The sequence below is a fragment of the Macrotis lagotis genome, chromosome 4, assembly GCF_037893015.1.
Source record: "Macrotis lagotis isolate mMagLag1 chromosome 4, bilby.v1.9.chrom.fasta, whole genome shotgun sequence".
Lineage (NCBI taxonomy): Eukaryota > Metazoa > Chordata > Mammalia > Peramelemorphia > Peramelidae > Macrotis > Macrotis lagotis.
In genome coordinates this window covers 140747864-141901296 of record NC_133661.1, presented here as the reverse complement: position 1 = coordinate 141901296, position 1153433 = coordinate 140747864, and the positions used below count along the sequence as shown (strand labels likewise).

The 1153433-nt window shown below is 35.0% G+C and overlaps 5 protein-coding genes, 1 non-coding gene and 2 pseudogenes across 22 annotated transcripts; 7 read left to right on the top strand and 1 right to left on the bottom strand.

Annotated features, from left to right (window-relative positions):
- The first annotated feature begins 131347 nt into the window (after window positions 1–131347).
- On the top strand, window positions 131348–131955 carry LOC141520047 (peroxiredoxin-1 pseudogene; annotated as a pseudogene).
- A 41690-nt stretch (window positions 131956–173645) lies between these two features.
- Window positions 173646–214315, top strand: LOC141522732 (programmed cell death protein 5 pseudogene; annotated as a pseudogene).
- A 4600-nt stretch (window positions 214316–218915) lies between these two features.
- On the top strand, window positions 218916–219022 carry LOC141523230 (U6 spliceosomal RNA). Its single transcript, XR_012478417.1, has one exon. It is a non-coding gene; the product is annotated as a U6 spliceosomal RNA (small nuclear RNA).
- Window positions 219023–239583: 20561 nt separating this feature from the next.
- On the bottom strand, window positions 239584–282831 carry ASB7 (ankyrin repeat and SOCS box containing 7). Of its 7 annotated transcripts, XR_012478000.1 has the most exons (8): window positions 281721–282831; window positions 281378–281466; window positions 273455–273577; window positions 269811–270072; window positions 258352–258957; window positions 257230–257270; window positions 252530–252683; window positions 246958–247044 (listed from the first exon to the last, which is right to left on the bottom strand). XR_012478000.1 is itself a non-coding variant. In XM_074234227.1 (7 exons), exons 5-7 carry the CDS (start codon window positions 270019–270021, stop codon window positions 246905–246907), a joined length of 957 nt encoding a protein of 318 aa, XP_074090328.1. In that variant the 5' UTR covers window positions 270022–270072; window positions 272747–272867; window positions 273455–273577; window positions 281378–281466; window positions 281721–282829; the 3' UTR covers window positions 239584–246904. The 7 variants fall into 7 exon arrangements, 4 of the variants coding, with proteins under 4 accessions (XP_074090328.1, XP_074090327.1, XP_074090329.1 ...); XM_074234227.1 differs by lacking the exons at window positions 252530–252683; window positions 257230–257270 and adding an exon at window positions 272747–272867 and having other exon boundaries at window positions 239584–247044; window positions 281721–282829; XM_074234229.1 differs by lacking the exon at window positions 252530–252683 and having other exon boundaries at window positions 246903–247044.
- On the top strand, window positions 281988–308912 carry LINS1 (lines homolog 1). 6 transcript variants are annotated; one of them, XM_074234223.1, is made up of 9 exons: window positions 282389–282849; window positions 285241–285381; window positions 297607–298083; window positions 298180–298269; window positions 300212–300353; window positions 301050–301361; window positions 301458–301646; window positions 302912–303083; window positions 304249–308912. In XM_074234223.1, the coding sequence occupies exons 3-9, from the start codon at window positions 297697–297699 to the stop codon at window positions 305141–305143; spliced, it is 2187 nt and encodes a 728-aa protein (XP_074090324.1). In that variant the 5' UTR covers window positions 282389–282849; window positions 285241–285381; window positions 297607–297696; the 3' UTR covers window positions 305144–308912. The 6 variants fall into 6 exon arrangements, with proteins under 6 accessions (XP_074090323.1, XP_074090324.1, XP_074090326.1 ...); XM_074234222.1 differs by lacking the exon at window positions 282389–282849 and adding an exon at window positions 281988–282159 and having other exon boundaries at window positions 301050–301646; window positions 304249–308908; XM_074234225.1 differs by having other exon boundaries at window positions 301209–301646.
- Window positions 308913–325262: 16350 nt separating this feature from the next.
- CERS3 (ceramide synthase 3) lies at window positions 325263–430664 on the top strand. 4 transcript variants are annotated; one of them, XM_074234216.1, is made up of 13 exons: window positions 325263–325512; window positions 326331–326378; window positions 329481–329563; window positions 349172–349345; window positions 359697–359814; window positions 372514–372632; window positions 379367–379424; window positions 380065–380115; window positions 381507–381599; window positions 384092–384220; window positions 389468–389574; window positions 393636–393789; window positions 430196–430664. In XM_074234216.1, exons 4-13 carry the CDS (start codon window positions 349173–349175, stop codon window positions 430313–430315), a joined length of 1122 nt encoding a protein of 373 aa, XP_074090317.1. In that variant the 5' UTR covers window positions 325263–325512; window positions 326331–326378; window positions 329481–329563; window position 349172; the 3' UTR covers window positions 430316–430664. The 4 variants fall into 4 exon arrangements, with proteins under 4 accessions (XP_074090317.1, XP_074090316.1, XP_074090318.1 ...); XM_074234215.1 differs by lacking the exon at window positions 326331–326378; XM_074234217.1 differs by lacking the exons at window positions 326331–326378; window positions 329481–329563.
- A 39568-nt stretch (window positions 430665–470232) lies between these two features.
- On the top strand, window positions 470233–982101 carry ADAMTS17 (ADAM metallopeptidase with thrombospondin type 1 motif 17). Of its 2 annotated transcripts, XM_074234213.1 has the most exons (24): window positions 470233–470346; window positions 471056–471429; window positions 493388–493553; window positions 564448–564620; window positions 606113–606196; window positions 610374–610531; window positions 621340–621383; window positions 710026–710131; window positions 761131–761271; window positions 764222–764372; window positions 780850–780951; window positions 782130–782275; window positions 796944–797110; window positions 807781–807908; window positions 832821–832941; window positions 836515–836589; window positions 845409–845489; window positions 861734–861891; window positions 865833–865992; window positions 870794–870929; window positions 945192–945396; window positions 956361–956513; window positions 976211–976388; window positions 978364–982101. In XM_074234213.1, exons 1-24 carry the CDS (start codon window positions 470265–470267, stop codon window positions 978513–978515), a joined length of 3441 nt encoding a protein of 1146 aa, XP_074090314.1. In that variant the 5' UTR covers window positions 470233–470264; the 3' UTR covers window positions 978516–982101. The 2 variants fall into 2 exon arrangements, with proteins under 2 accessions (XP_074090314.1, XP_074090315.1); XM_074234214.1 differs by lacking the exon at window positions 836515–836589.
- A 149055-nt stretch (window positions 982102–1131156) lies between these two features.
- Window positions 1131157–1138590, top strand: LYSMD4 (LysM domain containing 4). Of its 2 annotated transcripts, none has more exons than XM_074234211.1 (3): window positions 1131157–1131380; window positions 1133274–1133549; window positions 1136209–1138590. In XM_074234211.1, exons 2-3 carry the CDS (start codon window positions 1133283–1133285, stop codon window positions 1136788–1136790), a joined length of 849 nt encoding a protein of 282 aa, XP_074090312.1. In that variant the 5' UTR covers window positions 1131157–1131380; window positions 1133274–1133282; the 3' UTR covers window positions 1136791–1138590. The 2 variants fall into 2 exon arrangements, with proteins under 2 accessions (XP_074090312.1, XP_074090313.1); XM_074234212.1 differs by lacking the exon at window positions 1131157–1131380 and adding an exon at window positions 1131839–1133062.
- The last annotated feature ends 14843 nt before the right edge of the window (window positions 1138591–1153433 follow it).

Sequence of the window (1153433 nt, the reverse complement as noted above, 5' to 3'; positions counted from 1 at the left end):
ATCATGGGTCCATCATTTCTCTGTCAGGAGGTAGGTAGAATCATTTATCATTGAACCTTTGGAATTCTGGTTGACCTTTACAATGATCAGATCTCTTGAAAAATCTTCAAATTGGTTGTCTTTACAGTTTTGTTATAGTATACATTGTTTTCCTATTTCTGCTCACTTCAATCTGTATTAAAACATATGTCTTCTCAGGTTTGAATTTTTAAAATTTTACTTTTCATTTCTTATGGCACAATAATATTTCATCACATTCATATTAGCCATAATTGATCTTTATATTTTTAGTTTTTTCTTATAGAGTACTATGCCATTTTCTTTTGAGCAGTGTTCTGAGGTTCAGTGCAATCAGTCCAATGTCTTTTATGTCTTGAGAATCTCATATTTGTATGGAAGTTTTTCCATTAGACTTTTATGCAGGGCACTCACTAGATTCTTTTGCAAATGTCCTTTCCAACTCTAAATCTGTGAGTCTGTGACATCCTGTGCTGTTTACCTTTTGAATATCTTCTCTTCCCTGGTCAAGTTGCAAGAGAAGCCTCTACCTGGGGCACTGCGTAAACTGTGGTTCTTTGATCTTCAACCCATTCCCTAGCATTTATTTAGAATTTTAAGATTTACAAAGTGCTTTACAAATATTATCTTATAAATTATCCTCATAATAACTCTGAGAAGGAGGAGACTAAGGTAGGCAGAGCTTAAATGAGTTGCCAAGACCACACAGCTATTAAATGTCTGAGACTGAATTTGAACTCAGATTTTTCTGTCTCCAGACCTAGGTCTCTTCCCAGTGTACAACTCAGCTCTGTGTTAGGATGTAAGTGTCTCAGTAACAGAAAGGATTTTTCACAGGAAAAATGTGCATAATTATAGATGATAGACTTATCACATTTCTCACAGCTCTAAAATTCTGGCTTCTATCATGGGACTTGCTCTACCCAAACTGCTGATATCTTGTTCAAGGTCATACTGGAATTATCTTTAAAAATGAAGATTTTTTTTTCCACGAAAGGCTGACCTGAAGCTTTTTGCTTTTTAGGTTTAAGTAATATCTCAGAAAAGAGTCGATAGTTCCATATAACCCCTTCTAAAAATTCCAGATCTTTGATATAACACATCACAGAAACTCATCTCACTGATGTCAATGAAAACTTTGCCCACTTAAGGGCCCTGGGCTTGAGCCCAAGATGTATTATTGTAGATAGCCCCAACTTGAAGCTTGATTGCACAGATAATTGGACAATCTGGAGCAAAATGCCAGTTTCCAAAACCAAACTGATTTCTGCACAACTTGACCTATCATTTAAGCCAGACAAAAAAGCTTTGACATTTCACTTCTCTTTTAAACAACCTAAATACCATTCAGTGTTTAATTATACCCAAGTAATGTGACAACTATAATTTTAGGCACTGAATGTTCACAAAATATTTATAAGCCTAAAGATTTTGTTTAATGATAAATCATATACAATTAAAATATATTAAATGTGATTGCATTTTTAAAAAGAATGGGTTGCCTTATCATACCTAGGATGGAAATTCAGTGACCATTCATGGGTCTGACCACACTGCTGATTGACTCAGACAGAACCTGCTCAGTTTCTGACCTGGGGAAGTTTATCTTTCCTTAGACATCATCTCTCCCAGGGGTTCTTTATCTTGGTGCCAGATTTAGACCAGATAACCAGTCAGTTTTATCCATCCTAAAAACTTAGAAATCACAAACTCAAGTAATAACTAGCCTCGGTCTTCTCTTTTAGTAGGAATGATAGTTATTAACTACCAATAATTACATGAGTATATTATTTTTCAAATTTTTATTTCAAGTCCATTGGCTAAGCCCTTGTATTAAAAAAGTCCTATTTTAGTGATTTAAATGTCTTGTTTAAGAAGAACAGAAAGCATGTAAAATATTTTATAAAGATAAATATGTACGTGTATTTTAAAATAATGTACCATTACATTATGATCATATAGCTATTCCTTGGTATCCCTACCTTCTATATTTTTATTCATATTAGCTTCTCCAAATATTCATCTTCAAAAAAAAGACCAAAAACATTGATTATTTGGTATGAGGGGAAATTGACTATGTCTTATGTGATTTTCATAAACTTAATCATCCCTCTTAAATCTTGTCCTTTTTTCCTTGTTATATTAACTTATCCAGCTTATTAATAACTTGGTAAATCTAATTGCTAAAGATAGAGGAAAAGTTATTTCTCAGTTACATAGCATAGGATCCTAGACCTCAGAGTTGCAAGGGGCCTTAAAAGATATCTAGTCCAAATCCTTCATTTTATAGAAGAAACTGAGGCCCAGGGAGGTTAAATTACTTATTCAAGTTCACATAGATAGCAAAGGACAGAATTGGGATTGAACCCAGATTCTTTAACTCCAAATCCAATGCAACTTTCACCATTTAAAAGGTAGTTACTTTTATATTAAAAAATATTAGGGCTTCATTTTCTTCCCTTTATTATTTCTAAATAAGACCAGCCTGGGCCAGGAGGCGGGGTGGGTGGGTGGGTGGGGGGGGAGAAGAGTGGTATTGTGGAGGTGGTAAAAGGCAACAAACACTACAAAATTATAAAAAAGAAATACCACCAAAAGTTGTGTTTTTATTCATAATCTTATTTTCTGGTTATTTTTGTTTGAAAATTAGAAAAATATATAAGTTGTGTATTTCCTAGAAAGCTGGTAGTGGTAAGTGTAGGTTCAGGACATGGGGAGGAAATCTACTTTGGATGGTTTTGTCTCTAGTCTCTGAAAATTGAAAATTAGAGAAAGAACTGAAGAACTTTCTTCAGAATGACTTTAAGCTCAAAAACTTCACAATTATTATAATTCCTGATTTTTTTTATGTTATCCAAACCAAGCAGTTTCTCAAATTACCAAATTGTTGAGGACCACAACTTAGATTTCTGAATGAATGTTTAGGGGTTTCATGCTCCTAGATCAATCCTCTAAGAATTCACTAGTGGGAGAGTTCTTTAGTTCTTTTTCTACACATCTCATGGCTGTTAGCTTTCAGCTTTGCAGGAGCACCCAAAGCCAGCCCAGTAAGTCTCACTCCATATGAAATATCTGCCTTCGGGACAACTCCAGTGAAACAAATCCACAGAATATCAGTTCTACATGTCCCCTGTGGTTGATAAAATGAATATCTGATACCTAATCATTATGAAGAAAAAAATTATTTCACAAGAAGGTTAAACATTTAACAGTTCCCCATGTATTAAGAACATTTCTGGTTATTGGACTTATGTTTAAATTTGACAGGAAACAGTACTTTCCAGTACTAATCTTAAGTTAATCAAAATTACCCAGGACCAAACTATGCGATGCAATTTTCTGGTTTGTTTATAATTCCTATAAATAAATGTAATGATTGTATTCATAAAACACCCACTATTTCCAAATAGCTAAGGATTTATCTTATTTCCTTGATAAAATTCAATTATAATAACTTAAAATTGTTGTCTTGCTAAGCTCTAGCTGCTGTTAATAGCCTTTGGATGAAGAGATTGGATTCCATCAAAATGTACTCAGACACAAGGGACCCAATATTCACAAATAGGTCCCTTGATTGCACACACAGGAGCCAACAGGATGCTGTTGGCCCAAAAATATTTTTGCACATGTAATTAACCTGCTGGATGCTGCATGTGCACATTTAACAGCCAACATAATTAACAGTGCTGGAGAACTTGGCCTGAATGCTTAAATTAGAGTTCAGGGTGTTAGTTGTCTAATGAAATAAATTGCCCTTTTGTCTGGAGGAATCATAGGAAAAGGGAGCTGGAAAAGATCTCGGGTCACCTCTCCTCATCCTCCCCCATTCCCTCATCTCCCCTTTCTTTACCTCAATAAAGAAGATATAATTTAATAGTAAGATTTCAGTGGTATAAGCTTTCAAGGAATGCTTCCTAATCCTAAAGAAGAATATTTAAACACAAACACATATAATCAGAACATGGCCAACAGTATAAATAGACTGAGTGCTTTACTGAAGTGGTTTTACTTTAGAGTTGCTAGAAATCATTCTCTCCAACCCCCCCCCCCCCATCCTGATAAATACCTCTCCTATTAATTGACTGAGCTCTGGAATCTTAAATTTATGTATTTCTTAGCTTTAAGCCCTTTTAATAAATTAGAGTATAAATATCCCCAGAAGCTAAAACAAACCTTTTCATTCACTTGTACTTATGTGTAAATGAATTTATTATTATATTGTTTGTATAGTTTATCATAATTTGTCTCAGTCTCAGAGACATCTCAAAAAAAACTTCCACAAGGATGAGTTTTCCCCATTTTTCTCCTTTCGCTCCTTTTCTTCTCGTCCTCATGGAGTAGTAAATAAGTTAGCTACTCTGAGAGGTAGATTTAGCACAGAGATACATGCAGCCCCTATACAAATCCATGTGGAACCTCAGAAAAGGTTACAAGATTCTTCTTAATAGTCCTCATCCTGAGTGAAATAAGATCATATAGCATCATGGATCAAAAAATATATAAATGATGCTGCACATATCACCAGTATTTTAGATACATATCCATGTTAGATCATGAGACATAGAGGAAAACCAACAGTCTACTGTGCAGATTCTTTAAAAGAGATTTATGGAATGAGTTATTTATTTATTGTATCATCGTTTTCTTCCTTTCTTAGAATAATGTTTTCATTAATTGAAAATTTTCAGCAAAAATGAAGTTGCAATTGTTTTTCATGTCCCAGTTCATAGGCTCCTTAAAATTCCCTAAAATAGGAAGTCAGGGATAAGAGTCATATGGGATGGTCAGTTGTGGTTAATCTCCATAAATCCCACTGGAGGAGTACCCTCATGGATGGGATCATTGAATCACTGAAACATAAAAGTACAGAAGTGGGGGAAAATCTAGCTTAGGAAATAATTGCATTTTGTATCCTTTTCAGGTCATAGGATCATAGTTCTAAAATCCCCCCCCCTTTAAAAAAAGAGGAAAACATCTAAGAAGTTGAGTCACATAACTAATTAGCAGTGATAGGGGATTTGCCTTTTAGTCTATCTTTTCCCACACCTATTTCTAACTCACTAAAGATAGGAACTAAGTTTTCTGTTTCATTGAATGCTCAGCATACTATAAATTCCTCACGTGGACAAATACTGAAAATGATAGGACAGAAATGATGGCCTCATTACTGGAAACCTGAGATTGGAAAAATATTTCATAGTTACATATTATGTTAGACTCACCTGTTTTCAGTCTTTTTTTTTAATGAGTTTGGGTTTGACCAAAAGCCAGCTGATGGAGTTCTGTCAAGTATATTCAAAATGCTAAATTGATTTTGAGATGAATGATTCAAAATTTAAACAAAAGAGAACTCAGTGGTAATTCTAGCTGGACTTTTCCACTAGATAGGAGGACATGGAAAATATTTTTAATTTTAGTTAAAAGGTCATTTAGTAGGAGTGGTTTTTTTTCCTCCCTAAATCCCTACTATCTATACATGTGTTTAGTTTCAAAGGCATATTGTGGGTGGGTTTCTTTATTTTTATTTTTATTTTTGGTTATTCAATATATTACCATTGTTGTTCCTCTTTTGAAAGAGTGCTTCAATCTATTTGTAAGTCGAAACAATACAAAAACAACACATCAGAGAACAGACACCTGAGAATATTTAACTTCTTAGAATGACTAAGGGGAAGTGGGTTCTGACCTGGAGTCTTTTGATGTGGGGTTTATAGGAGGACTCATATAATCACCCTTGGGCTGTTTAAGTACAAATGCAGCTCTTTCTAATTATACACAAGAGATGGAGGCCCTGAGAATAAGCTTCAGAGATTCCTACTTGGTTTCTAGAATTGGCCTCTGTAAGACAGGCACCGAGTCACCCACCTCTGTAACACAGTGGTTAATTGTTTGGTGGAAAACAAACCTGCCAGATTGTGTGTCACTGGGGAAGGATATCAGTGTCCAATCTTGGTCAAAATGGAAGACGGGGCTACCTGGGGCCTTGTCAAAATCAATGCTCTCATGTAGTAAGTTGAATAACAGAGCAATGTTTACATTTTCCCCTTTTGCCCCAGGTACTATGGAAGTTAGACACCTGAAAAGCCTGAGTGATTTTAAAAGTATTACCAGTATTAGCTCTCCATTACCAGACTGGGAGACCCAGTTTATCTCAACATTTTGTGTACAGACAAACAAGATACAGATACAGATACCCTTAGGCAATCTCTCACACACACACACACACACACACGCATACACACACACACACACACACACACACACACACACACACACACACACAGAACCCTTGACAAAGCAGCTAAAACCAGGATTTTCATAGGTTCATAAACAATATCAGGTGAGACATTGCTTTTTTTATTGTTACTAATGTTAAGTCTAAGGAAAACATATAACCAAATGACATTAACCCAATGCTTATATTTGTCAAAGAAAATTATACTCATTCATATATGTAGCTTCCCTACCTGTTCAAAAAAATGAAGGCAATTCAATATGTACTTTGGACTATAGAAATGTTTGAATTTTTTTCAGTAGCATCATCAATTAAAGGGAATATAGCTATAATAACTGAAGCACATGAATGAACCCAAGGACAGTAATTATAGTAAACAATGAATATGTCTCTGAAAAACCTACAGGATGCAGGGTGTCATCTGTAGAACTCTACCAAAACTAAACTAATCATATTTCCTATGGCAGAATTGAGGTTGGTTAGACCTCCAAGTTCAACCAGTAGGTTCATTTCATTATAGTAATGTCTCAAAGGTCTTCTTCCGAATTGTTATTTCCTTTTCTCCTAAATTTTATGCAATATCTGGCTATATCATTCTGTTGCTTCCTAAGCTTCAGTATCTCCCCAATTACCTCTAGGAAAAAAACCCCATAAATTCTCATTTGATGTTTAAAACCCTTTACAAGTTGACTACAGCTTTCCTTTTCTCAACTGATCATATATTCAACACAAATCAAAATGGTCCACTTAATATTTACTTTATGTGACATTTTATTTCTTCTTGTAGAGACTGTACTACCTCCCCATGCCTGGAATGCTCTCCCTCCTTATTCCTTCCTTGAGCCCATTGCTCCTCTTATGATAGCATAGTAGATGGAGCACTGGCCTTGGAATTAGGAGGATAGTAGTTCGACTCCACCTCAGACACTTACTAGCCATGTGACCTTGGACAAGTCATTTAACCTTGATTGCCTGGCATCCAGTGTTGTCTCCAGTCATCCTGATTTATATCTGGCCACTGAACCTAGATGGCTCTGGAGGAGAAAGTGAGTCTGGTGACTTAGGGCAGCACCACCTCACTCAAATCCAATTCACATGCTCATCATGGTTTAACTCAAGTGTTACTTCTTCCAAGAGGCCTTTTCTGCTTCCCATGGTTGTTGGTACTCACCCCCAAATGTCTTTGCATTGATTTTGTATTTACTCATCATGACTACAGTTCTTACTTTTTTTCTTTTTTTAGTTTTTTAGTTTTTGCAAGGCAATGGGGTTAAGTGGCTTGCCCAAGTACACACAGCTAGGTAATTATTAAATGTCTGAGACCGGATTTGAACTCAGGTACTCCTGACTCCAGGGCTGGTGCTCTATTCACTGTGCTACCTAGCTGCCCCTAGTTCTTACTTCTTGAGGGCATCTGTTTCATTTTCATCTTCATATCCTAGGGCTTAGAATAGTGTATGCACATAGGAAGAGTTTAATGAATGCTTCTTAATTGAGTTAAGTAGTAGTTCTTTTATTTTCTCACTAATAGAACTTTCATGTAAAGAAGATCACGATCTAGGAAGAATTGCAGATATCATCTAGTACAGCTTCATTTTACAGAAGAGGAAACTGAGATCCAGATAGAGTAAGCCCACAATTATGTAGGTAATAATTAAACCAAGATCCCCTGACTCCATAGCCAGTGCTTTTTCCATTGTATAATGCTGCCTCCTTAAGTTCAGGGACTTATCTTCAGTCACTTCTAAGGCTTATTTAGTCTTCCTACCTTTATCTTGAATATATTATATATATACTACTGGTCCTACCACAATAACAAATTATTAATTATTTGATATTAAGCTTTATTTTTTAGCTACATATCACTCTGCTAATCAAAGAACAAGATGGCACATGGGTAATTGTCATTTTCTGAGGGTAACTCTACAGGACAGAGATTCTTAATATCTTTCATGTCACTAACCCCTTTGGCAATTTGGTGAATGAAGTTTATAGACCTCTTCTAAAAACAATGGCTTTAAATAATCAAAGGAAATGCAAAGTTTCACTTAGAGATTACTTAAAAATAAACAACTGATTGGTTTAAGATTAGAAAAGGAGTTTGACAAGGCTGTATATTGTCACCTTATTTAACACAGACTACATCATGTGATATGCCAGAATGGATAAATCAAAAGCTAGAATTACAGCAGGCAGGAGAACTATCAACAATCTCAGATATGCAGATGATATCACTATGATGGCAGAAAGTGAAGAGGAATTAAGTAAACTCTTAATGAGGGTGAAAGAGGAGAGTATAAAAACTACCTTGAAGAATAACATCAAAAGAAGGGAAAAAAATTAAGATCTTGGCAACTAGCCCCATCACTTCATGACAAGTATAGGGAGAAGAAATGGAAGCAGTGTCAGATTTTCTATTGTTAGGCTCAAAGATAATTGCATAAATCAACTGCAGTCATCATATTAATACATGCCATATCCTTGGAAAGATAGCTATTGCAAATCTGGACAGTATACTAAAAAAGCATGTTGACTAAAACCACCTAGTTGACAAAGATCCATAGAGACTATATGATTTTTCCAGTAGTAATGTATGACTGTGAGAGTTATATAGAAAGCTGTGCTGTAACTTTCAACTTGTGGTGTTGGAGAAGACTCTTGGACAGCAAGGATAACAAATCAGTCAATACTTAGAGAAATTGATTCAGGCAATTTACTGGAAGGTCAAATACCAAAGTTGACCATGTAATGTGAAGTTGGGACTAAATGGAAATGAACCTGGAAAATGTGCTGGGAAAGACTGAAGGCAAAAGGAAAATGGCATGGCAGATGATTATAATGTTTGTCCTTCATTCTTGAAGATCATGATATCAGGGAGGTGATGCCATGACAAGTACAAGTATTTGAGTGAGGAGCTATTGTACTAAGTCACTAACCTCATTTTCTCCTCCAGAGCCACCTGGATCCAATGACTGGCCAGATATGAATCAAGACAAATGAAGATGGGTCCTGGATGTGAGACAATCAGAGTTAAGCAACTTGTTCAGGGTCACACAGATACTAAGTGTCAAGTGTCTGAGGCCACATTCAGACTCCTGTCCTCCTGACTCCAAGGTCAGTGCTCGATCCAATGTGCCACCTAGTTGCCCTATGGGGTAGAATGAGATAATGTTAGAAACATGAATTTAGACAGTCTAATTGATAGTGAAGACTAGGAAAACCTGGAGTCCTGTGGTCCACTGGGATTCACAGACTCCTCAGATAAAAAAAAATACCTTTTTAGGGGAGGACCTATTGTGAGAAAACTGTTTTCCCCTAAACTTGGACATAACCCATGACACTTCCATCTGAACATCACTGAATTCCATCCTTGCCTGAAGTTATTGCATTTTCTGTTGCTGAATATCTGATCTGCTTGAATTTGGAATTTTCCCCTCCTCTATGGCTGGAGACCAGTAATGCTTCCATCTTATTCCTAGTCTAGAGCAATAGCCAGAAAAATGTCAAGTTTTAAATCTAGCACAAATGCTCATGGTTGGGGAGTGCTCTGGATTCCCACATGAAACACTCCCACTGATGTCAATAGACATTGCTCAGATGATTGCGCTCAGCATGGCAAACCTCCGTGTCATCCCCAAGTTGCTGTATTTTACTTGTACATCATCTCTTCTTGCGTAGTTAGCATTTCTGCTTCTCCGCCCTACCCCTATTTCATGGGGGGGAATGCAATATTTTTTCCCATTTTCTACGTAATTTCTCCTCATTAAGACATCAAGAATCTGGAATTGCTGAAAACTTCGTGAGCCTAGGGGTTGAGACTTCAGAGTTGAACTTTTAATGCTTTTATATAACAAATGACAGGGGAATAATTCTTGAGGATAAAGAACAATAACAATAACAACATGACTACTCTTACCCCACCAAAACATACATTTTAGCCATAAAATATCAAAATAGGGGAAGGCTTTTAGTAATTAAATTTCATATTATCTCATTTTTTTTCTAACCATCATTTCCTTATTTCCTTTTATTCTATTTAATTTGAAATCATGTAATGCCTCCATATTTTGAAAGGGTAAGGATCCGGGGGAAAGACTGAACAAACTTATTTATGGATTCATAAATTCAAAAGAACTGGAATTATTTAATCTTTGGAAGAAAAGGCTGAGGGATAAATTAATTGACTCCAATTATATGAAAGATTATAATAAAGATGCTGGCCAGCTGTTTTCCATGTCCACTGAGTTCATGAGAGGCAAAGCAGGGAAAAATTGACTCAAGTGATAATAGGAGAGATTCAGTTAAGCAAAAGAATTGTTTTTTTGACACATAAGTATATTAATTTTTTTCATAAGGGATCAAAGAAAGTCAAGAAATTTCTGAAGAAAGTAGGAGAAAGCAAAAAAGGGGAGTAGATTGGATGGAGAGGAGTTTTGGAAGTCCAGCTTTGCCTCTATCATATTCTTTGGAACTGGCCCTGTCTGACATATGTATTACATATCATTTATCCATCTGGGAGATATTTTACTCATCTTCCAGACAGTGGTAAATTTAAATTCTGAACCTATATCCCACAATAAACTGCAAAGATATCATCCTTCAACCCACTATCCCCAGAGGTGCTCATATTAATGTACCTTGAGGTCCCTCTCATTACAAAGGCAATTGGTGTAATACTTCTTCGTTTAAAGAATTTTTTCTCCCGGAATACACACATATTCATAAACAATCATGAACACAAACATGCATACACACACATGCACATACACTGAACTTTTTATGTCAAAGATAATAAACAAACTGTTTGAAAGGTAGTGTAGAATGGTAGATACAGAGTAGATTTGGGGTCAGGCAGACCTTTGTTGAAGTCAAGATAGCTACTGGCTATGAGAATGTGGATAAGTGGTTTAATTTCTCAGTGTCCCAACACCTTCTAAGACAAGTTGCAAAGTGGGTGCCACTCTTCATTGGTGCAAAGAGTTTTCTCATTACCCCCCTCCCCCCAAAAAATCCTGCTTAGTTTTTTTAAAAATCTGATTTAAAAATTCATGTAAGATGTTTAGGCAAAGAAAGATAACAGTTTGTAACTGGTAATACACTTAATATATGTTCAAATGTACAAGTTGCCCTTTTTAAAGAAAATCTAGTGTTCAAAAGTTCAGATTGGCCAAAGAGATAACTTAGGGATTGGTTATTTGCTTTATAAAATTTTTCTTGATTGGATTCCTTTAAATAGACAATACTCCTAATGAAGTTGGAATATGCTTTGTTGAACAGAAGTTTAATTTATGTATGATTTTTTGAAGAGCATATGTGCTATCACTATATTTCAAATAAAAGAATGAAATAAAAAAAACTTCAGAGAAGTAAAAACAAGAGTATGCCTTACTTAGAAGGAACTAGGAAAAAACCAACAAAACAACATAACATAGAAACATGCCCATAATCTAGTCTTTTTTTTAGGTTTTTTTTTTTTTTTTTTTGCAAGGCAATGGGGTAAAGTGGCTTGCCCAAGGCCACACAGCTAGGTAATTAAGTGTCTGAGGCTGGATTTGAACTCAGGTACTCCTGACTCCAGGGCCGGTGCTGTATCCATTGCGCCACCTAGCTGCCCCAAAATGCCCATAGTACCATATGACCTGAGAAACAATAAAAATAGTAACTAGAATTTATAATGTACTTTAAGGTTTTCAAAGTGCTTTACAAATATCTCATTTTATCCTTACAACAACCCCCATTTTACAGATGGGGAGCAAAGAAACAAAAAAGTCCTGAAATGAAGAATCACTAAATTCCCTATCCAGTGTCACACAGAAATTAAATGTCTCAGGTCAGGTTTGAACTCATGTTTTCCTAACTTCAGGTCCAACACTTTTTGTAGTGGACTGTATCATCTAGTTATCTTATCCCAAATTATCAGGTATATGTCAAAGTACATATTTTGGTCCTACCAAATTTTTGTTTTTGTTTTTTGCAAGACACAGGGGTTAAGTAACTTGTTCAGGGTTACACATCTAGGTAATTATTAAATATCTGAGGCTGGATTTGAACCTGGGTCCTCTTGATGCCAGGGCCAGTGTATGCCATCTAGTTGCCCCAGTCCTATCTAATTATTTTTTCTATCTAATTTTTAAAGTGTCAGACTAAGTACAATTGCCAAAAACAAAATAGAATATCTTCTATTTCCCTATGTATAAGATGCATCCTTTTTCGAAAAATTTGGGGTCTAAAAATTGGGAGCATCTTATATGGTGATTGTAGATTGGTTTACCTTCATTTCCTGCTTTTTTTCATGCTTGTTATCTTTCTGCTCATTGTTTCACATTTGTTACTGGTATATTAGGTTACATTTTGCCCCATTCTGCCCAGAAATGACTCAAAAAAGATTTTTGTACAGTATTTATTCAATTGTACTGCTGAATATCAGTTTGATCCTCTTCCAACTGAGAAAACAATCCAGACTGGTTATGGGAAGAAGAAACCCTAATGAAAACACCCCAGCAGAAGAAGACCATGAGAGGTAATTCAGCCAAATGGTCTGAGTTAGAGAGGAAATTGAAGAAATGAATTGAAGAGTAAAGGGCAGTAGGAATTCCTGTGTCCACAACGATGGTACAGCAGGAGACTAGAAGAATTGCTGATGACAAAGAAGTGACTGATTTCAAAGCATACAATTGGTGCTTCAGGTTCACGAAACGGAATGGGCTAAGTATGCATCCATGCACCAGATTTTCCCCTGGAGTGTTTGTGATCAACCACAGACCAGAGTATAGGCAGGAGAGCAGTCAGAGCCTCTCCTAAGACAGTGATATATCATCAAACACAGATGAGGACGAGCTAATGGATGGGAGTTTTGACAGTGATGAGAAGTTGTATGAATTTTATTATGAATAAAACTTGAGTTTAATAACTTTATAGAATACATTTTTTTTCAAATTTTGGGCCCCAAAATTAAGGTGTATCTTAAACATGGGGAAATTTAGCATAGCTATGTGATTCTGTGGATTCACTTAACCTTTCAAGTGTCCCAGGCAACTTAGTAAGATTTAGTAGAAGAGTAGGGTCTGATCCCCAGTAGTAAAAATTTTCTCATTAGGAGCTTCTTTTACCAATTAAGTCTTAAATCTAGTTCTATCCTTTTTGCTCCCCACCTAAGCCCTCTCCCTCAATTTGCTTTTTCACATAATCAACAGTTGTGAAGAACATCTTTTTTTTGGCCTTCCTTTCAAGTTGGGAGATGGAGAAAGACTAGCTGCCAAACTTACCTTCTTTATGCATGTCACTTTTCTCTTCACATCCTTAAATGGCTTCCTATTGACATTCAAGTAAAGTTCAAACTCTTTTACCTGACATTCAAGGCTCATCATAATCTGGGTTTAGCCCTCCTTTCTTTTGCTTCTCTAACTATTCTATATTCTATATTCTACCTAAGCTTGACTACTCATTGTCTTCTACTCATACTCTTATTTTAAAACTTTTGTGTCTTATACTGTTCCCAGGACTTCAATATCCACTGAAAACTTCTGCTTGTTGAATTCCCATTCATCTTTTTTTTAGGTTTTTCAAGGCAAATGGGGTTAAGTGGCTTGCCCAAGGCCACACAGCTAGGCAATTATTAAGTATTTGAGACCAGATTTGAACCCAGGTACTCCTGACTCCAGGGTCGGTGCTTTATCCACTGCACCACCTAGCCACCCCTCCATTCATCCTTTAAAGCCCAAATCAAATGTCAGCTTCTCTATAGAGTCTTGTTAATAATTTCTTCCCTTTGGGACTTACATTGCACTTTGACTTATACCTCTCATACTCTTATCACTTCTTTATATATATATATATGTATATATATATGTATACATATTGTCTCTATATATATCATATTGTCCTACCATGCCAGTAGCTCCAAGAAGATTATCATTTTGTCTTCCATTAAATTTTATATCTATCTGTAACACAATGCTTTGCAAATAATAAGAGTTTAATAAATGTTTGTTGAATTATTGCCACAATAGTGTTTCCCTCTTTGGTTGGTACCTCTTTCTTGATTGTTCATCTAGTCTATCTATCTTTTGATAGGCCATCTGCAAATATGTTTAGCAATGATGCAGTAGGCTTAATGCACTAGAAGGTCATTGCATCATATCTAGATTAGGAAACCAACTAGAATATTTAAATATACTTTTTGCCAAGAATCTGTAAAAAGCAGGAGTTTGGAATGCATCGACTTCTCCAAAAGATGAAGAGAAGACCAAGAAGCCTGGAGGAATAGAGGAATCCTGGAACAATTGTGACATAATGGATATGTAATGGTAAAAAGCAGGAAAAGATTCACATTCCCATGATGTCATAGGCTCAAAGTTTAAGCACTAATTAGAGAGGAGACTGATGGGAGAAAGGTCAATACAGAGGGACTAGAGAAAACTGATCATGCTTATAGTGATGAGCAATCAACATTTGAAGTTGGCAGGATCAGAATTAAGATAGATGAGAATCTGGCTTGCTGAAACTAGAACAAGGGGCTCAGTATCTTAGAGAAAGCAGGCAGTTTATAAGAAGGAAAGCAGAGGTTCTCTACCTCAATGATCTCCAGCTTCACTGAAGCTACTGAGACTTTTCTAATTGGTGTTTACAAATTGTTTATGCTGATCTCTTTTTGAAAAGAGGCTGGCAATAGCCCTATTTCCTTGTTGGTCTAAGGAAAATGTTTTAGACTTTAACAAATTCACAGGATATAAAGGGAAAATAAGAAAGACATGAATTTTAAGAAGCTTTTCATTTAGCCCTCACCTTGAAATGAGTCAGTCCTTTTTCAGACTTGAGTGAATTCTCTTTGGAGGAGCTAGGTGGTGCATTAGTTATGTGCAACCTAAAGTCAGGAAGACTTGCTTTCCTGAGTTCAAATATGGCCCCAGATACATATTATCTGTGTCATCCTAGGCAAATCAACTCTTTTTTGCTTCAATTTCTCATTTGTAAAATGAGTTGGAGAAGGAAATGGCAAACCATTCCAGTATCTTTGCCAAGAAAACTCCAAATGTGGTCAGAGTGGGACTGGAATGAAACAGCTGAACAACCACAAAGAATATGAAACTGAGTAACTTATTTGAATATTAAAAAAAAAAAACCAGGAAAGCACCTGAGCAAAGACAATGAACTTACCTTCCTGGAAAAGATTGCCTCAGTTCCTTTTCCACACACACATTGGTCAGGCAAGTTTATCATTTGGGAGACTCCAAAGGAAAGTGTGGGAGAAAAGATGTATTAGACTATCAAACTGAAGGTCTACAGAGCCATTGTGCTGACCTCATTGTTGTATGCCTGTGAATTCTGGACAATATATCAGCACCATTCCAGGAAACTGAATCATTTTATTTGAATTGTCTTAAGAAAATTCTGAAGATCAGTTGGCAGGATAAGACACAAAACACCAAGGTCCTTTCTTGAACTAAATTGCCCAGGACTCAAATTCTACTGCAGAGAGTACAATTCTGATGGGTTGGCCATTTTGTTTTAATGCCAAAGATACATTTGTCTAAAAGACGATTCTATGGAAAACTCACAGAGGGCAAGAACTCACATAGAGATCAGAAAAAGCAATACAAGAACACTCTTAAGGTCTCTCTTAAGAACTTTGGAATTGATTGTGTGTCATAGGAGATACTGGCAAAGGACCATCCAGCATGTTGTGCCATCATCAAAGAGGGCATTGTGCTCTATGAGCAAAGCAGAATTGAAATAGCTCAAAAGAAACAGGATTTGTGCAAATTTAGAGAATCCACTCCAAATGTTCACATGGGCTATATGTGCCCGAGTGTTCTGAGTTCATATTGGTCTAATCAGCCATGGTCAGTTACACTGTAATTTGTCTCTAAGTGATGTCATTTTTGTCTTCTTCTAGAATAAAGGACAATAATCAACCATGAACAAATGTGCTGCTGCTGCTGAAAAAAGACTGTCCAGAAAAAGTGTATTAACCCAATCTAGAATCTGAAATTCATGGCAGCTGATTGACAGTGTGGCTAAGAATTGGATACCTATATCTTCTCTCTGTATATAACCAGTATGCTCAATGTTTAGTCATATTTATTTCAATCTTGTGAAATATTGTGAATCTGCTATGTTCTATCAGAAATGAGAAACAGGAAACTTTTGAGAGGACAGAAGTAAATTCCTGGAAATTGAAAGGGATTTGGAAATTGGAAGGGAATTTCCCTGTTAGGATAGCTTTTTGGGTTGGGAAGTCATGTAGAAACAATCCCTCACAAGTAGGAATTGACCTAGATCCTGGGGAAATAGGGAAGGACCAGATAGGAGAGAAGTGGTTGACTTCCTCCTAGGGTAGAACCTTTCTTCTCTTTCTCCTCCTTTTTCATTGCATATTGCATGATCTACAAGAATAAAAATGTTAAAACAGAAATAACACCAGTTTGCTGTACTAACTACAACCAAAGAGGTGTTTTCATTGAAATATCCTGGATTTGATCCATTAACATTGGTAACCTTAATTGTCAAATGAATTTAGCAAGAGGACTAAGATATCAAAGCAATCTATTTAAATAGCAGCAAAGGTATGCCACAAATGTGGGAGAGACAGAGATAGAGACAGAGGTAGAGAGAATAGCGAGATGAAGTTACAATATAATAATGTAATAAACTCTCGGTGCATTCTCCTACTCTGCTCAGTATGGTGAAAAGGTCTGACTAATGGAGTTCCAAACGTTGAACTGGAACACAGACAAGATCATTGTATTTGTAACCTTAGCCAGATCATGTCATTAACCTATATAGATATCGTTTTCTTCATCTGAAAAATGGAGAATCAGACTAAATGATCTCTAAGGTCTTTATGCCATAGAACCTACACTGATGGGAAATAGAACCTGCCAAACAGAAGACTTTTCTGTCTATTCCCACTTAGAAGACAAATGATCTGCCCATCATGATGCTGTAGAAGGCTGCTCAACATAGATTTAAAATATGATGAATTTTACACTAAGAATTTTATTTCTGAAAATGATAGAAATATAGTCTCTTTCTCTGGAATGCCTCTGCTCTTTCAACACCTAAAGGAATCTTGAAAATGTTTGCAGGGTTAATTTCTGGCACATTGTAGTTAATCAACAAGCAGTTATTTACTTACTAATTAATTAACTTTTTTACAAGCAATGGGGTTAAGTGACTTGCCCAAGGTCACACAGCTAGGTAATTATTAAATGTCTGAGGTTGAATTTGAACTCAGGTCCTCCTGACTCCAGTGCCCGTGCTCTGTCTACTGTGCCACCTAGCTGCCCCTCAGCAGGCATTCCTTAATTATTTACTCTAACCCAGACACTTGCCTTCAAGGTGTCTACCTTCTAAGAAGGGAGATAACTTCTATCCTACATGCATATACAAGATACATATAAAGTAGGGACAGGGTGAAATAGGCTCTGTAGGGAATCAGAAAGACCTTATACTGAAGGTGGCACTCAAACTGAGTGCTAAAATAAGCCAAGAATTATAGCAAGTAGAGGTGGGGGGGGGAGAAAAAATGAATACAAAGGTAGAGAGACAGGAGACAGGAGATGGAGCTTGGACTAAGTAGGGCAACAAATAGGCCAAGGTAGCTAGCTACACACTTGTAAAAGGAGAGGAGGGAGAAAATTATATGCAAGCAGATTGAAGATATAGACTGAGAACAGGTGATTGAAGATCTTTAAATGCCAGAGAAGCTTTATATTTGATTCTGGAAGTTATCAGGAGCTGATAGAATACAAAGTACTATCACCTTATTGGAAGCAGGATCCTTTGTTGGACAAACCTGGGAATACTGAAATGGAATTATTTTAAGTGCTTGTGAATTTTTGAATCCTCTATTAAAAAAAAGTCTTGTCCCCCCCCAAATTTTAACATAAGTATTCTGTCTTTTCTCCTGAAGCTCCAAATGTTATTTTCAACAAATTCAATAAATAAATTTTTATTAAATGTCTACTATAAATAAGGACAATATCTTGGAGGTACAGTGGGTCAGGCAGGAAGGGAAGACTTTAGCTCCAATCTCAAACCTCACCTAGCTGAATGACTTTTGTCAAATCACTTAAGTCTTTTTGCCTGTTCCCTCAATGGGAAAAAATAGTTGGAGAAGAAAAAAGACAAACCACTCCAGTATTTTTGCCAAAAAAAAAAAAAAACCTTAAAAGGGATCCCAGAAATCTGGACATGACTAAACAATAAAATGATTAAGAATTGAGAGTAACAAAGACAAAAATAAAGCAATTTACCATATCTGAAACTATATTATGAAGCAACAGTCATCAAAATTCTCTGGTATGGACTAAGAAATAGAGTAGTGGATCAATGGAACAGATTAGGTACAAAAGAAACATTAGTAAATGACTATGGTAAATTATTGTTTGATAAATCCAAAGACTCCAGTTTCTGGGATAAGAAATCACTATTTTACAAAAAATTTCTGGGAAAACTTCTGCATTGCACAAACTAGGAATAGATAATCTCACACCTTTTACCAAGATAAGGTTGAAATGTTTTAGACATAAAGGCTGATAATCATAAAGCCAATTAGGAGAACAAGAAATAGTTTGGTGTTCAGTTCTATGGAGAGGGGAAGAATTTATGACCAAACAAAAAGGTAGAGAACATTATAAAATGCAAAATGGATAATTTTGATTACATTAAATTAAAAAAAGTTTTGCAAAAATAAAACCAATGCAGCCAAGCAGAAAGTTGGGAAATAATTTTTACAACCAGTGTCTCTGATAAAGGCCCTCATTTCTAAAATATATAGAGAACTGAGTCAAATTTATAGGAAATCAATACAATCATTCCCCAAATGATGAATGAACAAAGGCTATGCACAGGCAGTTTTCAGATGAAGAAATTAAAGGTATCTATAGCCATATGTCAACAATTGCTTAAATAATTATTGATTAGGGAAATGTTAGTTGGAACAATTCTGTGGTACCACCTCATGCCTATCAGATTGATTAACATGACAAAAAAGGAAGATGATAAATATTGGAGGGGATGTGGAAAAACTGAGAAATACATTGTTGGCAAAGTTGTGAATTAATCCAACCATTCAGGAGGGCAATTTTGAAATATTCCCAAAAGGTAATTAAACTGTGAATACCCCCTTTAATCAAGTAATACTACTAGGTCTGTATTCCAAAGAGTTCATAAAAAAGGGAAAAGGACTCACATGGGCAAAAATATTTATACCAGTTTTTTTTGAATCTGAAATTGAGGGGATTCCTATCAATTGGGATATGAATATAATGGTATATGGCATATGAATGTGGCATATGAATGGAATGACACTATTGATCCATAAGATATGAGAAGGCAGATTTCAGAAAAACCTGAAAAGACTTAACATGAACAGATATTGAGTGAAGTGAGCAGAACCAGCATAATAACAGCAACACTGAGTGATGATCAACTATGATAGATTTAATTCTTCTCATCAATACAAATGATCAAAGACAATTCTGAAAAATTTGGTATGGGGGGCAGCTAGGTGGATATAGTGGATATAGCACTGGCCCTGGAGTCAGGAGTACCTGAGTTCAAATGTGGCCTCAGACACTTAATAATTGCCTAGCTGTAAGACCTTGGGCAGGTAATTTAACTCCATTGCCTTAAATAAATAAAATTTTAAAATATATATTATAAAAAATTGGGAATGGAAAATGCTAACCACATCCAGAGAAAGAACTATGGAGACTGAGTACAGAACAAAGCATTCTATTTTCACTTTTTAAATTTTTTTTCTTTTTCATTTTCCCCTTGTTCAGACTCATATATAACACAATTACTTGAAATTATATTTAATATGATTATTATAAATAATCTTTAAAAATTAAGCAGTCTAAGGGCCAAGATGGTGGAGAGAAGACAGGCACAGTTCTAAAGTCTCCTGATCTCTTCCCCATCTATCACATGAAACAAACCTCTTAAAAGAAATCCGAACCAGGAAACCCAGAAAGAAAAGCCAGGAGAGGAAAATCTACCTCAGGATTTGTCTCCCTCAGCAGCCTTGGCTGAGTATCGGCGGGTGAGTCTGAGCCCGGGATCAGCCAGATCAGCGGCTGAATCAGAACCGGGAGTCTGAGGGCCCGAGAGCCGGACCTGCTGGATCAGCGGTGGGGCTGGACAAAGGGGGCTTGGGTCCGCGGGGAAGCAGAGGCGCTGGTGTTGGGGCTGTCCCCCTGGAGCTTGGGGAAGGGGCTGCGGGGAGAGGTCTGGTGCAGGAGAGCTGCAGACACCATTCCGGGGCTCCTCAGGTCTGAGAAACTCTGAGTCCACACCTCCATTGCACTGAGGCCTCCTCCCAAACAAAGGCAAATTACTTCTGCCTCAGGCCCAGGTGTGTGAGCAAAAGAAACAGCCCAGCTGAGGAATCACCTCAGGCCAGGGTAAAGCCCACCATTGATTGAAGGCAAAATAATTCAATAGCTCCAATTCCTTCCCTCAAGCAAAAGGAGAAGCGACCAAGGTTACAGACACCCCAGAGAGGGAAACCAGCACCTCTTACTGTCCAGCCAGAGAAACTGCACTCAGTAAAGCCTTTAGAGATCCCAAGCCTAGGTGAACCAGCCCCACCCAACTCAAGGTCTTAGCATAATGAAGAAGGGTCAGCGGAAAGGTGGATCCATAGGAAAATTCCTGGAAGGGAAAGACCCCAACCCAGAGAGGCCTGGAACCTCTGAGGAGAATACAATCTGGTCTCCAGCACAAAAAGACTTCCTTGAAGAAATAAGGAAGGAGTATAAAAATCAACTGGAAAATTTGGGGGAGACAATACCTTGCAACAAGAAAACAAAACATTAGAAAGTAGAATTGGACAAACACAAAAGGAGAATAAATCTCTCAGATCATCAATTGGACAATTACAAAATGAGAATAATTCTCTCAGATCCTCAAATGAGCAAATGCAAAAAGAAATTAATTCTCTCAAAACCTCAATTGGTCAAATGGAAAGCTCTTTCAAAAGTAGAATTGACCAATTGGAAAAGGTTAATGAAGAAAACTCCTCCCCCCAAAAAATAATGGAGTCTACAGAAACTAATGACTCCATGAGACAGCAAGAGTCAGTTAAACAAAATCAAAAAATAGAAAAAATAGAAGCAAATGTGAAATACCACATCAACAAAACCACTGACCTCAAGAATAGATCGAGGAGGGGCAACCTGAAAATTATAGGACTTCCTGAAAACATTGAAGAGAAAAAAAGCCTGGACTTAATATTACAGGATCTAGTGATGGAAAACTGCCCTGACATCATCGAATCGGAGGGCAAAGTAGTTATTGAAAGAGTACATCAATCCCCACCAGAAAAAGATCCTAAAATGAAAACACCAAGTAATGCTGTGGCCAAACTCCAGAACTATCAGATAAAAGAGAAAATCCTGCAAGCAGCCAGAAAGAAACAATTTAAATATCAAGGAGCCACAGTAAGGATCATGCAGGACCTGGCTGCATCCACTTTAAGGGATCGAAGGGCCTGGAACAAGATATTTCAAAGAGCATGGGAGCTTGGTATGCAGCCAAGAATCTACTTTCCTGCAAAGCTGAGCCTTCTCTTCCAGGGAAAAAGATGGACACTTAACGAAATAGAAGAATTACAAAAATTTCTGATGAAAAGACCAGAGCTAAACAGAAAATTTAGATATCAAACAGGAGGTTCAAGAGACACATGAAAAGGTAAAAAAAGGGGGGGGGGCGGTAAAAGATAAAAAATGCAATCCAGCAAGTTGAAACTGGCTATATCCCAGCATGGGGTGGGGTGGGGAAGAGACTCTCATAAATCCTTAGAAATGTAATTCTAATAGAGAGAATATACCGAGTCAGAAATGATGGACATCCATGACCTATCCATGAGACTGCTATATAATGGGATGTAACTGGCTTTAACTCCAATGGGGAGAAAGACTCTAATAACTCTCAGGAATTTTGACTCTATTCAACAGAATATACTGAACTAGAAGGGACAGACACTCAGAATTTTCTATGACTTAGATAGAATGATCTAAAAAAAATACACTACCTCCCTAAAAAGGGGGACAGGAAAGAGACAGAAGGAGGGAGGGGATTGAATGGGACAAATCTCATTACACTAAGAGGTACAAAAACCCTATGGTAATAGAGGGGAAGAAGGGAGTAGAGGAGAAACACCTGAATCTTCTTCTCATCAGACTTGGCTTAAAGTCAACCTACACATACTCAGTTAACTTATAAAACATCTAACCTTTCAAGAATTAAAAGGGGAAAAGGAGAGGGGGGGACAGAGAAAGGGAAGGGGAGTGGAGGAAATAAGGGGAAATAACAAAAGGAAGGGAAGGGAACAGGGAAAGGGGAAAGAAATGGGAGGGTGCGATATAGGAGGGCAAACACACTGAAGGGGGTGGTATTCAAAAACAAAATACTGGGGAATATGGATAAAAGGGGGAAAATACAAACAGAGGGAAGATAGCACAGAGGGCAATAAAGAATTAGTAATCATAACCTTGAATGTGAATGGGATGAACTCTCCTTTAAAACGTAAGCAAATAGCAGAGTGGATTAAAAACCAGAATCCTACAATATGCTGCTTACAAGAAACTCATTTGAAGCAGAGAGATACATATAGAGTAAAGGTAAAAGGTTGGAGCAAAATATATTTTGCTTCAGCTGAAGTAAAAAAATCAGGGGTAGCAATCCTTATCTCAGACAAAGCAGCAGCAAAAATAGATAGCATTAAAAGAGATAAGGAAGGAAACTTTATCCTCCTAAAAGGTACCATAGACAATAAAGTCATTTCAATATTGAATATATATGCACCCAGTGGGACAGCACCCAAATTCTTAGAGGAGAAGCTGAAAGAATTACAGGAAGACATAGACAGCAAAACTCTACTAGTAGGAGACCTCAACCTGCTGCTATCAGTTCTAGATAAATCAAATCATAAAATAAACAAGAAAGAAATTAAAGAGGTAAATAGATTGTTAGAAAAATTGGATATGGTAGACTTATGGAGGAAACTGAATGGGGATAGGAAGGAATATACCTTTTTCTCTGCAGTACATGGAACCTATACAAAAATTGACCATGTACTAGGACATAAAAACCTAATGATCAACTGCAGAAAGGCAGAAATAGTGAATACATCTTTCTCAGATCACAATGCAATAAAAGTCATATGCAATACTGGGCCAAGGAGATATAGACCCAGAGCAAATTGGAAACTGAATAACCTCATCTTAAAAAATTAGTGGACCAAAAAACAAATTATAGAAAGAATTAACCATTTTATCCTAGATAATGATAATAATGAAACAACATACCAAAACCTATGGGATTCATTCAAAGCAACTCTCAGGGGATATATTATAGCTCTAAATGCGTATATGAATAAATTGGAGAAAGAGGAAATCAATGAACGAAACATGCAACTAAAAAAAAATTAGAGAAAGAACAAATCAAAAATCCCCCATCAAATACCAAATTAGAAATTTTAAAAATTAAAGGAGAAATTAATAACATTGAATGCAAAAAAAACTATTGAATTAATAAATAAAACCAAAAGTTGGTATTATGAAAAAAACCAATAAAATTGATAAACCTCTGGTCAATTTGATTTAAAAAAAGAAAGAAGAAAACCAAATTGCTAGTATTATAAATGAAAAAGGTGAACTCACCACCAATGAGGAGGAAATTAAAGTAATAATTCGAAATTATTTTGCCCAACTCTATGCCAAAAAATTTGATAATCTAAGTGAAATGGATGAATATTTACAAAAATATAAGTTGCCCAGGTTAAATGAAAAAGAGATTAAATACCTAAACAACCCTATATCAGAAAAAGAAATTCAGCAAGCCATTACTGAACTCCCTAAAAAAAAAAATCTCCAGGGCCTGATGGATTCACAAGTGAATTCTACCAAACATTTAAGGAACAATTGGTTCCAATCCTATATAAATTCTTTGGAAAAATAGGGAAAGATGGAACTCTGCCTAACTCTTTCTATGAAACCAATATGGTACTGTTACCTAAACCAGGAAGAGTTAAAACAGAGAAAGAAAATTATAGACCTATTTCCCTGATGAATATAGATGCAAAAATCCTAAATAAAATCTTAGCAAAATGATTACAACAAGTCATCACTAGGATAATACATTATGAACAAGTAGGATTTATTCCAGGAATGCAGGGTCGGTTCAATATTAGGAAAACTGTTAGTATACTCAATTATATCAACAACAAACCTATCAGAAATCATATGATCATATCAATAGATGCTGAAAAGGCTTTTGACAAAATACAGCATCCATTCCTATTAAAAACACTAGAGAGTGTAGGAATAAATGGACTGTTCCTTAAAATAATTAGCAGTATCTATCTAAAACCATCAACAAGCATTATACTCAATGGGGAGAGGCTTGAGGCATTCCCAATAAAATCAGGGGTTAAACAAGGGTTCCCATTATCACCACTACTATTCAATATTGTATTAGAAATGTTAGCATCAGCAATTAGAGAAGAAAAAGAAATTGAAGGAATTAGAATTGGGAAGGAACAGACAAAACTCTCACTATTCACAGATGACATGATGGTCTACCTAGAGAATCCCAAGAAATCATCTAAAAAACTACTGGAAACAATTAGCAATTTTAGCAAAGTTGCAGGTTATAAAATAAACCCCCATAAATCCACAACTTTCCTATATATGACTAGCAAGAAACAGCAGGAAGAGCTAGAAAGAGAAATCCCATTCAAAGTAACCTCAGACAGTGTAAAGTACTTGGGAGTCTATTTGCCAAGACAGACTCAGAATCTTTTTGAAAACAATTATAAAACACTTCTTACACAAATTAAATCAGATTTAAATAACTGGGCAAATATCAACTGCTCATGGATAGGTAGAGCTAATATAATAAAAATGACAATTCTACCAAAACTAAACTATCTGTTTAGTGCCCTACCAATCAAAATCCCCAAAAATTACTTTAATGAGTTAGAAAAAATTGTAAGTAAATTCATATGGAGAAATAAAAAGTCAAGAATTGCCAGGAGTTTAATGAAAAAAAAATGCAGACAAAGGTGGCTTAGCACTACCCGATCTAAAATTATATTATAAAGCATCAGTCAACAAAACTGTTTGGTATTGGCTAAGAAATAGAGTGGTGGACCAGTGGAATAGACTAGGTGTACAAGCAGGAGAGGATTATAGTAATCTGCTGTTTGATAAACCCATAGATTCAGGCCACCTGGATAAAAACTCCCTCTTTGATAAAAACTCCTGAGATAATTGGAAGTTATTATGGAAGAAACTTAGATTAGACCAACACCTCACACCCTTTACCAAGATAAGATCCAAATGGTTACAGGACATAGACATAAAAAACAATACTATAAGCAAATTAGAAGATCAAGGTCTAGTCTACCTGTCAGATCTATGGAAAGGGGAACAGTTTATGACTAAGGAAGAGTCAGAGAACATCACTAAAAACCAATTAGATGATTTTGATTACATTAAATTAAAAAGTTTTTGCACAGATAAAACCAATGTAATCAAGATCAAAAGAAAAGTAGTAAATTGGGAAACAATCTTTACAACTAATGATTCTGACAAAGGACTCATTTCTAAAATATACAGAGAACTGAGTCATATTTTTAAAACAAAAAGCCATTCCCTAATTGACAAATGGTCAAAGGATATGCAAAGGCAATTTAAAGATGAGGAGATCAATGTAATCCATAGCCATATGAAAAAATGCTCTAAATCATTAATTATTAGAGAAATGCAAATTAAAGCTTCTCTGAGGTACCATCTCACACCTCTCAGATTGGCCAGTATGACCAGGAAGGATAATGATCATTGTTGAAAGGGATGTAGGAAACCTGGGACACTATTACACTGTTGGTGGAGCTGTGAACTCATCCAGCCCTTCTGGAGAGCTATTTGGAACTATGCCCAAAGGGCAACAAAAATGTGCATACCCTTTGACCCAGCAATACCACTCCTGGGTCTATACCCTGAAGGGATAAGGAAAAAGGGTAAAAACATTACTTGAACAAAAATATTTATAGCAGCCCTGTTTGTGGTGGCAAGGATTGGAAATCCAGTAAATGTCCTTCAATTGGGGAATGGCTTTGTAAACTGTGGTATATGTATGTCATGGAACACTATTGTTGTATTAGAATCCAGGAGGGACGGGATTTCAGGGAAACCTGGAGGGATTTGCATGAACTAATGCTGAGTGAGATGAGCAGAACCAGAAAAACACTGTAAACCCTAACAGCAACATGGGAGTGATGTTCAACCTTGAAGGACTTGCTCATTCCATCAGCGCAACAAGTGGGAACAATTTTAGACTGTCTGCAAAGGAGAGTACCATCTGTTTCCAGATAAGCTGTGGAGTTTGAACAAAGTACAAGGACTATTCCCTTTAATTGGGGGGGGGACCCAGATGTCTTATTGTTTGATCTGGTTACCTCTGAGAATTCTGTTCTCTTTAAGGATATGATTTCTCTCTCATCACACCCAATTTGGATCAAGGTACAACATGGAAACAAAGTAAAGACTGACGGAGTGCTATCTGTGGGGTGGGGGTGGGTGGAAGGAAGCAAGATTGGGGGAAAATTGTAAAACTCAAATAATATATTTAATAAAAATTAAAAAAAAGAATGGAGAAAAAAATCACAAAAAAATATTAAGCAGTCTATGTCATTAAGGAACTTATTTTTCCCTGGGTTTATACCACATGTATTCAGATAAGTAAATATAAAATGTCTGGCACATTAGGTGCTTGATACATATTTTTTATAAAATACTTTCAAGAGGGAAAGAGCACAAATAAGAGAAGAAATCAGGAAAGTAATCATATAGCATGTGATAACTGAGTTATTACTTTAAGACAGCTAGAAATACTCTAAATGATGGTAAAGAGAGAATGCATTACAGACGTGATGGACAATCTTTGCAAAGCTATGGAGAAAGGAGGTGAATACTGTCCTATATGGGAATATCTTCCAGATCAGTTGAACTGGAGCAGAGTTTATAGTTCATTTGTTATAGAACCCAGTAAAAGTCACTTAACCTCTGTTCCCTCAGTTTCCATATCAGTAAAATGGGAATAATAATAACACTAATTGGGGGGGCTAGGTGGCATAGTGGATAAAGCACCGGCCCTGGAGTCAGGAGTACCTGGGTTCAAATCCCGTCTCAAACACTTAATTACCTAGCTGTGTGGCCTTGGGCAAGCCACTTAACCCCATTTGCCTTGCAAAAAAACCTAAAAAAAATAATAACACTAATCTTCCAGAATTGTTATAAGGATAAAGTGAGATCATTTATGTAAAATACTTTGTAAGTCTGAAGGTGCTATGTAGCAAAAACAACTATGGTGATGATGATTATGATGAAGGTGGTAGTGGTGATAATGATGATGATGGTACTGATAATGATGTTGGTAGTGATGATGGTGATGGTGATGGTGAAGATGACTATAAACATGAAATGAGGAGAATAGCATCAAATAAGACTGAAATGTAGGTGAGGAGCAGACTGTGAAGGCTTTAAGTGCCAACAAGGACATTTTAATTTTATCCCATTGGCAATAGAAATCACTGAAATTATTTGAGTAGAAAAGCAATATGTGACTTAGGAATATCAGTTTGTCAGTAATTTCAGTTTGTTTTATTAGAGAAAGAAGAATATAATTAAGCAGAACAATGAGGAGTCTGTTGCTATAGTCAAGATGATAAACACATGAAACATAGTAGATCCAGTTTTGTGAGCTGAGGGAAAGGGATATCTGCCAAAAAATTTGTAGATATGAAAATCATAAGGTTTGGCAACTGATTAGGTATGGAGGGAAGGAAAGAGAAGGAAGGAAGGATCAAGAATGACTGAGATTTTGAACTTGGATCACTACAGGGATGATAGTGCTCTAAAGAGAAATGGAGAAGTTTGAAGGAGTGATATTTTTGGGAGAAGGGCAACTATGTGTCACAGTGGGTAGAGCACTGGTCTTGGATTCAGGAAGATGGGAGGTTGAATCTGGCCTCAGACATTTGCCACTTACTAGCTGTGTGACTTTGGCCAAGTAACTCAACACTGATTGCCTCAAATCCAGGGCCATCTCCAGTCATCCTGATTCATATCTGGCCACTGGACTCAGATAAGTCTGGAGGAGAAAATGAGGCAGGTAACTTAGCATAGAGCCCCCTTACTCAAATCCAGTTCATGTGCTTATCATAGCATCATCTCCTTGATGTCATGGGCTTCTTCAAAAATGAAGTACAAACATTATTAGTTTGGGCAAAAAATAGGAGACCACTTGTGTGTATGTGAGCTTGAGGTCTTTGGGATATCAGAGATAGACAATAGATAATGTAGGACTGGTGTTCAAGAGAGATATTAGAGCTCGCACGTATATATTTGAGTCATTTGCATTGGGCCTTATATCAATGTTTCTTTCATTGCTATAGGGAATTCTAGGACAAATACATTCCCTATATCTTTGCAGATTGTACCTCCATGCTGGATCATGATGACTTTGGAGGAGAGAGTGAAGTGGATGATTTCGAGCAGCTCTACCTCACTTAAATCTAATTTACAATTGCATCAAAAGACATCAGTTTTACTACTTTACCATTCCTCAAGGTCCTATGGCAACAGGCAAGTGATGAAGCAGCTAGTGTGGATACACTGGGAGCTGTAGTCACAGCCTTGCACACAGGCAACTCATGCCAAGTAGCCAGTGGGGTCGTTTCCCCACTGAAAGCAGCAATGGGATTCAGCAGCCCCCTGGGTGACTAAGCAGAATTTTCTTTTTAGGTTTTTTTTTGCAAGGCAATGGGATTAAGTGGCTTGCCCAAGGCCACACAGCTAGGTAACTATTAAGTGTCTGAGGTCGGATTTGAACTCAGATACTCCTGACTCCAGGGCTGGTGCTCTATCATTGTGCCACTTAGCTGCCCCTAAGCAGAACTTTTAAAAGTCACACAGCTCACTTCCTAAAGTTGTCTGCTTAACCCTGGTCTGATTACTATGGCCAGGTAGAGATCCCACAGTGAGGTCAAGACACAAAAAAATCTACAAAAACTTATTCAAAAAAAGATTCCATTTATAATCCATGCATGGAATGTGTATGCACTTATAGACAGCACAAGATAGAATAAGCCTGAAAGACAAACAACTCTTGTTGCAAGAGAACTCAACAGGTATCATATCCAAATAGCAGCCCCCAGAGAAACAAGGCTGGCAAATTAAGGGCAGCTTACTGAAGTTGGAGCTGGATAAACATTTTTTCTGGAGTGGCCCCAGTGAAGGGGTAGGTTTTCCAACCAAAACTAATCTCGTCAGCATTCTTGAATGTCTACCAAAAGGAGTAAAGGACAGACTCATGACAATGAAATTGCCACTTCCAAGAAAGTGCCATACCACCATCATCAATGTCTGTCTCCTACCATGACGAACCCTGATGAAGTCAAAGAAAAATTTTATGAAGACCTGGAGACCCTTATCATCAAAATACCAAAAGAGGATAAACTTATAATTCTGAGTGACTTTAATGCTAGAACAGGCTCAAATTACCAGACATGACAGAGACTCCTTGGGAGGAATGGAGTTGAAAACAGTAACAGCAATGGTCACCTGCTATTGAAGACTTGCTCATCAGGCTTCCATTTACGTAAACACAATAAAACTCTCTGGATGCACCTAGTAGCAGCATCGACATCTAATGGTCTATGTGACTGAAAGAAGAGACAGTCAGGATATGAGAGTGAAAAAAGCAATGTGTGATGTAGAGTGCTGATTTGGATGAGCAAATACAGAGTTGTACAACAGATCTCTGAAAGCTGACCACTCTTTTTTCTGCTCCACTATTGCCAACTATGTGTTAGCTCAGTTTTTCCTCCAAGTTAGCAACAAACTGTTACTGTTCAGAGAGATACTCTAATCTTGAACCTTATTGACTCTAGTAGTCATTTTGTTTTGGGGTCACTGACTGGTTTGATGAAAATTATGGGGAAATACAAATGTTGATACATGAAAAATGAGAACTCCACAGGGTTTACCAACAGGATAGTTAATTTCTAAGAAGGCAACATTTAATTCCATCAAAAGTAAAGTACAAGTGAAACTTAGAGAGATACAGGACTCTTGGTTTAGTAAGAAGGCAGATAAAATTCAATTCTTTGCAGAGAGTATGTATGTATTTCCAGGCATGAAGATATTATCCCCCAAGTAATTCAAGAATGCTTCCATAGTCTATCTCTTATAGATTGTCTTGTGACAATCATAGCGGTATTTCTCTTTTAGTCATTTCTGGTAAGATTCTTGTCAGAGCCCTTCTCAATAGGCTGATCCTTCACCTGGAAGATGATCACCTCCCTGAGAACCAGCGTGGCTTCAGAAAGAGTAAGGGAACAGTTGATATAGTGTTTGTTGCCTGACAACTTCAGGAAAAATGCCAGGAACAGAACATAGGTCTGTATACAACATTTGTAGATCTGACCAAGGCTGTTGATACTGTCAGTCATGAGGGTTTATGGAAAATTATGTCAAAATTTGGTTGCCTAGAGAAGTTCATCAGTATTGTATATCAATTCCTTGATGGCATGCTTGCCTAGTTCTGGATAGTGGATGATGCTCTTGAGATTTCCCAGTCACTAATGTACATGGCCTCAAGGTCAGCTACCTCATTGATGACAAATTCTTCAACTTGAAAAGACTGCAAGCCAGAACCAAATGGAGGGAGTGTTGGTACATGATCTTCTGTTTGCAGATGATTGTGCACTCAATGCATCCTCTGAAGATGAGATGTTCTAAATTTGGGCTAACAATTAACACCAAGAAAACAAATCTGTTCCATCAACCAGCACCATACCATCCATATGTGAAACTATCAATTACAGCAAATGGAGAAGTTTTGAGTACTGTGGACAAGTTAACTTACCTTGGCATGTCCTTTCCAGCGAGATACACATTAACAATGAGGTTGACACTCAAATCGCCAGAGCTAGTTGAATTATTTGGGAGGCTCCAAAAGAAAGTGTAGGAGAGAAGAGGTTTTAGACTACCAAATTGAAGATCTACAGAGCTGTTGTGCTGCCCTCATTGTTATATGCCTATGAAACTTTGACAATCTACCAGTACCATGTCAGGAAACTGAATCATTTCCATTTAAATTCTTAGGAAGTTTCTGAAGATCATCTGGCAGGAGAAGATACGAGACACTGAGGTCCTTTCTTGAGCTAAACTGCCTAGCATTCTAACATTACTAGAGAGAGTGGAAACTGTGATGGACTAGGCACATTGTTAGAATGTCAGAAGTCTTGCTGAAAAGACTATTTTATGGAGGACTTACACAGGTCAAGTGCTCACGAGGGAGTCAGAAAGAGTGATACTGGGACACTCTGAAAGTCTATCTTAATAACTTTAGAATTAATTATGCAGCATGGGAGACACTGGCACAGGACCACCCAGCATGGCATGCCCTCATCAGAGAGGGAGCTGGGCTCTGAAGCAGCTCAAAAGAAATATGAGATGCCTAAGTTTAGTGTAACCACCCCAGGTGTTCACATGGACTATTTGTGCCCAACCTGAGGTAGAGAATTCCAAACTCATATTGGTCTGATCAGTCACAGCCAGACACGCTATAAATTGTCTCAAACATAGTAATGTCACTTTGGTCTTCTTTGATGATGAAGGACAAGAACCAAGACATGGTTCTTGCGACACCATTTCCCCTTACCTCTTCCTCTATTTCCATTCAAGGCTCAGCTTAAGTGTGGGATTGCTATAGAAGACCTCTCATTGAGGGAGGCCTACTTCTTCAATTGTTAGCACAGATCCCTCCACCAAGCAATTATTCACATTTACTTTTTCTATATTATGTATTTGATTATCTGCACACATGTTCATTCAGTATAATGTAACCACATAATGGGTAATGGCTATTGTATTTATTTTTAAATTTTGTATCCTTCTTGTCTAATACATTGCATACTAAATGACTGCTAAATTCTTGTTGAATGAATTAAGAACAGTATCACTTGGAGAACGTTGCTAAAGAGATGGACTTTTGTGACATGTCAGTCAACAAGTATTTATTACATAACTGTGTGCAATGGTTTGCATTTTGTTCTTTTTAAAGCTTTTCATTATCATAAATAGATCGATATTAAGAAACCTGAATATTTCCTTACACAAAGAAGACACCAAATCTTTACTACATTCAGTTTTTTAAAGTATATATTTAATTTCACAAACTGAGGGAAGGTATTTGAGAATCATTGAAAGCATTTTGAATTTCACCAAACAAAATACGGCCCAATCTTTTCTTCTCACTCAATTATGGACCCAATTCATAATATAAGCAACTTTCAATATTTAATTGAAGGCATAGAGAAGAAATAAATTGGTGATAAAGTCTGATGGCAACAAATCTCTTAGATGCTCCTGAGATTCAGCTATGAGGCAACCTCCTGGCATTTGCCTTCTAATTTGCTTGGGTCAGCAAATGTAGCATCAGCTCTTCCCTTGGTGTTCCTTACATAACAGGCTGTACTCTGACCAGCGATTTGATATGGAACTAGGGCCAGAATGGAAAGCTGAAAATTGGAGCAGGCCTTTTGGGTGGTCCAGTATGTTAGTGTTTTTTCCCATGATTTTGCTCCCTCAAATATACTGTATCCTGTGTTTTGTCTTTGATGAAGGTGTGACTCACTATACCACATCTACATTTATTTCTTTTGCATTAGGTTCTGTGGATTTCATCTTAACTGAGATGATCTGTTCAGAATTACCCCTTCCGCTGGTACAGCAAAATGAATTCACATTATATACTCTCATTTGAGTTTTCACAATAGTTCTAAGAAGTTGGTAAGACAGACAATATTACTTCCATTTTCCATGTGTGGAAATTAAGACTCAGACAGGTTGAATGTCAGATAACTAAGCAGAAACTTTATCTTTTGCCCACAAGTTCAGTGTTCCTTCCCAGATGTCACAGCTACCTCTTCTCATGCATCTTCTGTTCCCAGATACATGAGCACATCTGCAAATTGATTAAGGAGTCTTAGCCTCAATGCTAGATGGCTTACTGCTATTAGTGGAAAATGAATACTTGTATCTGTGTGGCATTGTTGAAAATTAAGAAGTTCAAGTTTATCTTCTACAGTCTCCAGTCCTCCGCCTTCCCCCACTCCAGGCCCTTGGTGTGCTGTGTTCTGAATTCCCTGTTATGGGGCCTCACTGAAGCTTGTCTGACTTGGAAAACATCCTAATACTTAAATTTTTTCCCCATAGCCTTTCCCTCCATCCCAATAATATTTACCTGTTATGTTTCATTTCTTATAGCCCTGGTATCTGATTTCTGAGGTCACAACTAGTGAATTTGACAAACTGATCTGTGCTAATATGATAACAAGAAAGGGTTGCTGGTCCCAAGCCCCGCCCCCCTCAAAATAACCTATTAGTATTTTACATTCCTGCTTTTAAAAACCTAAGAAACAAACAAACAAACAAAAATAAGCCAAAAACCCCCCCAACCCAACAGCTCTGCAATGGATGCCTGATTGTCTATAAATCAAAAACTGAACTCTCATGACCTGCTCCAATTACTTTTGAATTTTATGTTATAATAAATCCATTTCATATATTTTGAACTCTTCTACTGTCCCTTGTTCAAGTCTTTAATGGTAATAAAATACCTTAATAAGGTAAAATATAAGACTCCTTCACAATGTATTTAATTAAAACTTTCTCCAATCTTCTTTTAGCCTACATTTCTAGATTTATTTCATTTTATACAAACTACATTGGAAATAAATTGGACTTCATGGTAGAAATATATTTAGTCTTTTATTTCTAGTCAATAAACATTAAGCATGATCAAGTTATTAAGCATTGTGCTAAACCTGAGCATTTGAGCAAAGCTAAAAGATAGTGCCTCCCTTTCAGGAGCTTCCAAGTCTAGTACTCTTTATTTCTCACAGTATTTTGTTTCATTTTCCAAATATTTGTAATTTTTATTTAAGTCATCTTTTATCTTCCTTACTTGATTTTTTTAAGTCCTTGGGGGTAAAGAGCATGTTTTTATTTCCTCAGAGTGTCTAGTGTCTTGGACATGTTAGGCACTTTTAATTATTAGTTTAATCAAATTTTACCATATAAGGCTTTCTTGAAAATAATGTTTATCCAAGAAAACTATTGGAAAAAGTGGCAATACTATAATCACTAAAAGCTTTTTATTTGTAGTAATGTGCTGATGGGAAAAGGCACAACATCCTTCAAATCATACCAGAGATATGACTTACCCAGTTGTCTCCAAATTAGATTGCCCCCATGGGCATACCTCCAGACCCCTCATCCACTACATGTTCATGAACAAGACCTAGGTGCAGCTCCCAACTCCAAGTAAGAAACACCCAAGCTACCACAGAAATTAAAGAACATGATCTGTATCCCCTCCAAATGAACATCAGGTTTTAAAGCAAGCCAGTCAATCAATACTTATTTTCAATAACCTACTATGTGTATATTCTATGAAAGGGATAGTAGGGATAACAAATTATTTGCAGAGGAAGACTGAGTGTAGTGGCAAAAAATATTCATAGATTAATAGATTTAGAGCCAGAAGGGACTTTTAACAGTCATTTATTAAAAACCTTCACTTTATAGATGAGGAAACTGAGGCTTGGGAAGTCAAGTCAGAAATGAATTACGTAGCAGAAGCAGGATTTAGTTCCCAGGGCTTTTGAGTCCAGAATCAATAAATTTTTCATTAAAACATAATTATTAAAATCATTTCCTACTCCTGATAATCCCTTTAATTTATGGAATGGGCAAAGTAATTTCACTCACCCTTCCATCTGATCAACTACAGATCCATATAGTGGGAAAGAAAGATAGTATTATCCCCATTTTATAGATGAGGAAATTGAGGTTCAGAGGAATAAGAGGGTTGTTCAGGGTTTAGTAACTAAGCAGAACACATGATCTTTGACCACAAGACCTGTATCCTGCCCTGTTACCGCAGCAACCACCAGACTTTGGATCCCAGTGCTATTCAGAAAAGGAAACCTGGGTTAAATCGCTCCAGTATTTCTGGATGAAGCAGGGGGTAAATCAGAACTATCCCTTTACCTCCCAAGCTCATCCCCACTAACTCTTTTGGGGTTGCTGCCCTCTGCTCCTTTTCTTCATCCCCCCCAGTTAGATTTTTTGTAAAAATAAAATAAATGCTTTCCCGGACAGTCAGAGTTCATTACTGAGATAAAATACAGCTTTCCCTTGCTCTGCCCACAGTAACCAGAGTGGAAAGGTTTGCATGGCAGGCAGACCACCCACATTTGATTCTCTGTCTTTTCTGTGTTCACATGTTCTCTGGGCCATTTTGGTGTATGTGGGGGGACTGAGGAAGGGGAGTAATTCTCAGTAGAATTAGCCTTTTGCAACTATAAAATTACAGTTTGTTATAAATGTTGTTTGTTTTTTTATTCCTAGTGGCCAGCAAGAAAAAAAAAAGCCTCTTATCGGTGTTTTTCTGTTGACTTTTAGGAAAGACATGATTAGAGAATCTTTATTCCTTAAAAGTCTACACAGTGATAGCCACCTTTATATGTGTTCAATTCAAGGAAAAGTCATAAGTGGGAAGAAGATTGAATTTGTGTCTGTTGATGGCCTTGCCAAGTCTATTTATTTATTCACTGGCAGGAGAGTTGGGGGGATGGAGGATGATAAACATGGGAGGGGGAGGGGGATCTTTCAATTTTGAAGTCTTTTTTTTTCCTTCTTCAATTTAGGGAAGAGCCTATTAAAATTCAGATACCATAAGAGGGGTCACAGGTCAAGTCTCAGTTAATGCTTAGTTATCAGCTAACACCTTAGCTGGGGTTAGCAGATTGGTTGAATGAGGGGGTGGAGGTATAACAAGCCCCCAGGCACTAAGAGAAGGAAAATGAAATGGTGTGGGGATTTAGGGGCCCAGTCCTGTTTGTCAAGAAAAGAAAACTCACTTTAATAAGGCTTTGTAAAAGAAATATTATTTGTCATACTATATTTACTAATTTGGGTGGTTGGAAAATATAATCAGCAAGTTTAAAAAGGAGTCTAAAGGTTGTTCATTTTGTCTAGTTCACACTTTTGCCATTCAATGGAGGAGGGTCTCCCTCCACAGATGAATCTTCTTGAAAATACCTTTGGTCTTTGTATAGAAAGTTGCTCCTCGATGGTCTTATCAGAATAATTGATTGAAAAAGGAATAATTTAGTAAAAAAAATCATTTTAAGTGACATAGAAGAACCTCCAGCCAAATGACATATTTTTACTGAATACATCTTACTGATTGCAATTTTTAAACAGCAGAAAAGTGGATTCATCCAGTTTTAACTTTTGAGTACATATACCTAGGCTAGAAATCAATACCAAAGGAAAACTGAATTTATTTGTTCTTTCAACTCTGATTTACTATCCTTTCCTTCCATGACAGAATACTCTCACCTTCTACCTCTTTTACTCTCCTTCATGTTTGTTAAACAGAAACTGATGAAATCAACTGTGTTACATGGCTCCATTACACATTTATGGTTCATCATCTTTTCTGGGTCCTCACTGTTGCAAGGCAATTCTTTTACAACTCCAATAATTCATTCATCACACTCACCATGGTCTTTTCCTTACTTTTTACAAATCTTTTCCAGACTTTTTTTCTAAATCTTTTCATACTTTCTCAAGCTTCTCATCATATTCTTAGGAAAGGGAAGGTAATAAGCATTTATTATATTATATGCTAGGTATTGTGCTAAACTCAGTTCATATTTCCCTAAAAAGACATTTTCTAAGAGCTCCCTCTTCTCCTCTCCTCTATATCTCATGTCTTTCAGATGATTTTCCTCACTATACACTCATTTACTCTTGTATAACATGAAGTGCCTTCCTGTAAAGGCAAACTTCTTGATCCCATTCCATCTTAATTTTTTCCACTAAATTATCTCCTTTATCACCTCCCCCTTTCTTGATAATCTCCAATTTCTTTCTCTTGACTGGTTGCTCTCCTTTTGCCTGAAAACATGCCCATATCTATAAGAAAAGAAAGAAGAAAAGGAAAAACTCAAAATCTTTACTGGATCCATTCATCTCCAGTAGCTATCCTCCAATATCTCTTCTCTTATTCAGAGATACACCCCTTGAGAAAGCTATTCTCCGCACCTTCTTTACACTAGCTGTAATTTGATTTATGACTTCCTTAATCAATTATGAAAGAAGAAATTTTCTGTAAATTTACATATGAGCTCTTAATTTCTACATATAATAGTTTTTTCTTTAAAAATTATGCTCTTATTTTATTTCAATTAATAGGCATTTATTTTCTCCCCTTTCACACAAATACTGGGAAAAGAAAAAGAAAAAGAAACAACTAAACTCATAACAAATTTATATAGTAAAGTAAAACAAATTTCCAAGTTGACCATGTCTAAAAATATATGTCTTATTTTGCAATTTAACTCTATAACTTCTCTATCAGAAAATGGGCAGTATATTTTCTTATTGGATCAATATGGTATAAACTGTTTTTCTGATTCTGTTCACTTACTCTGCATTAGTTCACATGAAGCTTCTTAAGTTTCTCTTCTGAAACCGACCCTTTCTTAATTTCTTAAGTCTTAATATATGGCTTCTAAGGCTCCATTTAGTAACTTTAGGGGGGGAGAATTTACTTTCCAGAATGGTTGGACTGATTCATAGCTTCACTATCAGGGCCCTGATGAGTCTGTGTTCCCCAAATTTCTCCTGCATTTGTCATTTTCTTTTTTTTTGTCATTGCCAGTCTGATGGGTTCGCTACCATTTTTTTGGTAGCAATCAGGGTTAAGTGACTTGCCCAGAATCATTCAATTACTAGTTATATTAATTATATTACAGTTATATTAATTTACATTTCTCTAACAATTAGTAATTGGGAACATTTATTAATATAACTGTTGACAGTTTTAATGGTCTTTTCTCAATCTTTCCATTCTTCTTACACTTTACTCTTCTCTATATATTCTATGATTGACTACTGATATACTTTGTAATTCCTCACACACAACTCCATTTTATAATTCAATGTCTTTGCACTGACTTTATCCTACATGAATGGAATACTTTCACTTTTTGCCTCTGCCTTCTTGCTTCCTAGGATTCTTTTAATACTCAGCTAAAATTTCACCTTTTACAAGAGCCTGTTCCTAGTCTCCCTCCCTGCTAGTGCACTCTAAGATTTCTTTCCATTGTCTCTAGTATTTCTTTAGATTATCAAAAGGTTCTATAATACATAAAAAGATTAAGAATCCTTGTTTAGCAAGTAGTCACAAAGAAGGAAGGATATTCTATGCTTACCCCTGAAAACAAAACAACAAATTAATATTATCTTTTATTAAAGAGGGTCAAGCAGAAAATTGTTTATTGTGATTAAGTTGGCATTCTGGATTAATCAGATGCTAGGGGGAAAAAAGATGAACTAAATTGGAAAACAAGTAAGAAGTGATGCCAAAATAATGAAAATACATTATTTGTTGTTCAGTCATTTCAGTTATATCTGACTATTCTTAACCACATTTGGGGATTTTCTTGGCAACGATACTGGAGTGGTTTGTCATTTGCTTCTTTAGCTAATTTTCAGATAAAGAAACTAAGGCAAACAAGGTTGAGGGACTTGTTCAGGATCACACAACTAGTAAGCATGAGGTCAGATTTGAACTTATGAAGATGAATTTTCCTTATTCTAAATCCAATACTCTATCTACTGTGCCATACAGTTGCCCCTAAAAAGTAATTGTGGCATAAGCCATATCAGATGTAGGACTGAACTCAGAGCCACTGGAAGTGACTTTAGGGATAATCTTGTATTGTAGATGAAGAAACAGATTCTTTCATAGAGAGAAAAAAGGGACTTTCCCATGTCACATAGGTAATAAACAATGGAACTGAGGCCTGAACCTAATCCTAGGACTTCTAATGCCTACACTATATTTTTTCCAGTGAAATCTTCCTCTCCCATGAAACCATCTATTCATCCTCTTAGTCACACAGTCTCAAACCTTGGAATCATCTTTAATTCCTGTCTCTCCCTTACCTTTCACATCCAGGTTAGTTGCCAAATGTCTAATTTTGTAATAATCTCTCATGACTAGTCCCTCTTCTCCATCCTCATTGTATAATCACTTTTATATTTATTTTTATTTTTAGATATTAACTTGAACTTTCTATTGATATTTAATCACCTTTAATCACTCCAGTTTAGGCCTTCGTCTCTTCTTACCTTAATGTTGCTTTCCTTCCTCCAGTATATACACCCTCTAGGAACTCTTTTACTAAAACATTCAATGGCATCCTATTGCCTAGAAAAATAAGCATGACTTCCTGATCCTGCTATTCAGAGCTGGAGCAGTGGGAGGGGAGGATGTGGGGGGGAGGTAAATCTTGAGCTGGAAGACCCGGATTTCAGCATTCATCTGCTGGTCAGGACCTGGATGACCTTGGACAAACCTTTTAGAATTTGAGCCTCCATTTTTCTATTCATAAAATGAATGTATTAGAAGACTACTAAATTCTCTGCTACTTCTTGTTTATGTGAAAAATGAGATCTGACTGGACCTAAATAATTAACCTTTGCTCCCAGTTATTACTCAGTTATTTTATATGATTGAAGAATTTATTTAACCACTACCTATTCTTGACAGACAGTTCTAAAATCTTACATATGTAGGTTTACCATACCTAGAAATATAATCTCTATGAGAGAGATAGACTAATGATTTATCTACATATGGTCATTGAATCAAATCTTTTAGTTAAAAATAGTGGGAGATTTTGCTGCTCATCAGTAATTTAATAAGCATTTATTAAATGATGTAACATGTGCCAGGAATTGTTGGTTGTCTGGTATGCAAAGAAAAAAAAATTGAACAGCTCCTACCCATAATGAACACACATTCTATAGAGGACAAGCTAAGTGAACACAAATGAGTCCATTAAAAGTTCTTATAAATAGTAAACATCAAGTGATTTCATGAGGAGTTGAAGGGAGTTCAGGGTTAGGATCTATATGAGAGGTGACAGTCCCGGGACCGAGACTGTTTCACATTTAGACTTTGTATCCCTAGAACCTAACCCAGTGTTTGGAGAATAATCACTATTGATTGATCAAAAAGGCTGAATTTGCAAAGAGCCATTAAGAGGGGTGAGTATTGTATAATACTCATTTTAAACGCTTCTTCTTTTCTGACTAGCTAATTAGTTTGACAAACTTTAAGCTAGTTGGTTTTTGAGGCTACACTGATGAAATGTTAGGCTCCAGTCCTTACTCTCAAGGAACCACCTATGAGGCTTTTAAAGGGATAGATGGAGAGCAAAGGGTTTTAAAAAATGAACACTTTTAATGTTTCAACTTAATTCAATAAACATACTATATTTAAGACAGTACTAGTATCGAAGAGCGATATGAAACAAGCTCTGCTCTCTTTTTTTTAGGCTCTGCTCTTAATAAGTACAATGAGTACTTATGAAGTGCAGGTTTAAACAGTAAGACAAGTATACAAAGAACTATAATACAAGGAAGAGTGAGGTAAACCCTAAAGAAAAGGCTTAGGCAAGGTGTTATGAAAAAAAAAATTGAAGAGGAAGAGGGGAAAGTCATTTTCCTGATGGAGTAGGCTTCCTGGAAGAATTGGCATCTAGGTTGGTGCTTAATGAAAGTGAGGAATATAAACAGATGGAGATGTGAAAAGGGTCCATTCCAAGCTTAAGGAATAGCATGGCCCAAGACATAAAAATAGTAACTATCAAGACAGAAAAAGGGTAGAGGAAAACAGTCCAGACTAGAATGTTAAGAGTGTGAAGAGGGGGTAAAAATTAGAAAAGACTGAACTGGTAGATTGAAATTATAGTATAGAGGACCTTGAGTATCATAGTTATTAAGTTTTTTTTACTTCCATAGGTAATGTCAACCACTGAAAATGCTTTTAAAGTTTGCAAAATTCTTTCAAGATATCATTACAACTTAATATCATATCAACCCTGCAAAGCATATACTGTTATCCTCACTTTGGGCATGAAGAAACTGAGGCTCATTGAGGTTAGGTGACTTGCCTATGGTGATATTGTTAATAATAGGAACTGATTTCAGATCTTTATGATTCAGTTTAACATAAGTTCAATGGAGCAAGATTATCACCCCAGGGAAATTTGCTTTAAATAAAGGAGTGATATGATTTTATACTGTGTATTAGGAAGATTACTCTCCAACCAGTGGAGAATGGAAGAAAGAAGACATAGACTTAGGATAAGTACTTTAGTTAAGTGGTCAGTATAATAGCTTGGTAAAAGTAAAAGTGGGTTTGAACTAAAGTGATTGAAGTGAGAGTAGAAAAGAGGGGGGGGGTAGCATGAAATATATTGGAACGATTAGAATGCCAAGACTTGGTAATTGATTGAATTTATATAGGGAAGGTTGAAAAGAGGCTACAAGGTCTCAAAACTGGGTAAATAGGATGTTAGTAGTACCAATTTCCACAAAGTAGAGAATTTCAGAGAAGGGCCAGTTTTTTGGAGGATGAAGAAGTATATATTTAGACAAATTCAAGACAAATTCATTCAAACATCCAGGTATACTCTGGCAGTTGGAAATATGAGACTTCTCTGGGAGAGCTTGGGAGCAGATGTAAACTAAAAGTCACATGCTTAAACAAGAGGCTATTGATATAAGATCATCAAGAGAAAGAAAGAATAGAAAAGCTCCTATAATAAACTACAAAGAATATCTTGGAATAAAATATCCATACAAGGTGGCTTTATATGTCCTCATTTTTAGTGAAGAAGAGATGAAGTTAGGTCCCATCAAGGTTGAAAATGAACATTTTGCAATTTGAATATGGGATCTCCAATCCAAGCTATTTCAGTCTATTTGAGGGTAGTTTGCTAATGTTCTTAATTTATCTCATGGGCTTTCTTATTTTTTTTGTACCTAGTATGCTGCAAGTTCCATTTTTCACTTGGATATTTTCTTTTTATCTGAAATAAAGATAGACTCTGGACCTGTGATTTCATCAATTTAGAGAACTCTGGAGTGAGTATTGGCTCCTCCTGTGCAACTTTTAATTTTAGAGAGTTAAGTAAGGCACTGAGGCATTGAATAACTTGTCCATGATCACATAACTAGAATGGGTCAGAAGTGGCACTTTAAGCCAAGTCTTTATGTCTCTGAGACCAGCTCTCTTTAGACACTATTTTGATTCCCTTTGGCTTCAAATAATGCAATAGTTAGGCACTTAACCTTGTCCATTTTTTTCATCTTGACATAATTTCTTAATCAAGTTCATACCTTCATAGATTTGCTGCCAGAACAAAGAAGTCTTTCAATTCAAACCATACATTTTATAAGATTATTAAAAGTGAGTTTCAGAGAGAGTATAGTAATTGAAATGGTTCTTAAATCAGGTCTCCTAACTAAAGTTCAGTATTTTTTCAGTGCCACCCAATGTACCAAATTTTACTCCTTTAATCTTTTCCAGCATTTTATATCTCATTAATCTAGATTAAATTTAATTTAGTATTTTAACTCCAAAGTTTATATTTAGACATGTTTATATTGAATAAGCTGACTGATTACCCAGGGATATGATCAGTTTTGAAAAGAAGAAATGCACATGATCAACATTCATATAGAAAATTGTACCAACTCATTAATAAGAGAATAGTAATTAAAACAACTGAGATTTTACCTTATACTCATCAAACTCAAATATGATTAAAGAATTGTAACAGTCAGTGTTGAGGAGGCTTTGGGAAGAAAGGTAGTTAGTAGAACTGAGGATTAGTCTAATCATTCTGGAAGACAATTTGGAAGTTGACTGTTCCTCAAAAATTATACTGGAGCTGGAACAAAGGTAATGGCACAAGAATTTGGTTTGAATTGTTGTGATTTTCCACCTACTACTCCTTTTTGGTTCCTACCAGTATTATGTGTTTTATGTAAGGGGGTGGAGGTGGGGAAATAGTAGCCAGAGGGAAAGAGAGGGAGTACAATATTCTTCAGTGAAGTTTCATACTGGTATGTTCTCATACTTTCTGGGGTGTTTCTGTCTGTGACTAAAGCCTGTGATACCTCCAGAACAGGAGTAGATACAAAGAAATAGTAGATGTTTCTCTCCCTCCTCCTCCTCCTCTGCTCCCTACCCCAAGTCCTATAACTAATGGTAGAGTTTTGACTCTGAATTTGCTTCTCTAATTTAATGATCAGCTCTTTCCCTCCCCCTCCTCCATCCCCCTCCCTCTCTGTCTCTGTTTCCATTTCCCTCTCCATGTTTCTGTGTCTGCCTGCCTGCTTGTCTCTGTCTCTGTCTCTGTCTCTGTCTCTGTCTCTCTCTCTCTCTCTCTCTCTCTCTCTCTCTCTCTCTCTCTCTGCTTCTGTCACCTCTTTAAGCTATTTTGAGGCAGACAGAAGTTCGGTGACTTGCCCAGGATCACATAGCTAGCTAGTGTCTAAACTAGTTAAACAAAAATCCACTTATATGTTGAGACCCTTCCTAATACAATTCTATAATTCAGATTGGTACTGATTTTTCTTTATAAACATTCATATATTCAAAGAAAATAATATATTTTTTGAATTTCATTGACTGAAAAATCAGTTGAGAAACAATTGATTTTCCAAATGGTCTTTTTATATGCCTCATGATGAACAATAAGACTCGTCTGGGGAGAGGAAGTACACACACTTTGTGTGTGTGTGTGTGTGTGTGTGTGTGTGTGTGTGTGTGTGTGTGTGTGTTTTAAGAGATTAAGCATCTTAAAACACTCATTTTGATTCAATTACCTCAGAGTAGACAGTCACCAGCTGCATCACCCATGAGTCACCCCACAGACTGGAGCATGACACTGCCTATTTCAGTCAATGGGAAATCTACTGATTAAGATTTAAAAAAAAAAACACCTCAATTCAAAAACTATCTATCTAATATGACTCTGAGTCTCACAATACATTGCTTTGTTCTCTTCGGTAGAGTTTGGCATGTAATTCTGTTATTTATAAACAATAAGGTAAATTGTCGTATCCATGGGACCTCTGGCTCTAGAGTTAGAACTCCCAGGTTCAAATCCTGCCTTTAACACTACAGTTAGGCAAGTCATTTAATCTCTTTGGGCTTCAGTTTCTTCATCTGTAAAATGAGATTGGATTAACCTAGATGTTTCCTACAATTACTCACAGAGCCAAATCTATGATCTAACTGCTGGGTTTTGAAAGTGAAGCAAACCTTTAAAACAAAGAACATTGGAAGAGATTTAAACTCCAAAGAAAACTGGGGTGAGGGAAGGAAGAGAAATAAAAGATTTCTAGAATTTTCTTAGAATAGTTCTGAGAGGCACATGGTAGAATAGGAAAGTGTTAGCTTTAGAATTCAAAAGATGAGTTTAAATTACGGTTTCAATACTTACTATCTGTGTGATTCAGCAGGGCAAGTCACATAACAATTTCCTGCCTCTGTCAAATGGGTACAGTGATTCTTCAATTACCTATCTCATAAGGTTTTTTTCCCTAGAAAGGCATTTTGTTATCTGTTAAATGTTATTTTAAAAAATGAATTATTATAATAAATGAAGTCCTACAAATAGTGATTTTCCTATCAAGTCAAATGTAAAGGGTTGATTTTAAAAATTTTTTTTATCAGGAAAGAAGGCCTATTACAGGTCAAGCACTGTTTACAAACATTATCACATTTGATCCTCATATCCTTGTAAGGTAGTTGCTATTATCCCCATTTTACAGTTGAGGGACTGAAGCAGACAGAAGTTCAGGGATTTGCCTAGGAACACATAGCTAGTTAGTGTCTAAGGCTAGATTTGAACTCAGATCTTTCTGACTTTGGGTCCAGCACTACCCACTGCACCTACAAAGAATTTGTTTTCTTTCTCACCATTCTCTCTGATATATTGAGAGGAAAGAAAATCAAAACCTTTGTAAGAAATATTCTTAGTAAAGCAAAACAGACTCATAAAATTGACCCTGCCCAGAAATATATATCTAATTCTACATTTTGTTCCATTATATATTCTATCCATAAGAAGGTGGGTGGCATTCTTCATCTTCATTAATCATTGCAATTTATTAATCATTGATACAATGTTTTTGTTACTATGTTGCTCTGGTTTGCTTACCTCACTCAAAATCACTTCATATAAGTCTTTCCAGATTTCTCTGAAATCATCCTTTTCCTTATTTTTTTATCACAATATTATCCTATTACATTCATATTCAATAATGTGTTCAAACTATCAATAGTAACCTATAGTCTCTAGTTCTTTGTCAACACAAAAATAACTGCTATAAATATTTTTGTACACATGGGTCTTTTTCCTGGGGCTATAGACTAGGGCAATAGGGTTAGGTGATTTGTCCAAGGTCACATAGCTAGGTAAGTATTAAGTATCTGAGTTTGAATATGAACTCAGGTCCTCCTGACTCCAGTGGCAGTGCTCTATCCACTGCATCACCTTGCTACCCTGAGAAATAGAATTAGTAGTGATATCTCTGTGTCAAAGACAATTACAATAACTTTGGGGGCTTAGTTCCAAATTACTTTTCAAATTGACTGGGCTAATTTATAGTCATGTTCTATTTTTCCACAGCTCCCCAACAATTAACATTATCTTTTTTTTTTGTCAGTGTTGCCAATCTGATGAATATGAAGTTGAACCTCAAAGCTGCTTTAATTTGTATTTAAGTATTAGTGATTTGGATCACTTTTTCAAATCACTATTAACAATTTGGATTTTCTCCCACTGAGAATTGACTACTTTTATCCTTTGACAACTTTTTCAGTTGACTTTTACAATGAATTACCAAAGGATACTCTATAAAGTAGAAAAAACAACAACAAAATTCATCTGGCTGAATAAAGGATCAGGTATCTCAAAAGAAATAATAAAGAGGGACGGCTAGGTGGCGTAGTGGATAAAGCACCAGCCTTGGAGTCAGGAGTACCTGGGTTCAAATCCGATCTCAGACACTTAATAATTACCTAGCTGTATGGCCTTGGGCAAGCTACTTAACCCCGTTTGCCTTACAAAAAAACCTAAAAAAGAAATAATAAAGAAATATAGGAGAAGTGGGAATACTACAAAACAGTAATCATCAACATGATAAACTGCTTAAAAAGTAGAGAGATTATTGAATCAAATTATGTATATACTATGTAAAAGAAATTGAACCTAGTACTCATTATTTACCAAAAACTTTTGGGGGAAATGGAGAGCAATTTGGCAGAAATTAGATATACACTAAGATCTCAGATGACATGCCCAAATAATTGTCAAATATATAAACATATAACAAATAAAATATGATCAGATTAGAGGAACAAGAAATTACCTTTCAACTAGAGAAACTATTATGTAAATGTGAATTACTATTAATTAATTATACCATTATTACCAGTGAAATAGATTTTGGCCACATGTCTACTTAAAATAGAGTTATAAACATGAAAGATGCCAGGGACTTTTCTTGTTGCACTAGTAAAGAGTTAAATTTATTTACTATAAGGAAAAAAATAGTCATAAATTTTTGTGAACAATAAATTTTGGGGATGTTCAAGTAAACTATAAAGCAAACAAATTCCTAAATGGATTCTCCCATTGACCTTGAATAACAAGCCAGAGAGGCAACCCAGCTCAGTGTATAGAGAACCAGCTTCTAGATGATGAGGAAGATCTATATTCAAGAACTGCATCTAACATAATGGCTATGGAATGGCAAATATGAAAGTCACTTTATCTTTCATTGTTTGTCCCGAGAGACTCCTTAATTTTGTGTATGGAAGAACATATGTTGATTTACATTATTAAAGAGAATATTCTCATCTGGATTTTTCTTATACTGATGGTATCAAATTCAAATAGAAATGTAGGCCACTAAACTATATATAATGATCCCTGACGGTTGCATATTAACTTAGAAAGCCATATATACTGGGCAACTAGTGTATAGAGCACCAGCCCTGGAGTCAGTAGGACCTGAGTTCAAATCCAGTCTTAGACATTCATAATTACCTAACTGTGTGACCTTGAATAAATCACTTAACCCCATTGCCTTGTCAAAAAAGAAAAGTATATATTAATATTATCTATGTTTTATCTATTTTTTATTTTGTTAAATATTTCTCAATAACATTTTAATCTGGTTCAGGCTACACTCAGGACTGTTGTAGGTTGTATATTTGATAACTCTGCCCTATATCAATGAAATGTTATTCAGTTCAAATAAATAATTCAAAAGCAAGTACAAAATGGTATTTGACTTTCTGTAATGGATTGAAGAGTCTCTGCCTTTATTAACCCATTAGGAATTTTCAAAACTTGAAGAGTTGAAGAAGGATAATTAGTAAACTTGTTTTTGGCTACCATCAAAACAAACAAAACAGCAAACCCTCATAAAAAAATTAGTGAGATATTCAGGCTTTGATAAATTTCTTTATATGACTGAAAGGCATATATGATAACAGTTGGCATTTACATAAAACTTTACCAACAATTTCCAATTTAGTGGTTTGCAATCCCTTTAAGGTTTTACAACAAACATTCAATGGTTTTGTGCTAAAAATTATTTGATGGCACCTTAAGCAGTAAACAGTTATCCAATTGTGTTTCAAATATTTTTCTTCTGTGACAACAAGCATACTGGACTATATTATTATTATAGATTATTATAGAATTGTAGATTTGTTTCTGCCATGACTTTAAACTATCATGATTATGTGTGTAATGATTTTCATGTTTGTACAGCAATTTCATCAAACTCTGACCAATATGTTCTTGCAATTTCTCAAGCTATCATCAAATTGTTTCAAAACTGTCACAAGACATATAAGCACAAATTTATTTCAAAATTTCCAAATTTACATATTCTCATTTGTATACCCTATACCACAATAACTCCTCATTCTACTCTGTTACTCTGTAATTACACATCTGTTTAATCACAATCTGTTTAAGATATTATTAACATTTGTGTTTTTGCAGCACAAATATCAATCTGTTGGAAGACAGTGATGTCTGGGCATGCCCATAACAAGGCATCTTGAAATCATCTGCAGAAATAATCTTATATTGACTCTCATTGTGGTATTGTCTATTTTCTGATTTAAATTTATTCTCTGCTTATGTGCTATTATTTTATCTGGTGAATTTTCAAATGAACTGTTGGTAACACTGGTCAGTTATTTGGTATAGTTTGTGTGAGCATATGTGTGCCAGGGATAAAAGAGAAGAAAGTCATGTCTGAAAAGTTTTTTTTCCCTTTAAAAAATTAGGATACATATAAATATTGATAAAATTGAAGTGGCCTACCCAACTGAACTTTAGGTACATTTATGATTTATTATAGAGTTTGCTATTTGCCAGTAGAAAAAATAAATATTTTATATCATAGCTAGATACTCATCTTCATTAATTGGAATCTAAAAAATGAATTTCTACCCCTAAGCATAAGAATTAGTAAACTCTTGCCAGTTTCTGCCACATAAGCAAGTCTTTTCACTATATTCTTCCTTTTAATCAAAATGCAAAACTAAACTCCACATGAATCAAATTAAGACTGTATTTTTCTCTTTTTGAGTCAAATATTAAGAACCATTGTTCAAAATAAAGGTCCAAATTCTAAATTAAACTTACACATGATTATTATTAAGTTATGTTAGATATTTCTCATTGTAATATTTCATTTAAATATTTATATTCAACAAAATTGGTAAAATAAAGAAATTAAGGTGAAGTCTTTTAGATTACATAGTATTCATATGAGGTCTTACTGGAATGATTGATTTAATTCTTTTGGACTGTTCCATATAAAATATTTATGATTATTTTAAAATGAGTTTTATAACTATTATTTGGAATTTTCATAATTATAGGCAAAATAAAATATAATTACATAATGAAAATTTCAATTCATAACTTTTTGGGCAAAAGTTATATTTATCCTAAGCACTTAATGAGTAAATCCAAAAGAATATTATGAGTAGTATATTAAATTACACTGGACATTCATAACATATTTTTTGTTGTTGTTGAAAGGATTTCATAGAACAAAGTTGAGAACCAGTGACATACATTATCTCATTAGAGACTCCTAAAAACCCAGTAAAGAAAATACTATAGGTATTATTTTACCTGTTTTGCAAAGAAATCAATGCTGAGGGAAGTTAAGTAACTAATTCATGGACACACCACAGACATTTCCAGAAGATGGATTCAAAAGCAGGCCCCTTCTGACTTCAAATCCATAACTCTTTCCAATATTCCAAACTAGTAACCCCTGGGGCAGAGGCTGATTCATTCTGGTCCAAAAACTAGCCCTACAGTTAACTAACAGTTTCAAAAATCAGTTTGGAGTCAGGGGACCTGGATTTGAATTTTTATTTTACCTTTGACTATGTGCAATGGCTATATCAAGTTAATTGCTCAACTTATTTGTAAGTTGAGGAAAAATACTTCCTTTTACTTTACAAGGTTGTCATGAAGAAGGCACTTTGTAAACCTTGACTTAAAATGTGTTCTTGGTCCTCATATTGTTATTCTAGTTTTCCAAGGGATTGATGATCTCCTCATTATGGGTACTCATCCTAAAAATGCAAAGTACAACCTTTCCATGAATGTCCATTTTGTGAAGCTCTTACTTATCTCCCATAATTTGATCACAAGGAGTCCATTTAACTTACTAGGAAGCTTCCTTCCTCTTTATTGACATTGTGTGGATACCATTGGAGTATTTTAGGCTATCATATGTGACCATACATGATCAGCCTATCTTTTAGAGAGAATCATAAATTTCTATGATGACAATTTCTCTACTATTTCTCTTATTTAAGAATTTGTTACTTGTGGCATCCCTCTAACCCCCTACTGTGGACCATATTTTTGGATGATCCTCAATTTTAATTCTTCCAGTGAACTCTGGACATTCTGTGACATGAAGATAAATACCACTGGAAGAAATTAGTATTACAAAGATGACCCTTTGCTTCAGGAAGATTAGGGTTATTAAAGGCACTGAGCAATTTTCCAAGGCAATCTGGCTTATACTCCTGTTCAATTATGGGCTTAGTTTATAGTCTGTTTGAAGTACCCTCCAAAATATGTGCATTGATGGACAAGCTTCAAGTGCATGTTGCTAGATGGAATTACTTTTGCTTTTGTAATTTTATTTCATTTTTATTGATGTTTTTATTTTTATATCACATGGTCAACCTAGAATGCTGTCCCTTGTTAAGGTTTTAAAATATAACCTGCACTCATGTCTATGAAGCAAACTTATGCTGAAATTCACAGTGATTCTGCACTTAGAAGGGTAGTTATGAAATGACTTGTGCGTATCCCTCTCCTTCACCTCCCCAACCCCAAGAAAAAAACTTTCTAAGAATTACTGGAATTGAGTTTCCAAATCTGGGCTAGAAAAGTTCTTCTTTTCCTGTGTAGCTCCCATTTTGCCTTCATGCCACAAACAAAGGCAACAAAAGGCAAAGCTGACCCTGGGTATCTGTTATAAATAATAAAAGCTAACAAATGTGTTTTAACAGAATAAATTTAAGAAAGAAACATGAATGTAAGGCTGCAGTAGAGCAAGGCCTACTCACTCCTCTCACTAGAGCTTGTTTCTGCTCCTGGGTGAGCAGAGGGCTCATCTTAGTTTTTGTACTTCTCAGCTGTCCATTTGGATAGAGGTCATATCAGACCTTTTGGTCTTACAGAAGGGAAATAGAGATGTAACCAGCAACAGCTGCAGCTTTAATTTTATGTCACTTCGGTAGAACAACTACTTCCTTCTTTCCCTATTCTCAATGGGTCTCCTCATTATAGCCACCTGTGGAAAAACCTCCTTGTTCCTCTTTGAGAGCCAAACTAGGTGGCTCAGTAGACTTGGAGTTAGGATTCTCATCTTCCTAAGTTCAAATCTGATCTCAGATACTTACTACTGTGTCATCCTGGGCAAGTCATTTAATCCTTTTTGTTTCAGTAAAATGAGCTGGAAAAGGAAATGGCAAATCATTTAGGTATCTATGCCAAGAAAACCCCAAATGAAGTCATGAAGAATTAGAAAGGACTGAAAAAAGACTGAGCTCTCTGTTAGTTTCCTCTCTTTCTAAACTGGAAAGAACTTCAAATCCCATAAAAAAATGGCTTGCCAGCTCTTTTCCAGGCGTTACAAAAAAAGAATGAAAAAAAAGTTCAGTGAGATTAACTAATCCATGACAGTCTTTGTCCTTGATTTCATCAATAAAAGGAGAGGTGTACATTTTCTTAACTCTTTTTGAGATTTAAATCTATTAACTGTAATTACCTGAATGTAAATCTTATTTGTTGTTTCCATTTACATTGTTTCAGTCATTGCAAAAATTACTTTTCTGGTTCTGATTACTTTATATAATTTCATGTCCTTTCTTTTAAACATTTTTATATGTATCATTTCTTAGAGTATAGTAATATTCCATTAATTCATATACAAAAATTTGCTTAGCCATTCCCAAATAATGAATATTCACTTTGTTTTTAGTTATTTGTAACTACAAAAAAATGAAACAAGAATATTTTTAGGATATATAGGACTTTCCTATCTGTATTTGGCATCTTGAGGTATATGTTTAGCAGTTAAGTGAGCCAAAGGGTAGATATACTTTAATTACTTTTTTTAGTATAATTCCAAATAGTTTTCCAGAATCATTGAACCAATACACAGTCTCATCAATATTATTTTGAGTAATTAAATTGAAAATAACTCTTTCTCTTGTTATTCCCTGATTCTAGAGGATAACACAGTGATCTACAAACTGAAGAATTTATCCTTCAAATAACAATTTCTAGATATCCCCACCATTACCATCCCTTTCCAAGGTTATAGCCTCAACATACCAAAAGACAAAATCTCTCTCTCTCTCTCTCTCTCTCTCTCTCTCTCTCTCTCTCTCTCTATATATATATATATATATATATACACACACACACACACACACACACACACACACACACACACACACACCCCTTCCCAAAGAACTGCTTAAATTTGTTAGTTTCTTCCCCATACCCCATTTAGCTCTGACGCCCTGGGCCATTCTCAAATATATCCTGCTTCAGAACTGATATTTTGTGAAATATTTTTGAACTGTCATGAAACACCACATCCAGGCATATGACAGTGCTGACCACAGCACCTTTAGAAATACTGGTGGTCTTCTTCATGGAACTTAGACATTGTGCAATACAATTTGTTCATTTTCTATCTCAAATCATGATAAGTCCCAAGTAACCTCTACCTAAGAGTCCATGGCACTGTTTTCAGTCATAAAAGATTTGCAAAGGGGGAGGATTCTTTCTACTGTTAAGAATATTTAAGTCATCTTATAAGAGCATGGTGCTAATATTTTCAAGGCAATAGGCTCAATCCCTTGGGAAAATCCCCACTGAATCTTTCTGAGTCTCAATTTCTCCATCTACAAAAATGAAGAAACTGAACTGTGACATCTGAGGTATTTTCCAACTCTCATCCATTAACAAAAAGTAGATACAACTACAGGGGTATAGTGTGTATATATATATATATATATATATATATATATATATATATATATATATATAGAGAGAGAGAGAGAGAGAGAGAGAGAGAGAGAGAGAGAGAATTAGTTTTGGAGTTAGAAGAACCTAAGTTTAATGTGACTATAGGCATCTCATTTAACTTCATTTAACTTCAGTTAAATTACAGTAGTCATCTGTTTATATTGCTTCTGATATTTCCTACATAGATGAAATCCTTGGGGGAGAAGGGGGGGAAAAAGGGATATCAGAAAATGAAAAGACTTACTTCCACTCAGGTGAAATCAAGTTCAAATTCTCTTTCACTCTCTTTCTTCCTTTTCCCCTCTTCCTTCCCTTCTCCCATCTCTCTGTTTCTCCCAATTCCCTTGCACCCTCTCTTTTTTGTCTCTCTCTCTCTCTCTCTCTCTCTCTCTCTCTCTGTCTCTCTCTTTCTGTGTGTGTGTGTGTGTGTGTGTGTGTGTGTGTGTGTGTATCTCCCCAGATCCCCAGACTTCTGGAACATCCCTTTTTCTGGTTTCCATGGGCACCTGGATCCTAGAAGGTGGAGAAAAAGTGAAAAATAACTCAGGAATTAACAGAAAGCTGTTGAAATTTCACCCCTCCCCCACTCTTTCCCAGACCAACCTTTGAACTTCCAAAAAAGGTTTGGTTTCAATTTTAGATAAAGATTCCAGGCTGCTTTTACTTTCACTGAATGTATCTGCCCACTCCTGATGAAAATACTTAACAGTCTTCATGCTCTTCATTTCTAAAGAAGACTTAGGGTTAAGATGAAGTATAGAAAAAGAAAAAAAAAAACTTGCTCTGTCCATGACATACTGGACTTGAAAGAAGTGGCTCATAGGACATTCCAGGTCCTGGTTAAGCTGTTTTGTCTTTCTTCTGTTTGTACCCTATTCTCCACCCCTGGCCAGAGCCAGCTTCAAGTGAGCAACATTCTTAGCCTCTGCTAAGTCATTGCATGGTGGGTAATGTCAGGCATTGTGAAATCTCTTGAGCATGAAGAAAAACTTCTAAAAGCCCACAGATTGGGCACAGACCTGTAAATGAGTCTGTTAGGATCGTGTGCTCTGTTCTCTGCTTTAGATGCCTTAAAGCCTTGTGGTGTCATATTATTCCCCGGGGATATTGAACTGGGGGGGGGGGCGGAGAAGAAGAGAGGGAGGATTGATGGACAGCCCACAGCTGTCCTCTGGGCCTTGTCAGAGAGGACCATTCAGTTCCCAAACCAGCAGGGCAAAGAAAAATGGGAACTTCCTTTATCAGGAAGGCTGTTTCTCTGCTGAACCATTTGTACATTTAAGAAGCTATTGTTCCAAGGTTTTCATTGCCCAATGTCTGCTTCAGATGACTGAACTTGATCCATCCACCCATCATAAATTAAACTCTTTGATCTTGTGGGGACCAAAGTGAACATGAATAACAATAGATCAAAACACTATAAGGACAGCATGCCTACCCTTTCCAGAGTTACTTCTTAATGGAGCATTGCATAATCAAAAGGAAAATATTTAACATGGAAAACAAATGTCTGGTCAAAATGCCCAAAGGATAAAATAGACCTTTATCAGTAAAGGTAATGATAATGCCAATGACTTGATCTTATAGAGTTAAATCTCTAAAATCTCCCCAATTCAGACAAATTGCTCTTTGGAAGACAAATCTGAAGTAAAGAATACTTTGAAAGTCTGCAATTTCATTGCTTCCAAGTACATACAGTAATTTGAACTAGATTATAGAAAGATTGCCAAGAAGTGATCCTTAGGGGATTTGCTTTAATGAGCAGATAAGAGTGCATTGTAATCTCCATATCAATTGATCTGATATAGCCTACTGTTGCAAAAGTGTTTGAAAACAATATCTTCTCTAAGTTAAATTACACTCCCCCACTTTGATATTGACAACAGTCTTTTTTAAAAAATACATAATAAAAAAGTAAATTTCATTTCAACTCTAGTTAGAATTTTCACAAATTTCCAATTAATGAGATCTTAATTAAGAAGGGTTTATCTTAGCTTAAGCACTTAGTGGAAACATCTGGAGAACCTATGCAAAAAAAAATCAGATTTCTCAGCATAATCAAAGCATATGTAAAAAATGACTAATGGTGAGGTAGTGTCACTTATCTTTTGCTTCTAGGTCCACCAGTCAATTATCTTAGTCAGAGACCCCTAGAAGAACGGCAGCAGTGCAGTCCTCACCAAACCACAAGATGGCACAACTTGTGAATTTGGTGTTCTTTTGTAAATCCAGTTTCTACTAATTATTTTACCTGTGAGACCTTGGGCAAACCTCTAAAACTCTCTGGTCTCAGTTAAGATTGGATCCCTTCTAGTTCTAAATCAATATTTTTCCTATCTCATGTTTCTGGATGAGGAGGTCAAGGCAAATCAGTTCCAACAAGAAATATCCTGGTAAAAAGAATGGAGGCCAGAATGGAGCAATGTAGTAACAGACAAAAACTTGTCTCTATCTCTGACATCAAGTGGGGAGTGCGTGCTCACAGCTAATGGTCAGTGAGCTATTCTTAAGCACAAAGATGCCTCCATCCACCAGTGCCTCCTCTAATCCTTTGCACCTGTGACTCAGGGTTGGACCCTAAAGGATCAAGTGCTCTCAGGGTCACTAGTCTAAGTCATTGCAGACCAATCACAAGGGAATCATAACGCAATTCTAATTAGTCCAGGTCATGACTAAATCAGGTATCTAGCCAAGGGTGGAAAGTTGTCAATCATATTACAAGGAGTCAAAAGTGGTGGCCAGGGAATCTGCAGGACAAAGGAGAAGGAATGCTAGAGCAGCCATATTCTTGAAACTGCTGGCCACAGCTACTGGGAGCCTCTGTACTGCCTTTTATGATGGGACAGCACAGACCTATCTGCTTAACTTCAAACTCTCTGGCCAATATCTTTAGAGATGGAAAGCATCCTGGCAGGATTCTAAGCAATTTCCTTCATTGAGCCAGCAACATATTGAACTTCCTGTGTTTGTGGCTTGGAAGGGCTTTATCCTTGGGATGGACTAAGAAGCCTGAAGGGATGTTCAAATTACCTGGGGACAAAAAGGCAGGGTTGCTGGCCTCCTCCAAGGGTTGGGCAGGGGTTCTGGCTACAAGGTCCCTGACATCATCTCAACAACTTGGGGTGGTTTCACATACAATTTTGTTGGCCTGAAGAGCTTGGGATACATCATATTTTGGCAATTATTCAGAATGCAGTACTTCTAGACAGTTGCCGCATGACCAGGCAATTTCTGTCCCAACAGTACAATATTGTAATGTAGCTGGCCATTAGGGCCCTTACTATTATGAGTTTATACCAGATTCAGCTGAGTTATAAAAAAATGCAGTAACAATAAATATGGTGATGTGAAAACTCAGATGAAATTTCCTTGCCAACCAACATCCAAAAAATTTGGAAATAATGATTTTTGGGAGTATCCTATCATACCAGAATATTTGTAAATATTTCCCCAAGTAGCTTATACCCCAGTTTAGATGTGAAGGACATAGCTTTTTAATATTGGCAAGAGAGTTCAGTGTTCCAATTACTAGCTAAATCTCCTGACTGACTCAGAATAAAAAATATGACAAGGAGAAGTAGATTCTTTTTTTCAAGATGAATTCATTAAATCTTTTCAAAATATAATAACAACATCAATCTCTACCCTCAAGAAGCTTATGTTTTTGTTGGATGGAAAAAAAAACCTTTATACAGTTAAGAAAATGAAATCTAATTTGAGGAAGGAGAAAGAACTAACAATTAGAAGGTTTGGAAAAATTTTTTAAGTATACAGAAAACACCAGAGATGAATCCTGGATTGTAGAAGGCACTAATATAGAGGGAACAGGGATGAGCATGGGAGGGATAGTGTATGCAAATATATGGAAGGCAAGAGATAGAATATTCAGTTGAAGAAAGAACAAATTTGGCAAAAAAAACCAAAACATTCTTGAAGGGGAATGATCTAAAATAAATGTGGAAGGGTAGGTTGAAGCCAGCCTAAGTAGGTCTTTAAATTCCAGAGGGGTTTTTATTTTGTCCAAAGGGGCACTAGGATGTCAATCAAAGTTATAACTTAACCAGTAAAGAAGAGGCCCAGATTTATATTTTAGGCAGAATATTTTATAAACTATATTTGACAATGAATTAGAAAGGAAAGAGGTGGGAAAAAAGAACATCTGGGAGACTATTACAATTCAGGTATTGCAATATCTTTTTTCTGGAACTGAAAAGGATTTCACTACAGAATTAGATGGCTTAATCAGTGATGAAAACAATAGTTCCTTTATTTAATAAATTCAAGACACTCCTGGACTGGAAACATGGAAAGAAAGACATGGGGCAATAAGAGAAAGATAATTATGGAAGCACCAACCTCCAAACCAGGTTAGAGAGTGGGTAGGGTAGGGAAGGGACCTTAGAAAGCTTAGAGTATTATAGTTTAGGGTCATGGTAAGAGATATTTTATGAGATATTGTTGTCTGGATTTGGCACATCATCATATCAATCACTTACTACTTTATAGAGTAAGAATTTTAGGTCCCAGATCATTCAGTATATTAAGGAAGTTCAGTGATACATAGAAGGTCCAGATATTTTAGAGACAGATAGGTGGCACACTGGACAGAATGTAGGACCTGGAGATAGGAAGACAGCTTAAATCCTCTTCTAGATACTTATTAGGTGTGTGTCCCTGAGAAAATTACTTAATCTCTCCATGCCTCAGTTTCTTTAACTGAAAAATAGGGATCATAAATGGGGAAACAAAATGAGGAGCATCTAACTCACAGGGTTGCTGTGAGGCTCAAGTGAGTTAACATTTTATATATTCAAATCTTAAAATACTTTATGAATACCAAGTAGTTATTATTAGAGGAACTTGTGGGATCTCACTTAGAAGATCTAGTGAGTTTTCCCCACTTCCACTGTCAAGAGGGGCAGTGGCTCCAATTAGCTAGAAAATTCCAAATATCAGAGGTCAAGAGAGGTTCCAGAAAAGAATAAGACAGGAATCAATCACTAAACATTTATTAAAAGCCAACAGATAGGTTCACCTTATTATTTTTCCCTTCCATGCTCTACTCTCCCAGATTTAAACTAGGAAATTTAGGTAATGAGAGCCACCAATAGAAGGCCATCTCCCCCATCCCCATCAGCCTTCCCACAAACGCCACATTTCTTTACCCTTTCTAGATGGATGGAGTCACTGACAGTGATTCCCCCATCCTGACCCTTATGAGAAGAAAAATAGAATCTTTGTTCCATATGGTTCCTCAGGCTCATGTTTTTCAATAATTATGAGTTAGGGTATTTCAACATCATACCACTTTTATCATCCTCCATCTCTTTAAGCTAATCCTGAACTTCTAACTCATTCACTGCTTAACACCTCTTCTTACATTATCCACTTTCAGAAATGTTCATGCAAACTAGTAGAACTCAATTCTGTCCCATTACCTCGCAGGATTACATAAAAACAAAAGGCAGAAGCTTGTTCTGGCTGAGACTGCAGTGTAACAGCTCTCTGTGCACTATAGAGCTCAGCAAGAGAAATGAGGAACAATGAGGAACTGGAGCAGAATAGCAGAGTATGTGTATCCAACCAGCCAACCTGAAGGAAAGGTCCCAGCATACAGGTAGTCAGTTGTGTTACCCCAGAAGGTACTTGTAATAGAGATAAAGTCTGATGCCATATGAATTACATAGCTTGAGAGGAGGTTGAGATAACTTTGAGATTCAGCCCTCGGGAAACCCACCATTAAATGAGGAGTTGGGAAGCCAGCAACAGGGAAATATAAGTGGGGAAAAAAGACTGAAATATCAAAGTCCTGAGGAGAAAGAAAATTCAGTTAAAGAACATTGGAAGATTAAGTCAGCATAGAATGTATTAATAATGAAAAGGAATATGACTTCCAGATCAGCTAAAAGAGTTCAAACATCTATGAAAATAAATTGCAGTTCAAAGGAAAATGAATCAACCTGATGACACAGAGAATCCTATGCAATCTCCAGTGAACAGGATTTTCCTGAATGGTTTAAGTGACTTGTCCAAGGTCACACAGTTAGGCAATTATTAAGTGCCAGGTGGGATTTGAACTCAGGCACTCCTGACTCCAGGGCCAGTGCTCTGTTCACTGTACCACCTAGCCACCCATCATCATTCCTTTTTAAAAAAAATATTTTTATTTATTTTCCAACAACATGCAATAATAATTTTTATCATTCATTTTTTTGCAAGGTTTTGGTGTTTTACATTTTTCTCCCTCCCTTCCAACCCCCCTCCGACATAAATCAATCTATATTTCCATATTAGTTAGATTGTGGAAAGAAGCAAAACAAAAGAATAAAATCATGAGAAGGAAAAAATAAAACATGGTACATCTTGATCTGCACTCATACTCCATAGTTTTTCTCTGGATGTGGATAGCATTTTCCATCATGAATCTTTTGGAACTATTTTGGATTGCTGTATTTCTGAGAATAGCTAAGTCAATTGTAGTTGATTATCTCGCAATATTGCTGTTACTGTATACAATATTTTCCTAGTTTTACTTACTTCATTCAACATTAGTTCACATAAGTCCAGGTTTTTCTGAAATCTGCCTGCTCAGCATTTCTTATAGCACTTATTCCATTGCATTAAAATATTCATCTATTTCCTCAATAGATGAACATTCCCTCAAATTCCAATTCTCTTCCACCACAAAAAAATTGCTATAAATATTTTTGTATATGTTAGCTGAATCAAAAGGTATGCCCAGTTTTATAGCCCTTCAGATAGTTTCAAACTGCTCTCAAGAATGGTTGGATCAGTTCCATACCTACAACCAGCAACGTATTAATGCTCCAATTTTCCAACATTTATCATTTTCTTTTTTTAGTCATATTAGTCAATCTGATAGATGTGAAGTAGATAATGTCAGAGTTGTTTTAATTTTCATTTCTATATTTAAAAGTGGTTTAGGACATTTTTAATATGACTAAAAAGAGCTTTCTTCATCTGAAAACTGCTTTTTCATACCCTTTGACCATAAATTTGGTTCAGTTCTCTATATATTTGAGAATTGAAACCTTTATCAGAAAAACTTGCTATAAAATTGTTTCCCAGCTTTCTGCTTTCCTTCTAATCTTGGTTTTATTTTGGTTTGTTTGTGCAAAACCATTATAATTTAATGCATTTCATAAATTTTTCTTTCTCCATTTTATCTTGATTTGGTATGAATTTCCTATGTTCCTGCTTTCCTAGTAGTTTTTGTCAAATAGTGAATTCTTACCCCAGAAGCTGAAGACTTTGGGTTTATCAAACAATGGGTTACCATAGTCTTTTACTACTATTTTGTTTACCTAATCTAGTCTACTAATCCTCCATTCTATTTCTTAGCTAGTATCAAATAGTTTTGATAATTGCTGCTTAAAATATAGTTTTAGATCTGTTAAGTCTATGCTGCCTTCCTTTGTATTTTTCCATTAATTTCCTTGATTTTTTTGACCTTTTGTTCTTCCAGATGAATTTGATTATTTTTTTCTAGTTCCATAGAAAATTTTTTGGTAGTTTGATTATTATGGTACTGAATAAATAACTGAGTTTAAGTTAGAATTGTATTTTTTATACTACAAGTTCACCCTACCCATGAACAACTGATAATTTTCCAAATGTATAGGATCTAATTATAATTATGTGAAAAGTTTTTTGTATTTGTATTCATAAAGTTCCTGGGTTTGTCTTTACAAGTAGACTCCCAAATATTTCATATTGTCTACAATTACTATAAATAAAAGGAATTTCTCTTTCTAACTCTTGCTACTGAGATTTGTTGGTAATACATAGAAATGATGATTATTTATGTGAGTTTATTTTATATCCTGTTACTTTGCTAGAGTTGCTAATTATTTCAAGAAGTTCTTTAGATGATTCTTTAGAATTCTCCAAGTATACCATTATATGATTTGCAAAGAGTGATAGCTTTATCACTTCGTTGTCTATTTTATCTCCTCATCACCTTATATTAATTCCTTCAATTTCTCTTTCTTCTCTTATTACTAAAGCTAAAATTTCTAGTATGATATTAAATAATAGTGGTGATAATGGACATTCTTATTTCATCCCTTATTGGGAAGGTTTCTAGTTCATTGCCATTACAGATAATGCTTGCTGATGGTTTTATTATATAAATATTTTATTTGTTTTCCAATTGTATACAATAGTAGTTTCCACCTATCATTTTTTGTAAAATTTTGAATTTTACAATTTCCCCTCCCACCCTACCTTCCTTAACCCCTTCCCCCCCACAGAAGGCGATCTGATAATCTTTACATTGTTTCCATGCTATGCATTAGTAAAAATTGAATGTGTTGAGAGAAAAACATATCCTTGAGGAAAAAAATAAAATATTAGAGACAGCAAAATTATGTAGTATATAAGACAACTTTAAAAAAATTGAAGGTAATAATCTTTGTTTAAACTCTACAGTTCTTTCTCTGGATATAGATGATATTCTCCATTGAAGATATTCTAAATTGTCCCTGATTATTGCATTGATGGAGTGAGCAAGTCCATGAAAGTTGATCATCACCCCCACATTGCTATTGGGGTGCACAGTGTTCTTCTGATTCTGCTCATCTCACTCTTGCTGATGGTTTTAAATAGACACTACTTATTATTTTATTTATTATTATTTTAAGGAAAACTACATTTATTCTTATGCTTGCTACTTTTTAATATTTAAATTAAATTATTTAATTTAAATTAAATAAAATAATTAATTTTCTTTATCTATTGAAATAATAATAATATTATTATTTTGGCTTTTGTTATTAATATGGTCAATTATTCTAAAGATTTTCTGAATATTGAACCAGCCCTACATTCCTAGTATAAGTCCTACCTGGTCATATTGTATGATCCTGGTGATAAATTGCTGTAATATACTTCCTAATATTTTACTTAAAATTTTTGCATCAATATTTATTAGGGAAATTGGTCTATGATTTTCTTTTTCATTTTGGTTGTTCAGCATCATATTTGTGTCATAAAAGGAATCTGAAAGGATTCCACCTATTTTTGCAAATAATTTATATCATTTTTGGAATTAATTTTTCTTTAAATGTTTGGTAGAATTCATTTGTAATTCTATCTTGCCCTGGAGATTTTTTTCTTAGAGTGTTCATTGATGGCTAATTCAATTTCTTTTTCTAAAATGGAGTTACTTAAGTATTTAATTCCTCTTCCATTAATCTGGGCAATTAATATTTTTGTAAATATTCAACCATTTCAATTAGATCAACAGATTTCTTGGTATATTGATAGGTAAAATAGTTTATAATTATTATTAATTTCCTCTTCATTGTTGATAAATTCATCCTTTTAATTTTAGTTAAGCATAATATTGTTTTCTTGCATTTTTAAATCCAATTAACCAAAAGTTATCTATTTTTATAAAACCATCTCTTATTTTATCAGTTCACTAGTTTACTTTAAATTTTATTAATTTTGTTTGATTTTCAGAATTTCTACTTTAATGTTTAGTTGAGGATTTCTAATTTGTCCTTTTACAGCTTTTTTAATCATATGCCCAATTTATTTCTTTTTTCTTTTTTTTAAAAAAAATTCTTTTATTTATTTATTTTCATCCATTTGTGCGTGTATTTCCACATTACAAAATTTCCCTCTACCCTCCCTTCCCACCCCTCTGCCCCTTAGCAGGGAACAGTCAGATTATTTACAAATTTATTTACAAATTAGTAACTTTTAGCATGAGGAATTAGGATTAAAGGAAAGCTACAAAAGAGATAATTTTTATAAAGTGTTCATCAGATTTGGAAGGATTGGGTTTTTTTCTGTGTATTTTGTTTTGTTTTCTTCCTCTTGATAACATAGTCCATAACCAGTCAAATTCAGTTGTCCTAGCTCTCTGGACTGTTGACAGGGTTGCTTCCATCAAGGTTGTTCATCTCATAATGTTGATGTGTACATTGTTCTCTTGGCTCTACTCCTTTTGCTCAGTATCAGATCCCATAAGTCATTCCATGCTTCTCTAGAGTCTGACCATTTATGGTTTCTTATAGAACAATAATATCCCATAGTATTCATGTACCATAACTTGTTTAGACATTCCCCAATTGATGGATATCCCCTCAATTTCCAGTTCTTTGGCACTACAAAAAGGGCTGCCATGAATATTTTGGAACATGTAGGACTTCTTCCATTTTTTACAATTTCTTCTGGATATAGTCCTAGAATGACATTTGCTGGGTTGAAGGGTATGAACAGTTTTATTACTCTATGGGCATAGTTTCTTACATATTGCTCTCCATAAAGGTTGGATCTGTTCACAACTCCACTGGCAATGTATCAATGTACAATCCTCTCAGAACCTCTCCAACATTGATCATCTTGCCTTTTTCTCATCTGGGCAATCTAATAGGTGTGAGATAACACCTCATTGTTGTTTTAATTTGCATTTCTCTAAACAACAGCGATTTGGAGCATTTTTTCATAATATATATATATATATATATATATATATATATATATATATATATAGCTTTAATTTATTTGAAAACTGCTCATATCCTTTGACCATTTATCAATTGGGGAATGACTTGTGACCTTATAAATTTGATGCAATTCTCTATATATTTTAGAAATGAGACCTTTATCAGAACTCCTGGTTGTGAAGATTGTTTCCCAGTTTTTTACTTTTCTTCTAATTTTGGCAGCATTGATATTATTAGTGCAAAACCTTTTTAATTTAATATAGTCAAAATCATTCATTTTGCATTTTATAACATGTTCTAATTCTTCTTTGGTCATAAATTCATCCCTTTTCCATAGATCAGATAGATAGACTATTTTTGGTCTATTGATTTATCTATGGTATCACTCTTTATGTCTAAATCCTGTACCCATTTTGACCTTATTTTGGTATAGGATGTAAGATGTGGATCTGTGGCTAGTTTTTGCCATACTATTTTCCAGTTTTCCCAACAATTTTTGTGAGTTCTTATCCCAGAAGCTTTTGTTTTGGGTTTGTCAAATAGTAGATTGCTGCAGTCAGTATGCCCAATTTATTGATCTGGTTTTTCCTCTATTTTATTCATGTTAGTATTTAGAGATATGAAAATTTCCCTAAATACTGTTTTGGCTACATCTCATAAATTTTAGAAAATTATCTCATTATTGTAATTCTTTTTGATGAAATTATTGATTTCTTCTATGATTTTTATTTGACATACTCATTCTTTGGGGTTTGATTATTTAATTTGAGTTAGTTTTTATCCAATTTCACATGGCACTTTATTTCATGTAATTTTTATTGCATCATGATTTTAAAAAGATGCACTTTCCTACATTTGAATTTGAGGTTTCATTCTCTGATATATGGTCTATTTTTGTGTAGGTGCCACTAAGTAAAAAGGTATATTCTTTTCTCTACCCTTTCAATTTTCTCAGTTTATTACATCCAACTTTTCTAAAATACTATTCATCTCCTTACCTTCTTACTTGTTTATTTTATTGTCTCTATCATTATCTAAACATTATCTCATTTATTTTTATTTATTAGATATACTTAGTTCTGTGAGGAGGAGTTTGAAGTCCTCCACTAGTATAGTTTTGCTATTTATTTCTTCCTGTGAAATGGCTCTGAAGAGTATTGAGGGTATCTTATGTGGTGTCATGTGCCTGTTTTTTACTTTGTGTTTGTATTCTGAATATATGATACAGTAGGCGCTTGACAAATGCTTTTGAATTGAAATGTATTTTAATATTCCCATGATACCACTTCAAAAGCATTTGATTCCTAGGGTTATTTACTCTAATAGAAAACTACATGAAGTGAAGACAATAATTGGGATGTGGTATCTATATATATTGGGTCTAGTCTAAAAAGATGCACTTAACAGAGATCAATGTGATGTCCTATATTAGGCAAAAGGAAACATATCAGCAAATAAAATCTGTACAAGTCCTGTTGTATAACAACTCCTCGGAAAAGGAATGGGGTTTTTAGTGAACAATAAGCTTAATGTGAATCAACTGTGTGATATGGTAGCTTTAAAAAAGTTCATTTGAGGTAAAGCTACATTAATATCTGGATGGAACAAGGGATGGTCCTGCCATTCTAGAACATGGTTACAGCATATATGGAATATTATATACAGCTCTAGATGTACCTTTAGGAATTGATAAATTGGATTTTTTCCAAAGGATGTGATAGCAAGCATCCCTTGGAGGAACTGGGAATACTTAGCCTAGAGAAGTGAGAGCTTGGGAGTATGTGATACTATAGTTGTATTCAAATATTTAGAAGGCTATCATCTGGAAAAAAAGATTAAGTTTGCTTTGTTTTACTTAAGAAGGTAGAACTAAGAACTTTAAGAACTTTAACTTTAAAACTTAACTTTTACATAAGGGGTGGCTAGATGGCATAGTGGATAAAGCACCAGACTTGGAGTTAGGAGTACCTAGGTTCAAATCCGGTCTCAGACACTTAATAATTACTAGCTGTGTGGCCTTGGGCAAGCCACTTAACCCCATTTGCCTTGCAAAAACCTAAAAAAAATTACATAAAGGCAGGTTTTTGATATAAGGGGAAGCTTTCTAACAACTAAGAACTGTCCAAAAGTAGAGAAGTGGTGAGAAGTGGTGAATTCTCAATCTCTGGAGGTCTTTGAAAGGGAGGCTAGGTATTTACTTGGCTGGAATGCCACCAAATAAGAGAATTCTGTTCTGTATGTTTGAATACTCTTAATATGGTCTCTACCAACTCTTAGATTCCGTGAAATATTTATTAAATATCTATTTGCAAGGCTCTGTGCTAGTCACTTCAGAGGATCTGTATGCTGTATATAAGTACATACAGAGTTCTTAGTTCTGCCTTCTGTTTAACTGTATAATATTGTCAAGCTCTTTGCCCTTCAAGAGGGATTACTTTCATCTGGTAGAGGAGTACAAAACACGTATTCAATAAATCATAGTACAAGGCAGAATGAAACAAATGCCATAATAGCAGTGTGTACAAATTTTCACGATGATTCAGAGAAGGTAGAGAGTGCATCCAATAGCAGATATGAGGAAATACTTCATGAAGGAGGCAGTATTGCCCCAAGTCACAAACTTTCAGAATTGGGAAGACCCTCAGTGATCATTTTTGCCAATCGTACTTGAATAAGAATCCCAGTTAAGTTGTCATTTAACATGTGATTTAAGAACTCTGAGAACCAAATATCCTCTAAGTCAGTTCCTTCTGTGTTCCAAGAGTCATCTCTGTTTTTTTTCAAATTCTTATTATTTAAGGCAAAGGCTTAAGTGATTTGCCCAAGGTCACACAGGTAGGCAATTATTAAGAGTCTGAAGTTGGAATTGAACTCAGGTACTCCTGACTTCAGGGCCAGTGCTCTATCCATTGCACCACCTAGCTGTCCCCCAAGAGTCATCTCTTGGATGACTCTTCCTAACATAAATACCCTTTACATCTTCTACCCATTGTTTTGAAGTTCTGACCTCTGAGATCAAGCAGAACAGCATAATCCCTCTGACAAAGAGGAACCCTTAACACATTTTATGTTGGCTACCATATACACTCCCTTCCTCCCCAGATCTTGCTTTGTCCAGACTTTTTCTTGTCATATGTGGCATGATTTTAAGTCCCTTCACCTTCCTGTTTTCCTTTCTCCTTCCTAAAATGGGTCTCCTACAATTGAACAGAGTACTTCAAATGTGATCTGAGCAGGGCAGAATACAGTGACCTTAGATTTCTCATTCTTTGATTTTGCTTCTTTTAATGTAGCCAACAGTTGAAATAGCAATGCCTTATTACACTTTTTTACTTAGGTTGAACCTGCAGTCCACTAAAACAATCAATTCCACTATCTCCCCATCAGGTACATAAGATAAGTCTCAAAAGAATGGAAAGAAAAGTTTGCCACCTTACTTCATATGAAGGTCAATTCTTTGCCAGATAGAAAGTGAGAAGTGAAAAATTCAGATAGACATTTGGATATTTGGTCTCCATGTTTCCCTAAAAAAACTGTTTTTGTATGAATTCCAGGCTCTCCTATCCAATTCAAGTTGCCCATTGATTCTATCCACACCCCCTTGTCATTCAATTGCTCAAAATTCTTTGGCAATTATCTTTACTCACAGTAGTTATTATAAACTTCTATACTTAGCTTTCAAACCTTCTATAAATTGACTTTATCTTATCTAGCAAACTTTAATTCTTACCAATTTCTAGGACACACCCACTGTTTTAGTAATGTTGATGATTTTGCCATCCCATGGATGTACCATAATCATTCTAGGCTCTGTACTTCAAGTTGTTATTCCATATGGAAAATCATTCCTATTTCATTCTTTTTTTTTAGGTTTTTGCAAGGCAACGGGCTTAAGTGGCTTGCCCAAGGCCACAGAGCTAAGTAATTATTAAGTGTCCGAGGTCAGATTTGAACTCAGGTACTCCTGACTCCAGGGTCAGTGCTCTATTCACTGTGCCACCTAGCTGCCCCTCCTATTTCATTATTAAAAGTCCAGTGTATAACACAAAATTTATTACCTAGTTATGTCCTGTCAGCTTGTTCTGAGATGTCAGAGCAAGACAACTGAAGCAAGTCAGTTTACCCACATACTCCACATAAAAACAACTGAGAAACATGAAAGAGAAGAAAAATGGCTAAAATTAACATTGCATAAAGGAAGATAAAAACCAAAATGAAAAATGAGCAAAAGTAAGAAGGGTAATGATACTATGTAATACTTATATTACAAAGCAACTGAATCAGTTAACATACCATAAGATACAAACATAGAAAAACACTCATGCTAGATATCCTGAGAGTCATCCCCAAATGGTTAACCAACAGATTAAAAAGAGTGAACAAGTGATAGCAGTGTTAAGGTAATCACAAAACCAAATAAAGTAAGAACTTGAAGTTAAATAGAGGGAGGGAGGGAGGAAGGGAGGAAGGGAGGAAGGGAGGAAGGTACCAAGAATTACACAGTAGTACTATACAAAATAAGGAGGCAGTTAAGTGTCTCAGTGGATTGAGTATTGGGCCTGTAATTAGGGAGACCTAAATTCAAATCTGGCCTCAGACACTAGCAAATCATTTAACATCTGTTTGCTTTAATCCTCTGGTAAAGGAAATGACAAAGCACTCTAGTATTTTTGCCAAGAAAAATCTGGAGTGCTATGGTCCACTGAGTCACAAAGAGTTGAATGAGACTGAAAACTGAACAACAATAATGAATGAAATGAAATAATGGAGAAAATGGTCAATAAAGAGCATAAAGCCAACAAGCACTTAGTATGTATGAGATACTGTATCCAACACAAGAAATACAAAGAAAGGCAAAAACATGATGCTTGTTCTTAAGAACCTCAACGTTCAAATGGTGAAGAATATACTAGAAAACCTATTAAAATACATAGAAGCAGCCAAAGATTTGCTATAGCAGAAAGCCAAATCATACACAGTAAAGAAGAGTTTGAAATATAGTCTCAAAATCACCTCTTTATCCAAACTATTGGAAAATACATAGAGACCTTTAACACAGCTGACATAGCAATCCCAGGATATTTAATTTTAGAACCTAAAAAAACAAAAGAATCTGAAATATATTTCAGGAAATCATCCAAGAAATTTTCTTAGAACTGGTAAATTTAAAAAAACTGCAAAAAATGTTAATAATAAAGAATTCTTGTATTAAATACATAATAGGTAAATTTCAGCCCTGTAATGAAATGCTAAAGAAAAAATGCTAGTCAGAGATGTATAGAAATAACAATATGGGACCATAATTAGAATCACAGAGAACTTTTTCTAGTAGGATAATGGGGAATCCCAAGAACTCTGTGGTAGCAAAGAAATGGAAACTGAGGGAATGTCTATCAATTGGAGAATGGCTTAACAAACTGTGGTATATGTATGTCATGGAACACTATTGCTCTATTAGAACCCAGGAGGGATGGGAATTCAGGGAAGCCTGGAAGGATTTGCATGAATTGATGCTGAGTGAGATGAGCATAACCAGAACACTGTACACCCTAACAGCACCATGGGAGTGATGATCAACTTTAATGGACTTGCTCATACCAATAGGGCAACAATCAGGCACAATTTGGGGTGTTTGTAATGGAGAATGCCATCTGTATCCTGAGAAAGAATTGTGGAGTTGAACAAAGACCACTGAGTTGTCTGATTATGTAATTCTGCTCTATCTCATACTATATGCTTCTTCCTTAAGGATATGATTTCTCTTTTATCACATTCAACTTAGATCAATGCATACTATGGGAATGATGTAAAGACTAGCAAACTGCCTTCTGTGGGGGGTGGGGGGGAGGAAATAGAGATTGGGGGAAAAATTGTAAAACTCAAAATAAATAAAACCTTTCTGAAATTAAAAAAACCATAAGACAACGAAACTTTGTTTAGAGTGATTGTTTAATTTAGATTAATGATAGAAAAACAAAATTAAGGGAGTAGGTGTATTTCCTCATGATAGATAATTTAAAAAAGACAAACTTAATTGCAACTGCTAAATACAAATGGACTTAATACCTCAATAAAATGAGTCAAAGAATGAAGTGAAAAGCAGAATACAGTAATTTACTGTTAATTGAAGATGCATAAAAGAGATAAGGACATTGTATAATATTGAACAGTTATATGTCATACAAGAGACTCTTAATCTCAAATAGATATATTCTTTTTTTTTTAATTTTTTATTTTTATTTAAGGCAATGGGGTTTAGTGACTTGCCCAAGGTCACACAGCTAGGTAATTATTAAGTGTCTGATGCTGGATTTGAACTCAGATCCTCCTGACTCTAGGGCCAATGCTCTATCCATTTGCCACTTAGCTGCCCCTCAAATAGATATAATCTTAATAAATCTGCATCAAAATTCACAAGGAAAATCCTAATACATTAGGGGAAAAAATTGAAAAAACCCTACAGGTTACAAAAAAAAAATACTAAACCAGTGGGAGATTTTGGTACTTCAATATTAGCGCATGATAAATCTAATAAAAAAAGATAATTAGGAATTAAATTAGAGAGCTAAACAGAATATTAAAAATATTAAAACTGGTAGATGTATAGAGAACACAACATAAAAAGTAAAGAATAAACCTTTTATCAAGTATTCACAAAATTCATACAAAAATTTGTCATGTACTGATCCACAGAGACAATCTCTTTGAGGAAAGAGGGAGAATGGTCTGGAAATCAGTAAGAAGCCCTTCCTAGGATCCAGATTGGATGATTGACTTAGATAATGGGAACCTCAAAGGGGGAAAGGCTACTGGGATATATACTATTCAATAATTTTATTAATAAATTGAATGAAATAAGAGATATTATATTTGTCAGATTCAAAGGTGATACTAAACTGGGAATTGCAAAAAATCAAATTGATAGGATAGAAAAAGCTGTCTATATCTGATTTAAGATCTCAACATTCAACTGAAACTGCTTTTCAAAGTTATCAATAATTTCCTTTTTTAAATTTAAAATATGTTGATTTTTTTCCAATTTCACATAAAGATAGTTTTCAATATTCATTTTTCGGTAATATTTTTGAGTTCCACATTTTTCTCCCTCTTTTTCTTTCCTTTCCCCTATTGAGTAATCTGACATAGGTTATACTTTAAAAATATTTCCATGTTAGAATCAAAAGAGGGAAAAATATGAAAAAGAAGTTAAAAAAATTGAAAATAGCATAATTTAGTCTGCATTCAGGTTCTATAGTTCTTTCTCTGATGTGGATGGCATTTCCATTACAAGTCTTTTAGAATTGTCTTTGTTCACTGTATTGCTGAGGAGAATTAATATTTAAGCCTATCATAGTTGATCATCACATAATGTTGCTGTTAAGGTATACAATGATCAACTCATTATCAGGCCATGTAAGTGTTTCCAAATTTTTCTGAAATCCACATACTCATGATTTCTTATATAATAATAGAACTAAATAACATTCATATACCACAATTTGTTCAGTCATTCCTCAATTGATGAGCAATGACTCAATTTCAGATTCTTTACCACCACAAAAAGAGCTGCTATATATATATATATGTCCTTTTCCCTTTTTTATAGTCTCTTTGGGATATATACCTTGTAGTGGTATTGCTGATCATAGGGGAGGGACACATTTATAGCCCTTTACGCAAATTTCCTAATTCTTTTCCAGAATGGTTGGATCAGTTCACAACGCTATCAACAGACATTAGTGTCCTGGTTTCCCCCACATCCCCTCCAACATTTATCATTTTCCTTTTCTGACATATTAGCCAATTTGACAGTACCTCAGAGTTGTTTAAATTTACATTTCTCTAATCAATAATGACTTACAGTATTTTTATGGAACTATAAATACCTTCAATTTCTCCATCTGAAAACTGCCCGTTCATATCCTTTGACCATTTATCAATTGGAGAATGACTGGTATGCTTATAAATTTGATTCAGTTCTTTATATATTTTTCTTTTTTTGAAAGGCAAATGGGGTTAAGTGACTTGCCCAAGGCCACACAGCTAGGTAATTTTTAAGTGTCTGAGACCAGATTTGAGCCCAGGTACTCCTGACTCCAGGGCTGGTGCTCTATCCACTGCGCCACCTAGCTGCCCCTTTCTTTATATATTTTAGAAATGAATCCTTTATAAGAAATGCTGACTGTAAAACTGTTTCTCAGCTTTCTGCCATCCTTCTACTCCTGGTTGAATTTATTTTGTTTGTGCAAAACTTTTTTTAATTTAAAGCAATCAAAATGATTCATTTTCCATTTCATAATATTCTCTATCTCTTGTTTGATCATACACCCCTTCCCTCTCCATAGATTTGACAGATAAACTATTCATTGTTTGCCTTATTAGCTTATGGTATCATTATTTATGTTTAAATCATATATTTATCTTTTATTATTTATCTTGGTATAAGGTGCAAGATGTTGGTCTATGCTTAGTTTTTGCCATACTATTTTCCAGTTTTTCCCAGAACTTTTTGTCAAATAGTGAGTATCCAAAAGCTAGAGTCCTTGGGTTTATCAAACAGTAGATTACTATTGTCATTTACTATTGTTTCTTTTGTCTATTTCACTGATTCACTACTATATTTCCTAGCCAGTATCAGTTAGATTAGATCTGTTGAGGTTAGATCACCTTCCGTTGCATTTTTTAAATTAAATCCCTTGATATTCTTGAACATTTGTTCCTCCAGATGAATTTTGGTACTATTTTTCTAGCTTTATAAAATAATTTTGATAGATTAATTATGATGGCACTGAATAAGTAATTTAATTTAGATCGAATTGTCAATTTTATTATATTAACTCGGCCTATCCATGAACAATTGATATTTTCTGATTATTTAGATATGACTAGATTTGTATGAAAAGTGTTTTGCAATTGTATTCATATAGTTTCTGGATTTGTATTGTCAGATAGACTCACAAGTATTTTGTGTTGTCTACAGTTATTATAAATGGAATTTCTCTTCCTATACGTTGCTGCTAGACTTTATTGGTAATATTTAGAAATGCTTATGATTTATGTTGGCTTATTTTATATCCTGCAATCTTAATAAAGTTGTTCATTGTTTCAAGTAGTTTTTTCACTGGTTTTCTGGGATTCTCTAAGTATTCCATAATATCTGCAAAGAGGGAGAGTTTGTTTCCTCTTTGCCTATTCTAATTCAATTTCTTTTTCTTCTCTTATTGTTAAAGTTAATATTTCTAGTGCAATATTGAAAATAGTGGTAATAATGGTCATCTTAAATGATTTTTTTTGAATTACCAAATCTAATGACCTTTGTTTGTCTTTATCTGACTGTGTGTATTTGCCTCTCTCAATTCTTTATGATTCCTTAATTTTTTTTTAAACTTAGCAAACATTTATTCTCTCTGTATGTCTTTCTGTCTCTGTCTTTCTCTTTATATCTCTGACTCTTTGACTCTCTGGGTTTCTCTCTCTCTCTCTCTCTCTCTCTCTCTCTCTCTCTCTCTCTCTCTCTCTCTGTCTGTCTCTCCCTCCCTGCCTGTCTCCCTTTGTCTCTGTCTCTGTCTCTCTCCTTGTGCCTCTCTGTCGTTATCCCTGTCTCTCTCTGTCACACTTTCCTTTTTTCCTCTCACTCCTTTCTTTGACTTCCTCCAAATTTCTACACTGGCCATTTAAAAATGTATCCATTTTGCATCTTGAGTCCATTACTACTCTAAAGGTAGGCATTATTCCTCATTACTGGACCTCTGGAATATTGATTAGTCATTGCATGGATCCCTTACTCCTGTCTTTTGCAATGGCCTCTTAAATGACCTCCCTGTCTTGTTTCTCTGCACTCTCCTCCATTCTCCACTTAGCTGTCCACCCTTTTAGCTCCTTTCAGAAGGGGCAGACCTAAGTGGTCCACTTTACATAGTAAACTCCAGTGGCTTCATATAAACACTAGAATCAAACATTCTAGAGTATATATTTAAACTTAGGCTAACTTAATCTCTTGCTCCCTTAACCATATTCCGTCACGTTAGTCTCTTCCATGCACTCTATAGTCCATTCAGTCATACTTGACGTTCTATACATACAACACTCAAGTTTCCATATTTCTTTCTGCTTTGCACTGGCTATCCTCCTATACCTGTGATGCTTTTCCATTCACCTTTGTTCTTTAGAACACCTGGTTTCCTTTAAGCCTTAGCTCAAATTCAATTTTCTACAGAAGGCCTTTCCTAATACCCCTAAATGCTTCCTTCCCCTTTAAGATTACCTTGTTTCTAATTCATCTGAATATTTCATATCCCCATTTTCTTCCATTAAAATGTAACCTTCTTGAATAGTAGGGAGTGCTATAGTTTTTCATTTCTTAGAGTCTTGGTCTTAGCAAGAATCTGGTACATAATGAATGCTTATTGATCAGTTGGTAAAGGAAAGGGATTAGAGTCCTCTCCTTGGATCATGAGGACAGAACCAGGAACAATGTGAAAAATTACAGAGAAACAGATTTAGATTGGATATAACAAAAGCCATCCAACAAATAGAGCTTGACCAAAGTCAAATGGGCTAGGAACAACCATTACTCAAAGCAGAGCCTGAATGATTCCTTCTTCAAGAATGTTGTCAGGGGTATGCTTTTGATTGGATGAACCTCTTGAGGTTCTTTCAGCTCTGGGATTCTGACAATATGATCCAGGAATGATCTGAAAAGTTACTAGGGCTAATATTAGTGAAATGGGGCAGGGTTGTAGGTTGTAGGATTATATTTGGAAGAGAGTTAGATGATTTTGTTCACTGGAATGACAAGATTAATTTTTATCATGCCAGTCCATCATAGGGTTAGGCAAGGGGGAGCAGAAAACTGCCAGAGTACCTTTTTCTTCACAATTAGAACAATATAATAAACCAAGGTACCCAGTCCCCAAGCCTAGCTCCTAGAATCTTAAGCTAGAAGGTAGACTTTTTTCCTTATCTAGACTAAGCCCTTTATGTAGCAGATGAAGAAATTTGAGTTACTAAAGGAGGAAGAAGCTTGTCCAAGATCAGATAATTTACAAATAGAAACATCAAGATGAAAATCTTGAACATTTGACTCCAAATCCAATGATTTTTCTATTCTACCACACTGTCTATAAAGTCTAGTACTTTTATAGTAGGACTAGAGAAAAGAAGAGTTAGAAAGGGAAAGAAAAAAAGGAGTTGGAGACAGACAAAGTGAAGATTCAATCCTTCAGTTTCAACAAGTATTTATTAAACTCCTACTGCATGCAGATTATTGCTAAGGCATAGTGAGAGATACAAAGTTTAGTTAATACAAATTCCTACTTTATGGAGTTTATAATATAATATAGAGTGTAAGAGAGAAACATAGGCAACCACAATATATAACATTACATAAAAGCAGTAGAAAGCTTTTCAATAAAGTAATACATGAGATGTGATCAGCTGTGATTAGGGAAGACATCACAGAGGAAGTAAAATCTGAACTAAATATTTTTTATTATATTGATATTTTATTTGTTTTCCAATTACATGCAATGGCAGTTTCTACCAATATTTTCTTTTCTTTTTTTTTTGTAGAAGCTCTTTATTAGCAGAATTGCATCTTCAGAAAATTATGAAGCCATTCACCTGGACCAGGTCTAGTTCCTAACAAAAAGGTTGGGCTTTCCCAAACACACAAATAACGGACAACTTTTAAGAAAGTTGCCAACACTTAATTTACCACCTCCCAACAAGGAACGAAGACGGTTTATTGTGTGAAATAAGCAGGGGCTCAAACAGGCTACTTCTCTGACTGCGAGTTAGAGAAATGAACACAGTCAACTGCGCGTAATCTGGTTGAGACAGCTCCGGATTAGCGGCATTGGAGGCTTCCGCTGAAGGCTTGCAAATCTTAGATCCCCACAACAACCCTGTGAGGTAGGTGCTCTCTTCTAACTCCTTAGAACCCAAAACAAAACATTGAGAGGTTATTGTGAAGGCTTGCTTGAGGCAGGGCTGGAGCTTGGTTCTTGACAGGAATAACTTGTTGCGGGATGATCTCTGCCTCTTAAGCATAGCCTCAAACAGACGAATGCCACACAGAGATGGAGAGAACAGTAATTTAAACTATATCACAATACGTATTTTACCGAACGAATGGATGCAAGAGATGAAGACATTCAAGGGCAAGACAAGTCGAATACTTTGCTGGGGGTTTTCTTTGACGTCTGTACTTTGGAAGACAGGTTTCCAAAAATGGGAGGGGCAGCAGTAGTAGTTATTTCTTATTGGGGGCAATGAGGCGATTTAAGTGATAGATGGATGGATGGATGGATGGATGGATGGATGGATGGATGGATGGATGGATGGATGAAGGGATGGATGGATGCAATGGTAGGGAGGGGGAGGTGGTCTTGGTGTAGAATGTCTTTCATTTCCCTGGCCATTCTTTATAACCCGAGCTTGGTCCTTCTCCAGTGTCTCCTCTTTGAGTTGTACCTGATCTTATTGCCAGTTTTCGTCTGAATCCACTGGGGAATGGAACGATTCTGCTTCTGTTTCTTGGCCAGGAACCTCTTGATTCTGAATGTTTTATGAGAGGACATGATGAGATGACAGCCGAGCTTCCACCACGATATCTGGACGGGCGAAAAAGCTACCAATCTTTTCTTGCAAGATTTTAAATTTTACAATTTTCCCCCCTCCCTCCCTTCCCTCCCCCTCTTCCCAACAGAAGGCAATGCGGTATAGTCTTTACATGTTTCCATGATGTGCATAGATCAAAATTGAAGAGAAAAAAAGATTCAAAAGGAGGAAAAAAGACATTAGAGATAGCAAAATTATATAAATATATAAAAATTGAAGATAATAAACTTTAGTCTTCATTTAAAATCCACGGTTCCTTCTCTGGATACAGATGGTATTCTCCATCACAGATCCCCTAAAATTACCCCTGATTATTGCACTGATGGAGTGAGCAAATCCATTAAGGTTGATCATCACCCCATATTGTTGTTAAGGTGTATAATTCCCTTCTGGTTCTGTTCATTTCACTCAGCATCAATTCATGCAAGTCTTTCCAGGCTTTTCTGAAATCCCATCCCTCATGATTTCTTATGGAACAATAGTGTTCCATCACATATGTGTGTGTATATATATATATATATATATATATATATATATAATCACAATTTGTTCAGGCATTCCTCAATTGATGGGCATTCCCTCAGTCTCCAATTCTTTACTACTACAAACAAAGCTTCTATGAATATTTTTCTGCATTTGGGGTTTTTATCCTTTTTCATGATCTCTTCAGGATACAGACATAGTAGTGATATTACTGGATCAAAGAGTATGCACATTTTTATTGCCCGTTGGGCATAATTCCAAATTGCTTTCCAGAAAGGTTGGATCAGTTCACAGCTTCATCAGCAATACATTACTGTCCCAGATTTCCCATATCCCCTCCAATATTGATCACTATCCTTTCTGGTCATATTAGCCAATTTGAGAGGTGAGAGATGGTACCTCAAAGATACTTTAATTTGTATTTCTATATTCAATAAGGATTTAAAGAAATTTTTCATAAGACTACATATACCTTTGATTTCCTCATTTGAAAATTACCTTTGCATATCCTTTGACTATTTGTCAATTGGGGAATGACTTGGTTTTTTTTTTTTTATGAATTTGACTCATTCCTCTATATATTTTAAAAATGAGTCCTTTGTCAGAAACACTAGTTGTAAAAATTATTTCCCAATTTACTACATTTCTTTCGATCTTGGTTACAGTAGTTTCTTTGTGCAAAAGCTTTTTAATTTAATGTAATCAAAATTATCCAGTTCATTTTTTATGATGTTCTCTATCTCTTCCTTGGTCATAAACTGCTCCTCTTTCCATAGATCTGAAAGGTAAACAATTCCTTGTTCTCCTAATTTGCTTATAATATTGTCTTTTATGTCTAAATCTTTTACCCATTTTGATCTTTTCTTGGTATAGGGTGTGAGATGCTGGTCTTATCCTAGTTTCTGCTACACTATCTTCCAGTTTTCCCAGCATTTTTTTTTTAAATCAGAGCATGAGTTCTTATCCCAGAAACTAGGCTCTTCGGGTTTATCAAACAGCAGATTACTATAATCATTTTCTGCTGTCTCTTTTGTACCTAATCTATTTCACTAATCCACTACTCTATTTCTTAACCAGTAGCAGATAGTTTTAATGGCTGGTGTAATATAATATAATATAATATAATATAATATAATATAATATAATATAATATAATATAATATAATATAATATAATATAATAATATAATATAAAATTCTAGACTGCTGACTTTTGCATTGTTTTCATTAAATTCTGTGATATTGTTGACTTCTTGAATCTCCATATGAATTTAGTTCCTATTTTTTCTAGCTCACTGAAGTAATTTTTCAGAAGTTTGATTGGTATGGCACTAAATAAGTAGTTTTATTGATGTAGAATTAATATTCTTATTATATTAGCTCAGCCTATCCATAAGCAATTAATATTTGCCCAGTTATTTAGATCTGATTTTATTTGTATGAAAAGTGTTTTATAGTTATTTTCATAGAGTTTCTCTGAGTCTTCCTTGGCAGGTAGACTCCCAAGTAGTGTATGTTGTCTGAAGTTATTTTAAATGATAATTCTCTAACTCTTGCTGCTGTGTCTTGTTAGTAATATATAGAAATGCTGAGAATTTATGTGAGTTTATTTTATATCTTGTGACTTTGCTAAAGTTGCTAATTGTTTCCAGTAGTTTTTTTAGATGATTTTTAGGATTCTCTAGGTATACCATCATATCATCTGCCAAGAGTGAGAGTTTTGTTTCTTCCTTCCCAATTCTAATTCCTTCAATTTCTTTTTCTTCTCATTGCTAAAACTAACATTTCTAATACAATATTGAATAGTAGTGGTGATAATGGGCATCCTTGTTTCACCTCTGATATTACTGGGACTGCTTCTAGCTCATCCCCATTGCGTATAATGCTTGTTGATGGTTTCAGACAGATACTGCTTATCATTTTAAGGGACAAACCATTTATTCCTACTTTCTCTAGTGTTTTTAGTAGCAAAGGCTTTTTCAGCATCCATTGACATAATCATATGATTTCTTTTAAGGGTTGTTATTGATATAGTAAATTATGCTGACAGTTTTCCTTATATTGAACCAACCCTGTAATTCTGGAATAAATTCTGTTTGGTCAAAGTGTATTATCCTAGTGATAACTTGCTGTAATTGCTTTGCTAATATTTTAGTTAAGATTTTTGCATCCATATTCATTAGGGAGATTGGTCTATAATTTTCTTTCTCTGTTTTGACTGAATTTTAAAGGATATATAGGAATTAGTGCTTGATGGAAACCATGACATTCTCCCTTCCAGAGAATTATGCTGGCAGTGGTAGGAGAATTGTACTTTTGCATATGAGCTTCACACTATTCAGGGCTTGCTTTGATTACAAAGGAATCAGGCTGAATGTTTGTTCAACCAAAAGACCTTCATGTCAGAATAGAGGGACCTTTTCTTAATCCTCTTAACTCTCCAAAGATTTTCTGATCACATGCCTTTCTTACTACTTCCTCCCTACTTTCTCCCTCCCATCCCCCACTTGTTCATCCTGTCTCATTCTCCCTCCCTCCCCCCATGTCCATTTGTCTTACCGGTACAGCTGTGAAAAATTAGGACCTCTGCCATAAAGTATCTGCCTAAAAAGTGGCACAAGATGATTTATGTTTCCCTAGGAGATTAGGCATGTTTTCTTAATTATTTCATCCAATAGCATATGTCCTATGCATATTTTGGACTCCTTGGCCTCCACATTTTGGGGGCTTTTTCCCCCTTCAAAAACTTTGACTTTCCCATCAGAGAGATGCAACTTTAAAGGCTACCCTTTAAAAACGGGTTCCTATATTTTTAGAGAAATTCTGGTATGTCTCAGTTGGACATCAAGACTCCCTCAACACTCCCAAAAACATTTTCCTACCTTATCTAATTGTGGCATAGTGGATAAACTCTTGGTCTTGCAACCAGGAAGACCTAGGTTTGAATCCTGCCAATGACATAGATGAGCAGAACAACCCAAGGGAAGTCTCTTAGCCTCAGCTTCTTTATCTGTGAAAAAGTGACAACACCTATGATGTACATTGCTGATGAGAGGATCAAATGAGAAAATGTAGGTAAAGTGATATATAAATTCAAGCTATTATTCCTAGCACAGACTCAAGGTTAGACAATCTATAAGACCCATAGCTACAGAGGATTTTCATTTAACTTTGTTTTCATTAGAATTAGGTCAAGCAACGGCCTCTCATTTGCTCCCCTAGGATGAATAACATCATTCAACAAAATATAAGTTCCTCAAGTAGGATTGTTTCTTTCTTGTCTTTGCATCCTCATCATTTATCACAGTTCCTGGCACCTAATAGGAGCTTAACAAATGATTTTGGGTAACTGAGCATATCTGGTGAAGCACTTTTTTTTTTTAACACTAACACAATAAATGAATAAAATGCACAGACTCCTGGGGTTTCCAACACATGAAACTTGATGTTTTCATCAATATTTTATATTTTGGAATCCCTTTTTTTTCTCTTTCCCTCTCATTCTCCCACTCACTATCTGTTCTATTCCTTTGGGTGGGTCCCTGAGTAGTCCCCCTTTCCTGAATAGGAGGGAGCACTCAGTGACCTAATGGTCTTGATCATGATTAAAATAGAGAGCTCTTATTTCAGTTCTATCTGTCTTGGCTCCAGCTATTAGAAAAAAATGCTTATTCATAAATTTGTGGCTACTTGCAGTAGCAAGATCATCTAACACATGTGAGGTATTGACTGAAAAGTTATCAGAGTGGTTTTCAGATTGTTTTATGGTATCTGTCCCATTACTTTATGGTCATAATGCTTATCAAAATTCAGTATTGACTATCTTTTAAGTTAGGACTGAATTGAGAGAGTCCTTCTTTTTGGAGTCATTACTAGCATGGGGTAAATGGCAAATTGTCCCAGGGCATCCATATATTGGATTTAAGGGCACATTTACTTCCTAGAGAATGCATTTTAGTTGAAGATATACTTCTTCCTTACAATGATTATAATACCCTAATTTTCTCTCATGGTCCTCTTCCATTCCATATTTCTCTGTTTCCCAGATGTCCTCGGGCTGCTGTTTCCAGGGTCCTAGGATTCACCCCTTCTTTCCAGCCCCTCAGGTGTGTGGGACAAATGACTCCTCCTGGTGATGGTATCAGTGATTAAATTGTCAAAATTTTGTATTTATCCCCCCCATCCCTGCTCAACTATTTTGCCTCTTTACTGACTAAATGTGTTAGATCAGAGTTTCTTTGCTTTTTCCTTTTTTTTAAAGAGTAGGATGATTAATTTGAATTTTTTTAAAATGTCTTTAACTTTTAGATATAAATGGTTTAGAGACCTGGCTAAATGATGGGAGGATTCTTATGGATATGGCCTGACATGAGTTTAAGGAGCCCAAGGCAGTCACGGATTACTGATCAGTAGATAATTCATGTCCTTTCAGATAAATCCAGATGAGAATGAGAGGTCACAAAATGGATAAAAGGGAGGGAGATAAAAGATGGATTGAAGATGAAGAGGCAAAAATGGAGTTAAAAAGAATGGAGAGAAAACAAAGACATAGCTGGGGCATATGAACTAAGCAGTGAGATTGAGACTGAAGCCAGGAGAGCTTGGTTTTTGACTCTAGATTCTTAAAGTATGAGAGTGGGATTTGAGCTAATGTCTTCCTAATTCTAAGTAAAGCAATCTGTTCATTTTACCAAGCTGCCTCCAATCTGCTTAAAGATTTACAGCAATTGGTGACAAGTAATGATCCCTCAATCAACTAATTAATGGTAAGCATTTACTAAGCACCTTGTATATGGCAAACTCTTTGTTAAGTACTGAGACTTTAAAGACAAAAATGAAATAATTCCCCCTCAGAGAATTTATATTTTATCAAAGTAGAATTACTTGTACTCTAATTTATTAAATAGTCCCCCCACTTCACCCCACCCTTCAGCAGCAACCTAAGCCAAAATAAAATGGGGCAACTAGTTCATTAAATTATGCATTCCTATGCCTTTATAAGGCATGGTGTTGGCTGCTTCAGTAGTTTGCAAAAGGATCTAAGACATTTTTTTTCTTATGGACAACCCCAAATTTGGGGCAGTTTGATACTCCACTAAATTCTATGAATGCAACATTCCTTAACTCTCCTGCTGCATATCATGATTATTATTTAAAAACCAAGCATATGTGTACTGCCAAAAGAGTTTGAAGTTTTCTTTTCAAAACTCCCTCCTAATTAATTGAACTTCTAAAATACTCATTGGTCTGTTTGAAATCTGCCTTAGTAATAAATCATTTTCCCACTTTGTAACAATAGGTCTAAAAGGAGAGGGTGCTCATTTATAGGCAGAGTGACTGGATCAAAGGGGTGGCTTTTGGTTGTTGACAGGGAAGAGTCACTTTGATCCTAAAGTGGGCAATTCCTTAAGGGACATTACTCCCTTTTTCTCCCCTCCCCTGAAAAGGAAACCAGCTGTCCAAGTCCTCAGCTTCACCAGAACAACTGAGTCAGGAGAGATGACCCAGTGGATCTGACCTTTGATCAAAACAGAAGAATACATGTAGCTCAGAATATATCATTTCACTGACACCTCTATTTGTATAATTTCTGATCTCATGTGGACTATTTGTTTTGAAATCTTCCCTCTGGTACTAGGCTTTTCATTTTGGCTTTAACCCTTCTAATTTTGGTATTCTTTAGAAGTCTTCATTTTTGACAAAATGGGTTGGGTCTTCTAAAGAGTTACATGTATGTGATATTGAGACTGTGTCTATTGATGGCAATCTATTGATTGACTAATTACAAAAGATCTTAAGGGACTGTTTCTGAAGAAAGATCTGGAGAACCTTGACACAATTTAAAACACTCATGGAAACAGAAATGGGAAGCTATCATCTAGTCATTGAAAAGGAAGAAGGAGAGGAAGAGGTTTTTCCCCTAGAATTAAATTAAAAAACTTTGAAAATATACTTTAGCCTAATGCAGGGGTGGGGAATCCTCTTTCTGCCAAGGGTCATCTGGATATTTATAACATCATTTGAGAGCTATATTTAGTCAAACATTTAATTCATTCATCCTTGAAAAACTACTAGTTTTATTGAATTTTGAGTGGAACAAGGCTAAATTGCATTCAAAAATTCCCAAATTCCAAAAAGAACCCTTGAGGGGTTTTTTTTGTGGGCAGGAGGATAGAATTTTCTCTAATATAGATCAACACATGCTTTGTAATTTAAAGATTACAGAGTTATGTGAGAGCACTCAGAGGTGAATCCGGTGCATACAATCCTTATATGTCAGAGGCTAAATTTGAACCCTGGTCTTCTATTCATCTAGCTTGATAATCTGTTGCACCATGATCCCTCTCACTTTTTTTTTAAGTTTTTGCAAGGTAGTGGGGTTAAGTGATTTGCCCAAGACCACACAGCTAGGTAATTATTAAGGTAATTATTAAGTCTGGTTCTCCTGATTCCAGGGCCAGTGCTCTATCCACTGCACCACCTACCTGCCCACCCCCCACTCTTAATTTTTACGATTTGCAAATAAAGATTTCAAACCTCTTGCAAGAAGGGAAAGGCTAGCCAGGAATAGTTTAACTGAAGTGGACAGTGCTTAACAAAGATTTGTTGGCTGATTGGACATTTTAAGTAGATTTTGTGCTCATACAGCAATTGAAAAATTTTGTTAAAGAACTCTACTGTCTTTAATTGGTTACTATGACTTAGATCTAGTACCAACAGGAATAATCCTGAGAGGGGCAAGGTTGGTATCTGCCTTGGATTAGAGCTGAGTATACATTCACTGTGGCACTAGTCAAGATAGTAGGAAAAGGCTGCCACCAAAAGGTCAGCTCTAGGGGTGGAGCCAGAGGCATCGGGTTATACTATAGAACTAGAGATAGATAACCTTAGAAACCTATTGGGTGCAGAGCTGGGATCCTCAAAAGAATCAGCAGCATTTGAAAAACAAGTGAGGAAGGTAGTCTAGGATCAGGTGGTAGAGCACAAAATTAGGAGAGGAGAGAAGATCTGAATTGTGCCAGTTCAGACCTAAACGATAGTACTCTGGGCTTCTTGTTTTTTAATCTGTTTATTTTTTTAGGGCTGTGGGCACCTAAATTAGCTCAAGCTGGACACCATTATCCTCAGAAAAGTAGTGGCAGATAAAGAGTGCACATTCTTACACAAAGGAGAGAAATGGAATTCATTCTAAATGACTACTAGTATATTTGTGTTAAACATGAAGGATATATTTTTAAAAGAAATACTGTTTGACTTCAAGTTTATTATCTCCTGTGGGGAGAGGAAAAAGGATTAAAGAAATGTTCCCTAATAATAAGATAAATAAAATAAAAGAATGAGATAGAGTAAAAAGAACACCCAAAGTATGAGAAGTTGGAGGAGAAAGAAGTCGCTTTTAATTTAGGACAAACCAGAGAATTGGGAATTCAAGGAAGAACAGGTGAAAATGGTTGATGATAGGCTAACATTCTAGGTATGGAGGACTACATGAGCAAAGGAATGAAGATAGTGGAAGGCAGGATGAGAATGAAACGTTGAGGGGAGGCTAAGTGATGCAATGGATAGAGCACTGGCCCTGGAGTCAGGAGGACCTGATTTCAAATGTAGTCTCAGACACTTAATAATTACCAGTTGTGTGAACTAATACATTAAGGGGAGTAGCATAAAAAAAGCTTAGGTGTATTAGGAATTAGATGGAGGGGACTTGAATGACAGGATATTTGATTTGTTAGGTAATAGGGATATTTTAATGTTTTTAATTAGAGGAATAACATAATTAGCAAAGTATAATATGATAGAAAAAATATCATTTATAAATATAAGAAAGTTGACAGTGGGACATTTCCTCTGTTGCAATCAATTATATTTATATCTCTACATAGATATTGAACAGTCATTATTGTTTGCTATTGTCTTAGGTATGATTTCATCATCGAAGGGGTACTACAGTGATTGGTTCAAGGATCTAGCAGTTGGAACCTTAGGTAGAGGAGACAACTCAGGGATTAAGGAAGAATGAAAAAGCTAATTCACAGATTTAAAGACCAAGAGATTAAGGGACCCTTTTACTTACTGCCGGTTAGATGGAAGGATAATAGAATAGAGTTGGAAAGGACATAAACCATTTAATACAGATTTTTCATTTTGCAGATTAAGAAGTAAAAGTCCAGAAAGTTGGAATGGGGGCAGCTGGGTGGCACAGTAGATAGAGCACCAGCCCTGGAGTCAGAAGGACCTGAGTACAAATCCAACCTCAGATACATAATATTTACTTAGTTGTGTGACCTTGGGCAAGTCACTTAATCCCATTGCTTTGCCAAAAAACAAAGTAGCATGATCATTGTTTCATAGCATATAGGACTGCTGGTTCATCTTGCTGCTGGAGTAAAGTGGGATTTATATTTCTTTTCAGCTCTTTAGAGACCCATCACTGAGGATTAATAGGCCAATGAAATACTCAGATTTGAGTGAGATGTCAGAGATATAACTCAGGTTTTCCATAGGGAATAGTAAAGAAATATCCATTTAAGGAGCATTTATTGAATTAGATTGAAAAGAAGGAAGAGAGCTCAAGAAATTATATTTGTGTATTACAAAGTTCTTATATAATTCTTTTTTTTTAGGTTTTCTCAAGGCAAATAGCGTTAAGTGGCTTGCCCAAAGCCACACAGCTAGGTAATTATTAAGTGTCTGAGACCGGATTTGAACCCAGGTGCTCCTGACTCCAGGGCCTGTGCTTTATCCACTGCACCACCTATCCGCCCCATTCTTATATAATTCTTAAGCTTTTCATGAAACTAATGCACATCTCTACAATACTAACATTTTTCTGTTATTGCTATATTGTCAAGTCTGTTCACCTATCATTTATAAAGCAAATACTATGAGTTAGTCATTGTGCTAAGTTTTGGGTATACAAAGAAAGCTAAAAGACAAAAGCAATATTGCTCCTTGGGCTCAAGAAACTTACAGTCTAATGGGGAAACAAAATGCAAACAACTACAGACATTCTTTTGGTCCCAGATCACCCCAATAAAGTGAATATCACAATAAAGTGAGACACATGATTTTTTATTTTGCAGTGAATATAAAAGATATGTTTATACTATATTGTTATCTGTTGAGTGCAAAAGTATTATCTGAAAGAATCAATGTACACACCTTAATTTAAAAAATACTTCATTGCTAAAAAATGTTAAACATCACCTGAGCTTTCAGTGAGTAGAAATATTTTACTGGTGGAGGGTCTTGCTTCTGTATTGATAGCTACTAATGGATCAGGGTAGTGGTTGCTGAAGTTAGGGTGGCAATTTCTTAAAATAAGACAACGAAATTATAAGACTCAGGTTTTTCTGTTTTCAGGTCCTGCAGGCATACCTACTGTGACTTCTAGCTGCTATATAGGGAGAAAATAAGAAATACAAATATGATTAAATATAAACATTAAGTCAATATAAGTTAATATGAAGGGTGAGGGAAAATATTAACAATGGGAGAATCACTTAACATTTTATGGAGGGGGTGATGTTTGAGGCAGCCTTGAAAAGCTTCTCATTTAGTGGGGAGACAAGACTTATAACAATTAGGGAGCAATAAAAGGTCACTTCTCCTTAGTGGCCTTATGGAACTGAGGAAAAGTATACATCAGCATGAATTAGTGGAGTCCCCTCTTTTATGGACTTGGTGGACTTGAATTAGAAATAATCACCATGATTTCCATGGAATGGCCGGCTTCTAATAGGACACAATAGAGGCAATACTGCATATTTTCCATTTTGGGATTAACAGTTGCTTCTTGGCTAGCTTTCTGCTATGGCTTATTTATGGGACCTGCAGCTGGTTAGGGACGGATTATATGGCAAGAGCAGGTGCTTAACAGCCTACATTAGGCCTGCCTGCCTTCTGGATCCAATTTTCTTTCCACTCACTCCTAATTGGGAGAGGGGGTAGAAAAAAAAACAATTCCCTACATATCATTTGACTGGAAATGCAGCCCAATGGATTTTGTCTTTATGAAAGAAGATACATATGGAAATTCCTAAAATCAGTCTGGGTTCCATCTCATTCTTCTCCTCCTTCTCCTCCTCCTCCATTTAGTCTTGCTGAACTCCAGACTTTCCTTGAGTTGCTCTTTTGTCCACTTTTTCCTGTACCATGCCCAAGCTGTTCCCCCCCTCATCTTCCTCTAAATCTCTCTCCCCATCTACTATTGAAATTCACCTCTATTCTTCTATGGAAAAACCTATTTTGTTTAAATACAAGGCAAGCTTCGTGATGAACTTCATTTTGTCAGCTCTCCCCTTTCCCTTGAAATCCCTACCTTCTTTTCATTCTCTCTTGCTAATGTTTGTCCTTAATTTTCAAATGAAGACCATGACATCAGGGAGGTGATGCCATGACAAGCACATGAATTGGATTTGAGGGAGGACTGTGCGAAGTCACCAGCCTCACTTTCTCTTTTCAGAGCCATCTGGTTTCAGTGGCCAGATATGAATCAGGACAACTGGAGATAGTCTGGATGTGAAGCAATTAAGGTTAAATGATTTGTCCAAGGTCACACAGATAGCTAGTAAGTTTCAGAGGCTGTATTCCAACTCCGCCCTCCTGATTCCAAGGCCAGTGTTCTATCCACTGCTACTTGCTGAGTGGCCTTCTCTAGCTACTCAGGTCTCTATTTTTGCTTTCTTGAATTTGTCTTTCATACTGGTACAGGAATAATCTTAAACATATTTATGGCATCAACAGTTATTTTTTGTGAGATTATGCTCATATTTTCTTTCTTCATAATCTTTTTCCTGACATGAACACCCTCTTAAAAAGGTTGAAAACTTTATTAGCCCAGAGCCATCTAAACATTTCATATCTGTCAATGAGTCAGTCAACAACAATGATTGTACATCTTTGTTAGCATAGCTTCATACTGGGGACTGTGGGAAGAAGAGAGGAAATCCCCCACTGCCCACAAAAATATTGACTCTACCCACTGACTGATTCTTGAAATTCCACTGTTAGGGATTCATTTCTTTAACCAAAGCTTTTAAATCCCTTAATACTCTTGGGGAGAGTAACTTCTTAAAAAATGTTTTGTTATTTTCAATTAATAAACATCTATTTTCTCTCTCCCCAACCCTGTCCTTCCCCTGGTAACTTTTTTTTTTAAGATCAGCTTTGTTCAGTCGCACCTTAGCACAATTACCTACTGTATGTAATATACTTTGTACTAAGGCATTGATGATCCAAAGTCAGAAACCAGTCTTGGCCCTAGGAATTTTATAAGACTGGGGGAAGGATAAATCTAGACATCTAGTAGGTGACCACATTCAAGGCACCAAGGTGCTTGATGAAATGTGATGCTCCAAGGGGGTTAGCAGGCCAATCAAATAGAAGGTGAGGAAATAGAAGCTATGACTGAAAAAAAAGAAAAACTTTAAGATATTAGCTTGAGAGAATGGTAGAATTAAGTGGAAGTGCATGGTTGTAGGTGGAGGGAAGGAATCAGTGGATAAAGATAGTTTGAAGAAGAGAAAAAGAGAAAGAAAGAAGAGTGCAAGCAATAGTTCCCCAGAGGAATCAGAATAGATGTGACCCTGAGCCCAAGAAGACCCCATTTCTTCATTAGAGAGTAAAGCTTAGAGTTTCTTTCTGGACTTTTTGAGGGACAAAAGCCTGAAGTGATGAAAAAAGCAATGATATTAAAAGAGAGGAAAGTCTCAAAACTAAAAAGTGGGCAGGGGGCATTGAAACAAAAATTTCACCTACTTTACTATTTTGCTTAGGGTCTTCCTAAAAAGAAAATGGTAGGTTTTGTCTTTATTGCTAATATAATATTATCAAAATAAGTATGGAGTGGGACTTAGGTGGACACCAAATCAAATGCCCTGCAAACTCCAAGGAAAAACATCTAAGAAAGGTTGTAATATAGGTTGTAATATACAGTAATATACTTACTGTAAAGAACTATGACCAAAGAAATTTAATAGTAACACTGAAATCTTGGATCATTTTTTCCTAGGACCTTCTTTCCTGGTCCATGTGTATTAAAAAGGTGCACCCAGGGGATCTAAAGAGTGTGAGAGTTGAACTGGAAAACAAGAAGTCAAACAAATTTGACTGAACTGACTTAAAATAAAGATCATCTTGTTCTTTCCAGACAAATGGTTGGGGATCTTCCACATTGCTTTTATCCATATAGGTAACAAGACAAATAATTTTCACTACATGTTTTGTTAAAAAGACATAATATCTCGAAGTGGGCAGCCACATTGGCACAGTAGCTAGAGGACTGGACCTGGAGTCAGGAAGGCTCATCCTCCTGAGTTCAAATCTAGCTTCAGATACTCATTAGCTATGAGATCTTGGACAAATAACGTAATCCTGTGTTTCTTCATTAGTAAAATGAGCTGGAGAATCAAATGGCAAACCATTCCAGTACCTTTGCCAAGAAAATTCCAAATGGAGTCAGGGTCAGACATAACTGAAATGACTAAACAATAAAAATACATGGGAGACTTAATTTTAGACCCTACTGGGCTACTCCTGATAAGTGGAATTCTCTTTGACAGGCTCAATTTTGCTTGATAATACTAATGAAAGGGCAGTGTGGAAAGAATATTAGAGAACAGGTTCAAATTCTATCTTCCATGATGACTTTGGACAAGGAAAAACATCTCTCAGTATCATCATTTACAGTATCTGTAAAATGAGAGTTGGAGTTATTTGACCTATGAGGGCATGTTTAGCTCCATATCTATGATCCCATGATGTTAGTGCTTAAAAGGTACTAGTGATTTTATCCAATGGCTTATAAAGTAAAAGACACAGCAACATTGTACAGTGACTGGCTTTGGAACCAGAGGACCCAGTTTCAGTCTGCCTCTGAGTCAAACTACATGACCCAGAGATGAAAGTTCTCTAAGATGGAAGTTCATAATCTTTTTTTGTCTCATAAACCCTTTTGTCAGTCTTGTGAAGCCTATAAACCTTTTTCTTTAAATATTTTCAAATGTATAAAATAAAATAGAGCAACAAAGGAAACCAATTATATTGAAATAAAAATATAATTTTTCCCCCATCCAAGCTTATGGATTCCCTATCTATGGATTGGGTACATGGACTGAGGTTAAGAAATCTACCTCTAGGGGTAGCTAGGTGGTATAGTGGATAGAGCACTAGCCCTGGAGTGAGGAGGACCTGAGTTCAAATCCAGCCTCAGACATATAATAATTACCTAGCTATATGACCTTGGACAAGTCACTTCACCCCATTGCCTTGCAAAAAAAAAGATAACTTACTTTAAGTTGAAGAGAAAGGGTAGACTTAAATTGGTAAATGAAATTTGCTTACATTGCTTACTTAGATTTCCTGTACTGGGAAATTCCAATACAAATGATATCCCATATCCAGTCTCTAAGCAACATTTTTAGAGGGAATACACAAAGGCAGCAATAGAGACCACTCATTTGTCTAAATTCTGCTAGCAGACACTTATCTCTGTGGAAGCTGTTTATCTAACTCTTATTTTCACTGTCTTTGCAACTTTTTTGCTTGGTCACATGACTCCTGTCTAGCCTCTATTAAAGTTCATTTCATGCTATTTGTTCTTTCCCTGGGAGAAGAACCATTAGAGCAGTGTTTTCTCATTGACCAATGTTTCTTAAGCCCTTTGTCAGCAGTTATCAGTCCCTCTCACCCACTTTATCCTATATCCTGTCTCTCTCTCCCCTCCCTCCCCATCCCTCTTCCTGTGGAATTTATATGGTCTGATGAAGCTTCCCAGTGATAGCATACTATCATTAATAAATAGACCTATTTTCCACAAGTGGATTCTAGGACCTAAAGAGGTTAAGGCCGATTTACCCATAATGGATGTAATATGTGACTTCCCAGAGCTCAAATTCAGGTGAAAAATTTTAAAATTACCTTCTATTTTGTGAATTCTTGGAATAATCAGCTTCCTTTCACTCACACCGAGTGAACTGAGTGGTATATATGGAAGCTGAGTTCTATGATGCTTCAAATCTCAAAATAAAAAAAATTCCTTCAATCTCAATAGTCTTCCTTTATTTATTTCTGTGAACTCCTCCTTTTTTCCTAACAAGGCTGGCAATAGTAACTTTTTAATTGCATTACTTACTGGGGGAAATTTTGTTAAAATATGGTATTATTATATTTCTTGTAAAGTTTTCTTTTTTATAAATTGAATAGACTTTGCCTTATAACTTCATGGTGGAGTTTGCCAGAGTTGAACAGCTGCTTGAAGGGCACAGAATTCCTATCTGGCTGAAACCCATTAAAAGCAATAATTTGTAGATTAAGATCTAAGATTCCTCCTTTCACCGCAACCCCTCTCAAAACAAGAGGTATTAATATCTCTTCTGGAGTATATTAAGTCTTATCTAAGCAAAGCCTTTTTTGGATGAAACATATGAGAACATGATCACAATTTACATTTTCTTGTGAATTGGTTCCCATCTTTTCTCATGTGGAAATGTGGATAATATGTTTTGTTCCCACAATTTTCACCTATTTCCTGCAATCTGCATTTACCTGGAAGGATCAGTTAGTTAAAAAGTCTCCATTGTTTCCTTAGAAATTAGCCTCAAACAGGAGATAGAAGTTCTTTTGTAAGAATCTACTGAGGTCGTAGTATTTCTGGAAATGCAAAGTCTCTCACAACCATACCCATAGACAAATTAGTTCTTCTACTAGGGATTCGAAATCTTAATGCCTTTTGCAATATTTCAGCTGGTATCGAAGAAATGAGGAAGTGGGAATGATGATTGCTATAATATGAAATTTTTTGTTAATTTATATGAAATTTGTATCTGTATAGCTAACCAGTACAAATAATTTAAATCATGGGTTTTTGTTTTATTCAAAGGCACACTCTTAAGTTGCAGATCATCTTGAAAAGTATAAATACACTTTCTTATTACTGATAATATTAAAAATAAGAAAGAAAATATAAGATCAAACTTATTAATTCCTATCCTAAAGCTAGACAAGATCTTTGTGGTCAATTTAAGCAGGCTGCATAGTTAGTTGAGTATTAGAAAATAAATCAGACTAGGTACCAAAGATTATATTCAATTCAATAAACATTTATTTAGACATTATTATGTTATGGACTGGAAATTGTTAAGGAGGCAAAAATGAGGCTAGAGTCAGTACCTGCCCTCAAGCAGTTTATGATCTAGGGGACTATAAATAGAAGATTTTTGTTCAAATTTCTTGGGTTACTAAATCTTCCTGAGCTTTGGTTTCTTCATCTGTAAAAGGAGACTACAACCTATATAAATAAGTTATTATGAGGCTCAAATGAAACAACACAGTGCAGCAACAAAATGTAATTTTTTAGGGTTTTTTTTTTTGCAAGGCAAATGGGGTTAAGTGGTTTGCTCAAGGCCACACACAGCTAGGTAATTAAGTGTCTAAAGCCACATTTGAACTCAAATACTCCTGACTCCAGGACCAGTGTTCTATCCACTGTGCCACCTAGCAGCCCCAACAAAATGTAATTTTGAGTCTCTCTCAGATCCTGGGTGGCTGCATCTCCCTTCAGGCTCTTAGGATACCCTGAAAGTTGCATGGGTTCTCTGTTTTCTAGTCTAAGGTTGAGTCCTCATTGACTGTGTTCCCTCCACTTCTAAATGCTAATGACTAGCCCCAAGTTCCATTTAGACACTTAATATTGATTATTTTACAGAAGGATATTTTCTTCAACTATCCAAGGACAAATGTGAAAACATTTCCTCATTACTCCCCATATCATCAGTCTCTGAGTAATGGTCCCATCAAGTTCATGTTCTAATGTAAGTTGATGTATACATTAGTCCTAGTCTCAGCTTCCGTTATCTGGGGCCTGAGAGGTCACTTTTTGCTCACTGGGACATCAATGCTCTAGATTTTGGAATACAACTTAAAAGGTTAGAGAGGTGTCATGCCCTTTACCTAGAATGAAAAAGAAAATATCTGACCTCAAGGATTGAGATCCTTTCATTGAACCACATAACTTCAGAGGCCTTTCCCTTTATTGTATGTTTTCTCAATGGATGAAATGACCAAAAGATTTGCTAAGATCTTCCAAGAGGGAATGAGACAGATGAGTAAGTTATTGATGTTGACAATCCTTGTAAATGGCCTTTGCAGTCAATCAAAAAGTCTCCTTTTCACCATTACTAAATATCTACACATAGTTTCTCCATGATACTTCTCTTAGATATATCATCATGATTCCCTTGGAAGCATGCTCCCTAGTTTCTCTGCATGGAGAGAAGTCAGACTCCCATTATTTGTCTAAAGTACTTTGCAATCTTTAAGACCTATGTCATCAATTATTATTATTCCTCATTGAACAAAGGAAGAAACTTCTGACCTAAAGAATTAAATGATTTGTCCAGAGCCATTCTGCAGTAGAAGTGACATTTAAACCCACCTTCTTTGACTCCAAATCCAGTTACTTTCCACTACAATACACACCACCTTTTTATTGATTCCCAGTGTTTTAAAATTTCCCTTCAGTTTGTAGCCCTGTGAGGACAAGAAATATGAAGTGGTTAACAGGTTTTTTTCCCCAGAAATCCTTACAGTCAGATGCTTTTTCTTTTTTTTTTTTCATTTTAGCCACTTATTCTGAGAAGATAGAGATTAGCACATAATGAGTATTTCCTGACTTTCATAAATAACATTTCTGCTGCATAAGCATCTTGGCAAATACAAGGTGAATCCCTATCCCACACTGCTTGTTGGCATATATACAATATATATGTATATACATGTATATATACATGTATATACATATATATTGTATATATGATACACACACACACACACACACACACACACACACACACACACACTGAGTCAGTTAATAAGCATATATTAAGCACTATTATAGGGCAAGCCCTGTGTTAAGTTCTGGGGATACAAAAAAAAAACACAAAAAAACCCCAAACCAGACACTGCTCTAGGAATATAAAATCTAAAGGGAAATACACCATGCAAACAATTTATTTACAGATAAACTATATCAGAATAAATAAGAAATAATCACCAAAGGGAAAGCACTAGAATTAGTGTACACACACACACACACACACACACACATATATATATTAAAAATCTTTGATGGTAAATTCCTGTAAAGAAAGAAATCATTATTGTGGACAAAGAAATTAGAATGCATTTTCTTAGTTGCCTATAATTCTTAAAGAGAATATTATTTAAAAGAAAGAGAGGAAAGGGGGAAAGAATTTGATTTCTTTGATATTTATAGATATGGCATTTTCAATACCAGCTTTCCTATCAGAATTTTAAACCAAACTTGACTGAGAACTAAAGTCATGGTGAATGATGATAATTTGCAAAATCTTGGACTACAAGATCAATTTTTTTAAAAATGTTAATTTCTTTTTAAAAAAATGATCCATGAACTGAAGTTTTTATTTAAAAAAGAAAATCATCAGTGAACCAATGCAAACTGTTACATAACCCATAGAACTGATTGAACTTTGAAACATCTGAAACACCAAGCAAGCATTCTTGTAATTGAAAGAACCATATGAGTATTTTACTGGGATTGAGATATAGGCCTAATTCATGTATTATTGTTCATATCAAATTTCTATTCTCAATAACCATGGACACTTAGGGAAAGGGAATAGGCATTTATTTATTTATTTTTGTTTTTTTTTTTTTTACAAAGCAATGGGTTTAAGTGACTTGTCCAAGGTCACACAGTTAGGCAATTATTAAGTGCCAGGCTGGATTTGAACTCAGGTGCTCCTGACTCCAGGGCCTGTGCTCTATCCATTGCACTACCTAGCCACCCCTAGGGAATAAGCATTTCTTTTTCTTTCTTTTTTTTAAGGTTTTTGCAAGGCAATGGGGTTAAGTGGCTTGCCCAAGGCCACACAGCTAGGTAATTATTAAGTGTATGAGGTCTGATTTGAACTTGGGTATTCCTGACTCCAGGGCCGGCGCTCTATCCAATGTGTCACCCAGTTGGCCCTGGAATAAGCATTTCTATTAAGTCGACTTTGTATTTTTAAAAATATTTCATTTGATCCTCACAACAACCTTAAGAGGTAGAGGCAACACTAGCCAAGAAAACGAGGTCCAATTCTACTTCTGACACATACTCTGGCTCTAAGTAAATGGGAAAATCATTTAACTTATCAGTACCTAGACTCTCCAAGACCATAATTTGCAGATATAGGCATGACTTAAATTGGTAGAGGGAGTTTCTTCATCAGGAGTTCCCTTATATATCAATTAATTAAATCATAGGTCAGCCCCTATCTTATCTACCCTGTGTTTTTAACTGGACCAGTTCTAGGGATGCAAAGAAAAAAAAAGTGATCCCTACCCTCAAAGAGCTTACATTATATCTGGGGAAATAATAGATACATATCTAAGTATTTATATACTATATCAAAGGTAGTTTTTTAATATGGTAAGCACTAGCAGCTAAGGTGATAGATGTGATATTTGAGAAGTTTTGAAGGCAACCAGGGACTTCTAATAGGTAGAGATGAAGCATTGAGATGGGAGATGGAGTATAAAAGTGAGGTGGTTCATTTGGCTGGACAATAGAGGATAAGAAGAGGAACAAATGTATAATAATAATATTGGAAAGCCAAGCCAGAGAAGGCTATATCTGATCTGAGGCAATAGGGAACCGTTGGAGTTTATCTAGTAGAGAGTGATATGATCAGACCAGTACTTAAGGAAAATGATTTGGCAGCTCTTTGCAGGCTGGATTGGATTGGGGAGAGACTTGAAGTTAGGAGACCAATTAGGAGGTTGCTGTAATAGAATAGGAGAGAGGTAATGAGGGCCTGAAATAGGGTGGTAGCTTTGAGTGGAGGGAAGGGGACAGATGCTAGAGATATTGTCATTTTGTGTTTGAGAATTATGCTTTTCTGCTCCCTTGGATATGCTTTTCTATTTTATGAGACAATCTTTCACAGTGTCTGGGTAAAAATAATGTCTAGGATAAATCTGTTGTCAAGATAAATGAGTCTCCTTTGATGACACCAAATGGAGGGGAAACCTACACTGATTAGCACAGGTCCCTCTTTGAAATTTTAAATAGGAAGGGGGCCTGGTGTTGACTAGATGTAAGATTTCTTCCTTTTTTCATAAGCTCATAGATTTAGAGGTCATCTGGTTCAGGAATTCTTAACCTCTTCTGATGTCATGGACCCCATGACAACCTGGTGAAACCTACAGACTTCTCAGAATAATGGTTGTAAATTCATGAAATACATTGGATTAAAAAGAACACCAAATGTATTGAAATAGTTATTAAAATATTTTTGAATGTTCATGAGCCCAAGGTTGAGGATCTTTGATTTAGTAAGTCCCCTCATTTTACAGATGTGGAAATTGTGGCATAAAGAAATTAAATGATTTGACCAAAGTTTACACAGGACCTTTTGACTACAATACAGCTTTTCTTCAATTTGTCCTGTTCTGTCTTCCTAAATTTCACCCTTGGTCTAAACCAGTGTTCAACTTTTCTCTTCAGGACAGGCACAGTCAATACAATTTTGCAATTATCTAAAGAGCTGAATACTATGTAAGACAACTGGGCTTTGTGCATTCTTTTAAAAAAAAGTGAGTGTTTTTCAGTTTAACATTAAAATTAACATTCAGTTTAACATTTCTGTACAGTTTACCAAAAACTGTATTTGAGCAAGGTGAAGGGAAATTACCAAAGTAACTGATTTTCTTTAGAGGGAAGTATTAATTTTCTTTATATAGATGATAGTTTCTTTCCCCCTTAAGAATTTTTATTCACCAAAATATCTTCATAAAATATTTCATAGAGATACTGAGGTCATATCTATGTTGGCAGCAGTATTTAACAGTTCAGCATTGCCAAAAGCAGTATCTTTTAAAACCTACAGAAAATTGCAAGGGATCTCATGAGAGGACTTTCCTAGCTCAAAGAGTCCCCCCATCCATCAAGCCTAGGGCCTGATTTCCAAAACTGGATGCTGAAAAAAAAAAAGAAAAAAAAAGATGTAACTTAACTGTGCAATTCTATGCCAAAGGAGAGAGAGAGACAATTTTATCCTGCTCCACCTCCAGATCAGCTTATGCCTTAGAGCAGGAAAACTGAGATGCCCTGTAATTTTATCTCTGCCATTGTAACTGCAGATGCCCTTCTGATTCACCCACGTGGCAGTCTTTCTTGCACCTAGCTAAGCTCCAGGACTCAGCCATACCCTGCAGCAGTGAGTTCCATCAGTTAATTATAAGGAGCTTGAAAAGTCTTTCCTTTAATCCCTCTTAAATTGGTGGCCTTTTTATTCTCCCCTCCCCTCCTGCATCTGGGGAGGGGTTGTGCCAGGAGGTTCAACTAGCCCTCCCTTTGCCATTTCATCCAAAGGGACTAGGGTAGTAACTAACACCCAGCTAGCACTCCAAATAGAGCTCCCCAGTTTACAGCCAGCTCATGGAAATATTGCTTTTCCTCAAGAATCAGAAATGAGGGGGCAGGCTCTCCAGGAGGCCCACATATGCCTGGAGATGCTCGGCAGCGGACAACATATGCAGATGCAGTTCTATACCATGCCTAGCAGCCTATGGACTTGGTATGCCCTTGGGGAACTACTAGCCAAACCTCAAAAGTGTTGGCAGCTGAGAAGCTGGTGTTCAGTCCACAAGCACCTTCTTTGTGTGGCAAGGGGGGAAGGCCCACAGGATGATAGTGAGTCTGGCCCTCGGGATGTTCAGGGCTAATTAAAAACTAGAGTCTGAAAAGGAGCTGAAAAGAGGGGCTGGGCACTGAGGGGGATGTGGGTGGAGATGGACCCAAGATTAACCCCATCTGGATCCAGGCCCTCAAGCAGCCCCCTCAGCCCTTGTGTGTACATATCTCGGTACAGCTGTAATTGGTTATGTATATGTTTATATGTTTCTGTCATTTGTGGGTTTTTTTTTAAATGCGTTTTCATGTGTGGTTGTCCTGTCTCCGGCTTCAGTTGAGGAGTTCCTCCAGGGTAGAGACCTCTGTCTCCTGTTTCCTCTGGTTGTCTCTCCCTTAGGAATGACTCAGAATTCTGCATAAGTTCTGCCCAAGATGGCCCCATAAAGAAGGATAGCCTTTCAGAATGCAGTGAGAACTTAGAGCCAGCCCAGAGGTTTGGTGGAGTTGAGATAAGGAAGGCATGCTTCAAACATTCAGGAACTGGGAGATAGCTAACAAAGATGAGGAATGGCAGACAGGGGCAGTCTGGTGTCATAGAAAGAGAGCTGAACCTAAGATCCAGTTGCTGGCTCTGAGACTTACTTCCCAAGTGACCTTGGCTAAATCACTGACTTTCTCTAAGTCACTCTCTTCTTTCCAGTTCTGAATCTAAGATTCTATCATTTCTATTACAATTGGAACCTTCTAATATACCATCTCTATCTATCAAATGGAACTCATGCAAAAGGTATGGAGGGAGAAGAATAGGTTAGTGGTGTGAGAGAATTAACTTTTTTTTAATCTTTTGTTTGAAAATTTACCCCATCCCTCCTCCAAAATCATCCTCTATAATAAAGAATATTTAAAAAAAAAAGAAAAAGGGGAAAATTCAGTAAATTTGATAAAAGATTGAAAAGTTCTCCCAGTATTATAGGTAATGTTCTATAAACTGTTAACTGCCCTTCAGTTAGAAGCAGGAAGGGAATGAGTAGGCTGGGGAATAGGGGGTGGCAGGGGGGAAGAGAAGACTAGGAGTTAAGGCGGTTTCTCTACCTTTCCTTTATCAGAATACTTGACAGAATTATAACTAATTCACTGTTCACAATTAGTACAATAGAAAGAATCCTGACTTTAGAGTAAAAAAAAAAATACCTGACTCAAACTCTTACTAGTTATGTGACTTTGGTTAACAGACTTAATAACTCTTTGAGTCTCAGTTTCCTCATCTGTAGAAGGAAGACTGCAGTACTTGAATTATCTATTTCAGAGGTTTCTTGGAAGGTAAATCACTTGTACCCTCCTAGAGACTGGGTATTATAGCAGAGGAAATCAAGACAGTTTTAGCATGAGGACCAGGGTTCAAATCCCTAGTAAATATTTATTTACTGTATGCCTTAGGACAAGTCATTTTTATTCACTCTAGGCCACTGCTTTCTCTTTTTTAAAAAACAGGTGTCACACTAAATAATTCTAATAGCTCATTCATCTCTAAATTTATGTTGCTATTTAAATGTGAATTATTATTACTTTCTCTGAAGGAGACCTAGGCTTGAATCTAGAGTGTGCTGGTTAATGTTGGCCAACCTCCTCTCTGAAAAAAACCTGTATATATGATACATTTAAATGTTTAATATGCACTATTAATATTTTCTCCACCACTTTCTTAAATCTAGAAATCAACAAAACAATAAATCAGGTCTTGAGTTTGTAACATGATTTCTCAGGTGTAAATGCTCATACTAAAAATTTAATAATGGCTTCTGAGCTAGTTCAAGCTGTCTCCAGCTTGCACCTGGCCTGAGTAATATTCAACTTTTCATCAGTTCCTTTAAAACTAGAATCTTGTGGATCACCACTCTACAGACTCTCTTTAGTCAGACCTAAAAGATATACCACAGATCAAGTGACCTTGTTCTTTCAGATGTCCTTTGAAAACAAAAACTCAATGGGTTGCCTACGATGAGGGAACTTGCCTGTGAGTACTCAGGGATATCCAAATGTTCAGTTCTAAGGCTTATAATTCTCTGGGAAAGGTTGTTTTGTGTCTCCTCTGGAATACTCCCTGGCCAGGGAGGAGGGAGCTGCTGGTGCCAAGACCTTGAGTTTTTTTGAGATGCCAACTCTCTGTTGGTAAACACCGTTTCCAAGGCTGCGTTCCAAGGAGTGTCATGATGCTTCTAACAGATGGTTCTGCTTTTCAAGCATAATGGAAACTTTATGCACCATTCCCCCCCCCCTCCTCTTTTGGAGTGAATGCCAGATTCAGACACCCTTTGGATGAAATGTACACCTAAGGAAAAAAAAAGATTATAGGGCCAAGAGTCTAACTAATTAGAGAGCCACAATTGAATTTGATGATAGCATCTTGGAGCTTGGTGACAGAATGCCTAATAGGTAAACAATTAGCACTAAAGCTTCTAGTATTTGGTAGTAATACACCTAAGCCAGTTTTTAATCTCATACATGATGGTTTATCCACTTGTCTTAGGAAGTTATTTAACAAGGTGTTAGATATAGAAGGCCTGGGGAGCATTATTAGCCTCTGGCCTCTACAATACAAAAAAAGAGTTTCTTTAAGAAGGAACCACCTGTTTATAGCTTTATTAATCCACCCAGAGTAATTCATCTTGGCCAAGGACAGAGAAAAAAATGTGTTTAATAACTGAAGCTTCAGTGTTAGGAATTTACCCAATCCCAAAAAATGCCCAGCCTCTGAAAGTTATCAAGAAGCTGTTAAAAAAAGTCATAAATTCTTTTTCAGGCATTTGGTTTTCATGGTTCTCATTGAGGGGCTTCCTCTCACTTACTTAACTTTCTACTAGCCATGTTTATCTTTTTATTTATTTTAATATTTTTTCAATTACATATAAAAATAGTTTTCATCATTTTTTTTGTAAGGTTTTGAGTTCCACATTTTTTTCTCCCTCCCTCCTTCCCATGACAATGAGAAATCTGATACAGGTTGTACATGTTCAGTCATGTTAAATATATTTCCATATTAGTCATGTTGTGAAGGAAGAATCAAACAAAAGAAAAAAAATTGTGAGAGAAAGTAAAAACAAGCAACAAATTTAAAAGAGTGAAAAATAGAAGTCTTTGTTCTGCATTTGGGCTTCAGAGTTCTTTCTCTGGAACTTTCTCCCCATTTTCCATCACAAGTCATTTAGAATTGTTTTTGATCACTGTATTCTTAAGAGCTAAGTCTATCATAGTTGATGATCACATAGTGTTGCTATTAAGTTGTACAATATTCTCCTGGTTCTGCTCACTTTACTCAGCATCAGTCCATATAAGTCTTTCCAGGTTTTTCTGAAAGCTACCTGCTCATGGTTTCTTACAGGACAATGGTATTTCATCACATTCATATTCCACAATTTGTTCAGCCATTCCCCAATTGAGGGGCATCCCTTCAATTTCTAATTCTTTTTCACTCAAAAAGAGCTGCTATAAATAATTTTGTGCATATGGGTCCTTTTCCCTTTTTATGATCTCTTTGGGATACAGATCTAGACATGGTATTGCTGGATCAAAGGGTATTGCATAATTTTAGACCCTTTGGACATAGTTCCAAATTGCTCTCCTAAATGGGATTGGATCAGTTCACGGTGCCACCAACCATGCATTCAGCCACTTGGATCATCTCTGACAATAGATATTGATATTTGAGCAGGAATTTCTTTAGTCAGGACTCTCTCTCTCTCACCCTAGTTAATTAAATTCACCTATGTTATGTCACTTTGAACTGGAAATTACAGCAAGTGTTCCTAGTCAGTAACCCCAGCCTGACCAGAAACTCTTTAAGACTGTTGAAAGCTGCTAAAAATCAGTAGTCATCTATATTTGTGGGTCAGATCACAAACTGTTCACATTTTTAGTTAATAGATTGAATGAGAAGTAGTGTCTGAAAACATCACCTTCCCTTAGTGTCAGTTTAGTACTTTTCAGTATCTGCCCCAGTTCAATTTTTTTGAAGAAAAAGACTGAGAGCTCCTGCACCATTGTATTTATACTTTGGGCTAGTTACTATCTAATCTTGAAGAATTTAATAATATTGGTTTCTTAAGCTAGATCCTTCTAATAGTGTTCTCTTAAGGATCCTGATTATTCTATCTCCTCTCTGGACCTTTTGAGGAAACTTTGTTAAATCAGTTGTTTAAACAATTTCAGCTGCAATTTGCTTAACTCTTCCTGTTTCAGGCTATATCTTCGTTTTAATGGTTAGGGTTTACATCAGAGGAAAACTGTGTGTACACAGAGGCTAGTTCACTTGCCTTCCTTATATCTACATTCACCTTGCCCCCAATTTTCCAAATATTCAATATTCAAATGAGAGGGCAAAATGATCTCACAGCTCATCAAATGAGTTGTTGAAGATCATAGTAACATAGACTGGAACAATTCTTGGAAATCAAGAAATCCAATTCTCTTATTTGATTTATGAAGAAATTTGAAGCTGGAGAGTTGAATAATACCCAGTGTCATAGAGGTAGTTAAGTAGTGGAAGAGAGAATTTGAACCCATCTCCTTTGATTCCTAACCCATTGCTCTTTAGTTTATATTTTCATTTTTTAAAGATATTTTTTAAGTTCCTATTAAAGATGTTGCCATTCTTCTTTAAGGAAAATCTTGATAAAATCTATTTTCTTCTGGCTAATTATCAAGATAATGTTTTTGTTTCTCTTAGAAACAATTGCTCAGATGCCATTTCTCTTGGTCCTTACTGTCTATTTCTCTATTAGATTGAGGAGAAGCAGAGGCAACCTTATGAATAAATACATAATATATTTTCAGGGCACATTCTTTTTGACTGCCAAATTCATGGACTCCCAATTCCACATTCATACTGGCTTCAGATGGCAGCAATTCAGTTGGTTTCAAATGCTCCTAAGTCTATAATTCATTGTTTTAGCTTTTTAAAAAGACTTTGTTAGTCTTTGAAAAAATTTAGGACTTGAGAGACCCCAAACACCTAATTAGTCATTTATATTTTAGAGGGAGACATCTTAGTTAGTGACTTTGACATTTGAACTTGAGATTTAGGAGAGGAGTTTGAAACCTGTTTCATACATTTGGTAGTCATGTGATCACAAGCAAGTCCTTTAACCTCAGTTCCATTAACTGTAAAAAGAGATAGGAGCTAGGTGGCACAATGGGTAGAACACTGGCTCTGAAATCAGGAGGACCCGAATTCAAATCCAACCCCAGACACTTAATAATTACCTAGCTGGGTAATTACCTTTGGGCAAGTCACTTAACCCCATTGCCTTGCAAAAACAAAAATAAAACAAAACAAACAAAAAAATAGATAAGAGCTCCCATTCCTTTCATAGAAATCTAGTATAAATTTAGAAGTAGATGAGACCCAAGAGGCCTCATAGCCTAAAGAGTTCATTTTGCAAAAGAGGAGACTGAGATACTGAGAAGTTAACAAATTTCCAAGGGTGACTGTAAGTATCAAAATATTATTTTAATCCAGTACCCCATATACCATGACAAGCTGGCTCCCATCATACTTGTACAATCTCCACAAGGATTTTTTGAGAAGAGTACTTTTATTTATAAAATGAGTTACAATAAATATGAATGAGGTTTTTTTTCTGAATCTCTTTTTTTCAGAATTTGTTTTGCTAGGGAAATGGGAGAAAAGACAGTGAGAACCAGGGTAGAGTGGGAGAGAATAGGGAGGAAGAGCGGCATGGTGGATGAAGCAGCATGATGGATGAATAAAAACTATTTTACAGTTTTCTCAGAAGTAAATTCTCAGGAACTAAAAGAGAGGTTTGGGGCTAGGAACTGGGGCAGTAAGGATGATAAAGAAGAAAATTTATAGCAATAGTTCTTTCTATGTCATAGACTTCTCCAGTATTCTGGTGAAGCCTATGAAACTATGAAACTATTATAAAAAAAAAACCTAGAATACGTAGGATTATGAAAGAAACCAATTATACTGAAATGCACATCATAAAAGTTCTTTTTAATTTTTTAGACCCCTAACTGAAACAATTATAGCATCAGAAGAAAGGGCTATCTCGACTAAAGCATCAATACCCATAAAACCAAATATTATATTTGTGAGCAGAGAGCAATTTGGCATCTGATCTATGTCCTAAATATCTTGAGCTATGACTGTATAATCTATAAAATGGGGGGTTAAGAAAATGGGGAAGTTAGAACAGTTTGCTCAGCAAAGTGGAGGGGGTTTTTGTTTGTTTTTCCTCATGTTTCTCTATTTATCCTTTTCCTCCATCCTTTGTTCAAATACTAACATTTATCCAAGCCAGCAAGACTGATTTAATTCAATTGCTGATGCTTTTCTATGTGAAGAGGAAAGTAAACACAAATTGGAGAATCCCATCAACCTGCACCTGTTTAAATTATTTTCTAAGTGCCTACAATTTAGAGACTTATATTATCTGGGTATGTTAACACCACAATGAGATAACATCTCAGTGTGTAGGACATGTTTTACCTAATAGCAGCTGAGAAAGATTTGTATTACACCTTTGTTAAATCCACCTGAAAGTCTTAGCTAATAAGAACTTAGAGAACTTGCCTTGCTACAGGTTCTTGTCCCTAATAAGGCTATTTTTTCCTGGAACTTATTTATAGTCAACTCAGTGAATTTATGTCCTGCATGTCCTTGAATCAATGTCAAATGAATTTAAACACTGAGAAGTTCCCCAGGCAGGCAACTTGCTTGGGGTATACCCTTCGGGTGTTCAATCAGATGGTTAGAACTGTGAGTAGTCTTGATTTAAGAAGTCCTTTCTGGTTCTATCTTTTCTGACCTGAGATTAGTTATTTTATCATTCCAGGTCCCCCAACTAAAAGGAAATCCCAAGTGCTTTCTACCATATTTCCTAGAAAAGAATATACGTTCTTATATTAATAATTTTTGCTCCAAAAGATGCACTAAGGCTTATTTTTAGGGAATGTCTGGAGATAGGCAGCCATTCCTGTGGGAATAATTGTTTGATCTATTTCTCTATCTGTATGGAAGTTCTTCATGTCTTTAACATAGTGAGTGTGACTGAGTCCCAGACTAGCAGACCTCTTTGGCCACCTCACAAAACAAGTGACCATATTAAATTGACCTGCTTCCTTATAACTTCTTGTGTTCACCAGACTTTTTCAGTTTCAAGAACATAAATGCCTAAAACACATTCAATTTTATCCTTCCCTTAGTGATGATTAGAGGTGGGGCTTTTTTTTCCCATCCAGATGTTATGAAGTGCACTTCTTATTAGTACATCATATCTGTACTTCATTTGGCCATTCAGCAATAAATTTCTAGTTCAGCTGTTTACGTAGACATTTACTTCTCATGCAAAAGTGCTCACTTGGACATTTATAAATAATTATAATTTATATTATCATTTGTGTTAAGTATCAATAATATTAATTTATATTCAATTATATATTAATATTATATTTTTATAATTCAACATGTCCATTGTGTGTTTAAATGCATGTACTAAATGTGTATATCTAGTTGATGAGCTTAATGGGGAGCTTATCTTTGGCATGGGGATTATATTGTGATGCTACTGAAAAACCCATGTTAGGTCTTATTTTCAGGGAAATATGGTTCTTTTGAAGAGAAGTTGGTGGATTAAGTTAATAATAACAAGAAAAGATTGACATAAGTTGTTGAAAGGGGCCATGTGAATATAAAGTAATATCATTCTTTATATTCATATAGTGCTTGTAACTTTGTAAAGTGCCTGTTATTCTCCATAATATTGTGAAGTTGATCAGATAGTATTATTCCTAGCTTTCAGATGTAGTAGAGACTAAGTGATCTTTTTTGAAGTTATAAGCCTATTTAGTGGCAAAGATGTAGCTATAGCCTAACTTTCTGTCTCTTTCAAAAACATTTAAAACTATGGTTTGTCTGTGAATAAATAAACCACAAAGCATTTATTATGTATTCAAAATGTTCCAGGAACTGTGGTTGGTAGTTGCAGTAGCAGTAACAGTAACAATAGTAGTAGCAGTAGTAGTAATAGCAGTGACAGTAACAGGTTGTTGGTGGTGGTATGGTAGTAGTAGTAGTAAAATAATAATAATTGTGATAATAATTTATAGCTTTTATATAGCAAAATGCTTTACAGATGTTATCTCCTTTGGTTCTCACAAAGACTCTTGGAGGTAGGTGCTAATATTTTTCCTGTTGTGAAAAACAGAGACAGAGGTAAAGTGATTTATCCAGGGACATATTAACTAGTAAGTATCTGAGACTAGATTTGAACTGTCCCATAATGATTATTTTCAAAGAGTTTAAATTCCATGGTACTGGGAAAAGATAAAACCTAAATGGGATCTGGAGGTGGGATGGAGAGAGAAAATATATGCTTGGTAGCCAGCTTTAGAATTATATGGGATGTAAAAAGTAACCCTATTTTGATAAGATTATGGAAAAATTTCACCTACTGTCCAAGAGAGAGATTTTTGTAATTTCCCTCTAGGGTAACTTCCTCCATTGTTGGAAATTAGCAAAATGACTGGGGAAATTGAGAAATTACATGTTCAAAAATATTGAAAGTCACTATATTTTCACAATGAAGAAATCTTCAGGCCATTTTTCAAACTTAGGCTTACTTCCTTGGGTTACATGTACAAAAAACACTAAAAACAAACCTGATAGCAGTATATAGCTAAAATTTCTCTGTGGCTCTTCAATTTTTTTTTGTTTTTTTGCAAGACAATAGGTTAAGTGACTTATCCAAGGTCACTCAGCTAAATAAAGATTAGATATTTGTGGCTGAATTTAAGCTCAGGTCCTCATGACTCCAGGACTGGTGCTCTATCCACTGAACCATCTAGCTGCTCCTGGCTCTTCAATATTATTAAAATGTATCTAAGAAAGGACAGTTAATAGTCTTGCTATTAGTATGATTCAAATAATTTTAGTTTAGTCACAAGTGAAGCAAATATTGATTAGTCAGATGGTTGGAACTGTGAGTAGTCTTGATTTAAGAAGTCCTTTCTGGTTCATATTAAAAAGTCTTTCTATATTTAATCTCTCTGAACCTGGGATCGAAACAGATAATGATTAAAGGTCCCTTCCATTTCTAAATCTATAACTATGACTTCTTTTCAATAAGCCTTTGATAGACAGCCCCAAATATCCTCTATCATTTCCTCAAGTTTTGAATCCATGTCTTTTCCCAAGCACACCTTGACAAACCTCAAACTTGGATTACTCCCACCATCTATCTTCTTTGCTCTTTTGTTGCTGAAGAGAACTAGAGAAAAATCTCAAAACCATGCTGGACTGGGTCCATTACAAATTTATGTTACTCAATCTTAAGACCCTTATAGCAATACAATCCTTTTTTACGATGTCTTAATTTATTTGCTATCTGACTCATTATTGGATTTATTCTAAATTTTTTCATCCTTCCTCAAACCTCCCATAGACCCCTTCTTTGCACTGTATTAGATGAAAACCTTACCTAAAAAAAGTTTTGGAAGTCATTTGATGAGAACCCCCTCTGCTTTCTTCATACTCATCCCCTAATAATTAAATGCCTTTTCCTACTATATCCTCTACCCTTTTCTCACTTGAAGACATAGCTTTTTCCTTGGCATTCTACATACTCCCTCAAATCCATCCCACTTTTATCATCTTCACTCTCTTAATAATCTTAAATTTCTTCCCAACTGTTGACTATTGAAGCAAACTCATCTCCCCACCCATATCATTTTTTAAAAAATGACAAAACAAATTAAAATCTCACTAGTCTTATTCATTCCTTCTATCACTTCTTTCCTCTATTTCTTCTTTCCTCAGCTAAATTCCCAGGGAAAGTCATCTAAATCAGATGCTCCCACTTTTCTTTTCAATTTCCTTTGCTAGATCTAGTTTGTGTAGTATCCCCCTTCTTTTCCCCTCTTTTCTTTCACATTTATAAGCTTATCTGCTTCCATGGGTTTTGTTATTTGAATCCAGATAAAGAACAAATATCAGTCTCCAGCATTAGTCTCTCTCCTGTGCAGCATCACAAACTGGTTTATGGCCATTTCAAAATGGAGATACCATAGGCATCTTAAACTGAATATTCCTAAAATACAGCTCATTATTTTTTTCTACAAATCTCTCTCTCTATCAGACTTCTTTATTACTGTTGTGGGTTCTGTCTCCTAACTACTCAGTCTCTTAATATTTGTCTCTTTCCTGAATTCTCATTTGCCTTAATCTTATATCATATCCAACATGTTGCCGTCTTGTTATTTCTAAATATATATTTCCCCTTTATATCTCCTTCCTTCACTCAGACAACAACCACCCTACTACTGGCCCTCATCATGTTTCACTTAGATTATTTCACTAGACTTTCTGTCTCAAAATTCTCCCTACTCCAATAGGTCTGACTATATTGCACACCTCCCCCTCACTGGTTCCTTATCATGTACAAGATCAAACATAAAACCCTTTCTTGGACATTTAAACCTTTTGTAACCTGGTTTCTTCAGATTCCCTAACTCTTTTTTTCCCTCCACATACTTTAAGATCCATTGTTACTGACCTGCTTGTGACTTCCTCAAACAGGATACCTTAGGGTCACAACTTGGTGCTTCTTCAATGACTGTCCCACATGCTAGGAATGTTTTTCTTCTACAGCCACCTACACCTCCTGACTTCCTTCAAAATTTATATTAAATTTCATTTTCTATAGGGTGCTGTTCCTGGTACCCTGGACCCCCAGAGACCTTCTCTTGGAAATTACCTTTCGTTTATACCAATGGTGTCAGAACCCTGGGCCTTCCCAGAAGGTCTACAAAATTCCTGAGTAGAACCTGAACCAGATTATAATGTAGTTCTTATCTGATTTTAATGTGCTGATGTATTAATAAAAGATAAATCCATAAACACGTGTGGTTTTCTAAGTCAACATACAGCCCTCTAGGACCATCTACCATTTAGTAGCCCCTGCTTTCATTTGAGTTTGTCATAATTTTTGGATTTACTACATGGTCTTTTGTATGCTGTCTTCCCCATTGAGGGTAGGGAACATGTTTTAATTTTCTTTGAATCCCTAGCACTTAGAATAATACTGGCACAGAGTATGTATTTAAAGATGCTTATGGACTGATGTTGTCCCAGGGAGGAATGAGACTGATGGAAATGAAAAATATAGGGAATATTGACCACATGCAGCTTATAGAAACTGTGACACAGATAAAGAAACTGAGGCTCTGAGAGAGACTGAGACTTATCTGTGGTTAGAGTTAAGCTAAAAAATGCCTGAGACCTATGACTCCAAGTTCAGTTATAGTTCATGTTTTCTTCTTACTTCTTACTATGTTCAAGTCATATTCAGGCCTTCATAAACTTCATTTCAGGGTGCTAAAAAGAATTTTTGGATATAATTGCTAAGCCTCTTCCAGTGATCTTTGAAAAAGTCTGGAAAATGGGATTGATGACATTGGACTGGAGATAGGCAGATGTAGAAAATATTTTCACAAAGGGGAAGAAATTTCCAACTACAGATTGGTTGGGTTTTTTATATTTTATTATTTATTTTATATTATTACAATAATCGTGTTGTGAAAGTAAACATAAACTCCCCTCAAAAAGCTAGAGAAACCTCAAGAGAAATGACGTGAGAGAAGAAAAGTGTACTTCAGTCTAGATTCAGACTCCATAGCTTTGTTCCTGGGATGATATACCTTCTTTATGGTAAGGCCATCAGAGAAATTGTTTTAGTATCTTTTCCCACAGTGACTATTACTAGTTGTATTTCTCTCCATTCTATTCTTCCCCACACCCATTTATTCTATTCTCTCTATCCTTTCACCCTGTCTCTCCTCAGAAGTATGCTGTATCTGACTACCCTTTCCCACAATCTTCCCTCCTTTCTATCACCTGCCAAATCCTATGTAAACCTGACTGCAACTCCAAAGTAGTTGAATTATTTCTTTCTGGCAGCTTGTAGTATTTTCTCTTTGACCTGGGAATTTCAGAATTTGGCTATAATTTTCCTGGGAGTATTTGGGGGGGGTAATAGCTTCAGGAGGTGATAGGTGCATTCCCTCAATTTCTATTTTACCCTCTACTTCTAAGATCTAGGGCAATTTTGCTGGATTATTTTTGAAAAATAAAGTCTAGACTTTTTTTTCCTGATTATAACTTCCAGGTAGCCTAATAAATTTTAAATTATTTCTTCTTGATCTGTTTTCCATGTCAGTTATTTTTCCAATGATATATTTCACATTTTCTTCTAGTTTTTCATTCTTTTGGGTTTGTTTTGTTGATTCTTGATTTCTTGCAAAGTCATCAGCTTCCTTTAGTTCTATTCTACATTTGAACAGTTATTTTCTTCAAAGAACCTTTTTATCTCCATTTCTAACTTGTCAGTTCTGCTTTTTAAGGCATTCTTCTCATCATTTGCCTTGTGGACTGCTTTTTTTCATTTGACCTAAACTGGTTTTTAGCATATTGCTTTCTTCAGTATTTTTGGTATCTTTTTCACCAAGCTGCTGACTTGGTTTTCATGATTTACCTGCATTGTTCTCATTTCTCTTCCCAGTTTTTCCTCCCTTGATAGCTTTTCAAAGTCTTTTTTGACCTCTTCCATAGCCTGAGCCCATTTCCTATTTTTCTTGCAGACTTTGGATCTAGAAGCTTCAACTTTGTCATCTTCCAAATGTGTATTTTGATCCTCCATGGGCCCAAAGTAATTTTCTATGGTCATATTCTTCTTTTTCTGTTGTTTGTTCATTTCCTCAAGCTTTTGGGGTTTTTTTTTGAGACATCCCCCAAGGTCCTTAATTCCTCTGATGTCTTAGGAAAAACTCTGACTGTTCTGCCCTGGAGCTGTGAAGAGCTACGGTATGGTAGTATGGGAGCCCAGACTGGGCCCTGGATCAGAGTATGGCCAAATGCAGAGTCCTGTCCCAGGGATAGCAGAAAGATCTCTGCAGCCTCTCCCTACTCCCTTACCATCTGTGGACTGAACACTCTGGGAGCAGTTGCTGGGTGGATCCTCAAGTTCCCACTATAGGGTTGCTCCAAGACCAGTGCTGGCCTGGGCTCCCTGCTCACTCTGGTGCAGCAGAATCCTCTTGCATATTCACCTGCAATCCCTGGGACAAGAGATCTGGAAACTTCCCCCATTGCCATGGACCCAGGTGCCCCCTGGGACCAGGCACTTGGTTATAGGTGGTTCTTTCAAACCCCTGGTCCCAGTAAAACAGACCTTTCCTACAGATCTTCCAACTTGTTTTGGTATTCTGACACTCAGTCTTTCTGTAGGTTCTGCTGCTCTAAATTTTGGCTAGAATCATAATTTTATGACTTTTGTAGTTTTGGGAGGATGTTTCTGAGAATTCTTGCCCTTATGCTTCCATCTTAACTTGACCCCCCCCCCCCACAGGTTGGTAAGCTTAACTTAAGTTTGTACAAGCATCTAGGGTGAATTATTAAAGGGATGGCTCATGAATATTTGGAAGGGGAAGTTCTTGTCACTGTGAACCACCATTAAGAAAAAAAGTTATGCGAGATTGATGTCATATATTTATTTTTAAAGTATTACTAGAATAGTAGATTAAAGAATGCTATACACATAATGAATCTGGATTCTAGAAAGCCCTCAAAGTCTCTTGTAATATCCTGTGAACAAGATAGGGATGAGAACTGGATGAAGACAATGTGGGAGATGTGACTTCCCATTCTTTTAATTAGCTATGTACATATAGAGGGATTAAACTTAATCGAATGAATATTTCCAAAAAAAATTGTGTCATGCTTTTATCTTTTTCTGTTTTTTGAATAAATTAAATATTTCACTCACACTTTCTTCCCCTTATCTGTCACAGAGTAGAACTTCCTATAATCAAAGAAGTATTTAGACATGGGTAGCAAGGTGAAACATTGTAAGTAGATTTAATTGCATAAGTAGATTTTTTTTCTCATTTACTTGTGTCTTGTGATCTTTTGTCTATTTCTGTCTGCTAAATAAAAAAAACCACACCATCCTCACTGGCATAGTGAATCTAATAACCAAGACATATAGATAAACCTTTAATTATTAGAAACAAAGTGAATAAAAGTAGCTAGCTCTAATTAGTCAGATTATGATCTGTGCATCAGATTCTGTAGCTCATCTATCTGTTGTGTCTTCTATTTACTACTGTCTAGTAAACATATTTACATTTGCTTATTTCCCTCTATCCCTCACTGCCATCCCTCCCAGTGGGGACAGGAAGCCTAGCAATCAGGGAAGTACAAGGAGGTATATGGACAGCAGTGGCAGGGTGACACAAGATAGACTGAATTAGATAATTGGATTTTGTATTTATGGGTTGGCTTTTGCTTATGTCTATCTATATTTGATCATGTCATGAATGTATTGCCATTTGAAGACACCTGAACAAATAGCATTCCTTCATAGAAAGGAGAGGGAAATGAATTCTAAATAAACTGTCTTACAATGACAGAATCTTCATAATCATGAATATGTCAAGAAGATAAGCAAGTAAATACAGTAGTTAATCATAAAGGTCAGTCAAGTAAGACAAAGGAAAAAAAGGACTGTGTATCTTATTTTAGACAAGTAGGGAGGGCAAAAACTTTTCAGTGACGTTTGTAGTATTTGCTATGCTTTGATTTCTGCTGGTACTTCAAAACATCAATATATGCACAAGGTATAAACTGCTCTTGGTTTTAAAGAATAAAGAACTGGAGGAATCCATCTCTTCTTTGTAGGTTATCTAGAAAATGACATATTACTCAAAAGAATAAAGAAATCTCAAGGAAGAAGAAAAAAGATGTAAAAATGCCAAGCAAAACTATTACCTGCCTATTAGAAGGTTAATAAATTAAGGAAGGATAAAAAAGATGAATCATAGCAATTGGTGACCCATACCCCATCCTAATTGAGAATTTCTAAGACAGAGGTTTTTGTCTGCCATGGCTTGTTTATAGGATGTGATAGAGTTCCCCAAGATTTGTCAAACCTGATGATTTACTTCCCACTTGAGTATTTTTGTTGTTGTTGTTGTTGTTCAGTCATTTTTCAGTTATGTCTTACTCCTTATGGTCCCATTTGAGGCTTTCTTGGCAAAGCTACTGGAGTGGTTTGCCATTTCCTTCTCCAGTTCATTTTACACTTGAGGAAACTGGGGCAAATAGGGTTAAGTTACTTGTCTGGAATCACATGGCTAGTAAATGTCTGAGGCCAGAATTGAAGTCACAAAGATGAGTCTTCGTGATTCCAGGTCCAGCATTATCTACTGAGTCACCATCAGCCCCTGTAACCATATATAAGTCACTTAACATATCTTAACTTCAGTATCCTTATCTGTAAAATGGATACAATAATGACACCTACCATATAAGACTGCCAGAGAAGGAATGTTACCTGGAGAAGGAAATGGCAAACCACTCCAACATCCTTGCCAAGAAAAACTACAAATGGGTTTATGAAGAATCAAATGTGGCTGAAATTGCTGAATCACTACCACCACTTCATGAGATTGTTATGAGGATGAATTTAAATAACCTTTGAAAATTCTAAAGTATTATATAAATGCTAACTACTTGTAGGGGTGATGGTGATGGTGTTACTCTCATATTGAGAGTAACAGTAATGTAGGAAAAAGACAGAAACAGTAATCTATGGGAGGCAATATCTGAGAAGAGAGTCAACAGTAAACTTATGCATGTCAAAAAGATATCACTCTATAAATGCATAAAGTTTGGGGAATAAATAGGAAAGACTAGAGATTCTTATAAAAATAAGCACATTTTATCTCATAGGAATTACTGTGATCTAGTGGGATAGATTCAAAGATTGAGATTTAGGTCTGAAAGTGTTTTTGTAGGTCAGGTCTAACTTAGGCTGGTTCTCTAGTTCAAGCTCTAGAATGGAATAGACCAACCAACACTTGTGAAAAAAAATTAATGATAATATAAGAAGGATACTCAACAAGAATATAAAACTGGTTCAGATCAACTTGACCTTCTTCCTCTCCATACAGAAGCAAGTCTGATTAGCAATGTACATTGAGTTAGATGGTGTGGTAATGGGACAAGAGTCAGCTCTGAGGCCACTAATTTCTTGTAGGCTTACATTTATGCCCTAGGAAAATAGAAAATCCCACTCTCTCTCTCTCTCTCTCCTGGGGCCAATCAAGTATTAGGAACAGCTTCTCTAGGTTTAAGGCAAAGAGAAAAAATAAGGAAAACAAGAAGTTAGCCTAGCCTTACATGGCAGGGACCCATCACAAAAAGGCATATTTTATGAAAATGAACTTACATAATTACATGAATTATAGAAAACAGAGGTGGTAAGTGGCACTGAATATTAAGAAGATACACTCACATGAAGAAACATGATTAAGTACATCTACTGTAGTCTGGGCAGAAGGAAGAATTATATGGAGAGTGTGGGGAACCCTTTAAAACTAGTGCATCACCCTAATCATTTTAGTAATGGGAAATTTCAGTTATCTAGAAAGTTCCTAGAACTCTTTTGCCAAAAGCAAAGCAGTCTGTCAAAAAAAATTAAGTACTATGTATCAAGCTTTGTCCTAAGTGCTGGAGATACAAAGAATGGCAAAAGATAATACTGTTCTCAAGGAGCTCAGAGTCTAATGGAAGAGACAATATGCAAGCTATGCATCAACAATATGGACAGGATAAACTGAAGAAAATCCACAGAGAAAGAGCACTAGCATTAAAGGGGATCAGGAAAGGCTTCACGTAGAAGATAAAATTTTAACTAGGACTTTAAGAAAGCCAAGGCAACCAGGAGGTTGGATTCAAAAGGAGAAATTTCCAAATATTGGGAACAGCCAGTGAAAATATCCAGTCTGGCAATGAAATATTGTGCTATAAATAATAAGTCCACTGATATTAATTACAGAATACTTGGAGAGGATTAGGTGTAAGAACCCTGGAAAGGTAGGAAGGGAGTCAGGTAATAAAGGAATTTAAATGTCAAGCAAAGGATTTTATATTTGATCCTAAAACTGTTAGGGAGCCACAGAAGTTTATTGGGATTTGCCTTAATAATTTTATCATTTGAAAGATTGAGAAAGCAAGATGATTTAAAAAATGTTAAGCTAAAGTGATAGGCCAAATCAAATAAGGCAGAATATAATAGGGTTAAATATGAAAAAGCCACTCAATATTTTTCAAGAAAATTAATTTTACAAAGATAGGATAAGGAAATATGGTTAAGTAACTTTTACATGAAAGTTCTTACATATCAAAGGCCATGTAGTTGAATCTCTGAGAATCCTTCCTTTAACATCCCTAATAAGTGGTTATCCAGTCTCAATTTTTAGACTTCCAGGGAGCAGGAACCCAGAATTTTCCAAGAAAACCTATCCTTCTTTGGGATAACTAATGTTTAGGAAGTTCTTACTTACATTAAACATAAATTTTACTCTCTGCACTTTTTACTTATTGATCCTAGTTTTATCTTCAAAGGTTGAACAGAACAAGTCTACTATATCTTTCATACAAAATTTCAAGTATTAGAACATCCCTATGAATCCCCTTCTCTCTGTTCTTTAATTCTTCTGTATTGAACCCAAATTCATTCAACCAATTCTTTTGTGGCCTGTTCTTCAGCTTTCTCATCATCCTGATCATCCATTGCTGGTTTCTCTATACAATTCCTAGAATGTTGTGCCTAGAACTGACCAAAATATTCCAGTTATAGTCTTACCATTGAAGAACATAGAGGAATATTTCCTAATTGATTCTAGACAATGTATTTCCTATTTTGATCACTTAGACACTATATGTCTCTGGGCCTCAGTTTCCTATTCTATAAAAAGAGGGAGTGGGAGTAGATGACTCCTCTATGATCCTATCTTTCTATATTAATGCAGTTCAGGACAGTATTCCCTCTTTTGGCAGTTATATCATCCAGGCCTGAAAAGAAACTCAAAATGGTACTATAGAGAATTATCTGAAAGAACTGGCAATGTTTAACTGGGAGAAGAAAAGACATACCTCACATATTTGAAAAGCTGCCATGTGGAAGAGGGATTAACCTTGTTTGACTTGGCCCCAGAGGGTAGAACCAAGAGGAGTGGTTGGAAGATCAATAGAGGCAAATTTCAGGTCTGTAGAAGGAAAAACTTCCTAAACAATGAGAGCTGTCCAAAGAGGAATGGGCTGTCATGGTATGTAATAATTTGTTGTCAATACAGGTCTCTTAATGTAGGCTGGATAATCACTTGTCAGGAATGTTGTAGATGGAATTCCTGCCCAGTCCCAGTTTGGATTCCATTTTGGACTAGATATATTTTTTGAGATCTCCTCATAGATTATGTAAGCCTATGAGCCTTGGGATCAAATGTATTTGGACTATTGTATCTTCTGGACTTAAAGACTGATTTCTAATATGTTTTGTCTAAAGGTGAATAAAGCACTTAAAACAAAACAACTTAATAGAATGAGAAAGCTAGAAGGGACTTTCAAGAAATATCAGTCCAATCCCCTTATAGTATATAGGTCCAGAGAATTTGAAGGTTACTAGCTGAAGGGCAGTCAACATACAGTTCTAGAAGTGGGTATTGTATAATGGTTTTTGTCCTTCAGCAGCAAAACATGCCATAATCCTTTGTTTTCAAAATTTGGATGTGTTTTGAAAAGAAATCCAAGCTTCTCTTTCTTTTACAATCTCTTTCCATGCACATACATATACACATTCTTGATAGTTATTGAGAAATAGAGAAAGAACTTTCTGCTGGTCCTTAGCAGGTACATATATAAGTTTTGGTATGTAGGAATCTGATGATGAAAGATTCCTTCCTACTGGCCCTGCCATTCAGTCTGATTGACCTTGGGCAACTCACTTAATCTCATTGTCTTTTCTTTTCAGAGATTACTCAGCAGTGGGGCTGTAAACCTAAAGGGTATTGACTTCTTGTAGGCTTACCATTTTATGCCTTAGGAATATAGGAAGTATCCCCCTCTCCTGGGATCAATCAAACTGTGAGGAACAGCTTCTCTACACTTTGGGGGAAGAGGAAGGGAAAGCATAAACAAAAACAAGAACAGTTAGTTAGTCTAGCTTACATGTTAGGTAGTATTATCATTTCTGTCATATTGTTTTAGCCAACCCATGAACAATATTTGTCCAGTGGTTTAACTCTGTCTTTATTCACGTGCACTATTAATCACTTTCCTAAGACTTCATGTCTCCACCCCTAATAAAACCCTACCTCATGACAAGTAAATAGCCAAATAAAACAAATACATTGGCCAGGTGTGGAAACATATGTTTCACTTTGAGCATATAATCTACCAACTCTCTGCTAAGAGCCAAGTGGCATATTTCACTGTCAGTCTTCTCAGATTACAATTGGTCATTTCACTGATAGGCTTCTGAATTTTTTAAACATTTCCATTTTAGATATCATGGGCAGAATATAAATTTTTTCTGCTTACTTCTTTCATAAATTTACTTCCAAGTTTCTCTGAATTCATTATATTGGTCATTTCTTACAACATCGTGACAATGTTAGCTTGCCACAATTTGTTCATTTCTCCTGGTTGATGGATAACCACTTCCATTCTATTTCTTTGCTACTACAAAAGCTGCTATTATAAATATTTTTTTGATATATGGAATCTTTCCCTCTGTCTTTGACCTCCTTGCTGTATATTAGCAATGTCATACACTAAAGAGATATGTATTTTTAGCGAATTTTTAAAAGTATGATTTCAAATTAGTTTCCAGAATAGTTGAATCTCTTCACAACTCTACTAATGGTTCCTTAGTGTGTCATGTCCCACCAGCATTTAACATTTTTCTCTTGTCATCTTTACCAACTTAATGGATAAGCTGAAGTCATAGAGTGGTCTTACTTTGCATTTCTATTATAATTTATGAGGAGAGTTTTTTCATAATGTTATTTAAAATTATTAATAACTTGGTTTTTATATTTCCTAATCCTCTAATATCTCTCTCTTTTTTTCTAGGAAGTCATCTCTTATAGCAAAGAAAACAAAAGAAAGGAATAAAAAAAATTCAGTAAAACTAGACATTTAACTGAGCTGTGTTCCATAATCATAATACCTCAGCTCTGCAAAAAAGGAAAGGAGATTTACATTCTAATTTCTTCTTTGTGGTCATATATTCATTGTAATTAGACAAAAATTAATTTCCTTTTTTTGTTGTTCTTTAGATTTAGATGGCTATAATCATTGTTTGCCTGGTTCGTATGTCTTTCCATGCTTCTCTGAATTTTTCATATTTTTTTCTTATGGCACTCAAATATTTCCTTGAAAATATTTATGTGCCATGGTTTGTTTAACCATTTGCCAAGTGATTAATTTCCACAAATACTGCTGTCATAAATATTTTGCTTACTTAGCACCAAGGCCAAAAAGACCTGCATCATAGTTCACCTTCTGATTCATACTTGCTATATAGTCATGGGAAAGTCAAATGACTTTTAAGTGCTGTAGTCAATTCTATGATTCTCTGATCTGAGGGTTTATTCTGTTAAAAAATATTTTTGCTTTGCATTTATTTTTAATATTCATTTTAAAAAATGTGAGTTCTAAATTCTTTCTCCCTCCAACCCAACCCCCACCCACTGAGAAGACAGGTTATTAATTATATATGTAAAGTAATCCAAAACATAATTCCATGCTAGCCATGTTGCAAAAAAATGAAAAAAAAAACAAAAAAAGCAAAAATGTATGCTTCAATTTTCACTCAGAATTCAACAGTTCTATATCTGAAGGATAACATTTTCCCTCATTAGTCCTTTAGAATTGTCTTGTGATTCTAGTATTCTAAGAGAATTAGCATCTTTGTTCAATTGCAAATAGGATAAGAGGCAAGGTAGATAGAGACATGGTTTTAGAGACAGAAATATCTGTGCTTAAGCCCTATGTCTGACATATTGATAATGTGACCCTGATAAAGTCATTTAACCTCAATTTTCCAGGAAATTTCCTAAAACTGCATTTTCAGATGAGGAACCAACTTACATTGGAAAAGGGAGTTCCTAATATCAATAAGATCACAGGTCCAATCCTGGTTCTTGTCCTTATTATGGTTGTTGATAGTTGAACTTTTGAAAATTGCCTCTTAATTTCCTTTTATCATTTATTAGGGAATGAATTTGTTCTTACATGTTTCAACACCCAAGTTCTTTGGGATAGTTGAAATACTGAAAGAATCTTATACTCTAGTATATATAAGCACAAGGATGTCTGGTGATTTAAGACTACTTCCTCCTGGAACTTCCACTGAATCTGGTTAACTACCTTATTCATATCTTAATCTGTATCTCATTTTCCAATTATGTGAAATTCTGCCTGCTTCTCCTCCCTACTTCTCAAAAGTTTGCTAAAATTGCTGTGTTTTGAACTTCCTAAATAACAAGCTTAGAGAAGGCTTCTGTGACATGGTAACAAGAGCATGAGATTTGAAATCAAAGGATTGAGGTATGAATTTCAAAATTTACTGAGCTGTTCCTATAGGAGAGAAGACTGGAACTCAAGCCCACTGCGTTTTAGAGGGACAGTTAAATAAAAAACTGTATCTCTTTGCCTTTTAGGTTCCTAATTTTAAAATGAGAAAATTGGGCTAAATGACCCCTTAAGATATCTTCCAACTCTGTGATCCTAAGGGATTCGAGGGGTTTATGCTGTTCTAGGATCCTGCAATAGGTTGAGGGTCTGGATAGGATAGTGACAGCTGTGTACACAGTCTTAAGACTGCCCTGGACAACTTCACATAATGGAAAGAACATTAAACCAGCAGGACACCTTGCCAGACTTAGCTCAGCCTCTCACTCCTTCTCTAACCTTGTGTGAATTTCTCAGATTCTTTTTAAGGGCCTTTCTTCATTATCCATGAATGTAATAAGTTAGATAACACTATTTACGAGGTCTCTCTCTAGAGTTGGAAAGCTCTGTACATGTAAATAAATTGTTATTATTCCCAGTTTACAGTTGTTTTAGTGGCTGAGGGAAGACTTGCCTTCTAGTTAGGTAATTCATGGAAAGCTCTTTGAAAATCTTAAATCAATATATAAATATGTATTTTTTGTTATCTGGTGCTCTTTGCCCTACTATAATCTGTACAATTCTCCATTGATAATGCCCTCTCACTATCTTGCTATAGCTATTTTCCTCCCTTGTAAAACCTTATTTGGATGTGTGTCCTTCTCAAAAAACCTAGTATCCTTCTCTGACTTCCAGACACCTCCTGTAGCTTTGCCCCTGCTATTCCATCAAGGACAGGAAAATCATCATATTAGCATGAAGAAAAGGAGGAGGAGAAAGGAGGGGGAGGAGGGTGGGGCAGGAGATTCAGCCAAAATAAAATTGAAATGTGAGAGGGGCCACATTCCCAGGATGTAACCATGTGTGAGATATTTTTTTCTCCATTATTTCAAGAAATGTCTGACCTCTGACCCATTACTGAGATTGTCTCTGGCAGCCTAATATGATGACTGGTTCTTTTGCAGGCAAATGTCAGGCTCTTTCAGGTATGTAGACCTGGCTAATGAGATCACATTTCATCCTCCTCTTCAAACTTCCCAACTTGCATAAAGCCTCTACTGTTGTGCACCAGAGCCATTCATGAGCATCCTCCTTTCTCTCACAGGGGTCTCTTCTGACTGCTCCCTTTCCTCCTTCCCAGCTTTGTCCACAGCTGTAAAAAGAAGCCCCTGGAGACTCCTCTAGGCCCATCGGGCCAATGGAGAACAGCATCTTAAGTCTGATCTTGGACCCTTAGGGTCTGCAGATTAACTCAAGAGAAAGAATTCAGCAGGAGGGCATTCCAGGACCTGAGCTTCAGTCAGTCACGCATCAATGCTTGAACATTAAGAGGCTAAGAGACAGGTGCTTTCAGTTCCAAGTTATCTTAGTTATTGAAAGTCCAAGTTCAAGGGAATTTCTGTGTCATACTATCAGCATGGTACTAAAATTGAACTGGGTTTAAAAATTGTCTTGAATAATCTGGAGATGAAAACCAAATAGCAATGTGGGACTCCTGAATTGATGGTTGCCATTTCAAAAGAGACTTAAAATACCTTTAAAAAGCTAACTTTCATCAACAAAATTTAGTGTTTAGATGAGAGTAGGGAGGGATTTTTAAACTTTTTTGTGTGTCAAGATCCCTTTTGGAAATCTGGTGAAACCTAAAGGTCTCTTCCAGAATCCTGCTCTTAAGTGTGCATATATATATATATATATATATATATATATATATATATATATATATTAGATATATATTAGATATATTATATTATATATTATATATTATATAATATATATATATATTAGATATATGACTAAAAAAGAAGATTAAGTTATATTAAAACAGGTATGAAAATATTTAAAGATTATATATCCCAGGTTAAGAATTCCTGGTCTAAGAAATCAGTCCAAATTTTTCCATTCATGTTTTTTTCTCTATCTCTCTATCCAGATTGTCATTCAAAGCTTTTGGGAAATTTAAACATTTTTAGAGTTGTTAGACTGAAGTTTGTGGATTGTTATACCTCAGTTCCCAGTTGTATCAGAGCCATATTTCTGTAAATGACTTTAGTTTTGAGACTTTTATCATTCCTACTTCTTGCCCATCCAGCCTTAAGATAATTGGAAGAAGTTTCTCCCAGCTGAGGAGGAGGAAGCAGTGTGTTGCATGTACACATCATGATGACCAATTAATTTAATAGAATATGGGGAATGAATTTATACATAAAGGTGGCAGGTCTAGTCTTGGAGGAAAAATAGGAAATATAAGTTTATCTTGACTTTACAAGTTTATGTTTGTAAGTTTAATAATTGAAAACTTGTTTTCTCTCAACTATCTTATCTGCAGATAGTACAAGGTGTCAGTAAGTGAACATATAGTCTGAAGAGCTTTACTTCAGTCATTGACAGGGTTAACAAAGATAATAGCAGGGTTTTTTTGAACACTTATTCTTTTAAAAACTAAAAAAGTACAATTATTTATTAAAATGGTAGAACATAATCAGCATGGCTAATTTTTAAATGATACCATTATAGAACAAAATTGAAAGACTTAATACCTAATTACAATTCTGTACTTCCAGATCCTTAAATATTATCATTCCCACGACCTTCTCCTATTTTCCCTGTACAACTTCTAGGTTACTATCATTCTTTTTTCTCTTTCCTCTATTGTATTTGGTGTAGAAATTCTAACACTGTAGGTTCACTTGGAGATAAAATTTTTATACCAGTAGCTTCTTTAACATCTATGGATTATCTCTACTAAATCATTATCTCCCTTGTTTACCTACCTGAGGAGGAACTGCTAAGAGGAGAAAGATAAGACATATCCTCAGCATACCTAGCTAAATATTATTTCTTTTTCTCCTACACAGCAAAAGCAGAAGGAGATTGCTTTCAGGTTACTGGAACCTGGAAGAGATGCAGTCAATCTATTCTAGTAAATGCTGAAGTAATGGGTATGAGAACCCCCCCCCTCCCCTTTTAGGAAAAGAAGTCCTCTTTCAAATTATACTCTGAAAGGGTAAATCAGTCTGTTCAGTGTTCCAAAACCACATGAGAAATGTAGAAGGGAAAAACAATTTGTTGCAGCATTTATGAACTCATGGATCATCACAGAACATGTCAGGTCTAAAAATGGCTTCCTATTCTAAAAATGACAGAGTTGGATTAGATCTCTGAGTTTTCTTCCAGATCCATTATCCTAAAAAACAAACAAGAAAAAAACTATCTCTAGGAGAGCAATCAGTATGGGGAATTTTTAGTGATTTTCACTTAGTATATGATGTTTGATTTTTCTCATTGTTTTTTTCTTTTTTTCTTTTTTCTAAATTAAAGGGAATAGTCCTTGAACTTTGTTCAAGCTCCACAGCTCCTTATCTGGATACAGATGATATTCTCCATTGCAAACAGCCCAAAATTGTCCCTGATTGTTGCACTGATGGCCATCAAGGTTGAACATCACCCCCCCCATGTGATTTTTCTCATTGTTGTTTCTTTTTTTTTAAATTTTTTGCAAGGCAAACGGGGTTAAGTGGCTTGCCAGAGGCTGCACAGCTAGGTAATTATTAAGTGTCTAAGACTGGATTTGAACCCAGGTACTCCTGTTTTTTCTCTTTGTTAAGTGGATGTTATCTATGTTTAAAATTCAGGGGGGCGGCTAGGTGGCACAGTGAATAAAGCACCGGCCCTGGGGTCAGGAGTACCTGGGTTCAAATCCGGCTCAGACACTTAATAATTACCTAGCTGTGCAGCCTCAGGCAAGCCACTTAACCCCGTTTGCCTCGCAAAAAAACAAATAAATAAATAAATAAAATAAAATAAAATTCAGGCTGGTATTCCTTAAAACAAATTGTAAAAGGAGGAATGACTTTTCATACTTTAGGGTGTCAAGGATAGTAAAGTCTTCCTAAAGCAACTACAATAATAAAACTGGAATAGAAACTTCAATGTAAAAGTAAAAAAGTTAAGTAAAAAAAGTAGAATGAAAAAAAGAAGAATGCTATCTAGAGGAAGAAGAGAAAGAAAAACTGCTGTAATCATGAAACTGGTCTAGAAAAGGAGAAATGTGGATGCTCTGAGAAGTAGGGAGCTTGTTAGGTACTGTTGGGATAGAAATTATCCTGGAAGAGTCAGAGAAGGAAAAGTAATGTTGGATATTGCCAGAGGGAACTCAAAAGCATTGCTTAAAACCGTGATGTCTTATGAAACTGAAGATTATCAGGGCATAGATATTTTCATCACTGCTGAGCAGTGAAAATAAAATTGCTGAAGACAAGAACTGATTTTGGAAGCAAACTACTGGTTAAGAAAATGGTATCTCAGAATAAGATTTCTGGCCCACAGATGAAAATTTAAGAATGATGGACTACTAGTTAAGGAAGGAGTGGATCTAAAAAAAAAAGTCTAAGAATGCATTTGTCTCAAAATTAGAAAGAACAAACACGTCCCAAAAGAAGAGATTTGAGAAGATGCTCCCATCCCTCTCTTTTGCAGAGATCAGAGGCCCATGTGTGAATGATACATTGAATGTATTTTCATACTTTCTCAATATTTATCAGTATTACTGAATGTTTCCCATTTTTTCTGATGATCTGGTAGTTATGGGTAATTTAAACTATTCTGCCCATCTGCTGAAGTTCTCTTCCAAAAGTAAAGCAATAATTAATTGATTTGTCTTTGTTGGGGGGGGGTCAGGAGGGAGGAAGAAAGAAAATTGATCCTATTATATCTTTGGTATAGGGAACTTGAAAAAAGAAATTCCCTTTCCCAAATTCAGATCATCTCCTGCAAATTAGGGAGTTGCTTGAAACACTGAAAGATTTAATGACCCATCCAAGATCATGCTGCCAAGTCAAAAGTAGGAATTGAACCCAAGCCTTCTAGAATCTGGCTCTCTATTCACTAGGACTTCAAAAACATGAAAGAAGCCAACAAAGAGAAACTACTTTGGGTCTTATTTTCCATAATGGAAAGTTGGTTGCTAGAGAGAAAAATACAGGAACATCATGGAGGATGGAAGTGAGGAAACTTCTCACTACCTTTAAGAGCTAGAGATAGAAGAGGAATTGTGCAGAATCTGACACTCATAATTTGGGAAGAGCAATTTCAAAGCATTCAGAGTAAAGCAGATTCAAATACCATGGATTGGCCGAATTTTATTCTACAGAGAAAGAATGTAGGAGAAATGACAGGCTGTCTTTCCCCCAAATCTGTAGTGGAAAATTCAAGGCTCCTCCAGTCAAGGGATCCAACATGAGATTGAAGAACTCCAGATTGTAATTTAATAAGTAATAATATAAGTAAGTAATTTAATATTCATAGTTGATATTCACTTCAAGGCAGTCTTGGGTTGTGAACAGAAAACATATTGAATTTCTGCTAAGACCCCCCCCCCCCACAAACCCCTGTAGTAATTATAGAAATAAAACAGTGGGAGGAGTTTATACCATTTGTTGGACTCAGGAACCAGACCCCTAGGTGCCGTATCACTGCTGTTTGCTGGGAGCAGTAAATAGAGCACTGACCTTGGAGTCAGGACAGGAATTCAAATCCAGCCTTAGACACTTGACACTTACTAGCTGTGTGTCCTTGGGCAAGTCACTTAATCCTGATTGCCTTGAAACATCTCCAGCTGTCCTGATTCATAGCTGGCCATTGGACCCAGATGGCTCCAGAGGAGAAAGTGAGGCTGGTGACAGCACAGCACCCCCTCACTTAAATCCAATTCATGTGCTTGTCTTGGCTTCACCTCCCCTATGTCAAAGTTTTCTTCAAGAATGAAGGACAAAAAAAATCAAAGAAAAACCTGTTTGACACAGAGTCCCAAGTTATGAGAATTCCCAAGCCTATGGACTGAGCATATACTAATCATGTCTCAGTTGCATCCTGGACACTGTGCTTTCTTTTGATATATTAATCTTAGTTTACATTATTCATAGCTTTTAAAAAATTTTAATATGGGACTTCATATATTATTGTTGTTATTGTTATGATGACTTTCACTGCTAGAGACTTTTGTCATGAAATCCATATTATTTATGATTTGTACTGCTTAAGGGGACCACATTATAACTTTTACCAATAGAGATTCAATAGAAGATCCTAAGAATAAAATTTAGAAAACAAGAAGTCAAATAGGCTCAGAGAAATGTCAAAGAATATCAGCTACTTGTGGATTTTCTGTTCTTCTTGTGGATTTTAGGCACAGGCATTCTCACTCTAAGAAATTGTGGGAGATTTGGATTTCACAAAAGGCAAACAGTTTGGGTCTCCTGAAATACAAAAAAGAACAATATAAACATTTCTATTAAACAGTATCAAACTAGTGATTCCAGATTTCTAAGATTAAACTTAATATCTGTATTTATACAGGATTCAGTAATATAGAACATATCTACATATTAGACCTTCTTCAAGATTCAAGAATATAAAATGCATCAATACTTAAATAGTCAAGCAGTCAAATGAAAATTTTCAAAACTGCTCCAGTGACAAAGACTTGTGAGGGATCATGTACCTAAAACAAAAGACTTCTCGTTTATAACCTAAATTTTTCTCTAGAATCTCACCGTTTAGAGAGTCTAAAACCAAAAGTTCCAGGCAGAGAATTTCTCTAGGGCTCACTACAAAAATGCCCAATTTTATTCCAGACAAGGCCCCATATATGACACAGATTTCCATGAACTCTTACTGCCTGGAAGAACAGGTAGATTAGATTTTACTCCTCCCTCAGGGTTCTCAGGTATCCTTAAGAGGATTGTGGGAGAGTTTAGGCTTTCTGCAGGTGGCTACAATTTGCTATCAATGGTGCCTCAATTATAGGTATGAGTTCCCTGCACCCAGCTCTATTTAGCTAGAGTAACTTTATTTTTTTTAATTTATTTTTTTATTCTCATTTTGTACAAATGTTTTTTTTTACATTAATAAAATATTCTTGTTTACAAGTAAACAAAATACCCCTCCTCCTCCCCCATGAATATAGATAGACTTGTTTGGGCGATAAAAGTAAAGGGGAGAGGAAAAAAAAATTAAAATAAAAAAATAACAATAGTAATAATTGTAGGTATGGCCAGGTGGCGCAATGGATGAAGCAACAGCCCTGGAGCCACGAGCACCCGAGTCCACATCCAGCCTCATAAACCCAACAATCACCCAGCCGTGTGACATGCAAGCCACCCGATCCCCACTGCCCTGCAAAAACCAAAAAAAAAAAAAAAAGAAAGAAAGAAAGAAAGAAAAAAAGACCCAAAATAAAATAAAATAGTAATAATAGTAGGGGTGGCTGGGTGTCAGACAGAGCATTGGCCCTTGAGCCAGGAGCACCTGGGTCCAAATCCGGCCCCAGACACGCGAAGATCACCCTGCTATGTGGCCCCAGGCAGGCCATCCAGCCCTACTTGCCCTGCACCCTCCCCCAAATAATCATAACAAAAAATGTGCTTGAGTCTTTGTTCCAACACCAACAACTCTGTCATGGGTGGATCTCATTCTTTATGATAAGTCCATCACAAAAGTTATTTCCATATTTTTCCACCATTGCCATTGCTGATCACAACTCCCTCCTTTCTTATTTCTCCACTACCATGTACTCTATTTTCTCTCTCCTTTCACTATGACTCTACTGTAGGGTAGCTGAGTGGCACAGCAGACAGATCCCTGGTCCCGGGGCCAAGAAGCCCTGAGCCCCCAAACCACCCCTTAGGCCTAGCATCCACCTGGCCCTATGGTCCTGGACAGGCCTTCCATTCCCAGCCCCTTGCAAGAAGTAAGAAAGAAAATGTGTTATATCTGACCACTCTCCCCCCATGGTCCATCCTCTCCTCCTTTATTCACATCCCCACCCCTTCCCCCTGCTCCCCCTTCCTTCTTACTCTGGATGTCTATACCCCATTGAGTATATTTGCTGTTTCCTAGCCATCTCTGTTGAGAGCAAAGTTTCTCTCATTCCCCCTTGCCTCCCCCCCCCTTACATATCATTGCAATAGCTCATTGTAATAAAAAAAAATCTTATGTGAAATATCTTGGACTATTCCCCCTCTCCTTTTTCTTTCTCCCATTCCATTTCCCTTTTTTTTCTATTGACTCCATTTTTATACCATATTTTATCTTTGAATTCAGCTTTCTCCTGTGCTTCAACTATAAAAGCTCTCTCTACCTGCTCTATTAACTGAGAAGGTTCATATGAGTATTATCAGTGTCATTTTTCTATGTAGGAATACATGCAGTTCATCCTCATTAAGTCCCTCATATTTTCCCCCTCTCCTCCAATCTCCATGCTTCACCTGGGTCCTGTAGCTGAAGATCAAACCTTCTGTTCAGCTCTGGCCATTCCAAAAGGAACCTTTGAAATTCCCCTGGTTCATTGAAAGTCCATCTTTTTCCCTGGAAGAGGACATTCATCCTTGCTGGGTAGTTCATTCTTGGCTGCATTCTAAGCTCTCTTGCCTTCCAGTATATTGTATTCCAAGCCCTACGAGCTTCCAATGTAGCTGCTGCTAAGTCCTGTGTGATCCTGACTGCAGCTCCACGATATTTGAATTGTGTCCTTCTGGCTGCTTGTAATATTTTCTCTTTGACTTGGGAGTTCTGGAACTTGGCTATAATATTCCTAGGGGTTGGTTTTTTGGGATCTCTTTCTCAGGGGGATCAGTGGATTCTCTCCATTTCTATTTTGCCCTCTGCTTCTAGAATATCAGGGCAATTTTCCTGTAGTAATTCTTTGAAAATGATGTCAAGGCTCTTTTCCTGATCATGACTTTCAGGTATTCCAATAATTTTTAAATTATCTTTCCTAAGTCTGTTTTCCATATCAGTTGTTTTTTCAATGAGATATTTCACATTTTCTTCTAATTTTTCATTTTTTTGGTTTTGAAGTATTGATTCCTGATTTCTGTTAAATTCATCAATCTCCCTGAATTCTATTCTTTGTCTGAAGGATTTCTTCTCCTCAGAGAGTTTTCTTATCTCTTTTTCCATCTGGCCAATTTTGCTTTTTAAAGCATTCTTCTCCTCAATAACTTTTTGAACTGTTCTATCCATTTGACCTAAGCTGGTTTTTAGCATGCTATTTTCTTCAGCATTTTTTTGGATTTCCTTGACTAAGCTGCTGACTTCATTTTCATGTTTTTCCTGCATCTCTCTCCTTTCTTTTCCCAGTTTTTCTTCCAGCTCCCTCATTTGATTTTCAAAGTCTTTTTTTGAGCTCTATCATAGCCTGAGCCCAATTTCTGTTTTTCTTGGAGTCTTTAGATGCAGGAGCTTGTGCTTCCTCATCTTCAGACTAAGTTTTTTGGTCCTTCTTGGGCTCATTTGCAAAATATTTCTCAATAGTCTTCTTTTTGTTTCTCTGCTTGCTCATTTTCCCAGCCTGGGCCTGGTTTGGGGTATTTCTTGAGCTTTTGGGACACTCCCACAAGGGTCTCAGTTTATGAGGTTCTGTCCTCCCTCCTGGTCTGTGAATGACCATAAGCGCCCCCCTCTGCCAATGGGCTGATGTGGGGGGGCTGCTGTTCTATGGGGGGGGCCTAGACTGTGGTCAGGATCTGAATGTGGTCAGAGCCACAGAGTCCTGTTTCAGGGGCAGAGGACAGAGCTAGGCAGTCTCTCTTCCCTCCCCTCCCTCAGCTCAATGGGCTCATGCCCTGGGGGCTCCTGCTTACTGGCTCCGCCTGCTTCTGTTTCCTGGATCAGGGCTGGGGAAAGAAGATGCTGCTTGCTGTGTACCCTGAGGGCTGGGCTCCATGTGCTCACCCTGGCAGAGGTCCCCCCCTGTTCCCCCACTTTGTGCTTGGTGCTCCTCAGGGTGAATCTCAGGAGACTCCCCCGTTGCTGTGAGCTGAGACCCCCAGCACCCTGGGGCTGCCTCCAGGAGGCTGAGGTTCTTTGGCTCTGGTGGGCCACCCCTCTGGTGGGCCGCCTCTCCGACCCCGGGGAGCAGAGCCTTTCTGCTCTTTTCCAGGTTACCTTGAGTAGGAGAACTGCCTCACTGGGTCCCTTTGTGGGTTCTGTCTCTCAAAAGTTTAGTTAGAGTCCTTAGCTGATGAATTTTATCAGAGAGCTCCTAATACTTGATCCCTTCTTGTCGCCATCTCGGCTCCACCCTAGAGTAACTTTAACAAGGAAATATTAACTCTAAATTATAATCACAAAACTATGTATTTAATCTTTATGTGGAGCCATTGGTTATAAAAAATGTAGAAACTTTGAATGCTGTGGAGAAGTTCATTTACTTTGACAGTACATTTTCCAGGGATATACAAATAGATAATGAGGTTGATGCATGTATTACCAGAGCTAGGTAGGTATTTGGGAGACTCCAAAGGAAAGGAAAGGAAAGAAGAGGTCTACCTCTTCTGTCAGACTGTCTACCAAACTGAAGGTCTACAGACCCATTCTGTTGACTTCATTGTTGTATGCTTATATAACCAGGGAAGTCTACCAATGCCATGCCAAGAAAATAAATTGCTTCCATTTGAATTGTCTTAGGAAGATTCTGAAGATCACCCAGCAAGATAAGGTACCAGACATTGAAGTTCTTTTTTTGAGCTGAACTGCCAAGCATTCAAACTTTACTGCGAAGAATCACATTGGTCACATTGTTCAAATGCTAAAACTATGTTCTCCTAAAAGCCTGTTTTACAGAGAAGACATTCACCTGCCTTGAATGATTTCACATGGAGATCAAAAGAAGTGACTCCCTCAAGATCTCTCTGAAGAACTTTGGAATCCACTGTGAGACTTGGGAGACATTGGTACAGGACTACCCAGAACGGCCAGCTAGGTGGCACAGTGGATAGTGCACAGGACTTGGGAGTCAGGAGGATGGGAGTTCCAAAATAGCCTCAGATGCTTGACATTTACCAGCTGTATGACCTTGGGCAAGTCATTTAACCCTGATTACCTCACATCTAGGGCCATCTCCAATCATCCTGATTCATATCTGGCCCCTGGACCCAGATGGCTCCAGAGGAGAAAATGAGGCTGGTGACAGTGCCCCCTCACTCAAATTCAATTCATGTATTTGTCATGGCATCATCTTCCTGATATCATGGTCTTCTTTGAGAGGACAAAAACATCAATCACCATCCAGAACAGTGTGCTTGCAACAAAAATGTTGTACTCTTTGAACAAAGCAGAATTGCAGTAGTTCAAAAGAAATGAGATGTGCAAAATAATACGTCTCCACTCTAAATTTTCATATGAACTATTCTTACCTGACCTATGGTAGAGCTTTCCAAGTTCTTATTGGACTGACCAGTTACAGTTGGACACACTGTACCTTGACCCCAACATAGTGATTTCATTTTGCTTCTCTTTTAGGACAAAGAACCAACCAGCCACAAGGAAATGTTTACTCAAAGATATAATCACAATTATATTAATTTCCCAGCACATGTAAGGCATAATTCCCCTTCCATCTTTGTACAACCTCTATCTCTGGAGAATGGAAGGGAATGGGGATAGGTTAATAGTTCAGTCCCACTAGAGCACAGTCGGTCTCATTTCCAAATATAAAACTCCCCTTGGGCTCCTGTCTCAAGCATCCTGGTTTCTCAGGGCTTCCCTGCCAGGATGACAGGCTGAACATCCTTGCAATTCTGGCTCTGAGGTCCTCAAGTTTTGAACTACTCATCTTAGGGATCATCTCAAGAACCTGAAATTAAATTAAACAGCACAAAACAGAAAGAAATGTCCTCAGTTCCATGTCTTAGTAAGAGAAAGGGAAGGAAGTTTTTTCCCCCTCTTTGGTTTAATTCATAATGCTACAATGTAGTTGAATGCTCAGCAAGAAGGAGCACATGGGAAGAAAAAGTGACTGAAAGAACTACAGAAACACAGGCTATAACCCTCATCTATAGTTAGGGAGAAGATTCTTAAGTGAATAAGAGATAGAGGAGATAAAACAAAGCAAAATGTATAATTTTGATTTGACAAAATTAAGTCATATTTAAAATCAGTATTACTAGAATTAAAGGAAAAATCTTCATGTCAAATATGACAAGATATAGAGGGGATTGACAAAAAGATAGATCAGGAAAGGAGTGCTGGTTTCTTAGCATGGAAACTACATAGCATTGTTCAAATCTCAGTGTTATTGCTTCATTCTGGAATGCTCTGATCTCTTTTGGTATCTTAATTAATTGATAATATGTAGTTTAGGTGCAATGCTGGACTCAACTGTCATTTTTAATCCCTTTCTTACCCATCCCTTCTTGTGAGATTCTCTAATACTTAAAATTGTCATTGTTGGAGATGAAGCAACTCAAGAATCCATTGAGCATCATTGCTAAACTGCCTATGCACAGTCTATTAGGAGGTATAATTTAAAGAGAATTTGTCCCATTAAACAGAGGATTGTGGTATTATGGCAGATAGTCTTATTGTTATTTGCATTACTAAGAGATCTCTCTTACAGCATTGAGAAATTTCTATTCAATTAAACCAGCAAGTATTAAATTACCTACCTGGGTGAGGAATTGTTGTAGGTCCTGGAAAGAGGTTGTGTTATGTTTCCACAAACAAAAATGAATCTTTGGCTCTTAGATACTATTTATTCAATATAATCATTTTACAGATGAGGGAACTGAGGTCCAGATAGATTTAATTATATACCTAAGGTTACATAGATAGTAAGCAGATGAACTCAGGGCTGCCCCTCGTGCTGCCGCACGCGCCCGCTCCCCAAGTCTGTGGATCCAGCGTTACAGTCAACATGGCAGCAGGAAATGCTAAAATTGGGTTTCCAGCTCCGAATTTCCGAGCCACAGCTGTTATGCCAGACCGCCAGTTCAAAGAAGTCAGCCTTTCAGACTACAAAGGGAAATATGTTGTGTTGTTCTTCTACCCCTTGGACTTCACCTTTGTGTGCCTCACGGAGATTATTGCCTTCAGTGATCGAGCTGAAGAATTTAAGAAACTCAATTGTGAAGTGATTGGTGCTTCAGTGGACTCCCACTTCTGTCACCTGGCCTGGGTCAACACTGTCAAGAATGGTGGCCTGGGAGCTGGAAATATCCCTTTGTTGTCTGACCCCAAGTGCACCATTGCTCAGGATTATGGAATCTTAAAGGCAGATGAAGGCATTTCACTCAGGGGTCTCTTCATCATCGATGACAAGGGGATCCTTCGCCAGATTACTATCAATGATCTTCCTGTGGGTCGATCTGTAGATGAGACCCTGTGACTTGTCCAGGCTTTCCAGTTCACAGACAAGCATGGCGAAGTGTGCCCTGCTGGCTGGAAACCTGGGAGTGACACCATCAAGCCTGATGTTCAGGGTACCAAAGAATACTTCTCCAAGCAGAAGTGAGCTGTCCTCTGCAAGCTGGATGTTCCCCCATCCCAGCTGGGGCGGGCGGGCGGGGGGGGGGGGGGGCTGTGTAAACCCCCAAGCTGCCTCCTGCAGGTCAAGAATAGGTTTGCTCTTCCCCATGTTTTCACTGGAAGGCCTGTGTAGAAGGAGCCCACACTGTGGGGTAACTGGGCTTGTCCTGTCCTCTTGGGGTGGGATTCCTTCAGATCATTCCTCCTTTCTTCAGGGCAGCAGCCAGCTGGCATAGCCTGCCTTGGGCCTTCCAGGCCTCTCTTCTCACTCTTAATGACCAAGTGTTGTGTTAACAATGTTTGTACCATAGTGAGCCCTTTGGGTTTAAGCCCATCTGATGTTTTGTAGCTTTATTAAACTTGTCCTAAGGGAAAAAAAAAGAAATTTGAACTCAGGTGCTCTGATTCCAAATTTAGTTTTCCTTCCTCCAAGCACCATAATATTGTCTCACCTAATTTTACAAAATTTATATTTTCCTTTCAAATAATTTGAATGACCCTAAATAGTTCTCTTAACCTAAGCATGGCCATCTGTTTGCTATGCTTAATTTTTCAAAGGATGATTTAAATAAAACACATGTAAACTTAGGAATCACTGATCTGCAAGTGGATAGTTTTTTTTTCTTCTATGTATGCCCACACAACAGCATCAATACATCAGTAATATCATGTTTGTATTTAGGTTCCCTTTGCTAAGACTATAAAATTGATCCCATTCTTTTTGACTTCTCTCACCCTCCACCCAAATCTACTGGTCCCAGGACCATCTTTGACATGCTAGCAATTAAGGAATTTGAAGTAGCAACATTGCTTTCATATCCAAGGTAGAAAACCATATATTATATAGCAAGAGTAAACTTGCCAGAGACTACACGTTTACTATGGATTTAGAAGAATTTATTGATATTATTTACCAAGTTAAACCATGTCTTCTTGATTTGTAGATACATCTCTTTTGTAATCCCACAAAGTAGAGCTTTGTCTTTGGCTTCTATATGTAATGAGACAAATAGCTTAGCTCCACTTACAGGAAGATTCGTCATAACATAAGAATATAAACTTCTTGAAGAAACTAACTCAGTGAGATTCAAAATGGGATTATCAAGCATTGAAATCCCTAACATTGGTTAATATAATAGTAGCTAATAGTAATAATAACTTATCACATTACATTACACTCTCCAAATATCATTCTGCTCTTCCTCCTTGCCACTATTACCATGAATTACAAGAAGAGTACTTTCCATTCATTCCCTATCCACCCTCACCTTCATTCCACCGAACAAATCAGGTAGAAGATTTAAAGATTATCCAAGTTCTCATCAACAAACTATTGTCTATTGGAATTAATTTTAATAAGTGTTAATGACAACCAAGTAAGATACTTGTCTTCTTTAAAAAATCTTAAATTCTTAAAAACATATCATCTCTACACCTAAACAATCAGTCTTTATCCATAAGTGATTAGTCAATTTACTGATTACATTTTCTAATAGATTTAAGTAAAGGTCTTATAACCAAATGAGGAGCATTTTTAGTCCAGCAATACAGTACACATAGTATCTGGTAAAGTAATAAATTCTACATTATATCTCTTTCTCCCCTGTTCTTTGAGCTAACAAAAATCTATATTACCCCATCACAAAAGAATAAGATAAAATAAAATAATTAATTTGAAAATATACAAGTCATTACTGGTGGACACTAACCAGTAAATGAACCTTAAATGTGGCAGAATTTTTCATGGCCTATTGTACAAGTAACTGGTATGCTTTGTGTCTTATGTGCTTTCCTTTCAATCCATTTGCAACTGGCAATTAATGAACAAATAAAGCCATCTCTTTAAAAATATTATTTAGTTACTCTTATATATGGACAGATATTAAATGACTAAATACTTCAGAACAAACATAACTAAGATGCTCTTTGACCTTTTTCTATCTAGCTTTCCTGGTCCTCAGCTTCCCCAAAGGACTGTTCCCCTCAGAGAAAAGGAAAAAGGAGGAGAGAAGCAATTCCTTTTTTCTTATGAGATTCAGTCTTGGGACTTAGTGGGAATGTAAATAATTGCTATCACCATGTTCCTTGCTCTCATCACATCAAGTAAGGATCACTACAATAACCTCCTAGATGATCTTCCTGCCTTATAAACTCTGGTTTTCTTCTTTGATAATGCTATACATGCTGACAGATTAGTCTTCTGGAAATACTTCTTTTACTTATGATATTGATTCTCCAATTGCTACCTCATTATTTATTGGATCAAATTCAAACTCTTCCATCTTCTACCAAAGGCCCTTACCTACCTCATTTCTCCAAACATACAGCCTCCCATTCCATAATGTGTATCTTTTTTTCCAATTAAATGGAGTTTCCCTGGCCCCACTAAGTATTTGCCTTTGTTCTCCATCCAAGAATTTGCCTTTTCTTCTCTCCTTTTCCTTTCTCCTGCATCTCTTCACATCTTAGAATTCTTTTATGTCCATATAAAATTCAATATTTTCCATGAAGTCTTCCCTTGAATGCTTCTCTTCCTCTGTTGGTGATAGAATAGATCTCAGTGGTGACAAGTGAATATCCTCCCCTTTTTTTTTTTGGTTACAATAATTCAATGCATAAAATGTGTTAAGATTTACAGAACACTTGCCTAAATGTGACCATGTATGTAAAATAACTTTTTGACTCTTAAGACTTTTCTATGTAAATGTCAATTATTGTTCTTCACAATCAACTTGTGAAGTGGGTAGTTTATATATTATGACCATATTTAAAATGGAGGAAAAGATCATGACTGAGAGGATGAGTGATTTGCTTGAGTTTAACTAGCTAATAAATACTAGAATCAGGATTTGAACCCCTTTCTGACTCTTGTCTCAATTCTTTCTCCCAAATCTGCTTGTCTTCTTAAACTTGTCTTTTTTTGCCTGATCCAATCAATCAGTAAGCCATTCCCCTGAAAGTCATAGTGAAATGTCCAAATGACAAGAGAATCACATCTGACAAACAACCATCCAGTCTTGGGATAATCAGAGTCTGATGAATGACACCCATGAGTGTGATAATTTATGGAGACTACAGATGAAATAACTATATCTCTGACTCATGTGAATCCCTTTTTACTGAAGGAGATAATTAATAACTGCTAGTTAGACTAGGAACTGCAAATTCCATTGACAAACCTTGTATTGCTCAACTGTCTTAGGGGAGTTAGGGCCAAATTACTTTTTTGCTTCCTCTGAAGGACTGACCCAGATCCCTGCTGCATACAGGAGGTTAGAGTAGATATATCTTGGATATTGGACTGGAGGGCCTATAGTAGTGTGTTCCCCCCCTTTTTTCCTTTTGGTTCTTATCTTACAGAATTTTTAAAAAACCCACAATAGTGGCATCTTTCCCATTTAAGTGAAATGAGCACCTGTGTTAGCAGCTGCTACTAATCAATTTTCCCCTAGACTTTTTTCATTTTAAGCATTTAGACCCTGGAAGGAGGTAGGTTCTTTTTACAAGAAGGAGCCTCAATGGGAATATCTCATGCTGGGCTCTAAAAATGTATAAGCAATGAGTCTCTGGAATCTCTATAAGACCAAATTGCTCCAGGGAAAGAGTAATAGGGATCGGTGTCCTTCCTCCCTTTTTCCCTGCTTCCCAAAGACATTACAGGTATGGTAGATAGAGCTCCCAATTTGGTGACAAGAAGTACTGAGATCAAATCATATATCAGACCCTTACTAGATCCCTGGACTCTGGGTGAATCATTTGTTACACTTCCCTCCCCCATCCTCAGTTTCCTTTATAAAATGGAACAAATAAATATCTGGTTCACAATTATTGTGAGGTAAAAATTATCCATATATGCATTTATATTTACATTAAAATCACTTTGCAAACCTTAAATTACTAAATAAATATTAGATTCTATTATTGTTACATCCTGAGAAGTAGATAAATGGAATCCATTAAAGCTGTGAGGGCTCTCTAAAAAGCCCAACTCTCCATCATAATTTCTATTCTATTTTGCCTCATTTGGAGATGTAGCACACACCTATTGATCTTTATTTGCCTCTTCCAGAAAGGGTGTTTAATACTAAGTGGTAGCCCATGGATTATGGAAATCAGTAGTCATATCCTGGTTGTTTGCATCCTGAAATGATGCTGACAGCTCTGTGATGTTATCCCTTTTAAGGGCAATTTCTAGCCTAGGTAAGGAGGACTACCTAGCTTTTATCTAGAAAGGACATAGATAAGTTCTGCCAAGTCCTGAGGTTGATTCTTAGAGAGGAATCCAGAGTACAATGGCAAATTAGAAAATATCATTTAGTGCTAGTAAAAGCATACTGGGTTTGGAATTCTAACTTCTCTCCCTTCTTCCTGGGTTACCTCATATAAATTTTTTAATCACTCGGGGCCTAGGCTTTCTTATCCCTTAAATGAGAGATTAGACTAAATTTCTTCTCTCTCTCTAGTTCTTTTTATTTTTAAATCTATGATACTATCAACCCAAGGTTAGAGTCAAAGTTTAGAGATCTTCCAAGTTAGCTGTACAGACTAGAAATTCTCATCTTGGTAGGAAGACCCAGGAGGTAGTACAGTCAAAACAAAGGATGTCTCAAAAGTCTTATCATAGCTTTAAACATTAAAGTTTTAATCTGTACTAAAGACTTTTGGGATACCTCGTATGGTTTCCAGGATTTCAAGCAGAATAGGAATGGGATCCAATGGTATAGTATGTAGCTCTAAATCAACAATCCTACAATCTATGAACTATTCCTCCTGGCTCTTGTGCCCACTATTAAACTCTAGTCCTTACCAATGCTTATATAGATTCCATTTCAGTCCAACTTGGATTCCTGAATGTTGACTCTAACTGATATAATCTGATCATACTTCTTAAGTCTTCTTGCTGACAGTTGGACCTTTGGTTGACAACCTCCAACCTTTACATCTCTGCCTGATCATTCAACACAGACTCTGACCTTACCCATGTGCTCCAAAAGTGAAAAGTAAGAATCAGAGAATCTGAGTTCTAATTTCAACTCAGTGACTATCTTTGTAACTTTGAGCAGCTCACTTAACTATTCTAGGTTTCAGTTCTTCATCTGTAAAAAAAAGGGGTTGTCTTGAGGTACTTTTCAACTCTAAACTTAATTCAATCTATACTAGTCTCTGAACTCTATCCTAAGATTCAACTTAATAACAGGCAATAATCCATGACCCTATGTTAACCTCAACGTTCTAGTCATCTATTCCTCCTTACTAGTCCTTTCCCATGGCCACCTACAAGCCAAGGCTGACATCACAGTGTCACCTTGTCATGCCATCTGAGGTGAAAGCCACAACGAGAAGTTGCTAGAGCATTGCTCAGGGCCATAGAGCAAGCATGTATGGAATGTGAAAGAAGTTTCCTAAGGAGACAGGTACAGTGAGTGAGTAGTTCCTGAGTAATTTTCTGGGGTTATATATAGATGACATAACAGGGAGTGAGAGGAAGGAACAATAAAAAAAAAAAGATCATTTCAAGAGTAGCTCCCTAATGGTATGAGTAGGAATGAATAACTATCCTAAAGGAAGTGACTAGAGACTCATTTAAGCAAGAATTACTTCTGTAGAGGCTTCTTCAATTTTATTCCTTTAAAGTCCAGTGCAGATTTGGGTAAGCCTTTCATTGGAGCAGAAATCTCCCCTCATCTACAAAAGTCATTTTTTGACTTCTGTTTGCCAAGAAGGAGCAAGTCCCCATTCATTCAAAAGAAACTCCCAAATTTTGTTTGGCCCACGCAGCCATCACATTTGCACATCCTCTCCCACGCTGGTTGGGGATGTAGCAATGAAGCATCTCTTTGTTGATAGTGAGCAACACTTGTCTCAGGATTCACTAATGGCCCCACCTCATTTCTCTAAGGTCCCAGAACTAATTTGCATGGATAATGAAAACTAATGAGCATATCCCAGACAGCACTCTCAGCTGGATGATAGGGAATAAAAATGATGTCATACCTTACAAAAAAGAATTGTCAGTCTCATTTCTGGATATGAGCTACTTTGATGAGGAGTTGATTTAGGAAAACCTCATGTATTATGCCAGAAAAGGCACTATTCCTTTGTTTGTACTATGAGTCTTAGAAATTTAGACTTAGTCATTACTCAAGTAAATATTGATTTTAAATATCATTAATAACTGAATAATTCCTATGATGTATTGGTCAGAAGTACTCTTAGAGAGAAGCTAATTGATTCTTCTGGACTTTTAAATCTTTATTTCTATAAAAACTAGAACATATTTAACCAAGCAACATAAGTAAGAGGAATTGTTCTTGGTTACAGATTATTTTGCTTCGATTGTGGACTAGAAACAGGTTCTTTAAAACAAATACCCATAAAACGAAGAAGAAAGGTCCATGAAAACATTTGCTACCCCATTTATTCACATCACTCTCTCCCATGCTCACCAAAAGTAGTACCAGTGATCCGATTTAAAAAAAAAAATCTTTAAAGAAACTTACTAGGCAGCAAGTACTAGTGATCTGATTTAAAGAAAAATCATATATAAGCATATTAAATACATATTTTCTTCAGTTGTTTCAGTTGTGAATATTCCTTTTGAGGTTTTCTTGGCAAAGACACTGGAGTGGTTTGCCATTTCCTTCTCCAGCACATTTTGCAGAGAAGGAAACTGAGATAAACTGTGTTAAGTGATTTGCACAAGGTCACCCAGCTAGTAAGCATATGAGGTCAGATATAGACTCAGGAAGATTAATGTCCTAACTCCAGGATCCAACATTCCATACACTACAGCACCATTCACATACAAAGTACATACAAGTTAATGGGAAAGGGCAAAGAGGCATTAGCAGCTGGTAAATTTAAAAAAAAAAGCTCCATGTGAAAGGTGGCTTTTGAGTTGAGTTTTGAAGGAAATTAGAGATCCCTAGATTAAGCATTAAGTAAATTGATGGCTAAAGGAAAGTGGCCTGTGCAAAGACATAAAGATGGGAGATGGAATGTTATAAAGAATAATAAGAAAATTCCGTTTGGTTGTGTCTGAAGGGTATCTGAATCCCAGAATATCTTTTCTATAGAAGAAAGCTGAAGTAAATTTTAGGAATGGACTTTGAAGCAGCATCTTTACTGGATAGGAATTAATAACTAAATGAATGAATGAGTGAGTGAAAAATGCATTTATTAAACACCATTTGATCATTCAAAGCTAATTCAACTAATGCAACTAATGTAAGAAATAAACTCATATTATCCCAAGTGACAATCTCTTTATCATTTATTTTTCTTTATTATTTCTTTATTATTTATTTTTTCAAATTATCTAACAGAGATAGTTTTCCATATGCATCCTTTTGCAAATTTTTGAGGTTCCCATTTTTCTACCACCTTCTCTTCCATTCCCCATAGTAGTGAGCAATTTCTGCCTGTTGTGCTGTTGTACATGTACAATCATGTTTAACATATTTCCACCTAAGTCATGTTGTGAATAAAGAATTAGAACTAATGGGAAAAACCATGAGAAGGTTAGAAAAAAACATAAAAGAAAGTTTAAAAAGTGAATATATAGTATGCTTTGCTTTGCATTCAGACACCATAGTTTTTTCTCTGCACTTAAAACCTAGAACCCAATGAACCGAATTCAGATTTTTTTTAAAATGGCATTCTGTTGAAACCTTAACAAAGAAATGTTTTCTTTTTAATGCAGATAGAGTATCTCCATTATGTCCATCTTGGTTTATTTAGATGTTCTTGAGTTAAGACCTTTAAAACAAAGCGAACCCTTGAGGTAGGCAACTTTCTAAGGTCAGGACTAAGGACATTTTTTATTATTATTATTACTTTTCATAAATACATCTTTCTCTTTATTGAAAAAATACTTATCAAAATTCACTGGTTCAACAATCTGAAAGTTTGATATCCTTTTCTTTCCATTCATCCAGAGGTGAAGGGGAATAGGAGTTATTGCCTCTGTTGAAATCGGGGCAGCTTTAAAGCTCTAAAGAAGGGCACAACACAATTCAAACATAAATTTATTTGGTATGAAAATAAGACACCATCTTCTGAACCACTGTCTACTAACGTACCAAATCAAGTTTGGCTCCCATAAATCTCCCAGTTATATTCTAGTTAAGTGAAGAAAGATTCTTAATATGCCAACTCCAAAGTGACAAACACATCCCCAAGTCAAATGACTGATTACAATGTGACTTGGGCTTAGAAACCTAAGGATCCTTTTGGTCTGTGATATATGAAACCAGCCAGAACTGACCAATCTTGACTTAGACTACAACAGATCTTGGGTCAAATCTTAAATCCTTCTAAACCCTGAGCATAAGACTTGGATTAGGAAAAACCTCCAATTTAGGTACAAAGAATTAGGTACAAAGAATGTGAAAATTGTAACCCAAGAGAGAAATGGGTTTTTTTTTTTGTTTTGGAAAGTATTTAGAACTGAACACTATTTGGATCTTTTTTGTTTTTAGAGTTCATTTATATTTAATCACTCAGACTATGGAAGCTGAAGGAAGCAAAGTCTGCTGATTTAATAATTGGGTTTTATTTTTTTGTGATTATTACTTTTAAAAAGCAAGATACAAATCTTCAGGGAGAGGAAAACTATTGTTTTTTGATTCCTAAAAGTTTCAGAACTCTTAAACTTTCTATTGATGTCCCTTGGGAAGATAGGACCTGATGAAACATTAACTGAAGGACTTATTAGATAATAGATTGAGTATAAGCCCAACCAGGATTTCATGTACTTTAGAAAGGTAGGGTTGAGTCTGGGTTCTTGACTTTTTTCACTTGTTTGGTCCTCAAACTCTTTTTATCTTACCTTTGAATGAAAATAACTTTACCTAGTATCTAAAACAGGGGTAGATACCTTATGAGACTCTGATGGAGGCATTGGAATAGATGATGGCCATCAATAAATGATGGTCCCCAGGTTGATTCTACAATTCCATGGGCTATCACTAAAAATTTTTGACAGAGTTTGAATTCTACAATGAAGGGTTCTGATTGAATGCAGATGTAGTCTGACCCAGCTAGCTTAAATGTCAGTGTTAAAAAAGTTTTATTAATGATTGTTTTCACCTAAAATCATTTATCATATGCTTCTTCCCCTATTTAATTTTCCCTTTTCATGAAGAAAACAGTTAAACAAAATCAACCAGCAAGTGATCATTTGACATTTTACACTGCATTTTTCAAACTCTCATCTCTACTGAGAGGAAAGAGACATGTTTAATTATCTATTCTATATGACTAAGATTGGCTATTCTATTTGAAGTATTTGGAGCATTTTAAGGTTGGTTTGTTATTATTTCCTAGTGTAGTGCAATTACTGTATAAATTGTTCTTGGTCTTACTTCATTTGTGAATAATTATATGGTTGTTTATAACTTGGAATTCTTTTGAAAACTGTTTATATCTTTTAACCACTTATTGATTGTCAAATGACTCTTGGTCTTATATATTTGTATTAATCCCTATATATTTTGGAATAAACCTTTTAGTTTTTAGTTTGTTTTTTTTTGTAAGGCAATGGGGTCAAGTGGCTTGCCCAAGACCACACAGCTAGGCAATTATTAAGTGTCTGAGACTGGATTTGAACTCAGGTACTCCTGACTCCAGGGCTGGTGCTCTATCCACTTCTCCACCTAGCTGTCCCTGGAATAAACCTTTTATCAGTTATGTTTGACATAAATATTTTTCCTATTTAACAGATTCTTTTCTTATTCTGGTTACTTTTTTTGGTTCAAAACTTTTACTTTTAATATAAATAATATTGCTCATTTTATCTTTTATGGTTCTGCCTCTTCCATATACGGACTTAAACCTCCAGACAACCCTGGATGAGAATAAGTTTCAGAGAAGGTGTCAACCTGAGCAGGTATAAGGTATTTACTCATCTGGGAATTCCCCTTACCAATGAAATTACAGAAATATCCTGAATCCTTTCCTTATGATCAACTTATCCTTTGTTTACTTAAGAGTCTTTCCAATTGCCATATTTATGAAAATTTTCATTTATTCTCTCACTTTTTTAATGATGTGATTTTTTCTCTTTATATTGAAAATATACCTAGAACTTCTTATACTATATGGTATTAGATACTGATCTAGATCTAAATTCTGCCAAATTGCTTTTTAATTCTCATCACATAGGAACTCTTTTCTCCACTAATTGGTACTTTACTAGTCAAATCCTATAGTTGTACTTCCTGTCTAGCATTCAAGAAAATGATCCAGAGCAACATTTAGTTTCATAATCTATTCCTTCCTTATCTGCTGGCAAACATGAGAAACTGTCTTCATCCTCCCCCTTCACTCTGTTACCAGAATCCAAACATAACTACAAATTTCCCAGAACTTGAAAGACCAATGATTCAAAAGCTGATTTTTCCTCTTTGCAGTTGTGAGACCTCCTACAGTTACTAGGTCACTGTAGCAATATGAAGGAGTATCACTTTTCTTATAATGTTTCTTGTGCCCATATAATCATATCAGCATAAACTTAGTCTCTTATAAGGTTTCACAGAATTTATAGGGAAATCTTAGTACCTGTTAATTTTGGATGTGGGGAAGGCATGGATGGAGGCAGGTTTTGGATTTCTGGAACTCTATTTTCACTACAATTTGTTCATTATAATGAATTGTAGGGCATTTTCATTTTCTCTTCAAAAATTATGGTTTAAATTCTTATACTTTTTTTCAGGACTATTTGGAAAGTCACTATAAGCCTTGGTTAAGGAAATCACTGAGTACTTCCCCCCTCTCTCCCAAATCTCAATTTTAAAAATATTAACAAAGGGTAAATAATCTCCTGAGCTAAAATAGATCTCTATCCATTATTTTTACTTCAATCTGTTTACTACAAGGATCTCCCTGAGAAGTCCATCCACATTAGACTAGGAATCATCAAGGAGGGTCTCCTGTAGTCCCTTAACCCAGAAAATTTTGGTCACATTGATGGCATAGACACTTCTGCTGAGTTCTACTGACCTCTCTTTGAAGTTCAGGGGATCAATAATCCTAACAGGCTGCCATTCAAATAAGTAAGGTTTTTTAAACATATCATAAATAGAGAAAGCACTTCTAAAGACTTTTTCCCCACAAAGTCAGGAGGGCTTTGGAATAATACTGCCACAGATCTCTAAAATCTTTTTTTAAATGACCAAGTTCTCATTTGTGAGACAGTTGCAAATGGGTTAGTTAGGATTATATGATGTAGCCATGAATGGAAATAAAATTAAATGATCCATCCACCATTTCATTAATTCAGTTCTTTCACTCACTATTAGCCAAAGAAAATAAACTTTTATTAATTTGAAAGGTACCTCTGGGGCTTTGACATAACTTGGAACATCTTGTTCCTTTTTTCCAATTTTTGGACTAGGATGATGATGGTAGTAGTAGTAAGTTGGTGGAGACAGTAAGGAAAATGAATGGGTTGGTGAGTTTACATATCTATTATAATATAATGGTATGTTTGCATATCTATTATACACCCATATCAGATGAACATATGTGTATTATGTTTAAGAGAAGGAGTAGGAATGAACAGATAACTGGAGCAGTGAATTGAAGGGTAGAGGCAGAAATTAATGGAGACCAATCTCTTCTGAATCTAGGAAAGTTCAAAGATGGGGGAATCTCTTTTCTCTAAAGAGACTGAAGATGAGAAGGGAGAAACAAATGTTTTATGCTATAAAATATAGTCATTATGTAGTAGTTTTTGCTTAACTCTTTCATTGTTGCTAGGGAGGATAAATATCTGGGAAATTACTGTGTTGTTTTAAAAAGGAATAATCAAAACTTTTTTTCTAAAAAAAGAAAGTACTACAATGTGTCATGGGCTGAAAAAAATTGGGAAACCCTTCTCTTTTCAATGGAGCTCATCAGATATAGATGAGTAAGCTATTCCAGCCATTTAGCAATGATCTGACAACTACTCATTGTAAATTTTGGAAATGGCTAGAATCCTCCTACTTATTTTGGAAAGAAAAGAATGTTCCTTAAAATTTATGACCAAACAATAGATATAGAATATTATGAAATGCAAAATTTATCATTTGATTACATTAAATTAAGAAAGCTCTTGCATAAACAAAACCAATACAACCAAGATTAGAAGGAAAGCAGAAAGCTAGGAAATAATTTCACAGAAAATATTTCTGATAAAGGACTCATTTTCCAAATTATAGAGAACTGAGTCAAATTTATAAGAATACAAGTCATTCCCCAACTGATAAATGGTCAAAGGATATGAATAGGCAGTTTTCAGTTGAAGAAATTAAAACTATCTATAGATACTTTAAAAAATTCTCTGAATCACTATTGATTAGAAAATACAAATTAAAACAACTCTGAGGTACTACCTTATATTGATCAGATTGGCTTCTATGATAGAAAAGGAAAATGATAAATGTTGGAGAAGATGTAGGAAAATTGGGACATTAATGCATTGTTGGTGGAGTTGTGAATTGATTCAAACATTCTAGAGAAGAATTTAAAACTATGCCCAAAGGACAATCAAACTGTGTATATCCTTTAATCCAGTAATAACATTCTATATAACAAAAAAATTATTAAAAGGGGCATGTACAAAAATATTTATAGTAGCTTTTTTGTGGTGGCAAAGAACTGGCAATTGAGGGGCTGTCCACTAATTGGGGAATGACTGGATAAGTTGTGGCAAATGTAATGGAAATTATTGTGCTATAAGAAATGACAAACAAGTGGACTTCAGAAAAACCTGGAAAAATTAACATGAATTAATTCTGAGTGAAGTAAGGAGAACCAAGAAAACATTTTATACAGTAACAGTAACAATCTTCTCAGTTCTTCTCAGCAATACAATGATCCTGGACAATTCCAAAAGACTCGTAATGGAAATGGCTATCCACACCCAGAGAAAAACCTTGGAGTCTGAATGCAGATCAGAGGATATTATTTTCAATTTTTTTGTTTTTCTGTGACTTTTCCCTTTTGTTTCTTCTTTTATAATATGAAAAATGTGGAAATATGATTCCATTATTACATGTGTATAACCCATATCAGATCACTTGCCAATTGATAAAGGAGGGGGAAGGAAATGGAAAGAGAGGGAAAAATTTGGAACCCAAAATCTTATAAAATGAATGTTGAAAACTATCTTTACATGTAATAGGAAAAATAAAATAACATTTTCTTAAAAAGAAGGGGCCCTTTCACTTTCACTGATTTCTAAGTGAATACCTGGCTAGGTTTTCATAATTACATTCTGTCATAAGTCTTGATATTGGTTGAACTCCTGTGAGAGAAACTTTTAATGAAGTTACCTTCTGGTACAATTGAATTTGACATAGTTCAACTGTCAGTATTTCTCACTTAATGACTTCAGTTTCAAAACTTGGGGTTTACCTCAAAAGTGGAAATTATAATGCATAAGATGATTTGGAAGTTAACAAAGAAGAGTTCAGCTCATACATTGTCACTAAAAAATAACCCTGTTAAGAAAAAATTACTCTTTTTTTGTAGGTAACAGTAATAATTTTATCTACAAATGTATTAAACTTTCCCCCTCTTGCCCCACATATCTCCTGCTTTATTGGATCAGAATGGAGCATAAGTGAAGACTAATGTAGAATCTAAGAGGAAGGTTTTGGGGAAACAGAAGTATGCATATTTAATCTACTCTATCCATATGGAAATTAGCAGCTAAGTTTTCCTAATGATCTTAGTGTCACCATCACTACTACTACTTCTGATGATGATGATGATGATGATGGCAATGATGATAGTTGACATTTATATCTAAACACAGGACTGATAAATACAACACAATCTACACATAAATCTGGATCAAACTCTCCTACTAATATATTTGGTACCTTTTGGAGACAGGGCAAACATTTTCTTAAAAAACCCATGTATTTGAGGTCACACAGCTTTGTTATGTAGGTAGGGATGTCATTGGACATTCATGGACATTCATGATCATTTGTACCACATGAGATTGCTTATCTGCTAACTTTTCTTTCTGCCTCTAACTTCTCTCTAGCTGAGCAAATCTTAAATCAATGAAATTTTATATGCTTTTGAATTCACAATTATTCTTGAAAGGGAATTGAGAAAGTGTTAACTCTTTATTTGGATAGCAGCTTCCTTTAAGCCAGGCCTGCAAAGCTCATTAAGATGGCCCTCTCTGGAAAAATCAGACAAGGTCAGACAGTGGATCACCCAATTACCTGGCAGCAAACAGAGTATACTGAAAAAACCTTTAAAGTTGCCAGCCAGATTGTCACTCACCAGTACTCTGTGTCATCCAGATTCAATCTTAGTATCTCTTTCTATATAGCAACTTAGTTGTGAAACTTCTTAATTCTTTCTGCTTTTCTCTCTCAGATCAGTGTGGGAGGCAAAGGTTTCATTTCTCTTAGACTTTCTAGGTCCAGTATTCTTAAACTGGGGTACACATCTTAACCTAGAGGGTGTCTAGGGTCCACAGGCAGATTTCAAGGTATACTTGAACTTGAATGAAAAAAATGACATTTTTACTTAAATATAATTGGTTTTCTTTGTAGTCTCATGTATTTTACAGATTAAACATTTAAAACATTTTGCAAAAGTATCTGTAGGCTTCATCAGACTACCAAAGGAGACCATGACGTGCAAAAAAGTTAAGAACTCCTGCTACAAATGGGGCTGATGGGAGTAGTTGGAAAAGTTCTCTTTCGATGAGCTCTAGCTTTTTTTCAGGTCAATGAATTTTATAGCTGAAACCTCATGTCATCTGACTGTCCTTATTAAAGTAGAGCCAACAGAGCTGGCTTTTCGATTCTCAACTGAGCCATTACTGTCTTTTCTGATATTGACCATTACATCTTTAATGACTCAAATCAGTCTACTATATTCTTAGTACTCAGAGATTTGCATTTCACCAAAACACCATAAATTCAGCATTCGTTGTTTAATTATTCTATAGTCTTAAAATAATTAATAGTTTTCCATTTTGAACTTTTCTCCTTAATTCTTAAAATATGTATATGCAAATGAATTGAGAGAAAATTATTCACTATATCTCCAGCCATTTATCAATTTTAAAAATAGACCTTTTCTATAATGTATATATTTGAAAACTGTTTCCTTACATCTGTATTTTGTAAGTTTTTAATAAATGAATGTTATTTTTCTGATCTTTTAAAACATCAAACTATTCACATATAATAGAGGCATCTCTCACATCCAATATCCTTTACAATATCATTGAAGCCATTGTGTTTATGCCACACTTCATGTTCTGCCCCAAACTGCTCACATCTTATCTTAACTGAAAACTATCTTTTTATGTACAGATTTTTAAAGAAATTTTTATTAAAACAAAGTCCTCTTCACATTCATTATAGATTATTAAAGAGGTAATATACTACAGACTTTGCCAGTTCAGTTCATTTTTTTCCTTATCAAAAGTAACTTTTCTGTCCTTTTCAGCACCAAACCTTTTCATATGAAAAAGGACAGAACCACTAAGGGACCATATCTTACAGATATCAAGCTGGAGATGTTCACCTGGCAGTTGGTGATGTAAGAATGAGGTTCAGGAAAAAAAGATTAGGTTTACAAACGTAATGTATAGAATTTCTATTATACATATGTACACATAGATGTCCATATACATGTGTATATATGCACACGTGTGTGTATAAATGCATTTACATCCATGAGAGTGAGGTGACATAATAGAACTCTGGGTCTAGAATTAGGAAGACTTGATTTGAAATCCAGCCTCAGACACTTACTAGCTGTATGACCCTGAGCAAATCACTTAACTTCTCCCTGCCTCAATTTCCTTAATGGTTAAAAAACATTAGTACCTGGTTTCCGGTTTTCATGAGAATCAAATGAGATAATTGTAAAGCACTTAAGACAGTGCCTGGCATGTGGTACATTATTAAATGTTTATTCCATTCTCTGTCTCTCTATCTGTGTCTGTCTGTCTGTCTCTGTATACACATACACAAACACGCACACACATGTGCCTCTGTATGTGTAGGCATGGATGGGATTTATTTGTATAGATATGATAATTAAATTTGTAGCAACCAATAACCAAGAAAGAGGGTATAGAAATAGAGAAGCCTGGGTACTTGATCTCTGCTGTTCATCTTTATGATGCCAAGCTTTCCTTTATCTTTTTGGATCTAGGCTTCCTTGTGTGTAAATTTTCTGGAATCTAGACTGTTTCTTCACCTGGACTTCTGCTACATACACACCCTTCCATATGCTGATTAGTCTCCTGCTGTCCAAACACTCAATACTTCTCATCTTCTTCCAATCAGACTTCCAGTCCTGTTTCTTTTGGCCTTCTCTACCTTAATGCTCTCCAAGACCCAGAGGAACTTACTCACACTCCTATTCCCCAACCCCCAACCCAAGATGGAGCATTGACTTACCCTTCCAAAGATACCACCAATTTCATCACAATGATTTATGTATTGAATAAGCAGTTGAAATGGGTAAGCAAAGGCCATATTTATACATGGGTGCCTTGACTGGAAAAGAACAAAGAGAATGAGAAATCCAAGAAAGACACTGTGTCAAACAGAAGCTTATTGTTTTTCATCACATTTCCCCACAAACTGTCAGCAATTCTAGGCTAGCCCAATAGTGGTTGAAACTTTTCAGCCAAGAGAAGAGTATTAGATTATATTAGTCTTTCTTAAGAACAGAATGATGACAACCTGACTTGCCTAGAGAACCAGGCAAATATCTTTAGAACTAATAAAAAACTCTACTTGAGCATTTTAATGGGCACTTTCAGTCAACAGTATTTCATTTCTATTAAGTACTTTCAATTGTGCCTTTTCACCTTACGGATTCAAATACTGTCTGGGTTACTTTTTCTCCCCATAACTTCAGTTCATTTTCTCACACTTCTCTTTTTGAACAGTCCTTGCCAAACTTTTTTGATCATTCACTCCATTATTTAAAAAAAAATCATAACCCCTCAATATGTGTAAATTTACTTATTTATAAATTGACACTAGTACTATTATGATCTATAGATATATAGATAAATATGATATAAAGATATAAAAATTATAAAATTTATATTAAAAAGCAGAAATTAAGAAAGAATGAGATAAAAATGAAATCATGTCTTATCCTAAGTAGTCAATAGTTACTAGCCCCTAATCTTAGGCAATAGGATTGATAAAGCCCTTAAGTAGAGTTGTGGCTCTAGATATGAGAGCTGTTATGGAGATAGAAACTATAAGATTTGAGAACATATTGGTTATGTGGGGTGAGTAAGAATGAGGATATGATGATAAACACTGAAATCTTGAGCCTGGGTGATTGAAAGCATGGAGGTAACCTTAACAGAAATAGGGAAGTTTGAGAAAAGAGTAGGTTTCTTTTGGGGGAGAGATATGCTGAGATGCAGACTACAACTCATCCATACCTGCTCCTCCCGTGAGAAGCACTTTGGTCACCCCAAAATGAAAAGGAAGAAGGGCTCTTATGCTTTGAGGGGGTCAAGAGTCTGAGCACAAAACTCTTACCACCAGCAATTTGTAGGAAAGGGAGTAGTTATCTTTGGCTAAGTGAGGTTAACTTTTCAAATGGTACCTGAAAAGTTTCTACCATGGATGTAATAGTAATGGTAAATTATAACTGCTCTATGGGATCAACAATCAGTTTAAGGGTAAGATGGGAATTGGTACACTGGAGGAAGGGATCTACTGTGATGAACATATAAGCTCTTATGCAGAAGAAAAACTCTATGGTTAGCTATAACTGGGAAGGTAGAATCTATCTTCCTATATTCTGTTTGAATAAATAGCCCTTTGAGTCAATCCATATCTCCTTTGGGGTCAAGACACAAAACCCCAGAGAACCTTGGCCTTCTCTTTAGAGATCACTCCTTCATACAATGAAACATCTACTAAGTCTTACTAGTTATGGAAAGCAATACTTTACATGCCCCTTTTAAAGTGGCATGTCGTTGAAGTAGACCAGAGAAATATAAATATTCCTATTTTATAGATAAGGAAACTGGGACAGAAATTTTAGGTCACAGAGAGTTAATGGCAGAGATGGGATCTCTTTAGTGTCCTAGTCTGTGAGGCCTTTTAAAATTATGGTTCGCTTCCTGGACTATCTTCTTCCATTATTCAGTGACTTGAGCAAAGGAACAGGAAATATAAAAGTCTAACACTGAGATTTCATATTAAATATTATAAGATCATAGATTAGTGACATCTAGATTCTAAGATAAAAGGTTTAAGGGAAGAAAAGAGTAAAATGAATTTATTGGATCAATGATTCAGAGCTTCAATGGATTTTAGAGGTCAAGTCCAATTTCTTTATTTTACATATGTAGAAACTGAGACTCAGAGAGGTTAAATTACTTGCCTACTGACACACAGTTGAGAAATATCTATTAGGATTATGACCCAAGTCTTTATAAATCTATGCCCAGTATTTTTGTCCATTCTATCTTGTTACTTCTAAAGTTCCTTTTCTCTATATTTGAATGCATGATTCTATATATCCAAATATATAGGAGGAATTATTGAAACTAAGAAGTAAAGGCTGAGTTAAAACCGAGCCTTTAAAAGTTATGAAATTCAATCACTTCATTTAACTGATGAGGCAGTCAATCTAAGTGATTCTCCTAAAGTCACACAGCTAGTAAATAGGAGAGCTGGGATTCAGACTTAGGAACTCGGATTCCAAGTCACTATTTCCTGCCCCCCTCCGTTCTTCACTACCTGGGGCATCCATGGTAGTAACAAATATCTTTAGCGAGGAACAGGCCTCTGTTTTATGCATCACTGATATTAATAATCAGAGGATCATTTTTTAAAAAGCTATTTTTGTTACCCTATCTATGAAGTAATCCATATTCATAGGAGATGCTGAGACAAAGCATTTATGCCCATTTTTGCTCTACCAGATTAAAAAAAATACCTAAGTCATTGAACACAGTCATATCTTGTGTTCTCTATAATTCTTGGTCTATTATTAACTAATAAAGAGGTGGTATGATTTGGAAAACTACTTGTGGAAACTGGTTTGTTCCCTTCTCATATTTCATCATGGACACCATGAGTACATGTGTAGTTAATACTCAAAGAGAGTAGACATATAGATTGGTAGTTTCTGAGTTTTTCTAGTCATTCCCTTCTTTCAGCTATCTTGGGAACTGAATGTTGTCACCTCCAACATGGCTTCTCTATTTATTTGGCTTGCTTCAGCTGCTTTTCCTAGTTTTGCTTTTGGTTTTCTTAGTATCATTCCTGCTTTCAAGGATAATAGTCTAGGGGTGCTGGCCTCATTCTTACTGATGAAAAACATAAATTGATAAAGAAGTTTTGACAGATCTTTTTCTAATAATAGCACATCTATATAGAACCTGAGGATTTGCAAAATATTTTCTAAATAATAAGCCTGTGAGGTGGTAATAAAAATGTTACTATGTCCATTTTTATGATGAAGTAACAGAAGATCTGAGAGAATTTAGTGGCTTTCTAATTATTAAATATCAAAGTTGGGACCCAGACCCCTAGTTTTTTTTACTATGTTTAGCCTATTTTATTGAACATGCTTACTCTTAAAATTAATTCTCTTATGAATGTAAAGCACTAAGAGATTTATCTGAATGTGTCATGACCTAATATATTCTTTGGAACTTATTTCTGTTTTGTACAAAGTCCATGATGTGAGTTTGTTTTGCTTGTTGGTTGGTTTAATTTTGCAAGGCAGTGGGATTAAGTGGCTTGCCCAAGGTCACACTAGGTAATTAATAAGTGCCTGAAGGTTGGATTTGAACTCAGGTCCTCCTGACTCCAGGGATAATGTTCTATCCACTGTGCCACCTAGTTGCCCTGTGAGTTTGTTTTGTTGTTATTTGACCCTTTCCTAAAAAAATTAAATGCAGAAAAATTCTAGTTAAACCTATTCTATTATCTCATGGATCATAAATTGCTTGAGGGTGAAGACCATGTCTTCTTTATCATTCTATCTCCCCAGTGGGTAGCAGATAACATTTTACATAATATCCATCTACTGAATAGATCTTTGCCTTTAGTAATGCCACTAATTCAGAGTCAAAGCCAAGAATTATTCAGCAGAGGCAATGGCAGCATAGTGGAAAAAGCAATGAATTTGGAGCCTATGATTTGTCAACTGTGTGATCTTGGATAAATCACTTCTCCCCTCTGGGACACAATTTCCACATCTGTAAAATGAGGATACTTGGCTCCAGGATCTCTAAGGGTCCTTCCAGTTCTAAATCCTGTGGAATTTGGTTCATGTTCTGTTTGTTTATTAACAATGTGACCTTCAGCAAGTCACCTAATACTTCTGAGGTTCAGTTTTCTCATCTGTAAAATGGAAATAATACTTGTATTGTCAATGTCATAGGGGTGTGTGAAGATTAAGCAAGCTTATAATATATAAAATGCTTTGACAGAGCACTTAATATAATTGATAACTATTATTAGTAGCTTAAAGAAAAAAACCATCGTTGATTAGAAGATGATTATCCTAATTAATTAAAATGTACAGAATGAATACTTTGAACTCTGATCAGGGTTATTTTGACTCTTTTAAAAAGAATTAGAGGAACTTGGTTTAAAAAAACTCAAAAACTTTTTTAGGGGGAAAAATACACACCTTCCTTTAAAAACTAAGGAAAACATAATCTTACAAAGTTATGTCTCAGCAAACATGGATCAGGGCACAGAGAGAGATTACACATTCTCTTCTGTTGTCATAAGTCACAATCATTGTTCTTGGAATTTTCTCATGGGTTTGGCTTTTCCTTATAAACAAAACCACATATCATTCTCAGAGCTGTCCAATAACTGGAACACAAAGTATTACATTATCTTTTCCAAACCAGAATGTGATGCCCAGGGATCTCTAAGGACCAAGAGAAATCTGAGTCTGGTTCACATCTTTGCTTAAAATCTAGAATCTACAATCACTACAACGCATGGCTCTTAAACATTGTTCCCACCTTAACACGGGAAGATGATCTCCCAGTGAAATCTACTCACCCCAGATTCTGACAAGTTGCAGAGAGCTCTCCTAGGATTTCAATCCACAGATCTAATCTTTATGCCTTGAAAGTTGATGGAATAGTGAAGGCAAAAATTAAGCAGGGAAAAGTAAGGTGTGTTAGAGTGAGGGTACAGAATGAGAAAGCAGGAGAATATAAATAAGATGCAAACACCTGGTTTTAAGGATTATAAAATTCAATGAACAGTTTATTATTTTGGCCAAAAAAATTAAAAATAGTTTTATTGACAAGCTCCCTAATTTTCTTTCCTTTAACTATTTTTGTGTTTCTGTTTTTGGGATACAGTTTCCTGTTCTCTATCATGAACCTCAGCCTTAGCCTGGAATTCCCCATGAGAATGATACAAAATAATCTTCTTTATCCTCCTCTAGTATAACCTTTGTAATTTGTCACTGTCACTGACCACAGGTAAGTCCAAAGGAATTTTTAATTTGGAACTTAACTTATTAGATATTATGATCTTGGGGGTAGCTAGAATAAATAAGAGCACTGGAGCCAAGGGGACTTAAGTTCAAATTTGACCTCAGACACTTAATAATTACCTAGCATTGGGTCAGCTAGGTGGCAGTGGATAGAACACTGACCCTGAAGTCAGGAGAACCTGAGTTCAAATCTAGCCTCAGATACTTAATAATTGCCAGCTGTGTGACCTTGGGCAAGTCACTTAACCCCATTGCCCTGCAAAATTTTTTTTAAATAATTACCTAGCTTCAGCAAGCCACATAACTCCAGACATTTTAATAATTAGTTAGCTTGAGCAAGTCACTTAATCCCATTCCCTTGCTATACAAAAACAAAAATAAACTTCCTAATTCTTTTATGTCACTTCCTTCAAACCTTTTTCTGCTTTTATAATTCCAGTTTATTTCATTTTCACCTCCAAATTCTCCCCTTCCCCCACTCATTGAGAAAGCAAGACAAACAAAACCATGACAAATATGTATGATCATGCAAAAAAAATTTGCATTAGTCATCACTTCACTCCCACCACCCCCAAAAAGCAAGAGAAGAAAGAAAAATATACTTCAGTCTGTATTTGGATTATTTTCTATCAGGAGGTGGATAGAATGTTTCATCATGAGTTCTTTGGAATTATGGTTGGTCAATTTAGAGTTGCTAAATATTTCAAAGTTGATTACCTTTACAATTTTGCTATTTGGTATGCATAGTTCTCTTTATTGTGCTCCTTTCATTTTGCATTAGTTCATACAAGTCTTCCCAGGTTTTCCTGAAACCATTCCATTCATTATTTCTTACAACACAACAGTATCCTACTACATTCATATATCATTACTTGTTCAGCCATTTCCCAAATGATGGGCATCCCCTTAGTTTCCAAGTCTTTCTCACCACAAAAAGAAATTGCTATGAGAACTTTTTTTACATACAGTTCCTTTTCCTCTTCCTTTGATTTCTTTAGGATATAGACCTAGTAGTGGTATTGCTGGATCAAAGGGTATGAATAATTTAATTGCTTCTCATCTACCCCTGCAGCAATCTTTCAGTAACCCTTTATTTAGCTATATAGTAAAATTCAAACTCCTTCTACTATATAAAAGTTCCTCCAAAATCTGTCTTTCACCTGCATAAGAAGTCTTGCCTCACCTATTTTTCAAGTTTTGTCTCTCTCTCTCCAGAATCCTCTGTTGTAATCCAATCCAATCCAATGCAATTCAGTTTTAATTTACTATCAGACTTGGCTCAGCATTTCCTACTTCAGTCTTCTTCTTCATATATTCAAATCCTATCTATCCTTTAGGGCTCAATTCCTATCTCCTCTGTTAAGCTTTTCCTAATTGTACCAGTCTGAAGTGACCCTTTCTCTTTCTAAATTAGTATCACTTGGTTTGTACAATTGATTTTGCATGCTGATCCCTTTAGTGCTGTCTTGATATATTATTTTAAATTCAATGACACTCCTGGACTGCTACCATTTACCTTCATTGCTTGCCTGGTAAACCTCCACTCTCTGTTCCTGATTGTGGACTTCCTTTTAAACATCACTGTTTTAGGATGGATTCCAGCCATGCTTCATTTTATTCACATCTGTATTCTGTTTCTAGACTATTTACTCCTTCTTTATATCTTCCACAATACTCCTTTCTTCTCCCTCCCATTTTCCTGCTCTTTTCTCTGTTGCCTTCCCCCATTAGACTATAAGCTCTTTGAGGGTAGGTACTGTCTTGCTTGGTTGTTTTTGTGTCTTCCATCCTCAAAACAATGCCTGATATGTAGTAAACACCAAATATATCTTCTAATTATCTGTTTCTGTCTCTTAACAAAATCCGATTCTATGAGTTATGGTCCTATGGGACTGACTCTTCCAAAAAATAAGAGCATACTGATCATTCTGGCAAGTTCTACCTTGCTGGGAAGATTTAATGTATGGTCTCAGCAACCTATGTCTAATTTCTGATGATCAGCCTAATTCACTCTAGTTACCATAGTTATCTACACTTAGCAAATTAAGAAGGGCTTATCACCAGTGAATGGGCATGTGGTAATGAAGTCTTTGGCTATGGCAATCCGCAAAATAAATACAATTAGAAAAAGGATCTCAGTCCCGTGCAGGTGTCATTTTCATTTTTTGGAAGGCATTATTTACAATTGAGGAGACAGAGCATGTTAAGAATCAAAGCTTGCTATGCCCAAAGGACAACAAAAATGAGCATACCCTTTGATCCAGCAATACCACTACTGGGTCTATACCCTGAAGAGATGATGAAAAAGGGTAAAAACATCACTTGTACAAAAATATTCATGGCATCCCTGTTTGTGGTGGCAAAAAATTGGAAATTAAGTAAATGTCCTTAGACTGGGGAATGGATTAGCAAACTGTGGTATATGTATGTCATGGAACACTATTGTTCTATTAGAAACTAGGAGGGCCAGGATTTCAAGGAAGCCTGGAGGGATTTGCATGAACTGATAGTGAGTGAGATGAGCAGAACCAAAGAAACACTGTACACCCTAACATGGGGGTGATGTTCAACCTTGATGGACTTGCTCATTCCATCAGTGCAACAAACAGGGACAATTTGGGGCTGTCCGCAAAGGAGAATGCCATCTGTATCCAGATAAAGAACTGTGGAGTTTGAACAAAGTTCAAGGACTATTCCCTTTAATTTAGGGGAAAAAAACAGGTATCTTATTGTCTGATCTTGTTATCTCTTATACTTTTTCTTTCTTCCTTAAGGATGTGAATTCTCTCTCAGCACACTCAATTTGGATCAATGTACAACATGGAAACAAAATAAAGCCTGACAGATTGCTTTCTGGGTGGGGGAGGGAAGTAAGATTGGGAGAAAAATTGTAAAACTCAAATAAAATCTTTAATTAAAAAATTAACATAAAAGAATCAAAGGTTGCAAATTACCTATCAGCATTATATTGGTTCTTTATCAATTGATCCTTAGGACCAGTGACTAAACATACTACTTGAAGGAAGTGAGTTATATCGATTTTGACAGTCTCATAATAGTTGTGAAGGAATGAGAGCATTTGGTCCATCAGAAGATGCCATAGTGGAACAGAAGGATGGTTTTCAGTTTATCCTTGAGGGAAAAATAAAGAAGTTATGGTGTGGCAAAAGGCTATCATTTCACAAGACATTTTGTTATCCTGTGTTGTGGTGTTTATGAAGTGAATTAGCAAAAATGCCACCATAAAGTTCGCTGCCCTTTTTGTGCCAATATCTATTGCAGAACAATTCCATATAATACTCAAGAAGACCCTCAAAATTAAATTAGCACGGATTTTAATACTTTTTTACTGCATTGCAATGAGAAGCATAGGGAAGGATGGTGAAAAAAGCTATAAAATAAGGCTTTAGAATAAGAAATGAGCAAAGCCAATACTTCTAAAGTACATAGAAAATGAGTGCTATAAATCAAGAATGTTTTCTTTAAGGAGAAATGCCAAACATTGAACATGGCATAAAATAAATATAGTTTTTGAAAAATAAATTTGATTATATTTTCACAGATGGGAAATGACTGACTATTGATGAAGCATTTCCAAATAAGTTATCCTTGTACATTGAGATTATTAATTCATTGAAGCAAGGATCTAAACCAATACTGAACTACAAGAAAGAATAAAAATAAGATGTGACATGCAAATGAAGCAACTCCAACTGGGCCTATTTAAACAAGTTATTAATGCCAAGAAGGGAAATGGTTAAAAGAGCAAATATCAACAGAGATTATTACCAGTCTTATAGATATTTAAATGACACAAAACAATTGTCACAATGAAGAGACCAAAAACACCTAAAAAACACTTAGGCCCTTCAGGTCATGAACACTTTAATTTTTAATAAGGAAAAAGATTTGTCAGTTATAGGCAACACTAGTTAATACATAAACTCATTTGTAAATTCTTATGAAGGATGGTTGAAGACTATGAGAAATATCAACTTATAAAATTGAGCAGGGGAAATAAGTTTAACGGAAGATTTTGCGAGAGATCTCATTATACTAGATCTTTTCAAAGGCATTTAAAAATTAAACTAGAGGGGTTTCTAGGTGGTACAGTGAATAGAGCACCAGACCTGGAGTCAGGAGGATCTAAGTTCAAATATAGACTTAGACATTTAATAATTGCCTAACTGTGTGACTGTCACTTAATCCCTTTGCCTTAAATAAATAAAATAAATAAATAAATAAAGATAAATTTAAAAAAATTAAATTAAACTAGAGAAAGAACAGAAAACATTTGAAAAATGGAATAGATCATAACAATATTTCTGTAATTCCATCATTGACAGTAGAATCACCCCATTTTGACTTGAAAATTATTATCCCTAATATGCTGCACAAAGAAGAGGAAAGGCACTAAAGAAAACAAATACGGCAAAAGCAGCTGGAATCAGAGAAATACAGGTACAGGCAGTCCTTGCTTGAGGTTACAATATTGAAGATACTGTAGGAATCAATTCTCAAGAGGGGAGGATACCAAACTCTTGGGGAAAGAATATAATTTATTACTATTTTGAAAAAAGACAAAAATTATCAATCTATATATCTAGTTTTTTCACCTCTTCTCTGCAAAATCTTAATGAGAATTATCTATTCATGACATACTTGATTCCATAGAAGTGATACTTTACAACAGACTATCTTTCTGTGGTCCCACAATTGACAGGAACAGAGAATACCAGAAACCATTGTGTTTATTATTTGCTGACTTTTTAAAATGTTGATGTCTTCTCAAAGGTTCTCTTTCAACAAGATTTCTCCCATTGATATATTAAAATCATGTAAGATTTCAGGAAGGACATAACTGTGGTGATAGTTTTATTTTATGTTCTTCCTATCATTAATATTTAGTGAGTCACAAAATAGGTGATAAATGGTTGACAAACATATTTTCACTATTACAAAGAATGCCTTGCAAAGAGTCGATCTTTTAAATCCCTTCACAACCTGGCCCCAACTTTTCATTCCAATCTCACTGAACATTATTCCCCTTTATACACTCTGATTTAGCCAAATTGGTCTTCTCTCTGTTCTTCCCACACAACACTCTATCTCTTGTTTCTGGACCTCATCATTGGCCATCTCTCAGGTCTGAAATATTTTCTCTCCTCAGTTCCTTTTTAAATGTTTTAAATGAACAGTGAAGATGTACTGGGTAAAGAATTGAATAAAAGGAGGAGAGCACTTTGGGTTGAATTTGAGAAAATTATTAGTACTATTAATAGCTCTCAATACTCTCTCTGAAACAATGTCTCCTCTTTATGGCTATGAATTATGAATACTACAATTTTGACAAATACAGTTTGTGGGTCACCAAAAATATAGAGAGTCATTGTGGGCATAAGTATGCTACATATAACCCTCAAATAACTGTATAGGAAAAGAGGCATGAGGGATATGATCAGGGAAGATTTACATCCTAAAATGGTGTGGGTCCAATCAGGAAGCAAGAATGAAGGATGATTAATGGAAAACATGTGTGCTCCATTGAAACCCATTTAATTTCAAGAAAGTCAACTTTTTTATGATGAAGATTACTTATGTATCTCCTTGTAGGTTTAGGAAAGAACAAAGGAAAGAGCTGAATAGGAATAGACTGCTTAGATGGATTAAGATGCACACCACTGGAGGGAGAATCCACATTGGTGGGGGTGAAGAGCAACTGAACATATTTGTCTCTCCCCTTCAACTATAAGTGGTCAGAGATTGTAGTCTAACAGGTTTTGTTGTGGTCCCTCCACAACACCTTGTACTGTCTTGTAAATAATATGATCTCAGTGAATATTTGTCAATTTAATTTGGTATTAACAACCCAAGGCAATCTGTAGTATTGAAGTAATAGGTCTTATATATACTGTTTTTAAGCTACTTAAGAAAAGGTTCATTTTTATTTAGTCAGACAAACTTTGTATGGCCTACTGAGTGAGCCACTGGTGCAAAAGAAGGGTTTATCACTTGGAAAAGTTTAATGCCAATGACACATCTGGCAGTGATGGAAAGGAATGCAGATTCTAGAAATGACCATCAGCTCTGGAGCCCTGAGACACTCCTTTGGCTGCTCATTCCAATCTTAAATTGCAGTAATTCCTGGAAAGCTCCCACTTGATCCCTTCTTGCTTCAGGATGACATTTTTTATCGCTGACTATACTGTCTTTAGATTTGTGATGTGTAAGAAATGAGCAAAAGAATGTAGTGCTAGGATGTCACTCCTCAGAAACCAGAATTAATCTTACTGCTTTACCTTGGACAAGCAAAAATAGAAAAAAACATTTAATAAGAGTCTGCTTATATGCAAAAGATCATGGTAGGCTGAGGTAGTTCCAAAGATAAATAAATTATAGTTCCTACCCTTAAGGAGCTTACAATGTAAGAGTGGAATAGGAAATATGTAAACAAATTACTAATACAAAAGCGCAAATAAATGCATAAGAGTATATGATGGAAGGAGAGATTTTCAGCTGAGCATATCAAGGAGAGTTTTGTAAAAGTAGGGCATCACACCTGGATCTTGAAATAAGTGTAAGATTTCCACATATAAAGAAAGAAGACATTCAAGATGAATATGAAGAATGAGAGAAAAGATATAGCAGTACAAAAATGAGGGATCTAACCGAAAAATGATGAATAGTACAATTTGACTGGGTGTTATATGTGATAGGAGGAATCTCTACTAGTGTTTCCATTACACCCATATGGATTAAAAGGAATTTAAAACATCCTTAAAACTTAATTTGTTCAGAGGACTAAAGGCTTGCCTTGTTTCTGATAACTTGAATCTAAAAGTCCACTAGAAACTGCTTCTTCCCTGAGGCTTGAATAGGGACTACCATGGACAACTTAAGTCAGGGTTGCTGTGCTTAGCTAAATCAACATATTCTTGTTGAGCATCCTTTCCCTCCTGTAACTAAGTAAATCTTTTTTTTTGTAGATTTGTTAGATGGAATAGAAGTGAGTCCTTTTATTTAAAATTATAGTTTGTTTTGAATAAGAATTTTCCTACAATGCTAAAATATATTAAAGTGAATAATATGAACTAAGGTTAGAACCAAATTATGCAATATTTTGAAAACTAGGTGGAATTTGGACTCATTTGGTTCACAATGGACAGATAATATTTTTGAACATGTATAGGTGGCAAATATAATCCTGAGCCTAGTACTTGGGAGAGGACTTGGACTAAATAAATATAGACTGCTAGTTGGGACAATGGGTAGATGTTGGATTTGGAGTGAGAAAAATCAGAGTCTTAATTCTGCCACAGACACTTAATAGCAGTATGACTCTAGTCCACTCATTAAGCTCCTCTCAGTCTCAGTTTCCTGATCTATAAAAGAGGGGTATTGAGAGTACCTACCTTAGAGGATTGTTGTGAGGATCAAATGAGATAATGCTTATAGTTATTTTGAATTCATCTTCACAGAGATGATATTTTAAACCATGGAAGTGGATGAGATTGCCAAGGAAGAAGACATATAGAAAGAATAGAAGAGGTTCAAAGTGAGATCCTTAAAAACAGTTGTTACCTATATTAGGATGCAAGGAGTTAGGTAAGGGAGAGGGGCTAATAATAAAGAAATCGGAGAGGTTAAAAGGAGAAGCAAGGGAGTACAATATGATCAGGAGTGTAAAGGAGTAATGAGTATAAAGAAGGATGTTATCAACAATAATTAATACTTCAGAGATATGAAATGGATGAGGTTGGAGGAAGAGCCATGAGAACTGGCATGGAGGAGACATTGGTGTTCTCAGAAATAGACACTTCAATAGAGGATAGGAATAAAAGTTAGGTTTTCAGAAGGCTGATGGTTAAGTGGGTAATGAATCAATTGAGGAAGTGAATATAAAATATTTTTTTTTCAGGAAATAATATTTTATTTATTTATTTTTCCAACTATAGTTGGACCATAGTTTTCAACATTTTTTTACCAGGTTTTGAGTTTTCCATTTTTCTCCCTCCCCGCCTTCTCTTCTCCCCAACAGAAAGCAAACTAATATAGGCTATACATATATAACCATGCTAAAAAAAGAGCCATATTACTCGTATTGTGAAAGAAGAATTCAATCAGAACAGGAAAAACATTAGAGAGAAAAAAATCATAATATCTAAGACAACTTTTAAAACTTGAAACTTTGGTCTGCATTTAATTACATAGTTCCTTTTCTGGATATGTATAGTATTTTCTATCACAAGTCTTTTAAAATTGTTTTTGATTATTGTGCTGTGGAAAGGAACAAGTTCATCATCACTTAATGTTGCTATTAGTATATATAATGTTCTTCTGATTCTGCCCACTTCACTCAGCAGTTCATGTAAGTCTTTCCAGAATATTCTGAAGTCCATCCCTCATGATTTCTTATAAAATAAGTGTTCCATCACATCCATATGCCACAATTTATTCAGTCATTCCCTAATAGATGGGCACTCCCACAATTTCCAATTCTTTGTCACTACGAAAAAGAACTGCTATAAATAATTTTGTAGTTGTGGTTTTTTTACTCTTTTTCTTTTTCTTTTTTTAGGTTTTTTGTTTAGTGGCTTGCCCAAGGCCACACAGCCAGGTAATTATTAAGTGTCTGAGACTGGATTTGAACCCAGGTACTCCTGACTCCAGGACTGGTGCTTTATCCACTGGGCCACCTAGCCACCTCTTTTTCATGATCTCTTTGGGATATAGACCTAATAGTGGTATTACACAGTTTTATTGCCCTGGGCATAATTCCAAATTGATCTTCAGAAAGATTGGATCAGTTCACAACTCTACCAACAATGCATTAGTGTCCCAGTTTTCTCATATTCCCTCCAACATTTATCATTTTCCTTTTGTTGTTATATTGGCCAATCTGATAGGTGAGATTAAACTATTCTTTAAAGAAGTTTGATAGGGAAAAGGACAGAGATGGAATCATAGCCTGAAAGAGAAGAAAAATCAAATGCTGGATACTCTAAACTAGACTGAGGAGGCCTGAAGTTTGTAGAAAATATTAAACTGGTTTTTAGAAAAGGAGATTGAATATATGAGGAAATCAGGTCAAGTTAATTTTGACAAGAATTTAAGAGCCTTCTACTATGTAGCAGGGACTGTACTAAGCACTGGAGATATAGGGAAAGGTGAAGTCCTTCTGCCCTCAAGAAGTTTATAAACTGAGGCAGAGGCAATCTACAAACAAGATATATAGAAAATAAATTTGAGATAATCACAGAAGGGAAGTGTTTGCCTTAAGGGGGAACAGGAAAGACTGCTTGAAGAAAGTGAGATTTTAGATGAGACTTGAAGAGATCTATGAAAGCCAAGAGATGGTGGTAAGGAGAGCAAACCTTCCAAATACAAATTAACTTCCTGATTTGGGGAAGGGAAGAATTAAAAGAAAAAGGAAGTGGAAACAAAGTGGGTATGCAGCACTTGGGGAAAGGCTGAACAGATTGTGGTTTTTCTATAAATGAGTCGAAAGGAATTTTATTAGACTGTAAAAAAATAATGCAATGCTTTCAGAGAATACTGGGAAGTATGAACTGATGCAAAATGAAATGAACAGAACCAAGATAACAATTTATACAATGACAACAACATTGTAAAGAAAAACAACTCTGAAAGATAGGAACTCTGGACAAAGCAATAATCAATCAAGTATCCAGGGGATCTATAAAAATTAACTCTCCCTACCTGGCTACTGGAAATGCAGGCAGTTCAACTCATTTCTCAAACAATTTATCAAGCTAGTACAACCTAGGGAAGTTTTGCATTTCTTATGAGTTAGTTGGAAACTTCTTGGAGGACTCCTATCATAAAGTTTTAACTATTAGTACTCACAAAATAATATGAGAAAAGACTGGGTCAAATGTGAGGAGAGTCTCTCTTTTGGGGAATTTGGGAGGGAAGATGCATTATTTGAGTAATTTCCTTCATCTTATACAATTAGAAGTTCATTTGCCTACACCTGAGACAAGAGACAAGTCTTTAGGTCTTTAGAAGTAATATTCAAGAAAGCACAATTTTGTGCCCAATTGGCTAGGACAAAGTACTTAAGAGTGACAGGAGACACTTTCCATCCAAGGGATTACAGTAGAGGGAAATAATATTAAAGTTAAACCAAGTGACTGGAATTGACTTCATATGGGTCTATGCCACACTTGGCAAAGGATGTTGTTCTGTTTACACAGCTGTCTGTGCTACCATTTTTATTCCATAGATGTGTTACTTTCTTGTTCCTCTGGAGGCAGCCCATTTATGAGATATCTGAATATTTGTTAGTGGGAAAGGGCTGGGGAGTTGGGGGAGCTGGCGAATGGAATAGTCATAGTATGCCACCAATGGCTCACATGAATATAGTACTTTCAGGTCTATTCTGCAAGTGTCTAGTAATGTATCTTGGGAGGGAAGGCATGTACTATTGCCCCAACTTGAAAAATGAGAGAACTGAGATTTAGGGGAATTATATGAAATATCAGACACAGAATTCATATACAGATTTTCTAATTCTGAGTCCTTGGTCTTTTCAATATGTTGATCTAGAAGGGACCTTAGAAGACATAGTTTTCCCTTCCCTTCCTTGCCCTGCCCTCCCTCTCTCTCCTCTCTGTTCCTCTCTTTATCTTCTCTCTCTCTCTCTCTCTCTCTCTCTCTCTCCATATATTGTGTATACATACAAATATATCTGGAACCTAAATTACATAAGTAGGAATAGAGTGAGATAAGCTGGAATAAAAGAACTTTATTTGCTGGGCAATGGAGAGTGTTGTGACCAGAATCACCAACAGGAAGATTACTGAGATAGCAATGTGTAGGATGGACTGGAAAGGAGAGAGATTGAAAGTAGGAAGACTAGTTTGGAGAATAATAAAATAGTCTAGGAAAGAGGTGATGAGGTTCTGAAATAGGGGGTTACAGTATTAGGATCAACTCGAATTAATGACTATTTGAATGTAGAGAATGAGAGAGAGGAAGAATCTAAGATAGCCAAGGTTTGAGACTCTGATGGTGGTGTCATCAACAGAAATAGGGGAAATTTGGAAGAAGGACATATTTTGGGATAGGGAGAATGAGTAAAGTTTTGGACAGGTTGAGTTTGAATTGCATATCCTGAAACCAATAGACAACTGGAAGTAGATGACTAGAATTCTAGGTAGAGATTGAACTAGAGTTTCAGACTTGAGAGTTGTCTGTATTCAGATGATAATTGAAGCTATAGGGGCAGGGAAGAAAAGTGTGAGTGACTTCAGAAGACCCCATATTTAGAGGGTGAGAGGAAGTTGAGGAACCATCAAAGAAGCCAAGAAGGAAACATCAGTGTAGGAGGAGTGACCATATAGAATTATCAAGGAATATATGACAATTAGCCTCAAAAGGTGAGAATGAGGATAGAAAAATAACTATCAGATTTTGGTCATAAAGAAGTCATTGGTGAATCTTAAAGAGAATTGTTCCAGCAGAGCATTAAGGGTATATGGCAAAGGTAGGAGGAGTGAATAAGTTGCTGGAGGGTGAAGAAATGGAGGCAGTGGTGTAAATGATTCTTTCTAGATTTTTGGCATTGGAGAGCAGAAGTGAAATAGATTTACCTTATTTAGCATAGGGGCATTAGTCATCCCTAAGCTTTCATCACATCTGCCAGCATGACTTTCTGGGTAGGAAAAGGGATTACATAGGATTAGGACAACCTCCATAAAGTTATCTGGGTAATTCCTGTGGTGTCAGGTTATTGGAGAGAGATGGGGGGTTGGTGTTGGGGAAGAGGGAAAGAATGAAGATGACCACTACTCCCACTCAATGTAATTTAAAGTTAGTGACTTGGATTTCTGAGTATAGTATGTAGGTACAGGTTTAAGAGCTGAATAATAGTATTCCCAAAAAGAGTGACAGAAATAATATTAGGGCTTCCCCTCTCCCTTCTCTGGAAAGCAGTATTTGATGCACTTGTGGGTGGGTGAGATAAGGCCCCCCAGGGCCTTTGGGTGGAATCAAAGTAACACCCATGGAAGGAGCATTTGAGTCATATTTATTTTACTCCTATTTCATTGTTCTGGATGTGTCATTTCTACATCTGTTTTGGAGTTTTATTTTATTTAGGTGTTTTGTTTTTGTTTTGGGAGGAGAGAATTCTTTAGAATAAAAGTGGGTTCTTTCTTTCACTCTTCCTGGAGCAGCTGCTGTACTTTCACAGACAATTCTCTGCTTCTATTCCTTGCACATATTACATTTACAGACTTGGAATTTGGTTTTGGTCACACCGGAGAGCAATTTAAACCAAAACAGGTAATTCCTTCCATCATACTGGTTTCGGGGAAGTACAGGAAGTTTTCATTAGTAACAGGAATACCTTTTTCACTTGATACAAATATTAAGAGGTTTCATAATTTATTTTTTTCCTGTAATTTGCTTCTCCTACCCTTTTCATCTTGGGGCAAATGACATAATATCACTTTGTTAACTGCTTTCCTAGCATTCCTAGATTGATGCTTTAGATCAAGGTTTCTTTTCATTTCCTATTTTCCCTTCCATGCCATTCTGAAAGTGAGAAGCACCAGGCTTTTCCTCTTTACCTTACCCCTTATTTAAGTGAATTAATATTTATCTCTATTTCTATATCAACAAACTATAAATTGAATGTCTGAGAGCCAAATACGGACACTTCTTAACTTTTAGGGGTTTTTTTTAATCAATTTATCATCATCTTTATTTTAGTTTCTCTCCCACCAAGATTTTGGCTTTCGATAAATATATATATACATATATATATATATATGCATACTCGTAAACATATAAAATATTGTTAATGTTCTATATGTGTTTGATTATTCATCATGTTTGCTAATGTTTGCCTAAGTAAGATTTCACCCTTTTTTCCAAGGGAAAAAAGGCATTTATTATTCTGACAACCTTCCTTGCTATAAATCTCAATCCATCATTTGCAGAAATCCCCAAGATCCACCCTTTTGTAGGCTCTGCCTTCAGCTTTTCTTACTCATGCTTCATACCTCAGTCACTTCCTACCTGAGTTATAGTTAGTATTTCTTTTGTAATTTGCCTTATTCTCCCCCCAGAGAGCAAAGCACCTTTGGGAAATTGCCAGATATCCAATTTAAGAATCTAAATCAAAATCACTCTTTTAGATTTTCAAATTGAAATGCATTCAGTCTCAACTTTAATAATTAAATCTCCTTGTTTTCTTGTTTAACTTTTTTTTCTCATCTGCTCAACCAACATGTGGTTTACCTTTAACTATTCCTCTATAGTACAGTGAGAAAACCTGGTTTGGAGATATGAAAGCATCTTGATTTTCTGCATAACTATGGTAGTGAGAAAAACTCCATTTGGAATCAGAGGAACTGTATTTAAATCTTGCTTCTGTCATGTAAAACCCATATGACCTAAGGCAAGTCACTTAAACTCTACCTACTCATTAAATTGTAAGCTTCTTGAGAATGTTTCCCTTTTTTATACTGCCAGTGCTTAGTGCAGTGACTGGTAGATGGTAAGTGCCAGTAAATGTTTATTGATTCCTCATCTGAAAAATGAGACTGAACTAGTTCACTTCTAACATTGCTTCCAGCTCAAAATACATGATCCAATGATCAGAGATTTCCTCATAACAAAGGACCCAAGTACTTTTGAAAAACTGTGTTTCTCTGATTTATCCCTATAAAGTAAGAACATGAGGAATGAATAACATTTGCCAAGACTGACCAATAAGTTCCTTCATCAACACTCCAATTCAAAAGACTTGAAAACTGGGATACAAAGAAATGTAAAAACAGTCCCTTTCCTCAAGGAGCTTACATTTTAATAGGAATACAATATATAAACAAATAGATAACTACAGAATACCCATCTACCTGGGGCAATAGATCTCCTGTAAAAGATAATAATTGACTGGCGTCCTGAAGGAACTCAGGACCAGCATTTTTTTTTAAAAGCAGATATGAAAAGAAAAAAGTTTTCTAGGAATGAGAGACAGCTCCTTACAAACTACAGATGAGAAATTAGAATGTCATGTGTACGGTATGGCAATATATCAAACAAACCAGTGTAGTCCAATCACAGAGTGGATAGTAGTGTAAGAAGACTACTTTAGTCAAGATATGGAAAGTACCTGTAATAAGGTGATAGCAGTGTAATAGAAGAGATGGGGATAAAGAGGAGAGATACTGTAAAGCTGTCAGCCAGCAGCTGACACTAATTCAAGGAAGATTTTTCAGCATTTACATGATTGTGTTGATATGTCTTGGTAATTTGGAACCATCACAGCTTTTGGTAAAATTGATTCTCTAGCTACATATGACTAGCCTCAAATCAGTTTCATCTTCTTCAAAGGAGCAACTCATATTTGCTCCTACCTTATTCACAGATGACTGTAATAAGAACTACTCAGAGGATTTCAATAAGAGATTAATTCATATACTTGCCTTTGAATCCATAGTTTTCTTATTTTCTACCACCTGATTTTACTTCTTTTCTTATTGATTTGTGCCCAATTCAGGGAATTATTCTTTTTTGCCATATTATTAAAGACACTGAAAAATTGAGTGGCTGTGACATTCTATATACTTCAATTTTTGAGTACAAATAAAACAAAATAAAAATAGAACATATGCATATGTATTTCCATATGTTTCTGCAGCTGCATATACACATATCTTCTACAGGGATACCTAACCAAGAATTGAACAGCAGGAAGAAAGATGACATTTGGTAAATTGATCATTATTTTCAATATCCACTCCCACCCCACCCCCAATACACACATCGAGCTTTTCCTTGAAACAAAATCTTTTTAACACCAATGTTCTTCCAGTAATGCTAAATAGCTGTAAATGAGAAAATACCATGAAATTGAAATAGCATGTTTCCCAACTAGCAATGAAGAAATATACTCATACTCAGGGAATAAGTAGACTACAGCATACACTATGAACAATGAATTACACTAAGTTACACAACTTGTATATTAAAAGAGATGAATTGGGAAAGAGAAATGAGCCCATTATCAAATGAGAGCAATTTATTTCTATTATTTCATTGAATCCATATAATGTGAAAGAATGCCAAGAAAATCCCTGAAATGCTATGTGGCTCCTCTATAGAGGCTATCTGGGTGGAAATAGACAATGAGGTGTAGATGGATTGCGACCCATATCCTTGAAGAAAGCACTCATTGATGCGATAAACAGATCCATTATAACACTTGCATCCACACAAGCAAAATGAATGTATTTATACCAATCTATTGATATAAACAATTCTAATTGCTTTGCATAATTTGATATCATTAGGTTATCTGTTAAAATGTTCAGCATTTTAAGACTATGTTATTAAGGGGAAAATTCTAATGGAAAGAGCTCAGTTATCTGTCTCAGAGCCACCCATAACAGTAAACAAAGAAGTCAGTCAGGGAATGCTCTGGTTCTGCTTCCCAGTACAGTGGGAAGTTCTCTTCACTTTCCTGATTTCTTCTAGGCTGATGAGGGAGGTCACTGGTCCATTCCCATTTTGAATGGCCTTTGGTACCTTCCTAGCTACATCAATCGCTCCCCCTCCCCCAGTCTTTCAAACAAACACACAGAGCACATGCACATGCATCCACATGTGTATGAACCACACTGATGTAATAAGTCAGCAATCTTCAGCCTTTCTGGAAATATGTTTGTTGTGAACTAATGGGAGGCAGGTGGTTTGCAAGCCAAAAGACACCCAGTAGGTTTTCACCCCATTTTGTACCATACCTAAGGCTTGAAATGTGAAAGTAGTCCAGGCAGCTGTCACTGAGTGCTTGTTTAAAATAGTTCCTCAAGGGTTATTGTTGCCTCCCATCTTTGATTCAGAAACATTGCTCTTGGAGCTAATTTTTTTTGTTATTTATGTTGATATGGTCCAGGGCTTCTTTTTGGAAACCCCACAGCTGCTTTCCAGCCAGCTGGTCTGACAAAGAGTAACTGGATGATTCCTCTTTTGGATCAGCTTATGTTTTCCTGTCCCCAAAGGCCTTTCTTTTCCCTTTCAACACCCCTTTTCTCTTCATCCTTTCTATAATCTGAGGTGTCTCAGGGATATGTACTTTACATCCTATGCTCAGGAATTATAGGTTTGTTCTCTGGTAAATTCAGAAATGTGGACCCAGTTATACCATCTTTCATCTCACTCTGCTTCTAGCCCAAGCTGAAATCAATTCGAATCTAAAGTGAAGGCCACTGAGCCAGCTTTATTTAGATCCCATTTCATTTCCCCAGAAGGCTAGTTCTCAATGATAATACAGCCAGGGAACTTAAGTCCATTAGGATGTCTCTGGTGACTTTGGAAAGTAACTCAGAGTCTGCCATTTAAAACTGAATCTGATATTGTGGAAGTATGTTAGTCTTCTTCCCTTTCTTGAATGCTGAGAGTTTCAGAATACAAGCCAAAAGGAAGTGAGAGGCTCAATTTGGGGAAGGTATATTGAATTTGAGGAGCCTGAATTAGTAATTTAGAAAATTACCTCTTTTAGGGTACTAGTAGTACTCCAGGGAATCAAAATCAACAATTGCAATTCCATCCTTCTCAGCTGTATCAAAAGCAATAGAGCAGCAAGAAGGAAAGAAAAAGAAAGAGATCATCTCTCATCTTCTTATCTGAAATAGATTCCTATATTTTAGAGCATCACTTTACCAGACATGTTTGCCTTTACTACATAGATGGATTGCTATTCTCAAGTTTACTGAGATTCTGTTGTAGAAAAATTCTTATTCCTAAATTATAAAATTCTAATTGGCTAGTGAAAATGATCATCTGTGGGGATAGGATGAATTTTGGTTCTTCCAGACAGGAAGAGAAACCATGTAGTACAATAGGGGTTGTTCTAGGTTTGGCATTAAAGAGCCTAGGTTCAAATCCTAACTTGTGACCTACTCCTCATTTAATACTGGCTAAGTAACCTAAGCTCTATGATCCTATTTCCTGTTCTATAAAATAAGAGAATTGGGTTAGATTGAAGAAATGAAGCAAGCATTAAATATCTATTAGGTACTAGATACTATGCTAGCTAAGAGTATTATAAATATTATCTCATTTTTTCATAATTCCAGGAGGTAAGTTCTATCATTATCCTTATTTTACAACTAAGTGTAAGAGATTTGCTCAGGATCACAGTTAATAAATGTCCTTTTTTTTGGTTTTTCCAAAGTAATGAGGTTAAGTGACTTGCCCGAGATCACACAGCTGGTATTTATTAAGTGTCTGAGATCGGTATTGAAGTCAGGTCCTCCTGACTCCAGGGCTGGAGCTCTATCCACTGCTCCATCTAGTTGCCCCTAGTAAATGCCTTAAGGAGAATTTGAATCCAGTTCTTTCTCACCCCACCTCACATGTCACCTAGCTGCCACATAGTTTCTTTAAGCTCTTCTAATTCTATGGTCAATGGGCTTCCCTTTCATAGCTTTTTTCCCTCTTCGGTGCCCTCTAAACCCCTCTCTCTATTTTCTACTTTGTAAAATTTCCTATTATTCCATATTGTCTTAGAGGGCTGTTCTCTATGGGCTGATTACAATTCATTTCCTAACCTAGAAAGTTGAAAAATATGAAGCTATATTGTGCCTCTCTCAGCATCTCTTGGAAAACTGTGGGTCATGTTAGAAAGGTGTTTCATTTCTCCAAAGTGATGGTAATGCATTATGGGAAGTTGAAACTTGATGTGAAAATAATGGGCTGATACACATTGTGGGGAAGAGAGAGGCAAGGTGGAGCATGTGAATGCTCTTATGACTATGCATAGGAATGGCAGGGAGGATGGGGGGGAGAATAAAAGAAATAGAGTAAGATCTGGGGAGGAAGCTTAAAGATTGTTTGAACCTCTCATGTGAATGATATACTCTGAGTTTTAGCTATGACAAAGCATTCGAAGATAACTTTAACATTTCAGATATTTCAATCTTATCAATTGTGACATGAGCAAATTTAGAGAATCTACCCCAAATGTTCACATGGACTATTTGTGCCTGACCTGTGGTACAGCATGCTGAATTCATGTTGTTTGATCAGCCACAGTCACTCACACTTGACCCTCTCAAGGTGATGTCATTTTGGTCCTCATCAAGAACAAAGGACAACTAACCATTATTTCAGAATGATATATATTCCTTGTCCTCACAACCTTGGGAGGGAGAAAAATCAACCAAACAAAAACAGATCCTTCCTGAAGGAAGAAAAATGTTCCAATAAGAAAGTGGTCAGAAACTATTCTTTCTCCCCCAAATGCCTGTAAAAATTTTTGGATTCATTAAAAAAAGTTTTACCAACAGAGAGGGCCACTGGGAAACTGTTTCCTTTTCTATAACCCTGTTTGTCTTGTTCTCAAACAACTACAATTATCTAACATTCTTGTTAAAATCTGTATTAAGAAACCCCCTGGACAATAGCTATTAGTTGAGGATATGGAGCTCAAGAGCTACAATGAAGAATTACACTAAGCATGGTATCTCCTCTATTCTTACAGAAGCCATTTTTTAATGAGAGCATCTATTTGTTCTTAAAAGCAACACATCAGCAAAAAATTTAAAGGAGTCACCATTTGTTGCTGCTATAAAACAATAAGGAAACTTCAGATTGCCATAGCAAAACTCTTAGGCAAAAAGAAACTGACTAAAGAAATCAAAACAAAACAAAAAACCTACTTGTTAAACAGCATCAACAACTTCATTACCAAACCCAGATAAAAATTCATGTATCATTTCTGGGGTGACTAGTTGTTGAGACGGCTGATCCATGTTGGGACTTTCCCAAGGCTTCCAGCCAATTCCTCAAACATTGGCACAATTCCCTCTTTAAAAAAAACAGTACACATTTTTGAAATGTAGTTTGATGTTTGGGTCAGAAAAAAATCTTCTGATTTATGCCTTGAACTATTCTTGAACTAAGCCTGGGGTCATTCATGGTAGGGCAGATTATACTAGAAAATAAAAGTGACACTAGACAACTTTGAATTTAATTATTTTGGAGAATGTAGGATGAACTTCCATTTAAAATAGAATAAATGAGTGGAAAAGGAATCTGACAGACAAAAAACATTAATATAACATATTTTTTAAAAATGAATTTGGGGGTGGCTAGGTGGCGTAGTGGATAAAGCACCGGCCTTGGAGTCAGGAGTACCTGGGTTCAAACCCGGTCTCAGATACTTCATAATTGCCTAGCTGTGTGGCCTTGGGCAAGCCACTTAACCCCATTTGCCTTGCAAAAACCTAAAAAAATGAATTCGGGAGTTTGTATATAGGAGATTGTTGGGAGTGGGGGAGAATTGGGAAGAGCAGGACCTGTTATAATTAGAATTGTCTCAAGTAATATTTTCTTTCCCTCTTCCCACAACCACCTTCTCTTCTAATGCACCTTTACTCCTATCCTCCAACATTCTACATTTCATATAAATTTGGGTCAGCATCCCAAGTAAAGGGTTTACTGTTATTCCTTAAACATGTTATCATGTCTGCAAATATTATAAGATTATGGTCACAATGTGTGTGTGGGTTGTATGTCTTAAGATTGGAAAGTGTAATGAGGAAGGTTAAGTCATAAGTGTGGAGAGCTAGGAAGTAAGATATACTTAATCAAAAAGCAATAGTATTAATGCAAAGTAATATTGCTTCCAGGACTATATTAGTCTAAATCCATTCCCTTATCACCCAGGTAAATGTACTGTCTTTCCTCATTTGGGGGCAGGGATGGTATTCAACTTTCCTGCCTTCCCCTTCCCCTTTTACCCCACACCCCAACAAATACTTAATTTCCTTGGTCTGATTAGTTTTCCTGAAAGTGTATCTTTCATTCCAATTTTAACATCATTATTACCTCAATAAAATATTGGAGAAGAGAAAGAAAGGAGCAGAAAATGCCCAAGCTTTCTCCAGAATTCCATGATAACCAGAATCCAAAATTCTCCTCTGTACTTGTTGTCTTCTTGATGCAAGCTTCTTCTATGTGAGAGAGTATTGGATAAGGCAAATGGATGCACATTACCAAGGATGGTTTCAGCAACTGAAATTCCCCCACTTTGTTCCTCTAGATCCCCTAAAAGTTATGTTATACATATGAACAATTAATAATGCTTAGGATTAGGAAAAGACAATTATAGGCCAGTATCACTGTGAAAGCTCTTGGTCTTCTCCGATGGCTATCACCTGGATCTTCATCCAGCAAGCTTCCAAAGAAGATGTCTATGCTGGTAGATATGTCCAAATGCATATCTACACATTTAGGCCTTGATCCTTGGGACACATGAGAAAAAAAAAACGTGGAAGCAAATACCAGAGATGATATAAATCCTTCCATTGAGATTGATGAGAAGTGCTTTCCATCAGCAAGTGGTCATATTACTTGTTTCAACCATTGTGCACAGAATCTAGATTGTTAGTTAGAGAATAGCACCTAAGATAGGTATATTAATAATGCTCCATTTAAATTAACAGATGAGCTGACTCTGTCAAGTCCTTTGGTGCCTGGCCTTTTCTATAATACAAAAGTTATTGTTTCCTTTAACTGAATCATTGTCTTAAAAAAGCCTAAGTTTTTGTCTGTACTTAGCCACACCTCAGTCTTGGTTGTTATTAGGCAATAATGAAACAATATAGTTAAAATAAAAACAGTAATGTGATTAATGAGTCTTGTTTTCTAGATATAGATCAGGAATTTGAAACACAGGTTTTCATTGTGTTGTTTTTCAAACAATACTTTTGGTTGGTTACTGTAACCTGTTGAGAAAGTTTTCATGTTTATATATTTATGGACATAGCCAATGTGGGAATTTGTTTTGCTTGACTATGCATTAATTACAAGGATTGGGTTCTTTCTCTTTTTTTTCCTTCTTTCCCTCCTTTTTTTTCCTTCTCTTTTTCCTTTTCCTTCCTCCCTCCCTCCCTTCCTTCCTTCCTTCCTTCCTTCCTTCCTTCCTTCCTTCCTTCCTTCCTTCCTTCCAATGATAAGGGCAGGGGAAAGACTGCAGATAGAAAAAAAATAATGTTTTTAATAGAAAATAAAGTAAGTAAAAAAGTAAAGTTTTAATATATTAGTAGAAGTGCATATCTGATCCCCTTTATTGAGGAACACTTTGTACACATACACACAGGAAGTTCTTCCCTCCCCCTCACTCTTTTCCTCTCTACTCCCTTAAGGAGACTTGGGACACTTGAGACAATTGGAGAATAATTGAGGTGCTTTGTCAAGTTTCTGGACTGGTATGGAGGGAGGGTTGTTTCCTTGGGAATCACATAGTTGCCTGAGGGAGAGAGGTCGTCAGCCTGTCTGAATCTAGAGCTGGTGTTGGAATCTCTTTTAAAGATAAACAAGGCATGATGTTCTCAATCTCAGTGAAAACTTCTATGAGGCCAGAGGTTGGTGGGTATCAACAATCTAAAAAAAAACTTCAGATGTGAGATCCCTTGTACAACATTGCATAAGAAGTAAAACAAAGGGAAAGCTACATCTCCTGGAGATATAAGAAAATTATGGGATTTTTCTTTCAGCCGTGATAGAGTAGGGGTACATGTCAGGGAAGGGTCTTCTCTGATAGATAGGGGCAGTGCTGGAGAAATTATTTGTCAAAATAGCCCAGAAGGACAATATCAGGTGTGAGATTGCCAAGGGGAAAGGCCTACTAAAAACCAAAACAAACATTAATCTGAAAGAGGTGATGCTTCCTATGAGTCTTTCTGAGGGTCTGAATATGACTACATCTCTTTACAGGACTTTGAAGAGAGTTGCTTCTTAGAAGGTGTTTTCATTTTCTACAATCTCTATTGTTAAATTCTATTATGTTTTTCTCAATCTGTCAAGACATTTTTTTTATTCCTTGAATTTTGTGAACTACGCACCTGCAAGGGAAAATTAGTGACAGCATTGTCACATACTAAGTTCCCAGAGCTACCAGCTAGGGACTATGAGATAGAGGGTTGAAAAATCCCCTAAAATCTACCTGAGCCCTTCCTGTTATCTGAGAACTTCTGGAACAAGTTATTTACTTCATTCATATTTTAAATCATTTATGCTAAATATACCATATTTTTACACTTGCAAATATGTTTATATTTATATACAATACAATCTCATAAATAGTTTTCAGCAATTAATAGGCCACAGAAATTGTTAGAATTGCAAACATCCTGGACTTCATCTTTAACACTGACATGCTCTCTACTCTCCACTGATCTCAATAATTTTTTAACACTCTAATTTCAGTAGATTTTTTTCTAAATTCAGGATTATATCTATCACAAACACATTTAGGAGTCTCCCCACCATACTTCCCAACGTATTCCTAGCAAAATGGAAACCTAACAAAAAGGAAGAGAAAATAAAACTACTGTACAAGATTCTCATTAGTCTTAATTTTTTTTACTATCCCTTCCCTGTTCTCACCTCTCCATTTCTTTTTGAAAGGTGATCTCATGAAGTGATTAGGAAGCTGATTTCGAAACCAGGAAGACCTGAGTTTGAGTTCTGTTTCTGATACATGACTGTGTGAAATGAGAAAAGTCACTTAAATGCTCAGTCGTCTAAGTAAACTTCTGAGACTATAAATTGCAGAGAAGGTGCTAACACGCAGTGGTAGATGGCATTTTCTCACATGGAAATTCTTTATACCAATGAAATCTAAACACAATCTTATTTCTTTTAAAATCTGAGCACATGGACCAATACTAATCTTATACCTACAATGCATAGAATATATAGACTAGCTTTGAATGTTCTTTCAAATATGAACATAAAATTTTCAACATTGGCATGGCCTGATATCTTCTTCATTTCTCCCAATCTGGAAGAGCATAAGATTTAGCTTGGTAGGCTGATCAGAAATGATAATTCTAAAATCAAAAGTGGCACCTCATCAGTTTGCCTCTGTTTTGATATATCCGAACATTTAAAAGCCCTTTAAAAGACTGTTATAGACAATATTCTCAGTAGCACATTTATCAGAGAGAAACTATATAGTGTTAAGTAAAGATACACTTGCTTATACTATTAACTTATCTGAATAGGAAATATCAATGAACAATGACCCTTTATAAACTTCACAAAATGACCAAATGTCACAAATAGTCTATGATACCCACATTGGTAATTAGACATCATCATGTGCTTTTGGTCTTATCCTGACTACTAAAGGGACCAGCATTCCTTCTCTAAATTTTTTGCCTCCCTTTGTGTCTATCACTCTGAACACATTATTGTTCTGCATTCTGTCTTTTCTCTGACATATTCCAAATAGTCCCTAATTCTTTCTTCTTCTTCTATTAGATCTCAACATTTCTTACACAACAATAATATCAGATGCAATTTTCTTTTAATTCAAAAGCAATTTTTACTTAAGAAAAATAATTTTTAAATGGCATATATAAATGATACTCCTTCTGTTTGGGAATACAAATTTTAATGTCATATGTGTCCAAGGTAGGATTTGAATTGCTGTTTCTAGATGCTTACCCAGCATTCTGTTTCATATTATTTCTGTATAATAGCATTAGGGACACCATTATGATCAATCTAAAAGTTTTTCCATCCATATTTTTGTGATAATAGAGGTTTTTTTTCACATACCTCCCCTTTAAAAAGAAAGGGTCTCATAAGCCTAGGCCATAAACAAGAATGACTCATAAAACCTCAGATCAGTGTGACCAACTGACTTTGGACTCTTATTTACTTTGTGTTTAGTTGTTGACTGAATAACATTTAGAGGGATAAATAAAATATGGGATTAAAAAAAACCACTATGGTATAAAGAAATGAGGAACAAAATGCTCTATCCAAAGAAAAACAAACAGACCCAGTAAGGACTTAGACTTTATCTTCCAGCTCTCTTGCCTCACTTAGATTAAGTAAACATATAGGGGATAAAAATGCAAAAATTTTTTTTAGGGTTGCACATCTCAAAAACACTAACCAGTTCCTGGAAGGGCTTCTAGTATTTCCCAGCCCTCCATTTCAGTTACCAGATGTTTTCCTCATTAAGACCTTCTAAAGGCAGAAATGGGCCCTAGCTAATCATTGCTCCAGATTATAATAGTTCCTAATAGGTCTACAGAATGTCTACTTTCACTTACCTTTATTAATATGACATTTGGAAAATATCCCCCTACCAATTATTGAACTGGAAAACTATGTATTGTACTGTTTTCTCTTCTGAGAAGCCCAAGTAAAAAATACAACCAAGTGACTACAATATTTGATTATATAAGTGAAAGGAAAATGTCTGGGGACCTCTATGAGTAGTCATTCTTTTTGGTCATGGTAAAGCAAAGACATTAAAAGTGGATTTAATTATGGATGATTCTTTATGGAATATGTATACTGATTATAATGCATATGAAGCTATTGTAACCAGTTAAAAATAAACAATTTCCATTGACTTGCTTACAATAGCAAGGAAGGGAGGCCACCAATGGGACCTGCATTTGTATTTCAGCACTCTTCTCTATTTTTTGATCAAATGACAAATCTGGATGTGTCAGTCTCAGTTGCTTCCCTTATAACCCTTCAATACATGGGGGTACCCATCAGAGTTAATAACAAGGCTATTTGGAGGGGGTAGTTAAGCTTTTACCTCAATGACAAACTGCTGAGAGTAATACTTTTTCAGAACAAACTGTTCATAGTGACTATAACAAAAGTTCCTTTTAATCTAATTGTTAGATTTAATTAGTACATCTGACCTGCACTGAGTACCTTGTAGAACTGTAAAATGTTGTCATCTTCTCCAGTAAAAAAAACCACATTTTACCACACCCTCCCTTTAAAGGTTAAAAGCAATACATGATACTAAAACATGTGTTTTTACAGATCCCTGGTCACAGGGTCAAGAGCGACTGATATAGCTGAGTTGAGTCCAGGTGGTGGTAGAGTTCAATAAATCCTTCAGTAGACAAATGCATGTAGGTCAGAGAAGAGTCTTCTTCCCCCATCCCTGCTAACACCCCCCTTTTTTTTCATTAAGAGACACACTTTAGCTTTGAAAAAAACTATAGCTCATTTTTTCATGCCAAATTTGTTCAAAATGGTTAAGTATTCCTAACTTCAGGAGGAGTTGACTTATAAATATTTTGCCACTTGTAAAGTAACTGTCAGGGGAATAATTTTTAATTTTCAGTTGGGTAGGTTTCATATTCATCTCACTGTTCTCCAGAAGAGACCATTTTTATAATGTATTTTAGGAGTCATACTAGTAACTGAGTTTCTACTTCCAAATGTGATTAATGTGACCTTTACATCTAGTAACTTCTGATATAAATGAAAGAAAAACCTTCTAGAGTTCAAGAAAATTGTAGATTTTATTCACCAATTTTGCAGAATATGGGTACCTCACCTAATGTGAGGCATGAGGTAGCATTGGAACCTCAGGTAATTTATGGTCTTCAGAAAATCTTTCCCTTCCCTCTTGGATTTTCATAGGCTCTCAGAGTTTGTTACAATCTAAGAGGTCCACCCATCCTATGACATGTCCCTAATATGATTTCCCTTCCCCCCAATCAGCAAATTAGGACAGGTGTAAAACTCTAATAATGAAGAGGTAAAAATATTGATAGGAAAAAGTCAGTAGTCTATCAAGGATGAGGATTGTGAATTAATTTAAGGCAGACATTGCTGGTGAAGTGTAAGGACCAAGAAAAGGGGGAGTTGTGAGGAATGTAGGGCATTGTTGGTCTTCACAGGGAGTAGAGGGGGGACCCTAGGGAATCCATTACAAAGGGGGAATGGTCCCAGACAATCACAAAACAGGGAGAGTTTGCCTAATCCCATTCCAGAGATGTCAAACCCAAGATGAAAAGAATCCAGTTCTCCACTGGTCAAAGGTAACTTAGAACTTGTTCATCCCATCAGTGCAACAATCAGGGACAATTTGGGGGTATCTGCAATGGAGAATACCATCTGTACCCAGAGAAAGAATCGTGGAGTTTGAACAAAGACCAAAGACTATTACCTTTAATTTAGAAAAAAAATCATTATCTTATTGTGTAATTCTGCTATCTCTTATACTTTATTTTTCTTCCTTAAGGATATGATTTCTCTCTCATCACATTCAATTTAGATCAATATAAAGACTAACAGATGCCTTCTGTGGGTGGGGGGGGAAGGAAGATGGGGGGGAAATTGTAAAACTCAAAATAAATAAAATATTAAAGAAAAGAATAAAATAAAAAAAGAACGACCTAGAGATCATGACTTTATGAAACTGAGTTTGTGCAGTAAAGTAATTGAATATTATCCCACACACCCTCAGTGACAATTGGGGTTCATCATCATATCATGTGCCGTATGATGTGGGGGGGGGAATCATATTAGGGACATGTCATGGAATGGGTGGACCTCTTAAATTGTAAATCAAACTCTGAGAGCCTATGAAAATCCAAGAGGGAGGGGAAAGAGTTTCTGAAGATTATAAATTACCTGATGTTCCAATGCTACCTCGTGCCCCAGGCTAGGTGGGATACCCATATCCTGAAGGATTGGTGAATAAAATCTACATTTTTCTCTCACTCTAGCAGGCTTTTCCTTTCATTTATAACACTGCTGTTTCTACAGCTTCCAATATTAGCTAGATGATTGTGTATTACCCTTTTGAGGCAAAAGCTATGATTGCTCTGATAGCACATTCTAGGTTTTCTAAACCAACAAGAAAAGAAATCTGTAGTTTAATTTAATGAAAAGAAACAAATCAACATGTGAAACAGCTTTCAAATATTCATTTTAATTAGGCAAGGATAAATAAGTTTAAAAAATGTCACTACAGGGGCAGCTAGGTGGCACAATGGATAGAGCACTGACCTGGAATCAGGAGGACCTGAGTTCAGATCCAACCTCAGACAATTAATACTTTCTTAGCTGTGTGAACTTGGACAAGTCATTTAACCCCACTACCTTGCAAAAACAAGAAATGTCACTCAGAATCATGTTCATCATGTCCTACATTAGCAGTTTCTCCTTCATAATCAATAAAAGTGGGGAGATGTTTGTTTAGTCATTTATTTTGAACAGTTGTTGCACCTTAAACTACCTACTAGAAAGACCAAGGCCAGAATGTAAGTGCACTATTCTGTCTGTTCCTTCTTTGTTCTATTGGTTGTGAAATGGAGGAAGGATTAGGTCTAGTTAGGACCTTTGAGAAAAGGGATACCTATTCATCTCCTTACTGAAAGTGAATCAAGTTTAGAATTATCCCGTATTTCTTCCAAATTTCAATCATAATAAACAAATCACAAAAATATGGATTTCCATATTTGGAGTCAATAAAATGTAAGTAAAACAAAAGGAATGTGTTTTATTCCCAACACCTCTCCAAAACCCCTACCCCCTACCTGAATACACACACATACACACACACACACACACACACACACACAAACACTCCAACAGTATTATAATGGCATAAGAGGCAAGATGATTCAGTACTGGATTTAAAGTTAGACTACCTGGTTTGGAATCTGTATCACATTTTATCTGAGAGATGGCATCCCTGGGCTTCACTTTCCCTTGCCTGAAAAATAAGAGATTTGAGAAAGGTGACTCTTGATATACCCTCTGGCTCTAAATCTATAATCCTATGATTCTTTCCCCTTTAAAGTCTTATTTTGTAAAAAAAAAAAAAAAAGACTGAATTCAAGGGCCTTAGTCTCCTAAACTATAACATTAAGAAAGGGAATTTTAAATGTGATTTTCCCCTTCTAATGTACTGTCCCATGTAAAATACTGAACTAGAGCTCATCAGACCAGTTTGGGTAACTTACATAAATTCTTTGATGCTAAATTACTAGGCTCTGGATTTATTGCCATTTTTCTTTTAGGGAAAAAACTGAGTTGAACAGTTTTTAGAGGTAGAAAAATAAACTGAAAACGGACAAAACAAGGATCTCTAATCTTTTCTTAATGATAAAGAATTATTTTATATTTTCCTTAAAAGTCTATGCTTACAGGGCAGCTAGGTGGCGCAGTGGATAGAGCACTGGCCTTGGAGTCAGGAGTACCTGAGTTCAAATTTGACCTCAGACACTTAATAATTGCCTAGCTGTGTGGCCTTGGGCAAGCCACTTAACCCCGTTGCCTTGCAAAAACTAAAAAAAAAAAAAAAGTATATGCTTACTAGCAGTAGATATAGACCAGGTCAGGAGATTGCAAATTACTGATTGAGGAAGAAAAAGGAAAACAACCTACTCTTCTGTCTCTTGCCAACTGGTTTTACCTGAGTGTTTCCAGGAAGAAAGTTGATGGGGACGTGTTAGGGTGATTTAGAGATTAAATCACATAAGGCTTTGGGGATTCAGTGGTAAATCATAATCTACTGGTTTGAGGAGACAAGTTAACCTAAGGAAAAAGAACAAGAATTCTTAAAACAAAATTAAAATTAAAAGGTTGAGAAAATAGGGGGAAATGTTAGATATCATATCAAAAACAAGTCACTTGGAAAATAGATAGAGATAACATAAGAATTACAGGATTACTTGAAATCCATATCTAAAATCAGGACCTGGATATCATACTTCAAGAAATAATTAAAGAAAATTGTTGTGATGTATTGTAGTATGAGGGCAATGTGAAAGGTAAAAAGAATCCTCTGATCAAAAGTGATCCTCTGATCACTTCTTGAAATAAATTCCCAAAGGAAAATTTCCAGGAATATCATTGCAAAAATCAAGTGAAATAAAAAAAAATTGATTCCAAAATCAAAGAACCATTTTCAGGATCATAAAAACAATCTTAAGAGATCTTTCAAAGTGAATAAGAAAGTCTAAAAGGAAAAAAAAGGGAAACGTCTACAAAGAACAATAATTTACCCAAGTAAACAGTATAATTCTACTAAGAAAAAAATAGATTTTTCACTGAAATAGAGGATTTTCAAATATACTTGGGGAAAAAAACAGACCTAATTGATAAATGGTCAAAGGATATGAAAAGATAGTTTTCAAATGAAGAAATTAAAGCTATATATATATATATATATATATATATATATGATCATATAAAAATGTTCACAATCATTATTGATTACAGTTATGCAAATTAAAACAATCCTGAGTTATCACCTCACATCTATCAGATTGGCTAAGAGGAGGACAAGGGAAAATGACCAGTGTTGGAGAAGTTGTGGGAGGACTGGGACTGGTGGAGTTGTTAAGTGATCCAACCATTCTAGAGAGCAATATGGAAGTATGCCCAAAGAGAAATAATACTGATCATACCCTTTGACCCAGCAATTCCAATTCTAGGCCTATACCCAGAAGAAATCACAAAAAATTCCCACATGTTCCAAAATATTCATAGCAGCTTTTTTTTTTAGTGGCAAAGAACTGGAAATTGAAGGGATACCCATCAATTGGGGAATAGTTAAGCAAGTTATGGTACATGAATATTATGGAATACTATTGTTCTATAAGAAACCATAAATGGTCAGGCTATAGAGAAGCATGGAAGGAATTACAGGATCTGATGCTGAGCAAAGGGAGCAGAACCAAGAAGACAATGTACAAATTAACAAGAACATTATGAGATGGTCAACCCTGATGATTGCAGCTGCTCTCAGCAGTTCAAAGAGCAAGAACAACCCTATTAGATGGGCTGTGGACAATACTATCCCCATGCAAAACAAAAAAAATCCTTCAGAATCTGAGGAACACTACATTCATTTAAAAAATATCTCTTATGTATTTCTTTCCCTTAATCCTAATTCCTCATATCAAAATGGTTAACCTGTAAACATGCTTAATGCAAATGAATATGTACAATATTAACTGGATTGCTTACTGCTGAGGAGGTGGGGAAGGAAGGGAGGGGGGAAGGAAATTTTGTACCTTAGAAATGTACATAGGCATATGGATGGATGTTTAAACAAACTTTCAAAACATGTATTTGGAAAAGTAGGACATCAATTAAAAAAAATAGCTGAAAGTGAACTCTGAAATTTAAATGTGGAAGAGAAAAATAAAGTAACAATAAGTGAAAAAAATCAGAAGGGTCTTTGGGAGATATTAACAGGGTTCTTTTAGAATCTGAATGTCAAGATTTTCTGACAAAATCTTTTAGAAAAAATCACTAGGAAAATTAGAAAACAGTTTGGCAAAAAACTAATTATAGACCAACATTCACACAATATACTGAGATAAGATCAAAACGGGTTCATGATTTAGACATAAAGGGTACCATAAACAACTTAAGAGAGTCTGAAAATTTTACTATGAGTTTATGAATAAAAATAGAATTTATGACCATATGAAAGATAAGAATTATGATAGTAAAATGAATAATTTTGATTACATTAAGTTTAAAAGATTTTGTACAAGCAAAATGAATACAGCCAAAATTAGAAGGAAAGAACAGGTTTTTCTGTTAAAGGCCTCATATTTCAAATATATAGAGAACTGAATCAAATTTGTTAGAATACAAGCCATTCCCCAACTAATAAATGGTTAAGGATATGGACAGGTAGTTTGCAGAACAAGTAGTCAAATAAAATGTTCAAAAATACATTTGATTAAAAAATTGAAATTAAAATAATTCTGAGGCATTAAATGTTGGAGGGGATGTGGAAAAATAGGGACACTTGTGCACTGTTGGTGGAGTTGTGCTCTGATCCAACCATTCTGGAGAGTAATTTGGAACTATGACTAAAAGCCATTAAAACTTTGCATACCCTGACCTAGCACTACTACTACTACTACTACTAGATCTGTATCCCAAAGAGATCATAAAAAAGGAAAATATTTGTAACAACTCTTTTTGTGCTGGCAAAAAAAAATGAAAACTGAGCATTTTCCCATCATTTGAGGAATAATTAAATAAGCAGGGCTGTCCAACATTACTTTCAAAAAGGGATTTTTGGTTTGTTTGTTTTTTCAAGGCAATGGGGTTAAGTGACTTGCCTAAGGTCATCTGGCTAGGTAAGTAATATGTGTGTGAGGTCAGATTTGAATTCAGGTCCTCCTGACTCCAGGGCCGGTGCTCTATCCAATGAGCCACCTAGCTGCCTCATTTTAAAAATTTTTATTGAAACAATAGACAATATATTTTTATGTGCTATTTTAGTGAGAGCTTTTGGACAGCCCTGAGTTATATGATTGTGATGGAATATTATAGTTTATAAGAAATGATAGAAAGGTGCTTTTAGAAAAACCTACAAACACTTACATAACTGATATAAAGTGACACGAACAGAATTAGGAGAGCATTGTAAACAATAACAACAATATTGTATGATTATAATCAACTGTTGTTCTCAACAATACAGTGATTCAAGATAATTCTGAAGGTTTTATAATGGAAATGCTATTTACCTTCAGTGAAGGAACTGATGGATTCTGAGTGAAGATTAAAGTATAACTTTTTTAATTTTCTATTTCTTTTGGCACAGAAATACATTCTATTAAAAAAGACTACAGAGAAGAATAGGAATAATAGAAAGGTAAACATAAAAGAAAAGGCAAATTCAATTAGGAATTAAGCATTAATAAAATATACCTTTACGTGGAAGCTAGGTGGTGCAGTGGATAGAGCACCAGGCCTGGAGTCATGGAGTCAGGAGTACCTGAGTTCAAATCTGGCCTCAGACACTTAATAATTACCTAGCTGTGTGGCCTTGGGCAAGCCACTTAACCCCATTTGCCTTGCAAAATCATAAATATATACATATATATACATATATATATATATATATATATATATATATACCTTTACCCTAGAAAGGTAAAAAAAGTTGAGAGAATAATAGAAAAAAATAAAAACTAAAAAGAAAAAAGGATAACATAAAACATATAAGAAGAGAGGAACATAAAGAAAAAAGCTTAAGAGACTAAAAAGAGGAAAATAAACAATTATCATAAAGGTGCATGTGAATGGAAAAAATTTAACTATAAAATAGAAAAGATGAGTGAAATGGATTAGAAAACAAAATTGAATTAATATTCTAGTTACAAGAAATACATTTAAAGCATAACACACATAGAAGGGATTGGAGAAAAATCAATTATGTAAAACACATAAGGAGAGAGGAACATAAAGAAAAAAGCTTAAGAGACTAGAAAGAGGAAAAATAATTATAAAGGTAGATGTGAATGGAAAGAATTCAATTATAAAATGGAAAAGGTAAGTGAAATGAATTAGAAAACAAAATCCAATTAATATGCTATTTACCTACCTTTGAAGTATAAAAACACAACAGAAAGGATTGGAGAAAAGTCAAATGATTTAGCTTAATACAGAAAAACAAAGATAGCAATTGTGATTTCAGAAACTGGCAAAGGAAAAATTAGAACATTACAAAAAAGAGGAAAACTACATTTTGCTGAAAGACTATATATATTTAATGAATTATTTTAATACTTAGTATAGAGCAAGTTTCTAAATGCTTAAAGGAAGAATTAAATGAATTTCAAGGTGAAGTAAATCTAAATCTCTAAATAATGGGGAACTTAATATTACATTATTATCTCCAGATAAAATTCTCCAAATAAATAAGAAAGAAACTAAGGGCCAGAATAAAATTTCAGAAATTTGCAATGATAGACCTCTGACAATTTTTGAATGGAAATATAAAGGAATATGTATATTCCATAATTATTTATGGCAAAATTGGCATAAATAATTTAAAAATGAATGCATAAAAGTAGAAATATAAAGATTTTTTTACTGATTACAATGCACTAAAAGGTGTATTGAATAAAGGGACACTGAAAAAATGTTGAAACACTAACTGGATATTATAGTCCCAAAGAATTGTAGCATCAAAGAATGAATCAAAAAAAATTTCATGTAAGGTAATGGCAATAAGATCTTATTCCAAAACTTTCCGAATGCAGCCAAAGCAGAACTAAGGGAAGATACATGTCTTTAAACACTATTATTAATTATAAAAAGAGAAAAATCACATCTATGAATTGAAAATTTAGCTAAATATACTAGAAAATGAGCAAAATTTTAAAATCTGATTAAATACCAAAATAAAAATCTTGAAAATTAAAGCATATATTAACAAAATTCAAAACAAAATAAACTCTGAACTGACAAATAAAAACTAGGAACTGGTTTTAAAAAAATAAAACAGATACCATATTTCCCCATGTATAAGATGCACCTTAATTCTGGGGCCCAAAATTTGAAAAAAAAAGTATTACATAAAGTTATACCACTCAAGTTTTATTTATCATAAAATGTCCATTTTCTGATAGCTCCACCAATCTCTGCCCAAACCCCACTCCCATCTCTGTCCCTCTTTTCAGGCTTGCCTATTTCCTGAGACAAAACAAAAATTAAATTAGATCAATTACTAACACTACAATGGCCTCTAAGCATTCAAGTGAAAGGAAGAATCAATGTGACAAACTCCATTGATGTCTTTTTTTCTTAATTGACATTTTATTTTATTTTTCCAAATGTATCAAAAATAGCTTTTAACATTCATCCTTTTGCAAGTTTATGAGTTCTACATTTTTCTGTCACCTTCCCTTATCTACCCCCTCCTCATGTTGGGGAACAATCTGGCAAAATTTGTACACATACAATTGTGTTTAACATATTTTCATATTACTCATGTTGTGAGAGAGGAATTAGAACTAAGGGGAAGGAAAAAAACCATGAGAAAGGAAAATCATAAGTTTTAAAAAGAAGTGGATGTAATATACTTTGCACTACTTGCAGACTCCATAGTTATTTCCTCTGAATATGAATGGCATTGTATATAACAAATCTCTCAGGATTGTCCTTGATCTCTGAACTATGAGGAACTGCATCCATTATAGTTGTTCATCTCACAATATTGTTGTATATGTAAACAATGTTCTCTTAGTTATGCTCACTTTACTCAGTATCAGTTCATGAAAGTCTTTCCATTTCTTTAAAGTCCAATCTCTCATAATTTCATAAAGAATAATAATATTCCATAAAAATGTTCAGTCATATATACCAAATATACCATAAGTTGTTCAGTCATTCCCCAATTGATAGGTATCCCCTTAATTTTCAATTCTTTGTCACTATAAAAATACCTGCTATAAATATTTTTTAGCATATGAGAATTTTCACATTTTTATTATCTCTTTGGGTTATAGACTTAGCAGTGGTATTGCTGAATCAAAGAACATGCAATTTTATTGCCTTTTGGGAATTTCCAAATTGCTTTCCAGAAGGATGGATCAGTTTACAACTTCACCAACAATGCATTAGTGTTCCAATTTTCCCAATCCTCTACAAACTGATCAATTTTCTTTTTTGTCATCTTAGCCAATCTGATAGGTGTTATTTTAATTTACATTTCTCTAATCAATAATGATTTGGATCACTTTTCATACAACTAAAATAACTTTAATTTCTTCACCTGATAACTGCCTGTTCATATTCTTTGACCATTTATCAATTGGAGAATGACCTGTTTTCTTAGAAATTTGCTTCAGTTCTCTCTATATATTTTAGAAATGAGCCCTTTATCAGGAACACTAGTTGTGAAAATTGTTTCCCACCTTTCTGCATGACTTCTAATCTTGGCTGCATTGGTTTTGTTTGTGCAAAACCTTTTTAATATAATATACTCAAAATTATCCATTTTTCAATTTATAATATTCTCTATCTCTTGTTGGGTTATAAACTTCTTCTCTCTCTCTATAATTTCACAGATACACTATTTCTTGGTCTGTGGTATCACCTTTTATGTCTAAATTATGTAACCTTTTCAACTTTATTTTGGAATAGGTTATGAGATATGGATTTATGCCTAGTTTTGCCATCCTGTTTTCCAGTTTTCCCAGCAGTTTTTGTCAATAATGGTTGGCTTTCATTCTTGCTTTTTTGTTTGTTTTTATGAGGCAAATGGGGTTAAGTGGCTTGCCCAAGGCCACACAGCTAGGTAATTATCAAGTGTCAGAGACCAGATATGAACCCATGTACTCCTGACTCCAGAGCTGGTGCTTTATCCACTGTGCCACCTAGCCACCCCCGTTGGCTTTCATTCTTGAAGAAGACCATGACACTGGGGAGGTGGTACCATGACAAAGCACATAAATTGGATTTGAGTGAGGCGGTGCTTCACCAACTTCACTTTCTCTTCCAGAGTCATCTGGGTTCAGTAACCAAATAAGAATCAGGACAACTAGAGATGGCTCTAGATGCAAGGCTAATAATGTATGAGGGTGTATTTAAACCTAAATAGTGACAGCTAGTGATTAGTCAAAAAATGACAAATAGTGACAAAACAACTAGGTCACCTTTCTTTACATTTTTTCCCATTAATTCCCTTGATATTCTGGACCTTTAGTTGTTCCAGATGAATTTTGTTATTATTTTTTAGTTCTGTAAAATATTTTTGGTATTTTAATTGGCACTGAATGGTTTTTTATTTTATTTTATTTTAATGGCACTGAATGAGTAATTTCATTTGGGTATTAGCTCAGCCTAATCAGTACCAATTGAAATTTTTCTATTTGGTTAGATCTGACTTTATTTGTATGAAAAATATTTCATAATTATGCTTATATAGTTTCTGGGTATGTCTTGGAAGGTAAATTCACAAGTATTTTATATTGTCCACAGTTATTTTATTTTATTTGTTTTTTGTTCTTTGGAAGACATCGGGTTTAAGTGACTTGCCTATGATCATATAGCTAGGTAATTATTAAGTATCTGAGACTGGATTTGAACTCCTGTCCTCCCTGACTCTATCCACTGTGCAACCTAGCTGTCCCCTACACTTATTTTAATGGAATTTCTCTTTCTTTCTCTTGGGTTTTATTAGTCATATATAGAAATACTGGTGATTTATGTGGATTTATTTCATTTACTGCTACTTTGCTAAAGTTGTTAATTGTTTTAAGTAGCTTTTTAGTTATTTTCTAGAGTTCTTTAAGAATACCATCATATCATTTGTAAGGAGTAAAAGTTCTATTTCCTCTTCTTTTTTATTGTTAAAGCTAACATTTCTAATATAGTATTGAATAGTAGTGGTAATTATCAGAATTCTTATTCCACCCCTGATCTTTCTGTGAATGCCTCTAGTTTGTCTCTCATATATGTTTGCTAATGGTTTCAGATAAATACTGCTTATTATTTTAAGAAAAACTCCATTTATTCCTATTCTCTCTAATGTTTTTAATAGGAATGGGTGCTATATTTTGTCAAAAGCTTTTCCAGCATCTATTGAGGTAATCAAATGATTTCTATCCATTTTGTTATTGATATGTTCAATTATATTGATTGTTTTCCTAATATTGGACCATCCCTGCCTACCTGTTATAAATCCTACCTGATCATTGTATATTAGCATAGAGATAACCTGTAATCTCTTTTGTAAAATTTTATTTAAAATTTTTTCATCAATATTCTTTAGAGAGATTGGACTATAATTTTCTTTGTTTTGACTCTTTATGGTTTGGTATCAGTACCATATAGGTGTCAAAAGAAATCTAACATAACTATTCCTATTTTTAAAAAGTTTATATAGAAATATAATTAAGTGTTTCTGAAATTTTTGGTAGAATTCACTTGTAAATACATCTAGTCCTGGAGTTTTTTTTAGTAGTTTATTTGTTTTCTCCAATTCCTTTTCTGTAATTGAGTTATTTAAGAATTTAATTTCCATTTCTATTAATCTAGGTAGCTTATATTTTTATAAATATTCATCTATTTCACTTAAGATTGTCAAATATGTTGGCATACAGTTGGACAAAAATAGCTCCAAATTCTTACTTTAATTTTCTTACAATTGGTGGGAAGTTCATCCTCTTTATTTTTGATACTGGTAATTTTTTCTTCTTCTTTCTTGTTTAATCAGCTTAATTAAAGGTTTATCTATTTTATTGGCTTTTTCATAAAACCAAATCTTAGTTTCTTTTATTTTCTTTTTCTTTTTTTTTAGGATTTTTTGCAAGGCAAATGGGGCTAAGTGGCTTGCCCAAGGCCACACAGCTAGGTAATTATTAAGTGTCTGAGCCCGGATTTGAACCCAGGTACTCCTGACTCCAGGGCCTGTGCTATATCCACTGCATCACCTAGCTGCCCCTCCAGTTTCATTTATTTTCAATGGTTCTCTCATTTTTAATTATATTAATTTTGATTTTGATTTTCAGAATTTCTAACTTGGTATTAATTTACAGATTTTAATTTGTTTTTTCTAGCTTGTTTAGTTCCATGTCCAATTCATTGATCTATTCTTTCTCCATTTTATTCATACAAAAATTTAGAGATATAAAATTTCCCCAAAAAACTGATTTGACTACATCCCACCAGTTTTGATATGATATCTCATTGTTGTCCTTGTTTTGGATGAAATTGTTGATTATTTCTATCATTTGTTTTTGGGTCCACTCATTCTTTGAAATTCAATTATTTAGTTTCCAATTAATTTTTAGTTCATATTTCCCTGGCCATTTATTACATGTGATTTTTATTGTATCATGATCTGAAAAGGATGCATTTACTATTTCTGCTTTTCTGCATTTAATTGTGAGGTTTTTACGTCTTAGTACTTGATAACTTTCTGTGGTAGTTGTCATGTACTGCAAAGAAAATGATATATTCTGTCTATCCCCCTTCTATTTTTCTCCAGAGCTCTATCATAACTACATTTTCTAAAATTCTATTCACTTTCTTAATTTTCTTCTTGTTTATTTTATGATTAGATTTATCTAATTTTGAGAGAGGTTGAATTCCCCCCACTATTATAGTTTTGCTGTCTATGTCTCCTTGTATTTCATTTAGCTTCTCCTCTGAGAATTTGTATGCCATACCAGTTGATGCATGTATGCTTTATAATATTACTTCATTGTCTGTGGTACCCTTTAGGAAGGTGTGCTTTCCTTCTTTATCCCTCCTAATGAGATCTATTTTTGTTTTTGCTTTGTCTGAGATCAGGATGGTGCCCATTTTTTTTAACTTCAGCTAAGCATAATATATTTTGCTCCAGGCTTTTACCTTTACTCTGTGTATATCTTTCTGTTTCAAATGTGTTTCTTGTAAACAGGATATAATAAGATACTGGTTTTTAGTCCACTCTGCTATCTGCTTCTGTTTAATGGGAGAGTTCATCCCATTCACATTTACAGTTATGATTACTAATTCTGTATTTCCTTCCATGCTATCTTCCCCCATTTATACTTTTCTCTTTTCTTTCTCCCTATCCCTCCTCAATAATGTTTTGCCTCTGACTTCTCCCACTTGATCAGGTCTTTTTTTCCTAGCAGTCCTTTTCCATTACTTCTCCTTTTCCCCTTTATTTTTTTTCTTTTTAATTTCAAATTTACCTTTACTTTTACTCTCCCTTTTATCAATCCCTTCTTCTCCTTTCTTCCCCCCCCCCAGTTCCCTGTAAGGTAGGATAAATTTTTAAACCCAATTAGGAATGTATGTTATTTCCTCTTTGGGCCAAATCTGTTGAGAATAAGATTTTCAGAGCAGCTAGGTGGTACAGTGGATAGAGCACTGGCCCTGGAGTCAGGAGTACCTGAGTTCAAATCCAGCCTCAGAAACTTAATAATTACCTAGTTGTGTGCTTGGGCAAGCTACTTAATCCCATTGCAAAAGAAAGAAAGAAAGAAAGAAAGAAAGAAAGAAAGAAAGAAAGAAAGAAAGAAAGAAAGGAAGGAAGGAAGGAAGGAAGGAAGGAAGGAAGGAAGGAAGGAAGGAAGGAAGGAAGGAAGGAAGGAAGGAAGGAAGGAAGAAAGGAAGAAAGGAAGAAAGGAAGAAAGGAAGAAAGGAAAGGGAAAAGAGAATAAGATTTTCTCAGTGCTCAAACCCTCCTTTCTTTCGATCTACTATAATAGGCCTTTGTGCCTCTTCATGTTGTATTATTTATCCTCTAAAGCCTAGCCTTCTCCTAGTATAATCCTTCTTTTCATGCCTTTATTGTTTTAACCCTGTCTTATAACACAAACTCTATCAAGATATACTCCTTTTATCTGTCCTGATAGAGACAAGGTTGATTGATTTATAATAATGTTATAAATTTATAATTATTTCATACTCACAGCTTCTATCCAAATATATTCCCCTCATCTGTCACATTAGAAATACACTTCTGAAAAGTTATAAGCATCATCAGATTATACCATTCACTTTTTCCCTTACCCTTTATAGAAATATAGTCCTCTTAAGCTAAAGCATCAAGTAAATCAAAATAATTTCATGATCCACCCCCTCTAAATACAGTCCCTCTAACTGTAACTAAAGTATCAAGTAAAGCAAGATCATTTAATGATCTGCTTATGTCCTAACCCTCTAATTACACTCCCTCCCTCTGTCCTTATAGTAATACAACACTCATTAGCTAAAATGTCAAGTAAAGCAAGCTCATTTCATATGTCTAGACCTTCTAAGTACACTCTTTCCTTCTGCCCCTAAAATAATACACTTTGAGCAACTAGGTGGAAAAGTGGATGAAGCATTGACCTTGGAGTCAGGAAGATGGGAGTTTGAATCCAGCCTCAGACATTTTACACTAACTAGCTGTGTGACCCTGGGCAAGTCACTTAAACCTGATTGCCTCATATCAGTCATCCTGATTCATATATGGCTACTGGATCCAGATGACTGTGGAAGAGAAAGTGAAGCTAGTGACTTAGCACAACACCCCTCACTCAAATCCAATTCACATGCATGACATCACCTCCCTGATATCATGGTCTTCTTTGAGAATGAAGGACAAACATCATCATAGTAATACAACCAATGTAAGCTAAAGTATCATGTAAAGAAAAATTGCCTCATTATCCATTTATACCCCATAGCCTCTAAATACACTCCCTTCAATTATATTCAACTCTCATGAGCTCAAATATCAGCTAAAGCATCATCACTTTCATGGACAATCCATACCCATATCCTCTCTCTACATGTATTTCTTTTAACTCTTCTAAGAGAAATACAATTCAGAAGTTACAAATATTGTCTTCCTGTGTAGGTGTATATATAAATAAATAAATATATATACATATACATACACACACACATAATTTAATGTTATTAATTAGTGCTTTTTCCCTTTTCTGTTTATCTTTTATGCATCTCTTGAGCCTTGTATTTGAAGATGAAATTTTCTGTTCAGTTCTTGTCTTTTTATTTTTATTTTTCATTTTGGGGGGGTATTCAAGGTAATGGGGCTAAGTGATTTGCCTAGGGTCACACAGTTAAGCAAGTATCAAGTGTCTAAGGCTGGAATTGAACTCAGGTCCTCCTGACTCTAGGGCAGGTACTCTATTCACTGTGCCACCTAACTGCCCTCAGTTCTGGTCAGTTAATCAAAAAAAGTTTGAAATTCCCCTATTTCATTGGAAATTCATCTTTTTTCCCCTCTGAAAGAATATGCTGATTTTTTCAGGGTAGTTGATTCTTGATTGTAATCCAAAGTCCTTTTCCCTTGGGATCATCATAGACCAATCTTCTTATCCTTTAATGTTGAAGCTGATAAGTCCTGTTTAATTCTGATTGTGGGTTCTTGGTATTCAATTTGCTTCTTTTTTTGGCTGCTTGTGGTATTTTCCCCTTTACCTAAGAATTCTGAAATTTGGCTACAATGTTCCTTGGAGTCTTTATTTTGAGATTTCTTTCTGGGGGGTGAAGATCAATGGATGCTTTCAAGGACCATTAGGGCAATTTTCCATGATAATTCCCTAAAAGATATTTTTCAGGGTCTTTTTTTGATCTGGGCTTTCAGTTAGAACAATAATTTGTAAACTGTTCTTCTAAGATCTATTTTGCATGTTGGTTATTTTTTTTATAAGAGGTACTTTACATTTTTTTCTATTTTTTGGCCTTTGGGTTTTGTTTAATGAAATCTTGGTGTCTCATAGAATCATTTCTCCAATTCTAAATTTTAGGGTTTTATTTCTTCAGTTAGTTTTTGTGTTTTCTTTTTCAGTTAGTTAATCTTGCTTTTAAATGAGTTGTTTTACTTCTCTAGTTGGTTCTTCACATAATCAACCTTTGGTGAAGTTCCTCTATTTCAACTTGAGTTGAGAACTTGTTTCACAATTTTTTGGTGGGATGTATATAGCTTTATAGTCTGTGTAGGGTCTTCATTTAATGTTGCTTTGGAAAAGCACCATGAACTTTCCATCTTTGTCTTATCAACTTGGCTCCATCCCTGATGTCCCTCATTGTTGTCTTATTTTAAGAAATTGCTATGACCTCCCCAATCTTCAGCAGCCACAATCTTTATTGGTCGGCAGCCATCAATACTGTGGAAAGACCTTCCACCAGCAAAATGATTGAAGGCCTAATTGATGATTACCTTTTTTTATCAATAATTAAGGTATGTAAATTTAATTAAGGTATGTACATTTTAAAAATATAATACTATTGCACATTGTTTAAACATAACTTCTTATTTAGGAAATCAAAAAATCAATATGACTCACTTTATTGCAATATTTGCTGATTTACAATGGTCTGTAACTGAACTCATAATATCCCTGATAAAATATTGTAAAATATTTTATAAAAATATTAGCAGAGAGAGAAAACAACATATCACAAAGGTTAGATTTTGTCAGAGAATCCATTGTGGTTTACTAATAGGAGTACTACAAGCTTAATTAAATAGATTAATTACAAAATTGATTGTATCAATAAATACAGAAAAGACATGGGCAAAATATAAAACTGTTGAAAAACCTAGAAAACAGAATAAATGCATTGTACCTTAAAGTGATAAATAGCATATAAATTGGATATATATCAATACCACACATCTTATAATATCCAAAACATATAACAACATAAATCATTTCATAAACAAATTAGATAAATATAGGGAAAATATATGAGATCTCTAGATAGAAGAAAAATCCAGGACCTGTCAAGGAATAGAGTGGTTCTCAGAAGACAAAATGGATCGTTTTGATTAAAGTTAAAAGTTTTTATATAAACAGACCTAATAAAGTTAAGATTAAAAAGGGAAATCTTAATTGGGGAAAATATTTACAGAAAGTTTCTCTAATAAAGGTCTTATTTCCAATATATCTAAGAAACTGATTCAAATGTATAAGGAAAAACCTCTCACCAGTTGTTAAATGTTTGCATTTATAATAGATAGCTCTCAAAACTATTAGAGCAAATCTCTATCAGAGAAATGCAAATTAAAGATATTCTGAAATTCTACCTCATATTCACCCAAGTGGCAAAGTTGACAGGAAAGGAAAATGATAAATATTTGCTATCTACTAAGAATGTTTGGAGGCTATTGGCACCACCTCATAGGTGCCAAGCATGCTGTCAGACATGTTGACCACCCACCAGATCCAGATATAGGGATACTTGAAGGGAATTTCTAAAAGTCAAAACAGAACAATACAGTGCAGTACTTTAGCAGTACAGAAAAAGTCTCAAGATTTGTTCCCAATGCAAAGAGATCACAATATTTCTCTGTCCCCTGCTATATGTCTATATGACATATTGTTTCTTTTCCCCTTTTTATCTCTTTCCAGTATAGGTCAGGTGACTATTGGATTAGAATGAATACTTTTGAGACATAGTGACTTTTGAGGCATAGTTCGAAATCTTGGACCATTTCACAGAGTGGTTGAACCAATTCACAGCTCCACCAACAATGCATTAATGTACATGTTTTCCCTAAGTTTTCTCACCACTTAAAATGGATCTCCTTTTGAAATGTGACTTTGGTATACTCTGCAAAGCACACTTTTTTGCATATTATTAAACAAATTGCTGAATTTTCTTCCTTTTGACTCCATATAACAAATGCTATGTAATGATGCTACATTTGAATACAAATTAGTATTATAGAATAACTATATCTAATTTTAACCAATTTCCTAAAAATGTTTACAAATCTAATTTTAGCAAAAAGAAAGGTATAGAAAATATCCTAGGCAACTTATCATCTAAAGGAATCATGCAATCTTTTTGTACTCATTGGTAGTAATGACTCCTTTTGTAAAGTGAACAGTCTGGACTTTTATGTATTATTTTGTGTTTTGTTTTGTTTTTTAAAGCAGAAAAAAAATGTAATGTACCAAGTCTTGCCAATTTGATCATTTTGTGACAGCAAATTGGACCATCCTTTGTCTCAATTTTTAGCAACTAAATGGGCAAACTGAGACCTGGAAAAAAAAGACCTTAATTTAGAAAGGCCAAGGTCACCTTTGGCATCCTGAATCATAACCAGTCCTCTTGGCTTTTGTTTTGCCATTGAAATCCAATGATTCTGGAGAAAGGAGTAAGGCTGATGAGTTTGTGCAGCTCCAATTTACACACAAGTCACATCACCCTCATGTCATTAATCCTCTTCAGGAACACAGGATGAATAACAACCACATACAGAAGACATTGTCATTAGTTTTGGGGATATAAAGAAGAAACAGGAATCCCTGATCTTACTTAGAAGAAACAACATATGCACAGATAAGTAAATCCCAAATATGTACCAATTAAACTTTAAATTTCGGAAACTGGCAAGCATTACAACTGAAAGAATAAAGAAAATTCTTCTTAGAGAAATATCACATAACTTTGAAAATAATAGCCCCAAGAAAGAGCCTTCTTGAGAGACAACCTGTACAAAGATTTGCAGATGGAATATGATATAGAACAACAAGCAAGCAAGTTTGAAAAGAATTAAAGATTGTTAGAGGAATAATAATAGTCTTAGAAAGATAAGTTATAATCAGATTATGAGGGACATTAATTGCCAGAGGAGTTTGTATTTGTCCCCAAGGAAATAAAGAGACATGGAGTCTTCTAAACCAAGGGAATAAAAATCATTGTGTTTTAGAATATCAATTTGGGAACTGGATGGCGATTGGAGAAGCAAGGCAGGAAGGATAATGAAAAATCTATTGCAATAGTTCAGTAAAGAGGTCATAAAGTCCTAAAATAGGATAATTAGGGCATGAGGAGAGATATATGAATAGGGATTTGAGAAATGTCAAATCATTCAGACTTTGCCAGTAATTATAAATGTTGAGGGAAAAGACAAGGCTGACTCCTTCCTAGATTAGAAACCTGGAATGTTTCTAGGTACTTAGAAGAGTGATGGATGTTCTTTATAGAAATAAGAAAGTTAAGGTTAATAAGAAATCATGAATTCTGTTTTTGACTTATTATATATGTGATGTGAGACCAGATATCAAAAAAAAGAAGGCTGATTAGGATTGGTAATTTCTGGAATTTCCTTTTTAGCTGTCATAGGGATTTTAGTTATTATCTAATTTCCCATATTAGTATTTTGGAAGAAAGAGGATTTGATGGCTAATTGAATTCCATTTGAGCAATGATGACAATATCTTTATAGGCAGCCAAGGCACATTCCAATTTATGCAAACAAAATCATCTGCCTTCTACCCTAAGTAGACTATCATTAGTAATTTTTAACAAGCATATTATTGTCATTTATGGACTGCTAAATTAGCAGAGGAACAATAACAGCAGGTAATAGAATACAGAGAGTTCATTTTGACTAAGACCATATTAAGTTAAATACTTATGACAATTAGGCATATAAATCTAGAAATGAACTGCTCATAATTTGAAGATAGTTCTGTATTTCCTTTATGTATTTCAGCATTATATGAGATCTAATTTTTAAATATAATAATAGCTCACATTTATTTTGTTTTCAATTTTATGAAGTGTTTATTGTACATACCTCATTTAATCCTCACAGTCACCGTATGTAATCAATTTCATTTTACAAATGAGTAAAGTTAAGTTGAAAATTCTTTTTTTTTCTTCATTTTTATCTTCATGTAGAAAAATTGTCTTCATTATTAGGGAGCCTGAGAACTGGAAAGTACCCCATAAACGTTATTCAAAGCATGATTCTTTTTTATCATATGTCCAGTAATTGTCCAGTCTTTTTTATTTTAAAATTCCCCCCCCAGCTACTTGCAAAAACAAATTTCAACATTTGCTTCCAAACCCTTGATTTCCAAATTCTCTCCCTTCCTCCCACCCCACTCCCCATCATTTAAAAATCAAGTTACTTGGTATAGGTTAAAAATGTGTATCCATGAATAACATTACTACAATAGTCATGTTGTGAAAGTAAATATAACTCCCTCCCCTACCAAAAAAGAGAACCCTCAAGAAAAATGGAGTGGAAAAAAAAGATGCTTCAGACACCATCAGCTGTCTTTGGGATGGATAGCATTCTTTATCATAAGTCCTTCAGAGTTTTCTTGGAACACAGCATTGCTGAGAAAAGGAAGATCATCCTGTAATACTACTATTACTTTGTATGATGTCCATTTCCCATTGCATCTGTCTAAGTTTTTTACTGGGAGCATCTTGTTCATCATTTCACATAACAAACAGCATTTCATACCATAATTTGTTCACTCATTCCCCAAACATTGGGCATTCCTTCAGTCTCTAGCTTTCTACCACCAGAAGAGAGCTACTATAAATATACCTACACATATAGATTCTTTTATTCCCAATTTCATCTCTTCTGAAATATAGACCTAATAGTGGCACTGTTAGGCCAAAGAGTAGGCATGATTTTATAGCCCTTTGAGCATAGTTCCAATTTGCTCTATAGAACTGTCTAATCATTTCATGACTCATCCAACAGTGCATAAATGTCTCAATTTCCCTACATTCCTTCCAAAATTTGTCATTTTCTCTTTGTGGCCTTTTAGTCAATCCAAAAAGTATAAGGTGGTACCTCAGAATTGCTCCAAACCACATTACTCCCATCAATAGAGAGGTAGGAATTTTTTTTATAATTTTAAATTTTTTTATTTAAGGCAATTGGGTTAAGTGACTTATCCAAGGTCACACCGCTAGGCAATTACTAAGTGTCTGAGACCAAATTTGAACTCAGTTCCTCCTGACTCCAGGTCAGTTCTTTATCCATTGCACCACCTAGCTGTCCCTAGGAAGGACATTTTAAATATATATGTATATACATACACACACATCCATATATATATATTTAAATAGATTGCATTGGTATCCTCATCTGAAAACTGTTCATATCTCTTGATCATTCATTAATTGGGGAAATGGATCTTTTTTTTTTTATAAATTTAACTCAGTTTTCTATGTTTGAAAAATGAGGTCTTTATCAAAGAAACTTGTTTGGATATTTTTTCCCACAGCCAAATTGTCCAGCCTTTTTCTTTGAATGCCTCACAGTAACCTAGCCCATTTTTTTTTTTGTTTTGGCAAGGCAATGGGGTTAAATGATTTGCCCAAGATCACACAGCTAGGTAATTAAGTATCCGAGGCAGGATTTGAACTCAGGTCCTATTGACTTAAGGGCCTGTGCTCTAACCACTATGTCACCTACCTGCCCTGAGCCCAGTCCATTTTTGAAAAACTTTAATGGTTAGGAATCTCTTTTTAACACTGATTATAAATCTATCTCCTTCTTATATGTACTTATATGTACTTCCCATTGGTCTTATTTCTACCCTCTAGTGCAACTATAGAGAGCTGGACCTGGTGACAGAAAGCCCTGAATTCAAATCTAATCTTAAACACTTACTAGCTGTATGATTAAGTCACTTAACTTCTGTCTGCCTCAGTTTCTTCAACTATAAAATGAAGATCCTAATAACATTTAACTCAGTGCCTGACATGAAGCAAAAGCTTTGCTTTATGATTTCATTTTTTTTCAATTCCTTTGAAGTCAAGTTGGGAAAAAAGTAAAATCTCCCTTGAACATGATATTTGATGATAGTAATAATGTTTTCCAGAAGTTTTCTCTTGTCCCAACTAAGTATTCCCAGTCCTGATACAAAGTTCCTCATAATGCAAAGTTCCTCTTAAAATTTCTTGCCTACAAGTACTAAGAACTGAGTATAATGGAATATTATCTTAATTATTCTGGGTTCTGTGCTGCTATTCATAAATCCTAACATTATTCATATAGTATTTGGAATCAACTGAACTCCCATATTTTAGTCACTATTAAACCACTGGTGGATCTATAAATTATTCCAAAAGAAATTTAGAACTATGTGGAAAAATGTTAATATTCTTTAACCCAGAAATACCACCACATAACAACATCTTCTCCCAGAAGATCAAAGACAAGAAAAATAGAAAGATCTCAGAGACACCAAAATATCCAATGCCAAACTTTTTGTGATAATAAAGAATTGTAAAAAAGTTGTCTGCAGTTCAGTGAATGGTGAAGTAAATTATGGCATATTAATGTAGTAGAGTATTCCTGAGATCTAAGAAATTATTGTTATTGAAGAATTCATAGAACTACTAATATGAACTAATATAGAGTGAAGTAAACAAAATCGAGAAAATAACATATGCAATGACCATAAAAAGGTGGATAGAAAGACAATATTTTATTTAGTTTCATTTTGAAACTAAATTTGTGCAACTGTAATAACTACCTCAGAGGATAGAAGATGAAAGTATCCTTTATTCTTTTCATTGTGAAGAGAGGACTATGAGTATGGGATGTTGTAAATGCTGTTAGACAAAGTTGATTTTGGTTGTTTTTTAAACATTATTATTGTTATTATTTTACATAAGAAAGGATATATTAGGAAACAAATGTGTTGACAAAAATATCAATAGAATTAATAAGTGAATAAATAAATAAAATTCTCCACCTTTTCCATAGGAACTGCTTTTGAACTAGAACTTCCCATATTTATACTGTTGATTTTCTGAATCAACTAATTTAGTTTACTTCTATTGAAGTAAACTACTTCTATTAATTTACTTCTACTGAATTTAAATTGATAGATTTGCTCTATTTTTCTGGTCCAAGCTCTTTCTGCATCCCCATTCATTCATCCCAGCATTAGTGATCATGCTCAATTAATTTCCCTCATTTTCAAATCTGTTAATCATGTAATCAATATTTCCATTTAAATCATATATAAAAATTTTGAACAAAACAGAACTGAGGACAAAGCCCTATAGCACCACCATAGAGTCCAGTTTTAGACTGAAATCAAGCTATTTAATCAACATTCTTTAGGGATAGTACTTTATGTTCAACCAGTTCTTAATTACAATTATTCTATCATCTAATCTAAAAGATTGGAATAGGCCTATCTTCTCCTGTACATTTGAGTTCTCCTTTTACTTTCCCTCTCACTCTCTGATCCTCCAGTGACTGATTTCTCCAAAATACATGCAGAACATATATTATCATAATTCAAACTTTTAGGGCCCAACAGTATGAAAATTTTAGACTTTGTGGTCAGAATCACTAGTTTTCATTCAATTATCTCCACATTTTTTCCCTATTACTATCCACTGCAATTACTTTTGTATTTTCCTGTTCATTTTCCATATCTTCTTATCTTTCTCTCCACAATTAAATTCTTGGAAAATCATGAATTGTAAACAGAATGTTTGCTAATTACTTTCCAATAGGCTACTGACTGGCATTTAGTTTTTAAGGCTGGCTGTTTAAAAAGAGAGACTATAAGCTTTTCTGAGACTCAAACGTATTTCAATTTAACAAAAATCTTTGTTGAAAGAATTTGAATGGATGAATGACCACAAATTTAATGAGGAATGAAAGGAATCAAGTTTTGGTGCTAAAAGACTACAGAAAGAATGAACAAAAAATGTTTTTAAGATTCCTGTTTTTTCTCTTATTCCTTTTAAACTTTATCAGACACTTATGAATCAGATTACTGTAAAGCTCCTTTAGTATATCTGCATAATTAGGCTATAAACTTATCTCACTGGAGTTTGAGCATACTTGTGGATTTGGGAGTATAGTATAAAATGCTATTAGCTTGATATAATTCTGATGCAATCCTCCTAATATTACATCTGATGTAATCTTAATGTTAGCTGTTAGTAGCTAGAACCCCCTGTTTCATTTAATCAATTGCCTTTTGCAAAGAGATATTTCCTGAGAAGATATAGCAAGAACAGACATGTAAATATTCACTCCAGTACCTAGGGAAACATTCTTCTCTATATTTTTCTATACATACCTTGATTTCATGGAGATTGGAATGGAACTTAAAGCAGTTTCCCCAAAGAATTCACTCCATTAAATTCACTTCCAAATGCATCTTAGCCATTGTTTATATGTATGTATGTTTGGATGGATGGATAGATGGATGAATGGGTAGATGCATGGATAGACAGATGCATAGATGAATGAATGGATCGACCTGAATCTTGATGGCCTGGGCCAAATAGCTTGATCTTCAAAACGTCAGCTGCCTCTTTGTCAATCTACTTTGTATAAATCCTGGCTAGGACTCCAGATCCTAAACTTCTTGTTATTCTAACCTTTTGAAGTAGCCAGTACTCCTTCACCTCACAGTAGGAGGATTAAACAGAACAAAGACAGAAGCAACAACAGGGTTGTGTACTCATAGGACACATTGTGGCTACTAGGGAAACTGAAGGCAATCCTGGCCTCCTCACTTGAACACAGCCAGGGTCGTGAGTAAAGGGACAGGGGTTCACTTTTGCCAGTTAGTGCCTTTTGACACCCTGATTTTAGTTCAATAGACCATCAGAAATTCATATCTTTACCACATAGTTAGCAGCCTGGATTGAATTATAGGATATAGATGTAGAATATAGCACATGCTCCAAATCAGGAAGCAATAACTTTTCTTTACATAACTATAAGTAGTATTTTCTGATCTCCTTTAATTCTTCTCTCTTTCTACTGTTAATTATTCCATATTTATCTTCCATACATTGTGTCTGTAGATAGTTGAACATAGAAACTTCCTTGAAAACAGAGACTGTCTATTACCTTTCTTTACATCACCAGTATGTAGCACAGTTTGACTAATATTATCATGCTTTTCCAGAAGCAGGCTCCCAATTTTCTTCCACATGGACTGACAGCAGGCAGAACTTGCTATGTGTGCTTTGAGGATGTAGTTCCCTAGGCCAGGCCCCCTGTTTTTCCCATTCGTTCACCAAGTCCTTCACTCTACTCTGGGACTGACTTTCTTAAAGTGGAGCAAAACATTGAACATGAAAAGAAAAAGAAAATCAAACTTCCATTCCCATAAGTCATATTACTGAAAGTTTGTCTTTAGACAAATTAGTACTCACAGGAATTAGAGAGCACATGGGATTCTCTATAGAGATTAGTAACCTGGGGTCCTTTTGGAGGTCCTACTTTCTAGTCTGTTTTGTATTCATTTCTTTTTTAAAATTTTGTTTATTTTTTTCCCAATTACAACAAAGGTAGTTATCTACATTCAACTTTTTTGCAAGTTTTAAGATCCATAACAACCCTCCCATCCCTCCCCCCTCCCCATGGCAGTTTAGGTGGCACATGTATAATTGTGTTTAACATATTTTCATGTTAGTCATGTTATGAAAGAGGAACTAGAACTAAGGGGGGGAATCACAAAAAAAGAAAAACAAGAAATTTTACAAGGAGAATATAGAATGCTTTGCACTGCATTCAGACTCAATAGATTTTTTTCCCTCTGGATGTGGATGACATTTTCTTTTTTTTTTCTTTTTTTCTTTTTTTAGGTTTTTGCAAGGCAAACAGGGTTAAGTGGCTTGCCCAAGGCCACACGGCTAGGTAATTATTAAGTGTCTGAGACCGGATTTGAACCCAAGTACTCCTGACTCCAGGGCCGGTGCTTTATCCACTACGCCACCTAGCCACCCCAGATGACATTTCTTTAACAGATCTCTCAGGATTTTCTTTGATGATTGAACTGCTCTGAGGAATTGTAGTCATCAGTTGATCATCTCACTGTGCTGCTGTTGATGTGTACAATGTTCACATGGTTCTGCCCAGCACCAGTCTGCAAGTGCTTCTCTAAAGCCCAACTGTTCATAATTTCTTCAATAACAATAGTACCCCATGACATTCATATCCTATAACTTGTTCAGTCATTTCCCTATTGGATGGGCATCCCTTCAATTTCTAATTTTTTGCCACTACTATAAATATTTTAGTACATGTGGGTCTTTGCCAGCTGCTATAAATAATTTTTGTACATTGTGGGTCTTTTCCACTTTTTATGATCTCTTTGTAATACAAACCTGGTAGTGCTGGATCAAAGAATATGCACAGTTTTATTGCCCTTTGAACATAGTTTCAAATTGCTCTCCAGAATGGTTAGATTCCATTCTAGAATTCACAATTCCACCAAGAGTGCAGCAGTCTTTTAATTTTCCCAAATCCTGTCCAATAGTAAACATTTTCCTTTTTTTGTCATTTTAGCCAATCTGATAGATGTGAGATGTTTTAATTTGCATTTCTCTAATCCGTAATGATTTGGAGCATGTTTTCATGTGATTATAGTTGGCTTTAATTTCTTCATTTGGAAACTGCTTGTTCATATCCTTTGATCATTTATCAATTGGAAATTGACTTATATTCTTTTTTTTAAATTTATTTTTAGGTTTTTGCAAGGCAAATGGGGTAAAGTGGCTTGCCCAAGGCCACACAGCTAGGTAATTATTAAGTGTATGAGACCGGATTTGAACCCAGGTACTCCTGACTCCAAGGCCGGTGCTTTATCCACTGTGCCACCTAGCCGCCCCATTGCCACCTAGCCGCCCCTTGCCACCTAGCCACCCCGACTTATATTCTTATAAATTTGCCTCAATTCTCTATATAGTTTAGAAATTAGTCCTTTATCAAATACTAGCTGCGAAAATTGTTTCTCAACTTTCTGCATTTCTTCTCATCTTGGTTGCATTGGTTTTGTTTGTATAACCCTTTTTAATTTAATGTAGTAGAACTTATCCATTTTGCAATTCATAATGTTCTTTATCTTTTGTTTGATCATAAACTTTTCCTTTTTCCATAGTTCTGACAGATAAACTAGTCCTCGTTCTCCTAATTGGCTTATGGTATCACTTTCTATGTCTAAATCTTGTACCCATTTTAACCTTATATTGGTATAGGGTGTGAGATGCTAATCTACACTTAATTTTGACATTCTATTTTCCAATTTTCCCAAACTTTTTTTTTTATCAAACAGTGAGTTCCTTGGGCTGATCAAACAGTAGATTACTATGGTCATTTATTAGTTTCTTTTGCATCTAATCTGTTTCACTGATGCACATCTCAATTTATTAGCCAGTACCAGATTATAGGAAGATTTAATTTCCTTCCTCATCTGCTTTAATTAGTTCTATTTTTTTTTTTGCTCTTGCTTTATCTGAGATCAGGATTGCTGCCCCTGCTTTTCTTTAACTTCAGCTGAAGTATAACATATTCTGCTTCAGCCCTCTACCTTTACCTTGTGTGTATCTCTCTGCTTCAAATGTGTTTTTTTAAATAAACAATGTATTGTAGGATTCTAGTTTCTGTCTGATTCTAGATTCTATCTGCTTCTGTCTGCTATCTAGATTCTACCCTTTCTGCTTCCATTTTATGCATCCTATTCACATTTACAGTTATGATTATTAAATCTGTATTTCCCTCCATCCTACCTTCCTCCTGTTTTTACTTTTCTTTCTTCTTTCTCCTTATCCCTCCTCACCAGGGTTTTCCTTCTGTCTGATGCTTCCCTAAATATTCCTGAGTGGAGGAATAAATTTCTAACCCAAATTGGGAATATATATTATTCCCTCTTTGAGCCAAATCTGTTAAGAGTAAGATTTACTCGGTGTTCACACTCTCCTTTCTTCCTTCTACATTAATATGTCCATTGTGATGCTTCATGTGGTGTTATTTATCCTCTAATGCCTCTACCTTCTTCTCCTAGTATAATTCCTTTTTATGTATGGATAATATTATACTTGTCTTATATTCATACCCTCTGTCAAAGTACATTCATTTGAACTGCCCTAATAGAATTTTTCTTCCAAACAAATGTTATATTCACTATATTATATTGCCTCCTTTAAAAAATACTAGCGATCTTGCCCTAATAGTAATGCAATTCTCAAGAGCCATAAATATCATATTAAATTCATACCCACACCCTCTTTCCAAGTAAAGTCCCTCCAGCTAGCTCAATAGAAATATAACCTTCATGCACTAAAGTAACATCACAGCATGATCAATTTATACCCAAGTATATTCCCTCAAATAGAAATACAACCCTCATGATCTAAAGTACTATCACAAATAGAAATGTAACCCTCATGAGTTAAGCTACAATCATTTCAAGATCACTTTATATTCACATCTTCTATCCAAGATACTATTCCAGCTGTCCAATAGAAATATAATCTTCATGAGCTAAAGTATCATCAAATTATGATCAACTTAGACTCACACTCTCTGTCTAATTATAATCCTTTTTTTTTAGGTTTTTGCAAGGCAAACAGGGTTAAGTGGCTTGCCCAAGGCCACACAGCTAGGTAATTATTAAATGTCTGAGACTGGATTTGAACCCAAGTACTCCGGACTCCAGGGCCGGTGCTCTATCCACTACGCCACCTAGCCACCACCTAGCCGCCACCTAGCCGCCCCCTAATTATAATCCTTTTAACTGTCCTAAGAGAAATACAATTCTCAAGAGTTATAAGTATTGTTTTCTTGTGTAGGGATGTAGATGGTTTGGTCTTACTGACTAACATTTTCTTTTCATTTAATTTTTAGGTATGTTTTGAGACTTGTAATTGAAGATTAAATTTTCTGTTCAGTTCTGGTCTTTTTATCAGATAAGTTTGTCCCTACTTTATGGAAAAATCTATCTTCCCCCTAAAAGAATATGTTGAATTTTGCAGAGATTTGATTCTTAGTTGCATTCCAAGCTCCCTTGCCTTCTAGAATATCACATTCCAGGACATCTGATTCTTTAATATTGAAGTTGGTAATCCCTGTGTAATCCTGACTATAGGTCCCTAGTATTTATTTTTTTTTAGTTTTTTTTTTTTTGCAAGGCAATGGGGTTAAGTGGCTTGCCCAAGGCCACACAGCTAGGTAATTATTAAGTGTCTGAGACTGGATTTGAACCCAGGTACTCCTGACTCCAACACTGGTGCTTTATCCACTACGCCACCTAGCTGCCCTGCTCCCTAGTATTTAAATTGCTTCTTTTTGACTGCTTGTAATATTTTATCCTTTAGCTGAGAATTTTGTAATTTGACTCCAATGTTCCTTGGAGTTTTTATTTTGGGTCCTCTTTCTGGGGGTGATCAATGGATTCTTTCAAAGATTATTTTATCTTCTAGTTCTAGGCTATTAGACCAGTTTTCTCTGTAATTTCCTGCAAGATATTGTCCATGCTCTTTTTCTGAGTGTGACTTTCAGGTAGACCAGATTATCTCTCCTATTTTCCAGGTCCATCATATTTCTTAAGAGGTACTTTATATTTTCTTCTACTTTTTCATTCCTTTGGTTTTGTTTGATGGAATCTTGGTGTCTCAGAGTAATTCATGTCCATTTGTCCAATTCTAAATTTTAGGGTTTTATTTTCTTCAGTTAGCTTTTGAGTTTTCTTTTCCAGCTGGGTAACTTTACATTTAAATGAGTTGTCTTACTTTTTTTCAGTTGTTCATTTTTTTACTTTTAAAGGAATTTATTTCTTTTTCCATTTGACCAATTTTTCCTTTAAAGATAGTTTTCTTTCTATTTTTCATATTCTTCTTCATGACTCCCATTTCTTTTTTTCAATTTTTCTTCCTCCTCTCTTCTTTGGTTTTTGAAATCTTTTTTGAGCTCTTTTAAAAGATCTTCTTGGATTGAGAACAATTCATAAACACCTTTGAATCTTCACCTGTGGAGATTTTGTCCTGCTTTTCTCTTCTGAAATGGAGTTTTTATTGTCCGTATCAGAATAGTAGCTTTCTTTGTTTAGTACACTTCCCCCCCCCCCTCATTTTGGTAGCTGAGTTCTGCTCCTATAGCACATGGAGGAATAGTCTCAAGCTTTTTGTATGAAGGTCAGAAGTCTGGTTGCTGGCCTTCTATTCTACCATCTCAGGCACTTGATTTTTGTTCTCTTTGTTAGGGTAACCCAACCCAATCCCACTTACTACACCAGCATTGCTGGGCTTGCATTTTGCCTTCCAAGTTGGGGTTGGGACCCTTACTGTTGGTCTGCTGAGCAGGACCTGAGCTGCCCTATGGCTAAGAGCCTCCCTCTGGCTTCCCACCTTCCCTTCCTGTACTATGTTATATTCCCCTTTTACTCACATGAAACAGACCTTTTCTGAATTCCTCCATGATATCTTTAGTGGGGAATTTGCTTTATTCTCTTTTTTATGAGTTTTGTTTCTTTATAATCTGTTTAGAGGTTTCATGTTTCAAGAAAAACTCCAGTAGCTTCCTAGTTTCATGTCACTATCTTGGCTTCCTTGGTTTTCATTTCTAGACCCTTTAGCTACCTCATGGACCAAACAACTAAATTTTTTTTTAAAAAAAGCTAATTTCAAGAAGATATGTGGATGCCCTACAATTGAAGAGCCAACTTTTCTCTGGTTATCCTAAGAATACCCTCTAGAAAATCTTAATATAGAAAAACACCAAGGATCAATGAGACATCCCATAATAAAAAATCTCTAGATATGATCTACAGAGATATCATTGGATAATAAGGAAATGGAGAACCAGAGAAGGCAAGTTAGACAAATAATGGCAGAGGTAAGACTGAAGCCTATGTCTTTTGTCTTCCAAACAAATGCTATATTCACTATACTACATTGCCTCTTTTATAAATGCTAGAGATCTTGTAATGACTATATAACTTTGGGCATATCACTGATCCCTCTGTGATCTATATTGATCTATCTCCAGTGCTTTGAAGATGGTATATCCTGCTTTCACTCCCTGCTCAAAGAAATGGACAAATGAGCTTGTACTTGAAAGTTCTTGAAAGTACTTTGAAAAGTTATAGCTAGAATGTCTATTATATATACTGCTATTAATATTTCATAGCTTGAAGAGCATTTATAAGCTACTCATACATATACCACTGTGCTGGATACTACACAAATCAATAAATCAGTATTTATCAAGTACCCTCTATATTCCAGGGACTATACTAGGCATAGACAATAGAAATATAAGCAATGAAAATTTTAAGTCTATTATATAGAAAATTATTCTGATTTAGAATGAGTTCTAAATAATAATATAGTTTAATTAGTTTACAATGCTTCAACTGGAGGCATATGACTAGCATAATATCCTTTTTTTAAATTTTTTTCAAGGCAATGGGGTTAAGTGGCTTGCCCAAGGCCACACAGCTAGGTAATCATTAATGGTTTGAGGTCGGATTTGAACTCAGGTACTCCTGACTCCAGGGCTGGTGCTCTATCCATTGCGCCACCTATCTGCCCCTTATTAACATAATATCTTAAGACTAGTCTGTAAAGATTTTTATTTTATTTTATGTAGTCTCCAGAAATGTAGACAATATAAGATTCAAACCATCTATTGGTTATTGATTTCTAAGAGGTATTTCATTCAGAAGAAAAAAAATACAGTCTTGAAGAAATCTCATATAGAGTGTTAAACTATATAACTCCTCAATAGATTCACTTAGGGAAATGATATTATTTAATCACTGAATAATAATGATAATAATATTTAACACTAATATAAGGCTTTAAAATTTGTAGAAAACTTTCCATATATCACTTGAGTATTGATATTTTTGAGAGATCTAAAACAGAGAGAGACTCACCAGTCTGACGAAAGTTGCCTGGCGGTAAACCAAAAAAAATATTACCAATTAGTCTTGTTTCTAAAATACATTTGATTTCATTAGTCCCTGAAACATTGACAATTCTCCCCAATGATAGCCACAGAAATATAAAAGACAGTCTACCTACTGACTCTTGGGTATGGGGAGAAAGCAGATGAAAAATGCACATTGCTCAGAAATATAGAGTTGACAACTGAATAGACAAATAGGCAACCCATCAAATTATTGTATATATTTATCTATTACATGCATAATCATATAAACATGTAATATTATATGTATATCATATACACATGTATATGGGACTATTTATCTTCCTTGCAGAGGCCTAAGCTAGGCATAGAATTGAACAGGAGGAAGAAATTGGACTGGGCTTCATTTGGAAGACTACAATGCTTTCAATTATTCCATATTGCTCATTCCACTAAATTTTTCTCTTTAAAACCAATAGCAACCAAAATGGAAAGTCACTCATAGGAACACAAAGAGGCACCTGGTAGGCAGATATAGGCAACAGCATTTTATTAATAAAGACAATTTAGTAAAAAAAATATAAAAATTCTCACTTTTGTGAACCAAAAAGGAAGTGGGTCTGCCATTTAGAGAGGATGAGAGACAAAAAAGTTGATACTTAATAAACCTCTAAGCTTTTGAAAGAATTCAAAGAAAGTTATCTAACCATTTAGGAAAATCTGCAAATAATTTGTGAGAAACCAGGGGAAAACACCACACAGGATGAGAAGCTGTAGAAAGATGTAGTTGGTAATGTTGATGTGAACACTTATACCAAAGAAAGTAAAGTTTATAGTTTTGTAGGATTATAATTTGATACATGGAGGTGAATCCAAATCTATGCAATAAACAAATCCATGTTATAGTGGCCTTCCCCAAAATAGATGCTTTATTACTGCCCATTAAGATTTAATTTTAATAGCCTTTTCTTTAAAAAAATACAGTAAGGAAATAATGGTGCTATCAGTTCATCTCAAAAGTCCTAATAACTTACAAACATTCTCAGAAAACTAACCAGTGCTGCCTAATTATAGGCTATTTAGCAAAGACTTATACTGAATCATCAAAGAAGGACTTCTATAATGCTGCCAAGTGACCAGGACCTTTTTATAACAGAGGGTTTAGATGTATCACACAGAACCTCATATGTCTAAGAAGCCTTTTATCTTAATACAGAAAAGTGCTAAGAATGGTATACAAGAAAGAATTAAAGACTTAAGGGAGACAGCTTGGCTCAGTGGATGAGGCAACCATCTAAAGTTACAGTACTAGAGCTCTGAGGTGTAACACCAGTTGTGCTTCTGACTTATTATGCAATCATAGACAAGTCATCACTCTTAGTTTAAACCATGATCCAATCATGTTTACATTGAATATATATATATAGATAGATATAGATATAGATATAGATATAGATATAGATATATAGATATATAGATATATATAAAAGAAATAATGCAGTGTCTTACCTGTCATTCCTAGCTGTCTCTCAACAATATTATAAAGAGAAAAATGATACCATGTCTTAGTAGAAAGATCTCTGATCTGTAAGATAGGAGAAATGGTCTTGAGCTGGGGAATCTTGCAATGACTGTGCAGCTCTGGGCACATTACTGATCTATCTGTGCCTGAATCATCCACAGTATTTGGGGGATGGTAGTCCCTACTTTCTCTGGTCAAAGAAATCGTTTAAGGACAAATGTACTAGAAAGTGCTTTGAAAGCAAGGAGCTAGAGTGTCTATAGTATTCCCACCTGGAAGAGCATTTGTAAACTACCTATGTGTACTTCTGTTTGCAAAAAAAATGGGTCAATCAACATTTATCGAATACATGTTATATGTCACTGGGGACAAATAAAGAGGGGAACGTTTTACTCTAGGGGCTCATATTCTAAACAGAGAGTGATAGAGAACTGAGATAGGGGGCTGTAATGGAAGTAAAATTGTATCATTGGATTTGTACAGATTAGGTAGCCCACTAAAATCATTAAAATGAAGCAACACACAATTGATATATGTCTGGTTGTATAGCCACTGTTTTTGGTCACACAATATTAGTCCATTCATCCTATGATGACTATTTATCAGTTTAAACTGATGACCATTGCCATAGGAAATCGATTTTAGTTGCTCTGGAGAATTTGTAACCAAGATAACTTTTGTCCTCTATTTATCCAGATACTCATGTTAAAGGAAGATATTTAAAAACTGGATTATAACCAATAACTATTCTCAAAAGCCTGAATCTTTTTATTCATTTTCATCATATTTAGAGAAGATTGATAATCACTTTGGTCAATTTTTTAGAATGTAAAAATGAGGAGAAATTTTTCCACCAGAATCCCAACCTATTCTACACTAAATGTGACTTTCCTAAAGTACATGTCCAACCAAATCACCCCTCACACACATATTCAATAAATTCCAATGACTCCCTATCACCTCCAGGATCAAATATAAAATCTATTAAAAGTCCTTAATACTCTCTACCCCTTCCAGACTTCTTATACCTACCCTGTGTAAAATAATTTTCTGTACAGTGACACTGATGTCCTTGTTGTTCTACAAACAAGACCCTCCATCTCTTGAACTTGAGCATTTTTCCTGACTATCCATCATACCCTCAACTTCACCTTATGGCTTCCCTGGCTTCCTTGAAGTCCCAACTAAAATGCCACCTTTTACAGGAAACCTTTCCCAACCCCTCTTAATTGTAGTGCTACTCTTCTCTTAATTGTTTCCTATTTATCCTGTATATAGTTTTTTTGTTATGTATTTTATTTGTTGTCTCCTGCCTTAGACTGTGAACTCCTTCAAGATAGGGGCTATTTCTTGCATCTTTTTGTATCCTCTAGAACTTGGCACAGTGTCTGGCAATAGTAGTGCTTAATCAATACTTATTGACAAGTTAACTGAAAGAAATAAAATTTGATTAATGCCAAAGTAATCACTGAAAAGCAAAAAATGAATTTTGTTTCTTTTATTTGTCTGTTGTCAGAACCAACATCTCCAAAGTGAGCTGGGCCCCTTGGTGTATATATTATATAGCTTAGTACTCCCCCAACCCCTGCCAACATTCTTTCCCAACCAGCTGACTCAATTTTACTTTCAGAGTTTATTTCTTTTTGTTAGAATCAAATGTTCCAACAAATATTCAGTTGCTTAACTCCTTTCTCCATTTCCTCTCTGCCCTTTCAGAGAGTCCTTAAATCCTTGTAACAGAAGCTTCCTTTCTCTCTAAAATTGTACTCCCCCAATATCAAGGTTTAATGTAATGACATTAGAAATATGAACTCTATTTCCCCCTTCATTCCTCTGAATTGTCCCTTTTATCTTGGTAGTCTTTTTTCCTTTAACTTCCATCACATTATTTGCTTAATACGCTCTTCCAACTTTATTGCTCAATCTTTCTGTTAATTTGTTTGTTCTTATCCTATTAGTCCTTCTTCAACCCCACTATCCCCAAAGACTTTGGTATTCCCTAGGACTTTCCCCTTATTTATTTCATTTTTTAATTTTCCCCTCAGAGATATTTTCTATTGCCCTGGTTTTGATTATCTCACCTCTATGCAAATAACTTAGATATCCAAATCTTCGGTCCCAGGCTATCTACAGAGAATATGATAGGATCATAGGATACAGCACTGAGAGGAAAATTAAAATCATTTGGTCAAATCTCTTCATTTTAAAGATGAGTAGATAGATAAATTGCCCCAAACCACATGGGCATTAAGAGACAGAGCTGAAATTTGAGTATACCTCCTTTTCGAGATTTCTTAATAAAGCCATTATCCTTCCAGTTAATGCAGCCTAAAAAATCATTATTTCTTTTTTATTCTTCACTCTTTGAACCAATTCATATGAGAGTAAGGTTAAAACATTACTTCTGAGAAGCTCATGTGGAGTTGAGGCACCTGCGTCCCTGCTGCTGTGCTGCGGGACGAAGACCTGGAGGCGCTGAGGAAGCAGAGGCTGGCTGAGCTGCAGGCCAAGCATGGGGATTCTCCTGGTGACCCAGCCCAACAGGAGGTAAAACACAGGGAAGCAGAGATGAGAAATAATATCCTAGCTCAAGTTCTGTATCAGTCTGCATGGGACAGGTTAATTAATTTAGCACTTGTAAAGCCAGAAAAGGCTAAAGCAGTAGAGAACTACCTCATACAGATGGCAAGATACGGACAGCTGAGTGGAAAGGTATCAGAACCAGGGTTGATAGAAATTCTTGAAAAAGTAAGCCAGCAGACAGAAAAGAAAATAACAGTTAAGTTCAACAGAAGAAAAGTAATGGATTCTGATGAAGATGAATATTAAAATCTAATGTTTGAAGACTCATAAATTTGACAAATTTCTAGGAAAAGATAATACTTGGCAAAAGTCAAGATCTGACTAAATGATTATTTTGCTTTCTGTATACATTTTTAGAAAGAGGGGCAAATAAAAAGGACTTGTTTATGTAAAATAAAAAAAACCATTACTTCCCTTATTATTTCCTCTTCCATTCAAAAATTCTTCCTTGCATGTCTTTTATTTGAGATAATTTTCTCCATTCTTTCTCTCCCTTCACTTCCTCTCTCAGCAGGAAAAGAGGGGAAAAAGTATAGCCCAATTTCCCCAATGAATACTGAGGCAAAAATATTTTAACAAAATACTAGCAAGATGCTAAAAGCAATATATCACAAGGAGTATTATGCACTATGATCAGGTGGAATTTATATCAGGAATGTTCAATACTAGGAAAGCTATTAACATAATTGACCATTTCAATAACAAAACCAACAGAAATCATATATTATCTCAATAGATGCAGAAAACCCTTTTGACAAAATACAATACCCATCCCTTTTTTATATTTTATTTTATTTTCCCCCAGGTACATGGAAAAACAAATTTTGTTTTATTTTTTTTTTGCAAGGCAATGGGGTTAGGTGACTTGTCTAAGTTCACATAGCCAAATAATTATTAAGTGTCTGAGGCTGGATTTGAACTTGGGTCATCCTGAATCCAAGGGCAGTGCTATATCTATTGCACACCTAGTTGCTGCAAAACAAGTTCCAACTTTGGATTTTTTTGTCAAGGCAAATGGGGTTAAGTGGCTTGCCCAAGGCCACACAGCTAGGTATAATTATTAAGTGTCTGAGACTGGATTTGAACCCAGGTACTCCTGACTCCAAGGCTGGTGCTTTATCCACCTACGACACCTAGCTGCCCCAAGTTTCAACTTTGAGTTCAGAATTCCCTCTCTTTTTACCTCATTCTCCCTCACTGAGAAAGCAAATTATTTGAAACAAGCTAAAGATGTGTACTCATGGAAAACATTATTATAATAATCATTTTGTGAAAGTAAACATAGTTCTCTATGCCCCCAAAACAGAGAAACCTCAAGAAAAATAAGGTTAAAAAAAAGTATGCTTCAGTCTGTATTCAGACACCATCATCTCTGTCTCTGGGAATGGATAAGTACTCTTTTTTCATAAGTCCTTTAGAATTTTCTTGGATCACAGCATTGCTGAGAAAAAGCAAGTCACTCGCAGTCTGCCAGTCTTTACATATATATATATATATATATATATATATATATATATATATATATACATACACACAGTACATTTCCCTTTGCATTTGCTCATGTAAGATTTTCCAGGTTTTAGTGAGAATATCCTATTCATCATTTTTTTTTTTTTTGCAAGGCAGTAGGGTTGAAAGTGGCTTGCCGGGGCAGAGCCAAGATGGTGACAAGAGTGGATCGCGTCTTAGGCACTCCTCATAAATCTTCAAAACTAAAGACTTTAACTAAATTTTCCAGAGACAGAACCCACAGAGGGACCCAGTGAGGCAGTTCTCCTACTCAAGGTAACCTGGAAAACAGCAGAAAGGCTCTGCTCCCCCGGGATTGGAGGGGCGGCCCACCAGAGGGATGGCTGCCAGAGCTACCTCCTGGAGGCAGCCCCAGGGCGCTGGGAGCTGCAGCTCGCACCGGGCACAAATTGGGGGAAGGGGGGGGATCTCTGCCAGAGAGAGCAGGTGAAGTCTAGGCTTCAGGGCACACAGAGAACAGCATGGCCACTGAAGCCCAGATCCAACAACCATAAGCAGGCAGAGCCAGTAAGCAGGAGCCCCCAGGGCATGAGCCCATTGAGCTGAGAGAGGGGAGTGATGAGACTGCCAAGCTCTGTCCTTTGCCCCTGGAACAGGACTCTGGGGCTCTGAACACATTCAGATCATGATTGCAGTCTAGGCTCCCCCATAAAACAGGAGGGCTCCCCCCCCCACCTCAGCCCCATAGCAGAGGGAGACACATATGGTCATTCACAGACCAGGAGGGAGGACAGAGCCTCACACACTGAGATCCTTATGGGAGTGTCCCAGAAGCTCAGGAAGCACCAAAACCAGGCCCAGGCTGGGAAAATGAGCAAGCAGAGAAACAAGAGGAACACCATTGAGAAATACATTATCTATGATCCCAAGAAGGATCAATATACTCAGTCTGAAGATGAGGAAACACAAGCTCCTGCATCTAAAGACTCTAAGAAAAACAAAAACTGGGATCACACTATGACAGAGCTCAAAAAAGACTTTGAAAATCAAATGAGGGAGTTGGAAGAAAAACTGGGAAAAGAAATGAGAGAGATGCAGGAAAAACATGAAAATGAAGTCAGCAGCTTAGTCAAGGAGATCCAAAAAAATGCTGAAGAAAATAGCATGCTAAAAATCAGCTTAGGTCAAATGGATAAAACAGTTCAAAAAGTTATTGAGGAGAAGAATGCTTTAAAAAGAAAAATTGGCCAGATGGAAAAGGAGATAAGAAAACTCTGAGGAAAACAAATCCTTCAGACAATGAATAGAACTCAGGGAGATTGATGAATTTACAAGAAATCAGGACTCATTACTTCAAAACAAAAAAAAATGAAAAATTAGAAGAAAATGTGAAACATCTCATTGAAAAAACAACTGATATGGAAAACAGATTTAGGAAAGATAAATTATAAATTATTGATATACCTGAAAGTCATGATCAGGAAAAGAGCCTTGACATCATTTTCAAAGAATTACCACAGGAAAATTGCCCTGATATCCTAGAAGCAGAGGGCAAAATAGAAATGGAGAGAATCCACCGATCCCCCTGAGAAAGAGATCACAAAAAACCAACCCCTAGCAATATTATAGCCAAGTTCCAGAACTCCCAAGTCAAAGAGAAAATATTACAAGCAGCCAGAAGGACACAGTTCAAATATTGTGGAGCTGCAGTCAGGATCACACAGGACTTAGCAGTAACTACATTAAAACCTCATAGGGCTTGGAATATAATATACCGGAAGGTAAAAGAGCTTGGAATGCAACCAAGAATCAACTACTCAGCCAAACTGAATGTCCTCTTCCAGGGAAAAAGATGGACTTTCAATGAACCAGGGGAATTTCAAATGTTCCTGTTGAATGGCCAGAGGTGAACAGAAGATTTGATCTTCAAATACAGGACTCAGGTGAAGCATAGAGAGTGGAGAAGAAGGGGAAAATATGAGGGACTTAATGATGATGAACTGCATGTATTCCTGCATAGAAAAATGACACTGATAATACTCATATGAATGTTCTCAGTTAATGAGCAGGTAGAAGGAGCTTTTATAGTTGAAGCACAGGAGAAAGCTGAATTTGAAGATAAAACACGGTGTAAAAATGGAGTCAGTAGAATAAAGGGAAATGTAATGGGAGAAAGTAAAAGGAGAGGGGGAATAGGCCAAGATATTTCATATAATAAGATTTTTCTTTATTACAATGAGCTATTGCAATGATATGGAAGGAGGGAAGACAAGGGGGAATGAGGAAATATTCACTCTCATCAGAGGTGGCTAGGAGAGGAAACAGCATATATACTCAATGGGGTATAGACATCTGGAGTAAGAAGGAGGGAATGGGGGGACAGGGGGAAGGGGTGGGGATGTGATAGAGGGGAGGATAGACCATGGAGGGAGAGTGGTCAGATATAACACATTTTCTTTTTTACTTCTTGCAAGGGGCTGGGATTGGATGGCCTGTCCAGGACCATAGGGCCAGGTGGATGCTGGGCTTGAGGGATGGTATGTGGGTTTGGGGCCTCTTGGCCCCAGGGCCAGGGATCTGTCTGCTGTGCCACCCAGCTACCCTACAGCAGAGTCAGTTAAAGGAGAGAGAAAATAGTACATGGTAGTGGAAAAATACGAAAGGAGGGAGTTGCCATAAGCAATGGCAATGGTGGAAAAATATGGAAATAACTTTTGTGATGGACTTATAAATAATGTGATCTACCCATTACAGAGTTGTTGGTGTTGGAACAAAGACTGAAGCACATTTTTTATTATTATTATTTTGGTGGGGTACAGGGCAAATGGGGCTAGGTGGCCTGCCTGGGGCTGCATAGGAGGGTCATTGTTCGGTGTCTGAGGCCGGATTTGGACCCAGGTGCTCCTGGATCAAGGGCCAATGCTCTGTCCGCCACCCAGCCACCCCTACTATTATTATTCTTTTATTTTATTTTGGGTCTTTATTTTTCTTTTTTCTTTTTTTGGTTTTTGCAGGGCAGTGGGGTTGGGGTGGCTTGCATGTCACACGGCTGGGTGATTTTTGGGTGTGTGGGGGTGAGATATGGCCTCAGGTGCTCCTGGCTCCAGGGCTGTTGCTCTGTCCATTGCGCAACCTGGCCATACCTACAATTATTACTATTATTTTTTTTTAATTTTAATTTTTTTTCTCTCCCCTTTATCGCTCAAGCGAGTCTATTTTTTTGGGGGGGAGGGTATATTTTGTTTGCTCTTAAAAAAAGAATATTTTATTAATGTATAAAAAAACTATTTGTACAAAATAAGAATAAATAAATATTAAATATTAAAAAAGTGGCTTGCCCAAGGACACACGGCTAGGGAATTATTAAGTGTCTGCTGTGCTCACTTCAGCAGCACATATACTAAAATTGGAATGATACAGAGAAGATTAGCATGGCCCTTGCGCAAGGATGACATGCAAATTCATGAAGCATCCCATATTTTTATTTATTTTTTCATTTAGTCCATTCTTGGGAATGATTTTAACAAGAACTGTCCAAAGTTCTGCTTAGGTGTTTTTTGGGGGAGCCCTCTTTTCCATTGTGTAATTCTGTTTAAGAGGTTATCTAAACGTTCTTCTGTTTCACTCATAGGAAGATTTCAATGTATAAAACACAGTCACAAGTTAAGGACATAAACCTTCCACTCCTTTGTGTTCTGACAGATAAAAGCACAGAAAGGGCAACCTTAGAAATCATGTGATGTCGGTAATTTAAATTTTTGTACCTGTTTTAAATTCTGTTACATATTTGCTACATTGTAAATATTTTTGAGGGTACCTCTTTTTTGATTTTGACCTTGTTTCAGTGATTTAAACATCAGCAGCTTCCCTAAAAAGCACCAGTATGTTATGTTCTAATGTCATGATCCCAATATGTGTTACTCATTTTTAATCCTGTTTTCAGTCTTCATGTGTACAGTAGTTTTTTTAATGAAGAATTACAAAAAAAAATATTAAGTGTCTGCGACCAGATTTGAACTCAGACTCCTGGGGCAGTGCTCTATTCACTGTGCCACCTAGCTGCCCTCCCATCATTTTTTTTAATAGAATAGTATTCCATCATAATTAAGTACTACAATTTTTCAGTCATTTACAACAAATAGGCATCCCCTCAATTTCCAGTTCCATGTCATCATAAAAGAGATGCCTGGTCAAAGGGCAGGCATGGTTTTATGCCTCTTTGGGTATAGTTCCAATGCTCTACCAAATTGTTGAATCACTTTACAACTTGTCCAACAATGTATTAATGTCTCATTTTCCCTCTATCCCCTCCAACATTTTTCATTTTCTCTTTCTGTCCTTTTAGCCAAACTGGTTGAAACAATAAACTTTAGTAAAGTGCAGGATATAAAATAAAGTCACATAAATCATCATTATTTCTAAATATAACAACAAAAATCAAGTAGCAAGAGTTATAAAGAAAAGTTTGATTTAAAATCGATGCAGACATTGCAATACTTTTGAGTCTACTTCAAGATAAACCCACACAAAGACAGATCTAAAAAACTGGAGGAAAATTAATGGCTCATGAATAGGCCAAGCCAATATTAAAAATAAATGCAGATAATTCTACTTGTTAATTTACTTGGTGTCATACCAATCAAACTACCAAAGAATTATTTTCTACCTAGAAAAAAATCTTATCAAAATTTATCTTAAAGGTCAAGATGTCGAGAATATTAAGGGAAATGAAAACAAATTGAAGGTAGACAGTCTATCAATACCAGATTTCAAACTGTATTACAATGCAGCATTTAGAAAAATAAGGATGAGTAGTATGGTTTCCAATGTAGCATTTATGAAAATAAGGATAAGTAGGATGGTTTCCCAAAAACCTAGGAACACCTTTATGAACTGTTGCAAAGTGAACTGAGCAGTACTTGGAGAACATTGTACACAGCAATACAGTAACAAGTAAAGCAATTACTATGTACAATATTGTATTGATGATCAACTATGAAAGATTAAGTAAGCTATGCTAGTTTTCCTTTTTTTTGCCCAGGGTAATTATTAAGTTTCTGAAGTCAAATTTGAACTCAGGTCCTCCTGACTCCAGGGACAATGCTTCATCCACTGCGCCACCTAGCTGTGCTAAGTGAGCTATTCTAACCAAAACAATGATCCAAGGCAATTCCAAAGGTTTCATGATGAAAAACTAACCTCCAGAAAGAGAACTGATGAGCTCTGAGTATAGAACAAAGTATGTTTTCCCATTTTCTTTGTTTCTGACCTTTTGTTTATTTTTGAAAACTTGATTAAAATGGAAATTTGTTTATCAGGATTTCATATGTTTAACTGATATCTCATTCCTATCTTCTCAGTGGATAAGAAGAATGGAGAGAATTTGGAACTCAAATTTTTTTTTAAAAGAATACTAAATTCATCTAGGTCTGAAAAATGTAGATCAGGGCCCCCAAATATTATAGCTTTGTGGTCTATTTCTCTATTTTCCTTTGAGTATTTAAATTCTGTGGCAAAAATCATTGTCTATAGTACTTTTTTCTGCAAGGCAATGGGGTTAAGTGGCTTGCCCAGGCCACACAGCTAGGTAATTATTAAGTGTCTGAGGCTGGATTTGAACTCAGGTACTCCTGACTCCAGGGCCAGTGCTCTATCCACTGTGCAACCTGGCCACCCCATGTCTATGATACTTTTCAAAATAACTTAATTTCCTTACTTATCTCTTTTAATTGTTTATTTTTCCCGTTGCTTCTTGTGGCAGTAATCCCTATGCCCAATTAAATTAACTAGTTTCTCCTTTATAGATATTGAGACCATTCTTGAGACTTAACTTTTCATAGGGAACTCAAGGCTTAGCCTTTTGACATCAGTTCCTGGTCTTCTGGGTACAAGATGCCCATGAGTAGTTCTAAGTCCTCTCTAATGTTTGTCTGATGAATCAAAATGGGCAAATCAGTCAAGGGAGTTTTCAGTTAAAATGATGCAAGATGTTCTTCATGCCTAACCTTGTTGAATTATCCTTCTCTTGCTTTTCAAATATTTGTTCATTCAGCCATGTCTGACTCTGTGACACAGGGACCATAGCTTACCATTCCCCTTCTATCCTCCACTATCTCCTGAAGTTTGTTCAAGTTAAAAGTCATCATTTCTGTGATATTATCTATTTATTTTAACCTCTGCCTTCCTCTTTTCCTTTTGTCTTCAATCTTTTCCAACATCAGGGTCTTTTTTAAATGACTCTTATCTTATTATATAGCCAAAGTATTGAAATTCAGCTTCAATATTTGACCTTCTAGTGAATAGCCTGAATTAATTTCCTTAAATATTAACTGATCTGACTTCCTTGCTGTCCAAGGGATTCTCAAAAGTCCTCTTCAGCACCAATATTCAAAAGTGTTGATAGTTCAAATTGAATTATCTCTTCTTGTAGCAAAACTATAAATTTGACTATACAAACTTTATTGTGATGTCTGGTTTTTAGTATGCTATCCAGATTTGCTATAGTTTTTCTTTTAGGAGCAAGTAGCTTTTAATTTCATGATTGTAGTCAGCATCTGCAATGATCTTTGAGCACTAGAAAATCTGACACTACTTCCATTTCTTCTCTATTTGCCAGGAAGTATGGGGAGTTGCTAAAATTTCAGGGTTTTTTTTTATATTAAGCTTTTTTTTAAGCCAGCTTTTACACATTTCTCCTTCACCTTCATCAAGAGAATTCATCATTTTCAGCCATCATGGTAGTATGGTAGTATTGTCTGTATCTATCTATCTATCTATCTATCTATCTATCTATCTATCTATATATATATATATGAAATTGTTGATATTCTTCTAGCATCCTTACATGAGGTACTTTGCATATAAGTTAAATAAATAGGTGACAATTTGCAGCCTTATATTTCTTTTCCAATCTTAAACCAATCAGTTCCATGTTTGATTTTAGATGCTGCTTCTTGGTCTGCATATATAAGTTCCTTAGGAGACAAGTAACATGATCTAGTATTCTCATCTCTTTGTGGACTTACTATATTTTAGTTTGATTCACAAAGTCAAAAACTTGAGTGAAGTCAGTGAAGCAAGAATAGTTGGTTTTTATTTCTGAATCTCCCTTGCTTCCCTCATAATCAGTTAATGTTGGGATTTTCATCTTTACCTCCTCTATCTTTTCAATAACCAGAGTGCTCTCCTTGTAATTCTCAATCCATATATATCTGAAGCCTAGTTTGTAGAAAATTAAATTTGACCTTGGTGGCATATGAAATTAGCACAGTTGTTCAGTAATCTGAATGTTTCTTGGCATTGCCTTTCTTTAGGATTGGGTATAAACTGGTATTTTCCAAACCAATGGCCCCTGTTTTCCAAATTTGATGGCATATATTGAGTGTGGCACTATTAAAGCATCACCTCTTAGGGTTTTGAATAGCTCAGCTTTGAAATATCTGTCATTCAACAGTTAACAAAAAGACCGGCTTCTATTGCTATAGTTAACAAATCTCCTTTTGTTAGCTTTGAATGACCTATAGATGTCTGATTTTGTTCCAATAGCATACCTAAATTACTAGGAAACTGGTTTGAGGCAGGCCTAGTCCAGAATATCTTATCTTGTCTGGAAATTATAATTGTTACCTCTATTATGAATCAGATGAAGTAGAATAGCTTTTGCTCTAGTACATTATTTTAATTCTATATAATCTTTATGTTTCAAGTGATGTGTTTGTAAATAATACATGTTGGATTATATTATCCAGTTTTGTTTTATTTCTGAGTTTCCATTTATAGTCATAGTTATAATTGTTTCTTTATTCTGTATTTTTCTCTCATTTTATTCTCCTCCACTATTACTTTTATCCTTTTTTACAAAAAAGTTGCTAGTGAGAAAGGAATGTGCTCAGAATCAGTGTACTATGCTTTCTATACTCCCCCCTCAATCTTTCTTTTCTTTCCTACTCTGAAACTCCAGTTACTTATTTTTACCTTATTTATATTTTTCTTTTTCTCATATGGCAAACACAATCAAGCAGAGTGAGGCATAAAATTAAAAAACAATCAGCTTATTAGTAAAGCACGAATTTATTAATAAAGAGGCTCAATTGGTTTCCTCAGTTAGGCCAGTGACCCTCAGGAGGAGAGGCAGCCCCTTATATAAGCATATAACAAAGAACAGAAGGTGTTATGTTGGAAAAACATGATATAATTGATCAGAGAACTGACAGCATCATGGGGGTGGGAATAATATGATTGTTTGAAAAATCTTATCTTGGCAGTGATTTTGTGAGAATAGATAATGTTAGAAAACAAAGCTCTTCTAATTGTATAAAAATATCTAGAGATAATATATTTCCTTTATTAGCACCATGCTGACTGAAAGAATAACAGATGACCTGGAATTGAATCAGGATAGTTAATGGTATAAAAGATAACAATTTTTCCTGACAAAGTGATTTGCAGAAGTTGCTGAGGCTCTTCCCCTTGAATTAATGTGTTTTATTATTCAGTTTGAAGTGATTGACTTTTGTGTTTACTCAGAGTTTTCCTTTAATTAAAAATGATTGATAGGAAAACTAAATTTTCCACTTCTGAGAAAGAGAAAAACAAACTTTTGAACACATGAGCTTCTTAACTTAGAGGCAGAGAAAAGTTCTTAGGTTGTTAAAAAAAAATACAGAATAGAATCAATTATTGAATGTGTGTGGGATAAAGTTTTGAGAGTTCTTCAGTAAAATATAGATTGAATTTGGTTAACTATGTGCCCCTCCTCCCTTGACAAAGCAAACTTCTGGGATATTGTTGAAGAGTCAACTGATTTCATTTTATATGTTGATGTCTGGAGAATCATTCAATTCTGGGGACTAAAGAGATAATCTGGTTTCGGTTTGAATTTTATGTTCCTTTCCCTAGATTCGTTTGCTTTCTTTGAATTCTATGCCCCTTTCCCTAGGGTAGCTTTCCTGTTTCGATTGTAAAACCACATTCCTCATTAATGAGGGTGGGTCAGTTGGTGGGGGGGGGGAATCAAGTTAAAATAAATGTGATTGTTGGGTCTTTTGCTTTTGCCTCAATCTCTCTAATGGATTGTGGCCCATTTCTTGAGAAATGAATAAAGCCTTCTCTTCATACCTTGAGAGATCTCTGAAATTTATTTAAGTGGCATTTGCCCCACATAAATGGAATTCAATATAAAATACCAAATCAATATTTTATCACTCTTTTAAAGTGTCTTTTCTAAAGCTCTGAGGTTAGCATTTGTTTTCCTTTTAATTAACCCCTTCCTGAATCTATCCCCCTTTTCTTCATCCTGTTTTTCTTTCTATTGAGTTGAAAGTATTTACATTCTAAATTCTATGTATTTTCTCCCCTCCTTTGTTTAGTTCTGTTAAAAATAAAGTTCATCACTAAAAAAACAAAAAACAAAAACAAAACAAAACAAAACAGGGGAGGCTAGGTGTAGTGGATAAAGCACCGGCCCTGGAGTCAGTAGTACCTGGGCTCAAATCTGGTCTCAGACTTAGTAATTACCTAGCTGTGTGGCCTTGGGCAAGCCACTTAACCCTGTTTGCCTTGCAAAAACTTAAAAAAAATAAAAATAAAGCTCAGCCCCACCTCCTTGCATGTAGTCCATTATTTTCATCAAATTATGAGATAATTGTCAATTCCCTCCTTCCTCTTCTGATCAGAGGTGTCAAACACAGCGATTTGGGTAAAACCAAACCAGATTAAAATGTATTTGAGAAATATTTAATAAAATAAATAAAAAATAAAAATAAAAAATATGTGGGGTTTTTTTAGTCAATAGTCAACAGGCATCTTTATGAAAGATTTAGTGACCCTCTTTCCATTGTGATTGATACCACTGCTCTAATATATTCTTCCTCTCCTTTTTATTCTTTTTAAAAAATAATGAAAACATAAAAAAATGCCTTATGACTATTCTTGTTGTAGTCTATGTTCTAGTTTTGGCCACTCACTACCATTCTGTCCTCTGATAACTTTGTACCTGGCATTTAAACTGAGAGAGTAGATAGAACAGTGGATAGATTGGATAGAGCATCGTGTCTGGAGTCAGATAAACCATGCTCAAATCCAATATTAGACACCAATTAGCTGTTAAGATATCTATTATCTCAGGTCTAGACACTTAACTTTTCTACCTCAGTTTCCTCAACTGCAAAATGGGGATAATAGTACTTACTTACCAAGTTTCCTTCAAGGATCAAATATTTGTAAATATCTGTAATATGTGTATAGCATATGCCAAATACATTATGGTTCCTTAATAAATGCTTGTTCCCTTCCTCTGCCTACTTTGCACATGTTATTCCCTAAACTTGGAATGGACATTCCTTTCTCATATTTCTTTGTTGAAATCATAACCTTCCTTCAAGGCCAAATTCATTACCTCCTCTAAAAACTTTCTCCTGATTCTCTCATATAAAAGTACCATCTTAATACAAATTTTTTAGTCTTCTTTTCCTAGACTTTTCCTTTGGGTAAACATTTGTCCTACCCTTTATAAGACTAGAAGATTTAGGGCAGGGATAGTGTCTTGGTTTCATCATTATAACTTTAATATTCTTTACAACGTTTTATTCTGATTTCTCATCTTGACACTGAGATGATTTTGGATTCTCAAAGACTGTCAGTAGTGTTCAAGTTCAGCTGCAAAACCTCCATGACAAATCCGGACAAGTATAGTGACAGACTATGTTGTCTTTCCATAGACTGACTTCATTAGATCTTGAAAGGTTTATCACCAGTAAATAGGACATTTAGTAATAATTATTTGTTGATAATATTTTTTTGATCCTGGAAACATAAAGCAGAGAAAGTTATGACATAGCATTGTTTTTTGTTTGTTTCCTTCTTCTGTAACAAGAATGGTAGAGTGCCAAAAGGGGGGTGGGGTGGGGAAGAAGGTGCTCAGAATTACATAATTTTCAGTCTTTTGGGGAATATTCACTTAGCTATTGATATTCAATCAGTAAAGACCCAAAAGAGGAAATGAATCAATTGTGATCCTGCCGTAAATGAAACCAGAAGACAAAAGGAAGTTACAGCTAAATGGAGAGAGGGCTGACTGATTCTTCTTGACAAGACAAATAAAGGAGTTGGAGTTAGTTTGGTTTGTGTATGTACAAAGGCTACAAGAAATATAACTTTATAAGGCATCTAGTTATATTCTACTGCAAATCTCATGATAAACATTTTTAAATTTTTTTATTTATTTAAGGCAATGGGGTCACACAGCTAGGTAATTATTAAATGTCTGAGGCTGGATTTGAACTCAGGTCCTCCCAACTCCAGGGCCGGTGCTCTATCCACTCTACACCTAGTTGCCCCATATGATAAACATTTGCAAAAACACCATCATGAAAATTATTGGGATTTCTGTAATAGCAACTATTACAAAGAATAAGGAAGTAGGGAAATTCCCTGAAGAACTCAACAAAATCCTCCAAATGAAATTAGTATATATTCTTTAATGCTATATAATTTCAAAGTAAATGTGAGCATAAGGTAGAACAGTAAAAAAAATGTTGAAAAATAAGGTTCAAAAGTATGAAACAAAAGAAACCAAAGGTTTGTTAGGGTACAAAAGAACCATACCTACATAGTAACAATACTTTCTTTGAGAGAAAACCCAAGTCATGAGAAGTATAAAATAAAGCCACAAATGATCATATCTTGTCAAACAGAAAATAACTGGCTCCTGCTATGGAAATAATTTCTGAATAATGTGTGCAGTCAGAAAATGGACTTATGAGAATAAAGATTAAAATTAATAGTTAGAAAAATAGAAATTAGACATAGTTGTCTAACATTTATGTGCTGACTTTATGCCAGATACTCTGCCAAGCAAATGGAATACAAAAAAAGGAAAAGATAGTCCCTGCTCTCAAAGAGCTCACACATGAAATCACATGGAGCTATGTACAAACAGGAAATATAAATGGTAAATTTGAGATAATCTTAGAGGGAATCTAAGATTAAGGAAGAATAGGGAAAGATTTCTTGTAGGAAGTGGAACTTAAGTTGAGATTTAAAGGAAGCCAAGGATGCTAGGAGGTAGAGATGAGGAAGGGATCTCAGGTATGGGGAACAGTCAGTGAAAATGGCCAAAGTTGGGAGATGGCATGCTTTGTGCTAGGAATAGCAAATTCACCAGTGTCTTTAAAGGGGTCAGGTTTTGAAAGACTTTAAAAGTCAAACAAAGGATTTTATTTTTGATCCTGGAAGCAATGGGGAACCACTGGAGTTGATTGAATGAGGTGTGGGGGGTGAGATTGACATGATCACCTGTACTTTAGGAATATCAATTTGAGCCACGGAGTTCAACCAACATGCTATTTCTGTAGTTCAAGTGTTAGATATGAGGGTCTGCACTAGGGTGACAGCTTTGTCAGAGGAGAGTAAGGAAGTGATGTTACAAAGGTAAAAATGGCAGGACCTTGTAACTGATTGAATATGAGGAAATAAGAGAAAGAGTGAGAAACTGAGAATGAAATTTAGATTGTGATACTTTGTGACTAGGAGGATGCTGGTACCTTTCACAATAATAGGGAAGATGTCATCAGGCTGAATGTAGTTAGTCCAGGATACAATATTTTAAGAAGGATATAGATGTCCTCAGGAAGGCAAATAGGATAATCAAATACACATCTGAGGTTCAGTGTAGGTAGGGTGTAAAAATGAGACAATTCCAACCTGAGTCATTTAAATAATTTCTTTTAGTCAAAATATGAAATGAATAAAAGAACAAACATCAATCTAGTGCTGTCCAAAATGTAACCTGCAGGGCAATTTTATGCACCCGCCCATGGGTTTACCAAATGTTTTAGTAAAACGAAGCCAAGCTACTACAGAGCTCTCACTAACATGGCAAATCAAAATATATTACATTATTTCTTTTTTGTTGTTGTTGTTTTTAGTTTTTTTTTGTTTTTTTTTTGCAAGGCAAATGGGGTTAAGTGGCTTGCCCAAGGCCACAGAGCCAGGTAATTTTTAAGTATCTGAGACCGGATTTGAACCTAGGTACTCCTGACTCCAGGGCCAGTCCTTTATCCACTACGCCACCTAGCCGCCCCATATTATATTATTTCAATAAAAAACTTTTAAAAGTAAGGTTGGACAGCCCTGACCTAGACCATCAACATTTCCTCATTAATTAATGAAAAGTAGTTGTAATAAGGCGATCAAAAGAGCCTAAAAATCACATCAGCCAGAAAATAAGTGTCTTCTTCCCATTTAACTTATGGAGAATGAAGATAGAAGATTGAGAACAAAAAACAAGCAGCACTAGAGGGAAAAACATAGAATGTTTGGCAAGATATCCTTGAGGGCAGGGACTATTTCATTGTTGTTTCTCTATCCCCAGTTTCTCCCACAGTCCTTTGCACATACTCAGATGATTCTGTGATTTCACTGACATAAAAGTTCCCTCTAAGGATGCAGATAATAACATGTCTATATCTGACCATTCTGTGAAATGTCACAGAACTCCTGTTCTTCTTTAATTCATAGATTATATGTTGCAGTCTAATCACACCCTCTATACACATTTCACTTGATCTGTGATATTTATTTAAAAAATTTTATTAGGGTAGAGCCACGATGGAGGCATGAGAACAGGCTTTCCCAGGAGCTCTCTTCCAAAATATTTCAAAAAACTTGAAATTATGATTCTAACTAAATTTTCAAGAGACAAAACCCACAGAAAGATGCAGTGAGGAAATTCTGTGGCCCAAGGTAACCTAGAAATTGTGGGAAGGCTGTGTTCCATGGGGTTGGAGGGGATGGCAGCACAGCCAGGATCACTGGAGCAAAGGAGCTCCAGCAATTTGGAAGCAGTCCTTGGGCACCTGGGTCCCTGGGAGTGTTGGCTACTGGCAGCAGAAGCAGTTTCCTGAACTGCCAATCCAGGGAACACCAAGCACAACTTGGAAGATCAGCAGGAAAACCTCTGCCAGAGTGTGTAGGGAGCCAGCCTGGACCTTGGCACAGCACGGATCCCAGGAAACGGAAGCAGGCCCATAGAGCCACCCAACAGGGAGCCGCCCAGCAGCTGCTCCCAGAGCACTCTGCCTACAGAAGGTAAGGGAGTGGGGAAAGACTGTCAAGGTCTCCCCTCTGTCCCTGGGACAGGACTCTCTGTGGTGGTTTGTCTATATTCAGATCCCAGTCACAGTCTGGACCATAATACCATAGCTGAGCAGGGACCTTCCACACAGCTCCAGGGCAGAGGGGAGTGATTTTGGTCATCCATAGAACAAACCACAGGTCAGGAAAGTAGTCAGAGCCTCTCATAAGACTTTGAAGGAACTGAGGTCCTTGTAGGCATGTCCCAATAATGCTAAAAAGCTTGGGAAACAACCCAAAACCAGGGCACAGGCTGGGGAAATGAGTAAGTGAGAAAAAAAGAGGAACCTGACCATAGACAATTACTTTGATCCCATGGAAGATCAAAACACACACTCAGAAAATGACAAAGTCCAAGCTTCTGTATACAAAGCCTCCAAGAAAAACAGAAATTGTGCTCAGGCTATGGAAGAGCTCAAAAAATATTTTGAAAATCAAGTAAGGGAGGTAGAGGAAAAATTGGGAATAGAAATGAGAGAGATGCAGGGAAAACATGAAAATCAAGTCAGCAACTTAGTCAAGGAGATCTAAAAAAATGCTGAAGAAAACAACATGTTAAAAACCAGTTTAGGCCAAATGGAAAAAGCAATTCAAAAAGTTAATGAGGAAAAGAGTACCTTAAAAAGCAGAACTGGATAGATGGAAAAGGAGATAAGAAAGCTCTCTGATGAAAACAACTCCTTCAAATGTAGAATGGAGCTATAGGAAGCTGATGACTTTGTGGGAACTCAAGACACAATAATTCAACACCAAAAGAATGAAAAGCTATAAGAAATGTGGAATATCTCATTGAAAAAAATAACTTAGGGGTGGCTAGGTGGCGCAGTGGATAGAGTACTGGCCCTGGAGTCAGGAATATCTGAGTTCAAATCAGGCCTCAGACACTTAATAATTACCTAGCTGTGTGGCCCTGGGCAAGCCACTTAACCCCATGTGCCTTGCAAAAACCTAAAAAAAAAAAACTGACTTGGAAAAAAAGATCCAGAAGAGATAATTTAAAAATTATTGAGCTACCTGAAAGTCATGATCAGGAAAACAACCTTGACTTCATCTTTAAAGAATTTCTACAGGAAAATTGTCCTGATATCCTAGAGGCAGAGGGCAAAATAGAAATTGAGAGAATCCCCTGATCTCCTCCTGAAAGAGATCAAAGAAAAATAACCCCCAGGAATATTATAGCCAAATTCCAGAACTCCCAAGTCAAAGAGAAAATTATAAGCAGCCAGAATGAAACAATTCAAATATCGGGGAGCTACAGTCAGGATTATACAGGACTTAATAGCATCTACATTAAGGGATCATAGTGCTTGGAATATAATATTCCAGAAGACAAAAGATCTTGGAATGCAACTGAGAATCAATTATCCAGCAAAACTGCACATCCTCTACCAGGGGGGAAGATGGATATTCAATGAAATAGGGGAATTTCAAATGTTCCTGTTGAAATGGCCAGAACTGAACAGAAAGTTTGATCTTCAAGTACAGGACTCAACAAAGCATAGAGAAGATGGATGAGAAGGGTATATTATTAAGTATTTAATGTATTCCTGCATGAGAAGAAGATACTGATAATACTCATGAACCTTCTCATTTATTAGAGTAGTTAGAAGCCTTATACAAGGTTCAGGAGGGAACTGAATTAGAATGAATAATATATTGTAAAAATGGGGTCAATGGGGGAAAAGGGAAGGGAGAGAAAGAATGGGCTAAGATATTTCATGTAAAAGAGTCATGAAAAGGCTTTTTGTAATGGTGAGGGGGAATAAGGGTGCCTTTATTCTCATCAGAAGTGGTTCAGCAAGGAAACAACATACCCACTTAATAGGGCATAGAAATCTAGAGCAGCTAGTTGGTGCAGTGCATAGAGCATTGGCCCTGGAGTTAGGAGTACTTGAGTTCAAATCCAGTCTCAGACACTAAATAATTGCTTAGCTGTGTGACCTTGGGCAAGTCACTTAACCCCCTTACCTTTAATAAATAATTTTTTTTTAAATAGGGTATAGAAATCTAGAGGGGAAAAAAGAAGAGAAAGGGGATGGTAGAAAAGGGACAGGGGGAAGGGAGGGGGGATGTGGGTGATAGAGAAGAGGGTAGAGGAGGGGTAGTTAGACACAACACATTTTTTTTTACTTTTTTGCAATGTGGTAGGATTGGGTGGCTTGTCTAGGACCACAGGGCTGGGTGGTTGCTGAGTCTCTGGAGTGGGATATAGTGCCTCCTGGCCTCAGGGCCAGTGCTCTGTCCACTGCACCACTCGGCTGTCCCACAGCTCACTTTTGAAGAGGGACAGAGTGAAAGGAGAGAGAAAATATAATAAATGGTGTTGGGGAGGAATGGATGGAGAGAATTACAATCAGCAACAGAAACTGTGGAAAAATATGGAAGTAACTTCTCTGATAGACTTACGATAAAGAATGTGATCTACCCCAAAGACAGAACTGATGGTATCATAACACAGAAGCACATTTTTTCCCCTCTTTCTTTCATTTTATTTCTTGTGTTTTTTTTATTTTTGTGGGAGAGAGGAGGGGAAATTAAGTTTACTCTTACAACAAGACTATTTTAGTAATGTGTAAATAAATAAAAATGTAAATTAAAAAAATCTTTTCCATGTAAAAAATAAAAAATAAAAATAATTGTATTAATTTCTTTTGCTTTTAAATTTTGCATAAGTTTTCCCCTGAATCCCTCCCTTTTTTCCTTTCCAGATAGCCATCCATGGAAAATAAAAATACTCTTAAAAGAAAGAAAAAGAGGAAAAATAGACAGCACAACTGATCAGTACATTGAAAAACATGAAAATATAGTAATATTTCATAGCCGTGGACCTCTCAAATATACAAAGGAGTAAGGAAAAATATCTTCTCATATATTTTCTTTGGGGACAGGCTGGCTTGTTATAATTTTACAACATTCAGTTTTGATTGTTTTGTGATGGTTATTCTTTGACATTGTAGTTATTATGTATGTGGTTTTCTTGCCTCTATTTACTTCACTCTGTATCAATTCATGTAAATTTCCCCTTATTCCTCTGTATTCAGATATGCATATTAATAGTTTCATTTAGAAGATTATAATTCCCCTAATCCTAGTTTTCTCTAGAAATATTCAATTCTACATTTCATCCTGTGGTCATCTTTGTTAGATTATTGTGCTGTGATCTATGTAATAGATATTAGTTAATTTTTTCCTTTATGAATTTGATTCTATTGTATTTGCAGAATATAAACTCATTTTAAATTAATTTTTTTTTGATCCCAGGTTTCGGCACCAAACAAATAAATAAATAAACAAACAAATTAACAAATTACATTTTTTCTAATTGTCAAACATCTATCATTTTTCCTATTTTCCCCACCTCAAGGGAAAAAAATAGAAAAACAAAACTCTTATCACAAATGAACTAACACAAATGTGCATATTGGACATGTGCTCCCCCCCCAAAAAAAACCTCAGACTTAACTCTGAGTTCATTATCTTCTAGTTGGGAGATGAGTAACATATTCCATCAAGAATTCTCTAGAATCTTGATTGGTCATTGCTTTGAACAGTTTTCCATTCCCTCTTTTCATTTAGATAGATAGATAGATAGATAGACAGATGATATAGATATAGATATATCTATATAGATATATAGATATATAGATATAGATATATCTATATAGATAAATAGATATATAGTTTAACCCTGGTATTCTAAGTTTGATACAATCTGCTTTTGCTTCTGTCTTTTCTTTCCCTCATATTGAAACCAATCACAAGTTCTTATGACTTCTTTCTTTCCTTTGAAACCCTTCTTCCTATTATATCCTCTTTGGATAAATTGCTTTGTTCATGTCTAGTCTTTTCTTTAACCTTCTCTTTCTCTTATCCTCTCTCCACTTTCCCACCTGTTTCCTTGTTGAGTAAGATATATTTCTGCATCTAATTGTGTCTATATGTATGCTTTCAGTGTCTTCTCCTTGGGCACCCAAATTATGTGAGATAATTTTTCTTACCCTTTCCTTTTCCCTTTCATCCCAATGTACTTCTTTCCTCTTCACTTTTTTTCTTGAAAAAGCATTTTTTAAAAATGCAGGTTGTTCATCTTATTTTCTGTCTCTCTGACCCTTGATGATAATAGGCTTCTTTGGGAAACATATATTGTCTTAAACACCCTATCCTTATTTAATTCCTATGATTGCTTGCTTATATTTACCTTTTTTTTCATTTTTATCTTAATTCCTGTGTAAAGATTTGAGGTTTTACATAGATGTTTCATCAGGAATGCTTAGAAGTCCTATATTTTGTTAAAGGCTTTTTCCCTTGTAGTATTATACATAATTTTGCCAGGTTGTTATTCTTGGGTATAAACCTCTTATCTTTTTACTTGTCTGGAATGTAATATTCCAAACTGTCTATCTGTTTTAGTGGTAACTTGTAAATTGTGTGATTCTGACTCTGGATCCATGGCATTTCTTTCTTTCCGGCTGCTTGCAGTATGTATACATGTATACAAACGTATAAATATATGTATTACATATATCTATATATTTTTTTTACTTCAAAGTTCTGGTTTGGGGCTTTTTTTTTAAATTTGGGGGCATCTTTCAAGATGTGGATTTTATTTTCACTTTGTTCTCTGACTCTAAAGGATTGACACAGTCTTAATTTATAATTTCTTGAAGTTTTATATCTAGGCTTTTTTAAAATTAGACCTTGCAGAAATGTTCAATGGTTCAAAAATTATTTCTTCTTGATTTATTTTTCAGGTCGTTTTACCTTTTCTTTGTTCAGGTTCATTTTTATTTTTATTTTTGCTAGGCAGTGGAATTGTGACTTGCCTAAGATTACATAGCTAATTATTGTCATCCTATTTGAACTCAGTTCCTTCTGACTCCAGGATTGGTGCTCTCTATCCATAGCTGCCCCTGATTTTAACATGTCTTGTTCCCATAGTCATGAACTTTTATCTGGTTCATTCTATCTTCAAAGAATATGTTGTTTGGCAAAGATTTTGTACTTTTTATGCCAGTCTGCTAATACTCTTCCCAATTCTCTCATTCATATCTCCCATTTTTCTTCCCAATTTTTCCCCAATCCGTTTAAACAGCTTTGCTAGGTAAGTTCCTCCTAGTTACAAATCTTTTATCTTTCTGGAATATATTCCAAATGTGTACACTACTTTTAGTGGTAGCTGCTAAGTCATGTGTGATTTAGGAAGCGATCATTGTTGGGATGTATTTTCTAGAACTCATTTCATTTAAAAATTCATTTTTAAGTCTTAAAAAACAATTTTCCCCATTCTCCCCCCCCCCCATTCAAACTCTTGGTTCATTTCTTCCAGGAATTCTGCCCAGGAAGTGTTTTTTTTTTTTAAAGATTTTACTCATAGACCTTTTGGCATCATTTTCTTCTATAGTTATATTCTAATCATTCCTACCATCATCATAGTTCTTTATGATAGGGCATTTTTTGCTCATTCTTCTTCTAGTCTTACTTCCAGGATTTTATATGAGGGCCACACTTTTGGAGATGATGGCTGGGCCTTGTTCAGTTCTGTTTTATGCCCTCTTGGCTCCTGATGTTGTTTTTTTGGGAGTATTGAGAGTTATATTACTTCAAGATCTCAGGGATAGCTCAGGTTAAGGACTTCCAAGTTTTCCCAAAGTAGTCTAATCCAGTCTATACACTGTTCTCCTGATCTAAACATAAGTTTCTTACCTGAGTTGGTCCCTCTTTCTAACATTCTCCTCAAAACAACTTAAAAATAACACATCAAATAAAATTCTGGAGTAGCAAACTTAAAATATCAGGGTGAGACATTTTTCCAGCCTAAGAAAACTTAGGCCAGCAGGGGAGGTCTGTGATGGGGGTAGCCTACAGTACACATAGTTCAATACAAGCAATGACAGTAATGTCAGTGGCAGAGCAGTTTTGTAAACTCTCAACCTAGAGACAATAAGGGGATTGAACAACTGTTCAGAGATTACAGGGGACACTTTTCTGATTCTGGGTGCAAGACTTGGTACTATTTACTAGCTCTATTTCCCTGGATCACATTTCCAAGATGAAGAGGGGAGCTTATGGTCTACCCTAAGGGAGCAGGGACCCTTGATCACAGTTATGAGGAAACAAGAACTAGTACCTGTGGCTGTGGAGAACAGAACTGCTTTTTATTAAAACAAACAAAAAAACAACAGTATAGAACTGTTTCGTATCACCTTGGAAGTAATAAAAATTTGCCAAACCCCACTAATTCTGAAAACAGAAACAAAATAAAGCTTAAAACTTGGAATGGTACTTCCCCACCTACAGATAAGCAGAGTCCAACTTTAACATAAACTTCAAAGTTAAGAAATAGGCTGGGGGTAGCTAGGTGGCACAGTGGATAGAATAGCGGACTTGGAATCAGGAGGATCTGAGTTCAAATCCAGGCTCAGACACTTAATAATTACTGAGCTGTGTAACCTTGGGCAAGTTACTTAACCTCATTGCCAAGCAAAAAAATGAAGAAAAAATTTATAGGCGGGAAAAATGAGTAAACAATAATACACATTTAAACCTATAGTGGCAGAGAAGACCAAGACACAAACTTTGGAGAAGACAATGTGAAAAACTTTAAGCAAAACTTCATAGAAAATTACACAAAAGTCCAACAAGAATTCCTTAAAGAGTTAACAAGATAGTTAATAGAGGAAAAAAAACTGAGAAAAGAAATGAAAGTGATAAAAAAATTATGAAAAGACAATAGCTTAATAAAAGGAGGTACAAAAATACTAAAGAAGATAACACATTCAAAAACAGAGTTGGTCAAATAGGTGGGGAAAGATATCAAAGCTCACTGAAGAAAATAATTTCTTAAAAATTAGAACTGGGCAAGTAGAAGTGATTCCATGAGATATCAAAAATCAATAAATAAAAAGTCAAATAATGAAAAAATAGAAAAAGTGAAATGTCTATGCGGAAAAAAAAACTATCCTGGAAAATAGATAGGAGATAATTTAAAAATCACTGGACTACCTGAAAGCTATGATCAGAAAAAGAACCAAGACTTTATTAAGTAAAAGTGTCCTGATAACTTTGATCCAGAGGGCAAAATGGAAATGGAAAGAATACACTGATCAACTCCGGAATGAGATGCTAAAATGAAAACTCCCAGGAGTATTATAGCCAAATTGTAGAGCTCTCTGGTTAAGAAGAAAATATTACAAGCAATCAGAAAGAAATAATTCAATTATCAGCCTTTTAAAAGAGTGAATGGCTTATAATATGATATACCAAAACCCAAAGAAACTAGAATTACAACCAAGAATAACTACCCAGTCAAACCAAGTATAATATTTTAGGGAAAATCGGACATTTAATGAAATAAAGGACTTACAAGTCTTCCTGAAAAATAAGACCAGAAATGAACAAGAAAACCTGATACTATAAACACAAGACTTAATAAAAACTTAAAAAAGGTAAATATGAATGTGAAATCATAAGGAACTTAATAATGCTAACTTGTTGTCATTCCTCTATTGGGTAAAAGATATATGTAATTTCCTAGACCTTTTTCATCATCGGGCAATTAAAAGAATTCTACATACACAGGGCATGAGTGTGAATTGATTTTGTTGGGATGGTCTTTAACAAAAATGAAGTGCTAAGAAAGAGGGACACACTGGGATAAGAAAGGAGAGGACAAATGGGGAAAACAATTTCACTTAAAAGAATAACACTAGTAGAGTTGAGGGGGGAAAGAATCACACTAGGAGAGTTGAGGGAGAAAATGGGGTTAGTGGGCAACCCTCGAACCTCACTCTCATACAAATTACTTCAAAAAAGAATACACACACACACACACACACGCACACATACACAAACACACACACAGTTACCTAACAGGGAAATAGGATGGGAAGGGGACAAGAGAAGAGGTGATAAACAAAGATAGAGATAAGTGGTCAGAAGCAAAACTTTTGAGGAAGGTAAAAGTAAAAGAGAGGAAAAAAAATAAACTGAAGATAGGATGGAAGAAAATATACAGTAATCATAACTATGAATGTGAATGGGATGAACACATTCATAAAATGGAAGTGGAGAACTGAATGGATTAGAAATAAGAACCAACAATATGTTGTTTACAAGAGACCCACTTGAAGTAAAAGAGTCAAAATGAGTAGCTGGAGCAGAATCTATTCTGCTTTGGCTGAAAGAAAAAAAAAGCAGGCATAACAATCTTCATCTCAGACAGAATAGCAAGAAACATACCAAATTAAGAGACATCAGAGATACATTTTGCTAAAAGATACAATATAAAATTTTTTGCATCAAGTTTCTACAAAAGCCTCATTTCTTAAATATATAGGGGTTTTATAAATATATTTTATATATCATTTTTAAAAATAAGAGCCATTTCCCAGTTAGTAAGTAGTCCATTATAATCAGACAGTTTTCAAAGAAACAAAAGCTATTATCTAAATCACTAATAGAGAAATGTAAAGGAAAAATATCTATGTACAAATATATTCACAGCAACATTGTTTGTATTTGCAAGAATTGGAGATCAAGGTGATGATCAATTGGGGAATGGCTGAATAATTCATGGAATAGAATCATGACAATATCACTGCAGTTAAAAAGATGAAGTGCTACGATGTTAGAAAATCCTGGGAAGACTTACATGAATTGATATGAAGTTAGCAGAACTAGGACATAATTGCATACAGCAATATTGTAATTAAATGTGAAAGACCTAGCTACTCTGATCAGTACAATGATTTTATAAGACAATTCTCAAGTACTCATGATGAAAAATGCCATCTACTACCAAAGAATACTTTTGAGTGTAAAATGAAGTATAATTCTTATGTTTTTGTGACCTATTAGGGAAATATTTTCATTTCCATGATTTCATGTATTTGATTTCATATGTATAACTGATATATTGCTTCTCTTCTTGGTGGGCAGGAGAGAATGTGGAATTTGAAATTACAAAGTTAAAAAAAAGTGTGCTGATTTAATTTAGAGGACTTGAATTCTTAAGTCCCCTGAAAGATATTGACATTGGCTAGTTTTATTTGAAAGTCAGCTTGATTCCATTTTATGAGATTCCCACCCCCTCATTCCTTTAGTTAAATGTCTATATTTCCATAGTTGGCTGTAACTTAGCTAGAAAGAGTACATTAATATAGAAAGATGTTTCTTCTTTGTGTACAAATAGAGAAACCCTTGAGGAATCCCTTAGTAATTGAGCTCTGGAGCTTGTGGTCTGCCTGTGCCATTATAGACAGTTCAGTGAAAGCAATGGATAGAGCATTAGGACTAGAATTAAAAGACCAGAATTTAAATTTAGCCTCAGACATTTATCAGCTTTGTGACTGGGAAAGTTACTTAACCTTTGTCTGGTTGTTGAAAATCAAATGAAGGGGCGGCTAGGTGGCGCAGTGGATAGAGCACCAGCCCTGGAGTCAGGAGTACCTGAGTTCAAATCCTGCCTCAGACACTAATTACCCAGCTGGGTGGCCTTGGGCAAGCCACTTAACCCCATTTGCCTTGCCAAAACAAAAAAAGAAAATCAAATGAGATCAGTCTTGACACACAGTAGGTAGTCACATAATACTCCTTCCCTTTTCTTAGAGAAGCTTGATTTATAAAGGGTACATGTGACTTGTATTGGAGATATTTAACTGACTGCCTCAGGCAATAAGATGTGACCTAATCCTTCCACTCTTATCAAATACCCCTTGAGGTCATGCCACACAGTCCTCCAGTAGGCTAGCTCACAATTTGGGGGAAAAAAAACAAGTTTGGTTATCACATGTCTACTTTTGTAAGATCAAGGTTTTCTGAACATCCCTGTCTGCATAGACCATCATCTTTCCACCATCCTTGTGACTTCAACTGCTTACCACCCCACCCCACCCCACCCCCACATCCAAGCAATTGCCAAATCTTTTCATTCCTTGCTCCACATCTCTCATGTTTGTCCTATTTTCACTATCTCACACTACAGGAAGCCTCTGCCCCTGAGGACTATTGTGCCAACTGTTTCTTTAACTCCTCCTCAAAAGGCCTTTTTCCTGAACCTACTAAGGGTCTAGCCCAAATCAAATGTCCTTCTCTTCCTTCCCTATATCTCTCTACCCGTTCCCACCTGAAGTAACAGTTTTCTAGGCCTTCAGGAACTGTGATCTGATGAAAAGGGAAAAGTAAAAGCTTAGAGGCTGAGTCCTTGACTACATAAATATGTGGGTATATGTATCATGAATAAAATAATCAAAGATCAATTTAAAGATAAAATAAAGGCTTTGTTGAGTAAGGAAAAGTATGTTTCTTTCCTATTAGTGATCTGAAGTAATTTCAAGCCACTCAAACAATCACAATAGTTGAATTATTTTTTAAAATCATGAACAGAACACAACCAATTATTCCTTGAAATGTTGTCTTTGTCTAAGCTAAATCTGTTAATTCCCTTACTTTAAATTTTTTTTTCAATTAATAAGCATTTATCTCCCTACCTCCTCCCATTAAAAACAAATCCCTTCTATCATATACCCATGACTCTTTCCATTTTGGAACATTTTGCTTTTGTCTTCTGGTTTCATTGATGAAAAGATAAACCAGTTTTTTTCACTAGCATACCCCTTGTTCAGTGGACAGGATCTCAATATAATTTTAAAAGCAAAATTAATACTTAATTTCTAAAAACTGTTAAACTTAGCATTTTCTATTCTGCCACCAATATGGCAGATATATAGGATTGTTTAGGATGAGGACTTTAGATTTTTGTGTTTCATTGACTGCAATAAAAAAATCTGTTACTACACATCCAATTCACTGGTGATAAACTTTCTGTTCTTAACTAGATGGTCATTGAAAGCAGTGTTTGCCTTAGATTACTTACAACCCTTCAAGCACTGTAGTACTAGCTAAAGCTTGAAGCTGTTCATTCACAACACTATGAAGCCATTGGGAAAAGGACTTTGAAAAGGAATTGGGCATTAATTTTTGTAATGAACTTGGTAAATTCTCTGTAAATTCTCTCTAAATGTCACTGTTCCAAAGTTTCAAAGTCTGATCAAATGTAATGGAGAAGCAGCAAATTAGCCAGTTGTGCTGAGTGCTAGGGATAGAAAGAGGGAAAAATCAGTCACGTGTAATGAGTCCAAGAGATTATTAAATAAGTCCATACAAAATTTTCACTCCACAGTACTCAGTAGTAGGCCACTAAGTGTAAAAATTATTCAGTAGTTATGTGGTATAAGATTGTCTTATCTTGGTAGAAATGGGTTTTATTAGGAATAATTTGAAGAATTTTATGTTTACTTAAAAAACTGATCTTTTTAAAAGGGCATTTTCTGTTTGTCCCCAATGCCTAGAATGCTCTTCTTCCTCTTCTCTAACTACTGCCTTCCTGGTTTTCATTAAGTTCCAACTAAAATTCCATCAACAGGAAGTTATTTCAAATCCCTCTTAATTCTACTGCCTCTCTCCTTTATTTCCTATTTATCCTGCACACACCTTGTCTGTGCTTGTTTGTTGTTGTCTCCCCCACTGGCCTGAGCTGGAGGACCTTTTCCCTGTTTTTCTATCCCTAGCACTCAACACAACTGGCACATAGGAGGTACTTCATGAATGTCAATGTTTAATGACTGATATTCTCCATCAACCTCTATCAGTGTAAATAAAGAAAAATAAAAACTCCAAGGATATAATGCAGAATCCAGAGTACTTTCTGAGGTGAAAGTGATTGGTCTTAGTTAAACATTATGTGTCTAGCTAAGAAAGCAAATATTTTTGAAACTAGTTTTTTTTGCAGATTTTATCTCCATAAATTATTTTTATTATCTTTATTTTTTTGTGGAGGGGGAGGGAAGGAGAGAAAGGTGGAAGTGGCATAGGTGGTAAGAAAACATTGACTACTGACCTAATTTGAAATTACTGGGAAGAAAAAAGCCCCAAAACACAATAGGAAAATTCTATTGCCAGATAAGATAAGTGTCTACAGCTGGATTACGCACATTTTATTCATAATATATGCCTACAAATCAAGTAATAGTTTCAGTTGATGGCTGTCTAAACTCAATTATCATTCTGCTTAAATTTAAACATTATTGTTTCACACCAAAAAATGAATCACTACATTTCTCATGACTATTAAAAGGTGATCACAATAAAAAAAATCTGCATCTGTATTCATTTTAAACCAATTTTATAATTAAAATTACATCTGTTATCCAAAAGAAGTTTAAGTCAAAGGAATGATACATGTTTTTTCTTTTAAGGCAAATGGGGTTAAGTGGCTTGCCCAAGGCTACACAGCTAGGTTATTATTAAGTGTCTGAGACCGGATTTGAACCCAGGTACTCCTGACTCAAGGGCTGGTGCTTTATCCACTACACCTAGCCACCCCACATGTTATTTTTAAGATGGATAAATGACAAAATGTAGAGGGATGCTACTTTTCATAAAACAGGACAATACAGGACAAACAATTTGCCTCAATCATTTGTTTATTAGAAATATATTATCAATCCCCTATATTCATTAATGACTTACCTCTTTGGTACTGAATTGAAATGTAGAAGGGAATACTGACAATCTAATGAAAATTATTTATTGAATACCTATTATGAAAAGCACCACTTTCAAAGAGCATTAAGTCAAGAAAGAAAATCAAGGGCTGCAGAAAAAGGAATCCAAGGTATTTTTAGGCCACTTATTTACTGAACCTTGCCATTTCTACAATGGATAAATTTCTCAAAATCTGCCTCACATAAAAAACAGTAAAAATGGCTCAAATAGCAACAGAATTCTAGAAGGTAAAAGAATAGCTATAAAATATGGCAAGATCTTCTGATAAATACATTCAATCAAAAAAACATCTCAAGCTATCAGCACAAAATTAGGTGATAAAGGAAGGGTAACCACTACTTTTCAGGTCTCCATATCTCTACTATTTAGTCTTGAAACTTAAAATTTCTGAAATATGTTTAAAATCTTTACCAGTACTTAGGACTGATGAAAAGCATGTTTTAAAACTGCATAACTTCTCTCTTTATACTCAGGTGACCCAAGATCATCTTCTGTACTTTGAATTTACCAAATAAAGTAGAGCATCTTTTAATTTCATCTTCAATACCCAAATGCATGAAACTTGAAATGTTTTTATCAACAAATAATTTCTTAAGTCAATAGATGTAAAACCATTTTCGTAAACCATCTTTCAGTTGAAAAACAAATAAGGTACTTACATAAGAACAGGACTGAAATTAGACTTCCAGACAATTCAGTAATTTTCCAAACTTGACCCACCTGTTGATCTTCAGACTTAAGTTTCAAATACATTCATGGCTTTCAATAAGCTAGACATTGAGGTTTGTGTGAAGGTGTTTTTTTATTTTTTAAATCGACATACTATGAAGAATTTGCTTTTCAAGGTGGTGATGAATGAATGACTGAAGTTTCAACTACCTCCTCCCCTACGTTAATCTGGCCATACTATGTGGTCTGTGTAAGTTGAAAGAGCCATTTTCCTTCCTTCTCTTTGATGCCTATTATACTAAATCAAACTAATTGTTTTAATATACATTTTTGTATATTAAGCAATGGGTGAGCCAAACCTCATTTCCTTTCTATATAATACACCCAAAACCAGTGGTTGAATTTTTTACCCCAAAAGTTTGGTACCAAGTCAATTTTTAGTTAAGTATATGAATATACTTTGACTTTTGAAGATTGGTTTTGAGAGTCATTTGCTGGATGATGACATTCCCTTGAAAAAGACTTTAATGTCTGATGATTTTATCTACATTAGTAATGGCTTCTAATATCATGGTTTTAACAAAATTCCTGGTCAGTCAAAATGCTGATACATAAAAAGTGGCTCACTTTTTTTTCCTCCATAAAATAGCTGGAAATAAAAAAAAGTTAAAACAAACTAGAAATAAATAGGACAAGGCTCCACAATTTTTTAAACCAGGTTTAAGTTATTTTTTTTAAATTCAAATTGACCCAAACAAAACTTACATTACAAAGGAAGAACAAAATACATCATGTTATAACACACAAGGAGTTACATGGAAGCTAAATTTGTGGGCAAATTGGAAGTTGTTCTTATCCCAATCAAATTTTGGGCTAGTGAGCAACTTTGCAGAAAAGTTAGTATTTCAATTTCCTCATGGTCCACTCTGGTAATCAGACTACACATTCTCTTCTCTTTCAGGGTGTGTATGAGAAATGAATCATGCTCCTCTTTGTCCAGATGTGCACTTCTGCTACTGCCAACTCTAGCCAGAACACTAAATTCTTTAGCTGAAGTGCTGTTCCAAGCATGAGTGATAATGAATTAAAAACCAAAACAGTCAAAAGCCTTTCAAACTAATGAGTATGGACTATAATGTAGTAAATAGTTTAGAAATATGGGAATTAAATAATCTAAAAAACACTCTTACTCTGCTGTACATTTATAAACACAAATATTTACAAAACACTCTGCTTAGTTTTAAAGGATGAGGTTTGCAGTTCATTAATGATCATAATCTTATACTCGCCTGCGTCTTTGGTGTATTTGCCAAATATATTTTTAAAGGTTTAGTAATAAGTTAAATAAAGTAGTTTAAAAGAAAACTATGAGGATCTGTGAAAATTATAATATGGTCTCAACTTTTTGTAGTCAAAATTTTCTCATAAAATCAAATCAGTTTATTTTCTAAAAATCCTTGTTCTTTCTATCCAAATTGTGACAACAGAATGGTTCCATGTAAATCAAATTCAATACAGATTAGCATTTAATCAATAAATTTGACCAATTACCTAGATAAATTTTAGATACTGTTAAATGTGATATATGATTGGGATTTTATTAATAACAACAAAATAAAGTGTTCTTTTTTTTAAGTTACCAGTATAATCAAACTTCAAACAATAAATAATGGAATTATATAATTCTTCATTAAATAGAAATTTCATTTCCAGGAAGATCTCTCATAATTTTTCTGAAGTCACAGCAGCAACACAGAACGAAGAATTTACCTTAATCTGATTTGTTTATCTGGAACTCCTTGACTAAAACTCAGTGGCTAAATCATCTTAGAAAATACTGATGTAACTTTTGAATGAAAATGGGGGAAGAAAAATTTTAAACTAAATGAATAAATTAACATATAAGGGGGGGGGAAATCTTATGTTTAAGATAACTAACCATTACTGCTCTGGAATGCCAAGAAATTAAAGAGTGCAAGGCTCCCATGCCATGCATCCTTTCCTCACTTCCTTATACCTAGGTGCTGCAATTTCCTCAGATTATAGAACTAGACACTGTGACATACATGGAGAGGAAGCAGGTGGACTCAAGACAATGCAAATGTCCTATTTGACCCTTATTAATCCACCCTGATCTGGGAATCGCCTAATGGAATGAGAAGGCAGTTAAATTCAGACTCTCAGATTCTCCCTTTATTCAGTATGTAGCCTCTTTGAAGACCACTTTTGGGAGGCATACAAATTTTTCAGTAAGAAAAGCACAGACCAAATCAAATCCCACTTTGCACAAGTGATAAAAATTATTCAGTCATTACTGAATTAGGCCACTTTTTAACTGGTGTCCTGAAATTGAAAAGCATTATGTATCATATTATCAATCTCTTCTTTCTGTAGGTCTTCATTTCTGAAAACCTGCTCATTACCTAGGCACAAAAGAATAAGATAATCCTCAATGCCATTGTATATTGTGCATTCACACTAACATTAAGCGTTGTGCTTAAGCTACTACTTCTGGCTCTAGGAGAGATAAAAGCCAAAGTGGAGGCCTAATTCTGAATTTAGCTACAATTTTCAGTTAAACCATTTCCCTCACATTTTCTGATCTGAAACTAGCAATATAGAAAATAAAAATTTCTTCAGCACCTAAGTTTTGATAACAAACTCATTGCCAGTACCAAAAACTGTGAAAAGTCTACAAAAACATTAAGAACAATGACATTCTGAAGCTAATATGATGCCAAAGCATGTGCAGAAAACATTTCCAAGGGCATCATCTCAGATATTTACGGGTCCCAGAAATCTTGTCAATTGTTAAGACACTTCATCATGTCTTATCATGTTTACAGTGCAAATATGTGCCCGGTCAACTTAAAAAATAAAACCATTCAGTATAATAATTTTCTAAATATAGGGGAAATTTTATGACTGTATAATTTAATTGAAAAAAACTGAAACCACACCAAATTATTTAACTGCATTAAAGCAAAAATGTTTTCATCAAATTCTGGGTTATATTTTTTAAAGAGACCTATCAACATGAGTGTAAAATCTATTCTTGGAGTGAAATAAAAGGAAAAGATACTAAATCCAAACTTCAACCAATGTGTCATGGTATGGCAATACAAAATTAAAGTGGCAGTCAGTTCCTACTTTCATGGACACATCTAAGCTGTCTATGGAATGATGAACATTACATAAAACAATGTATAAAATACACCAGAAAGGTTATTGCACCGGAGGCACTGTTTTAGAAACAGAATAGATTAACTTTATAAAGTTATTTTCTTTCCCATTAACTTTTTTTTAAAGAACAAATTAAACTAGAGAAAGAGAAAATGAGACACAATGTCTCTGTAGTGTACTACTGTTATTAAAAAAGAAAGTTAAAAACACGAGCACACTAACAGAAAAGCCGAGGTACTAGATTTGTGATATCTTAGCTATAGCAATTAGGAAAAGAACTGTATAAAACAGCCAATTTGTATTCATTAAAATGGAATGGGGTGACTATTTATTTTAAAATTTCTTATGGCATTTTCCAGCATATCCCTGGACCCCCCCCCGGATAAAACTATACCTCCAAACCTCACTCAGCTTAACAATTGCTCAGCTGGTTTACAATACCATGCGTGCCAATGGAAACCATAAACATTCTGAAAAGGGTAAATTCTCCATCCCAAACCTGCACGCTTCATTAAAAAAAAACCCCAACAACAATAACAACAAACACAACAATTTTCTAAATGCAATATTGTATAGAAAGCCTGGACCTTTTAAACTTGGACCAAGAAACCAAAATTAAGACCTTCTAGCATGTGGTATAAAAAAAAAAATCCCTCCCCTAGAGTGAAAAACAAACAAAAAACCCAAAAAGTGTATACCTGCCTTCTGACTTCACAGCAAATCAGAAATTGCATAGGATATACTTTGTGCAAGGCAACAAGCCTTTTAAGTATCTGGTTTATATCTCCTAATCTTGCTCATGATGTCCCACTGTTATCAGATATCATCAAATTTGTGTTTTAAGTAGTCTTTCATGACCTTGGCAATTGGTAGTTCATCAAGTAGTTTTAGGTTTTGAAGGCCTATACATTGGCGAATTTTAATTCGGCACAGGTCCTGTAAGTTTCTGGGCTGTCCTAAAAAAGAGAATTAGAAAGAAAAACGTTATAAAACTAAAATTGCAAGATGTAAGGTAGTTTTTTGACTTATCTAATGAGGAATTGTTTTTCTTTTCTTTTTTTTTTTTTTTTTAGTTTTTGCAAGGCAATGGGGTTAAGTGACTTACCCAAGGCTACACAGCTAGGTAATTATTAAGTGTCTGAGGCCAGATTTGAATTCAGGTACCCTTGACTCCAGGGCTGGTGTTTTATCCACTGCGCCATCTAGCCTTCCCCAGGAATTGTTTTTCTAATGACTTTGACACAGTCTACTTTTCTATTATTGATCAACTAACCATACATATGCAAAAGCACAACTACCAAGCAATTATCTAAAAATCTTATTATGACCAATTTCTTTCCCTTTTTTAAACCCACCCCATCTCTCTCCCTCAAACCTAGCAAGCATGCATGCTCACGTGTGCACACATACATGTACACACACACACACACACACACACACACACACCAAAATATATTTTCTACTACTGCTACCAGAACTTCAGTGCTGGGGCTGTGCTGCTCAAATTGAGGAAGCTGGCTCCAGAACTTCAAGCTTCAACCTGGCTATCCTCTGGTCATGCCACCATGTATTATAACCAATCTTTCTCCCAATACCCATGCTTTTCAGTTTGGGTGAGGGAATGGGAATTAAATCAACACTATCGATGTTTCTGAAAAGAATGAATAAACTCACTATCATACAACTCCACTCACCATGCCTGTAATTTTCAGATATAAACACCCTTCCTTAGCTACCACTTGCTAATATAAGTTTAGTCCTCCATTAGAATGTAGTCATCTTGAGGAAAGAAATACTTTTTTATATCTGTATCCTTAGTGTTTAGCTTAATGCCTACTGCATAGTGGTAGGCTTGAAGTATTCATTTAATCATTTTCAGCAGTTTCCTAAGTGGAATACAGAAGAGATTTTACTATAAAGTAATATAACCACTATACAGGCAAATTAAAAATCTTCCTTATGAAGAAACAATGACTACATCATAGACTACTTAGCCATTTTATTATTTAAGTGATCTTTTAGTTGGAAAAAAAATGTTTTAATGATTTTAAAATTATACTAGTTTAGATGAAACTGCATTTGTTTACAGTATAAATCTAAAATGCAGTTTATGTGAATGAACAATCTCAGAAAGAGGTCTTTGCCTTTTACCTAACTTAGTCTTTACAAGTCTATCAGGATAATGGTTAATTTATCCCTGAAAAGGTTTTGCTATTCTGTTGCTGTTATTATTAAAAACATATTCATATAATGACATGATATAATATGATAAAATATAAGTATATATGTATGTGTATGTGTTTGGGTGTGTGCATGGATATACAATATACATTGACATGCACAAACAATGACAAATTATGGCAAGAATTTGAGAAAGATTAATAAAGGGATAACTTAGCAATACTATTATAATATATTTCTACTCTAAAAATTGGTTAAGGTAGACCTCAAGTCTGCAAATTCATCTTACAGATATAAATAGCTTCCCCTGGCACTGCTCACCTAGCTAGAAAGTCAGATAAATGATAGGATCTTTTCTCTGCTTTCTCACCAGTTAATATTTGGATTTTCTACCATTTTTCCTTCTTAAAAATGCAAAATCACTATTGGCTGAAGTGTCTAATATATCCTCATGCTAATCCAAGGGTATTCTGGGGTTGGAAAGGGGAAAATATCTGTTATTACTATTATCTGTCCTCGAAAGTTAATTTATTGCAAACATTTGGTGTTTAGTAAAGTAATACTATTACCCACGCCCAAGCCCCCAGCAGCCAAACCAGGTATGTAGCCACAGGACTATACAAATTCCATATAGTTATCTCCAATTATCATTATATATCACATTTGTTAGGCGAATAATCTATCACTGTCATTTTCAATTAATGCTTACATAAATTTTTCCTTATCCAGCTAAAAGGTTTCTTAAAATCTTCAATTCAAAGTTTACTGCTATATATAGATTATCTGCAATACCTGAAATGAATTGCAAACAGTAATAGAGTAGAAATTAATTCTCAAAAGGGGGATTAAATACTCCCATTTTTTAAAAATGCAATTTTAGAACCTAAAATATATTTCCTCATTAGATGAATCTTATTAAGATATAAGATCAAAGGATATATATATATACACATACATATATATATTCAAGATTAGTTTATAAAACCACTAAAATAATAAATTCAAATAAGAAAAGGTGAGCCAGTCAAAAGCATGATATATTGCTATGTGTTCTGATGCAATTATGTTTCAGCTGATCTCTGCAAATACATTTCTTAACCCTCTCTAAGAATATGTACTGTCTAGGACCGGGTCTCAATGTTAAGGTGATTTAGTTTGCTCTTGGTTTTTTTACTCCCCCCCCCAAAATTGAGTTAAGCCCTTTCTTATTCTGAAAGTTACTTTAAACATTTTTGTTAAATTTCAGAACAAGAACTGTTTTGTTTTTTGCCACTTCTGCAAAAAAAAGCAATTAAAAGAAACAATACCCTTTAAACTCAAAGGAAGGCCAAAATAGACAACTGTAAGGGTAAATTTGAGCCTATTTAATCACCAAGGATATTTTTATAGCTCAAACTTTTTGCTAGGTAAAATGATCGTCCCCTCCTTGTAATGTGTATTATACATCTGTTTGATATACAGTAATAATAGTAACAATTTGCATTTTTATAGATCTCTGAGACTTGAAAGTGTTTTAACTTCAGGCATTTCATATCTCCCTACTTGATTTTTTTAAATAGAGATGAGGAAACAAAACAAACAAAAAAAAAGGTTACATAATGTATATCTCAGGTCACATAAATTCATGGGCATAGAAGAATAAAAAATCTGAATGTCTTTGAGCTGAATTCACCTGGCAAAATAATTTCCCCTTTTTCAATCCAATATGGTTTAAAAATTTTCCTTATAACACTCTAATACAAAAAAGCTACTTATATTCACAAGATTTTAAGCCTCCCAGGACCATAGATTTAGAACTGGAAGGTATTTTGAAGATCATCTAGTTCAACTCTCTTATTTGACCAAAACACCAAAAAATGTATAAACAAAACACGTGCTCTGTCAAAAAAAACCCTCTTTTCTCATTGTTGTTAGTTATTAGGGTATAAAAAGACAATGGTATCAAACAAATAGAAATGTATTCCTTTAGGAAGCAACTTAAGATAGAAAAGCATAAATTCACATAATGTTGTATTGTATTTTTGCTGAACTACATCTGGATCTGGCTACACTGGAGATTTTTGCTGGTGTCATGGAGTGGAACCCCAAACTTGACACCTCTACTCTAAGACATAAACTACAACAAATTTCTAATAGTACTTGAAAAATATTTTCACATCTTTCAATCTTATTAAATCTTCATAATAACTCTGGGGTCAAACTGGCAGATTTATTCTCATCTGAAGAGGAAGAAACTGAGGTTCAGAGATGAAATGATTTCCCTAAAGTCATAGAGCTAATTAAAAGTTTAACATTAAAATTATTGAATATTAAGAACATTCTTGGAAATATTCTTGGACCTGTTGGAGAAACTACAAACTTTTGTTATATTACTAAATAGAATTAGGCAGGGATGTGAATAAAAATATATAAAATTAGTAGAGAAAACTGGCAATAGTTAATTCAGTCAGCACTTGAATGAATGGAGACTTTAAATGCTATATTAACACATACTCTTCAGAAATTTATCTGAGTGTATTTGATTGCAATATTATTAGAGAGATAAAAACTAATTATTGAATGTGTTGAAATTTACTAAGAAAATCCCAGAAGCTTCTGCAAATACTATATACCAATAACAAAGTTAAGAGGTCCATTTATTAAGCACATAATAAATGTCTGTTGAATGAATTTATTAGATACAGAATATGTAATTTTTTATTCACCAGGTTTGTGGTGAATAAAAACTGAGATAATATATGTAAAGGGATTTACAAATCTTAAAATGATTTATAAATGTTAGCTCATATAATCACATACCAAAATACAAAGGGGAGTGGGGTTGGGGGCAGGAGAGAGTAAAGGAGTAAAAGAAAGTAAGGAAAAAGAAAAATATAAATATAAGTAAATTAAGTATTTTAGAATTTTATTCTTATACTAGTTTATAAGAGCTCAAATGCCTATAAAGTTTAAAGGTAGAAATGAGCATAAAGAATGGTTGCAAAAAGTATAAGGAGCATATCGATTATTGGATATCCACAAAAACTACAAGGTAATCATACTGCAGAATTTAAATATATTCTGTAACAATTCAAAGGGAAATGTGAGCATTTTGATTTTGTAAGAAAACTATCATAATGGGTAGGTAGAAGTAAATCAACTCTTATAGGTCCATTACAAACCATGACCTATTATCAAAATTTCTGGAATTAAAAATTCAACTTCACCTACTTTTGCTATCCAAATTACAATATTTATAATTGGTTAAAGTTCTTAATTTAGATGAGAAATAATCTCAAAAATATACAAAGAGGTAAAACATCTGTGATAGATAACATTAAAAAAAAACTAAATCAAGAAATGTTACAGTTTCTTTAATATGAATATGAAAGAAAACTCTGAACCTTTTTCTAGGTTACTTTATACAATTTCACTATTGTTAGTTCAAGGGACTTCACTGCAGCACAGCATCTGGAATAGCATTCCTGTTCCTCTTTGCTTTATCTCACCATCTCATTTTAAAATCCCATCACAAACATATGTTTTCCTCCCTTGTCTGATCCTTAGAATTCCCTTCTCATTCTACTATTTTAAAACTATAATTTCACAGTAACTAAAGCAGTAAAACATTAGAGATAATATGAAACAAATTAAACAAAATCATAACTATGGACAAAGGTAAATTTTTTTTGCTCTTTTTTATTCATAAGAGAATGCAGTAAAAAAAAAAATCACTGGTTATCAAAGCCTAACTTCAACTTAATTAATCTACAAAATAAACACATACAGTGTTGGTCATAATGAGAGCTTTTGTCTATAAATCACATTTTCCATAGGCAATTATTATTCTTATATTTCCAATATGAATGTCAAACAAATCCCAATAATATGATACACTAAGAATAAAATCTTTGAGTAAGAACAGAAAGTTACACAAAATAATAAAAAAAATTAAAGGGAAAGTATTTTTTTCAATCTAAAATATTCCAAAAGGTCATGCAATTTTACCTGTGACTTTATATTTCATTCCTCTAAAAGTGATTTTTTAGATTCAAGACTGAAAAATAAAATGAGGGATCTGCCTTGAAAATTTGGAGTTGCCTTTAATCAAGGTAAATCAAGAGTCCAACCAAATAATTCCTAAGTGATTTTGATTTGATAAATCCCTTTGGTTCTTTTAGTTGACATATCAAGGAAGAGTACTCAAAGGAATGCATGATTTAATACATTTAATAGCACTTGGTGTAATGGAGTTTTTGTGCAGTCTTCTAGTTCACATACCTGGCATTTTACTGTATTCGACAATACACACCACAGACTAAGTTTCACTATCTTGAGTTTAAATAAAGGAATGTTGTGATTTTTATGGTTACTTTGTGTTTGGTAAAAGGGAAGCTTGAAACGGTTATGCTTCTTCAATTAAAAGAAGATATAGCTGTAATTAAAACAAAGTTAGAAATTTAGAGTCACTGCTGTCATTGTGAAATATTATTTTTAAGCACCTGTGAATGATATTATACTTGGTGCTTTTCAGAATAAACTAGACAGATATTGGTTCCTATCACATAAGTTTGCAAAGTAAATATCCTAAGACTTGCAACCCAGTCAGGGTTTCTGGGACTTTAAAAAGTCCTAACAAATAAATGCTCTATTACTAACTTTTCTTTTAAGAAAAAACATTAGTCTCAATCATTCACTCATAAAAGAAAAATAAAAGCAGGATAAAATATTATTTATCTCTCATAAATTACAGAAAATCAAAATCAAGGTTAATTAAGAAGTTAAGAATAAGCAACCAATCAGCGTATAATGCCCATTTGCAGCATATTTATTATAAATTGGCTGTACAGAATAGTCAGATAAATAACAAATAACTATTTTTAGTACATTATATAACACAGTAACAAAATAGGAAGAAAAGAGATAAACTGAAATATCAGATCTGGCACAAAGTAGTTTCTTAATAAATGCTTGTCAAAGGGACATACTTTGAAGCTTCACAAACAGAATAACAAATAAAACAAAGTGCTATTTTTACATAGCAGGTCATAAAGTACCCCACATAAGCCAGTAACGGCAGGAAATATAAATGGATTCATAGTATATTTGAATTGAAAAATAATGTCTAATCTTACCTCCTCATTTTACAGATGAAAAAACTGAGCTCTAATGAGATAAAGTGACTGGCCTAAGTTCACACACCAAAGCAGTATAAGGCAAAACCTAGAAACCTGGTCTGAAGCCAAAGTTCAATATCTTTTAACACACTGCTTATGGTTAAAAATTTATGAATGACAGACGCATAAAGAAAAAAAGATGAGCTACCTAAAGCCAATGTGAAGCAGGACACCTATCAGGCTTCCAAAGAAAAATCTCTGGGGAATATTACAGGCAATAACCTGATGGACCATGAGTTTGCTCTGTATGGTCACAACAATGTTTTTCATGTTTATAAAATGAAATCAAGAAGGTGCTTTGCTAAAGATTATTTCTGCTACATCAAAATAAAGCTCATCTTGAAGATGGTTGTTCAATAACTGAGATTTCACTGTAACAATTTTAATTCATCATGCTATAATTACATTATTCCTCTCCATATCTATTGTCAAGTTTCATAAGAACAGAAACTACATCTGGGATTTCACTAGAATAAAAAACTCCAGGTGAGGAAACTTCCTCTAAAAAAAAGGCAAAGGTCAGCATTTTCTCTGCAACTTAAAATCTTAAAGAATTGCCTATACGACTAAGGTTAAATGATTTTCCTTAGGTTAAAAAACATGTTGTGTGTCTTCGTAGTTGGCTCTCTATCCCCATTATGCCACATTGCTTCTCAAGAAGTGATTATCAGACATTAAATTACTGAACCCATTTTTTAAATATAAACCAAGAAGAAATCATTCAAATTCCTTATTTTGCAGTTAATAAATCCCAGGTAAGAAATCTCTACACCAAAATCTTCATAGTAGCATTTTTTGAGACAGCAAAGTCACCAATTGGAGAAGAGTTAAATGAATTATGATTCATGAAGGTAATGGAGTATTATTGTGCCAGAATAACAAAAATGATGAATACAGAAAAATGTGAAAAGATCTACATGAACTGATGAAGTGAAGTAAGCAAAGCCAAGGAAACGATGACTACAACAAAGTAAACAGAAAGGAACCACAAAAAAGTTGAAAGTGAAAATTTCCAAAATTACAAAAAAGCAAGTAAAGAGAAATGAGAAAATATGAATAGCCCACTCCTTTACTGAGATGGGAAGTCTTTGAGGGGTATGCTGCACACATTTTCAGATTTTTTTTGATATATTAATCAATTTTGTCAATTGTTTTCATTCTATGTCTTATCTTTAAAAACATTTGTTATATAGGATGGCTCTCTGAAAGAAAGGGCTATTGGGGAAAATTTGGGGTGATTTTAAAAAATTAATTGAAAACTTGGTTTTAATTAGTCCCAGGTTTTTTGGAATCTTTGAGCAAAAGTGTTTTAAATATATATGTGTTTATATATATATATATATATATATATATATATATATATAAACATACACACAAAAAATCAAAATTCAGAGCTTGTTTGTTTTGAAGAGCTAGTCTGTTTAATAAATTTGATATATCTACATAATAATCATTGAGGCAATCTTGCTTTCCTAATATGGTAGGGACCTAAGTTCACAGAATCTAACTAGATAATCAAAAGTGATATAAAATGCACTTCTCTTCTATGTCACAATATGACTTGACAGTTCTTAGGACTCCTTGAACTTCCCAAAAATAAACACTTTCCTTCACTTTGATTTACTATATCTTAAGTGAGAATACTAGTGAAGAACAACTAGCTTTTCATATAATCATTGACTGAAGAATGCACCTGAACGAATACCCAAGTCAGACAGAAATATTCCATTTATTTTTATTTTTATTTTAGATTTTTTTGGGGGGGGTTTTTTGCAAGGCAAATGGGGTTAAGTGGCTTGCCCAAGGCCACACAGCTAGGTAATAATTAAGTGTCTGAGACCGGATTTGAACTCAGGTACTCCTGACTCCAGGGCCAGTGCTCTAGCCACTATGCCACCTAGGCACCCCTCCATTTATTTTTGACACTAACAATCTTAAGAGTATTGAGGTATAAGACAAATGGAATGATATTTTTTTTGAACTTATACAAGTAGTCATAAATCACTCCTGAAAACTGTATTGAGATGCCTATTTTCCTCATTTATTTATTAAATAGATATTTACTGAATACCCACTATGTTGTAAGGCACTACTAATATAAAAATGATTTCAGGTTTCTTCTTTTTTGATATAATTTTCTAGATCACTAGTATAACTGACTCTAATAGTTGTGGTACTTTCACAATAGCAGTTCAACAATTTTGGCTAAAATGCTTAAACAAGTTTCCAACTCATTTAACCAAAATTAATCCCTGAAGGCAGGAATTCTCAAGGGGTTCATGGACAGAGCTTATGGGACTCATGAACTTTGAAAAATAACAGAATTCATTAATCTCTAATTGAAATTTGGCATTTTCTTCAATTATGAATCTCAACTATTCAACAATAACCACAACATTCTGACAAGGGATACTTAAACTTCAGATTGCCAAAAGGGTCCATGACACAAAAAACATTTGAGACTTAAGGCCACAGGGGAAGCAAAGTTTTTAGATTCATGTGGTCAGAAGAAATTTACCTTCCTAATTCTTCATATTTTAGTAGTAAAATAATTGTTAAATGGAAGATAGTTGAAGAATATTAATAAATGACAGTGTGTCTTCCTGGTTTTGGTTTGCAAAAGTTAATTCAATTGAGCCTCCAAAATGTGATACATGAAGAAAATGTGATAAATGAAGAAAAAAGCAATTAAAAATATAATCCATAAAAGATTAAAATGAAAACTTTGTAGGAAATATGGTATGACATAATTCTAAGACTCTAATTCAGGTTAGTTTTTATCTGTGACAATATCGAAGTCCTTATCAGTGCTATAAATGAAGATTACTAGGAAAGCTGCTGTGAAATATAGTGTTTAAATTCTATTCATACTTTATTAAATCAGCCCTAAAGATGAAATGGTGAGGGTTAGATAGGGAGAAAGAAGAAGCTATATCACTATAAGCATACTATTCCAATTCTCCTCAAATTCTAGATGAGCTCAAATTATTTCATATAAAAAAATGACAATGATGCAGAATGCCCATAATGCCCTTTCCCATGTAACTGGACTAGTTTCAATTAATGCTATTCATATATAATGGCAATAACTCTAACATACGAGACCAAAATTCTGACTCAGCACTCTGTAACACTTTAAGTTGACAATATCAAAATTACATCTTTACATACATATATATACATATGTATATATATGTATATATATATGAAATGACAAAACATAACATTTAGTAGCCATAGGGAAGGGTAGGAGAGGAATGGGGATTAAGTGTTATATAAACTCTAATATTTCTAAACCACCTAGGCATTGTGGGAGAGGGATATGACAGGAACAGTGTACTATTGGTTAAAAGCGCATTGAGCTTAGAATTGGGAGATATAGTTTAAGTATTGGCTTTGTTATTTAATAGCTGTGTACCCTTGGCCAAAATACAACTTTTCAGCCATTTAGTTTCCTCATCATTAAAATGGGGGGTAATATACTTTAATTCACAATTACTGTGAGGAAGATGATTTGTTCAATTTAAAATGATATATAAATGTGAGCTGAAAGTCCAACCATGATTAGTAATAAAGGGGCTAGACAAGAAAAATTGGTTGGATAAGCTCCAATGCAACCATTCATATTAGGAAAAATAAGACAGTGTGATATGTGATATATTACACACATATATATATATAGATCACATGAATCTTCCTGTGGAAAAGATAGTACATAGCTAAGTGTTTTAAGTATCAATTCTTTGCTAGTAGCATAATATCATGAAACATATCCAAGGATGATTGGCAAGTCATGGTAATTACCTTTATAGAAAGGGAAGAAAGCCAAGATGGATACCACTTGCCTGAAATCAGTAGTAGAGGCAAGATTAGAACTCTAATTTTGATTTTATGGATTATTTCTGAGTCATATGTTTTTATCTTTTCTGAAAAAGATACATCTAAATGATTAAGGAGTAAAACAATGACATCACTTATCGCTAATTTTTGCTGGAAAAAAGAGCAATCATGAAACTGAAGAAACCATGAAAATTGATTGAAATATTTATAGTTTTAAAATATCAAATGAGATAAAGGAAAGACCAACAGCAAGGAACATTTAAGTTTGACAAGTACATGGGATTAAAATGACTGTTAATTCAATGATTCAAATAAGTATGATTAATTTTTATCATTGCATTAACCAAATATTTCAATAGACCACCAAAATTTTTTGCTATCATTTAGGCCTCACTTTATTTTTCCTTTCCCATAATAAGTAAGCAAAATATGCTTCAATAAACTAAAGAACAAATAAAAATTAGTGTAAATAGTACATTACAGCCACAAAATGGTAACATAAATGTTTTTATCTGTACTTGCAAGGATGTACATAGTCATAAATAATCAAATATGAACTTATCACTGTTCTCTTAAATATAAGTTCACAATATAGAAAACCCTACAAATAAGTTTAAAAAATATCCTAAATATACATAGGTTTGCAATATCACTCTCTATATAGATAAAAGTAATATAAAACTTGTAATAATCCTAATCTCAAAATTAAATCTGTGGAGCTTGAAAGATAAACTTTATGATTAACAGGGATTGTTTTCCTTTGTTCTAACATGAATCTTTGTAATTTTTTTGATTCTCCTTCATCTTTCTCTTCCCCTTTCTATTTTAAAACTACAGCTATCCCCCAACACCAGTAGTAGTATGTATTCCCTTCTGTCATAGGATATTTAAATATGATGGGAAGGTAATTTCCTTTTTATTTTGAATGAATGAAGCATTACTTACCAGTCAGGGCTGTTGTGAATGACTGATGCCTGATATTATATGAAGTTTGTAAATGCTTCAAATTCTTCAAAAGAAACATGCAAAAGTAAAACAAAAACTGCAACAATACCAATGACAATTATAATAAAATATATTACATACTTGTTACTTCTTGTAAGAAATCCAAACAGGGTCGACTATTTCCAGAAATACTTATTGAAACAGCCAATGGGGTCTGTCCTTCATAGTTCCTTGTATTAGTTTCCGCTCCATAATTATATAACATTCGGGCACAAAGCACATCATCCCTAAGTGCAGACAAGTGTAATGGTGTCTGTCCATCTTCTAAGCGACCCAAGTTTGTGTCTGCCCCTCTCTGAAGAAACATTCGGCAATATGAGTGATTGCTTTTGATCACAGCATATCGTAACAGGAAACCATTTTGAATGTCGATATTGGCATTGTGATCCAGAAGGATTTTCACACAGCTTGACCTCTCTCGGATAATAGCTAACTGGAGCGGTGTTGTACCTTTATCACTCAGTGGATCGACCTCAGCCTTGAACTCTAGCAGGAGTCTGACAAATGAGTCCCTACCATAGTGAGCAGCTACATGGAGGGGAGTCCAACCATCATTGCTTTTTGCATTGATAATGTCACTTCTGTATTCAGATTCTAACATCAAGCGTGCAATCCGGGCTCGACCATGCATGGCTGCATAATGAAGAGCAGTGAAGCCTCCAATTAAGTCCTTAACTGTGGGATCAGCTAAAGTTAAAACCAAAACAAAAAATGTTAGAAAACACTATGAGAAAAAACTACTCTAACATACATTTTAGAACAAAATTTTAAATCAAGGTTTTTAAATGAACATAGAATAGTTTTTTCATTAGTAAAACTAAAATCCAGTTTAATGGAAAGCTAGCAAATGTAATTTAATGGAATGAGTATGACAGATCACATAAGTGTTTGAAAAGGCATCTACAAAGTAGCTCCCTGAGAGTGACATCCTTTTCTCCTGGTTATTATAAACCAATTGCTTACATCTCTCTTTTGGCTATTCCAAACCTTCATCTCTATCATGTTTCCCCCCATTTTAAACTTTTGTTTTATTTTCTCTTGTGCTGCTTCTTAAAAAGAAGCATGTGTGTAGCAACATCTGCTATTCTAAATTGCGGATATACTGTGGTCTGGCAGATTGTGTTATTTTAGGGTGTATTAGGTAAAAGTTTCTCTGTGGTCTGTAGGATTTCCAAAGCATGTAAGATATATGTTCTTTAAGTGATCTTGATAAAGTATGTTTTCATAAGATGAAAAGTCTGTTTTGAGTTATTATTTTACAAGAACTGTGGAATTTAAAAGAATGTAAGCAGTACATTGTGTGAAAAATTAGGAAAAAAACCTCATACAAAAACTATGACTTATAATCCTGTTTCATTCTACCTATTTCCATATCCTAAGACTTTCATCACCTACTCTAGAACCTTTCCTTAAGCCAAGAGGCTGGATTCAGCAACTATCTGTAGCTCTGATTCTATCAGAACTGCCTGACCAATTGGCCAAACAAGGGCAAGAGCTTTTGTTGTCACCAGACTAAGTAGGTCACTTTGCTGTTTTCATATTTCTATCAGGTTAGCATTTAAATGCAAAAAATTTAAATCTATCAGTTCAAATGACTTATTAAAATACTGCTGTATTCATATAAAAGAATTCTCAGTTTGCCATGTTTCATGAATACAAAAGCAGACAAAAGCAAGACACCTTTCGAAAAAGCATCAACCTTCAAAGTTGAAGAATTAAATACTTGTGCAATGTTTAACAAAATGTTAAAATAAAAAAGTACTATGAACAATGAATTCAGTAAATAATAAGGCCGGAAATGATATACATAAGATTCATAATATTTATGAAAAGTGAAAATTTTCAATTAAATACCTAATTGTCAATGAGACCTACAAAAATGTAATGATTCAAGCCAAATTTATAAAAACATACATTGATTTCATTGGTGTGAATATTCCTTTCACTGGAACAGGATGCACAAGTAAATTGTTCATGAGCTGTGGAAGCCAAAAAACTTTAATCATGTGGTGGTCAACCTCCTGGTGAGTTGTCTCTCTGACCTTAGTCATCTAGTCCCCTGACAACAGATATATAGCCTGTCATCAGGCTTGTGTTCAAAGTCTTCCCAGTTTTGAAGACTTGAAAAAGGCTATACTACACTGGTATAACTTTTGAGAAATCAGGATTATCTCTATGCCCTGAAAAGGCAGCAGTGTAAATTGTCAAAGGAAGTTAAAGCAACAAAGACCAGAACCAAGAGCATATGGTTTCATTTTCATCCATAGTGATAGTGAGAATATCATGGTTTGCCTTAGAGGTAAGTAACAAAACTGAGAAACTATGTAATTAAAAAAAATGAAGACAGCAAGAATTTTTTTTTTAAAGAATTCTACTGCCACCTCCTGGTATAAACAGTCATAAGCTGAGCTACTAACTTTTTTTTGGTTTAACTAACCTATCAGAAATACTTATGCTTAGTCAAATCTGTTTGTTTGATGCAAATAACTACAGCAGTGAAGAAAGTGCTACTTATGATTGTTTAAAACAGATAAACAACAAGTTAGAACGCCAAAGAATTTTCCCTTTATTCTTTTGAAAAAAATGAAATTGTTCATTTCTAACTTGTATCTGGACCACATCATATTAGTGAAATTGTTGGACCTTTTCCCTCTTCTTCAATTGCTAGTATGGATGAAGTTTTGCTAAACACTAAAGCTAAATAGTAAAGTATACTTTAGTGGCTCTTAATTCTATTCTGATTTGTTCCATTTATTAATAAAGTTAGAGTAATGATCCTAGAACTCAAAAACTTGTTTCCCTTTGTAGGTTTTTTTCCCCATCTTGGATCTTCCTTTTATTCTAAGAGTTGCTTACCTCTCACTGTTGAATGTATGTAGATCAAATTCTAGATTTTTAAAAACATCAAAGAATCACAGAAGAAACCTTAACTTAGCAATCATCTGATCCAATTCTCTCATTTCACAGATGTGGAAAAGTAAACAACACAAATTATAACTAGTTCAAGTACATATAGCATAGCTCATAGCAAAAACATAACTAATACCTCAATCTCCTTTATTTCTATCCTGGGATTTTTCCCATTATGTCATGCTCATACTTTAATAAAGAATTGCTTCCTGAGAAATACTGGGTAGTTGGGTGATTGTGTTAAACTGACATGACTAAAAATGACAGACTATCACCAACTCTTGTATCTCTAGGTTTTTTACATAAGAACGTATAGTAAAAAATCTAGATATATTTATGTTTTTTAACCTCCTCATAACTACTCCAAAGTTTATGTCTTGTATGCTAAATGATATGTCTTGAATTTTTAGCTTCCACTATCACAGTACTTAATGGTAAATTAGTAGGTTATACTGATGTGTCTCAGTGACTAATAAAGAAACTCACTGGTGATAGTATATATAACCAAATGATTGGTCACATAGATCACAGATTATATAACTATGTTTATATACCTAAGGTAAAAATATGAGCTTAATTTATAGCTACCTTTAAGTACAGATGTCAAAAAACTTCTTAAAACCTGACTGTCACTTGTAAGGATCATGTTTATTAGTGTCAATAGTGTCAATAGATGATAATCAAAAAAGTGAGAGGGGAAAGAAAAAAAGGAAAAAGTGTAATAAATCATCCTGACTAAAATCTACTACAGATGCAAGAGTTCCTTAAATATGAAAGACATCAAGGGAAACAGACTCAAATTTTCAATTTCTTGAAACATGTAATTCTGCTCAGAATCCTAGAGTATGTATCTATGTGTGTGTGAGAATGGGCATATATATTTGCGTGGAGGGCATGGTTTTTTTGCAATTTAAAGGCTTCCCCAGAAGAATTCTCTCAATGATGAATGCTTGCTGAGTGAATTAACCAAAAAAGTATTGAGCTATTTTTCCTAAATTTATTAAGTGACTTGCTTTGTATGCTTTTTTCAATTTTAAAAGTTTTACTAAGTTTTTTTTCCCTTTCCCATTCCGTACAAACAATATTAAAACTATACGTTTCCGCTTACTGCCACTGCTAAAGCTATTTTCCCAATATGTTATATCTCTCAAAATGCCTAATGTGGTCTGGAATTTTTTTCTTGTTGTTCAGTAATGATTGACTCTTCATGATTTAATGGACTTTTAGCATGCCAAGCCCTTCTATCCTCCACTATCTCCTTTAGTCTGTCCAAACTCAAGTTCCTTGCTTCCATAATCCATCTCATTCTCTGCCACCCTCTTCTCCTTTTGCTTTCAATCTTTCCCAACATCAGGGTTTTTTCCAATGAGCCCTGACTTCTCATTATGTGGCCAGAACTTCAATTTCATATTTGTCCTTCCAAAGAATAGTATAAATTTATTTAAGTATTGACAGATTTGAGTGCCTTGATGACTAGAGTACTCTCAAAAAATTTTTTCCAAGATCAAAATCTGAAAGCATTTTCTACAGCTCTCAGTTTTCCTTGTACTCTACCTCTTAAATTACAACTAGAAAAACCATAGCTTTGACTATATAGACCTTTGTAAGCAAAGTAATATCTCTGCTTTTCAGCATGCTTACCAGATTTATCAGTTTTCCTTCCAAGAGCAAATGTCTTTTAATTTTATGGCTGCAATCCCTGTCTGCAGTGCTCTTTGAGCCTAAAAATAGAAAATCTGATACTATTTCCATTCTTCTCCTTCTATTTACCAGGAAGTTATAGTTCAGTTACCATGATTCTAGCTTTTTTGTTTTTGTTTTTTAGGGTTTTTTTTTTTTTTTTTTGCAAGGCAATGGGGTTAAAGTGGCTTGCCCAAGGCCACACAGCTAGGCAATTATTAAGTGTCTGAGGCTGGATTTGAACTCAGGTACTCCTGACTCCAGGGCCAGTGTTCTATCCATTGTGCCACCTAGCCACCCCTAATGATCTTAGTTTTTTGATGTTGTTTCCAAACAACTTTTACACTCTCTTCTTTCACCTTCAACAAGAGGCTTCTTAATTTTTCTTCACTTCCTCTGATTCAGTCTGTCTGGTATTTCACATAAGGAACTCAGAATATAAGTTAAATACTATTACAGCCTTATTGTACTTCTTTCCCAATCTTAAAACACCCATTATTCCATGTATGGTTCTGTTACTTCTTGGCCCACATGTAGTTCCTCAGGAGATAAGATGATCTAATAGTCCCAACACATTTTTTGTGATCTACACAGTCAAAGATTTTAGTATAGTCAATGAATCAGAAGTAGCTGTTTTATTCTGGAACTTCCTTGCTTTCTCCATAATCCAGTGATTGGTGGCAATTTGGTTTCTAGTTCCTCTGCTGCTTCAAAAACTAGCCTACACTTCTGGTAGTTTTTGATCCACATCTTACTGAAGTTTAACTTGAAGAATCTTAGGCATAATAGCCTTGCTGGCATAAGAGAGAAGCATAATTATTTGAAAATTTGAACAGTCTCTGCCATAATCCTTTAGGACTGGGATGTAAACTGATCTTTTTCAATTCAATGGCCACTGTTTTCCAAATTTGATGACATTCTATTTCAGCACTTCAACAACATAATCTTTTAGGATTTTAAATAGTAAAGTTAGGATTCCATTACTTCCACCACCTTTATTGTGAACAATCCTAAGGCCCGCTTTTCTTCATTCTACAGGACAAATGCCTCTAGATCAGTAACCACAAGATTTTGTTATTGATGTTCATTTTTTTACCTTTCTGACATAATCCTATTTTTTTTGCCACCTTTCCTGAATTTCTTCTTGTAGTCTAAATTCCTAAAGACTTACCATCTTTTCTCTTTTCCATTTTTGCATGTTATCTTTAATTTTCTTGATTAAGAAAACCTTATCTCCTCTTACTGTTCTCTGGAATGCTGCATTCAGCTGAGTATATCTTTCCTTTTCTACTTTCCCGTTCATTCTTTCCTCAGGTATTTGTAAAGTTCCATCAGATAGCTACTGGGTTTTTTACTCTTCTTTTTCTTTGGGATGTTTTTTTATTGTTGTTTCCTATACAATAGTGTGAATCTTTGTCCATAGTTCACTTTTTGTCAGAGTTCATTGCTAAGACCTGTCTTGGGACTGTTCAGTTTCACTGAGTTACTACTCCTCTGTCATGACAATGATCCAGAAGGGACATGGAATTTTTATTATATTTAAAAATTTTGTGTGTGTCTGCTGTTGTTTAATGATGGTAATATTAAGTATGGTTAATATTCATTATTGTTAAAAAAAAGTCTTATGCCTCCGTGTATTTGAGTATTAAGTAATTATTTTAGAATAGAACCACACTAAAAGCAACCACAGAGGTTACTTAATATAATACTTTCAATTTATAGATGAGGAAATTGAGGCCTAGGGGGTTTAAATGATTTGTCCAAGGTCATATAGCTCTTATTTTTTAAATCCAATGACCTTTTTTTTCCCTTAACCTTATCCTTTTTGTCTTCTCCACAGCTTTTGATGGTGTTGATAGAATACTTCACCTTTTGATAATTTTCTTTTTTCTTGGATTTTATGATGATCTATCAAAGTTTTCCTCCTGTCTGACTGCTGCCTCTGGGTATCCTATGTTGGGTCATCATTAGTGTCCTACCCCCTTAACTGTAGCTGTCCCTGAAGATATTGTCCTAGTCCCTTTCCTCTTCTTTCTCTACATTGTCTTTGGGTGAGCTTTTTGCTTGTTTGTTTTAAGTTTTGTTTTTACAAGGCAATGAGGTTAAGTAGCTTGCCCAAGGTCACACAGCTAGGTAATTTAAATGTCTGAGGCCAGATCTGAACTCAGGTCCTCCTGACTCCAGGGCCGGTGCTCTATCCACTGTGCCACCTAACTGCCCCTTCTTTTGGTGATCTTATCAATTCCCATATGTTCATGCTTGCACAGATATTTTAAATATATATATATTGATTCTCTTATCATCAACTTTTTGAAAATTGTTAAGAATTCAACAGGTCCAAAATTAACTAAATGGAAAAACCAAAAAGAAATGTCCCCTTCTCATTCACCAAAAAACCTCCACCAAACCAAAACTTTACAACCACCTAAAACCTTTTCCAAACTCTGACTACCACCATTCTTAGCACAGTGCCTGACACATAGTAGGCACTTAATAAATGTTTATTGATTGATTGATTCTTCAAGTCATCCAGGTTTATAACCAAGGAATCATCCTCGAATCTTCCCTCTTTCTCACTTATATCAAATTACTTGCTGTCAAAAATCTTGTTTCTACCTCCACAATATCTCTCCTGTCTCCTTCCTTCTTTCACAGTCACAAATTGAGTTCAAAATTAAAATAATCTTTCCAGATCTCACAACATCGCCTCTTACTCATAAAATTTCAATGGCTTTTTAATTGACTCTAAGATAAAGTGAAAACTCCTCTGTTTGGTAGTTAAAGCCTTTAATAGTGTGGCTCCAGCTTATCTTTCCAGACATTCTCATTATTTCCCTTCATGAATTCCATGTTTTTGCCAAACTAGTCTACTTGCCATTTTCTGAACATGGCTTCCATCTCTCACCTGCCATGCCTTTGTACATGCTGTCTCATGTACCTAGAACAGCCTCCCACTTCACCTGTTTACTGGAATCCTAAGCTTCCTTCAACAAGGCTCATCTCACCTTAACTCACCTCCCACAGGAAGGTGTCCTGATCAATCTGGTTATTAATACTCTTTTCTCAAATTACCTTACATTTACCTGTATCCTCTAGACAATTAATAAGAATATAAGCTCTTGAAGGCTATATTCATTTGGTCTTCATATCTCCAGCATTAATTTTTGTTGAAATGGGAGTAGAATCCAGAACTATTGATCTCAGTTTAGTGCCCTTTAAAATTATATCAACAGTGTTTCTCATCTCATGTTGTTTAAAAAACAAACAAATCGGGGTGGCTAGGTGGTGCAGTAGATAGAGCACCAGCCCTGGAGTCAGGAGTACCTGAGTTCAAATCTGACCTCAGACACTTAATAATTACCTAGCTGTGTGGCCTTGGGGGAGTCACTTAACCCCATTTGCCTTGCAAAATCCTTAAAAAAAATCTCAATGCTTCTAAATAAAATGAATTTGGCTAAATAAATAAAACAACAGGGGAGGCAGTTAACATGATAAAAAGAATTGGACATTTTAGAGAAGTTTAACTGGTCATTTATATATTAGTAAAATGAGATAATCTTGCTGGAAAAGATAGCGCTTTTCCTTTTACTTAAAATCTTACTAATTTTACTTCAGTTTTATTCATTCAAACCCAAAAATCAACTGAGCAGTGGTAGAAAATATTATATCTGCAGAGTCAGAAACTCTTAAGTAATTAATATGCAGCTCCTTAGCAGTTTTGAATTCAGATATTTTCTTAAGGTCTGCTTAGATTGCTTATAAAGATAGGCAGGGTTTATAATCATTATAAAAGAAACTGGGAGTCCTTTTTTTTATAAAGGGGACACAGATAAGATCTCCATGGCCTGAAAGTGTTAGTCTATTTTAATTGTTCTTCAATCAATAGATTCCAGAAGATGATGAAGAGAAGTTTGAATCCAGTCTCTTTCTGGGTCCCAGCCCAGCTACGCTTCCATGTATCTAGAGTGTCATTACCAAGAAGTGTTGGATTCTAGGGATGTTGATAGAAACACAAATTTCAACACACAAGATCATTTATATGTGGGAGAAGGCTATCAGCAAGAAGAAAAAGGCAGATTTGCAGTAGAAAACAAGGGTCAGGAAAGAATAGGCTGGGGAAGTATCATTTCTACCTAAAATCTATGCTTAAGGCAGATATAATTCTTCAGAATAATCACATCTCAGGGGCAGCTAGGTGGTTCAAGTGAATAGAACACCGACTCTGGAGACAGGAGGACCTGAGTTCAAATCCAGCCTCAGACACTTACTTAGCTGTGTGACTTTGGGCAAGTCACTTAACCCCACTTTGTCTTGCAAGACAAACAAACAGGATAATCATATCTGATTATAGCAGGCAGTAGAAAGAATAATAGCAGGAAATAGAAGCATTTTCTCAGAAGGTAAAATATATCAGGTACATTTGCGTAGTTCCTTAATATGTCAGTCTAAGGTGAAAAAGAACTTAGGGTTGTCTATGATAAGAACGTATGTGACCAAAGGAAATGAACAACTCTATGAACTACAAAGAGTAGTAGGAAAATATGATGAAGGAATTATTAAATTAAGTATCAGTATAATTAATGTGGAAAGACTTTGAAGGATAAAGAAAGGAAACTGAAGTCTATTTTCTGGAATGTGCATTTCATATGCATGCATGCAAAAGAGAGAAAGAGGAGGAAAGAGAAGAGGGAAGACACAAACAAAGAGGGAGGGAGGGAGGGTGAGAGAGAGAGAGAAGAAAAATAATAATAATAATAATAATAGTATTATTATTATTATTATTATTAGCAAAACAGGAATGGGAACCAATAAGCTGGAGTTTCAGTAACAGAAAAATGAGGTGTAAGAAAAGTAGAAGATAACAAGATAAAAAATGCAAATGTAAAAACTGTACTAACTAAACAAAATCAAATTCCTCAATTTATGGCAAGACTAAGTCAATGAATCTAGAGATATTTAAAAATTGAGAGATTGAGGGACTCAAAAGAACTGGTTTCATAAACTTTCTGTGCCTCAATTTTCTCACCTCTAAAAATCAGGTGATTGAATTAAAGTATCACTTGAGGCTGTTTTCAAAGGCTTCCAGGTCTAGAATTAACAACAACTTTTATTTTATTCATGATCACAGCCACATTAACAGTAAGGTCCTCAAATTTTTTAAACAATAGGGCAAGTGTTGGAATAAAAGTCTGGCTACCATATAAAATATGCTCTACAAATGAAAATGGGTTATTGCTAATATGCATCTGGTACAATGAAAAAAATACACGTGTATGTCATGGCAAAAAGAACACTGGCTATAGAATCAGATGATCTGTGTTCAAAAGCCCATTAACCGCATAACTTTGGACTTAAACCTCCCAAGGTCTTCATCTGTGAAATAAGGAGTATGGAAACATATAGCACTAAGGTCTCTTTTTGGGTTATTAAATATTAAATATTTTGACAGTGTCTTAGTCTGAATAGAAAATTTTTATTAATACTTATACAAAAATTCCAAGGAAATAATTTCTACTCTGAAACTCTTGATTTCTTTTTTTGTAAATGAGGACAATCAAGTTCAGGGAGAGATTCTCTCTCTTTTTTTTTTAAAGGTTTTTGCAAGGCAAATGGGGTTAAGTGGCTTGCCCAAGGCCACACAGCTAGGTAATTATTAAGTGTCTGAGACTGGATTTGAACCCAGGTACTCCTGACTCCAGGGCCAGTGCTTTATCCACTGCGCCACCTAGCTGCCCCTAGATTCTCTTGAAAATAAAGAAATTTTCATCTTGTCTGGTATGCAAAGAATAGAAATATCTCTGAATCAATTAAAAGAATTATTTCTTGAGAACACCTTTGAAGAGCGTGAAAGCATAAATTCCAAGATTGAGGAAACTCAGAGGGAATGTCCCCTTGTTAGCTAAAGGAGGCATCCTTAGTTTTGTATTGTATTAAATCAACATAGGTTAGTAAACCTATATGTCATACCTAGGACCTGGCCTCTCCCTCAACTTCTTTTATTCAACAACCTTGCTCAGATAGATAATTAAAAAATATGTTTCTGACAGACGTGTTAATGTTCAAGATATTGCATTTTTCTAGACTAGATGACCTTTCGGTTCCTTTCAAGCTCTATATCCTTTAATTCATTTTCTATTATCTACTTTATATGCCATGACCAAGACAGCTTTAGTTTATAATTTACAAAGGAAATTTAGACAAGTGGTATAATTCATAACTTTGGTAAATGACAAAATTATGAAGACTTAATTGTGGGTAAAATTAATTTTAGAAAAAAGAATAAAAAATAAGACATTTAATATAATTATGAAGTTTGCAAAAAACTGAGATAAAAATAGTCTAATGGTCTATAATAAGTACACTAAATAATAATATACTTATGAAGTGAAATGAAAATGAAATGAAAATCAGGTTCTTCTGATACTTACAAACTTATGACAATTCTAGGAAAGGTAAATAGGAAAAGTAAGCCAAAATCACTATACAACTTAATTCAATGAGTGAATATACAGTAAGACTTGAGAGAATAATTTGAAAGGAGACCTCTAGTAGGTAACTGAAGCTCAGCAATTATTTGTGGGGGGAAAAATGTCTTAATGTTTAACTGTGGGAGCAAGGGGCCATATTTCTGCTTATGAAATAAAACAAGGTAGGCAACTGAATAAGGAGTTGTTTAGGAAAGAGTGAAAAAGAATTAGCAAAGTTATCAAGAGATATAGCAAATACTCACTTTGGGAGTACTTTTTAAAATAATCTGGTTCTAATCAGGGCTTAATAAAATTATCTAGGAAGTGGGTAGAAAAAACTTACCACTAATACAGAACATCAAATATTTTCTAATTATTACTGACAAGGGATAAATTCCATGGGCCATAAGACTAAAACTATCTTACAACATATTCAAGCTTATATTTGGGAGTAAAATATTGGGGAAAGAAAAAGACACTTACCTCCATGTTCAAGAAATACTCGTACACATCTTTCCTTTCCTCTTGCTGCAGAGAAATGAAGCAGGGTCCACCCATTAGCATCTCTGCCATTTGGAGAATAGCCCTGTTCTAACATCTTTCGTACTGTGTGAACATCCCCAGCAGCCACTGCTGCTTGAATCTGTAATTCTTCCTGTAGTTCAGGGTTCCTTCGACAGTGGTGATGTAACATCCTAGCAGAGTCGACTTTTTACAAAAGATTCATTGGGTCATGGGGATTCACCTTCAAATGGAGAACACAAACTCAAAATACTTGGTTCTTTTGATACTACGTTTATAAAATTAAAAGATTAAAGAATTTCAAATTGTTAAAACTCAAAATCCTTAGTAAACAGATAATATATACGATCTAATAAATGAGCATATAATTTTAAAATATAAAAATTTCAGCAATTTCCTCAAGATTGCACAACAAATGACAAAAAAAGGACTAGGTTTGAATCCTGGAACTCCTAAAACGTGAAGTTGTTTCTCCACTTAATGAGAGCTGGCCTTCTGAAAGACAACACAAACGACCATCACATTCAATAATTCTATTACAAAGGATGAATGTTCTATCTAGCAAAGAGATAGGTTAAGATAAATATTGTACCAGTGATGGAAGGAGTCTACAACAGAAAATGATTTGCCCAGTACAAGAAATCATTAATAAATCATACATCACTCAAAAATTCTAAACCAATCATGATTTATAAAATAGTGCTCACATAGCGTAAAGCAAACATTAACCAGAAAGATAAAACTTAAAATCTATAGTAGAAAAAACCTAGAAAAATAAACAGAAAAGAAAGTCTCTTCAGAAAATGAAATCACTGATAAAGCATTTAATAAACCCTTATTGGAAAAGAAAAAAGGTCAGTAACAACTTTTATGAGAATTGGCATAAATAACATTACAAAATGGAACAGCCTGTTCACAGGTCAAAACTATATTTCTTCCTCTATGCTCATTCTTAACCCAAGTCCAATTATTAAAATGAATAGCGATAATATTTGAATGCAAAGGTTTTCTATCCTACCTATTTTAATGAATAAATGACTATTTCTCAAATTTTTCAAATAAATTCAAATCACCATAACTAGAAGAAAACAAATGTGCAAGGAGTAAAGAAGAGGCTAAAAGAATTCATATTTAACAATGAGAACTATTTTGGTAGTAATTTCTTTTCTTAAATTACAGGTTTTTGGATTGTATTTTTCTTTTCTGTTTATTCTTCTATCTTAAATAATCAATATTTCAGATTAATTAAATTTTTTTTGTTTTGTTTCTGCAAGGCAATGGGGGGGGGGAGTTAAGTGACTTGCCTGTAATCACACAATCAGGTAATTATTAACGTCATATTTGAACTTGGGTCTTCCTGACTCCAGGGCCGGTGCTCTATCCACTGTGCCATCTAGTTGCCCCAATAAACATTTCTAATACATAATTTATTATCCCACTTTAGTTGTTATTTCCTCTTATTACATTCTTTCACAAATTCGTTTTTCAGAATGATACAAATAAAATAGAAAGAACTGATCAAGCACCATAATAATACAAAATCTGAGATAGCCCATCAGAAAAAGAATTATGAGAAATAGCATAAGGACAGTCATAGAGCATATACCTTAAAAAAATCAGCAGAATCTTTGTGGAGTCAAACAGAAAGCAGTTAAGTAACTATATAAAAATAATTAAGATATCACTAATGCAAACCAGTGTGATAGAGAAAAGTAATACCAAATAGGCTGAACTATACTCTAAAAAGAAATCCATTTTTTTCTTTCAAATACATAATGAACGATCCCTTATAAACACTGCTAATTTCCTTAGGAAACCCTTTCTTTCTTCATAGTAGAAAGATCAAATTTGAAACATTTAAACTTATGTTGTTTAAACTTATGTTTTTTTAAACATCACTGAGTCCATATTCATAACGGTTGAAGGGATAGAATTCAGATCAACTAGTCTTATAATGACAAACAGAAATGTAAAGAACATTGAGAAATTAGTGACTTGTTTTTAATCACTTTGCCCTAATAAAATTTTTTTATTGTGACACAAAATACAGAAATATGCAACTAAAAGTATAAAAATTAATTCAAATTTTAAGACATTATTTTGGAAATGATACAGAATAATAAAATAAAAAGTTTAAGCACATCAGTTAGACCTAATGGAAATATTGACTAGTTAGGTAACAGTTAATCTTAACAACTACCAGCTTTACATAGTTTTTAAAACCTCTTTGATATATGTGAGGTCCTTCATGCAAGAAAAGAAATTAAAAAGTACTAAAATATATGACTCAGTACAAAGAATTTATATTTAGTATAAATCAGCTATAGTAAAATTAAGAAAAGATTATGATAATAGAATGCTATATAATTATGACCAAATTTGAACTCAAAGAGGAGATGAGAAAATTTATCTTTTTTCTCTTCTTTGAATAGGGTAGAAGGCTATGGCTGACTATAAATAAATACAGTCAGTCTTCAACAATCATGCATTTAACATTTTTTTTTAGGCTTTTTTGCAAGGCAATGGGGTTAAGTGGCTTGCCCAAGGCCACACAGATAGATAATTAAGTGTCTAAGGCCAGATTTGAACTCAGGTACTCCTGACTCCAGGGCCGGTGCTCTATCCACTGTGCCACCTAGCTGCCCCTCATGCATTTAACTTTCATGACATCAAGCACGTATGTAATTTTATTAGTAACCTCATTTTTACTTTCACATTAGCAACTGCACACATTTGTGGCTATGGACAACAAAAAAAGGAGAGGTACAATGCCTGAAATCTGTGGAGCAGCTAGTATCCTACTAGTATATATTATTTCAAGCTGGTACATCCTTCAGCATCTCCAACGCAAGTCACCAGCCATGAAGCAGTGTCAAAGGTAATGGGTGAGACCTCACCTGTCTCAGCATCTTCAACAGCAGCAATTCAAGTCCCAACATCCTATCCCTTGATTTGCAGAGGACAGCCAAGATAAAGAGGTTTACAACACTCTTACACCACCATCTGACACAGTGTAAGCTAAGATTTGGAGTAAAAATGTTTTAGTAATTATGGTAGTGCAGATTTAATGTGGTCTAAACATGTGTTGTCTGAAATAAATGTTTTAGCTTATTGAGGAGTTAGACAAAAGATCACAATTTCTAGGGAATTACTAGCAAGAAAAAATGTTTTGCATGTTACCAATTTTACTTTTGTGTACATTTTATGAGTTATTTCATGGTTTTTGAGTTAGAAAAAGTACATACTATCAAAATTCATTTTCCACAATCTCGAGCAAAAGATTAGTTTTTGATGATCACAGGACCCTAACCCCCTATTTTCCATAGGTCAACTGTATTAACATTTCTGTTTTTTTTACTTTTTTTTTTGTTGTTTTAGGAAAATTGCCTCTGTGAAAGATGAAGACTGACAATATGAATGTCTGACTTGAATAATATGTTGGACAGCTTTAATGAAGTGTTTTTTCTTTCTATTTTATTCATTGTTTTTATTTATTGATTGATTGCTAAAAATTTCCTGAAAAGATACATTTTTTGGCAACCAAGGTAGTATAAAACCAAAAAATAATTTTTTTTAAATAAACTAATTTTTTATCAAAAGGTTACCTTATTGAAGAATTTCAGTTCTCTTGCTATGTGTGTCAGTGATCATTGTGCATATAAGGCACAATATGGAGAATTCTGCTAAATCTGTGTGTCCAGAACACATAGCAAACAAGCTTCTTTTACCTTAAAGAAAAAAAAAAACAGCTGTCACAAGAAAATCTCTTCACGAGACTATACAAAGGCATCTATCTGCAAGTACTTTCTAAGCAGCTCAAATTTCATCACAATTCTCCTATCCACATGGAGAAAAAAAAAGAGTTAAGTCCAATGGGGGGGGGATTAATTCATTTATTAACAACTCTTGTAAAAAACAGGTGCCCTCCCCTTTTTCCAAGAGGTACCCTGAGCCCTCATTACATACATATAGTACAAGACCCCTGCTCATCCTGAATCCTGATAGGTCCTCATCATCGGGGGTACATTTTTTTTTCCAGACTGACTTCTTTTCATTTATTTATACATTCCTAAAATAGCCTTGTTGTAAGAGTAAACATAATCCCCCTCCCCCCACAAAAATAAAAAAAATCTTACAAGAAATAAAGTGAAAGAAAGAGAAAAAAATGATTCAGTCTGTATTCCAATACAATCAGCTCTGTCTCATGGTGGATCACATTCTTTATCGGAAGTCATCAGAGAAATTACTTCCACAGTTGATGTTGCTGATTGTAATTCCCTTCATCCATTTCTCCCCACTACCAATTTTTATGGAAAATTTTCTCATTATGAACTAGAATCTCCAGGTTGTTGAATATGATTTTTTCCAAGTTATTTTCCAGGGATATTTACCCTAGAAAGGCAGTTACAAAAAAAATAAAATTAGTTATTTCTAGGAATTGTATATAAGTAGGGACCCTTTTTTTCCCTGTCCATGTACAAAATATATGTTGGCTAACTTTACAAGAACTGCTTTTTTAACTAGATCAGTTAGTCACTTGCTCATTCCAAATAAAACTAAAGTGAATACATACAGATTCAATAAGTAGATAACTAGGTAAAAAATAAAAGCACTGTTGAGATTAATTATTGCTTGCTAATTTTTTTTTTAAATTTAACTTCAACCTTTGGTTATTGAAATTTTTTTTGAGATTGTCCATGGTATTGTTTCATAATGTTGAAACTGTTATTTTGTTACCTGTAATATCAACAATGTAGAGCAAAGACAACTCTGTTTAAGCTGCTATCTTAAAACATTACCAGGGGCAGCTAGGTGGCACAGTGAATACAGCACTGACCATGGAGTCAGGAGGACCTGAGTTCAAATCTGATCTCAGACACTTAAAAATTACCTAGCTTTAATCCCAATGCCTTGCAAAAACATATATTAAAAAAAAACCCACATCACGAAATAATTACATAAACAGTGAAGTAGGGATCTTTTTCTTTTAACAATTTAATCATATCTATTTAGCAAAATAGAAGATAAACTATATTGACTTTTATTATTCAGAATTGCAACCAAGAAATTAGCTGTTTCTAAAGATTTAAAATTTTTGCAGATTTTATTTAGACCACACCAGGGTCTATACAGTGATCTCTAAGGCAAAAAGATTAAAGGTTACCCCTTATCCCTCTTAGGATAGTTGCCCATGTCTGTTCAGTTCATAGGATCGCAGAGTTGGAAGGGACCTCAGAGGAAAAGAGACAGAATAAAGCCACTATCAATGAAATTAATGGGCAAAGTTGGGCTAAGAAAACTTGTCATTCTGATGGTATACAGCAAAAATAAATTCTCTGGGCTTTTTTATTTAGAACTCTTGAATTTCAACTATCCAAGTCAATAAAAGATACAGGTAATTCTTTTTCAAGTATCCATTAGATAGGCCCTGAGGTCTCTTCCAATATGTATAATATAAAATATATTCTATATATATTTTAACACATCTCCTTTATATGAAATATTCCAAAGTGAGAACTATTTTAGCCAGCATTTGTTTTAACATTTTAGCTTGGTAAAATGCCTTTACATAAATGATTTCATTCGGTTGCCATAATAACCCATGAGTCAGGATGTATTATCTCCATTTAATAAATATGGGAATTAAATCTAAGCAAGGTTAAGTGACTTGTCCATGGCCACAAATCTTTCAGATATATGAGGTAGGAAGATTTAAACCAGGTCTTCTTGATTATAATCCCAATATTCTGCAATCTTTTTCATCACAATGCCACTTACAAATATACTGATGTACTTAATGTAATGTCAGATGCAGAAAAGGAGTTTTGTAAAAAACTTCCAATGATAATTATTGTATAAAGTTTAAATTGTAGGGTTTAACAATCTTTATTAACTATACCCACTTTGTCAAAGAAAATACTACCAAATGTCTTTTTTTTTTATAACACCTTTGGATGCTTCTGGTACCCAGTTGGAGCAGAAATGTTCCAGAATAATTCCAATCCTTACTACTGTTCCTAAACTTGGCTTCGGCCTACCACTTTTAAAAGGAAAAAAATAAGGAAAATAGAGGGAGTATGTGAAATATATTTTATTAGTACACAAAGACAGAGTCAATGTAAATAATGAGATTATACCAAGTTATTTTCCCCTTATCTTGGAAGAGAGATATAAACAACACTGATTTGTAAAACAGGGATTCTATGAGCTTTTTTGCCCCAATTACAGTCAGTATACATCCATGAAGCAATGGAGAATTTACTAAGCATTTACTATGTCCTGAGCATCAAAGGACATGCTGGATAGTTCACAATCATTTTCTTTAGGTTAAATTTAAGAAAATACAAATAAAACAAATAGAATAATACTAGTTATTTCCAATATTACTTATCCCTTTTTTGGCTGCGGCAAGCTTTCAACAACAAAAACAGACCACTTTTTGAACATGCACAGTAAATCAGTCTTTTGGGGTACACAAAAGTGATCACTGTCACTTAAACTATTTTAAATTGCAAACACTAGTGACATGATACATCCAGATTGCCAGAAATGTAGTGCTGAGAATGAATTGAGTTACTATTTTTTTTCATCAAGGATCTTCTTTACTAAGTTACCTATCTATGTAAATAAATGGGGGGGGGGGGGGATAAACATGCTGTCTGAGGGTCTATTAAAACAAGAAGTCAAATCTAAAGATAAGACCTAGGAAAAGATTTGAATTCTCTCATGAAATCCAAGGATCCAATAGTATACATTTCATGTAAACTACGGTTATGGCAAAACTAAAAGTGATATTTTTCTAAATAGCAAAATATGTTTTATTCAATTCTGAACTAGATATATTTGATACAACTTATTTTAAGAGAAAATTCTGAATAATGCCAACTTGTCATCACTATCATTCAGTGTTGTTAAGTCACTGAAACTCACAGCTTAGGTTCAATGAACACAAATACCATTCTGAATTTAAAGATCAAGAAATGAGAAGAAAAACAGGCATATTAGCAGGGAGATATAATTTGTGTAATAGTGAGAAAGGAAAAAAGAAAACTAGATGTTTGGGAACCATAAGAAGTAGTATAATAAAAATAAGGACTGAGAGAGCCTGAAGATCTGGGTTTGAGTACTAGCTTTGCCAATCATCTTTGTAGGCCTCAATTTATTCATCTATAAAATGAGGGGTTTGGACTAACTGATCTTTAGGGTTCCTTCCAAATCTGAGAGGCAGTGAGTCTAAATACTGCATGTGAATCTAAATTTCAAAGTGTGCAAATTACGGGCATTATACAGCTAAATTAAGTTTTCTCTAGCTTATTGTAAATTGTAAGTAATTGTTTAACCTAATTTCAAAAGAATGTTTAAATGTTTTAAGTTCATTCTAAAGAATCATTTGTTTCAGCTCTCAGAGTCAAAAGAAATCAATTTTTTCTTATGGGGGACTATATTAGAAACTGTGAATTAAAAGTTCATATACATATATATATATATATATATATATATATATATATACACACAACCCCATTTTCACATAGATGGCAAATAAAAAAAAATTTAATTAATAAAAAATAAGTCCTAATGTTCAGAAAATGCCTATTTTCTTAAAATGAGAAGCACAAAAGTACTACCAAACAAAATAAATTTTCAAAACATAACCTTCATTAAATTTAATCATATTATTAAACAACATTTGATCCTACAAAAGTGATTAGTCATTAATGGTTTTGCATATAATTTTTACTAAAAGAAAAAAATCCACACATTTTTGATTAGATGATGCAAATGAGAATTGTGCTTTCTGATTTCACACACACTAGAAACAAGATAACAGCTTGCTCCACAAAAAAAGAAACAAGCATTTCTTTCCCAAGTAAAGAGACACAGGGAGGGAATAGAAAACAAAATCAGTAGCTTTACCCACTTTGATGCTGGCTTTCTGAGGAAACATCTATTTAAGACTTGTAAAATATAAAGAAGGCTATGTCCAAATATTTTATGTTCATATCTCCTGTGGAAAATTATTTGTTAAGATATAAAATAGCTCATTACTTTTATATAATCAGTAGATTGTATACAAAATAAACATGAACATTTTAATATGAGAAAGCATCTTGCTATAGTGATTCAGGAGCTGGTCTTGCAGTCAGGAAGACCTAAGTTCAAGTAAGGCCTGGGCAAATCACTTAACCTCTCAATATCCCAGGCAAGTCTCTATCACTGTATGTTGCAGAGCAGGTGCTGATCTGCATTGGTAGAGTGAATTCCTCACTAGGAGCTTCCTAAAATGATGAAATCACATATCCAATAAAAACCACAATACACAATTACCTCCCAATTTTCATTCCACAAAGACAAATTTATCTATTCAAACCCCTCACAACCCTCAACATTTTCCATTTGTTTGTTGAATAGGAATAATTATCACTATCATTCACCTGGAAATGTTGAAAAAAGTCTAAATTTTCCTGACTTAAAAAAAAACCCCAGAAATTAGAGTTAAAGAAATTGGGGGGGGTGGCGCCAGGGGTGGGGAACCAACAAATAGTTTCATTTCTAGAGATTTCACTTTAGAATTTATTCAATCAATATTATCCATACCGTAGATAGATTAAATTAGATCACAACTGAATATATCTGTCTAGAATGGAAATGAGTAGGATAAATCTCATTTATGGAGTCTTATATGTCAGTGTTTGAAGATATCTTAAGGAGAAAAAAAAAGCTGTGATCATTCCATTTTGGGGATAATACAAATTTAGAATTAAGAGCTACCATGAATTAGAGATTTGCCTACATGAGATATACCTGGCTTTTAGTTTTCTGTGTTTTCAAACTTCTAGAATCACACAAGATTTTAGTAAAATAAAATTAAAAAGGTGACAATTATAAACATTATTACTTTTTTCAGGTGGAGTAAAATTTTATACAACATGACAAAGAAGCACTTTGATATTTCATTCATTAATATGAAGATGCCAAATATTCTCTACAAAATTATAACTACATTATGGCTACCAAGGAAATTAAACAATTATTTCAAAATGTAGTTTTCAAAATAATTTTGAATGTGGCTTTCAAAAGAATTAATAAACTAAAAAAATTCTTATCAGGGTTAAGACGCGAACAATAAAGGGACTCTTTTAGCCAGCTGGCTAAAATAGTATCTTTGACACAACTTAAGACTTTCAATTACACTCTTGAAGACACAAAAGATTTTTAAAACTTTTATCAGCTAAACAACTCATTTAAGACACACAACAAATTTTAAAAATCAACAAAACTAAATAGAAAAGGGATAATCCAAACAACAAAAGAGATGATGGACTAGCTAAGTATGGAAAGAAAGCAAACAATCCTTTACTTATATTTATACTTTAGTTACAGACTTAATTGAAGAACTCATTTAAAAAAAAATCTTCATTATGTCAAATGACCCCTGATTTCACTGTTATGGGTATTCCAACTGATGTAGATCACAACCCTTCCACATTTTATTATGTGGTCTTCAGGTGTTGCTGTGGGTAAATGAGTTTATCACTTGGTGGTCAACATTCTGGTGATTAATCTCTCCAAATTTGACTAGAACTGTCATTGAATAACAGACACACACACTAGAAGAACCCTATGCATATCCTTCCACCCTGATAGCTCCTTCCAGAGATTTGCTTCACTCACATCAGCCCTTCCAGAAATCAGGATAGTTTGCATAGCCTAATGAGGCTTTAGTAGTAATTTGGAAAGGAACGTAAAAAGAAGGGGATATGCTCTATCATATTTAAACTTAAAACATGCTTAAGTGAGAAGGTTCGAATAACAAAAAACATTTCATTTTAATACCAAAAACTGAAGAGTAGGGGGAAAAAATTCTAACATTTATACTATTTACAGTTGAAATTTTTATATTTAAATGTGAAAATTTATTCTCTAACTTGACTGTACTGCCTAGTTTTATTGAAATGTAGCAACTGTGCATGGATTTGAATCTGTATATGTTTATACACATACACACACACACACACAAACATATGCAAAAACATAGGGGTGGGCAAAAGGGACTGCATTAAACTTTCACCATTACTATCTACTTTCCATAAATAAATAGGAACTGTAAAATGTATTCAGTACAGTACACTGTCCCTTTGATAGTCAATGCTCAGTTAGGTTCACAGTAGTTATAAATGAAACACATCAGAGGGGAAATTATCTTAGAATTTATCCTAAGATATGTCATGACAGTAGAAAGGACACAATTTTTGTTTTCCACAAGGAAAGCACAAGGCCACAGTATAGTTAGATGTAGCAAGGACTTCCTACTAACTCCCTTTGCTATTAAGTGATGCTTTATAACTGTAACTGAAAAAGGAAACATCCTAAATAATTGGAAATATTAAAAAGATTATGAAAGAAGTTAATAGAAGTCATTTTTTTTTATCTTGAAATGCCATTGTATAACAGAAACATATTGTTCATTTGGCCAACTCCTACATAAAATTTTCCCTGGCCAATTTTCCTGTTTCTTTCTCCCAGTGTATGGGCTATATAAATGCCTGAATTTACTTCTCAATCATTTTCAATAATATAACCCTAAAAAGGGAAAATGGAGGATTTTAAAATTCTGTTACTAGGTTTTAAAATAGTAGCAGCACATTTTCTGCAAGATTTTTACAATTAAAAAGCGGCCAACTGTGAAGACTGCCAAAATAAAGTACCATATTTTTTTATCAGACCTTGGCCTACAATAAATCTGACCAACCTTAATGCTAACCATCTCTCTCTCTCTCCCTCTCTCTCTCTCTCTCTCTCTATTTAAAAGAGAATCAAATGTCAAAATATTGAGATGTAACAATTCTTCATGAAATTCTATAATGCAATGTTTTACTTTGTCAATAATCTCAAAGTCCACATCTCAAATTTGAAGTTCTCAAAAAAAAGTTAAAATAATTACTTCTCCAATGTGCTGTGCTTACAAAATTTATGTCTACAAAAGTATAAAGTATAATTTTCATCAAAGTATAAAGATTTATTTTATATGTAACAATAACTGATATACATATATATATTTTTTCTAAGAATGACATTATTCTACATCCATTTTCAAACGATTTCTTCATTAGGGTCCTCTAAATTTCATAGGCTGATGACTTTGAAGATGAGGAAGGAATGGAGCTAGCTTCACAGTTTAATTAAAAACTATAGTTACTCAGAACGAACAAGCAAAGCAATTTGTTTGTGAAAATTCCTAGGGGTGTAGCAATAAAATGGCACAGAAGGTCTCAAAGCTGCAAAAGCAAGGTGTAAGTGAGGTATGAGAAATGATGACATAAACCATAGAAAAACACCGTACTGAGGAGGGAAAACACAGTCCCCGGGGCAGGAAAGTTACTGAATGCTCAGAGCTAGGAAGCTGACAGTGTTTCCATTTTGCTGGGGGTGGGAGAGGGGGACTGTGAATATTCCCTAAAAATAAAGCACAGACTACGGAGACAGGCGGCAGTGGGGGGGGGGAGGAGGGGGAAGGTTATTCTGATTACCTTTTGTACGGGCTGCGGACCCCACCTTCACTGCCTCTCCCGGGGTAAATGGCAGAAGAAATCTTCCTGCTTTTAGGTCTCCAGTCAACCTGGGAAGAAGCGACCAAACACACAAACAAACAAGCAGAACTCAGTGCAACGTCTGAGTGGAAGGGAGTGAGAAGGAAAGGAAGCCGGGGGCAAAGGACCGCCGAGGGAGCGGGCAGGAGGCGCGCTTCCCCTCTTCCCCGCCGCCCCCAGGGGACAACTGACTTTTGTACCTTCCCCCCCTCAGCGGCTGCTTCTCCTCCTCTCAGCCGCTACTACAGCCACCAACTTCTCCATTTAAAAAAAAAAAAATCACCTCAGAGCCAAATCCCTTGGTGTTCCCAGCTCTCCTCAGCGCCTCCGTCTCAGCCCGGCGAGCACCAAGACAGCGGGGGGTGGGGGGGGGGGAGCCCAATTTCGGGGAACCTCGAGGCGGGGGGTGGGGGAGGAGGAAGTCCCGGTCGGGGCGCTGAGGGCAGGGGGTGCCGCTGTCAGGGGCAGGGACGCCGCAGGGGTGGGGGGACCGGGGAGGTCTCAGGACAGGAAGGGATCAGCTCGTGCAAGGGCTGCGGGCGCCGGCGGCGGGAAGCTGCCGGCCGGGGGGCTCCGGGCGGGGGGCTCTCCGGGTGCACTTTGCACAGGGCCACCCCCGCCCCCCTTCAGCACTTTGGGGTCACAGGGAAGGGACCGACCCCCCACCGACCAATCAGCTGCCTCACAGGGGACTGAGCCCGGAGCCGTAAACCAGGTCTGAGGTGGGTGGGGGCGGGGGGGCTCGGTTGGTTGGTTGGTTTCTTCTCTCCGCCTTCTCCCCGCTCCCCCACCCCCCCTCCTCTGCCGTAAAGCCACATGCGCGTTCGCGACAGTTGGGAGAGGCGTGCCGTTCTGCCTCAGGACTCGTCTCCGATTGGCTCTGCGCCCCGCTCCCCTCGCCGCTTCTCCGCTCCCTTCCAGACTCCGCCCCTTGCGAGAGGACTCGGGGAAGTTGCTAAGCGACGACAGCCGGAGGAAGCGGTCTCTGCGCATGCGGTGGGCGGAGACTGGGGAGGCGCACGGATGGCCCCGAACTACGGTGCCCCGGTGGGAGCGGCGCGCTGACTGCTCCGGGATCCATGGTCTTCTTGGACTCAGAGCCTCAAAGCGGGGCGGCTTCTACCGGACTCCCGGGCAGGTTAAAAACGGGTGACGTGTTGGAAAGAGGGGGCGACGCCAGCTAGCGGGGAAGGCTCGGCCGGAGGCTGTGAGGCTGCCGGAAGAAGAAGGGGAGGGAGAAAGCGGGGAGCAGCCCCAGCGGCGGCTGAGGCCCCTCAGCCTGGCCACGCTTCCATGCTGGGATGACGGCTTCTTCCCTTCGACGCCACGGAGGCTCGGAGGAGCGACCCCGACCTTTTCCAGCCCAAGCTCCGCACGTGCCTTTCGAGAAGTCTAAGGGTCCGCACTAAAGAGTGAGTTCTTCCGGGGTCAGAGGTTGGCACCGGTCAACTCCTGTCCCAAGCCGCCGCCTCCAGCGTGCCCAGAAAAGTCGGGACATGTAGACCAGATGTTTACAAAATAGAGATGAGCTTAGTTCATCCCCTTCATAGCTTTTCTGTCGATCTCAACCAACGTTGCCATTATTAATTTACGTGTTTTGTTCCTTTACGTTCACGAGACTTAGTCGGAATAATTAATGGGCCGCTGGAATTTTTGAAAAACTAACAAGTTTATTTTAAGGACTGAATACTATTTATTTAATTTTTAAGGTATCAGTGTTACTTGGATTCTTCATTTGGCAACAACTACATTCACCACCTAAAGATGTACCAAATTGCCATCATTCTCATGCTATCATTTTGCTTAGGGAATATTTTCAAATGAAGGAAATTTGGAAAACTAAGCCTCATTGTGTTGTGAGGATTTCTATGACCTCTGTGTTAATAACTTTTGAGCGCAGACCAGCTGATCACAAATTTGTGAAGTCCGAAATAGTGAAATTTTATGCTCTTCTAAATAATTTAAAATGCGTTCTAAAATGTTCTATCATGTGAAGGATACAATCATGTCTTAAGGAAGAGTAGGCTTCCCCTTTCTTCTCTCCCGTCCCCAAATTTGCCAGATTCCTAGTTATTCTACTTTCTGTAGAATTAAAGAGTTGGATTAGATTACCTTTAAGGGCCCTTCAGGTTCTCACTCTTGTGATCCTGCGACTGCTTAGAGGCTCGATTCATAGCCTCTAACAAGATAAATTTCTTAAAAGAACAAACATAGACATCCAAGTATAACATTCTTATTTTTAGAAAAAGCTTAATTAAACTGGATACAGTTCAACATTTCAGTCAGGCAGCATGTATTAATTACCCACTCTTTGCCAGGTACTAAATTTTGGGGATCTAAACAAAAGCAAAAAACCAATACTTTCTCTCAAGGACCTTAATCTCATTTTATGAATTCTGCAAAACTGGTTTGTCTCAATTTTTTACCATTTCATAAAAATTTGAACCTTACACTTTTTAGAATAGGTTAGCTAGAGATTTGGGAGTGTAAAATTGTTAAGACTGGTGAAAGACTGGTTTTCAACTCACATATTCTGAAACCCTTCAATTCAACAAATATTTATAAGCACCTATTATGTATAATAGGCAGCCTATAGAGTGCTGGGTCTATAGTTAGGAAGACTTAACATGACTTAATATTCTTGCTTTGATTTGGGTTTTTTTTGCAAGGCAGTGGGGCTATGACTTGCCCAAGGTCACACAGCTAGGTAATTACTAAATGTCTGAGGCCAAATTTGAACTCAGGTCCTCCTGACTTCAGGGCTGGTGCTCTATCCACTGCACCACCTAGGTGCCCCTAAGACTTAATTTTCTTGATCCAAATCCAGCCTCAGATACTTACTATGTGACTCTGGATAAGTCATTTAACCCTGTTTGCCTCGGTTTCTCAGATATAAAAATAAACTGGAAAAGAAAATGGCAAACTAATCCAGTATTTTTGCCAAGAAAACCCCATATTGGATCATGAAAAGCAAGACACAGCTGAAAATTTGCTGAATGACAACATTGTAAAGACCCCCCCCCATTCCATCCGTAATAACTACATTATTTTAGGAGAGGTAATTGTTAGTCCTCAAATGCAGTGCCTGCAAAGTTCAGGCCACAATAGATTTTGCTAAGGTAAAAAGGCCATGAGTAATGGGCTTGGACCCTAAATGTCTGTTCTCCAAAGTCCACTACTTTTTAACTAAAAATGGCATTGCCTATTCAGCAGATGTCATAGCTTTTATGTAAGAAGAAATATACCTGGAGAAAAAAAGATTTACCCAAGAGTAGGACCTGAATTTGAATGTTTGAGTGTTCCTATCCCGTGGTCATTCCATTTTACTCTAATACCTCCAAATACAAATATATCAAATCTAATTTTAAAATAAAAAAACTTCCTGAGGCTTTCTAAAACAATGCTTTCAACATATTCCAACATTTTAAAAAAATAAAGTATTTCTCCTCAGTGTAACTATTTTAAAGGGAACAGTCCTTTTGGGGGGGCATATTTATTAAAATCATATTTTGTAGTCATAACTTGTATGTACAATGTAGTCATGTTCAATATTATTATAATAAATTCTTAGTTTTAAAGCAATCCTTTCCTACCCAAAGTAGAGTAAAAAAAGTAACAGTAAAGCCACAAAATATTTTCTTTATAAATAATTTGATGATATAAAAGGGTTCTTAAAAGTTATGCTCCCTTTTATACCTAGCCTTTAATATATAGTCTGTTGAATTAATTATGTAAAGTTTATACATTTAGATGACTCAATACGTCCTTGGTGATTTTTTATATTACACTATTAATTTCCACAGGCAGAATATTTCAAAATTAATGTGTCTTAAGAAACAACAATGGTAGCAAAACTAATTGTTTTATTACTGGAATGGAATACAAAGAGATGATCTACTACAAACCATTTATATCCAAAGTGGGATTACTATGAACCAGAAAAGGTAAGTAACTTTCCCCAGTTGCTGAACTAGTTATTAATCTTCAGTTTTTCTGATTCTCTAATGCCTTTTTTACTACTATATACTGTTTCTTTTGCTCCTTACTTTGAAGTTAATGTGGTCTTCAAAGAAATTGGATTGTCATCTTTAATATAACCACAGATTACCTATCCTATTAGTCCAGAATTAAATTTTAAAAGTACAGATCATCAAAATTTAATTTTCTTTATTATTTAACAATGATTTTTTTTTTTTTAAAAACCTACTAGGTGGTACAACAGATAAAGAGTGGTAGTCCTGGAGTCAGGAAGACTCCAAATCCAGCCTCAAGACACTTAATTGCTATGTGACCCTGGGCAAATCACTTATCCCTGTTTATTTCAGTTCCTTATCTATTAAATAAACTGGAGAAGAAAATCCAAAAACCACTCCAATAACTTTGCCAAGTATACTGCAAATGAAGTCACAAAGAATTTGTGAAACCACTAAACAATATGCAAAATACCTCTCTGCCTCACCTCCCTAACCCTTTGTTTTGGTATATTGTAAATTTGATAAACTCTCCATACCTTTGATTTTTTCTTAAAGAAATATTTATAACTGCAGAATGGTTTTTAACCAATGATCATTTTAATATTTTATCTCCCATTCAGTTAGGCAAATATAAAGTTTGAATGCAAATAGTCATTGAACATATTCACAAAGTAATTGAGAGAATAAATTTTATGAGACTTGTACTTTGAATTTACTTCTTGAATGAAAAAAAAGATTTTTTAACCTAAGATAGTATTTTTAGTTTTGTTATTAATATATGTTAACAATGAATAAACACCCCCTGAAACAGAAAACTACTGAGTAGTTTGTTAAATTTTGATGTCTCTGAATCATCTCTTGTTTCATCAAGAATGCAGAGGTCTGATGAAAAAGCAAGAAATCCATTTTTGTAGTTAGGTAAGGTAGAATAATGTAACGACTACAATATATTGCCCCAGATTATTTACCTTGTATTTTGTTGTTGTTCAATCCTTGTGTTCAACTCTTTGTGACCCTTTCTGAGATTTTCTTGGCAAAGATACTGGAATGATTTGCCATTTTCTTCTCCAGTGATTTAGGCAAATTGAAATTAAGTGATTTGCCCATGGTCACACAGGTAGTGAATATCTGAGGCTGGATATGAACTTAGATCTTCCTGACCATAAGCTGTGCAATCTTATGCTTTGAGCCTAAGCTAGGCAATCTTATCCTTTGAGCCATCTTTGAGCCATGTCTTCATTACATTGCCCCAGATTATTTACCACGTATACATGTTCATTTTAAAATAATATTTCCTCTACAATTTTTTTATGTTTTATCTAAATGTTTGATATTTTTGGGGAAGGGAAAGAGGGCTTTAAAGTGATTAACAAGTCCTCCATTTAATATTTCATTGCCACATAACCAGAAGTTAAATTTTTAATTCAGGGGACTTTTTTTCTTACATCGATTAAACAATTTTGTCTTTAAAAAATCATTTAGCAAAATGCAATTTAGCCAATGTCCAACATGATAACTACTTGAAGAAGAAATTCCAATAAAATCTCTCAAAATGTGAATATTTAAAATTTGTTTAGAATGATAGCATTTTGTTATTCATACAAAAGTAATTTCTAGTATTCTGACTTATAATGATATTCATCTAATTCGCTAAGAACAAAATCATTTTATACTTTGTTAAAAAAAGTTTCTTGAATTGTATGAAACAATCACATAAATTTGGAACTGTGTTATAAAGAAAATGCTTCTCTGCACAAATTCTTAGTTTGTAACCATTGAGTAGAGTTTAAGATTTAAGAAATTTTTCTTCTTTATCTTAAGCTTTTTACCTTCCATGTTGACTTTTTCCTCATCTTCATGCATATCTTGGACACATCTTGTTCTCTCTTCATATTACTTCATCAAACCCTTGAAACCATATGTAGGGGGGGGTGTTGCAAGGCAATGGGGTTAAGTGACTTGCCCAAGGTCACACAACTAGATAATTATTAAGTGTCTGAGGCCAGATTTGAACTCAGGTTGTCCTGACTCCAGGGCCGGTGTTCTATCTGCCATATTTTTTAAAAAACGTAAAGGAAATCCAACAGCACATAACTGCATGGTGCAGCAAAACAAATTTCTACTTTGTCTGGGACTGTATCTTTTTTCCTGCATTTTAAGTTCCTTCATGTCTGTCAGAGTTGAGTGGGGTGTTTCATCTTCATTCTTTTGTACATGTGATTTATCATTGCATTGATAAAAGTTCTGAAGTCTTTCAAAATTTTTTTCTCTATGATGTTATTGTATAAATTGTTTTTCTGTACACTGTGTTCTATCTCAATTAACAAAAGTCTCTCCAGATTCCTCTAAAACAGTACATTTCATTATTTCTTATGGCATAATAATTCCCTGTTACATTTATGTTCCACAATTTGTTTAGGATAGTTCTTTAGCTTCCATTTTTGAGCTAGCATGAAAAAATTTATGTTGAATAATTTTTAAACTTACCTTTGCTTTTTCTTTTTCCTAAGAATAGAAAGATCCCTCTTCCCTACCTGTCCTAATTTTAATGTAACTTACACTTAAATCTCCCATCCTTCCCCAAGATTTCCAGATTTTTTTCAGCAAATTAATACTTCATTTATTCACCATTAAAGGATTTAAAAATTTTGTCTTGAAATGCATACTTGTATCTCTTATTTTATTTCTATGTCTGCTTATGACATTTTTGATTAAAAAAAAACTGGAATACAACTGTTCATTAATAGAGATAATACTTTATTGTGGGATCATGCACTGAAAGGGAACATTGAGATCATCTAGTTGAACCTCTTCATTTTACAGATGAGGGAACTGAGGCCCAGAGAGGTTTAATAACCTGGCCAAAGTCACATAGATAGCATATGACTGAGGCTAAATTTATATTCGTGTTTTCTTACTTGTGATCTCATATTTCTTTCCCTTCATTGCCCAGTTATCAGATTTTATTTTTCCTAATTGGCATCAGTAATTTCTTTTTATTTCTGAAGCCATCAGCAAACAAAATTATTAGGCATATCAGAACGGAACCAGATATTTTGTTTGACTAAATATAAGAGATAGATTACTTGTAGCCCATTGTTTGATACTTTTGGAATTACAATGATGTGACAATGTTCTTCCCAGTGAACAAATTGTACTTTTAAGAAATCTGCCCTATTTAGATATCTTTTCTGTTTTCTTTTCCCTGAGGAAAACACATTTTTATACCTATTTAGAAGTTTTGTTAAATAATAAAATCTTAATTAACTTAAATTTTTATTGAAATGCAGACACGAAATAACATAGTGTTCTAGATCAGCATAGTTGAAAGTATCCTACTTAATGAATAAAATTTAAGTTCTTGGTCACATGCATCCATTGATGTATTTTGCATTTTATAAAAAACTTGTGAGGTAGTTCTGCTTTGTAAATTGAACAGAAGTTTCTAAAACAGAAACTTTGAAAACCCTCAGAATAAAACTTCAGTTAATTGACTTAAAAAATCTTAGGGCTAAAGAACAATAGTAATTGTTCTTTCCAACTTCTTCATTTATAAGTAAAGACTTCAGGGCTAAGTGAAGGGGAGAAAAAAGAATTATGGATAATTAATGAACCTATTTGCTTTATTATCAAGTGAATTCAGGAAAGGCCATCAGCACATTGGGAGGAGCCCTCAATAGTGAATATATTGGAGAACAGGAACAGTCCAGATGGGTAGATATGGATGAGTAGTAATTTGTATTATTGGAGGTAATAAATCAATGAGATCATAGAACTCTTGGGATACCTACCTCTTAGAATTGAGAATCAGATGCATGTTTACTTTGTAAACTTTAAAGTGCTATAGAAATGTAAGTTATACAGGATTTTATAAATGTTTTTTAGCATGTTATTTTTTATTTTGCAAGGCAATGGGTTTAAGTGGCTTGCCCAAGGCCACACAGCTGTGTAATTATTAAGTGTCTGAGGTCAGATTTGAACTCATGTACTCCTGACTCCAGGGCCAGTGCTCTATTCATTGCGCCACCTAACCACTCCAGCATATTGTTATTATATTGATCTTAGGTCATTAACAAAACGTAGATTTGGAGTAGACTTTGTTATCTAATCATACTTCCTCCATGCCCCTCCACTTTTTGTCTTGCCTCTTCCCTTCAATTGACTTCTTAACAATCCTAAGAAGTTATTTATAACCTATGCTTCAGTACCTTCAGTGGTGGGAAGCAAATGCTCAATAAATTAACTGACCTAGCTAGATCATTTTTGATCTTTTTTATCAGTCAGTATTTTTGATATCTTTTGTTTTTTATCTGTAGATTTGATAAACTGGCTTTCCATGGCCTTACCCAAATTGCTGATTAAAATGTTGAATAAGTCAGATCCAAGGATCACAGTAAGAACTAGAATTATAAAAGATAAGCTGTTGCTAAGAGTGCACAATACAGTATACCTGAGCATTTGCAGGGGTTAAGGGTGCAGGATCCCCGTGAAAGTGAAAAATTGTTAGTAACTCTAGGCCTACTCCCAAACCTTTATTTTTAATAATTCTGATCATATTTATTTACACTCAAAACAAGTAAAGCAACATATTGCACCCATAAAAAAGTTACAGTTTCTATGCAAAAGAGATTAGTATTTCACACACTAGGTGGATTCTTTGCAGCTGCCCCATAACTGCAGCAACTACTTCATAGATTTTCTTTTACAGAAAGCATGATGTACTAAGATGCAATGGTCTCTGCTGGAGAAAAATCACATGACTCAGCCTGGGAGGTTTAGAGAGAAAGTATTTCCCAAAAAAAGGGCTTAGCCTATATTTCTTTAGCATACTAAAACTTTTATAATACATTTTTGTATGTGTATTTATGATAGTAAATTTATGCATTTATGGCTGAGTAAGTTGCTTAGTGTTTTTTTAACATATATGTATTTGTTGTCTGTGATTTTCTGCCATATTTTATGCAGATTCTACCAATCTCCAAAAATTCCCCCTTTAATTATTTATGGCCAACCCACATGTAAACAAAACTATAAATATTAAGGGATGATTATACTGAATCTAATTTAAGAATCTTATGTTAGTTAGTCCAGTTAATACCTCAGCAGAAATTTCCATCTATAATATCCTTGACATCTAGCCTGAAGACAGCTAGTGATGAAGAATTCTGTTTGGGAGGGAGGGTATAATGAGAAATCCTTTTAAATATTACTTTTTATCTATGCCTAAAAAGGCACTAGTATATAACAGATAAAGAACAAGCCTTCAAAGTCAGGAAGACACAGATTCAAGTCTTTTTTTGTTACATACTATGTATTCAATCATAGGCAAATCACTTAACCGCTTGGTATACCATGCAATTTTTGAAAACCTGATTAGGTAAGTTAAATTACATTAATATGGAGAAAAATTCCATAGAGAGAATTGGCTACATTGGTGACATCACAGGTTCACTTTGAACGCTAAGGGAAAAAAAATCTATTTTCTATGGCATATGAGTATTTTGCATTAAAGTAATGGCTTAGGTTCTATTTCAGTAAAGTCCTAAAGCCTATAGTAGATAATACAAAGCTATTTTTGTTTTCAAAAGCTGAGAACATATGCATACCATCATTAGAAATCTAGCCTGAAATGAATCACAATTCTTTGGATATGATTATCCAACCACTTTTGAAACCATTTAATTATATTAAATTAATATGCTACATTTCTTTTGTCCATAAAGAATTATGAAATATCAGATGTCTTGCTAAAATTGTTATACTGTGTTCATCCTCAACTCCCCACCATCCCATTTCTAATCACTTGTCTAGTCTTGTTTCAAACTCCATCATCTAGTTCTACTTAAAACAACCACCTTACTTTAGGTCTCATTACCACTTCGTTAGTCCTCGCTCTAGTCTATCCACATTGCTAACAAAGTGATTTTCCTTAAGTATAGATCTGACTGTGTTGCTCCCCTATGCAATAAGCTTCATTTGGCTCCCCGAAGTCCTTCACATAATCTGGTTCCAACCTATCCTTCCTGCCTCATAAATTACCCCCTCTCTTAATATCTTTCAGATTAACCTGCTTTCTCTCTGTTACAAAAACTATTGTAAATGTAGAATCAGACAGGACTTGGCTGGAGATTCAGTTGAATGATTTAATGGATATGCAGGAGAGAGAGAGAGAGAGAGAGATAAGATGGAGCAGTAACATCATGGGTGAGAACTTGCATGACTAGGAAATGATTTAGAGGTTCTTTTGGAACTCTAGGATATCATTTGTCCACGTCACAAATTTGAAATTAATTTCAAATGACTAGAAGTAGTATTATATTATATCTTCCGAGGCTTTAATTAATGCTCTTAACTTTGTTCTTTTTAAAGTGAAGTTTCTTCTTGATGGAAAAGATGAAAGTAGAGGTAATCAAACTCATTTTGTAACATGTCATTTTTTCCTAAGTAATTCCCAGATTTGAATATCTGGGTTTGGTCTAGTGTATATTTGAAGAGACTGAGTTCCATTACCTGTTAGATTTTTTTTTTATATTTAATATTTATTTATTCTCATTTTGTACAAATTTTTTTATACATTAATAAAATATTCTTGTTTAAGAGTAAACAAAATACTCTCTCTCCCCCAAAAAAAAATATAGACTCGCTTGAGCAATAAAGTAAAGGGGAGAGGAAAAAAATTAAAATTAAAACAAAATAATAGGGGCAGCTAGGTGGAGCAGTGAATAAAGCACCGGCCCTGGAGTCAGGAGTACCTGGGTTCAAATCTGGTCTCAGACACTTAATAATTTCCTAGCTGTGTGGCCTTGGGCAAGCCACTTGACCCCATTTGCCTTGCAAAAACTAAAAAAAAAAAATAATAATAATAATAATAGTAAGAAGGTATGGCCAGGTAGCACAGTGGATGGAGCACCAGCCCTGGAGCCATAGCACCCAAGCCTACATCCGGCCCCATAACACCCAACAATCACCCAGCCATGTGACATGCAAGCCACCCCAACCCCACTGCCCTGTAAAAACCAAAAAAAAGAAGAAAAAGACCCAAAATAAAATAAAATAGTAATAATAGTAGGGGTGACTGGGTGGTGGACAGAGCATTGGCCCTTGAGCCAGGAGCACCTGAGTCCAAATCCAGCCTCAGACACCCAACCATCCCTGCTATGTGGCCCCAGGCAGGCCATCCAGCACCATTTGCCCTGCACCCCCCAAAATAACAATAATAATAATAATGATAATAAATGTGCTTGTCTTTGTTCCAACACCAACAACTCTGTCACAGGTGGATCACATTTTTTATGATAAGTCCATCACAAAAGTTACTTCCATATTTTTCTACCCTTGCCATTGCTGATCGCAACTCCCTCCTTTCGTATTTCTCCACTTTCATATACTATATTTTCTCTCTCCTTTCACTCTGACTCTGCTGTAGGGTAGCTGAGTAGCACAGAAGACAGATCCCTGGCCCTGGGGCCAAGAGGCCCCAAGCCCCCATACCACCCATTAGGCCCAGCATCCACCTGGCCCTATGGTCCTGGACAGGCCATCCAATCCCAGCCCCTTGCAAGAAGTAAAAAAGAAAATGTGTTATATCTGACCATTTTCCCGCCATGGTCCATCCTCTCCTTCATTCACATCCCCACCCCTTCCCCTGTCCCACCCTTCTTGCCCCAGATACCTATACCCCATTGATTATATATGCTGTTTCCTAACCACCTCTGATGAGAGTGAAAATTCCCTCATTCCTCCCTCACCTCCCCCCTTCCATATCATTGCAATAGCTCATTGTAATAAAGAAAAATCTGATTATATGAAATATCTTGGCCCACTCCTCCTCTCCTTTTTCTCCCTTTACATTTCTCTTTTTTTGTATTGACTCCATTTTTACACCATATTTTATCTTCAAATTCAGCTTTCTCCTGTGCTTCAACCATAAAAGCTCCTTCTACCTGCTCTATTAACTGAGAAGGTTCATATGAGCATTATCAGTGTCATTTTTCTATGCAGGAATACATGCAATTCATCCTCATTCAGTCCCTCATATTTCTCCCCTCTCCTCCAATCTCCATGCTTCACCTGAGTCCTGTATTTGAAGATCAAACCTTCTATTCAGCTCTGGCCATTCCAACAGGAACATTTGAAATTCCCCTGGTTCATTGGAAGTCCATCTTTTTCCCTGGAAGAGGACATTCAGCCTTGCTGGGTAGTTCATTCTTGGCTGCATTCCAAGCCCTACGAACTTTTAATGTAGTTGTTGCTAAGTCCTGTGTGATCCTGACTGCAGCTCCACGATATTTGAACTGTGTCCTTCTGGCTGCTTGTAATATTTTCTCTTTTACTTGGGAGTTCTGGAACATGGCTATAATATTCCTAGGGGTTGGTTTTTTGGCATCTCTTTCTCTGGGGGATTGGTGGATTCTCTCCATTTCTATTTTGCCCTCTGCTTCTAAGATATCAGGGCAGTTTTCCTGTAGTAATTCTTTGAAAATGATGCCAAGGCTCTTTTCCTGATCATGACTTTCAGGTATTCCAATAATTTTTAAATTATATTTCCTAAATCTGTTTTCCCTATCAGTTGTTTTTTCAATGAGATGTTTCACATTTTCTTCTAATTTTTAATTTTTTTGGTTTTGAAGTATTGAGTCCTGATTTCTCGTAAATTCATCAATCTCCCTGAGTTCTATTTTTTGTTTGAAGGATTTATTTTCCTCGGAGTTTTCTAATCTCTTTTTCCATCTGGCCAATTTTGCTTTTTTAAAGCATTCTCCTCAATGACTTTTTGAACTGTTTTATCCATTTTACCTACGCTGGTTTTTAAGCATGCTATTTTCTTCAGCATTTTTTTGGATTTCTTTGACTAAGCTGCTGACTTCATTTTCATGTTTTTCCTGCATCTCTCTCATTTCATTTCCCAGTTTTTCTTCTAACTGCCTCATTTGATTTTCAAAGTCTTTTTTGAGTTCTGTCATAGCCTGAGCCCAATTTCTGTTCTTTAGATGCAGGAGTTTGGTGCTTCTTCATTTTCACACTTGAGTGTTTTGGTCCTTCTTGGGCTTATATGCAAAATATTTCCCAATGGTGTTCCTCTTTTTCTCTGCTTGCTCATTTTCCCAGCCTAAGCCTGTTTTTTTGGGTGTGCTTCCTGAGCTTTTGGGACACTCCCACAAGGATCTCAGTGTGTGAGGCTCTGTCCTCTTGGTCTGTGAATGACCATAAGCGCCCCACTCTGCCATGGGGCTGACGGGGGGGGGGGCTATACTGCGATCAGGGTCTGAATGTGTTCAGAGCTCCAGAGTCCTGTTCCAGGGACAGAGGACAGAGCTCTGCAGTCTCTCTTTTCACTCCCCTCCCTAGGGTCAATGGGCTCATGCCCTGGAGGCTCCTGCTTACTGGCTCCACCTGCTTCTCTGTTTCCTGGATCTGGCCTTGCTGCTTGCTGTGTGCTCTGAGGGCTGGGCTTCATGTGCAGGATCTGGCAGAGGTTCCCCCCCTTCCCCCAATTTGTGCCTGGTGCTCCCCAGGGCATAAGTCAGGAAACTCCCCCACTGCTGTGAGCCATGTCTCCTAGCACCCTGGGGCTGCTTCTGGGAGGCTGAAGTTATTTCCCTCTGGTGGGCCAACCCTCCAAACCCAGGGAACAGAGCCTTTCTGTTCTTTTCCAGGTTACATTGAGTAGGAGCACTGCCTCATTGGGTCCCTCTGTAGGTTCTGTCTCTCGAAAATTTAGTTAGTTTCAAAGATTTATGAGAAAGCGCCTAAGACATGATCCCTTCTTGTCACCATCTTGGTTCCGCCCTCCTCTACCTGTTCTCTTACTATCCATGTGAGTTAAACAAGTAATAACCTATTTGGGTCTTAGTTTCCTCCTTTGTAAAATGAGGAGATAAACTAAATGAAGTTCAAATCACTTCTAAATCTGATCTATTCTACACATAGAAAGAATTTTTTTTCTTTAACTTTTTTTTTGTATGCCCATTCTAAGCATTAACATCATGAGTTCCTTTTGGCTTTCTTTGTAATTATTCTTAACTCATGTTCTTTCACATTGTGTTCATGGTCTTCTGAAAAAGGATTTTATAAACTGATTTTTCTTCTTAAAAATGAATTGTACATTTCCAGAAGAGATTAAAGGTTCTGAATACTTTTTTTCTTTTCATTATTCTCTTAGTTCTTTTGTTTGTATTATTTAATGCAATGAGGTTAAGTGACTTGCCCAAGGTCACACAACTGGGGAGTTATTAAGTCTCTGAGGCCAGCTTTGAACTCAAGTCCTCCTGACTCCCGAACTGCTGCTCTATCCATTGCACCACCTAGCTTCCCCTCTTGGTTCTTTTTTCTAACACATACCTGCTGTCTCCTTTGCTGTCTTTTCTTGAGTAGGTAAAAATGGGTTTTGTCATGTACTTTCTTCTCTTTTTTGCACTGTCTTACCAGTTCCATTCATTCCTAATACTTTCTATGTGTGTAATTCCTAAATTTCCATCTCTATCCCTGATTTATTTTTCCAAGTCCAAAGCCCATATTTGTTCTTCAGGACATATTTATCTAGAACATCTAGCTCCTCACAGACCTTTTTTACAGGTCCAAAATTAAATTCCTTCTTGATTTTTCCTATAAATGGGACCGTCATTTATCCTATGTCTCCTATGTTCAAACTTTGTTATCTTTGACACTTCTCTCACCCCTTTCTTTCCCATCCAATTAGTTTTCAATAAAATCCAAATATTTATTAAGCACTGTTAAAAGCATTGTTTAGTGTCCTATAGAAACATCTCTTTCCTTCTCTCCTCCCCATAGCTACTGCTTTTTTCAAGGACTGGGACTAGCATCCTCTCTGCCTGCTATAATCTATCTTTTGTGTCTTATTATTCCATTGCTTAAAATCTTCTCCTATAGCATAAAAATTCAATCTTTTCTGCCTGGTTCTTGAAGGTTCTCAACAGTCTTTCTAGTCTTAGGTTATGCTCTTGAAGCAACTTGGTAATGCAGTGGAGAGGACTGCTGCATCTGGAGTCAGGATGCCCTGAGTTAAAGTTAGAGCTTTGCTTCTCACTAACAGTGTGAACCTGGGCAAGTCATTTCTACCTTTTTGCCTGGGTTTTGCTTTTGTAAAATGGACATAATAGCAACTACTTCCCAGGGTGAGTTCTGAGGATCAAATGAGGTAATATTTCTAAAAGTCCTTAGCATGGTGCTTGGTACATAATAGACAGTATATAAATGTTAATTCCTTCCCTACTTTCCTCCATGTGCTCTGTGCTGCAGCTAAACATACCCTGTACTTTTTTCCTATTGTTCCCTGTTCTGAGAACTGCCTTCTACCTTTTCAAGCTGATCTGTGACATCCTTTAAAGCAGTTAAATTCAAATAGAAATGAGGGGCATTAATCCAATCATAAGAATCCCAGTGAGCCACAAACTGCCTTAATTCTAAAATGTAATAATATCTTTAATTCAGAATATTTTTGTTTTGTTAAATATTTCCCAGTTAGATTTTAATTTGAGTTCATACAGAAGATGGGAGTGACACCTCTGCTTTAAAACATTTACATTCTTACACCTCCTTTTAAGACCAACTGAAATGCCACCTCAAAATTTAAAAGAAAAATAAAATCCTTCTACTTGAGAGTTGGAAGTTACCAACTGTAACTTATACTCCAAATTCCCACTATAAATTATGTGACAATGGTTATCTAGCTTCTTGAAGATATCCAATGAAGGGAATGTACCAAATGTTCAGACTGAATTCTTTCCTTGATCTTTCCTGGGCAGAAGTGACCTCTGTGCACTTGGACATTATGTAGCATTTAACTTAGTTCTTGCATATGCATTTATATGATTTATTTTGCCTTTGTATCATCTTGCAAGAATTGTTTTAACAAAACTCTTTATTTCTCCTGATGCCTAACAGAGTCTGATGCATGTAGTAAGTAGACAGATGATATTTGTGAAATCAAATCAACTATTTCAACCATAATTTTCATTTAAATTTGTTAATTTTATGGTTATTATAAACTTATTTGGATTGTTCCACTTATAAGTTAAAGAAGTCTGCTTTGAGCCATGTTACTATTGAAAAAATTTTATATGGTTTTTTAATTGCATAGCTTCAGTTTAAAAGTAAATTAAGTTATTAAAAAGAGTTGAATTTGTAGTAATAGAAATGATCATTGTAATGTTGTCATATTTGTTTTTATTTTAGGTATCTTTGAAGGAATAGTCTCCTGTTTAGGTTAAAGAAATTACAGCTGCTTCAAGAAACTTGAGATCAAATAACATCTTGGGGGGGAAAATGGAAGCTTCCTATCAAGTTTTAGAACAATTATATAAGAGGATACTTCTTGGAACTCCACTTGAAAATGACAGCCAAGAATATGCATTTTCTCTCAATCTGCCTTTTTCAACTGAAGATTTAACCACAGCAGATTTCCTGAAATGGCCATGTGTTCATCATGGTAACCAAGCTAGTTCTTTCAACATGGCCACTACTATAGCATCAACGAATTCGAAAATGAATTTTCAAGTTAGTAATCCCAGAGATATAATGCTACTTCAATTAACAGTCATCAAGATGATGATAACCAAAATACTATCTAAAAAAATGGAATTTAGTATAAAAAAGAAATACAATGATGTAATTGAAATTCTTTTAAAAGCATATGAATTGGAATCTAAATTAGTAAGTTTTTTTTTCCAATTTAAAAATAATAATGTCAAGGTTGGGCATTTAAAATTCAGATTTGTAAAATATTCATGAATATTTGTTTTTATGCAGATCAGTACATTCCACGGTTCTGATAAATTGTTGTCTCATATGGCTGCAAAGTGTCTTGCCTCATTATTATATTTACAACTAAGAGAAAAGGTGAGTATAGAAAATTGTTACCATTATATCTTTTATAAATAAGCTTATTTAAAATCATTCAAGTGATTGTTTTGAGACTTCTATGCAGTTTTGTTCTCTAAGCCCTTTGATTAGTACTATATTGTGCCAAATATCCTAATAATATAAACATGAGAGTAAAAAAACTAGAATTCAGGAACTCTTGAATAAATCATTATCATAAAGTTTACTATAGATATGTAAATTAATATAAATTTTTGAAAGTATCCTTTAACATAATAAACTCTATATACATGCATACACATTATACTCAAATAAGTTCAGCTTCATTTCCTCTTTTATATTTTAGTTTCTACTTCCCAAATAAACCAAATAGCAATGTGACTTTTTTGACTTGAATAATATTAGGATATGTAATTTTATACATTCTCTTCATCTTTCTTTTTTCATAGAATTCTAAAATTGTTGGTGAGAATATCATTTAGTATAAATATTTTAATAGAGAATTTGATTATGTAAAACTAATAAGCTTTTTTCACATATAAAACCAATGCAGCTAAAGTTAGAATGATAACTGTAAGGGGGAAAATCTTTGAGAAATTAAGAGATGAAATGTTTAACAAGAAAAAAAGCTTTGCAGAAGATTTCTCTGATAAGGGTAAAATTTCACATATATATATTTGAAACTAATTTAAATTTAAAAGAATAAAGTCATTCTCCAATTGATAGTCAAATGATATGAACAGGCAGTCTTCTAAAAAAATAAAAATCTATCATTATCCATATAAAATGCTAATTAGAAAAATTCAAATTAGAACAACTCTGGAATTTTATCTTACATTCATCCCATTGGCAAAAATGATAGAAGAGGAAAATGATAAATGGAGGGATTCTAGAAGAACAGTTAAATTAATACTATGTTGGTGAAAAAGTGAATTGATATAGTCAATCTGAAAAGCAATTTGGAATTATTCCCCCAAAATACTCCGTGTACTATTTGACCTATTCATACCACTACTGGGCCTACATCCCAGAGGGATGAAAGAAAAAAAGAAAAGGGATCCCATCTGTATGAACAAAAATATTCATAAATGCTATTTCTGGTGGCAAAGAACTGGAAACTAAGCAGATGCCTATCAAGTGAAGAAGTGGTTGAACAACTTCTAGTATAGCAAAAGATGCAACTTGTCAAAAGGGAAACTTAGGAAGATTTGTTTGAACTGATGTAAGCAAAACTCAGGGAACAATTTATATAATAACAATGATTTTTAATTTATTTTTTATTTAATAGTGTTTTTAAAATATTTTTCCCCAATTACATATTATGAAAACTTTTTGCATTTGCTTTTACAAGATTTTACATTCCAAATTTTTCCCTTTATTACCTCTTCTAAAAATGGTAGGTAGTTTGATATAGTTTACACTTTTGCTATCATGTAAAATATATTTCCATATTAACCTAATTATGGAAGAACAAACAGATCAAAAGGAAAAGCTATACTTGAGTAAAGATAAAGTAATTGAAAAAAATATGCTTCAATCATCATTCAGCTCATCCATCAGATCTTTTATCTGGATACAGATCAATTTTTCCTTCATGAGTCCTTGGTACTTGAACAATGATACTTTAAAGGTAAACAACTTGGTGGCCAAACACAATTCCAGAGGTTTTTATGATAATGTTATTTTAAAGTGTGCCCCTACCTCCAGAGGGAAGTGTGAAGTATTTAATTTAGAATGAGATATATTTGGTTATGGCCCAATGTGAAAGTTTATTTACTCTGACTGCATTTTAAAACTATTTTCCAATGGCAGGAGAAGGAGAGAAAGAATAAATTTTTGTTGATGAAAAATATGTTAAATTTTAAAATCTTTATATAGAATTAAATTTGTATCATGAAAATAACTATTTGTGGTAAGAATTTAAAACATACCTAATTTCTCTTTTCCTTTTCTCTTATAGGCTATAGTAAATAAAACATGGACTGCTTTTTGTTTAAAAACTCTTTCCAACAACCATGAAAGTAATACAGTCTCATATTGTCTCTGGACTCTTACTGCCGTAATAAAAGAAATTTTGAAGGCTACATGTTTACAGAAAGCAGGTGCCAATTCTTTGACATAATTAAGCATCATTATCTCTGCAAGAAGTTTATGCTTACAATATAGCCTGGATTCTATTTCATAACTGCCCATCTGTTTCTCAAATAAGAGAGACAAACTTTCTCCACACTACTCTTGAAATTCCTAGGATATTAGACTAATTTTTGAAATAGAAATTGAAGTGTTATGTAACCCTATGAGTTTTAGATAACATTTTAAATTTAGAGCTAGAAAAGACTTATCTAATCCTGCCACCTCATTCTGTAATGGAAGAACCCAAGACCCAAAGGACGTTAAATAAGTTGTCCATGTCATACAGATAATAATGGTCAAAAGCAGAATTTAAATCTAAAATCTAAGTCCCCTGACAACTAGGTCAGTGTTTTTTCTCCTTCAACAAAACTTTCACGTTCAAGTTCAACCCTTTCTTCCTTTTATAAGTTCTTACTTTAAGTGTACTTTATACTTAATTTTTATCTTATTCTACTTTATGCTATTTTTCTATTAAGTGGATTTCCATATAAAACTTTTAAGGACTTCATAGATGCTTTTATCTTAGAAATTGTTGACTATTTTGTTTTTCTTATGATGTTTGTTATGACAAATATGGAATCTCTTAAAATTTTGTTTAAAAATGTTGAAATGTATGTTTAATTTTGCTTTAATCACATAGGTATCTTTGTCCCATTCTGTTTCAGAATTATTGAAGCAGTTTTTGACATCCTTTGATTTTCTTTTTGAAGTCTTTTATGATTCAGCTTTCTCTCAGCAACTTGAAAACTACCAAGATATGTCACTAAATACTAAAATTGCAAATTTTTTTATTTGTTTTTTTGAATTACTTGAAATTCTTATAGCCTCCCGAATTCACTTGAAGTTATATCTCACTTGCCAGAGGATTTTCTATTTGAAAATATTTTGTACTTTGGACATTATTACCTGGCCTATTCACTCTTTAGTCAAAAAGAAGTTCATCATCCTTATGAAAAGATGTCTACTACATAAAGTAGGTGAGGATGTCCTAAATACTTCACTTCCCACTTCAATTGAACAAGATCCTTATTTAGATATGGATCTGTTAACTTTGGGTAATGCTTTTTTGCAAGCTGTGAATTTGGGATGGTTGAAGAAATTATCAATTAGTGGAAAACCCAGCCACTTTGGAGGCAGTGAAGTTCAAGCTGGAAGTAAAAGTCTTGTCCCTGACTTCGTGATTCTCAGAGCATCAAGTTTGGTTTTGCTGAAATCCTTAGAAATCAAGGTGAATAATTGTGCGTCAGCAAATGAAGTAAAAGGTAATTTGCCACTTTGCCCCCTACCAACTCCAAGAAAAGTGATACTAGATCTTATCAACTATTTTAAAGGTTAAGCTTTAGGAAATCTTAATTTTTCATATATAGATTAAATATATATAATTTTGCATATCTAAATTAGCACATTTGTATGTACATAAGTTTATATAATTGGTTGTTTTCATTTAATTATAAATGAGCATATTCTGTAGCTACTATCTTAAAGACTAAATTTATCTGTGGAAAAAAAAATGACCATAAAATTAATTCATCAACAAGTGTAATTTTATACCACCCTATATAAAAGAATAACACATTCCAACATAGCATGTTATAACATAAAACTTAGAAATGGACCTGACCAATAAGGTATTTTTTTTAAGTAATTAAAGAATGAAAACTTCAGTTATTCAAGATCTCTTGGGGATTCATTCACAAAGAGAATTTTTAGTTGAGTTGACTAGCTAGAATTTGCTGCATTTTGATAACCTATGAAATGAAGACCATTTAAAATCTGACATTTCAGTTTAATTGTGAAAAAGATTCCATGGTTTAACTTGAGAGAAACCTTAGAATATGAGCTTTACCTGAAGAGAATATTAATTCCATGGTAAAATTTCACACCAGAATGTAATTTATAACAAATTAAAAGTCTTACAAATTTATCGTGTTATTTCTACTCTTTCATTCTTAAAGTATTTCTATTTCATATGCAGTTATGAGTTAGAACACTAGATGGCATATGCTATGTAATTTTACAGTTTCTAAGTGCAATTAAAAAAAAAAATCACCGAGGTGTAATGTTTGAAGTTACAGTGCTAGTTTATTAGCACATTTGGTTCGTTAAAAAAAAGAGTTTTTAAAAAGGTACCCATTTTTCTATTGTAATGAGGCTTCAACTATTTCTATCGTATATTTAATTGATAAATAGTAATAATTTACATGATTCATATTTCTGCTTTAGAACTTGTTATAATTATGTTTATATATTCTACTCACCAATTTAAATTTAACAAAAATTAACTTAAAAAACTATATTTGTCCAGTTTCCTATAGCAAACTCGCTTAGCAAAACGTTGTGAGTTATATTTGAATGAATAACTTTGTTTTGTATCGACCATTTAAAATTTAGTTTTGTCTTCTTGAAATACTTTGAGATGTTTTTTGTACTTATATTATTGACAGTATTGTCTTTTTGTTAGAGTTTTAAATTAAGAAACTTCAATAGTTTGTATTTTAATTATATTATTTTGGGGTTTTTTTTAAAGCTGAAGTACAAAAATTCATGTCTGAGTTATTGAACTTCTTAAAACAGCAGCTTCCATCCATCCTGAAATTGCATCATCACTGTGAATGGCTCTCTAAAATCTTTATAGAACAAGATGATGACATGCTAGAGGCTACAAAAGCATCATTAAGCATTTATCTAAAGCTTACTAGGTTGGTATAATGTTGATTAGTTAATCCACTAAAAATATTTAAAAGTAATTATTATTATATTAATAAATCTTAGGAAAATGAGAATATTTTAAAGGTTACTTTTTAATGTATTTATTACTTTTTTTTTTAACCTGAAACAAATTCTATAACTTTGGTTTCCTAAGTGTTTATTTCTACTTTCTTATTCATACAAATTAACAGGTTGCTTTTCAGTCCTCACAATGAAAACTTGTCCAACTGAGGCAGCTTTATAAGTAGCAAAGCACAAAGGAGTATTGAACTAGGCGTCAAGATGCCTAGGTTCTAGTTCTGGTTCTTCCAAGTTACTATGTGACCTAAGTCTAATAATTTATCTTCTCTCGACTTTAGTATTCATTTGTAAAGTGGAGAAATTACACTAAATGCTCAAGGGTTTCTTCTGGTTTTAAAATTCCATTATTCTTTTCATTAATAAGAAATACTACTTGCTTTAAAAATTATCTTCAACTTTATAGATGTGAGTATGCACTTGCAAGTAATCAAATCATCCTTCAATTTTCTTTTGCAATTGAGTTTGGGATGATGTCTTCATAAAGTGAATATTTATAATTGATTATGAAGTTACAACTAACCTCTTATACTAGTTCTGCTAGTAAATCAAAAAGTATTTTCTTTATTTCCATTAGTTTTTATGGATAGTGAAAAAAAATTATTAATGATCTTAAGTGAAGTGTTTTGCTGCCAGTATTTACTTGTATTATGACAATGCTGACAGCATCTATTGAGATCAAATTTTTAAAAGGATTTTAATCAAGAAATCTCTTTGATTTGAGTTAGGTTTTTAAAAGCTAGACTGGAAATCCAGTTTGAAAATGTATACAATTTTTAAAACTTATCTTAGTTACCTTAAAATTAGTTTCTTATTCCCTTACAATGAAGGGGATATTTCCAAATTGAATTTTATTTTGCATTAATTTGAATTTTTCATATGCAATAGTTATCCAGTGAGCTTTAGATGTTCAGTTTGTCATGCAATCACACTGCAATTTATTCATTATCTTGCTTTTTTTTTTCATTCTGATTGTCATTTTGAATCAGATTATTAAGTATATTGGAAAAGGATTTTTTAAGCATTTGCTTTGAAAATAATATTTAATCTGCATTGTATAACTATATTCATTTACAGAGCATGTAATGAAGTTGCTAAGGGCATGATTCAAGAAAAAGAAACTTGGGACCATCAAACACATGAAAATGGCTTTAATCCTCACTGTATTTTCTTGTTTCTCTTAAAAAATATTGAGTTTGATGCAACAGTTCTCCTTGACTTTTTAATTTCATCAGAAACCTGCTTTCTCGAATACTTTGTTAGGTATTTAAAACTGCTCCAAGGAGAGAGCAGCAATTTTTCAAATGTTTGTAAGTTACTCGATACAGCAGGATTAAGAGATGGAGTGCATATTTCTAGAATTGTCCCTTCTCGTGTTGAAGAAAGAAGCAACAATCAAGCTACTCACCAGCCTCTTTTTTGTGGTACAACTTATTATGCTCTTTTACCCATGGCTTCTGATTCTACTACTTCTGGAACAAATATGGAACAGAAAGACAACCATACTCTGAAGTTGAAGCAACCCAATTTACTGATGCACACTGATAATACATCTTCACTAGGAGCCTCTCAAAGCCTGGTTGATTATGACATCTCAGAAGATTCTGAAGAAGAGTCACTAGAAGAAGAATGTTTATCAAACATTAAACAGACACCTTTAAACCATCAAATCAATACAAAGATAAAGGAAATTGTCAGTGTGACCAGAGAAAAGAACCAGTGTTACCTAGAATCTACTGCCAGGCTTATAGATTCAAAAAAATCTACTTTTTCATCTTTTGGTTGTGAAGTTGCCCTAAATAGTATTGCCTCTCAGACTGTAATATCTTGTAAAACATTTAAATGCTTAAAAGAACTAGAAAAGGCTATTTCCCGTTTACATAAGAGACATCTCTTTCCATATAATCCTTCAGCTTTATTGAAATTGTTAAAAAAAATTGATGTAATAAATAAGAATATGAACTTGTTATAAAGACTGCATTTCCAACTAGCTTCTTACCTCCTGATTTTTTAGCCCTTTTTGAGAAGTCTAGCCCCTTTGATTCCGCCTTGGTGTTGCCACTTCCCTGCTCATACTGAATCTCATGATTATTATTTCCATTGCTTTTACTCACAGACACCCTGGACTGTGTTAGCTTCTCTTGCCCTTCTGCCTTCTTGTTCACCTCCTACTTTAGGCTGTTGAGTATTGCTAGAGAAAGTTACAAAATGGTATTGGTGTATTTTAAAAAAAATTACAGCTATCTAATCTCAAGCCTTCAATTTGGCTTACACATCATTATGTTCATTTTTAGCTGGCTTGCTATCACTTTGCTCACAGCAATTATTATAAATTTATTTTCATCTTTCCCCTTTCTTACACACCATAGATGATCTTTTTACTTTAATTTCACAACAGACATTCCACTTGACATGAGTGCCCCCAACTTCCAACCTTCTTGACTCAAAAGTTTTTTTGTCTTTTCTTCCCCTTTTCAAAGAAAAAAATAAAGTTAACTGGTCTATGGTATCCTTTATCTCATTCTTTTTCACCTTTTCCAGGTGTTTGCTTCATTGATTTATTTTTCTAGATTTTGTATTTGATTCTGTAGGTGATAGGGAGTTACGTATTCAGATTTGTATTTTAAATTCTTTTTTTTCAAATTTTATTTTAGGCATTGGGGTTAAGTAACTTACCCAAGGTCACACAGCTAGGCCATTATTAAGTGTCTGAGGTCAGATTTGAACTCAGGTCCTCCTGACTCCAGGGCTGGTGCTCTATCCACTGCACTGCCTAACTACCCCATAAGATTTGTGCTTTAGGAAGATCTACTGAGTGAAAGGTGGACTGGAGTGGGTTGAAAATTAAAGAAGGGGGACTGTTGCTTTAATCCAAGTATGAGGTCATGAAGGCTTATACTAGGGAAGTAACTGGAAGAAGAGAAGGGATTACATAAAAGATGTTTTAAAGGTAAGGTTAACATGACTAGATTGCAGATTGGATTTGAGAGATAAAACTGTAAGTTGAGCATGACACTTAGGTTGAGATATTGACTGACTGGAAGGCTGGTAATACCCTCAACAGTAATCAGAAAACTTGGAAGAGGGAAAGGCTGAAGATAATTAAGTTTTGGACATGTTGATTTTAAATTAGATTATTGAGGTACTGGACATGAAGATGAGAAATCAGGGAATCTGAGAATCATTAGCATAGAGTTTATTATTAAATCCACAGAAACTGATGAGACAACCAGAAGTAGAGAAGAGGGCTCAGGATTGAACTCTGGGACACCTACCATTAGTGGCTGTGACCTTGACAAAGATCCAGTAAAAGAGAGAGCAATAGGTAGAATGTAAATTGGGATGTAGTAGAGTAAAATAAAAAAACCTAGAGAGAAGGAAAAGGGAGTGGTCAAGAGATTAGAAAGGATAATTAAGAGAAAAGGCCATTAAATTTGACAATTGCACTGTCATTTGTAACCTTGGAGAGCAATTTGAAGTGGTTTGCTGGTAAATGTTAACAAGTAGCTCTCATAAAAAAAGTTCTCAGAATATTCTTTTAATTTTCATTTGCATTAACCTTTACCCTATCACTTTCTTATGTAATAAAACAAGTCCTGATTAGTAATTTCTTAATTTCTGAGGTAATGCTCACACTGAAAGTTAAATAATTGGCAAGTAGGTATGAACTGGCTCTTGTCTTCCCCTAGCCATTTCAGTTGAGTGCTAAGATTTCTAGACTGGTGAAAGTTAAAAGAAAAAGGAAGGGAGGTAGAATCATGGAGATGGGGGCCAGCTTGGTGGTACATTGGATAAAGCACCAGTCCTGGAGTCAGGAGGACCTGAATTCAAATCCGACCTCAGACACTTAATTGTCTAGCTGTGTGACCTTAGGCAAGTCACTTAACCCCATTGCCTTAAAGAATTTTTTTTAAAAAGACTCATGGAGATAACTACTTTGTAGGCAGTAGTGCTCCAGAGGGAATACTAAAGGGAGCAATCATTTTTTCCTCCTTCCCTTTGCCAGTAGGCCAGGCCAGAAGACTGATAGCAGGAATTAAGATGGAATGCATGCAGACAAGAAGAAACAAAACTTATCCTGAAGGTGAGGAAAAGGCCCAGCAAGGAGATTAGAATGGTAATTATTCTTACTCTATAGTCTGGAAGTCAAGAGAGGAGACTGGATTTCAAGAGAATAGCTGGTGTTTCCTTTCCCAGTGCTAATGTTCCCTTGTAAATCATTGTTAATCATTGCATCTATCATACTCTTAAATATTATAAAATTGTTTTCCTTTACAGTGTTATTGTTATTGTATAAATTAGTCTCCAGATTCTATTCATTTCACTTTGCTTCATTTCAAACAACCAAGTTGCTCTAAAATTATCCCTTATTATAATTTTTCCAAGTTTACCCAAATGATGGGCATCATGGTTTCCGGTTCTTTACTACCGCACAAAAAGCTATTACATGAGTCCCTTTCTTTTTTAATCCTGTGGAGGTACAGGCCTAGCAGTAGAAAAACTGAGTCAGAGTATATGCATACTTTATTGTCTATTTGGGGTAGTTCCAAATTGCTTTTTCAGAATGACTAAACCAATTCAGTTTCACCTACAATAAAGACATTAAAATGTTTGTTCTAGAAACCTTTCCATTTTTGTCATCTTTACCAATCTAGATGGATTTAATATGATAGCAGCTATATTTGATATGATAAAATCATGCCTTCATTTTATGTTACAGACAATACATTGAAAGTTAGAAACTCGGGCAGCTAGGTGGCGTAGTGGATAAAGCACCGGCCCTGGAGTCAGGAGTACCTGGGTTCGAGTGCAGTCTCAGACACTTAATAATTACCTAGCTGTGTGGCCTTGGGCAAGCCACTTAACCCCGTTTTCCTTGCAAAAAAACAAAAAAAAAGTTAGAAACGCAAGACTGAAAACATTGGTTCTAGCTCCTTATTTGTTATTTTGCCTTTATTTGTGAAAAGAATTCACCTTAACTGCATTAAATACTGAAGAAATAGAGTCAAAATAGACCAAGGATTGATTTTATACTGATGAAAAGTAGAATCATAATATCAGTGGTTTGTTATCTTTATATATTTAGCTCTTATGATTTACACCCTCCCATGTTTTTGAAATAGTTTTATCAGTATTAATAATCATTTACAATTTCATATAAATTTGTCACTTCATTAACATTTTTTTTTCAGTTCTATTGGTAGCATTCCACTTTCTCTGAGGATAGCTGAACACAAAATTCTCTAAATTCCAAATGAATTTTATCTTATTTGCTTAAGAATGATCCAGGATACGAATTTTTCTTTTTCAAAATCTAAAAAATATTTCTTTTGTTTTTTTTTCTTTAAATAGAACGTCCTAATATTTGTGAAGAACATAGACTAAAGCATTAAGAGGAGTGTCAATGCTTATCATTCCTTTTGTTGCTATGTTATTTCATGGAAAAGTTTAGGCATCCATACAACTAAGTTTGAGAGAACAGTCTGACTAATGATTGAAGGCTGTGGAATTTTAAAACAAGTCTACATTGAAAATAAAAATAGTTTATAGAAGTGGTGATACAGAACAGATTAAGATAATTATAATATTTGTGCTTCTTAGGTACTTGAAGTTTTCTACTTTCATTCTCATTTTTCATTTGAAAGATAATGTGAATCCTTTACCACATTATTACATAGACATGCTTTTAAGATGATACAATAAATTATGAAGGCAGAAATATTTTTCTAAGCCCATTCTTTTTTATTATTGTAATTTAAAACTAAAATTTCTCTAATTACATATTGGTGTGCTTTCCCCCAATTTAAGAAAATGTAGTTTCCTAATATAAACCTGAATTCTAATTTTGACTTTTTCATGAAATTGTGATACTTAGGTATTTTTTTTCCCATTTGTATTTGAGGATAAAATGTTTCCTCTCCTTTTATTAATAGTAGAGAAATTTTAAAAACTAAGACATTTTGGTATTTTAGGAGTTTTTAGCAGGATAGTCTTTTATTAGACTAGTTAATGAATTATAACCTTTAAAATATTCATAACTTAATATTTAAATGTATGCATAGAAGTAAAGATAACTTGTGGGTTTAAAAATATTGACAATAGTTTATTCTCCCATATTTTAATGGGTGGTTTTTATTATAAATCCTTGAAACTAGAACAGCATTTGGGAGTAATCAGGTTTTATAAATTGAATCTGACTCTGGAAGCTTTTGTCAGTATTTTAAAACATTCGAAGGTCTTAATGTTGATATTTGGGTTATATGGGTACTGTGATGTTTGATAAAAGGTTGAATGGGGTAGAATGCTAGACTTGAAGTCAGGAAGACCTGAGTTCAGGACCCATCTTCAGCATATATTGGCTGTGACCCAGGCATGTTATTTAACTCTCAGTGCTCTAGGCAATATGTTGTAGAGAAGGTGCTTAAAGACATTAATTAGTAGAAGTTTCCTCTTTTGGTAGTTCTTTACAAATGAAATCATAGCTTCCAACCTTCTTTGTATCCCTGACATAAACCACAAATTTCATAAAGGAACCATTCACTCATTGGTTTTTTTGGTTGTTGCATTTCTGTTTACAGTCATATTTCTACTAAAAATACAGTAAAAAGTAAATGAACACTACTTATATTGAAAGATTAATAGTAAAAGGTTGGGAAGTGCATAGGTCCCAGAGATTTGTCATTCCATTAATTTCAGGTCAGTGGTGACACATATCCACTGTAGGAGGTTAGATACACAAACACAACATGCCATTGAAAGCATTGATATGCAAAACTGATGGAGGTAGATCTATGATCTATGTGCTGGGAAAAGAGGGGAAATCATCCATTCACTCAAGGACCTTACATTGTAATGAGGGAGAGAGCATATACTTATAGAGGTGTGTGTGTGTGTGTGTGTGTGTGTGTGTGTGTGTGTGTGTGTGTGTGTGTGTGTGTATAAACTTACTACTACAGGATAATTACAAGGTCATTTTAGAAGGTCAGACAAAACTAAGAAGAATATGCTTAAACCAATAGGGACTAGGAACGTAAAACAATGGCTGAGTAGGAATGGAAATTTGGCATTCTTGCCATCTAATAACAAAACTAAATGCCTAATTTTAGATATGAGAACAGTGAGACCCAAACAAATAGAGAAATTACATAGTAAGTAATAGAGTCAGAATTTAAACACACCTTTTGACATCACTTCCAAGATTTCTTTCTCTAGATTGTGCTTCATCCTGCATTGTTCAGGCATCAAAAGTATATCAAGGTTCTAGTTTTTGTGCCACTGATAATGATTGTTAGGCAAATTGTTTAATCTGTTTCTGTTTTGACAAATTTAAAAAAGAGATAGCGCATCTCTTATTCTTCAGGATTATAGAAAAAAATTGAACTACAGTTTTTCTAGTTCCCAGGTCATTCCCTGGTAGTAAGCAAAACATGAACATTTGAGCAAGTTGATTTTTTTAAAGTCATTAGAAAATAGCCTTAATGCATTAGAGATCATTTGAGAAGTAATATAGGCATCAAAATTCCATACAGTGCTTGAGGAATTGTTGGAACTCATGAATACATAATTTAATAATATTATTTTAGAGTATTTTGCACTGTGACCAGCTTGTAAATATTCAGTAGCCTAGAAAAGCATTTTGGGTATAGAAATAGCCTATGTTAAATAGTTACTGAAAAGTATATATTTGTAGGGCAAAGAAGTATCTTTGTGCTAGTTTATTTAGTATTTTGCTTTTTTTAAAAAAAGAATAGCATATTGCTAACATTGTATGTGCTTAGGTATCTGTTCCTCCACCTTAAATTTATGACTTTATTAACATAAAATAAAGGGAATGGCAGAATTGTTAGAAGATGTGAGATACAAATTTCTATGACATGGTTATCCTCTGGATTTTCTTTATTTTAACAAGGTGCTTTCTGAACTATGGCACTCAGAACTGAATGCAATGTTCTACCTGTGTTTTAATCACAATGGTAAGAGTCCTCTATGGGCAAGAACTTTTCACTTTTTTTTATATCCTAGGACTGCTTTGCAGAGTGTCTGGCACAAATTAGTATTTTTTGAAACCCATAAAAGATTTTAAATTGATTTTGATTGAATTTTATCTTATTAAAGTCAGCTCAGTGATCTAGTTGTGTTTTTTTGTTTGTTTTTCTTAGTTTTTGCAAGGCAATGGGGTTAAGTGGCTTGCCTAAGGCCACACAGCTAGGTAATTATTAAGTGTTTGAGGTCAGATTTGAACTCAGGTACTCCTGACTCCAGGGCCAATGCTCTATCCACTGCGCCACCTAGCAGCCCCATAGTGATCTAGTTTTTCAAGATAATTTTGAATCCTGTCATCCAGTATGTTAGTTATCCTTCCTTGTTTTCTTTCACCTACAAATTGGATGATCATTGATTGATATCTTATGTTTAAAGAGATAAGTCATCATCCTTCAGGAAGAGATTAATAGGATTCAAATTTATATTCTATGACTCTAGAATAACTATGCCATGGTGCCCCAAAATTATTTGTTATTTATTGAATTGAGTTGTAATCATGTGGATATATTGTGGGGTTTTTTAAATGTATTTATTATTAATATTAATATTAATATTATTAATATTAATATTAATATTAAATGTATTAGATTCCACAGCTGAAAAAGGAGGATAATCAGAATGGCTATTTCCCAGGGTTGTTGTTAGAATAAAATAAGGTGATAATTGTTCAGCACTTTGCAGATATCCTGCTGACTCATCTCCATAGGATTTTGTCTACTTATACCATAAAAACCTTTTCATCCTGGGAACTACTGTTCACATTAGAAATACCTGTAGAGGGGGCAGCTAGGTGGCTCAGCAGATTAAGTGGATTGACTCCACTGGATCCACCTGATCCAGGACACTTAATAATTGTCTCACTTAATAATTGCCTATCTGTTTGACCTTGGGCAAGTTACTTAACTCCATTGCCTTTAAATAAAAAAAAATTTTTAAATAAATACCTGTAGCTCCCCCTCCCCCCAGGCCTCTCCCTCTGATTGACTAGTTTCTCCCAGGACCTCCAGCTTAAGGAGACCCAGTACAGTCCTGTATTCATTTCCCTCAATGATGAATTGCTGACTCATCTTCACAGGACCTCTACCAAGTCTCAGTTCTGGGTATCTTCATCCTCCCACCCCCCATCCTCAATTTTCAGTTCCCTTTTATGAGTTGTTTTTCCCATTAGAATGTAAAATTCCTGAGGTTGAGGACTGTTTTTCCTGTTTGTAATTGTATTTCCAGGGCTTAGTACAGTGAGTATCCCCCTCCCCCACCAAAGCAAGCACTCAATCCATGTTTGTTGATTGACTGATTGTATGTTAGGTTTGTGGCTGATTTTGTGAACTTTAGTTCACAAATGCATATGCATTTGTATCTCCAAGCAGAGCACCTGACACATGTATAGTAGATGCTGAAGAAACACTCACTGATTGTTTTGGACAGTATTGTGATAACTCTATTGTGTAACTTATATAAAGTACTATTTAATAGAACTCAAAAAAAAAACCCAGTATATATAAGTAGCCCTTGACCTCTCAAAGCTTATAGTTAAGAAACTATGTATAACAAATTACATAATATATGTATATATTTATATATATTTATATATATATATATATATATAGTGCCAGGGCTTAAAAATGCATATATATAATATATAAATATATACATAAAATGCATATATATATATATATATATATATATATATATATATATCAGTATGACCTCAAAGCTTATAGTTAGGAAACAAACATGTACAAATTGCATATATCAAGTACTGGGACTTAAAAAACTATATGTAGGTTCTTGACTTCTCAAAACTTATAGTTAGGAAACACTATAAACTATCTACCTACCTTTCTAAGGTACTAGGGCTTAAAAATGTGTAGAAGTTCTTGACCTCTCAAAGCTTATACTTAGGAAAAAAATACATTCAACAAACTATTAAGTACTAGGACTTAAACAGTATATGTAGGTAGTTCTTGACTTCTCAAAACTTATACTTAGGAAACAAACTACAACTGAAGATCAGGTACAAAATGTGTCAATATCCTATTAAATAGTGAAAAGATGTTATCAGTATGGCTACTATTCCCACAAACAATATCATAATCTCCTTACAGATTGACAGTATATAAGAATTCTGTTAGTTGGGATATTCAACACCTTGTTGGCCAACCTGATGAAGAGGCTTTCTGAACTAAGTCAGTCTGGTCTTTAGGTATCAGATATTTTGTCTTTCTAGTGAGCTCGAAACCTACCACTTGAATCCCTTTAGCAGACTGGTATTTGAGACCACTCTAGGATCAAAGTGGAGCTGTAGCCTAGGCAAGAACTGATCTTTCTCAATAACTTCCTCCACCTCCCCATACACCTTTACTGTCTTTACTGTCTGTCACCTTCCACCACCACCCTGACACGACTATTTACTAGATTTTAGAGATCCTTTAGTTTCATGTACAATCTTTTTTTTTTTTCTATTCCACATTGTATTTGTTATTTAGAATTTTTTTACAATGGGGGAAAAAGTGAATATGTACATAAGATTAAATAGACTACTTTGGAGCCCCAGCTTGTGTCATGTGTGACTTTTCACAATTGGCACAAAACCAAAAACTTCCCACATACTGAGTCCAGATAAGGTAAGATACAAGACTGTGATGATGGATTAAGTCTGACATAATGGAAAGATTACATCATTGAGTTAGAAGACCTAGTTTCAAATTTAGTTACTATTATATACTACATATGGGACCATGAGCAAATCACAAACCTCTGTGTCCCGGAGATTTCCCATCTATAAACTTAGGTCAGTGATGAAATAGTTTCAAAGATAGATATGCCTTTTTCCATTCCAAGATCAGTAATCCTATTAGGCAAATGGAAAGCAAAATGAGAACAGACTACTACATTAAGTTGCAATCCTTTTGGGGTCAGAAGTTAAGTGACAGAATAATTTTTATATTGTTATTTACCCTAAATATATAATTCCTTGAATATTAGTAGGTGATTAAATTATAAAAGCAGATTTGGCATGTAATTTTTTTATTGAAAGATTTTATTTTGAGTTTTACAAATTTACCCCTATACTTGCTTCCCTCCTCCAACCCCACACAGAAGGCAGTCTATTAGTCTTTACATTGTTTGCATGGTATGCATTGATCTAAGCTGAATGTGATGAGAGAGATAATATTCTTAAGGAAGAAAAATAAAGCACAAGCGCTACTAAAATTACATAAAAGACATTTTGGGTTTTTTCTAAATTGAAGGTAATAGTCTGGTCTTGTTCAAACTCCACAACTCCCTCTCTGCATACAGATAGTATTCTCCATCAAAGATAGCCACAAATTGCCCCTGATTGTTGCGCTGATGGAATGAACAAATCCATCAAGGATGATGATCACCCCCATTTTGTTGGGGTGCACAACATTCTCCTGGTTCTACTCATCCTGCTCAGCACCAGTTCATGCAGATCCCTCCATGCTTCCCTGAATTCCCATTCCTCCTGTTTTTTTGTTAATATGACTTTAGACATTACTAAAATATTCTTGTTTAAGAGTAAACATAATACCCCCTTCCCAACAAAAATATAGAACTTAATGAGAAATAAAGAGAAAAAAAATGTTTTCAGTCTGTGTTCTGATACCATCAGCTCTGTCTTGGGGGGAATCACATTCTTTATCATAAGTCCATCACAGAAGTTATTTGCATATTTTTCCACTGCTGGTGTTGTTCACTGTAACTCCCTCCATCCATTCCTCCCTACTACCATATATTAATTTTCTCTCTTCTTTCTTTCTGTCCCTCTTCTAAAATGTGCTGTAGGGGAGTTGAGTGGCACAGCAGACAGAGCACCGGCCCTGGGGCTAAGAGGCCCCAAGCCCACATACTACCCCAGAGACTCAGCAACCACACAGCCCCGTGGTCACAGACAGGCTACCCAATCCCAGCACCTTGAAAAAAGAGTAAAAAGTAAAATGTGTTATATCTGACTATTCTCTCCTATGATCTACCCTCTCTATCATACACATCCCCACTTCCCCTTCCCTCTTCTCTCCTTTTTACTCTAGATGTCCATACCCTATTGAGTGTGTATGTTGTTTCCTCTCTGAGCCATTTCTGATAAGAGTGAAGGTCTAAGCCACTTAACCTCATTGCCTTGCAAAAAAAAAAAAAATATATATATATATATATATATATATATATATATATATATGAAATATCTTAACCTATCCCACCTCTCCTTTCTCTTACTCCCAGTACATTTCCCTTTTAGCCATTGACTCCAATTTTACAATATATCTTCAAATTCAGCTCTCTCTTGTGCTACATCTACAAAAACTCCTTCTACCTGCTCTATTAAATGTGAAGGTTCATATGAGTATTATCAGTATCATTTTTCTATGCAGGAATACATGCAGTTCATCATCCTTAAGTCCCTCATAATTTACTCTTCTCCTCTGCTCTCTATGTTTCACCTGAATCCTGTACTTGAAGATCAAACTTGCTGTTCAGCTCTGGCCATTTTAACAGGAACATTTGAAATTCCCCTGGTTCATTGAAAATCCATCTTTTTCCCTGGAAGAGGATGTTCAGTTTTGCTGGGAGGTTGATTCTCGGTTGCATTCTGAGCTCTTTTGCCTTCTGGAATGTTATATTCTAAGCCCTACAAGCCCTTAATGTAGTTGCTAAGTCCTGTGTGATCCTGACTGCAGCTCCATGATATTTGAACTGTGTCCTTCTGGATGCTTGTAATATTTTTGCTTTGATTTGAAAGCTGGAACTTGGCTATAATATTCCTGGGGGTTGGTTGTTGTTGGATCTCTTTCTGGGGGAAGATTGGTGGATTCTCTCAATTTCTATTTTGCCCTCTGCTTCTAGGATATCAGGGAAATTTTCCTGTAGGAATTCTTTAAAAATGAAGTCAAGGCTCTTTTCCTGATCATCATGGAGCCCAATAATTTTTAAATTATCTTTCCTGGATCTTTTTTTTCCAGATCAGTTATTTTTTTTCAATGAGATGTTTCACATTTTCTTCTAATTTTTCATTCTTTCTTTGTTGAGGTATTGTGTCTTGATTTCTCATAAAGTCATTAGCTTCCTTTAGCTCCATTCTACATCCAAAGGATTTGTTTTCCTCAGAGAACTTTCTTATCTCCTTTTCTGTTTGGCCAGTTCTGCTTTTTAAAGCATTCTTCTCCTCAATAACTTTTTGAACTGTTTTATCCATTTGACCTCAGCTGGTTTTTAACATGTTATTTTCTTCAGCATTTTTTGGATCTCCTTGACTAAGCTGCTGACTTCATTTTCATGTTTTTCCTTCATCTCTCTCATTTCTTTTCCCAATTTTTCTTCTATCTCCCTTACTTGATTTTTAAAATCTTTTTTGAGCTCTGTCATAGCCTGAGCCCAACTTCTATTTTTCTTGGAGCTTTTAGATGCAGAAGCTTGTACTTCCTCATCTTCAGATTGAATATTTTGATCCTCCTTGGAATCATGGACAAAGTATTTGTTAATGGTCAGGTTCCTTTTTTTCCCGTTAATTCATTTCCCCAGCCTGTGCCTGGTTTTGGAGTGCTTCCTGAGTTTTGAATTTTATTGGGACAACCCCCATAAGAACCTCAGTGTTTGAGGCTCTGATTGCTCTCCTGGTCTGTGAATGACCACAAGAGCACCCCTCTGCCAAGGGGCTGAGGGGGTGATCCCTGTTCTATGGTGTACCTAAGCTGTGATCAGGATCTGAATGTGGTCAGAGCCCCAGAATCCTATCCCAGGGACAGAGGACAGACCTTGGAAGTCTCCTTCCACTCCCTTACCTTTGGTGTGCTGAGCACTCAGTACGCAGCTGCCTAGAGGCTCCTGATTTCCAGCTCCACAAGCCTGCTTCCGTTTTCTGGATCTGGGCTTACTGAGTGTCACGACCAGCTGAGAGCCTGGGCTTCACACTCGCTCTGTCAGAGGTCTCCCTACTGATCTTCTAAGTTGTGCTTGGTGCTCCTTGGGGTGCAGGTCAGGAAACTGCTTCTGCTACCAGGAGCCATGACTCCCAGGTGCCCTGAGGCTGTTCCTGGGAGGCTGAAGTTTCTTCACTCTGTCGGGGCCACCCCTCTAACCCCGTGGAACAGTTTTCCCACTATTTTCCAGCTTACCTTGGGGTGGAGAGTTGCTTCACTGGATCTTTCTGAGGATCTTTACTCTGGAAAACTTAGAGTCATAATTTTAAGATTTTTGAAATATTTTTGGAGAGAGCACCTAGGAGGGGCTCTTCTGCTGCCATCTTGGCATATATAGTTTTTTTTTTAAAGTTGTATTGAGGATCTAGGTGACGCAGTGGATAGAGCACCAGCCCTGTAGTCAGGAGTACCTGAGTTCAAATCCAGCCTCAGACACTTAATAATTACCTAGCTGTGTGGCCTTGGGCAAGCCACTTAACCCCATTGCCTTGCAAAAACCTAAAAAAAAGTTGCATTGATATGTTTAGTTTATACATTACAGACATTTACAGATTAACCCCATTCTTGTTACAAAAGAACTCTTGTAACAAAATGAAACCATATAGACACCTTATCTGAAAGTGCCTACAACATTCCTCATCTCTAACACTCCCCTACTTCTTTTTAAAAATGTTTTATTAATTTTTAATTTATTAACTAAATGTTTTATTAATTTATTAATTTTTCTTTCCCTTCCATTTCTTACCCTATTGGGAAGAAAAAAGAAAAAACCCAAATTCCTTGTAACAAATATGCCCAATCAAACAAAATAAATTTCTTCTTTAGCTGTATACATATGTGCATACATAGGACAGCTAGGTGGCACAGTGGCTGCTAGATAATCAGCCCAGGAGACAGGAAGATCTGAGTTTAAATCTGGTTTCAAACACTTGACACTTACTATGTTACCTTGGGCAAGTCACTTAACTCTGACGACCTTATTTTTTTTTTTTGCAGGGCAATTAGGTTAAGTGACTTGCCCAAGGTCACATGAGTAATTATTAAATGTCTGAAGTCACATTGGAACTCAGGTCCTTCTGACTCCAGGGCTGGTAGTCTATCCACTATACCACCTACTGTCCCAAGTCACTTAAGTCTGAATCCCTCACATACAAGACCAACTCCAATCATCCTGATTCATATCTGACCACTGAACTCAGATGGCTCCAGAAGAGAAGGTGAGGCTGGTGACTTAGCCTTCAATTCAATTCATTCGCATGTCACAACAACACATCCCTGATGTTATGATCTTCTTCAAGAATGAAGGACAAACATCATCATCATCATCATTGTCATTTTCATCAGGTACATACATACATTGTGTGTGGAATCATTCTATAAATATTCTTTGTCCTTATTTTCAAAGAGGATGTGAAACATCATGGAGTGATGTTTTGGCATGTATGAATTGAATTTAGGTGAAGTAGTGCTGGATAAAGTCATTAACTTCACTCAGTCTTCCAGAGTCATTGAAGTTCAATAGCAAGACAAAAGTTAGGATCACTGGTGATGGACCAAGGTGCAGTGGATGAACTTGGAATTTTCAATGTCTGACCAAGTTCCAAGTGCCCCAGAGCACCTGCTTCAACCACCTTCACAGCCATTGGAAAAAACAGCCCATTCCACCAGAGGAAGTCTGGATATCCCCCACCTCACTAAAGAGTTGAAATCTGTCTTGCACTCAACCTAGTTTAGCCCATCTTAGTACTTAGACCTTGGTTAGACATCGAAGACCCCAAGGTTATCCACTGTATCTAGAGCCATCACCAATTGTCTTAACTCTGCGTTGCCATTGGATCATGATGATCTTGAGAGAGAGAGAGAGAGAGAGAGAGAGAGGTCAACGACTTTGTGTAACGTAACTCTGGCTCACTTAAATCCAATTTATGCACACATAAAAGACACCCATACCACTTTACCATTCCTATCTCAAAGTCTTATGATGACAGATAAGTCATGACACAGCAAGTGTGGATACACCAGGAGTTGTAGTCACAACCCTGCACACAGACCACCTAGGCCATAGGGTCATTTCCCCACTTAAAGAAATAGTGGGATTTGGCAGCCCCCCTAGGTGACTGAGAAACCTTTTAAAGTATTGCATTGCTCATCTCCTGATGTGAGGAAGGGACTAGAAAAGGTACCCTAAAAATTGTCTGCTTACCCAACCCTGACCCAATTATGGTGGGGATCCCACAGTGCGGTTGAGAGACAAAAACATCTATAAAAACTTCAAAGAAGATTCCACACAACATTAGAACATGGAATGTGTTCACACTCATAGACCCCACAAGATCCAATAGATCTGAAAGACAATTTTTGTGGCAAGTGAACTCAGCAGGTATCACATCCAAATAGCAGCCCTGAGGGAAATAAGACTGGTAAATGAAGGCAAGCTTACTGAAACCAGAGCTAGCTACATATTTTTCTAGAGTGGTTGCAGTGAAGGGGAATCCATGAAGCTTGGGTAGGTTTTGCAATCAGAACTAATCTAGTCAACAAGCTTGAATACCTGCAAAAGGGAATGAATGAAAGGCTCAGGACATGAGATTACTAATTCCAGGAAAACTCCATGCCCCTATTATCAGTGCTGATGCTTTCACCTTGACAAGCCCTAATGAAGTCAATGAAAAAATTCATAAGACCTGGAGACCCTTATCATCAGTGTATCAAAAGAGGAAGAGCTTATGATTTTGGATGACTTTAATCCTAGAGTAGGCTCAGATTATCAGATGTGGTACAGAGTCCTTGGGTGGAATGGAATTGAAAACAGCAACAGCAATGGTCACTTGTACATCTCTTGCCTTCTCATCACAAACACTTTCTTCCATTTACCTAAATTCAATAAAATTGCCTGGATGCATCCTTGTAGTAAACATTGACATCTAATAGACTATGGGATTGGAAGGAGAAGAGACTGAGAGGATATGAGAGTAACAAAGGCAATGTATGGTGCAGAGTGCTGGACTGATCACAGACTCATCTTCTCCAAGTTAAATATTCACATTCAACCTAAGTGGCAGCCCCAAAACAAAATGACTAGACCTAGAAGTAGCTTGGAGGGCAAACTGAGTCAATAACCAGCAGGCAACAATGGAACTGAAAAAGAGTGGGTAATTTTGAGAGATCTGTTGTCCAACACTGCACTTACTCATCTGGGTCAGAACACTTGGAAACATCAAGACTGGTAAAACAAACAAGAACTCCATAGACTTTACAGCAGAATAGTTCACCCATTTCTAAGAATCTAAGATTCATATTGATCAACAATAGAGACATGATCCTAAAGAGATGGGTCGAACATTTCCATAATGTTTTTAACGGACCATTATCAATCAGTGCAGAAGCCACTGACCATTTATCTCAAATTTAAGTCAATCAGTCCCTAGCCGAAGTTCCAGCTGAAGAAGAGGATTTTGAATGCAATCAGACTCCTTTCAAGTGGCAAAGTATCTGGTACTGATTCTATTCTTGCTGAGATCTACAAGGTAGAGGATCCATTGCTCATCCAAAACTTGACTGAAATTTTCCAGGTTATCCTGGAAAGGCAGGTTATCCCCCAAGAATTCAAGGATGCCTCCATCATCCATCTCTATAAAGTTAAGTGAGTAGATTGTCCTATGATAATCACAGGGTATTTCTCCTTTAGTAATTTCTGGTAAGATTCTTATCAGAGAATAGACTCACCCTTCACCTGGAAGATGGTCACCTTCTTAAGAACTGGTGTGGCTTCAGTAAAGATCAATGAAAATTGATACGGTTTGCCACCAGACAACTCCAGGAAAAATTCCAGGAATAGAATAAAGGTCTGTAAACAACATTTGTAGATCTGACTAAGGTCTTTGATACTGTCAGTCATGAGGGTTTATGGAAAATTATGTCAAAATTTGGTTGCCCAAATCAGGCCACAATTTTGGGGTATCTGCAATGGAGAATACCATCTGTATCCAGGAAAAAGAATTGTAGAATTTAAACAAATACCAAAGACTATTACCTTTAATTTTTTTTTAAAAAAAAGCTGTTATCTTACTACATAATTTTGCTATCTCTTATACTTAATTTTTTTCCTTAAGGATATGATTTTTTCTCTCACAACATTCAACTTAGATCAGTGTAAACCATGGAAACAATTTAAAAATTAACAGACTACCTTCTGTGAGGGGTGGGAGGGAGGGAAGTGAGATTAGGGGAAAAATTGAAAATTCAAAATAAATAAATAATTTTTTTAAAAAAGAAAAAAATGGTTGCCCAGAGAATTTCATGAGTATTATATATGTCAATTTTTTCCAGCGTGCTTGCCCAGGTTCTGGATAGTGGATCATTCTCTTGAGATTTCCCAGTCACCAAAGGAGTGAAACAAGGATGCATCCATGCTTTTGAGATGTTTTCAGCCATGTTATTAAGTGCTTTCATAGAGGATGAACACAGCATCAAGGTCAGATACCACACTGATGGTGAATTCTTCAAATTGAAAAGGTTATAAGTCAAGCCCAAAGTGAAGGAAATACTAGTGTATGATCTTGTTTTCAGATGATCATGCACTCAATGCAGCCTCTGAAGCTGAGATACAACAATGTATGGATCAATTGTTTGTGCTAATTTAGGCCCAACAATTTACACCAAGAAAACACAGGTGCCCCATCAGTCAGCACCACACCATCTATATGTGGTACCATTTGTTATAGCAAATGGAGAAGTTTTGAGTACAGTGGACAAGTTCATTTACTTTGACACTATCCTCTCCAGAGTACACACAGAGAATGAGTTTGACACACTTATTGCCAGAGCTAGCTCAGTATTTGGGAAGCTCCCAAAGAAAGTGTGGGAGAGAAGAGGTATTAGACTGACTACCCAACTGGAGGTCTACAGAGTCATTGTACTGACCACATTTATATATGTCTGTGAAACCTGAACATTCTACCAGCACTATGTCAGGAAACTGAATTACTTTCTTTTAAATTGTCCTAGAGAGATTATGAAGATCACCTGGCAGGAGAAGCTACCAGAAACAGAGGTCCTTTCTCAAGCTAAACTGCTAAGCATTACCACATTACATGTATTACAGAGAGTACAACTACAATGGGCTGGACCTGTTGTTTGAATACCAGAAGTACACTTATCAAAGAGACTATTTTTTGGAGAACTCACATAGGTCAAGCACTCAGAAAGGGGTGAGAAGAAGTGATACCAGGACACCTGAAGATCTCTATTAAGAACTTTAGAACTGATTGTGCAGCATGGGAGATATTGACACAAGACCATCTCATCAATGCATTCTATGAGGAAAGCAAAATTGAAGCAACTCAAAGGAAATGTGACATACATTAAGTTTAGAGTAACCACCCAGGTGTTTTACGTGGATTGTTTGTGCCCAACCTGTGGCAGAGTATTCTGAGCTCATAATGGTATGGTCAGCTGGTCAGACAAACTGTAATTTGTCTCAAATGTGGTGATGTCATTTTGGTCTTTTTTGATAATGAAGGTCAAGAACCAACCATATATAAATAAATTAGGGAACTGTTGTGTGTGGGAATACTGTAAATCTTCACCACCTGGTGCCCTTGAGCACCAGAACATTATTTTACTAAGTGCCACGGGAGTGGGAGTGGATTAGAGAATGGAGAGGATATTTAAGTACTTTTATTTTGGCAAATAAAGGAAGACCTTGGTTTACAGGAAGAACTAGTCTTCCTTGTCTCCTTCCCCCTCTAACACCTGGCAAAAGGATAAGGGAGTCCAGAAAGGGACTCAACAATTTATATATATTTTATTGTCTATGTAAAACTATATATATATCTCTTGCAATTAATCACCTTGATTATTTTCTGTGAATGATCAGTGACCTTGGAGTTTAATTTTTATAGATGTTTCATCCATTTTATGCCTGTATGTGTGTAGAAATTACAGCCTCCTATATATTTTTAGAAATGAATCTTTTTTTTAGTTTATACTAGAATATGTGGGAAGACATATAGATTCCATTCAAATAAAAATTTCTTCTCAAGAACATGATAATTTAAGGTTTGTTTGGGTTTTTTGTGAATGGACACTTTGTTTTCTGATGTCTTTTTGAAGCATGGGATATGAGAAATTGTTTCTTTCTTCTTATTTTCCCTATATTAGTCAACTCTAGCTGCTGACTACTACCTTCAAACTTAATTCTACCTATACTTGAAGATGAGGTGGGACTTTGGGCAGAAAGTGTACAGGTTCTTTAACTGCCAAAGTTTTCATGTCAACATCAAACTGTCCTTCTGCTGATACTCTTACCTGCCCCTTAATTTTTGGTCTTGATTCTGACTTCTTTTGGCCCATTTTACTACCCTGAATTACTCACTGTCTCTCCCATAATATGATCCTTTCTAGTGCCAATCTGCTTTCCTATTTCTACCTACCTTACCTAACCATTTTGGACTTGATTATTTGTTTGTTTAGACCTATTAGATTCCTCCTACTCTTGCTTTTGACCTAGTCAGTTAGTCTTTCTGTGACCCAAACCCTAAAATGAAATGAGAATAGCTCCTACTTTGTACATATGTTTTCACATAAATATCAATACTTAAAACTCCAATCATGAAAGTTATAATCTGTTGGAACTTTTATGATTATAACAAGTGCCCTTAAAAAAATTAAAAATCTCATCATAAAATAAGCTTCATAAAATATGTGAAAAAAGATTATGAGTGCCTATCATTTGTTTTAGGTTTTTTCAAGGCAAATGGGGTTAAGTGGCTTGCCCAAGGCCACACAACTAGGTAATTAATTATTAAGTGTCTGAAGCCGGATTTGAACTCAGGTACTCCTGATTCCAGGGCCGGTGCTCCATCAACTGTGCCAACTACCTACCCCAAGTGCCTATGATTTTGAGTCTAAATACTAGTTTCCCTTGATAAGGCAATGGCTAAGTCTACCAATTTTTCTTTTTTTAAACTAAATTTATTAATGAAATTTGAGAAACTTGTATTTCTCATTCAAGCATTTAAAACTGGCATTACTATCCTTGTCTTTAGACTGTGTCTATCAGTCAACTATTAGAGCAAATTAAAGGTAAAGAGAGGTTTAAGGAGACAAGTACAACCCCATGAGAAGAGTATGAATCAAGTTTGCCAATGTGGGTGTATAACATTAGCCAAGCAACATGAATCAACTTGCTGAGGGTTTTCCTCTTTGGAAAAGCACCTCTAAATATTCTGAGTCTCTACTTGCATATGAGACAGGGAAAAGAGGTGGTTCATACAGAAGAAATGCTCTTACATATGTATATGTATGTATATATATATATGTGTGTGTGTGTATGCATGTATATATATACACACACCCTTTCCACTGCCTGTGAATTTGAAATACCAAAAGTAAAAATGGATGAATTCATGAATGAAAAGTGTTCAATAAAAGCTTACTCTGGGGGGTGGCTAGGTGCAGTGGATAGAGCACCGGCCCTGGTGTCAGGAGTACCAGAGTTCAAATCCAGCCTCAGAGACTTAATAATTACCTAGCTGTATGGCCTTGGGCAAGCCACTTAACCCCATTGCCTTGCAAAAAAAATAGCTTACTGAGTGCCAAGCACTGATTATGTCATTATTTAGGATTTACTTTTTTTTTAAATCATACTATCTGCATGATGGTTTTGGGACCAAAAAAAGTAAAAAGTGGATTATATCTCTCATTGTAATAAAAATATAAACTTAAAGCAAGATATTTTTCATTTGCTTTACTAACTTAAAATAATGCAATTGTCTCATTAAAGGGAGAAAGTTTTCTATTTTACCCTTTGTGTTGCCTATCTTATATTTCAACCATTGGGAATGTTAGTGTTTTTTAAATAAGCTATGAGTTCTCTGAACACTCCCAGAAGTACACATAATGCTATATAGTTGTCAAACCAGCTCATACAATGCAGTTGTGACTGTATTTCAGGTTTCTTTCTCTCCTTTTTCCCCTTTTATTGCAACCAACCCATCCTGTTCACCTGCTGACTAATGATTATGTGTACAAAAATGTTCCCAAATCTAGGGTACTTGATGCATTTTAAAATCTGGGGTCTGAACTTCAGTTTTCTCTTTTCAAATTGGTGAAACAAGAAGCAATTATCTGTGAGAACTCAAAACTTCATCCAGTCACTTTTCATCACGTCACTAATTGCTCTCAGTCAGAAATCTTGACTTGCAACTTTAGAGGGTGTGTCCCTAAAAGAATTTCAAAGCTCAGAGATGAGGTGTGTTGATCTCTGTTGAGAATGAAGCTGGCATGAATGCTGGAAATCCATGTCTCTGACGGCTTTTTGCTAGTGAGGTGCATCATTGTGGACTGAAATTTCAGAAAGGTAGGAGCCTCTTTTATTTATTGTCAGTTAAGCAACAAAATAGTGGGAGAACTTTTAATCCTCACCAGGCCTGATTGTCTTTTTAATATCTTCAGGAAAATCTTTTAGCCAATGTTGGGCTCAATTTGGAAAGAAAGATCTAAATATAAAGATATGTTCAGCACTAAATTTGCATTGAAAGAATTTTTAGTATCTTATAACAAAGTTGAGTCAAAATGTTTGCTCCTAAACTACCCCCCCCATCATTATGTCATGGAATCCAAAACTGATTCTTTAAAAGATCTAGAAACTTTAGTTTGTATGATGACATAATGTTGATCAAATTATTCCCCAGGGACAGAAGTCTTTAATTCAAGTAATATGAAAAGGCTACAAGTTTCAAAGTACCATAGGGAAAGTTATTTTAAAGTATGTCTGAGCATTCACAAATCAGAGTGGGAAAGGACTTTCAAATTAAAAGAAGGAATTTCTGACCATTTAGGGGGAAAAACTGATTCTTCCTTAAGGGATAAAACATATGATATACATGCATGGCAAACCTGGGCGAGGCTCTTAACAGAGGAAAATAAAACATTTCCCCCACTTCTTAGCTATTGTTGAAAATAAGGATATTCTCTACGAAGTTTTTTTTATTTTCAGAAGCATTATACATCTGGAGCAACACAAGGACTGTAGAAATTTGGGACTTATTAGATTGAGGACTTTTTACCCTTATTTGTTTTCAGTGCATGTCCTACTATTTAGGGAAGATTTATGTTTTGTGATTCTGGTTTTTATTTTTATTTTGTATTTTTTTATTTTTAAAATAACTTTTCAAGATACAAGATCTACTTTGAGGTTCTTCTATAGAGCTACTGGATAAAGGGGTGAGTTCTTTAAATGGAATATGAGACATTGTTCACTTATTTGGGAATTCAAAACTCACCCTCCTTATCTCTTGTCACTTCAAAATCATTTCTTCCTTTTCTCAAGTAGAAATTGCTTTAACTTATTTTGGGGGGAGGGAGAGTGGAATATGCATTGTTTGGAGAGCATTCCTCTAAACCTATCCTGTCCCATTTTCCCCTCTTGAATTTTTTACGTATAGAAATTCCTGGACCGATATGTCTAGCATATCATTTCCTCTTTAGTACCTATCTAATATTGGTTGCTAGCATCTTGTAAGTTGTAAATTGGATGGAGTGCCTGGTCTAAAGTCAAGAAGACTCAACTTTAACTTCCTAAATTCAAACCTGGAGTCTTGCCTCAGACACTCACTGTGTGACATCAGGCAAGTCACTTAACCTCATTTCCTCATTTCCTCATTGTAAAAAGAACGGGAGAAGAAAATGACAAACCACTCTAGTACCTTTGCCCCCAAAACCCTCAAATGACTTCCCAAAGAGTTGGATCCAATTGAAAATGAATGAAAAAAATCCTTTGAAATACCAGTATATTTATCTTGCTAAGCAAATGCTTTTGCAGGCATGTAGGAGTGGGGTACAACACGGCTTGTAGACTGAAGGTTAGACTGAAAATCAGGAAGATGTGGGTTAAAATTCCCCTCTAAAATTCTCCCCTACTATCTGTGTGATCAAGAGAAAGTAAACCTCAGTTTCCTCATTTATGAAATGGAAATAATAATACCTATAGTACCTGTATCACAGATTTTCTGTGGTATTCAAATGAAATGATTTTAAGAGCTTTGCAAACTTTGAAATGTGATATATAGATGTGATTGGGATTATTATTATATTAATTATCAAGTAATTAATATATAACATAATAAATATTAATCATCAGTTGTCTGGGATGCTCAGGGGTTGAGACACTAACCTTGGATCATACAGACAGTAAATGTCAGAGGCAGATCTTCAATGCAGGTCTTTTTGTTTGAGAGCAGTTCTCAAAGATTTTAAGTGAGGGATCAAAGTCTATGGTTTTATACTTGGAATCAGGAAATATTTGTTTAAGGCCAAGCTCTGATAGTTACAAAACTTAACCTCATCGAGTCTTAGTTTCCTCATTTGTAAGATGAAGGTGATATTTTGTGAGGTAGTTATGAGAAAAGCACTCTCTAAACCTTAAGTTATATGAATGTAGACTATCCTTATATTTGTGAGGAATGTGCCAACAATTGTTCTAAAGCAGTTTATTCATTTTGTGGAACTAGAGTGTGTGGCAAGTATTTATCTAGGGCTCCAGGCACCTCTGGAATAGTCTTTGGAATTGCCCTCTCTCCCAGATCTGAACTTAGGAGTCCAGTCATATGATTAGATATTCAGATAATAAGAGTTGGTGTGAAGATGAATTTGGAGCAAGAACATTTGTCTGGTCTTTGCCTGAAGCCAAACCAAGTTAGGCTACTGTGCTTCTGTGAATAATCCCAAACTTTGAATCTTACATTTTTGAAGAAGGGGAACTCAGAGGGCTCTTCACTCTGGAGTTAAGTGGAACATTGTTTATTTTCTTTACATTCACTCCTCTCTAGAGCATGTATATTGACACTATTTTCTTCCACAAAATAGGAATTTGTTGTTTTCCAGGTCTTTCTCTTTATGTATACATTTGTTCTGGGACTCAAAAAGATGTGTCATTTTGTATGCCTTTTGTATCCAAAAACCTATATAAACAATTGTATATGGAGCTCAAATTTTCAACAGAGCTTTCTAGTGATGGTGGACATATGCTGAGCTACAAATAACATTCAGCAATCATATTTCTAACATAATTAAAGTGTTTCCAAAATTTATTATTGAAAGTAAATAAATAAGTTTATTATGGGGAAGTCAGTCAGTAAAAGATAGACAGCTTTCTCTGAGAGGAGTCCTTGACTCCAGTGGAGCTGGAGAAAAATAGTTCTTTTCTAAAGTTCTCTGTTCTAAAGATTTTTGGCATTTAATTTGAAATTGCCTGGGCCTAGCCATGTGCCATCCAGATTTTCAGTTAAAGTAAAGGACTTAAACTTTAATCCAACCTTTCCTTCTCATTAAGCTTGTAGGCCTAACCACTAAGACAAAAGGCTGGGTTTGGGGAGGGGCATATGTCCCAGGTCCTGGAGATTAGTAGGATTTGGTTTCTAAATCAAATAGCCTAGAGATACCACCTATAGCTAAAGTTATATTTTACAGTACCTTTTTTCTGATGAAAAGTTTATACTTTACTTACTGCTGAGTTATTCAACAGAGAATCTAACTGGATAGAATCTATTTCGGTACATGACAAAAATAAATCCATACATCAAGGCACTGACCTACCCAAATCCCACCATGATATTTAATATTGACCAAAAAATGGTAAAATTTAGAGCAGTTAAGTACATTTGGTTTATAGAAAGAGTATGAATACTCTACCCAAAGAAGATTAGTTCACTTTTATTTATTAATTGATTATTAGTCTTGACCTGAGATTTCCCTGGTATAGAAACCTCTCTTTGCCATTGTACCAGATCAGTTCTTGATCTGCAATATATTGTTCTATAGAGTTGCCTTGGAGACTGAGAATCTAAGAGACAACCAAAATTATGTAGATTTGGGCCTTGAATCCAAGTATTCTATCTCTAGTCATTATTATAAAATTATAAAAAATAATTGTAATATTATAAAAAGGTATCAGGATATCAGTAGATAATGACTATAAAATAACGTTTGCTTGTCTTCAATGTATTCTTTCAGATATTGAGCTATAATATGCCAAAATAGTATAACTTATTAATTCAGAATAAAGATTAGATGTGAATTGTTGATAAAGCTTAAGAATTTACTTATTCTACAAGTTATTTATGCTTACTGTTATGATCACTTGAAATGAGGGAGTTGTGGAGGAAGTAAGAGATCAAATTTGTGATTTCATTGGTGTAGGGAAGCCTTGATAAGGAAGTTTCCTCTACCATTAGCATTATTAGCCCTATATTTACTTCTAAAGATTTACTTCTTTTTGTTGCAGTTATTAGAATTTAAACAACACTTTCCCCTTTTTTTCTTTTACAGTGGTATTTAAAAAATAAATGAGAAGAAAAATATATGTAAAGTGTTTTGAGTTCCTTGGTTGAAAGGTACTATATACATTCAAGGTAATTAAAATTGTATCATTTTTTGTTATTATATTATACCTGCCAAGTGTCTATTGATGGTAAAAAAGAAAATTTTGTTTCATCTTCTGTATTTTAGCAATCTCACTTACAAAAATAACATAAACTTGGGTAGTATAATTGAAAGCCATTGAAGAAGTATTTAGGGTCAAGACTTTTTTAATATATAGGATTTAGAAATTTGGAGAACTTTGGAGATGATCTAGTCACACTCTTCCTTCCCTTTATTTTATAAAAGAGAAAACTAATACCCAGAGAAGTTAAATGTAACAAGGCTAGTGATAAAGCCAAGATATAAAGTATTTCAAATTCATTTTTCTTTCACACTCTTTTTACATGGAGATAATGGGTGGTAATTTTAAATTGATAATACAAGGGGGCAAATGACCCCAGAATCTTAAGATAACTTAGAAGCTATCCTTACTCCCTTTCCCTTCCTCCCAACCTATTCTTTTAATTGTAATGAAGATTTGCCTTGAGAGATTTTAACTTTCATCTTAAAAAAAACCCCAATACTTTCTTGGGCATATTTTCATCTTTTGAGAAATATAAAGGAGAAATAAAAGGATAAGGAAGTACACCCTTCTTCCCCATCCCCACCCCCCAGCCTAGAAAGAGAGCAAGAGTTATTCTTATCTCCTTTATTCCATTAAAGAAAAAAAATATATGGATGGATATGGATAGAAAGATAGATAGATATCCAGCATGCCATACTATGCAATTAATACTTCTGCTTGCAGTGTTTGAAATACAAATACTATTATTTTTTTCAGTCTCTTCTAGAGAGACTCATTCCTTTCCATCATACTGGGGGAAAGTCAGAACATTAGCCCATGTCTGAAAGGAGAAATCACTTTTGCAGAAAAAATCCAACAAAAAAGGATTTGCAACAAGGTTCCTTTGATTGCATATGAGGAGATCCATTTTTTTCTAATTTGCCACTTAAAAGTTGACCCCAAATTTGTCAGTGATCATTTTCATTGCTGAATGTCACATGAATGTGATTGAATCATACATTACTTGTTCTTAAAAGGAAGAATACTGATCAGAATGTAGAAAATATCCCATGAATCTTAGTCAAGAAAGATTTCAGTAATGAAATTTACTAGCTTGTAATTCTCAAACCATATTCAACTGAGACATAATTTTAAAGTGATGGTATCTGTGCAAAAATTTCCTCCAAAAGAGGTAGCTTTTACAGCATGATAGATTTGGAGTTGGCCTAGGAAATATTTTCTATTACCCATTTTAGTTTTGCATGTGTATGCATCTCTCCGAAAACCAGTAGGTAATAATCAGAGAGAGAATGAAGTTTTTAAAGAACACATAAAGTAATTTAGGAACACAAAGTTCTAGACAGCTGGGAGCAACCTCAGAGGTCAAGGCCAACCTCTCCATTTTAGTGCTGGAGAAACTGAGACTGTGACTTGCCATGGTGACCCAGATAATAAATGTCAAAGGGAAAATTTGAGAACCAATGTATTTTCCACTGTACCAAATATATCACCTGTAAATTATGAATGCTAGAGGCTGGGTGATTTTAGCAGGTGGAGGCAAGCCAACAGGTGTTTTGAAAAACAGACAAATAAAACAGAATTAACAATAGCAACCCAAACCCTCAATCACACTCTTTCCCTCAAAGTTTCTCAAGATTGTATTGAGGAATCCTTAGGCAGCATGAAGGAATATTAATAATCATGTGTATTTTTCTTCTCTTCTAAGGACTAAAGAGAAAATCAAATTGACATTCCCTTTTTGCAATCATTTACTGCCCCACACACACACCTCCTTCCTCTTTCCCCATCCTCCCAACTTCCAAACATACTGTTCCTCATCTCCATTTGCATATTTCTAGGACTTTAGGCATTAGGTATTTTTCTTCATTTTCATAGAGATAGTTCCTTTTGTGAGGGAAACAGAATGTGCAATTGGGAACTCTGGTCTAGTATATTATTTAAATGAATATTTAAAATATTAAAATGTCAGGCTTGCCTTAGTCAGAAGGATTTGATAATCATATTTCCTTTGCTGAAAGTTATAGTTCGTGTTCACTTCTGGAGGAGGTGTGGTTCCAAGTTGTGTTTTGTTTTTTTTTTTGCTGAAATAACAAAACAAAATTTATATCGCATACTTTCCTGGCTCTCATTGAGTCCAGAAAGCTGTTCCTTTTGGCAAAGCCCAATGTTATTCCCTCTATGGAAGGAACACTTTAGAAAAAAAAAATCGATCTATTATTCTTTTGAAATTAAAATAACATTTCCTCAGAAAACTTTCATAAAGTAGCTGTCTTCTCATTCATGACTTGACCAGCTGGATAAGGGTAAAACTCAGGCCCAATTCTGTGCTCTGTGGAGAAATAGCAGACTTATTTAACATCTAAGAGAGCTTCCTACTTCCCTATACAATTGCTACTGAGGAAATTGCAGTAGGACTAATTATTAATAGCTCAGTATCTACCTACACAGCTAAATTCTTCATTCTAATAAACAAAGACTCATAATATAATATTTTCGGTTGTAAGAGGGCCCGAGAGTTCATATTATTTGCCATACCTTACCTCCTCACTTTATAGATGAGGAAGCTAAAATTTAGAGAGGAGAAACTAACTCATCTAAAGTATGAAGACCAAGGCTTAAACTCTGGTCTTCTGGATCTATATTCACCATCCTAAATGAACCAACACTTTCAGGTTTTGCAATTTCCCTTATAAAATGTATTAATACATAAAAATAGTAATCATTGTAACATTTATGTTATCTTAAGGTTTACACAGTATATCCTAATAAAATCCTTGTGAAACTGTAATGGTATCCCATTTCCAGTTAGAAAACTAAGCCATAGAGGAATTAAGTAACTTGGATTTTTATGTATACTTCCTTTTGTCCCCTGTGGAAATCCTTAACTCAGTTAAATATGAGACTGATATGCTTTATATTGAATTCCATTTCACATTTAATAGTTTTATAGTAAGGTGCCAGTGTGTTACCAGTATTCCATTTTAGTTCTATGTACTGAAAATATTCTATTTAACTCACCATTTATTGCCATCATATTTTTGTATGAGTCTTAAAATTGCATTTACTATGCTTTATGAATATTGTTAAAATATATGTTAACCCTTTCATTTGTTTACAAGTGCTTCACAAAAAAGTATTATTCCTTGGTTATTCATTTTACAGAGAAAATGGATAAATTGAGTTCATGACTTGCTTAAAGTTAGACGGTCAATGATAATGCTGTTTGTTGAATTCTAGGCCAGTACCAAGACCACTGGAAAAAATGATAATAACAGAGTAATTTGTGAAGCAAGGTATATGACTCACTAAGAGAGAAGTGATTGCAAAGTCCCAGTTAACTTGATTATAGTGTTAATATTCATTCTAAAGAAGATTGGTGTTGATGCAAATTGGGTCAGAATTTCCTAACATTACAACACTATTAGCTAGATAGTTTTATACTTGGGAGCTCCCCTCCACCCAAAAATTTTTTTGGATCTTTGAGATATTTCTTTTAGCAGTAAAATAATATTAGAGTTCTTCCACATACTCCTAAACATTAACATAAATTTCCACTCAATCATATCTGACTTACTATCTTTAAGCACTGGATTCCTCTATAGAATCTTTTTTTTTTAGGTATTTCAAATTTTTTTTAATTTAAGGCAATGGAGTGGGCAGGTGGCTTGCCCAAGGTCACACAGATATGCAATTAAGTGAAACTGGATTTGAACTCAGCTACTCCTGACTCCAGGGCCATTGTTCTATCCACTATGCCACCTAGCTGTTCCTACCTCTATAGAATTCTTGCTTGTCAAGCCTTACATCTCATCTTCAGCATTTCAGTGAAACCTGTTTTACCACAAGTAGTCAACACTTAACCAGTTTTTTTACATAAATGAAATTTTCTTGGTATTTTATCTCAAGCTTCTTTAGTCTTGAACTTTTATCTTTTCAGTCTCTACCAGCTCTTTAGTATTGCAACTTGAACTGAGGTCAAATAGATCAAAGGTTGTTGTTCAACTCTTTGTGACTCCATTTGGACTTTTCTTGGCAAAGATAACTTGGAGTTATTTGTCATTTTCTTCTCTAAAACATTTTATAGATGAGGAACCTGAGGCAAACAGCACTAAATGACTTACCAAGTGTCACCAGCTACTAAGTATATGAGCCCATATTTGAACTCAAGAAGCTTATTCCCAGCCTGATACTCTATTCAGTGTGTCAACTTTCTGCCCAGATTAAAGATGGGACCTCAGAAGAAAGAATCCCGTTGACTTTTGGTTCTATTTGCTTGACATTTTATTTTTTAACACCTTTATCCCAAAGTAGAACATCTATCTCAGTTGTTCTCTCTACCTATTAACTGACATACTCTTTCCTCCTCCCTCACTATTTACATTAGTATTTAAAGCATTCCAATTGTTAGTTGTATGTATAAAAACGGGGTGACATGAATTTTCTGTAGGCGGAAAGATTGCCTTGCTACATTTTTGACATTGTTGTAATGATTTTTGACTGTGTAAGACTATCTACAAAAAGTTTACCCCTTTATGGCATAGTTCAATGGAGATGACCCTCATTTTTTCAATTTAAATATTTAACTTATTGTTTTTACAACTACATGCAACAGTAGTTTTCAACAATCATTTTTGCAAGCTTTTTAGTTTTACATTTTTCCTCCTTCCCTCTCTTCCCTCCCCTCTCCCCCTGACAGAAAGCAATCTAATATAAGCTCTACATGTATAACCTTGCTAAACCATAGATCTAAACAGATGGAAAAAAACATTAGAGAGAAAAAACAACAAAATACATGACAACTTTTAAAAATTGAAGACAACTGATTAAAAAAATTAGGATAATCTTTTTGAAATTTATACCAGAGGAGAATAAGCTCTAGTAGGTGTGGGGATTATTTCATTTTTGGTATTTGTTTTCCAAGAATCTGGAACACTGCAGTTCCAGACTAAATAAACATTTGTTAGTCGATTGATAGAGAATTGTAAGTATAGGCCTTGTGATCAACTGTAGTGTTTTTATCTGAACAAAAGTTTAGCAAGGTTTGAAAAACTCCTCACCAGAAGAAGAGTGACCATAATAATTTATGGAGACAGACGATCAGTTTGTGGAGGGGCTGCAAGTGGCATCAGGGAAATCATAGATATTTTTACATACCAAAATACTAGTATAGTCTAATGAATCTAAGAGTAAAGGAAAAAAAATCATTTCAGTTGAATGGTCCCCAAGAGTAGCATGTTGAGTGGAATGAATACTGGATCTAGAGACCCAAATTCTAATCCTAGTTCTGGCACTGAATAATTAGGTGACCTTAAAAACATACCTTTCTTTGTGCCTTATTTATATGATCTGTGGAATTAGGGCACTGGACTAAATTAATGTTACACTTTCTACTACCTCTAAATGGTAAGATTTTATTTTAAATAAACTTTCTTTTGAGAACTCTTGACTCAGGAGTTTTTGGTCAAAAGTAAATGACAATGTAGCCCTGGAAAGGTATTCAAAAGGTCACAAGATTCCATCCACTGTAATAATGACCCCCCCCTTTTTTTAGCAATAAGATTCAGATAAGTCATATAATATATTACCAACCATATATTAAACAATTTATTACAGAAAAAAAGTTGACAGCTTATGTTGATTCAGTTTTTTTCAGATTCAGAATTTGTATGATTTGGGTGTCCTACCTTCAGATTGCTCCTCTACCATGTTTTTCCCCCCTGAGGGTTCAGAGAATATGTGTGGTTTAGTAGGAAAGATGATTTTGTCACTTCACCTGGTTTTCATTCGAATCTTGTGTATGCTCATTTAGTTTTAGGCATCAAAACTAGATAGAGTTGAATGTCAGACAAGCTAGAGTCTCTGTAGGCACAATTGTAGAATTTCTATGCTCAAAAATGACTGGAACCAGTCCTAAATGAGGACAGCAGGTGGTTAACTGCCATCTGAGCAGGCTTGGAACCATTCTGGGAAATAACTTAGAGAAACATCTCTGCGTGGGAAATGTTTAACAAATAACAATGGATAGTAAATTTGCCCTGTGCTCTCCTAGGAACTAAAGTTCATTAGCTCAGTATTTATTTTAGGAAAAGACTATTTGGATGGCAGCCTGGATTAAGGGATTATTGGATGAATTTCCTTTTTAAAAAATAAATACTGCTCTGGAAAGAGAAGCACCAGGCAGTAAGGTGTGCTTAGCATAATGTCTGGTACTCAATAAATGTTTAATAATAATAATATTGTTTGAATGAAATTTAGGAATAACTGTTGTATCTTTGACCACATCTAAATGCTGAATGCTTCATTAACCTTTTTTCTTTCTTTATTATGAAAATCATATTTTTAAGATTCTCCCCTCCCCCAAATTGATGATTTATAGATGTGTAAGGGCAATGATTAATCATGACTTTGGAGACCTAGTTCTAAGAGAATAAATAAGACAGTGTCAATCATAACCACTAATCCTAAATTAATCCTATTTTTATCAACAAGAACAGTCAGAAGGCTTTAAACAAGGTTAACAAAGAGCAATAGTATAACAATTAGATCTTTGTGGTATTACTAGAGACCAAAAATGGTACCAGAAGAGAGAAATTAGAGGAACTCTTCTCCTCCCTTTCCCCCTCTTACTTTCTACCTTTAAAAACCAGTTTTATTTCTCTTATATTGTTTTAATATCTCCCTGAGATTATAATTCAGACATAAAAGCATTGGGATTATTGCAGGACTCAGTTACCAAAGAAGAACATTAATAGGCAATGGGACTCCTTTATAAGATGAGTCATGCTAATACTACAGAATGAATTCCCATGATAAGTCACTATGCAGAATTTCTAGTGAAATCAGACTGCTAGATAATTTATTGGAATAAGGTGTTCTGTTTTCTCTTTAAATTAGAAAACAAAATCCTTTCTGACAACTTTCACATAATAGCTGTAATGCTTTCTTATGAGCATGCTGCAGTTGTTTGCTAGTCTTGATCTTTATTAAATTCCTTTGTAATAGTAAATAAGATGCTAGATTCAGAACTAAAATACTTTAATATTTCTATGTATGAAACCATAGAGTTTCATTGTTATAGGTACTCCCTCTAACAGTACAGATTTTAACATATCCATGCCTTCTTATCTTGTGCTATTCTTGTCCCATCCCATGTCATTTTTTTTTAAGTTTTTGCTAGGCAATGGGGTTAAGTGGCTTCCCCAAGGCCACACAGCTAGGTAATTATTAAGTGTATGAGGCAGGATTTGAACTCAGATACTCCAGACTCTAGGGCGGGTACTCTATCCACTGTGCCACCTAGCCACCCTACCCATGCCATTCTTGTTCATGATTTTCAATCAAACAACAACCATTTACTAACACTTCCAATATGGCTGGCACTGTGCTAAGTGCTGAAGATAAAATTTTTTTTTTTAAAAAGAGAGAGGACCTGCCTTCAAGGAATTTACAAGCTAATGGGAACAAAACAAAAAAAGTGAAAATCAGGGTGAGGTGGACAGGGTAAGGGGGTGAAGAGAAGAGAAGGAAATTTTGGATGACAAAACATCATGGGGATGTCAGTTAAAGAAATCCCAAGTAATAAAAAAAAACGATATTTTGGGTTGAACTCTCTCCTTAAATGAAGGTTTGGAGTTCATGGTCTCAGCTCAGAGAGACAAAGAATAGTGATGAAGAGAAGGATCAAGCCTGAGATCTTACTAATAAGGGTATCTGAATAATGAGATATGGTGTGGCCCTATTCTTGGGACACAGTGGAGAACTAAATTTAAGAAGTCCTACAGTAGTACAGACAGAAAAAGTACTGGGAATCTTTTGAGTTTTTTGACATTGTATGGGTATCATTGTAGTATTCAGACTGTCCATCCAGTGTTTTTCATTTTTACTATATGTCTGATCTGCCTATTTTTCTGGTCATACTCCCCCCCATAGTTATTTTATTATTAAAAATATATTTCTCTTTATTTCATTAAATATTTCCCAATTGCATTTAAAGTGTTTAAAAATTCATTTAAATTTTTTTGTGTTGTAAATTCTCCTCTTCCCACACCTCCTTCACCCTTTGAGAAGGCAAACAATATATCAGTTATAATGTGAAGTTAGGCAAACACATTTCCATAATAACCATATTACAAAGAAAACACCTTTACTATTTTTGTTTTTCTGCTTATAAGATCTAAGAGAGGAAAGTTGAGGTCTCTCACTACAATAGATTTTACTGTCTATTTCTTCCTGTAACTCATTTAACTTTGAATTTAACATAGAATTTGGATTCTATGCCATTTGGTGTATATATATGTTTAGTATTGATATTACTTTATTGTCTTTGGTACATTTTAGCAAGGTATAGGTTTTCTGTTTGTCTCTTTTAATTAGATCAATTTTGCTCTTGCTTTATCTATGATTGTGATTGTGACCCATGGCTTTTTTTTTATTTAAGTTGAAAAAAATAGATTCTAGTCCATTCACTTATTTTTATCTTGGTGTGTGTTTCTGTGGGGGGTTTTTGTCTTTTTTTAAAAAAAATGATTTATTTAAAGCAATGTGGTTAAGTGACTTGCTCAAGGTCTCATAGCTAGGTAATTACTAAGTGTCTGAGTCGGGATTTGAACACAGGTCCTCCTGACTCCAGGGCAGTGCTCTATCCACTGTGCCAACTAGCTACCCCCAATCAATTTCATTTAAAATTTTTTTAATTTTCTTTAATTTATTTACACATTACTAAAATATTCTTAAGAGTAAACATAATACCTCCTATCCCAAAAATATAAAACATCATGAGAAATAAAGTTAAGAGTAAGAGAAAAAAATTTGTTTCAGTCTGTGTTCTGATATCATCAGCTCTGTCTTGGGTGGATCACATTCTTTATTATAAGTCCATCATAGAAGTTACTTCCATATTTTTCCACAGTTGCTGTTGCCAATTGTAATTCCCTCCATCCATTCCTCCCCAATACCATCTATTATATTCTCTCTCTCCTTTCACTCTTTCCCTCTTCAAAAATGTGCTTTGGGGCAGCCAAGTGGTACAGCAGATAGAGCACCAGCCCTGGGGCCAAGAGGCCCCAAGCCTATATCCCACCCCAGAGATCCAGCAACCACCTGTCCCTGTGGTCCCAGACAAGCCACCCAATCCCACCATTTTGCAAAAAGTAAAAAAGAAAATGTGTTCTATCTGACTATCCTCTCCTATGATCTACCCTCTCCTCTATCACTAACATTCCCCCTCCCCTCCCCATCCCCCTTCTCTCCTTTTTCTTCTAGATGTCTATATGCTATTGAATGTGTATGCTGTTTCCTCTCTGCGTCATTTCCGATGAGAATGAGGGTTCCCTCATTCCCCCTCGCCTTCTCCCCTTCCATACCATTGCAAAAGCTACATGAAATATCTTAGTCTATTTTACCTCTCCTTTCTTTTACTCCCACATTTCCCTTTCACCCATTGATTTCATTTTTACCATATATTAAATCTTTAAATTCAACTCTCTCCTGTGCTGCTATAAAAGATCCTTCTACCTGTTCTATTAAATGAGAAGGTTTATATGAGTATTATCAGTATCATCTTTCCATGTAGGAATACATGTAGTTCATCATCATTAAGTCTTTATAATTTACCTTTCTTGTCCACCCTGTCTATGCTTTACCTGAGTCCTGTACTTGAAGGTCAAACTTTTTGTTCAGTTCTGGTCATTTCAACAGGAATATCTGAAATTTTCATTGAAAGTCCTTCTTTTCTCCTTGGAAAAGGATATTCAGTTTTTGCTGGGAGTTTGATTCTCGGTTGCATTCCAAGCTCTTTTGCCTTCTGGAATATTATATTACAAGCTCTAGGGGCCCTTAATGTGGATGCTGTTAAGTCCTGTGTGATCCTGACTGCAGCTCTATGATATTGGAATTGTGTCCTTCTGAATGCTTGTAATATTTTTCTCTTTGACTTTAGAGTTCTGTAACTTGGCTATAATATTCCTGGGGGTTGGGTTGTTTTGGATGCTTTTTAGGGGGAGATTGGTGGGTTCTTTCAATTTCTATTTTTGCCCTCTGCTTCTAGGATATCGGGGCAATTTTCCTGTAGAAATTCTTTAAAAATGAGGTCAAGGCGCTTTTCCTGATCATGACTTTCATGGAGCCCAATAATTTTTAAATTATCTTTCCTGGATCTTTTTTTCCAGATCAGTTTTTTTTTTCAATGAGATGTTTCATATTTTCTTCTAATTTTTCATTCTTTTGGAGTTGAGGTATTGTGTCTTGATTTCTCATAAAGTTATTAGCTTCCTTTAGCTCCATTCTACATCTGAAGGATTTGTTTTCCTCAGAGAGCTTTCTTATCTCCATTTCCATCTGGCCAGTTCTGCTTTTTAAAGCATTCTTCTCCCCAATAACTTTTTGAACTGTTTTATCCATTTGACCTCAGCTGGTTTTTAGCATGTTATTTTCTTCAGCATTTTTTGGATCTCCTTGACTAAGCTGCTGACTTCTTTTTCATGTTTTTCCTCTCATTTTCTCTCATTTCTTTTCCCAATTTTTCTTCTATCTCCCTTATTTGATTTTCAAAATCTTTTTTGGCGGGTCTATCATAGCTGGAGCCCAACTTCTATATTTCTTGGAGTCTTTAGATACAAAAACTTGGACTTTCTCATCTTCATATTGTGTGTTTTGATCCTCTATGAGACCAAAGTAATTGTCTATCATCAGGTTCCTTTATTTTCTGTGTACTCATTTCCCCAGCCTGTGCCTGATTTTAAGGTGCTTCCTGAGCTTTTGTGTATTTTTGGAACACCCTCCCAACAAGAACTTCAGTGGGTGAGGCTCTGCTCTCCTGGTCTGTGAATGACCACAAGTTCACCCCTTGCCTTGGGCTGTGGAGGGGTCCCTGCTCTATGGGAACCCAGACTGTGACCAGGGTCTGAATATGGTCAAAGCTCCAGAGTCCTGTCCCAGGGACAGAGGACAGACCTAGGTCATCTCCCTCCACTCCCTTACCTTCCATGGGCTGAGCACTTAGGGCATCTGCCTGGAGACTCCTACTGGATGGCTCCACAAGCCTACTTCTGTTTCCTGGGATCTGGGCTGCTCTGAGGACCCTGGCTGCCCTGAAGAAAGCTACACTGGCCTGGGCTTCATGTTTGCTCTGGCAGAGTTCTCCCTGCTGATCTTCTAAGTTGTGGTTGGTGCTCCCTGGGGTGACAGGTCAGGAAACTGCTTCTTCTGCCAGGATCTGGGGCTCCCAGGGATCCAGGCATCCTGGGGCTAGTCCTGGAAGGCTGAAGCTCTTTCACTCCGCCCATTGCTGCCTTCTCCAACACCATGGAACAGGGCCTTCTCACTATTTTTCAGGTTACCTTGGGCTAGAGAATTGCCTCACTGGATCTTTCTTTCCCCAAAATTTAGTTAGAGTCATAATTTTAATATTTTTGAAATATTTTGGAGAGAGTTCCTGGGAAAGCCTGTTCTTCTGCCATCTATGCTCTACCTGCATTTCTGTGTTTCTAATGAGTTTCTTATAAACAGCATATTATTGGATTGTAGCTTCTAATCCATTTTGCTATACACTTTCATTTTATAAGTGAATTCATCCCAAACATATTTAGTTATGTTTTCTAACTTTGCATTTCCCCTCCCCTCATATTTTATTCAATCTTTCTTTCTTTCTTTCTTTCTTTCTTTCTTTCTTTCTTTCTTTCTTTCTTTCCTTCCTTCTTTCTTTCTTCCTTCCTTCCCTCCTTCCTTTTCTCTTTCTTTCTCTTTCTTTCCCCCCACTCTTTCTTTCTCTTTATACTATCATCCTCTATATTCTAAAATATTTTAGTTCTGATCATTATCTTCCTTAATCTGCCTTTCCTTTAATCACCTCCATTTCATCTATCTCCTCTTCTACTTCCCTATTGAGCAAGATAGATTTTGATACCCAATTGAGTGTGCATAATTTTCCTTCTTTGAACTAATTTAGATGAGAATAAAGTTCAAACATTGCCCTTTATCTCACATATTCCTTTCTTCTGTAAAAGCTTTTCCTTGTATATATTTTTATATGTTTATTTCCCCTATACTTACTCTCTTCCTTTTCTCTCAGTTCATCTGTCTTTTTTTACTTATCCATTTTTTAAAAAGATCTTCCCACCATAATCAACTCACTCCCATATCCTTGATGTAGATTCCTTATTTCCCTAACAATGATAAAGGTTTTAGTATTTATATGTATCATCTTCCCATTTAGAAGAGTTAACAGTTTAATTTTATTGAATCTCTCAGGATTTCTTTTTCCATGTTTACCTTTTTATGCTTCTTCTGTGTTTTTCATTTCAAAGTCAAATTTTCTATACAGCTCTGATCTTTTCATTAGGAATGCTTGAATGGGGCAACTGAGTGGCACAGTGAATAGAGCACCAACCCTGGAGTCAGGAGGACCTGAGTGCAAATCCAGTCTCAGACACCTAATAATTATGTATATAATAATTATGATATCTTTCTGACTGCTAAAAGTGTTTTCTCTTTGATCTGGGAGCTCTAGAATTTGGCAATAGTATTTCTAGGTTTTTTCATTTTGCTGTAGATCCTTCTAATTTCTAGTTTATCTTCTGGTTTTAAGAACACTGGTAATATTCCTTGATAATTTCTTGAACTATGATGTCTAGGATCTTTCTTTGATCATGGTTAGGTCAATAATTCTTAACTTATCTGTCCTAATCTATTTTCAGGGCAGTTATTTTTCCAATGAAATTTTTTTTTTTAATTTTGCAATTTGTTTTATAGTTTGTTGATGTCTCATGGAATCCTTAGCTTCTATTTATTCAATTCCAATTTTTAAAGAATCATTTTCTTCAATGAACATTTGTACCCCCCCCCCCAATTATCCAATTTCACCTATTTTTTGATGTTGGATTCAATGTTAAAGTTGGGCTCTGTTCCTAGAATGGAGAGGTAGAGAAGAATAGGAGCATGCTCCCTAGGGTCAGGCTTTTTTTGCACTGCTGTTTTCAGAACTAGTTCTGGGGGGTTTGATAGTTTTGGGAGTTTCCAGGAGAGTAGAATCTAGGAAGACATTTAGTCATTGTTTTCTAGGTCCATACCCCAAACAGGTCCCTTACTGCTCCCTCAGAGCCCGTGTTCTTTTGAGACAGGAAGTGATTCTGCTCCTGGGATTCCTGTTCCCTTTAAACTAGAAGTAATTTTGCTTCTCAGGGACTCTATTCCCCTGGAACCACAAGGGAGACTGTTTCTCAGTCTCTAATCCCTTGTGACTGAAAGCGATCTTGCTGCGCAGGGCCCCTGCTCCCTTTAACCTGGAACTGATACTGTCCCTCAGAACCCCTGTTTTCTTGAAACCGGAAGTGATACTGCTCCTCAGGGCCTCTGTTCTCTTGGTACCATAAGAGAGATGGTTCTGATCCTTTGGGACTGAAAGTGATACTGACCCTCAGAGCACCTGTTCTGTTGAAACCAGAAGTGATTCTGCTCCTCAGGGTCTTTGTTCCTTTTAAACAGGAAGTGATTCTGCTCCTCAGGGTCTCTGTTCCCTTTAAACAGGAAGTGATTCTGCTCCTCGGGGTCTATGTTCCCTTTAAACAGGAAGTGATTCTGCTCCTCGGGGTCTCTGTTCCCTTTAAACAGGAAGTGATTCTGCTCCTCGGGGTCTCTGTTCCCTTTAAACAGGAAGTGATTCTACTCCTTGGGGTCCTTGTTGCCCTTTAACCCGGAAGTGATTCTTTTCCTCAGGGCCTCTGTTCCCTTGGCACCACAAGGGAGACTGTTCTTCAGTCTCTGATCCCCTGTGGCAGAAAGTGGTACTGCTCCTCTGGGCCCCTGCTCTCTGGTGACTGAAAAGTGCTCCTCCTCACCCTTGAACTGTGATCAGGAAGTGGGTATAGGCAACAGGTGTTGCCAAACTACATCTTCTGCATCAAGGGCTAGCACAGGGGGCCGCTAGTCTCTTTCTGACCAGTTAGTTGCCAGGTCCTCTTCCTATCTCTGACTTGAGAGCTGCTGAAGCTGCTGCTGCTTATGGTGCCAACATCTGGTCCCTCCACGGCTCTTCTGGGTTAGCCTCCACCCTCAAGTCACAAATCTCTCCTTTTGACCTCCTTGGTCATCTTGAGCTGGAAGAATGTCTTAGTCTGACCTGTTGTTGGTTGTGGCACTTCAGAATTGGATAAGAGGCTTTATTTTCTAGTTGTTTAGAGGAGAAAGTAGAATAACGCCATGGACCGCTTCCTCTACTTTGTCATCTTGGCTCTGCCCCTCAAATATTTTACTTCTAATCATATATTTCTTGATAGTAGCTTAATGTCATTTCTCCTATATAATTTTTCATGTCTCCCTAATATGGTCATACCTAACTATATCCACCTTGCCTTCCTCCTTAATCCTTAGGGTGATTTACAACTTTAATACCACAGAAATTTTAGTTTTCCATGTTTTTCTGTCTTATATCATCATGTGAAGAATGTTGGTAGTTGTAAAAAGGGGACATTGTTTTAAGGAGAAGATTGAAGACATTCAAAAAATATTTTGAAATACAATCTAACTTTCTCTCTTTTGGCCTCCTAGTCAATTCTGAACCTAACTAATTGTCATCTACAATATTTGTCTTTATGGACTACCCTCCTGACTGTCTGTCTAGGTAATAGGCATTCTTCGGGTTTTTTTTTTTGGTAATGCTTCTGAGTAATTATGTATCTCATTTAAGAGACTCTGCAAAATCCTGGGGTTTGATGCAGCCGGCACAAGGTCCTAAATAACAAGCATCTGAAGGACTGTTTAACTATTTAATCTTTCATTTGAACTCTGTACAGAACATTCTTCATATCAGTGGCAAACACTTTTTGACAGATATTTATATTCCTCTTTCGTATCTTACTTGATATTTGTATTTTAAGAGGTTTCTCAAACTATATTTTACCTGATATTTATATTAAGGGATTTGTCAAAGTTTATATTTATCTGACTTGATAATTATGTTAAGGAGTTTCTTAAGCTATATCTTATTTGATGTTATATTAAGAGGTTGCTTATTTTGTATTATTTCTATTGTTAAATTTTTCAAGGAATCTTCTAAGATTTTAGTTTATGTATGTGTATATATATATATATATGTGTGTATATATATATATGTGTGTGTATATATATATGTGTGTATATATATATATATATATATATATATATATATATATATATACAGGTCCTTGTTGAGGAGATAGGTAATAGGAGAGTCTTTTAAGACAGTATTATAAAATTATTGTGGTCTTTGATTTATTTCCTAGCTATGCATGAAGTAAAGTTTTTATCTTTTAAAAATTATATTTTATTTCCTAAAGCTTTAGGAAACTCAGATGTTTGTGCCTTGCTTTTTTCCACTATCCCTTCAATGATTTGATCTACATTGACAGGATAACCACTCCTCATAGGAAGATGATCTTTCCCTATTCATATTGATATATCTACATCAAATTGCATAACCAGAGGAATAATAAGTGTTTTTCATGTTGAATTTCTATTTGGCATAGGGCTTCAAATTGTTCATGTACACCTGATACAGCTGATAATATTTATCTATTAAATTAATGAACACTGCTATTTAGTTAAATTTTTATGGCCTGCAGACAGTCAAATAGATTCAGTGAATTTTCATTGAGGTTTGTTAAATAAAATTATTTTGTCTCTTTATAAATTAGACAGTTCTTCAGATTCAGATAGTATCTTTCTTTTCAATAGGATATCCATTTCCCTTGCCTTGCTTCAGAATGAACCTTCACATTATTCAAAATTCCCAGTAACTCTGAACCTAAGAATACTATCTTGCCTCTTCCATTTCCATTTTGTAAATTTAGTGGTCAGATCCCACAATCTTCCCAGTTTTTTTCATTCCATCTATTAAGTAGTGAATACATTGAAAGAAAGACTTTATATGAATACAAGAGTTCCTTTCTTTCTCATTTATTTCTTTCAACTCAGTCAATTATACCTAACGTCTTGTCTTTTCAGTTTACTCAGAGTATTTTGTGAACGGTGCAAGCTGTAGTTCACTATACTTCCAGGCTGGTCTAAATTCTTCACAAAAAAACTCAAGTTTCTTATTTTTATTCCTTTTGAAAAAAACATTGTTTCCAGTTACTAATAAATTCTCAGCCCAAATAGTCTGACTTCTTCAGTCTTAACTTTTAAGGCCATATTTAAATTCTGTGTTTGACTTCAACTTAAAATTTTTGGATCCATTGACTCAGAAAGTAATGAGTCATAAAAATGCATGCTTGCTAGGTTTTCTTTTTGCAAGCTAATAGCAGGTGGAAGTAAAGAATGTTAGACTTTTAACCATTCATAAGCATTAGCAGGTGACTAAACACAACTGTGTCTGTGATGTCACCTTCAAAATCACTGCTTCTATAAAGGAAATATAAATTAATTAGAGAGATAGGCTATTTTATTTGGTTGTTTCTCTTTTAGAAAGCATACTATAGGGTGGCTAGGTGGCGTAGTGGATAAAGCACCAGCCCTGGAGTCAGGAGTACCTGGGTTCAAATCCAGTCTCAGACACTTAATAATTACCTAGCTGTGTGGCCTTAGGCAAGCCACTTAACACTGTTTGCCTTGCAAAAACCTAAAAAAAAAGAAAGCATACTATGTGATCCTAGTATAGTACTTAGACAATATCATGGGGAAAAAACTTTTGACTTGAGAGAAAATATTGATTGAAAGGAATTTGTAGGAAATAAAAATGTGTTTGCAACAAAGAAAATATGATGTAGACAGCTGATTTTATAGCCAAAAAACAAAACAAAAATCTTACAACTGGATTGTAAGAATGAAAATGAGAGAATGGTAATGATTTTAACCTGTAAGTCTGTTTCCTCAGTGCAGTGTCAGAGATAGTGAATTGTTTATTGCTTAGCAGATAGATAGAACAACTGAGGTCACTGAGTCCCAGACCCATAGTCAATCCTTAGGTTTACTTCATTGCAAAACTTTTTGTGGGACTTTAAAAAATGTATTTATCTCTCCATATCTCTTATCTCTCTAGCTAGACATTGCTAAAACATTGCAGTACACAAAGAATTGGCACAAAGTTCCTTGAGGATGTTGTTTTTGATATGACATCTTGACTGTCAATCTTGCCTTCTTGTAAATCTTTCCTGGGAATTAGTCTCTTCTCTGGCATTTAGCATTTCAGCAGACCTAAACAATGTCAACTGGTGTCACTAGAAAGCCTGAAGTATAAATGTAGGAGTAGGAAGAAGGATGAAGAAGGAAGTAGAGAGAAAAAGATGCCAGCTGTAGTCTTCTCACTTACCAGATCAGTATCATTATTTTCCCCTCTTGGGAAACAAAATGGAATTGTTTTTGACATGTTTATGTTTTTAAAGAGAATTCTCAAAGCATGCTCCTCAGCTAAATTTAGGGCCTAGAACTGGCCTAGACAAGGCAGATTTGGACTTCATGTAACATTGTACTAATTGTAGAGGAAGCAAGAACTGGATGAACTCTTTCTTGTTACTTATGTTGCAGAGGGCATTTGACTTTAGGCACTATATTGGACTAGGTGTCCTTTGAGGTCCTTACCAATTTTGAGATTGTGTAATTATATTACTCATTCTCAACTAGAAAGAGAGAGAAAGACAGAATATTACGGGATACAGTGGTTGAAGGAACCCATATTCTTAGTGAAGTGAATATTCCTTTCATTGTTATGATAGCAGGGAAGAAGCACATTGGGTTACCCTCCATAATCAATGAAGAGAGAATTTTTACTTTAAGTTATATACTCAATATCTTTATTCTCAGGGTATTATCATGATCTTTAAGAGACATGGTGATTTAGGTTTTTTCTCTCTGGACTTGTTCTTTTGTCAAGATGACCCACAGTCATTTAAAAGTAAATCGTCTTATGAGGTTGAGAATATATAAAGGTAAAGGAAAGGTGAAAGTTTAAATAAGTAGTGGTGATAGGGGATATTGAAGAAATTTGGCTCTAGGTAGGGGAAGAAAGAAAGGTTTTTTGGTATTTTTTTCCTCCAGGAACAGTTTGTTTTGTTTTGGTTTGTTGGGGTTTTTTAGGTTTTTGCAAGGCAATGGGGTTAAGTGGCTTACCCAAGGCCACACAGCTAGGGAATTATTAAGTGTCTGAGGCTGGATTTGAACTCAGGTACTTCTGACTCCAGGGCCGGTGCTGTATCCACTGTGCCACCTAGCTGCCCCCAGGAACAGTTTGAACAGCATTCCTGAAAGAGATCACAAAGAATTTCTGTGTTTTTATAGGATCTTCTATTATGACTTTTGTTGTGTGTTAAAATTGCAGTGGCTTTCATATTTCTATTCATAGTTTACCTGCAAAACAAAAATAGCTAGTATAGTAAACTATAGAATATTTTCATAGACTCTTTTAAAAGTAAGACTTTATATTTGACAGAAAATTTAATGTTCATTTTAATGGTGCCTGCTAGGGCCATTGGACTTCAAGGACTGTGAGCAGTTTTATCATAAACCTGGACTTCCAGAAGTTTATAGTTTCCAGTAAAATGTTTTGCTTTAGGCTGAAATCTTAAGTAAAGGACTCTGACCAGAAATAATTGCTCCTTTAATTACATGTTTTCAGAAGAAAAAAATGTTATTTCTTAATGATGCTTTCTTGGCATTAAAAATTAAATGGGTGAGTGTATGTTTCACAGTGCTTACTATGATTTTTGAATGTAATGTCAATTCTTTAATGAATACACACAAATACTTACAATTAGCAAAATCAACATGAGCTATTTTTTTGAAACCATTTGCTTAGTTAAAGTTCTGCTTGTGGACTCCCAAAAGAATCGTGTAAAAAAGACTGATTTTAATTATAATTAAACCTGGAGTCTTATTCCTATAGGGAAAGTGCAATTTTAACATATTTTATATGATAGTTTATCATTCTTTAATGTAATAATAAAAATATTTACATTTCCTGTAATTCACCTATTCCCTACTGGAGCTCCTGGGTAAAAGTATAGAACTGATTGATGATGGATAAATAAGCACAAAGGAACCAATAATTTATTGAGGCATATTCTTTGTTTGCAAGAACCTTGACAGCCTTTCTTTTGGTGCCTTAATACAATTCTGATATGAATTAGAAGTATTCTTGATCCAAGATCAGTTTCCAAAGCAGAAAATCCCCATTTTATTTACTTCACAGGGTTGTTATGAGGGAAAAAATTTATAAACTTTAAAACACTAGATAAATGGGAATTATTTGAGCTTTTAAGTGTAACATGTAAGCTTAATACATGACAGCATGATGTAGTGGATAGAGCACTGCCCTACAGAGTTCAAGTCTACCTGTGTCACATACTCATGATGTAACTCTGGGGAAGTCACTTTTGATACTCTGATAACATTATGAGACAATAAATTAAGAGAATGTACTAACCTAGTTAATTTCTTTATCCAAGAATTCACTATTCTATTGAAATTACAGGTTCATAGAGTTTCAGTATAATTGGTAATATCAACTTAGATCTGTCTTTGTGAGAGGGGAAAAATCTAGTGCCCAGCATCTGATATGAGCTTTTTTTTTTAAGGTTTTAACTTCTTATCCTTTTTTCTGTTTCCTTAGAATGCTTCAAACAATTAAAGACTGGTTCTGGTTGGAAGAACTATGGCTACCTCCCACAATGAAATGGTCAGATCTTGAAGATCACGATGGACTTGTCTTTGTAAAACCTTCTCATTTATATATAACAATTCCCTGTGCTTTCCTCTTGTTGATCATCAGATACTTTTTTGAAAGGTAAATTGCATGTGAATGTGTTTTGTTTACTTCATCCACTTACTTTCTTTGTTTAAAAAAAGTAATCATTAATTGTATGAAGAAGCAGTTTTAGGATCGTTTATGAATTAAAATGGTGTCAATCTATATTTAACAAGGAAAAACTGGCAAGAGATCAAAATAGCAATAATAATAATGATGATAGTGATGATGATAACTAGCATTTTATAGTTCTTTAAGATGTACAAAGTATTTACATTTTGTCTCATTTGGACCTTATAACAGTACTATAAAGTGGGTACTTTTTTGTAGCATGAGGAAATGGAGACTGAAGGTTAAATAACTTGTGAATCAAACAGATATATCACACTTGAGGCATGACTTGAACTCAGGCTTTCCTAACCAGAAGTACAATGTTCTATCCATTCTGCTGCCTAGCTACTTAAATCAAATGACATTTTGTCCACAAAATCCACTTGTAATTGATTTTATATCTATTTTATTGCAAAGAAAGGGAAATTGTATATGAGATCTTTATCATTATGAGGAAGAACATAACAGTATTCGTTTACCTTTTTTCAAGTATTTTAAATCATTTACTCTTCTGGAAATCAATTTAATATTATTTGCTACATGTAAATATATTGAAATAGAGCCTCATTTTTCTGTTTTAGTCTGAATTTATATAGCCCCGTTTCTTTATATAAGGTGACCAGATGTTATGGATTGCTTGAATCATTAGTGTTTTCTCCAGTAATGGTCCCAATTCTGTCCCAGATTCTATCTTCTTGCTTAGTAGCTATTCAGATCCTGATCTGAAAGTAATGACTCTTCTTAGATTATCAGGAGCCTGGAGACACAAATTGGAAAGAGAAACAAAGTGATTAAAAAGGTTATGTATGCATTTAAGATTGAATTCCCTCAGCCTTCAGTGAAAAATTTTAAGGACTTCTGGCACAGGGTTAGTTTTTCCAACCAGTATGCCCTGAAACTTTTTTGCCTTGTCACAGCCACTTTGTGGTAAGAATATCTGCAATAATAAGCATTTTTGTAACTTTTTAAGAATGTAAAGAATTTTGCAAATATCTCATTTTCTCTTCATAACATCCCTGGGATTTAGATACTATTATTATTTCATTGTTAAAGATAAGGAAATTGAGAGTTAAAATGATTTGCCCAGATTCACAGTGTCTTAGGAAGGTCCTCTTGACCCTAAGTCTAATTCAAGGGAGATTTAAGATAGCTAAATTCAAGGGCCCACAACCCTTGAGGTTCCAAGCAAAAGTATATGCAAGAGCTGCTTTACCCATTATTAATTATTAATTATTTCTATGAAAGGAAAAAGAGGGCAACCAACATTCTCTTTATCTTTAATACTTGTTTATTCTTCATTGTCAAAAAGCTTTATCTAATGAAAATGATTCATTGTTTAAAGAGTCAGTGTTCTCAGAAAAGACTTGTGGGACTGAATTTTACAGAAATAACTCCTGAATTCCTTGATTCCTTGTAAGATGAACTGAATGGAGATCTTTGCATTTCATACTTATCAAAACATAAAATTTTTTTTCTTGGAAATTTCCTTTATAAGACACAGATCTTAAATGTGTGCATACATGTGTGAATATGTGTATATGTACTTATACATGTATGTATATGTATCTATATACAATATACTGTTGACTTTTCTATCTATTATATACATATACAAGTGGGTTTATATATGTGTGTGTGTGGATAAACATGTGTGTATATATATATATATAATAGATAATTCAAATACGTATCTTGTATAACATATATCCACTATATATATATATATATATATGTATATATATACATATATACATATATATATATATATATATATATATATATATATAGTGGGTATGGTAGTATGAAGACTTCTTAAATTCAGTAATATCTTCTCCCCACCACCACCTTTCTTTCTTTCTTCATAAAATATTTAGGAAAGCTCTGGATTCCTAGTTCCAATGTAACTGAAGTATAGGGTTTGGTAAGGGTGGCTTTGTGATATGATTCCAAAAGAACAGCTTTGAAACAATCAAGTATTTATTCATTACCTACTATATGTTAGGCATAGACTTACAGGAAGGGACCACTTTCTTGTGCTTGACTTTGATTGGAAGATTATACAATTATAGATTTAGAACTGCAAGGGAATTTAAAAGCCATGTTGTTTAACCACTTCATTTTACAAGTAAGGATACTGAGGTCCAGGGACAGTAAACAATTTATCCAAGGCAACAAAATAATTAAGCCTCAAATTAGAATTTGAACCCTGTTCCTCTAATTCCAGGATCTATTCTCTGTTCAGACTAGCTCCATTCCAACTCCAGATTTAGTGTTGTTTTTTCCTAACATATCATGCAACTTCAAACAGGCTTCTATACTAGAATCAATGGCCCTATGATTCATTTTCTTCTTTTCCTCTTCCCTTCCACTATTCACATTTTGCTGCTATCTTTACTCTCTTTACCGTACATATAGTAGGCATTTAATAAGTGTTTATCGACTGACATTATTCACTGTCTCTCTACTTAACCCTATCAGCATCCAATTGGTTAACCTGAAATTAGGTTACTTTGAAATAATACCATCACATTTTTTATTTTTTATGCTTTCTTTTTTCCAATTATATGTAAAAACAATTTTTAAAATTCATTATTTTTAAAAAAATGAATTCTAAATTCTCTTTCTTCTTCCTTCTCCCATTTCATTGAAAAAGCAAGTAATTTGATATAGATTACATATGTGCAGTCATGCAAAACATACTTTCACATCAATCATATTATAAAGTAAACAAGAAAAATAAAGTTTAAAAAGTATGCCTTGATTCTAGATTCTAGATTCCACATTCTAGACTCTATTAGTTCTTCCTCTGAAAGTGTATAAAATTTTTCATCCTAAGTCCTTCAAAATTGTTTTGGATTACTGTATTGCTGAGAATAACTAAGCCTTTCACAGCTGATCTTCATGTACTATTGGTGTACAATATTCTCCTGGTTCTGCTCATTTCACTTTTCATCAGTTCATGTAAATCTTTCCAGGTTTTTCTGAGAGCATTCTGCTTGTCATTTCTTATAGCACAGTAATAGTCCATCAAAATCATATACCACAACTGGTTCAACCATTCCCAATCAATGTTATCACCTCAATTTTCAATTCTATGCCTCTACTAAAAGTGCCACTATAAATATTTGTGTACTTGTAGATTCATTTTTTTTTTTTTTATCTTTGGGAAAACAGACAAAGCTGTGGTATTGCTGAGTCAAAGGGTATTCACTGTTTTATAGTCATTTGGGCATAGTTCTCAAATACTTTCCAGAATGACTGAATCAGTTCACAACACCACCAACACTGCATTAGTTTCTCAGTTTTCTTACATTCCTTCCAAAATTTGTCACTTTCTTTTTCTGTTATATTAGCCAATCTAATATGTATAGGGTGATGCCTCAGAGTTGTCTTAATTTGCAGTTCTCTGATCAATAGTGACTTAGAGTATTTTTTCATAAAGCTATAGATAGCTTTCATTTCATCTGAAAACTGCATATTCATATTCTTTGACCTATTATCAATTAGGGAATGACTTGCCGGCTTATAAATTTGCCTCAATTCTCTATATATTTGAAAAATGAGGCCTTTATCAGAAATTTGATGTAAAACTTTTCCAGTAATGATTTTACTAACTATACATTTCCTTCCATCCTATTTTCCTTCCAGTTTATTCTGCTCACTCTCTATCACTCTGTCCTTCTTCAAGTGTTTTGCTTCTGATTACCACCCCATCTGAGCTGCCTTCCTTTCTTTCAGCCCTGTCTCCCTTCTCTTTTCCTTCTCCAGCTTTCCTGTAGAGTAAAATAGATTTCTATGTATATTATCATCTCTTTGAACCAATTGCAATGAGAGTTGTTTCTTGCACTACCCCTTCCCAGTTTCCCCTATTTTCCTCTCCACATTCACACATCTTTTATGTTAGATAATATGTTCCATTCTATCTTGGTCTCCCATTCTCACATCTCTCCTCATTACTATTCTTCCTCATACCAAACAAAAACTGATTTTATTTTCCAGTAATATCTTTCTGCTGCTAAAATAAAATATAATTATCTATGTTGAGCTTTCAAAAGCCCTACACAATCTGGTCCCAACCAATCTTTCCAGCCTCCTTGGACTTGACTTTACTCCCCCTCCCACATTCTTCAGTCCAGGCAAATTGACCTCCCTGTTCCTCAGGTCATTCTGCTTCTTTTTACACTAGCCATTCACCATGTCTGAAATTCCCTTCAACTTAAGGTCTGCCTGATGGAATACCTTTCTCTTGCTGCAGACAATTCAAACACTATCATTTATATGAGAAAGGCTTTCTTGATCCCCTCCCTACCTGGGTTACCACCTTCCTAAATTTCCTTACATTTAAATAGTTTGTATTTATTTATTCTTTTTATGTTTATTCTGCATATAATTACATCTGTATTCCTCTCCCCCATTAGAAGGAAATCTCCTTGCAGTAGGGATTATTTCATTCTTTGTATTTGTATCCAGCATAAAACCTTACACATAATTATTGTCTAGTAAATACTAATCATTTGGTTGATTGATTGATTGCTCAAGGTTCACAATCTACTCTCCATTTCATCTCCTAGTTCCTTACTTTGATAGCCTGATCCCATTCCTGGAATGCGTTTCTTCCTCACATGTCTATTCCTAACCACCTTAGAAAGTTTGGTCCAAGCACTCTCAGGTCCTTCCAAACCCTACCTCTTGCCTCATTATGTCATATTTACATTGTGTAGATTTTGTACCTACTTATTGTTGTGTCTCCCAAGATAATGTGAGCTTTTGAAAGCTAGGGCTGTTTTGTTTTAGCTTTCTACCCAGTACCTAGTAAAGATTTCAGCACATATTGGTGTCTTCATGTATGTCTTGTCAGTGAATTGTAGAAATTGAATACAAATCTATATAAATATATTATAGAAATTGTGATATATTTATATCATCCTTAACCACAAAATAACTCCCAAACCCACATTTTATTTGTGTAGTCTTTTTTGATTCCTAATGTATGTTAAAGGAAGAAAGAACAGAAATAGAAAATTATAGTTATATTTTCACATTTCATAAAAATGCTAATGAGTACAGTCACTGAACAAAAAGGAAATTTCCTTTTATTATTATTATTATTATGTTGGTCTGATCCTGTCATTTTCATTGGTTTAAGAGAACCTGTGGTTTCATTAGCAAGATGGAATAGTGAAAAGGGCAAAATTTTAAGTTGGAGGGTTCAAATATCAGATCTAATACTTACTACCCATATGACCTTGGGCAAGCAAATTAACTTCTCTGGATCTGAATCTTATCAGTACCCAATGAGAGGGATGGACTCCGTTGTACAGTGGAAGGAGAGTTGTAATTGGAGCCAGAGGACCAGGGTTCAAATCTAAGTCTGGCCATTTACTACCTGCATGACCTTGAGCAAGTCAATTGAATTTTAGCTCCCTGTATAAAATGAGAAGATTGAACTTGATGATCTCTGGTAGCTATATCTGGTGTCCTTTTTAGTTCCAAATCTGTGATCCTATGAACTTTAAAATACATGCATGTTTTCTTATGCCAGCAGGTCAGAACTAGCTACAGTACACCTCTGTTTCATGTTATCATGTAGTGAAGCTGGGTGTAAATCATTTTTTAAATATTTCTCCTTCACCATCATCATTTCTTTTATTTAATATTTATTCTCACTTTGTACAAATAATGTTTTTTATACATTAATAAAATATTTTTGTTTAAGAGTAAATGAAGTACCCCCTTCCCCATAAATATAGACTCACTTGAGTGATAAAGTAAAGGGGAGAGAAAAAATTAAAATTAAAAAAAATAATAGTAATAATTGTAGGTATGGCCAGGTGGCACAATGGACGGAAGCACCAGCCCTGGAGCCATGAGCACCCAAGCCCACATCTGGCCCCATACACCCAACAGTCACCCAGCCATGTGATATGCAAGCCACCCGAACCCCACTGCCCTGCAAAAATAAAAAAAAAGGGAAAAAAGACCCAAAATAAAATAAAATAGTAATAATAGTAGGGGTGGCTGGGTGGCAAACAGAACACTGGCCCTTGATCCAGGAGCACCCGGGTCCAAATCTGGCCTCAGACACCCAATGATCACCCTGCTATGTGGCCCAAGGCAGGCCACTCAGCCCCATTTACCGTGCACCCCCCCCAAGTTAATAATAATAAAAAATGCGCTACTCTGTCGCAGGTGGATCACATTCTTTATGATAAGTCCATCACAAAAGTTACTTCCATATTTTTCCACCATTGCCATTGCTGATCGCAACTCCTTCCTTTTGTATTTCTCCAATACCATGTACTATATTTTCTCTCTCCTTTCACTCTGACTCTGCTGTAGGGTAGCTGAGTGGTGCAGCAGACAGATCCCTGGCTCTGGGGCCAAGAGGCCCTGAGTCCCCCATACCACCCCTTAGGCCCAGCATCCATCTGGCCCTATGGTCCCGGACAGGCCTTCCAATCCCAGCCCCTTGCAAGAAGTAAAAAAAGAAAATGTGTTATATCTGACCATTTCCTCCCCATGATACATGCTCTCCTCCATCACTCATATCACCCCTCTTCCCCCATCCCCCCTACTTCTTACTCCAGATGCCTATATCCCATTGAGTATATATGCTGTTTCCTAACCACCTCTGATGAGAGCGAAGATTCCCTCATTCCCCCTTGCCTTCCCCCCCTTCCATATCATTGCAATAGCTCATTGTAATAAAGAAAAATCTTATTACATAAAATATCTTGGCCTATCCCCCCCCTCTCCTTTTTCTTTCTCCCATCACATTTCCCTTTTATCTATTGACTCCATTTTTACACCATATTTTATCTTCAAATTCAGCTTTCTCCTGTGCTTCAACTATAAAAGCTCCCTCTACCTGCTCTGTTAACTGAGAAGGTTCATATGAGTATTATCAGTGTCATTTTCCTCTACAGGAATACATGCAGTTCATCATCATTAAGTCCCTCATAATTTCCCCTTCTCCAATCTCTATGCTTCACCTGAGTCCTGTATTTGAAGATCAAACCTTCTGTTCAGCTCTGGCCATTCAACAGGAACATTTGAAATTCCCCTGGTTGATTGAAAGTCCATCTTTTTCCCTGGAAGAGGACATTCATCCTTGCTGGGTAGTTGATTTTTGGCTGCATTCTAAGCTCTTTTGCCTTCCTGTATATTATATTCCAAGCCCTACGAGCTTCCAATGTAGTTGTTGCTAAGTCCTGTGTGATCCTGACTGCAGCTCCACAATATTCAAACTGTGTCCTTCTGGCTGCTTGTAATATTTTCTCTTTGACTTGGGAGTTCTGGAATTTGGCTATAATATTCCTAGGGGTTGGATTTTTGGGATCTCTTTCTTGGGGGGGGTGGATCGGTGGATTCTCTCCATTACTATTTTGCCCTCTGCTTCTAGAATATCAGGTCAACTTTCCTGTAGTAATTCTTTGAAAATGATGTCAAGGCTCTTTTCCTGATCATGACTTTTAGGTATTCCAATAATTTTTAAATTATCTTTCCTAAGTCTGTTTTCCATATCAGTTGTTTTTTCAATGAGATGTTTCACATTTTCTTCTAATTTTTCATTTTTTTGGTTTTGAAGTATTGAGTCCTGAGTCCTGGTTTCTTGTAAATTCATCAGTCTCCCTGAATTCTATTCTTTGTCTGAAGGATTTGTTCTCTTCAGAGAGTTTTCTTATCTTTTTCCATCTGGCCAATTTTGCTTTTTAAATCATTCTTCTCCTCAATAACTTTTTGAACTGTTTTATCCATTTGACCTAAGCTGGTTTTTTAGAATGCTATTTTCTTCAGCATTTTTTTTTTTTTTGGATTTCCTTGACTAGGCTGCTAACTTCATTTTCATGTTTTTCCTGCATCTCTCTCATTTCTTTTCCCAGTTTTTCTTCTAACTCCCTCATTTGATTTTCAAAGTCTTTTTTGAGCTCTGTGTGTCATAGCCTGAGCCCAATTTCTGTTTTTCTTGGAGTCTTTAGATGCAGGAACTTCTGCTTCCTCATCTTCAGACTGTGTATTTTGATCCTTCTTGGGCTCACATGTAAAATATTTCTCAATGGTGTTCCTCTTGTTTCTCTGCTTGCTCATTTTCCCAGCCTCAGCCTGGTTTTGGGGTGCTTCCTGAGTTTTTGGGACACTCCCACAAGGGTCTCAGTGTGTGTGTGAGGCTCTGTCCTCTCTCCTGGTCTGTGAATGACCATATGTGCCCCGCTCTGCCTCGGGGCTGAGGTGGGGAGGCTCTGCTGCTCTATGGGGGGGCCTAGATTGCGATCAGGATCTGAATGTGATCAGAACCCCAGAGTCCTGTTCCAGGGGCAGAGGACAGAGCTCAGCAGTCTTTCTCTCTTCACTCCCTTCTCTAGGTTCAATGGGCTCATGCCCTGGGGGCTCCTGCTTACTGGCTCCTCCTGCTTCTGTTTCCTGGAACTGGGCTGTGCTGGCCATGCTGCTCTCTCTGTGCCCTGAGGGCTGGACTTCATGTGCTCGCTCTGGCAGAAGACTGTGTGCTGTTTCCCAAATTTGTACCTGGTGCTCCCCTAGGGTGTAGCTCAGGAAACTCCCCCCCTGCTGTGAGCTGTGGCTCCCAGCACCCTGGGGCTGCCTGTGGGAGGCTGAAGTTCTTGAGCTTCTGGCGGGCCACCTCTCTGGCGGGCTGCGCCTCCAACCCCAAGGAGCAAAGCCTTTCTGCTCTTTTCCAGGTTACCTTGAGTAGGAGAACTACCTCACTGGGTCCCTCTGTGGATTCTGTCTCTCGAAAATTTAGTTAGAGTCATTAGTTTATGAGTTTTATGAGAGAGCACCTAAGACATGATCCATTCTTGTCGCCATCTTGGCTCTGCCCTGGGTGTAAATCTTTTGCATTGTTTTGTTTCATCTTATGTTTCTCATTTTTGTTCATATTTCCTGAAAATTAACTTTCTAGGGGGTGACAATTAATTAAATATCATTAAAGTGATACTGTCAATTTATCTTGGATCCTCCCTTGATTTATGAGGCATTAGATAAGATTTTGCCATTTCTAGAGATATGTGATTTACAAAATAAATTTCTTAATTGGAAAATTCTAGATTTTTTATAAGTAGACACATTTCACGAATTATCCAACACTCCATTTCTCCAAAGAATAGATGAAATGTTTGATATTATCAAAAATCAACTTTAATCTTTGTTAGAAATTTGTCAAATCTTGTCTTGTTTAATACTTTTCAAGGATGTTTTAGTTTGTTTTAACATGTAGCTGAATTTCCAATTTTTATATATTTCTAGGGAAATATTGACTTATTTGGAAGTTTGATAGTATATAAATCTTATTTTATTTTATTTTTAAACTTTTCCCCAGTTACATGCAAAAGTAAGTTTCAACATTTACTTCTAAATTATCTTCCTTCCTCCCACCCCACTCCCCCCATTGAGAAAGCAAGTTACTTGGTATAGGTTAAAAATGTGTAGCCATGAAAAACATTACTACAATAGTCATGTTTTAAAAGTAAACATAACCCAATCCCCATAGAGAAAGAAAAACCTCAAGAAAAATAAAATGAGAAAAAAAAATTATGCTTCAGTCTGTATTCAGACACCATCAGCTCTGTCTTTGGGATGGATCACATTCTTTATCATAAATCCATCAGACAAATTGCTTCAATATTTTTTGTCATAGTTACTATTGCTATCTGTCTGCCATATAAATCTTACCAAATAGTCTTGTGATTTTTCTCATATAATTTTGCTAATCCCAAAGGTATAAGAAACTTAACTAAATGACTGAATGTTTATTCCTAACTAAACTTTCTATCATTAAATGTATGGACCCTAATCTGCAGAGAAAACTTAAAAGTTTAGGGTCATTGACAAAATTGTAGGGAAAAAAAAAACTTGTCATTTTAAAATGTCAGAATTACACAGAATTCGAAATAGTAACATGCCATACTAGTTGCATTTAAGTTCATAATTTCCTGCAAAAAAGAATGGTTCTTTCTTTTAATTATTGGGATTAATGAGAGTGAAACTGCAAGAGTTAATATAACTGTTTAATTCCCAGACTTGCATATAAACATGTTTTGATGGCCACAAACTGAATTTCAAAATTGTATTTAGTATTTTAATTTATTTTTCCTTTTTAATCTACTGCCTTGTGTTTCTTTGCACATTCTGCTATAAGATGTTTGATCCAGTTCAAATCAGAATAATGCAAATAAACAACCAGCCTTTTGGTAGAATCAGAAAATTAGTGTTCCACTGGATCAAGCTCTTTCTTTTTTCTTTTTTTATATTCTTACAGGTTTATTGCCACACCTCTAGCAAAATCTTTGGGCGTAAGCAAGAAAACCTTAAAGAAGATTCAGCACAATCCTGTCTTAGAGAAGTTTTTCATCCAATCCTCTAGGCGTCCTTCCCAAGTAAGCATATAAATTCTTAGTAGATAGTTTTTGGATTAGAAAATTTCAGTCTTACTGCTTTAATCAGGCTTCCATAGTTTAGCTCATCTACTTAAGGAATCTTTTCAGTTGACCTTTGAATGATTTGATTCATTTGGGCTCATTTCATTATCCTGCTGACAAAGCACAAAGCATCCAAATAAAACATTAACTCTTAATGACTTATTTAACATAAAAATATCAATATCTTTAATAGTAAGTCAATATCTTTAATAGTAAGAGGACACATTATATTGATTAAAAAGGGACATCCCTAAAGTAAAGTTAATTGGAACTTATCCAGAATTTCACACCTTTGATTTGCAATCGCTTAGAAGCTCATTTGAACTCTGAACCAGACTTTTTGTTACATAAGTCCTGTGACTTCATTTACAATGAGAAAAATCCTTAATTCTAGAGATTTCTGATTCCACTGATCAATATGAATGAAGTATAGTTTCAGACAGAGTTAGTTCAAGAATTTATTCTCACTTTTTAAGTTCTCATATAAATCTTGATGATAAGTCAACCTTTGATCTAACACTATTAGTCTTTAAGTAGAACTAACTTCTTTTGATCATAAAGTGACATCATAAAGGATAAATGACCTGGCAACTATAGCACAATTTCCTCTACCAATTTTCTCTGGGATATTCTTAGTACCCTGAGTCATCTTTTTTTTTTTTGTAGTATAATAAGGTACATTGTAGATGGTTTGGTTTCTAGTTCATACATTCCTTAAATTCCACTAATATAAATAAAATTATGTTATTAGAAATTCATACATGTGCAATTTCTTGTGTTTTGATAATCTTGTCGGCAATATCTTTTTACCTGAGTTTAATGAGAAGCAGAAAATATTTAAGTTTAGTGACAGGTAATAGTTAAGGTGTTTCATTGTTATGGTTGAGTCATTCAGTCATGTCTGATTCTTTCTGACTCCACTGGAATTTTCTTCACAAAGATGCTGGAGTGGTTTTCCATTTTCTTCTCCAACTCATTTTATAGATGAAGGAACTGAGGTTAACAGAATTAAGTGACTTGCCCAGGGTCACACAAGCTAGTTTTACTAGCTTGTCTGAAGCTAGATTTGTACTCATTAAGATGAATCTTCCTGATTCCAAGGCTAGTGTTCTATCCACCTAGTTGCCCTGGTTAAGATGTTAAATCATCAAAAATGCCAAATTTAACTCATTCAAAGGTATTGTGAGTTCCATATACAAGACATCTTAACATAGCACCAATAAATTTACAAACAAAATATTGGACCAATATGAAGCATACTAACACTATAAACAACAATTTCCTTTGTAAGGTAAAATAAATTAACTCAGAGCAAAGATTGATGGTGATGGAAAGACATATGCTTTCATTAGGCCTACAAATTCATAGAAGTTCTTTATTGATGCAAAAAGATATTATGAGGGGCAATTTTGCTGTATTATTTCTTTTTTATTTTTTTAATTAATTTTTATTAAAGATATTATTTGAGTTTTACAATTTTCCCCTCAATCTTACTCCCCCCCCCCATGAAAAGCAATCTGTCAGTCTTTACTTTGTTTCCATGTTGTACCTTGATCCAAATTGGGTGTGATGAGAGAGAAATAATATCCTTAGAGAAGAGACAAGAATTCTAAGAGGTAACAAGATCAGACAATAAGATATCTTTTTTCTAAATTAAAGGGAATAGTCCTTGAACTTTGTTCAAACTTCACAGCTCCTTAACTGGATACAAATGGCACTCTCCTTTGCAGACAGCCCAAAATTGCTCCCAATTGTTGCACTGATGGAATGAGCAAGCCCTTCAAGGTTGATCATCACTCCTATGTTGCTGTTAGGGTATACAGTGTTTTTCTGGTTCTGCTCAACTCACTCAGCATCAGTTCATGCAAATCCCTCCAGGCTTCCCTGAAATCCCATCCCTCCTGGTTTCTAATAGAACAATAGTATTCCATGGCATACATATATCACTGTTTGCTAAGCCATTCCCCAATTGAAGGACATTTGCTTGATTTCCAATTCTTTGCCACCACAAACAGGGCTGCTATAAATATTTTTGTACAAGTAATGTTTTTACCCTTTTTCTCCATCTCTTCAGGATATAGACCCAGTAGTGGTATTGCTGGGTCAAAGGGTATGCACATTTTTGTTGCCCTTTGGGTGTAGTTCCAAATAGCTCTCTAGAAAGGTTGGATGAGTTCACAGCTCCACCAACAGTGTAATAGTGTCCCCGATTTCCCACATCCCTTCCAACAATGATCATTATCCTTTCTGGTCATATTGGCCAATCTGAGAGGTGTGAGGTGGTACCTCAGAAAAGCTTTAATTTGCATTTCTCTAATAATTAATGATTTAGAGCATTTTTTCATATGGCTATGGATTGCTTTGATCTTCTCATCTGTAAATTGCCTTTGCATATCCTTTGACCATTTGTCAATTGGGGAATGGCTTTTTGTATTAAAAATATGACTCAGTTCTCTGTATATTTTAGAAATGAGTCCTTTGTCAGAATCATTAGTTGTAAAGATTGTTTCCCAATTTACTACATTTCTTTTGATCTTGGTTACAGTGGTTTTATCTGTGCAAAAGCTTTTTAATTTAATGTAATTGAAATCATCTAATTGGTTTTTGGTGATGTTCTCCAACTCTTCTGTAGTCATAAACTGCTCCCCTTTCCATAGATCTGACAGGTAAACTAGTCCTTGATCTTCTAATTTGATTATAGTATTGTTTTTTATGTCTAAATCCTGTAACCATTTGCATCTTATCTTGGTAAAGGGTGTTAGGTGTTGGTCTAATCCAAGTTTCTTCCATACTAACTTCCAATTATCCCAGCAGTTTTTATCAAAGAGGGAGTTTTTATCTGAATGGCTGGACTCTTAGGGTTTATTGAACAGCATATTACTATAATCATCTCCTGCTTTTACACCTAGTCTATTCCACTGGTCCACTACTCTATTTCTTAGCCAATACCAAACAGTTTTGATGACTGATGCTTCATAATATAATTTTAGATCTAGTAGGGCTAAGCCACCTTCTTTTACACTATTTTTCATTAAGCTCCTGGCAATTCTTGACTTTTTTTCTCCATATGAATTTACTTACAATTTTTTCTAACTCATTAAAAGTAATTTTTTGGAATTTTGATTGGTAGGGCACTAAAGAGATAGTTTAGTTTTGATAGAATTGTCATTTTATTATATTAGCTCTACCTATCCATAAGCAGTTGATATTTACCCAGTATTTAAATCTGATTTAATTTCTGTGAGAAGTGTTTGATAATTGTTTTCAAAAAGATTCTGAGTCTGTCTTGGCAAATAGACTCCCAAGTTTTTTATATTGTCTGAGGTTACTTTGAATGGGATTTCTCTTTCTAGCTCTTCCTGCTGTATCTTTCTAGACATATATGGAAAAGTTGAGGATTTGTGAGGGTTTATTTTATAACCTGCAACTTTGCTAAAATTGCTAATTGTTTCCAGTAGTTTTTTGGATGATTCTTGGGATTCTCTAGGTAGACCATCATGTCATCTGCAAAGAGTGAGAGTTTTGTCTCTTCCTTCCCAATTCTAATTCCTTCAATTTCTTTTTCTTCTCTAATTGCAGATGCTAACATTTCTAATACAATATTGAATAGTAGTGGTGATAATGGGCATCCTTGTTTCACCCCATTGAATATAATGCTTGTTGATGGTTTTCAGATAGATACTGTTAATTATTTTAAGGAACAGTCCATTTCTTCCTACACTGTCGAGTATTTTTAATAGGAATGGATGCTGTATTTTGTAAAAAGCTTTTTCAGCATCTATTGATATGATCCTATGATTTCTGATGGATTTGTTGTTGATATAATTGAGTATACTAACTAATATTGAACCAACCCTGCATTCCTGAAATAAATCCTACTTGATTATAATGTATTATCCTGGTGATAACTTGTAATCATTTTGCTAAAATTTTATTTAAGATTTTTGCATCTATATTCATCAGGGAAATAGGTCTATAATTTTCTTTCTCTGTTTTAACTCTTCCTGGTTTAGGTAACAGCACCATATTGGTTTCATAGAAAGAGTTAGGCAGAGTTCCATCTTTCCCTATTTTTCCAAAGAGTTTATATAGAATTGGAACCAATTGTTCCTTAAATATTTGGTAGAATACACTTGTGAATCCATCAGGCCCTGGAGATTTTTTTTTAGGGAGCTCATTGATGGTTTGTTGAATTTCTTTTTCTGAGATAGGGTTGTTTAGGTACTTAATCTCTTCTTCATTTAACCTGGGCAACTTATATTTTTGTAAATACTCATCCATTTCACTTAGATTATCAAATTTATTGGCATAGAGTTGGGCAAAATAATTTCAAATTATTACTTTAATTTCCTCCTCATTGGTGTGTATTATTTCTTGAAAAATGAAGTCCAGGCTCTTTTTGCTGGTCGTGACTTTCAGATGGCCCAATAATTTTAAAATTATCTCTCCTGTGGGGCAGCTAGATGGTTCAGTGGATAGAGTACCAGCCCTGGAGTCTGGAGTACCTGAGTTCAAATCGGACCTCAGACACTTAGTAATTACCTATCTGTATGGCCTTGGGCAAGCCACTTAACCCCATTGCCTTGCAAAAAACCTTAAAAAAAAGATATTATGGCATATAATTAGGTACCTTATCATCCATTCTGAGTCTTCTATCTTGCAGAAACATCATCAATTTTAAAATTTCAATAATTGAACTGATAGCAATAAAAGTAGCTGGTATTTGTATAGTATTTCAAAGGTCAGAAAACATTTTGCATACATTACCTTAAATTTTATTCCTGCAACAATCCTATGTGGTAAATGATATTCACATTTTAAAAATGATGAGATTAAGTTGAATTAAATTAAGTGATTTATCTAGCTCTTCAATTCTAGACAATGTCAAAGGCAAAATTTTGAACTCGTTTTCCTGAATTCTCTCCACTACCTTTTTTATTAGCATGTCCCATAGAAGCTATTCTAAATACAGGTCTACTCAGGTTCCAGAAAGTGAAATCATATTGCCTATCTTTGAGTGGTTGTCAGAAGTGATAGATAAGGAACAAGATTTTTATAGAACAAGGAAATGTGTGTATATATACTGAAAGACTAAAGAGTCTTTAGAGCCATGGAAGGTATCATTGGCTTCAAGAAGTCAAGCTTTCAAGAAAGCTACAGCATTAGAATACCAGTCAAGCTCTGGCTAATTCTGTCAAACTGGAAAGGCTCTTAAGAGAATTTTCTGGCAACAATAGACTGTGCTTTTCAAGGAATATTATAACTAAGATTGGAGAAACTCATTAGCAAGTTGACCCTAGAAAAGATGAAATATAGTCATGGCAACTCTGGAAGCAAAAGAAAAATGTCTAGATTTTCTTTTTAAGTTCATCTAGTTCAAGTAACTTAAGCCAAGCATAGGTGATTTACTCCAAGTTTAGTTTATCATAGTAAAAACCAACAAATTGCAACTATGAAAACTAGTAGAACCTTTTTGTTTGTTTGCTTTGTTGGAAAGCAACAATTTCTATGAATAATTCTAACAGTAGGATATCTTGGAAATATCCAGTGAGAGCACAGTTTTAGTAAGTGTCAGAAGTACTTTGGAAGTGTTCAGTTCTGACTGGGTGCTAGCTTTAGGTCATTCCTACTATGAAAAAGAAAAATGAATTTTAGGAAGCTTTTGATATTTGTTTATTATGTAGGAAGGGTGTTAACACTTGATAAGAAAACAAGGCAAACTACTGGTCAGAACTACCCAAGTCATAATCTATCATGAGATCATGAAATAAACAACTTACTCTTTCCTCAAGCATAATTCTAACCTTTTTGGTATTTGGATTATCATTTTTCCCCACATACTTTTGTTATTATAAATAATCATGCAATAAATAATTTCAATTCAATATAATTATATCTCTTTTAAGAGAAAAAAGAATCAAGTAACAAGTAAAGTGGAGACTATTTCAGAAATGAATTCCTTTTTAGAAGTCTCAATCCATTTGGAATTTAAAAAAACTCAGTGTGCCATAACTTTAACATAAAACAAGAAGAGGAATGTCATATTATCAGCATTTGTTCTGCTTATATGACTCAAGATTGATGCCAAATATGAAACAAATTATTCAAGATATTTAATTATAAATAAATCTGATGTTACACTCTGAGAATTTTGTTTGAATAAGTGAAAGCAAATATAAATGTAAAAGTAAGACTCAATGAGATAAAATATTCAAAATTTTACCCAAAGGAAAATTTTGCAAATCAGAGGAATTATAACCTCATAAAGTTAAAGAAAATCTTTTCAAAAAGAGTATTCTGTTTGTGAATTCCTGAATTTTTGAGCTATATGTGACTTTAGGAATTATCTACCCCAATCCCTTCATTTAACAGATAAGAAATAGAATCAGAAGCTATTTTTATTAGATCACGTGACTGGAAGTGCCAGTTATAGAACCTGAATTTCCATGCTCTTTACATTAAAAAAAACCTGACTTTTATCAATTAAGAAACACATGCACACAGAGAGTAGATAGATAAAATTAAGATGAAAGTTCAACATGATTTAATATATACCTTTAAGTAGTATCATAGGTAGTAGAGTGAGTCTAAAGCCTTGTAACTTATATTGTCTTGAATTGTAGTAGAAGAAACTCTAGAATTCCATAGTCCTAGAGAAGACCAATTAATGGTAAAAATGAATGAGGGGCAAAGACAAACAGAATACCATCAAGAATAACTATTAATGCATTGTATATATACCATTCAGGATTTACAGTGGAAAACAGTTGCTCTACCACACCAAGAAAGTAACAGGGGACTAATTGAGGTCACCAATTTATGTTGTGAAATCAAGGCATTATCATTTCTTTTTCTGTTTTTTAAAGATTTTATTTATTTTGAGTTTTACAATTATTCCCCTAATCTTACTTCCCTCCCCCCCCAACCCCCACAGAAGGCAATTTGTCAGTTTTTTACATTGTTTCCATGGTATACATTGATTCAAATTGAATATGATGAGAGAGAAATCATATTCTTAAGGAAGGAAACATAAAGTAAAAGAGATAGCAAGATCAGACAATAAGATATCATTTTTTTTTCTAAATTAAAGGTAATAGTCCTTGGTCTTTGTTCAAACTCCACAGTTCTTTCTCTGGATACAGTTCTCTGGATATAGTCTCCATCACAGGCAGCCCCAAATTGTCCCTGATTGTTGCACTGATGGAATGAGCAATCCATCAAGGTTGATCATCACCCCCATGTTGCTGTTAGAGTGTACAATGTTTTTCTGGTTCTGCTCATCTCACTCAGCATCAGTTCATGCAGATCCATCCAGGCTTCCCTGATTTCCCATCTCTCCTGGTTTCTAATAGAACAATAGTGTTTCATGACATACATATACCATGGTTTGCTAAGCCATTCCCCAATTGAAGGACATTTACTTGATTTCCAATTCTCTGCCACCACAAACAGGGCTGCTATGAATATTTTTGTACAAGTAATGTTTTTTACCTTTTTTCTTCATCTCTTCAGGGTATAGTGGTGTTGCTGGATCAAAGGGTATGCACATTTTTGTTGTCCTTTGGGCATAGTTCCAGACTGCTCTCCAGAAAGGTTGGATGAGTTCACAGCTCCACCAACAATGTATTAGTGTCCCAGATTTCCCACAACCCTTCCAACAATGATCATTGTCCTTTCTAGTCATATTGGCCAGTCTGAGAGGTGTGAGGTGGTACCTCAGAGATGCTTTAATTTGCATTTCTCTAATAAGTAATGATTTAGGGCAATTTTTCATATGACTATAGATCACTTTGATCTCATCTTTAATAAGGCATTTTTATTTCTATAGCATCTATAGCAACCTAAGTATATTGATTAGGAAAAAAAATCATTTTTTTAAAAAAGTGAAGGTAATAGTCTATAACTTTTGTTTAAACTCCACAGTTCTTTCTCTGGATACAGATGATATTCTCCGTTTCAGATACCCTAAAATCATCCCTGATTATTGCGCTGATGGAATGAGCAAATTCATTAAGGTTGATTGTCACCCCCATGTTGCTGTTAGGGTGTACAATGTTCTTCTGATTCTGCTCATCTTGTTCAGCATCAGTTCATGCAAGTCTTTCCAGGCTTCTCTGAAATCCCATCCCTTCTAGTTTCTAATAGAACAATAGTGTTCTATAGCTTACATATAGCATGATATGTTCAACCATTTCCCAATTAATGTACATTCACTCGAATTCCATTTCTTTGCTAGATAAAACTCAAGTTTATGGGAGGAACAGTGTAATGTTATTTGTTGGGTGGGATTGAAAGTTTAGTTGTGATGATCCAGAATAGAATTATTATCCCTAAAAAGTGCTGCATAAATATAATGATAAAAAATTTGGCAATACATAAAGATTGTATATGATGTGACTTTATGACTAGTGACAGTGGTACAAAATATGCATCACTTTGGCTTCCATGGGTTTCATTCATATAAACAACAATATTATAATAATACTATTAAAATCATGCAGCTAGTACTCAAATGTGACTTGATAAACTATATTTAACACATGTATTAATGTATTTAACACATCTGAAGAAAGCACAATAAATTAGATAGATGTGTATGTGCATACATATATGTGTAATGTATAATGTATATTAATGTAACTACTTCAAGATGTATTGGGAGAGTGCCATAATAATAGACCAACAATCCTAGCTAACAGATCAAATAATCTGCTATTTGATAAAACTATTGGAATTTGATGTACTAGCTGTTTTACTTTGTAAAAACATCAAAAAACCTATGCCCCTTCCCCAAAACCAACAAAATCTACTCTACCTCCAAATCATAAATGTGCTTTTCTGGTAAAGGAGTTAAAACAAATGTGAAAATAATAGTGGCTAGCATTTATATAGGGCTTTAAGATTTGCATGTTTTCACAGAAATCCTGTTGCTAAGGGACACATAGGTGATGTATCTGAAGAAGAATTTGAGTTCAGTTCTCCTTGGGTCCAAATTCAGTGCTGTATCCACTACTCTAAATATTGATCTCAAATAAGAGAATCTAAAAACAAAGGGGATTATCTTGAAGAGTGTGATTTCATTTAGGGATATGTAACAGCATTATAGTTACATTATAATGTGGTGTCAAAATTCTCTCCTCTTTTCCCCATCCATTTCTTGTCTGGGGTAGAGAGGAATGCTTCAAGTGACTACAATTTCCATACTTCTATCTAGCTAATGTGGTACTGCAAAATTCAGAGAAACTGTTCAAGAGACAACTGAACACAGCATCCAGATATGTCTTTCCATACTTCCTTGTATGCTTCATAGGGATAGGTATGAGGAATAGATTTGTGCTTTCACTGGTTACAGAACTCTTTGATAGAATTTCCTCTACCAGTGCAGATCATCATCTTCTTTGTAATTTGTAAAATCTTGAATACTAAGAAAATAAGTGACTTGCCAACAATCATAGTCCAGTATGTCAGAGGTAGAATCTGAATCCAAGTTTTCCTGGTTCTTAAAACAGCTCTTCATCTACTAGCCTACACTGACTATCTTTGTATACTCCATATTTATTTTGCTATATTAAATTAGTATACTGTAATATGAATATTAAAAATTCCTATAATTGGTCATAAAGGTTGTTTCTAGTTTTTGTTATTACAAAACAGCTCTGAGTAGTTTTTGTACAGATATGTGTTGGAGATAGGATATTATTTTTGGTTTGAAAGATAGGATTCCTTTTTCTCTTTTATTCCATATTTACATATTGCTGTCCAAAGTGTTTCTTCTAGGCAGCATTCTCATCAACACTTTGTTCAAGGTCCTGACAATATCTTCCCCTCCCCTTCCCAGTTTTGTAGGTTTACAGTGATATCTTAGGGTTGTCTTGATTTTCATTTTCCTAATTAATGGAGAATTTGGGCAACCTCTCATGTAATTATTAAATTTCGTATTTCATCCTTTATAAATCATCTACTTACTTTCCATCAGAAGTATATATGATTAGTTTTATAGATTTCCATATTTTTTCTGGCTGTCACAACTAGCATATCTGCTGCAAATATTTTTGCAATGTTTCAAGCTATATAAATTTTGTATAATAATTCAATATAATTTTATATATATTCTTGATATTGTTTTTTCTTATGGTAGCATATTTCTATTTCCCAAAAGAGAAATAGAAATTGATTTCATCATTGGAATTATTTGGGAATGGTTTAGAAATGTATGACATGTTACTGACTAGATTTGAAAATAAAAGGATTGGTTTGAATTGGTCCAAGTTAATTTCCAGAATTGATGAAAAGTGTGGTATAGTAAAGAGAGTATTAGACCAGGAGTTAAGAGTTTTAGGATCAGATGTGCCACTAACCAACTATGACATCTTAATAAGAGCATGTTATTTTGAAAAGAATATGAAAGTTTGACTAAAGACATCAAGGTTTAAGACCTGGCTCAAATTTACCAACCATGACCAAAGACAAGTTATATAATTTCCCATCCTCAGTTTAAGGGAGACAACAGGGTATAAGAAGAAGAAGAATGTCATATTTGGAGCCATAGGACTTGAATTCAAACCCTATGTCTATCATGTAAATTTTAGGCAAGTCACTTAACCACTCTATGCCTCAGTTTCTTCATCTTTTACATGAGGGAGTTGATTTCCTCATCTATAACATGAGGAATAGATTTATGCTTTCTCTGCTTAGAGAACTCTCTGGTAGGGAAATTCTCTCTACCAATGCAGACCATTATCTTCTCTGCAATTTGTAAAATCTTGAATATTAAGAGAATAATTGACTTGCCAATGGTTCTAATCCAGTATGTCAGAGGTGTAATCTGAATTCAAGACTTCCTGGTTCTTATCTATTTTTTTTAAGGTTTTTTTGCAAGGCAGATGGGGTTAAGTGGCTTGCCCAAGGCTACACAGCTAGGTAATTATTAAGTGTCTGAGACCGGATTTGAACCCAGGTACTCCTGACTCCAAGGCCGGTGCTTTATCCACTAGGCCACCTAGCCGCCCTTCTTATCTATTTATTAAGGTCCTTCCAAATTGTGAATCTATGACATGTCAAATCATTTAACCTTTTATGACTTCAGTTTCCTCACCTGTAAATGAGAGAGTTGGAGTAGATAATATCCAAGGTCCTTTATAACTTTAAATCTCTGTTCATTTTGTTTAAATAACACTATCTGTGAAGGGGTAATTGAGCATCATAATTTCTTGAGTGTTTCCTTAAGTTTAAAAAAAAATTATTATGCTATATATATAATCTTGATTATTTTCACTAAAGTATAAAAATTGTACCTATAATTATGTAAAACATTGTAAAATCTCAAATAATTTCTATTTGCCTTTGTAGGAAATGACTTTTTCTTCTGTTTTTGTTATTTTTCTCCTAATCGTTCTTCTAACTTGCTGCAGAAAAATTTGCTTGTGGTTTTAAGAATTTTACTGAAGTGGTAATAATATTTTTGTCTAATCACCCTTCGTTTAATTTACACAAGCAGTGCATATTTCATAACTGTATAATTCATAACCTATCTATGACTTAGGAGATAATCTTTGAAAGTTGCTGCAACTGAAAATTTATCACTTTTTGGTAAAGTGGACTCTGGAAATAAGGAAAAAATCCTTCCTAACTCAAAACCTTTCCAGCTTGTTTACTTGTCAGATAATGCATTCCACTGATAACCTGTGAGATTCAGGGTCATTGGTATCCCAAAATAAGGCATTAAATGAGAACTTTAATAGAAATACAAAACTTCAAATTTTCTACCTGGCTTTTGGGGCAAGTTTTATATGGTTCTAAAACCTATAGCAAACTCAGATTTGCATTCCAGCTTGCAAATTGTTAGAAGTTATTATTAGATTAAATGTAGCAGGTCTTGGAGAAATACCTTGTTTCTGAGAATCTCAGAAAAATTTGTTTCAAGTACTACCTGTATTAATTTAAAAAAAAAATATGAGCTCATAATTCAAAGTGTCTGTCTCAAGGTCATGCAGTAGATTGCTAATAGATTTTCCTTTAGTTCCGCTACAGTGACTCATATTTGGTCCTGCTTCTTTTTTTACATAGTATTGTATTTTTTCCCAATTACATTTACAGATTTTTAATATTAATTTTTAAAATTTTGAGTATCAAACTTTCCCCTTTCCTCTCTTCCCCACTTCCTGAAAGAGAAAGAAATTTGATATATACATACACACAAGTAAAAAATAGTATGCTTTAATTGGCATTCAGACTATATCAGCTCTTTCTCTGGAGATGTATAATATTTTTCATCATACAACCTTTGGAATTGTCTTAAATCATTGCATTGCTGGGAACAGCTAAGTTATTCTGATATTGCTGTGTACAATGTTCTCCTGGTTATATGCACTTCATCTTGCATCAGTTCATATAACTTTTCTGAAATTATCCTGCTTATCATTTCTTATAGCAAAATAGTATTCCATTAAAATCATATACTACAACTTTTTCAGCCAGTTCCAAATTGATGAGTCCCTTCAATTTCCAATTCTTTGCCATCACAAAAAAAAAAGAAGTGCTATAAATACTTTTGTACAATGAGGTTCTATCCCCTTTTAGTCTCCTGCTTCTCGATTGCCCTTTTATATACATTCATTTTTGATCACTCATTCATTCATTTTAACTGTCCCTTTTCAGAATGATCTGTATGGTCTAGCAAAGAAGTGTAACCAGACTGTAAAAGAAGTTGAAATATGGTTTAAGAGACGGCGTAATCAAGAAAGGCCTTGCAGACTGAAGAAATTCCAGGAAGCTTGGTAAGAAGGAAGCTAGAAGCATAAATAGTTTTGTAGTTTTGTACACATGTGCATATCCTAAAGGTTAGGATATCATCCACATATTTTTCTCAACCAGTTAATCTATTCAAGGGCTCAGTGCTTACTCTGCTAACTTAAAATTTAGAACACCATCAGTTTTTTTGCAACCACATTATAATTGTCAGCACAGATTATATGAGGGAAATTCTATTTTCCCTTTTAAATATAAATTAGTATGAAATCTGATTTTGTCTGAATCAGATACTTAACTTGTCATGTAGATTGAGAAGATTTACCCTGTCATATTTGAACAAGACAATCAGATTGAGCTAGTGCCTCAAGTTAAGGTAGTATTTTAATAGTTTATCAGGACAGATTTTTTTTTCTCAATTAGGCATAGGTACTTCTATGCAGGATATCATTGTATTCCAGAATGCCTCAGCTCTTAAAGATAAGAACATTGGAATTCAAATAAAAATAAGATACTTTATTCTTCATTTTTTTTCCTTTTATTTTGGTCTAAAACTTTTTCTTCTTGTTAAGAAAAAATATCGGTATATTTTATTATAAATCACCCTCATTTTTCCAGTAAATCTCTTCTTCACCAAACAGAAAAATCCTCATTATAATACAGAAAAAAAAGAGATTACGCAAACTAACCAGGACAGCAATCTAGTATATTATTTTCAATTTTCCATATTTCAATTTTCCACCCCCACTATTGCAAAGAAAAGAGGGCAAATATATTCTCATAACTATTCTTCAAACCTAGGCTTTATTATTGTAATTACAGTATTTAGTTTTTATTTTGTTTTTTTGTTTCTTTTGTTTCCATTATAGTATTGTAGTAATTGTATATGTTAATTTGCTGGTTCTGCTTCCTTTGAATCTATTTCTATGAATAGTCCCTCTGATTTATATAGTTATGTTGATTATTTCTTGCATTCATGTACCCTAATTTGTTTAACCATTCCCTAATTGATGGGCTTTTACTTTTCCCCAGTTCTTTGCTTCTACAAAAAGGGCTACTGTAAATATTTTGGTATATATAGGTCTTTCTTTTTATTTTTGAACTTCTTAAGTTATATGCTTAGTGGAGGGATATCTGGGTCAAAAGGGATGAATATTTAAACTACTTACTAGCGTATTTCCAAATTCCAGACATTTCCATCAATTAGACTGATAACTGGAACTTGGAAATTTTTTTTCAGTTGTATTATTGTCCTGCATTTATGATATAAATAATTGTGTTACAGGGTAAAGTTTATAGTCCTAATGCCTCTTGAAATCAGCTGTCATTCATCAGTCTGATATGAAGCCAAGACTAATTCATATTTCCTTTTCTATTTTTGCCTTAATACAGAGTCTAGTTTGTTTCTTAACTCATCTTTAGTATTTGAAACACTTGCTCTCAACTCCTGAATTTTACTACAGATGTTACAGTGTTTAGACTATTAATACAAAATAATATGAAGTAGAGTTTTTCCCAATAGCTAGTCCTGGGGTCCCTTCTCTCATAAGTCTTCATGGCAAAGAGGTATTATTTCTATATCTGAGCTTAGAATTAATGTTTTCAGCTTACGATCAATTCTTATGTATAGAAAACATAATGAGAACAACTTTAATTACCTTTTTCATTGAAATTTTTGAGCTATCAGCCATTTTTTTCTCTCTCACATTTTCACAATACCGAAAAAAAGAGAGATAGAAAGGAAAATCTTAAAACTATCTGTTCATATTCTTTGACCATTTATCAACTGGGGAATGACTCTTATTCTTAAAAAATCTGAATATTCCTTATATATCTTGGAAATCAGATCTTTACCAGAAAAACTTGCTGCAAGTTTCCCAGTCATCAGGTTCCCTTCTAAGCTTAGCTGTCTTGGACTTGTTTGCATAAAAATTATGTAAAAATTTATTTTATTTTATTTTTTTTATTTCCCAAGATCCTCTCCTATTTTGTCATGAATCTTTCTATCTAATCATTTGAGAGGTAATTTCTTTCTTGTTCCTCTAATATGTTTATGATGGGATCTTTTATATCTGGATCATGTATCAATTTGGAGTTTATCTAGGTATATGATAATGATGCTGGAAAAGGGGGTGCTCTCATGGAAAGGGCTTAAAGATATATCACTGAGAGGAGTTTGCTTCTTAAGTGACAAACTCACAGACTGATCCTGGAGGTAAAAAAGGCTTGGATTTTAATTCACAGGCCTCAAAGTTTCCATGAATTACAGACCAAAAACAGTTCACAGATTAAACTCATCTGGAAAGGCAGCAAGCTGCTTAGGACAAACTATAACGAATGTTGAAGCTAAAAATGCTTGAAGGGAAAGAGGAAAGGAGATGGAAAAACAGCATTAACCTGGGCTTAGACCTTTGAGAATCCAGCATGTCCAGACTTTTAAAGTCTTGCCTATTTCTTGTGCAGGGAGGAGTCAAGGGAAAGGGATCATAGAGTGATCCACCTAGATGTGACTGGAGTCAGATTCCCACTTTGAAAAGCTCATAGCCAGAAAGTTGGAGGAGGGGTGGGGTGGGGGGAATGGGCTGAATTATCATGGTGAATTTACATTTAACTATGGAGAGGGTTATATTAAACAATGAAAAGGGAAACAGAAAACCTCAGAAAATTATATTTCCTTAATATTAAAAGGCTAGACAAATATTTCTCCTTCAATAGAATGAGTATTAACCTAATTTGTTCCAGACTTTGATCAGTTTTTACAGTAGTTTTTTGCAAATGGTGAAGTATTGCTCCAGTAGGTGAAGTTTTGGGGTATATCAAATATTAGGCTGGCAGGTTTATTTGCTTTGGTGTATATATTGTTTACCTAATCTGTTCCTCTGGTTTATCTCTGTATTTTTAACCAGTACCATTTTTAAAAATTATTACTTTGTATTATAGCTTGATATGTAGTATTATTGGATCTTCTTCTTTCCCATTCCTTCTTTTCATTGTTTTTCTTATTCAGGGAACTTAACTTTGGAACTGTATTTTAAATGGATTTTTTATACATTGTACCTTCTGCAAATTAATAGCTTCTGCAGAGCCCTAATTAGAAAACAAAACTTGTAGTTTCTCTTCCCAGTTAATCACTTTTCATTCATTGAATACCTATTAAGTACCCAACTCATGGATGGAGATAAAATTGTGTAAAAACTGGTCTCTGCTTTCAATGTATAGTCTAATGATAAGACTAAACTAAGACAAATAATAGTGGTTTCATAGACCAGAACCAAGAAAAATTATTTGATCTGAGCTAAAATTACAATAGACCCTTTGTTCAACAGATATTTATTAAATAATTAATTCTTTCTTATACTTATCTGGAGATAGGACTGGAGCTGGGCCTTGCTTGATGCATGGATAGTATTTGGATGATGGAGAAGAGAAAGTATCCCACATGAGAACACAAGTACAGACATTTTTGGACTTCAACAAACACTTATCAAAAACCCTGTACTAGATATTGCACTAAGCACTTGAGAAATAAAAGAGAGGCAAAAAAAGAAAAGGACAGTCCCTATCCCCAAGGACTTCACAATCTAAAGAATCATAAGAAAATAAATGGTCCAGACTAGAGGGGAGGATGTACAGTAGTCAAGAAATAAAACTGGCTATGGGGGGGTCAAAAATTCTCTTGTTTGGAAAAGGATGGGAAGAAAGAATACTTTTCTAAGTCAAGGGACTGAAAAAGAGGAAAAAAAAGCTTAGGGATTTATATCAGATTCTCTAGGCAAGAAAAGAGTGAAGAAATTTGCATTGGTGAGTTATGTTATTATAGCTACTACTGGTTCTGTGTATTTTGTACAATCATTTAAAGACTTACTAATCAACTGAACCATAAATTTTTTAAAAATGACTTTACTTCATTTGATTAATTTTTGAGTTACCGTGACATAGAAATCATTTTTACATATGGCCACACAGCCTTTTGGAACTTTTTTGGAAATCATATTTCATTTTATTCAAAGCATTTTGTTAAAATACTTTTAAATAACATTAAGTCAGTTATTCATACTTTGAAAACCATGTACATTTTCATTTAGAATCATTTAAGTCACAAAATGAACTTAAAGAGGCTTGCACTAAAGTGACGGTAAGGGTCATTACAACTAGAACCTCATCAAAGTGCTATAGAAAGGTCTACCCTTTACATAGGAACTCTTCTTCAATATCCTCCTTAGATTTTTAACTGTAGTAAATGATGGGGAATGGAGAGCACACAGTGGATGAAGTATTGGGCTAGAATACGGAAAGACATGAGCGCAAGAAGGAAGGGAGGTAGGAAGGAAAGAAGATTGGATGGAAGGAAGGGGAGAAGAGAGGGAAGGAGGAAGGGAGGAAAGGAGAGAGGAAGAGAAATCAGGAAAAGAAGAAGAGGAAGGGGAGCCAACGAGCATTTATTATTATTATTGTTATTGTTACTATTATTGTTGTTATGATGATGATGATGAAGATGATGCCAGGCTTTACAAATATTATCTTATTTGATTCTTACATCAATCCTGGGAGGTAGGTGTTGTTATTATTCCGATTTTACAACTGATGAAACTGGGGCACAAAGAAGTGGAGCTGCTCGCTCAAGGTCACCCAGCCATTATGCCTGAGGCTGAATTTAAATAGGTCTTTCAGCCCCACCTAGCAGCCTCCGGAGGGATGCCAGCTCGAAGTTGGATCCCGGAGAGAGCAGAAAAGTGTTGCAAATGGGGCTGACGTTACTCGCACACTCCCAGGCCGCACCCAGGCCTGGGGACTAGCTCCCTCCGGTCTTTAGCACCTGAGCGCCAGGTTGCCCAGCTCGCCCAGCTCGCCCGGTCCTTGCAGCTCGCCAAGCAGGAGCGAGCTGGCGGTCATCCAAGAAACATTGAACACCTTGGGAGGGGGCAGCGCTGGGCTAAGTCCCGGCCCTGTGGGTAGAATTCCGGGGGTGGGCTGGGGAGGGGCCCTTTTTCCTACGCCGAAGTTAGTTGTGACCAACCACACCCCAGGGGAGCTTGCAGGAGGTTAGTAGTGTCTTTGACAGATTTCCACTGTAGAAACTCAAAGGATCAGGCCAGCCCGAGTTCACTTTGTAAAATGGGAAAACTGACCTAAATGACCTAAAATGTCTCTTCCCACTTTCTGTTATAGGATGTGGCCATTAAGTAATAAGTGGAAATTTTTCCACTTCTCAGGGCAGGCTCATTTTGAATTGCATTTTTCTTCTTCAGTTTTCTTGATAGAATTCATACCCTCAGCTTAATTCCGGTAAATTCCTCATTTCGATCTAAATTTTTGTTTTGTTCTAATTAGTCTTGACTATACATTTATTCTTTTTAAAACGTTTCCATCAATAAGCGATTATGAAGCATCGACTATGTGCTAGACTCTGTATAAAGTGTGAGAATATCGAGAAAAAAAAAAGATATCCAATGCAGAATCGTACTGTACATTCAAAATCAACATCCGGTTGTCATTTTATTAAAGCATCCAAAAGGAATGGGAAGAGGCTCTTCCCAAGTCCTATCTCACCCTCTCCCTGGTCAGTTAGGTTCTGCCACCAAACCATTTTTGGTTCTGTCAAGGCCATCTTTCAATCTTGATTTCCTGCATTTTGCCCTTCTCCCACTGTCAACTTTTCAAAGATTCGATTTCCCCAGTCACTTTGGACTTTTGACTTTTCCAGAAAAAAATCATTTTTCCCCCTTCTAATTTAGTCTTATTCCAATAAAAATAAGTAAAATGTGGTGTTGAAAATTTTGGCTGTTGTTATGAATCTTGCTTAATAAGGGTTATCCTTTCACATCATATACTCTTGTACTGTTCAGATTTTTCTTATTTATTTCAGTCTTAGTTGACCAAATAAGAAAATTACATAGTTTTATGAATGCAAGTTCATTTCATAAGCAAATATAAAGGTAAACTGAGGAATTTTTGAGACCTCATTTGGAAACTTTTAGATAGTTCTCCTTTGATAGTACGATATGAATTATTAATACGTATAATTTTTCTCCCATGGAAGCAGGAATTGAGGTATTATATTTTATATTCATATTTTTCTGGGAGAAGTAGTTTCTATATAAAGAAAATTTTCATTTTTTAAAAGCTATTTTGGATATATAATGTAAAAAATTATATTACTCTATTATCTTTACAAAGAAAGCATACTCAAGTACTTAAAATAGTCAATAGGATAGTATAAAGAAGGGAGAACTTCCATTTAAAAGTCTCTTTTTTGTTATGTTTAGTTACTTTGGGAAAATTATTTGATCTCCCTGAGCCTTGGTTCTCTCATCTCTAAAATTAAAGTGTTTGGACATATGACTTCTGAGATCCCTTCTGACTCTTGGTATATGATTTTATGATCCTTGGAACTGAATTCTAGTTTTAGTTCAATCACTAACTGGCTGAGTGACCTTGGTCTCATAGATGTAAAACAGGAAACAACCCTAGGAATACTTTAGTTGAACCTCTTCATTTTATTGATGTGGTAACTGAGTTCAAGAGAGATTGTGCCTTGACCAAATTTTTTACAGAAAGAAATAAGTAGCAGAGCTAGTATCTGAACCTACACCCTGTGATTCTAAATGTAGTAATCTTTTCAGTATACTAGGGTGCATCAGTGTATCTCAGGTTTCTCACATTAAAAAAAAATGTAAAGATTAGATTAGGTGAATTTTGAAGGTCCCAGCTAGGACTAACATTATATAACACTCTGAATAAATGCTTTCCTTTATTTTGACAGCTGGAGATTTACATTTTATTTATTCTTAACTATTGCTGGAATTGGATTTCTATATGATGTAAGTTATCTTTTTAATATCTTTCATTAAACTTTAGTCTTTTAAAAATACTTGCCTATGAATTTCTTATGATATAATGGCATCAATAATATAAACAAATTTGTAAAGTATTCTATTAAGATCCTTTTTTTTTTTTTTTTTTGGCTTTTACAAGGCAGTGTGACTTGCCTAAAGTCACACAGCTAGGCAATTATTAAGTATCTGAGGTCAGATTTGAATTTAGGTCTTTCCTACTTCCAGGCTGGTGCTCTCTCCACTGTGCCACCTAGCTGCCCCTCTATTGAGATTCTTAACAATAACATTAAATATTTTGATACATTTAAATATATTGAGTTATCTGTGATTTCACTGGTTTGGGTACTTTATCCAGGCCTTCTCTAGTACAGCTGATATAGAATTAGCATTAATTATTTCAGAAGTAACTTCTTTATTTAAGTTACATTTTAGGGCTAGCTATACTCTGTAATATGACACTTTAAATAGAATTATTGTTAAATCTATTAGTAATAGTGTATTATATATAGATATAGATTTATACATATATAAGAATATTCAAAAATATATCAGATATCACATTTTCGGATAAGATTTCATTTGACAATAGTTAACTTATTTCCCTTTCCCTTCTTTCTATATTTAGAAACCTTGGCTTTATGATCTGCTGGAGGTTTGGAATGGCTATCCAAAGCAGGTAAACCTAATTCTTTTAGTATTATAAAGCAGAAAAGTCTTGGGCAAACCTGGAAAATTGGCAAAGTTTTTTTAATCCTGTAGTATCCCCTTTCCCCTAAGGCAGCCAATGTACTCATTTTGCCCCATTGACTGACTAGTTCTATCCAGAAGGCCCATCAGAACTACAGTTACACCTATCTTTCCCTATTTCTTCCCACAATATTTAGTGCCTTAGATTCTTTTCTAGGTAACAATGAATATTAATAAGTTAAACAGGTAAATGTTAACTCGGAAAGTTCTTAAAGTGTAGTTTTAATTGTGGGAACTAAAGATGCTAGTACCAGAGAGATAGATGGAATAGTCTTGGTCAGATGGACTTTGCTAAGTGCCTCAAATTATTGTACATAGGCTACTGCCTATTCTGATTGACTTCAGTGTACCCCTTAGCTGATATTCTTGAAAGATATTGTGGCCCAGGAAAAGAACATTGACTGTAGTTTCATAGGACTTGAATGCAAATCCTAACTGATATTTAAATACCTATGAGATCCTGGGCAAGCCCTATAATTTCTTTGGACCTAATTTCTCATCTGTAAAATGAAGAAATTGGGCAAAACAGACTTCTGATATCCTTTTTCAAAGCTACCTGTGATTTTATAATTTTATAATACTAGACTCTAAAGCAGGGATATCCAATTTTTTAACTCTTCTGGGTCATATCACCCAACAAAAAAAATTGTTAAGGGCCACATATAGAATGTAATGGTTATTTATGACTATTTATGACTATTGTAGTCATAAATTATTTATTTTATAGTCATAGATAAATAAATAAATATTAAATTCTATATGCAGCCATTAACAAGTTTTTGTTGGGCAGTGCAACCCAGAAGAGCTAAAAGGTTAAAGAATCCCTGCTCTAAAAGAGTGCCTAGTATCTCATGGACTTTTAGTCAGAAAACATTCCACAATGTTAATAAGTTAATCACTGGAAATTTGGGAGACATAAGCAGGGCTGCTACCCTACTTAACACACATGCCTTTGACTTTAAATATTAGATTTCATAAGGTAGTTTTTTTTTGTTTTGTTTTGTTTTAGGTTTTTGCAAGGCAAATGGGGTTAAGTGGCTTGCCCAAGGCCACACAGCTAGGTAATTATTAAGTGTCTGAGACCGGATTTGAACCCAGGTACTCCTGGCTCCAGGGCCGGTGCTTTATCCACTGCGCCACCTAGCCACCCCCATAAGGTAGTTTTTAATAATCACTTGATAAATTATGATGTCAGACCTTAATATTTTATAAATTTAGTCCCCATAGAAACAGCCTGTTTCCTGAATTCCACAGATAATACCACTAAATAAATTATCTACCTTTATATATAAAAAGTAATAATTATCTTCTTTTTCTTAGCCATTGCTACCATCTCAGTACTGGCACTACATTTTAGAGATGAGTTTTTATTTGTCTCTGCTGCTTAGTCTTGGTTCTGATGTCAAGAGAAAGGTGAGCATCACATGTTAAACATTTTTGTTGTGTCTTTAAAACCTCTAATTTAAAATTTGTTTCAAGACATTTTCAGTTTCATAGCTTCTCTGCATACTATAGTAATATAATATGATACTAATTATACTATTTTAGTCATCTTCTTTTGCTAAACATTTGAGAATGAAGTAATAGTGATCCAATTATTGTGACAATTCTAACTTTGGAGCTCTACCCCTCATCAGTGGAAATATCATTATGAGGCATTCCATTCCTATTGACCTGAAGCCTTTTGTATTATTGTTTTCAAAGACAAAATGTCATTGACTAACTATAGAAGCACACTCATGTTTACTATGATTTTTAGTTACTATGGTTATCTTTGAATTAGAGTACTTCCCAGATACTTGGGGAAAAATCTCCTGATCCTTCAGAAATTTTTGTGAAGGAATGACTGTCAAGTATTACTGTTTTTTCATAGAGAGCAAAGCTATCTCTGTGGTGACCTCAACCTCTCTCTCTCTCTTAGAATTAGAACATGCCAATTATGGAAGTATATTCAACATAAGTACATGTGCAACCTATATTGGATTGTTTACTGTCATGGAGAGGAGATGGTAAAAAAATGTGGAACTCAAAACTTTTGAAAGGATGAATGATAAAATCTATCTTTCCATGGAATTGGAAAATTAATTTCAAAAAAACAGTATTACTTTCTTTGCTTGACTGACAGAGAAACTAAGTCATAAAGAAGTTAAATTATTTCCTTAAGGTCGGTTAGTAGTAGCCTTTGAAACCATTAGATTTCCTAATTCTTACTGATGAACCTGCCAAACTGTACATGTCTGGTCATTGAGTTACTCAATCTGACTGAGAATATTATAGATTCAGATTATATATATATATATATATATATATATATATATATATATATATATATATACGTATATATATATATGTACACACACACACACATATATATATATATATATATATATATATATATATATATATATATAAAATCTAGCATTGTATGTCATCTTCTACACTCCAAAGAGAAAGGAATTTGTTATTTGTCTTAATCATCTATCGATTATGGGAGTATGGTTTAGTTTTTCTGTAACTAGATAATGGTTGTTGTGTCAAACTGGAAAGAAGAAAAATCTGTAAGAATGAATTCAGAGAAGATTCTATGTTGATGTGGTTACACTTTTTTTTCAATTTTTATAACAAAGGAAGACTCCCTAAATGAGTGATAGAGAAAGGATACACATAGAAATGAATATGATGTAAAAACAATAGGCAACCAATTTTTTTACTTGAACTCTAAATATGTCAGAAAACAACTGGACTCCCAATTTCTCAAGCTTTTGTCTATTTCTGAAGCATATTGCTATTAGTAAATATTTCTCTTTATTTATAATACATTAAAAATTTATCAAAAGTATCATTTATTTGGGTTGAATTAAAAGCAGTAACAAGTATATCACATGGGCAAATCATAAAATGATATGGCTAGTTCTTTTTTCTGATTAGTTTTATAGTGATATATATATATATATATACTTCTATTTCATTTATTTTAAGAAGAAATGGATACCTTCAAATAAAACATAAATGTGTGTTATGTATGATATAATGAATCAGTAGTGCTTTGTAATTAAAGTGCTTTATAAATGTTAACAATTATATGTGAGTATACACATCTAGAAATATAGACGTATATATACACATATACGAACAGATATGTATAAACACATATACACATACTTGATGAATCTGTGATTTCATTGGTATGACTAGTCATACCAATTTAGGGCATAAATTTTTCTTATCTTTTTATTCTGTATGATTCTTTTTTAATACTTTCCCATTAATTCTCCGTAAAGGATCTAACCAACATACTAGAGATCTACTCATTGATAAAAACTAATCTTATGGTTACGGTTAATATGTTTGTGTATATATAGATAGAAAAATAAGCTAAATAAATATGACATGCCAGAATTCTCAGTGCAGTTTTAAAAGTTTAAAATCTCATTTAGACTTTTGGGATTAAACATATATATATTTTATATATATATAATATATATATATATTTTTGTGTGTGTGCATGCATGTATATACATGTATATCTGTGTGTACATATGTATAAAATTAAAGTAACATTTATAGTTATATACACTCATTAATAAAAGTTGATGAAACAATTGGCATGTATATATGTGTGTGTGTGCATGCATGTATATATATGTGTATATCTGTGTGTACATATGTATAAAATTAAAGTAACATTTATAGTTATATATATTCATTAATAAAAGTTGATGAAACAATTGGCATATATATATATATATATGTGTGTGTGTGTGTGTACATAAACACATATCTATAGATATACACACCCAGTGTTCTAAACAGTAGGTTACTATTATGATAATGCCCTTTCCTAGTTGATTATTTGCTTGTCAGTCTTGAAATTAATTTATCTATCTTTCTGTTTATTTGCTTAGGATTTTCTAGCCCATGTTATCCATCATCTGGCTGCTTTAAGTTTGATGAGCTTCTCTTGGTGTACTAATTATATTCGTAGTGGGACATTGGTGATGCTTGTCCATGATGTTTCTGACATTTGGCTTGAGGTAAAAGTTTGAATTTTAAACAAATATGGCTTCCTGAATTTTTATCCCCATCTAAATGTTGCCTTTTCTCAGTTCTTAATTTTATTCTTACTCAATCCTGAATACAGTTCTTCCAAGAATTTTGAACTCTTTAGGTCTTTTGCATGAACCTTTTGACTCAATTTATAATTATTTCTATCATTTCATAGATGCAGATAGACAAAAAGCAAAGAGAATATTTTGGTGGAAGTTTCATTTTGGTTTTCAGTTTTAGTTCAGGGGCAGTATGTTATATTGAAAAGAATGCTTTTGAATCAAAAAACATGGATTCATTTCCTAGGTAGTCCTCTTAATATCTATGTAACCTTTGACAAGATTGAACTAGATTCACTATGTTGCTCTTTCTAGCTCCTATAATCTTGAGACTATGTAATGTTCATGCTCTTAGTAGAAATCTAATGATAGTGTTTGAGGGCAAAAATGATGCTTCAGATTTGGAGAGGAAGACTTGAATTCCAGACTATTTCTTTGAGTCTTTAAATGAAACTCCAGTAAATCTTTAACAACTTCCTTTCCAGCTTTCTTTTTTTTAAACGTTTTTTCTTATTTCCTTTCCTCATTTCTGTTCTCTCTCTCTCTCTCTCTCTCTCTCTCTCTCTCTCTCTCTCTCTCTCTCTCTCTCTCTCTCATAGATAGAGAATATATAGTGTAAGGTAAGAAATTTTTTAAATCCCCATATGGTTTACTTCTCTCAGGTTTTCCAAAGTTTTTTTTTTTAATTCATAGGGATTTTTATGTGAAAACCTCTATAGAGGTTTTCCATCTTCCAAGCTTAGTTCTCTTAGTTCTCTTTCCCCTACCATCTCAGTACTGGTACTATATTTTAGAGATGAGTTTTTATTTGTCTCTGCTGTTTAGTCTTGGTTCTGATGTCAAGAGAAAGGTGAGCATCACATGTTAAACATTTTTGTTGTGTCTTTAAAACCTCTAATTTAAAATTTGTTTCAAGACATTTTCATATCTGCGGATAGCTATGATGACTGTGTGATGGGCTTAACCCCCTGGGAACTCCTTATTATTCAGAACCACATAAGGATAAAAAAATTTTAGACTCATATGAAGCTTCATTTTGGTGTTCTTGGAAAGCAGTAAATATGAAATGTGCTTCAATCCTAGTTCTTGGTTGGAACTTGAAGGATAGGATTCTGTCCCTTTTGAAGGCCTTAAGTGTAATTCTTACTGCTATTTTTAAATAATAATGCCCTGGGAAGAGAAAAGTATAATGAAAACTCTCTCCTGTTGGTGCAGAGAAAATAGCTAGATTTGGAGACAGAGGACTTGGATTCAGTGACTGAACCCAAAGTGACTCTACCTTTTAAGAGAAGAAGATTTAGGATGAAGTCCTTCAAAATACCCACCCTGACTGATATCAAGATTCACCAAAGAAGACTTAGAATTAGAAGTAATAGTCAGTCAGAAACAGAGAGCTAGGAAAATGTCATGGAAACAAAGAGAAGATTGAATCAAGAAGAAGAAAAAAAGATTGGGACAGATAGGTGGCATATTGGATAGAGCACTAACTATGGAGTCAGGAGTACCTGAGTTCAAATTTGACCTCAAACATTTAGTAATTACCTTACTGTGTTACTTTAGACAGGTTACTTAACCCCATTGCCTTGCCCCCCCCCAATAAAAAAGAAGAAGAAGAAAACGATCATTGGTAATTATGGTGAGAACAGTTTTGGTAGCATGATATTAGTAAAAAGAGTGTTTCAAGGTACATCATCCATATTCTTTAAAAAATACTTGTTAGTGATAAATATAGTGAATATAGTCAATTTCTTCATATGCCTTCAAACTGATTATTGAATATTGATTTTTCTGTGGTACATTTCAATTACTAGAATAAGCCATGTTTTACTAGAATAAATATTGCAGGGTAGTCAACTAGATTTATTTAAAGGTTACTTACATGGGGGCAGCTAGGTGATGCAGTGGATAGAGTACCAGCCCTGGAGTCAGGAGGACCTGAGTTCAAACCAGATCTCAGAAACTTAGTAATTACCTAGCTGTGTGACCTTGGGCAAGTCATTTAACCACATTGCCTTGCAAAATCCAAAAAGGATTGCTTACAGGATTGGATAGAAAATATTAACCGAATAAGAAATTATTTCTAAATTATCTGAGTTCAAGAAGCATCCCCCCCCAATATTGTATAGGCATAAAAAAGCAATGGCTTAGCAACATATATATATATATATATATATATATATATATATATATATATGTTAAATTTTCTATTTGTTTTTCTGCAAATTGTAGTTATGTATGTTAAAATTCCTCTTACTTTTCTTCCTTCATCCAATCAGATCTTTTTTATTATCTCTGTACATTTACATAAAAATAAGATATTTACAATGATTTCAGAATTATTTACTACTATGTTATTTCTAAACATGCTGATTCACTTGCATTTTGAATATTATCTACTTAAATAACAAGTTTATTATCTTAATGGAGGAGGGTTACAAATCCTGGAATAAGGTATATGCTTTATTCCTGATATGGTCACTCATTCCTAATATGGCTTTGAATGAACCCTTAACACTTTTTTTTTCCTTTCTACAATAGTAAAATGGGATTATTAATAATATCACACAGAATATAGTGTAACGTATAGTTGATTAATATTTAAAGATGTTTTAACTTCCATAGTTGTCAAGAAGAGATATATTATGTCATTTAGTTATAATACTGAGTCCTTTTATGACCAAACTATGAGAAAGTTTCTTATTGTCAGTGACTATAATTTGTTCTTGATTTAAAAGCTTGTTTTCTTTAGAAAGAATCACTAAACAGATTTTTTAAAAAAATTTACTGATAACAGATGCAACAAATAGCTAGAGGAATCATAATATATACATAAACTCATAAGAATAAAAGGAACCTTAAAAGATAATCTGATTCAATTCCCTGATCCAGTCAAGGAAATATTTTACTATCCAAAGTATGTCCTGTTTTTAAAGTCCTTCCAGGATAGAGATTACAGAACTTCCTTGGAAACTTTTTTTTTAAATCACCAACCCACTTATGGCATTATAACTCCTATAGTTTTTGCCTCTGATTTGGACGCTCACAGATATAGAGCTCTCAAATGAATTTGTTTAGCTTTCATATACCTGAAGATAATATTTTCTAATATTTCTCTTAGTTAAACAATCCTAGCTACTATAATTCTCCCTCTGAAGATCCTCTTGTATGCCTATTTAAACATTTCTGATATAATTTTCTTTAATATTTCTATATATTTTAAAATAAACTTGTATTAAACATAATATATTAAATCCCTAGAAACTACTAATACTTCAGAATCATATAATGAAAAATTTTTAGATTTATATAAAGCTTCATTTTAGTGACCTTAGAGAACAGTAGATCTGAAGTGTATGTCAACTAATTCTTGGTTGGCACTTGGAGAGGATTTCTCTACCTTTTGAATGCCTGTTTATACCCCTCCACCCCCACCTGAATGACTATTTTCTAAGGAGAGGGAGATATTAATGTCTTGGGAAGGAAACATTATAATAAAAGTTTGCTTCTATTGAGAGACAGAATGATACAGCAGAGTGTTAGGGCTAATACTTTAAGAAGGGTCTGATAAATGCTAGGTAAATTAGAAGGGTTGTTTCCTTGTACTTGTACAAATTCTTGTTAGTACATTTTGCAAATCCTAATTTTTCTTCATAATGACACCATACTGCTGACATATTTGATCTTCTATGAGTCTTTTTTTCCACATTCTTATGTATATCTCGTTCTACTTCCATTTCCTCACACCCCTTCCACATCTGTCACTTCAAATTTATTTTCTTTTTATATTGTACCCTTACCCCATCTCTTACATATTAGCTTCCTAAAAGATCTAAGAGTTTACTATTTTTTTCCAACATGCCAGTCCCATGGCATGAATCATTTTCCTTACTCTTCAAATATGTTGCATATTTGAACAAATCCAAACTCTGAAGACCTCCTTTTCTGACTCATGTTATACTTATTTCAAGATTAGCTGTATTCTAGTTCTCTTTGCCATCTTGTCCTCTTTTCTTCCTCCAAGATGAAAGCACAGCTTATTGTCTGAAGTCAAAAGAAGACAGATTAGAAGAAAAGTCAGCTTAGCAACCAAAATATTGAATGAAATAGCAAACAGAAGTAATCGAAGTAGTTATCAAATAATAAGTTGAATAAACCTCAACAGTTAACCTTCTATAGCGCATTAATTTTCCTTATACTTATCAAGAGTTCTTTCTAGTAAGCACAATGAACATGAAAAGTATGTGTTAGCATAAAACAAACAAAAACAAATCAGTATTTGAGGCTTGATTTCAGTACAAGTAGGGCTATGATGAATACTGTTTCATTTCAACTCTAGTGAGAAGACTTCTGGTAGCAGGGTGGCAAACATGCTTGTAATCCCAGATTCTTTGTAGACTGAGGTTGATGGTTTGCTAAACTTCCTCAGGAGTTCTGAACCAAAGTGGACTAAGACATCAGGTGCATCAAGTTGTTGCATCAAGTCTTGCACCAATATAGTGAGCTCTGGGAAGACTGCCTAAGGAGAAAGAAGTGACCCAAGTTGGAACTGGAGTAGGTCAAAGCTCCTGTGCTCATCAGCCCATGAGTGGCTGCTATCTTTATTGCCTGAGCAAGATAGGGAAACCCAGGGAATGAAGAAAGGAGGGAGGGAAGAAAGGAAGGAAAGTGGGAAGGAAAGAGGGAAGGAAGGAAGGAAAGAAAAAAGAAAGAAAAGGGGCACAGAAAGCTGCCTATATGTAGAGTCAGAGGAGCTGCCTTTTTCCACTTCTAATACAAGCTATGTAACCTTGAGCAAATCACTTAATATCCTTGGATGTCAGTTTCCTGATCACTAAAAGAAGAGGGTTGAGGGGTGGCTAGGTGGCGTAGTGGATAAAGCACCAGCCTTGGAGTCAGGAGTACCTGCGTTCAAGTCCAGTCTCAGACACTTAAAAATTACCTAGCTGTGTGGCCTTGGGCAAGCCACTTAACCCCATTTGCCTTGCAAAGAAAAAAAAAAGAAGAGGGTTGAACTAGATGGTATGTGAGGTATCAGTCCCAGCCACAATAGCATTTTTCTCTTTCTGTATTGAATGGAAATATTCAATACATAATATAATCTAAAATTGCCTCTACAAGTGTTGAAAATTTTTCTGTTTACCTGTTTCTGAATGAATTTTCTTTGTTTTATTTCAGTCTGCTAAAATATTTTCTTATGCTGGATGGAAGCAAACATGTAACACTCTATTTTTAATCTTTGCCGCTACATTCTTCCTTACCCGCCTAGTAATTTTCCCCTTCCGGTAAGTACACCAAGTTTATTTGCTATCATATTTCTGTGAAATTTAGTTTTCCTGTCCTTAAATTTTCTGAGGTAGATTATAGCAGGATGTTGAAGTTAAAGAAATTGCATCACCTTTCTTTCCATAACTGAATGATGATATATGGTTATAAGGACAAAATATATGAAACAAGATGGGAGGAAAAAGTACAAAGGACTATTTTATTAAGTATGGAAGCAACTTCCATTATATAACTCTTTCCACAATTCCCCAATACAACATACATACTTCAAGTTATTGTGAAAAAAAACTTAGCATTCTAATGTAAGAGATAGAAATTAGGAGTACTAACATAGAAAGTACATTGGTAAAGGAATCTGCTTTTAGCAAGTTCTTATGTTCACTCTAAATGTTGTCCCTTAATGAACATGGATCTGACTGATAATCTTGTAATTTCTCCATCTGCTCAAATTGGAACATCAACATATTTCCATAAGAGCGATTTGTTGTTGGTCATAGATGTAATTGATATGTCATCTTGACCTAACCATAAAGCTTATCTGCATAGGAATCATAGCTAAAGAAGGAATTGTTCATCTAAGCACATATATGGAAAGGTAAATGGAAATTGGGAAAACAAATATTAGGATTGTCAAAGAAGAACCAATTTATTATCTGTCTTGAAAGTATTTTCTCTATAATAAACATATTTCTACATATGTATCTTGGCGTAAAGAAAAAAAAATGTTAGTAGAATAGAAGCCATGGGTAATTTGGAGAGAGTTACCTAAAACCATATTTTTGATCCAGCACATATTTTCTTCCCAACCCAAATGTCAAATAATCTTAGCAGTTAGGTCAATACTGTTGGTAAATTTTTAATATTTAGCTGGCAAGAATGGAGAAGACCTTTGACTTGCCAGATAGGACTAATTCTAATTGAATATTCATTAGCTTTGGGTGTTTTCTGCAAAAGTACAGTAAATAGCCACAGACTAGTACATAGGGCATAGAGACACAAACATCATGATTTTATGAGCACTGTCCCTTCCTCCTTCCCAGTGAACCAAATTTGTTTGTTAATATTCTTAGGGTATTTTAATCATGATACAATTTTGTCCAGAGTCAAATTTGGCACACCTGTTTTAAGTGATGCTTAGTGATATGATATTTAAAGTCAAATATTAGAGAGGAGAATAAAATCCCATTTGGATGAGGACAAAATAAAGGTAATTTTTGTTTTTAAAATGACATCATATTCATAAAATGTCTGAGCTTCAGTGTCAAATCTCTTACTGAATAATATTTGATTTTGACGTGTCTCACCTTTGACTTACTGTTTAGATTAGGGGTTATTATAAGATAAATGAGTTACTTGAATAATACCTTTAATTTTGATTAATACAAAAGTTATTAGCATTATACTGTTGTTATAATGAATAAGTGTAGATATCTTGATGATAGACATGTTTATAAGAAAAGTACTGATTTATAACTAGTCTCTATATACTTACACAAATGCATGTGTGTGTGTGTTTTCCTTGATATTAAATCCTTTACTTTTTAAGCCTCAGACATCTATAAGAGCTCAGTCACTTGCCATGATTTATGGATTTCAAGTTGAATTAATAAGATGTATCTGGAATGTTTTCAATTCTTACTTACTAAGAGCCTGCTTCAGAGGGCAGTTCTCTTCAGTTCTTACTGAAATTCCTGGGAGTATAATATCTATAAAATAGACTGTGAAGTCTTAACTGATCTATAGAATTCTTCTTGTTGAAGTCCACTGAACTGCATTCATTGCTAGGTTGAGAAAAATATTTCATCTGATTACAGAAATTTTAGAGCAATCAGCATACTATATAATATATAAGCTTATAGGTTCTTTTGGAAGGTTCATCAATTTATAATCCTGGAGCTTACTAAGCAGTACATCTTGGTGGGCCTTTTCCTACTGTAGATCATTGAGCCAGACTAAATATTCCTTTATTCTCCCCACTGAGCTATGGTTTTACAGTTTATGTACAATTGCACTGATAACTGCAAAAAAGAGGATTTTTTCCTCCTTTGTTAGCTTGACCCCACACATATGTATGAAATGAGGCTAGTTTGTCCCATATATCATTTTAGGGCAGTTCAGCTTGGAAAAAAATCAACTTGGGGGTGCTTATGGTGTGAATTTTAGAGGGAATCTGCAATGTTGTATTTGATTCTATGTTCCATCCTCAGTATTTGGGAAGGAGGTGCAGGATGAGAAACTGCTCCCAATTGATCAGTGCTTGTGACTAATTTAAATTGTTCTGGAGGACCTCTCATAACCCTGAGAAAGGAACAAAAATTAAATATTGTCCCATAAAATAATATTTTATTTCTTTTTTCCTCTCCTTCCTTTTCTAAATCCTTTTCACTTCTACTGTAATTTGATTTCTTCTTTTTGAACATCTCTGGTTTCCCCTTTCTTTATTCTCCATCCTCTTACTGGCAAACCATACCATTTAGTTCTCAAAAATAAATAAAAATTCTTTACATTGTTTTGCAAAAGGTTTTTGACCCTAACAATGTCAGGCATAAAGGCAATTATTTTAATTTTATTACCTAGAAGCCTAATTTATTGTAGCCTTCTATTCTTTAATTAACTTGTATACCTTTGAGGGAGAGGGATTTTTTGTCTGTGTTTATGTATCATGAAAACAATATCAGGGAATCTTGGTGTGAACCAAAGTCCATCTAGGGTTATTTCCTTGATTCTGGGCAATGCTGCCCTATAAAGAGAATTATTTAACCTATTCTTTAAAAAGTTTCTTTGATCATTTGCTTCATGAATTTTGTAGTTTAAATGTTATTTTTTAAGGGGGCAGCTAGTTAGTCCAGTAGATAGAGCACTGACCCTGGAATCAAGAGGATATGAGTTCATATCTGACCTCAGACTCTTAATAATTGCCTAACTGTAAGATCTCGGGCAAGTCACTTAACTACATTGCCTGAAATAAAATAAAATAAAAAATTTTTAAAGTTACTTTTTAAAATTTTTTTTTAAAAAATTACTGTTGTGTGGCAAATTTTAATATTCATTTTTTAAAAAAAAATTTGAGTTCTAAATTCTCTTTCCCTCTCCTTTCCTACTCCTTTCCTACCCCTTTCCAACCCCTCCTTAAGAAGACAAGAAATTTGAAGCAGATACAGATTATACATTATAGACAATTGTAATAAACTCAATTTCTGGTTTCTGCCCCCCACTGTAGATTAAAAGCAATAATCAGCAAGAGGACAGGGACTATTTGATAGAGAGTTGAGAAAAGACAACTCTTAGCAATTGATAGACATTCATGTCTCACTAGTCCCTAAGGCATCACTGTATTATACTTCCAAAAAATAGTATTCCACTTTAACTTATGTCATCCCTAAACCTGTAAACCTTGAAAAAAAATATAGATTAGCCATGGAGTTTTATTCTCTGGGATTTACCATTTAACCCTTACATTGGAGGTTATTTCAAAAAAGAAAAGACCACCCTGACCTAGGAAAGAAATCATTCTTTTAAGCAAAAACAGAGAATAGGGAAAATTATTAGCCTACTTAGCTTCCTAACTGTGAAAGTTGCACAATATCTCTGCCTAAATCTTCTCTTCAAAGATTATCAATACTATTAGATCTCTTATTGTCTCTTTCTGGCAGGACAGTCTCCCAACACCCTGCTCATTGTCCTCCTAAATTTGTATATTAACAATAGATTAAGATACTTTGGAGTCTTAATTTCTTATTTAATGATGTGTGACTCTCTAAATAAATCAATCTTAAACCAGGATTATAATTTTGAGAAATTATTATGCTTAACACATAACCTTCCAGAATTCTGGAAGTAAATGTCATTTCCTTTGTTACTTGCTAGAAAAAGGAGCATTGTAGTATTATTTCCTATTGAATGTGTGCTAGGGATAAAATGGTAATAAAAGTTTTTTTTTTGTAAAAATATGCTATTTTCTTATTCCAAATATATAAATGAAATTGCCTGGAATTTTTAAAGTGAGGGTGGAAGACATTTCTGTTGTGATAAATTTCTCTTTTCCTATTTTTTTTTTTAGGATTTTATACTGCACAGTGGTTATACCTCTATATTACCTTAAGCCTTTCTTTTCATACATTTTCCTCAACGTGCAACTCTTGATCCTGCAAGTGCTTCACCTCTACTGGGGTTACTATGTCCTGAAAATTCTCAGAAAATATGTATTGAAAAAGGTAAGTTGCTTCCCTCCATATCTTTTGATTTAATTGCATTTACTAGATAATTCTCAGTTAAGGAAAATCTCTCCTCCTTCATCCATTGGAACAATAATTTTCCTAAAGTCTAGTAGCTTCATACATAAACCAAATCTAAAAAAGTTTTAAAAATCACTTGAATTACAAAGAAAGTGACCATTATAATTTCTTTAAGAGTCAAAATTCTCGTGGAGGCTAGGTGGCATAGTGGATAAAGCACCAGCCTTGGAATCAGGAGTACCTGGGTTCAAATCCGGTCTCAGACACTTAATAATTGCCTAGCTATGTGGCCTTGGGCAAGCCACTTAACCCCATTTGCCTTGCAAAAAAAAAAAAAAACAAAACAACAATCTAAAAAAAAAAGAGTCAAAATTCTTTGCCAGCCTTGTGAGAATTTCTTTTTCATGTCTCTTAACCAAAGGTAGGGTCCTTAGTTGTATTTGTTGTTTTTCCATTTCACTGAGTAACTATGATGAATACATATTTTCAAACTTCACAATTCCATCTGATATACTCTTTTTTTACTGAAATCATTCTTAGTATAAACTTCAGGAGGTTGTTGATGGATTTTTGTCAGCATTAAAAATCTAATCACAACAGACTTCTGGCAGTTACAAAACTGGGAGAAAATTCATTTTTAAAATGAAAGTTCACATTGTCAGTTACAAGTAATCCCTTTTATATTACTTACTACACTTGCCTGCAAAATATTATATATTACAAAGTTATTGTACCAGATGTAATGTACTACTAATTAATATTAATATAGTTAACTGACCTTAGTGACTTTTCTGGATTTAGTAAATGTTCTATGAATATAAATGATTCATTCTTTGAAAAATGATGATCTTTCAGGGCCTTAGAATATTTTTTGTCAGTTTAAAAAATACTTACATGTAATTGGATATTGTTTCCTTCCAATCCCCAAACTGACAGGCTTACTATATTTGTATGTAGCATCTGAAGATAGGAAGGATATCTAATATGTCAAATGACAATCATCATTTTTAGAGAAAGTGAAGGACAGAGGTATACAATAAGAATTAAAATACTTGATCTAGAAGAGAAAATCTTAGTTCAATGACAACAATATAATCCCAGGATAAATTGTGACTTAGTAAGTTCATGGGATATGGGGGAAAATTACTAGCTCACTTGTATTCTTCAGACATTCAGTTGTTGTTCAACTCTTTGTGTCTCCTGGAACCATAGCACACCAGGTCCTTCTTTTCTCCACTATCTTTCAAAATTTGTCCAAGTTCACGCTTGTTGTCTGTCTCATTATTTGCTGTACTATTTCCCTTTTGCCTTCAATTTTTCCCAACATCAGTATTTTTCCAATGAATTCCAGTTTGCCATTATATGACCAAAGTTTTCAAACTTCAATTTCAGTATTTAATCTTCCAGTGACTAGCCTGAATTAATTTCTTTAAGTATTGACTGATTTTCCTTCCTCTTTGTTCAAGGGACTCTCAAAACCCTTCACTAGTGGCACAATTCAAAATGCTAATTCTGAGCTTTCCTTAGTCAAATTCTCAGTCATACATGGGTCCTAGAAAAACCATAGCTTTGATTGTACAGACATCTGTTGGCAAATTAAATGTCTCTGCTTTTAAGAATTTTGTCCAGATTTACCATAACTTTTTTCCAAGGAGCAAATCTTTTAGTTTCATGACTGCATTCTCCATCTCCAGTGATCTTTGAGCCCAACAATAGAAAATCTGACAATGCTTTTCATTTCTTTTTCCTCTGTTTGCCAGGAAGTGATGGAATCAGTTGCCAATCCTTGATTTTTTAAAGTTTCAAGCCAACTTTTATACTCTCCTCTTTCACCCCCATCAAGAGGTTTCTTCTTAATTATTCTACACATTCTGCTAGCTGATACTAGCTAACTCAGCAAAACATACAAATCCATCTAAAAACCTTTCAGGATAATGAAAACAAAATTATTGAACTAATAAATGTCTTTTGAGTTGTGGTCCTTGACCTACCTATGCTATCCTAGGCAAGTCACTTTATGAAAGAGAAGGGTTCTGCTTGATTTGCTTGACACTAGAGAAGTGGTATTATTAGATGCTTTACTGCTCCAAGATGCCTTGGAGCCTAATTGGCACCAAATTAACTTCAAGTTCTTTGAAATGGATGGTAAGTGGCAGACAAGGTTTAAATATGCAGATTTCCTGAGGATATTCCTATCTTTTCTATTAGTTTGAACTGGAGAACAAAGGCATACTCATATAATATCTTCCTTCTCATTTAACCACTTATTAACAATGTTGTAGAGTTAATTCCTTTTCATGGATGGGTTTGATTGACGGCCTTTGAGATCATTTCTCATTCTGAGAGTTGTAATTATGAAAGATAATGGAAGAGATTTTCATTATTATAGCATTCAGAACAGTAAGGGATTTCATTTAGTCAATTAGGAATTAATTTAGTCAATTAGAAGGCAAGCATTTATTAAGCACCTACTGTGTTTCAGGCTCTGTGGCAAGCTCTAGTATACAAAGATGCAAAGAGAGGTAAAATACTGTCTTAAGAAACTTGATCTAAAAGAGATACAACATGATATCAACTATGCACAAACAAGATACACACAGGATCAGTGGAAAATATCCAGAAGAGGGAGGACAGTATCAAAGACAAGAGGTGATTCATATTGTCAAAGGCTGCATTCTCTCCTTTTAAAATGAGGAGGCTGATGTCTAGAGAAATTAAGTTATTGGCCTAAAAATTATATATGACTGAATCTTATAAATATCCCAGAACAAAACTTTTTTTTTTTCTAAACTAAGTGGCATCAGGTTATTTTTTAATCAATTTTTCCCACTTTTCTCTAAAAGTGAGTTGGTTAGAAATCTTTCTGTTTATTTACTTTTATTGATTGCAATTTTTGCTATTCTATTAGAGTCTAATAGAATGTCACCAAAGATAATTAGATTAAGGTAAGTGTATGTTAATAATGTGAAGAAGAGAAGTGTGTGAGTGTGTTCACATTGTGGGGTGCTGGGGGGACCTAATAACTAGTTATCACACTTTGGGGTGAAATTTCCAGTCCCTTTGCCCCAGACAGAGGTCATACTTTAATTAATTGGTGGATGATATTAGTGATGAACCTGGAAAAAAAGCCTGGGGCAGCCAGAATCTGAAATTTGGAAGATTCTTCTGTTTGATTTCATCACCACTTGTATATTTCCAATTTACAATATATTCTGCCAACTTTGATTAAAAATCCAATGGGTTGGGGAGTTGTGGACAGGAATTTCTGATTTTTTTTTTCACACAGCACATTGAAGGAGCTGTTTCCAATTGCTATTTGACAGTATTGGTGGCTGCAGCAGCTCTAATCCTTTTCAGTTCAGATGACTTCAGCTGGCCTGCATATGCAGCCTGTTTTCCATAGCAGTGGCAAACCTGGCTGTGAAATCAGGTTATTCTTCCAAAGCTGTAAAGCCTCCTTTTAAAGGAATGCTATCTGTAAGGTAGAATTGCAGTACAAAAGGGGAAATCTTTAGAGGAGAAATTAGCCGATTTCAACAAATGCATTTAATATACTTTTAGTCTGCAAATACTATGGTGACTAGACTATTGCATAATTTAAAAATGGAACCCAAGTAACTCTTTGGCTACTTAGTACAAAAATTTTTTTCCCCCTTGAAATGGAGGATGAGAGAATATTTGCCAGGAAGCTTCTTGAGGACAGAAATTATGTTATATATCTTACTGTCTAGCCTAGTACCCTGCTGGAAGAAGGTTTCAATAAATATTTGTTGGACAATAATTTTAAGAGAAATGATATATAATTTTGGATTCAATTACTGTCACAATTTGTTTCTAATTTGAGAATTTTAATAGGGACAAACATTATTTCCATATCTCTCACTCAAAATGTTAGACTATAAAAATAGATTACATTTCTCAAAAAAGCATTTTATATTCCAAATTTATTTTTTTCTATGCTAAAGTTCTATTGTACATATAATTTGAGAGGACTTTCATTCATTTATCTTGGTTCTTGTTCCTTTGAATAAAGATTTTACTGTAGCTTTAAACTGTTTCAGGCAATTGACCTATATACTGTAGGTAACAGGTATATGGGTTAAGGGAAGTTTTTGTAGCTACCACAACATTGTAACATTGATTTTAGGGATTAGTGTGATTTCATTTAAGGAAGAATTATATATAATTCCTAAAAGTCTTAATGTTATTTTAAACTATAATTGTTCATCTTATCATTATCTGAAAAGACAAAGTAGAAATAATAAACTTTGGTGTTGTAGAGGTTCAAATCTAAGCTCTACTTCTTATTATTTCTGTGATGGTGTATATAATAAATTCCTAGAATTCAGCCCTGGGGGCGGGGTATAAAAATAAAGCAAAAATACCAGGAAGCAAGCCCAAGATCAAAGCAGAGAATAAGTTTTGATTGTGCCAGGAAGATTCCAGGGTTGCTTCTTTTTTAAAAAGGCAATTAATAGACTTGCTGAGTCCTCAGAATCAGGGACTTTATTTCCCCACCAAATTTTCTCTTTCAATCTCATTTTCTTTATCTGTTGAATGGAAATGATAATATTTGTGTTGTGCTCTTCACAAAGTCAGTTTGAGCTATTATTTGTCCAAGTGGAAAGTATTTCCAAAAGAACTTGGAAAAAATATAAGGTATACTTTTATTCATTATTATTTCTTGCTCTGATTGTGGGAGTGAGGAGGAATGAGAATAGGAATACTGAGTACTTATAGATACTTGATTCATATTACATTATAATATAAAATAATATATTTTCATATATTATATTACTGTGTGTTATATATCATATTACATTAGAATATTATGTTACTCTTGATTTCTTCCAAAGTAATATGGTATAATTGATTAACTACTATTCATAGCAATTCAATTCAGTTCAACATTTTGAAAGCACCTACCCTGCAGGAATCTGTGTTAAGGGTTATCATAATTTATATTCTGCTGTGGATAATTAAGCTGTTATGTAAGATAAGGAAATATAAGATAGTTTTGAGGAAGAAAAAGTAATAACATCTGTGGAGATGGGAGATTTGTTGAAGAAAGTGGTACCCAAATTAAGTCTTGAAGGAAGAGAATGATTATGAAAAGAAGAGATATAATTAGATTCACCAAGAATTATGGGAAGATGGGGGTTTGTTAGAGAAGCCTAAATCCCTTACAAATAATCCAATAAGACAAAAACTGTAGTGATAAATAAAAACCAGAGAAATAACTGTAAGCTCTTTCACACACTGCACAAAAGGGGATGCTACTATTCTGTATATGCTCTAGATGGATACAGACAGAGTGGACCAAATGCAAAATAGGCAAGGAACCATTGCAGGAAATAGTCAGACTGGCTACCCAGACTATGGCATACACCTGAACCTCTGCAGGAGACAGGGCTTATCATCCAGTAAAGAATGATGCTAACTTTTCAAAAGCCACTTCAGGAGACAGAACCAGATCAGTGCCCAGGTAGCCTGCACTTGATCTAGATTCAGCCAGTTGATTCCAAAGCAGAACCCAGGCAGCTTATGCCTGAACACTGAGGGGTCAAGGCCAACCCAGTGCATGAGCCACCAATAGCAGTAACCAGCAAGGAAATGAGCCATGATAGCACCTGCAAAGCAAAGAATTAAGGTTTTGTGTGGAGCCTCGTCACAATTCAGTTGGAACCTGAAAGGGTCACAACAAGGGCCCAAGCCAACTGTGCATAAGGAGATGGAGCCAGGGCCAAAACCTAAGTTAAGAGAGATCAGAAAGGTGAACCAAAACCAAAGAATTCCTGCAGAAGTCATATCCTACTATTTACTACCATTTCCAAGACCAAGTAGAGAGTCTGCCCATGCAATCCAAGAGTACAAGAATCTGACTCAACTATAAAATCCCATCCAGAAACTGAGGTCTAGAGATATGAGTAATCAGAAGAAAATGCTGAACTCAAGAGATACTCTAGACTAAGAAAAGTACAGGAGTAGATTCAGAAGACGGTTTACCCCATAACCAATCCAAACAGAAACCTTTTAGAAAAGAATACCAATTCAACTGAGTAAGTGTTTATTGAGGACCTATCCTATGTAAGGCAGAGTACTGGAAATGCAAAGATAAATTGTAAAAAAAAGCTATTGCCTTTGAAAAACTATTCTACTGGAAATAAAGGAGTACATTTCAGGCTCTGAGGCATAGACACAATAGTGACACTGATGAGATGGAATGGAGAATGAAAATAGCCTGTTAGACCAGTTTTGCATGAATAGAAATAATTGGAAACAAGTCTGGAAAGGGAAGAGGAAGTCAGATTGTGGAGGGGTGGGGAAGAGAAGCTATAAACACCCTCCATTGGTATTTTATCCCAGAGGCAGAAGAGAGCTACAGAAGAAATTTGAGCAAAGAAATGATATGGTCTGGTCTGTACCTTAGAAGATTATCCTAGTAGCCATGCTGGTGATGAATTATAGAGGATGAACCCAGTAATCAAAGAAAACACTAGTCGGAAAGGTGATGAATGCTTGACAAAAGGTGGTGATTCTGTGATTAGGAAAAAAAGAGGACTGCTATAAAACATTATGCTGGTAGAATCGACATATATGGAGAGGTGAGAAAAAGGAAAAGGACAAGGATGACTCTATGTTTGGAAACCTGAGTACCTAGGAAAATGTTTGTAAACTCAACAAATACAGAGGATTTGAGGAAGTGTGTAGGAATGGATGAGATGGAAACATTTTTGTTCTGTACTTTTATGATTGATATGCTAAAAGCATATCCAGGTGGAGAAGGCCAGCTCAGTACATGCCACTGCAGGATGCAGGACCTTGAGAGAGATTAGAGAAAAATTAGTAAACTTGGAAGATACAAAATAAGTAGTATTCCTATTTTAGAATTGTGTATATAAAGGTTTATAGAATGAGTTTGTTATTACTACTCTACAAAGCAAAACAAAACAAATCAACATTAAGTTAAACAACATTTAACTCAACATTCTATTGAGTTAATAAAACACTTGTTAACAAAGTCATGCTTAAGTTACTGTTAAAATAGACTAACTGAAAATTAAATTAATTTAAAACAATACTTTACTTAACTTTTTAAAAATGACATGGGCCTGTTGTGATGCATCATTGTGACCCTGAATTCTTGAAGGTTAAATCATTATAAATGTTTTAAGTTCTACCATTCTGTAAAGTCTTTGAATATGATATTGGTAACAAATTCAGTCAGTTTCCTAAGGACCAACCTACCTAAATTCAGAGGGTTCATCACCAGTAATCTAGGCACTTGGTGATCAATGACCCCTTCCTCTCCTCCAGTGACTGGCAAAGAGACCAAGGAGTGAAGAATCAGATGGTTTTTAGAATTATTTAGTCTAGCCATCTGACCAATGTGTGGATATTCCACTGAAGGGACTGAATCGTATGAATAATAATAATGATATGTGCTGAACACCATGCTAAGCTCTTTACATTTATTATCTCACTTGATCCTCCCAAAAACCCCAGGAGTTAAGTGCTATTTTACATATGAGGAAACTAAGGCAAGTATGTTAAAGTCACACAGCTAATAAATATCTGAATATCATCTGAATATTTGAATATTATCTTGACATTCTTGTTGTAAATGAAACCAGAAGAAGGAAGTAGCTGAGTACCTAATAGAAAAATGACTTACAAATTCTCTTTAGAGTGTCAGATAGAGGAATTAATGGAATTGGTTTTATTTTATGGGACATTTAGTCATTTCTTACTGAATACTCATGGAAATTTTGGGAAAAAAACCACAAAGAAAAATAATCACAGCTTATTCACTATCTCAGCTGAGGGAGAGACACAAATTTGATGAACAACTTCATAAGATCCTCCAAATTAGATCATTGTGTACTTTAATATTTAAATACAAAAGTAGAAATAGATGATAGAGAAAAATACATCGCAAAAAAATAGGTAACAGGAATAAGGAATTATAGAACAAAGATTTATAGGCAACACAGAAACCTTAGTGGTACATATGATGACTACTTCCTTTAAGAAAAGAATAATATGATACTGTATATGATGAGCACAAAAGGACATCATTGAAATGAAACTGAGTATATTTAAAGGACAGAAAATGACTTGTCAATGATGCAAGAGTTACATATGAATCAGCTGTCTGTGCACAATTAGCCCATTGATTTCTTAGGGCAAAGATCAAAATTAGTACAATGCTAGAAGGAAGAACAGGAATAAAAGATATATTTCTATTTAAATAACCCCATCCTGAGCAAACTAAACAACTTAATTAGAAATGGAAGAAATACTATAGACATTGACTATAATAATTTTATATAGAAGCTTGACCAATGTAGATGGATTGTCATAATGAGGAAACCCAAAAACCTATTAAAAAACCAGCTTTTTCCACTGACTTAACTTGCCAAGTTGAACCCCTAACATTAAAGTCCTAGATATAATTATAGAAGAAATAAAAATTGCTAAATGAACAAAGGTAACTGGAGGTGACACAATTGTGAGGACATTGATTGAGGAGTGATTCACAAATTATCCATAGGAAGGGATAATATGAAAAAGTAATGTTAATTTGGTGACTGGGAAAACATTGATGGGGGGCAGCTAGGTGGTGCAGTGGATAAAGCACCAGCCCTGGAGTCAGGAGTACCTGAGTTCAAATCTGACTTCAGATACTTACTAATTACCTAAGCTGTGTGGCCTTGGGCAAGTCACTTAACCACATTTGCCTTACAAAAACCTAAAAAACAACAACAACAACAACAAAAAATCCACTACTTTTCCATCAGTATAAAAATTTTACATACTTGTATGTACATACATACATGTCAATGAAATCCTTGATGAGGATATTACCAGGAAACAGGCAGATTTTTGTTAAGAACTATTTCACAATAAGCCACATCCCTAACATTGTTAATTGACCAAAAGATTTAGCAAATACAAATCTACTCTGCATAGTTTGTTGATTATTAAAGAAAATATTTTATTCAATATAATAAAATATTGGTACTCTTCCAATTATATCTTTCATCATGTCAATATAATTCAAGATTTGTTTAAACAAATGTATAACAATAGAGAGAAATTTGTTTGAAAACAATCAGAAAGGGCATAAAATTGGGTGACATAAGTTTGACCAATATCTTTGCTACTCTTGAGGAGAAAAGACAGCACAATCCTTGTATATAGTGAGGCCCTTTAAGATGCTGTTATTTGTTAATGAAAACTTGCTCATTACATCAATCCTTCACACTGCAGATGGGCAACTAGGTGGCACAGGGAATAGAGCTCTAGGTCTGGAATCAGGAAGACTCCTCTTCCTGAGTTCAAATCTAACTCAGAGCTTCTGAGTAAATCCCTTAACCCTGCTTGTATCAGATTCCTCATCTGAAATGAGCTGGAGGAGTAAATGAGAAATTATTCCAGTATCTTTGCCAAGAAAATCCCAAATGGGGTCATGACTGAAAAAACAAAAGCATTGCAAAACTCTGGATAAGATCTGTAATGTTTAGATGAACTCCAATTTTGAATATAGTGGTGATGAGACTTGATTCCTAATGACTTGAAAGAGTTTGCCCTACTTATCTATGCAAGAAAAACCAAGCAGATGAAGACTATCTATTGTCCAGATTGTGATATGCAATTAGATGCCTCAAGAGCATGTGGCTCAATAGCCAGATTGTTGAGATAGTACAGTGGATAGAACAATGGGCCAGGAGTCAGGAAGACCTAAGTTCCAATACCATCTCAGACATTAACTGTTTGACCCAGGGCATGTCACTTAACCTCTGCCCTATTTCTGTTTCCTCAATAAGACAGATAAAATAATAATAGTACCTCTCTTAAAGACTTATTATGAGGATAAAATGAGATAATATATGAAAAATACTTAGTGTAGGGTTTGACTCATTGTAGAAATCATGTAAATACTAATTATTATCTATATAAATATAGTTAGATAGATGTGACAACATCTGCAAATGGAGATATAAATGGATACAAGTGGACAAATTGGGACCAGAACCAAAGAAGAGTAGTGTTAAACTAAAATACCTCTAGAAAACTCCATGATCATTTAATTTCTCCCAGAACCAAGGGTTCATTAAAAATATTGTTCCCCATATTCTGCCACTGCTATTGTTTGTCTGAGAGTTATGAAACACTATAGTCTTTAATAAATGAAAAATGGATAAAAATTTCTGGAGGAACAAAACTCATAAAAAGAAGGGTATGAAATAATTATCCAGCCAAAGACAACTTAGAATATCAGCAGGTAAGCTCTGTTGCACTTGGGTAAGAATGGAGCACACTCTACCACAGGTCACAACAGCATATACCTGACCCCAGAAGCAAATCTTGGGAGCCACTGAATCAGTAGAGGCAATGGCTACTTCCGGACCTTTCAGCTCACAGATGTAAGGGGATCTTGATCAACTTGTCAGAAAGTGATTGCAGAGGTCTCTTTGCTAGCACTGAGTCAGGGCTCTGTTACTTTGACCATACTCAGATCTGGGATGCAGTTCTTGGTGGCAGACCCAGGGTTAGGAGGAGAAATAGTACACCAAAGTTTGTGACTACAGAGGAGCAGGAACCCTTGTCACAGTTTCAGGACAGAAAAGAATGCTTGTGGTCACTCAGACCAGAGCACAGAGCAGAAGAGTGGTAAACACGTTTCTTTAGATATACCACCTGGGAAGAACTGAAAATTTGTAGACTCCTAGAAATCTCCAAAAACAGCTACACAAAAACCCTGGAGCTTGGGACAGAATATTCTTCACCCTAAAAGCAGAACCCCATTTTATTTTTATTTTTAAATTATTTATTGATATTTTACCTTCCCAATTACCTTTTATGGAAGTTTTTTCAACAGTCATCCACTTGCATTGTATAAGTTATACATTTTTCTAATACTCTCCTTTCCCACTTCCCTTTCCTTAGTGGTGAACAGTCTAGTAAAAGTTGTACATATTCATTTGTGTTGAACTTTTTTCTTATCAGTCATTTTTTGTTTGAGGAATGAGGACTAAAGGGTACAAAAAAGAAAACCATGAGATAGGAAGGAAAAACAAAAGAGAAGTTTTAAAAAAATGAACATAGTATCCATTCAGATTTTTGTGGGTTGTTTTTTGTTTTATTTTGTTTTGTTTTGTGGATGTGGATTGCATTGTCCATAACAGGTCTCCCAGGTTTGTCCTAAATCTCTGAACTGCTGAGAGGAACTGTATACATCACAATGTTGTTGTTAATGTGTACAGTGTTCTCTTGGTTCTACTCTCTTTACTCAACATCAGATCATATAATTCTTTCCATGCTTCTCTAAAGTCCAACTATTTATTGTTTCATATAAAAAAGTAATACTCCATAATTTTCATATACTATAACTTGTTCTGTCATTTTCCAATTGATGGGCATCCCCCTCAATTTACAATTCTTTGCCACCACAAAAAGAGCTTCTATAAACATTTTTTGTACATATGGAACTTTTTCCATTTTTATGACTTCTTTTGGATATAGACCTAGTATTGAAAGTACCAGGTCAAAGGGTATTATCAGTTTCATTGCTCTTTGGGCATAGTTCCATATTGCAAAGTCCTACTTTAACGAAGAGTTAAAAGTCAATAAATAAGTTGGAAAAATGAGCAAATGACAGGGAAAAAATTCTGACCATAGAAAATTATTTTGGTGACAAGGAAGATCAAAATAAACATTCAGAAGAAGATAAAAAAAGTCAAAGCTCCTAGATACAAAACCTCAAGAAATATATGCATTGCTCTCAGCTGTGGAAAGGCTCAAAAAGAATTATGAAAATCAAGAGAGGTAAAGGAAAAATTGGAAAGATAAATGAAAATGATGCAAGAAAAAAATGAAAAAAGTCAACTGCTTGGTTAAAGGGGACACAAAAAATATGAAGAAAACCGTACCCTAAAACAAACAAACAAACTAAGCCAAATGGATAAAGAGATTTTAAAAATGAGAAGAATGCATTGAAAAGCAGAATTGACCAAATGGAAAAAGAGGCACAAAAATTAACTGAAGGAAAAAAAAACTCTTTAAAAAATAGAATTGATCAAATGGAAAAATAGATAAAAAAGCTCACTGAAGCAAATGGAAACTAATAAGATTATGAGACATCAAGAAACAATAGAACAAAACCAAAAGAAAAAATGGAAGACAAGATAAAGTATCTTAATTGGAAAAATAGATTTGGAAATTAGATCCAGGGAAGATACTTTGAAAATTATTGAACTACTTGAAAACCTAATCAAAAAATAAAAGAACCTAGGCATCAACTTTCAAGAAATTACTAAGGACAACTATCATGCTAGTCTAAAACCAAAGAGTTAGACAGTGAAAGAATTCACCAATCACCTCTTGACAGAAATCCCAACATGAAAATTTCCTGAAACCAATTCCAGAACTCTCAGGTCAAGGAGAAAATATTACAAACATCTAGAAAGAAACAATTCAACTGTCTTGGAGTCACAGTCAGGATAACACAAGATTTAGCAGCTTCCTGGAAGGCAAAGGAGATTAGATTATAACCAAGAATCACATACCCAGAAAAGTTGAGTGTAATCCTACAGGGGAAAATAGATATTCAATGAAATAGAGGACTCTCAAGCTTCTCAATGCAGAGTTCAGAGCTGAATCGAAAATTTGACTTTCAAATGCAAGGCTCAAGAAACACATAAAAAGATAAACAGGAAAGAGAAATAATAAGAAACCTTTAATAAAGTTAAACTGTTTACATTCCTACATGAGGAAATGTAATTCATAAAAAATTTCTCATTATAGAGGGGCAAAGGTGTGAGTTGAATATGATGGGATATCTAAAAAAATATCTAAAATATAAGAGAGGAATGCACTGGGAGAAAGGCAAAGGGAGAAGTAGAATGGGGCAAATTATTTCACATAAAAGAAATAAGAAAAAGATTTTACAGTAAAGGGAAAGAGGATAATTGAGGGGGAGTGAGTGAACCTTACTCAACATAATTGGCTCAAAAGGGGGAATCTATTTTATCGCACATGAAAATAGGAGAGGAAGGACATAGAAGAAGGAGGGGTGGGATGGGATAATAGAAAGGAAGGCAGCTTGGGAGAGACAGTAATCAGAAGGAAAATACTTTTGAGGAGGGTCAGAGTAAAAAAGAGAGAGGAATAGAATAAATAGGAAGAAATAGGATGGAGGAAAAGAGAGCAAAAAAAACTAAAAAAAAATTAGAATCAAGTTTCTCTAACAGAGGCCTATTTCTCACACATATCAAGAACTTATTCAAATTTAGAAAAATATGAAACATTCCCCAAAGGCTATATTTCAGATGAAATAAGCTAAGCTATCCATAGCCATAATGAAAAATGCTACAAATCACTATAGATTAGAGAAATTCAAAATTAAACATTTCTGAGGTACTACCACATACCTTTTAGAATAGAGGATGGAAAAGGGAGAAGACAATGTTAGAGGGGATTTGGGGGAAAATGACATATTAATGCACTGTTGGTAGAGTTATGACCTGATGAGACCATTCTGTAGAGCAATTTGGCTCCATGCCCAAAGGGCTATAAAACCAGGCTTACCCTTTGACCTAGCAATACTCCCTCCAAAATAAAAAGCAAAACAAAAAAGGAAAAGGACCTTTTTTTGTGGCAAAGAATTGGAAATTGAGGGGATTTCATTAACTGGGGAATAGCTGAATTGTGATATGTAATATTATTGTGCTATAAGAAATGATGAGCAGGATGCTCTTTGAAAAATCTGCAAAATGATATGTCCTGTGTACAAAATAACAGCGATATTGTAAGATGATCAGTTGTGAATGACTTAGCTATTCTCAGTAATCCAATGTTCAAGAGAACTCTGAAGGACTTAAGAAAAATGCTATCCATCTCCAGAGAAAGAAGTGATGGTTTCTGAATACAGATTGAAGCATACTTTTTTACTTTATTTTTCTTGGACTTTTTGTCTTATGTTTTCTTTCATGACAAAACTTATATGGAAATATGTTTTGCATAACTACACATGTATAACCTATATCAAATTGCCTTCTCAATGAAGGCAGTGGGGGGGAAGGATAGAATTTAGAACTCAAAATTTTAAAAATTACTGTTAAAATTATTTTATATGTAATTGGGGAGAATAAAAAGAACAAATTAAACCAAAAATGATTATTGACTTGAAAAGGGGGGGCAGTTCTGAAAAGCTTTAAAATCAGATAATTTTATATTTGATTCTGGAAAGAATAAGAAGCCATTGAATTTGCTTGAGTAGTGGGGTGACATGGTTAGGTCTACATTTGAAAGAGAAATGAACTAGAGAAGAAAATGGCAAACCTCTCAAGCCTTGCCAAGAAATAACTAGATTAGTTAAATTCTATGTCAAGATTTTTTTTGGGAACTTATGTGAATCATATACACCAAGTTTTTGCAGATCCTAATAAATTTTATTTAAGATAATATTGTGTCTATAACCATTTCTCAAACAGGAATTGAGATTTAGACCTAGAATGATGTTAGAGATCATATAATCCAGCTCTCTTAGTTTACTTATGGGAACACTGAGTTGCAGAGAGGTTAAGTGATTTGCTAAACATCACATTTCTAATTAGTTGGAAAGCAATGGTTAGAACCGAGATCTTCTGTCTCTGTCCAATGTTCCGGGTAAAAAAAATAGATATGAATATTCTGAGGGGTGAGGGATTGCCCTGTAGTCTATTGATAGCTTAAGTTTCAATTTATGAGCAACATTTTGCAAAATGGTTCTTCCATAGCTTAGTATCCCTAGAAAACTCCTGACATTCTGAAAGAGAGGTACCTCCAGTAGGAGATTTGTGTGCACATACACACACACACACACACACACACACACACACACACACACACACAGACACCGCATTTTAAAGAGGTTTAAGGAATTATTTTATACTTAGGAAATGGTAGCTTAATGACATAAGGATCCTTTAAAGATTATTCATTAAAAGTCAGTGTCCTTTGGTAGAGAATAGAGCAGGAAGAAGTATTGAGAAAATTACAAAATTTAACCATCAAACACTCAAGGCTTTTCTCACATTGAGATTATCCCTACAATTTGGCAAGTTATTTTTCCAACACTCACCCATCTTTCCATCACAATTACCATCAAAGTATTTAAATTCAGTTGCTGTAAAACTTTTTTCAGCTGCTACCTCTATCAAGTCCTTTTTTCAACTCCTATTTCCAGACAGATTGACTTCTGATTGGGAAAGATTATGTTGATATTTTAAAATGGTCTAAAACACTTTTCATTTTATTTTTCACCAATCCAACTCCTGTTTCCATGGAATTAAGCATAGAAAAGCAGCTAGTAGCCAGCAACTGGGAGGGAACTTGTATTTCTGGTAATATTCAGCTGTTAGCCATCTGCTTGCTAACAGTTACAAACTTACTTTCCCAAAGCTGCTTATGAATTATTTTGTAGTAGTAATTTATTATTATTTCTTTTTATTTTCACCTTAAATACCAAATAAATTAACATTCCCAAATAAAAAATGTAACAGAAAAAGATTATATATAAAAATGACATATCTGTTTGTTAGCTTTTTATCTATATTTATATGTTCAATTCATTACTTTCAAAACTTTCCTATTTGTCTGTTTGCTTCTGACTTCCTTCTATTCTTTTCTATGCATTTAAAAATGCTTAAATTATACTCTTCTTTCTGATCTCTTTTTAAAATATTATCACTAGTGCTAATTAAGAAAAGCAAGACAATATGTATAACATAAATATAATCTAACAAAACAGATTCATGTATTTGATTTGTCTGAAATTGTGTGCCTCATTCTTGATCCTTTAGTCCATCACCTCTCTTTGATGACTAGGTAGCATACACTTCATCACTCCCACTTTGGAATTTTGGTTGGTCATTCCATTAACCAAAGTTCTTTGATTTTCAATGTTTGTTATTTACAATTATTTTACAATGTTTTTATTATTTTTACAATATTTTAATTATTTTTACAATGTTTTAATTACAGTGTGTTTATTATTTTTCTTTTATTTCTACTTAAGTCTTCATCAGTCCAGGAAATTTTTTCTGAAACCATTTCTATCATGATTTCTTAAAGCACAAGATTGCTCCATCCCATTAATATGCCATTATTTGTTCAGCCATTCTGCATTCCCTTTATTTCCTAGTTATTTGCTACAACAAAAATGATGCTTAAAATATTTTTTGTACTTATGAGTCTTTTCCCTCTTTATTTGATCTTTTTTGAGAAATTGCTTTTCCAGAATGACTGAAATAGTTCATATATCCACCAAGAGTGTATATACCTTAAGATGAATGTCTTCCCTCAATTCTTTCAAATATTGTCAATTTCTATTTTTATCACCTATGCAATTTATTATAATCTGCATTTCTATATTAATTATTTGGAAAATTTTTTAAAATACCTGTTGATCACCTGTTTCTCTCTTTGAAAACTGCTCATTTATATCTTTTGAAAATTTATGTATTGGAAAGTAATTGTTCTAACATATTTGAATCAGTTCCTTATATATTTTGACTGACCTTTGACTGACCTGCTGTAAAGATTATCCCATTGATTTTGTTTGTGCAAAATCTTTTTAATATTATGTAATCAAAGTTGCTCATTAAATTTTCTGCCATCCATTTTCTATTCCTTGTCTGATTATAAACTTTTTATCCCTGGTTGTGAAAGGTATGCTTTTCCTGGTTTTCTAATGTTTTTTGACATGCAGTGTGATCTTTAATATCCAGGTCATGAATCCATTTAGAGCTTATTGTGGTATATGATATGAGATTGGTTCACATTTAGACCTAATTCCAGCTAGCTTAATTTCCAGTTTTCCCAAGTTTTTTTTGAATAAGTGAGTCCTTACACAAGTAGTTAGCATCTTTGGTCTTACTGAAAACCATTTACCATGTTTGTTAGCTTCTGTCTGCTATATATTTAATCTGTTACCCTGATCAACTTTCTATTTTTTTAAAGCAGGACCAAATAATCTTGATAATTACTACTATGTCAAGATACAGTTGTCTTAAGTTGTATTTCTTTTCATTTTTATTCTTTTGTTTGGGAATCATAATCTTTTTTAAAATAATATTTTAATTATATTTTTACTAATTACATTTTTTGTAAGGCAGTGGGGTTAAGTGGCTTGCCCAAGGCCACACAGCTAGGTCATTATTAAGTGTGTGAGGCTGGATTTGAACTCAGGTACTCCTGACTCCAGGGCCGGCACTCTATCCACTGTGCCACCTGGCTGTCCCTACTAATTACATGTTAAGAAAAATTTTAACATTCATTTAAAAAAAAATTGACTTCAAAATTTTCTCCCTCTATCTTCCTTGAGACACTAAACAGTTTGATAAGGGCTGAACATGTGTAATCATACAAAATATATTTTCACATTAATCATGTTATGAAAAAAAGAGACAGATACAAAAAAACCACCAAAAAAGAAAGTGATAAACAGTATGCTTCAATCTACATTCAGATTCTATCAATTCTTTCCCTGGAGATGTATATCCTTTTTTCTTAATGAGTCTTTTGGAACTGTCTTGAAACATTGTATTTCTGAAAATAGTTAAGTCTTTCATAGTTGATTATCATACAATATTGCTGTTACTGTGTTTAATGTTCTGTTTCTGCTCACTTCACTTTGTTATAATTCATGTAAACCTTTGCAGATTTTTCTGAAATTATATTGCTCATCATTTTTTTATAGCACAATAGTATTCCATCACAATCATATACCACAACTTGTTCATCCATTACCACTTTCTGCTATAAATATTTTTGTACGTAAAGATTCTTTTCCTTTTTGATACAGACCTAGGAGTGGTAATGTTTGTCCTTCATTTTCCAAAGAATACCAAGAAGTGATACCATGATATTCATGTGAATTGGATTTGAGTGAGGAAAGTGCTAAGTTATCACCTCACTTTCTCCTCCAGAGTCATCTGAGTCCAGGGACCAGATGTGAATCAGGACACCTGGAGATAGCCCTGGATAAGAGCCTTAGTAGTAGTAATAGTAGTAGTGGTAGAAGCCCTTTGCTGAGTCAAAGGGTTATACACAGTTTGATGACCCTTTGGGCATAGTTCTAAATTGCTTTCCAGAAGCAATTTAACTCCACCAACAGAACATTAGTTCCCAATTTTCCCACTTCCCCCTCAATATTTGTCATCTTTTTCTGTCATATTCACCAATCTGAGAAGTATGCGGTAGTACCTCAGAGTTGTTTTTATTTCCATTTCTCTAATTAATAGTAATTTTTATGTGACTATAAATAGCTTTGATATCTTCATCTGAAAATTCCCTGTTTTTATCCTTTGACCACTTATCAAATGGGGAATGATTTTTATTTTTATAAACTTGACTCAGTTCTCTATATATCGGGAGATTAGGCCTTTATCAGAAATACTTGCTATAACTTTTCTTCCAGTTTTCTGCTTTTCTTTTAATTTTGGTTGCATTGGTTTTGCTTGTGAAAAAACTTTTGAATTTAATATAATTTAGTCATTTTCGGGGCGGCTAGGTGGCATAGTGAATAAAGCACCGGCCCTGGAGTCAGGAGTACCTGGGTTCAAATCCAGTCTCAGACGCTTAATAATTACCTAGCTGTGTGGCCTTGGGCAAGCCACTTAACCCCGTTTGCCTTGCAAAAACCTAAAAAAAATTAGTCATTTTACATATTATATTGTTCCCTATTGCTTATTGGTAATAAATTCTTCTGTTCTCCAAAAATATGGTAGATAAACTAGGGAATTATTATGTTTTATCCTGTAAAATTAATTTAGTTATATTTTTTCTAGTTCTCTAAAGAAATTCTTTGGTAATTGGATATGTACTGAATAAATAAACTAATTTTATAATTATTTTATATAAGAGCACCATTCAATTATGAGCAATTAACATTGCTCCATTTTGTCTTTCTTAATTTCAATAAAGAATGTTTTCTGGGTGTTTTCATAGAGGGTGAGTCTTGATAGATATACTTTATATATTGCATACATGTGGAAATCTACCCTTGTTTACTTATTATGAAATTTACTTTATTTTTTGAATAGTTCATTTTAATTTTGAGTAACAAGTATTTCAAAAATGAATGTTTCTCTTACTACTCCCCCTAAATTTTTCAAAATTTCAAAATATAAATATCTTTCAATACAAAATTGCATAGTCTGGAAAAATAAATTATTATGTTAAAATAGGATAAGTTGACTATGATAGATACCTTTTTTCAAAAAGTGGCAAATATCTTTTATATAATCAGAAGAATAATTAACCTATATGAATTATATTCAACAAATCTTGATAAAATTGTTCATTATATGTTAGGGCTATAAAGATAAGGAGCAAAGTCCTTTTCTTCTTAAGGAATGAATACTCTAATTGGGGAATGCAGCATCTAAAAAAAAATATGCCACAGAGCAAGAGGAAAACACCAGACCAAGTATTATAACAAATTTAAGTAGAAATAAGGGAAGATTTCAAGGAAGGATTAATACCTGAGCCAGATCTTTAATGAAGAAGATTTTAATTTCAAGAAATGAGGATATTAAGAGCATTTATAGCTGATTCATAGCTGAAAATGACTTGACAGATCATCTAGATGAACTACTTCATTCTGTAGCTGTAGAAACTAAACCACAGAGGTGACTACTAAATTCATGCAGGGTGTGAATGGAAGAGTCAAGAATGGCACCAAAATCATCCCCCAAATTCAGCACATTTTCTGTGTAATCCAAGTTGGTCAGAATACAGAATGTGTAAAAGGAAATCACATAAGGGGAAGGTACTTGGACACCCTGAATTTAAAAAAATACAGTGAAATCCAACTAAAACCAAACTTGTGAACATATTATTTAAATGTAGCCACTTACTACCCTAGCTTGAAAATACAAACAAAAGCACATTCCCTTTAAAAAAAAAATCTGGTATTCAGACATTCTCTGCCTTAAGAAAATGCAATGTTAAGAAAAATCAAAATGAACAAAATAGAAAAATTAGGGAAAAGGGATTCTTGCTTTTTAAAAAGAATTGTTTCAGGATTTCTTTAAAGGCTAAATTACCCTGAGACTTCTGAGAATGCTTACATTTATTTTAAAATTGATTTGCTAATATTTTTCAGAGACACATTAAGTATATAGTATGAAACACATAGTTTTACCATTAACTGATATTTAGTCACAGAGTTTAGCAATAGTTTCTTGATATCTTGTCTAGGATTCTTTCACTGCATTCTTCTAGTTTTCACTGTTACCATTAAGACTGACTTCCGAAGTAATGGAGTGGAGTTCTGGAGTAGGGACCATACAAACCTAAAATATGCTAGAACATTCATATATCAAGTTATTAAGAGGAAAATTTTCATAAGGATGCATATAATTCATCTGATTGAGAAAAGATAGGAAAAGTATCTTAAGCTTCTCTCCCACAATTTAACTGATTTAGATTAAAATGTAATTATCAGGGGCAGTTAGGTGGTACAGTGGATAGAGTTAGGAGGGCCTGAGTTCAAATCCAGCTTCACACACTTAACAATTACCTAGTTGTGTGACCTTGGGCAAGTCACTTAACCCCAATGCCTTGCCCCCCCCCCAAAAAAGGAATAGAACCAACAAAATTGTATATCTTTTGACAAAGAATTTGGTTAAATATAATTTCTTTTTCCCTTTAGAGTAAAAAAAAACTTGCTTTCAAAACAGCATAAAATTATTATATTACCTTTGCTTCTTTGCCAAACGTATATTCAGAAGTAGAATAATTCAAAAATCAGTGGGACATTATGAGTCATTTGCTTCCTCCTCAGCTTCTGACATCAATATGGAGTCCCATATACACAAATCTAAAGTTTAGTTAGTAGATTTCAGTAACAACTCACAGATTTTATTGAAAAGAACAAAAGTAATCCACTGACCATGAATACTGATTTACTTTGCTCTGGAATAATTGAACAAGCTACAATTGTTATGGCCAACAATATATGGAAGTGAAGATAATCAGAAGTTACTCTTTTGAAAATCAGGGTCTTATTCTACTACCATGTTATTATATTAATTTGATCTCATTGTTTCTCTGGTTATTCTCTTTTTTAAATTTTTCTAAAATTTTGATATATATTTTATTCTTATATTTTATTTCTGAATATATTATTGATTCCTATCCCTCACTTTCTTACCTGGTAAGCCATATCTTATAAACACACATGGAAAAGGAAAAAAATAGTTTAGCAAAATGAGCCAATGCATCATCTAATCACCGTGTTCAGTATGAGATGTTAAAAATTATGACTAAGGTGGTTAAGGATACACACACATATACTTATGCATTTGTGTCTATAACCTGTCTGCCTTTTTAAATATCCATCTATCTACAAGTAGTAGAGGGACCAATGGTATGAAAATAGGATATGCCCTCTGTTTATACTCATTGGCAAGTACAACATTCATAATTGATAAAAATATGGAATTTTAATTTTTAAAACCCATCAAAGAAATCAAGTCAATACCATAGAATGACTGATTCAAAATAAAATTGTATATATATTCAAATTATGTTGCTATAGTGAAATGGGAAATGAAAAGTAAGCTTGGAGGATATTTTACAAAGTACACATTTTAGGTACAAGAGTGTGTTATTTTTATCATATTCTGCTTATTTTTTGTGGGTAGTAAAGTCATATGTTAGCCAAATTGAACTGAATGGTTTGTATATGTATAGGAAAAAAATTACCCACAATTATTTCATGAATAATAGACCCTCCTAGCTTTTTCAGCTATTGTCTCACTATTCATGTGTTGTTCTCAAGTTACTAATTATTGTCCTGCCTAATGGATTTCATTCTGTACAGTAACAAGTTAGGTATGTGCAAGTGAGCTAAACATACCAATCTTGTTTAGAATGTCAAACTCTCCACAGCTGCATAGTTGGCTGATTAGTATTTATTTATATGTTAACAAGCATTCACTGCCTGGTGAATGCATTATTATGTCATTTGAAGATGGATTTTTCTTATTCACGTTCCAATTTGATTTCTGCAGATGGCAGCCAGCTGATTTTTTTTTTCCTTTGAATGGAGGTGGTGGTGTTTAGACACTATTTCCTGATGGATTAGGAAGGAACTAGTTGGTTGTTGAGATAATAAATTTTCTCTTTTAAAGGAATATATACACTGTAGAATTCAAATAGCTCCTTTGTTATTCAAACCCTTGATTTGGGAGGAGCATGTAGGTGAAGTGAACTTGGCTTAAATTTTGGAATAAAAACTACAGTTGAGAGAATAGCTATTTTGCAATGATTAGTTTTTAGGAAGGATAAAAAGTAGTAGGTTACAGCAGGAAAGAATTCCAAATGTGAAGTTACCACTGCTCTGCCACTTACTACTTAATCTGATTTTGAATAAGTTCATTAACCTTTCTAATCTCCTTTCTTCTGTAAAATGAGAAGATTGGTCTAAATAATTGACAGGGTATCTTTTTGGTCCAAGTCTGTGATCAGTTATGAATCATCTTATTTAAATGAGTTCTGTTTTACTGAGTTAATAGTGCTCATTAAAGTAAAATATCTATTAACATAATTTGGATCTTAACATTTTTTGAGAGGAACCCTTCATAACTCACATTTTTCAATCACCTGCTGGATATTTCCACCTGCTTATCTTCCAGTATCTCCAATTAAATATGTCTGAAACTAAACTCATTATCTCCCCTCTCCTCCTAACTTCCCCATTTATTTCCCTCAGTTACTGAGATTCAAAACCTGAAAATGATTTTTTGACTCTTTCCTTTCGCTCTAATATCTAATTGGCTCATACTGCAAAAAATGGAAAATAAGCAATTTCCCCTTCCCTCAATAAAAAAAAATATCATTTAAGGTTATTTTTTTTTATTAAAGATTAGAATAACTTGTAAAGCAAGCACCATTTACCCCTTTAGTGTATGGATAGCAATTTTTTTTAGGACACTAAGGCCAAAAAGTGTAATGATCTATTTCATTTGGCCCTTCCATATGACCTTACTATTCCTTTTGCTCAATAGAACAAACTAGTAAAGTGGGAGTTTTGCCTTCAGAGTCAATAGCTTATAAAGATTAATGACAAATCTTCCTGATGTCTGTCAGATCTAAGTATCCAAGACATAATGTGTAAAACCATTATTTGTATTTTTTAAAAAGTAAATTTATGTTTTTCCAACTACATGAAAAAATAGTTTTCAACATTAATTTTTGTAAGGTTTTTGAATTCCATGTTTTTCCCTCACTACCTTGACAGTAATTAATCTAATATAGGTTATACATGTATAACTATGTTAAACATATTTCTACATTAATCGGTAAATTTATCTTTTGTTTAAGGACTGTAGGGCTGGTAACTAAAAGGAAAACTTTGCATTAGCTAAAGAACAGTTTGTTATAAGGTGTCTTACACTACTGCCATACCGGGTATAGCACTACTATTATATATTTCATACAAGAATTGGTGAGCAGTATATGTTCACACATTTTAAACTAGACATCTTCCAAAGAACAAGGTGTGCAAAGAGAATTTACTATCTCAAGAATCAGGAGAAAATGTCATTACTGTTGACACTTAAAAGTATGACACCTCTAATATATGAATAATATATATTGATTTGAAGGAATTTTATTATGATTTTCTTTGGTATTCTTTTGACTATGAAAGACCTTTGATAGAATATAGATCTAGAAGTTACTAATTCTAATACCACTTATCTACCACTATGTCTAAATGCAAGTCTTTATTCCAGTCAGAGTGGTCAGTCATTACACACTAACTCTCTTTGAACATTTTTGTATCTTTGCCTTTTATTTATGACATTCATCTTAACTTGGTCCTCATCCCCTCTTCATCTACATAAATCCTTTCCATCAAAGACCCAGCTTAACTACCCTCTTTAATTAAGAATTCTCTGAGCATTCCAGTCCATAGTAATTCTTCTCTCTAAACTCTACAGAACTTGACATTTAAGACCCTCCACTTGCCCCAACCTTTCTTTCTAATTTCATTTCATATTGTTCCTCTTCCCATAGTCTATATTCTAATCAAGTTGGACTAACCTATTAAGTATCTGAGGTTGCATTTGAACTCAGGTCCTCCTGACTCCAAGGTCAGTGCTCTATACGCTACACTACTGAGCTGCCCCCCCCCCCCCCCAGGAATTTGCTTTTTTTTTTTTTTTTTTTTTTTTTTTTTTTTAGGTTTTTGCAAGGCAGACAGGGTTAAGTGGGCCACACAGGCACACAGCTACGTAATTATTAAGTGTCTGAGACTGGATTTGAACCCAGGTACTCCTGACTCCAGGGCCAGTGCTTTATCCACTACGCCGCCTAGCTGCCCTCCAAGGAATCTGCTTTTTAAAGATATTCTGTTAACTGTACCTCACTGGGCTGTTGTAAGGATTAAATTATATATCTATTTTTGAATAATATATTGCATATCATACATATGTTAAACTATATATATATATATTAAAATACTATATAACCATTCCATAATTCTGATACTCTATCTCTCACCTCAATGCAATTTCATAAGCCATCCACCATACCATGCCTACCTTCCCTCTCCATCTCTGTCTCTCAGAATTTTTATCTTCCTTCAAAGCTCAGCTCAAATTACACCTTCTTCATTAAACATTTACTGATACCCTCAGAAATTTTGTCTTCTCTCCTTTGTCAAATTACATCACATTTAATTCTGTGTATGTGTGTGTGTGTATATATATATATATATATATATGTATGTATATATATATATACATACATATATATATACTTATCCTGATCTCTATCCAAATATGAATTCCCTTTACAACACACATGACAAGTAGTCATTCAGTCTTTGTTTAAAAACCTTCAAAAGGGAAAACCAACTAGCATCCCCAAAATCCCATTCCACCTTTAGAGAGCTCTTATTGTTTTTGTTGTTGTTGTTTTTTCGTTTTTGTTTTTTTTTTCTTTTTAGGTTTTTGCAAGGCAGATGGGGTTATGTGGCTTGCCCAGGGCCACACAGCTAGATAATTATTAAGTGTCTGAGACCAGATTTGAACCCAGGTACTCCTGACTCCAGGGCTGGTGCTTTATCTACTGGGCCACCTAGCCGCCCCAAGAGCTCTTATTGTTAGGAAGTCTTTTCTTAACAATAAACAGAGATTAATCTCCCTACATTTTTCACTCATTACTCCTAGGTCTGTCTTCTGAAGTCAACAGAACAAATCTAACACATTTTTCTGAAATAAAACAAGAGATAAAACAAATTTCTGAAGACATCTATCACATCTCCTTAAGGTTTCGTTTCTCTAGCATAAATACCCCTGCTTCTTTCACCTAAACTTCATTTGTGTGAATTTGAGGCTCCTCATTATGATTGCCATTCTCTGAATGCTTTTGAATTTAACTATATCCTTTCTCCAATGAAATATAAGCCCCATGAGTTCAGAGGACTTTTTTTTCTACTTTTGTCTTTGTGTCCCCAGCACCTAACATATTGGTTTACTCTTATTAGGGACCTGATAAATGTTGGTAGAATTGAAGTCAATCTTATATATTTGACCTTGAAATTTTCAACTCTGAAATGAAGGGATATATTAAATTATCTCTAAAATCTCTTCTGGTTCCAAGTTCTTTGATTTTATGTTTTATGTTGACAGTGTCATCCTGTGTTGTTTATTCTACCTACTCTTGAAATCCCACCTCTTCAGTCTTTTAACTTCACATAATAATGAGTCCTAACAGTCCTTAAAATTAGTACTGATTTGGTGATTTTATTTATCAATCCATTAATTCATCAAAATCAATCAGATTAATTGCCTGGCTAGTGAAAAGAGCAAATTAAAAATAGCTAAAACATTATAATTATTTAGCCACATCTCTCCTTCTGACTCAAATTTCTTCCCTTCTTATTTATTCTTTAAACAGGTACAAAATTAATCTTACTGCAGATATATGATCATGATTTAATTTCTTATTCAAAAACCTTCAGTTCATTCCCATTGCCTATTAGGTAAAAATATAAATTTCTTGGGTGAGCATTTAATTCCCTTTATTATCTGACTCCCAAATATAGCTTCCTAGTTGTTGTTTATTCCCCCCCATACTTTCCATCACATGAAATATGTTCCATCAAAACTGCACTATTAGTTGTTTACCAGTTTTGACCTTCAATCTGCTTCTTTAGTACATTCATACAATCTGTCTCCAGTGTCCTTTCTTTACATTTCCATCTGTTGAAATCTTTCTCTTTGTTTGAGGTCCAGCTCATGTTCCCCTCCTTTTTTTTTTTATTTTTGGTTCTTGCAAGGCAATGGGGGTTAAGTGACTTGCCCAAGGTCATACAATTAGGTAATTATTAAGTGTCTGAGTTTGGATTTGAATTCAGGTACTCCTGACTCCAGAGCCAGTGCTCTATCCACTGTGCCACCTAGCCACCCCATGTCCCCTCCTTTTTATAAAGTCTTCTCTGATGTAACCAACTGAAAATATTCTTTCAAATGTCCTCACAGTACATTGGCCAGGGTTATCCTTTGCCCTTATCTACCTTGTTTCATACTCTTCTGTCAACATGATGTATCCCCATTACATTGCAAAAGCCTTGAGGGTTATACACTGTTTTTGCTTTTCATCTTTGAATCCCCCCCTTATCACTTTATACATAGTAGTTGCTTAATAATTTTTTCTTGAATTTTTAACTCTTATTGAGTTACTGACTTAAAATGGTTTTCTAGTTGTACTTGCAAAACAAATGAATATAGTTGTGATAGATATTTACATTTTTTACACAAGCCCTACAAGATTTCAATTGCTCAGACAACTTCATTGTACCGTCTTTTTAGTGGGAGAATATAGTATTCTTTTGTCCCTTTCTCCAGAGTCTAGAACCTGAGCATTTTCTTTTCTGTGAGAATTTTATTATTGCTTTGGTGGTGACAGTGCTTGTGGTAGCCACTATTTCAGATAGATTGCCCTACAATTTTCTCTCTCTCTCTCTCTCTCTCTGAAGGAAATTGTATATCATCAACAAGTAGTGTGAATATAAACTTCAACTTTAGAACTATAAGCACCTTCCATTCTGTGCAATTATAAGAGGTAAAATGGTAGGGACTGCAAAGTAAGTGGAATGATAAAGTCATGGTCACCATAAATTTCAATTTAGATTAGAAGGGGGCCTTAAAATTAATCTAATCCCTCATTTTACAGATGTGCAAATCAAGAAATTGAGAGGTAAAACCAGTTGAAGTAATTAGGAATGTTTACCATGCTTACCCTGGAGAAAAGGAGATTAAGAGAGAACATGATGGCTATCTGCAACAATTTGAAGGGCTTTCCTGTGAAAGAGGAATTAGAGTGATTCTATTTGACCCTATTGAGAAGAACTAAAAGGAGCAGAAAAAAGTTCCAGAAAAGGAAAATTTAAGTTTGATGTTAAGAAAAACTCATGAACAATTAAAGAATTAGTTAACTGAATAAATGCACTTTGGAAGATGATGGTTTCTTCATCCAAGCAGAGGTTGCATGATCACTTATCAGTTATATTATAAGAGGGATTGTTTTTAGATAAGAATTGGATTGTTGGCCACTTGAGTCTAGCATCTTTAAAATTCTGTGACTCCATGACTTTATGATTCTGTAAATGATTTCCCAGTGATAATATACCTCAATTGTTTTAATTCCCAAAACATCAAGAACACATGGTAAGGCACTTATGTTAAGAATTGAGGCTATCAAGGATTCTGCTATCAAGGAGGAATCTATAGTCTTTTAGCTAGTTAGACAACATGTATATTGTTAAGCAAATACAAGGGAAGACTTTGCCTAAGATGGTGTTTGAGGGAAGATAAGAATTTTGAGAGACTGAAAAGGATCTAGGTGATGGAATCACAAGTTCAAAGCACAGTCCAGTTTGATTGAAATGTAGAGATATTATGTTGAATAGGTAGGTAGGAACCAGATTATGGAGGGCCAGAAATTCTAAGCTTATTATTACATTTTATCCTAAAGGCAGTCAAAAGCTGTTTGAGGTTTTTTGATAACTGTGTAGAGAAAGCATGACTTAGAAAAGGAAGGTACATTAAGTATGGAGACAAATTTGAAGACTTTTCCATTAGACCAATGGAAAGAGGATAAAGGCTTAACTAATAATAGTGACTTTGTGGTTGGAAAGAATTGAGAGATCCTGAGATGATAAATGATAAGATCTAACAACTAGTTAAATATAGGTAGTGTAAAGGAGATGAAAGAATCAAGTGTTCCTCCAAGGTTATGAACCTGGGTTACTAGGATCTTATTACTAATTGAACAGAATCTGGGAAATTTGGAGAAGGGTCAGGTTCAGGAGGGGTGGGAAGACAATGAGTCTTGATCAAGATATATTGAGTTTGAGAAGTTGATGGTATATTCATCTGAAAATATCCAACAGGTAGTTCACAGTGAAGGCTTTAGGATAAAGATTAGGTGTGTGACTGTGTGTGTAATACTATATATAGGATGTATTATACATATACTTACATATGCTATATGTACATCTATACATATATATGGTTATCTGTGTATATTCACTTAATATTTCTTTTGAATTCTAAGCCTGCACCATAAATTGTAAATACCCACATGCACAGATGTGTGTAAGGTCATCTGTTGTGAGATTTTAATTAAACCCATGAGAATGGGGGTGGCGGAGGGAGGCAGCAAAGGAGAAACCTTAGGTGGAACCCTGAGAGAACTCCTGTAAATAGAATAGGAGATAAATCATGGTCTAGCAAAGGAGATTCAGAATCATGGATAAGATAGGTAGGAAGAAACTCAGGAGAGAGCAGTCATGGAAGGCAAATGAGGAAAAAGAGAGGTAGGAGAGGATGATTATCAGTGTCAAAAAGAGGATGGAATCTGAGTAAAAACCATTGTATATCCTGGTGGATTTATTGATCAAGGGATCATTATAGCTGCTTGTTAAGCAGACTTTAGATTAAAACTCACTTTTCCTAACTTTTAGGTTATGTATTTTCCCAATATAATAACTGCCTTTTGAAGATATGTATCCACTTGCATCCTAGGAAATTTCAAGTCACTAGGGGCTATCCAAGGATTAACTTCTTTCTTTTTTACTGGTTTCATTTAATTAGTGTTTAGCCCTTCCCTAGGAATTATATCTTAGAGATTAGTTTCCAGGTCTAGAGAAATGAATACCTACCATTCTATTTCACTTCTTAATCTGAATTTAGGTTCTCTATAATTCTCTGCCACAAAAAATCTTGGGGAAAGTAAACAAATTCTACGAGTAAGTCTCAGTGCAGTGCATAGAGTTGTGAGTTCGAATGTCAAATGTGATTCTTTTCTGAAAGACTTCTGAGGGAGATCCCAATCAGAATCTAAGCTCACAGCATGTCAAGGAAAGGTTGACTTTCTCTCTCTCCCCTTTTAACTGAAGAAGTGCCAAGTTTATTCCTCATTGTTTACAATGAGACTTGTTTATTTTGAGACCCTTTCCATGTTGTTCAGGAAAAAAAACAGTACTCTTAGAGAAGAACCCTAGGAAGTTTATTTTCAGTGATTAAGCCAAGAGTGTTTTTTTTTATTTTTTTCAGGCTCTATACTGTTTGCATAGAAACCTAGTACACAAAGATTTTCAGTTGCAAATTATCCCTCCCTTCCCCCCTGCTCGAGTGGAGGTCAGTTTCAGTCTGTTGGATATAAAGGGAAAATGTGATTCATATGGTCAAGGATGTCATCTTGGAAAAATGAGGTGTGAGGGAACAACCTCTAAAGATCTCCTTAAGTCTTGCTCTGTTTTTCGTTTTTTCTTTTTCTTTAGAATTTGGTTTTAACAGAGATATGTGAGAACCATTCTCAATGTTAAGTGGTAGTGAATTGCTTTGGTCATGCATAGCATCCAAGTTAAATGTCTGTCTGTGCCTCTTAATCATTTCCATGATCTTTTGTCTAGCTGTTACTTGTAAAATGAGAACAGATTTGTCATGATTGTTCTCACTTCCTTAAGTCAACCATTATTCTTTTAAAAATTCTGCTTATTGAATAACTACATAAAACTTGACTTTTTTAGTAAAGTAGTTCTTCCAACTGAGGGAGGCATAATTTTATGTTATTTACACAAGACAAAAAAAGCAATTAGTAAACATTCAACTAATCTATTCTAATAATAGTATTGTTAGTCAATAAGTGTTTATTGAGAAAATTAGAGCATAAACTGTTTGAAATAAAGTATATATTTTTATCATATCAAATAAAAGGACTTCCCTTCTTTCTAAGGGACAGTCCCAACCACCAAAATTGCAACAGGAAGTAATACCAGAGAACCCTTATTCTTCCACTTGATTGTTGTGAATGCACCTGTGTGCCCTTTAAATGTCTGAAATACATTATTTTAAGAGGTATGGCTAACTAGTATTAATAACACCTTATATATTTTTTTAAAGTCTCAGTTATTGGAACTGTAGCTACAAATACAGAATAACAGAATTGGTGAAAGAAACTTCTGGGCAGTAAAGAAAATAGCACAATGACTATGGATTTTACTCCATAGAAGGGGAATACAACCAGCCTGAGTGTCAAATATCTGATTTTCTTCTAAAATCTTCAGTGTCTTTTGTGAACAATGGGTTAGAAGAAATAAGTGTGAAATAAGAACATTGCCAAAAGGAAGAAATGAGCAACAGATAATTAGGGAAACAGCAACACAAAAATCAGCAGCCAGAAAAGCAAAGCAATCTGGAGCTGACTTGTTATGGGCACAAACAACTCTATACAGCTTAAGTGCCTGCCTGAGATCATTGTAAAATGTGAGCAATTATCGAATTGAGAAAGAGGTTGAATTATATTCAGTATGCTGTATGTAAAATGCAATGCATTTTTGAAAATAAACATTAGTAGTCTAAAAAAGCTTCAGTATAAGTATAAAGTATAAGTATAAGCTTCACTTTTGTGGAAAATTCATTCCTCTATCAAGAAACAATTTAATTCTATTTGCTTTGCTGTAATTAGAAAGCATTTATGAGATATTTTAATTTTTAAAACCTCAAAAACATCATCAAATTTACAATTACAATGTCTTTATAATACATGATTATTGGAAATTATACATGCTTCATCTTAGACAAATCAACACTTTAAATCAAATAATTATTTTGTGTTTGACTATATGTTCCAGTGGAAGATGAAATCCTGTACATTATCAAAAGTTAGGATTAAAAATTAGTAAACATTATTGACATGACACTAGATGATTCTTTTTTTAAGTCTTTTTTTTTGTTTTTTTTTTCAATTATGAGTTTGAATTGTTAATACAGACCACAGGGGGAATATGATAAACAAAGGAGTATGACACAAACCAGGGCTTCAGTCTGAAAGTCACAATCTTCATTGAAATGCTTCACTTGACACATTGAATATATTCTTGAAAAGCTGTCATACTTTTTTTAATAGGTTTTTTTGGTAAGGCAGACAGGGTTAAGTGGCTTGCCCAAGGCCACACAGCTAGGTAATTATTAAGTGTCTGAGACTGGATTTGAACCCAGGTACTCCTGACTCCAGGGCCAGTGCTTTATCCACTATGCCACCTAGCTGCCCCCTGTCATACTTTTTTTAAAAACCAATAATGATCCCAGAGAAGAGATAATGAAACATACTTTCCTCTCTCTCTCTCTCTCTCTCTCTCTCTCTCTCTCTCTCTCTCAGAGAGAGAGAGAGAATGTGAGAATGTGTGTGTTTGGTTAGGAATAAAAGAGTAATGTTCAGCGAGGCTGGAAAGATAAGTTTGGAGATAGGTTGTGAAAGACTTTTTACAGCTAAATGGAGGAGTTTATATTTGATCCTAGGGGCAATAGTAAATTTCTGGAATTTGAGTAAATAATTCATATGATCTTAGTTACATCTGCACTTAAGAAAATTACTTTTGCAGGAGGGAGAGATGGATTGGAATGGTGAGATGCTTGAACCAGGGGAGACATATTAAGTAGTTATTGCAAAATTCTAGATGAAAGGTAATGATGGACTAAATTAAGGTGGCAGCTATGTGAATGGAGAAGAAAGGGTCAGATGTGAGAGATGTTGTAGAAATAAAAATAGTAAGGTCTGGCAGCTAATTGGCTATGAGGGAGACTAAGAAGTTGAGGGTAGAGACTTGAGAGACTAGAAGGATAGTAGTGACTTCAACAGAAGTAGAGAAGTTTGGAAGAGAAAGAGTTCATATCTCAGATACATTTACTTTGAAATATTAGTGGGTAATTGGTGATAGATATTACTGAAATTCAAGGGTGAGATTTGGGGCTTAACATATTCATCTGTGAGTCATCTGTACAGAAGTGATAGTTAAACTCATGGGAGTTGATGAGATTATATTTGAGAAAGAATATAGAGGAAAAACATGCCTAGGAAACTTGCACAACTAAATAGTATAGTTTGGATGATGAGACATTGAAATAACTAAAAAGGAACCAAAGAATTAGGAGAGAGTTGTGTTATGAAAATCTAGAAAGGACAGGTGATCCTTTCTAGAGTAGTTACTAGTATCAAATGAAGCAGATAGATCAAGAAGGGTGAGGACTGAGAAAACCCCTTAAATTTTGGCAATTAAGACAATAGGAACTTCAGAGACATCAGTTTCAGATGAGTAGAGTCAGGGATCCAGATTGCAAAGAATTAAGAAATGAAGGGGGAAAAAATGAGAGCTCTAAGTAAAGATAGTTTTACCAAGAAGTTTGGCTGCAAAAGTAAGGTGAAATGCTACAACAGTGGTTTGATGAGTTTGGCAAAGTATAATGAAAAATTTTAATGAATGGAGGAAGTAGAAATGTTTGAAGACAGTATAGAAAGAGCCAAGGAATAAAGGATGAAGATTCTTAACAGAGAGGGGATGTGAGAGGGTTAATTGAAGTGTACATACAGAGGTTTTTGGCTATCAGCAAGAAAGGACACGTTTTCAGAGGTCTGGGAGAGAAGGAAGAATAGGAGAGGATGTCAAGAAGTTCTGCAATGAAGAGAATGGGAATAGAAAGGGTACCCAACAGATATGCTCAGTTTTCTCAGTAAAGTAAGAGTCAAGGTCCTCAGTTAAGAGAGTGGAAAGAGGGGGGATCAGGGAAGGGGGAGTTGAGGAGAGAAGATAAATGTTTGAAATGATTTCTGTGGGGAGTGAAATAGGGAATCCATTAAGGAATATTGAGGGCTGCCTTGCTTCAATGAGGGCCCAGGTGAAATGGAATAATATGAATTTGTAATGTACCCAGTCAGCATGTGCTGTGAGATTTGACTATCTCAAGAGCTATTCAAAAGCTTTTGAGTATGAACAGAGAATATGAATTATGGACATAATGAAATTCAAGGCTGAAATTTGACAAGAGATAAAAACTGATAGGAAGGAGAGGAGGGTAAGAGATTTGAAAACAAGGTAGAGGGGGCAGCTAGGTGGCACAGAGGATTGAGCACCAGTCCTGGAGTCAGAAGCTCCTGAGTTCAAATGGGGATTCAGACGTTTAATAATTACCTAGCTGTGTGACCTTGAGGAAGTTACTTAATCCCATTGCCTTGCAAAAATCGAAAAAAAAGAGAAAGAGAGAGAGAGAGAGAGAGAGAGAGAGAGAGAGAGAGAGAGAGAGAGAGAGAGAGAGAGAGAGAGATACAGTATCTAACCACTGTTGTGAAATTGTTGAGGGAAGAAAAAGAAATCAGAGTAGTAATAATTAGGTCTGAGAAAATTAGGGTAAGGATAATTTTAGGAGGATGAAATGGAATGGTAGAGGTTATGCAGATAGAGTTTTTAACTAAGGAAATAGAATATTTGTGAGTAAAAGCTAGATCTAGCATATATATATATATATATATGTATGTATGTATCTCACTCAGATATTATGTGTATATAATATCTGGCTGTGATGGAGTGAAGAATTTAAGAGGGCCAAGGAATTGGAATGTAAGTTTTGAAGAAGTATTTTTGTGAATATTAGATTCCCCTAGTATAAGAACAGGAATTGGGAGTAGAAGATGGTGGGCCACTAATAAACCCCTTGAGAAAGGAGAGGAAATCTGATCTAGAGATCAGTATACTGTACTCTCATGATAATTTACATTTGGAAATTTTTGATTAAGTGAATTTCAAAGGAGACAAGGTTACTGAATGATGGAGGTTAAATGGAGACTTTGGAAGTGACAGTGGGGTGAAAGTTATATTATATAGTTCCATCTACATTATTGGTATTGTTGTTTGGACAGTGTTAAAGAAGATATATTTCTCACTGGATAAGGTAGTTAGGGATGCAATGTTTTTAGTACTGGGCCAGATCTCATTAAAGGTTAGTAGATGTAAGGAGTGTGAGCATAAGTCCAAGAGAAAGGGATGTTTGTTGGAATAGGAATTACAGAGGGACTAGTGGAAAGAGTGGGCAAGGTTGAAGTTGGATCTGGGGTAAGGTAGGGTTGAAGGGAATAGAGATGAGAGAATAGAAGATAGACATAGAGGATAGTTTACTCTGTGGCTGATAATTGATTAACAGAAAGGGATAGTAGTAAGAGGACTCATACAGTTTGTAGTAGTTAATAGATGAATAGTAAAGGTCACAGACTTCATGGAATGTTCCATCTTAAGGCCTGTAGTGTGTAGAAACAACCAGGAGTGGAGGCAGAAAATAACAGAGATAAGGTATATGATTGGATAAATAATTTTTTGATCAGGTGCCTCCTTGAAAATCCTCTTCACTCCCCCCCCCCCCATCAAGCTTTCACTGTTTCTTGGCTACTAAAAATATCTGTCTCAAGGTTAAAATGTCTTTTAGGACAGTTCAAGCTTTGATATCCCCTTAAGGAAAGCAATTAGTGAAAAGGCTACAGATTATATATTTCCTGGAGATGGATCCTAATATACTAGATAATATAAAGTATAGTTAGACAGCACTGATTGATTGACTCAGGAAAACTCACTCTTTCAAACCATAATCTTCCTGTGTATTGTTGATAGGCTCTCCCCACCTGAGTTAGAAGTGAAAGTGGGTCATTCCCTTATCTTAAACCTTGAACTAAATTTGGAGAAAGAAGAGACTGGATTCACTTCCTATCTCTGTCATTTGCTATCTGAGTAACCTTAGGCAAGTCATTTACATTTTCTGAGCCTCTGTTTATTCATCTGTAATATGTGAGCATTGAATTAAATTTTTTAGGTCCTTTCTGGTTCAACTGACAATTCTGAACTCCCATAGCATTTATTTTATTTTATATTTATATTATTCACATGGCATTTATTTTATGTTGTTTTGAATTAAAGTTATTTGTAGACACATCATCTTTCCATCTAGATTGTCAGGTACACGGAGACAAAGATATTAAATATCATCTTTCATTTTATCCTCTATATCAGTTAGCATTTATTAATTAGTATTAGTATTTATTAAGTTTGATTATAGTAGAAGCTTAGGAACTACTTAATAAATAAATGAAATAAGTTATTACATAATAAGAATTTTTGTAAATTGAGGTTTTGTGAGCTATTTTCCCCTTCATTTGCTGATCTTCAGAATAATTTAAACTTTAAGTTACTCTGTCCTTTAACTTCTTCGAAATCACCAATAATCTGTTAAGAAAAATTTAATTGCACTGGGGAATTCTACATAAAGGAAAAAAAAAACCTGTGGTTAGATTTTTTTTCAATATCCTATTCCTAATTCCTAATTAGCCTTGTTACAGATCCCCAAAGAGGCTTGTGGATAGATTTCAGGGCATCTGTGAACTTGGATGGGAATATACATACATACACACATATACATATGTATATATATATATATATATATATATGTACATATATATATACACACATTGTATATATATGTATGTATATACTTGGATGGCAATATACAATGTGTGTATATATATATATATATGTACATATATATATACATATGTATATGTGTGTATGTATGTATATTCCCATCCAAGTTCACAGATGTGTAAATATGTATGTGTGCATATTATCTTTACTTTCATTAAGCTGCTTCTGAAATTTACTATTTCCTTCAATTATTTAAAAATAGGAAAGGAGTTCCAGCAAAGACAAAGAACCCTGTCTTAGAATATCTGTTTTTTTATGCTTAAAATTTCATAGATTGCATCTTCTTAAAAGAGAGGTACCCTTCAGAACAATAATAGAATTGTCATCTTCATTAAAGCCATGTTTTGAATACATCAAGTCTTGGTTCACCAAGCGATACAGGTTTTAATCTGTATTGTGGAGGTTGTCTCCATACATATTACAGCACAAATCCTTGAAATATTGAAATATTCATTATAGCATGTTCAGTGCTCCATGATATATTTGCTCATAATGCATTCTTTCCCCTTTATCTAGGAGCTTGAGGATGTAAGGAGTGATGATGAAGAGTCTGCTGAAGACGATGAACCAGAGTATTTGAAGAATGGTGGAGGGATAGGCAGAAATACAATTCCAAATGGTCAGCCTAGTCTTTAAGTCTGAGCCCCACAGTACCTCATATAGTGCTGTCTGATTCTTGTGGGGGCATCTAACTCAAATGCTACATAGAGCTGAGAATTCCAGGCTCTTCTGTACCATGGATGAATTTATTGCTGCTTACAAGGCCTTGAGAGGAGCCCAGTTCCCCAATGTGCCTCCTCCTACTCCACCAAAATTTTTTGCTTAAGAAAAAGTTGTTAATGGGCAGGTCATCTTGAGGTTTTGTTCTTTTAATGTTTAAACTGATGTGTGAAACATTACCTAATTATTTTACAGCATTTAAGGTTTCAGTTCAACAAGGATTCTATGTTTCTTCAGAAAAAGGATTAAATCATAATTACGTTAATCTTACATTTCAGATATTTTGATTTTTAGAAATCTTTCATTCTTTTATCCCCTTACCTCCAGAACTTGACTGGAAGTGTTAATAGGGTCTCCTTACATAAACTTTAGTCATAGTGAGAAGACACTTGGAAGGTTGTTCAGTTTCCATGATAATTCCACACCTTTTGAAAGACATATCCTAGGAAGGTAGAAAAGGAATTTCCTTCTAGTGGCAAAATGTCAAATGAACTTATATGGTTTTCCTTCTGATATTACAGATAGCCTTTAAACACTGTGTTTTCTGGGGTTTGTTTATTTTTATATCTTTATCTTGGCCTTATATTGTACTCTATACAGAAATTTTGTACTAAAATTTTTTATAGTTATAAAGCACATAAAAGTATGAGCAACTGCAAGGGCAGGAAAGCAGAAACTTCTGGTCAGAACCTAATTTTACCCACATGGAACAAAACTTCCTAAATCCCCTAGTTTGACTGCATCTCTGATTTCCCACCATCAGGACTGAAGTCAATGTATCTAAAGGAACAGAAGTAGGAGAACTGAGGTTACATAAGAGGAAGAATTAGAATTCCAGTATTGTCCTAGTTAGTACCATTTGTCCCACCTCCTTTTATTTCAGGTTATATTTCCTAATGAAATTTAGTTCTTTCCGAATATTATGAGTTCTTAATATTATGGCATTTACAGGACTTTTACTAGGAAGTATCTGCCCAGCTGATACTAGAGGTGTCATTTGATAGAGCAGATCTCTTTTGATCTATCACCTATGGATCTGTTAGTCAACAGCAGCAGTTCATCGTCTCATTGACTCAATCTTTAAAGAAATATACTATATACATCTAGTTTGTTGATAGCCAACAATCACCTAAGAACCATTAAAGAAGAGAAAGATTTTCTTTCCTATTTTTGCCTTCCCATTTTGAAAATGCACTGCAATTGAGTAAACATGTCAAAACTAAGAGGTCAAAAAAAGTCACTGGAAATGGAACCCCCATGCTAAACTACCTTTTCTACAATAGAGAGGTGAAATCAAAATACAAATATTTCTCTTTTGAAAAAGTTTAAAACATTGGAAACAATATGGAAAAGGTTGCAAAATCCTGGACATAAATGAAATAAGTCAAGGTATTGGTGAGCTTATTGGAAAATTGAATGGATTTTCTGTAGGATGTATTGTTACAGAAGGGGAAAGTGCAAAAGGAATGGTTTTGCAATATAAAGTACTGATGGGTTTTTTGGTGCTAGAAAAATAAGCTATCATTCTTAATGAAAATTTCATTCAATCCAACATATATTTATTAGTTCAAGGCATTCAAATACAAGAAAAAGAGTTCCTCTTCTCAGACAGCTTTCATTCTACTGGAATTGCCTGGAAAAACTCATATTTGGAGTCCTATTGCCTTCAGAAAAGTTCCCTGGAGAATCACTTGTATGATATAAAACTATTCCTAGATTTTCTGGTGACCAGAATTTTACTTATAAAAGACCTTTTTTTCTTCCCAGAATTCATTTTTCTTTTAATTGTTTTATTTTTGTTTGTATGTATCAATTGTTACTTTTACTGTAGCATCAAACCAAAGTGGGAGGCAAGATTGTGGAGAATAGATGACTATTTATGTATGGATAGCAGTGTCATCCTGGAATATGAAGGGCATTTGAAAAACCCATAAAGATATTTCTCAATTTTCTAAACCAAAAATATGAAAAGAAATAAAGCTAATTTGGACTATAATAAAGCCCTTAAAAACCTTATGCCTAAAGAAATATTTTTTGTGGAATGAGATCATCAGAGAAAATAGCCCACAAAGTATTCATCTTCCTTTATAATTTTTGCTCCTATGTATACAATATCATTTTTAATTTATGTGATATATATGCAAGTGTATTTGCATGTATATAGAGAAATTCACAAACACTTCCTCATGATTTTAGTGGGTTTTTTAAGTGGGAGGAAAGGGAGAAACATGCTAGTCACTGTCTTTACTCCTCTCCATTTGGGTAAATAATTCTTCTAGACATCTTTTGCCTTATCATTGCACATAATATATGCTTGCTTATAGTAAAATGTTCCCAAACATAATTTGTGCACTATGTCCAGGCCCTACTTTCCTATTTTAAAATTAAATTACAGATTTGAAAAGAAAATTGAGTTATTTGTGGGGTTTTTCTCATTTTTATTTAGAGGATAATTGGGACACTAATACCATTATTTAATGCTAAAATCCCATTAGCTATAGAGAACATTGTGTTATTTTAGAGAGAAGTGTTCATTTTTTGTGATTGATTTTTAAAGATAAGTTTCTATGAGGAAAAGGACAAAGGACCACACAAAAATGAGAGGCCATAAATAATGCAACCCCGGGTGTCAAGAATTATTATTGTAATGTTAGAGAATAACATAATAAAATATTGGACAAAATATATCTGCCTCTTTGTGATGATTCAACATATTCAACATCCCCAGATGACTGATTTATTTTGCAAAGAACTATATTAGTTTGTTTCCCACTTACAGTTATTCTTTAAAATAAGTGGATGCAGGGGTCTATTATTTATATTAACACTAGTAATGATAATAGTACTTGACATTTATATAGCTTTTTAAAGTTTACAAAACATATATATACAAACAGGTGTGTGTGTGTGTGTGTGTGTGTGTGTGTGTGTGTGTGCGTTCTCATTTCATTCTCACAGCAACCCTGTGAAGCGTGTACTGTCAGTACATATCTATGTGGTGGTTTATTGTCCCTTGTTTTACAAATGAGCTCATTTTGCCTTATCCCTTTTAAGATTACTGTCTCTAAATAGCTAAATAAAGTGATCTTTTTCCAATCTTCATCTTTCTTGTCCTCTGTAGCATTTGACACTTGTTGAGGGCTGCTCTTTCCTGGTTCTCTTATCTGCCTACCCATCTCTTCTGTCCTCATCTGGATCATAATCTACGTCCTTTTCCCTACCTATAGGTCTTCACTATGGAACACCTGGATCCTTTTCTACACACTCTCTCAAAGTGATTTCATTAGTTCCTTTATGTTTAATTAATTATCCATTTGCAGATGACTCCCAGATCTACATATCCAGCCTAAGTCTCTTTTGATCTCTGGATTCTATTAAATTTCTATAAAAGAATATCTAGTAGTAAACACAACTTTTTAAATATTCAAAAAAAGTTCATTTTCCCTAAAACTGCTCTTCCTTCAAACTTCTCTATTTCTATGGAAGTAGAAGTCAGACACTTGTTCAACTGGTTCACATCTTATGTTACATTTTACTCTTCCCTCTCGCCACCCCAATATCCACCTGGATATCATTCACCTTGTTGATATCATCTCTATAACACAGTTTCCCTCCATTCTCTTTTCTCCAGGCATAAGAGCTGTCAACCTTGTTCTGTTTCTAGTTCTTTCAACACCTACCACAATTCTACTTAAATTCTCATAGGAATGAATGATTACAACTAAGACTCCAAATGGGTTAATTAATTTGCCTCTGTTGCATTGGAGGCAAAATTTAAACCCATGTGTCTCCTGATAACAAGTGAAACATTCTTTTCTTTCTCTCTACCATGATTCCTCAGAAATGAACTATTGTCAGAGAAATAGTGTAAGAATAAGACAAATGTTGTCAAGAGATGATAGTGGACATTTTATTTTAGGTCTCAGATATGGAATTGCCACAAAGGATGATGGGGAGGGGTCTGTGTCTTACTATTTCACACCTTCAATCCCCTCACTCATTTTTCTCATTTGAGACATTCAGCCTTTTGTGATTTATATATCTAATAAATAGTCTGGAATTAACCTGTTTGAAGCATATATACATATACACATATATAATATATATATATATATATATATATATATATATATATATATGAAAAGATGGACAATTTCAAGAAAGATTTACATGGTAAAAAAGAAAATGAAGAGAGAATTCATTTAGAAAAGTGTTTTCTCAATCCTTTTTTTTTCTACATTACAAAAGGCATTAAATCTAGAGTACAGGTTCAATAATTCAGACCCTGTTTGATGCTCTGTGATTTAAACTGTACTAACAGACACATGAAATGACCTGGCTATGCTTAAAGTAGCATAAGATGAATTGGATGAAGTACTAAGCTTGGAGTCAAGAAGATCTGGGTTCAGGTTATGCATAACAGTACATAAGTGACTATGAATGAATCACCTAACCTCTCCTCTTTTCATCTTGAAAATAGGGGGGGGGGAACCCCAGGCTTTTAAAGCTGAAATAATATTTGAAAATCATATAATAGTCTCAGTATTTAGCCCAGTATACAGCAGGTGCTTAATAAATGCTTGTTGACTTGACTTTGAAATCTTTTATAAATACCAGGTACATTGTTATTGATGATGATGTCTTTTAACATGCCTTTGTAAGTACGCTAGCTCAAAAAGAGTAAAGAGATCATTTCAAGTACTAAAGTATCTGTGAGCTACTGATTCTCCTGAGGATATCAACCCAGAGAAAGTTTAGTTGTCAACAAAGGCATAGTTAGATATCTAGGCCTGAAGACAGCAACTTTACCAAAACATTAAATCCAACCTAATTGGATGAAATTTAGGGTTAAATATATATTCTTATATATAGGTTCAAAAATCAACTTCAAATTTATGGGAGGCATTGTTAGACAGAAGTTAATCAGAAAAAAAAGATGTAGGATATTAGTAGATTAGTAGCTCAGTAGGACTCAACTGTGCAAAAGTGCAAAGCATATTTCCAGGAATAAGAAGGTGACAATCATGTTGCATATGTTTTGGTTCTGGGAATCATATTTTAGGAAGAACATTAATCAAGATGGATCAAGAGGAGGTCAACCAACATGGTTCTAGAATTCATACTGTGGAGACATATTAAAAATTTCCTTTTTAGTAAAGCTGAAAATAAGAATTTGTGTTTTTCTCTAAAGCCTTCTCCAGACTTCTGGGAAAAACCCCTTGGAAAGGTAGATTATCCTAAAGGATACAAATAGAAGCTTATTCTTAGGTGAATAGATTGAGCAATAACTAGGAATTTTCTTTTAGGTTTTTGCAAGGCAAATGGGGTTAAGTGGCTTGCCCAAGGCCACATAGCTAGGTAATTATTACGTGTCTGAGGCTGGATTTGAACTCAGGAACTCCTGACTCCAGGGCCTGTGCTCTATCCACTGTGCCACCTAGCCACCCCATAATAACTAGAAATTTAACAAAAAGGAACTCTTTATTAATACCATTACTTCCCAACTATTGGAAGCTGATTAGTGTCAGGATCCACTCATTTCCATAGAGAAAGGTTTAAGATATCAGTGGAAGCCAGCCAGTTCCTTTGTTTAATTCAGACATTGAGGGGAATGGTCCTGGAGAATGAGATAGATAGTGACTTGTGACTTGTGATAGTGACTTGTGTTCAAAATTCCTGTAAATGTTACTTGAAATCTTGGGACAGTCATGCCAGAGGGCAGGGGAGACTATGCCAGTTGGACATCACTCTGTCTCCAAATTAGAAATGGCTTGGATTTAGATTAATGTTCAATTAAATAAAATTGTCTCTGGCTGTCTCTGTTCTAAATCCCAAAGCATAGTATTAGGATTAAGTTAGGAAAATTAGAAGTTAAAAAAAAAATTGAAAACCCAAAGTGTCAATTATCCATGCATTTTTTAAAAATTCATACGGTAAATAGAAATAGGGTGAAGATTTTATTTCAGAGTGAAATTAAAACATTTTACATCACTTGATATTCCTGGTCCTTTTATTATACTTTTTTTTTCTTTGACTTTGTCATGAGAGGATCACTTAAAGTGGAAAGCAAATGTTTAATGTTGAGAAAAAAAGACTTAGGAGGATATGTTGACTTTCTCCAAGTATTTAAAGAGCTCTTGCAGAAAAGAGAGCACAAGTGGGAGAAAAGTTGGAATTGCAAAGAAATAAATTTAGGCTTAGTGTAAGGAAAAACTCCCCAATTATTCAAGTTATTTATTTATACTAGAGATTGGGGAGGTAATTGGGGTTAAGTGACATTTCCAGGGTCATACAATTAGTCACACAAATCTGAGGTCACATTTGAATTTAGGACCTCCTAACTCCAGGAACAGTGCTCTATCCAACATTCAAGGTATTTAAAAGTAGAATGGGTTCCTCAATGGAGATCTTCAAGCAGCATTACAAGGATCACTTGTCAGGTATACTGTAGAACTGGAGTTCTTAGCCCTTTAAGGTCTTGGGTTGGGCTGTTTGGTGAAACACATGAACTCTTTCTCAGAATATTTTTGTTTTTTGATTCATAAGTGAAGGTAAATTTCAGAGGTTGGTGAAAATAAAGGTGTATTTTCTTTTCTGTTTGAAGTTCATGGACCATCTCAGCACCCCCAAGTTAAGAACCCCTGTGGTAGGAAAAACAATGATTTTTTAGCTAGGGGTTGGATTAGATGGATAATAAGTTCCCTTTCAACTTTGAGTGTATTGTTAATGAAATTCCCTTTAAAAAGGAATTTAAGGGGAAGTTAGGTGGCACGGTGGATAGAGCACCAGGCCTGGAATTCAGGAGTACCTGAGTTCAAATCCAACCTCAGACACTTAATAATTACCTAGCTGTGTGGCCTTGGGCAAGTCACTTAACCCCATTGCCTTGAAAAAACTAAAAAAAGAAATTTAAACTATCAGCATAAATACATGAGTTTGTCAGGGAAGCATTATATAATGAGTAGTATTCTAACGATGAATAGAGCTAGGAGATGAGGATAAAGCTCTAAGACATGCTCTTTTCCCACAGGGAATTCAAACTAAAAGGGTCAAAAAACAAAAAACTGTTCAGGAAAGCCTATATCCCACTGCTGGTGCCAGTAATACAGAGTTGTCTCTTGACATTTGTCCACTGAGAAGAGCAATTTTCCCATTAAGTGAACAGAACAGGAAAGGACATGGAATACTGTATCTTTAGAAAATGTAAACAGAGAGTGATGTTTTCAGTGTTTTAAATACATGAGAAAAATCTGGAAATAATTATAGCTTCTCACCTACTTTGTTGTTTCCTCTATGCAAGATAGCTTGCCTCTGTTTTTATAGCATTAATTCATCAAGTTCTCCTTTGTCTGTTTTTTATGGGCAGGTTATATAGTCTCCTGCCTGGCCAAGCCTTTCATTTATGTCACTGGACTGTATGTTATCTTAAATAGCCACAGCTGGGGAAGGGACCTGGGGAGATACTATTTTCCTTTCAAAATCAGCATTTTTTTTTGGTTTCTTCACAGTTTGCAATTCACTTATAGCCAACACTCACAGAATACTGCCTGCTTAACATGAAGTATTTTTCAGTATTTGCTACAGTTTATGTAAAATGAATACACAGAGCCTTTCAGTTTTACTTCATTCTGTACCTACAACATGTGGACAAATAGAGATGGGGGTGGGGAGCAGGTGAAATCATTTGACATGAAAAGGCTTCATAGACCATATAAAAAGGAGTGAGATTATCAAGAGCTAACATTTCAATTGGGAAAACTTCTTATTAGCAACTGGATTATTTCAAACAGACATTTGAGGACACAGTCTAGAGGGGCACCAATTTTCCACATGAATTGGCTTAGCTGGGTCAGAAATTCCTTAGGAAAATAATTTCTTGCAGTATTTGGTCTAACCTTGCAAATGCCAATGAAATGCTGCCCCTCTCCCCCAATCTATAATGCTTTATTTTGATATTTCCTTGGTCTCTTTCTCTCCATATACTCGATAGTAAGTATATGGAGTTAGGCTCAAGATACTGAGAAAAATTACTTGGCTATCATAAAATAAAAGGGGCCTTAGAGTCAATCTAGTCCAATCATTTTATATCTGTGGAAACTTGAGTCACAACAAGGTTTATGCAACTTTGAAGTATCTTTTGCCAAAGAGAACTAACCAGTATTCAGAAGGAAAAAAATCCAAATAGAAATGAAAATAATAAATTCAAAGCCAGGAAAAGTAACAGCAAAAGAAGGAAATCTTATAATAGCATGAACAGACAAATACATACATACACACACACACACACACACACACACACACACACACACAACCACTGTCATCTGCCTTCGACAATTCTTTAGTTATAGCAGTTACCGGATTTACGGAAAGATAGGCACAGGTCCATAGCTCACACAAATGTTCCTTTACCTGCTTTGTCTATCTCTGAGTCCATTCCTCTACAATCTTTTTTTAAAAAAATATTCTTGGGGCAGCTAGGTGGTACAGTGGACAGAGCACCAGCCCTGGAGTCAGGAGTACCTGAGTTCAAATCTGACCTCAGACACTTAATAATTACCTAGCTGTGTGGCTTGGGCAAGCCACCTTAACCCCATTTCCCTGCTAACCTAAAAAAAAAAATTCTTATTCTTAGTGGAATTAAGTACAAATCTGAATATAAACAAGAAAAGTGAACTCACAAGGATGTATCTTTGGGGAAGGGAAGCTAGGGGGTAAAATAGAGCACCAGACCTGGAGTCAGGATAGACCCAAGTTCAATTCCAATCTCAGACATTTATTTACTAGCTGTGTAACCTTGGGCAAGTCACTTAACCTATTTGTCTCAATTTCTCATATGTAAAAGAAACTGGAGAAGGAAATGGCAAATCCCTTCAGTATCTTTGCCAAGAAAATTCCAAAAGGGAGCAGGAAGAGTTGAATATGATTTAGCAACAACAAAGCACAGTGTCTTGGGGGAAATACAGAAATGCCATGGGATAAAGAAACAGCTTGACTTTCCTGACTGACTTGCTTCCTCATTTTTCATTGCCAGCTATTATTAATTTTAGAGTTGAAAGGAACCTTAAAGATCTTATGCCAGCCATCCATTGTATTGATGCTAGAAAAATAATTTTAATCTCCCCGAACCTCATTTTTTTTGTAAAAGGTAGAAGATGGATTAGAAAATTTCTAAGGTTCATTTTCTCTTTTTAGGTTCTATCTCTAAAATGTTATGACTGAATTATTCTAAGAATGACTCAGTCCAGTAGTTCACAAATTTTTAAATCATAAGGCCCTTTTACACTCATAAATTTTTATGGATCCCCCCTCCATTGTTTATGTGGGTCACATCAATATTTACCACATTAGAAATTAAAACATCTTAGTATCAGTAGGAAAATAGTTTTAATCTTGTATACCATGAAAGAGTTTTAGAAATCCCTATAGTTGTGTGCTGGAATCTCTTTGAACTAACTGTGAGAGCCAGTGGTTAAATTTTCAATAATGCATTTATACCTTAGAAATTGGTATAGCACTGAAATGATGGCTTGATTTATTGTTTTGCTGATTGTCTAGACTTAAGCAAACGATGAACAAATATTAATGTAGATTAAACTTAAAAAGTGTATTGTATCCAAATTTTTTTTGTTTGTTTTTGGAGAGCTGCTTGTTAAAACATTTCCTAGCATATCTATGTCCCAAGAGTCTCCAGACCACACTTTTAGGACTAATGATCTAGTCCAATTGTGCCTATCGAATATTGTATTGAATTGAAAACCAATAAAATTAAATGATTGAAGTCTTCAATTCATTAGGATTAGGTTTATGTTTCACACCTCACAGTCCAATGTCTTTCTATTTTATCATGTAGTATTGATAACATTGTATTGAGACTTGAGATGTTTCTCTTGAAGAACCATCTCCATACAGAATATAAGCCAATGCTTCCTTTTCCTTCTATATCCAATTGGCATTAGTTACACCAGAACAGCTGTGTATCACAAACTAAGACAACTGAGTGGTGGGGTTGGTACCCCATTAGTTTTGGCAGCCAGAATATACAAATGGTAAGTGTTGTTTGATTCTGTTCAAATGTAGGGTTTACTTCCTGGTGTCTTCTTACACCCCATGATCCAACATACTCTATCTAGGTTAGAAGGTTACTTTCCATTTGTTAACTCATCAGTGGGAGGTACAGAGGACGGAGTTGTTTGAAACAAGATTCCAAGATAGAAGAACAATGAAACACTAAGAGATGTCAAACACAAGGTCCACAAAGATTAAAATGCAATTGGGAAGTATTTAACAAAATTGTTCTACCTGAGTTTAATACCACTACCTCAAGGTACTGTTGGAAAAAGTAGTGGCATGGGAGTCAGTGACCATGATGCAATGGAAATGAAATCCTGCTGAAATCCTGGCTCTGCCACCTGTAACATGGAAGAAAAGTCCCTTAATTTCAATGTGTCTCAGTTTCCTAAACCATGAAAGGACAGAGCCAGATTGCATTACCATTAAATCAATGATTCTCAAGAAATGAGATGCAAGATCAACTACCCATGTCACTTGGTCCATCTTGAATTCAGTTTCCTAGTTTGTAAGATGAAATATAAATGTAAAATGATCCACTTAACCTTTCTGAGTCTCAGTTTTCTCAGTTGTGAAATAAAAAGATGACCTCTATAATCTGCTGTCCAAAATATAAGGAGCTTACTATTTAATGGAAGAGTCAACACATAAATATATACAAAACAAGTTATATCCAGGATAAATAGGAAATAATAGAAAGGCATTAGAATTAAAAATGGGTTGGTCAAAGCTTCCAGGCAAAGATGGGATTTTTAGCTGGGACTTAAATGAAACCAGTGGTGGAGTCAAAGAGGGAGAGCAATCCCAGTATGGGGTACAGCAAGAGAAAATATCTGGAGCTTAAAGATGGGAGTGTCTTTTTCATGGGATATCCAGGAGGCCAGTGCTCTGGATCGAGGAGTATATGGCAAGGAATAATACAGAATGCCAAACAGAGTATCTTGATATTTGATCCTGGGGAAAATGGGGAGATATTGGAGTTTATTAAGTAAAGGAGTGACATCAGACCTGAGCTTTAGGAAAATCCCTTTAGTGGCTATAGAGGATGAATGGGTATGGGGATAGACATGAGGCAAGAAGACCCACCAGCAGCTATTGAGGTATTCAAGGTATAAAAGATCATGGTGGTGGACAGAGAAGGGGGCATATGAGAGATGTTTCAAAGGTGAATTTGGCAATAGATTGGAGATGAGGGGGTGCTGGTGAGAGACAGTGAGGAATCCAGGATGACTCTTAGGTTGTGAGGGACTCAGAGTGGTGATGCCTTCTACAGTAATAGAGAAGTTGAGGGTGGAGGGAGCAAAGGAGGGAGGGAGGGTTTAAAGGGAAAGATAATGAGTTCCATTTTGGATGGGTCATGTTTAAGACGTCCACTGTATGTGCAGTTTGAGACATCTGAAAAGTATAATCAGATCCTTGAGCAAAAAATGAAGTAGTATAGAGGGAGAGAAGAGGGCTCAGGCTAGAGTTCTGAGGGCCACAAATAGAAGGCATGATCTGAATGAGAATCCAGTCAAGGAGACCTACAAGAAGACGTCCAGCAGGTGGGTGGAGAACCAGGAGAAAGTGGTGTCCTGACCACCTAGAAAGAAGAAAGTACATGGTATGAGAGAGTTATCAGCAATCTCAAACACTGCAGAGGTCAAGGAGAATGAGGTCTAAGAAAAAGCCATCAAATTTTCAAGACTTTATTCAAGGTAAAACCTAATGACTTCTGGTTGCTTTATTTACACTAAATCATTATCCTTTCAAAACTCAGCAGAAGATCAGAAATAGTCAAGGAACTGGAGAAAACTCCCTTCCCCCCCACCCCCCACTCCCGCTCTGGTCACCAGCCTTGTTTTGGCTATGGCTCAACTGGGAAGGCTTTCATGGTTAACTTGGAGGAAAACCACATTCCAGAGGGTAGTCACATATCTGGAGCTACAGTGAAGCAACCAACTTTGGCAGACCTCTGAAGAAGGTTAATCTTTCTCTTCCTTATATGAAGTTGTGACTGTGCAGCTGAGTGAAGGAAAGATCTTATTCAAATATTTTAATAATAATAATAATAATAATAATAATAATAATAGCATTTATATAGTGCTTTAGAGATTACAAAGTGCCTTCTAGATATTATCTCCTTTTATCCTTACAACAAACCCTGGGACAAAGGTGTTATTATTATCATCCCCATTTTATAGAGGAGGAAACTGAGGCAGAGAGGCTAAATGACTTGTGTAAGCACACCTAGCTGTTAAATGTTTGAAATTAAATTTGAACTCAGGTCTTCCTGATTTCTCAGGTCCAGTGTTCTCTATCCACTATACCTGAACATAAGTAATTTTGAAACTTTTATGATCTTGCCCTCCAACCAATTTGGAGCATGTACCTGAATATATGAAGATTTATTTCTAAATGCTATCATATACTACTATATTCATAATTATAATTATTAACTTTATAACATTACACAAAATAGAAATAAATTAAGGATGAAATAAAGATGAAGGAACAATTGATTCTTGAGCGAACAGAGAGGCACTGGGGATTCTTGAGTAGTGAAGAACCATAAACAGACCTATTCATCAGGAAAATCATTGGGCAGCCATATGGAGAACCAATCAGATGGGCAACAACTTGAGGTCAGGAGAACAATTAGAAATTGCAATATTCCAAGCAATTGATTGAGGGCTTGCACATTGAAGGCTGTGGAGTAGAGAGGACAGATATGAAAAATGTGAGATTGACAGGACAAGATATGACAGCTGATTGGATATATGGGGTGAGGGAATAATGAAGATGACCCTAGAAGGATGGTGGTACCTTGAACAGAAACTGTGAAGTTCTGAAGAGGGGTGGGCTTGGGATGAAAAACAATATGATTATAATCCATTTATGCTGCTCATTCTGTTTCTTCCTGCCCTGAAATTTAAAAAGACAAAAGTACTTCTTCCTGTCTACTTTTCAATGCAGAGACTGATGGCACCTACTGCAGTCACAAGTTGATCTAGAGGATATGGCTTGGGAACTTGGGAGTGTGGGAGTGGCTTTTCCCCAATGGCACCTGTATAGTTGCTGCTATAGATTCCTGGAAATCCTAAAGAGCTTGCAGACAGCTCAGGAAAGAGATTAGGCATTTACACAGAAAAGGAAAAAGATGGAATTGGGGGAATGCTGGAGATGAGCCCCAGGGATAGTGGTAGATCCATCATCTTTCTCTGATTACATCATCACATCTCCCCAGGGGTACATCCAGGTATTCAGCCCCTTACCTGGAGACAACTGTCCTAAAATTCACCAAACACTTACAGATTTGCATTATTGGAGAGGATTCTTTCCCAAGAGTTTCCCACATAGATGAAATCACAGATCTGGATCAAAAAGGGGAAAAAAACTCATGGATTTTTTTAATCTATAAAAAAGAAAAAGGGAATTAAATTAAATTTCTTTAATTTATCACATCAAAATACTAGATAAAATCTGTGAGGTGTCCTGCCCAAGTCTTTGCAAAATATTCTGGTTAAGATCTCTATAGCTGCTGCAGTTGAATCTTACAAAAGCAATCAGGCCACCCATCCCAACCCCCCTCTTCATCTTACAGATGTCTTTTAATACGGGGGGTGGGGAGAGAACCTGGAATCTAGGCACGGCTACTTGGAACACTAGGGTCAGTTCTCCTGGCCACACAGCTCTCTCTGCAAAGCCAAAGCATCTCATTGTAAGTCCCAGACTAAGTACCACACTTAATAAATGTTATCTGATGACAATAATGAGTGGCAGCTTCCAGCCACAGCTTGCAAAGCCAAATAAATGTTCTGAGTGGAAATAAAATTGAGAAGCCAAGGCCAGAAGGGACTAGGCATTCCTTAAACACTAGGAGGTCATTTAACTGGTAGAATAAAACTTTCAGTCCACTGTGGGAAAAGCATTTAACTAAAAGAAAATCCGGATACCTAATCTCTAAATTTTGGCTCTTCCATTAACTATCTATCTAAAAGAACTTTGGTACATCTCTTTGGGGATCAATTTCCTGATCTGTTAAAAACAGAGTTGAATTAGATAAGGGTCCCTTTCTAATGTTGAGTTTATGATGACTTATTGAACACCTAGTTTATGAGAGTTGCTCAGGAGATTCTTTGCGATTGCCTCTGTGTGCCCATTTTCAAATTTCTCCTCTTCTGTTTGAGTGTAGTAAACTTTTCCTTGGGGAAGGTGGAAAAAAAAGAGAAGACCCAAAGTAGCAATACTCCTATTTAAAAAAATAAGCAAAAATTGAGTAACAAGATTGTAAAGAATTCTGAATGGGATTATTTGAAAAATCCCAAAACTCTGGGGACTTTTCTTTGAATCCTGCTTTCTAGGGAAACTAGAAGATAAGAGATGGTTACCATGCATTGGTCCTTCCTACTAGAATAGCCAGAACCCAGAATGAACAAAGTATTGTGTTCTCCCTGGAAAGTGTTTGGTCAACGTTTTCCTGCATGGAAAATGAAAGAGGACCCACAGGCTTCAGACTGAATCTGCACTGAAATATGTGCTTGCTTACTTTGGAAGTTGCTTTGGCTAAATACTGTATATGGAGCCAAGGCACTCTTCCTGGTCCATAGAAACCCTTTAGGGACCAAACACAGGAATAAGGCCTTAGCTACATGATGTAGATGATGTTCACATCAAGTCCTCCTTTTTGTAAGACTTATTGGCACATGCTGCCATCAGTGAAAGTGGAAATGTGTCAACCATCAGAATATATGAGCAAATAAATGAATCAGTCTGGCTTATAAAGTGAGCAAAGACCTTCTGGTCCGGGAAATATTAAACAGATGATAGATACATCTGCCCCCTCTTCTTAAGTGAAACAGATGATCTGGCTATCAGCTTGCTATGTTGTCTATTTTGCCTCTACAAGCTTATTGCTTAAAGAAGGAAAAAGAAAAAGGAAATAAAAAACTCTTTTTTGCCAAACAACCCTAAGTCTTTTTGCTAAAACATTCCACCAGGTGGCCCTCTAGTAACATTTCTTTTTTCAAAGGAAAAAACTCCAACATGTGGATACACAATATCATCCAGAACACTGACACAGAACATTTATCACCTCAAATTTCTATTCTTTGTGCTGTAAAATATTTTTGGATTGGGACAAAAAGGAAATTTGATCATGCAATGTATTTCAGAAGTAATGCTGTAAATTAAGAATATATACTTATATAATGCTATATTCTCAAAGGTCACTTTAGCTGTTAGAAAAGGCCACTCCTAAATTCATTGAAATTAGTGTCTCTTTGAATTATATATTCTAAACAATAGCCTTATTCCTCAAAGGCTGGGTTATAATAAAAGTTGTCAATTCACTAGGTTTTTCCTTAAATAGTGCTAAGCATAGAAGAAGGGGACATTAAAAAAAATTACACTATAGTTCCAATAACTGTTCTTTTCCCGAGATCAACTATTTTGTGTCTAGACAGAAAAAAACCAAAGACAGACACCTCCCAAATAGACCTTGTTCTTCTGGGAGGCAGGAGGAAAAGTGAGGGGAGAAGGAATATTCTCGAGTAGTGGGTCTTGAGGAGGAGGAAGAGGCCTGAAGAGCAGAGTAAAGTGTTGCTCAGAGATCTGGAACTTTGACTTGAAACACTGAAAAAAGCTTTTCTTCTAATTTTTCCTATTCCCAGGGCTATAAATGCAATTGGCTAGTCTGACCTCAACAGATTATTTCACAGATGATTCCAAACATCTCCTGAGTTTTCTTCCAAGCAAGGCATCCCAAAGCCCAAACAGGGGTCTTTTGAACCCTTAGAATGTTTTAAATGGAGGAAGTGTCATGATCTAGGAAAGAAAGTAAGGATGAGGAATGGAAGAGAAAGGAAGACACCTTTGTCAAGTTAAAAATCATGGATTTCATAGCACATCTAGAAAGGATCCTGGGAAGTTTAGAATGATGATTTTTTTGTGCCATTTCCTTGATTTATATAGTATAAATATGTGGTAATTAGTCTAGTTAAAAATAGGCAGCAAAACCTATGAATGATCATACAGATCAGACCCATTCAGTTCCATGAGAAATGTCCAAGGGCTTTTCAGAGAAGTTTTGTAGCAATTTAACTATCAAGTTATCCTGGAATCAGTGTCAAGATGAATTGGTAAGGTATTCAGACCTTGAAAATTTTGCTTTGATGATGATGTTGAATAGAAAAGAAAAGCAATAAAACTAATCTTTCCCTGAATAAATTTGATTGCTATTCTCTTCTGGAAGTATGTAAGTTCCTTGAGGTCAGAGTCTTTCATTTTTGTTTTAGTTCCCATTCCCCAGCACAGTGCTAGATGCTTGGTAAGTATTCATTAAATACAATAATAAGTTGATTGATGTTGAATTGAATTAACAGCAACAATAATACAGGGTGCTGGCCCTAGAGTCAGGTAGACCTAACTTAGACACTTACTAACTGTGGGACCCTGGGCCAGTCACTTAACCTGATTGCCTACAACAATAACAATACATATTGTGTCTTAAGATTTGTAAAAATTTTTTTACAAATTTCTCATTTTATAATCACAACAACTCTGTAATGAATCATATTTAAGATTCCTTCTATTCTAACATCAATGATTCTATACCTTGAACTATATACAAATTTAGCAAGTTACAGCTAACACAATTACACTTTTACCATTTTAGTTTGCCACAGCTGTACACATAGATTTTGATTTTACAGTTATTTTTAGTTCCTCCATTATTTTTACTGTTTCTGACAAGACCTTTTTAAAGTCTTCATTCCTTTGGCTATTGAAGAAATAAAGGTTTTTCTGTTTTTGCTTTGATATCTATCCTTTTGATCTTTGGGGATTTAGATCTGGAAAGACCCTGGGTCATCAATCCCATCCCTTCATTTTACACATAATGAAACTGAGGTCCAGTGAATAACTTAGTAACTCACATCCAGTAAAGACATGGAGCCAGAACCAGGGCTCCACTCCCTTGAATAATTCCCTCCTGAAAGACTTTTCCCCTCCTTTCCATATTCACAATGCCTTTTAAAGTGACTTCACTACTCTCTGTTGCCTTCTCACCTTCAGCATCACCAAATCATCTGAGCACAATAACTAGCTGGAAGTTCCCATTGAAGTCTCTGGACAAACAGCATAAAAGTGAGGATATAGACAGTTAAAATACATTTCAAATACTTGCAACCCAGAAAGACTGGGATTTGCTCACATATATGATGTTCCAGGAGGGGATTTTTGTTTCAGAAACTATGGCAAAGATCCAAGCATGAGGTGATAAAGGTCTGAACCACAGATAGTGTCAGAGGAAATAGAGAGGAAAGGATGAATTTGAGTTTGAAGCGAGCTAGGTTGTGAAAACCCCAAGCACCAGTGCACAGAAAGTCAGCAAAGAATCTAGGAACCCAAATTCAGTTAATATTGTACTAATGGGTAACTGGGTAGTCTAGTGGATAGAGCACTGGCCCTGGAGTCAGAAAAATCTGAATTGAAATTTGATCTCAGATATTTACTAACTGGATAAGTCATTTAACCCCTGCCTCAGTTTCCTTATCTGTAAAATGAGGGTAATAATAGCAACTATCTCCCAAGGTTGTTTGAAGATCAAATGAGATATTTGTAAAGTTCTTAGCACAGTGACTGATATATAGTAAGCACTTAATTCTTGTTTCCTTCCTTTTATCCACGTAACTGTCTTCGGTTCTGTTTTAATGACTATGAATAAAAATATATAAGCAAAGACATATAGACCTTGGCTCCCTACATGTATAAATGACCTTGAAAAAGCATGTATAATTCTATGACCTTGAACAAGTTCCTTACCCTCTTTCAGTCTCAGTTTCCTTATCTGTAAAATGAGAAAATTGGATTAGAGGAGCTCTAAAGCCCCTTCCAGCTCTATGATAGTTAGGAAAGTTGCTTTTCCAGATAATATTATTCTATATTATAGATAGAAAATGCATTAAAAACAAGAACATTCCATTTGATTTGATAAACTAAATAAAAAATGTTACAAAATAATTCCTTTCCTGAATTCAGTTATGCCATGAATTTTTTGTATGAACAATAATTTAAAGTACACTGATGAAATAAGATGTAAGAAAAGCAAATATCACTGAATCAGGCACACCTGCTCTGAAGATTATTCCAGTGATTTTACAAAAGAAGTCTTGTATAGTGAAACTACCACAGTGTGGTCACTAAATCTCCTACGCTATTGACTTGCTTTCCCTAGGTCACAATTTCCTTATTTGTATAATACGTTTGAGTTAGATGATTTCTGAAGTCTTTTCCAATTAAAAAAATTATCTGAATCTATGTAAGAAAACAGTGAAAAATGCAATAGTGAGAGCTGCTATGAAGACCATCATTACTACAAATAGAGTTTTTTAAAAGCTGTAGAATTCCCAGACAAAGCAGTCAAAATATCCAGATTGCAAATGGATATATTCCGATGAATCAAATTTACAGCAGTCCATTGGGGGTAATATAATATCTTATAAAAATATTTTTTGTTTTATGAAATAATTTATTGCAGGTTCTTTCGAATAATCACCTTCCCTTATGTATTTTAAAAATATTTTGGTATACATAAATTTTTAGACATGCATCTATTGCATAAACCAAGGTAGATCTTTTTATACCTTTTTGTTATTTCTTCCTGGTAACTTTTCCTTTGTGTTTCCTCTGTAAAGGAATAAATGAGAAATAATTCACTAGGAAGTTGTGTGGATATGACACTGGGCCTGAAGTCAGGAAGATAAGAGTTCGAGTCTGATCTTGGACACTAGCAGGATGATCTTGGACAAATCACTTAGCCCTGTTTGCCTCTATCTCCTTAACTGTAAAATGGGCTGGAGGAGGAAATGACAGACTGTTCCAGTATCTTTGCCAAGAAAAGAACAAATGATAAAAATCACTGAACTACAGTTCCACTAGGATTTTTTTCATATTTAGAGCTATAAGGGAAGTTAAGAGCTCATTTACTACATTATCATTGTAGAGATAATGAAACAGAAGCCTAAACTTTCACTGGTTTAAGGTCATATTGCCAGTATATGAGTTCATTTGAACCTAAGAAATAATTTGCACCTAAATCCTCAAGTTTCAAATTCAGATTTCTTTTTGTCACTATCTCCATATATTTTTCAAATGACCAACAGAGTCATAACTTATTTGCAATTAATTTTTCATTTTATAACAAGATGTAACCATTCTTAAAGAGATGTTTGGTTACAAGGGTGGAAATAAGTCAGAGGCAGGGATGGGGTTCTTCATTCTCAGATTTCGCAAACCTAGCAAATTGGCTGTCCTTTGTCATTCCCAACATTATGTCTATTTGCAAAACCCAGAGAGGACCCTGAAGAAAACCAGACACATGGAAACAAAGCAAGTCAAATTCTGGGCCTGAAGCCTGGGCAAGAAGGATCCACTGGCCACAGTATGTATTTGATGTGAGCATTGACCAAATGTGGTCACTCAGAGAAGGGAGAATAGCCTACAGCCTGACCCAAGACTTTGGAGAAAATGCCAAATAAGGGTCTACAGAGCCTCCCTGTCTTCATTTTCAATAGTTACTTACCAGCTCTTTGCAACTCTGAAGACACTAAAATACAAGGAAGATTAAATGATTCTTTTGAATTTTCTGAATGAATAGGAAAAGATGAAATTAAAAATGTGCACTCTGTCTTGATAGGCAGATATAAAAGAAGAGACAAGAGACAACTATTAGCTATGGTCTATGAAAGGTCCTTCTTTGAATTCTCTTCCATGTTTCCAGCCTCCTACCACCCCTTAGACCTCATTAAGTGATGTAATTTTGTTCCAGCTTGGATCATTGTATAGCTGTCTCTGTTTGGAGCTCCTTTGGGTATTCTCGTCTGTCTGTTTTCACCCCTGCTTCATGGAGTACATTAAAATCATTAATAAAATATTTCAAAGCCACGACAGAGATGGGATCTAGTGTTGCTTCCCTACACCAAGATAGCAAAAAGCATCTGCGAATATTCAAAAACTTTCTCTCCTCCTTCCTCCCCCACCCCCAAATCATGCATACACTGTGTGAAATAGTTGCAAACATGTCCCAGTGGAGAAAAGCATCTGGAGAAATAATAATGAGTTGGACTTTTTGTTTGGTTTAGTTTTAATGCCTCCTCCCACACATGGATTTGCTTGCATTTATAATTCTAGTGCTTAGCAATATATCAATATTAACACAGCTGAATATAGGCTGTAAAGGGGAGGGTAAATCAAATTTACCTTTTGTCTGAGAAGATAATTATGCCAAAGGTTAGTGCTCTTTCAGACTACAGAAGGTGCAATCATCGAAGATGCTGAAATCTGTAGCATTGCAATCTGAGAATGTTAAATAAAATGCTATGCCTTCTCAAGAGAAAGTTTTCACTGCAAAGATTCTTTGCAATAGCCCATCTACCTCCTTTAAAAGTAAGAAGCACTTTTTCCTTGTTTCCACTGATTACCCACTGGAATAGAAACACCCAACAAAACATGGAGGCAAACACTTGTAATCACTGATTCTGGGAGAAGTTGAAGCCTGGTGAATGTATTGAACTTGGATGTTCTGAGCTACAGTAAGGCTAAAGTCAATTGAATGTCCACACCAAATCCTGGAGCAATTTGGGGATCCATCAAGAGTTGGGAGGTAAGGTATAGGAAGTGGTGGGCCAGGTGGTCTAAGGAGTCACCCTCAGGGTGAACAGACCAGGTGTGAAGGGAGGGAAGGAAGGAAGGAAGGAAGGAAGGAAAGGAGGGAGGGAGGGAGGAAGGGAGGAAGGAAAGGAGGGAGGGAGGAAGGGAGGGGGAGAGAAGAAGGAAAGGAGAGGAGAGGAGAGGAGAGGAGGGGAGGGGAGGGGAGGGGAGGCGAGGGGAGGGGAGGAGAGGAGAGGAGAGGAGAGGAGAGGAGAGGAGAGGAGAGGAGAGGAGAGGAGAGGGGAGGGGAGGAGAGGAGAGGAGAGGAGAGGAGAGGAGAGGAGAGGAGAGGAGAGGAGAGGAGAGGAGAGGAGAGGAGAGGAGAGGAGAGGAGAGGAGAGGAGAGGAGAGGAGAGGAGAGGAGAGGAGAGGAGAGGAGAGGAGAGGAGAGGAGAGGAGAGGAGAGGAGAGGAGAGGAGAGGAGAGGAGAGGAGGGAGAGGAGAGGAGAGAGGGGAGGAGAGGAGAGGAGAGGAGAGGGGAGGGGGAGGGGAGGAGAGGAGAGGGGAGGGGAGGAGAGGGGAGGGGAGGGGAGGGGAGGGGAGGGGAGGGGAGGGGAGGAGAGGGGAGGGGAGGAGAGGAGAGGAGAGGAGAGGAGAGGGGAGGGGAGGAGAGGAGAGGGGAGAGGAGGGGAGGGGAGGGGAGGGGAGGGGAGGAGAGGGGAGGGGAGGGGAGGAGAGGAGAGGAGCGGGGAGGAGGGGGGAGGAGGGGGGTGAGGGGATAGGAGGGGAGGGGAAGGAAGGGGAAAGAGGAAAGGGAGAATCCAAAAGAGACTATTATCTACAGCCTCTGGATCAAGTTTTTGATTCATGGTGAAATTTTTCAGAATTTCCCCTTTTTTAATGTATGAAAAAGATGGTTGGTTAGCATTTTAAAGATGTTATTATCCTACATGATAGGATTTCCATATAGGAAATAAGTTTCCAGATAGGAAATCATATAGAGCCTGCTGCTTTGATGCTATTTGTCCTCTTATTCCAGGTTGCTTGTGTTCCTCACATGAGGGTGGCCAGATTCCACCCATCTGGAAAATATGATCACTTGAGTCCTAGATGAACATGGAATGTTTATTTATAGGATTGCCTTCAGAAGCAAGCAATCATTAATGCTGAATGTTTGAAGAAAAACCCATCTATGACTTAGTAGAAAAGTCTTAGGCCCAAGTCATACAGAGATTTAATGACTTTTCCAGACCCACACAATACATATTTATCAGAGACAAGATTTGAACCCAGGTCTACCAGTATTCAAAGTACTTAGTTGACTATAACATACTGCCTCTATATTCAACTGTATAAATTTTGTACAGTTGAAATTATAGATTAAGAGCAACCAATAAAAAGGCATTGTTATGAATAAAAGAATCTCTTAAGAGATTCTAAAGAACACTGAAGTTTTCTTTACCTCCCTAGAAGTCATCTTTCTCTGATGCTAAGCACTCTTGGAAAGGCTGAACTAACTTGACAGACTACCTGCTGAGTTAAAGAATATTTTCCTTTCCTTGTTGTACCTAACACTCTAAAAACAAAAGTGATTAACACTTCACACCTAGCCACTAGCTCCTATGAAGTTTGTTTTATTAAGGGCTCACATTTCACTCAGACCTTTGGGTACATTTTCAGCCTTTGTAAAACACCTCTTAAACAGTGATTGGTTTAGTTGACTCAGCACCTTTCATCTGCAAGCTGCCATTGTGCAGATTTTGCCTCTGCTGTCTCAGCCCCCCCCCCCCCCCCACCTGGGCATTCCAAAGGGATGTGTCTCCAGAACCATCTAAGAAGAATGGTTAAGAAAAATAACCTAATCAAATCAAAGTGAAATAAGAAAAAGAGATAAAGAGATTTATTCTTCTTCAGTTCTTGGCAAGAACTTTTCTTTAAAATAGATCCTGGAGAGGATGGAGAAAGGGAGTTTTGATAAAAGTAAAAACTTAACCCTTAGACTTCTGGCACTTTCCTGGGTATTGAGCAAGTGAGTGGGGAAGAGGAGGTATGGGATGTACTTTGGAGTTCTCTAAAGAGTCATTCATTTTACAATAATTGCTTGCATGCTTAGATTATCTTTCAAAATTCTTTTCAAAGATCAAAAAGAAGCCAACAAAATATTAAACAAAAATAGGTTTCCTTTAGAATTTTAAATCCTAGAATAATAATATCAGAATATCCTGAAGATTTTGTCATCTGTTTAGAGGGATGAGAGGAATAAGTACCTCCAAATGGTCTCCTATATGGATTCTTTTATAATTCTTTTTGGTAAAAATTTAAACTAGTTCAAGATGTCAAGTTGACAAGGAAAAACTAGATCTGATTGGTTCAGCAAAAAATATATTTGGTATTAAAGTCGTTTTCCTATAGAGAAAGCCTGGGTGGGGGAGGGAATCTCAATTACTACCAAAAAGAAATAATATTGAAATGCTTTCTAGCATACCTGATTGAGAAGACTTTAATGACAGAAAGGAGGGTGGGGTAGGAATTAGGGAGTAAATCGGTTAGGCTTGGTATAATAGGAACAACACAGAGCAAAAATAACAGAGGAGGTGATTACTAATTCACAGGAGACAGTATCCAAGAAAAAAACTAGCATTAGTAAGACAGTCAATTAATATTTATATAGTGATCAAGTGATCACTTGGCATCTATTATCTAATAAAAACTTCACAGCAACCCGAGAGGTGGGTACTATAGATACTATCACCATTTCATAGTTGATTAAACTAGTCTTTGAATAACATGCACAATTTCAGAAAGTATCAGAGACAGCATTTAAAACCTGGTCTTTTTTTATTTCAATTGAAGTACTTTATCAATTAACAAAATACAAATAACCAAAGAGTAAAAGTAAAGAATGTAATATGATGAGGATTATTTTACCTCATAGGTATTATTGACAATTGGAAGAATAGGAGTCAGGGAAGAATAGTTTGATGACATCCTCAATTCCTCCCTCTTCCTTGCCTTACCAGTCCAGTTAGTGGCCAAGTCTTGTCAACTTTTCCTCTACATCTCACATTTGTTTCTTTCTCTTTCTTCACACAGTTACTATCCTTGCCTTGCTCCTTCCTAAGACTATTGCAATAGCTTCCTAACTACTGTCCCTCTACCTCCAGTTTTTCTTCTTAATAATTTATCCTTCATGCTGTCACAGAGGTGATATTCATAAAGTATCCCCTATTCAAGAAAATCTAAGGGCTCCCTATTACCTCTAGAATCAAATACAAATTCTTCTATGTGGAATTTAAAGCCCTTTACAACTTGTACCCAATCTATCTCTACAGTCTTACTACTCCCCTTCACATATTTCATGGTCAGTCAAACTGCCCTCATTTCTGTTTTTCATGAATAGCATTCCTTTTTGGTCTTTCTACTTTTTTTTTAATACACCATTCCTTTGGAATTCATCCCCTCATAGTCTCTGTTTCTTGGAATACTGAGGATTCCTCAAGGTCAACTCAAAGAATTGCTCCTTTCCAATACCTTACCCTGATCTTCCAGCTGCTAGTGCTGATTTGGGCATGATATCTCTCCTAATAGAACATAGAATCTTTGAGGGCAGGGATTTTCTTTTTTATCTATTTCCCTTGCTGTCTGGCAGAAAGTAGGTATTTAAAAGTGCTTATTGCTTGTTAGAATAACTGTGACTCCTGCTGGGCAGTAATTATTTGAAAGAAAGAGAGCAAAAAGAAAGAAACAATAACACATTTTGTACATTAAGAAGATATTGATAAGGAAATAAAAGAATTCAAGGGGAGGAGATGAAACAAGATGAGTGACCTTTGGGGAAAGATCAATTGAAGAAGAAAGAGTCATAACAATTTTTTTTGGAAATGTATTATAAACCATGTCAACACAAGGAGGAATGATTAGAAAAATAAGGGAAATAGATCACAAAACTTGCACAGACATGATACTGTGGTAATGGGGGAAAATTGTATTATCTACATATCTACTACCAATAACAGAATAGGTGATAAATTTTTGATTTAACCTTAATGATAATTTTAGTCTTCCCAAAATGGAGGCAACAATGAAGGCAATTGCAATGGACTTGATGTTCATTAAGAAGTCCTGTTTACCACTGGAGGGAAGATAGGAACCTCTGGCAGAGGAATGGGTAAGGAAGTGCCCATTTCATTTTAAAGAAAGAAGGGAAAGTCAGGCATAATCCAAAATGTCTTTTAGATTTTTAGATAGTAAATTTCAAATGAATAAAAGAAAGTAATGATCCAGCTCTGTTACATAGTCTAACATATTACAAGGAAAATTAATAATAGACAGCATTTTAAGTTTCACAAAGTGCTGAATAAGTATTATATAATCTTTAAAACAGCTGAGGAAGGTGAGAACTTTTTTGATCCCCACTTTACCTGTAAGGAAACTGAGGCAAAAAGAGATAAAATGACTTGTCCAGGGTCACTTAGTGATGGTTAGTAAGTATTTGAGGCTGGACTCAAACTCAGTTCTTCCTGACTTCAGGTTTAGTTCTTCTCTATCTAGTGAGTCACTGAGTTGTTTTTAAATCAGCTCAAAAGGGATGCTCAAAAATCAATTTATATGAGGAAGTAGGCAGCTAGGTAGTGCAGTGAATAGAGCATCAGCCCTGGTATCAGGAGGACCTGAGTTCAAATCTGATCTCAGACACTTAAAAAATTCCTAGCTGTGTGACCTTGGGCAAGTCACTTAATACTATTACCTTGCAAAAACAAAAACAAAATTTAAAAATGTATATGAAGAGGAAAAGACAGTTATTTAAAGGAATTATATAGAATTATCAAAATAGAAAAGATTTCACAATAAATGAAGAAGAAATAAAAGAATTTTTTAAAACTACTTAATTATATAAACCAGGAAGAATTTACCTCTAAAATCTATTCCAAGGGAAAAATTTATGATCAAATAATATCTAAAGAGGATCCCAGAGGGAAAATAATTTTGATTACATAAAATTTTAAAGTTTTTTTCACAAACAAAAGCAAGGCAACTAAAATAAAAAGGGAAAGAGATGGTAGGGGAAATCTTTGCAGTGTTTGTATAATAAAGGTCTCATTTCCAAAATATATAAGGAAATAATTTAAATTTAAATTTAATTCATTTGATTAAATTTGAATTTATTTCAAAATGGAACAAAGGTAAGTTATCAACAGCAAAATACAATTCTCAAATTAGTAATAATTAGAGAAAGGCAAATTAAAGCAACTCTGAAATTTTGCCTCATACCCATCAACTTGACAAATCTAACAAAAAAAAGGAAAATGACAAATGTTTTGGGGTTATAGGAAAGTGGACTTACTAATCAATTGTTGGTGGACTTGTCATCTGGGACATTCATTTTGCATATATATATTTGGAGTTATGCTTGTAAAACTCCTAAACTTTGCCTATCCTTTGAGCCAGAGATAACATTACTGTGTCTCTACTGCAAAGAAAGAAAAAGTGCCTATATGTACAAAAATATTTATAGTAAACCTCTTTTGTTGTTGAAAAAAACTGGAAACTAAGGTGGCATCTTTCAATTAGAGCATTGCTGAACAAATTATGGTAATTGATTTTAATGGATACTATTAGGTTATAAGAAATAATGAAAAAGAGAGTTTCTAGAGATAGAAAAAATCATCAATGAGACTTTTTAATACACAGAATTTTTAAAAGAGCTAAAGGGAATAAAAATAGGACAATTTTATTACTACTTAAGAATAGAGATTGGACTTGTGATTTTATTAATATAGGAATCTCTCATTTGAGTACACTATTATTTTCTCTGCAATTTGTAAATTTAGAGAGAAATCTAGTGTACTTAATGAGAGGTATTTATGCAGGGGTGAAACAGCCTATCTGTAGCAGAAGCAGAACTTGAACCTAGATCTCTAGGTTTCTCTCTAGCCACCGTACTGCAACCACTGTTAAAAATAATAGATATGGGCATTTAATTTTTGAATATATGTGTTATTTTCTTTATATATATATAAATGTTGTCTTTTAATCTCAATGCCTTCCCTCAGTTGATTATTTCAAATTTATTATATATTATGTAAACATGAATCTTATTTATATATATATATATATATATTATGTATGTTATGTAAACATGAATCTTATTTGTACATTGTTCTTCTGCTGTCTCCCTCATTAAACAATACACTTCTTCCTTGAAAGTAGGGACTTTTTTTATCTTCAGCCTCAAATACTTACTAACCATCACTAAGTCACCCTGGACAAGTCATTTTATCTCTTTTTGCCTCAGTTTCCTTCCAGGTAAAGTGGAGATCAAAAAAGTTCTCACCTTCCTCAGCTGTTTTAAAGATTATATAATACTTATTCAGCACTTTGTGAAACTTAAATGGTTTTTTAAGAAAGCTGTTAAAAAAGGGCATAAAAAAGGAAGTTTTCTCAGTTAAATTTTGTGTGTGTGTGTGTGTGGGGGGGTGTATTTTATATATTGAAGGATCCAGTGCCATTTTTGGTCCTAGGTTCCCAGATATTTAGATGTAGACATCTACTAGTTATGGAACACCTGAAAAGTTTGAAAATATCTTGGCTAAACCTTTCGGAAGAGCAATTTGGAACTATGCCCAAAGGGCAACAAAATTGTGCATACCCTTTGATCCAGCAATACCACTACTGGGTCTATATCCTGAAGAGATGATGAAAAAGGGTGAAAACATCACTTGTACAAAAATATTCATAGCAGCCCTGTTTGTGGTGGCAAAGAATTGGAAATCAAGTAAATGTCCTTCAGTTGGGGAATGGCTTAGCAAACTGTGGTATATGTATGTCATGAAATACTACTGTTATATTAGAAATCAGAAGGGATGGGAATTCAGGGAAGCCTGGAGGGATTTGCATGAACTGATGCTGAATGAGATGAGCAGAACCAGAAAAACACTGTACACCCTAACAGCAACATGGGGGTGATGTTCAACCCTAATGGGCTTGCTCATTTCCCCAGTGCAACAATCAGGGACAATTTTGGGCTGTCTGCAAAGGAGAATACCATCTGTATCCAGAGAAAGAATTGTGGAGTTTGAACAAAGACCAAGAACTATTACCTTTAATTTAGGAAAAAAAAACCCCTGATATCTTATTGTTTGATCTTGCTATCTCTTCTACTTTATGTTTCTTCCTTAAGGATATGATTTCTCTCTCATCACATTCAATTTGGATGAATGTACAACATGGAAACAATCTAAAGACTGACAAATTGCTTTCTGTGGGGGTGGGGTAGGGGAGGGAGGTAAGATTGGGGAAAAATTGTAAAACTCAATATAAATAAAATCTTTAAGTACAAAAAAATATCTTGGCTATGTCTTTTTAAATTATACAGACTAAAGTTTCAATTTTTTTTTAGGTTTTTGCAAGGCAAATGGGGTTAAGTGGCTTGCCCAAGGCCACACAGCTAGGTAATTATTAAGTGTCTGAGACTGGATTTGAACCCAGGTACTCCTGACTCTAGGGCCGGTGCTTTATCCACTGCACCACTTAGCCACCTGAAAGTTTCATATTTTCAATAAAATGTAACCTTTTTTGAAGGAAAGGACTTGTTCATTTTTTCTCTTTGTTCTCTCCTGGATCATAGTAATTACTTAATAAATTCTTGCTGGTTGATTGATTGAATTCTATCTGTCACCAACCCCTGCCCCCACCTCAGAAAGAATGGAAAGGCATAGAAATAAGGGACAAATGTTATGGGACCACCACTTTCTAATTCCAAAATCATACAACCAGAGTACGGAAATGTTTTCAATCATAGCTTCAAACATAAACTGACAGAAAAAAGGGACTTTATATGGCAGCTTTTAAAACTTGGTGTTTCTCAGAGGATATACAAGAAATGAATGTATAGATGGAAGAAGGTAGAAAACTTTGTGTTTTGAGCTCAGTGTTGATAGGTGAAATTCAATATTGGAGGATCCATCACCCCTCAATCACAAGCATTTTAGGAAATATCCATCACTTAGATCAAAACATTATTAGCCAAATTGTTAATTAGATATGCTACAGCTTTCTTTTTTTCCTTTTTTCATTTATAATAGAATTCAATTTTATTTTTTGGTTCTGAATTATCTCCTTCTTCCCATTCTCCACCTATTGAGAATGATAGACAAATAAGACCCATTTTAATAGGTTTATATGTGTAATCATGTAAGATGAATTTCTACAGTAACCATGTTATGAAAAAAAAGAAATAGAAGAAAACATGTTTCAGTTTATTCTTTTTATGGAAGTGGATAGAATGATTTATAATGAGTCATCTTTGGAATTGTGACTGGCCATTATGTTGGCCATACTAAGTCTTTCAAAGTGGATTGTCTTTACCACATTAGTGTTACTATAGAAATTGTTTTCCTGATTCTACTAAATTTACTTTGCATACAAGTCTTCCAAAGTTTTTTCTAAAACCATTCTTTTATCATTTTCACAGTGCACTGGTAATCCATAATATTCATATACCAGAACTTGTTCAGTCATTCCCCAATTTGTGGCATCCCTTCAGTTTCCAATTCTTTGCTACAACAAAAATAGCTGCTATAAATATTTTTGTACATATGAGTCCTTTTCCTCTTTCTTTCATCTCTTTGAGCTATAGATCTATTATCATTATTGCCGAGTCAAAGGATATTTTCAGTTTAATAGCTTTTTGGGAATAGTTCCAAAATGTTTTCCAGAGTGCTTAGATTAGTTCAGTTCTACCAACAGTACTTATATCTATTTTCCTATATCCCCTCTAGCATTTGCCATTTTTATTTCTCTAAAGCAATTTTTTAATGGTTATTGATAGCTTTCATTTATTTCATTTGGCTGACAATGGTTTAATTTGTCTCTCCCTTATGGGGCAGGTATATCATAACTGGGAATACCTGGATACAAAATATCTTCTTCATTTTTTTAACATTACCACAATAGGCATGTTGTAAGAGTAAACATAACCTCCCCCCCCAAAAAAAGAGAGACCTCAAGAAAAAATAAAGTTAAAAAAAGTATGCTTCAATCAGCTTTGTCTTTGGGATGGATAGTATTCTTTATCATAAGTCCTTCAGAGTTCTCTTGGGAGGCAAAATGAAAAGAAATCAATTTCTCAAGGTAGAATTTTACCTCCCCATGGAGGATCAAGATAGACGTGAATTGATGGAGGATTACACTCTTCTACCCAGTCAAATAATAGCCAGAGGGTGCATGTTCTGGGCATTTTCACCTCAACTTAGTTTTCCTACATGGCCCATTATGTTCCTTATTTTTATTTTTGTCCCCACCTTTAGAGTTATTTGCTGATTATTGACACTTTTCCTACTAGAAGTTGGACTAGAAAGAAGGTGAAATTCAGATCATTCTATTCTTTGGTTTATTTTCTTGGCAGGGAAAAAAGAAAGAAACATTTGGCTGAAAGAAAGTTTTTGAATAATCCTGCAAATTTCACTTATGTGCAGGTCTTGCTCTTTTGTTACATGGACAATTTTACTGTACTTGCAATCTTAATCTGAGAACAAGTAAGAAAATGTTCCACCCTGATCAAATCATTGGGGAAGAACATTTTGCTATGTCTAGTATGACTAGCCAGGCACCACTTGGCTGAGGCCTCAGAGAATCATAACCTTCACCAATCACTTTCCTTTACCTCTCCCTTAGATTTTCCCTGGATTCCTTGCTCTGGGGTTGCCTGACTTCTCCATAACAGAATAAGTATTTTGGTTCCTATATCAAATTCCTTGGTAGCAATTCTATTTTGGTCTGTGGTCTAAAGGGTCCTCTCTAGGAAGTTCGAGGCAAGGGGAGTGGAGTAAAAAAAAAAATCCAGAGTACAATTCTGTATAAGATCTGGAATAGTTAGTTGTTTTTTCCTCACAGAGCAAAAGAATCCTAAACCATAATGATTAAGAAGCAGATATTCAAGTCTTATTTGGACATTTGTGAACCATTTGTTTTCTAGGACTACTTATTAGCTATTTTGCATTTCATCTCCATTAGGCACAGCATCAGGTGGGCTCTTTCTAGTAGTTCTTCCTCCTCAGGTGATTCTTTCCCTTTCTGCTTTTTCTGTTGCTGCAGCAACTGTTTTGGTAACCACTCCCTTGATGCTTGGATGCCTGGGAAAGGGAAGACGTCAACTGCCTTTCAAGATTTCCCAAAACCTTGTGTCAAAAGAAAGAAGATACAAATAGGAGCTACTCTAATCCAAGTTACAGACAGACTTAGGTTGTCACAAGCTCAGGATTTGTGGCTATATAGAGAAAAATACACCCTTACTTGTCTAACCAGAAGGCTCACATACTTATTTATACTTTCAAGTTAGAAGAAAGAAGAGATCTGAGGGGTAGGGTAGCCTTTAATATATTTTAATATATTAATTTAATTTTAATATACAGTGAAGGCTAAGTAACCATTTAAAAGAATTTTCACCATTACACAGTATGAAGAAAACCTTGGTCATCATGAATGAATGAATATCTATGTCTGCTCTGAGTTCGGGGGGGTGAGGTGGAATATTTCTTATACTAAAATGCCTAAGAACAGGTCCATCCCAAGCTTTAACATACTTTCTTGGAATTTCAACTAAGCTACTCTCAGGTGTGTAGGATGGAAAAAGGTAAAATTAAGGGTACTACAAATGAAGTACACCATTTTATTATGCTTTTTCCCCCTCCTTAAATTTACTTTGGAGCTAATTTATTTTGAAATCCATATTAATAACTATTGGGAACCACATCAACTAAACATTCCATTGCTATCCAGTTTATTACTCATGATTAAAGTATGAACTCAAGTAAAGCTAGCAATGTTAAAATATCAACAACTCTGCACAAATGAAATATTAATTTCAGCCTCAAATTAATTTGAGAGTACAAAAAGAATGATATTTGATTTGCAAAAACAATTGCAGAATGGAGAGGCAAAACCCTCATGGTTTTATCTTAATGGAATAAATTATTCTTAAACAAGTTGTTTAGCTTCAGTGTCCTTTACTCTTCCTATCAATTAAATAGGAATGCTTGTAATACAGAATGTATGAGGAAAATTGTAAATTTTTAATGCAGTTGTAACCACCAAAAAAAACCAAAACAAAACAAAACTAGGGAATTGGAAGGCAGGCAGCCACCTAGAGTAAAATACTTGATAGTGTTAATAAGGATCAGTTTTTAATATTACTCTTTTTTAATATTTTTGATCCCAGAAAAATTCTTTTCTTCATTACATATAAATGTTTATTTTATGTGAATGCAATTCACCTGATGTAATAAAGTTCTAAAACATCTCTTAGACAATAAGAAGCAGGGATTGAAATTTTTAAATAAAAGGAATAAGTAAGTTGAGTTGTTGGGGTATTTGCCTTGCCTTAGTGATACTGCTAAGCGGGTATCACTTCATGGCATGGTATTAATAGTAATTTTTTAAAAGTTCATATTTCTCAATGACATAGATATTTTAAGTGATTTACCAAAGTCATGGACAAACAAATTCTACACTTGGATTTTTAAATATCATCTTTACCAGTACATAATGAAAGAGTGGTGACCAGGCAATACTTTGTATAAAAATGATATGGGGCGGGGGGCAGCTAGGTGGTATAGTGGATAAAGCACTGGCCCTGGAGTCAGGAGTACCTGGGTTCAAATCCGGTCTCTGTGTGGCCCTTGGGCAAGCCACTTAACCCCCCGTTTGCCTTACAAAAACCTAAAAAAATGATACAAGGATTATTCTGAATTATTAGCAAAAATGGGTCAACAGTATATAATGGCAAACCAAAAAACAAAAATAAATCACATTTTTTTAAAAAAACCTCCAAAACTATGATCTTAAACTCAAGGTCCAGCACAGGGAAACTAGTAGTCATAAATTTAGATATAATTCAAAAGGTCATCAGATGATCTTCTAGTCTGATTCTCCCACTTTATTTATTTTATTTTTATTGATGTTATTGAAGTAAAGCTTCACTTGAGATCAACTCTACATTGAATTCAGAACTATTTTGAGTTCTGTGCCCTCTGAACTACCTTACTGATCCAAAGCAGTTTCTCTTTCCTGAGATGACTCACTTATATCTCATGCTGATAAACCAAAGTTCTCACATCAGGCATATACAAATTATATGCTAGGAACCAAGACACTGACCAAATTTAACCTAAGCTTCTTTTCTAATGCAGGGCTGTTTTGTCAGTATTTTTCTCACAACTGTCATTTTTTCTGATCCTTTCAACTAATGAGACTTTTCATATAGGAATGTGGAACCACTTTATATTAATATTTACAAAACAGGTACCAAATAAACCTTTTTTTCTGATGGGGAGTAAGAACTAGCATTTGGGGAACTCAAGAAAGGCTTCATGAAAATACATCACTTGGGCAGAGTTTTGAGGCAAATAGGATATTCTATGAGGTAAGAATACATACTAGTCAGAGGGAATAACCATTACAAAGAAACAGAGATGGAAGGTGCGCATAAGAGCAAGGAGGTCTTCATAAAGATGAAAATATTGATGTTTACCATGCCTAGTTTTCTTATAATTTTCTTATAGTGTTCATGATATTTAGGTATGAGACTTCTGGGTTGTCTACAAACTTTAGACCCTAGTGTTTCTTGCTCCTTAATCAGGTTTTCAATATATTTTCCACTTGTCCTCTCCCATCCCCATTTTTACTTTGAAGAGTATTTTAATTTAGTCTTGAAGTTCTTAGTCAGTTTTGAGGAGAATTTCTCTACCTCTTCAACCTCTGCAACAGATGTTAGCACATAAGTGGTAATTATCTTCTTGGTGGTCTTTTTGCAAATGCTTATCATTAACACTGAAAAACAAGATGACTAAGTGTTCCATGGAATGATGTTTTTTGTTGTTTTTGGATTCAGGATAAAACCCATTCTGTAAATGCCTTTATTTGCCTTTCTAAGAACCTCAGATTCATCCTCACATTTAGCTGCAATTTCCTTTTATCTTTTGGTTTCATTTTAAGGGATTTTTCATCTTTCTTCTTCCTTCTATTTTCAATGTTACTGAGTCTTGTCATTTCTACCTCAAAAATCTCAAATAAATCTTTTTATTTCTATGATGATGGTTGTCAACCCAGTCTAATGCCTTCATTTCTTGTCACCTGGACTATTATAATAGACTCCTAATTAGTTGCTCCACCTTTAGTCTTTTATCTTTCTAATCCATAACTCATCTGTAACTCCAACAACAGAAGTACCTGGGAGCAGAGTATGTTTAGGTTATCATCTTGGAGTACCTAGGGTTTTAGGTGTCTGAAAGTTATGCAGATGGAGATGTCTAGCAAGCAACTGAAAGAGTGGAACTAGAATTCAAGGAGAGAATTGGAGATTGAGTTATATGCTTAAATTTTCTGTACAAAGAGTATAATTAAAGCTTTATGATTGGATAAAGTCATTAAGGGAAAAAAGAGAGGAATATGAAAAGAGCAAGAGAGAGAGAGAGCGAGAGAGTGTGCATTTATACTCTTGCACTGTCAAGAGTTTAACACAAGTTTAATCTGCATTTTTAACAGTTTCTGCATCATTGTAGTAAATGTAGATCAAAAAAATTAATTAATTCCTGATTTGTAGCTTTTGGTGATTTTGGGGGTATAAATGTTCATTAGAGAATTTAACAATTGGCTTTTTAGTTGGAAGGAGCTGACTCCTACAGATTCTTTGTTAACATTGACACTTAGAGCATGGGAAGAGGAAGATGAACCAGAGAAAGATATTATGAAGAATTGTCATAGAAGTAGAAGAAAAATGAGAACAATGATATGAGTGCCAGAGGAGGGAGATTCCAGGAGGAAAAGGTATGGGGAAAACAGTAAATGTTCCAGAGAGTAAAGGAATATGACTGAAAAAAAATTAATTTTTTGATTGAGATCATTGATGACCTTGGAGAGAACAGTCTTGTAGTAATTTCTTGAGTTATCAAAATATCACTGAAACTTTCCAACTGAGGCTATTAACTCCTACACATTGTGGACAGAGAAAAACAAAGAACTGGCAGTTTTTTGGACCTTGTGCCTGTTCTTTCCTATTTTGCAGATCTTCAAACTTAATATGCTATGAGATAAATGAGGGAGCTCAAAAATCTACTTAGGACAGTGTCTCTTACCTCACAGATGGTTTTCTTTCCTTTAAGAATCGTACTATTACTATATCAGATTGCCTTCTGTTGGAGGAAAAGGGGAGAGGAGGGAGGGAGAAAATTGTAAAAATTCAAAACCTTACAAAATGATTGGGAGAAACTACTATTGTATATAATTGGAAAACAAAATATTTATATATTTTTTAAAAATCATTCTGTTAATAGCAATAATTAATAATGAACTAATAAAAATTTGAGTTATGAGAATTATTTAGAATATCCCTTAGCTTGAAATTTTCCTTTTACCCTCTGGATACTGGAAACTAGGACAAATTGTCTTCACATTTCTCCTTTGCTGAAACAACCGATATAATCCAGTAATGAAATTTTAAGTTCTGGGTCCTGAAACAAAATAATAATTAGGAAAAATCTTCTTGTGAGATGTTTGTGAGTATGTGTTATCATTATTTTTTTAAAAAAGAGATTTGAACACTGTATTTACTTGTTTTTATTTTCTTGTCTTTCACTTAGTCAGGGATAGAAAATTAGATAGTCAATGATTATACCCAGATGCCCATCAAGATCATAGCTTATAGCATTTTTCTTCTCTCTTTCCATCAAATGGAAAAGATATTAACTTGACCCATCTGCCTTATTGAACTCAGTCAGCACAAAGATTCCAGATCCTTCTTGGAAACATTCAAGGACACTTGCCCTTTGCCCAGAGATTTTCATCTTTCACTATTTTCTGAACTCTTCTCTCTAAACCTTAATTTCTGCACTATCTCCTAAACTTTTTAATTCCTGCATCTGTGTGGCTTTCCAGAATCAAGATCTGATGTAACTGATTGTTATAGCTCCCCCTCCTGCTATTGCAATAGGAACTGGATGTCCAATTTTAGCCTCTGCCTCTCCACCCCTTTAGTCACCTTCTGCTGCCACACACTGAAGACCACAATAGTTTGCTTTATACTATTTTAATCAAAGAACAAAGAATATGTACATTTACAAGGAATATAGTATTTAGAAGTGTGTATAGATAGGCAACTAGGTGGTGCAATAGATAGAGTGGTGGACTCATCTACCTGAGTTTAAATACCTATTAGCTGTAAGACCCTGGGAAAGTCACTTAACCTTGTTAGCCTAAGTGTCCTCACAAATACAATGAACTGGAGAAGGAAATGGTAAACTACTCCAGTATCTTCAAAGAAAACCCCAAATGGGGAATGAAAAAAATGGGGACAGGATAGAAACTATATAATATAATAACAGCAGCAACAATAGAAACAAGAGACAATGTAAATTATGTACATGATTAGACTTGGAGCAAGGAAGACTTTAAAGTTCTTTCTACCTCTGACACTAATCATCATAGGTAAATCATGTAACTGTGCAAAAAAAAATTACAGTGAACAGGATCATAATTGACTTAGGGATTCTCTAAAGGATAAAGTCCTGGATCTTTGAAAAAATAAGAAAATGCCTAGTTCCAGACTTCACAGTACTTAAACTTTCCAGCCAAAGTACAAACAAAGACTCTCAGGTCTAGTTTGACTTTCTAGGAATCCTCCCCATGGCCTTTAAGCAAGAATGGCTATTTAGATTTCAGGAAATACATCATTGGATTTGGTATTTGTCCATGTGAACAAACCCAGAGGCTCAAGTCATTTATGGCTTCTTCTACATTCCCAGCTTCAGTCTTAGCCATTCTGAACTATCCTTATTGCTTTCAGAATTTGATACTCTAGTTAGGTGCCAAATGGAGCTTATAGGCCCCAACATGCCCAAACACCACTTATACCAGAATATAATGTTATTAAGAAATATTTAACAAGATAAATTAAAAATACAATAGAACACAATTAAAATTAACATGTGGTTTTCTTTTCTTTGGAGGGGACAATAGGGTTGGTGCCTTGCCCAGGGTCACACCATTCTCCTGACTCCAAGGTTCATTGCACCATCTTCATGCCCTTTATATGTGGTTTTCTAAATCTGTATGGGTGCAAGGATTCTCATATGACTAAATTTAATACTATTCTCTACAAATTCCTGCCTGAACACAGACTAATTCTTTTTTCCCTTCAAGGAAGGACAAGTAAATTCAAACAAGTAAAGAGAGTGATCCCTCAGAATAGGGCATCACATCACTCAAGGGGAGAAGGAGCCTACAGCTGTCACCAGCAAGAAGATGGATACAGGAACCCTGAGAGTTATAGCACCCTACACACCTTAATTCCATCCCAGGCTTCATAACTTTCATCTGGAGAGCCAAGACAGTTTAACCAAAGAGGCAGAGAAGCATACTTGCCTTGTGAGTACCAAGGAAGTTGAACCACCACTAACACTACCTTGACTATAATCTGTCCTTTGACTCTGAAGGGGCCAGCCCAAGTCTTAGACCTCAAAGTGATCTTCCTAAAGCACAGGTATGACCACATCACACGCACAAACTCACTCAGTCAACTTGGTGACTTTTTATCACATCCAAGATCAAATACGAAACCATGTGCTTGACGTTCAAAGACCTTCATAACCAGCTTTGCTTCCCTTTCCAGTCTTCTGACACTTTACTTCTACAATCAAGTAATATCGGCCTCCTACTGATTTTTTGAATAAGAAACTCCAACTTCTGATGCTAGACACTTTCACTGATTGTCCCTCAAGATTTGGCATTCCAACTCTGCCTCTAAGATCTAGCTAAAACCTCACCTCCTACAGGAAGTCCATTTCTGATATCCTTTCATCCTGTTATTATTTCCTCTTTATCTTAGATGTAGCTTATTTGTACATAGTGGTTTGCATGTTGTCTCCCTCATTAGATTCCTCTTTGAGAGGAAGGATTTTCTTTTGCCTTTCTTTAAATCCCAGTGCTTGTCATAGTGTCTGGCACATAGTTGATTTCTGACTGACCTGAACCCAACAATCTTGGGAATGGAAGTGCTTCTAGCCAGTGTCAACAACAAACATCCTGGGAAGGAACCCCTGTGGAGATGCAGTTTTGTGACTTCTCCTATAGGGGCTACAACCATTTTGGGTAATTTTTTTTTAAGTAAGAAAAGAGTTATTATCATTAATGTTTTTGGTGCTGTCAAATAGTTCAACATAAAAAACTGAAATAGTTTTATCAGTGGCAATGAAAGAAGCATTACCATCTGCCTTTTCCTCTGCACTCTAAGGACCATGAGAACTCTCCATCTGACTTGCAGCTGAAATCTTTCAACTGTCTTGTCTTCTCCATTAAAATGTGAGCTCCTTGAAAGAAGGTGCTATTTTGCTTTTCTTTTTGAATGTCTACTGCTCAGAGCACATTAAGTGCTTAATAATCTTCATTCACTGACAATATAATCTCTTTTCCAGCTCTTCTGTTCATTGCAGGTAACTAAATTATAAAGAAATGTTTGTAGCAAAGTGTCTTCCTTCTTCCCCCTTCTTCACTTTCCTGAATTCAGTGACTGCTTATATTCATGCATCAGTCTGATCCAGTTCTTCTGAGACAAACTGTCTGGTAGATAGTAGAATCCTTCTGCAGATCTATAGCCTAGCATGAACAATGGGAAGTTCTCCAAAACAGGAAAGCAAGTGACTTTGTCTACTTAGTGCTATGGTGAATATATGAATTTTGTGCCACAAATTCACCGTGGCAAATTTCATAAGCTATCTTTATTTTTTATTTTTATTTTTTTTTTTAGATTTTTGCAAGGCAAAGGGGTTAACTGGCTTGCCCAAGGCCACACAGCTAGGTAATCATTAAGTGTCTGAGGTCGAATTTCAACTCAGGTGCTCCTGACTCCAGGGCCGGTGCTCTATCCACTGTACCACCTAGCCACCCTCTTCGGTTTTGTCTTTTGTAAAATGAAGTTAACTGTTTATTTCACAGGGTTCCTTCAAGGATAAAGTGAAATCATAAATGTGAAATTTTTTTTAGAAAGATTTATTTTTGAGTTTTAAATTTTCCCCCCTAATCTTGCTTCCCTCCCTTCACCCCACAGCAGGCAGTCTGTTAGTCTTTACAATGTGAAATGTTTAAAAAATACTTTAAGAAGGTAAAATATGGGGGCAGCTAGGTGGAGGAGTGGATAAAGCACCTGCCCTGGAGTCAGGAGTACCTGGGTTCAAATCCAGGCTCAGACACTTAATAATGACCTAGCTGTGTGGCCTTGGGCAAGCCAGTTAACCCCATTGCCTTGCAAAATCCTAAAAAACAAAACAAACAAGAATGTAAAATATGTAAAATATGGGGGCAGCTAGATGGCCCAGTGGATAGAGCTTGAGTTCAAATTCACTCAAGTTCACTCATTGTCCCTCAAGATGGAAGATTTGATATCCCAACTCTGTCTCTTAGATCTAGCTAAAACCTCACCTCCTACAGGAAGTCCATTTCTGATATCCTTTCATTTTAGTGCCTTCCCTCTGTTATTATTTCCTCTTATCTTAGATGTAGCTTATTTGAGTTCAAATCCGGCCTCAGACACTTAATAATTACCCAGCTGTATGGCCTTGGGTGAGCCACTTAAACCCCATTGCCTTGCAAAAAAAAAAAAAAAGCCTAAAAGTAAAAGAATGTAAAATATGTATTATTTTAACAGTGGACTGGTCCGGGGTGATTTTTGTTCAGTTTTGCTCGGAAGGAAGGGAATAATCGAGCCAGGGGAAAGACACCGAATCCCCGCGGTCCTGGGTTCCTCTGAATGACCAGGTAAGGAACACCGGCCTCCGCCAGGTAAAGCATCCTCTCCACCGCCACCTAGCGCTGGGTTGCCTGTCACTACACAAAAACCACGTGTAAAAAAAGTTGCTTACAACCTAACATCTGACCCTGGGGTTTTTATCTCCGACCACCAATAGGAAAGGAGGAGGCGGGGCCGAGAAGTGCCAGCGTCCAATCGCCGCCCGCTGTGGCCAAGGGAGGCGGGGCTCGGGCTTTACCACGTTGGGTTTGTCCGCGGCGCTAATTAATTTTTCCGAAGGCTGGAGGGCTTCACTCCAGCTGGGATCCGCCGCCGCCGCCGCCGCGCCCGCTGCAAGAGACCGGTTCGGTGGGGCTTCTCCGCTGAACTACGATGTTGGACGGCTCCCTCCTGCCTCTCCTGCCATTTCCTCTGCTGCCGCTGCTGCTCCTGGGGGGACTGGACGCGAGCTCAGGTAGCCCTTCCTCTCCCTCCCTCCCCTGCCCCCAGGAGCCGGGCTGGGAGAGCATCCCGTCCCCTCCTCTCCCTGCGCTGAGGGGCTCTGCAGGCGCCCGGCCGGTCCAGCCCCCGTTCCGCGGGCCCGGGGCGCGCTGCCCGCTGTCACCGCGGGGCTCCCCTCGCAGCAGCCCCCCGGGGCCGGCGCCCCGGCTTTCCCCTCCGTGCCCAGAAACTCGGGTAACCTCTGAGCGGGGCGACGTGTGTGGCTTAGCGCAGAAGCCCCCCCGGGGTGGGGGCGAGGGAGACACTCATTCACAAGCGTATTTAGGCATCGATGCGGAAAGGAAATATAAATCATCTCCCTCTTTGGCTCCATTGTCTTCGCTGCTTGTTCAGAGTTTCCAGTGTGTTGAGTCTGGAGCTTGAAACCTGAGCACTCAGTGGAAAGGGGCTGCGGGGCCCGGCTCGGTGGGCAGGAAGGGCGAATGCAGTGGAGAGGGGGGACCCGCGGAACAGGGCTGGGGGTGCTGGAGCGGCCGGGTCAGAGGCTTTGAAGCGCCCAGCCCCGCTCCCGGACACTTCCCTGGGTGCCGTTAGATGGAGTGACCGTGGCCCCTGGAGTGGAACCCTTCCCGGGCCCGGCCTGCTCGGCCAGTTACCCTCTAGGCGCGGGGCGAATGGGGCCAGCGCCACTCATTGGGTCCTTTCTCTCCCGTTCTTTGCAGCGGTTGGAAGCGTTCCCGCTGCTGAGCTGGAAGTGGTGCTCCCGCAGCGGGTGCGTCCGGAGGACATCCACCTGCTGCCGCTGCCAGCCGGCGAGGCGGGGGCCGCCGGCCCAGGCTCACCGCGGCGGCGGCGGCGGCGGCAGCAGCAGCCCCCCGGGCCCGGGAAGCGGGGCTTTCTCCTCCATCTGCCGGCCTTCGGGAGGGACCTCTACTTGCAGCTGCGACGGGACCTGCGCTTCCTCTCCCGGGGTTTCGTGGTGGAGGAGCACGGGGCACCGGGGAATCGGATCCCAGAAGCCGAGCTCTGCTTTTACACGGGTCACGTCTTGGGTTATAACGACTCCTTTGCTTCAGTCAGCACCTGCGGTGGATTGGTACAAACGCTTTTCTTCCTATGCGGCTTCTCCCTTAGGGTGGCATCCCACGTGTGGGTGGCTGAGCATGTGAGCCTGTGCGTGCGTGTGTCTGTGTGCGTGTGTGTATGTCCGTGTCCGTCCGTGTCCTCCTGGAGTCCGTGGTAGGTATTAAGGATATAATAGATACATAATTGTGCGTGTGCAGGTAAGCCGATCAGAGATACCCGAAGCAAGCTGTGGCTTCTGGTCTAATGAAAAGGACAGGTCTAAGAGTCTCTCGGATAAGTTGCTGGATACAAGAAGGACAAAAGAAATGGAAGATACGGGTCTTGCAATCAAATTTATTCAAGTAAGAGTGGAAGCCTTAGAGGGATGTTTATGTGGGTTCAGGTGACAAACTATCGATGGGAATGAATAAAGTTGATAAAGCAGAAGACTTACCTAAAAGGAAAGGTAGCTTCTGCAAAGTGATAGCTGATGATAGATACTGTCATTGAATCGTCTTACAGAGGAAGTGGATCCCTTTTATCTTGTTTTCATGCTTTCTTTCACCTGGAGAGTTAATTAGGACACATCTCTGAGAGTGAGGGAGGTAGCCTCCAGCGTCTGTCAGAGTTTCCTTCCAAGGGCAGAAGGGACATCCACATAAGTAATTAACAATTTTTTAATTGAACCCAGAGAGTGACAGGTGTATCTCCTTTATCTAATAAGAAATGTTTGCTGACTTAAAGGAACTGTAGTGCCTCTTCCATGCTGAAGGCTATTGATACCAAGATAAATAGCATTTTTACAAAGCATTTTATAGATTTTTCTCATTTGGTCCTCAATAATCCTGTGACTCAGGTGCAATTGATATTTCCATTTTACAGATGGGAAACTGAAGTATGGTTCGTTTAAGTGATTTTCCAGAGCCATTCAGCTTTTAAGTAGTTGAGGCAGGCTTTTTTTCTTTGTTTTTGTTTTGTTTTCTTTTGTGTAAGGCAATGGAGTTAAGTGACTTGCCCAAGATCACACTGTTAGTAAATAGCAAATGTCTGAGGTTAGATTGGAATTTAGATCCTCCTGGTGTTACAGTGGATAGAACACTGACCTTGGAGTCAGGGAGGACAGGAGTTTGAATCCAACCACTTACTAGCTATGTGACCTTGAGCAAATTACTTGACCAATTGCCTTGCATCCAGGGCCATCTTCAGTGGAACTCATTCCTATCTGACCAACGATCATGTACTTGTCATAGCATCACCTTGCCTGATGTCATGATCTTTCTGAGAATGAAGGACAAAAAAAAAAAAATCAAACACCAAGATGATGCCAGGAGCGTCTCATATCATTAGCACTTTTTCACTTGCTGTCTCCTACTTTCTATAGACACTTGTTTTATGCATAGTATGTTTAAGGCAGTAAAGATTTCCTCAAATTCTAAAAATCTCAGGAAGTTTAATCCTTTGGTTCTGTTGATTTCTGTGGTTAGCTAATGGAGCCCACACAGCTTTTGCAGGACAGTTTTGTCTGTATAAGAGGATGGACTGCTCATATTGTTTCCTTGTATTCATTCATTCATGAGCTCCCTGAGGCTTTTAAATGTAGGTAGTTTATTTTATCTCTGTTCCTTCTCCCTGTCAGTTCTCACAAGGAGCTCTTTCTTTCTTTCTTTCTTTCTTTCTTTCTTTCTTTCTTTCTTTCTTTCTTTCTTTCTTTCTTTCTTTCTTTCTTTCTTTCTTTCTTTCTTTCTTTCTTTCTTTCTTTCTTTCTTTCTTTCTTCCTTCCTTCCTTCCTTCCTTCCTTCCTTCCTTCCTCTGTCTGTCTGTCTGTCTGTCTGTCTGTCTGTCTCTCTCATGGTTTTATTCATTTACCTTGTCCTCTATATATTTATTCAGCAACTATTTACCCCAGATAATCTGGTTGACACTGTTTGTATATTGCTAAAAAGCTATCAAGGTTTAAGGGAAGTAACTTTTCTAATGGATTGAAAAATGAAAATAGTTATGCTCTCCCCCCCTCAGCCATAATATTTGGGATAGGGTTGAGGGAGAGGAGGAGTTAGGATAGGGGGAGAGAGTGTCTCTGGAGTCTGGACTTAAGGAGTTTCTTTCTAAGTCATTTTTTGAGTCTAGGACAGGGTATGACCTTGTGGACTGGAAGTCTTGGTATTGCTATTCTGCTTAGTTGAATCATTCATGGGCTAGAATTTGCCCTGGGAACTGAGTACTGGAAACACATAATTGAAAGAGTGCTTGATTAGGGTCTAAGTGTTACTAGGAAAATGAATTCATAATGGTAGAAGGGAGCAAAGCAGAGAATGCACAGAAAGGTCAGGAATAAGTAAAGAAAAAAAAGAAGGAAAAGATTAAATGGGTATGGCTAATCACAGGACAAATGAAAAAAGCACAATCCATCTAATGATATATATTTTGAGAATTTATTGTATATAGAGAGGAAATCTTGTCTCACCACTATTTAACCTGTTTGCCAAAATGTTTAAAGGTTTGAATTGCCCTCCCCTCCCCATTTGAAGCAGCTCAAATCCTTTGATGTTAATTTAATAAGGGGCTGTAAAATTAGTGTTTATAGTTTTGAGTTTAGTATCTATTATGTAGAACTATAGTTATGCTGTAAGAAAATATAGATAATTATCTTAAAAATAATTGTATAGAGAATAAGTACCCTTCTCCATTCTGGAACAAAAATGAAGTAAAAATAATTTAATTGTAGTTTTAAGATCTTTTCAGGAAGATTTTCTTTTCTTTAGTACCATGTGGGGGCGCTGTGCCTTAGATAAAGGAGTATATCTAAAATTGTATTTGATAAATTACTGATTGACAGTGAAAATAGGCTGTAAATCACCGACAACCAAACATTTTTCTTATTTAGCATGCTTTGTTAAACTCATCTATAAGCTTCAAGGATTTTAAAAACTTCTCAAAATATAGATAAAGGAAGGAAGAAAAAAAGTGGATAGTTCCATAATCTGGATAGGAACTCTATTTTGTTATTTACTATATGGGCATAAAATAACTGGAAAATTTGGAAAAAATAGAAAATAAATTAGCCTTATGATAAATATTGTAATCTGTAGCACATTATTTTATATGAATTCAAAGATCCCTTGTTGAAATTGATTGTGATTACATGTTAATCAATATTTGAGATAAATCAACAGAGGGTATATGAAAAAAGTTATACAGTTTCTTTCTTTAGGCTGGTCATTTTGAACAATGATAGATGAGCATGATCAACATTTTTGAAGACATTTCCTATATGCAATGACGAAATGCAGCAACTTTATAAAGTTATCAATGAGCAAGAAAGAGGAAAGAATGGGAATAAAGAATAGCATAGCTTTATGGAGAATTCTGGCTTCCAATTCCAGGGAAATCAGATCCTATTTTTTTTTTAAAGAGACTGTGTTTGGGGGCAGCTAGGTGGCGTAGTGGATAAAGCACAGGCCTTGGAGTCAGGAGTTCCTGGGTTCAAATTCGGTCTCAGACACTTCATAATTATCTAGCTGTGTGGCCTTGGGCTTAACTCCATTTGCCTTGCAAAAACCTTAAAAAAAAAAAGAGACTGTATTTGTCTGCAGATAGTGTTACTGTCTGAGATTGGAGAGAGATCAAAGGTGAATCAGTGTTCTAATTTGTCTCAACAGTTTTTATATCACTTCTCTTGCCATCCTTCAGTTGACATGCTTTTGATGATAGAGCTGATATGTCCAGTAAGCTAGGGAGTTTTTACAGTAGTGACTTATTTTGAAATGCCTTTGTGACTTGGCTTCTGTTTCCTTTTGTTCTTTACCTATTTGTATTCCATTCAATATTCTCAAGTCCCAAGAAAGGTAGAAGAATCCTTACATTCACTCCTAATGTCTGGAAGCACTGAAAAGAAGTTTCTGTAATAATACAATTTTAAATTGTTCAAGTTTGATACCATTCCCTCCTGTGTGTGTGTGTGTGTGTGTGTGTGTGTGTGTGTGTGCGTGTGTATTAAATTGATGATGGGAAACCTCCCACATAAAAGCTGGAAAAATTAAAGTGGAAAGCTTCCTTTCATGTAATGGAGCAAGGTGAGAGGTTAAATTTTAAGGAACAAATGAAAAGTATTTTTCCTGTATATCAATCCTTTTAATTAACACAGAGAATTTTTTTTCCTTTCCTGTCTAATCACACAAAGGGAAATAAAGTATAGTTTCAGAAGACTCTTTTCAATTCTGTTTAGGACATTGCATGGTGACCTTTTTTTTTTCTTTAGAAAAATGTGGGCCAGCTTTGAAAAGATTATACAAATGAGAGAGCACAATAATATATCCCATTTTGCTCTGCTGAAAACACTTTTTGAGACAGTGGTTACAGAACTGGACAAGTACATCCAGAACCACAGGATTTCTTAAAGGCCCAAAAGCACATTCACTTCCTGCTCAACTCAAGGAGACATTACTTTAAAATAAAGTTGAACTGAGAGGCAACGTGGTGTACTGGATAGAGAGATGAACTTAGAATTGGAAAGAGCTAGGTTTAAGTCTCAAATCTGATACATCCTATCTGTTGAATTCTGGGCAGGTCACTTAATTTTTTCAGTGTCAAGCTCAAATAGAATCAAGGCTACTAAACTTAAATAAGGCTCGTCATGAGCCACATATTCACATTATCTATATTTTTATTTATTCAGGAGTTTTGCAGGTCATGTCTAGTCTCATGTTTGACACTCCTGTTCTAAGTAACTCAGAAAGACTATAGGTTTCAAAGAAGGTGCTAACCTGTATTGGTCAAGTAAATTTCCTCATCTCTGAATTCCTCTTCCATTAAAATGATAGGCCTGATTCCCTACCTTGACTATTTGGGCCATTTTTTTTCATTAAAATGAACATTAAATTTGTTTTTAGGAGCAACTAGATGGCCCAGTGGGTAGAGACCTGGCCCTGAAGTCAGAATTTAAATTTGGCCTTAGATACTAGCTGTGTGATCTTGAGCAAGTCACTTAATTCTGATTGCTTCACATACAGGTCTATCTCCTCTCATTCATATCCATGTGCTTGCATTGACTCACCTCCCTGATGTCTTGGTCTTCTTCAAAAATGAAGGACAAACATCACATCATCAAATTTGGTTTTTTTTAAAAATTAAACATCAGAAAAGTATTTTCTTATGTATAGAATGCAGAAAGAAAGTTCTGTATGAAACTGCATCTCTATTTCACACTGTGTTGCTTTAAAAACATTACACCATATATACCCTTAAAAATAATCCTCATCTATACTTCCTTCTGAATGTCCTGCTGTTCTCTTCTATGAATTTTAAAATGTTTCAGTGTTCCTCTTTTTTCCCCATCACTATTACTACCCATTTCTACCCCTTATCTACTTAGACCCCCTACAATTAACCAATGGAAATAAAGGGAGGGGAGATAGGAAATCCTTTATCAAATAAGCATAGTAGATGAACCAAAGGAAACCACAGTGTTCGTGTTCAATAATGTATGTCTCTGTGCCCCATGTTTGTCACCTTTCTGTCAAGAAGGAACTTGTGTCATTATAAATCTTTTGCTTTGATTAGATTCTCAAGTATTTCAAAGCTATTTTTCTCTCTACATTTTATGTTGTTCCTGCATAAATTGTTTTGGTTCTGCTCATTCTCTGAAATCTTTTCTTGTATTACTTTTTATGGTGGAATAATACTCTAATACATGCATATATTCCAATTTATACATTCATTCCTCTCTTACATTTCTTTTTTCTTTCCCTATCCTTTTAACTTTCCCTTCAGGATAAGAAAGTGTGTTTTGCTTATGACTATTCCATTACTGGTATTTTCTTCCCTCTTAACCTGGCTGCCGTTCCTTTTTATTTCCCTATTGAGTTTTGCTATGTATTTCTACTTCAAACTTGTCTTTGTATGTGAATGTATGTGTGTGTGTGTGTGTGTGTGTGTGTGTGTGTGTGTGTGTACAACCATCCTTTGTTCATTTCAAATAAAAATGAGGTTTATGTGATACAAACCTCTACTCCTTTATCTGTGTTTCAATTCTGATGTAACTCTCCCCTCTGTGAAAGACAGTAAGTTCTTCTCCTTCCCTCTTTCTCCTATATTGTGTATTTCTACTTTTACCTTTGTTTATCTTCCCCTCTTAGGACCCTCAGAACAAAACTGATCTACTCCCCAGGGCCTCTAGTTTTCCTATTTAACTCCTCAAGTACCCTTTGAAGATTAAGGTTCTGAATGGACACTTGTTTCTTTTTTTTTTTTCTATTAGATATTAGAACTATAGCACCATATAGCTTCTAATTGCTCAAATAAAATTACCTTTGTAAGTTTCTCTGTATTCTTGTGTTTGTATTTTAAAGTTCTTATTCAGTTCTGGGTGTTTTTTAGTCAAAAATGCTCAAAAGCCCTTTATTTCATTAAAAGTATAATATATCCTCCTCACCCTCAACCACAGGATTATATTCAACTTTATAAGGTAAGTTATTCTTGGTTGTAAACCACTTGCTTTGTGTTTTGAATATAATATTCCAAAATCTCCTCTCATTTACAATGGAAGATGCCAGGTCTTGTGTGATCTTGACTGTAGTTTCTTGTTATTACTAATAGTCATCTATGTGGAGCAGTGATTAAGACTGCTTGAAGTAATAAGGAAAGCCTAAGTGCAAATTATCCCTCTTACAATTACTAGCTATATAGACTCAGGAGTCATATAATCTTTCAGTTTCAACTTTATCAACTATAAAATGGTGAGAATAATTGTACCTACTTCACAGGATTTTAAAAGAATCAAATGAGATAATATATGTGAAACACTTTGCAAACTGCAAAGCTATTTTTTGCTAACTTTTCTGGATGTTTGCAGTATTTTACCTTTGATATGGAAGCTTTAGATTTTGACTATGACATTCCTGGGACTTTTCTTTTGGGGGCTCTTTTAGATAGTGATCAATGAATTCATTATATCTTACTTTGCCATCTTCTAACAGACCTTTGCCTATTCATGATTTCTTGAAAAACTGTCTAAATTTTTTTTATTTGTTGTTGAATCATGCCTTTCAGGTATTTGATCCTTGAGTTATCTCTCTTTAATCAATTTTCTAGGTTTTTTTATATTAATGTGTTTTCCATTTTCTTCTATTTCTTTGATCTTTTGATTTTATTCTGCCTCATGAAACCATTAATCCTGAGTGTATTTTAGTTTAGAGATTTCATTTCTTAGGTCTCTTCTTTTTTTTTTTCCTTAGGTCTCTTCCAAGAAACTTATTTTCTTTCCAATTCTTTCTTCAAATGGTTTTATTTTCTTTGATTTACTCATGGCTCCAACTTTAGTTTCTGAATTGAGGATTTGTGGCAGGCTCCTGCTGCACTTTTGGATAGGGTGGTTGACTAAACTTAGTCTCACCCTTGGTCCTCTGGTTTCTTGATCTAATTTCTAATTCCAAAGGTTAGATTCCTTCTAGATCTTTGAGGTTTAGAGCACTGGAGCTTCAGGGTCCTTTATGGCATCTCAGGACAGAATACTGACTACTCCATAGCCCCTTGGTCTGGACTGAATGCTGTGACACCATGCTGGTGTTGATATCTGTCTTCCTCTACTGAACTTCCTCAGAGGAGTTCCATACTCTTTCTGCCTCTAGAGACAAAGCATGCTAGCTAAGGTATCATTGACCTTCTCTGATCACTTCAGGAAGGTTCTTTATGCTGGTGGGTGGCCCCTTTCTCTGCTCTTGGGCTTTTGGTTGTCTTTTCTGTGTAGTTTTGGAGTTGCAGATGTCATTTTGGTTGTTCATCAGATTTCCTGATATTTATTCATTTTGGTATGAAGTTCAGAGTTTTGAAGTACTACTGGAGAACTGGGCAGCCTACCTTCATTCAGGTAGCCATTTGGGAAGGAACTGTATGTTAACTTTGAGATGATAACTTTGGTAAACCAAATTTTCAGGAGATTACTAATAGCATCATCTTTTATTATGGGGAATATAAAAACACATTGACATTTAAAATCTCTTTGCTATTTGCTTTATCTACTTTCAGGTATTTGATCCTTGAGTTATCTCTTTGATCAATTTTCTAGGTTTTTTTATATTATGTGTTTTTTATTTTCTTCTTTCCATTTTCATTTCCATTTTCATTTTTACATTATGTGTTTTCCATTTTCTTCTTTCCATTTCTTCCTAACCTTTTTTTGTTTATTTGTTTCACTAAGGGCTAGGAGAAGAGAGACTCCCAGATGGAGACTGAATAATTGAAAGGGATTCACATATATATTCAGACGCCATTTCTATTCTAGGTGGTGATCTCTATTTCAAAAGAAGGAAGCAATATTTTTGGTACCATTGCAAATGTGATCATTTCTAATCCTTTTATTTGAGTCCCTTTAAGATGTAAACATTTTTGAAACTCTTATTTATGAATGAGGGAACTCAATGCTTTTAGAAAGCAGTTTATGTAGAAATTTGATGGAAGAATAGGGGTTAGATTGGGAGTTGATAAATTTGTCAAACTCAACTTTTACTAGGTCAGCCATTGTTTAATAAATCATTATAATAGAGTGAAATGTTTGACCTAATACTTTATGATTTTTTATAAAAGGGATTTGCCAATAATTTCTTTAGAACTTCTTAATATAAAAAATTTTATGAAGTTGTAGTACATGAACAAATTGAACTGAATAAGATTTAACCTTAAAAACAATATTGTAAAAGCTGGAGTGGGGAGAGAGGATAGAAAAATCCAAGAAATGCTAACTATATCTTAGCGGCCAACAAGGTTTTTGTCACCTCATCCCCTGGCTGTTACAAACTTCTAATTGATCTTCTGGTCCCTAGTACTTTCTCCTTAGATCAATCCATCCTACTTGTGATAGTCTGAAAACACTGATTGCATAATGGGCTGCTCTGCTCAGAAATCAAAAATGTTTCTTCACTGTCACTCCTTAGCCTGGTATTCAAGGTTTTTCACCATCTTCTTAATTTTTCAACTTTTATGTCCTGCTGCTCTTTAGAACATAGACTAGATACCATCTAAACTAGTGAGATGGTTACTTCTCTTGTTCAACACACCATACATTCACTAATCAGGCTAAGATCAACCATTTTTGGCCACCAAATTACATTGTCCACTTTTATTGAGTTTCTTGTCCACTAAATTCCTTCAGTTTTTTCACATGAACTGCTGTGAAGCCTCATCTTGCTCATTCTATACATGTGCATAAAATGATATTTTAAATTCAGCAAGAAATTAAAAGATGACATGGTAGTAAAAAGGATTTTTAAATTGAATACCCCAGTCAAGAAAACCCATTTAACATATATACATATACATACATATATATATATATATATATATATATATGTCAAGCTAATAAAACTTCTTTACTAAAACTCTAGAACTATAAACCCAAAAGGACTTGAGATTTTGAACCCTGACATTGAGAAATCTGAGAAAGTCTAGAAAGTAACTTAATTTGGGAAGCATAACAATTAGTTTGATTTTAGACATTTTGAGTTTGAGGTAAAATCATGAAAATATGAAAGAGAGAATTTGAGATTAGGAGAGAGGTCAACTCTATAAATTTAATTTCAGAAAGCCCTATTGGAAGTTAGGAGGTCCCTTGAAATCATTAGAGAGAGCTAAGCAGTTATGGTTCATGTCAAGCATATATTCAAATTTTTTATTTTTATTTTTTCTTTTTGAAGTAGTGAAATGCTGTATTGAATCATCTAACCTTTTACATATGAACCCCTTTATGGTAAGCAAACTGTTTAGAAAAAAAAAAGTAGAATCTGATCGTAGAATAGTTTTTTTCTTTCCAGAGTAAAGTATTTATGTAGGTAACTTTGAATTATTAACACTGTTCTCTAAATAGATAAGTCCTAGAACATATAGTATAAGAATGGCGCCCATCCCTGATTAAGAAAATGACTTTCACAGCTTTCTCTGAAAAAAAAATTCATAAGGCCTTGGAGTACAAATATTATTGAAACTTTAAAAATATTCATTGTAGTGTGCAGTTTACTTCCTTATAAATGCAGAGAGCATAGCATTCTACAGTTCCAGCAACATGTAAGGCAGAGATTTTATTATGTTGGTCTGTGCTTTTTTTTCTTAAAAGTGCTAAGATATTGATCTAATACTATGTGGTGATGAAACTAAATTTTTACTTACGTATTTTTTATATTTGAAGAAATGACTGCTTCAGGAAGACAGCATCTGATTTTCAGTTTTCTTCTAAAGTGGTATAGAAACTTCTAAAGTAAGGCAGGATGCAAAGTTAAAAAGCAAATGAACACAACATCACAGAATAATTGTTATAAAATGAAATCTTTGCAAGATATTTTATTTTATGGAGACATTTTCTTCTTTTGGAATACATTCTTTTTAAAATCACTTTTTTTTAAATAAGGAAAAATGCAAGCTATATGAAGCAGTTAGGTTGATCCAGTGGATAGGGGTGAAAATTAGGAAGTCATTAGTTCAAATCCTCTTTGAGATATTTACTAGCTATGGGCCCCCAAGACACGTTGTAATCTCTCTTACAACAATTGTAAAGACTTAATAGCTTTTGAGGACCCTTCTAGCTCTAAATCTTTGAGCCTATAAATAATTATAGTCGATTAAAACAAGCACACACATATTGGGAATGTTTGGAAATATATATCTCAAGCTGGCCCTTGACTCCTCCTTGCTCTTTGTCCCATAGTGTACAACACCATTGCTCTTCTGGAGTACGGATAGTTATTGTAGAATTCTTAAATCTTTCAAAATTATTCTTTATGATGGTATAGTTATTTTTTATATGGTATTCCTGGTTCTTCCCACTTCACTCTATCAATTCATGTAAGTCTTCCCAAATATCTCTGAAGCCATCCTTTTCATCTGCTCTTATGTTGCAGTTCAGCCATTTTTTACCTCTTTAGCTTCTAATTCCTTAATACAACAAAAAAAATACTACTATAAATGTTTTTGTACAAATAAATACATTGTGTTTTTCTTTGATCTCTGAGTTATAAACTTAATATTGCTGGCCAAAGAGTTTTGTGACTTTTGGTATATAATTCTGAACAGCTTTTCCGGATGCCTGAGGCAATTCACAGTTTCCAAAGCAGTTCATTACTGTTCCTGTTCTTCCATTGCCCTTTCAACAATTTTCATTCTTTTGTTGTCTTTGCTAGTCTGAGGGCTGAGGGGTGGAAACTCAAGAGTTGTTTTAATTTGAATTTCCCTAATTAAAAGTGATTTAGAGAATTTATATATGTCTGTTGATAACTTAAATTTCTTTTGAGAACTGTTCATTTTTTTTTCCTATATCTATTTGTGAATGGCCCTCATATATTTGAATCCATTTCCTATATGTTGGAAATGAGACCCTTATCAGAGTAAATGAGAAGCAAAGATTTATTTCCCTAGTTCACTAGTTCTCTTGTAATTTTAACTGCACTGATTTTATTTGAGCAAAAGCTTTTCAGTTGTTGTAATTGTCTTGTACATTTTATTTTTTTGTGATCTTTTCTATTACCTGTTCATGAATTCTTCTATTATTCATTGCTGCAAAAAACATTTTATTGCTTGCTCTAATTTGTTAATTATTGGATCCTTTATATTTAGGTCACATTAATTTAAAGTCTATTTTGTTAGATAGTTTTAAGATTTAAGTCGAAATATAATTTATGTCAGTTTCCTCAACAGTTTTTTCAAATTGTGAATCTTTTGTGATCTTTAGGTTTATTAAACACTATGGTACTGTATATTAATTTACCTATCTGAATTTTGAGTTTTATCTGTTCCACTGATTGACTTTTCTATTTTTTAGCCAGTACAAATAGTTATGATATCTGCTTTGAATTTAGGTTGAGATCTGATATTACTAGCTTCTTTCTCATTTTTTTGTGCTATTTCTTGTTCTTGATTCCTGTTTGTTAATTTCAATGATTCTTGATTTTTTGTTCCTCTAGATGAATTTTATTATCATTTTTGCCGCCTTTCCAAAATAATCTCTTGGTAGTTTGGTATGCCATTGAATTATTTAATTTAGTCAGTATTGCCATTTTTATTATAATGATATGGAACAAGCAAGAGTGTCCATTGTGTCTTTTTTTGTCTATAAAGAATATTTTGTAGTTATAGTTGCATAATTTCTTTTTCTCTTATGTAGACTCTCAAATATTTTATATATTCTATAGTTATTCTTTTTTTTTTAGTTTTTTTGCAAGGCAATGGGGTTAAGTGACTTGCCCAAGGCCACACAGAGCTAGGTAATTATTAAGTGTCTGAGCCTGGATTTGAACTCAGGTACTCTTGACTCCAGGGTCGGTGCTCTCTACTGTGCCACCTAGCCACCTCTCTATAGTTATTCTTAATCTTCTCTAACTCTTCCTGTTGACTTATTGGTGACATGGAAGAATTAATTATTTAGGTAGTTTATTTTCTATCTTGATACTTAGGATATTAGTTCTATTACTTTTAACTAATTTTTAGAATTTTGAAGTTTGCCATATGCTTTTATCACAACTCTGCAAATTAGGTACTGCAAGTCTATTTTACAGATAAAGAATTTTATACCATTTATACAATTACTATGTGTCAGCGCTGGGTTCTGATCCTGTTTTCCTGACCCCACATGACCATGTTTTCTGTTTTCCCCTGCTGCTGAATATTTTGATGTTATCAAAGTTGCTAAATAGAAGATCTTTAAGTATGGACATCAATAAATTATATTGGAAATGGAGATAAAAGTATAAATTATGACTCTTTCCTGCATTTGATAGGAGAAATGGTCTGTAATTGATGGCAGACAAGTAAAAAAGAGGTATCATAGCAGCAGTGGACTTTTAAACTACCCAAACAATTTGAAATCAAGAATTCTCATATATTAGAGAACACAAGCAAGGCATAAGATTGAAAGTCTGTACTGTCTTTTTTGTTTCTTTAGGTTTTTGCAAGGCAATGGGGTTAAGTGACTTTCCCAAGGCCACACAGCTAGGTAATTATTAAGTGTCTGAGACCAGCTTTGAACCCAGGTACTCCTGACTCCAGGGCCGGTGCTCTATCCACTGTGCCATCTAGCTGCCCCGAAAGTCTTTACTGTCAACACGCAGACTTTCATGAGTTGAAGTAACTGCTAGTCCAAGTAGGAAGAACGTGATCAGCCCCCAGCCAATGTACAGAAATAGAGGGATTAAGGGTAAGGGACACTAAGTGATGGTGGATGCACAATACTAGTATTAAAGAAAGGACTCTGTATCTTCTGTTGTTCCTCTTTGATCCTAATGAGAACAAACCTGGCTTTGAGGCCTGCAAATGATAACCAAAAAACAGCTGGCTGAGTTCTGAGCTGAGAACTGGCATGGGGTCTCTAAGTAGAGGCATTTTCCCAACATGGGCAAAGAACTTTAAACATTCATATAGAATGAGAGCTATTGGTGGTTTCCCAATGTAATGGAGTCAGGTGTAGTCATCAGAGCTGATGAATCCATGCTTTTTTTCCACAAGTACAAGGACATTATGATTTTAAGAAGACACAATTTAACACAATTTCAATAGAGAAAGGATTAACATATCTCTTTAGACATGTGATCCATAGATAGACTTTAGGGGATCTGTGAATATATATGAAAAAAATTTCATCTTTATTTTCACTCTCCTCTAAATGAAATTTAGCATTTCCTTTAAGGATTAAAAATCATTATGGAAAGGAGGTCCACAGTCTTCACTGGATTGCCAAATGAATATGTGATATTCAAAATTAAGAATACTTGCTTTAGAAAAATGATTATTCTATATGTATGTATATGTATATGTATGTGTATATGTTGGTCTGAAACAAAATCTTTTAAAATGAATAACTTATTATTTTTTTAAATGTTTTACTGATGCCTATTGCCTTTGAATCAAAATCATTTCAACACCACTCTTCCAGATGACAATGAAAAATAATAAAGCATCCTCTCATAATTTCAATGTACATGAAAACTCTGGTTATAATATAAAATTGTAAAAGAAAATGTTTGCAGTAGAGTAACTTCCTTCTGGTCCTAGGATTTGTAAGAGAAATTATATTCATTTATCTTAGGCCCTAAAGGCAGAATTAGATGAATTGGGTAGAAATAGTAAAAGTCCCTTTTTTAGCTCAACAAAGGGAAAACAAACTTTCTAAACAAAAAGGGTCTGTCTCTTGAAGTAAAGAATTCTCTTTAAAAAAATCTACAGGCAAAGACTGGTGGCCACCTCTTACTGTTGTCTCAGATGAGGTTCTTTTTGTAGGTATGAATTGAAATAAATTATCTCAGAGGTTCCTTTAGATTTGATATGTTGCTGTCATCACGCTTAAAAGTCTATTCAATGGAAGCACCATTTCCATGTAATTGTTAAGTACTAGGAACAAATTGAAAAAAAAATTTATATGTTAGAAATGCTCTAGGATCTTCTTAAAGACTAAAGGGTAAATGAAGTAGCCACAATTTATTTAAGTTCTTGCAAGAAACAGGCATACTATACTTGTTAGACACACACACACGCACACACACACACACACACACACACAGAGTATAGAAGCAAGAATGAGGTATTTTATCCTTCCTTCCTTCAGTTGCCTATAGACTAGGTACCATGAGGCTTACAACTTTTCAATCCACCTCCTATATATTCCCCTTTGATATGTCTTCCCTCCTCTTATATGGGTTGCATGTACAGAAAATGGAATCTGAACTTTGCCCAGTGGCAGAGAGCATAATTTTCATAAGATCTTTAAACATGTGCTGGTCAAACAATATCTTCTCTTCCCATTTTTCCCAGTCTTAACTCAGAATGTGAATGTTTAAATTCCCCTTATCTTGAAGGTCCATAGTTTATTTCTTCCTTTTATAGAAACAAGAATTTCACCTCTCTCATATGTTTAATGTGACTAAACAATTCAAAACTTTTCCTCAGAGAACAGATATTGAAGCATAACTTTCCCCTAATCCCATGGCAAAGAGGGAGATTTCTACTGTAATAGAATATTACATCTTTTGGCAGGTGTAATCAGAGTATGCTCAAACTAGAAAATATTTTTCTTTCCCCTTAAGCCCACCACCTCTTCTAACTTTCTTTTTTAATGACCATAATATAACTATTCACAAGTAATCTTTGATTTTTCACTCTGACTCACTACTCTTCTCATCTTAATGAATTGCCAACTCTATTCAATTCCATCTCCTCAACACTTCAAGAATCTCTTTCTCTTCCAAACACTCTAACTATTCTTCAGTATCCTTAAATCTTGCATGGGATATTGTAATATCCTTTTGACTGATCTCATTTAATCCAGCCTTTCCTTTCTTCAATCCATCTTCCACATAGCTAGTAAATCAATATTCCTGAAGCACAGATCACCTCCTTGCTCAAGAAACTTTCATGGATAGCTTCTAGAAAAAAAGCAAATTCTTTTGTTTGGTCTTAAAAGTCTTCACAATCTGAGTATCTAGGTGGCACAGTGGATAGAGCACTGGCCTGGAGTCAGGATGACCTGAGTTCAAATTCTGCCTCAGACAATAATTGCCTAGTTGTGTGACTTTGGGCAAGTCAACCCCAATGCCTTAAATTAAAAAAAAAATTAAAATGTCTTTACAATTTAACTCTTAACTTTTCATCTATTCTATGCTTGAAACAAACTGGCCTTCTCTCTGTTTCTTATAAATCACCCTCTAAAATTATTCAGTGCTTTTGTAAATCCATTCTCCTAATATGCACCTTCACAAGACTTAACTAAAGTGCCACCTCCTTCAAGAGACCTTTCCTAATTTTCCCAGATTTAGTGCTTCACTTCATCCAATCACTTTGTTTTTTTATTATGTAGTCTGCATTCATTTAACTGTGACATATTGTAAGTTCTCCCTCTCCTTCCAAATACAATATAAGTTCCTTAAGGGCTGTCTTTTATATTTATACCCCTAGTTGCAAGGCACATAGTAGGTATTTAATGAATTTTCGTTTATTTATTGTGTTCCAAAATAATTCCCCAGCTAAACATCATCAATTTCTAAAACTGATCTCTAAAGTAAGATTTCAAATCCCCCATTATTCTGACTGTACTTTCCAAGATGTTTTCCATATTTGATAACTTCTTTACTAAAATATAGTACCCCAAATGTAATATTAGAGTTGGAAAATCCAGCAAGACTTTTCTTTTTTGTCATCCTAATCATGATGTTTTCACATTTGCAGAGAAAGAGCATATCAATATGTTTTGATTAGCAAGTCATATTGTTGACTTTGAACTTGCTGTTTGCTAGAAACTCCAGATTTTTTTACATGAATTATTGTCTTCCATTGTATAGTCACATTTCTGCTTCCTATCTTTGTACCATTGATTTTTTTGACCTAAGGTGAAGACTTTACATTTATCTCTTTTAAAATTTCATCTTGCTTTAGTACTCATCATAGTCTTTCATGACCTTCTTGTGTACCTCTGTCATCTGGTATGCTTGGTCCTTCTTAGCCAACTGAGGTCTCATGAACCTAATTGTAGCTATGAAGGATGTTAATAGTGGAAGTGACAGAAGCCTTTTAACTTAAGCCTCTCCTAAAACAATGAGAGTATTGGTCTGGCTAAGGATCAGACCTAGGACTCTGACTCACTCATTAAACTTGAGTGGCGGCAGTAGAAAATAACTTTGTGCTCCACGCAACTTAAAATTTGGCTGACATTGAAACCTTGTAAACTGAATCCAATGGTGGAATTCAGTTTGGTTCACACTGGTTGTAAAACCAATACCTAATTTTATGCTGAGTTTGGCAAACCAGTTGTTAAAATGGCACTTTTAACAGGTTGCCTGAAAAGTCATCTACTGTGGAAATTGCAAATTTACATTCCTTAAATTCACTGTTTTTAAACTGCGCAGCAATGTTTTCCACCCGTACTAATATTAATTTCATACATAGATGGAACTGTGCTTGTAATATTTATTCATTTCTGAAAACATTATACTATTATTGATGAAATAATACATTAAAATTCCTTTGTTTTTGTTATTTCAATAAACAAACATAATGTAAAGAGGAAAAGTGCCGAACAACAGGGGATGACAAGCTGTCATTTGTTTCTGCTTTGTGTTGTGCCCCAAATTCCCTCAAGATGACATGAGTGTGCTGGTGTTTCTTGAATGGTAAAAACTAATGAGAAACTGGGACGCAATGAACCAATAGAAATATAGATTTCTTTTCATCCATTTTGGAAGCAATTGGAAGTAGAAGAAAAAAAAAAGAATAGGTAGAATGAGTTTGGCTTCTGCGTTTGTTTCAACATTGGCTTCTGTGCTCACATGCTACTTTCACTCCATAAGGACATGTTTGCTTACTGTAAGTAATATAACAATCTAATTTTGCCTACCTCTTTTATTGTTCTTACTTGAGTATTAAATGCGTGGAATATTAAACTACCTTTAGGTAAATCTTTTTGAATACTTAAAACTGTCATTAGGACAGAGAATTGGTTGTTAATTTATTTGCTGTCTGAATCCCAGACCTTACTCATTCCTTACCCACACTCAGATCTTGTTTGATTGTTGGCCTCAACACTGCTTTTACCTCTAACACTATTTCCCAATACTTTCCCCCTTTAGCCCATGTTGTGTTTTATTTCTTGTGCTTGATGCTGGCTTGTTTTTACTATGATTCTGATCTTAACTTGCTAGCTACATCAATCTTCTTTTATTCTTCAGTCTGCCAGGAGATTCACACCTTACTGTGGAATCCAGTAAGCAGAACATTGGATTTTTTGTTTTTCAACAAAAGCTTGATAAGTATTCCATTTATAAGTTTATTCAAGGCATTGATAAAAATATTGAGGATAGGACCAAACATAGATTCCTAAGACATTTCACTCAGAAACTTCTTCTAGACTGACATAGATATATTAATCATCACTTTTTGGATCTATTTCTAAAGCTAGTTTTGAAATTACCTGACTATGCTAGATTCTAGTTTGTATCTTTTTATCTTGCTCACAAGGGCATTGTGAGAGATTTTGTCAAATATTTTGCATATTATATCTGTGACTTTCTTTGATTAACTAGTTTATTAATCATTCATCATGACTTCTTTTTTTAGTTTTTTTTTGCAAGACAATGGGGTTAAGTGACTTGCCCAAGGACACACAGCTAGATAATTTTTAAGTGTCTGAGGCTAGATTTGAACTCAGGTACTCCTGACTCCAGGGTGGGTACTCTATCCACTGTGCCACCTAGCCACCCCTAGCATGACTTGTTTTTTGATGAATTCATTCTGATGCTTAAGTGATCAGTGCTTCCTTATGTTAATGCTCTTACATCATTCTTTTATTCATATATTTTAGAATTTTCAAGATTTTTTTAAAATCAAGCTTACTGGTGTACTAGCTGAAGAATCAATCTTCTCGTTTTTGAAAACTGATACCCTTACCACAATTCAGTTCTGTTACCTTTATCATAATTTTAAATAATTTCTACAAAACCTTTCAAAGATCATGTGTTTCAGGTATTATTATATCCCCCACTCCCCAGAATCTTGGAGTGTAGTTCATTTGGAACTTGAGACTTAAACATGTTAAAGGTAGTGAGTTGCTCTCATTAAATGAATACATATTTAGTTTGAAGTCCCTGAAGAACCATTACGAAGGTGATGGGGCATTGTCCTGGGGTACCATAATCATAAAATAGCTTAGAAAATCTGCACTTAGCACTTAGTTTACCAGAAAAAATTTAGTTAGAATAGGAAACCATTAGATGACAGACTTTTTTCCCTACCAAAGTAACATCTTAGGTAAGCTCCTCTTCACTTTAGCCTTAATAGCAACCACCAGTCTTCCTTTAGGAAGAAATATCCTCACATCACTGCTAAGTTAAAGTTCTGAAGTCTTTTACTCAATCCAGCTGAAAGTTTCAAAATAAGTTGACTTGAATAATTCTTTTATCCTACTAGCCTTGGGGTCACTTTCTTAAGTTTGCCACAGGCACTAAGTTGGAAATTGAACCTTAGAGAATTAATTTGCTCATTTGGTTCTATATTTCCTTGTCTAAAGGTAGGATGAATTGAAAGTCCTTGTATTAAGGTGGGGGGGGGGAAAGCAAAGTAAGACTTAGTCTTACCTTTTTCTATTGTCTTATTATTCCATCTGCTCTGAGCGTGTTCCTAGTCATTCTTTGACTTTTTTCTTGCCTTAATAAATTTTTTTTAAAAATCCATCCTTTTTGTTTTATTTATTTATTTATTTGCTCATTCATTTAATGACACATTAAAGGCTTTCAGCTCATTCTTGCCTTGGTGTTCCCTTTGTGTTAATCTTAAGTATTTAGCCTCAACTAAACATCATCACTTTCATTTTCTGTATATATTGTAATAATCCAAGTTAATAATAGCAGATAATTTATATATCGTTTTGTAAAGTTTGCTAAGTACTTTATAGATATTATCTCATTTAATCCTTATAACTCCATATGGTTGTTATGCTCTATTATTATCCCTATTTTACAGCTGAGGAAAATAAAGCCCAGCAAGATTAAGTGACTTGGCCAGGATTAGATGGCTAGTAAGTGTCTAAATTCTGAAGCAAAATTCATATTCAGGACTTTCGGATTCAAGTTGGACAGTCTACTACATTATCTAGCTGTCTGATTAGTTTCTTGTGCATTCATGTCAGTCTCTTTAGATTGATAGCATTTTCCCCCTTTTCTTTAAACATTTTTATTGATTTTTAACAGTCCTTCAATTTCTAAACACAACCCACTTCCTATCTTATATCAGAGAACCACTCTTTGTAAGCAAGAATTTTTCAAAAAATATTGTAAAAACAATTCAACAAAAGTAAGATTTGAGTTCAAATTTGTTCTCAGACACTAATAAGCTGTGTGACCCTGGACAAATCACTTAACCCATGCCTCAGTTTTCCCAACTGAATAATAATAGCATCTAGGATGGTTGGAGGAGCAAATGAGATAAATTCATAAGGCAATAAATACTTGTTGCTCTTGGTAATCCTGGCTCTTTTGCGCCTTATTACCAAGTGTCTGTTCTCATAGCTATACCACTGTTTTCACTTCAATCCTTTTCTTCCTAGATCTATTATGGTCTCTCATACTACATCCCTTTCACATATCCTCTCTCATTCTTCTGATAGGCACCCTATCTCTAACACACACACTTCGATTCATACCTTTTACACAAACAATCTCATGCCACCCTATCACAGTTTTCTTTGGCTTTATCTCCTGACTATTTTGATCCAAAAGATCTCTCTTCATCCTTATTTCAATACACTTCTGGACCCTTTACACTCTTTCTATCAAGGCAAATCAGTATTGTGGAATGGAGATCATATGACTTGCTGAAGGTTACATGACTAGGTATCAAGGACAGGGCATAAATTCAAGTCTTGGTACCCAGGGCTTTATCTACTACTACACAGTTGAATGAATAATAATTTTCACTATCAGTATTTGTGAAAACATTTCCTAGGAAACCAAATATTAGGCTAAATTGTATTTTATATTACAGCAGTGAGGGAATTTTCATACAATACATAGGAAAGAATAGTTACTTGAATATAAATTGACTATAGAGATTCATGTGGGTTGATGGGTTGATTTAATGGTTTGTATGCATCATGATATAAAGTCATTTTATTTCTGACAAATATAATCTTTTAAAAATGTGATCATTGAGAGGTTCTAAAATTATTTCCTTCTTCCCTTAGGTGCAAACAAGATTCTAACAAAATCACAAAACAGTACCCTCTTGCCCCCATTTCTTCCATTTTCCCTAATGTGTATGGGTGAGCAAATAAAAGTTGTACCTTCAAAGAAAAAGAAAGAAAATCTAAGCTTCCTTGTAGGTCATACAGTGCCACTTTCAGACAGTTTTATTTGTGCAGTAAAATCTCTCAGTTGTTCTTGGCACAGGTTCTAATGAAATGTAAACCTTGAATATCTGCTTAGAGGAGAAACAACAGCCTCACCCCCTTCTTGATCAGTTGTAGCTTTTAGGTCTAAGGGTAGTATGGAACTCTATTTGCTTGATTTGCTTTTTATTTCCACAGAGAAGGTTGTTACTTTTCCATTTTAAATAGCTTTAAAATGGGGTCAATATCATTTCACTTGAATGACTGCCATTACTGAAAAAAATTGATAAGTGTGACTGAGAAATCTTTATCTACTCTTTTTTATTTTGTTTTGCTTTGTTTTTTAGGGTTTTTTTTTTTTGCGAGGCAATGGGGTTAAGTGGCTTGCCCAAGGCCACACAGCTAGGTAATTATTAAGTGTCTGAGGTCAGATTTGAACTCAGGGTACTCCTGACTCCAGGGCCAGTGCTCTATCCACTGTGCAGCCTAGCTGCCCCTCTACTCTTAAGCCAATGCCATTTCATCTGACTCAGCCCTATGATTTGATGGTGGTAGTCTTTTTGGTGATGAGGGAAGTGGGTTTGAAATTGAAAGGAAAAGAGAGAATGGGTGTCCTGGAATAAATCTAAGACTAAACTATATTTTCTAGCTCAGTGTTTTCCAAAAGAATTCTGTGTAGTTAATTTACAAATGAGTACCTTTCAGCAGAGAAATTCTAGGCTATAAAAAAGTATAGGCTATGAAAGAGAATAAAGGAACAGGTGTAATCTTTTTTGAAATGCTGTCAGTGATGTTATCTTGTTTTGTTGGCAGTTTCACAAAAGAGACAACAAAGAACTATTACTCTCCTAAAGGGTGAGCCATTTGTCCTGTGTTATTAGAATTAATGCTAAAAGTAGGGTTTTTAAAGGAAGAAGAAAGCACAAAATTCAAGTTCCAATCAACCACAGTTTTTGTTTTCAATTTTGGTATTGTACGTTAATCATACTTGCAAACCAATTTTTGAGGGCAAGGATAAGTGTGAGATTTCAAAGGAGAAGAAAACTCCAAGCATTTAAAGAAATCAAATGAAGTTTATATGTTGCTACTTGGACTGTGCAACAGTGTGGCAATGATTATGATAAACATTCAAGTTTTTCCTTTTATACAGATTGGGTATATCCAGATTGGAAGAGAGCAATTGCTAATCCAACCAGTAAATAATTCCCAGGGCTCATTCAGTGGACGAGAACACTTGGTCAGGCGGAAAAGATCTTCAAACTCTGGTGATCCTGCTAAATCATGGATAACTGAGGAACTCTGCACAGTTATAACAGGTGGGTTTGAGAATTGGCACAGTGGTTTAAGCAAATAGTTTTTTTTCTCCCCTCTTTCCAAATAAACAAATCTTACACATAAATCAAATTCTATAATTCTTGGTGTTTTTGTCCCCCCCCCCATGGCAATTTCTTTGCCTTTTGCCCAGATAATTTTATATTGACTGTGGGCAGAGATATTAATAGATGAGGACAAAGGATCCCATGATGATATTGACCCTTATTCAAAGCAAAGCTTTAGTAATGAAAATGGCCAGATCTTGTCTAATTCTTCTTGGGGATACATTCAACTCCTTTAAATTTTCACAGCCTCTTCCATGTCTCTGGTGGTTAATAACATTTAACATCCTCTTCTAATTCTCAAATCTCTTTTTAAACTAGCCAATAATGGAAATCCTTTGCATAACCTGTTTTAAAAGAGTTTTGGTTTAGAGTCAGAGGAGTTGGGTTCAAATCTTGCCCTGGAATGTTTGACAAAATTTAAAATCCTAGGCCTCAGGTTTCTCACCTCTAGGAGGCTGATCTATATAATCTCTGAAGTCTTGTATAATTTAAGCTCTATGATCCTTTTGTGTGTATTAGTGTGTGTGTGTGTGTGTTATATGTTTTATAGGATCATTGTCATTGCTTAAGTTGTCTTGAGTTATGTAATATTACTTGGTAACAAAGCAAAAAATTAAGCAAAAACCAATGGACACAGATACTGTATCTGACAACTTTCAGTATTCATAGTTTCTCATTTCTCTACACAAAAAAACAAAGCAAGTTTTCTCATTTTCTTGGAACCTATATTGATTGTTATGTTTAATGTAATTTCAACTACTTTTTTATTGTCATTTTTCATTGTAATCATTTTAGTATTGTGTGAATTGTATTGTACTAGTTCTGCCTTCTACTTTCTGTATTAGTTTACAGAAGTCTTTCATACTTCTTTGGATTTCTCCTTATTTGTTCCTTTTTATGGCACAATAATATTCCCTTAAAATTTGCCTATTCATTTCCCATAAAATTTGTATTCACTTTGTTTCCCACAACCTGTTTAGAAAATCCATATGCATAATCAAACCCATGGTAACTCAGAGAGATTAGGAGACAAAGTTGCATCCATTGCCCTTAGCTTATTCCATTTTGGATACAAAGTTCCTGATTATTTTGTTCACACTAGGGGAGTAATACTTTGGATATGATATGATATGATGAGAACAAAGTTCATGGCATATTATAGAAATGCAATTTTGAGCAGAATCTTATAATATCCCTTAATCATAATATATATCAGGAAATTGATCATTGGGTTCTTATGCACATGGACAAGCTCAAACTTGTTCTGCCTTTCTCTTTTTTCCTCATTTCTTTATCATTTAAACCACTTCTTTTTTCCCTTTTCTTCTCCTCTGCATAAGACATGAGTGAGGCATGTTAATTACTACTAAATGTGATCTTAATGTCCCTAAAATATTGCCTAGCAATTTGACATGGTAATTTAATTAGTCTGAATGGGAGAAACAATTCAATCCCATTGCAATCAAGAGCTCTCAATTTTCCAAATATCTCTTTCAGTACCCAATCCTAAAACATACTAGAAAATAAATTTGATTTATCTTGATGGCTACCATTGGAATACTAGCTTAGCCTTTCCACATCAATCTACTTACCAGGTCCATTGATAAAAGAATAAATAGAAACAAATACAGATATTCTAAAAATATATTAACATGTCAAAAACCATTAAAACAATCAAAACTCCTCCACTCTTTTTTTTAGGTTTTTGCAAGGCAAATGGGGTTAAGTGGCTTGCCCAAGGCCACACAGCTAGGTAATTATTAAGTGTCTGAGACCGGATTTGAACCCAGGTACTCCTGACTCCAAGGCCTGTGCTTTATCCACTACACCACCTAGCCACCCCCAAACTACTCCACTCTTTACCCATTTGGAACAAAGTATTCTAGTCTATATCCTCTATTCTTTTTTTTATATGTATTTGTATCTGAACTTCACAAAATGAAAGTTAATTTTTTATTTATGACTGAGAAACATTCAATTAAAGCAATAAAAATATATTTTAAAAATCATATGAGAAGGAAACCAAGAGACTATATAGTGGTGGTTTTTAGATGGAAAAATTTAAGATCACAGATATTATTCAAGATAATACTCCTACTTGCAGAGTAGATCCAGAACTAGAACCTAGGTCTCTAGAACAAATGCTTGTTCTTTACCATATTTCTTTTTGATTCATGTTTACTGTCATATGTAAGAGTTCATTATAATATATTGTAAAAAGAGGTCACCCAGTTTATAGCATCTGATGAAGATTGAAATAACTTCTATTCACTACCAGATTTACTGTTATGTGTCTTTGACTAATCATGTGTGCTTTCTCTTATTGCTTGTATTTCCTTAAATCACCCTGTAACCTCTAAGTATTGGCTCTTAGAAGTTTTCATTCTCTGTTCTGGTACCCCTCATTTTGCTCTCAAGGAAAGTATTGTGTTTCTCTGCTTAACTGAGCAATGACTCAGAGTACACTGATTACATGACTCAACTTTTGAATCCTTTTGCTATTTATAAAAAAGACATGATATTCAACACAGCTGCTGCTTGCATAGACAGCTTTCCATCCAAGCTGATGTTTTTTAGCACAAGGTACAGCCAATTGTTTTGTTTTGTTTTGTTTGCAATGATAATATTGCTTGGATAATGCATATCCCTTGAGAATTGAGAAGTTATGAATTATAAATGAATAAAGAATGCTACAACAAATTAGAACTTTCCTGTTCTTTTTAGTTGGGGATTAGAAAATCATATCCTTATTAACAGCTTTGAAAAATGATTCTTATGAAAGAATTTTTTACCCTGGTCAATTTTGTGTTCCATGAAATTCAAGATTTTTATCTGTTAAGTACCTTTATAATACTATATAGAAGTAAGGAGATAAAAATTTTCTTTAAATTAATATACTTTCTGGGTGTGGTCATGCATGGCTCTAATAACTACTTTTGAGGAGGCTGAGCCTGGAAGATCTCTTGAGTTCAGAAGTTCTAAGCTGCAGTGGGCTAAGCCAATCAGATACCTGTACTAGGCTGACAATCATATAGTGAGATCTTGGGAATGAGGGAAACCACGAGATTTATGAAGAAGGGATGAACTGACCTAGCTTAGAAATGTCAGGCAGGGGCAGTTAGGTGATGCAGTGGATAAAGAACCCTCCCTGGAGTCAGGAGTACCTGGGTTCAAATCCGGTCTCAGACACTTAATAATTACCGAGCCGTGTGGCCTTGGGCAAGCCACTTAACCCCATTGCCTTGCCAAAAAAAAAAAAAACCTAAAAAAAAAGAAACGTCAGGCAAAGCTCTTGTCTTGACCAGAGTGGAATCAGGCTTGTGAGTAATTTGTGTACTTCTTGCCATGTCAAAATAAGGAAACTTTGTCTGAAAAGAAAAGAATAGGAAAGAAAAGAAAAGAAAAAAGTAGAAGAGGAAAAAAAGACATATTTAGAAAGTTTATATCCTGCTGCTTTCTTTGTACTGGAGAAGTCTCAGCTAAAACAGTCCTTTTCAAAGTTATCAGTGATTTCATCATTGCCAAAGCATTAGCTGTTTCTTTAGCCTTGTCCTTCTTGATCTTTATACCTTGCCTCAGGCCTCCATATACAAATGCTTCTTGAACATTTCAAATTGAATATATCCTAGACATCTCAAGGCAATGTCATCTCAAACTGAACATGTACAAAATAGAACTTGTTAATTTTCTCCTTTTCAATCTCCTCTTTTCAAGTTTCTTATTACTGTTGAGGCACCATTATCATCCCATTCATCAAGACTAGCACCCTTGGTGTCATCCTCAACATCTCATTCCTTTTTTTAAAAAAATATTTATTTATTTTCATCCATTTGTACAGGTACATTTTTAAGTTACGCAATTTCCCTCCACCCTCCCTTCCCATCCCTGTCCCCTCAGCAGGGAATAGTCAGGTTGGTATTTTACATAAATATTTTTTTACACATATTTACAAATTAATAATTTTTGTCATGAGGACTTAGGATTAAGGGAAAGAGATACATAAGAGATAATTTTTATAAAGTGTACATTAGATTTAGAAGGATTGTTCTGTGTTTTGTTTTGTTTTTCTTCCTCTGGTTGGGGATAATATAGTCCATAACCAGTCTAATACAGTTGTCCTAGTTCTCTGGACTGTTGAGAAGAGTCGCTTCCATCAAGGTTGTTCATCTAATAATGGTCTTGATATGTACATTGTTCTCTTGGCTCTAAACTCCTTTTGCTCGGCATCAGATCCCATAAGTCATTCTATGCTTCTCTAGAGTCTGACTATTTATGGTTTCTTATAGAACAATAATATTCCATAGTATTCATGTTTGTTTAGCCATTCCCCAATTGCTGGGCATCCCCTTAGTTTCCAATTCTTTGCCACTACAAAAAGAGCTGCTATGAATATTTTGGAGCATGTAGGACTTTCCCATTTTTTTATAATTTCTTCTAGATATAGTCCTAGAATTGGACTTACTGGGTCAAAGGATGTGAATAGTTTTATTGCCCTTTGGGCATAGTTCCATGTTGCTCTCCAGAAAGGTTGGATCTGTTCACAACTCCACTAGCAATGCATCAATGTCCCAATCCTCTCACAACCTCTTCAATACTGATCATCTTCCCTTTTTCTTATCTGGGCAATCTAATAGGTATGAGATGATACCTCATTGTATCTGCATTTCTCTAATCAATAGTGATTTGGAGCATTTTTTCATGTGATTATTTAGAGCTTTAATTTCTTCAGTTGAGAACTTCATATCCTTTGATCATTTATCAATTGGGGAATGACTTGTGATCTTATAAATTTGATGCAATTCTATATATATTTTAGAAATGAGACCTATATCAGAACTCCTGGTTGTGAAGATTGTTTCCCAGCTTTCTGCTTTTCTTCTAATTTTGGCAGCATTGATTTTATTAGTGCAACCCTTTTTTAATTTAATATAGTCAAAATTATTCATTTTGCAGTTTATGATCTTGTTTGGTCATAAATTTATCCATTTTCCATAGATTAAATAGAATATTTTTGTTCTATTAATTTATCCATTATCACTCTTTATGTCCAAATCTTTTATCCATTTTGACCTTATTTTTATATAGGTTGTGAGTTGTGGATCTATGCTTAGTTTTTGCCATACTATTTTCCAGTTTTCCCAACAATTTTTGTCAAATAGTGAGGCAGATGTCTTTGGGTTTGTCAAATAGTAGGTTGCTGTAGTCATTTTGAACCTATCCTAATCCACTGATCCATTACTTTATTTCTTAATCAGTACCAGGCAGTTTTGTTGACTACTGCTTTATAGTATAGTTTTGGATCTGGTAGAGCTAGGCCACCTTCCTTTACATTTTTTTTCATCAGTTCCCTTGATATTCTTGCTCTTTTGTTGCTCCAGATGAATTTTGTTCCTATTTTTTTTCTAGCTTGGTAAAGTAGTTATTTGGTATTTTCATTGGTATGGCACTGAATGAATAATTTAATTTTGGAAGAATTGTCATTTTTATTATATTAGCTTGATCTGTCCATGAGCATTTGACATTCTCCAATTATTTAGATCTGACTTTATTTGGTTGAGGAGAGCTTTATAATTGTATTCGTATAGTTTCTGGGTTTGTCTTGGGAAGTAGATTCCCAAATATTTAATGCTGTCAACAGTTATTTTAAATGGAATTACTTGTTCTATCTCTTGCCCTTCAACTTTGCTGTTCACGATGATTTATATGGGTTTATTTTGTATTCTGCAACTTTGCTGAATTTGTTAATTGTTTCAAGGAGTTTTTTAGGTGATTTTCTCAGGTTCTCTAGGTATATCATCATATCATCTGCAAAGAGTGAGTTTTGCTTCCTCATTGCTAATTCGGATTCCTTCAATTTCTTTTTTTTTTCATTGCTACTGCTAGCATTTTTAAATACTATATTGAATAGTAATGGTGATAATGGGAATTCTTGTTTCACCCCTGTATTTATTGGAAATGCTCTGAGTTTATTCCCATTAAATATACTATTTGGTGATGGTTTTAGGTAGATACTATTTATTATTTTAATAAAACTCCATTTATTCCTAAACTCTCTAGTGTTTGTAACAGGAATGATGTATGTTATTGAAGGCTTTTTCTGCATTTATTGAGAAAATCATATGATTTCTGTTGCTTTTATTATTGATATGTTTAATTATGTTGAGTGTTTTCCTAATGTTGAACCATCCCTGCCTGCCTGGTATAAGTCCAACCTGATCATGATGTATTATTCTGGTAATGACCTGCTGTAGTCTCATTGTTAAAATTTTAGTTAGGATTATTTTTTTTTTGTTTTTTGCAAGGCAAACGGGGTTAAGTGGCTTGCCCAAGGCCACACAGCTAGGTAATTATTAAGTGTCTGAGACCGGATTTGAATCCAGGTACTCCTGACTCCACAGCCGGTTCTCTATCCACTGCGCCACCTAGCCACCCTTTATTTAGGATTTTTGCATCAATATTCATTAGGGAGATTGGTCTATAATTTTCTTTGTCAATTTTGGTTCTATCTGGTTTAGGTATCAGCACCTTGTTTGTATAATAAAAGGAGTTTGGCAGAACTCCTTACTCTCCTATTTTTAAAATATTTTATATAGAATAGGAATTAATTGTTCCTTAAATGATTGGTAGAATTCACTTGTAAATCCATCTGGACCTGGAGACTTTTTCTTAGGGAGTTTATTGATGGTTTCTTCAATTTCTTTTTCTGAAATGGGGTTTAGTGATTTATTTTCTCTTCTGTTAATCTGGGCAGTTTGCATTTTTTATAAATATTCATCCATTTCACTCAAGTTGTCCAATTTATTTTCATACAGTTTGGCAGTGCAGCTCCAAATTATCTCTTTGATTTCCTCTTCATTGGTGGTTAGTTCACCCTTTTTATTTTTGATAATTGTAATTTGTTTATTTTCTTTCTTTTTTAAAGATAAGATTAACCAGAGGTTTGTCTATTTTGCTGTTTTTTTCATAAGACCAACTCTTAAGTTTAATTTATGAGATCAATGGTTTTCTTTTTTTTCCATTTTATTAATCTTTCTCCTTTGATTTCCAGAATTTCTAATTGGTATTTAATTGGGGTTGGAATTTCTAATTTGGTATTTAATTGGGGTTGTTAATTTGTTGTTTTTCTAGCATTTTTATTTGCATACCCAATTCATTGATCTCCTCTTTCTCTATTTTATTCATATAGGCATTTAGAAATATAAAGTTTTCCCTCTGATAAGATATCTCATTATTATAATTTTCTCTGATTTAATTATTGATGATTTTTATTATTTGCTGTTTGATCCACCTATTATTTAGGATAAGGTTATTTAATTTCCAATTAATTCTTGGTTGATCTTTCCCTGACCCTTTATTACATGTAATTTTATTGCATCATGATCTGAGAAGTGTGTATTTATTATTTCTGCCTTTCTACATTTGATTTTAAGATTTTTGTGCCTTAGTACATGGTCACTTTTGGTGAAGGTGTACTGTTTTTTTCTATCCCCATTAAGTTTTCTTCAGACGTCCATCATATCTAAATTTTCTAAGATTTCATTCACCTTAACTTCCTTCTTTTTTATTTTGTTGTTAGACTTATCTAGTTCTGAGAGAGGGTGATTGAGGTCTCCCATTACTAAAGTCTTGTTGTCTATTTCTCCTTGTAATTCACTCAGTTTTTCCTCTAGGAATCTGGATGCTATATCACTAGGTGCACACATGTTTAGTAATGATATTAGCTTCATTTCCAATGGTGCCTTTTAAGAAGATGTAGTTACCTTCCTTATTCCTTTTAATGAGGTTGATTTTTGCTTCTACTTTGACTGAGATTATGATTGCTATCCCATATTTTTTTTTACTTCTGCTGAGGCATAATATATTTTGTTCCAACCTTTTAGCTTTACCCAGTGTGTATCACTCTGCTTCAAATGTGTTTCTTGTAAACAACATATTGTAGGATTCTGTTTTTAATCCATTCTACTATCCATTTCTGTTTTATGGGAAGTTCATCCCATTCACATTTAATAAGATTACTAATTCTGGATTTCCCTCAATGCTCTCTTTCTCCATTTATATCTTTTTTGTTTATTTGTTTTTTTTAGATTTTTTCCAAGGCAATGGGGTTAAGTGGATTGCCCAAGGCCACAGGGCTGGGTAATTATTAAATGTCTGAGGCTGGATTTGAACCCAGGTACTCCTGACTCCACAGCCGGTTCTCTATCCACTGCGCCACCTAGCCACCCTCTCCATTTATATCTATCTCTTTCCTTTTCTCTTAATCCTTCTCACCAAAATTTTTCTACCTTTCCCCTTTGACTTTTCTTTTAAAAATTAACTTTCAGTTTATTTTCCATTATACCTTCCCTTCCCTTTTATCAATCTCTTCTTCCCATATCCTTCCCTTTCCCAGTCCCATCCCCTTTCTTTGTAGATTAAGTTAAGTTTTTAAACCCAACTTGGAATGTATTTTATTCCCTCATTGGTCTAAATCTATCGAATAGAATTTACCAGCTTTCACCTTCTTTTCCTCTAAAATTATAGATCTTTGTGCATCTCTCCTTCATGTTATTTATCGCTCTAATATTATTAATCAGGTATCAACAATCACAGTTCAATTAAGATCCTATTGTTATCAAGTTATTGCATGGAATAAAAATCCACTTAAAAATATAGAGACTCCTCTGAGCAAAAGGGAAAGTTTATTTTGACTGTTTTCAAGAAAAAGGCACCCCCAAGTCTCACAAAGGTAGTGAGGATCAAGGAGCTGCCCTGAGGTGACAGTCAAGCAAGATTATATGGCCTAGTGTGATTCCCCCTTCCCTAGCCCCCTTTCTTCCAACCTGATTGGTTAAGGTTTTTAGAGTTACAATCTTTATGTGAAAAATCTGCCCAGCAACAAAGAGAAAGAATAAAAGGTTTTCATAAAATATTACCTCACCATCCAGATCAGAAGAAGATTTCTAATGACCTTCCGGTCTGAGTATGCAAGGTCTTCTAAGGGATTCTACCAGCACTTCTCAAATAAGAAAAGACAGGCTACTGTTCTCACAGTCCATTATCAAACAGGTGGCTAAGACTGTAAGGTCTCTTCTCCAGAAGTATTCCACTATTTCCCTCCCTAACAGAATCAATGCAAGGTCTGTCTGGAAATAGTCCACTGTTTCACTCTCTAGCAGAATTGGGAGGGTGTCTGAGGGAATGCAAGGCCTCTCTCCCTCTCTTCTAAGAATAGTCTAAGGGTAATAGTCTGTCTTTGTTTTAATGATTTGTAACCCTGAGAGGACTTCACTAGCAATATTAACTCTTTTTTTTTAGGTTTTTTTGGCAAGGCAAATGGGGTTAAGTGGCTTGCCCAAGGCCACACAGCTAGGTAATTATTAAGTGTCTGAGACCGGATTTGAACCCAGGTACTCCTGACTCCAAGGCAGGTGCTTTATCCACTGCCACCTAGCCACCCCAATATTAACGCTTAAGATGGAATATTCCACTCAGTATCATCATAGATTGTTTACTTGATTGCTTGATAAGCAGCATTGACTCAAATTGCTTCAAATAATAATTATAATCATTTTTTACCTTACTCCCTTTTCAAGTATCTTTCAAAAACACGCAATCCTTACAAGCTAAAGTACCATCCAGAGCCATATCATTTCTTGAACTATTTGTGTCCCTCTCCCCAGACCTATTTTCTTTCACACTTTAGCTCCTGCCCTCCCCAGCCAAGGTGCTTAAGATCTTGTTAAGTGAAGCAAGGCCTATTGTATCTCCCACTTTACCCCCCCCCACACACACTTTAACCCCTTGTTAAGTAAAACACCAGTTAATTCAAACCCTAATTAACTGATTTAATTAAGGGAGAGAATCTTGAAGATCTCTAAGTACCTGGAGGTTTCACTGATAACTTTACAAATGATTCTAAGTAAAAGGGACTCTGGTGCTTAGCACCTTGTGATTAAAGTGAATCAAAGTTTAATGAGACACATGTTAAAGATAATACCCCTGCTTTCTTTTTTTTTTTCAGAGCTTTTTGTCTCAAACATAGTGATGAGATCTTGGACTTCTACAATGGAGAGAAAAGATCAAATTATATTCATTCCTTTAGGTTCATTCTCTTAAATTATATTCTAATCTCTAATTATCCTTAGAGAAGTAACGTTCTAAAGATTTAAGAAGTGTTATATTTTCCCTTTAGGGTTGTATACAATTTGATAGTCCACCAACATTTGTTTCAAACAGTTTTGTTTTTTCAGTCCCCTTTTCATTTACCATTTTTTTTAATGCAACTCTTCAGTCCTGTCTTTAGTAATTGAATTCTCTGTTCAGTTCTGGTCTTTGTGTCAGGAAATTCTGGAAGTCCTCTATTTCATTGAACATCCATCTTTTTCCCCTGAAAGAATATGCAGAATTTTGGAGGGTAGTACATTCTGGGTTGCAATGCCAGATCCTTAGCTCTCTGAAATATGTTATTCCATTTCTTCTGATCCTTCAATGTTGAGGCTGATAGGTTCTGTGTTAGTCTGATTGTGTTCCATTTATATTTGAATTGTTTCTTTTTGCTCTTTGCAATATTCTCTGCTTTATTTGAGGGTTCTGGAATTTGGCTATTACAGCTCTTGGAGTTTTTTTCCTAGGTTCTCTTTCTGGAAGGGTTCTGTGGATTCTTTCAATGGTATATTGTTATTTTGTTCTAGTAGATTTGGAAAGTTTTCCCTTATAATTTCCTGCATGATGTTTTCCATGTTCTTTTGTTGGTCCAGGCTTTCTAGTAGTCCAGTGATTCGTAGATTGTCTTTTCTGGATCTATTTTCCAGGTCATTCATTTTCCCTAGAAGGTACTTTATATTTTCTTCAATTTTTTCAGCTGTTTTATTTTGTTTGATGGAATCTTGTAGTCTTGTAGATTCATTGATTTCTAATTCTTATTTTTAGGATTTTATTTTCTTAAATTAACTTACATGTTTCCTTTTCAAGTTGGTTATTTTATTTTTAATGGAATTGATTTCTTTGGTCAACTTTTCAGTTTTCCTGCATGACTTTCATTTCTTTTTCCCAATTTTCTTTTTCCTCTCTTCTTCAATTTTTAAATTCCTTTTAAAGTTCTTTGATGTGCTCTTGTACTTGAGTCCAATTTATAGATTGTTTTGATACTTCCCCTATGAGAGCTTTTTCAATGCTTTCTTTTTCAGACATGGCATTGCTATCATCTTTGTCTGTAAAGTAGTTTTCTATTGCGAATGCTCTTTTAGCTTTTTTGTTCATCTTTGCTGTTTTAGTTCTGTTCCTGGGGTAAATGGAGTACATTAAAGCTTTTATTTTGCTGAGGCTGGGCTCTGATCCCTGGCTCAAGATGTTGCCTATGCAGTCCAGGCCTTGCCTTGTAGAGGTTTTTTTGCCTCCTTTATGTCCAGATTTTGACTTAACAGAGGATTGTTCCTAGCCAAGTCCTGTCTTTTACTCTGTTGTTCTCAGGGTTGAGACTTTGCTTAGGGTTGGGATCCTCCCTGCTGGCTTGCTATCTAGTTGCTGGGACTTCTGTTATTATTAAACTGTCTGGACCTATATTTCACTGTGTCTAGAAGCCTCCTGCTGGCTTTCCCACTCTGCTGCCTCCTGGACTTTACTTCCCCTTTTCCCCCAAAGAGACAGACCTTCACTGAAGAGCCTCCATGATATCTACAGTTGAAAACTTCTTTGAATCTTCTCTTTTTCTTAGTGGGTTCTGTGGTATGAATGTCATTGTAGAGGCTTCATTCATCTTTGTAGGGAATAGCTCCTGGAGCAGGTTAGCTCTGCCCCAGAAGTCCTCTTGGCTCTGCCCTGGGAAGTCCATCTCATTCTTTATTACTTACATATCCAATCAATTGCCAAATCTTATCATTTTCACTTTTACAACATTTAAATTACATTTCTCCTCTCGATGTATCCAGCTGCCAAAGTGCCTCAGACTCACAACACCTTTACCTTAACATTTGAAAGAACTTTCTAAAGTATATCTTTCTCTCAAATTTCTCTCCATTCCAATACATTTTTAATTTTAGATGCCACAGTACTTTTTTTAAAAACTTAAAACATTTAAAAATTTTTTTTTTTATCAAGGAACTCCAAACAGAGAAGCTCATTAATTCAGGAATGACTACTCACATTTTGGTATATCCACTGTCAGTCAATAAGTATTTCTTAAGCACCTGTTATAATGTAGGGACTGTGCTAAGTATCACTGGTATTTTCTTGCTATGGTTATGATGGATTGTCTAGCCATGACTCTCCAATGGGCAGAAGGGTATCCTGGGAGCCCTTGGTACCTTTTGTTAAGCGCTTACCTGACTTACCTGACTATGGTACCATATTCTCTATTCCCACAACCTAGATTTATCATAGTCACTTTTATATATATATATATATATCATACCCTCCATCATGGTGTTAAGATCCTTGAGGGTATGAGCTGTATCACTCCTTATCAACTGTGCAGGGGACCTCAAATTCAGTGAGCATCAGAATTTAAAAATCAGAAGATACCATTCATTCCAATTGCTGGAATGCTTTGAAATGGGTTGCAAGATATCCCAAAAGAATTCAAAGACTTGGGGGTGGCTAGGTGGAACATTGGATATAGCACCGGCCCTGGAGTCAGGAGTACCTGAGTTCAAATCTGGCCTCAGACACTTAATAATTACCTAGCCGTGTGGCCTTGGGCAAGCCACTTAACCCCATTGCCTTGCAAAAAGTAAAAAAAAAAAGAATTCAAAGACTCAGGCTATCTTCAAGTTCAGATGAATATGTTTATTTGGGAGAATTACACTCCTCAAGAGCAGGCTGGTCTCCAAAAAGGGAGACAGAGATTCAACTGAGGAGAGGATTAGCTTTGTCCATTTGTGCAATTCTACTTTTTTAATGTTTTTTGTTTTCTTCAGATAGCTTTTGTGTTTCCTTTTCCAACTGTTTAATTTTACTTTTAGAGGATTTGATTTCTTTTTTCCATTTGGCCATTTTTACTTTTAAAGTTATTTTCTTCAGTCAATTTTTGATAATTCTTCTGCACAACTCATTTCTTTTCTCCATTTTTCTTTTTCCTCTTTTCTTTGATTTTGTTTTAAAACTCCTTTTTGAGCTCTTCCAAGAGGTTTTTTTGGACCTGAAATGAATTCAAAAGCCCCTTTGAGGGTATACATGTAGGCATTTTATTATTGCTCTCCTCTTCTGAGATGGCAGTTTTATTATCCCAATCAGAATAGTAGCTTTTTATGATTAGCATCTTTTTGTTTGTTTTTTTTTAGCTCATTTTGATTATTGCATTCTGCTCCTGGGGCAAAGGGGGCACAGTTCCAAGCTTTTTGTGCTGGAATCAGGGATCTGGTCCCTAGTTTACTGCTTACCTATGGCATTTCAGTTTGTTCCCTGTGTTGGTGTAGTCCATCCCAGTCTCAATTGTTATGCTAGTATTTCTGGGGCTCAAATTTAGTCTTCCAAGCTGGGATTGGGAACCTCACTGCTGATCTGCTGGACCACTAGTTTGCTAAGCCCAGAAATGAACTGTACTGTTACTAAGAACCTCCCACTGGTTTTCCTTCTTTCCCACCATTTGCAAGGCAATGGGGTTAAGTGGCTTGCCTAAGGCCACAGGGCTAGGTAATTATTTAGTGTCTGATGTCAGATTTGAACTCAGGTACTCCAGGGCTCTATCCACTGTGCCACTTAGCCTACCCCCTCCATCATATTTTGAGTTGAGAATTTGCTTCACTCTGTTTGTGTGTGTTTGTGTGTGTGTGTGTGTGTGTGTGTGTGTGTGTGTGTGTGTATGTGTATGTGTGTGTGTCTGTTTGTGTCTGTGTCTGTGTGTCTGTGTGTTCTCTTGCTTTAGGGTCCTTTTAGAGGCTTCATTTTTAAGTTGTTTGGGGAGGGGGCAGTAAGGTAGCACAGTGGATAAAGCACTGGTCCTGGAGTTAGGAGTTCGCATTTTGTTATATCCTTTGTCAGTAAGTATTTCTTATACACCTAATATAAGCCAGGGACTGTGCTAAGTACCACTGGGATCTTCTTGCTTTGGTCATGATGGATTGTCTAGCCAAGACTCTCCACTGGGCAGGAAGGTATTGTGGGAGCCCTGAATTCACATCTAATCTCAGACACTTAATAATTACCTAGCTGTGTGACCTTGAGTAAGTCACCTAATCCCATTGTCTTGAAAAAACAAACAAAAACAGCAAGAAATAGGAAGTTCCTGGAGTTTCCTAATCTCCCACTGCCATCCTGGTTTTCAGCAATTTTCATAAAATACAGGGCTTTCCATATCACCCCTCTATTTAGCAAACCCCAAAGGTTTCTTGTTACCTATAGGATTAAATATAAACACATCTGGCATTTGAAGCCCTTCACAACCTATAGCCCTCTTACCTTTCCAGTTATCTTTGAAGTACAACTAGTACTCTTCCATCTATGTATAATGGTCTATGGAGTTCCTCCCACAAGCACTCTAATTCTAATCTCCCCTGTTGTTCCACATTCCATCTCCTAACAAGGCTTATGTTGTACACTAAGCTAATGTTTGTCAACAATTTTGATTGTTTAACAGCCAGAATGTACATTGTGAACTATATAGAGACTTCTGTTCCTATCTTATCTGCATAGTGATGATGTTTAAAGCCAGAGACTACTAATAATTTCTCAACCTGTGAAAAGATAAATTGTGCTTGTGTTTGTTCAGTTGTTCTTAACTCTGTTTTATGGAAAGTCTTTTTTTGATGAGATAAGAGCCTGTAATGAGACTATTTGAATGAGTTCATGTGTTGATAATAGAGCTAGAAAATAGACAAAGGATGGCAGCAGGCATGCCGAGAGAGAGAGAGAGAGAGAGAGAGAGAGAGAGAGAGAGAGAGAGAGAGAGAGAGTCTAATTCCATTTCTAGATTTCATTCTTCTTCTACCTTTTCCCATCTTCCTTTTCATTCCTACATCACAGGGGAAAATATTGCTTTTTTCTAGTCACACAAGTCTTAGCTATAACAATATCAGCCCTCTATATGTATATGCTTATATGTGGATAGAATATATATATATATATATATATATGTATATATATATACATATATATATATATATATATATATATATATATGTAAGGAAATATAAACCCAATCCTTCTATAGCCCAGCCAACTAGTGATCTAATTAATTCTTTATGTGATTTGTATTAATTTTGCTAAAGGAAAATTAAAGATAGAGACAAATCTACTGCCATTCTCAAAAGGCCCATTTTTAGTAAAATGGTCTGAAATTTATTAATAATGGACTTATTTCTACAATTTCATAAGAAATATCACTTTTGGTGAAGTAGTATTAAAGGCCTCAAATCTTGATTCTTCAAGATTGGGGCATTTGGCATCTTTCCTTTATCTATGATGATCACCCAAAGTAATACTCCATGATATTAGAGTTATTTTTGTCTTCCTCAAATGCGATATAGCTGGGGATATGTTGGATAAATAGGAAACAGCTATTTAACAGTAGTTAACTAGGCTAGTTGGGATCTGGAAATTTTTTGCAAATACCTATTCTAACATTCTCTTAAAGAAATCTATTTAACTTGTGCAGTAGAATATGCACAAATAATCACATGGCTAAAACCATGGGAATCTAATGGAGAAGGGAGAAGGATAGCATTGCAGAGAAATATTTTCTTTTAGACATATGAGCTTCTATTCTTTGTAGATGTATTTGTAGCAGTCATTAAATAGAAGACACACTCTAATAGTCTTTCCAGTGATGGACTTTATTTTCAGGAACTTATAAATGTTATCATAAAATATAATCCAAGTTGGGAAGTTGGCATAGGAGTATGATTTTATGGACTTATGTTCGTAAGGTAAAGGCATGTAGTTCAACCACCAACTCTGCTTGTGATGTTACTTCTGCCCCCACCCAAATTTGAAGTTGAATTTCCTGCCTATTTCTCTGTCATGTCATGTGATGGGTGTGTATTGGCAGTAGGTAAGAGAGTGTGCTTGCAATAGCAAACTCAGAACCTGGGGTATTGATAAGAAAAAGTTGGACACAGATTTAATGTTGCAAAATCACCATTTATTAAAATCATAAAAGAATATATAGATAATACATGTTTTAATGAAAATTCATCAGTTACACATCAAGTCTTTATTAAATCAGTACATTTCACAAACATTGAGTGCTACAAAGCTATGCCAAATACCTACTTCCAACAGTCCATTTCAAGGGGTTATAATTGCCAGCACTTCCACATAGAAGTCAACATTGAATTTTGTATCCCACCCCTGTCTAAACTACAGCTTTGGATTTGGAGTTCTCAGATCTTAATTCCCAATCAACCTCTACTGTTATCTGACCAGTGGTGTATTGGTTTAAGTAAGAATTAATTGAATTCTCTGAAAATTATGTGTGTGTGTGTGTGTGTGTGTGTGTGTGTGTGTGTGTGTGTGTGTGTGTTCCCCAGTGCTGGTGAGTTCTTGATTAATATCATAGAAGAAGATGGTTTCTTACATCCAAAACATCCAAAACCACCAATGTTAGGTCTACTGTGGAAGTGACCATCTACATCTGGTATTTTAGCCCAGGTGAGTCCCTCTAAGTCAATGTCTATCTATCCAGACATTCCCCTAGATGAACTCCAGTATGAACTAGAAATTCTTTTACTGGGGTTTATGTTAGAAGCTTTCCTCCTGAATATTCTTCTAGCTGCTAATGAAGTAGATGAAGTAGAAATTAACAAGTGTTATTTCTTCTTCACTGGTAGATATTAGTATTCTTTTATGAGAAAATATCAGCCTAGCATCATATGTGAAATTCAAAGTATGGGTATCTTTGTCTGATGTCCCATTTGGTCCAGGATGAGAGCTATGTCTTGCATCATCAACATAAAATGTATTTGCTACTTGTTCTCAAGAGATATTTTGTAGGTTACCATTTCCACTAACTGTGAAACCTTGTGTACTCTGGAATATACCAGGTTCCCAGTAGAACATCTTTTTACCAAAAGCTTTTTTTCCCCAGCTTTTTAAACTGAGCATGTCCTGAAGAATTGCTATTTTTAGAAAGAAAGAGGTATTCATCTTCTAGTGGATTTGAAAGATTGGGCTTGGGAAGGAGCAAAGCAAATCTTTAATAATCACTGATACAGGTTCTATTTGAATACTACCTTTACTTTCTGCTCCATTCTAACAGAAGACCCCCCTTGGTATAGCTTTCCCCACTTCAGCAAATTTTGTTTGTCATTTTTTCCTCCTCCTACCAAATCACCATTTTATCAGTACAATCATTAAATGGAAATGACTCATTAGTCTATATCCATAAAATGAGACAGTGTGAGCAATTGCTTCAGCTAGGTTTGTTTTTCTAGTTGAGGCAAGCCCATATAATCAGATAGTATTCTGTTTATTGAACTGTAGCCCACTTAACTGAGATGTTGACTGGTTATAACTAATTTATTAATTTAGTTATTATCTAATGGGTTATATTTGTTGATGCTGAAGAATTGGAAGATCTTGTTTATGATGTCTCTAATAGGAAGTTTCTCAATTAGGTAGTCTCTGCCATTTTAGTCAGTAATATTTCTGCTTGAGCATTATCCAGTTGTAAACTTACTTGATGTGATGATGATGTAGCTTGATAAATGCAATGAAGACTTGTCTTCTTGAAGCCATTGCTTCTCTAATGTTATATTTTGTTCTACCAGTCAATCAATAACCTTGGAATAATTTTGAGTGACCTTATTAGAGATCTTAAGTGCAGAACTTTGACCACCTATTGTTACTAGAACCAAAGCTTCTTGCCACTCTTGCACTGCTAAGGCATGTATCCCAGTATGAAGAACACAGACCTTTAGACTAGCAATATTGTTCCAGTACTACTGTACCTCTGGTTATAATTTTCTCAGAAAGTAATTGTAGATATAAGACATTTCCACTGTTATATAAATTTTGACTACCCTTTCAGGTTCTGGTCACAAAATACCAGTCTTATATACGTGGTTCAGTTGTCTCATAGAGGTCCTGAATGATGTCTTTGGCTAATACCTTGACATGTTTTCCAATGTATATATAGTTCCTTTCTGTAGTAAGCAGTGCAGGTGGTAGAAATCCATCCCCTCCTCCAACTGGAAGTAGCAAAGACTCCTCACTCCACTGAAGATTGCTCATTGATTCTGAATCAACCTTCATATACAATCTCCTAAGATTGCTATTGGGGAATTGACAGTCCATGTCCCAGAGATTCTCCAGTCCAGGAGCATTTTTTGCCGTGTTCAGCCATCACACAAAGTGATCTGAAATACCAGGCAAGTGTTGTTCAACATCTGAGGGTAGATGAATGAGTAACTCATAGAAAGAAGGTGAGTCCTTAATTGCTGCCACCTCTTTGAAGTTGCTACCTTTTAAAGGTTCTGAGGTTGTTCTTGTAGTTGCACTCATTTGCTGAGTGCTGAGACACACCCATGATGTGGCACAAGAGGCGGGAACATTTTATTGGGAGAAAGAGGAGGGAGATTCAAATTCAAATTTTGGCAAGGAGCAGAAGTGACTTTCACAAGCAGAGTTAGGGGTTGAATCATATAACTATAAATTTGCTTCAGTTCTCTGTATATTTTAGAAATGTGTCCTGGCTTCCTGCCTTCCTTCTAATCTTGCCTGCATTGGTTTTGTTAGTGCAAAAGCTTTTTGATTTAATATAATCAAAATAGTCCATTTTGTAATTTATAATGTTCTCTATTTCTTGTTTAGTCATAAAGTTTTTTTCCATTTCCATAAGTCTGGCAAATAGAATATTTCTTATTCTCTTAATTGCTCTATCATCCTTAATATCTAAACCCCTAAGAAAAAGTTTCCAGGATCAGATGGATTTACAAGGGAATTCTACCAAACATTTAAGGAACAATTAATTCCAATTTTACATAAACTATTTTAAAAATAGTTCTGCCAAATTCCTCTTATGACACCAATATGGCGCTGATACCTAAACCAGGAAGAACTAAAACGACAAAGAAATTTATAGACCAATATCCCTAATGAACATTGATACAAAAATCTTAAAATTTTATCAAAGAAATTTCAGCAAGTTATTATCAGTATAATACATCATGATCAGATAGGATCTATACCAGGTAGGCAGGGATGATTCAATGTTAGGGAAGCAATATAATTGAACATATCATTTAAAAAACCAACAGAAATCATATGATTATCTCCATAGATGCTGAAAAAGTCTTTAACAAAATGCAACGTTCATTCCTCTTTAAAAACACTAGAGACTATAGGAATAAATGAAATTTTCTTTAAAATGATAAGCAATATCTATCTAAAACTATCAACAAATATTGTAAATAATTGGGATAAACTCAGAGTATTTCTAATAAGATCAGGGTTGAAACAAGAATGCCCACTATCACATTACTATTCTCTATAGTATTAGAAATGTTAGTTTAGCAATTAAGAAAGGAAAAAAGAAATTGAAGAAATTAGAATTGGCATTCAAATGAAGAAATTAAAAGCGGAAACAAAGCTTTCACTCATTGTAGTTGGAATGATGGTATACTTAGAGAACCTGAGAAAATCATCTTAATAAACGACTTGAAATAATTAACAATCTTAACAAAGTAACAGGATATAAAATAAACTCACACAAATCAGCAACATTTCTGTAGATAAACAACAAAGCCCAAGGGCTAGAGAAAGAAAGAAATTTCATTTAAAAAATTTAGACAACATTAATTACATGGGAATCTGCCTCCCAAGAAAACCTAGATACTCTATGAGCACAATTATAAAACACCTTTCATGCAAATAAGCCAGATCTAAACATTTGGGAAAATGTCAAATGCTCATGGTTAGGTAGGACTAATATAATAAAAATGACAATTCTGCCCAAATTAAATTACTTATTCAGTGCCATACCAATCAAGCTTCCAAATAACTATGTTACTGAGCTAGAAAAAAAATAGTAACAAGATTCATCTGAAACTATAGAAGGTCAAGAATATCAAGTAAGCTGTTGAAAAAAAATGTAAAAAAAAGTAACCTTGCTCTACCAAATCTAAAACTCCCTGATACTAGTTAGGAAATAGAGTTATGGATCAGTGGATTAGGATAGGTACAATGAAACAGTAGTAAATGATTATAGTAATCTAATGTTTAACAAACCAAAAGACATTAGCTTCTGGGAAAAGAACTCTCTATTTTACAAAAATTGTTGTAAAAGAGGTAGAGTCAAGATGGAGGTGTGAAGGCAGGATTTCTCTGAAACTCTTTCCTCCAAAACTCCAAAAGCCATCAAATTATGACTCTGGCTAAAATTTAGAGGGGCAGAACCCACAAAAAGACCAAGTGATACAATTTCCCAGTCCAAGACAACTTAGAAATTCTGCGGAAAAGGTGTGTTTCACCTGAACTGGGGGGTTGGAAAAAAGCTGTGGTGACTCTGCTGCTCCAGATTGCAGGAGGACAGGCCTTAGAATATCCCTCTGGTGAGAACCTGCCACATCAATTGGGGAAACCAGCCTGCAGCTCACAGATGGAAAGGGGGTTAGAGGAAGAGTGCAGAAATCTCTCTTTTCTCCTTGGGCAGGACTCAGTTGTTTGCCCACACTTAGATCCAGGTTGCAGTTTGGGCTTCCACACTAAGATAGCCAGCAGCGATCCTCCTCACAGCTCCAGGCAGAGGGGAGTATCTGTGGTCATCTACATATCAAAGCACAGTCAAGAGAGCATAAGACCTTGAAGGAATAAAGGTCCCAATGGGATGTCCGAAAACCCTCCTACAGCCTTGGAAATGGAGGTAAATACAGCTTTTAATAGCAACTGTGGGAGAAATATTGAAGCAACTTCTCTGGTAAGACTTATGATAAAGAAGACAACTTACTCCAGAGACAGTCACTGGAATCTGAACACAGACTGAAGTACGTTTTTTTCCTCTCACTCTTCTTGAGGTTTCTCATCTCCTTTGGGGGGGGAGGGGGGTTTACATTTACTCTTATAACAAGATGATTGTAATAATACAAAATAAAACAATTTTCTAAAAAAAATTGTTGGAAAAACTGTAAAATAGTATGGCAAAAATTAGGCATAGACCAACATCTCACATACTATACTAAATAAGATTAAAATGGGCACAAGATTTAGGCACAAAAAGTGATACCACTGACCAATTATCAAATAACAAAATGTTCTGCCAGATCTATGGAAAGGGGGGAGACATTTATGACCAAACATGGAATAAATAAATCCATTATAAATTGCAGAATGGATAATTTTGACTAGATTAAATTAAGAAGTTTTTCCCTTAATAAAACCAATGCTGACAAGATTAGAAGGAAAACAGAAAGCTGGGAAACAATTTTCACAGCTAGGGATTCTGATAAAGGTCTCATTTCTAGAATATATATAGAGAGAATTGCATCAAATTTATAAGGTTACAAATCATTCTCCATTTGATAAATGGTCAAAGGATATGAACAATTTTCAAATGAAGAAATTAGAGTCATATATAATCATATGAAAAATGTTCCAAATCATTACTGATTAGAGAAATACAAATTAAAACAACTATGAGGCACCACCTTACACCTATAAGATTGGCTAAGATGACAAAAAGGGAAAACAATCAATGTTGGAGAGGTTGTAGGAGGATTGGGACATTAATGCATTATTTATGGAGTTGTGAACTAATCCAGCTGTTCTGGAAAGCAATATGGGACTATGGGCAAAGTGTAATAAAGCTGATTATAGTCTTTGGCCCAGCAATACCAATACTAGACCTTTATCCAAAAGAAATAAAAAATGGGAAAATCCTTCATGTTCCAAAATATTCATAGCAGCTCTTTTTGTAGTGGCATAGAATTGGAAATTAAAGGAATGTCCATCACTGGGGAATGACTGAACAAGTTATGGTATATGAATGTTTTGAACTTCTTTTGTTTTATAAGAAAACATGAATGGGGTGGCTAGGTGGATCAGTGGAATAGAGCACTGACCCTGAAGTCAGGAGTATCTGAGTTCAAATCTGGCCTCAGACATTCAATAGTTACCTAGCTGTGTGGCCTTGGGAAAGCCATTTATTCCCCATTGCCTTGTCAAAAAAAAAGAGAACATGAATGGTTGAACTCTAGAGATGCATGGTAAGAATTACAGGAACTGCTGCTCAGTGAAGGGAGCTGAATGAAGAGAACATTGTACGTTTTAACAACAAATTTGTGAGTTGATCAACTTTGATGCATGCAGTTCCTCTCAGCAGTTCAGAAACTAGGACAACCCTTGGACACCTGTTATGGACAATTCTATCCACATCCAGATGAAGAAAAACAAAACAAAGCGAAAACAAACTAGTGAATCTGAATGAACATTATTTTTCCTTCCTTTCCCATGGTTTTCTTTCTTTCCCCCCTTAGTCCTAATTTCTCATATAGAAAATGATTAATCTGTAAATATGTTATACATAAATATATTTGTGCAGTGTTTTCTATACTGTTTGCTGCTTAAAGGAGGGAAGGTGGGAAGGGAGAGTGAAAGGAAATTATATAACTTCTAAATATGCATGTGGATGAATGTTGAAAAACCTTTCATAACATGTAATTTGAAAAATAAAATCCTAATTGGAAAAAAATTGGTCTAGGAGCTATGTACTACAGTGAAAAAGTTATCTTTTCTATGCCCATTCAGTTTTCTCCAGAGGTCTGTCATATCTAATTTTTGTAACATTCTCTTCAGCTTCTTAACTTCCCTTTTATTTTGTGGATAGATTTATCTAATTCTGAGAGAGAGAGAGAGAGAGAGAGAGAGAGAGATTACAGTCCCCCATTAATATAGTTTTGCTCCCTATAATTTGATTAGCTTCTTCTCTAAGAATTTGGGTGTTATACCACTTAGTGCATGCATGTTTCATAATGACATTGCTTCATTGCTTATGGTGCCTTTTATGAAGATGTTGCATCCTTCCTTATTCCTTTTAAAGAGCTCTATTTGTTTTCACTTTATCTGAGATCAGGATTGCTAGGCTCATTTTTTTTTTACTTCAATTGAAGTATAATATTTTGCTCTAGCCTTTTGCCATTATCTTGTGTGTATCTCTCTTCAAATGTGTTTTTTGTAAACAGCATCTTATAGGATTCTGATTTGTGCTATCTGCTTCTGTTTTATGGGGAAGTTCATTCTATTCACTTTTACTGTTATGAGCACCAACTCTCTGTGTCCTTCCCTGCTATCTTTTCCCCTTTTCCCTTATCCCTCCTCACTAACAAATTGCTTCCTTTTCCCTCTCCCTTTTCTTTTTAATTTTTAACTTTAACTTTACTTTTCTTTTCACCTTCCCCTTTCTTTCCCTTCCCCTCCCATTTTCCTGTAAGGTAGTAAGATTTTTAAACCTAGTTTGGAATGTATGTTATTTCCTCTTTGTGTCAAATCTGTGGAGAGCAGAATTTACTCATTGTTCACACTCTCCCTTCTTTCCTTCTATGATATTGGGTCTTTCTTATGTTTTGTTTTTTATCTTTTAACTTCCTAGTATTTACCTTTATTGTTTTTACCCTTTTTGTACTCACATCATCTCTGTCAAAATTTTCTTCTTTTATCTATCCTGGAAGAAGGTCAGTTCTCAAGGATTAATCGACTAAGTGAGTGATTTATAAGCAACAATGCTTCATAGTCACTTCATACCCACAACCACTGTCCAGGAACACTACTCTCTTCTGTCCCATTAGAAATACACTTTTCAGGAGTCATAAATAACATCAAATTATAATAAATTTACAGCAACCCTCTTTTCAAGTTATCCTATATAGACATACAGTACTCATTAGCTAATCTAAAGCAAAATCACATTTTGGACCTTTTATACCTTCCCCCTCTAAGTACACTCCCCCTAATTGTGGCTAAAATATCAGGTAAATCAAAATTACTTCATGATCTATGTCCAGCCCCTCTAAGTACACTCTTTCCCTCTGTCCCTATAGTACCACAACTCTTGTTAACTATGCTTGAAGTATACTCTCTCCTATCCCTACAGTATTACAACTATAGTACTATAGTACTACAACCCTTGTTACCTAAAGTATGGAGTAATGCAAGATCACTTCATGATTTAATTATATACAGACCTAGATATACTCCCTCCCTCTGTCCCTATAGAAATACAGTCCTCTTAAGCAACATCATTTCAAGATTCATTTATACCCATACCCTTTAAGTACAAGATAAAATATATTTCAAGACAAATATAATTTAAACTTAAAATGAATATACAACAAATAATAACATTTTATATATCTGCATATGTAAGCATACACTTTAATCATTAATTCAAAAGTTCAATGATTTTATTAGAGTTGGCACTCTTCTTTATATAGATCAAACAATCTCTTCATAGTTCAACAGTTTTATGGGTTTCTTGACTAAAATGTTTTATATTATGATGGTCAATCTTCTGGTGAATTTAGAGAGACTAGTCTTCAAAGGACTGACAAAAAATTTATTTTGGGGTCCGTATTACAATCCTTTCCAGTTTCACTTGTGATCTGTCAAAGGTTGAGATTACCTAGCATTCTTAATAACCTGGATCACTTTTATACATGAGAGGAAGAAAAATAGAATTTTATTGAAAGTAAATATCATCCTAAAAAACACCTATGACATGGTAATGTGATTAATGAATACTTTTTTGAAAACTAGGTGTTCATTTTAGAGAAAAGTATTGACATATATATATATTTATATATAAATATATATATATATACACACACACATATATTTATACATTGATTTGCATAGTGATCATTTATATACTTAAATAGTGGATATAGATTATCCATCTATCTATCTTATCTGTAGTCAAAATTTTTCTGGGTACAATCTTAGCAAAACAAGTAGTTGAATCATTGTCATTTAGCATTATTTACAAAATAAGTGGGACTGACCTATGGTGGTCAAATGTCTTAATTACATGTAAACACAAAATGATTTTTATCTTTCTTAGTCTTTATTATGGAGCAGTTGTAGATCCATTAAAGAGAAGACTCAAACAATTGCATATAAATATGATAACAAAATTAGACATTCAAAGATGTTCATAGAGGTCTTTGCTTCAGTTCGATGCTCTGGTAAGTTTTTTGAAAATTTGTCTAACAATCATTGATAAATTGCCATATGTTAATCTTTCCTCCTGTAATATGAATCTCAGGTTTTATCAGCCTGTGCTTTTTTTTTTAATTTTTAGCTCTTATTTCAGGTGCTCCTTTTAAGGAATTCACACCCAAGATAGAATGCTGCAAAAATGATGAAAGAGTTTTGTTTTTAATTTCATGCAGCTAGGTGTATACCACAGAGGACCTAAAAAAATCATATTTCTATTCTTAGACTTACATTGTCTTTAAAAGAGTTCATCATTGTTCATGATTACTCATTCTTTCTTTGATTAGACCTCTAATGGAAATACAAATTGAATTTCATATTTCTGAGTCATTCTGAAGTTATTATGAATATTTTGGTAAAACCTAGGGTTTTTTTTTTGTTTTTTACAAGGCAATGTGGTAAAGTGACTTGCCCAAAGTCACACAGCTAGGTAAGTTTTAAGTGTCTGAGGCTGATTTTAAACTCAGGTCCTCCTGAATCCAGGGTCAGGGCTCTTTCTTTCCATTGCATCACCTAGCTGCCCATGAAAACCTAATTTCCTCAAGTAGATCACAATCTTTTTATTTTTTCCTCAAGTAGATCACAATCTTTTATTTTTTCCTCAAGTAGAAATTAATCAAGTCCTCAAATTGAAATTGCTATTAAGTAACAATAATGAGGATAAGACATTTCTATAACCTTACTGTACAGATATTATTTAATTCTCACAACAAATCTTTGAAATAAGTGCTACAAATATTTTTAATCTCCAACTTATTCATGATAAAACTGAGGAACTTAGGCAAACAGGGTTAAATGACTTGCTCATTATCACACAACTAGTGAGTATCTGAGACCATAATTTTATAGCTAAAGAAATTTGGAGCCTAGAGAAGTGGTAATTTTCTGGAGTTATTTAGAGAATTAAGAGCAGAACTAGAATTTGCACCCAAGCCTTCTGGCTAAAAATCCAATATTTTATCAACTAAATCATGCTTCTATTCTTAGGTTGATCCTGATCAATTAAGGAAACTAAAATTATTTGCCTTAACACCCCTTCTTGAGTTTTTTGCTTATTAGAAGAAATATACAAGAATATTTTGCCTTTTTTCCTTCTAATTTCATAAAATAGTGTAATTAGATGAGAAGTAAAATTATTACTGTTTATATTTTTTGCTGTCTTCCCTAGGTAAGTAGTAACTTTGCATAAGCAACTGATACAGATAGATCCATAAATATATGTATATTTAAATATATATGAACACATACATGTACACACAAAAAAAGTATTTCATTACCTCAAAGAAGGTTTCCATCATAATAGGAAAATCTGTCTCTAATTTAAAATTGAGGGGCGTCTAGGTGGCACAGTCTTGGAGTCAGGAGGACCTGGATTCAAATCCGGTCTCAGACACTTAATAATTACCTAGCTGTGTGGCCTTGGGCAAGCCACTTAATCCCATTTGCCTTGCAAAAACCTAAAAAAAAAACCCCAAAATAAAATAAAATTGACCAAGGATGCATAGTTTATATTTGAAACTAACATTAGCTGGAGCTGTCCAGGTGATTCAGGTAAACAGCCTTTAGTCAATCCAAAGAAAGGGGTAGATTTCATATCCATGCAAGAGGCCAGTGTGAGTGAGTATATGATACAATTGAGGTGTTCTAGTGAGTAGTGATGAGGAGGAGAGTACTGATGCTGCCAGTTCCTGAATCAGTGTCTGATTTTTGAATCACTCCATGTCAGCTCTAAGGAGACAAAATAGGGGAAGAAAAAGAGAGATGGAGACAGAGAGAGAGACACACAGAGACAGAGAGAGAGAGACACACAGAGATAGTGACTCCAAGGGGAAAGGGAGTAAGGAAGGGAGAAAGCCACAGAGAAACAGAAAGAGACATGGAAAGAAAGGGAGGGGGACACAAACAGACACACACACATATGCACAAGTAAGCATAATTCAGTTTCCCTCCCTGCAAGAGGAAAAGAGTCAGGAATTCAGCTTTTGTTTGGAGTATTGGACTTTTACTTATTGGATATTCACACACACACACACACACACCCATAATTTTGAACTTATATTTTTAAAAATTCAATTTTAAAAAAGCACTGCCATTTCTGAAATTCTTCATTCCTGTGGAAAATACATTTGAATAGTAGTTTTGTTATAGAATTAATTAGAAATCTGAATTCTAATAGTGATCATATTTTTCAAATCCTGGTATAATTTGTGAAGAATATTCTTTCTATAGAAACTTTTAAAAACTTTTTTTTTGCATGCTTGGCAGCAAATTCATCATCTTGGTCACAGTATCTTCTGATTGAAAAAAAACTTCCTCATGAACCTAAGGAACTGGTACAATTTTGGATCTAGTTGTAAACCACAGATCAAAATTCCCTGCCATGTTGATTTGATATCTGAGCCATGAAAAGAAAATCACATTAAGGGAGAGCATTTTCCTCAGTTCAGTTTAGCAGAGAATGTCATTCTTCATCAGTAAAACCTGTGAGTCCTATTGTTGTAGTACCAAAATATTAAGCCTAGATGGAAAAATCAGGAGGAAACTGGGCCTCAATTTGTCATCAGGCATTTTTCTTTTTTTTTTTCCTCCTGTGCACATAAAATTTCAAACTGGCCTAAAGTAAATCTTTAGGATTATTTGGGAAGCACTTTACTATAGTGAAAAGAGCACTGGCTCTGAGCTCAGTAAACATGGATTCAAATCTAATCTCTGCTGCTTACTACATGAATGACCTTATATAGCTCCATGACCTTCTCTATCTGTAAAGTGAGAAGTTTAGATAGTATTGGCCTCTGAAATCTCTTTAAATTCTAGTCTGAGATGCTATGCTTGCATGCCTTTAAAGTTTCAGGTTATCACATCCCAAATTCTCTTTTAAAAATAGCTAGTGATTCTATAGTTTGCTTTTTGTTAGTAGTTTAAAGATTACATGGCTTACTTCTTTCATTTCAAGAAAATTGAATTCACTCTGTCAAGCATGTACTTACTGTTTGCCAAGGCACTGTGCTAAATTCTGGGAATACTGGTATGAAAAAATAACACAATCACTATCTAGCAAAGAATTTATAATTTAATAAGCAAGGATAAAATATATATAAAAAATAAATGATACAGCATGGAAATAACTGAAAAGTGATAATGGATTGTACTAGAAGCACCCCCAAAATGATTTTAAGCTTTACTCTCGTCAGAGTCTGTCTAGTCATATATTTCCTAATTCATGGTATTATAGGTATAGAATCACAGGATGTTATCTAGCCCAATCTCCTCAGTTTATAGATTAGAAAATGTGTGGAAAGACAATTTACTTGTATATGCTTTCATAACTACTAAGAGTTGAGACCCAGATCCAGATCTTCTATCTTTGAGTCCAGGATTATTTTCATTAACATTGTGTTTCTGCACTTAACCCCATTGCCCTGAAAAACCCTAAAAAACAAACCCCAAAAACCCCATTGTGTTTCTGCTTACTTAACAATCCCCCAAAACATGACCAAATAATTCATGTTGGCTTATGGGTTTTATGTTATTCATGTCCCAAGATTAGCTCATATAAGGTTTCCTGGTTGATGTAGCTCTTGCTTCATTTTCAAGGTCTTTGGGTTGATGTCTCCCATTGCGACTACTTGCTTGGTTTCTTCATAACTTTGTTTTATCCTTAAGCATAGGTATGTTCTCCAAGTATTTCTCTGATTCCTGATCTTTTCACTTCTTATCATTTCAGTCACTGTCCAAGTCTGAGCCACATTTTTATACTCAATCTTATCTTGGCTGTGCCAGTGTTGATTTTATTACATGTCTTATTGATCCATGATTTTTTCTGGTCTTGTCTTTTGTTGTCATGCCATGTCATATCATTTCATTCCTATTTGCCTTGGTTTCTTATCATAATAATTAGAAAATAAAGTGATTAATTTCACTGAAAAGATTTCACAATACCAAAATGCTTTATCGAATCCAATTTCATTCCATTTTGCATGGTGAGAGGTGAAGGAGGATAATGCTAGAAAGTAATAGAAGACTACGTTGATAACCTTTGATAATCCATAGGATTTTTTCCAAGCTAAGAATGAGAAGTCTCTCTGTGCTTGAAAGTAAAAGTGCATTTCCCCTGAAGTATATCTTAAATGCATTTATTTTAATGTGAATTTGCAACATGGCTTGCTTTATGACCCTTCAAAATCAACTAACAATTGGACCAAACAGAATAATTAGAACAGTGAAATATTTGAGATGTTGATACTGTGAATTGTGATGGCAATTCATGAAATTTATCATGCTTATTGGAAATTTAAGATTTGAAAATTTTGCTTTGGTGATTTTTTTTTAAAAGTAACAAGATCAATTTGGGAAGAGATTGGTTTACTTGTTACATTTTGAGTCAGACATTCATTTTGCTGTTTTTGAAATAGCTTATATTTTCTTGAGTAAATTTCTTTTTAAAAAATTTTTGTTTTGTTTTGCCTTCTTTGAACAGACTTATTTTTAGGGTTTTATATATGACTATACTGGTAAATATTTAACAATCTGTCTCTAGAAAAATGTATGAGCAACACACCTTTAAATTTAATTTTCCTTAATAACATTTTTCTCCAAAGTTTTCTTAAATCTAGGAAATCAACAATAAACCAAGCCCTGATTGATAGCACTTGCTAATTTCTTAGATGTCTATACTGAAATTTTAACCGGTAGTTCTTCTGATCTGGTTCAAGCTGGCTCTAGTACATTCCTAGTTTTTATATCATTTTCCCCCAAAATAGAAGACTGAATAGCAATATAATGGTACTCTTGTCTACTGAAGTTCAGAATTAGTCATTGTGATGAAGAATGAGTGCAGTGATAATTGAAACTCTTTGTCTGAAGGGTCTTTAAAGGAACCTAGATGGCAAGGCAGAATACAAATCTGTATGCCCTAAGAATAACTTTAATTCTATGGGGGGGAAATAGAAATATCTGTCAACCACATTACCTTGTTGCTTACCTCAATAATGAAAAAGTCTGCATGATTCTACCAAAGAACTTTCCTTCAAGCTAGACTTTGTTGTCTGATTCTGATTTCTATTCAGTTTCTACTTCTAAAGTGTTAACTGCCTTTCTGATCCTTTGGCTCCATGATCAATAATCCTGTTTATTAAAGTTGATTTGTTAGAATGATGATTCTATTTTCATTGCAACCTAGAAAGTTCCATACTTTAAATCTCCTCCTCTCTTCTTCCCAAGCTAGAAGAGTATTAATAAATCATGGAACTCTTTCAGCTGAAACCATAATTAACCCTGCTCTGTGCTCTATCTAAAGGCAGAGCTATGGGGTGATAGGGAGAATGTGGTACTGTTCAATTCCTTGTTCAGTTGAGGAATTGAAGCTGTTCCATTAAAATACACACCATTACAATAGAATTCTTTGACTAGACTTTTAAAATGGTTTCCTTATTTTGAGCAATGAAATTCCAGCACAGATAAATATTTTGTATATATAAGATCTCAGATTTAGAGATGGATGGAAACTTAGAGGTCATTTAGTCCAATCCAATCCTCTCATTTTATAAATGCACAAACTGAGGTCTGGAGAGACTGTGATATGCCCAAGATCAAATGGGGAGTAAGTGCAGAGGTGGCATATAAATCAAGATTCTCTGACTTCAAATCCACTCCTCTTCCCATTGTACCACATTGCCCCAATACTCATGCAGCTATCTAAGATAATGTTGTTTTTTTTAAATAGAAGTAATACTGTTTTGCAAATAAAAATGTAAGAAAAAGCAAATCTTGCCCACTAGAGCCAAGTTCAGTCAAATCCTTTAAGTCCTTATCTAATCCAAGGGCAGCAAGGATGTTTCAAATAAATCCCATCCTACTTGCTTTATATTCTTTATTCAGAGAGGCCAAAGGAATGTTGAGGAGGCTGAGAGAAAGAGATATACCTATTATTGTACAGCCTTGGCTGCAGGGTCAAGTCCACACATAAATTTAGCTGCACTAACCAAGTTTGCTTATCAGTTCCCAAGTTCCTAGTCTGCTTCTCCCCCATGCACTCTATCTGCCATTTCCCACACTGTACCACTCAGGTCTGCTATCTGCAAACAAGCATGATCTAATCATTCCACAGTGCTGTATTGTCTGCCCCCTAGCCTGGATAGTTATAGGGGCCTAGAACAAAGCCAGCATCATACCCAAGTCTAAGACTTACATAAGTAACCTCAACTATAAGCAAGGTGTGCAACTAGCTACCCAGATTCCATACCCAGATAAGAACTGAATATACAGTCAAACTGAACCACTGTGATTAAGGGAAATCCATATTCACATCAAGACCAAATGATTTGCCTTAAAAAAATTAATTTGGGCTCATCTTATTCCTGGTTGATATTTTTCTTATATAAGGGAGTATGTTATAATCTTCATTTTATATGAAGAAACTGAGACAAATGAAAGTTGTAACATATCCAGAGTGAAGCAGCTAAGAATGTGTATGTGGCCGATTATGAACTCAGCACAGTAAATAGAATGCTGGTCCTGAAGTCAGGATGATTCATCTTTCTGTGTTCAAATCTAATATAGACTTAATATCTGCGTGACCCTTACCAAACCACTTAACCCTATTGCCTCAGTTTCTTCATCTGTAAAATGAGCTGGAAAAGGAAAAGGGAAACCATTCCAGTGTGTTTTCCAAGAAAACCCCAAATCGAGTCATTGAAAATTTAGACATGATTCAAATGACCCAGAACTCCATCCAGTAGATGGAGTATAAAATATAGATAGTAGATGGAGTATAAAATATAGTAGATAAAATATCTGAAAAGTTGTTCTGGTTACCACAGTAATCAGTGACAGAGAATTCAAATATCTTGACTCCGAGTGCAGTATTGTACTCAATAGACTGTATAGGAGTGTGTGTTTAGGAATGAAATGACTGACTCCAGAATAATTCAAATCAAGTCCAGCTGTTTGTTCAGTACATTTTAGTTTGGTAAATATTTATTGTTTCAATAAAGTTAAATCACTCTCCTAGATGCTGGGAAGACAAAGGCAAAAACAAAAATCCCTGCCCACATGAAGTGTTTTTTTTTGTACTAGCAGATACAGATCTATACCCTCAGATTAAACATTTTCAGATAAGTATAATATTAGACAATATGAGAGAGGAGAGAGCCCTAGCAGTTGGGAGGGAAAAGGTAAGTTTCACAGAGAAGTTTCTAGCTGAGTTTGAGTATTGAAATAATAGAAATATTCCAGAAGATGAAAAAGAAGAGAGTGTAAAGGTAAAGCTTGCAGAAGTACACAGAGGTGAAAGTTAAAATATCAAATTTGAGGAGTCCCTAATGGTCCAATTTAGTTGGAATATAGAATGCACAAAAGTAATCAATTTGAAATAAAGTGAGGAAAGCAAATGTAAACTAGAATGTGGAAGAATTTAAAGGACATGGTGAAATTTGTTCAATTCTATTTCTAATAGAAATGGGGATCACTTTTCTGTACATAAACATCCCTATAACTGCATATTGATTTAGTTTTAAAAAGTAATGTTAGCTTTGATTTGTATTTCTATTGATTTTGTTAAATATTTGTCAATAATATTTTTTATTATATTTATTTTTTTATTTTTGTACAAATGATTTTTTATACATTACTAAAATATTCTTGTTTAAGAGTAAACATAATACCCCACCCCCAAAATATAGAACCTCATGAGCAATAAAGTAAAGAGAAAAAAATAAAAATAAAAATAATAAAAATAATTTAAAAAATGTGCTTCAGTCTGTGTTCCAACACTACCAACTCTGTTGTGGGTGGATCACATTCTTTAGGATAAGTCCACCACAAAAGCTACTTCCATATTTTCCCACCATTGCCATTGCTGATCGCAACTCCTTCCATTCATATTTCTCCATTACCATATGCTATATTTTCTCTCTCCTTTCACTCTGTCCTTGTTCTTAAATGTGCTGTAGGGTAGCTGAGTTTCACTGCAGACAGATCCCCAGCCCTGGGACCAAGAGGCCCCGAGCCCACATACCACTCCTAAGTCCCAAAAACCACTTGGCCCTATGGTCCTGGACAGGCCATTCAATCCCAGCCCCTTTCAAGAAGTAAAAAAGAAAATGTGTTATATCTGAACACTTTCCCCCATGGTCCATCCTCTCCTCCATCACTCACATCCCCTTCTTCCCCCATCCCCCTTCTCTCCTTCTTACTCTAGATGTCCATACCCCATTGAGTATATATGCTGTTTCCTCTCCGAGCCACCTCTGATGAGAGTGAAGTTCCCTTATTCCCCCTCACCTTCCCCTTTCCATATCATTGCAATAGTTCATTGCAATAAAATATCTTATTGTATGAAACATCTTAGCCTATTTCACCTCTCCTTTTTCCTACTCCCATTACATTTCCATTTTAACCATTGAATCCATTTTTACAATATATCTTCAAATTCAGCTCTCTGTCCTGTGCTTCATTTATAAAAGCTCCTTCTACCTGCTCTATTAAATGAGAAGTTTCTTATAAGTATTTTAAGTATCATTTTTCTATGCAGGAATGCATGCAGTTCATCATCATTAAGTCCCTCATATTTTACCCTTCTCCATTCTCTGTGCTTCACCTGGGTCCTGTATTTGAAGATCAAACTTTCTGTTCAGCTCTGGTTGTTTCAACAGGAACAATTGAAATTCCCCTGGTTCATTGGAAGTCCATCTTTTGTCCTGGAAGAGGATGTTCAGTTTTGCTGGGTAGTTGATTCTAGGTTGCATTCTGAGCTCTTTTGCCTTCCAGAATATTATATTCCAAGCCCTATGAGCCCTTAATGTAATTGCTGCTAAGTCCTGTTTTATCCTGACTGCAGCTCCACAATATTTGAATTGTGTCCTTCTGGCTGCTAATATTTTCTCCTTGAGTTGGGAGTTCTGGAACTTGGCTACAATATTCTTGGGGGTTGTTATTTTTGGATCTCTTTCTGGGGGGGAGATTGGTGGATTCTCTCAATTTCTATTTTTACCTCTGCTTCTAGGATATCTGGGCAATTTTCCTGTAGAAATTCTTTAAAAATGAGGTCAAGGCTCTTTTCCTGATCATGAGTTTCAGGTACCCCAATAATTTTTAAATTCCCTTTCTTGAATCTGTTTTCCAGATCAGTTGTTTTTTCAATGAGATGTTAAACATTTTCTTCTAATTTTTCATTCTTTTTGTGTTGAAGTATTTTCTTGACTTCTCATAAAATCAACAGCTTCCTTTAGCTCCATTCTAGATTTGAAGGATTTGTTTTCCACAGAGAGCTTTCTTATCTCTTTTTCCACCTTGCCAATTCTGCTTTTTAAATCATTCTTCTCCTTAATAACTCTTTGAACTGTTTTATCTATTTGAGTTATGCTGGTTTTTAACATGTTATTTTCTTCAGCATTTTTTTTTGATCTCCTTGACTAAGCTGCTGACTTCTTTTTTCATGTTTTTTCCTGCATCTTTCTCATTTCTTTTCTCAATTTTTCTTCTATCTCCCTTACTTGATTTTCAAAATCTTTTTTGAGCTCTGTCATAGCCTGAGCACAATTTCTGTTTTTCTTGGAGTCTTTAGATGCAGAGGCTTGTACTTCCTCATCTTCAGACTGAGTATTTTGATCCTTCTTGGGATCATAGACAATGTTATTTCTCAATGGTGTTCCTCTTTTCTCTGCTTACTCATTTCTCCAGTCTGTGCCTGGTTTTGGGGTGCTTCCTGAGCTTTTGAGTTTTATTGAGACACCCCCCCCCACAAGGATCTCAGTGTGTGAAGCTGTCTTCCCTCCTGGTCTGTGAATGACCACAAGAGCACACCTCTTCCACGGGGCTGAGGTGGGGGGAGGCCTGCTATTCTATGGGGGGCCTAGACTGTGATTAGGGATCTGAATGTGATCAGAGCCACTGGGTTCTGTTCCAGGAACAGAGGACAGACCTAGGAATAGGAAGTCTCTCTCCATTCCCCTACCTTTGGTAGGCTGAGCACTCAAGGCTCAGTTGCCTGGGTGCTCCTGCTTACTGACTCCATCTGCTACCAGTTCCTGGATCTGTGCTGCCACTACTACTCACTTAGTTCCTTGAGGGCTGGGCTTCATGGACTTGCTCTGACAGAGGTCCCCCCACCCTGATCTTCCAAGTTGTGCCCGGTGCTCCCCGGGGTGTAGGTCAGGAAACTTCCCCCACTGCTATGGCAGCTCCTAGGCACCCTGGGGCTCCCTCTGGGAGGCTGAAATTCCTTCACTCTGGTGGGCCGCCCCCTCTAACCCTGAGGAGTAGAGTCTTTCCACTGTTTTCCAGGTTAAATTGGTCTGGAGAACTACCTCACTGGATCATTCTGTGCATCCTGTCTCTCAAAAATTTAGTTAGAGTCATAATTTTGTGATTTTTGAAATATTATAGAGAGAGATCACCTAAGAGAGGCTCTTCTCCTGTTGCCATCTTGGTGCTGTCCCCTGTCAGTTACATTTTATTCTGGTTCTGTTCCTACTAGGGAGTGTTGTGGACTTCATGTTTTACATCTCTGCTGTAGGCACAGGGGAATTTTTATTACTGTCACTGAAAGTTTTAGTCTTGCTAGGTTTCATCACAGGTAGAATAGACTATATGGCTTAAATTGAGGATAGACTTAAACTAAAATGGTTAAAAGGGTTAGAAGCAGAACTTTTAAAGTCAAGAATTAAGAGTAGTGATGATTATCAATAGTGTGACCTAACAACCCCAAAACTATTTTTATCTTAGTAGCATGAAGCCAGGACAAAAGAGATAATTCTAGACTCCTGTGCTTAGTTCTGGGCACCAGCTTTGAAGAAGTACATTGATGAAGCAGAGGGTGATCACTATAGTAAAGTATATGAAGATCAATTGAAAAAACTGGACCTGTTTTGCTTAGAGAAGAGATGACTTGATTGGAAAGAGAATAGGAAGAGGGCATGATAGCTGTCTTTAAATATTTGAAGAGTGGAACAATGCCCCAGAGTTCCTGAGATTCAGATGCTGGGGGTTACCTTGCATGCATTTTACCTGTTTCTTATGACTCATTAGTAGACTTTCAAGTAAACATACGCTTTCTTCTGGTCAAGGGGAAGTCTTAAAATGAAGAATCTGTTGCAAAAAAGTCTTAAGAATTGTCTAATAAAATGATGAAGTGGGTGTTTTGTAATAAAATAGCCTTTCCTTATTAGCTCAGATGTTGTGTTGAATACAGGGCGCATGATATCATAGAAAGAATACAGGACTTGGAATCAAAATACCTGTGTTTGAGTTCTCTGTCATTTAAAAGCCTTGTGACTTTGGACAAATCACTTAATCTGTCTGTGTTGGTTTAAACACTTGTCAAATGTGTATAATGTCATTTGTACTCCCTTGCTCACAAGGTTGTTGTGCGGATCAGGTATATTGGCAGTCTGTAAATTGTAAAGAATTTTGCAAATATTAGCCACTAGTCTTTGTTTTTCATGTGATACCAAACATTGTTTACATGGACTAACTATTCCTGCAAGGATAATATAATTGATTGGAGTATAGGATACTTAAGGAATGAACAAGAAAGGCTGATTGGGTAGTGAACAGAATGCTGACCTTGGTGCCAGAAAGACCTGTTGTCAAACTCTGTCTCTGTCACATTCTATCTGTATGATCACTGACAAGTCATTTAACCTTTCAATAGCCCCATGCAACTTTTTAAAGCTATAAATTGCAAAGAAATCACTGATCTGCATCCATGGAAAGAGTTTCTATATGAGTAGTTCCCTAGACTGATGTAATCGCAGGTCCAGACAAAAAAAAAAAAAAAAAAAAAAAAAAAGAATCAGAACAAGAAATAGGAATGGAAATCGAACGCCCTGGATCCTACATTGTTTTTTTTGGCTCCCTTGCCTCTAATGTCACAAAGGTTTTTTTTCTGTCTCCTTTTTTTTTTTGTCCCATGAGAAAACAAGGTAGGTGGTAAAACAGAGAGGTGGGGGTGGGGTAGAGAAGGTGTATAGCTGAGCCCTGGGGTTCTGTTTTTCTTTCACATAAGTTTTTCATAGTTCTAAAGCTGACAGCACAGACGTCTTGAATTCACTCCAGTTTTAGTCTTATTAAAGAACAGTTGTTTTGGACTATGATGCACAAATGACTACCTGAAAAGGAAAATATTTAACAGTAGCAAAAAAGGAAAACTGTTTAAATTTAATACAAAATTTAATCATCATATTATTACCACCAAGAAACAAGAGGGCATTAGATTCAGGAAACCTGAGGATTTAGCCAGTTTTTTGTGAGTGCTAATGTTCGACTACAGCAGTTGTCCAGGGGGATTTAGAGCTCTACTGCTGTCATATTATTGGATATTTTTCAGCTGTCTATAATGGGTAGCTTTTGGAAGTTAGTGTCCCAGACAACTGTAATTCTGGCTGGCAACTAAAATGAAACATTTCATAATTATTATTTGACAAAGCTTCTCTATAAGCTTCTTGTGGTGTGTGGGCAGGAATTATATAGATTCATTTAATCAGTTTCTTTTTATTCACTCTGGAGTGAACAAAATCAAAGATAAGATCAAGATTCTGATAGATATGCATTAATTTTTTTTTAAGATGGTTTTGCGTAGTTTCCCCTTGGGCATATAAAAGAAGTACAAAGAAACAGTGTGTGTGGGGGTGAGCCTTATTTTATGTTAACAGATCCTTCAAAGTGACTTCAGAATGTAATCTGAAAAAAAGTAGTTTTGAATATATAAATTAATTTAATAGGTAAAATTGTCATTTTATTTTATTGGCCCTGCCTACCTATTAGCAATCAATATTTCTTCAGTTATTTAAATCTGATTTTATGTGTATAAAAAGTTTTACATAAAATGTTCATATAGTTCTTAGGTTTGTTTTGGAAGGTATATTCCCAGCTATTTTTTGCTATCTATTGTCATTTTAAATGAGGTATCTCTTAGTGTCTCTTTTTTACACAGATTTTTTTTTTAATGATGATAAATAGGAATGTTGATGATTTATGTTATTTTTGCTATATATTTTGCTACTTTGCTAAAAATTATTGCCCCAGATAATCTTTTAGTCCATTCTGATTGCTTCTTTTTCTGTTATTGCTATTGCTAAGATCTCCATTAAAATATTGAATATTATTGGTGGCAGTGAGCATCCTTGTTCTACACATGACCTTACTGGGAAATCTTCTAGTTTATTCTGATTACACATAGTACTTGCTGATGGCTTAAGATAAATGCTTCTTATCAAGTTAAGGAAAAAATTCATTTCTATCTATAATTTCAAGTGTTTTTAATAAAAATGAGAGTAATATTTTATCAAAATATTTTTCTGCATCTATTTATATAATCATATAATTTTCTTTTATTATTGATATAATCAATTATATTAATAGTTTTCCTTGTATTAAACCACCCCTGCCTTCCCAGGATAAATTTCACTTAGTCACAATGTACTATCATTAAATATATTGTTGAAATCTCCTAGCTACTATTTTATTTAGGATTTTGGTATCCATATTCATTAATGAAATTCTGAGTTCTAGTTCTGGCCTTGCCATTGACTGTATGACTTTTGGCCAGTCACTGAATCCCTCTGAGACCAAGTTTCCTCATCTGTTAAGTAAGAGGATTATATTTAAAAGGTTATTCTTGACCTAAATTTATAAATAACAACAACAATAGCAAACATTTATGTAGAACTTACTGTGTGCCAGACATTGAGCTGAGGGCTTTGCAGTTATTGTCTCATTTATCTTTGCAACTATCCTGAGTGGTAGGTACTATTACTTCTCCCATTTTGCAGATCAGAACACTGAGGCAAATAGATTAAGTAATGTTCCCAGGAACATACAACTAGTAAATATCTGATGCTAGATTTGAACTCAGGTCTTCCTGATCACTCCTATTACTCTATAGCACCACATAACTGCCCCATTGACTGTCTGTTTTATGATCTTTCTTTTTTGTTTTTATCTTTCTATTTTTTGAGATTTTTGAGATGATTAACTGCACCTTAGAATTTTTCATTGTTGTATGAAGATACAGGATACTAGCAAATAGAGTAATATCTAATGTTCCAGATAGGATCGGTGCTTTTTTTTGTATATTTTCTTTTATTTTTATAAGTATTTCTTCTACTAAAATTAAGCTTTTTGAGCAATTTAAATGTTTTTTTTCATGTGTTCTTCCTTGTCATTTGTGTCACAGGGAACCTATATTTTCTGTCAAAAAAACAAAACAAAACAAAACCCTACCAGTGTCTAATGTCCAGACAGGTTGATTCCAGGTGCAGAAGCCATATGGATTTCTTTTCATTATCTCATTTGCCCTGTCTTGCACTGGTTGAAACATGAGCACATCAATTAACTTCTTTCCCCTAAGCTATGTGTTTGGGGAATGTTCTTTTTTTCTTTTCCATCAATTCAAGAGATAAAACTGTCAAGCTCCATCATTGTAGCCTAATCCTTCAGCAAGTCCTCTACTTAAGCTAAAAGTTTGAGAGAAAAAAACATGGACCATTTCTAAGCATTTATACTTTGTTATCCAAACACATCTTGTGTGGGCATTTCAAATTATTATATGCCATCCATGAAATGCCAGGTTATCTTGATGATATTATGTCATAGTTCTAGCAAGAACACAAAATGCCAACATTTGTGACTCCACTAATTGCTTACTGAGTTAGGTGAATATTTAACTACATTTTAGATGTATTTTCAATAAGAGTGGGAAACAAAAAGTAACTTTTGAATTATTCTTAGTTTATCTAAAATTCATTTAACCAGAACATCTCATTTTTTGAATGTTATGCAAAATAATGCCTGTTTTTTTCTTGTTGGCTTATGCAAATATTTTTGGGGGAAATGATTATTTGGGTTAGACCTAGCAAGTCCCTACCCAAGTGATATTGAATTGTATTTCTTATTTTCAAAACAGTGGATTGAGAAGTGAACTTGAAGTCAGGAAGACTTAGGTCGAAATCTACCTCAAAAACTGGTTATATAAAAGCCATTTAATTTCCGTGTGACTACCTTTTCTCATTTGGAAATGAGGGAGTTGAATTTAGCCACTAAAGACTTAATCTATGATCTGAGAGTCTTTGACTCTAGTATACTTTTTTAACAGTGTAAAAATGTTTTTCCCCTTCCCTTTGAGATATAGCAAGTTCTCAAAAATATCCTCCTGTTCTTTTTCTTTTTTTTGAAAGGTCTAGAAGACTTGATTTTTTTTTCTAGTGAAACTCAGCAATTGACTTTGAATCTTTACAGTAGATCTAGAAGTTGACAGTTTTAAAGGAATATAGTGGCATTTCTATTTCACCATTCCCAGGAACATGGATAAAGGTGGCCTTTCTTTTCTGTTCTATGTCCTGATCCAATTTACTGGTTATGATGTAGAGAGCCCTATCTAGATATAAAGCTTTGTATACAATTTATATACAATTGTATATAATTTATCTCTGTATACAATTTATCTCCTTGCATCTCATTAGCAGTCTGGGTTCCCAGAGAATAGTTTGCTGCTTCTACCCCTAAGGAATATAGGGGTAACTCTGGGAAGACTTTTTTTGGTTTTGTTTTGTTTTTTCTCTTGGCTACAATCCCTCATCAAGATGTTCTCCATTGACTATCTAGTTGATAGTTGATTAGTTTTTACTTAGGACCATTTACTACTAAGTAGGAATAAAAAAGAGTAGTTGAGATAAAATATTCCTCTCAGGGTGGGAAATGGTCTTCCCATTACATCCAAACTTCATAGGAAAGTGGGCTCAAATTTAGAGAACATTTGTGGCAAAAAGATAATTCAGTTCCTGGTTGAATAATAGTTCTTTTCTCCATTTAAGGAGTCCTCATAAAGTCCCCTTTAGTTTTATCTGACTATTCCTGAAGATGCCTTTATAATGAATGTATCTAGCTTGTCCTTGACTCTCAAAGCAGCTGATGTAGAGGATGCCATGAGATACTACTATTTCAGGAATACTGCTATTGCCTATTGAAGTTCCCAAGTTGTCCCACTGGTCTAGGATAATTGGGGAAGAGAAAGAAACCCTTCTCATCTTCGCTTTAATTGGATTGATTTCTTTTCAAGGGGTTGGGATAGAGCTGTTCAATTACTAGGCTGACCTACCAATTTGTGAATTGAAAGTTTTTAATCTAAGTGTCACAGGCTAGGACTGACTGTCCTCAAACAAGTACAAAATATTTCCTAAGTGGTATAATTTTTGTTTCATCCAATAGCTCAAAAACCCTTAAATCCAGCTTGGAATAATTATATCAACCTAATTTGATTGATTGATTCTATAGAGATACCTAGCACTTTAATACCTAGTTCATCAATCTGACTGACTGATTCAAATGAAAAGAAATCCTCTATGATTTATGAGGGAAGGACTAACTAGGAATTCAATTAACCAATCAATCAGTTAATAAACACATTAAGTGCCTATTGTATGTCAGACACTGTGTTAATTACTGGCCAAATTGATAGCCATACAACTAATGGTCTGATAATGTATGACCTTTATTCTTGAAGAAGATCATGATATTATGGAGGTGATGCCATGACAAGCACATGAATTGGATTTGAGTAAGGGGTTGCTGTGCTAAGTCACCAGCTTCACTTTGTCCTCCAAGAATCCTCTGGGTCCAGTGTCAGATATAAATCAGAACAATTGGAGATGATCCTGGATTTGAATTAATCAGTGACTTGCCCAAAGTCACACAGTGTCAAGTGACTGAGGCTGATTTGAACTCCTGATCCCTTGACTCTAAGGCCAAAGCTCTGTCCACCATTCCACCTTGCTGCCCACAATTAATGATCTATTGCTAATTGAAGAAGTAATGGTGGGCCCATAATGTTTAATAGATCTATATCATTTTTCTAGTCCAGAAAATTGAATCTCAACAAAACACAATTTTCTACCTTTCTGTTTATGGAATTAATGTAAAAAGTTGTCTAGATTGAAAATAGTTTAGACTTAGAGGAAATTAAAGAATTCATATTTGGTGACTCAAGTTTTATTCTTGCATTTTTTTATAAAAAGCAGAAAGTGGAATTGTATGCAGCTGTCTAAAAATTCAACTGTCCAGGAATTATTTCGAATGTATAAAACTAAAGTTTCCATTTAAAGTGTCTGTCTCCCTGTAAACAGTTCCTTTCCCATTTTAAAGGTGAATATCAAAGCTCTGGTTGAACCATACAGGCAATGATTTTATTTTATTTTTTAAAGTCATAGATGTTCTGGAAAACACACACAGACACACACACACACACACACACACACAACCTTTTTCTTTCTCCCTGAGGGGGGGAAACTGCCTCTTTGCTGATTAGTAACTTCTTCTATTGTTCAGATTCCCTCTTACAGGGCTTTCTCTTCAAGATATGTGTTTCTAAGCTGTCTGTCACCATGGCATCCAGGTATTTGGGGTGTGTCAGAGTTTGATTTTTTTAAAAAAATCAATAAAGAAGTTTTAAATATACACTTTAACTGTTTAACTGGTATCTGTGCTACAAGCAAAATGTTCTTTCCCACTCTCAACCTCCCCCTCCCCCAAGAGAGATACATTCTGCTCATGAAACTGTCACATTAAATTATACATTTCTATAGCCACAATGATCAAATAATCTCACAATGGACGAGATCCTGGTTTATATAAGTAAAGAGTAATTAGAAGGGAGAACTAGCCTCTTTCCTACTTCCCAGAACTCCGTTTTTGGGACATTATAGGTTCAGCTATAAACTATAGGAAGATTAGGGACTGTGTGTTATTCTTCTTTGTATTGTTAGTCATTCAACATTTGCTAAGCACCCAGTGAGAACCAGTCACTAACTAAACACTGAGCATACCAAGAAAGTTGAAGACAATCCTTGTTCTCAAGGAATTCACAGTTTAATGGAGGCGACAATATATAAACAACTGATTGTGTTCAAACATCAGGGTAAATTAGACAGGATCAGCAAAGCAAAGGAATTAACATTAAGAGGTATCAGAACGGGCTTCTTGTAGAAGTTTCTTATAGAATACCACCTTGCAGACAATTGAATTTTGACTGGGACTTGAAGGAAGCTGGGAAGACAAGGGGTGATTAGGAGGGAGAGACTTTTTAGACATGGAGGACAGCCAAAGAGAATTCCCTAAGTCAGTAAGGAGGCCAGTGGGCCACTCATAGTTAGTAGGCATAGCCTGGATGAAGGTCTAGCCAAGAGCAAAGAAAACAAATGAGTGTTCTGACAGAAAGGAAGATCAGGAAAGAATAATGTTATTGAAACCTAGCATGAAAAGAGTACCAGGAGGGGCAGCTAGGTGGCGGTGTGGATAAAGCACTGGCCCTAGAGTCAGGAGTACCTGGGTTCAAATCCGGTCTCAAACACTTAAGAAATACCTAGCTGTGTGGCCTTGGGCAAGGCACTTAACCCTGTTTGCCTTACAAAAACCTTAAAAAAAAAAGAGAGAGTATCAGGGAGAAAAAAGATGTTCAAAAAGGAAGAGTGAAAAAGGCTATTAGATTGAGCAATTAAGGGACCACTGGTAATTTGGGAGAGAGCTATTTCAGTTGAATGATAATGTGGAAAACCAGGTTGTAGAGAGTTAAGAAGAGAGTGAGGGAAAGGGGAGTGGAGGTACCTGTTGTAGACAGCTTCTCAAAAAGTTTATCCACAAAAGGGAAGAAACATATAGGGTGAAAATTATCAGGGATGGATAGATGAAATGAAGGTTTTATGAGGATGAAAGATAACATGACCATTTGTAGGTTGGTAGAAAGCAGTAATCGGACAGAGAGAGATTGAAGATAAATAAGATTGGGCATTCCATCAGTGCAACAATCAGGTACAATTTTGGGGTCTCTGCGATGGAGAATACCATCTGTATCCAGAGAAAGAATTGTGGAGTTTGAACAAAGACCAAAGACTATTTAAAAAATGTTATTGTATTATGCAATTTCACTATTTCTTATACTTTTATGTTTCTTCCTTAAAGATAAGATTTCTCTCTCATCACATTCGACTTAGATCAATGGAAACGATATAAAGACTAACAGACTGTCTTCTGGGGGAGGAGAGAAGCAAGATCAGGGAAAAATTATAAAATTCAAAATAAATAAAATCTTTCCAAAAGAAAGAAAAAGGAAAAAAAATAAGATTTGGGATGAAAGAGGGATAGTCTGCTGGAGAAGCTGAGATAAAAATGGGAGAACGTGTACTTGTAGAGAGATTTGTATTGGCTATATATTCAGCACCTAATGTAGTATTTTGAAAATTGTACATATTTAGTAAATTTCTTGAATGAATGAATGAATATGTAAATACTTTAGAAGTAGAATTTGAAAAAAAATTTAATATTTGTGTGGTATATTAGAAAGGTGGATCTAAAACCAGAGGATCTGGGTTCAAATCCAGTTCCATCACTTATAGTCTCCCTTAACTTGAACAAGTTATATAATCATTTTAATTTTCATTTTCATCAACTGTAAAATGAAGGGATTGAGTGATAAACCCTGATATTCCCTTTTATCCCTAATCCTATTACTCCATGATTTATATTGAAAAAAAACCAGAATCTTTATAGCTCGTTTATTTTAAATTTGCATAAATCTTTGTAATTTTCAAAGTAATTTTGATTCTAGTAACTCTTGAAATAATCCTATGAGATAGGATTAACCAGAGAGGTTAAGTATATTGTTCTTTCATATTAGTAGCCTCCAGGGTAAATTTTTCTTGCCCTCTAGTTTGTAATTCTTTCCATTGTACAACATTGATTTATGTAGCTTGTTTTTTGCAAATATCTCATTTGGGAAACTAAATTAATATCATTATTATTGGTGTAGAGAAAATCAAACATATTTTGCTATTTTTTGTAAAGTGACATGCTGGGGTACATATAGTAGATAATACTGTGTTGAGTGTTTGAATGAATGTGATGGACTTTTTTGGTTCTTATTTAGTAGGAAAACATTAGTTTGAAAATCTAGGTTATTTGATGTTTTAATAAAAATTTCAAACTTTATGGCATGTTCCTTTAAAAAAACTATCCACATTTTATCTGTTGGATAGAGCTATTTAAAAACTGATTTTAGTATTTGCCACAAATTGGGGGATTTATACTTATTTTTAAGGATAATTTTATGTAAAGTTTCCTAGATAGAAAAACTGTTATTAATTAGGAATGTTGAAGATATTGTGAATGCAAACCTAACCATAGAATCTACCAAATTAAAGATAATAAAAAAATCAATTAGTGACTATATCTAAAATAGGTTCTTGGAATTCTTAGGAATTTAGCTTCTCAAATATTTTCTTACCTAATTATAATTAGTTCCATCTCAGCTATATGTGTGCAAGTTAGGCGAAAACTTTATTATTATTTCCACCTTTGCATTGTCACATGAGTATCCTTATCATTGATCCCTGTTAAATCAGGTAGTGACTTTTTTACCACTCCAGCCAAGACTACTTTAAGGCTAAGGTTTCTAGATTTGAATTATTAACATATGTGGGAGAAGAAATTGTAGAAATAGATTCATCCCTACTATTCTTAGGGTTTCTATGATGCAGCCCCAAGGGATCAGTTGGCTTTTTGCTTCTAGTATTTTAATTGTGAGATAATTTCTCAGAAAATGCTTCCCAGAATAGTAACTTAAAATCATACCCTAATGAAAAGGTTTTACTATGTGCAAGGTATTTTACTAGAGTTGGTGATAGAAAAACAAAATAAAAAAAGTTCTTGTCCTCAATGCTTTTTAAGTGTTACATATACATATTTGCATACATAGACAGTTTATACACACAAATACAGATACACATACATACAAATACACATGCAAATATATAGTACATATGTATTATATGTGAATACACACACACACACACACACACACACACACACACACACACACACACACTTGATTGAAGTGAAGGGAAACAACCATGATAAGTTCTTCTTTATTCCAAATCTTTCTCTCTCTTTTATCTTTCTTTTTATGTACTTTTAAATGCTTATCTTTTCATTGTCTTAGATTCTTTCCTCATTGTTCTTTCAAAAATGTCTTGTTTTATAACTTCTGTGTCTTAAACAAGTGTGTGTGTGTCTTGATTCTTACTTCAAAATATTTAACATTTGAAATTGAGAAAATTATTTCAATCATTTTACCTTTGAATTTTTATTTTATTTAGTCTGTTAAGATTTCAAAAACATTAATGAAATCAAGAATCTCAGAATTGGAAAGGACTTGAGAGACCATCCATTTCAATGCATGTTTGAATAAAAATCTAGTCTTTGCTGGATAACCTCCATTGAGGAATAACTACATATATTCCAGAACCGCCCATTCTGCTTTTGGATATCTCTAAATGTTAAGCTTTTCCTTAAGTCAAGTTTAAATACTTTGCTTTACAATTTGTTCCTTTGGAGCCTAGTTCTTCTTCTATGGTTAAATTGAACAAATATAATCCTGTTCCACAAGATATCTATTAAAATACTTATCATCAAGATAGCTATCACATCTTTGCTAAATTTTCTCACCTTTTAGCTCAACATCCCCAATTACTTCAACTGGTATGAATTCAACACCTTTCCCTATCCTCTTGACTTTCTTTGGATACCTTCTACATTATCAATATCTTTCTCAGTAAAGCAGTATATAAAATATAGTCTGAGCAGGATAGAAAAAAATTGGGACTCATCTCCCTAGCCCTTTGCCTCATGCATTCTAAATGTGGTCCAACATTCCAATAGTTTTCTGGGATTCCAAATCACAGTTGGCTGATACTGAACAAAGTTCCCAGCTTCTGTTTATTTTTCAGAAAAATGATACCCAGTCATGTTTTCTCCATCTTGACTTTTGGAAATTAAGCATAGGATTTTACATTTATCCCTGTTATTAAATTTATATTTGTTCTCAGTAAATCCTCTTGGAGGGGGGGTGCAAATCAAAGGAAATATTTAAGAGTAGAAGTTGCCATAGAGGAAGTTTCCTCAATGCAAATCCTACAGGTCCAGACAAGAAAATCTAATATTACTAGATTCAATATTCCAAACTGTCAAGATCTCTTAAAATCTTGACTGTCAGTCCACTAAATTAATTCTCTCTCGCTCTCTCTCTCTCTCTCTCTCTCTCTCTCTCTCTCCTTTGTGGCATTTGTGTATTTAATAAGTATACTATCAATACTTTTATGTAAGTTAGTGATGAAATATTAAATATCATATAGTCAAGTATGGTCCCTTGGAGATCTCTTTCTAATGTGCCATCATAAGATTGATACCTACTTTTTTTGTGTCCAGCCATTCAAACAGTATCTAAATCATTTAATTATATTATAACTTCTTCACACGCCCTCCAACTTTTCACAAAATAGCATGAAAATATCTATTCATTGTCTTGCTAAAATATAGGTAAGTTATTTTTTGTCCATCTTAATCTGACAGTTTACGAAGTGTTAAAAAACAGTTTAGGTTACCATGACCTGTTCTTGATGAAACCAGGCTAGGGATCACTACTTTCTTTTTTGCAAACTTTCCACCATTCCTTTAATAATAACAGCATACCAAAATTTCTGGGATATATAGCTAAAACAGTTCAGAGAAGAAAAATTACATTACTAAAATACATTAACAAAATAGAAAAAAGAAAATTGATTAATTGAATATACACTTAAAAATAGAAAACTAATAGATCAATCTCAAATGAAAGAGGAAAAACACAAAAGAGATAAATTGGAAACAAACTATAGAACCTAAAAAGATCTAAAAAATGATTCTTTGAAAAGAGTTGCAATATTAATTTACCTGATTCAAAATAAATTAGAATGTCAAATTAACAAAATGAAAGAATTTGATAACAAAGTTAGAAGAAAGAAAAAGAATTGTTGGGATCTACTCTACAGTTACATGCCAACAATCCTGAAAACTCAAAAGAAAGTTACCTACAAATTATAAAATCACATTAATAAAGCATCAGCTTTATTATTATTAATTTATTAATCCAGTCTTGGAGAAGCTTGAATTGCAATTATCAAAAGGAATTGGTACAGAAAAATTTCATCAAAATTTTAAAGAACAATATCTATACTATGAAAATTATTCTAAAAATGGAAAAAGAAAAATTATATATAATTGCTTATTACAGGATAAGTATAATCTTAATCCCTAAATCAGGGAAGAATGAAAGAAGGAAAAAGAATTATACTCTAGCATGTATTTATGTTTATAAAAATTTTGATTAATACTAAGAAAAAGACTACAAATCATTTATTTTGATAAAGTTGGATTAATACTGGGGGAAAGTGATTGATTCACCATTAGAAAACAATTAACAATAATAAAAATAAAGAAAACCTAAAATGACAAGTAAATTGTTATTTAAATAAAAACAATTTTGACTTCTGGCCAAGATGACAGAGAGAAGCTAGGCACTGTGCTGAAGTCTCTTGGCTTTCCCTCAGAACTAATATGAAATGATCTTCTTAATAGAATTTAAATCCACAAAAATCCAGAAAAAGCAAAGAAGAAGAACATCTACCAACAAGGTCTGTCTCAGGGGAGCATGGGAGAATGAGAGAGCTGGGGGGAAGAGAGCAGACAGTCAGTGGGGGCAGGGTAAGATCTGGACAGAACCTCAGAACAGCCTTGGAAGCTTTGGCTTTGTGAGCAGGCAGGAGAGCAACACAGAGGGAGGTGGAGCCCCAGCTTGGGGACTAGACATCAATCTGGTCAGCTTAACTGGTCTGGAAGAACAGGGCTGCTAGCCCTTATTTTCAGCAGAGTTTCCAGTGAGCACCCCCCCCATCCCTGTGGGAGAAAGGGACTCTTCCCAGAACAAACACAGAAACAACCTCCCCCACTCCCCCTACCCCAGGCTCAGGTGTAGTCAGCAGCTCTCTCTCAGTACTGAGATTAATTTAATATCCCAAGGACCTAACCCACATTGTTCAAGGTTATTTCAGACCCCACTGCTCCCGCCAAACCCCAGGCCTAGGGAGTGGACCTCAAATCAAGCTCACAGACAATCCAGAGAAAGCAACCAGCATCCCCTACTAGCCAGTTCACTTGGAGTTTCTAAGCCCTAGGAAAATGAAGAATGGCTAGTGGAAAGGGGGGGCCCATTGAAAGCTACTTTGAATACAAAGACTTTAACTTAGAGCTAGAACTTCTGAGGAGATTATGAATTGGTCTCCAGCCCAGAAAGACTTCTTAGAAGAGATCAGGAGGGAGTTTAAAAATCAACTGGAAAAATTGTGAAAAGAAACTCAAGGGATAATTAACACCTTGCAACAAGATAACAAATCCTTAGAATATGCAATTGGACAAATGCAAAAAGAAAATAATTCAAAGACTCAATTGGGCAAATGGAAAACTACTTCAAAAATAGGAAAAGGAGTTGGAATAGATAAAGGAAGAAAATTCTTCTCTTAAAAAAATAATGGAATCTATGGAAACTAATGATTTCATGAGACAACAAGAATCTATTAAAGAAAATCAAAACAAAAAAAATTGAATAGAAGAAAATGTAAAATAACTCATCAGCAAAAATACTGACCTCAAGAATAGATCTAGGAGGGACATCTTAAGAATTATTGGGCTTCTTGAAAATATTGAAGTGAAAATAAGCCTGGACTCAATACTACAGGATTTAGTGATGTAAAACTGCCCTGACATCATGGAACCAGAGAGCAAAATAATTATTGAAAGAATACATTGATTCCCCTCCTGAAAGGGATCTAAAAATGGAAACACCAAGGAATATTGTGGCCAAATTCCAGAACTATCAGATAAAAGATAAAATCCTGCAAGCAGCCAGAAAGAAACAATTTATATACCAAGGAGCCACAGTAAGGATTAGGCAGGACCTGGCTGCATCAACATTAAGGGATCAAAGGGTCTGGAATGACTATTCCAAAGGACAAGGGAGCCTGGAATGCAGCCAAGAATCCACTATCCAGCAAAACTGAGCCTTCTCTTCCAGGGGAAAAGAGGGACATTTAATGAAATAGGAAACTTCCAACTTTTCTTGATGAAAAGGCCAGAGCTAAATATAAAATCTGAACTTCAGACTAGAGACTCAAGAGACACATGAAAAGGTAAAAAAAGGAAAAAACTGCTATCCAATAAGACAAACTGACTATAACCCCACCTGGGAGAAAGATTCTTATAACTCTTGAGAATTGTAACTCTATAAGAGAGACTGCACTTAACCAGAAGTGATGGACACTCATGACTTATCCATGATTCTGATAGAATGGTTAAAAAACAATATCTCCTTAGAAGTGGGGGGCAGTAAGGAAATGGGAAGATGGAGAAGATTGAATTGGGTGAATCACATTACATAAAGAGGTACAAAGGACCTATTGCAATAGAGGGGAAGAAGGGGGGAGGTGAGAACCACTTGGATATTACTGTCGTCAGACTTGGCTTAAAGTTAATATACACATAGCCATTTAAATTTTAAAAAGTTATCTTACCTTTCAAATATTAAAAGGGGAAAGGGGGAAGAAGGAGAAAAAGAGGAACTAACAGAAGGAAGGGAAGGAAGAAGGGGCAAAGGGAAAGGTAAAAGAAAGGGGAGGGGTTTGGATATAAGGGGTCAAACACACTGAAGGTGGTGATATTCAGAAGCAAAATCCTGGGGAATATGGATAAAATGATAAAAGGGGAAAAATACAAACAGAGGGAAGAAATCATGGAGGGCAATAAAGAATTATTAATTATAACTTTGAATGTGAATGGGGTAAACTGTCCCATAAAACATAAGCAAATAGTAGACTATTTTGCAGAATAGCAGGATTAAAAAACAGAATCCTACAATATGTTGCTTATAAGAAAAGCATTTGAAGCAGAGAGATACATATGGGTTAAAGGTAAAAGGTAAATAGAAAGCAAATATGTTTTGCTTCAGCTGAAGTGAAAAAAAGCAGGGTAGCAAACCTTATCTCAGACAAAGCAACTGCAAAAATAGTTCTTGTTAAAAGAAATAAGGAAGGAAACTAATCCTCCTATAAGGTACCATAGACAATGAAGCAATTTCAATACTAAATATGTATACCCCAATTATATAGCATTCAAATTATTAGAGGAGAAGTTGAATGAGTTACAGGAAGACATAGCTAGCAAAAGTCTACTTGTGGAAGACCTCAACCTCCTATCATATTTAAATAAATCTAACAATAAAAAAGAAGGAAGTTAAGGAAATAAATAGATTGTTAGAAAACCTAGACATGATAGACCTTTGGAGAAACTGAATGGGGATAGAAAGGAATATGCTTTTTTTCTGCAGTACATTGCACTTACATAAAAATTGACCATGTACTATGGCATCAGAACCTTATAATCAAATACAGAAAGGCAGAAATAGTGAATGTATCATTCTCAGATCATAATGCAACAAAAATCCCATGCAATAGTGGATCATGGAGAGATTTGCCTAAAACTAATTGAAAACTAAATAATCTCATTTTAATGAATGAGTGGATCAAACAATAAGTTATAGAAAGAGTTAATTATTTCATCCTAGATATTGACAATAACAAGACAACATACCAAAACTTATGGAATAGAGCCAAGGCAGTTGCTAGGGGATATATCTTTAAATGCTTACATGAATAAAATGGAGAAAGAGGAAATCAATGAACTAAGCATACAACTAAAAAAAATTAGAGAAAGAACAATTAAAACCCACAATTAAATACCAAATTAGAAATTATAAAAATTAAAGGAGAAATGAATGAAATTAAAAGCAAGAAAACTATTGAAATAAATAAAAACCAGAAGTTGGTTTTAAGAAAAATTGATAAGCCTTTGGTTAATCTGATTTAAAACAAAGAAAGAAGAAAACCAAATTGCTAGAATCATAATGGAAAAGGTGAACTCACCACCAATGAGCAGAATTTTTTTGCCTAACTGTATGCCAATAAATTTGATAATCTAAGTGAAATGGATGAATATTTACAAAAACATAACTTGCCCAGGTTAAATGAAGAGGAAATTAAATACCTAAAAATTCTGATCTCAGAAAAAGAAATTCAATAAACCATCATTGAACTCCCTAAGAAAAACATCTCCAGGGGCAGATGGATTCATAAGTGAATTCTATCAAGCATTAAGGAACAATGGGTTCCACTTCTATATAAACTCTTTCGAAAAATAGGTAGAGACAAACTCTGCCTAACTCTTTCTCTGACACCAAAATGGTACTGATACCTAAACCAGGAAGAGTCAAAACAGAGAAAGAAAATTATAGACCTACCTCCCTAATAAATTTAGATGCAAATATCTTAAATAAAATCTTAGCAAAGTGATTACAGCAATTTATCACTAGGATAATACACTATGGCCAAGCAGGATTTATCCCAGGAATGCAGGGTTGGTTCAATATTAGGAAGGCTGTTAGGTACTATCAGAAATCATATGATTATATCAATAGATGCTGAAAAAGCTTTTGACTAAATACAACACCCATTCCTGCTAAAAGCACTAGAGAGCACAGGAATAAATTGATTGTTCCTTAGAATGATTAGCAATATCTATCTGAAACCATCAACAAGCATTATATGCAATGGGGATAAGCTAGAGGCATTCCCAATAAGATCAGGGGTGAAACAAGGATGCCCATTATCACTATTGCTATTCAATATCGTATTAGAAATGTTAGCTTTCTCTAGCAATACCACGACTGGGTCTATACCCTGAGGAGATAATGAAAAGGGGTAAAAACATCACTTGTACAAAAATATTCATAGTAGCCCTGTTTGTGGTGGCAAAGAATTGGAAATTAAGTGAATGTCCTTCAACTTGGGTATGGCTTAACAAACTGTGATATATATATATATATATATATATATATATATATATATATATATATATATATATATATATATATGAGAAGGGATGGGAATTCAGGGAAGCCTGGAAGGATTTGCATGAACTGATGCTGAGTGAGATGAGCAGAACCATAAAAACATTGTACATCTTAACAGCAACATGGGGATGATGATCAACCTTGATGGACTTGTTCATTCTATCAGTGCAACAATCAGGGAAAATTTTGGGGCTGTCTGCGATGGAGAATACCATCTGTATCCAGAGAAAGAATTGTGGAGCTTGAACAAAGACCAAAGACTATTCCCTTCAATTTAGGAAAAAAAACCATTATCTTATTATATAATTTTGCTTTCTCTTATACTTTATTTTTTTACCTTAAGGATATGATTTTTCTCTCATCTCATTCAACCTAGATCAATGTATACCATGGAAACGATATAAATACTAACAGACTTCCTTCTTTGGGGGTGGGGGGAGGGAAGCAAGAATAAGGGAAAAAATTGTTAAAACTCAAAATAAATGAAATCTTTCCTCAAAAAAAAAGAAATGTTAGCTTCAACAAAAAGAGAAGAAAAAGTAATGGAAGGAATTAGAAATGGGAAGGAAGAAACAAAACTCACTTTTTTTTTGCAGATGACCTAGAGAATCCTAAAAAAATTATTTTAAAATACTAGAAAAAATTAGCAAATTTAGCAAAGTCACAGGATAACCCTCATAAATCCTCAGCTTTTTACATATTACTAACAAGATACAACAGCAAGAGCTAGAAAGAGAAATCCCATTCAAAGTTACTTCAGACAATATAAAATATTGGGAGTCTACCTTCCAAAGCAGACTCAGAAACTGAAAACAACTGCAAAACACTTCTCACATAAATTGAATTCGATTTAAATAACTGGGCTAATATCAACTGTTCATGGATAACTGAGATAATAAAAATGATAATTCTACCTAAATTAAACTACTTATTTAGTGCCCTACCAATCAAGATTCTAAAAAATTACCTTAATGAGCTAGAAAAAAAATTCTAAGTAAATTCATATGGAGAAATAAAAAGTCAAGAATTTTCTGAGATTCAATGAAAAAAGTGCAAAAGAAAGCGGCTTAGCCCTACCAGATCTACAATTATATATTATAAAGTATCAGTCATCAAAGCTGTCTGGCATTGGCTAAGAAATTGAATGGTGGATCAGTGGAATAGACTCGGTACAAAAGAGATAGCAGGAAATGATTATAGTAATCTGTTGTTTGTAAGCCCAAAGAGTCTAGCTTCTGCGATAAAAATTCTCTTTGATAAAAACCATTGGGAAAATTGGAAGTTAGTATGGCAGAAACTTGGATTAGACCAACACCTCACACCCTATACCAAGATAAGATCAAATGGGTAATAGGATCTAGACATAAAAGATATTATTATAAGCAAACTAGAGATCAAGGAATAGTTTACCTGTCAGATCTATGGAAAGAGAAGCAGTTTATGATCAAGGAAGAGATGGAAGACATCATTAAAAACAAACTAGATATTTTGATTACATTAAATTAAAAAGCTTTTACACAGACAAAACCCACTGTAACCAAGATGAAAAGAAATGTAGTAAATTGAGAAACAATTTTTACAACTAATGTTTCTCACAAAGGACTCATTTCTAAAATATATAGAGAACTGAGTCAAATTTCATATATATATATAAATATATATATTATATATATATAATATATATACATATATATTTATTTATTTATAACAGGCAAGCCATTCCCCAATTGACAAATGGTCAAAGGATTTGCTGAAGCAGGTTACAAATGAGATAATCAAAGCTATCTGTAATCATATGAAATACTGCTCTAAATCTTACTAAATCAGAGAAATGCAAATTAAAGCATCTCTGAGATATCACCTCACACCTCTCAGACTCGCCAATAGGACCAGAAAGGACAATGATCAATGTTGGAAGGTGTGTGGAACAAATGACACTTGAATAAATTTCAGAGATCTCTCAAGGTATGAAGAGAAAGCTTTATTCATTTCTTCAGGAATGGGCCACAATCAATTACAGAGATTGAGGCAAAAGCAAAAGGCCCAAGAATTACATTTATGCTAACTTGATTCCCTGCCCCCCCCACACTGAGCCACTCTCTTTAATGAGAAATGTGGATTTACAATCTAGATTCCCAAACTAATCTAGGGAAAAGAGCATAAAATTCAAACCAAAACCAGATTATCTCTTCAATCCCAGGAATTGAATGGTCATCCGGAATTCAACAGATAAAGTGGAGTCAGTTGACTCTTCACCAATATCCCAGAGGTTACATTGTCAAGGAAGGAGGGGCACATAGTTAACTATTCACCAATCTATAATATTCTACTGAAGAAATCTCAGACTTTATCCCACTCAAAGGGATGTGGGAAATCCGGAATACTAGTGCATTGTTGGTGGAGCTGTGAACTCAGCCAACATTTCTGGAGAGCAATATGGAATTATTTCCAAAGGGCAATGGAAATGTGCATACGTTTTGATCCAGTGATGCCACTACTTGGTCTGTACCCTGAAGAGATCATGAATGAGGTTGAAAACATCACTTATAAAAAAATATTCATAGCAGCTGTGTTTGTGGGCAAAGAATTGGAAATTGAGTGAATGTGTATCAATTGGGGAACAACTGAACGAAATGTGGTATATGTATATTATGGAATACTATTATTCTATTAGAAACCAGGAGGGATGGGAATTCAGAGAAGCCTGGAAGGATTTGCATGAACTGATGATGCTGAGCCAGATGAGCAGAACCAAAAGAACATTGTACACCATAACAGCAACATGGCGGTAGTGATCAATGTTAATGGTAATGCTCATTTCATCAGTGCAGCAATCAGGGACAATCTTGGGGTATCTGTGATGGAGAATATCATCTGTATACACAGCAAGAATTGTGGAGGTTGAACAAAGACTAACATCTATTACCTTTAATTTAAAAAAATATGTTATTATGTAATCTTTTATCTCTTATATTTTGTTTTTTCCTTAAGGATATGATTTCTCTCACACACATCAATTTTTATCAATGTATAGCATGGAAACAATATAAAAACTAACAGATTGCCTTCTGTGGCGGGTGAGGGGAGGGAAGCAAGATTAGTGAAAAATTGTAAACTTCAAAAATAAATAAAAAACTTACAAAATCTAAAAGAGATTTACACTTTAAAAAATCAAACAATCTAAAAAGTATAGGCATGTATGGAATTTTTAAAATGCGAAAAAAAAATCCCTAAAACAAAAACTAAAATTATATGTAATGGAAAAACACTGGAAGCTTTCTTAATATATTAGGACCAAAGATGATCTTTTCCAATACTATTTGACCTATTTAGATTAAAAAAAGGTTATACTCAGTTCCAGATATTGTTTTTAAGTACTGATAATACAAACACAAGCAAAAATAAAATACAGTCCCTAAACTCAAGGAGCTCACATTCTCTAAATAAGAATCTTCCCTTGCTCCCCTAACCATAAAGATAGTGCTTTATCTCTTCAATTATTTTAGCACAATCCATTTTAAGGCAGTTCTATTCCCCCCTGATTTTATCTCTTATCCTTAAACCCTACCACTTCTTCTCTACTTCCCTTCCCTATTTTTCATCTCCCTTATTTTGGAGTCTTGTATAATTTATTTTTTTCTTTCTTCCTTTTATTTAATTATCTATTTCCCCCCTCTTTTTTTCTCTGTTGTCAGCAACTAAAATTTTCTCTTCCTTCCCTACCCTTCAACTTGTTTAGTTATTATTTTATTTTCTCTGCTTTTTTTCCTAAAAGAAAAAGATTTCCCTCTCACCCATTCTCTTCATTATTTCTTTTCCCTTTCTATCAATTCTGGATTTTTATTCCTCGATTCAAGTCCCTTGTTCTTATTTATCCTATCTTTAGTGTCTCTATACCTCATGGAATTAAAACTTCTCAAGTACCTATTTTGAATTTCAACTTCTATATAGTTTCTATGTAATTACCAAATAGATTTTGCCCCCAATTCACCTTTTTTTCTCTTTTGCTTCACTCTTAGGAACTATTTCCTGCAAGAGTTAGAGGAGATGGAAAATGGTAGAAATTTTCCTAAGTAAGTTCCTGATTATACAGTTTATTACAATGATCCCTTCCACATCATGACTTCTCTCATTGTGGTTTCAGTATAACATAAATTGACATAAGAAATTAAATGAGAATTTTTGGGGGAGTTTTGTAGAAGCTGCAGATAATACACAAAGGCCAACATATGACTCAGAAAAAAGTTTAGAAATGCATTTTTTATATATAACATTTTTTATCTTAATAACATAATAATTCAGATTTCATCTCTGGTATGTAGGGATGGTCAAAAATTTTCATTCAGTTTTTCCAGCTCAACCCCCACAATATAGAAGGAGTTTGCTTTTTTAAAAACTATTTGTGATAATCCCCTCCCCCTATATTGAAATCTCCCTTAGTCCTTGCCCTTATTCTCTTCTGATTGTTGGTTGCCTCCAAGAGCTCTGATTCTCTTTCTCCTGGGGAAGGATGAGTAGTATCTATAAGTCCCAAATTCATTAAATTTCTTCCTCCATTGGAGTATTCTTCAATGGAATTTCTTACTACTTTTGAACTAATATTTTCTTTCTTTCTTTCCTCTTTCAATCTACCCCTTTACAAGTTCATTCCCCCTGTATACCTTTTTTCTTCTTACAGATTGAGAGTTGTTTTCTTTCTATTGTTAATTTTTGACTTGATTAGGGCATATCACCTATTTCCCTCTATAACTTCCCTTCTCCCTTTTTATATGCCCTCCTATTTTGTAGTTTTAAGGCGTTTGGTTCATGATGTTTCAGGCTTGTTCATCTATCATTCCCACCATTTTATCTGAATTCTTTCAATCTCCTCTCCTTGCGTACTTTTAGAAAGAAAGCTTTTAATAGTAAATTTGTTGTTACTCCCATAGTTGTCTTTCTCTTTTTAGTCCCCCCCTCTTTTCTGGGGTAATTTATTTCAATACCTGTGTTTTCCTTGTTTGTGCTAGTTGTTTACTTATTGTATTTCTATTGATTGAGATATTTGCAAAGCAAATAATCTACCTAATCTGTTTTTCTTTGTAGAAATCCTTCAAAAGCACTTTAAAAAATAATGGGGTGTTTGCTTTCACAGTCAGTTGTTTACTCTCTTGTTTTTCTTTCCTCTGAAAAAGAGAATTGGTCCTAGAAGGTGTTCTAACTGTGTTTAAAAAGATTGGGTAGAGTCAATGCAAATATGTGGTGTTGGGAGATGGAACTTTGTGGGTGAGGACCAGAGAGAAGGTTTTTATCCAGAAGGTAGAATGTGGGAGGGGAGAAATTTAGAATAAAATTGAAAAGGTCCTTGGGGACAGGTTTTGAAGAGCCTGAAAGGCTAAATTGAGTAATTTGTGTAATTGATTAAGATAAGTCACACACAAACTGATGGATAACTAGTGTTCTCTTACCTATCACCTTCCTTATTTTAAGCATCAATCAGCTCCCTATTAGCTAATTTTGTTTGGTCCAAAAATCATTGGCTTTTGTAGAGGAAAGAGAAACAAAAGAAAAACTTAAGCAGATCAGACTTCTCTCTATACTTTTTGCAAGCCTAACATTCTTAAAAACCTCTTAATATTCTTTAAAAACATTTGTTTTCTTTATCTATTACCTTTTCTTCTTTTGATATTTTGTATATAGGTTGAAGAATTCTCTTTGCATTCTCTTAAGTATCTTCTCATAGTTTCCACCTTTTCTGTAACTAGAATTATTTCTTTCTATTTTTCGAACTTCATTTTTGAGATCTTCCTATTGTTCTTGGACTGACATCTCTTTTAATGACGATGATAATGAGTGCTTTAAAGTTTTCAAAGAATTTTGTACATATTATCTAATGTATTTGAAAAAGTGCTATTATAACCTCTATTTTATGAATGAAAAACTGAGACTAAGAGGTTGGGTCTTGCCCAGAGTAACAGTGTTAGGGTCTGAGAAAATACCCCAATTATGGAACAGAGGCACTCAACACAGTGGAGATGCAATAACAAGGGTTTATTAAACTAGCTCAAGCTAGGGTTCCATCCTAGGACAGGGCTAGGATCCTGGAACCCCGAGTAAAGTGTGGAGAGACCTTATATATGGTTTGGTAGGGGAGTTTCAAGCATCTGCCTGCAGATTGTCTTGAGATGGTGCGGCGTGTTCTTATTGGATGCAGGTCCTCGGAGAAACCCCACTGCTGCATGGTCTGAGAGCTGACCAGGCAGAATCTCCAGGAGCTGATCAGGCAGAAACTCAGTGAGCTGACCAAGCAAAGACATAGGAGCAGAACTGAGGCAAAAGTTCATAGATTTCGACACTCAGGGTCTTACAGGCATTCAGGCAAAAGTTCATAGTTTTCAAAACTCAGGGTCTTACAACAGCTAGTAAATTTCTGAGACATGATTCAAATTCTGATTTTCCTGACTTCATATGTAATACTCTGCCCATCATGCCACCTAACTATGGAATTTAAATTTGTGGAATCATGCATGGAATTCTATTCCTTTCCCTACACTTTTTGAAATTTCTTCCTTCAAACTTGATTGTTGTCAGACTATACTTGCCTTTCCTCTACTTCAGGATCATAATTAAAAGATACATGTCATTCTACTTTCTTTCTAACCTCTCTAACAACATTTCCATCATTTCTACTCTAGCAACCACTTCCTTGTTGGTTAGAATGAAATTTACAGTAGAATTTCCTCTTTTTGGTTTCTCTACTTTTCAAAGGATTAAATTCTTAACTCTTTCAGTGCCAGAACACAATATGTTGGGAAAAAACACATGATTTTTGCAAGTTTTGTGTTATTTAGTTGTTTTAGGTTCATTTATTGGGTAGTTAGGAAGAAACTAACATATACTGCAACTCTAAGTAGTCCCTTGTAAAATTCATATTTTGGCCCAAATTTAGGACAAAATATTCAGCACTAAGGTAAAGGGGAAAAAATTTCAGCCCTGAAAGAGTTAAGGTAAATTAATAAATTACTGTTCACTATGATTTTGGCAGAGACCTTTAGTATTTATCATATATAATTATATGGATCATTAAGTTCTCTTCATTATGTTATGATGCTTGTACAACAGCCTGGTTATCTGTTTCCCAAATAAATATATTGATTATTTCTATGTATGGTAGTGTACAATATATCCCAGTGACAAAGTAGTTTGCTTCTGCCATTACTGATCTTTACCCTGATGTACTCTACTATATTTTCCTCATCTAGTTCCTGAGTGTTCATGGTTATATTTTCTTATTATCTAAGACTACTTTTCCTATTCCTTTTGAATATGTCTTTTTAGAGCCATATTCCAGTTGTGGGATTCATCATACCAAGTCTCAGTGATATTCATGGGGTAAAATTTGTCTGCTACGTTTAAAATTTGTTTGCTTTGATCTTGAATATTACCTATACCAGAATTGTTCAACCCTACTTTTAAAAGTTTTTATTTGTTCTCTCTGTAAAATGTTTGTGCCTCTTCAGCTTTTGTGACCTACCATTACCAATGGAGCTCATCCACTCATTGAACTTACAAGGTTATGATGTAGTACAAAGTCCTGGTGACAGCCTTTTACAAATTATGTATTCCTTCCTGCTTCCTGAGCCACTCTAGTGATATCTCTTCATCTTTTATTTTGCCTGATTGATCAATAGTAGTAATCAGCTTTTGTCCCAGTTTGGGAGTCTATTCTACTATACCTTTGGAGGAATAATTTGCTGAGCAGTTTTGGAGATGGATGCTGCCCTAGTATCTTTCCCCGTCTCCCTTACCTTGTTCCAAGTTAAGGGTTATCCCTAGGTAAGCCACCAAACCTTCCTTTAAACACTCAAAATAAAATTTTATTATTGTTTTATTTAACAAAGATCATATACCTGATTCTTTTGTAAAACCCCTAGGACGTACAGTGGATAGAGCACTGGCCCTGGAGTCAAGAGTACCTGAGTTCAAATCCGGCCTAGAACACTTAATAATTACCTGGATGTGTGGCCTTGGGCAAGCTACCTAACCCCATTTTCCTTGCAAAAACAAAACAAAACTCCTTTTAAGTATGAGCCTCAGACCACATTACATTTTTCACATTTTGGCTGCTTTCTATGATTAATAGATATACACAGCAATTTTTTCTTTTTTCCCTTGACTTTCATTTTAAAGTCCTAGCAATAACTGTAATAGGCAAAATAAATGTATTCTTAACAGCTTTTTCTTAAGTACACTTCATCCTTGATCAGTGGTCTATTGTTCCTGTGTTTTAAACTCTAGACCAGAAATTTAAATATCAAATTTTAATTAACTGTTCACTTTCCCAAAATAAGACCCTTTCTTTATAATTATTAGTCTTAATAGACAACCTTTATGCCCCTAAGTCTCCAATTTCTTTTTTAAGATTGTACTCTTTAGAAGAGTTTTCCAAGTTCCTCCCAACAGTATCAATTATTTGGATGACCAGAACTAGGTGGCATTGATTTTGTTTGACAAGTCTTGGGGAATTCTCTATTATATCTTGGATACGTGCCCTGGAAAGATGACAGATCTCTTTTGTTATTATCAGGTCAATGAATAGTTGCCTTGATTTGCCTCTTAATAGATACCATTTTGTAAGCATTAAACTACTGAAAAAATAAACTCAAACTTTTGTGCTCAAAGAAGACAAAAGTAAAACATTCTACCCTGGTCCATAATACTTCTTGGAACCAAAAGGGTTAATACTAGAGAGGACTTGGCTCTATTTTCCTCCATTGAGCTCTTTCCTTACCATGGCTTCAGATTATTTTGCTTTTTGGAAGTTAACCTCTCCTGGCAATCAAAATGCTTTATTTTTTAATTAGACTTTTCACATGAATATTGAAATTCATATTAAAAGTGATAAACCAATGTTTGTTGGATATGGTAAGGTGGTTGTGGCTAGACCTGTTGAGAACACAGAGATCCATTTACCAGCATTTGATGATGTCATCCTTTAGGAAGTTGGCAAAGTGAGAATGTGACTTTTCTGCCCTCCATTCTTAACCCATAACCAGTTTAATTTCATCTCTGTATATTTTAGAAGGGATAATTTTTCTTGATGAATTCCTTTTTTAGAATATACTTCTAGGTGTATATTCTTTGACAACCCAGATGCTATTTGTTTTCATAGGAAAAAGACTGATCTGGGGATAAGGTATGCTGAAAAGAAGGGTTGTTCAGATTGGAGCTAATGCATAAGGCACAAGAGTTAAGCCAAACACAAAATAATTTAACACCAAAGTCTTGTGCTTTAAGGAAGCTTTTTATTTTTCCATCTGGAGGTTTTTCTTCCCTACTTTGAGATTGTATTTTGTATGTGTCTCCTAGCAATATATTTTAAAGTCCTGACTTTCTAACAAAATATAAATGTAATAAACAATGTGTCTTGAACCAGACATTCTGGAAAGCAATTTTGGATTAAACTAAAAAAAAAGTGATTAATGTACCTATGTCCTTTGAACTACAGAGTTCTCTTCTTGTCATAATCCTGAGAATTTTACTGACAAAAACAATGGTCCCATATTCAGTAAAATAGTAACAGCTTCTATAGTAGCAACAATACAGGAAACAAAATAGAGGCTTATTGATTGGGGAAATGATTAAGCAAATTGCAGTAAACACTGCTTTGTAAGAAATGATGTATATTTAGAAGATAGGATGACATTAGAATCAAAGTTGGGTGAAATAAGAAGCAGAAAAATACTTTTCATAATGTAACCAGAAGTAAAAAAAAAAAAAACAAATAACCCAAACTTCTAAGAAATTATATTGACTCGGGGAAGCTAGATGGCATAGTGGATAGAGTATGTGTCGGTCAGTCCTGGAGTCAGGAGGATCTGAGTTAAATCCAACCTCAGTCACTTAAAAGTTATATAGCTGTGTGACCTTGGGCAAGTCACTAAGCTCATTGCCTTTCAAAAACAAAAACAAAGCAAAAAAAAAAAAAAAAGAAATTATATTGACTAAATTTAGCACAGGTGAATAGCCAGAAGAGTTGAGAAGATGGGCTTCCCTCCTTTCATGGCATTAGCAGGGGTCTATGCAATTCAATATTGTGTATACTGTCATACAGTAGCCTATTTTACTGAAATAATTTCTGCCCCCTCTTTAAATCTTTGCTACAAGAGATAGTTCACTGTACAGGGGAAAGATAAGAGATATTCATCATTGAAGTTGAGGAAAAAACAAAAAAAAACAATAAAAACAAGATAAATTTTAAAATAATGATTTTTAATTGACAATGATTTTGTATCATGGGGGTTCACATTTGCCAAAAAAAAGGAATCTTGATTTCTGCCTTTATTTTTGCTCAGTGCTCCCTGTGGCTCTGAGATTTTTAATATTCCATAATTCTAAAGTACAGAATAATAATTTTAATATTGCAAATTTATATAATCAAGAATACTTTGTCATTGTCAAAGTTGAAATGTGACTTCTGGTGCTAACTGTAAAAATGGTGACAAGGAAGTCTTTGATTAAAGGAGGGGTTAGTAGGCTCTGTCTTTGGAATTTGGTTTCAGTCTGTGTTTTGTTATATAGGCAAGGTAATCAGTCTGTCCTCTTTTCCACAGGTGGTGGATATGAATGATTACAAATTACAACTTTCGAGTTGCAGCTGTTAGTCTTTGGTAACTCCCTAAATTGGCAGCTCTCCAGTCTTGAATAAAATTTAATGTTTTATACTGGAGTCTAAAATGGAGAATTTGCAATGCTCTGAATTTGGCAAATTAAATGTTTATAATCCACAAATGTTACAACCAAACATTTCTTGTAAGATGTGGTTATGTAACATGGAAGAAAAGATACAAATTATATGGCTTGAGTTTTTGCTATTTGGAAAAATTTCTAAAAAAGGATGATAGTTGATGACTTAGACAAAAATTATTGTATATCATTAGTGTAATGTGAGAGAAAGAGACAGAGAGACAGAAGGAATTATTATAGGAATTTATGGATTAGAGATAGTGAAGTAGAGGAAAACAAATTAGAATGAAATCATGTTCAAAATTATTTCTATATTTTGAAGAACTAGGGTCTCAATGAGTGTGGGCAGAACCTTCGTCTGTGAAGATTGCAACCCTCCTGCAAGTCTCATCATCAACATGATTACTATCCATGTCCTTCCATATGTCCTCCAGTCTGATAAATTCACTAGAGGTCTTCCTTTAGGTCTTTGGATATTTCATGAATACTAATAAAGCATTTGAGCTATCTGTGTTATAGCCCTTCCTCTTGTTATATGACTGACTCATTCCTTTTTTTTTAGTCTTACATGTTCTTGATGATGGCTCTTCTTTTATATTGTTCCTGTGCAATTATATTTATCTTTCTTGTGGAGTTGGAGGTATTTATAAATAGAATAATTTGTTTGCATCTTTTTTTAAAAGAATATTCTAAAAAGCCTCAATTCTATTGACCTCTCAGTTTTTTCACTAATGATCAGGTTTACAGCATATATTATTTTAGGATTCATTTTTAGTTCCCCTGCTTTCTAGAATATAGTGTTGCATTCTTTCTAAAGTTTTGGTTATGAATCCTTTCTATATTCAGCTTATATATTCTTATATGCTGAAAGCTACAAAGGTCTATTATTTGTCCCTCCAATAACCTTTGGATCACCCATAATTAGAAATTTTCTGAGGTTGTCTGATTAATATCCATCTCCATCACTGGCAAACATTCATTGTTAAAAAATGCATATCTGTGTCAGATAACAGCTTGTGACCTATGACAGGGGCATATAATTTTCCAGAATGTATTTTATCTTACTGTCTTCCTCTTATTGACTTGTGTCCCTGGTTTATGATTCATCTGCCATAATTGTCCATATACTGCTAAATCTTGGTTACCTCATATATAAAATGAATTTCTTCTTTAAAACTCTATATCTATAATAATAATAATTAGCATTTATGTGATGAAGATATTCTCAAAGAAAACCATGACATCAGGGATGCCATGACAAGCAAGTGATTGGATTTGAGTGAGGGGGATGCTGTGCTTAGTCACTTTTTCTTCTAGATTCATCTGAGTTCAATGACTAGATATGAATCAGGATGATAGGAAATGGCCCTGGATACAAGGCAATTTGGGTTAAGGGACTTGTCCAAGGTCACACAGATAGTAAATGTCACTTTTGAATTCAAGAACTCCTGACTCCAGGATTTTTGTTCTATCCAGTGTACCATCTAGCCACCCTAGCATTTAAAATTTACAAAGTGCTTTATGTATGTTAATATAGTGGCTTTGGAGAACTGATGCACAGAAATTTTAAGTGTACTTACCCAGAGTCACATACCCAGGTCTTTAAGTGTACTTACCCACACTTACCCAGGTCTCACATTCAATCCTGTGAGATAGGATTGAAACTTAGGTTCTCCTGGCTTTTAAGACCTGCCCTCTAGCCATTGTGTCCCCCTGCTGTCACTATTCATCTAACTTTGAATTGTAATCTAGGTAATCATTCCTTGTCCATTTGTTTTTATTATTTTAAAGAAAATTCTATATAAATTGCAAGGTCAGTCGCTTGAGTGGTCAGCTCTAACATATAAAACTATAGTATTCTACAACTTGATACTGTCAATGCAATGTTATTTCCTACAGGAGAATCTGGAAAACTTCATCATCTGTAGTGTTCTCCTCTTTTATTTTTATGTTCTCTATCCTACTGAACACTTTTGGTGAACACATTTTCTTGTTTTATATAGTTTGATATTAATAATTAGAAAATAACTGAATAAAACCAATTGCTGGTTTCCTGCTTTCAAAGAATCCTGCCCAATTTTAATGTGTTTTCATATTAGATACTTTATGGAAAGAAAACTATTAAGGACATTTTTTCTACTGAAACAAATGCTTTTTTTCTATGTGTAATCAACAAATGATGGATCTCATATTCTCTGCACTTCTTAGTAAAAAAGATATCTCCTTTCATCTTTACAACTTGAATGCTTTTAGAATTAAATCTTTAGATACCTCTAATGTTATTTTTAATGCATTTTTTCTTTCTCCTTCATTTTTTCCTTTTTTGTGGTATCTATAAATAAAATAATTATAAAATTATTTTTGCTCTCCTTGGTAATTATATTTATTTTTCTTGTGTATTTTGAGATATTTATAAATCGAATAATTTGTTTACATCTGTTTTTTTCTATTGACCTCTCAAACTTTTCATTTATGATTAAGCTTACAAGGTATACTATTTTAGATTCCATATTTTGTTCCTTTGCTTTCTACAAGATAGTTTCACATTATTTCTATAGTTTCTGGGGGGATACAGAATAGTCCTGTGTTATTCAAATTTCAAATATTGTCTTATTCAAATTTATTTTACTTTTTGTGCTGGGGAGCAGTGTATTTCTGGTCAGTTGCAGACTTTGTTGTTTTTCACTGGAATTGCTAAATTTAAGAATTATTTATTTTAAAGTCTGCCATCTAGGATTATTGTTGCTGGGAGTTTTTTTTTTTTTTTTTTTTTTTTTACCTTGGGTTCAATCTGTGGATTCTTTTGCGTGGTTCTTTGTTTTCCATATTCAGAAATTCAAGCTATTTTTAAGATATTGTTTCCTGTATTATGGTGTTCAGATTTTTGATTTATCATACTCTTCCGAGAGCCCTATTTACTTAGGGTGTTTCTATGCATCCTGTCTTTGAGGTCAATGTTTTGTTTTTTCTTTCCTTTGTTGAGGTTTATATAGAGATTATTCTCTTGTTCTTTTAATGTTATCTCTTTTTGACCCTTTTATGCCTGATTTTCCTTTACTTTTGTATATTTGTATTTCAAATTAATTATTCTTTCATTTGCTTCTCTGAATAATCTTTGCACTCTGGCTTTTCAATTGCAGTAATTATTTTTGTACAGGCCATAAATTCTATCATTTCTTCCCTTTTAACAACTTCTTTCAAGATTCTGATTTCTCTCCATTCAGAAACATTCTAATGTGATTCCATGCTCTCTTGGGAATCTACAGGGTTCTCAATATTTATTTAGAGATGTTTGTAGTAATTTAGTCATCTTAGAAATTCTTCCTTCTGTTTTAATATTTTTTTGTTTTGAATTTCCTGCTTATGCTCTTGATTCTTTATATTTTATTTTTTCCAATTACATATAAACACAGTTTTAAAATTTATTTTTTTGTAAGATTTTGAGTTCCATATTTTTCTCTTACCTCCCTTCCTTCTCCCTTTCCAAATCAACCTGATATAAGTTGTACATGTACAATCATGTCATATATATCTACATATTAGTCATGTTGTGAAAGAATGATCTTAACAAAAAAGAAACCACAAGAAAGCAAATTAAAAAAAATTAAAGCCAATCTGCATTTAGATTCCATAGTTCTTACCCTGGAGGTAGATGGCATTTTTATCACTAATTTTTTAGAATTGTTTTTGATCACTGTATTGTTGAGAAGTACTAAGTCTATCATAATTGATCATCTCACAGTGTTGCCGTAACTGTGTACAATGTTCTCTTTGTTCATTTCAACTCAGCATCAGGTCAGGTAAGTCTTTCCAGGTTTTTCTGAAATCTACCTGCTCATCATTTCTTATAGCACAATGTTATTCCATAACATTCAAGTACCATAATTTGTTCAGCCTTTCTCCAATTGATGGACGTCCCCTCAAATTCCAGTTCTTTGCCCTTCCAAAAAAGAGCTTCTGTAAATATGTTTGTACATGTAGGGTCTTTCCCCCTTTTTATGATCTCTTTGGAATATAGAACTAGTATTATGCTCTGACTTTTTAGTTATTTTCTTCCTTCTGAGATCTTTAGTGGTCTTAACCTTTTTATCTTTACATTTCTTCATCACTTTCTGACATCTCTTTTGCCAGCTTGTCAATCAAAAACATTTAATAAATAACCTACCACTGTGTTAAGCCCTGGGGATACAGATAAAAATAATCCACGCCTTCAAGGATCTAACATTCTAATAGGAAAGAAAATGAGCAAATAAATATGTTCAACAGTTAAATATAGAATGAAGAGTAAATAATTAGAAGAGTGAGTAATAGAATTAAGATGGGTTGGAAAAGGCTTTCTGTAGAAGATGGGATTTCAATTGGACTTGAAGGAAGCCAGTAGGTAAGATGAAGAGGGAGAGCATTTCATTCCTGGAGAAGTCAGATAAAAGACTAGAGCCATGAGTTACAGTACCTTATTTGTGAAACAACAAAATTGCCAGAGTCCCGGAATTCAAAAAGTACATACTGGTGAAAAAGTATAGGAAGGTATAAAAAGTATGAGGAGGTAGGTTAAATGCCACACAGAGGATTTTGTATATGATCCTGGAGGCAATTGTAGCCACATGCATTTTTATGACTCTCAAATGTTTGCAAAGTATTTTATCCTTATCACCATCCTGGGAAGTAGGTTATTTCCCCCCATTTTTCAGATGAGGAAAGTGAAATAAGAAAAAATTAAGTGATTTGATCTGAGTCATGTAGCTGGTGATTGTGTGAGGTAAAATTTGAACCGAGATCTTACTGACTTCATTCAGGTCTATCATTTTGTCCACTACATGTCTTAACTTCCTATTTTCATTCTATTCATTCCTATTTCACTTTTGTCTTTGTTTCCCTAGTACTTAGCATAAACCCTTTGCAAATATTAACCGTTTAAAAATATTTATTGATTCATTGAAATTCCAAAGACTAAAAGATGGTTTGCTTATGTCAATTTTAGGAAAACTAGAATTCAGGTCATTCCTCTGACACATATTTACTGTGTAACCTTGGGCAAGTCTTTAACATCTTATAGATAAGTAGCCTGTTTTGTTTTCTCAGTCATCTTTTAGTCATGCTTTGTGCCTTCATTTGGTATTTTCTTGGCAGAGATGCTGGAGTGGATTGCCATTTCCTTCTCCAGCTTACTTTACAGATGAATAACTGAGACAAACAGGGCTAACTGACTTGTTCAGGATCACACAGCTAGTAGGGTCTGAGGGTAGATTTGAACTCAGGAAGAAGATTCTTCCTAACTCCACTTTTAGTACTCTATCCACTGTACCACATACCTGTCTTAAAATCACAAATTTGGAACAAAGATAAAAAAAATCTAAGATAAAACAGATTAAGCTAGTTTTGATCAGAATACGGTGTAATGACCACAATGGAAGTATTTGATTAATAGGTATTTGGAATAATTTTCTAGAATGAAGAATTGCTGTAGATTTGAGGCATAAGTGTTAAAGCTGATCAGTTTTTAAAAATTGGTTATTTGTTCCATCAGGAAAATCAGAGGTTGATACTGATAGATCCAATTTGAGACTAGGAAATGAAAAGGTAAAAATAGGAACCCAAATCCCATACCCAAACTAGCAAATCGATTAAGACTGGAATCAAAACTGGATGATAAATGGTACAGATCAATATATAATTCTTGAATGATCTGAAGAGAAAGAGGTTGGTATAAAAGTCTGGAAAAAACAGCTGAAGTCTTTTCTAGATGGAGTTTCTGACTGAGAAGATTTATAGGATTTTGTGAAATGTGTCCTTAGAGGAGACAGAGTTCTTAGACTTTTACTGTCTCATTGTAAGAAATAAGGATAGGTTTTTGATAACAGGAAGGGTTAACTCAACTGATATCATATTTTATGCCCAAACCAAAGCTATTTCTCTAAGAAAATTTTGTCTAATTATTGTTAAATAAGGCAATTATGAGATTCAAACAGTTTTGTGGAATTAAAGCAATTTCATTAATATATAATTATATTTTGTTATGAATACTGGCTTATTTTCAGAGTACAATCTGCTGGATAAACAGTTAACAAAGTTAGCATCAGGTTTAAAATGGAGAAAATTTGTCAACTCAATAATAGTTCTTTGTTATGGAAAAAGCAAGCTGGGCATGGTGGAACATATATATAATCCCTGCTATTAGGGAAGCTGAAGCTGATGGATCACTTAAGCTTGGGAATTCTGAACTCCAATTATCTAAGCCAATTGGGTGTTTAATACTAAATCCAGCATCAATATGGTGAACACTTGGGAGTGTGGGTTCAGTAGGCTGCCCTAGGCAAGGTGAACCAACTGTGGTCAGAAATAAAGCAGGCCAAGTCTCCTCTGTCTATATCAGTGGTGGGATTGGGCCCCCAGTGACTGTTACATTTTTCACCTAGGCAAGATAGGGAGACCCAATCTCAAGGGAAAAGTAAAGAAAAACCAGTAAAAGAAAAATTCCATCTTTCATTTTATATAGGATACATATGCATAATTATTTCATTATATTTATTATATTTTTTTCCTTGAAGGTACTGCTTTTGTGCTATTCACCACTTATATTTTCCTATTTATAACCTTCCCAGAAGAGTTTATTTAGTTCTGTACTATAAAAAGTCCATTAGCCTTCTTGACAAAATAGGAATCTGTAGGAATCCTTTCAGGAACATCTTGCAACTTGAGTGCTATTTAGTAGTCAGTGTTTTCATTAAATAATTTAAAATCATTCTTTACCTGGGCCCTTAATTCCTCCCTCCCCCCTTTTAAAAACTAAGCTGACACTATCATTTTTTTCCTCTTTAGGCAACAGATTATTTTTCTAGAATTGCAGACACAATTTCCACTTTCTAGAACTGCTTTATAAGGCTGTATGTGTGTTAGTTGCATTTAAATGTTGAGTATATTGGAGTTTTGCTTTCACTTTTCTTCCTTTCTCTGTGTGTTTCTCTACATCTTTTCAGTTGAGCATATAGCTGAACGTGTAGCATCAACTATTACTTGGCTATATTGCTTTGAAAATCACACAGGACTTTATTTTAGCTCAGAGGTCAGTCTAAAGGTGATCTCACTAAAAGTAGTGTTACGAGAATCTTTATGGAGAGACTTGCCTATCTAATAATTTTGAAAAAGTCAATTAAATATCTACTTTTTTTCTAGAAAAGAAGAAGGCAAAGAAGAGCAAAACTACCAGTGATTGGAGAGAACGAAGGAATGCCATTAGACTCACCAATGAGTATACTGTGGAAACACTGGTTGTGGCTGATGCTGATATGGTCCGATATCATGGTGCTGAAGCTGCACAGAGATTCATCCTCACTGTGATGAACATGGTATGATGTTAGAGTTCTAACTTTTCTTTGTTCCAGTGGTTTATGTTTGAAAATTTGGCAGTCTCATTACCAACTTAAAATTCCTGGAGAATTTATCTTTGATGTAAATGTTGATAAGCCCAGGTAAAATTTGACAAAAAAAAAAAGATGAGGAAGAAGTTCAGTTTTTGAGTTGGAAGAATTCAATTCCTTTGTTTTGAAATTGAGGCCAAGTAATCTGTCTCAAGAGAATCTCTTTTGACACAATTCCCTATTTGGGAAAAAAATTTTAGCAATTGTTGTGAGCCTTGCCCAGCCCTATAGAGCTGTCCACTTGATTCTATTAACTTCTCATCATATCATTAAACAAATATCAGTCTATTTTTTTGTTATTGACCTTGTTTATAGGCTTATCACCAGTAAATGATAGAGCTGGAATTAGATAGTAGGTCACAACTTATGAACTGACCTTTTTCACTATTCTACAGAAGTAAACTTCACAATCCAATAATAAATTGCATTATAGTTTGAATAACTGAAGCGAGTTTAATATTTATAAAATAGTTGTTGTTTGTTCATTCAATATAACACTTATAACTAATGTTGATAATAGCCCTTTGATGTTTTCAGCAACACATTGAAGATGTAGAAGAAAACAGTGAGGCTCAGAAAGGGAATGACTTTCCCAAGCTCACACAAAATCATAAATTTCAGATTTTGGATTCAAAATTGGATTTTTCCCCAACTCTTTTTCTGCCACTTTTTCCAATATACCATGCTACTTTCCCAATGCAGTATAGATTATCTTCTACTTTGTGATGTATTCATTGAAATTTTCATGAATATCAGGTTTTCTTTGGTCACATATATATTTATCAAGCTTAATGTTCTTTAAAATCAAGATTGATTCTGGTATTCTTTGATGTCAGGGTACTTTCAATTGAGCTACTCTGTAGCAAACTTTTGAGATTGATGAGCTCTTTATTTTTTAAAACAGAAGTTCAAATTGTAAGATGTTTGAATCAGTTATTTATTTTTAGCATATGGTGTTCAGTTACAATATGTATTCTCTGAGGGTCTCATCAACTTTTAATGATGCTTAACTTTTTTCTCAAAAGAAAAGGGAAAAAAAGCACTTTCTTTCATTTGTACAAATTCAAGTATAACTCTGTGGTATGGTTAATGATAGGATTCCTGTGCAAGGTTTTTCACAAATGTAATGCCAAAGAAGAATAAATGGCAAGTAGCAATTCTCTAGACTCTTTCATTTGTGGGTAATTTATTTTATGTACTTAAATTAATTCTATTTTTAAAGTTGTCCCAGGGCATAGATATAAGGGATAAACAGTTATTATGGTAAGTAAAACAGCAATAAGAACATAAAATTAAGGCTATCATATTCATTCATATAATTTCCCCCCTTTTTTTGGTGGGCAGTGATTTAATTGTTGAAATGGAGGGAAGGAGTGGGGAAAATATCTAGGGTGAGGTTTCCTTGCTGGTTGTATCTATGAGCAGCAAGAGTCCTAGATCTGCTTCAGGCAAGTCACTTAATCTCTCTCTGACTCAGTTTCCTCATCTGTAAAATGGAGTCTAAGCGACCTCTAAAATTCCTTCTATTTCTAAATTTTAGGACATTATGAGTTCCTGAGGGCTAAATATGAGAAATTGATAAAGGTATGAACACTGGATAAGCATGCTTTCATTTGCTTTCAACAAATCGGCTTCAGTTAAGCATAGTTCATCTTAAAATGCTATAAAATGCTTTATATATTTTTTTGTGTCATGAAGAAAGCTAGAAGGGACCTTTTTTCTTCTGAATTAATATATTATATTTTGTATAAAATGATTAAGTAATACATATAATGCTCTTTTTTTAAAATTTGATTCCTACAAAAGCCCTGTGAGACAGGTATTGAAGCCTGACCTTTGACATTTATTGAAACCTACAGATTCTTTTTCTGAATAGTTATTTTAAAAAATTATAGATGAATATACATGTATGACCTACATTAGTTTTCTTTCTATCGTGGAAAGGGAGGGGAATGGAGAAAGATGTGAAACCTTGCAAAAAATGATTGTTGAAAACTACCATTGCTTGTAGTTGGAAAATAAGAAAATAAAATATTATTTAAAAATTCATAGCTATAAGAATGCTAAATCTCAGTGAGAGAGATTTCTACCAGCCAAATTCATAGATTTCCTGAACTCTGTGGTTCCTAGATGAAGAACCTTTCCTTTAGAGTCCCAAGATTATCTTTGCTAATTAAATACATAAATGCAGAGGTAGATTGAGATTTATGAATGAGAGTGACTTATAACTGGATGTTAACCTATGTTTTTTGGTGGTTAACAAAATAAAGAAAAACCAACATTTTCGTGCATCCTTTGGTGCTTTCTATTCTGTGATCATGGACAAAGTCATTCAATTATCCTCAGTCTTAATTACTATTTATTAAATTAGAAATGGAAATTACATCCTGTGGATGGAGTTCTCATATGAAATCACAGAGACTTAATATGGTAATAAAATTTATTGTAAGGACAAATCACATTTGAGGTTTTGAGGTTTTCTAGAACAGGGGGAAGTGAAGAAGAATGTTTTCTCTGTAGATCTTGAAGTTTAAGAAAAATCAATATTGAGTCATTTTGCCCATGAATTTGTGAAACAAAAGAATTCTGTTTTTAAGGATTCTTGTTAGTATGTTAGAAAAATATTTTACTTGACATTTAAAAAATAATCTTTTAGACTAAGGAGTAAAAGCATAGTAGTGATTTAAGTTCATATTCATGGTTTCTTAGCAGCTGTGCCTGAGAATCCTGTCACTAAGGCAGAATTCTCTTGAAACAACAAGCATAAACATGAAGCAGTGATCCCTTGAATGTTATCCAAAGACAAAATATTTCATGTGAGCTTTCTGAAATAAGAGTAGTTTTCTCTTTGGATTTTTATAGCTGTAGTAGTAGTAGTAGATGATAGCATATTTCCAAATGCATTTTGTAAAAAGCTAATGTAAATAACTTTCTTACTTAAAAGTCAATATGGTCTCCAGTACAATCTCCACACTTTCTATGCACCTAAGAGAATGATGGTAAAAACAAAAGAAGAAAAACTTTCCTCTTGTATTGAAATATTTAATATTATGTTAAAAGTGGATCAACTTTTCATTTTTCTTTCTGTGATATTTTCATTAGTTAAAATTTATGGCATTATATCTCTATTTTTATTATATTTTGTAATCATCATAATTTAAACCAGTTTTAGCCATGGATACAATAGAAAGTTATCTTAAAGATAACTTGGTAACCTGGCAAATTGTATTCTGTAAAACAGAGATGATCATGGCGACACACTGTCTATATTACAGAGATGTTGTGAGAAAGTTGCCTTATTAACCTTTAGAAACCAGTTATACAACTAGAAGATGCAGTTGATTTGAAACTGAGCCTGAAACTAGGAATACTTAAGTTCAAATCCAGTTTCAGACATTTAGCAGCTGTAGGACTTTGGGCAAGTTACTTAACCTCTGTTTTCCTCAGTTTTCTCAACAGTAAAAATGGACAGTAATGGTATCTATCTCTCAGCATTGTTGTGTGGATCAACTAAGACAATATTTTTAAAGTCCTTTGCACAGTGAATCCTGGAACATTGCAGATATTATATAAATCCTAATCATTCTTATAATTAAAATGCAAACTGTGGCTGTTATTTACAAAGGACAGGATAGCTAGCATTTTGTTAATTAGATATAACCCTCTATATTTAATCTGGTTCTCTAGTTAATATTAATAAGCCTTCTGAAAAGTTAAGACCCTAAAATATAGAAAACATTTTGCTCTATTTCTTATTTTTATTTTTAAAACCAAATTTTGTTCAAAAACCTTAGCTAGTCCATATGTCATGCCACTGTAACATATAATACATGTCAATGTTCTATTTTTCTTTTGTCTTTGCTATCAAGAAAAATCATATTCACATTAGAAAGGAAATGATAAACATGGTAAAGAAGAAATTAGAGTAGATTAGTTAAGAATATAATATGAGAGTATCTACCTTCAAATTTTAGAGGCTAAATATTTTTCAGAGACCCTGCAAATTTTATTTCAGAAACTCTTCTTGTCACTTAGGTTGATGAAATGAAAGATATTCTATAAGATTGAAGCTGGTCAAATTTCCTGATTTTCAAAGTTTGGGCAATGGTGGAATGTATAAGCTGCTACGAGTGAACTTGATGTATTATTACCCATAAAAATCTAGAATATATTACTTTAGTGGATAATTTGTGGATGGATAATGGATAATAGATAGAAAAGCAGAAATCAATAGAATTCAAAATGGACCTACCAAAGCCAACTAAGGAAAATTTTACCTTATGTCCTTTTTGATAGGGTTACATGGTTAAGCAAGAATATAGTGTATTTTTATCTTAGCAAGGATTTTAAGAAAATAGTTCATGATGTTCTTGATATCAAAAAAGAGAAAAGTATAGTAGACAGAATTTTGTTAGGCAATTTCTTATTTTTTCCACCATGACTCAGCTGTCTTCTTACCCTGGAATTTCTCTCATTGACTGGAGTCTTCTGACTCTTGAATATATACATATATACACGTTATCATTCCAGTCCCCTTCTCCTATTGCTCCCTTGGGAGCTCCCAGGCCTCTCTTGAGGTCTATATTTTGGGGATAGATAGAGTTCAGCCAGATTTCAGTCTGCTTTCCACCATGCTTCTAACTTTCCAGACTTTATTATCATGACCCCACACATTTACCTTTTCTCCTCTTGACTCTCATTTTACTTTCCAACTCCCTTTTATGTGTTATATTTTCCCACTATGGCATAAGCTCCTCGAGGGCAAGGACTGTCTGAGTTTCTTTTTTTTAATATTTATATCCATAGTACCTGAAAAATAAGTGCTTAATGAATCTTTGTTGCCTACTTGCCTGGTTTAACATTGTTACTCAAAATATTAATGCTTTAATTGTTCAGCTGGAGGCACATTTCAAGAATCAATCAATAAATATTTTTAAATGCTGACTATTCACTGTATTCCCTGAGCTAAGTCCTAAGTCCTAAAAAAAGAGGGAGACACAAGGCAATCATTGCCCTCTAGGAGCTCACAATCTAATGGCAGAGACAGCAGCTAAATATATATATATATATATATATATATATATATATATATATATACATATATATATGTATATATATATATATTAAACAAGCTATATACATATGTATGTATATATATGTATATATATATATATATATATATGAAAAATAGGAAATAATTAAACACTAGAATAATTAAAAAACTAGAATTAAAGGAAGTTGGGAAGGATTTTCTAAGGAAGATGGTATTTTAATTGGGGACTTGAAAAGAATTCAAGGAAGTCAGTAGGTAGAGAGGAGGGAGGAAAACATTGTAGTTATGAGGGATAGCTAGAGACAATACATGAAACCAAGAAAAGCTGTCTTGTTCAAGGAACAAGAGAGACTAATGTCACTGGGCCAGAGTACATGACAGAAAGTAGTGTGTGAGAAGATTGGAGAAATGGGGAAGGGATAGGAAGAAAGTAAGGGATGTTATAAAGGACTTTGCCAAAGAATTTTGCATTTGATCCTAGATAGAGAGCCTTTTGAGTTTTTTTTTTGAGTAGGAGGTGACATTGCCAGATTTATGTTTAGGAAGATCACTTTGACAACTGACTGCATAGCTTAGAGAGGTGAGAGATTTGAGACAGAACTTATCAGTAGACTATTGAGGTAGTTCAAGTATGAATTGATGAGAGACTTGCAACAGCATGGTGGCACTATCAGAGGAGAGAGTTGGGCATATTGAAGAGAATCAAGAATAAGAATTATTCTGAAAACTTAGAAGAGAAAGTCAAGGAGAAAAGAATGATCAACCATGTTAAAGGTCACGGAGAGGACAACAAGAAAATCTTAAGATCAAGTTTTGTTCAAAAACTTCAGCTGACCCAATGAACCATGAATTACACAAGTCAGTGTCAAGGAAAATTGCATTCACACTAGAAAGGGTATAATGAGTATGGTGAAGAAGAAATTGGTCATTGTTAGCTTTGGAGAGAGAGGTTTTGGTAGAATGATGAGATTGGAAGTTAAATTGTAAGGGATTAAAAAAAAGTGAGGGTAACTAAGAAGTACAGTGGATAGATCACTGGACCTTCTCTGTGACCCTGGGCAAGTAACAGTTTGCCCCAGTTTCCTCATCAGGAAAATGAGTTGAAGAAGGAAATGGTTCATCAACCTAGTTTTATTGTCAAGAAAATCTCAAATGGGATCACAAAGAATTGGACTAACTGAAATGACTGAAAAACAACCAAGAGAGTTGGGGGGGGGATGGAAGCAAGAGAGAGCCTTTTCAAGGGATTTGACCACAAAGAACAGAAATAATATAGGATGAATTAGTGGGAATGGAAGGATCAAATGAGGATTTTTTTTTGAGAATGGGAGTTACAGGTTTGCTTGATGGTAGGAGGGAATGTGCCACTACACTGGAAGAGACTGAAGATAAATGACAGAGAGTGGGAGAAAGAAGGGATATCATCTGATGGTGAAGACAGAATGGAATGAGATTGCTTTTGCAGTTGGAAGGGCAGACCTGGGTAAGGAGTAAAGCTAACTCTTCATAAGAGAGTGGTGAAAGAAGAGATAGTTAAAGAAATCATCTGAGTGATATGGACTGTGAAAGAGGAGAGAAGAAGTAGTTCTTGGCTAATGAATGGCACATTTTTTTTTCCTGTAAAGTATAATGCAAGGTTTTTATCTGAAAGATGGGGGGAAGAGGAGTCTTAGAAGAGGGTTATAGTGAATACACTAGGGAGTTAATAAGAAAGGTACAATAGGATTGTTTGGCAGAAGTGAGGGCCCACTGGAGGTTGTGTAACATAAATTTGTAGTAGATCAAATCAGAATGGTTGTGTGATTTTCTCCACCTAATTACAACAGCACAAGTCTAGAAGCAAGGGCAAAGGATAGTTGGAAATAATCCAGAGTTGGGGCATGGTAGGGAGCAATTAGCAGAGTAAAAAGGGGGTCAGAGTATCAAAATAAGAGCAACACTGAAATTGAATTGCTTCATCAAGGAGTTAAGATAGAGAAAAGAGGAAACAATGACTTTTCAAAGGGCTCCATAGTTGACTTAGTTCATTTGAAAAGCTTTATCATTTATTTTTAATGAAGATATAGAAAGAATACTTATCAAATCTGACATATGGCGCAATGATACATGAATGACAGATTCCAAAATTCCTCAATAGGCGAAAATGATAGCTCAAATTACCAGTATGAAATTTAAAAGATTTCAGATTAAAACAGATAATTCTCATTTATACAGTGGGAAACATGACTTAACTGAAGATTGTGTGAAAAAGATATAGGGAATTAAGTTGACATAAATTTCAATATATTATCACCATTACATAGCTGCTAAGAAGTTATTGCAAGTTCAGATAGTTCTAGGTAGGAATAAATAGTATCCCAATGAAGGCAAGTAATATTTCTGCTTTACTGAGATCTAGCCAGGCCACACCTGGAATATTTCAGCTTTCAAGTCCAGCATTTTTGTTTTTGTTTGTTTTTTGTTTTGTTTTGTTTTTGTTATTTGGGGGGGGGTGCAAGGCAAACAGGGTTAAGTGGCTTGCTCAAGGCCACACAGCTAGGTAATTATTAAGTGTCTGAGACCAGATTTGAACCCAGATACTCCTGACTCCAGGGCCGGTGCTTTATCCACTATGCCACCTAGCCACCCCTAAGTCCAGCATTTTTAAGAGAAATATAGTCAAACTGCCTTCTCAATGAAAAACAATAAGAATAATGAAAATTTGGGCAAGATAACCAGTTATCTCAACTTCAATACAATTTCCAAATATTCTATGTATTTAGAAAATTAGAGTGAGAACAAAAGAGGGAAAGCTTTCCTTTTTTTATAGTATATGAGAAATATTAAAAAGAATTGGTAATATTATTTGTCTGGAGAGGAGAAAATTTGAGGTTGCCATTAAAAAAAATAGACTTCTAGGGGTGGCTAGGTGGCGCAGTGGATAAAGCACCGGCCCTGGAGTCAGGAGTACCTGGGTTCAAATCTGACCTCAGACACTTAATAATTACCTATCTGTTTGGCCTTGGGCAAGCCACTTAACTCCATTTGCCTTGCGAAAAAAAAAAACCAACCAAAAAAATAGACTTCTTTCACTGGTCAAACTAAGACTAATAAGTGCACATTATAGAGAGGCAGTTTTTAGCTCAGTCTGAGGAAGACATTTCTAATTCTTAAAACTGTTCAAAAAAATAGAATAGGATGTGGCTAGGTGGCTCAGTGGATAGAGCACAGGCCCTGGAGTGAGGAGTACCTGGGTTCAGATCTGGCCTCAGTCCCTTAATAAAACTGTGTGACCTTGGGCAAGTCACTTAACCCCATTTGCCTTGCAAAAAAAAAATCTAAAAAAAAAATAAAATAGGATCCCTTATAACGTAGTAAGTTCTCTGTTCCAGAAGTTTAAAGAGAATGGAGAGACACTGTTGAGGAATGTTAGGAAAAAATATTCCCACACTGGGTAGGAGGTTAGATTACACAATCCCTAAGGATCTTTTCAATTCTGATATATTATAATTCAGTCCTGGTCTATTACTCCAGCATAATTATAATATGAAAAATTTTAAATGTGTTTCATGCTATTTGGTATCAATACTAGTCCTTGTTCCATTTTCCAAAGTTATACTTCCTAATCAAAGGTTTGGTTTAAAAAAAAAACAAAAAAGCAAACTAACAGTATATAATTCTGTCACTATTAATCACAAGTTTCTGATTTTTAAAAATATAGTAAAACTGGCCATGGCTTTACTGTTTCCTTATTTACTTTTATTTCCTTATAGTAATAATAATTAATAATACAAATAATAAAAAATAAGAATTTACATATACTTAGAGGTTTGTAAAGTGGTTCACAAGTATTATTTCATCTTCATAACTCTGAGAGTTAGATTCTATGATTTCCCATTTTACACATGAGGAAACTGACACAAATGAGTCAAATGATTTGCCCAAAGTCACATAGTAAGTTTCTGAGATCACTTTTGAATTTAGGTCTTTCTGACTCTAGATTTGGTATTCTATCTGTGATGTCATCCTCCTGTCTTATCCTTGGATTATGAAATACTTCCTTTCCTTGAAACACTTTTCTTAAGTAATTTTGGCAAAACTGCATTAGTAGAGAACTTTTCTTAGACATTAAGCAGTTCTTTCTGTCTTATTATCCACTTTTTTTTCTCCTTCCATTCTCTAGATGTAACCATTTCCAAGTCAGTCTTTGTTATTCTGATCTGGTATTTTTTTCTCTTCTCCCTTCTATTCTTTCTCATAGGTTTCAGTAGTTCTCAAGGCTTCATTAGTTGACATAACCAATTTGATTCACAAAGTCTAACTTCTAATCTGAATCTGGGCCATTTATACTGTGAAGTTCCACCAGTATCTCAAATTCAACACTAAAAAAAGCAAAACAACAACAAAAAACATAAGCTAAGCATTTCTGTCCATCCCTTTGAGAAGAACAAACAAAAATACACTCAACTTCTAAACTTTCCTACCTATTTCTTTGCTTGTTGTTGTTCAATCATTCAGTCTTTGTGGCCCTATTTGGGTTTTCTTGACAAAGACACTGAAGTGGTTTTCCATTTCTTTCTCCAGCTCATTTTATAGATGGGGAAACTGAGGTAAACAGGGTTAAGTGCTTTGCCTAGAGTCACACTGCTAAGTGTCAGAGGCTAGATTTGAATTCAGGTCTTTCTGACTCTTGGCTCAGCACTCTGTCCAACAATTCATCTCATTGTTTACTCAGATTTAAAATATGTATATCATCTTAGATTCTTTGTTTTTTTTTTAATCATATCTTACATCCAATTATTCACTAAATCCTGTCTTTGCATTTTGGATCAAATAATTTAGATCTAGAAGAGATCTAAGGATTTTCTAATCTAGAGATGCTTAAGTTGGGGTCCATGGAGTTATTTTTTGTTAAATGTATTTCAACAAAATTAGTTTTCTGTGTATTCTGTTTTACTTTCTCTGTGTTTTATTTTATGTATTTATAAACCCTGTTCTGAAATTACCATCAATTCTTCAACTACCAAAAGGAACAATGACAAAAAACAAGAAAAATCCTTGTTCTAGTCCAACTCCCCTGTTTTAATAAAAAAAGAAACTGAAGCCCAGAGAGGTTGTAAATTACCCATGGCCATAATGGTAAAAAAATAGTGGATCCTTGTGATTATGCTCAAGTTATCTTTGCTAAGAAATATTAACCCTTTCATGATTTATTTTTAAAGTATGCTTGATGCTCTTTAAAAATTGCTTTTATCAATTTTTTTGATGAAGAAATCAAACCTTTTTATAGTCATGAAATGCAAATAAAAAAAAAAACCTTGAGATATTTTTATACCTATCAGATTGGCTAAAATGACCAAAAGGGAAAGCAACAAATGTTGGAGAGGATATAGAAAAATTGGGACAGTATTTCCTCTTAGTGAAACTGTGAACTGATCCATACATTTTCCAGAGCCATCTGTAGTAAATTATGGATTTGTGATTTCATATACAATCATTTTTTTCTATTTTACTATGATAAAGAAATCTTGTTTTATTTCTTAAATCAAAAATAAATTAAAAATATGAAAAACAATATGGACATTTCCAAATATATATTTTCTCCACCCTGTCCCACCAGTTGAGCCTTTTATATGTTTGTTCCTTCATTTATTCTATGCAATGAGGAAACTGAAATTTAAAAAGACTATGATTTTCTAAGGATTACAAAGAAAGAAAATGTGGAGCTGAGATTTAAATTCAGACTTTTTTCCTTAGAAGCCAGTACTGCTTTCGTGCTACCTTTCAGCCTAAAGTGTTCTCTTTCGAGGTGGCTAGGTGGCACAGTTGACAGAGCACCAGCTCTGGTGTCAGAAGTACTTGGGTTCAAATCTGTCCTCAGACGCTTAATAATTACGTAGCTATTTGGCCTTGGGCAAGCCACTTAATGACATTTACCTTGCAAAAAAAAAAAAAAATCTAAAAAAATAAAAAAAAAATAAAGTGTTTCCTTTGTTCTACTTTTTTCCAGGCTAAATTTCTTAAAAAAACAATACAAAAGATTGAAAGCCTGCTATAATTTGACCCCACCATTCCAATGGAACAATATTTCTAGTAGTAACTTTGTAATTCTACTGGGCAGATCTTCCCCTGTCGCGACTTTTTATATTCATTGGTATGTGTATTTCCTTCACTAATAAGAGATTTTTGCTTCTCTTTGCCTTTTTATTCTGTGTGAATCTTGTCTACATGTTCTTATATCCTTTTAAAAAATGTATTATTATTATTCTGAACTTAACAAATGTCAAATAAGATTACCAGTTCTGAATACATAATCGAATAGAAAAAACAGGGTTGTACATGAAACTCCAATTTTCTATTATGTAAAACTTTTTTTCTTTTTAAGTAAATATAAAATTCAGTCTTTAGCTCGTAAACTGCCACATTTATTTGTATTTCTTTCTAATCTTTCTGTTCTGTTTAAAAAAAAAGATTCTTCTTTGACTCTCTTGTTTATCTTTTTTTATTTATTAATGCCCTATCTTGGGGTGGGGGGGAGAAAAGGGAGGGTGGGGGAAAATTGTAAAATTCAAAACCTTAAAAAAATGATAGGTAGAAATTATTGTTGTATATAATTGGAAAATAAATAAAATATTTATATAAAAAATATCTTCTCTCTATCCTCCCTCACCTTTTTTAGCCCACTCCTCACTGGAACATGGTAAAACCAAAGCCTTTTATCAAGTAAAACAACTTTCCTCATTGACAGTATGTGAAAACCTTTGTTTCATTTACCATCTTCAGTCATTTGTCTTTCTTTTTGACTTTTAAAGCCTTTAATAAACTGACTTCTTTCTATGTTCCCAGTCTCTCTATACTTTACTCTATATTTCGCTTATTCTTGTTGTTCCTTGAACTAGAAATGCTATCTCTGGAATCTGCATTTTCACTGGCTATGCCCATGTTGGAATTCTTTTCCTCCACACACCTGTCTCCTGGATTCCATAGTTTCCTTCAAGTATAAGCTAAAATCTTACTTTCTCTTTAATGTCAGTTTTTTTCACTCTACAATTATCTACAAATTTATCCCTTTTATATTAATTTTGCATAGATGTTTGCATGACATTTGCTCCATTACATTGTAAACTCATTGAAGGCAAAGCCTGGTTTTTGCCTTTCTTTGTCCAATATTAAGCAATAATGCTTAAAAAATTCTTGTAAAGCAGTATAGACAAGATGCTTTATCATTAGTTTTCTAGAGTCATGGTTGGTGATTTTTCTGACCAGAATTCTTTCAAAATTATTTATGTAGTGTTATTGTAGTCTGCTAAGTCCACTCTATATTACTACATACGGATCTTTCCATTATTTTTTGAAAATTCCAATTTTGTCATTTCTTATAACACAATATTCACTTAAATTAATAATTTATTTAGCCATTTTTCAAAAGATGGTTATTCCTTTATTTTCCAGTATTTTGCTAGTACAGAAGGAACTACTATAAATAGTTTTGTATATGTGTGTCATTTCCCCCTTTCTTTAATTTTTTTTACTTGATCGGTCTAGTTGTGGTATCGCTGGGAAAAAAAAAAGCACAGTTTAGTGACTGTTGGGGTATTGTTCCAAATTGTTTTGCAGAATAGTCAGAAATTTGCTATTCCAACAATATTATATCAGTGTCCTTATTTTTCTCCAATATCTCCAACAAATGACAATCTATAATTGCTCATAAAGAACTTATCCAAGATTATAATGGTCTTTTACTTTTTTTTTATTTTTGCCTTAACTATACCATTGCATCATTTGGTCTCTTTACATTTTGTCTCATTTTTTCTGAGTAACCAATCCCATACCTTTTTCTGATCTTACAAATCCTCAAAAATGCCTTTTATATTACTTTTTGCATGAAAGTAGTCTTTAGGTACATGTTATGACCTGCTTATATCCATTATATATCTTTGCATTGTTCTTTGAATTATTTATAATTTTGTTTTTTGAGATATGTAATCATATAGAATTTTAAGGGAAAAAAGTGATACTAAAATATTACAGTGGTTTAACCTTTGATATTACTTAAAGTGAGGTATAATTTTCCAAAAATCTTCTTATTTAATGCAGTGTAGAGAGAAAGACATTAAATTTGGAAACAAAAGTTTCATCTTGGGCATGTCTCTTCTCTCCTCAGAACTTCATTTTCTCTTTTGTAATAGCTCCTTGCTTATTTTGTTTATAATACTTTCTTGGTTTTTTCTAGACCCATTTCATTTTCCATCCAAAGCACTTATCAAAGATATACTGATAGACCAATTTTATAGCTTTGTGTTCACATATTATCATTCAACAAACATGTTTTCATCCACTTTATTGTTTAAGTGTGAGTAGTTAGATTAATCTCTTTTTCACTGGTGTTCTGGAGTTTGATAAAATCAGAAGAGGATTCTTTGGAGATCTTTAAAATTTCTTGTCTTTGAGATTAACTATATGGAAATCCTAGAAATCCCTTCTTTTGTTTGGACATTTCATAAGACATCTTCTAGCTTATTGACAAACATCTTTTTAAGACCTCCTTTGATATTAGTGTTTAGGAGTCTGATAAAAAAGGTTATTCCAATACTTTTCTTTTATACTATTTTAATGCATGTATGAGACTGAAAGGAGTTTTCATGTCTGTTTTTCTACTGAAACAAGACTTCCTCAAAAATCAATAAACAGTAATACAATAATATATTCTATATTTCCCTTTATTTGCTGTGACTTCCATAGAAAACAACTTTTGAAAGCCTCTGTCTTATACTTCTCATAATACAGTGCATATTGTTTAGAACTCAGTTTTATAGATATCTCATTTGAACCATCTTAACACTGTTATGTAGATAGGTGATAGTTACTCTTGAATAAGGAGATAGATAATACAATGAAGACTTAGAGAGTTTATACCATGACTTTGTGCAGGAGGTAGCACTCAAACCCCAGATATTGACTACAAATTCTGTGTCCTTTTCATCAGAACACATAGCTTCCTTGGAATTCATGGTATATATTCTTTCCTCTATGCTTTTCTTATTCTGTTCCTTTCTGATGAAATGTTTTCTTCAGCTTTGTAAACCCTATCTATCTTTCACAAGGGCTAGGTCAAGTCGTCGTCCAAGAAATTTCTCTAATTACTATATTAAACATGACTTTTTTTCAGGCATTATTTTCTTTAGAAGTTATCATCTACATTTAGCAGTTAATAATTATATTATCTCAAAGTCTCAAAGTTCTCTTTTTTTCTTCCCAGTTCATGTCAATAAATATTAATTATAAATGTGTTGAGTCATTGATCTAGTACTTGGGGTCACAACATAAAATTAAAAGTACTCCTTGCCCACTAGTATTCTATAGAGGGACATATAAACAAACAAATAAATAAATGCAAGCTAATTTAAGAAGTGATTAAATCCTAATAATGGGATTGTCAGGAAAAGTTTCTTGGGAAAAAAGTAACTAGATTGAACCTTGATCCAAGAGGTGGGAAGTTCAGGAGTAAATGCATGTTAGAACATGAGAATATCTTATACTAAGTCATGGACACATTTCTTGAGTAGATTCAATAAATATTTGATGTTTAATTTATTTTTATTATTTTCATGGGAAAGAATAATGCCTCCACAATATGTGAATTCTCACATACCTATGCCAGAGGGCCTTAAACTCCAGACTTACTAAACCAGAACATTTTACAAGTATAAATCTGTAAGATCTCTGTGTCTATGAAAGACCAACCCAACTATATTCAGAAATGCCCTTGACTGTAATCTGTAAAGATAGTCTATGCCTTCAAAAGCATAAAAGAGAAATGGATTTATCAGTGGGATAAATACCCATACTGATAAAGTCATAGACATTTAAAATATCCAATTATAAGTGTAAAATTCTATCATCAAAGATTTTTCAATGGTAATGCTTATAGTATTTGTTAGAGTTCCAAAGAGTGGCAACCAAGGCTATATGGACTTTTTTCCATGTGCTTGGAACTTAATTAATACATAGACTTCCAGTACTTGTGCATTCAGGTTACTTGTGAACAGTAAATCTCCTGCCTATGTGCCTATACCCTAATATCACAGATATAGATGATCTAAGTAGTTGTTGTTTCAGTGGAAAGAAACTCAATCTGTGTTGATTTTATAAATAACACTGGGCTTCTTTTACTATGCCCTTATTTGGGAAAGTTTTTTCAAAGGCAAATTACAGAGACTGGGATTGATATCATAAATCCAAGATTTGGGAAACCAAATTGGAAAGTTTTGTTTCATATAGAAAATTGTATGTGTGTGTGTGTGTGTGTGTGTGTGTGTGCGTGTGTGTAAATGAGTATGATATAGCAACTATAAAATGAAATTGGAATCATAATATGTTCCAGAGAAATTCTCTTTGCAGAAAATGTAACATAAATTTAATTAAATTAACGTAAGAAATAGACGACAAGCATCACTTTGAGTTGTATTCCCTAAGAATCCTTCACATGTGCATAGTTATGAACACAAGATGAAATGTATCTACGGAAAAATCATGTGCTTTTCCCTGGGGAGCTTTTTACACAGCAGCCCTGCAATGACATATAAATCAAGGTAATTCTGTGAAGATATTAAAATGATATTCAATTCTATAAATTTTTCATTGTTCCTACTCTAACTTGCCAGTGATATTTCTGCCTTCTTTAGTCACCATAAGAGAAGCTGCTTAGTGTATAGAAAGAGGAGCAGTTCTCAACCTTTTTTGGTCTCAGGATACCTTTATCACTCTTAAGAATTATTGGGGCCCTAAGGAACTTTGTTTTGTGGACTGTATTGGTTTATATTTATTGTATTATAATTTTAAACAAATTTTTAAATAAACAAATTTTTAAATACTCTGTACATTTAAAACAAGAAACTTATTACATGTATTTTTTATTTCCTTTTTTCCCCAGTTACATGCAAAAGTAGATTTTTCATTATTCATCGTTTTGCAAGCCTTTGAGTTACACATTTTCCTACCACCCTCTTTCCTCCCCTCCCCTTACAGCAACAAATAATCTGATATGAGTTGTACACGTAAAATCACTTTGACATTTTTCCATATTAGGCATATTGTGAAAGAGAAGTTGGAACTAAGGGGAAAAACATGAGAAATAAAAAAGGAAAAGATATTTTTAGAAGTGAACACAAAATGCCTTGCTCTGGCTTTACACTCCATAGATTTTTGTTGGTATTTCCCTTGGTGTGGCATTTTTCATACCAGGTCTTTCAGGATTGTTCTTCATCATTGTACTGCTGAGAGGAGCTATCTTCATCATAAATAATCTTTTCACAGTGTTGCTGTTAAAATGTACATTGTTTTCTTGCTTCAGCTTATTTCATTCAGCATCAGTTCATGCAAATGTTTCTAGACTTTTCAAAAGCTTGACTGCTCATGATTTTTTTAATAGGACAATTGTACTGCATAACATTCATATACATAGCTTTTTAAATCATCCCCCAGTAGTTGGAAATCCACTTAATTTCTAATTGTTTGATGCTTTGAAAAGAGCTGCTATAAATATGTTTGTACAGGTGAGTCTTTCCCCCTTTTTTTAATTTTTATTTGTTATTATTTGAGTTTTACAATTTTCCCCCCAATGTTACTTCCCTCCCCTCACCCCACCACTGAAAGCAATCTGTTAAGTCTTTACTTTGTTTCCATGTTGTACAATGATCCAAATTAAGTGTGATGAGAGAGAAATCACACCCTTAAGGAAGAGACAAAAAGTCTAAGAGATAACAAGATCAGACAATAAGATATGTTTTTTTTTAAAATTAAAGGGAATAGTCCTTGAACTTTGTTCAAACACGGCTCTTGATGGAATTCTCCTTTGCAGACAACCCAAAATTGTACCTGATTGTTGCACTGATGGAATGAGCGAGTCCATCAAGGTTGATCATCACCCCTATGTTGCTGTTAGAGTATACAGTGTTTTTCTGGTTCTGCTCATCTCACTCAGCATCAGCTCATACAAATCCCTCCAGGCTTCCCTGAAATCCCATCTCTCCTGGTTTCTAATAGAACAATAGTGTTCCATGACATACATATACCACAATTTGCTAAGCCATTCTCCATTTGAAGGACATTTACTTCATTTCCAATTCTTTGCCACCACAAAAAGGGCTACTATGAATATTTTTGTACAAGTGATGTTTTTACCCTTTTTCATCATCTCTTCAGGGTATAGACCCAGTAGTGGTATTGCTGGGTCAAAGGGTATGCTCATTTTTGTTGCCCTTTGGGCGTAGTTCCAAATTTCTCTCCAGAAAGGTTGCATAAGTTCACAGCTCCACCAACAATGTAATAGTGTCCAAGATTTCCCACAACCTTTCCAACAATGACCATTATCGTTTCTAGTCATATTGGCCAGTCTGAGAGGTGTGAGGTGTTACCTCAGAGTAGCTTTAATTTGCATTTCTCTAATAATTAATGATTTAGTGCATTTTTTCATATGGCTATGGATTGCTTTGATCTCCTCATCTGTAAATTGCCTTTGCATGTCCTTTGATCATTTATCATTTGGGGAATGACTTTTTGTTTTAGAAACATGACTCAGTTCTCTGTATATTTTAGAAATGAGTTCTTTGTCAGAATCATTAGTTGTAAAGATTATTTACCAATTTACTGCATTTCTTTTAATCTTGGTTACAGTTGTTTTATCTGTGCAAAAGCTTTTTAATTTAATGTAATTGAAATCATCTAGTTGGATTTTGGTGATGTTCTCCAACTCTTCCTTAGTTATAAACTGCTCCCCTTTCCATAGATCTGACAGGTAAACTAGTCCTTGATCTTCTAATAAGCTTATAGTATTTTTTTTAATGTCTAAATCCTGTAGCCATTTGTATCTTATCTTGGTAAAGTGTGTTTAAGTGCTCGTTTAATCTAAGTTTCTTTTATACTAACTTCCAATTTTCCCAGCAGTTTTTATCAAAGAGAGAGTTTTTATCTCAATTGCTGGTCTCTTTGGGTTTATCAAACAGCAGAGTACTATAATCATTTCTTGCTTTTGCACCTAGTCTATTCCACTGGTCCTCCACTCTATTTCTTAGCCAATACTGATGAATGATTGTTTATAATATAATTTTAGATCGGGTAGGGCTAAGCCACCTTCTTTTGCAAGTTTTTTTTTCATTAAGTTCCTAGAAATTCTTGACTTTTTATTTCTCCATATGAATTCACTTACAATTTTTTCTAACTCACTAAAGTAATTTTTTGGAATATTGATTGGTAGGGCACTAAACAGGTAGTTTAGTTTTGGTAAAATTGTCATTTTTATTATATTAGCTCTACCTATCTATGAGCAGTTGATACTTGCCCAGTTATTTAAATCTGATTTAATTTGTGTGAGAAGTGTTTTATAATTGTTTTCAAAAAGTTTCTGAGTCTATCTTGCCAAATAGACTCCCAGGTATTTTATATTGTCTGAGGTTACTTTGAATGGGATTTCTCTTTCTATCTCTTCCTGATGCATCTTGCTAGATATATATAGCAAAGTTGAGGATTTATGAGGGTTTATTTTATAACCTGCAACTTTGCTAAAATTGCTAATTATTTCCAGTAGTTTTTTGGATGATTTCTTGGAATTCTCTAGGTAGACCATCATGTCATCTGCAAAGAATGAGAGTTTTGTCTCTTCCTTCCCAGTTCTAATTCCTTCAATTTCTTTTTCTTCTCTAATTGCTGATGCTAACATTTCTAATACAATATTGAATAGTAGTGGTGATAATGGGCACCCTTGTTTCACCCCTGATCTTATTGGGAATGCCTCTAGCCTCTCCCCATTGAATATAATGCTTGTTGATGGTTTCAGATAGATACTGCTAATTACTCTAAGAAACAGTCCATTTATTCTTACACTCTCTAGTGTTTTTAGTAGGAATGGATGTTGTATTTTGTCAAAAGCTTTTTCAGCATCTTGATATGATCATTAGGTTTGTTGTTGATATAATTAAGTATACTAACAGTTTTCCTAATGTTGAACCAACCCTGCATTCATGGGGTAAATCCTACTTGATCATAATGTATTATCCTAGTGATAAATTATTGTAATCATTTTGCTAAGATTTTATTTAAGATTTTTGCATCTATATTCATCAGCGTGATAGGTCTATAATTTTCTTTCTCTGTTTTAACTCTTCCTGGTTTAGGTAACAGCACCATATTGGTTTCATAGAAAGAATTAGGCAGAGTTCCATCTTTCCCTATTTTTCCAAAGAATTTATATGGAATTGAAACCAATTGTTCCTTAAATGTTTGCTAGAATTCACTTGTGAATCCATCAGGCCCTGGAGATTTTTTCTTAGGGCATTCAATGATGGCTTGTTGAATTTCTTTTTCTGAGATAGGCTTGTTTAGGTATTTAATTTCTTCTTCACTTAACCTGGGCAACTTATATTTTTGTAAATATTCATCCACTTCACGTAGGTTATCAAATTTATTGGCATAGAGTTGGATAAAATAATTTCAAAATATTACTTTAATTTCCTACTCATTGGAGGTGAGTTCACCTTTTTCATTTATGATACTAGCAATTTGGTTTTCTTCTTCTTTTTAATCAAATTGACCAGAGGTTTATCAATTTTATTGGTTTTTTTGAGAATACTAACTTTTGGTTTTATTTATTAATTCAATAGGTTTTTTTGCTTTTGCTTTTATTAATTTCTCCTTTAATTTTTAGAATTTCTAATTTGGTATTTAATTGGGGATTTTTAATTTTTTCTTTCTCTAATTTTTTTAGTTGCATGTTTAGTTCATTGATTTCCTCTTTCTCCAATTTATTCATGTAAGCATTTAAAGCTATAATATATCCCCTGAGAGTTGCTTTGAATGAATCCCATAGGTTTTGGTATGTTTTTTCATTATTGTCATTATCTAGGATAAAATGGTTAATTCTTTCTATAATTTGTTTTTTGGTCCACTTATTCTTTAAAATGAGGTTATTCAGTTTCCTATTGGTTCTGGGTCTATATCTCCTTGGCCCAATATTCCATATGACTTTTATTGCATTGTGATCTGAGAAAGATGTATTCACTATTTCTGCCTTTCTGCAGTTGATCATTAGGTTTTTATGTCCTAGTACATGGTCAATTTTTGTATAATTTCTATGTACTGCAGAGAAAAAGGTTTATTCCTTTCTGTCCCCATTCAGTTTCCTCCATAATTCTACCATATCTAGTTTTTCTAACAATCTATTTAACTCTTTAACTTCTTTCTTATTTTATGATTCGATTTATCTAGATCTTACAGCGGGAGGTTGAGATCTCCCACTAGTAGAGTTTTGCTGTCTATGTCTTCCTGTAGTTCTTTCAGCTTCTCCTCTAAGAATTTGGATGCTATCCCATTGGGTGTATATATATACAGTATTGCAATAACTTTATTGCCTATGGTACCTTTTAGGAGGATAAAGTTTCCTTCCTTATCTCTTTTAATGCTATCTATATTTGCTGCTGCTTTGTCTGAGATAAGGATCGCTACCCCTGCTTTTTTTACTTCAGCTGAAGCAAAATATATTTTCCTCCAACCTTTTACATTTACTCTATATGTATCTCTCTGCTTCAAATGAGTTTCTTGTAAGCAGCATATTGTAGGATCCTGGTTTTTAATTGACTCTGCTATTCGCTTACATTTTAAGGGAGAGTTCATCCCATTCACATTCAAAGTTATGATTACTAATTCTTTATTGCCCTCCATGCTATCTTCCCTCTATTTGTATTTTCCCCCCTTTCCCCCCTTTATCCATATCCTCCAGTATTTTGTTTCTGAATACCACCCCTTCAGTGTGTTTGCCCTCCTATATCACCCCTCCCTTTTCTTTCCCCTTTCCCTTTTTTCCTTTCTCCCTTTCCTTCCTTTAGTTAGTTCCCTTCCCCCCCCCACTCCCCCTCCCTTTCTCCATTCTCCCCTCCCCTTTTTCCCTTTTAATATTGAAAGGTTAGATTTTTTTTTAAGTTAACTAATTATGTGTAAATTGACTTTAAGCCAAGTATGATGAGAAGAAGATTCAGGTGTTTCTCATCTCCTCCCTTCTTCCCCTCTATTACCATAGGTATTTTGTACCTCTTAGTATAATGAGATTTACTTTATTAAATTCCCTCTCTCTTCCCGTCTCCTTCCTGTCCCCTTTTTTAGAACATTCTGTCTGAGTCATAGAAAATTCTGAGTATCTGTCACTTCTAGCTAAGTACATTTTATCTAATAGAGTTAAAATTCTGGAGAGTTATTAGTCTTTCTCCCAAGTGGGGTTAAAGCCAGTTACATCCCATTGGATAGCAGTCTCATGGATAGGTCAAGAATGACCATCACTTCTGGCTAGGTATATTCTCTCTGATAGGGTTACAGTTCTCAAGATTTATGAGAATCTTTTTCCAATACTGTGATATAGCCAGTTTCAACTTGTTGGATAGCAGTTTTTTTCTTTTATCCCCCCACTTTTTTTTACCTTTTCTGATGTCTCTTAAACCTCCTGTTTGATGTCCAGATTTTCTATTTAGCTCTGGTTTTTTCATCAGGAATTTTGGGAATTCTTCTATTTCATTAAATGTCCATCTTTTTCCCTGGAAGAGAAGGCTCAGCTTTGTGGGACAGTGGATTCTTGGTTGCATTCCAAGCTCTCTTGCACTTCAAAATATCTCCTTCCAGGCTCTTTGATCCCGTAGTGTTGATGCAGCTAGGTCCTGCGTAATCCTTACTGTGGCTCCTTAATATTTAAATTGTTTCTTTTGGGGCAGCTAGGTGGCGCAGTGGATAGAGCACTGGCCCTGAAGTCAGGAGTACCTGAGTTCAAATCGAGCCTCAGACACTTAATAATTACCTAGCTGTGTGGCCTTGGGAAAGCCACTTAATGCCATTTGCCTTGCAAAAAAAAAATCCTAAATTGTTTCTTTCTGGCTGCTTGCAGGATTTTCTCTTTTATCTGATAGTTCTGGAATTTGGCCAAAACATTCCTTGGTGTTTTTATTTTAGGATCTTTTTCTGGAGGGGATCGATGTATTCTTTCAATAACTACTTTGCCCTCTGATTCCATGATATCAGGGCAGTTTTCCATCACTAGATCCTGTAATATTAAGTCCAGGCTAGAGGCTTTACTCACTGAGTGCAATTTCTCTGGATGGCCAGTAGGAGGTGCTGGTTGCTTTCTCTGCCGTGTCTGTGACCTTGATTGAGGCCTTCTCCCTTAGCTTGAAGGGAGGAGTTGGAGCTATGGAATCCTTTTGCCTTCAATTAATGGTGGGATTTATCCTGGGGTGAGGTCATCCCTCTCCCTATTGTCAGCTGGTCTGGTTCTTCTGCTCACACACCTGGGCCTGAGGCAGAAGTAGTCTGTAATTGTTTGTTCTGGGAAGAAGCCCCAGCAGTAATGGAGGCGTGGACTCAGAGTTCCTGAGACCAGAGGAGCCCAGGGATGGTGACCACAGCTCTCCTGCACTGAAACTCTCCCCCCCCAGCCCAGTTGGTAAGCTTCAGAGGGTCAGCACCAACACCAGTGCCTCTGCTCCCTAGTTGACTCAAGCCCCAGCTGTCTAGCCCCACTGCTGATCCAGCAGGTCCGGCTCTCGGGCCCTCAGACTCCCTGGCTCCAATTCAGCTGCTAATCTGGTTGATCAGGGTTGATCTGTCCTCTGTGCCCAAACTCACCTGCCCGAATTCACCCAATGCTGCTGCAGGAGACAAAGCCTAAGGTAGATGTTCTTTCTCCTGGCTTTTCTTTCTGGGTTTTGTGGGTCGGATTTCTGTTAAGAGGTTTGTTTCATATGATAGATGGGGAAAGATCAGGTGACTTTAGAACAGTGCCTGTCTTCTCTCCATCATCTTGGCTGGAAGTCCCTCCTTTCCCCCCATTGTTATTACCTCTTTGGGATATATACCAAACAGTGTGTTGCTGGTTCAAAGGGTATGTGCAGTTTTATTGTCCTTTGAGTCTAGTTTGAAATTGCTGTCCAAAATGGTTATATCAGTTCACAACTACACCAATAATGTAATTATGTCCCAGTTTTCCCACATCTTCTCCACTATTAATCATTTTCCTTTTTCTGTCATTTTAGTCAATATAAGTGTGAGATTTTAATTTGCATTTCTCTTACTAAAAATGACTTGGAGCATTTTTCATATGTTTATAGATAGTTTTAATTTCTTCATTTGAAAACTTTCTGTTCATGTCTTTTTGACATTTATCAATTGTATAATGACTTGTATTCTTACAAATTTGATGCATTTCTCTACATATTTTATTTTTTTGTTTGCTTGCTTTTTACAAGGCAATTGTTTTTAGTGACTTGCCCAAGGTCACACAACTAGGTAATTATTATGTGTCTGGGACTAGATTTGAACTCAGGTCCTCCTGATTTCAGGCCCAGTGCTCTGCACCACTTAGCCACCCCTTCTATATATTTCAGTAATGAATCCTTTATCAGAAAATTGTTTCCCAGATTTCTGTATTCCTTCTAATCTTGGTTATATTAATTTTGTTTGTACAAAAACTTTTTTTGCAAGGCAATTGGGTTAAGTGGCTTGCCCAAGGCCACTCAGCTAGGTAATTATTAAGTGTGTGAGGCTGGATTTGAACTCGGGTACTCCTGACTCCAGGGTCAGTGCTCTATCCATTGCTCCACCTAGCTGCCCCATACAAAACCTTTTTTAATTTAATGTAATCATAATTATCCATTTTACATTTCTTTGGTCATAAACTTCTCCCCTTCCATAGATCTTACAGATAGACTATTCCTTATCCTACTAATTGTCTTATGGTATTACCCTTTATGTCTAATTCCTTTACCCATTTTGACCATAAAAGGTATAGAGTATGAGAGAGATGTTGGCCTATATCTAATTTTTGACATACTATTTTCAAAGTAGTTTTGTTAAATGTTGAATTCTTATCCAAGAAATTAATGTTTTTGGTTTATTAAAATGTACATTACTATAGTCATTTACTTTTTTTTGGTGTCTAATCTAGTCCAGTGATCTACTTCTCTTTCTTAGCAAGTACCAGACCGTTTTGATGACTGTTTCTTTCTAATATAGAGTTCCTTCTGATATAGCTAGACTTACCCTTCTTTGAATTTTTTTTAAAAAATAATTCCCTTGATAGTCTTTTTAGATTCGTTTAAAAATATTTTATTTAAGGCAATGGGGCTAAGTGACTTGCCTAAGGTCATACAGCTAGGCAATTATTAAGTGTTTGAGCCTGACTTTGAACTCAGGACTTCCTGACTCCAGGGCCAGTACTCTATCCACTGCGCTACCTAGCTGCCTTGGTATTCTTTTTTTTTTAATTTTTCTTTGTTTTTTCCAACTACTTGTAATGGTAGTTTTTTGTCTTTTTACATTTTTGAAGGGTGTTTTTCTCCCTCTCTCCCTTCTCTCCCCCTTACCCTGAAAGAAAGCAATGTAATATAGTCTCTTTATCTATAATCATGCTAAACATAGATCCATATTCATTATGTTATGAAAGAAGAATCACATCCAAGCAGAAGAAAAAATAGAGAGAAAAAATGATATAATTCTTGAGACAACTTTTTAAAGTTGAAAATGGTAAACATTGGTCTGCCCTTAAACTCCACAGTTCTTTCTCTAGATATGGATGGTATTCTCCATCACAAGTCTTTTAATATTGTCTTTGCTGTATTGCAGAAATGATCAAGTCCATCATAGTTGATCATCTCCCCATGCTGCTGTTGTTTATAATGTTCTTCTGGGTCTGCTCATTTCACTCAGCATCAAATTGTGCAAGTCTTACCATGCTACTCTGAAGTCCCATCCTTCATGGTTTCTTTTAGAACAAAAGTGTTCCATCACTTCATGTACTACAATTTGTTCAGCTATTCCCCAATTGATGGACATTCCTCCAATTTCTAATTCTTTACATCTGCATAAAGAAGTGCTATGAATATTTTTGTACATATGAGATTTTTACCCTTCTTAACGATCTCTTTGTGTCACAGACATAGTAGTGGTATTGTTGTATCAAAGGGTATAAATAGTTCTATTTACCTTTGATCATTGCTCTCCAGAAAGGTTGGATCAGTTCACAACTCCACTACCAATGCATTATGACCCAGTTTTCCCACATCCCCTCCAGTATAGATCATTTTTCTTTTTAACCATATCGACCAATTTGATTGGTGTGAGGTGGGACCTCAGAGCTGTTTTAATTTCCATTTCTCTAAACAATAAAGTTTTAGAGAATTTTTTCATTTAACTATAGACAGCTTGCCTTTTCATACTCTGACATTATCAATTGGGGAATGACTTCTTTCTTATAAATTTAACTCAGTTCTCTATATATTTTAGAAATGAGTCCTTTGTTAGGAACACTAGTAGTAAAAATTGTTTCCCAGTTTACTGTATTACTTTTGATCTTTACTGATTGGTTTTGTTTGTGAAACTTTTCAATTTAGTATAATTGAAATTGTCCATTTTGTCTTTTATAGTATTCTCTATCTCTTCTTTGGACATGTACTGCTCCCCTTTCCATGGATCTGCCAGATAAAGTCTCCTTTATTCCATAATTGATTTATGATAATACCTATTATGTCTAAATCCTGTACCCATTTCGACCTTATCTTATTATAGTGTGTAAAATGTTGATATATGCTTAGGTTTCTGCCACACTGCCTTCCAGTTTTCCTAGCAATTTTTATTATAATGAGTTCATTTCTCAGAAGTTGGAATTTTTGGGTTTATCAAACAGCTGATTACTATAGTCATTTACTACTGTTTCTTTTGCACCTAATCTATTCCACTGATCCAGTACTCTATTTCTTAGCCAGTTCCAAATAGTTGTGTTGACAGATGCTTTATAATATAATTTTATATCTGGTATGCCTAGACTACCTTTCTTTGCATTTTTTCATTAAGTCTTTTGATAGTCTTGATCTTTTGTTCTTTCAGTTGAATTTTGTTATGATTTTCTTCTAGCTCTATAAAATATTTTTAATAGTGTGATTGTTTTGGCACTGAATATTTAATTTTGTTTAGGTGTAATTGTCATTTTTATTATATTAATTTAGCCTACCCATGAGTAATTGACATTTTTTCCCAATTTTTTAGATCTGACTTTGTAGGAAAAGTGTTTTATAATCATGTTCATGTAGTTTCTGATTTTTCCTTGGGAGGTAGATTGGCAAGTATTTTATGATATCTACAGTTACTTTAAATGGAATTTCTTTATAGCACTTGCTGTTGGGCTTTATTGGTCATATACAGAAATACTGATGATTTATGTGGGTTTACTTGATATTCTAAGTTTTTTAGTTGATTTTCTAGAGTTCTAAGTATACCATCCCATCATTTGCAAAGAGTGGAAAGTGTTGTTTCCTCTTTACCTATTCTAATTCTTTCCATTACTTTTTCTTCTCATTGCTAAAGCTAATATTTATAATATAATATTGAACAATAGTAATGATAATGGGCATCCTTGCTTCATAAAACTTGATCCTTAAGAACACTAAGATCTTTGATCTTATTGGGAATGCTTCTAGATTATCCCCATTACATATAATGCTTTCTGATAGTTATAGATAGGTACTGGTTATCATTTTAAGGAAAACTTCATTTATTTCTATGCCCTCTGGTGTTTTGTTTTTTAGTGCTTAATTAATTAATTTTTATATATGTGCACATGTATATATTTTAAGTAACAAAATTTCCTTCCACCCTCCCTTCCTACCCCCTCCCCTCAGTAGTGAACAGTCAAGTTAGTATTGTACATAGATATTTTTGATAGATGTGTTTACAGATTAGTCATATTAGTATGAGGAATTAGGATTAAGGGAAAGAGATACACAAGAGATAATTTTTATAAAGCATTCATCTGATTCTGAAGGGTTGTTTTTGTTTTGTTTTTCTTTCTCTTCTGGTGGTTTTTAACATAGACTTATGCTCTATTTTGTCAAAAAATCTTTTCAGCATCTTATAAGATAATCATCATTTCTGTTAATTTTGTTATGGAAAGTCAATTATGCTGAAAGTTTTCCTGATCATAGTGTATTCCTAGTGAAAACTTGCTCTAATCTCCTTGCTAATATTTTATTTAAAACTTTTGCCTTAATATTCATTAGGGAAATTGGTGTATAATTTTCTTTGTTTTAGCTCTTCCTGGTTTATAAAACGTGTTATAAAACAAATTTGAAAGAAGTCTTTCTTCACCTATTTTTTTCCAAACAGTTTATATAGAATTGGAACTAACTGTTCTTTAATGTTTGGTAGAGTTCACTATCAAATCCATCTGACCATGGAGATTTTTTTCTTAGGAATTTCTTTATTGATGGCATGGTCAATTTATTTTTCTGAAATGGGGTTATTTAAACATTTTATTTTCTCTTCTGTTATTCTGGGAAGTTTTTATTTTTATAAATATTCATCCATTTCATTAGATTTGTTGACATACAGTTGGGCATGATAGCTTTTAATCATTACTTAATTTTCTTCTCATTGGTGATGAGTTCACTCTTTTGATTTTTGATATGGGTAATTTGGTTTTCTTCCTTTTTTGAAATAAGATTAACCAGTTTTATTTTTTATTGCTTTTTCATAAAACAGCTTTAGTTTTTATTAAAAAATTAAAGAAATATTTTTATTATAGAAATGAATCACTTTTCTTCCTTCCAATTTTATTAATTTCATCTTTGATTTTCAGAATTTCTAATTTTGTATTTAGATGAGGATTTTAATTGTTCTTTTTTCTAATATTTTAGTTTTATACCCAATTTATTGATTTCCCACTCCTCCATTTTATTCATGTAAGCATTTAGAGATATAAATTTTCCTGATAAGTGCTTTGACTGCATTCTTCAAATTTTGGCTTGCTGTACCATGACTGTCATTGTCTTGCTGATTATTTCTATAATTTATTGTTTGATATCACTTATTCTTTAAAATTAAGTTATTGAGTCTTCAATTAATTTTTAGTTTATCTTCCCATAGACCTTTATTATTGCTCCAGGATCTGAAAGGATGCATTTAAAATTTCTGCTTTTGGGACAGCTAGGTGGCACAGTGGATAGAGCACCAGCCCTGGAGAGAGGGTATATTCTTTTCTATCCTTGTTTCATTTTCTGCAAAGGTCCATCATATCTAATTTTTATCAAATTCTATTTAACTTCTTAAGTTCCTTCTTGCTTATTTTATGGTTAAATTTATCTAATTCCAAGAGAGGGAGGTTTAATATAATCGTTTTGCTGTCTGTGTCTCCCTGTAAGTCATTTAGCTCTTCCTCTAAGAATTTAGATGCTATATCACTTGGAATATATGTATTTAATATTGATGTTATTTCAATGCCTATGTACCTTTTAAGAAGATGTAATTTATTTCTTTATCCCTTTTAATTAGAACTATTTTGGCTTTTGCTTAGTCTCAGCAGGATATGCTACCCCTGCTTTTTTTTTTTTTACTTCAGCTGAAGCATGATATATTCTGCTGTAGCCCTTTACCTTTATCCTGTTCATATCTCTCTCTTCAGATGTGTTTTTTGAAAACAAGATATTGTAGATTCTGGTAGAAGTACAATTCTCAACTGATCATTGATTGATTGATTTATAATCATCATCACTTCATAATAATTTCACAGTCATGCCCTCTGTCCAAGTATGCTTCCCCACCTATCCCATTAGAATTATAATTCTCAAGAGCCATTAGCATCATGACATTATAATCAATTTATCCCCATAACCTCTTTCTAATTATGCTCTTTTCAATTGTTCTAAAGAAATACAATTCTCAAGAGTTACAAGTATTGTCTTCCCTTGTAGGGAAGCAGGCAACGTAGTTATATTGAATAAATTTCCTTTCTGTTAACCTTTTTGTGCATCTCTTAAGCCTTGTATTTGAAGATAAAAATTTTCTCTTCAATTCTGTTTTTTTATCAGGTAAACAATATGCTGAATGTTTCAGGGTAGTTGATTCTTGGTTATAGTCTAAGTTTCTTTGCCCTCTTAAATAGCATATTCCAGTTCTTCTGATCCTTTATTGTTGAAGGTGGTAAGTCCTTACATAATGCTGTCTATGACTTCCTTGTATTTAAACTGCTTCTTTTGTCTCTGCTTGTAGTATTTTTTCCTTTAGTTGAGAATTCTGAAATTTGACTATAATTTTGAGCATAAATTGACTACAAACTCCTGGGTTTTTATTTGGGGATCTCTTTTTATGGGTGATCAGTGGATTCTTTCAAGGACTATTATGGTAGTTTTCCATTACAATTTCCAGATGATATTGTACAAACTCTTTTCTAATTGTGGCTTTCAGGTAGATCAATAATTAATAAATTATCTCTTCTAGATCTATTTCCCAGGTCAATTTTTCCTTAGGGTTACTTTAAAATTCTTCTATCTTTTTTCAGTCTTTTTGTTTTGTTTGGTGAAATCTTTATGCCTCATAGGGTCATTAGTTTCCATTTATCCAATTCAAATTTTTAGGGTTTTATTTTCTTCAGTTAGCATTGTGTTCCCTTTTCCAGTTGGTTAATTTTAGTTTTAGGTGGTTTTTTCATTTTTCCAGTTAGTCAATTTTATTTTTTGGTGAGGTTCTTTCCTTTTACAGTTGATCAATTTTATTTTTAAAGGAGTAGCTAGTTTTCCTTTTCCATTTCGTCAATTTTACTTTTAAAGTACTTGATTTGCCATTTGGTCAATTTTACTTATAAAGGTATTTTCTCATACCAGTTTTTCATAATTCTCCTGCTTGATTCTCATTTCTTTTCTCAATTTTTCTTCTTCTCCTCTGGGTTTTAAAATCCTTTTTCAGCTCCTCCAAGAAGTTTTATTGGATTTGAGACTAATTCATAAACCAGTTTGAGACTTGACCTGTAGGGATTTTGCTTTCCTCCTCTGAAATGGTGTTTTTATTTTCCTTATCAGAGTAGTAGCTATCAGAATAGTAACTTTCTAAGGTTAATACTCTTTTTGTTTTGTTTTTCTCATTTTGATAGTTGAGTTCTGCTCCTAGGACACAGAGTGGTATATTCTCAAGCTTTTTGTGCTTGGGTGGGCAGGGTTCTGGTGCCTGGCTTTCCATTCTGGTGTCTCAGGTGCTCAAAGTTTGTTCTATGTGTTAGGGTAACTCAACCTAGTTCTGCCTGCTACACCAGCATTTCAGGACTTGAACTTCACTTTCCAATCTGGAGCTGGGATCCTCACTGCTCATCTGCTGAGCTGGCACCTGCATGGTAGCGAAGCACCTGCTATTGGCTTCCCAACTCTCCCACCTATACTGGCTAAAGTCCCCTTTTACCTACATGAGATAAATCTTTTCTGAAGTTTTTCCATGATATCTTGAACTGAGAATGTATTTTACTATTTTTTTAGGTGTGAGTTCTGTCACTTTAGGGTCTGTTTAGAGGATTCATTTAAAGTTGTTTCAGGAAAAGTTCCAGGAACTTCCTAGCTTTATGCCTCCATCTTGGCTCTGCCCAGGAAGTCCATATGACATATATATTTAATGAAAATAATTATATTTTCCAAAGCAAAAAAAAATTGAATGAGAAGAGCAGAATTATTTACATAATTTTACAGATCTCCATTTTCTGGTCTGAAAGAAGATATTTGAATTTTGACATAAGCTTTTGTATTTAATTTCTTACATTATTTTATTTACATTGAAATATATGAAGAAAATCTGGCTTCAGATATGTGATCGGAAAAGGGAGGAGAATATTAATGGGAAAAAGATATCTCAGTATTATAATGATTTTTTTTTTACTTTGCAGACCATTTCAAAGTGTCACAAGGCCCCCATGGGATCCTTGGACTGCATTATGAGAGCTACTAGTATAGTGGAAAAAAGTACTGTACCAGGGGACAAAAGATACTTGTGTATGAAGCCTGTCTCCACAGTAATTGGCAGTGTGAACATTCATGAATCACTTAATCTTTCTCATCTGTAAAATAAGACTAATAATACTTATAACATTATCTTACAATATTTCTCTTCCATAAAATGAGAATAATAATATTTGCATCAATGCCTTTCAGGGTTATTTAGAGGATCAAGTGAAAGCATGTAAATCTGAAAGCAACAAACAATTGCTCAATCTTTTTTAGTCATGTCCAACTCTTTGTGACCCCATTTGGGGTTTACTTGGCAAAAAAACCAAAGTACATAATCATTTCCTTCTCCAGTTCAGTTCATTTTATAGATGACTTACTGAGAAAGAGTTAAGTGACTTGCCCAGGGTCACATAGCTAGAAAGTGTCTGCAGCTAAATTTGAACTCAGGAAGATGAGTTTTCCTGACTCCAGGACCAGTGCTCTATCTACTCTACCATTTGACATTTCCCATCTTATCCTAGGCACATTAATATCTGTGCAGAAGCTTTCCAGTTTCAAGTAAACTAAATTATTTATTTTAATTTTTGTTTGACCACCATCATCTCTTCTTTGGATAAGAAGGTATGTACGTATGTATGTGTGTTTGTATATATATATATGTGTGTGTGTGTGTGTGTGTGTGTGTGTATGTGTGTGTTTGTATGTATGTACATATACCCATAGTGTGAGAAGAATGTGATTTGTTTCTCTTCTAATGTTTTAAATATAATGATCTCTTATGGATAAGGTGCATACCCTTTTAGAATGTAATGTGAAACATAGTATAAAATGATGGTCTAAATGGTTCTGATTTCTACCAGATCACTTGCCAATTTTTCTAGTCATTTTTATTAAACAGGGTACTTTTTCCCTAGTCAGTTTCTGCTTTGCATTTATCAAACACTGAATCTATTGTTTTAACCTCTCTTTTGTCTAGTTTGTTCCAATAATCTATCATTCTTTTCTTAACTAGTATCAAATAACTGTTCCTTTATAATATAGTTTGAGTTCTGTATATGCTATCCCATTTTTCATTCATGCTTCTTTTCATTGTTTCCCTTTATATTCTGGATCTTTCATTTATCCTAATAAATTTTGTTAATTTGTATCAGGTTCTATAAACTGAAAAAACTCATTCTCTTCCAGTTCTATAACGATCTCTTGTGACACAGAAAATATATATTCATATATATGTATATATATTTTCAGTTCAGGTTTGAAATCCATCTTGGAAATCATTAGTTCCAACTCTTATTTTATAGATAAAGAAATTGAAAGCTACCGGAGATTTGTAGTTAAAAGAACTGAGTTTGAATTTCATCTATCATTAGTGACTTCACATGCAGAATGAGATGTATATTTTTGGACATGGTCAGCATAGGGATTTATTTTGTGTGACCATACCTTTACTATGTTTTATGTTTTATAATTATTCAGTGTAACAAATAAGTGATAGGAGCAGAAAAGTTAATAATACTTGTAAAATAATAAAAGAATAGATTTTAAAAAAAAGAAACTACCTGACTGGAAACAAATCTTCTCACTTCTTTGGGACTGTTACATTATCTGTAAAATGAGGGGAGTGGACTCAATTAACTTCTTTTTAGCTCTAGATCTATGATTCTGTGATTTTTTTTTTAGGTCTAATTCTATGATTTTTCCCTGAGTCTTTTATTCCTACAGCACTTAAAAGATAGAATTGACCTAAGCAGTTGTTTGTTCAACCCATACATTAAAAGAACCTCCTATAATATACCTTTCAAATGATTATTCAGTCTCTGCTTAAGGAGTAAGAGGGAATCCACAACCTCTAGAGGCAAGTTTTGATTATTTCTCATTGTTAGAATTTTTTTTCTGAAATCAATTCTAACTTCACCTCATTCCAACTTCTATCCATTGCTCCTGGGAAGATCCTTTGTGATAAAACCACAAAAAAAAATGTCTAATCTCTCCTCTGTGTGATAATCCTTTAGATACTTAAAGAGAGCAATTCTGTTCTCCCTGTCCAATCTCTGAGTCATCTTTTTTTCTTTCAAGGATGAAAATGTATGGTTCCTTCAGCAGCTACTCACATGATATATTCAAGACTTTTTTCCATCCTAATCACTTTCCTCTGACTTCTCCAGTTTATCAATTTTTTTAAAAAAGAAATTTTATATATTTTGTTTTAAATCTCCTAAATTTCTCCTAGTATCCCTCCCCTCCCCTCCCAGAGAATCAATATCTTTTTTATGTTATAATGACCAGGAATAGATGAGATCTAAGATCTCATAATAGCGTGGAACATTCACCTCTCCATTCCTTGAAGGAATGAACCTCTTAATACCTCCTAAAATCACATTAACTTTTTTGGCTACTAGATTATATTGCTGATGTATATTGAACTTGTAGTCACCTAGAACACCTGATCTTTTCTGAAATAATTGCTGTCTAAAAGATATTATATTTTTACAGTTGAATTTTTTTGTACCTAAGTACAAGTTTTTGCATTTAGCCGTATTGACTTTCAGTGTATTAGCTAGCTTAGATACTACTCATTCATTTTGAAATCTGTTAACAGAGAGTTGAATTACATTTCTGGGTAACAGAAAACAAAATTTTAACATATAAACTAGTTGAAAACTTTGATGTGTGTAATTTTGGCCATCAGCCCCTCTAATTAGATCATGTAACAACTTGTCTATATGCAAAATTACTATAGAACTATATTTATAGCATAAATTTTTTATAATTTTAATTCCATCTAACACCTTCCCTAAGCAGATTTGCTCTTTGAGACACAATGTGACACAGAAAAATAATGAAATGTATTTCTGGTACTAAATATAATTCTGCGGACAATTAAAATGAAATCTTGAGATAAGAGGAAACTAACTTGCTTCCATAAAGTTTCTATTTTTAGTCTTTATATCCATTTATGATGATTTGTTATTCTTCTTTTAGGTAAGTTTTACCATTCTATTTACTTGAACAAAAAAAGTACTTATTTTGGGGTTTGATGTTTTGGACATTAAATGGTTCTTTTTTGAACTTGTGGCTATGGAGTTAGTTTATATAATAGTGTAGAAATCTATATAAGTCATAATGTCTTGTTATTTGGGTCACATAATATTTTTTGCAAGGCTATGGGGTTAAGTGTCTTGTCCAAGGTCAGCTAGCTAGGTAATTATTAAGTGTCTGAGGCTGGATTTGAACTTAGGTTGTCTTGACTCCAGGTCTGGTGTTCTACCCACTGCACCACTTAGCCACCCAAGGTCACATATTTATAAAGATTTTAGCCTAATGAAGCTGAAAATTTAAAGTTCACGCCTGATTCCAGTCTCCCACAGTGAATGATCTAAACATTTATCCTCTCTTCAAACTCCTGGTGGTATCCCAAACCTCCATTCATAAATATTTAAAGAGTTACAGAAGTCACCTGGACTGGAAAAAGGCAAATGATATCCTAGTTTTCAAAAAAGGAAATAGAGTAAACTTAGCAGAATATAGGACAATGAGATTGACTTTTACTTCAAGATTTGGAAAACATCATTAAGTCATTGATTAGCAAAGCCAATGTGACTTATCAAGATCAGATCAAGGCAAACTACACTTTACTTTCTTTTTTGACAAAATTACTCAACTAGAAGAGGATGGTATAAATATAGCTTGTTTATCTTTTACACAAATATTTACAAGTCTCATGTTATTCTTGTGGAAAAGATTTATTGGAGTAGGCTAAACGAAGTACAAATTAATTCATTTTCTAACTTCTTGAATGATAACTGACTAGGTGGAAAAAGTAATCATTAATGCTTAAATGTCAACATTAGCTGATTATTAAGAATTTAAGTGCCTATCATGTTCCAGGCATTGTGTTAAATTCTGGGGACCCAAAAAAAGGACAAAAGACAGTCTCTGTCTTCAAGGAGCTTACAATGTAACTTGGGAAGAAATCTTTTGTAGACTGCCCCAAGGGCCTGTGCTTAGTCCTGTGCTAATTAATAATTTTATTAATGATTTGGATAAAGGCAGATGACACAAAGTAAGAAAATATATCTAACAATCTCAAAGGGAAATGAATGAAAAAGTTCTTGATTACAGAAGGTTGGGGCAAATCTAATAAAGTGAAGTTTAATCGTAATGAAGGAGAAATCTTATACTCAGGTGCCAAAAATCAAATTCAGAAATACAAAATAGAAGAAACAAATAGTATTTTATTGAAATTAGACTAATTGTCTACTAATTGTGGAATCCATATGAATCGTCATTTAGTTTAAAAATGCTTAATTTATACTCAGAGTTACTTGGGTTCAAATTCTGGCTCTGCTGTTTACTATCTATGTTCTTGGTAAGTTCACTTAATTACTTAGTTTTCTTTTTCTGTAAAATTAGAGTTCTGGATTGGATGACCATTTTGGTCCCTTCCAGTTCTAAGTGATCTATTATGCTGCAATCATAAAAATAGTGTGATGGGCCAAGAAAGGAAATGTAAATATGGTCTATATTAAGAGAAGAATGGTATCCAGGATTATATATGATAATCTTGTTTCTTTTTTAAAATTTTAAACTTTTATTTTTCCAATTACATTTTAAGATAGTTTTCAACATTCATTTTTTTAGATTTTTCAAGGCAATGGGGCTAAGTGGCTTGCCCAAAGCCACACGGCTAGGTAATTATTAAGTGTCTGAGGTCGGATTTGAACCCAGGTACTCCTGACTCCAAGGCCGGTGCTCTATTCACTGTGCCACCTAGCTGCCCCTCAACATTCATTTTTTAAAAGTTTTTGAGTTTCATATTTTTCAGCCTTGCTTTCTTCCCTTCTCTCCCCATGACACTGAGTAATCTGATATAACTTACTCATGTACAATTTTGTTTAACGTATTTACATACTAGTCATGTTGTGAAAGAAGAATCAAGACAAAAGACAAGAAAAAACCATGAGAAAGAAAAAAACTAAAAAAAAAATTTTAAAAAGTGAAAATAATATGCTTTGGTTTGCATTCAGATTCCATAGCTTTCTATCAGAATGCAGATGGAAACATCCTAAGTCTTTTAGAATTGTCTTTTCTCATTGAACAGCTGAGAGGAGCTAAATCTATCACAGTTGATCAGCAATGTTTTGCTATTAATGTTCACAATGCTTTCCTATTTCTGCTCCCTTCACTCAGCATCAGTTAATCTAAGTCTTTCCAGATTTTGCTGGAATTCACCTATTCATGATTTCTTACAGAATAATAATATTCCATCACATTCATATACAATAATTTGTTCAGTCATCTCCATTTCTAATTCTCTGCCACTATAAAAAGAGCTGTTATAAGTATTTTTGAACATGTGGGTCTTTCTCCCTTTTGATGATCTCTTTGGGGTACAGACTAGTAGTGTTCTTGCTGGAACAAAGGGTATGCACAGGTTTATAGTCCTTTGGGCATAGTTCCAAATTGCTCTCCAGAATGATTAGATCAGTTCAGAACTCTCCCAACAGTGCAATAATATCCCAGATTTCCCATATCTCTTCCAATATTTATCATTTACCTTTTCTGTCATATTAGTCAATATGATTGGTGTGAGATGGTACCTCAAAGTTTTTTTTTAATTTATTCTTGATAATCTTGTTTTTTTTAAATATTTTTATTCTTCCAATTTGTACATCAAAACAATTTTTACAGGTTTTTTAAAGTTGTTGACCTCTCAGTTCTATCCCTCCCCGTCTCCTCTCTGAGATGGTAAGCAGTCTGATCTAAGTTATAGATGTGCAATCATATAAAATATTTCCATACTTGTCATTTTGTACAAGTAGACTTGAACAACAAATGTAAAAAAAAATAATATACTTAAGCTAGTATTCAGGTAATATCAGAACTTTCTCTGGAGGTAGGTAATATGTTCCACCATAGATTATCTGGAGATTTTGAATAGAAAGACAACCAGGATTATTATAGGAACTAGGATTGTTTTGCCTGGAAAAGAGAAGACTTAGTAGGAAAAATTGTCATGAGGGAGAAGTATTAGACTTTTTTCAGTTTCTGCTACAAGGGTAGGACTAATATCAATGGGTAAAAGTTGTAAGGGTATGTGAAGATATGATTTAAGGACAAAACTTCATAGTGTTTTCTTGCTCAGATATAAGGTGAATTAGTCTCTAGATTTCCTTTCAATTGTGAGATTTCTATTATTCATTGAGAAATTTGTGTTTGTTCAGACTCGAGTTTTCTCAATTTACTGCTCCCATTTCTCTAAATTTATCAATATCATTATTCTCCTCTCCTCTTGACAGTTACATAAGAGACATTAGTCTTTACAGTTAAACCCTTTCTCTGTTAAACCCTACCTCTGTTAGGTAGAATTCTATCTCCTTCTTCCTTCAGGACTTTGCTCCAGGTATCATTCCATTTCTTTCATGCATCTTCAGTCTCTCTCCATCTCCACTGTTTCCCCTACCCCCACCCCCTGGGCCTTCATATTTTCACAGTACTAAGTAAGTGAATCTCCTGTGATGTTTTTAACCTATCCATTTACCATCTAATCTCTCTCTTTTATTTCAAACTTCCCGAGAAAATTGTTATACTCAGTGCCTCTACTTTTTTATCTTGAAAATTAGTTTCTGTCCACCATTTTCTTTAAGTAGCTGTTTATTCGTTTCTATCAGATCAACTCTTCATGACAACTTTTTGGATTTTCTTGGTAAATATACTGAAGTGGTTTTCTTCTTCAGTTCATTTCTACAGATAAAGAAACTGAGATAAACAAGGCTAAGGGACTTGCCAGAGGCATATAACTTGTAATGTTTAGAGACTAGATTTGAATTTCCTGACACCAGGCTCTCTGTTTACTGTACTGAATTGCTTCTAGGTGATAACATAAACTCCAAGTCTACTGGTCAACTAAAACTATTTACAGTCTGATAGCAGCATAACTTTACTTTTTTCTAAGGCTGGAATGTTCATCTTTCTCTTTTTCTTAGTACCTCAATCTAATTTTCAATGTATGTTGTATCCCTCCCCAACCTCACTAGCACACAAACTCTGAAAAGGCAGAAGCTACTTTTGATATATACCTTTAAATCTTAAATATTCACATAATTTAATGTCTTCCTAATAATGATTTCTTAATAAAGTGTGGTGATGATTGTATTCAATAATTTTTTTTTGCAGTGTTCAGCTTTGTTTCATTTTTTCAGCAGATGACATATCTGTCCACTCTGTGCAAGTGAATTCTTTTTCCTCCATTGAGTTCAAGGAAACTATTCTCTTGATTTCCCTTCTACCTATGGAACCATTCTTTTCTTTGTCTTCTTTACTAGTTCCGCTTGTCAACCCCTTAAGTTGGAACTTCTTCAAACATTCATCCTTGACTCTTTTTTCCTAACTTCATTTTCTCTTAATAATCTTATTTCCTCAGCCATATCTATGCAGGCAACTCTGAAATCTCAGTGCCCAGTCTTGACTTCTCTTCTGAGGTGCAGACCCACATATTCAGCTACTTATAGGACACATTGAAATTGGATGCTCCGTCAGCACTGCTTGGACCTTATTTTTCTCCAAACCTGCTCCTCCTTATGTCTGTAGCACTCAAGAATCGGTATCCTTTAATACTTTACTTTGCTAATGGCAATCTTCTAGTCTTCCATATTCTAAACTTTGGGTTGTGCTAAGACTCTTCTATTTTCCTTATGTCTATACAATCATTAATCAATCCCTATTGGTATTAATTTCATAATGCCTTTTGCATTCACTGTAGTCCACCACAAATCTAGTACCAGTCAACTTTTCTTATCTTACTTTATGATATTCCTCTCCATAACTGTATGATTTAGTCAAAGTGGGCATTTTGGTACACACCCTGTAATTTTCCTTCTTCATATATCTATTTATACTGTCTTTCTGTACTTGGAATATTTTCCCTAACTTTCTTCTGATGAAATTCAGTTGAATTTCTATCAAGAATTTAAAGCTCAATTTGTAAGTTATCTTTTAAATATAATAGTCCCTGATCCCTCTGTAGATAGCAACCTCTTCCCACTGGACTGCTCTGATGCAGTTCTTATGCATTACTATAAAGCATAATTATCTTTATTTGTCTCATTTTTCTCCTAGAACATAAGCTTCATAAAGGCAGGGATTGATCACATTTTTATCTAAATGTACCTTTTTTTCCAGAATCAGTAATAATGCTTCCCCATGTAGTAGATGTTTAATAAAAGCTTCTCGAATTTAAATGAGCCTAATGGTGAATTTCTTAAGAAATGTTTGAATTAAGGCCGTTGGTATTTCTTAAATTATAGAAATAAGAGCCAGTTACATACTTTTTATATTTTTTTCCCATTTTGGGGTGGAGATAATTAAGAAATGACATCATATTTGGCTCATGGCTTGCCCTGTGTCAAAAATAACTGTCATTTCTTTCTTAATGAAGGAAAATTTTTAAAAATAATGCCAAACAATTTTCTCAAGTAAATCCTGTGTATTCTATTTTTCCATGTGTGCAGGAATTCTAAGTAAGAGTAGAATTCATTCTTTTGCTTAGAGTTTTCAAACATTTTAAAAGAATCATGAAGTGCTATTGCCAGTTTTATCATTAAGTAAACATAATGTTGAATTCACTTTGGTCTTCAAACATTTATGTAGTATTGCTAATTGGCTTAACCTTCCTATCACCTGACTTGACCCTGTTTAAATTTCCAGTATAATATTTGCTCTGTGCTGCTGCCATATCAATTCTGTGATCTTGGCAGCAAATGGAGAAATTTCTAATTTCATCTGTTGCTGGCAGGGAAACCTAACTTGCATTTTATTCTTGTTAGGCTGCCTAGAAAATAAAACATATCAATTTGGAATTTCCAGGCAATTTTTACCATCTTAATCTCAAGCTTCTCTCTGATCTGGCTTCAGTCCCTAGCATTGTACTCCACCTGTTAATAATAACTAAGTACAGTGAAATACAGTACTCTGTCGTTATTCTCTTTGATTTCCTTGCAACATCAGACACTGCTGACTGTTTCCTCTGTCTGGAAATTCTCCTCTGGCTTCTTGACACTACTGGATCCTCTCCTACTTCAGTAACTGATTTTTTCTGTCTTCTTTGCTGATTCCTATTTCTACTTCTATCCCACAACTAGAGATCTTTTTCAAAACTCTATGCTTAGCCTTTTACCTCCCCTTCTTTCTTTTCCTTACTTTTATCGGTTAAACCGCAAGTGTTTCTTAAATGCCCATTATGTGCCAGCCACCAGGCTAGGTGCTGGGAACATAAAGAAAAAAAATAAAAAAATCTCTGCCCTCCAGGAGTTTACATTTTATTAAGGGATACAGCAGGTGTATATGTCTATCCATATTTATACAAATAAGCAAATAGAAATTTATGTGTGTATATACACAAAAAAGATATATTCAAATATGTATTTTTGTTGGGTGATGCACTGCTACCTAAAGGGATGAGCAAAACTCTGTTATAGAAGGTTGTACTAGGGATTCTAAGAGGCATAGATGAGGAGGCAGTGCCTTCTTGATATAGAGGACAGTCAAATAGTATTCAAGGAGATGGGAGATGGAGGATCCTGAGCAAAGGAAAGCAAAATGCCATTTTGATTAAACTGGATAGAGTATGGAAAGTTGAATAATGTAAAATAGATGGAAATGTAGAATGGAGCCAGGTCGTGAAGGACTTTAAATGCTAACAAAAGAGTTAATATGTGATCCCAGAGTTGATATATGGAGCTATTCTTGAGTAGTTAGGGAGAGACATGAGAAGAAAACTCGTTTCCTTACCTCTCTTCAATACCTTCTGATGTATTTTCCATGCTGTTCTCTAACATTTAAAAATAGGAATGTAAACTAAAAATGGATTTGATCTTAGGTTTGTTTATTTGCATTCCTATCTGTTTTTAATGTGCTAGTTTCAGTATCTTCAGTAATTGAAATAGTTATTTTCTTTAGAAACAGTGGTCATAAGAGTTGTTTAGACTGGTAAAGAGTTGTTAAAAATTGGGATGGCTAATATGTTATTGAACATTTGCCCCAGTATTTCCCTTACTGGATGTTGTTGCCAGTATAGCATATTAATTTTGTATAAAGTATTTAAATAAAATATTGCTCTTGCCTAAGAAGAACTTATATTCTAGAAGGCATTCCTTTTTAAAAATATCTCCATGTATGGAGAAACATTAATAATTGCTTAAAATGTCCAAATATAAATAAAAATTCTGAAGAACCACCATGGGTTGTAGCTAATTTTAGCAAGGAATTAATTGAAATCAAGTTTAGCTCTCATTTTTTCCCTATTATCAGTACTTCATGTTATTCCTTGACTTTTAAAAAATGTTTATATACCTTAATGTTTATCAAAGATAGCTTCTCCACATAATTTGAAAATCCATGATTTGTTGTTATTTAGATTTTTAGCAAAATGATCTGCTTTCTTATTTTTCTTAATATCATATATGTTAGGTATTTAGATGATTGCATTTGGTGAACTCCTTTTTAGATTTATAAATATTTTTTGGGGGGTATTAAATTTTGGTTTAACTTTCTCAGACATTACTTGACATTACATTTAAAAATGATATTTTCCAATTTATTAACAGGTATACAACATGTTTCAACACCACAGCCTGGGAATCAAAGTTAATATTCAAGTTACCAAGCTTGTACTTCTTCGAACCCGCCCTGTAAGTTCCACAGACACTTTGGATATTAGAGAATAATTCTAACTTTTGAAAAAATATGTGTATGTAGTCAAATTTTTAAGAGGGTCCCTTCAGAAAAACTCTGCACTGATGTCTCATTTTGGCTTAAAAGTAAACCTTAGGGGTGGCTAGGTGGTGTAGTGGATAAAACACTGACCTTGGAGTCAGGAGTACCTAGGTTCAAATCCAGTCTCAGACACTTAATAATTACCTAGCTGTGTGGTCTTGGGCAAGCCACTTAACCCCATTTGCCTTGCAAAAAAAAGTGAACCTTGGTTCTCAAAAGCTAACTCTTAGAGTTCAGGTCTTTTTAGGACCTGTCAAATTGAAGTGATAGTAGCATATTTCTATTGTTAAGGCCTTGCTAGGTTACTTGAATAGTGAAAATAGAAGATTAGTGACTATGGTTACTCATGAAAACACAAAGAATGAGATAAATAAAATGGATCCCTGTTCTGTTTAGCTTATCCAGGACCACCTAGACCTTGAATTAGGAAGTTGTGAGTTCATAATCTGCTTCAGAGACTTAAGAACTTTGTGACCATAGGCAATTTATTTCATCTCTTTGAAGACCAATTCCCTCATCTGAAAATGAGGATCTGTTCTCAGTGGCCTCTAAAATCCATTCCAGTTTTAAATTTATGATCCACTTATTCTGGGAAGTTGAAAGCACAGGAAAAATAGAATTATAAGATTAAATTATAATGTGATAAATAATCATTTATTAGATTACCTACAAATACAAATAGCTAACATTCATATATATATATATATTTATATTATTATGTTCTAGGTCCTATACTAAGTTTTTTTTATAATTATTATCTCATTTGTTTTTCCCAACAACTCGGGGGTGGGGGAGGGGAAATGTAATTATTATCTATCTCAGTTTACAGATGAGGAAACTAAGACAGACAGAAGTTAAGTGACTGGCCCAAAGTCACACAGCTAGTAGGTATGAGGGCAGATACAAATTCAGGTCTTTCTGATTCCTGACCCAGCACTCTATCCCCAGTTCCATCCAACTTCCCCTACCCATCTTATATGTCATTAGATGAAGTGATAGTTAATATGACAGTATATACAGGTTGATTATAAGTGGGAGAGAGAATACAAGAGTACTAAGGAAAATTTTTTCAGTGGTCTAAGTCTATTGATGTTATTTCAAACTAGGATATACTACTAACCATAAAAAACCATATGGTATTCTAGCTGTCTTATTATTCCGTCTACTAACTCAGCTGCAAAATTTTACAAGTTAAGTGGTTTAGATCATTTAGTAGTTTAAAATGAGACATCAATCAGGTAGATGGCCTTTGAAGTCTCTTCCATATGAAAATTCTGTGATAGGATCATGTCAAGATATGTTGTAGACAGGATTCTGGATCAGGTACATTTTATGTACTTTATTTAGATGACCTCTTTGTTGAAAAACTACTATATATATATATATATATATAATAACTTAACTCTATGAACTTGAATTTTCTTATCTGCAAAATAAACCTATTTAATGAGATAACATCCAGGTCTCTTTTAGCTCTAAATCCTATGATCCTATGACTTCCAATTGGAAGAATTCTGAATGGATACATATTGAAATTCTCAAATGGAAGGGAAGCTCACAGGTTCTTCTCAAAGAAGCAAATAAAGAAATCAACAGAGTTGGTTTCATCATTTTGCCCAAAAGCAATGAGAAACATAATTTTATGGGTAACTTCTCATCTTTTCTTTTGAAGTACCAAAAATAAGTGTAAGCAAATAATCTTGGGGATAACTACATGCTAATTTCTTGATTTCTGAGAATGAAGAGTAGAAAAATTATATTAAGAATATGATGATAGCCTCCAAATTGTCAATCTATGTCTTGGTGATTTCATTGTGAAGGTTGGCACAAGAGAGATGTTTTAGAAAGCCTTGTTGAAAAATATGGTTTAGGAGCAATAAATGAAAAAAATCGGTGACAGATGAACCATTTAGAAACTTAACATCATGAATACTACTGAATTACATACTGTCAGTCATGAATAATTTCTTCAAGAAGAGGATCAAAATGATATAGTTTATAAGCCAAGTGACAAACAAAAAGTGAGATTTATTATGTCAGTGAAGAGAAATGATTAATTTCTAATGGATATATCTCAAAGTCAGGTATTTATATCATTCATATCATTCAAAAGTTAGAGAAAATATAAAAATGTAAAAATCAATACAAAATTAAAATAAATTAAAATAAAAGATAAAATGAGAAGGCACTTATGAATTCAAGAGTGCTGCTCTGAAAAATTTAAACAAGATGATTCTCTAAAAAATTGAATATGCTGATTCTGAAGATGACATGGAATCTAGTCCTCCTCAGTGAGATACATGGTAATTTAAAAGACTAATTTCACCTTCCATAAATAAACCAAAGTGGATGAAAAATGCATCTTGCTCAAATTGTAGCATTCAAATGGACTTTTTTGGGAGGTCTAATTAGTATTAGTTTATTAATCTTGGATAGGTGCTGAAGATAGAAATGAACTGAGCCCATAAGTCAATAAAAGATTGATCTAGATCTCATTTGGAAAATTACACAGTATTTTTACTAATTCTAAGCTGTGAAGTTTGGCAGAAGCCCATCTTTTTACAAGCTATAGTGTTCTCATGATACTACAGTTATAAATTAGGGAACAGCATAATCTCAGAAGAATTTACATTAAAGGCAACCCAAAGGAAGATGGAGTATGTAAGGTAGGGTTTTTGTACACTGGTGTTTAATCATCTGTAACAATAACTAGCACATAAAACTGATGTTAAGGTCCTCAACTAATAATATATATGACTGGAAAAGGAAGTAAGCAAGAAATATCTTAAGTCAGGAATAACACATGAAGAAACTAAGTATTCTACTGGCGTATTCAAAGTTATAAAGAACCAGAGGGAGGCCTTCATCCCTTAAGATTGATATTATCTAGAAGATTTATGGAAAGTAATGCATGAAAATCACCTAGGATCAGAAGGTACCATGATCTTAGCAAAGGGAGAAGTACTTACACCAGTGAAATCATGAATCAATCTAAACAACAAAGGGACAGTTTTGTGTCCTAAAAACAAGCAAAGTTAGAGGTGACTCTTATTTCTCTACTAGATTCTTCATGTGAGTCATTTCAAAAAATTGGCTTGATCAATGTGTTATTAAAAATCTTTCCTTTCGAAAAAAAAAGAAAAAAATTCCTTTCTTAATTCCTTTCTTCTTTCTTTCCTTCCTATAACCACCTTGTGGTGTGCATCTCAGTGGTGTGGTAAATTCCTTGTATTAAGAAAACACTTGGGTTCTGCTTGATATTAGGATTTAATTATTTTGGGGGTATTTGAATTAGCAAATTAAGGTGTAATATGATAAATTATTTTTTAATAAAAAGAGACAGATTCATATAAATTGAATTATATTTGTCACGTTTTTTTCTGCTTGGGAAGGAAAGATACTCTTTCGTAATATAGTTTTCTTTGAAATGTGAGTTAAATATTTCTTTGGGACATTTAAAAAAAATTCATTCCACTTAGGTATAAGGTGTTGGATCTTTACTTGTGGACAAAAGGTTAAATAAAAACATTCCAATGATTATCTTCATTTGTTATGACTTTTAGAGTAATCTATAAGTTAATGAACTCTGGGAATAGAGCTTGAGCCTATGATTTTTAAAATTTTATTTTGGTGGGGGAGAGGGGAATGTAAGGAATTTCTAGATGATGAAATTTTCTATATTATTTCAGATCAGCAATTGCACTACAATATATAATCTTAGAGTTGACTAGAGCCTTTAGGGATTAAGCAATTTGCCCGAAATTCCATAGCCAGTATTTGTCACAGAAAGGAGTTGAAGCTGAGTCTTCCTAGCTCCCAAGCATAGTTCTAGTTCCACTCCATCAAGTGTTAAACTCAAATAAAAGCAAATCACTGTGATCAAATGTTGACTCAAAAACTCACAAATTAATATTAATTATGTGTATTTTATTTATTTTCCTAAATATTTCTCAATCACATTTTAATGGAGATATTAACTAGTGATTTTGACAATTCACTATTCCTTCTCTCTGAATGAATTGAATGAACGCTAATTTGCCTAGATATTGTCTTATTTAATTATCATCCCCACCTCCTGCTTTTTTCCCCCAGGCTAAGTTGTCCATTGGACATCATGGAGAAAGATCCTTGGAGAGTTTCTGTCAATGGCAAAATGAGGAATATGGAGGAGCAAAGTATCTTGGTAATAACCAAGTTCCTGGTGGAAAGGATGACACCCCCCCAGTGGATGCTGCTGTTTTTGTTACTAGGTAGTATAGACTTATATTTCATTCATATAAAAGAGAAATAAAATTTTCTTATCTTTTGCACATTTTTAAAGATTTTTATGTATTTAAGAGTTTTTATAATTCTCAAAATTTGTAGTTCAAAATGAGATTTGGTAAGGATTTGGAACAAGTTTGAAACTTCTTGTCAGTTCATTTAGGGCTAATAGCTAAAGTAAACATGGGCCAATACAAATTTACAATTTTGCATATGATATCTATCATAAAAGTATTTAGCAATACAGATCATGCAGAAACATTCAGAACTATCTGGTTTAAAATATGTCTAGGTATGTAGTTTCTCTGTGTATTTTTCTTGAAATGTTATCTAAATTTAAACTATTGTTTTTTAAATAGAAGACATCAGATCAGCATTTTACTCCATTTAGGCTCTACTTAAACTTCCTATGCACATACTCTTAGAATGAAGAAATTATGTTTGACTTGTCATTTGCCTGGGTCCTAGAATTGGACCATACCTTTCTTAATTTGAGAGATTTTGAGTTATAGAATTAAGAGAGATTGTCTTTTGAAAATTGTTTTAAATGATATTGATATAGTTTATATATTCTCTTTCCTTTATTTTCAAAACCCATTGAAGAAAAGTCCCTTTTAAAAATTATTAACAAGAATTAGCAATAATTTCTGTGAAAGATTCACTCCACTGCTACTTGAAAACATTCAGTTCGCAACGTATGGAAATAGTTGGAGTTTTTTTGGAAATGATTTTCTTCCTAATTGAATTTATTTGCATGATTAAACTGAGTCTAAATATTTTAATATGATAGATAATAGTGAAAAATAAAATCACTGAATCTTCTGGAGTAATTTTTAGTTTTGGAATATTCTTTTTCAAATCAGACATATCTAATTTTTCTTACTGATTTGGTATCCAGCACAGTATTATATACCAAGTAGGCTTGAGACTGATATTTTTTGAATTGTGTTCAATTTATTAAAGAGTTATTGAAAGAAGGGTAATATAAAGATAAGACATCATGATGTACCTCAGGTCTCAAGAATATAGAAGCAATAATATTCAGATATAGATGTCTGGAACTGAGAAATATATTATATATAAAGCATATAACAACATGGATATTATATAAAATATTAAACCAAATATAACAAATATTAAATTAGAATAGAAAATCTTTGAGTGTGCAAAATATATATATATATATATATGTATTATGTACATATGGAGACGAGCATATTTACTTGATGCATGTATATATATGTGCATATTTACTTATATAAACTGATACAATTATTTAAGTAAGCATATATGGACTATACAGTATTATGTATGAAAATATGTCTCTATGTATATGGACACACACACATATAAGAATATCTATATGTATATGTATATCTATATCTATATGTAAAATCCTAACTTTGTAATCTGCAAGTTCAGAAGTCCTTCAAGGTCTTTCACAGTCTGATTTTTTCCAACCTTGCCTAACATTGTTCACTTTCAATCACTCTACTGTCAAATCAGGTTGCTATTTCTGCTTGGAAACAGAAACATTATCCTTATGCCTCCCTGCCTTTATTCACACTGTTCTTTGTGACTAGAAGATTCTCCATCCTTCCCCATATTCTAAAACTAAACTCTAATGTTACTTCCCATTCTCACCCCAGTGAGGGAAGCTTTCACTAAATCCTCTGCTCAGTAATGATCTTTCCTCCTGAGATATTACATAGTACTTTATTTTGTAAATCTTCCTTTCTATTAATGTATTGTCATTTGACATTGCACTTGACTTTTGAAAACAAAAAGAAATTAAGAACCATCTGATAAAAAAAATTGAGTGATCAATTTGAGTACTTGTAAGAAGTTGAGTTTTCTTGTATTTCATATGCTGACTGAATACATTTTCAAATGTCAGATTTCTAAAAAATATATCTTGGACAATAGTAGTATGTTTGGAATATTATGTAGACTCTCAAGATAACTTTTGACAGAAATTCTTTGCATTTCATATATTTTGATATATTTGTTTTAAGGCAATTTTATTATCTTCCTATCTTATCTTATACTATTTTCTTCTTGATAATATTCCCTTTCTCCATTGGGTTGACAAAATTATTGTGAAAGGACTTGTTGGGAATATTCAGGAAGCACTGTCACCAGAACAAGAGCTAACTAACAAAGCTCAGCCCTGTTCAAGAGTCATCATCATCAGACATGAAATCATCTTCAGGCATTGGTTTGGACTTTTTTTTTCAAATAGTTTCCTTAACACATTGGTAATATTTTGTCTGAAAATGCCTCCTTCTAATTGAAGCATATGGGTAAAGTCATTTTAGAACACTGGCGTGCTTTGTGTTAGTATTCATTAAAGTAAAGACTAAAGGGTATGTTATGGTAAATATAGGGAAGTCCAAGGTCTGGAAAAGGCAGAGTTTCTTCAGCTGTGAGGGAAAGGGTGGACTGTTTCTCCATCTTTGTGGCAATTGTGTTCTAATAAAGTTGGGAAAATTTTTAATTTCTGTCTAATCTTGCTTGACTCTTTTTGTATATCAGTCTTCCTTTTTCATTTCATTCATTCAGCAAACATTAATTAATTGCTTACTATGTGCTAGGCAATTAATGTTAATTATGTAAATTAATATCTTTTCAAAAAAAGAGCCCTTTTTTGGAGAGAGTAAGGAAAAAAAGGTTAGAATAAAATCATGTAAATACAGCTCCACCTATGAGTCTTTGCCAAGCATTAAATATTAAAGGCAGTGGAAAGAGTACTGGACCCAGAGACAGAAATTTAAATCCAGTCTTAGATATTTACTAACCTTGGTAACCTACCAAATCATTTAACTTATGTTAATAATAATAGTGAAAGCATAATAATATCTGCCAGACACTGTGCTAGGTGCTTCCCAATTAGTATTTCAGCAAGCCTGGGAAGTAGATACTATTTTTATCTCCATTTTACAGAGGAGAGTGGAGTAGAAGGAGAGGCTAAGTGACTTGTCTGAGTTTATACAGATAGTGTCAGAGACAGATTTGAACTCAGGACTTCCTGGCTCAAGATCTGATGATCTAAACAATATGCCACATACTGGTCCAGGTGGTGGTGAAGATAAAATGAAACATTGGTAAAGAGCTTTACAAACCTTATAGTACTGGATTAAAAACTATCTATCTATGCCATCAATGTAAACGTGATAGAATTTAGAAACTTGAATATAACTGTTGTTGGTCTCACATAGGCAAACGGATGGTTGTTGAGCTGTTGGAAAATTGGAGTTGCTCAGACAGTTTTAATGATAAGCATTAAAAACATCATTTTTGTGACAAAATGGGCATTTCTCTTCTTTAAAAAGTGTTTGCATTTTCCAGGGTAATCTTATATTACCCAAGTATCTAGTTGTATATGGTCCACAAAGCAAACAGTGTTTAGAATGAGCTCTTGCCTTGAGGGTCCTGAATCCTATTCCTAGCGAATTATATAATCTTGAGCTTGACTATATATAATTCTGGATGCTCACCAGTCTTGACAGATGGACCAGCAACAGAGGATATGAAAATGACATCATGTCCAGTCAAAGCAAGCAAGCCAGGAAAAGCAAGAGCTGGGCTTGCACAAGGTACAGCTGTGCAGAAAACTAGAAACCACCCCTGTAGGGACTTGGTTCTTTGGGAATGTTGTTCGAATAGGCCCATGGACGACTACGAGTTTGAAGGAGAGTCAGGACCTTTTTCTATCCCTCTCTCCATTCTGCCCTCTACTTTTTAAGTTATCCTTACCTCTGGATCAAAATCATTCCCCCCAAAACAAGGACATGGCCATTTTCCTAACAATCCCTCTATTTCTATTCAATGCCATAATGACAAAGCAATAGAAATACCAGCACAGTTTCTTGTAACAATAATGAAAAAGAGAACAGTCCTGTCTTGTGTCTTTCAGTCTTCCTGTATGTATTCCCTGATCACACCTATATACATATATATAATATATGTATTATTTGATTATTTAATACAACATTGATCCATATTGAGATGATATATACAAGTACTTGACAAATCTTAAAGCTATCATTATAATGTTAATGACCATTATCATCATCATAGCTTTATAAGTAATAGGGTCCTAGAATGAATCTATTGAAGACCATCGCTAATTCTGTTAGGTTTCCAAAAATTGGTGAGGAAGACACAGACTGCTTCAGCTGCTTATGTTAATGAATATGGAATGGGAAAGGTCTATTTGTCAGATTCCACAAATTTTTTTAGTTTCATGTGAGAAATGAGCAAAATGCATCCCAAGACAATTTTTAAGAGGATAGTAACCTTATTAAGATGGTAGCTAGGTGGCAAAAATGGATAGAATGCTGGGTCTGGAGTCAGGAAGACAGACCTGAGACACTAAGTGTGTGATCCTGGAAAAGATCCTTAATCTTGTTTGCCTCAGTTTCCTTATCTGTAAAATGAAATGGAGAAGGAAATGTCAAATTACTCCAGTATCTTTGCCAAGAAAATGTCAAATGGAGGCCTGGAGATCAGGCATGATTGAAATAACTGAATAGCATCAAACCTTACAGGAAGAAAATTTTATGCCCTGTTTTCTGAAGACAAAAAAAATTAATCCCACCTTACTTTAATAGATTAGGATAAAGAATACTGTTCCTGATAGTTATTTCTGCTTTCATTCAAAGCAAAAGAGATCTTATGCCAAACTAATAAAATAAATCTCATTTCTGATTTTATTACAAATGGCTTGCTTTCTTTGAGGACAGAGATAATCCCATCTGCCTTGCTGAGGTACAATAATGTACTCCATAATGTACTGGAGTATTTAATTACATATTTCAGACCACCAGATTTCCTTTATCATGGAAATGTAGAACATAAGAAGCAAAAAAATACTAAAGTGATTTACTCATTAGTCAGTCAGTCTCCTTGGGATGGATTTTCTCAAGGATGGCATCTTGCCACTTTCTAATAGTTTAGTTATCTGTTATCAGGATGAAAGCAGCTTTTGGTACTGGAGCTGATGTAATATAATAAACCCTTAAATAAACTCTAGGTCTGGAATGGATTTTTGTGCCAATTCTATCCTTAGCAAATATCAGGTAATTTTTAGTTGTTTGTTTTTTGACATTTTAACTTTTAAGAGTGTTCTAAAAGCAATGCTAGCCTGGAATGAAATGAAGTATTAGGAAACCATAGCTGCTTCCATTCTTGTTTTCTTCTTATTAGTGGTCTTTCTTCTTCTTCTCTTATTCCCCAGCTCAAAAATATCAAAATACAATCTCTTTCCTCTTCATCTTCTGTCCTTTGAGGATGGTTGTCATTGAGATTTCTTCAATACCAAAGGATCCTGCTACTCCTCTGCTTCCAGTTATAGAGCCATCTATTTTCTGCTTCCTGCCTTTATGTAGGGTTCCAACAGTATTGCATGGTCTCCACTTGTCTTTGTTGCTTTTACAAAATGGAAATATTCTTACATAACAACATTCTCAGCCTTACAGCCATATCAATAGAATATGGATGATGCTAAGGGTACTAAGAACTTTCTTCCCCCAAAAAACTCTGAAATTTCCTCCTAAACATATTGATGTGTGATATTTAATTGTTAGAATTTCATTCATCTGGCAGCTGACTTTACACTTTGCCACTGGGGGAAAAGCCCTCCAATTTTCTCCAGTGTATTACCAAGTATCTGTTAAAATAACTGACAACAGTCTGTATCTGGCAAAGCATTAGATGAAAGGATAAAAAGATGCAATCAAAGTAGTCCCTAGCCTTTAGGGGCTAATATTTTACTGGAGGATACTGTGTCTACCTACCTACCTACCTACCTACCTACCTACCTACCTACCTACCTACCTATCTATGTGTATGTGTGTGTATATATATATATATATACAAATACATATACAATATACTTACAAAATCAATTCAATAACTGGGTTGAGCAGTACAGATAACTGAGATAGAAAGTAGAACTTCTTGAAGGAAGTAGTATTTGAACTGACCTTTGAAAGATGCTAGATATTCTAAGAAACCAGAGTTGAAAAGTAAGAACATTCTAAGCATCAGGAACTCTGTTTTGTGTGTGTGTGTGTGTGTGTGTGTGTGTGTGTGTGTGTGTTTGTGTGTGTGTGTGTGTGATTTAGAATACAAGTTGTACAATGGCACAAAATTTTCTTTTAGGAGAAAGTAATGTGTAAGAGGAATAGTGATTATTGTAATCCACTCTGACTGGAGTATTGAATGCATGAGAAGAGAGTATTGTATGACCAGCCTGGAGCCAGATTTAGAAAGACTTTAAAAGCCAAATACATTAGCTTTATCCTAAATACAACAGGGAGCTACTGAAACTTTTTAGGTAAAGGAAGATTGTGTTCAGACTTGTGTCCTAGGAATATCACTTTGGCAATAATGAGCAGATTAGTTTTGAAGAAGAAGACTGGATCCTGGAAGATCAATTTGGAAAGCTATTATCCAGAAGGGAATTAATGGCTTAAATCGGGGTGGTTTGGGTGTAAGTAAAAAGAAGGGGACAACTTCAAGAGATGTGTCTAGGAACACATTGGAAGAAGATATACACACATTCTGTAGCAGTAGAACAGGACTAAAAAAAGGAGGACAGGCATCTAGAATCAATAATAAAACACCAGTGACAACAATAATGAATATCATTTATATAGCAGTTTAAAGTTTGCTAAGTGATACATATGTATATAAATGTGTGCTTGAATATATATATATATACATGTGTGTGTGTGTGTGTATGTGATATATATATATGTATTTGTGAAATTTCATTTGATAATCACAGCAAAACTGGGAGCAAGTAACTGCTATTATTATTATCTACATTGTACAGATAAGGAAACTGAGTCTGAAGGCAGTTAAACGAGTTATGTGGGGCTAGCAAGTGCTTGAACTCAGGCTTTTGAACTCAGGTTTTTCTGAATAGGAAAAGGACAAGACTGTCAAGACTAGACAACAGAATGATATAGAAATGACCAACTTTAAGGTTAAGGTTTTGAAAGGAGAAGTGAGGGGCGGCTAGGGTGCGCAGTGGATAGAGCACAGACCCTGGAGGCAGAAGTACCTCAGTTCAAATCAGGCCTCAGACACTTAATAATTACCTAGCTGTGTGACCTTGGGCAAGCCACTTAACCCCATTTGCCTTGCAAAAAACCTTAAAGAAAAGAAAAAAATGCAAAATGAAGTAAGACTAAGGTGAGGTCAAGTAGCCTAGAAAAATAAGGGGAGTGGTAGAGTGACTGAATGTTGTGGTGGAAATTAAGAATAAGTTTAGACAAAAGAGGCTATGAATTGTGGAAGGAGAATGCTTGTAAGTAATGATGAGATCAATGGTATGAGAATCTCTATGGGACTGAGTTGGTGTGAAGGTGTAGATTTGGCAATGAGGAATTATAAAGCAAATATAATTAAGACAGGAATTCTTAATCTGTGAATCTTTTAAAAAATTCTTTTGATTTTCTATAATTGATTTTCTTTGTATTCCTGTGTCCAGGGTCACACAGTAATAAGTATCTGAGGCTGTATCTGAACTCAAAGCTTTCTGACTTCAGGCCCAACTTCTATCTACTGTACTGCCTTGGGGGTGGGGGGTGGGGGAATGGAGAGTGAATATCTTTATTAATAAAGGATAGTGTCGGAGGAAAGCCAAGAATCAAAAGCTTGTAAGAGCAATGGAGATAGGAGAAGAAATGCTATTGTCATTTAGATATATTATTGATGTATATTTTGTTTTATGCATGCGAGAAGCATTCTGGTTTTATCATACTACCTAAAGGATTTTATGACACACAAAAAAAAGTCAAAGACTTCATTTAAGGGGACAGCAACATGTACATTGAAATCTCAAAATCTAAGGGCAGGAAATGAGCCAAGAAAAAGATTATTAGCTGAGTGCTCAAAGGTTATTCCTTTACTGAATTTTTTTTGTCTTCAGGAGCAAACATAAACTCCCCTGTTTGACTTTCAAAATCCTTCATAAACTATCCCCTCCCCTGCCAGACAATCTTTCCTGTCTTCATATATCTTTCTTGATTAAAATAATCAAGTTTTTTTCAGAGATTGTTCTAGTTGCTAAATGTAGTCGACATTAAATAAATGTTTGTTAAATTTAATTAAGAAATGAGGAAACCTGGGGCAGCTAGGTGGCGCAGTGAATAGAACACTGCTCTGGAGTCACGAGGACCTGAGTTCAAATGTGACCTGAGACACTTAATACTTACTTAGTTGTGTGACCTTGGGTAAGTCACAACCCCTCCCCCCATTGCCTTGCAAAAATTTTTAAAAAAAGAAAGAAATGAGGAAGCCAAACCATAAAAATAATTCAGTCAAAATTGGAAAATCCCAGTCTTTGGTAAGTCAACACTTCAAAGCATAAGACTCATCTTTTCAGCTGGCTCCCACTTAAAATAATGAGCAGGCTGAGGAGGAAAATGAGTTTCCACTTAAATCCTGCCATTGAATACTGCTGCAGATTCTTCTAGTTTCTTATTTCTCAGATTTTAAAGGGTACCATAGCCATTGTAGCATTCTATACCATCCTGTGAATATAGACAACTCAGAAGTGGCAAGTCTATTCTGTAATACTCATACTCACCAATGAGGAAAAAAATTGGACAAGAAGGTGCAATGAGGCCTAAGTCAAATTCTCAGTCCTCCCTATCTACAGTCATCATTGACTCTTCTGATACTTTCACCCTTTATAATCAATCATTTGCCTTTCTCATCTCCACAATGTTTCTCAAATCTCTTCCCTCTCTCCCATTCCTTTTTTTTTAAAAAACCATTCATATAATTTATACTCTAGTTTATATTCTTATCCTCTCATGTGAGTATTACAACAGCATCTTACCTGATCTCCAAGTCTTTAGTCTCTTTCTTCTCTAATCTGTTCTCCCCACTACTGCCCTTGGGCCATGATATCTCCATGTGAGGGATTACTAAAGAGAAAAGAGATTCAGAAATGTACTTTGTGGAATTACCTCATCATTCATATTGAATGTGAAAATTATTGTCATGTCTTTGAAGATTAACTCTGATCATGTCAGAGGCTTTCAAGGCTACCTTTTAAACTTAAGACAAAATACAGCTCCTGTATATGCCATTGAGTTGAGACTTCAAGGATTATCTAGGTGACTCAGAAGATAAGATTATTGGACCTGGAGTCATAAAGACCTGAATTCAACTCCAACCTCAGAAATTTACTAGTTATTTGACACTGAACAAATCACTTAAAAGTTTTATCTGTCTCAGTTTCCTTTTTTTCCTCTAAGTTTTCTTAAAAGTAAAATGAGGATGATAAAAGCACCTGCTTCTCAGTGTGGTTGTAAAGATAAAATGAAACTATATTTGTAAAATTCTTTGCAACTTTATAGCACTATATAAATATTATGTATCATCATTATCATAGTCATCATACTTATTGATTACTTATTTGATAGGTGAGGAAACTGAAGCCCAGAAAGGCTAATGAAATCCTTTCACAATCTAGCTCTATCCTATCCTTCCAGGCTAAATTTATTATTCCCCCTCACTCAATCAATCTATGTTTTAGAAACTGGCTTACTTGCTGTCCTTTTTATATAAGGCCCTAGAATTAGGAAGTGTTGGAAAATAGCTTAGTTAAAAGATGAAATTTTAGTTGGGAGTTAAAGGAAACCAGGGAGGTGAGTTGATTTAGCAGAGGAGAATTCCATGCATTGGAAAGTCAGATAATATCTCCAGAGCCAGGAGATCATTGTTCATGGAACAGCCATGAAATCATGGATCAAAGAGTACATATTATTGAGTAATGTTTATGAAGATGTAACTTTAAGATCCTTATCTTTATCAATTGCAGTTTGATAGTGTATATAACATGAATATGAATAACATCAAAATATAATTGATGCCCATCAGTTGGGGAATGACTGAACAAGTTGTTGTATATGATTGTGATAGAATACTACTTGTGCTATAAGAAATAATGAGCTCAATGATTTTAGAAAAACATGGAAAGAATTACATGAACTATGAAGAGCAAAATGAACAAAACCAAGAGAATTTTGTATGACTGAACAAAAATGTTAATTTGACTGTTATAAATGCTCAAATTAACTATAAAAGACATGAGAAGAATACAATCTGCATCCAGAGAATGAACTGATAGATTTTTGAAGAGTATCTTTTCTAATATCCTTAGAAGATATTAAAATATTAATTTAATAAATTTATTAAGAACCTGCTATGTGCATAGCCAAGTAGGGAATTCATTCCTTGTCGTCAAGGATTTATGACCTAATTGAAGAAGTAACATTTATATATAAAACTGTGTTTATCTGTGTGTGTGTGTGTGTATGTATGCATATGTACACCTATTTTGTCTAATGAGCAGGATGGAGAGAGAATAAAAAAAAGAAATTTACATGATAATTTTGCGTTAGATTTGAATATAATAACAAGTTGTCCATAGTAGATTTGCAGTTTTGTATGCAATTTTTTTAAAATTGTATCATGTTATGAAAATGCTTGCTTTATTCCATAAATTAACAATAAAATTTAATAATGAAAATCAAAAGAACATAATTTATATATGAGCAAATAATTGGTCCACTTGCTAAAAGTGTTCAATTGATTATCTTACTTAAGTTTTATAACTTTTACCATCACTAAGCTTCTGGCTACTAAATGTATCAGAGTGTTCCAACTGTGTTAGACATCAATGATTATTAGCAGTGATAGCATGCTTGTATGGTTCTATCCTGTCCTTGGGGAGTTGCATACATCTGACTTTGTTGCATTTATTTTTTAGGACAGACTTCTGTGTACACAAAGATGAACCATGTGACACTGTGGGTAAGTTAAGAAATTACAACAATAATTTGATGTTGATTTTGTACTAGGAGTCAATAGTGGTGTGTTAGTAGCTGTCATAGTTTATGTCAGCTGAATTCATGAGGATATATTCAGGAATTTTTTTAAGGTATATATATATATATATATATATATATATATATACTAATCAATCATAAATGAAATCATTTTTATTCATCAACAAACTAAACAAAGTAAAATTTAACTGAATTATTAATTTGAAAAATCAGTTCATTTTAAATACAAGCTGAAAATTAAACTCAATTTTTCAAAACATTTAGATTGTGCCTGTGGATAAAGGCATTGCCTCTGTGTATTTCTCTTTGTAAAGTGCTTAGCCTAGTGCCAAATGTCATTAAGAGTTAAAAAATTGGTGGTAATAAAACCTTGTTAAATGATGGAAGAATTATGTAACAATTAAGCCTTAAAGATGAATTAAGCTTAAGCTTTATCTTTATTTCTTACTCTTGCTACCTTGATAAAACGTCCTACAACCCTGCTGGGCCAGTTGGAAATATTTAACATTCTCTCTTTGAAGATAGAGAAGTGAGCACAGAGAATTGAATTATCTTTTAACTTTTTTAAAATTGGACATCAATGAATATGTTCAAGAATGTGAATAGATAGTCTTTGGCTAATTTTTCCTTTTCTGCTTTTTTTAATTTTTGCATTACTGGCTTAAACTGTAGAGTGTATATCATGAGACTTTTAATATTTATTAGAATTATTTTACTAATAAAATTTCTGAATGATGACATAAATAAACCATATTTTGTTATAGAATAATGATATGTATTTCATTAGCTATAAATGAAAATTCTTGATGGTTTCAGTGAGAGGCAAACTTGCCTAATGTACTAGATTGGAGTTTACTCCATAGCAAATTCCACATCTACTTACAGTGGAAATAGTACACGTTGCCATTTTCCCTACTATCATACATACCTTTTTCACTCATTTCTTTCTATTTATTTTAGGAACAATGATCTAATCATTACTCCTGAAAAGGTCATGACAGTTACCTGCCATAGGACTCCACTGACCATTCTTGTGACCCTCCTGACAAAAACTTCCTTCCCTGTACACCATTTCTCTATCAATGTTCTTTATAGAACATTAGATTTTTAGAATGTTAACTCCTTCTAGCCTCGGATTATCATTTTTATATTTGCATCACTAGAGCATATCATAATATTAGGCATATAGTCATCATTTAAAAAATATTGTTTTTCATTTGTTCACTCACAGTCATAGTAGTAATCTTCATGTTCATTGTTTATGCTAAGATGATTACCAAAATTAGAATTCTGAATCTCTTTTTCTCTTTAGTATAACCAATGAAATCTGTAATACTCTGGATTTTGGGAGTCCTTGCATTGAGATCATTACAGGAAAATTCTGGCCATTAACTTTTTAACATGGTCCATTCTTTTTTTTAAGTTTTTTTTTGCAAGGCAGTGGGGTTAAGTGACTTGCCCAAGATCACACAGCTAGGTAATTATTAAGTGTCTGATCCGGATTTGAACTGAGATCCTCCTGACCTCAGGGCTAGTGCTCTATTCACTGTGCCACCTAGCTGCCCCAGACATGGTCCATTTTTGAATGTTTTAAATATACATGTATTACTTTTTAAAATTACACTTATAAGTATTATAAAGGTTGGTTATGAATTATGTAATAATGACATAATAAGAAATTCTCTTAGCCCATAGAACATATGGTTTATACTGCTCATTGGCCAATTAATCATAAATTCTTCTGTATGTTTTTTGCCATAGATTGTTTAATTTTTATGTATAAATGTTATTTCTTCAATTAGGTCATAAATCCTTGAGGACAAGGAATGAATTCCCTACTTGGCTATGCACATAGCAGGTTCTTAATAAATTTATTAAATTAATATTTTAATATCTTCTAAGGATATTAGAAAAGATTCTCTCCAAAAATCTATCACTAAATATATGATACATTGCATTTGTATCGATCTTACTTACTAAGCATTGTCATCTACAGAGTGTTTCAAAGCTCTTTCAAAGTTGTAGCAAGGTCTCAGCGAACTGGTCAAAGATATAAGAGAATATGCTTGACTTAAAACATATCTTCTTAAATTTCTGCTGGTCTTGAGAGTAATATCCAAGATTTATTTTTAAAATCTTAACCTAAAAAACCTTTCATCATAGATACTGGTGATTTTCTTTGTCAACCTTGGTGAAGTGAAGGGCTTTAGGGATTAAGAATTCTGAATCCTTGAGATCTGAGTATATTAAGCATGAGCAGACTACTCTGTGTGTATGCTGATTTCAATCTTGGAAAAGGAAATACCAAAGGAGAAAGGAGAAATATGAATGAAGAATATGGAAAAACAAGGATTGCAATTTTTACTGCAGGAAGAAAAGATAATCTTCTCTTGAGTGTATGCAAATATTCTCCAACAGTGGGAATTTCATGCATAGAATTGTATATTGTGTGTATATTTTCCTTTATCTTTCACACTGCACTTTCCTGATGTTAGAGGTGGAAAGATATGGAATAGATGACTACATGACAGGCAATGGGTGTTGAACCATTTGTTGGCCAAAGCTCTAGTCTGGGGTGGAGAAACTCTCCCTAAGCATACAGAATGTCATCTCTACACTATGCCCAGTTCCACATGAAAGGAAGTTTTTGTCAGGAGTGTCACAAGAATGGTCAGTGGAATCATATGACAGGTAACTGTCATGACCTTTTCAGGAGTAATGATTATTGTTCCTAAAATAAGTAGAAAGAAATGAGTGAACATTAGATTTAGATTTAAAATCTTAGCAGTCAAATCTCTACCAAAATCCATCAAACAAAATATGGTTTTTAATTACAGTAAAACTTTGTTAAATGTCATCATTTCCCTTCCACTGCTGGTTATTGATGTGCAATGCACTCCTTAAGACCCAATTTTAAGTTAGAGTACATTTTTCCCCTACTTAGAAATATACTGGGTTTTTTGGTGAATGGAAAACCAGCCCTTTTCCTCTCCTATTACATGGAAGTGGCAAACCTGTGCAAAGGAAAATGGAAATGTTGTGTAGCATTTTGAGCTTTACTAGCAAGACTAGTCTGGTTGAGCCAAGAGCCTTTGAGTCATGGGCTTGTCTAGAAGCCACAATGAACATCTGCTCTGTTGGGGATGTCTACACTGGCATAAAGAAACCTTATAGATATTACTTATTAATCTTCAAACACCCTTGTAGTCTGCCATGGAGGTACAAAGCTAGTAAGTATTTTTATAGGTGGTAGAACTAAATAATGGATGTATCAAAGAAAGGAAGTTGATGTTTGAGAATAAGGGCTATTCTCTTAGATTCTCTTTTAGGACACCCTATATTAGATCATGAAACAAAATGAATAAGCTATTCATTTAGTATTATAAAGCCTAGATAATTTTGAATTTTATCAATAAAATGGAATAATAATTAATATAAAAATAGAGGTCATGAGATTTTTACTTTTTTTTTTAAATTAACAGGCAGTTGTAATGTAATGGAAAGAGAACTGACTTTGTAGTCATGAAGGCCTGAGTTCAGGTCTTGTCTCTAACACATGTTGGCTGTGTCATCCTTGGCAGATCGCTTCCTTTCACAATGCTATGATAATAAATTGCAGTGAGAATGTGTTAACCGAAATTGGTTCCTCAATTGGGAATTTCTTATACCAATCATAGTTCCTGTCCCTATTTCTTTAAATACATAAACCAGAATTTCTGTTTGCAAATGAATTTGGTCACCTCAATTGCACTATACTTATTTCATTGATATTAGCCTTTCTCATTTTGTAATTTCCTTCATAATTCCTTCAAAATTCATGAAATATTCATTTGTAACACCTTCAATGGTGAGATATTATTTTAAATGACTTGGTTTTTGGAAACAGTGAAAGCCATTTGTCACCAAATTTGGTGGCTATGGTAAGTGACTTAACTGACTAATGCCATATTTGGCAAAAAAAAATTAAAATGAAGTTTTTTTTAATAAAATAAGGAGACTGAATTCCTTGTGTAGATCATAATGTTGGGGACTTTTGCCACTGTGGGACAGGGATTGAGAGAATCACAGGCATATGTCACCATTAACCTGAAAAAAGTCTCTAAAACTCTCATTAAAGCAGAACAAAAACAGAGATTATTCATAAATTAAAATTTTGAAGTTTACTAAGAAGTACTATGTAAGTACTAAATAAGCAGATTGTTGGTGTTTATTGAAAGGTAGTAGATGTGGAAACCTGTCTTGTGTGAAGCATAGTGGAAATAACTGTAGTCATAATTAACTGCTTTATTCCCTTTATTTGGCATGGAATGCCAAGAAAAAGCAAGTAAGTTAGAATTGTATAGTAGATATTACAACTCAACATTTCTTTGATTCTTTTTCCTATTATCATCTTGGTGTATGTGGGGTATTAACAAATATTTTTATTAGTTGGAATGCGAAGATGCATTGCATTAGTGCCCCTTCCCCTTGAGGTTGTTTATAATGATAGCTTTCAGATCAGATGCATTTTCTCCTCTTCTCTGAATTATTAACTGAGACTTATTTCTGATTGTCAAATCAATTCAATTCAATAACCATTAATTAAATACTTATTATTTGTTTATTTTTGAAGAAGAATGCTTGTGGGGGATGTGACTCTGGCAGAATTCATCAATTGATTCTTATTAGGACAGAGTAGTAGGATAAGATTCAGAGGTAGGAAAAAATACACATTAAAACGTGTGTAGGGGGTTTTCCTTAGTCCTTCTACCTGTTCTAAGGTTGTGTCAATCAAGGTCCACTCTCATTGGATCATAGATTCAGTTCTGCAAGGGGCCTTGCAAGTCATCTAATCCAACCCCATCATTACATACACATGGAAAACTGAGGCACAATGATGTTTAACTGAGATCAAAGTTAATAGTTTTTACAGCCTATGGTACTGGCCAAGACTATATTTTCAATCTGTAACTAAGGATTATATGTTTGGAATTTCTATCTTTCCTATTATTAATTATTCTAACAATCACAGGAAGACGATTAGATATTAGGAAACCTGACTTGCTATCTTTGTAAGAACCACATAGGTTTCTGGTATTTGTTAAATATTAAATCAGGTAGAAGATAGATAGTCATCTTCTCTAGGGAATGTAAAGATGACATATTTGTAAGCAAATATATAACTTGATTTAAGCTTCCAGAAGTTTTAATGATCCCCTTGTTTTTTTAATGCATAAATGCTTGCTTTCTTTCTCTGTTCAGGTTGGTCATCTTGGATATATGACCTCCACCTATAGGTTTATGGTAAACTTATATTTCTATTGTTTTATTTTCACCCTAAACTTTCAAAGATTTATTTTGGGATTTGAACCTAGCTCCTCTGATTCAAAATTCTTTATGGTATTCTATAATAGATTTAACAAAGAGAAATGCTGATCTAGCATAGATAGTGCTGATCTAGTGACCCATACAGTCCTGCCCTTGAATATATAGCTTTCTGAGCTGAAAAATAATGGAATATTATCTGAGTAGAACTTATGGATGAAAGATGACAACAGAGCCAGAGTAATTTTAGTTTCTTGGGCTTTTACCTTGTGTGTGCATGTGTGTCTCTATGTGCTCTTGGATATCTCCAGCCACTAAGTCCTCTGCAAGAGGAGACAGGGAATACCAGTGGTATTTGTATCCTTGGGGCTGTATATATGATTCTTTCACTGTATTCGGTTTTTGAACAGAATTCATAGTATAGGAGGACTTTGATTACTGACCACATGACTGAAATTCAGCACTGCACTGTATATTTGAATTGACTGAGGTTACTCCTTGTCTGGAAGGCAATGCCTTATTGCATTTTAGAGCAGTGTTTTTAAAGTTAATTCCCTCTTACCTGTTAAGTTTGCAGGACATCTTAATTGAAGTTATATAAAAGCTAGAGGAGAGTCAAGGGCTAAGAAGAATAAGAATAAAGTAACTTTTTCATCCAAATCTTACATCTCCTTCTTCCTATAATACTCAAAGTTATTTTAACTACTTGTGTTTAAACTTGTGATTGTCTGTAGCTACACACTGGGGACAATACAAAAAATACCAGAATCTGTTATTCACAGATGCACTTGAAGGACATTTGATCCAACCCACATTTACTAATAAGCCGTCCACAATCTGCTTGAAAGCCACCCATGTCAAGCCATGGCCTATCTCCAAGGACCTCCCTTGCCACTTTTGGAAAGCTCTAATAGCTCAAAGTTTTTCCTTACTTGGAACAGAAATTTGCTTCTTTATGATTTCCAATCTAATTCTTCCCATTTAGGCCAAGCAGAAAAGTCTAATTCTTCCCGAAGTCAGCCCTTCAACTACTTAGTTATCATGTCACTTTCAAATTTTCTTTTCACCATCCAATTTCTACAATACCTCATAAAATTGAATTTAATTGAATCAGACTATGAATATTATTTGTTTTAAGCCCTGCATATCAATATTATACTTCCTGGAGCTCATACAGAAGTAGACAACCAGTACACTGAGAGGACTAGAAAGCATTCATTCAGCAAATATTTTTTGAGAAACTCCTGTTTCAGGGAATGTGTCAGGTACTGAGGATTTAAAGATGAAAATGAGTCCTTACTCTCATGGAACTTACATTATTCTTAGAAGATACAACATTTACATGTTATAAATGTGAAAGATAAGAAAACAGGATAATTTTGGGAAGGAGAGGGTTCTAGAAACTAGGGAAATTAGGAAATACTTTTTATAGGAGGTTGCAGCCAAGTAGAAACTTGGAGGGAAAAAACTGATTCTGAGAGATAGATATGAAGGTCATTCCAAGCATGCAGACTGTCAAGGCAAGTTTGTAGAGGTGGGGGATAGAATTCTGAGTTAAAGAAATGAATTTTTGTTCATACTGTAGAAATCATGAAAGGAAATAGAGAGATGCCATTCTGGTAAGACCAACCAGATGCATATAGTAAGTAGGTTTTAAATGCCAAGCAGAGGAATTTATATTTATCTTACTGTGGGAATTCTTAACCATTTTTGTGTGTCTGGGACCCCTTTGGTAGTCTGATCAAGCCTATGGATCCCATCCTAGGTATGTTTTTAAATGTAGAAGATATATGGAACTATAAAGGAAACTAATTCTTTCAAATTATATTTATCAAATTATATTTTTAAAAAAACAATCTACAGCCTCAGGCTAAGAACAATTGTCCTAGGTCCAATAGAGGACCATAGAAGGATCTTGAATAAGAAAATAACATATTCAAATTTGTACTTTAGGAAAATAATTTTGGTAGTGCTGTGTAAATTATGAATTAATGAATAAGAGGTGTTGAGAGGCAGAATATACTAGATCTGATAAGTGTTGGAATAGAGTGATAAAGAAAGACTGAAGGGTGGCAGATGATTCTAAGACTGTGAACTTATGTTATGCATTAGATAGTGTGGTCAATAGAAAAAGGGAAGTTTGGAAGAAGGACTGGCTTAGGGAATGAAATATTGAAATCAGTTTTCACCATGGTTTGATAAGGACTAAGTATAATAAAACTATTGTCATCCTCTTTTGGGGCATTAACTTTCCTTCATCATTGTGAAAATAATCTTTGAACATCCAGCTCAGTAGATGGATTAGACATAGGAAACATTAATGAATGAGAAATTAGAAATATATATTAGGACTATAATGGATCGAATGGCTAGAGAAATATATCAACTCTTTCTATTTTTGTATTATTCTCATTGAATTTGGGAAGTTTTAGTCTTGAACTCAGGGGACTGAAGTTGTTGTTTGTATATTTGTATATATTAATGACTTTTTGAGGAGGAGATACAATTCAGTCTTAAGTTGCTAAAGAGTTTCATATAGATGGTGAGATCCCACAGTTTTTCATACAAGGAAATGATATTGTTTTGATGGAATCATTCTTCAAACCATTGTGCAGCCTCTCAAAAGTTTCCCATACTCACTGTAAGCTGAATGAAATAGCCAAATAGTTGGAGAATGTCTGTGATCTAGATAATGTTATTCAGTTGAATGGAAAACCTACAGAGCCTGTCTATCAAAAAGAATTTATTATGTATTAGGTACTTGAGATACAAAGACAAAAATAAGACAATCTATATTCTAGACAACATATACATATAAATTTAATCAGAATGCCTATATTCAGAATAATGCAAGGTAGAGTGGTATGTAGTATTTGCGTAATCAGGAAAGACTTAATCTTAAGGTAAGTTTGCAGTCCATGAAATAGAAGTGAGTAGATAGAGATTTTAAAGATGAGGGAGGACTAGTGAAAATCATGTAGATGGGGAAATGGAAATTACATGCAGGAAGACCAGGAAGAAGGATTGGAAGAGAGTAGCAGATAATGAGGTTGGAAAGGCAGATTGTAAAGGTCTTTAAAAGTTCAAGAGAGAAGTTTATATGTACCTATAGGAAATAGGGAGCTCTGTACATGTGTGTGTATTTAAAGTATAAAGCCCTAGTCTAATATGTATGGAAGTTTTTTTTTTTTATTTAACTTGGTAAAGGTTTAATTTCAGACATTGGAGTTTAAACTACCAACCAATTTATTTCTGGGTCTTGGAAAGTATCTGTTACTAGTAAATAGTTATTTAGAATTAAGGGTCAACAGTACCTAAATATTAAAGAATGAAGGAAAAATATCTCTTTCATTTTTTTTCTTTCATTTTATTGATGTGGAACCTAGTTTTAGCTTTATTTGAAAACAAGATGATTGGGAAATTTTTTTTAAGTTTCCAAAAATTAAGGTTTGCAAGTTCCTCATTTGTGCTTTCAAAAGTTCCAATGAGTTCACATAATGAGAAACCCGACTAGAACCTCTACATGCCATGTAGACACACAAAGAGAAAACAGCAGCAGGAGGTTTGTATTTGTGTCTTGGCAGAAAGTCCAGGCTAAAACCAGTTGCCTGAGGGACTAAGTTCAACTTTTCTTGGCCCTTCTGCCAAGGTAGTGCTAAAGGTTACATAATGACTGAAACAAATTCAAAAATGGTGAAAATATGTAGGTATTTCTTTGTGTGGGACGAGCTTCCATTGGCCACTTTGAGACAGAGAACCACAATTTATTTTGGATCTTGCCTTCAACAAAAAGACATAGCTGTACTTGATTGCATTTTTGGCTGAAAAAGAATAGGATTTAAAAAGAAAGAAATTTACATCTACAAAGTTTTCCAGCAATAGCCCATCCATAACATGCTATTTGGCTTTACAAAACCCTTCAGCATTCAAATAGCAAATGTGAATTTCTTGTAGGAAAGAATCCTTCACTGGAATCAACTGGTTAAAATTCTTTTTACAGTTTTTGTGCTTAGGTACCTACTTCTCTCATGGGGGGGGGGGGTGACATAGAACTGTGGTTTCCTGAAGTCTTCATTCCGGCTTAGTTGATTTGAACGCAGCCAGATCAAGAGTTAACATGAGCATATCAGCATCAAGCTGAAGTTTGAATTCTTACACGTTATCAGTCTCCAACCTTGGTGTGACATAATCAGATAAAGATTACCCTCTCGCTTGATGTTTCCATCTGCCTGTGCCAAGTAAGCAGCTTTATGATTCGTTAGGAATGAAGTGGATTATTTCATCCAGTTACAGCTTGGCTCTTGGTCACAGACATGCAATATTGAAGCCAGGCTGAACCTTTCATTTATTTGAATTGTTAGGGAAAACTCATCCTAAACCCTGCAAAAGATGGTAGGGAGAATGAGGATACATAGTTGGAATAATGAAAAAAACAAACAAATTGAAATTTATGTAAATTTCCTTTCTGTAATTATTATGCCCATAAAGTGATTGAAGTGAAGTTCATAAATATCTATCCTCTTTTCACTCTGTGTCCATATCCCTAGGGAACATTTTCTGGACATGAAGGGACCACCTGCCTCCAGTGAATGATGGTGTGGTTGAAAATGAATTTGTTTTGGCTTAGTTTACATGAGCTGAAGGGATTGAAAGCAGAGAATTCTGTCTTTCCTATCACTCCTTCTACTCCAAGATACCTGAAATATTTTCCTTCTAGGTAGAGTATTGCTTGAAGTAGGCATGATAGCTTCCACTTTGCCATCCATTAAGATTAGATAACTTTCACAAAAGTCTCCAGGCAGATTCTCACAATGCCAGGCCACCTGACAGAATGTTGAATTGGGTATGAATGGAGAATGTCACCATAGCTCTGTTGTCATTGAACACTGCAGAATTTTGCATTGGGGCGGGGGGAGTTGTTTATAAGAATAGATTACCCAGAGGTGACTTCCTTTTGGACAGTTAAGCTTTGGCTTTATTTGGTTTTGTTAAATTTGTTAATTTGTGTAAATGATGAATCTCATATTTGCATTATTTTAATTTGTACTGCATATTTCCATTAGACTAGAAGTAATTACAGTATTTTACTTAATTATAACTTCTTCAATACTGTGAATTCAAGAACATGTAAGCAATTCACAGGATACTAATTGGGACCTAGTTGTAGTGTACCTCTTCAATTCAAAAAGTCATTTCACTTTTCCCTGATTTCCAGATTCTTGTTGAGAAACTATATAGACTTCTAATTGTCAAAGACTATAAATAGATGTGTGGTTTTATATGTGTATGTACGTGTGTATATGTTTTAAGGGCAAACACCTAGAATTTTACAAATGTGTTTTCTACATAAAGAAGGATGATATACCATATTTTCCCATGTATAAGACCACCTTAATTTTGGCCCAAAATTTGGAAAAAATAGTATTACATAAGCTATAAACCTCAGGTTTTATTCGTCATGAAATTCAAGGACCTTCTGCTCATAGCTTTCAGGCATCTTTTGGGCAAGTCTGGTGCATGTGTGCATGCTTAGTCCATTCCATTTCATGAACCTGAACCACCAGTTGTGTCCTCCTTTGAAATCAGTCTCTTCTTTTTCATCAGCAATTCTTCTTGCCTCCTGCTGAACTATCTTTGTGGACACAAGAATTCCAACTGCTTTTTTCTCTTCAATCCATCTCTTCAATTCCCCCTCTAACTCAGGCCATTTGGCTGACTTGCCTCTTATGGTCTTCTTCTTCTGGGGTGTTTTCAGTAGGGTTTCCTTCTTCCCATAGCCAGTCTTGGAATGTTTTCTCAGTTAGGACCAAGCTAATGTTCAGCAGCATGATTTCTGTTCACTTTGGCAAGCTAGATCACTTTGAACTTGAATTCAGCATTGGACAAAAATCTTTTCTGAGCCATTTCTGGGCAGAACATGGAAAAATGTAACCTAATACACTGGTAATAAATGAGGAACAATGAGCACAAAGACAACAAGCATTAAAAAGCAGGAAATGCAAGTAAAGAATCTACTACAAAGAGCGCAAAAACAAGTAGAAAAAAGCAAGAAATGCTTGTTTACAGACAATGTAAAAGATGCTCACAGTTTTTAGACCCCAAAATTTTCAAAAAAGGGTGCATCTTATATATGGGTAAGTACTGTAATTGTTTTCTGATCTCTAGGAGACTGAAAACCAAAACTTCTTCAATCAGTGAATTAATTAAACATAGCATTCAGATACTAAAACATTCCCAACCTAAGAGTTTCAGGACTAACTAAAATTACACTCAATTACCCTTTTAATTGTAGGGGATGGGTGGTTAAATGTTTAAAGTCCCACAATGCTATAGTACATTGCTTCTTCAAGTTAATAATTTTTAGTCCATTGGCCAATCTCATTGGTCCTGTCTCAGAACCACTCTATGCTGAGTTGTTAATAGTACCTAACTTTATGTTTTTACTTTAGGTAATTATGTACACTGAACAATATAAAACTTTGGCATCCTAGGGCTCAATATCATGAGCCTTAATTTTGACATTTCAACAAAAATGACATTTAATGTTGTGCAGAAGAAACATAATACAGGGTTATAACTTCACAAACATTTCACAAAAATCACAAAATATAAAGAACATATAAAGAACATTTCACAAAAATCACAAGAAAGGCATGTCAAGTGTATCCAAATACCTTTAGGTACACTGGAGTTATATTCCTACCACTTTCTTACTTCCCCGCACAAGCCACCTCCCTGTCCTTCCCCTGCTCCAATCATTTATCTATTAATAGTTACTACAGGAGAGATATATTTCCAAATATCCCTGCATATACTTAATTTTTCCAGGATTATCTAATCAATCAAAAATAATTTTTTTATCTGTGTGTGTGTGTGTGTGTGTGTGTGTGTGTGTGTGTGTGTGGCCATTGCAAGGCAGTAGGGTTAAGTGACTTACCCAAAGTCACATAATTAGGTAATTATTAAGTATCTGAGGTCGAATTTGAACTCAGGTCTACCTCTAGTCCTGGTGCTCTAACTGCCCCAACAAGTACATATTAAGCACCTATGAACTAGGCAGTGAAGGATGTTAGAGAGAGTGCTGAAACGGTGACCAAGAAGATATAAGTTCAGGGCCCATTTCTGAAAAAATACTGGCTATACAACTTGCCTAAGTCACTTGCCCCTCAAGGCTTGAGGCAACTCTCTAAGGCTAAAATTTGCAGAGAAGATGGCAACGTGCATTGATAAAAGAAGTTCCTTTTTTTTTTAAGGTTTTCTTTTGCAAGGCAAACAGGGGTTAAGTGGCTTGCCCAAGGCCACACAGCTAGGTCATTATTAAGTGTCTAAGACCGGATTTGAACCCAGGTACTCCTGACTCCAGGGCTGGTGCTTTATCCACTGCACCACCTAGCTGCCCCTAGAAGTTTCTTATTGGGAGCTCTTCACACTATTAAAATCACAATAACACCCATGTTCTTAAATTGTTTGCTGGACATTGTCCTAGACCCTACAGGAAGGAGGAAGGAAGGAAGGAAGGAAGGAAGGAAGGAAGGAAGGAAGGAAGGAAGGAAGGAAGGAAGGAAGGAAGGAAGGAAGGAAGGAAGGGAGGGAGGGAGGGAGGGAGGGAGGAAGGAAGGAAGGAAGGGAGGGAGGGAGGGAGGGAGGGAGGGAGGGAGGAAGGGAGGAAAAGGAAGAACAGAGGCTGTCCCTGCCCTCAAGAATCTTATATTCTAATAATGGATAGTTTGTATTTTAAACTTACAGAAACAAGGTAATCCCTGACTAACTGAACATGGACTGAGAACTAGGAATTCTAATCCCCCCTTGTCCTCCATTTTTCATGTTTGGCATTTGGGTAATTAGGTAGTCTCTTTAAATTACTTTTAACCATGTACCTTTATTATTTGGTTACTAACTATTTAATTTGCTTCCCCTCACCACCTGCAATAACAAATAATTCTAAATACTCCCAGACACATCATCTTTGAGAAGCAATGAGATTCATTCAAACTAGCCAAATTCTGGAAAGTAGAAATCATAATTTTTTCCCCTTTCATTTGGGGATAAAAAAGTGGATTAACTTAATTATAATAAATAATGTTCATGGCCATGAAGTAGACTATTATCTTTCAGTTCAGAACATATCCACATGATGACAGAATAACACTTCAACTTGGTCCATTCAGTGGAACAATTAATCAAATTGGTCATTTGGAATTCTGAAAATTAAACAATCATTCATTTGAGTTTTTTCCTTTTTTTAAACAAGTTGTTTTGGTCTCATATATAGAACACCTTTTTTGTCTTAAATATTGAGAAGATTCAGCCAAAACATGAAGGTTTTTACTTAATTTCTCTTAAAGGATCATAGTGGTGTGGACCTGAAATTGAGTATAAAAAAATGCTATCTGAGGTCTAAGCATTTTGATCATCACAATATCTAATGGTAAACTTTATGGAACTGAGCTCTCTTTCTGAAAGCTGTATCTGTATCTTGTAGATAAAAGAGTAAGCTATGTCTTTGAATAAGACATTTGAGTTCATTTAAAACATATGGTCATAAATACAATTATCTTTTGATTAAAACTGTGACTGTCTCTCACCAGGAAAAAAGATGCAAGACTCTTCCATTACTGTCAGTAAAATGCATAAATATAATTTAAACTAATAAAACTAATATAATATAAACTAATATAAAATATTGCCCAAGTCATTTTTTAAATAATCCAAGTATATATTACCTCAGTTTTTTCACATAAAATAATGGTGTTGGCATTGATGCCATCACTTCTTTCAACTTTTTAATCTATATTCCTTTTTCCTATTTCAAAAAATGAAATTATTTTTATTATTGAAATGGGATTGGTGTAGAACCTGGGATCGTTTATAGAGGAACTCCTGAATGAGGAAACTCTGGTAAACTCTGCATGTTCTAATCTTAGATACTTGCCTAGAGCATGAACAGTTAAGAGACTTGCCAAATCTTGCATTGTTCACTTCTGCAATATCTATCCCATTGTATTTGCTCGTTTAGCTGCCTTCTTAGTTCAGACTTTCATCACTACTTGCTTAGGTGTTTACAATATCTTCTAATTTGTTTTTCTCGCCTTTTGACTCTCTCTTCCCTGATATATCCATCATCTAGCTGTCAAAGATATTTTCTTTAAGTGTTGGTCTGTTCATGTGACTCCTATATTCAGTAAACTCCTATGACTTTCAGTTGTCTTGAGCATCAAATATAACTCCTTTATTGGGTTCACAATTTTGTTTCAGTCTTTCTAACTTCATTGTACATTATGAATTGTGTAAGTCCTACATTCTATTATTCAGCCAAATTGACCTCTCCATTCCTTACATTCAGCATTCCACTTCCCATTTATATGTCTGCACAGGTAAAAGTAGTACCTTTTATCAGAAGCTTTTCCTGATTTTCACCCTTTCCTCAACTGATAGGATTCTCATTCCTTAACTAATTAGTATATAACTTACATTTATTTTGTTTTTCTACATATTCTTATATATCTTCATATTATTTCCCCAATAGATTAAATGCTCTTTGAAGGTAGAGATTATCTCATTCTTTGTTTTTGAATCCCCAAGGACCTAGCACAGTGTCTAGTTTATAGTGAGATTAATCAGCGCTTGTTGATTGATAAAGAACAATCTTTTTTCCAAAATGGACAAATTCCAACACTACCAACACTGTACTAATATGTCTATTTTTCTTAAGTCTTTCCAACGCTATAATAATCACCTCAACAACCATTTATTAAGCATCTGTTGCATTCTGGGGACTGTCTTTGAGAGTGGGGATAAAAAATAAACATAGTGCTAAGCATTATCATTATCATACATGAGTGCAGCTTCTCACTTGAGTAGATGTTGTCAGTAATCATTATTTTGGCAAAAAGCTTCCTTGAGACTAAATAAAGAAACTGTGCTAAAGTGTATAATATATTCTTGGAATCTTCAGAAAGACATTTTTTTTAGGTTTTTGCAAGGCAACCAGGGTTAAGTGGCTTGCCCAAAGCCACACAGCTAGGTAATTATTAAGTGTCTGAGGCTGGATTTGAACGCAGGTACTCCTGACTCCAGGGCCACCTAGCTTCCCCCAGAAAGACATTTTTTTTTTACTAAATTATAAATATTCTTTATGTAGCTTAAATAAGCTACTTTGATAAAACAATCAGTAATTTTTTTCATTAATTTTTAGAATAAAGATTTGTTGACACTTAAATCTTAAAAATCAACTGTTTCATTGACATAAAAATCTTAAAAATCAACTTTTATGGTGGTGCCTTTTATATAGTCACTTGTTATTTTGGTAGAATGTTCTCTTGGTTATACCTTCACCATGGATTTTCAGTAAGCACTAAGCAAATTTTGCTGTCATTTCATTTCATTTTATTTTTTGTGCTTTTCAGTCCTTCCATATTTCTTACAAACAATATTCACATATGTGGATAGACACTTTTCTGTCTTTCTGACACTTGATACACCATTCTGGTTTTTAATGGCATTTCAAGTCTTCCTTTCTGAATTTTATCTCCTTTATATACTTTTCTTAATGATGGACCTTTGCTACAGTCCAGCCCCATCACTTAGAGAGGTGTTGTGTTACTCATGTCACCACCAGGGAGCAGATTATGACCTTCAAAGAATGTCTAATACTTTATGGTAACAGTATAATGTAACAACGTGTGAATCATAGAATTTTCATCTTAAATCTTGGTTAGGAGGAGAAGAGGGCTAGATTTCTTTCCATTTTCTGCTTGTTTTGTTCTTTTGTCTTTGTTAAATGAAAGTGTTCTGAAACATGATAAAACCATAAAAATGAATGGCAGTGATATTAAAAAGAATACCACATAAATATATTAATACTTAATCATCATCTTAAGGAGATAGGAAATGATAGTCAACATGTCCATCTTTAAAAGGATCTTATTCAAAAAAAATCTGTCATTTCTAAGGCAGTTTCCAATATGATTAGAAATGTACTGATTTCCACTTTGCAATAACCTATAAAAGCTCAAAAATATTTTTAAAATGACTATAATGAGATATTATATAATCTTCAAATATGAATGAGTCATGACTTACATGTTTTTTGTGTGCAGGATGGACAGTTGTCCTAAAATATAATCTTAGAAAAAAACAAGTGGGATCATATATAGGCCTCACCTCCACTGTCTTCTTTCCTTTTATTAAGCAAGGCTTTCTTCCATATTGACCAATTGACCAACAGTTGGACTTGTTTTCCTTCTTAGGGGTAAAGGGAATATGAAACTGCCTCCACTCAGCTACCTAAACCCATAGCCACTGAAAAGAATGAGACTATAATGAATCTCAGATTCTATCTAATCTCGTCCCCTCATTTTACTTATGAAGAAATTGAGATTCAGGGAAGTTAAATGAACTCCCCCAAGTCACATAGATAAGCATCAGAAGCTAGATTTAAACCCAGGTCCTTTGATTCTTGGATCTTTTCTGACTTTTAAGGTCACTTTGTTGAGGCATCAGGAAAAGAAATATAAGACACTGTTTCTATTCTCAAGTACTGCATAAGAATATATAAATTAAAAAAAAAACTCACGATACAAAGTTCCTCTTGGCATGCACTTCTTGGGAAAAAATCATAGTCCTACACTTAAGGAACTTGTTTTGCACTGAAGAATACTTAACACTGCTACTAATAATGATGCTTAGTAATTAAGGTAATGAAGCTAAAATTAGGATGGCTCCCCTGGTACCAGCAGTTTGTGAACATAAAGCAAATGTGCACAAGTAGAATAGGGTGTTCTTCAATTTGCTTGTTATGATTTAAGTCTTCTTTTAATTTCAAAAATCTAATTGGGGAGGGGAGAGCATCATGAGTTATAATAGAAAGTGCACTAGACTTTGGTCTCAGGAAATCTCTCCCTCTAGCTTTATAACCCTGGTCCAATTTCAGTTCTCTGGATCTCTCTGTAAAATCAGGTGGTTCATGGATGAGTTTCAAGGAGTTCAGGAATTTGGATGGGAAAAAAAGTTGCTTATTTTCTTTAATCTGTGACATTTAACATTTTCTTCTATTATTTAAAAAACATTGGAGGATATTTTTTTTTCCTTTTTTCTTTTGTTTCCTCCTATCCCAGTGCATGGCCAATACTGAAATTCATTTTATGTAACTTCTTATTTATAATGGGCTTTGTATTTCTTTCCTTCTCAATGAGTGGGAGAGAAGGATAATTTGGAACTGAAAATTAAATTAAATTACATTAAATTGCTTTAAAACATCATTCTTAGAAGGGGTTCAGAGATTCCCGTCTAAACTGGGAATGGGACCATGAAAAAATATTTTTAAAAATCTGGAATAGGTGATCTCTAAGACAACTTCCAAATTTTAAATTCTAGAGTTCTCATGTTTGCCGAGTAAGAAAAAAAATTCACTATTACTTTGTTATCATTTTATTCTAATCCTTATAAGAGATTCATTCATGATCCAAGAGGTCTGGGTACATTGTAGGGAATTTTCTTTCTTTCTAGGTTCATAACACATACTCATGAAACCTAGAAAAATATAAGCAAAGTGTCTCCAGTCTTCATCCCCTGTCAATTGTTGCCTTGACCTTCCAGTGAAAGAGAGAATTAGTGATGATGTTAGAGGGAGATAGTAATAAAGACAACATTTTTTTCCTGTTTCTACAATGGCATTTCACCTCTGTATTCTAGCTATCCAACATATGTTTCCTATGAAAGTTTAGTGTGAGTCTTGTGAATTCTTCAGTTTTTCTGTGACATTTGTTCAAGCAAAATGAATGCAAAACCTTTCAGTATATTTTTTTTAGGTTTTTTTTTTTTTTTTTTTTGCAAGGCAATAGGATTAAGTTGCTTGCCCAAGGCCACATAGCTAGGTAATTATTAAGTGTCTGAGGCAGAATTTGAACTCAGGTACTCCTGACTCCAGGGTTGATGCTCTATCCACTGCACCACCTAGCCACCTCTTTCAGTATATTTCTGAAGTTACCTTTCTCAAGGCTCACAGGCTATCTTCCTGTTTCTTCTCTATTCTCTTTCAGGTAACAGCACTTCAAAAGAATATGCTTTGTTTTCCAAAGTTATTCAAATGGTCTAGAGAAAAAAAAATGTCACAGTTCTTAACATATCATCACCAATTTTTTTGTTAGACAGTATGCTAAAAATATTTATTTTGAAAATTTGAAAATCTATTTGAATATTCTTGTAACTATTTAATTTCTTTGTAGTTTTTTTCCTATAAAATGGTAGTATATTTTTTAAAAGTCAATAAATTGTTCACATCCTTTGACTTGGGAATCTTGAACTTTTTCTGCCTAATTATAGTCTGGCCAATGGGTAGATTATTTGCATCTGAAATATGTCTGTATAATAAGTCATAATGAAATAGTTATCTGAAAATCATGGCTTTGTCAAAAGTTTTATGTTCTTTGAAGGGGTCAAATGAATAGATTTTCCTTATTTAAATATGTTATTGGTGGGACATAAGATCTATGAGGGAAGAGACTAGTTTTAGTTTTGTCTTTGTATTTCAACTCTGACCACAATGCCTTATTCTTTGTAGTAGGCACTTAGTAAAAATTTGTTGTATTATTGCTACCCAAGGTCTTGCCATTGGGCCTCAAAAATTTGGAGATAATCTTTAGCACTTACCTCTTTCTCAATTAGTTTCCACTTTAGTCTTCTTTCCACCATTACAACTTTCACCCTATTTGAAGCCCTTATAATCTTTAATTATTTTCTAATTATCTCTAATCTTTAATAATCTCTACATTATTGATTTATCTCTCATCAATCCCTTTCCTTGTCTTCATCAGTCAACAAATATTTATTAATTACTCTAAAAAATCCGTTAAATGCCTAAGTAACAGGTATCCGGGTATTGGGTATATGCCTTAGAACAGGGGCAGACTTGCAACCTAAGGCAAGTTCATGATTTAGAAAGATAGAATCAATGAGACATTGTTTTTAGGTTTTTGCAAGGCAAACGGGGTTAAGAAGTGTCTGAGACCGGATTTGAACCCAGGTACTCCTGACTCCAGGGCGGGTGCTTTATCCACTACGCCACCTAGCTGCCCCCAATGAGACATTTTAAACCTACTTTTGGTGAAGACATTTTGTAAGTCTACCTTTAGGATATTTTGCTAAATAGGAATATATCACCATATTGGAAAGAGAGTTAATTTTTTCCTCTGTTTTAGGAGGGAATCAGAAGATGTGCCTCAAAACTTTTATAGGCAAGAAAGTTGAGGTCCCTAGATTGACAGTCTGATGATTGAAAGGAAGGGTTTTAGTATTCCAAATTTAATAGAATCACTTAGAACCTTGTCTGGTTCATTGGCCTACTTTGCCTGGACAGTTTGCTGCCCTTCCTGGGATATAGTAAATCATTCATTTCTGCCCCTTTCTACCTATTCTGTCCTCTGCTCCCTTACTGCCTGTCATTGTTTACCTTCAATAGTATTGTGTTAACTTGAAATTTTTTTCTATTGACTCTGTAATGAATTTTTGTCTCTAAAATAATATAATTTTTAATTGCTTCTCTGGGGGAGTGTTTGTTATATGTGAGTAGATCTGATTATGGGGAAATGAAAGAGGAACCCCCAAAATTCACAGTAAACCTATGATGTAATGATTCAATTTATTTCTGTCTTTCTCTGTCTCTGATTCTTTCCAACAGAACATATATATATATATATATATATATATATATATATATATATATATATATATATATATAATCTCAATGCTGAACATGATGGCACCTAGGTCAAAAATAGCACTACCCAGCAAAGAATTTAAAAAGTTTATGAAACTCAGTTACACTCCTTGCTTGTTGCTAGTTCATATGCAATTTCCCCAAAAGGAATTTATCCTATCCCTATTCCCTGTTCCCATGAGGGCAACATATTTGCTTAAAATCACCAATGCTCTGCAGCCTAAATAGCCTCTTGGGACCCAAGGCTTGGGTAAAATAAATAATGCTTAAGTTTTTCTACATTTTAGTCTTGCTCTTGTGACTACACCAGGACCTAAACCATATTTCAAGCTTAATAGTAAATAACCCAGACCTAATTCTTAGTACTAGTAAGTAAAACATCCAAGGAGAATAATAGGTAAGGCATACTTCTAACAGAAAAAAGGTAATCATAACCCAAACCACAATTACCCATCTTAAAGTCAGAACAGCAATGGTATTAGCAATTATGAGTTGGTCAGGAGGTTGCAATGAAGCCAGAGCTCAATTGACAAGAGCATCCAGACAAGAGAACCAGGTCCAGACCTTGAGAGATGATTCATTACACCCTCTTGGGAGACCTTCATGCATAGGTCAGTTGATCACCTGTAAGGTGCACTGAAATGAGCATTTCTTTGTGTATAAGTAGAAAGAAATAACTATTAGAGTCCTTCCCAACTGTCAAATTCTGTGATTCTGTGGACTTCAACAATAGCTCTGCTCCCAAACCTGTGTGTAAATAATCTGGAAGCAGAAGCCAAGGGTTTATAATCACATTGATTTCAACTTGCCTCTTTGACTCCCCACCTCACTCTGTTAGCCATTCTGTTTTTTGAGACTTCTAGAAAACCATCTCCTTTCTGCTCTGCCTCCTCCTCCTTCTGTCATTTACTAACTAAATATATTATTTCAACAAGGTTAAATTGAAATCTCAGTAGACTATCTTCAGAGCTTCTGTGACAATAACATTTCCACTCTTCAGTTGGTCCCTCATAAAGTCCATCTTCTTGTGGTCATTCTCATGAAATTCTCCTTCTCTACATGTGACTAACTTGGCGTAAGATAAAATTTTTAATTCAGTGACTAAATTTTCATTAATAGCATTAGTCACGAAATAGTGCATCAGTCAGTTCTTTGTTTTTTGCACCTTTCCTCCTTTTATCAAATCTTCTATGTTTTAGGGGGATCTAATCACATCTGAAATTCACTCTACAGAGTCCATAATTCCAATTCCATTGAATAATAGGATCCAATATCAGGCCACTGTAGCACCTTCCTTCACTATTAGCATCCTTTTCTAAGTCATGAGTCTATTGACAATACCTGACCCTCCTGGCTGCCAGAAAATGTCTTAGTCCAGGAACAGATTGAGGCACAAAAACAATATGGAGAGATTGAATTAATAATAATAATAATAATAATAATAATAATAATATTTTAAATCCCTTTACTAAATATAAACAAAAATATAAATTAAACTTCTAGGCTCCTACAGGACAGGATGCACCTAGGTCAATAACAACAAAAATCTACATGAGAATAAACAGCTCATCAAATTCAAATGACTACTCTCCTATCTTGATACAAGCTTATAGAAGATTTCCCCCAAAAGGCATCTTGCCTAACTAAATTCCATGTCTTCATAACTAAAAGTTACGCTTTAGCTTGAAATTTTTACTGCAATGCAGATTGATGAAAACTTAAAGGCTGACAGGGTAAAACACCTAAAACAGCATACAAATACAAAAATAAAAAACTGAATTATTCATACCCTCAAGTAGCTTGTGAAAACTTGTGAAAAATATAGCAGAAAAAGTACTGGACTGGGATTCAAATAATCTGAATTCTAATCCCATCTCTGCTGTTTAATAGTTGTATGACTTTTGTCAAGCTGTTTAACCACCTCATACAGTTTCCTCATTTATAAAGTAAGTATAATACCTTCACTATCTATTGGCATACTACCTGAGAAAATGTTTCTCTAAGGGTTTTTTTGACTATAAAATTCTATTATCATGATCATTGAGATGGCAAGGAGCTGAAATAATAATAATAATAATAATAATAATAATAATAATAATAATAATAGCAGCAATTATTGTTGTTATTGTTAGTAACACCTGGCATTTATATAGCATTTTAAGATTTGAAAAGCACTTTACAAATATCTCATTTAATACTAACAATAACCTATCATTATTCCAGTTTTACAAATTGACTTGTCCAGAGCTAAGTAGATGTCTGAGGACAATTTGAATCAGGTCTCTACGCGAGTGTTCTCTTTGCACTGAACGAAAAACAAACCAAACCAAAAAAACCAAAAAACTTCCTAAAACCTAGGTCTTAACCCTTTCATTTTGCTGTTCAAACACTATTAATAGCTCACTGTTATTTATAGTTTAAGAACATGTATTCCTTATTTTATAGTATACCCTTGCAACCTTCACATACTTTTTATTGGACTACCATTTTGTAATCTTTTCCTATCCTTTTTCATTGCCATGGATTCTTGTAGGCTGCCTCCCAATCATAGAATATATTCCTTTTCCCTTCATGGTGTCTATTCTTTCACAAAACCTTCCCAATGCATATCAACCATCTTTTGCCCCTGTTATCTTCTCTTTTGTGTCATAAGTATCTATGTGCAGATACTATTTCTTCTTTAAGATTTGAAGGTCCACCAAGGAAGAGGCTGTTCCTTTTTCAACTTTGTTTGCTTAGCATCTTATATAAAGTGGGTCCTCAATAGGTGGTTTTCAAAATCATATTCATTGAATTTTACTGGGGTTTTTAGTTAAGCTGGTGAGAACAGTCAAATTTGTTCATAAACACACACACACACATATAAAGGATCTGAATTTAAATTGATGTCCAGCTAACTACCCTCTCCCAATTGCCAAACAAATGTCAGGAAAGGGTTCTGGAATCACTCCTTGCTACTGTTCAGGAGTTCTGAGGCTCAAAGTTACTGAGGCATATGGAACCTGAAGGGTAATTGGTGGGTTTGTGTGAGGACAGTGGTAAGGGGACATTCTGAACTAGGAGTCTTTGATAGTAAAGACACTAGATTTTTTTTTAAATGAACTACTGCTTAGCCAAACCTCTTTCCCTTTTATCTATAAACTTATTTAAAAAATACAATCATAAGAGGCATCTATGGTAAATAGAACAATAGACCTGGAATCAGGAAGACCCAAGTTCAAATTCAATCTCATAACTTACTAGCTGTTTGACTCTTTTTAACCTCTTTCTGTATCAGTTTCCTCATCTATAAATTGGGGATAATAATTACACCTATCTCTTAGGGTTGTTGTAGAGATCAGATGATGAGATAATAATATGTGCAAAGTGCTATAGAAGTGCTATTTTTATTGCTATTATGTCATAAAAATGACAAAGAGTAAAGAAAACAATAGTATGCCTGTCTTAAACTTCCCATCCATATCATTTTATTACAGAATGTAATAATCAAATCTAATCAAATCTTGGTTCTCACCAAGTGTCCTTGCTGGATACTTTCAGAGTCTCAGTCACTAACAGTAAACAGAAATCAGATCATATTTAATCAGTTCAAGTATATCATGAGAATCTATTATATACATAGTTGTATGACTTTGGTCAAGTTGTTTAACCTCCTCATAGTTTCCTCATTTATAAGATGAGTATAATGGATGGAGGATATATCAAGAAGAATTAGTGCTTGCTTTTAAGGAATTTATCATTAAATATGTATTTTGAAGAATATCTGAGAAGACAGTGATGATAATGTCTGTCCTTTGTTCTCAAAGAAGACCATGGAATCAGGGAAGTGATGCCTAGAACAAGCAAATTAAATGGATTTTGAAGGTTAGGTAGCCTCACTTTGTTCTCTGGAGCTGTCTGCATCCAGTGGTCAGAAATAAATCAGGATAACTGGAGATGACTCTGGATGTGAAGCAACCAGGGTCAAGTGACTTACCCTAGGTAACATAGCTAGTAATTGTCAAGTGTCTAAGGTAAGATTGGAACTTGGGTCCTCCTGACTGTAGGACTGGTGCTCTATCCATTGTACCATTTAGTTGCCAATAATAAAATCCCAATAGAAATCTTGGTTCATAATCTGCTTTTCTAGGGTAATTTCAAACTATTTCATCTCCCTGTTCTTCAAGTATCACCCACCTTCTAATATGGTCCTACAAGATTCAGGATGGAGGCATCAAGGCAAAAAAGTTCTTTTCCAATTGATCAGTTTTTATAGTTCACATAGTTGATCCAAAAGATCCTTTTATGACAGGTTTTCTCTTTTTTTTAGGTTTTTTTTCCTTTTGCAAGGCAAATGGGGTTAATTGGCTTGCCCAAGGTCACACAGCTATGTAAATATTAAGTGTCTGAGACGAATTTGAACCCAGGTACTCCTGACTCCAGGGCTGGTGCTTTATCCACTGCGCCACCTAGCCGCCCCATGGTTTTCTATTTTTAAAATCTTTCTTACTTTTTGCTTTTTTTAATGTTTTATTATACATGACACAGTAAAAGTGTATTTTAATTGTCTCATGTATCCCAAAGTTAAAAAAATCAAATAGTGTAAAAGGAGTCTGTATAGAGAATTTAAGGACATATGAGAAGAATTAGAGATGACTTTATTCTTATATTTACTTAAGTAGGTAATGCAGTGGAAGGATTTCACTTATATACAGGTGCCTAGGAGAAAGAAAAAAGATTCCAGGGTCAGCTCTTATACGGACACACACATACACACACACACACACACACACACACACACACACATGTATATATTATATTTATAATGTTTTTTGACTGTCTACCTAGCTAAGTCCAACAATGCACACACACACATACACGTGTATATATATATATATATTATATATAATATATTTATGTTTTTTGACTGTCTACCTAGCTAAGTCCAACAATGCACTGCAAAAAACATTATATTAAACACCCACTATATACAAGGCACTGTGCTAAGCACTAAGGTTTATTTTGTGATGGAATGCCAACAAGCAAGTTGAATATGTTTTACAGGATAAAATATAAATTCTAGGAGATAGAAATATTTGGGAGGAAAAAAAAAACTAGTTACTCCATTTTGTTCACATTTTGTTCCCCACCCAGTTTTACTCATTTACTATAGAAATAAGTAGAAATTCTATTTGAATCGAGTGAAGTTTTTCATTCATCTTAATCATTCATAATTTCTTATTTTTAAATATGTGATATCTCGGAAGATTCATGAAATGTTTATGTATAAGAGAGTAATAAACTTTTGAACTTCTAGGAAACAAGTGTAGTTAAATTTTAAAAGTAGAATGACATCAATTCACAATTGATCAAGAAAAAAGTTAACTTGATAGGCAATACATTTGGGTAAAACCAATCCAACAAATATTTATTAAGATTATTCCATGTTCCATGTTTGATGCTTATGCATGTACACAAATAAAGAGCCAAAAGACAATTTATTATGGGAGGTAGTACTAACAAGTGGGAGGAAAGAGGAAAGGCTTCTTGGAGGAGGTGGTACTTAAACTGAACTTTGAATGAAAATGAGAATTCTGAAGTGGGGAGTTGAGAAGATTGTTTGGAGTATTCCAGGTTTGGTGGATTGTTCTAGGAATGCTCAGAATTTGGGGAACAGCTGATTATCATTCCAGTTTGACTAAAAGGTAGTATGCAAGAAGGGAAGCAATGCAAAATAAGACTGGAAAGTTATCTTAAAACTAAAATGTAGATCTAATTTCCTCATGTTTTTCTTTGGCTGTAGAAAAGTGCTCAAGACTTAATTTATCCAAGTATAAGTAAATACTCCTCATTTTTGGTCACTAAATGGGTTTTTATGTGTATATGCATATATATATATATATATATGTGTGTGTGTGTGTGTGTGTGTGTGTGTGTGTGTGTGTGTGTGTGTGTATACATATCTGTAAAACAATGGAAGTGAATTTTAAAAAGAAAGAAAAAGAAGTGGGAATAAAGACAAAAAAATTTTACCTCTATTTTTAAATCCAAGATTAGACTTAAAGGAAAATTTGATGAGTGGGCTATTATATAATTCCTCTGGTAATTATTATAAAATTACTCAATAAACTTATGGATGTGTTTTGGGCCAAAAACTGTACATCCAAAAGTATGAAAGGAAGTAGCAGCAGACAATAGCAGACATTTTTTACAAGGTTTAGTCAGGTCAGAAAGCCTGGAAGACAACCAACAAAACAAGTGATTTTAAACAGTCTCTTTCTCTAAGAAAGTACAGTACTCTCCAGGAAATTATTTAAAGTTTAACTTCAGTTTTGGAGGAAAGTCTCATACTCCAGAATTGGAGATCAAATGGGGTAATACTTAGAAAAATATGACTTGATTACAGAGAGCCAACAGTCTCAGGAAAGGAAACAAGATCATGCATGAATAATTAGGTGGAATTCTTTTCTATCACTACCAACAAAGATCATGTGATATAGTGAATCTTTTTGGATGAAAACTATTAGCTTTAGTATTCCAGTGGCTTTGCCACACTTGAAAATTTATCTTAATGAAATGAAAATCCACTGGAAAGGATGGTGTTAAGCTTACTGACAACAGGCATTATATTGAAGCTTAAATTAAATTTTTTATTGGCTTGCCTAAGGATTAGTAATTATACCTTCAGGATTTTATTGAATTCCTTTGTTCATTTAGTTTTTCCTTCATCAATTGTTTGTTTAAACATCTACTATATGCAAGATATTTAACCATGTAATAAATTGCATATATATTTATAGTTCCAGTATTTATTTTAAAGCAACATATGTGTCTGAGGAATGTATATATTGAGACCTGGAAATATTGAGCCATGGCATGGTTCAGATAGCAAAGGACTTAAATAACCCCAAAGGAAGTATCTATTCTTAAGACTGTTTTAGATTATAACCCCCATAGGATGTTCTAACTCTCCATCTGTTTTCTGATTAGAAGTGTTTCAGTTTTGTAATTCCTTTTGATGTCAAGAGAGTTTTAGAGGCAAAGGGAGAGGAGAGAAAGTGGAACTGTTCCAAATCCTATTTCTGAATGTATATCTTTTTGCTTTTTTTTTCTCTCCCTCTGAAAATTCATATCCTTTTTACTCTGAGGGTTAGTCTGAGTCCCAAGGCAGAACAAAAGCCACCTGTGTTATAAGGTGTTAACATATATAATGAATTTTACTTTTCCTGCTGTTTTGGCTACTTTGCTATCTAACCCACATTTCAGTGTGTATGCTTTTACTTGTTCTTGTATGTATACATAACTTTGTTCCAAATAATTGTTTTTGAGTACAACAAATTCTTTCATTTAAAAATCATACTTGGGCAATTGATTGATTTGCAGTTTTATAGAATTTTTTTAAAGATTGGTGTGCTCTGCTTTGATGGAGTGAATGTGAAAATTGACTATATAAAATGTTCTTTGGGGTGGAACCAAGATGGCAGCAGGAGAACAGCCTTTCTTAGGAGCTCTCTCCAAAAGATTTCAAAAACCTTAAAATTATGACTCTAACTAAATTTTCGAGAGAGTATCCATAGAAAGATCTAGTGTTGCAATTCTTCAGCCCAGGCTAACCTGGAAAAGAGTGGATAGGCTCTGTTCCATGGGGTTGGAGGGGGCAGCAGCACCAGAGTGAAGGAACTTCAGCCTTCTAGTAACAGCTCTAGGGGGCCTGCGTCTCTGGGAGCCCTGGCTCCTGGCAGCAGAAGCAGTTTCCTGACCTGCCACCCCCTGGAGCACCAAGTACAACTTGGAAGACCAGCAGGCAGCCCTCTGCCAAAGTGTGCACAAAGCCCCAGGCCAATATGGCCCTCCTCATCTTGGCTGCTACCCTTAGCACATCCCAAATCCCAGGAAATGGAAGTAGGCCCACAGAGCTGCCAGCAGGGCTCTGCCTGGAAGCTGCTCCCTGAGCCCTCAGCCCACAGAAGGTAAAGGAGTGGAGGGAGACTGTTGAGGTCTGTTGTCTGTCCCTGGCACAGGCCTCTGGGGCTTTGAGCATATTCACAGCCTCGGGGCAGGGGGTGAGCTTGTGGTCATTCACAGACCAGGAGAGAAGTCAGAGCCTCCCACAAGACCTTGAAGGAATTGTGTCCTTGTGAAGGTGTCCCAATAATACTCAAAAGCTGAGTAACCACCCCCAAACCAGGCACAGGCTGGGGAAATGAGTAAACGGGACAAAAGGAACCTGGTCATAGACAATTATTTTGGTCCCATGGAGGACTCTGAAGATGAGAAAGTCCAAGCTTCTGCATATGAAGTCCTAGAAATATAGAAGTTGGACACAGGATAGTACAGATCTCAAAAAAGATTTTGAAAATCAAGTAAGGGGGGCGACTAGGTGGCTCAGTGGATAAAGCACCGGCCTTGGAGTCAGGAGTACCTGGGTTCAAATCTGGTCTCAGACACTTAATAATTACCTAGCTGTGTGGCCTTGGGCAAGCCACTTAACCCCATCTGCCTTGCAAAAAACCAAAAAGAAGAAAAGGAAAGGAAAGGAAAGGAAAGGAAAGGAAAGGAAAGGAAAGGAAAGGAAAGGAAAGGAAAGGAAAGGAAAGGAAAGGAAAGGAAAGGAAAGGAAAGGAAAGGAAAGGAAAGGAAAGGAAAGGAAAGGAAAGGAAAGGAAAGGAAAGGAAAGGAAATCAAGGAAGGAAAGTAGAAGAAAAATTGGGAAGAGATATGAGAATGATGCAGGAAACACATGAAAAACAAATCAGCAGCTTAGTCATGACAATCCAAAAAATGTTGAAGAAAATATCATATTAAAAACCAGTTTAGGTCAAATGGATAAAACAGTTCAAAAAGTTAATGAGGAAAATAATGCTTTAAAAAGCAGATTTGACCAAATGGAAAAGAAGATGAGAAAGATCTCTGAGGGGAACAAATCCTTCAAATGAAGAATGGAGCTAAAGGAAGCTGATGACTTTGTAAGGTATCAACACACAATAACACAATACCACAAGAATGAAAAACTGGAAGAAAATGTGAAATGTCCCACTGAAAAAACAACTGATCTGGAAAGCAGATCTGGGAGAGATAATTTAAAAATTATTGGGATACCTACAAGTCATGATCAGGAAACGAGCCTTGATCTCATTTTAAAAGCATTTCTATAGGAAAATTGCCCTGATATCCTAGAAGCAAAGAGCAAAATAGAAATTGAAAGAATCCACCAATCTCCTCCTGAAAGAGAGCCAAAAATAAAAAAAAAACAACCCCCAGGAATATTATAGCCAAGTTCCAGAACTCTCAAGTCAAAGAAAAAATATTACAAGCAGCCAAAAGAACACAATTCAGATATTGTGGAGCTATAGTCAGGAACACACAGGACTTAGCAGCATCCAAATTAAGGCATGTAGAGCTTGGAATATAATATTCTGGAAAGAAAAAGAGCTTGGAATGCAACCTAGAATCAACCACACAGCAAAACTGAACATCTTCTTCCAGAGGAAAAGATGGATTTCAATGAAATCGGGGAATGTCAAATGTTCCTGTTGAAATGACAGAGCTCAACAGAAAATTTCATCTTCAACTACAGGACTCAGGTGAAGCATAGAGAGGGTGGACAAGAAGGGTAAATCATGAGGGACTTAATGATGTTGAACTGCATGTATTCCTGCATTGGAAGATGATACTGATAATACTCATATGAACCTTCTCATTCAACAGAGCAGGTAGAAGGAGCCTTTATAGATGGGGCACAGGAGAGAGAAGAATATGAAGGTATAATATATTGTAAAAATGGGTGAAATGGAAATGTACTGGGAGTAAGAGAAAGGAGAGATAGAATGGGCTAAGATATTTATGTAAAAGAGTCAAGAAATAGCTTTTGCAATGGTATGGAAGTTGGGAAGGTGGGGAGGAATGAGAGAACCTTCATTCTCATTAGAAATGGCTCAGAGAAGAAACCACATACACACTCAATAGGGTATAGAAATCTAGAAGAAAAAGGAGAGAAGGGGGATGGGGGTAATGTGGGTGATAGAAGAGTGGTTAGATCATAGGAGAGGATAGTCAGATATCACACATTTTCTTTTTAACTTTTTGTAAGGTGGTGGTGGGATTGGATGACCTGTCTGGGACCACGATGCTGGGTGGTTGGTGGGTCTCTGGGGTGGGATGTAGGCTTGGGGCCTCTTGGCCCCAGGGCCAGTGCTCTGTCTGCTGAGCCACTCAGCTACCCTACAGCACATTTTTGAAGAGGGACAGAATGAAAGGAGAGAGAGAAAATATAGTAGATGGTATTGGGGAGAAAAGGCTGGAGGGAATTACAGCCAGCAACAGCAACTGTGGAAAAATATGGATATAACTTTTATGGACTTATGATAAACAACGTCATCCACCCAAGACAGAGCTGATGGTATCAGAACACAGACTGAAACACATTTTTTTCTCTTTCACTTTATTTCTCATGAGGTTTTATATTTTTGTGGGGAAAGGGGGTATTATGTTTACTCTTACAACAAGAATAGTTTAGTGTGTAAATAAATTAAAGAAAATTTAAAAAATAAAATGTTCTTTGATTGGATAAATGCTTTCTTCGTCTTTTCTTTTGAAACAAAGCTAATCTAAAATGTTTTCTTAGGATCATAGAATCATAGGTTTAGAGCTTGAAAGGGAAATGTGGGTCATCTAATCTAGCTCCCTACACTAGTAGATGAAGATGACTGAATGACAGAAAGGGGAAGTGATTTCACCAAGGCTAAAAGGCAGTAAGAAGCAGAGCTAGGATTCCAATCCAGATCCTCTCTGACTCCAAATCCTGAGCTTTTTCCATTGTTCAAGTCTTTGCCTTCATCTTTGTAATTCATTTAGAATTCACTAAAGAAGATCCCTAGTGTCAAGACTGAATTCTCATTCATTCAGCACATGGGGTACATCACACTAAGGGTCCTATGGAATTGTGGCAAGCTATTTGTTTAGCCAATATTCAACTCTGGATTACTTATATATGAAGTAGTTTTAAAAATTAAAAGAAAATTCACAAGATATGGATATTTGAAATCCACATATATTCTAGACATTTCATTATAGTCCATAATGTTTACTTCTCAATGAGATCTTGGACTCATCATAATCAGTAGACGAATGAGTCATTTAATTTATCTCCTTTCATCTCTTCTTCACTAGTCAATGATCCCTTCTTATTTTCTTTCTGCTTTGATGTTAGTATCATGAATCCTGAACTCTAGTCTGTGAAATTAATGTTATCTTAGATGGACCTTGAACCTAAGACCTCATGGGGGGGGTGGGGGGAAGAGAAGATTGACTTACTTATGTTTGACTTTAACCTAGAGGGTTTTATGAAGAGGCTCATCTATTTACTTTTAGATAATACCTTTTTAGACAGTGTTGGAATTAAAGTGGAAGATGGGGGTGAGGCTTTTCATGTTGCTCAGATTTTGTGCTAAGGTACTAATTAGTTTTCTAAATTAATACTGTCCAAATTGGACAAGTTGTTCACACTTGCTTTCCTTCAGATTTTTACATTAATCATAATAGAAACATAAAAATAAAATAGAAATTCTAAAAATAAAATAGAAATTCTAAAATGTCAGCCTCAGAAGACCAGAAATCTACTCTACTTTCTGTTAATCCCAGGGTAACCATTTGTCTCTTATATTTAAGCCACTTCCCTCTTCAGAAGTACAAAGCTTAGGTTTTTTTTTTTTTTTTATTTCTGGAATCCTTTCCAAACTATCTGTGAAGGAAGGAATTATAAAGTTTCTTGAGAAATAAAAAATGAAAACTGTCAATAAAACTCCACAGTATTAATACATTGCCAAAACTCTGCAGTACCACATAAAGTGTTGGCAATCCCAATCCCAATCCCAAAGGAAGATAGTTCCTACCCTTAAAGAATGATAGATTCTTCTATAGGGATACAAAATGCTCACAGAAAAATAAATATGGAATATATACAAAATAAAAGTAAAGTGGAAGGCAGGGAGCAAGGATCAGGAAAGGTTTCTTGAAAAAGATAACACTTGAGGTGAACTTTGATGGAGGCCAAGATGGTGGGGGGGAGAGAATACAATTAGCCTTTCTACATTGAGCCTTTCCCCATAGAGGTTTCAATATATCACAGGTTGGCATAAGAAATTAAAGGGGAATTCTTTGGGAGTTTTGCAGAAGCCATGAATGACAGAAGAAAACCAGAAGTTGACACAGAAAAAGTTTAGAAACTCAGAAATGCATAAAATATATGTAATATTATATAATATCATCATATTTTTTCTTTTAAGATTCTGTGAATACCTTTAAAAAGAAAAAGAAAAAAATTCAGACTTCTCTGGTACAAAGGGTCAAAAAATTTACATGGATTTTCCAGATCATGGGGTTGATGTGTCCCTTAGTGTTGAAAGAATGACTGTAGTAGATATCAGGGTACAGTCTATAAAAAAAATAGAAAAGCATAAATGTAGTGTTATATAAAGGAAACAAAACAATAAACCAGTTTGGCTGAATCCATGAGAATAGAGTACATGAGGACTAGGCCTGACCTAGAGTCATTCATGAACCACTGAAGCTTATTGAGTAAGGAAGTTATATGAAACTACATAGGCGTATCTTTGGGCTATGAAGATCTATTAGCAGTTCTGTGGAAGATGAGTGAAGAGAAGAGAAATAAAAGAAATGAATCTGCTGCCTACTTTATCATCAAGAGATAAGCAGCAGTATAAGGCTAGTATTGAGGAGAATCAACAATTATGATATTATATGGCAGAAGGCAAGGTCTTGGACCTTCCTGCCACATTGATCAATGTTGCCAAGGCAACTGCAAGCAGAACTCAAAATTCAATAAATCTGAGTGCTTTTTAGGGATGAATTAATTAAATCTTTGACTAAATATAGCCCATGAATGATGTCATAAATATCTGAATGGCTCTTGGCAAAAAAAGGCAAAAGAAATACTCGGGAGGCAAGGATAGATCAAAGATTGTGAACTTTGGTAATTGGAATGATGCAGATCAGCAAAAATTTTCCTCAAATATATATTCCCCAATGTTTTATAGTACATTAGAATTTTTCTGATGTTTTCCTTCCATTCTCCTCTAGGAAAACCTGGATGTTTAGGTAAGATGGGATTAGCCTAATACTGATGCTTATCTCTTGATGATAAAGTAGACAGCAGATTCATTTCTTTTGTTGACTTTGCAGTGGCCCTAAAAGCACCAGAGAGTTTTTGTGCCCTTACTTTTGAATGAACTGTTTGCATTAAGGCTCCTGTGTTCTATCTTTCTCACAATGCTTAACTGAGCTGTTTAGCTCTATTTCAACTATTTTTTTGAGTTTCCCTGAACACGCTAAAATGAGTATCCTCTGTAAGTGGGCTTAATTATTGCTATTTATAAGCAAATACTTTTGAAATTATAGCAAAATTTCCACTGACAAAATGACTACTGAAGGTGTAGAAATTCATGAGGGAAACAAAAGGATTCACAGTTTAGCTTATGGGTATATAATGACAGAGGATGAAACAATGAGCCTATTAAAGAGAAAGGCAGTCTACAAAATCATAGCGTCCTCAGCTATTTTCAAATAAACTTGGAAATGAATAAAAGAAGTATTTATTTTGATAAACACATAAATTATATATGTTGAATGTAAAATTAAGGCAACACTTCTTTCTCACTATTCTCTCAGGCTGCTTGGTCAAGAGTGATTTAAATATCTAGTGGTTCTCCAAACTTATATTCCTGAAATTCATAATTTCATTCTACCTTTATTTCCCAGCATTCTATGCATAAAATCCATTCAGCTTGCTGTCCTCACTGTGCCTGCCCTATATAGTAATCCTTTTCTCAAAATTAAATCTTTCTTTCCTTAGGATGCCCTTTCTGTCACAAATTTTATTTTCCTTTCCTACTACCTTTTTTAAACATTTATAATTGAACTAAAGATCTCTCTCTTCCATGAGGCCTGATTCTTCCAGCCTACATTGTTAATTTCCCGAAAATTCTATAACTTGGATTTCTATCTACAATAGTTAGTTATATCACCAATTCTTTTTTTGAGCAGAGTATTGTACTGGACTTTCTATCCAATTATGCTGCCTTGATTTTTTTCTTTCCTTTTTTAAGGATGTAGTTCTTAACTGGCTAGATAGAATGTAAGATCCTTGAGGATAGAACTGTATATTAGTTTTCTTTTGCTACTCTGTTTCCCCTTTGTGCATCACAAACTAGTATGCATATAAATATTAATTAAATAATAATAATATTTAATGATTATATAACTAGCAATTTTAAGGTTTTTGAAAGAATAATAGATTCTTACCTTTAAAATTGTCTTTAGCAGAGTGATAAATTTAATGGTATATCTTTAGCATCCCTTTTGTCCCTTGACCTTTTTGATTTTTGTATTCATTTTGAGGTCAAATACAACTTTTGTGATCATGCTCCTAGGCATCTGGGGATTGACTACAGAGAGAGTTCAAAGCTGTCATCTGCTGTCCACTGCTCATAATCATCATACATAAGAGGTTTTCTAGCTTGTTAAATAGAATTTTGTAAAGCTAGTCTTTGCATGTTTATGTTATTTATATAAGAAGGGTAAAAACATAATGCAGATCCTATATGATGTTGGAAAAGCAGGATTTCCTACTAGTTGCTTTTGGGCCTCAGATTTTGTTTTTCAAGGATATAGGGAGGAAAAGGGAGTTTGGATCAATGACAAGCATTTTCTCAACTCAAATCCATTGCCTCTGTTTTTAAAAATTTGCAAAATTGATTTAGTATTCTAATATAATTTTGGTGATACTGTCTCCCTAGATGACATTCCTTGTAAATAAAATATTACCAATAAATCAAAAGCATTATTTATTTGTATTAATTAGGTTCATTTCTCATAAAGTTATCCTGGAGTGCTTCATTATTGTATTTATTCCTATAAGACACACATTCAGTACATTCTATTTATGATATACAATCTGAAGATCATATTCAATTTAAAGTTCATCCACACTGCCAAAAAAAGAGAATTGCTTGATTCTCACAGGAATAGCTATTGCCTTTCCCTATAGTTCTTCCTGAGATAACCATTTCTATAATTTACAGTAAGGATTTATATAATCCTTTAAAACTTATAAAGCACTCAATCAATAAACATTTATTAATGCAAAAAATAAAATAAAATAAAAGTCCCTGCCTTCAAGGAGCTTACAATCTAATGGATAAGAAAATGTACAAACACTTATGCCAAGCAAGCTATATATAAGTAAGAAATAACAGAGGAAAGGTATTTGAATTGAAATTGAGGAAAGCTTTTTTTCAAAATATTAGATTTTAGATAATATTTAAAGGAAGTCAGAGGGATCAGTACTTTATAAATATTACGTCATTTTATCACAACCATCCTAGGAAGTCAATACTATTATTATCCCAATTTTATGAGTAAACTGAAGCAGAAGTTGTGACTTGTTCACTGTGACTAGCTGTGGGATTTGAACTCAGGTCTTCCTGAATTCAGGTCTAGCTTTTGTGCCACCTGGATGCCTCTTATCACTTTGTGGAATAATAGCTATACAATATATGAGTAACTCAGAAAAGCTTATCTCCACCTATGGAATCAATTTGAAATATGCCTTTGTTAAGAATAAACTCCTCCTCCACACCTCAGATGATTATTGCATTATAAGACTCCAAGGTAGTTTAGGAAACAAGGAATTTCCAAAATCTGATACTTTTTGAAAAATCTCTAGTCTTGAGTGCAAGAGCCCAATGGCTGTAGCAGGTGTGAAAGTTTCTGCATGCTTCATTCTTTGTTGGCACAAAATCGAAAATTTTCTGACCCTTTCCTCCTTTAGTAAAGATGCCAAGGAATTCAGAGTTTTTAGAAGAATAGTAGAACAAAGCCTTGCTTGTTCTTATCAAATCTTTTTGTTCAAACGTGCCATGGCCCCTTTGATCCAGATGAGTTGGCAGGAAATATATAACTCTTCTGCCAGTGTGGCATCAAGAAGGATCCAAAGCCGGATGCTCAGACTAATGCAAAGATGCCTTTGTGCAAAATGGCACCTCATCAATGATTATATACCGCCCTAACCCCCGCTTCCCCCAACTCTCTTGAATTTCTGTGAAATTATTTCAGTCTTTAGAATACAATCCAAATTGTTCAGACTTGGTGATTGTGCAGTAGCTCTAAGGAAATGTCTGCAACAGAAATTTAGGTTGATTATAGACAGAAAAATGATACTTCTATCAAAGAACTCCCAGTGCTCCATAGGACTCAATTAATTGAATAGGATTTCTAGGAAAAAACGTTCAAAGTGTAACTGATAGACTTGAAAGAAAATTCTCTTTGCAAGTTATGATTGAGTTTCTTTTTCAAGGTTGATGGGGCTAAATTCAGCATCATCAAATTTGTGCTCACACAGTAGTTTTAAAACTTTTGAAGCTACCATGTATAGCTGATGCCAGGTTTCCACTTAGTTTACCATTCCACTGGAAACATTAAATGAACACAGACAAGTTAGCTGGCCAATACAGATTCATACTGGCTTTCATCTTGATTCTTCCCTTTCTTTTGACTCTTTCCTATCTGACTAAAAATTGTTTTTTTAAATAACCAACAACTCTTCCCTTGCTTCTCCTATCTTCACTCCCCACCTATTTTTCCCCTTCACACCACATCTCTACCCCACTCCCCCACAACATGGCCTTGGGAATTATCCTGCTATTTCCCTTCCAAGTGTTTTTGTTCTTTTAAAGTGTTTCACTCGTGTTTATCGGTGATTACATTTAGGGTTTTCTTGGTAAAGATACTGTAATGGTTTACTTCTCATTTCACAGATGATAAAACTAAGGCAAACAACATTAAGAGATTTTCCCATGTTTACACAACTAATAAATGTCTGAGACTGGATTTGATCTCAGGTCCTTCTGACTCCAGGTCCAGTGCTCTATCTACTTTGCCACCTATTCCCCCCGCAAAGAAAAGACTAGTGGTACTTGAAAGGGTATTACAGAATATTAGTACGTTGATTATTTTGTTAGATGTGGCCTGAAATTTTTATGTTATACTATATCAGACAAAAGAAAAACATATATTTTGTTTGATATACATTTTACTGCCATGCATAACATATTAGTATAATATGATTCATAAAATAAACAAAACTCATCAATTACACATAAACACTATTAGAACTCTAAAGAAAAGTTGCTCTTATTGAAGGGGAACTGTGCATGTGTGATTCACTGGCTTTCTTGTAGTGTGGCAATTTTAAACATTCACTATGCCATGATACAAAATAGCAAATCATATTAAATTTCAAGCACACGCAAAAAATGTGAAAATCATTGCTTTAGACACTAAGAGTTTAAACACAGTGCTTCCTTCTCATATTTCAATCCCTTATAGTTTGATTTCTGGCTCTGCAGGACTTTTCTCTCCAGAGTTGCCAATGATATTCCACTTAGCAAATCTAAAGGCCTTCTCTCATTCCTCTTCCCCTAACTTGTTCTTTTGTTAGATAATCTTGGTCAACTCCTTTTCCTTTTTCCTTTTATGATAGAACATTGTCATGTTTCTCTTAGTCTGATCTGATCTTTCTTTCTTTGTTTTAATCACTGACTCTTTGACTCCTTAGTCCGTTAATGTGGGCATCCACCAAGATATTATGCTTTGATTTCTTTTTTCAATCAGCATTCTACCTATGGCTCCAGTTACCACTTCTGTACAAATGGCTCTCTAATCTATATATTTAACCCTGGCTGACAATTTTGCAATTCTACATTCTAATATATTTGTGTGTATAGGTACACATATATGTGTGTGTATGTGTGTGTTTATCTATCTGTGTGCATTTATGTATGTGTGTGTGTATATATATAATATGTATCTCTCTGTCTCTCTCTCTCTCTATATATATATAATCTATATATATATACATAATATATATATACTCAGCAAAACCTCAAAAATCCAGAATTAAAGCCATCATCTTACCAAAACCTATTGCTTTGCTTAACTTACCCTGTTTCTATTAATGATACTTCCCTTAACAACAACAATAATGATAATATTAAAAAGCCTAACAAACCTAACATTTATATAATGCTTTAAGCTTTGGAAAGTGCTTTGCATAATTTTTATTTTATCCTCACAATAAGCTTGGGAAGTAGGTATTGTAATTATCTTCATTTTATATGTGAGGAATTGGTGGCAGAAAGAGTTTAAGTGACTTGCCCAGAGTCGTGTAGCTAGTCATTATCTGAGATTGGATTTGAATTGAGATCTTCCCTTCCCTAGGTTCAGTGCCTAGTCCACCATACAATCTAACTGCTTCAATCTCTTGAGTTACCTTTGACTTTTACTTCTTTCTCAATATCCTTTATGTACTTAGCTGACTTACCATTATCGACAAAATAACTTTGGAATCTGTCCCTTCTTTTCTTTTCCCATGGTCATAACCTTAATTTAGGTATTTATTAAATTTTGCCTGGACTATTGTTTTAACCTCATTATTTGTTTCATCACTTTCAGTTTTTATTCTCATTACTGTCATAACAATTTTTGAAGGCCCTTACTTTGAACACATTGCCCTAGGCAGAAACTTTCAGTAGTTTTCCATTGCTTGCCACAAAACAGTATAAATCCTCTAGTTTGGCATTTCAAAACATCTGCAATCTGCTTGAATCTACCTTTCCAGCTTTATCTCACAGTGCTTTCCTACCCTATAAACTATTTCTTCTATTACTTCTAGGATCAAATATTAAATCTTCTGTTGATATTTAAAACTCATCACAATATGACATCATTTTACTTTTCTCACTTTTAGACACTACTTCTCTCCATGTAGCCTCCAGTAAGTCATTGTTTTCCTTCATCAATGATACTGTATCCCATGTTTGTATATACCTTTGAATTAGCTGTCCTCAATGCCTATTATGCTTCCTTCCATCCTTCGTTCCTTCCTTCCTTCCTTCCCTCCCTCTCTATCCCCCTCCTCTCTTCACATATGGTTCTTATAACCTTAGTTTCCTTCAAGATTAAGTTTCTTCTTTCTGAGGTCCTTCCTTGTTCCACTTTTGTAACCCATACCCATAATATTCTCCAAAGATTAACTGTGCATAATATATCTAGATATATTTGCTTTCCTATATTTTTATATATTCTCTCCCCTATTAAAGTACAAACTGCTGGAGGGAAGGATCTGTTTTGCTCACACATTTGTATCTCCCAATATCTAGTCTTTAATAGGCACATAATAGTCACTCATGAAATGCTTGCATACCAGGACATCAAAGGCATTTTTGTCTACATTTTTCTTATAAATAATGGTCCTGAAAAAAAATTGCAGCTTCAAATGGCTTCTTGTTTATTTGGGGTGCACACACAGTTCCTTTTTTAAAATGTTGGTTACTGAGTATGTACTTCTCTTAGCATAAAGGGTTAATAACTTACATTTATAGAGTATTTTAAAGTTAATAAAGGATTTCATATTATGATCTCATCTTATCAGTACTGTATTAAATTAAATTAAAGGGTTCCTCTAGAAAGGTTGGAAACTATGTCCAAATCCATGATGCATAGATATCTCTTTGTCCTTAGAAATCTTTATAGGGGCGGAGCCAAGATGGTGACATGAAGGGATTGAGTCTTAGGAGCTCTCTTAAAACACTCATAAACTAAGGACTCTGACTAAACTTTCGAGAGACAGAATACACAAAGGAACCCAGTGAGGCAGTTCTCCTACTCAAGGTAACCTGGAAAAGAGCAGAAAGGCTCTGCTCCCCGGGGTCGGAGGGGCGCCGGCCAGAGGGGTGGCCCGCCAGAGCGAAAGAACTTCAGCCTCTCGGAGGCAGCCTCAGGGCTCTGGGAGCCACGGCTCACAGCAGTGGGGGAGTCTCCTGAGCTGCACCCCAAGGAGCACCAGGCACAAAGTGGGGGAACAGCGGGGGACCTCTGCAAGAGGGAGCACATGGAGCCCAGCCCTCAGGGCACACAGCCAGCAGCTTGGTCTTTCTGCAGCCCAGAGCCAGAAACAGAAGCAGGCGGAGCCAGTAAGCAGGAGCCCCCAGGGCATGAGCCCATTGAGCTGAGGGAGGGGAGTGAAGAGAGAGAGAGACTGCCAAGCTCTGTCCTCTGCCCCTGGAACAGGACTCTGGGGCTCTGACCACATTCAGATCTTGATCCCAGTCTAGGCCCCCCCCAATAGAACAACAGGGCCCCCCACCTCGGCCCTGTGGCAGAAGGGGGCGCTTATGCTCATTCACAGACCAGGAGGGAGGACAGAGCCTCACACATTGAGACCCTTGTGGGAGTGTCCCAAAAGCTTAGGAAGCACTCCAAAAAAGCAGGCTTACTCTGGGAAAATGAGCAAATAAAGAAAAAAGAGGAAGACCATTGAGAAATATTTTGCAAATAAGCCCAAGAAGGATCAAAATACTTAGTCTGAAGATGAGGAAGCACAAGCTCCTGCATCTAAAGACTCCAAGAAAAACAGAAATTGGGCTCAGGCTATGACAGAGCTCAAAAAAGACTTTGAAAATCAAATGAGGGAGTTGGAAGAAAAACTGGGAAAAGAAAGGAGAGAGATGCAGGAAAAAACATGAAAATGAAGTCAGCAGCTTAGTCAAGGAAATCCAAAAAAATGCTGAAGAAAATAGCATGCTAAAAAACAGCTTAGGTCAAATGGATAAAACAGTTTAAAAAGTTATTGAGGAGAAGAATGCTTTAAAAAGCAAAATTGGCCAGATGGAAAAAGAGATAAGAAAACTCTCTGAGGAGAACAAATCCTTCAGACAAAGGATAGAATTCAGGGAGATTGATGAATTTACCAGAAATCAGGAATCAATACTTCAAAACCACAAAAAATGAAAAATTAGAAGAAAATGTGAAATATCTCATTGAAAAAACAACAGATATGGAAAACATACTTAGGAAAAATAATTTAAAAATTATTGGAATACCTGAAAGTCATGATCAGGAAAAGAGCCTTGACATCATTTTCAAAGAATTACTACAGGATTTGCCCTGATATTCTAGAAGCAGAGGGCAAAATAGAAATGGAGAGAATCCACCAATCCCCCCAAGAAAGAGATCCCCCCCCCCAAAAAAAGCCCAGGAATATTATAGCCAAGTTCCAGAGCTCCCAAATCAAAGAGAAAATATTAGAAGCAGCCAGAAGGACACAGTTCAAATATCGTGGAGCTGCAGTCAGGATCACACAGGACTTAGCAGCAACTACATTGGAAGCTCGTAGGGCTTGGAATACAATATACCAGAAGGCAAAAGATCTTAGAATGCAGCCAAGAATGAACTACCCAGCAAGGATGAATGTCCTCTTCCAGGGAAAAAGATAGACTTTCAATGAACCAGGGGAATTTCAAATATTCCTTCTGGAATGGCCAGAGCTGAACAGAAGGTTTGATCTTCAGATACAGGACTCAGGTGAAGCATGGAGATTGGAGAGGGGGGAAATATGAGGGACTTAATGAGGATGAACTGCATGTATTCCTGCATAGAAAAATGACACTGATAATACTCATATGAACCTTCTTAGTTAATAGAGCAGGAAGAAGGAGATTTTATAGTTGAAGCACAGGAGAAAGCTGAATTCGAAGGTAAAATATGGTGTAAAAATGGAGTCAATAGAAAAAAAGGGAAATAGAATGGGAGAAAGAAAAAGGAGAGGGGGGAATAGTTCAAGATATTTAACATAATGAGATTTTTTTATTACAATGAGCTATTGCAATGATATGGAAGGGGGGAGGCAAGGGGGAATGAGGGAACCTTTGCTCTCATCAGAGATGGCTAGGAGAGGAAACAGCAAATATACTCAATGGGGTATAGACATCTGGAGTAAGAAGGAGGGGGGAGCAGGGGGAAGGGGTGGGGATGTGAATAAAGGAGGAGAGGATGGACCATGGGGGAAGAGTGGTCAAATATAACACTTTCTTTTTTACTTCTTGCACGGGGCTGGGATTGGAAGGCCTGCCCAGGACCATAGGGCCAGATGGATTCTGCGCCTAAGAGGTAGTAGGGGCGCTCAGGGCTTCTTGGCCCCAGGACCAGGGATCTGTCTGCTGCGCCACTCAGCGACCCTACAGTAGAGTCAGAGTGAAAGGAGAGAGAAAATATAGTACATGGTAGTGGAGAAATAAGAAAGGAGGGAGTTGCGATCAGCAATGACAACATTGGAAAAATATGGAAGTAACTTTTGTGATGGACTTATAGTAAAGAATGTGATCCACCCATGACAGAATTGTTGGTGTTGGAACAAAGACTGAAGCACATTTTTTTGTTATTATTATTTGGGGGAGGTTGCAGGGCAAGTGGGGCTGGGTGGCCTGCCTGGGGCCACATAGCAGGGTGATCTTTGGGTGTCTGGGGCTGGATTCGGACCCAGGTGCTCCTGGCTCAAGGGTCAATGCTCTGTCTGCCACCCAGCCACCCCTACTATTATTACTATTTTATTTTATTTTGGGTCTTTTTTATTTTCTTCGTTTTGGTTTTTTGCAGGGCCGTGGGGATCGGGTGGCTTGCATGTCACATGGCTGGATGATTATTGGGTTTACGAGGCTGGATATGGACTCGGGTGCTTGTGGCTCCAGGGCTGGTGCTTTGTCCATTGTGCCACCTGGCCATACCTACAATTATTACTATTATTTTTTTTAATTTTAATTTTTTTTCTCTCCCCTTTACTTTTTTCGCCGAAGCAAGTCTATCTATATTCATGGGGGAGGGGTATTTTGTTTACTTATAAACAAGAATATTTTATTAATGTAAAAAAATTTGTACAAAATGAGAATAAAAATAAATTAAAAAAAAAGAAAAAAGAGAAAAAAAAGAAAATGGTTTTCTGGGGCGGCTAGGTGGCACAGTGGATAGAACACCGGCCCTGGAGGCAGGAGTACCTGAATTCAAATTCTACCACAGATACTTAACAATTACCTAGCTGTGTGGCCTTGGGCAAGCCACTTAACCCCTTTGCCTTGCAAAATGTAAAAAAAAAAAGAAAATGGTTTTCTAAGTATCTTTATGTTACACAAGTCCATCCAGTGACTTCATTCCTTTCAATTCCACGAGCATGTTTTAGGTTCCTGCTCTATATAAAGCATTGTGCACATTGCCAGGTCTATAATAATAATAAAACAAATAAAATAAACTAAAAAAAAGAAATCTTTATATACATTATAGGATTAAGAAGTTATAATCTTTTAAAAATAACTACTTTCTTTATTCAAAAATAGTTTATTCAATTGTGTATAGAATATCATTATGACATGACTAACTATACCTGTACAGCCAAATAAAACTTAAATATCTGTTGAGACTCTAAAATTCTTCTAATAAAGAGATAAAAGTGCCATAGACACTTATAAACGGACTAGGATAACTGGTATGGTTTCAGTACTGGCAAAAATACATTCATCATATTTATGCATGCATCAATGTGTCATGTGTCATTTTCAAATTCAGAGAATTTGTTGGAAAACATTAGGCATTTTATCACATGGTATTTGGCATATGACAGACTAGACAGCTAAGTAGAACTGACTGTTTTACAAAAAAAAAACATCTATCTATATATCATTATTTTACAGTTGTTAAATTGAAATTTAAAAGCATATTTTATTGCCTCTTAGTGAAGTATCCATATTAGGAGGAGGATTTATATGAAAGAAAAGAAGACAGGAAAGAAACTGGACAAACTTCCAAGTTGCTGGAATTTTACTCATTTTTCCTTAAGGGTAGTCTGATTCAGATTGTGTAGTCTATAATTTAATGAACCTCAAGTACAAACATTTCTATGATCCATTTATGAAAATTATTCTGAATATAACTATTAGTATTTGGAGCCACTTTTAAAAACTTATAGTCATTAAAGAAAAAATTGAATTAACAATTGTTATAAAAATTCCAATTAACTTACAACCCACAATCAAAATAGAAGAATGTATAGAATAGACTGGCTTTTACCTCTTTGAGTATTTTTTTGTTCAACACTTATGAATTCATTATGATGTTGCATTCCCATGAATACCCAGCTTCTCTTTAAATATGCCATGACACCATAATATAAGCAGAGTAAACTCCTTCAGTCAGTGAAGACCACTATCTTCCATGCCTTCTCTATTTGATTATTACCTGTGTCTTTTCATAAACTCTCATAGAGCCCTTCCTTTGCTTCTTTTAATATTGGGAAGTATCAGAGATTCACCCAGATTATCCAATTGATTTCTCTCATGCTACTGAGTCGTATGTGAGCTTTTACAGGCATTTTGTAGTTGTCATTTCAGGCATGTATGCCTCTTCATGACCCTACATGGTATTTTCTTACAAAGATACTTGTGTGGTTTGCCATGTCCTTTTCCAGCTCATTTACAAATAAACAATATTCAGTGACTTGCCTAATCTCACACAACTAGTAAGTTTCTGGCATAAATTTTGTACTCAGGTCTTCCTGAATCCAAGCCTGGTGTTCTACCAACTGTGTCACCTAGATACAGTAGTCTACTTCTTCCTCGCTATATATATATATCTTTGCCTTCTAAGAAATACATTTTTGTATGAGATCATGGTGTTTCATGATTAGTATTACCAAGAGAGTAATGATGTTAAATGTAATTCTAAATCTTAATACCCTAAGTGATCTCTCTTCTGTATTAGTTTTTAGAATACTTCAACTTCATTGATATATATATATATATATATATATATATATATATATAATATTATCATACCTTTGACAGCTATACTATGGATCATTGCCATGTTTCTTTTTTAGTTTAATCTTGAAAAATTAAGCTCATTTTGAAATCATAATTTATGCTTCTTAAATTTCTCTGCCCATACCTAACATATAAAAATGGTGCATCCAAGTATATAGTTGTGATTAGTTTCTACAAGGTATTCCGGATGTTAACTCTGAGTCCTGGATATCTTTTTTTTTAATCTTGGATAATTTTGATGTTAAAACACACAGATAAAGGGTATGATGCTATGTTCTGTAATGGAATTGTGAGAATTCTTTTTTAAGTTCTTTTAGACAGATATTTATTAAACATTTTCTTTTATTACCAGAAAAATTCCCTGATGTCTAGTTATCAATTTAACCACTAACTGTTTTTTCCTTGAAAACAATATTTTTGGTCTCAGGAAAATTCATTTAATTTCTTATTTTTAGAACTTGGTTTGATCCAGTGAAAAATAAAACCAAAGAGACTATCTTATAGATGCTTTTTTACAAAAGGGAAAGTATTACTGCACAGGGAAAGAGGAAGTGCTGTCTATATTAAGTACCTTCAGTTAATTACATTAAGTTGAAGCATAAACATTGTGTTGACTCATTTCATTATTTTACTGTAAACAGTAGAATTATTCATAAGAAAGTTAAAAAATCTAAAGTAAACAATTACTTTCCATTTTTGCAGAGCTACCCAGTAATAGTTATGCCATTTTACTCAAAAGGTATGTTTTGAAGGAAAAAAAACATAAAATAGCTAGCATTTATATAGCTCTTAAAAGATTGCAGAACATTTTACCCAATACATTTTATGCTATCTCATTTGATTCTTACAGCATCCTGTTAAGGTGTTATTATTATAATATCCATTTTGCAAATAAGAAAAACCAGTAGACAGTCCATATGTTCTCTATTTAACCACACAGTGTGAAGGGTATTATGCCAAATTGGAATCAGAAAGATATTTTTTCAGGTCCCTCCTTATAAATTTACTATCTCTATGACCATGGGGAAAATGGGATAACTTCTTTTAACCCTCTGTTTCATCATTTATGAATAGAAGTGTTGGAGTCAAACCCTGAGGTTCCCTTCACATATTCCTTTGATCATTGAGTGATCTAGAATAAGACAACAGCATTTGGGTGGATTCCCTTGCAGGATTAATCAAATCACATGGACAAGAGTCAGAAAGGCTGGGTAAGAATGGACAACTAAGGATAGATATCATTAGAAGGAATATCTTTATTGATCACTGACTACTGAAATATCAAAGGACATTATATGCAAAAAGAATACTTTACAGAAGTTTCAGAGGCCTCTAATATTTAGTTCAATATTTTAAAGATTTTTTTTCAAGGTAATCAATCCAGCAATATCAATCATTTCCCTCCTTACCTTGGTCTTCATAAGTTCCTGTGGGCAAAAAAAAGTTCAATTAGTTGGTTGCCCTCCTCCTGGTGATGAGCCTTCCTGAATTTAATTAACCAGGACCTGTGATGACAGCAGAGTTTACCACACTTAATGCCTTTATAAATTGGGAGGACTTGTCAAAGCTTAATATGATCTGCTGATACAGTATCTACACCAAGGTTAGGCACAAGAATAGTGACTGAGGGCAGGGGATTAACAGGTTATTGCATATAACATTAAATGAGAATGGATAGGGCACCAATGATATGATTATTTTTGTTAGATTTATGGGATTTGCTTTTTGAGGATATGTCCTCAGGGCTTACTTAGGCTATGTTTTATGGTATGATTTGGAATTTTTCTTCAAATTATTTGATTCCTTGCTCCTTTGTGAATCAGAATCCTAAATAAAATCACTTGAGGCATACCTTAAAACATAGCTAAGGTACTCCTAAAAATTCAGAAGAATTATATACATAATCAACTCAATGAGATAAACCTTTTGAATTGTAGACTCAGAAAGATAGTGTTGCTTAATTGCTCACAAGTACAAAGTAAATGAACAAGTTGCATGATATTCATTCATACTCTGAGGGCAAAAATGTCAAATTTCCACTGGTACAATAAGTAATCCTAACTGCAAAGAGAATAAGCAACATTTGAATCAGGATTCACATATCTAAGCAAGAAAACGGCTCTCAAATTAGCAATATTGAAGACATCAATAATTTGTTCTAATTTATCAAACTTTTCTCTCCCCTTCTCACCCTCAGGCCCAGGTCATTTTCAGGTTCATTTTCATAGCTTATATGTAGTAGGTGACTGACAAACGCTTGTTGAGTTGACACTGAGATGACAGAAACCCTCTGATTTAATTTCTCATCATTGTTTATTTTGTTTAAGACCATTTCTAAGATAACCTCTGCAAGTTATTGACTATATTTTTACCCTTCACTTAAGAATAGCTGGATCAATAGCATCACTCTCAAGTTTTAAAAAATAGATATATATATATTTCAATATTAGATCGTAAGGTTGTCATCAAACTGATAGTACAATAAAAACTATTTTCCTATCAATAATAGTTTAAAATGGTAATGAATTAGTTTGTCAAAATAAAATTTAGATATGGGTCTAAAGAGATAAAATCAGTTTATCAGATCTATAATGTGTAAGGTATGGTTTCTAGTACTGGAAATATAAAGACAAAAATCAAAATTGACCCTGCATTCAGGGGGCTATATATATATCCTCAGGATCTCTTATTTAATATGTGCTAGTAAATGTGTGGTGGATCCATTTGAATTACCAGGTAAAATCTGATGACAAAAGTAGTTACTAACTTGGGGCTGGGGCTAGGGAGGGCAGAATCAGATGGCTAAAGAATAGCCTCCTTTCCTTAATAAGCTTACATTCTAGGAAGCAGATAAGATATAAGCAGGTAAGTAGAACATAGAGCAGTAACAAGCACTGTTAAGTAGTTACTATGGACAAGGTACTGCACTAAATACAAAGAAGAAGTAAAAAGATATAGTAAATGCCAGTAGATATTCAAATTAAATACTGTGAGGACACATAATGAGAATCCATATCCAATTAGGGGTACTAGGGGGGGAAATCATACCGCAGGTAGCACTGGCTAGAGGCATAAAATTTGGCTAGGATTTTATAAGTAGACATGAGACAGAGATTATTATAGATCTGGGAAAGTGGAAAATATCAGGAAATATGGGCAAGACCTGCACTGTCCAGGGTAGCAGGGCCTGGAGATATCAGTGGAATAACAGTTAGTGTTACGTTGGCATTGGAGACGATGGGATGCTTGGAAGGTATCCTGCAATGTTGCCTGAGGGCTAGTGGAAAAAAGCAAAGTCAGCAGAAATAAGTCAAAATTACAAAACGCCAGTGACACTATAATGGTGGAAGGAAACTGAGTGTGAAGGTATTCTCTGATTAGAGAAACCAAAAAATTCTTTGACTTCAAAAACTGAAGTCAAATTCAATCCATAGGAGACAATGTGGTTCTGTGGGTGCTTTCAGGCAGTTGATTGTTTCAAAGACATCAGGCTACTCTATTAATATACACTGGCAAACTGTAGCATGACTCTTAAAAGCATATGTGCAATAGAATCTGGATATGTGAGGACATTCCATGCAAAGGGAATAGTATAATGGAGAAAGAAAGTCTAAAAGATGGAAAAGTTTTCAGAAAATGGAGAAGGGAGAATAATGAATAAGATAGTTTGCTTGCAGCAGAGGATATGGATAGAGAAATCATGGGAATGGTGAAAGACTAATGTGGCCATACACCGATGTCTAAAAATTATGGAGATTGATGACCTCTTCTACAGTCATATTAAGAGAATAAAGACTCAGGTAATGTCATCAAAGGCACAGATTAACTGACATGACTGTCACAAAACACTGTCTTTTTGATATGTTTTGTCCCTAAGACTACAGTTTACATGAAAGACTTGAGACTCATGTTATTTAGAGATATAAGAGACTTAATTTCACCAGCCCCTTCATTTTACAAAGATCGCTAGGATTTGAAACCAAGTGTTATGACTACAAATTTATTTTTCCATTATGCTATATGGACCCAGAACATAGATATAGAGGCAAAATCAACCCTTTTAAAATATTTTTATTTATTATAATAAATATTATTTTATCATTTATTTTTTCTCAGTTGCTTGGAAAAATGATTTTTAACCTTCATTTAAAAAACTTTATAGTTCCAAATTTTTGCTTTCCCTCTCCCCCTCCCTGAGATTGCAACAACTTGATATAAGTACATGTACAATCATGCAAATTATATTTCCACATTAGTTATTTTGTGAAATAAAAAAGAAAAAAATAAAACAAAATGAAAAATAGTCTGCTTCGATCTTTCAGACTCCATCAGTTCTTTCTCTGAAGGTGGAGAGAATTTTCATCATAAATCCTTTGGAATTGTCTTAGATCATTGTATTGGTAAGCATAGCAATTCATTGTACTATACTTTTGTTCATTGAAAAAATAAAATTTAAATAAATTTTAAAAATAAATTAAATACCTAGTGTTATAAAGGAAAACGATTATTTTCAAAAATTTTAAGCAAGTTCAAAGACACCCTGTCAGGATTTCCTTAGGTATGAAATTATTGCAACCTGTGTAGGTTGAGGAATATCCAAACCAGTGATCAACTTCATAGATCTTTTGAAGAATTCAAGGATATACTTAGATCAGGGAATGTTGTACTTTCTGTTCAACATATTACTATTTATTCCTTATGATTCATTGTTTTTCTTGTTTCTGTGACTTTATAGCATGTTATTTTATTCTAGGATGTTTTTTTTCCCCCAAAACAGTTCACAGAGATAATTCAATCATTTTTGAAGACCTGCTTATTATTTCTGGTTTATTTGTTGATATATATCTAAAAAAATTGTCATTTGTTAATTACATGAGGTGTGATTAAAAAGCACACACCTCTCATTTTTATCAAACATAGTATTTATTTATTTATGAAAGTTCATGTTTATCAGAGGAAAAAAATGTTGAATTCATTATAAAATAATTTCACGATTATTAGTATTAAAGTTCTGGACATTGTGTACTAAACCATTTTATAAAGTGTAGATAAACTGGCATTTTGATTTTGGATTATAGTTTGGTTTTGTTTTTGTTGGGTCTTCCTATCTCTCTCTGGACTGGTAGTATAGCAGCTACTCCTGGGTCCCATCCCATTCCTGATTTGGATGAGAACTTGACCTTTTTTGATCTTGGCCATTTTGATCCTTTGTCAGTTTGATGCGCTCTACCCCCAACTCTCAGAGGCTCACTAAATTGGTGTCATAGACTTAACCCATGATATGTCAGAACTTGGAGCTCTTATGAGTTCTATGATTTCAAGTTAGACTCTATGATTTGGCTTTGCTTAAGTACTTTTTTCTTTTCTTAATTTTTTTATTCTGTATTGCAAGGATGGATCTCTAGGTAGAAGGGGAAGGAAATTTAGTTTATATAAAAAATAAGTTCAAATATATTTTAAAAATAAAATCATAGAATCTTTTTTTAAAAGCATAAAAGTTTCCTAAAGATATAAAACAGAGGCAAATATATTGTTTGTCCTTTGTCTTGTGATAGTCTGTGAAGGGGAAACAAAATAAATTTTTTTAAAAAAAATTCAATGACAATTTTTTGATATGAGATTCTAAAAAAAAATTCTTCTCCTAATATAGTTCAGCAACTGTTCCACAGCTTAGAGAGATTTTTCACATGTTAAGTCATGTAAAACATTTTTCCTTATTAGCCCTGTTGCAAAAGAATAAAAAGAAAATGTTTTTAAAAAGAAAAATAACTTAAAAAAAATAAGCTTCAATCTGCATTCAGAGTTTATCAGTTCTCCTTGCAAGTGGATAGCAATTTTCGTCATGAGTCCTTTGATCATGATGTGAAGGTACTTCAGCTCATGAAGGTTTTATTTCTTTTGGGATAATTGGAGGGAATGTACTTGCACAGAAGTATGGGTTTATGCTGATTATGGTGTGATGATATTTATGACTCTCAAGAATTGTGTTTCTATCAGGACACTTGAAAGGAGCATAGTTGGACAGAGGGTGTAGTACAAAACAGTTATAAAATAGGACATGAACAAAAGGATTTTATTGGGGGAAGGGAAGTCTTAAGAGGATACATGACACCACATGGAGGGGTACAAATAGAGGGAAAGAAGGGAGAGTGTGAACATGGAGTAAATTTTATTCTTAACAGATTTGACTCAAAGAGAGAATAATATACATTCTCAATTGGGTTTAGAAATTAATCCTACCCTAAAGGAGGGAAGTAGGAGTGAAAAGTGGAAAAGACAGATTAAGGTAGTCAGCATCAGAAAGATAACATTGGAGAAGAGGGATAAGGGAATAGGAGATAGAAAAGTACAAACAGGAGAAGATGGGATAGAGAGAAATATGGAATTAGTAATCATAACTATAAATGTAAATGGGTTGAATTCTTCCATAAAATGGAGTGCATTAAAAACCAGAATCTTGCAATATGTTGTTTGCAAGAAACACATTTGAAGCAGGGAGATAGACAGGATAAAGGCAAAAGGCTATATCAGAATACATTACAGTTCTATTAAAGTTAAAAGCAGGGCTAGCAATCTTGAATTTAGATAAAGCAAAAGTAAGAATACATTTAATTAAAAGGAAACTACATCTTCTTAAGAAGTACCAAAAGTAATATCATTATTAAATATATATATATATATATATATACATATATATATATGTATATGCACCAAGTGATATAGCATCCAAATTCTTAGAGGAGTAGCTAAATAAGTTACAGGAAGACATAGACAGCAAAACTATATTAATGGAGGACCTCAGTTTCCTTCTCTGAGAATTAGATAAATCTAACCACAAAATAAGCAAGAAGAAAATAAAGAAGATGAATGCAATTTTAGGAAAGTCAGATTTGATAGATGACTGGTGAAAATAGAATGGAAATAAAAAGGAATATATCTTCTTCTCTGTGGTACCTGGTTCCTATACAAAAATTGATCATGTATCAGGGCATAAAAACCTCATAATTAAATGCATTAAAGCAGAGATTTGAAAAAAAATTAATTGAAAACTAAATATCCTAACAATAAGGAAATAACATACCAAAACTTGTAGGATACATCCAAAGCAGTTATTAGAAGAATTTTTATATTATTAAATGTTTATATGAATAAAATAGAGAAAAAACATCAATGAATTGGACATGCAACTAAAAAAGCTAGGAAAAAGAACAAATTTAAATTGCTAATTAGAAACCAAATAAAATCAAAGGAAAAAACTAAAAAAATAAAAAATGAGAAAACTATTGAATAAATAAAACTGAGTTGATTTTGTGAAAAAACCTCTAAAATAAATAACTCTTTAGTTAATCCAATTTAAAAAAAAATATAGAAGAAAACCTGATTACCAGTATCAAAAAAAATCTAAAGGGTGAACTCACCACTAATGAGGAGAAATTAAAGTAATAATTTAGAGCTATCTTGTCCAAAATTTACAATAAAAGTGAAATAGATGAATATTTACAAAAATGTAAACTACCTGGATTGACAAAAGTAAAATACTTTAAAAACCCATTTTAGTCAAAGAAATTGAAAAAAAGAAAAAGCCTTTAACGAACTCCCTAAGGAAAAGTCTCCAGAACCAGATAAATTTACAAGTGAATTCTACCAAGCATTTAAAGAAGTTAATTCCAATTCTATATAAACTATTTGAAAAAATAAGTGAAGTTCTGTCAGATTCCTTTCATGGCACCAACATGATGCTGATACCCAAACCAAGAAGAATCAAAACTGACAAAGTATAGACCAATCCCCTAATGGATATTGATGCAAAAACTTTAAATAATAATTTAGCAAAGTAAGTTATCATTATCATATTCTGTGATCTGGTAGGATTTATACCAGGTATTCAGGGATGGTGCAGCATTAAGAAAACAATCAGCATATCAGTAGCAAAATTAGTTGAAATCATAAGATTATCTCAATAGATGCTAAAAAGCCTTTGTCAAAACACAGCACACATTCCTTTTCAAAACACTAGAGAGCATAGGAATAAATGGAGTTTTCCTTAAAATGATAAGCAGTATCTATCTATCTAAATCATCAGAAAGCATTATATATAATGGAAATAAACTGGAAGCATTCCCAAAAAGATCAAGTATGAACAAAGATGTTTATTAGCACTACTATTATTAAATACCATATTAGAAATGTTAGCTTTAGCAATAAGAGAACAAAAAGAAATTGAAAGAATTAGAATAGGCAATAGCGAAAGAAAACTCCCACGCTTTGCAAATGACATGATTAGAAAATCCTAGAACATCAACTAAAAACTACTTGAAACAACAACTCCACATAAATCATCAGTATTTCTATATATAACTAACAAAATCCAACAGCAAGAAATAGAGAAATCCCAGTTGAAGTAACTATAGATAATTTAAAATTCTCAGGAATCTATCTCCCAAGACAATCCCTGAAACTATATCAACACAATGACAAAACTGTTTTCACACAAATTAAGCTAATTCTAAACAATTGGAAAAATGTCAATTCCTTATGACTAGGCTGGGCTAATATAAAAATGACAGTTCTACCTAAAGTAAGTTACTTATTCAGTACCATACCAAACCAAAAATTATTTTACAGAGCTAGAAAAAATAGTAGCAAAATTCATCTAGAGGAACAAAGAGTCAAGAATATCAAAGGAATCAATGAAAAAAAATCCAAAGGAAATTGGCCTAGCCATACCAGATCTAAAACTATTTTATAAAGCAGCAGTCATCAAAATTATCTGGTACTGGTTAAGAAATAAGCAGTGAAACCAATGGAATAGATTAGGTATAAAAGAAGCAATAATAGATAACTATAGTAATCTACTGTTTGATAAACTCAAAGATTCTAGCTTCTGGAAAAAGACCTCATTATTTAATTAAAATTGCTGTGATATTAGAAAATAAAATGTAGCAGAAATTAGGCATAGACCAACATCTCCCACCCTATACCAGGATAACGTCAAAATGAGTACAGAATTTAGGCATAAAATGTTGCATCATTAGCTAATAAGGAGAACAAGGAATAGTTTATGTCAGATCTTTAGAAGGGGAATATGTTTATGATGTCCAAAGAAAAGATAGAGAATGTTATAAACTGCAAAATTAGTAATTTAAACTATCGATTTTGTACAAACAAAACCAAATATAACCAATATTAGAAAGAATGCAGAAAACTGTGAAACAATTTTCCCAACTAGTGTTTCTGAGAACTAAATAAAAAAAAGAATACAAGTCATTTTACAAGTAATGAATGGTCAAAGGGATATGAAAAAGCAGTGTTCAGATAAAGAAAAATGCTCTAAATCATTATTTGAGAAATGAAAATTAAAACAACCCCAAGGTACCACCTCACACCTATCAAATTGGCTAAAATGACAAAAATAGGAAAATGATCAATGTTGAAGGGGAAGTGGGAAAATTGAGACTCTAATGCACTATTGGTAAAGTTGTGAACTGATCTAGCCATTATGGAGAGCAATTTAGAACTGTACCCAAAGGACAATGAAACTATGCATTTATTTTGATCAAGCAATGCCACTACTAGGTCTGTATCCCAAAGAGATCATTAAAAGGAGGAAAAGACCCAAATGTGTAAAACTATAGCAACTGTTTTTATAATGGCAAAGATTTGGAAATTGGGGGGATGCCCATCTATTGGGGAATGGCTGAATAAGTTATGGTCTTTCAATGTGATGAAGTACTTTGTTTTTATATAAAAAATTATGAGTGGCTGAACTTTTAGATAAGCCTGAAAAGAATTGCATGAGCTGATGCTGACTAAAGAGAGCAAAACATTATACACATTAACAAAACCACTGAGGGATGATTCTACTATGATGGATGCAGCTCCTCTCAGCAGTTCAATAATCAAGAACTATTATTCTGAGAGACCTGTAATGAGAAATTCAGAGGAAAAAAAGTATGGAGCCTAAATGTACAGCAAAACATACTATGTTCATTTTTTAAATTTCTTTTTATGTTATTTATTTCTTTCTCACTCATGGTTGTTCCCCAGCACTTAGTTATAATTTCTCTTTTACAATATGGCTAACATGGAAATATGTTAAACAATATTGAAGGGTGAAAAAAATGAGGAACTCAAAAGCATGCAAAAGAATTAATGTAGAAAACCTAGCTTTGCATATAATGAGAAAAAATAAATAATAATTTTTAAAAAGTCTTCTCCAGCAGCACAATGCAAAAGGATTGATTCTGTGGTACTCAGCTTTCCATATAATCTCACAGTTTACACATTACCACTGGAAAAATCAAAGATATAACTGTATGGACCATTTTCCAGTAATATAATGTTTTTGCTTTTTATTATAGTGCTCAGATATATCATAGGTTGCCTTCCAAAGAGTATGCATCTTTTTATTTCATGACTACAGATGGCACCTTCAGCAATTTTTGAGTCCAATAATATAAAATCTAACACTGCTTCCATTTCTTTTCCCTCTATTGATGAGGAGATGATAGGATCATTTGCTAAGATTTAGATTTTTTATATGTTAACCTTTGAGCCAACTTTTACACTTCTCTTTTACCTTCATCAGTTTCTCACTTCTTCACTTTCTGTCATCAGAATAGAATCTTCTGCATTTCTGAGTTTTTTAAAAAATTATTTATTTTCATCCATATGCACGTGTGTGTGTGTGTGTATATATATATATATATATATATATATATATATATATATATATATATATGTATATTAGGTTTTTGCAAGGCAAATGGGGTTAAGTGGCTTCCCCAAGGCCACACAGCTAAGTAATTATTAAGTGTCTGAGGCTGAATTTGAACCCAGGTACTCCTGACTTCAGGGCCGGTCGGTGCTTTATCCACTGTGCCACCTAGCCACCCCCTACATGTATATTTTTAAGTTACAAAATTTCCTTCCACCTTCCCTTCCCACCCCCCTCCCCTTACTTTGAAGAGTCAGATTAGTACATATTTTGATAAATATATTTAAAGATTAGTTATTTTTGCTATGAGAATTAGGATTAAAGGAAAGAGATACATAAGAGATAATTTTTATAAAGTGTTCATCAGATTCTAAAGGGTTGTTTTTTGTGTATTTTGTTTTGTTTTGTTTTCCTTCCTCTGGATAGGGATAACATAGTTCATAACTGGTCTAATATAGCTGTCCTACCTAGCTCTTTGAAATGTTGAGAGGAATTGCTTCCATCAAGGTTATTCATCTCACAGTGTTGTTGTTAGTGTGTACATTGTTTTCTTGGTTCTACTCCTGGTTCATATCTGAGATTATTGATAGTTCTCCTGGCAACTTCCACTCTTTGATTCATCCAGCCTTGCATTTTGCATGATATGCTTTGCATATGAGTTAAATTAATAATATATAGCCTTGTATTCCTTCTCTAGTCTCAGACCAATCACTTTTTTCATTTAAGTTTCTCAGGAGACAGGAAAGATGGTACTTCCCATCTCTTTGAGAACTTGCCATATTTTGTGTTTCAAACAGTCAGTATCTTTTGGGAAATCTATGAAGCAGAAATAGATTTTTTCCTGGAAACCTCTTTGCTTTTACCATAATTCAGTGAATGGAAATAATTTGGTTTCTAGTTCCTCTGCCTCTAAAAACCAGCCTGCTTGCTCTTTTGGTAATTCAGATTCACAAGTTGTTGAAGTGTGGCTTGCAGAATCTTAAGCAAAACCTTCCTATCATTTGAAAATTCCTTGCCACTGCCCTTCCTTAGGTATGGGATGTAAATTGATCTTTCCAATCCAGTGGCCACTGTTGATTTCCAAATTTGCTGGCATATTGAGTTCAGCACTTTAACAGCATCAGATTTAAATAGCATCATCTCTTAGAATTTTACATAATTCAGCTGTAATTCTATCATTTTAAGGAGTTTTATTGTTAGTAAAGTCCTTACTTGTATGTTATTTAAAAATTTTTCCTATATATTCTTTAGGAAAATTTATCAATAATTTTGTCTTTTTTGGTCTCCCTGGCTTAAGTATGAAAGCCATATTTATTTTAAAGGACTCTTTTGCCTATTTTTTTTCAAATAGTTTCTATGGTATTGGGATTAATTAGGTCTACTTTTTCTTTGTCTTTTTCTGAGATCATGATTGCTTTCCTTTTCCAACTTAGCTGAAGCATTATTAGTCCAGTCCTTTATTTTATCTCTGTGTCTGTCTCTCAATGGATTGTGATTTTTTAACTATTCTACTGTCCATTCTACTATACATATCCATGTATAGTATATTTATATACAATTTTCTCTGGGAGTATCCTTCTTATAGGTTTTATTTTTTTACATTATTTCAATATTTTTATCTCAATTCCATGACCTTTTTTCTATGTAGAATTCTTCTAACTGCCCTAATTATGATGAAATTCATAAAAGTTACATATAACATCCTACTATATGAAAAGACAATTGAATCTTATTAAGTCACTTATAATTCCTCTTTCATATTTACCTTTTTATGCTTGCCATGAGTTTTGTATTTGAAAGTAAAATTTTCTCTTTATCTTTGATTTTTTCAACAAGAATGCTTGAAAGTCCTCTATTTCAATAAATTTCCATTTTTTTTTCTCTTGAAGGATTATCCTTAGTTTTTCCCTAATAGGCTGTTCTTGGTTGTAATCCTAACTCCTTTACCTTCCAGTTAATTGTATTCCAAACCTTCCTTTCATTTGACATGGCATTTGAATGATTTCTTTCTGGCTGCTTGAAGTTTTTCTCTTTGACCTGGGAGCTCTGGGATTTGTCTATAATATTCCTGGAAGTTTTCATTTTGGTTTCCCTTTCAAGTAGCGATCAGTGGATTTTTTTCTGATTCTGACATATCCTGGCAGTTTTCCTGTTAATTTCTAAAAATATGTCTAGTCTCTGTCTTTGATCATGGCTTTCAGGTAGCTCAATTTTTTAAATTATCTCTCATTGATATATTTTCTATGTCAGTTATTTTCCAATGAGATATTTCATCTTTTTCTTCTAGTATTCTTTTGATTTTATTTGATTCTCACATTAGATTCAATTTGATTGATTCAATTTTTAAGGAATTACTTTTGTCAGTGACCTTTTGTATACCTCTTTTCTATTGGGTCAATTATACTTTATGAGTTATTTTCATCAGTAAATTCTCATGCCTCTTTTATTTTGTCAATTCTGGTTTTTAAGGTGTTATTTTCTTCAGTATTTTTGTGCCTCTTTTATAGAGCTGTTAATTGTCTTTTTCATAATCTTCTCTCTTTGCTCTCATTTCTTTACCTGATTTTTCCTCTATAACTTTTATTTGAATTTGAAAAGCATTTTAACTCTTCCAGGAATTCCCATTGAGCATGTGTCCAGTTCATTTTTTTCTTACAGGTTCTTCTTCTGAGTTTAAATCTTGAACTTCCCTGTCACCATAGTGGTTGGATTCTTTTTTTTTTCAATTTGTTCATTTTCCCCATCCTATTTCTTGATTTTGAACTTTAGGTAGAAGTTGGACTTCTTTCTCAGAATAGAGGAAGAGGGACATTGTCTCAAGCTTCCAGCTTTTTCACACTTCTCTTTTTAAAGCTAATTCTGGGAATTAAAAAGTTTTTGGTGTTTCCCAGTGATCTGGGAAGAGGTGTGATCTTCTACTGGTTTGCATTCTCATCCTTTTCCAGTAAAGACCCTTAAATCTACTGCAATTTAAAGTCTTAAGGAGATGTGTAGAGTTATTGAGAAGATAAGTAATTTACCAGTAACCTGCAACTAGTATTAGTCAGAGGTGGAACTTGAACCTACATATTCTGAATTTTGAGGTTGCAACACTATCTATGAACTGTTTTCATAGCTCATAATAATCCTATGTTACTAGCTAGCACATTGATGATAAACCGTATTAAATAAAAGCAACAAAAAGTATGACCATCATTGTGGCCTTGACCCATATGTATATATCACTAAATTTTGGTTGACATGTTGATATTAGTGATCAAAGGACAGATTTGACAGAAAGAAAATAATGATGTCTTGAACTGGAGTGTTCGTATTTTATTCTAAACCAATACTCACAAAATAGTTTATTTTTGTCTTTGAAATCTACATAGCTGCCTAGGTCATATTACTCTATGTGTTGAAAATTTTTAAAGCATTTTTAATATTTTTGAGACCTGTATGCATAACAGAACTCCATACTTTGGACTCTTTGGGATTTAGAAAAGGGTGAGTTGTTCTGGAATGTAGACATTAGAACAAGAAAGTTGAGTAAACATTCAAATAATTCCCTACTTCCTGTGTTTGGGTTAGTGCTGTAATTGAGGGGCTCTAATGCCATTCAAGGAAGAGAGAATTTATGAACTTGCTATCATTAGGGGAAGAAGGGATAGCAGTAGTGTGCAGGTGCATGTACTAGCTTGAACAGTTCATTTGCAGCCAAGAGAGCCAGTTTGGTAGATGCCTTGCTAAACAAAGAGCAGATTGGAGGTAAGCTCTTGCTTGCATTACTGCTGAGTTCCACACTTTATCCCCAAGAAGACAGCTTGACTGAGAAAAAACATTGAAGTATACACAGGAATATGTGTGCCTGCACAAAGGGTTTTTTTAATTAGGGTTGAGACAGGTTTTGTTTTTGGTTTTTTTTTGCTAGCTTTGGCCAACATTTCTGCTCATGGCCTTGTATTTTATTTATTTTGTAGAAATTCAGCTGTTCGTTGAAGGGCAGAGTGAAGCTATTTTTCAGAGTTATCTCTGGGGAATTTCAATAACAGTACTTAAAGAATATACCAAATAGAGTATTGAACTTCATGGGGATATGATAGCTGTCTCCGAACTAAGAGCAGTGAGTGGAAGTTGTTGAAAGAGAGATTTTGACTCAATACAGGAGACAAGTTTTCAACAATTAGAGCTACTCCAAAGTATAATGGATTGCCCTAATGGCCAGTGTCTCCCATTTCAAACAGGCTACTGGTCACTGTGTGTTGTTGATCTGATTCTTGATGAAGTTAAGAGAATCAGCTAATCAAAAGAAGTACTTCCACTATACCAAGGTTGTGGTAGGTACTGGGGACACAGCATCTCCAGGGATACCAAATAAATATTCTACAGACCAGATGATAACTGAAATCTCTTTCATCTCTGGGATTCTGTAGGATCAGTTAGGAGTGTATTCTACTTCATATTAAATACTGGACATCATTATTTGCAAAAAAGTGATCAAATTCCTAGTAATTCCCTTGACTAATTAATGTAAACTCTGCCTTGTGAACCTACTACTCTTTGATTGTTATCACTAAATGTTATTTATCATTGCTAAAATTGACCACATATTCTGAACACTTTCAAATTACATGTATCATGTCCACACTGCTGAAAGATGTGAAGAATATCATATCTTATTGTACTTAGCATTTGATTATTAAAAAGCATTTGATCTTGTTTAAACAAAATATGACCTCACAGACTGTTTTGCAACTTTGTGCCTTCCAACCATACATCAAGATTATTCAAGCTTCTTTGACAACAGAAATAACCTTATTCAGTGACCTTCTGATGAGAAACATCAGGGGAGGCATAAAACAGCGAGATGTATGATTGCCAAAAGCATTTGCCACTGTAATGGAGGACATCCAGACACAGATCCTGAATCCAGGAGAAAATCCAGATACAGAATCCAGACTGTGGTTCCGATTATATTAGCTAGTATTTGTATTTTTCAAATGAAACATACTAAAAATATTTTAAGGAGATCTGTGTCTAGTTACTTAGTGATTTCTATGTGAATAAGGGGACAAAATAATTTACAAATACATATCTACTTCAAACAAGCACCTTGTTCTTTGTTTTTCTAGTCTGTTTTAAAATCCCTGTGAAAGGTGAAAGTGGAAGCCATATTATTGATTTTCGTCTTAATACTGTTCCTCCATGTATTACTTGGTTCTTGGCCTTCATTGTTGAAGAAGACCAAAGTGACATCCCTCTGTTAGAGAGGAGCTACAGTGTGTCCGACTTTGTGGCTAATCAGACCAATATGAGCTCAGAATACTCTAGCTCCATATGAATATCTGAGTTCTTATGTATCTCATGTTTTCTTTGAACTGCTTCAATTCTTCCTTGCTTATAGAGCACAGTACCCTCTCTGATGAGGGCATGCCATGATGGATGTTCCTGAAGTGTCTCCCATGCTGCACAATCAATTCCAAAGTTCTTAAGAGAGAGGTGTCAGGTATCCCGTGGTCATTTCTTCTGATGCCTCTGTGAGCACTTGCCCTGTGTGAGTTCTTCATAAAAATATTTTTTGACAAGCATAAGTTTGGCATTTGAAAAACATGGCTAGTCATTGTAGTTGCACTCTTTGTGGTATTGTTTGAATATTAGGCAATTTAGCTTGAGAAAGAACCTCAGTGTCTGGTATCTTCTCCTGCCAGGTGATCTACAGAATTTTCCTAAGGCAATTTAAATTGAAGGGATTCAGTTTCTGACATGGTGCTGGTAGATTGTCCAGGTTTCACAGGCATATAGAAATGAGGTCAACACAATGGCTCTATAGACCTTAAGTTTGGTAGTCAGGTTAATACCCCTTCTCTCCCATACTTTCTTTCAGAGCACATTTCGTGTGTCAACTTCATTATCATTGTGTACCTCTCTGAAAATAGACATGCCAAGATAAGTGAACTTACCTACAGTATTCAAAAACTTCTCCATTTGCTGCAATTGATGGTTCCACATATAGATGATGTGGTGCTGACTAATATGGAGCACCTGTGTTTTCTTGGTGTTAGCTGTTAGGCCAAAATTAGCACAAGCAGCAGAGAATCTATCCAAATTTTGCTGCATCTCAGCTTCAGAGTTTGCATTGAGGACACAATCATCTGCAAAGGGAAGATCATGCACTAACACTCCCTCCACTTTCGTCTTAGCTTGAAGCCTTTTCAAGTTGAATAATTTGCCATCAGTGTGGTAGCTCACCTTGATACTGTGTTCATCTTCAGCGAAGGCTTTTAATAATATGTCTGAAAACATCATGCTTAAAAGTATGGGAGCAAAAAACAGCCTGGTTTCATTCCATTGGTTATTGGGAAATCACAAAAGCCTCATCCACTCTCCAAAACCTGGGCAAGCATGCCAACATGAACTTAGATTTCTCCATATGTAAATATATTCAAATAGGTCTGTAATATCATTGATTCATGAGTTTCTTCTAATGATACAGATTGCAAATCATCTGTGACTTCTCAACCTTTGTACTATTTTAATGCACTTCCTTGCAAAAGCTTGCCACAGGACTCCACCCAATAATGCTGAAGGTTTTCTTTGCTTGCATTTAAGGACTGTGAGCTTTCCAATAAAGTCCTTTGGATTTTTACTTGTTATTCCTTATTCCTGCCACAAGATCAGCTCGTCTTTTCTATCATGAAATTCTTCAATGACACCTTTTACTAGTGCTCCTAATTAAATATAGCTACCATAGCCTCTCCAACATCCTCTGTGTTCTCATTGCTCAACTTTAATTCTTCAAGAAAATATCAGTCCTTACTTTTCCTGACAGAGCTTTGCAATTTTCCAAAGGCAATCCAGCCTGCTCTCTTCTTTCCAACATTTTCATTGTCTCAATTAATTTTCTATCTGTATATCCCAAATGCACATCAAATTGGACTATTCTGTAGAATGTCAATCCAAAATTCATGTTGAAATCTGTGCAATAAATATGATTAATCCACTTAGATTAATCTTCTGGGTAAGTCAGACTCCTTTGCATGATCATATATATCTTTTGGGAGGTTCTGTAATGTCTTGCACTTGATAAAATTAGCATGCCATCCACATTTAGGAGCATCTGAATGACCTCACTATTCACAAACAATACCTCCTTTATCTGTGCTCTGTTCTGGATCACTTTATTCATAGGAGCATATACCTAGATGAGCATATTTCTCCCCTAAAGAGTGATTGAATGGGATTATATCTGGTACCTTTTCCAAGGAATCTTAAATTATCTTGCTATATGGGTAAGAAATATAATTTTCCTTTCTAGTCTTATTGGCTAATCTTAGAAGTGTGAGGTGGTACCTCAGAGATATCTGAGAATTGCCTTTCCATATCCTTTGACCTTTTAACAATTGGGGAATGACTTCTTTTATAAATTTGACTCAGTTTTCTATATATATTTATATGTTTCTTTGTCAGAACACTGGCTGTCAATATTGTTTCCCAACTTATATCCTTTTAATCTTGATTGCAGTGGTTTTGTGCAAAACCTTTTTAATTTGATATAATCAAAATCCAGTTTGCTTTTATAATGCTTGATATCTCTTCTTTGGTCATAAACTGCTCCCCTTTCCATAGAGCTGGTTTTTATTACCTTTTGCATTTAAGTCCTGCATCCACTTCAATCTTGGTACAGGGTGTGAGATGTTGGTCTATGACTAGTTCTCATCATACTATCTTATAGTTTTCCCAGAAGTTTTTATCAGAGTTTTTATTCCAGAAGTTAGAATCTTTGGATTTATCATAGTATATTACTGTAGTGATTTACTGCTATCTTTTGCACCTAATCTTTTCCACTGATCCATCACTATTTCTTAGCCAGTACTAAACAATTTTGATGACTGTCAGGTATCCGTTCTTGACATTAATTTCTAATATTTTCCATGTCTTTGGTTTTGTTCTGCTCCTTGAACATTATAAGCTCATAATATAATAGTGTCCAGTAGTATTTCAGTCTTTGGGCTAAATCTTTACCTACATGAATCATGTAATTTTTTCTGATCAAGCAATGAAGTGGGGTGAGAAGAAATATAATAGCCTTATGAAAGAGTTACTTTACCAAAAAATGTTCACAATGGAAGTATATCCCCTCCTCCCAGTTATCAAAATGATCTTCTTAAAGCAAGTTTCAACCATACTCAGTATTACCTCCCTACTCAGTAAATGCCAATGAAACACTATCACCTCACAGAATTAAATATAAATTCTTCTTTTTTTATTTCAAAAATCTTTTCTTACCTGCTTCCTTCACTCATTTCTATCCTTCTTAAAACCTTTTCTTCATATATTCTATGAGACACTGACTCTGGTTTCTTTGCTGTTCCTTGCATCAGTTGTTCCATTTCCTTTTTCTAGGAATTTTCACTGACTATGTTACATGCCTGAAATTCTCTTCTTCCTTATCTCTATCTCCCAGATTTCCTGGCTGCCTTCAACTGCTATCTAAAATCACAAGAAATCTTTCCAGTCCTCCCTTAAAACTAGTGACTTCCCTTGATTTGTTATCCTCACTTTATCCTATGTTTGGCTCATTCTGATTCATTTTTTTGCATAGTTTCCTCCATTAGACTTCTCCTAAAGAGCAAGGTTTGCATATTGACTTTTGTGATACTTCCAATCCTTGCCACAGAGCCTGACACAAAGTAGTTAATGCCTTGATAAGTAATGCTTTTGACTGATAGCCACATGACCTTTTTTTATCTTGGTAAAAAGTAAAAAAAAAAAAAAGCCAAGATCCTCAAAGGTTATATTCCATTCATACCTTATTGTGAAATAGGAGGCGGCTAGGCAATGACCTTAGTCTCAGACTATACCAGTGTAATATAACTCCTAGAAGGTACCACATTACTTGAAAGACTTCAAATATAGGCTTAAAAATATTTATTTTGTCCAAAGGCTATCTTAGATATGTGCAAGCAGTTTGCTCTTTAGCGAATGAAGTTTTGATCTTGGCAATTCTTAAGAAATAAAAATATGAGATGATTTCAGACCTATACTTCCAGTGATGGGGCAAGATGGTATTAAGATTTCCACAGTTCTCTAATTACCAAGAGATATTAATTCAACTGTTGGTGGTTTAACATCTTGCCTTTGTTCAATAACTAGTTAGTAGATACAACTCTGTGGAACAGAAACATTAAATACCTTAAAGAATAATAGTTGTTTCATGGGGTTTTCCTGAAGAAATAAGGAAATTAGTTGTCAGAATAATCTTCATTGTGCTCCCAATGACAGTAGGAAATATCATTTTATGAATAATTCATCATTGTATTTCATATCACTTGTGATGCGCATAAAGAAATGGATTTCCAGAAAGGTGATTTAAGTTTTTTGTGGAAACATAAGACACAGAGGATAGACAAATCATATTAAAAAAACTGAATATACTTCTTCAAATGAACCCAAACATGTTCATCCAAGGTAAATATGAGGTAAAAGTGGGGGATGGTGAAACTATTTGAAAAAATAATTCAAGATCATGAAAATTCAAAGTTTAAAGACTGAGAGATTTTCACAAGCCTCAGCCTATACATCAGGCATACTTTCTTCAAGAAGAAAGCTGGAAGACTCTGAATAGGGCAAAAATCAAACAGCATCACAATAAAATGAAATAGGTATACTCAGTATCAGAAAATTAGTTGTTACCAATATATTATTGGTTATTTCAGAATCAATTTTCTATATTCAATCAGATCATAACTGATTAGAATAAAGTTCAAAATATGTATTACATTTGAATAAAGAATAAAAATGATAAAATAGTATGTCCAAGTATGTAGTTTGATGTGCTTAAACAAGCTATCCAGACTGAAAAATATTAATTGAATAATAATAATGACTGTGATTGACTCTCATCAGAAATGCTTAGAGAAATTTACTTGTTGTTAAATAGTCACCATAATGAGAAGTCTGAAATAACTCAGAAACTGCCTCAGTCAGCAAAGACTGGTTTCCTTGCCAAGTGAAGAGATAAGGAAGCCAAAGGCAATAATGGTTTGGAATAGAAGTTTATTTTCAAAACATTATGGAAAAGGAGAATGGAAGATCATTAATAGTGTCATCTACCAATAGAATAAAAAAGAGGGGAGGCAAAAGCAAATTAGTAGAATTTGTGCCATGAAATTCAGGGATTAGCCAGATCTTTCCAATAACTTTGAAGGTAAAATTTGAAGGACAACAAATAGACTTGAAATGGTACAGTGCTGCTAGTATTTATTATTTGCAGTAATCACAATGATGAAAGAATCACATTTTAACCCTACTATGTTAGAACCCAGTGTATTATGAGAAAATGCAAGTGCTCCTTAGCTGATATTAGGCAAAATGACTAGATTTGAACAAATATAGAAAAAATCATGCTGAAAATTCAAAGATATTTTTAATTTTTCTCAACAAGATAAAGATGAAAAAGATTATATATGGTGACTAATAATATTTTTAATAGTTGTTTGTCATGTACAATTTTTGCCCATATAGGGTTTTCTTTGCAGAGATACAAAAGTAGTTTTCCATTTCCTTCTCTAACTCATATAGATGAGAAAACTGACTCAAACAGGGTTAAGTGACTTGCTAGGGTCACATAGCTAGAAAGTGTCTAAGTTAGACCTGATCTGAGAAGATGACCCAGCATTCTACTCACTGCATCACCTAGTGGCCCTGTTTTTTAAAAGTTCTTACCAAGAAATCAGCATCTACTGATTCATTTGCCTACTTTTTTGTCCATATAAATTTTTCAAAGTTGTGGTTTTTCTTTATTATATCACATCTTCATAGTTATACAAGTGAGAGGCATCAAAAATATGAGTTTCTACTATTTGCTATTTCCTTAATTAATATAGATGTAGAAAATATACCTTTAAACAGCATTTTGTAAAGTTATAAAGTTTGTAAAGGCCTATTCAGTGAAAATATTGAAAAATAAATCTAACTTCACATTTGAAAAATAAAGTTCATAAAAGATGCATATTGACTAGATTTTAGTAATAATTCAAATTATCTCATTGAGGTTACTGTAAAAATATGAATTGAATTCAAAATAAACTAGCAAGATAAGATGGGACGTGCATTGCATTAGGTAAATTGTACAGTGTTTGAAATGATCTTAAGAGCAATACTTTCTCAAGCCCTAATGTGACCTTGGTACACAAGTTCAAATGTCTTTGAAGATCTTGACCTCTAAGTAAGTATATCAACCTTTTTAGTTCCCATGACCTATGTTTCCACTCTACTATTGTCAGAACTTCTGCTCAGAACTTGGAACCTCAAAATTATTCCAAACTGTTCTACCTCTCTGGTCTTCAACTCCTGGAATTCCCATGTCTCCTAAAGTATAGCTTTGACCACAGTGGTTCTTAACTTGATAAGTGAAATCTTCAATGATGCATTTGATTAGAAAAGGTGATAGGTCAGTTATGTTATCAAGGTGAAATGACATGTGTATATTTCAAGAACAGCTGGAAATATTAGAAGTAGCATTGGAAAACTTCCACAGAGGAGGGTTTACAGTTATACATGATCACAAATGGCACAGAATTAGACATTGTTATTAAGTCCCAATTTGTATTAATGGAAGATGTACACATCTTATCAAGGTTCTATGTAAAAATTTTAGCAAACATTTCAAATAATGTTAGGTAGTACAGAAATTCAGTAGTAAAAATAATTTTGTGGAAAATAAACTGATTTTTATTCTCATGCTATTTGTGATATTTTGTCCTTTAATTTTTAGTGTTTTGTTATTAGGATATTTTGTTCTGAAGAAGATAATACTATAAATGTTAAAATACATTTGCTTTTTATGCTCTGAGTTGGTATATAAGAAAAATTTAGGAAAAGATTTTATTAGGTTTTTAGGTATATACTTAATATTACTGAATATAAGTAAATTAATTCATGTTAACCAAATATATTTGTTGAATTCAATTTGCAAAGTGACTGTTTTTATTCTAAAAAATTAATATAATTTATCTGTTTTTTACTTTACATGGTACCTCAAATGTTATTTGAAGATGGAGAGTTTCATAAAGCACATCAAATGTGTATCTCGCAAAGGGACAAATGATTACCATAGCAGATGACCATATATATATATATATATCAAAAATTCATCCAGATGTATTCCTTTTTGAACACTTTAAGTCCTATAGAACTTATTGGTTTACAGGAATGGCATATTCACCAGAGAACATTGAATGTTCCTGTAGAATTTTCTTAAATTCTGTGAATGAACCTATTCTCTCTCTCTCTCTCTCTCTCTCTCTCTCTCTCTCTCTCTCTCTCTCTCTCTCTCTCCATATGTATATGTATTTTTACCTTAAATAAAGTCTCTCCTATAATTAATGTCTTATTCACTTGAATTCCTATAGATACCCTTAGAGAGAGTCATATTTTCAAAGGAATTCCAAGGTGTGGGATGTATAAGGAATACGGAAAATTAGATTTAGGGACCATTATCAAGAAAAATGCCCAAGGTGTAACTGATCTGTCATATCATGGCCTGGGACCCAACTGACAAATAGTCACATCTACTTTTGAATTTTAAAGATATTAGAACAGAAAGTAACTTAAGCATCTCATTCTGAGGCATTTATTCTGAAAAAAAAATTGTTTTTAATCCCCCAATCTATTTTTAGAATCTTTTTTCAACAGATTTTAGAAATTCCAAAGCATTTCAGTATAATAGTAATAACAACAACAACAACAACAATAATAATAATAATAATAATGATACACAACACTTTAAGGTTCAGATATACCCTTACAATGTTCAGTAACCTTTCAATGTTCGGATATATCTGAAATAGATTAAAACAAAATGGAAGTTACTTATCTCCACTTATTCTATGCCATTTTAAATAAGTGATAGAATTGTATTTGATAATGCAGTTGTCTGGATCATGTTAGTATTTTCCTTTATTTTTGAAATTTTTTTATTTATTTAAGGCAGTGGAGTTAAGTGACTTGCCCAAGGTCACACAGCTAGGCAGAGGTCAGAATTGAATTCGGGTCCTCCTGACTTCAGGGCCAGAACTCTATCCACTATGCCCCTAGCTGTCCCATGTTAGTATTTTCATGAGAAATCTATCACTACATTTAAAATTTCCATACACCCACAGTCATCATTTTTCATTCTTCAGTGTACTACTCTTTTTGTAAAACCCTCATAACTTTAACCTAATGCTTACTGAAATATTCAACATTAGCTCTTGTTTTTAAGCAAATATAAGACATGGTATAGCAGATCTGGTCTCTAGTATACACTGGCAGGGTGACTCTGAGCGAGTCATTTAACCTCATTTAAATTGTTGCCCATTTTTTCATTCTTAAATTGCCTTTTGTTGATTTTGCTCATACTGTTTCTCTACACCACATTTTCTTTAAATGGATTTTACTTTCCACTGGTTTTTTTGATCTTTTACTTTCCTTATCTTCTGCCATTTTGTACAATTTCAGAAATGATTTTATGATTGCTTTGACCATCATTGCTCTTTGGCAAGAATGCCATTTGTTTTATGATTTAGGTGCATATTAGATTCTGGATTTCCTTATTTGGTTAATCAGTATATATTAAGCTTCTATATGTGATTGCTAATTCTGACATTAACCTTAAAGATCACTGAAGCAACCAACACATATAAAAAGTCAAATTGGGAACAATTTCCTTAATTTCAAAATCTGCAGTATCATAATCTTAGAATACAAGGACTGAAAGAAATACCACCTGCTCTTCTGTGGTACTGATAGGAAAAGCATGAAGAATTTATCACCATTGAAGTTAGGTGATCTTAATCTGTAATCTGTGAATTTATCTTTTCTTGATATTTCAATAAATGTATTTCAGTGTAAGAGGTTTCCTTTGCAATCCTATATTACATTTAATGCATTTAAAGCATTATTCTGACAAGGGATCCATAGGTTTCACTCTTTTTTCCACATAGGTCCATGATACACAAAAACATTGAGAACTCATGCATTAGATGAACCTAATTTGGAGTAAATTTGATATAAACTCATTTCTGAATGGGAGAAATGCTATTACTAGATGTCCTCTTGTGGCCCTTGAAAAAGCAGTTTTGTGTATAACATTTACTGGTTGGTCATACGATTCAGAGACATTCATCTTCCTGTCTTCTCCCTTTGCCTGTCCCTCCCTATCATTAAACTGCCACTCTTTTGAAACTATTGTCACCTCTGAAAAATAGGAATATTTATGTTTATTTCTACATATTTGATTCCAGTGGATGAATGAATCTTTGGGCTATTTGGAGTTTGTTGAGAATCACCAGGTATTTAGCCTTTGTCCCTCCCCCAAGTGTTTTAGCTTGGGCAAAATGCATTGTACTAAGCACTTTTTCTTCAAATTTACAAACCCCAGGGAAATATAAGCCATCTGTTACTGATTCGTTTACACTTAACTCATCAAAATATTGTTTTCTAAGAGCCATTTGATCATATCCAAAGACTATGATTTTTTTTAAGTAGGATTCTTTTTGACCAAAGGCAAATTATTTTTAGTATATTGCTTTATGTACTAGTTTGGAAGGATAGGATTGATTTATATACTAGTTTGGAGGGATAGGACTTTTTTTGGTTAGGTTTTTGCTAATTTACATGAAATTGGTAGCATGGAAGGAGAATCAGAAGAAATAATTGTAAAGACTAAAGAATGAATGAAACTTGGGAGGAAATTTGAGGTTAGGAAGGAAGGTGGGGAGGAAGAGAAGAAATTGAACTGAAGGAGAAAAAGAGCTTTAGCACTAAAAAAGGAGAATAGCTAGAAATGAAAGAGAATCAAGCAAGTAGAAAGTAGTATTCAAGAGAAGAGATCTGAACAAAGGACTACCTATTGGAAATTGAAGAGGTTGGACTATATAGAATTAAAGAATTAAGAGGTCATAAAGGTCTAATTCTACAGCTATATGATCTAAGAAGGATTAGAGCAGATGAAGAACTTGAATAGAAAGAAAATAAAAAGGATTTGTGCAGGAAGAATATTGTACATACCTTGGGATCATTCAGTCCAATGCATACAATGTATCCTAATCCCCTCTAGAACATATCCAACAAGTGATCCTCTATCATGGTTTGAAAATTTCCAGTGATGGGAAATCTGTTATTTCCCAAGACAGTTTATTCCACTTTTGGATAGCTTTAATTGTTACAAAGTTTTTCTGACACCAAGTCTAAATCTGAGTTCCCTTTTGTTCTTCATTTGCCTTCTTGGGTCAAGAAGAATAAGTTGAATATTTTTCTATATAAAAGTCCTTTAAGTACTTGAAGACAGTTACCATGTAGTCTTCAAAAGGCCAAATATCTCAATTTCCTTCAATTTATGCATGTTTGGAATGATCTCAAAAGTAGTGATTGTTTTCTATTCTTTTTAAATTTTTTTTCTCTGAGTTCTGACACATGATATTATTTAATATACTTTTGTTGATTGAACAAATTATTCATCCTATTTACTCTCCCATTTCTAAATGTCTTCCTAAATTAACATTAGAACTGATTAGTGCTCTAAATATGGTCTGTACAGAGCATAACTGTCATCTTCGTGTTTCTGGACACTACTCTTCATTTTATGCCTAAATGAGAATTAAAAAGTCCTACATTTTTAAAGATGAACTGTTCTCTCTAATGACATTTCAATCAACCAATCAATAAACATTTATTAAGGGCCTACCATATGCTACAAAGAGAGTCAAAAAAAAGTCATTGCCCTGACTGAGCTTACCCCTACCTTGCACTCATGTTGTTTTTTTGAATCCAAGTATAAAACTTTATATTCATCCTCATTGAATTTGATTTTAATAAGGTCCCATATTATCAAGATTTGTTCCTAATCTATCAAGATTTTTTTCAATACTGACACTTAGAAACACTCTCATCTCCTGTTTAAACTCTACCTACCAACCAGCTTTGTGTCCTCATTTCTAAATTCTGACACAGCAGTATCTGACAGAGCATAAGAAGTGCATTACAGTTCAGGAATATTAAAATGGGAAAAATAGCTGAACTTGGAAAAACCCACCAAAGGAAATTTGTTTTAGGTAGTAGGACACAGTTTTGAGGGCTCTCAGGAAATACCAAAGAAGAAAACATTTTAGAGTAATGGAAGAGATGAGAAATGGCATGGTTTTCAATTAAAGATTTTGTTTATTTTGAGTTTTGCAATTTTTTCTCCAATCATACTTCCCTCTCCCCCCCCCACAGAAAGTAATTTGTCAGTCTTTACATTGTTTTCATGTTGTACATTGATCCAAACTGAGTGTGATGAGAGAAAAATCAAATCCTTAAGGAAGAAACAAAGTATAAGAGATCAGACAATAAGATATCAGTTTCTTTTTTCTAAATGAAAGGGAATAGTCCTTGAATTTTGTTCAAACTCCACGGTTCTTTTTCAGGATACAGATGATATTCTCCATTGCAGACAACCCAAAATTGTCCCTGATTGTTGCACTGGGGAAATGAGCATGTCCATCAAGGTTGATCATCATCCCCATGTTGCTGTTAGGGTGTACAGTGTTTTTCTGGTTCTGCTCCTCTCACTCAGCATCAGTTCATGCAAATCCTTCCAGGCTTCCCTGAATTCCCATCCCTCCTGGATTCTAATAGAACAATAATGTTCCATGACATACATATACCACAGTTTGCTAAGCCATCCCCCAATTGAAGGACATTTACTTGATTTCCAATTCTTTGCCACCACAAACAGGGTTGCTATGAATATTTTTGTACAAGTGAAGTTTTTTTCATCATCTCTTCAGGGTATAAACCCAGTAATGGTATTGCTGGATCAAAGAGTATGCATATTTTTGTTGCCTTTTGGGCGTCAGTCCAAATTACTCTCCAGAAAGGTTGGATGAGTTCACAGCTCCACCAACAATGTAAGAGTGTGCCAGATTTCCTACAACCCTTCCAACAATGATCATTTTCCTTTCTGGTCATATTGGCCAGTCTGAGAGGTGTGAGGTGGCACCTCAGAGAAGTTTTAATTTGCATTTCTCTAATAAGTAATAAGCAACTTTTCATATGACTATGGATTGCTTTGATCTCCTCATCTGTAAATTGCCTTTGCATATCCTTTGACCATTTCTCAACTGGGGAATGGGGGGGGGGGGTGGCTAGGTGGTATAGTGGATAACACACCAGCCTTGGAGTCAGGAGTACCTGGGTTCAAATCTGGTCTCAGACACTTAATAATTACCTAGCTGTGTGGCCTTGGGCAAGCCACTTAACCCCATTTGCCTTGCAAAAAAACCAAAACAAAACAAACAAAAAAAAAGAAAATATGACTTAGTTCTCTGTAAATTTTAGAAATGAGTCCTTTGTCAGAAACACTATTTGTGAAGATTGTTTCCCAGTTTACTACATTTCTTTTGATCTTGGTTACAGTGGTTTTATCTGTGCAAAAACGTTTTAATGTAATCAAAATCATCTAGTTTTTTTAGTGATGTTCTCCATCTCTCTTCCTTAGTCACAAACTGCTTCTCTTTCCATAGATCTGACAGGTAAACTAGTTCTTTATGATCTAGTTTGCTTATAATATTTTTTTTATGTCTAAATCCTGTATCCATTTGGATCTTATCTTGGTAAAGGGTGTGAGGTGTTGCTCTAATCTAAGTTTTTTCTATACTAACTTCCAATTTTCCCAGCAGTTTTTATCAGAGAGTTTTTATTCCAATAGCTGGACGACTCTTTGGGTTTATCAAACAGGAGATTACTATAATCATTTCCTGCTATTGCACCTAGTCTATTTCAGTGGTCCACCACTCTATTTCTTAGCCAATACCAGACAGGTTTGATGACTGATGTTTTATAATATAATTTTAGATCAGGTAGGGCTAATCCCCCTTCTTTTGCACTTTTTTCATTAAATCCCTGGAAATTCTTGACTTTTTATTTCTCCATATTAATTTACTTACAACTTTTTCTAACTCATTAAAGTAATTTTTTGGAATTTTGATTAGTAGGGCACTAAACAGGTAGTTTAGTTTTGGGAGAATTGTTATTTTTATTATATTAGCTCTACCTATCCATGAGCAATTGATACTTACCCAGTTATTTAAATCTGATTTAATTTGTGTGAGAAGTGTTTTATAATTGTTTTCAAAGAGTTTCTGAGTCTGCCTTGGCAAATAGACTTCCAGGTATTTTACATTGTGGTTATTTTGAATGGGATTTCTCATTATAGCTCTTCCTGCTGTATCTTGCTAGTCATATATAGAAAAGTTGAGGATTTATGAGGGTTTATTTTATATCCTGCAATTTTGCTAAAATTGCTAATTGTTTCTAATAGGTTTTTTTGGATGATTTCTTGGAATTGGGATTCTCTATGTATACCAGACAGATGGCCTTGTTATACAAAAACAATTTGGCGGGGGGGGGGGGGGGGGTAGAAGAAGACACAAGTGACATAATAACTAGAGGCAGATATACATATATATATATAATATATATATGTATACATATATATATATACATCCCTCTGTGTCTCTCTTTCTCTGTCTCTGTCTCTCTCTCTCTCTCTCTCTCTCTCTCTCTATCTCTCTCTCTATGTATCTATCTATTCATCTTTCATCTATCTACTATCTTCACACACTAGAGTGTAGTGGGTAGAGCACTGAGCCAGGCATCAGGAAGAATTGAGTTTAAATTCAATCTTAACCACTTACTAGTGTGTCACTTAATCTCTATTTGCCTAAGATTTTTCAAGTACAAAATGGTTATACCATCTCCCAGAGTAATTGTAAAATAACATTTTTGAAGTACACAATGTCTGAAACATAATAAATGCTTAAAATATGTGTTTGGTTTTTTCCTTGCTGATCTGTTTTTCTGCTTTCTTATTTCTATAAAGGGTTTTTGAGAAAGGTATACACATGTAGCAAGATTTTTGATGAGAAACTGAGAAGGTAACTGTCATTCTTAATGGACTATTCATTGATTAACCAAATGAAAAAGAATTGACTTGGTAGGGTGAAATACTCCTCAATGACTCTTCTCCAACAATATTTTTCTCATGCATAAGATCAAAAAAAGACTCTTTAACAGATGGAACTATAAATATAACTGTGATTATTGGTTCTCTGATCATCCATATGAAACTAAAATTTTATGCAGATAACTCCCAACTCTTCCAGTCCTGTCCACTCTTCTAAGCATCAAATCCAAGTTTTCAACCTGATTTCCACTGGTACCTCAAATTCATTGTCTATCATCTTGAACCTGCTCCTCTTTATAACTACTATATCTGACTACAGTAATGCCATTCATCCTAACACACATTTTCATAACCTTAGAGTCAGTTGACTCTTTGATCACCCTTACTTCTCATCCACTTAGTTGCCAGGTCCTGTCAATGGCATCTCTATGACATCTTTGTAATCTATGCTTTCTCTCTATTTCTACTACATTTTAATAGGAATTTTAAGATAAGCCCTTATGATTGCTTGCCTCAACTATTACACAATCCATCACTCAAGATATTATCCAATTTTTCTTAAGCATCAATAGTCATTTTATTCCAATGCTTAAAAATTTTCAATGGCTTCTTAATATAAAACTTAAATCCCTCTGCCTGACACCAAAACCCTCCACAAATTGATAGTATCATTTTTCCCAATCTTATCTTTCATATAACTAGCCTCTACTCATGGATATAAAGGCAAACTACAGATTTCTATTTTCCTTGAATACATAGTGAACACTACTCCCCACTTCAGGAAAAGTTTTCTCTTCTTTCAATGCTGAACCATCCTTGGACTTCTCATATTTCATTGCTTGTGATAAACATGAGCAAAAGCAACACCATGAATAGAACTGTGTCTTATCTGCAACATCTGTTGCAGAAGATGAAAATAAAGGAATTCTAAGAAATACTTGATGTCTTCCCAAAGGAAGAAATCTTCCCAAATATACATGAATACTAAGGGAAGATGTAAAACTAGGTTTAAAAAATATTCAGGAGGAAGAAGTAAAGTATAGCAACATCTTCTAGATACAAAGAATCCCTATTCCATATACATACTCAACACATAAATTAATGAAAACTTTTCTCAAGAAGAATGTTGGGAGGAACTAGATATTGCAAGCACAAGTATTTCTTTTTTTAATATTATTTTTATTTTATTTATTTTTTTAGGTTTTTGTAAGGCAAATGGGGTTAATTGGCTTGCCCAAGGCCACACAGCTAGGTAATTATTAAGTGTCTGAGACCAGATTTGAACCCAGGTACTCCTGACTCCAGGGCTGGTGCTTTATCCACTGCGCCACCTAGCTGCCCCGTAAGCATTAAGTATTTCAATTGAGAATTGACTTACTGTGAATTTTGGAGTAACTTTAAAATGAACTGCCTTTGTCAGTCAAATGACCTGTTGAGTTGTTTAGAATGAAGATTTAAGATTACTAAATCAGAAGAAAAAAATAAATATGAGGAGATGTGATGTGCAAACAACAAAATTTTAACAGGGATTATTTCAACAAGTATTTGACATTGGAAATATTAAAGGAATAGAAATAATAACTAACTATTCCATTGACACAAACTGTCACTCTTACCAAAATTTATTTGGTTATAAAGCAAACACCACCATGAGAAACACAGAACTAGAAAACTTTCTTGACCTACAAATGCATGATCTACTTGATAAGACAAAGCAGTTAGGGAAACTACCAGTTTAGAATATAATCTTATTTGCAGAATTTTAAAAAGAATAATGATGAATGATTGTTTGAAGTATTACCTTACAATTCAGGAGGTACAACTGAATTTATAGCAAGCTTGTTATGGGACTCAATTAAGCCAAACATCGTGAGATCATTTAAGGATTAGGCTGAAAGGATGATTGAGCATAAAAAATTTGTTTTAAAAAATATTTGCTTTTACATAATAAACTTATTTGTGACAGTGAAGTAACCATATTGAGACTTGATTCTTCTTTAAATATCTTAGGTATAAATAAGTATCAGTAGTTATTGATATCTGCTCAATAACCATTTTTAAATCGACAAATATTTATGCCTATGATAAGTAAGGTACAGTGAGTGCTGGAGATGGAAAGGCAAAAATAAAATGATCCTTAACCTCAAGAAGCTTCTGTTTTTCTGGGAAATGGGGATAGTAATAACATCAATAATTATTATTAATAATATTTATATAGCACTCACTATGCTAAGTAATTTACAAAGTACTTTACAATTATCTTATTTTATCCCCACAATAACCCCGGAAGGGAGGTAAGATTACTATACTCGTTTTATAGATGAGACAAAGCTAGTAAGTGTCTGAGATCAAATTTAAATCCAGGTTTTTCCTCATTGAAGAATTTTCAGCACTTTCTACTGGGAGTACAATGTGTGTAAACATAAAATTATGGCATCTAGAAAGAAAAAGTAAAGAATCTGGGAAATATATTTGCTTTTTTCAAAAAAAGACAAGTCAACAAAACGTTTTTCAGAATTTTAAAAAATTATCCACCCAATAAACTCTAAAATGTAATAGCCCCAAATTGTTGGTATAATGGAAACACTGTATAAATAGCACTGATGTGAAAATGAGTTTTTTCCCCCATAGCCAGTTTGAATTTCTCTAGTCGTTGGATCCAGTTTATTGTCTCATCTATATGAGCTATTTTTCACTTATCAAAAGACCTTAAATAAGAATACAGTATGTATATAACTATGTACTGTGACAGTGCCAAATTACAATAAATTTTCTTTCAACTGTTTTTTTACATATTTTTCTAATGCACCTATAACCTTCAATTAAAATTTAAACACACAAAGACTCCATGAAGATCTCACACATATTAAATAATTTATTCTTATATACCTCTCTGTAATTATGATTTTGGAATAAATATGTTTAATTTGTTTTACATCATTACTGTAACAATTACGTGTCTAATTCAATTGGTAGGAAAAATTTAATAGTTCCTTTTAAGTGACATAGTTAGCAAAGGTCTCATTAACTGGCAGCAAGGCCAACAGCTGCAAACTGTTGACATGTGACAACTTTTTGGATAAATCAGAGTTTATACAGTTGTGTCTAGTTTTCTCCTTGAGATAGCATCACATGACCAACTCCCTATTCAGAAATTGCTTGCATTAATCCTGCAGTTTTCTTAAGGAAAAATAACATTGATGTTTTTGCATATTTTCCTTTAGAGAATTGTCTCCATTCTAAATACAGTCCCTTCAAATTGTTGGGAATAGGAGAATGATATAACTTTGTGGATTTACATGCAAACTTTGTCAGATTTCAGAAAAATTACCTTAGTCTCTTCATTATTCCCACAATCACCTAAAAATTTGGGCAAAAATAATTTGTCTCCCTGATCTAATAGTTAATGTATCAGAATACCCAGGAATCCAATTCTTTTAACCTGGGGTGCAAATTCATGACATGATAGGTTTAAGTGAAATAGTGAGTTTCTCGTTGAATCATTTATTCTTGATTTAAATGTGAATAAAAAGGGTTTTTTTTTAATACTAATTTTAGCAATGTAGATAGATATGCCTGGAAATACTGGACTATCAGGTACCTTAACAGTTCCACCCATTTATTTCCTGTTTTGTCATCTTGATAAACAGGGGCTGCTATGTGGCATAGTGAATAGAGCACTGGCCTTAGATTCAGTAGGATAGGAGTTCAAAGACCTCAGACATTTGCCACCTACTAGCTGTGTGACCTTGGGCAAGTCACTTAACCCTTATAGCCCCATATCCAGGGTCATCTCCAGTCATCCTGATTCATATCTGGTCACTGGACCTAGGTAGCTCCAGAGGAGAAAGTGAGGGGTGATTTAACACAGCATCCCCCTCACTCAAATCCAATTCACATGCCTGTCATGGCATCACCTCCCTGATGTCATAGTCTTCTTTGAAAATGAAGGACAGAGAGAGAAAATATAGTTCATGGTAGTAGAGAAGTATGAATGGAGGGAGTTGCGATCAGCAATGGCAATGGTGAAAAAATATGGAAGTAACTTTTGTGATGGACTTATCCTAAAGAATGTGATCCACCTGCAACAGAACTGGTGGTGCTGGAACAGACTGAAGCACATTTTTTTTATTATTATTATTATTTTCTGGTGGGTGTTGCAGGGCAAATGGGACTGGGTGGCCTGCTGGGGGCCGCACAGCTGGGTGATTGTTGGGTATCTGAGGCCAGATTTGGACCCGGGTGGGGCTCAAGGGCCAGTGATCTGTCTACCACCCAGCCGCCCCTACTATTATTATTATTACTGTTTTATTTTATTTTGGGTCTTTTTTTTTGGTTTTTACAGAGCAATGGGGTTGGGGTGGCTTGCATGGGGTCACACAGCTGAGTGATTGTTGGGTATCTGGGGCCAGATTTGGGCTCGGGTGCTCCTGGCTCCAGGGCCGGTGCTCCATCTACTGCGCCACATGGCCATACCTACTACTACTACTACTACTACTATTATTATTATTATTAATATCATTATTATTATTATTATTATTAATTATGATCATCATCATTATTTTTTTATTTTAATTTTTTCTCTCCCCTTTACTTTATTGCTTATGTAGATCTATATTTTCTTGGGGGGAGGGGTATTATGTTTACTCTTAAACAAGAATATTTTAGTTATGTATAAAAAATTATTTGTACAAAATAAGAATAAATAAGAAAGAAAGAAAGAAAGAAAGAAAGAAAGAAAGAAAGAAAGAAAGAAAGAAAGAAAGAAAGGTAGAAGGTAAAAAAAAGATGAAGGATAAGAGGCGGCTAGGTGATGCAGTGGATAGAGCACCAGCCCTGGAGTCAGGAGTACCTGAGTTCAAATCCAGCCTCAGACACTTAATAATTACATAACTGTGTGGCCTTGGGCAAGCCACTTAACCCCACTGCCTTGCAAAAATAAAAAACCTAAAAAAAAAAAAGAAAATGAAGGACAAACATTATTATCTTGATAAACAAATCTTTCATTGAATTTCATTGAATCATGACACTTGGTGTAAGAAAAATATACTCTATAAGGAAGAGTATCAAACTAACAAATAACATGATAAGCCCTATGGGTTTGCCTTGAGCTATATTTGCTAATTATTTCCTTTCTAATTTTCACAAAAATCACTTAATCTTACTCTGAAAGTTCACACCTTCATATGTCTTGTAGGTTGAAAAACATACCAGTTGCTGTGAGAGATGGGGACTAGATTTGTGATTTCACATTTATTAGGGAACTCCCAGATGTGGAAACGCCCTCTATCAAAGCAGATCATGAATTTCTTTGAAATTTCAAGAAAGCAACTGAGAGCATTGAGAGGTTAAGTAAAAAATTAGGAAATACATTAGCTTTTTTTAAAAAAATGAAAAATCATTTAAAAATTTTTGAGGATTTTAATCAAGTGCCTGATAGTCCAGTATTTCCAGGCATGTCTATCTACACAATTCTAAAATATAATAACTTCACTTGAGGGTATAGTGGAAACAATATGTAAATGGAATTTATGTGAAAATATTTTATTTTCACAGCTGATTTGGATTCCTCCTAATCATTGGATATGGTTAATCCGCTCAACTATATGAGCAATTTTTTACTTGTCAGATGTGAAGTGTGTACCTCTATGTGTCAGAAGTATATATAGCTGTGTCACCCAGAGACTTGAACTCAGGAGGATATTAATTAAAGGTTGTATGCTTTCAAATAACAAATGATTTGCTGGGGGAAAAGGACACATTAACAGAGAAGTAGAGAACTATACAATTATGACATTAAGGTCAACAAATGCAAATAACACAGTATTAACTGGATATAATCTTGCTGAGATGTCATTAAGGGGGTTTAGAAAAGAAGATGGAGAGTGATTTGAGTAAAATTCCCAATAAAGAGTTTTCCCCTACCAATGTATCATGAGTCTTTAATCGATAAGTGTCAAACCACTTGAACTCATTCTACTGTTCACTTCCATGAAACTTCAAGGGAACTGGAAGTGATTTCTCATTAGAAAAAAATGTTGAAGTTGTGGAGTAGAATGACTTTGAAAGAGGAAAAAGCCAAAATAAAGGGAGATGATAATAACATGGGGACTGGGGAAAATAAAAGCCAAAAAAGCAAGATTAAATTGATGACCAAGGCAAACTAGTTAAAGAAGAAAAATTCTTAATCAATGTTCTCTGTTTTCCATATAGTGAATCACCAAATATGTTTGTGTTGCAATTTGGTAGCCAGAAATTTGTGGGTCAATAAATGCCATTCTTCACAATTTTTTTCTGGTGCTAACCTGCCCTTGCATAATTGAAGGTTTCCAAAGTTCTTGGAACTAAAGAGATAATTAATTGCTGTTCAATTATATAGGCTCTTTGTTCCAAGTGTCTGCTTAAACAAATGAAACTAATGTCATCATTATAAAATGGATTTGATTTTGGCTGCACAGAATTTTAAGTTATGGAAGGATAAAAATAAACTGAAGGTATTGCTTCAGTACTGTCTTTGAGGAAGTAGATTGCTTTATTTATTACAAATCTGGTTTCACATCTTGAATGTAAAAATTAAGAGAATATGTGGGTAAGAAGTTCATTAGAAGAGGGAAAAATTCTTAATAACGGGTTTCTAACTCTTCCTTTTTAAAAACCAGATTCAAGAATTTTGTGATATTCCTGGCCTTCACATTCAGAACAGGAACAATTCCAAATACATGCCTTTTCCTGCAAACAGCAATTTGATATATCCTCAATTCTTCTAGGAAACCTTCCATACACCACTGTTTCTTCATATGAAACATTAAATAATTGTGAGATTTGTTTTCCTTAGGAAGCTTTATAGTTTTCTGTTTATTTATTCCCCACAAGCTTTTCATTTTATGACAAAGTTGAATTTTTTTCCAACCTCATTTTTTTCCTCCATTTAAGCATTTCCAGTAGCTATTACTCATAAACTTCAATAATCAGAGAGGTAGTTTTCTTTGATGCTTTTTAAAAATTTGTCCTACTTTTATGGTGGGGCTGCTCATGATTTAATGTAATCATTAAAAACAGACCTTAATCCACCTCTGTGTGAGAGCATTTCTTGTAAATAAACTGATCCTTTGTCTTCCAGCAAAAAAAAAAATCTACGCCTTGAAAAAATTAAAATGCAATTATTGGGAACCTCGCTGCTTCACTTTTTCCTTGGCATTGTTTAACAACCTAATTAGGATGGAAATTCAATACTCCACAATTAGTGGGCTGTGTGTGACTAAGGACATTTTGTTTTGTAAGCACATTGGAAGTGTTTATGTGGCATTTAAGCTCTGCTGGTTCAGCATTAGGATATTCATTGAACTTTGGTTAGCTTATTCAATACAAGTAGCTTTACTGAGTCCTCAGTTTCCCACAATTAAATGATAACTAAAAAGCTGTTTCTCCCTTCAGTATCTACTTTTCTGAGTGCTCCCAGTTTTCGCATCCTCACACAGCCATGTGTTGGATAAGTAGAATACTAAAGTATGTGTGTGCATACCATCAGAGCTATGTAGATAAATTCCACCTAGTCAGTACTAGTCTTTTAACAGTGACCTAGAAAGTGTTTTTAAACAAAACCAGATTAATGACCTTGAAAGTATTGAAATGCCAGATCCAGTACTTTGTCGATTTTTATTTTTACTCCTAATATTCTACATTGTTGGACTATGATGTCTAAGTGCAAAAAAACCATCTTGAGACCAAATAACTAAAAAAAAAAAACTTCAACCATGGCCAAGCATATTGCATGTTTCCAAATAAAAATAGACACATGCTCTCATGCTTAGCCCTCATGTGCCAAGTATCAGTTGAGTCAGCTTCAGAAAAGAATCTCAACATAAAGTTATGATGGAATGGAGCAAGTGATCAGATGTGTGTTGATAAATTGAATCTTTGTTTAGAAAAGACCACATGAAAGGACTGGTACTGGTCTAATGGAAATGTCAGAGGAGAATGGTGAAATTATTTCAGTAATGGAAAGAAAAGGAAGAGTGTGGTTGATTTGGTGAAAATAACCCAATTTGATTATTAATTATTGATGGGAAGCTCTCCATGCCCTCCCATTTGGAGTTTTCTTGGCAAAGCTACTGTAGTAGTCTTGCCATTTTCTTCTCTAGTTCATTTTACAGCTGCGGAACTGAGGCAAACAGGATTACTTAACTTGCCCAGAGTCACAAAACTAGTAATGTCTGAGGCTGTATTGGAGCTCAGAAAGATGAGTCTTTTGTATTCTAAATGCAGTGTTCTTTTCACTGTGAAACTGCTATTCAAAAGCAGAAAGGACTTTGGTTAGGATGTTTGTATCCTGAATTATTCATTCAGCTCTCCTTTTCCCTCTAAAGACAGTATGATTATTAAAATTTGTTTTGATTCAATTTTGTAAACAATCCATTAATCTCTTCCATATCACCTTTCCCCATCACAGTTTCACTATATTATGGGTTAGTATAAGAAATTAAATGTGCATATTGGGGGAGTTTTGCGGAAGTCACAAATGATACAAAAAGGCCAATAGAAATAATTTAAAGGATTTGAAATTCAGGCATGAATAAATTATATGTTTAGTATTGTATAATATAAACTTATATTTTATATTAAAGTACTATAAATACTCTGTAAAATCAGATTTCTCTAGTAGTAAGGGAAGGCAAGAAATTTTTACATGGATTTTCCAAATCATGGGGTATTGCACCCCTAACCCCTTCAATGTGGAAGGGAAACTGTAATCAAGTACCTGCAAGGTCAAAAGTACTGTACAGGAAACTTAGGATACAGTGATCTAAAGAATGCAACAAGTATGTTCTCAATGAATTTACATTCTTTTTAACAAGATATATAAAGCTAAGTATAATCCAGGAATAATCCTGATATGTGGTGTTACTACTGAACTACTAGTGTTACCAGGGTGTTTCAAAAGTCTTGGTGAAAGATTAAGATAGCAAAATTTCAAAATGCAATAAAATTTTTAGGACACCCCCAAAAACGGGGGAGGAAGGGAACAACTATTTACGTAATGCCTCCTATATGCAGGTCACTGTGCTAAGCATTTTACAAATATTAGCTCATTTGATCCTCAAAACAACCCTGTGGATTAGGTGATATTATTAACCCCATTTTATGGTTGAGGAAATGGAGACAAAACCAAGTGACTTACTCAGGCTCATAGAACTAGGAAGTTTCTGACAGAACATTTGAACTCAGGTTTTTCTGACTCCAGGTCCAATACTCTACCCCTTGAATCATCCACCTATTTGTCTTATCCTTGATGTTATTAGAAAGGGAGAGGTCAAATTGGAGCAATTAAGGAAAATTTGAAGTGGGAGTAAACATTATTATGGGAGGGAAGGAAAGTCAGGAAAATTTAATGGAAAAAGTGGTGCCCAAAGAGATTCTTTAAAAATGAGGGCAATGAGGAAGAAGTATATTCCAGGCATGGGGGACAGTCCAACAGGAATACACTAATATGAGAACTATTATATTAATTTTGGGGAAGAAATATTAAGCCATACTGGATAGAATGTAGAGTCTAAAAAAAGGGAAGAAATAGGAAAATAAAACTGAAAATGCAAGATAGAACATATTTCTTGAAATCTTTAATAATGATGAAGATAATTTTAATAGCACTTCAAGGTTTATGAGGTAGTTAACATTATTTGATCTTCATAAAAATCCTGTGAAATAGATACTATTAATATCATTTTGTAGATGAGTAAATTGAGGAAAAAGAGGTTCATGTGGATTGTCCAGTGTCACATTGCTAGCCAGGTCTCAATTCAGGTCTCTCTGACTCTAAGTCTCATTCTATCTACTACACCATCTATTTTAAATGCCAGGCTAAGGAGTTAATGGGGCTGCTAGGTGGCAGAGTGGATAAAGTGCCAGGCTTAAACCTGTTTGCCTCAATTTTTTCATCTGTAAAATAAGTTGGAGAAGGAATCATCAAACCACTCTATTATCTTTGCCAAGAAAACCCCAAATGGTCATGAAGAGTCAGACAAGACTGAAATGACTCAATAGTAAAGGAATTAATATTTTGAATGATTTATCATGAGGGAATCATTGAACTTTGAGTTGGGATATGATGGACTTGCAGGTTTGGAAACCAACTGGAAAAATTCACATTTATTGCTTGTCTGCACTATGCTATGAAAAGTAATAAAGATGAGTTTCTATCCCTAAGGAACTTGCCAGTAGTAGTTCCAGACAAGAGGGCTGGTTAGTAGAACAGAGTATGCTTGACTAGGAGTCAGTAGAGACCTGGACTAAAATCCTGACTCAGTAATAGCTGTATGACCATGGACAAAATTACTGAAATTTCTTTCAACCCTAGATCATAGCTAGTTTGTGTCCAAGGTAGATTTGAACTCAAAATCCTGGCATGCAGTTTCCCCTTGTAGGTTGTTTTGAGGATCCTATGAATTAATAGAAAATGTTTTGTGAACACTATATAAATCCACATTATTATTATAGGCCAGGAGAGATTCATGAGGGCTTGAACTAGGGCATTGCCAGTATGAATGGAAAGAAAGGGGTTGAGTTGAGAGAAATCATGGAGGTAGAATTAACAGGACTTGGCAACAGATTGAGAGTAGAGGTTGAAGGAGAGAGAAGAGTCTGTTAAGAGTCTGGGGATGACTTGGTTGAAAGTAGGAACAGCTGTGCCCCAGAATCTGTCCAGCTGCTTATGATTTTGTGGGCCAATTTAAGAGACTTCAGGGTGTACCCATAGCCCTGGTGTTAGGTGTTGTGGGAGAAACTTGGCCTGGATGTATGGAAGGAAGATTTAGCATATGGTTTGGTCATTTTTTTCTTCTCATTTTATTTAATTTACATGACAGTCATTTCCCCACCCTCTCCTACTCCAATTCACCCAAAGAACCTATAGGGAGGCAGAGTACCCCAGGGGAAAGACAGTTTTGGGAATGAAAAGATCTGAGTTCAGATTCTATTTCTATCACTATCTATATGACCTTGGGCTCAGTTTTCTCATCTAAAAAAATGACTAGACTAGATGACATCAAAGGCTTCTAACTTTAAGTTTATGATCTCACGATCCTTCCCTTGAAACAAATAAGTAAAGAAGACAGAGACTACCAGAGAAATATCAAAATATGAAAAACTAAATAAGTAAAATAAAGCAGAATGCAACACATTGACTTTGATAATGAATGCTAAATTTCCACATTTATAGTCCTCTACTGAAAAAAGGGAGGTGTATTTTATCAATTTGGCTATTGTATCAATCTAAATTCTGGTCTTTTGGTGATGTTTTTCTTTGTAGTATTGTGATTTTTTTTGGATATTATTCTCTTTATTATTCTTTTACAAGTATATATCAATTCATACAAATCTTCAAGTCACTTAATTTCCCAGATTCATAATATCCTTTGTCAACTGGACAGAATAAGTCTCCATCCTACTTATGGCCTGCTTTGTTCAGGTCCATCCATTCACACATTAGAGAAAGAGGACTTAATATGCTGGGACAAAGGCAGGGCTCACATACACACACACACACACACACACACACACACACACACACGCACATATGAAAAACTACAAGGGGGCTGAACCACAACACCACAACAATCATTTTTAGGTCTTAAGTAGTTTTTCCCATTGTTGGCATTTATTGGAACAGTACAGGTGTTCTTGAGCCTAACACCATTCAGCAGCATATAAAACCAGAGTTAGTGTGGCAGAAACAGGAGTGTAGTACTTGGTTTGGTTCACTTGGCAGTTACGTAAGCACAGGGGGATTGCTTTCTGTGGTAACACATTGACTCTTAGGTCCTTTGGAAATAAGGGAGTGCCAGAAAATCCACATAGTTACTGATTAACATGAAAATCATAAAGCCCTCAGTGAACAGCTAGTACGGGTCAAAGCAATACACTTTGCCAAAGAGTGAGATCCTCCAGAGTACAAAGGATTTTTGTTTTACCAAGCTCATGGCTCAGCCTGCTTTTTGGGTCTTAGCTCTGAGAATAGGATGTCTCCAAATGTCTTGACACATTTATCACAATAGTATTTCACTATATCAATAGTATCCCATTAAATTATTATTCCAGAATTTGTTCATCTATTTCACAATTCCAATTTTGGAATTTGTTTGGGTTTTGGATTGCCATTGCTAGAATAAGCAAGTATTTTAGCCTAACTTCCTTGGGGGTATAAATCTAATAATTTTCCCCTGGGACAAAGTTCCAAATATTTTCACAAAAGCTAGACCAATTCACAGTCCCACAATGTTGACTCTTGCTAACTTCTATTATCTTTGACTATTTGATGGACAGAACAAGAAATTTCAATGTTATTTTAATTTGCATAACTCATTCCTTGTTGTTGGAGGAATTGGCAGTGGAGTTCAGTGTAGATAGACTGTGAATGATAGAAATGAAGGGCATTTATGAGAAGCAATGGGTATGAAGGAGTTTTGGGTGCTTGGGTCCTGGTTAATTATGTCAAGTATCATAATTTGTTAAGTTTGGTTTGTGACCCTGACCAAAGTTTTAGGACATAGAAGAGTATGTGCAATACAATATTGTTTAATGTTCTAGATACTGATATCTCCCACAAAGATATGAATCCTGGGAAGCTTTGATAAACATTTTATATTACACAGGATATTTGAATGTCAAGTTAGTAAACTTGCTGTAGTTTCTATTAAAGGAGATCTTAGATGTGAGGTTGGATAGAAACAAATGAATACAGTACATAAAGTATGAATAAAAGCAGTGGACAGAAAATGACATTTTTTAATCAAAAGAATGATGATTTTGAGATCCTGAATCTGGGTGGTTCTGAGGTGATACAGTCATCAAGAGAATTAGAGCAATTGAGGGGAGGGGAAGGTTTAGGGTCAAAAATAATCACTTCACTTTTGGAAAATGTTACATAATCAATTCCAAAATTTTTGAGAGACTATGAGAGTGTCCTTGTATCCTTTATTCTGACTTCACTATGAGTGCTTGCTCTGTATGAGTGAAAAGATTTTTTTTTGACAAGTGGCATTTTGGATTTTGAACATGGTCAGCCAAAGAGACAGGCATTTTCTGAAGTTGAGTTTGAAATAAAAACACACAGACACACATATTCCAAGTTTGTGTTTGTATAAATGTGTATGTCTGTATATGTGCATATATACACATTTATGCATATATACATATATATATTCATTTATAGTAAGTGATAATTGAACTTATGGCAGTTGATGGGACAATCAAAAAGGAGGGTAGGAAAAAAGAAAGTAATATACAGGGCTGAAATTTGCTGAACAACCATGATTAGAGGAATAGATTGAATCAGTGATGGACATTAAAGAGACAATTTTGACCCTAGAGCTCAAAGTTCTATCGCTGATGTACTTTGTAATGTTAAATAAGTTAATTAACCTTTTTTCCCCTTTTGATCTTTTCTCTTCCATAAAAAAATTGGGGGGGGGCAGCTATGAGGTGCTATGGAACACCAGCCTTGGAGTCAGGAGGGCCTGAGTTCAAATGCATCCTCAGGCACTTAATATTTACCTAGCTGTGTGAACTTGGGCAAGTCACTTAATTCCAATTGCCTTGCATTTAAAAAAAGTTTTAAACTGATTCTTTCCATCTACTTGTTTGGTAAAATTATAATTAATTGTTAAGGAATTTTTTCCTTATATCAAATTTAAATTTGCCTCTTTGCAATTTCTAGTTCTAGTTCTAGTTCTACCATCTTAGACCAAGGTAGAACAAATCTAAATTCCTTTCTCATAATAATCTTTCAAGCATTTGAAAACAGTAGATTTCATTCTTCCAATTACCATATTTTGAGTTTAATTAAGTTCCTAGTCACTCTTCTTCCTCTTTATTCTTCTTACTGTCCTATAGAAAGATACTTTCATGGCCTTCAACATAATCTGTGATCTTAAACCCTAGAAATCAATAGATATATGCTCCTTCTGAAGCATTGACAAAGATATAATTTTTTGTATGAAATTTCAAAACAAAATACATTTTGACCTATTGATCTTTGACAAGCTTGAACTGCATTAAATCATTTATTCATTTTATCATCAATCTTAAACATATATAAAAATTATTGATTTTTTTACTTTTAGACAGTTTTTACTGCTATTATGTGAGGAAGTATATTGAAAAATCCGAAGTTCATATGCTTTCCATGTTTGTTTTTTTTCTCTATAGGAATTGCTTATTTGGGAGGAGTATGCAGTGCTAAAAGGAAATGTGTACTTGCAGAAGACAATGGTCTCAATCTGGCATTTACAATTGCTCATGAGCTGGGTCACAAGTAAGTATTACACTCTTAATTCAACTTCTTAAAAAACTCTTTTAAGTATAATTCATTTACTCTGCTATAAGTTCTTAAAACCAAAGTTGTATTTTAAAATAATGTATTCTAAAACTTGCTTTTTTGATATAGGATTAATTTTGAGAATGTATTTCTCAAATGAAAAACAATGGCAACAATTTGGTTGTAAACAAATTGGTTCGTGAACAATTTTATTTTTATTGTTAAGGATTTTGAATTCATGCTCTTTTGCTTGGTTTTACAAAGAAACAGCAAAATAGAGCAGTTATTTCTTTGGTTGATCTTATTTGGACACTTATCTTATGGAATGAAATAATTTTTGCCATATAAATGAATGATTACTATACTTTATATTTCAATTAATGCAATAATTCTTTCTTCTAATATTAGTTTTCTTTTCCAGATTATTTCTTTTTTTGTTGGGTTTTTTTTTTGGTTTTTGCAAGGCAAATGGGGGTAAGTGGCTTGCCCAAGGCCATACAGCTAGGTAATTATTAAGTGTCTGAGACCGGATTTGAATCCAGATACTCCTGACTCCAGGGCTGGTGCTTTATCCACTCCGCCACCTAGCCACCCCGGTTTATTTCTAATAAAACCCAAATTTGTGAGTGTAGACTCAAATTCTAATTCGTAAGCAACCATCTTGGATCTAAGGAAATACATATTTCCAACATCCCAGGACCCAATTAAATCCTTTTCCTTTTAGTTCATAGGCTCATTGGAATGTTCTCATTGGAAGTAACCAATGCTTTTAGAGTCCAGTCTTGTACAACTTAGCTTATAGAGTCCAATCTCTCCATTTGTCTGGTGATGAAACTATAGGTCTGAAAGATAAGAGATTTGCACAATGTTTAATAATTCTTGCATGAGAGGAAACCTTTTTAAAAAGTAATTTGAAAAGTTTCTATTTATTCCTGAAGTAGCTATCTGCTTTATGTCTGTTAATTTTATATTTTACAGAATCTATACAAATAATAAAAGAAACAATTGTGATTTGAGTGCTTGATAATTTACACTGTATTTAGAAATTTTTTTAAAATGTAAAAAGTTTAGTGAAATAGAAACATAATTCATAGAAAAATTAATAGTTCAAGATAAAATCTTAAGTGACCCATACACATTAAGTCAATTAGGTCCTTAATTTGTAAGTCTAATTTCCTGCCATTCAAAAAACTTGTATGTACCAAAAAAAAGAATAATCATTTTATTTTCAAATTTAGATATTCCATTTTCATTACTTCCATTTAAGAAATACATAACTTTTATAATTATCAAAGAGTATAAAAAGAAGATAAATGATTTAAATTAAGAAAGGCATTCCTCCTTATACATTTAATTTCCTTAGCAGCAGGATAAGCAAGTGAATATAATTAGTCTTATTTTACCTGAACAATATTTTCTTTATCAGTGACATTTAGATTGTTTGCTTTCTTTGATCCTTGGATGATTCCTTGTTCATCAGTATAGGTAAACCACCTGTGCAAATTACTCACTGTCTTTCTTTATTCTCAGATATTTTTCTTTTCCATACCTCTGCCACAGCTTTTCAGTTACTTTCATTGTTGTATTCCCCATCAGAATGTATGCTTCATGAAAGGGACTGTCTTTCTTTTTATTCTATTTGTATTCCAAATGCTTAGTATATGCTTGACACCGGGCTTAATAAATGCTTATTTCTTGACTTAATAGGTTCCACATACCTTCTCATTCTTTTGTCTGCACTTCAAGAAAATCATGCTGATGTTTAATATGCTGACTACCAGAAAAAAATTTTGGATAGTTTTTCACATTCGTAAATGTAATATTTAAAACCTTTGAACCGAATTTGTCCTATCTAAATTCTTTAATATTTCCAACTAAATGGAATATTTAGGATATTGAATTAAAATTATATTATTAAGAAGTAATTAACTTCTATATTTCATAGCTTCATAGAACATATATATATATATATATATATATATATATATATATGCACACAAATACATTGATTATAAAACCCTTTTTCTTTTTACTTTAAAAATAGAAGTATGACAATTTCTCCCAATGCCCATTTTATTCTTTTGGATAAATCACATATACAGTTAGTTTAGGATCTCTAAAGAGAAGAATGGTTAATATCAGTCATCTGTTGATGTTACTCTTTAGCTAAAATCTTGGAACACTACAGCCCACTGTTTGTAAATTTATTGTGTTCAATTACAATTCAATAACAAATAACTTCTTAGTAAAATCCATAAGTCTTGTTCTTTCAGAAAGTCTGCTCCTTCAGAATTATTTGATTTAATAAGAAAAGGGTATTTAAGGCCCACCTTTAAGAGTAAAGCAATAAATTCCTCATCTGTGGGAATCTTCTAATTATATCATATATATATATATATATATAGTCAAATCAAGCAAAATAAGGGAAATTGTATTATTTTAGTATTTGAACTAAATGGTACCCCACTGCACATGTATGAAACTTGAAAGAAAATTCACAAGTCAGAAGAGTATGGGCCTTGATGGTTCTCCTATCCAAGTAGAATTCCTCCACTATTGACATTTCTTAAAAGGAAACTGAATTACCAGCATTAATTTTCTCTAGGGTGGACTCATCTCAATAGCATTAATGAATATCCAAATATATATATATATATATATATATATATATATATATACATATATATATGTATATATATATATATGATGTAGAGACCACTGTCCAATATTTTTATGCATATTACATGAAAATATTTCATACAATAGTTTCTTGCATATATACTTACAAATAATAGGAAAAACATTTTCTTTTATTTCTGATTAAAAATAGCATTGATTTCCCTATTCATTCTGGTAAATTTTGTTTTTAGTATAAAAATGGAAATAGAAGCAAGATGAAGTAGCTATTCATTGAAGGACTTGTCTTTTTTCTTGCCAAAGCAATTCAATGAATAAATTAAATTAAATTTAGGAACAATTGGTGTGGACAACTTCTGACTCTTCCTGACCTCTTTCACTTCAACAGAAGAGGGAAGGAAAGACCTTATAATTGGATTAACATTAGCAAAAGGATACTTATTTTACCACAGAGCACCCTTTTCATGTTGAGATGGATTAGGCATCTGCTGTATTGCTTTCTGACCATTTCCCTCTGCTCAGAGTTCTAAGAATAAAAATAAAGCAAAATCATTCAAATAGATTTCAGTTAGTGTCTTATGGATCTTTTGGGATCATGATCACATAAAAAGAGGATGAAAGGAAGAGAGAGAAAGAGAAGATCAATATAAATTTTGACTGATAGCAGTATACCTTCATTTGCATTTTGGAATCTAATGATTTTATATATATATATACACACCTCATCCCTCTTTTTTTGATGAAAAATTCCATTATAAAAGTCACCAAATTTTTTTAGGGTTTTTTTTGGCAAGGCAAACAGGGTTAAGTGACTTGCCCAAGGCCACACAGATTTGAACCCAAGTACTCCTGACTCCAGGGCTGGTGCTTTATCCACTACACCACCTAGTTGCCCCAAAAGTCACCAGATTCTATGGGATAAAATTTTATTAGCAATTGCCTGGATTCTCTTTAATCTAGTGTTCCAATAAGAGCCCACCAATGCATTTCTGCATTTAATGTTAGGAAAAGAAACATTAATTTGATTGACCAGTTAGATTTTGGTCAACTAGGTTGCTTTGGATCTTGTTCAGAGACTTAAATTAAGCAAGTCTAAGTAACTTTTGCAAGCTTTATCAAATTAGAGAAAACTCATCACCCTAGAGATAATTTAATTTAATTTATATACCATACTTCAAGGTTTTTAAGTATGGGTGATCAAGTAATTTACTTATCTAGTAAAGCAAAAGAATAATATAATGAGGACAGGCTAACATTTCTAATCCTGTCTTTGATTGATACCAAAAACCATATGTAAAACTAGAAATACTTTGTTATAAAAATAATCCCTGGAAAAAACAGAGTCATTGTCCTAGTATGCTTCTTTTCTCATTGCCTATTTTTTTCTGGGACCACTAGAAAATTGTGACATTGGAAGGCCTGACACAGCTAAGATTTATTGTTTCCATTTTGGCAACACAGCATTACTGACTGTGACTGATTAATATTAAGATTATAAAATATGAGAGGTAACAAATTATCTCCAGGTTTCTGGGTAAGAAATAAGAATAGATTATCTTATTATAGATGATACTTTGCAAAAAAATTTGTAAAGATAAAAATCAAGTATATTTGTTTATGATGAAATTGAAAATTAATAGCATTTTGAAAAAATATTTAGAAATTGAATAATATGAGTGATTTAAAAGACCTAAGAGTCTATCTAGGATAATCCCCTTCATTTTATGGCAAGGAAACTGAAACTCAGGAAGATTTTGTGACTTATTTATGTTATCTAGATTACAGTGTCAATTTTAATCCAGTCAATTAATTGTTTGAAATATAATCTCAAAGCATTGTGATTTTTTAAAGGATGTCTCTTCTATGATTTTTACAGCAATATTATTTTTAATAAAGGGGAAATGGAAGTGATCCTAACAATTGGGGAATAATTAAATAAATCCAGGAATATTCATGCATTGCAAACCATTAATGCAATTAAGATAGACAAGTATAAAAAATATAAAGAAATAAGGAAAAACTTTATGAAATACCTCAAAGTGTAAAAAGTCAGAAGAACTCAATACCCAGTATGATAATGGAAGAAAGTTAGTAAAGAGGAAGGATGGAAGTCAAGAAAGTCTAAAAAAACCATGACATGTGTTGAATTCATCTATATAATAATTTCAAAATAAATTTCATTGATAATAATTATCTTAATATTAATTTTACTACAAATCATTTATCAAAAAAGAAGAGAAATGTGAAAGAGTAGGATAAAGTTTTTATTTGCATCAAGTGTGTGTGATAGCATGGTAGAATTGTTGGGGGTGGTGGGGAGGAGAGTTGCCATCATATGAAAGACAATTCCTTGATGAGGGTCAAAAGTTAAAATTTGTTCTTTCTTCACTTGAAAAAGATAAATGGTGTTTTCATTGCACATTGGGGAATTAGTTACCACTCATGCAAAATTTATAATCTCCATTTTGACAGAAGTAATTGAATCAATAATTAATGTGTCTAAATCAAAGGATCATAAAACTTAGAGCTGAAAGAGGTGGTAAAGAACATTTAGTTCCATACTTCCATTTTACAGATGTAGAAACTGAGACCTAGAGAAATGAAGAGACTTATCTAGAGGCACTCAAGTAAATAGTAGAACCAAAATTCAAACTTACAGGTATTGACCTTTGGCACTATATACTTTATTTTTAGACTTCTGAACTCCTTCTAAAGGGATGATTCCCATATCAATAACAAATAGAAGGTAATTTGGGTTTGACAAGTATTTGGAGGCTACCTTACATCCTAGAGACATTGCAGGAGCACAACTTCCCCAACTGATATTTTCAAGTTAAGGATCAAGTGTATTAATTACCACAACATATATTTTATTTTATGTTTTTTTAGGTTTTTGCAAGGCAAACGGGGTTAAGTGGCTTGCCCAAGGCCACACAGCTAGGTAATTATTAAGTGTCTGAGACCAGATTTGAATCCAGGTACTCCTGACTCCAGGGCCGGTGCTTTAACCACTGTGCCACCTAGCCGCCCCTGTATATATGGTCTTTGTTCAAACTCCACAGTTCTTTCTCTGGATACAAATGGTATTCTCCATTGCAGACAGCCCCAAATTGTCCCTAATTGTTGCACTGATGGAATGAGCAAGTCATGTTGCTGTTAGGGTGTACAATGTTTTTCTGGTTCTGCTCATCTCACTCAGCATCAGTTCATGCAAATCCTTCCAGGCTTCCCTGAGTTCCCATCCCTCCTGGTTTCTAATAGAACAGTAGTGTTCCATGACATACATATACCACAGTTTATTAAGACATTCCCCATTTGAAGGACATTCACTTAATTTCCAATTCTTTCCTACCACAAACACAGCTGCTATGAATATTTTTGTGCAAGTGATGTTTTTACCCTTTTCCATACTCTCTTCAGGGTATAAACCCAGTAGTTAGTTATATTGCTGGATAAAAGAGTATGGACATTTTTGTTGCCCTTTGGGCATAATTCCAAATTACTCTCCAGAAAGGTTGGATGAGTTATAATTACTGGTTCTTTATTGTCCTCCATGCTATCTTCCCTCTTTTTGTATTTTTCCCCTTTTATCCCTTTATCCATATTCCCCAGTGTTTTGTTTATGAATACCATCACCTTCAATGTATTTGCCCTCCTATATCAACCTCCCTTCTCCTTTCTTTCCCCTTTCCCCTTCTTCCTTCCCTTCCTTCTATTAGATCCCATTTTTCTCCTCCTCTCCATCCCCCCTTCCCCCTTTCCTCTTTTAATACTTGAAAGGTAAGATAAGGTTCTTAATTTAACTGAATGCATGTAAGTTAACTTTAAGCCAAGTCTGATGATGAGATGAATATTCAGGTGATTCTCACATCCTCTCTTATTTCACTCTATTACAATGGGTCTTCTGTACCTCTCAATGTAAAGAGATTTACCCACATTCAATCTCTTCCATCCTCCCATTTCCTTACTGTCCCCCTTTTTAAGAAGATATTGTTTTTAAATAATTCTATCTAAGTCACAGAAAAGTTAAGAGTGTCCATCACTTCTGGCTAAGTGTGTTATCTCTAATAGAGTTACAATTCTTGAGAGTTTTTAGAGTCTTTCTCCCAAGTAGGGATTTAGCCAGTTTCATCTTATTGAATTACAGTCTCATGGATAAGTCATGAGTGACCATCACTTCTGGCTAATTATATTCTCTTTAATAGAGTTATAATTCTCAAGAGTTATGAGAATCTTTCTCCCAAATGGGAATATAGCCAATTTCCTCTTATTGGATAGTAGTTTTTTTGCTTTACTCTTTTTATTAACCTTTTCATGTGTCTCTTGAGCCTCCTTTTTGATGTTCAAATTTTCTATTTATCTCTGATTTTTCATCAGGAAATGTTGCAGGTCTCCCATTTTGTTAAATTTCCATCTTTTCCCCTGGAAGAGAAGGCTGAGCTTTGCTGGATAGTGGATTCTTGGCTGCATTCCAAGCTCCCTTCCTCTTCAGAATATCTCATTCCAGGTCCTTCAATCCCTTAATGTTGATGCAGTCAGGTCCTGCATAATACTTACAGTGAATACTTGGTATTTAAGTTGTTTAATTCTGGATGCTTGCAGGATTTTCTCTTCTATCTGATAGTTCTGGAATTTGGCCACAACATTCCTTGGTGTTTTCATTTTAGGATCTCTTTCTGGAGGGGATTGATGTATTATTTCAATAACTATTTTGCCCTCTGGTTCCATGATGTCAGGGCAATTTTCCATCACTAAATCCTGTAATATTAAGTCCAGGCTTTTTTTTTTCTTTTCAATGTTTTCAGGAAGATCTATAATTCTCAGGTTGTCCCTTCTTGATCTATTTTTGAGGTCAGTGGTTTTGCTGCTGAGGTAGTTTACATTTTCTTCTATTTTTTTTATCTTTTGGTTTTGTTTAACAGAATCTTGTTGTCTCATGAAGTCATTAGTTTCCATCGATTCCATTCATTTTTTTATACAATAATATTCTTCATTTACCTTTTGTGACTCCTTTTCCATTTGGTCAATTTTATTTTTGAAGTTTTCCATTTGCCCAAGTATAGTTTTGAGAGAGTCATTTTCTTTTTGCATTTGCCCAATTGAGGATTCAAGAGAATTTTCTTTTTTTTCATTTGACCAATTAAGGACCTAAGAAAATTATTCTCATTTTGTATTTTTCCAATTATATTTTCCAAGGACGTTTTCTCTTGTGAGATTTTAGAGTTTCTTTTCCCAATTTTTCCAATTCATTTTTAAACTCCTTCCTGGTTTTTTTTCAAGGAAGTCTTTCTGGACTGGAGACCAATTCATATTCTCCTCAGAAATGCTAGATCTCTCTGGGTTAGAATCTATTTCTTCTAAGTATTTCTCATGGGCCCCTCTTTTGCTGGCCTTTCATCATCTTCCTAGGATCTTGTGTTTTGGGGGCTGGCTCTCAGAGGTTTGCTTTTGAAGATCCCAGAGGCTTTGTTCACTTGGCTTAGTAATTCCAAGGCTGGCCAGTAGGGAGCACTGGCCCTCAGCAGCAGGGTCTGAGTTGACCTTGAACAGTGGGCTGAGCCCTGGGGGAGGGAGTTAATCTCCCTTTCAGTTGAGTGAACTCTGTTGCCCACACCTGAGCCCAAGGGGGTGGGGGGGGTTGTTTACTGTTTGTTCTGGGAAGAGGGCTATACTGAAAGTTTGGAGCTCAGGTTGCTTGTCCAGCTGGTCATTTTCCAGGTATGCTCTGAAACTCTCTGTGCTGGAACTCCTGTAGCTCCTGCCCCCTCCCCCAAAGATTCTGTGGCTAAAGTTGATTCTTGCACCTGCCACTCACCAAAGTCTCTGTGACTGAGACTGGTCCTCTGGCTTTCCCCAGCTGCTGTCCCTGTACTGGCCCTCTGCTCTCAGCTCCTGGTTCACCCATGGTCCCATGAGACAGACCTTGTTGCTAGGTGTTCTTCTCCCAGCTTCTCTTTCTGGGTTTTGTCAATAGAATTTCTGTTAAGAGGTTTTTTCCATGTTATTTTTGAGGAGAACCAGAAGCCTTAACACAGTATCGGTTTTCTCTCCGCCATCTTGGCCCACCTATAGTTGTTTTGGCAAGAATTCTTTAATGAAATATATCAAAATTTTGACATTAAGAATAGAGAGAGACTTCCCATTAATATTTTCTCTAACTGGGCAAGTGAATTTAGTTATGTGTGACATCAGAACAAATAAATGGCAGGAATCTGATAGCAAAAAGGTTACATACCTTTTTGCATGGGTCACAACGTAATGTAAATCTAAACAGTCCTAAAAATCCTAGAAGTTAAAAATATTTTTAAAAAATGAAAATAAAACAGGTGAACTCAGTTTCTTCATCTATAAAGGGTTGGGTGAAACCTAGATTAGAGGTGTCAGATATGTGACCCGTGGACATTGTATAGGTCATGACATTCCTGAATACAGCCTAATGTGGATTAAATGTAATTATTATCTTATTTTGATGTATGATATATTAATGACAAAGAAATAGGTTAATGTGTGGTTTTCTAAGCCAATGTGCAACCCCATGAACATCTTTAGGTACAATTTATTGGTCAATGTTTCTACTTGAGTTTGACACCACTGAACTAGAACATGTTGGATTGAATTTTATGATCCTAGCCCCAGAAACTGAAAGAGGCTAAGAGAGAGTTACGTTACTTGTATCTTTTGAGGCCCCAAGTCACAATTTTTTAAAAGTGAAACTATCTGAAAATAAAAGACCATAAATAAAAGAATAAAACTGAAAATAAAAACCTGACCATTCACTAATTTAAAATTTGAAATTAATGATTTTTCTGACCTTTTTCTTTAAAATACATTAATTATTATTTGCTAGCTAAAAGATCTTGACTTCATCAGGATGAGGACTTTTCCTGACAATATAAATGATAAGCCCATTTTATGGCTTGATAAAGAATGCTATAGTGGACATTAAACAGGGAAGTTGATTCAAATGTTCTTGTACCTTTTCTTAGCTTAGGACTATGCATTTTCAGAATATAACAGAGATAGCACTCAAGACTTGGGTCTTATTGTTTCCAAGACCAGCTTTCCTTCCACTGTTACATAAGGTTATTGATGCATTTTATAACATAGTCACTTGCTAAAGCTCCTGGCCTACAAGGCCAGTTCTTTGTCTACTACATTACCATGCTTTTTGAACTTGAACCCCAGAATCATGGCTAACTCCAATTTTTCAAACAACTAATAAATCGTTATGAGGTGCCACTATAAGTGAGGCAATATACTAACCACTGGGGATACAAAAAGAGGCAAAAGAGAATCTCTCAAGGAACTTACAATCTAGTGAGATAGACAACATATGAATACAATGTAAGCTCTATATGAGATGCAAAGGATGTAATTAACTAAGGGAAGATACTGAAATTTGAGAGATTAGGGAAGGCTTCCTATAAAAACTAAAGTTTAATTAAGCTTTAAAGGAAGCCAAAGAAGTCAGTAATTGAAGCAGAGGAGGAATAAAGCTTCAGTTATAGGGGGCAAGCTATGGCAGTAATCATGACATGAGTTAGAGAGCTTGCACCATACATGCAACCAGAAATGTTGCCGAAGTAAAATTGATAGACTTTGGCAACAGTTTGGATATGGGTGATGAGAAATAATGAGGAATCCAGGATTTCTCCTAGATTGTGAGGAAATGGACATGTTTATAAGCAGTAGAAGAAAGTCAATAGAGAAGAAGAAATTGGAAGTGTTAGTAGGAATGATAGAGGAGGCAATTTTTTTTTTTTTGGAAAAAATGGAATGGGATGGGATTATTGTGAACAAGTAGAATGTTTATCCTTGATAAGAAGTAATGCCATTTCATCATGTGAAACTTGGGGTGGTGGATGAAAATTTAACAGAAAGTATCTGATGGGGATAAGCAAGAAGAAAGAAGGAATTAATGGCAAATGACTTCAGTGTTTTTGTTTTGCTTTGTTTTTTGCAAAATATGAGACAAGGTTCTCAGCTGAAGAGAATGAAGGAAGAGGATGCCAGGGAAGAGATGAAACATTTTGGAAAATTAGTTAGTGAAACAATAAGCAATATAAAGTAGGATTACTTAGCAGCAATGAATACTCAATTGTAGTTAAGCAACTTAATCTTGTAGTGAATCCATTCAGAACAGTTGTATAATTTTCTCTACTTTTGTTCAGTACATGTGAACAAGTGAAAGAGATGAATAATGAAAGCGATTCAAACTCGATTGGGCATAATTGATGATATGATATGATAAGGGGGCTAGGAATTCAAGGGAAGATAGTATAGAGTTAAATTAGTCCACCAAGGAGTCAAGCTGCACAGTGGCCACTGTAGGGGACATGACCTGGAAGAGAACTAAGGAATCATGGGAATGGTGATGTAAATGAAGAGCAGGATTATGTAAAGGAAGGTAGAAGGAGAGCCACCAGATTGTGGTTGGATAAAGGACTTTCAAAATTCTTGAATGCAGAAAACTGGTATGTTTGCAGGTGATAACAAGATCAAGGATATGACTACCTTTGTGTGTGCCTGGACTGGGGGAGAGGAATAGCTAATGGGAGATAAAGTAGGTGGAAAAACTGAGAGTCAAGAAATTCGAAGGAGAATCAATAAATATGTTGAGTTTCCCTACTATGAGGAAAGGCGTAGGAGAGAACAAAAAAAAAGTCAGTAATCAAACAGAATGAGGAAAGACGAGTATCTTGAACCCTAAAGAAGGAAAGGTTACTGTGATGGAGGAAGGGGGAGAACCTGGAAATAGCAATAGGGAGCAAGAAGTATTCCAACTCCCTAGCTCTAGCTTCTTCCAGTGAACTGAGGAAAATGAGTGAAAATGTATTCAGTACTGGAAAGGAGGCCACAGAGGCTTGGTCATAAGAGAAAGTCATGTTTAAGTAAGAGCTAGTAGGTAGGAGTTGGAAAGGAATATATTTAAGATGAAAGAAAATATATTGCTTATGGAACAGGAATTCCAGAAGGCACAATGCAAGGGAATTAGGATGAAACTTGAGGATGGGAGGGATGAGGGGATGAGAATGAAGAATTGGGTGAAAGGTGAATGAAGTAGTATCTGTATGATGATCTACTGAAGTTCAGAATCTCTGGGACTTGTAAGGTATGACAAGGAATGAAAATTACCTTAAGCAATTAACTCTGCTTAGTTTGGAAACATTTCTTGATTGCATTTTGTATTCCTTGTAGGATGTTGGATAATGAAAGGATTATATTATGTCTCTGAAAGCATAAGGAGAGAATAAGGCAGAGAAAGAGACAATATCTAGACCTTCATAGGAATTTCTTACAGAGAAGAAAGGTTTGGAAAAGTTGATTCTTTAACCTAGGAATTATAGAAAAGGCAATGAATTTTAATCCGAAAACACATAAGACATTCCTTATTTTGGAAAGGGATTTTAAAATATTTCTCCTGGCTACCACCATTATGACTATTTATCCCAAGTGATCCTATAGTGTTCAACACTTTTGTCATTATTTTAGATAATAGCAATAACAACAATAACCCAGAAATAACAATAATAGACAATATATATAACAATAATATATAATATATAACAATAATTCTTATATAATGCTTTAAATTTTTAAGAGACAGTATGGCATTCTAAATAGCTAGACTATACTGAAGGAAAACTGTGGGAAAATCTGAACATCACACTAAAAATCAGAGACATCATCTTGCCAGAAAAGTTCTATTTAGTCAAAGCTGTGGCTTTTGTGAATTTTGGGCTATAGCACTACTAAATTAGTGCTTTTGAATGCTAGAGAAGACTTTATGGAGATCAAATCAGTCAGTACTTAAATTAATTTGGACTATTAATTGGATAAGACAAATCAGTCATATAATGATAAGACAGAATTCATTGGAAAAGACCTTACATTGGGAAAGATTGAAGACAAAAGGAGAAGGTACAACAGAGAATGAGATAGATAGACAGTGTTATGGAAGCAATGACCAGGAACTTGGATAGGGTTCAGGAAATAATGGAAGCTAAAAGGACCTGGAATGCTATAATCATGGTGAGATAAAAAGTAGGACACAACTGGAAAAATGAACAATGACAATATTGATAAAGGGATTTTCTTTACCAGGGAGTTCCACAAATCAGTGAAATCAATATGATCCGTAAAGCAATATAAACATAATTATATTATGTTGCAGATCTTAAAGGAGTACATATAGACAGATGTATTTTATGTTTATAGACAGATATAATTAGATTACATTGTATTATATTGTTTAATCTTCACAACAACCATGAGATATAGGTGCTATTATTATTTTTATTTTATGAATGAGGAAACCAAGGCAAATATAGTAAGTGACTTTCCCAGGTTCACACAGCTAATAAGTGTCTAAGATTTAATTTGAACCTAGGACTTAGTGACTTTTAGAGGTCCAGCATTCATTCTATTGAGCTACCTAGATGCCTCTTAGATTTGTTTAAAAAAACATTTTCACAATAATTATGTAGGAGAGCATTCTGGACAGTGGTTCATTTTTTTTAAAAAATGGATTTGCTATAAAAAGATTGTTAGCTCCATGAATCAGTAGTATGCTAGAAAACTAAAAATGCTAACAGGATGCGAAATTAAGAAAGGCATTGTCTCCAAGCCTAAGTAGTACTACTATAATCTGCTCTATTAGACCACATCAAGAGTATTGTATTCATTTCTGGATACCATATCTTAGGAAGGACTTTGATATGGTAGAAAGCCAAGAAGTGACTATAATGGCAAAAAATATTCAATTTCCATTCCAAATATGAGGTTTTTTTGCAGTAATTAGGAATACTTAGGCAAAATTACTTTTTTATTGTTTTTTGAATTTTACAATTTTCCCCAATATACTTCCCTCCTCCCACCCCCCACAGAAGGAAGTCTCATGCTATACATTGATCAAAATTGAATGTGTTGAGAGAAAAAATCATGTCCTTAAGGAAAAAATAAAATATAAGAGATAACTTTTTTTTAATTAAAGGTAATAGTCTTTGGTCTTTGTTCAAACTCCACAGTTCTTTCTTTGGCTATAGATGGTATTCCTCATTGCAGATACCCTAAAATTGTCCCTGATTGTTGCACTAATGAATTGAGCAAGTCCATTAAGATAGATCATCAACTCCATGTTGCTATTAGGGTGTACAATGTTCTTCTGGTTCTGTTCATCTCACTCAGCATCAGTTCATGCAAATCCTTCCAGGTTTTTCTGAATTCCCATACCTCCTGTTCCATAATGTACATATAGAACAATTTGTTCAGCCATTCCCCAGGTGGTGGACATTCACTCAATTTCCAATTCTTTGCCACCACAGAGCTGCTATGAATATTTTTGTAGAAGTGATGTTTTTACCCTTTTTCATAATCTCTTCAGGGTATAGACCCAGTAGTGGTATTGCTGAATCAAAGGGTATGTACATTTTTATTGCCCTTTGGGCGTAATTCCAAATTGCTCTCCAGAAAGGCTGGATGAGTTCATAGCTCCACCAACAATGTATTAGTGTCTCAGATTTCCCACATCCCTTCCAACACTGATCATTGTCCTTTCTGTACATATTGTCCAGTTGGAGAGGTGTGAAGTGGTACCCCAGAGATGCTTTAATTTGGATTTCTCTAATAATTAGTGACTTAGAGCAATTTTTCATATGACTGGATTGCTTTTATTTCTTCATCTGTAAATTGCCTCTGCATATCCTTTGACCATTTGTCAATTGTCCCCCATGTCTGCATATGCTATCCCTCTCTCTCTCTCTCTCTCTCTCTCTCTCTCTCTCTCTCTCTCACACACACACACACACACACACACACACACACAGACACACAGACACACTCTCACTCTCACTCTCTCACACACTCTCATACTCTCACTTAATTTCCCTGGCTATCTTCAAGATCAAGCTCAAAGACCCCCTTCTGGGGGGCTTCTGAAAGAGACCTTTACCTGTCTCATGACCCGTTATAGGTGATGATGCCTTTTCTTCCTCTCTGTAGATAATCCCGAACATACCTGTTTATTTGTTTATTTACATGTTGACTTTTTCTTTCAAATATTTAAAAGCAGGAGTAATGTTTTTAATTTTTCTTTTAGTCCCTAGCACTTAGTGTAACACATGGTTAAACATTTAATGCCTATTGACTCACTGACTAACCAGATGAATCAAAAATGGAAATCTTTATTTTAATATGACTGAGTCTCAGTAGCAGAGTTAACAGAAAGAATAATGCCAAAGAATCTAAATGTTCATAATCACATACTAAAAACTTTGTCTTATGGGAGAAAGGAGAACATATTTAAGAGAAAACAAGGGGGATCTGAGAGATTTTCCTAAAACAAGTGAATATATACTTAGGAGATAGACAATTTAAAGACCATCAGCAGATTGACATGCAGCTTAGAACTTCTGCAAGTTCCTATTAAATTTTAAAGTAGACTTTTTTCAGCAATATATATTCCATGTCATTTTTAGGAGGAAACAGGTTTCAACTGATGATGAGAACTGGTGTTATTATCTCAAATGATTATCAGTAAGTGACATATTAAGGAATGAGACAGAGGTTAATAACTCTCACATAGAAAACTTTATGTTGTCCTATGTACTACAAGAAGTGTCTACAAGAAAGGTATCATTTCAAGTTTCATCTTCCAAACACCTGCAGAAAGTAACTGTGGATGTTTTTAGCCAGAATATAACATTGTACAAATATGTATTTTTTTAAAAAAAAAAATAGAAGCTAGGAAAGGTTTTAAGATTGATTGCATGCCTGGGGAAATACTTGTCTTTTGTTCTGCTCCAAGACATGAACTGAATTACATCCCTGGATAATGTGGTTTATTTTGTGGAAATGGTAGGTTATGTGGATTTGTACAGGATGGGGGAAGGGAAGTATGGGGGAATGGAAAATGGGGAAGAGAATTATAATAGAAGTTTTTTCCCTAAAGTTTTCACAAACTAGAGTCAAGGTAGTTCAAGCTAAAAGAAAATGTCTCAATCCCCAGAACAGGAAGTCAAGAAAGCAATTATCCAGATGTGTGAAGTATGGAAATATTTGCCTGTAATATATATTAAAAATGAAAAGTCTAATACTGTGTTGGAGAAAACCCAGTACAAATGGGAGGCAGATTTGAACATGCAGGTAACTTAGGTAACCCACTCTAGTAACTCCACTGCAGTAGACAATAAACTGACAAGAGTTTTTTTTTAATGTTTTGGTCTAGTTTGTAAATTGTGTTGATATCTCCATGTAGGGTTACAAAAAAATTTCTGGATATTCATTAATGCTTCAGAAATATTAGGGAAAATTCTTTAATTTTAGACTGACTTAGGAAATGTAAATCTAAATGATGAATAACCTCTCTATTCTTATGCCATCCTTGTAAAAATTCCATCCTATGTTCCAGTTGTTTATTAATGGCCTCAGGTTACTTTTTCACAATTCTAAAAAAAAGTTATCAATGGTATTCTAGCTAAATTCTAACTTTATTCATTAGGTTCTAGATTTCAAATTTCCCTCTTTCCTTCAGTTCCAATTGGATCCAGTATTCTTCACTTCCTATTCTAAGCAGTGATTAGTTTTACTCTGTCATGTTCAATGGTCCTTTTGTTTCACTAGGGAGGTGGGTGAAGAAATTCTGAAATCTAATTTGAAATGACTTGAGCCCTTGAATAAAAAACACTCCATGAAGTTTGGTGGGGTTTGTTCAGTGTTATTTCAGTCCTACAAAACTTAAATACACTCAGTCCTGGATTTTCCTTTTTTAAGCATTTGTTGTACAGAGAATTCTTTCCAGCAGTTCATAAACTAACAGGACCAGATTCCCTTTATTGAATATATTGAATTGAGAACTTATAATATATCCAGTACCTATAACTAACAACAAGAAAAAAATTCCTGTTGGAAATAATCATCAAACAATGTGGAATTTTATGAGAGATTTTGGACAGAATTATTATCAAATGTAGTGAATTTAGACATAGTTTCCTGCCATCCTATATGACATGTTACCCACATTCCCTTTTTGTACATTCTTCCTTAGTAATGAACTTGCATTGTCTGGCACTTTATCCTCTTCTGTTTATAAACAAAAAAAAATAATCTTATGTTCACTTCCCCTATACAGTTATTTTTAAAGGAAGGGTGGGGGTGATAATGAGATTATGCCTAGAGCTGACCTTTTCAAATTACATTATTGCAATAAATGAAAACCTTTTAATTAGTCAGTAATGACTGGGCAATTACAATCCTTTCCTTTAAAGTCATATCTTTGATTTCAAGTTTTATGTATTTATCCTCCTGGAGAAGCCAGAGGAAGGAAGACAGTGTTCACTACTATTGTCTGGAAAAATCTAATGTTTTTCAGTCTTGATTGGTCCATAAAAATGGTTCAAATAGCCTTTATACATTTGCCAGTGACAGAAGTTTCAAATCCCTATCACTAGATCAGTTAAGAATTATCCATAATATTGATGACAGTTAATAAAAACAAACAAAAAAATTCAACCAAAAACAATTCAGGAAGTAAGCAGAGGGTCTTTGATTCCCACCTGCATTTTTAACAGTGAGTCATAACAGCAATTGGCTGGACATTATCATTGTGATGGAGAATGCAGCTGTATTTTAGCCCTTTCTCTGCCTCTAGGGTTACATTACTGAAACAATGAGGGTTACAAAAGCAGGGCTGGTGTTTGTCTGTATAGAAAAGAATGCTCTAAAATTAATTATTGGGTGGATTTCATTACATAAAAATAATATTATCCAAAATGGTGTTCAGTTAGCTTCAGACGGGTGGAAAGTTAGATTTGGCTAGGAATCTAGTGTTCTGAAATCCCATCAGAACTAATTCAACCTCTTTAGTCTGAAGAAGTGAGGGTAGGAATTAGAAAAGAGCAGATTTTCTTAGGATTCTCAGTGCCTTAGGCTATTTTCTTGTGGTATTTTGACCATAGGGTCATGTAAAAATAAAAATCCTGGAAGACCAATGGAGTCTTAAGCAGCAAGTTCAGACTGACTCTTATTCATCTAAATACACTTATAGAAAGATTCTTTTTGTTGTTCCATTAGAAAGTTCCCTTTATTATTGAAATGTTATTAAAATTTGATAGTGAAAATGAAACAACATAAGTTATTATTGAGAACCATGTGTCATAATTGTATTTATTATAGTCATTGCATTCCAAGCATCCTATGAGAATCTTCTCCACATTCTCGTATAAATCCATGACAAGAGTCCACCCAGAAAGTTCCAAATTTATGTGCATTATGTTAATACAAGTATAACACACAGGTGGTCCATCTGTTTTACCTCATTCTCATTATAAAACCAAGCTACCTCCTTTTCAGCTATGCTTTCATTTAATGATAACTTTTATGATACTTCATATGAATCGTTATTGGTCCTTATACTACAACCCATTTATGTCTACCATGCACCTCCCATGATTTGCTATTTGGGTTCCTTTGTAATAGTTGGATTCCATAATTTAGTATTATAAATCTAAATATAACAATCACCAGAAAACTATTGAGGTTAAAAAATGTGGGCCTTGGTATCAAGAAAAAATGTGGAATTAAGTGAAAGCATCACATGATTTTTCAATTGTAATGTAGCCTGCGATCTTTTTTCCTATTCTCTTCTGGGCTTAGCTCATTTTCCAACTAATATATTCAAGATATAGGTACTCAAAGACCAGCTATAAGTGCATATCTTACTTTGAACAACAGAAATGTTTTATACAGCAGCTTGGTGGTGCAATGAATAGAATGCCAAGCCTGGAGTCAGGAAGACTTATCTTAATGAATCGAAATCCAGTGACAGATTCTCACTAGCTGTGTGACACTGGGCAGCCCTATTTTCCTCAGTTTCCTTATTTATAAAATGACCTGGAGAAAAAAATGGAAAACCACTCTAGTATCTTTGTCAAGAAAACCCCAAATAAATTCATGAAAAGTAGAACATAATACAAATACAACAAATACAAATGAAAAACAATAAAATTCTTTCTCCATATGACTTTCCAGTCCTTTTGAGTAATTATGGAATTCCTTTAGAATACTTGACACAGACAATCCGATCTGCAAATAAGAGTATCCAGGTGATTTTAGGATTTATAGGCAATCCCTCTTCCACTTGGACTCTGTTCTTGACATTCTGCATGGCAATAATATGCCTTTAGTGAGCATCTATTTGTTTTTTTTTATTTTTTATTTACACATTACTAAAATATCCTTGTTTAAGAGTAAACACAATACACCCTCACCCACAAAAATATAAAACCTCATGAGAAATAAAGTAAAAAAAAAGAGTAAAAAAATGTGTTTCAGTCTGTGTTCTGATACCATCAGCTCTTTCTCAGGGAGATCACATACTTTATCATAAGTCCATCACAGAAGTTGTTTCCATATTTTTCCACAGTTGCTGTTGCTGATTGTAATTCCCTCCATACATTCATCTCCACTACCATCTATTATATTTTCTCTCTCCTTTCACTCTTTCCCTCTTCATAAATGTGCTGTGGGGCAGTCAAGTAGTGCAGCAGTCAGAGCACTGGCCCTGGAGCCAAGAAGCCCCAAGCCTACATCCCACCCCAGAGACCCAGCAACCACCCGGCCCTGTGGTCCCAGACAGGCCACCCAATCCCAGCACCTTGCAAAAAATGAAAAAGAAAATGTTTTATCTGACTGTTCTCTCCTATGATCTACTCTCTCCTCTGTCACCCACATCCCCCCCCTTCTCCCCATCCCCCTTCTCTCCTTTTTTTCTCTAGATGTCTATATCCTATTGAGTGTGCATGCTGTTTCCTCTCTGAGGTATTTCTGATGAGAATCATTCTCTCTTGCCTTCCCCCCTTCCATACTATTGCAAAAGCTACATGAAATGTCTTTTATATGAAATATCTTTGCCTATTCCAACTCTCCTTTCTCTTACTCCCAGTACATTTTCCTTTCACCCATTGATTCCATTTTAAACATATATCTTCAAATTCAGCTCTCTCCTGTGCTTCTTCTACCTGCTCTATTAAATGAGAAGGTTCATATGCATATTATCAGTATCATTTTTCCATGCAGGAATATGTGCAGTTCATCAAGTCCCTCATAATTTACCCTTCTTCTCCACTATGTTTCACATGAGTCCTGTACTGAAGGTCTAACTTTCTGTTCAGCTCTGCTCATTTCAGCAGGAACATTTGAAATTCCCTTATTTTATTGAAAATCCATCTTTTCCCTTGGAAGAGGATGTTCAGTTTTGCTGGGTAGTTGATTCTCGGTTTCATTCCAAACTCTTTTGCCTTCCATAATATTACATTCCAAGCCCTATGAGTGCTTAATGTAGTTGCTGCTAAGTCCTGTGTGACCCTGATTGCAGCTCCATGATATTTGAATTGTGTTCTTCTGGCTGCCTGTAATATTTTCTCTTTGATGGGGAGAGTTCTGGAACTTGGCAATAATATTCCTGGGGGGTTTGGGGGGGGTTTTCTGGCTATCTTTCTGGGAGAGATTGATGGATTATCTCAATTTCTATTTTACCCTTCTAGGATATGAGGGCAATTTTCCTGTAGGAATTCTTTAAACTTGAGGTCAGCACTCTTTTCCTGATCATGATTTTCAGGTATCCCAATAATTTTTAAATTATCTTTCCTAAATCTGTTTTCCAGATCAGTTGTTTTTCAATGAAATATTTCACATTTTCTTCTAATTTTTCATTCTTTTGGTATTGAACTATTGTGTCTTGATTTCTCACAAAGTCATCAGCTTCCTTTAGCTGTATTCTACATCTGAAGGATCTGTTGTCTTCAGAGAGCTTTTGCATCTCCTTTTCCATCTCCTTTTAAAAGTATTCTTCTCCTGAATAACCTTTTGAACTGTTTAATCCATTTGACCTAAGCTGATTTTTAACATGTTTTCTTCAGCATTTTTTGGAGCTCCTTGACTAAGCTTCCTTTTTATATTTCTCATGCATCTCTCATTTCTTTTCCCAATTTTTCTTCTATCTTCCTTATTTGGTTTTCAAAATCTTTTTTTGAGCTCTGTCATAGCCTGAGCCCAACTCTATATTTCTTGGAGTCTTTAGATGCAAAACAAGGCTGTGGGGGGGGGGGGGGTCTAGACTGCAACCAGGTTCTGAATGTGGTCAGAGCACCAAAGTCCTGTTCCAGGGACACAGGAAAGACTGTGGTAGTCTCCCTTTACTCACTTACCTTTGGTGGACTGAAGATTCAGGGCACAGCTTCCTGGAGGCTCTGCTGAGCAACTCTGCCAGTCTGCTCGTTTCCTGGATCTGGGCTGCCATAGCCTCACTAAGTGCTGATCATACTGAGAGCCTGGGCTTTGTGCTAGCTCTGGCAGAGGTCTCCCTGCTAACCTTCCAAGTTGTGCTTGGTGCTCCCTGGGGTGCAAGTCATGAAACTACTTCTGTTGCTAGAAGCCACAGTTCTCAGGTACCCTGTGATTGTTCCCAGGAGGTTGAAGATCCTTCATTCTGACTCAGCTGCCTCTCCAACCCCATGGAACAGAGTTTTTCCACTATTTTCCAGGTTACCTTGGGCTGGAGAATTGCCTCACTGAATCTTTCTGTGGGTTCTGTCTCTAGAAAATTTATTTAGAGTCATAATTTTAAGGTTTTTGAATTTTTTTGGAGCAAGTACCTAAGAGAGGCTCTTCTCCTGCAGCCATCTTGGCTTCGTTCCCAAAAACTCTGTTTTAAAGTAAAATAAAAGCCTACATTTTAAGGTATTATTTGGCCAATTTTACAAATGAGAAAACTGAAGAACAGAGAAATTAATTGATTTGCTCATTGTCACATAGTGAGTGTCAGAGGCACATTCAAACCCAGATCTCACCCATACCCAAGTCTAGTGTTTGTACAATTTTTAGAATTGTACACTCATGTGGGTTATAAGATCCCTTCCTGGGGCAACTGGGTGGTATAGTGGATAAAGCACCGGCCCTGGAGTCAGGAGTACCTGGGTTCAAATCCGGTCTCAGACACTTAATAATTACCTAGCTGTGTGGCCTTGGTCAAGCCACTTAACCCCCTTTGCCTTGCAAAAACCTAAAAAAAAATCCTTTCCTCTATTTCTGTTTTATGAGTTGCTTCTTACTGAAAGTCCAGAAAGTCATCAAAAAAATCATGTTTGATCTGTCAAATAATCTTGTTTATCTCAATATATACAAGTGACATAACTTTTTCGAAGAGAATCTTGATGGCTGTACTTTGGGTTACCAAATCTTTTGATAATGGAAAAATAAATATAACAGGATCTCATATTCTCCAAATATTTAAATAAACCAGTAGATTACATATGTAACTTAGCCTGTTCCTTTCTCATATTTTTCCTCAATGCATGTCCTCTAATATTTCATGAGAATAATTCTTTAATGTTGAATAATAGGTATTGATATCTTTTTGATCAGTTAAGCATATTATTTAGTTTAATTTGTGATTTGGTCTATGATTTAGGTCATAATCTGTGGTTTCTCCATTGGTTCATTATCTTCTCTTTCATATGTATGGAGCATCAGTACCTGATTAAAACTATAACTTAAAACTATAACCTTCCTCTCAAACCTTGGTATAATCTAGCTACTCTTCCCACCTTTATTTTCTTTAGTGCTACTTCACTAATAGAAATTTAATCAATGCCAAGCTTAATGGAATTAAAATATTTCAGACATAGTTTTTTACAAAATAATATAGGAATGACCTTGTACCCCAGCAGCTCCCTATTTTTATTCTTATGTACTTCACAACTAAGTTTTAAAGTAGATCCAAAATGATAAGCTAAATAGAATTTAGTTAGTAGAGAGACAAAGGGCTAACCAAATCTCAGCTTAAACAATAGCAGGATTAACAAAGCTAGCCATGACTCCTTCCTATTCTTGGAGGAGTTGGTCCAGCTAAGTCAAAGACGTGAGATAGTTCCCCTATAATGAATTGATTGACTTCTAATAATTTGGAGGTCTAAGGCTTCAAATATTTTTTGGGAAAGAGATCATATATCTTGTGACACAAAGAGGAGCAGAGATCTAAAATACTTATTATGCTCCACCTTAAGAGAATACTCTGACACAGGAAATATTAGTTTTCAAAGTGGCATTTTCTAAATTAGCATTTGTTTTGCTACAAGAGCAGTAATGAAGCTAATAAATATATACTTCTTTTATCTACTTGCAATTAGATTTCTTTGTGTTATATAATTGTTTGCAATTTCATTTTGTAGTGAAAATAAATGTTTGAAAAGGAACATGACAAACTTGTTCAAGGAAAGGAGTGTTTTGGTTTTATAAATATCTGAGATATTTCTAGGAAATGTTCTTCTACACCTCATTGTATTTTAGTAATTTGGAGTGTGATGTAGAATTTTACTTTTAATTTAAAGGTTATTACTATTTCTTTCCCCCTGAGCTTCTCATTAAATCATTTTTCCAGTTTTCAGTTGGATAAGAATTTGCAAAAGGGCATCGGTCAGTTCACCAAAATTAGGTATACAACATGCCTCAAATGGTATTTGCTTTTGATTCCCATTAGTAAACTGATTTAAAGCATATTAAACTGGTAGTTACTGTGTCCATTTCTGTCTTAGTCAAAGATATCCAAGAAGGGTACTTACAACAGATACTCAACTTGTTGCCAATGAGATATAGAATTTTTTTCTCAATCAAGTTTTCTTTTCAGTTTTTGGAATTTTTCCACTGTTTCTAGTTTCACTCAAATTCCTTTACTTGCTTTTCTATGCCAGCATATCTTGGGATAGATTCCAACCTTGACTGACACTTTTGGATCCCATTTAAGTCCAGATTCAGGTATAACTAAGACTAGTTTTTTTTTGGGGGGGGGGTCATAATGGTTGTTGTTGCCATCACCATAGTGTCAGCCAAAGATGCTTCATTTTGTGGTAGAATCTGTGAGAAACAGCCAGCTACAAATCTAAACAGTCAACTTTTCAAAATTCTTTAAAGGTATTTTGCTATATCTGGTTAAATTCTTGGATGGACTCTCAAAAGTAGAACTCATGAATGCTGCCAAATCTATGTACTCTGCATCACACTATTCAAATTGTACAGACTGTTTGCCAATGGAATTTTATTTTTTTTTTGAAAGATGAAGGTAGAAGGGTATGCTAAAATCTTCCTCTTTTTTTAGTTCTCCTTTCTTTTTTTAAATTTATTTTTATTAAAGATATTATTTGAGTTTTACATTTTTCTCCCAATCTTGCTTCCCTCCCCCCTCCCCCCCCACAGAAAGCACTCTTTCAGTCTTTACTTTGTTTCCATGTCATACCTTGGTCCAAATTGGGTGTGATGAGAGAGATATCATATCCTTAAAGAGAAGAGAAGTCTAGGAGGTAACAAGATCAGACAATAAGCTATCTGGTTTTTTTTCCCTAAATTAAAGGGAATAGTCCTTGCACTTTGTTCAAACTCCACAGCTCCTTATCTGGATACAGATGGTACTCTCTTTTGCAGACAGCCCAAAATTGTTCCCAATTGTTGCACTGATGGAATGAGCAAGTCCTTCAAGGTTGAACATCACTCCCATGTTGCTGTTAGGGTGTAAAATGTTTTTCTGATTCTGCTCATCTCACTCAGCATCAGTTCATGCAAATCCCTCCAGGTTTCCCTGAAATCCCGTCCCTCCTGGTTTCTAATAGAACAATAGTGTTCCATGACATACATATACCACAGTTTGCTAAGCCATTCCCCAATTGAAGAACATTTACTGGATTTCCAATTCTTTGCCACCATAAACAGGGCTGCTATAAATATTTTTGTACAGGTAATGTTTTTACCCTTTTTCCTCATCTCTTCAGGGTATAGACCCAGTAGTGGTATTGCTGGGTCAAAGGGTATGCACATTTTAGTTGCCCTTTGGGCATAGTTCCAAATAGCTCTCCAGAAGGGTTGGATGAGTTCACAGCTCCACCAACAGTGTAATAGTGTCCCAGATTTCCCACATCCCTTCCAACAATGATCATTATCCTTCCTGGTCATACTGGCCAGTCTGAGAGGTGTGAGGTGGTACCTCAGAGAAGCTTTAATTTGCATTTCTCTAATAATTAATGATTTAGAGCATTTTTTCATATGGCTATGGATTACTTTGATCTCCTCATCTGTAAATTGCCTTTGCATATCATTTTACCATTTGTCAATTGGGGAATGGCTTTTTGTTTTAAAAATATGACTCAGTTCTCTGTATATTCTAGAAATGAGTCCTTTGTCAGAATCATTAGTTGTAAAGATTGTTTCCCAATTTACTACCCCTCTTTTGATCTTGGTTACATTGGTTTTATCTGTGCAAAAGCTTTTTAATTTAATGTAATCTAAATCATCTAATTGGTTTTTGGTGATGTTCTCCAACTCTTCCTTAGTCACAAACTGTTCCCCTTTCCATAGATTTGACAGGTAAACTAGTCCCTGAACTTCTAATTTGCTTATAGTATTGTTTTTATGTCTATGTCCTGTAACCATTTGGATCTTATCTTGGTAAAGGGTGTGAGGTGTTGGTCTAATCTAAGTTTCTTCCATACTAATTTCCAATTTTCCCAGCAATTTTTATCAAAGAGGGAATTTTTATCCCAATGGCCAAACTCTTCGGGTTTATCAAACAGCAGATTACTATAATCATCTCCTGCTCTTACACCTAGTCTATTCCACTGGTCCACCACTCTATTTCTTAGCCAATACCAAACAGTTTTCATGACTGATGCTTTATAATATAATTTTAGATCGGGTAGGGCTAAGCCACCTTCTTTTGCACTTTTTTTCATTAAGCTTCTGGCAATTCTTGACTTCTTATTTCTCCATATGAATTTACTTACAATTTTTTTCTAACTCATTAAAGTAATTTTTTGGAATTTTGATTGGTAGGGCACTAAACAGATAGTTTAGTTTTGGTAGAATTGTCATTTTTATTATATTAGCTCTACCTATCCATGAGCAGTTGATATTTGCCGAGTTATTTAAATCTAATTTAATTTGTGTGAGAAGTGTTTTATAATTGTTTTCAAAAAGATTCTGAGTCTGTCTTGGCAAATAGACTCCCAAATATTTTATATTGTCTGAGATTACTTTGAATGGGATTTCTCTTTCTAGTGTTTCCTGCTGTTTCTTGCTAGACATATATAGAAAAGTTGAGGATTTAAAATCTTCCTCTTAAAAGGAAAAAAAGTCACAGTCCAAGAAAAAAGCAATAGCAAACTGGATTAAATATGTTAACTACATGTATATGTGTTTATTTTCCCACATGAATATACACATAATATACATATAGACACATCTTTTATTATATACAATATTACATTATACATATATATCCTATTATGACAATTACATATTTATATATATATATATTTCATTTAATTAGCTATCTAGGTTACTTATCTGATAGATAGGCTAATCAAATTATAGATTTAGACATAGAAGAGGTCTTAGAGGCCATGTAGTTCAGTGCCCTATAATTGTGATTTGCCATTCCTCTTTCTTGGATACCATCAGTACTTATTTGTCAGTGCTTACCACTTTTCTTCTTGATGAGTTACCCTCTTTTGGATTTTATAACATAGTATCTTCAAATTCTCTTCTTATTTCTCTAGCAAATCATTGGCCTTTGATGATTCTTCATCTTCTACTCACTCCTTAAATGTGTATATCCCATATGACTTCTGTGCTATTTCACAACATTCTAGCCCTTGATGAATTTATTCTGTTTCAGGAATTTAATTTGCTTCTTCTTTCCAGTGATACACAAGTTTTATTTTCACTCTTGATCCTACTTCACAGTTCCATTCCTTTATTCCAGTTATTCAGGATATCTTTATATGGATATACCAGTTAACTCAGACTTAAAATTTCCAAAAAGAAACTCATCATATTTAAATTAAATTTCTTAAAATAGCATTTAGCTACATAGTACTAAATGCAATGATCTTACAATATTTTTGAAGTATTATCATGGGCTTCAGAAATAACATAAAAGTTGTTATTGGGGAAAAAATTTTGTAATTTGTTTCAATATTCATTAGGGAAATTGGTCTAGAGCTTTTTTTCCCTATTTTGACTCTCTCTGGTTTAGTAATCAAGACCATACTTGTGCATCAAAAAATTTGATAGGACTCCTTTTATATTTATTTTTTCAGACTGTATATATTATTTTAATTAACTTTTTAGATATTTGATAGAATTTGTTTGTCAAATCTGTCTAGTCCTATGGGGTTTTTCCCCCTTTGGAGTTTATTTATGACTTGTTCAAATTTTTTCCTAGGATAGGGTTATTTAGACATTCTACTTCCTCTTCTATTAATCTGAGCAGTTTATGTTTTTGTTAACATTTCTCTAGTTTGACAGTATTATTGTCAATAGTACAGTATTATACTAAATAATTGCAAATAATCTATTTTGAATAATTTTTATTTCATTTCCAATTCCATGAAATACAATTTTTAGTATCTAAAAAACATTGAGTTCTAAATTACCTTGAATTGGTATGGCTATACAGGTAAAATTATGTAAAACATATTAGCATATAAGTCATGTTGAGAAAGAAACACAGGCTAAAGAACACACATATACACCAATGAAACAGTATTCTTCAATCTGCATTCGTACTCCATCGGTTCTTTCTCTGAAGGTGGATAACATTATTCATCATAAGTGCTTCAGAATTGTCTTGTATCATTGTATTGCTGAGTATTGCTATCATTCAGCATTTATCATCATATAATATTGCTGTTACTATGTGTAATGATTTTAGCATACCCTGATACCTCCATCTTTACATTAGTTCATGTAAGTCATTACAGGTTTTTCTGAAATCATCCTGCTTATTATTTCATATATCACATAGTATTCCATAGCAATCATAAACCAAGACTTTTATAGTCATTCCCCAATTGAAGTCATCCTTTCAACTTTCAATTCTCTGTCACCTCAAAAAAAGAACTGCTATAAATATTTTTGTACAAATTGGTCCTTTTCCTTTTTACTTTTTAATCTTGGGGTGGGGATACAGATCTTGTAGTGGTATTGCTGAGTCAAAGATAGCCCTTTGTTCCTAACCTCAAATTGCTCTCCAAAATGGTTGAATTAATTCATAATTCCATGCATAGTACTTAAGCATCCCAGTTTTTCCACATCTGTCCAAGAGTTATCATTTTCATTTTCTGTCACATTAGCCAATCTGAAAATGAGAGGTGGTACCTCAAAGTAGTTTTAATTTGCATATGACTATTAGTATCTTTGAATTGTTCTTGTGAAAACTCTCTGATCATATCCTTTAATCACTTATCAACTGGGGAATGGCTTCTATTTTTTTAACTTGACTCAGTTCTCTATATTTTTGAGAAAAGAATTCTTTATCAGAGTCACTTGTGTAGATTCCCCCCCTCAACTTTCTACTTTCCTTCTAATCTTGGATGCATTGGTTTTGTTTATACAGAAAACTTTCTAATTTAATATAATGAAAATCATACTTTTTTGTCTCCTAATGCTCTCCATGAATGACTAGTAGAAAGAGTTCAGGCTTGAAATCAGAAAGATTCCTCTTACAGGGTTCAAATCTTGCTTCATACAATAACAGTGTGACCCTAGACAAGTCACTTAACCTTGTTGGCTTCAGTTCTTCATCTGTAAAATGATTTGGAGAAGAAAATGGCAAACCATTCCGGTATCTTTGTCAAGCAAAGCCCCAAATGGTGTGATGAAGAGTTGGACAAAACTGAAAATGACTGAATACAATGCACTCTATCTCTTGTTCAGTCATAAATTTTTCCCATATCTATAGATCTGACAGGTACACTATTATATGCTCTTCTAATTTGTTTATAATTTCACCCTCCATGTTTAAATCATGTGTCCATTTAGACCTTATGTTAGTATATGGGATAGGTGTTGATCTATACCTAGTTAGTGCCAGAAGTTTCCTGGTTTCCCCCAGCAATTTTTGTCAAATTGTGAGTTCTTCTCCAAGATCTTTAGATTTATCAAACACTATATTATCATAAAAATTTACTATTATGGATTGTTTTCCTAATTTATTCCATTGATACAATTCTCGATTCCTTAGTCATTACCAGCTTGTTTTGGTGATTACCACTTTATAATGTAGATTAAGTTCTGGGATAACTAAACTATATTCCTTCACATTTCTTTTCATGAATTCTCTTGATATTTTTGGTCTTTTTTCTTCCAAATAAATTTTATTATTATGTTTTTCTACCTTTCTAAAAAATTTTGTTAATAACATTTGATAAATATTTGATTAGTATGTACTGAAAAATAAAGTTCTATGGGTCAAATTATTATTTTTTATCATATTGTCTTACCCTATCCATGGGCAATTAATATTTTTCCAATTTTTCAGATGTGATTATTTCTGTGAAAAATATTTTATTTATATGACCAGGTTTGTCTTGGCATTTTATATTGTCTATAGTTATTTTGTATGGCATTTCTCCTTTTATCTCTCATTTCTGAGCTTTGTTGGTAATATATAGAAATGTTGGTGATTTATGTGAGTTTATTTTATATCTTACACCTTTACTGAAGCTGTTATTTCAACTAGTTTTTTCTTCGATCCTCTTGGGTTCTCTAAGTTATCATCATATCATTTGCAAAGAGTGACAATTTTGTTTTTTCATTACTTTTAAAAATTTATTCCATTTCTTTTTCCCTTTGTTATTGCTAGAGCTAACATTTAAAGTACACTATTGATAAAGAGTGATAACAGGCGACATCCTTTCTTTATTCCTGATCTTATTGGGGAGGATTCCTTCTAGTATATCCCCATAGAAGATATACTTGATGAATTTTAAATAGAGATTACTTATCTTAAAGAAAGTTCCATTTTTCCTGGGCTTCTGGTATTTTTTAATAGGAATGGATATTGTATTTTTTAAAAAAAGCTTTTTCAGCGTCTGTTGAAATAATCAGGATTTCTGACCAAGATGGCAGAGAGAAGACAGGCATTGTGCTAAGGTCTCCTGATCTTTCCTCATATATAATATGAAACAAACCTCTTAACAGAAATTTGATTGACAAAACCCAGAAAAAGAAGCTAGGATAAGAACATCTACCTCAAGGTCTGTCTTCGGGGATTGTGGGTGAGCTGGAGGCAGAGAGCCGAGAGCCGGACTTAACCTACGATTAACTAGGGAGGCATTGACTGTGGATGCCGTGGTACAGGAGCCAACTGGGGCATGAAGGCTTTGGTTGTGGGATTGATGGTCTGGGGCTGTCTGGAAAGGCTGGAGGATGAGTTCCAGGCAGAGAGTGGTGGAGTACAACTGCACATCTATCTGCTAGGCTCCTCTGGTTTGGACAAAAATCAGACTCCATATATTCATTCCAGCTTAAACCCTCTTCCCAGGACAAACACAGTAACAGCTTCCCCAGACCTCAGGCTCAAGTGTGGGCATAAGAACTCCCTCAGCTGAAGAGGGAGATTAATTACTCTTGTCCTGGGCACAGCCCACTTTGTTTAAGGATTAAAGTATCCGGCAGTACCACCCAAATCCCTCTAGGCCAAGAGAAAGGGTCTCAAATAAAGGTCACAGCCATTCCAGAGAACGTAATCAGCACCCTCTACTGGCCAGCCCACTTCAAGTTATTAAGCCCAGTGAGTAAAGCCTTTAGGGATCTCAACACCAAATCTCTGAATCAGCTCCTCCCCCAACACAGGATCTCAGGAAAATGAAAAAAGATCTATGGAAAGGGGTTTCCATAGAAAACTACCTGAAAGATAAAGACCCTAACTCAGAGAGATCTAGATCTTCTGAGGAGAATATGATTTGGTCTCCAGCCCAGAAAGACTTCCTTGAAGAAATCAGGAAGGAGATTAAAAATCAATTGGAAAATTTGGGAGAGAAAATTAACACCTTGCAACAAGAAAACAAATCCTTGGGAAATACAATTGATCAAGTGCAAAAAGAAAATAATTCTCTCAAAACCTCAATTGGCCAAATGGAACATTCCTTCAAAAATAGAATTGACCAATTGGAAAAGGAGTTACAAAAGGTAAATGAAGAAAATTTTTCTTTACAAAAGAGAATGGAGTCTATGGAAACTAATATCTTTGTGAGACAACAAGAATCTATTAAACAAAACCAAAAAGTTGAAAAAAATAGAAGAAAATGCAAAATACCTCATTGGCAAAACCACTGACCTCAAGAATAGAATCAGGAAAGATAACTTAAGAATCATTGGGCTCCCTGAAAATATTAAAGAGAAACAAAGCCTGGAATTAATATTATAGGATGTAGTGATAGAAAATTGCCCTGCCATCATGGAACCAGAGGTCAAAATAGTTATTGAAAAAACACATTGATTCCATCTGGAAAGGGATCCCAAAAGGAAAACACCTAGGAATATTGTAGCCAAATTCCAGAACTATCATATAAAAGAGAAAATACTGAAAGCAGTTAGAAAGAAATAAGTTAGATACCAAGGAGCCACAATAAGTATTACACAGGACCTGTCTATATCAACATTTAGGGATCAAAGGGCCTGGAATACAATATTCTGAAAAGCAAGGGAGCTTGAAATTCAGCCAAGAATTCACAGAAAAACTGAGCCTTCTCTTCCAGGGGAAAAGATGGACATTTAATGAAATAGGAGACTTCCAATATTTCCTGATGAGCAGAACTTAATAGAAAATTTGGACTTCAAACAGGAGACTCAAGAGACACATGAAAAGGTTAAAGAAAAAAAACCTGTTATCCAATAAGGAAACTGGCTATATCCCTACTTGTCAGAAAGACTCTCATAACTCTTGAGAACTGTAACTCTTTTAGAGAGAATATACTTAGCTAGAAGTGATGGACAATCATGACTTTTCTGTGACTCAGATTAGAATGATTTAAAAGGGGGAACAATGAACAGACAGGAGGTTGGAGGAGATTGAATGGGGTAAATCTCATTACATTAAGAATTACAAAGGACCTATTGCAGTAGAGGGGGGAAAGGGAGGGGGTTGAGAACCACTGGAATCTTACTTTCATCAGATTTGGCTTAAAGTTAGCATATACATACTCAGTTAAGTTAAGAAACTTGTCTTACCTTTCAAGTATTAAAAGGGTAAAAGGGGAGTGGGAGGAAAAGGGGAACTGATGGAATGGAAGGAAGAAGGGGCAAAGGGAAAGGGGAAAGAAAGTGGAAGGGGTCTGATAAAGTGGGGCAAACACACTGAAGGTGGTGGTATTTGGAAATAAAACACAGGAATATGGATAAAGGGGAAAAGGGGAAAAATACAAATGGGGGAAGATAGCATGGAGGGCAATAAAGAGTTAGTAATTATAACTTTGAATGTAAATAGGATGAACTCTCCCTGAAAACGTAAGCGAATAACAGACTGTATTAAAAACCAGCATCCTACAATATGCTGCCTACAAGAAACTCATTTGAAGCAGAGAGATCCATTTAGAGTAAAAAGTTGGAGCAAAATATATTTTGATTCAGCTGAAGTGAAAAAAGCAGGGGTAGCAATCTTATCTCAGACAAAGCAGTTACAAAAAAATAGAGAACTTTAAAAGAGATAAGGAAGGAAACTACATCCTCCAAAAAGGTACTATAAGCAATAAAGTAATTTCAATACTAAATAAGTATGCACCCAATGGTATAGCATCCAGATTCTTAGAGGAGAAGTTGAAGGAGTTACCGGAAGACCTAGCCAGTAAAACTCTACTAGTGGGAGACCTCAACCCACTCTCAGATTTAGATAAATCTAACCATAAAATAAACCAGAAGGAAGTTAAGGAGGTAAATAGATTGTTAGAAAACCTAGACATAATGGGGATATAAAGGAATATACTTTTTTGCTGCAGTACATAGCACTTACATGAAAATTGACCATGTACTCACATAAAAATTGACCAGCAAAACCTAACAGTCAAATGCAGAAAGGCAAACTAGGAGATTAAGGAATAGTTTACCTGTTAGATCTATGGAAAGGGAAGCAGTTTAAGACGAAGTAAGAGATGGAGAACATCATTAAAAACAAACCAGATAATTTTGATTACATTAAATTAAAAAGCTTTTATATAGACAAAACTATTGTAGCCAAGATTAAAAGAAATGTAGTAAATTGGGAAACAATTTTTACAACTAATATTTCTGACAAAGGACTCATTTCTAAAATATACAGAGAACTGAGTCAAATTTTAAAAAAATCAAGCCATTCCCCCATTGACAAATCATCAACAGATATGCAAAGGCAATTTACAGATGAGGAAATCAAAGCAATTCATAGTCATATGAAAAATTGCTCTAAATCACTAATTATTACAGAAATCCACATTAAAGTTCTGAGGTACCACTTCACACCTCTCAGACTTGCCAATATGACTAGAATGGACAATGATAAATGTTGGAAGGGATGTGGGAAATCTGGGAAACTAATACATTGTTTGTGGAGCTGTGAACTCAATCAACCTTTCTGGAGAGAAATTTGGAATTATGCCCGAAGGGCATACAACAATATTCATAGGAGCTCTGTTTGTGGTGGCAAAAAATTAGAAATTGAGTGAATGTCCATCAATTGGGGAATGGTTGAACAAACTGTGGTATATGTATGTTATGTAACACTATTGTTCTATTAGAAACCAGGAGGGATGTGAATTCAGGGAAGCCTGGAAGAATTTGCATGAACTGATGCTGAGTGAGATGAGAAGAACCAGAAGAACACTGTACACTCTAAAAGGAACATGGGGGTGAAAGATAAACCTTAAAGGATTTGTTCTTTTTATCAGTGCAACAATCAGGCACAATTTTACGGGTATTTGTAATAGAGAATCCCATCTGTGTCCAGAGAAGGAATTGTGGAGTTTGAACAAAGACCCAAGACTATTACCTTTAATTTTTTTAAAAAGTTACATTATTCTGTAATTTTACTATCTCATACTTTATTTTTTCCTTAAAGATATGATTTCTCTCTCATCACCTTCAACTTAGATCATTGTATATCATGGAAACAATGTAAAGATTAACAAACTGCCTTCTGTGGGGAGTGGGGGGAGGAAGTATGATTAGTGAAAAAATTGTAAAATTCAAAATAAATATTTTTTTAAAAAAATGAATATTGGGAGGGACAGAGCCAAGATGGTGGTGTGAAGGAAGCATTCCTTCCCCCAAAACTCCAAAAGCCATCAAATTATGACTCTAGCCAAAATTTAGAGGGGCAGAACCCACAGAAAGACAGTCCAAGACAACTTAGAAGTTCCGTGGGGAAAGGTGTTTTTCACCAGGACCGGGAGTTGGAAAAAAGCTGCAGCCACAGCACAGCCCACTGGCAACTGCTTGAAGGGGCAGTGAGAGAACTTTGCTACACCAGAATGAGTGTGGAGTGAGAAGCACTGGCCACAGAATCTGCAGTGAAAATATGGAGAAAGCAGCCTGCACCCCCAGAGACAGTAAGAGAAGTCTGCAGAGATTTCTCTGCTCTCCCTTGGAGTAGGACTCTGCTGCTAGCCTACACTGAGAAACAGGTTGCAGTTTGGGCTTCCATAATAAGTAGCCAAGCTGGATCCCCCCTTATAGCTCCAGAGCAGAGGGAAGAAAAAGGGGGGCGACATCTACATGTCAAAGCACAGATGAGAGAATAAGACCTTGGAGGAATAAAGGTGCCAGTGGGGTGTGCCCCCCCACAAAAAGCCCAAAGCCTTGGAAGTGCTGTCTTAGGCTGAGGAAATGAGAAAACAATAGAAAAAAAGAAGACTCTGACCATAGAGAATTACTATAGTCCCATGGAAGATCAAAACATACTCAAGTGACAACAAAAGTGAAGCTTCCCTATCCAAAACCTCCAAGAGAAATAAAAAATGGGCTCAGACTATGAATGAACGCAAAAAAAGACTTTGAAAAGCAATTACAGGAAGTGGAGGAAAAATTGGGAGGAGAAATGAGAGAAAAGTAGATAAATCATAAAAACCAAATCAACAGCTTGGTGAAAGATAAACAAAAAAAATTGAAGAAAATAATATGTTAAAAACCAGTTTAGGCCTAATGGAAAAAAGCAAAACAAAAGGCAAATGAGGAGAAGAATGCCTTAAAAATGCAGAATTGGCCAGCTGAAAAAGGAGATAAAAAAGCTCTGAAGAAAATAACTCCTTCAAATGCAGAATGGAACTAAAGGAAGCTGAAGCAAGGAAGCAAGAAATCAGGAAGAAATAAAACTCTTCCAATAAAAAGCCAAAAAATAGAAAATATATATATATATATATATATATATATATATATATATATATATATATATATATATATAGAGAGAGAGAGAGAGAGAGAGAGAGAGAGAGAGAGAGAGAGAAATAGAAGAAATATCTCATTGGAAAAACAACCAACCTCAAAAACAGATCCAGAAAAAATAATTTAAAAATTATTGTGCTATCTGAAAGCCACAGTCAAGAGAAGAGCCTAGACTTCATTTTTCAAGAAATAATACAGCAAAATTGCCCTGAGATCCTAGAAGCAGAGGGTAAAATAGAAAGCGAGAGAATTCACTGGTCACCTCCTGAAAGAGATCCCAAAAGATAAACTTCCAGGAATATTATAGCCAAATTCCAAATCTCCCAAATCAAAGAGAAAATTCTAAAATCTGCCAGAAACAAGCAATTCAACTACTGAGGCTCAATAGTCAGGATTACACAGGATCTGGCAGCAGCTACTTTAAGGGCTTGTAGGGATTGGAATATGATATTCCAGAAGGCAAAAGATCTTGATTTACAACCGCGAATCAATTACCCAGCAAAACTGAACATCCTCTTTCAGGGGAAAAGATGGACTTTCAATGAAACAGGGGACTTTCAAGCTTTCCTATCAAAATAACCAGAGCTGAACAGAAATTTTGATCTCCAAGTATAGGACTCTGGTGAACAATAGAGGAGGTGGAAGAGAAAGACTAACTATGAGGAACTTAATGGTATTGAACTGTTTGTATTCCTGCATGGGAAGAAGATACTGATAACTCATATGACCTTTCTCATTTATAAGAGCTGTTAGAAAGAGCATATATAAACAGGACATAGGAAGGAGCAGAATATAATGGTATATAATGTAGTACAAAGATGGAGTCAATGGGTAATAAAGGAAAGTACTGGGAGGCAGGGAAGGTAGATGAAGAAGCTAAGAAATTTCACATAAGAGTCAAGAAAAAAGTTATTTAATGGAGTGGAAAGGGGGAAGGCAAGGGGGAATGAATAAGCCTTCATTCTCATCAGAAATGGCTCAGAGAAGAAATAACATGCATACTTAATAGGGTGAGGAAATACAGAGAAAAATGAGAAGAAAGTTATGGGATAAGGGAGAATGGGGGGAGGGAAGGGGGAGGATAAGTGATAGAAGAGAGGGAAGATTGAGGAAGAGGGTACTTAGATACAACACAATTTTGGACAGGGCCAGGATGAAAGGAGAGAGAGAGAATAGAATAAATGAGAGTGGGGAGGAATAGAGTGTAGGTACAGCTAATAATAGCAACTGTCAGAAAAATATTGAAACAACTTCTCTGGTGGACTTACAATAAAGAAAGCAACTTACCCCAGAGACAAAGCCATTGGTATCTGAACACAGACTGAGGTAAATTTTTTTCTCTCTATTCTTGAGGTTTCTCATTTTCTTGGGGTGGGGGGAGGGAGGTTTATGTTTACTCTTATGTTTACTCTTATAACACATTCAATTTTGACCAATGTATAGCATGAAAATAATGTAAAGACTATCAGAAAGCCTTCTATGGGGGGGAGGGAAGGAAGGATGGGGGAAAAAGTAAAATTTAAAACCTTACAAAAATGATAGATAGATACTACTATTGTATGTATTTGGAAAACAAATAAAATGTTAATAAAAAATAAATGTTGAAAATTATCTTTGCATATAGTTGGAAAAATAATAAATTTGTTTAAAAGATTAACATAAAAAAATAATCATATGATTTCTATTGAGTTTGTTGTTGAAATGTTCAACTATACTGATACTTTTCCTAATATTGATTCAACCTGCATTCCTGGTATAAATCCTGCCTGTATGTAATCCTTATTACACACACACACACACACACACACACACACACACACACACACACACAAACATACATAAAGTTTTTGCAAGGCAAATGAGGTTAAGTAGATTGCCCAAGGCCACACAGCTAGGTAATTATTAAGTGTCTGAGGCCGGATTTGAACTCAGGTACTCCTGACTCCAGGGCCAGTGCTCTATCCACTGCACTACCTAGCCACCCCAATCCTTGTAATATATTGCTTTAATCTTCTTGCTGTTATTTTATTTACATATTTGGCATCTTTATTCATTAGGAAAAATTGGTCTATGGTTTTCTAATAATGTCTTTTATTGCTTCTTCATTGGTTGTGAATTCACCCCTTTCATTTTTGATATTGGTAAATTGGCTTTCATCTTCTAATCAAATTAATTAATGGTTTATCTTTTTTTCTTAGAAGAATCCTAGTTTGATTAATTTGGTGACTTTTTATTTTCAGTTTTGTTAATCTCTCCTTTGATTTTCAGAATTTTTGTTTTGGCATTTAGTTGGTAGGATTACTTTATTTTAGAAGATTTTTTAGTTGTGTGTTCAATTCATTAATCTGCTCTTTCTTTTATTAATAATTATTTAGAGCTAGAAATTATCAAATACAACTGAATGCATATGACAAATTTTGGTATGTTGTTTCTTTGTTGTCATCTTTAATGAAATTATTTCTTTCTATAATTTGTTCTTTGAACAAATCTTTCTTTAATATTAAGTTAATTGATTTACACTTTTCCAAATTTATTCTTTAAAGGCCCATTACTGACTAATTTTATTGTATTTGTTTAAGAAAGGATGCATTTAATGCTTTGCCTTCAAATATTTATTTGTGAAGTTTTGTATTCTAAAACATAGCCAATTTTTGTGAAGGTAACATGTACAGCAATTTAATTTCCATTAAGTAATCTCCTGAGTTCTATCAGTCGAACTTTTCTATAATTCTATTTATCTCTGACATCTTTCATTTTTATCATATGGTTAGATTTATCTGGGTTTAAGAAAGGAATAGATTGAGATCTTCCAGTATGACATTATTACTATTTACTTCTGTAGTTCAATTAACATTTCCTTTTAAAATTAGAAGTTAAGCCCCTTGTTTTATACATGTGATATTATATTAATTAGTTATCTATGGTACCTTTTAGCAAAATATAGTTTCTCTGTCTCTCTTTTATTTAGGTATATATTTGCTCTTGTATTGTCTGAGAACATGATTGCTGCTTCTCCTTTTCACTTCAGCTGAAGTATATTAGATTTTGCTCTAACATCTTATTTTTATTTTGTGTGTATATTTCAGCTTGTAGTGAATTTCTTGTAGCAACATATTGTTGGATTCTTGTTTCTGATCCATTAAACTATTCTCTTCGTTTTTATAGGTGAAAATTTATCCAATTCACATACTTCTTGTTGCAAACTTTTTTCTTTCATCCTATTCTCTTACACTTTTTCTTTCTTTTCCCATTCCATCTTCAAAGAATATGTTTTGCTTTTGAATTCTGCCTCCCTTAATCTACCCTCTCTTATTCCCTATTTTTTCCCTTTTCCTTTTTTTTCTCCAATATGGCTACTAGATAAAATGAATTTCTATGGCCCACTGTATGAGTACAATTGTTCCTTTCTTCCTTTAATAACATTAAAGTATCACCTGTTTACCTCCTCTTCCTTTTACATTATATAAATTATTCTCTGTTCATATTCTGTATGTCAGATAATTTTTTTCATATTCTTCCTCTCCCTTCTCTCCTCTTTCTGTCCATTCTTCTTCCTCATTCTTTCATTCTTATGAGATATGTCAAATATAATAAAATCACCCTCAGGCCTCTGTCTAATTAGAATCCCTTTATGATCTCTGTTGATGACAAACTCATCTCTTATCTAAGAATGTAAACAGTTTAACTTTGTGTAGGGCTTTGTGATTTCTCACTCATGTTTTCTTTCTTCATTTTCTCTCAGACCAGTCAGACATTTTCTCTCTCTTTCCTCCATGCCTAGATTGCTCTCCTTCTTCATCCATATATATGGGCTTCCTTGGCTTCCTCTAACAATTAAAATCCAATCTTCTACAAGACGCCTTTCCCTACGCCTCCTAATTTTATTTCTTTTCTTTATTATTTATTGTTTCTTGATGTCTCCTGAAGTCATTAGTTTCCATTTTTTTATTCTAATTTTTAAGGAATTATTTTTTTCAGTGAGTTTTTAAACCTCCTTTTCCTTCTGGTCAATTCTACTTCTTAAAGAGTTGGGTTTTTTTTTTTAAATGAATTTTTGTACCTACTTTTCCATTTTTTTTTGTTCTTCTTTTACAAGCCATTCTTTTTTCATGATTCTCTTACAGTACTCTCCTTTGGCAATTTTTCCTCTCCCTCTCTCATTTGATTTTTAAAATCTTTTTTGAGCTCTTGTAGGAGTTCTTTTGGAGCCTGAGACCAATATAATGTTTTCTTTGAAGCTTTGTAAATTAGGTAATCTTGATGTTACTGACCTCCTCTTAGTTTATAAGTTTTGATTTTTTCGGTCACATAGTAACTTTCTGTAGTTGGTTTTTTTAATTCCTTGCTCATTTTTCTGCCCTATTACATGACTTTTAACTTTAAGCTAAAGTTGGGCCTGCTCCTGGCATAGAAGAGACCCTTTCCCAAGCTTCTTGGACTGAGGGCATGAGGCCTTGCTATTAATTTTATATCTTTTCTTTAAAGTTCTCATTTTGTTATTAAATCCTTTTTTTGCCTTTTAAAAAAATCTTTTTTCTTTAACTCTTCTAGCAATTCTTGTTAAGCATATATATAATCTGCATTTTTCTTTTTAGTTTTGCTTATAGTTGTTTTCAAGTAATTCTATTCTTTTATCCTTGTGTCTTGAGCTTCCTTGTCATCATAGTAGCTCTCTAGGGTCAGCTTCTAGATTTTTTAAAATCATTCTTCCAGCCTACTTTTTTACTTTATATTTATATTTGCTTTGGACTTTTATAAGGAATACCTAAGAATATATCCTTTTATGTCCTTCTTGCTTTCATAGATCAGTCTGGCAGTCTGAAAATTTTCAGTGCTCCCAAAATGGTATGATTTGTGGAGAGGCTATTCACTTCCCTCCTGATCTGAGCTCTGCAAGCTCTTGACCTAGATTTGGGTCTCTTGACTTATGCAGGGATATGTTTCAGTAGACTACTATTGAATTCTAAGCCCCAAGATGTTCTACAGGTTCAGAACTCCTGCACTACTTGGCTTCCCTTTGGCTTGGGACTCCTACCATAATTACTACATGGCAGAATTGCATGCTGGATCAAAGACTTGAACTGATTCACCACTCTGCTCAGAACCACCCAACTACATTTCTTGAATTTATTGCTTGTTTGATATACAACTAGAGCCCATTCTCCCTCATGAACTCCTCTCCAACCTGATAGAAATGGTCAATAGGTAAGAACTGCCAAGTGACCCCTTTTCTGTGCCCAATGATAGTTAAAAGAACCAAGGAATCTCTTTCTGCCTTTGTTTCTGACATAGCTAGCAGAGAGAGAGAGAGAGAGAGAGAGAGAGAGAGAGAGAGAGAGAGAGAGAGAGAGAGGTTTATGCATGCTTATATATATGTTTCTATATAAATAATATCATATATTCTCAACTTATAGAGGGAGAAAATATCTCTGCTTTCTCACTTTCCCTTCTGGATTGTTTTTGCATTTTCTTTATATCCCCAGACATAAAGAAAATGTGTACAATGCTTTCCTTGCACATCATAAGAACTTCATAAATGTTTGATTAATTTTATGCTTTCCAGACTTTTCAGCCAATGGAGTATCTAGGTTATACAAATACATGGAGTGCAGGATCTGAAGTCAGGAAAATTCATCTTCCTATATTCAAATCTAGTCTAAGATACTTATTAGCTATGTGATCCTGGGCAAGCTACTTTACCTTGTTTGTCTCATTTCCTGAAAAAACCACTCCCATGTCTCTGCTAAGAAGCCCCAAATAGTTTCACAAAGAGTTGGACTAAACATCAAATCTGGGAAAATGGTGTAGTCATATTTCCCTTCAGGCTCTATACTCCTCCTACTAGTGACTAACCTCTGAAATTGCTTCTAGTTTATCATATATTTAGATCTCTTGTCTGTTCATAGTTATTTCTATGTTAACTTCCCCTTTAGATTTTGAATTCCTTGACAGTAAGAACAAGTTATCTTTTCTTTGTATCCTTAGTACTTAGCATGGTGCCTTACATATGCTGTTGACAATTGTTTCAGTTGTGTTTGACTCTTCATGAATTTTTCTTTGGGGTTTTCTTGACAAAGATACTAGAATGGTTTGTCATTTCCTTTCCAGTTCATTTTACTTAAAGAAACTGAGACAAACAGCGTTAAATGACTTGCTCAAGTGCACAAAACTAGTAAGAATTTGAGTTCAGGTATGAATGTAGGTCTTCCTTGGTTCCAAATCTAGCTGTCTATCCACCATGTTTCCTTACTGCCTAACTGACACACAGAATATGTTGTTCAAGAAATATTAGCATATCATTATCTCTTCATTGACCAGAACATTTTGTTCTCCATTAGTGTGTTGTCTTTCAATAAAGGAAAACTAATCTGTGAGTCACAAATGATGGGTGAGGTGTGGCGACAGATCTACAGATTGATATAAGCAATATCAAGAAAGCAAAGTAACCTATTCAGGATTTGACTAAGGCGTGTTGGCATAATAGCACGGGAGGGAAGCTTGCCCAGAATTTCCTGCCACCCCTTTGGCTCTAGGCTCCAAAATCCCTTGCTTTTCGTGATCTGTACATGTTGTCCTCTAGTTTTCGTGGCAAGAGACTTCATTCTTCTGAAATGAAAAACATAAAATAAAGGGGCTCAATCTGCCATGCAGCTGAATAAACCCATCTCTTTCCATGTGGCTATTTACCATAGGCATTAGTGTGTTCTCACTCTGTTGTTGATTTCTTGGCTATTTGATGATTAGATAACCTTATAAACATCTAGTTTCTTCCTCATCAAAGGATGACATAAACTTGGTATTAAACAATAGCCACAAATAGCCATGATTCCTTTGAGGCATCTTGATATTTCTAAGCAGAAAAAAACTTTTTAGGGTTTTTTGTTTTACATATATTAGTGGTTTTTCTTTTAAACTAAAAGGCATCAGATTATGAAAACCTAGTTATGGCCATACAATTTTTGTATTCTCTCGTTATTATTGCTATCATTCTAATGGCATTAATATCATTACTACTCATGGATAATCAATTGAATACATGGTATGTTTTTGAGGGAACAGAATATGAATTAAATTATTCACATCAGAGTATGAGATTCTGGCAAAGAGGATTCAGGGCAAAAGACTGCCAACAATTATTCATTATTCTCCACAGTATTTAGAATGCTAGTGTTAAAAGATATGGAGATAGAAATTATCCTCTCTATATATGAAGAGCAGTTCAGGAAGTATAGAGTACATTCTCAATAGGAAAAAGTGATTTAGAAGGGGTGAATTATAGTATTGTGACTATATAATTATAGCAGTGTGACTATTAAGGTGAGGAGCGCCAAATATGTTTCTATCCAAACCCAGGAATTGGGATGTTGGATAGGAGGGAAGAGAGAAAAAAACAAGAACCATATCTCAGTCTGGTACAGCAGGGACTTCAGCTATTGAGTGAGTCTTGTATGATCATGTCTTGATTTTTAATGTCTCCTTTAGATGCTGTATTTTTAAAGACATAAGTGTTTGATAACTAGCTGTCAGTAGGGACCTGATGTCTTTTGTTTGGATAATCTTCCCTTTACATTTCAAATAGTTTATCTTCAATTAAAAAGAATTGAAATTATCAGAAGAACTCCCCCCTTTTAATAACTTTTTTATTAACTACAAAGTTGAAATATTTTAAAACGTTTTATTTTTCTCTTAATTTGACTTAAAATTGGCATTCCATATTTTTGTTTATTTTATGACAATAATCTTGTTGTGAGAGTAGTCATAAACCCCCTCAACCCCCAAAAAAGATAATAAATCTCAAGAATAATGAGAGTCAGTCTATGTTAAGACTCCAATGACTCTGTCTCTGGGATGAGTTGCCTTCCCCATCATAGCCATCAGATAAGTTGCTTCAATATTTTTCCCACAGTTGCTGTCACTAGCTGTATTTCCCTCCACTCTATTCCCCCACACTGTCATCTATTCCATTCTCTCTCTTTCTCTCCTTTCATCCTGTCCCAGTTCAGAAGTGTATTGTGTCTGTATTTGCCTTCATTATTGAAGACTTTTCATAATATGTAGTTATAAAACATAACATACTATATTTCATAACATACTATATTTCATAATATGTAATTATAAAACATAACATACTATATTAGTAAACACCACATAAAATGAAAATTGGAAAATTAAATTCAGGTCATCCATCAACATAAAATAACCTGTTGAACTTTTCTTTTGCTGAAAATTTTGTGTACATAAATATGTAGGGGCTTTTTTTTGTTCTTTAATTGTATCTTGATTGTAAATCCTTTTCCTAACTAGATTATAAATTTTTTGAGGACAGGGATATGATTAATAGTCTATTGTGACCCTTATAATGCCTAGAATTGTGTTGGGCCTGATTGTTGTGAATTAATTCACATAGAAGTTTTACTAAATCCTCAAACTCTGATCAGTTCTATGACTATTTAATTTTTATATTTAGGCATTTAATCTAAGACATTGTAGGAAATTTTTTTAAGTTTTTTGTTAATTCATAAGGCCCTTCTTAGAAGAGAACAAGCTTATTTGTTTATCCATGCTTTATTACTACAGTGTGATATTTTCTAATTTGTTTCAGTCATTTTAATAACAGATAGGAGCAAGGACAAATTTCTGTTCGGGTGTTATAAGTTGGTGTATATGATCCCTTTCAAATTTGCTCCTTTCTCCCCTATAATTTCCATTATTCATACCTAAAGAAATAAAATATGTGTAGCCTTTTCTTTTACTCACTAAAAGCAGGGAAGATAGCATTGCTGAAACTCAACTGCCCTGGGTCTCTGCCTATTGGTAAGAGGTGGCTTAAAAATAATATGGTGGGTATCTCCCTCCCTTCTTTGCCAAGGTAAAGAGCATTGCAGATACTGTCATAATTGGCAGATATCAGTCAAAAATATTTATTAAATATTATATTACACAATAGAGGAAAGAAAAAGTTAACACAAAAGAAATTAAACACATGATTTCTGCCCTCCAGGAACTTATGTTCTTTTTTTCTTTTTCTTTTTTATTCTGAACATAAGATATAAAACATAGTAGAATAGAGAAAAAGATGATTGTACATGAAGTTGCAAAATCTATTTTGAATAACTTCCTATTCCTTTTAAATATAATAAAGTTATCATGTAACTTTCTTTTTTTCTTTTTTTCTTCTCTCCCAACCTCTCCACCCTGGAGATGGCTCCTATTAGACACATATGCATACACCTATGTATATATGTGTCAACACATATGTAGATGCATAAATGTGTATGCATGTGTAAAAAACTATTCTACACATATTTCTATTTATCAGTTTTTCCTCTGCAGAGGATAGATATATCCTTTATATATCTTTTGTAGTTAGTCAAAATGATAAAGTTGTTCTTAAAAAAAAGTTGCTATTGCTATTATACAACATTCTCTTGACTGCTTATTTTGCTTTTCGTCATTTCATACAAGTCTATTCCTTGTTTCTCTAATATCACTGATCTCATCATTTCTTATAATACAGTAATATCTCATCAGAGTTATAGACCACAATTTGTTTAGCCATTCCCCAAATGACAGGCATCCGTGCAGTTTCCAATTCTTTGCCACCACAAAGAGAGCTGCTGTAAATATTTTAGAATATATAGGTTCTTTTCCCTAATCTATCTTGGGAAACTTACCTTCTAATGGTGGTGATATATTCTTTTTTCTGAACTGCTTTTTAATTTTTTTATTTTTAGTAGCAAGGGATAGTTCTCTAGATAGTGGGGAAAGGAGCATATGTATTAGAAATGAAGGTGATGTGAAAATAAAAATGTTTCAAAGAAATTATGTTTGGAGGAAGTGATTGAAATTAATCATACTGTCCTCAGGAAATGGAAATATAAAATAATTCTCATCATTTTAACATATCCACTAAAATCATCTCAGAAGGCTATAGGTCAAAATAGTATGTGCCAAGATCAAAATATTTTTAAAAACTGTGATTTTGGAATTATCTTCAGGGAACCTAAAATGCTATTCTTATGACTTTCTTCAAATATGACAGATCTTTACTTCTTGTAGATAGATTTTAGTTTTAGAAAAAAACAGAAAAGGGGAGGCTAGGTGGTGCAGTGGATAGAGTACCAGCCCTGGAGTCAGGGGTACCTGAGTTCAAATCCGACCTCAGACACTTAATGATTACCTAGCTGTGTGGTCTTGGGCAAGCCACTTAACCCTATTTGCCTTACCAAAAAAAAAAAAAAAGAATAAAGAAAAAAATAGAAAAGTCAATTGGAACTCAGTGATACAGTCCTGCTATAGACACACACAACACACACACACAACACACACACACACACACACACACACACACACACAGAAGCCGTGGAGTCAAAGGACCTGTGTTCAAATTTGGTCTCACACATTAATTATTTACCAGCTGTGTGATCTTGGGCAAGTTACTTAACCTGGATTGCCATGCATCCAGTCATCCTGATTCATTTTTGGCCACTGGACTCAGATGGTTCTGGGGGAGAAAGTGAGTCTGATGATTTAGCACCATATACCCTAACTTAAATCCAATTCACCCGAACTGTGGTATGTGTATGTGATGGAAGAGTATTGTTCTATTAGAAACCAGGAGGGATGGGAATTCAGGGAAGCCTGGAGGGATTTTCATGAACTGGTGCTGAGTGAGATAAGCAGAACCAGAAAAACACTGTATACCCTAATAGCAACATGGGAGTGATGATCAACCTTAATGGAGTTGCTCATACCAACAGGGCAGCAAGCAGGCATAATTTTGGGGTGTCTGTGATAGAGAATGCCATCTGTATCCTGAGAAAGATTTGTGGAGTTCGAAGAAAGACCAAGGACAATTACCTTTCATTTTTTTTTGAAAATGTTGTCTTATTATCTAATTCTGCTCTATCTCATACTGTATGTTTCTCCCTTAAGGATATTATTTCTCTCTCATCACATTCAACTTAGATCAAGCCATACTATGGGAATGATGTAAAGGCTAGCAAACTGCCTTCTGTGGGTGGGGGGGAGGGAAGCAAGATTGAGGGAAAAATTGTAAAATTCAAAATAAATAAAATCTTTCTAAAATTAAAAAAAAAGAAAAAGGACAAACATCATTATCATCATCATCATTCAATCAATAACACCATCCTTACATATATATATATATATATATATATATATATATAATGTAAGCTTGAACAATATATTTGTTTTAGCACTAAAAAATGACAAGTGCTCAATGTTTTCTCCTTTTTAAAAAATATTTGTTTTTAAAGTTATTGTAGTCTACTCTATAGATTATGGTTTTTTTGTTTTCTTTTTTTTTTTTAGTTTTTGCAAGGAAATGGGGTTAAGTGAATTGCCCAAGGCCACCCAGCTTGGTAATCATTAAATGTCAGAGGTCGGATTTGAACTCAGGATTTGAACTCCTGACTCCAGGGCTGGTGCTCTATCCACTGCGCCACCTAGCCGCCCCCCCCTTATAGATTATGTTTTAATGCTTTGTTCACAATTCTCCATCCTTTTTTTTCATGCTTCATTCACAATTTTAGGTAATCCCACAACTTTCAAAGAGGTTCAAATGCTTTTTGTATCTATTTCTAAAGAACCATATAAAATATATATCTTTAAAATGATCAGAAAATATTTGTAGATATTATGTTAGTATAGTTAGTATATCAAGTCGATATAGTATATATTAGTATAAACTAATATATATTATATATTATATTATATTATGTTCTATTCTATTCTATATTCTATATTACTATATAGTTATTATATCAAGTAGATATACTATATATATATTAGTATATATACATAATTAGTATATACATCAATAATAAATCTTGATGGACTCACTCATTCCATCAGTGCAACAACCAGGGACAATTTGGGGCTGTCTGCAATGGAGAATACCATCTGTATCCAGAGAAACAACTGTGGAGTTGGAACAAGGAACAAAAACTGTTACCTTAAATTTAGGGAAAAAACTGATATCTCTTATTGTCTGATCCTGCTATCTCTTATACTTTATGTTTCTTCATTAAGGCTATAATTTCTCTCTCATCACACCAAATTTGGATCAATGTATACCATGGAAACAATTTAAAGACTGACAAATTGCCTTCTGTGGGGGGTGGGGAGAGGGAAGTAAGATTAGGGAAAAAATTGTAAAACTCAAAATAAATAAAATCTTCAATTTAAAAAAAAATTGAATGAAATGCTAAATTATAGCTAAAGATTATTGCAAACGAAGATGCAATTTTTTCCCATAAAAAGTGACTGTGTTTTTAATAAGTTTTTGTTAAATATTATCTTTCCAGAAATAATAGATGCCCCTGGAGATAGACCTAAAATAATATGGAATTTTCAGTCATATGATCTTTAATTTAAACTAAAAATAGTATAAATAGTAATTTATATAAACCTCAAATATCAAGATTTTTAGCCCAGTGCGAGTTCATCTCAACTGCAAATTTATGAGGCATTTAAGGTTTGAACATTTTAATTTAGATCAAGCATGATATGTGTTAGAGGTTAGTTTAAGAAACCTAAGAATTCCACTCATTTCACTGATTCTTAATGCCTGAAACATTCCTAAGGGAAATCTTCCCAGAAGACCTTTGAGGTGAAATTTTAGCTAACATAACATTTTTAATTTTAAATCTCTTTTCAGGACTATGTAGTCATAAGGACTGTGGTACATAAAAATTATCTTTATAAATGTTAGTTGCCTTCTTTGAGTCATTATCTTTGGGTCTTTGGTTTGAATATACTGGTAATACTGAATGGTCACATTAAGAAACTTCATTAGTCACTGAATTCTACCCTCAATTTAATAGAAATTTGACCACCAAAGAATAGACTGTTAATGTTTCTGTGTGCTTTTGTACAAACCACATTCTCACAGTGCTTAATCTCACCCTTGCTAATGGTTTCTAAACCAAAAACTAGCCTTTCTTTCCCTCCTGACCACGTGGTAAATCATGCAAGCCCTTTCTCAGGCTAAGTAAGAGATGTTTCCTAAAACTTAGAGGAGGAAAGAAGAATATGACCATAAAATGGCCTAAATCATTTTCTTTCTTATTTACTTTTTTCTCAAGTAAAGTTGCTAATCTATAAAATTTTGAAAGGATTTTTTATGTGAGTTGAGAGTTGTTTATAGAACCAAAAGAAATTGTGGGTAATGAGGAAGAATATTTTATAAAGTCTGGCTTGAAGGAATAGAGTTACTAATAGGAAACCTGAAGATAATTTGAGGTATCTTGATATAAATTTCTCCATTAAACAAGCATGCAAATTCTGTATTGAATTTCCTCCCTCTAAAATAAAATAATATGAACTAGGTATGTTTAGTTTTTAAAGCTTAAATTTAATTCTTTTGCTTTAAATGACAAACATCAGTAAAAAGCTTTACATTGATCAAGAAATTTAAGTGTCCTTTATTGTAGATTATTCTAAGTTAGTAGTACAAGTCTGAGCAGGAAACTTCCTTTAGAGAACAGTCACAAAATTGCTCTTATTTCTACTTTATTATTGATGATGATGAAAAACAAAGCAAAGCTTTTAGTTTGGAATAAAATGCTCAGTTATATTTTTCTCCCACCCTCCCCTGCCTTCTCTTTTAATGGAGTTTTCTTCTTTCCAATTTAAAATGTTATATTTCAGGGTCTCAGGAAACATTGAATTTTCTAAGACTGGGTCCATCCACTTAAGTGTGAAGTGGAAAACTAAGTTATATTTTCAGTATGGATAAATTAGTGAATTTATGAATTGTAAGATAATCAACATAATATCTACAAAGTATATTGTGATGTAAATGGGCAATCAACCCAAGTAGGTAACAGTATGGTTTAATTTGTATAAGTACAAATGCTAAAAATGACAAATTATTTATTTTGAGGTTGTAGACCACTTCATTATATAGATTTTTTTATCTCTGTAACTTTTGCATACTAACCACATTTCAGGAAAACCAATTAAAATTCACAATAGATATTCCTATTTGGAAATTTTAACATTACTCAAATTCAAGATGATGTATCAAACCCCTAATAAAATTTAAAGCATCTAAATAATTTTAACAAATTTTGTTAATATCAATTACTTCAGAAGATATCATAGAAGAGAAATATAAGAAATGGAAAACACTTTCAGAAGATATATAGACATTGAATTTGGAGTGGAAAATCTTTGATATTGACCTCATTTTTCTGGTTTGAATGTCTACATCAATCAGTCTCAAATGATAATTACTTGCTAAGTTAAATAAACAAAACATAAGGAAGGGAACAGAAGTGAGAAATAATCATGTGAATGGCTTAAATAAACTCAGACTAGGATATTAAAATTATAGATCCATTTCTTCTTATATTATTTGTACCTTTCCGAATGCTACTTTAGCACTGTGATTCTTTGACATATTCATGTGGGAGACTTAAATATAAAAAAGGAATGGAATTGAAGAGTGCTTCCTACAGACACAGAGAAGTTTCTTATTTGTCTCAAAGGCAAATAGACATCTCTAGCCTCTTGTTTCCCAATCCATCTTCAAGGAAAACTTTCATTCCTTCTAGGAGAGGAACAAGAAATTGGGGCCAGAGTCTACCATTCTGTTCTCTTCAGAGAAAGGGGATACTAGATTAGATGTACATCTTTCCATTGCCTTAAATATTGCTCATTTGGGGGATGTGATCAGGTTCCATCTAAATTTTTTATCCCTTTGTCAACTTTGGGGGAGAACTCTGTATCCATTTCCTACCTAATACCAGGTTCTACAATGAAGAAACAGAGAATAGCAAAGAATTTTATCCAAATCATAGCATAACAGAAATCAGAGAAAGTGTACATATGATAACATATTCTAGAAAATATTGTATGAAGAAATTCTCTCATTAGGAGTGAGATAACTTAGCTAAACCAAGAGAGAGAGAGAATCCTAGATCTCACCCAAGCAGAAATTCCTCAAGATTTCTAGTGTAGAAAACTGAGAAGGACTTGATGGAAACTGCCCATTCCATTCACATCTCTCCAGTTCTTTTCTTCAGCAACTTGAAGTGGGATTGGTCTTTTCTATCTTTTTGTCAAAGCTGGAAGCCAGAAACACCCAAGATAAGTCTAAACAAGAGACTGGTATGAGAACCAAAGCTATCATTTCTCTCCATTTCTACCTCCTCTTTCTCAGGGTAGTATCTCTACCAATAGAGTTCCATACCAACTGGCTTTGAGACAGAAATTACATAAGCATGAGTATAGCTTTATCCTAATAGCCCTCTATAGCTTGGAGTTTGTGACAAGCAAGAGTCTATCATAGTCAATAACCATCCTGGGAATAAGGATATAATAGCAATGTTGATTCTTCCATAAGCTGATGGACCAACAATTTGTGTGTGTGTGTGGGGAGGGGGGTAAGTTGATTTGTTATATTATAAATCTGCACATCATAAAATAATTTTAAAAGAAGATTATACTGGCAAAGAATTGGAAATTAAGTAAATGTCCTTCAATTGGGGAATGTCTTAGCAAACTGTGGTATATGTATGTCATGAAACACTACTGTTCTATTAGAAACCAGGAGGGATGGGAATTCAGGGAAGCCTGGAGGGATTTGCATGAACTGATGCTGACTGAGATAAGCAGAACCAGAAAAACACTGTACACCCTAACAGGGGGGCAATGATCAACCTTGATGGACTCGCTCATTCATCAGTGCAACAATCAGGGACAATTTGTGCCTCTCTGCAATGGAGAATACCATCTGTATCCAGAGAAACAACTGTGGAGTTGGAACAAAGAACAAGGACTACTACCTTAAATTTAGGGGAAAAAAACCCTGATATCTTATTGTCTGATCTTTCTATCTCTTATACTTTGTTTCTTCCTTAAGGATATGATTTCTCTCTCATCACACTCAATTTGGATATACCATGGAAACAATGTAAAGACTGGAAAATTGCCTTCTGTGTGGGGTAGGAGGAGGGAAGAAAGATTAGGGGGAAAAATTGTAAAACTCAAAATAAATAAAATCTTTAAAAAATTATACAATTCATTACTAAATGTCATCTGAATTTTAAATTTCATGCCAATATCTCTCTTTCTCTTTCTTTCTCTTTGAATAGCATGGGAATGAGCCATGATGATGACCACTTGTCCTGTGCGGGGAGATCTCATATAATGTCTGGAGAATGGGTCAAAGGCAGAAACCCCAGTGACCTCTCATGGTCTTCTTGCAGTCGAGATGACCTTGAAAACTTCCTCAAGTAAGCTCTTCATGAGTCCATTCATAAATAACACTGAAAATAGAAGATACTTCTAAAAGCAAAGAAGTTGTACATCAAAACTAATCTTTAGCCTGATTGTAGGGAAAAGGAAAGAATGTGAGAATTGACTTCATGAAAAACTGAGATACATCTCACTCTTAAGAGCTGTATTTTCATATCTTTGACAAAGGGAAACATTTTTACAGGCAACTAGAAAAGCCTATTCTCTCAAATGTTCTTAGATTCCCAGTACCTAGCTCATGAGTACCAATTACCCATTGACTAAAAACTTCAACCTAATGATACTGTTTTGAAAAATTCCCATCCAAGCTGTTTTAAAAACATACAGAACCAGAACGAGTAGCTAAGTAACTTTGTGATGTAAACAAACAAGAGGTAACCCCTTTCTACCCTAAAGCTTTCATAACTGCATTTAATATTCATTTTGCAGACATTGCAATTATAAAGTATGGTGCCACTACCCCCTTAAGTGGAACATGAGATGTGAAGATTACTCTGATTTCTCTAGTCATAAAAGAAACAAGACTCTATTTTCATTCCTGGTTTCCTTTTTAAGAATTTGCATGGGAAGAAATCATGGCAACTTCCCTATGATGTAATACATATATCAATGTTGGCATCCTTATTCCCACATACCCTCATTCTGGAACTTGTTCCAGAAATGTATTGATTTCTGGTTTAGCCTAACTTAATAAAATAGAAAATAGAGGTGTTGCAGCAGCACACTTCTTTGAATGGCTCAGGAGGTTGACAATTGGACTTTATTTATTCTTACAATCTAGGAGGCAGTTAATTTACCTTTTTTATAAACAAAGTAAGTCATGCATGGAAATGTTGCAAGGAATCCACCAATAAACACATAATAAATTTCAGAGCATTAAAATCCTAGGCTTATGGTTTTCATCCCTGTTCTTATCAATTCTAATGTTTCTCTCTTGCAGGGAGGGAAGTTCTCATTTCTAACCATAAAGAGGTTAAGAAGGTGGCAAAGGCATGTGATCAATGATGTTATTCTTAACATGATATATTTTACTGCTGTGCAGCTGTTAGGAAAAACTCTTTAAAAGAATCATAAGGCATTTCAAAGTTACTTGAAATATTTCATTGTAAGGCTGGTTGAAAGTGAAATAAAAAATGCGGCTGTCACTTGCATCTTTGGTTAATTGTGTTATCTTATGACATTGGTCTTGGCAATGGAAGGCACATCTATATGCCTGTGCATTTTTTTCTTGAAGTATCTTCAGAAGTTTGTTTTTATTGCCTTCTTCTTGGACTTAGTAATCAAATTTTAAGGAATGTTTTCAGCCTCAAATACTTGATGGTAATTTCTTTTTTTAAAGTCCTATTTCATGTCTCCAAATCTTTGTTTTTTGTTTCCCTGTTTAAAACAGGCAAAAGTCTCACAGACTTTTAAACATTTAGTCCTATTAATGTATTTGTTTTTACATGAACAAAAACATTCCATTTCATTAGAAGTTCCTTGCAACAAAGTAAAACAGTTAAGTAAAACTAGTAATACAGTGACCTCATCTGAAAGTACATATAGGGGTAGCTAGGTGGCACAGTGGATAGAGCACCTGCTCTGGAGTCAGGAGGACCTGAGTTCAAATCCAGCCTCAGACACTTAATAATTGTCTAGCTGTGTATGCCTTTAAGCAAGTCACTTAACTGTAATGTCTTAAATAAATAAAAAAAAATTTTATAAAGAAAGTATATACAATCTTCTTCTAGTCTATACCACCAGTTTCCCCTAGGAGTATGTGGGTAGATATTTAACAATGAGCTCTGGAGGTGGGAGGAATGTACACATGAGACACTTTTAAATTTAATCTACTTTAATAATTTTTTTCCTAACAGTAAATCTAGATAATTGATAGAATAGATCAATCCTCTTTTAGTAGTCTGCTGATTTCTAAGGGGTAATGCTTGTGCTGAAAATTTAACAGTTAACTTTTGCAAACCAATGTTACCTGGCTCCAGTAACACCTCTACCTGTTACCTTTTTATTTTAAAAAATTAACAGAAATCTATTTTCTTTCCTTTCAACCCCACCCCCCTATCACCTTAAAAGAGAAAGATCCTTTGTTACAAATTCCCTCAGTGACTATACACAAAATATTTTTATTTCTACTACATCCTAAATCCATCACCTATCTTCAACATCATGTGTCATTATCAGTCCTCTGGAATCAGGAATGATCATTGTATTGATCATCATTCTTAAAGTTTTCCAAATTGTTTTTTCTTACAGTGTTATTGATTGTTTAAATTATTCTGGTTCTGCTCATTTCATTCTTTATCTACTTACATTTTTCAGTAAGGCAAAACTAATGAAGTCCTTTGCAAATTATCCTACCTGTTTAACAACTGTGAGAAAAAACATCGCCCTAGCTAGGAATCCCTTAAGCATTCACGTTATATTGATTTTTTTTCAAAGATCAAAAATTCTCCTGCTCAAACCCAGTATCTATTTATACTTTATTCATAGTAAGATCTTGCTTAATGTCTACTGTTAATAAGAAAAATTCAGAAGAGTAGCCTATTTCAAATGTTTTCCTTATAAATGCATACATATATATGTATGTATTTTCCTTATAAATGCATATATATATATATATATATATATATGTATCCAGCTCCCAGTGCGAAGAAGATCATCCCTATTTACTTAATCCTCAAATTCCCTTTATAGTCACTGACATTTTTACAGTATAGGAAACATAGAACTAAATGTTTCTCTCTATCTAAATCCCTTTTAGGAAAAATCATTTGGAAATGTGTTTTTTCTCAGTTTCAAAGGAAATAAAAAAGAGAAAAAGAAACCATAAAATAGACGTACTTATATAATATAGTAATAGATATTTTTACAAAATACATAATTTATACTTTACATATATCTTTAAATTGGCTTAATTCTTTAATATTTTAGGTCAAAAGTTAGTATGTGTTTGCTGGTAACAGATCCCAGAAGTCAATACACTGTACGACTTCCTCACAAACTCCCTGGCATGCATTATAGTGCTGAGGAACAGTGCCAGATACTCTTTGGAACCAATGCAACTTTCTGTAAGAACATGGAGGTAAGTGCTACCCTGGGGACACAACATGAATGAAAAGCTCAGAAAGGAATCAAAAACAAATCCCCAGGACAACTCGTCCTATTTTAGCCTATATATCATCTAAAAAGACAAATGACAGTTGCTACCCTCAAGGAACTTAAACTATAATGAGATAGGTGAATAGTTAAAAAGAAATGTTTAAACTACCTTCTTTGGCTCTTAAGTAATGTTTCTACATCCTATTCGCCTCATGATATGGGATTTCAAAACTTTTAAATATATTATTAAGCCAATTAGCAAATGTCTAAAATAGAATGGGAGAATTTGGTAAAGTAACATATTATTATGAAAAACTAATTAAGAAGGAAAAGCTAACAGATAGGGTCATTTGGGTTTCTTATGACTATTGAGAGGACAGAATAAGTCAGATAAACTTGATACTTGAATGGATTGATGACTTTTTATCAAATAAGGTTTCTCCAGTCTACAAATAACACTCATAATGCAACCTTCACTTTGTAATTTATGTGTTTTACTACACAAATTCTGCAGAATTTTAAACTAATTTTAAGACCTTTTTGTCTTTCTAGTGTAAACAGCCTGCTATTTTATATTTTATGGTTCAAAATGTACTATGTTAACTATTTAATCAACAAAAAAATGAAGTAGGCAGAGCAAGTATTGTTATTTAAATTCATAAATAATGACACTAGTGGGGTTAAATGATGCCCAAATTCAGAGGAAATAATAAGAGTCAGAGGCAGGATTGGAACCTAGGACTTATCCCAGGATTTCAGTGGTCCAAGGGTATCCACTTTCCTTTCTTACCCATCATTCTCAATCTGCATTGAGCCAAATCTTCCCCTTCCCAATAACATGGAAAATGACCTTTTGTATGGGTATCTTCCATATCTTATTTTTAATATGCCCTATGATTTCATTGGTATAGGCAATGACTGCTAAGGAATCTTCCTCTTCCAAAGTATTTCAAAAACTTCTCTGCAGCTTACTTAGTCTTAGAGAATGTGTGTACCTAGAGGCCAACAGCTGGATTCTGTCAGAGACAGAACTTCAACCCAGGCCTTCCTGTCTCTGAGGCTGTCTCTATCATTAAATTATCCTGCCTCTCCTATATCACTGGGGAAAAAATAATCTTGTTTTGTCTAGACTATATGGTCACATAGTAGATATCTTTTTCATAGACTGGGTTGTATATGGAGGCAAAACAGGTAACCACTAGTATAATGTGATTTGAAGGGGAATAAAAGAACTCTACTCGAAACGATCTTCTTGTTTTCCTTTCTGAGGATCTGGAATTTCTGCCAATATTAATTTCTTTTGTGTACAGCACTGAAGATTCTTGTAGAAACTATTATTAACATTTAATACTTTACATACTGCACATAATTGGGGGATTACTCTCTCAAATTACACTTAAATTACCACAGATCAGACTTCTCTCTTTAGGGTCCTTGGGGGTAACATTAAACAGTTATTGGTAGATTTCTTAATATTATCACTTATGAGCCCACACAGATGTGATCCCCTTTTTATTATTAAGTTGATATCAATTAACTAGCCAGCTATAATTAACTTTTAGAAAGGGGTATAAAAGAATAGTTGGTATAGAACATTTCCAATGGGAAAATACTCTCCCATGAGTACATATGGAGTCCAGGGACATGGCCTCAATTTTAGCAAATTCATGTGACAAAGCTAGTTCCTGGCTGTGGGAAGTCCTTTTCTTTGCTTTTTGAGGCTCTCTTGAATTTTCCCTTATGTATGGTGAAGCTTTCTGCTGGGCTGCTTGTAGAGCTCTGAAGCTATCTATCCTAAGAGTATCTAATTTTTTCTCATCTTCTAATGCAAATGTTATCATCAGTCATAACTATTTTGAAAAGTCCAAAAAATCTCGTACAGTAAACAAAATCATTCTATGGTGAAAAGTAGCTTTTTTCCTTCCTTTCCTAATTACTTTTCAGATATTTGGCAAGAATTCCTTCCACTACAAGGCCATCTCACAATGAGAATGCCCAGTTTCTAACTAGTTTACTCTTTTTTTACAAGGTATGACTGACTCAAACCATAGCTTACTTCTTATATAGCATAATCTCATTTCATGTAATATAAGCTTCCTTACCTTGCCTTGCCCACTCTTATAAATTTCTCATTCTCCTCCTCTATATTCTCTACAAACTATTCCCCAATAGCAGAAGAGTTGTCTCTCTTTCAATTCTAATCTATCTACAGTATGTACCCTTGAATCTCCCTCTTCCTATCCCCCTCCATGATTTTGTCCCCTCCTCCCTTTCATCCACCTTTGCTCTTTTACTTTCTATTTCCTCTCAAACATCAAAAATATTCAGATTCCACTTTTCCCAAAAAACCCAATAAATCTTCTTATAATCCTGCTGTTGTTGCAAACTATCATTTTTCTCCCTCCCTGTCAAATGAGAAAAGTTTTGTAAAGTGCTTAAGTACACGGCACCTAATAAATGTGTGCCCCCCCCTTCCCTACTTGCCTTATAGGTCTTTTGGAGGAGAAATGGTCTATAAACATTAAAACAGTATATAAAAGGTGAATTATTCTTACTGACAATTCTTCTTCCTTCTCATTACCCTCTCTCTTGTCTTCTGTAATATTACCAATAATACTTAAGATGCAAACCTAATATGATTCTCATAGTTTTCCTTCTAACTTCTAATTATTCTTCATCTACCTTATTTATTGGTTCCACATTCTCTCACCCTTGAATGAAGGTAGTATCTACATCCCATACTTGACACTGCCTTCTCTTTTGTCTCTATTATTCTCCTTTGGAACTTTGATACATGATTTCAGTGTTTAATTCTTTGCAGATAATTCCTGTCTCCATAATTCTACCTATAACCTTTCCCTTGAAGTCAGGTCTGGTATTCTCAACCACTGGAAACCCACATGGTCTATCTGTAGCTCAAGTCCAAAACTGAACATGTCAGCTTCTACACAAAGCCTGGCCTTCCCTCTAATATTCCTGTTTCTCTTTAAGGTATTTCCATGACCTCTTATTTCCCTTACAACTTTATATTTATGATCCTAGGACTGTATCTAGTTACTTGGATATGTAACCTGAATATCTTGGAATCTTTTCTTTGCTTCTCTCTTCCCTCTCTATTCTGTGTCAATACCTCTGTCCCAAAGTAACTTCCATCTATTCCTTAATTTCCACTTTAGTTCAGGATCAAATTTCACCACACCTAAATTAACTAACTGGTTTTCCTGACTCTAGTTTTTTCTGTCTTCAATCCATCTTTCAAACTACTAGCTGATTATGTTTCCTAAGAAACCACTTTGATTTCATCACTATTGCCTGATTCTTTATAAATATCAAACAAAAACACCAGGAAGTAAACTCCAGATTTGAGAAAAGATTAAGTTCTGAATAAGCTGGAAAGTTTCCAATGTAGATTTTTTAAAAAATAGTGAACATTGATAGATTTGCCAAATCACCAAAACTCTTCAAATGTCCCATTCCCTATCAAATAAAGCAAAAATGCTTATAAGCACAAAATCCCTAAAATCTTATTCTAATCTATTTCTTCAACTTTATTTCATATTATTTCTTTTTTGTAAACTTTACAGATAGATAAACAGGACTTTTTCCTACCTTGCTGTCTTGCCATTGCTGTACTTTGTTTTATGCTTGTTCTCTCTCCTTAAAAAAAGATTCTGCCTCCCTCTCATCTCTGCTTGCTGAAGTTCCCCCCTTCCTTCCAAGCTCAATTCAAGTATCCCTTTCTTTATGAAGTTCTCCTTTTTTATACCCTTGGCTGAAAGTGACTTCTCCTACATCCCTTCCTCAGAGTACTCTACCTGACTCTCTCATTTGTACTTGATCATATTTTCTCTTCTAATGGTTATTTTGTATATCTTTTCTGCCCGTTCATTCAAACGTTCTTTAAGGTAAATTCTGTGCTTTTAATGAATGTTGAAATGAAAAGATTTTTTGAAGGAGTCAATGGGAGGGGATAAGGAGGGTCAATATTTAGATAAAACAAGAATAGGGTTTTTTTTTTAAAATAGTGGCAGGTTCTAGGAGATTGTGAAGGGCCTGAAACAGATGATAAAAGGGAAAACGATAGAGAATATCACTGAAGAGAATGTTTACCTACTTCTCAAATTTGCCTAGAGTAAGAAAATGTTTACATGCATGTTAGGTTAGTAGAATGAATCCCCCAAATGGGACGTAGTCTAAGGTGAGACATGAGCTGAGCAAGGGAAATCATTCAAAATATAACCACAATGATTCTCTCTTCAAGATATTGGTTGGTTTAGCAAAAGTTAGATAGAATAAGCTATACTCATCTTGAATGGAATGGGGATAGAAAGGTGAAAAGGGGAGATCAGATGATATTTTTCTCTCTTCCTTTAGCATAGTAGTAGAAGTCAACAGAAAATTCTAATTACTATACATTTAACATCTTTCTTCCAAGGACTTCAAAATACTGAGTGTATATTGAGAAAGATTCTCCCATTTTGTAAGTTGCTATGGAAGTCAAAGGGAGGAACATTTATTCATGTAGGTCACCAGGAAAAACAAAACATTTTTTCCTACTTACGCTTTCCTTGAGAGTTTCACAGGTAATAAAATGAATGAAATCAGCATTTTCTTCTCCAGACCCAGCATGAATTATTACTTGCTCAGAGGAGTGAGGGAGTCCTTATTTGCAAGACTGAGTTAAATGACTTACATTTGATGTTATAACAACTAGTCAGTAGTGAAGATAAGAAAAGATCTTAGGTCTCTTCATTATAAGGTCAGGTATCTTTCCATTAAGAAGTATCAAAGGAGATAATATATGAGAGGTCAAGGAAAAAAGGAAGGAAAAGGAGAGGAACTTTTTCATTTGACCTCAAAATTGATCCAGTAATTTTAAGGAAGAGAAAAATCAATAACCATATTTTTGAATTAAGGAAAGGTTACTGCCTACAAGAAAAAACTAATTTACATGAAACCCAAACACTTCGTGCTTCACATTTTGAATTGGATAGTTTTCAGTAACACCCTTCTTTTTCATTTTTTGTGACTTTACATTTCTGGATTTTGATTAGACTTCATTATTTCTGTTGTATTTATCACCAATAGTGTATGAAAAAATTTAGGTCCTTTACCTAGCTGAGGACTTTTTATTCTATCAGTGTAAAATCCAGGCAAGCAAAAATATAACAAGACTTAAAAGTCACATGTAGTCCTTGCCCAGTTTTCAGAGCTGTTTCAGTGATATAAATTTGAACTATCCTAAAAGATGGATGATGATGATTATGATAGTTAACAGTTATAATTTTGATATAGGGCAATTAGATAGAACTCTAGCAGTGGAATCCAGTCTCAGCATTTATATCTGCCTGATCTTGAGTAAGCCATTTAAGTTTGATTTTCTTCAGTTTCCTCATCTGTGGAAATAATAATAATAATAATAATAATAATAATAATAATAATAATAATAATAATAACACTGACCTCATGGAATTATTGTGAGAACCAAATGAGATAAACATTGTTGAATGCTTAGCAGAAGACTTGAGACATGTTGACATTGTTGTTATTCAGTCATTCAATCATGTCTGACTGTTTGTGACCTAGTATGGGATTTTCTTGGCAATGATACTGGAATGATTTGTCATTTCTTTCTTCAATGGATTAAGACAAACAGAAGCTAAGTAACTTACCCAGGATCACATAGCTAGTGAAAGTGTCTAGGCTGGATTTGAACTAAGGTCTTCCTGACTCCAAGCCCAGGGTTCTTTCCGTTGAGCCACTTACCTGTTCCACTAGGACATAACAGGAGTTAAATATTCACTTCGTTCTCCTTTAATTTTTGCAAAGCTCTAACATGTATTATTCCCTTGGATCCTTATAACAACCTTGTGGGATAAGTCCCATTTTACAGATGAGAAACCTGAGTTTTAGAGAAGTCAAATAATTTTACCAGGAGTCATGTGGTTAATGATGGGATTCAGATTCAGATTATCCTGATTACAAATCTCTTAGATCTCTTTACTACACCAACTTTAGACTAGATGATTTGCACGTATTTGCTTTAGAATCTTCAAAGAAAAAATAGGACCCCTGAATACTTCCAGATCCAAGTAATTTTCATTAAAGTGGCACTGAAATCAACTAGTTATATGCCTTCATGCCCTCATGTTGAATACCCTTGAGCACTAGAAAAATTGAGTGTTTTTTTTTTCTAGTACCACTTAGTAAATATTCTCCAAGGGCATTCTGAGAAGTTCCAGAATAAATCCAAATTCCAGTGGTATAAAGCAGTTATACCTTATAAACCAAGAACTATTAGTAGATTTCATGATAAGGTAAGTATGGAATCTTAAAGGCTAATAGATAAACTTATGATTGACTGTGAACCCAGAGATGCCAGCACCCTCTAAATTCAATTTGATTTACTGTAAATGCGTAATAAATTTAAGGAACTATAGTTTCATGGGAAGAGACATTATTTGTTGAGCCATTATTTAAATACATGATAACTTTGTCCTGGTTCACATACTAATTCTCCAAGGCACTGGTAACTAGTTATAGGATTATTTCAGAGCACTTATGAATTCTCAACAAAATTATCAAAGGTATTTTTAATTCAGTAGTTTCAAAAAAATATCATATCGAACTTATAGATAGGTGATCTTAAGACCATCCAGTCCCCTTGTCAAAACTCAGTTACTAGTATTCTGATCCACTTCAAAGTTACCCAGATCCTCAGATTAAATCAAAGACTGTTTGGTTAAGACTTTAATTGATAAATCTCTTCATTCTTAGTTTTATATGGGAAACCAGATTTCTGACCCTATATTATAGTTATTTAGGTCTACTTTGGAATAGAATTTAAATTTTATTAAAGAAACTGCTTTCTGTGAATTTTTCCTTTTTCCTTAAAAACTCATGGAAATTTAAAATTATTATAAAAAAGAAAGAAATAATAAATTATAAAAGTTTCAAAACTATCAAAGGAATAAAATTGTTGAACACATGCTGATGCTGAGAATCTACTATAAGTTTAACATTTTCTGTTTTATTTATTTTGGATTTGGAAACAAGTTAATACAGAACAAGAAAACAATGAGAAACAAATCTGTGTAGGTTGTATTTTCAGGTTCCATTAATAAAACTATAAACCACCACGACTACTGTAAAAGTAATATTGTTATTTTATTCATTTTTGAGGGTGAAGAGAGGAGGTAAAAGTCTTAAAGATAGCTTTTGATGAAACACACTTTCTGGTGATTAGGATTCTTCCATTGATACTCAAATAGGATCATAGATTTTAGAGCTATAATGGATCTTTGAGATCTTCTTGTACAATTTAAAAAATAAGACACCTGAAACCGAGAAAAATAAAAGGAATTTGCCCCTAGTGACTTGCAACTCACACAGGTAGTAAACGGCAGAGCCAGAATTTCGATCTAAGTTCTCCTATTTCAGATCCAGGCAGAGTTCTTTCCACTGCAGCATTCTCACATGTTTTATTAGGATAAGAAAGTGGCATTTCTGGATCTGCCACCCACAGTAGGAAATGCCAACTTGCTGTAAGTGTTTCTGATGCTAGTATATCATAATCACAAATCTTTCTGAGCTGTTCTTAGATCTGTGGGCATTCTTTTGGCACAAATGATTAGTGAAAAACTTTCCCAACCAATCCAAAATAAAAGCTATTTCTTCATTTAAATATTTGGGGGAAAGTTTTGAAAAATTTTGCTATGATCCTTGAGAATAGGCATGAGACAGCTTGCTGCTAGGTTAAATATTTTTATGCCACTCACTGAACTATGTTAAGAAAATTAGCATCAAATAGTCAGCTTTAATTTTTATAGCACTTTAGCTTTCTTCCCTCATTGTATCTCTCACATCTCATCTGCAGAATGCTTGTATTGTGAGCCTTAAGCTGTCTACAGAAATATGAACCAAAATAAAAAAATTGGCATGTGTAGTTGGCATCACTTCCAGAAGTTATTGGCAAATATAGCTGTCTCTTCTTTTAGCCAATGGTAATGTGGTATTTTTAATTCAATAAAGCATTACCAAAAAAAAAAGCCCAAATGTAAAAGTAATAAACATTGGACAGTAAATATTTGTTAGAAAAAAGGAAATACACTTTAGGAAATTAGCCTACTCAATCTTTTTTTATGATTACATCTTCCCCCTGCTTTCATGCTTTTTAAAAAAAATAACAAAGTCACTTCTTTTAATCATTTCCCTGGAGTTAATTAAACCCAGTAATTATGTCAGATGAATTAGAGGCTCACAAATCATGAAGTATGATTTTTTTACCATAATGTTGATATTGAAGCAGGATATAGAGTGGAGTGTTTTCAGATCTGACAGTACCTTGTCAATTTGTTTCTTTTTGTTCTTGTTAACAGAAGTCTTGGATGCTTTCATTTAAAAAACAGCATGGTATGGATATATAAATCTACTTATCCAACTTTTCCCAATCTTCTCATAATATATGATCCATTTCAATATAAAAAATCCTACATAGAAAAGAGTGACTAGAAATGGTATTGGTCAGCCTTAGTAGTTGACTGAAGTCTGACCTCTATAAGGATCTGAAAGGAAGATTTAAATCCTTTATTTACCTTTTTTTATTTTGCTTTTAAAAAATAAAATCCTATTACCAAAGCAAGAGTACAATTGTTTTAAGTAACCTAGAATATAGGAATAAGGAAAGAGTATCTTCTGCATTCTCATCTACTTTATTACTGCCTTAAACATATGGCATTTCATTTTTTTAATTTAGTTCATTTTGAGGGTATCTAGTGGTAAAAAGTGGGAACATGTTGTTATTCTTTCTCATTCCTTCTTTCCATATCCTTTTTTTTAATATGACCTCTATTTTTCATTCATCACCAATAGCATTATCAGCATTACTCTTTTACAGATGTCCCTCCCCAGCAAAAAAAAAAAAAATGGCTCTATTTTGATAAATTTGATAAAATCTAAGTGCATCATCAATTTTTCTTCTAATTAATTCCAATTTGCCATTCATAAGACTCCCTTTTATCTATCTCTGATTTCATTGATATTGGTATCAGTTATAATCAGGATCATTGTTTAGATCTATCCAGGATACTTCCCCCCCACCCAAGTTCAATTGCTCCTTTTACTTACAGGCAGAAAAAAGGACCTAGGTTAATCTGGCAAGACTTGAGGTAACTAAATTCAACCTGAAATTACACACAACCTCTTTCAGACAGAGTTGTACAGTAGTAGACTCACATCGATGCCAGTTTAGAGAGCTGTCTTGACTGTCTCATTCTCCATTTCTTTCCAAACATCTGCATCCTCTCCTGATGTTGTTGTACTTTGGCAGCTGATAGTCCCAATTTTCCAAAAGTGTTTGAAAATTCATGACAGACTCTGTACCAGAGAGCCATCTAGGTTTTTTGAACACCGACCTCTTTTGCATCCTTGACCTCTTGATTCTCTTTCCTGAACAGAGTACCTGGCCCCCTCAACAATCCATGGAAAGACAGGGTCTCTGCATCAGTGGCATCAATGCAGAGAGCTCCTGTAAATCAGGCAGAGCCCCAAGGTTGCTATTCAAGCTGGAAGTCTGCTAATAAAGGGAAGACTTTCAAATTGGAGTATTTATGGAAAATTTGGATTAGTATCTTTTTCATCCATTTCTTGACTTTTCTTTTTAATCTGCTTTTTGGCTTGTTTATCAGCAACACATTTTTGAGGGTTTTTACATAACCATTATCTTTCATTATTGTTTTGAATCAAAACTCTTATCCAAATACACTGACATTAAGTAGATGCAGAGTGTGGAGACTAGCATGCTCCCACATAATAGCATATATAAAACTCAAGAAAATATTAAAAAAAAAACCTTTTTATTCAATTACTTTCAAGTACTGAATAAAAATTATAAAACCATGAATTCCCCTGTAACAGAGCTCTTTTCTCAGCTCAGAACTCTAGCTAAGTAAGTACAATGCAGATTTATAAGGCATTCAATAGCTACAGTCAGGCATGACTGAAAAACAACTGAACAAAAGCAGAGGAAAAGGGAGTATTTAGGGGCATTCTCTGAGCTCTATTGTACTTAACCCTTTAGGGGAAACTTATTAGTTCCAATTTCTTTAATTAACCATTTCATTTCCCCCTTATCCCCTGTCCCACTAAACTGATCATAGTACTGTTGAGACTAATGGCATTTAAACTTATACCAGATTTTCATGTTAGGAAGGCACCTCTAACACAAGAGTTCTATTACAAATTCCCATGACTATATGGCAATTTTTAGTTTTAAAATACTATCATAACAACTTTGGTACTTTTCTCTAAGAATTATATTCATTTTTCTTCCCTATCTCTTATTCCTCTATTTCCTAAAGTACAACTTCTACTCCCCTACTCAATAATCTCCAGTGGCTCCCTACTGCATCCAGGATTAAACACAAAAAACTCTGTTTGGCATTCAAAGTCCTTCCAACCTAGCCACCTTCTACTTTTCCAGTCTTCTTGAACTTTGCTTTCCATTGTCCATTGCATACTCTGTTCCAGGCACACTAAGCCTCCTTGCTATTCAAAGAACAAAACACTTTATGTCTTGACTCCAGGCAGTGTCCAGCACTTGGAATGTTGTCCTTCCTCATATTCACTAATTGACTTCCCCGGTTAGCTTCAAGTCCTAAGTTCCCCATCTTCTACAGGAATCTTTTCCAACTCCTCTTCATTCTAGTGCCTTCCCTCTTTTAGTTATCTCTTATTTATCCTGTACATCACTTGACTGTACATAGGTGATTGTTGTTACATTGCATTATAACCTCCTTCAGGACAGAAATGTCTGGATTTTTTTTTGTATTCCCAACACTTAGCACATAGTAGAAACCATAAATATATATACTGAGTATCACCATTATCTGGAAACATTTAAAATTTTTAATAAATGGATATTGTAAAAATATTCTCTCCAACACTGTGATCACAAGAAACCTTGAATCCAGCCACCTAGGGGAATTATGGAAGAAAGGAATTTGAATTAAAATTGCTATTTATATTAACTGGGATTAGAATCTTTCTTTACCCTACTACTATCCTAATTATATATAGATGTGGGAGTCATCATTAGCACTAATATTCCAAACCTGGTACCCACCACAGCAAAGATTCCCTTGGAAAGAATGCGATATCAAAATGGATACTCCATAGGAACCTCCCAACAACTATTTCTATGAATCCTTGCTCATTGACTAGACACATTGACTCATTTCATTGTTACTTGCCTATTCTGTGTCCGGTACATCTACTTCCTCCTCTTCTTGTTTCTAAATCATTGTGTATCACCCTGTACTGAATGAGGGGGGAAAACCCCCTCTGTTCAGTTGGACAAACACACACATTTATTTTATTAATATGATAAATATAATACAATATAATAAATATGCTTAAGACATTTTGTATATACTATATATAATTAATACAAATAAATATATATGATGTGTTACTGCATTAAATACAATTCTAGTGATAATAGATTAAAAACCAGTATATTTTAAAATTTATGAGCCAAAAGGCATATAGCTTCATGTTTCACATGGTTTACATAGAATCTTAGGTCTAAAATAAATCTTAATCAAATCCACTTCAGAAGATTTGTCCTTTTCTTTATTGCCTTTTTCTTTATCAATTACAAGAAAATTGTATTCCTGGATTACAATTCTATGATTCTCTTTCCATCATTTACAAGTCTATTATTTATGAAGATGATAAGCAATGTAAACATCTGAACTAGAGCTAAACTGTGCCTAATGGAACCAGGTCATAAAATCATAGCATGAGTCCACCAGAGATGGATTAGTACCTGCTGATACTGGGTAGGATTATAATCTAATCTCACTTCTTCCATCCATACACATGTGCTTACCTTTCTTTTCCTTGACAGTCTTTCAAAGAGGGTCTTATAAGAGATTCATTTATTTCACAGACAGGTTTTCTAATGAAAGCAAATGGGTTTTTGCCAAAATGGATTTTTTTTCTATTTAGTTAACATCTGTCATCTGAAGATCTCTAATCACATTCGTATATTATGATGAAAAGATTGAAGACAAATTATTTGTAATATTGTTATCTTTAAAGAAATTTTAAAAATAGCCTCCCTATATGTATTCATAAATGTGCATGTATGTGTGTATGTATATGTATATGATATATATATATATATATTTCTTTAATAGAGGCATTTTAACTTCTCCAAAATTAATGGGAACAAGTAGAACCCATTTTCTTCACAAAATATCCTGTTGCATTTGAATGAAAAAGTGGAATCCAAAGCAGGAACCACACAAAGTTTAAGAGTTATGACTAAAAACAATCAAGTGGCACTGCCATTATTTTCATTCCACAGAATAACTCATCACAGATTGTTATGCTAAATACATCAAATATGGAAATGAGAATGGCCATTCCTAAGGAACGGCTTGTAGATTTGGAAAATTGTAGAAGAAAGTATTATACAGCAATATTCATCACTTCATCTGGCTTGTATTTTTGGAGATCCCAATGAACCGCTCACTTCCTGTGGAACTCTGTTGATATCACCACCATATGGCCTTGTTACTGCGTAATTATTGTGTGTTTCTCTTCCCTTTGGAAGTTGTAGCATTATTTAGAAGCCCTGAAACATTATATTGAAGCGAGTATAATTATTATTATTATTATTATTATTACTTGGAACAACACAATAGAGTTGGCTGCTGTAATAGTCCTATTTTTCTATGATATAAACTCTGTCATTAGTGGCATAAAAATTTTGCTTTAAGAAAATAAAAGCAAATTGAATAGCAAAACTAGATCTCAACCACAAAAGCTGTGATCAAGCTTTCTTCTTTTTCTATTCATGCTTCTCTTTCCTAATAGCATAAGCTATAAGCATAAAAGATATTATGGTAAAACCCACATCTTTTTAATGCTTTTTAATCTTTATTTCTCATCCAATTCTACTATCAACTTTTCCCTCCATAAAGATGACTCCCACATCTATTCTCTAGTTCTAATTTCTTGGAAGACCTTCAGTTCAGCATTTCCAACTGTTTCTTAGATTTCTCTAACTTAGTACACTGTTAACTTCAACCTAGTACAAAGTAAACTGACAACCTTCCCCCCTCCCACCCCACCATTGCCCTTCTTCCTGACTTCCTTATGTCTTCACTAATCTCCCTGATTTGCTTTGAAACCTCAGAGTCATCTTTGAACTTTTCTTTATCTCCCTTCCCACATGCACTCAGTTGCTATGTCTTCCTTAATATTACTATTTCTTGAGTTTTTCTTCCCCTAATTCCCAGCTATGATTCTAGTTTATGCTGAAATATTGAAGTAGTCTAGACTAATCTCTCTGTCTTTGTTCTTCTTTCCCACTTCCATATCCATCTTGCATTCCATTACCACCTTAAGCTTTCTACAATATAGCTTTGTTCATAAATCCATTGAAGCAACAAGGGTTTATTAAATGCCTACGGTATACCAGGCATTATGCTAGATGCTGTGGATACAAATGCAAAGATTAAAAAATTCCTATTCACAAGGAGCTTACAATCTCATGGGAAAGACAAATACATATGCATATACATACATACAATATATATAGAAAAATAAATATATTAGTATACATATGTGTGTATTTGAATACAGACAGATGCATATACAGAGTAATTAAATTCAAAATAGTATGGGAAGGAGAGCATTATGAGTTAGAGAGATCCAAAAGTTTCATTTAGAGAATGGTTCTTGGAGTGTTTTTAACAAGGCAATGGAGTTAAGTGGCTTGCCCAAAGCCACACAGCTAGGTAATTAAGTATCAGAGGTCAGATTTGAACTCAGGTATTCCTGACTCCAGGGCTAGTGCTCTATCCACTGTGCCACCTAGTTGCCCCTTGAATAGAGTCTTCAAGGAAGAGAGGTACTCTAAAGTACAACTAAGAAGGAAGCTATTCTGACATCTGAGAGGGACCAGTACAAAGGCACATAGATGGAACTGTAATTCATGTTTGGCTGGATAATAGAGTGTAGGAAGGGTATAGTGTTATAGTAAGTTGGAAACATAGATTGGAGCCCAGTTGTGTAAGGAATTAAACAGAAAAGCAGAGAGTTTATATTTGATTCCAGAAACAATAGAAAGTGACTAAAATTTATTGAATACAGGAGTCATGTGGTCAGACTGATGCTTAAGGAAAATTGCTTTGCCAGCAATATACACTAAGAACTGGAGAAGTAAAGGACTTGAAGAGGGAGACTAATTGGGTGACTGTTGCATTAATCTAGGCTAGAAGTGATGATAACTTTGAACTAAGGTGGTAACTGTAAGTGGAGAGAAGAGGACATAATTAATAGATATTATAGAGGTAGAAACAGCAAGATACAGCAACTGATCAGATACGTGGCATGAGGGAGAATGAAGACAATCAATTCTTGTCTTCATTTTGTTCAAAAATCCTTAGTTTTATCCAGCTTTTACATTACCTCCAAATCAAGTCATCTCTCACTATTCTCTTTCACACATCCTATATTCTAACTAAACTGAATTATTTGCTAGTCAATCTGTATATTCCTAACTATATGCTTTTTGCTCACATTCCCACCAGCCCCATCTCTAGCTGTATCTTTCCAAATCCCCGTCCTTTAAAACAGTTTAAATATTAACTCCAAGAAGTCTTCCTTGTAGACTGATCATCATCATTTCTTCCTCTGAATTGCCCAGTGTATTATATGAATAGTAGTTAGGTAACTATTTCATTTGATAGCTTTCTTAATGTTTTCACTTATTGTATGCCATCTTTATGGAGTCAGATTATGATGATGATGATGATAATGATGATGATGATGATGATGATGATGTTCATCCTATGTTTATATTTTCATTTAGTTCAAAAGGTTAAGTGATAGGCCTAAAGTGATAGAATCTAAATTAATATTTGGTCCCTGATTTTCAATTCTCTAAGCTCTGAGACTGCCATTTATTAACTGCATAATCTTGGCAGGTTGTTTAATTTCTCTGGCCCTTTGCTTCTTCATCTGTAAAATACTGCAAAGAGTATCTCCATGGTCCATCACAGAGGTTTACTTTGAGAATCAGATGAGATAATGCAAATAAAATTACTTTGTAATGGCAAAACATTATATCAATGTGAATCATCATTAATGAATGAACTATTTAATGCAGTCTTATTTCTATAATTTGTTTTGTACTATATTGGACACTAGAGACACATAAATACATGTATTACTTGATAGTTCTCAATTTCTTTCACATATATGTGCATACCTATGTAAATATACATATTGTTGAATTACTATAAGGCTAAAGTGTGCTGAATCAAACTAATCCACAAATTACAATAAATATTTAAGACCAACTGGAACAGCAAGTAAGACTCATCTTTTTTATTTAAATGTTGATAGGTGAACAATCATAGCAGACTATATACTTTTGACACATATAATATTCCATTCAGATTTTCAGCTTCAGATGCTCATTATAGACACTTCTGACAAATTGGATAGATCTAAAGATCTCTTTCACTCTTTTCACCCTCTATTGCTCAACTTATCCTTCTATTTTTGGTCCCTACAATTTCTTGGTATTTTTGGCTTTTGAAAAGCAAGAGTTGCAAATTCATTCTTATGCAACTGTGCACATGTTTAAAATTACTTGAAAGTGCTCCATTGGAACATATAAACATATTCAAGCTTGAGATTTGGGGAGAACACTGTTGAAACTATACTTTATTGTTCTATGTAAGGAATTTTGATCCTTACTCTTTCTTAAGAGTATGGGCCTTCCTACCCATCCATCATCTGGTCTACACACTGGAAAGTTAGCTTCTTTCACTAATGCCTTAAATTAGCCATGCTTGATTTTGATGTATTGAATAAGTGGCATCCGTGACTCATTCCTTAGACAAGTTGGAAGCATATTGGGTGTCTGTATATTTTATCCATGTGGACATGTGAGGTCAACATATTATATATTTTCTGTCTTTTTGAGTAATTTGGAAAACTCAAAGGTATTGGGATGATCCCCAAATTCAAGAGTGAATTCTCACACATCTTGATTTTGAGAATCTATTTTGATTATACATTTTTTTCCTTTCCAGATACTTGATATGTCATATGTGATCCAGCTAATTTTATTTGCCACAATTCTTACAAAAGATTTGGTGTGAGACAGATGAACTTTTGACTGTACATATGTGTGTGTATTTCCACATTAAAAGCATGTTTATAATTTGTTTGCATACAAAATGATTCACATTTTATTTTTTCCTTATTCTCCCATTATAAACTGCAAGTATTTACTCCTAAATAGAAATTGAAAAGAAGTTAGTTTTTTCTCAATCTAAAAACAATTCAGAGTTTGGGTGCCAAAATCAGTAAATTTAATATTGGCTTTAATATTGGAAATCATTAAAATAATCTCTCCCTTCCCTTTGCAATTACAGCATTTGATGTGTGCAGGACTGTGGTGTCTTGTGGAAGGGGATACATCTTGCAAAACTAAGTTGGACCCTCCTCTGGATGGCACTGAGTGTGGGGCAGATAAGGTAATTATTTTCTCTAAGCAAATGTCTTTTTAAGTCTTCTGTGGAACTGCATTCTTCTACAATAATTTTTATTTATCATCAGGATTTGAATTTAAGAATTGTTTTCTGTTCTGATGAAGTCCCATTAATATTGCAAAGGGAAACTGTAGGAGAACCTTCATTGATTTTTTTGTCAAACATGGTTTCAGTTTCTTCACCATTTCCTATGACACTTGTCCTGTAATTCTTTTTTGAAGCAAAATGACATTTTTTCTTATATAATATTCTCATCATGGTCTACTCATTGGTGATATTTAAAGCTAGAATCCATCCAGCAAGCATTTGTTAAGCTCCTACTATGGTTAAGGAAGAGGCAACTAGATGGTGCAATGGATAGAGCACTAGGCCTAGAGTCAGGTAGACCCGAGTTCAAATGTGGCCTCAGATACACAGTAGCTGTATGACCCTGGGCAAGTCACTTAAGTTCTGTTTGCCTTGTTGTTTGTCCTTCATTTTTGAAGAGGACCATGACATCATTATGATGCCATGATATGTAAGTGAATTGTATTAAATACTGTGAAAAATCACCAGACTCACTTTCTCCTCTGGAGTCACCTGGATCCAGTAGTCAGATTTGGATCAGGATGACTGGCTATGGCCCCAGATGGAGTGGGAGACCTTGAAAGAAATGAAGCAAAGAACAGTCTTTTTTACCTAATCCAAATGAAAAAAAGACACAAAATGACATTTTTCTTTTCTAATGCCCTCACCATGGTCTGACAGAAGAATTATTTGCCATTCTTTGGGATTGTTGGCCTTTATTTGTTGGAGGAGATATTTAATGCTAGAATCCATTAGCAAGTATTCATTAAGCACCTACTGTGGGCACAATGAAGGCAACTAGATGGTGCAATGGATAGAACACAGGGTCTGAAGTTAGATAGACCTGAAATCAAATGTGCTTTCGGACACTTACTAGCTGTGTGGCCTGGAGCAAGTCACTTAACTTCTGGTTGCCTTAATTAATTGTCTTTATAAAGTGAGGGAGTCCAGAGCCATTCCATTCTCATTCCTGTATGGACAAACAGAACTTATTCAAGTATTTTTTTCCATTCTCCTTGGCCCAAATCACAACCTTAAAAGAACCTTTCTGAGAATTCCTTATTCCGTGAATATACATTCCTCCTGTTTTATTTCAGTGGTGCCGAGCTGGGGAGTGTGTCAGTAAAACTCCTATCCCAGATCATGTGGATGGGGACTGGAGTACATGGAGTCCTTGGAGCATGTGCAGCAGGACATGTGGGACTGGAGCCCGCTTCAGACAAAGGAAATGCGACAATCCCCCGTGAGTACCTTCCCCCAATGACATTTAAATTTTATTCCTTTATTAATTATTTATTGAAATTCCAGTACTAAGCATTTGAGCTAGTTTGGTGCTAAAGAAGTGCTCAGCCTTTAAAATATTCATTCAGTTAACAAGCACTTACTAAGTGACTATTCTGTTACAAGCCCTAGGCTGGGTGTTAAAGATAAAAGCAAAACAGCTTCTGCTCTCGAGGAGTTTTACATGCTCCTTATCACATGCAAAAATACCTATAAGGTGAAAAGTGCCACAAGAGAAGGTGAGCAGTGAATAGAAAATAGTCTGGAAGGCCTGTCTGGTTACACACTGACAAGCCCTGAGATCCTGAGAAAATCACATCCACCTCTGTGGGTCAATTTTCTTTGTAAAATGAGAGGGGTTGGAGTGTATGGCCTCAAAGATATCTTCCCCCTTTAGATTTATGATACAATTACCTATGACTTTTTTAAAATAATGAAATTTCGGATGACAGAGGAATTTTTCTAAGATGCTTTTGCTTTAAAGTTCAATGACAAAAATACAGAAATTCCCCACTACAGCAACAAATGAAGTTTGTCCATCCCCATTGAGAATTGAGGTATAGGGAAAATTAAGTAGAATGAGAATACAGGGTAACCAATAGAGTGTGTGCAGCAAGTAGTTTGCCTGCAAATTTTCATGATGTGTTTGAAACTAAATCTCTTTTAGTTTTGTCTGTTAATGGCTCTGTCTAGTACTTAGAGAGACAAGAAAAAGATGGTTAACCAGTATAAAAAAATACACTGATGCTATTTCTTTTTCTACCTCTACATTACTTATGTCACATATCACAATTGTATTTACTGTTTGGAATCCTTTTTGTAGTTGCATATGAAGATATCTCCAGAAACATGACAGACATCTGATTTTAGCCTCACCTCACCAGTTTAACTCTAAATGACCTATCTAGTATATGTCCACTTGCCTTATTGGGTTACCCCTGTAATTCATGCATTTTGAGGCAAAAACTGTCCTTTTCCTTTTGTATCGGGAGGTTGAAGGATGAATCGATGTTCACATTGTATTCAACATCAAAGACCCCCATACTTTTCAGGGAGAGTTGAAGTCAAGTGACTTGGATTTGGATCTCAGTATTGATACTTACTAACTATAGGACTTTTTATAATGCAATCCAAAAAATATTTATTAAAGGCATATGGTATGTCAGGCAATCTGCTAAGCATGAGGGGAATATAATTAATAAAAAGAAACACAATCCATACCCTCAAGGAGTTTACAATCTAAAGGGAAAGACTACAAACAAAAGGAGGCAGGAAGTGGGGTTGGGGAGAAAATGAGTCACCAGATGAACCAAGCAGGGCAGTTGACGCTTTTGAGTCCAGGTTTTGCCTTTAGGAAGAGTTTGTTACTCTGTCTCCCAATTAGAGGGGAAAGGAAATCGAGGGAGGTGGTATCAATAAAGCCTTGAATCAGCAGCCTGATGGGGTGATAAACATATGGTGAGAGGTGCATCCTGTTCTATGGTGCTGAAACTCAGTAGGGCAGCAGATAAACAGTGGAGATTTTGGATCACAGTTTCTTAATTGGTAAAATGGAGATGACAATATTTGTGTAATACCTATATCATACTTGGTAATCCTTAAAGCACAATAGAAATGTTAGGGTTATTGTAGTCCTAAGAATTGTACTGTAGCATAAGCTGATGAAATATTGTTTATCATGTATTAGTTTGAACATTCATCATGATTTCTCTTCCTCCCTTTTTATATTTGATATAGTCTGATTGACCTAGAGACAAAAAGATAAAGTGAAAATGAGAAAGCTAAAAATGCAGCTTCTTGTCCAAAGCTGCATATATTCCACTTCTTCCCTGAAGGGGTTCCAAGTAGAAGAATTAATATACTCAAAATATCCTTGCTAACTAAATGATCTCAGACCTAGATATATTGTCCTAGTCCAGGTTTCATCTCTATGTAGAAGACATTAGTACCTACATTCTTGCCCCAACTATACTGTTGAAATCCAGTTCCACATTTTCAACTGTCTGTTGTCCCACAAGCATCTCTAATAACTAAGAGGCAGTTATCATATTTCCCCTCCAAATTTTCCCTCATCCAAAAAGCCTCATTTTCTTTGAAGACACATATCATTTTTCACCCAGATTTTTCAAAAATCTGCCCGTTTTTTAACTCTTATGATTTCCTTTAGTGTCCCCCCAACCTGACCTCTTAACAACCAGACTTCAATCAATAAATTATAGGTATCAAGTATTTACTATTTACTTTGTAGTGATAAAAAGAAAAAAAACAAAATAAGTCTCTCTGCCTCAAGGAATCCCCATTCTAATGGAGAAAAAACATATAAATCGACCTTATAGGATAAAAGCAGAATAGAGGAGTGTACTAGCAGTTGGGCAGGGAATGGGAAGGTTTACCTCCTGGAGGAGGTAATGCTTGAGCTAAGTCGCCAAGAAATGAGAAATTCTAAGGTAGTGCAGTGGATAGAACATCAGGGCTGGAGTCAGGAAGAGCTGAGTTAAAATCTATCTTTGGACTCTTAGTAGTTGTATGACTCTGGGCAAGTCATTTAACCCTATTTGTCTCAGTTTCCTCATCTGTAAAATGAGCTGTAGAAGGAAATGGCAAACCACTTTAATTTGTTAAGAAAGCTCCAAATGAGGTCACAAAAAGTTGTAAGACTAAGTATTTTATTTCCATAATTAGAAAGCCTTAGTAAGTTTTCTATTATCTCCAGAAGAAAAAACCTTTGTTGTAAACTTTAATGCCTCACACAATATGGTTCCCACTTTCCTTTCCAGGCATCTTACCCCCCTTTATACTTTCTCCATTCCAGTCAAATTGGCTGCTGTCACCATACTATCTGTGGAAGCCTATCGCCTCACTCTGGGTCTTACCCAGACTGTTGCCTATGTCCAAAATATCCTGTCCTAACCCTCTGCTTCATCTCTGTCAAAGCACAGCTCAGGTGCCATCTCCTTCATGGGATCTGTCCTGAATATCCCCAAGCCCTGCCCCCTAATGGTTAATATTTTCTTCTTTTTGAAACTAATCAATATCCATTTTAAGCTTTTATTATGTCCTAGGCAATATGCAAATGAAAAAGCCAAAAACATCCCCTTCCTCCTTGTTGACCACTAACAAAATTCATTTGAGATAAATTGACTCAACTTTCTCAACGTGCTTCTTTATCTGCAAAATACAGGCAACAATATTTACATTACCTACCTCACAGATCAGAAAAAATTAGCTGTGATAATATATGTCAGAAGTATCATGTTACTCTTATGAATCATAGCTATGGAAGCTATCATCAGCATTATTATCATTATTGGTATTAGTATTAATATTTTGATTCTGTAGCAATTACATTTTTAATGTACCTGGCTTTGCAAAAATATGTTTCTGTCTCAGAGGCTGAATATGAACAACAATATGGTATAATAGCAATTAAATTATGCTAATTTATTGTTGGGAAAGGAATCTGTCTTTCATCATGATAGATATGTAGAATGAATGCCATTAATTAATTCATCAAATATTCACTGAATATTTAATATATTATAGGCACCATGTGGGTTAAAAAGAAGCATAAGACATGATCTTTGGACCCCAGCTTATAATTCTAATTGGGGTAATAAGAGATGGATAGATAGATGGGTAGATAGATAGATAGAGAGATAGATAGGTATCAACAACCAGTAAGCATTTATCAATAACCTATTATGTCCCAATCACTATACTGAGTGCTGGGAATACAAAGAAAGACAAAAGACAGTCCCTGTTCTCAAGAATCTCACATTCTAATGGAGGAGATAATATAAAGGAATAATTAACCTAAAATTAAGCTTCAGAATAAATTCAAGGTAATCAATTTTGGGGAAAATGCTAGTAGTAAGAGGATATTTATATACACATTTATATATACATATTTAGGGGAAGCTAGATGACAGTCTAGAGAGTGCCAGCCCCTGGAATTGGGAGGATATGATTTCAAATCTGGCCTCAGGTACTTACTAGTTGTGTGACTATGGGTAAATCACTTAACCCTGTTTGCCTCAGTTTCCTCATCTGTAAAATGAATTGGAGAAAGAATTGGCAAACCACTCTAGCCTCACTGCCAAGAATACCCCATAGGGATTGTGAAGAGTTGGACAAAACTAAATGAATAAATAATAACAACAGTAATAGACATATACCCATACACACACAAATATATATATATATACATACATAAATATATATATATACTATATCAATATATACATGCATATATCTACACATACACATATCTATGCATTCTATTGTACAAGGCAATACATCTATGAATGATAAAGAGGCAAGATAGACAGCCAGTATTAGAGTGAGGAAGACCTGGGTTTGAGTTATGCTTCCAACCTGTACTGACAGTGTGACTTATGGGGAAAGTTACTTCACCTACTGTACTTTAGGCAACACATTAAATTAGGTTTTTGAATTGTAGTTCTATAAGAATGAGTCCTCCCCTACAAATCACAGATCTGGACACAATCTCTCCCTTTTCCCCTCATGAAACTACAATGAAATAAATATTTTGAGGTGCACTAAGAAGTAACCTGATGCAGCAAAAAGAGGATCTGAATTCAGATCACAGATCTGATCTTTCTACCTCTATGATCTTACTCTGTCTCAATTTTTTCCTTCTGTAAAATGGTGGTGATGAACTATATGCTCTCTGTGGTTGCTTCCAACTATAATCTATGATCTTATGACCTTTATTCTTCCCCATTTCCAGGCCCCACTTTTGACCAGCTCCCAGCTACTTCACCCCAATCTGTGACTGACACTGGAAGCTTTTTGAAATAATTATTTATCTGTCCCATTTTGCTGGGAAAGATGAAGGCAAATCTTCATCTGGTTCTACAGAATCCTGAGTTGTTTAGCAGTGGTGGCAGCCCCATGCTTTCAGAAGACATGCAGGATGGTGACAGCAGTTTTATTAAGTCTAGGCTGGAGTTTACAACTTTTTTTTTTTTCTGAAGGAACTGATTTGGTGTCTCTTATAAAGCACAGCTGATCTGAGACCCAGCAGCCAGACTTTGACCAAAACAAAGTCCATTCATTGTCCCACTTCTTAAATCACAGGGCTCCCTACACTGGAGATTCTCACATGGATTTCAAAATTCTTTTTGCTTATGTACATTCTAGTCTGGGAACACGTGACCTCCCTTCACTTCATATTCCTGGCCCCATTCCCTCTTCTTCTGCAGCTGGTTTATTCACTGTCCAAAAATATTGGCAAGAAATTCTTCTTTTTTCTATTCAGTCTTGCTCTTTTTCAGTTATTGGAATTCTTATTTCTTGCCAACTGACATTTAGGCCTTAGGGACTATCAGTATTTTTAAACCAGTTGCTTTACCTGCTTGATTTGGCCAGTAATTCATGGGACTGTCTTTATGAATTACCTTTGATGGCAAGGTAAAAAGTTGTCAGCCAATCCTGGTGCTGCTTGCTCAGTTAGAGGGCAATTCCTTTGGTCTTGGGGGTGGGGTAGGTGGGTGGAAAAAAGGAATGCCTAAAATACTTTGGTATGAAAGCCATGACCTATTAGAGCAAGAGGGTGATGGGAAGATTAACGGAGCATAATAAGTGGAAATGGACTAATGTTACCATTTGCTGTCACCACATGAGAGACATAAGAGAGGAAACCAGCAAGTATTTAAAAATAAACTGGAAGAACAGGGTGGAGTGGTTTTATGTGCCTATGATTGTTTTTTTACTTCCAATGTGAAGCCCCCATATGTGCACAATCAACTTGCCAGGGGGACTGGCATTCACATGTATAATTGTTTAAAATCCAAGCTTAATATACTCAAAAATAAGTTACACGTGTTACTTGAATACCTTTCAGATGAGAACCTAAAACCAAGAATCAGTCTGTATTTCATGGACATTTTAAAGCCTTGTGGCACTTTTATTAATCTGTTGGCCTTGTCTTGTGTCACTCATCATAATTCCTGAATATCTCCTTAAAAATATGGAACCACAGGAAATCCTGCTCACTCACTGGATTTAAAATTGTGATTTTTATTTTTTAACTTGTCTTCATCCAATAAAGTAAAAAATAAAGGACTCCTCAGTTGCCACCTGCCCTCTCCCCTAAGCTTCACCTCCCCAGATTCATCCAATCCACACTTGGGAAGAAACAAACTATATTTTTTACAACCTACTACTACTTCTACAACTGCCATCACCATCACCACCACCACCACTACTTCTACTACTACTACTAGCTACTATTTTTATAGTGCCTTAAGGTTTGCAAAATACTTTACAAATAATATCTCATTTAATTCTCACAACAACCCTGCTAGGTGCTATTGTTATTCTCATTTTACAGATGAGGAAACTGAAGCAAATAGAGGTTAAGTGACTTACTCAAAGCCACATAGTTAGTGTCTAGGGGACAAGCAGCTAGATGGCACAGTGGAGAGAGTACTGGCCTCCATCAGGAGGAAAGGAGTTCAAATCCAGTCTCAGACACTTACTAGCTGTGTGACCTTGGGCAAGTCACTTAACACTGATTTTCCTCACATCCAGAGCCATCTCCTGTTGTCTTGATTCCTATCTGGCCACAGAACCCAGATGGCTCTGGAGGAGAAAGTGAGGCTGGTGACTTAGCACAGCACTACCCCCCAAACCCATTCACTTGTCTGTCATGGAATCACCTGACTTGGGAAAATAAGCAAGAATGTAGATAGTTACATTTAAAAAAAATGAATTGTACTTCTTATTACCCAAGAAGGAAGGAACTGTCTACTTTTTTTATAAATTTAGTGGGGTCCAATATAGATTCACATTGAGGAAGCCTCTCTCATTGCAGCAACTAGAAGTCTTTTGAGTCAGAGTCAGAAATTGGCAAGTGTTAATCAGCCCTTCAATATAAATTGACTTTATTCCTATAAAAGCGATTTGCCCATTGCCTCTCCATTTGAAAATCATCTACTTTAAATCTTTCTGAAGGATATATTGCTAACTTATATATTGCTAACTTAATGAGGGGAATGATAGCCTTATACCATTTATCTCATCCTGAGCATCATTCAGTTCTATTTAACAAACATCTCATGTCTCACTGTTTGTGAGACACTTGCTAGGCTTCTGGGATACAAAAAAATGAAGATAAAATGTCCCTACTCTACACTATAGAGCTAACTCTCTACCTTTATATACCAAGATAAGTAATTAGAGTACAAAGTAATTTGAGGAAGGAAAGGAGACAAAATACTCTTACTGTGCCAAGTTGGCACAGAGAGATAACTGGAGAGGTCTATGAACATTGTGAACAATTCTGACCAGGAGCAGGTCATCTAGAGCTGACTAACATGAGAGGGAGGCAGGAAGACCAGGACAATGCCAGGATGTCCTGGACTTCCACACAGATGGAAACAGGCATGAGCTAGAAACTTTATTTCCCAATACCCAATTCTGGATCCCAGATCCAGATCAGGAACTTACACAATTCAAATCAGGGGAGAAAATGGATCAAACTTTGCCTTGGTTGTAACCACATAAGCACCGAAGGCTTATAGGTTCCTTTGCTGAATTGCTCCAGAGAATCTTTAGTAACACAATACTCAATAACTAGGGAAAGCAACATCAGGACCAGACTAGACCTTTCCTCTAGGAGTGCATAGTAATCAGCCTTAACCTCATTTCTGAAGACAGGAAGTAAGTTGGAAGAATGAACAAAAAGAACACCACTATAAAGAAGCAAGGATGGGGATACTCAAGACACAAACCCAGAAGAAGGAAATGACTCTAAGACATCTATAACTGAAACTTCTAGAAGATATGAAGTAAGAGTTAGAAAAAAATGGTTTAAAATACTTTTTAATAAATGAAATGGGAAGTGTAGTAGAGGAAACTATTAGAAAAGAAATGCAAGTTATGGACAATAGAATTAGAAAAATAATTAATAGCTTGGTACAAAAGCTTCAAAAACATGCCCAAATAACAAACTCCCTGAAAATTTGAATGGACCAAATAGAAACCAATGATTGGGAAGATTTTTTTTAAAAAAATGTTTAAAGTGTTTTAAAACGAAGTGGATAAAATGGGAGAAATTATAAGGTCTCACAAAGCAAAAATAACTTACCTAGAAACCATATGAGAAAAAAATTAAGAATCATTGAATTACCTAACCCCCCCCCAAAAAAAATCCTCAACACTATATTTCATTAAATTTAAAACAAAACAAAAACAAAAACACCCTGCACAGATCTCTTAGAAGCAGAGAGCAAAGTTAGGGGGGGGGGGGGAACCCACCAACCACCTTCTGAAACAAACTCCAAAAACTCCCAGTAATAACATAGCCCAGAGCTTCCCATTCAAAGAGAAAATACTGCAAGCAATCAAAAATAGAAAGAATTCCAGTACTATAGTTATAATCAGGATCACACAAACAATTTAACATCTATCATTCTAAAGTACAAAAGAGCTTAGAATATACTAATCTGGAGGTCAAAGGATATAGGCTTACAATAAAGACTAATTTACCCAGTAAAACTGAATGTAATCCTAAAGAGTATAAAATACATCTTTTTTGTTTTGTTTTGTTTTGTTTTGTTTTTGCAAGGCAATGTGGGCAAGTGACTCATCTAAGGTTGCACAACTAGGTAATTATACTGTCTGAGGTCAGATATGAACTCAGGTCCTCCTAACTCCAGGGTCGATGCTCTATCCACTGCACAACCTAGCTGTCCCACTAAAATGCATATTTAATGAAATAGAAGACTTTCAAATATTTTTTCTTTTTCTTTTTTGCAAGTCAGTGGGGTTAAGTGGCTTGCCCAAGGCCACACAGCTAGGCAATTATTAAGAATCTGAGGCCGGATTTGAACTCAGGTACTTCTGACTCCAGGGCCGGTACACTTTCCACTGTGCTACCTAGCCATCCCTCAAATATTTTTAATGGAAGGACCAGAGTTATATAGAAACTTGGAAGTTCAAACATATGAATTTAGAGGAACATAAAAAATCATATACAAACAATGATAAAGGACTATTCAAGGATTTACTTTTATTCATGTATGAGGACTTGTCATCTTCAAGGGGAATAGGGACAGTCTAATTAGACAAGGCCTAGGAATGGGTCTATTATGTTTAGACAATCTTAAATGAAGAATATGAAACTGGAGAAGAGGAATGCTGGAGAAAGAGGAGATAAGGGAGAAGAAGAATGGGGAAAATTACCTCACAGAAATGAAATGTGCAAGGAAGAGTTTATATAATGGAAGGAGGATGGTGGCACTTGAACCTTACTCATCTGATTTGGATAAGAGTGGGAAGAAGATATACACATAGGGCAGCTGGGTGGCAAAGTGGATAGAGCACTGGCCTTGGAGTCAGGAGGACCTGAGTTCAAATTCAGCTTCAAACACTTAATAATTACCTAGTTGTGTGACCTTGGGCAAGTCATTATCCCCATTGCCTTGCCAAAAAGAAAACAAGACATACACACATAAACACACCCACACACCCAGGGTTGGGCATTAAAATGCATTTAAACAAAGGTAGGAAGAAGTAGAAGGCATATAGATTAAGAGTGTGTAAAAAGAGTTATCTTTTTCTTTGGTTCTCAGTTCAGGGCAGAGTTAACTTTGAGGGAGAAAATGGATTTTTTGCTGATTTAAATACATATATATGCAATTATTTTTCAAAATTGAGCTGAACAGAATAAGAAGAACTGATAGCAACAAATGGAGATTTTTATACTTGGGTTCAAAAAATTAATTTCAAAAGTACAAGATGAGAGATATATGGCTAGGTAACTGTTTATCTGGAAAAGATCTGGGAGTTTCACTTGATTGCAAATTCAGTCAGCCATGAGACATGGCAACCCCAAAAGCTAACATGATCTTTAGCTGTACTGAAAGGCATGTCTTCCAGAAAAAGGGAATATGCTCCACCTCTTATCTCCATGCCTTTTCACTGCTTCTTGGAATGCTCTTTGGCCTCATTTTTGCCTTATTTCCTTTAAGACTCATTCCAGCAAAATTGCTATCTTCAAAATTATCAATGATCTGTTAATTGCCGAGTCCAACAATTTTATTCAATCTATGATTTTGACCTTTCAGCAGCCTTTCACACGATCATCATGGTCTTCTTGATAATTTATTCAACTTTTATTTCTTTCTTCTTCTCCTTACCAAACCTCTCCTCAGCCTCCTTTGCCAGATATTTGTCTAGAATCTAGCTCATGCCCACTAATGGTGGATGTAATATAAGGTTCTGTCCTGGGCCCCCTTCATGTTCCTATTTTGTTTAGTAATCTCTTCAGCTCCCAAGGATTGATCCTCTCTAACCTGATTTTTCTAAGAATTATTTGTCCAGTTGTAATCTCTCTCCTTACCTCCAGTCTCATATCTCCACTCTGTTCAGTTGTACCTGAAGTTGGATGTTCTGCAGACATTTTAAACTCAGTACGTCCAGAACTGAGCAAAATCAAAACCTTTCCTTTCAAAACTTCCCTCTCCTATTCTCCAACTGGGGATACCACCATTCTCCCAGGGATCCCAACCTAGAAGTCATTTTCAACTCCTCCTTCTCTCACACTCTCCCACAATTTTGAAACTGTTAAATTTATCTTTGTAGCATCTCTCATGCCTGCCTCTTCTTTTCTCTAATACTCCTACCATCCTAGTTCATGCCTTCATCACCTCATGCCTGGATTATTACAATACCATGCTGATTAGTCTTCCTGACTCAAGCCTCTCTCCATTCCACTCAGTCCTCCATTCAACTATCAAACTGATATCCCTAAAGTATAGTCTAACTTTGGTATCCCCCCCATCCCTACCCCATTTGATAAATACCAGATAAATATTATCACACCCAGGACCCAATATAAAATTCTCAGTCCCCTTCTTATTTTGACCCCTTCTTCTTTCCCAGCTTGCTCATGTCTTATTCACTCTACCCCCTCCTAATATTTTTGATGTCTAGTGACATTATTATGTCTTTGCAAGTCTTTGGACAAGAAACTATTTCTCTAAACATCAGATGTCTTAACCAGTTGTCTGTAATGCATGAAATATTCTCCCTCCTCTTCTTCATCCACTGACTTCCTTAGATTCCTTCCAATCCTAATTAAATTCTTACATCACAAGAAGCCTTTCCAGATTACTCTAAATGGTAATACCTTCTCTCTTTTGATTCTCTTCAGTTTATCTTATATCTATGGATCTGTATATCTCTTATATGTGGTTACTTTCATGGTGTTTTTCCCAATAGACTCCTTGAAAGCTGGGACTTTTATTTTTGACCTTTTTTATATCTGCAGCACTTATTAGCATCATGCCTTCTGACATCCAGTAGGTACATAATAAGTACTTTTTAACTCAGCTTAATCCCCACCTTCTTCCTGAAGTTGTTCTTGCTATTTGTGATCACCCTCTCAATACCTATTGTTTATATCATATTATTATGTGTATGCTGGTATAAGCATGACATCTTTCCTTATAATTTAAACTCCAAGTCAACAGCAGTCTATTTCATTCTTTGTTTTTTTTTAATTTTTGTGTCTTCAGGATTTAATACAGTGCCTGGAAAATTGTCAACATTTAATAATTGCTCAACGATTAATTTATCAATTGGGAAGTGATCATCCAGCTATTTTTTCTTTCTTCATAATAGTGTTTCTAGAGTGGTTATGTTCTCTTCTAGTGGCCATGGTTTAAGGAAATAGATGTTAGAGAATGTCCACAGGAGAGCAATCAGGACCAGGACAGTGGAGGGAATTGAATTCATTTTACATCAGGATCAGTTGAAGATCCTATAACTGCTTAGTCTGAAGGAGAGAAGATTTAAATGGAGATATCATATGTGCCTTTATGTAGCTGAAGGACTATTGTATGTATGAGGGATTGGTCTGAAAAACAATGAATAGGAATTACAAAGATGAAAACTTAAACTTCATGTAACGAAAATCTTCCTAACAATGATAGTTGCCCCAAGTAGAATGGGCTGCCTTGAGAGATGATTGAGTGCCATGTCCTTGAACATATCCAAGCAAAGTCTCAATGACCACTTTTCAGTCATATTATAATGGATATGTATTGGATTTTCATATATAGATTGAATTTTCATCTATGTATTGGACTCAATTGTCACTCAGGTAATGTCCTATTTTCCTGTGGTACTGAGAAGTTCCAGCAGAGTAGTAGCTTCAGAAGACTAATTGTAAAGGATTGAGAAGTGAGTATGACAGCTATAAAAACAAAAATAAAAAATTGTAATCAATGAGAGTAATCAACTTTGTTGTGGTAGTTGTGGCAGTCGTGGCAGATATCAGAAATGAGAGTTGGTGGGATCAAGGGCACACATAAAATGGTTGACCTGAACATCTCTTCCTCAAACACTGAAGAAGAGAAGATGCAAACAAGTGAGAATGTATCAAGATCCTGAGTTATAAAATAGTGGATTATGGCCTTGATTTTCTCAGTAGTCTGCTGAACAGAAGGAAAAAGAGGATTAGAATAGACATTATTGGCAGTTGGGTATTCAGGAAAGAATAAAAGGATTACTGCACAGCAAGGAAGACAATTGAGATCAGATAATATAGATTTGGAGAGGACCCAATAATATTTCATCTGGCAGCATTTAAATATATAGTTAGAATGAACTTTGGTAGAGATGATACTAGAAGAAAAGAGAGAGAGAACTCTCTACTAACAGTGGAAAGCAAGAAATAGGCTGACAGTTACTTCTGGAAGAGTGTGTGTGTGTGTGTGTGTGTGTGTGTGTGTGTGTGTGTGTGTTGGAACATGGGGCAATAGAGAAGGAAAATTGAACCCTTGAGAGGGTGATCAGGGATGAAATGTTTTCTGGAGAGTCAGTTTGGTGTTCGTGTAACAAGCTAGAATGAAAATGAGATGAAGATAACTGAGATGAAGAGAAATTTGTTCAATTCTTTGGGGTTTACTATAATCATTTATAAAATGAGGACTAGAGAGTCCAAAAGCATCTTCCAGTTTTGAGATCCTTTGATTCTGCTCATATATCAGTCTCTTGTGCTCCAGAAGTCAAGGTACTGCCATTTATTTAGTGGGGCCAAGTGGTAGTATGAGCTAAGAATATATGAAGAAATGAAAAACTTCTATAGAGTTCTCCTGGTAAACCCAAACCCATCACTGGAATCTTCCATTTTAACTACAAGTTCTTTGAGGATTGAAACTCTTTTCTTTGATTTTCTCACACACACACACACACACACACACACACACACACACACACACCCCAAGCATAGCACAAAGCAGGCATTCAGGAAATGTTGTTGACTATATTATATTTTAATCTTGATTTCTCATTGACATTATGCCCTCTATGTTCTGGTGTTCCCTAATTGAATAGAGGAGGAAAAATTGAACAAGTGTTCCCCATTTTCTGGAAGCCCCTTCTGGGCTCTGAGAATAATGCTACTCACACAAAGCAGAGAGAACAATTGAATGAATAAGCTTAATTTCTTATCCCTTTCATCCTAAAGAGATAACCATAGAAGGTTGGATTGGGAGAAACATAGGTTCATGTGCACCTCTGACACTAAGTTACAACAGGCAAGACACAATCCTTTTGAGTCTCAGTTTCCTCATCTGTAAAATGAGGATAGTAATATGAGGTAACTAGGTGGTGCAGTGAAAAGAGCAGAATCAGCAAAATGAGTTAAATTCTAACTTCATATATTCACTAATTATATAACCCTGGATAAGTGTCTTAACCTCTCTAAGTTAAGAGTCTAATAACAATGGCACCTGTTTCCAAGATGATAATAAGAATAAAATGAGATAATATTTTTAAAACACTATGCAAAATTTAAAGCTTTATGTATAGGTTTTTTGCTTTATTTTTTGCAAAGAAATGGGATTAAGTGACTTGCCCAAGGTCACACAGCTAGGTAATTATTAAGTGTCTGAGATTGCATTTGAATTCAGGTTCTCCTGACTCCAGGGCCAGTGCTCTATCCATTGTGCCATCTAGCTGCCCCTATAAATGCTAGTTAAAATAATTATATTATATTATTATTAATTATAAATATAGTTAAATTAATAATATATTTTTCCCCAGGGTATTGTGAGGTTCACATGAGATAATAAATATAAAGGGCTTTGAAACTTTTAAGTGCTATATAATTGTCAGATATTATTACTATTATTACAGATACATTAAGATTTTATATTTTACTCATTATCAAAGTAATCATCCTCCAGAATATAAATCTAAATAGGTCTATTTATTAGGCTTCATCTCCCAAATAACACTGAGTTATTGCCATTTTTTTAAATGGTAAAAATGGTCAAAATTTCAAGGTTTTAGTTATATCTAAAGGGTAGATTTTATGGATTGTACTGTATTGATATTCATCATGTTCTCTTTCCAAATGTCTTTGATTTACAGTTCTAAAATGCATTCTTCTGATGGCTTGCTTAAGCATGCAGTAAATATGCATCAGGGATTTCAGAGAAACAATACAGTCTGTAAGAACAGATGGATTGCCTTGGAGATTTTTTTTTCTGCCTCTCTGTCTCTTTCCCTTTTGGAAGGAAAGGAAAAATTTCATCTTCACCAGCTAATTTATGTGCCTCCAATTAATGACTGACCTGTTCTCTTCCTTTCAGCCCTGGGCCAGGAGGCACAAATTGCTGGGGAGCAAGTGTGGAGCATACTGTTTGTGAAAACTTACCCTGCCCTAAGGGAGTGCCTAGCTTCAGGGATCAACAGTGTCAGTCCCATGACCGACACAACTACAAGAAGAAGGGCCCTCTGACAGCTGTCATTATTGATGGTAAATAGATTAGCTTCACTTTCAGTGTGTAACTATCTCCTTACTTCCTTTCCTCCCACCCATTCCACCCTCCCTTCACCCACCACCACCACCCTATTCCCCCCAGCTTCTCTACTAAAGGTGAAAGAGAAACCTGCCCTGGATCAGTATGTGAAAATCAAGAATCATTGCCACCACTGTTTTATCATTAACCTGCATAAGGCATTGATTAGCTTGAGGGACTGATAGCATCTGATAGCTTTGTAGTTTTTTAAACCCATGTGTGTATAAATAGGAGCCTTCCCAAGTGCATCCTGCTCATCTTCCTATTCTGATCCAAATCACCAGATGGTATGACTTCTCTCTGAGTTGCATTAAGGAAAATTATACTCATGGTAACATTCCTCACATCCTTCTCTGTTCTTTCTCTTATTGTTTTGATATTTCTCTATCCTTTTAAAAAAAGGTCATACACACACACACACACACACACACACATACATACACATGCAAAATACGTTTGGGCTTAATTTAGCTTATTAGAAGAAATGGAGAAATTTTTGGAAATAATTTATAGATTAGGAAAGATAATTTTAAAACACATTCCCTTTCTATATATTCCATAGGTGTTGTCCTAAATTAGGAAAATCTCTCCCCTGAGTCTAATTTTAAGTTAAAATATTGACCCTCACTTTACCCATCTGTAAGATTAGGATGCTGGACCTAGGTCTTTTCCAATTCCAAGTCTATTATCCTATGAATTCCCAATGTTGAAGAAATCCCAGAAGTACATTTAAAAGCATAGCTTATATTCAATAGAGAGATGAGGAGAAAAGAAGACTTTAGTAAGGCTATCAACTGAAATTGTATCTTCTACTTAGCTGTAAATAAAACTTTGTGTAAGGGTAATATGAGCTGAAGAAAATCAAAACAGTTATGACTTCTAAAATTCCAGAAAAAAAGAGATAAACTTTATTTGACTGATGAAAGATGAGAGAACCTAAAGAATTAAAAGCCTAGTTTAAATCAGCACATAAACTATCTAGAAGGAAAATGGGGTATTCATCTGAGCCAAAGACTTGATTCCTCATTTATGATCAGCATTTAATTCTAATTCCTCAAAATAGAACCTCTGAGCTATATAGTCCCCATTATTTAAATTTTAATATCAATTGAGTACACCTAAGTGGGGAAATGATCAGGCAACATTTTGGGTCTAATGGACCTTGATAAGCAGCTTCTAATCCAGAAATATGACTTTTTTAGTTATGGATTGACTTGGAGGAGATAATGCAAAACTATTTCTGACATTCTAAATGGTAGCAGATGACTCAAAGCAATTCTACTGTGGCTTAGTTTAAAAGTACCAAGTAATTATCCAGTCACTTTATTTTAAAAAAATGAAAAGTACTTTTTTGTAGCTGGAATCTATGTTAAGTCTAGTTGCATTATCATATAACAGACTTTCAAAGTTGAAGAGCTTGCCGCCACCACCCAACCCCCATCCTTTTCCTTCAAACACATACAACCTTGTCAGAATGGAAGAGGTTGAGACAGGGTCTGGTAAAGAAAGGAATGCTTATAGCTTTAGGCACCAGCAGTCAAAAAATGAGACCTTACCTCTTTTCTGGCTGGCCATTAATCTGACACAGGAGGAGACAGGAAGACTTCCAGATGTCCCAGTAGAATCCAAACCTCTAATCAGCAGGGAGATAACAAATACTATAGCTGTCTTTTTTTGTTGTTGGTTTCTTTTTTTTTATTATTTTTTCTCTGCTCAATGACTGATTCTGATGAGAAACTGCATTGTTCCAGAATCTTCAGTAGGCTATGGCCCTTCAGATAAAGACTTTGGAGTCCCTTTTATGTCTGCTCCCATTTTGTTTCAGCAGAAAGTCATAGTGTAAGAGAGGCTAGCTAAGCTATTTCATAAAATGATAGACATATATATTAGTGGTTCTGCCCTTGGATGTTTGTTTCACTCACAAAATTCCCTTTTGCATTTGTTTTTAAATGTAGAAATCTTATCTAAATCTATGTTTTCCCATGCCTCTCTTTCCAAGTATAGGTTAGTTTTCTTCTTAACTTTATAACCCTTCTCATAAATTAAACTACTTAATTGCCTAATCATTACAACTTTGTCATTCTTATTCAGTCATTTTAGAAAGTTTACTGAAGGGAAATTTTTTGATAGTTACATAATCATTATCTTTTGCTTATTAGGTTCAATATTTGTTTTTGTCCACTTTTTTAATGACTTCTGATTGCTGATTACAATAAGAATTCCCACATTTTGCTCTGAAGGTCACTGTGAAATGATCCCTGTACTGTTAAATCATTCTTGATAATGATAATAAAGTTAAAGAGATTCTTATTTTGGAGGAAAAACTCTGAGAAATTTTCAAGGACAGCTTCCCCAGCCATTTTTTTGTGGTGTTATTATGGTTTCTTACATATTTGATTTTGCTTGAGTTTCAAAAGGAATCGGAGGTCAGCAATTTTTTTTTAAAAAAGAGTATTTGATGATTTAAGAAAACAAAATGATAAATGCTCAATTCAGAGAGTAACTTCATATTACAGAAATGAAACTCTGTTCTTCTTAAACTTCCACTTATAAAAAGGCACAGTTAGAGTGGAGCTCCTGATATGTGATGCCTGTGGTCTGACTCTTGACTTCATTGAAATCCATTATAACTGCCCTATTCATAGTGGCATTGCCATCACTGGTGAATTCCTTGGCTCCAGACACACACACACACACACACACAGAGAGAGAGAGAGAGAGAGAGAGAGAGAGAGAGAGAGAGAGAGACTATTTTTTTTCTTTCACCTTTAAAAAATTATTGCAGAAATAGGGTTTTCTAAAGCAAAGCATAGGACCACAAATTAATAACATCCACTCTCCTCAGGAAGACAAAAGTTTCCCTTAGAAAATAGTGCTAAATAAAAAAATATTCACATAGCAACTTTTTTATATAATCAGTCGCCAAAACAACTCAATTTCTCCTTTCCTTATTAAATCTTTCAAGAATTTAGTTCTCCTCCTTCTCCTCTTCTTCCTCATTCCTCTCTCTCTCTCTCTCTCTCTCTCTCTCTCTCTCTCTCTCTCTCTCTCTCTCTCTCTCTCATCTATCTATCTATCTCTCTCTCTCTCTCCAGTGACAATGAGAAATCATAGAGCTACCACTCAACAGTTATCATTCTTTCCACTGGAACTGGCCTAACTAGTTCCATAGGGGATATCCCCTACCCTTTGCCAACATCTTGCAAATAGACATTAAAACAAATTAAGAGAGACCTATCTTTGAAAATGAATTAATTTCAACCTCTGTTCCTAAGGCCATTTAACACAAGTAACATGCCAATCTGACTTCCTAAAAGAGAATTCCATAGCTACAAAAGGAAATTGAAGGCTTTGAAACTGTTTTATGTTAAGACTCAGCCCTACCTGGCTTCCATGAAAGATACTAATGAGAATATCATTTGAGGAGGAAATTGAATGAAAATAAGAATAAAAACAGAAAAAGAACTACATTGCCAATAACATACAGTCACCATATGTCAGGGTATCATTAGATGTGTAGCACATTTAGAGGATTTTAGAGAGATCTCATTTCTTCTGGGTTCCTTTCACAATATCACAAAATTTCAGTGTTGGAAGGGACCTCTGAGATCATTTAATTTATCTCATACCTGAAAAAAAAAAAGAATTCCATTCATAAAATGCCTAACAAATGGTTATCCAAGCTTTGCTTGAAGACCTCCTGTGGAAGAAAGGTCACCCTCTCCTGAGGCAGATCATTCTACTTAGAAATTCTCATTGGTAGAAAGATCTGAAATGAAACCTTAAATTTGGTTCCTTGTATTTTCCACTCATTTGTTGTTACTGTTACTGTTCCTAATCCCTTTTCTACATGATGACCCTTCAGATTCTAGAAATAGCTCATTTCCTTTACCCAATTCTCATTTGACATGAATTCAAGAACCTTCTCCATCCTTGTTAGGCTTCATTTGACAGTTTCACATTTATCATTTTTCTTCTAAATTGTGGCATTTAGAATTGAATACCATACTCTAGATATGATCTGACCTAGGGAGAGTATTGTGCGACTGACTTCTTTATTTCTAGGTGCCATTATTAGCTTTCTCAGCTGCAATCACTTTTGATTCACATTGAGCTTAGTTTGCCAAACCTTATATTAGTGAAGTTGATTTTTTAAATTCAAATAAGATATTATGTATTCCTATTAAATATCATTTTTATTTCATCCTTCTAATCTATCAGATATGTTTGAATCCTCACTTCATAATCTTAATAGCTAGCTATTGATCTTAATCTGAGTTCCTCTGCAACTTAGATAAACACACTGTCTATACCTTTATCTAAATCACTAATAAAAATATCATACTATATAGTACCAAAGAGAGCTACTCCATTGGAGACTTGAAAACCTCCAAGGTGACAATCATTAATGACTTTTATATGGATCTAATTTATACTATCACTTAATCAATATCTTTCTCTTTCCACATATATTTGTATTGAATATCAAATCATAATTTATATTTTATATTGAATAAAATACATTATATACTTTCATTTATATACATACATATAAAAATATAAGGTATGTATATATGTAAGCACACACCTATGTATGAAAAGGCAACATAATAACATGATGTAGGCATCATAGTGTAATAGGTAGATAGCCAGAAAATAAGTGAGGATATAGGCACAGGAGAGGGGCAAATGACAGGAGGTCTAGATCACTCAAGTGGATGACTAGATGAAATATGTTCTATTCTAGTAGCTTTAATGATTCAGTATTCTAGTCAGGGATATCAAACAGAAATAGAAATGAATCCCTGCCCATTGACTGCACATTGACTTAGAAAACTACAAATTAATATTATCTATACTATATGATATTTTACTTATTTTATTATAAATTTCCCAATTATATTTTTATCTAGTTCTGGGCTACACTCAAGAATCTTGAGGTTGTGAGTTTAATACCTCTGGTCTTGGTGATTTTGCCCTTGCCAATGAAGATAGCTAAAATCCAGAGCAAGAGTTCCAAAAGCCCATTGAATTAACTACCCCAGTATCAGGGGGGTATGATTTCTAGGGTTCCAGGAATTTAGATGGTGTGATACTATGTGGGAAAATTGGGTGGATGACTCTACATCACCCTTCCTTGGAAGAAAAGCAACTACTTATTCTTAGTATATACAGTTCCCTTAGTATATACATTCTCTTCAAGAGAAACCTACCATTTATTTTTATGGTTCCATTTGTTGAATTGTCCTTTTCCTTTCTTTCCTACTCTATGTGAACTTTTCCCACTATCCAACCTATTTCCTTAAAAAGTTCAGGTTTCCACTCTGACTCCTCAGATCCTTTTTCTTCTTGGTTTTCTCACTGAAGTTTTTTCAAGGTCAGTTTGAAATAGTTCTGCCAAAGTACAGCTCCATTCCAAGTTTGTATGCTCTTTTTAGGTGGTTACTCTTACTTGTCCAAACAGTTTTCCCCAAAAACTGTTTTCCCATTTCTGGGTGGGGGGGGGAGTAGAAATGGGACATAAAATATATTCCTCTTTTCTTGGCTTTTAGCCAAGTTCTTCTATTATAGGGGTAAACTTTGCAGGACACAATTCATAGTGTGAGTGGAAAGATCATTTTTCTGGGACAAGAAGCCTAGAATCTAATCTCAGCTCTTCAGCTAACTATGTGACTAACCTCTCTGTGTCTCAGTTCCTCAGGGAACTGGATTAAATGATCTCTTAAGTTTATTCCACCTCTAAAATTCTGTGCTTGGGGAACATGCTGTCAATCTACAGAAAAATATAGATGGAAAGTATTTACTTCAGGGTTCATCATGCCTGCTACTGCTTCATTCCAGGGAGGATTTAAACCCCCTTTCCCAGTTAATTTGGTTAAAAGGGATAATGTCATGCTCCTCAGACAGCTTACTAATAATAAAAAAAATGTAAAGTATGTTGTAAATCTCAAAGTAGAAAATAGAAGCTACCACTGCAATTGTTAAAAATAAAAAACTCAAATCATCATTTATCTGTACTTGACTTGGGTTATTCCACTTAAAAGAAAAACTAGCTCACCTAACTTCATTTAACTCTCTCTCTTAACAACATTAAACATCTTGAATTCCTAGAACATTGTTATTATCATGTTGTTATCATACTCATCTTTTATGCTAGAAGACTAGCTCCTTGTGGATGGACAGTATGCCTTCTTCAGCTTTGTCTTTCATAGTATATAAAACAAAGTAGGTACTCAATAAATATTTATTGGGGTTTTGAGTGAATGATTGATCATTTAAAAAATATTTATTAGTCATTGTTCCTTTAATTGTTCTCTAAATCACTTAACTGAGATAATAGGGCCCCTATTTTATTTCTCAAAAATAGATTCTCAAGATAAAACTTCTATTTTCTTACCATGTAAACAGCCTAACTGAGCATAAGCACTATTTGCTAACATCTCCATCTCCAAAGCCCAGTAAAGAAAGACGTTTATTGAATGATAGTAATAATAATAATAGTAGCAATTGCTGACATTTATAGAATACTTTAATATACCAATCAATTAACAAACATTTAAATGATACAGCACAGAAAGTCCTAGGCTTTGAGTCAAGAAGACCTACATTTAAATCCTTCAATCACTAGCTTTTTGATCCTGTGTAAGGAATTTAACTTCTCTGAGCCTTAGTTTTCTCATCTGTAAAATGAGGGGGGGAGGGGTTATACTCATAAACTTGTTAAGATTCTTCCTAGTTCTAATTCCATGCTCCTATGATCCTTTAATTTAATAAATACTAGTCCCCATATTGGATTCTGGGAATAAAAATACAAAGAATGAAATAACTCCTATTCACAAGGAGCTTATATTCTAATGAAAGGAGAAAACATATAAATACATGTAGAATAAATATAAAGAGAAATAAAAAAAAATACAAAATAGATAAATACATGGTAGTTTGGAAGGAAGGACATTAGGTTTTGGAGGCATTAGGAAAGTTTTTATGTAGAAGCTTGTATCTGTGTTGTCTCTTCAAGGAAGAATGACAACTCTAGGGGATAGAAGGAAGGATAAACTATTTCAGTATCATAGAGATGGTAGATGCACTACTGTATAGCATGGACAGATAGAATGCCAGTTTGGTAGAGCATAAAGACCAATTGAAACTATAAATTGTTTGGGGTCAAATTTTGTGGGTCCCACTTGATCCTGGAAACAAAAGGAAAGCTCCAGAGTTTGTTGACTTGGGGAGTCACATAGTCAAATCAGCACTTAAGGAAAATCATTTTAGCAGTAGTATGTAGGACTTTAGAATGGGAGGAGACAAGGTCAGAAGATCAATTAAGAGGCTCTTAGCAATATAAATGAGAGGTAGTGATGGTCTGAATTAAAATGTAGCTATATGAGACAAGAAAAGAAACTATTGTGAAGATAAAAATGATGAATGGCCACCTAATTAAATATGTAAGCTGAGGAATCAAGGAAAAAAATGTCAGTTTTTGTGAACCTAGGGGCCAGCCTTGGACAAAAATCATGAAGTTTGGAAAAGGGAAAGGTTTTGGTAGGGAATGAAGGTGAGGGGAGAAGGAAGGGCTTAATTCAATTTTGGGCATGCTGTGTTTGAAATGTCTGTAGGACATAGTTTACAATTGATCATTGGACAATTGGTAAAGTTCAGAGGAGAGACTAAGGATGGATATTTAAATCTATGTGACATCTACACTCAGAAAATAACTATATCCAAGGAAATTGATGAATTACCAAGAAAAAGAATGTGGACAAAGAAGAAGGCATGAATAGTATTGGGAAACACGCATATATAGGATGCATGAAAAGGATGATGTTCTAACAAAAGAACAAACAAAGAATAGTCATACAGAGTAGAGGAGAACCAGAAGAAAGTAGTAAAGAACTCTGAAGTAGATGCAACACGAATCTATATTTACATTTTACCTTAGAGAGGTACAGCGTTTGCTTCCTCCTGTAAAATTTTTATGAGAGGATACGTAGAGGACCTTCTTCTGGATATCTTGGTTTTGTTTCAGTACTAATGGAACACAGAATTATCCACTAATTATCCTTTATTCTATATGGTTGGGGCATATCATTTACTAGTTGTATATCTGCTTATATTCTTTATGCTACTTTTAATTTTAATTCTAAATGTAACAAACATCAAATAAAATGAGCATCTCCATATATTTTAGAACAAAAGAGGATTACATATGAAACTGCAATCCTCTTTATACTGAGCTTATTTTTCATATTAATCTATAATAAATTCAACATACAAATTTCAGCAATTTCCTCTTTGTCTAGGATTCCTTCTTGTCATATTTCTTTTTTTGTTGGGTGTAGAAGTGAGGAAAAGTTGGAAGCTTATCTCAATCCCATCTCTGTCTTCCACCCTATTCTGCCACTGGAAAGAAAAGAAAAGAAAAACAATACAATGCATATATAACAAGAATTTTGTTTTTCTTTTGAATGTATATTTTGAATGATTTTTTATATGTGTACATAAATTTATATGTATATATATTCAAAGAAAATAAAGTCCCACTTTGGCCATGTCCAAAACTGTATGTCCCATTTTGCATTTTGAGTCTGTCACCTCCAATAGAAGATGAGTAAGTTCTCTGGAGTTTTGCTTGGTCATTTCATTGATCAGAGTTCTTAAAAGTTGTTTTTCTTTATAATGTTGTTACTATGTAAATTAATCTCCTAGTTCCACAACCTTCATCATTCTTCCTATGATTCTCCAAAATACTCTCTTTTGTTGTTCCTTAAAGCATCAATAACATTTACATATCATGATTTGTTCAGCTTCTCCCCAGTTGCTTTATGTTCCCTTAATTTCTAGTTTTTAGTCATTACATATAGAGCTACTATGCATATTTTGTATATGAGTCCTTTTCTTCTTTAAAATTTGGAACTAGTGGTGGTATTTCTAGGTTACAGTATGATCAGTTTAATGACTTATTGGATGTGGTTCCAAACTGCTTTCAGGAATGACAGGACCAATTCAAGCACCTCCAACAACTATCCCTTTGCCAATATGAAAGGTATGAGATGAAACCTCAGAATTACTGAAGTTTTTCCTGGCCAATAAGCTACAATCAATTTACTCCCACCATATGACTCTTCTCATTTCTCTTTGTATGACCCACAATTTTGTATGTGGAAACATAAGTCTAGAAACAAAACAGTGTCAACAAACAGTACCAAGAGACAGAATCTAACATAATAAAATGTAATAAGGATCAATGTGAAGTTCTACCATTGCATTCAAAAAGGCAAGAGCTCAAGTAAAGAGTAAAGGAAAACTTAACAGAAGCTCATGCAAAAAAATTAATAAAAAAGTAAGGCATTTAGTTAACTATCTTCAAAATGTAATTATTATATGGCTACCAGAAAAAAACCTATTACAATTTTGAGTTTAGGAGATATCCCAAATATTCTACATAAGAAAGTTGTACCCATCAGATCATATCTGAAATGCTATATTCTAAGAGGTACATGGACTTGTAGAATATTCAAAATGAAAGTATTGAGGATAGTGAGAGGATTGAAATCCATGCTAGTGAAGAATGATCCAAAGAATTGTAAATGTTTAGACTGGACAAGATAAAACTTTTAAGAAACTATGATTACAGTCTTCAAACATTTGAGAACAAGACTAGATTTTTTTTGCATGTTTCCAGAGGTGGGCAAAGTTGCAGGGAAGTGGGTTTTTAGCTGTCAAAAAAATTGAAAGGATTGTCTTATTGAGTTTCCTATCATTGAAAATGCTCAAGTGGAGGTTAGATGATCAACTGTCTGGGACATTGTAGAGGGGATTCATATATCTTGTAAAAAAAAAAAAAACCTGGGTTAAATGACCTCGATACTTCCTCCCAAGGCTAGATTCTATTATTTCTCCCTTGGACTTTTATGTTTTATATGTTGCTTTACTTTGTTTACATTGTACCCTTATAAATGCAAGTAATTTCCCTTATAACTACTTAGTTAGTTGTTTACAAAAATACAAAGCAAGGAGATCATTCTACCAGATGAAATTTTGTTCCTGGATGTGTAGTTTTTACCCCATATCCTTTCTAGAAAAAATTCATTTATTGTTCTCTTGACTTCCCTTTCTGATCATCCTCGCTCCCTAAAAAGTAAGGCATAAAATTCCCCAAGGTAACATGCAGCACCACCCCCCTCCTCCCATACACACCATATACACCCATCTAAATGCATGTGAAACCTGGTCATTTTACCAATATATCACATTGTAAAACATTTCAGTACCTAAAAATGCTCTTAAAGAAAAAAGTAAATAATTTATGTCTATAAAGTAGGAAAAAAAGGTTTGGAAATAAAGGAGGGAGTCAAGTAACATAATTGCATTCTGCCTTTGTGGTTCTAACATTGTATTCAACTGAAGACAATTTGATTCCATTCCTTTCTTCTAAATGTTTAGGTATCAAAGATGTATATAAGTCTAATGGGTTATATTTTCCTAAAGAAAAAAAAAAAACAACTGGGCTCTTCCCATTTGACTTTTTGCTTGCCTAATATTATTTCCTTTTATAGTTGCTGTTCTTATTTTTTCATTCAGACATTTCATTTCTGTATAAATGTATATCTTAATTTTTCTCCATCAGATAAGCCTTGTGAACTCTACTGCTCTCCTCTGGGAAAGGAGTCTCCTGTGCTGTTAGCAGACAGGGTCCTTGATGGCACACCCTGTGGACCCTATGAGAATGACCTCTGTATACATGGCCGCTGCCAGGTATAGTACCCTTTCTTTCTTTTATTCATTTGTTGAGTAGTGTGCACAGAGGAAAATGGGGTGGCATAACGCAGTGGACAACTACTAAGCCTGCGGTCAGGTAGACCTGGCTTCAACTCCCACCTTCTACAATCGTTAGCTGTATGACCTGATCAAATTATTTTTCTTCCCTGACCTTCAAGCAACACTCAAAGACATCTTTTAAATTATAGTAAGATTGAAGCCTTTGTTGGTAAAAGGAATATATGTTTGTGTATGAATGTGTGTATAGAAAGAGAGAAAGATTTCATTATTAGCAGAACTAAAATATAAACCAGGGCTGCTTCTGGGGCTCACATTGATTTTCAGGTTAGAGAAGGCCCCTGAAGAGAGATTTTTTTTTCAAGATAGTGCTTAATGACACAATATCCTGAAATCTAATTCTATGACTCTATCCTCAAGGAGCTTATTAAATAGTATACATATGTGAAGGTATATAACTATATAAAAATCAGTGGTGCAGTGGATAGAGCACCATGTCTGAAATCAGGAAGACTCATCTTCCTGAATTCAAATGGTCTCAGACCCGTCCTAGCTGTGTAGCCCTGCATAAGTCACTTAACCCTTCTATCTGTTTTCTTAGCTGTAAAATGAACTGGAAAAGGAAATACAAATTGCTCCAGCATCTTTACCAAGAAAACCCCAAATGGGGTAACAAAGAGTTGGACATGACTGAAACTACAGAACAACAACAAAAACCACTTTCCTATGTGCTAGCTGCTGGACTAAACTTTGTGAGTTCTCAGTTCTCAAATCATATCAGAAGGATGAAATATACAAATATAAATATATGCTTAATAAAGACAAAATACATTTTAAAAATTTGTTTAGGAAGAGAGGACACTAGCAACTGGGAGGAAATTAGGAAACTTCCAAAAGAAGAATTTGAGAAACTCAAGAAAGGCCAATTTGGCTAAATGGTAGAACATGGGGAGGCGAGTAATATATAATGATACTTGAAAGGTAATTTGGGTCTAGGATATGAAAAGCCCTAAAAAAATCAAAAAGAAATTTTTAAAGAGAATCACTTGAATTTGATGGTGTTTTGTCCTTTGTTTTTGAAGAAGACTACATCAGGGAAGTGATGTCATGCCAAACCCATGATTTTGACTTGACTGAGGGGTGTGCTGCGCTAAGTCACCAGCCTCACTTTTCCCTCTGGAACCATCTGGTCCAAAGCTAGATATGGTTGAGGATGACTGGAGAAGGCCTTTAGATGCAAGGGAATCAGAATTAAGTGATTACCCAAGGTTACACAACTAGTAAGATTCTGGTCAGTGTCTGAGGTCAGATTTGAATTGGTCTCTCTCTATCCACTGTGCCACTTACCTCAAATATCTTATATTCCATAGCTATCGTTCAAGGGGAAGAATACTAGATTTGGAGTCAGAGGATCTGGCCTCAAATTCAAGTTCTTAAATTAATTTCAATCTTGTTTGCATTTTTATTCTGTCAAACAGTTCCCTTCATACAATTTAGGACTTCAAGGAGTCTTAATGATCTCTCTTTGAGAGTAAAAAGTAAGAAAAAATGCTAGATTAAACTAGAAAACTAAACTAGAAATAACTGGATTACTAATGTCTACCATAGAGTAGGCAGTTACTAAATATTTTTTGAATTGAGATTGATTTTATTTGAGTGATTTTTATTTCATGCTTACCATGCTAGTTCTGGAAGACTTGAGAAGTTATTGTACATGTGCCATAAGCAGCAATTTAATGGTATATCAGCCTCCACTAGAACTTTGGCTTCATCTTAGTTCTGAATTTTTCTCTCACATTGTTCTTCCTCTAAAGTCCTGGGTCTCCTGTGACAATTTGCTATCCCCTGGCTTTCTAGAATCTGTCACCTAGGCTTGTGGTGAATTAAAAGTACACCAAATCCTACAATTGTTCCTTATTCTATTATTATTATTATTATTATTATTATTATTATTTGATAAAATTAATACAAATAAGTTGTGAATTGTTGCTGTGACACCTCTTCTTCAAATATTGACATTTTTTTCAAATTTTTATTGTATCTTTTGATATCACCTAGATTTCCCAATGTCTGCTCAACAGGAACTTTTTTTTTGGTTTTTTCAAGGCAATGGGGTTAAGTGTCTTGACCAAGGTCAACTAGGTAATTATTAAGTGTCTGAGGTTGGATTTGAACTCAGGTCCTCCTGACTCCAGGGCCAGTGCTCTATCTACTGTGCCATCTAGCTGTCCCTAGGAACTTTTTTTTTTAAATCCATTCTATCCTCCTCTCCCTTCCATTAGTATTCATTTAGGTGATTTATTTTACTAGCTCTCATTCTCTGCTCCCTTTTATGTATTTGAGGTCTTTGGGTATCATGCAATGAATAAACACTTGTTGACTTAATGATTTATGGTTATGTGGGCTCTATCAAAATCAGGAATGTTGTAATTGCTTTAAGATTCCTTCCAGCTCAAGAAACTGTTTGATTCTATGCTTTCCTTATACCAGACCTGGTAACTAGAGTTCTGCCTTCCTTAATTCTAACTGTAAGGGCAGCTACATGGGTTCAAATATGGCCTTTAGATTAGAATTTACTGAGTAGGAGAATGACCTGGTTAGACCATATATAAGAAAAATTGCTTTGACAGTTTATGGAGAATGGATTGGAAAGGAAAAAGATATAAGACAGAAAGACCAATGGTCTGGCTGAGAAATGATGGAGAGAGAAAGAGAGGCAAAGGGAAAAAGAAAGAAGGAGCTTCTGAGGAAACCTGAGATCTGGAAATAAGACTGATTCTGTTGATGTGAACTAAAAACTAAGTCCATTCCTTTGCTTAGCATCTTTAATGAGCCAAATATCTATACTATTGCTTCATAATTATCCTGTCTACTAAAGTCAGTATCTTAATCTTATTTCTAAAGCCTTGTTTCAGTGAAATGTTAAGGAAATAGTAAATGACATTAGTAATCCACTAAGAAAGATGAATCTGAATCTGTATTTAATTATGTGTTCGTTAACTTCTTCCATTGACCAGAAATTGCTAACTCATTAATTTCATTTATAGATGGGGAAGGAAGGAAAAAACAAAGGTGGGAAAAAAAGGACAAAAATAGTGAAAAAAAGGAATAAAGGGAAGGAGGGAATGAGGAGGAGGGAGGGGGAGGGACAAGGGAGGGAAGGAAGCATTTATTAGGTTACTTTGTTCTAGACACTATGCTAAGTATTTTACAACTATTATCTCATTTGGTGACCACAACAGTCTTGGTAAGTGTTAATATGATTTCTACTTTACATTTGAGGAAACTAAGACAAAAGATGAATGACTTGCCCAGGTTCACACAGCTAGTAAGTATCTGAAATGGAATTCAAGTCTTCCTGAGTCTAGGCCCAGTTTTCTTTTTTATTGTATTACCTAAAGTCAATTCCATGATATTTCCTGAAACAATATCTTAACTCAACCTCTTGCCAATATCTTGACATTTTCAATGCATTGTCACACTTTTATTACACACTTCCTGAGTTCAAGTCACTATCCTAAGTGTAAGATAATCCATGCCCTCAAAGAGCTCACCATCTAAATCAGACAAAATAATATGCAAAAATATTTTTAAAAATGCAGAAAGAATAGGGGGAGCTTAAGTCCTGGAGCCAGGTAGAGAAACGAAGAGATGATTGTTTCAGACTTGATTTCATCTTGCAGAATAATGAGTTTCAAGAGATCATGAAATTCAAGAAGTAGCCAGGTGGGAAATGATGAGTTAAATTCCCTAAGAGCCCTTCTTAAAGGAAGGATCAAGTGTAGATCTCCAGTGTCCACCTAGCACCCCCCTCTAATCACAGGGACAGGGGCCTCAGGGGTAGGGTTGCTAAGGAGGTATGAGTTTCAGAGTTAATTTCATTTTGCCGAAAGATGAGTTTCTGGAGATCATGAAGTCCAACTGGAAAGCTGATAATTTCCAGTGTCAAGAGAGGCAGGTCTGATAGACATGTTATAGATTATACTATAACTGAGGATGAAATTTTTTTTGTTTTCTCTCTTCTATCTTAGAATAGTGTTTTGAAAGATTACCCATGTAACTTTTCTTCCTACCTCTGAACAGTTTCCTTCATTTTGAAATTATAAATGTTCAGTCCAGGTTACAGTTGAACTTCTTCAGTGGGAATGCCAACATATAACTTTAGGAGATGTGCTAATTTCAGGATCCATGAGCAATTTGGTATCATGACTACAGACTCTCCAATGAAATTTGAAAAACGTGCTGACATTCTGAATCCAATATAAATATGGGTGGAAATGTGAGCCTTGGTATTAAGAGCTAGGTGACAAATCGAATACCAAAGTTTTCCTGCATTTCATGGGTTTTAGTCAATTTTATATTTAGATTGATATTTCATGACAAAGTCAGAAAAATATATTATCAAGAAGTTTTAAATATGTTCTTTTTTTAAGTTTTTGCAAGACAAATGGGGTTAAGTGGCTTGCCCAAAACCACACAGCTAGGTAATTATTAAGTGTCTGAGGCCAGATTTGAACTCAGGTACTCCTGACTCCAGGGCCGGTACTTTATCCACTGCACCACCTAGTCACCCCTAAATCTATTCTTGATTAAGAGCTTTCTCCCTTATGCTTTTGAAGTATATGTGTATGACTTCAAACTAACTCATAATTCAAAGAGAGATGACAATATAACAATATATAAATGTCTATCATCCAAATGTCCTTGTAATGCCTTTGTTTTATTTTAAAAAACTAATAGTTCTTTTGCAGAGAAGGGAGACTGGGTATGGGACATTATAAATGTCTTATTTGGTTGATATGTTGGATTAGTTTTGCTGAACTCTTTTCTATTTCTTTTTTAAATTTTATTTCACAAGAAATTGTTTATTGGGTGGGGAGATGGGAGGAATATAGCCAGAAGTGACAATGAAACAACAAAAGCTATGCATAGAAATTTGAAAAAAAAATTTAATTGCAATGGGAAAATACCCAAATCCAAAACTACCAAGTAAAATTTTATTTTTCAATATCTGCAAAGAAGTCTCCTAATGAGATTCTGCTGCCTCAGAAACTTTTCAACTCTGTTGGAATTTTAAATATTTTCAACTTAGGCAAATGCCTAAGTTCTTCTTTGCAGAAGAAAGCCTGACAATCTCCAGACTGCCTCAGCACTGTGCAGTCCTGTTATCAGATTCAGATATGTGTAGATGATAAGTGTTTGGTGCCCAGGACCAAGGCTTGGCAAGACATTTCCCCCAATATAAAATGCAGTGCTCTAATGAGGACCTAAAATAATCTTTTCTTTGTTGCAAAGAATGTTCACTGCTTCTGCCAAATGGCACTGTGGAGTGCTAACGAAGCGCTTATAATTACTCAAATGAGGAATTGTTGACAGTTCCCCATAAACTTGCTAGTGAGCCAAGTTTGGATTTTATTTTCTTAATAAATTGAACACTTAAGATGGGATATCCTAGGCATGTGTTGGTCCATGATATATTCTCATTATTTACATTCCTTTTTTAACCACTCCAAAGAAATATCATTAATATCCTTTATAGTAAAGCCAACTGAGCAACTCCCAGCCTTTTGCTAGTGTGTTTAACTGGCCCCTTGTCAAGACTAAGGCATTTCTAAGAATACTAAAATTCTCTGGTCAGTGGAGTCTACACTTCGGGTCATAAGTATTTTCAAATCTAAGACACCCATTAGTAACCTATGGCAACCTTAAATAAATTTGGTTCCTTAATCCTTACTTTTCTAAGGGAAAGATACCTTATACTATAAAGATAGATATGCCAGCTCTAGGCAAATATAAGAACCAATTTAAGGCTAGGGTATTTGTATGTTCATAATATACTTTAAGATAGTCTTGAAGAGATCTACTTTAAGATAGAATCTGTCCAAGCAAGGGACTTCTGCTAAGGTAAGGGCTGGATTAAATGATCTCTGCAGTCCCTTCCAATTCTTAGATTATATCCACCAGGCGACAAGCATTTAATTAAGCAGGTACTATGTACTAGCCACTGTTGCTAAAGGCTATGAATAAAAGAAGGCAAAAAATAATAATTCCTACCCTCCATTTTAATGGAGAATTCAAATTCTGTGATTGTATAAGTGTATAAAGAAAGACAAGTCTTACTATAATTATGGACAAATCAGTTAAGAAGGCATTAGTAGGGTGGCCAGGTGGTGTGGTGGATAAAGCACAGGCCCTGGAGTCAGGAGTACCTGGGTTCAAATCTGGTCTCAGATACTTAATAATTACCTAGCTGTGTGGCCTTGGGCAAGCCACTTAACCCCATTTGCCTTGCAAAAACCTAAAAAAAAAAAAAGAAGGCATTAGTACTTAGAATATGCTCAGATTTGACCTTCCTATTACAATTTTCATTTTAACAAAGCCCTTTGGAATAAATAACATGGGAACTTAAAGGCAGTGAGGTGGCTAAGTAGATGGACTACTGGACATGGAATTAGGAAGACTCATCTTCACTAGTTCCAATCCAACTTTACCCATATCTGTGTGACTCCAGGCCTCAGTTCCCAGTTGTAAAATGAGCTGGAGAAGGCAATGGCCAACTATTCTAATATCTTTACTAAGAAACTTCAAAGAGGAGGCAAGAAAAGTTGGATGTGACTGAACTCAACAAACAAAAAAAAACATGGGAACTGAAGTTTTTGGCAGTACCAAGTACCCCCATATTTGGGGATAGAGAAGCCTTCCCTTGCTCTCATGCCATAGTATTATGAGGGACTGGCTAACAAAGTCCAGATGAGTCCCTATAGAATGCTTATATTTGTCCTGATTGTGAAGCCAGAATTGATGACTTTAAGAGATACTGAGCTGGATCCAAGGTCATATGCATAAGGGACAACAGGTCAATCACTTACCCTCAAGAAGTCTCACGGAGCACATTCAAATATCCCCTGCCTAGTTCAAATCTAATACATAGAATGTTAGGAAAATCAGTTTCTGACCATTAGTAGTTCCAGAATTGATACTGCAGGATTGACTCAACTCAAAGTCTTCTAATTGACTGCGAAGCCAGAATTGATGACTCAAAAGATATTGAGCCTAAGGTCACATAGTTAAGAGCCAAGAGGTCTGTTTCTCACTCAAACTGAGAAACTGTCTCTAACCTCAGATGCTGCTCAGAATATTGAGAATCATCAGTTTTTGCAACTTCACAGTCAATTAGAAGGCTGAGTTGAGTCATCCTCCCCTACCAATCTCTCAGTCACTCATATCCAGAACGTTATTCTCCAAAGTTCCATGTGATAAATTGGAACCAAGCAAGAATGTACAAAGAATGGTTTTTATGTAACCCATCACAGGAAGAACAGATTGAGAATGGTCTGAGAACTCTGCCAGCCCTCATTGGCTGGTCCTCCTAATAATGACATGAGAGCATTAAAAGATTTCCCTGGGGGTGGCTAAATGGTGCAGTAAATAGAACACTGGCCTTGGAGTCAGGAGTACCTGAGTTCAAATCTGACCTATTACCTAGCTGCGTGGCCTTGGGCAAGCCACTTAACCCCATTTGCCTTACAAAAACCTTAAAAAAAAAGATTCCCCTTGCCCAAAAAGATCTACTTTCTTGCTCTGTGAAATATTTAAGTTATGATATTATTCATACCTTTAAAGTTGTTACTAAAAGCCTCTGGTAAAATAGAGATTTTAGCCCAAAGGGTTAATACATTAAATTATTAGCAACTATTAGCATTGACTTACCTCATCAGGCTAGCTAATTTATAAGGACTCTGAGGAACAGGGATATACTACAATTAAGTTCAGTTTTATCTGAATGTGCTCTATAAGAAAAATTATATGGTCAGGAACCAAAGGACAAACCTAAAGTCCTAAGCAAACCATGTACCAGAATAGATATGGGAAAGTACAAAGAGGAAAAAAGAGGTAGCAGAAAGGGATAAAGGAGAGATACTAAAATACAATGTATTTGGCAATTTTACCTAGGGTAGAATTTTATGTTAAGTAAAACTTTTCTTTTAGTGCGCTTGGTGAAAGACGAGTAAAAACTCTGACTTACGTAATACTTTTAAATAAGTTTTATTATTTTTCAGGTATTTTAAATTGAAGTTATGTAGTCCTTGAAAACAAAACAGCACTTGTCACATTACAGCTAGAGAGAGAATGCTAGGGTTTATTCCTTAGCTATAAACTGCAGCTGTCCAAAGATGGAGCTCAAAGAATCCAATTGAAACTATACATATAATGTGCCAAATTTCAGTCATTCAATATCAAGGCAACATGCCTGGCTCCATCTAATAACCTTTTCTGAGCAATAGAAGGACCTACCTGGCACTTTACAATAGGGGTTGGCAAACTATTGTAGTTCTCTGTTTCTAAGCTAAGCTGTGGGACCAAATGATGCTTTGCTGGCCGCCATGCCATAGCGGCAATAGCACAAATGCCAAGGAGGCTTAGAAGTTGCAATCTCTTTTTTTCACTCTCTCAAATTTTTTTAAATTTTGCCTAAGCTAGAAAGTCATATATCCCATTTACCTCACAAGGAGACCACCCAGCATGATATACATATGTGTATGTATGTATTTGTTATTTGACACTGACAGAAACATAAACACAGTGCATTCTCTGATGACCACTGGGATATTCCTTTTTCCTCCTACTTGATGAAACTGAGATCCTCCATTTGTTCTTGATGTTGTTGCTAATTCTCAGAGAAACCTATTTTCCTGTTTGCAATGAGCACCAAATGAGAAAAGAATAAGAAGATTCATGTTAGCAACAAGACATTTTCCTGCATTTTTATGAGACTTTCTTGCCTTTCTCATCTCTATCAGCCGCTTGCTCAGGTTTCATCTTCAATAATGTGTGTCCTTTATTTTCAAAGAAGCCCAGGACATCAGGGAGGTAATGCCATGATAAGCATGTGACTTTCATTTGAATGAAGCGGTGCTGTGCTGAGTCACCAGCCTCACTTTCCCTGCCAGTGCCATCTGGATTGAATGGTCAGATATGAAGCAGGACATATGAAGCTAAACATAGATTCATATTAATCCTGCTGTGAAAGAAGAATCAAATCCAAATGGAAGGGAAAACAAATTAGATAGGATTAAAAATTGAAGATAGTAAGTTTTTGTTCTGCATTCAAACTCTACAATTCCCTCTCTGAATATGGATGGTATTTACCATTACAAGTCTTAGAACTGTCTTTGATTATTGTACTGCTGAAATGAACAAGTCCATCATAGATGATCATCACCCAATGTTGTTGTTAGTATATATAATGTTCTTCTGGTTCTGTTCATGCAAGTCATTTCAGACCTTTCTGAAGTCCCATTCCTCATGATTTCTTAAAGAACAGTACTATTCCACCACATTCATATACTACACTTTATTGAGTCATTCCTCAGTTGATGGACCTCATCTTAGTTTCCAATTCTTTACCACCATATTTTTGTACATGTGGGGATTTTTACCCTTTTTTGTGATCTCTTTGGGAAAAGCTGCTTTGGTTAATCTTCTCTACCATATCCCTGATGAGAGATAATCCAATACCTGTGTAAAAAGAAGACAATATATTCTAAAACTAGATGTCTCACAGGAACTGCCTAGTCTAATGCCCCAATTCTACACATGAGGAAACAGAATCCCAGAGGATTAAACTGACCACATAAGTAGTAAATGGCTTTGAATTCAGTTCTTCTGACTACAAATCTGTATATCTTCCATTATACCAAGCTCCCTTAGGCTGATTATTCCACTTAAAGGCACTTCTTTAATTATTCTACCACTGCTACAGAATCACTAAAGCCATCCAGGGCCTAAAGGACAGAAATCAAAGAGCTGATAAAAATCTAAAGAGGGAAAAGTTGAAGCTTTTATCGCTAAAAATCTTCATTTAATTTAAATTACAAAAATTCTACCAGATAACAAATTTGAAGATAAAAATAGAACTCATGTCTCCAATTATTTTGAATAGGATATGGGAATACTTAGACTGAAATTTTGAAGTCTCTTTTGAGACTGACATCAAAAATGCAAATGGCAGGCCAACTATACCAAAGCATAGTAATGTTTAAAAATAAAAAACAGGCATTTACTAGATTGAAGATATTCTCCCACAAAGCAAAAAATTTTTAGTACCTCCACATAACACTATACATCATAAAAATGCCATCAACATAACAAGATCCATAGAAAAAAGCTGGAAGTATCAAGGAATGTCCTAAGTACAGGCATCAAACATCAGCACCACAGATATGACTTGAAAAAATTGTTGAGTATCTTCAGGAAGGCCAAAATGCAAGTTAGTTGAAATACTAAACAGCTTTTTTTGCTTACTTTGTATGTAGTATTTGTTTGCAATGTTGTCTTCCCCATTAGATTATAATATTCTTTTTGTAGCAGCAGAGATTATTAGTACAATTCCTTCAAAATAGGTACTTAAAAAGTGTTCATTGATTGATTAACAAAATAGTTACTGGATCTAGGGAGAACTAAAATAAGTTTCTTAGCAAACCAGAAATTGGCAAAACCAGATAAAACCTATAATTATTATATCAAATTATTCATAGGGATGCATAAATTACTAACAAAATGCTTTGTTGTCTTCCTCTCAAATGCAAGCATGATCTCTTTTTTCTTAACAGAAGGCATCATCCCACTGCTCTGACCAAAGATGATCCCACCAATGACCTCCATGAAATATAGGGTAATTACATATTTACAGACCAAGCACTCATAGCTTTTATCACTTAAAAAAGGAACCCCATAAATACTGTGCTGTAGTGGTGGTGGTTCAGTCATTTCAATCATATCTATATCTTTGTGACCCCATTTGGGGTTTCTTGATACTGACTGGAGTGCTTTAGCATTTCCTTCTCCAATTTACTTTACAGATGAACTTGAGGCAGAAAGGATTAAATAACTTGCCTTGAGTCATATAGGTAGTAAATGTCTGAGGCCAAATTCTTTCTAATTCCAGGTCAGGCACTCTAACCACTGTAGTACCTAGCTACCATAAAAACAAAAATATCATTAACATTATGTGAATGCGGGGGGGGGCAGCTAGGTGGAGTAGTGAATAAAGCACCGGCCTTGGAGTCAGGAGTACCTGGGTTCAAATCTGGTCTCAGACACTTAATAATAATTAGCTAGCTGTGTGGCCTTGGGCAAGCCACTTAACCCCGTTTGCCTTGCAAAAACCTAAAAAAAAAAAAATCCTAATAAACATTATGTGAATTTATGTATATATAGATATAAATATATGCATGCATGTATATTGTGTTTGTATAGGTTTCTGACAATTCCAAAAGTACACATTAAGACCTGTATTATATGTGATTTGCTGTAAACATATTATGCCAAATGAGCTTTAATTTCAGGTTATCAGTAAATCTCTAGACATACAGCTTTTTCTTTAATAGCTTTATATCACTTTTCTGAAGAAAACCAAGATATTTGTAAAATATCACCTTTGTTCATTGGTTCTATTTGATTTCTAGATTCTAGCTCAAGGACTTTAGTTTCTGTTTTTCCTTTGTGAAATTTAAGAATGTTCAACTTTATATGGGTATTTAATATAAACATATATATATATGGATATATACATATAAATGAATATACTCATACACATATATATGAATATATTTTCACATGTGTATGTGTATTTATAAAAGTATATTGGTCAAAAAATAATAACAAACAGCATAAGTCCTAGGACTATAAAAAGCAGCATATTCATGTGGTTAATTAATTATAGAACAAGCTACTCCAAAGCATCTTAAAATTATACTGACTTCATTGATCTCTCAGAGCCTTTGACTTAGTTCTGAATTCATGCCTTATTTATCTACTATAAATATATAGACCCAATACACAGGAAATAGACCTAAGCACAGGAAAAATGCTTGCAAATTTATTATCTAGATGGAAAACAACTCTACTTAAAAATGCCACCAACAAAATGATATCAAGCTTAGTTGGTATGAAATATGTCCTAATTCATGGATAGTTCAATAATAAAAACTAGTATTTATATAGCACTTTGTGTCAGGCACTTTGCTAGGTGCTTTGGTATTCTTCTCTCATCAGGAAGCCCCTATATCTTTACATAGGGAAGGCACAACTGGCTTTCAATTCAGGAAAACCTGATATCAAGTCTTACCTCTGTTACATTTTTAATGTGTGGCCCTGCACAAGGACATAACCTCTCAGTATTTTAAGTATTACTGGATTGTTATTCACAGACAAGTTTTTGGCCTGCATCTGAAGTTCCCTAATATAGTCGTTCCCTATATTAATGAAATCAAAGATCCAGTCCTTTGCCTTATCCCCATAATTCTCTTCTCTTGAAACATATTATCTTTCTTAAATCAAACTGAATATGATCTTCAGGGTAAAGAGGAACATACTAACATCTCATTGATATCTCAAGTTTGCCATCATTATATGGCTCCACCAAAAAGCACATTAAATATTAAATAATTTTCTCCAATTGATATCAAAAAGTCATTTAGACTCAAATAAGATTAATATTCTTCAAGTTCACAGAAGAAAACCTAAACACTTTGAGCTAGAATCTGACAGTCAAATGCAACCCATGAATGAAGATATTTACAAATATTTTGGTTTTCCTCCAACACTTGATATCAATGGTAAAGCTATTAAGGAAAAAGATTTGTGTGTGAATTTGTGTGTATTTGTGGGTATGTGTGTCTGTATCAAGAGATTTACTAACATCCTGAAATCAAAGCTTAATGGGAAGAACATGTTTAAAGCAATTTATAACATTCTTTACATACGCTTTTAGAAGTATCAAATGGACTAAACAAATTTGGAAAGTATCCTAATAAAAATCCACACAATAATGTTGAAACACAGAACCTCTAACTCTAAGACAAAAATTGAAAGATTAATGCTTCTTCGTCAAAAATATGAAGAGGATTGATATACCTGCCCAAAACAGTATAATCAGGTTAAAAATTTGCAGAAGTACTTTTGAAACAAGGTGATAACATCTTACTTGATGACATTAAAGGGCCTCAAAAGAAATTTGCTATTGGTTTTGTTACTTGTAACTGCAAGTGGTTTATCCCTGAAGTGAGTCTATGAAACAATTAAGATTCAAGAAAAATCAAAAAGAAACATCTGAATCAACTCAACTAATAAATTATTGATAAAAGAGACTTTAAACAAATGACCAAATCTTAAAGCTTGTTTTGTTTTGTTTTGTTTTGTTTTAATAAGATTGAAGGGATGGATCTATGATGCTAATTAAGGACCAGGTATTGTCACTAGAAATTACTTCTATGTTATTTTCAAAGAACCCTGAACATAGAGCAATGCAGATTACGCAAGGAAATAGCAGAAAATATGTAACTGTGTCACTAAAAGCAGTAAATAGAATACTCAAAATCCAGTGAAAGAGAGCCTGACAACTAGAAATTTACATCAGAAGCTCACTAGTTTTCATAAGTTAACAAATGATAAATCACCATATTACAAATACATACCTCAAAATATACTTGAGAATTCAACCATCACTGAATTGAAACTGGATTGATATCATATATATTTTAACCAAAATTATCTGGACAAAAATATCCATAAATATTTTAAAATTATCTTTATTGATGTCACCAAATAAAACTCATAATCCTTAAGCTCATAGAAAAAAAAAGACCTAGAAATAAAAATCATATGGAAATAGGAAAAGGTATATCTCATCCCATCATTCTGTCTGCTATAAAAGCTGTCCTGAAGATGGTTTCAGTGAGCCTAGTGAAGATGGAACTTACACCCCAATACATATATTCAATTACAAAAAAGCAACTATTTTATCTACCCATAGCAAAGGCCACAGAATTTTAAATTTAAAAAAAATAATAGCAGGATAGTTAACTGGACCTCTTCTATTTAAATCCCATCAAAAAATGAGTCCTAGTTAGCAACAGTAGTTCACATTTTATATCACTCTTGAGGTTTGCAAAACATTTTATATACTTTATTGTATTTGATCTCATAATCTCTATAGTATGGACTGCAGACATCTTCCTATAGTAATTGTCCTCTTTTGAAAGCATTCCAATTTGTCACTGGTACCCAGGTACCCAGGTACCCAGAACTGAATACAGCATTCCAGATATGGTCTAACCAAGGCAAATGTATCATGATTGTCATTCAGGGTGCCTTGTCTCTCTTAATGTAGACAAATTTGAGTTACTTATAGTTTCATGTTAATTAGTTCCATGGAGACCCTGGAATGGTTAATAAGCATACTTGAAAAAGATTGAGGTCTCTCACCTTACATACAAACTTCCTAAGAAAGCTGATGATTTCAGTGAGTGGGATGAGAAAAGAGGGTCCAAATAGGTAGCAAATAGCACTTTTTCCAGATAAAGAAACTGAGGCTCAGAGATATTAAGTGATTCAACCAAAGCTGAATTCAGTGTTCTTTTTACTCTTGTTTAGCTCACTCCTCTATATCACCCTAATAGTATTATGCTGGGATAGGTGGATGATACAAAGATGTATATGCTACTGTTCTTGCCCTGACTAAACCTATCTTGACTTTCAAAACAGGAGGAATGCAAAATTGGACATATATTCCTTATGCACAATTTATGAAATTTCAATACTCTACATATTCTTTTTTAAAGGTTCATTGATGTAGTTTTGGGTTTTTTAAAATAATAATCATTTCCTTACCATCTCTATTGAACTGTCTTTGATACTGACAAATAGTGAAACAAAACTGACTGATGGATTAACATGTCTGACAGTATTTGCAACCTTCTGAACCATTATTTCTACCTCTATTACAGAAAGGGGAGAGTTTTTTCATCCTCTGGACTCAGGATCTATGATTGGTCCTTAAATTTCTAGATGCCTTTTAGCATTAATTTTGTTTACATTATTATAATGTATACCCTGTCCTAGCTCTTCTGTTTTCATGTATCTCACGTATCTTCCCATGTTTCTCTTAATTCTTCAAATTTGTCATTTTCAGCTGTAAAAAGAATACTCAATTACATTCATAAACTATAGTTTGTTTATCTATTCCCCTTATTAATTAATGTGCACCTGCTTTGTTTCTAGTTTTGTTTTGGTACTATGTTTTTCTTAAGAGCTAACAAAGTAATCCTTTTATTTATCATTCTCTTTGACTGAAGGGGCAGGGAAAGAAATTATCCTCAAATTTTAAAAAATCACTCTAGGATATCTTTTAATAGTTACTTTAAAATTCTGAAAAAATGGGAATTTCAGAATAAACAGCCATACCATAAACTGTAGCTTGTATTCCACTTGAGGAAGAAAGGAGAAAGAGAAAGGAAGTTATTAAGCACCTACTGTGTATCAGGTTCTTTGCTAAGCAATTTACAAATATCTAATTTGATCTTCACAACAACCCTGGGAAATAGGTGCTATTATTATTCCTATTTTATAATTGAGGAAACTGAGGCATATAGAAGTCAACAGAATTGCACAGGGTCACACAGCTAAGAATCTTAAGGCCATATTGGAATCAGTTTTCCTGATATCACTAAAATTTTTAGATTAGTACTTTTTTGGGGGAAAAGAACTGAAAATAAGGTAAATGTCCATCAATTAGGAGATGGTTAAAGAAATTGTGGTAGATGAGTAAGATGGGATATTACTGTCCCTAAAGAAATGATTGAGGGGGGCAGTTGTGTAGCATAGTGGTCAGAACATTGGCCCTGGAGTCAGGAGAAACTGAGTTCAAATCCAACTTCAGATATTTAATACTTACATAGCTGTGTGACCTTGGACAATTCACTTAACCCCACTGCCTTGTAAAAACAAACAAAAAAAAAGAAAATATATTTGATAAGGGCAGGCTTCTGGGAATTGATGTAAAATGAAGTAAACAGACCAAGACAATAATATTCTTGCTTATTAGTTTCCTACTCTGTTTGCTTTCATCTAAAGTGACTACAAAAAATAAAAGGAAATAATAACAAAAACTCAAAATGAATCCTTTGTAATTGTAATCAAAAAACAGAAGTGAAGAGATGTACTACTCCCTTTTCTACATTTTATTTCTTCTATACACTTTCAAAAGTTTTATTAATGTTCTTGGTATTATATCTATCATTCTGCAATAAAAAATTATGTTTTTGAATTCAGTAAGGAAAGAAAAAAATTTTATGGGCCTAAGAAAATACTATAGTAATTAAAGTACATTTGAAACTTTTTAAAAAGAGAAAAGTGCAAAGGTACATCCTCCCCTTCTTTTTAGAGGTAGGAGTAAGGATTGTGGAACATTGTATAAAATATCAGATTTAATTAATTTACTTGTTTGATTTAATAAACTTTCCCCCCTTTTTTCTTTATTATAGGGAATGATTACCTGGATAGGTATAGAAAAAATATAGTAGAAAAAGGATAAAAATTTTATCTAGTATTCTTAAAACATGGAAAACATCTTAATATAGGAATTGACATACTGAATTAGACTCATTGGTGATGCAGTCCAGTATTCTGGAGCCAATTCTAACTGCAAGCACTAGGCTATGAGATGTTTGGTTTTTGATTTCTTAAGACTAGACACATTCAAGCCTCTCAGTAGACATGCATGCCTCTATCATTCATAAATTCTTCTGAGATGGCTAATAAGATATATAGAAAGAATATTTGGCTAATATTCTAATCTAGCCTCAAATATTCCAATGACCTTTTTTGTAACCTTGAGTCACTTGACATTTTAGGGCCTTAATTTCTTTATCTATAAAATGAAAGAATTAGAGTAGACAATTTTTCTAGTTCTAAAGTTGTATAATTCTATTACTTCTGAAAGTTTTTTTTCCTTAAATTTGCTTCTTTAGATCATAGTTCCAATATTGTTCATGGAAATAATAAGTAAAAGTTAGATTTTATTATGTTTATTTATATATATATTATATATATATATATAATTTCCTCTCCCTTCTTGTAAAATTGATAAGGTTTCCAATATTTCTTCTATTTTCCTGTAAAATTTCCATAACCATACTCTGAAAACTAAAATTTTTGTATTCAAATGGATCAGAACCTTTTAAAAGTCCTTCAAATGATCAAAAATACTGTGGACCTCTTGCTTTTACCCTTATACCCATTAATCCTGGTCAGTTGTGCCTGATCCATAAGGTGGCTTCAACTATATTATGATGACTATGAATAGGAATTGTAAGAGACCTACTTTGAAGACCCATAAATGAATAATGTGAATTTTGAGTGTTTGTAAAATAGAACTTTGCCAAGGATCACCAGGATAATGTGGAAATATTTTACAGACTTTATTGTTTTGGGTTACTTTGGTTTTTGGTCATCTTGTTCTCTTGGAACACCAAACCATATAAATAATTTTTTATAAAGCTCCAGTAACACTCCACACTAATGACTTAAATGATATTCTATGGTAGCCTCCATTTTAAAAATCCTGTCCATTGCCAAGAATATTACATACTGGTTCCATTGACTGCAACAAAGGAATAAAAATGCCCTCACTAGCAGATTAGTTTGGCTACTGCCCTTTTGTTCCCCATTTTGCTACTGCTGCTCAGAATTGAACATTCCTATGTCATGTGTTCCATCCCTAAGGATATATATGTGTGTGTGTGTGTGTATATATATATATATATATATATATATATATATATATATATATATATATGAACCCTGAATAAAGCCAGCCAAAGTTGGCAGTGTGGATGAATCTGTCACAGTTAGTGTACTCAATACATAATTAATTTAGAGAATGACACATATTACATCAATATTTGTATTTGATCCTTTGAGACCACCAGTTCAATTGAAAATATGGGAAGCATTAAAGTTGTTTCAGTTGAGTGTTGCTTTGGACACTTAGGCAGGTTAGCAATAGAGCAATCAGTCTATTGATTATCCCAGTTTTCAGCAGATACATCAAACTAGTGACTGAGACAGAAAAGTTCTTGTGAAATAGTTAAATCCATTTCCTCCACTTTCTTTTTACTTAGTCTGAATACAGCACAGCCCATTCTGACCTATTTAATTCTAAAGGAGATGAAGTCTCAACTGTACAAACCATTTCTTCTTTTACCAAAACTGGAAAAGTGACTGGAAAAGCCAAAGTTCAAGACAGCAGAACAAACCAGTCCAGAATGCCTAAATTGTCCATTGTATTTGGCCAGTGTGGATTCACATTCTAGCATGTGGTAGCTTGTATAAATACATATAAATATTGACTTAAAGACTTTGGCCTATATTTCTGAGAGAGTAGATATGGAAAGATTTGACCTGCTGGAATTTGGGTTTTTAATAAGTCTGAAAAAATTACCTGAACACCTAACTGAAAAACATTAAAAAAATTTTTTTGAAGATCTCCAAATATATAAAAATGGTTAGGGCTTTTGTGGCTTCTTAAACTTAATTGGGAAAAGAAACATATAAAACCATTACTGTATCTTCTAGGAACCATTTCAAAATGACTCTGAATTTAGTTGAGTGGCATATACTAACTTATAATGCCATATTGCATTGGTGCCCTTTTGGATAAAATAAACCTGAACAGATAATGAATTTTCAGAGAACAATGTTTTTCCCCCCTTACTTCAGTCTGATTGTTGACTATCTTGTTTTGTGGTTGTTGATGATGCTACTGAATTTGAAATTCAACAATAATCTTCAAGGTGGTTTCCTTTCTGGCGTATCTCATTTGTATTTTTTCCAACTAAATTATCTAATTAACTTTATACCATTGACAGAATTTTCTAGAAGCACTATTGTTTATATCAAATAAGGTGAGGGAAGGGGGAATGCTATTGAAAAATTGCTATGACATTATACATTAAACATGGAAAATCTTTAAAAAAAAAAGCCCTCTAATCAAACTTCCCCTGCAGTTTGTGAAATACCTTGGTCCCCAGCATTAAGGATATTGGCAATAGATAAGAGCCTAAGAAGAAAGGAGGAAGCAGAAAGATAATAGATGAGTAGCCGAGATTTCAGAAAATAACAAAGAATATCAAACTAATCAGACAGTTCTCTAAATTCATGTTGTTCAATTCTTTTAATTATATCAGTCCTTTTGGGAGAAATAAAATGCTGACAAGCATGTTCCCTGTTGTATTTGCCTGTAAATAATTTACAAGGTTTAAAAAGAGGCTATGTCTTTGCAGCAGAACTGTAAAACGGCAGAGTACTTCATGCATACCTGAAAATTGTCCTTAAATTGCCAAGTAGCTGAACTGCCTTTGGCTTTGTCTCTGAAAAAAAAATCAAAAGACTTAGAATACTTAAACTTTGGCAATAATGTTTACAGGCTCATATGAAGTCTAAATCAATGCTGGTTTTGGACATTTAACAAGGAAAAAGTTTTTTGTTATTATTATTTGTTTGTTTTTAGCCTGAGGACAGACATTAATAGACTACCAATAGAAAACACCAATCTGCTTAACTTGTGCCCAGATAGTATAGACTCTCTTGTAAGGGTTTTTTTGCTTTACAACAGACAGTACTTTGTCTGGCTTGTGTGTTTGAAACAGAGACTCCCATAAGGCATTGTGGGAGGGTGGCTGGGATTCGTTTGAGAAGAGTATGGGGAGAAAGACTGGAAGAAGCTGTAACCAGAAGGTAGAAAGTTGGTACCTTCATCTTGAGGGCATGTAGATTATGTTGAGCCAAGTACTTAGTATGGAATTTGTGCTTCTCTGCTCTTTTCTCCAAAGACTATTGAAAAATCCCTTGTGGTTAATACGAGGGCAACCCTTCCTTGGGAGAAATGAAGAATGTCTGTGACCCAGTGAGCACTGAGCATAGGCATATATTTTGAATGAAATGTCCCCTACTATCCATAAAGATTATTTTCTCTACCAATAGTTCAGAGTCTGGAAAAAAGCAGTTTCTCTTAACTGCCCTACCCTACCTGAGTTTTTAACTCTAAGAGCACATATCCATAATAGTTAACTTTTCTTCTTGTGATTATCATGCATTAGATATTCTTCTGTATATACATATATATATATATATATATATATATATATAACATGCTGTACTAATCATTTTTGCATTGTTATTTAGAACTGAAAGGAAATGAAACAATTAAAAAGTCTAATTTTTAGAGTTTGAAATCTGAAAACAAAATGGAGTTAGAGTGATTGCACTGTATGGACTTGAGCCTGTGTTACATATCTACACATACACACACAGAGATGCATATATTTATATGTGTGTATATATTCAGTCTGATTTTCATTTATATGTCTACCAATCCTACCAACAAAGTGACTTCATTTTTGGAACTTCTTTGAACCAAAAAAGACCTCTCTAGAGTAATTTTTTCAAGGTTTCCTATCTCAGATCATCCAAAATAATTTATTTTTATTCTCTCCTTTAATATTTCCATTACTGATTTAGCCATATATTAATTCTATCTCTGTCCCCTAGATGTAATCCTCGTATTTAGAACCTTTTTGCATAAACTTTTTCATCCCCTATGCTTTTAATGTGTAAAACACAATTGATTCTCTTATCCCCCTAAAATATTTAAATTTTTACCATGTTTTGTGATTCATAAAGTACTTTTTCAGAGTAATTTGGGAAGGATAAGAATCAGTTTTACTCTCTTTTTTAGGGGAAAACTGTCTGAAAAAAACAATCACTTGTTTAGGTTTACATTGCCATTAAGTTACAAAACTAGGTCTTGAATCTGTTGTGCATTTTTTCTAATTCACAGACTGGTATTTTTTTTATTACATTATGATGTCAGGTTCCAAAGTTATCTGACACATCCAAAACATCTAAACACTCCAAAGAAACCAACATATTTACAAAAGAGACCTCAGTAAGTTAGAAAATTAATAACTGAGGTCTAATCAAAAGGTTGTAAATTTTCAACTGTCTAAAATTTCTCTCTCTATGTACTCAACATCCTTCAGTGAAAAGTACCTTGCCACACTGATGAGAGGCAGTGTATTTATGCAAACAAACATAGGAGATAAGTAGGGTTTTTTATGAAATCTATTAAGGGAGAAGAGAAGAAATTGAGCTTTTGGTAATATGGTAGTATAAACAGAACATACTTATAGCATTAAATAACTCCCTACTAAGATTCTCTGAACAAATATTTTAAATATATAATCATATTTAGAATCTGTTATTGAGGTAGAACTCATAGTGACTAATCAATAGTCCAGAAAAATAACATAAAAGATTCATTTCATTACTCTCATACTTTTCTAATTCTTAGATGTCTAACCATTATTGGAACAAGTCCAATCACAATATTTAGTAGTCTTCCTTAGCAAAGAGTTCTATGTCTGTTGCCAGCTATAATTTGTTTTCTAATGTTTCACCTAAATCCTACCAATTGAATCTTTAATCTAGTATTCTTAACACTTTCTTTATTGGCAGTGGACAATAACAAATCCCTCCTCAGAATTACTTTGAGATTCTTTCCAAGTTTCTTCAAGTTCACTTACAAAGTTTCTTTATCTTTGGAATTCTTTAGGGAGAAAAGGTTCCTTTTTCCCATTAAGGACACTTATAATCTTTTCAAAGATTTTAATTTGAAATTGGCATAGCTTTAGCTCTACTAAACTATGATCTGTATTTGTAGACCTCTCAGAGTCATTGCCTAGGAATGTTTGATGATACCTCAGATTCCTTTACTGGTTCGTTATCCATCATACCCTTTAAAGATGGGTGTAACTCAAGGATCTATCCTGGACCCAATCTAACCTTTCTTAGTGACCTCACTAGCTCTCATAGTTTAAATGAACATCTGTATTCAAATGACTCAGATTTATATGTCTCATATCTCCCTCAGTCTCTTTCCTGATCTTCAGTTTCATATCACCAATTGCCTCTTGGATGTTTAAACTTGATATCTCAGAGATTTCAAACTCAGCATGTTGAAAAGACCTAGTAGCTTTCCCCAAAAATGTATTCCACTTCAAAACTTCTGTGTTTCAATTGACAGTACAACCATTCTTCCTGCTCCCCCGAGTTCATAATGTTATCCCAAATTCCTTATTTTCCTTTATCCCACTCAAAGATTCAGTTACTAAATCTTGCCATTTCTGTCTTCACATCTCTCATATCCATCCCCTTCTTTCTCTTAGCTACTACCTTAGTTCAGGCCTTCATCATCTCTCAGACTCTATTGACTTCCTAATTAGTCTCCCTTCTTCAAATCTTTCCCCACTCCAGTCTGTCCTTCACATAGCTGCCAAAGTCATTTTCCTTACACTACTTTTTTTAGGTTTTTGCAAGGCAAACAGGGTTAAGTGGCTTGCCCAAGGCCACAAAGCTAGGTAATTATTAAGAAGTGTCTGTGACCGGATTTGAACCCAGGTACTCCTGACTCCAGGGCTGGTGCTTTATCCACTACGCCACCTAGCCGCCCCTTCCTTACACTATTTAATCCTGCCACTTTCCCACTCATTAAATACTCATAACTCCCTATTGCCTATAAGACAAAATATAAACTAGATTTTAAAGCCCTTCACAAATCAGATGACTTTTGCAGCCTCCTTTTTTGTATTCTATGATCCAACCAAAATAGTTTTCTCTTTGCACCTCATGAAAGACCTTTCCATCTCAGTGCCTTTATGTTGGACTTCCTCTCTCCATATGATGATGATGATGATGATGATGATGATGATGATGATGATACTTAACATCTATATAACCCTTACTATATGCCAAGCCACTTCTAAGGGCTTTATAATTATTATCTCATTTTGTCCTCAGGTAACTATAGGAGGTAAGTGCTATTCATAAACCATTCTACAGGTGTAGAAACTGAATATGAGCTGCACGGGTCATAGAACTAGGAAGTGTCTGGATTTGACTCAGATCTTCCTGACTGTGTCCAGTGCTCCATCTAGCAGTGTGTTCCTTCTTCCACTTTACCTCAGAAATCTTCCTTCTTCCTTCAAGATGCAGACTGTGCTTGTATTGGTTTCTTTGGAGCCCAAAGAAAGTGTCTGGCATACAGTTAAACCCTTAAATGTTGTTGATACACTGATAGTACTTGGTACAAATAACTTGGCTTGTGAGTCTTTTAGTTTTGGTCCATACCCATGATTTCATTGGTATAAGGGATCTCTCCTTGAGGAAATTCTCCTACCAATGTAAATTGGTAAACTATTCCTAAATTTAATGAGCTTCAAGAGTTGACTAGGGCAATGTGCAGTGAAATGACATGCAGCGTCACACACCTAGTATATGTTAGAAGTGAGACTTCAACCTAGGTTCCAACTCTGCTACCAGTCTATCTGCTCTTCCCTTATGTTTTTGGTATTTATTGTCTTGCTTTAAAAGAGAAGTAGGAAATGATTTCTAAAGAAAAATTATTTATTGGTTCATTTTTCAATATTTTAAAATAAAAATAAGACATATCTCCCTGAGGGATACCATCCTTTCTCCTCTGATACTTCTACTATACTAGTGCCTTCATTACCTCATTCCTGGACTTTCATTACCTCATTTTCTGCTGGTTGGACCCCTACTTCAAGCCTTTCTTCTATTCAGCTGTCATATTGATCTTTCAAAAGTTCAGGTCAGACCATGTTGCATAAAATCAATAAACTTCAGTGGCTCCTTATGACCTCTAAAATAAAATATAAAATCTAATCGTAAAAGTCTTTCATAAGAGCGGCTAGGTGGCATAGTGGATAAAGCACTAGCCTTGAAGTCAGGAGTACCTGGGTTAAAATCCTGTCTCAGACACTTAATAATTACCTAGCTGCGTGGCCTTGGGCAAGCCACTTAACCCCATTTGCCTTGCAAAACAAAAAAAAAACCTAAAAAAAAAGTCTTTCATAACCTGGCAGTCCTCCTATCTTTTCTTGTTTCTTACTTATTTTTCCACTCATTTATTCCTTAGTCACATGAACTCTGAAGTCCAGTGACACTGGCTTCCTTGTTTTTCAACATGTAAGAGTCCATCTCCTTCTAATTGTGGGTGTCATCCTTGCCTGGAATTCTCTCCCTCCTCATCTCTACCTTTGGCTGGCTTTCTTCAAGTTTGAGCTAAAATTGAACTTTCTGAAGGAGGCCTTTCCCAGCCCTACTTATTTCCTGTCTCCCTCCCCCAAGATTATCTAAAATTTATTTTGATTGTACATTTCTTTGCATCACCCTCATTAGACTGTAAGCTTTTAAGAACAGGGTCTTTTTTGCCTCTTTTCACATTTCTAATACTTAACAAAGTGCTTGGCACATAATAGGTACTTGCTTAGTAAACGGTTGTTGAATTGACTTCGGTAAGTGCAGGGTTGTATAAGGGAGTTTTTCAATATAAACACAAATACATTTTCTAAGTTAGAGAGAGGAGATATGGAAATCATTTTATGGACAAGACAAATCCTGCTCTATTAAGTAAGGGCAAAGAAAGTCATTATCCACTAGAGTTTGGGGGGGGGGATTTGTTATTAATAACCCTCCAGATATCAAAGGAATAACTAGGTCTTTGAGTGAGATCCCTGGATTATGTTGTATTACTGGTTTTTATTTGTTTTTTTGATTGTTTTTGATCATTTTACTGTTACCCTTGGCATGAAAATAAACTAATGTTTATTTTAATTTCCCCATCTGAAAAATAAGGAGAAAGAATTCTTCCTCTATCCCACAAGAATTATCATGAGAATAAATAAGATAATATAAAGAATGAACTTCAAACTCAGAAGACAAATGATTTCAGATTTCATCATTTATTTTTGAAGTGTGTTCTGGGAATAGCAACAGATCCAACCAGATAAGGCTAATTAATATATAATACCATGAGTAACAAGCACGAATTAGATATTAAATGTACTTAAATATTTCAGTAATGGGAAATTCTTCTGAATTCAAGTTAAACCAAGATCTAAGATTCTCCTTTTAAAAAAAATCCATGAGTCTCAAAAGCAAAATAAATAACAGGGAATTTTGGCTGTTTAGAAAATTGGCTGTGATGGGATCATTGGATCAGCTGCCAAAGAAGATCGCTGTGGAATATGTAATGGAGATGGAAAAACCTGCAAGGTTGTAAAGGGAGATTTCAACCATACCAAGGGAATGGGTGAGTAGGGATCCTGAAAAACCTTTCATTGATCTATTATAATGTTTAGGCACCATTTGAATAACAAGTTTGTCTAATTGAGTTCTTTCCCAAAAGCTAACTTATTGATTATTTTCCCTAAGTGTTGTATCAAGTAATTCATCATGATATCTAAGTCCATGCATCAATCTTAAGATTCATGAAAGGCAGAGAAAATAAGTTATTTCTTAAAGTCTCTAGAATTTTGCCTATAAAAGAAATTTAGTAATAGTGCATGAATCATTACCGTAACTCTTGCCTTAATGAGCTCGAAACTATTCCCCTTCCAGCTTAATGTCACATCACCTTTTTATGTTAAAGGGATTAAAAAAGAGAAAGATATTTTTTTCCTAATTAGTTTTACTTAGAGGTGAGAATAATTTATCCTTTCTAAATTTATTTTAAGTAAAAGTTTGATAGAATTTACATGAATCTGTAAAGAACTCATGTGCTACTTCAGGTCTCAAAGTATTCTCATATTTTTCTATTGATCATGATTGCAAAATAAATTACCCTATCTCCCAATTTTCCAAATAGTGCAAATTACTCCAACATAATACTTTAGAGCATTTCAAAATATGATTTACATATGTTCAGTTGAATATGTTCATATGTTCAGTTAAATGTGATCCTTTTTCTGATTTTGGAAGAGATTTTATAGAAGAGTTGACATTATGGAAAAGTCTGAAAATTCCTTTAAACCAGGGATTCTAAAGCTTTTTTATTGTTGTTATGGGTCCCCTTGGCAATCTGGTGAAGCCTTTGGACTCCTTCTTAGAATAATGTTTTCAAATGCATAAAATAAAAATCTTAGAATTACAAAAGAAACCAATTATTTTTAAATATAGTTATCAAGACAAAAAAAAGTCACAGATCCCAGGTTAAGAACTCCTGCTTTAAACCATTAGAATCCCCCCCCAGCCCTGTTACCATATTCTGAGGAGAAAAGTGGGAATTGGAGTAAAATACAGCAATTATAAATTTTGAAAACTAAGATTTCTAAAGTCTATGGGAAATGGCCATAATTCCTTGCCCCATACTTTGTAGTTTGTAAGGGTTTTACTGCCAATGTACTATCAGTTCCCCCTGAATAACCAAGAATAATTTCTTCACTGGGAGGAAGAGAGGAATATAATGAGATATACATGAGAACTGTTCTAAAGTGAATATAGGAAACTGAATTACTAGTTAAGCTCATTGGAATGTAGCATTGATTACAATCTACTTTAAAAATACATACTGTATAATATCAATATAAAATACATTATGATAAAATAATTTAACAAGTAAACTGTCTTAATTTATGTTTAGTAAAACATAATAGAACAAAAAAATAATTTCTCTCATCTAAGAACCTTAAGAATACATTGACATTAAGCTATTTGATATATGCTATTTCAGATCCTTGCCTTGATGTCCACATAACTTCTTCCTCCTTCATTACATAATATTCTGAGATGCCAGCTAACACCAATCATCACATGTGATGTATACATGGAATCTGTAGTCTCCATAGCCAACTCCCAGGATTAGACTTTGTGGTTGCATCATTTGAATCTCCAGCTGGCAACCAGGCAGACGTAGTGCATGGTTTTGTCTGTGAGGCTGTCACCACTCTTTGGCCCTTGTGCTCAATGTGGTTGCCAGCTGTTGATTCAAGAAGTGGTTTAGCAAACCTATGAAAAAAAGATAAGCATATGTTTACTCTGCTAAGATGCATATGTTTTACCTATTATTCTGAAGAGTTGCCAAATGTCATACCTTTATTTTAAAATAAAAAGTTGTTTAAAACTTTATACCTAGTAATAACCTTATGCTAAAGGAGATGTTTAAAATATGACACACTCATCTATTGAAACTTAAAATTCATAGACATATAGAATGATGGTATTCAGGGAATGGAAAAGGTTCCAGAGTTCATATAATTCCATTCTTACCTGAAATAAGAATCCTCATTAAGTGATCATCCACTTAACCACTCCAAGATTCGTTGATGACCTCCACTAAAAGGAAACTCACTAATTAATTAGTAGCTTATTCCATTTTTAGATAGATCTTATTTTGAAGAAATGTGTTGTTTATAATATATATGTATACATATACATATATATATTTAATGCTATTGTATAGAATTGTTCATCATTATTAAATCGAGTTGATACTTAAAACCTTTTTTATAGTAAGTCCATTGCTACTGCCTTCCCTTTCGGATCTCTCATTTTTATTGTATATATCTTCTATGATGTATCCCCTATTAAAATGTGAACATCTTGAAGGCAGGAACAGTGTTTTTCTTTGTATGCTCAATGCTTAGCACAATCCTGGGTTAATGAATACCTGTGGATTGAGTGACTAAAAAAGTTTTCGGGAAATCCTATAATGAATATTGGTGGTAACAAATATCAGTCTTACAAACACATTAGTGATTTCTTAAGTCCACACAAATTAACTTAAGTAGAAAGAAAATTTGCTTATTTACTTAACTATCTCATATAGAAGAAGAAGAAGAAGAGGAAAAAGGTGAAAAAAGGTATTTTCTGTTCTTGTAAGGGTTGATACCAAAGAAAAATATATCACACAAAGAAGAAAAATTTAATGATAGAGTTCATGGCAATATTTTATAATGACACAGTACTTGTTTAACTTGTTTTCAGCCATCTCATCCAAATTTATAGATACTGAAAACTGATGAAATGAAGTTTTACCTTCTAAAATATCTATAATTCATTTTGATAAGTTGAAAGTAATATTGTCCCATCACAGTATAAAAATAGATAAGAAGTTATCAAAAGTTTATTTTCATTATAATTGTATATCTTGCCAATCTATGTATTATTTCTGGATCAGCTTAATTAAAAAATACTTCCTTAGCAATTATGGTTTATAAAAGGCATTGACTTATGCAATCTAATCCTTTTTTCTTCTAACATATATATATATATATACATATAAATATCCATAAAAATAGACACTCAAGCTTTGAGGTTGAAGTAATTAAGTAATTGAGGTTACTGCCATTTGAATTTAGTAAATTAATAATAACATTATAGTTTTTGCTTCCAAACCAACTACCTCAGTACGACTTTTCTGGCTTTGAATATTCAATGCCCATTGACTTTGAGGATATTATTTAATAAAAGCTTACATTTAAATGGCAGCTTAAGGTTTGAAAGGTGCTTTACACAGATTATTTCATTTAATCTTCACAATAGTCCTATGAGTAGGTATTATTATTATTATTATTATTATTATTATTATTATTACCCTCATTTTAGAGGTATCTAAATTAGAAAAAACTTTCATATTTTTATAAATTTTATATAAATTGACTCCTTTGCAAATTTTTTATTAAAATTTTGACTTCTTTTAATAATTATATGGCTATTTAAGTTTCTATGCATGGAAATATGTTTTTACTTTATCAGCAGCTATGAAATAATAAGAAACTAATGGTTGTGTCTTGCTAGAAGTCATAGATATCCTTGTGAACCTGTGATTTGAATCTATAAAGCAAATTCCTCATAATATGTAACACAACCCATTTCTGTTTCTTAGTCACCAATAATATTTGTAAGAAGGTGTCCACGTGTGTGATGACAAAGGCAAAGGCTGTTCCCAAGTGTTTTTCATGTAAGATGTTTGAATGCTGTGCATAGATCATAGTGGAGACATCTTTGGTGTTTGTTTTCTCTCTATGCTTGCCATCTGAGTGGGTTTGGTGGAATGACTGAGTCACTTATGAAGCCATTGATAATCATGAGGGCCATTTACTATTGACTGTGAGCCTTTTAGCAGGAATAAGCTTTACATAGATAAAGCACTTCTGCTCATACAGTAATATAACCAATTGACCTTTCTTTTTATAATGTGTACTTAAGCACATAAATATTTAAACTGCTTGGAATTGGTTTGTGGTCTAGGTCTCTCAAATTATTACTGATCATCAACATATTTCTGCCATTTACATAAGTTGTAAAAATTGGAACTTGAAAAAATCAAAAATGAAAAATATAGGCGATAATCGAGCTAATAAAATTTTATCTGAGCCAACTTTAGAAATGGACCTAAATCAAGAGCAGTTCAGTATATTTATTTATATTCAGATTTAACTTGAACTATTTTATTCATTCATTCAATAATAATATATTAGAAGTCAAAATTCTGACAAGTCAAAATTCAAATATCTATTCTCTTTAAAGTCTTTTTATGTACCCAAAATGTTTATTCACTAGGTTCTTCCCCCAATAATATCAATCTGTTGATAGATTTAATACCAAATATCCTTCATATCAATGAAAAGTGTCTAGTCCAGTTATTTTGTTCAGGTAGTTTACCAATTTGTAAGTACTGTTTAGAATATCCTTTAAATGGTGTCTTTTGGTCGAAGATTCATAAAGTTATGTTTAGATTCATAATTTGGGTTTTGAGAAGGGACTTTAAGCTCTCCTTTAAAGAAAATAACTTCTGGATTTCAGATAGATTATTTAATCAATTATATATATTTTAAATCATTATTGAAATGAGATAAATTGGAAAAAAATCAATGATCAGTTTACTTTTTAAACCCAGTTCATAAAGAACATATATATGAAACATTGTATTCACCTTCATTCTGCCAGGCAAAGCACTATAACATTTCCAATGATTTCATCAGTATATATGACCTATAGAATTTAATTTTATAATAATTATTATTTTTCCATAAATACTATCCATAAAAAGAAATTGAATTCATTCAAACTGTACTATCTTCTACTTAAGTGCTTTTGAGAAAAATAACATGATTTGTAAATGCTGTTTACAAGAAATTATTATAATATTCAGCTTATAACTATGGGGGGAATATGTAATATTGATGAAAATAAAAATACTTTCATAGTACCTATAGAAGATTCTTTAAGAACTTTTCCTCCACAAGATAGATTCTCATTCCAAAATAAGATTAATCTATTGATAAAAATACAATTTTCAAGTATTTCCTGCTCTTTTACATAAGAGTAAAAGATATGCTTGACTTTCATTTTCTTCTAAACGAGGACCTCAAAATCTCTGGTTAAATTTCTTTATACATGAGGCTACCCCAATTGAAAACCATACTTTGGTTTAAAAAATTAAATGAAAAAATTTTCAAAATAACTATCAAGAATATTTTCTTGAAAGATTTTTAATAAATTAATGTCAAGCCCAGAAAAATTTTGAAAGATTAGATAGGAAATACAACTTCGGTGATCTTTGGGGGGAATCTTAGTGGGAAACAACAAAAATTGAAAATAAAGGTAGTATGAACAATAGCAAAAGGCTTTCAAGTTTATCCATGGCTTCTCAATAAAATTAATCATTTTCCTCCAACTTGATTTCCCATGCTTAAAAGAAGAGACCACAACAGATGACTCTCATGAAAATAGTAGTTCTTAAAAATGAATCAAGCTAATAATTCATTGAGCCACTTGGTATTTGTCAAATCAGAATCGTCATTTTAAAATTTAATAGTCTGTGATGCTGTGGTTTCTGCTATGAAATTCCATGGGACATCTACTTAGAGGGATTCTGGGAGACTTGGGGTATTGGTGATGGGCACTTTATACCTCTAAAGCATTTTTAAAATTCCAACATAGGCTGAGAATGTTCATTCTACAAGAATTATACTCTGTGCCATGTGGGAAGCCATTGGAAAGGAAGCTGAAGGTGATTTCATTGTACTTACCCATGATCTAAACAAGAACTTTCCAAATGATTTTGGAACTTTTCTCTGGTCTTTTTTAGAAAGATAATTAGTAGATTTATTAGACTTTGCTACAAAAACCTTCCTTGCCATATTCAACCCTCTATAATTCAGAGACTAATTATCCACATTGAGAGCTTGACATATTGCTTTTTTCTTCCACTGCCTCATGTTGTCAGAGTTTGGGCCATTTCACTATTCATCAGAACCACCATTGGAATATAAGAAGGAAAAGGGAAAGAAAGCAAAATTCAAATTTTTTTTTAATATCTATAGAACAGGGGCAGCTAGGTGGTGCAGTGGAGAGAGCACCGGCCTTGGAGTCAGGGGTACCTGAGTTCAAATCCGGCCTCAGACACTTAATAATTACCTAGCCGTGTGGCCTTGGGCAAGCCACTTAATGCCATTGCCTTGCAAAAACCTAAAAAAAAAAATCTGTGGAACAGTCTTCTTAAAATAATAGGTAGGAAAGGAAGTTTAAAAAATCATTAACCTTAATTTTACTGCTGAAATTAAAGTTTGGAAATTATCTTTGGATGACAGTTACTCAGGCATGTCCCTCATTAACTGTGAAATATAGGATATTAGCAGAGTTAAATCTAGACTCCACCCTGTAGTTGAAATTCTGTGTCTTAATAATACTGAAGCCAGCTGTGCTATAGTCAAAAAAGAGACCATTCCCTGTTATTATTTTGCCTGTACTGTCAGAAGATAATTCAGTCCAGCCTGGAGATATTGCTTCCAGGTCTGGTTCATAGTATAAATGAAGATGCAGCCAGATATGCAAAAAGTACTCATCTAGTTGACTGTGAAAAGGCTTCATAATTCTAGTTTCTCATTTCATATGTTCAGCATTTGCTCAAATTGTAACTTCAGAAGCCCATGGAATGAGATTCTAAAGTAAGGAAGATTGTGAAGAAGTGTTTGCTGCTGGGCCCCTAAAGTTCTGATGCTTTGAAGAAATCCCTATAACATGATGCAAGTGACAGCTTAGCCTTGTTCACTTACTGAAAGAGCCATACTCTAAACTAAATGTTAGCAGACCAGATTTACCCAGTCATTTGAATAATGTAACAGTATGATACAGCCTGGAGTTATTGCTCAAAACAGGATGAGCAAACTTAGTTTTAGGAGGAAAAACTGTAGACACCACATTGTTCTGGGTGCCTATGTTTAAACTCATCAGAAAAAAAAATATGCCTTGAAATTGTAAGAGTGCAAGGACCAAGCATCATTGCTAGGCACTCTGTTCAATTTTGGAAATTCTTTGGATGTCAATATTATGTAAGTATTTAAAGTCAGGTAGGAATATTTGCAAAGATGCAACATTCAACAAATTATAATATAGGACTTGGTGTCTATCAAATGTTTAATAAATACTTGTTCATTTAATGATGAATTTATTAAGCAGTTATGCAGTTCATAGCTTTGCAGTGGTCACTGAAGGAAATGCAAAACTCATTAAAATACAATACTTTTTATCAAGGAAATTGTAGTCTAGTCAGGGGTATCTATATATACATATATATATATATATATTATGCATGTAAAAGACAAAATATGCAAATATCTAAGGCACCAATGTGGGAAATTCCTGGTGTGGAAATTTCCTCTAGAATTGCAGATCACAATTTATTTGTGATTTAGGTCAGGAGATAAATTCTGAGTATTGGTTGAAGGCATATAGAAACTTATTATCTTGCCTGGAGGGTCACACAGGTAGTGAGTCTAAGAAGCAGAATCTGAATCCCTCACTCTAACTGACCAGAAGCCCAGCTTCTCTATGTATTATACTATGATGCTCCTAAAATACAAAACAATGTGACAAGTGCATAAGCAAATTTTTGAATATTTCTCCTGGGTTCAGGTCTCTTTTGGTGTTAAAGGTGAATATACCATACACGTCCATTAAGATTAACAAGAAAAGTTTTTAACTGTAAACAGGAGTTTGTGTATGAATCTGATCTCTCTTTCTTCTAACCCTCAGGAAACAGTTCAAACCTGTTAGAATTTCTATCAGAAATTGAATCTTCTCTGAGACCAAATTAAGCACTCACCACAATTTCTACTCCATTAACAACTCAAGACTGCTTTTTTACCATTGTCTATTGTCTTAGGAAGTGTTTCTTCAATGTCATCTTTCACCAGTTTGCAGTTTTATCCCTAGCGGAATCTCAACAGCTTTAAAAAAAAAAGAACTTGCTTCTTTCTTAATGGATAAGGATATTCATTACATCAATAAATCTGTACTGCTTTTGAGCACATCTGCTTTAGAGATTAAGAAATTAAAACATATCACCTGGCTACTGAATGACCATGACCTTTGATTTGTTCTGAGTGGCTTCCTAACCAGAGAAAAAATCATTTTATTGCAGACACTTTTGTAATAATTACAAAATTCATTATATTGCTCCTATGTTTCAGAGTTTAATTAGTAAATCAGAGAAGTGGTTACAAAATAATGCATGATTTGCAACCAGAGGAAACATAAAATATATTATTATCTGGTAGCTTAGTATCTCTTAAAGAAATAAAACCAACTCCCTACCAAGTCAAAGTTCATTCTTTACATGAAGTTATAATTATGAAAAATCATCCAATTCTAATATTTGTACATGAAATACAAACACAAAATATGCAACTTTTAAAAGTTCTAGGATACATGGAATGTTTTTGTTGGGCATTATCAACAAATATCACTCTAGAGAAGAAAAAAAAAGCAAACTTCCATATGAGACATTCAATTTCTTGTGTGATACTCCAAATAGTGACAAAGCAAATTTGAGGTGATAAAGACTTGAATCAGCAACTAAAAGGAACTATTAAAAGATGGAAGGAAAAAAAAGGCAAAAAGGAATTTCTAATTTGTCATTAGAAAATAAATATTCAAGCAGATAAAAGTCCAAGGAATAAGAAAGAAGACATCTTTCCTTTCATTTTTGATTATGTTTATTGATATCTTTTGTCTTAGTCATTTCCCACTCAACCCCTTCCAGATTGCAGTCTCCCTTATGAAAAAGAAACACAATTGAATGTCAGAAATAGAAGTATTCTCCTACTTCTTTGCTATAAGAGGAATTATTTTTTTTATCTCTTCTAGACCTTCATTTTTTTTCCATTACTCAGATTTTAGCCTCTTTTTAGTGATCTTACTATTTACATTGTTTTTGTCATTGTGTATATTATTATAATTCTACTTTCTCTGCATTATTTAATAAAATTCTTCTCATTTCTCTGAATCCCTCATATTTATCATTTCTTGCCACACACTAAATGTATTTGTACACTCAATACTCAAATGGATTCATAATCTCACCAATTCAGCAGTTCCTCCCAGTGATGCAGGTCAAATGATATTACATGTCACAGATTATCTATGCCTCACCATGTGTATAACTCTTATCCATGTCCTTCCCAAAGTTCATCAACATGCTAGAAGCCTTCCTCACATTCACCTGACATCACAAGTATACCAGTGAAATATTTTGTTACTTGTCATCCCTCACTCTAATGTGACTTACACGATCTTCTCTTTCATATACTTCTTTTGTTTTCTTTTTTTTAGGTTTTTGCAAGGCAATGGGGTTAAGTGGCTTGCCCAAGGCCACACAGCTAGGTAATTATTAAGTGTCTGAGACCAGATTTGAACTCAGGTACTCCTGACTCCAGGGCCACTGCACCACCTAGCTACCCCCTTTCATATACTTCTTTTTGACATCCTTTATTTCTCAACTTCTTTCTAATTCTTATAACTGCTCATAGTCACTATAAGTCTTTCCATTATCCTCCATGTGAAGCTCATCTTTAAGCCTTTAAAGGCAGTGGTATTGCAAGTCTTACCGCCATTTAGCAATACATTAAGCAATGCATTAAAAAAATTGGACTTTACATTCATAAGAAACTTGGTATCAAAAAAAGTGCTTTGCATTTTTCTAAAAGCAATTCAGTCTGCTTCCTTCTTTGTTTCCAACTCTAGTCCTAGCCTTTTGTGCATCTCTATTATATGTTCTGGATAGATATACAATTAGATAAGTCACTAAACATTTGGGTGCAGGTGACCTAAGGGCAATAGAAATTCTTCATCTATTCATTTTTTTCCTGAATAGATGGTAAAAGTTAGAATGAAGTAGAAATATCAATCCGTATTTTTCATTACGAAATAAAGATAAAGATTAAGACAAATCAAACACCAACTCCTTTGAATGATTACATATTTCTTCCAAGAAAATCTACAAAATCTGGGGGACAATCAGCACTTGTTATTCATGAAAAAGGAGAATCTGAAGGACCTCGTAATTTATTATGTTATCAATCTTCAACCTGTAATTTGTACTGGATCTTCTCTATTACAATCTCCTCTATTAAAATATTACAAATATTTTGGATAAGTATACAACTCCCTGCTTTATAATTTCCCTGATTTCTATTATCAGGTCAGTAAACAGGATTATTTCTGACAATATGTGACTATCTTTCAAGAAATCTTGAATGATCTTGATAAATGGATTAAAGAGAGCCTGTCAAAAAAAATCAAGACTAAACTTGTTACTTGCTGATGAATTCTACCAAGTCAAATGTTTTGATGTACAATAAAACCATAAACTGAATGGAGTCATATTCTTTGCATCTTCTGGTTAATTATGATATGTAAAGATGTGATCCACTATTGAAAATTATTTGAAAAAGTGTGCTTGTTGCCTACTAATACCCACATTAAGTTTGCCTTTAATTCATATATAGATAACTTCCATAAAGATTTTGTTTAGATGGAAAAATAGGCATATAAATAAACAGTTCATGTTTCTGTCACCTTTTTTTTTTTAACTTTATCAGTTAAGGTCCAAGATTCTTTATTCACCTTTAGCATCTTTTCACTACCTTGTAAATCAATACATCAATGTCTTCACCAGAATGGTTCACCTCTCTTTATGCTTGATTTAATCTAGATCTAATCTACTTTTCTTATCTTTATTCTTTATTGTGTCATTACTACTTCTGTAAGCACCTCAGGGATACTATATTGTTGATTTCCAAATGTAGAATTTCTGTTGTCCTTGAAAAATTTCTTGTAATATTTTTTTGCAAATCATTTTCATTTTTCTATTGCTTGTAGATTTCTTTTCACTTTCTCCTTATTTTATACTGCTTTATTTCTTGGATGGAATTATCACAGTTGGTATCAAGGTCATTTCTGCTGCCCATTTCTCATTTTTAATATTCAGTAGTTTATCATATAATTGAGGATTAAGTCTTCTTGAATCTAGATTATTTTGCTATTATATGTTCTTATTTTTTATAAATTCAAATCTTACTTTGAATATCTGTGCACAGACAGTTGACATGAGTATAATTCTTTTCCTGTCTGTTAAAAAAAATGTAGTAAATTCTATTCTTACGATGCTGTGTTCATGCATGCAAAGTTCAGTGGAGTTTACCAGCTCTTGCAAAAATAAAGAAAATGTTCATGATCTATTCTCTATAATCTACATGTGTTTGGTCCAACATTGATTCTTTTCATTTCTTATAACCTCAGCCAATTTGCATGGTTTGAGGTGAAATCTCAAAGTTATTTTAATTTGCCTTTTACTTACAATATGATTTGTAGCATATATTTATGTTGTCATTTAGAATTTGCAAATCGTCTATTGAAAACATTTTCACTTCCATTGACCACTTAATTATTGATGAGTGGTTCTTGGTGCTAAATATTTGCATCAGTTTTGGATATCTTTATAGGTAATATTTGAAATAAATTTCATCTCCATTCTACTTTTTAGCTTTTAATTCTGTCTTATATTTTATGTGCAAAAGTTTTTAAATTATATAATTAAAATAGCATGTTTTACTTTTTTTATGATCTGCTCTATTCCTTAAAGCTAAAAATTCTCCCTTACCTATGATTCTCATTCTTTGCTGATTTCTTTATTGTATGACTTTTTATATTCAAATTGAATATTCATTTTGAGATTATTGTAGTATATGTTGTAATTTGTCTATCTAATCTTAATTTATGGCAAGCTGCTTTCCAGTTTTCCCAGCACTTCTTGTCAAAAAAAGTATGCCTTTCCTGAGTAATATGTTTTTAGACTATTACTTCTGCTAGTTCTTTAATATTCCCAAATATTTTGTTGACTTTTTTGACCATGACTGTACATTGGGTTAATGGAATCAAGAAAGAGGATTTGATGTACCCCAAATCCCTTTCTTGGGTCATAACAGATTAAGTATATTGTCATCTAATTTACTTAAATATATTTTTGTCTGTAAAAAAATTTTTTAGAAGCTTCACTCAGTGATAGTATTTAAATAGATTTTCAAACCTGCTTTTAGCTGAAAATAATCTACTATTTCCTTTATCTCTAGTTTATCCATTCTACCATGTGTTAAACCAGCAGAATTATTGCATGAATAAATGTTTTTTCAGCTACTCAGATAATTTTCAGGGAAAACCTAAAATGAAATAAAGAATGAATGTAATCCTTAATGGTAAATGGTAGGATATGAGATCATATGTCATCAGTTACAAAAGATTTCTTCAATTATTAGCAACATAATACTACCATGAACATTCCAAAATTATAGTCTGGCTATCCTGATTTTTAGATTTCAGCATGCTTTGAAAAACCAGAAGAAAAGTAGTGGAGTTGGTTTTTGGTAGGAGATACTGAGTACCAAGAGCCTGTGACAATGTTTGGAAATTTTTCATCTAGATATTCTTTTGTTGCAGGCTATATTGAAGCTGCTGTAATTCCTGCTGGAGCCCGTCGGATACGAGTGGTTGAAGACAAACCTGCCCACAGTTTTCTGGGTAAAGAAACTGTTTGATTTTCAATTAACTTAATGAGAAAGTTTAACCTTTATCAGTTGAACTAATTTGATTCATTACTTTCCTCTGAGTTACATCTAATCTCCCAGATCATATTTTTGAAAACATATTCTGAAAGAACTATATAATAATATAAAAATTGTTCACATGTAATTACTTCCAAGACTGAAAAAAATCCTTTATGGAAAAGTCTAAAATGTAATGATGAATCTAGGCAAAATTTCCTTTGCCAAAAACCTAAGTAATTTTTGCCCCATCAGTTGTTAACTCACCAGAATCTCTGGATCATGATTATTCTCTTCTATTAATCAAAATCTATTTGAAACCCTAATGAAAACCAGAATTTAGTGACCATTATTGTAGGTTCATAGACTCAGAGATAGGAAAAAAAAGCTTTAGAAGCTTTTGAGTCCAGTTCCCTCATTTTGCAGAAGAAAATGAGGCCAAGAGAATTTAATTGATCTTTCCAGGATAATATAGCTAGCAAATGATATATAGTATATCAAACTAGTTCTTTCTGACCTCAAATTCAGTTTCCTATCCCCCTTAACATTCTGCTTCCACAACACCACTGACAGTAAAAGTATTTTTATAAAAATAGATAAGGCATTTATAAGGGACTTATTCTATGTCTTAAACATCTAGAATACAAATATAAGTCAGAAGGACTGTCCCCACCTAAATACATAAAATACAATACATAAAAGCAAGCTGGAAAGTTGAGAGTAGAAAAGAGTTTTTTCCCAAGGCAAGGTGAATTATTCTGGCAGTTGAGTGGGAGAGAAATGATCATGGGTGGCCTAGACAGCTTCTGAAATTGTGGTCCTCAACCTAAGAGGCCAAAAAAAGTGGAATCTCCAGAGTGAGAAAGCTTCTGGGACAAGCAGGAAAAATCTAGAGAATTAGAAGTGTAGCCAGGAGAGAAATGCTGTGCTAACAATTATTCTCCTTCTAGTTTCATCTCCAAGTATTCAGGATTATGTGACTTGAGTCTCATGTCAAATTTTCTGCAGACTTGTTTTCCACTCTCTTTGTCTTCACTGTTTTATGATTATACTGGCCCACCATCCTACTCTGTAATTTTTGGTAAAAGAATTTACATTCATTTAGCTTTTGCCCTTGGCTACATTGTCCCTCTTCTTGGCAAGAAGATTGGGTTTTCACTAGGTCAGGCAGCCATTGAGCTCCTTTGACCCCCTTATACAGTAATAGCCTTATATTATTTAAATGTGCTCCCTAATTTGTGTTACAAATAGGTTGTTACAAACATCTTCTCATTTTAGTTATATTTTGGTACTGATTTGATCTTTCCTCTAAAGCAAGTACACAGACAACTGATTCAAAAATAACTCCTACATCAGTGGCCAGTCTGCTAACCTGCAGTGAATTTTATCTTTCTTGATGCTGTTCAGAGTCCAGTGTCTTCCAAGTCTAGTTAGTATAGCAATACACCTAGAGAACAATAAAAGTCATTTTTTCTTAGCCTATAGAAAATTTCATTTTCCAGGAACTGCCTTTTTTTCTGCTTGACCAGGTGGGCTTTGATAAGAGTATTTAATGAAGGATATATAGCTTTCATCTACCTTTAATGTAGGTGTATAAAAATTATGGTTCTCTCCAGTGTTGTCTTGTCTAGGAATAAAAGAGTTGAGAAAACTACAGGCCTTCTTTGGACCTTCTCCATCTTTCCCAGGGTGATGAATTCTTTATCTCATTCCTCAACATTTCATATCTATATTGAAAGGGACATTTAACAAAGATTGCTTTGATGGGCAATTCTTATCTGTAACAGCCTAGGAGAACCAGCTTCATGATTTTTCCATTCCATTCATATTTTTTATTCTTAAAAGGCCAAGAAAACATGATAGCCATGAACTTGGATGGGGGGGCAAAAATTCCATCTTTATTTTCAATAACCTCTAAATTAAATTTCACATTTCTTTCAATTATCTAAAATTATTATTCACCAGACTGCCAAGGTTGTCCATGATACCAAACAATATTAAAAACCCCTTCTTTAAAGAGAATGAAAATCAACCCTATGCCTTTACCATTGTCCAAGACCGCTCCTCCTGTTCTCTAAGAAGAGGATCTTGTGTGAAATCTGAAGGTTATCCAGTTGTGTGGGCTACTGGGAACCAGATCTTTCATTCCAAACTGACAGGATTATTACAGCCATCTCAACAAAGGGCACAATTGAAGTTGGTCTATGTATTCATTATGTTTCTAAAGTTAGTTCAAACAGTTCTGTTTCCAGTCCAGGCTGGGTGCTTTGGAAGTCTTGGAAGTTGAATCATTTTTTCATTTGCTGGGAGCAGCTCCTGAAGATTTTACTCCACCTACATTCAACCCAAGGAGGCTGGCTGGCTGGCCAGCTAGTTTCACGGCTCAAAACCACCTGGAACAGGAAATGCCTCGGCAGTTGTGTCCATAGGCTGAGAAGAGAGTTGGAAGTGCTCTGAGTGGAAATAAAATGTACTGACTTAACGCCAGTATTAGAAATAGGTTGATTGCAGGTCAAGTCTTCCAGTCTGTCCAGAGGGAGAAGAAAGGAACAAAAACTTCACCTACTATACAATTCAGAGCCAGAGGGGAGAAATGTGAGCAAACACCTGATACCTGCCTGTGGCTGCATATACAAAGGAACCTTGACTCCCAGTGGGGAGATCTAACCTGTAATTCCCCCTCATGGCTTCCAGGCTCTCTGCCACAGTTTCTGAAAATAAAGGGAATATGTGGCACATTAGTATATCTGAAAGAAAAAGGAGGTAGGAACAAATGAATGGTAAATACATAACAAAGAATACCAACTCAAGGATTTTGAGGAAGGGTAGGAAAATCATTAATATTCAATTAGATCAAATTCATTCTACCTTGATGCCTATATATACATTGTTCGAACTCATTCAGTAGACATTATTTAGTGTGCCAGTTGAGAGTCCCTATCTGGTGATAGATATTCTGATATTTTTAAAACCCAAATTAATGGCCCGGGGAAAATTCATGAGAAAGAAACCTTACAAGCAGCAAATTAGTACTCAAGTAAGAACAGAAACAAGTAGGCTTAGAATCCTCTGTGCTCCTCAAAGCAAATCCTCTTTGTATTTGGCAGTCATACAGCACTTTGAAGTTTTGAAAGCTTAAATTTCAAGACTGAACTAAACTAATCTCCAAATCATTCTGGATTAAGATGATTATAATAACAATGCACCCTTCTCTCCTTGTGATGGAAAAAAAAAGATGAAGGAAGATGGAAGATCTAGATAAACAGGAAGTGGGGGACTCAGTTGGAAGCAGACAAAGTCTAAGGAAGATATTGTACTGAATGATTAGATAATTCTTTCAAGTACTAGATTACTCTTTCCTCAATTTCTTTGTTGCCTTAATTAACATTTATCTACTACATGTTCGTACTATATAACTCTAGAAAGAAGAACCTAGATTAGTGTAAAATAAAGAAAAGAAAAAAAAAGAAAACCTTGGTCACTTACCAACTTATTTTAATAGAAAAAGCTTTTGAGAGCAAGTTTTTATAAATATCGTAATATTTTAAAGGGGAGAATGCTTAGATATAATCTAACCCAACATTCATTTTTTTCAAAAATATTTTTATTTGGAATTTTAAAATATTTATTAAAATGAGCATTTCTATTTGCCAAATAAAGAAGACATAAAGGATTGACTGAAACTACCAATCTCTAATACATGTAGCCTGCTTTTCTTAAGTATATTATAATTTTAATATATTACTTTCAAAGCCATCCTGCTTAACTGGATTTCCTTCTGTTTGCTTCTTTGAAGCATTTTACAAGATACTTTGATGACCCCCTTTTCTTTTATTTTTTATAAGACTATTGTTATTCCCTTTACCATCTCCAAAAAAAATCCCTTCATTGGGGAAAAAAAGCAAAATCTTTATAATGAATATACATAGCCAAGCACAATAAATCCACTTTGGACAGATCCAAAAGTAGTGTGTGTTTCATTCTTGACCTTAAGAAAATAACTTCTCCATAAGAATGTGGGTAGCATGAGTTATTATCAAATCTTCTAGAATCATGTGTCTTATTTCCTTTATCAAATTTATCTTTCAGAAGTCCAATCCCCTTCATTTTCTTTTTTTTATTCTTTTTTTAGGTTTTTTTCTAGGCAATGGGGTTAAATGACTTGCCCAAGGCCACACAGCTAGGTAATTATTAGGTGTCTGAGGTCAAATTTGAACTCAGGTCCTCCTGAATCCAGGGCCAATGCTCTAGCCACCCCTAATCCTGTCATTTTCAGAAGAGGAAATAGGTCCCTAGAACTTAAGTGACTTGCCCAAGATAAGAGCTATTAATCATCAGAGATAGCTAAACCTACTCCCTCTTAATCCAAATTCAATCCTCTTTTCTTTTCCAGTTTTTTTTTTGTCTCAGCTGCACAAGGGCTGAATAATATAGTATTATTTTATAAACTGGAGATATCTAATCAATAGTTGTCTTTTCAAAATAACAGTTAAATTGTTCTGTTAAAATATACCTGCCCTCTGCACCAGAACAATTATGTTTCTGTGTCTTCTACTCTTATCCAGATTACTGCTGCTGAATTTCCTTGGTATAACATTTAAACGAATACAGAATTACACTGTCAACATAGAAAAAACTGTTGCTATGCAGCTGTCCTGCTTTAGGGTTGTAGGAAGAAGGCATCAGAATGATTCTGGAAATCAGAAGGTGACATGAACAATTGAATACCGATAACTGTTATTTCTTCCTTTTCAGTCTTTTTCAGTTTTATGTAAATTGCTTCATACCCAGCAAGAAGTTAAAAGTGCAAAAATATGAGAACATTATACAAGTTTCACTTTCTTCATTATTTAATTTTTTAATATCCACAAAGAAAAAGTAATAAGAAAAACATCAAAAGAAGCCATGACAAGTATAGCAAACCATTTATTGCAGATTTCTACATTTTGAGCTACTGATTTGATATTTAAATTAGTAATGAACTTTTGCTTCATCAGAAAAGGAATCAAGTCAATCTGGATATTGCCTTATAGAAAGATAAGGTACTGGAAAATTTGGGGAAAAAAATCTAGATTTATCCAAATAGACCACAACCATCATTTAACTAATAGTTCTTTGAAATCTGTCTGTATCCAGATTAATTGTGAGCTGCTAGAAACCAAAACCTAACTCTATATTCAGATTCGGCATCAATAAATATTTATTAAGGACTTATTGTATACGAGATGCTATGCTAAGCACTAGGGTTATTATGCTAAGATTAGATTATTACAATCATTTTAACAAAGGGTACAACTGCAGCTAAACCAAAACAAGGAGGGAGGTATGAATTCAAACAGAGCATCAGAGAAATTACTAGCTGTGTGACCCTGGGCAAGTCACTTAACCCTAATTTATCTCTGTTCATTATCTGTAATATTAGGACACTGGAGAAAGAAATGGAAACCACTCCAGATTCTAAACGCAAAAACCTCTATAGACAAGTTCATGGAATCACAAAGAGTCGAACAAAACTGAATGACAATAAGAAGTGTTTAAAAATTAGCATCCTATTCTTTGGCAGTGCTATATTTTTTTAAAAATATATTTTTTTATTTTTTATATTCTCTTGATTTTCCTCTGTATCCTCTCATTCTACCCTCAAAAAGAGTCAACCCTTAGAACAAATAATTTTTTAAAAGGTAAAGAATAGATGAAAAATTCGTCGAAATCAATTAATTTTTAAAAGACTTTATATGCAGTGTTTCTTATGCATGAACCACCCCACACATATATATATATATGTGTGTGTGTGTGTGTGTGTGTGTGTGTGTGTTTGTATATATATACATACACACACATGCACATGTACCACTTCTGTAAAAGAAATGAAGTGACTTATAACTTTTGACTGGGACCAGGCTTATTCTTTAAAATTTTGTGCATTCATTTTTGCCTCTTTTGGTTTACATTGTGTATCATATTTTCCTTGGCATGCTTAATTTGTTTTGCATCAGTCCTTATAATGCTTTTCATGTTTCTCTATATTTATCATATTCATGGTTTATTATTGCATGACAAAATTCCATTATATTCTGGCTACCTTGCAACATTATATGTATGTCACATTAATGTTTTTGCTTAACCATTGCACAAATAATGTATATTTTCTTTGCTGTCTGTTCTTTGCCACCAAAAAGAATGTTCATATAAATTATTTGGGTGTACATAGCCTGGGCCTCTATTCTTTCCTTTGCTTTTGTAGATGCCATACATTGTTAAATGCAGAATCTGGGGAAAGTGACCAATGGAATGGCCCAGTAGAAATGTTAAAAGTCTATTCACTTCTGGAAGGTCCCTAGGGCCAATGTGATTCTTGCAAGTGCTAATGGTTATTCAAAGTTGATTTACTATGGGGCTGTTCTAGACCAGGTCTGTGTATCAGCTGCTTCCTCCCTCAAATTATGATCTTGAGGTTTCACTAACTAGGCAATATCAGTATTTGGATAGGAACCCTCAAAGGGCAAAACAAATTTATTTAAAAAAAAAAAGAGTAGTTTAGTATACCCTCTTTCTTATTCAACATCTCTAGCATCTGCTCTGGCAATACCTCCTGGAATATTCCTTTCCCAGAACCTAGTTGGCAACATCATAAATTTCATTGGCTAGTTTTCAAATTTTATATTGAACTCTCTTTATCCTGTTTTCTGTATCTTCACCTCATTCCTATTACTAAATGTCATTCTCCCTTACTTAGCCTTAGGTTGAATATCTACTGTTTAATATTTACTCTTTGATTCATTCTTTTAGTATATGGTCAGGCTGTTTTGTAGTGATATTAGAAAGGATGTCTGTTTGAAATCCTGGTTAAATTCCATCTTAGGTGTTTTGCTGTATTTCACCTACATAAAATTCTCCCATTATTTTTATGGTAGAAGGTGGGACTGTACACCCCACACTTCTAAGTAATATTTCCATATTTGGTTTCATAATGATTGCCAGGTGTACTTCTATTCCTGCTCTAATTCTTCCTACTTCTGCCCTTCCAGAGAACCTACTATGGCATGGGGAAGGGGATACATGGCAACGTGTAATTCAGTAATTCACTTTAAGGCTTGTAAAGTGAGCAAGGCAAATCCATATGCAATAAGAAAAAGTAACAAAGAAATATTATTAATGCCTTTGTTAGTTGCAAGGTTTAATACAGAAATATAGGAGATAATCAAGGAAACACATATATGTGTGTGTGTATGTATATACATATATATATATATATATATATATATATATATTCCTCCCTGCTGAGAAACAAAGTTGTTTTAAAAAACAAAAAATGAGATAACAATTCAGTAATCTAGAAAAACTGGAATTTCTTTTAAACCTTTGCTTCCCTTAATCGCCTATGGTTATTTTTTTCCCTTTCCCCCAGCTCCATTAGAGTCAGATTTGTCATTGCAATTCTTTACAATTACATAAATAGGTAATCGCCAAAAGGGCATGTATAAGTCCTAGTCCATAGCTTTGATTCTACCATGTCCTTCTTTTCATGGTATCTATTACTTCATTGATAACATGTCAATAACTTCAAACCTACAATTTATAATTTCAAAATATCTATGGATTTTTTATATTTAAAATTTTTATTATACTTTTACTATTGAGTAAGACAATAATAATATGAAGAACTGAGAAATCAACCAAGTCTATGAAATACAGATATGGGGCAATAAAAAAAACTGTTCACTAATAATTATTTTAGAGCTAGAGACTTGAGATGTCATTATTTCCAATTCTTTAGTTTTAGAGATGAGAAAACTAAAGCTCAGAAAGTATGTCACTTGTCTAAGGTTACACAGATAATATGTAACAGAATCAGGTTCATATCCTCTAATTCCAAATCTGATATTTATCCCATATATACTGCATTGTAAAAGATTACTGTTTAAGTATAGGTTATGCTATAGTTTACGAGTTCCCTTTTGTTACCTCTATGCTTCTTATAAATATTATAATATTATTCTGCTTATTTCATCAATTTGGGCCTTCTTCCACCAGTTGATATAAACTATCTATGTCTTCTTTTTCTTTGCATTTATCCATGCCCATCTATAAATTGTGTATTATATTATACTTACTGTGTAAGAAGCCCTTCACTAATTTTTAAAATTATATAAATGTCAATAGTGGATCTCTCCAATTCTTCTCTCTCTCCCTGATTAAATTACCAGCCTACCTTCTTTTAATTATTTATAAACATGTACTTAGAGTCTACCAAAGATTATTTAAAGTTAGGAGTTAGTACAAAAGACTGAATACAAAATTATGGTTTAAAAATGTTTATTAGGAAGTCTGTAACTTAATACTTACTGAATTAGTATAATGTCCAATGGGAGCCTGAAGCTCTGTGAGATTGATAGTTTTCATAATTTGAAAATACATAAAATACTAACTGTAAGTGACTAAAATACTATTAAATTTTATAGGCTAACAAAACAAACTTTTAAAATGGAAAACACAGCAAAAGACAAGCTTTCCTTGGAATAAGTAAACCCAACACCTCTCAAATCCAGTCTACCAAAACTTTATATTAGTAGAGCAATTTTGATACATGTGCATGGAACATGAGAACCTATGGAGATTATGGCTGAGAATTTGGTTACTATGAGTAAAAGCTTCACATTTTGACACCTTTCATTCATCACAAAAGCATATAATAATAATAAACATTATAACCCAGAGAACCTGAGAATTAGAAAATAAAATGTAAGGGCATCCAGTGATAAAGAGTCCATATCCATGTCCCATAGATCGTTACAAGGTACATGTTGAGGTCCCAACATCATGCCTTTCAGTAGCTAGGAAACAATGCACATATTTTATACTTTTCACAAAGGAAATGGATAAAATTTCAAATACCAGAGCTTCTAAATAATAGTTTTCAACACTTTCAGTACTTTGTATGCTTATGTGTCCTGTCTGAGGTGAGATAAAGCTTTATATTGGGCTTCAAACTTTTAAAACTCCATTGCAATTTATTAGAACATTTAGTTATTATTTTGCTACACAATTTATGCAAACAAATTTGGGTTTAAAATTCCAACTGTAGGCAGTCCAAGGTAGAAAACAAATGATAATTTTGTCAATTTCTGCTTGCAAAAGATTCTAGATCTAGTAAATTTTATGTTCATCTTTTTTTTGGTCCATACTTTATTAAGGGCAAGCACTTTGATAATCAAGAGATATGAAATTACCTATGAATTTAGGGTATATATCCACCAATATATCTACTTCCTGAATTTCTCTTCCTCCATAAATTCCCATTCTATGATGGTGATATATGGGTCAAACAATCATTCATAAGTAGAGGTTTTAATCAACTATAAATTCAATGTGTCAACAGTGTGTTATGGTTGCTCTTAAGTTGCTTTAATAGAAGTATAGTCGGGGGGTGGAGCCAAGATGGCAACAAGAAAGGATCAAGTCTTAGGAGCTCTATGATAAAAACTCATAAACTAAGGACTCTAACTAAACTTTTGAGAGACAGAACCCACAAAGGGACCCAGTGAGGCAGTTCTCCTACTCAAGGTAACCTGGAAAAGAGCAGAAAGACTCTGCTCACCAAGGTCGGAGGGGCGGGCCACCAGAGGGGTGGCCCACCACAGTGAAAGAACTTCAGCCTCCCGGAGGCAGCCCCAGGGCACTGGGAGCCATGACTCACAGCAGCGGGGGAGTCTCCTGAGCTGCACCCCAGGGAGCACTGGGCATAAAGTGGGGGAACAGCGGGGGACCTCTGCCAGAGCAAGCACATGGAGCCCAGCCCTCAGGGCACACAGCAAGCAGCTTGGTTTTTCAGCAGCCCAGACCAGGAAACAGAAGCAGGCTGAGCTGGTAAGCAGGAGCCCCCAGGGCATGAGCCCATTGAGCTGAGGGGAGTGAAGAGAGAGAGACTGCCCAGCTGTCCTCTGCCTCTGGAACAGGACTCTGGGGCTCTGAACACAGTCTAGGCCCCCGCAAAGAACAGCAGCATCCCCCACCTCAGCCCTGTGGCAGAGAGGGGTGCTTATGGTCATTCACAGACCATGAGGGAGGACAGAGCCTCACACACTGAGACCCTTGTGGGAGTGTCCCAAAAGCTCAGGAAACACCCCAAAACCAGGCCCAGGCTGGGAAAATGAGCAAGCAGAGAAACAAAAAGAAGACTATTGAGAAATATTTTGCAAATAAGCCCAAGAAGGATCAAAAAACTCAGTCTGAAGATGAGGAAGCACAAGTTCCTGCATCTAAAGACTCCAAGAAAAACAGAAATTGGGCTCAGGCTATGACAGAGCTCAAAAAAGACTTTGAAAATCAAATGAGGGAGTTGGAAGAAAAACTGGGAAAAGAAAGGAGAGAGATGCAAGAAAAACATGAAAATGAAGTCAGCAGCTTACTCAAGGAAATCCAAAAAAAATGCTGAAGAAAATAGCATGCTAAAAACCAGCTTAGGTCAAATGGATAAAACAGTTCAAAAAGTTATTGAGGAGAAGAATGCTTTAAAAAGCAAAATTGGCCAGATGGAAAAAGAGATAAGAAAACTCTCTGAGGAGAACAAATCCTTCAGACAAAGAATAGGATTCAGGGAGATTGATGAATTTACCAGAAATCAAGAAACAATACTTCAAAACCAAAAAAATGAAAAATTAGAAGAAAATGTGAAATATCTCATTGAAAAAACAACTGATATGGAAAACAGACTTAGGAAAGATAATTTAAAAATTATTGGAATACCTGAAAGTCACGATCAGGAAAAGAGCCTTGACATCATTTTCAAAGAATTACTACAGGAAAATTGCTCTGCTATTCTAGAAGCAGAGGGCAAAATAGAAATGGAGAGAATCCACCCATCCCCCAGAGAAAGAGATCCCAAAAAAACAACCCCTAGGAATATTATAGCCAAGTTCCAGAACTCCCAAGTCAAAGAGAAAATATTACAAGCAGCCAGAAGGACACAGTTCAAATATCGTGGAGCTGCAGTCAGGATCACACAGGACTTAGCAGCAACTACATTGGAAGCTCATAGGGCTTGGAATACAATATACCGGAAGGCAAAAGAGCTTAGAATGCAGCCAAGAATGAACTACCCAGCAAGGCTTAATGTCCTCTTCCAGGGAAAAAGATGGACTTTCAATGAACCAGGGGAATTTCAAAGGTTCCTTTTGGAATGGCCAGAGCTGAACAGAAGGTTTGATCTTCAGATACAGGACTCAGGTGAAGCATGGAGATTGGAGAGGGGGGAAATATGAGGGACTTAATGAGGATGAACTGCATGCATTCCTGCATACAAAAATGACATTGATAATACTCATATGAACCTTCTTAGTTAATGGAGCAGGTAGAGAGAGCTTTTATAGTTGAAGCACAGGAGTAAGCTGAATTCAAAGATAAAATATGGTGTAAAAATGGAGTCAATAGGAAAAAAATGGAAATGGAATGGGAGAAAGAAAAAGGAGAGGGGGGAATAGTCCAAGATATTTCACATAATAAGACATTTTTTATTACAATGAGCTATGGCAATGATATGGAAGGGGGGAGGCAAGGGGGAATGAGGGAACCTTTGCTCTCATCAGAGGTGGCTAGGAGAGGAAACAGCATATATACTCAATGGGGTATAGACAGCTGCAGTAAGAAGGAGGGGGGGAGCAGGGCGAAGGGGTGGGGATGTGAATAAAGGAGGAGAGGATGGACCATGGGGGGAGAGTGGTCACATACAACACATTTTCTTTCTTACTTCTTGCAAGGGGCTGGGATTGGAAGGCCTACGCAGGACCATAGGGCCAGGTGGATTCTGGGCCTAAGGGGTGGTATGGGGGCTCAGGGCTTCTTGGCCCCAGGACCAGGGATCTGTCTGCTGAGTTAGTCAATGACCCTACAGCAGAGTCAGAGTGAAAGGAGAGAGAAAATATAGTACATGGTAGTGGAGAAATAAGAAAGGAGGGAGTTGCAATCAGTAATGGCAATGGTGGAAAAATATGGAAGTAATTTTTGTGATGGACTTATAAAGAATGAGATCCACCCATGACAGAGTTGTTGGTGTTGGAACAAAGACTCAAGCACATCTTTGGTTATTATTATTTGGGGGATGGTGCAGGGCAAGTGGGGCTGGATGGCCTGCCTGGGGCCACATAGCGGGGTGATCTTTGGGTGTCTGGGGCCAGATTTGGACCCGGGTGCTCCTGGCTCAAGGGCCAATGCTCTGTCTGCCACCCAGTCACCCCTACTATTATTACTATTTTATTTTATTTTGGGTCTTTTTCTTTTTTTTTTTTTTTTTTTTTTTTGGTTTTTGCAGGGCAGTGGGGATCGGGTGGCTTGCATGTCACACGACTGGATGATTGTTGGGTTTACGAGGCTGGATGTGGACTCGGGTGCTCGTGGCTCAAGGGCTGGTGCTTCGTCTATTGCGCCACCTGGCCATACCTACAATTATTACTGTTATTTTTTTTTAATTTTAATTTTTTTCTCTCCCCTTTACTTTTTTCGCCCAAGCAAGTCTATCTATATTCATGGGGGAGGAGGGGTATTTTGTTTACTTGTAAACAAGAATATTTTATTAATGTAAAAAAAACATTTGTACAAAATGAGAATAAAAAAATAAATTAAAGAAAAAAATAGAAGTATAGTCATCAGAGCAGGGAAGATTACAATTTTGCTGTATTCTGGACTAATTAGACTTCACCTGGAGAATTTTGTTCATTTCTGGTCACCATATTTTGAGAGTTCTTGACAAAGTGAACTGTCACCAGAGAGGATGAACAGGATGGGAAGAAGGAAGGGAGGAATGAAGGAAGAAAGAGAGGAAGGAAAAAGAGAAAGGGAGGGGGGGAAATCTGTCATAGAAGAAGTAAATGAAAGGGAACAATTGGAGTTGATTAGTTTGAAGATGAGAGAAGGTAAAGTATGGTTTCAAAGGGCAGAACTAGGACAAGTGGCTGAAAAGTTAAAAAGGCAGATTTTTGACTCAATGTTAAGAATGATTTCCTTATAATTAGAACTATACAATATGGCATGTGCATGCTTTTTGAAAACTTCATTGGTATTTATGCAGTGCCTGACTGATGATCTGCTTTGGTATGATATAGAAAGAATTCATTTATCAAGAAAGGGACTAAATAGTCTCTAAGATGTTTTCTAGATTTGTGATTCTACAGCCCTAATGAAAGTCTGCAAAGTACTTAAATAATCAGCACTCCTGAGGGTTTTGTTTCTAAAAACATAAAGCTAGATTTCAATTCTCAATACTTCTGGAATTTACCAATGAGGATTATAAATCCTCTATGTCTTAGTAGTATGTCTTAATGAGTAACTGTAGTTTTAGAAAAAGCCCAACAACAAATAGCCTGGTGACCAGTCCTTTGGTGATGACTATTACTGAATATTTACTGATTACTGATACCTATTGCTGAAGTTATTCCAGTTTGCTAGAATGTAGTTAAGCTTGAACTCTTCCAGCACAGCCCCAGAGTCCCAATAATCATGTGTGGATTCCCTTCTAGCTATTTTGAAGTATTGAATAAGGAATGTTTTATAATATAAAGAAATTTCCATGGGTTTTTATTAAGCAAATGAGATTGTTAAGCAATTCATTAAACCTTGGTTAAGTTCATTACTCAAGGAATAGAGTTAACAGAAAAGCTTTTTGGTTTCCTCTTTTTATGAAGAAAAACTTTCCATATTGCATGAATCTACTTTTACCATTTTAAATATAAACTTTCAAATATAATTTTAATCTTTGGTGATTGCAGAGCTTATTGTCTCTTAGTATTAGCATTAAAATACTGAATGTGCAGATTGAGAAAGTGTAAGAAGTAAATTGAATATGTACTAGGTAGAAGGTAGATCTTGAAAGTTGGATTTTGAATCCCTTTAAAATTATCCAATACTTGTCATTTGCTTCTTTTTTCCTAAAAGCTAAGTTCATACCCCAATACTGATAAACAAAGGGTTCTAGTTAGCTGACATCTGGATTTATAGTTTTTACTTAAACTGTTCAGAGTATAGAAGGGAACACATAGTTTTCCTCTTGTTTAAAGACAAAATGGAAATGTTGGCTGAACAACTCAAAAAATAAATTATAGGACTTATATTGGAAACAGAATTTATCCTTCTGGCCAATTCATGCTTTAATGCTGTTGTGTAATTATATATTCTAATTATATCTTGAGGTGTGATAGAGCAAACATGTAAACTACAAGAACAAAAAGTTAAATCTGTGTCAGGGACACATCTGGGACACTTGCAGTGCTACCCACAGAAAGCATCCATGGGGCATCAGTTCAGACATCTGTTGAGAGTTACTTCCACATGTCTAGTGCTTGGGTTTCAAAATCACTTTTAATGGAGTAACAATTGTATCTTGAAGGAACATTTATTTTCCAAATACTAGATAACTCCAATGCTTTAAGAAACTCTTAAGTTGGGGAAGTAATCCTGAAAAGCTCTAGGCAAGTAACTACAAATATTAAAGTATAAATCAGCTGTAATGGAATAACAATTGTGAATTGAAGGAACATTTATTTTTCAAATATTGGATAAGCCCAATGTCTTAAAAGATACTTGACTTAAGGAGATAATACTACAAAACTCCAGGCAAGTAGGTTCAAATATTAAAATATCTTTGCCAGCAAAACAAAGTATTTTCTTAATATGTGATACTTTAAAAATTAAATAATATATTGCTTTTATAGCCAGGTAGAATAGCATTTATTATTGCTGTTATTTAGTTGTTCAGATGTGTTCCACTCTTTGTGACCCAGAGGACTATGGCATGCTAATAACTGTCAATGGGGTTTTCTTGGCAAAGATATTGGAGTGGTTTGCCATTTCCTTCTCTAGTGGATTGAGGCAAATAAATGTCAAATGACTTGCCCGGGGTCACACAGCTAATAAGTATCTGTGACTGGATTCTTGGCCCAGCACTCTTCTATCCATTGAGTCATCTAGCTGCCTCTCCTACCAAAATAAATTCAAGAGAATATGATTATGGTATTTTATTTTCTGAACCTGAAAAAAATCTTACTTTGGATTTTGAATAAAGAAATTCAGTTAATGGTAGAGCAGGAAATACAGTTTTTCTAAAAATTATATATGTCCATTCTCTAGAGATTAAACACTCTGCATGTCCAAAACTGAATTCATTATCTTGCCCTTCAAATCCTCCCTTTCTCCATACTATCATCTTACTGTCAAGGGCATTACATCCTCTAGGCTATTAAACTCACAACCTTGGTATCATCCTCCACCCCTCACTCTCTCTTATACCCTTCCCTATAACCAATTTATTGTCAATACCTATTTCATCATCTTTTGAACATGTCCCCTTCTCTCCAGTGCAGGTCATCATTATCTCAACTAATGCTGGGGGGAAGGAGACAAGGAGTCTCCCTGTCTGAAGTCTCTCCCCACTCCAATCTGTCCTCCATGCTGCTACAAAAGTGATTTTCCTAAAGAACAGGTCTGACCATGACCCCTCAAACCTACTTAATAAACATCAGTGGCTTCCTATCACCTCCAGGATTAAATATCAAATCCTCTATTTGTCTGACCTTTCCACCCCAAATTCCCAGTTTTTTTACCCCTTATCCTTACCACATACTCTTCAATACAGGGACATTGACCTCCTCACTGTTCCAGGAACAAGACACTCTATCTCTCAGCTTCAGGCATTTTCTCTGGCTGAAACCCATATCTGGAATGCTCTCTGTCCTCATCTCTGCCTCCTGGTTTCCTTTCAAATCTCTGCTAAAAACCCATTTTCCAAAGGAAGCTTTTCTTAACTCCTCTTAATTATAATGCCTCCCCCTTTTAAATTATAGATCATTTATCCTTTATATAATTTGTTTGTATATATTACTTTGCTTGATATCTTCCCCATAAGAATGTGAGCTCCTTAAGGGCAGGTACTGCCTTTTGTCTCTTTTTTTGTATGTGTCAGGTACTTAGGAGAGGGTGCCTGGCTTAAGAACAGGTGCTTAATAAATTTTTATTGACTGATTAAATGATTTTAACCCAAATCTCATCCTCACTAATAATTATATTTTTGATAAAGATTTGTCTTCTTTTCATTTTACACCAATGTATTCTTTTCTCTTTGAAGAGATTACGTGGAGTACCCTTCTGTGAAGAAAGGTGCTTCATAGTTCTTTTTGTTTTAAGGAAAGAATGATTATTTTATTTTGATTTAGTGGTATTTGATACTCGTTCTAGCTCTCAAAGACTCCAGTAAGAAATCCATAAACAGTGACTGGAAAATTGAGCTTCCTGGTGAATTTCAGATCGCAGGCACCACTGTCCGCTATGTCCGAAGGGGTTTATGGGAGAAAATATCTGCCAAGGGACCAACTAAAATACCACTGCACCTGATGGTAATTTCATATCCTTTTTTAAATTTCTCAAAAGTAATGTGGCCCAAGGGGATTGGGTGATGTCTTAACCGTTTATTCCATTCCTAGCGACCTGGAAGAAAGAGATTTTCCTTGATGTTTTACAAGGGTAAAGAAGTGTATTGGACACTCAGCCAACTTTTATAATCGCCTTTCATCTCCTCCAAGCAAGACACCAAAACACAGGTTATAGGATTCTCCTTCCATTCTAAAGCCAAGTATGTAGCTTTAAGAATATTCCTCTCACCTTTAAAGGGAACTACCTATTCAACAATGATTATCAATGTACACAGCTAGTGAGAAATGAGTTGATAAAGAAAAAGAATGTGCTTTAAATAATGCATTCTTATGTTTTATAATCATGGGTACAGATTCTTGCTATCCATGAATTTATTCACATGGAAAACTACTCTTCAAAATGAAAAGTTATATTTTCCCCCTTCAAATAGCATTACTTAGCATTTCAAAGATCTAGGTTGCATAAAAAATAACAGGATATACTATTCAGTCCTTAAGTGTTGTCAAGCAACTCATGATATCCCTAAAGGTTAATTTTTTTTTCTTATTTTTAAATGAAAATACTAGTTTAGTAAAATTTGAGGTAATTTGAAAAGATTATCTGATTCTTCACTGTTAAAGCAACATAGATTACCCACAATAAATGATCCTGTTTTTTTAAAAAACCCTCTACCTCCCCCTTCCTTCCCCACTAAGGTAAGGGATCCATCTTCCTCAATCTATTGTACTGGTATTTAATAATCTTTACAGTGGGTAAATCCTAATGGCTAACTTGTTACAGCATAATTCAGTAAATATATCCTCATTAAATATTAAGAACAGGCCTTGTATTTTACCATAAAAGCTTTTCCCCTAGAATTCTGTGTCCTATTTAGAAAACTGCAAAATTTAAAGTTCAGAGGATCCTATGAATGGATTCTCCCAGTGTTCTTAGTAGGATTTCTAAATTAAACTGGCTTCTGTCAATTTTTATTGAATACATAGAACTATATCCCCACAATGGCTTTTTTCCCCTTACATTTTTCTTTTTTAAAGTTCTGATAAAACATTCAATTTGTGTGTGTATCACCCCAGGGGATTGTGTTAATAAATAATTTCAAATGTTAGCACCAAATATAATCCAATGGATTACTTAGATGCAGTTATTCAAGTGTCCTTTTGAAAAATCATATTTTAGAAAAATTTTTAACTTCAGAAAAAAATCATAAGAGTTTTTAAACTGTAAAATTGATTTATTACTATTTTTTGTTGTTTTCTTTCCTACTGTGTCTTGTTTAAGGTTTGGATTTAGTTATCAGCTTCATTGACTATGGTCAAGTATTCAGAAATATTGCTGATGCAATACATGACCTTCTTGCTCCTTCAAATCCACTAGAATGCATGAGCTGAAATCCTATGACTTCAAATTCTTTACCTCATTACATCTCAATCACAAGTTATTCTGCATTACAGTGTTCTAACAAGCAACTTCTTCTTTGGGAAATTTGTTTTGTTTTTCTAAATCAGTGATCACCAAGAACTAAAAGAAAATACAAAGACAATAATATACATCTATTAATAATTATCAACTATTTGCATATTAATTTACATGCTCTGAAAAATATTAATAATGTAGGTGAATTTTCCCTTTTTTATTCCATAAAGTGCATAGCTGAGTTTGTCAATAAAAAAGCCTGAATTAACTTCAGCAGTAATGAACAAAACTCATTTAAAACATTTTACATAGTTGAAGCTCTTTCCCCTAAATTTAGTGTTAATCTTTTTTTCTTGAAATTTGTTAGTTGTTTTAAATGTTTAAATAAAAGAGTAAAGGTGATGGTAATTCTCTCCCCCAAAATAGAAAGCTGTTGTCCAAACAATAGGGGAGTACCCTATAGTAAGAGAGCCAGAAGCATCCGGGAAGCCATGGTGACCTGCATTTGAAACCAATTATATACATACAAAAAAATTATACATGGCTACAAAATTACATGAAATTGGTTTCATATGGACTCTTGATTCACTAGTCTAATACGCATACTGAGACAATAAAGATCTCTTTTAAGGAGAGTTTTAAAATGCTGAAGGCATTTCTCCAACTGCATTAATATAAGTATATTTCTTGGATAAATGAGTGTTTATTTAGTTAAGTTTGCTCTAGACCTCCCCCTGGCAATCTAGAAGAAGCCAAGCACACTCTGGGTGATATCTTGAACCTGATGGATTCCTTTGTCTAATACAAAACTTTGGTAATACCTTGACTGTCTTACATAAAATCAGGGTGGGCCTTAACAGTCTCTGGTGTTACCTAATGCTGGGCATGTATTCATAGACCTCCCAGCTTTAAAGTAAGATTAATAACTGCCTGGTCCTAGAAAATTGAATATCCCTTCCAAACTTGGATCTCCTTTCTAGCCAAGCTGTTTCATACTTTTCACAATAGATGCTGTTTTATACAAAGGCATGTCAGATGTGAACTGGTCAAACACCTGTTTCCTTTCATTATTCATTGAAGAAAATTTGCAAAACCTTTCATGTTGATTATTCTGGGTAAACAGATCTGTAAAATTTGAGGTAATTTCAAAAGATTATCTGATTCTTCACAATTAAGGCAACATAGATTATCCATGTGAGCCCTTATCATGGCTTACCCTAGCCAATTTCTATTGAGTTTTATTGTGATTTGTTCTTTGGTTCTTCCATCCTCCACTGACATATAGTAGCCATCAATAAATTCAATAAATATTCATTAGACATCTTCTTGTGAAAGACACTATATTAGGTCATTGGGAAGAGATAGAAAATTGAATTAAGATATAACCCTTCCTCTTAAAATTTATTTTGCCTGGTAGGAGAATATATCATTTGACAATATATACCAAAAAAAGATAGTACAAAATTTAAGTGCTTCAGGAAAGTCCAAGTAAAGTGCTAAATGAAGTCCAAAGTAATCCTTGGGATAATACAAGAGTAGGATAAGGGGTTATATAATAACATTATAGAAATTATATAGAAATTCTTTACATGGAAATTTTGATTTTATAAGAAGCAAAACTTCCAAGTTCAGCAATACCTGCACAGTTAAAAATCAAAACTGTATTTTTTTCAGTCTATAAAATCAGTTTCACAGGTGAATATGGGTAATTACTTAAATTGGGTTTAACCAACTAGCCATTACTAGGCAATTACAGCTGAAAGAGATCCTTAGCTGAATAATCCTGTTAACATATCCATCTCTCCAGTTGAAAATAATGGAAAGCCATCATGGTGATTACCTTAATAAGTGTATGTATGCAATATGATTAATACGGATTTATGTCTAACATACTTACATATGTATAACCTATGTTAGATTGCTTTCAGTCAAGGGAGGGTGAAGAGAGGGAAAAATGTGAAACTCAAAACTTTGCACAAAATGATTGTTGAAAACTCTCTTCTTTTTGCAAGGTTTTGAGTTTCACATTGGAATAATAAATAAAAGGGAAAAAAAAGAAGCTGGAGTGACTTTAGTTAAGAAATGAAGCTAAGGGGCAGCTAGGTGGAGCAGTAAATAAAGCACTGGCCCTGGAGTCAGGAGTACCTGGGTTCAAATCTGGCCTCAGACACTTGATAATTACCTAGCTGTGTGACCTTGGGCAAGCCACTTAACCCCATTTGCCTTGAAAAAAACCTTAAAGAAAAGTTAAAAGAAATGAAGATAAAATTTGACTTGCTATCTCAGGATGCTAGCAGATTTGATTTTGCTACCATATATAAGGATATTCTTCCTAAGGAATTCTGGGCTAAAACAGAGAATTTTCCTCTTATTTAGATCATGATAGAATTACTGGTTGGACAATCAAAAATGGTGTTGCATGGTTTACACATTAAGAAGTCTGGGGACTGAGTTCACATCACAATGGTCTTTTCTTTTGCTGATGATCTAGGTGTTGCTATTTCATGACCAAAATTATGGGATTCATTATGAGTACACTGTTCCTGTAAACTATACTGCAGAAATTCAGAGTGAACCTGAAAAACTACAGGATTCTTTATACATCTGGACTCATAGCGGTTGGGAAGGATGCAGTGTGCAGTGTGGTGGAGGTGAGCTGCTGGGGAATCACTGTGATTGTGTGACTTTGGAGTTTTGCAAAGGTCAGGAGGGGAAAAACAGTGAGTACAATGAACAAAGCTGCCAGAGTACAAATGCTATGAGGAGGGCTATGCTATGGAAACCTATATTGCCATGGAAATTGAATCATTTTTCACTGACTATAAAAACAATCAGAAGCTAGTCTGAAAATCACTACTTAAAGATTTGGCAAATATTCCAACAGGAATAGTTCATCAGGTCATCATCACCCAATTTTAGACTGTTGCCAGTGTGGGTAGTCCTTTTTTTATACAGTTCTTGAAATGGAATTGGTTTTTTGGATCGACCAGTCATGGTTGTGCACGTGGATTAGGCTCCTATGACAGTTTTAAATCCACCTATATGATGTTAATTCATGGGTGCCAGAATGCTTTCCTTTCCTAAAATACCTCTTCAACTTAACCATAATACCTGACATTTGTCCTTAGTCATTCATTCATTCATTCATAGGGGAAAGAATGACCTTTAGCTTAGCACATCAAAGAAGCCATTATTATCTGAGAGAGATCATAGAATTATGAAGTTTTGAGCTTGAACAGACCCCAGAGATTATCTGATACATAATCTCAAATTTTGCAGAGGAATGAACTGAAACCCAGGTAAGTTAAGTAAATCTGCCAGGATGCTTTGACTATAATTCACTGTTTTTCACCCAATAATCTCTCAGTTCACCAGACTGAGAACATGTCAAGAATTTGATGAAATGGGTATAAGAAGGCAGGGTGACATTGCACAACCCTGTAAGGTTCCTAGACATTGAGAGACTAGTCTGAGGGTAGGCATTTGGGCACTAAAAAAAGAATAAGGAAGTAGGTACCAAATGGACATTTGGAAGGACAAAGAAGAAATGTGTTCTTCAGTTTTACCAATGGTCAATCCTGAGTGTACTGCTGTATTTAAAAGAAATTACCTTTCATTACATGAAATGAAATAGATGACCTTGACTTCACTGTATCTTTTCAGTGTAAAGATACAAGAACTCCTCAGCTTCTAGTCTCCCATTTGTAATCTTTTCCTCTAACATGAGAAAATTCATTCATTATCAAATATTTTTCCTGCATATCACATGTCTCATAAAAAGTTTTTCCTTACCTACACAAAATTGAATTATTTTTCCCCTTATCTTATTTTTTTCATCCAAATGATTCTTTTCTCATCTTTCTATTAAAATTCTAATCATTTTTCAATCTGCTTCTAAGGGCCCCTTCATTAATTTTAATTTTTTTTTAACTCTGGCATACTCAGGTTCCCATTCTGGGTATGGTCTTAATGTAAAGTGTGTTAAAGCTTAAAACTGTACTAAGACTCTGGGGACACATCTCCTGGTCCTCCAGGGTTATCTATAACTCATAATGGAAAATTATAATCTAGAGTAGTTTTCATGAGATGACAGAAAGGACTTGAATGCTCAAGAGAAATATATTGAGCTTATCAGACACCCAGCATTGGTTTATTTTGGTGCCTTGTTCTATTTTTTATTGTTAGGACTCAAAAATTCCTCATATTAGAGATAGTCCAAACTAGATGAGGAAGACTTAAGTGAAATAATTTCTTCCACTGAGACAGTTTACAAGGTCCATAATAAGAAATTATCAAATGGGGCTTGCCCATCCATAGCCATCCAGCTAGTAAATGTCATTGGCACCATTTTATTCATGAAAAGGTGTCTATAATGCCTTACTTGGTGGCTCTCTGTAAGCTTCCATTTCCTCAAGTTTATCTACATTTTCTACCTCACAGGGTTGTTCTGAATCTCAAATGAGTTAAAACATATAAAACACTTGACTGGTTTTAAGGCATTATGTAAATAGTTGTTAGAGCCCCACTAAGGTTGAATATTTGAGATCAACTGGAATATGTGTAGGTCTCTCTAAAGTATATATTTGTACATGCCATAAAATCCTTTAGGAATACCTGCTTTATATGCTATCACTAGAAAATTCAATTAAGAGACTGAGATCTTGTCTCAGTGCTGGAGGAGTTGGCTCTCTTCTCTCTTGCCCTCTATTCTTCAGTCATGGTAAGGACACTGGAACTGAGGGAGTGGGGGAAAGGATCTGTAAGAATAGGCCATGAGGAATGTTAAAAGGAAATGGACCTTTCCCCATCTGAAAAGATTGGCAGAAAAGTATAAGAATTTTCAGCAAAATTGCAAAGTAGAAGAAATTTGTCTTTGTTTTGTCCCCAACTCCTCTTCTTACTTATTTCTTGCCTCCTGTAGTCGTCTTTCTTCTCCCCTTCAAGGGAGATTTCTCCTCTGAGTAGCCAAAGTTTCTGAACACAATATTACAACCCCCCTCAGGACTCTAGACACTAAAATAATCTCTAAGCATTTTTTTCCTCCTCCCATTAAAACTCCTATTTGTCCTCATCTTAGGGAGAAAATTAGCTTAGCAATATATTTGAACTAAATTATACATAGATGATATAATTTAGAATTGAAAGGATCTTATACATCATTGAAGCACTTAATATCTCTGTGCCACAGTTTCTCCACCTTTAAAATGAGGGAAATAGGGGCAGCTAGGTGGCACAGTAGATAGAGCACTGGCCCTGGAGTCAGGACTATCTGAGTTCAAATCCAGACTCAGACATTTAATAATTACCTAGCTGTGTGGCCTTGGGCAAGCCACTTAACCCCATTTGCCTTGCAAAAAAAATCCTAAAATGAGGGAAATACCATTTTACTTTGGACTTTGGTTTTGAGGAACCTTCAGTCAAATATGAAATCTGAACTACTGTAATTTTTTTATTCTAACTCATTTTATACAAAATATCAAGAGACTAAATGATTTGCCTAAAGTCATAGATAGAGTAAGAATTGGAATTTGTGATAGTATCTCTATTTCACCCTTTCTAGAATATTTCCTTTTTTAACCAGCATGATCTCTAATTGATGGAATTTCTGCAAGCACAGGGAGGGTAAATGGCAAAGAAAAGGTTGGGTGACTTTTACCTAGGTTTTATAGAAATTGACTTCCATCTTCCCTACCCCAGCAACTTACTACTTCATACAGAGTAGGACAACAGTATTAGAAAATACTTAACAGTGAATCCAATTTACCATAAAAATGAATATCTGATGCCCTGCTTCCCCTAACCATCCAAGGAGTGTCAGTTTCTTACTCATAGCTAGGTAGTTCAGTGAAAAAAGTGCCAAACTTGAAGTCATAAAGACTTGAGTTCAAATGTGGCCTCAGACACTTAATATATTTGTGACAAAGTCACAAAGCAAATCACTTAACCTCTGTTTGCCTCGTTTTCTTCACCTATAAGAATGGGAATAATATCACCCACCTCCCAGAGTTGTGAAGATAAAATGAGAAAATGAGATCTTTGAAAAGCTCTTTGTAAACCTTAAAGCACTATATAATTGTTAGCTATTGCTAGTTATCATTAACAAAACTCAAAATGACAGGATTCCACATTGTGAAAGAGAAATTTTTTAAGAAGGGGATTCTAAGTCACCATTTTCTCATACAACTCAACAATTTCATATATGCTTTAAGTTTGGTTCTCAGATTAAGGAGAGAAAGAAACATCTCAGTGATACTCTTACCCTCTTCTCCCTTGACAGTAAGATGAATTGGTTTTTATTATGCTTCTTTTCCAAATAATTTCAAATTTTTTACTTGAGGTTCAAATCACCTGAGTTAGATCTTTGCTTGTCTTTGAAGGAGACAGCTCCAACTTAAGAAGGAAAGAGAATCAATTAAGAGGTAAAAATTCCCAGTATCCTCTATACCCTGACTTTCAACATCACAAAGTACTCATAACTCTCACACTCAAACAGCTCCCTAAACAATGAGTGTCCATTGGAGAAGAATTTTATGATTCTTCATAGAGGTATCAACTCTAAGCTGATTCCTAGGGCAACTTTGGTGCATCTGAAACCCTTCTGATAGCTCCTAATGGGAGATTGAAAGTACCCAATTAGGTAATCTTGCTTCCTCAAGTTATTGCCCAGAATAGATACGTTTGAACTTAGACCTGCATGACTAGTGGGTTTGCCTTTTTTGGAGTTGGTATGGAATGGAAAAACTTGAATTATTAATATAAGTATTAAGAACCATGAGGAAATCAGTATTTTCTTGTTTGTAGAATGAGAGATTTTTTAAGAAGTTGATTTGTGATTTTTGTGATCATTAGTAAAATATTAGAAATACATATTTTAGGCTTTTATCATCAGCTTTCATCATATATATATATATATATATATACATATATATACATATGTATTAGAAGTATTGAAGGAGAAGGGATTTGTCCTTTGGATCATTTTTCATAGTTCAGTTATGATTTGCTGAATATTTCTCCAGTCTATCTGGGCATGATACAAAACATAATTGGGACAACTTGCAGTTTATTGTTATATAAAGAAATATCACATTCTCTTCTTCCTAGAAAATATATAAGGGTAAATAAGGCAAATGCCAAGTTAGTGAAACCACCAGAAAAGAAACACAGATATCTTGCTTTCCAGTAGCAATTATTTAAACATTTTATAAATCAATATTCCACATAAATTTTGTCTTTATTACTTATAGTCATATCTTATGTAGTCTAAGACATAAACAAAAATATTAAATGTAATTAAGTTCATTTAATTAAAAACTAAATGAAATTTTGAAACTCTTGAGTGGAAAAGATAAAAATTAAATTTGAACATTTTTCTCTAAGTATTAATGGATCTCACACATTGTCCTGACCTAATTAATTCACTTAATTTTATGATTTATATTGGATTTTTAGGAGAACGCAAAACAATTGTGTCCTGTACGAAAATTATTAATAAGACCATGACTCTGGTGAATGACAGTGACTGTCAGCATGTGAGTCGCCCAGAACCCCAAGTCCGGCGGTGCAATTTACATCCATGCCAGTCAAGGTAAGGAGGAAGCTTTTAAAAAACTTTTTTCCTGACCCCTAAAATCTCTCAGTCCATTTTCCCTTGATTTCTTAATGGTTCTACTTGTAATATGAAGTAATAATAAACATAACCTCATATATTTGTTTGAAAGAAAATTAAGTAAGAGCAGAATAAATAGCTCCACTCATATTTTATTTCCTTTGATGCCTAGAATAATTTTCCTATTTTCACTGGGTTAAGTTGAATTTGTGGTTGTCAATTCAGAATTTCATGTAAAGGATCTATTATCTGCTTATCTGATGATAGAAAGAAGAGTCACTGAGTTAAACCATATTAAGGAAAGGTATTTATATCCTTACTAGTGATTTAAATACAGATTATGCAGCCCAGCTGCAAAGAGTGGTGCCCTAGGACATTTATGCCATTCTCCCCTTGCCCCATAAAGGCTCAAAGAAGCACCACATATCATGATTCTATGGGTGACATTTGTAATGACTGAAATTAAATCTTAATGTGAATATAAGTTTTAATTGTATAATACAGAATATGGAACTCATCTTTCAGACTAAAAGCTATGTTATGCTATTATTCAGAGGCCATCAAGACCTCTGTTTTAAAACCTGAGTCATTGCCTACTTGTTCTAAATTGAATTGGATTGAAATGGAGTACTAAATTTCAACAGACTTTCATAAATAGTCAGCCTTTGATATTTTGCTAATACTATTATGACTTTGTATCATATTCTAATGTATAGTTAGATGAATGCTTTTTAATTTCACCCTTTGTATCATTTTAAGTGTCTATTGTTTTCAACATGTTGAACTCAGAATGTAGCAGCTTTTGAGCCCTCTATAACACCTCATATATGCATGTCTAGAGTTGAGGTTTCACAAATTGATAGTTGTCTTACCCCACTATATCAATTTTTCTGTCAAAAAAAAATTAGAAACCTGTGGCATTGATTCAGGTAGCTCATTGCAAATCTATGCTGAAATTCCATTGTAATATTCAGTGCTATGAGGGAAAACAAAGGTTTATAGGCCTAATATATGAGCCCTGCTGGGCTTCACTCAATCACAGCAGCCACCCACTAAAAACTAAAAGCACAACCATATTTATTGACCCTCTATTGTACATCTAGAATTATTTTAGGTACTGTGAGAAATCCAGAAATATAATATATGGTCTTCGAGTTTTATGTCAAACAAAACAACCATAGAACAACTGAGTGTTCAATGTATAGTTCTAACTATAAATGTAATGAGAATTCGGCAAAGACATCTGTGTAAACTAGAATGAATCATAGAGCATAGGAAATCCTGGAATATTAGAGCTAGGAGAAAATTTAGAGAACAACCAGACCAGGCAAGGATTCTTTTAGTTGCCTCTGACAGATATAATATGTTTGTGACCAGGAACAAGTCATTAAGTACTTACTGATAAGTCAGTTCTCTACATGATGCAGACTAGTTTCCAAGCTGCATTCATGATATTTCCTCAATTGAGCAGTTACATGACTGGACCAATTTTACATTCACTGCACTAATACACTATTTCAATAAATCTTTTTTGCAAAGTAAAGAAAGATTCTTAGGTAATATGAATCACCACCCAATAATTTTTGTCTTACATGGATTTTTATTACACTAGCACACACCTGTAGAGTACATAGTGTCTACCTTTAAAAAACTTACAGGGGCAGCTAGGTGACACAGATGATAGAGCACCAGCCCTGGAGTCAGGAGGACCTGGGTTCAAATGTGACCTCAGATACTTAATAATTACCTAGCTGTGACTTTGAGCAAGTCACTTAATCCCATTTTCTTACCAAAAAAAAAAAAAAAGAAAGAAAAGAAAAGAAAAGAAACTTACAGTCTGGACTCCAAAGGAATAAGGCAAACACATGGGAACAATATAATAAAGATGCTTAAACAAGGTGTTGTGAACCCATGTGGAAAAGGCCTCTAGTGATCAAACCAAGTTCAAAAATTCATCACCTTCAACCTCTCAGCCACAATGGTATTCTGAGGGAATGTTTTAAAACTCTATGGGACTGAAATTGGAGAATCAGGGTGAAAAATGCTTATAAAAAATATAAACAAGTATAAGTTAATGTAGTATGAACTAAGTAAATAAATGCTGCTGGAGCACCGAGTTGTATTAAACTTAAGGCATAGAATTTCAAATATACTTACTGCCCAAGAAAACCCACAAATTCATTACAATCCAACAGACCACATTCCCGCATTCTGTCCATGTTAGACCACAAGTTCACACTGAACACACTTCAGACTGAAAATATTTTCAGAAGCACATTTCTTAGTGTCTCCTTAGAACTTATATTTCCACTTGCTTTGCCCACCCAGATATTTGAACCACATACTTAACATATTCTCTGACCATGAACATCTTAAAGAAACCATTCTTTATCACCATATAAAGATGCTTTTTGTTAGGCTTGAATTTCTTCAGGTTTTTAGAAATAGCTACTACATTATAGCATCTGGATACAATAACTTCAAGTCTTGTCATGTTTCCATTAAGATTGTATGTTATATAATCACCTAAATAGGAATGGAAAGACCAGATAACCCTGAAAAGGAAAAAAAGGAATGGTATTGTTCCCCTTCAATTTTAATAGAATCCCACAATATTTTTGGTTTTGCATGTTAAAAATTATAGAAATACAAGCAAAAAAGGACTCCATTATTATCCATATCACCACCATAATTACCTATCTGTTCATGGTTGAATTGTTTTAGAAGTTAAAAGCCCTCTAGAAGTCAGTAATCCCCAATGATATTAAGACAAACAAGCAAATAAAGGTGGAGGGGGCTATTAGTACATTATCACTATATAAATAAAATAAGTACATATATATATATATATATATATAAATATATATATATATATATATATATATATATATATATAGCATTGGGATAAAAGATTTAATAATATATATACTTCTATTATTAAATCTTTTATCCCAATGCTATTTTCATTTCAATTCAATAAAATATCTACTGTGTGTAATGTATTTTCAGCTATTCTTTCCACTTTGATTCACAACTCAAATCCAAAGATTTTTCTTCTTTTCTTTCACAATAATTAGTTATCAATCTGTGGGAAAAGGAAGCAAGTAGTAGAATGAAAAAATCCGTTAAAAATCTCTTTTAGGGGGTGGCTAGGAGGCGTAGTGGATAAAGCACCAGCCCTGGAGTCAGGAGTACCTGAGTTCAAATCCTGTCTCAGATACTTAATAATTACCTAGCTGTGTGGCCTTGGGCAAGCCACTTAACCCTGTTTGCCTTGCAAAAACCTAAAACAAAACAAAACAAAAAAATCTATTTTACCCTGGACTTTCTTTGATTATATTTTATAATATATTTCATCTTTGAAATAATTTTTTGGCCCAAAATTGAAAGTACTTTGCACTTAATTGAGCAAACATTGGTTGATAGAGTAGAAAAATGATTCAGAAGTATCTTGAAATTTGTGAAAAATATATGAAATAGATATTCAGTAGCATGTATCATCAGAGAGTGACTTTGCTGAAAAATAATCCCAAGAAAAGAGAATGGGGGCAGAGTTTAGCAAATTAAATGAATTTGAAAATCACATTTTATACTGTCTATTATAATAATGATAGTAATGTTATTTGTCTGTCTTATTAATATTATTTAGGCACAGTAATTCTTATTGCCTGTGAATATAAATCCTTCACAAAAGTCTCACTGTCATGTTTGGAAGTGATCCTAGGCTCCATCGGAGAGTGGAAACTTTGATCGATTCCTTAAGTTGGAAAGACTTTGGAACAGACTCCATTACCCTAAGAATAAGTGTAATGAAGTAGGGAGAGGCTGACCACCAGTATACAGCCCATTAAAGAAAGAGTCAATGTGGCTCTCAGTATAATGCAGCCCCTCTCATGTCTACATTGACAGTAATAAAGTGGCAAAAGGGATTGGGGGTAATTAATAGTTACTTTTTATCCAATAATAAACATTAATTTAACTGCTTGTTCTCTCTAAAATACAAGATGAATGTCTAATTGGTCAAAAGCTCCTAGAGGAATTGAAACAAAGATATTAACATCCTTGGTATAAATAAGCCAGAAAACCTTTTATAATACCAGGTAAATGAAAGAATGACTCGCAGGAGCTCTTTGTAGAATTCTATAAGCGTTGGTTTCAGCATGCAATTGCTTGTTTCTAATAGTAGAAAGGCACCATAAAATATTTCAAGGGAAACTTTATCATCTAATTTTGCAGAGCTCATAATAAGCTGGAGCAAAAATACTATCAAAATCGATCTAATTATCCTCAAATTCTTCCTCTTTTCTACCTTTCCTATTACTTGATTACATATATTCAAAAATGTACATATAGATAGATAGTGTATTTATATACACAATTTTTGTATGCTGTCTCTTTGATTTGAAGGTGAGTTCCCTGAGGGCAGGCAGGGACAATGTTCTTGCTTTTTGGAGAGAGGGGATGGGTATCACCAAAATTTCTTAGTACGGTGATATATATATATATATATATATATATATATATATATATATATATATATATATATATATATATAGTGCTCAATGTATTTTGTTGCCTGATTGATTGACATGAAGGTAATTGTAGCTCATGAACACTAATAGTACCTATTGCAAAGGTTCAGAAATCTTATGAAGAAAATTGAGAGATCTTCTATGTCATGTCAACACATATGGGTAATAAGTGACTTCATTGTAAATGATGGAGCATGAGAGAGAAAAGTGAAAAATATTGGAATTTAATTCAGGTTTTAAAAACATGAGAGAGTAAAGGTGTGCAAACTATACAAAAGTGTAATGCTTTTATATTATAAACAAGATAATTTATCAATAAACCTGGAAGGCACTGAACATAGTGAGCACCAAAGAACATCACAAAAAATAAATTAACTGCTAGCCATTTGTGCACAATTGATTCATATTAAATCAATACCAAATTAGATATGTAAAATCAATTGTGAATCTGAAATTATATGAAGTCAGAAGATACAACCTGATTATTCAGATAAATCATCCATGTCCCACAAAATAGAAATTGTATAAAGGTAAAGACATTGATTCTGATTACTATTATTTCCTATAAAAATGCCAAGCAATCGTCAGAGCAAAGAGGCCAAAAGAGAACAAGAACTATTTCAGGTAAAGAAAAGGAAAATAATGAGTCTCCTTGCCATGCACAAAGACTCTGAAGCTAATATTATTTTTAAAAATAAATTCATTTGCAAAATATTATAAAGGAAAATCATATTAGGTTCTAAACAGTATCACTCTCCACACAACAAATCAGTGAAGATCAGTGGAATAGGAAATCAGTCTACATCCAGTTTAATATGAAACTCAATGAAGCTAAATCATCAAAAAGAATTCATTGACAATACCAGAATGACAACTCAGGGAAAAATGGAATAGCTTTGTCAATATTTATAAAATTTCTAAACATTTCTAAATGTCATTATTCCTAAAATAAACTTTTTCAAAAATATAGTGAAACTCCAAAATGTATACTCCACCACCTGAGTCTATATGAGGAAGCAAAAATGACACACAAGGAGAGATTTCTCAGTCAAAACATGGGAAGAGAATAAGGCTTTGCAAAAGATGTCTGAAAGCGTACATATTTTTACAGTGACAAACTGACCAAAAGGTGTCAAATATTTACAATAAAAAGATGATTTGGTAAAGCAAAATATAGCCTTGACTTCAGAATCAAGACTATACAAATTTCCATGCCAAATGTAACCACAGGTAAAATTGTGTTCAGAATCCTGATTAGTAACATGAAGTCATAAAACAAACATGTATATTAATAGAAGGTCTTGACAACTTTTCTGAAGAATATCCAGAACAGATTGCAAGTAGAAAAGATGTCTATTATTGCTTGTATCTTGCTCACATCAGTATCTGTGATATTATGGTTCTTTTCACTAAAATCTAAGTATATTAAGAATCTTTATTTTCTAAAATAACATGTGAAGTTGAATGGGCAGTCCACTGAGTTTTTCACTAGGTTTATCTTAATCAAGAACTACAGATAAACAATAAGCTAGGTGCAGAATTAAATATGAACAAGAGAAAAGGACAGTCTTTCCATCTGTAGTTATAATTCATATCTTCTTATAACATAATAACATTTCATTACATACATGAACCACAATTTGTTTAGCCATTCTCAAAATGATTTGTATCTGTTTTTCTTTGTTACACAAAAATATTTGCTATATGTATTTTAGTGAATAAGGGACTTTTCTTTTTGTCATTGTACCCTTTGTGGATACATACTTAGAAAAGGAATCCCTGGGTCAAATAATTTGGATATTTCAGTTATTGTCTGTGTAATACCAAATTACTCTTTCAAATAATTCACAGTTCTACCAACAATACATTAGTATGGCTATCTTTACACAATCCCTCTAGGATTGATTAGTTCTCTCTTTTGCCATCTTTTTTTCTGTATAGGAGATGAATTTTCCATATAGGAGATGAAACTTCAAAATTATAGTGATTGCATTTCTCATTATTAGGGATTTGAGGCATTTAAATAGTAGTTAATAGTCAACATTCTTTTTTGAGTACTGTTTGTTCATATTCTTTAACTACTGATCTTTTGGAGACATGTTTTATTTTATATATTTCTATTAATTGTCCATATATCTTGGATATTAGAGGCCAATCATTTGATGTAAACCTATTTCCCCAATTAACTACTTCCCCTCTCATTCTGGTTACACTTGGATTTGTTCATCCAAAAACTTTTCAATTTTGTGTAAATAAAATTATCTGATTTATGTTTTGTAATCATCTATATTCCTTATTTCATTAAGAATTCAACATCTACCTAGGTGTGTGAAAGTTATATGATGTACTTCTCTACTATTTTTTCATAGCATAATCTTTAATATTAACATACTATATATACTTTGAATTTATTATAGTATTGGGGTAAGAGGCCCTAAGCCTAATTTCTGCCAGGCTGCTTTTTGGTTTTCCTAGTAATTTTGCTTGATAATGAGCTCTTTCCTAGGTAATTTTCATTTGGGAGTTTACTGAACAATGAATTATTGAGTCCAAATATTTGTTTCTCTTTGTCTAATCTATTATATTAATCTACTTTCCCATATTCAACTCATGCCAAATGATTTTAAGACAGTTTAATTTGAAGTTTCCTCCTTCATTCCTACCTTTTTTTTATTATTTTCCTTGATATTTAAATTTTTTTTCTTTTCTCAAAAGATCTGTATTATTTGCCTAACTGTAAAATATTTCTTGGTGGTTTTAAATAATACTAAATTTGTAAACAAATTCAGGCAATACAAAGTGTCACAAAATTTTAATGACTTTAATAGCTTAATAGCAGTAAGACTTTTGGAACACTTTGTATTGTCTTTTTATTATATTTTATAGCCAATAGGCCAGCTAGGTTGTACAGTGGATAGAGTGCCAGGCATGAACTAAGGAAAAAGCATCTTTCAGAGTTCAAATATGACCTCAGACACCCATTAGCTATGTGATCTTGGAAAAGTTAATTAATGATGTTTGCCTCAGTTCCTCATCTGTAAAATGAGCTTCGGAAGCAAGTGGCAAACCATTCTTATATCTCTGCCAAGAAAACCCTGTATGGGGTCATGAAGAATTGAACATGACTAAAATGACTCAACAATAAGAATGGCTAATGGGTAGTTAGAGATATAAAACTGGAGATCAGACAAGAAGTTAGATTTAGCTAAATAGAACTGAGTATCATCTACATAAATACAATAGCTGATTCCAAGGGTGATGATGAGAACACCAAATAAAATAGTATAAAGGAGAAGAAAAGAGGTCCCAGGAAAGAGCCCCATGCAACAGGTGTATGTAATAGGTGCAAGTGATCCTGATGAAGATCCAGCAAAGTAGCATGAGGACAAGTGATCTGTTTGGTAAAAGGAAAACCAGAAAAATGTCCCAAAGATCTAGGGAGGAGAAAGGTCAAAGAAGATTCCAAATATCAAGGAGAAAAGTATGATAGCTTGTAGAGAGGTCAAGAAGAGAAAAAAATGAAGGTTATTGGTTTTGGCAATTAAGAAGTCATTGATAGGGGCAGCTAGGTGACATAGTGGATAAAGCACTGGCCTTGGAGTCAGGAGTACCTGGGTTCAAATAAGGTCTCAGACACTTAATAATTACCTAAGCTGTGTGGCCTTGGGCAAGCCACTTAACCCCATTTGCCTTGCAAAAAGCCTAAAAACAAAACAAAACAAAAGGAAGTCATTGATAACTTTGGAGAGCAGTTTCTGTTGAATAAGGAGGATAGATACCAGAATGCAAAACAAAAATAAGAAAAGAGTGAGAGGAGAGGAAGTAGAGGCCCATGTCATAGCTATCCCTCTCCAGGAGCTTTGTCACAAAAAGGGAGAAGACATATGGGATAGGTAGGTCAAATAAAGAGTTTTTGGAGGATAGAGGATACAATATGTTTCTAAGCAATAGAGAAGCAACTAGTAGACAGGAAGAGTTTGAAAATTAGTGAGTGGATTTAATAGAAGCACTTAATATGCAAATTGCTGAAGAAGACCAAATGGAATGGGATCACTTCTACATATAAAGGAATTTGCTTTAACAAGAAGGATGAACTTGTGCATCTTAAGGGTGAAGGAGAATAACATAAAAGAAAGCATCTGGTAATATGAGAACAGGAGGGGAGAAAAGGAAGCTCATCTTAATAACTACATCATGACTTGAAGTAGAAAGCAGGAAATATCAAAAGTTCTTGAGAAACAGTGGTTAAGATAATTGAATCTTAGAGCTATGGGGACTTTACATATCATAAAAATAACTTCTTTCATTTTACTAAAGCCCAGAAGAATAAAATGATTTATATAAAGTTACAAAGCTAATTAAGTGGAAGAGCTGAGACTAGAATTCAGATTAATTGGCTCCAGGTCTAATTTTTCTTAGCACTATATCATATTTCCTTAAGTTGTAACATAGTTGTTAGTAACTTATGTGTCTGTTCTCTGCATTGTTGTGGGCCCCTCCCCTTCTCATGAAGAAGAATGAGAATAATGCCAAGAGCTGCAGATTCAGAAAATCTGGGTTCATATCCTGACTCTGATATTATGACCTATGTATCTTGGACAAGTTTATTTCCCTGTCCTAGACTGATTATTCATCTATAAAATGAAATATATGACTTTCTGGCTCTACATATGTGATCATATGACCTCTTCTAACATACTTACTGTCTTCAATTATCCACTTTTTCCTATGACTGCAGAACTACAATCTTGTCTTTAGTGAGAATACCTGAAAAATCTGTAAGATAAACTTCATCTATGTATAAGAGTGACAAGTGAATCAAATAATCATGCCCAATTGAAGAGAAATTACTAATAACAAACTAGTCCTGATTGATGTCTTTGTCAGGCAAAAATACTACTAGTAGCTAACTCTTCAGTTGAATACATCAAAGGCATTTGAATTAGGTAAGAAAAGGTCATAATCAGTTTGGAAGGAGTGAAAAACTTTGATTTAGGTGAGATGATACTGAGCAAGAAGACATCAAAGTGATCCTCCAACTGCATAGTCTTCATTCCAGTGGGAAAAAGAAGTGGAATGGGAGATGGAGTTTTTTTGGTTTTTGTTTGGAGTTTTTTGGCTAGGCAATAAGGATAAATGATTTGCCCAAGATCACACAGCTAGATAATTATTAAGTGTCTGAGGCTGGATTTGAACTTGGATCCTCCTGACTCCAAGGCCACTGTTCTATCCACTGTGACACCTAGCCACCCCTGATGAGGAAGTTTTTAATCAAAGTTTAGTGTTCTTTTTTAAGAGTATTTGGGTGTGAAAATAAGGAGATCTCTAAACAATTTATTTTTCTCTCCAGTTCAGTTGATAAAATTGCAAAATGTAGGCAGCAGGAAACAGAAATAGCAGGTGCTAAAAATCTTAAAGTGCAAAACTATGTTTACATTGTTATCCTTTTATGAAGTATTAAGAAGTCCTTAACAAATTTTATTAAATATGATGGAATTAAAGAGTAATAAGCCATCCTCTAAAAAGCAAGTATACTTTATAAAAATTTATTCAAGGCAGGAGACCATTCTTAAGTGTATAAGATTTGTGAGTTGAGAATAGACTTACTTGGGAGACCTACTTGTCTTTCCTCACCCCAACCTCCTCAACAATCCTCAGCACTTTTGAAGAGTAGCACCAATCTGATGGGAGATGCCACATCCAGCAGGAAGCATGAAACTGGAGGAGCCTTGAGGAATTGAGGGAATTATTCCTAACTATGAGCAGTAGAGGACAGGATCAGGAAGCCCAGTTAAGATATTATACCCATAGAGAATAGCATAGGAAGAAATATCAGGACCCTGCAGTGCTAGATAGGTGAGTTGTATGGTCCACATGTTCCCTCTGTATGTAACTCTCTGCGAGTGTATAGTAAGTTTTTGCCTGTTTTTCCCACTCACATTGTATATGGTTGTGAAATGTGTCCCCAGGTTTTTGTGTGGAAGGTTTGTTATTATGTGTACAATGCCAGTTCATAAAAATCTACTTGGATTTAATTGTGTCTACTAGCTGCCGTTAACAAAAACTTAATTATATTTTCTTTTTTCCCCAATTACATGTTAAAACAATTTTTTAACTTTTTAAAGTTAAATTCCATCCCTCCCTCTTTCCCTTCCCTCCCCTTCCCTGAGATGGTAAGCAAAAAAATATAGATTATATGTACAGTCATATAAAAATACTCAGTCATTTGGTCTAAGACTTAATAAAACAGAAAGAAAGAAGTTAAAGGGGAAAATAGCATACTTTGGTCTGTATTCAAACAATATCAGTTTTTTTCATGAAGGCAGACTGTGAGCATCATTAGTCCTTTGTGATTGTCTTAGAGCATGATATTGCTGAGACCAACTAAATCATTCACAATTTTTCATAGTACAGTATGGCTGTTATTGTGTACAACAGGGTTGTCCAACCTTACTTTTAAAAGTTATAATTGACCCACAGAGTACTCTGAACCTGAGGTAATTGTTAAAAGTATGGCAAACCATAGTCATTATAGATGCAAATAGCAACAAATAGATGCTGATAGCTATGATTTATTCAAGAAAGGGAGTTACAACATAATATCTATTGTCATAAGAGATTAGCCCCAATATCCCAAAAAACAAATGCATTCATAGTATAGTATAGTATAGTAGTTACTAATAATGATGAACTTGAGTAATCAAAAGAAAGATTGTGTTTAGTTATGCCAAAAGTGGCATAACCAAAAGTGGGGGGGGGTGTTTTTGGAGGAAAGGGGTCTAGATCTATGATTTCATAAGTATCAGAAATTCAAGGTACCTAAATTTCCCTTCCCCAGTAGCTTGTAGAATTTAGAGAGTTGGGTGGGACACTGGGATCTTAAATGCCTTAACTCATAGTTATATGTCTAATAATTGTTAAAAGCGGGATTTTAACATATCTTCATATTTGCAAGGCCATCCCTTTAACCAATACAGAACACTGTCTCTTTTCATTAAAAAAAACATTTAGGAAAGATAAGTATGTGAACCAGTCATGTGGAAAAAAACAAAGGATAATAGAGAAATAGATATAGTCCTATACTGATTGATTATTCTAATACAACTCTGTAATCATCAACTTTGGGAGCTTCCAGTGTGGAAACTTACTCCAGTGATGCAGATTACCAACTCAACTGTATTGTCTGGCTATTGAGAGATCAAATGAGTTTTACAAAGTCACATAAAGTAGAATGTTTCAGAGACAGGACTTAAATTCAAGTCTTTCCTACTTTCCTGTTCATTGTGGTATTGACACTTACTACATGGGTACCAATGAAATTTTAAAAGACTTAGAAGGCATCTAAAATATTAACTGGATCCTTTGTGGAAGATTCATGGGAGGATATAGACAACAGTCACATGGAATGATAAACATGGGTTACTATCAGCACCAATGGAGAGAATGTTTGTGATCAGTTAGATAGCCATATCTATTGAAGAATATCCAGGATGCTATTTACTAAGGCAGAGAAGTGTATAATAAAAAACTTTAACCGAAAAATATAATATTACATACTTATAACAGAGTAATATGCTAACAATGAAGTCATAGATACTATCCATATATGCTAGTTAATTTTGCTCTGTTGCATGGCCACAAACTTTACCTAACCCAAACCATGCCCAGCTGTTAACAAATGCATGATAATCAAAGGATAACTAGTTGAAAATGTTCAGATGTATGAGTACTAAACATGAAAGGAAGAACTCAAAGAATCTTCTGTCAGTAGTTTCATTTTATTATAAATATACAGACAAGAATATTTGAGTTTTTCTCCTGAACCAAGTGCTAATTTACCTTCATGCTATCTACCTTGTGAAGTAATATATGCTTATGTCTACTAAGTAGTATAATAGGGATTTAAATTAGGCCTTGAGGGAAAGTTAAAATTTTGACAGTTAAAGAGGAAAATTAAATTGATGAACAATTAACAAAAACTTGGAATTTGAGGCTTGAGGTCAAAGAAATCAAAGGATTAGAGTCTTATTTTCAGTTCTAGTCTTTAAAAAAAAAAAGCAGACGCTGAAATTGAAGCCAAAGCATTGACATGAGAGTATACTCTAGAACTAGTTGACAAACTGTGATTTATAATTGCATTTACAAATCCACAAATCAGAAAAAAATTACGTTTTAAAAATTATTATAAATGTGAAAAATAGCATGAAACTATTTACTTTCCATGAAACCTTCCTTAAAAGTGGGGAGCAATATAATCTCAGGTTAGATATGAAGTCAGAGAAACCAAATCTGAATCCTTTCTCTACCACTTATGACCTATGTGACCCTGGACAAATCACTTCTCTGTATCTTAGTCTTCTCACTGGTAAAATAACATTTTGACTTAATGATCTCCTTGATGCTCTTTTAAAGCTTTATATTATGTGATCCAATGAAAAGAAATAGACTGAATAGGAAATGAGGTGCTGGAAAAATGAGCAAAGAGATTTTTTATCTGCAGATAAAAACCTGTACTTAGTGTCATTTATTCAAAAGCATATTTTTTTAAGAGATGGAGAATGAGGAGAAAAGGTTAGTTGAGGTGGAAATGGAAAACCGAAACTCAAAACATGTATTGTGGCAACCAAACAGCCAAGGAAAAAAAAGTTGAATATAAATCCAAAGAATTCCATATCATTAAAGAACTACTAAGGAAGGAAAATATAACACAGTGTTGAAACTGGCAAAGAAAATGAGTCTATATTATTATTACTCTTTGACCTTTAAAAAATGATTTTTGTTCTTTTCCTTCATACTTTTCTTTATTTCTCAATTTTACCTTTTATTTTCTTTGACCCTCTTTTTCCATTAAGTTTCCTGCAGTTTCCTTTGCCTTCTCAACTGCACACTATTAGCACCTCTTTATTCTAATCCTCTGCCTTGCTCTGAATATTTCTCTCAAGCCCTGCTGTAACTGTAGGAGATCTGGAATCTGACACGTGGGGCAAATGGTTTCTTTCCAGCATCTTACACACCAACACAAACACATAGGCAAACCCAGCACTGACATTGGCATGAGATTCAGAAATCACAGATCAGCTCAGCTGTTATGACTGAAAACATGGGTGGGCTGATGGCCAGCAGCTTTACATTGATGATCAGATTCCACAGCAATCAAACTTTTCTGCCAACTCCAAAAACATAAGAAACTAAAAAGATTGTCGTCCTTTAAGACATTGTGTTTAGATGGGCTTGGAGGAGTTTGAAAGTCAACAAATTTATATAACTCATCCTAGGGCACTTGAACTAATGGTCTAACAGATTTAACATTCCTGTAGTATAAAAGGAGCTTATTAGCCACTTGAAGAGACCATTCCAAGTTATTAGATATTTCCCCATAGCATTTATGATTTGGATTTTTTCCCAGGAGTTACATGATGTACTCTATATTGAATTAGGACTACACAAAAAAGGAAAAAAATATATTCTGTGTCTTACAGGCAATTGAATGATCTTCAATGAAATGTCTTTCTCTCTTTAATTACCCTTCTTACTCATTTAATTATAATTGGAATAGTTCTTGTTGGAATTAAAATGTAATGAATCCCTTCACTTCTAATGTAAGTATGTAGTGATAAAGATTTCTGTGCTCACCTGTGTATGATCATTACTTGAAAGTGAAGAATTCAAAAGAGTAAATGTTAAATGATCTAAGAAGCTGAAAAATCTTCATTTAATTCATTTTCAGCTAATCTGAAATTTTTCTTCCTCTATCATTTATAAGTAAATGTATTTATTTACACTGTCAGTCAATACTTGCCTTGCATTTTGGTATGGGAATGGTGAGGAGGAGTTTATACTACTTGAATTCCAGAGCTTTTTCCCCTGGTACCACCCAAATTCCAGAACTTTACCTGCTTTAAAAAAAAATAAAGCAATCTTTCTCTGCTTTGCTTGAACTGGGGGGAAAAAAAGATGATTGAGATAAAAAAAAGGGACCTTTTTTTCCCTCCATGCTAACTTGGAATTCAAAAATTGGATTTTTCTCTATTTTAATATCAATGTCTCAATGGAAAAAAATAATCCCAAAATAGTCATTTAAGTCACTATTAGAGACTTTCCTACAGAAAGTAATGATGGTATAAAGGAGCTTAATCTTTAGAATCCTTAATCAAATCAGAGTTTTCTAGACATGAAAAGTATATCACACAAGGTGGACCATTGTTACTTGATCAAACTGAAGAAACATATTGGTCAATATAAAAGGCAAACGGATTAAGAGAGCTGGAAAGCCATTAAACAAGCCTGATTAGGTTCCCCCACAAATTTTTTTCATCTCTCAACTAAGTCCTCACTGCAGCAATATAATTTTTCTTTGACCTTTAAAAAAGTTTTATTGATGCATTGAGAGATTTCATAACAAAAACAAATAAACAACACATTGACCTCATCTGAAAGTATGTAAAGCTCTATTGATCTACTTTTTTTTCTTAGCTAGTACCAGATAGTTTTGATAATTATTATCTTATAATACAGTTTAAAACCTGGTACTTCTAAACTACCTTCCTTTATACTTTTTTCATTTTTTCCTTTAATTTTCTTGATTTTTTGTTTTTCCCAATAAATTTTTTTAGTATCTGTTCTAATTCAGTTTTAAAAAAGTTTTTAGTAATTTAATTAGTATGGCATTGAATATATAAATTAGCTTGGGTAAAATTGTCATTGTTATCATATTGACCTTACCTTACCATTAATAATTAATTCCTCTCCAATTATTTAAATCTGATTTTATTTGTATTTTTTAATAATTTTGTTTATATGGTTCCATTCTGTAACCCCCAACTTTTCACTTTTTAAAGTGCTTTTTTTTTAACAAAAATCTATTTTCTCTCCCTTCTATCCCTTTGGTGGGGGAGGGGGAAGAGAAAATAAATGCAAATCTCTTGTAACAAATAAGCAAAATAAATTTACTTATTAGCTCTATAAAACAATTTGCTTCATTTTTCTATATGTCATCTTTCTGTCACAAAATTGGTAGAATTTTACATCATCAGTCTACTAGACACCTGAATGATGAATGTAGATCAAAGTTCTTATAATGTTCAGAATTTTATCTTTATAATGTTACTGAAAAATTTGTTCTGCTTCTAATCATTTTGTTCTTCACTTTACAAAAGTTTCCATAACTATTCTTTTTATAGAACTTGTATAATATAGCATTTCTATCAGTTCATATGTTTGATTATTTCCTCATTTCTTATAACATAGCAATATATTTTCACATTCATTTACCACAATTTAATCAGTCATTCCTCAAGTAATGGGTATCTCCTTAAGTTTTCAGTTTTTTGTCATCAGAAAAAAAAGCTGCTGTAAATATTTTTGTACACATTGAACTTTATCCTCTTTCTTTGATCTCCATTGAGTATGGATCTAGTAGGGATAATATTAAGTCAAAGGGACTGTATGATTTAGAAATGTTTTTATATTATTCCAGTGTGCTTTCTAGAATCATGGTGCTCATTCACAGTTCTTCCCACAGTGCATCAATGAACTTGTTTTCCCATAGCTCCTACAATATTTATCATCTTTGCCAATATGATGAGTATGAGGTAAAAATCTCAGAATCACTTTAATTTGTTCTCTAATTAGTAGTGATTTGGATTTTTTTTAATATGGCTATAGATTTCTCCTTTTGTAAACTATTGTACATCTTCAGACCATTTATCCCGTTCTTGTTTTTATAAATTTGAATCTGTTCCTTATATAGCTTGGAAATGAGACTTTTATCAAATAAACTTTCTGCAAATAGTTTCCCTCAGCTAATTGTTTCCCTTTTAATCTAAGCTTTTTTAGATTTTTTTGTATAATTATGTAATCAAAATTAACCCATTTCTCTTTCTTTTGGAGGGATTTAGGGTTAAGTTACTTTCCCAGGATCCTACAACTACTAAATAGCTGAGACTAGATTTAAACTAAGATTTTCCTGACTCCAGGGACAGTGCTCTGTCCGCTACACTAACTGGCCCTCATTTTATCTTCTGAGATCTTCTCTGACACTTGTTTGGTCATGAATTTTTTCTCTTTTAAAGAGATTTGGGAGATAATTTGTTCCATGTTTTTCTAATTTACTTTTGATGTGACTTTTGATATCTAGATTGCATATTCATTTGATTAGTAACCCAGCATACAGAAGCAAATACATCTAATAGCCTAGTATTCAGTAGAAGGGGAAAAAAGATCCCCATCTATGTACAGAGATAATGAGAAAAACTGCTGGGAAAATCAAACAGCAGTATAGAAGAAATTTGATTTATACCAAATCTCCAAATCTTATGCAAAGATTACCGTAGAAAATTAATCCTTCTATTTCTCTATATTAATTAATCCTTCTGTATATTCTCTGTATCAATACTTACCCACTGAGGATATTCATTGCCTACACTTATCAAGCTTCCCATACTGTATTGGCGGGAGACCTCACTTCATTCTTCACTGAAAAAAACAAGGCTAAAGCTCTAATTTCTCATCCTATTACATTACTCAGAAATCATCTCTAACTCCTTCACTTTTCTGATGAAGCAGACCTTTTCCTACCCAAGGTCAATCCTTCTACATATGCTATTCCTCCAATTTTCTCCAAAAGACTGCTCCCACTGCCTTCCCCCACTTTTTCTAATCTTCCATGTCTTCCTATCTTCTGGTTTCTTCCCTGCTGTCTAAATACATGCCAGTGTACACACACACCCCTAAAAAAATTAATCCTATCATCCCCACTAGCAATCTTAAATCTCTTCTCTCTTCAGCTAAACCACTTTAAAAAACCTGCCTACGATTAGTGCCTTTATTTTCTCCCCTCTCCTCTAAACCCTATTCATTCTGCTTTTGAATTTTTAAATTGGATGCCTCACATACCTCTCTAATTCATTATCTCCACAATAGAACTCCTTATCTTTTCCCTAAGACTTCCCTTTTCCCCAAATTACCTATTATTATCTAGGGTATCAATATCCACTCCAACACAAGGTTTGCAATATCAATTATCATCTTTAGCTCCAAACTTATTTAATTCATATATTCAATCAACTGCCAAATCTTGCCACTTTCTTTCTCTATTATTATCTCATATATATCCTTTTCTCTCCACTCACACAAACACCACTGTAGTTCAAGATTTCATTATTTCCCATTTATTGTAAGAATCTTCAAACTGTACTCCCTTTTTCAAATTTCTCCCATTGAAATTCATCCTTAAAATTAGATGTTGAAATTATCTTCCAAAAATGTGCTTCTAGTCATGTCACCACTCTGTCCAGAGACTCCTCATTACCTCTCTAGGAACTATAGGATTTAGAAACAGTTCTCAAAATGGTCTTTAAGTATACCTCTGGTCATGTACCCTTCTATTAAGTGACTTCTTGTCTCTTTCCGGGTTTTTTTTTTTTAATGTTATTTTATTTTATCTTTTCCAATTACATTCAAAGATAATTTTCACCATTCATCTTTATTTACCTCCTTCTGTTCTCTCCCCCCTTCCCCAAGAAAGCAAATAATCTGATATAGGTTATGCATGGACAATCATGTTTAACATATTCCCATATTAGTCATGTTGTGAAAGAAAAATCAGAACTAAAGAGGAAAAAACCATGAGAAAAAGGAAAATAAAACAAGTTTTAAAAAGGGAAAATAGTTTTCCTTGATCTGCATTCAAACTATGATTTTTTTCTCTAACTTTGGATGGCATTTTCTATGACAAGTATTTTAGAATTGTCCTTGATTACTGAGTTGATGAGTGGAATTAAATCCATTATAGTTGCTCATCACACAGTGTTGCTGTTAAATGTGTACAATTTTCTGGTTCTGCTCACTTCAGCATCAGTCCATGAAAGTCTTTGAAAAGACTTTTTCTGAAGTCTGCCTGCTCATGATCTCTTGTAAAACAAAAATGTACCATTATATTTATATACTATAATTTGTTCAACAATCCCCAGCTGATGGACATTCCTTTGTTTTGCAATTCTTCATCCCTACAAAAAGAGCTACTATAAATATTTTTGTACATGTAGGGTTTTTTCCATTTTTTTCTTAATTTTTTTCCAATTCTTTTAAATATGACTCCCTTCCATGTGGTCTACAGTTGAGTTATGTTGTCTTACTTGTCATTTCTAAAATATAACACTCCTCTTTTCTCACTATCTTTGTACTGGTTATCTTCCAAGACCTGTCATGATCTTCCTACTTACCTCTGCCTCCTAGAGTCTTGGACTTCCTTTGGAACTAACTTTAAAAGTCATTTGTTCTAGAAGACCTTTTTGAGGTTCCTTGGGGCTTATGCTGTCTGCATAAATATCAGTTTCTATCTATTCTGTATGAATCTTTTCTGTATTTGGTTATTTACATAGCACATTCTCTAGAATGTAAACTCACCTTAGACTGAGATTGTTTTTTGTTTTTTCTTTGCATCTCCAGAGCATAGCATAGTGCCTGGATTACAACTATAAATCCTTACTGAAGGACAAATGAAGATAATTAATGAAATATAGGGAGCTTCTAGTGATTAACTAGTCCCTTATGGTCTACAAAGAGACAAATTGAGCCTGCTCTACTGGCAAACAACTCTTAGAAGCATATACCTTCAGCTCTTGAGGACTCACTTTTCACCTCTTCTCTTGGGTCTCTTACCATGTGAAGCAGAGAGGTGCTTTTCTTTTCCCCTTCCATAGCTCTCATTTTTTTCTATTTTTCCCTTCAGGTACTTTCATTTCATTCATAAAAACATTTTGCTTTTTAAGGAAAAACTCTTGCTTTAATTCTTCCAGTTGTAGTATGCACATTTGTGCCCAAGCTATGTTTTTCTTTTAGGCATTGTTAGTTGAACTTTTAGAGTATACCCTCTGTCCTGAATATTGTCCTGAATATCTTTGTTTCATTTTGGTTCATCCTATTTTTCCAGATGACTTTTTGATTATGGATTTGATGTTAGAGCTGAGCCCTTTCTCACCAATTCAGGTTATTCTAAAATTTCAGGATCAAACTAGGGGCTTGCAAGCTCTCAATGCTTACATAGGGCAAAATCTGATTGCCATCCTGTTGCCTAAACTCTGCAATTTTCTAAATGGGATTAGGATCTCTGTAAGAGTGGAGTGCTGATAGACTGGACCTCTGTCAGTCAATTAAAAAGCTCTATTGATTCAAAGTATAGGTTTTTCTTTAGTCTCAGTTTCTTGCCTTGGTTATTCCTATGTAGTCCATGCTAGACAGTAAAAAGAGAGAACCTACTCTAAGCTTGGAGACTGAATACCACCGCTGTTGTTGGCTTCTGAACTTCAGGTTTCTTGATTTATTCTCCAGGGAAAAGTAACCCTACAGCTAGGGTGTGAAGAGGTCCCCTTCTCACTCCAATCTGGATCTGGGCCCCAGGATTAAGTAGTAAATGAAAAATTGTTAGCACCCATCCCCATTGCTATGCCCCAGTATGCCTGCAGACAGCTCTGTCTGTTTCCCTATGCCAAACTGGGCCAAACAAAGGATTCACTCTATCTTTTTTTTCTATATTTCTCCATTAGAATTGAGTCTAGTACGTTTTATAGATCTCTTTGGTGGAGTTGTGGATGGGAGTTCAGCTGCATTGCTTCCTTCTACTATGTCATTTTGATTCCACCTTTTAGTTCTGTTTGGAAAACCAGGTACCTTCATCTTAAGTCCATCAGAAGCTTCCCCATTCTAGTCCTTCAATTCTTAGTTCCAAGGTCTGCCTTCTCTCTAAGAGGACATTCTCTGACTCAGACATGATTCTTTCTGGAACAAACAACAGGATCAACTTAGCCAACTAATGCTCCATTTAGACTTTTTTTTCCCAATAATTCTTCCTGAAACAAGGCTAAATCAGAAAAATCACTATAACTTATATTCACTATTCAGTGCACTTCCCCTCCTCAGCTAACTATAAAAAGTGATAATGGCCAAAAATCAGATGATTATTTGTCTAATAATAAATATGTAGACTTAAAGAATAGGTACGGAGGCAATTATAAATCCAAGGGGATGAAATTATTGCCTTTGATCTTTTCATTTGCAAGTATAGTCAGTCACCCAGCATATTTTACCACTCATGACTACAAAAGGGCAAAGTCTGAAAGGGATTTCTGGGGCCATCTAGTGCATCATTTTACAGGGAAGGAAACTTAGGACCAGCGAGTTAAGTGAAGTGACTTACCCCAAGTCAAATAGGTAGTAAACATCAGAGATAGGATATGTGCCCAGGTTCTAAGACTTCAGAGCTGAAGGACTTAGAATAGTAAAATATTTTTGTCTACTAAAAATACTACAAATAATTGTACAAATAGTACATTAGTAAAGTCGTAGGAAATAATTTAGTTGTAAGAATTTCTGTATTATAATCCAGGACTCTACCATCACCTTATTTTTAAGAATAAAAAAATATGCATATAAGAGATATATATAATTCCTAGTTCATTTTCAATGAGATTATACAGATTAAATGCTCAAATTTTGTGAAGCTAATTAAAGATAAAAAGACTTTTGATGTTTGTATTTAATTATAGTGTCAAAATTATATGGGTACATGCATAAGTAAAGAAATGAAAATTACGTTAAAGAATAATTAAATATCGAGGTCAAAATAGACATGAAAGAAAAGAAGGGGAAATGTGTTGTTTATTTCCCATATTCCCTAAGAAAGTTTCAGAACCTATTGGGAAGAAAATGCAGAAATTTTGGATTTGCTGGTATCTTTGCTGTATTTTCCAGACCTTAGCTGAGAATAAATAGGACTCAAGACAATCTTTCCTTTTTCCCTCCATGTTTGATTCAATTGTGTTTGCTTTGATGATTGGATCTTATGTAATAGTGAACAATTATCAGGAGAGGACAAAGTGATTGGTACAGAATGGTGACCTTTTCTCTCTTCTTAACATTAAAGATTGAGATCTTTTGTTATTGGGTTTTTGAATTACATTATGTATTTGGGTTTTTGAAAACCCAATACATAATGTAATCTTCTAATAGATGTTATGGGGTAAAATTTCAGAACACTGTCAGGACATATTCCTTGATCTCAACTAATCAAAAAGGATCAATTGCCATATGTCCAGGTTTACAGCAAGATTAAGACACACACACACACACACACACACACACACACACCTCATAAATACAGAATTTCAACCTGGGTATACATGGTATTCAAAAAATTACTTTTGATTAATTCATTGTGTGGAACAAAAATAGCTTGTCTACGGCCCTTGAAATGAAGGAGTATAATACCTCCCTCTGGAAATTTCTTGGACTGTCAGACGGAGTCATGGAGATTGTGCTTCTTCACAAACAAGTAACACTTTTGTACATTATTATTCAAAATAGATTCCTTCTTTTAAGTCCTAACTCTAACCTCCCATTATACAAGTATGTGTGTGTGTGTGTAGATAAACATGTTATATATACATATACATACATATTTATGCAATAATGGACTATGTGGGCCCCAGGTTGCTGGGGCATTATCTCACTACCTTTCCAGGAGCCTCTCTTTAGTTCTGACCCAATATATGCATTCAAGAGTGAGGTTAAACCATTTTTCTTAAACTCCCTGCTTCTTTATGCCTCACCACTACCAACCTAGAGCCCAAGAATTTGAACCCAAGCTGTCCCTCAGTGAATGAATGAAAAAAATTTAAGTAAATTCTTTTGTGCCAAGCACTATGCTACTTATTGAGAGCTTATATTCTTATGTGGAGAAACAAAACATAGGGGAATGGGGATGGTCTGGGAGGAGTGTTTTGGTCTTAAGGGTCCCAAAGATTGTGAGAGGAGGTGGAAGAGAAGAGATCGAAATCTCTTATTCTTTAACAATTCAGTTGCTTTTGATTTGACAAGTGAAATGACTGAATGACAACAGCAAGTTAGATATATCCTCATATAATTTATATGTATATATATGAATATTGCATGTATATGTGTATATATTGTTAAAGTTTGCCTGAAGGACCAGCTTTGCCCCAGAACACTGAAAATTTGGAGCATATTTCTCTTTCTACAGTAAAATTTAGCACACACCCTCAATTGAATTTATCTTTAATTCCTTATTATTTTTACATCATTAATTACAAATTTGATCTGAAGACACTTTTCTTGTTGCTTCTTCTCTATGCTTTTCATTCAGCTTGCAACCTAATATCTCTTACCAATTCTCATGCCAAAGGTCCCTTTATGCACAGCTGGAGATTGTATGTGTCCCTCTGAAGTGGTCTTCTGGCAAGAATCCAATCAGCATTAAATTTGAGCAACATAGGATGCTCACATTTCCAAGTAAGGGAGCTCTGAGGAGGAATATGTCCAACTTGCACCCCAGCAACAGGCAGATGATTAGGACCTCCCATAGGTTTTAAGGTCTTGCCAATGGGCATTACAAGTTACATCTGAGTTCTAATTGGTAATCAAATATTTAAGTTTCTGATGAAAGAAAACTACCATTCAAAGCTAATGCCATTATTGCAAGTGTTTATCATTAGCCTATCACCAAAAAAATTGGAAACAGAGGAAAATGCATAGCAATTGTAATTAATTACAAAATTTGAGGGAGATCCATCATTACTTAACAAACATAATTGCTTATTTTATCACTGAAAAACAACTTATATAATAACTATTTAAGTCATAAGTTGAGACAACACAAACTGTTCATCTGAAATTAACATTCCAGCCCAAGCCCTGTGCACATGCGCATGCACACACACACACAGAGTTCCTATGTTTTGAAGTCCCTCCCCTTTGAATTGTTGAATTTCTCTTCAACTAAAATGCTATCTCTTCCTCCAGTAAACCTTCCCTGACATTCTTGTCTTTCAACATAACACTGTATTTGCATCATTTTAGTGCAGTTAAGCTTGGAAATCTTTTTCTTCTTTCATGTTTGAATCTATTGCATTCCCTGTAGTGGTAAATTCCAAACTTTCTTCTGTTCTCTTTCTCTTCTGATCTTACTTCCTACTTTAATTAGGAAAATAATAGGAACAACACTAATAAGATGAATGTAATCAATTCTTTAATAGTTTACAAAGTCCTATACATACATTATTTCTTATGACCCTCACAGGGACCCTATAAAGTAAGTTCAGGTATTATTTTCTCCATTTTGTATATAGAGAAATTAAGACAGCTAAGTAAGAAAATACTGAAATGAGACAAACCTCAACCCACATGTCCTTCCATGAGTTAACCATAAGAGATGTACCAAATGGGTCCTTATTCACTTTCTCTTGACCTGTGGGAATACCACTGGAGCAGTTCACCCATCATCCCTCACCAGCTGACATTCCTATTTTTCTTTGAAGTGCCTCAGTGTTGATAGGTTGCAGCTGGCTCACACTCACCTCTCTACTCTATGAGAAAACATATTCAATTCTTTGAAGAATATCTCAGCCATTGAACACTAAATGAATATAAAGAATATGAAATTGAGGTCATAATGCCATAGGCTCCTCCATTTACTGTACCCCATATCTCATAATCCTTCCACATTGTCATTTAATCTTTCTCCCTTTACTTTAATCTCAGAGAAAGAGCTGGCACCCCAACTGGTCAACACAAACTCCATTCTTTCTTGATATATCCTTCCTGTTTTTCATTCTCTTGCCTTTCAGTTTCAGTATCTCTGTACCCACTGCTTCCTTTCCCTACTGATTACAAATATGCCCAAGTCTTCCCTACTCTAAAAATAAATAAATAAAAATAAAAAGACAGTGCAACTTTTTTAAAATCCTGGCTTCCAGAGGATTCTCAAATCCCTATGTCTAGCCTTAATATCATATTTAGAACTTGAAGAAATCTCAGAGATTATTTAGTACAATCCCCTCATTTTTTCAGATGAGGAAACAGGCTCTGAGGGGTCAAGGGATTTGCAAAGTTATATAATGGCAGACATGGGATTTAAACCCAAGTCCTCTGACTTTAGTGCTATATTGTCAAATTCTTGTTGGGTATATACATATATATATATATATATATATATATATATATATATATATATATATATATATATATATATTCTCATTCACCATCTCAAACTCATTCTTGACTCTTTCCTCTCCTTCACCAATCATCTTTGATTTGTCAAACCTCATTTATTTTACCTCCCCTATATTTCCCCTTTTCTCCACTCAACTATCCAACAATCTAGTTCAAGTGCTCCTAATTTAGCTTTCTGTCTTCCCCCCCCTCCAATTCATCCCACATGGAGTTATAGAAATTAATATTCCTAAAACATAGGTCTGACCAGACCATTTCTCTTCAGGGAAAAAAAAAAACTTTGGTGGAATACAGATTGCCTCTAGGATAAGATAGACATTCCACAATCTGGCATTTTATAAAGCCTGGTTCTCATCTACCTTTCCAGAGTTATTGCATATCACTTTTCTTCATGTACTCTATCACCTAGACAAACTGGTCTCTTGGATGCTCCCTGAACTTAATATTCCATACCATCTCTTGTTCCTTAATATTCTTATGCCTAGAATGCATCCCTTCCTTATCTATGTCTTTTTGAATTATAATCTTTCAGAGTTCATAAACTCTTTCCTCATTCCCCTAACTAGTGGACTTTGGACAACTAGAGAGCACAATGGATAGAGCACTAGCCTTAAATCAAGGAGGACAGGAGTTCAAATCTGACCTCAGACACTTTACTCTTACTAATTGTGTGACCTTGAACAAGTCACTTAACCCTAATTGCCTCTCATCCAGGGCCATGGCCTGATTCACTGCTGGCCACTGGACCCAAATGACTCTGGAGGAGAAAGTGAGACTGGTGACTTAGCACAGCACCCCTTCACTCAAATCCAATTCATGTGCTTGTCATGGCATCACCTCCCTGATATCATGGTCTTCTTCAGAAATGAAGGACAAAAAAATTATTAATTAGTAGGTTCTACTTCCACAAATTATCTTGCATTTATTTATCTGCATATATGTTGTATCCCTGCAAAAAACAAGTAAGTCAAGGACTGTTTTGCTTTTATAATTTTATCTTCAGAGTAGGTACTTAAACTTGCTGAATTGATTTATGTACATTTTTATCCAAGTACAATTATTTGTATTTGTGTCATATCCCTCATGGGACTGTCAGCTGCATTAGGGCTGAGAGATTTTCAGCTGCATTAGGCCTGAAACTTGTCATAGAACACCTTTAACTTTGACCACCAAAATTCATTTCATAGTATCTGGTTCACAGTTCTTACAATCCTTCCTATTATGCGTATGAAGATATTTTTCCTCTTAGAATTTTTAGCTTCTTTAACTGCCATCTTTCCTTATTGAGAAATATAAACAACATTGCAACATTGTACATATGAATCCACATTATATATGGAAACTATATGAAGTAACTGTACATATATAGCCTATATCACATTACTTGCTATCCTAAGGTGGGGGAAAGAAGGGAAGGAAGGAGGCAAAAAGTTTAATAGAATGAATGTCAAAAATTTTCTTTACATAGAATTTGAAATATATATATGTTATTTAATACAACCCCCCCAAAAAAAACTCAATAAATGTTTGACTGATCCAATTTAAAAAAAAAGAGAAGATACTACATGAAAACTTTTCTCCCCTTGCTAGGCACTTTGTGTATTAGACATTAATTCACCCTCTGCTATAGAATTTGAATTCTGAGAGAAAAAGACAAATACTTGAGATTCATTTCCATATTAAAAATTGGCTGATATCCTACATACCTATGCCATTTTAGTTGCATATTGCTTATACCTATGTCATTTTAATTGCATGTTGCTTATACCCTTATTTCTCCAATTATAATGAAATATTATAATTAAAATTTTAAGTTGAATGTTTTTCCTGGGTCCAAACATTCCCATAGCAACTGGAATCATTGATAAAACTTTCTATTTTATCCCCAATGTTAGTAAAACCTTAAATATGCTGGGAAATATTTTAGTCCTATATTTTCAAAGACAATAAAAAAAAACTATCTCACTCAAAGATCCCAAAAGTGTGTAAGAGTGTGTGAATAAAGACAGCAATCATTATATTTGAACTCCTGAAAAAAAAGATAGAGCATTTTTAATGCATCAAAGACTTTTCCTATGTAAGAAAAGAGAAGCATCAGACCATCCAGAACTGGATGTACCCACCCCTCCTCTGATTTACATCCCTGGACATATAATTTTGTGCCTGGTTTCTTCCTCCTTTTTCCTTGTAGTACAGATGCTAGATTAACATTGAAAATGCCAAAAATAGGAACTAAAATTGTTAGGAGAAACTTATCAAGTGTCATCATTTAAAAATTTTATGAACTCACAGACTTCCTTCCAACTGTTGGGTTGTGTCAGTGTTTTGGACTATTCCTTACATAAGTTTTGTATCTTCTCCAACATTGTGCACAGACCTTTGTGCAAAATAAGCACATATGATTTTTGAATTGTATTGAATATTATCTATGAGGTAGAGTCAGTCTTAATAGTATATAAAGCAGATGGTTGCTGGCACACTGACATTCAAAGAGCTTTTGTAAGGACATTACACCCTAAAGATGACTCTTTCACATGGGTCTCAAATTCCATAATTTTAACTTCATTTCTCTAGCTTAAGAGTTTATCTTTATGAAAATGAAAATGTCCTTGAGATGCATAGCATATACGTAGATTTGTAAGTTGTGTGCTTTGGGGGTTGTTATTTTTTAATTTTTAATTTTGTTTTTTTCATGAATCAAAGGTTATGCACACTGTTATTTTGAATTTTACAATTTTTCTCCTAATCTTGCTTCCCTCCCCCACCCCCCACAGAAGGCAGTCTGTTAGTCTTTACATTGTTTCCATGGTAGTCATTGATCTAAGTTGAATGTGATGAGAGAGAAATCATATCCTTAAGGAAGAAATATAAAGTATGAGGTATAGCAAAATTACATAATAAGATAACATTTTTCTTTCTTTTTAAATTAAAGTTAATAGATGTTAGTCTTTGTTCAAACTCCACAATTCTTTCTCTGGATGCAGATGGCATTCTCTATCGCAGATACCCCAAAACTGTGCCTGATGGTTGCACTGTTGGAATGAGCAAGTCCATTAAGGTTGACCTTCACCCCTATGTTACTGTTAAGGTCTACAGTGTTCTTCTGGTTCTGCTCATCTCACTCAGCATCAATTCATGCAAATCTTTCCAGGCTTCCCTGAATTCCCATCCCTCCTGGTTAAGTAACTTGACCAAAGTCAAATAGCTAGTAAATATCAAGTATCTGGGCTGGATTTGAACTTCCATCCTATTGACTCCACGGCCAGTGCTCTATCCACTGCACCACTTAGCTGCCCCAATTTGTAAATTGTGAATGTCGGAATGAGATCTTGTGGAAGCAAAACAATCACAACAACATTTGTTCTTGTTGTTGTTGTTGTTATATCGAGCTTACTATGTTCCAGGCAATGAATTAAGTACATTAAGTACTTAATAAATATCTCCTTTGCGCCTCACAACTCTAGGAGGGAGGTACTAATATTACCCCCATTTTACAGGTGAGGAAACCGAGGCAAATAGAGTCCAGGCACACACATCTAGGAAATGTCTGAAATTGGACGTGTTCCAGTCTTCTTGACTCCCAGACCTAGTTCTTTATACACTATGGCACCCAGCTGCCTGAAATAACTTATCCACAGTCACACTACTAGCTAAGAGCAGATCCAGAATTTAAACACAAGTCTCCTGACACCTAGTACAATACATTTTCTATTAATAGGATTTAGTATGAGTAGATTTATCAGATGTTTTCCTATTTTGTCAAATCCTTTCCTGGGTAAAGTTGCTAAGAGATAGTTAAAGAGAACATGAAGATACTAGGTATATGGGTAGAAAGATTACATCATTGAGAAAGGAGGGCTACACAGAGGAAAGACTGGGATGAAGAAAAAAGCCTCATTATATATATTTCCCTAGGATCAGCACTGTGGAGAATAGTATACTTAGAAACCAGTACTGCCTGCTGAAAATATCAAAGAAAAAGGTTTCCAAATGAGACCTATCATTGTGCTTGTTCAGCTAACCCCCTAATACAAGTTCTGATGCTAATAATGATGTTTAACATAGTGCCCTTCATCCCAAGCCAAAATGTGACATCCATTATATCATGTTTAACCTTCACATCTGTGACTGCTTAGCTTCATGGGTTAGAGCATGGTGCTAATGAGGCCAAGGTTGCAGGTTCAACCTTAGCATGGCCAATTAGCTTTGCACTGAGGAAAGCTGCTCCATGACCACAGACTGAGCCTTTCATTCTGGCTAGCCCTTTTCCACATGCAAACTTCAGATCACAAAAGCCACTAGGCAATAAAGCCTGGGATGACTCACCACTAATGGAAAACCAACTCAAAATGCATGCCTGATAACCACAGTACTTGCATACTTCACTAAACTTAAGTAAATCCCTAACAAGTAGCTATTAAGGGTGGGTTATTGGTTTTTTTTTTCATTTTATGCAAGTACTAAAAGGTGAGACAAGGTGACAAATATACTCATTCAACATCTTTTCAAATGCAAATAGGATAGCTGAAAACAAGATCACTGTTTTTTTCTTCCTTCACAACACTTTTAGAATCCTGGCCAGGGTTTTTTCCAACTTAACTAACTTATTTCTACAGAAATGAGAAAGGGGATTATTGAGAAATGGTCAGCATCCAAAGCAAAATAGGTTTTGTATTTGAGAAAGAAAAACATTTAAAAAAAAATTTACAAGAATTTTGATAATAGTACTAGTTTGCCTTTCTATAGCACTTTAAAGGTTTACAAAGCACTACAAATTTTATCTCATTATATTTATTTACTTTATCTCATAACAATGTAAAACTAACAAGCTAGGGTTTTCAAACAGATAATCACTTTAAAAAAAAGTAGCATAAATCCCGGCATGAGTGAGAACTGGCAAGCCTGTTAGCAAGAGGACTACTGTACTGGAAAATTACTGAGTGCTCTTTAGAGGCAATCAGACTGGAATGTTACTCTTGGATTTTAACATTGGACATCAGCAGCTGTATTATTCTTCTTGATGCCTCAGTTTTTTCTCCAAAACTCTTAGAGACTGGGTGTGGTGTAACCTGTAACCAAAATCAAGATTCATCTGATTATTTTTACCCAGAACTTGTATTGATATAAACTATAGTTACAAGGAATGTAATGTGATAGAGTGTGATGGGAAGAAGTTGGGATGAAGCAAAGATAAAAATCAGGTTATTTCATACAGTAAATTCAGGGGCTGCTTATTAAGTACTAATCACTTATGCCTCAGTTTCCCTATTATTATCATTGAATTTAGTTTAATCCACTAACTACAAATTCTTGATAAAAATTTCTTAGTAAAACATGCATATATGTGTGTATATATATTGAAATTAACACCTTCAAAACTGTGAATGAGATTATATGACAATGCAGACCACTTAAAGAAAACTGTCTCATGCCACTTAGAAGTGACTTGATAGTTTGTCTGTTAAAACATGTGCTAAGAAAATTCAGTCTTATGCCCAAAGGGCAACAAAAATGTGCATACCCTTTGATTCAGCAATACCACTACTGGGTCTATACCCTGAAGAGATGATGAAAAAGGGTAAAAACATCACTTGTACAAAAATATTCATAGCAGCCCTGTTTGTGGTGGCAAAGAATTGGAAATGAAGTAAATGTCCTTCATTTGGGGAATGGTTTAGCAAACCGTGGTATATGTATGTCATGGAGCACTATTTGTTCTATTAGAAACCAGGAGGGATGGGAATTCAGGGAAGCCTGAAGGAATTCTCATGAACTGATGCTGAGCGAGATGAACAGAACCAGAAAAACACTGTACAACCTAACAGCAACATGGGGGTGATGATCAACCTTGATGGACTTGCTCATTCCATCAGTGCAACAATTGGGAGCAATTTGGGGCTGTCTGCAAAGGAGAGTGCCATTTGTATCCAGTTAAGGAGCTGTGGAGTTTGAACAAAGTTCAAGGACTAGTCCCTTTAATTTAGAAAAAAGATATTGTCTGATCTTGTTACCTCTTAGAATTCTTGTCTCTTCTCTAAGGATATGATTTCTCTCTCATCACACTCAATTTGGATCAAGGTACAACATGGAAACAAAGTAAAGACTGACAAATTGCTCTCTGTTGCGGGGAGGGAAGTAAGATTGGGGAAAAAATTGTAAAACTCAAAATAAATAAAATCTTTAATAAGAAAATTCAGTCTTTTAAAGTCAATTCTCTTCTAGTAGTCATGGTGTCCTAAGGATAGACATATTTCATTGTAGTTGGTTTTTATCTAAAAAATTCAGTCAAATTGAATTTTCAAAATAACAGTAGCAATAATTAAGAGATTCCAATATTAAGAAGTAGGCTCCTCCAACAATTTTTTTGAGAACATTGTAGCAGATTTAGTTTTCAGAATTAACTGCTTTGTTCTTTGTATCAACTTGGACCAGTGCTACTAGAACAAGCTAGAAATCAATTTTAAAAATTTTCTTTTACTCATCTGTTTGTTTTGATGATCTGGTCTCCTTATTTCATCAACACTCGAAGTGAAGTGGTCATTCCCAAGGCCATTCCCATTGGTGATCAACATGGAAACTCTGACCTCCATTTTTTGCCTGGATTGGTTCATCCTTTTTTTATTTATTAAATTTATTTTTCTATTTTCATCCATTTGTACATGTATATTTATTTCCAAGTTACAAAATTTCCCTCCACCCTTCCTTCCTATCCCCTTCCCTTCAGTAGGGAACAACAATCAGGTTAGCATTTTACACATATATATATATACATATATATATATATATATATATATATATATGTATATTGTTAATCATCCTTCCTTAAGCATCCTGGTGATACTCTTCAGGTTGGCACCAGACTTAGTATGGATATTAATCGACTTATCCTCTATAGCTCAGAACTCCAGAACTGTGATTTCCAAATGATCTCCAAGTCCCAGCTCTGTTTATAATAGGGACTACAGGTATCTGCTACTATACCTGGCTAGAAGGCAGCTGAGAATTCAAATATAAAGGCTACTACCTAATAGGCTGTTGTTGAGTCTTTTTTTTAAAGTTTAAAAAAATGTTTTGTTCTGCATTCATACTCCAAAATTTTTTCTCTGGATGTGAATGGCATTATCCATAGAAAATCTCTCAAGAATGTTCTTGATCTTTGAACTGTTGCATCCACCATTGCTGATCAACGCACAGTGCTGTTATTAATGTGTACACTCTTCTCTTGATTCTGCTCCCTTTGCTCAGCATCAGTTCATGTAATTCTTTACATGTTTTTCTGGAGTCTGACTGCTCATGATTTCTTATAGAACAATAGCACTCCATCACGTTCATATAGCATAATTGATTTAGTCACTCCCCAATTGATGGAAAACCTGTCAATTTGCAATTCTTTTCCACTGCTACAAATATTTTTGAACATATTAGCCTTTTACCATTTTTCAGTCTCTCTTTGGGACACAGACCTAATATTGATATTGCTGGATCAAAGGGTATGACAGTTTTATTGTCCTTTAGACATAGTTCCAGATTGCTCTCCAGAATGACTACACCAACAGTGTATTAATGTCTCAATTCTCCCATAATCTTTCTTTTTTCTTTTTTTTATTTTTCTAATTCTTTGTGCCATAACTTTTTTAATTTATTTTTATTAAAGATATTATTTGAGTTTTACATTTTCCCCCCAATCTTGCTTCCCTTACCCCTCCCCACCACAGAAAGCACTCTGTCAGTCTACTTTGTTTCCATGTTGCACCTTGTTCCAAATTGGTGTGATGAGAGAGAAATCATATCCTTAAAGAGAAGAGAAGTCTAAGAGGTAACAAGATCAGACAATAAGCTGTTTTTTTTTCTAAATTAAAGGGAATAGTCTTTGCACTTTGTTCAAACTCCACAGCGCCTTATCTGGATACAGATGGTACTCTCCTTTGCAGACAGCCCAAAATTGTTCCCGATTGTTGCACTGATGGAATGAGCAAGTCCTTCAAGGTTGAACATCACTCCCATGTTGCTGTTAGGGTATACAGTGTTTTTCTGGTTCTGCTCATCTCACTCAGCATCAGTTCATGCAAATCCCTCCAGGTTTCCCTGAAATCCCATCCCTCCTGGTTTCTAATAGAACAATAGTGTTCCATGATATACATATACCACAGTTTGCTAAGCCATTCCCCAATTGAAGGACATTTACTGAATTTCCAATTCTTTGCCACCACAAATAGGGCTGATATAAATATTTTTGTACAGGTAATGTTTTTACCCTTTTTCCTCATCTCTTCAGGGTATAGACCCAGTAGTGGTATTGCTGGGTCAAAGGGTATGCACATTTTTGTTGCCCTTTGGGCATAGTTCCAAATAGCTCTCCAGAAGGGTTGGATGAGTTCACAGCTCCACCAACAGTGTAATAGTGTCCCAGATTTCCCACAACCCTTCCATCAATGATCATTATCCTTCCTGGTCATACTGGCCAATCTGAGAGGTGTGAGGTGGTACCTCAGAGAAGCTTTAATTTGCATTTTTCTAATAATTAATGATTTAGAGCAATTTTTCATATGACTATGGATTACTTTGATCTCCTCATCTGTAAATTGCCTTTGCATATCCTTTCACCATTTGTCAATTGGGGAATGGCTTTTTGTTTTAAAAATATGACTCAGTTCTAGAAAAATATGACTCAGTTTTAGAAATGAGCCCTTTGTCAGAATCATTAGTTGTAAAGATTGTTTCCCAATTTACTACATTTCTTTTGATCTTGGTTACATTGGTTTTATCTGTGCAAAAGCTGTTTAATTTAATGTAATCTAAATCATCTAATTGGTTTTTGGTGATGTTCTCCAACTCTTCCATAGTCATAAACTGCTCCCCTTTCCATAGATTTTACAGGTAAACTAGTCCCTGAACTTCTAATTTGCTTATAGTATTGTTTTTTATGTCTATGTCCTGTAACCATTTGGATCTTATCTTGGTAAAGGGTGTCAGGTGTTGGTCTAATCTAAGTTTCTTCCATACTAATTTCCAATTTTCCCAGCAATTTTTATCAAAGAGGGAGTTTTTATCCCAATGGCCAGACTCTTTGGGTTTATCAAACAGCAGATTACTATAATCATCTCCTGCTTTTACACCTAGTCTATTCCACTGGTCTACCACTCTGTTTCTTAGCCAGTACCAAACAGTTTTCATGACTGATGCTTTATAATATAATTTTAGATCGAGTAGGGCTAAGCCACCTTCTTTTGCACTTTTTTTCATTAAGCTTCTGGCAATTCTTGACTTTTTATTTCTCCATATGAATTTACTTACAATTTTTTCTAACTCGTTAAAGTAATTTTTTGGAATTTTGATTGGTAGGGCACTAAACAGATAGTTTAGTTTTGGTAGAATTGTCATTTTTATTATATTAGTTCTACCTATCCATGAGCAGTTGATATTTGCCTGGTTATTTAAATCTAACTTAATTTATGTGAGAAGTGTTTTACAATTGTTTTCAAAAAGATTCTGAGTCTGTCTTGCAAATAAACTCCCAAATATTGCATATTGTCAGAGGTTACTTTGAATGGGATTTCTCTTTTATGGCTCTTCCTGCTGTTTCTTGCTAGACATATATATATATAGAAAAGTTGAGGATTTATGAGGGTTTATTTTATAACCTGCAGCTTTGCTAAAATTGCGAATTGTTTCCAGTAGTTTTTTAGATGATTTCTTGGGATTCTCTAGGTAGACCATCATGTCATTTGCAAAGAGTGAGAGCTTTGTCTCTTCTTTCCCAGTTCTAATTCCTTTAATTTCTTTTTCTTCTCTAATTGCTGATGCTAACATTTCTAATACAATATTGAATAGTAGTGGTGATAATGGGCACCCTTGTTTCACCCCTGATCTTATTGGGAATGCCTCTAGCCTCTCCCCATTGAGTATAATGCTTGTTGATGGTTTCAGATAGATACTGCTAATTATTCTAAGGAACAGTCCATTTATTCCTACACTCTCTAGTGTTTTTAATAGGAATGGATGCTGTATTTTGACAAAAGCTTCTTCAGCATCTATTGATATGATCATATGATTTCTGATAGGTTTGTTGTTGATATAATTGAGTATACTAACAGTTTTCCTAATATTGCACCAACCCTGCATTCCTGGAAAAAATCCTACTAGATCATAATGTATTATCCTAGTGATGACTTGTTGTAATCATTTTGCTAAGATTTTATTTAGGATTTTTGCATCTATATTCATCAGGGAGATGGGTCTATAATTTTCTTTCTCTGTTTTAACTCTTCCTGGTTTAGGTAACAGTACCATATTGGTTTCATAGAAAGAGTTAGGCAATGTTCCATCTTTCCCTATTTTTCCAAAGAGTTTATATAGGATTGGAACCAATTGTTCCTTAAATGTTTGTAGAATTCACTTGTGAATCCATCAGGCCCTGGAGATTTTTTTTAGGGAGTTCAGTAATGGCTTGTTGAATTTTTTTCTGAGATAGGGTTGTTTAGGTATTTAATCTCTTCTTCATTTAACCTGGGCAACTTATATTTTTGTAAATATTCATCCATTTCATTTAGATGATCAAATTTATTGGCATAGAGTTGGACAAAATAATTTTGAATTATTACTTTAATTTCCTCCTCATTGGTGGTGAGTTCACCTATTTTCATTTATGATACTAGCTATTTGGTTTTCTTCTTTCTTTTTTTTAAATCAAATTGACCAGAGGTTTATCAATTTTATTGGTTTTTTCATAATACCAACTTTTGGTTTTATTTATTAATTCAATAGGTTTTTTTGCTTTCAATTTTATTAATTTCTCCTTTAATTTTAAGAATTTCTAATTTGGTACTTAATTGGGGATTTTTGATTTGTTCTTTCTCTAATTTTTTTAGTTGCATGTTTAGTTCATTGATTTCTTCTTTCTCCAATTTATTCATATAAGCATTTAGAGCTATAATATATCCCCTGAGAGTTGCTTTGAATGAATCCCATAGGTTTTGGTATATTGTTTCATTATTATCATTATCTAGGATAAAATGGTTAATTCTTTCTATAATTTGTTTTTTGGTCCACTCATTTTTTAAGGTGAGGTTATTCAGTTTCCAATTTGTTCTGGGTCTATATCTCCTTGGCCTAGTATTGCATATGACTTTTATTGCATTGTGATCTGAGAAAGATGTATTCACTATTTCTGCCTTTCTGCAGTTTATTATTAGGTTTTTATGTCCTAGTACATGGTCAATTTTTGTGTAAGTTCCATGTACTGCAGAGAAAAAGGTATATTCCTTTCTATCCCCATTCAGTTTCCTCCATAAATCTACCATATCTAATTTTTCTAACAATCTATTTACCTCCCTAATTTCTTTCTTGTTTATTTTATGATTCGATTTATCTAGATCTGATAGCGGGAGGTTGAGGTCTCCCACTAGTAGAGTTTTGCTGTCTATGTCTTCCTGTAATTCTTTCAACTTCTCCTCTAAGAATTTGGATGCTGTCCCATTGGGTGTATATATATTCAATATTGAAATGACTTTATTGTCTATGGTACCTTTTAGGAGGATATAGTTTCCTTCCTTATCTCTTTTAATGCTATCTATTTTTGCTGCTGCTTTGTCTGGTTTTTTTACTTCAGCTGAAGCAAAATATATTTTACTCCAACCTTTTACCTTTACTCTATATGTATCTCTCTGCTTCAAATGAGTTTCTTGTAAGCAGCATATTGTAGGATTCTGGTCTTTAATCCACTGCTATTTGCTTATGTTTTAAGGGAGAGTTCATCCCATTCACATTCAAGGTTATGATTACTAATTCTTTATTGCCCTCTGTGCTATCTTCCCTCTGTTTGTATTTCCCCCTTCCCCCCCTTTTATCCATATTCCCCAGTATTTTGTTTCTGAATACCACCCCCTTCAGTGTGTTTGCCCTCCTATATCACATCCTCCCCTTTCCTTCCCCTTGCCATTTTTCCCTTTTCCCTTCCCTTCCTTTTGTTATTTCCCCTTATTTCCCCCACTCCCCTTCCCCTTCTCCATACCCCCTCCCCTTTTCCCTTTTTAATACTTGAAAGGTTAGATGTTTTATAAGTTAACTGCGTATGCTTAGGTTGAGTTTAAGCCAAGTCTGATGAGAAGAAGATTCAGGTGTTTCTCCTCTGCTCCCTTCTTCCCCTCTATTACCATAGGGTTTTTTGGTACCTCTTAGTGTAATGAGATTTGTCCCATTCAGTCCCCTCCCTCCTCCTGTCTCTTTCCTGTCCCCCTTTTTAGGGAGGTAGTGTATTTTTTTAGATCATTCTATCTAAGTCATAGAAAATTCTGAGTGTCTGTCCCTTCTAGTTCAGTATATTCTATTGAATAGAGTCAAAATTCCTGAGAGTTATTAGAGTCTTTCTCCCAAATGGGGTTAAAGCCAGTTACATCCCATTAGATAGCAGTCTCATGGATAGGTCATGAATGTCCATCATTTCTGGCTAGGTATATTCTCTCTATTAGAGTTACATTTCTCAAGATTTATGAGAGTCGTTCCCCCCCCCCCATGCTGGGATATAGCCAATTTCAACTTACTGGATTGCATTTTTCCCCTTTTACCACCCCCCCCTTTTTTTTAACCTTTTCATGTGTCTCTTGAACCTCCTGTTTGATGTCCAAATTTTCTGTTTAGCTCTGGTCTTTTCATCAGTAATTTTTGGAATTCTTCCATTTCATTAAATGTCCATCTTTTTCCCTGGAAGAGAAGGCTCAGCTTTGCAGGAAAGTAGATTCTTGGCTGCATTCCAAGCTTCCGTGTTCTTCGAAATATCTCGTTCCAGGCCCTTCGATCCCTTAAAGTTGATGCAGCCAGGTCCTGCGTGATCCTTACTGTGGCTCCTTGATATTTAAATTGTTTCTTTCTGGCTGCTTGCAGGATTTTCTCTTTTATCTGATAGTTCTGCAGTTTGGCCACAACATTCCTTGGTGTTTTCATTTAGGATCTTTTTCTGGTGGGCATCGATGTACTCTTTCAATAACTACTTTGCCCTCTGATTCCATGATATCAGGGCAGTTTTCCATCATTAGATCCTGTAACATTAAGTCCAGGCTATTTTTCTCTTCAATGTTTTCAGGAAGTCCTATAATTTTCAGGTTGCCCCTCCTTGATCTATTCTCAAGGTCAGTGGTTTTGTTGATGAGGTATTTTACATTTGCTTCTATTTTTTCTATTTTTTGATTTTGTTTAACTGACTCTTGCTGTCTCATAGAGTCATTAGATTCTGTGGACTCCATTCTTTTTGGGGGGGGGGAGTTTTCTTCATTAATCTTTTGCAACTCCTTTTCCAATTGGTCAATTCTACTTTTGAAAGAGCTTTCCATTTGACCAATTGAGGTTTTGAGAGAATTAATTTCTTTTTGCATTTGCTCATTTGAGGATCTGAGAGATTTATTCTCCTTTTGTGTTTGTCCAATTGTACTTTCTAAGGTTTTGTTTTCTTGTTGCAAGGTATTAATTGTCTCTCCCAAATTTTTAAGCTCCTTCCTTATTTCTTCAAGGAAGTCTTTCTTTGCTGGAGACCAGATTGTATTCTCCTCAGAGGTTCCAGGTCTCTATGAGTTGGGGTCTTGCCCCTCCAGGAATTTTTCCATGGATCCACCTTTCCACTGACCCTTCTTCATTATGCTAAGACCTTGAGTGGGGGTGGGGGGGCGCTGGTTCTCCTGGACTTGGGATTGCTAAAGGCTTTGCTGAGTGCAGTTTCTCTGGCTGGCCAGTAGGAGATGCTGGTTGCCCTCTCTGGGGTGTCTGTGACCTTGGTTGAGAGGCCTTCTCCCTTTGCTTGAGGGAAGGAATTGGAGCTATTGAATTCTTTTGCCTTCAATCAATGGTGGGCTTTACCCTGGCCTGAGGTCATTCCTCAGCTGGGCTGGTTCTTTTGCTCACACACCTGGCCTGAGGCAGAAGTAGTTTGCACTTGTTTGTTTTAGAGGAGGCCTCAGTACAATGGAGGTGTGGACTCAGAGTTTCTCAGACCCGAGGAGCCCAGCAATGGTGTCCGCAGCTCTCCTGCACCAGACCTCTCCCCACAGCCCCTTCCCCAAGCTCCAGGGGGACAGCACCAACACCAGCACCTCTGCTTCCCTGCGGACCCAAGCCCCTTTCATCCAGCCCCACTGCTGATCCAGCAGGTCCGGCTCTCGGGCCCTCAGACTCCCGGTTCCAATTCAGCTGTTAATCTGGCTGATCCAGGGCTGATCCTCCCTCTGAGCCTAGACTCACCCACAGGTACTCAGCCAAGGCTGCTGCAGGAGACAAATCCTGAGGTAGATGTTCTTTCTCCTGGCTTTTCTTTCTGGGTTTTGAGGTTCGGATTTCTTTTAAGGTTTGTTTCATGTAATAGATGGGGAAGAGATCAGGAGACTTTAGAACTGTGCCTGTCTTCTCTCCACCACCTTGGCCGAAAGTCTCTCTCTGCCATCTTGGTCGGAAGTCTGTTGAGTCTTTATAATTACATACCTCCCCCCTTTTTTATAAACAGACACAATAGGATATAATGACTTCTTGCCAGTAGGCCACATACTTGGGGGGGGGACTCCCCATCTTAGAGATGAGAAGTTGAATTCTCTCAATATGGTCCTCTTTGATTTCAGTGACACATAATAAATGCAGAAGAGAACTGTGGGAAGAGTACTGCCTCTGGAATCAGAAGGCCTTGGTTCAAATCCCACCTATTGATTATCTGTGTGACCTTGGGCAAGTCACAACTTGCTTGGACTTCTTTTTGATTATTCTGACTATGGCAATAGCCTACCACATTAAATTACTAAAGTTCTAATATTCTTCTCACATAACTACCAAACCGAAATTACTTATTCCTAATTCTGATCTTGTGCCTTCCCTGCTTGAAAAATTCCAGTGGCTTCCCTAAAGTCTTCCTTTGCTTTTTTGTAAAATTTTATTAATATGCTTTGTTTTTATATTAAAATATATATATTTTAAGCCTATTACAGGTAAGCTCTCCTCTGTAACAATTAAGTAAAACACATCAAAAAGTCTGTGCAGCACTCCATATCTGTAGTACCACTCCTCCAACCTTTCTATTTTTAAGTGTGTAGTGTTTTTCCATGAATAAAAATCTTTTATTCTCTTCCTCATCTCCTATTTATTTGGCTTTTAATATCCTAACCTGGCTTTCCAGCTTTGATATCCATTATTCACCACTATGAACTTATTATATTTGCTCACACATGTTATTCTACCTCCTGTCTGTTTTTTAACATAAGCCATCCCTTTTACCCAGAATGAGCTTTTTAAATTCTCTTTTTCAAATCCTTGCTTTTCTTCAGAACTCTATTCAAGCACCACTTTCTAGCATCTCACTCAGAAAGTTGCTTTGCATTCAGTTTATATATTTAGTGTATGAATTCATATGTCTACAAGTTTCCTCCCCTAATAGAATGTAATTCCTTAGGAACAAAGCCTGTGGGGGGGGGGAGTTTAATATATAATATTCATGTAATTTAGTTCAGTCCCTGACATATGGTAGGCACTTAAAAAATGTTTTTTTGCTTTACTGTTTGAATTCCTTTGAGTTTCAGTTCTGCAAAAATAAACTCTATTGCTATGAACTAGAAATACACAAATATGAAATAGCTCCTGCCCTCACAGAACTTACATTCAACTTGGAGGGGAGGGACTTAGAGAAGAAAACATGAATACAAGTTCTTAAATATAAAATATACATAAAAAAATTGAAAGACTTCTTTGGTGGGAAGTTTCCATGTCCAATCTAGGGATTATGTATTGGCATCACTTTTGCTTTTTTTAAAAAAAATTTTTATAATTTTAACAATTTTTTATAATTTTAATAAGTATTATAATGATGAAATAATATTATTATGAATAATTTAAATAATTTTATTTATTTTTAAAAATTTCCCCTCAAATACTTGTGAAAAGAATTTCAAGCATTCATTAGATTTTTAAGTCTTGAGTTCCAATTTTATCCCTTCCACCCCCATCATCCCTTCCCTGAAGACAGTAAACAATCTGATATAGGTTATACAAGTGCAATCATGTAAAACATTTGCTTATTAGTCATTTTGTGGATGAAAATTAGAAGCCAACCCCCCCCCATGAAAAATAGCATTCTTCAGTCTTTCTCTGGAGGTGGATAGCATTTTTTATCATGAGTCCTTTGGGATCGTTTTGGATCATTATATTGCTGTAAATAGTGAAGTCATTCACAGTTCTTCATCATACAATATTGCTGTTACTGTGTGTAGTGTTTTCCAGTTCTGCATCAGTTCATATAAGACTTTTAATATTTTTATCAATGACTTGAATGAAGCATAAAAGATTTATTCATTGAAGAATTGGGATATCATTTCATCTTAATATTAGTTGAAGAAACAGATATGTTTAGTCTAGAGAAAAGAAGACATGGAATTAAGATTGTGGTTTTCTTAATATTTAAAGTTTTATGTTGCTCTGAAAAATAAAACTAGAATAATAGGATGGAAGCTGTGCTGAGATTTATTTAAGAATACATACATGCTCAACTTAAAGAACTTTCTAACAATTGGAGTTATTCAAAAGTGGGTTGTTCCTGAATACTAATCTTCCTATCATTAAAAATATTGAAGTACAGACTAAATAATGATGTGACATAAGATGGAAAAGTGTTCTATGGGGGAAATCTAACTACATAGCTTCTAATGCTCTTCCCCAATCTAGGTATTTTGATTCCATTGTCTTCATTTCATCTAAACTCTATCTCTTTCCGTTATTGCTATTATTAACAAGAACTCCTACCTCAAGGTATAGTGAACCTTTCAAATGGCTATCAAAATATGGTTAGGGTATATTTTAGTAACTAATTGCATGCATGATGCCACATGTGATATGCTTAGTTTTATGTAAGTATTTTTAATTTACTTATCCTTTATAAACAAAAGATTCCCAAAATGGCACATAGATATGGGGAATGCTTTACTTCAGCATTGCTCGAGTTTGAGATTTTTCTCCCCTTTCTCCTTTTCCCCCAGTTAACTACTAACCTACAATTCTGTCAAGCCTTTTTTTAATCTTTAATTCACACTTTTCCTTAGGACACATGCAGGATGGGGATGATCAAAGTCAGGTCTGAGTTGGCAAGATTGATAGTGGTAAGGGAGTGGGAGGAAAACAAAGCCTGGAACTTCTTCTTTAATCTTTCTCCTTACCTGTCAGCAGCACTAATCCCTATTCCCCAGGTCGCCTAAAGGGTCAAAGGAAAAAAATAAGAAGTGGGAGGAAGCAGCACATAGGAAGAAACTGGATTAAAGCCTGGCATTTTCTTTTTTTTTTTGAAACAGTAAAAGATGCTAGAAAACTTTAAGAACACTATTTAGGAATTTGCAAAACAAGGGAAGAACAATAAAAAGAAAAGCATAATTGTGGTAGGAAAATAAAAGGAGGTAACTTGACAGCCTGCTTGAACTGTTAAGTATTTTCCATTGTTACAAGAATAAGAGGCAACCTCTGGCTCCCAAAACATCTCATCTTCAAACTCCCTGAAGCCCATATCACATCACCCATGTCACATCTTTCAGTTCCTGCCAGAGCCACTGTCTCAGCCCATTTCAGTCACTACCTAGTAATATGGAGCTATTCTGACAGTAAGGGATGGATGTCTGTGTGTGTTCCTGATATTCCAAAATTAAATTCCTGTTTCCTAATTGACATTTTAAGTTTTCAAATAATAAAAAATTATTATATGTGATGGTTGGACTCTGTACCACTATGAGTACAGAATGATAATAGATTTGGATTTAAGTGGATTTTTTGTGGACTTTATAGCCTGAGAACATAGACAACCAGGCAGCTAGGTTACACAGTGGATAGAGTTCTAGGTCAAGAACTGAGTCAGGAAGTCTGACTCAAATTTGAACTCAGAAACTTACTGGATAGGAGATCCTATGAGACTTAACCTCTGTATTACTCAGTTTTCTCATCTATAAAATGAGAGTCAGAACACTCACTTGTTCAGGATTGATGTGGGGATCAAATAAGATATTTGTAAAATTCTTGGCATGTAATAAATAACACATAATTGTTAGTCATCATTATTATCATTATAAGATATAACATTTTTTCTTTGGCAAAAATGCTTTCCAAGCTTCAAGAAACCAACTTACATGTGAACATTTAGAATACAAGCCAGCAGCATGCTGAATGAGGACTACTTACACACTGCATGATATATGGCATCTTTCCTTTCCAGAGGAGGCAATCAGTGTCATGGATGTCAAACTGAGAATAGGCTGAAGTCCCTGCCTCTAGTAGCTCATTGAAAATAGAATGGCCGGGGCTTTGGGTATTCATCTAAGACTATTAGGATGAATGCTCACCCAGTTCAGCTATGTCAGGTAAATCATTCATGCTGTAGTAGAAAGCTTCAAAATTAATAACTTAAGCATCACTCATTGTGAACAAGAATCTCAAAAAAAAAACCCAAAAGTTAAATTCCTATCTCATCTTAAAAGTCAAATCTAACATTTAAATTAATATTTTTTGTTGTTCTGGATTTTTTTTAGTAGTTAATTATTTGCCAAAGAAAGTAGATACATAAACCATCAATCCTTTTTGTGCCAAAATTGCATACCATTCCATTTAAAATGTGGACTGTTCAGAGGAATCCAAAGTTTCTAAATCTATCAACATATTTTAACAAGGTTCACTGACTTTGGCACAGCAAGCATCTTTGAGCTGAGTGTCTACAGGTCTTGCTTACATAATTTACTGAGAAACTAATTGAGACTAATTATTGTTTCTCATGGGTTTGCCTCAAGAACAGCTGCCTGGCATCTGTTTTGACTTCATTTTGTTGGGGTGTTTTAATCTTTCTGCAAAGTAAAATAAAGGACATGAATGTTTTAATGTAGATATCTCAATGTAAATTTTTTGGGAAAATGGCTACTTGCTTTATTAGCCAGAAGCATTAACTATATATATCTTATCTCTGCAATGAGCTGCATCCTAGGTTTCATGGGTGTTCTTAGAATATATTGTATGCAGGAACTCTACCACTGCCTATGAATTGGGCAAATTTAGGAAAAAATAGTCTGTTAAGTCTGCACCATTAACTATTCTATAACTTGCAAGCAAGACCTTAATTAAATTCAGTGTGAGGAAATATTAGATAACATTTAATTTGTACAATATCTTCCTAAAAAGTCAAAAGCATTTAAATATTCATTACTGATCACAACCACATTTTTGTAAGACAAGAAAAAGCATGTTTTATTAACCCTTCAACAAATGGAAAAACTAAAGTTCAAGGTTAAGTGGTTTAGTAAAGGTTAAGTAAATAGAGCTAGAACTAAAACTTAGGTCTCTTGCCTTGTAGGCCAATGTTCTATGACCAGGCAATGTCAGCTATTTTTAATAGGTAACATCTGTTAGCATGGTTAGGGATGTATTAATGAGTCTCCCACATGATCAATTGACATGAAAATTCTAGTTGTAAGGAGAGTTGGTACCATTCATAATAAGTGGAGTTCTTTGGGACATGGCAAGGAAAAAGATCTCTAACTTATGATCTTGGATTTATCTGACATTTTATATTTTTAATGTGATCTTCAGTCACTTTAATTTGAATGGATAATAGGAGTAACTTGCCAAAATTCAAAGCAGTTTAGCCACAGAATCAGAATAAATGATCATGTGTTGCTAAGCCTACTTTTCATCCCTGAATAATGTCTTCTCAGTTTAGCTATGGCTACTACTCTAATTGTCCTATGGATGCCAAAGGGGCATTGCTAACAAATAATTTTTTTGTTGATTTTAAATGGGAAACACTAGGAGTTTTAAACTATAAAAACATCCAGGACACAACCCAGGATTATGAAAGTTTTGAATGGAACACATTGGTCTCCATTTTGATCTTGAATTGTACCTGCCTACATCTGGGAGAAGCTGGACAGGACTCTTGGCAAGAGGAATTTAAGTGTGAAGTTAAGACTCATAATTAAAGGAAGGTAGTTGTGGGCAGAAAAATCTTACAGAGCTGTAAATTCCCTCCCTCATAAAACCTTGTGCCAGGACTCTATGTGCAAGCTTGGAACCTGGGACAAGCAGGGTTTTCCTTTTCTTGCCCCTAGGGTTGTGTGAAGGAATCTGCTTCTCTCACTGAATAGTACAACCCTGGAGGATTATCCTCTCTGCTCTCTTTCCTCCACCTCCTTTGTCAAATATCTGGGCCAAAGTACCGGTGTTTCCTTGTGGCAATGGCCAACAAATGAACTTTTCCTCCAACTTTTGTTAATTCTCTATATGAACATTTTCTTAAAATCATTTTGAAATACAAGTGTTTTCAGGTTCAAAGAAGGATAATGGGATAGAATGCCCAGGAAAGTTAGATCAAATGTTTTCATGTGTACCCAAATATATTAAATAATGGTGTAGCTGGAAAACTTGGCCATACACTCACTGTACCATTTCATGATATTATTATCCCTAAGTACTAACTCATCCAGTAAAGTTCTTTTAAAAGAAAAACACTAGTAACATTAAACATTAAGTTACTTAGAAAACTATGTCATATGTTTTATCTGGGGAAGTCCTTTAGGAAAATCCTTCTGGATAAAATGCTATGAAATGACATTTTAGAGGTAGCTAGGTGGTACAATGGATAGAGTACCAGGCCTGGAGTCAGGAAGACCTGAGTTCAGATCTGACCTTAACTCATTATTAGCTGTGTGACCCTGGGCAGGTCACTTAATTTTGTTTGCCTCATTTTCTTCAAATGTAAAATGAGCTGGGGATAGAAATTAACCTCTATAGTATCTTTGCCAAGAAAAATGGTGTCATGAAGAATCAGTGAAGGAAAAAACCATCTAATTGAAACATGTGCATATGGATCACAGATAGTATGGATAGAATGAAAGATACTGGCCACAAGGAAAACAGAAAAAGCTATAAATCTTTCAACTTCTCTTAAAATTAGCAAAAATTTCACATATGACTATTTCATTCACCCAATAAGCATGGATTAAATGTCTCCTATGTTCAAGACTCTAGAACAGATACAAAGATCACTATGACATTTATTCCTCCCCCCCCAAGATAATAGTTTCAGATTAGAATTGTTATATAACTTTACTTACTCTGTAGTATTTTATGTAGTTGAAATGCCTATGAGTTTTTCTCTTACTTGATAAGTTTGTACTCATAAAGCCAGGCAGTAAGAATTTGCTTATTACCTCTCTATTAGGGGTTAGTCTACCTTAGTTAACGCCTTGAGTCATGCAATAGCCTTTATAGGGGTGTGCTGAACTGAAAGAAATATTTTAACATGTCTTTTTATGTGGTTATACTCTGTCAAAAAATATATATTATTTAACTATATCAGAAATACAACTTTATTAAAAGCATCTTTTACTAAAAGTATGAACATAGTACAAATATAATTTGCCTAATCCATTCATAGACTAGTCACTTAAAAAGTCAGTTTCTAGCACTTGAACATAAAAATTTAAATATTGTAAATAATCGTTACATCTATAAAATGACACTGCGATAGAACAGGATTTAAAGATACAGAAATTATTACATTGAATGCTTTATACACTCATTTTTAAATTATGTTAAGTATTGAGATACATAAACTAACCATGGTCTGTTGAGTCTTTCCCTTCCTTCTTATTTAATGATTAAGAAAAACATTTCTTTCTCTAAAACTTTATCAGAAAAACAGGGGTCATGTGGGGTTTAGATACTCTTTTTCTAGATATCAGAACAATATCAAAAATTTTCACTCTTTGAAGCTATCAACATGGGGAATTTGGTTTAAGGCAGGGAGATGCTGGTAAATTGTTAACAACAGGCTTTCTTTAGGGGAAAAATGAACTTAGGAAACACTTTTAAGTTGAATCTGTATTATCAAAATTTCCTATATCTAGACAATTAACAAAAAAATAAATCAAATCTTGAATTGTGCTTTTCTTTTCCAGGTCTTTCTGTAACTATTACACAAAGAATGCATCCCAGCACTAGAAGATTTCCTCTAGATTTTTAAACATTTTTGAGATATTAGAACAGTACAAATCTATCCATAGAAGCTAAAGTATGCGTACTGTTAGATAAACTTTGAGTTGAACAGATAAATGAATATCAGAGACTGGGCAATAGGGATTATTCAATTACTTGCATTTTACTGTATGGATAGTTAGGAGATACTCTCTTGAATGATCATGTATCTAAGAGTTCTACAGTGTTCTTTGGTTTAATAGAGTAGGCACAATGTCATCAACCTCCCTATAATCTCCCTACATGTATAGTCAAATGAAATAAATAACCCACAATGTCCAAAAAAATTATGTTTCATTCTATACCCCAGCTCCCTAACCTCTCTATTTAGAGGTGGGTAGCAAGGAACTTCTGGAATCCTGGTTGGCGATTTCACTAATCAGAGCTCCTAATTCTTTCTTTTTTAAAAAAAGTTTCATTTATTTAAGGCAATGGGGTTAAGAGACTTGTCTAAGGTCACACAGCTGGGCAATTACTAAGCATCTGAGGTCAAATTTGAGCTCATGTCCTCCTGACTCCAAGGCTAGTGCTCTATCTACTAGCTACCCCCACTCCTAATTCTCTCGAAACTATTTATCTTCATCATATTGTTGTCATTTTATAAATTGTTTTCTGTTTGCTTCATTCTACATTATTTCATATAGGTCTTCCCAGATTTCTCTGGTTCTTATTTTGATTGTTATATTCTTTTGACTTGCTCATTTTTTCCAGTCCACTTCCTGACTTTGGACTTGATGTAAGGGTTGGAATCCACATACATCTGGAGGGAAAAAAATCTAGACTGGTCCTTATGCTATTCTCTTAAAGGATTAAGTATTGTATTTTTCAAAACCCTAGAGATATCTCAAGCTCATGATCCACAGGCTTTCAGCCTCTGAAAATAATCTGAACCAAGGCAAAGTCTGATCTATCTCTCATCTCATTCTGAGTTCTGAAATCCTGACCTGGGTTTTGTTCTGAACCAAGTATAATAATAAACTGCTTGTCTCACCTACTGTCAGTCAGCTGGGAATGTCTCCTCAGTCAGAGTAGTGGAGTTGTAGATTCCACTTTGGTCTGGGATTCTTGCTAGCTTGTGCAAGAAGCTGGAACACTCACCCTGCTCTACTCCTAGAGTCTGAGCTACATGGCTAATTCTTGGCATTAACGTAAGTGGCACAAGCCACTTTTTTTTGCAAGGCAATGGGGTTAAGTGGCTTGCCCAAGGCCACACAGCTAGGTAATTATTAAATGTCTGAGGCCAGATTTGAACTCAAGTACTCCTGACTCCAGGGCCAGTGCTCTATCCACTGTGCCACCTAGCCACCCCCCACAAGCCACTTCTTCAGTCTACAATGGATCTGTGATACAGTACTGGGAAGTAGGCAACAAAGCTGCCATTTGGCACTTATTCTTGTCTTGCTGACCTGTAGGAGCCTAGGACCTCCAGTTGTCCTGGTACAGTCCTCTCTCTTGGTGGTGTGCTGTTGACCTGAAACCCTCATATCTGGAGTCCACCTGATTTGTTTCCCTAGGCTGACCTAGGCTGGAAAATAATTCCCTGTGACTTTTTCTTAGATTTCCCCATCAGGAATTCATCCTACTACATTTTTAGATCTATTTGGAGGAGTTTTAGAAAGAGCTGAGATGTAATACTTCCTATTCCTCCACTATTTTGACTCTGCTCTAGTTTTGGAGTTACTAATTTTGAGGACCTCAGGCTTCTTCCTGAAATGAAGGATTCACTTTTCCACATGAGCATTTTTCCAGCAGTAGTATATGGATGCAAATATTGTAATACCATAGTCCCTAAAGAATGAGAGCAATAGGAGCAGCTAGGTGGCACAGTGGATAGAGTACCAGCTCTGGATCAGGAGGACCTAAGTTCAAATCCGGCCTCAGACATTTAATAATTACTTAGCTGTGTGACCTTGAATAAGTCACTTAAGCCTATTGCCTAGCAAAAACCAAGAAAAGGGAGAAAAAAAATGAAAATCTTGAGTCACCCAAAGAGAAATTGAGAGAGGCATGGGGTACCTACTCCTATAGCTTCTATAGCTTGCAACTTATTAACAAAGAACAGCACAAAAGTAGCAGAATGAGTGAGTATATCATTAGAGAAGTATATAACTGGAAAATTATGTCAAATAGTTATGTCACAAGAGGGAAGAACAACTACTGGAGGATTGACATGGTATCTCCACATGGTGAAGGGAGCTAGAAGACAGCTCCTAAAACATTAGTGATTGGTCACATAGGAAGGATGTATGGGAGGACATATACAAAAGTCACACAGTAGAAATAGTTATAGAGTAGTTGAGAACTATACAATTGAAAAGAATATCATGGATAACAAATCTATCACACGGTCATAGTAAATGCAGTATACTAGGCTGACTAGCTTTTATATCCCTAACTTTTGGTGTGTTACTGGCTTATTTCCTTTCTGGCTATATGTGTCCTATATTATTTCTTTATTCCAATTCTTATTTGTAAGTCATTATTGGAAACATGATGCAGTCCACATTTCCATCTTGCATCATTCCATCACCCTTTGGATCACCTTCAATTTTTATTTTTCTGAAATCATGTTAATCTATAATTTGGAGCCATAAAACAGAAGTGGGGAAAGTGGGGGGAAAGATTAGTAGTAAAAGATATCCTTTTACTTATATAAAGTGATTCAGAGTAAAGTAAGCAAAACCAAGAGGACATTATGCACAATGACTCAGATAATATAAATAAAAGCAATGATAATAGGGAATTGAACTCAAAATAAATTAATGACCAATAATGAATCCAGAGGCCAGATGATGAGGATGCCAGTGTGACAAATTTAAGTCAGTATCCATGAAGTGCCTAGTAGGTTATAAGCATTGTGTATAGAGTTGTTACCTTGACTAATTCTCCTCAATTGCTTTTCTCTTTTACAAAGGGAGAATTGTAGAAGTTTGGGAAATAATTATAATGGAAGAAACAAAGTTGGTAATAAAAAATTAAGATATGATTCTTCTAGCTGGAGATCATGAAACACAAATTGTGGAAATTTCCAAGTGTAATCCAGTCCAGCCTCAAATAAGAGAACCTAGGTTTCATTCAGTCAGTTAATAAATATTTATTAAGTTAATTGCTGAAGTTACAAAGACAGGCAAAAGACAGTCCCTATTCACAAGAAGCTCACAGTCTAATGGGAAGAAAATATTAAAAACTATGTACAGACAAGATATATATTGCATAAACTGGAGAAAATCAACAGAGGGAAGGTACTAGAATTAAGCAGAATTAAGAAAGGTTTCCTGTAGATTGGATTTTAGCTGGGGAGTGAAGGAAGCCAAGGGGTAACAGTGAGGAGGGAGGACATTCTAGACATGGGAGACAACCAGTGAAAATCTCCTGGAAGAAAACAGTGTCTTATTCAAAAAATGGTGATAAAGAAATGTCACATGGATTTCAGAGTGGAATTAAGAAATGGGGAGCTGTAGGACATAATATTATAAAGTATGAAGCTGTAAGATATAAGACTGGAAAGGTATGAAGGGCTTTGAATTATAGAGGATTCTATATTTGATTGCCTTTAGTGATAGGGATTCACTACATTTAGAGTGAATGGGGAGGTTACTTGCTCAAACCTATACTTGAGGAAATCACTTTAACAGCTGAGTAGAAGATGGGCTCAAGTTGGAGAAACTTGTGAAGTAAACCAAGCAGTAGGCTATTGCAATAGCCCAGATATAAGGTGATAGAGGACTAAACTATGGTGGTGAAACAAAGGGGCAAATGCACAATATATTATGAAGATAAAATCAAACAGGACTTGGCAACAGATTGATTATGGACAATGGAGTGAAAATAAAACAATTAAGACTGACACCTAGGTTGCAACTCTAGGTGACTAGGAATGGTACCCTCAGAAGCTGGGAAGAAGAAAAGAGGATTTGAGGAGAAAGATGAATTTAGTTGGGGATTATTATTTAGAATGTCTTTGGAGGGGCAGCTAGGTGACTCAGTGGATAGAGTACTGGCCCTGGAGTCAGGAGGATCTGCATTCAAATGTGGCCTCCAATACCTGTGTGACCTTGAACAAGTCACTTAACCCTTGCAAAAAACAAAAAAAAAATGTCTATGGAACATTTAGTTCAAGATATCCATTTGGCAGTTGGAACTGGAGGATAAAAAGACAAAAGAGAAGTTAGGACTCGATAAAATAATCTAAGAATGATCAGTAAGGATAATTGAATCAGTGGGAGATGAGATCATCAAGTGAAAAAATATAAAGGGAGAACAGAAAAGAATCCAGGATAGATCTCATAGTTAGCTTACTGTGACCTGGATGACAATCCAAAAAGGAAGACAGAAGGAACAGTTAGATAAGTAGGAGAAAAGCCAAGAGAGAATAATATGCCAGTAAACTTCAGAGAAGAAAATATCAAGGAGAGTTTAATCAACAGTATCAAAAGTCAAGAAAGATGAAGCATGAGGAAAAAGCCATTAGATCTAATAATTGATAAGACATTGGGAGTTTTGTAGAAACCTGTTTTAGTTGCCTGATGGGATTGGAAGTCAGAATTCAGAGAATTAACAAGAAATGGAGAGAAAAGGAAAGGAAGGCACCTATTATAGACAGTCTTCTGAGGGAAGATAGCAAGGATGGTTGGATAAAGCAATTGTTTGGGGGTTTGGGGTATGATATTTTTTAAGGATAAGGAAACATGAGTCTGATTATCTGTAGTAAGGAAGAAACCAAGAGACAAGAAGAGATCGAAGACAACTGAAAGAGTAAGAATCAATAGAAGGGACAATATGCTGAAGAACAGATAAAACAGGATCCCCTGTGCATGTAAAGGAATTTGCCTTGGCAAGTAAAAGGACCATTTCATAATATGAGTTAAAATTGAAGGAGGAGATAGTAGCAGAAGACAACTGATTATCGTGGGATGAGAAGTGAAGAGAGTTTTTGATGAATGCTCTCACTCAACAAATGGGAAAATGATGGCAAAGGATGCATTGAAGATACAAAAGGTTTAAAATAAGAGGAAATTTTATTAATTATGATCTCCAAAGAATGAACTGAAAAGGAGCAGGAAGATCTGGAGAGGAATATAAGGATATTGGAGTCAGAGTGGGGGAATAAAGTTGAAGTGGAGAGAAACAAGGGAGTAGCCAGAAAGGGTTGTAGAGTGCAGTTTGTTCTTTGGCAGTGTGGATTTTAATAGTATGAATGGTGGTAGGAATATGCTAAATTTTGCCAAGAATATGCTAAGAATGAATCTAGGCAGAATATCAGATGGGAAGAGATAATAAAGATCAGCCCTCAGAGTCCCATTAGAACTCTTAACTGACTTGTTTCTTGTCAGGAGGTATAACTCAGTAGGGGCTATAGCCTAAGGGGATTTCTAGAGAGGGCAGAAGTAGCAGTTCATTCCTAGGAAAGCCAATAGAAACTCCCTTGACTGGCACCTCTTCTATAATTTAGTTTTAGAGGGTTGCCTGAAAAAGTTAGTGTTTAAGTGACATGCCTAGGGTCACAAAGCCATTATGTGTTAGAAAGGGGAATCAGACTCCTTGACATTACCACACAACTGATTAAAGAGGCCAGCATTGGTCCCAAAAATGGTAAACATAAAAAATCTAACAGAAAGTGGAGTAAAAGGCTTTCCCCAGTATCCTGCATGAAATGTCAGATATGTCAAGGATAAAATTTCTATGTTTCCAAATTCCTTGAGGCCAGAGACCCATGTCATCCTTATTTCTGAGTCTCCCTGATTTCTACTAGAACCCTCAGCTAGGAAAACAACTAATCTCCTCTTCTCCAAGTGAAATATAGTCTTACTTGATTAGATAATCCTCTAAAAACAAATTCATCTATAATAAAGTCAGCCATGCTAGGAAAAAAAAATTCTTCATAAATCACATGTGAAATAGCATGGCTATGAGCCATAGCACTGACTCAGTGACTATGTTCCTGTAAAGCTGTAAATGTATGCAGGTGTTCACTCATAGCTTTCTTTTGTCTATGAACAGGTGAAATGGTAGTCTAAAAAGGTTCTTTCTAATCTCCCTTTCTTCATTCTTCCCCTGCTCAATCACACCCTCATCATCATCTTCACCATCACCGTCAACCCCTGTGCAAATCAAAATTGGAAAGAATTCTTTATGGTCTGACTCTGCACTTCACCATGAATGAGTTTCTTTGTATTATACCCCAATGATGCATTTAAATGTGAGCTTTTATCTCTAATTGTGGAATCAAGGATTTATTCTCTATTAAAAGAATTTCAGACATCAATCAAGTGTGTGGGAAGAAATTTGAGGGATAAAGGCAAAGAAAGAGAAAGAAATTTGGCAGAGGAGTGGCAAAAGAATTCTTTAAGTCTGTAAAATATGAGCAGTTGAATTTCATGAACTCTGAGGTGCTTTCTAGCTCAAAGTCTCTGATCATAAGGTGGTTAATTTAAAGACAGAATGGCAGAGTATATGGAGGACTGACCTTGGATTCAAGAATATGAGTTAAAATCTTGCCTTTATAACTGACTTTGGGCAAACAACTCTATGAATCTTAGTTTCTTTAACTCAAGTAAAAATAAAAAGTTGAACGAAAGGATCTCTTAAACCCCGTCTAGCTTTCAATCTATGATTCTAGTTATTTGGGGTGACAAAATAATCATAAACAATGTCCATGTCCCTCCTATCATATAATTCCCTCAGTGTAGGGTGAAGAGAAAGACAATAACTAGATAGTCTATTCTTTTTTTGGCAAGGCAATGGGTTTAAGTGACTTGCCCAAGGTCACATAGCCAAGTAAGTATTAGGTCCTGAAGCTGGATTTGAACTCAGGTCCTCCTGACCCCAGGGTTAGGGCTCTATCCCCTCAGTCACCTAGCTGCCCCTATATGGTCTATTCTTAGCAAATGTTAGGACCACTTGAAACAATGGGGCCTGAATTGCTGAAGCAATTGACTTGTGCTCTTGTTTTCTTCTTGCCTCTTTCTGAGTTCAAATTGAAGATGCTTCTGCCCTAAGTAAAAGTCAATGATCCAAAAATTCATCTAATTCTATCTGTGCAACTAATCATGAGATTTAGACATGAAAAGGGCCTTCAATCCCATTTTACAGAAGAAACTGGTACCCAGAAGATAAAGTGACAATTTCCTATTTTCAAGTATACACCAATTATAAAATAACTAAAAAGAGCCAACACGGAAGTGCTCAATTCTGGACAAAGTACATATAACTCAGTCAGTGAAGGGATGGGAATGAGGGGGAAATCAATCATCCTATGTGATAATAAAATCGTTTTGGGTAGAAGATGCCTTAGCAACATGGACAGATACAATAAGACAGTGTCTAGCTTTACATATGACCCATTCATGGGTTTTATCAGTGCTGACTTGAAGTGAAAGGCAAGTTACTTAACCTAAGTTCTACAACAAGGCAGAAATGATTTCCATCCTCCTTGGAGCTTATCTGTTATACTCTGTGGGTGTTCTTTACCTGAGATTTGTGGAGCTGTCTTTGATGCATTGATTCCTATACTTATCCACCTAACTTTAGCCACTTTCCCTTTCTCAGAACTCCCTGATATATATTTTACACTTGCCACCATATTTTATGTTAGATATTATTCAATTATATTTGTATACTGTAATCCCTATGGATTTTTTTGAGCTTATAGTTGCACCTCAGGAACCAAGTTCTTTTGTGTCTAAATCACTTTTTAATCAAATGCAGAGTACCATTAAAATGCTATATTCCCAATTAGCTATAGCTGGCTTTCATAAGTGTAAAATTGAGCTACATGTGTGGGCAGCAAATGAGTTCCACATAACCCCATCTCATATCCAACTAATCTATTTGGAAAATAACTCAAAAATAGAAATCAAATTTTCTCAGCTTTTCCTACCTGTAATGTTCATCATCAGTTAAATAAAATATTTTTATCCTAATAAGACCTTAACATAATTTGCACTGAATTGTTAGTATGTGTTTAATGAAATTTTGGCATTATAGGATTTCTTTTATAGCAATAAGAATTGAACGTATTTACTTTCTCCATCTGGCTCTCTGGTAATTACAGCTAAATCTTAGAGAGTAAACATAGTAATAGGTTACTTGGTCTTTTATCTGGAAAAATAATTTACATTCCTTTAACTATTAAGGACTCAGAAGAAAAATTACAGAATTTGGACTTTTTCAATGACATATAGAAAATCCTCTTATTCAGAAAGTATTCTTTGACCTTGATTCATAATATTACATTACTGTAACACCAGGGATAAATGTGATGTTTACCAGACAAAATTCAAGTCTAAAAATTCCATTTATGTCACTAGTCCTAATTTCAAATATTTGAGAACAAAAATAAAACAATACCTTGTTACTTGTTCTGGCTTCATTCTCACAACTCAATCTGTTAGCTGGTCAGAGTCTTAAGATAAACTCCAGATTTTCATTTCCTCTTTTTGAAAAATAAATATGTGAATAATATTACCTTAAGGGAAATGTATAAGGAACTCATAACGTCCCAGGTTTTTTAATAGAGAATTGATGAGTTGAAACTGAACATGCTGTTGTAAAACTTTGTACTTATTCCTCTGGGAGGACATCAAAATTAGACTCTTTGAATCTCTCTTATACCTTATATATCCAGAGGTTTTCAGACATCTGTTTAATAAAAACAGAAATTTATCTTGAGAGACTATAAATGTCACATGCTAAAAGTATATTTTGATTCTCTAACAGTATCCCTGAATCAAAATAGAACTATATATGTGATTTAGTCTCTAGCTTATGAAAAAAAAAGTAAGCTACTACCCAACATCCTCCATGTCGTTTTGAGTACCAGGTGATAGCACCCCTCTATTGTTTCTCCTCTATCAATAAAATATGAAATGATAAAATAATACTATGGATGTTATGAGAAAAGCATTACTGTTCACAAAATGGATAAATAGGGTATAATGAATTAATACTCTAGGGCCAGTGATGAACTTTTACCTTTCAGAAAAACAGTAATCCAGGGTTAATCAAACATGATATTTAGTATCAAAAAGAAAACACTGATCTCTTTAGAAAATTTTGGAGTGCTGGGTTTGAAAAGTATTTCTATTCTAGAGGAGCAAGGAGACTTAAAATGAAGTTTTCTAAATTATCCTAATTATACAGTATAAATGCCTTTGACCACCTCAGATAAACTAGAAAAAAAATTCTCAAGTGGAGAAAAAAGGAAAAGGAAAATCATAAGAATCAATCACAAGACAATTCTTATAGAATAAAGTAACAAGATTGCTTACCATTTCTTTTCTCTTCAAAATCAGTCTTTGCTGGTCCAGGAAAACCTTCAAATCTTTTTGGCTTCTTCCTCAATTTTAGTTATCTTAACACCTTTTGGAGTTAAATGTTTGACTGGGGGAGGGAAGGGAGGGAACACTGTCCCCTGTGCAGATTTATGCCCATTGATGAAAACAATCCTAAGGCTCAAGAGGAAGAAAATAGAGCATCAGTAGAAAAGTATTGAGTCCAAAGGAGACTTTGAAAGAGGAAAAGTATCTTTTCTGCTTAAGTATTTAACTAAACTGTTAACCAAGAGAAATAGAGAAAATTGGAGAAGAGACTCAACTGAAAGGGTTTCTTAGAATTTCATCTCAGCAGTATGCACAGGGACCATCTCCTCCTTGACCAGGTCCCGGAGTATGCCTAGGGTTTGGTTAAAAAAATGAATCTGAGAACAGGGTGTGGAGTCAATAAGAATTGTACTTGGAGCAGTGAGTCTCCCTGAGGTAATATCCCAAAGGATCACCTCTCATCCCTTAAGATCCACAGAGCTCACCTATGCTAGGTAGACAAGAAAACAAAAAAGGCAGTAAAATCTATGGGAGGAAAACAAAAAAGTAGGGCTGAGCTAAGAAAGGAAGATTGGCAGTAAAAAAAGAATGTTATCAACAGGAAATCATAGAAACAGCAACAGTGAGATTAAAAGAGCCATTTCATTAAACAAGCATTTCCCAACAAAGGAAATTGAACCAAAACACCCTGAAGAAATCTTACAGGAATTATTCAAGGTCCCCTGAAATGAAAATGAAGCAACTATAAGACCTTGAGAATGGTTCAGAAAAATAACCAATTAAGAAAGCAAGGAGAACAGAGAATTTAAAACGAAGAAAGAGACATTATCCAATACTGTAGATACTATGAAAAAGATAATCATAACTGGAATACAAAAAAGCAGAAACAGAAAAAACTGTCAAAATCAAAAACCAAGAAGATTGGACACATTAAGAACTCTACAAAAATACAGGATTCAAAGGATTTTCTAAGACTTGCAGGTTTCATGGGGGAAGCATCATGAAAAAAAAGCTGATTACTATACTTTTGAAGAATCACACACTACATTTATCCTCCCAAATATTAGAAATTTTTGGAAAACCAAATTCCCTTACTAGTAAATCAATATTTATAGTTGCAAGGATAATGCAAAATAACTCAACTGGGGTGGGAAAACCAAAGGTGAGACAAGGAAATACAGGAAAAGATGGATTAATACTAGCGGGAAGTAGAGGAGGATATACTTTTTTCTTTTGCCTGTAAAAGGCTCAGGGGGAAGAATAGACTATTATAGGGCAGAGAGCAGATCAAAAAAGGGGGAGGGCACCACTAGAGGAAAAGGTATACTAGAAGAATTACAAATGAATTCTACTGGGAGAAAAATGAACTCTGCTCCAGGGTTAGGGAGGAGATATTGAATACTCAATAAGATTAGCTCAGGACTCACTCCCAGTAAGGAAGGAGGAGGCTATTATGTGAGAGAAGTAGAGCATAAAATGGGACAAATGATAAGGGGAAAGGCAAAAAAGCCTCACAGACTAAGGTAACAAACACTGATGAAGAGAGTTGAAAATTAAATTACTATAATAAAAAATAGTGTAAATTGACAAACAGAAAAGAAATAAAATTATCAGAAACTATTATATGCCAGAAAAACTAAGAATGCAAAATGAATATCTACCAAAACACAAGATACCGAAACCAACAAAACCATAAAGTTCTTCCTAAACAATTTAATTTTAGGGGGAAATGGATATCTAACAAAATATAAAGGAACTACCAAAAAAAAGAGAAACATGTTGAGTTAAATGGATTTAAAAGTGAATCCTATCAAATAATCTGAAGAATAAATAATATGTTAAGAAAGAGAAGTCTTGACCAATTTCACTTATTTATAGATGCTAAAATTATAGAGTCCTTGCAAAGAGGCTATATAATTATATTCAAAAGATGAAATTTGTGAACTATTGGATTTATACCAGGGATGGAAGGATCATTAAACATTAGGGAAATAATTAATCTAATTTAATCATATAAATAATGATAATCATAATAATGACATAGTGCTGAGAATACTAGTTAAAGTCAAAGTATGAGAGATTAAAATTTAAAGATATGAATATCTTTCAAAAGCAAATAAAATTATCCCTATACACAGATTGCATGATGGCATATTTAGAAAATCCCAGAGAATTAAGGAAGAAATTAAACAAAACAACAGTATCAGAAAAATGATCCTTCCTCTCTTTATGACCTTAACAATCTCTTATCTTCTTTGTAAAATGAAAATATTGAATAAATAGTTTCTAAGATCCCTTCAAGTACTAAATCTATGACCTGTGATTTTAAAATAGATGTGCAGAAATCATTAATAATTCTATATAGTACTAACAAATCTAGAAATTAAAGAAAATATAGAAAAACATATGCCTAGAAGCTATATAAAATAAGCAGATAAAAAGTTAAAAATTAAATTATCAAAATAAAAAATGAATAGTATACATAGAGAACAATATATAATATGTCTACAAAAGAATAACATATGATTATAAAAATGTAAGTAAAAAAGGAGCCAGACTGAGTAACTTAAAAAACAAATTAAGAATGATCTGGCAGCTTCAAATATTGAAACATTCCTTTTTTTTTTTTACTCAGTATCAAGGCATGGAATCAAAAGGTCAGAATATTGTATGCAGTCAGATGGAGTCACTATATCAAATGTTTTTGTCTGGTTGTTTTTATTTCATAAAGGGAAGGTTAAATCTGAAAGAAGGACTGGAAGGGTGTTTTCCAGAAATGAGTGTAATGGGTTTGGGGTTTTTTTTTGTTAGTACTTGATGACTTTTTTTAATTTTTAAAATTTTATTATATATTTTTGAACATTCTTTTCTTTTCAAATGTTGAATTGCAAATTATTCCCCCCCAGCCTCCCCAACCCATTGAGAGGGCAAACAAAATTATATCAATTGATTATACATGTGAAATTATGCAAAACATATTTCTATATTAGCTATATCAAGAAAAAAAGTGAGAAAGTCATACTTTAATTTGCAATCAAGAGTTCATCAGTTTTCTCACTAAAGGTGAGTAGTATTTTTTCATCATGATTCATATAAGTTGACTCAGATCATTATTTTATTCAGAGTAGCCAGGTCTTTCAGTTAATCACAATATTGTTGTTATTGTGTACAATGTTTCATTTCTTCTCACTTCACTTTGCTTCAGTTCATTGTAGGTCTCGCCATTTCTTTTTTCTGAAACTGTTCCCCTCATCATTGCTTACAGAACAATTTCATGACAAATACGTGCCACACTTGTTCAGCCATCCTTCAATTGATGGCCATTCTCCCAGTTTCCAATTTTTTGTCACACCAAAAAGAGCTGCTATAAATATTTTTGTAGAAATAGGTCCTTTTCCATCTGTATCCTGAGAAAGAATTGTGGAGTTTAAACAAAGACCAAAGACTATTACCTTTAATTTAAAAAAAGTTATCTTATTATGTAATACTGCTATATCTCATACTTTATGTTTCTTCCTTAAGGATATGATTTCTCTCCCATCACATTCAGTTTAGATTAATGCATACCGTGGAAACAATGTAAAGACTAACAACCTGCCTTCTGGGCGGGGGGAGCAAGATTAGGGCTAAATTGTAAAATTCAAAATAAATAAAAATCTTTCAAAAAAAGATGAATGTTGAAAATTATCTTTGCATGTAATTGAAAAAATTAAGTAAAACTAAATAAAAAAGAAAGAAAGAAAGAAAGAAAGAAAGAAAGAAAGAAAGAAAGAAAGAAAGAAAGAAAGAAAGAAAGAAAGAAAGAAAGAAATAGGTCCTTTTCCCCTTTCTGTGATTTCTTTGGAATACAGACTACGTAGTCCTGGGTCAAAGATTATGTCTAGTTTTCTAGCCTTTGGGTATAGTTCCAAATTGTTCTCCAGAAAGGTTAGATCAGTCCACAATCCTTCCAAAAGTTTGTTAATGTACCTATTTTTCATTATATCCCCTCCAGCATTTGTCATTTATGATAGGTGTGTTGTGGTACCTCAAAGTTGTTTTAATTTTCATTTTTCTAAACCACAGTGATATAGAGCACTTTTTTGATTTACTATAGAAGGTTTTGAGTTCTTTTTCTGAAAAATGGCCTGTTCATACCTTTTGACCATTTAGAAACTGGGGAATAGCTCTTAATTTTTGACTCATTTCCCTATAGATTTGAACATTGAAACCTTTCTAGAGAAATTTGCTGTAAATTTTTTGGTATTTCTCAATTATCCATGGTACCTTTTAGTAAAATGTATTTTTTCTGATTAGCTCTTTTAAGTAGAAATATTTTTGCTTTTGCTTTGTCTGAAATCATGACTGTTACCACTGCCTTTTTTTTTGCTTCACCTGATAAATAATAGACTCTGCTCTAGCCTTTTATTTTAACTGTGTGTATATGTCTTTTCTTTCTTTCCAAATGTGTCTCCTGCAACATACATATACACAGTTGGATTCTGGTTTCTAATCCATTCTGCAATCTACTTCTATGTTGTTTTTGAGGTGACTCATCCCACTCACATTCATGTTACTGTGTTTTTTCTTCCATCTTATTTTCTTCTGTTTGTTCATTTTTCTTTCTTTTTATCCTGTCCCTCTTCAAAAGTCTTGTTTTACTTCTGGTCACTACATCCCTTGCTCTGCCTTCCCTTTTGTCATCCCCCCCCATATCTCTTAATCCTTTCTCCTCTTACTCCTCCTGTATTGGATAATTTCTTATACCAATTGAGTATGTATCTATCAAGGATGTACAGTCAAGGGAGACAGAGTTTTCCCTGAAATCAAGAAAAGTAAAAAAAAAAATGATAAAATACATATTAATACTTGCTCATTAATCTATGTTATATATGTAATTTCTATATAATTCCAGTCATTTTCATAGATAAAAACAGCTGAATGTGCATATTTTGGCCTCAAATACAGGGAAAGTCGTGAAATGAGTCAGTGCTTTACTTCAGATTGTGCAATTACTCACAAATTGGGTAGAGGGCATTCAATAAGCATATGCATTTTGCTATTTCACACATCCCTAGTTTAATGTTTGTAGACCCTTTTTATTATATATATATATATATATATATATATATATATATATATACACTTATTTTTAATAGTCTACATCAGGGCTGTCCAACCTTACTTTTAAAAGGTTTTATTGAAACAATAGACAATTTATTTTGATTTGCCATTTTAGTGAGAACTCTGTAGGAGCTGGGCTTCATTTACCCACATTAGTAAATCTGGGGGGGGGGGGAGGTGTCACTTAAAATCATCCTTCAGGCTGCATGCAGCCCTGAACTAGATGATACTTTTCACGTTTGTTTTAAAATATTTAGTATTACTGATCTTGATTTTAACCACATGAAAAATCACTAGGTGAGGCAGTCAGTATCTCTGCCTCCCTGAAGACAATGTGAGTTATTCTCTCTTACTAGACTCATACAGTATAAATCCTGACTGATAATGTTCCTGCCTCCCCAGTCATGATCACCACTAAATATCACTGGAAATCACTGCGCATCCTCTTTGAGTCAATTCTGATGAAAGTAAGGTACAAGCACTGCCCTCCACCCTTCCCATTTTCCCCTTTACTCCCTTTCTTTCAAGCCTCTTTTATGAGAAAGTTTTCTACATTTTTTACCTCTCCCTTCTTCCTTCTCAGTGCATCCTTCTTTCTCATTGGTTCACTTTTCAGATTATACCACTATAATTAAATTATACTCAAACCCTCTGTCTATGTAGACTTCTAATTGCCCTAATAATGATAAAGTTCTTAGGAATTACATGTATCATCTTACCCTATAGAAAAATAAACACTTTAACCTTTTTTAGTCTCTTATAATTGCTCTTTTATGTTTTGTTCTTATGCTTTTCTTGTGTTTGAATCTTTGATATTTTTTTATTTGGTTCTGTTCTTTTCATTGGAAATGCTTGGAAGTCCTCTATTTCATTAAATAGCTATCCCCCCCGCCAAAGATTATATTCAGTTTTGCTGAGTGACTTAATCTTGGTTGTAATCCTGGCTCCTTCACCCTCTAGAATATCATATTCCAAGCCAAGACGCCTTTAATATGGAATGGGCTTATCCTTGTGTGATATTTGAAATGTTTATTTCTGGTTACTTGCAATATTTTCTTCTTAAAGTAAGAACTCTAGAATTTAACTATAATATTCCAGACAATTTTCCTTTTGGAATCTCTTTTGGGAGATTTAATGCATTTTTTTCCAGTATTTTTTTCTCTTCTGGTTTTCTTGACTATTTCTTGAAATATAATAGCTTGGCTCTATCATTGATCATGGCTTTAAGCTAGTACATAATTGTGAGATTATCTCTCCTCAATCTATTTTCCTTAACAGTTGATAGTTCACATTTTCTTCTATTTTTTATTCCTTTGACTTTTATTGTTTCTTGATATCTCATGGAGTCATTAGCTTCTATTTCCCCAATTCTAATTTTATATAAATATGTTATTTGTTTTCCAATTATATACAATAGTAGTTTCTACCTATCATTTTTGTAAGGTTTTGAAATCTAAAATTTTCCCCCACCCTCCCTTCCCTCCCCCACCCCACAGAAGGCAGTCTGATAATCTTTATATTGTTTCCATGCTAAACATTGATAAAATTGAATGTTGAGAGAAAAAGCATATCCTTGAGGAAAAACTAAAATATTAGAGAGAACAAAATTATGTAGTGCATAAGACAACTTTTCCAATTCTGATTTTTAAGGAATTATTTTCTTCAATGACCTTTTATATCTCCTTTTCCATTTTGCCAATTCTAATTTTTTAAGATTTTGTTTTTGTCAGAATTTTTTGTGCCTCTTTTACCGAACTGTTAATTCTCTTTTCATAATGTTCTTTTATCACTCTCATTTCTTTTCCTGGGTTTTTCTCTACCATTTTTATTTCCTTCTTTAACTGTTCAAAGAATTCTTTCTGTACTTGGATTGAATAAGCATTTTTCAAGACTTTGTTTATAACTGTGTTTGTAATCACTGGTGCTCCTGTCATGCTCCAGGCTGGATCCCATTCTGGTGTCAAAGATCTCTTTCTGACTACCTAAGATTGTCTTAGGCTAGGAAAAAAAAAGTTTCACTTTAACCTTTTGTTGGTTCTGTTCCTCCAAAATTTGAGTTATTTTAAAGTTGTTTGGAGGATTAATGTTAATGATTTTAGCTTGGCTGCTACCTGCATTCTGTCTTTTTTCCTTTTTCCTTATATCAGTGATTTTTTTAAAAGATCAATAAAATATATTAAGAAATAAAGAGAAGCAAAGAGAAAGAATAATGGAAATTGATTTCATCTTCTTGATTAAATATCCATGGGGTAAATCTGACTAGGTGTCTGTGATGCCACCTAAATGAAAACCATGCAAGATGGGCCTTGCACCAAAAAGGCAGGGAATGAATGGGGTACTCACTTTAATTACCTTTGTCCCTGTTTTCCCTTGGCTCCATTACTTGGGAAGCTACATTACTATGCCATTTTGACATAATGATTACCAGTTCTATTAACCTGACCAGACAAGCTGATCCATGTTTGGGTTTCAATTACAGAGTTTAAGAAATAACTATTACACAAGAATTCCTTGTAGTTGCAGAATAAAACAAAGTTTATTTCAAAGATGTTCAGAAATAGGTGGCAATCAGCCATCCTTAAGCTAGAAAGCTAAGGTATATTAAAACTGTGCTTGTTGTTATAGATTTTCATAGTTTATCAGATTTCCTAACTCTAGGGTTTCCTACCCTTTCCTTGAATGAATTCCATGTCCTCCAGGAGAAAAATTTTCATGCCCATCATGGGCTAACTGGAAAAAAGTATTTCATTAAGTCTTAATCCCAAAAGACAAAAGAATATAGATAAATCTTAGATCTTATTTAGGAACCTACTTTCACTTTTTTCAAGATGAGATCTTCCCTGCACAAGGTTTCTGCAAAGAGGAGTTTAGAATGAGGAAGAAAGAAGCAAGAGTAAGGAGAAATGGTTTCCTGAAAAAAAAAATGTCACTATGGAAACACAACTTAAGACCTGCAATATGGATCTACCATTTAAAGAGAGTCGGTAAAGATTTTGAACCTCTTAATCTACAATCTTCCCGACTGATCCTTCTTGAAATGAAAACCATTTTACCAATTATCTATTTACGTATTTTCAAAGTAAGGTCAATAGAAGATTCCTAGGTTTTGCCATATGGCATGCAATGCCTGGAGGAGATGGAGAGGTGTTAACTGTTGGCTCACAAGTTTGCTGCTTCTATCATTTTCTTATTATCATCTTATTTTGGCAGCAAATTCAAATTAGAAGGCTTTCTTGTGTGTCAATGATTTTCTTCTCAGTGAAATGATTTCTAAATTCATTACATCCAAGTCATATTTCTTATTTTCATATTTTCAAGTGAATTTAAAATAAGAAGTACTTTCTTCATCACTCTCTTAAGGATAAAGGAAACCAGCACTTACTTTAGAAGCCTGAAAATTGTAAATGCAACCTAGTGATATTTGATCCTTCTTGGAAAATGTTAATCCTATTAAGTGATCAAAAGCAGAGACCCTTTCAATCCATCCTTTAGCAGCTAGTCAAGACAATCTCAATTGCTTGTATGTACTCTTGTTTCCCTCCTAGTGAAACTATAAATGAGGCCAATGACAGTTTTGGTTTTTTTCTATGCCCTCCCACACACACACACACATTCACCAAACATAATATTTTTTCATATATAACACCAGCTGGTTGTCATAGCCTTTCTTCCCTATCCCTTTTGTCTCTAGAGCTATAATCAGCCACAGCTCCTGCTATATTAATTAGCTTGCTTTAAACCTAGAGGCACTACAAAGGCCCCCCTCAGGACCCCACAGTCCCTTCTACAGTGTTGGGGAGTTTATATTAAACAAAAAGTTAAGGAGTACAATATATTCACTCAGAGCTCCCAGTTAGGAACTTAGGCAGAAGTTTGGCCTTTTGCCCATCAAACTCTGTGTGTGTGTGTGTGTGTGTGTGTGTGTGTGTGTGTGTGTAGACATAAGCATGTACATCTGCAGACACATACAGATATATATACACATATAAACTAGACAAAAAGAAATAGATCCTAGGATCACAGATTTCAGGCTGAATACTTGAGAGATCCTTTGAAGTCCACTCCCTTTTTCTTGCAAGTAGCTTGCTCAGTATCGCATAGCTAGCTAAGTGTCTAAAGCAGAATTGGAACATGGTTGGGTAACTTCACTGCAAGTGAGCCACTAATCAGTCAACATACATTTATTAATTACTGTGTACTCTGCACTGGAGATATAACCATAAAAATAATACTTGCCCTCAGGAAGCTTAAAGTCAAGCAAGGGGAGACAATATGTACATATTCAGGGAGAAAGAAGTAGCAGTTGGTGAGACCTTGGAGAGGTAGAAACAAGATTCAGCAACTTGTTAGATAAATGGGGGTGATTTAAGATTGAGGTGTCAGTGACCACAAAAAGGCAACATATATATACTAGTAACCAGAATGGTGGTGCCTTAAACATGATAAAGGAATTTCAAAGAGGGTGGCCCTGGTAGTAAAAATCATAAATTATATTTAGGACATTTGAGAGATCCCCTAGGAAATCAAATTAAAAATGTTCATTAGACAGTTTGTGAAAAATGACCAGCACTCTGGAGTTAAGACTTAGAATGGATATGTAAATCTGAGTTTCATTAACACAGAAATGACAATTAAATCCCTTTGAACTGATGAGGTCATTGAAAGAATATAGAAAGGAAAGAGAAGATGACTCAGAATTTTAAAGTATCCCCATAGTTAGGGGGCAGACTAGGGATGATGATCCAGCAAAGGAGACTAAGAAAGAATATTCAGACAATTAGACAAGGAGGTTCAAAAACATAAACCTGGAATAAGGAAATGATAGATGCTATAACTGTGAGGAGAGACTTCAACTATATAGACATCTTGTGTACCTCACTGATATAGCTGAGGAATTCTCTTTTAAAAAATTACTGATATTTTTGTTTTCACAAAACCAAAAGTTCTGTTTCCTTCTCTGCATTCCCTTCTTCCCCACCAGGAGTCATCTCATATAACAAAGAATTTCAGCTGGTAAATTCTTGAATTGCCTTAATAATAATTTCATTTTTTAAAAAAGAAGGGGGGAAAAAGAACTGTTATTCTAGACCTGATTCTAACTAGCAATGAAAGATTGGCTGTTAGAGTGGACATGATGGGAGTCTTGGGAACAAGTATGAGGGACCTCTAAGAACTCCTAATCAGGGAGAGGAAAACTGGAAGTTGAATAGCAGCATCTTGGGTTTTAGGGAAGCAGATTTCAGAAAGTACAGGAGAAAGATAGGCAGGATGCAGTAGCCTGAAATTCTTCAATATAAGTCAATCCAAAAGGGATGGTAAGCATTAAAGAATGAAATTTTAGATGCAAACAGAAATGCAATTCCAGTCAGAAGGAATTTAGAGAGCTGTCAAAAGAGACTGCTTTTCCTACACTGGAGTTTCATCAACCAAATTTTGCAAAGTAATTTTTAGAAGATTCTTCACACAAACCCAATTTTAATACTTCATCATACTATGGAGATACCCCTGGCTTCTCTAAGACTATGCCAATACACTAATTTCTTTAATATCTTTGTGAATGTCATCTCAGCAATAAGTTATTACAGTAAACCTCCTCATAATCCCTTCTAGGAGTGTCAACCCTTTCGTATACCCCCCCCCAAAAAACTAAAGACCATCTGAGTCCATCTTTTTTATTCTATATCATCCCTTTGGCTTCCAAGAACATGTAGACACAATTTCATTTTTTGGCCATTTTAAAAAATAATTGTAGATAGTTTAGGATGATATAAATATCAACCACATTGTTATTATTATTATTCCCTCACATTTCTATTAATATCTATCCAATTAATTTCAAAATAACCTTGTGTCTTAAAAAATTCCTTCAATTTGCAAGATGGCAGCATGAAGGCAGCACTTCCTGGAAACTCCTTCCCAAAAAAACTCCAAAAGCCATCAAATGATGACTCTAGCCAAAATTGTTGGGGGGGGTAGGACCCACAAAAAGACTGAGCGATACATTTTCCCAGTCCAAGATAACTTAGAAGTTCCACAGGGAAGGTGTGTTTCACCAGGACAAGGTGTTGGAAAAAAGCCTCAGCCACAGCCCAGCCCAGCCCAGCCCAGCCCAGGGATCACCAGGATCAGCTTAGGGAGCAGTGAGAGAACTCTGCTACACCAGAATGAATGTGGAGAGGCCACAGAACCTGCAGCAAGAATGGGGGGCGGGGACCAGCCTGCACCCCCAGAGCACAGCCCACAGATGGTAAGGGGTTCAGGGGAAACAGTAGAAATCTCTTTGCTCTCCCTGAGGCAGGACTCTGCTGTTTACCCACACTCAGATCCAGGTTGCATCCATTCTTCCATACTAAGATAGCATGGACCCTCCTCACAGCTCCAAGGCAGAGGAAGTACCTGTGGTCATCTACATATCAAAGCACAGGCAAGAGAGCATAAGACCTTGGAGGAATAAAGATCCCAGTGGGGTGTCCACCCCCCCCAAAACAAACCCAAAGCCTTGAAAGTGCTGTAAATTAGTCTTGGGCTGAGGAAATAAGTAAACAATAGAAAAAGAAAGATCTGACCATAGAAAATTACTTTGATCCCATGGAAGATCAAAACACACACTCAGATGATGACAAAATCGAATTTTCCATATTCAAAACCTCCAAGAGAAATAGAAAATGGGCTCAGACTATGGATCAGCTCAAAAAAAGACTTTGAAAAGCAATTAAGGGAGTTGGAGAAAAAATTGGGAAGAGAAATGAGAGCAATGCAGAAAAAAACATGAAAACCAAATCAGCAGCTTGGTGAAAGAAATACAAAATAATGATGAAGAAAATAATATGTTAAAAACCTGTTTAGACCAAATGGAAAAAGCAAAGCAAAAGGCAAATGAAGAGAAGAATGCCTTAAAAAATCAGAATTGACCAGCTGGAAAAGGAGATAAAAAAATTCTCTGAAGAAAATAACTCCTTTAAATGCAGAATTGAACTAAAGGAAGCTGATGACTTTGCAAGACATCAGGAAGAAATAAAACTCTTCCAAAGAAGCAAAAAATTAGAAGAAAATGTGAAATATCTCACTGGAAAAACAATCAACCTCGAAAACAGAACCAGAAGAAATGATTTAAAAATTATTGGACTACCTGAAAGTCATGACCAGGAAAAGAGCCTAGACTTCATTTTTCAAGAAATAATACAGCAAAATTGTCTGAGATCCTAGAAGCAGAGGGTAAAATAGAAATTGAGGGAATTCACTGATCATCTCCTGAAAGAGATCACAAAAGAGACAAATTCCAAAACTCCCAAGTCAAAGAGAAATATTAAAAGCTTCCAGAAACAAACAATTCAACTACTGTGGCCCCATAATCAGGATTACACAGGACTTGGCAGCATCTACATTTAGGGATTGGAATATGGTATTTTGGAAGGAAAGAGATCTTGGTTTACAACCAAGAATCAACTACCCAGCAAAACTGAACATCGTCTTACGGGGGGGGGGGGGGGGGGGGGGATGGACTTTCAATGAAACAGGGGACTTTCAAACTTTCCTATTGAGATCTCCAAATATAGAACTCTGGTGAGCCATAGAAGCGGTGGACAAGAAGGATTAACTATAAAGAACTTAATGATATTGAACTGTTTATATTTCTGCATGTGAAGAAGATATCGATAACCCATATGAACTTTCTCATTTATAAGAGCTGTTAGAAGGCACATTTTATAGACAGGGCACAGGAAGGAGTATATAATGCTATAATATAGTAAAAAAATGGAGTCAATGGGTGATAAAGGGAACTACTGGGAGGAAGAGAAAGGAGAGGAAGAAGGAGCTAAGAAATTTCACATGAGTCAAGAAACAGCTTTTTCAATAGAGTGGAAAAGGGGAAGGCAAGGAGGAATGAGTGAGCCTTCATTCTTATCAGAAATGGCTCAGAGAGGAAATAACATACACACTTAATAGAGTATAGAAATCTATCTTACCCTAGAGAAAAATGAGAAGAAAGGGATGGGATAAGGGGGAATGGGGGGAGATAGAAGAGAGGGAAAATCGTGTGAGAGAGGGTATTCAGATACAACACACTTTTGTACAGGGATAGAATGAAAGGAGAGAGAGAGAGAAAATAGAATAAATGAGAGTAGGGAGGAATAGAGTGGAGGGAAATGCAGCTAGTAATAGCAACTGGGGGGAAATATTGAAGCGACTTCTCTGGTAGGCTTATGATAAAAAAGGCAACTCACCCCAGAGACAGCCATTGCAATCTGAACACAGACTGAAGTACATTTTTTTCTCTTTCACTATTCTTGAGGTTTCTCATCTTCTTGGTGGGGGGAGGGGGGGGTATGTTTACTCTTATAACAAAATTATTGTAATAATATCAAATAAATAAACCAAAAAATTCCTTCAAGTAAATATTTATCAAACATTTTGTGTCCAAAAATGAAAAATAATTTTAATCTAAATTAGCTTTCAAAATATATTGCAATCTTTTGTTTTTATCATTTTCTTTCCTTCCAAGAGTTATATGTAACATTTTTAAAAGAAAAAAGAAAAAAATCAGAAAAACTGATTAATACTGTGGAAAAACTGACATATGTGATTACGTTATGTATTAAACGTTATATTGTATATCTATGGACATCTGCAAAGAAATACAGGGTATTGTTTTTTGTGTCTTCATAAGAACCAAGCATATTTCTTCATAACTCTGTAACACTAATTTCTATTGTTTTGTGGTTGTTCTTTCTATTTATATTGTTGTCATCATGATTTATAATGTTTTCCTGGTTCTGCTTACTTAATCCTATATCAGTTCATGTAAAATTCTCCATGTTTAATCATGTTCATCATTTATTATAGCATACTAATATTCTATTGTATGCATGTGTCACAATTCATTTAGCATTCACCAGTTGATGGGTATCTTCTTTGCTTCCAGTTCTTTGCTCTCACAAGAAGATGGTATAATATTTTGGTATACCTGGAGCATTTCTTTTTCTCAATGTTCTCTGAATTGAGGGGTGTGGGTATTTTAGTCATTTATACATTCCTACTACATTAACTACATTAATTTTAATTAAAATATTTAGTAACCTCAAATGTTAGCATCTGCTAGTAAATAAATTTTGTTATGTTATACACATATCACCTTAGGAAACCCAGGCTCCAGTCCTGGTTCTCACCATTATTAGCTGTGTGAAATTGAATAAGTCACTGAACCTTAGTTTTCACATCTATAAAATATGTACCAACTTGCATTATAAGAGTGTTGAGCAGAAAAACATCTTTTAAAGCATTGAAAAATTTGAATAGTTGTTATTTAGATAATCAACTTCACAAATTTCAGTGAAGAAGTCCATTCTATCTACTTGAGGGACAGATGGTTTAGGCTCACACAAACACAATATTACCAGTCCTCTTTATCCAGGAATTCATATAATTAGTAAGACTCTAACACACTGACCAACTGCAAGAAGCATCTTGATAGATGCTACTTGAGCTTAACATACAAAAAAATTGTATATCTGTCATTCCTGATCAAAATATCATCTGGCTTTTTGGTGTACCTTTTAACTGTCTTCATATTCCAAAGTACCGACAGCTGTGACTATTCCCCATTTTCTAACAATGAACTGATAGCTAGGAGATGTTTTTATAAAGCCAAAATGACAGGATATGGATAAAGTTATTGAGCATTATAAGAAAATCAACACAATACTACATGTGAAATGCCTGTGGCTGTTGTGAAGAAATTTCAGAGGTTCAGAAAATCTCAAATAAGGATTTGTTTTTTTGGAGGTCAAAAAAGAGAGGAGTGTAGAAATAGTTACTATTCATAGTTCCAGTAGGTTATATTAGAGCAGAACTGGCAGAAATCAGCCCAGTTGGTGAGCACAGCCATAAATAGATTTAACATATATCTACAAATGGTTTTGGCGATGTCTTATTCCTTTATGAGGTTATGGGCAGCAAGAATGAGGGAAATTATAAAGAATTAAAAGTTCCTTTACTGGAAGTTAAGAAGCAATGATGGGAGGATTACTTTCCATCATGTCATACTATATAAAATCCCTCCTCCTCACAAGAGTAAAGATACTATACTATATAACTGTGAAATGACAATAATAATTATTATAAGGATGGTGATGATGATAACCTGATACCTGAGAGATCAAAGAGATTTCCCCCTCCCCCAGGAATGTACTAAGTAAATACTGCTTATGGAAAATAGAATTATCTCAAGGGAATAAATTTAACTCCCCAAATTTTTAATTATTTTTATAGAAGAGAGTATAACATACAGCACTCATAAAATTAAACTTTATGTCATCCAAAGCCCTATTTTACACATATCCTCATCCAAGAAATCTTATTTTTTGTACTTGGGACAGATTTGCTTTTATAGCAGATTACAAAATACCAACTCTGGTGTTCCTAATTTATAATATGAGTAGAAATAAATTTCTCTTACTATTCACCTTTCTTAAATGCTGCCTTTTAAATTCAAAGTTCTAGTCAATTAAACTCATATTTTTTAAAATTTGTCTCAACAGTCTGAAATTATGTACAAAATCCAACAAGATTAAATTTAATAGTTATAAATATAAGGTCTTGTCACAGGTTCAAAAAGTCAACTGTACAAATACAGAATAGAGAGGATACATCTTGACCACAAGTCACGTAGGGGAAATAAATCTGGAGATATTTTAGTTAACCACAAAATTGTAAATGTCTGGTAATGGCTGCTAAACAAAATGTAAACTAAGACTATATTAATAGAAATATATCTGCAATATCAAAGAAAGTAAAAGTGCCACATTATATAATCTGAACTGATCAGATCACAAATAAAATACTGAATTCAATTCTGGATACCAAAGTTTAAGAGGAACTTTGGAATTATGTCACATAAGAAACAATTGATATTATTTCTGCTATGACTAATAAAGTATTGGATTTAGTACTAAAATAAAGTTCTTCTGCAATGTAAAATTCTAGTGTTTTTCAAAAAAATTCCAGGGCTTGAAAATTATGGAAAATAAGTTTTTGTGACTCTACAGTCTTAAAGAGAGAAAGATAATATGACTCGAGAAATTTTTTAAAGTTATGGATTTTCACCTTTCAGTTATCTTTCAGGATCTCGTTTCTATATGATATTAATTAGACAAGTTATATCACCCCTTAGGAAGGGCCTCAGTTTTCTCATCTGTAAAATGAAGGAACTGAACTAGACAGCCTCTAAGATTACTTACAGCTCTAAAATTATATGATTCTAAGTACTTTTCTCCCTTCTTTTTTCAATTTTTGCTTCAAGAAACATTCTTCCTTTTACTTCCTGTCTATTCTAAGAGCTTTGTTTATAGCTTTAGCAGCTCCAGACCCTCTAGGTCTCTTGATGTTGTACAGTATCAAGAGACTGTTTCCCTTTCAATGTCTTGCTTATTAACCTGTATTAGATCCTTTCTGTTTTCTTTGCCCTCCATTATTACTCACCATACTGTTTTTATCTACTTCCAAAAGGCTTTGCTTTGTTCAATTTAAACTTAAAGTATTTGACTTATCATCCATTGACTTCTTCAAGAGTTTTCATTTACTCACTGCCTCATTTTTTGGCAAGGCATGGTGCTAGGCATAGTTTTCCATTTTCCACAAGTGGATTAGACTTTATGTAATTTAAAGTAATTTGAAATATAAATATCTGGAGGGTTTAGTGGACTGCAAGCTCAATATAAGACATGATAGCCAAAAAAAACTAATGCTCTGGAGGGCTGTATTAAGAGAGGCAAAAAAGTACAGAATATAAATACAGATGATTCTGTTGTTTTCTGCTCTACCAAGAACATAACTAGAGCCTTGGGTTCAGTTCCAGGTACCATTCTGTTTTTTTAAGGAAAGACATTGATAAGCTGAAGAAAACTGGGTGAAGTATTACTAGGATGGTGAATATCCTGGAGATCACACCTCCAAAGATTCACTTGAAGGAATTAAAATGTTTAACCTAAAAAAACCCACTAGGGTGGGGAGGCATATAAGAATTTCTGCTATGAAATTGATAATTTCATAGCAATCAAATTATGTAAAGGATTATCACATGGAAGTGATGTTAGATATTTATTGTTCGGAAGAGGATAGACCAAGGAACGATGTGGAGAAGATACAGAGAGATGCAAAGCTTGCTGACATTTATACTGTCTAAAAGTAGAGGGATTCCCCTCACTCAAGTCTCCAAAGATTAGATACCCACTCCTTCAAAATATCTCTGATGGCATTCCCCTGTAGGAATGGGTGTGACTAGAAGGCCTCTGAGGCCCAAGACAGTCCAGATTTTGGGATCTGCAGTCAAAGGAACTGTGGGCAATACTGTAAAAGAGAAAAACTGGGGAAGGGAAAATGTGTCTGTCTAGGCAAGCATCATATGAAGCATAAATAAATTTATTCTGTACTGAAAAGGTAATGTGGCATCCTCAAAACCAGGAAGTCCTTCCTAGGTTCAAATTCTCCCTCTGATACTTACTGGCTGTGTAACTGTGATCAAGTCACTTGAAGATGCCAACCTATGTTATTAGTAAAGGGGATATCCTCATGCATGCATTCCCTAAAATAATCAAATCTTAGATTCATTTCTTATCCCAATTGATCTAAAACAGAAAAAGAAGGAAGTTATAGGAGAACATATTTTTGGCTCAATTTGAAGAAAAATGTGATTATAGTTAAAGCTATCCAAGAATAAAATGGACTGACTAGCAAACTGGAGAGTTCCCCATCATTAGAAATATTCAAGCAGATAGCCATCTCTTAAGAAGTTATGAAAGAGATTCCTGCATTAATCAAGAACTTTATACAAGATAGCTTGTAAAGTCATCTATAGATCTACACAGGAATTAAATTCAGTGTCTTTGCCTCACCAAGTTGCTTATTCCTAGTTCCCCTCCTCACTTCTCCACTCCCCCCCAACACACACACACACACACACACACACACACACACACACACACACAGACAAACACACACATTCCCTGGAAGTTATGGGATAATGCCAAAATTTAGCTTATGGTAAGATTAGGGAAGTGGGCAAAATTCAGAAAAAAATTTATATTAAAGACCTGATAATTCAGCCTTGCCAAGAACTGAGTTTAAAGATTATAAAAGTCCATTTGTATTTACAATATCCATCCCCCCATGTTTCTTACAATATTATTTGGAAGGACCCAGAGCACACCTTGCAGCCTCTCTTTTTTGTTTGTCTTTTCTCTGTGCAGGTGGATGACAGGGCATTGGAGTCCTTGCTCAGCAACATGTGAGAAAGGAATTCAGCACCGTGAGGTGACTTGTGTTTATCAATTACAAAATGGTACCTATGTTAATACCCGAGATCTCTACTGCCTCAGTCACAAACCAACCACAGTTCAAAGTTGTGAAGGCCGTGACTGCCTTTCTATCTGGGAGGCATCAGAGTGGTCAAAGGTGGGTACTTGACTCTTTTAATTAAAGTAATAAGTCTAGCTAGCTATGTCTTATAAGCAAGATGTCCTGCATGAATTAAAAATTGGGGCACAGATCTGGACAGAGCTGACTCTGCACTATTTGGCAGTCTAACCTATACCAATATATAATTCTCATCACCCTCTGTTCTCTCTTGTTCTTTACCCCATACTATTGCTGTTCAATCATTTCAATTGCATTCAATTTTTAGTGACCTCATTTAGGGTTTCCTTGATAAAAATACTGAAGTCATTTTGTCATTTCCTTCTCTAACTCAAATTACAGAATAGTAAACTGAGGTAAACAGGGTTAAGCAACTTACCCAGTTTCACACAGCTAGCACATGTCTGAGGTCAGATTTGAATTGAGTTTTTTCCAACTCTAGGTCTGGCACTGTATCTACTATGTCACCTAGCTGCCCCTGTATCATACATAGAACTAATAAAGTAGAAATTTTTGAGACTGGAAGAGGATCTTTAAATTTATAGGCTGTTTCTTTGTACAAGCTAAAAACAAATGGTTTGAGAAACAAGGAACTAATTTAAAAAATCTTAGGTAAGTCCTAACCACTGAAAATTATGCCACTTTAACTTAAAACTTTCATTCTTCATGACAATGCCTTAAAATCTGCATCACTATTTATATGAAAGTAAAAATTATTCTGTATTTTGCTCACCTTCTAAGGATTACAAAGCACTTCATAAGTAACAGTTCCATAATTTTTGTAATATTTCTATGGCCTAGTTACATTATTATTATTATTATTATTATTATTATTATTATTATTATTACGGTACAGAACACTTGAAAGACATTTCAGTTTCTGAAAGATTGCTTAACAACTCAAGAATGGCATCCAAGGGGGTGGCTAGGTGATGCAGTGGTTAGAGTACCAGTCCTGAAGTCAGGAGGACCTGAATTCAAATCTAGCCTCAGACACTTCATAATTACTGTGTGATCCTAGGCAAGACATATAGCCCCATTACCTCACAAAATTAAAAAAAAGAATAGTATCAAAGTCTAATGATACTCTCTAATGTTCCATTCCTTTAGTCTAAAGAGAAGAATGACCTCAAGATACAAATTAAAGAACCTAAAACTATATACTCTGTAAATTCTGGGAACTCAATAAATGTAGCCTGAATGCCAAGAAAACTCTTCTAACCTCTATCCAATAATACCAAGAGCAACTTTTCCTCAGTATAACTTTTCCTCAGGATAAATTTTCCTCAGGATTTCTGTTCTCCTTGTGTATATAAATTCTAGTAGAGTTTTTATTGTTTTTATTATTTCAAATCTTATTTTTTTATTATTTGTTTCATATCTTCTTAACTCTTTATTCTTTCCTTCCTTCATCATTTGTCATTACAGCTATCAGACATGCTTCAAATAATAGCCCATAGGGCTATTAATCATATTATAGATTTAATTATAATATTAATTATAATATTATTATGGATTGTGTTACCTAGTTGTTTATATGTTGCCTCTTCCAGAAATTACACCATGTCTGGAAAATATTAAGAGCTTATTAAATGGTTGTTGACTGATTAGACAGGAAAGCAGCTTGTAAATTAAAAATTTGGAGTTTTAGTCTAGCTTCTGAAATCTTGGGGCAAATTAATATCTTTGGGGGCTCACTTTCCTCATCTATAAAATAAGAATATTGAACTGAAATACTCTCTACTGTGGCATCCGTGAACCTGGTTTTTAATAAAATTGGTTTCTGTTTTGAACTTAGATATTTTGTTTGAGAGACATTATTCAAAGATGTTTCATGAGGGGGCAGCTAGGTGGCGCAGTGGATAGAGCACTGGTCCTGGAGTCTGGAGGACCTGAGTTCAAATGAGTCCTCAGACACTTACTAATTTACCTAGCTGTGTGGACTTGGGCAAGCTACTCAACCCCACTGCCTTGCAAAACAAACAAACAAACAAACAAAAAGATGTTCCATTTGTTCATCGAAATAGTTCATGACACAAAAAAAGAGTTAAGAAACCCTAAAGAGGTTTTCCCCAAAGTCCTTCTAGCTCAAACATATGAGATTTTTTCTGAATTGCAAAAAGTTTTGACTCTAGTTTTTGATATTCAAGATATTTGAAAAATTTAGATTTGATTCCTGTTCTCCTTGTGTATATCATTAGTAGAGAATCATTCTGAGAAAATTGGTTTAGGAGATTTTTCTTATGTCCTATGGCACTATTTTTATATTGCAGCAAGTAGCAGTTTGGGAGGGTCAGTTTTTCAGTGTGTAAGTCAGAACTACAAATTGTATGGCTATAAAAAAAATTCTGGAAGGAGATCAATTATGTCTTAAGTTTAAACCCTGAATACTGATTCTGGAAATACTATTTTATCATTGGTTATATCATATTCAAAAAAGCCACACTTTACATTAATGATTCTGATTGTTGGCTTCAAAACAAAAAAATAGTTGAATAAAGTGCAAACTCTATTCCTCCATCAAAGTTACTTTTTTTTTCAAAAAAGCTAAATCCAAGACAGTCTTCAGTGTGGAAAATATTTTTAAGATTCCTTTTTTTTGCCAAACAGTTGGAATTATTTTGGATAAAAAAAAAGTACTCAGCCCATTTTTAATGACTGAAAGGACAGAAAAAAACTTGCAAAAGGTGAACCTTTTCTGACTGTTCAAGAGACGAATTTGAGACTAAAAGCAAAACCTTTCCAGTATTTAATATTCTTATTCTCGTGCAATGAATATATTCCCACAATCACCTTTTAAATTAAAAGTACTTCATAATATTTTAGGAGTAAAGTAGAATATTTGGTTCTCTTGCTTTATCTGTTTTACTTTGCAAACTCCACATTCTCCTAGACATTCTGAAATGTAAGTTGTGCCATCATCAACTAAAGTAATAGTATCTTATTTAGTCCACTGTCTATGGTCCAAACATAATATGCTGATGTCTTTTTTTCTACTAAAAGTCTAGCTGCTCATTTTTTAAAAAAGCTAAAAAACAGGGCAGCTAGGTGACACAGTGGATAGAGCACTGGTCCTGGAGGACCTGAGTTCAAATCCAGCCTCAGACACTTACTAATTACCCAGCTGCATGTCCTTGGGTAAGTCACTTAACCCCTTCACCTTGCAAAAAGCAAATTTAAAAAAGCTAAAAGTATACATAAAGATGCTACACTTTAAAATGGTTCACAATTACAGCTTAAATCAGCAGTTAGCTACAAATTGATGCCTCTCTCATTACTATTTAATTTATTCACTGTTCAGTCTAATCCTGGTTATATACAAGTTTGTTTGGAATGGTTTTTTTCCCTAATTCTCCCTTAATTTTTGGTCAAAAACCATAGATTTTTACTTCACAAAATATAAAAGGTCCTTTTCAAGCCAATGGCTTTAACTCTCTCCTACTGACAGTTTTGGGGTTTTGTTTTGTTTGCTTGTTTTGTTAATTAGACCTTAGCTATTTGTGCTTAGCTTCCTTAATAACTTCCCCAATCTCTCTCTTTCTCTAAACCCATACCAAAAAAAAAAAAAAAAAACAGAGAAAAGAGACACTAAATCTTCTCCAGTGCCCTATTCATAGGATATAAGAAAATAGAGGGAATATAGTCATAGTGTTTCTCTTTATAAGTATTGCAAGCCTGTATGATGGCCAAATTTAGTATATTTTACTAAATAAAAACTCACAGTTAAATAGAATTTTAAAGGTTTGCAAAGCTCTTTCCTCATTGCCCAGGGAGGGTGGTTGTGCAAGTACCCCCATTTCACAGCTGAAAAACTGTTCACAGTCACACAGCCTATAAATGTCAGAGTAGGGATTTATTTAATATAACTGGTCTAAGATTCCTCTCCCTGCCCCATACCCTTTGATTATACCTTCTTTAGCTAAGTCTAGAGGGAACTAGTAATTTTCATTCTGTGGTCTTTATAACCACCAGAACACATACCAAATCAAACACACACCTGACGTTTGATAGAGTTTGGCTTTATAAGCACCTCAACTTATTACAGAAACTTTTCTAAAAATGCTGGAATGTTAGAACTAGTTATCTTTAATAACATTATAACCTCCTATCACATTATTCTGCTTCTCCCTATGTCTTAACCCTTCTCAGACTATTTTTTATCTTCACTGTATCTATAATCCCTCAATACTCTCCCAGTGCATCACCTTTCTCTCATTTTTCATCTTATAGTTAACACTATACTATCATCTATTCTCAAAACTGGAAACATGGATCACTCCGACCATCTAGTAGCTCTGTTCCTACTTAGCAGTTGCTGAATAGAATTAGGGGATGTCATGTCACTAAACCGGCAAGGTCCTCTACAAATTTATTTCAGTTAATCTCAATGGGGTTCTCACCATGGCAAGGAAATTCCTTTACTACTCCCTAATCAATTCTCTTATCATTCACAGAAGTTGTTTCAAACCTCTTTTCAAGCTTCCGGCATTACCCCTTCCCCCATCCTCTCAGCTGAGAGAAATAATTCATACTGTACTGAGAAAACCCAGACCATTTATGAACTCATTTTTCTCCCCTTTTCTACCTCTGAAAATTCCTTGATAGCATTCACCATTTTCCTTTATTTCAATCTCTGATGAAGAAGAGGCATTTTTCCTTGTCAAAGCAAGTTTTCTACATTTTACCCTCAATCCTATCCACTCCCATATTTAGTAGAATGTTGCCTTCTCAATTATCTCTTCTCTTTAATATTCATTCAGAGGTTCTTGCTTATATCCCAAATGTATTCTTACTTCCTATATAAAATCTTTATTGCTCTCTCCCCCAATCAGACAAAACAATGGATTTATTTTGTACACATTTTGGATATGACCTACTTTTGGATGTTATTTACACATCCTCATCTAATAGAATATAAACTCTTCAAAGGAAAATAACTGTTTCTCTATTAATACTGTATTCCAACAATTAGTACACTGTGTGGCATATAAATATCTGTTAATAAATTTCATTGAAGATGATTTATCCAGAAAAATCATTATTTTTAAAAACCCAAATAAGTCTTCAGACAAAATTTTGATTACAAAAAAATCCTATTTCATATGGAATTGTTTTATATACCTGAAGCCTATCTTCCAAATAAATTTTGCAATAAATATAGCAGTTTTTATTTTTCCTTAATTACATGTAAAAAATGTTAGCATTCATTTTGTTAGATTTTGAATTACAAATTCTGTCCCTCCTTCTTTGAGAGGGCAAACAATTCAATATGAATTATATATGTACAGTCATGCAAGACCTATTTCCATTTTAGTCATCCTGTAAAAAGAAAATACAGGCCAAAAATAAATAAATAAAAATAAAGTTTAAATTGGGTATTCTCTGATCTGCAATCAGACTCCATCAGTTCTTTCTCTGGAAGAAGATAGCATTTTTCAGCTTAGTCTTTTGGAATTGCCTTGGATCATTGTATCAGTGATTTAGAATAGCTTTATATGACTATATATTTCTTTGTCTGAAAATTTCCTATTCATATCCTTTGATCATTTGTCAAAAGACTCATATTCTTATAAAGTTAACTCAGTTCTCCACATATTTGAGAAATGAGGTCTTTATCAGAGAAACTGTAAAAAAATTTTCCCAGTTTTCCACTTTCTTTCTAATATTAGCTGCATTGGTTTTATGAAAAGCTTTTTACTATAACATAATGAAAGTTATTCATTTTACAATTAATTAATTAATTAATGTATACTCCATCTCTTATTTGGTCATACAGTCTTCCCTTATCCTTAGATAGATAAAATTTTCTATGCTTTCCTAATTTGGTTATATCATCCTTTATGTATAAATCATGTTCCCATTTTGGCCTTATCTTGGTATACAATATGACATCTGGTCTATACCTAGTTTTCTGCCAAACTGTTTTCTAATTTTTTGAACAATTTTTGTTAGATGATAAGGTCTTACCACAAAATCTTGGATCTTTGAATTTATTAAACATTAGATTATTATCACTTACTATCGTGTCTTATGTGCCTTATTTATTCTATTGATCTACCAAACTTTTTCTTAGCTAGTATCAGATTGTTTTCATGATTATATTTTGAGATCTGGAACTGTTAGCTTCTCATTTTTTTCATTGATTCCCTTGATATTATTGACCTTTTGTTCTTACAAATGAATTTTGTTATTATTTTTTCTAGCTCTAAAAAATAAATTTTTTGGTAGTTTGATAGGTCTTGCACTAATAAGTAAATTAATTTAACTAGAAATGTCCTTTTTATTATAAGTTAAGCCTACACATGAGCAATTAATACTTCTCCAGTTGTTTAGCTCTAACCTTATATAAAAAGTGTTTTATAGTTGTGTTTACATGGCTCCTAGGTTTGTCTTGGAGGCAGACTCTCAAGGATTTCATATTGTCCACAATTATTTTAAATGGAATTTCTTTTTCTATGTCTTCTTGCTGTACTTTTTCAATAATAGCTAAAAATACTGATGATTTATGGAGCTTATTTTTTTATCCTGCAATTTAACTGAAATTGTTCATTATTTCAACTACTTTTTAGTAGATTATACTAAAATATATTAATATACTATCATTTGAATTATAAAACTTGATGATTTTGCATCCTCATTGCCAATTCTAATTCCTTCAATTTCTTTTTCCTGTCTTGTCCTATAGCTAGTATTTCTAGAATGGTAATAATGGTGATTATGGGCATTCTTGCTTCATCACTAATCTTACTGGGAAGGCTTCTAATTTATCCCCATTAAAGATCATGCTTGCTATTGGTTTTAGATATTTTGAGGAAAGCTTCATTTATTCTATACTTTCTAGTGTTCTTAATAGGAGTGAGTTTTCAATATTGTCAAGTTTTTTTGCATTTTTAGATGATCATGTGAGTTTTCTTGTTTTCGTTATTGATATAGTCAACTATGCTGATGATTTCCCCAATATTAGCCTAGCTCTGCATTTCTGTTGTAACTCCCACCTACTCATAATGTATGATCTTTGTGATATATTGCTTTAATAGCTTTGCTAATATTCTATTTAAAATTTTTGCATCAATATTCATTAGGCAAATTGGTTATGGTTTTTTTAATATTTTTTTCTTCCCAATTTAGGTATCAGCATCATATTTGTGTTGTAAAAGGAATTTGGTAGACTTCTTTACCTATTTTCCCAAATATTTTATATAATATTGGAATTTATTCTTCCCTAATTTGGTAGAATTCACATGTAAATCCTTCTGATCCTGGAGATTTTTTGTTCCTCAGGGCACTCATTTATGACTTATTCAATTTCTTTATCTAAGATAGAATTATTTAAGTAACTTATTTCCTTTTCTATTAATCTCAGTAGTTTATATTTTTATAAACATTCACCCATCTCCTTTAGATTATCAGTTTTACTAGCATATGCTAAGGCAAAATAACTTTTAATAATAACTTTGATTTTATCTTCATTGGTATGCAGTATTCACCCTTTCATTTTTGATACTGATGACTGGGTTTTCTTTTTTTAAATCAAATTAACCAATTTTATTGATTTTTTTTTCAGAAAAATCCTCTCTTATATCAACCTCTCCCCTTTCTCATAGTCTCTTCCCTTCCATCTTCTTTGTAGAGTGAGATAGATTTCTATACCCAACTGAGTGTGTATGTTATTCCATCCAAGTTGGGTACAGCTCCCAGGCTGGAGCACTTTTTCCAAGCTTCAGGTTTTTCACACAGTTGTTTTCAGAACTATTTTTGGGATGTCTGTAAGTTTTCAGTGCTTCCAAGGCAGTATGATCTAAGGAGAGGTGTGGCCTCAGCTCTACTTACCTGTGCTCTAAACTTTTCCCAGGAAAGGACTTTGTTCCTCTTCAGTGGCAAGGACTAACACTTCTCTTGACCCTACAACTCTCATTCCTTTTTGTGTTGGAACTGAAACCTGGATCCCTGCTCCCTGGTGAGCAACCAGAAGCACTATTCTCCATTCTGGTACTGCAAACTAGAACAGCTAATGAAACAGTTCTGAATCTAGCTCCCGCAAAAGGTTCTTTGTAATCTCTTTCTGACCAGTTCCAGGTCCAACCACCATCCCAGTGTGATAGACCTTTTCTGATGACCTCCTAGGTTGTCTTAGGCTAGAAAATTGATTCACAATGGCCTTTCATTGTTTCTACTGCTACAGAATTTAAGGAATTATTTTAAATAATTTAAAACTAGTTTAAAATAATTTGAGGAATTATTTTGTTTGAAGGTGAGTTCCTTTCTTTGCTTCATCACTGATTCTGGCCCCTGCATAGATGGTGTTTGTGTTTTTTCAAAACCACTAAAGTTCAAGAAAATTAATATTAAAATCCCCAGTACTTTTTTTTAGGTTTTTGCAAGACAATGGGGTTAAGTGGCTTGGCCAAGGCCACACAGGCAATTATTAAGTGTCTGAGACTGGATTTGAACTCAGGTACACCTGACTCCAGGGCCGGTGCTCTATACACTGCTCCACCTAGCCACCCCAAATCCCCAGTACTTTTGAGTAAGTTGGTCAAGAATGGAAAATTGAATGAAAAATTCTCCACATCATCTGAGAGAACTTTGGATTTTGTGAAAGAATTCTACCCAGAATCATCCTAGATTTTCTAAGATGTGATTATAGTATAAAGACCTACATAGAAGAATCTAGCCTCTTGACCCATGAAGTGAGTCTGGTCCATCATATCCAGGAGTTCTATGTTTCTGTCGATTAAAGAGGCAGGACTTCCTTGAGGAGGTCACAGTATTCAACCCATAGCAAATCAAATGGAAATCTCCCCAGTGTTTGCTAGACTATGTTTCCTGTTAGGCATCTAAAAGCATCTCTGTTTGATTGCCAACTCATAAACACTTGTCAGTCATATTCTTAACAAGGTTACTATGTCAGAGCTGTCTGGGTTTTATTTTTTTAAAGTAGTTAAACAAGCAAGCAGAGTCTTGTCCACCTAGTATATCATGTCTCCTCCTAGTATCATTCTTGTCCCTCCCACCCCAACTCTGATGGAATGCTTTCTGACAAGAGGCTCAGAAAACATTATAGAAAAGCTTAACTTTTTACTCAGTATTACCCTGTCAGTTTTTCCTTTTGCTATTTTATGGTGAGAATTTGACACCAGAAATATTGAATCTTGGAATCTGATAATTTATGTATTATTCAAATTATATTTCGGTCTCACCTATCACTTTGTTAAGAAATATAACTATAAACCCATAAAGGAACAATATACTAAAGAGATAAATTTTACCCTGGAGCTTCATTATAATGCTGTCATTGGAATTCATATTAAAATCACCACTCAATAGTGATAATTTTGGCATTTCAATGACTAATTTACAAATGTATAAGACCCTTTATGCTGGGTTCCATATTACCAAAAATAATTTTTAACAATGGGACATGTGGTCTCTCTTATGTTTCCACCTTCTCTTTAAGAAATTCTTTTGGAATGAAAAATATATATCTAATGCTGAGCATTGGTATTCTTTTAAAATGGCATACTTTCTCAGGATAAACTATGATTAGAATTTCTAAAGTAATGTATCTTTGATAAGGTAACATTATTAGGAAACTTATCAAGAAAATATAGGTAAATAAGCATCTTTCCAAATATAAAATTCTATAGTGTCCAAAGTCAAAGGGAAATCAGAGATCATATGAGATGGCTAAAGGCACTCAGAAAATATCTGTTAAACAAATAAATGAGGACCAGTTGAGGAAATAAGAAATTTGTTAACCCAGTAAGAGAAAAACTTAGTGGAAGCATTAAAAACCTTTCATGTGGAGCAGGGCTTTCATATACTTTCAGAGAGAAAACTACAGCCACTGGTTAGAAGAGACAGTGGGTCAGATTCGAACTCAATATAAGGAACAACTGCAACACAATTAAAATTAATCAACAATGTAATGGGGTTGCTTTGCAAAAATAATGAATTCTTCATTATGAGGATTAAGTAGATGACAACCATCTATTAAAAAGATTTTGGCATGAATGACTGTATGAGTTTTGGAAGGTCTTTTCCAATTCTACAATTCTACAAATTTATAATTTTATAATCCTACTGGTATTATTTCAAGTTCTATCATTTAATTCCTTCAGTTTCTTTGGAAAAGTATCTAATTTTATTGATCTCAACTCTGCCTTAATATCACAGTTAGCTGACTTGGGATGTGAAATAATAGCTAACCAGAACTTATAGATTTCCTAATGTTTCCTATATATTTTGCATGTATACACACACACACACACACACACACACACATATATATATATACATATATATTAATTACCACTAAACATGATGGTTGCATCAGATGGAATTAATAAAGTCATACAAAGAGGCTACAAAAATGAATTAGCTGGTTCTTGGAAAAAAATTTCTTTCAGTTCAAAGACAAATATCTTAGGATTCTGGACTAACCTATCTACTCTTAGCATCCTGTGTTTCTAGTACCTGCTGCCTGCCTGATGACCATTTCACTATTTGTTAATTCTTGCAACATGAAATAAGAAGCATTCAAACAAATCATTTTCTCTACCCATTAGTAACTATTGCAAAGAGTTAGCAATAAAGAATCACAAAGTTGAAAAACATTTAGTAAAGGAGATTTAGAATTATCTTAAATTTCCAAATATTCACATTCTGCATATCCCCTCTCCTTAAATCCTTATGGTAATGGGAAAAAATACAAGCTCAGCTAATTTCCAAAAAAATATCATTAAATATAGTTTCTTTTCCCAATATAGTTTTTACCAGAATGGCTCTCAAGTGTCAGAATTGAATAGTTTGTATTGAATCTATTTTCATTTTTTTCTAGTGAAAGTTCTAATGAGCTGAATGAATCAGGAAAGAAATGCTAAAGGGAGAGAATAATATAAAGACTGAAAAATATGTCCTTGAAAAAACTGAGAGTTGATTGTGTTGGGTTTTTACAGAGAAAATGTTGGTAATAATGGTGCTATCCAAATGGTATTTTGCAGTGTTCTTCTGACTGTGGAATAGGAACACAGAGAAGAACAGTGATATGCACCAACTCCCAAGGAAAATGTGATCGAACAACAAGACCAAAAGCAGAAGAGGAATGTGAAGACTACACGGGCTGCTATGAATGGAAAACAGGGGACTGGTCTAAGGTAACAGAAACCATATTTGCAATCCAATCCCTCCAAAGCAGCATGAGAGAATTGGAGGCCAAGAAGTCAGCTTGTTTAATGGGCTCCAAATTCCATGAAGCAATTCCATCAAATCAGTAAAATGCATTTCTTTCCAAACTTAGCACCTGTTATTGCCCCTACCATTGCGATAGTGCTTTCCTTGTCTCTCCCACAGAGCTATGCCTAACAAGATCATGTGAGTCTCCTTAGAAGAATTTCACTGCTTTATGTGAAATTAGAAAGGAAACTTAATACAACCCAAAACATGAAGTGGATATTTGAGAATGCCAATTTGGCCATCCCATGCACAATATCGGCTACAAGCCATGATGCATGCAGAGGTGGGCTTAAATTTCTAAGCCATCACAAGAGCCTAATAAATGTGTGTGAAAATTGGCTGAGTTAGACATGTAAGGAAATCTCTAGGACATGAACCAAACCTATTCATTGCTTAGAATACTACAGGTCAATGCCAAGAAAATGTAGAGGCAGAGGGGAATAATTGAAGTGGTGATGATGAGACTGGGGTTCTGGGAGGGAAGAAATGATATTATAAAATAGGAATATATAATCCTTTTTTTCTTCCAAGGTAGAACAATCATTGGCCTCTATGGCAAAGAAGGGATTTCATTGTCATTGTTATCAGATAAGACATCAATTCATAGCAAAAAAATTGAAAAGAGGAAGGCATGTAAAACCTATAATAAACCAGTTTAGTGGTTGGTGTTCCCAAAATCAGAAGTCACAGAATGATAATGGATTTTGTTTTCTTGCAACTATCACTAATACCATCCTTTGTTAAAGGAAAGGGAGGTTAGGAAGTGCTTTGTGTGTTGGAAAGTAAAGAGTAAGGGGAAAAGAAAGGTTTTAGTCTCATTTAAGTTTTCTAAATCTCTTATGGCCATAATATCACAAGAATGGGCCTATTAGATTACTTTAATTTGAGTCATTATCAAAATCTAGAAGATCAATAGTATCCAAAGCACATGAAATCAGTTTACTTACATTTTCTTCAACAAAAAAAGATTTCCATTTCTCTGCTTGTGTATATAGTTTTTCCTTTCTAAAAATGTGACTTTTATTTAACATTGAAATAAGACCAAAAAATCATATTAACAATAGCAATTCCATTTCCTTGATGATTACAGTAGTAAAGTCTAAGCAAAACATTCCTAATCATAGGAAAACAAGTATAAACCAAAAAATTTCTTGAGTAGTTGAGATCTATTTATGATTTATATCATTACTAGAATATACTTAATTACAAAAAAAATATTTTTATAACATTAATAGGAATGATTTTATATCTCACTTAGAAACAAATCTTCATTATTGTGTCTCCTTCAAGAAAAGTGTATTTTATGAATAGGCATTCTTACTATTTCACTTTGCCTGTTAAATGGTAAGAGGAACACTGAAATAACAAAGAGAAAATTATTCTAGTCCTAGCCCTACCACTTGCTACCCATATGACTTCAGACAAGACAGCCTTATTTTACTCATCTGTTAAAAAAAATTTATACCTTTTGCCTATTCAAAAGGTTAGTGTGAGATTCCCTCAAAAAGTTTATAATCTAAGTGAGAAAAAGAGGAAGACATACAAATTAGGATATAAATAAATAGATCATATAACAAAAATTATAACTGATCTCACTTATAAAATGAGAAAGCTGAGGCTCAAAATGGAAATAATTAGTTTCTCAATGCCACACAGACATTTAGTAGCAAAGCCAATATTCAGATCCAAATCTTCTAAATACAAACCAGTGTTCCTTCATTATACCACACTTCAGTGTTATAAGATAAATTGAAGGAAGGGGCAGCTAGGTAGCTCAGTGGATGGAGCACTGGACCTGGAGTCAGAGTACCTGAGTTCAAATCTGGCCTCAGACATTTAATAATTGCCTCACTGTGTGACCTTGAGCAAGTCAGTTAATTCCATTGCCTTGCCAAAAAAATTAAGAAAAATCAGTTAAAGGAGAAAACATTTCCAGCTAAAGAGAGCCAAAAGAGTCTATTTGAGTGGTAAACAAAATGTCAATTCATGGAAATGGGTAGGAAAATACTGGTATTATTATCCTAAAAATCTAAATCTCTAAACCATACTAGCTATATGACCCTAGGCAAGTCACTTATCCCTGTTTATCTCAGTTTCCTCGTCTGAACAATAAGTTGTAGAAGAAAAATTATAAATTACAACTTACCCAGAAGAATCAGTCACAACTGGAGAAATGATTGAAAACCATACCATTTAACTTTTGCACCGTTGACTGTAGTGACAGAATAGACGAACATTTCTCAGGAATATTCTTATCCAAATTTGTTTAATCAGTAGAGCTGTGTCAGCCTATAAACAAAGTAAAAAACAAAATGGCTTTCTTGTTCCCAAGAATTTCATCATGTACTCCAAACTAACTTGATATAGACTATAATTTGTCTCAAATAAGTTATCATCATTACTGATTACAATCTAGTAAAATATAAGCATTTTCATCACCCATTTAGATTTTAATTAGTTTTAAAATGTGATTAACGTCCCTTAGTAAATGTTTCTAAAGCTGGTGATACTGATGTAAGAAAATGCATTAGGAGACACCCACATGGAGTATGTATATATTTATTTAGAGCCAAGAATTTATATCATAGAATTTTTTAATGTATTGGTCATTACATGACTGCACTTCCCAGAGATATGGCCAAAACAAACCTAAAGGGTGAAATAACGTCTTTTAGAATCTTACTATTTTCCAAGTGTGAATTTTAATAGAACAGTATGTACTGATTAGGAATAAGAAAGGAATAAGTCAATTTACCTATTCTAAAATTCATATTGGGGGTGGCTAGGTGACGTAGTGGATAAAGCACCAGCCCTGGAGTCAGGAGTACCTGGGTTCAAATCCAGATCTCAGACATTTAATAATTACCTAGCTGTGTGGCCTTGGGCAAGCCACTTAACCCCATTTGCCTTGCAGAAAACCTAAAAAAATAAAATAAAATTCATATTGAATATTGTCTAATAAGGAATTTTCTACTCAAAGAATGAATATATATATATATATATAGTTATGAGATACTACAAATATATACATATATGTACATATATATATATATATAAATGAAAAACTTGATGGCAAGCTGATGACATAAACACAAGTATGACTTTTGCCTCCTCTGCTGTTGGTGGTAGTAGACATGGAGAGGAATGATAGTGTCATCATGTCTGGTTAACAATCTCTCTGACACAGTGGCCATGAGAACCAAAAGGTAGGTCCAATTACAATTGTAATCACTTGGAACAAGAGAGAAGAACATCAATGGAAAGATAAGAATGTCTCAAATTCAGTATTACATAAAAGATGTTGCAAGAAAACTGAACAGTCCAGTTTTCTTCTCAGTGGTGTAGATTATTCAGCTATAAAATTGACATAATACACTCTGCTCCCTGACTTACTGAGGAACAGTTGTTATATAACTTCTTCCATAAGAAGTAGTTATGGAATTAGAGGCCATAGGTTTTATGAATACATACATATATGTACAAATATATATAATTTATGTAAGTATACACACACACACACACACACACACACACACACACACACACACATATATATATATACATAGTAATATCCATAGATAAACAGGTGAAATAAAAGGCCTGGTACTGCTAAAAACAAATGAAGGAGGATTTGAGGGGGTGGGGTGGAGATAATGAGTTTAGTTTTGGACATATGGAGCTAAAGATGTTCATGGGATATCCATTTTGGGAAAACTAGAATCATGGAGATCATTTAAAAGGTTATTGCAGTAGTTTGGAGAAAGGACCTGAGAGATGGTGTAAAGGTAGAAACAAGACTTGGCAATAGTTTTGGATATGTGGAATGAGAAGGAGGAATCAAGTATGAAGCCTCAATAGTAATCTTAGGTGAATGGTAGGATGGTGGTTACCTTGGCAGTAATAGGTAAGTCTAGAAGAGTGGGAGAATAATAATGAGTTCCATTATGGATATGTTGAATTTTTTTTTTTTAGTTTTTGCAAGGCAGTGGGGTTAAGTGGCTTGCCCAAGATCATACAGCTAGGTAATTATTAAGTGTCTGAGGCTGGATTTGAACTGATACTCCTGACTCCAGGTCCAGTGCTCTATCCACTGCACCACCTAGCCGTCCCTGAATATGTTGAATTTGAAATACTCTAGGAAATTCAGTTCAGGATGTACAAAAACATATGGTGATATGAGACTGGAGCTTAGGAGAGACACTTGGGCTAGATATGTAGATCTATGCATTACTTGCATAGAGATAACTGAACCCATGGGAGCTAGGGAACTAGCCAAGTAAGAGAATATAGAAAGAAAAGAGAGAGGCACTAAGACATAGGAAGAGCGATATGAAGTCCCAGCACAGGAAACCGAGAAGGAAGAATCAAACATCACCTTTTTTGGACTTCAATTTCCTCAGTGAAATGAGAGAGTTGTACATAGACCTTGGAAAGCTCCTTAAGGCATTTAATGGATGATACAATCACAGGTTGAACAAAATCCCACCACTGAGGTGATAATTCCAGAGGCAAAGTTTCTGATATAAGGTGGAGTACCTTGCTATATCTCTAGAGATCAGTCTCCCAAATGAATGCTATGAAATAACTTCAAGGGGACAGTCTCTTGGCATCATCAGCTCCTTCTATCTCCATCACTGCTGTAGAAGACATGCTCTACCCCTCAGGGTCAGTGCTTAGGAAGCTCTCCATTTACATTGTACTAAGTTCTGGGAGTACAAAAAGAAGCAAGATGGTTCCTGTCCTCAAGGAATTGACATTGTAATAAGGAAAGACAACACATAAAAGGGAGGAAGGGGATGGCCACTATTTATTACATAGTTTGGACCTCCTTTCCCTCTTCCAAAACTTGCCATTTCAATTAAAGTCACCACCAGCCTTCCTGCCTCTCAAATTCACAACCTCTTACTTTTCTTGGACTCCTTACCCACTAAAATTACTCTCTCTTCAAAGTTACTAATGATCTCTCTAAGTTGCCAAATCTGATAACATTTTCTCAGTCCACATTCTTCTTGGCCTCTTGGCAGTATTTAACACTGGACTTCCTTATCCTCCTGGATGCTTAAATTTTGTTTGTTGGTTAGATTGTTTGCTTTTTTCTTTTTAATTTGCCTAATGTTTTTCTGTTTCTGTCTCATAAAACTATCTTTGCTAACAACTTAAGGGATCAAGAGGCCTTTGAAAAATGATTCTGTTTCCTCTCCTTCTGTAGATTCTCATTCTTCTTGCAATCCCTGCTCATCTCTGCCTTTTGAAGTCAGTAAACATTTAGTGCCTGGAAGAAAAATAGAAGACTGAGAAAATCCAAATATTACTATTTCTAAAGGAAGTTCTTCTTCAAAGAGCCATTTAGCCAAGGGGAAAATATTAGGGTAGGGAATACTAAGGGTATATTGTTTTATCTAATGCATGAAGAATTTGACAATCTAGTTTCCTTTATCCAAGCAATCTTTTTCATTGAACTCCATGATGTTTTATGGGAAGATAAAAAAGATTTCCAGAAGAGGAAAGATGTGAATGCCAAACTCAATAATGTTCACATTATTCATGCTATATTATGAGACAGAGCTCCTGAAGCACTACTTTTAGCTTGGGATACTCAAAGTGATCCAACATGGAATGACATATCTTTTCCCTATAGAAGAATGAAATTGTCTTAAGAGGTGGGAAGAACATGCTCTGTGACAATCACAGCTGGATCATCCCAGTTTAAGCTTCAGACACCTGGCTAAAGTACATGTCTGGAAAATATAAAGTACCACTCGATAACTGAAGCAAAGCCCTACTGAGAAAAAAATGACTTGGCCAAATATAAGGTTCAGGCATTATATGGTTGCCAAGTGTGTCTTTATTGATCATGAGCATTTGAAAAATTATCTCCAGCCACCTGTCCTCCATGAGCATCAACTATTGCCAAATTCTTCACAATCTATTTTCTTAGCCTATGAAATATTAGATTCAGGTATTCATCCCAATGGGACACTTAAAATATAAAGAAAAAAATGTCTAATTTTCTATTTGAATCACATTAGGTCAATATCAAACTTTGAAATGTTTATATTCAAGTATTCAAAACCAATGATCATTAATTACCTTTTGAGGTAGTAAAATCCTTCCAATTAAAAGCATTTTATTTTAGAGGGATCATGATGACTATGAAATGAATTTTTAAAGAAAAAAATAATGCTTGAGGATAAGAACCACTGCTTCCTTTGAAGAAAAGAACAAAAAATTTTCTTCTGTTTTCCTAGAAAACTGTACTCACTTTGTTCCATTGAAGACTTTGCCAAATTCATCCATTTGTTTATTCATTTATTCAACAAATGTTCATTAAGTCCCATCCACATTCAAAACATTATGCTAAGTCCTATATTTCTCACAGGGAGACATAAGAAACAATAAATCATAATAATGAATCAGCATCTTATCATAAGATGTAGAAATTGATATCTAAAACCAAAGAGATCAGTTAAGTATCTAAGCACTTAATTTAGTATTTATCCTTTTTTTGGCATTTTCCTGATTATCTCTTCTGCCTAGCTGTTGTAAAGTTCAAATGTAGTACAGGCTGTAGATCTTACTCTCCCAATCCACACTCACATTGGTAGGATGGGACCACAAAAAGTGACTGGTTAATTCTCTTGTGTGTTATTTTTAATGAGGTGATGTGATTGAGTTCATGATAATAGTAAAAATAATTGTCATTCAATTTTGAAGAAGACCACACCAACCAAGTTAATTGTGGCATGGCTTATCCATTATGTTTATTATAGTGAGGGGAATATTGTGCAAAGACATTCTTTCCACTTGCCTTTTCCAGAACCATTTCACCCCGTGACCTGATTTGATAGGAAACAGGACTTTTGGTGATGGTCTGGATGCTGCAGGAATATTTAGTCTTTGAATATGATTTTTCTTTCTGTATCAGTGAGGTACCTTGGTGCTCCTGAAATGCAGGGCAAAGCACCAGTATGTGATATCTGGTGACAAAATAGCAACACACACAAAGGTACCACAAAATTTCAGCAACGTCAAGCTACAACAGCACAGTTTGTCTCTCAATGAACTAATCACCTGAGTCACTTGGAATGTTGGAATAGAACCCCAGTTCTATTTTGTTGGTTTTTGAAACTAAGGCCATGATTAAGAGGGATAGCCATGGACATTGTATTGTGCCACTAGAGGTGAAATTCTTGGACTGGTGCAAGATGAACAAGAGCAAAAGTATTTGCCAAGAATGTTTTCATTAGCCAAGAACAAAAGTTGGAGATTCAAAGATGATCAGATACCATGATAATTCCAGCCATAAATGTTGCTGACTAGCAATCCCATGGCAATATGGTTGAAGGTCTGAGAGGAGTTTGAAAGCATCAATCAGTTTGCTACCTTTTTGATTATCAATTAATATCAATAAGCTGTCCAGATAATTAGTTTGAGAAATGGCATTTACTCTAAATTAGTACAGTAAGAACAGCGTCCTTGCTGCCTTTCTTTGACTCTTAAGGTAGCTTTACTGCTGCTCCAGGAACACTGACAGGACCTCCATGGAACTCCAAAATTATCCAACCTTTCAGAGTTCATTTTGTGTTCAAGGGGTTTACTTAGTGGGGCAGGTGGTTAGAAGCTCTCTCTTCAAGTCCTTCTGTACCCACAAGTAATATCTTTTCAGGGGTTTGTTTCTACTACTAGACTGGTGAAACATTGGAACATTCCTGTTCTGAACTGAATTGTAATTGTATGTTAAACCATAAAGCATAATTGTGTATCCTCAACCAATACCAATCTGCTTTCTGCATAGTATCACTTCATTTCATCCAATCCACTCCTAAAATGATTCAAGATTTTTCACATCTAGTTTAAAGGACTGAATGATGGTGGATATTCCTGATTAAGGTAGTTACTTTAAGTGAGATGATAAGATTGAGTCAATGAAATCCTCATTCTTACATAAGTCATGGCTAATCACTGGTATTGAGACAGAACTCATACTGGTCCCAAAGGAATTCCTTTGCTTCCAAATAATCCAAACTTATTGTTGAAGTGCTAGACACATGATCCAAAGCCTAACATACATAATCTAATACTATAATTGTTTTCACCTGTTGTCCCTTACTTTTCTGCTCTCTGTATCTTCCATGTCTTTAGACCTCCTCATAATTTTAGGCCAGTATTGACCCTTTGTGGGACTATTATTTCTTACTTCAGTGATAGACATTATCTCATAAAAGTCCATATACTATTATTGACTGATGCATTATATATAATATTTTTCAAATGGTGCTTTAGGGAAAGGGCTGGAGATGTCAAGAAAGGATGTAGCTGCTCAATTTATTTAGGTGATTTTAATTCTGCAGTTCCTATTTCTGTGATGGTACCAACTGTCTCAGTGTATATTTTTATTCTAAATTCAATAAACACCAAACAAAATGGACATTTGTATACACATAAGATAAAATAAAAAGATTGTACATTAAACCTCAGGTCTCTATTTCCTACAATTTGCTTTTCTTTTTAACTTTACAATACAAATTCAACATAGTTTTCAAAAGTAATTTCTTGATGTCTTTTCTGACTTTCATTTGATTTTCTTCTCTGAATTAAAAGAAAACTTCCTCAATGGCTACTCTTTTCATTCTTTTCTTTATTGCTGCTCTATTTCTAGTCTATAGGCAGTTAGATGGCACAATGAATGGAGTTAGATGACCTGGAGACAGGAAAGCAATTTCCTGAGTTCAGTTTGGCATCAGATACTTACTAGCTCTAAGACCCTGGACAACTCACTTAACCCTGCTTGCCTCAGTTCCTCATCTAAAAAAAATGGCAAACCATTTCAGCATCTTTATCAAGAAAATCCCAAATGAGTCACAAAGAGTCAGACACAATTGAAAATAACTAAACAAAATTTCTGTTCTCCTCACCTCCAACAGAAAAGAGAAAAAAAAGAAAAACAAAGTTCTTGTAAAAATATACACAGTCACATTAAAAACAATTTCCAGCATATTGGCCACATCCAGAAACATATTTCTTATTCAAGACATATTGAATCTATTTACCTGTCAGGAAGTAGGAAGCATCTCACATTATCAGTCCTCTAGAATCACAGTTGGTCAATGCATTGACCAAAGTTATCAGTTTTATTTTTCAAATTTGCTTGTCTTTATAATATTATCACATATATAAATCTCTGGTTCTGCTCACTTTACTTTGATTCTATTTATAGCAGTCTTCCAAGGATTCTCTGAAATGGTCATTTTTGTCATTTCTAATGGTATAATAAGATTGCAATAAATCCACATGCCATTATTTAATTAGCCATTCCCCAATTAAGGAGTACTCCCTTAGATTTTAATTCTTTGCTACAACTGAAAGAACTGCTAAAAAGTCTTTTGTATATCTCAGTACATATCTTTTGCCGTATAAAGCTAGTAGTAAACTCACTGGGTAAAAGGTAGGCACAATTTAATAATTTGGGGGGGTATAGATCCAGATTGCATTCTAGCATAACTGGAACAATTGATAACTCCACCCCAGTGTCTTTAGAGTGACTGTTTTCCAGCAGACCTTCCAACTGTTGTCATTTTTCTTTTTAGTTGTTTGTTGTCTGATGACATAGAACCTCAGAATTGCTTTAATTTATACTTCTATAATTATTATAGCATTTTCTTCTTATTGCTATTGATAATTTGGATTTCTTCTTTTGAAAACTGCCTATTATATCCTTTGAATGATTGCTATATTATTTGTCTTTTGAGGAATAGGCATGTTCTTGTTCATTCATTCTGTCCTCTCCTATTACATGTTCTTTCTCAAATTTTCTCTCCAAATCTTTTCCTCTCTTTCCTTTACCCATGAACTGGGAAGGAGAGAAGAGGAAATGAAATTGGATCAGACTTGAGATAAGAACTGTTCTGGTTCTTTTTTACAACTTCCCCACATCCCACATACTCTAAATGCTAACCTTCAGATGAAATAGAATCTCACTGGATAAAACCTAAAAAGAGTTTTGTATTTTATAGCCTTGTTGGCATGTTAGGAGGTTTTAAGCAAGTGTTTACAGTGTTGAGCTAAAAGTCATAGGCTCAGGGCAGGAAGAATCCTTGGAAGTTGAGGAGACTGAGGCACATTAAGATTAAGTGATTTATCCACTTTCACAGAGCAAGTTAAACAATAATTGTGTTTTAACCCCATTGCCTCGCAAAAACAAAACAAAACCAAACAAAAAAAAAGGGCAGCTAGGTGGTACAGTGGATAGAGCACCGGCCCTGGAGTCAGGAGTACCTGAGTTCAAATCCAGCCTCAGACACTTAATAATTACCTAGCTGTGTGGCCTTGGGCAAGCCATTTAACCACATTTCCTTGCAAAAAATCTAAAAAAAAAACCCTAATACATGTGTGAACACTTTATTTAGCTTTGTGCTATTTTCATTTTATTTCAGTTAAAATGAGGCTAAAGGAAGTACATTACTTTTTTTTTGTAAAATTCATTTGAAAATATGTCTGTGGATAAAAGCTTGCTTTAAACAAGACTAGATATGTTTTTATAGGTCTGCTTTCTCGGACTTTGAAACCTGGAAAAGAGTTTTAACGAGGATGCTGTAGGCTAATTAGATCCTATCAGAAGTCAGGAGTCTCATTCTTCCCTATTTAATTAATGTTTCAAAAAGCAATTGAATATCACAGAGATAAAAGTGAAAGATTTTTTTATAACCCTGATTTATTGTTAGCACCAAAATGCTCAGATCAGTCACAGTCTCAAGTTTTAAAATCAAAATGTGATACACACACACACACACACACACACACACACACACACACACACACACACCTTCAAACCCATTTGGGTTTGAAACATTTGTTCAATAGAGCCAGTTGGAGAGAGCAGCCTCTAATTGTGTGTGTGTATCTGCATTCTGCCTTGCTACTTGCTACTGCACTTGTAAACTTTTATTCCCATGTGAAGAATCATTAAAGTAAAACTCAGTATCTTCAGTCAGTCAGTGAACAATTATTAAGTGTCTACTATGTACCAATCCCTGTGCTAAGCATTATAGATACAAAAAGAGGCAAGTTACAATCTATGCTCCCTCAGAGCTCACAATTTTATGACAACTAGAGAGTTCTGCTTTGCTTAGATTCCTTTCTTTTGGATACTTTAGTCACTATACCATAACTTCCACTGACTGGAAATAGTATTTGTGGAAAAAAAGAAATATTTTTTAAAATATTTTTATTTATTTGTTTTTCCAACAACATGCAAAAATGTTTTTGGAAGTTTTTTATTTTTCTCTCTCCTTCCCTTCCCTCCCCCGACAGAAAGCAATCTAATATAGACTTTACATGTGTAATTATGCTATATTCATATTAATCTTGTGAAAGAAGAATCAAATTGAAATGGAAGGAAAAAATCAGAGAGAAAAAAATGACATAATACATAGACAACTGTTAAACATTGAAAGTAAGCCTTGGGGTGGCTAGGTGCCATGCAAAAAGAAAGAAAGTAAGCCTTGGTCTGCATTTAAACTCTACAATTCTCTCTCTGGATATGGATGATATTTTCTTTCACAAATCTTTTAGAATTTTCAAAAAGAAATAATATTTGTCATTTCATTCACTACATAAAGTACATGATTTGAAGATAAGTGTGAATTCAATCATATCTATGTATGCCATGATTTTGACCTTTTCTGAACTGATGAAACAGTCAACAAAGTGAAACATAAACAATAAAAAAGTAGCAAGACATTATTTAACAAAATAACTAAGCTACATTTTTCCCAACAGGTTATGTTGGTGTTGTATATACAAAGAAATGAAGTAAATTAAGAATACATAAGCATATTCTAGAAACTTCCTTCAAGCAATCTCAAAAAGTTCAGTTGTCCTAAAAAACTACCATGTGGGGGCGGCTAGGTGGCGTAGTGGATAGAGCACCAGCCCTGGAGTCAGGAGTACCTGGGTTCAAATCCGACCTCAGACACTTAATAATTACCTAGCCATGTGGCCTTGGGCAAGCCACTTAACCCCATTGCCTTGCAAAAGCTTTAAAAAAACCTACTATGTGGGACTTCAGTTAGAATTTAGCAAAAGAGTAGTATTAAGAAATCAAGCCCCATGTGCAGAAAGTATTCATGTAGAACACACACCAGTCATAACAAAAGGTCACTTGGATTACTGCCATGTTAAATCCAACTGCCTTATCACTAAACTTCTAACATTCAAGCAAATCTGCCATCAGACTTTTAAAAATTCATTGTAGCATTCTTATTATACTTTTTTATGTAATTTGATCTGAAGACAAGGATTGAGACTCACATCAAGATTACAAATTAAATCAAACAGGCAGATAAAAACAAACAACAAAGAAAACCAGACCCTCTGATTTATCTTCACTGTTTAGATAGGGAAACTAACTAGCAAATGATGGGCTAAAAAAAGTGTTAGAGATGAGAATAACATACAACTTCCAGTCTTCCTCTCCATGCTACCCACCATAGTCCACACTTTTGTAATTCCTGGAAAATGTCATTTATCACCCTATCATGTTAAACATGACCAGGAACTTTAAAACTGAGAGATTTGTTTTAAGGGGCACATCAAATTCTACATTTCATGTTGCCCACTGATAATTTCCTCCTCTGGTAGAGAATCTGTAAATTTTACATATATTTTAATTAAAAACCCACCCTTAGGGCTTATCCTGTGTCCTGATTTTCACTGGAACAGTAAGCATACCTGGGAAAGAAAATTGAAACCTTTTCCTGATATTTTTGCAATACTAGATGATGCATAAATTATAATGCTAAACATATTTTCTCCTGTAGGTGAAGGTGGGATTTTATCATTTTGATATTTAACTTGGTTTGTTTTCAGAAGAAGTGTGAGACCATATCAGGTATTTTGATATGGACTTCCTCTCATATGCCAAGCATTTTTGTTGACATATCAAACAAACTTTCTTTAATGAAGTTTTATACCTCTTAGATGCTGGTAATTTATCAGTATCCAACACTGCAATTTGATGTTCCCTTCCTTTATTAAAATATCCAGAAAATACTCAAATGATGGCACAGAAAAAGGCTGAGGTTGGGGAATCTCTTGAGTTTTGAGTATTCTGAACAGCTAAATGTGTAGCTGACCAAGCACAAATATGGGGGACCTCAGGAGCAAAGAGGCACAAGGCTGCCTAAAACAGGGCAACCCAGTACAAGTTAGAAAAATGGAGCATGTTATGTGTCAATCAGTATTAGAATTGAGTCTCCATGAAGAATCAATTTATTAAAAAAATTCAAACCTCAGCTGGATCTGTGATATCATTAATGAGGGGCATTTCTACAAATGATGCAAATCACTACAAGAAGAATGCAGATCAAGCAAGAATAAAAGGAAACTTTGTACTCACATTTTTTAAAAATTGAAAAGAAATGGAGGAAATAAATTCTCCTAAGAGGAACCAGAATCCCCTTGAGATGATGTGAAGATTGTCTACCAATCACAAATCTTAAAATTTATTGTAGATCTGTGCTATGACAAAAGGTCTCCAATCCAAAGAAAGGTTTTCTGAGGATAATCTTGACCCATCCTTGTCGGGTTGGTTTGTGCCAACACTCTTCAACAAACTAGTTACCACAGACTTTAGGTTTAATCTTTCAGAAGCAAATTGGTTGAGATTTTAGTAGTTCTCCAAATCACTGCCAAAGCAATTAAAGAATTCTGTTCTGAACCTGGATTGCTTTAAATAATCAGTATTTTAATAGTTCTGCTTAAAAAGTAGGTAGAGGAATAAGCAATGGCAAGTGTCTTTGTGGGATCAAAAATGCTTTTTTCTGGGGCTGCTAGGTGGTGCAGTGGATAGAGCACCAGCTCTGGAGTCAGGAGGACCTGAATTCAAATTCGGCCTCAGACACCTAGCTGTGTGAGCTTGGGCAAGTGCCTTAACCCCATTGCCTTGCCAAAACAAAAAACAAAAAAAAGCTTTTTTTTCCCTCTACTTATGGATGTACCCAATTACCTTCACAAGTATCTCTATCTAGAATTCTAAAGGAATATAGAAAAAAAATAAGATCCCATGATCCTACTAAATTCATCCTTAATTTTTTGAAAGATATTGAGAAAATCACCCTAAACTCCTGTACTCCACAGTTTCTCCATTAAAAAAAAATAGAGTACTCTTAGTGATACTGGCTCTTAAATAGCATGAGTGAAGATCATCAGGATGCCTTATTGGAATGTTTAATCAAAGAATGGTGAAAATTCTAAAATTTAAAGTTTTCACTAATTCAAATGTCCCTTTCATCCTTATCAGCTCTAATGACTAAGATTTTTACTAAGATATCTTTAAATAAGATCATATGCTTTAGATCTTTAGGCTTTAAATGGGGGAAAAGCTGTTTGAAGAACTTGTCGAATATATTATAGAGTAGATTCTTGGTCACTTATGATACCTCTGAGATTACTTCCAATCCTGAGATACTGTGATCACCTGGAACTCATAAAGTATTTTGAAAGTAAACAATGCTACATAATCATTACCCCATTTTGAAATGTGGCCCTTTTGGAACTTAATTGATCTATGACTATGTATGCTAGTCAATCAGATATTATCCTGATGGATGAATGCAATTATGTAACCCTCAACATTGACCCCCAATGCTGGCAGAGAAAAAAGGGGAATAGGGCAAGTGGCATTGTGTTTTACAAAAGTACCTTCTTTCATTTCTGTGTATATGTCAGGGTATCTGTGTGTCTGAGTGTGTGGCATCCATGCAGGTGGGAATACTGCCAAAATCTCTCAACCCATCATTTCCTTATTTTTAGTATATTATTGCTTTATTAATTCCAGCTGTGGCACTACTCCATTCGATGCATTTACTTTATTAAAATTATGCAGAGTACACACCAGATGCTGTAAATCACAGGTCTTAAATAGAACTACAGGGGCACAAGCAAAGAAAGATCATACACAGATCTGGCCTACTCAGCCAGGAAAGATAAACTTAAAATGGACAGGTTATTTGCAATAGCTCTGTCTGGAAATAAAGGAAAGAACTAGAAGAGCTCATAGAACATGATTAGAGTATAAATACTTTGATACTTGGTGTGTTCATCAATGTAAAAGACATGGAAAGGAATGAAAGGAAGAAGAAAAATAAATAATAAAATCTCAGAATCTAGTTTTGCTAATTTGCATTTAGGAATTATCAGGATTGGGCCTGAACTGAACTGAAATTAGCCTTGATTTAGTAAACAAATTTATTAAATAGAACAAATTAATGGCAAGAAAAGATAGAAAGAAAATGTTTATATTTCTTAACAGAATAAAAATGGTTTCAAACACTTTGAATCACTCATGCACATACAAATAATTGAAATGACAATTGTAAATCATTCTTAAATACTTTTTTTAAAGTAAAGGCTAAGTGTCTGTCTTAGGCAACATTTTTTATGACCGTATATACTTAAAATAAAAGCCTTAGAACCATGAGGGACCTTACAGATCTATCACCCTCTCTTTTAAGTGAAGAAACTAACATTAGAAAGATTAATTTACACAATACAAAATTAGCAGCATACCTGATACTAGAATCCAGGTCTCTTGATTCCTAACTCTGTGCTCTACTTACCAGTGTTCTTTCTGAATTACTGAAAAAAAAAAAGAAAAATGAAAATTCTAAAATTTCAAGTTTTCACTAATTCAAATGTCCCTTTCATCCTTATTGGCTCTAATGACTAAGGTTTTTACTATGATATCTTTAAATAAGATCATCTGCTTTAGATCATTAAGCTATAAGGGAGAATAAAAAAGCTATCTGAAGAACAATATAATTTTTTAAAGGTGTCTGCCCAGCTATCTCTAGCAGTTAGTTAACTGAGTTTATATTTGGTTTAACAAGGGGATGGATCAACTATCTTTATATTGATTTTACTTTTATAATCTTTCATATTCATTCCATTGCTACTTATGCCCTCCACCTTCTCTTTCCACTATCACTGGCTAAATTCAGGCCTTCATTATGTCTCACCTGGACTATTTTAGTAGCCTCCCAACTGATCTCCCTGCCATTAGTCTTTACCCATTCCAATCTATTCTATACACCATTTCCATCTAAATCTACTAATATGCTACTCTGACCACATCACTCATACACTCAAAAACCTACCATGACCTCCCATTGCCTACTAAATGAAATCTAAACTTCTTAACCTTAGCATTGAATGCCATTCATCATCTGACTCCAACCTACCTTTCCAGAATCACTCTCCTCTCCTTCATATGATTCATGATCCTACCTCATTGAACTGCTCTCCATTTCCTGAAGTTTCTTGAGGGCAGAGATATTTTTTTTTGTCATCATTTTCCTAGCATTTGGAACACAGTGTTTCAACCTTTATTTGTTGATTGAATTTCCCTTTCCCAAGTACCAAGTATGCTGCAAATGTTCCCATCTCTGCACTGAAATTCTACCCAACTTTAAAAGACCAACTAGAATGCCATCTTTTAAATAAAGTTTTACCTTGCTCCTCACTCTAGTTAGATGCACTCTCTCATTGTACATTCTTTCTTGCTTCTAGTTTTTGAAGATGTTTCATATTTTCTACCAGATTGCAAATTTCCTTAGTGGAGAAATTACATTTTAGTTACCTTTGCATATCATGATGCCTTGGCCATAAGTGTTTAATAAATATTTATTTAAAATGGATTAAAAGAAATTAAGGCAGCTAGTGACACAGTAGAGAGACTATGAATGGATTCAGGAATACTTAAGTTCAAATCCTAACTCAGACACTTATTAATTCTATGACCCCCAACCTCAATTCCTTCATTTGTAAAATGAGAGATTAGATGTAATGGCCTCTACAATCTCTTCTAATTCTAAATCCATATTCCTACAGAACAGAAGGGAAATATTTTCAAAAGCAAACTTGGAAGTAGAAATAATAAATTTTTCATTTGAAATCTTCCTGAATGAGGGTAGAAGATAAAATACTTCTCAGAATGCGGCATGAAAAATTAATGTCAGTGAAATAGGAGAATGGATGACAGGTATGTAGGGGAGCAGAGTGGGGCAAAAACTATTAGGTTACCTAAGCTGAGAAAGGAGGAAAGAGAATGAGAGAGATAATAATAATAAAAGTAAACCCAAGTAGCTTAGAAATGAAGAAGAAAGTGCGGGGGGGGGGGGGTGAGAGGGAATAGAATGGATTCCAACTTATGTAAACCAAACAAATGGCAGAAACTTAGGGAAATATATACATGTTTATATGTAGTTACTAGAAGAACATTTATCCTTAACAATTTTAACTATATTTTTGAATAGATTAAACTCTACAATAAAAAAGAATAGAATAACAAAGAAAACAAGCCCCAATGATTTGCCACATGTAAGAAACATGAAAATATATAGGGTGCAAATAAAGGAATCAAACAAAATCTATTTTGCTTCATGGGACAATAAAAGCAAGAATTAACATCATATCTGATAAGACAACACTAAAATTTCAAGAGAGACAAATTAAAAATTACATCATTCCTAAAAAAAGCATAATTAATGAAAAAATAAAATGATTAAATGCATATGCACCAACTGACATAGCACCTAAGTTATTAAAAGAAAAGTTAGGCAAAAAATTAATAATTTAATAATAGTTGAATATTTTAAAATTGCATTTTAGAATGTCTATCTATAAAGACATGAAATGTCAAAATTAACAAAATAAGAAATAGATATCTGAACCCAAAGAAATTAGCCTAGCTATAAATTAATTTGAAAAGAAAAAATAAGTCTAGATGAATTTTGAATTCTATTAAAAGTTCAAAGAGTAATCAAAACCTATGCCCAATTATCTTATGCTACATGCTATAATAAGCGCAAATTGCATGTTACCTGTATATAAAAGTTCATACCAGAAAAAAGTTATATTAATTGAAGAAGAGCAGATAGATTTCACAAATATGACTGAAGAAGAATTCCTACCCATACAAGGGGTACAGAAAATCATAAAAGATAAAAATGCAGTTTTTACTATATAAAATTTGAAAAGTTTTCTACAATATCAATTTTAGGAGAAATTTAGGAGAAAATCAGAGGAAAACATGAGAAAAAAATTTTGGAATAAAAATCACTGTAAGTCTGTTATACAAAATAAGTAAGTAATTGAAACAAATGTATAACACCACCAAGGACCATTCCCCAATGAGATTAAAAAAAATCAAATGAAGAATTGCAAGCTATACTTGGCAAATTAATACATGCTTCTCATTATAAAAGAAATGCAAATTAAAACAAGTCCAAGTTTTTTTTCCACATCATTCAATTGGCAAAGATGACAAAATATGGGAATCATCAATGTTGGAAGGGCTCTGAAAAGACAGGGACACTAATGTACCATCAGTGAGACTATGAGGTGGTCCAATAATTCTATATTTAAAATTTGAATTAAACAAATAATTAAAATTTCCATTATCTTAGACCTAGTAATACCACTGCTAGGTATATAAACAAAGAAAATAAAAGACAAAAGAAAAATTTCCAATGAATACTAAAACATTCAGGGCAGGACTTTTTGTGATAGTTAAAACTCCAATATGAGCATCTGACAAAGCCCAGCTGAAAAAAGTTTGATCTCTCATTTCATTTGGGTCTGACTACTGCTGACCCCATTTGGAATTTTCTTGACAAAGATGCTAAATTGGTTTGCCATTTCATTCTCCAGCTCATTTTACAGATGAGGGAACTGAAGCAAACATAGTGAAATGACTTGTCCAGGGTCAGAGAGCTAGTAAATGTCTGAGACCAGATTTGAACTCAAGAAGGTGAATCTTCCTGACTTCAGGCCCTGTATCTTACAAAAAAAAGCTCCAGTGGAAATAATATTGAAATGGCATCAAAGAATCTGGGTTCAAACCCTCACTCTGACACTCTCTGTGCCTTGACTAGCCTTGAGCTAGTCACCTCATCTGTCTGGGTTTCAGTTATTTTATCTGTAAAATGAAGAGAATGGATTGGATGGTATCTGAGGATGCCTTCAATCTATGATTCCATGATCTATGAGTAGGGCAAATTTATTGTTCTGTAAGAAATAGTGAAGTACATCAAAGAAGTGTGAGAAAATTGATGTCAAGAGATAGAAGAGAACCAAGAGAACAATTTAAAAATGATTCCAGCAATATAAAGGTAAAGATGACTGAAAGAAAATCTAACTGAATAACTGAGAATAACTAACAGAATAACTCTGGAGCTGTCAGAGAAATGATGATTAAACATACCTCCTCCCTCACACCATAGAAGTAGAGGATCACAAGGACAGAATGTTATATATGTTATTATAGGCAGTCTCCACTACTTTAATACTGAATAAAGAATAAGAAGCAATATAATGTTATTTTCTTAAGAAAAAAATCAATATTAAAGAAAATCTGCCTAAGAATTGACCCCATTCTTGTTACCCCTTGCAAATGTAATGCAAATACACTAGGAAACTAACTATTCATCCTTACTCTTCAGTTATTTCATTCACCTTGATATGGATTATAGTAGAAAAACTTTGTGGGTATTGCTATTGTTAGCTCTTAGATCTATCTATATAATGTTAAATCTCATCAGGTTGTCCCTATCTTTTGCAGTGTTCTTCCACATGTGGAAAGGGTCTACAGTCTCGGGTAGTGCAATGCATGCACAAAGTTACTGGGCGCCATGGCAATGAGTGCCCCATCCTCTCCAAGCCAGCAGCCTATCGCCAGTGCCACCAGGAGGTCTGTAATGAGAAGATCAATGTCAACACTATCACATCCCCACGACTTGGTGAGTAGACCTAATGGGTGTTAGGGTTATGGAGCAGAGTAAAAGTCATTTTGTACTATCATTAGTATTTGGTCATTGGGAACAAATTTTAAGGGTCTGAAAACTACTGATTATGCCATACTTGAGAGGTTCCACCTCAGCTTATCTTATCCATCTCTAGAGATCTATAAATAACTGAATATTAGTTTAAAAGCTGAGGTTCTCATTCCCACATTCTGAAAAAAAAGATTTAATAACTGCAGACAAAATACCTTCAGCATCTGCATCCTAACAGACTTCTTTGTTAACAAATGAAGAACATATGAAAATATTTCTATTAGTATTTCTATTAGTATGCATCTAAGTGGGGAAGGGAGAGATGGGAAATGCTTCATTTGAAGAATAAGTTTTTTGGACATCATTCATGAAACTATTAAAATTTGTATGAAATTCATTTCAGGATAATGTTCTAGAATAAAATGGTAAGAAATGTTTAGTCGAATGGAACATTTAAATTCATCAGGGAGTTTTTTCTGCAAGTAATTCGATTGTGTTTTAAACCTATCCCCTTTACCATTTATGCTAGCAAGATGGTTATTGTGAAGTAATCATAGTCCCATATGTGAGGGAAGAGCAGGATTGAAGTTGAACTCATCTTATCATTGCTCTTTTTAAAAGTTTCTACTTTCCAATGTAACAGCCTTCAGAAAGACTTTTCTGACCAAAGTCCCTTTCCATTAAAACTCCAATTGGTTTTTAAACCTAAGTCACAAAAACATTTAGCTACTAGTAAATTTTATATCTCAATCAGAGCTTCCAAACAATCCCAAGATCCTAGAGCTGAAAAGGACTCAAAGGTCATCTGATCCAATCCTCACCTGAAACATGTGTCCCCTCAACAACACACACACACACACACACACACACACACACACACACACATATACATAATCAAATGATTTTCCAGCTTCTGACAGAACATTTCAAGTGAGGAAAGGACATTCTACCTCATGAAGCCAACCATTCCATTTCAAACATCTTTCTTTGAAGTTCGTCCTTATATATTGAGACAAAATCCACCTCCTAGTTACTTCTCCCTTGTTCTGTTTTTTGGAACCACATGGTTCCAATTGACTCTCTTCAACATAAGATAAGATACTCTCTAACTTTTCAATTCCCATCATAAAATTTTATATTCAGAACTTAAGCCAGAACTAGATATGGTCTGATTTGCTTAGTTCATTATGATTGATCATATATCTCCTTTCTTCCATACAGAAGTGACTTGAATCAGGAATTTTCAGAATCTCTTAAAGTTCAGATGTTTTTCCCCAAAGATTCTACATAAAATAACATAAAATAAATTTAATAAATTCTAATAATTATGGTAGTAATGTTATTGGGCATAAAATTATAGCAAGTGCCAGTTAATCTAAAGGGGCTTAGAAAAGAAGGTAGTTTGGTGTAGGGCCAAGAAAAGTGACTTTAAAGGCTGAAGATTTAGGTCCAAATCTCTGCTTTGATTCTTATTACTTATTTGAACTTAGGTGAGTCATCTATTTGGGTCTCGGTTTCCTTATCTCTCAATATCAGAGATTCAACCAGATAATTACTAAGATTTTACTAAGCTTTAAATCCTGTGATGCTAAATACATGGAATAATGATGCTGATGAACTGAAGTTTTCTTGGGGCTTCACGTTATGCTTGAATTCAGCTACCAATAAAATGAGACAGATTCCCCAACTGTCCCCTAAAAGTTTTGAAGAGTCTCCAAATATATAATGAATAGGGCTTATTTGTCTGCCCTGATGAGAGATAAACCCAAAACCAATGGAATGAAGATGATTAAACTTCCAAACAAAGTGGAGAGGGATGGGGAAGGGATGATCTCCAAGACCATTGCTAGAATACTTTAGTTCAACACAAACATTGCACATTTCCTTTCTTGCCATGCCTTTCTAAATATCTTGACTTTCTCTCCGTTCTTATCCAAAGCTGCTCTGACCTACAAGTGTGCAGGGGATCAATGGACAGTGTACTGCAGGGTGATCCGAGAGAAAAACCTATGCCAGGATATGAGGTGGTACCAGCGCTGCTGCCAAACATGCAGAGACTTCTATGCCAACAAGATGCAGCAGAAGAGTTAATGACACTTCTTTCCTGCCTAGACTGAACATTGTCACCCAAATATGGAATTCAAGAACTTGTTGGTCTGAGTACTGGAACTTAATAAGACAGAGGAAAGGGTGGATTCCAAAACATATACAATTAAGTTGAAAGTAATTCCATAGATTGGATGTACCAAAGCTACCCATCCTCACACATGACATAGTCATCTCAAGAATTATCAAACAAAATGTAATTGTGGATTTGGCATCATCACATTTGTCATTAATGCTTTTTTTTACTTAATATATTATTGATAGCCACTGGATGGCTTTCTAGGGTAGGGAGAAAAGGACAAAGTCACAAAATAATTATAGTCTCTAGATTTTATGTACCTCTAAGGGGAAACCCTTGGCCAACAACTTTATAAGGTAGAGACATTATTTAGCACTTGAGTCTTGGCTGTCCTCTGGCATTTTGAATTCCCAGTTGTTAAAATACCAAGGGAGGGGGTGGAGGAAGATGGAATCATGTAAATGAAATGCTTAATTTAAAAAGGAGTGCTACTATAAAAAAAACCTGTGAAAATTGATGGCAGAGGATATGTGAGTGAGAAAGTGCAACAGAATTTTAACTTTCCTTTTAATTTAAATTCTTAAAAACAGAAAATTCAGAATTTTGTTATTCTACCCACATCTAAAAACATAATCTCTTTTTAAAATTTTGATTCTATCTTTGCTGTCATACTTCTGCAAGAGTTTAAATTCATTTAACATAAGATATTCATTCAGTAAAATCATTTTCTTTGAGAAAGATTGCCCTGGGAGGCGATGGGTTCTAAGGCATCTTATATATAATCTGCCACCTCTTAAGAGAAAAAAAAAAAAACTATAGCAAAAACAGAACAATATTTTTTCAGGGTACTGTGAAATTAATGTAATCGGTACATATCATTCAAAGGCTCAAAACTATTTTGGCAGAGGTACAAAGGTGAATTGTTGCCCCATCAGATCTTTTCCTTCTCTAATTTCTGTAAATCTATTCTTCCTAATTTTTTTTCCAATGCAAATACTTCACATCCCTCTTAGACTATGAATAGTTCATATTACTCAGTAGTGACAGAACACAATTATTTTCAGAGCCACCATTGCTCTTTTTTTTTGGTTTTGGTTCGGTTTTTTGTTTTTTGTTTTTTTGTTTTTTGTTTTTTGCAAAGGCAATGGGGTTAAGTGACTTGCCCAAAGTCACACAACTAGGCAATTATTAAGTGTCTAAGTTCAGATTTGAACTCAGGTCCTCCTGATTCCAGGGCCCCACCATTGTGCTTTTTTTTTTTTAGGTTTTTGCAAGGCAATGGGGTTAAGTGGCTTGCCCAAGGCCACACAGGTATTCCTGACTCCAGAGCCAGTGCTCTATCCACTGCACCACCTAGTCATGCCCCCCCCATTGCTTTTTAAACCATGTTTTACCTTGGTATCTCTGAAAATAGAAACTTAAATTCAATCTTTAAGACTTGCAATATAAGACCAGATTCGTAATTCTGGCCCTTTCCACTATGAATTTTGCTAATCCCCTTTGCAAATGGACTACAATACACAAAGAAATAAATATAGTTAAGTCATTTATGATACATATCAAAGCTTTTAAAGTGGATTTCAGACATTCACTCTAACTCTGGTGTGGGCCTTATGTTATTAGCTTTTTTTTTTTTTGGTGCTATTTATATGTGACATTGGTGAGAGGCTCTTAATTGAAAAAAAAAACTAAGACTTTTTTTTCCTTCCTGAGTTAGAGCCTACCAATATCCAAAAAGCACAGGGAAATGACTAGTTAACACTTGTTTTAAGGGCACCTGTGAAACCAACCTGTGTATACCAACGGGAAACCATTTTCCAAGCCTTTCTCAGTAAGGTAATGCCAGTTACTGGGTATAATACAGGTGGTCCTTCATATCAGTAGCTGTCCTACGAACAAAACATATTTTGCTCACAGATGCTGTGCGCATTTCATTGGTGCTTATATTTGAAAATGTTACCATGAGAAGGCAACCTTCTCCTATTGTATTTCAGACAGATGATCTCACTTGGGTCTAATTACTAAGTAATCATTACAGTGATTCTACCGTATGAATTAATACTGATTTAATGGTGCTCCATTTATTTTTTCCCTTTCTGATGTAACAACTTCAAATTTTTTAAATGTGCTATTGTACATCAGAAAGGAAAGGGAAAACCTGTCTACCTTCTCCCACGTCTTGTGGGTATTTTTGTTGTGTGTGAATGAGTGTGTTGATTTTTGTTTTTTTCCAAGGATTGGGTGGTTTTTAAGTACCACAGTTATGGAAAAGTACAAAAGAAGTCTGAGAATGAGTTCATTTACACTTGTATAAACAAGATGTTTTGCATCCACTATAGGTGCTCTGTGGAAAAAATAAATTAGGGAATGTTAGGACATGATGTAGTGTAATCTTTGGTATACAATACCAACATTTGCCTTGACAACTCTTTGAAAATATTTTGTTCCTTCATTGCTCAGGGTAAGGCTATAATATTTTTATTGCCTTTCCCCATCCCTACTTCCAATCCCTTGCTTCCGCAAAATATCCAAATAAATTCTAGAAAAGGTTGGATTTTGATTTTTATCCCATGTTCTTTATTGATCTTGTTCACTTGTTCACATAAAAATAAATATACAGGCTTTGTTTTATTTCACAACAAGCAATAATACTAAACTAACTACCTGAAGGTCAGGGGTAGAAATCTTAATGTAAGAAGTCAAGTTTTCAAAGAAACTTACTAAAAGCTGAACCCAGAAGTATTTCTGCTTGATCTACACATTCAACTTTGGCCAATAAAAGCAAGGCAGTGCCATTGATGTGCCCATGTAGAAAAGAAGGAAAACCACTTAAGCAACACTCTGAAAATTTGCTTCTAAATTTTTTTCATAGCTGTCCTGCCAATGTCAACACCATACCACTCTACAAAAGACTAACAAACTATGAATGCAAATGTCTACTTTTATTAAATTCTCCACTACTTTTGCCTTATTATTTTCAAGGAGTTTTAATTAAATCAAAAATGTCATCATGAATTTTCCCAATTTGCTGCTTCTTCATCTTATTTCATAGAAATTCAGAAGAGATAATTTCAATGTAGCTATTCTGATACTTTGAGGTTTTGCTTTCTTCTTAGAAACTGATGTTTTGTGATTACAACAATGCTTTTCCATATTGTAAACAATGCTCCGTACTGTTACTAAAGTACTGTACATTTTTAGTTGCACAGATGTGTACTGAGTATAGAGTCTCACTATCTTACATATGGTGCTATTTTTATTGGTGAAAAAGAAATCCTAGCAGTTGGTTATTGCTTGATATTTTATTATAATACAGGGATATATCCTCAATGGCAACAATATCATTTAATTTTTCATTACAGAGTCAAATGTATATTTTTTTCATTAGTTAACTTACATTATGTACTGTATCCGTGGTATTTTTATTTTGCTTTTTTGGTGCTGGTTTTGAAAACACAGAAGTCAAACGGATTGAAAACAGTTGTAAATGAAAAAATCCTTCCATGTTGAAGCAGACTGAATGTTCAATAAAATGTTTTTTCCATAACAATTTTAATAAGGTTTGTGATGTTGAAAGCCAAAAAAAAAAATTCCAACAAACTCTCTATGAAAAGGCATAAGAAGGCTATAATCCATTCTCCCTTGGTTTGATACTTGACTTGGACTTGGCCTGAAATAAGTCCACAGCTTGTTGATGACAGCTGTGGTAGGTGTAAAAGGTCATTGGTAAATGAAATTCTGGCAGGCTATAGTTCCCCAAGTGCTAACAAATCATTAAATCCTGGGTCTCATCCCTATGTGGTTGCAAAATAGTACAGGGAATGTTAATATCTGACAGCTGCCAAGTGAGGTTCTGTGTTTCTGACACACAACAGTAGAAATCAAGCTGATGAAACCATCCTTGGAAAAGTTGGAGAGCACAGACCATTCCCAAGAAAGTCCTCCTCAAAATAAAGTGATGTTATCAGCAGTGTCTTGTATACTATCAGAATTAGATAGTCCCATGTCAGAGCAGTCATTTCATATAGCATTCATATCCTGGGCTCCTTCCAACCAACAGCAGCCAAAACAGTTTCCTTCCCCAATGACCCCTATTCACGGAAGGAGAGAGTCAGAGGTAACTCAGAAGATATACTGTTGTTGTTGTTGTTGTAGCATTTCCACTTCAGACCATATAACCTTGATCTGACATTAGTCTGGCAGACGAGTAATTATATGAGGTACCAGTGAATACTGAGCTCAAAGAACCCTCCAGTGTTTTAAGATTCTTTTAAATGTAGTCTTGAAGGTAGTAATCTGCCTGGAAATATTGCAGAATAAAACCCACAATAAAGGCATATTTGTTTTATCCCAGTTATCTCAATACTGAATGCACCACTGTGACTGGTTTTTGATGGAACTTAGCCATTTTCAAAGAATTGTCGTTTCAATGGTGTGAGTACTGCCTCCATTGATATAAATGGTAGCCCTTGTCCATGTTTTCCCAAAAATCCTTAAAAGATGGGTCCATCTTCTTGTTCTGTTAGTATCTCAGGACTACCAATAAAATAAACAAGTGCTCTCTCTCACTATTACCATAGGACCAGTTTACTTATTTTCTAAGTGTCTGTGTCACCAATAATACCTTTTATATACTTATTTGCAGTTAAATCATCATTGGTTGTATGCTGCAATCTGATTACATTCATCATTCATCTTTTAATTGCCCAAATGTTATCAGTCATAATTTTTATTCTTCTGAGATTTTAGTATGCACTGACAGATCAACTAAGAAAATGTTGGTATTAGAAATTGGACTTTTTAAATTTCAAGACTGGGATCATTAAAAGAACTATTCAGTTTCCCAAATACGACTCAGCCTAACCACCTCTTCATACAATATTCTGGGCATAACTCTTTAGCCATCTGCAGTGCTTATCAAATATACATACATTGATGAACTATTTTAGGGACTTCCCATCCAAATACATTTACAATCTAGGAAATATAGATGGTACTCCAATAGGCACTAAAATTTCAGGACGACTATAAATACTGACAATGAATTTGGAAATGCAGCAGATTTTCGTACTAAGCATTCAACTTTGCAAAAATTGTCTTAAGGAAACTGTTTTGATGTATAAGGAAACATACTAAAAGAAAATATCTTCCCAGGAACGGGGGGGGGGGGGAGAGAGAGAGAGGGGGGGGGGCAGAGAGAGAGACAGAGAGAGAGAGAGAGAGAGAGAGAGAGAGAGAGAGAGACAAAGAGAGAATCACTTTCTCTCTATTAGATCCTGAAACTAGGGAATCCAAAAATGAAAATGTGGGAGGAAAATCTCTGTAGTAAGACTCCACAAATATGAAGGGCTTAATGTTTACTCTGGATATTACCACACAAGTAACCCCATTCATTCTGACAAGCAAACCTAGATGCATTACCCCTTCTGTGTTTTCTGAAGGTATCCCTGAGGATAAAGTAATCCCTGTGTGATTCTTTCTTAATGTTCCTAAGTCAAACTCCCATTCTTCTATGGATGCATTGGCAATGGCAAAAGAAAATAGAGAGAAATGAGAAAACAGCCCTGTGTTTAAAGATATCTTTTTGGGTAGGAAGCACACTTTACTTGTCAAATCAACTATCTGGCTTTGAATTCTAGCTCTTACATATTATACCTGCTAAGCAATCAATTCCATTTTTGTACAACTCCAATTTTTTTCTTTGCTCTATACCTAAATCTCCCTCTCTTCAATTTCTACTCATTAATCATCTTTCCCTTGATTTCCAAATCTAATCTCTCTTCTATATGATAAATACTTAAAGACAGCTAGTATACCCTACCCCAAAAGTACCTCTTATCTTAGCTAAAAATTAATTTTCTTCTATCAATTCTTGTTCTTTCTAACTTCATCATCTTAAATGCTATTTCTTGACATGTGATGAGTAATAAGCTTCAAATATGATAGTTCTATACTTGCTACCAATAAAAACATCATTTCAAAACAAAAGCTGAGCTATGTTTCATAATAATAGTATTTTTTATTATATTTTTTTTAGATTTTTCAAGGCAATGAGGTTAAGTGGTTTGGCCAAGGCCACACGACTAGGTAATTATTAAGTGTCTGAACCCAAGTACTCCTGACTCCAAGGCCAGTGCTCTATATTCACTGTGCCACCTAGTTGCTCCCATAATAATAGTATTTTACCTTAGTTCATTCCTCAAATATTTTTGCTGGTTTATATAGCTGCAATCTTGTTTGTAATGCTTTTTCATCCCCCATAGTATTTTGTTGAGGCACAATGGATAAGGTACTGGCCCTGGAGTCAAGAGGATCTGTATCCAATTCTGGCCTCAGACACTATGTGACACTGGGCAAATCATTTAACCCCATTTGCCTCCGTTTATTCAGCTGTAAAGTGAGCTGAAGAAAACAGCAAACCACTCCACTATTTTTGTCAAGAAAACTCTAAATGGGATCACAAAGAGTTATAAATGACTAATTGACAAAAAAAGTAGAAAAAAAGTGTTTTGTAAATGAGCTTTTACTCTAAATTCTTGTCACACTCAGCTACTAGATCCCTCCCCGATCAAGGAAATTAAGTGCTGTTTGCTGTCTTTTTAGCCCCCCCCCCCTTATTGTGACTCTTACTTAGGTTAAACTTCTGATGAAGAAGATTGATTTTTCCATGACTAATGTGTCAATGCATTGTCAGACATCTTTCATATATTAGGGATACAAATAATTCAATCAGTATTAGTGGGACTTAAAGCTTTGATTCTTAAACACCTGTCATCATTATGTGGAAGTAAAAGAGGGCCAGGCAGGACTCAGAGGTGCATTTTTAATCCATCTTATAAGTTGCCATAAGCACACACCAAGGAAAAAACCATCTAGAAAACAAATTACATTCTTAGTCTAAGTTCTCAGAAGAAAATCCATAATCCATTGCTATATTCATACTTAAAGCCTTCCCAGTATCATAGAAACTTCGAGAGCTTTCATTCTGTTTGCATAGTCATCACAAGCCTCAACCCTGCACAGTAGAGAAGGAAGGGAAAGAAGAGGAAGAAGCATTTTATTTTATTGTTCAAAACTGTGATAAAGAAGTTCTTTTACAAATATCATCTCATTTGACCAAAATAAGCATCAGAGAAGGATTTTTGTGAAAAGTTATTTATCAAGCACCATACACTGTGCCAACTCTAATATAAAACATGGTCCCTGCCCACAAAAGTTTATAATCTAAGGGAGAACCAAGATTGGCAGAGTTGCAGGAAAAAGTACAATGAGTTCCTCCCTTACTCCCCTCCCCTATTAAAAAAAATCCTCCAAATATATGTAGATTCTAATTAGGAAATCCAAGAAAAATACCACAGTGAATCATTTTTTTCTAGCTCAAGGAAACAGCGAGGTCTTCGGACAATGGGACTGGGATCTGGCCAGATCCCACACAAAATACTCCAACACAGGAAAAGGCTGCACACCAGAGCAAGAGGAGGTCCCAGATAAACAGGGGGAACTAAGCTTTTCCCAGAGAGGGTGTAGGGATAACACGTCTGCTACTCACTCCCCAGTTTCAGACTACAGATCCAAGGCAGAATGAGGCAGATATGTATCTAGGAGTGGCAGTCCAAGGTAAGGAGAAGGCACAAACTAGGCTATTACCAACTAAAAAAAATTCAGACCCAAGTAGTAGTTGTGTGACTCAGATCCTGAGATCAGAATGAGGTCTCATTCCCAGACCAGAGGAAACTCTATTTAATTTTTCATTGTGATTCAACAGAAACTTATTGCTAGCTAGCAGTTAGTGAGTCTAATAACAAGTTACTGAAACTCCAAATGGAGCAAACTCACAGACTTATTGCTCAGAACTAAACATAGCTTAGGAACTTGAAATGCTCAGGTCAGGGGAAAACATTCATACTTAGCCCTTCATCAGATCACTTTGTGAGCACTGAAATCTTTCAAGTTCCAGTAATAAATTGTCCCAGAGATTGTGGAATAATTATACAATGTTCAATATCCAAAACAGTAGCAAGATCAACCAAGACATTCTTTCCAGAAGTGCCACAGAACCCGGCTGCTCCAGGAAGGAGGCTGGAAGAATGAGTAATCTAAATAAATAAATAACCCCACAATAAAAAAACTATTACAGTGACATAGATGCTTAAAACAAAAGTCAGAAGAAGAAAATGATTTCAAAAGATCCATAAGCAAAGTCTAAAATTAAAACAGAGTTGGAACAAAACTCATATAGAATTAAGTGTAAGAGATGAAACAATTTTTTAGAAGAGTTATTTTTTTATACAAAATTAAAGTGCTAGAGGAAAATATTAGAAAAGAAATGAGAGTTATAGAAGAAAAATAGAAAGGGAATTAACAGTGACATTATATAATATAACAAACTCCCTGAAAATTAGAATTGACAAATAGAAGTCAATGAGCAAAAGTAAATATTTAAAAAACAAAGTCAAGAGATTGAAAAAATAGAATCAAATATAAGAAATCTCATAACAAAAAGGGAAAAACTGGAAAAGAGATACAAGAGCAAAATAATAAGAATCACTAGACTGCCTGAATGCCAAAACCAAGAAAAAGAGCACATACTATTTTAAGAAATCTTAAAAAAAAAAAGTAAAGTGGAACTGGACACTTCCTAAAGAAATTTCAAAACAAACTCTCCCAGGAACATTACACTCAAAATTCGGGAAAAAAGCATGGAACTAGAAAGGAAAAATTCAAGTCCTGAAGAGTCACAATTCAGAATCATATCACAGAATAGAGAGTATATGCTACTCCAGAAGTCAAAGGAGATATAGTTTTACAATCAAGAATAAACTTCTGGGCAGCTAGGTAGCACAGTGGATAAAGCACCGGGCCTTGGAGTCAGGAGTACCTGGGTTAAAATCCGGTCTCAGCAATAATTACCTAGCTGTGTGGCCTTGGGCAAGCCACTTAACCCCATTTGCCTTGAAAAAACCTAAAAAAAAAAAAAAAGAATAAACTTCTCCAGCAAAACTGACTGTAGTCCTACAGGGGAAAAAAATAAACCTTCAGGAAAACAAAGGACTTTCAAATATTCCTGATGGAAAAAAACAGCACTGCATAGAAACTCTGAGGTGCAAACACAGGAGTCCAGAGAAAAATAAAAGGGAACTGTGAATGATCAAAAGGGACTAAAGAATGATAAACAGTTTATATTCTATCATGAAGAGATGATGCATATATATCCTCTGAACACTATTATCATAATTGGAGTAATTAGACAGACCTGGAAGTGATTGTTACATTTTCATGATATGAAAAGAGCAAAAGAAAAGGACAGAAAGAGGCATACGCAAGTTTAAACAAAATAAGGATGAAGGTATAGAGGAAGCAGATGACACCTGAGCTCACTCCCACCTGAAATAATTAAAGATAATATAGGCATACTTTAGTACACTCCCACCTGAAATGATTAAAGGAGGTAATAAAGACACTTTAGTACAGAAATATATTTCACTCAAGAGGGAAGAAGTAGGGAAAAAGGAAACAGGAGAAAAGGAGAGAAGAGAGATTAAGGTAGGGATTTGTCCTAAGGGTACACAAAAATATTTATAATTCTTTTTGAAGTAGCAGAGAATTGGAAACTAGGAGAAGGGGGAAGCTGAAGTACAGCTAAACAAGTGATGCTCTAGAAATGTATTGGAAAGCTTGTGCTGTAAGAAATGATAGATGGAATAGCTTCAGAGAAACTTGGAAAAAAGACACATCAATTGATGTAGAGTGAAATTATTGTTGTTTGTCCTCAAAAAAGACCATGACACCAGCTTCATTTTCTCCTCTAGACTCATCTTAGTCCAGGGGCCAGATATGAATCAGGATGACTGGAGATGGCCCTAAATGGGAGACAATTGAGATTCAATGACTTGCCCAAAGTAATAGAGCTAAGTGTCTAGTGTCTAAGGCCAAATTTGAACTCTGGTCCTCCTGATTCCAGGACTAGTTCTCTATCCACTACACAACCTAGCTGCCACTTGGAGTGAAATAGGCAGAAAAAGGAGAATAATTTGATTACCATCAACAGTGTGAAGATAAAAAAAAAAAAAACTTTGGAGGACATCCAAGGGCTGAGCCAAAATGGCAGAGTAGTGTAAACACTCAACTGAGTTCTGGGTTCTCCTAATACACCCCTCCCCACACAACCTTAAAATAACACCTCAGTTTGAATTCTGGAGTGGAAGAACTGACAAAAGATTAAAGTGAGACATATTTCCAACCCAAGACAACTTGAAAGTTGAAAAGAGAGATCTGTGTGAAGAGGTAGAGTTTGGCCTTCATTCTCAAAGAAGACCATGACATCAGGAAGGTGAGGTGATGCCATGACAAGAGTATGGGGGTCACCAGAGAGGCTGGCCTGGAGGCCACATGGATATATGGATGAGGTGGTGAAGTAGCAGTAACTTAAGGACCTCTCAAACCAGATATTATAAGGGGACCTGGCAATTGTCAGAAAAACGTTGCAAGGGACCTTCCTGCTAGCACTGGACACAGGAATGGGTGTTGTTTGACAACTCCATTTCTAATACTCATTACATGATCACTGTTCAAAGGTATAGAAAAGAAATTTCACGATGTAAAGACTAACAGACTGCCTTCTGTTGGGGGGGGGGAGAAGCAAGATTAGGGGGTGAAATTGTAAAACTCAAAATAAATAAAATCTTTAAAAAAGAAAAAGAAAATAAATTTCAGTCATGGGTGAGCAAGAGCCCTGAGAACAGTATCACTTCTGGTTCCAAGGAAGCAGGGACCCTGAGGAGTAGTATTGAATGCAATTCAAGGGTTCAGGAGATTTTCCTGGGCAGAAACCAGAGCACAGATCAGAACAGCAGTTGCTCATTTAACAGAGCAAAGATCAAGAGAGCAGTAAACACACTTCACCCCCATCACCTTAGAAGCACTAAAAACTCCCAAAATCCCAGAATTAGCTCTGAAATTAACAATGCAGATCACAAGGGGAGGGGCAGAGCCAAGATGGTGACATGAAGGGATCCAGTCTTAGGCGCTCTCTGATAAAAACTCATAAACTAAGGACTCTAACTAAACTTTTGAGAGACAGAACACACAAAGGGACCCAGTGAGGCAGTTCTCCTACTCAAGGTAACCTGGAAAAGAGCAGAAAGGCTCTGCTCCCCAGGGTCAGAGGGGTGGCCCGCCAGAGCTAAAGAACTTCAGCCTCCCGGAAGCAGCCCCAGTGCACTGGGAGCCACAGCTCACAGCAGCGGGGGAGTCTCCTGAGCTGCACCCCAGGGAGCACCAGTACAAAGTGGGGGAACAGCGGGGGACCTCTGCCAGAGCGAGCACATGGAGCCCAGCCCTCAGGGCACACAGTGAGCAGCACTGCCACCCCAGCCCAGATCCAGGAAACAGAAGCAGGCGGAGCCTGTAAGCAGGAGCCCCCAGGGCATGAGCCCATTGAGCTGAGGGAGGGGAGTGAAGAGAGAGACTGCAGAGCTCTGTCCTCTGCCTCTGGAACAGGACTCTGGGGTTCTGACCACATTCAGATCCTGATCCCAGTCTAGGCCCCCGCATAGAACAACAGGGCCCCCCCCACATCAGCCCCTTGGCAGAGGGAGGTGCTTATGGTCATTCACAGACCAGGAGGGAGGACAGAACCTCACACACTGAGACCCTTGTGGGAGTGTCCCAAAAGCTCAGGAAGCACCCCAAAAAACAGGCTTAGGCTGGGAAAATGAACAAGCAAAGAAACAAGAGGAAGACCATTGAGAAATATTTTGCAAATGAGTCCAAGAAGGACCAAAACACTCAGTCTGAAGATGAAGAAGCACAAGTTCCTGCATCTAAAGACTCCAAGAAAAACAGAAATTTGGCTCAGGCTATGATAGAGCTCAAAAAAGACTTTGAAAATCAAATGAGGGAGTTGGAAGGAAAAACTGGGAAAAGAAAGTAAAGAGATTCAGGAAAAATATGAAAATGAAGTCAGCAGCTTAGTCAAGGAAATCCAAAAAAATGCTGAAGAAAATAGCATGCTAAAAAAACAGCTTAGGTCAAATGGATAAAAGAGTTCAAAAAGTTATTGAGGAGAAGAATGCTTTAAAAAGCAAAATTGGCCAGATGGAAAAAGAGATAAGAAAACTCTCTGAGGAGAACAAATCCTTCAGACAAAGAATAGAATTCAGGGAGATTGATGAATTTACCAGAAATCAGGAATCAATACTTCAAAACCAAAAAAAATGAAAAATTAGAAGAAAATGTGAAATATCTCATTGAAAAAACAACTGATATGGAAAACAGACTTAGGAAAGATAATTTAAAAATTATTGGAATACCTGAAAGTCATGATCAGGAAAAGAGCCTTGACATCATTTTCAAAGAATTATTACAGGAAAATTGCCCTGATATTCTAGAAGCAGAGGGCAAAATAGAAATGGAGAGAATCCACCGATCCCCCCCAAGAAAGAGATCCCAAAAATCCAACCCCCAGGAATATTATAGCCAAGGTCCAGAACTCCCAAGTCAAAGAGAAAATATTACAAGCAGCCAGAAGGACACAGTTCAAATATCATGGAGCTGCAGTCAGGATCTCACAGGACTTAGCAGCAACTACATTGGAAGCTCATAGGGCTTGGAATACAATATACCGGAAGGCAAAAGAGCTTAGAATGCAGCCAAGAATGAACTACCCAGCAAGGCTGAATGTCCTCTTCCAGGGAAAAAGATGGACTTTCAATGAACCAGGGGAATTTCAAATGTTCCTGTTGGAATGGCCAGAGCTGAACAGAAGGTTTGATCTTCAGATACAGGACTCAGGTGAAGCATGGAGATTGGAGGAGAGGGGGGAAATATGAGGGACTTAATGAGGATGAACTGCATGTATAGAAAAATGATACTGATAATATTCATATGAACCTTCTCAGTTAATAGAGCAGGTAGAGGGAGCTTTTATAGTTGAAGCACAGGAGAAAGCTGAATTCGAAGATAAAATATGGTGTAAAAATGGAGTCAATAGGAAAAAAAGGGAAATGGAATGGGAGAAAGAAAAAGGAGAGGGGGAATAGTCCAAGATATTTCACATAATAAGATTTTTTTTATTACAATGAGCTATTGCAATGATATGGAAGGGGAGAGGCAAGGGGGAATGAGGGAACCTTTGCTCTCATCAGAGATGGCTAGGAGAGGAAACAGCAAATATACTCAGTGGGGTATAGACATCTGGAGTAAGAAGGAGGGGGGAGCAGGGGGAAGGGGTGGGGATGTGAATAAAGGAGAGGATGGACCATGGTGGGAGAGTGGTCAGATATAACACATTTTCTTTTTTACTTCTTGCAAGGGGCTGGGATTGGATGGCCTGCCCAGGACCATAGGCCCAGGTGGATTCTGGGTCTAAGGGTTGGTATGGGGGCTCAGGGCTTCTTGGCCCCAGGACCAGGGATCTGTCTGCTGCGCCACTCAGCGACCCTACAGCAGAGTCAGAGTGAAAGGAGAGAGAAAATATAGTACATGGTAGTGGAGAAATAAGAAAGGAGGAAGTTGCGATCAGCAATGGCAATGGTGGAAAAATATGGAAGTAACTTTTGTGATGGACTTATCATAAAGAATGTGATCCACCCATGACAGAGTTGTTGGTGTTGGAACAAAGACTCAAGCACATTTTTTTGTTATTATTATTTGGGGGAGGGTGCAGGGCAAGTGGGGCTGGGTGGCCTGCCTGGGGCCACATAGCAGGGTTATCTTTGGGTGTCTGGGGCCGGATTTGGACCCAGGTGCTCCTGGCTCAAGGGCCAATGCTCTGTCTGCCACCCAACCACCCCTACTATTATTACTATTTTATTTTATTTTAGGGTCTTTTTTTTTCTTCTTTTTGGTTTTTGCAGGGCAGTGGGGATCGGGTGGCTTGCATATCATATGGCTGGGTGATTATTGGGTTTATGAGGCTGGATATGGACTCGGGTGCTCGGGGCTCCAGGGCTGGTGCTTCATCCATTGCACCACCTGGCCATACCTACAATTATTACTATTATTTTTTTATTTTAATTTTTTTTCTCTCCCCTTTACTTTTTTTGCCCAAGCAAGTCTATCTATATTCATGGGGGGAGGGGTATTTTGTTTACTTGTAAACATGAATATTTTATTAATGTAAAAAAATTTGTACAAAATGAGAATACAAAATAAATTTTAAAAAATCACACAAAAAAAGAAATTAACAATGCAAAAAAAGCACGAAAGCAGAACCCAATGTTAACATAAAGTTCAAAATCAAGAAAGAAACTAGGAAAGTGAATAAACAGCAAAACCATAAAAAGGTACTATGGTGAAATAGAATATGGTTGTTCATTCTTTATTTTCAAATGATCATAAAGGGTATGACTTGACTTGTTCATGAATTGGATTTAAGTGAGGCAGAGTTATACAGTCATCAGTCTCACTCTCTCTTCCTGAGTCATTGGAATTCAGTGGCAGGACAAAAGTCAAAATGACTGGTGATAGCCCAGGAGGCAGTGGATGAAGTTGGCATCGTCATTGCCTCACCAAGTTCTAAGCATGTCATAGCACTTGATTGAGTTGCCTTGATGGCTATAGGAGAAAATGACTTTCATCTGCCTTCATCCATGGAGAATTCTTCACAAGCTGGGGGTAGATATCCCCCAACTCACTAATAAGTTTTAGGACTATCAGTTACTTCAACCTGGGTTAGCCTATCTGCAGAAATGATTTACCAGGATGTGGCTACTTCACAATCTATAGTTTCTTGAACTCATAGGTGAGATTTTGGTGAAGATGAAAACCAAAAGTGAATGAGTAGCACAGAAAAGTGCTCAACAAACCCTCATGCCAGAGACACCAGTCCCCCTTGAATATCCCATATACACACACACACATACACACAGACACACAACCCTTAGGCAAGAAAAATATTGTGCTAAAAGAAATGATAAGCAGGATGGTTTCAGAAAAACTTGCAAAGTCCTCTGGAAACCAATGAAGGTGAAGTGAGTAGAGCTAGGAAACCACTGTATACAAAAATAGAAATATTGCAATGATGATCAACTAAGAGAGACTTGGGTACTCTGATCAAGACAAAAATCCAAGACCTTTCCAAAGAACCCATCCACCTCAGAGAGATAGATGAATTCTAAGTACAAATTAAAGCATGCTTTATTCACTTTATTTTTCTTGGAGGTTGTGTGTGTGTATGTGTGTTTTCTTTTGTAACATGGCTAATTTGGAAATATGTTTTACATGACTTCATTATATATAATAGATATCATATTGCTTGCCATGTTCTAGAGGAGGGGGAGGAGACAGGGAGAGAATTTAGAAAACAATTTTTTTAAAAACAAATGTCAAGAAATTTTAATGTAATTAGGAAATATTTAACAAAATAAGTAAAAACATTTTTTTAAAAAGACAACTTTGAAAGACAGTGATTTTGATGAGTATAATGAACAATCATCATTTCAAAAGACTGCATTATGGGGGCAGCTAGGTGGCATAGTGGATAAAGCACAGGCCTTGGAGTCAGGAGTACCTGGGTTCAAATCTGGTCTCAGACACTTAATAATTACTTAGCTGTGTGGCCTTGGGCAAGCCACTTAACCCTATTTGCCTTGCAAAAACCTAAAAACAAAAACAAAACAAAAACAACAACAAAAAAAGACTGCATTATGCTATCCACCTCCTTGTAAAGTACTCACAATGAAGAATGGTACTTGGGGAGGGGTCAACAAGGTGGTGTAGTGGATAGAGCTAGGCCTTGGAGTCAGGAGGACCTGAGTTTAAATCCTACTTCAGACACTTGCAAAAAAATGGGACATGGAGGAGAGGGGCAGTAGAGAGGTGAATTTCTTAATTTTATTATCTAAATTTATAACAGGATTTTTAAAAATTTCACAATTGAAAGAAGGCAAAATTTTTTTACTGATTTGAAAAAAACAATTTTTAAAAAGTAGATATAAATAAATAAGGAATAAATCTTAATGCATTGACTGTAAGCCAATAAAATTTTCAAAGAAGATAAGAACCAATGACTAGTTCTAATTTATCTGCACTGGAAGGCACTACTAGAGGCAAATTGAACTTTCCTGTCTCAAGTTGTCTCTGGTCAGAACCGAAACCACTCAGAAAGATAAGGTTTTTTAAAGCATACCCTTATCTTTCTGAGTGGTTTCGGTTCTGACCAGAGACTCATAAATAAAGTCATCTTTTGCTTTCAACAGTTCTTTAAAAAATGGACTTAATTACATGTGTAAAAATAACAGGGATTAGGATCAAGATACATTTAAAACACCACAATAAATTAAAAGACAGTAGAATTAAATTAAATATGACTGACTTTGGATTCAGAAGACTACTGATGAAACACACTTCCCTGAGCTGAGAAGAGGGTGGTAGATTACAGATATACATATACATATATACATATATACATATATACATATATACATATATATATATATATATATATATATATATATATATACTAAATACTACACACTGTCAGGTGTGGTCATCTGGGATTTTCCAGTTTGTTTAATTGTCTCTTTGTTACAAGATGGCACTATGGATCAGGGAAAGAGGGGACATTGGTAATTGTCAGTGATACATTTAAAACTATCAATAAAACATCATTTCCAAAATAACAGATACCATGATTACACAGAAATGACCCTACTCCAATATGCTTTTAATTATTGTCAGTTTTAGAAAATCCTTAGCATCATAGTGAAAAGAATTCAAAATCAAAGACCTGGGACTGAGCATTAACCTTTCTACTCATTAGCTTTGTGACCAAATCATTCAACTTCTGTAAGACTAGTTTTTCATCTATAAAATCAGAGTAATGACAATTGTACTACCTTGCTCATTTTGTAAAACTATAAGGCACATAAATCAACTTCTATTACAATTGTTTTTCACAAATCTAAATGATTCAGATTAGATTCATATAATGGTAGAGCTAGAAGAAAGTCTAAACATTATCTTTCTTATAAAGAAAGGTCACAGCAGTTTACAATAATTGTTTCTGCTTCTTTACCTACCACTCCTTAACCCATTGGCTTCTGAAGCTACCTACCCTTCAACTGGAGCATTTGTTTCCAAGGCTACTAATAATCCCTTTAAAGGTCTTTTCTCTTGAAATCCTTCTTGATTTCTTTGCTAATTCTGAAATCTAGATGTTTCTCTCCATTAGAATGTGAGTACTTAAGGACAGGAATTATCTTGATTTTTTGTAATCTTCTCTATAACATTTAGCACACAGCTTTGACCAGAATAAGTCTATGCTTTTCCATTCATTCATTTATTCACCACCCCCTTTCTCCTGGATCCTTTCGTGACATTCATTTTCTCACTGTCTGACTATTTTTCTCCTTTAATGGATTTTCATTCATCTCCTCCTTACAAGATTTGAGTGTGTCCTAAGATTCTAAATTGGACCTTCTCTTCTCTTCTCTAGTTTAATCTCATCAGATCTATGGGTTCAATTATTATCTCTTTGTGAATAACTCCTAAACCTATCCAGCCTTAACCTTCTCCCTCAGGAAACTCAGCAGCACATGTACAACAGCAGCAAAGGCAGTTGATAGTAGGATTGATCCAAGGCTGAAACTTGGGAGGGAGAAATGGCATGAAGATGAGGAGGCAAGGGATCTCAAGAGAAGAAGACAGTATAGAACTGAACTGCTTTACCAAAGGTATAAAAATGGGAGAGGAAGGATTATGTGCCTAGTTCAGAAGTGATGACAAAGTGAGAGGGAAAATCATCACAACAGATTGTGATCAGATAAGGGAATTTCAAAATTCCTAAACATATAGGTTGTATAATTGTGGGTAATAGCAAGATCAAGCATATGACCACCTTTGTGAGTGTGACTAAGGTGGGATTTAGGCGTAGCTCTGGGAAATGAGTAAGCTGAGCTCTGTGAGGTTATGGTTAAGAATTCATTAATATGTATATTGAAGTCCTTAATATGAGGGCAAGAATTGAGGAGAAAAATCTAAGAACCAGGCATTAAACACACTGAGAAAAGAAGGGGAGCATCCAACACTTCAATAGAAAACAGCTATCTGACTTTGGACTGGATGGTGGATATAGAATAATTGAACCTCAGAGGAGCAAAAGTTACTAAATGATGATGACAGAAGTGACAGTGCAGATCAAAAAGGATTTCCAACTCCACCACTTCAACCAATGAATCTGAGGGGAAAGAGTGAGAGTATAGCCCACTCTAGAAAGAGAAGAATGGGAGGCTGTCAGAAGAAGGGAACCAGGTCTCAGTGAGTACCAGAAGAAAAGCGTAAGGAAAGATTTCTCTGGATCCAGAGAAAGAACTGATAAATGGAAGTATGTATAAGATGATTTTACATGCATATGTATATTTGTATCTAATGGTAGCCATCTCTAGGGTGGGGGAAGAAAAAAGGGGAGAAAAGAAATGTATAACAAAACTTTATTATATATTTTAAAGGAATAGCAAACTGTACATGAAAGATTTGGAATTTCATGTACAATAATTGTTTTATTATAATGTGCTATAGTAATACTTGTTTTATTCCAGAAATGAAAAATAAATTTTAAAATTTTGAAAGATTTAAGATGAAAGCAAATTTGTTATCTGTGAAGAAAGCATTTCATTGAGGATAATGAAAGGGCTGGATTGTTTTAGAACGGGGACAGGAAACATTCAGCCAGTTGACCATACAAAGCCTTCAAAATCATTTGGTCTGATCTGCCAAGGAAGTCATAGGCAGGGTTGGAAAGTCAATAAATCTAGGAACTTTTTAGGAGTGAATTAAATGTTTGACCAAATACAGCAGGCTAATTTTTAAGTTTTGACCCTAGACAGAAAAAATGTCCTCCACTCCTGCTTTAGAGTATAGGTAGAAGCAGTGGCAGGAGCAGCAGTGTAGTCAAGAGTTCAATTGGGGGGAAAGAGAAAAAGAGATAGGATAGTGAGGGGGACAGAGAATATGGTTTGAATGATAAAAGCCAGGTTTTCTGAATCACTGATATAGGGAATAAATGGGAGGGTGGGGGACAACATATGAATCACTGAGGGATGAGTTTAGAGAGGCTTTCTTTGTCCATAGATCCATTCAGACAGTCCCTTGTTCATTTGGTCTACCACGATATTTTCACCATGTTCATTTATAGCCTCTAAGTAATCCTTTTTTCATTCGATCTCCTATCCTATTCAGTCACCCCGTCTTGTCAACTTTGCCTCCTCATCTTCTCCCATCTGACCCCTAACGAATATACTATGTTCAAGGGTATGCTACCACCATCTTCCGCCTAGACTATTACAGTAGCTTCCTATCTAGACTCTTTACTTACAGTATCTCCCCTCTCTAATCTATTTTCCAACTGCTAAATTTATATTCCTAAAGCACAAAATTTTACTTTCCTCCTCATGAACCTTTAGTCTTTCCCATTGCTTCTGGGATAAAATATATATTTCTCCTCTGCTTTGTTTGTAAAGCTCTTCACAATCTGACTACCTTTTCATCTTTTCAGATTTGTTTCATATTACTCTCCAACTAGCAGTTTACATTCCAGCCATACTTATCTATTTGCTGTTCCCCAAATCCCTATCTTTGTACAAGTTATGTTTTAATGTTTTAGTTCCTTAACCTCCAACTCCTAGAACCATTACTTTCCTTTGGGATTCAACTCAACTCACACTTTCCCTCCTTGGGAAACTTTTAATGATTTCTCAAAGTTGTGTTTTTGAACTACTCTGAAATTATATTGTATTTATCTATTTAAATGCTGTATCCTTTAGCAAAATGCCCAAATGGGTGGGTTCAGTTTATGTTTAGTTGAATTGAATCTAATCCTTGTTCCTCATTTTGAAAAATGAGGAAATTGTAGAAATGAGAAGCAAAGTTAGTAGACCTATCCAAGATCTAGCAAGTGACAGAGCCAAAATATGAGCCTGGGTATCCTGAACCCCCCCCCCATTCCAACCTTCTTTCTATTAAACTTCAATTTTAGAAGATCTGTCTTCTTAGACAGATGACTTTCCTTTTACCCATATCTCCATTAAGGATGGGGCAAGTAATGAGATAAATGAAGCAGATATGATGATGTAAAAATTAAACTAGAACAAAGTAAACTAGTAAGTAAATTTGTTGACTTAAAAATTAATCATATAATTTTTAACATATTTTAAAATTCCAAGAAGCACATATCACCCTTTTTCTGTGTTCACTTATTTCACATGACTTGTCTCTGAGTTCACAAGAATTTAATACTCTTTAATTCATTACAAAAATCACACTTTTTACCTCATTAGATATTTTGATAAGCAATTATTTTTCCAAGCTAACATATGACAATATCTACAGCTTTTCAATGATGTTTAAATCAGGCAAGTTCCCAGGCCTTTGAAGCATATCTATCACAACCTTTGGATAAATTTCTTAACCTTTCATAATATGTGTCACGGTGTATGAATCACTGCAGTATTCCATTTCCACTTGAAAATTCCTCTCATGACAGGAAAATTTTGCTTCTCAAGATACCAATTTATTTATCAGAGCTCATCATTCTCTTAATGAGAACAATATTTCCAGAAATACTACAAGCAAAAGATGACCATAATTTAATAATTGGTCTCCTCTCACCAAAGTCCCTTTTTCTAAAGGTGGGAGCAAGTTTAGAATTCAATGTCAGTGGCAATCGCAGCCTTGGTAGTTTGAATTCAAGTCAACATCACCAAACCCCTCAGAATTTTGGGAAAATAATCTAAGATCTGGGAAGATAATCTGCAACAAGTCCTACCCCTTTCACTTCACTCCATTCCAAACCTTATTATGGTGCTCCAGGGGTGGGTTACATAAGTGAAATACAAGACATCATAAAAAATTAGTTTTCCTTGAATATATTTAAATTATGATTAATTTATCAGTTTTCCATTGAAATTTTTATTATAGAAAGTATTTTTCAGTGTAAATTTCCTGTTAAAAGATGTTTGTAGTATATGTAAAATGCATTTTTTATTCAGTAATTTTATTCATCTTTATTTGACACATATTTGGTCAACTATCTTTTGAGGCCCACTTCATTATAATGAAAAATACATCTGTTTATTGCTTTACAAACTCCTAAGTGAAGTGGACCCATGCTAATAGAAGCAGGTGTTTCTGAAATAGTTGCCACAAGAACTTAGTGTCTGTACGCTCATCATCTGTTTCCATTTCTGGTACAAGGGAATGCCTCTTGCAGGAGATGGAGAATGTTTGTGGTTTAAGGAGACTCTTAAAACCTGTCATGGTGCCCATGGGATTTGCTCTTAGGAATATGTTTCCAGAATAAAAATTCTATCTATTAAACACCATCCTTTCTGAAATATTTCTCTATCTCCTTTTTAAAGCAAGAATGCCAAAGCAAAAAGACAAACCAAGATGAGAATGCAAATTCTAGCTTAGCATATCTTTTACAAAGATGTTTCATTCCTATTTTCCAAAAAATAAGTTGGTGGCAATTATAGGACTTCATTATACCACAGATCACCCATAGGACACTATGTACTAAGAAATTGGCAGCAGTCTCAGTTTTGAAAATCACCTCAAAAAAAAAAGATATGATATATCATGGGAATGTCATTGAAAATATTCAGAAAACATTGGGGACTCTCTTAGAAAACTATCTAATTCAGAAAAAAAAATTGCTTCCCTGGCTACTGTTCTTTCTGAAGATAAAATTAAAATAACCCCAAAGGGGTGGAAAAAATTACTAAAATTTGTTTTATTTTACTTGTGCCAAAAATTTTAGAGAAAAGATAACTGAATTGGACCATGATAGCCTACCTGAGACAAAAAAAATTAATATTAACCAATAGACTGCTCCCTTGATATTTTGCATAGTTTTAAAGTTACCTAAAGTTCAACCCATATGACTGAGACACACAGGTACAATTTCTGACTTCAACAACTGAATGAATAGAATAGCAATATTTGCTAATTTATCAATGCTTTTCTGCCTTTTTTTTTTCAAAAGTTTTCCTCCCCCTTTAAGAAATGTCACTTTTGGGGTAGTTATGGGTAGCTGGGTAGAGCACTGGCCCTAGAGTCAGGAGGAACTGAGTTCAAATCCGAACTCAGACACTTAATAATTACCTAGTTATATGACTTTGGGCAAGTCACTTAACCCGTTACCTTAAAAAAAATTTTTTTTAAGTATCATTTTTCACTTGGTGTATCTTCACTTTATCTTTGGCCGTTTCAAGATAGACACTTCTAGAGGTAAATATGTAAAACCTAACTTTCACAGAACTCTTCTCCAAGTTTAGGCTTCTTCTGAGTTTATAAATGAATGTGTATATTATTTAAAAAATCACTTTAAAACTGTTGAGCCAGTTTATCTAAACATTGTTCACAAGAAATTTTAGAACATTCTGGATGCTTCCTCACTTCTTCACTTATATATATATGCCAATCATGTCCTTAACAATTCCTTTGGTAATTCTATGTCTCAAGCTTTTAGCTTCCTATTCTCTGTGGTTAGTTTGAACATGCCAATTGACAGTTATGAAGCAACATCTTTGGAAGTTCTATTCAAGCATTGCCAGGTATTTACACAGCATTAAAGTTGTATATTGCTAAGTCAACATATGATTATAATTGTCAAACTATTAAATACTAAAAGTTGCTGAAATTCAAATGGAAGTCAAAAGACATTTTATTAAATCAGGATATAGTAAAGAGTGAAAAATATTGCAAATGTTGTTATGCTTTGACTTGGTTGCATTAATGGTTTTTGCCAATATCTTCCACACAACTTTCAACTGTATCTCTAGGTCTACATAATATAAATGTACGTAATATAAATTGATAGATAGATGCATAATGTGCATATATGTATGTAAAGTTAAGAACATCTTTGGAATAACAAAATTATACCTCTAAATAAGTATTTTTATTTCAAATAAATTTCATGTCAGTCATTTTAGATCCAACTATTATGCAAAACAGCTTCAGATCTCTTCTGAACATGCTTTCTCAATCAGTTTACAAAGCATGCAGGAAAATTGTTCACTCTACAATTTAGTTACAATGTGTTTTTTTAAAAAACAAAAGGTCAGGTTAAAGGTATACTTAGGAGAAATAGAGTTACACAGGTGATAACCCATTTTATTCAATACACTGGAAGTCAAGGGATTTTGGTAGCTTCTCAAAAGTCACCTTCCAATTACAAAAATTTTCTGTCATCTCAGAAATGCAAAAGATGGTGTCATAGGTTTTGAAGGCAATGCCCTCCAAAAAAGAGTTCCATCAGTGTCCGATGAAATGGCAGAATTGTCAGAAAAGATGTAAATTGACAGCTTTCTACACTGCACACTCTGAACAGGACAGTGGTCATTTTGATGCATTACTTCTAAGTCTGTTAACAAATCACTTGCATTTCTCAACATACAGGTATTAAATTAACCAGCTAGGTGGCGCAGTGGATAAAGTACCGGCCCGGGAGTCAGGATTACTTGGGTTCAAATCCGGTCTCAGACACTTAATAATTACCTAGCTGTGTGGCCTTGGGCAAGCCACTTGACCCCATTTGCCTTGCAAAAAAAACCCTAAAAACAAAAAACAAATACTTGTTTATGTGACTATCTTGCTAAATGTGTAGAAAATTTAAGATGACTTTAGACAATTTAGACTGTTTGCTCAGTTAAGGAGGATAAACTGGTCCTGTTCAACTGGGGATGACTTCTTTTGTTTCCTGGGCATTCTAACTTCTCAAATCTAAGTCCCAACATATGTGTGTGTCTCCAGAAGATGAATTTCATTGTTTTAACTTTTGTCCTCATGGAAATGGCAGGTGACCTTACCTGAATTAGCATCTTTCAAAGGATCACTATTTCAATTAAAAGATCTTTTATGTTTCTATGCATTTTGAAAAGGCTAATTAGCCCATTTTCAAACAGATGTACCTATCAGCCACAGGCTGGTTTTCAATTATTGACTGTCATATAAACATAGATATATAGATAGATCCATAAACTACTTATATTGAACTAAATATTCTATATCTTTACTCAAAATTAAGGTGTAGTTTTTAATTTCAGGAAACAGAAATAGTACCACTCCCATGTAATTACACATCATCTAGTGTTCCACTGGAGATATAGAAGCCATTATTAAACTGAATACTTTATGAATTACTAAATAGATTACTAAATACAGTGTTTTATTAGGGCATACAAATATCTAGTATAATATTCACAAAAAAAAATAGAAGATATGCATTTCTGCCTAACAGACATGATGGGTACCAATTTTTATATGGTTTGAGGAGAAGTTAAATCTATTTATAGTCCTGGGTATTAGATCTTGCAATCAGCTCTGCACCAAGTATTGTGAATGCAAAGAAAAAAACATGCCTGCCCTCAAAGAATTCATATTCTTATCAGAGGAGGCAATATGCACACACACATATACACACACACACACACGTGTCAGTTCTTCCCTTCATCTTCTAGTGCTTCCCCTTTTTAATTCCAAGTCACTTTAGAAGGTTGAAGGAGAAGACAGTGAAACTATGATAGGGACAGGTTTCAAGTGCATGTAGTGAAACACCAGCTGTGGGTCTTGGCAGAAGCAACAATAATAGCTTTAGGAGTTCTCAAACCAGATGGTAAGAGGAGCTGGCAGCAGATTAAAAAGAGATTAAAGGGGACCCCTGTGAAAGCACTGAGCATAAGACAAGGCACTGCCTGGCAACTTACTTTCCATACCCACTGTTTCTGTGTAGAGAACTTTAAGTCACAAGGGAGCAGGGTCCTTTGCAGCTGCAAAGGGTTTTCCTGGTTAAGAACAAGATGAAAACTAGAAAAGCAGTGAACACATCTCTCCCCAGATCACACCACCCTAAAAGTACTTTTCAAAATTACCAGAATTAACTCCGAAAAATTGTAGCATTAAAAGCCTGAAGCTTGAGACTTCTCCAAAACACGTACCCTAATTCCTATCCTCAGGAACAGAGGTCAGTTTTAACATAAATTTAAAAGTTATGAAAATAGTGGGGGAAATTAGTAAAAAATTAAAAAGAACATGTCCATTAAAAAGTTACTATGGGGGGTGGCTAGGTGGTGCAGTGGATAGAGTACCAGCCCTGGAGTCAGGAGGACCCAGCCTCAGACACTTAATAATTACCTAGCTATGTGGCCATGGGCAAGCCATTTAACCCCATTGCCTTGCAAAAAAACAAAACAAAACAAAACAAAAGTTACTATGGTGATGTGGTAGATCAAGACACAAATTCAGAAGATAAAGATGGTAAAACAACTTTAAATAAAGCTTCAAAAATGTGAATTGAATATAAGTATAAAAAGAATTCTGGGAAAAGCTAAAATTGATTAGAAAAAAATCAATTAATAGTAGTAGAGGAAAAATTGAAAATAGATATGAAACCAATGAAACAAAATTGTGCAGACAACTAACAGTTTGCAAAAGGAGACATCTTAAAAAGCAGGATTAGCAAAATGATAAAAGGGGCACAAAAATTCAGAAAAGAACTCCTTAAAAGCAAAGTTGAGAGGCAGCTAGGTGGCGCAGTGGATAGAGCACCAGCCCTGGAGTCAGGAGTACCTGAGTTCGAATCCGACCTCAGACAATAATTACCTAGCTGTGTGGCCTTGGACAAGCCACTTAACCCCATTGCCTTGCAAAACCTAAAAAAACAAAAACAATAAAAAAAAAAAGCAAAGTTGACTAAATAGAAAAGGTACAAAAGTTCACTGAAGAAAATAATTCCTTAACTATTAGAATTAAGCATGTTAAAGCTAATGACTCCAAGACACGTCAAGAAATGATAAAAACAAAGTCAAAAGAATGAAAAAAATAAAAGAAATGTGAAATATCTCATTGAAAAAACACATGATTTGGAAAAATAGATCAAGAAGAGAGAATTTAAAAATTATTGGTCTACCTAAAAGTTATGATTAAAGAAAGAGCCTGGACATCATATTTCACAAAATAATTAAGGAAAACTGCCCCCAAAGTCTCAGAACCTGAGAGGAAAAAATTGGAAGAATTTACCAATCACTTCGTGAAAAATATCCCAAAATGATAGTTTCTAGGAATATTAGAGCCAAATTCCAAAAGTTCCAGGTCAAAGAGAAAATATGAAAGAAACCATTCAAATACTATGAAATCACAGTCAGAATCAAACAAGATGTAGTAGTTACCATATTAAAGGAGCGGAGAGTTTGGAATATGATAATCTGGAAGGTAAAGAAGCTAAGATTAAAACCAAGAATAACCTACAAAATTTGACTTTCAAATACAAGACTTAAGAGAAGCACAAAAAGGTAAACATAGAAGAGTAATTATAAAGAACTCAATAAGATTGAACTGATTACATTCCCATATGAAGGATACCTGTAAGTTTTAAGAATTTTTTTTATTTATTGGAACAATTGGAAGGACTCTATATAGACAGAGAGCATGGGAATGAGTTGGTTACATTGGGATATCTCAAAAAAATAGATGAGATAAAAAAAAGAATGTATAGGAGAAGTAGGGAGACTTTTTACATTGGGGAGGGGGAAATGACAGGGGAAACCTCAAATTCATTTGAGTTGATTCAATAAGAGAAATATATACATATATATTCTCAGTTGAATATAGAAATCTATCTTACACAACATGGAAATAGAGAGGAAGGGAATTTTAAAAAGAATCAGAGTTTCAGCTGAAGCATAATATATTTTGCTCCATCCTTTTCCCTGTGTGCATCTCACTGCTTCAGATATGTTTCTTGTAAACAGCATATTGTTCAATTCTGGTTTTTAATCCTTTCTAATATTAGCTGCTGTTTTATGGAATAGTTCATCTCAATCACATTTAGAGTTAAGATTACTAATTCTGTATTTCCTTCCATGCTGTCTTTCCCCATTTTTTCCATTCCTCTGCACTAAAATTTTACTACCTTTCCTCTATAACTTTTCTTTTAAAATTTAACTTATAGCCGAAGAAAAAATCTCCAGGGCCTGATGGATTCACAAGTGAATTCTACCAAACATTTAAGGAACAATTGGTTCAAATTCTATATAAACTCTTTGGAAAAATAGGGGAAGATGGAACTCTGCCTACCTCTTTCTATGAAACCAATAGGGTGCTGATCAGGAAGAGTTAAAACAGAGAAAGAAAATTATAGACCTACCTCCTAGATCAATATAGAAGCAAAAATCTTAAATAAAATCTTAGCAAAATGATTACAACAAATTATCACTGGGATAATACATTATGATCAAGTGGGATTTATCATAGGAATGCAGAGTTGGTTCAATATTAGGAAAACTGTTAGTATAAGCAATTATATCAACAACAAACCTATCAGAAATTATATGATCATATCAATAGATGCTGAAAAAGCTTTTGACAAAATACAGCACCCATTCCTAATAAAAACATTAGAGACTGTAGGAATAAATGGACTGTTCCTTAGAATAATTAGCAGTATCTATCTGAAACCATCAACAAGCATTATATTCAATGGGGAGAGGCTAGAGGCATTCCCAGTAAGATCAGGGGTGAAACAATGATGCCCATTATCACCACTACTATTCAATATTGTTTAAGAAATGTTAGCTTCAGCAATTAGAGAAGAAAAAGAAATTGAAGGAATTAGATTTGGAAAGGAAGAGACAAAACTGTCACTCTTTTCAGATGACATGATGGTATGCCCAGAAAATCCCAAGAAATCATCCAAAAAACTACTGGAAATAATTAACAATTTTAGCAAAGTTGCAGGATATAAAATAAACCCTCATAAATCCTCAGCTTTTCTATATATGACTAGCAAGATACAGCAGGAAGAGCTAAAAAGAGAAATCCCATTCAAAGTAACCTTAGACAATATAAAATACCTGGGAGTCTATTTGCCAAGGCAGACTCAGAAACTTTTTGAAAACAACTATAAAACACTTCTCACACAAATTAAATCAGATTTAAATAACTGGGCAAACATCAATCGCTCATGTATAGGTAGAGCTAATATAAGAAAAATGACAATTCTATCAAAACTAAACTACCTGTTTAGTGCCCTACCAATCAAAATTCCAAAAAAAATACTTTAATGAGTTAGAAAAAGTTGTAATTAGATTTATATGGAGAAATTAAAAGTCAAGAATTTCCAGGTATTTAATGAAAAAAAGTGCAAAAGAAGGGGGCTTAGCCCTACCCGATCTAAGATTATTCTATAAAGCATCAGTCATAAAAATTGTCTGGTTTGGCTAAGAAATAGAGTGGTGGACCAGTGGAATAGACTAGGTGCAATAACAAGAAACGATTATAGTCATCTGCTGTCTGATAAACCCAAAGAGTCCAGCTATTGGGATAAAAACTCTCTCTTTGATAAAAACTGCTGGGAAAATTGGAAGTTAATATGGAAGAAACTTAGATTAGACAAACACCTCACACACTATTCCAAGATAAGATCCAAAAGGATACAGGATTTATACATAAAAAACAATACTATAAGCAAATTAGAAGATCAAGGAATAGTTTACCTGTCAGATCTATGGAAAAGGGAATCAGTTTATGACTAAGGAAGAGATGGAGAACATCATTAAAAACAAACTAGATGATTTCGATTACATTAAATTAAAACGCTTTTGTACAGATAAAACCACTGCAACCAAGATGAAAAGAAATGTAGTAAACTGGGAAACAATCTTTACAACTAATGTTTCTGACAAAGGATTCATTTCTAAAATATCAGAGAACTGAGTCATATTTTAAAAAAAGCCATTCCCCAGTTGACAAATGGTCAAAGGATATGCAAAGGCAATTTACAGATAAGTAGATCAAAGCAATCCATAGTTATATGAAAAATTGCTCTAAATCATTACTTATTACAGAAATGTAAATTAAAGCTTCTCTGAGGTAACATCTCACACCTCTCAGACTGGCCAATATGACCAGAAAGGATAACGATTATTGTTGGAAGTGTTGTGGAAAATCTGAGACACTATTACATTGTTGGTGGAGCTGTGAACTCATCCAAACTTTCTGGAGAGAAATTTGGAACTATGCCCAAAGGGCAACAAAAATGTGCACACCCTTTGATCCAGCAATACCATTACTGGATCTATACCCTGAAGAGATGATGAAAAAGGGTAAAAACATCACTCGTACAAAAGTATTCATAGCAGCCCTGTTTGTGGTGACAAAGAATTGGAAATCAAGTAAATGTCCTTCAGTTGGGGAATGGCTTAGCAAACTGTGGTATATGTATGTCATGGAACACTATTTTTCTATTAGAAACCAGGAGTGATGGGATTTCAGGGAAGCCTGGAGGGATTTGCATGAACTGATGCTGAGTGAGATGAGCCGAACCAGAAAAACACTGTATACCCTAACAGCAACATGGGGGCGATAATCAACCTTGATGGACATGGTTATTTCATCAGTGCAACAATCAGGGACAATTTGGGGCTGTCTATAATGGAGAATACCATCTGTATCCAGATAAAGAACTGTGGAGTTTAACCAAGTTCAAGGACTATTCCCTTTAATTTAGGGGAAAAAATGATATCTTATTGTCTGAGCTTGTTATCTCTTATACTTTATGTTTCTTCTTTAAGGATATGATTTCTCTCTCATCACACTCAATTTGGATCAATGTACAACATGGAAACAATGTAAAAACTGACAAATTGCCTTCTGTGGGGGGGGTGGGGGAGGGAAGTAAGATTGGGGGAAAAATTATAAAACTCAAAATAAATAAAATCTTTAATTAAAAAAATTTAACTTATAGTTTATTTTCACTTATACCTTCACCTTCCCTTTTATCAATCTGTCCTTTCCTCATCTTTTTCTTCCCCTTCCTCCCTTCCTTGTAGAGTAGGATAGATTTTTAAGCCCAAGTTGGAATGTTTCTTATTCTCTCTCTGGGCCAAATCTATTGAATAGAATTTACTCAGCTTTCACACCCTCCCTTCTTTCCCTCTAAAATTATAAATCTTTGTGCTTCTTTACTTGGTGCTATTTATCAATGAAATACTATTACTCAGTTATCATCGATCACAGCTTGATTAATTGATTGCTTGATAAACTCAAAGCTCTAACAAAGTACCATTACAGATTGATTGATTGATTGTTTGATAAGCAGTATTGCCTCAAAATCACTAATACCCTCTCCTCTTCTGTCTTAAAAATACACTTTTCAAGAGTCTTGAATTACATCAAATTATAATCATTTTTTACCTTACCCCTTTTTCAAGTACCTTCCAAGGATACACAATCCTCATGAGTTTAAGTATCATACAAAGTCAAATCATTTCATGAATCATTTGTACCCTTCCCCTCCAAGCATACTTCCTTCCACAATCCCCCCCCCAGCATCCTCCCAGCTAGTAAAGTATGGATCAAGTCCAAGCCTGATTTAATTAACTATAGAATCTCAAAGTGCTCTAAGAAGATCCCACTTAAGAACTTTACAATTGATTGCATGTTATGGGAGACAATAAAATTGAAAAAAAATATGATCTCCAATAACAATACCCAAGAGACCTAAAAAAGGGGAAAAAAAAGAAAAGGAAAGCAAAAGGGATTCAATAGAGCTAAATTGTTTACATCCCTACTTGTGATGTACATGTAAACTGTCCTGCTAATAGTACACCTGGAAGGAATATACATAGATAGACGGTATGGGCATAACATGAAAATGAGGGGATGACATAACAAATAATTAAGGGATGAAAAATAGAAGTATACTGGGTGCAGAAAGAAGGGAGGTATGGGGTAAATAATTTCATACCATATTCCTATTCCAGTGGAAGGAATGTTTGGAAAGTGGGCAGTGGGCAATGGGTATTGATTGAACTTTATTTTCATCAGTATCAGTTTAAAGAGTGAATAATATATGCAGATTAATTTAAAACCTATTTTATGTGATAGAAAAGTTGAAGAAGAGGAGACAAGAGAGGCAGTAGACAGAAGCAAAAACACTTATCAAGGAGGGAAAGGATGAAAGGAGAGAGAGGACAAACAGGAAGAAAAATAGGATGGAGGGAAATAAACAATTAGTAATCATAATTATGAGTGGTAATGGGATGAACTCTCCCATAAGATGGAAGTGGATAGTAGAGTAGATCAAAAACCAGAATCCTATGTTGTTTACAAAAAAAGACACCTGAAGCAGGCACACACAGAATAAAATAAAGGCGCAGCAATCCTGATCTCAGACAAAGCAAAAGCAAAAATAGATCTATTTAAAAGAGATAAAGAAGGAAACTACATCTTGCTAAAAGATACCATAGACAATGAAGTAATATCAATACTAAATATAAATGTACCAAGTGGTATAGTATCCAAATTCTTTAAAAAGTTAAGTGAGTCTTTGGTTCATGAGAAAACAAGAGAAAGAGAGCATCACAAAATCTAAAAATTTTGATTATATTAAATTAAAAAGCTTTTGTGCAAACAAAATCAATACAACCAAGATTAGAAGGAAAGCAGAAAACTAGAAAATAATATTTACAGCAGTATCTCTGATAAAGGCCTCATTTCTCACATATATTTATATATATGTATGTATATAGTGAACTGAGTCAAATTTATAAGAATGCAAGCCATTCCCCAATTAATAAATGGTCAATGAACAGGAAGTTTTCAAATGAAGAATAAAAGCTATCTAAAGGTATATGAAGAAGTGCTCTATATCACTTTTGAGTAGAGAGATGCAAATTAAAATAACTCTGAGGTATCACCATGCCTATCAGAATAACTAATATGAAAAAAAAATGGAAAATGACAATTATTGGAGAGAATGGGGGGAAATTGGAAATTATTGCAATGTTGGTGGAGTTGTGAACTGATTCAAAAATTCTGAAGAACAATTTGGGACAATGCACAAAGGGCAACCAAACCTTTGATCCAGCAATACCACTACTAAATCTGTATAATCAAAGAGATAATATTTTAAAAAAAGGGAAAAGACCTACATGTGCAAAAATATTTATAACAGTCCTTTGTGTGGAGGCAAATTTTAGAATGTGAGGGGATGCCCTTCAGTTGGGAAACAAACAAGCTGTGGTATATGAATATAAAGAAATATTATTGTACAATTATAGAATGAACAGGCAGATTTCAAAAGAACCTGGAAAGACTTGAATGAATTGATGCAAAGTGAAAAAAGAAGAACTAAGAAAACATTGTTCACAGAATCAGCAACACTGTGTGATGATCAACTATGAACAATTCAGTTCTTCTCAGCAATACAATGATCCAAGACAAATACAAAAAGATTCATGAAGGAAAATGCTATCCATATATACATAAAGAGTTGCATATTGAAACATACTATTTTTCCACTTATTCTTTTTTTGTGTTTTTTCCTTTTGATCTGTTTCTTCTTTCACAACTCTAATATGGAAATATGTTTTAGATACTAGCACATGTCTAACCTACATTAAATAACCTACCATTTAAGGAAGAGAGGAAGGTAAGAAGGGAGAAAATTTTGGAGCTCAAAAATCTTGTAAAAATGTAAAAACTGTCTTGACATATAATTGGGGGAAAAAATAAAATACTATTTTTAAAAAGGGACTATTCCCTATTCTCTCTTCCTTCTGCCCCCACACACACATAAACCCAGTGTGTCTCTAATTTTTCCAGAAAAAATATTCTTTTCTGGTCACCACTAACTTTTATAAATAGTCTCTCCCTAAAAGAATGTAAGTTACTTGTAGAGAGTGCTCATCTCTCTTTTGTATTTGCTTAGCAAATTAATAAGTACTTGATACTTTTTCAGTCATTCAGAAATTTGCTGAACAACAATATAAGATGATACAATCATATTTTATTATTTATTGTGGATTCCTTTCTGAGGGTCACAATGAGAACCAGAAAGAGCAAGAAGATTCTACCTGCAAAACTTTAAAGGAAATGTAGAAGGAAAAGGTGGATAAATCACTGCTGTAAGTCTTTATTCTAGACACAGTCCCTAGCCCTGGGGTCTGTTTGCCCTCTCTCTTTGTGATTCTTAAGAAGAGAAACAAGGACAGATAGAAAGAAGGAAGCAAACAAGTATTTAAGTACCTACTGTACTAAGTCCTTTACAAATATTATCTCATTTGTTCCTCCCACAATCCCTGAGAAGTAGACTCTATTGTTATCCCTATATAATAGTTGAGGAAACTAGCCAACAGAAGTTAGATGATATGGCCAAAACCAAAATTTGTAGGCATCTGAGACTAGATTTGAAAGTCTTATCCACTTTGTCATAAGTTGTTTCTATGGACAGAGGCAATTACTTAAGAGGCAGCTACTTTCAGGATTAGATGGATATGGTTTGATTCTATGAACAAAGTGAGACCTGAAGTGAAGAATTGGAAGAATTGGAGGGATTTAACCAACCCTTCAAACATAGCAGAAGAGAAGGCATTCTAAGCAGAAAGAGAAGAACCTGAGCAAAGGCACAGTGGTAAAAATAAAAGGGGGTTGTTTACAGAGCTGAGCTGATGCTGCAAAATTGTCAAAAATAAAATTGCCCAGGTTAGGTGAGCCCAGATTTTAAAAATAAAAACCAGAGAACAATGAATGGCAGAAGGAGTTTGAAAGCTTTTGCTCAAGGGTTGAAAGTCAAGAATGTGAGAAAGAATGATCTGCTTTGTGTGCCAGATGGAAGCATAGCTAGACTAAAGGCAGAAAGCAAAATAGAAGGCATTTTTCAGTAATCCAGGCAAGAAAAGGACCAGTATCAGAATGGTGGCAAAAGTAATAGAAAGTATGGGACATATAGACAGCATTTTGAAGATACAAATGATAAGTCTTGGTAAACAGAATCTCAGAATTCGAAGGGTGCCCAGAAATTACTTACTCCATCCTCTATACCTGAACAAGACCTGACTAATGGCCATCCAACCTTTGTTTTAAGATTTCTTGAAAAGGTAGACTCACTAATTCCCAAAGTTACCCATTCCAATTTTGAATAGCACTAATTGTAAGAATTTTTTTCCATCTACATTAAGCTAAATTTAATGTATTTACCAGTAGTTTCCAACATGACCCAAACATTGGAAAGGTTTCAAACTTATCCACGTAGGTGGCACTTATAGGAAGGAAGGGTCCCATATGAGATGTAATCCTCTCTTTCTGCAGTCTGTAGTCAACTGACAAGACTGGTCTCGCATGTTCTGCAAGACTGATTACAGTTGTGTGATATCAAATACTGCCTTTTCCTATATATCCCTTCAAAAAGATACTGAAGTCTTTGTCTGTGGCTAGCACTCATAAAATCTCAGAACTGAGCAATGGAAGTACTCTTAGTAGGGCATTTGATTGTCATATTAGATATTCTTTACCTTCCTTTTCCATGATATTTTTTAGGGTATCAAGCCAGAAATCAGTCTTAGATTTTCTCAAACCTCATACAAGGGCGGGTTTCTGAGCTCAGAAGTATATAATATCACTAATTGCTTTTCTGGCTCATCTTTTGTTCTCTCCTCTCCCAGCAGCAGCTGGTGACTGCTGACTTAAGTCCATAAATACAATTATATTTAATCAAAATAGAAATAGGAAGTTTGCGACATAGTTGAGGGATCAGACGAATCATGATCTATTGACCTGGGGTAACAGTACCAATTGACATAGATTCTTTTTCTCTTACTTCTATTCTGCCATTTCCTATTATATTGCCATGACTATATTTAAGTGTTTGGCAAAGAATCTATAAATGACTAAGTATAAAACTCTCCCACTGTCAGCCCATTCCACCCAAAACTAATATGGCATTCATTCATTCACTCACTCTATGTAGATCTATGAAGTGTTAATCTAGGCTTTATGGAAGGTATAAAAATAAATAAAACAATGCCTGCTTTCCATCTAATAGGAAAGGAAAAAACTCCTTAGATATTATTTATCAGGGGTCGGAGGGGTGGCCTGCCAGAGGGGTGGCCTGCCAGAGCAAAAGAATTTCAGCCTCCCAGAGGCAGCCCCAGGGTGCTGGGAGCTGTGGCTCACAGCAGCGGGGGAGTTTCCTGAGCTATGCCCTGGGGAGAACCGGGCACAAATTGGGGAAACAGCTGGGGGGACCTCTACCAAAGCGAGCACGTGAAGCCCAGCCCTCAGGGCACACAGCAAGCAGCATGGCTAGGGAGTGAAGAGAGAAAGAGAGAGACTGCAGAGCTCTGCCCCTGGAACAGGACACTGGGGTTCTGACCACTTTCAGATCCTGATTGCAGTCTAGGCCCCCCCCATAGAACAGCAGGGCCCCTCCACTTCAGCCCTGTGGCAGAGGGAGGCACATATGGTCATTCACAGACCAGGAGGGAGGACAGAGCCTCAAACACTGAGACCCTTGTGGGAGTGTCCCAAAAGTTCAAGAAGCACCCCAAAACCAGGCTCAGGCTGGGAAAATGAGCAAGCAGAGAAACAAGAGGAACACCATTGAGAAATATTTTGCATATGAGCCCAAGAGGGATCAAAATACTCAGTCTGAAGATGAGGAAGCACAGGTTCCTGCATCTAAAGACTCCAAGAAAAACATAAATTGGGCTCAGGCTATGAGAGAGCTCAAAAAAGACTTTGAAAATCAAATGAGGGAGTTAGAAGAAAAACTGGGAAAAGAAATGAGAGAGATGCAGGAAAAACATGAAGATGAAGTCAGCAGCCAAGTCAAGGAAATCCAAAAAAATGCTGAAAGAAAATACCATGCTAAAAACCAGCTTAGGTCAAATGGATAAAACAGTTCAAAAAGTTATTGAGGAGAAGAATGCTTTAAAAAGCAAAATTGGCCAGATGGAAAAAGAGATAAGAAAACTCTCTGAGGAGAACAAATCCTTCAGACAAAGAATAGAACTCAGGGAGGTAGATGAATTTATGAGAAATCAGGACTCATTACTTCAAAACCAAAAAAATGAAAAATTAGAAGAAAATGTGAAACATCTCATTGAAAAAACAACTGATATGGAAAACAGACTTAGAAAAAATAATTTAAAAATTATTGGAATACCTGAAAGTCAAGATCAGGAAAAGAGCCTTGACATCATTTTTCAAAAATTACTATAGGAAAATTGCCCTGATATTCTAGAAGCAGAGGGCAAAATAGAAATGGAGAGAATCCACCTATTCCCCCCGAGAAAGAGATCCCAAAAAAGCAACCCTAGGAATATTATAGCCAAATTCCAGAACTCCCAAGTCAAAGAGAAAATATTACAAGCAGCCAGAAGGACACAGTTCTAATATCATGGAGCTGCAGTCAGGATCACACAGGACTAAGCAGCAACTACATTGGAAGCTCATAGGGCTTGGAATACAATATACCGGAAGGCAAAAGAGCTTAGAATGCAGCCAAGAATAAAGTACCCAGCAAGGCTGAATGTCCTCTTCCAGAGAAAAAGATGGACTTTCAATGAACCAGGGGAATTTCAAATGTTCCTGTGGGAATTCCAGAGCTGAACAGAAGGTTTGATCTTCAGATACAGGACTCGGGTGAAGCATGGAGATTGGAGGAGAAGGGGAAAATATAAGGGACTTAATGAGGATGAACTGCATATATTCCTGCATAGAAAAATGACACTGATAATACTCATATGAACCTTCTCAGTTAATAGAGCAAGTAGAGGGAGCTTTTATAGTTGAAGCACAGGAGAAAGCTGAATTTGAAGATAAAATATGGTGTAAAAATGGAGTCAATAGAAAAAAGGGAAATGTAATGGGAGAAATAAAAAGGAGAGGGGGAATAGGCCAAGATATTTCATATAATAAGATTTTTCTTTATTACAGTGAACTATTGCAATAATATGGAATGGGGGAAGGCAAGGGGGGAATGAGGGAATCTTCACTCTCATCAGAGGTGGCTAGGAGAGGAAACAGCATATATACTCAATGGAGTATAGGCATCTGGAGTAAGAAGGAGGTGGGGGGACAGGGGGAAGGGGGGTGATGTGAGTGATGGAGGAGAGGATGGACCATGGGGGGAGAGTGGTCAGATATAACATATTTTCTTTTTTACTTCTTGCAAGGGGCTGGGATTGGAAGGCCTGTCCGGGACCATAGAGCCAGGTGGATGCTGGGCCTGAGGGGTGGTATGGGGGCTTAAGGCCTCTTGGCCCCAGAGCCGGGGATCTGTCTGCTGTGCCACTCAACTACCCTACAGCAGAGTCAGAGTGAAAGGAGAGAGAAAATATAGTACATGGTAGTGGAGAAATACGAAAGGAGGGAGTTGTGATCAGCAATGGCAATGGTGGAAAAATATGGAAGTAACTTTTGTGATAGACTTATCATAAAGAATGTGATCCACCTGCGACAGAGTTGTTGGTGTTGGAACAAAGACTCAAGCACATTTTCTATTATCGTTATTTTGGGGGGGGTGCAGGGCAAATGGGGCTGGGTGGCCTGCCTGGGGCTGCATAGCAGAGTGATCATTGGGTGTCTGAGGCTGGATTTGGACCCAGGTGCTTCAGGCTCAAGGGCCAATGCTCTGTCCACCACCCAGCCACCCCTACTATTATTATTTTATTTTATTTTGGGTCTTTTTTTTTCTTTTTTTGGTTTTTGCAGGGCAGTAGGGTTCAGGTGGCTTGCATGTCACACAGCTGGGTAATTGTTGGGTGTACAGGGCCAGATGTGGGCTCGGGTGCTCGTGGCTTCAGGGCTGGTGCTCCATCCATTGCGCCACCTGGCCATACCTACAATTATTACTATTTTTTTAAAATTTTAATCTTTTTTCTCTCCCCTTTACTTTATCGTTCAAGTGAGTCTATATTTATGGGGGGAGTGGTATTTCATTTACTCTTAAACAAGAATATTTTATTAATTTATAAAAAACATTTGTACAAAATGAGAATAAATATTAAATAAAAAAATTTAAAAGAGCAGATACTATTCATCAAGATTAAATGTTCATGAATCCATGAAACTATGATATGTATGAACAATGGTAGAATCCACATTTGGATCCATGTTTTCTAACTCTAAGAAATGACCACCTAGAACTTTGCTCAAATAGAAATGGTCACATATTGATTCAACATCACATATTGAATCAGAAACAGTGAGAGGGGGGATAGGGATTGTCTTGCTTGAGTCCTTTAAAATTTCCCTCAAAACAACTTTAAATAATACCTCAAAATGAATACTGCTGTGGTAGAACCCATAAAAAGGACAAAGTGAAACAATTTTTCAGCTAAGACAGGTCAGCAGGAAAAGACTGTCACACCAAGGTGAGTATGGAACACAATACATTGTAGGCTATGCCAGCCCAGGTACATTTCCATTTTGGCCAATTCTCCTTCTAAAGGCATTCTTTTCTTCAGTGAATTTTTGTACAACTTTTTCCATTTGGTCAATTCTGCTTTTAAAGGAATTTTTCTCTTCAGTGGATTGCTGTGACTGGTTTATCATGTGGCCTATTCAGTTTTTTAATGCCCCAGAGCTTCAGCAAACAAACAAAAGGCCTTGGCAGCAACTAAAACTGTGGTTTATGTAGCTCCTCCCACACAACTAATCAGAAGGAGATTATAGATATCCCTTTACTGATACTGGGTACACAACTATTGCACTATGATGAGTGTTTGTGGTTGCTCACAGTTCAGAGCATAAGGCCATGAGAACAGTGACCACACCTCTCCTTAGATCATATCTTGAACTCTCTTAAAACTACAGGCTTGCATAACTAGCTTTTAAAACAGCAACATGAAAAATCTGAAACTTGGGACAGTGCCTCCTCAACCCTAGGTACAAAGCACAATTTTACATTAAAGTTAAAAGTCAAGAAATAGGCAGAGAAAATAAGCAAACAACAACAAAAACCTGACCATAGAAAGTTATTATGGTGACAGAGAAAATCAAAATACAAACTCAGAAAAAAAACAATGAAGTCCAAACTGCTACATCCAAAGCCTCAAATAAAAGCATGAATTGGTGTCAAGCCCAAAAAAGAATTTTTTAAAATTGAATGAGAGACAGAGGAAAAGAAATGAGAGTAATATAAGAAAACCATGGGGGAAAAGTCAATAGTTTGGTAAAAGAGGCACAAAAATACTGAAGAAAATGCTATGTTTTTTAAAAAGGACAAATGGTAAAAGAGCACAAAGAGAAAAACTGGAGGATGGAACCAAGATGGTGACAGGAGAAGAACCTCTCTTAGCCTCTATAATATTTCAAACTCATAAAATAAGGACTCTACCTAAATTTTTGAGAGACAGAACTCAGAAAGGGATCCAGTGAGGGATCCCTGGCAACCTGGAAAATAGTGGAAAGGCTCCACTCCATGGGGTTAGAGGGATGGCCCACAGAGTGAAAGAGGCAGCCCCAGGGCACCTGGGAGCCACAGGCTCACAGCTGCTGGGGCAGTTTCAAGACCTACACCCTGGGGGAGCATCGGGCATAACTTGGAAGATCAGTGGGGGGCCTCTGCCAGAGAGAGTACATGAAGCCTAGCCCTCAGGGCACTCAGAGAGCTTCATGGCCATGGCAGCCCAGATCCAGGAAACAAAAGCTGGCAGAGCTGGTAAGCAGGAGCCCCCAGGCAAGTGAACCTTGAGTGCTCAGCCTAAGTAGGGGAGTAGAGAAAGACTTCCTAGGTCTGTCCTCTGTACCTGGAACAGGACTCTGGGGCTCTGATCACATCCAAATACTAATTACAGTCTAGGCCCCCCCATAGAACAGCAGGGCCTCTGCTTCGATCTCAGCCCCATGGCAGAGGGGTGTGCTTGTGGTCATTCACAAATGAGGAGGGAAGACAGAGCCTCACACACTGAGATCCTTGTGGGGAAGGTGTGTCCCAATAATACTCAAAAGCTCAGGAAGCACTCTAAAACAGGGCACAGGGTGGGGAAATGAGTAAACAGAGAAAAAAAGAGGAACACCATTGAGAAATATATTGTCTATGATCCCAAGAAGGATTAAAATACTCACTCTGAAGATGAGGAAGTACAAGTTCCTGCATCTAAAGACTGCAAGAAAAACAGAAATTGGGCTCAGGCTATAACAGAGCTCAAAAAAGATTTTGAAAATCAAGTGAGGGAGATAGAAGAAAAATTGGGAAAAGAAATGAGAGAGATGCAGGACAAACATGAAAAAGAAGTCAGCAGCTTAGTCAAGGAGATCCAAAAAAAAGTGCTAAAGAAAATAACATGTTAAAAACCAGCATAGGTCAAATAGATAAAACAGTTTAAAAAATTATTGAGGAGAAGAATGCTTTAAAAAGCAGAATTGGCCAGATGGAAAAGGAGATGAGAAAGCTCTCTGAGGAAAACAAATCCTTCAGGTATAGAATGGAACTAAAGGAAGCTGTGGACTTTATAAGAAATCAAGACACAATACTTCAAAACCAAAAGAATGAAAAAATAGAAGAAAATGTGAAGCATCTCATTGAAAAAATAGCTGATCTGGAAAGCAGATTCAGGAAAGATAATTTAAACATTATTGGGATATCTGAAAGTCATGATCAGGAAAAGAGCTTTGACATCATTTTTAAAGAATTCCTACAGGAAAATTGCCCAGATATCCTAGAAGCAGAGGGCAAAATAGAAATTGAGAGAATCCACCAATCTCCCCTAGAAAGAGATCCAAAAACAACCCCCAGGAATATTATAGCCAAGTTCCAGAACTCCCAAGTCAAAGAGAAAATATTACAAGCATCCAGAAGGACACAATTCAAATATCGTGGAGCTGCAGTCAGGATCACACAGGACTTAGCAGCAACTACATTAAAGGCTCTGGAAGGCAAAAGAGCTCAGAATGCAAATGAGAATCAACTACCCAGCAAAACTGAATGTCCTCTTCCAGGGAAAAAGATGGACTTTCAATGAACCAGGGGAATTTCAAATGATCCTATTAAAATGGCCAGAGCTGAACAGAAGGTTTGATCTTCAAATACAGGACTCAGGTGAAGCATAGAGAGTGGAGGAGAAGGGGAAAATATGAGGGACTTAATGATGATGAACTACATGTATTCCTGCAGAAAAATGATACTGTTAATACTCATATGAAACTTCTCATTTAATAGAGCAGGTAGAAGGAGCTTTTATAGATGACTCACAGGAGAGAACTGAATTTGAAGATATGATATATTGTAAAACTGGAGTCAATGGCTAAAAGGGAAATGTAATGGGAGTAAGAGAAAGGAGAGGTGGAATAGACTAAGATATTTCATATAATAAGATTTTTTATTACAATGAGCTATTGAAATGATATGGAAAGGGGGGAAGGCATTGCTCTCATCAGAGGTGGTTCAGAAAGGAAACAGTATATATACTCAATGGGGTATAGACATGTAGAATAAGAAGGAGAGAAGGGAGACAGGGGAAAGGGGAGAATGTGAGTGATGGAGGAGAGGGTGGATTGTGAGGGAGAGATCAGATATAATACATTTTCTTTTTAACTTCTTGCAAGGGGCTGGGATTGGATGGCCTGTCTGGAACTACAGGGCCAGGTGGTTGCTGGGCGTAAGGGGTGGTATGTGGGCTCAGGGTCTCTTGGCCCAGGGATGGTGATCTGTTTGCCATGTCACTCAGCTACCCTACAGCACATTTAAGAAGAGGGACAGAGTGAAAGGAGAGAGAAAATATATTATATGGTAGTGGGGAAGTACGAATGGAGGGAGTTGCCATCAGCAATGGCAATAGTGGAAAAATATGGAAGTAGCTTTTGTGATGGACTTATCCTAAAGAATGTGATCCACCCACAACAGAGCTGGAGGTGTTGGAACACAGACTGAAGCATATTATTATTACTATTATTATTATTATTAATATTAATATTATTATTATTATTTGGGGGGGTTACAGGGCAAGTGGGGTTGGGTGGATTGCCCAGGGCCACACAGCTGGGTGATTGTTGGGTGTCTGAGGCTGGATTTGAACTCAGGTGCTCCTGGCTCCAGGGCCTGTATTCTGTCTGCTGCACCACCTAGCTGCCCCTACTATTATTATTATTATCATTATCATCATCATCATTTTTATTATTATTATTATTATTATTAGGGGGGTTTCAGGTCAGTGGGGTTGGGGTTGTTTGCCCAGGGTCACACAGCTGGTGATTGAGTTGGGTGTCTGGGGCCAGATTTGGGCTTGGATGCTCCTGGCTCTGGGGCCAGTACTCCATCCACTGTGCCACCTAGCTGTCCCTAATATTATTTATTTTAATTTTAATTTTTTCTCTTTCCTTTACTTTATTGCTCATGGGGGTCTATATTTTTGGGGGAGGGGGTATTATGTTTACTCTTAAGAATATTTTAGTAATGTACAAAAAAAATCATTTGTACAAAAATAAAAATAAATAAATATAAAAAAGAGAAATACTCATTTAAAAGCAGAATTGACCAAATGGAAAAAGAAATGTCAAAATCCACTGAAAAGAATGCTTTAAAAAGCAGAATTGATCACAACAAAAATGATGTACAAAAATTCACTGAAGAAAAATAACTGCTTAGAAAGCAAAACTGACCAAATTTAAAAAGGAATGAAGTACAAAACCTCACTAAGAATATAATTAGTTAGAAATCAGAATTGGGTAAATGGAATTTAATTACTTCAGGAGACCTCAAGAAATGACAAACAATTTCAAAATAATTAAAAAATAAAATGTGAAATATTTCATTGGAAAAACAATTGACTTGTAAAATGGATTGAGGACAGATAATTAAAAAATTGTTGGACTACCTGAAAGTTATGATCCAAGAAAGAGCCTAGACATCATTTTTCAAGAAATTATTAAAGAAATCTTATCTGATATTCTAGAACCAGATGGTAAAGTAGAAATTGAAAAAATCCACTGGAAATTGAAAATTGGAGGAAATTGAGGAAATGTTCATCAATTGGGGAATGGCTGACCAAATTGTGATATGTGATTGTGATGGAATACTATTTATGCTTTCAGATAAACCAGGATATATGAACTGATACAAAGTAAAATGAGCAGAACCAATAACACAGAAACAGCAATATTGTGTTGATCAACTGTGAGTGTCCTAGCTATTTTCAGCAATAATCCAACACAATTTTGTAGGATTTACATTGAAAAATGCTGTCCACTTCCAGAGAAACAACTAATGGAGTCAGAATGTGGATCAAAAAAACACTTTTTTAACTTTATTTTTCTTGGGGGGGGGGTTGTGTTTTCTTTTACAATAGGACTAATATGGAAATATGTTTTGCATGATTGTACATGTATAATCATGACAAATTGCTTTTCTTCTCTAGGGGGAGAGAGATGGAATAAAGGGAGATAATTATCTTTACATTAATTAGGTAAAAAAATTAAAATTAAACCAAAAAAGAAGATCACAAATGAACATTACAATGTTGTATTACATCATTTATTTTTTTAATGTTTCCTAATTACATTTTTTTTTAGGTTTTTGCAAGGCAAACAGGGTTAAGTGGCTTGCCCAAGGCCACACAGCTAGGTAATTATTAAGTGTCTGAGACCGGATTTGAACCCAGGTACTCCTGACTCCAAGGCCAGTGCTTTATCCACTACGCTCCTTGCTGCCCCCCAATTACATTTTAATCTGGCTCTGTAGGCATCAGAAAGTTGGCTGCACCCTGCCCCATTTGACATCTCTGACTTAAATCATTATCTTCAACCTTCTTAACTTTCTATCTAGTTTCCATGAATAGATCTTTCTTCCACTTCTCTATATCCATTTCCTTCCTTCTATCTCATTGCAATAGTCTAAAGTCATTTCCTATATCCTAGATGCCATAAAGACTGCCAATTCTTATACAAAAGTGCCCTAAATCTCACGACCCCTAGAAATGGGCATATAAAGATAATTTGTAACAATCAAGAACAAAATGAAATGCCCACAAACAGGAGAATATAATACACAGAAACAGTAACACACAGAACAAATTGATCTCATCTACCCAATCCACAGAGGAAGTTTTCACCCACTTAAAGCAGATATTCCCCTAAAATACCTGCTTTTGTGACCCAGAAGTTACCCTCAATCTGGTACAGCCTATCTACCAATATGATTTACCAGGGTGTGGCCTCTATATATAATACAACTTATTGGAGTAAAGGTGAAGTTTGGGTGAAGATGGGTATTAAAGGTAGATAAGCAGCACTGGAAAGAGTTGAGTAAGCCCTCACACCAGAGGTGCTAGTCGTCCTTGAATATCCTTATGCCCCATTATATATTGATTATCATTATCATTATCATTATTATTATTATTAATGACCATTGTTATTAAAGAAAATTTGTATACATATTGATATATAATAGATAGACAAAGTATATAATATATAGATAGATAAAATTAATGGTAACACAGTGAAATGGAAATAATGTTAGATAATCTGCTCAGGATGGTACTTCTGGTTACCTACTTTCCACCATAATCTATGTGACTTTGGGTAAAACACAATCCCTTTAGATCTCATTTCTTCATCTGTAAAATAACAGAACTCAAATAAATTATCTCTAACTTCCCTTTCAAGTTCAAAAATTCAATGATTTGAAACTATCATACTATTGAGTTTAGACATCCCTGCTTAGTGTGCTTGCTATCTATTGTATAAAAAAAATTGTGAAAATTATGAAGTATTATATAAACATAAACTATGATTGTATGTTTAAGAAGTTTTTGAGTTCTACAAGTTCTTATTATCCAAGATCCCTCCCCTATGGAAGACAGGTCTTTTTTTTTATATTAACACACAATATAGATTAGATATAGATGATAGAGATAGAGATAGAGAGATAGAGAGAGATATAGCATAATAATTACATAGTATTATCCACCCTAAATTAGCTCTGAACCTTTCTGTAATGTCATCCTTAGTGTTTTATAGTTTAAAGACACTTTTAAAATTAGGTCCTATTGGTACTTCAATAACTAAGCCCCCTTGAATGAAGACCAAAATAAGCCAGACTTTTATAGAATTGTGTTCTATAGCAATAGTGTTTTTGTTAAGGTTCCACTATGTATTTTAAAAAGAAACAACACCTAATTAATCATAATGTTGCTTCTGCAGATAATTTGCCAAAGTAGCCTTAGGCCCTCATTTGTTAAATTGGTTACTGACTCTCCTAATAATATAACCTTCCCCCTTCCACCCCCAGAATAAGTATATTTTATGGAGATTGTTCCATTATAGCTTGTGATGTACATATGAAAAACATTATCAAATGTTCTTTTTTTTCAGATGGCGAAATGGAGAAATTGAGACCTAGGGAAATTAAAGATTCCCTCCCCCCTATTCTACCCCCCTCCCCCCTACTCTACCCCCCTCCTCCAAGGTCATAAAGAAAGCCAATTGAATATAAGAGAGCTGAATAAGCTTAGTCCCCATTTCTAATAAGTCTGCTCTAGTATAACTCTTGCCAATCAGTGGAACAGATTTAACCAATTAGCTGAATTTCCAATCTAACATCTGGACCCAGCGCAAAAGGGTCTTGCAAAACACCACAGCTGAAACACCTCATTGCTTGACCTAGGTCCCTTCTGTCCAAAGTAACTCAGAGACCAGCCTGCTCAAACTAATTTACAACTAGTTTAGAGAAATATTTATCTTTAATTATAGCCTCTTGCTCCTCTGCTTTAAAAGATTAGATTTAATGCATAATTATTGTTTCTTTTCTACAATCCACTATAATAAGCAGTCATTATTAGCTTTGTTGCAATTGGTTGACTGAATAGGCAAACTAGTATCTGTGTTGTAGAGAGAAATTTTCATTTGGAAAAAAAAAGACTCTTTTTCACTCCTATTAACATTCTGCTGGTTTCTAAAATCCTATGGCACTTGTTTAGATCAGAGGTTCATATTAAATACTATAATTTCACTTTCTTCTTGGAGTGTAAAAGGAAATAAATGAAGCAGGGCCTGAACAAGTTAATCCCCTTGTTCAGAAAATCTCAATAGCTCTCCACTGCTTCTAGCATTTAGAGAGAACTTTATAATTTTCGAAGAGCTTTACAAAATGTTATCTCAATTTATTCTCACAACCTCCAAGGGAGATAAATACTATTATTGTTCCTAGTTTACAGTTTAGAAAACAGAGGCAGATGAAGGTTAAGTGACTTGACCAAGGTCATACAACTAGTAGGTTCACATCTAAGTTAGATGTGAACTGGTCTTTTTTTGAGATCAAGTTCTGTATTCTAACCACTGAAGTCTCGCTGCCTAAATAAAATACAAATTCTTTAACTTTACTTTTAAAGTCCTTCCCCCATTCCCAATTCCATCAACAAGCATTTTTAAACACTAAATATTTGCCAGATTATGCTGTTATGAGAAAACAAAGGCAGAAACATTATATAATATGCAAAATATTATATGCAAAGGTATGCAAAAACTAGATACATACAAGATATAAAAAGAATTAAAGGAAAATAATCTCAGAGGTGAAGGCACCAGGAAACAGCTTTTTCTTGTTTTTCAATCATATCCAACTCTTTGTGACCCCATGTGGGGTTTTCTTGACAAAGATAATGCTGAAATTTGCTCCAATGTGACTTGTCCAGGGTCACATAGCTAGTATGTATCTAAGGTCGGATTTTAACTGAGGAAGATGAATCTTTCTAGCTGTCCCAGAAAGCACCTAAGGGACCTCCAAAAGCTTCTTGCAGAAAGAGGCCTGGGAAATGAAAAAGAAAAAGTGAAAAAGCAAAGCATTCCATGAGAGGGAGTTAGCTAGTGCAAAGATTGTTATTTATCCTTCTTCCTCCAGAGGACCATAGGTAACAAGAGGTTGATGTCTTGACAATGCAAAGGATTAAAGAGAGGAAATAGTGTAGGTTAAAATATTTGCAAGAACAATGGACCAGGGGCAGATAGGTGGAGCAGTGGATAAGAGCACTGGCCTTGGAGTCAGGAGTACCTGAGTTCAAATCCAACCTCAGACACTTAATAATTACCTAGCTGTGTGGCCTTGGGCAAGCCACTTAACCCCATTTGCCTTGCAAAAAAAAAAAAAAATACTAAAAAAAAAGCAATGAACTAGATTAAGTAGATTAGGGAGTTGGTAAAGGAGAGTAAAGTACAAAAAGAGTAGAACTCAGTAAAAGTCACTTAACTTGGGCAAGCCATTTAACCCCATTTGCCTTGCAAAAACCAAAAAAAAAAAAAGTAGAAAAGTAGGAAGAGATCAAAGGGATTTTAGATTTAATACAACCTAGAGGAAAAAGGTGGATACTGAGCAGGGATCACGACTTGGCAGAAGTATACTTGGAGAGTCTAGAGACAGGGAGATTAATCATAAGAAAATTGTCATTATCTCAGAAAAAATGATGAAGTCCTAGGTAGGATGATGGTTGTGTATGTCAATAGAAAGGGAAATATACAAGAGATATTTTGGTTGGAGAAATGACAAGATTTAGCAAAGGATAAATGAATAGTCAAGGATGACACCAAAGTTTCAAGCCAGAATGACTAGGATAATAGCAGTACTATTGACAATAATATATGTTTGGAAGAGGGGAATGTTTTGGTGGAAAGATAATGAATTTTGTTTTGGACATGTCAAATGTGAAGTGTTTATAAGATACCCAGTTCAATATGTCCAGTGGAAATTGGCAATGCATGCTTATCCCTCTTGGCTACTTTTGCAGGGACCCTCTAGGCCAGCCCTTCCACTTCTAACACAAGAAAGAAGAAGGGGGACAGGAAGAGAGGAGGAGAAGAGAAGGATTATTTTAAGCACACAAACAGCACTTCAAGATTGGGTATCAATCTTAGTCTTGATTATCAAGCTATTCAATTGGATTCTAATCTTTTTGTTTAATTTTATTTTTAATTTTTTTTAATCTTTGTGTGCTAGTTCTTTATTGTACAATGGAAATCTCTCCATTCCCACATTCTGCCATCTACCCATAAAAGAATTTTGCCATTCATCCCTCTATAATATATAACCTTTGAATGCTATTCAGAAATCTTAAATCTTCCATTTTTATTTGGTCTCCATTTGGATCCCTGAAAGACACAAGATGCACCGCAAACATACTATTCCTGCTACATGTGCTGAATACTAATCATATTTGTTTCAGAAAATGCAGAATCTCTGGGAACATTTAGACTCTTGGATCGTCATTTGAATTGGACAAACACCAAAGACTGCTTACCACCAATACATCATTTTCTTATGAATGTCATTAAATCAGATTTGTTTAAAAGAAACCTTAAGAACCTCCTAGCTCACTTCAGACCTTTCTCCATACTTTAGAATCCAATCAATTGTGACATTAAACCAAGAATACAACTACTGTGTTGCTATTAAATTTGGAACAGAGATTCTTGATCTTTCTTGTGTCTTGGACTCCTTTGGCAAGATGGTGAAGTATAACTATCCCTTTTCATGTATTTTGAATGCCTAAAATAAAATACCTGGTATTACAAAGGGAAAAAATTTCAGTTAGATGCTTAATAAAAAAAAATTTAAAGAAGTTCAGGCATTTTCTGATGAAATCAAAACAATTAATGAAAAAAATGTTCTGAATCATTATTGATTAGAGAAATGCAAAATAAAACAGCCTTGAGATATCATTTTATACCTACCAAATTGAATAAAATGTTAGAAGGGAAAAGTGACTAATGCTGGAGAGGATGTAGAAAATTGGAATATATCTATATTTCCTCATATATAATATGTTCCCATGTATAAAACACACTTTAATTTTGGGATCTGAAATTTGAAAAAATGGATTACATAAAGTTTTTGAACTTGTTTTATTCATCATAAAATTCATACAACTCCTCATCATTGTCAAAACTCCCATCCATTATCTCATCTATGTTTGATGAGGAATCACTATCTTAGGAGAGGCTCTCTTGCTCTCCTGCCTGTGCTCTAGCATGTGATTGACCACACACACACACACACACACACACACACACACACACACACACTCCCTGGACAAGTGTGGTGCATGGACATATGCTTAGTCCATTCTGTTTCATGAATGTAAAGTACCAGTTTGTGTACTTTGAAATCAGTAACTTCTTTTTCATCAGCAGTTCTTCTGACCTCCTGCTTAACCATCTCTGTGGACACAGGAATTCCAAGTGCCCTTTGCTCATCAATCCATCTCTTCAATTCCCTCTCTAACTCAAGCCCTTTGACTGACTTGCCTCTCATGGCCTTCTTCTGCTATAGCATTTTCAGTAGGGTTTCTTCTTCTCAAAGTCAGTCTCAGATTGTTTTCTCATTTGGAGGAGGAGGAAACAATGAGCGCAAAGAGAAGAAGCATGAAAAAGCGGGAAATGCAAGTAAAAAAAAAAATCTTCAACCACTACATAAGAAGCTCCCAGTTTTTAGATGCCAAATTTTTTGGAAAAGGGTGTGTCTTATACATGGAGAAGTATGGTAATTCATTGTTGGTCTAATTGTGAACTGACCAGAGAGGAATATGGAATTGTGTCCAAAAAAGATATTAAAACTGCCTATACCCTTGACCCAGCAATCCCACTATTTCTGAAGATAATTAGGGGGAAAAAAAGGAAAGAACCTATATGTTCTAAAATGTTGATAGTAGTTCTCTTTATGGTTGCAAAGAATTGGAAACTGCAGGGATGCCCATTAACTGGGGAGTGGCTGAACAACATATATACATATATATATATATATATATATATATATATATATATATATATATATGATTGTGATGGAATACTACTGTGCTATAAGAAATGATGAGTTCAATGATTTTAGAAAAAATGTGGAAAAAATTTTCATGAAACAATGAGGAGCAAAATGAGCAGAATTAAGAAAACATTGTAAACAGTAACAGCAATACTGTTTTAAAAACAACTCTGAGCAAATAAATTATTTTTGACTATTATAAATACCCAAATTAATAATAAAGGACATATGAAGATGTTATCTGCATCCAGAGATAGTAGTAGCATGTATATATGTGTGTGTGTGTGTGTGTGTGTGTATATATATATATTTTATATATATAAAACCTATTTTTGTTTAATATTGCACATCTGTAAGGTAAGAGCTATGGGGAATGGAAGAGAAAAATGAAGTTTTGTTGTATATTTAAAGGGAAGAGCAAATCGTGCATGGTAGATTTGCAGTTTAATATGCAGCCATCTTTTTATTATACTATGTTATGGAACTTCTTTTATTCCATAAATTAAAAAAAAAATTAAAGTTCATGGATATCATATTAACAACTCCTAATTTAAAGTCTTCTTAACAATTTATTAAATAATTCAGTGTTAAGAGGCATTCTCTTTGATTCATTTTCCATACAGAAACTTGCTAGTAATGTTCTCTCTTAAATTTTTATTATCGAATTTCACCATAACTAAAGGACAATTGCAGTGGCAGCTAGGTGACACAATGGATAGAGCACCTACCCTGGAGCCAGGAGGACCTGAGCTCAAATCCAGCCTCAAACAATTAGTAATTGCCTAGCTGTGTGACCTTCAGCAAATCACTTAACCCCACTGCCTTGAAAAAAAAAAGTCAATTGCTAGTTGAAATACATACTCAATAACTTTGGTTGGCAAGAGATGCACGGAACATGCTAGAGATTATCCCTAACGTCCCATGACATCTTTCATAGACAGGACTCTGAGTTCCTGGGGGTGATACCAAAGATGTACAAGGTCTAGTAAATTCTAGAAACACTTCAAGTATATTTTTGGCAACAGATGGTTTGTATGCTATCCAAGATCCAGCTTAGTTAATTACTAAAATGTTCATCTAGTTACCAGTAATGAATTCATTGGACATGATAACCCACAAAAATACAAAATACCCTGGGTTTCTTTTGTAATCCTTTTCATTCTGCAATGCTGCAGTGATAGTGGCAAAGTAGTGCAAGAAAGAGGTAGTAGATACTAAGCCTCATTCTTTTTTAAGAATGTCTAGAGATATTCATGAATTGTTTATACACTAATAATGTGAACCCTTTGCCAGTGACCAATGAGTAGATATAGCAATAGAGGAAATGAGTTATAACAATATGGATGCTCTTACAATATACAGAATGTATAAGGAAAGTGTGGCTAAATATAAGAATGACTCACAGATTTTCCTTGGAGTGGCAATAAAAAAAGTTAGCAAAGTTTTTTCATAAAGTACCTAAAAGGGGAGGCTAGGTGGCATAGTGGATAAAGCACCAGCCTTGGAGTCAGGAATACCTGGGTTCAAATTTGGTCTCAGACACTTAATAATTACCTAGCTGTGTGGCCTTGGGCAAGCCACTTAACCCCATTTGCCTTGCAAAAACCTAAAACAAAAATAAAAAAAAAAAAATAAAGTACCTAAAGGCAATAAGAAACATTTTCTGGAATACACAGTAATATAGTCTTGTAGTGTGCATGATGAGCATAAACAAACCATCATGAAAATAATTGTGGTTTATGTATCAGTACACTATAGAGCAGGGCTACCCAATCTTAGGTTATTTTAGGGCTCCATTCAAATAAATAATTATTTGAGGGTCAAACCCAGAATAAAAAATACAGTACACTAATATAATAGTTAATTTGTAATCTTACTTTAGTTAGGTTTAGCAAGAGCTACAAAAAGCTTGGTACTACTAACTTCTTAGAAAGTGGGGAAATGCATGTCATCAATATGACAGGTGTAAAACAAAATAACAATTCAACACAACAGAATTAAATTAGGTGCATAATGAGGACTCTGCATTGTACAGATGGAACGCATCCCACAGATCGATTGGAAATTCTGTACTTTATGCTCTGTCAGTAACACTGATTAAAAATAACAAAGAAAATTAACATCAATGAGATTATTTATTAGTTTGGAATTTAAAAATCTAATATGCATTCTATGCAAATTATTATTTTATTTTTTCACACTTGAAAATTAAAACCACAAAAAAAAGAAGAAAATTAAAACCACAGGTGGGTCACATAAAATAGCACTGCAGACCTGCAGGATATATTTTAGACATTGATGGTATAGAGGATGGAAAGGTAGAGTAATCCTATACAGAAGTCAAGTTCCTGAAAACCATATCAACATATCCATTGATATTTGATCACCTTTGTGCAAAGGGAAAAATGAAAAATGTGGTGAAATGTTGTTTAATGCTAAAAAATAAGAGAGGAAGACATTTTGTAATCAATTCCAAAGACATCAGTTTATTATAAACACATTATTCAATAAAAAAATTGAATGCAGAATATGATGACTATGAAGCATTATAAAAGCAATGGAATTGTTAAGCTCTGATCAGGCAGGAAGTGACTATTAATGATGCTGAATAATTATTTCTGAATCACCTGTGTGTGTACAGACTATCAACTAGTTATACCAAAGCTGAAAATAACCAACAATTTGGGAGGGGGAGGGATTAAAAATGAAATGATACCACATAGAAATACAACAGTGTCAACATGACTTACTCAAACAGTTGTTCATTCTAAAAAATAGGGAACCAAAAATTGTAAAGATATTGACTCTGTGGGGTGAAAAAAAATCATTTCATGATATCTTGATGGGCAAAAAAATACCCTCATCCACCAGCTGGCCAAATAATCATTGCACCTCAGTCACTAAACCATTCATTAAGCATCTACTATATCAAGTGCTGGGGGAAATATAAAAAGAGGCAAAAGAGTCCCTGCCCTAAAGGGGTTTACAACCTAACAAACAAATATATACAAAATATGTTGCATTTGAGATAAAATAGAATAATTAACAGAGAGGGTGCAGTAAATAAAAGGGTTTGGAAAAGGCTTAAGGTGGAGTTTTAGTTGGGACTTGAAAAAAAGCCAGCAAGGTAAGTAGTCGGAGTGGAACAGACAGGCCATTCTAGGTATGGGGAAGTCCAAAAAGAAAAGAAAAAAGAAAAATGCCTGGAGTAGAAAGATAAGAGTATCTTATTGCCCACAGAATAAAACAAAACGCAAAAATTCTATCTATATTCATTTTAGGGGAAAGCAATAGAATGGTCCTGTAATTCCCCTCATCAAATTCATCCCTTGTTTACCTAAGCTTGCATCAATAGAATCAAACATCAAAACAACCAGTTACTTGAAAGTACATACTGAATGGAGTATGCAGGTAGTGTCAGGTAGAAATAGAAAGAAGAGAGGGGTAAACTGAGTCCCCGGCCTGCTGCCTAGACAGAAAGACAACATGAAGATTCCGTGGATAATGCAAGAACCAAGCACCTGGAAGACTTTCTTTGAATCACTAGCTACCAACAAGCAGTCAGGCAGGAGCTCCAGGTGTAGGTTCCCCAGCATTTGAGTAAATTGAACCTGAATTTTTTATTTGTTATAATTGTTCTCTCAGTCAGACAAAAAGATTAGATCACATTGTCATCCTCCAAAAGACTGGTCTCATTTGTCTCCTCTACTTAAAAGATATATTTAGGGGAATAACCACTTTCACAAATTATTTTATGAAGGATAAAGAGAAAGACAGTAAGACAGTGCCCACAAGGTGATCTGAGTCAGATGCTTTGCTTTTCTGAAACTCTTCAATCACAGTCCACACTGCTAGTTTTCACACACTCAGATTTTCTTTCCTGGGGCTCTTAACATAAATACCACCAGACACTAAATTAGACTTTTCATTTTTAAAAACTGTGGTCCCACTGCAGTCATTTAGGCACACACACACACACACACACACACACACACACACACACACACAAAGAAAAGATAAGTTAACAAAGTTAACTCCAGGGAGCCTCTGAATCAAATGTATTAGCTGAACCAATTAGTAAGAGGCCCAGATTGAGTCATTTACTTAAGTGGATCTGTGTGACTTGTTTTTGGAGGAGTCTGTTCATAAGGGTAAAAAACTGAGATTGATGACAAAAAAAAATAGTCCAATGGCAGAGGGGGCATGAAGGAGGCAAAATTATGTAAAGGATAGGACACTGCACTTGGGATCCCTAAAAATCTGGGTTCTAATCTTGCCTCAAATACCAGTCTTGTGATAGTAGAGAAGTCATTTAACTTCTTCTTACCTCAATTTCCTCATCTGTAAAATGAGAGGTTAAGACTCTATGGCCATTTTAACTCTTAATCTATGATCCTGTGAAAGAAGTAAAAATGGCTTTAGAGTCAATGACTTGAAAGCAGAGTATAAAAGTATGCATTGGTGATAAAAACAATAAAAACCTCCTAGGATTTTTATGCATGATAGCTAAATGGGGAAAAAAGCTAGCCAACAAAGATTTCATGCAAATTGCAATATATGAATTTAAGGATAGATCCAAAACTGGGACCAAAATGTGATTTGGAAACAGGAAGGGCTACTCTGTGGATATTCTTTTGAATGTCTCTGTTAAATTAACATAATGAATTGTTATATCTACCTCACCTTCAAACTCTCCTTCAATTTTACCAGTAGGCTTATTCATTCTGTTTTTTTTTCCTAACACCTCAGAATCCAAACAAGGTTTTTCTCCTTTCAGGAAATAATATTAACTCACCAGTTATATGTATTTGTTATTTGGGTATTTTAGGGGATGATTATATTATGATTATTTTATGAAGGACAAAGGGAAAGACTATGCCTCCAAGGTGACCTGAGTCAGAGACTTTGTTCTGTATTAGAGTCATAAAAAACAAAAATAATTTTAAAAGATATGGTATATGAAGTAATACACAGCACTAAAATTGAATGATAGTCCTCCCTAATTACAATTAAGTAAAAAGTAACAACCATTAAACCTAAAACATACATTTTAAAAGAGGTAAAAGGGAAGATGGAAGTTTAGTTATTGTGTTAAAGCTAATAATAAAATATGTTTTTTATCTGATTATATATATCTTTAATTTCTTCATATCCTTTTACCATTTATCAATAGGGAGATGATTTGTAACCTTATAAATTTGATACGGTTCTCTATATATTTTAGAAATGAGACCTTTATCAGAATCCTAGTTGTGAAGACTCCCAGCTTTCTGCTTTCCTTCTAAAATTGGCAGCATTGATTTTATTACTGCAAAAACTTAATATAGACAAAATCATTAATTTTGTCATTTTTAATGTACTCTATTTCTTGTTTGGTCATAAATTTGTACCCGTTCCATAGATCTGATAGATTATTTCTTGGTCTTTCAATTTATCTGTGGTATCACCCTTTATCTCTAAATTGTGTATGACCTTATTTTGGTATATGGTATGAGATTTGGGTCTATGTCTAGATTTTGCCAATCTGTTTTCCAATTTTCCCAACAATTTTTGTCAAATAGTGAGTTCTTATCCCAGAAACTAATGTCTTTGAGTTTGTCAAGTAATTACTGTCATCATTAACTACTGTTTCTTTTGAACCTATCCTAATCACTGATCCATTTCTCTATTTCTTAACCAGTACCAAGCAATTTTGATAACTGCCACTTTATTGTATAGTTTTAGATCTGGTAGAACTAGGCCACTTTTCTTTATATTTTTTCATCAGTTACCTTGCTATTCTTGATCTTTTGTTGTATCAGATAAATTTTGTTGCTATTTTTTCTAGCTCAGTAAAATAATTACTTGATAGTTTATTTGGTATGGCACTGAATAAGCAATTTAATTTGGGCTAGATTGTCATTTTTATTATATTAACTCTACCTATGAGTAGTTGACATTTTTCCAATTATTTAGATCTGACTTTATTTGGATGAGAAGTGCTTTGTAATTGTGTTCATACAATTTCTGGGTTTGTCTGGAGAGGTAGATTCCCAAGTATTTTATGTTGTCTATGGTTACTTTAAATGGAATTTCTCTTTCTATCTCTTGCCCTTGGTCTTTGTTGTTCATATACAAAAATGCCGATGATTTGTGTGGGTTTATTTTATATCCTGCTACTTTGCTGAATTTGTTAATTGTTTCAAGGAGTTTTTAGATGATTTTTCGGATTCTCTAAGTATACCACCATATCATCTGCAAAGAGTGAAAGTTTTACTTCCTCATTGCCAATTCTGATTCTTTCAATTTCTTTTTCTTCTCTTATTGTTAAAGCTAACTTCTCTATTACTATATTGAATAGAAATGATGATAATGGGCATCCTTGTTTCAACCCTGATCTTATTGGAAATGCTCTGAGTTTATTCCCATTATATAATATTTGTTGATGTTTTAGATAAACATTACTTATTATTTTAAGTAAAACTCCATTTATTCCTAAACTTTCTAGGTGTTTAATAGTAATGGATATTGTATTTTATCAAAGGTTTTTTTCAGCATCTATTGATATAATCATCTTGTTTTGCTATTGATATGTTCAATTATGTTGAGTATTTTCCTAATATTAAACCATCCCTGCCTACCTAGTATAAACCCTTCTTCATCAAGGTATATTATCCTGGTAATAACTTGCTGTAATCTCATTCCTGAAATTTTATTTAAGATTTTTGCATCAATGTTCATTAGGGAGATTGGTCTGTAATTTTATTTTTCTATTTTGGTTCATCCTGGTTGAAGTATCAGCACCATATTGGTGACATAAAAGGAATTTGATAGAACTCCTATTTTTTAAAATAGTTTATGTAGTATAGCAATTGAGTGTTCCTTAAATTTTGGGTAGAATTCACTTGTAAAGGGACACCTAGGTAGTACAGTGGATAGAACCACCAGCCCTGGAGTCAGTAGGACTTGAGTTAAAAATCCAGCCTCAGACACTGAATAATTACCTAGCTTGTGTGACCTTGGGCAAGTCACTTAACCCCATTGCCTTAAAAAAATTTTTAAAAATTTTAATTTTTAAAAGAATTTTAAAAATTTACTTGTAAATTCATATGGACATGAAAACTGTTTCCTTGCAGGATCAATTGATGGTTTCTTCAATTTTTTTTTCTGAAATGGGGTTATTTAAGCTATTTATTTCCTCTTGCATTAATCTGGGCAGTTTGCATTTTTGTAAATATTTATCCATTTCATTCAGGTTATCAGATTTATTTGTATAAAATTCAGTAAAGTAGCTCTAAATTATCTTTTTAATTTCCTCCTCATTGATGGTTAATACTGGTGATTTGGTTATCTTCTTTCTTTTTTTTGAATCAGATTAAGCAAAGGTTTATCTATTATATTGGCTTTTTCATAAAACTAACTCTTAGTTTTATTTATTAGATCAATAGTTTTCTTGATGATTAACTTTATTAATCTTTCCTTTGATTTTCAGAATTTCTAATTTGGTATTTAATTGGGGATCTTTAATTTCTTCTTTTTCTAGCTTTTTTAGTTGTATATCCATTTCATTGATCTCCTCTTCATTAATTTTTCTTCATATAGGCATTTAGAGATATAAAGTTTCTCCTCAAAACTGCCTTGGCTGCATTCTATAAATTTTGGTATGTTGTCTCATTATTGTCATTTCTTGGATATGATTATTGATCATTTTTACGATTTTGCTGTTTAATCAACTCATTATTTAAAATTAAGTTATTTAGTTTCATTTAATTTTTATCTTTTCATGATGCTTTATTACATGTAATTTTTATTGCATCATGGTCTGATAAGTATGCATTTATTATTTCTCCCCATTAAGTTTTCTCCAGAGGACTATCATATCTAAGTTTTGTAAGATTTTATTCACTTTCTTAACTTCATTCTTGTTTATTTTGTGATTAGATTTATCTAGTTCTGATAGAGGGAAGTTGAGGTCCCCCATTATTAAAATTTTTCTATTTATATCTCCTTGTAATCCATTCAGTTTTTCCTCTAGGAATTTTTCATGCTATTCCACTATGTATATACATGTTTAATAATGACATATCTTCATTACCTATGGTACCTTTTAAGAAGATGTAGTTGCCTTATTAATCTGTTTTAATGAGATAGATCACAGGATCGGGGCTTCAGTTGAAGCATAATATATTTTACTACATCGTTTTACCTTTCCCCTGGGTGCATCTCTCTGCCTCAGATATGTTTCTTGTAAACATCATATTGTAGGATTCTGGTTTTTAATCCTTTCTGCTATCTGCTGCTGTTTTATGGAATAGTTCATCCAAATCACATTTAGAGTTAAGATTACTAATTCTGTATTTGCTTCCCTGCTGTCTTTCCCCATTTATAATTTTTCTTTCCATTCCTCTTCTTTCTCTGCACTAAAGTTTTATTCCCTTTCCTCTATAACTTTTCTTTTAAAATTTAACTTATAGTTTATTTCACTTATACCTTCACCTTCCCTTTTTATCAATCTGTTCTTCCCTTATCTTTTTTCCCCTGCCCCCCCCCCTTCCTTGTAGAGTAGGATAAATTTTTCAGCCCAAGTTAGAAAGTTTCTTTTTTCCCTCTCTGGGTCAAATCTATCAAATAGAATTTACTCAGCTTTCACACTCTCCCTTCTTTCCCTCTAAAACTATAAATCTTTGTGCTTCTTTACTTGGTACTATTTATCAATGAAGTACTATTACTCAGTTATCATAGATTGATTAATTGATTGCTTGATAAACTCAAAGTGCTAGCAAAGTGCCATCACAGATTGATTGATTAATTGTTTGATAAGCAGCATTACCTCAAAGTCACTAATACCCTCTTCTCCTCTGTCTTAGAAGTACACTTTTCAAGAGTCTTGAATTACATCCAATTATAATCATTTGGGTCAAAGAATATGCAAAGGCAATTTACATATGAGGAAGTCAAAGCAATCCATAATCATATGAAAAATTGTTCTAAATAATTACTTATTAGAGAAATGCAAATTAAAGCTTCTCTAAGGTATCACCAATATGACCAGAAAGGATAATGATCATTGTTGGGAGGGTTGTGGGAAATCTGGTACACTAATGCATTGTTGGTGGAACTGTGAGCTTATCCAAACTTTCTGGAGAGCAATTTGGAACTACACCCAAAGGGCAACAAAAATGTGCATACCCTTTGATCTAGCAATACCACTACTAGGTCTATACCCTGAAGGGATGATGGAAAAGGCTAAAAACATCACTTGTACAAAAATATTCATAGAAGCCCTGTTTGTGGTGACAAAGAATTGGAAATCAAGTAAATGTCCTTCAATTGGGGAATGGCTTAGAAAACTGTGGTATATGTATGTCATGGAAGACTCTTGTTCTATTAGAAACCAGGAGGTATGGCAATTCAGGGAAGCCTGGAGGGATTTGCATGAACTGATGCTGAGTGAGATGAGCTGAACCAGAAAAACACTGTACCCTAACAGCAACATGGGGGTGATGATCAACCTTACATGGGGGTGACGATCAACCTTGATGGACTTGCTCATTCCATCAGTGCAACAACCAGGGACAATTTTGGGCTATCTGCAATGGAGAATACCATCTGTATCCAGATAAAGAACCATGGAGTTTGAACAAAATCCAAGGACTATTTCCTTTAATTTAGGAAAAAACTGATATCTTATTGTCTGATCTTGTTATCTCTTATACTTTATGTTTCTTCTTTAAGGATATGATTTCTCTCTCATCACACTCAATTTGGATCAATGTACAACATGGAAACAGTGTAAAGACTGACAAACTGCTTTCTGTGGGGGGGGAAGTAAGATTAGGGGAAAAATTGTAAAACTCAAAATAAATAAAATCTTTAATTAAAAAATATTATAATCATTTTTTACCTTACCCCTTTTTTAAGTACCCTCCAAGGATACACAATCCTTATAAGTCAAAGTATCATACAAAATCAAATCATTTCATGAATCATTTGTACCCCCCCCCCAAGCATACTTCCTCTCACACTCCCACCCCCCCCAGCATCCTCCCCACCAGGGTATTTAACCCCACATTAAGTATAGTATGGATCAAGTCCAAGCCTGATTTAATTAACTATAGAATCTCAAAGTGCTCTAAGAAGATCTCACTTAAGAACTTTACAATTGATTGAATGTTATGGGAGACACTGACTCAGGACTGCCCAGTCTATGATGCCCTCATAAGAGAAAGTGCTAAGCTTTGTGAGCACAGCAGAATTAAATAGGTCAAAGGAAACTGAGACACTTAAATTTATATACCCATGCTTTTCATCAGGGGTTTTGTCTCAAAGGTAGTGATTTCAAGAGGCGAGACCCAATCATACCCATACCCTCTAAATCCAATTCTTCAATTACATTCAATCATTTAAGTATTCTAAAAGAAATACAGTTCTTAATACAAGTGGTTATATCTTTCCTTTTAGGGTTTATACAATTTGATGGTCTTGACTGACTAACATTTGTTTTATTTTTTCCTTCCCCTTTTCATTTATCTTTTTATGCATCTCTTGAGTCGTGTATTTGGTGATTAAATTCTCTGTTCAGTTCTAGTCTTTTTGTCAGGAAGTTTTGGAAGACCTCTTTTTTGCTGCTCATCTTTTCCCCTGACAATCTATGCTGAACTTTGCAGGGCAGTAAATTCTAGGTCCTCCTGTTCTTCAGTGTTGAGGCTGATAAGTCCTGTGTAAGTTTGATTGTGTTTTCTTTGTATTTAAATTGTTTCCTTTTTGCTGCTTGCAGTATTCTCTCCTTTATTTGAGAGTTCTGGAATTTGACTATAACAACCTTGCAGTTTTTATAAGGGGATCTCTTTCTGGGAAGAGTTCTGTATATTCTTTCAATGGCTATACTGTCTTCTTGTTCTAGCAGATTTGGAGTTTCCCCTGTTAATTTCCTGCATGATGCTTTCCAGGTTCTTTTTTTTTAATCTAAATTTTCTAGTAGTTCAATGATTTGTAAATTATCTCTCCTGGATCTATTCTCCAGGTCATTTGTTTTCCTTAAAGGTACTTTATGTTTTCTTCAGTTTTTTCAGCCTTTTTATTTTGTTTGATGGAATCTTTTAGTCTCATAGATTCATTGATTTCTGTTTGTTCAATTCTAATTTTTAGGGTTTTATTTTATTCAATTAACTTTTGTGTTTCCTTTTCAATTTGGTCATTTTTATTTTTTGAAGAGTTACATTCTTTTTCCAGTTGATTATTTTTACTTTTAAAGTTGATTTCTTCGATCAATTTTTCATAATTTTCCTGCATGACTCTCATTTCTTTTTTTTCATTTTTCTTTTTTCCTCTCTTCTTTGTTTTTTTTAGGTTTGCTTATTTTGCAAGGCAATGGGGTTAAGTGGCTTGCCTAAGGCCACACAGCTAGGTAATTATTAAGTGTCTGAAGCCAGATTTGAACTCAGGTACTCCTGACTCCAGGGCTGGTGCTCTATCCACTATGTCACCTAGCTGCCCCTTTTCTTTGGTTTTTAAATATTTTAAGCTCTTCTATGCATGTTTGGATTTGAGTTCAATCCATAGGCTTTTTTGAGACTTCCCTTGTGAGCAATCTTTCACTGATTTCTTCTTCCAACCTTGGCATTATCATCTGTATCTGCAAAGTAGTTTTCTATAGTGAATACTCTTTTAGCTTCTTTGCTCATCTTTATTGTTTGAACTCTGCTCCTGGGTATAGAGAGTATATAGATCCAAGCTTTTTATGCTGAGGCTGGGGTCTGATCCCTGGCTTGTCATTGACCAGGATGTTGCCTTTGTAGTCCAGGCCTTGCTTTTGCAGAGGCTTATTTCCTCCTTTAAGTCCAGGTTTTGACTATGCAGTAGTTTGTTCCCAACCTAGTCCTGTCTTTGGGGACTCTCTATACCCAGGAGCAGAGTTATTGGCTTGCTATCTAGCTGCCAGGACCTATGCTGTTGTTGAGCTGTTGGAACCTGGACTGCATTGTGGCTAAAAGCCTCCCACTGGCTTTCTTACTCTCTTACCTCATTAGGCTTTACTTTGCCTTTCCCCCCCAAAGATACAGACCTTTGCTGAAGATCCTCCATTATGTCATTGGAAACTTCTTTGGATCTTCTATTTTTCTTGGTGGGATGTGTAGTTTTAATGTCAGTGCAAAGGTTTCATTTATCTTTGGAAGGGAAAACTCCAGGACTATGTTGGCTTCATGCTGCCATATTGGCTCCACCCCAGAAGTCCTTAAGATGTAATATAAACACTTTTTAAGATGAATTGCAGTTCTTCTACTTTAGAGATCTATATAAGATTATTTTTATTTTGTTTGAAAATTTGAATGTTTTTTTTTATTGATAGTCAAGTTTAGAATTTTTAAAGTGTATACAAGAGTAATTAATGAGGAGAAAAATAGTTTTCATTTCTTCCTCAGAATTGGCAGTACAAGAAAATACAAGATGTAAGGGAAAATAAAAGTTGGGCTCTAGTAAAAAAAGGCCCCTCAGAAGTCAGTTGGTCCAAACCTTCTATTTTACAGATGAGAAAACTGACTCCCAAAAAGGTGAACTGACTTGTTCATTGATACTAAGAAGCAGTAAGGAGATCTGAATCCAGGTCTTCCACATCTCTTTCCATTCTACCACACATTGCTTGTGTTTACTCAAAAGATTTGACTTAAAACTTTATTTGATTCATTAGGGTTCAATCAAATTCCCATTAATTTCTGAACCTTGCCAAGGTAGTTGAACAGGCTCTCAGTTACATGTGATTGATAATGTAGTACTTCCCTGTAATTTTGAGTACTGTGGTTGATTAACCCATGTGAGGAATATGGGGGTGTTTGGATCCCACAAGAATGTGAAGGGAGATTGTTTGTTTACATTACAAAGCTTGAGGTCTGCCTGTATTGTTCCCTATGGGCAGGCACGTGAGCTAAGACAAAAGATTTAGCCTCAACCTGATCAAAAAACTGAGATCAGGTCAAGTCTGCCCCACCTAATTCTGAATTAACCTAGGATCTGCATCCTGCTACTTTGAGCATGTTCAAGGAGTTAGCTGTTCTTGCTCATTAGTATATTGAGCAGGGCAGGGAAAATTTATGGGGGCAAATTTATGAATTAGATTTGTGACCCCAATGATCTGCACAAGGGGGCAGGAACAAAGCCTTTCAAAGTGCATATAAGATCTAGCATTTCCAGGATTCAGTGTCCCTCTCCCCTTGAAAGAGGTATGCCATTTATTAAGATGTCTTGATACAATTGGAAAAATGCAAAAAAGAAAATAATTCTCTCAAAACCTCAATTGGTCAAATGGAAAAATCTTTCAAAAATAGAATTGACCAATTGGAAAAGGAATTGCAAAGGTAAATGAAAATTCTTCTCTAAAAAAAAAAATGTAGTCTGTGGAAACTAATGACTTTATGAAATAGCAAGAGTCTGCTAAACAAAATTTAAAAATCAAAAAAAAAATATAAACTACATCATCAGCAAAACCACTGACCTCAAGAATAGATCAAGAAGGGACAATCTGAGAATTTTAGGTCTTCCTGAAAATATTGAAGAGAAAAAAAGCCTGGACTTGATATTAAAGGATTTAGTGATGGAAAACTGCCTTGATATCATGGAACCAGAGGGCAAAATAGTTCATTAAAAGAGTACGTCGATCCCTCTGGAAAGAGATCCTAAAATGAAAAAACCAAGGAATGTTGTGGCCAAATTCTAAAATTATCAGGTAAAAGAGAAAAATCCTGCAAACAGCCAGAAAGAAACAATTTAGATACCAAGGAGGCACAGTAAGGATTATATAAGACCTAGGCACAGCAACATTAAGGAACTGAAGGACCTGGAATGAGATATTCTGAAGAGTAAGGGAGCTTGGAATGCAGCCAAGAATCCACTATCTGGCAAAGCTGAGTCTTCTTTTCCAGGGGAAAAGATGGGTATTTAATGAAATGGGAGACTTCCAACATTTCCTGATGAAAAGACCAGAGCTAAATAGAAAATATAGACATCAAACAGGAGACTCAAGAGACACCTGAAAAGGTTAAAATAAAAGGGTAAAGAAAAAACTTCTATCCAATAAGCTGAAACTGGATATATCCCCACCTGGGAGAAAGATTCTCATAACTCTTGAGAATTGTAACTCTAAAAGAGAGAAAATGCTTAGCCAGAAGTGATGGACACTCATGACTTTTCTGTGACTCAGATAGAATGATTTAAAAACAATACCTCCTTAAAAAGGGGGACAGTTAGGAGAGGGAGGATGGAGGAGATTGAATGGGGTAAATATCATTACATTAAGAGGGACAAAAGACCTATTGTAATACAGGGAAGAAGGGAGGAGGTGAGAACAACTTGAATCTTCATCTCATCAGACTTGGCTTAAAGTTAACTTACACACACTCAGTTAAGTTAAGAAACTTACCTTACCTGTCAAGTATTAAAAGAGGAAAATGGGGGAAGGGGGAAAAAAGGGTAAGTAACAGAAAGGAAGGAAGAAGGGGAAAAGGGAAAGGGGAAAGAAAGGGGAAGGGGTTGATATAGGAGGGCAAATACCCTGAAGGTGGCAGTATTCAGAAACAAAATGCTGGGGAATATGGATAAAGGGGGAAAGTGGGGGGATACCAACAGAGGGAAGATAGCATGGAGGGCAATAAAGAGTTAGTAGTTATAACTTTGAATGTGAATGGGATGACCTCTCCCTTAAAATGTTAGCAGAGTGGATTAAAAAACAGAATCCTACAATACGCTGCTTACAAGAAACTGATTTGAAGCAGAGAGAGATATATAGAGTAAAGGTAAAAGTTTGGAGCAAAATATATTTTGCTTCATTTTAAAAAAAAGCAGGGGTAGCAATCCTTATTGCAGACAAAGCAGCTACAAAAATAGATAGCATTAAAAAGAAACAAGGAAGGAAGCAATATCCTCTTAAAAGGTACATAGACAATAAAGTAATTTCAATAATAAATCTGTATGCACCCAATCATATAGCATCCAAATTGTTAGAGGAGAAGTTGATAGAGCTACAGGAAGATGTAGACAGTAAAACTCTACTAGGAGACCTCAACATCCTATTCTCAGATTTAGATAAATCTAATCATAAAATAAACAAGAAAGAAGTTAAGGGGGTAAACAGATTGTTAAAAAACCTAGATATGATAAGAGGAAATTGAATGAGGATATAAAGGAATATACTTTTTCTCTGCAGTACATGGCACTTACACAAAAATCGACCATGTACTAGAGAATAAATACCTAATGATCAATTGCAGAAAGGCAGAAATTTCCCCAAAATCTTAAAGTACACCATGAGGATGAGTGCTGGCAGATTTGGGGGGCAAGGGAGATTCACGACCAGAAGCCAGAAGGAAGGAAGCTGATGGAATCCAGTATGGTGTATGAATGAGTTTGAATGTTCCTTGGGGAAGGAAGAGGGGTTATTTCATGTGTTTTGGCTGTTCTATCTTGTGGTAGTGGTCTGGGTTAGTTATTGCTGGGTCTGGGGACTCAAGTTTTAAACTGTGGGGGAGCTGAGAATTGGGCTGAGGAGTTTTGGAAGGTGGGGAAGGAGGAAGTAGGTCTGCAGTATCCCCCTCATGGAGCTCAGCCCTTCCCTCACTGGTCACTGTGTATGGAGTTAGAGAGAAAAAGTGGGGAAGACTGTTAAAGAGAAAAAAAATTTTTTAGGTTTGTTTTTTTTGCAAGGCAATGGGGTTAAGTGGCTTGCCTAAGGCCACACAGCTAGGTAATTATTAAGTGTCTGAGGCCAGATTTGAACTCAGGTACTCCTGACTCCAGGGCTGGTGCTCTATCCACTATGTCACCTAGCTGCCCCTCTTCTTTGGTTTTTAAATATTTTAAGCTCTTCTATGAGTGTTTGGATTTGAGTTCAGAGTTTAGAAGAGAAAGAAATTTTTAGGGAAATGATTAAGATTGAGAAATTATAGGAGAGAAGATTAAGAAATTCTTATGACTGTCTGGGAAAGATCCCTTTTTTCCTCCCTGGGTTGAGGAGAAGGGGCTGTGGTAGGCTGCACACCTTGTAGTTTGATTCCATCCACCATCTTGTTAAGACTGAATTCACCAGAGGAGTGCCCATCTGCGGAGGGGGGAGGGGGAAAAAAGACTTCAAGTGTTTAGTCTTAAAGGGAAAAGCAGCGTAGGTGAGGTGAAAGGGAAAAAATATATAAAAACCAGAGGTTGGAAGACACCCTATTGAAAGGAAATCATTTTTAATGAATGCCTCTGCTCTGGTCATGTGGCCTAAAAGTGCTGACCCTCACTCTGTTTTTTTTTAATTTTTATTTATTTAAGGCAATGAGGTTAAGTGACTTCCCAAGATCACACAGCTAGGTAATTATTAAACATCTGAGGCCAAATTTGAAATCAGATCCTTCTGACTCCAGGGCTGGTGTTCTAACTATTACACCACCTAGCAGTTAGTGTTATTAATTTGTATGTAATGGGAGGAATTAAATAACCTAGATTGCTAAATTGGTTTGGGATTTTTAACTCTATTGCAAACTTTCAGTTAGAGGAAAGAGTTGTGAAGGGCATTTATGGAGAAGGCTTATTAACTCTCTAATTTGTTTTAATATTAAGCCTAATAACAATTATATTTTTATTTTGGATGGAGTTTTTAGAATGTGAGTGCTGGATTCTCTATACAAGCTACTCTAAAGCTTTTATCAAACTGTTGGGTAGTTAAAATTGTATAGTTGATAGCAAACTAAATGAATTTAGGTTTCATCTAATGATTTAGTCCTTTGCTATTGGATTAACCATGGCATGAATAACTATAATGTGTCATATGTATGACATTGGATTCTCGGAGGATCTGGATAAAGATGTTTAATTTTTAAAAAATCAAGAATATGGACTTCTCTCATGGTAACAGCAGACAGCTGATATGTGTGGGGGTCTGTAGGTAAGATGTGGAAAAAAATCTTTATCAGCTATATGATATGCTTTTGTAAATTTATAATTATTTGGTTCTCTTTGGTGAACATATGAGATATTTGAATACTGTAATATTAAAGCCTGGAATTAACATGTAATTGCTTTGAAGGGTTAATAATGGAAATATCAAAAATTATGACCCCTTTTGGGGGCATACCCTGTGGGTTCATACATAATATAATAATGGAAAGATTGCTTAATACAATCTAGTAATTCATGTGGTATTCTTACTGCTGTTTTGTTATATTGGAACCAATAACATGTTGGAAATTTTAAAATCATCTAAGATGTTGTAATGGTTTTAAAGAATTCTGAAAGTAACAGTTTCTATTTTGAATATGACTAGTAGTTAAACAGGTTTAATGTGAATTTGTCTTTATAGAAGTTTCTAGCTTTATAGGTAAATTTGGACTATATATCTATATCTATATCTATATCTATATCTGTAGATATAGATATCTATATCTGTAGATATAGATATAGATATAGATATAGATATTACATCCCCAAAACTTTGAAGTAAAAGCACTTGTGAGAAAAATAAACATAGGAAAGACAATTTGAGATTTTTCTGTAACAATATTTGGCTGATTGTATTGTGAGAATTTAGGAGATGATAGGCAATCTCCTAGCCAAAGGAGGGGTTTATTTGTTGTATAATAGAACAGGCTAGAAGGAGGGGTCTCTAGCCAAGAGGAATTTGATATACCAGTTTTTTTAAAGTTTTTGCAAGGCAATGGGGTTAAGTGGCTTGCCCAAGGCCACACACTTAGGTAACTATTAAGTGTCTGAGGCCAGATTTGAACTCAGTTTCTCCTGACTCCAGGGCCAGTACTCTATCTATTGCACCACCTAGCTGCCCTGATATCCCATTTTTATATAGAGGTAGAACAGATATTATTTCATACAAAGGGATGTGGGTCTAGAGATCAGATGCCTAGAGCAGGAGGTAGGAGATGGGGCATGAAGGGCCAGCCATAGTTAGACTTCCTGGTTTAGCAAGGACCAAGGAAGGACATCAGAGCTTTAAATAGTGGAATTCATTAACTGGGATCCCATTAAAACTATAATCGGAATTTAGTGAATTGGACTCACTTTAAGTTCTAATTAGGTAAAACAACTGTTTTTAGATCATGGGACTTTTAATCAATTTTCTCTTTTTATCTGTGATACTAGGATGGTCAACAAAAAAGGGTCAATGTGTTTTTGGAGCCAAGGAAGCCAATGTGGGACTGAAGGTGACAGAGATGAACAATTGAAGGGGTGGCTTTTCAGTTTAGTCTGAGGTTAGACCCTTTTGACTTAATTTCCCCAAAAGTAACAATTGGAAAAATGACTCACCTGATAGGATAAATCTGGCCTAACACATTTGACTACCCACATGTCTTCTGCCTGGACAATGACATTTAAAATTATATCTATAAAGGAATTTTCCTTTGATGTCCTAGATCTTTACAGTTAAACTGATATAAGCTAACCAGATAAAGAAGTTTTAAGTCAACAGGATTTAATAGCCAGTTAGGTTAGGTGTGTGACTCTGACACCTGCTGTAAGCTACATTTTAGATACGAATTAAGATTCCTTAATTTTTATGTTAGAGGGGATATTTAGTTAAGAAGAATGGGAAATTTTTAGGATAATTACAGTTTCAAGGTCTAATTTAAGGAAAGGAATGTGGGTCAGATAAGTACATCAGGAAAAAAGAAAATCTGTGGTATATTTGGGAATATTTTAGAAAAAAAATCATTTTGGTAAAGGGTGTTTGAGTCATTATTGTAATGGAGCTAAAGGTTAAGTCTGTTTTTATTTTAAGACCTATGCTGTGTATGCTTTGTACTAAGATGATTGTTAAAGTAATAAGCTCCAGAATCTCATTGTCTTGTGAAGAAAACATGTGTTTTGTTCTAAGTAAAATGTTTAGCAGTTTCTTCACCAGAAGAGAAGGTCTCAACAAGTCACCTGAGCTGAGGACTTTTTGGAATAGATTCAGAAGATACAGGACAATGGATGTCCCCAGGGGAGAAGAGAAGAGAGCAGAGACACCAGACCAATTCATCTCCACCATCTCTCGCCTATGTGTTCATTTTTTATTCGGGGGATCTGCCCCTTTTGATACCTATAACTTCCTCTTGATTCTGTAAGTGTGGCACCCCTTCCCTTTCCTTATAGATAATGAAGGTTTTCATAGAAAGGAGGAGGAGAGGCAGGGTGAAGATGTTTTTCATTGAGAAAAAAGAAGATCCAGATTGTTGGGTGGAATGATTATATTCTACATGAGTCTATATATCCTACTTAGGAAGAATTCTATCTCTGATTTAGAGAATGTGTATTAGTAATGGTGGGAGGAGAATCTAGCTGACAGAAGTCATTGCCCAGTCTTATGTGTGGTTAACTGTTGGACTTGTGGTGGCCCATAGTAGTTTGAGAACTGGCCTTAGGTGCCAATCCCCCCTGGGTCTGGCCTAGATTCTCAGTTCCAGGTCAGAGGTCCACTGTGGCACAGGATTTTGGATCAGAGGAGAGAAACACCTGTGGCATATGACTGTCAGTTCAGAGTGACTATTGTTTATACCAGTCTGGACAGAATATTTTCCTGGGGAGTAACAAATGGCTATGGACTTATGTTTGGAAGCAGGATATATATTCTGGACTGTACAACCTACAGAGATATGTGGCCTGAGACTCATGTGAGATATAATGATGGTACCTGGATCTCTTGTAAGGATTCATTATGGTAAAGAAAATTACCATAATTGCCACTGCATATACCCATCTGCCAATTGGTCAGGGAGTTGTTATCCAGATTTATGCTACCTGGGCAGAGGATGGGAGTTAGGGAAATGGAACCCCAATTTATATCTTGATTAGATTCTAAGCTGTAGTAGACAGCTAGGGTCCTGAACTTGCTGGCTGACTAAGCCATGCAAACAAGAGGAACAACATTGGGATTGGATTATATATTAGTTGAGGAAGGAGTTTGGGGGTAAATCGAATCTAGCAAGTTGCTGCCTAAAGATAAATGACAATAGGCAAGTAGTAAAAGAAATAAGGACATCAGAAACTTGACACATGCTCCCACACAAACTTAGAAAACAGAATGGGTCCATGCCTGATTATGAGGAAGTAAAATCTTGATAGAAAAAGAATCAGTAGTCAATGTCAATAAACAAGGATTGTGAATTAAGAAAGAAGTCACTAATAAGGTATAGAACCCAAATTCTTATTAAAAAAAAAAAGAAAACGGGAATTGTGAGGAATATGGGGGTATTTGGGTCCCAAAAAAATGTGAAGGGAAATTGTTGGTTTACATTACAAAGATCAAGGTCTGCCTGTATTGTTGCTTATGGGCAGGTATGTGAGTTAAGACAAAAGATTTAGCCTCAACCTGATTGAAAACTGAGATTAGGTCAGGTCTGCCCCACCTAGTTCTGAGTTAACCTAGGGTCTGTATCCTTCTCCTTTGAGAAATGCTCAAGCTGTTTTTGTTCACTAGTATAATGAGCAGGGTGGGGAAAACTTATGAGAGCAAATATATCAATTAGATTTGTGACCCCAGCCAATGATTGGCATGAAGGGGCAGGAACAAGCCTTTCAAAGTGCACATGAGATCTAGCATATCCTGAATTCAATGCCCCTCTCCCCTCAAGAGAGGTGTACCATTTATTAAGATGTCTTAATAAAAAAAATTAATCACTCTGGACTAAGTATTCACAAGCCATTTATAACAATCCTCAAGTAATTTCTGAGTCCCTGCTCTATGCCACCCCCACTGCTCCATACCATGCTACATGGAAAAGAGAAACAAAGCAAGTATTAGACAAGTCTTTGCCCTCAATGAAGTCACAAATTATTATGTTGACAATAATAATGCCTATTAAATTCTTGGAATATACATAATTTTTATATAAATCCTAATAATAAAATTTTAAGTAGCAAGATAGTCATTATAAGAGCAATAAGTGTACTAGGATAGTTGGAAAAGCTTCACATAAAGGTGAATTGAGCCTGGAAGGATGACAAGATTTGGGAAGGTAGTGAGGAAGGGACAAAGAATTAAACTAGAGAACTACATAAACAAAAGCATTGAGGGCATCTAGTTCAACCCCTCTTTCTATACAGGAAGAACTACCATATTTCCCCGAAAATAAGACTAGGTCTTATATTAACTTTTATTCCAAAAGACATATAAGGTTTTATTTTCAAGGGAGATAGGCAGTCATTCCTGCCTATCATTATTTGATCTATTCTTCTATCTGCAAGATTTTCATGTCTTTAGTGTGGTGAGTGCAGACTGAGTCCCAGACTTGCAGACCTCTTTGGCCACCTCACAAAACAAGGGGCAGTATTAAAACAACCTTTCCTTGTACCTGCTTTGTGTCTCAGGCTTTTTTGGTTTCAACAACATAAAGGCCCAAAACACCTTCAATCTTATCTTTTCAGCTCTTATGATTAGAGGTGGGGTTTTCTTTCCTTCCAGACATTGCTTATCAAGTGCTCACCTTTTTCTTGCCTTGTGTCTCTTTTCAACTATAAGATGCAAATTCATCTGTTTACATAGGTATTTGCTTCTCATCCAAAGGTACCCTCTTGGATATTTAAAAATACTTAATTATAATTTATATTATCATATATTTAAATATTAATGTCAATAATATTATTTATTTATACTTAATTATATATTAATATTATTGTTTTATAATTCAATATATCCATTGTGTGTGTGGCAATGGATGTACTAAATGTATTTGCCTAGTTGATGATCTTTACTGGAGCTCATTTTGGGGGTAGTGCTTATATAATGAGCATCCTGAAAAATAATATTGTCTTATTTTGGGGGAAATACAGTAGGACTGAAGGAGGGTAAGGGATTTGCCCAAGGTCTCACAGCATTTTGCAACATCCAGCACAAATTCTCCAACCCCAGATCTTTATTCCATTTTTGCCAAACTTCAGTTCGATCTCACTTCTAATATTTTTACTTCAAATGTCATGTCACAAAAAATTTCTTTCTCCATGCCACACCATAGATTTAATCAGGATCATAAATCTTATCTTAAGACCCCTTTGGGAATCTAATGAGAAAAGGATGATAGATTTAAGGCTGAAAGGAACCTCAAAAGCCATATCAAGTTGAATCCCTTCATTTTACACAGAGGAAAAATAAGACTCATAAGATTTGCTCAGGGTCACATAAGCAAGTTGCAAGATCAATGGCAGCATCAGAATCTAAGAAATCAAATATTCTTTCCACTCTATTTCAAAATAGAAAAATCCTTTTTTAAAATCTATGCCAGATTGTTTTTTTTTAAAAAAGAACATACTATTAGAAACTGGTCAATGTATAGCTACACTTAAATACAGTCTAGTCTCTATCCATCAAGCATTGATTAATTAAGACTATACTCTATGCATGGTCTCAACTAGAAGTCTAAAATTTTGCTTCACTGTGGAACAGAGGTGATCCTAGGTTCTCAAAGACCATGCCAGCAGAACACAGCCTCCAGTACATCCTACCAAGCTGAAAAACTTGAAGGAAGGAGCTAGGGATGGATTGTATGTCTATCATCTAAAAATCAGTCAAAATATAGAAAGGTGCATCCCTGGGTTCATTCAAAGCAATGAGTTTTTAAGCCATGGCAATGAAGACCATCTAAATGAAGCTGTGATCTGAATGAGTATCAGACAGATTGACAAAATCTTAGGTCTTTGAAGTATTAGAGAAATGCCCAACACTAAGCAATGAGGGAGTTACAAATATGAATAAAATATGATCCCTGCCCCTCTGGGGTTTGTAGTCTGTGTACTCTTTGTAGAGACAGAATATCCTGTGCCAATGATAGCAAATGGGCTAATTTGGCTGAATTTTTTTTAAAAAGAGCATAATGTATAATAAATTTGGAAAGGAAGATTGGAGCCAGGTTGTGAAGAGCTTTAAATGCCAAATAGGAGTTTGTATTTGATCCTAGGAATAAGGAACCAGCGGAGTTTATTGAGCAGGCCAGACCAGTGCTTTAGGAATCATCCCTTTGGCAACTGCATGGAGGAGAATGGATTGGACATGGAGGAAATGAAGGCAAGGAGACCAATTTGGAGGCTATTATAATAGTCTAGGGGAATAAATGCATTGTTACAACTTCCCTCTAGAGCAGAGATGAAGTTTTCACATTTTTCTTTATCCCCTAGTGATCTTTCTCTTAGGGCAATAATCCAATGTTAGCTCTTATTTTAACTTCAATACTTTTTCCCTTCTCTTTCCTCTCCAATTAAAACTACCCTAAGGTGAGGGAGTGGAAGGAAGGGAAGAAGGTGGGAACCATACTGGATCAAATCCTCATAAAAACTCTTAGAAAGACATTTGAGTATACCCCTGTGCTAAGAACATTCTTTGGTTTCTTTCCTTTCACCTCCCCCCACTATATAAGTTTCACAGACACAGTACTTTTTACAAGAATTGCACATAGAACTACACATGGTAAGCAGAGGAAAAGGTCTGAAGAAAATTTCTTTGCACCAAGGTCTTTTGGGGGGAAAAAAACTAGTATTTCCAAACTGGTATCCCCATATCTCAGTAAATAAATAAAAGAATTTCTGGCCTTCCTCTCCTCTATCACAAATTCAATGGCAGGATGAATGCTTCCTTGCAGTATTTCCACCATTTCTATGCTATCCCCAGTCATTTTCTCCTTGATGAAAATCAGATCAGGATAAAATTTTTCTCTTGTAAGTTTCTCTAACTTTTGGAGGATGAGGATGAGCCAAGAAAACATTAGCTGCACTGCTTTGGGTGGAAAGCTCTAACAAATATCTGAATAATTGAACTCAGTCTCACTGTTCTTTTCTTCCTTTCTGACAGAATTCCTGTATGATTCCAAAATTTCGCATTTCTTTCTTGTTTGTATCAAGATGTAATGTGGTATTTGATGTTTCACACTTCTTTAAAATGGACATGAGAAAGACTTGGACCTCAGCTCCAGATCCTGCCCAATACTTCCACCCATTTGATTTACTTCTCTAGGAGAAACTGTACCTGTTTCTTGGGAGATTCCTACTGCTTAAGATGTGCCCCAAGTCATCTTTTTTCTTCCCTTTAGTATGGAGTTCTAATCCTATCTTCTTATTCTTTACCTAGTTCTCCCTCTGAGAACATCCCTTTGAGCATACAAACCAAACTTCTGTTTCTTCCTTTCTCTGCTTTCCCACTCAGGAAAACTGGCCACCCTATTACCCTGGGGCCCTATTGGCTACTGGTTAAATAGCTAACTCAGGTCATTTATAGAATCTGTTTAATGAGATTATAACATTCTCCATAGCTAAACAATTAGACTGTGGGGTAGAGAAAATATGGTCTAGGGTATGACCCTGGGCATGTAACACTCTCTTTCAACTTCAAGTTTCCTCATCTGTAAAGTAAGAATAATAATAGCATCTAATTCAAAGGATTGTTGTGAGGAATAGAAAATATATATATATATATATATATATATATATATATATATATATATATACGTATATATATATGTCGTATATATACATATATATATTTCTTTGTGTTAGTTATTTTTATAAACTGATACATATATACAAACCAGTTTCACATAGGTTTCTAACATACACATTATGCCTAACTATACCGGGGAGTTATGCCTATATATGGTAACATTAGAGGAAAGGTTAGATTTCTTTCAATTGTGAACAGAGAGAAGTGATTAGTATTTACTCTGGTCACTTATCAGAAAAGTATGTAGAAACAATAAAATACATATAAACATAGCTAATTAATATTTGTTATCATTGGAATTTGGTCCTGCCAAAGTCTCTATTAGGAAATTTTTATTCATATCAGGAATAAATTTGATTCTGGATTGAAAAATCCATGGTTTGAACCATTGGCATGGTTTGAATATTGCTGCCTTGAAAGGGGATGGGGCTAATTACTAAAGATCTTGGAAATTATATATTTCTTTCTAGCCTAGAAAAAGAAACTCCCCTTCTTTTAGGAGACTAGGTCATCAATTGAATGGGCTAGGTAACTTAAATTCATCAAGGGCAATTAAGTTCTTATCTTGGGTATCAAACACTCTTTTAGTCATATTTATTCTGTACATTCCAGTACAAAGATCATTCTCTTTGGCAAAGCAAATAGAAGCAAAATCTGTGTTAAGCAATTCTGTTTCCTGATGTCATTAGCTCTCTGATTTACCTGTAGCAATGATGCCATCGGTTCTTTGGTCCTCTTATAATAAAGCTAAAAAACCAAAAATGTTTTTAATTATTTTGTACTTTCCTCTACAGCCTCAGCTTATTCTAACCTTTAACACTTTTGACACTATTCTTGCATGACCATACCACACTCTGCATTCTGTGCATGTCTTTTTAAATTCCAAATTGGTTGGTGAGTTCCCTGTGCATCCTCATCAATCTCTTTAAGCAACTTCCCTTTTCCCTTGTCCTTGGAATTATTTCTTTTTTCTTCAGAATTCCATTTTTTGGAGTTTCCCATCTCTCCTGTGTTAACTTCTGCTTTAAAATTTTAGTAGTACTTGCTATCCTGTCTATCCATTCTCTAAACCCTTTGAGCTGTGCTATCATCATATCTCAGTTATAACCAATCAGGGTACTTCTGACCTGTCTCTTATCACAAATTCTAAGATTGCATTCAAAGATTTATGGCAGTGTTTCCACCATTTCTCCACAATCACCACCCAGTTTCTCCACTGATGAGAATCAGATCCAAGATAAAATTTCCCCTTGTAGGTTTCTCTAATTTTTGAAAACTGAAGATGAACCAAGTAAACATTAGCTTCTCTGCTTTTGATGGAAAACTCCAACAGTTAAATAGTTAATTGAACTTAATTTTCACTATTCTCTCATTCCTCTCTGCTAGAATTACTATATAATTTCCTTCTGTCAAGATAGTAGATGGTATTCCTTTGATAAAATCTCTCCTGCTTCTGCCTCCATTGATCTTTTCAGAAACACTGTCTGCTGTGCTTCTGTGTTATAGTTCCTGAATTTCCTAACATCAGTATATTTTCTCAATATATGTGCTTCTTAGGTATCACTCCACCTTTGCCTATTCTGTTTCTTTTTAATATGATAGACACTTCTTAATCCACATTGCAAGAATGACTCTTTCCCCTTTTATCCTTCAAAGAAACCTGTTCCTATTTTTTTTTAAATACCCCCATAATGTTATTGAAAAATAGTTGCAGTCGCTCTCCTTTGCTGCTATGATGCTTCATATGGACCAGCAACCTGCAGTAGCAGACCTGGACCCAGGCACCCTTGACCAGCAATCAAACAACCCACAATCATTTATTAAGTGCTTTCTATGGCTGAGCATTGTGGTAAGAGCTGGATATACAAATAGACAGAGGAGGGACAAGTGCTTTTCATATACACATTCAAAACACACAGAGTAGATGAAAAGGTAGCCTTAAAAGGGAAGTCACTAGAAGTAAGGGAAGCCTGAAAAAGTCTCCCTTCATGAAGTAGTACTTGGGCTGTGTCTTAAAGAATTCTAGGGATTCTAAGAGGCAGTATTGGAAAGCAAGAACATTTCAGGAATGGGGAATAGTAAATGAAAGGCAAAGAGACAGGACATAGATTATCAGCTGTAAGGAACAATGAGTAGCTAATATGGCTCCACTATAGAATGTATAAAAGGAAATTATATAAAATAAAAGAAAGACTAAAAAGGATCAAGTTGTGGAGAGCTATTAGAGCTTATTGAGTAGGGAATAATAATATGCCCAGAATTGGCCATGCTAAGTATCCTGCCAACATATCAGTGCTTTCTTAAATTTGGGAGCGGTAATGTGGCATGATTGGACAAGGAAAATCTCTTTGGCAATTTTGTGGAGGATGAATGGAGTAAGGGGAAATCTGACACAAGGAGATCTCATTGAAAGCTATTGCAAGCATTAAGACAAGGAATATAAAGGTTTAAACTAGGGTTATGGCTCTGTGAGAGGAAAGGAATGTATGGAAGATTTTTGTAGAAGTAGAAACAAGCTAGATTTGGCAAGATTTAGGATGTGTGGATTTAAGAAGAATTAGAATGTGAGAATGTCACCAAGGTTAGTAATGTAGGTATCTAGAAAGATAGTGGTGTCCTTAACAGTATTAGGGAAATTTTAAAAATAGGTGTTTTCATTTAGGCATGCTGAATTTGAGATACCTATGGGACAACCAGTTCAAAATATTTAATAGGCAGTTGATGTTAGACTGAAGCTCAAGGGAGAAACTGGAACTAGGCATAGCATTCTAGTAATCATAGTTCCAAAAAATATAATTATTATTAATAAGTATTCATATAGAGATTTAAGGTTTGCACAACACTTGACAAATATGCTATTTTTTCTTTTTTGTAGTTTTTGTAAGGCATTGTGGTGAAGTGACTTGCTTAAGGACACACAGATAAGTATGTGTCTGACGATGGATTAGAACTCAGGTCCCCCTGAATCCAGGGCTGGTGCTCTATTCACTGCACCATCTAGCTGCCCCAATAAGTAAACTCAATAATTGATGAGATCACCATGTGAACAAGTATTAAAAAAAAAGAGAGAGAGAAGTGAGCTAGGGTAGATCCTTAAGGGAAACCAGTATTTATTGGAAATAGCATTGATGAATAGCTAGCAAGAGAGACTGAGAAGAAGAGGTCTGATAGGAATAAAACCAAGAAACAAGAGTCACAAAAATTTACAAAGGAGAATAAAGGAAGAGAAGATGTTAATTCTTACAGAACAGTGAAAATAGAAGACTGAAAGAAAAACCATGAGATTTAGCAATTAGGAGATGATTGGTAACACTGGATAGAGCAATTTCAATTGAGTGATGAAGTTGGAAGCCAGAATACAGAGAGTTTAGAAAAAAATAAGGATAGTATCAGTTCCAAAAAGGGTATGATTCTTTCACAATCCTCGACTTTATTCATTCTTATGTTATTTTTAAAATCTGTATAGACATTAGAACATTCTTTAAAGAGAGTTATATAATGTTTTGTTCCCCCATATGAGAAAAGAATCTGGTTATATCCCCATACAAAATAGTAGCTTTAAGTATCCTGCTAACATTTCAGTGCTTACTTAAGATTTAGGAGAGGTAATATGGCATGATAGGACAAGTTTTGGACTTGGAATTTGGATAAAATAATATTAAGTAATCAGTTCTCTCATCAGGGAAATGAAGATAATAGATTCTCATAGAAACTATTTCATCTAGATTACTTACCTCCTGATAGAGACTCAAAATACAGAATGTTTTAAACCCAGATAATACAGGATTTTTTTTGGCTAAACTATGAATACTTATTGCAAGGTTTTGTTTTTCCTTTTTTTTCCCAAATGAGAGAAGGAAGGTAGAAAGAGAGAAAAGAAATGCCTGCTAACTGAAAAATAAAAATTTTAATTTTTTTAAAGTTTTTTTTTTTGCAAGGCAAATGGAGTTAAGTGGCTAGCCCAAGGCCATACAGCTAGGTAATTGTTAAATGTCTGAGGCTGGATTTGAACTCAGGTACTTCTGACTCCAGGGCCAGTGCTCTATCCACTGCACCACCTAGCCACCCCTAAATTTTTTTAAAAAGTAACTTCAAAGCATTATTATGAAGCTCGAATAAGATGTAATCTAGATGAAATAGTTTCTATGTATCTAAAGTACCCTGGAAACTTTAAAGTGATCCACATACTCAATGCTCATCTTCATTTCCTTCTGTCTCTTTCTTCCCAGACTATACATGCAACTCCCCCAAATTATAACTATACAAGGATAAACAGCCCTGCACATTCTTCCATTACCTTGAAAATGTCTTAAACTTACCAACTAAATTTATTCCAGGGGTTGGGGGGGGCCATTCAATTTCTTCTGAATAGCTAAGCTTAAACCCTCCTGGCTTTGTCTTTACATAGTAAGGACATTGGTATTTCTTCTGATTTTCTAAATTTGATTTTTTAGTAACTTCACTCCACAGTCAAGTCTTTTTAAAGATATTATGCCCTCTACTGGGAAAAAATGCAAATGCAACACTAGGGATCTTTTCATTTTTCAAACAAAACAGGGTTAGATAAACAGTCAAAGGCCAAGGAGTCACTGAATTTCCCTTCACTATTCCAAGAATAAAAGCTAATCATTCCTCTCAGCTATAATGTCATTAAGCTCTCCCCATCATTTCACTAAAAATCAAGTGTTTTGTCCTGAATTCCTAAGAGTATTTCACTCTTTTCTATATCAATGAACAAGATGAAAGAACAGATCCAAATTGATTCAATTTGACCTATTTTTTATCAGATGTCTACTATGTGCTGGCACTATACTTGAAACCCCAGGATGCAAAAAAAGAAAAAAAAAGAAAGAAAAAGTTTCTGCCTTCTAGAAGTTTATATTTAATAGATATATAAATAAATAAAAAGTGATGCCAAGAAGAAAAGCAATAATTACTGAAGGGAATAAGGAAAGACTCCCAAACTAGGTTGTGCCTGGGTTGAGCCTTGAAGGAAATCAGGGATTCTAAGTGGCAGAAATGAAAAAGAACAGCTCTTCAGATATGTGACACAACTTGTGACTAGGCATGGACACTGATGATAGAACTATGAGTTCAGTAAACAACTAATAGGTTAGCTTGCCAGAAATTCTGAGTTATATGAAGGAGAATATATGAAATAAGTCTGGGAAGGTGGGTGAGAGCCAGATTGTGGAAGTCTTTCTGAGAAGCTTGTTTTTTATCTTAGAAGTCAGTAAAGAGTCACTCAGGATTTTAATCAAGATAGAAATAGAATCAGAATTATGTCTTATTTATTTTTCACTTGGCAGCTGTTCAGAGGAAGAAGTATTGACTGAAAAGAATAGAAGCAAAGAAATCAATTAAGGGACTATAGCTGTAGTCCAGGTAAAAAGGTAATAGGGTCTGAACTAGGACAGTCATCATGTAAACATGGAAGAAACAGAAGCAAAATATGTTGTAGAGGTAGTAGCCTTTGGAGGATCCTTATCCCATTTACAGTATTAAGTTGGATTCTAAGAGGGCCACTAACTATATCTGACCTCAGGGTTCTATGTGTTTCTTTCTTTTTTCTTCCTTCCTTTATTTCTTCCTTTCTTTTTTTTCCTTCTCTTCCTTTTTTTCTTTCTTCCTCCTTTTCTTTCTTTTTTTAATCAAACTGAATGCTTCACTCTGCAATCAGATTCCATAAGATCTATCTCTGGAGATGGATAACATTTTTCATCATGAATTCTTTGGAATTGTTTTATATCACTGTATTACTGAAAATAGCAAAATTATTCACAGTTGGGATCATTGTACAATATTGCCAATACTGTGGCAGTGTTTCCTTGGTTCTTGTCTCTTCACTTCGCATCACTTCATTTAAGTCTTTCCACATTTTTCTGAAATCATCCTGCTCATCATTTCCAATAGCACAAAAATTCCATTATAATGAAATACCACAATTTATCCAGTCATTCCTCAATTAATGGGCATCCACTATCTTTCTAATGCTTTCTAATGCTAGCAGGTCAAATGCCCCATTCTAATATATGCTCCCCCATATCAATTGTAGATTACAGTCAGTATTCCCCCATTATCATTGATAACCACAATGATTAATAGCCAATATGATTTAAACAACTATCATCAATTTAGCTTTTACACAGGGATAGTCACTAAAATGATACAGAAATTACAAAGTATTTTCTTTGATGCAACAGTATACATGCCCCTTTTCTAACTCTTGTCTCTGGAGAGAGTAGAGGCACAATTAAAGAAGTTAGACAATTAAAGAAATTGTTACATAAAGAGGTTTGTATCACTAAATTAACTTCCAGAAGTGACCTAGACAACTAAATAAGTTGCTCCTGTGCTGCACAGTCTTGATATACCAGGTTGATTCAATACTGGGCTAGATCCCCAATTCTCTCCTCTGAGCAGTATGTCTCACTGGGCTCAACTGTCAGCAAACTCTGGAATGAACTCCAGTTTCTGAGTCTTTTGTGATCTCACAAGGTTTTGTATCAAGGGAAAGAAAGTACAAATAGGAAATGACTCCATTCCATAAACAGTCTTGCCTAAAAAACCATGTGTTCATCTGCCTTGGGGTGAGAAAAGGTCTTACCCTACCCATAGATTCCTATAACAGTGGTCTTCATTGGAAGGTAATGAAAACCAATGGAATTTTAGCTCAGCTCTAAATTGTGGAATAGGATCTTTCCATTATGCAAACTCATCAAACCAATAACTCCTTCCTTGGCAGCAAGTAGAGCATGATGCACATATTCTGAGGATGGAATTCCCATTGTCTAGTACCTAGTTGATTTGCAAAAGATTTGACAAATTATTGGAAATGGGAAGGTGAGAAGGAAGAATCAAAGATGATTCTGAGGTTCTGACTTGAAGGATAGCAATGCCCTCAATAAATGCCCTCAATAGAAATAAGGAAAGTGAGAGGACAAATAAGTAATAGGGAGGAAGAAAATGAATTCTATTTTGGACATAATAAGTTTGACAAACTGAGATGTCAAGGTAAAGAAGTATCTCTTCTAACACCTTACTGGAAAGAGAAGGAAACTGAAAGCCAAAAAGGTCTAGAAAATCGCTGAACATCACAGACTTAGGGCAGATATCACTAGAACCCAGATTTCTAATTCTCAGTTTCATGAACTTTTAATTACTTTTTACTTTAATGCCCACATCATTTGTGTCCAAAGACAAGTTCTAACTTCTGGTAATTTACTTTTTCCTTGGCTCTTGTAATTTAAAAGAGATGCTATTTTTTCAAGGAAAATTCAGATTTCTGAATTTTTGACCTCTTAAAGCTGAACTCTTTCCAACTAATCTGCTGTTTCAGATATGGATGGCTTCATAGGTAAAGTAGTTTCCCTCTGGATCCACAAATGAGTCTTTTTCCCCCTTACTTCAAAGGGCTTAACTTGGATTCTGTGACCTTGACACAGTCCCTTTGTTCAGACTTCTTATCAATACTATCATTTGGAACTCCTTCCGTCACAGAACTCCCTGTCAAATCTTCTTCTAGTTGGAGGGCCTCAGGGCTGAAGTTTTGTTATATGAACTTTTGTTTAAGAACTGAGAACTTTGCTCTCCTGGTTTCTGGCTAATGACATTTCTCCTAGCTTAGAACACACAAGGTAGAGCCAATTTAATGAGATCAATCCCCTTCCCATTCCATTTTCTTTCAATCTTGTTAACTACAAGTTTTTGCAGCTTTCCTTTCATTAGAAAATTCAATTCTGCTCTGGGCTGATTTGTTATTGCAGCACAGAAAGACACCTGCCCCCTACAAGGTGACAGACCCCAGGGACTGACATGAAGGGCTACATATGCCAAAATGCCAGTGATCATCACCAGTGCCTCTGGGCTGGGCTCTGAACCTACACAGAAAAAGTAAAAGGCTCTCAACAAAGGTTCAGAGATGAAAGCAAAGCAGAGACCCAACTTTACAGCCAGGGGGGCAGAGATAAGAAGTGGGGAAAGGGAGTGTTCTCTTTTGGGGAAAAAAAGTTATTTAAATGAAGGCAGTTGAAATTAGCCACAGGCTCTTAGAATTAGTTTATCACAGGAACAGGCAGCCTCAGTTATTAAAGAATTTGAGTTAGGAGAGAAAGCCTTCCTACACACCAACCACAATTTAAGTTTGCCCTGACTGTACACAAGCCAACCTGCCATGGGAAGAAAGAGCATTGGTTCTGGAATCAGCTGTTTTTTCTTTGTTCTTGAAGAGGACCATGACATTAGGGATATAATGCCATGACATGCATAGTCACCTGGGTCCAGTGGCCAGATATGGATCAGGACATCTGAAGTTGTCCCTGGATATAGTGAGAGATCTTAGTCTTTTTAAGCTATTAACAAGTCTCAATTTGACTGAGGCAGTGCCTATTCAGTGGTTAGGGAGGGCTGGTAAGAAAGAAATGAAGCAAAGAATGACCTCTTTTACATTGTTCAAAAATAAATCAATCTGGGAGCAGAAGACCCTCAGGATTTCTCTTCAAAACATAAACAATTGCTGTTTATGTCCACTGAGTCCATTAGTACCCAAACAAAGACCAAAGAACTCTAACACCACATGTGTCATCTTATGGAAGTCATTTCACTTCCCTGAATCTGTTTCATCTGTAAAATGGGAAGGTGGGATTAGGCAGCCTCTAAGATCCCTCCCAGCTGTAGATTTATGAGCCTATAAAGTATGAGATTATATCACAGTAAAATAAGACAAGTAGGAAATATAAGCCCCACCACTTCCCACCTAGGGCTCTAGACTCATCTGCCCTGGAAAATAACCCAAATGAGGTTTATTCTACAAACTTGTCAGTGTTTTTGCCAATAGTGCTACCTTTATTCTTAATACTCTTGAGACTTCTTTTTGGAAATTACCAGCAAAGTCAAGTTTTATGAGCTACACTCACAAACCCACCTTAAGTCTCATTTTTTTTGGTAGTCATCCCTTTTTTGTTTCTTTGTGGGTTTTTTAAATAAAATTCTATGTGCATTTTGATTACATCGCCTGATTCACTGAGTTTTACTCTCACTGATTTCTGCCTGTTTCTAAATGTCAAAACTGTGCTTAGAAAGTGAATATTTGCTACCATAGTGATTATTTAAAAGGCTGTGCCAGAAGGAAAATGCTGAAACTACTTCCTCCACTCAGGAGAGAGGAGAGGAATTATGGGTACAGAACATTGCCTACTCTCAGACCTGATCTTTGTTTTTTTAATGTGAGGATTCCATAAGGAGGGGGTTGAATCAGAAAATGACTGGGGCATTAAGAAAAATTTTTTTAAAGACATCAATAACACTTTAAAAAATCTCCTGGAGGATCTGAATCAAATCCAATTCAACTCAACAAGTATTGATTATGATTGATTATGAATTTATTTGGCAGACACTATACTAGGAGCTGGGGGAAAAAAATAAAAAAGAACCATCCTTCAAGGAGTTTATAATCTCCTGGGATAATCAACAGGGACACAGATAAGAAAAGAAAAAATATTTACAAAACAAATACAAAGTAATTTTAGGGAGGAGGGATAGGAATTACAGGGGGTGGGGGATTAGGAAGAGTCTCAAATTAGAGGTGACTTACTTGGAGAAGTAGCAGCCCTGTTAGCCTCATGAGATGAGACTTTGAAGGGTACAGCTATCCAGTTGGATGGATATATAAGTCTGGTCTGTTTGCTTAAAAATCAGGAACAGTTTATAGTCTCTCTGAGTATACTGTCTCTGATTAAACTACAGTAAGACTTAGCTATCCTTGGCATCACTTACCACCTAAAATTGTGGCAGAATTTCCCTGGGCTAGTGACCACCACTCTGTCTCACTTGGTCTTTTTATGAGTCTGTCTCCTGAGTAGACTTCTTGGAAAAAGATGCAAAGTAATAATGAAGAATCAGTCCCTTACCTCTTCTTCAGTTGGACTGCAAGTTTCCTAGGTAACCATCTATTATTGCTTCAAATCAGAGAAGGGAATAGGATACCACTGTACAGAATGAAATGAGGTTATTGACAGGATCAAGAAGAAAATCATTCAAGCCCTCATTTCTTCCTCTGCACCTTTGTTCATGCTGTACCTCCCACCTAGAATACTCTTACCCTTCCTTACCTCCTATACAAATCCTGCCCATCCCTTAATGTATAGCTTTAGTTCTACATTCTCTATGGAGACTTCCCCAAAACATGTTATATGGAAAAGAGCATTGAATTTCATTTTAAAAGCAGGCTGTACTAATTAGAATCAGAGGAGAGATCTCTAGATCTCAATTTCTTCATTCTAAAATGAGAAACATGAACTGAACAATCTCTAAAATCCTTTTCCACTTAGTGGTTCCATGTGATTCCATAAAAATCCAGTCCATGGCTATCTCTTCTCCAAACCTCCATAAAATTAATTGTATTCCCTATCTGATTTAGTAACTTATTTTATGCTAAACTCTAAACTCTATTAGGGCAGGGATTTCATTTGCACTTTTTTTTTGTATACCCTTCAAGTACTTAACATCATACAAAATAAATGACAGAACCACCAAAAGCAGTTGTTCCTTGATATATTAATATAGATTCTTCTAGGAATATAGGGGGGATAGCATAGTAACTTAGAAATTTGTGGTGGAGGCATGCAAGGGGAAATCCCATAAACAAAATTATACACTGAAGTCATGATTCTGTCCCATTCTTTACTTGGAGGTCCCAGGTTCTGCCTCGGGAAAAGTAAATGTGTTTTTGGTACCATATTTCAGAGAAAGTAATTGCAGGAAATCCTGACTCTTTCTCCATACACTTCCATCTTATCAAGAGCAAATTATGAGTCAGGAGGATCTGAGATCCAATCCCCATGCAAATAGTTACTAGTTATGTGGCCCTGGGCATGTCTCTTAACAATTCTGAGTTTCAGTTTCTTCACCTATAAAATCAGAGTAATTAATAACACTTCTCTCACAGGGTTGATGTAAGGGCAAAATTAGATCTCTGGAAAAAAATTATAAACTTCAAATCACTACATGATGATGATGATGTTTGTCCTTCATTCTGGAAAAAAGGACATAACATCAGGAAAGTGATACCATGAAAAGCACATGAATTAGATCTGAATGAGGGGGGGGGGTGCTGTGCCAAGTCACCAGCCTCACTCACTCCCCAAAGTCACTTGGGTCCAGTGAACAGATATGAATCAGGACAACTGGAGATGACCCTGAATACAAGGCAGCCAGAGTTAAGTGACTTGCCCAAAGTCACACAGTCAAGAGCTAAGGTCTGAGGCTGAATTTAAACTCAAGTCTTTCTGACTTCAATTGGTGTTCCATCCATTGCACCATCAAATGTTAATTATAATAACTTTTCTAGCCTCAATTGCTTTATCTGTAAAATGAGGGAGCTTAAACTACACAAACTTTAAAGTACCTTCCAGCTCTAATTAAGTTACTATGCTACTTAGAGTTTTTACAATCATCATGTTATAATCAAATTGAGAAAGAAGTTAATAATAATAATAATTAATAATAGATAGCATTGATACAGTGCTTACTTGTATGACAGGCACTGGGTCTGTCTCATTTGACCCTCATAATAACCCTGGGAGGTAGGTACTATATTCCCATTTTAAAGATGAGAAAATTAAGTCAAAGAGAGGTTAAATGACTTGCTAATAAGTGTCTGAGACATTGTTTTGGACTCACATCTTCCTTACTATAGAATACTGAGCCAATTAGTCGTTTAAAAATACAGATTTCCTACAAAGTCATGATTTACCCTAGGATGATAAACTACATATAAATATTAACTGTCTCTTCTTTGCTGTTATTATTTAATCACATTTTGAAATATATTTCTATAGAGTTGATAGATTTTAATTGCCAATATTCCCACCTGCCATTTAGGACTGTCTTTCTGTATCAGAGGATGAAGCTGAGCTCTGTTATTGTCACTTGAATAGCTATGTTTTACAATGAACATCAGTTCTCAGCATTTAGTCTGAGCTCCCACTTAATTGCTGTAATAACCCTTCTCAGTCCAGGAAACACTTATTATTTTGGAATGAAAACTCTCTGAGGGCAGAGACTGCTTTCCATTTTGTAATGCTTGCACCTAACACATCATAAGATCTTAATACATGCTTGTTGTATAGGATTAAGTGTTGGGAATTTGGTTCTGTCCTCCTGGGGCACAAGCAGAGGTATCCATACAATACATAGTTTCTCCTCCATCACTCTATGATCTTTTCAAATGAGACATCTCTCCAGCAGCAACAATAAGCACTTTTGAGGCAGAAAGAAACATTTCTTTGGCTGCGCCTTGTGGGAAGCTGCCAGTGAGACACTCTGGCTGTGGTTTAACAGTCTCCTACTTGAACATACACTGTGCAAAGGTGCATTTCATCTTTAAGAAAAGCACCTTAGAAATCAACTAGTCCTCTTTCCTAGTTTTACAGATGAGGAAACTGAGGGTCAGGGAAATTAAATGACAACCCAAGATCACACAGGTATAAAGCAGCAAAGATGAGATTCAAATCCAGATCTTCTGACTCCAATCCAGTGTCTGATCCCCTTCCCCTTTATGTTCCATGTAGGACCAGCCCATTTGTAAGACTCACTAAGAACAAAAACCACTCATTACAGTTCATTCCCCCTCTCCCAGCTCCTGCCCTCCCCCCAACATTTAGAAGAGAGGGGAAACCACAGGCAGAATCTGCAATCACTGTATACACCACTAGCAAGGCTTAAATTACTCCCCAAGGTCTTTCCTTCCCTTAACACAGAGAATCACAATGTCATAAGTCTGCAGTTTCCCTGGCTTTTAGCCCAATTTTGCCTGAGCTGCAACAGAGGTTTCAAATTTAAATCCAGGCTTTTGGCTTGAGCCTTTTGGATCCAAGTGGAAAGAGGCAGTTCAACTGTTTGTGTACAAATATGGAGAAACTGCCAAGCGATGTTTGGAGCCCAGACTCCCAGTCTGACTAATTAATCATGGTCATTTGTTGCCTCTTGCCCATTGGAAAGGGAAGTCATTCCTGTAGCTTGAAAGGAGGAGCAGTATTATTTTAGAAGAATTTTTAATGCTTTTTTTAAGGTTATTAATTTAGGTAGAGTCCCTTGAGTGTTTTACCTCCTAATAAAATGCGTATCCATCACTTCTACTGACTGCATTAGACTTTAGCAGCATTCAAACACCTCTCAGCAGCATAACTTTTTGAACTCTAGTCTAGGATAGGAAGCCTTCACTACTTTACATGTCAGGGATGTCAGGAAGACCAAGGCCAGGAATTCTGAAATTCACAGAAGCTTCCTCCTACGAAAGACCAAGCCTATTCAGAGAACATGGGTTAAAATAACAATATGATTAGATGGATTTGGATCTGATTAAATATTGGACCTGATTAATAAATTAATGTTTTGATTTCTACTTAAAAAGAGGTTCCTGGTAGAGTAGTTCAGGGATCCTTTCTTGATTCTATTTTAAATTTAACATTTTTTATCAAAAATTTGGAAAGAAGGAAGTAAGCAAACATTTATTAAATGCCTACTATTTGTCTGGTATGCTAAGTACTTTACAAACATGGGATGGGAAGTACTGTTTTTTTTGTTTTGGGTTTTTGCAAGGCAATGGGGTTAAATGGCTTGTCCAAGGTCACACAGCTAGGTAATTATTACGTGTCTGAGGCTGGATTGGAACTCAGGTCCTCCTGACTCCAAGGCTGGTGCTCTATCCACTGAGCCATCTAGCCACCCCAGGGAGTACTACTGTTAACCCCATTTTATAGTTGATGAGGCAGCAGAGGCTAAATAATTTGCCCAGTTTGTAAATGTCTGAGGTTGAATTTGAACACAGATCTTCTTAATTCAAAGCTCAATCCATTGATGAGACATAGCTAGAATGCTTATCAAATATTCAACATAAGCAGAATCCAAAAAGATTTCAACAAGCTAGAATGCTGAGCCAAACCTAGTAAGATGAAATTAATAAGCATCAGTCTAAAATCTTATACTTGAGTTCAAAGACCAATGTCACAATTGAACCATGTGATACAATGGAAATAGCACTGGTTTGGAAGTCAGGACACTTAGGACCTGGATGATCTTTGCTAAGTCACTTAGCTTCTGGGGGGTTCAGTTTCCTTATGTGTAAAATGAGGGGAGTTAAACTAGATGATTTCCAAGATCCCTTTAAGTTCTAAAAACCTCTCACTCTACAACCCAATACTACTCTACTACTAGACAACAATTTGTTTGGAATATATGTGGCTATTCTACTGAATAGAAAGTTCAATGTATCAATAAAATGATATAGAAGTTTTAAAAATCTAATGGTATCTTGGACTGCACTAAAATTAATAAAATATCCAAAGTTACTGAGATATTAGCCCCATTGTCTTCTTCACTAGTCAGATACATCTGAAGCATGTGATCCAATTCTGAATCCCACATTTTGGGAAGGAAATGGATAACCTATCAAGATTTCCACAATCAACCACTTATTCCACCAGTGTCAGTGCACTTACCACATTTGGATTCCAATATCACAGCCTCTAAAAGTAGTACACGAAGAAAGAGAAAGGATATTAAAGAAAACTAAAACAAGAGGAGTGATCAAAAGGCAAATCATGCAAAGGAGATCCATGCAGAAGGTGACAGAACATTGGCATTGGTTCTTAAGAGAATATAAGAACTAACAATCCACAATCTACTTTCTCATCTCCATAAACTCTTTATGAGAATAAACTATATGAAGCTTTAAAGCATAACTAATGAAGATATAAGGAGGAAATAATTCTATAACAGACTATATCTTTACAATCACATTAGTGATTGATGGAATTAGAGAATAAAGGATTCCATTGTTCTTATTGCCATTTTAAAAACATTTTGTCAGTTTAAATTCTCTCCTCACAAGGTAACTCTTTTGCATATGTTAAGATCACATAAGGTTCTCTCACAGAGGCAAGAGAAAATTTTACGTAAATATGAAGCAAAGCATTAGATTTGTCTTTAAAGATGTTCAGAGCAATTTTGACTAATTGTGTCAAAACCAAAGACATTTCCCAATCTCTTAAATGAGTTCTGTAATCAATAGAAAGATTTTGGCCTAAGAATCAATGAAGGAACTACCAAGTAAATGAAAAATTCCTGTCCAGAATGTGATATATAATATCTGGTCCATCAAACATGCAACCTGGACAAATTACTACAATGAACTAGGCCAAGAAATGAAGAAAGAAAATGAGCTGATTTATATTTGGGAAGTTTTGCTGTGTTTTCAATGACTCCAGTTTTCTTTCAGCATTGCTCATAGAATACTGCAAACCCCAAAGAGTAAATTTGGTGGATGACTCAAAGGACAATGAAGATATGTATCACAGGAGGCTGCAACATATTAACATGAAATGTATACAAGAAATTGTATAAACTATATAACTAAAGATATATGTGATCAAGGAAGGAAATGAGCCAATCATTTGATCAGAGCAAAATCCCCATCATATAGGGTAAATCCTCTGTGGAGGACTTATAGGAGGGCATGAGCAAATGACATCAAAGATATTAAAAACAAGAGAATTATAGAATGCACCTCTGGAGAGAGTACCCACATAAATAAGATCACAAATTCACTGAAGTAATAGGTAAACTAGAAACTATTCCAGGGAGGCTTACCAAGGTAAAGAACCTTGAGATACATATCAATTGAGGGGATTCAAAGATATTCATCCTTGAAGAAAAGAAGATATAAAGGCATGTTTGAGAGTTCATTTCAAATATTTAAAGTATAGTAATATAGAATAAGTTATAAATTTATACTTCTTGGAACTAGAATTCAGAACTAGAAAGACTGGAAGGAAACCCTTCCAAAGAATGGACTTCCTCAGATGAATAAGTGGATTTCTTCTCTCAAGGGGCCTTTGATGACCACAATCAAATGTGTTGTAAATGGGATTCTCCAGTTACAGATCAGAGTGGTGTCAAATTCAAATAGAAGAGGCATATTGACTTAGATAATTACAAGTCAACATTGTGTTGTATTTTTAGTTATTTCATTAATCATTCCCCAATTATAATTTAATCTGGGTCCTAAGGCACTCAAGCCAGCCTTGTCTGTGACTCTGATACCTCTAGAGCTCATGATCGCTGAAGTTCCTTCCATCTCTGATAATCTGTGACTCTGATAATTTGAATCTATCTTGTAAGAACTCTAGAAAATCTTCAAAAGACCATCTTCCCAATGGAAAATACATTTTACTAAATATAATGTATTCATATTCTTTTACAGAACCAAGAATTCTTTTCTCTAATTTAAAAAAATTGTTTATTTTTAAAATTCATTTTTTAAAATTTTGAGTTCCAAATTCTTTCCCTCTCTCCAGTCCCTCTTCTACCTACTGAAAAGGCAAGCAATATGATATTAATTACACATGTGAAGTCATGTAAATCATGACACAGTGAATAGAACCCCGACCTTGTCAAGTCCTCTTGAGTTCAAATCCAGCCTCAGACACTTAGTAATCACCTAGCTGTGTGACCTTAACCCCATTGCCTAAAAAAAAATGAAAACACATATTCCCATACTAGCCATGTTACAAAAAAGGAAAGAAAAATAAAGTAAAAAATAATTATACTTCAATCTGCATTCAAAATTCACTCGTCATGAGTCCATTGAAAGTATCACAGATCATTGTATTAATAAGAACAGTGAAGTCTTTTCATTATGATAATGCTGTTATTGTATACAGTGATCTCCTGGTTCTGCTCACTCCACTTTATCAATTGATAAAGAGCTTTCCAGGTCTATTTCTTATAGTGCAATAATACTTCACAATCATATGCTACAACTTGTTCAGACATTCCCTAATTGATGGTCATGCCCTCAATTTCCAGTTCTTTGCCAACACAAAAAGAGCTGCTCTAAATATTTTTTGTATATGTAGTTCTTTTTTATTCCCTTTGATCTTTTGGGATATAGAACTAGTCGTGATATTGCTGGATCAAAAGGTATGCACAGTTATTTATCCCTTTGGGCATAGTTTCAAATTATTCTCCAGAATGATTGGACCAGTTCACAACTCCACCAATTGGTGTACCTATTTTTCCACAACTCCTTGAATTTTCCATTTTCCTTTTCTGTTGTATTAGCCAATATGATAGGCATGAGGTGGTGCCTCAGAATTGTTTTAATTTGCATTTCTCTCATCAGTGATGATTAAGAATATTTTTCATATGCTATAGATAGTTTTAATTTCTTCTTCATCTACTGGACACATTTTTTTTCAACACCTTCTCCCTTTCAGTAGATCATGCCCTGGAAATATTCTGTGCTGTATCCATGTAAGGAATGTGACTCCTAGTAGCCTAAGAGAATGCTGAGAACACAACACTGTAAAGTTGCATAAGAGAAATTGTTGGAGGACACACTTCAAGAGAAATGGGTTGAAAGAAAGACATAGAATAAACTTTTAAATGATAGACTAGAGTTTTAGAGCTAAGGGTATTCAAAGAAAATAAACCCACCATATCCTTGATCTCCAAAACCTATATCCCTAGGAACTACTAAGACCAAATTCCTCATAAAGAACATTTTTTATTGGTATAAGCTAAAATTTTATCTCATTCTTAACTGATAAGCTGTTTAATATTTTGCCTTCTTTGATGAATTCTATGTATAGCTTCTCTGTTTCTGTTTGCTGCTTTCATTGATAAAGGAATTTACTAACTGCAACTAACCTTTGGGAGAAAGAGCACATGAATTCTTTGAGTGGTGGGCCTCCTCTTTGAGAGTGGTCAGGAAAGCAACTTTTTCCTGAGTCTCCTAGAAGTATGCGTCTAGATAAGAGATATTGGAAGGGTGGAAGATGGATATAAGCTTAGCCTGATATCCATCTTGGAGACAGGAAAGATCTCCTAGTCTTAACTATCCTGGATGCTAATGATCCCTCCCTTCAGCCAAGATAATAGTCCTCCTCCAACTCTTTAAAAAGTGGGTCATATCCTAGATCATGTCTATCAATGCTATTCATGAGCCACATTTTTATGTATATATATATATATATATATATATAATATGTGTGTGTGTGTGTGTGTGTGTGTGTGTATACAAAATATTTCTTACATATGTAGGAGGAATAATACAGACCAGGGAAATTCTGAACTATGGTCAGTTTTTTAAAGAGAAAACTAAATGGTTCTAAAAATATAACTGTATATTTCTTTTCACTCCTGAACCTTCTCATCCCAACTAAAGCATAACATGACATACTGAATTGTGAAAATTGAATATTATGTGAAGATTGAATACTTATGCTTTACAGACATCAGTCCATCATCATCACTACCTGTTCTAGCAAAACATAATATTTAGCAAAACAATGCCATAGAGCATAGCTCATATCATCTCATGTGACCAATACAATAAATGGGTAATGGTCTAGAATCTATGTTCCATCATATTTTCACAATGGTACTATAAGAGAGGAAACACAGGGTAGATAAATGCAGGCTACAATTTGTTAGCAACAGAGATTTGGGCAAGAGAAGCAATGTAAAAGATATCATTAGAATGGTGTATGACTAGAAAAATGACTTTATCATGTAGTGAGGAAATTTCAACTATGTTTTAAGACAAGGGATTATGTGGAGAGTATATGTCAGAGAAAGTCAGCCTATGGGAATGGTAAGACTTGAGAGAGTCTCCATTATCTTCAAGATGGCAGCAGGATTTTGAATGGCTAGAGGTAAGGCTGCTGAGGGTGGGAATAGTCTGTTGACTCCTTCTCTCTGACGTGAGAAGAACATGTAATTGCCATCCTTTTCTAAATTAAAGGACTGATACTGTAATAACTTTGTAGGAGGGCAGAGAAGAAGTATTCTGTATTCTAAGGCAACTGAGGAGCAAGTCAATGTTTGATCCCATTCTCAAAAGAAATTCAATTTACTGGTATCTTGTTCTATCCGTCAGACCTCATTCCTGCTAGACTAAAGAGAAATTAAAAATGACTCCCTTCTTACAAGGGTGAGTAGATTAACTACATGACCTAGCAACAAGGAAAGAATACTGGATAGGAAGTGTTTATTGAAAATTAAATTATTATATAATATTATTATAATTATAAAATAATATTTACAATAATATAATTGTTTAATTATTAACTTTATGATTATAACTTTTCATTGTTAATATTACTATATCAATTATATGTCACATAACTAATATATTAACATATTATCATTATAAATATTATAATTATAAATTATTGATTAATTTAAATTTATATAGCTATATTGATTAATATAAATTATATTATTTAATAATTAATATGAAATGAGTAATCCAGTTATATATTGTATTATTATTTTGAAGCAATTATTAACTATATAATATATCAAATAAAATAATTATAAAATTATAAAAATAAATATTAAAAATGCTATTTTAAGAAATCTTAACATACAAGATGCCTCCCAAATAATTTTAATCAAATTTTCACCCATAAATTTTGCAAAATCATTCCCTGGATAATACAAGTAGATGGAAATAGAGATCTCATCAGTGTGCATACTTCCTCTAAACATATAGATTGAAAGCTAGCTATGTAGACCCATCCCATCCATTCATATTCTTCCATAATGTATTAACAGTGATCCACTCAATGCAGAGGGATGAAGAAGAGTTTTTTCAACTTCTCTTGAAATTTCATGAATAGCCTTGGAACCTGTGGCTGTCCATTTGTTGTTATTTTTTTTCCTGGTCATATACTTCTCTGATGATATATTTTATACCATTCTCCTCTTTAATACCTTTGAATAATGAACTGTTTTGCTGAAACTTCACCTTATCTTCTGATTTCATTTTCTAGTAAGAATGTCAAGATTAATATGATCCAGAACTTCAGAGAGCTGCCAACTAGCTCATAATTACATTTATATGAATTATTAATACAAATTACCAAGTCGAAGTTTAGAGATGGGCCTAACATCTATCTTTTTGTATGCTTGGTGTCCATTTTGCCTCTTTTGTTCTATGGCAAGGGTTTTTAACCTGGGATTCATTGATGGGTAGATTTCAGGGGCAACCATGAACTTGGATAGGAAACAAATTGGATCTTTAATTTTAGTAATTTCTAATTAAAATTTAGCATTTCTTTCCATTATAAGTATAGTAAAAATACTTTATAATTGAGAAGGGGTCCATAGATTTACTGGACTTTGAAAGAGGTCCAAGAATCAAAAAAATGTTAAGGACCCCAGCATCCTGGTGACAGCAAGAACATAAGGGATAAAAGAGAATGATAGACATTGTGTATTTTTCTGTATTTCATGGATTGCTATGCCCAAGCTTCCTGGCTCTGTCTTCCATGTAACTAAGCTGGTTCTGAGAAAAGTAGACTCAAGTTAGTGTAGGACTGTACTTAAATAACCCCTTTTCAACCTGGGTTCTCTTGGAACAGCCTTTAGGAATCTTGGATTACCTAATAGTCTACAATTAGATGTTGAGATAGGACTATGCGAAGGAGAAAGATGTTGATAAACCAGAAAGGAAATGTGGGGAAAAGACAGAAAGAAAGGAGCATGTGAGGTCAACATTCAGTGAAGCTGACAGGGCTGCAATGCATTGTAAGAGTGACCCCATCTGGCAAAATCTCATAGTTCATTTCAGATAGTCTGGTTTCAGGTTCCTTCATTGGGTGCAACAAGCTTCATTGCTTTAGCTTCAGAAAGAGACTTTTGAGAAACTTATATAACTCAGCCTCTTCAGCAAATGGTGCCCTGTTGAATATCTCCTTTTATGTATGTTCTAATACCCTAGCACAAAACAAATGAAAACCAACAAGCACTTGTGTACAAAATGATTTGTCCTGTCCCAAGTATCACTTTGTTAGGACAGTAAACAGAATGAACATTTATGTAGCTCTTGAAGATTTAAAAAACACAATGAATATTGATGTATCTATATTTTCATTTATTCTTCATGGAAATCCTATGCTAATATTAGGTAAATGCTATTATTATTATCTTCATTTAGGAGGTGTTAATATTATCACCTTCAGGTAAAAACATCACTTGTACGAAAATATTCATAGCAGCCCTGTTTGTGGTGGCAAAAAAATTGTAAATTAAGTGAATGTCCTTCGATTGGGGAATGGCTTAACAAACTGTGGTATATATGTATGTCATGGAACACTATATTATTCTATTAGAAACCAGGAGGGATGGGAATTCAGGGAAGCCTGGAAAGATTTGCATGAACTGATGCTGAGTGAGATGAGCAGAACCAGAAAAATATTGTACACCCTAACAGCAACATGGGGGTGATGATCAACCCTGATGGACTTGCTCATCCCTTCAGTGCAACAACCAGGGCCAATTTTGGGCTATCTGTGATGGAGAATACCATCTGTATCCAGAGAAAGAATTATGGACTTTGAACAAAGACCAAAGACTATTACCATCAAATTAGAAAAAAAAAGTGTTATATTTTTATGTAATTTTACTATCTCATTCTTTATTTTTCTTCCTTAAGGATATGATTTCTCTGTCATCACATTCAACTGAGATCAATGTATAACGTGGAACTAATGTAAACACTAACAGAATGCCTTCTGTGGGGGTTGGGGGGAGAGAAGCAAGAATGGGGGAAAAATTGTAAAACACAAGAAAAAAATAAAATCTTTCTTTTAAAAAAAGAATATTGGGGCAGCTAGGTGGCGTAATGGATAAAGCACTGGCCCTGGAGTCAGGAGTACCTGGGTTCAAATCCGGTCTCAGACACTTAATAATTACCTAGCTGTGTGGCCTTGGGCAAGCCACTTAACCCCATTTGCCTTGCAAAAACCTAAAAAAATAAAATAAAATAAAGAATAAGCTACCCAGGAAAAATAAAAATAAATAAAAATAAACCAAGAAACAAAGAAAAACAATTCAAAAAAAATCACCTTAATTTTACAGTAAATGAAACTGGGACTTAAAGAGAGGTAAGTGATTTGCCCAGAATAATACAATGATTGGATATCTGAAGAAGGATTTGAACTCTGGTCTTCTTAATGCTGTCAAGGTTCTATTCACTACACCACCTAGGTGCTTTCTGTCATATTACCTAGCTGCCCTGTTGTGTTAAGAAGCGAAAGGGGAAATAGGAGACTCAGTGATCAAAACTGAAAAGTTCTAGGTTCCTCTCCTCATTCACAATGTCAATCAAGATCACAGAGTTCCTCCTTTACTCTCATAAGACACCTAAAAGAGACAACATTTTCAAAATCTTTCAGGAAAAAGGGCCTGGTGAGAAATATTCCAGTCTTAAATGTAGTGTTTTCCCTTCTAGAATGACAACCTGAAACACTGGATTTAATGTTTTGTTTGGATCACCTTTTAATAATGTGGGGATTCAACAAATGGGATTGACAGCCCCAAGAAAATAAATTACAGTATCTCCCAACATTCTTACCTATCAACATCTGCAAGCCATAAAGAGGGAAAAATAAAGAAAGGGCATTTATTATAACCAACACTTTCATCAAGGACAAAAAAATACAGCAGTTATATGAATAATCACGAGTCCACAAGTCTGAGTTTAGGAGAAGTTAGACTGAGATGAGAAAAAAATCCAGTTTCTGAAAAATATAACCTATATACTTATTTGCATCCCTTTAGGCTTTTGAGGCTCACTTCCATCAGAAACAACCTGTCAGTAACAGTAACATGACAGAAGATCTCCACAATTTTTCCTTACTTTATCAATATATGCAATCAATAGGTAGGCAGCCCAGATAGAAGATGATCATACTTTTATGGTCCCTTGAACATCTAGCTAAAGGATATGAATAATAATCATTAATAATCATAATTTATATAGCTGTGGGTAAAGCACCAGCCTTGAAATCAGGAGGACCTGAGTTCAAATCTGGACTCAGACACTTTACCAGCTGTGTGACCCAGGGCAAGTCACTTAACCCTGAAGCATTCAAAGCTATTTCCAGTCATACCAGATTCATATCTGGCCACATCTGGCCAGATGCTTTCTGAGAGAAAGTGAGGCTGGTAACTTAGCACATTATCCCCTCACTCAAATCCAATTCATGTGCATTTCATTGCATCACCTCCCTGATGTCATAGTCTTCTTATTTGTATCATAACCATCATATCATTACAAAATGTGCAAAAAACATTACAAACATTTGATCTTCACAACTTCCCTGTGAGGTTGATGATATTATGAGACTCATTTTTATAGCTGAGGAAACTAAAGCAAAGAGAGGTTAAATGACCTGCACAGATTACATAGTCAGTAAGCACCTGAGGATACATTTGAACTCAGGTCTTCCTGACTCCAGGGCTAGTGCTCTATACACTGGACCACCTAACTACTCTATGACAGCTAGTATTTATATGGTGCTTTAAGTTTTGAAAAGTTTTGTATGTGTGGTCTTTCAATGGATCTTCACAACAGCATTGTGAGATACACTGTTTTTATTTCATCAGTGAGGAAACTGGGTGTCAGAGAAGTTAGATGGTGTGATGAGACTCTTGAATGACAGACAGTATTATGTCGAAGGCAAGCCCCCAGTAATCATCCTCCTGAAATCAAATCCAGGATTTGATTTTGACCTCACCTCCTCATCTTCAGAATCACAAATGCATTCCTACTTTGGGAAACAGAGCTTAAATCCTTTGCCTTGCTCATTATGAGTCAATAATACTTTTGGAGGGCATCACTAGCACTCTAAATTGTCTATTTTAAAAGGGCCCATGAGAGGAGAAAGGTATAATTAATCAGAAACTATTTTTGAAATTTATCAAACTAGACAAAAGACAAGTATAATTTGCTATGAAATTGATTTTGCATCCTCAACTTCCCACCCCAATCAAAATAGCTTTTTAAATAATCAACTAATATTCTCTAAAAGTTTGTAAATGTTCCTGAGAAAAACTCAGATTTTCCTTGTTCTCCATGGTGGTGATGGTATATATAGGTGGTCTGTTCCTTGAGGAGAAAGCTAATGGGCAAAAGCATCCAGTGGAACAATGGAAGTTAGAACAGGAGGAAGGGATTCCTGGGAATCCAACTCAACTTCATGTGCCAGAAACAAACGGAAAATGACTTAGTTTTCACAGGATGCACTAGACACCTATTTAGCTTTAAAGAGTACATCAGAAGCGGGAATGGTATGTGTTGGCGACACTTTAAAGATGCAGGGCCAGAGATTACAAACACATGCTTTGATTCACATTTGGACATTCAGGAGAGGTTGGACCACATTCTAAATGAATGAGCCCAAGTCTCTCTCAAAGGTGGGAGGTCAGGGGATGTGGGAGAGGTGGCAGGGGCAGAGGGAGGAGGAATTGAGCAGTCATAAACTTAAAGAGGGAGTCCCTGTGTGAGTTCATAGAGCAGGAAAATATCTGCCCCTCCCTACCCTCTCCTCCTTCCCTACCCTTGCCCCATTCCCCATGTGTGGAGCAGCTCTGTGTGTGGTCATCCTGTGTTTCCCAGGCCACCTAGCTCAGTCTAAGGGCACATCTTGGGGTTGGGAAGGGGCAGGAAGAGGCAGCAAGCAAATTACTCTTCACTTTCTCTAGTGACTGGCCACATCATCTCCACCAAGCCATCTTTTCAATACAAATTTTCAACTTCTCTTAATTTCTCTTTTCTACTGTTGCATAGCTGAGAAAACAGAAATGATATGATGGCCACCTAAAATTTGTAGGGGGCACAGCCAGTTTAAGCCCTGATCCCTAAAGGACACAGGAATTGGAGCACAAGAGAGACTTTCGTCTCCATGAATTGTTAGAAAATATTATCATATTCTTCAAGTCTGACAAGGCTGAAAATGAGGTAAAAGTGTGAAAAGTAGTGCCATGTTATGGTATGGAGACCTGGGACTAGGGATAATGAGACTGACATTTTTGTACTGTTTTAGACAATTCCCTTCACATCTCTGGACATCTTGTGACTTCTGGATAATATGCATTTCTGTTATCCTGAATCTCTTGAGTCATGCTCACAAACTGGCTAACCTTGAAAGGCAAAGGGTTACATCTATAAAATGAAGGGTTTGGACTACATGATCTCTAAGATCTCTTAAAGACTTTAATAATCTAATACTATTGTTCTATGATCTGAACTACCCCTAACCGTGATCACAAACAAAATTCAATTCCTTATTTTCATTGCCACTCATTCATTTGATAAAGGAAAAGCAGAGGAGAGAAAATTTCAATGGAAGATATTTACTAAAAGATTAAAAAAAAGAAAAAGAAAAACTTTGAAAAATATAAAAAAATACTAAATTATTGGGTAGATAGTGAGGTTAATCAATTGTTTACTCCCAAAGAGTGATAATGGCTTAAAATACCTATAATTAAAAAAAATAAACCTTTCGTTCCTTTTATATGCATCTTGTCTACTCAACTAGATCAGATGCTTCTTTTTTTTTAAAGTTTTTGCAAGGCAAACAGGGTTAAGTGGCTTGCCCAAGGCCACACAGCTAGGTAATTATTAAGTGTCTGAGGCTGGATTTGAACTCAGGTACTCCTGACTCCAGGGCCAGTGCTCTATCCACTGTACCACCTAGTCACCTCAATCAGATGCTTCTTGAAGATAACTAAAGTACCTTGAAGTCCTTCATATGCCCTCATAGAACTTAGAATCATCTTTTAATCAATGACTATTGATTGAGTCAGAGCCATAATGACTTGTTATGGGATAATCATAGATTTGGGGGAATATTCCTCATGTTTAAAGAAGACATCCCAGAGGACAACTAACTTTTTTTGCTCACTCTCATTCCAAACATCCAATCAGCTGCCATGTTTTGTCAATTCTACCTCCACAACTTCTCCTACAACCATTCCCTTCTCTCAATTTGCAGAGCCATTGCTTTAAGTCAGGATCTCATCACTACTTCTTGTCTTATTGTAATAACTTTGTAATTTGTCTCCCTGCCTCCAGTTTCTTAATTCTACAATTTACCGTTCAGAAAACCACCAAATTAGCATTCCTCAGGTAGATCTGGCTGTGCCTTTAAAATCTCAGTGTTTCTATTGCCTCTAGGATAAAAGACAAAGATTTTAAGTCCTCAACAATCTAGATCCAACCTATCTTTCTCTTATTCCCCTCCACTCCAAATGCTACCTCACTCTTAGCATGTCACTTTCCCTTTTCATACCTTGGCACAAGTGGTCCCTATCCTTAGAATATTTTCTCTTCATCTGTACTTAGAATCTCTAGCTTCCTTCAAGTTTCAGATCAGATAAGTGCCTCCTATGTGAAATCTTTTCTGATGTTTCCAGTTGTTAGTGTTCATTTTCTCATCAAATTATATTATATTTACTTATATGTGCTCATGTTTTATCTACTCCTGTCTTGAACCCCCAGCAGAATATAATATTTTGCTGAGAGAAACTCTTGTTTCTCTCTGTGCATCCCCTAGTACCTATTGAGGTAATCTACACATAGTATATAATAAGTGTTTATTTAATTGAAATGAAATGAATTTTATTATATCTCTAAAGAGGTGAATTCAATAAGATGCAACTATACCAGGAAGAGCACTGCAGTTTGAGTCAAAAAGACCTGAGTTCAAATCCAACCTCAGACACTTAACAGCTCACATAACTGGGCAAACTGCTTAACCTCTCAGTCTGTTTACTCATCTCTAAAGTGGAGTTAATAATAACAGCATTTACCTCACAGGGTTGTTGTGAGAATCAAATGAGATAATATTTGGAAAGCACTTCATAAGCTTCAAAGCACTCTATAAATGCTGTTATTATTCAGTTGTTTAAGTTGTGTCCAACTTTTGGGGACCCCCAACTGGAGTTTTCTTGGCAAAGATACTGGAGTGATTTTCCATTTACCTTCTCCAACTCATTTTACAGATGGGGAAACTGAGACAAAAAGAATTGTGTAAGTTGCCCTGGGTCACACAGTTAGCAAATGTCTAAGACTGATTTGAACTCAAATCTTCCTAACTGCAGGTCTAGTGCTCTAATCACCATGCAACCTAGCTGCTAGCTATTATTAAAAGGATCCTGCAACAATGTTTTTATTCCAGTTGTTTTGTTATTTTGAAATTCAAGGGTGAAGTTTTGCTGATAACCTTGCCAAACAATGCAACCCTGAACATCTGGGTTTTTTATTATTTTTATTTATTTAATTTCATTTAATTTGTTTGCTGATTAAGTCTTTCTTCCTCTAATGGATGATGAAAAAACATATATTGTTCACCAAATATAACCTAAAAACCACATGCTTTGTTGGATCATGGTCTCAACTTCAAGTTTAGCCTGAATTGTATAATATTTGGTAGAATTTAAAATCTTTGTAATTCCCCTAATATCATTTATACTAGGGAGAGATGATCTAAATTACCATCAATTAAGGAAAGAAACTTACAGAATTAGAAAAAAAAGGCTTTCTGCGCATTGATGTCTAGGGTGTATCTGTTTTAGACTTTTTAGCATACCCCACCAAATCTGAAATAAATCTTTGGTTCTTATGATTAGTTCTTATGTGGCTCTTATGATTTCTTCATTCATTTAGGCTACTTTAAATTAGGGTTGGCTCTCAAAGAATGTGGGAAAACTTTAAATCTTGAAATCAACAACATTCCCAAAGATTTCATGTGTTCAAAATGGTATGGGGGACTATAATATATCTTAGGTTTCATAAAGAGAGTTTCCAGGAGAGAGGTTGCAGCACATATTAAGGAGGCATGTACATGAGTTTGGAAAGAGACTGGTCTGGAAATTTTCTAAGTGTAATTAATTTGACACAAGGACCCCAAGGTAAAATAAACAGTGCACTTAACAGATATCAGAGCATTTATATGCTAACTTATTCTGTGAAGGCTGCTTAATGAGCCCAGGAGTCCAGCCAACGTTTGTTTTGGGGAAAGAGAAAGGGGAAGAGCTGGAGCCAGAGCAAACACAGAGCTAATAACATGCTTTGAGCCCTTGTCAACATCTCCCCAAGTGATATAGCATTTTTCTTGCCCCTAGTTCCAGTAGAAACTATGGTTTGTGGAACCCATCAGGCTTAGTACCTGGGGGGAGATTCTAACAACCCCTCTTGAGGTCTGAATTTTATCCAGGGGTAATGGAAGTATTTCAGAGTCAGGCTACAGTGTTCAGAGAGAATGTTTTTCCTTATTGCTTGGGTACTTTTTCAGCTACATAAACCCTCTTACTACTTTCTGTTTTGAAGGATTAAAAGGAAAAAAAAAAGGTAAAATAAGGTGATGTGGGAATCTATGTGTGGACCATTAATAATTGGTAGGGGACTCTTTTCTATGGAAAATTATCTGCTACTGAAGCAGACATTCTTATGGACTATTTAATATAACAATTTACATATTAAAAACAAATGTTCATGTATATATAAAAAAGAGATTATTTTTCTTTGAATTTAGTAGCTAAGTTGTGTTAGCTTGAATCCATCTGATTTTTGAGGTGATAGAAACTTTTGTGGAAATGAGAATATCCATCTGTAACACCTTATTTGTCCTTTGGCCAAGGGAAAAATACATAATTTGCCTGATAGCACCCTAGTAATACAGAAGGAGTACAAAAAATCTACACTTTAAGGAAGAGGTTTCATGACTACATAAGGAATTGTGAAATGGACAGAAGAGCTTGCAGGTGCCCAGGTGATCAAGTTCCCCAAATGAAAACTCATCCAGAGAGAATAGAGATGTGTAAAGCTAGTTTTGACAAAATATAGCTGGCTAGCTAGATAGCTTTGAAATTAAGTAATGCCTCATATGTGACTGGGGAGTTCTCTTCTCTTAACATTTCTAATTACTTTATCCCATTTTATTATAGTCTCCTTTATTCTGGCAAATAACTTTTGGAAACTATACCTTTGTGATCTACAGTGTGTGAAGCAAGAGTATAGAAGAGAAAAAGGAAGTAGATACAAGACCATGGCATCTAGTTATGATGACAGGAGCTAAAATCGGGGGATAGGATCCAAGTGTAATATAGCTTTGAACTCAAGGAACCAAACTGACTCTTGAAAACCAAAAGATTAGAAGTCAACATATGTAGAAATAATAAGGTTTCTGTGATCTGTGAAGATTTAGAAAATAGTGAAAGGAAAAAGCCTGGGGACCAAAGGCAAATAAAAGTCCTCTCTTATAGTAGCTCCAAGTAGTCCAGTGATCTGACTGCATTAATAAAAGTCTAAGGCATATTGCCTAATCCTTCAAATCCTGATCATAGGCACCACTTAATTCTTCCCCAAACAGTGTTTCATTATATTATGTATGCAATCTTTGCAGTAATTTGATGATGTCTTTTTCTCATTGAGATTTATGAATAATAATGAAAGTAGATGTATATAGAACTTGCTGATCCAGCTGTATTCATTACAGTAGCTCTGTGAGCCTCAATGTCATCATTTGTAAAATATGGGAGTTAGACCAAATGATTTCTCATATCCTTTCCAATTCTCACAGTATTTGGTTCTAATACAACAGAATCCTACTTTTATAGAATGGGTTAGGGATAGGGTTATTCACAAAAAAAAATTTCCATTAAAAATAAAATGGGCAAACTCCCATAGGAAGAGTGCAAGAGCCAGGAAGAAACTCAAAGATGTTTAAATTTCCACTGCGGAACAAATTCAAGTCACTGTGTTTGTATGTGGCAGGGGGTAGGGGAAAAATGAGAAGGGAGAGGAAGACAGGGAAAGGAAGGAAGTAAATACACTCTGGCCACAAGGTAATAGAGGAGAGTGATCAGGAGAAAGCCAGTCCTGGAAAAAGAATTGTGATGTAGTAACATTGGACTGAGAGTCAGAGGATCTCAATTTAAATTGTAACTTTGACACTTAAACAACTGTCCAGGCCAGACACTTTCTCTTTGGAAATAGGTTCTTCACTGGTAAGATGGTGGTGGTAATCATGATGATTTCCTAAGGTAATCACCAAGTCTAATGTTTCTAATTCTATGAAGTCAAGTAAATTATTTGAAAGAGGAAAAGGAGAAAAAAACTCATTCTAAGACATTTAATTAGTATGTGATAGGTGCTTCCTTCCTGGGTTTTTGTGTCTCTTCACTCTCCTGGTTCTCCTGCCTGTCTGACCTGCTCTCAAGTCACCTATATTAACTAATCATCCATATATCACGCTCCAAAAGTTTTAGTGTTTCCCAAATTTCTTTTCTAGGTCCTCTTCTCTTTAATCCATAGTCTATTGTAGTTCAACAACCCTTTTGTCTTTAGTGATCATTTCTGTGCAGATGACTCACAGTCTCTCCTCTGAGCTTCAGTCCCATATCACCAACTATCTACTGGACATTTCAAATTACAGACTCCTTTCCTGCCACCAACACTTTTATTTCTCCCCAAACTAAGGGGAGCTAGGTGCCACAGTGACTGCATGAGGAGTTAGAAAGAAGATGTCAGAGTGGAGGCAGGAACTCCCACAAGCTCTTCCGAAGAGCACTCCAAATACCTCTAAATAACCACTCTAACCAAATTCTAGAGTGGCAGAATTCACAAAAAGACTGAGAGAAACAATTCTGCAACCCAAGACAACTTGGAAGATCTGCAGGAAAGGTAGATAATACCAGCATTATAATACTCATTTTCTCAAGCTGATTATGCAAAAAGAATAAATAGAAACTATTCCAGCATAACTAATATGGAGCATTCTAAGAATAGCTTAAGTCTAAGAAAATTTAGAGATTGGAAGGTCATATTTTTAGAACTGGAAGTGACCTTAGAGACTACAAATCTAACCACTTCATGTAATAGAAGAAGAGACTGATATTTAAAGGATAGTATATGCCTGAACAGGATAATTCTAAGGGAAGAAGAGAATTTTTAAATTAATTTTTAATTACTTTTTTCTCTATCGAAGTGAATGATCTTCAGACTGAGAAGTATGATAGGAAGAATAGTTAACAGGTAATTGAAACCCATTGTAAGTATAGATATTGGGAGAGAGATCCTTGTGGCAGAATGACTTGATGCAAGTTGTCTGGGTCCAGAAAACATTTAATTGCCATCCAAGAGTTTAAGTCAATAAGCAGTGAATTATTTCTTATGGGTCTGATTGCCGAGCCATTGTCAGAAGTTTCTGAAAAACTGGTAAAAAGGGGATTTGCCCCAGGATTGGAAATATTAAAATATTGTCCTAATTTTCAAAAACAGAATGAAGATGAATCCTCCAATTATAGGCAAATAAGTTTCACTTTAATTCCTAATAAAATTCTAGTTACATTATTAGTCCTTAATTAGTTTTGTTGTTGTAGATTGTTATTATTGTCATTAAATATAATTTATAACATTATTTAAGATTTACAAAGTGCCTTACAAATATCTCATTTTATCACTACAACCCTGGCAGGTAGATACTATTATTATCTCCATTTTTCAGATAAGGAAATAGAGGAAATTAAGTGATTTGCCTAGAATCAAATAACTAGCATCTGAGGCTGAATTTGAAACCAGGTCTTTCTGCTTCCAGATCCTATATTCTATCCACTGTACCACCACATACTGCCACTGCCACTACCATTGCCACCATCACCACCACTACTAATATTACTGCTACTACTATCACCATAACTACTACTACCACTAATACTGCTGTCATTATTATTGGCACTTAGAAAGGAAGTAGTGTTTACCAAGAGCCAATATAAGTTCATTAGTTCATTTTCTTTTTTTTTTGATAGAGATATCAGAATGGTAAATCAAGTAAATGTAGTAGATATCAGATTTCCTTTTCAAATCTATGAATGCTTTTGTTTTTTATACTTCAATTATTTTCTGATGCCCTTAAAATTTCCCCTGCAACTGGAAAATAAAAAATAAAAAAAAATCAATTAAACCAAACCTATTGAAAGAGTGACTATATGCAACATTGCATGTTCACAATCTATCACCTCTTCTCCAAGACCAAGACTGTTCATCATCATATTTAACCTTAGGTCAACTGTCTTTTAATATGGTTTTATTATAATATTAGAGTCGTATATATTATTCTGGATATGCTTTTTTCTCTCTGAATATATCCATTCCTTCTAATTAAATCCTAAATAAAAATTTAAATAATTCAACTCACACTTATTGTTTCATATAACAGCAATATTCCATTACATTTGGATGACACACTTCCTTTACTTTCAGATTTTTGCATCACAGAAAGTGCTATTATGAATATTTGGGATTTTAGTATATAAATATTTAGTGCAATAGGAAAAGAAAGAGACTTGAGTAAGAGAACTTGGGTTTTAAATCTTGCTCTACAACTGTGTGATGCTGGATAAGTCCTTAAACTTTGGGGCCTCAATTTTCTCATCTGGAAAATGAACGACTTGGACTTTGCTTATCCCTAAGATGCCTTTAACTTCTAACTTTGTTATCCTATAATATTTCTGGTTCCAAATCTTTTTGTTCTCTTATCCTTGTGAGATGCCCTTGGGACCTATCCTTGTGTCTATTCTATTCACCATTTTTATCCATTAATTGGATAAAAGCATTAAAAAAAGCCTACTTATCAAATTTTCAAAAGATGACACAAATCTGAGAGAAATGACATTAAGTAACAGCATCTGGATCCAAAAATATCTCAGTAGACTAGAATAGTTGGCCAAATCTAATAAGATGAAACTTAATAGGGATAAATATCAAGTTCTATACTTGGATTCAAAATTTCAACTGTATAAATTCAGAATGGTGGACTTATGGCTGGACCACATTTCATGTGAAAAAGACCCTGGGGTTTTAGTGGAATGTAAACTCAATATCAATCAGTATTTGTGAAATGGCAACCCCCAAAAGCTAAAAGCTATCCAAACTTTTCTTTCCTTCCTTATCCCCAAAAGCCTCCTCTTCCCATATCTATTATATATCATCAATTCAGATTTTAGTGAGAAAATAGAGACCATATGCTATACCCTGCTTTCAAAGCCCTTTTATAATTTCTCATCCTTTACTCCTATCTCTGAGGAATATGTGACCTTTCTCTTTGCCATGGTTATCCCCTCTAGTTGTACTCTCAATCCCATTTCCTTTGTCTTCTCCAGAAACTTGCCCCATCAATCATTCCCTCTCACCCTGTCTCTCATTAATTTGTTTCTTTCTACTAGCTCCTTCCCTGCTGCCTTTAATCACATTCAGGACTATCCCAACCTTTAAGGAAAAAAAAACAAAAACAAAAGCACTTCAGTTGACTGTCATCCCCCCAAACTTCCAGCCAAATTTCTCAACCCTTTTTAATTTCCAGACTCCTAGAAAGTATCATCTTTATCTGTTGTCTTCCACTTTCTCACTACTTCCCTATCAATCCGACTTGCAGTCTGGTATCAGACTACACCATTGGACTAAAATTGAGCTCGCAGCAGTCTGGAACTATGCCCAAAGGGCAACAAAAATGTGCATACCCTTTGATCTAGCAATACCACTACTGGGTCTATACCCTGAAGAGATGATGAAAAAGGGTAAAAACATCACTTGTACAAAAATATTCATAGCAGCCCTGTTTGTGGTGACAAAGAATTGGAAATGAAGTAAATGTCTTTCAGTTGGGGAATGGCTTAGCAAACTGTGGTATATGTATGTCATGGAACACTATTGTTCTATTAGAAACCAGGAGGGATGGGAATTCAGGGAAGCCTGGAGGGATTTGTATGAACTGATGCTGAGTAAGATGAGCAGAACCAGAAAAACACTGTACACCCTAACAGCAACATGGGGGCGATGATCAACCTTGATGGACTTGCAGTGTAACAATCAGGGACAGTTTGGGGCTGTCTGCAATGGAGAATACCATCTGTATCCAGAGAAAGAACTGTGGAGTTTGAACAAAGTCCAAAGACTATTTCCTTTAATTTAGAAAAAAAATTGATATCTTATTATCTGATCTTGTTATCTCTTATACTTTATGTTTCTTCTTTAAGGATATGATTTCTCTCTCATCACACTCAATTTGGATCAATGTACAACATGGAAACAATGTAAAGACTGACAAATTGCTTTCTGTGGGGGGATAGGGAGGGAAGTAAGATTACTGGAAAAATTGTAAAACTCAAAATAAATAAAATCTTTAATAAAATTGAGCTCTCCAAAGTTTACTGATAATCTTTCAAGCACTAAATTTGATGATCTTTTCTCAGTCTTCATTCTTTTTGATCTCACTATAACTTTGGACAACAATTTCTCCTTCACGACAGTCTTCTTCTTTGACTCCCATTACAGTACTCTCTACTGTTCCTCATTCTACCTCTTTAGCATAAATATTTCCCATGGGTTTCATCTTGGTTTCTCTCCTCTTCTTTCTCTACCTACACCATAATCAAGCTATCATTTCTATATAGACGGCTATTAAATTATGCATCAAGCCCTATTCACTTTCTTGAACATCAGTCATGAACACCCCTTCTGAATGTCTCTTCCGATTTTTGTCTCTAAAATTTAGTTCATTATTCCTCCTCATACTAAATGTGTCTTTGCACTGTTCTCTAAATTACCCAGGTTCATAATCTTGTAGTCATCCTTGATTTTTCTTTTTCCCTTTCCCTTACCCCCATATTCCAAATCTAGTCAATCGCCAAATTATCCATTTTACCTTTATAAAAATCTCTCAAATCTATCATTGTCTCCACTCACATAATCACCATTTTAGTTCAAGTTTTGATCACACTCACTAGGACTATAACAATAACTTCCTAATTAGCCTCCCTATTTCCAATCTACCCTGACTTGTAATAACTGTGGTACAATTGAATGAGCATCCAGTTTGGAATCAGAAGCCCTGAGTTCAAAATCCTACCCTTTTCACTAATATCTAAATAACCTCAGGAAAATTCTTTAAATTTTCTGGACCTCAGATTTGTCATCTATAAAACGGAGATTGGGTTAGGTGGTCTCAAAAATCTCTTCCAACTCTAAATCTGTGATCCTATGATTTCATTATGTCTGATCATAACCTTTCTGCAACTCCCCTTTACCTATTTGCTGCTTCATGTAAGCCATTTCCTTGCATGGAATGCATTCTTTCTTCATCCCTGATTCTCAGGATCTTTGTTTCAAGGTTCTACTCATGTAATATATCCAATTAGTAGACCTCTTATCCTCCTTTCCTCAAACCCCCACCATCTTATTTGTGAATAAATTACATCACCCTAGGAGAATGAAAACTACAGAGAGACAGAGCTGCTTTGCTCTGTCTTTTTTACTCATTCATTTAATACAATAATTTACCCATAGTGATATGCTGTAATTGTTTAACAGCTGAACTTTTGGGGAGGAGGATTTAAGGCTAGAGTCTAGACAATCAGCAAAACACAAAGCTCTCTAGAACATCCTTCTTACACATAATGGTTGCTTAATAAATATCTATTGCCAGGCACAATTTTGGGGTATCTGTGATGGAGAATGCCATCTATATCCAGAGAAAGAATTGTGGAGTTTGAACAAAGACCAAAGACTATTTATTATCTTTAATGTTTAAAAATGGCTATCTTACTATGTAATTTTGCTATTTCTTATACCTTATTTTTCTTCCTTAAGGATATGATTTCTCTCTCATCACATTCAACAGATCAATGTAAGCCATGGAAACAATGTAAAGAATAACAGACTTCCTTCTGTGGGTGGGGTGGGGGGGGAGGGAAGCAAGATTAGAGGGGGAAACTGTAAAATTCAAAATAAGCAAAATCTTTAAAAATAAATAAATAAATATCTGTTGCATTGGACATAAAAGAGACATAATGTTCAAAATAAGTGAAGTAATGGTCTTCTTGTATATAGTCCTGGTGAAACCACCTCTGGATTACTGAATTCTGTTGGAGAATCCCATTTTAGGATGGATATTGACGAGTTGGAGAGATTCCAGGAGGATGGTAAAGGACCTGCAGATTATGCCCTATGAGGATCAGTGAGTGTCTTTTTTTTTAGTTTCTTACTTTTAAAATTTTTACACCAGTTACATGTAAAGACAAGTTTCTACATTCACTTCCAAAACCTTGAGTTTCAATTTCTCTCACTTCCTCCAATCCCACTCCCCCAATTGAGAAAGCAAGTTATGTTGTAGGTTAAAAATCTGTAGCCAAGAAACACATTACTACAATAGTCATATTGTAAAAGTAGATATATCTCCCCCCACCAAAGAAAGAGAAACCTCAAGAAAAATAATGTGAGAAAAAAAGTCCATCAAAGAAATTGCTTCAATAATTTTTCTCACAATTGCCTTTGCTAGCTGTATTTCCCTCATCTATTTCCCCACCCCCATTTACTCTATTCTCTCTCCTTTCACCCTGATCCTCCTCAAAAATGTGTTGCATCTGACTACCCTCCCATGATCTTCCCTCTCTTCTATCATCTAACTTACCCCATTCTACCTTTTTCCCTTTCTCCCAGTATATTCCTTTTTTGTCCATTAACTCCATCTTTTTAATATATTATACCTTCAAATTCAACTCCCTCCTGTGCTTTGTCTATATGTGCTCCTTCTAATTGCCCTAATAAATGAGAAGATTCATATGAGTTTTCAGAATCATCTCCCCATGCAAGAATACAAACAGTTCAACAATCCCTCATAATTTGCCCTTCCTGTTCTCTCTGTTTCACCTGAATCCTGAACTTGAAGATCAAACTTTCTCTTCAACTCTGGTCATTTCATCAGGAAAGTTTGAAAATCCCCTATTTCTTTGAATATCTATCTTTTCCCCAGAAAGAGACTGGTTAGTTTTATTGGATAGTTGGTTCTTGGTTGTAATTCAAGCTCTTTTGCCTCTTGGAATATCATATTCCATCCCTTAGTGTAGAAGCTGCTGAATCTTATGTTATTATGACTGTAGCGCCATGATATTTGAATGGTTTCTTTCTGGCTGCTTGTAATATTTTCTCCTTGACTTGGAAGTTCTGAAATTTGGTTATGATATTCCTGGTAGTAGGGGCACCTAGGTGGTACAGTGGATATAGAGTATCAGTCAGGAGGACCTGAGTTCAAATTTGGTCTCAGACACTTAATAATTTACCTAGCTGTGTGACTTTGGGTAAGTCAGTTAATCCCATTTGCCTTGCAAAAACTAAAAAAGTAAAATAAAATCAGGGTCACTTTCAGAATTTCTTGAAAAATGAAGTCTAGAGTCTCTTTTTGGTCATGACTTTCAGGTAGTCCAATAACTTTTAAATTATCTCTTGTAAATCTGTTTTCCAAATCAGTTGTTTTTCCAAGGAGCTATTTCACATTTTCTTCTAGTTTTTTCATTCTTTTGGTTTTGTTTTTCTTGTTTCTTGATCTCTCACAAAGTCATCAGCTTCCCTTAGCTCCATTCTACATTTGAAGGAATTATTTTCTTCAGATAGCTTTTGTATCTCCTTTTCTATCTGGTCATTTCTTCTCCTCATTGTCCTTTTGGACTGCTTTTTCTATTTGATCGAAACTGATTTTTAAGATGTTATTTTCTTCAGTACTTTCTTTTATAATTTCTTCACCAAGCCCAAAGGGAAACAAAAAATGTGCATACCCTTTGATCCAGCATGTAAAGAGTTTTGAATGTCTTAAAGCACTATGTAAATGTTAACTTTAATTATTATTACTACAAAACTACAAAACTGCAAAAGAAAGATAAGTCTTAGACTTTACTTTTTTTTACAGCAGAAAATATTATTTAAGGAACACTAGGAAAAATCTACCTACTGTCTCCAAAAGTGAAATTCTATATTGAGATTTATTCCCTTAGGTTTTAAGGAATTATCTTCATAAAAATTCACAGACCTTTGTGAAGGATATTTGTTGTTGTTCAGTCATGTCCAACACTTTGTGATCTCATTTTCTTAGCAAAGATGCTGGTATAGTCTAGCATTTCCTTTTTCAACTCATTTTATTAAGTGAATTGTCCAAAATCACAGTTAGTAAGTATTTGTGGTCAAATTTGAACTCAGGTCTTCCTGACTACAGGCCCATGAGTCTTCTTTTGTGGCTGGAGAGAGAACTAGACCTTTATTTTTCATTAGTTTAGAGAACTTTCAGTGAGAAAAATAATTCTGCCAATATAGATCAGCAAGTATTCTGTAATTTATAATTTTAAATTTAGGGAAATGATTAGGAAATTGACTCTTTAAAAGACCTACTCATTATTCTGGGTCAAGTCTGAGCTAAGACAACCCAATAATTCAGGCTAAGAATTAGAATTCTAATTGTGAACCATAAAATCCAACAAGAGCAAATTTAATACGAGATTAAAATAATGTAATTTCTGAAATTAAAACAATTCTGATTTAAATAAAAATTTTCCTCCCTTCCACCTCCACAGTTGGATGTGGCAACCACAGCAACCATTCAGTCTAAATCAAGAAAACTATGGGAGATCTCAGTAAAACTTCAGTAAAGACTTCCTCTAGACTGGTCCTTTTAAAGTACCACTTAGTCTATATAGACTAGGTATTGCTTCTAAAGACAAAAAGTATATATATATCAGAGTTGGGACTTGAACCCAAGTCATCCTAACTCTGAGGTAAATTCACCCATTGTCTTTCAAATATTCCTAAATGTTAATAACAATAGTTAGTGATAAGTAACAATAGTTAGTCAAACATTTCCCACCCTTATAGCTGGGGAGAGCATGTCCCTGGCACAATAAGAGGCAAAATAGGCAGAATGTGATAGCATAAGGAAGGGGATGTAGAAAGAGATTCTATTATGTTGTCCAGCCTAGGTAGACTGCAGTTTACTTCAGTAAAACTAGAGTTTTACCTTGGACTAGCATAACTTTTCATAAAAAGTCAGATTGATATTGGCACAACTAAAAATGTCTTTATAGTAATGAAAAAGTGAGTTGTGTTAAAAATAAGTGATGAGAGAGTGTCAGGGTACTGATCTACTCAAAAGTTGAAGAGATACCCTTGGCATTGCTTATTCATTCTCTAACACTTCAACTCTATTAGCAAAGTCTTGAAGCCTAGGAAGTTAAAAGAATAAGGAAAATAGTGAAGTTTTTATTTGCTTCTGCTGCCCCTTTTTTTAAGTCTCTCCCAACTAAGGTAATCTCTTCTATAATCATGTGAACCAAACCATTTACACCTTATTATGAATTCATCACTATGTTGCCTCAACTAATGATATTTGTATATTATCTCTTCTCAAAGTATATAAGAAAGAAATTTTAAATATAACTAAATAGGTTATGAGAGACTTTGGGGAAACAAGGAGATCCTCTTTGATAATCTTGAAATCATACTTGCACCAGCCCTGGAGTCAGGAGGACCTGAGTTCAAATCCAACCACAGACACTTAATAATTGCCTAGCTGTGTAACCTTGGTCAAGTCACTTAACCCCATTGCCTTGAATAAACAAAAAAAATTTTTTTGAAAGAAAGATATTAGTCTATAATTGGGGACAGATAGGTGACAAAGAGGATAGAGCACTAGTCCTAGAATCAGGAGGAACTTAGTTCAAATCCAACCTCAGACACTTTATACTTACTAACTGTGTAAACTTGGACAAGTCACTTAACTCTATTGCCACACAAAAATAAAAATAAAAAAGGAAAGAAAGAAATTTTACTATGTAAGCAACTATTTCATCCATAGAGAAGACCATTCTCACAAGTAGAATTGATACAACAGCTGCACCTTTCCCTTTTATCAACTTGGTGGTCCATCTGTTGTCTATAGTCTTGTGGTTCTCACTAGTATGTAGCAGGTTCTCAAAGTAACAAGAGCTTGGAAGAATCCCCAAGGTCTGTATTAGTTGTGAGCTTGGGTTCATGGCTGGAAGAAGGCAGGGTGTAGGGTGGGAATAAGGGAAAAGGCTCATAAAATGATATAGCTAGAGAGAATCTTAGATATAATCTCATCTTCTCTTTTTAGTTTATAGATGCAGCCTTTAAATCTGCAGTACATCTGTGAGAGAACAATGCTTGTGAGGTACAAGACCTGTCACAGCCTGTGCCCCATAAATAGGAAAATTTTTTAACATTAGAACAATGAACTGAAGTCCCATTAATAGGCATGTCCATAAGGCAAAACATTATAAACAGATACCAGACTCTATTCCTAGAATTGCCAACGTCAAAATACAGACTCAAGATCAAAGTGGGCTTGAAGGACCTCCCAGTGGAGTATCTAAGATGCAAGCTTTGTTCAGGCAGTCCTCACATACCCACTCACTTCTCTTTTCCAGTTGGAATCTTCAGTTGGATGTGAGCCTCAAGCAGAAGCGATAAGAATCAGTGAGAGAACCAGCCAATATACAAGCTGATTAAAAAAAATTGATAAAAGGGTGCTGGAAGAAACTGCTTTCAAACAAATAAATGAGCCTTCAAACAAAGGATCTTTCACTGACTCTGAGGATGCCATGTTTGATGTGGCTGGTATGATTCCTTTGGGAGCATATTCTCACCTGAAGAACTGCTCCCATCTGGCATATCTTAATGACTTGTTGTATGTCTCTTTCCATGCTCTTCCCCAAGTCTTGTTGATGTTTATCCTTAGAATGCTCTGTTTGGTAGATGGCAGATCAAGGGCTCTCTGAAAGTTTATTTATAGATGCCAGTGAAGACAAAAGTGGGAGGGGGGGTAAAGCAATGTGTGAGGTTGTTGTGGCACTTGACTTAGTATTTGGCTCCTTTATTATATGGTGAAACCAGATTCAGAGGCTCATAACTGGAGCCAAAAAAAAAAAGGAGTATAAAGTCATTTAATCTAATTCCCCTCAATTTCCAGAGAAAGAACAAAGGCCTTAAGGACCAGAATGATTAAATGACCTGACTTTGGGTATCAAAAGTACAGTTTGAACTCGATTCTCTGCCTCCTCATCCACCATTTGTTCTTGAAGATTTAAATCTGTAGTTTGTCTAAGTGGAGAAACCTCCAATGCTTTCTTTTTTTTTTTTTAGGTTTTTTGCAAGGCAAATGGGGCTAAGTGGCTTGCCACTAGGCTACAAAGCTAGGTAATTATTAAGTGTCTGAGATCGGATTTGAACCCAGGTACTCCTGACTCCAGGGATCCACTGCGCCACCTAGCTGCCCCAAAGATTTCTAATTCCAGTTTAATTTACTATACTAGGCCATTCCTGCTATCATAATTGTGTAGAAGTCTTGGGATTTGTAATTATCACTCCCCAAGGAAGAAACTACTAGGCCTCTAGCATTGCTGAGCACTATGCTGGCCATTTATGGTTAGCAAAATCCCTGGTACAAAAAAAAGGGGGGGCAGCTAGGTGGCACAGTGGATAAAGTACCAGCCCTGGAGTCAGGAGTACCTGGGTTCAAATCCGGTCTCAGACACTTAATAATTACCTAGCTTTGTGGCCTCGGGCAAGCCACTTAGCCCCATTTGCCTTGCAGAAACCTAAAAAAAAAAAAATCCCTGGTACGAAGGTGAAGCATGCCTCCTACCTCTTAGTGAAGAGGTTGATTTTGACCATAAGTGTGGAATGAGGCATACATTGCCAGTCATAGCAAATGTGTTCATTTGTTTGTCTTAACTGTACTTCTTTGTTATAAGGAAAGGTTCTATTCAGGGTTTAGAGTAGAGTGGTTAATTGGAAGAGAATCATGATTTTTTTTTTTAAAGAGAACATCAATAAAACATCTTTAAAAATACCCCAGGTTTTAGACTGTACTTGCTGGTGGGCTTGCTGATAGTGATGAGGGTCTGGGTTACTTCAACCAATTTCAGGGACCCTGAAACAAACATTTGTGAAAGAGTTCCCTTTTTTATTTTTTTTTCTATATTGAATCCTCATGTTAGGAACTGAGAAAAATTGTACTATTTTAACACTTAATTTAAAGCAAAACTGTATGAACCTTTTGGTTCACAGATATTTTATTAATGTCACTGTAGTTAACCACTGCTAAGTGTGTTTGCATCATCATTCATTCTGGGAAGATTAATGCAGTCACTTTTGGGACATAATGGTTCTTTGCAATGTTTGGAGCAAATATATTTTTCAAAAAGTATCCTTTTTTAAAACAACACAGGCTAATCAGGATCTTCATCACACTTAATGTATTAAGGAGAAGTGCATGATTGTTGTTATTAGAGTGGCTGACCAGATTTGGAAGTGGGCCATTTGAACAGGACTATTATGAAATTCAATTAAACAAGCATTTGTTAGGCATCCACCATATGTCAGACACTTTGCTATGTACCGGAGAAACAGAGACAAAAATTGGAATGGCCTTTCCTCTCAAGGCGGTTATATTCTACTAGGGGATGTTATATATGCACAAACAAGAAAATATATAATATAATACAAAGTAACTTAAAGTGGTAAAGGGCATTAATAACTGAGTAGGAAAGGGTGAGAAAGCGCTCTGGCTCTCTTGCTCTCTCTCTCTCTCTCTCTCTCTCTCTCTCTCTCTCCCTTTTTGAAGGAAGCTTGGGTTCTAAGACTCAGAGGTAAGAGAGAAATGCCCTTCAGTCATAGGGTACAGGCTGGACAAAGATAAAAAAGTGAGAGGAGTGTTATATAATGGGAATAATAGGCTAATTTCCTTTGGGAAGCGCCTATAGAAAAAGGGAAGAATATGAAATAAGATTGTAAAGATAGTTGGAAGTCAAATGATGGAGGGTTTTAAATTTTAGGCTGACAAATTTTATCCTAGAGATAAGCCACTGAAGATTTTTTTTCAACAAGCATTTACTAAGTATATGTGCAAAGCCCTGGTGTTAAGTTAAACAGAGCTTTGCCAGGCTTTTTTCCTTTTTTTTTCTATTTAAACAGGAAAAGATCATTTTTAAAGACTTAATATCATAGTGCTCCTTCTCACCAAAGGGTCCCTTTAGTCAATAGAAAAATACAGCTTCATAAGGGTGATAAGCTAACCAAGGTATAACTTTATTTTAATTTCTAAGGTCAATGTTTCAAGTAAAAAATAATTATTTTTAGCATTCCCATTGATTCAAAAATATTTTTATCATAGTAGATCTTCCTGATTTTTTAAATGATTGTAGTAGGATAATGTTTAAAAAGCTGTCATTCCAATGAGTAGTATATATTCCTATCTAAACAGCCAATGAAGTTTATTTAAGATTCTGGAATCATAAGCAACACTAACAATATTTTCTTAGATGTTTACATTTTATATGTCACATTTCTAGAGATATGATTTGATCCATGCTCTAGAGTCATAACATAGAGATTCTAATTCTTAAAAACTTTAGTGGATCTGTGATCTTATTAGTAGAGCTACTCCACTGACTGATAAAGATCATAACCTATCCATGGCTTGTTAACTTGTACATTTATTATCTATGTCTTTCCACAAAATCTGTTATAGGATTTCTATCTAGCATGTTGGAGGCCTTCTTCTGTTATCTTTTTTAGGTTTTTGCAAGGCAAATGGGGTTAAGTGGCTTGCCCAATGTCACACAGCTGGGTAATTATTAAGTGTCTGAGGTCAAATTTGAACTCAGGTACTCCTGACTCCAGGGCTGGTGCTCTATTCATTGTGCCACCTAGCTGCCCCTCTTCTGTTATTTTTTTTAAATATCTCAGGGGCAACTAAGTGTTTCAGTGACCAGAACACAGGTCCTGGAATCAGGAGAATGTGATTTCAAATTCATCTTTAATCTCTTGAATTTACTAGCTGTGTGACCTTAGGCAAGTCATTTGAGACAATTCTCTCACTAGAAGATTCAGAAAGAGAGAGAGAGAGAGAGAGAGAGAGAGAGAGAGAGAGAGAGAGAGAGAGAGATTTAAAAATTAAGTAACTAAATAAATAAAAGTATCTCATGGCTACCATGGCCTACTGTAGCTATTCATCTTGCTACATAACTGGTTCACATTCTTTTGCTATCACAGAAGTCCTTACTTCTTTTACACCTCTTTCCATGTGCAAGTCATTAATGGTAACATGCTGTAGCTTACTAACATCCATACTGCACCTTTCCATTGTCTTCCAGGTCATTTGCAAGTTTTATTCTTTTGAATAAAGTGAATTATAATTTTCTAGGATTTGTAGTCAGGTAACATTGCTGGGAGAATACTGATGTTAAAAAGACACACTTTTGAAACAAAGAGCAGTTTTAGAATCAGTGAAAGTACTATACAATTTCCCAAATGTGACTTTCTGACCTCCTGTTTTATTTCTTGGCCCAACTCATTATCTAGCTAAAATATCTATCCAAGTAATATGTAGTGATATATATCCTGGCTGTCCCAATCTTGGCAGCACACATTCTTCAGCCATTTGGTATTTCCAGTGTAGATGTTAAAATTGTATTTTCTGGCCCTGTATCATTTGTGAAGGAGCTTTAATAATTCTGGTCTCTGGGCTAAGAAGTCAATCAGTCAAGCAGTCAATCAACATTTAGTACATACCTACTATGTACCAGGTCCTAAACACAGAATACAAAAAGAGGCCCTGCCCTCTAATCTAATAGAAGGCAACAAGCAAACATATGTACAAACAAGCTATATGCAGCATAATTGGGAGATATTAAAAGAGGGAGGGAAGTAGAATTAAGAGGGGTTGGAAAAAGGCTTCCTGTAAAAGATAGGATTTTAATGTTTTGTCCTTCATTCTCAAAGAAGGCCATGACATCAAGGAGTCATAACAAGTACATGAATTGGATTTGAGTGAGGGGTGCTGTGCTAATTCACCGGTCTTACTTTCTCTTCCTGAGACATCTAAGTCCAGTGGCTGGATATGAATCAGGATGACTGGAGATAGGAGGTAATCAGGGTTAAATGATTTGCCCAAGGTCACATAACTATTTAGTGTTAAGTGTCTGAAGTCAAATTTGAACTCCTGTCCTCCTAACTCCAAGACCAGTGCTCTATCCATAGTATCTCCAGTTGCCCAGATGGGATTTAGTTGAAACTTAAAAGAAACCAGAGAGGTAGTTGGAGATGAGGAGGGAGAGTATGGCAGACAGCCAGAGAAAATATCAAGGACTGAAAGGTGGACTGCCCTTTTGTGGAACAGCAAAGCCAGTGTCAAAGGAACCAAACAGAACAAACAGAAACAAAGAATACATGGTAGAGTGAAATGTATAAGAAACCTGGCTGAGGTAGATTATAAAGAATTTTTGAATCCCAATTACAAAATTTTGTATTTGACTCTGGAGATGATAGGGAGCCAAAAAGGAATGGGGGGGGGGGGAGCAGGAAAAAGGAGAGGATGAGTTGTACAGGAAGAGAGATACTGAAGATACTGAAACATTGCCAGTGATGGGGAAATAGATTTCAAGACACTGGTTATGAGCAGAACACTACAGATCTACCTCAGGGGAGTCTGCAACTGTAGAGTTGATTCACAGAAATATCAAGTTCCATCTGATAGGTTCTTATTTTAATGAACTGATCTTATAAGTAGGTGCCCAACTTAGTTCTTTCTACCAGAGGAGCATAAATGCAATCAGTATCCTTTAAAGTTCAACATCCTGGGTCAAAGTCTTGCTCACTCCACCCTCCTTATTGGACCCAGTTCTTCATGTAGTCAGCACAACCTCATATGCAAAATAGGAACATCTGGTAAACCTCAGAAGTGATAAGGAATTTGCTTTCTATTCCAGTTTGAGAACAACATTCCACCTGACATTAGCAAACCCCTTGCCGGAGTTTATATATTCCAGTTTTGGAGTTTACTTGATGTTGTAGCTCATTAGATTGTTGGACATGATTCTCTGTGCCCATAGTGATAATGGACATCTGTATGCTCTCATTGTATGCAAGGTAGACACCTCATGCAAAGATTTAAGGCTGCAGTTTTCTTCTAACAAATGAAATGACTTTTGTTTTTCTTTTTTTGTAATTAACAATAGAAGCAGAAAGATCTTATAATCTCTGAATGTCTCAATCATTTGTGTAATAGTGAAGATAAAGCCTCTGATGAAATTATCTGCAAGAACTTGACAGTGATTTTCCTATGTTTTTATCAAAGATATCCTTAAGTGTTCCTACAATAGGACTATATATGTAAGAAAGTAAGCATCTTATGTAATAGTTGCAGATGTCTTCTTAGTTCTGATGTCATACTTCCAGATTTCCCCCTCCCTTTCTTGCCTTGTCCTCTGGAATATCTGCTCCATAACTGACCACCTCATCTTAAACCTTTTCCTCTCTGGATCTTTCCCTCTTCTAGTGTTCACTGAGATCTGGTTCCCTCCAAAACCTCCTAAATCAATGGACATAGTGGGGGGGGAGTTATAATACCCAGGCTCCCCATTTTCCCTGTTTGACTCTCCCACTACTGGCATCACTCAGCAAATTCCCCTCCTTCGAAATTCACACTAACCAAACTTATCAGCCAAACCAGATTTTAGTAGCTATTATCTACTGATTCCCAAAACAATCTTGCCCCTTCTTCAATAAGGTTAATGCCTGACTCACAATCTCCCTCTCCAAACCAGCTCCTTTTATCATTCAAGAGGGTTTCAACATATTATTAATGTTCCCCAAAACACCAAACTTCCTAGTTCCTAAATCAAACTAATTCCCATGATCTATTCCTCCACTCTACCTCACCTATACACGTGAATGGTCATTTACTTGATCTTACTTAACCATCATCCACAAAGAAGGTTTTAATTCCTTTTTTCATTTGTAATCATTGTCATTCCATCTTTCCTGTGTCTTTCAATGTCTAATCCTTCTTCTTAATCCTCACCAGATCTCCCATCCTTATACTTCTTAGTACATTCCCGGATCATAACACCTCCACTGGATACTCTCTCCTCTCTCTGCCCAATCTTGTCCCCCTTGGTGACCAATAATATATATTTTCAAATAATTTTAATGCAATATTCCTTTTATTGTTGTTTGGTTCCTTTCCTATGGGGTTCCATTTCTTCCCTAGTAAAATGAAAAGCAGAGTAACACTAGATGATCTCAAAAGATGTTTGAACTCAGGTCCTCTGCCACACCTGAGAAAGGTTTAATATGTATTTGTCAGGTCTTGCTCCTAAGGCATTGTTATTAATCAATCAGCAGCATCTTCTGAGAACACACTATGTACAAAATACAATAATTAAATTATGAATCCAAGCCAAATATTTGGAGATAACATTTTCCCCTTTCATTTTAAAATGTCACTGTAAACATTTTTTTAAGGCCTTCTCAGAAAGAATCTGAGATTATAGTTATTATTCAGATCTAAAATATTTTCAGGTAGGACATGTCTGAATACATCAAGGATTAAATGTCAGGATTGGCTAAAGAAAAACAATTTGCCAAAAGTTATAGAAAGACACTCTACAAAAATATATTTCATGAACCATCAAGCACTGACGGTATGTCAGTGTAATAGTTGTATGTAATAGTGATGCTAAGGAAATAAAGGCGTTCTTGACTTAAAATTATAACTTAGGGATCAAGAGATGTGAGCTAAGAATTGGGGATGCAGAGTACAGTCTTGCTATAAGCTCAAGAAATGCTAGACAATGCCCCAAATAAATTAGTACCTTTTTTTGGTTGTGTCTTTGTGTCTAGACACTTAATAAATTGCTCTTTGATATATCTGGGATATTTTTTAGAATAGCAATTTTTTTTTCTAGAGGGTGATAATCACATTATAAAAAGAGAATGGGCTAACCTATCTCCAAGATCACTTTTCACTCTAGAATACTATGATTATAGGGAAGCTAGGTGGCACAGTGGATAGCACACTGGCCCTGTGAGTCATGAGTTCCTGAGTTCAAATCTGACCTCAGACACTTAATAATTATGTAGCTGTGTGACCTTGAGCAAGTCACTTAGCTCCATTGCCTTAAATAAAAAAAATTATTCTCCTAGAATACTATATCAAAATAAAAATTATGTCAAATAAGAAAGCCCATTAAACCTATCATATTGTATGAAAAAATCAGGATTCAAAAAGATCTTTTTAGCCTAGAGTAGAGGGATCAAACAGTTCACAATTTTCCCAAGCATCAAACCTGAACCAGATTAAAATGTAATTGGGAAATGTTTAACAAAATAAATAAAAATGCAATAAACTAGGGGCGGCTAGGTGGCACAGTGAATAGAACACCGGCCTTGGAGTCAGGAGTACCTGGGTTCAAATCTGACCTCAGACACTTAATAATTACCTAGCTGTGTGGCCTTAGGAAAGCCACTTAACCCCGTTGCCTTGAAAAACCTTAAAAAAAATGCAATAAAGTTCAAATGAAATTGCATTTTGAAACTAAGTCAATATGCAGCCCAAAGGGATACTTATGTATATAGTTCAATGGCTCCCATTTCTATTTCAATTTGACATCACAGGGCTTGGAACATTGGGTCAAATCTAGTGTGGTGAAGTTTAAGAGGAATAAATGTAAAGTCTTATACTTGGATTCCAAAATATAAATTCAAAAGAAGGGAAGCATGGATAAGTTCACCTGAAAAAGGTCTGTGGGTTCTACTAGCTCTAGTAGATATGGCAATGTGACTTCTTCCATCTCAGAACCGACCAGAAAGTCAGCGAGAAGCTCATAGACTATAGGAAACTCCAAACTCACCTCCTCCTAAACCCCATTCAAAATTCTTTAGTCCTGGGGTGGCTAGGTGGTGTAGTGGATAAAGCAACAGCCTTGGCGTCAGGAGTACCTGGGTTCAAATCTGGTCTCAGACACTTAATAATTACCTAGCTGTGTGGCCTTGGGCAAGCCACTTAACCCCGTTTGCCTTGCAAAAACCTAAAAAAAATAATTCTTTAGTTCTACTAAGGGCATCACCATTTTTCCAGTCTCCCAGGTTTGCAACCATGTTATCTTTGATTATTCATTTTCCAAATCTTGTTATTTCTATTGCTACAGCAACTCTTACATTCAGTCCTTCATCACATTTTAAATAGAATATTGCAATGGCTTTTTATTTGGTCTCCTTGTCTCAGGAGGCTCCCCAATCAATACATACTCTGCACAGTTTTCAAAGTTATTTTCCTAAAGCATAGGTCTAAAAAAAAAATAACAAAATAAAAAAAGGTATAGGTCTGATCATGTTACTTACATACCTTGCTGACTTTATTATGCTTTACTCCCCTTCACTTAATGGCCCAATCAAGCTGTCCTTGCTAAGACTCACAACACTCCATTTCCTATCTCTTTACTTTTGTGTTGGAAGTCTCGGTGTCTATAATGCATTTGGACATCACTGCAACCTCTTAGAATCTTTTGTTTCCTTCAAAGTGATTGTGTAAAGTGATTTTTTTTCACCCTTGCTTCTCCATCCCCAGTCCTAACTTGCCCTTGAACTGTGTGTAAGGAAATCGGGAAGGGGAGGACCTTCTTCCCTCCCTCCCTGCAGGCAAATATGAATTACATAAAAATCACTCACCTTTACAAAAATCACCTTCTACATAAAGTTTTTTCTGCTTCCTCCAGTTACTTTTTAAAGGCTCATGCATACATATATATATATATATATATATATATGTGTGTGTGTGTGTGTGTGTGTGTGTGTGTGTGCATATATATAATAAACAGCTCTTCTTTATGTAAATTTGTACTACGCAAAGCTTTCTGTAAAGAATTCTGAAATAAATCCATGTTAAAAAAATCTATATTAACTTTACTATACAGAACAGTGCTCTCTGTCTCTGCTCTTACAACTTCCTAGGCACCCCTCATCAAAAAAAAAAATCTACAAATGAAAGCAGAACTATCAGAGCTTGGCTTGAGACTCTACCACCTCTTTCTGAGAACAGGCACCTTTAACCCACCCATCTGTCTTACTATGCATTTCAATCTTCCATTCCTCCAAGCTCCATATTGTATGGCTAGCCCCATCCCTCACTCTTGCTTCTTCATCCCCAGCCCCAACTTGCCCTTGAATTGTGTGTAGGGAAATGGGGAAGGGGAGGACTTTCTTCCCTCCCTCCCTCCCTGCAGACAAATATGAATTTCATAAAAATCACTTTATATAATTTGTGGATGAGAGTTGAGTGCCAAGTGGACACCAAAGGTGTATGAGCAGCTCTGAAAAGCATTCAGCAAACCCTTACACCAGGAGCGCTAGTCCTTCTTAAATACCTGGAACACCTCAGATTTAAATAATGATCACCATAATATCCAGCCTTTATAGATCACCTTGAGGCATGTGAAGTGCTTTACTACATTATCTTATTTGATCCTAGCAAGAACCTTATAAGGTTGATTGGTTGGTTGACTGGTGGTTGAGGTTCTTGTCCATCTTTATAGAAGAAGACCTATAAGGCAAATGAGACCATTATTCCCATTTTACAGATGATGAAAAAGGCTAAAAGAGAGGATAAGGGGTTTGGCCAGGATCATCCAGTCAGTGAATCTCTGAAGTAGGACTTAAATTCAGCTCTTCCTGAGTCTAAGTCCAATACTTAAACCACTTTGAGCAATGCTTTGAGCAGCCTCAATAAAAGAACTAAGGTGCGGGGGGTGGGGGGGGGGTGTTCAAAGATTAACAAGGAGAAGACCCAAGAAGAAGAAAAAAAAATGATTACATAAGTTAAATTTTTAAAAGCTAAATGGAACAATTGAAGAGTTTTTTTTTGGGGGGGGGGGTTGGCAAGGCAATGGGGTTAAGTGGCTTGCCCAAGAACCCACAGCTAGGTAATTATTAATCATCTGAGGCCAAATTTGAACTCAGGTCCTCCTGAATCTAGGACTGGTCTTCTAGGTGGTGCATTGCACCACCTAGCTGCCACTCACTGCACCACCTAGATGCCCCAACAATTGAAAATTAAAAGCAAATAGAGTGGATATGTAATGTTAAAACTAAGGGAGTTATGTAGGGTTTCCAAGTTATTAAGAGGTTATAATTGGCTGTAAGTTTTTAATAGATTTAGTATTGAAGTATAAACTTTAATAGATAGTTCAAAGAAACAGGGCTGAAAATATCAACCATAAGGGAGAACATCAGAAACTGTGCAATGAATCAAGTGTGGAGTTTGAATTTCTGCCATAGCCCAGTGACTTGTTTGTATTATAGGAGGTTCATAATATTCCTTTTGGATAGTCTTGTGAAACCTCTGGACCCCTACATAATGCCTACATTCATAACTGAAGGAAATGCCAAAATTCAGTGAGAGCTTAGTGAAAATTAAGTTGATTTCTTTTTCCCCTTCATCTAAGTTCATGAACTCCCTGATATCTGTGAATGGACTCAAGGTTAACAGACCCTACTGTAGGCTGATTTCTCTCTTAGAAAAGAAGGTAAAGGAATTCAAAGAATGTCTCTCCACATTGAGTTGTTAGGGGAAATAAAGTATTTCTAAATTTAAAAAATTGTTTCATTGCCAATCAGCCAATAAATGTTTATTAAGCACCTACTATGTGGCACTGTTCTGTGCTGGGGATATTAAAAAAAAGACAAAAGAGAGTCTCTTCCCCAAGGGTCTCATGGAGGAAATTGCATGCAAATAATTATATACCAACAAGATCTATGCAGGATGAATTGAAAACAATCAACAAAGGAAAGGTGCTAGTATTAAGGGGAGTTATTGGGAGAAGAAAGAATCTGAGGTGAAGAGAAAGAAACTGGATGCTCTGTGAAGAAGACTGCTTGCCCTCCAAAGAATGATATAGTACAGTCACAAAACAACTTTATCATGAGAGATAATATAGTAAACTTCAATCAAGAATTGAAGAGTGGTAGTTGTATTAGCCCCATTTCACAAAGGGAGAAAATGAGGCAGATGGAGATTAAGAAAATTGTACATCCAGTGTCTAATAAATTCAATTCTTCCTGACTCTAAGACCAATACTTTATCCAGTATGCTATCTATGTGCATGGGTGGTAGCTGGTCTGCCTGCAGGAGGCAAAAATTCAAGAAAGGTATCATTACTTTAAATGAATGCCCATATTTGCTCACATTTTAGACAACAAACAAAAGGAACTAGAGGTCTTAACACAAGAAAGAAATTTGATTTCTTCGGCATCACTAAGGATTGGCAGTATATAGCCCTGGACTATAGGATGTGATCTAAGGGATATGATTGGACTAGGATTCTAGATGACTATATCTCATTCAAAAGACACAGAGTTGTTATGATGATTGGAGAGGAAAGTGAAGAGCGAGGGCAAGGTGGGAAGAATAATATTTAATATTAAGAGGATATATTCATATGAGGAAATCTGGAAACCAGAGCAAGGAGGTAAAGGACATTGAAGCATGGACAGAAAGGAAACTGATAAGGAGTTTGGAAACAGGTAACAAGAGCGGCATAGGGAAATGATAAAATATACTATGGGGAACTTTATATATACTGAGTTCTCTTTCTCTGTCTGTCACTTTGTCTCTCCATCTGTTTCTTTTTCTGTTTGGGTCTGTTTCAAAATCATAACAATTGAGTTGTTCTAGTCATAATTCCACCCTCTAAAAATGAGAAATTATCGTGGCTTCTATTCTGGATCTGACTCTAACTGAGGAATCAGTTGCTGAGGTGAAAATGATAGGAATACTAAGAGGAAGGTATCATCCTTCCTAAAGTTTGTGGTTGAAGCATAGCCTGACATGTACCTTAGGATTTCAAAAAACAAATTTGAAATGGTGTAGAAGAAAGCTTGATAGAATCCCATGAACTAAATTGGTACCAAGGAAGCCATCACAGAAGGAATAGAAGATGCTTAAGAATCTAAATTTGGAGACAAAAAGGGAAAGAACACCAATGGAATAGGAAAACTTTATAACAATTAGAGCTATTCAGCAAAAAAAAAAAAATCAGCTGAGGCAATGGGTTCCCCCTCTTAAGGGATCTTCAAGCAAAGCTAAATGACCATTTTTCTGGAAAGTTATGGTCAGAATTCCTTTTGTATAATCCTTGAACTAGATCACTACTGAGATTTCTTCCAACTCTCAAATTCTGTTACTTAATTTTATCTTTGTATCCTTGACTCAGTTCCTGGAACATAGTAAACATATGATAAATGTTCGCTGACTAATTGAGAGGTTATAATCCCAATATATACTCTGCCCCAGTCAGAACATACCTGGGGTCTTTTTCCAAGATGCATTCCAGGCAGCACATTTTAGAAAAGATGCTGACAAGTTGGAATATATCCAGAGAATGAGGAAGGAACTCAAAATAATGCCATGAACGGAACGTTGTTATGTGGAAGAGAGTTCAAGCTTGTTTTACATGATCTCAGACATCAAGATTAGAAACAATAGGTGGAAGGTGCAGAGAGGAAGATTTTGGCCCAGTATAAAGAAATTTCCAGTTAGAATTGTCCCCAAAATAGAATACACCATCTCAGAAGGAAATGAACTACCTCATTGGAAGTCTTCAAGTAAAGGCTATATAACCACTTGTCAAAAGACCTAATAGAAGAGATTCCTGAGATTGCTTCCAACTCTGAGATTCTCTATTTTTCTGATCCTAGCACAGAGTTGCCAGAAAAAAGAATAAATTAAAACTAAATATGAACTTTTGTGTTGTGAAATTGCTAAAGAAAAATGGGAAGGATTTCCATATTTCTCGTTAAAGAATATCAAATGTCTTCGTTTAAAACAAAGGTAAAAGTCAGAAGAAAAAACAGTTTGGATTTGTATTACTCTTTTTTTTAATACCTCATTCAAATGGGAAGTCCAAATTTTCAGAGCCCTCTAACAGCTGACCATATGATATTGATTAGGTGTTCATATTACAAAACAAATGAAATCTGTATCTACTTGACACTCCAAATCTAAATAAGAAATGGAAAAAGTCATTCTATTTTCCAGATACTTAGCATCATGTAGCTCTAGCCAAAGAATAATTCACTAACCTGCCATCTAATCTCTCTGAGAAAAATCCTTGATATATTCAAATTTTATGAGTTGATTTTTGCTCTGTTTTCTATCAACAGCTCACCTTCTTTAGTTCACCTTGTTAATAACCCATCTGGCCAACTGAGACCAGGAAACATGTCACCCTTTTTATTGTACCTTCCTCTTTTATTAATCCCAACTCAGAGATCAAGTCTAAAGTAATTGTAATCTGAATGATTTAAGGATTGCAATATTTATTTCCATTCAGACTGGCTAAGGGTATTATTTCATGTGCCAGAGACAACAGCTGTAGCCTAAAATTTAACTCAGGGCCACTGAATAAACTCCATGTGTAATGTAAGGTATCTTAGCATGGTTTCACATTAGCCCTACTTTACTTGAATAGTTGGACAATGAAGACAGAGGCAGATTTGGTAAATTGCAGGTGAGTCATTTGGTTTTTCAAATGCAGGACCAGAATGTCAACAAATGATTTATGAGTCAAGTGTCAAGCTTTTATTGGCAAAGTAAAAAAATCATACAGAGAAATTAAAGAACTCTACCAAGATGAGCAGAATAGAATTAAAGAACTGGATTGTGATGTGGATCATAAAAGCCAAAGGGATGAACAATATTTGGGGATCTCCAGGACTTATCCCAAACAATACATTTTAAGAAGGAAGTAGCAAATGATCTAGATACACAATGGGCAATGTTAACACTGTCACTTTCATCAAGAGTGATGAGGGGTATTCTAAGTAAAAGGAAATATTTCTGACTCACTGCCATTAAACTTTGCACCTTGGTAGATCTTCTACATAGTAGGGATGAATGTGTGTTCATGCATTCATACTCTCTTCCCCTCTCAAGATCAATATCATGTATGTAAGGGGTGGCTAGGTGGCACAGTGGAAAAGAGCACAGGCCCTGGAGTCAGGACTACCTGAGTTCAAATACAGCCTCAGACACTTAATAATTACCTAGCTGTGTGGCCTTGGGCAAGTCACTTAACCACATTTGCCTTGCAAAAACCTAAAAACAAAGAAACCAAAAAAAATATCATGTATGTAATTAATACACAAAAGTACATATTGAGCACCAATTATGCCTGATAGCATTGTGTAACAGGTGCTATGAAAGATACAAAGCAGTATAACACACAGTTCTTCTTTTAAGGATTTTTCTAATTAAGAAATATAATGCAGGTTTCCAACCAAACCTTCTGAAGCATTTGTATTAGATTCTCATATTTGGTGGAAAGAATGCTAAAGTGACACCATGATCTTACTTGAATGGAGGATTTGGTAGGACAGCTTTGGAGAGGGAAAAATTCTTTAAGAGATACTGGTATAGTGGCTAGGTGGCGTAGTGGATAAAGCAACGGCCCTGGAGTCAGGAGTACCTGGGTTCAAATCTTGTCTCAAACACTTAATAATTACCTAGCTGTGTGTCTCAGACACAATAATTACCTAGCTGTGTGGCCTTGGGCAAGCCACTTAACCCCATTCGCCTTGCAAAAACCTAAAAAATTTAAAAAAAAAAAGATGTTATTTATTTTCCACTTAACCCCATTTGCCTTGCAAAAAAAAAAAAAACCTTAAAAAAAAAGAGAGATACTAGTATACCTTTGATCCAGCAATACCACTACTGGGTCTATACCATGAAGAGAGGATGAAGAAGGGTAAAAACTTCACTTGTACAAAAATATTCATAGCCGCTCTATTTGGGGTAGCAAAGAGTTGGAAATTGAGTGAATGTGCATCAATTGGAGAAAGGCTGAACAAATTGTGGTATATGTACATTATGGAACACTATTGTTCTATTAGAAACCAGGAGGGATGGGAATTCAGAGAAGCCTGGAGGGATCTGCATGAACTGATGTTGAATGAGATAGGCAGAACCAGAAGAACATTGTACACCATAGCAGCAACATGGGATGGTCAACCTTAATGGACTTCCTTATTCCATCAATGCAATAATCAGGCACAGTTTGGGGGTATCTGTGATGGAGAATACCGTCTGTATCCAGAGAAAGAATTGTGGAGTTTGAACAAAGACCAAAGACTATTACCTTTAATTTTAAAAAAGTTAACTTATTATGTAATCTTACTATCTCTATTTTATTTTTTTTCTTAAGGATATGATTTCTCTCTCAACACATTCAATTTAGATTAATGTATAGCATGGAAACATGGACTGCCTTCTTTGGGGGATGGGGGAGGGAAGTGAGATTTGGGGAAAAAATTGTAAAATTCAAAAATAAATTAATAAATTTATTTTAAACATTAAAAAAAGAGAGAAACTGGTATGGTGAATAAAGAGCTGGACCTAAAGTCAGGAAGACATAAATTCAAATTCAATCTCAGACCGATACTAGCTGTGTGATTTTGTCACACAGTAAGACAACCTCTGTCTGCATCACTTTCCTCATCAATAAAATGGGAATAAAAATAGCACCTCTTGATGTGGGAAAACTGGGACACCAAAGTCCTCTTGGTGGAGTTGAAATGTGATCCAACCATTCTGGAGAGTAATTTAAAATTATGCCCAAAGGGCTATAAAACTGTATCTATACTCTTTGATCCAGCAATACCACTGTTTGGCCTATTTCCCAGAGAGATCATAAAAAAGGAGAAAGAGCTCAATTGTACAAAAAAAAATATTTATAGCAACTCTTTTTGTGGTGGCAAAGAATTGGAAAATAAGGGGACACCTATCAATCGGGAAATGACTGAAAAAAAATCTGTGGTATATGAATGTGATAGAGTTCTACTGTTCTATAAAAAATCATAAGCGGCCTAACTTTGGAAAAGCCTGGAAAAACTTGAATGAACTGATGTTGTGTGAAGTGAGCAGAATCAGGAGAACAATGTACAATTAATAGCAACATTGTGAGATAATGAACTATGATCAGTGCAACTCCTCTCAGCACTTCAGTGATCAAGGACAATCCTGAGAGACCTGTTAAGGAAAATGCTATCTACATTGAGGAAAAAACTATGGATTCTGAATGCAGAGCAAAGCTTACAAAGTTCCTTTTTTAAAACTTCTTTTATATTTTTACTTTTTTCCCATTTTTAATCTTAATTCTAATTCTTCTTTCACAACATCACTAATATGGAAATTTGTTAAAGACAATTTTGCATGTACAACCTATATCAGATTCTTGTAATGGGTAGGGTGATGGGAAGGGTGGTAGAAAAATGTAGAGCTCAAAAGCTTGCAGGAAAATGAATGATGAGCACTATCTTTGCATGTAATTGGGGGGAAATGTGTGGCATCATCAAAAAATAATGATTTTTTTTAAAATTAAAAATAGCACCTCTCCTCCCAGGGGTTGTTGTGAGATTCATGAGATATTATTTGTGAAGTTCTTAACACTAACCCTGGCTCTTCTTTTCTTCCTTCATTCCTTTTTTTCTTTTTTCCTTCTTCATTCCTTCCAGGAAAGACATAGAGAAGAGGCAGACAGACAGACAGACAGGTGGGGAAAGTTCATTCTTCAAGGTTTCCCTGATTTCCAGCTTGCCTCCCTAGCAAAGACAATTTCATTCTCATCATGAGAGGAGAACCCTCTTGAAAAATGCTCCAGGTGTATTTGGTGCTGTGGATTACAGAAAGATAATAAGCACCTGAAAAATGACAGCTGGGAAGATTTAAAGGTATCAGCTCTGGCAGAGTAGAGCCAATTGACCCATACAGAGACTAAATCCAACCCTTAACTTAATTCATACTGCACTATAGCCCATTAATTCTCATTCCGGGAGAATGTAAGTAAGAGTGAAGGAAAACATTCATTGGATTGAATGAATGGATTGAATGAACTTCCCATCTAAAATGACTTCAACAAAGGAAAGATTCCAAAAACTATCTACCCTACCTATTTCTACTAGCTAGCACAAAATATTTAATACAAAACCTGAGTAAATAAACTTTGGGTTAAGATAATCATATTTAAGGATTTCTGAATATTGATTGATATAATAATAATACCAGCAAGAATTTATAAGTACTTTACAAATATATCATTTGACCTTCATAACATCCTGGGGAGATAAGTCCTATAATTATCCCATTTTATAGTTGAGGAAACTGGAGTAGAGCAGACAGAGGTTAAGTGACTTACTCAGGGTCACATAGCCATTCTGTGTCTAGAGCTGGATTTGAATTCAGATCAAATAAAGTTTTTTATGTCTCCATATCTGGGAACAAACACAGTAGCCTCACCTCTTTTAAGAACTAAGCAGTTTTGTTAGATAGTCAAAGGCAACTTAGTATGGCATGCATATGACAGTTATACCAATGTGACTATGCTAAACAATCCTTTTCTGAAGAGTTCAAGAGAAAAAAAAGAGTGATAGGTAATACTCCCTCACCCACTTATACCATGTACTTATACCAGTACAGAAATCCAGGTACTGAGCATGAACAGTAAAAGACACCACTTGAGGCAAAAAAAAAAAAATGAGTTAAGAAGAGTAAGAAGAAACCATTGGAGTTGAGGAAAGAAAGGAAGGAATCCTGAATTTGGGGCTTTCTTGTCCCTTTCTTAGGAAGTGGCTAAAAAAAATTTGTGCCAGCACTCTTTTGTAGCAACAAAAAATAAAAATGAAATGGGTGCTTACCAAATGAGTGGAAAATTGTCATATGAATTTAGTGGAACATTATTACATATTTTTAAAAATATGAAGATTCCAGAGAAACTTAAGAAGACTTGTATGAACTGATAAAGAAGAAAGTAAGGAGAAACAATAGAACAAATTATGCAATAACCACAATAAATTATATGAAAACAGCACTAAAAGACTTTAGAACTTCTCCCAGAAGACTAATATTGAAGCAGACTTCCCACTTCTTGGCAAAGACAGATGGAAAATGAGGGATACATTTTCAGAAATTATCAATGTATTTATCTTACTTTACTTTTTATTACAAGAAGGGATTCTATTGGGGTAGTCATGTAAAAATAAAATAATATCAATAAAATATCTTTTTAAAGGTTGAAAAAATGACTATAATCAGAACCTTCTTCCTGAAAACAAAGTTCTTTTTCAATAAGAATGCATGTTATCATTCTTATCTCTGACAATTATTTGGAAAGGTAAAAGTTTCCAGGTGACTACCTCATTGAGGGATGTTGAACTAAAGACCAAAGTTATGAGCTACTGGTGTTAGCTCCTCAATTCTCTAGACTCAGGGAGTTAAGGACTAAGGAGAACATGTTCCCCCTTCTTATTTAAATGTTATTGACCCCAGTACCTACTACTTCTCATACTGTTAGTTTGAACTTCAGAGTATAAAATGAGTCAGAAAAGGAGCAGCAAAAAATCATTGTGCTTGGGGATAGACAATGACTTGGGCCAGCCCTGAGTCTGGGGCCCATCTTGATTCAAGGCCAGCCAAATCCAAGTGGCTTGAAAATCTGATCTCTCTTCTGTGGGTTGGCCTGAAACCTGCCACAGTCCTTGACCATGGACAGTTGTTTCCTATTAAGATGTATTATATTTTTTTCAAGCCTGACACTAGTTTCTGACAGAGTTGGCTGCAGGAAGAGCTGAGTCCCTGTGAGGGTAAGAGAAGGATGCTTTCTTCACAGCCCACACAAAGCTGCTCAGCAGATGCTTCATACACAGTTTGCTGAGAGCTCAATTTGGAAACCAGTCACGAAGCTTGCATCTCTACTCACATTCCATCAGGCCTTATCCAACCGAATTCCTAGCCTTCATAAATCACTGAGTTTTTTCTCCCCCTTCTTAGGCTATTTCTTTTGAGAAACAGAAAGGTAGCCATAAGGTCAAGCAAAGAGATAGACTCATATGAATTATTATTTTGATTATTATTAGATTTCATTAGTATAAGGAGCTCCCCTGCAATACAGGTTGGAGACTTCTCTGCAATTATGCTTTTAGAGAATTATCTAAGACACTAAGAATTTCAGTGCTTCCCCCAAGGTCACACAATATGTCAGAGGCAGGAGTTGAACCCCAGGTCTCCTCAGTTTCAAGGCCATGCACTTTGCCACACTTCATGAAATCTCGTAATAGTGAAGTGTTAGTCCTGGAGTCAGGAAGACCTAGGTTCAAATCTGGCCTAAGAATTGAAGTTAGGCTATCCTGAGCAAGTCACTTAATTTCTGTATGCCTCAATTTCCTTAAATGTAAAAAAAAGAGTACCTACTTCCCAGTTGTTGGAATGATCAAATGAGATCATTGTCTGACACATAAAAGGGACTTTTAAGAATCTAGTCTAACTTGCTCAATTTAGATAAAAGGAAACTGTGAGACAGATAGGCAATAACTTATCTACCATTACAGATGTAAGGCAGCAGAGTTGGGATTTGAACTTATATCCTAGGACCCTAAATACAATGCTCTAAACCACGGAGCCAAGATTCAAACTCCTAAATCCCAGTTGAGTGCTCTGGTTCCACCATAAACTATAGTCTTTAGGAATCATCCCTCCCAGATCTATTTACAATTTAACTACCCATATTTTTATTTATTTTAGGTGGTTTTTTTGGCAAGGTAAATGGGGTTAAGTGGCTTGCCCAAGGCCACACAGCTAGGTAATTATTAAGTGTTTGAGACTGGATTTGAACCCAGGTACTCCTGACTCCAGGGCTGGTGCTTTATCCACTGTGCCACCTAGCCGCCCCATTAACTACCCATTCTTGAAGACCAGAAAAACCTTCAAGATCCAAAGGAATGACTCCCTAATGGTGAAATTTCAGATACTGTGACAAGCAAGGAATTCTCCCTAGGACTACTAAAGTTTCTCTTTGAAGTTGCCTACTTAGTCGACTTTCTCATAAATAGTTCTGTCAGATGAGGAGACTGGATTAGGTCAATGTGTCCCAACTAAAACTATGCTGCATATTCTAAGATATCTAATTTTTGTAGTATACATTGTTTCATGCTCTACAAGATCGGTGCAGCAATTTTCTCAAGTTAAGCAGTGGGTCCTGGGAGTAGGGGAGACGGAGTGACCCTGTAGCAGGAAACAGTACCAGGGGTCAAACTGCTTTAAAAAAAATAGTATCTTTCTCTGTGAGGGGGATTGAGGTAAGAGGATGGAAGATAATTTGGAACTCAAGGTTTTAAAAGTGAATATTTAAACTTGTTTTTGCATGTAACTGAGGGAAAAAAAAAGTAGAACAAAGAAACAGCTGAATAGGACCTCAGGATAGGCAGTAAGAGGTTAGCATAGAATTCTGAGCCTGGAGACATGAAGACCTAAAGTTCTGCTGCACTAGATAAGTGACCCTGGGTAAGTCACTTAACCTCTGACTGTCTCAATATTGACATCTACCCCACAAGTTCATTGTAAAAATCAAATGAGATGATATTTATAAAGTTCTTAGCATAGCATTTTAATAAATATTTGTTCCCTTTCCCCTTATTAATTCATACTTCTTATGGTCCTTTGTCCCCAGGGCATCCTAGAGTTTAGGAGACCATGGGGAACACAAAGGATGGAGATAATGATATAGCGTGATGTGGAAAATGCCATGTATCTAAAGATTAAAGAGCTGGATTCAAATCTTGACCATGCTACTCACATGACCTACACCCACCTCAAGACTATTTTTTTCCAATAGAAACTTAATTCTGAGTTAAACAGCATGTTCTTTCCATGCTTTAGATTTCTGATCTATAAAACAAGAGAATATGTTTTTTATAGTTCCTTCTTGCTTTAAATCCTGTGAGGAAGGCAGTTTTTGTAAGTTCACAGGGACTGGACCGTGGGATGACAGAGTTAGACCTGGAAGAAACCTCAAAGATCATTTAGTCTAACCCTTTCATTTTACAGATAAGGAACCGAAGTTTAGACAAGTTAAATCACTTGACCAAGGTCACACAGATAGTGAAGCAAGAGAGCCTGGAGCGGAATCTGTGTCCTCTCACTCTGGAAGTAGAATTCCAATCACTGAACAAGGGTCTTTGTTAGTAAAAATTTGGTGAGCTAGTTACCACAGACCCAGTCTTTTCCAACTGTAAGATTCTGTGATTCAAAAAACATATTTATTAGACTCAAGTCTTTCTGAGAAACAAACACTTAAGGAAGTAAAGGAGACCTCAAAACCCTCATACTAATTTTTGTTTTTTTATCATTGAACTAAAACTGAGATGCTGTATGTTTGGAAATAAATTTCCCAATTTCCTTTTTCCCTGCACAACCATCCAGTTGAAGATGGACTCACTCAATTGCATCATCTCCATTCAGAAAATCATGTCTTCTTGTTAAATTGATTTCCTACTGGCCTGCAAGTTCATATTCATCTCTCTAACAGACACACACACCAATCTGTTGGGCTGTCTGGGTAAGACCCATGACTGCCAAACCTTTTCGCAGAACAAAGAAAGCCCTGTGGCAACTGAATACCACTGTGGGAGTGGTCACCCATGTCTCCCCTTCCTCACTCCTTCCTTTCCAGCCTTCCGCACCTGGGTCGCTGCCCAGTTCACTTGCTGGACAACACCAGTCCTGTTAATCCACAATCAGGTCTATTATGCACTCAGTGGCTGCCTGTTCCCAGTGGCCCCTCACTGCCTGTCAACTGGACCAGTTGAGTGTGTACTCTACTGTACTGTACTGTTCTTCAGCAACTGTCCTTGGCAAGGAGTCCAAGGCAGGGAGACAACTGGGACATTGGATTACCACTTAAATTTAGAGCCTGAAGACCAGGAATGACTTTACTAAAAGGTGAAAAGAGAAAGAGGGGCAGAGAAAGAATAAGAATGTTAGAGCTGGAAAGTACCTTAGAGATCATCTTTTCTGACTACCTCAGTTAAAGGTGAGGAATCTGAAACTCAAAAAGGTGAAAAAATTCACTTCAGGTCATATAGGTAATAGTAGAGGACTAAAGTTTCAAGTTTTCAGGCTCCCACTTGTTGGGTACCTAGCTCTTTTCTAGGTGGTTTAGGAGTGGACAAAGGAATTGAAATATGTTTCCTACCCTCAAGGAGTTTAAAGTCTGACTGGAGATACAAGACATCTGAATTATACTATACTATTCCATACTATACTATACTGTACTATATTATACTATACTATACTGTACTGTACTGTACTATACTATACTCTACTATACTATACTGTACTGTACTGTGCCATACTGTACCATACCGTATCATACTGTACCATACTATACCATACTATACCATACTGTACCATACCATACCATACTATAATTAAAGGCTCAATTTTTTAGTATTCATTTTAAGTGCAAAATTTAAAGAAGGGAAAGATGAAAGTGGGCTTGCATTAGTTAGGAAAGGCTTCACTGAGAAGGTTTGTGAACCATGTCTTGAGAAATGGTTAAAAAAATTAATTAATGGAAGATTGGTCCAAACTCATTCTAAGCAGGGAGAATAATGTTAAGTGAAAGTAGACAAGAAACAGCATAATATTAGGAAGGAAACTAGCTAGCCTGCATAGATCAGAGAGTTTCTGTGGGAGAATAGTGGGAAATAAAGATAGATACTAAGTTTACTGTTAATGCTTCAGCCAGCACAAGGGGACTATGTCTGAGGCCATGATCAATATACAGAGCACTGTACTCAGCAATATTGGAGGCATACAAAAATTAAAACAAAATGTAGAGACTAATTCCCTGCCCTCAAGGTTCTTATGATCACTTTGTTACTTTTGCTCCTGCTCCACATTTTTACCTTTAATTTCAAGATGGATTCAATTCATGGAGGGGAATAAATATGAGCATAATAAAACCTGAGTTTTTCTTTTATAATTTTTCCATTATGATAGATTTATTTAGCAGTAGTAACCACTACATGAACTAAAAAAATTTACATTTTTATTGTCAGTCACATGTAACTTAAGTTTAGAATTTCCTTTAATTATGAATGTAGACAACAAATATTCTAAGAAGGTATCTATAGGCTTTACCAAACTCTGAACAGGTTTCATACTTTTTAAAAGGTTAAGAATTATGCCGTTCCAGTTTTTGGCAGAAGTTTTATTGTGCAAATTTTTAAAAGAATCATTAGAGTTTACCTTTCTAAACCTGTGTCATCACCACTGCATTTTGACCCCTTTCTTCACTCCTCTTATAGCCTAACATTCAACACCACAAAAATCAATAACACTTAACCCTACAAGAAATCTAGCCATGGTATATCCAGTATTTCCATACTGTCTCCCTATTTTGTTACTATTACTTTAACAACTAGGCAGTATTGTTTGCCTTCACCTGATTCAATCCAGCAAAGGGACATAGGTCCTGGGAGTGCCATCTTCACCCTGGCAATTTGTGCATCCTTTGATAGGAAGAATTGCTGAGTAAGTGACAGGTATTCTTCTATTTTCAGAGCAACATTGACTTTCTGTCTCTTAGTTCTGCCTTTCTCTATAGGCTTATTATAAAGGGATGTGTGCATCTGCCTAATGAGAAATTACTGGGCTTGTGAGCTCCATATGGTAGCAAACCCCAACTGGCTTCTCACCTTACTATATTTCAGTGAGATGTTAGTCACAGGACCTTAGCTTTAAAGAGACAATTCTCCACAGAAATAGAAAAGCAAATGTAAATATTGTACACCATCATTTTGATTCTTAGCATAAACTTAGCATGTTCTTAGCATAGACTTAAGAACTTAAGTGATTAGCAGATCCAGCAGAATTGTTGTTCAGAGGCTGCTACAGATACTATGGACCTCGGATTCATGGTATGGGGAATAAATTCAGGATCTAGATAAACTCAGAGAAGACTGAAGCTTTTCTTGGTCTTGGCTGTACTGTCCTTGGCATGGATATCTGACCTCCCTCAGCTACAGTTAGTTCATCATGCAAGAAGTACTTGGGTGAACGAAATGGATAACCTTGGCAAGAAGTTACATCACACTTGATATGTGATGCCAACTGTTTTAGGTTAAAGTTCACTCTGTAAAGCATTGCTCATACTAAGTTGCTCCCTTGTTTGGGGGACAAAGTGCCTCAACTGCTGGGTCAATTAAATGTTAGACTGAGTCAGGCAGGGCTGACCCCTCATTGGACTCACATGATATGGTTTTAGGCAGACATGACTATGGACTCCTATTTCCTTACCTCCTCTGGCTCTCCTAACATTTTACCAGCTTACAAGTTCATGATCTGGAACATATTTTGATTCACCAAAGAGAGCAAAAATTAGACAACACAGGACAGAAGAAATACAGATGCTCCAGTATGGCCACCCACCTGTGGAGATAAGGCAGTCAAAAAAGTACCCACCACAGACACTGATGCAACCTCTTTACCTAGCAGAAGTTCTACAGTTTTTAGCCTTTTCACTCAAAACTATCAAGAAAAGATTAAGTAGTGCCTTTTGCATGTACTCTGTTTCCACTCAGTAGTTAATTAAACTATTTTCCATCATCACACAATAGACTGACTGTAGCACACTGCCACAGAGTCTAAGAAGCAGGCTCACAAAATCTCCAAGTAAATTGATACCAGGCTGAAGAGACTGTACATTGCTGTGGTACCGGATACTGATGGAACTGGGGCAGTAAACTCTCAACCTTTTTACAATACCAGTTGAAACTATTTCAGCCAAGGAAAGCCAAGGTGTAGACATGTTGCCCCAGGTGGTGGATTGATCTGTTGTAGATTCTTTGGTCAAGAGCAATATAAACAGATTTGTTTTTGTTTTTTTTAACACTTTGTGGAGAGCTCCTGAAATACCACAGAACTTTCTAGTTAATTACTCTTAACCTTTTCACTAGAGACTTTATCTGTTTTATTTTCCTAGATTTATTTTAACTGCCTTGGAAATTCCTCAAGAGGAAGAAAGACATATTAGGATATGCATTTACTAAAGAAATTGTTTGTTTGAATCTTTGGGTTTTAAAGAATGTATTATATCAGATGCAGAACTGGGAAACCTTGACGTATAAGTTCTAAAGAATTAGGATTTTATTGAAATAGATTTTATCTATTTCAAAGGTTCTTACCTAGTGTCCAGAGTCCCCAAAGTATCCATGAATATATTCCAGGGGATCTGTGATTTCCTTATATATACCATTTCTCCTGGAACATTTGGCTAACTGAAGCCTGTCATCTATTAATATTAACATGACCTGAGTAAATCCTGACTCAGGGCATAATAATACTATGGAATACCTTTTGACATTCCTCAGATAAGCTGCCTAAGAAGAGTTTTGAACTTTCCAAGATGATTAGCTAACTATTTGTGCAGGGATTCTACCAACTCTGCTTCTGTAGTTATTTTTGAGGCATGTAAAGTTTTTCCTTTCAATTAGTCCATGGTGAACCCTTTAAATGTAATTTAATCTGTAAATTGACTTAGTTTACTGAAGTGCTTAACTTGGACTCTGAAATGAAAGGGTTAACTATGATATTATTGCTCTTAGCTTTGTATAGAAAGATAGAATTACTAACATAAATCTGTTTTTGTATATTGGACCAAGCACATGAAACACCTAGGACAGAATTCACCTCTACTTCTTATCTCTAAGGTTACCTATTCCCCCTCCCTTGAGAAATTCCCACCTTGAGGACTTGGCAAATGAAAAATTCCCCAGCCTATGGGTACCCGGCTAAGATCCAAAATTTTTCTTTATAAGCAATCCCCTTTCCCCTATAGGCAATCAACTATCTTAAATCCCTTCTTTTCTTGACTCAGTAAGCTTTTATGCTTTAAAAGGCTGGTTAAAACAGATTCCTCTTTACATGAGTTCTCTAATAATTGTGAACAAACCACATTTCTGGACCCTTCCTCCAACAACTAGGTTTGTTTTCTTAGGGAATGTTTGAGATTATGTTTCTGTTTAAGTTTGTTCAATTTTTATGACAGAAGAGGATATATTAGATTGCTAGTGTTATTATTTCTTTGTCTGACATAATTTTTGACAATAAAAAGTCCCCTTAGGAACCCGATCTTGTTTCAGAGTTATTTTTCTAACTCCTGTGTTTAAGCATAATAAAACCTGGATTTTTTTTCTTTTTTTTTTCTTTTTGCATTGTGATAGATTTATTTAGCAGTAGTAACTACCACATGAACTAAAAAAAAAATCTACAAAATTTATTTTCAGTCGCATGTAACAAGTTTAGAGTTTCCTTTAATTCTGAATGTAGGCAACAAATATTCTAAGAAGGTATCTATAGGCTTTGCCAGACTCTCAACAGTTCATACTTTTTTTAAAAGGTTAAGAATTACCCTGTTCCAGTTTTTGGCAGAAATCTTATTGTGCAAATTTTTAAAAGGATCATTAGAGTTTACCTTTCTCCCACCTCTCTCAATCCCTGTATTTGTCTCTTTCTAAGCACTGCATTTTTGAATACTGAGTTCTGGTAGAAAAATTGCTTAATTTTTATTTAAATACCCTGGCTCTATTGAGACCTAGTGTGTTTTTGTTACAGATATGGGAATCTGATATTTTAATGCAGACTTGTAAAATATTTTTGTCAGATTATCTCAAGGGCATAGGGAATAAATTATCTAGGTGGGTCCTCAAAATTCCAATGTATGTGAAATAATTCCTTTCAAAAATAAACTCCCAGATCTATTGGATATTACAAAGGTTGTTTACAAGGTTGACATTCCTTATGCCTTTGAGGGAATGTGACATTTGCTACTACTTTGATTCATTTCAAGACTATGAGTAGATAGAAAAACTAAGGTTTTTCCCAAATCAAGTGATTTATAAATATACGGGTACCCATATTGGTTCCAGAGGCCTGAATTAGGCAGAAAGAATGGAGGGATCCAGACTTCAAAGTTAGCAGTTTTGTTATCTAAGTTGTTTGATTTGTCTAAGTCTCAGTGATGCAAGAGACAGGCGATAATATATTGGACTTGAAGGTCATGCCCTTTGGGATGGGGTGTGGACCATCACCCATATGGGGTTTTTTTGGTTTTTTTGCAAGGCAAATGGAGTTAAGTGACTTGCCCAAGGCCACACAGCTAGGTGTCTGAGACTGGATTTGAACCCAGGGACTCCTGACTCCAAGGCTAGTGCTTTATCCACTATGCCACCTAGCTGCCCTACCATCAACCATATGTAATGAGTACTGTCTTGTCCACCCCCTGGGGAACTGCCCCTATGGTGTGTGTGTGTGTAGAGAGTACCTGGAGTCAGGTGCTAAACCAGTCTCCAAGAGCCACCCTTGTCAAATTGTGGAAATGCAATTAAGTGAGGGATCCTGGAAGAGAAACCTCTTCTTCCTTCTTTCCTCCCCCTTGAAGGATGGCCACTTTCTTTCTCTAAACTAAAACCACCTGTTTCTAATCTAAGCATCTGGAAAACTATGGCCACAATTCCTTTTTCCTTTACCCTCAGGCAGGCTTAAAGAAAGCTAGCTGGTCCTCAAACTTAAATCCTCTGCTCTAAGGCTCAGGTCTCACTTGAGTCTCAGTTTCCTGACTACTTTCTTTTCACTCTTTCCCTCAGGCACCTTACCTGGACTTTTGTAATTCATCCTGTCCTCCAGTGGCTTACAAACTGCCTACTATCTGTGGCTTCAGTAAAAAGGTTTTAATCTACAGGCTTGTGAAATAAATTCTGAGCTATTCCAATTTCAGGACTAATAGTGAATTCCTTCACTTTTTTTTTTTTTTTTTTTTTTTTAGGTTTTTGCAAGGCTATGGGGTTAAGCAGCTTGCCCAAGGCCACACAGCTAGGTAATTAGTAAGTGTCTGAGGCCGAATTTGAACTCTGGTCCTCCTGACTCCAGGGCTGGTGCTCTATCCACTGCACCACCTAGCCACCCCGAATTTCTTCACTTTCACAAGAATTCTCCATCTGTATTGGCGGCACCAACTTCTCTGGCAACATCAGTTCCACGATCTATAAAATGGGAATAATAATAACTCCTATGCCTAAATCACAGGATTGTGGTAAAGACAGAATAATATAGTATATGAAAAAGCATTTTAAAAAACTTAGAAATGTGTTATTATTGTTTAGCATAATATGTTCCCTTATATAACATAAATATTCCCAATAAAAACTTTTTGAAAGAAAGAATTTTCTTCAAGGTGAGTGAAGAGAACTTTGTGCAAGGAGAGAAATATTGCAATCTTTTTTCAATATTGGAGATAAATATTATAATCTAGACAAATATGATAATCTTTTTCTTTTCCATAGTCTTAGAATCCTTTTCTGTATTGACTTTATAGTACAGACAAGGCAAACTCCATATTAGCAAGGAATGTAACTAACAAAACCCGCCTCCTCAATTAACAAGTCCTATACCTAATAGCACTGAGTTAAAACAGTTAATCTATAAAACCATTAAGTCTTTTTTTCATTCTACCTTGTGCTAACAAAGACTCTGATTCCCAGTTAAACTTAACTACCCTAAATTCCTTGAGGCTAAAACACTTTGTGCTAACAAAGACTCTGAAACTGGCACCTCCAAATTAAGGTACTATACATTCCTTAAGGCCCCTAGTTATGACTCTGTGTAAAAAAGATATCCTCTCCAGACATTTACTGGGACACTACCTATATTGAAACAGACCCAGAGAGCTTATATGATTTATCCAAGATCATATTCATAGTAAATAGAGCTAGCTAGGTCAGTTTTTCCTATGCTATGGTACATCTAAAATTGAAACTGAACTAGTCTTCAAACATCTGCAGAGCTTCCATATAGAAAAAAGATATATTACTTAAAATATTAAAGTATTATTCATAAGCCCTTGCTTTATCTGTGTAGACTTCTCTGTCTCAGTTCATAAAACTGACACATGCCTGTGGATTAAGTTTTACCTTCTGTAATCATAAAACTTATTGCACATAGTTTTTGTAAAAACGATATCCTAACGCCTCTGCATATAAACATTAGGCTAATTTCTCCTTAAAATTAAGTTCTAGACTATTCTCAAGTCTTTATTAACCCAGGGCATATGAGATCTTTTTATTAAATTTATTATTATTATCTATTAAATAAGAAATCTTTTTATTATTATTTTTATTAAAGACCCCTGTCTTACCAAGGCAACCTAATCTATTAGTGCATTGTTGTGAATCTGGTCCAGTTCAGAACAATATTATAAAATGAAAGAAAAGTGATCAAGTGCACCTGTCTATATCTACTAAATCCTCTCACATCCTTCACCACTACCTCCCCACTTACACCCTCCCCCCCAAGAAAATTAATATCGTGGTGTATTATTTAATAACCAATTTCTATGATGCATCTTTTTCTTCATTTTGTCAGACTCCACTTCTGGGCATTTAGTTTTGGGAAGGTTGTGATTAAGTAAGGTGATTACTCCCAGCCCTCAAGGCATCTGCTTACCAGTCAGACCTGGGTCACTCAATTCTGTTTACCTAAAAGTACAGAATTCAGTCTGAATTAGGTCCTCCCCAGGGGATGGCTCTCATATTCTAGCTTTTCCTAATCAAAGTTTGGTGTAACCCATCCTCCAAATCAAAGAGAATCTGATCAAGATGGTTTTTGTTTTTCTAGTCAAGATTGCTAATGGTCTCCTAAATCTGCTTTCTTTCCTCAGGTATTAGATTGGGGTTTAATCAATCACATATAAAATCCAGCCCACTTTCCCCAGCTGCAGAATAATCCTACCTAGCCCCAACAATGAAAAAAATAGAGAGGAACTGAGAACTCTTAGCTCAAGTCCTCATTAAAATGTCCACCAATTGAGATTGCCTTGCCTCTGCTGGGGGAACTCCAAGTGATGTATTGTCTGGCTAATCTGAAGAAAGACACACCTAGGTTTAAAAGACTGTCAACCCTCACTCATGCTTTTGGCACAAATGGAAGTGGACCATAAGACCCAACTAATAGGTTGGAAGAGGGTGCTATTAATAAATCTTCTTTTACTAGGAGATTTGCCTGAGTCTGCCTTTTGTTAAACTCCACTCATGATACCCCCTCCTCTAGGTTTTCAACAGTAGCTAATGTTTTGTTGTTTTTGTCCTTCATTTTCCAAGAAGACCACTATATCAGGGAGCTGATGCTATAACAAGCAGATGAATTGGATTTGAGGGAGGGGGTGCTATGCTTAGTCACTGGCCTCACTTTCTCCTCTGGAGTCATCTGGGTCCAGTGGTCAGATATAAATCAGGATGGCCCTTAGCCCTGAGGTAATCAGGGCTAAGTAACTTGCCCAAGGTCACACAGCTAGTAAGAATCAAGTGTCTTGAAGCTGGATTCAAACTGTCATCCTCTTGACCCCTATCCACTGCACTACCTGGCTGCCCCCAACAGTAGCTAGGGGATTCCTGAATCACTTGCATTTAAGCTTATAGAAAAAGGAAAGGGGTGACCATATTTTGCCTCTGGATCACAAATTATAAAGTAGAAAAAAATGGGGAAAGTGGTAACAGTATTCAGTTTTCCACTCTAGCTCACTAGTCCACACAATTTCATAAAAAAATGGAAGTCTCAAAATCTCTATATTAAAGTGTAAAGTGGATTATTTTTTGCCTTTCATTTATCACTAGCACTTATTAGGATGTAGGATATGTTCAGAGAAGACTCTCTGGTGAGAGAACTGCTATGTACTTCTCAGGACTGCTTTCCACCTTCAGTGTCCACCTGATCAACCTAACCTGTGACTCCAAGAAACTGTGGCATGCTCAGCAATCACATCCCAGTAAACCATTTTAGTCAGCAGATAGATTAAATCAGAATGAGTGTAAAGCTAGGAGTCTCACACCCATCAGTGAGTTAGGGGGTTATCTACCCCAAGCAAGTGAAATGGAAAGATGGAAAAAAAAATGGTTCTAATGGTCATGAAGACAACTGAAGCAGATGCTGTGGAACACTTAGTCAAGGTCACCCCCTACTTCTGGAGCTATCACCATTTGTCTTGATTCTGTATCACCACTGGCCTGTGATGACTTTGGAAGAGAAAGTGAGACCAATGAGTTTGTGCAATCCCGCCTCACTTAAATCCAGTTTAGGTAATAATCAAAAAGATATCACCCATACCACTTTATTATATTTACCTATTTCAAAGTCCTGTGGTGATGGGCAAGTGACACAACAACAGGTGCAAATACACTGGGAGCTAGCCACAGTCTTGCATACAGGTGGCCTAGGCCTCAGGGTCATCTTTTCACTGGAGATTTTCTGCTCACCCAACCCTGAACTGATTATCAGGGCAAGCAGGCATCCTGTGATCACAACACACACAAAAAAAAAAATGTACAAAAATTTCTGCAAAGATGATCCCATTCACTATCAGTACATAAAATGTGTGCACACTCATAGTCAACACAAAATCCATTAGATCTGAAAGATGAACATGTTGTGTTGGAAGAGAACTCTACAGGTATCGTATCTAAGTAATAGCCTTGAGTGAAACGAGGTTGGCAAATAAGGGCAACTCACTAAGGCTGGAGTGAATGCATGTTTTTCCAGTGGCTTAGAGTGAAAGGAAACAGCATGAAGGTGGTATAAGTTTTGCAATCAAAACTAATCTAGTCAACAAGCTTGTAGGTCTTTGAAAAGGAGTGAATGACAGGCACATGCAAGAAAATGCCATGTTTTATCAGTGCTTATGATGAATCACTATGATGAACCCTGATCAGGTCAAAGAAAAGACCTGAAGATGCTCATTATCAATGTGCCAAAAAAGGACAAGCTTATAATTCTGGGTGACTTTATTGCTAGAGTAGGCTTAGACCACCAGCCATAGCAGGGAGTCCTTGAGAGGAATGGAGTTGGAAACAAGAACAGTAGTGGTCACTAAAGACTTGTACATCTCATGATCTCTTCATCTGTCTTCCATTTTTCTAAAAGTAATAAAACTTCTTGGTTGTACCCTTTCAGCAAACATTGTCATCTAATAGATTATGTGATTATAAGGAGAAAAGACAGATAGGATGTGAGATTGATAAAGATAATGTGTGCTACAAAGTGCTGAACTGATCACAGACTCATCCTCTCTAAGCTAAATATTTACATTCAACCAAAGTGGCATCCCCAAGACAAAATGACTACTATAAGAATTAATTTCAAGAGATTGGAGTACTTAATCTGAGCAGGGATGGTTTGTTGCTCACTTGGAGGGAAAGTTGAGCAAACCATATTTGGCAAAGGTGGAATAGAAAATAACTGGGCAACTTTCAGAGATTTGGTATACAGCACTGCATTTGGGTCATCTGGATCAGAACACTCACAACTATCAAGTCTGGTTTGATAAAAATGATGGGAAAATATAGAAATACTAGCAAAATAGTTCATCCATCTACAAGAAGGCAGCATTTAGTTCCATCAAAGGTAGAGTACAAGTGAAGTTTAGAGAGAGATGTAGGAGTCTTGGCTCAGTAAAAGGCAGATGAAATTGGGCTTTATACTGCTAGTAACAATTCAGAGTGCTTTTATGAGGTTCTGAAGGCTATTTGTGGGTCAAAGACCTACTACTGATAGAGCCACATTGATTAGAGATAATGATATGAGAGGGACTTTGAACATTTCCATAGTCTCAAAAGACCAACATCAATCAATACTGAAGTCATCCACTATTTACCTCAAGTTGAAATTAATTCCTCCCTAACTGAAATTCCAACTGAAGAGGTTTTGAATGTAATTAGACTTTTTTCATATGGCAAACCACATGGTACTGATTCTATTCCAACCAAGATTTACAAGGTGGGGGAGGGAGAGGGGAGAGTAGTCCATTACTTATACAAAAGTGACTGAAATTTTCTGGGTTATATGGCAGAAAGAGGTTATCCCCCAGGAGTTGAAGGATAACTGCATTATCTATCTCTATAAAGGTAATGAGATTAGATTGTTCTGTTACAATCACAGGGAGGTCATTGCTGCCAAGATACTTGTCAGAGTCCTCGTTAATAGTCTGATCCTTCACCTGAAAGATGGTCATCTACCTGAGAGAGAAAGTGTGGCTTCAGAAAGGATCAAGAATGGTTGAAATGGTATTTACTGCCCCAACTCGAGAAATGCCAGGAACAGAATAGGGGTCTGTATACACTGACTGTAGATATGATCAATACCTTTGATACTGTTAGTCATGAGGGCTTATGGAAAATTCTGTGAAAATTTTGTTGCCCAGGAAATTTCAACAGTATTGTATGTCAATTTTATGATGGCATGTTTGCCAGGGTTACCACTGGAGTGAAAAAGACTGACTGTATCCTTGCCCTCATGCTTTTTAGTATGATGTTTTCAGCTATGCTTTCAAATGAGGACAAACATGGCATCAAGATCAGCTACCAAACTGATGACTAAATATTCAACTTGAAAAAGTAACAAGCCAAGACTAAAGTAGAGGGCGTGTTCATGCATGATTTTTTGGTTTGCAAATGATCATGCACTCAGTACAACCTCTGAAGCTGAGATGCAATGAAGTATGGATTGATTCTCTAATGCTTGTGCTCATTTTGACCTAATAATTATCACCAAGAAAACTATCAGCTAGCACCACACCATCCACATGTGAAATCATTTGTTACAGCAAATGGAGAATTTTTGAATATTGTGGATTAATTCACTTATCTTGGGAATATACTTTCCAGAGAAGTACAAATTGATAATGAGGTTGACACACACACATTGCCAGAGCCAGCTCAATGTTTGGGAGGCTCCAGAGGAAAATGTGGGAGAGAAGACTGCCATACTGAAGGTCTACAGAGCCATTGTGCTGACCACATTGTAGTATGCTTGTGAAATCTGGTCAGTATGCCAGAGGCATGCTTCCATTTGAATTGTCTTAGGAAAATTCTGAAGATCACCTAGCAGGATAAGATACAAGACACTGAGATCCTTTCTCCAACTAAGCTGCCAAGCATTCAAACTCTATTATAGAGAGCTCAATTCTGATGGGCTTGCCACATTGTTCAAATGTCAGGGCTCATATGGTGGTCAGAAAAAGTGACACAAAAGGTCTCTCTTATGAACTCTGGAATTGATTGTGTGACATGGGAGACCCTGGCACAGAACCTCCCAGCATGACATATCCGCTTCAGAGAAAGTGCTGTACTCCATGAGCAAAGCAGAATTGTAGTAGCTCAAAGAAAAAGTGAGATGCACACATTTAGAGAACTCACCCCAAAAGTTCACATAGACTATTTGTGCCCGACCTATGGTAGAGCATTTCAACTTCATGTTGGTCTGATCAGCCATAGTTAGACACACTTGTCTCTAGCATAGTGGTGTCATTTTGGTGTCTTTGAGAAGGACAGTAACCAACCAACCAACTAACTTATTCCTATATCTATCACATCTTAAGTGCTTAATAATGCTTAATGACTAATTCTCTCTTCATGTCATTATATCCCTATTTCTTCTCTAGGATTAGAACTGCTTCCATTGAACTAATGTCAAATTGTTTTCCTTATTTGATACTCCCATATCTGACAAGAAGCAATAGCTCCTGCAGCCATAACTCTGGGCTTTCCATTTATGTTTCCCATTTATGTCATAAAAGCCTGGCAATCTGATCTAATAGTAGCAAACACATGGCACTCATTATCTTCATGGTGGCCTGGAAGTCACAATCTAAGGAAGCTAAGGTAGCAGCCTTGGACATGCAGGTAACAGATCATATAACTCTTCCTCTATCTTAAGGGATTTCTTTCCCATACCAAGTGGTTATTGATTTGGAGCCCTCATGAAGGGAGTAAATCCCATTTCTGGATTCTTGGGTCAGGGTCATTAAAACTCATTTATCCCAGGATCCTTTTCTAAATCATCATTACCCCATGCTCACGTGAAAATAATAATTACAAAAATGGCCAAGGCAGGGACTTGGCTTATACAATTTAGTGAATTTTTTATTGGGGGAGCACAATCTCTCTTTTTTGTTTTTTAAAAATTTATTTTCATCAATATGCATATGTATATTTCTGTTACAAAATTTCCTTCCACCTTCAATTTAGTAATTCTTTTCATCCCATAATTCTTTGAGGGGAAAATCTTCATTCTTATCTCCTCTTTCAATAAGTCCAATAGTAGCCCTCCTACCTCTGAGAGTTTGTTTTGCAGGTACCACCTGAACAATGAGGGCCTAGTTCTTCCTCATATCAACCCACATAAAAGATTGATGAGTCTTTCACCATGTATTATGGAGGAACCCTATAAAGGTATCCTAAGATTGGCTTCCCTCTGCTTACTTTGTAGTGACAAAAAGCCTCTAATTGACTGCTGAACTAGAAATGAATTTGCATTTCAAAAGCTTTAATAGACTTTTGAATGAGGAGAAAGTAGAAATGCTGTAAACCTCCAGAAAGGTGAATAGTGTTGACAGTGGCTTCCTTCTTGTTGCCATGGGTCCTCTCTCCCCATCTGGCCACTTTTTTATGACCATATATGTATGATACCACCTGTTTCTTTTTCTGGTGTACATTCTTTTTTCCTCTTAAATGAAAGAATATAACTGGAGCCCATATAAGGAATCTGGTGAGGTGTAATCTATTTGATCCAACCTAGCATCAGATTGAACCAGCAGCCTATGAGCCTCACAGTTCTACAACCAAGGGAGCAACAAACATCAAGTTGTGCCATAATCTTCAAAAGTGAACTTTGAAGGGGGCAGCTAGGTGGCGTAGTGGATAAAGCACCGGCCTTGGAGTCAGGAGTACCTGGGTTCAGATCTGGTCTCAGACACTTAATAATTAGCTAGCTGTGTGGCCTTGGGCAAGCCACTTAACCCCATTTGCCTTGCAAAAAAACAAAAAAAAAAGTGAACTTTGAAAGTGTGGGGGGGTGTTTGTAGCAAGTATTGTAAGTTGAGCCCACTCACCCAGAGAGTGTTGTGGGTGTATAGAGGAGACCAGTTAAGGAGATGTGTTTATGTACTTTCTGCTATATTTTTTGTAAAAGCTAACTGATATATTGAAATTGAAGAGAGATCAATTGGTCAAAAGTTTTTTGGAGCTGTACTCACTGGTTGAATGCCACTGAGGGAAAGACATTGAAGAGGGGTTTGTGTACAATAGTAATATATAAAACTCCCTTCCCACAAACCCTTGATGTTACCTTTAGAATCCTCAGGGAAAAAAAAAATAGCTGAACTCTATAAACCTAACCCATCCTTGCAAAAGTAAATGGATACAGAGTTTAGGAGTGTGAGCTCAGTCTTTAACTACAACTATAAATCTTTAAAACTGGTAAAAGGGAAATCCAAGGGAAGGTTGAAGGTGGGGAGTCATCTTAGCCCAATCTAAGTTTGAATATTCTAAGCATAAAGAAATTATAGAAAATTAAGTCTTGTTTGGGTCAATAGAAAAAGGGCTCTATTTTCTGGAATCATATCCTGCCAGAAGACAGTAATATTCTTGAGATGACCTCTTAAAGGTCTAGGCTAGAATCTTTCTTTCCTCTTCAGAAGTACTTTTTAAAATAGATATTAGGTTAGTAAGGCATATCTCTTCATGAAGAGCAAAGGTAGCTGTGTATCTAACAAGAGTTATTAGAAAAGTCTATAAACAAAATGAAATATTCAGAGAAAGTCGCTATATTCATTCATTCAATGATAGGACTTGAATTCAAGTCTTCTTGGCTTTAAGGATTGTTCTTTATCCACTCTTTACCACTAAAGGTCACACTTATAGGTGATGTTATAGCAAGGTTTCAAGATTCAGTTAGCTCTCTAACCAGATAGGGAGATCCTTGAAAGAAGAGAGTATATCTTATTTATATTTGTTTTACACCTCTTACAGAACCTACTATATTACTAAGTAGGTACTAGGCTTAACTGAAGGGTCCTCATTCCTCCACAAAATTTGTTTTCTGTACTCTAGAGCAAGTCACCCTCCACTAGTCCTTATCAGAAGCTTCATGGCATGAAGCCTAAGCATGGAAAGCTATGCCAGAGACGACTGGCAGGTCCTGCTAAGCTGGAAAGATTTCTAGTTGGCCCAGATCTTTCTTCCAAGGATCAGACTGAGTTCTGTCTGAGCTGCTGTTGGATCCAGTCCTGGGTTTCACTAGCCTGATTGATCACAGTTGAGTATCCTTTCCTGAGAAAAATGAATCTTTACCTCCATAGACCCCCAAATGCCCTTCAAGCTCTATGGAGACCCCAAACAACTCTGAAAGCCTGCTGGAGACCACGATATTCTGCTTTCCCATTGCACTCACCCTACAAAAAGCTGTCTGGTCCTAGTCTGTTATGCCCCAGGCTGCTGTGCCTTCCTTCCACACACAGCTTTACACCCCTTCTCCATTCATTTCTCCTGCTGTCCTCCTTATACAATGGAACTTCAGACCTTACTTTGGACCTTTAATTCCCATGAGTAGAAATCTGACCGTCAGGTGATGGGAAGAAGCACTCACCACGCCAATAAGAGCATGTTTGTTTGTTTTTTATGTAATTTTCTATTTTACCACGGAAGAAGGGTGGGTCAATGAATACATTATAGAAAGAGTTGCTTTCCCTCCACTTCCATTTAAATAAATTCCTGAAGCAGCATTTCTTCCTCCACAAATAGTTATTTGGAAAAAGGGGAAGAAGGCAAATAAGGTTAAGAAGAATTTTAAAAAACTGGAAGCAAGGTATCCTGAAGCAGTGGGATCTCAAACTTTGTGGTCTCAGAATCCCTTCATAGCCTTAAAAATTGAGTACTGCCCCAAAAGAACTTTTCTTTATCTAGGTTACATCTATTGATAGGTCCCTATGATGAATGAAAACATCTTGGTATGATTATTATGGGGACCTTCTGGAAGGGTCTCAGGGATTCCCAAGGCTAGTAGGAGCACACTTGAAGAACTACTGTATTGGTTGGTGATCGGACAAATAAATTGGGGCACGAGAAATACTACTGAGTCATAAGAGACAACAAATCTGAGGAATTTAGAGAAACAAGGGAAGCGATTTAGGACAAGGATCGCAACGTCAAGGGAACATTCTTGACGTTTAATGACGATGTTAATGAAGTCAGCGCGCAAGGGCGGCCCAATCAGCCCTCGCCCCAAACTGGTTTTCCTAAACTGGGCTCAAGGAATCATTATAAGAAAGGCCTGACTAAGCCTTTACTAAGCGCGGTGAAGCCGGGCCCGGCCCTGCCCTGCAGCCCCGCGGGCGGCGGGGGCTGGGAGCCTGGCGCGCGGCCCTGCAAGCCAGAGGTCAGGGGTCAGGGGTCGGCGTCCCGGGCCGGCCAGGCGCCCCCGCTCCCCGGCGGCGGCTCGGACGCCCCCCTCCCCCGCCGCGCCCCGCCCCCCGCCGCCCCGGCTCCTCCCACCGCCCGCCCCGCGATTGGCCGGCTCCTCCCCCCCCGGGCCCGCTGACGGCCCGAGCCAATGAGAAGGCGCGGCGGGGCCGGGCGGCGGGGCCGGCGCGGCCGGGTGAGAGGCCTCCGCGGGACCAGCCTCGGCCCGGGGCCTGGCGAGGGTGAGTTCCGCGGCGCCGCGCCCCCCGCCGGGCCCCCTGGGGCCGCTCCCCGCGCCTGCCGGCCCGGGCCGTGGGCCGGGGGGAGGCGGCGGACGTGGCGCGTCCGGGCCGCCGCGCCGGGTCTCCTAGGAGACGGGAGGGCGGCCCGGAGAGGCCCCGCGCCCGCCGGGGTGCCAGCCGCATCGGGGCTCGGGGGAGGGGAAGGCGGAAAGCTGGTGGCGCGGCCCGGCCCGCCGGCCTCGGTAGCCCGGGGTGAGCGGCGGCGCGGCCCGGCCCGCCGGCCTCGGTAGCCCGGGGTGAGCGGCGGCGCGGCCCGGCCCGAGGCCCGCAGCCGAGGCGCCGGCCGGAGCCCGCCCGTGGGGGCGCGAGTGAGTGCGAGCGCCGCGGCCGCGCCCGGGCCCAGGGGTGAGAGTGAGCCGGCGGCGGCCGCGGGACCCGCCCAGCGCCCACCGCCTTGCAAAAAGAAGCTGCCATGGTCGTAACCGGCGCAGGGGAGAAATGACCCCCTCCTCCCCCAGACCTCAGTACCCGACCCTGCGCCGAAAAGCTTACTTGCCTTTTTAAGAGAAGGATCTGGGTTCAAATCCGACCTCAGACGCTTAATAATGACCTGAGTGGCCTCGGGCAAGCCACTTAACCCCGCTGCCTTGCAAAAAACTAAAAAAAAAATAAACTTAATTTCACTAAGAACATAGTTGGCTCTATAGCTGAAATTCTGGGAGCAGTGGCAGCAAAAAGGAGAGCTTGCCCACCAAGGACAGCCTTCGCTAGCTAAGCAGCATCGGGCAGCTCTGTAAAAACAGCCCATCATTGTTTCATTCTGAAGTCAGCATTTTAGTACCACAGTATTGCAATTATTTAAAAATTGGTTTTGGAGGTCTTGAATCTCAGTTTCTAACATTGTTTTTTTTTTTTTAGGTATGAATATTAATCCTAGAATAGGAATATTCCTGTAGTTGAAAATTATGGAATTTTGGTTTTGGTTAATGAGGGAAACATTATGAAACATAAATTATGATTCAGTGACATCTACAGAAAATGCAAAGAAAACGTTGTGAATTTCCATCATTTTATGAAATTCCAGTATTACCAAAACAGTAACATCATGTTTTTCTGACTGTTTGGGGTGGGGGGCTAGGTGGTGCAGTGGATAGAGCACCAACCCTGGAGTCAGGAGGACCTAAGTTCAAATCGGGTCTGACACTTAATAATTAACTGTGTGGCCTTGGGCAAGCCACTTAACCCCATTGCTTTGCAAAAACCTAAAAAATAAAAAAAAGATACTGTCTAATGCAGTAAAACTATTGAATGGAAATTTGGTCTTTAAAAAGGAACTCTGGGTCAGTAATTCTGTATTATAACTATCACCTCATGGGGCAGGTGGTTCTTTTATAACATCTTAAGACAATTCTGGGAGTATTACAGTGATTCAGTATGCCTTCATTTCTTAACCATCCTCTTAATTGCAATGCATAGTAACTAATAAATATCAAGCTGATCAGTGTAATTGGATAATTGAAGATCTTGTTTTTACACTGGGAGAGGGAACAGCTTCTTTTGTCAATAAAACATTGGCTGATAGAAGGACCAGTTGGATTTTCATTAACCAATATCAGGATGAAGAATGCAGGGAGAGGAGATGGAATTCCTTTATCAGCTGAGCAAAAGTCAGCATTTAGAAAGTATGCACTCCTTTTTATTCCTTCTATCAAATTTCTGCCATTTATATTCTGTTTATTAACAACCTTGAGGGGAAAGGATTCAGATGAGCACATCTAGCAATAAGGAAACAAGAGCTACTGATCTATGTGCTTTCTTCTAGGTTCTTTAACATAGATAGTATGTAACTTATTAGAATTACAACTTTTCAACTCTTTTCAATTTTGTTTTCAGGTGCTGAAGATGAGACAGAAAGAAGTATTAACCAAAACTTTCCAAGCCCCTGCTGTTGTTTGTAGTTCTCAAAATAGTCATATTTACGTGTTTAAAAATGACAATTCAGACTCAGATGAACTATCTGAAGAAGAACTCAGTGTGGAATTGAGACCAAGGGGAAAGGAACGACAAAAGAATGCAGGAAGAGAAAGAGTAGGGGATGTGGTATTGCTAGAACGAGAACTCACAGAAGATGATAATCTTAACAAACTTGCTCTTCAATATGGTTGTAAAGTAAGAATCTGTTCCACTTTGGTCATAGAGATGACTTGGCTTCCTTATTTTTGTCATTTGTTTCAGTTTAATAAAACTCACTGAAGATTCTGGAACACTTGTTTTCCGAAGTTTTATCATTTGAAGAAAAAAACTCAGTATGGCATTGAAGAACTCTTGTTACTAGCCTTAATCATAAATTACAACATCTGGTTGTTTCAGTTTTGGGATTGCTGGGGTGGGTGGGGAGGGATAAGAGGTTTTGATTAAGGATCATGTCAGGTGGCATTCTTTTTTGGAATGACTTCTATATTTCCCCTATTCTGAAACTGCAATTATGACATTTCTTTAGGCAAATAAAATTTAATATAATGTGACCAGAGAGGAAATCTTAACCCTAGATTTGATTATTTCTTTACTTGCTATTTTCTCAACTATATTGTTGGTTTGTGGTAGTCTTAAACAGGTAGAATTGTAGCTTCTGTCTGTTATAACTACTGTTTTCTTATGTTATGGCATCTTTGTAATACTGTTTTCTTTTTAATTGTATTTTTTATAGCATACAGAACGATTAACAATGGGGAAGTAAGTAGGAAAGCATTCATAGAATTCCTTGCATGTTCTCCACAGATCGAAGCTACTTATTCATTTAATTTTATTAGCGCTGTGCTTCAAATTTTGTCAAACTTTGGTTTTGTGGTATTCATTATACATTTAAGCTAATTACATGAAATTATTCTGTACACTTGGAGTGTATATTTTGAAGAAAAATACCCAAAGAAAATAGATCTTAGATCTTGGACTGCAAAGCACCTCAAAGTTCATCTTGTCCAACCCTTCATTTCACAGGTGACCTCAGTCTAATGAAGCAGTAAGGTCAAAGGTTGGATATGAATGCAATAGCCAGTTCTTTTTTTCCACTGTATCTCTCTTAGTGTGGGGGGTTTTTATGTTTCTCTGAATAAATAAGACAGTGGTTGTAGCAAGTACACAAATATTAAGACTTTAATTCCTTCTGAAATTTTGATTTTAGTTTGCCTTAATAGGCTATTGTCTTATGTCTAAGGTGAAAGAGTTGATCTAGATCAGGATTCTTAAGCCTTTGTGTGTGTGTGTGTGTGTCATGAACTCCTTTGGCAGCCCGGTGATATGTAATAAAATTATAAAACAAAAAAATAAAATTATAAAATATTTTTTCTAAAGCTCATGGACCTTGGGTTAAGAACTCTCATTCTAGACTTTTAACCAGAACCCTTCCTGGTTCTAACATTCTGGCATATAATTTGCTTTTCAATTCATCTTTTTTATTTTGTGGTAAAGTACCTGAAAATAATGACACATATACCACACTACTAAAGCCATTAAAAAATAGTCATTTTTAGATCATATAGCTTTACAATTCACATCCTCACAACAGTCTTGTGAGGTAGATAGATCAAATGTCTATTTTTTTTTTATAAAAGGAATCTGAGGCTTAAAGAACTTAAGTGACAAAGGGTTACATAGCTAGTAAATGAATGGAAGAGCTAGCATTACACAGTCCCAATCTTTGATTCTCAATCCAATGCTCTTTTGACTATACCAGACTAGTACTTAAAAAAATTTTGTCAAAATGAAGATGTTCAACCAAATTAGATTGTACTTAAATAAGATTTCCTAAATAATTAGCAAAATTGTTACTGCTTATTAAAAATTGTTTCTTACAAAGTTAATCTCAGACAAATATTGATTAGCTTTTATATTTTTAATAAACAAAAGAAAATGTGTATTAGCTTTGTGAATTTAAATGAATGTGCTGATCCTTTGGGTGGAATTTATAAAAGGAATTAGTTTTGAGTATATTTAGAATGAGAAACTTTTATATCTTAGGTAAGTAAGGCTTAAGTAATGAGATAAAAGTTTTTTACCGGTTTGCAGCACATTTTGTGCTATGTAATGAAACTATCTTGACAGTCCTTTTTTTTTGTTGGTTTTTATGATGTTCCGTGTTTCCAATTATCTCAAGTATCTCAAAATTGTCAAAGCACGTGAATTTATTTTTTTTTGCATTTTATAGTATGTTTGGAGGAGGGGTTTAAGCAAACAGGATACCATGAAATTAAACAAAAATGTAATGTTGCCATCAACAAATTTGAGAATCATTGATTTTTACATGTTTTATTTTAGGTGAAGATAATACTTTCAGTACAGTATTCCAAGTCATTCCTTTTTGTTTTTCTAATTGTTAGGTCATTGTCAAGTTGTGTCATTGACAATATTGGGGCCCATTTACCATGAGCTCAATATGCCAGAAGGGGGCACTGTTGCCCCTAAAGAAAAAAAAGTACACATGGAAAACCTTTCATTTTAAATTAGGGAATTTATTTTCTTTTTTCTTTTACTGGACATTAAATAACCAAATATTTTTGTTTTCCCACTTTGATCTTATTCAGATTTCTAGCTAGTAATACCCAATTTTTTTTATAGTCCTTACTGTTTTCCAGGCTCTATGCTGAGGGCTTTACAGCTATCTAATTTTCTAATTTGATAATGTATATTAGAACTAGGTAAAAAAGTCCATTAAATCAAGGGTTTATTCAATTTAAAAAGCTTTTTTTTGTAGTATTTTTAAGTATTTCTGTAACTTTTGAAGAAAATTTTAATATACTTAATATGTATTATTTTTCCTTTTTTTCCATAGGTTGCAGACATCAAGAAAGTAAACAACTTTATCAGAGAACAAGATTTCTATGCTTTAAAATCTATAAAGATTCCGGTGAAGAATCATGGCATCTTAACAGAGACAAGCAAGGAATTAAAACCCCTCCAAACTACAACTGAGTCTAGATTGACGTTCGTTGAGTTTCCTGATTTGGATAATGCAGCTGCAGAGAGTAATTGTGCAAAATCCAACCAACTGACAGATTTTTTTAAGGGGATTGATCAAGATATTGAGAGTGCTGTACAATCAGAAATCTATTTAAATCAAGATTATTGCATAGAAACTCCAAATCAACCTTTGCTTCCAATTAGTCAGAAGACTCTAATGAATGGTGCAGACTGTGGAATTCAATGGTGGAATGCTGTTTTTATCATGCTTCTAATTGGAATTATTTTACCAGTGTTTTATGTGGTCTATTTTAAAATACAAGGCACTGGAGAAACTACTAATAGCTTGAATACAACTATGGGTCCCAATGGTTCAGTATCAACCAATTCAATTCCAAATGAAGTCCTAGAACTAGAGATTCCATTGAAGACCACAACCATTTCGGACAAATAGGAAGCTAAGCATATATCTTTAGAAATCACGATCTCAACTCTAGTAACTGGGTTCTCAGTGGGCATGTGTTGATAATTTCCTATAGGTAAACAAAATATGCTTTCAGATTCATAATGAAGAACTACAACATTTATTTGGGTTTATAAAAGTCCAGAACAAATTAGCCACTTTCATCTTTTGTCTCAGGGACAGTCCTAAAAGCCACCTTTTTCAGGCACCTTATTCATTAGAAAAAACTAAGTTTAAATGTGGTCAAAACCAAGTTACCTACGTGGAGTATCATTTTAGCATATAGTATATGCTTTCTGAATGTGTCCTCTCCTTCTGAAAGTTTTCTCTCTTAATTGCAAAAAAAAAAACTTGGCAAATACTAAAGGGGATTTTATAGTGGAAGTAGAACTAACTGCAAGTTCTACCTCTTCAAAATGAGTATTTTTAATTGCTAGAAATTATTAATCTTGGATAATATTAAGAAATTCCTTTTGTGTTGGTCATCCTTGATAATGAAATATGTGACAATAGCAGGTTACTAGAGCAAAAAGCTGCTTGTGTCATCTGTGGGTATAAATTATAAGGAAGTGTTTATGCTAGTAATTAATCCTTTTAAGTTATGGGGCTTCTCATAAATTTAGTAGCTTTTCTTTTGAGAACCATGATTGATTTCCTTATTGTACCAATTGTACCTAGTTGGTCAGTGTCTTGAGAACTGATTGCTGTTTGTTTTTGGGGGGAGTCTGAGGGTAGTAGGGTCCTTATTGTATCTAAAATTTTTAGGATTGGTTATTTGTGTCTATGGTATCCAGTGACTTATAATGATAGACTTAGCATGGAAGGAGTTGAGCATTTGGGGAAATCTGTAATTAGTATTAATACTATGGCAAAGAGGCTGCCATAGAGTAGCCCCAATATTTGATCCATTTTAAAGATAGAAAAAAATCCAACAAAATTGTGGCATTCATTTCACACTTGGTTAATTTCTTTTTGATACATGTCTGGCAGTTCTTATTTATGTATCTTAAAATTATAAATCTAAACTGCTTTATACCTATTTTTTCATATTTGAAGACATTTTTTCCTTCTTGCATGTTCAAATATATTTAAAATAGCATTTTCCTACTCCATCACAATTTTAGAAATCCTAAATTCTCTTATGATTAGTGTTACACAGTACTGAATTATACCTCTGTGTTATCTACTATTTAATTTCATCTGAGATTTGCCTTTAGATTTTGAAGTAGATTCTAATTATACATGTTTTCATTCTTTTGGTAAAATTATTGAGTTTGGAAACCATTTTGCTATTTGGGTGATTGGAGGAGAGGGAGTATTGGAAAAAAAATCTTCCTTTTAAAGTTCCAGTAAGGATATAGTTGGTGGTGCTCCTCTTCTATGGCTTTTCAAACTGATGAATCAAATGCTAAGGGGTAACTGTCCATAAACCCCTTTTTACCATGCATTCCTATAGGGAATTCATTGTTCAGTCCTACAGATATTGATTTGGCTTAATACATTTTCAAATAAACTAATAAAATCCCAAGGAAATACTAAAAATTCAAACCTTCACCATACCCACTGCTGTTAAAAGGATATTGAGAGAAAATGTCATTTAAGGTATATGTAGGGATAAAGTTAATCTCTTTTCTCCTGCAAAACTTTGACCTACACTCACTTTCCTTTCCTTGTCATCCATCCTTCCTACAGTTAGTGTTAGATGCTTTGGGGGATAGCTGCCATCAAGATAACAGATGCTGTCTCATTTTTCCTGTATTATGCCAAGTATATTAGATTAATTGCTTTGAATCAGAGACTAGAAATTTGGGCAGTAGTTGAGAGTGTAGAAGAGAACTTCACAGGTTTAGTTGTAGTTAGTATTATTACTGCCAAACCCAACATGTGTTGACCCTATTTGGTAAACTTTGAAAAAAAAAAAGTTCAGTCCTTAGGATATGAAAAAGCAAAATAACCTGAAATGTTGACCATTTGTATTAGCTTGATATCTTTGAGTATATTGGTGTATCTTTTTTTAGTTTACTAGCTTTAGATTATCAATTGTTTTTTTACCTTTTGAAAGGTCTACTTGTTATCTTAGATGAAATATACTCAGTATAAGAATGATCAAGATTCCCTTTATTATTTTTTGTTTGAATTCCTGTGAGAATATTATGATAACCCTTTTTCCTATAGCAAGTTAAAGCTATTTGAGAAAATATATGAAGAGAACACACAAAACTGCTTTAATAAATGGTTTTATTGTATTTAACAATATAGTCAAATATAGCATGCTATACCAATAAGATGTAGGGTTTTGTTTTGTTTTTTAAGCTTCTATAATGCTTGTTCTTATGAAGCACATTAAAAAGGGTCTGGAATCCTTCAGGGAATTCACTTTTACCAAGTAAAGACTGACCTTTGCTTTGATTTTCACAAATACTGTACCATGACTTCTTTAACGGGAAGTTTCTCTTCACCAGACACTCTTCCCACCCACCTTTTTTTCAAGGTTGCAATTTCAAATAAAAAAAAATAAACTAAAAGAACACACACACACACACACACACACACAAAATGATGAAAAAGATTAAGATGTTGGTGTTGCATCTCCAGGAGTATATATCCCACAAACAAAATCTTTAAACTTCTTGGAGAGTCTATTTTTGAGATGTTTGGTATGTTAAATGCATAAAGGATAATTTTTAGAAACTTGATTTTCTTTGTCTAGTTGATTATGACTTATAGTGGGTATTTAAACCTTGCAAAGTATGCATAAACTTTTTCTTATTGGGTACCAATAGGTCATTTTCTACTCAAGAAAGTATATTTGTGTGTTAGTAATATTAAATTTTCAGTGCCTTCAGAAATTTTATTTTATAGTAAAACTTTAAAAATTTTTCATAGCATCTATGATTAAGGAATTTCAGTGTTCTACTTTATCTAAAACTGAGTTAATCATCAGCCCTATCAGGAAGATATTCCTCTTTAATAGGTGGAGAAACAAAGCAGTACAAGCCTGTTATTGATCTAAAACTAGCAAAGCTGAGAAATAAGACTTGACTCTTAGGTCTGTTACCACCCAATCTAGAAACCATACTACCTCAGAGAGAAGGTATTTTTTCCTGAAATAATTTTGCACTTTATTGTTGTAAGATTGCTCCTGTTTGAATAAAACAAAATTTGAAAAAAACGGCTACTTTTAAAGAATGTTTAACATTTTACTTACTTTGGTATCTTTTTTTTCACTTCTCAAGTTATGTTGACATTACTATATTGATTGATGGCTAATTTTTTATATTTAATGTTATTTTAAATTGAATTTGTAAATCATGCACAGTTCCATAATTAGTCATGTTGTAAAAGAAGGATTAGAACTAAAGGGGAAAAATATGAAAAAAACCCACAAAAGTTTTAAAAAGTGAATATAATATGTTTTGCTCTGCATTCGGACTCCACAGTTTTTTTCTCTGGATGTGGATGACATTTTTCATCACAAGTCCTTTAGAATTGTCCTTGGTCACCTAACTGCTGAGAGCTAAAGCCATCATTGTTGATCATCATGCAGTGCTGCTGTTTATGTATTTGTTTCATGTTCTCTTGGTTCTGCTCACTTTACTCAGCATCAGTTCAGGCAAGTCTTTCCTGAAGTCTGTCCACTCATGATTTCTTATAGCAGCAATAATAATAATAATCCATTACGTTTATATAGCATAATTTGTTAAGCCACTCCCCAACTAATGGGGATTCCCTCAATTTCTAGTTCATTGTCAGTAAAAAAAAATTGCATAAATATTTTTGCATATGTAGATCTTTTTACCTTTTTTTATGATCAGATCCAATAGTGGTATTGCTGGATCAGAAGGTATGCACAATTTTTTAGTCCTTTGGACATAATTCCAAATTGCTTTCCAGAAAGATTGGATCAGTTTACAACTCCACCAACAATGCATTAGAGTCCCAGTTTTTCCATATGTTCAACACTGACCATTTTCCGTTTTTGTCATTTTAGCCAATCTGATAGGTGTGAGGTGATACCTCAGAGCTGTTTTAATGTACATTTCTCTAATAAGGATTAAGAGCATTTTTTCAAGTATTAAGAGCATTTTTTCATATGATCATGTATAGCTCTAATTTCTTCATCTGAAGACATCCTGGTGACATCCTTTGACCATTTAGATCAATGACTAATATTAATTAACATTTGTTGATATTTGTTGATCCTCTGATCATAGTCTTTTTTTTTTAGGTTTTTGCAAGGCAATGGGGTTAAGTGGTTTGCCCAAGGCCACAGCTAGGTAATAAGTGGCTGAGGTCTGATTTGAACTCAGATTCTCCTGACTCCAGGGCTGGTGCTCTATCCACTGTGCCACCTAGCTGTCCCCATAGTCCTTTTTTAACCAAATATCAGGACAACTTTTACAATTGAATTAATAATCTTAAAAATCTTTAACTGCTATTTCTGGTATAAAGGAAAAAATATGAACCTTTCTTAGTTCTTGTAGCAAACATAATAGAATTACAGAGTCTAAGAAACACAAAATGGTTGGATATTCTATTGAATCATAAATTGAATTCAGAAAGTTGGGGATTTGCTTATTCTATTGCAAGTTCTATTTTCCATTCATCCATTTTTGGAAGGTGGAGAAATAAGTGATACAACTTAATATATTTCCCTCAATTGAATTGATAATGACAGGATTATTTGCTTGAATTACAAGGGTAATTTCATCAACCCTCTCCTTTGCTTTAATTGTAGGATGGGGCCAAAAAACATTTGCATAACATTGATAAAATTTGCTTTGAGGCATCTTTAATCTGTTTGAAGTACTCCCTCCTAACTATGCAGACTGTGACTCTACTTTCTCCTAAAATTCATACTTCCCCCTAAAATCCTTCATAGGGGATTCACCCAGTATGCTTTGTTCTATACTCAGGGGTTAGTTCTGTGTATGTGAGTGTCTCCTGGATCCTATGGGAGTTGGCAGAGCCTTGGGACTCCTTTTCAGAATGATATTTTTAATGCATAAGGTAAAACAGAAGATAAAATAAGAAACTGTTCTGAAATCTTTTTTCTCATCCAAATTCACAGTCATCCCACCACATCTTTGGCAGCTCATGAATTCCACTTTAAGAACCCTTAAAACTGCTGTGGAGCAGTTAGTGACACAGAAAATAGAGAGCACTGACCCTGGAGCCAGGAGAATCTGAGTTCAAATTTGACCTCAGGCACTTGACACTAGCCTTGTGACCTTGGGCAAATCATTTAAACTCATTACCTCATCCCCCCCTTTAAAAAACAAACTAAATAAACCAAAAAATCCCATACACTCCATCTCTTGACTCATGTACCAATGAAGGAAACAAACTTATGTAGTATCCCATGTGTTCACTACATTACCGATCTATCTTGTTTTCTGGTCTATTACATCTTTTTTTTTATTTTTGATATCTTTAAATTCCAATTAAAGAATATAATTCTTTATTGATAATATGCTACCACAGGCCACTATGAATTTCTCCATTACCCTGTGAGTAATCTGTAATCTTAATTCTTCAAACATGACCATTAATATTTTTTTAAAAAATGGACCTTTATTTCTGAGAGACAAATTTGGAGGAATTGGAGAGGTGAGGTGTCCCTTAACTTGAACTAAAAAATAACTTTTTTGTCTAGCTACAATTAATACTATTACTCTATTACTCCAATTCTATCTACCAGCAGTGTCTACCATATATATATATATATATATATATATATATATATATATATATATATATATATATATATATATATATATAGATGGGCCAGCTTAATAATTGGTTTAAAATGACATTTGTGATTTAGGTTTTTGTAGTTGGTTAAACCAATCTTTGAGTGATAAAATATTTTATTTAGGAAACTTTAGTGTTCCAAGATTTGATGTGATCAGTACAACATCTGAAATACCTATAAAGCATTCATGTTACATTTGGATTCCATATGAGAGGGAGCAATGGTATAGTGGAAAAAAGCATTGATTTTGGAGGCAGAGAACCTGGGTTCAAATTTCACCTCTGATGCTTAATTACTTCTGGATTCAAATCAGTCATCCTTCCAAAATCTCAATTTTCAAATTTCCAAAATGAAGGGGTTGGATTGGATATTTTATTAAACATTTTGTATGATTTTAAGCATGAAAGACAACTTGGAGGATAGGGTTCTTAGAGTTTTGCTCTACTTAAAAACAAACAAGAATAGTAGGGTCTTACAATCTAAGCAGATAGAGCACTGACCTTGGAGTCAGAAGGCCAGGAGTTCGAATTTAACCACAGACACTTGACTCATGTTGTGTGACCTTGGGCAAGTCACTTAATCCTAAATGCCTTGAACACAGGGCCATCTCCAGTAATCTTGATTCCTATCTGGTCACTGGACCAGATGGCTCTGGAGGAGAAAGTGAGGCTGGTGACTTTAGCACAACAACACCCTCACTCAAATCCAATATATGTGCTTGTCATGGCACCTGATGTCCTGGTCTTCTTCGAAAATGAAGGACAGACATAATTCAGTGTGACTTGAGAAAACTCTGTCAATATTCTCTGTGAAAACATTTAATGCCTTCATCAAGAATATCCTTTGTGCTTTTTCGCCCGTCCAGCCATCGTGGTGGAAGCTCGACTGTCATCTCATCATCATATCCTCTCATAAAACATTCAGAATCAAGAGATTCCTGGCCAAGAAACAGAAGCAGAATCGTCCCATTCCCCAGTGGATTCGGATGAAAATTGGCAATAAGATCAGGTACAACTCAAAGAAGAGACATTGGAGAAGGACCAAGCTTGGGTTATAAAGAATGGCCAGGGAAATGAAAGACATTCTACACCAAGACCACCTTCCCCTCCCTACCATTGCATCCATCCATCCATCCATTCATTCATCCATTCATCCATCCATCCATCACTTAAATGGCCTCATTGCCCCCAATAAGAAATAACTACTACTGCTGCCCTTCCCATTTTTGGAAACCTGTCTGCCAAGGTACAGACGTCAAAGAAAACCCCCAGCAAAATATTCGACTTGTCTTGCCCTTGAATGTCTTCATCTCTTGCATCCATTCATTCAGTAAACTGTGTATTGTGATATAGTTTAAATTACTGTTCTCTCCATCTCTGTGTGGCATTCGTCTGTTTGAGGTTTATGCTTAAGAGGCAGAGATCATCCCGCAACAAGTTATTCCTGTCAAGAAGAACGAAGCTCCAGCCCTGCCTCAAGCAAGCCTTCACAATAACCTCTCAATGTTTTGTTTTGGGTTCTAAGGAGTTAGAAGAGAGCACCTACCTCACAGGGTTGTTGTGGGGATCTAAGATTTGCAAGCCTTCAGCGGAAGCCTCCAGTGCTGCTAATCCGGAGCTGTCTCAGCCAGATTACCGCAGCTGACTGTGTTCATTTCTCTAACTCGCAGTCAGAGAAGTAGCCTGTTTGAGCCCCTGCTTATTTTACACAATAAGCCGTCTTCTTTCCTTGTTGGGAGGTGGTAAATTAAGTGTTGGCGACTTTCTTAAAAGTTGTCCGTTATTTGTGTGTTTGGGAAAGCCCAACCTTTTTGTTAGGAACTAGACCTGGTCCAGGTGAATGGCTTTATAATTTTGTGAAGATGCAATTCTGCTAATAAAGGGCTTCTACAAAAAAAAAAAAAAAAAAGAATATCCTTTGTAAAATAGATTCATCTCAAATATTAAATCTGTATTGATACCATATCTCCCCATATCCTGGATATTATGCTCCATTCCTACTTCCCAATCCAACGTCCTTCCCTGTAACAATAAAAAAGCAACTAAAAAATTCTAACATAGTTGAAATCATACACAATGTTCCACACCAGTATAAGGAAAGGGAAAATGAACTGATACATGAAGAGCCTAGGAAGGGGAGAAAGACATAAGGATTCTCAAATTCAAGTCCCTCTAGATATCACAAAGTCCTGGGGATAACCAGAAGAGGTTGTGAATCTATTCTTAAAATTTCAATAGAAAAGTTACTGGTATATCCCTGGTCAGACCTCTTTCTCTGACTTTCCTATTCTGGCACTCAGTATTTCCAGGTACTAAGTTTTTTGTCTGTCATAGACATTTCTATCCTTTTGCGTTTTTATTGCCTGGTCATGCACAATCTAATCCTATCTGTGTTGAACTCAGGCAACATGGTAGGGGAACAGTGGGTCAATTTGGGAGTAGTTTGGAGGACTCAGGGTATTTTTAGGTGCCTCTCACCTTTATAGCTGCCTCCATTCAACATCTCCCAGTCAAGGTACCCAATCAGAAACCAGATCTTGAACAATGGAGACCTGAAAATTACTTTTCAGTATTTATACTGTCATAAGCAAATTCTAAACTTGTTTTTATGCTGCCCCAGATTATTTTGGGCTGTTTTAAAGGAATTCTTGCAATATTAGCTTGTATGATTCTAGTTCTTAGCTAGCTACCAACCCTCTGCAACTTGGTCATTATTTCTTCTACCTGCTCTACCCTACCTACATTCTTTGCCTTTCAGATACATATGGTTTTCATTACCTGGAATGGTATTGAGTTCACCCTCCTACAGAGATGATGAAGAAGATAGGAGGGCAGAACAAACAGGGGAATTGTGAATAATCCAGTTTGATGAGAAGGTAAGGTACATCAAGAGAAATGAGAGTAAAAGGAAAAGTAGTTTGAAATTATATTGCAGGGTCGGGGCCAAGAAGGTGGCATGAGGACAGCATTTTCCCAGAAATTATATTGCAGAAGTACTGAATACAAGGATAAAGAACTAAATCATTAGATAATGGCAAGGAACTGAAGATTTTTGACACAAGGAGTAACATGATCAGAGTGGTACTGCAGAATAATTATTCTGAAGGGAGAATGAAGGATGAATTGGAAAAAAAAATAAGAAATTCAGGGAGTTGTTGAACTATACAAGATGTGATGGGGTCTTAATAGTGGTAATGGAAAAGAGGATAAATGGAATGAAAGAACTTAGAATCCACAAGTCTTGGGAGAGACAAGAGAGTAAAGAATCAAATTATTTTGAAGTTTGAAAAATTTCCTATAGGTTTCAAGAAGTTGGAGTTGGAATACCCATTGACTGGCAGTAGAATCTGATGTATTCCACAAGGAAAGACTTGGAATCATCAGTAAAAATAAAGGAATTATAGAGAAAGGCAGATCTGGGGTAAGTATTGAATTTGAAGTGATGGAGGGAGATCCAGGTGAAAATAAACCAAGTGGACATATGGGATTGGAGAAGAGTTGAGTTGGAAAAAGAGATTAGTGTTCCTGTATTTAGAATCATGGAAGTGGATGAGAAGGGAAAAAATGTAGGGAGGGTAGAGAGAGTAGAAGTTTGCATTTGGAGGATGTAGAACTAGTGGATGGAAGATGACTTTAGAAGCAGGAGTACTATGAAAGTTTGGTGCTCTGGGAAAAAAAAATTCTTGGAGAAATGAGAGGATCTAGGAAAAAAAGTAGTCAATATTATTAGATCTTACAGACAGGTAAAAAAAAAACTTGAATTTAATGAAAAGGAAATTATTAGTGACCATTTGAGAGGTTAGTTTCAATGAAGTTATGGATACAGGAAACCATTCTGCCAGAATGCATAGTAGTAGAAGTGAGTTTAGGTTATTCTTTTTTAGAAGTTTGGAAGTGAAAGGGGATAGATATTCTAGGTAGATCAGAGAAAGGAATGAAGTCTGAAAAAAAAGATTGAAAATGTATGAGGAGGGGGGCGGAGCCAAGATAGTGACAAGAAGGGATCAAGTCTTAGGAGCTCTCTGATAAAACTCATAAGCTAAGGACTCTAACTAAACTTTCAAGAGAACCCACAAAGGGACCCAGTGAGGCAGTTCTCCTACTCAAGGTAACCTGGAAAAGAGCAGAAAGGCTCTGCTCCCCGGGGTCAGAGGGTCGGCCCACCAGAGGGGTGGCCTGCCAGAGCCAAAGAACTTCAGCCTCCTGGAGGCAGCTGCAGGATGCTGGGAGCTGAGGCTCACAGCAGTGGGGGAGTCTCCTGAGCTGCACCCCGAGGAGCACCAGGCACAAAGTGGGGGAACAGGAGCCCAGCCCTCAGGGCACACAGCCAGCAGCTTGGTCTTTCTGCAGCCCAGAGCCAGAAACAGAAGCAGGTGGAGCCGGTAAGCAGGAGCCCCCAGGGCATGAGCCCATTGAGCTGAGGGAGGGGAGTGAAGAGAGACTGCAGAGCTCTGTCCTCTGTCCCTGGAAGAGGACTCTGGGGCTCTGACCACATTCAGATCCTGATCGCAGTCTAGGTCCCCCCATAGAACAGCAGGGCCCCCCCACCTCAGCCCCGTGGCAGAGGGGGGGTGCTTATGGTCATTCACAGATCAGGAGGGAGGACAGAGCCTCACACACTGAGACCCTTGTAGGAGTGTCCCAAAAGCTCAGGAAGCACCCCAAAACCAGGCCCAGGATGGGAAAATGAGCAAGCAGAGAAATAAGAGGAAGACTATTGAGAAATATTTTGCAAATGAGCCCAAGAAGGATCAAAATACTCAGTCTGAAGATGAGGAAGCACAAGCTCCTGCATCTAAAGATTCCCAAGAAAAATAGAAATTGGGCTCAGGCTATGACAGAGCTCAAAAAATCCTTTGAAAATCAAATGAGGGAGTTGGAAGAAAAACTGGGTAAAGAAAGGAGAGAGATGCAGGAAAAACATGAAAATGAAGTCAGCAGCTAAGTCAAGGAAATCCAAAAAAATGCTGAAGAAAATAGCATGCTAAAAACCAGCTTAGGTCAAATGGTTAAAAGAGTTCAAAAAGTTATTGAGGAGAAGAATGCTTTAAAAAGCAAAATTAGCCAGATGGAAAAAGAGATAAGAAAACTCTCTGAGAACAAACCCTTCAGACAAAGAATAGAATTCAGGGAGATTGATGAATTTACCAGAAATCAGGAATCAATACTTCAAAACCAAAAAAATGAAAAAATTAGAAGAAAATGTGAAATATCTCATTGAAAAAACAACTGATATGGAAAACAGACTTAGGAAAGATAATTTAAAAATTATTGGAATACCTGAAAGTCATGATCAGGAAAAGAGCCTTGACATCATTTTCAAAGAATTACTACAGGAAAATTGCCCTGATATTCTAGAAGCAGAGGGCAAAATAGAAATGGAGAGAATCCACAGATCCCCCCCAAGAAAGAGATCCCAAAAAACTAACCCCCAGGAATATTATAGCCAAGGTCCAGAACTCCCAAGTCAAAGAGAAAATATTACAAGCAGCCAGAAGGACACAGTTCAAATATCGTGGAGCTGCAGTCAGGAACTCACAGGACTTAGCAGCAACTACATTGGAAGCTCATAGGGCTTGGAATACAATATACCAGAAGGCAAAAGAGCTTAGAATGCAGCCAAGAATGAACTACCCAGCAAGGCTGAATGTCCTCTTCCAGGGAAAAAGATGGACTTTCAATGAACCAGGGGATTTCAAACGTTCCTTTTGGAATGGCCAGAACTGAACAGAAAGTTTGATCTTCAGATACAGGACTCAGGTGAAGCATGGAGATTGGAGGAGAGGGGGGAAATGTGAGGGACTTAATGAGGATGAACTGCATGTATAGAAAAATGATACTGATAATATTCATATGAACCTTCTCAGTTAATAGAGCAGGTACAGGGAGCTTTTATAGTTGAAGCACAGGAGAAAGCTGAATTTGAAGATAAAATATGGTGTAAAAATGGAGTCAATAGAAAAAAAGGGAAATGGAATGGGAGAAAGAAAAAGGAGAGGGGGAATAGTCCAAGATATTTCACATAATAACATTTTTTTTATTACAATGAGCTATTGCAATGATATGGAAGGGGGGAGGCAAGGGGGAATGAGGGAACTTTTGCTCTCATCAGAGATGGCTAGGAGAGGAAACAGCAAATATACTCAATGGGGTATAGACATCTGGAGTAAGAAGGAGGGGGGAGCAGGGGGAAGGGGTGGGGATGTGAATAAAGGAGAGGATGGACCATCAGGGGAGAGTGGTCAGATATAACACATTTTCTTTTTTACTTCTTGCAAGGGGCTGGGATTGGAAGGCCTGCCCAGGACTATAGGGCCAGGTGGATTCTGGGCCTAAGGGGTGGTATGGGGGCTCAGGGCTTCTTGGCCCCAGGACCAGGGATCTGTCTGCTGCGCCACTCAGTGACCCTACAGCAGAGTCAGAGTGAAAGGAGAGAGAAAATATAGTACATGGTAGTGGAGAAATAAGAAAGGAGGGAGTTGCGATCAGCAATGGCAATGGTGGAAAAATATGGAAGTAACTTTTGTGATGGACTTATCATAAAGAATATGATCCACCCATGACAGAGTTGTTGATGTTGGAACAAAGACTGAAGCACATTTTTTTGTTATTATTTGGGGGAGGGTGCAGGGCAAGTGGGGCTGGGTGGCCTGCCTGGGGCCACATGGCAGGGTGATCTTTGGGTGTCTGGGGCCGGATTTGGACCCAGGTGCTCCTGGCTCAAGGGCCAATGCTCTGTCTGCCACCCAGCCACCCCTACTATTATTACTATTTTATTTTATTTTGAGTCTTTTTTTTCTTCTTTTTGGTTTTTGCAGGGCAGTGGGGATCAGGTGGCTTGCATGTCACATGGCTGGGTGATTATTGGGTTTACGAGGTTGGATATGGACTTGGGTGCTCGTGGCTCCAGGGCTGGTGCTTCGTCCATTGCGCCACCTGGCCATACCTACAATTATTACTATTATTTTTTTTAATTTTAATTTTTTTTCTCTCCCCTTTACTTTTTTCGCCCCAAGCAAGTCTATCTATATTCATGGGGGGAGGGGTATTTTGTTTACTTGTAAACAAGAATATTTTATTAATGTAAAAAAAATTTGTACAAAATGAGAATAGAAAATAAATTAAAAATGTATGAGGAGATGATTGAGAAGGATTGAGGAACTTCTAATTAGCATTAGTAATGGGATAATTTTTTTAAAGAGGAAGACCAAATTCATTTTTTGAGGTAAGGAGAAATGAGAATGTAGGGGACATGAGGGTCTTTTCAGCAAAATGGGATGCAATAATAATAGCTTACATGTGTGTGTCTTTACACACACACACACACACACACACACACACACACACACACCCCAAAAAGAAAATTTTGAGGTTTGCAATACATTTTCTTTCTTTACCACTTTACATTGTATTGATAAGGAAACTGAACCTCAGAGGTGTTACTTGTTGGCCAATGGTGTGAGGAGTGATTAAGCCCTAGATCTAGGGCAGCAAGGTAGCACAGTGGATAGAGGTCTAGCCCTAGAGTCAAGAGAACCTGAGTTCAAATTCAATTTCAGACGCAGTTACTAGTAATGTGACCCTAGGCAAGTCATTTAAACCCAATTGCTGGGGTGGCTAGATGGCGCAGTCGATACAGCACCAGTCCTGGAGTCAGGAGTACCTGAGTTCAAATCTGGCCTCAGACACTTAATAATTACCTGGCCGTGTGGCTTTGGGCAAACCACTTGACCCCATTGCCTTGCCAAAAACCCCCCAAAAACTAAAAACTAAAAAACACTACTAAATCCAATTGCCTAAGGGAAAAAAAAAACCTACCAACCTCCTCCACTCCCCCTCCAAACCCTATGACTTCCTAGCTTTAAATCCAGTATTCTATGTAACTCAGAATGAAGGGCAATAGAATTGAGGGATTAAGGAGGGAAAAAAAAGCTAAAACCTAAAAGAAATACCCAAATACCCCCAAAACCCAATGGATTGCATAGCATTAAAAAAATTCCCAAGAACAGGAATAAAGGATTTGGCATAAATGAATTATGCATTGGGTCCTAGTGATTGTTGAGGAAGAAGCTGGATACTTACTGTTATAAAGCAAAATATTCCATCAGCCAAGTGAGGTTTTACTGTTTCTAATGACCAATATTATGGCTTTGCAAAGGCAAGCACAAATTTCTTAATGCTTATTTTAAAATTAGCATTTAACTGTCAGTTTTGTGATGGTGCAGAATAGACTATATTTAGCCCCTAGGGCAGTGACTCTTCACTCATGAGTAATAATATTTGATTTGTGTTCAGTAAATTATCCTTTCCAAGTGTTTAAGCCCTGGAAAATGAAAATTTTCCTAAAGGTTTTGAGAAGTTGGAGAAGTTTCCACAAGGAAATGGAACTGCTTTATTTATCCTGTTCAATTTAAAAAATTCTATTCATTACAATGGAAAGCAAAAGTCTTTTGTAAATATAGGTCCCAGGTTGGAGTTGGCCCCTTGACCACGGTCATCAGGTTCTAGGGTTGTTTCCTGCAGCTATAGAACAAACTGACAACTATGGACCAGGAAGGAACATTACCAGCTCTACAACTGATGCTTTGCTATAGAGTTGTCTTGCTGATGCTCCAAGTCACTTACCCGGCTCACTCAGTGACATATTGAAATTGCTGATACAGTGTGACTTCCGGGATAGTTTTCATTACTATGCAAATTGTAGTTTTTTTCAATGATCTTTAATAAATCTTTTTAGTTTAATATCAAGGTGTCGTGGAAAGAGTACTTAGGATCAAGAGAGATATAGCTGTGAATCTTAGTTCTTACAATAGTTATGTGACACTGGGGCAACCTTTTCTATATATGATATAGATAACAATTCTCATTCTATTTGCCTGAGAAGACAACATTGTGAGCCTTAAACTGGTTCAACTGAGCTAAATTTCAGTCCAGTCTCAGACATTTGACACTTAGTAGCTGTGTGACCTAGGGCAAGTCACTTAACTTCAATTTGTCTTGCAAAAAAAAAAATATGTGAGCCAATATTACTAAGGATTTGGTTTTTTAAATGACAAACCCTTACCATAAGGAATATATCTGTTAAATATTAATACAGGTGGTCACGAATGACAGAAAAAAATATATTGGTTTTCACCATTTCATCTTTTCTCTTTATATCCAACATCTAATAACCCAAAGAAATCTTTGAGAGTATCTAAGACTGACCTCTTAAAACTTTTCTTTTATTCTAGACCTGTGATTTTATTAGGGTAGGGAACTCTCAGGTAGAAACCTTCCCCATAATTGCAGATTGGCAATTCTTTGTAAATTACCATAAATTATAGTTTTGGAGCTGCTGGAGCACTGAGAGGTTAAGTTACTTGTCCCTGGCCACAAAGCCAGTATGTGAGTCTTCCAGAAGTCTCTAGATGGGATTATTTTTTAAAAAGCATATCAGTAAATAATCTCAAAGACTCTGTGACTTGCTTCTGGCAAATAGAACCTGAACCCAAATCTAATTCTGGTACTACCTAAACAGTGTCTTTCTACCCTCTTCTTCCTAGAGCTAGCACTGTAATCCTTGACAGTACCATTCCCAAGATGAACTAACTATATAGGTTCAGATTTTTCATCTGTAGCAATTGGAAAAAGGAATGAGCCCAAGGGAACATGTAAGGAACTTTCTGAGAACTGTCCTATGGGACCTGTTTTCCATAAATACATCACTAAATTTCCTTCCCATGCCACAAACATTATTTTTTATTAATTTTTCGATCAACAGTAATACACAAGGTGTTATCTTGTCTGAATAATGGCTTTAAAAATAATTTCCCTATTCTTTCAAGAACAGAGGCTCTCAGTCTTCATTAGCGCCACACAAATCACAAATAGGTGACTATTGTAGGAGAGAGAGCACAATACAGTGAGAGTTATCCTTAACTTCTTGATGCCAACCAAGAGTGAATAGGATTATCTTTAGGAGATGGTAGAACCTTGGTGATGCCATGGCCACTCTGGATTGAAAGGCCAGGATTGTTCAGCAACTTGAGGCTTCAAGGCAGGCAAAAATAAACTTTTCCCCTAGTAATGGTGACTAACTTTGACCTTTCCACAAGGTTATATTTGATAATTAAGTCCTCCAGATGGCTAGGCAAAGGGGGCTTGGAGAAAAGTAGCAAAGTGTCAAATACAAATACTTGCCAAAAGACCTAACATAGTAACCGTAGATTCCAGGAAACCCACCTTCTGGGATTGCTATCACAACTTTAATAAGGTATTTTTGCATTAAACTTGTAAATTAGTAAATATTCATTAAAGGTAAAAATTTTGCATATCAGGCTTCAAAAACTAAACCCAAAACAACTTTAACACATATACATGTGCTTGAAAATGTGAATGCAATGCTAATGAAGTCTTTTTTTTTTAAATTTTACTTTGACAAAGTTTTTACTTATCTGGAAGAACGTAATCTAAGGAAAATAGGACATAGGAATTTTATGGTTTGTAAAGAAGAGGGGTTCAATGTTTGTCCCAAATGTAAGCTGCCACACACAACATCTTATTGTATTAAAGGAAAGGAATAAACATTTTGCTTGGAATGTGCTCAAATTTATAAAAAATGGATTCCTCTAATTACACCCTTCTGGCTCAGGACACTTCTGAATCCTAAAAGGTTTCCCTACCTCAAATTTCTCCTCACTCTAATCCATTCTTCACTCAGTTATTAAAATAATCATACTAAAACAGTGACCCTGTTACTCATTACCTTACCCAATATACTCTGGTGACTCCCTATTACTTCAGGATGGAATATTTTCCTTTTTAAGCCTTTCAACTTGAAACCTTATAACCTTTCATATTATACCCCTCCCCACCCATGTACACTGATCCACCAACAC

Coding starts and splice junctions, on each gene's coding strand:
- ASB7 (XM_074234227.1), bottom strand. CDS start 270,021: ATGTTACATCACCACTGTCGAAGGAACCCTGAACTACAGGAAGAATTA. Junction 258,958..269,810: donor AGTATTTCTTGAACATGGAG/GTAAGTGTCTTT, acceptor TTTTAACTTTAG/CTGATCCCACAGTTAAGGAC. Junction 247,045..258,351: donor TTTCTTACAAGAAGTAACAA/GTATGTAATATA, acceptor TCTCTTTTTTAG/GACAGCCCAGAAACTTACAG.
- LINS1 (XM_074234222.1), top strand. CDS start 297,697: ATGGAAGCTTCCTATCAAGTTTTAGAACAATTATATAAGAGGATACTT. Junction 301,647..302,911: donor GTCAGCAAATGAAGTAAAAG/GTAATTTGCCAC, acceptor TTTTTTTTAAAG/CTGAAGTACAAAAATTCATG. Junction 303,084..304,248: donor ATTTATCTAAAGCTTACTAG/GTTGGTATAATG, acceptor ATTCATTTACAG/AGCATGTAATGAAGTTGCTA.
- CERS3 (XM_074234217.1), top strand. CDS start 349,173: ATGCTTCAAACAATTAAAGACTGGTTCTGGTTGGAAGAACTATGGCTA. Junction 380,116..381,506: donor GGAATGGCTATCCAAAGCAG/GTAAACCTAATT, acceptor TCTTTTTCTTAG/CCATTGCTACCATCTCAGTA. Junction 381,600..384,091: donor GTTCTGATGTCAAGAGAAAG/GTGAGCATCACA, acceptor TTATTTGCTTAG/GATTTTCTAGCCCATGTTAT.
- ADAMTS17 (XM_074234213.1), top strand. CDS start 470,265: ATGTTGGACGGCTCCCTCCTGCCTCTCCTGCCATTTCCTCTGCTGCCG. Junction 845,490..861,733: donor ACCTGCCCACAGTTTTCTGG/GTAAAGAAACTG, acceptor TACTCGTTCTAG/CTCTCAAAGACTCCAGTAAG. Junction 870,930..945,191: donor TTACATCCATGCCAGTCAAG/GTAAGGAGGAAG, acceptor TTCTCTGTGCAG/GTGGATGACAGGGCATTGGA.
- LYSMD4 (XM_074234211.1), top strand. CDS start 1,133,283: ATGAGACAGAAAGAAGTATTAACCAAAACTTTCCAAGCCCCTGCTGTT. Junction 1,133,550..1,136,208: donor CTCTTCAATATGGTTGTAAA/GTAAGAATCTGT, acceptor TTTTTTCCATAG/GTTGCAGACATCAAGAAAGT.